Raw genomic sequence first — 1,153,433 nt, forward strand, 5'->3', positions numbered from 1 at the left:
TAAAATAAAAAGGACTTAGGTAAAAACTAAAGGATCTAAATGAACCGTGATCTTTACTAATCATGTATCAATGTTGGTTCATTAATTGTCACAAATGTCCAATACTAATGTAAGATTATTAATAACAGGGGAAACTGGGTGCCAGGTACATGGGAATTCTTAATTTTTCTGAAAATCCAAAACTGGAACGAAAAACAAAGTCTATCACAAAGAAAAAAGGGGTAATTGATGGAGCTAGGGTATGATCAAAGCAGCCTGACTCTACAGCCCGTGGTGTTAATAAGTAGATAATTTTCTAGAAAAATTAAAATGATCACAATTTCCTTAATAAAGAGAACACAAAACTAAACAGAACAATGAGTCAAGATAAAGGCAACAGGTCCAGATGGTCTCATAAACAAGTTTTTCCAAAGGAACCAATGAGTCCTTTGACATGTATGGCGTTCCAGAGAATTTAAAAAAAAAAAAAAAAAAGATGTTTCCCCACTCGTTCTGTAGAACTAGTATAATTCTGACACCAAATAGGACAAAAAAATAATACACACACACACGCACACACATGCACACACCCACACACGCAAACACACACACATTAAACTAATGCTATTTGTGAATACACATTTACATGGGATGCAATAATAAATTTTATGCTGGGGAAAGTCAGAGTAGCCCGAGTGAGTCACCAGAGGCCTGGCAGCCACACTGTCTACCTACGAGTACAGAACGAGTTTAATATTTAACAGCTTTATATATGCTTATGTATATGAGCATTGCTGTGTTTTCAAGTCTGTAAATAGATAGATCAGGATCTGGAAGGACATAGACCACACTGCTTAGAAGGGTGAGAGAACTGACCAGAGTCACGGTTGGTTTAAAAAAGGGGGGTGGACTTTATTCAATTATCTTCCATTATTTAAAAAAAATTTATTGGTTAAAATAAGATACATATATTCAATCCACCATGGGGGAAGGGAAGGGGAAAAAAATAGTTACAAACAGAGGGCGGGAGGCAAACCCTAAGAGACTCTTAAATACAGAGAACAAACTGAGAGTTGATGGAGGGGGGTGGGGAAGAGGGGAAAATGGGTGATGGGCACTGAGGAGGGCACTTGTTGGCATGAGCACTTGGGTGTTGTATGGAAACCATGAACCATGGGAATCTACCCCAAAAACTAAGAGCACGCTTTACACACTGTGTGTTAGCCAATTTGACAAGTATATATTAAAAAAATAAAATAAAAGTAAAACACAATGTAAACAAAAAAAAGATACATATATTCAATCCAATCTAATCAAAATCTTAATGGAAACATTTTTTTTTAAACGTTTATTTATTTTTGAGACAGAGAGAGACAGAGCATGAATGGGGGGTGGGGGGCAGAGAGAGAGGGAGACACAGAATCTGAAACAGGCTCCAGGCTCTGAGCTGTCAGCACAGAGCCCGACGCGGGGCTGGAACTCCCAGACCGTGAGATCATGACCTGAGCCGAAGTCGGACGCTTAACCGACCAAGCCACCCAGGCGCCCCATGAAAACATTTTTGATGTGATAATATGATATGATGATTTGGTGCAATGAACATAAGACTCATCTGTGGAAAGGAGCATGTGCAAATGGAGAATCACAAAGTTGGGGAATACAAAATTTGCCCTAAACTGATAGTAAAATACGTTATAAATCTCAGTGTTTTAATAAGTGTCCTAGTGACTCAGGAATAGATGGAAATGTCAACAGATTATAGTGTCCAGAAATGAACTCAAGTATATGTAAATTTAATGTATGATGAAAGTGACATTTCAAATCAATGGGGACATAATGGAGGGGGAAACTCAGATGTCTAGCCATTTGGAAAACATTAAGTTAAATCTCTATCACACTGTTTTACCCTGAAATAGAAAGCAGATGTGTCAAAGATTTAAATGCAGAAATCTAAAGCTACACAAGGACTAGAAGAAAACACAAGTGACTTGTGTAATGTTGGCAGGGGAAAGCTTCTCTGATACGGCGAGGAGAGTAGAAACCACACAAAACCACACCATTGGGCTCCCAAAGAATACTTGTGCACGATAAGGAATACTGTAAGTAAAATCAAGATAAAAGATAAGCCAGGGAAAATGTCTGCCACATGTACAGGATGAAAACTCATGTCCTATGTAGAAAAATCAGAAGACGTGAAAAATCCCCAGACGAACCAGAAAAAGGAAGCAACAGAAAGGGAAACAGGCAAAATCCTCATTTAGTGCCACGTAGCAATTCTTCCGCACACAAAATGTGCACCCCCTTTCGCCAAGACAGTTCACTCCTAGGATTCAATTCTCTAGATTGAATTCGCCACAGAAATTGGGAGTATGGTTTGCAATAAGAAAAGAATGTAGAAAAACCCAAAGTACGCTGACGGAGTATCGGTTAAATAAATTGTGGTATATCCATATAATGGAATACTCTGCAACCATCAAAAATGAAAAGGTCAATCTATATGTACTGACATGCAAGTCTCCAAGGTAATTTTTTTTTAACGTTTTATTTATTTTTGAGACAGAGAGAGACAGAGCATGAACGGGGGAGGGGCAGAGAGAGAGGGAGACACAGAATCGGAAGCAGGCTCCAGGCTCCGAGCCATCAGCCCAGAGCCCGACGCGGGGCTCAAACTCACGGACCGCGAGATCATGACCTGAGCCAAAGTCGGACGTTTAACCGACTGAGCCACCCAGGCGCCCCTCCAAGGTAATTTTTAAGTGGAAAAAAGTTGCACGGCAAAGTGATCACGTCTTCATAAAATAATCGGAATACGTATAATTGCATAATCATAGGAAAGGATCTTGGAAGAATGTACACCAATCTGTCACAAGGATGATTTCTAAGAAGTGGGGAAAAAAGTGAAGTAGAGACATCTCTATGCTCTTTCTCACATTTACGTATAGTTTGGATGCTTTGAAGTTTGTACCCTATAATCAAGAAAAGCAAGACTTAAAATTCAGAAAGCGTTTTAAAACTGTTAAGGTTGTCTTCTCACGTTTCCATTCTGCATTTCCTAGCCAAGTGAAAATTTCTAGAACAACAAAAAGGCAACCAACGTGACTGATAAGCCAGCTGAATGAGTTCAGCGTCAAAGGCAATATCAAATTTTCAGCCAGAGAGCTAGTTCATTCACAAAGAACATTAAAAACCAGGATTAAGAGAGAAGCCCCACAGAAAACCATCACAATCGCGTCCACAAACCCCACTAGTCCTTCACTTTCCTAGCAGCCTGATGGTGGCATTAGCCAGGCTCAATGAGCGATGAGTAAGTAGCTTTGGATAAGAAGTTGCCATTCCAATGGGATACTTGGCCAGAGAACTGACTAAATGGAAACTTTGTGACCTGAAGAAGGCCCCCAGGCTGGTTGGGACGCTGGCGGCAGCTGTGGCTTAGCGAAGGAACCCTGGATTTGAGAGTCCTGAAATTTGGGTTGGGTATTTCCATCGAGATTGAGTTAGAAAATTAATTATCTTCTTGGAGCCTCATTTTCTTCCTCTGAAAAATGGGATTCATGATATTTATCTCATGGGGTTGTGGCGAAAGATCGAATTTTGGGGCGCCTGGGGGGCTCGGTCGGTTGGGGGTCAGACTTCGGCTCAGGTCATGATCTCATGGCTCGTGGGTTCAGGCCCTGTGTCGGGCTCTGTGCTGACATCTTGGAGCCTGGAGCCTGCTTTGGATTCTCTGCCCTTCCCCGCTTGTGCTCTGCCTCTGTCTCTCTCTCAAACATAAGTAAACATTTAAAAAAGGAATAAAAAAAAGAAAGATCAAGTTTAAACATGTGTATGGAACACTGTGGAAACAGTAAGGCAGTGTGAACGTATAAACTGTTACTATGCTACTTGTGGAATGTGTGGGACCGTAACTCTCAGCTCCTGAATTCAACGCACCGTGATAGGGCCAGGGTCGCTGGATAAAATACAGGATGCCTAGTTAAATCTGAATTTCAGATAAACGCTAAGTAAGTTGTTAATGTATGTCCTATGATAACTGAGCACAAGTGAGCATTTAGTTTCAACTATTTTCTACTCTCTCATTTCAAATCAATTCGATGCACCTCCCCAATTATTTTGAAAGCTCTGCGGGAATACAGATCGTATCCTACGTATGATTACCTACTATCCAGGTGTGCTCGAGGATGCTCAAACACTGCCATGCTTATACCAAACACTAAATAGATGATAATGAAAACAAGGATTTGGTTTGGGTGTCGCTAGTCCCTCTAACACCTTTTCAGGGCTTGAATAAACTTGCTAATGTCTACAGGGTGCTCTCATCTGGCCTCCCTGGGAACCTATGACATATCTAGTGCTCAGGAGCTCAGATACTACATTTCTAGAAGCTAAGGAAAGAAGGTTCCAGAAACCGAAGAGGACATGAATGGAGCTAAGCTCATTCCTATTCGCTCTCATGCCACTGTGTAACTCGGGCACTTGAGTCACCCACCCTTGGCTTAAAATCTTAATTTCTTCCTCTACTCTGCTAGAGCATTGCTACATGGCTACGATCCACTACGAGACAAACAAACCTTTGGAGTCTATCTGATTTCTTAAAAAAGAAGAAGGACAATGTGCACTTTTAAGCATGGACACGAACTCAGGTTTTGCTGGGTTTTAGGCTACCAGATTTTGCAAAAAAAAAAAAAAAAAACCCCAAAAAAACAAAAGACAGCATTTTTAAAACACTGGTCTCTGTCGTCCTTTCTTACTTGGCTCTTTCTCGCTAAACTTTTCAGTGAGGCTTTGGAGCAACCACAAATACCCCTGGGTTAAAAGAACATATTAAATCAGTGCTGGGTTAGAAGAAAGGAGAAAAACCAAAGACTGTAAGAGTTACCCTACCCATAGACAAGATGATGTCTAGACGCACTATGCATAATACGTGGTGGTTTTGTGCTGTTTTTTTTTTTTTTTTGAGGGAAGGTACAGGACTTTCTCAGAACTCTTTGATGAACTATACACTTGAATCACACACACACACACACACACACACACACACACACGAAAATGTGACAAGGAAATACTTTGCATATTGAGTTGTGACCATGGTTATGTAGGAGTGTATACCATTTCCAATTAAACAAAGAAATAGGCAGCAGAAAACACTTTTTTAAAAACCATGAAGTCTCTTTGAAAGAAAAGCAGAATTTGCACTCTACCTTATTCATTAAAGTTAGAAACTGCCATGCCTCTAATGAGCCGCCTGAGGGTGGAGAAAGTGTCTTGAATAGCTATATTCCGAGGAGTACTTGGCATCATCACTGAAACATAATGTGGGATTGCAATTGTGTGGGGTTTTTTCCCCAGTGAATAGGAAGTGATCAAAGATAACACTGCCTGAGAAAGAATTAAAATAGTGTAACATTGCATCAAGTTATAGCCAATGCCAATCATTATATGGATGAATGAACAAGATCCTTTAAATAATGGTATAGACGTGCTGTGGCATTCAAAATATAATCACCAACTTCAGTGGGGTTCAAATAAAAATGCAAAAGCATGTGCCCACTCATCTGGCCAGAACACTGAAGTATAAGCACGTCTCTTTAAATAGATCCGTGAGCCACATCCTTCATTTACATCATCTATAAACCGCTGGACTATAGGCAGTAGATTAATTCAAAAAGGCTGCCTTCGGAATTTTATTTTAGCAAAGGGAAATGCTATCTGCTAGAAGGATACTAGAAAAATTAGAGGCACGGGAAGAAAAAATAAAGTAAAAAGGACCTCTATAATTACGGTGCGATCACCTTTCCCTCCGTGAAGGGACAGGAAAGGAAAGGCACAATACAAGAATTGAAGTCATCATTGTGTGTGAGAGTTCCTGGCGTATAATGCTAGACAGAGCTATTTACTGGAAAAAGTGTTGGTTTATTTACATGCTAAACAGCACCACCTTCTTAGCTTCCGCGACTGACAAATAATGGCACAGCAAGGAAGAGAAAGAAAAGGCAATCTTCCTTCTTCCAGAGAGAATCGGAACAAGACAGACAAGGGGTTGTCACAAATCCAAACATCTTGACCCCATCATTATAAAATGGAGTGCCCAGCCTCTCCACACATCTCCAAAGAGATAATCTTTGCTTTTTCGCTAACAAGAATCGTAGCAAGGGAACTTGACTCCGCATCCAGAAGAAGGGATAAGAGAGAGAGGGAAAATAATCAATATTTGCCTCCATCTGGGAGATCTCCATAGCACAACTCTTTCAAAAGATGGGGAAAATAAAATTTAGTCTTTGTCAGAGGACTCATAAACAAGGCTAAACGCGTCCTTGCGCACTTGATAAAAACAAAGGTGAAAGATATCTGATTTGATGAACAAAGACTGGGCCAATGAATGGAGTGAGTCATTTTAATACGGTAAACAGGAGATCTGAATAAAAAGATCAAAGGAGGCCAGAGAGTGAAACGCACCCACGATTGCAAGTGCTCCCCAGGGAATGACAAGAACAAAATTGGGAGATTTTGCTCAGAGAGACACTGCCACCGATTTTAATGCCGTTGTCTGTGCTAATCAAGGCACCGCCTTTGAGCTCTCCTTAAAAGTTTTCACTTCTTTGATTTAGAAAATAATGCTTGCAACTTGCAGTCGGTATATATAAATTCTGGCAGATACTAGGAGGGGAAATGCGGGCACCGAGTGGGGAAACAAAATATGCGAGATATCGTTCTAGTTTTGCCCATTCCTTGGGCAACTTTCTAAATTTTATATGCTTACCTTATTCTAAATATCTGCGTTTAATAATAAAGCACACTGCTTCTCCCCACCCCTCCTTTTGTTTCTGTTTTTTAAACAAAGAAGACCGGGTAGAGAGAAGTTACGTAAGAAACTGTATTGACAGGATATCCATCTTTTTATTTCCTCATTTGACTTTTAGTTTACCGAGTGGGATTTAGTCCATAAGAAAGTTATCTGCGTACTTTAAAATTTACTTTAAAATTTATTGAGAGCCTACAGTTAATTACAGATTAAAAAAAAATGTCTGCAGCATTCTGGTTGAATTTTAGTTTAGCTAGTCCAAGGAATGACGGTAAGCTCACAGTGGTGCCACGCTTGGGAAGGTGGTGATGAAAATGGTGGGGAAAGGGGGGCTGCGGTCATTAGCAGCCTAGAAATTGGCCACACGTCCCTCACAGAATCAAGCATGTCAGTGTGTTCGCTGAGGGCCTCACGGGTGGTGAGCGCTCACTGAGGGCTGGGACTAGGCCTGGATGTTGGGCCAGGGCCCAACAGACAGAGCCAGCAGCCAGAGCCCATCCGCCGTGGCCCAGCAGCCTTTGCCCCCGCCACCAGTAGCCAGCAGTCTTTGCCCGGAAGCCATTACCCGGCAGTCCTTGCCCCACAGCCATTACCCGGCAGTCCTTGCCCCACAGCCATTACCCGGCAGTCCTTGCCCCACAGCCATTACCCGGCAGTCCTTGCCCCACAGCCATTATCCAGCAGTCCTTGCCCCACAGCCATTACCCTCCAGTCCTTGCCCCACAACCATTACCCGGCAGTCTTTGCCTCACAGCCACTGCCCCATCCAGTTACCTGGCACCATTACCAGGAGGTTGTTGCCCCCTGCCATTACCCGGCAGCCATTGTGTGTGTCCCCAGTGACCCAATACGATGCCCAAGCCGCATTCCTGGAGGGATGGCTGTGCAGTCTTCCTCCATGACCCCAGAGTCTTCGGAACCCGGAAGGCCCGGCCACGCACCGCGGAGCGTTCTGGCCCCAGATGTTTGGGAGGCACCCTGAGACCTGGGGCCTGGGCTCCTCGGGAGGGAGAGTAAGTGACTCCTCCGGGGGCAGAAGCTGAGGCTGAGTAAAGCCTGCCCGCCTGGACGCGTGTCCAAGGCGCCAGCCTAAGGCGGAGGCCTAAGGACATTCTGGAATCCTCCTGGAATCCTAAAGAGATTCGGAGACCGGTCTATTTACTAGACGCCTCTCGCTCTAGGGTTGGGAGAGTTCTTTAAAGCGCTGATTTGGGTAAGATAAATTGCCTAAGTGAGGGGATTAACTAGAAGCTTCTGCTTCGCCCAGATAGACGTGCCCTCAGCCTGCCAAAACCCATCCTCTGCGCTTGGCCCAGCCCTGGCCCCAGCAGCGCTCTGCCTCGCCTATCGGTAAATGAAGGAGGAAACTCCTAGAGGCTGTGCCCCGCGGTGGCCAGGACTCGGCCTTTCGCACGGTGTCGCCCACGTCGAACCCCGGCCAGGGCTTTCTCACTGTGATGTCAGAGGGGTCCGCCTGGGAGAGCTCGGCGTGGAGGAGGGCCCCCGGACAGCAGGCCACGTTCCCCGCGGCAGCTGCAAAGGGCGAGAAGGAAGTGGGGGGTAGCGTTCGAGAAATCTGTTCTGTGCCTGGCACAGCGGCTGCCTCCTCCCCCCCGGCCGTGTGGCCTGGGAAACGTGGCAGGCGGAAGCTGCCGTGGCACCTCAGAACCTGGACGTCTGACAGGCACTGGCAGAGAAGCCTGCCGGCTTTGGGAGGCATTTCCTAAACAGGCTCCTGTTGTGGAGAAGGAGCCACTTGGGTTTCGGACCCCGGGACCCCTCCGAGGCCCCGCACATTTCCAAGCCCGATGAATGAGGTCGCCAGGCAGTCTGCGGAAAGGCTTCTGTGAAGAAATCAGCAGAAATTGGATTCGTTCCTATTGATGAAATGTCAAACTTCGTGCCAGACCTAAATACAAATCGTGGCCTACGACTATGTCCTCGAACGGCATACAAAAAGAAAGGGTTTGGGGCAAAATATGGCAGTTCCGTTCTGGAAAACAAAATTTGATCTTGGAAGCTTACAGTGCAGGCCTTAAACATTAAAGCTGCAAGCTTTTCACAGTATTTCCAGCATTGACTGGTTATGCAAGTAAAGTGATGGGTTTACCATTTCAAGAAAATACTTCACATCATTTATACACTTTGGGTAAGATCAATTTTTTTGTGGTTTTTTCTTTTTCTTTTCTTTTCTTTTCTTTTTTTTTTTTTTTACATTTTTAGAAGGTATTCTGGATGAAAAAAATTCACAAGGAGAACTACAGAAGCCCCAGCCCCCAAGAAGGCCAGTCTGCAGGCTACAACTATAATACAGCATACCTCACAATTGTTACTTTTTTAAAAAGATTTTTTTAAATATTTATTTTTGAGAGAGAGAGAGAGAGAGACAGAGCATGAGTGAAGGATGGGTCAGGCAGAGAGAGAGGGAGACACAGCATCCGAAGCTGGCTCCAGGCTCCGAGCTGTCGGCACACAGCCCGATGCGGGGCTCGAACTCACAAACCAGGAGATCGTGACTTGAGCTGAAGTCGGACGCTTAACCGACTGAGCCCCCCAGGTGCCCCAACAATTGTTACTTCTTAACTCTGTATTCCCTAAAGGTGGGGAATTCCTTCAAGCAGGAGGAGGGCCAGAAAAAGTGGAGAGGCACGTTGGAATTTCCAGGGTAAACTCCACAGTGTGGTGAAGAAAGACTATTCTATAGACTATTTTCATGATACAAATTAGAGACGTTAAGCCTCGACAAAATCTCTGTCTAGTGGGGGATATGTGTAAAGAGGAGAAGTTAATTAAGCTAAGTTAGCCTGATGCGGGGCTTGAACTCACAACCCTGAGATCAAGACCTGGGATCAACAGTTGGGTGCTCAGCCGACGGAGCCACCCAAACACCCCGATATTAAGTCAACTTAAATAAAAAATAAAGATTGGAAAGTGTTCATAATATTAATATTAAGCTGGTAATAAGGTAAAGAATTTATCTACTAAGAAAGGACTTGGGTAGAGGGGCACCTGGGTGGCTCAGCGGGTTGAGTGTCTCACTCTTGGTTTCGGCTCAGGTCATGATCTCACGGGTTGTGGGCCGGACCCCAAGTTGGACTCCTCACTGACAGTGCAGGGCCTGCTCGGGATTCTCTGTCCCCCTCTTGCTCTCTGCCCCTTCCCCACTTCTTCTCTCTCTCTCAAAATAAATAAGCTTTTTTTTTTTTTTTTAAGAAAGGAGTTAGGTAGAGAAAATAATCACATGAAAGCATAAATATATGGTATAGGCTGATGGAAACTTCCTAGCTGAATTAAAACTTAACATTTCATTGGAGAACATCTTTAGGCAGTGAACGATAGACTGTAGATTTCCAAAACTGAGGAACTAAGATCATGAAATTCACCTTTCATTTCTATATTTAGACGCAAATAAACTTATATTTAAATTTGAAAGCAGACAAGTATTCAGATCCTTAATACTGTGATTTTATTCTCAATAATTGCCTTTTATTTTCAATGCCTTTTAGGTCTTTACAGTACCTCATGCCACAATTTAATCTCTCTTTAAACTTAATTTAATGCCCAATTTAATCTCCATATGACAGCTAATAATTAAGAGAACTCATGTTGTGTGGCATAATGTTTGGTTGTGTTGGTCATGTATATGTGTCAGGCACAATACTGTTTTGTACCATGCAATTTAATGAACAGTGCCACTCGATATGTTTATTTAGGAAGAGCAAAAACCCAAGCTACCCTCTTCTGAGAGTCAAAGCATAGGTTTTCATGGTGACGGTGTGGACAGCAAAAGATTTCACAGGCTACAGGGGGCCTGGGTGGCTCAGTTGGTTAAGCACCTGACTTCGGCTCAGGTCATGATCTCAGTTTGTGAGTTCGAGTCCCACTCCTGGGGGAGCTTGAGCCTTGCTCCGGGCTCCACGTTCTCTCTCCCTCTCTCTCTGCACCTCCTGGGATTCTCTCTCTCTCACTCTCTCTCTCTCTCTCTCTCAAAAATAAATAAATAACTAAATAAAATCTTAAAAAGATTTTACATGCTACAGAGGCTTACTTTAGTATTTGCACTTTGCATGTATACATGCACAAACCCATAGCATGTGTATCTTACATGTATAGATCTGAACAGTATATGTGCACAAATCTGAAATGATCGTTTTCTAAGCATAGTAGTAGGTGGATTAATAATTTGTGTCAGTGGTTTACACCCTTTTCCCCCTCTTTGTCATGAAACCTTTCAAAGGAATGCTTACTTGCAAGCCCAGTTTGCAAAACAGACACACAGGTATCTTTGCTCGGAGGAAGGTGTTTGTGGGGGCGGGGAATGGGGGGAGGGGCTAGAGGCAGCCTTGTAGGTTCACCCGTCAGTGGCTCTCAAGCCCTTTCATGGAGGCCCTTGAACTTCTGAGCACATTTTGCAAATTGTTGTCATATGTGATGCCCTACGTCTCTAGTGCACCTTTATAGTATTTCATTCCCCCAGTATTCGATGGTTTTTTCATCTTACGGGTGAGAGAAGAGGGACTCCGACAATTCATTTTCCCTCTGCCACATTATCGAGTGATCAAATTTAGGGCTTGAATTCAAATCTTCTGTTCTGACTCGTGTTATTTCCCCATTATTTCATATTGTCTATAACAACAGAAAACATGCTGGGATGTTTTCTAATGTCCAAGTAGGATGAAGTAGAATTTATGTAAAGCATGAGCGTTTCTTAACGTCCTTCTACAGCAAAAGTGAGTGACAGTAGTCCCGTGGATCACAGTCCTGTGGTTTGCCCAGGTCACTGATTGCAGAGATGCCTATAACCCGCAGCCTGTAAGTCTGGCCCTTTCTTTCCCACTCGAGAAAGCATGTTGGGATACAGGTCACGAGGGTGATGTTATCATCGGCGTCAATTTTTATCTACGGACAAGACGAACAGCTCACAGACTTCATTTTTGGTGGAAACAATTGTTTTTCATCTTCCTGGTTGACAGGCAGTGCACCTAAAGAAGCACAGTTAGCGATCAGCAGCTTGAGAAATATTATTAGACTGTAATATGAAAATCAAAAGTCACTTTAGTGGGAGAAGAGACTTAATGGGAGCCAGTGAAAAACAGAAAATTAGGAAAGAAGAACAAACTGCTTGGGTATAAGATGGGAAGCGTTTTACTGTAATTGGAATTAATGGAGCAGGTGACAAGGACATTCAGTGCTGGTCAGATGTTCAATGACGAGTGTTGGTAAAGATGTGGAGAAAAGGGAGCCCTCGGGCCCCGTGGATGGAATGTAAGTTGGTGCAGCCACTGTGGAAAACCGTGGGGCGTCTCCTCGAAAAGTTAAAAACAGATCTACTGTCTGATGTGGCAATTCCGCTTCTGGGTATTTATCCAAAGGAAATGAAAATGGCAGCTGATTTTTCAGTTTTTCACCTGCATTGTTCACTGCAGCATTTGCAATAGTCAAGACATCGAAGGCACCTAGCTGTCCACTGTTGGACGAATGGGTGAAGAAAATGCGTGACTAGACCACGGACTACTACTCAGCCCTAAAAGAGAAGGAAATCCCGCCATTTGCAACAGCGTGGATGGACCTTGAGGGTATTATGCTAAGTGAGATACGTCAGACAGAGAAAAAGGTGATCTCACTTATATGTGGAATCTCAAGCAACACAAAACAAAACACACCTGAGCCCATGGATACAGAGAATAGATTGGTGGCTGCCAAGGGCGGGGGGAGGGGAGCACGAAGTATGTGAAGAGGGTCAAAGCATACAAACTTCCAGTTACAAAATAAGTCCTGGGGATGTAATGTACAGCATGGAGACTATGGTTAATAGGACTCTTGCATGTTTGAAAGTTGCTTACGAGAGTAGGACTTAAAAAAATAACTTTAACTGCGTGGTGATGGTTGTTAACCAGACTTATTACGGTGATCGTTTCACAATATATACAAATATTGAATCATTGTGTTGTATACATGACACTAATATAGTGTTATATGTCAATTATATCTCAATAACAAAAATCGGCCACAAATTAAGATCTTAGAGACGATGGAGAATAATATGAGTGTAGGGGAAAAAAGGCTAAGGTTTCAGTTGAACCATTTTGAAGAGAGAAACCTAATAATGAGTGTGGAACCATCTTGTCTCAGTTTCGTAAAGGGCAGGACAAGACAGAGGAGATACACAAGAGAATTTTGCCATGACAGGGGTGGCAGACAAATTAAAATGGGAAAGCCAGTAAAGCTAAGAATCTCATTAAACATAGGAAAATCTCGGGATGCCTGGGTGGCTCAGTCTGACTTTGGCTCGGGTCATGATCTCGTGGTCTGTGGGTTCGAGCCCCATATCGGGCTCTGTGCTGATAGCTCAGAGCCTGGAGCCTGCTTCAGATTCTGTGTCTCCCTCTTTTTCTCTGTCCCTCCCCCACTCACACTCTGTCTCTCAAAAATGAATAAACTTCAAAAAAAAAATTTAAAAGTACAGGAAAATTCCTTACTTATCTAAACAATTGAAGTTTGTATTTCAAGGCAAAAGTACTGGCCAATGATCCACTTTGGATCTCATACAGTTTTGTGACTCCCCTGGCCAACAGAATGCCAGAGAATTAAAAAAAAATTTTTTTTAATGTTTACCTATTTTTGAGACCAAGGGAGACAGAGCACGAGTTCGGGCGCCCGAACCGTGAGATCATGACCTGAGCCGAAGCCGGCCGCTCAACCGACTGAGCCACCCAGGCGCCCCTCGAATGCCAGAGAATTTTCAGCAGAGGAATTATAGACACGCAACAGTGGGGGTGTCCATGAAACGTTAATAGATGGCATGGGAAAATCGGTCCTGCGCTGAAGTCACTCGAGGAGGTACTAGGTTTACAAATGTATACGGGTGTCTTCAGGATAAGACTTCTCAGACCCCTCGATACGTTCATGTACGTGGTAAAGCTGAGAGCACAAGAAAGTCAGAAGCATTTCCCAAACAGCTCAAGAAAGGACTTTCCCCCTACCCTTTCGTACCTCACAGAACACGGGAGTTCTGGAGAATGCCAATGTACAGCAGTGTTGTTAAGCAAGTCAGAAAATCGGCAGATACCTCCTAATTCAGAGGAAAGGCCGATGCGTCTGGAACCAAGGATAGCAATTTCACACCAGTGAAATTTTCCCGCCCCACATCACACCGGACTGGGGTTCCACGGAACACCCTTCGTCCTTTGGGTCGGGCTCTTCTGGCCCAGCTGTTTTCGCTTACCCAGCACAGAGTACAGATTCCCACCTTCCTTTCTCTGTTTAACTGACTTTCCCCACTTCGAATGTCCCGCACCAAACACCTGTTAGCCACGGAGCACACAGCCGAGGCAGAAGGAGGACGAACTGAAGGATCCCGCCCTCCACAGGCTTCCAGATCGGCATTGCTGCCTCTGACCCAAAGCCTTGCCGATGTTTCCCTGCACTGACTCTTCTGAAGTCGGTGGATGTGATGTTTCCACCTCTCTTACAACTCTTGCCATATTTTGCTTTGTACCATAGTTATTTTAAACGTAGTATATTAATGTCTTCATAGATTCAATTTCTGTTGAGCGTTCTCATTAATTAGGAGCTATCTGCCAATTACTGACTTCCTTGGGAACACGGCCCTACCGTCGGCATTCTCCAGAACTCCCGTGTGTTGTGAGGTATGAATGTTTGAACTAGTTTGCAGGTATTGAACTATTTGTAAGATGCTTCTGGTTGGTTCCCTTGGCTCAGAGCCTTACGGTGTACAGGAGCAGATCAAGGGGTCTGAGAAGTCTTGTCCTGAAGACACCTACATAGTTTTTAAAACTTCGATAGATAGTAAATATTAAGTATTGCCAGGCACTGTGCTGGATGTTATTCAAGGTGAGGAAAGGAACTTCACCTTCAGAGCAATTAGCACCCAGGGTGAAACGTCGTATGGCACATAGGGAGTTATTGATTTTTTTTTCTTTTTTGACAAACTGACAGGTAATTGACAAATAAAAGTTTATATCTTTATTTTTTTTTAACGTTTATTTTTTTTTTTGAGACAGAGAGAGATAGAGCATGAACGGGGGAGGGGCAGAGAGAGAGGGAGACACAGAATCGGAAGCAGGCTCCAGGCTCCGAGCCATCAGCCCAGAGCCCGACGCGGGGCTCGAACTCACAGACCGTGAGATCGTGACCTGAGTTGAAGTCGGACGCTTAACCGACTGAGCCACCCAGGCGCCCCTAAAAGTTTATATCTTTAAAGCGTACGACGTGATATGTATACATTTTGAAATGACCACCACAGTCAACTTAATGAACGTCCATCACATAATAACCTTTTTTATTATTATTTTTTTTGCTAGGAAACAGTTCGCGAGTTTGCCTATCATCCTTGCGCAGGGGGCGTGCTAATCTCTGTATCATTCCAGACATGTGCTGCCAAAGGGACACTAGTCTTCCACTGTTAGCACAACTCTTAAATCCCCTGACCTACGAAGAAATGTAACAATTTGCCATTAGTGGTATACACCCTCCAATGCTGTTTTCCTTTGCCTCGCCCTCCCAGCCTCCACTCCCATAGAGGAAATTAAAGACCCTTTCCTAATTTAACTTCAAATTCATGTTTCTTTGTACACATAAATGTGACCATGTCTAAGGTCCCCTGAACCTTTTTTCTTAAAATCGATTTGAAGGAGAGGTAGGAAATTTAATATTAATGTTGTATGTTTTTTTTAAGTCTTTTGGGGTTACCCTTTATTTCTTAATTGTTTTCCTCTTCCATATTTATTTTTCCACTTAAAGCTAAATAACAAAAGGAAACAAAAGTGGAACTATTAAAAAGAAAATAATTAACAATTAGATATTTACAATACTTAGAATTTTGCTTTATAAAAATATTGTTAAAGCTATTACTCATATTGAAGTTTTAGCGTTCATTAATGCATGTATTTTGTGCAAAATCAGCAAATTCCACATTCCCAGTTTGGCTGTTATACACACAAATTAATGAATGTACTTTAATGAGTTTGATTAATATGCAGCAGCTTAAGATCCATTTTGTATTATTAGCCCATGAAATGTTCCTCGTTGAATGCTGCTGAATCAGAATGCTGTATTTGCCTGGGAAGGCTCTCTCTCTTTCTCTCTCTCTCTCACACACACACACACACACACACACAGACGCTCTTCACAAATAATGTAAAGCTAAGATTTTCATAATTATCATAATTCACTCATTAAGATATTAGCAAACTGTCACAACCACAGAAGAGTCTCTATACATGGAATTTTCCATCTCTTGCCTTCACCCAAGATATACATGCAGTGCCTGTGCCAGAGAATGTTAAATGGAAACCCTACTTCTGCATTTTATTAGCAACTTTTGCAAACTACAAACAGCTTGAGTGTTGTATAAATTTATAGTTGTACTTGCACATTTGTGACGGTGGTTTTCGGCATGCAAGTTTTATCTAAGAGTTTTTACTTGCAACTGAACACAGCAATTCCAAAACCTCAAGAACTAAAGGAAAATAAAATTGAAGTGCCTTTACAATTGTGTGATTTGTACATTATTTATTTCAAAACAAGATTAAAGATACTGTATTCCCAGAAACATTCTCTTCTGGTAGAAGCCACTGAGATGGAAAATTTCATCTATTTCAAACTGATTTTTTTGCCTGAATGACTCTCACGTATTTTCCTAAAACCCAGTCATGTCGAACAATTTCTTCTACCTTAATAATACTATGCAAGTAGCCAGGAAGATTCGAGTGTTGAACTGGTAGAAGGCACTTGGCCAAGTAGGTGCCCGACTGTATTTTGATTTCCTACACTCAGACGTACTTACTCTTTTCTTATCTTCTGATCCCCTGGCTCAGCAGTACTTCTAGATAAGAATTTCTGCATATTTCTGTCCTAGGAACACTTGGCCAAATTTGAGTTAGAGAATGCATTTTAGATCAAAATCTCAAATACGAATACGGTAGCGAAACCCATTTCCCCAGTTTAGGAGGTAATAGAAGGAGCTCAAAATGGCTGACAAAGGGCACATGTATTTTCAGTGTCCTTCCCAACATGCCATTTGTGCCATCACAATGCCTCTAGTGACAGGAGTGCTCCTCATCTTCTTAAAGATGACTGGTCTACGACAGAGCTACCTGGTTGCGATATAAGGAGTCAGATTTCAATGAAATAATTGATGCTTTTTCTTCAGCCTTTTCTCTCTTAAGTAAAAAACTATTTTTGGGGGGGGGCGCCTCGGTGGCTCAGTCGGTTGAGCATCCGACTTCGGCTCAGGTCACGATCTTGCGGTCTGTGAGTTCGAGCCCCGCGTCGGGCTCTGTGCCGATGGCTCGGAGCCTGGAGCCTGCTTCGGGTTCTGTGTCTCCCTCTCTCTCTGCCCCTCCCCTGCTCATGCTCTGTCTCTCTCTCTCTCTCAAAAATAAAAATTAAAACATTAAAAAAGATTTTTTTAATTAAAAAAATAAAAAAATTGTTTTTTGCTTCAACTACTATTGTCATTGACTCACCACCTTCTCTGGTGACATACATAATTTTTAAAAGAACTGATTTTAAAATAGCATGTAAAATTTTCTCATAGAAACCACTGCTAAGCAGGAAAGGTAATGGGAATGTATGCTTTGGATGGGTCCTTGTCATGATCTTGAATTAACAAGATAAAGAATGTGGTATAAGTCTTAATCTATGATCCCAAGAAGTATATGAGAAAGCTACAGAAGTAAATTCAGACTTGGAAATTTAGGATTTTCTTTGTAGGAAAAAGATGACAATGTTAGCAATGGCTGGTCAGTCTTCTCAAATGGCTATCAGCTATTTTGATTCTACTCGACAAATCAAAGAAGCCATCATTTTTCTAAACAGCAGGGGTGAAAAAAAAAAACCAACATTCTGAACTAGGTTCTTGATCCACTCACACTCACGAAGAATCTTCTGGGTGAGGGAGTATGATGCTTCCCATGACAGCCCTGGACCATCTATAGAGAAAGAGGGACGTGGCCGGTTAAGCCTTCCCCAAATGACCACGTAACTCCTTTTCTGATAACAGAAAATTGAAAAGGCATAAGTCCCAAGCTTTTTCTTTTATGATGCCCCATTTGCAATAAAGAAGTCATCAGAAAAATGGATTCTTACTTGCTAACCTGACACATGCCGTCCAGGGATTAGAAGGAGATAATTTGTCAATACTGTCAGCCAAATGCAGCTGTGGTCCCATCCATTACCTAAGGTCCATTTTCATTTTTCCCAATTCCAAGGTGTATGTTTAATTAAAATGAAAAATGGAATGATCATGCTCCCTAGAAGGTCATTTTGTCTCCTTCCAGCGGTTGAGTGACATACTTTTAGCTTTGTAAAGTCACTTGTTTACAATTTAAAGTTTAGTTACTGCACAACGTGCTTACCTCGTATGTAGTAGCTAATTTGCCGTGACAGAGGAGAAAGAGAACCCAGTACCACTAAGTCCTGTGAAGAAAGCACACTCAATAGCATTCTGTCCCCAGTTCGGGGGAATCGTATGTTGTGCGTGTATCAGTAGGGCTCTGTTGTAAATGGTAGGAGGCATTTTCACTATTTTAGGCAGAAAGGGTGCTTTACAGGGAATTGGGAACCTAAACGTGCATTAGAAGGTTTAGAACAACAGGCTCTCCACTGACCTCCGGGAACCACTCCCAGGACAACTTTGCAGAACCCGGCGTCCAAGGGCACCGAATCAGGAAGCTGCCGTGGCAACTGTCACCCCCAGGATCATGGCAGATCTCTGACTTTAGCTGCTTTCCAGGCGTCAGGAGGCCACCACTGCAGTTGTCGGGTCCAGGAGATTGCCGCCTAGGCTGCAGTCTGCTGAGAGAGTGCGGCCCAAGGTCTTTAGGGCCACGCTGAAATCGGCAAGAGGAAAATGGATGTCCCCACACTGCTTCTCCCTCCCCTGAACCGGGCTCCACATACAGGTCTCAGGAGCTTGCCTCTGATTGGCCAAACCTAAATGGCTCCTTTAACTGCACGGGAGCCTGGGAAATGTGCATTTTGTTTTGTTTTAATTTTCTGGTCTTCTCAATCCGAGAAAGCATGCTAATAGGAGGTTAGAACAGAGTTGAGCTAGTTTACCAAATATACTCCAATACCCGTAGACTCACTTTCTGCTACTGGTGACCAGGCATAAATTCCTTCCCCGGTCCCTATTTTTAACACACTGGTGTTATTCTTCCTTTTGTCTTTTTGGGGATTTTATACCAGTTTTCTTAAAGTCTTTTCAGATTGTTCTATGACTTCCATCTCACCGGGAGTAAATAAGTCCTGATGTGGTAGGCAGAATAATGTCCTCCTGCAAAGATGTTTATGTCCTAACTGCTTGGAACCTGTGAACATGTTACATTACGTGGAGAATTAAGGTTGTTCTTTAAAAACGATTTTTTTAAATTTATTATTCTTGAGAGAGCGAGAAAGCACGCGAGCAGGGAAGGGGCAGAGAGGGGAGGGGAGAGAGGACCTGTGTGGACAGCAGAGAGCCTGATGTGGGGCTCGAATGCATGAACCGTGAGATAGTGACGTGGGCTGAAGCTGGACACTTAACTGACTGAGCCACCCAGGTGCCCCGAGAGTTAAGGTCGTTAATCGGCTGACTTTAAGACAGATTATCCTGGATTATCCAGGTGGGCCTGGTGTAATAACAAGGGTCCTTAAATGTGGAAGAGAGAGATAGAAGAAGAGTGCAGAGTGTTGCGGCGTGAGAAAGACTCAACGCTCTGTTGCTGACTTTAAAGATGGAGAGGAGCCATGAGCCAAGGAATCCAAGGAATGCAGGCAGCTTCTAGAAGATGGCAGGGACGAGGTAGTGGAATCCCCCCAGAAAGCAATCAGCCCTAATAGCACCTAGATTTTAGCCCACTGAGAGCCAGTTCAGATTTCTGAACTACAAAACTGGAACAATAAATTGGCGGGTTTTTTTAAGTTTATTTTTATTTATTTTTGAGAGAGAGAGAGAGAGAGAGTGAGCACAGGTGGGGGAGGGGTAGAGAGAGGGAGAGAGGATTCCAAACAGGTTCCACGCTATTGGGCGCAGAGGCTGACAAGGGACTTGATCTTGTGAACTGTGAAATCATGACTTAAGCCAAGATCGAGCCAGACGCGTAATCGACCGAGCCATCCAGGCACCCTAAACTGCTGTTGTTTTAAGCCATTACATTCCGGGCAATTTGTTAAAGCAGCAATCAGAAACCGATACATCCGATGGCTGAGTTTCGCTGGCTGCGTTTCTGCCCACTACTTCGTCCACATGAGCTTTGACATTTAAAAAAAATTTTTTTTAATGTTTATTTATCTTTGAGAGAGAGACAGAGTGTGAGTGGGGGAGGGGCAGAGTGAGGGGGAGACACAGAATCTGAAACGGGCTCCAGGCCCTGAGCTGTCAGCACAGAGCCCGACGCAGGGCTCGAACTCATGAACCGTGCATGAGATCATGACCTGAGCCGACGTCGGACGCCCGGCCGACTGAGCCACCCAGGTGCCCCGAGCTTTGACATGTCAGTTTTTGGGTTCATCTTGAGTGGGGTTTTCCCCTGCTCTCTGTACTTTTCTCACTTTGTCAACCTGTTTGTGGACACACAGAAGCTCCCCGGGACCCCAGGTTATAACCTGGTAATTCGGAGCCCTGTCCCACAGTGATACCCGTGCTGCCCCAGGGTTAGCCGGGGGACCGGTGGGCAGCATGGTCCAAGTGCTGCCATGTCAGGGAACAGCAACTGGAGATTCTTCTGGCTCCTTTTACACGGTAGAAAGCACGACCCAACCGTTGGTCGTACGTAGGAAGCAAAGCTGTGGTTCCCAGCTGTACATAGGATATGCCTGTCCAGGCTGCCCTGCAGGGGTCAAATCTTCACCCCCCTGCCTGATTTAGTGTTAAAGCTCTGTAGGCCTCTGGCTCATGACACACTTTGCTTTGTGGTTCTGTTTCTGGTCCATCATTAGCTCATTTTTTTTTTTAGCATAGCCATACTTTTCAATGTATATGTAATATATAATATAATCTATAAAATACACACAAAATACTGGCTGCATATTTTGTCCTTGCTGTTGTTCTGAGCAGAGGGCAGAAAGGCCGGGCACCACCTTGACCACAAGACGGCCGCGCGGGGGGTGCGTGATTAACATTTCACGGAACACCGTGCCCCAGGTTTTCACCATGTTTCAGTTGAAGAGAAAACAGAGTGAGTGGTTAGATATTTCTGTTGCCATCAGTGACTGGCTTTCTGCATTCCCAAGGATGCACAAATTCCTTCCACAAATAATACCATTTTGGCAAAGGCTTGGCTGGTTGGAAATCGTGAGAGGGAGTTTCATTGTATTGCACTTTAAAGTGGTCGTTCCAGAAATTCATCTTAAAACTTGCTATTTCGGGAAGCCTGGCTCAGCTTCTCCACTTTCTCTGGAGTCCGTCAATTCCATAAATTGGCTAGGTGTTGCTCGAGGATGATGGTTAGGGTCAGGACGGGGAGGAACAGAACACCAGGTGTCACATTACAAAAGGTGGCATGAATCCCTTGTTTAGTCATGTACTTTAAGAGTGTGGAAAATAGCTGTTTCCAGTTAAAACCAGAAGTGCTTATTAAACTGATTTTCTGTTGGGAATGATTCCCCCCAAAATGTCTCAGGCTATCAAGTAGCTAAAATTCTATCAGGATTATGATACCCACTGAGTTACAAGTTATAAGAAATGATACTTGAAATAAAGGCTTTGCAGGCAAATTAAAATAGCAATAATTTCAGTTAATGTAATGATATCTTTTTTTTTTTTAAATCCCTTAATATCATTCAGCCAAAATTACATATTTGGGAAAAAAATGAGCTACTAAAGAAGATTTCCTAATTGTATGTAATATGCCTGAAGGCATATTGCGGATGTAATTCAGATGCCTGGACACAGAGGAAGATGGGCTCTGGTGATGATATTGTGCAACAGAACTACATTTTAGTCCCCAACAGTCATCATGTAAAATGACTTCCCGGAGAAAGGAAGCCGGGAGTGTGTTACAGCTTCCACAGTAAGCACTGTAATCCTGGCTGCGCTCTGGAGATCATATTTGCACATGTGCAGGCTTCTCTGTGAGCTCCCGAGCCTTGCAGCTCACATTTTGACATCTAGCATCCCAGTATTTTGCAAGTGATGGCACTTATTTTCCTGAAACTCAATGGAGTCTCTTGCTCTCTTTGTTTTGTTTATGCCAACGTGGTATTCTCTCCGCCAGTTCATTCTGGCTCGCCCTCGTCTCCTCTGCAGGCTAACAAAGCCCCGAGCTGCTTCTTGAGGTGAAAGAAATACTTCAACCAAGCATGAATCCTTTTAACCATTTACAACTAGAAGTAACCGTTTTAAGACTTTGGTTTTTTTTTTAACTTTACATTGTTGTGCTACAAGTTGTTGTCGAGCGATCTATCAATTAAAGTGTTTATGTTTACTATGGTTCAAGGGCCACGGTAGCGGGCATCGACTTTGCTGTCGGTGCACATGTGATCTTGACAAGCGACTAAAACTATGTGCTGAGGTGTGATCTAACTCAGGTGAGTAAATTTAGTTCTTGTTTTTGTTTTTTTTTTAAATGCTCAGGCAGGGTTCACAAACCATACTGGCCAAGGCTCATATAAAAGTAGGTCTCATGGTGGTCCCTCCACCCCTCCCCTGTCCAAATCCCGTGGTTTCTTTTCTTTGTTCTTGCTGGCTCAGGGGTCAGATACCATCATCTCTGACATGTTGATTTTAGTCTTTGAGATAAAGGCTCAAAACCCATCTGAGCCATATTGTTGTGAGCTCGGCTTTCTTACCAGCCTCAGAGCTCATGACGGTGCCTTTTTCTTCAGCAAGGTTGGTTCCTTTTCTACCCTCCCATGTTTCTTTTATGCTGGGCTAAATGCATTCCACTGGGGCGGCTGGGACAATGGATTCCTTTATTAGTCTGGTTGGCTTCTGGGATAGCCATAGCTCTAAATAGGCTTCTTGGCTGATGAGTCTGAGCTCAACAGTTCAGCCTCCCTTCTAGGCCTGCAGTCAATTTACGCCTATCTCCCCAAACCCTCAGAGCCAGCTTCGTGATGGCTTTTCAATTGGATCTCGGCACTAGCAAAGGACAGCTGTGGGCTTTAGCCTGTCATTTGGCCTGAGCTGTCACTGGGTTGGGCTTAATACAACCAAGGGAAAACCCGGAGATGGGAGAGCAGGAAGGAACAAACAGTTGTTTCTCTGGCCCCAGTCAAAATTCTCTTCAACTGTTTCCAAACACTGGGTGAGGCACTCAGTGTTCAGGATCAGCTCAGGCTCAGGTCTTTCCAGAAGACAAAGGAAGATGAGGACCCGTCCTCACCTTCGGGGCAGGTTTTGTAAGAAGACCTTCACCTCACTGCAAAGGTTGGGCAAGATGCCTTCAGAACAAGAAAGCCCCCCTGCGTTTGTTTGTTTCCTGGGAGAGCCCACTGAATAATGGGACCATCCTAGCTAAGAGGATATGGTGGGCACTAGCTGGTACGACCAACATCGGATACTGTGTGAAGATCAAGCTTTGGTTTTTTTCAGGTGACAACATAATGCTTAGACGAAGGTGCAGAATTAGGCTCCACTGGGTTGACACAGACTACCCCTGACCTCTTATCATTTCCTGTTACCACAGAGCTGCCTTCCTGTCTTCACCCTCTGTGTGAAATAAAGATTGTGGGTATAATCCTTTCTCCCTTCACAAGAGAAGGAGTTCAGGCAGACGTTTATGTGCTCAGTCTGACTTCTTGTCTGTTGAGCTATGGGTGTGTAGCCTTCCGTCTGAAATGGGTGGGAAAGAGACACTCATGTCACAGAAGAACCTTTAGACTAGGACTCTGAATACGGAGGATTTGATTTGTCACTCATGAGACAGTGTCCCTTAGTTCTCAGTTGCCTCATCTGCAAAGAGAGTTGACATATGTGAAAAAAAAAAGCTATGAGGGCTTCCCAGTTTGGTTGAGATCACAAAAGGGCTGTGAAAGCTCTCAGAAAGAAGTCTACCGACGTGTGTAAGGAATACCTAGTAAGCAACAGACCATGTGCCAGACCCCGCTAGTCTCTACAGATTGGAAGTGAAGAAGGACACCGACCCCGCCTCATGGAGACCAGTGCTTTCAGCCACGAGAGGTCAAGTCACAGCCCCAAAGACAAAACATCATCGTAAGTGCCATCTTCAGTTAGGGATTTCAATTCAGTCTCCCATGTTGATGCAGGTAGCTTAATTCCAAGTAACGATGCATATGTTTCTTTTCCTCCACCTCTGCCTAGTTTCTCCCCCCCCCCCCTTCCCCCATACCTTCTTCTTCCTGCAAAACTGAAGTCGTTTTGCTTCAGTTGGTACCGAGAAATATGTCGGGGATCGGGGATGGCTTGTTGCAGAGGGGACATCTTAGTTGAGACCTGAAGTTTGAAATGGATTCGATGAGGCCAAGAGGGGAGAAATGACGGAGGAAGACGCCTGGGCTAAGAGAAAATAGCGTGTGCCAAAGCCCAAGGATGAGAGAGAACACTGGACATTTGGAGAAATGAGAGTAATTTGAGGTCATTGTAGTAAAGAGTCTAAAGGATGGAGGGAAAGAGAATGGAAAAGACGAACATTGCCGTTATCTGGATGACAGGTGTGTGGGAGAGAGGTTAGGTCTGCTCTGTGCAGCTAGCCGGCTCCGGGGGCACAACCAGAATCCAGGAGGGGAAATTCCAGGGAGAAGGACATGGACTAAAAATTAAACTACAATCATGGCTTCCACTTAGTCTTTCCGGTATCCCAGATACTATGCGAAGGATTTTACATCCATTGGATTTCATATCTCGTCAGATCCTCTAAACAACCCTACGACATAAGTGTCATGAGAGGTTACATTAATTAGCTCAGGGTCACACAGCAAGGACAGGGTAGAGCTCGGATTCCAAACTTGCTTCTCTCAGTCGCCACCCTCAAACGGCTTCCTTGTGAGGAGCGTGTGGTTACAGAACAAATGGATGGCTCTGAAAGTTGCCGATCGTTACTGGGATATTGTAGACGGTCTGAGCATTGAGAGAATCGGGAACCTGCTGAGGATCTTCCCATTGTGAGATCCAGGGATTCAGTGACACGTCAACAGTTGTTAGATACAGAAAACAACCCTGAGAGACAACCACCTTCTGCATTTCGGGCAGCTTTATGTCATGTGTGATGGCCCTCCTGGGGTACCTTTAAGGGGGGGGCGTTCTCAGGCTCCGTCATTGCAGTAAAGAGCACTGAAAGTGAGGCAGAGTGAAATGGACCGAATTAGGGCAGCTCAGCCCTCCAATAAAGACCATGCATCTTTCACAAACATCTGCTTTAGCTAATGCTGGCCTTGGGCAGTATTAAATTATGTATTCAGCTCTTAAACTATCACAGATTCATGTTTCGAGAACATAACCATGAGAAAATATTGCACCACTAGCAGAAACAAAACAGCTCCGCTCATTTTGCATTAAATTTTTTTTTTTTTGGTGAATTTCGATAATAATTCTTCATTCTCTTTCAAATTAAAGGGCATTGTGGGAGACCAAATAGGTCAGGATGCATAGGCATTTTTTTCTTCTATTGACTTATTGAAAAAAGGATAAAAAATTGCCTCTTTTGCTCACCATTCAGTGAAGGGTATCCAAATAGCAAATAACAATAAATTATACAGTGAATTTGGGCATGTTAGAGGTAGAGAGACCTTAGAGAGCATTCCAAATGTGTTTCCTAGAACTGCCTCTTACTTATAATGAAGTGCTTCTCTAAGGTCAAAAATCATGACCTTCTTGAAATATATCCTGGGGAGGCTGGCTCCCAGCCCCGTTCCAACAGTTTCTTAAAACGCGAACAGTCGTGGACTATCACAGTATGAGGACTTTACCTGTGAATTTGAGAGAGAGAGACAGAGACAGAGACAGAGAGAGACAGAGAGGGGTGTTGGGGGAAGGGAGGAGGACTCTTGTGTCATCAACCCTGACGTATTTAGCCATCAGTAGTTGGGAAATAGTATTTGGAGTTCATCAAAATATGTGCTTCTCAGAAATCTCAGTAAAATAAAACATCCAGAGTCTTCAACAAAGGTGTCCTTTGTGATGGCAACCCAAGATCCTAGATCCTGATGGAAGGCATTTTCCATAGCAACGATGAGTGCAGGTGACCTTCTGAGGCCAACTCCAAAAGTGTTGATTGTCCTCTCTCTATAGCTGAGACAAGACATTTCATCGCCTGTCCCTTTCCCCTCCGAACACATAGTGATGCTCACAACTTCTAAGTACTTGCTCAGTTAAAAACCTGCATTCTGGACTCCTTCTGGTTCTTTCCCTTCTTCCATGAAGAGAAAAATCCATCCCACCTATGTATCACCAACATGTGCAGAGCATATACTCTTAAAAAGTTGTGACAAACCGAATTTTTGAAAATCGTAGTCAAAGGCATTACTTTTGCAACCATCGTTTCCAGCCTTACTCCCTCCATAAATATTTAAATATGTTTTCAGATCATTCTTGTTTAAAGAAAGATATACCAACAGCCTTATAAAAAAAAAAAGGATCTTTCTGGCAACTTGAAAATGTAGTTGTATACAATAAATAGTAAAGATTTTACAGCAACAGAATATCTGTAAGTAAGTAACAGAATATCTGAGCTGGAATAATCATGTCAGGGAGCAGGCAGGTGGGCAGGTGATTTTTCTTAAATAGAATTCAACCCGCTAATGGCAGCCGCAGTCCAAATGAGACAACTGCTGTGGGTCAAGGCAGGGAAGACTAAACTGTACAAAGACAGTTAGAGCTGCAGTAAACTGAAAACATCTCTGCTCATTTCCTCTCTGGTCTCACGCGCGCAGGAGAGGCATTGATCTTTGCCAGCCAGTCTTAAACACAGTCTGGAAGAAGAAGATGAATTAAACTCAGCCGAAGCGTGCTTGCTCCCGGGCTTCCGGAGAGGAGGGAAGGGTTTGGCGTGGGGGGCGCCGGGACTGACGGCGTCTGCAGGTGGGCAAGTGGAGGGATGCCGGTCTGTGCCCGGAGGTCATCAGAGGTTAGGACTTCCAGACCTGACCCCACCCAGACCCAGCAGGAAGTGTCTCAGCATGCATGGCAGTCCACCTGGCGAGGCCTTTCGGACCCCTTGATGACCCTGTACCAGGGCTTAAGTGGCTGGAGGAGACGTAGAAACCAATGCGAGGTTCTTTTTGACAATGCTTTTCGTCTAAGGTCTTCAACTAGTCTAAGCAACGGTTGCATCGCATCCATGAAGTCAAGCTGTCCAGACTCACACGAGTGTCTTTGTCAAGCATGTTATTCCTCCGAGTCAGCCCCAAACCTGAGATCCGTAGGGTGTCCTGCCAATATTTGGTTTCCTTGTTTCTCCAAAAGCCATTTTTCAGGTTGCATGTTTCTGTACGTGCGTTAAAAACTCAAGACGTCTGTCAAAAACCTTCCGTTTAGTATGGTTTTTTGCGTCTGTCTTCTCACGGATAGGGACATGTTTTGTTTTCTTTACTGTTTATCTTCCTTCATCTGGCAAAGCCTGAGCCGTCCCGTCTGCCCCCAGCGATTTAGGACAGGGAGGGAATTAATATCAGGGCTTTGTTTAACAGCAGTGTTACATCTGCCATTAGACGACTTTTACTTCCTCTCTGAGCAGAAGAGAAACTGTCTTTCCTCAACCAAAATGTCAGATGAACGGAGGCCTTAAATAAGAACATGAATTTGACCTTTACCAGATGTCTTTATTCTTTAGCATTTTTCAAAGATACACACTTGAAAGAGTGAAGAGTTAGTGATATCCAGCACGGAGAGCGTATTGCCTGTTGTTTTCAAGATGCCCGAGGCTTTCTTGTGTGAACAAAATGACTATTTCCGTCATAACAGAACACGATTATTTATTCACCTAGCAGAGCAGAGGAAATCATTTTAAAACCAAAAACGCGAAATGGGTTGTCCCTGCCACAAACTTCCCCCCCACCCCGCCCACGAAGCAGGAATCTTAACTTCGTAAGTAGAACCAGACCCTTACTCCATGCTCTGCCCAGCACAAAAATTACATGGCTTTTAGCTTTAATGGCCTTTTAGGCTTGTCGCCAGAAGAAGTTCCAGAAAAACTTCTCTGGTCCCCATTTGCCCTCTCAGCCCGGCTCTTTGGAAGCAGGGAGGAGAGCCGCTGGAGAGCATCCAGAGCCGGCTCTGTGAAGCAGAGGCCAAAGAACCACTCCGCACAACTGGGAGGAGAGAAAAAGGAGCCCCATGACCATAGTGAGTCAGACTGGAACAGAGCGGGTTTGCGGACGGGGGGCACAGCTACCGACACCATCCAGGCCAGCGCATCCCGGCGAGGTGGGGCTGCAGGAAACCCCAGCGGTGTGGCAGGGGCCCTCCTCTCCATCACTCTGTTGATCTCCTCTCGTTTCTGTCTTCCAGAAACAAACATGGGCTTTGTTGTTTTGTTTTTTTTTTTCTTATTAAGGATTTGAGCTTTTACCTGAACGTTTCATATCCCGGTCCTGGGTCCAGATTGTGAAGCAGAGAGAACGCCTCTTTGGTTCCTCACAAGGATCTTGAAGCTAAAGGGATTTCAGGGAGGAGCTAAGAACGTTCAAGAGTAATATCCATCCTTGCCTGCCTAGACGTTCTCCCCTCCATTAGCTCCGAGGAAGGACACGCATCCGTCGCCCACATGATAACACCGTCGTCGGTTGGTTTTCCTCTCCAAACATTAGATTCTCTCCTCGTTCATTCGATGACCCTTTATGTGCTCCTGGGCGCACGAAGAGATCCCGGGGTTGGATTCCATTCAGTACTTGACCTCAGAGAGCTTAAAGTTACCCAGAGAGATCAGAGGATAGCACAAAGGACAGGGGCAGCCATCACGATCTGTTCACATGGGTGAGGGCCACTAGGAAGGCCCCGGAGGGAAGGCAGTTCTGTGGTGGTCAAAGATGGCCCCAGGGAGAAGCCAGCACCTGAGCCAGTCTTGAAGGCCCTTTGAGTTGAGATATGCAGAGGCTCTGGGCAGGCATCCCAATCTGAGCTGATGAGGAAGCGGGAAGGATCGTTTTCTCTCCACTTCCTCCCGTCAGGTCAGTTCCTAAGGGAGCTGGAAAATGCTTCAGCAACGCCGGTGGCTGTGCTCCAGGCACTTGCTTCCCCTCACAGCCAGCTAGGTGAATTTTTTTTTTTTTTTTTTTTTTTACAGCTGGCACAAATAGACAAAAATAAAACAAAAACTTAAAATGATCTCGATTTGAGGAACTTAAAAAAAATTTTTTTTAAAAAACAAAGAGGGAAGTGCCCTGTAGCTTCCATACATAATTTGGCTGCGTTCTCAATCACGCCTAGATGATCTCTGGGCCCCGCCTTGGAGTTGCTAGAATGTTCCGTATGTCCGAGAGAGTCTCGGACACAACAGGAAGACTAGAGCTCCTCCGTGGAAGCCTCTGGAGATGGAGCTTGTGTGACTGTTATCAAAATAAAAGATGATTCCTGAGAAACAGACACCTGCGAACAGCGTGACAAACTTACACCTCGGATTTCACATGAACAAATCCAAACCTGTGACTGGAATGTTCTCACAGTTATTTAAGTTCCCAGAGTGTGGCGAGTTTTCTCCTAACCATATCATTATTGTTGAAATGTAAGAAAAGGCCAACCGAGAAATGACATCCTTCGGAATCAGTGTCCAAGCACGGGCATTTCCAAACCTTCCAAATATAAGACAACATGGTTAAATCATTTTGACTCCAGGCATAAAATAAAAATTAGTATAAAATATTGAATGTTTATGAGCACGACTCTGCTTTGTAACAATTTCTAATTTAGCAGTCAAAATTGTCCCATAATCGCTCTCCTAAATACATGAAGTTCACTCAGTTTCACCTTCAGGCATTTAACGGCAAAAGGCCGTAGTATCTTTAGCCACATTTGAAATATTCGCTGTACAGTCAAGCAAACTCTGCCACTGAGGCCCTTCCTTCTCTGTTCCCTGGTCTCTCGATGGCGCACGGGAGGACAGCAGGCAGGGTGGCAGCGGACAGAGAGTGCAGTTCCATTTCGTGGCACAGACGTCAGCTACACCCTGGAGTTTCTGTTTTTAGCAGAACTTAAAGGATGGCTTGGAGAAAGTCAGGATGTTTAATGGGGAGGGTTTTGAAGGTTGCAGAGGCCCTTATGCAGACCTCCCCATGCCAGGGAACAGCACATTCCTCACGTTTGTGTCATATAAACGTCTGTAGCGGTGACAGCTCGCATGCGGGCAGGCCAGGTGGAGCAGGGGAGGGGGCCGTCTCCTGCAGGCCATGTTAGGAGGCCCCACTAGCATCACCCCCCTTTCTGAGACACTGCAGCCCCCGGAAAGCCCACTTACATTACAGTGTCTCACCAGGGCGATATGGGCTGGTAAAGAGCTTGATGGAAACCCAGTGCAAAAGCCGGTCAATGGGGTTGAGCCATAGAGGCATCTGTCATGGAACGGATGGGGTTGCAGTGGCCCAGAGCAGGGGTTTGTTTGCACCTGGCTGGCCTGAATAGGTGGGGTGTCCCTGCTTTGAGGAAGGTAGCTGCCCAGTGCAGGATTTTGGGGTGGAGAAAGCAGGGCATCTTCCCGGTGGGGAGACAGAGGTAGAGGTAGAGAAAGAGACAGAGAGAGAGATAGAGATCAAGATAGAGAGAGAGGTAGAGGTAGACAGAGGTGTAGATAGAGGTAGAGAAATATCAGCATAAATGTGTGTGTGTATATGTACATACATTCCCTAGATCTGACCATCGAAAGGACCTGGAAGTAGGGACTCCTCGACTGCATTGAGCAGCGCTAACCCCAGATACTGCTTCCGAAATACCATTCTTTACTAAAAGAAACCAGGGATCCTTGGAGAAATGGCTGATTCCATGGCTGGCACAGAGAAAGAACGAAATGAACTTGAAAGTTCTCTTTGTGCCCCCCAAATGAGGAAGTGCTTAAAGAATGAGGCCAGAGGGACACAGGAACCAGACTGAAGGGGCTCCTACTGGCCAAATCTGGTACAATTTGAGTATCAAACGAAATCATTTTAGTAATGCGTTATAACCCATTGAATAAAATTAGGAAACCGTGGAGTCCACGCTGATATAAACAAATGAATGAGTAAACTGAAAATATGGTGAGGAACAGGATGTGTTCATAGTCTCACCACACCTCCCCACAAAATACTTATTAGTTATAAATAGAAAAGGAGAACTGACCAGCGGAGAAGCCCGACAGATTCTACCCTGGACGAAGGATCAAAGTAACGTCAGTAAGGGGACAAACTGAGATAATATGCCACTTCAGCATCATGTCCGTGCTCTCCCTGCCCCCGATACGAAGTGTGAATCCTTTCACAAGGAGATAGCAAACCCTGAGAGGAGGGAAATTTCACAAGATAACTGGCCTGTGATCTTCGAAGTGTCAAGGTCATGATAATCAGGAAAGACCAATGGGATTAAAGAGAAATGACAGCTATGCTCAACATGTGATTCTGAACTGGATCATTTTGCTATAAAAACATTATTGGGACAATTAGGAAACCTTGAACGCCCATGAAGGGTCAGACTGTAGTATTATATCAGTGTTGATTTCCTTCATTTTTTTTTTTTTTTGGTTGAATTTTATTTATGCCGGAGAACATCCTTGGTTGTAGGAATACACAATACATACTAAATATTTGGGGATGTGGGGACATCATGTAGGCAACTCTGTCTGAAATGGTTCACAGAAAGTTCTTTGTACCATATTTGCGATTTTCCCACACTTTGAGTTTATTTGTTTTCTAAAGCAGTTAATTATTCCCTCCTTCACTGAACATGGACTCCCCGGATGAAATCAGCCATGGTTAGCCTGATCAGGATTTGTATTCTCAAATACAAATGTTCAGGGGAAAAAAAAAATGGGAGTTTGGGAAACATTAGGAATAACTGACTGTACAAACAATTCGATTTCTTATTACTGCAAACAGGTACTCAGTTTTCTTTGTTAATCTTACAGTCTCTCTGTTTTTTAGGGATCGCCGTATTGGAGAAGTTTTCAAGCTCGCGATCATGTCCAAATGAGTGCATCGTGTGAGTTGAATATAATTCTTCAGTAGTGTGTCAACAGGATCTTTTTTGAAAAATGATATACTAATGATGCAAATTATTTAATTACACCATTATGAATGGGCCTATCATCTTGATTTATAGAACTTCCGGTATAAATCCTCTGGGCTCTTGGAACTTAGGTACATGAGCCTTTGAGCGTGGTATGTCCCCATGAGTAAAAACTTTTTCGCAAGCAGTCTTGCTAGCGATTTACTATCTTTTTTTTTTTTTTTTTGATCCAAACTATCATTTCTCTTGAAGTTATGTTATAGCTTCTATCCTCAGGGAAATCTTTGAGCCACAGAGTCACCCCCTGCCTTGGAATTTTTCGACACTCTTCTTGTGTTATATAATCATTTTGTTACTCTCTAAGAAACTAAACAGTGTATTTGTATGAATAATTAATGATGTAACATCTTTCAAGTGAGATATTTATGAATCTCGCTTTTCAAACTCCACAAAAACTCATGGAAATCCCTGGGGAACAATTAGTATAACTTTCATTCCTTTGAAAGTGCTGCATAATATTTCATAACGTGGATGTTACCTGAGCTATTCAATCATTCTCCTACTGATAGGGTTTATTTTCATTTCCTTTTTTTGTTTTTTTGGATAAGTGATGCGCAAACATCGTCTCTGTATGTGTTTACGTCGTCCGCCTTTATTTCTGTGAATTGGATTTCTAGGAGTAGAAACACGGTATCTTTAAAAAAAAAAAGCTGTAACAATGTACAACGTATGCAGATCCTTCTTTGCTCATCCCTAACGAGACTAAGAATTAATATTGAGTTATTTAAACTTGTTTCTAGTCCAGTGGCTGTGATTCACTCACTCACTTAATAAACATTTATTGAGCACCTTTTCCATACCGGGCATGGTTGCTGGCAGCGGTATTGCATACACCTGTGAACAACGGAAGTCAAGTGCACCTGTGCTCCGGGAGGTTCTATCCTAGAGAGGTAAACTGACGGTGTATAAGTAGTGAGTCAGAGGGGACCGGAAGAGAATGGGACAAGACTGACGGAGGCGGGGAAGCAGGCAGCGCTATTTGAGACAGGGTGCTCAGAAAAGACGTGTCCTAGGTGGCATGGGAGCGGAGACTTGAAGTGTGGAATCGCGTCACAGGACGAGGGGACAGCCAGTGAAGGAGGGCTTTCGGGAGGAACAGTTTCCCTCCAGGGCCTCTACTGGCCAAACTGGCACCTAATTATATTACAAATACTCTTGCAATCGTTTTTGGGATATTTTACATTATACAGAGTCCTACAAATATTTTTTTCCAAAATTCTTCATTGCAAATATTTTTTTCCAAATTTTCCATTTGTCTATTGCCTTGGTACAGAGGCCGATTTCTCTCCTCAGAGTTTAAAAATTATGTTGAGTCATATATGTCTTTTTTTTTTTTTAAATCTATAACTTCTAGGTTTCCAGTGGTGGTTCAGAAGGCCTTCTCAGCTCCTAGATGGTGTGGATACACCCCTAGATTTTCTTGAGGTTTTTAAAGTTCTATTTTTTACATTTAAATCTTCACTCCAAGTAGATTATGTTTTTAGTGTGATGTAAGTAAGGATCTAATTATATTTTCTTTCCGACAGCCCTGTACTGACACTATTTATTAAATAACCTTTTCCCACTGAAATGAAACTTTGTCATCTATTATATTTTTGTATTTGCTGGGATCTAATTTTGGATTCTCTATTCAGTTGCGCTGATCTATTTGCCTATTCTTGAATCCACAATGATTTGCTTGCCCACCCACTGTTCTTTTTCGTAACTTTCTTAGCTATTCTTATTCTTCCAAGTAAGTCTCAATATCATCCCATCCAATCTGGAAACAACTCATTGAGATTTTAATTAGAATTGGATTACTTTTATGTATTAACTTGGGAGAACTGACGTTATGATCTGCCTCCCAATCCAAGGAGAACATCTGTTCAGATCTGGTTTTATACATTCAGTTAGGGTCTTCGGTTTTCTTCTTTTAGTGATTGCATTTTTTGGTTAAATCCATTTCTTTTTTTTTTTAATAGTTTATTTATTTTTGAAAGAGAGACAGGGCATGAGTGAGGGAGGAGCAGAGAGAGGGGGAGACACAGAATTGGAAGTAGGCTCCAGACTCTGAGCCGTCAGCACAGAGCTCGACGCGAGGCTCGAACTCATGAGCTGTGAGATCATGACCTGAGCCGAAGTCGGACGCTCAGCCGACGGAGCCACCCAGGCGCCCCTGGTTAAATCCATTTCTAAATATTTGCGGCTTTTGTTGCCATCGTGAATGAAACATATTTTCCAGTTTTTACTTCTAGGTGTTTGGGTCAGTGTCCTGGCAGGAGATACACGGTATGGGATACTGAGAAGAGTTTTAAAAGAAAGCATTTGTAAAGGTGTGGACGATGGAGAAGCATGCCGGGGCAAACCCAGGTGGGACAGCAAGGGTCAGCAGGGAGCACTTCACAGACTTGGAGAGAGAGCTGTGGTGGCAGGACAGGACAGCTGGACGGGAGCCTTTGGAAAGGAAGCAGCCATCGCCCTTCCCCAGTAGCACAGAAAGGGAGATACCCTCTCTCTCCCACCTCCTGCCAATGCTTTCCAGGGGCTGCACCCAGCTGGAAGTCAGAGAGCAAAGAAGGGGGACAAGGGAGGATCAGGAAGCCACAGGGAGACAGACTGCCCAGCACCATGTCCAAATCTAGAATAGAGAAAAGCTGTTGAATTTTTGTGACTTCATCTTGCATCAGGCCACCTTACATATTATTTTATTAATTCTAATAAGTTAAAAAAAACCCAGATCCGTTTAGGTTTTCTGGCTGTACAATGATATCGTTATTTAAAACGGGCAATTCTCTTATTGTCCGATGTTTATATAAATTATTTCATCTTCCTGTTGTATGAGCTTGCGAGGGTTGCCACAACCAAGTACCATAAATCGAGTGGCTTACGCAGCAGAAATGTGTTGTCCCAGGGTTCCGGAAGCTAGAGGTCCCAGCTCAAGGACGCATCAAGGTTGGTTCCTCCTGAGGAGGGAGAATCTGTTCTGTGCCCCTCCCTCAGCTTCTGGGGGTGCGCTGGTCATCTTTGGTGTGTTCCTTGACCAGCAGATGAATCACCCTGATCCCTGCCTTCACCTTCACAGGGCATGCTCCCTGTGCATGTATATGTGTCCAAATTTCCCCCTTTCATAAGGACATCTGTCGTATTGGATTAGGGCCCACCCTAACGATCTCATTTTAACTTGATCAGCTGCAAAGACCCTATTTCCAAATCAGGTCATACTCTAGGTACTGGGGATTAGAACATCTTTTGTGGGAGGTGGGGGACATTATTATTATTAAGATAGTGCTTAATAATAGCAATGGCAGGCATCACTGTCTAGTTTCTAACTTAGTTGAAATTATTTTGAGTTTTCCTCTTATAGGATATATTTGCTGTTGATTTTTTGGTAAATAAATCTATTACATAACTTAGTGAAAAATAGTTTAGTAAACAAATAACAGTTATTAAATTATTAAATTAAATTATTTTCTCTTTTTCCATTGAACTTAAAAATTGTTTCTAAGTTTGTTTATTTATTTTGGGAGAGAGAGAGAGAGAGCGCGCGCACACAAGTGAGGGGAGGAGCGGAGAGAGAGGGACAGAGAGAATCCCAAGCAGGCTCTACGTGGTCAGCACAGAGCCCGACATGGGGCTTGATCTCATGAACTGAGAGATCATGGCCCGAGCCAAAATTAAGAGTCAGACACTCGGGGCGCCTGGGTGGCGCAGTCGGTTAAGCCTCCGACTTCAGCCAGGTCACGATCTCGCGGTCCGTGAGTTCGAGCCCCGCGTCGGGCTCTGGGCTGATGGCTCGGAGCCTGGAGCCTGTTTCCGATTCTGTGTCTCCCTCTCTCTCTGCCCCTCCCCCGTTCATGCTCTGTCTCTCTCTGTCCCAAAAATAAATAAAAAACATTGAAAAAAAAAAAAATTAAAAAAAAAATAAAATAAAATAAAAAAAAAAAAAAGAGTCAGACACTCAACTGACTGAGCCACCCAGGCACCCCCGACTTAAAATTTTTATTAGTAATGAGATTACCACTACATTTTATCATTTGCCTTTCTAGCATCTGTGGATTTGATCAAGTGACTTCACTCTTTTAAGTTACAGACATAATGCATTATGTTGATAATTGTAGGATTGTTAAATCTCTCTTGCTTTTCTGAAAAACACTCATTTTGATAAAAATGTCCCATTCATTTGATATATTGATGGGTTCTATCTGTTAATATTTACTTAGAATTTTTACATCGATTTTTAGAAGTTAAATCAGACTATGCTTCTTTTCGGCAACTCTTTATCAGGTTTTGGTATTAAAGGTAAGTAAACTTCATAAATTTAATTGGGAAGATTTCTTTCTTTATCTCTGGCCTAGAATCATTACGTAATTGGATTTATTTGTCTGATCTTTGAAAGTTAAGTAAATTTCAGCTGTGAACCCACTTTGTTCTGTATGTTTCTTGATGCATCTTTATGCAGTTTTCAATTTCTTCTTTGGTAATTGGTCTATTCAAGGTTTCCACTTTTTATTGGGTCAATTTAGGCAATTTATAGCTAATTTGGTATTTTTCCCCCCTACATGTTCAATGCATTTGCCATAGTATTACATGTAACACTCCCTCGTGTTTTTTCTAAGTTCTCTTGTATCTGTGAATCTATTTCTTTTCTCATTCTTAATCCTGTATATTTTTGCTCTCGCTCTCTTTTCCTTCATCAAACTTGAAAGGAATGTAGATTTTTCAGTGTTATTTGCAAAGAAAGAGGTTTTGGATTAATTTATCCTTCCACTGTCTTTGTTGCTATGGTTTTCTGTTTCATTAATTTTGTCTTTTAAATGAGTAAGTTCCGACTTTCCAGCTTCTCTAGGTTTATTTTATAGCTCCTTTTCTAATTTATTTTTAATATTTTGTCTTTTAAAAACTTTTATTATGTTTTCCTTATTTTTCACCTTTGGTAGGTAAATACTTAAATCTATAGATGCTGTTAAAGCTTTCCTGGGTGCACCAGAGGTTTCTAGAAAAAAGTGTTCTCTTCATTATTTTCTGTGGTTTGCTATTTCCCTTTAATTTTCTTTGTGTATGTGTTTAGGGTTTAGTGATTTCATTTATTTATTTTTTATTGAGGTAGAATCGGTATATAACACTATATAACTTTCAGGTGTGCGACATTATAATTTGACATCCACACGCACCACAAAGTGATCACCACCAAAAGTCTAGGTACCAACCATCACCCCGCAGTTGACCCCTTCACCCACTGAGCCCAACCCCCAACCTCCCTCCCCTTTGGTAACCATCAATCTGCTCTCTGTATCTATGAGTTGGGTTTTTTTTTAATTTTTTTAATCTTTATTTATTTTTGAGAGAGAGAGAGACAGAGTGTGAGCAGGGAAGGAACAGAGAGAGAGGGAGACACAGAATCCGAAGCAGGCTCCAGGCTCCAAGCTATCAGTGCAGAGCACGCTATAGGGCTCGAACCCATGGACCAAGAGGTCATGACCTGAACCAAAGTCGGCCGCTTAACCAACTGAGCCATCCAGGCGCCCCTCTATGAGTTTGTTTTGTTTTGTATTGTTTTGTTTGTTTGTTTTTAGATTCCACATACAAGTGAAATCAGATGACATTTGTCTTTCTCCATCTGACTTACCTCACTCGGGTCATACCTTCAGGGTCCGTCCGTGTTGTCACAAATGGCAACATTTCATTCTTCCTTATGGCTGAGTGGGGTTCATACACACCACATCCTCTTTATCCATTCATCTATCAAGGGACAGACGTTTAGTTCCACATCTCGGCGATCGTACATGATGCTGTTGTGAACATATAGAAGCATGTATCTGTTCCAATTAGTGTTTTTGTATTCTTTGGACAAACACTCAGAAGTGGGATCCCCACATCACGTGGTAGAACTACTCTTAGTTTTTTGAGGGATATCCATACTGCTTTCCTTGGTGGCTTCACCAATTTACATTCCACCGACAATGCAGAATGGTTTCCTTTTCCCCACACCTCACTTCTTCTCTTTTTGATAACAGCCATTCTAACAGCGGTGAGGTGATACCTCACTGTGGTTTTGATTTGTATTTCCCTAATAAGTAATAATGTTGAACATCTTTTCATGTGCCTGTTGGCCATCTGTATGTCTCCTTTGGAAAAATATCTGTCCAGATCCTCAGCTCATTATTTTTATTTTATTTTATTTTATTTTTTTAATTTTTTTAATGTTTATTTTATTATTTTTGAGACAGAGAGAGACAGAGTGTGAACGGGGGAGGGGCAGAGAGAGAGGGAGACACAGAATCGGAAGCAGGCTCCAGGCTCTGAGCGGTCAGCACAGAGCCCGACGCGGGGCTCGAACTCACAGACCGCGAGATCGTGACCTGAGCCGAAGTCGGACGCTTAACCGACTGAGCCACCCAGGTGCCCCAGCTCATTATTTTTAAATTGGGTTTGGTTTTTAGTGTTGAGTTGTGTGAGTTCTTTATATGTTTTGGATATTAACCCCTTATCAGATATATGATTTACAAGTATTTTCTCTCATTCGGTAAGTTGCCTTTTCATTTTGATGATAGTTTCCTTTGCTGTGCAGAAGCTTTTTTTGAGTTTGATATAGTTCCACTTTTTTATTTTTACTTTTGTTTCCTTTGCCATTGGAGTCAGCTCCACAAACATGTCACTGAGACTGATGTCAATGAGCTAACTGTCTATGTTTTCTTCTAGGAATTTTATGGTTTTAGATCTGACACTGAAGTCTTTAATCCAGTTTGAGTTAATTTTAGTGTATGGTGTAAGATAATGGCCTAGTTTCATTCTTTTGCATGTGGCTTCCCTTTAATTTTCGATTTGACCTAATGATTAACTGGGACTGTGGTTCTTCATTTACGAGATTTTTGGTCAATGTTTCTTTAATGTTTATTAATTTTTTTTTATTTCGGTATAGTAACATGACCTTGGGGCACCTGGGTGGCTCAGTCGGTTAAGCGTCCGACTTTGGCTCAGGTCATGATCTTACAGTTTGTGGGTTTGAGCCCCACATTGAGCTCTGTGCTGACAGCTCAGAGCCTGGAACCTGTTTTGGATTCTGTGTCTCCCTCTCTCTCTGCCCCTCCCCCGCCATGCGCTCTCCCTCTCTCTCTCTCAAAAATGAATAAACGTTAAAAAAATAATAAAAATAAAAACAACAACAACATGGCCTTTACATATCTATTTTTCATCCTTCTGTGTCCATGCTTACTTTGGATTTTTCATTATCGCTTCCTCTTTCTCCTTTAAAAAATTGTCTTGTTTAGTCAAGTTATTCATTTTATTTTCCCCTAACTAATGTAGAATTTTAACGGAACATTTCTCTTCAACAAATCGTTATTGGACTTCCCTGAGAACTCTTAAACAGAAACATATTCCTAAGTTATTATCATTATTTTTAAAGTTTTTATTTATTTATTGAAGTAATGTCTACACCCAATGTGGGGTTCAAACTCACAAGCCCAAGATCAAGAGCTGCACATGAGCCAGCCAGGCGCTCCATGAAGTTATTATTTTAAATCAAGATACTAAGTATTTCCCCCTACCAGGAGGCACTGTTTTCTTTTTTCTTCTGGCCAACCCGATAAAGCCAAATCATTCTCAATTTATTTAATTTTTAAAAAAATTAATAAACTCAGAACCAAAAGGGAAATTGGGATTGTGTTAGAAACTGTATTAAGTAGATATTAAGGAGCAGTGGCATTCATTTGTAAACATTTTCTGGATCTGAAAACATGATCTGTCGCTATTCATTAGGATATAATAACCTTCAGAAAAGCTTTGTCAATGTTTTATACCAAAGTTATGCATATATCAAATTCATTTCCCAAATCTTGTAGTTTTCATTGCTACTGTGAGTAGATCTCTGTTTCCATTACATTTTCTAGCTGATTATCATTATGATAAAGGACAACAATTGAATTTTGTATATCCATCCTGTAAGTATTTAGAAAATCGCCAGCTTCCTAAATTTCAAAGTCGATTACCATAGTTATGCATCTGATTCTCTTGGGTTTTGTAGTAAACAATCATATAACCTATTAATAATGATGATGTCCAATACTTGTTTCTTTAATTTTCTTTTTCTTGTTCTATTGCACTGGCTCAAGGTCCCACCCAGGGTAGACTAATGGCTCTTAGAGAAGATATTCTTAACCCTAACTTTAGTCCAAATATCTTTATTTAAAAATATTTCAATATTGTTTGTTTATATTCTAATATGTATTCTATATCACTCGTAAGGTTTTATTTTATACCTATTTCCAGAATTGTTGCTTTTCGTTTAAATCCAGAATAAATCTGAAATGTTGTAGGATGCCTTCATGTCTCCTGAATTGACCACCAGACGTTTTCTTAAGCTTTCATTGCAATGATTTACATTAATAGATTTATGAAGAGTGAATTCTCATTGCATTCTTAATCTATTTTATACCCCGTTGTAACTTATCTGCTGATATTTTCTTTCAGTTTTGCATTTTTGCTCACGAGCGAATGACCTTTAGTTTTTCTATCTCAACTGCCCTTGTCTGATTTTGCTATCAGGAATATGTTAGTCATTTAAAATGTGTCTGAAAGACACTCCAAGTGTGTTTTCACACACACAAAAATATGAAGTACATCTTAATTCTATTGATAAGTGTCAGTCATGCCAACTAGCTCTTGAAAAGGAAGGATTCCATGGTCCAGCAGTTCTGGGAAGCATATCCCTCTGTCAGACATTCACAATACATCAGGAAGGCTTTGGAAACTCCTGCTGAGAAGAAGCTTTTTTCTTCAACCCAGGCTTTCCAAACTAATTTGAACACAGACACTTCTTTTTTTAAGCTTACCTATTAAAACATCCTACGCGATATCTTTAAAGAGGTATCCGTTTGGGAAATGCTGCTTTAAGCGCAAAGCTGTTTCTTACAAATTATTTATAACAACAAAGATTAGAAAACAACCTAAACCAGAGGGGATGTTTAGGTAAATTATGGTAGAATGGAACATTATGCAGTCATAAACTGCTGTGTGCAAAGATTTCATAAAAGCATGAAAATGCATTCTTTAATGTTAAGTGGAAAATCAGGGTAAAAATATTCTATGTCGGGGCGCCTGGGTGGCTCAGTCTGTTGGGTGTCTGACTACGGCTCAGGTCATGATCTCACAGTTCGTGGGTTCGAGCCCCATGCCAGGCTCTGTCCTGACAGCTCAGAGCCTGGAGTCTGCTTCAGATTCTGTCTCTCTCTCTCTCTCTCTCTTTCTCTCTCTCTGCCCCTCCCCCACTCTCACTCTGTCTCTCAAAAATAAACGTTAAACAATGTCATCACATGTACATTAAAACCAAACAAAGAAATGAAAACAGAAAATGATTAGGAATAAATCAAATAAGATTCAAAGAGTCATCTTGGATGGTCGGGGTGTTTTGTTTTGTTGTTTTGTTTTGTTTGTGTGTGTGTGTGTGTGGTTTGTTTGTTTGTTTGCTTTTTCCTGTTTCTACAAGCATGGATTGCTTCTGTATTTTTGGGAAAATGGAAATATCAAAATAATAGAAATCTCCCAGTTTCTTCCATGGAAGTGGATGTTTGCTGGCAGAGGGAGGAATGTCTAGGAGAAGGTGGTGGGTGCCAGAGCCTCTGCCTAATATTCTCCTCCCTGTGGAAGGGCTTCCTAGGGCCGGCCGTGTCCCTGGTGTGGACAGCGTCTCGTATGCGCCAACACTAGGCTCTAACTTAGCAAAACAGGCTGCTGCACCGTGTTTCTTTTCCATCCCGTCCTTGTAGTAACTCTCTCTGCCTCTCTTTCCCATTTGACCGTAGGCTTCTCCAAGGATGGGGACAGTATCTTAGGGACCTCTGAGTTCCTTCTGGTAATTCGCACAGGGCCTTAGGCATGACACATGTCCACAAATGTTTTCTCATATGCTAAAATAATATAAGTGGTGTCCTTCTCTTTACATGCTCCCAAATCAATCCTGCTCAGCATAAAAGAGTGGAGAAGGAAGCAGAAGCTTCCCATAGCTCCCGGAGGAACAAGTGTCAGAGGAGCAATTGGCTGTATACGGTCACTGAGGCCACGCTGCATTCTCTCCCTCCGGATCTGTGTTCTCTATTCGTGGCCTTTGGACTCCCCCCACCCCCCTTCAGAGTAGGGATTTTCTATTTTGCATTATGTAAATCGATTGACTCCTATGAGAGCTGAATCCACGCACATGCCTACACACACACGCAAAGTCAAGAGTCTATTTTTCTTTTTTTTTTTTTAATTTTTTTTTAACGTTTATTTTTATTTTTGAGACAGAGAGAGACAGAGTGTGAAGAGGGGAGGGGCAGAGAGAGAGGGAGACACAGAATCCGAAACAGGCTCCAGGCTCTGAGCTGTCAGCACAGAGCCCGACGCGGGGCTCGAACTCACAGACCGTGAGATCGTGACCTGAGCCGAAGTCGGACGCTCAAGCGACCGAGCCACCCAGGCGCCCCAAGAGTCTATTTTTCAAGTAGGAATGGAGGAACCTTTTTTCCGCTTTCAAAAATCATGTGCAACGCAGAATCTCTTTGGCCACTGCCTCCCTCAATATTATTTTTAACTTCTCTGCCAGGTAAGATAGAGCCTCGCTTTCGTAAGACTTTAACCTAGTTTAGACGGTGACTACTTAATACGAAGAGCAGCATGATCCTAATAGCTCTCCTGGACTGAGCTCGTCCTCAGGGCCAGACACCAGGTGACTGTCACTCATTTCATCCACAGAATCCCCCTGGGTTGTAGCTTCTGCTGTGGCAGGTGCACAAGCTGAGGCTCAGGGAGGCGAAGTCACGGCATACAATGGTGTGGCTAATAAATGTGCGGAAAAAACCAGGTCTCACTTTCTCCAGAGCCAAACCAGTTGTGTATAACAGCTTCGTGGGGAAAATTGGAATCAGCATATGAAAGAGACAAAACTCATACGATAGGACAATAATAGAAGGAACACCCCCAATTGGCTAACCCCCAAGCAGCACTCAATATGCATCAGACACTGTCGTAAGCATTTGTCAGATACGAATTCATTACCTTCATCTCAGTATGACCCTAGGAGGTAGGCACCATTGGTATCTCCAGTTTGTAGGTGAAGCCAGCACTGATAGGTCAGACAACTTGCCCAAGGCCATGCCCCTGGCAGTGGCGGGGCAGAGCTTGGACTCCAAGGGGTCCGCTCTGGATCTGAGGAAGGAGCCACTACTCTATGCTACATGAGAACTCTCCTCTTGGCTGTCGGTCATCACCATTAAAACTGATGAATTCAACGCTTGCCCTACTGTCCCCTGCTTGAAGAGACTTCTGGATTATCTTTGGAAATCAGCAAGACATGTTTATTCTGGGCCAAGCAAGCCATCCCAGACTCCTTTCGACAGAACCACAGAACGTGTATCTTCAAGCACCCTTGGGGGCAAACAAGCAGCCAGAGTAATCTGGCTATTGCCTCAACATTTGTTACATCCACACGGCACTTTGGTAAAAATTGGGCTTTGGGCTGACTGCTTGGCTTTATCAAACATCTATCTCCTGGTGTGCGTAAAGGGATCGTCCTTCAGGTTTTCCAGAATCCATCAAATAATAAGATGGTGGGGAGGAGAGAGAAAGTTCTGGAGTTGGCATCTTAAACTGCCTTAGGGCCACATTAGTGACACTTGGGAAGCTTTATTTTCCCGAGAGACTATCGTCAGAAGAGTGTCTCGAGTTAACGTTTTCCAAGAGCTTCCCATCCCCTTCGTATTTATTATTTTGGCTTCAAATTACCTCAGTCAATAAAATTACCATTGTTGGTTCGCACCTTTCAGAAAATTTGTGTGCATTAAACACTTTGGCAATATTTATTTATTCTGCCATCTGTCTCACCATCTACACATTCTCAACAGTCTGGCCTAGAAAGGGCCCAGAATCACCTGAGCATCGTAAAATTAGTCCGTGGCTGTCAGAGTAACGCACGGAGAACACAGCTGCTGTCCTGCTGCCTGATTTAATGAGGTTCCGAAAGTATGTGGACAAGGATGCTTTCCCTTGGTTACCATGGAAACAGGACGGGCTCTCAGAGCAGGTGTCGGCAGCATCGAAATCAAGACGAATCAGCCGATGGCTCGTCATCCGCGGGAGGCGTTGACCAAGCCACGGTGACCAAGCCATGGTGGCTCCAGTTTGCGCATAATGGCACCCTCCTGCTCCTTCCTTCAAACTCCAGGACAGAGCCCCAAACTCCACCCAGACTTGCCTCCGAACATACCGTGTTACCGTATAAGCTTTGTGAGTCTGAAAGGACTTACACTTGGAGAGCTGCACAATTAGAGATGCCCGGGGCACTCCCGTTCTTTCAGATCCTAGTTAGTGGGTGATCCGTTGTTTGATCTGAAATAAATAAATAAATGATACATAAATAAACAAGGTGTGACGCACCCCTGCACCTCCCCTCCTGCCCAGTGAACTTGAGTTTATTTGATTTTTTTCAAAGTCAAACTCCTCTCAGGAGGAAACTTGGCGTTTTCATGAGCAGAATAGGATATCCAGCGCGTCTGGCTAAACGCGCCCTTCCTAGGGTCGGAGGCTTTTTACACGAAGCTGGTTTTCATCCTAAATTATGTTGTCGCAAGTGAAGCGGCGTAATTTATGGACTCGCGTGTCAGCTCCGCGAGTGTCACTTCTCGGAGGCCACGTCGCTTGCAAAGAACGGGGTACTCGAATATAAAATCGTTCTTTACCATTCATCCCGTAAGTGTGGGATATTTTCAGCCGAGAAGGTATGAATGGAGAACGGGGTTGACTGAACTGAAATATCCCTGGAGCAGTGAGGACACACGCGAGCACCATCGCCCGGGAGGGTCCAGTCTGGCACAGAAACTTAAAGCAGAAAACCTTTGGTAAATATAGATCTCTCGTCCCCGACTCGCTCAAAGAGAAGGAATCTTTAACTTCGTGGCTTCGCCTCTTAAGATTTTTCTCCCTCTTCGGACAGGGTCAAACAGAATTCATTAGCCAATTAGCTCGGAGAAAATAAGGCGGCATAGATGCTATTTCATGTAGAAAAAGAGCAAAGTGTTCAATTTTTCTGCTTTTCGGCTGAACTGACAGATATTCTTTGTTCTCTAGGAATGTGATGATTTAGGCCAAAATTCTGCTTCCTGAATAATTTAGATAATTGCCTTCGCCCCACACTTTGCTGGAGTTGGAGAGATTTGACTTCAAAAGGCAGGTGATCAAATGAAAATCATGTTTGGACGGACCTTACTTTGAGCTCTTTTTGAAAGAAAAAGACAGATATTTACTGTCTAATTAAATGTTTCTGTGTATTTTGAAAACATAAATCAACCACACAAATACTGACTGTTATTAGTCGAATGTTAAGTGGTGAGCAGTGAAAAAGCTCTTTTGACACGGAGCTCGATAACCGACACTTTGTTCCCCAAGAATCATCCAATCAGACGTGTTTGTCGAGCAGATGTTACAGTTTAGATGTTGGAGGAGACAAAGCTTTCATCCAGGCCCTCAGGAGTCGTGGGCACAAAGTGATGCTTGTTACCCGGCTCTGCAGCTGTCAGCCTGCATCAGTCACTCGGCGCCCCGGCCCGTGCTGCCCACGGAAGACGGGGGTCAGCACTAGCCCCACCCAGCGTTCCCGGGGGTGAGGCTGGCACAGGGGCACCCAGCAGGCGCAGAGGACAGAAGTTAGCAGGGAGGAGCAATTCAATTTAAAGCAAGGGGACCGCTGTCACATTCGCCTCCGGTAGTTGGGCAAGAGCGTCATTCGGCCTCATGTGATTGTTTCCTCACTGTGTGGACATTTTCTCACGCCCTTGGGTAACGCTACTCGCCTGGCAGGATTTGGCCCGAGCCGCGAGCCTGCCCTGTCCGAGTGACCCGCCTGTGGGGTCGCTTCCTGCGGGGAAGAGGGGGGCCTCATGTGCACCTGTAGCTGCAGGGCAGAAGGAAGAGAGAAAGAAAGGCGGGAGGCAGAGGGACTCATCCGGCCCTTGCGTCCGCTGCCCCAGGCCCTACCCGGGATGGACCCCACCCTGAGCCAGGTCTCAGCTCCCCAAACACGTCACACCCCGGGCAGTTGGGAGCCTGTACTTGGTGGGCCTCAACTCTGCCCTCTCCAGCTTCTACCGAAGACCATCTTGGATCTCCGCCCCTCCTCCAATGTCTACCCAACTCTCCGGACCCTCCTCCCAGCAGATGACCTCGTCCCCCCCTCCCTTCCCTCCAGTTCACAGAGAACACAGAAGCCCGCAGGGAGGAACGCGCCCAGCCCCGTAAACTGACCTGGCCTCGCCCATCCTGTCCTCATTTCTCCTGTCTTAATAATCATGTCACCCAAGATAAAGCTTCCAGGGCGCTTACCATGAAGTCTCTGCCTGTGCTTTTTTACTTCATCCTCATAGTACCCCCGTGATGGTCTCATCCCCATTTTGAGGGGCAGAGAGGCTAAGACACTTGTCCGGGGCCACACACTTAGCAGCAGCACGCGTCAGAGCCGGGAGGTGACCACTGTCCAGCCACTGTGCTTAGACCGGTCCCTCTGCAGCCTCGGGGTCCTAACCCACCCCGCCTTCTGAGGGATTCGCTCTAACCGTCCCTGCCCCTCCGGGATCATCGGCCTCTCCCTTCTCGTTGACTCGTCCCCATCAACAATGAAATACACTCAAGCCACCCCACCCCCGACATCTACCCATTTAAAGAAGTCCTGGATCCCTCTTCTGTCTTCTCCCTCCCCCTCCCTCCCTCTCCTCCATCCCTCTCACCCTTCCCTCTTTCTCTCTCTCACTCTTTCCTATCCTTTTCTTCCAACCCAAGCTTCATGACAAAGCCACCAGCACTCACGGCCACCATTTCCTCACCTTCCACTTGCTCAGCCCGTGGGCGGCTGGTGGCTGTCCCATCGCCCTACAGAGATGTCTCTCAGGTGCCAGTGGTCTCCACTGGGTTGTTTCGGTCATTGTCTGGGCACATAATTGGCCTTAAAGAAATGTTTGTGTAGGGGTGGCTGGGTGGCTCAGTCGGTTAAACCCCCAACTTCTGTGCAGGTCGTGATCTCCGCTCGTGGGCTCGAGCCCCGCGTCGGGCTCCGTGCTGACAGCTCAGAGCCTGGAGCCTGCTTGGGATTCTGTGTCTCCCTCTCTCTCTGCCCCTCCTCCGCTCACACTATCTCTCTCTCTCTCTCTCTTTCTCTCTCTCTCAAAAATGAATAAACATTAAAAAATTAAGAGAAAGAAATGTTTGTGTAAAACGTGAACAAATGGATACACAAATAAATGGATATAGAAGATCTTACAAGAAAAACTCAGCTTACTTCTGTCCACTCTGTTCCGCATCCCTCTAACGGCGCCTCTCTGGAGATCCCCGACTCAGCCCGAGGTCCCGGGCCCCCTGCATGGGAATCTCACGCCCACCCCCACCCCCACTCAACCCGCTAAGTTAAAGTTGTCCGGGTGGGGTCCGGTGTCCTCAGGGTCAGCAGATACCGGAGTTAAAACCCAGGCACTCGGTGGCTGGAGGACCAAAGCTCCAAATCTGCCCTTCTGTTAATTTGCATGATTCAGGGGGCTCCTTGTCCACAATTAGATTTAAAGCCAAAAGAGGGGATGACGCCTTTGAAAATATTCGCAGATACAAAGAAGCCAGTGCTATCTTTGGCATTCGGTCATGCTCGTGGAATTTCATCGATCCTTGTTGTTTGCTTACAACACTTACCCTTTTCATCAAGGCCGTTATTAAAGGTTGCCACAGCAGAACGGTAGCGGGAGCAATCCAGGCGCGGACGTGCGCTCCGAGCAGCTTACGTGTGGGAACTGACATCTCAGAGACCGATGATGGGTTTTCTCTGCTCCCACTCTTTGGGACGAGAAAATCTTCTTGAGAAGGCAGGATTGCTTCTCAGACAAACGCAGATAAGGGAAGGCTTTTCCCCTCGTGTGAAAACGCTCAGTGTTTTTCGTTCCGTGCGATCCATAACTCTACGACTTCCTGCTTAAACGTGGGATTGCCACTTACGTACCACTTCCTGTACCGTAGCACGTTTTACTCTAACAACAGTACAGAGAAATGGGCAGGGCATCCTAGGCCCCGTTCCTTCCACGGATTCTTGACTGCAGGTGCCGGCCGTCAGCCTGACCACAGCCCGGGTTCCAGGGGAACACAGAAGAGGCTCTGACTGGGATGCTGCTGCCCTCTGGTACTTTGAAGGCTGATGGAAGAGACAAGCTAGAGGCGCAGCAGCTAATACAATCTAGAAGGTACCTTGAGACTAGACGGTAAGCTCCCTGAAGGCGAGAACTCGCTCTTTTGTGTCTCTGCACCAAGAGAGGGTCCGGCAGGAGCCAGCGTTCACTTAACTTGGTTAAATGGATGAGAACCATCAAACGCTTTGGAAATTTGGAGCTGGGTTGGGATTAGGGGGCGGATCGCTTCCTGCCTGGGGTAGACCAGTGGACCAGGGCCTCCTGAACAAGGAGATATTTGGACCCAGGGGCTCCTGCTAATCTGTAGAACTTCAGAAGATCTCATTCAACTCTTTACAGATTCCGTGTAAGTTCACGGGAAAGAGAAGTTAGAATGTCAACCTGCCAACTTCACAGGTTGTATCTGGGCAGTAGGATTTCTTTACCCCAAGTGCCCACTTGAATTCAGTATTCTCTGATTTAGGGTTAGTTTCAAAGACTTTTCTCCTGTTTTGCCTTTGTGTTTGTTTTTACTCTATTTTCTCATAAGAAAAAAGCAACACAATCTCATAAACATCTTGGAAAGTAGAGACAGGTTTGAAGAATTAGGGCAAAAATCACCCATTATCCCATAACCTAGAGGCAAGCATAAATATTATTTTTGGCAGATTTCTTTACAGCACTCATATAGATATGTATTGTTAACATTGATAAGCGCTATTAAAAACACTATTTAGAGTACTTTCCACTGCCAGTAAAACTCAAAAACAGCCTTAAACCACCATGGAATGAGACATGTTGATAAGGCTGTAACTTAAATTTTCGTCATGTTCGGCATGTGGATTGTTCCAATTTTATGTTAGTATAAATAAAGCTGAAATGAAATCTTTATAAAGTGTCGCCCACATTTTGGGTTATTGGCTTAGAATAGATTCTTTAAAAGGGAAATTCTGGAATCAGTGGAAATAAACATTTTAGAGATCTTAATTAGATTCGTATTATCAAATTGCTTTCTGGAAAGTTTGCCTCGGTGTATCCTGCTCCCAGAGGGTTTGCTGCTCTCAACACCCCAGTTCACGGGCTCTTCAGTGATGTGCTGTCGTGGAACAAACTATCCCCCAAACGAGCTGCTAAAAGTTACAGCCATTTGGGGCGCTTGGGTGGCTCAGTCGGTTGAGCATCCGACTTCGGCTCAGGTCATGATCTCGCCGTCCATGAATTCAAGCCCCGCATCAGGCTTTGTGCTGATAGCTCGGAGCTGGAGCCTGCTTCAGATTCTGGGTTCCCCTCTCTCTCTGCCCCTCCCCCACTCATGGTCTCTCTCTCTCTCTCTCTCTCTCTCTGTCCAAAATAAATAAACATTAAAAAAAATTTTTTTTTTAAAGTTACAGTCATTTTATTATCTCTCACAATTTTGTGGGTTAGGAATTCAGGCAGGGCTCAGCCGGCTGGCTCTTCTGCCCTGAGCGGCACTGACCGGAGTTTCTTGGAGGATTAAGTTGGCAGGTGGTCTGGTCTGGAGGCTCCAGGATGGCTTCTCCACATGTCCTGCACCTTGGTCCCATCAAGCCGCTCCCCTTTCACGGGGTGGCCTTTTCACATGGTCTCTCCCACAGGGAGTCAGACTTGTTACAGGGAGGCTCAGGGAGCCACAGGGAGCCAGCCTTGCCCGACAAAGGACGTGGAATCTGCCAGTCTCTGAAGGCACACTGTCACTCCTGCCGTATTCTCTTGTCAAAGCGGTCACAGAGCCCACCCAGCTTCAAGGGAGGGGATTGAAGCATCATTTCTCGGCGGAGGGAATGTCAAAAAAGTTATGGCCCCTTCTGATCCTCCGTAAGAGCATCGAGTATTAGCACAAGGAATGTTTATTTGCTTGCTCATATGCAAGAGATGGTTAGACAAGAAAGTGGTGTTTTCATAGAATGTATTCATTCCAGTCCTCAACTTTCTCATGCATTTATCGCCACTTGAATTTTCCCCCCTGCGAATTGTTTGGTCCTGCCCCCGGGTCCCTCCTAGCTCTGCCATTTACATCTTGCAGATGGTGGACAGGGTATTTCAGCTCTCCAAGTCTCCACGTCTTCATCTGCAGGATGGGGGTAAAAATGGGATCTCCCTGAGAACCTGTGAGTGTCTCCGTGAAAGGATCTAACGAGCTGGTTTGACACCGTGCCTGACCCATGACAAGCACTCGTATATGCTAGTGACTATCGCTAATCGTGTCATTCGTCCCGAGTCCTGTCCTAACACTCAGGTGCCAGATTGAGGACACGCAGACGGCAAGATGCGGGGCCCCCGGGTCGCTGGGGGCAGTGAGTGACTTTCGACAGAGGAAATGCCAGGCATCCTCTGTGCTCTGCTCGATGCCAGTTTACAGCCCCAATTCCCTGGCACCTCTGCCCAAGGGCAGGGAGCTGATGGCTTGTGAGTGGGCACAATGCCATCCTTCGAGATGGGAATGAGAACAGGCAGCCAGGGGAACATGTATGTGTCCTGCCGTGTTTGTTAAACAAACCGTTCCCAGCCGGGGAGCTCTAAAACAGCTGTCAATCCTGGTCTTACAAATCCCGCTAATAGGAGATACGCGATCATCAATCCAGTTCTGGGAAGAATTACCTTTCAAACTTTTTTTTTTAAAGAAACGGTATAGTACACCCGGCAAATACAGAGAAGTTGATTTATGTCTCATCCATCAGACTGAAATAAATGTTATTCCGTGGAAACGAGACCAACACTTTGAGACTGGAGGTAGTAAATTCATTTGCTGGGCACTGAGGGAGGGGTGCTCACATTTGTCACTTCCCTCTCTTGTTTGAAGTTGACACTCTGCACCCGGCCACCACCAGCACAAGCTCTCTTGGTGGCTTTTTCTCCCCCATTGGTGACAGTGGGCTGTGTCCTGCCAGGCACAAACCCCCTTCCTCATGTGAGCCCTGTAGTTCCTGGCCACGGCTGGGAGCCTCTTGGGGGACATGTTGGACCACAAGTACATCACACAAATCAAACCTTGCCAGTCCTTGGGCCCTCGGGATGTTTTAGGCGGGCGATGGGCCCGGACAAAAGCCGGGCAGGTGCTGGACGTAGCGGGGAGGGACCGGCGGGTGGCGAGGACCCAGAAGGCAAGGGCTCCACCCTCTACCAATCATGTCACGTAGGCTTCCTGAGTCTCGGTTTCTGCGTCTGCTAAATGGGGATACAAATGCCTGCCTTGCTTACTTCACGAGAATAGGGAACCACACCAGACAAAAGCCCTGTCACCGTACGAGATGTAATCATAACCGAAGCAAACATACGTATCCTTTCTGTAGTGTTCTTTTTAAAAAAAAATTATGTTTCTTTTTGAGTGAGAGAGAGAGAGAGACAGAGCATGAGTTGGAGAGGGGCAGAGAGGGAGACACAGAATCCGAAGCAGGCTCCAGGCTCCGAGCTGTCGGCACAGAGCCCGACGCGGGGCTCGACCTCGCGAACCGCGAGATCATGACCTGACTCGGAGTCAGACCCTTAACCGACTCAGCCACCGAGGCGCCCCTACCTTTCTTTTCTAATGAAAATATAATGTGAACATTTTTGTGTCATTCTATGTTTTTCGACGACTCCATTGGGTTCAACTTTATGATTCACTCTCCGCAATCCCCACGGGAACACACTGTCTTCAAGTGGGACAAGGTTATGGTCTGGCTTCCCAGGCCTTGTTTTTATGCCCCCGTAGGTCAGTCCCAGCCGGGCTGCAGTGAGTTGGGACTCAGCTTGTGTGACTGCAGGTTTCTCACCTGGAGAAGCGCGTAGACACCCATCCTTCATCTTTCTGTCAGTCCACAGGATGCTGGATGGAGAGCCCCAGGTCACTGGGAACAACTCAGTCTGGCCGTTGGGCATAAGTCTTGGAAAGGCAAATGCCCTGCTGTGAAGAGGCTGGACTTGTCAGTCGGGCAGAACTGGGTTTTAATCTCTGTGCTTGCTAGTTGAGTAAGGGACTCCAGCTCTCTGTGTCTCAGTTGCCTCAACATTTGGGGAGAGTAAATCATGACGCGTGCAGCTGTTGGGGGATTAAATAATGTTCAGTGTGCACAGGATTGGGCCCCGTGCCTGGCACAGAGGAGGGGAACAGGCCTTCTTCCTTCTTTCCGTATCATCTCTCTTATCTTCCGCTGTTTCTTCCTTCCCTTGGCGTCTGGGAAATAGCTCAGAGATGAGCCACACCCAGCTGACCTTGGAGATTTCTTGAGTACGTCGTCGAGTTCTGCAGATACGCTAAGGCGATGCTAATGGTCCCGGAGCTTGGAAGGACCGGGCTCTGAGGGTGGAGACAAAGCAAGACAGAGGTGTTTGTTCATATAAGTCAATCCATTTCACCCACGTATTCCTTACTGGGCGCACAGCTCCTCAGGTGCTGGGTTGCAAAATCACCACGGAAGCCCTCGAAGCTGCTCGGTCCGACGTTTCCAAGATAGCCGTCTGTGACCTGAGTGAATCCCGGGGACTGGATTACAAATTCCAATCTCCCTAGAAGAATATCAGGGGAAACCCAAGTTATACTATCTAGAAACACTTCTGAAAACCCCTTTTCCTTCTTTCCTTTTCCCTCCGATTCTTACACAATCCCTGCAGGGACTCTCGGACGCTAAACATTTTACTCCCCAAATTCTGCTTCCCAGCTGCCACCTGGGTGGCTCTCAATTCCATTCTTTCTGTTGATTCCCTCTTCCCTCTTACCACTCCAGCCCCACGTCCCCTGAGCCATTTTTCTTGGTTTGTATCTCAAAAGACTGGCAGTGAGTCGGAAAAGGAGGGTATCTCTTCCGAGCGCAGAGGAGACAGAGAGGATGGTGATCTCCCAGAGATGGGAGGTGGGGCAGGTGACAGGGTGGGGGCATCACACATGAGCATCTTGTCCCCACTGCACGTGCCTGTGGACCAGAGAAGCTCTCTAGCCTTGCCGGTGGGGAAAGCCATGATGATGGAGTGGAGACAAGACACCCGGTGAGCTGGTGTCCCCTCACCAGAATCGCCGGGGGTGGCTCGTGTCGGAATGGCACGCAAGGGTCTGTGTGCATAAAATGGGGCTGTGGCGCGGTTCCCCAGGACTCTGTGGACACATGGCAGTGCTTTTCAAAACTCCCCGAGCGACCAGGGACAAGTTAGGTAAATTTCACGAGGGCTTAGTTAGATACACACGTTTCTGACCCAACCAAAGACAATGTATTTTTATCTCCCTGAGCGGAATAAAGTTAACTGCAAACTTCTCACCTTGCAGGCTGTCACTTTCATCTGCTGAGTGATTCGTAATCTTACCTGTGGCTGTGCCTTGTGCGCTCGGCAGTGACTGCCGCTGCAAACGCTTGCCTTCCGCCGGGTTTTCCTGCCTCGCATTGTTGCTCTTACACTGCTGAGCTCAGTTTCTAGAACGCTGGCTTAGGAATTCCCCCTGCCCTTTCATTTAGCTTAATGGTCAATGAGCCTGTGTTTGAGCAATCCTTGAAAGAGAGTAGGATATTGTGGGCAACACTAGATGTTTTTAGAACGGAGACTTTCGTTTTCTGTAATGGAGACTTTGCGATACTGACTATGCGACTTAAGTAACATAGTGTATTAAGAGGGTCATGTAGTGTGTTCCTGGGTGGTATGGGTGTGTGTGTGTGTGTGTGTGTGTGTGTGTGTGTGTGTGTTTCACTGGGCTAGAAGAACGAGCAGAGGGATGGGCCTTTCCAGCTCACCAAGTTGTTGTTCTATCATTGCCATTACCACCAATAATGCCTTCCCTTGTTAGGGCACACGCCTGACCTGTTACCCCCTCTAGTTTCCCCCAAAGCCCTGCGGTGTTTTTTGCTGATACCCTCTCTTGCACAAAATTAAGTTGTTAAAAAAATTTTTTTTTAATATTTATTTATTCTTGAGAGAGACAGAGACAGAATGCAGGTGGGTTAGGGGCAGAGAGAGGGAGACACAGAATCTGAAGCAGGCTCCAGGTTCTAAGCTGTCAGCACAGAGCCCGACGTGGGGCTCGAACTCACGGACCGCGAGATCATGACCTGAGCCGAAGCTGGATGCTCAACCGACTGAGCCACCCAGGCGCCCCAAAGTTAAGATGTTTAAAGTGGTCAGGCTTTGGAGCGGGAGGGCTGTACTTCATGATCTAGGCCGATGGGGCCCCACAAAACTTTCAGGTAAGCCTCGGCTCCTCCTGCCAGAAGGGACGGTCGTGAGCCCTGGTCTGCCCCCCCTGCCAACCAGGCCTCTGGCGTGGCCGGAATCATCACTTGGGTCCCTCTGCCTGTGTCCTTCCTGGGAATGGACTGGATCCCAGAGGGCTAGAGCCAGAAGTGACTTTGAAGCTCACTTCATCTAAAGCCCGGGACAGCACAGGACTTGCCCTCAGGTCACACTGAGGGTCGGTGACAGGGCTGGGACCAGATTGCCACTGCCCTGAGTGTCTTCACACAGCAGGTGCCTTTTCGAAGGAACTCGCAATCACCCCTCTGGAGACGCAGGTGCTCCCCTCCCCCCCCGCCGCCCCAGTTCTAACCACTGCCACATCTGGGGACATCAGGGACCCTGGAGACTGTTCCGTTCTTATTACCCCTGCCCCGGCCCCAACCTCATCTCTTTATTTGTTTTCCAAAAGTCAGGCTGGCCAAGCTACTAGCCAACCTCGGGCCGTCACAGTCTACGTGTCTCCCCACCCCTTGGAGCCCCGGGGCCCGGCCCTGCGGTGCCTGCTTCTCCGCCTGCCCCTGCCGCTCCAGCTCCGCTCACACCCCTTTGCGTCCAAAGGAAAAAGGAGAGCTTCACCCCAGGGTCCTCTCACCGCGAACCGCCCCGTCCTGATGGCAGAGAAGTCTGGGGAGAGAGGTTCCTCTTCCACTTCCTCACGCCTGTCCAGCGCCCTCCTCTCCAGCCTCAGGACCCGAGTCCTGCTGGGTGGTTTCTACTTCCCCACTTCTCCCCACCCCAGTCTCTCCATCAGGCTCTTCCCACGCTAATGGCCCTTCAGTAGCATCCGCCCTGAACCCAGGGGCGCCCTGGCTCCTCTGAGTCTGTGCTGCCCCTTCTCAGGCCCCCCGGGGCTTCACAAGCGCCCGCCCCTGCCCCATGCTGTTCCCTCTGAGTGCAACACCGTTCCCTCGCCTGTCTTCATCCAGCCACGGCTGACTCGGCTCAGCACCAGCTCCTCCAGGAAGCCTTTCTGACCACCCTCGTGGTCCAGGTGGGGAGCCCCTTCCTTGTAAAGACTCTCACTCAGCAAACACCTGTTGGCTGCCTGCCTCCCGTGTGCTGGCCACGGGCGGGCACCGGGGACACAAAGACAAACGAGACGTGGTGTCGACCTGCAGGAAGCTTAGAGTCCCCTGACCCAGAGCAACGATGTCGGGGAGACAGGACAGGACAGTAGGCTTCACAGTGTTCTTCCCGGACCGTCAGGCTCTGTTTGTCTTTGTCTACTCATCTGTCTTCCTCACTGCGCACCTTGGAGTCCCGGGAAGGGTCAGAACTGTGTTTGTATCTCCACGGAGCACGGGTCCTAGCACGTAGAGTCCTGTGCCCTCCGTGAACACAGGAGCGAGCGGGTGGGTGAACAGATGGGCTTGGCCGTGTAGACCGCGCTAGCTGCTACCTTCACGCCGCCTGTCACAGCGAGAGGTTGCCGATAACCCTCTTGGGCAGACATATTGATGGAGCAGTCGTAATTTGGAGTTCCCCGAGCAGACGTGGAGGCACAGAAGCCAAAGGGCTTCCTGCCACGGTACTTCGCTTCCTGCTGACGTGCTCTTTCTCGAAAGCTGGAGCCGTACGCTAGGTTCTGGCAGGACAAGGTTTCATGTGTGAGTGATTCACAAAGGAAGCGCTCCCGGAAACACGGGTGGGAGTGGGGTAATTTCGGTCTGATCGCACGGAAAGTTCCGCAGCATGAGTTACACCGTGATGGCTTATTTTAGGCGTCCACTTGGCTGGACCAAGGGATGCCAGAGAGCCGGCAAAACATTATTGCTGAGGGTGTCTGTGCGGGTGTCTGCAGAGAGACTGACATTCGAATCGGTCCACTAGTTAAAAGACGGGTGGGCATCATCCAATCTGCTGAGCGCCTGAGTAGAACCAAAAGGCAGAGGAGGGGCAGATTCTGTGTGTGTGTGAGCTGGGGCATCTCCCGCCCTTGGCCATCCGCACTCCAGATTCTTGAGATTCTAGACTTGGAAGCTTCTGGAAGCTTCCAGACTATACCACCAGCTTTCCTAAGTCTCCAGATGGTAGACAGCACATTGGGCGACTTCTCGGCCTCCATAACCACAAGAGCCAATTCCTATAATATATCTCCTCATGTCTATACCTATATCTACATCTATACTATTCGGTTCTGTTTCTGAGAGAACTCTGACTAATACAGCACCTCAAAGCTGAGGCCAGGGGAATGAGACCTTGAAAGCCCTTTGGGACCCAGTAGTCCCCAGACGGGCCTCTGAAGGGGCCCCAATGCAGGGATGGGCCAGGAGAGACCAGGGCTGGGAAGCTGGGGGTCTGGGGGGAATATCTACACCTTGTGGGGACAGGAATGCCCAAGACCCCCCCCCTCCTTGTTTCTGTTTGCCTCCAGAGTCTGTGTCTAACTGAGAGGTGCCAGCTGCCACACTCACCAGGGGCCTGTCCCGGGATCACGCTCTCCAGCGGAACGGTGAAGGTTGACGCCACAGCCGTGGGCCGAACCCAGACGTGAGCTCCTTGTCCAGTTCTAAGAGGGGCTCTTCCTGTGCCCTCAAGTTCCTTGCTAAGGGCTTTGCCCTGTGGTGCTCGGGGTGGGCAGGGGTGGTTTGGTTAATCCAAGAAGGCAGAGAAAGTTCTTCCTGAAGATGGGAGCCTGCGCTTCGGGTCTCTGGCAAATGGGTGGAGATGGTGAATGAGAAAGAAGGTAGCTACGGAAGCCCTGCGGCTGAGCACAAAGACATCGGAGCACAGCTCCCTGCCTTGTCTGGAGTTCATTTCCAGAAAACATCACTTCTAACAATATCATTCAAAGCTACCTTTGCGAACGCCGTGGCCACGACAATTTAGTAGGACGTGCCGTCGGCACCTTGCTCCCTGCTGTCTCGAGTTCCTAGGAACGAAAGCGTTTTCTCCAGAAAAGGTAGAAGGCTGATGTTAGAAGCGCTTGGGGAATTACACCACTTAACTAATTTCCTAAGAGTTTCCAGCCACACAGCTTCAGCGGAAACTTCGGAGGGAAAGAGGGAGCCTTTCAAAGCCTTTCTAAAAGGCAGCGGCACCCCCTCTGCCACCGGGTGGAAGAGGGGGGCCGCAAATAAAAGAGCGTCTCAAGACTCAAAAGGAGGAAAGGATAGCTGGAGGGCGTGAGGGGGGGGGTGTGCAAAGAACACATGAACAAAGACATTATTCCCACTTTGCTGATTATAGAGCTCCACCAAATCCTCCCACGCCGGAAAGAACAAAGTGCTCATTTCCAGCAGCCCCAGAACAGAAGAAGGGGATATTGGCAGAATCCCTTCATATTAAGGAGCAATTAAGGTATTAGGAGATTTCAGAGAAGTTCCAAGAGAACAGAGCCTTTCTCGTCCATCACGAACCACCCGAGTCCTCGACGAACTCCCAAGACACGAGGCTGCTGTGTTACTTGTTATTTATTTACTTATTTGGGGCCGTTGCAAGCACTCAGTCACTCAGCAAATATTTGCCAGGTGACTTCTATGCACAGGTCATGGAAAACGATTTTCAAGACCCATCCGCGTCCTGGAGAAGAAGGAATCGGATCTGGAGTCGGAAACGCCTGGTAGATTCAAGCCAGCGCTTGGCCCCTCGTGGGTTTTGTCACACGCCTTTCAAACTCCCCCGTGGCAGGTTTCCCGCCTGTAAAGTGATCTGATGACGCTTCCCCGGGGCAGGCGAAAGGGCTCTGTGAAGGATACGGTCCTTCGGAAAGCCCACTTGTCAATCCTTTTTGAAAAGTTCCCGGACGGGACGGAGCGACCCACGCCCTGGAGTGGCCAGAACGGTCGGAGGTCACACCTGTTAGCAGAGCCCCGCTTCACTCTTCCCGGTGTCCCAGTTTGGCGGACAGATGACAGGATCCCCTACTGGGAGCATCATCTGTGCGGGAGAGAGTGTGAGAGGAGCACCAGAGCGCCAAGCTGATGGCTCTGCCAGGGTACCTCGTGGCACCTCGCTAGCTGTTTGCAGAAGCTCCTTCCTGCCTCGCGACACCTGCCCTTTACGAAGGCCCAGCCCAGCTCACGCGTGCAAATCAAGCGTGTTCACAGAAATCAGTGCCCTGCTGCACATCTGCAACCCACAGCAAAATAAAAGGAGAGAAAACGTCATCTGTGGAGCACCCATCATGAATGCGGACTCTGGGAGTGAGGGTCCCCCGCACCAAATGGCCTTCGGTTCGTGCACCGAGATCATCTCTTTCCAGGCAGCGGTCCCGCCGGCCTCTCCGATAAGCGCGGAGCACTGGCTGAGTCTGGCAACGGCTGAACCCCGGGAGATCTGGGGCTTCCCACGTGGCATTAGGCGGCAGGGTTGTGGCCGAGCGGGAGACGCGGCCAGAGGCTGGATCCTGGACTTCAGCTCTGGACTCTTGTGCCCTTGACCGTCTTCCTCAGTCTCGCCCTCCTGCCGTCTCCGGACGCGGGAAGCAGGTACGACTAGAGCACCTGCCTCCTGGTGCCATTTTGAGTGGGAAGGCCGAGGCACGCGGAGCGTTGAACACAGCCCCTGGCACACGGCAGATTGTTGCCAGTTGCGGAAGGGCCTAGTCTCCATTCTGCTGCTCCCAACGGAAGGCTCTGCAGCGGTTAACGTGCGTTCTCACGGTCAAGAGTAAGGAGCCAGCGTCTGCCCCAGCTTCGAGAAACCCTAGGAATCCATTTTACAGATGAAGAGGCCGAGGGCTGAGGTTGAGCCATCAGGTTTTGCCGTATGACAGAGCACTCCCGACCAGTATCTGAACACCACCATTTATTTAGCTTACGGTGCTGCCCCTCAGCAGTGTGGGCTGGGCTAGACGGACTCCCTCAGCTGACCTCAGCGGAGACTGCGATGCCTCTCTGGTCGGCCGGCAGGTCGGCCGGAGGCCGGTGGATTTGAAATGGCCTCAGCCAACTATGCGGTGGTTGACGGGGCATCGGCGGGGCGACAGGGCTCCCTGGGCCACACTCTAGCCTAGGTTTGTTTACATGCAGATACCCTGCATCCCGGGGCAGCAAGAGAGCAAGCCCCAGTGTGCAGGCACTTTTTCCGCCTCCTCTGGCTTGTTTGCTAACGTCGCAGTGGCCAAAGCAAGACGTAAGGTCAGCCCAGGGACGGCGTGGGCGGGGATGACCCAAAGGGTAGATTGAGAACGTGTCACAAAAGGTGGCCATCCTGGCAACATAGGGCAAGCGCCTCGCTCGAGGCACACGATAAACACATGGGAGACTTCCTTTTTCGGTACTTTGGGCCGACAGGCATGTGGTAGGCACAGCCTGCAAATCATCTGTGTCCTCGCTGTGTTCCAGGCCCACATAGCACTTCCCGCGACGGCCACGCAAACTTCCCGGTCCTCGCTGGGGCCCCCACTCGCACGTCATCTCAAAGCCTTATGTCTCGGGCATTACACAGAAGTTAACGAATAAATGTATTTCACGACCTTCGGGAAGGCGAGGCGAATCTCTTAGCAGCGAAATTGCCTTTCAGAAAAAGAGAAACCTTGCAGACGCAATTCTAGAGCCATTCTCCGAAAGCATTTTTATAAGCGCAAGTGGGGGAATTCGGTAGGTCTGTGCCCTCGTGCCCGCAACGGGTCGCCCACCTGTCAGGCTACTGCTGGGCCTGGTTTCTAAAGAAGTGCCTAGGATTCGCGAAGCGTGCGAGGTCTTAGCGTCTAAGCTTTTACTATGTAAATATGCTCAAATGCTTCACCCATTTTGCGCCATTTATCTGGAAAAGGGCAAAATCATTTTCCAAATTGGAGCAGACGGGGGGGGGGGGGGGGGGGGGGAATGTGTTCGGTGTTCTTGCAATTAGTCACGCTTTGGAATATCCTGGGGAAAGTCTACTCCTGAGTTATTATTGACATAGTGAAGTGGAGGAGGTTAAAAAGAAGTCTGCCGGCACCATTAATTAACCTCTCCATTGTTTTTATTTCCCCGTGCATTTTTCTGACGGATAGAAGACCCCTGGGTCAAACCCTACTGGAGCCGCCCGCCTCCCGGCATTCACGGAGCCCACGCCTCCTGGTTCCCCAGTCGCAGCGGGCTACTGGGTGGGCACAACTCCTGGTCCCACCCTGCTTGTGAGCTGGTCCTTCCTCCTAATCCTACCATTCCTTCAGCGGTTGGTCACAGGCCACTTCTCCAGAAAGCCTTCCTAGGATGGATTTCTCCTTCCATGACTCACAGCCCTGCCTTAGTGCCTCTTTGGAGTGGATGCTGGGGTTTTCTGTCTGGTTTCCTTCTTTAGGATGAAAACATACACCCACCCCCCCACCCCCACCCCAGCGGCTCACAGCTGCAGCCCTCACTGGCAATTGCCTTTGGCCACAGGGAATAGGCTTGCCCAAGGTTAAACCATCAGGGGAGCCCACAGCCAGCGACTGGCTAAGGCAGGGACACCAAGCCCGGCCCATTTCCCTAGATTTGGACGCGTCTTGACTTCAGAGCTCTTGGACGGTCGGCGGGGGCTCATGCCTATTGCACCTGCATCGTGGACCCACTTCTCCTTCTGCTCAGCCCTTCCTTCCCTCCAGGCCCACCTCCCAACACATCCAGCTTTCCCTCTCAGAGTCTGTTCTGGGGAATTTGAACTGAGGCGCTCCACGGCACCCTGTGTCTAATTTTGTTAACTGCTCTGAGGCTGAACTCACCATGAAGGCTATTTTTTAAATACCTTGATGGCTAAAAATGAGGGAAGGTGCTGTTTTAGAGTTGCTCGCAGTTTTCTCCTCAGCTAGAGATGGAGGCCGACCTTGTCCCTGGGAAAAGGCTACACATCTATTTGTTTGGGGGTGGGAGGGACATTTAAGTGTCCTGGTGGTCATGCAGAGTGGAGCCCCAAGCCTGCTCTGGGATGGGGAGGGGGAGGCCACAGCACAATCAAACACCGTGTGCTAACGTTCGAGGCTATCTCGGCAAGGCACGGAGTTCGGTCTGGTCTGGGAAACCAGACAAGGAGGGGTGGAGAGGAGGCATGGCTTTGAATCAACTCTAGCTAGAGGGATGTGACAGAAGCTGTCCCCTCACTCCTGGGAAGAGTTGGCTGGTCCCGTTGAGGGTGGACATCTGGGATGGACACCTGAGAAGAAAGAGCCAAAAGGGGACCTTGGTGAGGGGCATGGCCAATAGGCTCTAGCAGATGTGAATTCTGGAATCTATTTTACAAGTTTCCTCATTGGGGCGCCTGGGTGGCTTAGTTGGTTGAGTGTCTGACTCTTGATTTCAGCTCAAGTCATGATCCCAGGGTTGTGGGATCACGCCCCATGTTGGACTCTGCACTGGGCTTGGAACCTGCTTAAAGATTCTCTCTCTCCCTCTGCTCCTCTCCCCCGCTCACATGCTCATGTTCTCTCTCTGAAAAAAAGAGAGAAAGAAAAAGCTTCCTCATTTACACCTGCAGCCCCTGATGTTACCCCCAAACCTCCACCGCCATGTATACAGAAGTGAAGTGCCCATGTGCAGAGCGGGCACGTAGAAGAGTTCCAGCAGCCTGGACAAGGGGAGTGACGGAACGAAGCGGACACGAGGTGATAAACCGTAATTCTGTCACATGCATGGGAAGAAAGCATTCTTGAGAGACTCAGAAATACTTGGAATGGGGGAAGGGGTTCTGAGGAAAACCGACTGTCGGCTGAGTGTTGGAGGGCAGAGGCTTGGGGGAGCCACGTCTATGGACTCTGCTGGTGGGTTGTCTCCCTACTCCCCTCCTGGGAGGAAGGAGTTCATGGATTCCCTCAAGCTGAGAATGCACTGGTGTGTACCCAAGGGCCAGTGGTTCCCAGCCCATAGTCTGTGGCGGGCAGAACGCTAAGATGGCTCCCACTCTCCTGGAAGCCCTTCCCCTGCGTATGGTGGGCGATCACTCCTGTAGTCGTGGTACCGCTGTAACTAAGGTTACGAATCAGTTGACCCTAAGATAGGGATATTACCCAGGTGGGCCCCACATCGTCAGAGACACTCCGGCTGGTGGCAGAAAGAGAAACCAGAGATGGTCGAAACACAACAAAGATTCGGCGTATCACTGTTGACTTTGAAGGTGGAGAGGGCCGCATGAAAAGCCTGCAGAGTGGCCTATAGGAGCTGAGAGGCCACCAGTCTGCCAGGGCACGGGGACCTCGGTCCTGCAACGCAAGGAACCTGATATTGCCAACAACCTGAAGGAGCGGATCCTTCCTCAGGGCCTCAGGTAAGAGCCCAGCCGGCTGACACCTTGATTTCAGTCTGGTGAGGCCCCTAAACCAAGGGCAGCCAAACCCAGGGGACTTCTAGCCACGGAACGGTGAGGGAATGGGTGCTGTCTCAAGTCATTGTGTTTGCGTTCATTTGTTACACAGCAATGGAAGACTGCTACAGTCTTCGTTGAGAGCTCTTTGCAGTAGGTTTGGGGGCACTACAGGCTGTGGGTGAGTTCCTCTTCTTCTTAGCTTCACCACCTCCGAGCCTCAGTTTCCTCATCTATAAAGGGCTGGATAGCCCTGTCTTTCAGGGATGTCTCATTTACTGGAGTCTGACACGCGGATGCTCTCAGGGGACTCCATAATCATTCTGCACCTCAGCTGTCTCCTTGTAGAAAGGGCCTCATTAATACTTATCATATCATTGTTCTAAAGACCGTATCAGACGAGACAGTGGAGGAGGGCACGACATCAGGGTCTCTTATTTACACCGCCAGCCTGAGCACAAACCACACACATCACACACCCGAGAACGGGTCAGGAAGGGCCATTTCCCGCAAGCGTATCGTCAGGCACTGTCATGTCTGTGTAGCGCGGGCCCCTCCAATTAAGAAAAGTAGCGAATGCTCAGGAGACATTGCCTAGAGGTTATATTATCCTCGAAAGTGGCCAAATCTCTCCAAGCAACGTTTTATTTGCATCGGAAAACAAGATCCCGCGAAGGCTCACCAGGAGAGGTTTTGCCCGAAGTTGTCAAATCAGAAAGCAGGTTGCCATCCGTCTTTTCATTCAGATGCCACCCCGTGTTGTCCCACAGGGAAAGCTCCTAGTTGAGGGAGGGGAGGCCAGTAAATTGGACAAAAGGAGCCCACGCGTCCAGCGCGAAGAAGTCACGTGGCCGGGCGCCATCGTCTCCCGCACATGGCGGTCCATCTGCGAGCCCGTGATTCACGGGGGCCCCGATCACAGGCCCCACGTTATCTAATAGATTTCTGAAGTTTTCCACCCAGCATTTTATTTTAAGTGACAGTTATTTCTATTAATGGGTGGGCCCTGTCAGTTTCCTGACCCCGGTCGGGAAGGATATTCTTCTGTTCAAATGGCAGCCATCATTTCTGTGAAGCGATGCATGTAAAGGAGGCAGCCGGTGCAGGGCACCTCACACAGGGCTGTCACTCAAGTTGACATCTCCATGTCGGAGCATTTTCTCAAAGTTTTCTCCATGTGACCCGCAAGTTAAAGATCGGGGGGCTCCCTTCATCCAAGCCATCCAGGTGCCAATCATCCTTACCTAAAAATGAAAGTTACAAACAAGCCGGGGCTACGATTTATACTCGTCCGCCTGGCCCATCTTTTTCCTGTCAATCTCGCCCCCTCATTACGGATCCCGGCACCTCTTCTGCGGTGCTACAGCTCAGATTAGCTGCTCCCGCTCCTCCCCTATTTGTGTTCCCTCACCTCCTGTGATGCTTTGTAAAATCATCATGTCCGCCTGGCCTCCGTGCCTTTGCTACCTAATAGGAGAAGGGGACCTTTTCCTCTCCTTTGCTTTTCTTTGCCTTCTCTTCGCTTCCCTCCCTCCCTCCCTCCTTCCATCTTTCCTCTCTTCCTCCTCCTCGGTCCCTCCTCTACTCCCCTCCCTGTCCCTGAAGTCTTCCCACAAGGAAGTCAAGCTATGACGCCGCCCTGCCCAGCTGCCTCCTGCACACCCCGCCCCAGCCCCTTCCCAGCCGCCAGCCTGAACCCCGGGTTCGTCGGACGTCCTTCCTCCTGGCCCCACTGAGCCATCACGTCCAACCCTCTCCCACCTTCAGCAGCCCCCGCCATGTGGGGCCTTTGCCTCCCTTCAGACACCCTCAAGGATCTTTCTTAGCGCCCCCTGATAAAAGGGCTGCTTGAAGTGAAGACCCTGTTCATTCATTGTGAAGCTTCTCATTGAGCACTTTCTACCCTCCAGACTTTGTATGAAAAACTGTGGATCCTGTGGTTCGTGAGACAGTCATAGACCCAGCTTGTGAGCCACGTGAAGGCCAGTAGGGAAACAGACGCCAACCAAATGTCTAGCAAACTTAGTCATCACGACGGCCACGTATGTCACAAAGGAAATCTGCCATCTATCAACACATGTCCTGTGTGCTTGCCTCCCGGTCAGGACCCTGGGCACTGATGGGTACTCGAGCTGCGGCCCCCGGAAAAACACATTCTGCTTTGGAGAACGCCTGGCCCCTGAGGATGGAAGGCAGACGTGTCCTCAAGGGTGGACATGGCCCTCCAGTCTTCTTCCACTCTTCAGGCACTGGGATGGGGAAAACCACTGGGCTGTGATCCCTCCCCTGGACAGGAAGCTTGGGCCCATGTGCCTGCACATCTAAGTGTTTCCGGAAGCCTCTAGCATGTTCTCCAGCGTTTTGTTCTCACGTGAAGCATGAGCGCGTTTTCTCAGCCTTCCCTTCCATGCGGACCGCCGCTTCCCAGCCCTCGTCGTTAGCCATTTGTGTCCACACGGCCAAAGCTCAACTGTGAACTTGAAAACACAAGTGTGTGTACTGAGCTGGGAGAGCCCAAAGATGCCTGTAATGCAGAAACGCATTTTTGCGGAATGCAGAAAAAAAAAAACTGTGAGTCTTAAAAGGCACAAAAGTAGCAAAGAAAGAGAAGAAATTCATTAATTCACGTCTTCAGCCTCTATTTCCCCTTGTGAGATGTGGGATAGCCATAGTTCAGAGATATTTCCCAAGCATTGCACGCATCGTTTGCCCCAATAAATGTCCGTCCCCTTTCCCCGATATATGCCATTTGAGAGTCCCAGTTGCGACCCCAACACTGACACAAACAGGCGTGGGAAACTGTACAAAAGGCCTCGGTGTTCCTGGGGGTGGGTTCTGGAAACCCCCATCGGCAGAGGAATCTGCAGATCTCAGCCCAGGACCAGGGAGGGACAACGTAGGGAGAGGAGAGCTAGGTCCTTACCTTTTTCCATTTCCTGCTTCCTTTGTGGATTGTGCCATGGAAGGAGGGGAATGGAGGTAAACTGAGGAACCTGGCCGAACGGGAGAGACTGAGCCCGCCGTGGGGACTTGAGGTTTGCCCTTTGCAAACCAGCCTGGGTGTCTTCTGTGCAGACATTGGCAACTTAGGGCCCGTGACAGCTTCATGAACTTTTCTAGAGATGTTCCTCCTTGCGATTTCAGGAAGTTCGCTGTATACGCAGAACTGAACTGAGGCAGACGTTGCTGACCTAACCGACAAGGTGTCATCGGGAGATTGAATAACTCTCCCAGGAGCGCTGGCTTGAGGAAATTTGGGGTTAAAAAAAACACCCAGAAAACAAACAAAAAAAAAACCCTACCGTTAACTCTCAAACTAAAACAGCAACTGAAAGTCAGACAATTAAGTGGGGAAACCATGCACAAATGTCACACACAGGGGAGGAGATCAAAGGAAACTTCGATCTCTGATAAAGATCAAGAGGGACAACTCAGAATTTTATGGCATATGCTGACAAATGGCTGAAGTGGAAAAAAAAAAAAAACAAAAAAACACCCAGTAACTTGATTTCTCAATATGCTGCGGAGATCAAAGGCGAGGAAAGAGCACAAGAAATGGCACACCCTTTGTTTTTATTATTATTCGGGGGGTAATTTGTAGCTCAGAACCATAACTCAGGGTTTGGAAATTTATGAGCCAGTGTCAAGACAGGTCAGTCAGCTGGCTGAACGGGGAGGGATCTTGAGCTTGGAAATTCTTTTCGTACCTTCTCATCCTGCCCTCTCCCTAATGAAGGGAGACCTTTGTAAATTACACGGTATCTCCATTAAACCCTCTCATGTCCCAGAACACTGCTTTTCCTGAGTTCGGGACTATGTGACTCCGTGCACGTGTCAGATATATTCCATCACTATTGCTTTCTGGCATTTTATCTTGTCGTCATACACCCACATCCCCCGGACTTTGCTCCCACCGACCCCCTCTTCAACATCATTTTATCACCTTTGAAGTCCCGTCTTCTTTGAATTGTGTACGGTTACATCTGTTGCCCCGGCGCTGAAAACTAACCGCATCCCTGACCTGTCCAAATGTGTAGATATTTGACAGCAGGTAAATAAAACATCCGGATGTGTGACTGCCTCTGTTTTCATCTGGAATTTTCTCATAACGTAGAGATATCTCGCGTGAAAGCTAGCCTGTTCTTTTGATTTTCCACATTTGGTTATCATTATATTGCTACTTATTTTTATTTTTACATATTTTTATATAATTTACCAATTCATCTAGGTAGCCATCAACAGGCGTAATAATGTGGTTAATATTTTGCACAAACAATTATCCTTCAAGTGTAAGTTAGTAAATGGATTACGAATGAATCCAAGAATATTTTGGCAAATATCCCCGGAAAGCTGCATTGGGACTAAAGCCATGGTAACAAAGCGGCGTATTCTGGCTGGGGGATCGATGATGTGTTTGAGAAGCTTAATAAAACATTAAGAGTGTTGACACTGCTGATTCCAGAAAGGTAGGCAGAGCAGTTTAAGCAGGTATCAGGCAGATAACTAGAGAATGTAAACAAAATAGATCAGAAATACATGCCCTATAATCAGTATTATTTGCATCTCTCCGGTAGAGAATTACAGTCAGGCTAATGCTCGGATTCTCGTAATGTGTTAGAGGAACGTGAGAAGCAAAAAAAAAAAAAAAAAAAAAAAAAAAAAATGCGCCACCTTCTGTCACTAAGTTCCTAGCAGATGCGGTCCCGCGTCTGACCGGCAGCCCTGAGCTCTCTTCCTCTTTGTCACCGGAAGCGACCCAGGTGGTAAACCTGTGTGTCTGCCCAGGTTCGTGCATCCTAAATCCCGCAGGATGTTTCAGAGATCCAGATCCCCGATGGTCTTCCTCGGTGTGGCTTTTGCTAAAAGACTGGTGTCCTTTTCTAAGTTACTTTATGTTATAGGAAATTTTAAGCATTTACTAAAACAGAGCAGCATAATAAATTTCAATGTGTCCATCCGCCCCCATTATTGGAGACCTTTCACCAATCTTCCAGAAATTTTTTTTTTTATTGTGGCAAAAACATTACATAAAATTTACCAGCTTAGCCTTTTGAAATATACAAGTTCAGTGGTAAGTATATTCACACTGTTGTAAAACACATCTCCAGAACTTTTTCATCTCGTAAATCCGAAACCCTATATCCACTGAACAACTTCCCTTTTCTCCCTGCCCCAGCCCGGGGAAACCCCCGCGCTGTTTTCTGTCTCTAGGAACTTTACTACTTTAGCTACGTCACATTAATGGAATCGTACAGTATTTGTCTTTCTGTGACTAGCTTATTTCATTTAGCATAATGTCCTCAAGGCTTATCCCGTATTGTAGCATTTTTTTCATTTATTTATTTTAGAGAAAGAGAAAGTGAGTGAGTAAGAATGGGGAAGAAGAGCAGAGGAAGAGAGAAAGAGAGAGGAAGAGAGAGGGAGACAGGGAGAGAGGGAGGGAGGGAGAGAGATCTCAAGCCCGCTCCATACTCAGTGTGGAGCCCAACATGGGGCTTGATCCCACAACCCTTGGATCATGGCCTGAGCCAAAACCAAGAGTTGGATACTTAACCAACAGAGCCCCCCGGGCGCCACAGGATTTCCTTCCTTTCTAAGCCTAAATAATATTCCACTGGATGAATGGACGGCATTTTGTTTACCCATTCATCTGTCAATGAACACTTCGGTTGCCTCCATCTTTTTGGCCATTGTGCATAGTGCCGCTATGAGCATGGGTGCCCAAATACCCGGATGCCCAAGGTCCCGATTTCGATTCTTGTCGATATATACCCAGAGGTGTAATTGCTGGATCACATGGCACATCTAGTTTTAATTTTCCATAGAAACTTCCCAGCAGTCCCATCATTTTCACAATCATGCCAACAGTGCACAAGGTTCTAATATCTTTACACCCCCACCAACACTTGTTATTTTGTTCTTTGGGTTTTTTTTTTTTTTTTAATAGTAGCCTTACCGATGGACGTAGGGTGATACCCCATTGTGGTTTTGATTTGCATTTCCTTCATGATGAGCGCTGTTGAGTTGGTTTTCACGTGTCTGTTTAGCAGTCTGCATATCTTCTTTGCAGAAATGTCTAGTCAGGTGCTGTGCCCATTTTTTAACTGAGTTATTTGACGTTTTGTTGTTGTTGCTGAGTTGTGATTTATTCTTTTTTTGTTTTTTTTTTTTAAATTTTTTAATGTTTATTTTATTTTTTGAGAGAGAGACAGAGACAGAGACAGAGCACAAGCAGGGGAGAGGCAGAGAGAGAGAGAGACAGACAGACAGAATCTAAAGCAGGCTCCAGGCTCTGAGCTGTCAGCCCAGAGCCCAACACGGGCCTTGAACCCACTAACTGTGAGATCATGACCTGAGCCAAAGTCAGCCGTTTAACCAACTGAGCCACCCAGGCGCCCTGTGTTGTGATTTATTCTTAAGTAGAGATGGAAAAGAAGGTTTCATGTCTTGTCTTTAACCATAAAAATTGTAAGAGAAAAAACGACTAGATTACTCAAATGAGGATCCAGCTAATTGTACAGAGGTGGTTTCCAGTACAAGCCAGATAGCGTTAGTGGGTTACTTTGAACTATCCATACGGCTAATGTGAGTCAGCATTTAATCATCAAACATTTACTGGCACCCTTCTGAGCCAGCCCTCCTACATTTGAGATATGAGTGTGTAAAAGGCCCAGCCTCTGCTTCCAAAGAGCTTACAATGATTCAGAGAAAGGCAGATTTTTGCTTTAACAGCTTTATTGAGATATACCTCACATATCCAATAACTTACCCATTTAAAGCATATAATTCAATGAGGTTTTACATATTAATTTTTGAGATGATGATGAAATATATCTAACATGAAATTTGCTAATTTAACCATTTTTTTTTAAGTTTGGGTGTTTGTTTTTTTTTAATTTTGAGAGAGACAGAGACAATGTGAGTGGGGGAGGAGCCAAAAGAGAGAGGGGGAGAGAGAAACCCAAGCAGGCTCTGCACTGTCAGCACAAAGCCCAACGCGGGGCTCGATCTCGTGAAACTGTGAGAAAATGTCCTGAGCCAAAATCAAGAGTTGGATGCTTAACCGACTGAGCCATCCAGACGCCCCCAAAGTAACCATTTTTAAGTGCACATTGGGACACGAGGCTTTGGGCTAGGCCCTCCACAGACTGTCCAGCAACGTGCCAAGTGACCGGGTTTCTTCCGCTACCTCAGACAGTCGAGCGCTCTTCTTAAGTTGCTTGTGAGAGATGACAAATACACGAGCCCTTATTTCTGCCTGGAATATTCCCTTGAGTCAAAGGACACACATTAAAGAGAAGCCTGTGGGGTGTCTAAATACAGCCTTCCTTCATTTAGCCCCTAAGCACCGATCCTTGGTATGAAGCATTTGAAATTAAATAATGACTTGGTTTTCTTGCCAAGTTACTCATTTATATGGTTCAAACATTGAAAAGAATCCCCAGATGATGCTATTCTCCCATGTCTCCCAACAGAGAATCGGGATTGCTAGATTTCTGGTTTTGTTTTCTTTTTCCTTCCAGAGACTTTAGAGCATTTACAGGCCAATACAAAGATCTCTTATCCCCCTACCTTTATCATAAATGATAGCACAGCATATACATTGTTCTGAACCTTGCATCTTTCACTTAACAATATATTTGGAGAGCTTTTTGATGATGAGTTTTTGAGCATCACAAAGACTAAGAAATCAAGACTTGTCATGGGAGTAATTTTTGCAAAGCATTTGGTTATTACTTGATGACTCATGTATGAGTCACTTAGAATCAGCATCTGCCAGAGTTCACAGCCTGAATTACCTGGAATTACCTGGAAGGAGACCCCATTTCCACCCCTGACTCATCCAGGCAATTGTGGGTGAGGAGAGGGGGGTCTAAGAATACACCACCCTTTCCCATTTCCCGTGGGGGACATACCCTTTCCTAGTTTGAGCCTAACTTAGTTTAAAGATCCGCACAGCTGGGCTGTGACTTGAATTGATTCACTGATACTCCAAATGGGAGACGATGGCTCAGGAAGGTGAGAAATGACTAAGTGGGAACCATCTTATATTCTAGAAGCCCCTCTTCAGAACACTCTGAAGAGCGAATAGCGCACACAAAAGGTGAAAGCTGATAGTCACCAGAACTGCGGGTTTGACAGACCTTGAATCAGAGATCACCTCCTCCAAGCAAAATGGCACCACCCATCAAAGGGAAAGAGAGCCCCTCGCAAGAGCAGTTTGTGTTGCTGGAAACTGGACTCAACTTGGAAATTTGAGTGGAAACCTAGAGCCCTTTGGTGGGCTCTTCCTGAGCGGAGCTCTTGCTTATCAGCCGGAGAGCTCAGGACGAACAGAACGGTGACGGTGGATGGAATTAATTGCATCAAAGGAAACAGTGGGGTACAGAGGGGGGTTACTGAGGATTAAAAGGGATTAATTTTCACACATCTCAGTTGATGAAACTTTCCTCTTGACCTTTTGTGGGGAAATAAAACAAGGCGAGAAAATGGGAATACGTCATCCTGCCTAGAAGAGTCCACCCATGGGCCTCTGTGGTAATATTCGCCATCGCCCCATTGGATTTTCCTCTTCTTGCTAAATTATCATCCAGGCCAGACCACCAGCTACTTTATCCCTCCCCCCTTCATTCATTCATTGCATCAATCCTTCCATCCCTTTGAAACAGGTACTTCCAAAAGGATCCATTTCTGTCTGAGTTCCAATGAAATGAGCAGGCTTCATACAGGTGTGCGCGTTCGAGTCTCCCTCCGCCTCTGGGTAAAGAAGCCCCAGCCCCACTCCTCCCCACCCCCACTCCTTCTGCAGCCCCGCACACCGCTCCCTCCGCCATCCTCAAGAATTTGCAGAATTTTAGTATCTTCCCCAAATGTCCCACAGTGGTGCCAGTACGATGTTTTCAAAATAGGGGCCCCTAGGTGGTTCAGTCGATTGAGCAGCTGACTTGGGCTCAGGTCATGATCTCGCAGTCTGTGAGTTCGAGCCCCGCGTCGGGCTCGGTGCTGACAGCTCGGAGCCTGGAGTCTGCTTCGGATTCTGTGTCTCCCTCTCTCTCTGCCCCTCCCCTGCTCATGCTCTGTCTCTCAAAAATGAATAAACGTTAAAAAACTTTTTTTAAAAAATAATCTCTATTTTATTTCGTTAATTCCACTCACACATTTATGACTTAACATTTCATCTTTAGCACCAACGTGTGGGCTTTTAGCCAGAGCAAGCGAGTTGAATCACTGGAAATCGAAGCCACAATTATCCCTGAACCCCGAGTGAGAGAGAGAGAGACGCTGGTGGTGAGGCCCAGGTATGTCCGCCAGGGGATTTGTACCGCCTGCCCCCGAAGGAGCAGGGCCCAAGCAGGAGGGAGGCAAACCCTGGGGTGTGGAAGCGCATTGTTTTGGAGAAGGATAAGGCGGCAGGAGGCTGTTATTTAATAACCAGCTGCCTCTGAGCTGGAGACTTAATCACTACCATTAAGTAGCGATCACTCCAGGTGAGGACGTGAGAGCAGCGTCACCTTCGGTGAAGTTTGGAAGGTGAAAAAGCAAATGGGCTGATGCAGTCAGAAGGCCGCCCCTGTTCCAATTGTGTTCCAGCTCCAGGGCCTTGCTTTTGGGTTGTGTCCTCTCTCCCTCTCCCTCCCCCTCTCCTTCTCTCTCACTCTTGTCCTGGAAATTAAGATAAAACAACTTGATGCTGGGGACCGGCCCTTTCTGGTTTTACCTACCATGCCTGAAAGTTTTTACAAGGAGCCTGTATAATTGTGGTCATCAGAAAAAGCAACTGACGTTGAAAACAAAAGAAAACAATGGGCTCCTTCATTCTCCTTTTTTGCCGGAGCTCCGTCTTCTGAGGATAGGGTTCGAGGCTGTTTACCCAACCGTGGTAAACAACAGCAGATTCTGGCTTCTGCTTTCGGACTCTGCGAGAATTGAGTTACAAGAGCACGGTTTCCAAGGAAGACAGCAACATGGAAAACAACAACGAAGATGGAGATGAAAATGGTCATCATTTCTATCCTGCTGGGTGCGTCTTCTGCTTGCCCTACAGCTCCTGTGAGAAGTAAGGGAGAGGATTCATCACCAGAAATACCAGGGGTACCTGGGTGGTTTAGTCCATTAAACGTCCACTTCGGTTCAGATCATGATCTCGCCGTTTGTGAGTTCCAGCCCCGCGTCAGGCTCTCTGCCAGCAGCTCAGAGCCTGGAGCCTGCTTCAGATTCCGTGTCCCTCTCTCACCTCTGCCCCTCCCCCATTCGTGCTCTGTCCCTCTCTCTCTCTTTCAAGAATAAACATTAAAAAAAAAACTATATTAAAAGAAATATCAAATAAAAGCTGTGCTGTCTAGTTAACAGCAGGTTTACAACCTATTGGAAATGTGTACAAACCCCATCCCCCAAAATGGAGTCCCAACCCTTGGACGCTTCACATCCTGGTTCTCCTTCCCCTCTCCATTTCTGGGGCTTATTTTTCGTGTGCTTTGCAAGCAGCATGCGTCAAATACCTGAAGCGTCTGCGTCACCTCAAGGAATGCACATTTGTTCCAACCAGACTGCTTTTTGCCTTACCTGGGCACAGGCGACTTCTGGGGAAGGCAGTAACCTCTGTAGCACTCAGCCAATGAGGGACCAGGGGAGGGACTTACCTCTGTAGTGCTCAACCAATGAGGAACCAGGGGAGGGACTAGCATGCTAGGAGATAAGTTGTCTGCTGTCATTGCCCCCAGTGTGCCTGCCCATCAGAAGCCCACTCTTGCAAGAACATTGATTAAAGCCTCCCTTCACCGTGCTCCCAGTGTCCGCATCCATGTCCGCGGCCCTCCTTTGGGCTTATTTCCCACACTCCACAAAGCCATTCCATGAGCTCTCCTGGGAATCCTCTTTGGCATCAGGAGCCAGAGAATTTACTACATGGGAGCAGGCGTGGCAAGGCTCATGAAGTCTGGATTCAGCCACTACGGCTTCTAAGACCCGCCACCCAGCCTTGCCTGCAGTTTCAATCACCTGGGGAGCTTTACAACACGCTGGTCTCAGAGTCCACCCCTCACAGACTCCAATGTGATGGCTCTGGGTCCAGGCAGATGATTGTATCGTGCAGCCAAAATCAAGAACCTTCCCCCTTCTCTCAGCTCCACCTCCTGCTTCAGTCAAAGCCCTCCTGCGTCCGGTGTGGTCCAGGGAGCAGAGCATCGGTGACATCTGGCAGTTCAGTAGAGATCCAGAATCTCAGCCCAGGCCTTCTGAATCAGATCCTGCATTTTAACGAGACCCCTAGATGTGTCGTGTGCATGTTGAACTATCGGCAGCACCAACCTAGGCTCTAGTATCTTCCCGGTACGCATCCACAGTCTCCCAAATTCCCCCTCATTTGAAGGCAATCTCCATACTATCGAAGGGGCTCAGAATAAGCCATTGTAAAATTATCTTGAGCTGAAGGCATTTGTGATCCTGAAATCTCTTCTCTGTCTAAAAGCAGAGCCTCCCCAAAAGAACTCGGTGGTCATACATCCCCTCTGCAGATCAACAATCTCTAACCCCTACAGACATTGGCACCTGCCCATCCCATCTCCCATCTATCCTCTTGAGGGACCATTTGGCTTTCCAAAATGTCATTTGCTTTTCCATCAGTGTCCTCTCTCCCCTCTTCTGAGAAGGCATTTGTTCTCCCAAAAATACCCCTCTGGCCTCCCCATCCCCTATTAGACGGGACAGAAGCCCCAGATTCTAACCACCTCCTGAGTCGCATTCTTGGTGAACTCTGGTGTGCGTTTAATCTGGTTTCCTCTCCTGCTGGTCTGTCTTTTGTCGGTTTAGTTTGCAGGTCCCAGGCACTGGGAGGAAAGTTTGTCCTCCCTGACGTGACACATCTCATCACGTCATGCGGATGCCCTGTAGGATGAAGTACCACCTCCCTCCCCGGGCAACAAGGTTGCTCAAAACCAGGCCTCAGACCTCTCCAGAGGGGTTGTGGGTCCCTGGCCCCCTGGCCCCTGCCCTCCAGCCGTGTTCGCACCCAGACATCACAGCCCTCCAGCAGGCTGCATTTGCACAGACTGTGACTCTCAATGGTCTTTCTCCCTGGTGATCTCTCGCTCTTCCAGAACAGCTCCCCTGTTGCCCCATCCACACAGCCTTTCGAGTTTTCTGTCCCCAAAGGGCTCTCAGTGCCTCCAGTCGGTGACTCCAGCACCTGGCACAGTACCTGGACTGTAGGAGCTACTCAAAGAAGTAGTTTCGTTTGGGGCACCCTGCTGGCTCAGTCAGCAGACCATGCGACTCTTGATCTGGGGGTATAGGTTCGATCCCCACGTGGGGTGTAGAGATGACTTGAAAAATAAAGTCTTTTTTAAAAAAGGAGTTCAATTCGGATCAGTGGATAGAAGACCTTGGCTGTGGGTTCTGAGCCTCTGAGCGCTCTGCGTCTGACACACGGCTCACACGACGATGTTTCGGGGAACACACGGGTGCCGCTGTCCTGGAGGAACCCGTCGAGCAGAGCGCTACGTGCCGCCCCAAACACCCGCTCACGCAACAACCGCTCGGGCCCTGGGGAAACACTTCTCTACGTCTCTTGCCCTACGTCCTCGAATCAAAAAGTACCTGAACCGGGGCGCCTGGGTGGCGCAGTCGGTTGAGCGTCCGACTTCAGCTCAGGTCACGATCTCGCGGTCCGTGAGTTCGAGCCCCGCGTCGGGCTCTGGGCTGACGGCTCGGAGCCTGGAGCCTGTTTCCGATTCTGTGTCTCCCTCTCTCTCTGCCCCGCCCCCGTTCATGCTCTGTCTCTCTCTGTCCCAAAAATAAATAAAAAAATGTTGAAAAAAATTTAAGAAAAAGTACCTGAACCCCAGGGCCATGAAGGTTTGTGGGGTGTGCTGTGGGTGTCAGAAACAGACATCGCTTCAACAGAAGGGAGGCTTTGAGCAGCAAAAGTGCTCAGGTAAGATAAATGATGAATTAATTGCCTTGTCAAACCCTTCCGCCTCGATAGGATGAACACAAGAGATTCTTCTTGCACAGCGAGGCGTTCTTTGTCATGCGGAGAGTCCATTTTCTTGCTTCCCTTTGTATTCCAATGCGCGGCCCAGCTGTCCCAAGGAACACTTAGCAAATAGCTAGAGAATTCATATTGCCCTTAAATTGGCGTACAGAGGGATCTGGACTAGATATGACATGCATGAAGCGTGGTACCAGCTCCTGCGGTCGCAACTAGACGGACACCGAAGACTAGAACGGAAAGTAATCCTATTTTTGTAAACTACTTAATAGGATTAGCGAGGCTTTGAAAATTAAATAAAAATTCATCTCTTAGAAAAATAGCTTCCCTTTTTATACCTGTTAATGATATTTTCTATTTTTCCTTTTGAATTTCATGCATAATAATATTCTAAAAGGAAGTAACTTTTAAAAACGTGAAAAATAGGAGCGCCTGGGTGGCTCAGTCGGTTAAGCGTCTGATGTCGGCTCAGGTCATGATCTCACAGTTCACGGGTTTGGGCCCCGCGTCGGACTCTGTGCTGACAGCTCAGAGCCTGGAGCCTGCTTCGGATTCTGTGTCTCCCTCTCCCTCTGCCCCTCCCCTGCTTGCGCTCTGTCCCTTTCTGTTTCTTAAAAATTAATAAACGTTAAAAAAAATTTTTTTAACATGAAAAATAATGTTGACTTTTTGTCACATTTGCTTTCTTTTTTTTTTGATATAAAAATATTTAAATTGCACTTACTTTAGGTACAACTACCTTCCATTTTTAATCTTTAAATCACTGAGAACAAATAAAAGGCAAGATCATGATAGGAATAAAAAAACAGACTGTAGAGGTCAGAAAAGAAAAGAAAACTGAGAAGAAAAAAAGAAACATAATACCTTCAAATAAGTGATCTGCATAAATTTTTTAAAGCCAGAAACAATTAAAGTGAGAAGTCTATGTCAGGCATGACCCACATAAAATTTGCTAGTAGGACATTAGAAATTCTATATTTAATAAAGTTTTAATTACTGATCAAAACAATGAAAAGGAGCAAGAAAATTGGTCTAATCAAATTCACAACTTCAGGAGGTCAGAGGAAATCCCTGGGACTTCATATTCTCCACTACGTGTAGATTTAATTACTGATCAAAGCCACGAGAATGAAAAAGAGGATTGTTCATAACACATTCACTACTCAGAAGGAACAAGTGGAACTCTGCCCTGTCTGTTGGAAGATGAAGAAAAATCCATTCATGGGTCATCTGGAGCCACACTCATTTATTGTAGGATGGTCCTGAAAATGGCGTCAAGACCTCTTGGACAACAGGAGAATGTTCTAGCAAAACACAATCCTATTCAAATTAGCAAATACAATTTTTCATTGGATGAGCATGGCGGAAAACTTAGTATTTCACTTTATACCAACATCCTTTCCAATGGGGAAAGAACCTCCAAAAGCAGTTTTTCATCTTCCAAAGTGAAAGACAAAGTATTTTGTTACATGTGTTATGTAATTCACAACCGATTTCCAAGATCAGCTTTGGCCAGAGGTGTTATTTGTAGCCGGAAACATTTGGGGTTTTTTACTGGAATAACACAAAACGTCATTTGCACACATATGAACAAAATACACATGCAAGTACTAAAAATTTAATAATAGGACGAAAAAATAGCAAACCACTAACAGTATTCAACAACGACGAGTAAATGCCAGTCTACAGCACTGTTGTGACGTTCTGAAATAATATATTTTGGGCTCAACATTTAGCCAAGAGTTGTGGTACTTTTTACAGTACTGAAACCCCAATGTCTACAGAAAGCAATAAAAATGTTGTAAGGTTAATAGAAATAATCCCAATTTTTAGGCTAGGACGGCCAAAAATGTAAGATGGATAAACACAATAAAACAAACAATCACTATTTAGGATGGGATAATTCAAAATGAGATGATTAATTCAGTAGGTAAGAACGTGAGAGAATCAATCCTACATACAATAAAAACATAAGTAACCATTACTCAATGCAACTAGATCGTACCACTGACAAAAGTCATGTTGAACAACAAACATTGATTACATATATTGTTGAAGGAGAAAACAAGAGCATATTGCATTGTTTTTATGCCTAGAAATAGTTTTTTATCCAAGTGAAGAAGTGGAAAAATAAATTTGAGGGGCACCTGGCTGGCTGTCAACACAGCATGCAACTCTTGATCTTGGGGTCGTGAGTTTGAGCCCCACGTGGGGTGTAGCGATTACTACTAAAAATGTTAAAAAGCTGGTTGAGAATAAGTCTGTGAAAACGGCACAAACATAGTAAAGGAAAAAGTGTATGGCCCAGAATTTTTTGGCCAAAAATTCAGAAGCATCCCATGTGTAGCTCATCATTTGACTTTGTTACGAGGACACATGTCTCATGTTGGCCCCTAGTGATGCATTCTTCAGAATAATTAAGGAAGAATAAAGGGTATTTTCGAGATCTGCCCAAAAAGGGAACAGCTTGATCAAACATACTTCAAATCTGACCTTAACAACCTCTAAGACTTAAAATGGGAATGCCAAGTAAATGCTGTTCAAGCAATTAGACTTAATTTAAACAAGAGTTAAGTAAGCAAAAGAACAGAAGATCCACCAAAAAAGTGAATGTATGGAAAACGAAGTCAATTTTGAATTTGCATTGTCCACTGTTGTTTGGTATATATCGTTGCTTGCTCTTAACATTTTCAGAAGCTGCCAAAAGAAAAAAAAATGTTAAGTGTAGCTACTTCATTTTTTAATTATGAAAAGATATTTTTGGAAATTGTAAAGAAAACGAGTTTTCTTAATCAACAGAAAATACGTGCAGAATACGTGGCATTCCATTAAAATGTAGAGAAATTAGAACAAAGAAATGGAACAAACTGGGTAACTATGAAGATCTACATGAAAATAATTCCCAAATTTGTTTCTACAGAGAATATCTTCTGGTCATTATGGATCAAGGAATAGTCTCAGCTAAGATGTGGAAAAAAAATGAGTATTTTACTGCTATTTTCAGCTTTCTTGATATTGAAACATCTGCAAGAAGAAATGAAGAAATATGAACTCAATCTAGACATTGCTTTAAGAGATGATAAATGATAGTGATTTAGATGAGAAAATTCCATTCTATGATATTTTCTAAAATAATGTATCATATGATTCCATTATAACACGTGAACATGATATGTACAATTATGGTCCATCTTGGAATCTAAGTATTGCTTGAAGAAGTATAGTGATGACTTCAGTGGTTATTAACACATAGAACAAAGTTTCTCTAATTTGAAAGTAAGAGCTAAGAATTATGATAACTCACGAAATGTCTAATTTGACATTATTCCATAGTATGTGTTGTGTGAAAATCTTTATAATGACAATGTAATAAGTGATTTGGGTGAAATTCAAGAACTATAAATTTTATGGAATAAGTATATAATTTATGAGTCACGCATTTTTTTATTACCCATCCACCACTGACCCATCAGTAAAATGTATAGACATACACAATAGTAATTAAATTTGGGGAGCGCCTGGGTGGCTCGGTTGGTTAAGCGTCTGACTCTTGATTTGGGCTCTGGTCATGATATCACCATTCTTGGGATCGAGCCCCGCACCAGGGGCTGACAGCCTGAAGCCTGCTTAGGATTCCCTCTCTCCCCCTCTGTCTGCCCCTCTCCAGCTCACATGTGCGCGCACCCACACACACACACACACACACACACACACTCTCTCTCTCTCTCTCAAAATAAATAAACTTAAAAAAATTAGATTTGGTTATCTTTGATATTTTGGCCAACTTTCTGCCATGTAAAAACTGTAGTCAGGGGCACCTGGGTGGCTCAGTTGGTTAAGCGTCTGACTTTGGCTCAGGTCTTGATCTCACAGTTCATGGGTTCAAGCCCTGCATCCGGGTCTGTGCTGACAGCTCAGAGCCTAGAGCCTGCTTCGGATTCTGTGTCTCCCTCTCTCTCTGCTCCTCCCCTGCTCACTCTCTCTCTCTCTCTCTCTCTCTCTCAAAAATAAGTAAACGTAAAAACAAAACTTAAAAAAAAAACTATAGTCAAATATATTTTTAACATATTATAACATGTATTTCAATGGTTAATATTTAGCATCTGTCTAACATGTTTAACATATTGAAACTTTTTTAACTTCTTCTTATGAAGGTATAGGTCTCAAGTGAGAAAGATTTTATTTAAGAGCTTGTGAGGTTGGTGTTATTTGTGTTTTTGTTGTTTGGTTTTGGTTTTGGTTTTTTTATTTTATTTATTTATTTACTTACTTACTTAAATATTTACATATTTTATTTTAGAGAGAGTGACCAGAAGGGGAGGGAGCAGAGAGAGAGGGAAACAGAGGATCTGAAGTAGGCTCCAGTCTGACAGAAGAGCACAATGTGGGGTCCCAAGTCACAAACTGTGAGATCATGACCGGAGCCGACATCGGATGCTTAACTAAGCCACCCGTGTGCCCCTGGCTTTGTTTTTTGTTTTTTATGATTTTATTTTATTTATTTATTTTAATATGAAATTTATTGTCAAACTGGTTTCCATACAACACCCAGGGCTCATCCCAACAGGTGCCCTCCTCCATGCCCATCACCCACCTTCCTCTCCCTCCCACCCCCATTAACCCTCAGTTTGTTCTCTGTTTTTGAGTGTCTTATAGTTTGTCTCCCTCCCTCTCTAACTTTTTTTTTCCTTCCCCTCCCCCATGGTCTTCTGTTAAGTTTCTCAGGATCCACATAAGAGTGAAAACATATGGTATCTGTCTCTCTCTGTATGACTTATTTCACTTAGCATAACACTCTCCAGTTCCATCCACGTTGCTACAAATGGCGAGATTTCATTCTTTCTCATCGCCACGTAGTACTCCATTGTGTATATAAACCACAATTTCTTTATCCATTCATCAGTTGATGGACATTTAGGCTCTTTCCATAATTTGGCTATTGTTGAAAGTGCTGCTATAAACATTGGGGTACAAGTGCCCCTATGCATCGGCACTCCTATATCCCTTGGGTAAATTCCTAGCAGTGCTATTGCTGGGTCATAGGGTAGATCTATTTTTAATTTTTTGAGGAACCTCCACACTGTTTTCCAGAGCAGCTGCACCAGTTTGCATTCCCACCAACAGTGCAAGAGGGTTCCCGTTTCTCCACATCCTCTCCAGCATCTATAGAAGCTGTAATCATCAAGACAGCATGGTATTGGCACAAAAACAGACACATAGACAAATGGAATACAATAGAGACTCCAGAAATGGACCCACAAAAGTATGGCCAACTAATCTTTGACAAAGCAGGAAAGAACATCCAATGGAAAAAAGACAGTCTCTTTAACAAATGGTGCTGGGAGAACTGGACAGCAACATGCAGAAGAATGAAACTAGACCACTTTCTTACACCATTCACAAAAATAAACTCAAAATGGATAAAGGACCTGAATGTGAGACAGGAAACCATCAAAACCCCAGAGGAGAAAGCAGGAAAAAACCTCTCTGACCTCAGCCGCAGCGATTTCTTACTTGACACATCTCTAAAGATAAGGGAATTAAAAGCAAAAATGAACTATTGGGACCTCATGAAGGTAAAAAGCTTCTGCACTGCAAAGGAAACAATCAACAAAACTAAAAGGCAACTGAAAGAATGGGAAAAGATATTTGCAAATGTCATCAGACAAAGGGCTAGTATCCAAAATCTATAAAGAACTCACCAAACTCCACACCCGAAAAACAAATAATCCAGTGAAGAAATGGGCAGAAAACATGAATAGACACTTCTCTAAAGAAGACATCCAGATGGCCAATAGGCACATGAAAGATGCTCAATGTCACTCCTCATCAGGGAAATACAAATCTAAACCACATTGAGATATCACTTCACGCCCGTCAGAGTGGCTAAAATGAGCAAATCAGGAGACTAAAGATTTTATTTTTAAGTAGTCTCTCCACCCAGCGTGGGGTTCGACCTCACAACCCCGAGACCAGGACTGACTGAGATAGCTGGCCACCCCAGACTGGTGTTATTTGTAGTGATCTCCGTTGACATTTGGTCTGAGGGCTCCCACTTGTACTCTGTCTCCTCTGACCCTGTGAGGAGACATTTAACCCCTGTTCCTCCAGAGACACCCATGAAACTGTAACCATCCTGTCCCTTCTCATGCTGCCTGGTTTAGCTCAGCTGGAAATGGGGGTGGGAGGACAACCTGGCTTTGGCCTTTCCCGAGCACCTCTGGACCCAAGCTGCCATTGGAGCGCTCAGTACCTGCCCGAGGGCCCTTCAGCGGGCCTCCCACACAGCAGGCCCCATCTGCTCCCCAACACCCTGTCCCCGCAGCCGTGGTTGGAAGATGGCCCACTTGTGCCATCTTGACCCAGCCCAGACAGTCCACGGCTGGAGTTGGCCTCTCTCTCCCTGTAGGGGTTTCTTACCGCTCCTTGCAACGAAATGACCACAAACTTAGTGACTTAAAACAACCCTAATCTATTATCTTACAGTCGTGGAGTGGAGAAGTCTGAAAATCTCCCTGAGTTAAAGTCAATGTGTTGGAGGCTCTTCGGGGGAATCCATTTTCTTGCCTTCTCAGACCTCTGGAAGCTGCCCGCGAACCTTGTGTTGAGGCCCCTTCCGTCTTCAAAGCCAGCGATGGGGTGTTGAGTCTTCCACACAGTTGTGTCACCTTGACTGTCCTACCTGTCTTTCTCTTCCACTCACTAGGACCAGGGGAAGGGCGTGGTAAGACCCGGCTTGAGTCCCACGCCCATTCCTGAACTGGGGTCGGGGAAATGGGGTAGCACTACCGGCTCAATTCGGGTCACCTACATCTCATCCCTTCAACCCAGAGGGGTGGGGCGCAGCCATGGGCAACCCAGGGCAGGAGCGCAGGGTCGATGCAGAGGAAGAAGTTCTCTCGTTTCTTCTGAACAAACAAAATAAGAAATATCTGCTACTAATACTTGTGATTTTCAAATCATGGGAAAAGATGAAAAACTCAGAGCAAAAACGTCCCCCATCATCCTGGCATCTGCAAACAACCGTAGTGAACACCATGGGGGTGTCGGCCCCAAGTGATTTTGTCCTAGGCACAGGTGCATGTTGAATACAGTCCTACCGTAGACGTAGACAATTTTGCATCCTGCCCTTTTTACTTGGAATTGTAACAGAAGGATTTGCTCGTGTTACTTCCTTTGACTCCGTGCCCTGCACAGATCCCTCTCCTTTCCCACCCCAGCTCTTCGGCGGAAGAATGTGCAGCCTGCACGAGTAGCTGCAGGGAGTGTGGGCTTTTTTGACTTCAGGGAGTTTGAGCAAAGAGAGGAGGAAGGATTAAAAAGACAAGGCTCTGTGACCTTGGCAGTGCTGCTGAGATGTGAACAGGTGACACATTATATGTGAAATCCTTACACCGGTTGTAGTCATTTTCCACCAGATACATTCTTCCCCGATTTTTTAAGTGACCGAGTTCCCGGGACGGTCCCAGGGTGGTGGGAGGTTGTGCTGTCCTGCCACACGGTCCTGCTGAGAAAGGAGGGCTTTCCCCAGAGAATCCATAAATGCATCGTGAGGTGTGGGTGGTAACAGGGTTTGTGCAAAGCACTCCCAGCATCAGGTGAGGACAGGATGCTATTCTGAGAGCTGCTGATAATAATGTGCATCCAAACCCACAGACTCTGAAGTTGCTGAATTGAAGCTCACATCCAAACTGCATTCTGGTTTAGCTCAACTGGACTGCCGTGGATGGTGAAAATAAATCCCTGGGTCCCTCCCAAGGAGGGCGTTGGCGTAGAGCTTGTTTGCTGGCCCAGGAATGACATTTTAACTGGAGTTAAATGGTCTTCATTTAACAAAACTAAATTTTGTGCTATTCTCTGACTCGGCTTTTCCCCCCAGGACAACACAGACAGGACCCAGGTATTATCAATGACTCAGAAAACACAGTTCGCCATACAACGCCAAGTTTGGCTATGGGCGTACTCGGCAGACAAAGGGCTCAGCTTTCTTTGAGCAGAACTGAGGGGAGGTGGGGGGGGTGCCATGTTTCCCGCCCCCTCCCATTTTTTTTCTGTGTATCCTGTCCAGCAACAAGAACTGGGTGAAAGGAGGGTCTTTCAAAAACCAAAACCTCAAGCTCACAGCTCAAAATCTTTACCGTGGCCCATGGCCCCGTAAATGGAATCCCTTTCTGACCCACACCCTCCCTCCCTTTCCCTGCACACTGCACCCGGGCCAGTCAGGCCTCCCTTCTAGTTTCCCCAACATCACAGAATGGTCCCTGCCTCTACCTGAGCTGCTTCTCCCCAGCTCATCACGCCAAGGATTCCCAACCATTCGGCTCCTGACTCCAAGTCAAGATCTTGGGGCGCCTGAATGGCTCAGTCAGTTGGCATCCAACTCTTGATTTTGGCTCAGGTCATGATCCCAGGGTCATGGAATTGAGCCCTGATGAGCGTGGAGCCTGCTTAAGGTTCTCTCTCTCCCTCTGCCCCTCTCCCCAGCTTGCTCTCTCGATAAAAATCAATCAATAAATAAGTCAAGATCTTTCTCAGTGAGGCTTCCCTGGCCACTTCCCACTTTACCGCATTTCTAGCACATTCACTCTTGGAAGAAGCTCGTTTTTTCACTCATGCATGCTTATCTTCTGTCTCCCCAACTCAAAAGTAAGGTCCTTCAAAGCAAGAATGTTGCTGATCTTAGTTAGCACTGCTTCTTAAGCACCTTCTGGGTACTTAATAAATGCTAGTTGGATGAAAGCATGAATGAACACCGAGTTCTGAAAAGACATGTTTGCTGTTAGGCGAGGATGATGGTCTGTTGGAGTATCAGTTTCATTCCAGTCAACGTCCCTTTGGTTTTTACCACTAGCTTCCTACACATATTGCCCTTGTCTTTGAGCAACGAAGGAATTCTCTTAACATTCATTAAGGTCAGGCAAGTGAAAGTCTTATTTCCAGTAAAAGAGAGCAAAAGCATAAATCTAAAATGCCAATTGCCCTAAGGTGTGAAAAATATTTTAAAACTCTCCATTGGCTCTTTTGTGGTAGTATCTTTTGTCAAAACTTTTTCTCTAGGGGCGCCTGGGTGGCTCAGTCTGTTGAGCGTCCGACTTCGGCTCAGGTCATGATCTCACAGCTTGTGAGTTCAAGCCCCGCGTCGGGCTCTGTGCTGATGGCTCGGAGCCTGGAGCCTGCTTCGGATTCTGTGTCTCCCTCTCTCTCTGCCCCTCCCCTGTTCACGCTCTGTCTCTGTCTCTCTCAAAAATAAATAAACATTTAAAAAAATTATAAAAAAACCAAAAACCTATTCTCTAAATTATATTCATGCCTGATGAATGGGAGAGCATTTTCCTAGAATACCATAAAACACACCCAGCTAGGTAGAGTTCAGGGGTTATAACTGCCTACTCACAGTACCTGGTGCATGGGAAGCAAAAGCAGAGAGGAGGGAGGAGAGAAATCACTGATATAGAGACTTAGAAGACTGACAGGGAGTGAGAAAGGGGAAAATTTAAATATAGAGTCTAGCAGCCTTCGGAGAGGGAAGGATCAAGACCCCAAACCCTCCTTGACCGGGTTCAAATTGTCTGAAGCCTGCCAGCTATTTGGGTTGGTCCTGGCCAATGCCCGATGAGGAAAATACCCAGCCACTCCCTGAAGCCTCACACCCCCTCTTCTGGGAGCAGACCCAATCCCTCTGATCACGGGGGGTGCAAACGACCCATCGTGGGCCAGTCACAATCCTTCAGAGCCTAGACTACCCTGATTGGGCCAGGGATGTCACGTGACCCAGCCAGGCCAATCAGAGTCCTTCCCTGGGACTCTTCTGGCTGGAGCCAGAAGAGAAGAGTCCTCCATGATCTGAATGGACATCAGCCTGCAAGGGATTGCCATGTGGCTTCCTGCAGACAAACCCTTTGCTGTCAGAGGGAGCCAAACAACCAGCAGGGGCAGACAAAGAAGATGCAGAGTCCCCAGGGCATCCGGGCCTAGAGCAGAAAGTTTTGGTGCCCCTGCCACAGAGCATGGCCCACCTGGCTTCTCCAGCTTCCCGCCTCAAGTCCCAGGGGCTGGCTTCTTCTCTGCCAGTGCTTTCTCCAACTGATAAAATACTGGGAAGTTTGGGTTCCCGAGGCAGCCTTCAAGTGGCAGGGGAAGGGGGTTGGTGGGAAGGGCAGGTGCCCAGCCTGTATTGGATGATTGTGAGGCGGGCTTCTCAGAGGGTCCCCACCAGAGAGCCCAGCTGCCCACTCACCACGCTGACACATCCTCATGGCTGTTCTCAGTTCCCTGTTCCACTTTCCGCCCCCCCCCCCCTTTAAGTCCTCGTCTCAGGCTCCACTTTGGGGGGAACCCAAACTAACCAGGGAGGGTCTGGCTGTGGTCGTCCCGAAAGCCAGTTCTGTCTAAGACCCTTTGGGGGCTAAGCTGCCTACAAATCCCCTTTTTGCCTAAACTTATGGCACTGAATTGGGTTCAGGTCACCTCTAAAGGGTCCTGGAAAAGAGCAGGTGAGCAAGTCACTGCCAGAGCAGGCTTTGAGGCAAGTGGTCGCTCGCTGGGGGCTGGGGGCGGTGGTGGACTCCCAACCCCGTCCAGGTTCATGCATCCCCTTCCCTGGAAGTGAGTGAGTCTGAAAAGTGGCAGCCCAGGGTGTCACTGGCTGGGCACACACTTAGTTTGGGGGGAGGGGAGGGGGATTACTGTTGGTCCTGCCACCAGGGAAAGCTTCAGCTGCAGCAGCAGCAGCAAGATTGGAGCCTGAGCCCCGCTCCCAAGGCTGTAGTGGCACATGCTCAGCAGAGCAAACAGGGGTCTCGCAAACTGCAACCCCAGCCCTGCAGCTCAGGGACAGAGTGGAGAGCAGCCAGCAAGAGTGCCCCCTGACGGCAAGGCGACTGAGTCAGGAAGCAAAGGGACACAGCCTCAGGCCAGGGAGGTGGGTGGGCAGGCAGCGGGGGGCACCCTCTGGGTCACCGCAGGGCCCGTGGCCTCCATCCTTGAGGCGGGAAGCTGGTCCCCATCTGCCGCTGCCTCATCCGAGGGAATAACCGTGGCTGGCGCTTCTGTGCCGTCTGTAAAACACTGTCGCGCTCATTGTCTGACTCCAGGCTTCTCGGCCTTGAGCCTGGAACGCGGACTTTGCGCGCATCTCCAGGAGAGAGAAGCTAAGACCCCGGGAGGAGAGGTGGCCGCCTCTCCTGCAGTGGGGGAGCGTGTCTGGAAAGACGGAGAAACTCCCCCACACCCCAGAGCACGGCCGGGTCTCCAGGGCACCTTAGCTGACTTCACTTTGGGTCCTCCCATTCGGCTGGATGCAAAGTGCTTACAGACTGGAACTGGGGACCCAACGCAGTCGATTTCACTGTTTATTTGTGTGAAGTCAACTATTTAATTAGCTGCTTAAAAGTTGAGCTGAAAGGAGTGACTCCACAGCACAGACACCGAGAGGCACAAATCCGTTTGTTCATTTAGACAATCAACAAATAAACCCCAGGAATTTCTGTGGATTAACAGCCCAAAGTCTTCTTGAGATGTCATTTTTCAGAGCTTATTTCACTTTGGGTTGCTAGGAGATAAATTGGTTTAAAAAAAAAAAAGCAATTTGCATAGAGACCAGGAAAGCATTTTAATAATGTCAATATATAGCCCAATGGACGAAAGTGCTAAAGTGACTATTTTTCACTGGATAATTAAGCCTCCAAATCTAAATGTTATAAAAGAGATAGACTTGTATTCCATGGAGGTCTATTCCACTTAAGTAGCTAATTATTTCTCAAGAACAACACTGAGTCATGTTAGACATCTTCTTGCTAATCTAATAATATTAAGCTACTCCGAGATGGCTCCTGTCCTATCACATCATCGGGAATGGAGAGTGGGTAGGGTTTTAATTGCAGAATGGCGAGAAATTCATTTTTTAATCACTGGCACAAATCTGACAATCTGTCCAGCAGCCAGGAACTAAATTAAAGAAGTTTTCTTTCCCTGATACGTATGCTGTAAATCTCCCTGACTCAAATTGATGGAGAGGAAGAGCCAATCTATTTTGGTAATAAATAAATAAATTACAGATATAGATAGATAGATATAGATATAGAAATAGATGTAGATATAGAAATAGATATAGATATAGATAGATCTCCACTGTAGGACTTACTTAATACTTTTTGGGGGGTTTATTTATTTTTGAGAGAGCAAGGGGAAGAAGGAGTAGAGAGAGAGAGAGAGGGAGAGAGAGAATCCCAAGCAGGCTCCACGCTGTCAGCATGCTGCCCAATGAGAGGCTCAAACCCGCTGTGAGATCATGACCTGAGCCGAGATCAAGAGTCCGACCCTTAACCGACTGAGCCACCCAGGCGCCCCTACGAAATACTTTTTAAATTTGTCTTTCAAGTTGCCTGAGAATCTTGAGTCCTGCACGAAGTGATGGATATGAAAGCATTACTCGTGAATACTGTCTCAACCTAGACTAGAAGAAATAATATCCGTCCCTATAGACAGACTAGAAGAAACTTTGGAAACGTCTTCCAAACGGTATGGTAGCTTGCTTATCAGTGTTTACGAGGAGATTGCGATCGTTCTGCCCATCCCTGCAGACCAGCTGGAGGAGGGATCTGTTCCCCCGCCCTCGAATCTGGGCAGACCTCGTGACTTGCTTTGAGCAATCATTTGGGGGCGGAAGTAACATTGTGTGAGCTTAGAGCCTGGGCCTTAAGAGGCCTTGCAGCATCCCGGTCGACCCTCGTGGAACGCCACTGTCATGTAATAAAGCCCAGCTGTCCTCTACAGATGAAAGACCACTTGGAAGGAGAGGCCCAGACATGCTAGGCTACTGGGGACCAAACGGCCCCAAGAAAGTTACCACAAAGACTTCAGGCAAACTAGTAGAACTATCCATCTGAGCCCAGCCCGAAACTGCTGACCCACAGACTCATCAACAAATTGCTGTTTGAACCCACTGAGTGTTGGGGTTGCTTTTAATGCAGCAAGAGGTAACTGGTACCAATGTGGTTTTTTTCAAAAAAAATGTCGAAAATTCAGACATTAGAGTCCAAAAAGAGACAAAACATCCCCCCAATCTTACCTCTAACATTAACCACTATTACTGTGTTGGTATTTTTCTTTCAAATGTTTTCTTTTATGTTTGTTTTTTTTATGAGAATGGAAACGTATTGTTTTATAAATGGGGGGGTTGTTTTTTTTGTTTTTTGTTTTGTTTTGCTTTTTTGAGAGAGAGATAGAGAGCAAGCAGGGGAGGGGCAGAGAGAGAAGGAGACAGAGTCCCAAGCAGGCTCTGCGATGTCAGTGCAGAGCCCGATGAGGGACTCGAACTCCAGAACCTCGAGATGATCATCACCTGAGCCAGAAGTCGAGAGTCAGACACTGGATGTGTGTGCTTTTTGACACACCCAGTGTGAATGTTTTTCCGTGTCATAAAAGAGTCTTTGTTCGGGGTTCTTTTATGTGATGGTCAGTCAAACATAGTCACAGGAGGAGACGTAGGAGAGGCTCAAGGAAAGCCTAGTTCATTACGCTCCCAGGTGCTAGAAACAGGAAGCAAACCAGGCCACGCATGGTCACGTGATGGGGAAGCACAGGGTGGTCCTGAGGCAGAAGGGGCAGAAGTAAAGAGAACTTAGGCTTCGCTTTTCTTGGAGCCTCCTTGGGAAAGGGAAGGGAAGGCAGGGTATACAGTCTGGATTGGCTAGTTTGAATAATTTGTTCAGGCTCTGGGCTCCAGGGGTGTTCTCTCATTGCCAGCCCTTGACCGCCCCGCCCCTGCCCCCTGGGGGGAGGAGGTGTTAATTAAAGGAGAGGAGTGTTACCTCCAGGGGTCTGCAGGACAAAGGAGGTAAGGCTCTGGATTACTTAGTTTGTGAGCTAAAGGCATACTCCAGCTGAGCCATTTGCTACCTCTAAGAATTTGCTAGGCCTGGGAGGGGCAGTCTCTCCCCAGCCAGAAAGGTTCTTACCATGTCAAAACCTATCCTCCCATAGAGAAAATGAGAAATGTATATAAACAATAGAGTCTTCAACATCATTTAAAATAACGGCTTAGTATAATGTCTTCACATGAGTCTTCTGGAAAAGATGGCCTGAAGCAAGAATCAAAGTGCTGATACTTTATTTGGGAGGTGCAGGCCCAGGGCCTAGACGGCAAGAAAAATAAAGAAAAAAATACGAGGAAAACACAAAGCGATGCCCTGTGACGAGTCACCGTGCCGGCAGCGATTTCAGGACAAGCTCCAAAGAGATACTACAGGTCGTTCAACAGACACGCTCCCTTGGCATCAGAAGGGATTCGGGGAGAAAACTTATCACAGCCTCGCTCCCCAAGGGGAGAACCAAGATGGGGTGTATCTGCCCAATTTCCAAGAGGTCGAGGGTCACCCCCATCAGGAGCTAAGTCTCCCACGCTCACCGGGGTCTCGTTCAGTGCGTTGGCGCTCACTCAGAAGACCCTGTCTTGGGGTACTTGGTCTAAGTTCGGTACCAGAGGGTGCCCGTGCAGGGGAGACGTGAGCCCGGAAGACAGAAACGAGCGGGCTGTCTGGGGACTCTGAGAAGACACACAAGTTTGTGACCGGTGCAGGTGTGTATAACGTAATTCATTTAATCAACGCTGCACTTCTGACGTCATACATACAGTTCATTTCCAATGGATTAGTTTCACAAGCTGGGTTGTGATTAACATTCTTGCCAGCCAACCCTTGTTTTCATCTGTGACAACTTCCTTGGCATAAACCCCTAGGAGTGAAATTGTTGGGGCGCCTGGGTGGCTCAGTCGGCTGAGCGACCAGCTTCGGCTCAGGTCACGATCTCACGGTTTGTGAGTTCGAGCCCCGTGTCGGGCTCTGTGCGGACAGCTCGGAGCCTGGAGCCTGTTTCGGATTCTGTGTCTCTCTCTCTGCTCCTCCCCTGCTCATGCTCTGTCTCTGTCTCTGAAAATAAATAAATAAACATTAAAAAAAAAAATTGTTGGGTCAGAGGTTATATACAATTTTGAGGGTTGTGATAAATATTTGTCACCCAGACAACCACCAGTAGACATCATGTAGTTTCGGGTCCTGTGTCTTTCTTTTTTCCTTTTTTCTTTTTTTTTAACGTGTATTTATTTTTGAGAGGGAGGTAGAGTGAGCACAGAAGAGCGGGGGAGGGGCAGAGAGAGAGGAAGAGAGAGAACCTCAAGCAGGCTCCGTGCTCAGTCCAGACCCCAAAGCGGGACATGACCTGGGGATCATGACCTAAGCCAAAACCAAGAGTGGGATGCTTAACTGACTGAGCCACCCAGGCGTCCCCCCGCATAGACATTCTTTACCTTTGTAAAAGAGGTCTCTCTATTCCCAGCTTAGTGAGAGATCGTTACTAGAGTTTTGAAAAATATAATCAATATTGGATGTTAAATTGTATTAAGTAGATTTTCAGAATATATTCAGGTAATCATATTTTTTCTTTGCATCATAATGCATTATATTAACAGATTCTTAATCCCAAACTACCCTTGCATTCCCAGAATGATGTGTTTTCCTTATTTAATACAGTGCAAGAGTCCATTGTTTAGTATTTTATTTGGGATCTCTGCATTTCTTATGTATATTCACGTGAGAAGTTAGTTTGGTTTTCTTTCTGATAATGTCTTCGTAAAGTCTGGGCATCACAACCTGTTAGGTGGTTCTTGAGCAAGTTCACTGCTGGGCATCGGTTTGCTTTTTCAAGTCCACATAGATAAGGTCTCTTTTCCCTCAACTACCATCCCCTGTCCACAGAATGTTGGCGGAGAACCACTCATTGGCATCACATGACCTTGAGGGAGCTCCCCCATACCGCTCTGTCCCACTCTCCACTTTTATTTAAAAACGGGGAGCGTTGGGGTACCTGGGTGGCTCAGTCAATTAAATGTCCGACTCTCAGTTTCAGCTCAGGTCATGATTTCTCAGTTCGTGAGATCAAGCCCCACATTGGGCTCTGCACTGACAATGCGCGATCTGCTTGGAATTCCATCTCTCTCTCAAGTTAAATAAATAAAAACTTAAAGTCACAGGGTAAGTGCTCCAAAGGTATCAGATTTAATGTTAGCCTTTGTTAATGGTTAATAGCCATCAATGCCAACCGTATTGGATATTAATAATTCATATTAACTTTAAAACACTCAAATAAGACATTTGCGCGTCCATGGGAAACAATTGTCATGTATGATGTCAGCTGCCATCAGCGTGACCGTCTGATGAAGAAATGGTTCCCATTGTGTTCACCTCTTAAACAACGTGGTTTACAGGAAGACACTGGGGCGTAACAGAGATTCACTAGATATAAATACTGGGCATTCAGGAGGTGCACAGTGCTCAGAAAGGTGTTCTATGGAGCCCTTTCTCTGTGTCTCTGCAATTTTGTTCACTTCAGTCATTTTAATGCCATTGCCCTCCCTGCCTCCCCGGAAGGTAGCGGTCCCAGCAGTGGGGCTGGGAGGGGACCGGAGTATGAACATCCCCTCAACCTCTCTGTGCAGCCCGGGCCAGCGAGGGTCTTCTCTGTGTCTGCGTCTTTACCTCTAAACGGCGAACGGCGACACTAGAAACCACTTGTCTTGGGAGTGCGAGCACTTCAAACTGAGTCACTGAAGGGGGAGCGTTTGCATTGTGGCTTTGCCCCGCTTCCCCGGGCCCGCCGGCCGGGAGACTGTCATTCGCGTCACTTTTATTCCTGCGCTGGGCTCTCGACAGGAGCAGAGTCAGCTGGGGTGTGATGGCAGTTGGAGAGGTTGTGGACGGCTGGTTTCGCTGGAGGTCCCGGCCCCCAGACCGCCAACAAGCTGGCCACTGAGTTCTACCCATAGTGACGGGGAGGCAGCGGGGCCCAGGGGTGAGAGGCCCCATGCTGCACAGAATCGTCGAGAAGGCCCCTCTTGCCAGACCCGATAGATGGCCATGGCTTTGGGTGCAGACGCACGGGCTGGGAACCCTCGCTGAAGACACGCAGTGTCAGCCACGCTTCTCCCTACGCTCCGAGTCGCCGAAGTCAACAGAAAAGCGGTATTCCTGTGTCAAAGCAAATCTTGGCCGTAACGTTAAAAGTGTCCTTGCAACGCTCACGCGTGTGCACGGCGCTGCCGCGTGCAAGTGGAAACCGCCTCCGGCTCAGAGTTACCCACGAGCAGGTGCACTGACCCCGGTCTGGTTGCGCAGCTCCGGTCAGCTTTTCTTTGTGGAGAATGACCTCCCCGGGCCCACGACTCTTGCTCTCAGGGCTGTGAGGCTGAGACCCGCGTTGGGCGTAGAGCTCACTAAAAACAAATAAATAAAAGCTGGCCTTCCCCGCCCTCGTGACAAGCATTAGTGCCCGCGGAGGCCGGACCCTTGCCCACCACCAGTCCCGAGCTCTCGTTTCCGAGCAGGGTCCCGGCTCCCCAGGTTTTTTTTTTTTTTTTCACGGAGGGACAGCTGCAGTCAAGTCCTCAGAAGTGACTGTCCCGCGCGATAGAACGGCAAGTAAAACCCTACGTGTCGAGTGAGCTTATTGTTCCCGCTTGTTTGCAAACATGTACACAGCGAGATCTTGATTATTTCAGGGCTTGGAAAAACAAGATTGTCTTCCAGCCTGTTTGAGCACTGGTTGGTTTTTCTGGCTCCTGGAGAAATGCCCAACCTTTTTGGAAGAGCGTATCTTGAGCATCCGGAACCCTCCCTCTGGGAGAAAACCCTGATAAAGACGGCAGGCAGACCTTGGATGTGAAGACACACCCCTCCCCCTCGGCGGCTCCCCGCCAGCGGGCCCTGCCCCCACTCCCACTCTCCCCTCACCACACGCTCACAAATCAACGGGAGTCTTTCTTTGCTTCTGCAAAATGTAGTTACGCAAACTTCAGGTTTAGACTCCGGAAGGAAGAAAGCGTCCCCACCTCCGGACCAGTTGCCAGACTCTAGAAAAGACGGACAGAGTCGACAGACTCCGCCTTCTCGTCCTAATCCGGCCACTAGCTGTGTGACTTTCCACAACATAAGTAGCTTCTCTGAACTTCAGTCTCACGAGGATAACAAGACCCGTGCTCGCCTCAACGAATTGACGTGAGACTCAAACGTCTAAATCGTTCGAAAATTCTTAGAAGGTACAAGGCCTCGCACAACACGTGAGACACTGCCCTTCACAGGACCCTGGGAGGTTAGCAATAACATTCAGAGAATGAGCAGACGCACCAAAGGACGACTACTGTAGGATTCCTCTTATCTGAGGTACCTAGAGTAGGCAAATTCATGGAGACAGAAGTGGAACAGAGGGTCCCCTGGGGGTGATGGCGGTGGGGGGGGTGGGGAGAGGATGGGAAATTGGTGTTCAGTGGGGACAGAGTTTCTGTTCGGGAAGGTGGAAGGAATCTGGGGGTGGATGGTGGTGATAGTTGTACAAAAACAGTGAATGTACTCAATGCCGCTGAAATATACACTTAACAATGGTTAAAATGGTAACTTTTATGTTATCTATGTTTTCCCACAATACCAAAAAAAAAAAAAAAGCCACAACACCAACAAAAATAAATGAGCAGATGGCTTAGGGAGACACAGGATTATTTACAACAAGGAATTTCACTTACATATCATCAGAAAGAGCTGTGTCCTTGTGTTTGCTGTGTATATGGAGCCAGGTCTCTTTCTCTGGCCAGACTCTCCGCAAAGCCAAATCCTCATCAGAAGGCATCCGTGGGACTGGTCGCACAGCAAGGGCAACGTCTCCTGCCTTGGCCGGACACAGACAGATGCTACCAATATTTGCTCACTCTCCTCCTTTTATCTTGTGTCCAAGACATGTCCCCTGCACAGAAGAGTCTCCTTCCCTTGGATGGGTCATAATCAAAGCAGAGAGAATACACAGACTCCCTGCTTATGGATGACCATATAATTTGTCCTCCAAAACGGGATGCTTTTGAGAAGGGGGGGGGGGGCATAGCCATACGTTGGGACAGTCCCTGGAAAACCGGGACTTACCGTACCTCTCCCGACCCATCGAGGCGGCTCCAACAGATAAAAATCCTGGCCATTTCTTTCCCCTCACTGTCACTCTGTCCTCTCTAAGGAAGGGGAGAAAACAGCACCCAGGGAGAGAAGAGAGTCATTCTACGCGGCTCTTTGATAAACACCCTGGAGCAGAAGCCGAAACTCTCCATGTGAGAGAGGATAGAATGTGGCTGATGAGCTGGTGAGTGTCGGTTTTCCAGAGGAGGAGGCAGGGGGGACGTGGGGTGAGGCCAGCAAGAAGGCGGAAGGTCGCACACAACGAAATGTTGGGTGAGGTTCCCGCAGGCGTTCGGGGCCCGCGAGCAGGTGGGTGTTTGGGGGAAACCAGTGACGATGTAGGCTTTTACACAGCGCAACACGGACCAACCTCAAAAACACGAGGCTAAGCGCAAGATGCAAAACACAAAGGCCTCAGAGGGCACACTTTCATTTCTGTGAATTACCTAGAATTGGAGATCCACAGAAGCGAGAGTGCAGACCAGAGGAGCAGGGAGCAGAACGGGCAAGCAACTGCTGAATGGGTCTGGGGTTTTAGTTTGGGGCGATGGAAAGAACTTGGAGCTAGAAAGATGTGGTGGTTGGCACAACACCAGGAATGTACTAACCGCCACCAAATTGTTCACTTTAAAAGCTTTCGTTTTATGGGGCGCCTGAGTGGCTCCGTCGGTTAAGCGTCTGACTTCGGCTCGGGTCACGATCTCGCGGTCTGTGATTTCGAGCCCCGCGTCGGGCTCTGGGCTGACGGCTCGGAGCCCGGAGCCTGCTTCGGATTCTGTGTCTCCCTCTCTCTCGGCCCCTCCCCTGCTCATGCTCTGTCTCTCTTTGTCTCAAAAATAAATAAAAACATTTAAAAAAATTTAAATCATTCATTTTATGTTACATGGATTTCACCTGAATTGTTTCAGGTGAATTTCACCTGAATTTCACCTGAATTTTTTCAGTGTGGGCTTCCTGGTGGATCTGATGCAGGCATAGACGGCAGAGGAGCCCAGAAAAGGGGCAGAGAAGGAGCCAAGAGCCCTCATAACCGGATTTCTAAGCAGCAGGGGCCCCAGCTGCCATCTGGATTACACGGGGAGGGGAGAGGGCTCACCTCACTGCTGCCCACACGAACTTAAATTTTCAACTTCTGGTTTTCGGCATGTAGTAGCCAACTGCCTTCTTGAATAAGTAGGGCAATAAGACGATTTACTGGATGCACATTTCAACCGGAAAAGATTGCAAACAAAGGTATGAGAAAGAGATGTCCCAGCTAAGCGAAGACAAAAAGAAAGCAGATGTAGGAAAATTAATACCAGACAAAATTGAATTCACGGCGAAAATCACTGAAGGAAGCACCAGGGATATTTTATATTGATGAAATGTTTAAGCTTAAGCTCGCATATGCTTGGCAACGTCGCTTCAAAATCTGTAAGGCATTTAGAAAGATCAGATGGGGTCGATGAGCCCACGTTATACACAGCTTAACACACCTCTCCCTGAAATTGATCACATAGACCAAAAATTCTTCCCCCCAAACCACCCCCAAACCCACATTTGTAGCAATTTTAAACACAATACAAAACAAAGTATAAAAATCTGCACATTTTGCTGAATCGCTATTTAGAGGGAAAGTCAGAATCTGAATTGCATATACTGGGGAAAAGATTAAAAATTGATGAACTGACTTCACAAGTTAGCAGCACAATCACAAAGGAAGCAGAAGGAAGGAAACTGTAAAGCCGGCAAGAAATGAACAGAATAAAAGAATAGAGAAAAGCCACAAAACCAACACTATTATTTTTCAAGAGACCGAATTAAATAGACAAATGTTGGGCAAGGTTGAGTGAAGAAGCCATAGAAGAGACAGAGAAAGAAGGCAGAATACAAATGGTGACGCATGGGAGAGGGAAGATAGTTACAATTCAGATTTTAAACATGAGAAGAATGGAGGTGCCTGGGTGGCCCAGTCGGTGGAGGGTCTGACTTCAGCTCAGGTCATGATCTCGCAGTTCGTGGGTTCGAGCCCCGCGTCGGGCTCTGTGCTGACAGCTTGGAGCCTGGAGCTGCTTCGAATTCTGCGGCCTCTCTCGGCCCCACCCCCCACTCACGCTCTGTCTCTCTGGCTCTCAAAAATAAAGAAACATTAAAAAAAATGTTACAAAAAAAACCCTTTATACTACAATGTTTGAAAACTTAGGTAAAAATAAGTAATCTTCTCAAAATATGTTACACCAGTGTGAATTTAGGAAAAAAAAAAAAAACAGAAAGTCAGAAGAGATACATTAAATAAATGGAATCAGAGCCAAAAATCTCACACAAAAGTCCTCTGATTAGCATGCTGGCAGGTGCGTTTTACCAAACCTTCAGGTAATAACCAGATTGTCTTTCACTTACATAAATCATTCCCTCTCCAAAATATGTATATTAGTAAATAGAGGGAAAGTTCCCCAAACTGATTTAATGGAGCCAGATTCACGTCAATATCAAAATCAGACAAGAACACCTTGGAAAAAGGAAAATTTTGGCCAAGCGTCCGCAGTAGCCTCTTGGCTAATCTCACCTCTGCTATTCTCATCCCCCTTACACTTTATTCTACTTGTAGCCCAGAGTGATCTATTTAAATTATAAGTCAGATTATGCCTGCACCTACCACTCTGACCCCGGCCACCTCTCTGCCCTATCCTCTACGTTGCCCCCTCACTGTTCTTCAAGCACACCAAATACTCCTGCCTCAGGACCTTTGCACTGGCTGTTCTTTCTGCAGAAACCACTCTTCTCCCCACATTCACATGGCTCCCTCCCCACCTTAATTCAGCCTCCGCCCAGAGTGACTGCCCTGACCCTGATTACTTTTCTGCACGGTGCATAGCATTGCCTGGTACTGTGGGCTATATTGTGTCTCCCCCTCCCCGCAAAATCCCTATCGAAGTCCTAACTCCCAATATGATGGTGTTCGGAGATGAGGCCTTCAGAAAGTAATCAGGTTTTTAAAAAAATTTTTTTTAATGTTTATTTATTTCTGAGACAGAGAGAGACAGAGCATGAGCGGGGAAGGGGCAGAGAGAGGGACACATAAAATCCGAAGGAGGCTCCAGGCTGTTAACACAGAACCTGATGCGGGGCTCAAACCCACGGACCGTGAGATCATGACCTGAGCCGAAGTCGGTCGCGCAACGAACTGAGCCACCCAGGCATCCCAGAAAGTAATCAGGTTTGGATGAGGTCATGAGAGCGGAGCCCTCATGACAGGAATGGTCCCCTTAGAAGGAAGACCCTGGGGAGCTTTGGAAGAAGAGACACCACAGAGCTTTCTTGCTCGCTCTCTCCCTTTCTCTGTCAGGTGAGGACACAGCGAGAAGGCAGCCGTCTGCAAGCGAAGGAGAGAACTCTCAACAAGAACCAAATCTGCCTTGGTCTGGGACTTCCCAGGCCTCAGAAGGCTGAGGAAGAAACTGCATACCGGTGAAGGCTTCCAGTCTGTGGTATTTTGTTCTGGCAGCCTGAGCTAAGGCACCTAGTACACTCAAATATTTGCTTGCTCTTTGTCCTTGTTTCCCCCTTGGGAGCGTAAGTTCCTCGAGGCAAAGACTTTGTCCATCTTGTCCCTGAAAAATCCCAAGTTCTTGGAACGGTGCCTGACACGTCATTAAAATATTTGTTGAACAGGGGGGTCTGGCTGGCTCAGGGGGCAGAGCATGTGACTCTTGATCTCAGGGTCATGAGTTGGAGCCCCATGTTGGGTACAAAGCAAGAGTTCTCAGGACGGTAGATGTCAAGATCTTGATGAAAATATTAGCAAATGGAATCCAGCTGTTCTTTTAAAATGCTGATAAGAACAGCATCGTGATGAGGTCGTGTTTATCTCGGGAATGCAAGAGTGTTTCACGTGAGTAAATGTGCATCCATGACTGCTCTGGGCTAAATCTTACCCCGCCTCCCCCAGATGACTGTGTCCTAGTCCCAGGAACCTGTGAAGGTCACCTTATGTGACCAAAGAAACTTTGCAGGTGTGATTAAGTCAAAGATGTTGAGATTGGAATGTTATCCTGGATTATCCAGGTGGGTCTGCAAGCCCAGTGTAATCACAAAGATCCTTAGAAGAGAAGGCAGGAGGGTCAGAGAGGGAGGCCTGAGGACAGAAATAGAGACGAAAGGGGCAGGGAGAAGGGGGGGGGGGAAGCGGGGAGGAGCAGGGGAGGGAAAGGGAGATGAATATTTGGACATGATACCCTGCTGGTTTTGAAAATGGAGGAAGGGGGGCGCCTGGGTGGCGCAGTCGGTTAAGCGTCCGACTTCAGCCAGGTCACGATCTCGCGGTCCGTGAGTTCGAGCCCCGCGTCAGGCTCTGGGCTGATGGCTCGGAGCCTGGAGCCTGTTTCCGATTCTGTGTCTCCCTCTCTCTCTGCCCCTCCCCCGTTCATGCTCTGTCTCTCTCTGTCCCAAAAATAAATAAAAAAAATGTTGAAAAAAAAAAAAATTAAAAAAAAAAAAAAAAGAAAATGGAGGAAGGGACCATGAGCCAAGGAATAGGGGCAGCCTGGAAAAGATGGGAAAGGAAAAAAAAAAAAGGATCATCCCCTAGAGCCTCTAGAAGGAATGCAGCCCCACCCACACCTTGGTTTTTAAGACTTCTGACCTCCAGAACTGTAAGATACGACACATATGTGTTGCAGGTTTTTTTAAGTTTTTTTTTATTTACTTTGAGAGAGGTGGGAGGAGGGGCAGACAGACAGGGAGAGAGACAGAATCCCAAGCAGGCTCCGCACTGTCAGCCTGGAGCCGGACATGGGGCTCGAACTCACGAACCGGGCGATCGTAACCCGAGTTGAAATTAAGAGTCGGGGGCCTAACCGACTGAGCCACGCAAATACGTGTTGTTTTGAGCCATAAACATAACTATGTTTGTGTTCATTCGTTAGAGCAGCGATAGAAAACAAATATAGTAACTTATGTTAGCAGCTGAAAAAAAAAAATCATCTCCGTGGATGATGAGAGGGCCGTGAGCCACCTGCATGTGACACGGGGACAGCCTCAGCGCTCCTGGCAGGGCCCAGGCACGCTGTTCATTGCGGGGCTCAGTGTAACGGATGACACACGGAACGACCCGGGGACATTCCTGGGTGAGAGACTCTTGGCTCACGACCCAAATGCGTAAATTTGGACAAGTGACGTCATTTCTCCTATGACTCTTCTCGGGTGTAAGGAACCGTACCTACTTCAAAGAGCCCCGGTGGACTGGCCCACGCCACGCTGCCAGAACAGGGCCTGAGCTTGGGGAGCGCTCAAGCCACGTCTCTCCTGTGAGCTGCCTGGCCTGGGATAGAGCCCTGCAGGTTTTGGGGGGGGAGGTGACCACATCACACCGTTGACTGCACCGTCCGTAGGCCTGCCCGGTGCTTGACTGTCTGGCCTCTCACCCCCGCCAGCGTGGGTGGGTGTCTGGACCTCAGGCCTGGACAGACCCTGCTTCCCTTCACCGTGCGAAGTCAGTCCACGGTCCCATCAGTGAAGTCCCTCCCGAGCCCAACCACCCCCTCCGGCTTTGGGCCACCTGCAGGTCTGACTCCAGCCTCTTGTCAGCATCAGCAGGATACACGGATTCCCCACCCTTCCCACGTGTGCTTCCAGCCCACCTTCGAAGACCCTAATGCCAATAATAATCTAACAGTGACGGTGGCGATGAGCATTGGTTGAGGTCACAGTCCAGGGCGGGCCTTGCCCATCTGTGATTTGTGAACCCTGGAGTGTGACAACGGTGGAGGAAACCAGGTCCCGCCGGCTGAGTTAGCGGCCCCGTCACCTGGCCCAGGCCAGGGCTCTTTCCTTCAACCCCGCCTTGAGCTGGGTTTGCACGGCTTGACTGCTACTTCCCCTGACCCGGAGGAAGTGGGTCCTTGGGAAAGTCCGTGCTTCGGGTCCTGGCAACGTCACTTCTCCCCAGACCAACTCAGCCCAGTGCTGAGCATTCATTGCTGAATTGGCCTAGTCTTTGTGCTGAGACAAATGAGTTGAACAAGTGCATTCCTGCCCTTCTTGGTGCTGTTTATAACTCCAGATTTCACTAATCAGTAGATTTTACTGATTTTTTTCCTTGGAGGTTTCTAGAGACCCAGCTGATTGATTATAGGAAAGTAAATCCATCCAGAGAGGGTAGCCCAGCTCTGTTTCATCACCGGCCAGGCTCAAGATTGTTTCAGCAATAACTTACTTTACCTGAATTTAATCGCACCTTTTCTGTAAGAAAAGAATGTCTACAATTGAGTGGTCTTGGAACTTCCATACCATTGTTGGAAACCGTAGTCCGAAATTATATCCTTGGTCCTAATGATAGATGGGAAGCTAAAAGGTGAACTGATCATATCAGCCATGGTTCCATAAATGGGAAACTCCCTGTGGGGTCTTATCTTCTTAGACCATGACCTTGCTCCCCTTCCCACACACTGTCCCTTTGCTGCTCCCCCAAATCACTCGCTAAACTATTGAAAGGTATACTCAGCTTAGATATCTGTTCTTTAAAAAAATAGGCAAAAGGGGCCCCTGGCTGGCTCAGCTGGAAGAGTGTGTGACTCTTGATCTCGGGGGTGTGAGTTTGAGTCCCATGTTGGGCGTAGAGATGACTTAAATAAAAAAAAAATAATAAAGGGAAAACACATTCTTTCATTATAAGATGTAACCACATTAAAGAACATTTGGCAAATGGAAAAGGAAAAAACAACGACAACAACAATACCCATAATCCCAGCAAACTGAAACAGCTAATGGTTTACGGCGGACATCCACAGTGTGGTCCTTGCAGGCATTCCAATGAAAATTCCTCTCAGTGTGTGACTGTGGAGCATCATGTCCAGGGTTTGGGGACAGGCTGAGGACCACACGACACGGGGGACAGGCCCCCACTTCTTCTGTCAGAGGGGCAGCCTTCTAGAACTTTCTGGAACTTCTAGAACTTTCTAGAACTTTCTCCTCCTCTGCATAGCCTCTCTTCATGCTCACCCCTGTTCATTTTTCAGTTTTGACCTTGTCTCTGCATTTCCTTCCAGGACAAGTTCTTCAAGAGATGAGTTATTCGTTACATGTGTTCTCTAGTTCCACACAGGCAGGAGGACGCGATAAGTAGCAAACAGAAAGTGGCTGTCTGCTTGGGGAAAGATGGCTCATCAGTGCACCGAGTTTCCTTGCGCCCACTCACCTCACCAAAACTGGTCACATGTCACGGCTTTGAGCTACTTGCTAGACAGCGCTGCAATGAAATCTCCTCCATGTTGTAGCTCAATATTTTGGGACGGGGGCCGGTCAGAGGCTCCAAAACTGTCAGCAGGTCCTAGTTGTGATCTTTCATAAATGGTTCGCCCTCTCTGAGCCTCAGTTTCCCCATCTGTAAGCCTAGGAGGTCTCTAAGGACACCTCAGGGGGGCTTTCACCGGCTCCCTGGCCACCCCAGCCCTCCTGGAAGGGAGCTGTGATACAGAGACACCCCCCACCCCCCACCCCCCCACATCCCCAGTTCGGCCCTGCCCCAGACTCCAGGACCCGTGCTGACCTGAGGCAGAAGTGATGTATAAAGCTTCAGCCCCTTGTCTGGGATTTGTCATGTGATCCAGTCCTGATGTCCCTAGCCCAGTTCAGGAAATCGGGTGTGGATCCAATTTATTTAGGCAGCAAACACAAATGAGCCCCCACTCAGAGCCGGGCACTGCGCCAGAATATACACAGGAGTGGCCCTGGTCCTGCCCCAGGCAGCCCCCGGGGGAGGCAGACAGGACAGCACAACACTGTCCTCAAGCCGGTGCCCAGCCCACTGAGCGGAAGTGTCTGGGTCCCTGCACCTGAATTTAGACCTAGCCCGCACCCGTGACCGGCCCGGTAGCCACCTCACACCCCCACTCTCACCCTCGACTGAACCCCCCTTCATGTCTTAGAGTCGTGCCTGAGCTTGGTCTGGGGGCACGCAGCCAGGATTTCTAAGAACTCACTCCTCCCAGCCTCCCTGCCTCTGGGCTTCCCCTCCCCCAGAGACCCCGAGACTCAGGGGTAGGCATCCTGGGCACCCCACAGGCTGCGGGGCAGGACTAAGCTGGGGACACCCCCACGCTCTGGGACATCTGCTTGGACCCTCTTCTCTGAACCTTCCTTCCCACCCACGGGGACAATGCCGCCAGCGGCCACCGTCCCCTGTCCACTCTGCCACGACTGACTGGCCTAAGAGGGGAACGTGTGGCCCGGTCAAGATTGCCAGAAAAATGCCAGACGCCAGCTAGATGTGAATTTCAGATAAACAATGGATCGTCTTTTAACATAAGTGTCACCGTGCGATATTTAGGCGTCCTTTATTTGTATTCGCTAACTCCGGCCACCCTACCCAAGGTCGGCCGATCCAATTCTCTTAAAGGCTTTTGAACCCACAGTTCGGCAAGACTATAAGATAGTAACTTGGGGTGACAGGGGGCAGCCACATCCCACCAGGTAGGGAGAGAAGAGAGGAATTTGATCTGCAGAGAGAACACACCTGAAGAGGGTAAGAAGCAGGCACCTTCCTCCGTGCCATGGTCTAGACTTTTCCCAGGAATGGCTCTCATCCCCGGCTTTGGTGTCCTAAGAGGCCCTGATGTCCTCATCGGTAATTCCTTTCTTAGGGTGAGGGTCCTGCCCGGCATGTCTAAGGTGGAGCCCCTCCCCGGAACCTGGCAGACTCTCTGGTGAATGATGTTTTTTGGCTGCTTCCTCCCCAAACACCAAGATGGGCTGTACTTCGCTGTGGGTCCCTTAGTGTCCCAGGGCCACTCCAGACTCCTCTCTCCCCTCGCGCCCCCCCCCCCCACCGTGTCCAAATCCTGTCCACTCCGTGTTCTCTCCACGCCAAGGCTGCCACCCTGCTTCCAGCCACCAGCGTGGCTTGCCTGGGTTGCTACGATCGCTTCCTGGGTTTTTTTCCGGTATTGTCTCCGCTCCAGCCAAAGCAATCGTCCTAAACACAAATCTGACTTGCCTCCCCCACCACCACCCCCTCGCTTGAAACCCTTCCGTGGTTAGCCCTCGAGTGGTTTAGAGGTCCCTCCGTGATCTGGCCTCTGCTGAGCTGTCTGCTGTCACCTCCTCCCTTGCCGTCCACCCACCCTACGCCCGGGATGACAAGCTGCCGTGTCCTCCTCCGGACTGTCCCTCACAGGAGGGCCTTCCCACTCGTCTTCCCCTGGCCCCGCCCTCCACCTTTGGGACTCGGTGGCCGAGAGTCACCGGCCTGTCCTGCCGCCCCTCCCCCGCTCACACTCTGTCTCTGTCTCTCAAAAATAAATAAACGTAAAAACATAAAATAAAATAAGTGTAGCTGCTCAAGCCCCCTCTGGACTCCCCGAATCAGAAACTCTGCGGTTGAGGCCCTGGCAGTCAGGGCTCTAAGTAGCCCTCCAGGGTTACTGATGCTAAGCTAATGTTCGAGAACCACTGGCGTATTGTGATTGTGTACTTAGTTGCTTGAAATAAATAGCTTCACAGCCTTGAGAGGATTAGGAAAGACCACGGCATCTTCACCAGCTGATATAGGAACTGGCACATAATAGATTCTTGGTCAATGTCTGTGGGTGGAAGGAAAGGGAGGCCAGGAGAGAAAGCGGAAGAAAGGCAGGAAAACAGGGGGGTGGCAAGTAGGAAGGCAGGCAGCAGCCACAGCCCTGCTCTCTTTGTCTTTCTGACCTTCCAGGTGCTTCTAGATGTGGACAGCCCATTTTAGCATTTCCCTGGCTCTCCCCTCCGGTCACTGTGAGTTTGGGCACAGAGACAGTGCAGGACACGGGCCCTGTGCACCTGTCATCATCGCTGGGCCAGGGCGCCAAGGAGAGAGAAGATGACAGGCTTTTCCCAAGTGTCAACACCTTTTGGCACGTGGGAAGGAGGTAGGAAGCGAGGGTAGTCAGGCTGCGAACGCAGGACTTCTGTTATTTTCTAGGTGGGTTTCATACTGCTTGTCTACCCAGTGCACAGTTCCCACTCCCAGGCCCGCTGAGGGCAGGGCGACCTGGGCCACCGCTGACTGGCCCACAGGCGGGCAACTGATCTAAGGGGAGCATGTCCACAGGCTCAGCGGTCACTTGGACCTGTGTCGTCTGCTTGGTAAGATGAACTGGGCCAATCTGACTCTTTTCTCAAGAGGCCGTCAGCGTGAGAAAGCAAGAGACAGGGCAGTTGCTGTGGGAATCAACCACGAGCTGTGTAGAGGCCCGGAGGTGGGTGATGACAGAGCAGAGACTGGGAACCTGAGGGAGGGAAGCACAAGATCTGGGCAGATGCAGGAAGAGATGGAGAGATGTCCCCGGAACGATGGCCCGGCTGTCCCGCCACTGTCCCGTGACAGCCGCTCTACGGGCCACACAGATCCAAGAGCCATCCTACTTGTACTTAGAGACGACCGTCCTTTACTCCAGTTACTGTGGGTGAGTCTCTTTCTTTTTTTTTTTGAATTTTTTTTAAAGTTTACTTTTGAGAGAGAGAGAGAGAGACAGAACACAAGTGGGGGAAGGGGCAGAGAGAGAGAGGGAGACCCAGAATCCAAAGCAGGCTCCAGGCTCCGAGCTGTCAGCACAGAGCCCAACGCGGGGCTCGAACCCACAAACCACGATGTCAAGGCCTGAGCCGAAGTCGGACGTTTAACCCACTGAGCCACCCAGGAGCCCCACTCTGGGTGAGTTTCTATCCTTACCTGACTGATGTAAAGCGGGAGAAAAGGCAGCGCTCACATCTAGGCCGTATTCCACACTTGCAGAAACCGAGGACCCCAGCAGCCAAGGAGCCTGCCCAGGCCACCCAGTGATGCCCAGAGGCCCGGGGACAACCCTCAACGCGACCGTCTTTGTATTATGGCGCTGAAGAGGGCAGCGCACAGGCTCCCATCTCTAAGCCAAACACAGATCACCCTGTTTCTAAATGCAGCCCCATGGAAAGATCTGAAAAGTCTCGTGGCATCATCTCATTAGCCTACCAAGGGCACGAGAAGCACCGTCTATGGGAAAGTCACATCTGATTTTGTACATACGAGATGCTGAATACCATGCCCATTTCTGTTTGGGTCTGACCTAAAACTGCGTTAATAGCAGAAGCCTATAAGAAACAAAATAGATGAGCATAGGGGAAGGGGGAGAAAAAGAGAGAGAGAGAGAGAGAGAGAGAGAGAGAGAGGGAAGCAAACCATAAGAGGCTCTTAACTAGAGAGAGCAAGCTGAGAGTCACAGAGGCAGGTGGGTGGGGGATGGGCTAGATGGGGGGCACTTGTGATGAGCACTGGGTGTTGTAGGTAAGTGACAAATCGCTAAATTCTACACCTGAAACCAATTTAACCATACGTGTTAACTAACTAGAATTTTTCTCAATATATGAAGTTTATTGTCAAATTGGTTTCCAACTAACTAGAATTTAGATAAAAACTTGGGGGGAAAAAAAAAAGCCTAGCTGATGATTTCAGCCAGCAAGAGCAATTGTTAAAGAATACAGTATCTTTGCCAAGCCCAAAAGCAATTCTGTTTTAGCTTTCTCATTTGGCCAGGGGAGTTGGCACGTGTCAGTGTTGATTCAATTTGGCTGTCTGGTTGAAACAGAAGAATTGGGAAAATTAAACATATTGGTGAAATCTAAGCATACTTCTATTAATGCCCGCATCGTAATATTTTGGGTTTGATTTTCGGCTAATAATAATAGCGAGCATTTACTGTGTGCTTCCTACGGGTAAGAAACTTCTAATCAATAATCATATGGAATCTGCACGGTAGCCTATGGGACAAGTACGTCATTTTAGAAACTAATAATGATTCTACGGGGACTTCCCAGGAACCTGCCCAGGACGCACAGCCAGGAAGTGGAGGCACCTCCTGGGTCTGCACCTGGGAGGCTGTTCTCGGCCTTTCAGCCACACACCCCCGGGGAAGGTGAGTGAAGGAAACGGATGATTGCTTGTTTGCTTGAGGTACTGACAGAGGAGATAATTCAGGAATTTGCCATTGCTCATCCGGGCTGGGGGATATTAGCTAGACATTAGCCTTGACACGGGAATCACGACATTTGTTTCCGGCTGACTTATTACCTATGCACAATGGAGCTCACCAGCTTGCCAGCCTGGGTTTAGAAGATGCTGGAAAAAGATGATCCTCGCTGCTTCCAGATGCTCCCACAGGAAATCAGTGCTCCCGGCTGCCCCGCACCTCGTCCCTGCCGCATTGTTAGCCTGCGGTCCCTGGACTCACTCCTGCATCTTCCTGCCCCTGGTTATCTCCTATCTGCCTTTTATTTTTTATTTTTTTAAATTTTTTAATGTTTATTTATTTTTGGGAGAGACAGAGCAAGCTGGGGAAGGGGCAGAGAGAGAGGGAGACACAGGATCCCCAGCAGGCTCCAGGCTCCGAGCTGCCAGCACAGAGCCCCACGCTGGGGCTCGAACTCACAAGCCGCCAGATCATGACCTGAGCCAAAGGTGGATGCTCAACGGACTGAGCCACCCAGGCACCTCTCCTATCTGCCTTTTAGGAGTCAGCCTGAGGCCCCCTGCGAAGCCCCCATCTCTGGCAGCCCCCTCCCCCCTGGAATTCGTGCGTCCTCCTGCGTGCTCCCCAGCAGGCCATAACATCGCTCTGACTCCACTTTGAATCATTCATTCACTCATCAAACACCGAGTGCCTGCTCTGAGTGCTTGCTCTCTGCCCGCGGACGCTGCACAGAGGGACCGAGAAGAAAAGGAGGAGGGGCCGGTGCCCGAGGAGGTGCACAGGCGGAGGGGCGCGGGGACTAGGCCGCGTTCATCCCGGACCTCTGTCTGCCCAGTTTTTTCATTCTTGCTTATATTTCCACGCGGTATAGAATTTCATTCCTTCTTTAAAAATTCTCAAAATTTCCCAAGGAATGCGTGTTAAACATGCACCCCTGGTAGGCGGGGCCAATGAGCCCTCGGCGCGGTGTGGGGTGGTGAGTAAGGCGAGCGGAGTTTCCCCGGGGCCCCGGGAGCCCCACCGCGGGACCAAATGTGGCAAATGTGGCAAGACAGGGGCAGAAAGAGACCAGGGACAACTTCTCAAGCTCAAGGACCCCGACAAGGCGAAGGCCCAGCGGTCTGCTGTTCTCAGCTCCCCCGACCCCCTCCAACTACGAGGGCTTAAATCAAAGTACCACCCTCCCCACCCCACCCCTTAGACGCTCCAGAAGGAGACGGTTTCCACTTGGATTTCTCCCATGGCCAAGGACCCCGCGTCCCCATCCCCCCGCCAGAAACCTTGGTGGAGGCCCGTAGCTCCCAGGAAAGCCCTCGCCCCCCCTCCTCCTCCCCCTCCTCCTCTCCATCCCGGGTCCACCCTCCCTCACATCCGCCGCCCTGCTCCTCTGCCCTCCTCTTCGCCCCGCCCACCTCTCGGCCCGTGAGCTCGCCCTCGCACCCCCCCTCCCCGCCATTCCACTCCCCCCGCCGCTCCCCTCCTTCACTCCTCGCTCTGCTGAGCCCGCCGGTCCTAACCCCCTACTCCCCCTTGGCTCCCACCTCCGTTCCCGCCCTCCTCCCACCCGCACCTCCCCTGCGCCCCTCTGCCACGCGGGGTCTTGCTCCTTTAACACGGCCTCCAAGCACAGTAGCACTCCAACTGCGGACTGCGCGCGAATAGGGCTGTGCCATCATTCTTGCCTCTAAAATGTGGGCACGGGGCTCACCGCCCAACTGGGGACCCGCTAAAGCCGCAGCCTGAGCGCGGCAGCTGCGGAGGCGGGTTCTGGGGCGGGGGGCGCGCAGGGCCACCTGCTCGGACCTGGGCCCACGGCGGGGGCGGCGCGGGCCTTTGGGCTGCGGGACAGGCCTGCGTCTCCTGGAGAGGACAGAGTATCCACGGCTCCCACCCCATCGTAGTGTTGAAAAACACACTCCCCCCCCCCCCCCGCCCCGCCTCCGCCCCCGCCCAGCCTGGGAGACCACCCGAGAGCAGGACCCCGTGGGAAGAGGGGACGGAAAGCGGGGCGCTGCTGGGGCGCAGGGGGCGCAGAGCGCACCGCGTGGCGAGAATGGGAGGCCCGGGGGTGGGGTGCGGGACGCGCCGCGCCTGGCAGGTCCCCGGTGGCGCACAGACAGCGCCTGGGGAAGAGCTCCGGACCAGGACCAGGGTCGGTGTGCTGGAGTTGCCGACTGGGGAAGGAGACCTGCTCCCCTTTCGCGGGAACTGGGGGCGAAGCGGGCCGCGCTGTGTTCCTTCCCCTCGCACGTCCGCCTCTCCCTTGACTTTCTCCCCGACTAAATTCTGAGGTGGGACCAGGGCTTTCCAGCTCATCTCAGTATCCGGCACATGGCGGTGATGGGTGAGTGCTTAATACGTTTTTTGTTGAATGAAAAAACAAACAGGTGAACGAAGGAATGGATGAAAGAAACTCTGTGTCCAAGATGGGTCTGATTTTACATTCTAGTTACAAAAAAAAGAAAAAAAAAATCTCTCCGTCTTTCTTCTTATCTATCAAAACCAACTTTGTACTTTAAAAAAAAAAAAGATGTATTCAATTTATTATCTTAGCAAGCTTTTTTTTTTTAAGTTTATTTTTGAGAGAGAGAGAGAGACAGAGTGTGAACAGGGGAGGTGCAGAGAGAGACAGGATCTGAAGCCGGTTCCAGGCTCTGAGCTGTCAGCACAGAACCCCACGGGGGGAGGGGGGGGGAAGGGGGGGGCGGGGGGGGGGGGGTCGTCCAATTCAGACGGTGAGATCATGACCTGAGCCACCCAGGCGCACCCAAGCTTTTGTTTAGAACCTACTGTACAATGTTTGTATTTGGGAGTCTATTGGCCCTGAGGGAACTTTGTATCTGAGAATATGCTTAGACTCTACCAGTGCCCTAAAACTCAATTTCTAGAATCCCAACCGTTGTATAACTAGGAGTAAGAAAGAGACCGTCCTTCTAACTGACCACCCTTATAGGATTCTTTTCCCCTGTAATGAAATGTATTCAAGAATGACGAGATGTGAATAGATTGCTGAGTTTTCAAACATCTCTTTGAAAATGCAAACCCCGGGCCACATCTCCCTGTCTGTCCAAACAGGTAATTATACTTTGTGTATTAAAGTCTTATATCTTTGACCTACCCAGTGCACAAAAAACAGTTTAACCTTTATACCAAGTCATGTACACCATTTTACTCCTAGACAGAGGAATTTATGTTATTCCGTCAAATCAGCATCAACCTGACCTTTAAACGCATCAGTGTTTCTTGGGAAAATATTATGGCTGGGATACCTACCAGAGTAAACAATACTAGCCGCTTAGCCGGTGCTGAGCCATGCTGCGCGGAGACCCGTCGGAATAAGAGGGTGGAAGGCGGCAGGGCCCAGGGCTCTTTCGACAGACTCCCCAGGATATGAAGAACAATGTAAATGCCTCAGAGTTGGCAGATACGTTTCTACATTACTGTTCCGGAGATAACAGCTTAAGGTGAATCATTTCCCGCCACCTACCATTCCAAATTATTTCAAATTCTGAAGGGACCCTATTTATTTCATTGGTAGCTAGCAATTTACTTAGCTGAAGATCATTATATTTATGTGTCAGTGAAATCCTCACGATAATTACACATTTGCGCTGTCTCAGATGTGCTATACGGATTCTCATTAGTCATATACTTGGAAGGAGATTACCCCATTTTTGTAGCAACCTTCGCAACGTACGCGTAAAGCGCCCAACTGGCTGGGAACTTTGATTCTCTTGGTTTTCTCACAGATCGGATTTATCGAACAGCACAGCAGCCTACGTTCACATGCAAATGCGAGCAGAATGCTGGGAGATTGTCTTAATTTCTCGTTTCTCTCCCTGGCTTCGGCGTGGCAGCCCTGGACGATATTGTCTTGGGCAGCAGGGAAAAGAGGCCTCGCTGAGATCCAAAATTGCTTTAGAAGCTTCCCAAAAAGTTCCGTAATGGGAAATATTTATAAGGCAGTATGCTTCTTTCCCAATCATAAAGTCACTGAAGGAGAAGCACGAGCGAGGCCTTTGAAATTCCCGGTGTTGAAGCAAGCGTCCCCCAGGCTGAATTCTCTTGGACAGCGTTTGTGAGGCTGGTGGGTTCACCTGAAAGGTCTGGTTTGCTGCTTTCGAGTCGGAGACTATTGGAAGGAAGAGACCGCCTGGTGCTTTTGCCTGTTTCTGCCCTCCACGCGTTTATTTCGGAAGGGTCCGCTATTATCATAAACGAGGCGGTTCTCGGAACACGTCTAACTTTGTATAGCGAATAACCATGATAGGAGCACGTTTCTCCCCACCCCGAGCAATGGATTCCAAGAAAACATGACGATTCACGTGCCAGAGACATTACAGGACCGTTATCCTCAGGACGGGGCCCAGGGGGCGGGGGGCATTGTCCTGTGGCCCTTGCCATGCTTTACTAGAGCGTATAATTTTGTGCGATCGTTGTATTTACGTGTGAGCTCCCCTACTAGATGGTGGGTCGTGTCTGCTTCTGTTGACCTTCACATCCTCAGCGCCAGCGCTGCGTGTAGCCCATAGCAGTGCCTGGCACAGGGGTGCTCGATAAATGCTTGCCGGGTGTTGGAATATGCCTGGGGGAATTATCTGGACCAACGCTGTTCTGCGCCTTTCCCCTTGAGACGCAATACCGTAACCATCTTCTGGCCCCCAAAGAGCTTCTAGTCTCGTGGGAGAGCAGACGTTTAGGCACGGGCTCCCAAGAAAGGAGATTCCCAGAGCAGAGAAGATAGCTACCAAATGAGTACACGGCAGAGCGAGGAGAATGTCATTCCAGTTAGTGTTTCTGTGTAACGAACCACCCTGAAGCTTGGTGGCCTAGAAGGGGACTCTGTTGGGTAATGGAAACCTTCTGTGTCTCGGCTGTGATGGTAGCCTCGTGTCTATACATTTGTCAAAGCTTGGCAACCTATATAACCGAAATGGGTGAATCTTTAAGTTATGCTTTGTAATAAAATGTCTATTTCTCCTTGAAAGAGAGAGGGAGAGAGACAGAACACAAGTGGGGGAGGGGCCGAGAGAGAGGGAGACACGGAATCCCGAAGCCGGCTCCAGGCTCTGAGCTGTCAGCACAGAGCCCGACGCGGGGCTCGAACTCACGGACCTCAAGATCATGACCTGAGCGGAAGTCGGACGCTCAACCGCCCGAGCCACCCGTCTTGGCGCCCCAGTCTTGGTTTTAATTGCGTTTTCCTGACTGCAGGGTGAGCTGAGCATCTCTTCACTTGTGTCGCAGACTGCCAGCTAGCCACCCAAACACGGTCCCTCTTTTTCTTGGGTCCGGTTAGACTACATTTCCCAGCCTCCCATGCTGTTAGCTATAGCCTGGGGTGGAGCTCCCACTGATGGAACGTGAGCAGTAGCCACATCTGGCCCCTAAAAACCTCCTTTCTCTTTCCAGCTGCCCTGTTCCTCGGGTGCCTTTGGAAGTCCCACGTCGTCGAACAAAGCCTCCAGCAGCCTGGAACCCTGCAGGGCTGTGAGGACCAGAACTTTGCCCCTCCTCCCACCAGGCTAGTCTATGTGAGCAAGAAATAAGCTTCTGTTGTGGGTCTGTATTCAGGGCAGAGAGCCCATCCTTGCTGATCCGTGTTCATTGCTCATCCGATTCCCCTCTTCTGAGGATTACCTGCTCAGACCCTTTGCCAAACTGAGTAGGGGGGTGTTTATTCTTTTTTTCACCTAGCTGTAGGAGTCCCCTATATCCTGGCTATTCAAAGTGTATGTAGTCTGTGGACCAGCAGAATAAATTTCACCTGGGACCTTGTTAGAAATGCAGCATCTCTGCCCCACCCAGGCGCCCCAGAACTTGCATTTGATTTATTTATTAAAAAAACATTTTTTTTAATATTTGTTTTTTTAAATTTTTTTAACATTTTTATTTATTTTTGAGACAGAGAGAGACAGAGCATGAACAGGGGAGGGGCAGAGAGAGAGGGAGACACAGAATCGGAAGCAGGCTCCAGGCTCTGAGCCATCAGCCCAGAGCCCGACACGGGGCTCGAACTCACGGACCGCGAGATCGTGACCTGAGCTGAAGTCAGACGCTTAATCGATGAGCCACCCAGGCGCCCCTTAATGTTCATTTTTGAGAGAGACAGAGACAGAGTGTGAGCAGGGGACGGCAGAGAGAAAGGGAGACAGAATCCGAAGCAGGCTCCAGGCTCCGAGCTGTCAGCACAGAGCCCGACGCGGGGCTCGAATTCACAAACCGTGAGATCATGACCTGAGCCGTAGTTGGACGCTTCACTGACTGAGCCACCTAGGCGCCCCAGAACTTGCGTTTTAAAAAGCTCTCCCGGTGATTCTCATGCACAAGAAAGTCTGAAAAGCTGCTTTGGAGGTTCTGCCGTAATGCCTCATCTTTCATGTATGTTGAGTTCATTTACTCCGTTCTGTACCCATCTTTCCATTTTTTTTGGTTCTATCTTCTCATGTATAGATTTAAAAAAATGTGTTAACATTGTAGTATTTATCAAAATTTCATTTTCTTGCTTGTCTGTCCCCTATGTGTCCTAAGAAAGTCTCTGCGTGCGGCCAGGTACCAACCTGCATTTTCTTCGACAAGTTTTGAAGTTTTTCTTTTCACGGATTGTTCTTCCGCCTGGAACTCGTGTTCGTGATGTCCCGTAAGGCACTCATCTTATTTTTTGTGTGCATGGGTAACAATTATCCCATTCACTGAATTAATCATCCATTCTTTACGGCTCTGTCATGCTACCCCAGTCGTAGGCTGTAAATCACGTTTCCATACACATGTGGTTCATATCTCTGGTGTCCCCATTCAGATTTTTCTGTTGGGTAAACTGTTCCCCCCACCCCCCCCCCCCATTCAACCGTGTATTTCAAACAATTTGTCCACATCCTGAGGTTCTCTGACAATGAATTTGAATGGCTGCCTTGTATCCTACCGTCCATCATTCTGTCCGTCACCTTGTTTTGGTTTTACTCTGTTGTAAATAACTGTGGGGTGAATATCCTTCACGCGATCTTTGCGCGCATGCATGTTAATTTAAGATAAATTCTCTGAGTGAAATTACCAAGTAGGCACTTTTTTAAAGCATTTGATAAATATTACCAAATTGCCTTCCAGAGAAATTGGACCAATTTATATTCCCACCTGTCTCCTGCCGCCTTCCTTCACATTTTAGTACCCCGGTGTTTAAATCCCTGCCAATATCAGAAGCAAAATAATAGACGTGCTATTGTTGTAACTCATGTGCCTTTTATGACAACTGAAGACACACAGTTTTTATATGGTTTATTGGCCTCTTGTACTTATATTAACATATCTGAGCCCACTTATGTGTGGGTACACGTGTCTTTATCTTCTTGGTGAATAAATCTCTTTACGTATGAAAATGACAACTCTCACGTACGTTGCATTTTTGGGCAATTTGTACTTTACCTTTTGCTTACCATGATTTTTCGATGTGTAGAAGCTTTAAATGTTGATATGGTAAAATCTAGCAATTTTTTTTTTCCTTTAGCGTTATACTACAAGAAATAAGTCCTACCCCAAAATGATCCCTGAGTGGTTTGTTGGTCTGTTTTTAGTTCTTTTAGATGTCGATTTTTACATTTTACTGTTTAATTCGCTTGTTAATGACACTCAACCCTCAGGTGGTAACTGACTTCTCCAGCCAGGTAAAACCCCCCTGTTACGTGCTCGCAGAGCCCCCCCCCCCCCCCCCCCCCGGTACCCTACCTCCCTCTCAGCACTTTTCACAATGGGAATGTTTTACGGGGTGTGTGAGTCTTTGACTGATGTCTGTGTCATGCTGTAGCACACAAGCCCCATGAAGGTAGGAGTCTCTTTTCCATCGTTTTAGTCCCAGACACCTGCATCTACTCATGTGTTACCCCCTCTGGTTTTGTGTAGGACACTTGCAGATTTCTGTTTCTATTGACCCTTACCTGTATCTATTTAGCTCAGCTAATAGGCACATGTAAATATATGCATACACATACACACATATATATGTGTATAATTATGTAGCTATACAGTTGGATCCTATCCAGGCTTTTTCTGACTTTGCAGTCTCCAAAGGACTGGCTGGGCTCATTTGACCATGCCATTCCCTTCTCCCCTGGCTTGGTAATCCCCCTGGGCTTTATAAACTGGCAAACATAATACCTAAAAATAATTTAGTCTGTCTTATTTCTCCCAGTCCTGATTCACAGCTTTGATTTGTTTATCGCATTGGCTAAAACCTCCAGAACACGTAGCTCTTTCATATTGGGGCGGGGGAGGCGGGGGGCGGACACATAAAGCCAAAAGAGAAGAAGATTGTATTTAGGTTGTAATTTTTTTCAATTCTAAATTTCAAAAGATCCCCAAATGGTCTCCTGATGTGCACACAAAGATGATTTTCATCTTTCTTCTATCGGCACTAAAAGCAGCCACCATCCACACCGCCCCCCAGCAGCCAACCGCCCCCAGCAGCCTGTCCCGGTCCCCTCGTGTGCCACTGCAGTGAGATGAGTCTTCCAGTGGGGAGCGAGGGTCGCGTCCCTTCCAGCAGCAGGTTGCAGTGTATAGGTACAACACCTGGGTGTCAGGAAAGCTAGGACACAGTCCCAGCTCTCGCCCGAGGCCGGCCCCCTGCCTCGGACAAGCCACTGCCGCTCTGCGGTTCTCCTATCCCTGCTTCCCAATCGAGGTACCTGCCTCCCACCTCTGCAGCCTAAGACTCCAGGCTTCTGCTGGAGTGGCCCTTCAGGCCATGTGGGTCCTGCTACCTCCCAGACCTTGATCTCTGAGCAAGGGGATCCCTGCCCAAGTGGATGCAAGCCAAGTGATGATTTAAATAAGCCCTGACTTGAAAGCCTGCTACAGTGAGGGTATTAAGGAGATAAACCTTGGAGAATATCCTATATTGGCTGAGTTGAGCCTACATATATCATGGAGAGAATGAGCCCTAAGGCACTGTTAACTGATGGCAGGAAGCACAGTGTCCCAGACGAGTGATACCAGGAGAGGACAAAGTCAACAGGAAGCACGAGCAGCAGGTCCAGAGGAGGCAGACAAGGGCTCAGACCCCTCCCCTCCCCGGGGAGCCTTCCCTGGTCCCATCTCATCACCCCCACGTCTGTGCTCCCCGAGCAGCACGGTAGATGTCTTCACCGCCTTGCAAAGGCTCCTTGAGAACAGGGACCTCGCCTTGTCATTTTTCCCTTCCCCGAGCGCTTTTTCGATGCTAAGATGGTGACAACACTTTTACTCTTGTCAAGTCACATTTTGTTTCGAATTCCAAAAAGATCAAATGGTTGTTTTAGAATATTTAGAAGCTAAAGAAAGGTACAGGAATATTCGTGATAATCACGTCATCCAGGAATCACAGATTACATCTTGATGTGTTGTATTTCTTCTCTGAGGCTCGTTGGTTGTTTTGTTTTGTTTTATTTTATTATTGAAAAAATTTTTAAAAAGTGTTTCTTTTTAAGAGACAGAGAGACAGAGTGCGAGTGGAGAAGAGGCAGAGAGAGAGGGAGACACAGCATCCGAAGCAGGCTCCAGGCTCTGAGCTGTCAGCACAGAGCCTGACGCAGGGCTCGAACCCACGGACTGTGAGATCATGAGCTGAGCTGAAGTCAGACATCCAGCCTACTGAGCCACCCAGGCGCCCGTTTTGGTTTTTTTATGAAACCAATCTCATTATATGCATAACCTACATGCGTATATCGCTGTAGAAATTTCTTACGTCATTAAATATTTTTGTTGAATATGGTTTTTTGATAGCTATATAATTTTCATCTTGTGCCTGAGATTCTCCATTTGCCAGATAGTTTGCTTTGGTCTTTGAGCTGTTAATAGTAACTCTGTGGTAAGTACCTTTGCCCCTAAATCTTTGTCTACGTATCTTGTTGATTCCTCAGGATCTGTTCTTAGATGGGAGATTATTGGGTCAAAAGATAGGCATTTTTATAAGGCTGCTCGTAGGTACTACTCCATTTCCTTGTAGAAATATGCCGGTTCTGTCTGAAATGATCCATCTCAACAAATCCTTGCCAGCGTTAGGTATTTAAATTATAATAATAAATATCTTTGCTCATTTCATAGTGAGAAATGGAAACTCATTGTTGCTTTAATGGGCTTTTCTTTGATTACTAGTGAAGCTGAAAATTTCCTCATTTGGTTACCGTCCATTTGTAATTTATCTTTTGTGGATTTTCTATTCATTCCTTCTTCCCTCTCTCTCCTTGTCTTCCTCAGACATTGAGTAAAACTGTGCCGTTTACCAGCCCCTGCCCCAGGGGCCACGGTGGATATGGGTCAGGAAGATACAGTCAAGGACTCCGCATACGTGGGCTGATACACACCCCAGCAGGACGCTACCGGACAGAACGCTACCCAGTGACAATTGCTATGAGGAGGCGACCTTGCATAATTTTTAAAAATTGCGGTAAAATACACACAACATAAAATTTACCACCTGAGCCACTTTTACGTGCAGAGTTCAGTATTGTTAAAGTGTATTCGCATTGCTGTGCAACCAGTGTCCAGAACTTTTCATTTTGTAAAACTGAATTTCATGCCCGTTAAACAACTGCCCTTGACAATGACCGTTCCATTCTCTGGTCCTGTGAGTTTGCCTACTCCAGGGGTTTTATATAAGTGGAATCATTCAGTATTGTCCCTTTCCTGCTGGCTTATTTCACGTAGCATAATGTCCTCGAGGTTCGTTCGTGTAATAGCACGTGACAGGATCTCCTTCCTTTTTAAAGCTAAATAATATTCCATTGTCTGTACGTAGATCTATCTCCCACCCACATTTTCTTCATTAATCCAATGATAACACTTGGGTTGCTTCTCCCTCTTGACTGTTGTGAACAACCCTGCCATGAACCGGGTGTGCCAAGACCTCCCTGAGACTCTGTTTTTAGATCTTCGGGATGAATACCCGGAAGCGGGATGGCTGGATCATAAGCCAATTCTATTTTTAATGTTTTCAGGCACTGCCGTACCATTTTCCACAGTAGCTGCGCCATTTTGCCTTCCCATTGACAGGCTGCGGGGTTCCGGTGTCTTCACCTCCTTGCCAACGCTCGTTGTTTTCTGTTGCTTTTCAGCGGTAGTCATCCTGATGGGTGTGGGGGTGCTATCTCATCGTGGCTTTGATTTGCGTTTCCCTGACGATGCGCGATGTGGAGCATCTGTTCGCCTGCCCGTGGGCTCTCCGCGTGTCTTCGCCACGGGCGAGTTTTCACGCTGCATTTGCCACGGTTGTGTGGAGCGTGGCGATAGTGGGGGACGTTCATCTTTCTGCGATAGCCCCTTCCTTCTTAGTAGTATCTTTCATATGAAGCTCACTTGAAATCACCCCTGTGATTTGCCAGTTTCTAAATGAGGGGGAAAGCCGGGCATGGTCCTGATCAACCAAATCCTCTGCTCTGGTGCAACATGAAGGTGAGAGGCCCTGTGAGCGTGGACAGGCGGGTCTGAAGTGACTCCAGGTAAGTATGAGAACGGGACTTTAAGTCCACCTTTTTTGCAGCCTCACTGTGAATGTTATATCAGCAAATATGTACCCAGGAATTTACCAGCACATTTAAGAAAAGACTGGAGGTCGACTATTGTCAATGGCTCTCTATGCAGTTGGAATTTACCAGTAATCAGGTGCCTCTTTGCTTTGGCTCTGGAGACACGACTCGAGGGACATACTAATGGTGGCTGTCCTGTCCTCGCCTCAGAGTGGACATGTGTGGACAGGATTCAGACATGTGTGGACAGGCTGTGAGGTTTTCTAAGGCATTGGTGTTTCCCCCGCGGGGTCATTCGTGCTCGCGTCTCAGCTCTCGGAACTATCTGCAGCACCTTTTTTGACGCTGAGCTGGACAAACTGTAGTCTTGGAATGCTTCTCCCGGTGTGAACCGTTGCAAGCTTCAACAAGGTCACAGTAAACCAGCGTCTGCGGACACAACATGTGTTCTGGCTGTCGAATCTCCTCGTGTCTTCCCAGGACCCTCCGCTGCCCGGTATCGTCCTAAGAACGTCCTGATCCAGAGTCAAAGGATGTGGAGATGGTGCCGGGTGCTTATGTGAATATCGGCCGGACCCTCATTTCCCCTTGGAGCCCGGGCCAGTGCGGGGGGGCCGCGCTGGGAGCGGGCAGCGACCAGACAACAAAGGGAGAAACCGGAAAGCAGATCGCTTCGCGTCCTACGCTCCTGAGCTGTTCGGAATCTGAACTGAACCAAAGGATTCGGTTCTCCACACTGCCGGGAGAGAAGGGAGGAGGTGAGGTGGGTCCTTACTGGTCAGCTCTTGCAGAGCCAGGCAGACGGCACCACTCAGGCCCTGGGGTGTCCCCAGCTCACCGCCTACCTTGTTACTGGGGTGCTAATCTTAGTTGGAAGTTTTAAAGGAGCGGGATAGGGAATGAACTTCTGCGGGAGGACCTGATACTCAGGAGATGTGCAGTCCTGTGGTTAAATAAATAAATAAATAAATAAAGGGGCGCCTGGGTGGCTCAGTCAGTTAAGCGTCTGACTTCGGCTCAGGCCATGATCTCACGGTCCATGGGTTCGAGCCCTGCATCAGGCTCTGTGCTGACAGCTCAGAGTCTGGAGCCTGCTTCGGATTCTGTGTCTCCCTCTCTCTCTGCCCCTCCTCTGCTCATGCTCTGTCTCTCTCTGTCTCAAAAGTAAATAAACATTTAAAAAATTTTTAATAAAATAAAAAAATAAAGAGGCAAGAAAGCAGTAACTGACACCGTATGAATTTAATGGAGCAGCCTCCAGGGGACCCAGGCAAACGGGGTTTTGTGACAGGAGGCTCAGGCTCAGAGGATGCTGGGAAAGCCTCTGTCCCTCCAACAGCAAGCTCAGGGATCTGAGAGCAAGCCACCTTGTTGCATAGAAAGATAAGAAAAAGGACACAAAGGCACCAGTATGAATACAGAAAGGCAAGAGCCTCAAACATAGGGGCCGTGCCACGAGGAGGCCGGGCTGGCCTGGCCTGTGGAAGGAAACGAACACAAGCAAAATGAGGTTTCCAGGTGATGCGCCAGGGCGGTTAGATGGCGATCTCTCCAAATCAGGCAAGGGGGCACCCGTTCCAGAAAGTTCATGCTGATCCTCGCCCTGTGCGTCCGGCTCAGCCACTGACTTCGCTCTTAAGTGTGCATCAGCCTCCCAACAGACTGGGTCCTCTCGTCAGCAGGGCCCGCGCCTCCTTCGACCGGGACACAGTCCCTGGCGGAGCAGGTGCGCCATGAGGGCCTGCTGGGAGGGACTGAAAATGGTGCAGACTCCGCCCCCCCCCCCATAAAAGTGTTTAAATGTTCCTTCGAGTGAAATGCAAGCTAATAATGGGCTAACGCGGAGAACGGAGAAGTGTCCACACGTAGAGTGAAGATCAGGTTCGTGCCAGAGAGAATTTTGATGTTCTGGCTCAGTTCATAGTTTCGTGTTAAAATAATTTGTTCCCATCTGGGGGCTGGCAGAATCGTGTCGTAAAACCCCACTGATGTTTTCTCTTCTGAAAGGAGAAATGGGAGGCAGACTGGAAGGTTAACCCTGACACATTTGTTACAAACATTTAAAATAATTTGAACAGCATTATTGAGATGTAATTTACATAATGTATATAGAGAAGTCAGCGTGTCACAAGAGCGCAACCCAGGGTAACCCCCACACCCAGAGCAAGAGACAGAACGTTGCCAGCACCCCAGAGGCCCTGCCCCGGTGTTTGAGGGTCTTGGCACCTGGCCCAGTCTTTGCCGGCACTTTGGCGGCCGACTCTCGTGGATACGCTAGGCTGTGTTTTCCTAACTGAAGCCTGTCTTCGCTGCCGGCGAAGGATTTGGCAAGCCCAGCCTCCTCGGCTCTCAACAGGCTCCCTTGGGTCGTGGACCCCCTAAGAGCTGGTGCAGTGGACACTGTGGTGGGCTGCCCAGACCCCAAAAGCACACACCTCCGCTCAAGTTCACGCCCCTTCCTGGGGCAACCCACACCCAACGTCTGACCAGGGCAGCGGATAAAGGCCAAGCTGTCGCGACCCAAGTCGGGACCGGTCCGAAGGGCCGTCCTAGCTCAGGGCTCCCCATGGGGACAGCCAAAACCGTCATCGGGCCACCCGCTAGCAGCTCTCCTCCTCTGGCGGGTGCCACGTCCTCCCCCGGCCCTCGGGTTCTCCCTAGTCTAGCGTCTTGCATTCTATAGTCCTCCTGAGTCTGCTTCCTGGGCACCCGGCCTGCAGCCATGGGGTCCCCCAGCCTTCCAGCCTTCGTTTCTGGGTGCCGGCTGTGACCCGGGCCGAGGCCCTGAATCTGACGACTAAAAAGAAAATGGTCATCACCGATGACCACGCTTCACTGTTCGTCTGCCACTCTGCTGATGACAAATCTCTTCCGTGCACACTGTCCATGTGCTTTCTGCTCATCCATCCATTCATTCATTCATTCACTCATTCAGCCCGCTGATCGGCGACGTCCCTGCCCCACGCCAGCAGCGACGATACAGGGAGGACTAAGGTCTCTCCCTCCCTGCGAGAGCCCACAGGCCAGCGCAGAAAGCAGATGTCCTGGTGGGATTCTCCGGGTGCTGAGGGCCACGACAGGACAAGCCACGGAGAGGGGAGAAGAGGGGCGACGGGGGAGGCAGGGCCTCCGGTGGGGGTGAGGCTGCCGGGGCCCGGGGCCTGCGGCAACAGTGAGACCGCAGAGTGCCAGTGGAGATTCACGGCCGGGCCCCGACAGCCGCAGAGCCCGCACCTCGACCCCGGCGCCCTGGGGTCCCCACGGGCTGAACCCCGGTGGCCCGGAGCCCGAGAGGCCCAGCGGGCTCTGGCTTCCCCCTCACGCGCACACCGCTGGTTGGGGCCCAGGCAGCTGCAGGACGGAGAGCGGAAGCAAGGAGTCTGGAGGCACCGAGCGCCGGGTGGTGGGATTCCAAATAAAAGAATAGTGTGATCTTGGCACGTTGTCCCCGGTCCCACATCAAGCACTAAATTAACTTCAGTCCTTCTTTGCTACTTTCTGGAGTCGACAGGGTTTGTTGAGTTTTGTATCTCTAGTAGGAGAAGAAGCTTGAGAGAACAAGACCAAAAAAAAAAAAAAAAAACAAAGAAAACCGACAACAACAACAAAAAAACATGTAAAGTGAGACGTTTTTCACTGATCTGAATTTGCAGCCTGTTGACACTTGACACAAAATTGAAATGCTTAATTGTGGGGCCAGACACACGTCTTTGGAACATCACTGCTCTGAAGATCAACGAACATCAAATCGTGCTTTTAGATGTTACAAAGATGAAAATATAGCTTGCCTCTTTGTGAAATTAATCACCCTAAAATCCAAAGACAAATGGGATTCCTAGGGCAGTATGCAGCCAGTAATTTAATACCCAAGTTTTTCTGATCAATAAGCCATTGGCCTGTTAGAATATTTAAGTCATGCTTAAAGTCACTCAGGAAAAAAAAAAAGATCTATCAACTTAAGTTCTTTGAAAGCATGTCTTTAATTGAAAATGCCATTTTTTTAATTTATGCATTGCCTTTTGCATTATTATAAAACGGTAATAAAAAATGGTTAATAAAAATACTTAAAATTTTTTTGAATCAGAAATGTCATGATTTATCATGTCGTTTATTTCACGGGTGTTTGAGCGCCAAAATTATGTGTCGCTGCGTCGTACAACTCCAGGGGGCGCCATCCTGTTGCGATCTCAGGAAATGGGAGGCTCTTGAGATACTGTTATGGACAGCATGTTGGTGTCCTCCCCAAATTCTTATGTTGAAACCCTAATCCCCAACGTGATACTGTTTGGAGATGAGACCTTTGGGAGGTCATGAGGGCGGAGCCCCATGATGGAGTTAGTGCCCTTAAAGAAGAGTCCAGAGCTTCCTCATGCTGACCATGGGTTAAAGGTTATGCAAGTTATTGGTGCCTTAAAAAAAAAAGAAACAACCACCTTGTACTACTATGTATTTCAGACCGTGTAATGGTAAGAAACATTTGGCACCTGGAAGGGAAAGTTCAAGTGTGCCGTTGTAGAACTCTACCCTATGAAGACATCTGACCTGGGGTGTCTGACCTTGGAGGAAGCAGAGTTTGAAAGGACTTCATGTGGACTCAGAGTTGAAAGCGGAAGATGGGCCGCTTTAGAAACTGCCGCCTTTTGTAATAGACCGTCTCCGCCAACGCCGAGTGGGAAAACGGGAGGGAAGGCTTCCTTCATGTGGAATTTTTCCCGAATAATAGCTGGACCTTCAGATGCAGTAGAGAGGCACGGAAAGGAGCACCTGTTCCGGAGGAAGCTTCTGGAAGCATTTAGGGAGGTCATGCGTGGCACACAGCTAGGAAGAGAGACATAGCACTCTTCTAGCATCTTTGTTTTCAAAGTCGTCTGTAAAGGTTGTTATAGGGGCGCCTGGGTGGCTCAGTCGGTTGAGCGTCCGACTTCGGCTCAGGTCACGATCTCGCCGTTGGTGGGTTCGAGCCCCGTGTCGGGCTCTGTGCTGACAGCTCGGAGCCTGCAGCCTGCTTCGGATTCTGTGTCTCCCTCTCGCTCTGTCTGTACCCCCAACTCACGCTCTGTTTCTTTCTCTCAAAAATAAACATTAAAAAAATTATAAATCAATTAATCAATCAATAAAGGTTGTTACAGAACCAAAAGCAGGGCGGTGAAAAGTAATACTAGCTGGCTGTCTGCCCCGCGTCTGCTGTCCCAGGCAGCATGTACACGTCCCCAGGTGCAGAGCTGTGGCCCATTCTCTCAGTCCCTGCAGCGTCCCCTGGAGAGAAACAGAAGCATGGGTCCATCTTACAGAGGGGAAAGCTGAGGTTCAGAGAGGCTGCTGAGGTGCCCGGGGTCACACGACTTGACGCATCCAAACTGGCAGCCTGCTGAGCTCCGTGGCCCCATCCGGTGGCTCCGCAGGGGCACAATGCGGGGGGCGAGGGGGTGCCGATCAGCCTTGGATGATTCAACACTATGGGCTCCAGAGGTGCGGTTGAACAGCCTGCAGAGACAGGTGCTGACCAGACGCCAAGAGCACTGTCCGCATAGCCGGTGAGATGCACTGTGAGGGGCGAGGCTACCTGAAGTTTATAAGAAATGTTCTGAGGAGACGATTTGTAATCAGAAAAACCCCAGGGTCTGAGACGCCCGTTTCCTCATCTTTCCCGGAGAAATTGAGCCGACTTTAAATTACCCAACAAATTAGTTCATTTTAATGTCAGAATGCATGGAGGGGGGGGAGGGGTTCCGAGGTGAAGGAAAAGTAAGTGTAATTGCTTCTTTTTTTTTCGAGATCACAATATTACTTTGTTCATTATGAAATAATGAAGCATTATTTAATCCCATTATGAAATAAATGAGATTGAGTAAATAGCACATCTGCGTTCACGCAGTGATATAAAGTCAGGAAATGTTTATCCCACTGACATTTAAAAATAGCAGCTCAATTTTTCTTCGTAATGAAATCGTAGGTGTTGTCATTACAGAAATATATTTTATAAGAAATACAAATACGGCATTGTTAAATTAACTGTTAGGGAGCCTCTCCGACCGCACTCCTTCCTGGATCAGGTTGGGTTCTGAAACGTAGATTCACTTCTTCAAAATGGAGCTGATCCGTGGGCAGCGATCGATATCAAACAAAATCATCAGTGAAATGCAAAAGGGGGGGAAACAAGGCAGTAGGAGAGAAGGTGAAGTCCGCGAAACCCTAGTTCAGCATCTACACCTGCCCTCTTGTGGTATTCGTCTGTATGGCCGCCCACCGTGCACGTTCAAGACTTTCGGAAATGGGGTGCCCCAGCCAGCGTCCTGAATGGCCGTGTATACTCACCACAGAGCCCTGTCCCCGGATCGTCCCGATTCCTTCCAAAGAGCCCTTGCTGGACAGCACGTCCGCTAGGGCGTAGAGCCCTCAAGGGGCGCTCACGTTTGGTGACGGCGACATTGGAGCTCAATCCATTTCACTGTCCTGTTGCAGCTGCTAGGACTGCCTCACGAGTGACCCCCCAAAATGTGATGATACAAAACAAGCGACCTGTGAGCCAGGAATTCAGACAGGGGCTGCTTTGGCCGGGGCTTCGCGGGGACTGTTGAAAGGCCGTGGGGTGGAAACATCTGAAGGCTCGTTCGCTGTCCGGGGGGTTGGGGCTGGCCGGACGCCGGGGAGTTTCTTCTGCGCGTGGCTCTTCGTGAGGGCCCGTGGGCTTCTTCAGAGTATGGTGGCTGTGTTCCAAGGGTGAGTGTCCCCAGGAGAAAGAATGCCAGGCAGAAGCTCTGTCCGTTTTTATGACCCAGCGTCAGAAGTCAGATCGGGTCGCCTCCACTAGATTCTGTTGACCACAAGGGACCAGCCCCGATGCGGTATGTTAGGGAACATGAACACAAGGAGGCGTAGATCACTGGGGTCCATCTTGAAGACTGCACACATTTTAGTAATGAACTTATGCTGTGCTTTATTTTTCAGTAAGGTGTGACTGCCTTCACTTTCATGCACCGGGCCCTAGCATGCTCTCCGTCTGGCCAGCATGTGGCACTGAAGTCCCCTCTCCTTCCTGCGTGAGTGTGTCTGGGAGAATGATGAAGGGAGATGTCCCAAATAGAGTGAATCATCCGAGGAAAGAGGCGAGATCTTCCGGGATCTGGCTCTGGAAGGAAAAAGGGAGGGCAGAGGAGGGATGCCAGCACAGATGGGTAGGAGGTGGTCAGGGTGGGGGGTGGCGGGTGGGGAGGAATGGGGACTTCTCTCTTCTCTTCTGAGGCGTCTCCCTCCCAGACCCCCATTCTCCACCCCCGCCTCCACCTGCAATTTAAGAGATTCCATCAAGGACTTCTGGGCGAAATAAGAATGACTAATAAACATTAAAGAAAAAAAACATCTCAAAGAAAAAAAAAAAAAACTAGTAACCCTGGAAACAGACATTGAAGCCATAATCAGATACCCTGAAGGAAGGGTGGGGTCAGATTGCTTTCTCAACGAATGGAACCTCCTTTAATCCGAAAATTGACTGCTGCCTGTAATTATCTGAATGTAACTCAAGTCTTAATTCAGATTTTCCATTTTTAAAAATATAAGTGTTTTGGTTCTGAAAAAAAAAAAAAAAATAGCCTCGTATTCAGGAATACCACACGCTGGTATTGGATCACTACCCACAGGCTCTCTCGGGCGACAGCGGTGTAGCCAGAAGCTCTCACGGTGTGGCCGTCAACTGTAGGACAGAGAACTCACCCCTGATCTGGAACATTCTGCATCGTGGTCAGAAAGGAGCTGACGGAGGGCAGGGCTGGAGAGTTGGAGAATCCTGAGAAGGTGAAGTTGGGGCTAAGCCCTTAACAACAGGTGAGCGGCATCCAGGACCTCCTCTGTGGGGCGTTTGGGGGAGCACTGTAGGCAGAGGGAAAGCATGAGGCAAGGGCCGGTATGTCAACAGGAGCCATCTGCCTGGGAAGTGACAGGTACCAGTATCCTGATTGGTGGCATGTGGGTGTGGTAGTTAATGGGCATGGCAGGGAGGCTGAACTCTGTCCATTGAGATGAGTCTTCAGCGTTTTTAAGCAAGGGCACCAGCGCCTGGGTAAATTTTAGAAGAATCCCTCTGTGTTTGGTGGCCATCCAAGGAGCAAGAGGTGTGCCAATAGATGACAGCCGGAAGCTGAAACGCAGGGGTGGCCGGGGCAGTGCCGGTGGGAACGGAAAGGAGGAAAGTACTGGAGAGACCTTTCTGAAGCAGGCTGGCATTCCAAGAGGGACGCGACTCTTCGTGTCGTATCTCTGATGCCTCGCGTGGGACCTCCGAATCCATGGCTGTCCGCGTAAGTGATTGGCCAACAAAACGCATGCGAGGGAGAGGGGAGGGAAGAGGCGGAAAAGGGGAAGGGCGGGGGAGGCACGTCGAGGACCCCCATTTGAGAAACGGTTGAAAAAATTCAGGGTAGGAGAACCAGCCCCGCTTATGTTCTGTCCCCAGCTCTTCCCGCGTCAGCAGACCCCGCAGCAGCCCAGCGGTGAGACCCTCAGACGTGGTCCCGGGATGAAAAGATCATGCTGGCTTGCTCAGCCTGACGGTGTGGGCTGGAACGGGTCAGAATCGGTTCTGTCCATTTTCGTGCGCAGTCTGCTCTCTCTAGACAGTTCACGTGAATAGCCCGGCTAGTTTCTCCCCGTTTTCTTCCTAGACCTGGAATCACACCCCCAGTTCACTGCCTCATCTTCCCATATCATACTTACAGAGGGGAAAGTTTCCCAAATATCATTAATTACCTTAAGGAATTCCGTAACTGGCTGGGGCGCCTCGGTGGCTCAGTTAGTTCAATGGCCAACTCTTGATTTTGGCTCAGGCCATGATGTCACGGGTCATGAGATCGAGCCCCGTGTTGGGCTCGGTGCTGACAGTCCAGAGCCTGCTTGGGATTTTCTCTCTTCCCCCCTCTCTCTCAAAATAAATAAACATTAAAAAAAAAAAAAAAGAATTCAATAAGAACAAAGACCTAAGGAAGGATTACTTTTTATCAGTGATAGGAACTTCAGATACCTGTTCAGGAGTCAACAGCCCTCCAGATGAAAGCTAAGAAACGGAATCCAAGGATACCTGAGTGAATTTCTCAGTTTTCGGTTGGTTTGCTTCACATCGGAGCCCTCATGTGATGAGCTCGTCCTGAGTACTAGCACCTGGTAAACAATTCACTAATTATTTTGCTGATCACTTTCAATTTGGGGGGTTGCTGTAAAACTAAGACAGCAGCAGAAAATTTCGAAAACAGGGGAAGCCGTCTCCCGGGATCCTGCGCCCGTCACGAAGGTCTGATAACGATTGTAGGGTTCCAGTCCTCAGCCCAAAGCAGATGGTTTCTTAGCTGTAAACACAGTGCACTTCGTGTCCTGCTTTTTTTCACTTAGCGTTATCTGATTCCTTTTTATGAGCAATGAAATGTGAGACGAGGTGGCTGGTCACACGGTGTTTTGAGACACATTGTTGGAAGGATTGGGGAGTATTTTCTAAGCCCCATCGACTTCAGGGAATCAGGAAATTAAACTTTTTATTTATTGGTCTTTGACTTGCCCATAAATGGACACAGTTCCACCTTGTTTGGCTGCATTGTTCGCGCAGACACTGGCGGAGCAAAGGCATGCCGGTGAGTAATTAGGCATTAGGTGAAGGCCGGGCAGTGCTTTATGGGGCCATTAGTAGTCCGTCGCTCAGCTGCCTTTAAGGTTCGAGTCTGCTCCTTGGACGTCAGTTACCATGAGTTTCTTTGATTTCCAAAAACTGGGGCGGGGGGCGGGGGGCGGTGCAGATGTTTAAAAACAATAAACTGGCTTTTGTCCAGTCTTTTAACGGAAAGGATAAAAGATGTCTGTTACATACGTGCTTTTTTTGAAAAAAAACATTTTCTGAGTCTGATCAATGTTGTGTAGCACCTGAGGGCTTGGGGACTTAATCTATAGACGGTTCCAGCCACCGAGCAGATGGTCCCGGCCACTGCGCAGAGCCCGCGGAAGCCGCCTCCCTGCTCTCCCCGCCCAGCGGAGGAGGGGGCTTGTGAAACGCGTCTCTGCATATATTTAGTTCAGAGCAAAAGTTGTTATCACAGCGATTAAATAAATAACTAAAGAGTACCTATCTTCAGAGGGGAAAAACCGGAGCATTCTTTTCCCTAAACGTGGCCTCGGTAAAACGCTGTCCTCTTTGGAGAGCCATCTTTACTCACCTGCCACAGCTTTGTAAAGCAAAATGATCGTTGCCGTTTCTAGAATGGAAAAAGCCCGTTTTGTTAAAAATCATTAGGTTCGGGGCACCACCTGGGTGGCTCAGCTGGTTAAGCGTCGGACTTCGGCTCAGGGCATGATCTCGCACTTCGTGGGTTCGAGCCCCACGTCAGGCTCTGTGCCGACAGCTCAGAGCCTGGAGCCTGCTTCGGATTCGGGGTCTCCCTCTCTCTCTGCCCCTCCCTTGCTCTCACTCTGTCTCTCTCTCTCTCTCAAAAATGAATAAACATTAAAAAAATATTAAAAAGTTGTAAGGTTAAGGGGCACCTGGGTGGCTCAGTTGGTTAAGCAGCCAATGCCAGCTCAGGTCAGGATCTCGCAGTTCGTAGGTTCGCACCCCACGTTGGGCTCTGTGCTGGCAGGCCAGAGCCTAGAGCCTGCTTCCGATTCTGTGTCTCCTTCTCTCTTGCCCCTCCCCTGCTCACGCTCGGTCTCTGTCTCTCAAAAATAAATAAACGTTAATTTTTTTTTTTTTTTTTAAATCGTAAGGTTAAAAAAAGCACCAGAGTTTTAATGTCTGGCTGTTTGGAGACACTCCCTCATTCATTAGTGTCCTGAACCGTGAGTGAGCGTCAGAGGATGAGCTAAGCAAGTGCCAAGGTAAAGGTGAAAAGCAAGGGTGTGAGCCTGTCCACCAGGTGCCAGTAGCCTGGGAGGATGGGGGAGCAGATACTTAAAGTACCCTCGCACTCAGGGCTGTGAGGAAGCTCAGAGGAGAAAGAAGAAACATTGCTTCCAGCCAGGGCAGTGGGGGGCGGGGGAGGGGGGTGTTGGAATGGCCAGGTCTTCCCTTCACAAGGCAGGATGAGGGGTCAAGGCCACATCAGACCCATCGCCAACCCAATACTGTTTGGTTCTCTAGGAATCGATGCAATCCACTGTTGTTGCCGGAGAATCGTAACTAGGGACCCGATTTTGTGAATGGCAAATGGCAAAGAGTCTTGACGGAAGGGGGCACCGTCCCAGTGCTCCACTCATCCAAGAGAAGGGACCCAGAGGGGTCAGCCTGCAGGCCTCACTGGCCATCGGGGTCTTCCAGGAACGCGAGTGGGGAAGGGGCAGAGAGAGAGAGAGAGGGAGAGAGAGAATCCCAAGCAGGCTCCGGGCTCAGCAAGGAGTCCAATGCGGGGTTCCATCGCGTGACCGTGAGATCACGACCTGAGCCAAAATCAAGAGTCGAATGCTCAAGCGACTGAGCCTCCCAGGCGCCCCGCCTCGCACTTTGAAGAACGCTTTGCATGCACCTGTTCCTGTAATCCTTAATTCTAGGAGGTGGGGCCCCTAATTAGACCCCGTAAAAGGACATGAAAACCAAGAGTTAGGAGTGATGTGATCAGCCCACAAAGGTAACAATTGAGCTGGGTCCCAGAGCTGCACTCTCACCCAGTAAGCTAGGACCACCCTTCACAAATGGCCCCTGCAAAGACTTTCCAGAATGTTCTTTTGGCAGTCTCCTTGCACCCATGTTCTGTATGCCAGGCAGATGTTGGGTCCTAGGGAATGGGGGTATGGCAGACAGGGGAAGTGTGCAGTCTTCTGCTGTCCCCAAACACCGCCATCATCCAGGCCTGAGAAGCTGGCAGCGTCCTGGTATCACCTTGTGCGCTCAAGGTCCTGCCAGGCCCCGCACGTTGGCTCCTGTTTTCCACACACACTGGCCAGTGCTGCACCTTCACCGCGTGAATGAGCTTCCGGGCTGGGGGTTCCATCGCAGCCCGGACTGGACCCCAGTCCCCAGAGACTCTTCCTCTCTCTCTCTCTCTCTCTCTCTTTCTCTCTCTCTCTCTCTCTCTGGTGACCGGGCAGCCTGAATTTCTAGGACACTTCAAATCTCAACACATCGTGTACTGCTCAACCATGTTATAAAGGTGATGCATTAAATGAATAACCAAATGAGACTCAGTTTTGATACCTTTGCAAAAGTTCTAAATAAATTCGCAGATATGACTCGTCGAAAGCCCGTGTTCCAGCTCTGCAGATGTGCCCCACGCCTGCGCCCCACGGCCTGCTCAGTGCCGTTCCCTCATCCCCATACTCTTCCAGTTTCTCCAAAAGCCCGGGTGTTTGGACAATATGTGTCCTTCTGCCCCTCCGGCAGCTCTCAGCCTCACTGGCCCTGCAATAATGTGGGAGCTTTTTAAAAATACCAAACTCAGGGGCGCTTGGTGGCTCAGTCAGTGAAGCGTCCGACTTCGGCTCAGGTCACGATCTCATGGTTCGTGAGTTCGAGCCCCGCGTCGGGCTCTGTGCTGACAGCTCAGAGCCTGGTGGCTGCTTAAGATTCTGTGTCTCCCCCTCTCTCTGCCCCTCTCCTGCTCATACTCACTCTCTCTCTCTCTCTCTCTCTCTCTCTCTCAATAATAAATAAACATTAAAAAACTAATAAAAGTAAAAATACCAAACCAGACCCCAGCACAGGGACCCAATGTAACTGAGCTGGGCGGGGCCCCGGCCTCAGCTGGTTTCAGGTCCCAGGAGGTCAAGGGTGCAGCCAGCCTCAAAAGCCTTCTCCTGGCATCCACCTGCTGGGAAATCCCAAAGCAGGACCAAGCCCTGTATCCATCCAGACCATCTCCCCGTGGCTGGCTTTCCGGCCATCACCCGAAAGGACAACTCTACCCACCCCCACCTTCCACCAGGTTCTGCTTCAGGCACCTGGTTCTGAGCTGCCGCCCTACCCTTTTTCTCCCTAGGACCATGGTCACTCCAGAGGGACCGAAGTCCTCCCTCGCCCTTGAAGGTTGCTCTCCTCTCTTCCTCTCCATGTCTGCCCCCTGAGCCTCGCCCAGAGGCCGGCCCCCTCGGGGTGCACACCCGCCCAGCACTGCTCTGGCCTCATCTACCTCCCCCTCCTCCCCAGGCTGTCTCAGTCCATCCACGTTCTTCCCTTCTTTGCCTCGTACACGCTACTCTTTCCTTGGTTTAAAAAAAGAAAAAGGCTGAGAGGGACTAGGACGACAGAACCGGGCCACGTGGGCAGGACTTGGAGCCACTCTGGTTCTGAGAATGGAGGAAGGGGCCGCAAACCAAGATGGCCCCAGAAACCAAAAAGGGAAAGGAATTGGATTCTCTCCAGAACCTCCGGGAAGGGATGTGGCCCTGCCCACACCTTGATTTCTGTCCCTTGAGACCTATTTTGACTCTGGGTTCCAAAACTGTAATAAATTTGGGTTGTTTTCAGCCACAACAAACGAACGAACAACAAAATCCTTCTGTCGACCCCCCTTCCCCGCATCAGGCTGTCATCCTATCTGCTGCTTGCAGATCTGGTGCTCTTCCTGAGCCGAACCCCAGCGCCCAGCCGCCCGCTGGAAGTTTCCTCTGCTGCCCCTGGCACCTCGAGCCCGACTCTGCTCCCTCCACTCTCTCATCACCTCTCGAACAACCCAGTGCGTCTGCTGTCTCCCCGCGGAGCCCTCGCTGCGTGAACGGGGGAGGGGGGAGCACCTCGACTTCACGTCCCAGCCATCGGTGGGAACACGGACCTCACCCCCTCAGCTGAGTAAACCCACAGTCCCTCCCCATTACCCCACTCGTAATTTCACCTATCATTAGGCTTTCCGTGAGTAAATAAATGAAACCCAGATAACTGCTTATATCCATAAGTAATCAAAATGTATTTAGTGCTGTAGCAAATAGTCTGTTTTTCTAATTTTCCTTTAATTAGCAGGGAAAGAATTAAAATCAATTTCTCATCCAGCAGATAAAAAATTAGGCTCTGCTTCTGCCCCTACACAAATCCAAATTTTCATGTACACCAGAAACACAAATTCATAATTGTTCTTTAATATCGTATGTATCCAATATTAAACACATTTCTATGACATTTATCTTATCTCCCTGATCACAGCTTAATAAAATTATAATTACGACCTTTGCAAGTATTATTGCCCGATCCACGTTTAATCGGCATCCTTAGCTTGAAACCTCGACTCTTGCAAGGGGGTGGCTGCATTTCCTCGGCCGACAGGGAGTCTGGACGGCACACTCTGAGAGGGAGGGCGAGTCTGTCCCTGCTCAGCCTTGTTCCCCAATGCCCAAGGCAGAGGCTCGAAAAACAGTCGTTGAGTGATGAGTCAACACGTGAGGTGTTTGGGCATGTCTTACACTTATTCAATTGGTGCCCGTGAGAATGTGGCTCACGAGGCCCAAAGGGAAGGCGGCAGAGCCCTGTTAGGAAGGAGCTAGAAATTAGGCCAGGTTGAGTTGGCAAACATATCTGCTTTGATCAGAACTGTCCTGATTGGCTAAAGACACTGAGCTCTCCAGTGACTGTGGACGCACAGAGCCGAATCCCTCCTTTTAAAGATCCCGAATGTGACAGATGTCAGGCATTGGTTTGCTCAGGCCTGGGTGCCTGTCTGTTCTCAGGGGAACAATCTGATTTCTCCCACGGGGTGTTGTTGAGACTTGCCCGTCCTTTCTGGGGACCGCCATGGCGTGTGCGGAAGGACTGCACACGTCACTCGTGGCTGACGAGGGTCCTGGGTGCTTTGACCAAGGTTATAAACGGCGGGAGAGTATTTACGACGGCTTCAACGTTTCTCCTTCAGGCCTAAGGAACAGCAATGTGTTCTCGGGCAGGGAAGGCCAGATGCTACCGCGGTCACTTATAATCCCGCGAACAACTATGTGACCCTGGGTCACGAGCGCACTCGTTCTTTCCCCTGGGAACCAGCTCCACGGCTCTGAGCGACGCGACCAGACCAGCGCCCAGGTGGAGCCGAAACAAAGCTTCTTGGATCTGACTTTCTGACGCTGGCTCCTGTTTGGGCAGGGGGAGGGAAAGAAGGGAAGAAAATGTGATGTGTGCTCTCGTGCCGGTATGGCCCAATTTGGAAACCTGCAGATCTGTTTGATTTCGACTGGGGGAGAGAAGACAGCGTTTGAAGTTATTTTGGTTCTTCTGTGCAGAAATCACACGCTACACCTCACAAATTCGACAATTTCATAGAGCCGTAGTCAAGCGTGTGAGTTACAATTTTATTCATTCCATTTATTCAGTGAGTCAGGCTCTGACAGGGGGTTGATTTGTTGTTTAATATTTGGGGGGGATTATTTTGGTATATTTGCAACGTGTTTACTTAAATACTGGGTGTTAAATGAGATGTTTTCGTTTGTTTTGATAGGTACTTATAAAGGCAACGTACAGCATTTCACACTTACACAGCGCTTTCCGAGTCCTCCGCACGGCACGGGCACTCGAGAATGACTACCCTGTGTGTTTGGGAAGTGCCAGCCTCACTCCGCCCAGAGAAAAGCAGGACTTGAGCCGTGGTGTTAAGCCACCAAGCCCAGAACCGAGCTAAAGGGGCTCGACCCACATCTTGGGCTCCGGGTGTCGCACTAGGACCCAAGACTGTGGGCAGCAGCAAAGAGCCCAGAGGAGGAAATGGATTCTTCTTGCTTGTTTTATGGTCCTCAGGGTGTTACCATAACAGCATGGATTCTTTCATGAACTCAGCGGAACATATGGGAAACCTATACTTAGCTTGTCATTTCAAGCCCTTCCTCCCCCACACACAGCTCCCCCCCCCCCCCAGGAGTCCTCAATATGGTACCAGTTCTGTAGATTAAAAAAAAAAAAAAATGCTCCAATGGGTGAAGCGTCCTTTTGTCTTGGCCCACGGGACAGCGGCGATGTGTCCTGAACTTTGATTCGAGTTGCAGTTGACCGCAAAAATGCCAAGTGGACCCTGTTCCGGGGATGGCTAGCCTATCAGCCACGGCAGGAACAGCCAGCCACCGCATCTGAACCTGGTGCGCAGCCACCAGAACAGGGATGGCTTTGGCCGAAGACGGCGACAAAATGTGCAAAACGAAGAGACGGCACAAGGCAGTCTTTAAAAATAGTCCTAAGTGTCAAAACAGACCAAACGAGAATGTGCTTCTCTGCCTAAAAATAGGCAGTGTTCAAGGGTGGGCTTCAAATAGGAAATCATCTCTCTGCTCTTTTAACTCTGATCTTTAAGGGCCTGAGATCTGATTTGTATAAACGAGAAAGCCAGTCGCTAGGCACATGCTTCCAACATGCACAGTAAGTAACGGAAGCTCGCCGGTGTGGCTCCGGGAGGGATATTAGGCAGCATCGCTCTGAAAGAGTATTGCCAAACCATCAGCTGTTCTTTTAGCATCTAAGTCATTTCTAGGATGGCATGAGTCCAAGTCTCATTCGTTAAGACAGCAGAAATCTATAAACACCTGCATGTAATTGATTAGTAAGTTGGGGTTTCTTTAACTGGCTGTTTATTCCTCTGTTCAAAACAACGCACTAAAACAAAGAACCAACAATGGCAAGTCATTGACACTGTGCCAAGTTATTAGAGACTTTTATTTCGGTAAAGTGGGTTATTGTACTTGGGGAGTTCACCTGAGTCCCTGAGGGCTCCCCTTCCATTCAAGTGCTGTGTCCTTTGTTCTTGGTTCACGGGATTGAGACCTTAAGGTGAGGTCGTGGGACAGTGGTATTTACATTTTATGTAGAAAACAATTAAATGAGAAAAGACTGGGTTTAAGGGCCAGTTCTCTAATTTGTGTTTTTGTCGATGGTAAACATACCCCCCCATTCTTCAGTCCCAAAGAGCAGAGGCTGATCTTTCCCCATCGCTGTGTCCCTCCTTCACCCAATCGCAGATATGGTTCTGCAAACCTTTTTCGTGAGTTTGTGAATTTCATCCCTAGCACACTGAGTTTGGGGTAACTCCTGTTGGCGATTGCTGGTGTTTGGGCAGAGAGAGGTGAGGCGAGGCAGGAGTGAGGCAAGTGAGGGTTTGTGAGGGCACCTGGGAGTAGGGGTGGGGGGAGAGGAAATGGGAGGAAATTCATCCCACATCAGGCTCCTTGTTGACAGCATGGAGCCTGCTTCGGATTCTCTGTCTCCCTCTCTCTGCTCTTCCCTCACCCCCTCAAACACTTAAAGAAACCCCACAACTTTGTACAGATCTATACTGCTTTCAAAATAAAAATTTTAAGGGGTAATTACACATCCTTTTCAAACACATAAAACAGTTACAAAAACTGACCAATGTGTTAAGCCACAACACTTTCAACCTTTCCGTAAGCAAAAATTATACAGATCTTAATTACTGACCACAACGCAAAAATTAATCAGTTAATAAAATATAGATAGACCATGAAAAATAACAAAAGAATTAACGGAAAAATATAGTCCTTTTTAAAAAGTTTTTATTTATTTATTTTGAGAGAGCATGCTTGTGGTTAAGCAAGCGGGGGAGGGGCAGAGAGAAAGAGAATCCCAAGCAGGCTCAGAGCCTGACTCTGGCCTTGAACTCACGAACTGTGACATCATGATTGGAGCCAGAATCAAGAGTTGAATGCTCAACCAACTGAGCCACCCAGGCACCCCACAGAAAACATACTTCGTACTAATTCTTGGGTGAAAAAAAGAAAATGACAAGCTACTTGAAAATGGATGTGCTTTCGTGCTTTGTCGAAGATTAATTGACCACAGAGTTGTGGGTTCATTTCTGGGTTTTCTATTCTGTTCCATTGATCTGTGTGTCTGAGAGGCAAACCAAGAAACAGACTCTTAACTATAGAGAACAAAGTGGTGGTTACCAGGGGGGAGGCGAGCAGGGGGAATGGTGGAACGGTGATGGGGACTAAGGACCGCACTTGCTGTGATGAGCACCGGGTGTCGTACAGGAGCGTTGAATCACCACGCTGTACGTCTGAAACCAATATTACCCTGTATATTGACGGGAACGTAAATGAAAACTTTTTTAACAAGGGGAAACAAGGTAAAAAAATAATAAAAATAAAGTTAATAGTAAGTAGAGGGGCATGATGCGTCTACAAAGTGACATTGGAAAGAAATTGCCTTGCCTACATTTACAAGACAACAGGAAAGGCTGCAAATAATTGAGTTATGCTTTCACCTGGAGAAGCTAGGAAAAATAAAAATAAGCCCAAGAACAGAATACATAAACAGGAAAGCATAAATTAGTAAGATCAAAAGCAAACAGCAGCGGCAAAAATGTAGATTCGGTAAACAGAGCAAAGACATGTGACCAACATTTAACGTGTCGAAGGACAGGATGTAACTTTAAAGCATTAGAGAGAATAACTACATTAAATACCCAAAATTCAAACATCCATATGAAACAGATGATTGCCTCTACAAATAACAGCAACCAGATTTAGATGGGGACCCCTGGCTGGCTTAGTTGGAGGGGTGGGCAACTCTTGATCTCGGGGTCGTGAGTTTGAGCCCCACGTTGAGTGTGGAGATTACTAAAAACAAATAAATAAGCTTTTTAAAAAAGTGGCCACAATTAGAGAAAAAGAAAAAAAGGCAGAGAAGATACAGACTAATTTCTATAAAATACATTGAAAAGATGTTCAAGGATCAGGATCTGGACCTGAAAACTGCACCAGGTCTAGGAGATGTAGTAGGAAATTCTATAGACATTTGCAATTTGTACAAGCAGTGTCAGGGCATAGTAAAAATAGATTTTAAAATCCTTTTAAAAATGGCATATCAAATCCTCAATTTATCAAAAGAATAATACATCATATCAGAAACAACCAACTACAGTTTGTCTCTAGGAATGCTAGAGCGGTTCACCATTAGAAAATCCATGGATATACTTTATTACACTCACAGATTAATATAGAAAATGTATACGATCATCTCAATAGGTGCCAAAACGTCATTTGCTAAAATGTCACCCCATATATTAACGAGAAGAATCATAACAAAGTTGGGGCGCCTGGGTGGTTCAGTTGGTTAAGCATCCAACTCCTCATTTCTGCTCAGGTCATGATATCTCACGGTCGTGAGATCGAGCCCTGCGTGGGGCTCGGCACTGAGCTTGCTCGGGATTCTCTCCCTTCCTCTCTCTCTCAAAATGAATGAATGAATGAATGAATAAACAGACGTTAAAAAAAAAAAAACTACAACAAGCTCTTAGAATTATTTCATAGTCTCAAAGGAGGTCCTAAGCAAGGCATGAAATCCAGAAGCCATTAAATAGGAGATTCATACATCCTATTACACGAAGATATATGCAGAACTAAAAATATAGTGCATACCATACCTGTGCAAGATGTTAACAATAGAAGAAACTGTGGTAGGTGAGGAAGGGGGGAGAGTGGGTGTATGGGAACTGCATACTTCCCGTCCGATTTTCCTGTAAGCCTAAAACTGCTCAAAGTCTATTAATTAAAAATATATACAGTAACAACGAGGGAATAACCAACAAACTAGATAAAACACTCGCAACACATTTGATACAAAAGCCTCCATATCTTAATACATCAAGAACCAGGGGTGCCTGGGTGGCTCAGGCGGTTAAGTGTCGCGGTCCGTGAGTTCAAGCCCTGCATCATCAGGGCTGCATGGAGCCTGTTTGGTATTCTCTCTCTCCTCTCTCTGCACCATCCCTGCTTGCTCTCTCTCTCTCTCTTTCAAAATAGATAAACTTAAAAAAAAAAGAAATCATACAAATAATTGAAGAATAAGACAAAAGAACCAATAGGAAAACTAGTGAAAGATGCAGAAAAACAGTTCACAGCAAAAGAAACACCAACGGCTTTTCAATAGCCACACACACACAATGAAAGAGATGCAAATCAAAATACAATGCCAGTTGTTTTTTTTTTTTTTTTTTTTTAGCTAACAAATGGGTAAATATCGAAAAAAAACTTTGGCAGTGCAAGCGTGTGGGAAACAGACACGCTGGAGAATAGCCCCTTTTAGAAAATTTGATCTTAAGATTTTTTAAATGTAACGTACACTAAACTTTAAAATCCACGTGTTCTTCGGTTGAACGGGTTTATTTTTATGAATTTTACCACGTAGCAGTGCTTGGAGATGGCTGCAAATATCTACCTATCAAGGTGTTCATAGGAGGCAAAGACAGAAAACTGCATAAATGCCCATCAAAAGATTCCGGGAGCACGACGCACCCGTGTAACGAAATGCCAGGCGGCCGCGCTTAACAAAAGAAGTAGATTTGTAGGTACTGATACTTACTTTGAAACTTCAAAGACACATTCGTAAGTGCAGTTGTTAGTGGAACAGCAGAAACCAAGAGTGGAACGGTGTCTGCCATTGATGTTTGTTAAAGGGTGTGAGAGAGAGAGAGAGAGAGAGAGGTAGGGGGAGAGGGAGAGGGAGAGGGAGAGGGAGAGGGAGAGGGAGAGGGAGAGGGAGAGGGAGAGGGAGAGGGAGAGGGAGAGGGAGGGAGAGAGAGGATCTATACAGGCTGCCTGGAAACATAGGCACATAAAAAAAGTGTCAGTAGAGCTGACACTGGGAGGAAAAATGGGGACTGAAGTCAAGGATATCAGGGAAACCGTATTTCATTGTTTAATTCTCTTTTTCCCATGTACATACTTTATATGGACTTTAAAAAATATATCTTAGGGGGGAAAAAACCAGGAAATAAAGAATAAGAGATCATTCTGGGTGGCCCCGTCAGTTAAGCGCTGGACTCTCTATTTGGGCTCAGGTCGTGATCTCACCGTTTGTGAGATCAAGGCCCGCATCGGGCTCTGTGCTGACCCTGCAGAGCCTGCTTGGTATTCTCTCTCCCTCTCTCTCTCTGCCCTTCCCTCATTCATGGGCATGTGAATGCACTCTCTCCCCCTCTCTCTCTCTCTCTCTCTCTCTCTCTCAAAATAAATAATAAACTTAAGAAAAATGAGATGATTCTTAACTAGATAGAGATTATCTATCTAAAACCTACAGCAATAGTCAGACTTCAGAGTGGCACATTAGAAGCAGCCTGGTTAAGTTCAAAATAAGGACTATCTGTGCTAATATTCAAATTGTGCCTGATGCAAAACCAGGGGGCGGGGGGAAATGTATAAATGGTAACAATGACATAAATTACCATTTCCACGAGCGATATAATTGTTGCATAGAAAATCCAAGAAAATAAAAAAAAAAAAAAAAAAAGGGCGCCTGGGTGACTCAGTCGGTTAAGCGGCCGACTTCGGCTCAGGTCATGATCTCTCGGTCTGTGAGTTCGAGCACCGCTTTGGGCTCTGTGCTGACAGCTCAGAGCCTGGAGCCTGCTTCGGATTCTGTGTCTCCCTCTCTCTGCCCCTCCTCCCTCACGCTCTGTCTCTCTCTCCTTCAAAAATAAATAAACATCAGAAAAAAAATTAAAAAAAAAAAAAGAAAGTTATAGAGCATTATGGGCTGTATAACAGTTTGTGTTCAAAATGTGTATGTAGTTATACATTATAAGTGCACAGAATAAAAACAAATGGTTAACTTACTTCTGGGGACAGGACAAGGATTGGAGATGTGATGAAATCAAGGGGGACTTCTGGTTCCTCTGTATGGTTTGAACTTTCAAAAGAAAAATAGAATCATACATTAATTACATCATTTTTAAAACTTCACCCAAAGGTAATGTGGCAATTTTAAAGTTCATTCAAATACATTTTTTGTTCAAAATCCTTTCATTTACAGTGTGTGTATCTTCGCATATCTTTATTGCATAAGGACTTGAATGTTTTTCAACCTTATTAAAAAACAGAAATATTTTCAAGGTGGGGAGTGGTAACATAACAACATAATGACATGATGATAACATAATCTGTAGCTTTTCCAGTTTCTCAACATAAGGACTTTAGTCTCTGTTTATCACTGCAAGAGTCCTTCACCTCCGAGTAAGGCGTATATAGTCTCCAACCTCTAATGTAAATCCTATTTCAGCTAGTGGTGCTGGATCAGAAAACACATGCTTTTAGAATGTCCAGGGCGATACCAATATTACAAAACTCATCCACAATCTTCTGGAAGGATTTAGGGCTCCCGTGAAGAACCAAAAATTTGTCAATAGTGAAACTTACTTTGGGATTCTTTTTCAAAAACTCTGTATAGCTTCTCTGAGGAATAAATTTAAAAGAGTTCCATATCTCATTATAATGCTTTGGGAAGCGTCTGAAAATTGGGACCACCACGATTTCTTGACAGACATAAGATATTTGGTTATTTGAAAAGCCATCAAGATAAGATAGGACATAGTCACATGCCCACAGATTGAAATTTCTTGAAACGTGTTGCCTTTTCTCTGGGGAGATCTTCCTACGTCCCAGGCCCTGGAGAAGAATCATAAGAAGATTAGGAGAAAAATATTTAAAGTCAAAGAGTTCTGAAGTCTTTAATAAAACCAGCTACATGATAGCCTATGTCTTAATACACAACATGGCAACCGCTATGAGAGGAATCCTTTGCCAACCTATAAATCAACACCGAAAGCATGCTGGTGGAGTTTCGTTATTGTTCTCGTAACCTTCCACTTCCACCAATGGATTTACTTGCCAAGGGGATTGGTCTTCTAGAGACATAGAGGGCAGAACCAGAGAGACCACAGCTGGAAACAGCCTATTAGCGAGCCTAGACTCCCAGGCACCCCAGTCAGGTTCTCTGCACCCAGGTGGCACCTCAGTGAATCTGCCTCTGGCTGCATCCCAGCATTCAGTGGGGTAGATGGTTCTCACTCCGAGGGAAGCTGAATTCTTTCCCACTCAGGAAGCAACACCCTTGGGGGTCTGCCCACAGGATTCCTCATTAACTCTCAGGACCTCACATGTGAACCTGAGAATTACCCTGTATTCAGAATTGTGCTTTCGATCTGACCCATAATTAGAAGAAAACACTATGCTTCGACAAAAGACTAGAAGGAAATGGACATGAGATTACCCAGACTTTACATTATAGATCGTCCTGGACTCATGATGGAGTGACATCCGATAAACCCACGGGAAGCTGAAAAAAATCACACAAGGACCCTCTGTAGCAAAGTGAGTTTGTTGTTTCATAAGGACCAGTATCATTCAGAGTGACAGCAGGAGACACCCTCAATTTAGGGTAATTTGAAGAGAGTTTAGTAACGGGACTATTTGTGGGGAACCTCACGGGGACAGTGTAGAGGCTCCAGATCCAAGGGGTTTGAGGAGGAATGTAGTCCCCATAGATGTGTCCCTGGTGCTGGGGCAGAGAGAACGGGAGAGGCTGGTTCTAGAGACACGAAGGGAAGACGCTGCCCGAGCACCTTTCTAACAAGGTACTTGCCGACAGTCCAGGAAAAAAAGTGAAGTAAAATAAAAGAAAGAGACAAAATGAATAGGGGAAAGAGGTACAAGGACAGCAACAAGTAAAGCTTGCAATTAAGTCTAACTACTTGCCGGGAATAACAATGGGAGCCCTAATCCTTCCGGAAGATTGTTGAGGTGTCGGTTAAGCATCTGACTCTTGATCTCGCCTCAGGTCATGATCTCACAGCCTGCGAGTTCAAGCCCCACGTCGGCCTCTGTGCTGACGGCACAGAGCCTGCTTGGCATTCTCTCTCACCCTCTCTCTCTCCGCCCCTCCCTGCTCTCTCTCTCTCTCTCTAAAAAATAAAAAAAAAAAATGAAAAAAATGAAAAAAACATTTAAACACGTCTAAATACTTGCTGATAATGTAACTATGAAAAATTGAAATATATTGAAACTTCAGGTAAGAATCCACAAAAAGGAAGGAATGGAGGGGGAAGGAAGGGGGGAGGGAGAAACAAATCTGGGACTGAAATTTGCAGGATTTCAATTTGATAGCTGTGAAACCCAGGAGGTGCCACTTAACATTATCCCATGAAAATGCCACCTCCATGAGTTGGGACAGCACAGTCTGGCCACTAAAGTGAGGAAGGTCAGTACGTTGAAGAACTCGCCACACCCTTGGGGGCTGGGAGTTAGGGGGTAACTATAGATATTGCATTTTATATTCATAGGGTAATATAATATCAATGTATTTCTTAAACATTTATAGTTAAGGGTAACCACTGGTAGACAATAGAAGCCAGTGAGCAAATAAATTCAATCTAGCTAAGTCAGGAGAGGGACAAATTAAAAGAAACAAGCTGCAAACATGGTAAATAGGAAACAGACAATGAAACAACAGAAATAAAACCCAAAACATAAATTATCACAACAATCTGAATGGATGGAATTCTTATACAAAGAAACAATGACTCTTAGATTTTAAAAAAATGCTCTATTCTATTTATAATTAAAAAAATACAGGGGCGCCTGGGTGGCTCAGTCGGTTAAGCGTCCGACTTCGGCTCAGGTCATGATCTCACGGTTCATGAGTTCGAGCCCCACGTCGGGCTCTGTGCTGACAGCTCGGAGCCTGGAGCCTGCTTGGATTCTGTGTCTCCCTCTCTCTCTGCCCCTCCTCCGCTCTTGCTCTGTCTCTCTCTGTCTTTCAAAAATGAATAAACATAAAAAACCCTTTTTTTAAAAAATACAAATTGACTAAAAAGTAAGACAAAGAAATAAACCATAATGTAAGTAATGAATGTGAGCAATAGGAAAGTAATGATGGTTGCTAAGAATTTCCCCAAGGGATACAGGAGTGCTGATGCATAGGGGCACTTGTACCCCAATGTTTGTAGCAGCGCTTTCAACAATAACCAAATTATGGAAAGAGCCTACATGTCCATCGACTGACGAATGGATAGAGAAGATGTGGTTTATATATACAATGGAATACTGCTTGGCAATGAGAAAGAAGGAAATCTGGCCATTTGTAGCAACGTGGATGGAACTGGAGGGTGTTATGCTAAGTGAAATAAGTCAGGCAGAGAAAGACAGATACCATGTTTTCACTCATAAGTGGATCCCGAGAAACTCAACAGAAGACCAGGGGAGAGAGGAAGGGGAAAAAAATGGTTACAGAGAGGGAAGGAGGCAAACCATAAGAGACTCTTAAATACTGAGAATAAACAGGATTGATGAGGGGTGGGGAAGAGGGGAAACTGAGGATTGATGGGGGTGGGCATGGAGGAGGGCACCTGTTGGGATGAGCACAGGATGTTGTATGGAAACCAATTTGACAATAAATTATTTAAAAAAAAAAGAAAGGAAAGTAATAGTGGCAAAGCTAAAATTGCAATTCAGAATTCATGCCTAAAAACACTAAAGTATGTAAAAGATGCTTTGTATTGATAAATAATAACAGCCACCAAGAACATAAAATATTCATGAATTATTATGCAGAAAAATATGATATTAAACTATATAAGGTTGAAAGAATTACATAAGGTTACAAAAATTTAGAAACTCAAGAATAATCTTAGAAGGAAAAATTGACAGATGAAGACAAAAATTAAGAAAAGGTTATGAAGGATTTAAATAACATAATTAATGGCCTTTAATAAAATTAAGAATTTTGCAACCAACTTTGTAAACACCCATGAAATTTTTGTTAAAATCAATCATGTACAAGATAACAAAGATAATCTTTATAGTTCAAAATTCATATTCTATAGAACTTATATAAACCATTGAACTAGATATGAGCAACAAAAGATGATCTGAAAAAATTCTAGCTACGTAGAAAATTCAAAACATTCTTCTAAATTATTTTTAGAATTAAAAATTAAATCATAGACTATTCGGAAGCAAATAATAATGAAACTCTAGTTTAAAAACATGTTCAGATGTAGCCAAAGCAATAATCTAAGGAAAATTCCTAGTTTTAGTAGGTTTACTAACAAAAACAGTTGAAAGTATATGAATTAAACACGCAACCTAAAAAGACATAAAAGAACAGCAAACGAAGAGTATTTTAGGAGATGTTACGCCAACAGATTTGGAAACAAATACATTTTAGACACATGTCAACAAAATCTACTCAAGAAGAAATAGAAAGTTGGGGAGCACCTGGCCGACTTGGTTGGTGGAGTGTGTGACTTTGACCTCGGGGTTGTGAGTTCAAGCCCCACCTTGGGTGTAAAGATTACTTAAAAATAAAATCTTAACAATGCACCTGGGTGGCTCAGTCGGTTCAGCATTCGACTTTTGATTTTGGCTCAGGTCACGATCTCACAGTCATGAGAGGTTGTGAGATTGAATCAGGGCTTCTCTCCCTCTCCCTCTGCCACTCCCCTACTCAAATGCTCTCTAAATAAATAAATAAATAAACCCTTAAAAATTTTTTAAAAAGAAAAATAGAAAGTTTTAATAGATTAATAATCAATGGAGAAATTAAAAAGGGAAAACAGTACAAAAAAACAAAAACTAAAAACGTTCTCAAACTCAAATAATTTTATGGGCAAATTCTACCTAAACCTCGTTAAACTGAAATTCCACACTTTATATAAACTATCCCAGAATGTAGAGGAAGTTGGAAAGCTTCCAGTGTTTTCTAGGAGACTAACATAGCTCTGATAGAATATATGTGGTACAATCCTGTTTATATCATTAACAACACATACGCTTATGTGTGTATATTTGCATGTGAATTGCAAAAAATTCTCAAATTTTGCCCACCGAACCATTATCTGTGAGTCATCAAGGTAGGATTGTGAGGAGGGAAAGTAAGAGTGCAAATTTTTAAGAAAATTTATTTGATTCTGTATTCTTTGAAAGTTGTAAAGGACATCTGTTACTTTGATAATTTAAAAAATGATGTTAAACATTCCATTTAGAGAGTCAGGCAGAGTGGGTATTCTCGCTCTGTGTTCAACACTCTGCCAGGGAAAACCAGATTTTTTTTTTTTTTAGGTTAAACCACTTCAATGTAGCTTAAAGATGGTAGGCTGGAGGAAAGAGTAATTTCGGGCAAGTTTTTAGCATCACTGTTCCCAGGTTCCTCGTCTCTAAATCGGGGATGATAAGAGTAATTAGCCAGCAGTGTTGTCATGATGGTTCAATGAGATCATAGGAGATGCTAGCACAGGGCAAATGCTTTACAAATGGTGGGTATTCTTTTTTTTTTTTTAATGTTTATTTTTGAGAGAGAGAGAGAGAGACAGAGACAGAGTGTGAGTAGGGGAGGGTCAGGGCCAGAAGGAGACGCGGAACTAGAAGCGGGCTCCAGGCTCTGAGCTGTCAGCATAGAGCCCGATGTGGGGCTCGAACTCGCAGGCCGCTAGATCATGACCTGAGCCGAAGTCAGACGTTTAACCGACTGAGCCACCCAGGCGCCCCATAAATGGTGTGTATTCTTAACGTCGTCGTCGTCGTCATCATCATGGACTTTCAGAGTTGGGAAAGAGTCTCAGAGATCACGTGATCCAACCCTCTACCTCAGCTGTGTTAACCCTCCCCTGCCTCCTTTGACAGCCCCATGGCCACATGAGCACTGCCAATGTGGGTCTTCTAAACTCAGAGGTGCCACAAGAATAAAACACAAACTGGATTTTAAAGACTTCGCTTGGGGAATGTAAAATATCTCATGAGTAATGCTTACATTGATTACGTGTCGAACTGATCATTTGGGGAATTATCGAGTTAAATAAAATACATTAGTAAAATTAATGTCACCTCTTTTTTACTCCACCGGGCTACTAGAACCTTTCCAGTCGCGTGTGCCGCTCACAACATATAGGTTTCCACGGCACGGTGCTGTGTTAACCGCCATTACGTGCTCTCAGACTTTATTTCCTCCGCTGAGGGCAACTCACCCCCTCTAGGGGAAAGACAACTCCAGTTATGGGAAGTCCTTTGTACTTTGTAAGCTCGCCTCCCTCAGACCTGTCCCTGCGGGGCTTGGTTCTATCCACCAGAGACACACATGGGAAACCCCTCTTTCCCGTTACAGACCTTCCCACGAAAGCTCGCGAATGGGGCAGTTCATACTTTGAGAAGTGTGAGGTGCACACATGACCTTGTTCCCGAGTTGGGGAAAGTCGTCTAGCATCACGTGCTAGAGGGGCTCCCAGTTTTGCTAGTACTTTGGAGGGAAATACTCACAGAGTCAAGGTAGCATCCAGAGCTCTGAAAGCTGTAGCGATTGTCGTGTACGGAGAAGGGGAAGTTGTTATCTACCGCTTGCTAGAAGAGATTGGGAAGGAGTTGGAAAAAAGACACATCAGAACCCCAGCGTGCTGGCAGAACCTGCAGACAGCTAAACCCATCACCGGAGAGGAGCAGACGGCGCGGGACAGGAGGTCATGGGTGTGCCTGTCAACTCAAGGCTTTAAAAGTCAACCTCATTGGTGATCTTGCGGAAAATCATAAAAATTCTCTTTCCAGACACCCTCTTTGGAGGCAAAGAGGGAAAAGCGTATAAGCTCGTGGAATTGAAAGCTGGAAAGGGACTTTGGAGGCCATCAAGACCAAAGGTCTTCCTCTGACCAATAAGGATCCTGGCCCAGGTTGGCTGCGTGAGTTAGCTAAGGGTGAAGTCCACACTGGCTTCTCCCTGAGGCCACTTCGTGCCCCTGAAGTCGCTGGTGAACTGGCCAGGGAGGCAGAACGTGCATGTTAACGATCTGCGAGCTGTAACCAAAGATGGTGTTTTCCTGTCCACAGAGGAGCCTAACTTGATCGTCTGAGCCAGGAGGCAGTTCCTTCTAGGAAGTATTTGGGGTGTCGGAGTGACCAGGATAGGACGTGGGATGCTACCGGCATTTAAGGACCCAAAGATGACAAAAGAGTAGTTCCTTCCGAGGAAGAATTGACGGGCCAGGAATGCCAGTGGGTGCCGCCCCCTTGGAGAGCCACAGGGACGCGTGGCCCGGGCCAGCGCCCGGGACTCACCTTCTCTCGAACCTTGTAGATTGGGGGTAGCCTCCCCTCCACTTGCTGAGACACACGTGGGCTGTGCGGTTCTTTCAACATAGCACTTGTGATGGATTCCGGTGTCTTCTGCGTTAGTCCAATCTGAGGGAACTAGAAAACCAGCACAGGCCGTGATTGAAACCAGACACATCTGAACCTCAAAGCCAAGTATCGGGGCTTCCTCTGTAACGTGATCAAAATGCAATTTGGGTGCTTCTGGTGGGCGAAGGAAACGGCGTAATTTTCGTAATTTGCAAGTATTCTTTCCAAGACCAAAAAATATTGTAATGGCCCAAGGCCATCACTGCGGGCTGTTTCAAGTTACCGGGGCCCGCCCCTGCTGTGCTGGAGCCTGGAAATGTTTCTGTGGCCTGGTGAGGGGGGGTGTGACCTGTGAGCAAAAGCTGATGTGCTCTGAGAAGACAGAAATGGGTTGAGCTCTTTCTTCCTGTCAGGGCGCTCCCCGTACCGGGGCTGAGGACCCAGCCCACGTTCACAGGGGTGAGCCCACCTCCCCCGGTAGGAGATGGAGGAGAAACGTAGCTGACTCTGCCCTGAGAAGGCAGAACGGTAGAGGGGAGAGGGAAAAAATAGGGGATAGGATACAAAGCAAAATAGTAATAATAAAGATTATCTGGGGAGGCGGTTGGCATCTCCCTATGAACAGGAAGGAAGGAAATAGGACGGGGCAGAGGGAAGACGTCCCAAGGGAGGCCTTGACCCACCCCACAGAGAGTTCTGGGCGCGTGATGGCCTCTCAGAATCATCCTGAGTTAGGGCGACGGGACTGGGCTTTTCTGCACCCTCATCGATCAGTCACCAGGTGTGGGTTGATCTAGGAAGAGGGGGTGATTTTTGAGGAGGCAGCTCTCTTCAGCCAGGGGTTATCCCTGGGGTCAGAGCACCGAGGCCTTCCAACAAAGGGAGGAAGCAGAATTTGGTGGCTGGGTCATAGACTGTGGATTCAAAGTTCCCGAGTCCAATCCCGGCTCTCTCTCCTATGAGGTCAGGCCTATGCAAGAGACTTCACTTTTCCACGCCCCAGTTTCCTTGCCTGTAAATTGGAATAATAACACTTCTTTGACAGGGTGGGTGCGATTAAAAGAAAGTCCACGCACCAGAGAGTGCTCGATGACTGTTAGCAGGTTGTATCTCTGCTCACAGCTGTCCCCTCCTTGGTCCCCAGACCTACCGCCAGGCCTCAGGCCAGTCCTCCTTGCTTTCTGCTGGATTATAAGGAACTTGACCAACACTGCCATTCTCCCTCATGCCTTCTCACGTCACAGCGTACCTGTATACTCAGGTGGCTCCTGTTCCCTGCCTGTGCAAGTGCGTTCAGTACGTGACTGTTTACGTCAAAAGGCGGGGGGGGAGATTACGTCCTACGTGATGTGTACTTGGTGGGGTGTTCTCGGCAGCAATGGGCAGCACTGGGCTAGGTGACACACAGCGGCCGAGCGGCCTTTGAAACACAGTGCTGAGTGGGAAAAAGAAAGAAGCAGAATGAGATCTATAGCCCAATGCCATTTTTTTTTTAAATTTTTCTTCTAACGTTTTATTTATTTTTGAGACAGAGACAGAGCGTGAACGGGGGAGGGGCAGAGAGAGAGGGAGACACAGAATCGGAAGCAGGCTCCAGGCTCTGAGCCATCAGCCCCGAGCCCGACGTGGGGCTCGAACTCACGGACCACGAGATCGTGACCTGAGCTGAAGTCGGACGCTTAACCGACTGAGCCACCCAGGCGCCCCTAGCCCAACGCCATTTATGTGAAAAAAATAATCCACGCACGCAAGACCACAATGCCTAACTTACAGAACACATCCGAATCAAAGAACTCTCAGGAAACACTTTGGAATGACTGCACGTGGAGCGAGGAGAGATGGGATGGGGCTCAGAGCAGTGCCCAGCCAGTGCCCGCCTTGCCAGCCGGGAGCTAGGGCCGGGCCAGCCAGCAGCCAGCACCAAGGCTCTCTGAAGGAGGAGGAATGGAGGAAGGAACCAGGAAGGAGGATGACTCTTTCCCCCTATTATGTTCCACTATTTAAACATTTTGTAACTAAATGCACCCATTACGTTCTCTTTTTTTCCACAACAAAGATCATCGTATTTGTTTCCGTTTACCGTTGTAACACATACTCATGGTTTAAGAAGATGTGAACATAAAAACATAACGCAATCAAATTCCCCTGAACTCAGTGGTGACCATCGTTTTTTTTTTTTAAATGTTTATTTATTTAAATGTTTATTTTTGAGAGACAGAGAGACAGAGCACGATCAGGGGAGGGGCAGAGAGAGAGAGACAGAATCTGAAGCAGGCTCCAGGCTCCGAGCTGTCCGCACAGAGCTTGACGCGGGGCTCGAACTCACGAACTGTGAGATCGTGACCTGAGCCGAAGTCGGACGCTTAGCCGACTGAGCCACCCAGGGGCCCCAGATGGTGACCATCCTAGGCATACATCCCCATTACATGCACGTGCAGCCACGGACGTGTAGATGTGTGTGTGTACCTGTGTATAATGTGGCATATCTAGGATCATAGTATACATGCGGTTTCTAAACACCACGAACGCCTCCTTATTGAACAGTCATTTTTGGTGACTTTCTCCCCACCTTTCTGTCACCCCGGATCACAATATTCAATATTCGCGGCTGCGCGCTCACAGACGGAGACACGGCCACCTGCAGAGGAGGTTTCCGTCACTCTACAAACATCAGACCGTGTGATACGTACTGTTCTGCTCTTTGCTTTCCCACTTAGCAAGATAGCCTAGACATTTGCCAAAGTCAACCTATAGGCTTCTAACTCCTTCTGTTATATTTTTTTCATGTCTTAAAACAATTCTTTTTCCAAAGTAAATACAAATAATACAGAGGGCCTCCAGACTCGTAACCTTTCCTTTCTCTCTTCCTCCGGTCTGGCTGTGTCAACATTCCTGTCTGGGCAGCTATGGAAAATCAGGGGTGGGGCTGGGAGGGTGGGAGTTTCTGCAGCATCAGGAACCATCGCTCTCCCCAGCTAAGTGACAACTGATTTGAGTTCATTTGTATTCCGGAAGTCTATGGACTAAATCACTGAGGGGGGAAAAAAAAAGCGGCTCTAGCATTTTAATTTCACTCTTTTAAAATATATATTGAATGGTGATAACATGATAGCTGTGACATAAACCCTTCTGTTAGATATTGTAACCATGAAATACAGCTTTTTAACTAGTTGGCGGTGAAATTTGTGCTGCATTCAATCGCGCAACGATTGCAGTATTAAACAGGAAGGTGAAAGTGTACGGAGAAAGCCTCTCCTACCCGGCAACAGCCACATTTCAACCAGCAAGGTCAACTGCAAAATGACGGTCACCTCTAATGTGGCAATTACTGTCCTCCCAAATGGGCCGCTGCTGACTCAAAGCCAACAATTTCTTTCATTTCCCCGACTTGTCTGCAAGTTACTTTGGGAAGCTTCAGGATCAGCACTATTCTGTTCATGCTCTTGGGTGCTGGCAGCAGAAGGGCCCCACAGCAAGTGCTCAAGTCAGACTTCGGGAGGCAATGCCTCTAGACCCGAAACCGGGCTCTGGGAAGTCGTGGGATCGCAAGAGGAAACGAAACACTCTCTCTTGCTTTCCCCCATACAGCAGAACCCTGACTTTGTTTGAGGCGACGTATAAAAAATACCTCCCCAAACTCCCGTGCAGCAAGCTCAGCCACGTGACCCAAAGAGACGCTAGCCGGGGACTGCGGGGCGGGGCCCCTGGGATAACTTTGTTTTCCCCCACCAAAGAGACAGACTTAGAGGACAGGTGCCAGGGGTCGTTTTGTTCCTTGACCGTCCCCCCTCATTTACCTGCCTGAGTTGAACAGCCCCACTCCAAGGATAACAGAACAGAGGACCGAAAAAATCCCGATGACCCCCACGGACGTCTGTACCAGCCCTGAGCTGCCTACTTCTGGATTTGTTGTTGCTCGAGAAATACAAACCCTTATTTATAAGGTGACGACGCTGTAGTCAGCTTTTTATGATATCCAGGCAAACACAATCCTCATGGGTGTTGTAGCTGATAGAAAGAAGGGAAGCTAGTCTGAGAAACTTGTATTCTTCTCTTGGAGACTGATTGGTGTTATGTAGTTCACACTCTTTCCCATTTTACTTTGGCTGCCAGGAATCTCAGTGTCAAATCTGATGATATTATATAAATAGCTGTCATGTAGGCCATATGGCCTGTATGTGTTCTGTATTTTCCCGGTCTCAGCCTCTTCTTCTAAAATATATTCAAACTGATTCAGAATTTTTATTTTTTTATACTTTCCTATTTTATTTTGAATATTTTCCATATATTACTGTAAATCTTTGAGGAATGAAGCAGGGTGTATAAGGAGTAAAAAATATATATGTATATGTATATACATTAATATATATAATAGTTACCAAGTAATGAATGGTTACTCTGTTTCCATGAATCCTACTAACCGCTGTATATGAATTGTGTCATTAATCCACACAATAACCCTCTAACCTTGGTGTACACTATGATCCCATGTAACAGACACAGAGACTGATTTAGAAGGACTAAGCACACAGCAGCGACTGCCTAATGGACGTTCACGAGTGTGCTGAGTGTTTTACACACCGGATTTATTTCATTTAGTCCCCCCGAGAACGCTATGAGAGTCCCATTCGACAGGTGAAGGAACCGAGGCTAGGTGAGGCGATTTCTCAAAAGGGATGCCAGGAGAAGCAGCAGAAACGGGATCTAGACCCAGTTCTGCGAGCTTGGCCACACCCACGTGACCTGAGGAAGGCGAGAGGAGTCCCCATCTTTCTTACCCATCTTCCGTCCTGGTCGAAAGGTGGGTTGAAGCGTCTTCCTCTGACCATTTTCTGCGGGAAGCGGAAGGTGGCTGAGGTTGGCTCCCTTATGTCCCCATTGCCTCGTAAACTCTCTGCATCTGGAAGACGTCCCTCCTCCTGCTCCTGACCTTTGGCCTCTCCTAGAAGGGGAGGTCCAGGGGGACCCACTGTTGCCATAGAATTCCGATGCCCCCATCACAATGGGGGAGGGCTGTGGGTCTTCTAAGCCCTCTGAGGGTTCCTGCACAGGCTACCTGCGGCTGCTCCCCCCAGGCTCCCGGCTGAGGAAGCCCCATTGATGGGTCAGACAAGTGAGGACAACACAGCCTTAAGGAAAAGGCAGGAAGAGCTCGGACAAGGAGAGGCCTGCTTGGTCAATGCTTGATGACCAGGTCTCTGGAAGACAGTCCGATTTGTAGTGCTGTTGGCCAATTTCCATGATGTAAATACTTGTACCGTGATTTTTTTAAGCTAACACTGACAAACACGGAGTCGGGAAGAGATGTGTGCACAGGCTCCAGGCCCCCTCCCTGGGTCATAGGATTCATCTCCCAGGCTCGCTCCCTCCCAGGCCAGACTCTGGAAGGAGCTGTGTTGTCCTACCTACATCCACTGCTCCCATCAGTCTGGCGGCCCCTGGCCCATGGTTCCAGCCCCTGCTGTTAACAGCGACCTCTCCCAACCCTGTAGGCCTAGGGGTGGGCAAGGCTTTTGGCTCTCGCCGGGCCTTGTCAGCCCCCGAACCCTGCCCACATCTCTCCAAGGACGCTCTTCGTTAGACTGTCTTCTGTCTTGGAATGGGCCACCTGGTTCCTCCTGGGAGGCAGACCAAGGCCAACACAGGCATTGGCCATCACCTCCACTTACAGAAGAGGAGACCGAGTCTCAGACAAGCAGAGGGACTCTGCACAGTCACACAGCCAATACTGAGCCTGAACTAGACCCCCCCAGGTACTGAGACCAAGTTCAGTGCCAGCAGGAAAGAGAGCTCACTTCCTCGACCCTGCCGAATTATTGGGCAGTGCTGATTTGCATAAAACAGGGCCCATCTAAGTGCCTGTCTCTAGGCCACCTTCCCTCTGCCGTGCACGTGACGGGGTGGGAGGTGGGGGGAGAGGGGGCACAAGCCCAGAACGTGCCCCTCTGACACCCCACAACCGAGAGGAAAGCAAGAAGGACAGAGGAAGCCAAAGACTTCGAGCTTAAAAGTGCCATTTCCAACAGGGTATTTCGTGTGCATTCACTTTGTCTCCACCAACAGGGCAGAACAGTTTTTAGAACGGAAATCTCATGTTTAAATATGTTTTGCATCTCCTCTCCAGTTAGTCATTCGCTCTGTTAAACAAGGAATATGATCACTGGCTAAGGTGTGTCCCAATTTCGCCCCTCTGAATGATTGTTCAAGATTCTTAACAAATTTGTCCAAGGAAATCAAAACTGAATAAAGGACACCCGGCCAGGAAAAATAAAATTCAATTTTTCTTCAGCTAGGGTTTCTCGGCCCCAGATGGGGGTCGGGCTGTTCATTGTCGATGTTATTATTTGCAGAGGTTTGAATTACTGGGCTGAACTTGGCGACGCCTCAGTCTGCACACAAGTCTGGAGCACTCAGAGCGCTTGAGTCCCTGGGGCTGAGGTCAACGGAGATTCATGCTTCATCCTGCCTCGTGCTTTGCACACGAGGGGCCCCAGCTTGGAGTGCAGTGGCCCAAGACGGCTCGTTACAGACTGTCCATGAAGACAACGGTGTGAGCTTGTGTCAGAATCTATTCATTCGGTCAACAAATATTTACCCAACACCCACTATAGGCCGGTACTGTTTTCAAACAGTACTAAGGCAATCGCCAAAATTAGTCTTCGTGAATAACGAATCATGACTTTACCAATACCTCCAATGATCAGTACCCCAAATTACTGATGAGCCAAAAATTATTTTCAGTGAACTATCTACATTTGCAGCAAATAGTTTTGCCCCATATACATATTTTTAATGTTTATTTATTTGAAACAGCACGCGTGTGTGCATGCATGCATGGGAGCGAGTGTGGGAGGGCAGAGAGAGGGAGAATCTCAAGCAGACCCCATGCTATCAGCTCAGAGCCCGATGCGGGGCTCGATCTCACCAACTGTGAGACCATGACCTGAGCCAAAATCAAGAGTTGGATGCTTGGGGCGCCTGGGAGGCTCAGTCGGTCGAGCGTCCGACTTCGGCTCAGGTCATGATCTCGCAGTTGACGAGTTCGAGCCCCGCGTCGGGCTGTGTGCTGACAGCTCAGAGCTTGAAGCCTGCTTCGGATTCTGTGTGTCTCTCTCTCTGCCCCTCCCCCGCTCGTGATCTGTCTCTCTCTGTCTCAAAAATAAAATAAACATTAAAAAATTTTTTTTAAAAAAGAGTTGGACGCTTAACCGACTGAGCCACCCACGCGCCCCACCCCGTATATTTTTTTGACTTAGCAGTTGTGTGTACTTTGACTTTTAGACCTTGCACATCTCAAGCGTTAAGGAGTTTATGAAGGATAGATGTGTCTACCTCTTCCATGCGTTTCCAGTGCGGTCTGCCAGCCATTCCTTGTTTACTTAATGATGGGTATCTTTTCTCGGAGAGAAAGCGGTGGGACCATGGGCACCCTGGAGGAACGCTCTCACTCGTGTGTGTGCCCGTGCCCACCTGTGACGCCCCCACAAACACTCAGACCTGCACACACGGGCGTTACCCCATTTGTCATTCCACCAAATGAATGTACCAGCTTCACGTTCACGTTCATGCACCCTGGACAACTTAAACTGCACGTGGAGAAAGCCCATCCATCTGAGAAATTCTCAGGCATCTGAATTGTAAAACACATTTTATCTATCTGAACTCTTTCTGCAAATAGCAGCCGAATCAAGGTGACTCAGCTGCACTTTTTATTAGGATTCCTAATTCATATGGTACTAATGGAAAGTTTAATGGGTGCACAACAGGTTTGCACACCCTCTTGGAAAGCACTCTGGCGCCTGTAACGGGAGCACATTTCTTGTTGTATCTTACGTTGCAAACTGTTTGGAAAGTTAACTCCATCTTTTTCCTTTCCGCTCAAGAAAACAATTCAGTGGATCCAGACAAGTAAGACTAAAGTGAAAGAGAAGAAGCAGGGGCACCTGGGTGGCTCAGCAGGTTAAGCATCTGGCTCTTGATTTCGGCTCAGGTCATGATCCCAGGGTCATGGGATCGAGCCTCATATCGGCCCAGCACGGAGCCTGCTTGGGATTCTCTCTTGCCCTCCGCCCTCTTGTATTCCCCCTCTCTCTCTGTCATCCATTAAAAAAAAAAAAAAAAAAGACAAAGGAAATCTATTGAATTGAAAGAAACTAACTCACCGGAACATTTACAAAAACGCTTGACTTTGCTGACGTACGCATGATACTCCAAATTCAAATTACGTGCACTGTCATCGTAATGACTGAATTTTTGATCACCCTGCTGAAACATGAATTGCTCTAAGCCTTTCAAATTGTTTCCAGAGAAGCTTTTGGTAATTGATAATTTGGCGAATTGGTCACCCAAGTGAGGCAATCTGGCAAAATGTGCCGGGGACAGCGAAAGACACGGTAAATCCTGCCTCTGTCCTCGTGGCGCAGACCCTCCTGACGACAGAGACATCGCCACACGAACAAAGGGTAGTAACAGAGAGGCACAGGTGCTCCAAGGCCACATGACAGAGGGACCTGAATGAATCAGAAAGGTGACCAGGGCGATAGGGAGAAGAGGAAGCGAAGAAAGGCTGCACAGAGCCAGGGAGGGCATGCCAGGCAGCAGAGAGCCTGTCACAGGCCCTGGCGGTGGGCTCAGTGTGGCTCACTCAAGAAATGAACGGCGGCCGGGGCGCCTGGGGGGCTCAGTCGGTTGAGCGTCCGACTTCGGCTCAGGTCATGATCTCACGGTTTGTGAGTTCGAGCCCTGCGTCGGGCTCTGTGCTGACAGCTCGGAGCCTGGAGCCTGCTTTGGAGTCTGTCTCCCTCCCTCTCTGCCCCCACCCCCAGATTGCACTCTGTCTCTCAAATATGAACATTAAAAAAAATTTTTTTTAATAAAAAAAAAAAAAAAAAAGAAGGGTAGCCGACATGGCTTCAATGTGGTCCAAGGGGAGGAGCAGAAGGCAGGCCACTCGGGGCATCCAGGCGGTCCAGAGAGGTGCACAGGCACTTGCCCTCTGTGACCTTGACCCGACAACCAATGCCCAAAGGAGGTAGGGACACAGGGAGCGGGCCGAAACCACAAGAAAGGCTCCTGAGAGCTCTGGCGTTTTAAAGAAAAGCACCTTAGGGGCGCCTGGGTGGCTCAGTCGGTTAAGCATCCGACTTCGGCTCAGGTCATGATCTCACTGTCTGTGAGTTCGAGCCCCACGTCGCGCTCTGTGCTGACTGCTCAGAGCCTGGAGCCTGTTTCAGGTTCTGTGTCTCCCTCTCTCTCTGACCCTCCCCCATCCATGCTCTGTCTCTCTCTGTCTCAAAAATAAATTTAAAAAAACGTTAAAAAAAATTAAAGAAAAGCACCTTAGAAATAAGACGCCCCCAAGATGCACCACCTGGGTTGAGTCTGTCCTCTCTCCACATGCTGAAAAAGACAAGCGGGAGCATTTAGTTCAGCGCCCGCTTCCCCGCTCGTTGGGATTTCGATTCCTGCCTCCACTTGTGTGTTTGCGCGCTTGTAGAGGTTGTCGCGAAGGCTTGACGCTTTGTTTTCGCCCCCCTGGAACGACGGCTGCTCTGGTCCCCTCTCGCGGTTTGAATGGAAGAGTCCTCCGAAAACACAGAATAAAAGACAGCGGTAATTACATGTGTGGTTCAAAACGGAGAGCACTAAAATGGAAAATGCCGGCCTCCAGAATCGTAGAGCAAACCGGCAAAATAAATACATATTTTTCAGCTGAAGAGAAAATGAGCAGTGTCTCGGAACGTGACAGAAAGTTCATCTCTACGCCACCGGGCGGGAGCAGCGGCGGAGGCAGGGTCCTCAAACGAAGGAGAGGGCCATAGGCCCTTTGAAATCTCCTTTATCTTCTTATTTTGTACTATAAACCATAATGGAGATTTCATCAACTTGGCAGGAAATTGCAAGCTAATAAAAGAGCCTTGTTACAAAGATAAGAAGAAGAGAACGTCGTAAAAGACAGACATGGGCTGAGTTCTGGCTTTAGGCCCTTCTTCCTCCAACTCTACGGGGACCTGAGGTTCATCAACTCAGTTAATGGTGTGGATGACCACCAATTTGTCCTCTCCTCCTCCTGTTCTTTCTTCATATTCCAGGGCATTTCTGCCCATCGGGGGTGCCTTGCAAAGGCCAATCGGAAATACATACAGCATTAAGTCTTGCAATGCTGCCTGTTCATTGGCTCCGTAAACGATACCCTGACGGAAGAATCAGACAGGACGTGGCTTTAAAGCCAGCGTGGATGTACCCCTTCACCCAAGGGAGGACCGGCTTGTTCCTCGTATCCTTCTGCCTCCCACTCTGGCTTCCAACTTACCTTATCACCAAAACATCGGCTCTACTTTTTTTTCCCTCCTCCCCTCTCAACGTTTGAGTTGGCTGTAAAGTAAGGAACCCGCCCATCAGGCCCACGCTGTTCCAAGTGTGGTCCTTGGACCGGCAGCCCCCGGGGACCGCTTTTGAATTTATTAGAAACGCCGATTCTCGGGCCCCTGCCCAGACCTACTGAATCAGAATGTGCACTTTCACAAGACTCCCAGATGGTTCACGTGCACGTAAAGTCCGACAAGTGCACCGTGGAGAATCAGGAAACACGTGAGACCTCTCTCGGCCATGCTGGCATTGGATACTCAATCCTTCTATGGATCGGCTACTCAATCCAATCCTTTGGATACTCAAAAGGATTGGATACTCAATCCTTCTATGAAAGGAAAGTGGGGTCCGAAAGCCCCGTGGGCACGTTTGCTGTTGCACCTGCAGAGAGGCACTAACCCTTGGACCGTGATCGCTGTCGTACTAGACTTCTAAAGATTCAGAAACCATACAGGAGGCTAGAAGGTCTTCGGTCAGGTGCTCAAACCCTTTCTAGATGGTACCACACAAACCTTCAGTGTGCTTGATATGGAAGTAGGGAAGTAAATAATGTTTCCCCCTAGAGGACCCTGAGACACACGCTGTTTCTTTGCACAGTTACATAAACATACTGCAGTGTGCTTGTCTTAACGTTTAATTTCGATTGCTGCCCCATTGATTCCACTGTGGCTCGGGCAGATGAGAGCAAACCAGATTCATGGTGCTGCCGTGCCACGGTCCAGTCGTCTTGAGTGGAGGAGAATGGCCACATCAGGGTTGTGCGCCTAATTAAGCACTTAGTCAATAACCCACTCCCTCTGGACTGAGCCATTTGCTTTATCCATTGCGGGAACGAGATCAAGCTGGGCAGTGAACGTGGTTAATTCATGCAGGAAGAACTCGTTTTAGGTGAGGCTGGATTGATGGGAATCGGTTGCTTCGGAGTCAGAGACGGCGGAGAGAAAGCGCAGTCTCTCCCCGGGGCGATTCCAGCATTCCTCCACGAAGGCGAGGTGGGGACTGGGTCCACCCGCCAGGGGCGCGCGAGCGAGGCCCCCGGAGGGCCGGTGGGCACCTTGCCACGGTGGCCCCAGAGGTCTGGGAAGAGGCTCCATCGTTGGCGTGCACACGGCTCGCTGCCGGGCGATGCCTGTAATTGTTCTGCGGTGAGATAAGAACTCTGCGTTTTATCTGAGGTCTCGAGACAGCTTATTGACTGCACTGTCTTACTGCACAGCACATAATAACGTTGTTAGGGGAAATGTCAGCGAAGGCACTGAAGGGCGGAAAAACATGAAATCAAATTTCTCATATGACAATGGCTGGAATATTTGTGGGGTTTTCGCCTCCACCGAACGAGGCTGAGGATTCTTTTCAGGCTGATTGGCTCGGCCCCTGCACGGGGTTTGTCCAGCCAGCCTACCCAGCAGTCAACACGTTTTAACAAGCCCTCCACTCTTCCTGCTCTCAGAAAGGGGTCTGGAACAGGCAGATGCTGTCCCCGGCTCTTCACAGAGGAATCATTTCCGTAACATCCCGAGCGTCCTAAGACTTCGTGTCGTATTTTTCCATGAGCCATCTGCTAGGGTGGATGTATCCACAAGACATCTTCCTTCGCTGGCGTAATTAAAAGAGATTCTCCTCTGCAGAACGAACGTTGCAACGTTGCGTTACATTTACATTCGAAGTTATTTTGCTCTTTCTTTGCCCTTGCCCTGCAGGAATTGTGGGACTTCAAGTTAATAGGCTTTTAATGGTTCTGTGATAACTGTGATTATAAACTGTGAATCAGACCCGGGGAGCATCCAAGTTTCAGCTGCAGCTCAGGCAAAGATACCTCTGTTCCTTCCGATCCTTGGTTGAAATTTGGTTTTCCCGGTTTAGACACCACCGCCCTTTAAAAAAAATGAAATAAAAAAATACCTCGTTTGTTTCGAATCGCAAAGCCTTTAGCGACATCTTCCTTTTGATACATTAGCAGCATTTAGAAACACATCCTGTTGCTAAAAATTAAGTCTACACTTGCATTTCCTGCTTCCTTTTTGTGGGGAGATGCTGGATTTATTTAAAACACATGCAACACGTTGGACACACACGCACGCACGCACGCACACACCGCCTTCAACTTTTCGCTGCCAAATATTTAGAAATAAATTTTTACTGTGTTCTCTGAACATATAATTACTGCTTTGAGGCTAGTTAATGAAAATATATTTTTCTTTGAAACATGTTGGCTCTACTAAATGAGCCTTTCCTTGGGAGTCCACAGATGAATTGATTGTGAGCCTCCTTGAAAAAAAAAGGCATTCTGATCATTGTTGCCAGATGTCTCAAGCAAGCCTTCCAAGCTGGGGCTAGAGACACAGCCTTAAAATAGAAGGCATGGAGTTGCACCATCGGCCAATGAGCCCTTAGAGCAAATGAGCTCTCGTTTCTCATTGGCCGGAACATCTGTGACCTGCGCATGGACGGCCCAGGGTCGCCAGCACCTCTTGCTCTGGCCAATTACTGCTGGCGTCTGAAAAGGCCACGAATAACAGCCCACGGTTTTTGCAACACTGCCTTGCAGAACACCTCAGCTCACTTCCCAGGAAAATCGCCGAGGGAGACCAGGGCATCACCCGGGCAAAATAATCCCTGTGGTGGGAATAGTTCCACCAGGCAAAACCCTCGCTAGAGTTGGGCTCTAGAGAGAAGGTCTTCTTCTCAGGCCAGGGGGGCCTTACCTACAGGCCCTCCCTGGGGGAGAAATCAACTGAATTTGCTTACTGGGAAATCCACAGGAAGGAAAGCTGAGTGAGTGAGCAGCAGGCAGCACCTCACCGCCTTCCCGAATAACCACGAGAGGTTGCGATCACCATCAATTTTAAAAGAGGCATTTCGGGGCGCCTGGGTGGCACAGTCGGTTAAGCGTCGGACTTCAGCTCAGGTCATGATCTCGCGGTCCGTGAGTTCGAGCCCCACATCGGGCTCTGTGCTGACCGCTCAGAGCCTGGAGCCTGTTTCGGATTCTGTGTCTCCCTCTCTCTCTCTGACCCTCCCCCGTTCATGCTCTGTCTCTCTCTGTCTCAAAAATAAATAAATGTTAAAAAAAAAAATTAAAAAGAAAAATAAAAGAGGCATTTCAACAAGAAGCCATGGGAAACGTGGAGCCCTAAAGGTCCGTTCATCTGTAAGGAACAAAGAAACGCCCTAGGCGGAAGTCTCATCGACAAAGGTCAGCTCATGGCAACATAGGCCGGACTGGGCAGCCAGGAGCACTTTAGACACTGCTCAACGGTGCTGCGGGACCGGCATCGGGACCAGAATCAAGAAATTACTATTGGCATCAAAGAGTAATTTGGTAGAAATAGCTCCCAAAGAGCCTTAAACATATCCATATTTTATGATCCTGCAATGTTACTGCCGAGAATTCACCCCAAGAAAATACCCATATATTTGCACAAAGATTTATCCCCAAGCATGCTTATTATACTATTTGTTAGAGAAAAAAAAAAAATTGAATCATAAAGTTGAACCCAATGGAGTCGTCGAAAAACATAGAATGACACAAAAATGTTCACATTATATTGTTCATTAGAAAAGAAAGGTAGGGGCGCCTCGGTGGCTGAGTCGGTTAAGGGTCTGACTTCAACTCAGGTCATGATCTTGCGGTTCGTGGGTTTGAGCCCTGCATCGCGCTCTGTGCTGACAGCTGGGAGCCTGGAGCCTGCTTCGGATTCTGTGTCCCCCTCTCTCTCTCTGCCCTCCCCGGCTTGTGCTCTGTCTCTGTCTCTCTCTCAAAAATAAATAAACATAAAAAAAAAAAAAAAGGTAAATGCATATATAGAATGATCTTCTTTTGTAAAAAAATATATATATTCATACTTATAGGAAAACAGAAGGTTACACAAAAAGTTTTAGGATTACTTGAATTTCTTTTTATTTATTTTTTTTTCCTTCACTGGGCTTTTCCAAATGCACATGTATCGCTATTGTGGTCAGAAACAAAATTAGAAGATTTTTTAAGAGAAGGCATGGGAAAGCAAGTAATTTATGATCAATGTCTTGGAACAGGTCAAGACCCAGCCAAGCAGAGGGCACAAAAATTAAGCTATAAAACACAGTGATGCATGTGATGGTCTACTAAGAACAAAGCTCGACTGGCTGTGGTCAAGTCATGAATTTGCATGTATTCCAGAAAAAGTGTTTTGCAGGCAACGCTCCATATCGCGCTAGGTGCTGAAGATACCACGGTGCATAATCGGTGGTCCCTACTCTGAGGGCTTCCAGCCTGTCTGAGGAATGCATCCACGTTTCCATGGAAGCATTTCCATCCCACCCTTGTAGCAGGTGGAGAAATTCCCCCATCGATCTCTGTGAAATCTGCCTTAGTAAGCCTTCGCATTATGGGAAGTAAAATCAAATAAAGCTTAAAGCCTGCTAAAGCATGACACTTGGCCTTAACCTAGACTCTTAAACCAAGAGTGAGACCTTGAAGTCAGACAATGAGGAATAACGAAGTTCCAAGCTCCAGCAGCAACCCTGCTGAGATCTTGAAGCAGGAAGGCTAGAACCTGCTAAAAGGTCTCCATGGGCCCCTCTGAACACAACCGTGAAACATTCAAAGCTTCCATTCTTGGGAATCAGACCCCAAAAGATAGACTGTGTTGATTTAAGATATTATCCTTCTGCTATGAAAAAGCTTTTGGCATGAGTTCCTCAATACCCAGTGTTCATTTTTACACGAAATAGACCACCTGATATATTCTTCCTCAAAGGGGTTAGGGAAGGCCCCAAGGGCACCAGCCAAGTGGTCAGGCCACGGTTCAGTCCTAGGGAGCAGATCTTAATTTAAAGGGGTAGTGATGGGAGACTTGGAGACAGGAGGAACTGGGGGTAAAAAGGACATTTGTGGGGCATCTGGGTGGCTCAGTTGGTTAAGCATCCGACTTTTGATTTCAGCTCAGGTCATGATCTCATGGTTTGTGAGTTTGAGACCCACATCGGTGCTGACGGGACAAAGCCTGCTTGGGATTCTCTCTCTTTCCTTCTCTCTGCCCCTCCCCTGCTTGCTCTCTCTCTGTCTCTTAAAAAAAAAAAAAAAAAAAAAAAAAGACATTTGGGGCTTCCCTCTCCAGCATCTATCATCGCCCTTCTTCCAGTAATAACCCCCATTGCTGCTTGTCACCACCATCGGTCCACCCAGGTTAGGTGGAGTTGATTCTGTCCTTCCCTCCAGCACTAGCCAATCAGAGCATCGTTCCCCTGGTGATACTCTTTGGCTCTGGGTGGGCACATGAGGAAATCAGGCCAATCAGAGTAAAGTAAATTCAGTTCTAAGACAGAGAAAGAACCTCCACGTTTCCTGAGAAATTTGAACCCAAAAGCATGTGGGCAGGCATCTCTGCTGCCACCTTCCCACCTCCCGACCTCGACAATGAAGCCAACCACAGACAGGACCCGCCCGGAGGGGCCGTGGGACTGTCGCTCCTCATTACACCCGCTGAACCTGCACCTGAAGCCAGCAATACCCTTGAACGAGCCAGTGCCTGAGCCAATAAGTGTCCTTCTTTTGGTGCAAAAGGAGTGAGGATTGAGGGAGAAGGGGAGAAAGAGAGAAGACTTGACCTCACAGGCACAGGGGGAGGGGAGGGCCCATGGGAAAGGAAGGTGGTGGACAAAAAAAAAAGCACAGAATGCACTTCCTCTGAGATGAGGGAACCCTACCTGGGACCCGGCTAATGCCTTCGAAGCCCCAGAGTCTGCTGCCCAGACAGGGGCCACTCCACCTGCTTCCTCCTCATCCAAATTCCTGGCCAGTCCCCTGCTGTCACCACCGCTGAGCACGCCTCAGACACCTGTCACCCTTATCTCCTGCAGGTTGGACCTCTTGGTATGGATTCTGCCCAAGAATGACACTGTAGGAGGCTGAGCCCCAACTGGGGAGGGGAGGGAAGGAAGAATTCCTACTCCCGGGTCCCCTCGGTACCTGGTCTCCGTGAGCTCGACTCCAATCCCGGCCGCCGGACACACACGCTGGATTTGAACTCACCCCAAAACACCAACTGCCCCTCCCTGAAAAGGCCTTCTTTTGGCAAATTCCAGGACTTCCACGATGGCCCCACTGTTCAATCTATAATTTCTGCTCCCCCTGTGGCTGTCACAGATGGCCGTAGACACAAATCCTAAGGTCGGAGTGATGTCTTCTGGCCCTAAGTGTGGCTTCCTTCTTGTTAACAAGACCTGCTCATTCGTTACCCACAGGGCCCAGTCTCTGTGTTTGGGGTTACGACAGGCAGGGTAACGAAGCTCAAACTTCTTTAAAAACTCTTTTAAAGAGCAAATGGCAGAAGGGCCGCCAATTCGACGTCATTGACAGAGTTGATTAAGTTCCATATTTATTTCCCTGTTAGTCATCGTATCAATGTCATCAGTGTAAAGTTATATCTTTTTCTGTTAAAAATAGGCATTCTCGGGGCGCCTGGCGGGCTCAGTCAGAAGAGATTGTGACTCTTGATCTCAGGGTTGTAAATGCAAGCCCCGTGTTCAGTGTAGAGATGACTTAAATAAATAAACTTAAAAAAAAAAAAAAGGCATTCTCATCCTGCATCTTTGTTGACCGTGTTGTTGGGATTGTGGCGCAAGAGAACTCTTGGGTCTGAAAAAATTGCCAACCTCTCTTCTAACCTAGCCCAGTGGAGTAAAATAGAACTTGAAAAAGCACATCCAGAGTTACCTGTCGTCTGTCCCCTAAGTCATCCTGGAAAGCAAAAGCCACCCGAATGGCAGTATTGCCTGTGGTAAGAACGCAGCTTAGGTGTGGGAGGCTGGCTTGCGCCCCAGCACTGCTGTTTCCCAGGTGTGTGATCTCAGGCACCTTACTTCACCCCTCTGTGCCTCAGCTTTCTCATCTGCAACATGGGGATAGCTTTTTTAAGTTTATTTATTTTGAGAGAGAGAGAGAGAGACAGCACGTACGCACACGGTGGAGGGGCAGAGAGAGAGAGGGAGAGGGAGAGAATCCCGAGAAGGCTCTGTGCTATGAACACAGAGCCTGACATGGGGCTCAATCCCATAAACCTCAAGATCATGACCTCAGCCGAAAAGATGTAGGTGTTTAGAAACTCACCTCCATTTGGGGGCACCTGGGCGGCTCATTCGGTTAAGTGTCTGACCCTTGATTTCGGCTCACATCATGACCTTACCGTCCATGGGTTCGAATTCTCAAAATAAATAAATAAACTTTAAAAAGTAATAAATAACTAATTTAACAAATAACGAAGTACCTACCTGTTTGGGCTGTTGTCAGGATTAAAGTCACGGGTACGGGTGAAAAGCCCAGAAAAGCTCCTGAGCTGTAATTAAGTGTAAATAAATTCTAGCGCTTTTTACCATATATCGCTGATTCTTCAAAGTGCACAGATCCTGTCAAGAAACCCATGGGAACACAGCGGTGGCTGAGGACAGAAGGAAGAAGCGGCCTGGGGAGTCAGAGGTGGGCGGGGCCAGAGCTGGGGGCTCTGCCCTGGGTCTGGGTCTCCGGAAGGCTGTCCACAGGGCCAGAGCTCTCAGATGTAAAGGAGGCTGTGGCAGACGCAGAGGCAGAGGCTTTCCACGCCAATCTGGGGGTCCCCCCAAAAGATGTCCTGGTTCCCAAGGGCTCTCCCAGGCCCTGACCTTAGATACTGTCTCTTATTCTCCTCTCCGCTCTGACCCGAGATCTCCTACCACTGTGTTGGCATCCACCCTTTTTAAGACTTGAAGATGGTGGGGTGAAGCGGGTGGCATGTAGGCAGGATAGGGGTGAGGAGGGGCGCTGTGCAAGAGAGGACCCCAAGCACCGAATGGGAAGTCTGGAAGTTCCAAGGCAAATGGGGATTCTGTACAGACTTGCTGATGGAAAGCCTTGCTTCAGTCTGAATTCAGGTCTTCCAGAAAAAAATCACCAGCAATGACAGGCTCTTCGGTGTGGGTTCCAGCCACAGGCCAATGATTGAGCTTCGCGGAACTGGGGTAAGGGAAAGAATGACAGTCCAACATCTTCTTTTTCCGCACGCAGACTGTAATCGGCTCCCTTCAAGGTCATCCTGGAACACCAAGGACAGTCCAGACCCCTCCTGGCTCTCCTCAGTAATGGACAGAAGCAATGGTGCAAATAATCTGGCCAAATGGTGGGTAATCCAAAAGCCATTTCGATTTGGCCCTGGGAGAAGTCTCCACGTTCATTCTGAGCCTGGGTGTATGCGATCCTCCCTGCCAGATCTGGGGTGTGCAGTGGGGTCTGGGCATACGTATCCTGAGATCAGGCTGCACACAGAGGAAGGCGTCTTCAAGCCACAGTGGCACAGGCTGTGGTCACTGCAGAGTTCAGACGACAGTGTGGCACGTTCCAGAAGGGATCTGTGCAGGGGTTCTCCATGTGCCCCTGGCCCATTACCCGTGCTTCTCAGGCCCTGCTGACAGCATCCCCTTTGCTGTCTGGCTTCCTGGCAGGTTCGAGTGACAGGAGATGGGACCAAAGAAAGGAGAGGAAACACAGGCATCCCCTCCTGCTTCCTTCCTGCTCTGGCAGTTTCTCCAGTAATCTTTGCTTCCCCCCACCTCCTCCCTGGCTCCAGTGCTCACTGGGCTCCAGGGACACCGTTCTCTCTCTCTTCACTCTTTCAGCCCCGGGGAGGTGACAGAGTCTTGCCATCCCATATGGGACCTTTGCCCGCCCATACCTCCGAGTGGTGCCTTCATTAAAGTGTTTTCATTAGGGGCGCCTGGATGGCTCAGTCGGTTAAGCATCTGACTTTGGCTCGGGTCAATGATCTTGTGGTTCAAGAGTTTGAGCCCCGCATCAGGCTCTGTGCTGACAGCTCAGAGCCTGGAGCCTGCTTTGGATTGATTCTGTGTCTCCCTCTCTCTCGGTCCCTCCCCCATTCACGCTCTGTCTCCCTCTCTCTCTCCAAAATGAATAAACATTAAGAAAAAATAAATAAAGTGTTTTCATTAAACCATCTGGGGCAAGCTGTTTCCCACCGACCCCTGATGGATAGACGGTGGTAGCAGAAAGGGCTGTAGTTGGGGTTGGGGACCTGGGAGGGTTTACTAGAGAGGCAGCTAAGTGCCCACCTGGAGCACAGCCCCTCACTAGACCTCACGGAAGCCCCCCACCCTTTTAGGTTTAGAGGCCACCTGACTCTGCTTGGCCCGCTCCTCATTTCAGTCAGTTGGTACCAGGTACAACCCACGTGGATCTCCATCCAGTGTCGGAGGCCAACTTGTCTCTTCCTTGCGGTCATCTGGGATGATGGGGTCCTCCAGAGATGACTGACCTCCCTTGGAAATGGATATATCAAATTACAAAAGGAGCAACTTAGCCAACCTCCTTGACTTTTCCTCCTCCTGAGACACTTCTCCAATTCTGTCTTCTCAAAACTGGGATTGGGATTTTATAAGAAGGATTTTTTTTGGGGGGGGGGGTCAATCACTGGATCCGTGATTTGACCCAGACCTTATTGTCTAGAATCATGGTCCAAATTCTTCCTCGTTAGCCTGTTCAGCTTTCTGGTTTTCTGTTGGTCAACACCATGGGCTGCTGCCACTTTGCCTCTGTAATGCTCTATTTGATTGTTATTTTGTTGATGGACAATCCGGTTGTTTCCAACATTTCTTCTTCTTCTTTTTTTTAATGTTTATTTATTTTTGAGAGAGAGAGAGAGACAGAGTCTGAGCAGGGGAGGGGCAGAGAGAGAGGGAGACACAGACTCCGAAGCAGGTTCTGGGCTCCGAGCTGTCAGCACAGAGCCCGACGTGGGGCTCGAACTCACGAACTGTGAGATCATGACCGGAGCCAAGGTTGGCCACTTAACCAACTGAGCAACCCAGGCACCCCTGTTTCTGATAGTTCTTAAATCTAGTTATTTTCCAGAGTTCCCTGCCCCTGTGAATGGTATCACCATCCTTCTAGTTCCATACATCAAAGACTTAGGAGTCATCGACATACCTTTCTCTCCTCTGCTCCCCAAATCCAAGCCATCCCCAAGTCCTCACATATCTCTCAAATCCATCCATCCCCTTCTTTCCAGTTGGTCTTCCAACAACCTGGTTGAAGCAATCACTATTTCTCAAGTGGGTGCCTGCCTCATTCCAGGAATCCCTGTATCTACACTGCCCTCTGCACCCAAGCCATCCTGCACCCCATAGGTTGGAAATGTGAATCAGACCATGTCAACTGTTAAAATCACTTTGGTGATTGATAGATACATAGATGGATAGCTAGATAAAATCCCGTCAGTGGCCACCCTCACGCAGCATAAAGACAATGTCCCTCGCAGGGTCCACAAACTCCTGACTGCTCTGGTCCCTGCTTTTGTCTTTGGCTGCATCTCATACCATCTTCCCCCTCCCTTTCTTCACCCCCCTCCACAGACCACATCCTGTGACACCACATGGCCTTTGTGCACTGCTCTGCCCCACACCCACCTCACCCCTATGTCTACCCAACGCCTGTCCATCCTCCAGATCTTAAACATCACTTCCTCCAGGTCAAGTTAGTTCCCCCAGTTTCGTGTGGAAACCTGAACTTTTCTGCAATGCACCTGTCACAGTTTGTAATATGTCATGTATTCATGCCTCCCCTGTAGACTATTTGCTCCATAAACCCAGGAATTATCCCTGGTTTTGCTCTTTCCACCACATCCCTAACTCCTCTTACATGACAGGTGCCCCATAGTTTGAATGAACCATGTTTTCTCTATTAAAAATGCTACAGGGGGAAGTTTTGAGTCAACGTGGCAAATTTATCACACGTTTCTTCTGGAGACCCTCCAATGAAGGGATTTTTCAAAAGTGTAGACCCATAAGAACTGGAACAAAGAGAACTAAAGAAGAGACGATAAGGAAAGAAAGACCTCAGCAAGTTTTTGGTGTGTAGAAAGCAGGTGGAGAAGTAGTAGCTGCTGTAGCAAAGAGCAGCCGCTATATCCCAGGTGCCGATGGAAAGGTAGCCAGGTGACAGAGAGCCTGGGACCCAGAGTCCTGGGGACACAAATATTGTGGAATATGGGGGGCAGGGCAAGGCAGGGGCTGAAAATACTCGTTGAAAATCTGTAGCCAGAGGGCTAAAATCTCACCCCCTTCCCACCCTAGGTAGCCAAGCAAGGGCTTTTTCCATTTCTACTCGGATACCTGCACCTGCAGAAGAGCAGAGGCTTCTCCTCTGGAGAAAGCCAACCTGAGGGTCTCCACCGGGGGGAGATGAGGCATGGGGGTAAGGGAGGCACAGGACTAAAACGGGGAAGTTCAGTGAACATCTAATAACCTGCGGGTCCGCGGAAAAGCCCTCAGGCACAGAGGTTGAGGCTTTTCACAGCTGGAAGTCAGCCTGAGCCCAATGATTGGTCCCAGGACATAGGCAGGGACAGACAGTAGGGACAGACGGTGTCCACTACAATAAACAAATGCCATGTGGGAGCCTCGATTCCATCCTGGGTCAGAGAAGGAAGAAAGGCATCTCTAAAGGGTGAGTGTAGAATGTTGGAGAAATTCAGATACAGACTCTGTATTGGGCTTTGTTACACCAATGTTACATATCTTTCTGTGATAAAAGTATTGTGCAAATATAGGCAAATGTCCTTGTTCCTGTAAGCCATGCTGAAGTATTTAGAATAGCTGCAGCTTTCAAATGGCCATCAAAGAATTATACACATACAGATATATATGTGTGTGAAAGTACCTATAGATGGATGGATGGATACTCCACACATACATACATACATACACACATAGATGGGCAGAGAAAAGGGGGGATTAGAAATCAGAGGGAGCCAGTGTGGCAAAATGGTAACAATAATGAGACTAGGTATGGGGTATTCACTGTCCCATTCTTTAGTTTTTATACTAGGTTTGAAATTTTGCAAAATAAAACAACAATAGAAAGAATCCCAGAATAAGATCCCTCAACAGCAACAGTAAAAGGGAAAACCAGTAACAAAGGTACTTTATAGGATATTGAGTACAAGTGCTTCCCAATCCAGATTTTTATTCCCAGCCAAACCATCTACCAAAGTAGTCGGGGCAGGAAAAAATATTTCTAACACTCTCTCTCAAAAATAAATAAACGTTTTAAAAATTTTTTTAAAGTGGGGGTGCCTGGGTGGCTCAGTCAGTTAAGCGTCCGACTTCGCCTCAGGTCATGATCTCACAGTTTGTGGGTTTGAGCCCCGCATCGGGCTCTGTGCTGACGGCTCAGAGCCTGGAGCCTGCTTTGATTCCGTGTCTCCCTTTCTCTGCCCCTCTCCTGCTCATGCTCTCTCTCTGTCTCTCTTTCTCTCTCTCCCCTCTCAAAAATAAACATTAAAAATTTATATTTATATTTATATGTAATATATTTGTATAAATATAAATATATTTATATTTATATTTATACATAATATATTTATATTTATATATAATATATTTATATTTATACATAATATATTTATATTTATATATAATATATTTATATTTATACATAATATATTTATATTTATATATAATATATTTATATTTATATATAATTATATTTATATATAATATATTTCTATTTCTATTTATATATAATTATATTTATATATAATATATTTCTATTTATATTTCTATGTAATAAATTTATATTTATATATAATATATTTATATTTATATTTCTAACATATGAAAGAAGTCAACATTTTTATCTCCCCATGTAACTTTTCTCAGAAAGTTAGCAGAAGATATGCTTCAGACAACAAAGACGGGATGCAGCAAGGAGGAAGGGAAAGAAAAGAAAGCCCAGGATGGTGGAAAAGGGAAGCCACAGGATGCAGAGGTGCAAGAAAACCCCCGATGCAGGCTTGAGCGGGAGGGTACTGTGCTTTTGGGAAAAGAGGGAAAACAGAAAAGACTGAAACAAAACAAAATAAAACTCTCCCCGGCCTGCTCAGATGGGACTCATCATTGGGAAACATGTAGCAGAGCTTTAAGGGAAATGTAATGACGACCCATAGAAAACCCGGAAAATGTAAAATCGATGCCGTTGTTATTTCCAGAAGAAAATGACGAGTGTTCCAAAAGAGAGATGAGGAACAAGAACATGTCTGCCTCAGCAGTTAACAATATTTGTAATGTTAAAATAAAGGAAACACTTTTTTTTTTATTTATTTGTTCAAAACTGTGTGGGCGTGGTGATGGGGAGTGTGTGCATGGAAAGGTAGGGAGTTGTTTATAATTACATCCTCACCTGTCCGATTTACCATGTCTGAAATTCAAAAGAGCACGTAAAAAAGTGGCGAAATCAAGAAATGGCTGCCAAAATTAAGTGAAAACAGAGGCTCAAACGGGAATGTGTGCATTAGTGTTCATAGTATTACTCACAGTGGCCAAAAGGTGGAAACGGCCCAAATGCCCATAGATAGGTGCATGAATAAGCAACATGTGCCATATACATGCAGTGGAATATTATTCAGCCTTTAAAATGGAAGGACATTCTAACACCTGCTACATGGGTGAAACTTGAAGACACTATGCTAAGTGGCAAAAGCCAGTGACAAAAGGACAGATAATGTGATTCCCCTTGTCAGACATACCTACGTTGGACAAATTCATAGCTTACCAGGTGCTAGGAGGGAAGAGGGGAGTGGGGAGTCACTGTTTGATGGGTACAGAGGTGCCTTTTGGGGCAGGCAAAAACTTCTAGACGGTGGAGATGTTTGCACAACATTATGGGTGCGCTTAGTGCCACGAAAGAAAATGGTTACAGAGTAATAGCTGTGTGAGAATAATATTCAAAGTTACGGTGGCAAAGAGCAGGAGAAACAGCTGAGTCGCGCAAGCGCTTTTGCCAGTAGGAGGTGAGGCGCAGGGAAGAAGGGAGGGGTGTGGCAAGAGACAGCTGCTGGTCATGAAAGCCCTTGTTGTGCTGTTTTACTTTTAAGTTGGTCGTGTTAACATTATACGGGGCTTACTGCCAGCCGCCTGTGTTTTAGATACTTTGTATATATGTTCTTTAACCCTCTACCACCAAGAGGCAGGTGTCTCCCGGGTCCCGCTCTCAGTCCTCGCTGCCTCTCCCTGCACGTCTCTTACAGTGATCCAAGCCAAAACTAATTTGAAAAAGATGCTGCCGTGAATATCCTTGTATACATATTTTATGTGCTGGTATGAGAACATCAGATTTCTAGGAGTGAAGTATGCCTAATTTTTATAAAAGACAAAACAGGGTGTCCAGCCAGTGAATGGAAACATAAAAGTTAAGAATGTTGCTGATGCGGATGTTATGTTCCTTGTAGAACTGAGCACAGAAGCAGATGACTCGCTTCTGTGTTCACAATTTTTAACAGGTCTCCCCAGTTTTTGTAGCGCCCCCCCCATTTCCCCTCCACCTCTCCTATGACAGTGATCATTATAATGGTACCTGGGGAATGAAATAAATATAAGGACAATGAGCATCGAAAGGGTAAATCGAGCTTCCATTAGAAAGAGAGACAAATAATTTTGCAGTTGAGAAAACATGTTGAAATATTATTTCTCTAGTGAAAATAGTTACATCACAATTCTAAATTACATTTCCATTTGAAACAGAGTCGATTTGCACCACCTACTGGAATACATAGCTCTATATAGTCCAAGGTTTCGAAATTGGGAATCCGTTTTTGAGAATTTAGAGTTACGTTCTTGGTTATCTTTAAGAGACTAGTCCCTTTGATATGTTGGAAATGCCAAGTGCTAATTTACTTCAGGGACCATTTTCTAAAACAAACTCTCTTTAGAAGCCAAATTTAATCATCCGGCTAAATTAACAAATTGTACAGCTGCTTATAAAAATAAAATGATTAAGCCAAATACATCCACCAAAGAGATAAAAATGTAAATTAGAAGCAAAACTGAAATCGATACACATTATCAGTTGCTAACTCACTATTAAAAAACAAGATTCAAGCAGACGACTGGAAAATGACAGAAACAGAAGCAAACAGGATAATAAACAGAACATAACTCAACGTTAATTAAAAAAGAACTCGCCCAATGAAAATTTGATAGTGTTTATACCCAAAGTAATAATCATTGTCGAGGCTTAATTATGGCTGAACGTCAACACACAAAGTATTCATCTTTAAGCTCTTTGACACTGTAAAGGAAGCCCCAACAAGAAAAAATTCCTTTTTCATGACAAACTACTTCAAGCAATACATTTCTGAATACATAGTAGCAAGATTCACTGTCGTGTAATTGACAGAGATTCAGGAAAAAAAAAAAATACATCTACAGTATCTACTATCCTAGATGAAATTGCTTTAGAATAGAAGGCTAAATTTATTACATTTTAATTTCTTAAAACTTATGATAGCATTTCACTTATTTTATGGGTATTTTGTCTGAAAATTGATTTTGTTTTTAGATGTCAACTAACTGAAGCATCAAACATGCTGGCAAGATACGGTTACAAATACATCCCCCCAAATGGTGTGCAAGTAACCACCTGATGTAAACCCTAAGCACGGAAAGACCTTGTGTGATAGCAACCGACTCATCCATAATCCTCTTTGCCATTGCAGGTGATGTGTGCGCGACCAGCCTGTTTGCGGTGATAAATGTCCTGTGCAAGGTTGCCGGAAGGTGTTTCTTTTCGTTTAGTTCACTGCCGGTGCGATTTCATTTCTGGAGGTTCTCACCTGCATTGGAAAGCTCGGTTGTCTAATTTCTGTAGCGAAGCTCAAAGCCGTTCACCGAGGATACAGAGAAAATTCTTACCAAGCCAACAGAGGCCTTTCCTGGTCAGAAATCACCTGTCTCTCCAGTCCCACCTGCCATCTTGAGCTCCTGGGGCTTCTGCCCTAGCCTCAGCCCTGCCTTTCCTTCTGTGCCCAGCCCTGGCGCTTCTCCCCACTGCCACCAGGGCTCTGCCTCTGCTTTTCCCTGTGCCTGGAATTCTCTTCTCTCCCCTCATTGGCTTAGTTACTTCTTCCCTGACTTTCCCGACTGGGTCAGTTCATAGTGGCAAATGTGCATTTTGGGGATACTTACCTGGATTTTCTGCATGCCCCCACTAGACTGTTTTTACTTACCTGTGCATACCACCTGCACGTAGGAAATATGGAATGACTCACTCCGATCAGGGCCAGAGAGTCACCTGCTCTGGCCCTTCTCTGGTTACATACCTCACCAGAGAGAGATGAACCCACCCGGAGCTCCCGGCAGCCTGCTATAACAGCTCAAAGCCTGCTCTAGGGCCCATGCAGGCTGCTCCCCAAGCCTGTCCCCCAAAGGACCTGGTGTATCCACTCCTATGCCCAAGGGGTGGGTGAGGGGCATACTGTTAGGTCAGAGGATAGAAGGTAGTTTAATAGTTGCCAAGGGGTGGCTGTGATGAAGGTGTATTAGTCAAGGAAAGAGGGTAGAATCTGTTTTATTTAATAATTTGTTGGCTTAACACATAACTTGAGATATTTGGCTGTATGCTATGCAGACCTCCGTTTGTAATTTTCCCTACACCCTGTCAACCACCTCCCCCCCCCAAAAAAAAACCCAGACACAGGACTATTTCGTGCATATCTGAGAATAAACTTTACCTCTCACTTAATATCAGGATGATCCCCTTTATCCCATCTGAAATCTGAGTTCAAAGGAGAAGTGACTCTTAAAGTCAACAGAGAGATAAATATTTAATGCCAAAACTCCTTGATAAGCATAATGAATGGGGACGGGGGTGGAGGGGGGCAGGGATAAACAATTGAAATCATTCGGTTTGAAAACATGCTCCAAAATCATTATATGATGCTAAAATATTAAAAACTATGTTCTTTGGGTCACGGGACAATGCATTTCCTTGCCTTTTTGCATTTTACTGTTTGACTTTTCTAACATAACAGTGCTTACATTTGTAATGAAAACCGTTTTTTGAAAAATCAAGTTACTACTCTATTGCATTTACAAAATGTGAACATTTCACCAAAGCTCACCATCTTCTTTGCTATCCTTCACATGGAGGAAACAGTAGGAATTTTCTGCCCACGTTACTAATTGCAGAGGCAAAACCCCTATCTTCTCAGAACTCGGTGGGAAAGGACTGTGGCTTATCTGACATTGGATGAAGCACAGAGTCACATACAAGCTTCATTTCTAGGTTTAAAAAATGTGTCTCCTGGGGGCGTCTGGGTGGCTCAGTCGGCTGAGTGTCCGACTTAGGCAAGGGTCCCGGTCTCACGGGTTCGTGAGTTCAAGTCCCCTGCTGTCAGCACAGGGCCTGCTTCAGATCCTCTGTCCCCCTCTCTCTCTGTTCCTCCCTGCTCACACTCTCCCTCTCAAAAATAATTAAAAACATTAAAAAAGAAGAATGGTTTAGTTAATAACCTAGGAAGAACTAATCACCTCCCTTCCCATGCCCCACCCCTCCTACCAAGTCCCTCGCACCGTGCGTACCTGTCAGTGGGGTGACACTCCTGTCCCTGCCCCCTCGCCTCGGCTGCTCCCGCCTCCACCCTTTGGCAAGCATTTTTCCTTCACCATCCCACGCTCTGCCCAACCTTCCAAATCCCCCCGAGCGCCTCAGGCTCCAGAGCCCTTCCTGACCACCCTCCACCCTCACCCCTCCCAGCCAAGTGGAATGATCATATCCTGGAAGTTCTACCACACCTGGGAACTTCTCCTTTTTCAGGGCTCACATTTTTGCCTGCGACTCCTGAGTACTTGCTACGGCCCTTATCCTCTCCCCAGAACTAGATCAGAGGCCCCTGTTGCCTTACTGTCTTCAGCCCAGCACTGTACCTAGGACTCAGTGAGTGTCTGAAATTAACGAAGCATGCCTTGTTTGATCAACCCCAGCGTTTCTTTCAGAACTGCTCAGGGTTCTCTTGAGAAATGTGTCTTTTCAGAGCCAACTCAGCAGACTGACTTAAGACAGTGACAGACGGGAGAAAACGGCCAGAAAAATGCAACAGGGAAGATTAAATTAAAAATGGATTGTAAATAAAAATTAAATAAAAAAAATAAAAATTAAGTTAAGAATGAACCAATTTCAATAATAATTGGAGGCAGGGGAGGGTCGGGGGCAGGAGGCAGACGGGATGTGTGTTGACAACTGTTCAAGGCGGGTGATGATGATGGGTAAAAAGGGGTTCGCCTTCCCATTCTCTCTACTTAGGTGTATCTTTGAAATTTTTGTGATGGAAAGATCTGAAGAAGAAGGCAAAGGAGGAAAAGCAGCAGCAGCTGGCTTGCAGACCCAGAGGAGGCCCCAGGCACAGGTATGAGAGACAGGATTGGGATACAGGTCTCTCTTCCTCCGGGTATCATCCTTCGCTGTGGCTGCGCGTCTGTCCTCCAAGCTCCTGTCCCCCCGAATCTACACTCGCCTCCACTCATTTACATGGTCTTCACGCTCAGACCTTTGACCCAAGTAACACCATCCCAGGCCCTGCCTCTTGAGTAATGTCCCATGTTCTAGAACATTCCCCGGGTGACAATGGGGGCCCCTCAGAGCTGGGCTCAACTTAACTAACCCGGTTGGCAAACCCTAACCCATGTGTGTGATAAGCCGCACACTGAGCTCTTCTGGGACATAAAGTCCTTGATGTTTCTTAAATCGCACCAAGTAGAGTCCCCTGTGAGGAAGGATTTGCCACAGGTCCCAGGAGACATCTCAGTGGAAATGTCTCCACTCCGGAAGCCTTCCTGTGGCAGGTGGAGGCCAATGCAGATCACCCTCTGCCCAGAAAGATTGGTTCCATTCTAAATGACCCCTCTGAGGATTTTCCCTGTGGCTGCGATCCTCCCATGAGTCACCGCAATCGTATATAAACATTCATCGCACACAAAGCATCGTAGTACTTCCATACCCCAGTCTTTCCGAAACAATTCACAGCATCCACACTGGTGACATCCACCCAGTTTTAGGGATAAACAAGCCTAGATCTTCCAACAGGAGACCTCAAGTTTCTCCGCCCCCTCCCTTCTTGTGCTGTCTCTTTCCTACTTGCAGACCATTAAAAGAATGATATTTGTAATGTAGATGAGGCCAGTCTTTTTGTACAATGTTGACAGACAAGAGGAAGATTCCAGAGAGAAATGCCACAGCAGCAAATGAATATAAATGATGCTTTTCCACTTTGTGCTTATAAAATGCCTTTTGTACCAGAATCTCAAAGCTCTCCAGGAAGCAAAGCTTTCACTGGCACTTTCACTCCGGGTAAACGTGAACGGTCAGAGCCACTCAAGTCATTTGTGATAAGAACAAAAGTCCAGACCCTTTTAAAATGCAATATCCTTGCCTTCTGGGTAGTAAACAGATGTATGTAGATGGATAATGACATCTGTGGATTCTGGCTTCATTTCCTAGAGAGGAAAAATGTAAATAAATATGTAAAAAAAATTGTCATATGTGGCTAACACCCATGGTTCATCCAGTGGTTTATCATTCAGCCCGACCTTTACACGCAGTGGATTCTATTACTGGGTGCCTTGTGACTGCGCGACACCGAGAAAGTAAAATGCCCATGCGAAGACAAATACAGAAATGTTTAGTAAAAATGTCTGTCCCGTCGGCGGCTTTGACATCTGACACTTTGGCACTAAGTGATGCCTTCCTTCTGTTGTCTCCACTGGAAGGCTCCTTGTAAATGCTTAATAGCTCAGCGATTCATTAGGGTCTGCAAAGGCCAAGACCTTAACTAGAAAGGCAGAGAGGGGGACCCACAGGCAGAGCCTGATTGAGGGATTGATTTGAAGATTCATTTGAGAATTCCTTCCTTCTCACTCTTAGCCGAGGGTACGTGCACAGCGGGGACCACCACTTGGGCTCCGGCCACCGAGTTGCCTGAACAGCAGATGTTTAGTGACTTTGAAACTGTTTCTAGGGTTCATTTAGGGCGACGATCAGCTTCGGAGGATAAAACTCACAAAGACTAAGAGCGTTCTTGCTGTGAAGGTAATACCTAGCAGAGACAACCTGCCCCTACAATCACTTGCATTGTATTCTAGAAGTCAAAACTAATAGCTTACGAAAGAATTTGAGTTCTTCCGGTATCTAGAAAACCAACTCCTTCAAGTGCCATCAAATGGTTTCCAAAGAGTTTCAAATAATTTGCCTAAATGTTATTAGTCTACAGAACAGCACTTAAATAATTATCACTTAAATTAAATAAGGTATCGTGTAGTTTTAACCAAGAGGGTCTTGCTATATTATGCTGGTAAATTGCACATCAAAGTTTGCATTGTCTTATACTTTAAAATTCTTCTACTCTTGTTAGAGCGTAAAGGAAAATACTGCATAGATCATTAACTTGATAACTATTCTTGACTTAAAGAATAGCTGGCAAGTGGTGTTTGGTACCATGGTGTGCCTAAACAGTCTTTCTAAAAACAGCTGTCTATAAACTTTCTTATCACACATTATTATTGGTTCAAAAAATGTTCTGGACGTGCAGCCTCAATGTCTGTGTATTTACTTACTTGTAAATGTCCCAGTCACAGTAGCACATTAACATGAAAACACAAAAGTAGAAAACAATGTTTAAAATATTTGTGTTTTACGTGTTGACTTCAAACTGGTTCTGTTCCACTGATATTCTTTAAACGAGAGTAAAGTGGTCACACGATTTTATTTTTGTGCCTCTTGCTGGAAAACTTCGTGACAACAACCTGAAGTGTCCTTCTAAGTTCAGTTTATTTTAAAACTCAGTTGGAATGGCTGCCGTTACTTAAAATACCTCGAAAGGCAAGTAAATAGGAGGAATCACATGGTTTCAGAGCTTACCAAGTCCAACTGCTCGTTTCACTTGTAGCCATAGACGATGCAAACATTGTAGCTAAAATTTGGTTACACTTCCAACTTCTTTGGGTCCATCAGTCTCTTGCAAACCAATTACATGGTGTCAAGGAATAATTCAGATCTATTAAGTTAGTTGTTTTGCATGCGATTTGTTTACCCCTAGGTGAGGAAGAAAGGTCAACAGACTGTTGTCAAGGAGCAAAATTTAAAACAGGATGCATAAGTGAAAGCAGAGAGGAAGACACCTGCTGGCAGCTGGGAATAGTGAACTTTGCGGGCACATGTTTGGGGTAAACAAATCAGTTGGTGGCTGACAAAGAGGTCAGTCTGGGCATTCTAAGAATGCCAATGAGTGGTATTGAAGAAAACAATTACCACGTGGATAGGGTTTTCACAAGCCTTCGGGGTGTGCAGGGCAGGCTTGCGGTCTCTGTATGATGTCTGCTCTGCTGTCTCCCTTCTGTCCTACACCGCCTTAGGTAAAACAGATCCAAACCACTGTCCTCCTTAGAAGTCCTCAATACACTTGTTTCCTTTTCAAAAAAATGTTTAGCGTTTATTTTTTAGAGAGGGAGAGAGAGGGAGGGAAAGAGAGAGAGTCAGCGGGGAAGGGGCAGGGAGAGGGAGACAGAATCTGAAGCAGGCTCCAGGCTCTAAGCTGTCAGCACAGAGCCGGACGCAGGGCTGTACCTTGTGAACCACGAGATCGTGACCTGAGCTGAAGTCGACTGAGCCACCCAGGCACCCCCCTCAATAAATTTAAAACAAACTCCATTTGGAAGAGTTTTAAAGGAGGTGAGAAATTTCAGCTCTCAAGTTGACTGTGTGGAAATGAGTTTTTTTATACACAGTATAGGTCAGTTTTAGCAACAAAATCACATAATGTTGGAAAGATTTGTAAACATTTATTTTCAAAAATGCTAAGGTTTTTTTTTTTTTTTTTAAACCAATGACTTTTCTCACTCGCTGTTCAGACACCACCTTTATCTCGGAGGAATAGATGAAGTCTGTTTATTTTTGTGAAATTTTCTCCGAAAATATCCTAATGACAGCTATGTGCCATCACAGAAAAGGTGAGGAAATGTGGGACACTTTTTATAAAATATTGTAACTCATTCTTTAAGTTCGACAATTCTTTTTTTCTTTAATCTTTTTTTCTTAACGTTTATTTATTTTTTTGAGACAGAGAATGAGCGGGGGAGGGTCAGAGAGAGAGGGAGACACAGAATCCGAAACAGGCTCCCAGCTGTCGGCACAGAGCCCGACGCGGGCCTTGAACTCACGGACCGCGAGATCACCACCTGAGCCGGAGTCCGACGCTCAACCGACTGAGCCACCCAGGCGCCCCTTGACAATTCTTCTAAGTGTTGCAAGGTGATCTGTGAACTGTGTTTGGTACGTGAGATTTTCGAGATCACCCCTCATCACAGAATTCTGAAAAGATTCTCCTAATGGCCTTGTTTTGTCATGCTGTAGCACTATTCAACTGGCAATGCCCTGGGTCGAGGTGGTCTCTCGAAGACTAAACGTTACGTGGATTAGTGCAAGGAGGTCTCAAACTGCACGGGCCACACTTCCACTAAACATTTGGGACATTCTTACCCTTAAAAATGTTTTCACAGTTTACCTGAAATTCACATGTAACTTAGCATCCTGCATGTCGCTTGGGAACCCTGCTTGTAAGTCACTACGCTCGGGGATCATTGGTTTTGGCTGCAGGACCCAATCTTACCTGACTGATACGTGGCCCAAGGAAGGGTGCCTGTGTCAATCTGCATATTCACTATCAGCAAGGCTTAATTTTGCCCTTACTTTCAGATTAAAGGCGTACCAGTTCTTCCTGTGCCCCAGCAGGGTGTCTGTGGTCCTAGGCCCCGGGGGTCAAGAGACTGTAATCGTGCTGAAAATGCAGATTCTTGGCACTAGACTAGAATATGGATTTTGAATCTGGAGATGGCCGGAGACGTTTCACAATTTCCTCTGGAGATTCTGAGACAAATTAAAGGTCCAGGGGCCCGAGACTGCAATTCAACTTTCTCTAAGTTCGCATGGGAGTCGGAGACTCATCCTGCCTTTGCTGTTAAACTGGCTTGGTCTGATGTGCAACAAGTCAATTCCATTCTCCTGTCCAGACTGCGCTGCTCACATCTGCAGAGGGATGGGGTGGCCTCAGATAATCTCAAATCTGTCTTCCAGCTCTGAGAGTCTAGGACCAGGAGTCAGTAACCCAGGGCCTTCCAAGGTCCAGCAAGCAAAGTAAACGAGCGAGGGCGGGTAGGTGGAAGACACTGGGTCATGGAGGGACTGTGGCAAATTGAAGTGGTCTCTGTATGTTCTCCTCTCTGCAGGTGGAACTCCGAGGGCCCTAGGCACATCGGCCATACAGAGAACTGTAAACGTTTCTGGCAAGATTTCTAATTTTGCTTTGGAAAATACTGTGTGCCGTGAGTCACTAAGCAAATTTATGATTGGCGTTTCTCTGAAGTCATCATGTGTGCTGGGAGGATATTTTAAGTGCAGCCTAACCTACAAATTGAAATTTGTCTTAGAATGGAACAGACTGCGTGTGAATATGAACTTTAACAATTAATGGCTGACGCAGTAATAGTTTGGAGACACTTCATTAAACATTTGTAGCTTTGATCTTGCAGATTAAAAAAGATAAAACTGGAGCCAACAACATTATTTCAATGTCTCAAACACTCTGATAAGCATTTTAAAAGCCTGTCATACTAGTTATTGTAACCTCTGTGGCCTAAAAGCGAAAACAGTTTAGTGTGCTGGTGCTATGCCTGGTGTTGGTAAGAACAGATGATCAGATGGGACACTAGCCCCCGAGGAGCTCACAGGAGGCAGGAGGTGTCAGGAGAGACTTCTTAGGGATGATACCTGAGATGAGTCTTGAGGAATAAGCCAAGTGAGGAAGGGAAAGGTATTCTAAGAGGAGGAAAAGCACCAGTAAACACAGGCTTCTGGAACAGCTTGTTGAACAACTGTAAGAGGTTCATTCATTCAACAAACACTTGCTAAGTGGTGAAAGCATCGGGTACTGGGGAGCCAAGTAAACACCTGAGAGTGCTGATTGGTTACAAGAACTGATACCGACAAGGCAGAGCAATCCATAGATGATGAAGTACACACCAAGCTGGGCTGGGAGCTGGGGGATAGGGAAGGAGGAGGAAGGCTGACACTGATACAATACAAAACCAAATATAGATAAGCTTCTTAAAGTGTGAAATTCTGGAAGTAATGATCCATGTCACCCACAACATTAAGTTTCAATCACTTACATCAGAAACAGTAACACAAACGCACACACAGATCACTTAAAGATGTCTGAACAGAGGAAAGAAAGCAATTAACAAGCACTCAGAGCTGGAAGAACGGATCCACCTTCTGTAACTCACGTGGGCCCCATTTCTCCTGCCCTGAGGAGTCCCCCCCTCCCTGACTGCCCACTTCTGGCTGGTTCTAACCCTGGGAGGGGCCTCAGGAAATCCAGTCCCTCCTCCAGTTTCACTCCACAACCGGTGCTGAAAGTCACTGGTCCCCTCACAGCCTGAAGACCCCTTCTGCTCCCAGGACCCTTTTGGCAGCTGACCTCTCTATGCCGAATTCTGGGTTTCTCTGTATCATTCCTCTCTACCTTTTCATAGGCCATTTCCAGCACATTTTTCTACTAAGCAACATCACCAAGGGTTCAGGAACCTACTTCTCAAGAAGACTACAATATATTTGAGTCCTGAAAAAAGAATTACTGCTGCCTCAGAAAAATCCCTTCTTACGAAGAATTATACAGACTTAAAGATTATACAGAATTTAAAGATTACTGGAAGCTAAACTCTAAATGTGTTTAAAAGCTTAATAAAAATGGTATTTTATAAAATAATGCATACTCAGAAAGAAAATTGGAAAATAAAACTTTAAAGAATAAATTTTAAATCTCTTCATCTGATCTCTCAGACATGTGTTTATGGACACACAGAAAAAGACATGTTTTAAAAATTAGGATCATAATGCATATTTGCTTTTTAAAATGTTATCATTTACCATATCGTGCACAATTTACATGTTCTTGAACATTCCTGAAAAAGAATAGTTAAGCATAAGTTAGTGGTATTATATACCAAAAGAGTCACCAATCTTCCTAATGCTAGATAAGTTAAATTGCATCCAATTAAAAAAATTTTAATTTTTTAATGTTTTTATTTTTGAGAGAGCGAGATAGCATGAGTGGGAGAGGGGCAGAGAGACAGGGAGACACAGAATCTGAGGCAGGTTCCAGGCTCTGAGCTGTTAGCACAGAGCCTGATGCAGGGCTCCAACTCATGAACTGCGAGATCATGACCTGAGCCGAAGTCGGACGCTTAACTGAGCCACCCAGACGCCCCAATTGTGTCCAATTTTTTTACTGTAACAAATAACAACATATTACCCTACAAAATAGGACTACAAATACAAAAAACGATAGCCAAATCAATACATGTTGAAGTGCCTACAAAATGTACTATAATATCTAATTCATTGTTAAATATAATTTGTAAGAATGTTTTCTTACATTTGAAAACAGATTGTAAGTGGAGCTTCCTCAGTCAAGGACGTGTGAATATGCACATAACGGGTTATCAGAGCCTAATGTAAGCTACAAGTTAAGAGAGCCAAATAACCAGCAGGTGAAATTAATTTTTCAAAAAGCTTCCAGTACCTTACAGCAATTACGAAGGATGTGGCCGCATTTAACTACACTTGATAGGACATTAGATGCGGAGTTTGAGCGTAAAAGAGCCTAGCATCTCCCAACTTTTCACAGGGCCCTAGCTATTTCTCTACCTCCTTGCTACTCAAAGCATTGGCATCGTCTGCTGTTAGTCCGTTAGAAATGCAGAATCTCAGGCCCATCCCAGACCTATTGAATCAGAACCTGCGTGTCCACAAGAACCCCAAGTTGTTTCCTATGCACGTTAACGCTGGAGAAACCCTTGGATCACCCCAGAACGCCCTTTGCTAGCTCCCTGGGGCCTGACAAATAGCGTGCATTCCGCAGATGCTCCACGAGTCACTAGGCAAACGAGGGACCTTGCAAAACACTGGTGAGGTGCCATCGCCTTTGAAATGCATCCCTTTAGCAAAGGCGGAGGGTCGTCCTCCCCACGGAGCCCCGCCGCTGCTACACTTGGGGCTGCACCCACACCAGCATTGTGATGCTGGGGCAGGACGCCGAGCCCCTCACCTGGGCACCGGGTCTCTCCCTCACTGGGCCTGTCTGCCCCTCGCCTGGGCACCTGCTCTCCTTCCCTGGGGCTGTCAGCCAGTTTGTAAGCTGAGGGGTCACTGACGGCTGGAAAGGCGGGAGTACTAACACTTGGCCACTTTATTTCACGGGAGCCGGGGTTAAACGGCCACCCTCACCTCCCCGCCCACGCAAGGACGACCTCGGCGAAACTGACATCCCAATGCCCACGTCCCGAGAACTGTTGGCCAACAAAGATGAAAAGCGTGCAAGGGGTGGAGCCTGAGAATCAGATACCGCGAGAAGTGGTCTCCTGAAGAGGCTCCGACAAGCGCAGGCGCACTACAGCTCCCGCCCCTGCCGCAAAGGTGGCTGCCACTGGAGAAGGCGGAGCCGGGCCGCTGGCATAAAGCTCGCGAGATTTGGACGCGTCACCGCACCTCCTTCCGGTCAGGAACCGGAAGTGCAGTGAGCGGGGCGTCTCTGGCGCTGGCTCTGCCGTGGCACCGCGCCGCTGGGCCCGGTTGCTGCCGCGGCTCCTCGGGTCCCGTTTTGCCTCGCCTACTCTGGGCCGAGGTGATGGGGGACTCCAAGGAGGCTGGGGCCGAGTCGCCGCCGGCCGGGGCCGCTGCTCGGGGAGGGCTCAGCCTCCTGTCCCAGGGAGAATCCGAGGAACCTTCAGCACAGGTGAGTCCGCCCTGGGGCGGGACCTGCCGGGCTCCGGGGGCTTCGGGCCCGCTTCGCCGGGGAGGGATGTCACGGTTCCCGGCGGCTTCGGGTGCCTTCTCCGCGCCTCCCGGGCAGTCCCCCAAACGGAGTGGAAGCCCGCGTGTCTGTCGTCAGGTATTCGGGTCTTTGCGGGCAAGTTACTCCTATCACAAGCAGTTCTGGCTTTCCACTCGGTTGTAACCGAGAAGTGAGTTAGAGACGGTCTCCGCTCTCAAGGAGCGAACCCGTAAATACGTGGTTCCAGAATGTGACACAGTCATGCAAAGCTGGAGGGTAAAGAGAGGGTGCCGGGGGCTGGGGGGAGCTCGCCGACATGGGAAGGAGATAATCCTGGAAGGGTTGCAGAGTGTCTGCCGGGCCGAAAAGGGAGCGCGTGAAAGGTTAGTGAAATCGGACACTGAGCTTGCTTGGGGGTGTGCGAGTGAAGAGTGTTGAGGAACCCCCAGCGCCTTCCTATGAAGTTAAAGGTTGAGAGAGTGTGTGTAATGAACTGACGACTCAGTTACCAAACGTTTGCTTGAAAACAAACAAACAAAGCCCCAGGGATGCCTGGCTGGCTCAGTCGGTAGAGCATTTGACTCTTGATCTCTGGATCCTGAGTTCAAGCCCCGCGTTGGGCGTAGAGCTTACCTAAAAAAAATGAAAACAAAAAAGCCCCAGATACCGTGTAACAAGCTACTTTCTAAATGATATTCAAGTGAAAGTAATACATCTTGAATAATGAGCAGAGATTTTATCAGATCTCACATTTCATTACTGTAACGCTATTGACTCTTCCTTGGTTCCTGCTTGACCACTGTCTTAGCTGATAACCGTAAACATTATACTCATGGACTCTTGTTTTTCTTTGAAATTATGTGAAAAACAGCTAAGTAAATGCTTGCGTTTCTTGCCATTAGAAACATGTAGCACATAGTCTTGTGAAGCCTGACGTGGTGGGATTTCTTTTTCTTTTTTTTAAAGGTGGCATTTTAAATTCCTAGTAGTGTCATTAAAGTTTCGTCCAATGTGTTAATTAGGGATCAGCTTTATTTCTTGGAGGCAATGAAGTGAAGAGCCGAGCTGTGGTGAAATACTCTTCTGCCCCTCCTCGAACAGCATTTGCACGCCTTGAAGAGAAAACAGACTTGAAACTCCCACCTGCCAACTGGTTGCGAGAGAGTGCCAAACTAGGGCCGGCAGGAACTACCATTCTTGGCAATAGTAAGAAAAGCAAGCCATTTTCAAGGTAAATATTAATCAGTGGCGTTTTTACCTGTCTCCCAGCAGCACCGCCCCCCCCCCCAACTCTAATATTTGCTTTTTCAGTTTAATTTGTAATGCTCGTCATCTTGGTGAGATTTCCCTTTAGGAAAAGGTTGTATTTGACTTTCAAAGTCCTCTTCCCCCTCCTAGAGAGCTTATGTTCCAGTCTGAACATATCAGTTGCGAATACTTCTTTCGGGTCTGCATCATGTTCTGAACAGATCTCCGTTTTAGCCACTAAAATTCAATCAGCCGTTTTATTTTTAGCCAATCTGCCTACCTTTTGACTGTGTGGATACCAAGCATCAGGGGTGGCACCTGAGGAGGAAAACCCTTAACACTACCTAATCTGTCCTGGGGAGTTTTCATTAAATGGTGCTGGATTATTTGGTCTGAAAAAGCCTGACGTAGAAAGCCAGCATGTTGGGTGACCTACACTCTGACACTTGCTGAGTCAGTTGCTGGAAATTCTGCTGATGGTATTTAAGGGAGAGAGTGGCCTGGATTCTTACAGAGAAACCTCTACTAACATGTAGACTATTTAATGTGTAGGATTCTCTTATTTTTCTTCTCTGTGATTGAACCTAAAATATGTCCATATAACATACAGCAAGAGCCATAAATGCATTAATACCTAATGAGTTCTGGGGCGCCTGGGTGGCTCGGTCAGTTAAGAATCTGACTTCCTGATTTTGGCTCAGGTTATGATTCCCTGGTTAATGGGATTGAGCTCTGGCTCCACACCCAGCGCAGAGGAGTGTAAGATCCTGTCTCCCTCCCCCGCCCCCTTTTGTCCTTCCCCCTTCTGGATTTCAGTCTCAGTCAGTCTCTCTCTCTCTCTCTCTCTCTCTCTCTCTCAAAAAAAAAAAAAAAAAAAAAAAAAAAAGAAAAAGAAAAAAGAAAACCTAATGAGTTAGTAGTTTAGAAATCATCCTAATGCCTCAGAAGGTAAAAGTTATGTTTGCAAAATGTTGCAGCATTATTTATACTAGCAAAAAGTTGGGAGTAGTCCAAATACCTTCCTCTAGGAGAACGACTTAATAAATTATATGTCAACACAATTAAATATTATGAAGTGATTTAAATTTTAGTTACATCGATTGTGTGCAAACAGTGCGTTGAGTACTTTATATGTTTATCTCTTTTAATTCTCAAAACAGCCCTTTGAGTTAGGTTCTGTTAACTGATTTTTAAATGGAAAAACTGAAGCTTAGAGAGGTTAAGTACTTGCCCAGCCTGCATGGTAAATCATCAGCATGTGAAATGAGGTGGTCCTAGGTAAGTATTCTGAACCTCTGCCGCTTACTAACTGAAATGTGGCGACCTCAGCTGCTGTTCAGACTTAGAGATTATCGATGTGCCTCACGTGGTACCTGACACAACATTTTTTTTCTTTTCTTCTTCTGGCTGAATTAGTGTCAGGTTCTGGTTTTTTTTGTGTGTTGTTGTTGTTTTGAAAAAGTAGTTTTGATTGTATATCCCTAGCAACACAATCCTAGAGACTAAAATCCTGATAAATGTTTCTGTTTATATTTTTCTTATCTCCCCACCTGAAAAAGAATAGTATCTTAAAGTGTTTTTGCTTGGAGGTTTTTTGGGGATTTGTAATTACAAAAAAAAAAAATTGTTAATTTTTTTCTAGATGTTTCCTATTGCTTCTAACAATTATTACTATATTCTATCAAATCTAAGACGTGATTCTTAAGTCGCATCATTGTTCTGTGTACCACTAAGAAGGAAAGGCTACTCCACTCTAATGGCTGTAGGCAGACTGATTTCAGAGATGGTAAAATGTGGAAAATGTGTATCCTGGGAGTGATGAAATACTGTATTGTAAACTCCTACTTATGTCGTCATGGGCATGACGGTTGTGGCCTTTGTTCCCCCCATTAGCTTTGGAATGGCGTACGACTTTATTGATTCTGTGGGAAATGATGTGGACGTCGTTTCTGACTCTGAAGTAAGTGTCTTTATTGGGGACTGTAGTTGGGGTGTTTATGCCCGGGATTTGTAGCATGCTGTGTTCTGTAGCCTTGAAAACTTACTGGTGAAATAAGGTACAGTTATCTGATTATCGAATATCTCTTTTGTTAATAAAGTCATGCTCGGCCACCTCTCCTTTCAGAAAGGAAGGAGCAGCGCCCAAAACACTGGCAGTGGCAATATAGTGATATTGGTGGTTGTATTTTTATAGTAGCAAGTATAGGTGATTATAATGTTTGGGATGATTTATATAATGTTACCAATTGAGAATTAAAAATGGTACTTAGAATCTCCCACTCCTTAGTTGGGCGGTTTTATTTGATATGCTGAAAGCCTAGGTCCTTGCGAAAGTGTGACCTACACCCTTAACTTTAGGAAATTCTTTTGTGTAAAAATTAAATCTTTGTCATTTACATTAACGTAGCATGACTGGTTAAGTGTAGGTGATTGTGTTTGTAAAGCTCTGTCTTCTGTATGTTTGTATTTAGCTCTTCGTGTCCAGTACAGTTTGTATGACCTTAGGGGAATGAAGTTTATTATGCTTTCAAACCATGAAGATTTGAAAGAGCTCAAGTCACACTAATAAGGTCTTTTTCTTAAACTATGTCTTCTCTTAATTTTTCAAAGAACATAAAAAAGCTCCTGAAGATTCCCTACAGCAAATCTCACGTGAGCATGGCCGTACATCGCATCGGAAGGACTCTCTTATTAGACGAGTTAGATATCCAAGAGCTCTTTATGAGATCGTCTCAGGTAATACTTTTTTGTGGAAAAACAACCATTAAAGCATTATTTTAATCCAAAGAAAGGCTTGGGTGGGCACGCAGTCCAGCACTTCGGCAGCTAAGAAGTAAGATGTTGCACAGAATGTAAAAGAAGCTTTACTAAAGAAAAAAATAGAAAAGAGAGTGAACGAAGAAGAAACTTCCTGGTAACCAACAGCCAGGAATCTTGCAAGGAAAAGGGAGGAACCCAGTGAAGAAAGTTGTGAAAAAAATGGAAATTTAAGGGAATAGTTAAAATTTTTGAAAGATCCTTTGATGTCTCCATTGAAGAGATTCTCATGAAACACGACTGCCAGGAAATGTGAAAAAGGTTAGAAGTTCTTCCAATGAAGACATAGTTATTGGAATTAATTGATTTGCTGAAAGCAGAGCTTCTCAAACTGTACCTTGATAATTGCCTGTTCCCAAACCCCCCATGTGTCGATGGTGGATACTTTTTATGTAAAGCGTAATAGCAATGTTTCAGTTTCTCAAGGCTTGCGGTCCGTTTCTGTACTCGGACTGTTGGCCGTTCAGTCTGTACGTGTATGCTTGCCGCTGGTCAAGCTCTCGGGACGTGACAGTAAATCACAGTGGTCGTTTGCTGGCAGCTTAGAGTTTTGGTGTTGCAGACACATACACAGATAATTTCAGTGTGGTATACACACCGGGGCTTATTCCAGGTACCGAGGAACGTGTTACAAAGAAGAATCGCTTGTCTTAGCCTGGCTCACAGAGAAGAGAAAGACAGATTTCCCAAAAGAGGTGATGGACGTTGAGTCTAGAAAGATAGTGTTTGAGTATGTGTTTAGGAAGTAGCATTCAAAAAATAGAGTATTTCCTGTAAAAGAGTAGCGGGTGACAAGTTGTTTTGACTACAGGTTTGCTGTATTTCTCGTTTTCTCTTGTCACTCAGACCGGTGACTGGACGTGGCTGAAGGAGTTTTATCAGAGACTTATCGATCAGAAGTGGCAGAGGAAGAAGAAGAGCAAAGAGCACTGGTATCAGAAGGCTATTCTTTCCAAGTTTTTATATTACAGGTACTTGGCGACTTGTTTGCATTTCCCTTAAGGAAGGGGAAACTGATCCGAAATTTAATTTTAAGCTCGTAAAAGTAATAATTGAACTTTTGCAACTGGGGTGTTGTTGACCTTGCAATGTCTTGTTTTCCTTTTTGTAACGGGATTTATACTTGATCGTGGACTTTGGGTTTTAAAAGCTGGTAGACCGTTCCGTGAGGTTAACTTTAGTAACAGTGCGATACTTTTCTTTCTGACTGGCCAGTATCAATGGCGATGGAGCTGCTCAGCCCGTCCCCTCTGCTGCGGAACAGCAGGGACCGTCCAGTTCAGATCAGGCCACTGACTCCGATGGGGCTTCCTGGCCCGCCCCCTTTGAAATGCCTTCTTCAGTCTCTGAGGATCCCAGTGCTTCCAGTCAGGTTAGTTCGTCCTTAGATGTTAATTCAGTAAACTCATTTAAGAAGACAAAACCGGTGATCTTGTTAATAAAAATAGATGAATGGGAGTAAAAAAAAAATGCTCTCGTTTATGGCCTAAAGTTAATTAGGAAAAATACCTTTTTTAGACTCTCAAAACAGAATCTACAAAAAATACTATGAATGGCTAGATCAAATTTTTTAATTCAAAAGATTTCAAAATTTTTACCAGCATTTAAAGTAGCTTACCAGTATGTTTATCAGCACCAATTATCTCCTGGAAGTCCTAAGAGTAGTATGTAATCTGGTATATCTTAAACTTTAGATTTATAATAAATGCCTGTCAAATATTGAGACTCACAGGACTGTTTGTAAGTGAATACTGACCTTCTTATCTTAACTTGTAGATTGTTAAGCGTCAAACTGCCCTTAGGATTTCCTGGAGGAAGTTCCTGAGACTTAACCTGCGTTAACGTTGTAAAGCTTTTAGAAGGAAGAGAGAGTAGAGTGTTTTGTGTCTTATTTTCTGGGATTCTTCTTACTTCTTGTTTAGTCTTTTTTTTACTGTGTCTTATCAAAGAATAAGGTAACTGCAGAGATGTAAATTGTGCATGTCTGTTTTTAGGAAAATGTACTGACAAGGTTGAAGAAGATAAAGTGGGATTTTTAACGTGGTAAATTGTGTTTTTTCTCTTGTTCTCTACTGTCAGGTATTGAACGTTATTTGTCCAGATTGGTGCTGTCCTCCCAAACTATAGGGTACAGGAGGCAAATAGATTTAACTTGATGTGAGTTTTAGTAGGTTTTGAGATGGAGAAAGCTAATTAAGCTATGTAACGTATTTAAGTTTTTTCCAAAGGCAGGCAAGCTATAATGAAAAGGAAGGAAATCATTACCGTGCAAGTTCACATGGTGCTGACCTCCAGGAGGTGAGGGTGTTGTGTACATGAGAAGGGGCTGGGTGCTTCGTGCCAGCAGGGTCCCATGTTCTGACCTGGGTAATGATTACATGGGTATTTTGTCTGAGAGTTAGTCCTTCTGCCATCGGATTTCGTTTATGCACTTTCTTGTATGTGACTGTATCACACTGACAGAGTTTTTAAAAACTCATCGAATGTCCCTTGACTTCAAACCCCACACGTTACAAAAAGACCACGTAACGGAAATACCTAATCTGCCCCCCATCTGCTCGTCTCCCAGCCTCCTCATTCTGTCCTTCCCTTGTTTAAGGCTCACTGTGAAAAGTCAGGGAAGCTTTTGAGAATCTACAGACTTGTGTGTGGAGGAAGCGAACCGGCATCTGCTTAATGCCTTTTACGCCGCGTGCTCTGTGCCGTGTGTACGTGCACATTTTTTCCATCCTTGGAGCTTTGTGTGTATTAAGCGTTGATGGTATCGTCTTACAAAGAAGTAAACCAAAGTTTGTACGAGAGGATGTTCGCCCGCGGTCACAGCTGGTGAAATCTGAGTGAGGATCTAAACCCTGAACTTTCTGACTTCAACCTTGCGGCAGCACCCCACACGGCATCCGTGTGCTCCACGCGTGTTTAGAAGGGCCCTGGGAGCAGTAGGGTTATCCGATTATCCTGGCAACGGCACGGTCCTGAGCACTGCCAGCCTGCCATAAAGATATTCTTTGACAGAGCATTTGATACAATATTACACTGCCTAAATTTCAAATTTAGAGATTTTTGTTTGTGAGTTCTTGTTCCCAGAACGAACCTTGCTAGTTTGAGGCCCGTGTTAAGCAAGGATGGAGCTAAATAGGTGTCTGGGTGGCCTTGGAGCCAAACTTTGATTGAGAATGTTAGAACCCAGAGCCCGGACTCCCGCTAACGCTACCACCTGACGAGTACAATTTGGGGATTTGGTCCAGAGGTTGGTAACTCGTCTGGATAAACAAAAAAGTTTTGAAGTTCTTTCGGGACTCTTGAAAGAGATTACAAGACACAGCAAAAGCAGTGGAGGTTCTCCCCCGCTCCCACCCCACCCCAACCTCACTGCGCTTGTAGTCGAGTATACGCACTTCCCGGGCAGGTGCTGAGCCGATGAGCACACACGTAGGTCAAGAGGTAAATTCCTAGAACAAGCCGTGCACGTGGCACGTGAGCTTTCCGATCTTGGGATCTGTGGCGGCATTGACGGTAATGCTTGAGGCAGTTGTCCCCAGTGGTTGAAATTTGAGCGGTGGACTGAGTTGCCAAAGGTTCCTCTGCCTTAAATTTTTTTTTTTTTTAAGAACATATTCCACAGATTGTATTAAGAATAAAACGTATTCAGAGATTAAAGAAGTTTGAGAACATTGGGTTTTATAGAGGGGAAGTTGATTTTTCTACTACAGAATCTCTTAGAGGCTTTTTTTTACATAATAGGCATTGGTATTCTCCAAAGTCAAGCCCGTAGTGAGCGGCAGGCTTCAAAGCATCCTCTGGAAGTTCTTCACCGAGTATCCTAGGGACTCGTATTCTGTGAAGCACACATTAGACAGCAAAACTAGAGGCTGTTCTGATGACGATGTCTCCAGGATAATACGGCTGAGGGTCGCCTGGCTGGCTCAGTCAGTAGAGCATGCAACTCTTCATCACGGGGTTGTAAGTTCAATCCCCATGTTGGGTGGAAAGATTACTTAAAAAAAAGAAAAAGAATATATATATATATATATATATATGGCTGAGGGTGTTTTGTTTTTTTTTTTAATTTTTTTTTAACATTTGTTTACTTTCGAGAGACAGAGTGAGAGCAAGGGTGGGGCAGAAAGAGAGGAAGACCCAGAATCCAAAGCAGGCTTTAGGCTCCGAGCTGTCGGCACCAAACCTGACACAGGACTCGAATTCACAAACCATGAGATTATGACCTGAGCCGAAGTCAGATGCTTAACCAACTGAGCCACCCAGGCGTCCCATATGGCTGAGGTTTCTTAAATACTTTAAATTCAGTAGAGATGGGGTGGGCTGAAAGAGCAGTGGTATTCAAATTTATCCAAAAAAGAGAAAAATGTTAAACCTTTGAAAGCTGCAAACAATCTTTAATCTTTATTTGAGATCTAAGTGTGATTGGCTTATTAGAATAGCTGTAATACTTAAGAGCTGAAGCAAGCCACCCAGTGGTGAGAGTTAATGATTTGTAGTAGCTTTAATTCACAAAAATAGATTTGAGGTTTATGTTTTGAATGTTTAGGTAATACTCTTTAGGCCGTTTGTAAGAAATGATGGCAGCGGAGTCACTCCTATCCTTGCACTTTTCACAGGGAAGTGAGCCTCTTGAACCCTCATACATAGTGGGGCATGTGGCCTCAGCACCCAAAGAACAAAACCTGACTACTTTATTCAATGACGGGGAGAACAGTCAGGTATGCTTTCCATGGTGTCCGAATCGAGACACCTAATCCCCAGTCTACTTTGCCATTTAAAAACTGGTCTGAATTGGAATTTGTAGGGGGAAAAATCCACTCGATCCTGAAAATTGCTTTCTAAACATTCTGTGATCTTCTAGCTCTGTGACTTTAATTTACTTTGTCTTCTTTATCTTTTTCGAGTCTTTCTGTGACTCATGGGGGGAAATTATGGATCTCTTGTTTACTATGTAATAGTCTTTCCCATTTTGTTTTAAATCAAAGGGTCTTAAAAACGATTTCGTCCGGAACATCTTATGGACATTTGAAGATATACACATGTTAGTTGGCTCCAACATGCCTATATTTGGAGGAGGCAGATACCCAGCAGTCAGCCTACGTCTCAGGTAAACCAAAAGGATATTCCTTTAGAGTCTGTGTTTCATCTGCTTTCACTAAATCTCTTTGGGCATTATCACCTTTCTCTGGGTTTTTTACCTTCCTCCTGGGCCCCATGAATTGAGATGGGCACGGTAAGGAAGAGGGGTGCTATCATCAGCAAATGCTGAAAGCCCTGTAGCTGGGTTTTCATTCCAGTCCTTAATGAGTGGAGTTGGAGATCTGTTGCACAGGCTTAGTCTTCTGTCTGAATGTATAACTTGTAAGAATAGGCTATCATTAGTTAGGGGGATAGTTTACCAGCTTCCTACTAACTGATTGTGAACACTTGAGTTAGTACTCCGGAGATATTTTGGCCAGTGTGAATTATAACTTGGGCATTATTACACACAGGTGGTTAGTCTTTCACCTCAGGTTGTATGACGAGCATGCTGTAGGCTCACAGTCCTCTGCTATCGTATTTACTTCTACTCTTAATGAAAACTTGTATGGATTCCTGTTAGAAACTCAAGCGAAGCTTATGGAAAGATGTTAATACGCCACGTGAGCTACATGTGTGTGTCTCATCAGGAAAGAAAGCGTATGTGGCATTTTTCATCTGGGGAGAAGTGGTGGAAGTCAGTCTCAGATGGTTTTATTATGGAACATCTCAAACTGAATAATCAGAATTGTGCATTTCTAGGGACAACAACAAGCCGATTAATGTGCTAACTGGAATTGACTATTGGTTGGACAACTTGATCTGCAACGTACCAGAGCTTGTGATGTGTTTCCATGTAAATGGAATTGTACAGGTAAGTAAGACACAGTGTGACTTTTCTAATTTTCTCTCAAATGCAAATGGGTGTGGAGAGTACCTCGCCAAATTTCCCGAGGCCCTTAAATACCAGGCTGTCTTTTCAGCAAGGAAGATGGCTGTAAATAAATGAATGAGCGTTTTCACATTTGGGTGATAACAGAATTCCAGACATTACGGGAGTATAATTTTACAGGTAATTTGTGGGAAGGTCATAATACGTGGAAACCTACATTTGTAATCCTAGATCTCTGATTTTAACGCCAGGCACTCATAGTAGTTAATTACCTAAAAGTGTCTGTACAGTGGAGATATTTGTACACTGAACAGCTATCTACTCCGTATACGTGGAGTTTTAAGGAAAGACTCCAGCAATAGTGTGTAAAATCAATTGTTTATATAGCAGATTGTTATGGAGCTGGTGGTATTATGAGGCACTTTATCCCCATTGCAAATGTTGGGGGAAAACCACTACCCAGAAAGGTAAAATACTAATGGGAAATAGCAGGGTGCAAAGAAAAAGATAGGAGACCATCGATTATGTGTTCGAAGTGCAGTACACACACAGAAGTCTGGGTGATCGGGGAAGGTGAGATCACTTCTGTTTTGGTCTAAAAGAAAGACTTCCTGGAAGAAGTGGCCTCTCAACTGGGTCTTGAATGATAGCGTCTCGGAAAACAAGAGATGAATGTTCTAAAAGACTAATGTAAGGTGTAAGTAAATGAAGGGATTGATGATAAATACAGCTGGGGGACACAGGATTCACATAGCAGAATGGCAAATAGATTAGAAAAGCTGGGGTCAAATGATGGAGAGTCCCGGATTCTGAGTTAAGTGTGGGCTTGGTTCACTTAATAATCTGGAATCTGTGAAGGCTTTGTGTCTGGGAGGTGAAATTCGTTGTGTTGGAATCATAATTTGGAGAAGGCACGAGAAACAGACACAGAGGACTTGGAGACAAGACTGGGGAGCCTCGCGTTATCGCGAGCAGCAGGATGGACTTCTACTACAGAGGGAATACTAAGAAGTGACAACAAGAATGGCCAGCATTTACTGAGTACTTGTTTTGTTCCAGATACCTTGTTAAATGCTTTACCTGCATTGCTCATTTGATCTTAGGTGCTCAAATACCATTATTCCCTCTTGATGAAGAGGGAGACTTGAGGATCAGGGCGCTCAAATGAGTCGCCCAGGGCCACATTGCTAGTAAGTGGTGGTGCCAGTATTTGAACCTGTGTCTGGCTGAGGCCATCCTTTTAACCATTGTGCTCCAACCCAGGGGCCTGTTAACACACTTGCTTGGGTCCCTTAGTGTATCGGGATAGGTGGGATCTGTGTATCTGTCAAAGAAAGGAAAAGAAAGGGGGCGCCTGGGTGGCCTAGTTGGTTCAGCGTCCGACTTTGGCTTAGGTCATGATCTCACAGTTTGTGAGTTCGAGCCCTGCCTCGGGCTCTATGCTGACAGCTTGGAGCCTGGAGCCTGCTTCAGATTCTGTGTCTCCCTCTCTCTGCCCCTTCCCTGCTCATGCGCGCGCGCTCTCTCTCTCTCTCTCTCTCTCTCTCTCTCTCTCTCTCTCTCAAAAATGAATAAATGTTAAAAAAAAAAAAAAAAAAAGGAAAGCAAGGTTGTATATGATTCTGATCTGCACCCTGGGTTGGGAAACACTGTACCATTATCCTAAATGGCAGCCTTTAAGGAGAGGCTGGGGCAGGAGGGGGAGGTGCATCAGAGGGAATCCCAGAGCCTGGGGACTGGAATAATGGTGGTATCCTTGCCTGAGATGGGACACTGAATTGGTTTAGGTGAGGAAGGGGGTCTCTCTGCGATCGTGTGTTCTGCTTGAAGAAAGCATCGAAATGCCCGTGAGCATTTTGAAGTTGCAGGCTTTAGAGAAGGTGGGGCTAGAAAGAGAATCTGAGGCGCCATCTGCTTGGATACTGTTGAACTTCATCACCATGGGAATCTTCACCTCCAGTGTTGGAGCCTTTCCCCATGTGGGTGAAAGGGAAGGGGGCATTCAGAGGGAACGAGATCCCCAGTAGCACGGTATACAATCCAGGAGAAGAGCATCTTAAGGAAGGAAGTTACAACTTGGGGCTTTAGGTGAACGAGAGGGATGAAAACCAACCTTGGGAGACTGTTGGTCTTATTTTCCAATGGCTTTGGAGTTTCTTAAAGTGTGGTGAGAGGCATTTAGGGAAGTGTGAACAGAAGAGAAGCTAGAAACATGGAGATCCTCTAAAAGTCGTGGTAGTCGTGTCCACGCAGCCTGCGCTCTCACTGCCGCCTCCCAGCCCTGTCTCCCTGTCTGCAGAGGGGTAGAGTCTGTGGCCTCAGGGAAGAGGACGGTCTACCGAGGAGACTGTCCAGGGGAGTCCAGTGTCTGGGGGGGAAGAGCTTGCTGGGTGAAGTCCGCCTTGTCTACCACCCTCCCAGGTGAAAACCACTAGGTGGAGAGAAGAAAGGGTGTGCTATGAGCTGCTGCACGTGAGGACCGGAATAGGATCCCGCCTAAATCTGTGGTTCTAAATTGGTGGTGATTCTCGCTTGAGACTCACTCCTGCGGCAAGCGACGGCATTGCCGACAGGTGGGTCCCATTTCCTTCAGGACGCTGGAGCCATAAAAAGACTGAGAAGCAGCGCTTGAAACTCTTCCAGGCCGCAGAGATCTCTGACTGCAGGATCTATGCATTTGGTTCCTTTTTAGTAAGAGAAGTGTTGCCGCCTAGGTGTTTTCCTGAAAATGTATTCTGTGTTTTGCAGAAGTATGAAATGATAAAAACAGAAGAGATTCCCAATTTGGAAAACTCGAACTTCTCTACGAAGGTCATAAAAGACATTGCACAGAATATTTTATCGTTTCTGAAATCTAACTGTACCAAAGAAGGACATACCTATTGGCTGTTTAAAGGTAAACGAATTCTTGAATGACCAATAATGATTGAGCGACTCCAGTAAACTGAGGTTTGTTTTCCTTTTCAGCAAGTGGGAGTGATATAGTGAAGCTCTACGATCTCACTACTCTTTGTGAAGAAACTGAAGACAAGTACCAAAATCCGTTCACAATGCCGGTGGCTATTCTCTTATATAAGTGAGTGCTTGGAGAAGTAAACTGAATTAAATTTTAAGATGTATGGCCACACTATCTAGGTTAAATCTCTTAAATACCCTTTCGGTTTTTGTGGGTTAAGAGACGAAGTATGTATATATGTATACAGACTCTGTCGCTGTCCACTTGTAGGGGATGAATGCCATATTCAGAAGATACGGTAATGGTTTCTTGTATTTCGTATACTATTAGAAGGTAGGAGGAGTATGCTTATACTTGAGTCTCGCAGAGAATGAGGAATGGGTGTGAAATGATACAAATATTTTTCTAGGGTTGCTTGCAACATGATGATGAAGAAGAATCAAAATAAGAAACACTACGGGACTGTTAGAACATTGCTTCTTAATTGTGTTAAGTTGTTGGACAAAAGCAGACATCCTCAAGTAAGATTAACATTTACGTGTTCTTGAAAAACAGCCTAGCATTCTGATAGAGAATTGTTGCCTACACATTAAAGCTGCTAACGCATAGTCTGAACTGCCCCATTACGGCAGCCCGTAACCACATGTGGCTGCTGAGCACTGAAAATGTGCTTCATCTGAATTGGGATGTGTCTTAAGTGTAAAATACACATTGAATTCCGCATGTTGTGTGTACACGTTGCATGTTGAAATGATCATGTCTTGTGCAGTGGAACAAATACATTAACATTAATTTCCCCAGATTTTATTTTTTATAATTTAGGCACTAGAAATTTAAAATTTCCTATGTGGCTGGCTTCCATTACATTTCTCTTGGATAGCCCTCTTCTCTAAATTTAGGACTCCCGTAATTTTAACTGAGTAGTGCTGTTTTTTTCCTTTTGTCTTACCGCGTCTAGAAGGCAGAGAAACTATTTTACGGTATCTACAGTATCTTTTAAAAGATCCATTTACACACGTGGACCTTGTTATCACTTTGTTGTGTAAATTAGGTTCGCACTCCATACTTAAATGTACACAGCCTCTCTCAAAACAATCCTTGAGCCGTGTGCCCCACGATTTCCCATTCTCCTTACCCTCAGGTGTCTGAATCCGACAGCGGCTTTGTGGTTTACTGCTAGTTGTATCCCATTTACATTAGAAAAAGTTGTGTCACATGTGCACTTTTTTTTAAAGGCCCAAGTTAATTGTCGCCACATCCAGTTTGACTATAACAGTTTATCCTAGAGACTAAACCAAGAGAAAACTTTTTTTGAAGAAAAGTGGCAAAATAATTTCTGACTTAAATATTTAATTGATGGAGGTGGTGATATTTTGTGGAAATTGGATAGTTTATGTGGAAGTTGGAAACTGGTGTTAAAATTATTGAATGTGATCAAGAATTAATAACAAATAATAGAGTGGAATAATAATGGTAATACATAAACACTAATTTTACAAGATGTCCGGATGGACTTTTCCTTCATTAAGCTAGTGGAGGTTTTTTCCCCCCTAGAACCAAGGATCCTGTAACATGTATTAGTTGCTTATTAAAACCCTTATTAATTCATAGCTTATAAAGAGAAATTCTGGTTTCTCAGTTAATATGGAGTGTTCTCTTGCTAATACTTCAGTTAAAACACTACACATGTGAAAACTTTTGTCACCAGTTGCCCCCTTTTTTAAGACGGTGGGCTGGGGATGGAATAATTTCGGGAAATAAACATACCAACCCAGGAAGATTTTATGGCAGACCTTTGACTTGGGACCAGTTCTTTCTGAGTGTAACGGTCTGGTGGAAAAAGCCTGTTGCAGACCTCCAGAAATCTATTAGTACAGTAGTAACATTCATTCTGCTTTAGAATGCTCAGTTCTGATGATAATCACACATATTTCTTTTTTTTTTCTTTTTGTAAGATTATTGCTTCAGCCAATTACATGCTTTCAGAACTTTTTCAATTAGATGAACCTAAAAAAGAAGAAAGTTCAGAATCTCCTTTAAATGAAAATTCTGATGAAAGTTACAGTGAAGAGGAGGAAGAGCTGGCAGACAGCGATGAAAATGGATCCTATGGCACCGGTTCTGATCCATCGGATGATAACAAAGCAGTAGCTATCATTAAGTCTGTTGGAGAATTGTCAGTTCCGGAGAAATACAAATCCATTCATCAAATCCGAGTAAGCGTTTTTGTTAAAGTTTTACCAGTGGTTAATTGAATACAGCTAGCCTCTCAAAAGAAGGCATTACTTCGGGAGATCCTTTATGGTCCACGGTCAAATTTGTAATTGCCCCAGGGTAACTGATCCAACATGCAGACCGATGGCGGGCAACGTGCAAATCGCACATCAGTATACTAATTTTTATGTAGGAGACTTTCCTTTGCAGTGACCAGCAGGTAGTCCTGTCTCCTCACTAGGGTCTTCCTTCTCCGTTTCTGGGTTGCTGGGAAACTGCATATATTGCTTGGTGAACGTAGAATAAGTAGACAGGAGGTAGCTCATTGGTCCATTTGCGAGGAACCTGGTTCCTTATCCCAGGGCTACAGGACAGGACTTTTTCAGTGACTGGACCATGTCAGCTCGATTGAACATATCTCTGTCCTGGTCAAGGTCTGGTCGACTCAGTGACTGGGCCATGTCAACTAGGTTGGACATACCTCTGTCCTGGTCAAGGTCTGGTAGACTCAGTGATTGGGCCATGTCAACTAGGTTGGACATACCTCTGTCCTGGTCAAGGTCTGGTCGACTCAGTGACTGGGCCATGTCAACTAGGTTGGACATACCTCTGTCCTGGTCAAGGTCTGGTCGACTCAGTGACTGGGCCATGTCAACTAGGTTGGACATATCTCTGTCCTGGTCAAGGTCAGATAGACCCTAACAACTTCCCACCCTTGGATTTCTGGTGATGTGGATTGCATTGACTATTCTTCTACCGTCAGTCTTTCTCCAGACATTAGAATGAAGTTTCTGTTTCTGAATCCTAACTACCTTCCAGTCCACCCTGTGATCAGATCCAAGTCAGCCTTAAAAGACACTGGCTATTCGCTGAACTGAGTTATGGTCCTATTTACAAGTCACCTCTTAACGTAAGCTCAGAGTTTAAACTTTCAGGTGGAAACTTTATATCCGGGGAAGCTTTTAGAGGACCTCGCTGTCCCCATAAAACATTGCCTAGCTTTTTGACTTCCTGCACTCTCCCTCTCCTTTACCTTCCCCTCACCGCCTTTTTTCCTGCCTCCAGCTCGTCAGGATCATGCCCAGTGGAGGCATCTGCCGTTGCTTGTGCTCAGCACGTCCCGGAAGTTTGCGTGGTTGCCTTTCTCTAAGCCTTAAATCCTCATGAAAGTGTCGCTCCTTTCAGAGACCTAGACCACTCTGGCTAAAACCATGCTGTATTTTTCTGTCCTTCATGGAGGTAGTGATCTGTCCCTGAGGTTTGTGTTTGTTTTCCTTTCACTAAAACAGAAGCTCCCCGTAGGTATGGACCTTCTTGTGTCTCCTGTGTCTAGAACACATAATAGGTGCTCCGTAAATACTTGATTAAATGACTGTGGGAAAAGTTACTGTCCATCCGAGTTTTCGTGCACTTTCAGCTTGAACTCCACAGTAGAGTTGAAAAAACTGTTTTCTCTGATTGTAAACAGAACTTCTGCAATCAATAATTTAATGTATTTGGGGAACTGCGTTGTAAAGACCCTGGATTTATGGGTCTTTTAATTAAAAGATTTTAAGTAGGTAATAATTAAAGACGTAGTGATATGTTAGTTGACTTTTTTTTTTTATATAGACCGTGATTTTTATTGCTATCCGAGGCACTCAAAAATACAGTCATGGTATTCCTGTAAATGGGTCTTTAGTGAGCCTTGCCTTATAAAACATACTGTTTGAAGTACAGTCAGCATGGCTTCCACACCTCCGTTTCAGCCTCCTGTGTCTGTGGACAGATTACTTCACATCTGTGCTCGCTGTAAAATGAGAACAGTGATTCCAGCCTTGCAGGAGTCCCCAAAAGTGACCTGCCTCACAGAGGCCCCTACACATACTATCACTTAGTAGATGTAGGTCGTTAACTGGTTCTGCTCCTACTTAAGCACATAAATTATACGCCGAGACCACTGGCGATCCTCGTTAACTTATTGCCAAATTGGGGTACTGTTAACTGCGTGTTGCCAAGTAGCCGTGCTGACCGGGGGCCACATTGCCCTCTGAGATGGGGTACGCGTTTACCTAAAACATTACGTTCTTGCTGTGTCGTAACAGAATTATGTTTAAAACTTTAAGAATTGAAAGTCACCTACACTTGGGAAGATCTTTTCATCAGGCAAGATTTTTGTTGATGCTTGTATCAATTTAATGTGCGGTTAAGGCGGTACGTTACCTCACGAAGCTGAATGCGTAAGCACATGTTGAAGTTATTGACGTGTGGAGTTTTAGTAATTCCCAGGAGCCGAGAGCTGTGGAATTTGTCATGGGGGCGGCCTACTAATCACTTGAAATGTCTGTTTCTGAAGCCCAGTTGCACCTTTCCGGTTTGCCATGACACCGAGGAGCGCTGTAGACTTGTGCTCAGCTATGTTCTGGAGGTAGGCCTTCGTTCAGTCTTCACTGTTTCGCTGAACTTGCACTTGGTATGCACATGGCACTTGTTTGTTGGTGACTAAAGTCTATTTTCAGAGTGTAAATTTTCCTACATGTGTTCAGTGCCTTGTATCTCGTTTACGGTTGACCTTCCGTTATGTGTGTGATAACTGTTTCTCCTTGCTTAAAGGGGCTAAAATCTGTGGATAGCAGCATTAAAAAAGAAAGCGATCTTCCTGCAGCTGACCCCAACACCCCGATCCCATTAAAATATGAAGATGAATCCACAAGGGGGGGTCCTGAGGGTCTGGAGAAGCAGATGGCCTTGTTTTTGGACAAAAGTAAGTTGGATTGATGTGCAAATAAGGACTCTTCTATAGAATGGTGTACTAGTCCTTTATCGGTGGCAGACTTCTGTCAATTAAGGCATTCATTGAAAGGAATTCAGGAAAAGGATGCCATGTGAATGGAAAGTAGGGGGAAATACCGTTTCATTCAAAGTATGAAACAGAGGATAATTTTGATCCTTTATAGCTACTCCTAATAAGTTCTCCTTCCCCCTGCAGCAAAGAGCTGATGCCTTCCGCCCAGTAGGGTTCTCCTAAGAAATGACTTCAGTTAAAGCAGCTGAGTGTTGAAGAGCAGACTTAGGAACCAAACTGCCTCGCTTCAAATCTTGGCTTTGCTAGGGCAAGTTCCACTTCTTTGAGCCTTGTTTTCTCTCCAACTGGAGACAGTGGTGCCTGTTTTAAAGGGTTTTATATGGATCAAATGAATTAATACATGTCAAGTGCTTAGAGTCGCGGCACACGTGAGCCCCATAGAGTTGTTGGCTGTTGTTACCCCGTGGTTCTTGAATAAACCAGAAAGGTCACTTATACGTTGTCTGGTTGGTTCCTCAGGAAAGTCACTTCATGAAGAGCATGTGGACTTTTGAAAAGTCTGTCTTGTTTAAAAAATGTTTTGGAAGCCTGTGTGTATGAAATACAAATGCTTTCCTGACTTTTCTTCTCTTCATGAACATAAGTTGTAGGTGGGGAAGTAAATTTATTTCCCTGGCGTTGATGTAGTGCTTGCTGTGGGCCAGGCTTGAGCCCCTCTGCAGTGAGAACACCAGGACTTGAGACATCGCTGCCTTTTTTATGGTATTTTTTTTTTTTTTGAAATGCCTTTTCTTCCTTCCTTTCTCCCCGACTCAGCTGTTGAAAATCCCGTTGATGTATGTTCAAGATCTTTATGCTCCCGTCTAGTCAGAATTGATTCTCTTAACCACTTTGTCCTTGAGCACTTAATTTTGTCTTCTGCTATAGTTAGTTGTGCCGAATGGTTTTCTGCGCGCACACCAATATGGTTGTGAGCGAAAATTGTGTCTTCTTCATCTCTGGTGTTCTCGCAATACCTCAGGTGCAGAAAGTTCATGCGGTAGCAGAGGGAAAAGAAATCCATGCATTAAAAGAAACCATAATAGAGATTGTGCCTTCATTGCTTTGAAAGACTTGTGTCGTTGCTGATCGAAAAAAGAGAATCTTGAGGCTGAGAGACTGGGGAGGGAGGGTTCCTGCAGCCATTTTGTTTTCATCTCTGTACTTGCACTTAATCGATTTTGCTGTGGTTTATGTTAGCAGCCCGTCTGCACCTCTGCTCTGGGAGATCTTCAAGGAAGGAGGCCATACAACAGCATGTCACTGTTTCTGGTGCCTAGGACAGTGCTTGGCACAAAAAATGACCATTTGTTAGATGAAGAAGATAGTAATAGGCTGGACTTTAAGTAAAGAGTGTTCCTGGGAGAGGAAATAGTCCACTGCGGGGGGGGGGGGGGGGGTGTGTGGAAAAAATAGGCCTCTGTGTAGGCAACAAGCAGTAACTTGACTTTGGCCGATGGGTAGTAGGGGTGGAATACCGCGGAGGAAGACAAAAACGTCCTGTAGGAAGTGGGGCTAAGGCGCATAGACAGGATTTAGTAAGAGGTGAGAAACCATTTCAGTGTTCTAGAACAGGGGTTCCACCGCAATTAAAGTTTGTTTTAGAAGGGTAAACTTTCTGGCCGGTTGGCATGTAGACTGGAGAAAGGACGGGCCAGTCATGAGTTTAGTTACATGTGACCCTGAAAGAGAATGACAGAGTTAACGGCTGCAGGGAGCAGAAAGCCTTCAGAAATCCCAATGAGGGTCCATTGAAACGCTGCCATTATACTCTATTGTTAAGTAGTAAAGCACAGTAGTTACCGGTCTTGTTGTAGTTATGCTACCTAAACCTGGACTGTTTCTGGCAAGAAACAAATTATTTTTTTATGGTGAGACTTAGGTTCAAAAAAAACGTGTTGCCTTCTCTCCCCCTCTCCTGTCATAGTGGGCTCCCTTCAGAAGGGTAATTATTCCAGCCAATCTGGAATGATCCCTGGTTCTTGGCAACATAAAATGAAACTCCAGCTGATTCTCAAGTCATCAAAGGCCTATTATGTTTTGTCTGATGCTGCCATGAGTCTTCAGAAATACGGAAGAGCGTTACGATACATTAAATTAGCTTTGCAGAGCCACGGTAAGTCACTGTAAATTAATATGTTTAATAGGCATCGGGAGGGAGAACAGAAAAGGCATCTGAATCACAATGGAATTTCACTCCTGTTTCTGTTGTAAAACTTAATTTTGAAATAACTTTCTGTTCTTGAGTCTGTTACTCAGTATTTTATTTTCTGCTCTGAGTGGTTAATTATCCCTTCCTTTTGACACCTAGGAAGCCATATGTAACGTAAGAAACTTCGGTACAGTGGTACGAAGCTCTCAGCTAGTAACAGATTTTCTTAATAATCATTATGTTAATTTTTCACGCACCAGTGTCTTTTCTCTTTGCCGTCCTTTCTGCCTAGATACTTACTGCTGCCTCTGCACCAATATGCTTTCTGAAGTGCTGCTGTTTCTTTCTCAATATTTGACGCTCTGCGGTGATATCCAACTAATGCTGGCCCAGAACGCAAACAACAGAGCCGCACATCTTGAGGAGTTTAATTATCAAACAAAAGAAGACCAGGAGATCCTGCACAGCCTCCACAGGGAGTCCCCGTGTCAAGGTGCGTCGGCCAGGCCTGGGACGCGAACCGACCGGGGTGTGTCCGGAGAAGTGGCGGGAACGTTAGCGTTCCAATATTGCAGTTCTGTTGTTCTGCTCTCTTAACTTTAAAATCGAGTGTGATTCCGTGTGTATTTGTGCGTAAAGTGGTTTCGAAATCGTTCTAGTTGTAAAATTAGAAATTCTCAAATAACGATAAAATAAGCTCTAAGTCAGCTGTGTTGACCTTTTACTCCTCTTTCCGTCCAGGTTTTTCTAGGTGACCTTGCAGTCCACTAACCAAGCCGTGATTTTCTTTTGAAAAGGAATTAACAGTTGGAAAAAGTGAATGAATTACCTTCTGAATGATTTCCAGGGGCTCAGATACAGAGATCATTTTTTAAACTTCATTCATAGCTGACTATCTTAGGGAATATATATATATTTCTTCTGGAGTTGTGAGATATTAAAGCTCTGAAATCGGAGTATTATTCCTAGCGGCTGTATCCCTGCCTCTTTCGATACAGTCGTCAGCACACTGCAGTTAGGGCAGTAAGTGAGCCAAGAGATCAGTCCTTTTACTTACCATGGAATTGTCTTCTTTTGCTCCTGAAATGTTTATTACCTGATACCCACCTCCCAAAAACTTTTGGACATGTAATATCTAGAGAAGTACACTGGGGAGAAATGTAGTATTTCATTTTTTTGCCCTCTCTCTTCCCCTTCTTTCCTTCTGAGTTTCTCAAATGATCATTTTATTTTCATAGACACAGTGAGAAAACCTTCAGTGTGTTTTTACCACTCCCATCAAATTAATTTCATTGAAAACACTTGTTTGTGAGCGTGGCATTCTCTCATGTTCCAGTGTTAACGGCAGTAGCACTCCCTTTTCCCTTCTTGAATGTTGAACCCTGCACTTAAGTCTATTCCATTCCCACTCCATAGCATGTTTAAGTCTTTGAGCTCAAGTCTTTGAGGTAGTAGCTTCTTCAATGAGTTAAACTTACATCGCAAGCCATAATGTACTTAAATAGCCTCTGGTAGCAATCAGAGCTTTATTTCAAGAACTATTTCCATTGATTAAAAAGAAAAAAAAAAGATTTACTCTGTATCCACAAACAACTTTAGGCTTGTACCAGTAAGCAGGTGTACTTGGTAAAATCCAGGTCTTGGGAAGTTTTTGGTATTTTTAGGAAAATATTTCTTATTCAAACATTAATATCCCAGGAAAATATGGTTTTTTAAATAAAGGATCTTTCCTTTGAAACTTAATTTTAGTTGCATTGATTGAATCTTAGGTTTATACAGTATTAGATTTATTTTGTGGTCTTAAAAATGTGAGATTATGTAGATACTAAGGAAGAAGGGTTCATGTGACTCACGGTGATTTTTTTTTTTTTTTTTTTTTTTTTTTTAAGGATTTGCATGGGCAACTGATTTGTCTACAGACTTAGAGAGTCAGCTTTCAGTTAGTTGTAAGTGTTATGAAGCTGCTAATGAAATCTTGCAATTTAGTGACTTAAAAAGCCAAAACCCAGAACACTATGTACAAGTATTGAAGAGAATGGGTAATATCAGAAATGAAATCGGTGTGTTTTACATGAATCAGGCAGCTGCACTGCAGAGTGAGAGAGTAGGTGAGTATCTCTTTGGAGTCCTCTTTATTGCCTATTCTGGTAGAAAATCATGCTGGTCTTGTGGTTTCGGCAAAGACTTGTGGCGTTTGATTTTGTGTATAAAGGGGTGCTCTCTTAAAGAATCTTTTATTCTTAAGTTCTTGAGAAATAAAAAGCCATTGCCCTTTGAGAGTCCTCATTTCCATGTCCTCCTTTCTGCATCTGATCCGTTCAAAAGTGAAGCGCACAACCAGCCGGTGCTAGGCTCTCCCCTGGGTATGCAGCTGAAACCTAGTTTCTCTTCCGTGTCAGGAAGCCAGATAGAAATGTAAATCTTTGGAAAATGCCGTGAGCACAAGTGCAGTCCAGAAGAGTGGGGACAGAGGTTCGTTGAAGGTGTGAGGTTCTTGGAGGGCTTTTGGGGAGAAGGTGGTTCGAGCAGGTTGGTACGTGATACACAGGATGTCGGCAGGCAGATACGGGAAAGGGGGTGCTGTCCACACTGAGTAGGCAGCCTAGAGAAGGAGCCAGAGGTGGCGCGGTCCAGTGGGTGGTGAGAGTAACGCGGGGGCCTTGTGTGATTCAGGCACAGGCTAGTGGATTCAGCTGGGCCCACACCGAGTTTGAGATACCAGCGGACATGTGAGCAGAAGGTCTCGCTCAGTTGTTGGTTAGGAACCTGGACTTAGAGCTATTTGGGATAGCAAGGCGCAGGTTGGGGAATCGCTCGGATGGAAGGTGGGGGGATAGTTGGAGCCGTGAGAATGATGGCAATGTAAAGACTGGACCCGGTGTGAGGAGGCGAAGAGCTGAGAGGAATGAGGACAGCAGGTAATCCGAGAGCGAGAGAGAGTGTGAGTGTGTGTGTGCACGTGCGTGCGGTGGTCTGTGGCCTGTGCTTGGCACGAGAGATGCAGAGGGTCCGCGCTTTCTACAGTGTTGCCGTATTGGGAGGTTTGGGTGGCTCAGTTGGTTAAGCGTCCAACTCTTGATTTCAGCTCAGGTCATGACCTCACGGTTCATGAGTTCAAGCCCTGTGTCGCTGTTAGTGCGGAGTCTGTTTGGGATTCCCCCCCCCTCCCCCCCCCCACCGACTTGCACTTGTAAAATAACTTTAAAATTTTAAAAAGAAAATGTTATTATATATATATTTTTGAATGTTTATTTTGAGAGAGAGCTAGCAGGGGGAGAGGGGCAGAGAGAGAGGGAAAGAGAATCCTAAGTGGGCTCCCGGCTGTCCGTGCAGAGCTGACACAGGGCTTATCCCGGGAGCCGTAAGATCATGACCTGAGCCGAAATCAGCAGCCTTAACTGATCGAGCCACCCAGGAACCCACATGCGTATTTTTGATTGAGAAGTAAGAACCTGTGCTTTTAAGGTGCGTTTGGAGGAGGACGGTGGTGGTGAAGGAGCATCAAAGCGATAGAAACCTAGGAGGGTTGGATACAACACAGATTCCACCTCTCATAACTCCATGGGACCATGTGTTTTGAATCTTCATAACATCGTGCTTTGTCAGATAATTTTATTGGCTTGTTTTATTAGTTAAGAGTGAAGAAGGGCCACGTTTTCATGTTGTATTAGTCTGCTCAGGCTGCCATAACAAAATAGCATAGATTGGGTGGCTTAAACAACAGAAATTGTATTTCTCACAAGCTGGAAGCTGGAAGTTCATTATCAAGGTGCCAGCAAGGTTGGGTTTTTCTGAGGCCCCTCTCTGTGGCCTGCAGATGGCCACCTTTTAGCCATGTCCTTAGTTGGTCTCTCTGTGCAAGCCCTGGTGTCTGTGTCTCCTCGAAAACCACCAGTCATGTTGGATTAGGGCCCATCCTATCCTCCTCGAGCTGTAGTTGCCTCTTTAAAGGCCCCATCTCCCAATACAGCCACACTGGGGGTAGGGCCTCACCGTGAATTTGAGGCGAGTGAGGACAATGATAGCAGCTCAGCAGCTCGCCGTGGTGACTCCGCTTGGCCACTTCCTTAGCCGTCCTGTCCCTGCCCTCCTCCCCTCCTCCCCTCCTCCCCTCCTCCCCTCCTCCCCTCCTCCCCTCCTCCCCTCCTCCCCTCCTCCCCTCCTCCCCTCCTCCCCTCCTCCCCTCCTCCCCTCCTCCCCTCCTCCCCTCGTCCTTCCCTGGGACACACGGGGTTTACACTGATGTCCACTTACGTGTGTTTTTTTCTTTTTTGTGTGAAGTGAGCAAGAGTGTGTCTACTGCGGAGCAGCAGCTGTGGAAAAAAAGCTTTTCTTGTTTTGAAAAAGGAATCCACAACTTTGAGTCAATCGATGATGCTACAAACGCTGCCCTTTTGTTGTGTAACACGGGGAGACTCATGCGAATTTGTGCGCAGGCGCACTGCGGTGCCGGTGATGAATTTAAGCGGGAGTTTTCACCGGAAGAAGGCTTGTATTATAATAAGGTAACACACCTGCTTCCGTGTCGGACGTCATCCACTTCCGCCGAATCGGCCCTCAGCTTTGCCGTGGCTCCAGGAAAATACCATACATCTAACGAGAGCTGTGGCGATGGTGTGTGACGAGACAGTTACAAGGCTTAGAAACCGACCCTAGGATGTGGAGAATTGAGTATAGAAGCTGGCGTGTTGAAAAGACGATCAGTGGGTTGTGTTGGCATAACCAGAGAAGACATCAGGGGGCAGGCGGGGTAAAGGCTGACATGAAGGGAAACTGGGAAAGTGCCAGGAGAAGATGAAGGAAGAGCCTTTGGGATGGGACGGGACGGGACTTGCCTCGCACGATACAATAAGTAGGAAACAGAGTAAACGATGGACACGTGTAAACATGTAAAAAGAATGGTTTTTAAATGTATAACAGAAAGCAAAATTGAAAAGCACACCACAGTCTCGTGAAAATATTTGTAACCTATGACAGGTCAGAGGTTAATAAACCCTTCATATATAGGGAAGAGTTAAGAACCGTCGAAAATAGGGGCGCCAGGGGCGCCTGGGTGGCTCAGTCGGTTAAGCGTCCGACTTCAGCTCAGGTCACGATCTCGCGGTCTGTGAGTTCGAGCCCCGCGTCGGGCTCTGTGCTGACAGCTCAGAGCCTGGAGCCTGCTTCCGATTCTGTGTCTCCCTCTCTCTCTGCCCCTCCCCCTTTCATGCTCTGTCTCTCTCTGTCTCAAAAATAAATAAACATTAAAAAAAAAAATTTTAAAAATAAAAAAAAAAAAGAAAATAGGGGCGCCTGACCGGCTAAGTCGGTAAAGCACGCTACTCTCGATGTTGGGGCTGTGAGTTCGAGCCCCACATTGGGCATGGTACTTACTTCAAAAATAAGATAATCATTGAGAATAAACGGCCCCAATAGAAAAAAAGGCAAATAATCTTGAACAAAAAATTGGTGCACGTTAAAAAAAAATGGTTAAGATGTAAGAAATTTCAAATTTTACATTTTTATGAAATTTAAAAATTGAGTTTCTTTTGTCTATCAAATTACCTGCAGCGTAGGAGAGGGGGAAGGAACAGGCACGCTCCCTTAACAAGTACCTCAGAGCTCTCGGAGCATGCTAGTGAAGCATGGTCACGGCATGCGAGGTTGTAAAGGGAAAGTGACTGTGTTTCAGGGGGTTTTTCCCACTTTACAGATACACAGAGAGTAGATAGTTACAAGACATGTAGAAATTATTGCCGGGTGGTGGAATTAAATGTGATTTTATTTGCTTAAATGTAATGGGCGTGCCTTTCAGGCAGGGGGCGTGGGGGGTTGCTTTTTTATAGTCGGGTAGCAGCGATTTTTTATCCTTAGACTCTTCTAGTTATTTTTTTTCTCGTTTACTAGTTATACAAACAAATTTTCGTTTAAGAAGGAGAAAAACCAGGGGCACCTGGGTGGCTTAGCCGGTTGAGCGTCCGACTTCAGCTCAGGTCATAATCTCTTGGTTCGGGAGTTCGAGCCCCGTCGGGCCCTGTGCTGACAGCTCAGAGCCTGGAGCCTGCTTCCGGTTTTGTGTCTCCCCCTCTCTGCACCTCCCCTGCTCATGCTCTGTCTCTCTCTCTCTTTCTGTCTCGAAAATACACAAATGTTTAAAAAAAAAACTATAAAAAAAAAAAGAAAAACCAAAGGAAGAAAATGCATCCTCATGCATGAGCAGAAGTCAGAAAGCACCAAGGCTTAGGGACTTGCCATGGAAACGTGGACTGGCATGCGGCCAGCCACTTTAAGTAGCTTTTCTTCATTGAAACTGTTTCATAGATCGTTTGTTCCTTTCATAATATTGCCCTTCTGTAAATTGTCCCCAGATCAAATCAACATCTGGGTGACTTAAAAGGATGTTTTATTTGATTTAATTTAAAAAATTTTTTTTTTTTTAACGCTTATTTATTTTTGAGACCGAGAGAGACAGAGCATGAATGGGGGAGGGTCAGAGAGAGGGAGACAAAGAATCTGAAACAGGCTCCAGGCCCCGAGCTGTCAGCACCGAGCCCGACGCGGGGCTCAAACTCACGGACCGCCAGATCGTGACCTGAGCCGAAGTCGGACGCTTAACCGACTGAGCCACCCAGGCGCCCCAAGGATGTTTTATTTTTAGTATGCTGTTGGCATAGATTTAAACTGAGTGAGAACTGTGTCTTTCCCTCCCCGCACAGGCTGTTGATTACTATTTGAAAGCTCTAAGGTCCCTGGGAACGCGAGACATACACCCAGCCGTTTGGGATTCAGTGAATTGGGAACTGTCCACTACTTACTTTACTATGGCAACTCTGCAGCAAGACTACGCGCCATTATCTAGAAAAGCTCAAGAGCAGGTAATAATATTTGCTGGGCTAGAAAAGGAGTCTGCAGCTTTCAGCCTTTAACAGATACTGAACATATTTTCCTTAACAAGCAGTATTTAAATACTTTTAAGATCATAGGCTTGTCATCGTTTTCTCCTCCCCCTTAAAAAAACCCCAGATTGAAAAAGAAGTCAGTGAGGCTATGATGAAGTCCCTGAAACACTGTGATGTGGACTCGGTGTCTGCTCGACAGCCTCTTTGTCAGTATCGAGCTGCGACCATCCATCACAGGCTGGCGTCCATGTACCACAGTTGTCTGAGAAATCAGGTACTGCCTTTCCGACCTCAGTTCGATGCCAAGTCCATTTACAAGCGTTCTGGCTGTTGGTCTTCCGTCTCAGTGTGTGTTTGTAATGCCGCGTGTTCTGTTAGCTGCCTTCGAATAATTTGGAGCGTAGGTAATTTTTCCCTCTCGCCTGCGCTGCATTTTTTCCTCTTACAAGTTGAGTGGGTATTAGTTGACCCAGTTAGGTCCCCTCTGTGTGCTCCCCCTCCCTGCTGAGTCTCCCTCCACACCCACCCAGAGTAACTGCCGTCCTGGACTTTTCCGTTATGTACCCTGTTGGACCACTTAAAACAGTGTGTTTACGTTTTACCTGGTTGTGAACTTTATAGATCAGATCATACCGTACACAGTCTTCTGTGGTTTATTTGCCTTTCCCTGGACGTCGTGTTAGTGACATTCCTCCCGGTCAGTGCATTTTCTAGTTCAGTAGCGCTCATTTAATGACTGTACCACAGTTTGTTTATCCTCTCTGTGATTCCTGAACTTTTGGGTCGTTTCAGTTTGAGGCTATTAGGAATAATCTGTGATTGTTAATTATTTATTATTTTTCATTAATTATTGAAAGCTGTGAACAGCCTGGTACATGAATCCCGGTACTCAGATGCATGTGTGTCTTAAGAATCCGTTGCAGCCCAGGTTGATGGTGCATTCCTCCAGAGAGGTTGTGTGGCTTCTACCAGGAATCTTGTGTTGGAAGATTCTCAGGGATGTTTTTTGTTTGGTTGTTTCCCCTCCCCCCCCCCCTTTTTAAAATTTGTTTGTTTTGGTTTTTTTGCTCAGGACCAAGATAATTTGTCTTGCAGTCCCTTGGGCATAGGCTGCGTTCTGGGTACCCTCAGCCTGAGAATATTGTCCTTTTGAGGTCCAGCTTAACCACAGAGGATTTCTCTTCATGTTCCACTGCCCCTGGACTCTCTAGCCCTTGTCCCGGGAGGTCCTAATCAAAATTCAGGCGTGTCCAGGTGGCCTGATATCCCCAAGGCAGAAGCAAGCCTTAGCGTTCCAAGACCGTGCGATGGGGAAAGAATTTTCTTTTCAGCACATGGTGCTAGCACAGCTGGATGTCCACATGCCAGAAGAATGCACTTGGACTCCTACCTCACATCATATACAAAAATAAACCAAAAGCGAATTAAACACCTAAACGTAAGAGCTAATACTGTTGAAGACTTCTAGAGAAACAACACTAATGTTTAGTGATCCAGAGACTTAGTTAAGTAGTTATTGTGAAATAACAAATACTGTGAAATAACTCCTGGCTTAGGATTTGTTTTTGATTCTAGGTTGGTGATGAACATCTTAGGAAGCAGCACCGGGTGCTCGCAGATCTTCATTATAGCAAAGCTGTTAAGCTTTTTCAGCTTCTGAAAGATGCTCCTTGTGAACTCCTTAGAGTGCAGTTAGAAAGAGTGGCGTTTGCGGAGTTTCAGATGACCAGTAAGTCTTACGTTTTCATTTCTCATGTTTGTGGGCATCGACTTAGTGTGGGATCCTCTTAGAGTGAGGCAGACCCGGAGATCTCTCTTGATGATAAATAACGTTTTCTTTTTAATTTGCCATAGTTGATGACTTTGGGTAGGGGCCAGAAGTCTCTACACTTTTTGAAGTTTAGAAAATGGATTTGATTACATTCAGTGACCTATTTATTTCATAGAAATAGTGAAACGTAGCCCCCGCTCCCTTATTTGAAAAAATGGGGCAAGTCAGTTGAGACCATCAGAGATTAAATCATCACGAACGACTTAGGAAGGGAGAAGCGGTGGTAACGGAGCGGTGAACCCCTTGAAACACGGTGGGTACGGGCAGCGGTGGATTGTGGCAGCAGAACCGTAGGCCCGCGCAGGGCACAGATCCGTGGGAAGGGAAGGGCTGGACGAAAGCGAGCGTGCCCGCTCTGTCCAGGCTCAGCCACAGCAGGGAGCAAGCTGCTGCCGCACACAGAGGGTGTTTGCCCGCGTTCTCTCACTCGCGCCCACCTGCTCCCTTGTGCAGAGGGGTCCCTGGAGACCTAGCTCTTGTGCGGTAGAGACACACGTTCATTTGAAGTATGGCTGCTCATTTGGTTTTCTTTCAGTTGTTTTCTTGTATAAAATTAAAACAAACGTGCTACTTACCCACGTGGAGGACTCTTCCAGGGGAGTTGTCCCCCGAAGGATGCACAAGGAAGTCGAGGCACTGCGGGTGGGGCGCGGGTGGCCGGGAGGAAGTCTCTCACCGGGCTGTGATTTAGACTTGGCGCATCTGTGAAAGCATGGCCTGTTCAAAGCCGGTTTTAAAAATCCTGTTTACTGAGAGTACGTCTGTTAACATTTTGCCATCCTACGGCAGGATTAACCGCCACACTCTCTGGGAGTGGGTTTTGGGTGACCTTTCTTGATTTACATCTTTGAATTTTCTGCCATGTTTGAATTCCTTCGAGAGAGCAGGCATCATTTTCATAAAAACAGTAGATAGTGGGAACAAATTTGCTGAGAGAGGATAAGTATGGTTAATTTCCCTTTAAAAATTGAGTACCAAAAAAAAAAAAATATATATATATAGAGAGAGAGAGAGAGAGGGAGCGAGGGAGAGAGAGAGAGAGAGAGAATAGAATAGAAACATTTGCTTCCAGCTGGTTTCTTTGCCTTAACACTCAGGTCTTTCAGGGAGGTTGGGTTGTCACCCTCACAGAACCAAATGGTGTAGCAGGGAGACCGTTGTGATTTTTGCTTTGTCCAGGGATAATTACTAAAAGCTGGATTGAGAAAACCTGTTGAGATTCTCATGAGCTACCTTTACGGGATTCGAAAATCAATGTTCAGTAATACATTGACATTGGAATGGTTTCTAGACTTATATTGAAAGGGATGATCATTTTGTGCTTCATACTGTAGGTCAGAATAGCAACGTTGGAAAATTGAAAACACTATCTGGGGCTCTTGATATAATGGTGAGAACTAAACACGCATTCCAGCTCATCAGAAAGGAGCTTGTAGAGGAATTTGACCAGGTAAATGGAGAAATATTTATCTTTGGTTTTTGTGTGCCTTAAGCTAAATGGTGAATGTATATAGTGGGCGTATGGTGGGGGTGAGGTATGTATATTGTGTGTGTATATGCATATATAAATGTATGCATACATATGTGCTTTGCATAAAAACACATTAACAGTGATGTATTATATTTTCTTGGTGGAATTATTAAACTCTTTAAGTTGGAACTATAGCTTTATGTTAAATACTTTTTTCTTTAACCACGTAGACCTTAGTAAGGCTCCGATAGTGTAACGTCTCTGTTTTCTTTTATGGTTTGTGTGTGTGTGTGTGTGTGTGTGTGTGTGTGTGTGTGTGTGTGTGTCTTTTTTATCATTGTTCTGGTTTTGTTTTGTTTTTTTAAAGGAAGTTACTGGTTGTTGGGTTTTTTTTTAAGTTTTTTTTTGAGAGAGAGAGCAAGTGCCAGAGGGGCAGGGAGAGAGTGAATTCAGAGCATCCCGATGCAAGGCTCGAACTCACAAACCATGAGATCGTGAGTCCAAGTCAAGAGTCCGACACTGAACCGACTGAGCCGCCCAGGCGCCCCTGTTGTGTTTGTTTTTAAGAAAGAGGCACGTAGCTCTTGTATAACTTCCGGTAAACTGCCAGGGAGCAGTTGAACGATGAATGGGCTTCAGCAAGCTCCTTGGAAAGCATCTCTGGTTTGCCTGGCTTTCCAGCATTCATGCCACCTTCTGCTGGGGCGAAAAGCTTCCCCGAGTCCCCATCGCACGCCAGCCTGTCCAGCCCCGTTCTGTCACACCCCGTCGAGCATCCGTTTTCCTCCTGCTCTGTCAGTGTGCGCTCGGGGGAAGTAGGTTTCCATTCAGGATTAATTCCTACATAAGTGCCTGTTAGGTGTGAGACATTTTTCTCGGCTTTTAGTCTGTCGGATGATCTCCAGGATGAGGGGCTCGTCAGGGCCCCTGCCACCGACGGGCTGTGCCTGGGGGAAAATGACCTCGGGTCTGCTTTTGGTTTGTTTTGTTTTTTGGCTAAAACGTTTACGGGGTGGACAGCACCGCAGCCCCATCCCTGGGTGCGGAGCCATAATCGTCCGCTAGCTGAGGCGAAGTGACCTTTTGTCGTTGGTAGCCGAAGAGTGACGAGAGCGCTCCAGCCGCTGATCCTTCGCCTGGTCTCAGTCGAGAAGAAGTGATCAAGCTCCTCAGTATATTTGAATCTCGGTTGTCATTCCTTCTCCTTCAGTCCATCAAACTGCTGTCTTCAACTAAGAAGAAAACGAGGTAAATGGAATTGTTCTCTGGAAATTTCTTCTCTAGCACCTTACTTTGTAGAAAGGTAATTTCTACTGACCCCGGGAAAGGATAGGTTGTATTTGTTCTTGTTTTGTATGTGGGCGACCAGGGATTTAAGTGGTGCTGTGACCTGTTAAACCAGATGAGACTCCTCGCAGTGTGGCCTATGATACAGCAAAACTGTAGAAACAGATCTTGCTTCTAAGAGTAAATACCCTATTGGTTTTAATATTTGCCCTGAGAGAGATGAATGACCCTGGAATGAAGACCTCGACTGTTTCTAGTAACCCTTCTGAGCGTTGTCTTTAAGTGGGAAGTCAGGACTACAGTTTTGATACCCGGCACCAAATGCACCGATAGAAAGGAAGCAGATGACAGAATGTCAGAATCCTTGTAATGCCCAAGAACTTGGTGAAAAGAGTGAACGTCTTGGCAAAAAATGTTCTTCTACACCTGTATCAGCTTATACAATTCTGTTGTTTTACCAGACTTCTTATATTGGCATTATTAATTTAACTTGGAATTCTAGCAGTGAGTACTGGATCAGGAAGGTAACATAAATAATGTCTTTTTTTATTAATTTTTTTTTAATGTTCATTTATTTTTGAGAGAGAGAGTACGAGCAGGGGAGGAGCAGAGAGGGAGACACAGAACCCAAAGCAGGCTCCAGGCTCTGAGCTGTCAGCATGGAGCCCCGACGCGGGGCTGAAATCCACAGACTGGACCGTGAGATCATGACCTGAGCCGATGTCGGACACTTAACCGACTGAGCCACTCAGGCGCCCCAATAATGTCTTTCCTTTTAAAATATACATACAATCTGGCCATATTACAAAATTTGGAAAATAAGGGGAAAAAATCATTCATCTTAACACATACGTTGTCAGTTATCCCATGCATGTTTTACCAATTTATAATCTTCAGATACAGGTAATTTTTGTCTCTATTTTTTTTATTATTTTTTTAATGTTTATTTGTCTTTGAGAGAGAGGCAGCAGGTGAACAGGGGAAGGGCAGAGAGAAAGGGAGACAGAGAATCTGAAGCAGACTCCAGGCTCTGAGCTGTCAGCACAGAGCCCATCTATATTTGTTTTAATTTATACATAGTAAAATTTACTTTTTTGTGGCATACAGTTCTTCAGGCTTTAACAAACACTTAGAGAACTGTGTCTCCTGCCAAAATCACCATCCGGAACCGCTCTGTCACTTCAAGAATTCTCTTTTGCTGCCTCTTTGTGGTCAGCCCCAGGATTTCAGGGAGAAAGCGTGCTGTCTTTTACCATTAAGTGTAGCATCAGCTGTGGGTTTTTTATAAATGCCCTTAATCAGGTTGCGAATGTTCTGGGGTGCCTGGATGGTTCAATGAATTAAGCGTCTGACCCTTGGTTTCAGCTCAGGTCATGTGATCTCACAGTTTTGTGAGTTTGAGCCCCGTGTCGGGCTCTGCTCTAGCTGGTGGCACGGAGCCTGCTTGGGATTCTCTCTCACTGCCCCCCACCCCGCCCTTTGCCCCTCCCCCACTCACACTGTCTCTGTCTCAAATAAACTTAAAAAAATTTTTTTTAAGTTGAGAATGTTCCTCTCTGTTCCTAACTTTTATCATTAGTGGATGTTGAATTTTTGTTAGATGCTTCTGGTCTAAGCATTGAAATGACCACATTGTTTTCCTTCTTCAGTGTGTTAATGTGGGGCTCATTGAGAGTTTTTTTTTGTTTTTTTTTTTAAGGTTAAAGCAGCTTTGCATCCCTGATATACACTACACTTTGTTGGGATTTATCATTCTTCTTAATATCCCTGGGGTTTCATGTACTAATACTTGATTTTTGTGTGTGTTTGTGGGGATGATTCTCTCCTGTTAGTGGTTTTGTCTGCTTTTGGGAGTAGAGCCTGCTGGCCTCATGAAATCAGTGTGCCCGTGTGTCCTCACCTGATTTTTAGAAGTGTAGAACTATTTCTTCCCTAAAGCTTTGTTAGAATTTACCAGTGAAAGGATCTTAACCTAGAGTTGGCTTTATTGAAAATTTTTCACAAAGAGTTTCGCTTCTTTTCATAGATAAAATTTTCTGAGTGAATGAAAGTCTTTTTGTCTGTTGTCAGATGTATAGGTTCACAGTATTCACTTACTATCCTGCTAATGTCTAAAGGTGTTTGTAGTGGTAGCTTTTTTTCATTCCTGATATTGGCAACTTTGATCTTTTTTTTTCCCCCCCTTGGTCAGTTTGGTTAGGAATTCATTGGTTGTATTGATTTTTTTTTTTTAAATTTTTTTCTAATGTTTGTTTATTTTTGACAGAGCATGAGAGGGGGAGGGGCAGAGGGAGAGGGAGACACAGAAACAGAAGCAGGCTCCAGGCTCTGAGCTGTCAGCACACAGCCCAATGCCGGGCTCAAACTGACAGACTGAGATCATGACCTGAGCCGAAGTCGGACGCTCAACTGACTGAGCCACCCAGGCGCCCCTCCCCCAGCAGTTTGAACCTGTTGTTCCTGGGTGCCTTGTGATGGTTTCTTCCCTCTTCGGTGTTTTTATTTCTCCTGCTCCATTGTCTCCTGTTTCTCCATGGTCCCAGCTGTTCCTGTGCTAGACTGATCTTCTGCATAGCTGTTATGAGTTCCCTTGCCTTTGCACCCTTTTTCGGGGCAGCAAGGGTTCAGTGTGATTTCTATTAACCTATCTTCAGGTTCGCTGATTCTTGATTTTAGTCACTTACAGTTGAACTTGTTGAAGGCATTCTGTTTACTGTGCTCATTTCTGCTATTCTTACTGGGTTCTTTGTGTGGGTTCCACCTCTGCTGAAGCTAGCCAGTCTGTTCTTACGTATTGTCCATGTTTTCCATTTGAGCCTTTTGACACAGTGATCCCTGTCCTTCTAAATCCCCTGTCGGAGAGCTCCAGCATCCGTGTCATCTGAGTCTGGTTCTGCTGTCTTACACGTGTGGTTTCCTTACCTTTCTACATCTCTTGATTGTGGGAAACTGGACATCTCAGACTGAGGGGCATCATTTTCATCTCTCAGGAGTTTTTATACCTTTAGGAAAGGGGGTTGAGTTCAGTTTCCTAGTCTGGAGCTGAGCTGTGATTGAGATATTTTTTGTCACTGCGGTTACTTTTTCACGAATCACAGGCTTCAAGTTCTCGAGCAGTGCCTGGGCTTAGTGTGGAGCGGGTCTCCTGATATCTTTCTTCCCGTCTACTCCACCTTTCGTTTTAGCATTTTCATGAGGAAGGTGTGTGGCACTTCAGAGAGGCTCTGTCTGCACCCTCTTAGCTCTAGTCCGGAGTCCTTGTTCCGTTCCTACTTGTCCTTCGGTGCGTCTAGTCTGTTGTGGCGGGAAGGGCGTTGGCCAGGCCTTCTCCTTTAGTTTGGGTAAACCTCTCTTAGGCAGAAACTGGGTCTCTGAGTCTCCGCGTTGGGCCTCACAGTGCCCCTGCCCCAGGGGAAGAGTGTGCCCACCCCCCCCCCCCCCATTCACTGCTCTGTCTGCATCGACTCTCACCAGTGCCCGAAGGCTGACATGCCTTGTTGCCCTCCTCTCCCTCCTACCCGCTCCGACTCCACCCTGCAGATTAAGGCTTGCTTTTTTTTTTTTTTTTGCAACTTGATTTTATTTTATTTTTTTAAATTTTTTAACGTTTCTTTATTTTTGAGACAGAGCATGAACGGGGGAGGGTCAGAGAGAGAGGGAGACACAGAATCTGAAACAGGCTCCAGGCTCTGAGCGGTCAGCACAGAGCCCGACGCGGGGCTCGAACTCACAGATCGCGAGATCGTGACCTGAGCTGAAGTCAGCCGCTTAACCGACTGAGCCACCCAGGCGCCCCTATTTTTATTTTTTTAATACAATTTATTATCAGGTTGGTTTCCATACAACACCCAGTGCTCATCCCAACAAGTGACCTCCTCAATGCCCATCACCCATTTTCCCCTCTCCCCCATCCCCCATCAACCCTGTTTGTTCTCTGTATTTAAGAGTCTCTTATGGTTTGCCTCCCTCCCTCTCTGTAACTTTTTTTTTCCCCTTCTCCTCCCCCATGGTCTTTTCTTAATTTTCTCAGGATCCATATATGAGTGAAAACATATGGTATCTGTCTTTCTCTGCCTGACTTATTTCACTTAGCATAATACCCTCCAGGTCCCTCCACGTTGCTACAAATGGCCAGATTTCCTTCTTTCTCATTGCCAAGTAGTATTCCGTTGTATATGTAAACCACATCTTCTCTCTCCATTCGTCAGTTGATGGGCATTTGGGCTCTTTCCATAATTTGGCTATTGTTGGGAGTGCTGCTATAAACATTGGCCATTCCCTGGAGAGGAGGATCTGGGTGGGGTTGCCTGCCCCTCTCGTAGCCGTAGCTGGTCCCGTTGCCCAGCCCACACGAAGGGCCTTTTTTAGGACTCTCACCAGGTTTTTTATGTGAGCATCTGGTGGGGTCCTTGAAGAAAAGCCTATAAGGCCAGGTGACCTCATCCTATACCTGCAGCTCCCAGGGGCCCCACGCTCCCTCACTCGGCCTCTCCCGGCTCGTTCGCTGTTGTAGCTAAATCCTTAGCAGTTTCAGAGTCTGCCGCAGGCCAGGAAGTACTTCTCCCTCTCCCTGTCTGTCCATAGTCTGCAGCCTCGGTGGCCCCGCAACCCCAACCCTTTGATAGATTCCAGCAGTCCCGAACTCCTGAAGTGGTAGTTTGTCCTGCTCTGTGCTGTTGGGTTTGTCCTAAGGGTGGGAATGATGCTCTAGCTGTCTCCGTTCTGAGCAGAAACCCCTCCAGTAAATGCTTTCGAACAATCCTCTGCGGCCTTAAGGAGAGCGTTCGTGGGGCGGAGCACTCAGCCTCGGGCGCCTTCTCCGCCCTGTCCCTGCTTCTCAGCAGGGGCTGGTGGTCCGGGCAGCGGTTGGCAGACACCCCACCTTCTGAAGAACCAGAGAGGGAGAAGGCGGAGGGGACCGTGCATGTGGGGACACACGCAGTTGAAAAAGTTAGCGCTTTTCCTGTTTAACGGCAGTGGAAATTTTGAAATGTTTTATTGGTTTCCACAAGGTGGCGACATAAATATGTGTGAGAACCGCCAGCTCTTTGTGGGTTTTCGCAAATTGGTGGTCTGAGTAATTGGCCAACGGGTGACAGTTCCGTCCTATGGTACCTTTTGTAAACATACCTGTCCTCTCCTCTGTGTGTGGCCTAAGTAGTTTTATTTTAGTGGAGGGTCTTCTGACCCGTCTTCTCGGGTTATTAATATCCTGTCAAAAAAAAACGCTTAAAGTTTTTGGGTAGGATGCATGAAGTCCTCTTGTGCTAACTTGTGTTAATTTTTTCAAAATTTATCGAAGACTGTTAAATGTGGTATTCGTGTGCATACAGTTAATATGTTGATAGGGCTCCAAAACAGACTGGTTCCTGAGTCCGTGTGTCTCTTGTGTGTCACTGGCCGGCACAGGAGATACACGTGACTTTGTCGCTAGGAGGGAGACCTGTGCTGTGGCCCTGCTACCTCACCAGGAGTCCAGGAGCGTTTCTGTCTGGAGTAAAAGGAGATCAGAGCTAGACTTGAAAAGAAAGGAAATGCTAGTAGGTTTCTGTTTTGTTGATTTTTTTTCTACCCACCCCACCTGTGCTTTAAAAAAGAAAAAGAAAAACTGAGCTTAGCAGTTAAAAATCTTAATTTTTTTGGGTGTCTGGGTGGCTCAGTTGGTTAAGCGTCGACTCTTGGTTTCGGCTCAGGTCATGATCTCGTGGTTTCATGCCCCACGTTGGCCCCACATTGGCTATACGCGGGCAGCACAGAGCCTGCTCAAGATTCTCTCCCTTTATCTCTGCCCCTCCCTCACTTGCACTGTATCTCTCTCTCAAAATAAATTTAAAAAACTTTTTAAATAAAAAATTTTAATTTTCTTTGAATCCTCTTATGACAATTTCCTCTTATGACAACCATGTGGTTCTGTTACAAATGCTTTTTTGGGGGCGCCTGGGTGACACAGTCGGTTAAGCGTCCGACTTCAGCCAGGTCACGATCTCGCGGTCCGTGAGTTCGAGCCCCGCGTCAGGCTCCGGGCTGATGGCTCGGAGCCTGGAGCCTGTTTCCGATTCTGTGTCTCCCTCTCTCTCTGCCCCTCCCCCGTTCATGCTCTGTCTCTCTCTGTCCCAAAAAAAATAAATAAAAAACGTTGAAAAAAAAAAAAAAAAAAAGAAATGCTTTTTTGGTGGGGGGAGTGGGGCTGGGGCCTGGGTGGCTCAGTCGGTTAAGCGTCCGACTTTGGCTCAGGTCATGATCTCATAGTTCGTGGGTTTGAGCCCTGCACGGAGCTCTGTGCTGGCAGCTCAGATCCTGGAGCCTGCTTCGGATTCTCTGTCTCCTTCTCTCTCTACCCCTCCCCTGCTCATGTTCTCTCTCAGTCTCTCAAAAATTATGCGTTAAAAAAAAAAAAAAACAATAAAAATGCTTTTTTTTTTTTTTATGTTTGAGAGAGAGCGTTTATGTGAGTGGGGGTGGGGCAGAGAGGGAGACACAGAATCTGAAGCAGGCTCCAGGCTGTGAGCTGTCGGCACAGAGCCTGACACCGGCTCAAACTCACGAAACTCCAGATCACGACCTGAACTGAAGTTGGACGCTTAACTGAGCCACCCAGGTGCCCCTATAGAAATGCTTGTTTTGTGTATTGGGTTGTGCTTTTTCTTTTTGGATTAAGAACTTATTTACCCTTGTACTGTAGTTTTAATACTCATTACTTTAGCAGATTGGAGCCTCTTGACCTTTTGGTGGCTTTGGGGTTTCCTAGAATTGAAAACTATGAAAAATTAATCTTTGAGGGTTTGGGAAGCTCTTGACCATGGTGCAGAGGGCAGATCTTTTAGATTTATGGGCTGTGCCTGGCCAGGTATGTACATTTTATATTTTGTTAATATTAGGGGCACTTGGGTGGCCCAGTCGGTTAAGGGTTCGATTCTTGGTTTCAACTCAGATCATGATCTCACAGTTCATGGGTTCGAGCTCTGCATTGGGTTCTGCACTGATAGTGAAGAGCCTGCTCGGGATTCTCTCTCTCTGCCCTTCCCTTACTTGCATGCATGCATATACTGTTTCAAAATGGATAACTGAAAACTTTTTTAAAAATGGCATATATATATATATATATATATATGTATATATGCAAATAATATATATGCATATGTATTTGTTAAAATTATTAAAAAGGAAAACAGAGATGTTAGCTGCCTTTGGAAGAAAGATAAGCTTTTGAAATGTTGGGGCCCTTCTTGTCAGAGTTCATGGTTCAGTGAGACTATTGATGAGAGTTGATTAAGGATGGGAATCATTTGTAGAAATTGGATGATGATTTAAGATTCAGAATTAGGATCAGAACAAATCTCAGAGGGTTTTAAATATATGATCCCAGCAGCCATCTATTATCTTTAGGCACTCAGCTAAAGTGTGGCATCATTGTCCATGAAGAATTAATTTTTGGAGCACTGGTTCTGATTAAGTATTGTTGCCTTGATTTGTCAGAAAGGAGTTAAAATTTTGTTTTTAATGTTTTATATTTGAGAGAGAGCATGAGCAGGGGAGGGGCATAGAGAGGGAGACACAGAATCGGAAGCAGGCCCCAGGCTCCGAGCCGTCAGCACAGAGCCCGACGAGGGGCTCGAACTCATGGACTGCGAGATCATGAGCTGACCCGAAGTCGGACGCTTAACCAACTGAGCCACCCAGGCGCCCCCAGAAAGGAGTTTAAATTTCTTGTAAGATTATCAGAGGTTTTGCAAATGTCAACCCCAGCCCAGAACTAAAACCTAGCCATCTTAGGCCCAGACTGTACATAGTGAATGCATTTTAAACAGTCGCTTTACTGTGCCATGGGTGGTTTTGAGAGGAAGAGAGATTTTCCCGATTAAAGAAGTTGGAATAAGAGGGAGAAGAGAAATGAGGTTCTACAGAGGGTTCTCCAGGGAAGACCTCCCCACAGTCGCGTTAGATGTGTGCTCGTTAACAGGGCTGAGGGGTGTCAGGCTCAGCACGGAGGAGGGAGGAAATCCTGGGTAGCTTTCCAGGCCCCAGGCTGCCCCAGGCAGTAGCGTATCATCGGACATGCTGTTTTCTTCTTGTTTAATGCACTCCCCACTCCGCGCCCCCCCCCCCCCCCCCCACTGCTACCTCAGTAGACCAAAGATGCCATGAGCACGGGGACTCTGCTTGGTGGGTCTTGTTCACGGCCACGAGCAGTTCCCAGTACATAGTAGGCACTCAGATATTTGTGAAGAGAATGAACCTTGGTTTTAATTGACGTATTGAAGTAAATATCTAAAAACGGGCCTGGGAACAGTGACTGCGAGAAGGTAAGCATGGAATAGGCCTTAACGGACCACCCGCTTCCCTGTGGGCAGTGACGGTCGGGGACTGCTTATTTGGGTTTCTTTCTGGATCGTCGGTGGACCTCACTGTGCACTTCTGTTTTGTTTTTGTTTTAACGCAGCAGTAATACTGAAGAGGATGTAGTCCTCAAAACCAACAAGCAGATTTACTCCCAGCTTTTGAGAGCTACCGCTAACAGAAACTCCACTCTTCTGGAAAGGATCGACGTCCTCATCCAGTTGCTGGATCAGCTTGCTCGCGGCGGCAGTGGCGGCCAGTGACTCGGCCTGAAGCTCCGTCCGCAGAGACGCTGTCAGTGCCTTCTGCTCTTGGGGGCCGGTTTGTCCATTCGGTGCTTCGTGTCATTAAATAGGAGGGAAAGCCTCTCCTGTCCCTAAAGACAGGCACAGCAGTGGAAACACAGTTCTCTTTTCCCGTCGCGGACACATCGCGGTTGAGTTCTTTGCTTCATTTGAAGTGAAGGCAGAACCAGACTGAAAGCCCCCGGCGTTGGTTTTCAGAGACATACGTGGTGCCTCCGTGTTCACACCCTTGCTGTGATGCAGCTGCACTTGTAAACAGGTTTCAAGTCTGTTGGGCTCCATGGGTTTAAGATAGAATTATTTTGGATGATGTTACCGTGGTCAGGGGAACTTGGATCCAGATGCCTTTAGTGGTTCAGCTGGGTTCAAGAAACATCCTGCGTCTACGGCGCTTCCCGGTCGCACGGAAGGCGGCCCGCCCTCCCCCCGTGTCGCGGGCTGCGCGGTGTTGAGTTCGGGGCGCGCTCTGAGAGCGCCCGCTTCTCTCTGACTGGCTAGGACAGCCGATCGAGGATAGGTACTGCTCCCTCTTTCTTTCATTGTAAACTGGAAACTGTGAATAAGGTAAGAAAACTATTTTGAATAAATAAATTATTTATTTAAAATGTCTCTTATTTTTCCTGAATTTCACATTCTGCACTTTGAGTTTTGATTTGAACTGGTTTAATCAATCTTCCAAAGTGAAGATTAAAACATTAAAAATCTCTGCCATTCACCGCATCGTCACAGAACGGGACGCTGCTTACACCTGTCACGCACGGCTCTCGTCTGGGCGCCTGCGCGAGCTCTGCTTTCTCCGTGCCCACCTCGCGCTGCCTACCTGCCCTGGCACCACAGCCTCCGTTTCAAAGAAACAGAAATCGGGCAGGCTGTCTCCCGTCGGGTTGACGGCAGGGACGTGTAGACGGGAGCCTGCTCTGCCACCACGTCCGTCCGGCTGGCCCCGAGTGTGGGCTTGGCCCCGAGTGCAGGCTCACCCCCGACCTTCAGCGCCTCCCGCAGCCCCTGCGCCTTGGTCAGTAGCCCCTCCGCTCAGTGGCCGTGCCCTCTGGAGGAATCTGAACCGTACCGGAAAGTTGTCTGGAATAAAGCTGGCCCTTTACGAGGTGCTTTCTCGAAAGCGCGCCGAGCTTTTCAGGTGTTTTCCTTGGCGGTGAGTTGACACCTGTCCCAGCTTGACGGGACCGTCGCTGGCCCTGTCCTTTGTCTACTTCTTTGTTATCTGGTTTGCGTTTCTTTGGGACAGATGTGCATCCGTTCTCAAAAACCACTGAAGGCATTTAAAGTTTTAACTAAGTCGTGAAACAGATGTACAAAAGCAGACATCGTCCGTCGGGACAGCTGTCCCTCCGCTTCCCCTGCGGCGAGTGCTGTCCTCACTGGTCCAGCCCGCACACTTCCCCCGAGAAGATCCAGTTTTGAAGTAAGCTGGCATCAGGATGTCGCGTTCCCGGTCTTGTCTCCTGGCCTCTCCTTGGCTGAACAGCCTTTTAGTCGAGGAATATTCGTCTCTAAGCAAGAAGATGGCAATTCTAGCCGTCTTCACTTGTCGAAACAATAATATGAACGTTCCCTACACGGGGGAGAAAAAAAGTCTGGCTAAATGTTGTAATTTGCCGATTTTAAATGAGTGCTTCTTCAAGTGCTTGAGCCTTGGCTGGTAGGTGGGCAGAATCGTGCTATTTGTGGCCTGGTTGTTGAGACGACTTGCCTTTCAGTTAATTTCAGTGCAGGGATGGAGAGAAGGTGCCAGGGCCCCGGGGCTGGAGTCAGAGGCAGGGGTCGCCGGCAGCCGCCGCGTTGACCCTGCTGGGAAGGACACAACGGTGAGCTTCAGTTTCTAGGACTAGAAATGTGCAAAGTAGTGTGGGCCTTGGCACTCCGTCGGAGTTGTGAAGATGGAGAGGAACGCGTGGGGAAGCCTTCCAGATGCTGGCCGCGAGGGAGACGGAAGTTGCACGCCAGCAAGTGTGGAGCGCAGTAGTGGAGCTTCTCCGCTGAATCCCTAAGGTTTCAGGGCAGTAACACCACTCCTGTGTTCAGGGAGCCGGATCTCCTTCCGTGATTGGATCCTTTGGCCACGGCTACGTTCCCATCCAGCCATGAAATCGGTACGGGGGTGACGGGTGGCAGGAGGACAGGGATGTGTCAGGATTTTTTTTTTTTTTTTTTTTTAACCTTTCCTAAAAATGTCCTAAAATCATTTGGTAATTTTTTTTTTTTTTTTTTTTGGGCCTGTAAAACGGACTTCTAAACCAAGTATTTGAAAAGTTAAGGTAATAGCTTTTTCCACTGGGTTTTAGCCCTATTTGTTTCGGTTACTAAAGATCTGGTTTATTTTCTTTGTAAAAGACCCGACTTTCTCTCAGAAGAGAAATCCCTTTCTCCACTTGCCTGTTTTTCTCCTTACATGTTCAGGGTGGAGGCATGGACGTCACAAATGTCAAACCACCTCCCTGAGATGGGCTGCTTTGGAAATAAGCCATTTGAAGGAAGCCAAGGCTGGTGCTGTTTGTCCTTGGCGTTAACCACTTTCCAGTACGCATTGCCTTTGAGCAAGAAAACGGAGTTGTGTGCGTAGGAGTAATAGGCTGAATCTATATTTCTGAAAGGATGGTTTTGTGGCTCTATTCCTGGAAATACCTCCGTAATCTTCATTGGATAAGAATCAAGTACTTGATTTCTGTTGACATCAAATGCAAACACCTGCAAAGCAAGTAAGAAAGTGAGACCGGCATTTCTGAAAATGATTTGATTTTTAGATTAATTTTAGGAATGAGCTAAGTAAATCTGTAGCTTTGCACCAAATTCTCTGGGCTTGAATTTCTTAATTTTCCACATGATGGGACCCGCCATGGTCATACAGGGCCGAGGCAATTGAGAACAGCTTTTAACAACTTGGCCCTCTGACAAACCCCGGGGGGTGGTAGAAGCCACACCAAGCTGGAAAGCCTCTACTCACGAGGGACTCTTTGAAGAAGTAAATTAACTGTTTTCTTCGGTCATAAAAGGCAGTGTCCAGAGGACTTGGAATGCCAGGAAATCCTTCCGAAATCAGTCTGGGGTAGCTTCTCCCTTGTTCATCCTCTGTGTAGGCCTGATCCTTGTCGCTGTCATATCTCCAGTACTGATTTCCTGAGAGCCAAACAAAACATGCTTATATGGCTTATTACCATTTAATTATGGACGACGACTAAGAGGCTCACTTTCAATCTAGGGCTCCGCCAACCGTGATGTTTCGCCATGACCCCAGAAGAAGGCAGGACCTCAGCATCTGAGTGAAGCCTCCACTCAAGTGAATGATTCTGCAGGTCTTGAATTACTTCTAGATCGGTTCTGACAATCATTGCCGCTATTAAGATGTTGGTTGCCTTTTGCAGGGCACGCCGGCCCCCTGGTGCTCATCAAAAGCAAAAACAAAATGACAAATCGTACGGTCTTTTTCACATAAGCATCATCTTTTTTTTTTTTTTCCCCTTCTTCCTATGTAGTCTCATGATCTTCCTTTTACATGTTAGGATCCCAGGAGTTGCCGTGAATCGTTTTCCCACCATAATAAATATAAGCCCTCTTTTTACAGAAAACAATCTCGATGCTTATGATCAGGTGTTTTAAAGATTTTAATCTCTACACCCAGGGGGGGATTAAACAACCCCGAGATCAAGAGTCACATGCTCTACCAACTAAGCCAGCCAGGCACCCCAGCTTTTTGTCAGGGTTGTAGAATTCTGCGGTTCGACTACCACCTCGGTTGTACAGATGAGGAAACCAGAGAAGCCCTGAAGCACTTCATCCGGATTCACGGCCCAGGTGGGGCCGGTGCGGCCCGAGACTCCCTTATTCCACCCCGGCGACTTGACCCGCTGTCCTGTGAAGGCACAGCTCGTAATGTTGCTCTGTTTCAGTTCACGATCCAGATGCCTATTTCGTGCTCTGAAACAGCACAGGACTCTTCTGGACTCTCGTTGTTAGTTGCTCATCCCGAACCCTGGCATATGGTCAGCATAAAATAGAATAAATCCACTGAGCAAGAGGTTTTTGTGTTCACAACCTACGTCACATCACAGTCAGTTCCGTTCCGTAGCAGCCGCCCACGTGAGCTCCCTCTCGCCCTCGGCCCCTGCTTCTACCCCCATCCCCAAAAGGTTTGCCTTTGAGAGAAAACAGTGACGTTTGTCCAGCCAATGGCGCAGTTCACTCTAACTGGAATATTTGAATTTAAAGTATTCTCGGCCAGTTAAACTTAAGAGGTTTTTTACAGCTCCGAGACTGAAATACACGTGTTATTACGGCAGTCCCCCACGATGACCTAATTCTGTAACGAAGAGTCTTTGTTGCCCGTGGAAGCTCTCGTCCAGGACTTCTTAGGACCCTGAGAGATGTGCTTCCAACTCTGAGAGCCCTGAACTAGACAAGTCCGCCCTGGGCAATTTGTTTCTGTAACTGCACTCCATTCTTCCTTTGTGCGATGTAAAGAAAATTAAGGCCAGATTCATGCACTGGTTTCTTGTGGCAAAATCTGCACGCAGCTTCCTTTGGGTTTGGCTCTTGCCTCTCTGACTCCTGAGCCATTTAAGGCCAGAGGGTCCTATTGCCAGGGCTCAGGCAGACCGAGGGCACACAGCTTACCTCTGGGGCAGTTCGGGGAAGGGAAAGAAAAAGCAGCCACAGAATCTTGTCTGTGCTTAGACTCCGGGCATTTGGTTTGCAAAGAGCCAGCCTCCGTGACACGGGCAGAGGCCCCCGGGCAAGGCGGTCCTGGCCTGTCTTCTCTGCACATCCGCTGACCCCAGACCCCCACCTCGGTCTCTGCCTCCCAGCCACACACTGATCCTCCCTGCTCAGAAACTGCCACCGACGCCTCACTGCCTGCTGGCTGAAGTCCAGCCCCCGGCCACGGTGCTCGAGGCTCTCGGGGCTCAGGCTGACCCTGTCTTTCCAACCTAATCTCGTCCCGTGTGAGTGCCCTGCCCCTGAACCCCGCGGGTTCAGCTGACATCTTTTCCCCTCCCTCTAAAGCCTTGCTTCCACTTCCTGTGTCTTACCCCCCACCCCCCACCCCCCACCCCCGTCCACACTTCCCCCATCACACCCCCACTGTCCCGGCGGGGCTCCCGGGGTCCCACATGGCCTCCGGGTCTGGGTCAAAAGCCCTGACTTCTGGGTGGCTCCAGCCTCTGGTTCCAGGCGGCCGTGGTCACCTTATCTGCTCTCCTTCACCACAGGCTTCTAGCGGGGGGCTTCTAAGGCTCCTCCTCTCCGGAGGAAGAGTTAGCTAAAACTGCTGTCGGGGGGGCCCTTTCTTACAGGTCTCGGGCCACCACCTCTGCCTGGCACAGCCGGTTCACTCATTCATTTGTTCATGTGACGCATTCGGCGCCTTCATACCCTGTGCTCAGAGCTTACAGTCCGGTGGGACAAGCCAGTCAGGTGAGTCATTGCAAGAGCACTAGAAGATTCCCTGGCACAGGGCTCGAAGCCCTCGTTCCGAGTGCGCCTGTGGGATACAAGAAATCGAGCCACCCAGGAGAACCTCTACCTTTAAAGAAATAGCGTTCGTCTCTTCTCCACGTCCAGAGGTGGACAAAAGCGTCTATGTTTTGTGTTGGGATTCCGCGCCAGCCACTGAGGATTTGGATGGGATCCCCGTAGCGTGTCCGGCTGTTTCGATTTTCGTAAAGCCAGTACCAGCCGTTGCGGAAGAAATACGTGCTAAACCTCATCATCACTGCTCCGTATTGGTTTCTCTCTTTGCGAATCCAGTCAAATGCGGTATCAAACGATCCTTCACATGAACCTTCGAAAAAAAAAAAGTCCCTTGTCACCTGTGGCAAAAACCAACTGTTGCTACTTTCATGTGTGATTCAAATAGAGATCATTACAAAGCTGGAGTTTTCGATTAAACTTTTTTTTTTTTTAGCATTTATTTTTCAGAGAGAAAGAGCGCGAGAGGGGGAGGAGCAGAGAGAGCAGGAGACACAGAACGGGAAGCAGGCTCCAGGCTCTGAGCTGTCAGCACAGAGCCCGACGCGGGGCTCGAACCCACGAACCGCGAGATCGTGATCTGAGCTGACGCTGGACGCTTGACTGACTGAGCCAACCAAGCGCCCGTCTCTTCAGCGGTCTTAAAGCCAGACGCCACACAAGGCTGGAAGTAGGCCTGCCCGGAGGCGGGGGGGAGGGGGGCCTGCAGCACTGCTGGCTCCCGTGGGCCGTTCCGGCTCATCTTGGTTCTCTCAGAGGTTCTCTTAGAGGCGCTCCCGGGCCTCTAAGTGTCTCCATGCGGATGCTGGTCATGTGATCACCTTCACCACAGCTGATGCCTCCTGGTGGCTGGCCTGACCTCATTAGAGGCAAGAAGCTTGGTTCTGGGCACACACCAGAGTAAGACTGGCTCTGAGGGAAACACGTGCCATCCTGGCACCGCTTACTCTCCCCGGAGGCCCAGGGCCAAGAACACAGGGTCCGAGTGGAACAGAAGGGGGTGGTCTCTGTGTTCGGTGGAAAAGGGGAGGGCAGCTCGCTTTCCCTTCAGCCTCCAGGCTAAGCCATTAGTCACTTCAGTTAACTAACCATTCACACCTTAGCCTGAACAATTAGAGATGGAAGTTGATCCTCCCTGCTCTTTGCTTTGGGACGGCGGGAACCTTCTCCCTGGGGCACCTTCTCCCTGGGGCTTCCGGGATCTGTAGCTCCCGGGGGAGGGGGGAGGCCACCCCTTGGGCGGCCAGTGCTGTTTGGAAAACCGCCAAGCCCTGCTCCTTCCTCCCAGAGATGTGATGTAGCACGTGAAGCAGAGGCCACAGGAGGGAATATCCTTGCCGGTGGCCACCTGCATCCCAGAGCTAGAAGGCAGCTACTGCTGGCTGCTCTTGGAGTCGTACTGTTCCGTGCTCTTGGGGGGCCCGGCCTCCCGATAGGGAGCGGGGTCCTGTTGAGTGTCCTCTGGGAGGTCTGAGGATGATCTCCCAGAACAGTCTTACCGTACAGCTTCTGAATGGCTTTTCTGTCCGACCAGTCCAGCTCAAACGCAGGCTCCTGGGGAGTATAATTCGGCCGCATTACGGATCCTGTCCTGTACGTGTGAGGCAGGCCGAGTACGTGGCCGATTTCATGGACGGCCACCTAGAAGGGGACACAAACCACGGGTGCAGTGCCGACCGTGGGCGTCCGAGCGCCTGCCAGCGGCGGGCCTCGCCAAGGGGAAGGGGGACGATGGTGAAAATCGGGGAACCTTCCCAGAAGGCTGTCCGCTCTTCCCTGAACTCCAGCCCACCCTGCACCGCCCTCTGCCCGGTCACTCCCCGTGGCCCGAGACCACTTACTTTGAGAAGGCTGATGCCCGCATCACTGCTGGGAGGTGTGAAGTGCTCATCATCGTCAAAGTGGATGTCGCCCAGGCGCCAGGCATGTGCAAACTCCTGCCCGCTGCCATCAAAAACCCGGGGACAGCCCAGGTGCCGGCCTGGCAAGGGGACAGGGAGCACAGACACGTTCCCCAAAACGGTCACGGCCTCGAGGAGCTTGTGGTCCAGGAGCAGAAGCCACAACTCGCCTGAGCAACAGCGTTTTGAAGTCTTAACACTAAACACGCAGACTCTGTGGGAGCCCAGAGAAGGGTGCGGGGCATGGGGGTGCTATCAAAAGGCAAGATCCGAGTTGGATCCTAACAGCTGACGGGTCAGGACAGGAAGAAGGTGCAGCCCAATGATCACGTCCCCTTGCACGAACGCTGGGGACTTCTCACAGCAGGGAGTCAAGGGAGTCAGCAGGGCAGCCCCTAGCACCCCTCGATCCCAGCAGGGGCGCCTGCAGAGAAGTTACTTTGTCCAAACCCACCTGGCTAGGAGGGGTCAGTGCCCTGGCTCGTACCCTGCTGAGCTCGCTCCCTGCAGCAATGCTCACTGGGCTGACCTGCTCCAAGACCAGCAGTGAGGGGCCTTCACTGATGTCCCTATGTGACTCCCCCCGCCCCCCGTCCTGTGCAGGGTGGCGTGCCCGCACCCTTCCCGGTGAGCTGTACTGAAGCGCCTACACAGGGTTTACGACATGACCACGCCGCCGCCAGGGGCCGTCTCGGGACACCCCGGGAGGCAGCGGTCGTGGCACCGCTGGACAGGTGACCAGGGCGGGGCTCCCTATGCTAACCGGGCCCTGCCTGCGGCCGTGGGGGCCGGTGCCCGGGAGCCCAGGGTTGGCTCGCCGTCTTCGCCCTTCTCACCTCGTCCGAACCCCAGTTTTATGTCCACCGCGGCCCCGGGGGCGGCGAGGTCCTCCCGGAAGTCCAGCGGCGTCACCTCGCTCCACATCCTGAAGGCCAGGCTGAGGATGTGCCGCTGCTCGTCCACGGACAGCTGGCCGCTGGCGCCCTCCCCCAGCAGCCGCCACGTCAGCGTCCTCTTGGCGAAGGCCCGGGTGTCCCCGCGGGGCGCGGCGTCCTCGGGCCGCGGGCTCCGTGGCGGTAGCGGCCGCGCGAAGCGCTTGGGCCGCACCCGGGGCGGCGGGGACGCCGGCGGCCGCGTGTCGGGGACGCCGCAGCGCGGCCTGTTCATGGCCGCCAGCGTGGCCGCGTCCAGCCGCCCGCTCGCAGGCAGCGCGTTGACCTTCTGGAACCTGCGCACGGCCTCGGCCAGGGCGGCGGCCCGGGGGCCCGCGGGCGGCGCGGCGGGGCCGGGGGTCCGGGAGCCGGGCCTGGGGGGCGCGTCGGCCCAGCCGTACTTGGACAGGAAGCGCTGCGGAGAGAGGCGGCGAGCGGTGGGGCGCGGGTGTGTGGGGTTTACGGAATGGGCGGGGGGTGGGGGGGGTGGGGCTGTGTGTCGCTACGCGTGTCTGCAGCCACGGGGCGTGGTCACCCGTGTCGCGCGGCACGGCCAGCCCGTGGTTATGGGTCGTTTGCGGGAGGCCCCCCGCCCCCGACCTGAGGCGGCGTGGGTGTGCCCGCGCATGCATGTGCCCAGCTCTGCACGTGTCCTAGTGTGCACGTGCCTGCGTGTGCGCAGGCTTGCACGTGCACGGGTCCGCCTGCGCACGCGCCCCCGTGTGCACCTGCCTGCGTGTGCGAGGGTTCACCGTGCACGTGGGCTCGTGCGTGCGGCTGGTGCCGGGGCTCCTCCTACCTGCGCGGCGAGGGCGTCCGCGATGGGCTGGGCCCGGCGCAGCGGGGGCGGCTCCAGGTCCGAGCGGTCCCGGCTGTGGAACAGCGGCTCCGGCCCGGCGGCCCGGGGGGCAGCGAGCCAGCAGAGCAGCAGGCTCCGACGGAGGATGGAGGCGGCCAGCATGGCCCGGTCTGCGCGCTGCCCTCCGGCTTCCCTCCCGTCTCCCTCCTGCGGCCCGGGCCCCCGGGGATGCTTTTATAAGCAGCACTTCCGCTCTGGGGAGCCGTGCGTGTCCGAGGCCTTCGCAGCCAGGTCTGAAGTGTGCCCGCCGGGAGGCCCTGGCCCTGCCGCCCTTTGAAGACCCCAGGAGTGCCCTTCTCGTTGGGGTGAGAATGTTTGCCCCGTCCTCAGGTAATTACATCCTGCCCTGGCAGCCTCGTGTGGATTCTGTTTCTGTGGTGACGCGCTCCCGGGCCGGCTGGCTGCCCGCCCCGGTGAGCAGTGGAATGTTCGCGAAGTCCGGGGGTCCTGTCGGTAGAAGTGCAAAACCTGGCCGCCAACCACCTGCTGTCGCTCACTGCACCTGCGGCTTAACTGCCTGATCATCAGTTTGGTCACAGCGTGGGTCCTTTCTTTTCTTGGCAGCCGGGTTGCAGATCTTGTTTCTCGGATCGCTTCTTGTTCCTTTTCATACAAAGGATGCTTCATCAGTATAGGAAAACGTAAAATTGAAAAGTGCTGAGAATCAAGGAGGAAATCCAGTGATTCAGAGGGTGAACATTTGGTGAACATTCTTGCAGGTACACGTATTGTGTACGTTCACGGGGAAGTACGTGTGTATAGTTTTACGCAAACCGTGTTCTCTATTAGCTAAAACCCCGTGATTCGAATGTCACGGGCAGCTTCGGTGTTCGTGAACGTAGGCGTTTGTCTTCCTAGTCAATGGCTGTGTGGTGTCCTAGTCTGTGGGTCAGGGATTTTTATACGAGGGTAAACTAGGATCCCTGGAGGTTCTAGAACTGGCCCCTCTCAGTTCACCCTCACAAAGGAGTCTTTTGAAGGAGGGGAAGGGAGGGGGTGGAGGGTGGAGAAGAAAATATTACGCAGGGCCAGGCTCAGCTGCGTGGACCTCGTAACTAGTCACGTCTGGAGAGGCTGGGAGAAGTGAGTGAGGCCCTCCAGGCACTTGGCTGCAGGTGAGAGCTTCGAATGTCAGTGTCCAAGGTCTGAAAACAGCAAGTGTGCAGGTGTGGGGCTGGCCCTTAGCGACTCCTTCATCAAATCCTCATGACCGTTCTAGGGACAGGGAACCTGGAAATAAACGGGGTGGACCCATTCTTTGCCATCAGGGAACTTTTTTTTTTTTAATATATATTTTTTTAATACTCATTTATTCTTGAAAGACAGCACGAGCAGGGGAGGGGCAGAGAGAGAGGGAGACACAGAATCCGAAGCAGGCTCCGGGCTCCGAGCTGTCGGCACAGAGCCCGACGCGGGGCTCGAACCCATGGACCATGAGATCGTGACCTGAGCCGAAGTCGGACGTCAGACACTTAACCGACTGAGCCACCCAGGCGCCCCCATGGAACTTCTATTCTAAGTGGAGGAGACAGACAATAAACCGAACAATGAATGAAAAATTCAAACAGTGACAGGGGCTAACGGTGTAAATCAGAAAAGCGAATGCTTTGGAGGTGGGGAGTCCATATTAAGATGGGCGGGAGAGACCTCTTGTAAAGATGAAATGGAAGCAGTGGAAGAAAAGAGAGACACTGTCACGTGTGACTGGGGATTCATGTGTGGTGTGGGCGAAGGAAAGGACAAGTGCAAAGGCCCTGAGGCAGGATCCGGCGGAGTAGCAGAGGGCCGGTGGAGGGTCAGTGAGGGGGAGGGGGAGGTGAGGACGGAAAAGAGAGGGTGGATGGGAAGATGACGAGGGACGTGGAGGTCGGGTAAATTGGATTCTACCCTAAGTTCAGTGGAGATCTTTTGAGCAGGAGAGTGGCTTTATTGATTCGTTATTTAAAGAATCCTCCCGGGGTGCCTGGTTGGCCCAGAGGACCAGGCGATTCTTGATCTCAGGGTTCAGTTCGAACCTCATGTTGGGTGTAGAGATTACTTAAATAAATAAACTGAAATCCTTCCAGTTGCTCTATGGAAGGTAGATAAAAAGGGGTGCAGCCCAGAGGCAGGTGTAGACGGCACCGGCTGGCCTGGCACTCCTTCCTGGGTGTTCCCCGCCCCAGCAGCCCTTCTGTGCTAGGTTGGTCTGTCTGATGGCCCTGCAGCCCGAGACCTGTCACGGGGCTCCGGGACATTGGCGTTCCGAGGCAGGGCACAGTACTAGGCTGTGACCCAGCGGGATCCGTTCCTAGTGAGGTCCCAGGAAAGGGTGTTTGGCCTCACACGGGGGCTGCGGCGGCGAGGCCAGCACCTGTGACATCAGGGTGTTGTGCTCAGTCAGCTCCGGTCAGCTCGGAGACCTCTGGGGCCGGCCACGCACCAGGTGGGGACACAAGAGCGAGCAGGGTTGGGGGGGACGTGATTAGAAACCCTCCCAGGGCTTCCCGGGTGTAATCGGAGACCCACCGAGGGAGGGTGACGGGGAGAGACGGAAGAAGGAGGCCCCTCCGGGTCGGGAGGTGGCAGTTTTAATAAGCGAAGGGAACGTACATTCCAGGTTCGTCCTGGGCGGCGGGCGGGACTAATGGATCCCTGCACCTGCCCGCTGGATCTTGAAAGCTTATCAACAGGCTCTACCTGGGCCGAGTCCCGCGTACCCTGCAGGTGCTTTCAACCCCACGTCACCTTTCAAGGCTGTGTCCTCGGAGCAGCCGCCGGGAACGGGAAAGGCAAGAGGAACAGAACCCACGTTCCGGGGACTGGGAGGGGGTGAGGGGCTCGCGGGTCAGTCGGCAGTCACGTCTTTTAGATGACCTTCTCCAGCAGGGCCCTTCTGGTCACTAAGGGCGGCTTACCGTCAGCTGTGTCCACAGATCCCCCTCCCCACCCCCCCCCCACCCCCGACTAAAGCCCTCTCCCCGTCTCCTACCGACGTGATCTCCCAGCTCCCTGAACCGGCACCACTGGGGTGAGAGGACTCGCGGTCACCCCTCTGGGAGGAGCCTGGCGGAGGGGAGGGAAGCCCGGGTCCGCAGTCAGGAGACAAGTGTGGTTCAGGGTGTGGAATTTCTCATTACCCTCACCCCCACTTCGCACACTCGGAAGCAAGCCCCAGGCACCCTGTATAATTCTGTGCGTGAAGATCCTACTGGGGGTCTGCACAAGATAGACGCGTTGGGAAGCAAAGCCAAGCATCATCCTGCCTTAAGACGGGGCGACAACCCTGTGTTATCACATTTCCCCGGGCAGCCTTCACAGTTTCAACGCTGGCCTCGTTCTCTCTTAACTTCTAAGTGGCCTTCCGAGCCGAAGGCCCATCCGAACGCTTCTGTAAAAAGCGAGGAGGGTGAAAGGCAGGCTCGAAATGACGCCAGGCGGCACGCAGGCCCTTTGCCCTTCCCACGTTGACTGCGGCGCCGGGGGGGGGGGGGGGCGGGACGGAGCCGGGCGGCTGCCGGTCCCCACGGCCGCGCCCACGAGGTCCGCTCTGCTCCGGTGCGTGATTCCCACGACGGGCCCCGTGAAGCTCCTCTCCCCTCGCCTAACTAGACCTGGCCTGGCAGGCGCTCCGTTTCCCGCCATCAGGACCCCTGCCGGCGCCGGCGCCCCACTCCGGTGGCTTCTCACTGCGCGCTGTCCCGCCTGCCAGAGTTTTTGTCAGTTACGTGCGGGTGTGTGTAGAACGTGTATAAGCACATACAGCAAACCCGTGGGTTGCGAGGCACTTGTTCGGCACCTGTGTCCGCAAGACGAGCAGACGTTTCGAATCGATTTTACCTTGGTAAACGAACGAGGTCTTGCAGTAGGAGTCCCATGATCACAACTGGGCCGGTGGTGGTTCTCTCTTGCTCGCTCGCTGTGGGATTATGGGTGATCATCTCCCACGCTCAGATGCTCGGTCTCAGGCTACAGCTTTTGGCAGAAATCGGTGATTTTTCGGAACATTGGAAGGTGCCCACAACTGGCGTTAGTGTATCTTTTTGTCACTTCAAAGCACCTATGGACGGTCCTTTGCTTTTCCAGACCAGAGTGAGCTGAGGCACGCTTTGCTTCACTCTAGGTCATCGGACAGGCTCCCTGTTAAAGTTGCACGAAAACAAAAAGAACCCATTGAGCCAACAGACGGCAGTGATTCCGTTAGAGTGAAAGTCGTCCCACACAATAACCCTCCTCTCTCTTGCCCTCTCACACCAGCCACGAAGGTTTTCAAAGGGAAGTGCAGGTTAATTTACTTTTCTTTATATTTTGTGTCTTCTTTATTATTTTGTATTACGGTATTGCAGTCCTTTTTACCTGAATATTTTGGGGTTGTGGAACGAATCATCCGAGTTTCCTTTATTTCTGCTGGGGAAATTCGCTTTGATATACAAGTGCTTTGGATTACAAGTAGGTTTCCGGAACAAACTAGGCTCGCAAATCAAGGTTTCGCTGCGTGTAACCGTGACACGTCAATCACGTGTCCATTTACACGTGTCCCTCATATTTATCAAAATAGTTCACGTGTCCATATATGGTGGACGGTGAACACACATCTGAATAAATGGCTACACAGTGTTGCCCGTGTGGCCAAAACCAAGTGTAAGGGCACTGTTCACCTTCCCACGTGATTGGGGTTCTTTTCTGTTTTGTTTTTTTTTTTTTTTAATTGAAATCTCAAATTGTGTTTTCATTAGAAGATAAATCCTAAATGTTTTCTCTTGGGGAAACAAAAACCTCTGAAGGTACAAGATTTAGAGCAAAATGTTTCTAAATATTACGCGTTTCCCGGGAGGCTGACATTCTGAACATGGGACAGAATGGAGAACTCTGTGGATGAGTGAGTGCGGGTGTCCCGAGAGCTGATGTCACACAGCCTGGGTTCTGCGGGGTCAGAGAGACCCATCGGTGACTGTTCACCCAGCAAGCTCCGGCCGGAGACGGGGCATCGGAATGTCAGGTCTTAAAACGTGTGCGACAGCTGTCCGTGACGATGACAGTGGGATCGTTAGGGCTTTCTGACGCAACGGTCTTGTTCCGGAACATTGTTCTTTTCTGCTGTGGTGTGCGGTTGGCCTCTTGCGGCTCAGGGCCATGGGACTCGGGGATTGTTGCTTTTTCTCTGGGAGTGTTCCTCTCCCCGATCTTCAGAGCCTTTGAGTAGACTGACTGGCTTCGCGAGGCTCCCAGTGTTTGATTAGCTAAATCGCTTACTCCAGGTAAAGTGGATTTTGAGGAAATCCGTTAGCTTTAGCAGGGAAAGTGGCAGAGAAGAGCGTGCGATCTACAGTACAGACAGGGGCGGCGGGCTCCCGGTCGGTGCAGGGCGCTCCTTGTCTCTGAGCTGGGGGAAGGGTTTGGCTGGAGGCTTCCAGAATCTTCTGAAATGTTGAGATGTCGTGATCCGGTTGTCAGTGGGAGGACCGAAAACGTTTTTCCCCCTCAAGTATATGTCATTTACGAAATGGGTTTGCATATTCTCAGCACCTCACCGCGTGGCATTTTGAAAAAGACCTTCCCTTCATTATTCCCATGGGAGATAGAAAATTTTTTTTTTTCAATGTTTATTTTTGAGAAAGTGCAAGTGGGGGAGGAGCAGAGAGAGATGGGAGACACAGAATCGGAAGCAGGCGCCGGCTCTGAGAGCACAGAGCCTGCCGCGGGGCTCGAACTCAAGAACCGGGGAGATCACGACCTGAGCTGAGGTCGGACACTTAACTGGCTAAGCCGCCCCGGCGCTCCCTGGGAGATTTTTAAGCCGGATGTACGGTGAGGGGTCAGTTCTGGCTCTGAAAGTGCATACACCTGTCAGGAGGCCCGGGTGTTTGGGAAACCAGTTGCGCGAGGATGGGCCTCTTGTGACTTAGCAGCCTGGGAAAAGGAAAGGTTCTTCCTGCTCCCCGACCTTCTGCCTTCCCGCTCTCTGCACTGGGCATTTCAGTCGATTTCCATCACGAATAAACCTTCTACCCCCATGGCTGCCCCCCCCCCCCCACCGCCCCGCCAAGTTCACGCATGTCTTAAACGCATGGAGGGCTCTGCGGCTTGGGGCTCGTGGTTCCCCGGCCGAAGGGGGCGTGCTGAGGTTGCTAGATGGCCGCGTGGGAGGGAAGCCACGTTCACTGCTTGCCTGCGCTTCTCTGCCCAGGTGGGTGTGAGATGCTCCGAGATCGTGATGGCTATTGATTTGGAGATGATGATCGCCATCGGCGTCTGCTTACTGATGGCCACCTGGGTGCTGATGTGCTGTTTCCTCTGTCTTTGCTGCAAAGTGTCCAGCTCGCTGGAGTGAGTGGGAGAGGCGGAAGGGCAGAGAGGTATGTGTACTCGGTGGTGTGATGTGCCCTGCTGACGGCCTCCAGTTGTAAGAAACGGGCTTTAAAAAAAAAAGACACCTAATCGCCCGTTTATCATAAAATCTCCGAAGGGAAATACGACAGTGGCATTGGCACAAAAGGCAGGTGACTTGGAGAAGGCCATCCGGGGACTCGGCTGTCACCCGGCTCCCTACTGTCCGGCTCCCAGCGACAGAGCCTCAGAGAGCAGTCCTATGGCAGTGGTCCGGAGAGGTGGCCTGGCCCGCGTCTCCCGGCCCCAGCCCCGTTGTGTGAAATACAGGCTGTCTGTGTTGAGCTCGGGTGCCTCTGACTCTGTTCTTTCGAGGGGTCTGCAGGCAGCCGTGCCGTCTCTCATCCCCAGGCACCTGGGACTCAGGTGTCGGGCCCGTGACCAGACGATCGCGTTTGCCATCCCGGCACCGCTTCCTACCGGATACGCCTCTAAACTCAGACGTGGCAGTAAGTGCTGAGCGGTATTATTTATGAGAATATGTGACACGCTGCTTATCCACCACCACCGTCAGCTCTCGAGGGAGCTCCACGGGGTTCCAGAAGCAGTTTTCCGAGCTGCGGGGGACACGGCCGGGGAGGCGGGAGCTCACCCCCTCCCGACAGCTGGGGAATTGCAGCCCAGAAGGCACGAGTGAGTCTCAGGAGGTGTCAGGCAGTACACGGGTGACAGGGAGATGGGGCTCCGAGAGGGTCACTCCGCCCCCGCCGGGTGCCATGCTCCCCCCACCCCAAGCTTCCTGGACCCTTGGGACTGTTAACTTGCTCCCTGTCCCCGCAAAGAAGGCCAGGCACGGTCCATTGTGGAAGGGCTGGTTCCTGTCCTCACCCGGACACCCTACCTGAGTGGGGGCAGCTTTGCAGGAGTGTGGGGGGGACAGGGTCAGGGGCCGTGTGCACACGGGACAAGGGGGCCGGGCAGCAGGTGGGTCAGAGGCGGTGACGTCGTTTTCTGGTGTATCGTGCAGCAATCTGGCGTGGCTGTGACCTCCGAGCGCACGGTCAGGGGGCCGCCTCGCCCACCCCGCACGACAGCCCGGTGTGGCACAAGCCGTGCCCTCCAGTTAAGGCGGGTTTAGCCAGCTCGGTCCAGGGGGTGGCGTTCCGTCCGAGGCTGGCCTCAGGACGTTGCCCCGGCAAGCCCGGCGTGGTTGGCACAGCTTCCTGGCAGCTGCGGGCGCCCGCACGGCCGGGGCAGAGACCTCAGGGAGGCTCAGTAGGCGGGCCTCGGGGCTCCTTGGCCACAGCGGCTCCCGGAGGGAGGGCACCACCGCGCTGCCTGGGGCCGGGCTCCTTGAGAATGGCAGGGATTCCGAACTCCTGACTCCAGATTTGACTTTCTCATCAGAGAGAAGCGGTGGGACGGATTCTGGCCTGTTTGCAGAGAAATGACTACAGAGGAGAACTACGGGGTCAGCGCGGCACCTGCAGAATTCTTGTTCAGGTCACGCCAAGACTTAGAGAACTAGGTATTCCCGGGTTCATACTCTTCTGCTAAGGTGGCTCTGATGTGAGGTGGCTTATGGACGCGGCTGGTCTGGGCCTGCGTGCTTACGTACACGAGTCCCCTTCGTCCGCCAGTCGCACGCCAGCCGTGTGACCCTGAGCAAGTCCTACGATGCCCTGAGTCTCCGTTCCTTCCTCGGAGAAATGGGAATAATAGTGGTGTCGGCTCCTCAGGGCATCAAGAGGAACGGGGACGAGGGGCAGAGCCCCGTGTGCGGGGCTGTGGCACGCGGGAACCGCTCACTGTCGCACGCCCTCCAAAGAGACAACGTGCGGGTAACGCAGTCCTCTTTCCTGCACCGGCTCCCATTACTGAAAGACAGACGGAGGTTTCATTCAACCCCGCCCAAGTTCCCGGCCAAGATTTTAAAAGCAGAAATAAAATTGGGGGTAGATTTCTTTTTTTTTTTTTTTTAATTTTTTTTTCAACGTTTTTTATTTATTTTTGGGACAGAGAGAGACAGAGCATGAACAGGGGAGGGGCAGAGAGAGAGGGAGACACAGAATCGGAAACAGGCTCCAGGCTCCGAGCCATCAGCCCAGAGCCTGATGCGGGGCTCGAACTCATGGACCGCGAGATCGTGACCTGGCTGAAGTCGGACGCTTAACCGACTACGCCACCCAGGCGCCCCTGGGGGTAGATTTCTGAAGCCTCTCTGCGGGGCACTGTGCCTGCAGATGAACCCTTCTTAATTTTTTTTTTTGTTTATTTTTGAGGTGGGGGGGTGGGGAGGGGCAGAGAGAGAGGGAGACACAGGATCCCAAGCAGGCTCCAGGCTCCGAGCTGTCGGCACAGAGCCCGACGCGGGGCTCGAACCCATGACTGAGAGATCATGACCTGAGCCGAGGCCGGACGCTTCACTGACTGAGCCCCCCAGGCGCCCCTGGACAAACCCCTTCTAAGTAAACTGAACGCCCCCCGCCTGTCAGATGCCCGGCCTGACCTACGCTGCGTCTGGTTTCCGAGGGAAAGAACCTCTCCCCGTATGCGGACCGCAAGTGTCCACAGCGCACACAGCAGGAGCCTGAGGGTCCTTTTTAGAAGATGAATGAAACTACTTCCTACGCGGCAGATTTCATCATTCCCACCAGGGCTGGCGGATCTCAGGACGCGGGCACATCGGTTTCCTCGGCGAACACGGCTTTGCGTGAAAACAACAGGCAGCAAGTGACAACGCAGTCAGCTCGGGGAGCCGGTGCTTTATTTGGTTTCCTTCCTGCTGCCGGAGGAGTCCCATCCGGGCCTGGGAGCCGGGGGCGCCTGCCAAGCCCGACGCCGGCCCCGGGGCCCACCCCACTCCCGGTGTCCCCGCGGGTCCGCGGAGGCACGAGGCAGAAGTCCCGGGAGCCCGCCGATGCCTGGCTTCCCCGCAGCGGCGGTGGTGCGTCGCCCGGGTCCGGGACAGCCGCGCGGCCGGAAGTGCCAGTGACTCAGCAGCCGGGGGCCTGAAGCGCCAACCTGAGGCCCTTGGCCAGGGCTGGTGGCGTGGGGCTCTCGGCCGTGCAGCTCACAGGCAGGCCCTGGGCGGCCAGCGCACGGGCGGTGCTGGGGCCGATGGCGGCGAACTGCAGGGGGAGAGAGAAGGGACCTCAGTGCACCTGCAGGCCGGGCCGGGAGCGGGAGGGCGGTGGGGCAGGGCCTGTGGCCTGTCCGGACGTCACTGCTCACGCGTGAGCTCCTAACGTGTGTGCTCACGCCTCCCGATGGGAATCCAGCCCCACACCCGTGCAATGCCTGGCCTGCACAACCTCCTTACAGCCTCCCCGCCAGCCTGCGGCTCCGGTGCGGGGCCGGGGTGCCAGACCCCGGCACTGGTGCCCGCCGCCTTGGCCACACCTCCGCACGCCTGGGTGGGGCCCAGTGGAGCACAAAGTCTGGAGGGCACCCTGGGCACGCGGGGGCCCCGACGGGACGCCCCCAGGAAAATGGAGCAGTCGAGAGACCAGGCCCTGGAGCCAGAGGGGCAGGTTCCCATCCCAGCTCCGCAAGATCGTGGCCGTAGCAAGTGACCCTCCCTCTCTGGGCCTCTGTCTCTTCGTTTGTGAAACAGCAAGGTGAACAGGCTTCCTCGGCTGCCGTGAGGGTCACGTGGGGCAGTGTGTGTAACCACTGGCTCCCGGCACCAGAAGTGCTCAGTGACCGCCAGCGGCTGCCGGGAACCCTGGTGTTGTTCCAGACCAGAAAGTCCGACGGCATGAGCCTGTCGGGATGCCGGGTGAGCTGTGAAGCCGCGACGCTAAGTGAAAGAAGCCGGTCCTGAAATCCCCCAACAGGCAAGTCCGTAGAGACAGGAAGTCGGCTACTGGCTGCCGGGCCGCCCAGGCACGGCTACCACGTCCGGGGGGGGGCGATGTGGTGCAGGGGGACGAGAACCGGGGCGGCCCGGCACCCCTGCTCATCCCAGCCTCTAAAACGGTACCCGCTCACCCGTGCCAGCCGCTAACACTGAGCGCTTGAGGGTCTAATCTTTTTAATCTTCTGTCCCCAAGAGTCAGACAACGTTCTCTTTCCCCAGCGGCCTAAATGCAAGTCCTGGGCCTCCCCGTAACTCACCATATGACTTTGGCAAGTCATTTAACTTCTCTGGGCCTCAGTTTCCTCGCCTGTAATAAGGACAAAAGTCCTGATTCTGCTTGATTTCTACCCCTGGAACGGTGTGAACATCCTACGAGATCTTGCCTAGAAACGTTCCGTCAACGGGCCGTGGCTCACGTATCACCGAGGCCAACAACGTGGACTCAGGCTCCCTCGGTTCAAACTGCGGCTCTCCCTTCTTCCTGGGAGACCAAGGGCGAGGCGCACAACTCTGAGCCTAACTCCGGCTGCGAACTTGGGAAACGGTGCCGGCCCCGCAGGTGTGCTACGAGACATCCTGTGATAAAAGGGAAGAGCCCTCACTCGCGTGAGTTGGGACAGTGCTGGCGGCCTGTCCCGGGGCTCCAGGTCACCTCCGCCCTCTCCTCGGTCCCTCTGCAGCTGGCTCGAGAGCATTCCCATTACCGGCCCCCTAGGCCTGGTGATACGTGTAGACTCCTGACAAACAGAGTCCCTAGAAAGTGGGACTTTCATCCTTTGAGTTAAAAGACACGAAAAAGGGGAATGGCTTTTTGAATAGATTCCAGGATGAATTCCAAGATGCTTAGATGGGAAAATGGGAAAGGATGCTCACGTGCGTGCCAGGCTCTGGCTAAGGACTGACTTGAATTTTCTCATCGAATCCTGAGACTAATCCATCAGGAAAACCCCTTACTCGGGGTTTTGCTTTCTGTGGTTTCAGTTACACACGGTCAGCCGCGGTCCAGGACCAGATGACCTTCCGTGTCCCGTGTGGTCAGGTCCGGAGTAACCTCACGCCTCCGTCATTCACCCCCCTCTGCTCAGCACGTAGGCCTTTTCTCCTCTCTCGTCGTCACAAGAAGGGTGTGGTAGAGGAAGATATTTTGAGAGACCACGCCAATGTAACTTTTATTACACTGTATTGTTAAACTTTTATTGTTAGTTATTGTTGTTAATCTCTTACTGTGCCTAATTTAGAAATTAAACTTTACCACAGGGATGTCTGTGATAGAACAAAATCTAGTATATTAGGGTTCGGTACTGACCGCAGTTTCAGACATCTGCTTGAGGGTTCTGGAACGTACCCCCCACGGCGGGTGGGGACTACTGTATACATCTGTACGGGCCACAGAGAGATAAGCATCATGTTACAAATGAGGAAACAGGCTCTGAGAGGTTAAGTAACTTGTCCAGGAGCACCAGCCAGGAAGCGGTGCTTGGGAATTCTAGAACCCTGCCTTTCCAGTGCTCCAGAGCTGGCATCAGGGTGTCTCCTGGGTCAGGAGTGCTCTGACTTTACACGGAAGCTCTAGGATAATTAGTAAAAATTTTTAAAAATCTGAAAAGACCAAAAGCCCACTGAATACCTCACCTTGATTCGACCAATGTTGTCACCAGATAACTCTTGAATATGCTTGAGGCTGTGGGTGAGGCCAGAGGGGCTGAAAAACGTGATGCTCGCTGGGATGCCCTGCAGGGAGGAAAGATCAGTCTGTTGTCGTAGGCCAAGGGGAGAGAATGTTCCCCTAGTGCCGTAGCTGGGCCCTCGGGCCACATGAGGCAGACCCGAGGATCCACAGCAGGAGGGTCCCTGGGGGACGTGGCCTTCTCTGCTCCCTGGAGGCCGAGTTCACGGGAGGCGCTGTGTAGAGAGCAGGGTGCCATTGGGGAGGCTGGGCGCTGCTCCTCATGGTGCTGCCGGCCGGAGGACAGGGGCACTATGGACCCACATGCCCGGCCCAGTGGACAGTGTGCCTCTGCTCATGTGGCCAAAGTGGCACTGATCAATACGGCAGCAGTCCAGCCCGGCTCCCTGTCCGCTCTGCACCCCTTCTGAGGACGCAGAAGACAGGCTAGCTGCGTGGCCTTTTGGTTTGCACTAAGGGGACATCCAGAACCAGCAAGGCATCTAGAAGCCTGTCCTAGGAGAGGGACGGGAGGTCTTACTGAAAACAGGAGTGGAAAACCTTGACTCAAACAGGCTCCGCCCACTCTCCTGTCTGAAGCCTCCAAAGGTCCCTGTGACTTCCCAAATTCAACGTAGACCCCTCCGAGGGCTTTGGGGGCCTTCCCAGTATGGGCCCAGCCTCTGCCCCTATAGCTCCGCCAGCCCCCTGCACGACATCAAGGCCCCCAGCTGCCCAGGCTTACTATGTCTGGGATGCCATGCATATGGCTTCGTGTGAATTATCTCCTTTAATCCTTACAAAAACCTTAAGAGAGCAGTCCGGTCCCATTTCACAGAGGTGGAGATGAAGTCACACTGCTGGGGATGGGGGAACGACGCGCAGGTGCCCGCCCCGCTGGAGGTCTCCCGGGGAGCACCACGCACCTGCTGAGAATAGTAGCTGTGGAGGTTCACCTGGATTCCCGGGTGTGGGACCTTCTGATAGACGATGATGCTTTCCATGGGAATCCCTGGACACGAGCAGAACCAGGAAACGGGCTTTATTACACGAGGAAGGCAGCGGGGTCCCTGCTCTGCAGGGCGGTCCGTGCAGATGGGACAGCGCAACACAACTCTCCTGAACAAGCAGCCGGGAGCTGAGGTGCAGACCCGCCCGGGCGCCCGGCCGGCCCTCGGCAGCCCGTGATCCTGACCCCGCGGCCTAACGTCCTCTGCCATTATTCCCGGTAGCGTTCAGGAGACAGAGGACAACACCAAAGACACACGATCTCTGCTTTAACGCAAGGGGGATCGTTACTGGGTCTAAGATCCTCCTGGGGAATATTCTTTACGTGGGTCACTGGAGATCGGGGACAGAGGGCGGGAAGAGGAGAGCCGCGGCTCCGCGCGTTTCTTGCCTTTGGAGAGCCGGGCCTGGTGCCACCTAGCGTCACAACGGCCCTGGGCAGCAGGCTTTGTGGTTGTGCCCATTCCGCAGGCGGGGATGTGGACGCATATACCTCGTGTGACCTGCCCTTGCTCACACAGCTAATGAACAGCAGAGGGAGAGTTCAAACCTGGCTTAGTCTCTCCTGAAGTCTGCACTCCAACCTGCCGATGACCCTCTGCTCTCAGACCTGCCCGTGACAGAAGGTGTGCGGGCCACACCCCCTCTCCCCTGCCCCCCAGGGCCACACCCCCTCTCCCCTGCCCCCCAGCTGCCCCAGCACTTGAGTGGCTGGGGCTGACGTGCCGCCGGGGCAGAGGGCTGGTCTCTAGACCGTGCCAGTGGAGTGGCGAAGGCTCAGTGACACTCTGTGGGCTCCTGAGGGGCAGCCCGCCCCTGCCCCCCACCCCTGCCGCGGCCTCCTCTCCCCAGGGGGCTCTACAGGGCTGACCACAAACACTGACCACGAAGGCTCCCGGTAGACCCGAGGAGGCGGACAAGGGAGGAGGTGACCACGAGCCCCAGTGCATTCCCATCACCTTTGTCCTTGAGCATCTTCGGCAGGATTTCCCCTTTGACGGTTCCACAGGGAAACAGGAGAGGCAATGCTGGTGACTCCCCTGCAGATAAATAACCGGACTTTGTGAACGCTTTTGAGAAGGGGGTGCGTCTGCACAGGGGTGGGGAGGAGCCGCTCCGGGCCACCCGGCATCTGAGTGGGAAGAAGCGCTGACCTTGCCGTAGGAAGATCACAGGACGTTTGGCCGAGGCGCTCAGAAAACGGGCGTCCCCACAAGCCGGGAGCCACCCCCCCCCCCAGGCCCCTCCGGCCCCCCTGGTGCTGACGGGGCGCCTGAGCAGCAGGCATGAGCTCTGCCTGTCACTGGAGTCAGAAGGCCAGAGGCTGGGTGGTGTCGGCACTGCAGACGCCCCCCAACTCGGGAGGAGCCGTGGAGGCGACAGAGGTGGCTGCAGCCAGGGCTCATGCCCCCGAGGTGGCAGGGTTAGGGCAGCCACCCACGGCCCGGCACGCACCCCCAAACAGAGACAAGCTGCACGTCTACTGTCCCCGTCAGGACGGCGGCCACCCGGCCAGGGGCCCGAGGGGCCGCTGGGCGGCCATGTAGGGGCCCCGTCTGCTGAGAATGGCCCTGCCTCTCACCTCCACTCCCCATCTCCGCTCCAGGAAGACCTAAGGGTGTGTTCAGTCCTAAGCTCTCTGCAGAATCGTGAAGATGGTGTGAAATCCAAACACCAACTCGAGACAATACCAGCCAAGAAACCAGTAGGTTGTCACATGTTAGAATCCTCCCCAAATGTGAACATTTTCATAGAACTAACCATTTCCCCCCTATATCCATCCAGCCATCATCCATCCAGCCATCATCCATCCAGCCATCATCTATCCAGCCATCATCTATCCAGCCATCATCTATCCTTCTATCCATCCAGCCATCAATTGGAAGAGGTTTTAATGGCTGTTGCTTATGCACACTTCTATATCCATAGACCTCCCTGAACACCTCTTTGGAGACTGCAATTACAGGAGGGAGCAAAGCAAGTTCTTTCCATCTAGCACCATCTCCATGGACACCCAGTTAAACAAAAGGAATAACTGTAGACTTCTTTTGAGTTATTAAATAACTATATGTTGGTGAATGTTTTCTTTGAACTGTTCTGTAAATATCAGCACTGATATAAAAGAACATAAGGAATGGGGGAAATTTTAAATGTAGATGTTAAATGCTCACTGATTTCTTTTTTCCAGTGTGAAGAAATGTTACATGCATGACACGTCCGATCCATAAAGGCATATTTTCAAAGCCACGTTCAGGTGCTATTTTCTTAACCAGAGCCCAGGCATCCCTCCAGCGTCGGTATCTCTGTGGGTGTTAGGTGCTGGGGATTCCAGGGGCCAAAGCTTTCCCACAGACCCCAACCACCTGTTCTGGGCGGCTTTGAGAATCCAGCAGGGAAACCACGGGCCCGCCTTGTCAGCAAGCCCAGCCCTAGCAGTGTGCAAGGGGCCTTCGAAAGATTCCAGAATCTGCCCTTTGAAGCATCTCTTCTGAAAGTAGCAGAGTATCGAGCTGCTCATATGCTTATTCTGTGATTCTTGGCCACTAACAAGGGAGATGGGAGCTTAGCATATGTGTCCTAGAAGAGGACAGACGCCTGTCTTTCCTCACTGCACCACCAGGGCCTGGAGGGCCAGGCTGCACAGGCCCAGTCAGCCCAGCTGCCTTCATGAAAACCTGAGGCACCATTATCCAGGGAGGAAGACCACCACTGTCCTGGTTGAATCCTCTCCTCCTGCTGAGCGGAGATCTACCACAACGATCCTTCCTGGGACCTAACCCCCTTCGAGCCAGCGGCAAAGAACTCATTCTTTTCGGGGGATAAGTTTATTGCCTGCAGAGTTTTAACACAAATAGGCCAACGCTAAGTAGGTTAATGCCGAAGCTGTCTGATTCCGCAGAGGCGTGACGTGTTTCCTGGGGTGATAAGGAGAGATGGGGCCTGGCAGGGGTCTCACCCGACACAGAAGACACAGAATGGGGACTCACACGGCTCCGAGGCTGTCCATCCCTTTAACAGGAAGGAGGCCGGACTGCGGGGCTGTGGGGGCTGAGGACAGCAAGGGTGCTGGAAATCCCAGGAGAGGGTTGTACGGTGGGACAGGGGACTCTGTAAGTAGTCGCTGTAGTGATTAAGGTAACAAGACTGATTTTTTACAAATGCCATTTCACCGGAGGACACACGCGTGACTATAAAGCTCAACAGTTGCGAGGTGAGCAGGGATTTCAGCCTCCTAGGCGCTGCTGTGAGAAGCAGGCCGTGCGGGCAGAGATGCTCATGGTGTGGAACCCGGACAGTGAGGCCGATGGCGAGGGGAGGAAGAGCCGAGCAAGTCTGCGAGGCTGCGGGAGCCGTCTGCCTACCAGCGCCGAATCCAGAGGACATTTCAAATAGCTGCGCTCCCCTCTGACTCAGGGGGACCCTCTCTCCTGCAGAATGTTGCAACTGTCTTCCCCCTTTTACCATTTTAACTGCTGCTCTCTCTTCCATTAGAGGAGATACCCTGGGAGGGCAGAGTTTTCCATGGTAACAGTGAGCTATCTGGTACGCGTAGGTGGCTCAGTTGGTTAAGCGTCGGACCTGTGGTTTTGGCTCAGGGCGTGATCTCATGGTTCCTGGGTTCAAGCCCCACATCAGGGCTCTCCACTCTCAGGGCGGGATTCTCTGCGCCCCCCTCTCCCTGCCCCTTCCTCTCCATCTCTCAAAAAAAAAAACCACACACAACAGATGAAATGAGTTCATAGCTTTAAGTGCTCACAATGGCGTCTGTCACAGAGTAAAAGTGTCAGCTAAAGTAAGCAATAACTATGAACTGGCCTGTTCACTCTAAATACTGGAAGTAGATTCTTAGCTTTTCAAATCAAGCTTCAGATCTTACTGGGGAAGGAAATCATTAATGCCTTGGTAAAACCAAGGTTAAAGTATTAGCAGTCAAGAAGGATTCTTATGTGGTATTCTAATTGCGAATTAAAAATTTATTAGGACACACAGGCATGCCGGTAATAAATGAGAAGTCACAAAGGCTTTGCAAAGAGTGTGGACCCGTGTCTGCCGAGATAAGGGCAGAGTAGGCTCCTATCTACCCTCACGCCGTGAGGCAGTTAATTGAAACACCAGTGTGATATCTCAGAAGTGACACGGACCCTTCCTGCCTTGTGTATGCAGAGCAAGGAACACCAGCTTGATGGCTTTGCACCTGATGATGAAGAATGACTCAATTTCCCTCCGTCTCTTTCCAGAACTAGTGCATCAGCTGTGAGGACGGCCAGATCGTCTGCCCTGGGAGCAGGCGGCAGCCACCTGTTCCATTAAGGAGTAATTGTCGTGCCACCCACAGAACCCATCATGAGTCTTTGTAAACCAAGGCACTTGATTCCACGGGGAATGCCAAGAGCTACCGGTCACAGTGATTTCTACATGAAGACATTAGAAGGGCTCGGTTACCACTTAATGGTGACCATTATCCCCTGAAAACATCAGAAATAAAAAGCCTGGAGTTGGATCCTTCTGGAACATATGCACCCACACTATGAACGGCTGGGGGAAGAACCCAATCGTGACATTCTTCTCGCCCCAGAAGAGATGAGGCTCAGTGACCCTCGAAACAGTGCCATGGGCCTGAGGACCCCGAGGTGCCCGGGACCGTGCTCACCCTTGGACCCCCGGCATAATTCCCGCTGCTGTTTCAACACCTGGCTGGGCAGCGGTGGGCAGCGGCACTCCCATGCTGATGCTAAAGGGCTTCTCAGCCCCGACAGGCCGGCCGGCATTGGCCAAGCCCTCCCCTGCCTCGCCCTCCACGTGCCCTCCCGTCGAGCTGGAACAGTCCGACAGCATTCGGCAAACGCCGCGTGGGAACACCTGTGCGCCGGGCCCCTTGCGGGGCTGGGGGGGCACCAGGGAGGAGGCGACACAGACCAGTGACCCTCACAAGGCCGGAGCGGGTTAAACGACAGAGGAGGTACTAACGGCATGTGTACAGTGAGCGGGTGCCCGAAAGAGGGCCGGGGTCTTTGGGACAGTAATGTGTAGAAGGAGCACAGCCTATGGCAGCCCTGTCGTGAGGGGCTGTGCTTAACGGGAACTACATGAGGGACGGGACGTCTGCGGGCAGCACTGTCGGGGGAGGGGGGGACAGGCAGAGGTGGGAGGGTTGTGCAGGAGGCTGGACGGGACGACGTGTCGGGAGCAGCCATGGGACCGGCCACTAGAGTCGTGGGCCCTCGACTGTCGTGTCTGAGAGCCCCCGAGGCACCGCGGTTCGGGTGGCGTGGTGGATCCCAGACCCGAGGCAGGAGGCCCGGAGGTGCTGCCCTAGGACAGGAACACCGTGCTGGGTGCCCGGTCCTCCTCCCCGGCCCAGGCCAGCACCTGCTTCGACCAGGCTTGGGCCCAAAGGGTCACTGGCTTAGGGTCACGTCCACTGTCCCCGGGGCTTTTGGGAGTGTCTGGGAAACACACTCCTTTAGTAAGAAGAGCGTTTCTCCAAACTTAGACCTCACCGAACTAAAGGGAAGAGCAGGGCTGGGGTGGCTGCGACCGGAGAGGAAGGGAGCACCCTCGGTCCTGCTGCCCTGCTCCCTGGCCCCCGGGGGGCCACCACGCTGGCATCTGGCACATGTTGTCTCTGCGTACCTAATATGTTGTCATGCTGGGCCCGTGACGTGGGGTGCTTATTCGACCCGCTTTTACCGATGGGAAGGGGGCGACGAGGGCGCAAGGGCAAGTGTCTGCAGCTGGGTTAGGCTGGGGGGCGGGGGAGATGGCGGGGAGGACTGCTCTGCGGGCACCCCTTAACCTTCCCGCCCCTCTCGCTCCAAGTTCCCCAGAAGCTTTACTTCCATCAAGGGTGAACCCCTCACGGAAACGCAACATGCCTGCAACCAGCGACACCTACAAACGGTGGCCACAGGCCGTCCGGGGACGCGCTCGTGGGGGTGGGGGCCGCTCTGAGGAGGGGAATTCAGAGCAGGAAGCAGCCCCTAGGAGAGAGGAGGAGACAGACACAGGGACGGTGTCCGGCGGCGCCTGCCCGCCTCCACTCCCTCTAGAATCACCACAGATGGTCTCCCTGTACTTGTCGCCATTTTGTTTTGTGTAACGTTCGCATTGTCCCGAGTCCTTTGGTGGAGGGGGCGGAGAGACTCGAATCTCAGGCAAGCAGAGACACACATCGGGACCAGGAGCCTGGGGTCCCAGGAGCGGCTTGCACACGGCAGACCGACCCCCGTCACCACGGAGGATGCACGGGGGAGACGGGCCCTTCCCGGGGCGACGGTCGTGAGGCCAAGAAGCCAACGTGAATAAATGGCCTTCACTTGGGGGTGAGCCTTTTCTACTTACTGGAACAAATGTATTCTGCGAGCTTTTCTGCATTTCCACAGCTCTCTCCTTCTGTGTCCAGGCCAATTTTATTCACTGGAAAACAACCAAGAAACGCACGTTTTCACATGGCTATCGAAGACCTCTGTTCCCGTGTTGTTAATGTGCGAATACAAAGGCACGTGCTTTACGAATCACAGAGAAAGTCTCTCCTGAAGGCTGGTACCAGAGGCCCACGGGCACTGTCAGAGGTGAGGGTGCTGGGTTCTGGCCCCACCTTTCCTGGACGTGTGACTTTGGGTCACGCCCCCATTCGTCTGCACCCCACTGAGCTCACCTACAACATCAGACGCCAGCCACGTGGGACCTGCTTTAAGGAATCCAGGAGACGGGGGGAGCAGACCGCGGCCACCTAAGGCCTTTCTCATCAGCCAGTAAGCAGGTGGTGAGCATCTGGGGTTTATTACTTCTCACAGGGCAGAGACAGCCCTCCTGTTGTTAGGGAGACAAGGCCGGCCCCCCGTCCAGAAAGGTGTCGCGGGCCGACGTGGCCAGACTGAAATGGAAGGGACGGCGGGAGAGGTTTCATAGTGACCCGCCGACGGGGACCCACGGCACCGCGAATGCGGGTCATCTGGGGTGAGGGGCATCCCAGCTGCTTTGAGAGACCGCTGTCACTAAGGGAGCAGAAGCAGACACCCAGGCTCCCCTGCCCTTTGCCACGCGGGGAACACTGGCCACCGCGGAGGATGCTGATGCAGGAAGGGCCAAGGGCACACCTCTGTCAGCTCCCACTACCTGTTCACAGGGTGTGGGCCTTCCATTTAGGCCACGGACCACAGCTTTAACGTGAGCACCAGCAGCTTTTAATTTACAGGTCACTTCAAGTGTCCTGAGTCCGGGGGACAAAAGTCACATGCAGCTGTGAACTCTGTTCAGGAACAGAGCCCCTCTGAATGCTGCACGGCCAGCCCAGGCTGGGCCGCCTCCTCTGATTGAACTGGGGAGGTCTCAGTTCACCAAAAACCCTGAAAACCTCCCAGGAACTGAACCGGGACATAAGTACTTAGTGTCGACATTCATACGCTTTCTTCCTGAATTAACTAGACAAGAGGAACCAGACCCAGAACCTCGCCTCTCCCATTGCCGCCTGGCTGTGCGGAGCGAGGCCTGACGCATTTCGTCCCCGCACAACCCGGGGACGTCTGGTCCCGAGAGGAGGCGGCTGGGACCCTGAGCTGTCCAGCGCCTGTCCTCTCTGTCTCTGTGAGCACAGGGACTGAGCTGTGCGGCCTGCCTGCAGCCCACAGGGGCTCTCAGTAAAGATTGGGTGAGGAGGCGCCTCGGTGGCTCAGTCGGTTAAGTGTCCAACTCCCGATTTCGACTCAGGTCATGATCTCACGGTTCGTGGGTTCGTGAGATTGAGCCCCACATCGGCCTCTGTGCTGACAGTGTGGAACCTACTTGGAATTGTCTCTCTCCCTCTCTCTCTCTGCCCCTCCCGTGCTCTCTTTCCCTCTCTCAAAATAAACTGAAAAAGAAAAAAAAAAAAAAGATTAGGGGAATGAATGTTTGCCAGAAGGTCTCAACCCCTGAGGCGGCAGGGCTGGCTCAGCTGTCAGGGGTACGAGCATTTCAGCCAGCACCCAGGCCAGGCAAGGCCACCTTCAGGGCCTCCCCAGGTGACAGGGACAGGGCAGCTTAAGCTTATTCACAGCAGGGGTGGAACAAGCCAGTTTGATCCCGGACAGACCTGCCATCATGTTCTTTACATTTAGGAGGTTGAGGCAAGGACGGCCACAGCGCATCCAGTCCGGGGTGGGGGGGGGGGGGGACTCTTGTAAACCAGGGGGTGAGCCCCCCCTGCTGGCAGAGGCCTATGGCGAAAGGTACTGTGGGGTTATGTGAAGGTAAGACAATTCTTAGTGCGAAAGCACATCCGTAAGAGTCAGCAAATGGGCTTTGAAGACATTTTAACAAGGTTAGGGATAAGAAGACCTCAGTATTCTCCCAGAATGAGTGGGGAAACAAAGCAATGAAAAATACTAAAAAAATGGGTAGGGTTTAAAAGTGGAAGGACATCTGCGTGCTTAGGCCAGTGGGTCATGGTGGCTTTGGAAAATGCAGTCAAGGATTTGAACGATGTCTGTACCACTTGCTTTTCTTTTTACACGTTTGTTTTTAAAGTTTATTTATTTATTTTGAGAGAGAGAGAGAGAGAGCATGAGTGGAGAAGAGGCAGAGAGGGAGACAGAGAATCCCAAGCAGGCTCCGCACTGGTAGCCAAGAGCCCGATGCGGGGCTCAGTCCCACGAACCACGAGAACGTGACCTGAGCCGAGATCAAGAGTCAGATGCTTCATCAACCGGGCCACCCAGGCTCCCCATCTGTACCACTTTGGAGGCGTGTGACTGCCTCCTCTCTTAGGCTTGGTTTTTTTAAGTCAGGAAAATGGGCTTAATAAGACCTTCCTTGTGAAAAGACATACATAAAGTGCGCGGCACAGTGCCTGACGTGTGACAGGGACGCAGAAATGGCAGTAGGACTTACACGAGTAGGTGTAGACGGTAATTCATTCCGACGGTGCACATACACACCTCAGAGTGAAGTTACCTTACACAGCGTCTGTCCGAGTCCTGAGTTGTTCAGTGCTAAGCTGTGTTCCACGGAGGAATTGTTCTGGGTCGACAAGGCCAAGTAATGAGGGCCACTCAGTGGCTCCCAGGTACCAGACTGGCAGTCAGATGGGGGAGCTAGGGGACCCCACTTCTGGGCGGCCAGGGAGGCCGGCTGAGCCGCAGGGGATCAGCCCGCAGCCAACCAACGCTGCTTTTTCGATACAAATGGAAATCTTATTAAGCAGAACTTTCCAACCAAAATGACATTCTCAGAGATTTTATGCAGACCAACAACAGACTTACAAAATAGTCTCCATCTATTAGTAGTTAATAATATCTACAGGACTGTGAGTCGAGTCAGTATTTATGAAGAGACACAGACACGTTTCCTTGATGGACCTTGACTGCTTGCTGCTCACCGGACCCGGTTTCCATTTCCACTGTGAGACACATCCCTACCTTTCCGTCTCCGGCCCTGATCCCCAGCTTCTGGGGGAGCCAGAGGGGCTCCTGTGAAAAGGCTCCCAGTCACCTCGGTGCTCACACCCCTGTGGCATCCCCTCCCCTTGGGTGTGGGCTGGACTGACTCCATTCACACAAAAGGAAGATGGCAGACGGAGATGGTGTCACTTGCAAGCCTGATTATGGAAAGACTGGCTTCTGGCTTGGATGCTCTCTTTCTAGCTGGCTCTTGGACTGTCTCACAGCAGGGCCGGGAGGTGGCCCTTTAGAGAGGACCACGTGAGGGCTGGGGGGTGGATCCACGTGCAGGGTCTTGGAAGCAGAGCCCCCGAGTCAAGCCTCGAGGTGTCTGCGGCCTGGTGACAGACCCTGAGCCGGAGGGACCCAACTAAGCCATTCCCAGACTTCTGCCTCAAGGAAACCGTGAGCAATTAGATGCCTGTTGTTTCTAGCCACTACGTTTTGGGGCAGTGGGTTACGCAGCAGATGATGACTAAGACACGGGCCTGGATTCCTCTGGCTGTCAGTGTTTAACGTCCTCTAACTCTCCAGTCTCTTGGCTGAGCCTCAGGATCAACAGAAACGTCCAGGCGTTCAAGGAAGTCCTCTTCCCTGCACCTGCCAGAGAGAGCTCCTTGTGCACATCGTGTCTGCAAAGTGAACTAAGAAGGTTCCAAAGTTGGGTGACTGACTTCCATGTTAAGACCGATTGGTTTCTCCAAAGAGATTTTTTTTTCCTTCTTTTTCAAAGTAATCTCTGCGCCCAGTGTGGGGCCCAACAGAGCCGGCCAGGGTCTCCTCTCCCAAGAGATTTTTTTACAGCTGTGAAATTCGAATTACATCTCTCCTCTGGTCATAATGTTTCTAGCATTTAGAACGCGCCCTTTTCCTTCACAGCTGAATGAACAGGGAGCAGGCCGGGGCCAGCGGGTCCCCATCGGACCGGGCCCTGCCGCCTGGGCCACACGGGATGCCAGCTCCGTCTCAGCTTTCTCTTCCCGTGTCACCGCTTCCGCTGTGGGGTTTTCTTCTCACTTGACACAACAGTGAGATGCAAAGCACGAGACCAGACTGAAGGCAGCACAAGAATCAAAATGGAACAATTTACAAACACACTGTCTTTGATGGTCGGAAATTGCCTCTATGATTTGCTTCCCTCTTCTACTTCAGAAAACAGCGAAAGAAGGTGCAAGCAAAGTTTTAACTGATTGGGGGGGGGGAGTGGGGACGGTTTCCTTGGCAACCAAGGCCTGACTCCCCCTCTGCTGATCTGCAGGGCTCCCAGGCGCAGGTCGCACTGTACTGAAAAGCTAAGCATCAGCTCTTAATTAGACAGGCAGCTCGCAGCTGGTGTCCGCCTTACGTCACTTTGTTCTCTGGAAAGAGGGCTTTTCATTTTTAAACTACTTTCACTCATGCCGCAACTTCCCCCAGTGTTTCAAAATTCATTTGGACAAACCGAACTGTTTTGCAACAAAGCTGTACATTGATTTACTCATAATTGCTAAGCATTGTTTAATGCTTACTTTAAAAAAAATTTTTTTTTAAACGTTTATTTATTATTGAGAGACAGAAAGACACAGAGCATGAGCAGGGGAGGGGCAGAGAGAGAGAGGGAGATGCAGAATCCGAAGCAGGCTCCAGGCTCTGAGCTGTCAGCACAGAGCCTGACACGGGGCTTGATCTCATGAACCGTGAGATCATGACCTGAGCTGAAGTTGGTCACTTAACCAACTGAGCCACCCGGGCACCCCTAATGCTTACTTTAAAAAAAGTTTTTTTAACGTCTATTTATTTTTGAGAGAGAGAGAGAGAGAGACAGAGAGAGAGGGAGACACAGAATCCGAAGCAGGCTCTAGGCTCCGAGCTGTCAGCACAGAGCCTAATGTGGGGCTCAAACTCTCGACAATGAAATCATGACCTGAGCCGAAGATGTATGCTTAACCGAAGGAGCCACCCAGGTGCCACAAATGCTGAATTTTTATGTTCATTTGTAAGGTTGACTTTTAATGATTCACTGTTTACCTCTGTGCTTTAAAAATAACATATGGGGTACCTGGGCGGCTCAGTCATGATCTCAAGACTCGTGAGTTCGAGCCCTGCGTCGGGCTCCGTGCTGACAGCTCGCAGCCTGGAGCCGATTTCAGATTCTGTGTCTCCCTCTCTCTCTGCCCCTCCCCCACTCACACTCTGTGACTCTCTCCTTCAAAAATAAACATTAAAAAATTTTTTTTAAATAACAATTTCAAGACTGTTTGGATAATGTTGAAAGTATTTTAAAAATGATAAAAACCATTGTAATACCACCATCTGGAGATAAATACCTTTAGTGTTTGGCTATTTCCTTTCAGGTTTTGTTCTTACGGTAGTAAAAATACATAACATAAAATTTACCATTTTAACCATTTGTAAGTGTATAACTCAGTGGCATTAAGTACATTCATAACCACCACCAGTATCCCCTTACAGAACTTTTTCATCCTCCCAAATAGAAACTCTACACCAAATTAAACAATAATTTCCTACTTCCCCTGACTCAGGCCTTGCAAACCTCTACTGTACCTTTGGTCTCTTTGAGTTTGACTGCTCTATGAGCCTCATATAAGTGGAATCATACGGCATCATTATCTTTTTGCATCTGGCTCATTTCACTTAGTGCAATGTTTTTAAGGTTCTTCCATATTGTAGCAGATGTCAGAGTTTCCTTCCTTTTTTTTTTAATGTTTATTTGAGAGAGAGAGAGAGAGAGAGAGAGAGAGCTCGAAAAAGGGAGGGACAGGAAGAGAGGGAGACAGAGGACCCAAAGCCACAGTGTGGGGCTCAAACTCATGAACCATGATCACAACCTGAGCCAATGCCAGACATTTAACCAACAGAACCACCCAGGCACCCTTCCTTGCTTTTTATGTCTGCATGATGTTCTGTGGCCTGCATATGCCACATTTTATCTCTCCATTTATCTGTCAGTGGATATTTGGGTTGTTCCCACCTTTTGCCTGTTGTGACTGATTTGGTTACGAACATTACATACTCCGGCAAGTATCTCTGTGAGGCCCTGCTCCTTTCAGGCTCCTTGGAGGATAGAGAGGACTCTCTGGTATAGTACAGTCCCTGCATTTTTTGATTAAAGTGAAATTATATCAGATATCTATCTGTATTGCCTCCTGCTTTTTCCTTAGTGTTATATATTGTATCTTTCCTATGCTATAAAAATCCTTCAAAATCATTTAAAAAGACCCCCTAGCCTCTCTGCTCCCCCCCCCCCCCCCCCCCCCCCCGCTCCTTTTGAACGTTTCGGTCCGAAGGCCCTCAGGTGGGGCAGAGTAACGGGAGTGTCATTGTGGAGGAGTGACCGATGTGAGGCCAGAAACCCTGTGAGGGTGGGGCCAGGGGAGACTGATTCCTTACAGGGACACTGGTCAAATAGGTAAATGTATGAGGTTTCTCCCTGTCAGAGATGGGGGCCACAAATATAAAAGTGAAAGACCCAGAATAAGCCCCGTGGTGTCGGACTGTAATTGGAAGTGGTGGAATAAACTCATGGTTTCCAATACAAATGAGGATATGTGAACACTGGGGTGTGTGTGTGTGTAAAATTATGTATTCCCTGTCTCTGTGTGCTGAAAATGACTGTGAGCAGTGAAGTCCAAGGGTGATGAATACACCGAGCAGCCACATGACGGCTGCTAAATACCCCTCTCCGCTGATAGGAACCCTGGTTCTTAGGGAAAATGCTTGATTTCAGGGCTGTGACAGGAAAGACAGAACATACCGGGAACATCCTTTTGCACCAGCAAAGGAGGAAGTACTCAGAGAATGATGGGACGTGCCAAAAGGACACAGAAGTCACCTTAAAGGGGTTGCCAATGGCCACATCAGGGATAATTTGAGCAATAAAATAAATAGACTCAGTAATGGCTTGTAATCTTTAAACGAGGAAACCACGAATCCATACTGATATAAATAAGTAATTGAATAAATTGACAGTGTGATGACAATTAATCAGGGGCACCTGACCGGCTCAATAGGTACAACATGTGGCTCTTCATCTTGGAGTTGTGAGCCCAAGCCCCACATTGGGTGTAGAGACTACTCAAGAAAAAAAGAAAGAATACATTATCATATATTCTCAAAGTACCTCCCCACAAAGCACTTATTAATTTCAAGGGGAAAAACAGTAGCTTCACAGTGGAGAAGCCTCACATCACCTAAATCAAGGGATGACAAAGGACATTCCCAGTAAGAGAGCAAATTGGAATGATGGGTGAGCGTCAAGGAGAAAAACAGCATTGCTTGTGATATTCCTGCCAGACATATATAACCTGAATGAATGTAATGATGAGAAAAATATCAGACAAACCTGAATTGGGGGACCGTCTACAAAACAAATGGTCTGTACTCTGAAAGTGTCAAGGTCACAAAGCCAAAGACAGATGGAGGCATCGTTTCAACCTGCAGGAAACTAACAAGACCTGACGAGATGTATGACGTGATTCTGAACTTAACCCTTCAGCTATGAGAGATGTTAGTGAGAATTAGGAGGTACCAATATATGTGTGTTAATTTCTTAAATTTGATGGTTGTGGCTATACAGAAATGTCTTTGTGGGGAATCTACACTCAAATATTTGCAGGCGATGGGGGCATCATGTTGGCAACTTACTCTCCAGGAGTCCAGGAAAGACTGAGTTCTTTGTATTGTAAGTTTTCTGTGAATTTCCTTCCAAATAAAAAGTATGTAAAAGAAGAAGCTACATAATCATCACATAGATGATTACTGTTTCCCTATTGGGGGCTTTCCTTTTTTCATGACTATAACTAATGCTAGGATATAGTCTCACATCAAAACCACTTCAAGGGTACCTGGGTGGCTCAGTCGGTTGAGCGTCCGACTTCAGCTCAGGTCATGATCTCACAGCTCATGAGTTCGAGCTCCGCGTTGGTTTCCGTGCTGACAGCTCGGTGCCTGGAGCCTGCTTCAGATTTTGTGTCTCCCTCTCTCTCTGCCCCTCCCACAGTCATGCTCTCTCTCTCCGTCAAAAATAAACATTAAAAAAATAATAATAATAATAAAAACACTTAATTTCCCCTATTTTGGATTATTACCTTTGTCTAGATTTATCAGAAAAGGGATTAGTGGGCCAAAGGGTACAAACCTTGTAATAGAGCTTTTAAAATTTTTTCTTATTTTTTAAAGATTTTATTTTATGGGTGGGGGGATGGGCTAAATAGGTGATGGGCATTAAACTTGCTGGGATGAGCACTGGGTGTTATATGTAAGTGATAAGTCACTAAATTCTATTCCTGAAAAAATTGCATTGTATGTTAAGTAACTTGGGTTTAAATTAAAAAAAAGAAATTTAGTTTAATTGAAAAAAAAATGAATTTCAATATGGGGACAAACCCAATGTAGAACGCTATGTGAGTTTATAGGGTCCTGCCCTGGACCCACTACATAAGCCTAGTCAGAGTTTTCTGGAGCCAGGGTACCATGCCTCTTAAGCCAATAACTTAGGCACCAATGAAAAATTCAAAATTTCCATTGTAATAGAACTTAAGAACTACATTGAATAAATATTTAATAAGTGGAAAAAAAAAACATTTTACTTCATTTTTTTTAAGTAAGCTCTATGCCCAACATGGGGCTTGAACTTACAACCCTGAGATCAAGTGTCCCATGCTCTACCTACTGAGCCAGCCAGGTGCCAATGTAATAGAGCTTTTGATACATACTGATCAAGTATTTCTGAAAACATATGAACCAATTCTTAATGCTACTTAGCAATATTTGAATATATTTGTTTCACTGTACCCTTACCAGCGGCATTCTATACTTAACTAGTTATTTGTAAATTTAATAAGCAAAAAATCGTATTTTGAACTACAGTGTTTTTTTGTGTTTTTTTGTTTTTGTTTTTGTTTTTGTTTTTTTAAATAAACAAGGCTAAGTCATTGCGGAATGAAAAACCCTTGGTTTTCTCTCCTGTACTCTGTGCTACTACCATAGTCATGCTTTGGTACTCTGGTTAGCGAATGTGGGTTGGGTTGGATCATTTGCTCACAGAACTCAGGCAAATGGTTTGCTAACTATTGCCTACTTATTACAAAGGATATTTCAAAGGACACAAATGGAAGAGATGCGCAGAGCAAGGGGGGCGGGTGCAGAGTGTTTCCACACCCCCTCCAGGTGCACCACCCTCCCAGCACCTGTCTGGGGCACCATCCTTTTGGGTTTTATGAAGGTTTCATTACACAGGCACGATGAATTACATCACTGGTCGCTGATGATTAACTCAACCTCCAGCCCCACTCTCCTCCTTGGAGGTGGGGGAGACAGGAGACCACCCTCTCTAATCCCAAGGTTGGTTCCCCTGGCAACCAGCCCCCCCCATCCTTTGCAGTTTTCCAAAAGCCACCTCATTAATATAAACTCAGGTGTAACTGAAAGAGGTCTGTTAGGAATAACTTCATCTTTCTTATCACTTAGCAAATACCAAGGGTTAAAACCTCCTCAAGGAGCTTTGTGCCAGGTACTGGGACAAAGACCAACAAATACATAATACCGCAATAATTCTGTGGCGTTTTACCTTTACCTGCATTGCTTACCTAGAGAAGAGGTAGCACTTCCAACCACGTACACTGACTTAGCATTCCACTTTTCTTTCAGAGAGTGTTTCCAGACTGTAAAACATGGAATGATATGTGAGTTGCAGATATCATGGTGGCCATTTGCACTGTTGCCCGAGGCTGCCTGTTCATCCTAAGACGCCTGTGAACAAGGCAAACTATTAATGACCAAATATAAAGAGAAGCACCTCAAACTAAAATTCCATTTTTATTCTGTTCGTATTCAGCAGGCAAATTTTTAAAAATCACCTTGGTAAATGTTTCAGTATGCCGTGAGTAAAATATTAACTCGTTTCCACAGTTGGCACTAGGAGCATTTTTAGTGTGTACCAGAGAACAAATATGACTTGAAGAATTGATTTGAAGGGTGACATTAAAAATTTAAAATCTAGGGGTGCCTGGATAGCTGGGTAGGTTGGGTGTCTGACTCTTGATTTTGGCTCAGGTCATGATCCCAGGGTCGTGGGATGCTCTCTTTCCCTCCTTCTCCTCCCTTACTCACAGATTCTCTCTTTTTATCTCTAATAAAAAAAATTTTTAATGTAAAAATCTAGACTTAATAAAAAAAATTTTTTTTAGTCACATCTACACCCAACTTGGGGCTCAAACTCATGACCTTGAGATCAAGAGTCGCATGCTCTTCTGAATGAACCAGCCCCTAAAAATTTAGACTTTTAAAGAAAAAGTCACTGGTCATTGAAAGGTGGCAACTTAATATCTAATAAAGCAATCCAACTGGTTTTATTTGGGACATAAATCTAGAAGCAGTCAAGAAGCTGTGATCTCCGAGGAGAGGACTCATGTTTCCATTAGGTCAAAGAAAGATAATAAATTTCAAGTTCATAGCAGACACACTTTAATGGAGAACACTACCATTTTACGACAAAAAGAAACATCTCTAAATGTGGATTAAAGAACTACAAAGAGAAAATGGGTTGTACGAATACATCAGGCCACTGGGGGTTCAATATTGAGCAGTGTTCAGTATTGAACACTTTTTTTAGAAGACAAGAAAATATGCGCTCTCCCTTCTTAGAATCCAGTTATGAGCAGAACTCTCCCTTATATTTAAGTGTGACACAACCCTTTGCACTCCCATTGGAAATCTCCTTTTCTTTTATTTACCTCTTTTTAAAGATTTTTATTTTTTTTAAGTAATCTCTACACCCAGCATGGGGCTGTTGGATGCTCTACCGACTGAGCTGGCCAGGTGCCCTGGGGGTAATTTCTTTTGAAAAAGTAACCGGAGATTGAGTTTCACCTTCTTTCCTCCCCGACCCATGTAAATAATGTTTATCTGAAAATTACCTATCGCATGTGAGCAAACCATTCTCTGAGCCTCGTAGCTGATATTTCTCTTTAGCAGGAGGTGAATGTGTATACACCATCAAGAAGGTGATTTTTTAGCTTATAACGGAAGCCTAATTAACTGTAGAGAGACAATAACCATTCACCACTGCCACTTATTCCCCACTAGCCTGCCATGTGCCAGGGAACATCCTGAATGCTTCTTTTTGGGACTCAGACTGGTAGCTGGAATCACCAGTCTACAACTTACAGACCCTGTGGTCTTGGCAAGTTTCACACCCTCTGCTCTTCAAGCTCTGGTGAGTCATATCTACCTCAGGGGTAAAGCATTTAGTATGGGGTCTGGCACAGAGAAGGCACTTGGTAAGTTTAGCTAGCTAGTAGTTAGAAGTGATGATCCTGGGGGCACCTGGGTGGCTCAGTCAGTTGAGCATTTGACTTCAGCTCAGGTCATGATCTTGCATTCATGGGTTCAAACCCCGCATCAAGCTCTGTGCAGACAGCTTGGAGCCTGGAGCCTACTTTGGATTCTGTGTCTCCCTCTCTCTCTGCCCCTCCCCTGCTCATGCTCTCTCTCTCTCTGTCTCTCAAAAAATAAAAACAAAACGTTAAAAAATTAAAAAAAAAAAGAAGTGATGATCCTGGGATGGAAGGATTATTTATTATGCCCACTTTACAGACAAGGAAAGCAAGGCTCAGTGAGGTCAAGGAACTCGCCAAGGTCAGAGTGGCCATCTGAACCCAGGCCTAACCTGCCGCAAAGCCATTCTGTAATGACCCCTGACTGCTGCCTCCACTGCTTAGAATAACTAGGGCTGGTCACGCCTGGGTCTGAAGCCTGGCTGTGCACCGACTGGTTCCATGGCCTTGGACAAGCGCTTCCCCAGCCTCAGCTTTGTCATCTGTAAAACAGGACCACCGTACATATGCCTCTGGCCAGCAGTCTAGTGATAAATCAGGTAACAAACAGAAAGTATTTAACAGGGCCTGGTACACATTAGGCACTCCATAAATGTTAGCCACAAAGTGGTCTGACTGCAAAGACTAACGTGGCTGTTCAGTTTGAAACCTGGGCCCTGTTCACATGTTCTGATGGCGAGAGAAGGAGGTAGGAAGAAGGGTTTAAGGGATGGTCCTGTCATTACGTGCCTGGCACGCACGGACCATTTTCTCAAAGTTGTTGGGTCTTTTCATCATCCCCTTGAGGAAAGAGACTGCAACCAGTATATGCTGAGGACAGAGAGGATCACCTGGCAGGTGAACTACCCAGGGACTGGGGACTTCAGGAGCCAGCCCTGTCACCTGTGTCCCAAAGCAGTATCTGTGACACGGCACCACTAGGCGTAGTGGTAGAAGGCTACCGGGTTAATGTGTCACTTTGTGTGGGACATCAAGAGTCAGCTTATAAGGAGAAAGGTCATTTTCTGCTTCCTCCAAAGTTTACACGAACGTGAAGTGACTTGGTACCTGAATACTTTTTTGAACTAAAAGTCACTGAGATTTTTCCAACTTGAAGGGCAGCTATTTCTGGAATCTGATATCCCCAGTGGGAAGAATTGGAGTAAACTCCAGTGGAATTCACAACAGTGTCTCCCCTACCTTCAGGTTTTGGGTTTTTTTTTTTTTTTTGAGAGTGAGAATGCTAGCAGGGGAGGGGGGACAGAGAAGGAGAGAGAGAATCCTAAGCAGACTCCACACTCAGCGCTGGAGGCCCATGCGGGACTTGATCCCACGACCTGAGCCAAAATCAAGAGTCAGGTGCTTAACTGACCGAACCACCCAGGTACCCGCCCTCCCCCACCCCCACTTACCTTCAGTTTTATTGTCTTTCTCCAAACACAGTTCCACTGCTTCCACTGCTCTGGGGCTGGTAAAAATGAGGCCCCCATAGCCTTCAGGATGAGACAGCTGCACACCAAACAGTAACAAAGGCGTTTTACATAAAGATCAAGTTCAACATTTCCCAGAATTCCAATGTTTTATAAGAATAAATTCCATCCATCCATCCATCCGTCCACCCACCCACCGGTCCACTCAGCACCTACTGGAAGCTTACTAAATGCCTGGAACTGTGCACCATTCATGTGAATTCACCATTCATTCACTCAGGCGAATGCAGGTGAATTCACTGTTCATGGCATTTCCCTTGAGCAGCTCACGGTCTAGGGGAGGGACAGGAAAGAGAACTGTAGGGTGGCAGGTATGACAGGTGCAGAGAGGGACAATCTGACCCAGCCTGGGCTTGGGTGGGGTGCAGGCAGGAGGGCAGATTGGACCTGCGTCTGTAATAAAACTGGAATCTTCAAGGGGCAATCTCCATGCCGAAGCACTGATTTTCAAAGATAATATGATAAAATCTACTCAACATTGCCGTTTTTACCTAGTCTCTCCCTAAAATCTGTGAAAGTACCATGTGAGATGGGTGGGGTTATTGTCATCTCATAGATGAAGACAAAGCCTAAGGAGCTGGCCCAACGTGAGTGGCAGGGCCAGGGCTCAAGGACGTGCCCCTCCTCGTTCTGTAGGGTGCTTCACGAGGGCTCTGGAAGGCCGCCAGGGAGCATGCTGGCTGGTGGAGATGGGAGATGACCGTGTGGAAACTCTGGTATCTGTATGAGCACGAGTCTAAGACGTGATCTCAAGCGATGAGGTCTTTGGTGCCTTTCAGGGCTGCTTATGGAAGGGCGTGCCTCTTGGGGCCCCGCCTACATGGTTCCCTCAGCACTCAGCCCAGTGCCTTGGACGGAACAGATGCCAGATGGATGTTTGCCGGGTAAATTACTGAATGAATAATGCAGTATTCGGCCCAAATCAAAAGGAAGAAACATGCTTCCGTACAGAGCTGCTGGCAGGGTTGTGCTATGCACAGCAGGAGGGGTGACCCTGGCGCTCACACAGGTGTGGGGCCCGGGAGCAGGGCTGGGCACCCCAGTCCCATGGAACCACCCTGGCTGTGGGCCCGCGTGTCCAGAAAGGAGCTCCGGGGGAGGCGCCCCGAAGGCGCTCCGCCCCTGGGGCCGGTTGCACACTGATGAGGTGGCCTGAGCACTGAGTCTTTGATCTGAAATGTTTGCGAGTCTTTCCTGAGGCTTTGTCCAGCAGGATCTACAATGGCATCACCGGCAGCAGAGTGGACGCCCTGCGCAGCAGCCTTCTTACTTGCTGGGGGCCTCGGCTGAGTGGCCCAACCTGGGGCCTGGCTCTAAAACGGGATGGTAACACCCATGCGGCGCGTGGTCAGGGCGGGCAGGTGAGTGGGAGGGCACACTGGAAGGGCCCCACTGCTGAGAGCCCCCTGCAACCTGCTCTCCCGGCCCCCACAGACCCCACCTCTGGGACAGGGAGGCTTTCTGGGGGAGCTGGTGGGGACTCACGGGCGGTCCAAGAGCCACCTCCCCTGGGGCCAGGTGAGGCTGGGCCACCCCTGTTTCAAGTTTGCTAGTGAAATGAGGGGATGGTGAAGAAATCCTTCCGGTTTGGGTGGGCAACGATTCTACAGAGACTCAGAAATTATGGTACTCGGACACTGACAGACCTTACCTTCTCAGAAAAACTGGAAAGAGACAAAAACTCAAATGATAAAACAGGGATCAGAGTGGCTTCAAGTCCATATAATCCTAGTTCCTGCAAATACAAGAATATAGTTCTGCATTGGCCAGGGTTGTGTGGAAAATAAGGAAAGGGTCACAGTCACGACTTACTTGGTGTCGGCCCCGTAGAGGGTTAGCAGATACCCCACCACCACCCCTCACCCTCGTAGTAAGACATTGTTAGGCCTCACGGGACCAGGAGCCTCAGGCACGTACCCTGATATATGGATCTTGGCCACAGTCATCCTCCTTAGGGTCTTTTAGTAAAAGAACCTTCATTATCGCCTGGCAATCCTTACAGGGTGCTGTGACAGAGCAGGGAGACAGATGGATCCTAATTAGAGCTCAAGGACTCTTCCTGAGCAGTTATCGATGGGACAGAAGCAGGGGAAGAAGGTAATCAACTGCTGGCTGAGGGGACCTGTCCCTCGCCCACAATGACTTAGCGTTCATGTGCTTGTTCCTTCTGAAGACCCTGTCACTGATAAGGCCAAGGGACAGCATGCTGGCACTTGATATCACTCGGAAAGGCAGATGAAAGCCATTAGGGAAAGCCAGTGTCCGGGCCACACATTTAAGGCTCATAAAGAGAAGCGATGAAAATTTGGGGTTGTATTGTCAATAATAGAGAAATTATTTTAAGGAAATAAACAATTACTTCTGTTTCAGGGTAAACATACTAAATAGTTCATAAGCTCTTTAGGAAATAATTCTATTGACCTTTCTACTTTTCAAATGATGGGTTATAAATGTTGTCAAATATTATGAGAAACTTTCGAAAGTCATCTAACGACCTGGAAAAGAATTCGTTGATATGTATCAAGAGCCTTGTATATTTCATGCTCTTTCTTCCTATAATTTCGCTTCTAAGAACAAATACGAAGGCACTACTCATAAATGTGTGCAAAAACTAACATGAAGATGTCCATCCTGGTATTCTTTTTTTTTTTTTTTTTTTGAGATATAATTGACATAGGACACTGTGTAAATTTGTAACTGTCAGGTAGTTAGCTGTTCATTTGATACATTTCTATACTGCAGTGTGATGACTACAGTAGTGGCTTTACCATGCCTCCTAATTATCTCTTTTTTGTGGTGAGAACAGTTGAGGTGAACTCTCCCGGGAACTCTGAGGTTTATAATACAGTATTGTTGACTATAATCACCACGTTGTCCATTAGGTCTCCAGGACTTACTCCTCTTCTAGTGGTAAGATTGTATCCTAGTATTAACAACGGGAAACAAAGTAAATGTCCAACGTTGAGGGAATGGTACATCATTAGATGAAATCATTAGAAGAGTCATTAATAACTTAATTACATGGATCACCAAATAATGTTAAAAAATAGGATGCATGAATAGTGTGACTTTATTGATCTTATATATACATATATATGAAAGGATATGCATCAAAATACTACTGATAATTATTCCTGGGGGGCAGGTTAGGGTGATTGTTTTCTTGTTCACCTCTTCCTGTATTATCCACATTTTTTTTTTTTTTTACAATAGACATTAAATTCTTTTGTATCCAGGTGTAGGGTGGGGGTGGAATTTAATATGACTACCCCAAAGGCCTCAAAATAAATACTGCTGGAGAACTGTGGAATAAATCCTGCCTGAAATGTGGATTACTATCCCGTGAGTAGCATGAGGCCCACGAGTTACTTACTAACTACTATGCAAGTGGTTGGTAACAGTCAAACAGCACATATTGTTTCGAGCAGAAACGTGTTAACTTTGAGAGCCATTACTTGTTATTACTGAATAGGCTCTGGAACATTATAATATCTGCAGGGCGTCTTAAGGAAAATCTGGCTCAAAATGAATTGCTTTGTATCTAAGCAACCAATCCTGGGTGAACAAATAATAATTATGAAATCAAGTTCTAATTACTGCTGCCACTGAGCTGTTAGCTACAGAGACTGCGGAAGTAGGCAGTATTGTTTCTATTGTTTCCTGAGGTCGTTGGGAATGGGTCTGTCTTTTGGGAAACCGGGAACCCGCCTTTCTGAGATGGTCATGCTCGCGTGTCAGCCCGGCTAGGATCTAGTCCCCATTTATTCACGAGCGCTGACCTAGGTATTTTGGAGGCACAATAAAGTCTATCATCAGGTGGCTTTTAGCCAGGGAGATTATCCTAGATAACCTGGGAGGGCCTCCTCCGGTCGGTGGAAGGCCGTAAGGGCAGAACCCAGGCTTCCCTGAGGAAGAAATTCCACCTGTGGACACAGCTTCAGCTCTGCCTGGGCCGGCCTGCCCTTCTCGGAGGCTTGCACCCTGGGTCTCACACTTGCATGAGGCAGTTGCTTGCGGTAATCCTAATCCATATCCCCCACCAGTTCTGTTTCTCGGCTTGAACCCTGACTGATGCCGATAGCCCCTTCTGGGGCTCCAGGAATCTGTAGGTCACTGAGTGGCAGGTAAAACTGAGCATTTTCTGTTGCTGCATACATGTTTTCAGGCACACAGAACGAGCAACGATTGAGGGGCTTACAAGATGGAGGCGTAATACTGTTGGAAGGAAGCCGTTCTGGGCCACCGACCTCAGCCCCAGCCCATCCCCGCCACAGTTGTAGGCTCTGGGATATGGAACCCCAAGTTTTCAAAGGATATGTTAGTGTTGCTTTCAGATTCCAGGAGCCAGTCTCTCACAAAAATGTTTCTATATTGTTCTCAGGCAGTGACGCCTGGAATCTGCCTCAGGGGCATTAGGTCTGCATTATTTACTGGGGAAGGGGGGACAAGTTCAAGTACTACCAAGTGCTGTAAGGTGATGTAGGAGAGGTGACCGGGTGCGGATAGCTGGTCGCCTCCCCAGGGCCACCTCTGAGATGGCGTCTTAGTTGAGATCAGAATGACAATGGCAGTGGGGAAACCTGTTCCAGTGTCAGGAAGGGGCCGGGCACGTCCCCAGGAGAGAAGGGTAAGCGTGGCTCCAGTGCAAAGCACAAGGTGGACTTGGGCCCCACGAGAAATGGGTCCACAGACGGGCTGCAGCAGGACCAGAAGCGATGACACTGGTTCGCGCTTTTGAAGGGTCTCTGGCTTCCGTGGACACTGGGCAGTGGCACCGTTAGGAAGCGGCTGGATCGGGATTCACAGTGAAGACAGAGTTAACAGGACGCAGTGACGTAATTCAGGGTGAAACCATCGGTCTGCGGACTGATGGTTGCCGCTAGGCGAAAATGTCTTTCTTCTTTGAATCCCACCTAAGCTTGAGGTGTGTTCAGTGTAATCCTATCAATGAGGCAACAACTATTTCTAAACAGTTACTGTGCACTAGGCACTGGGGATACAGTACGATTCCTGCCTCATCTTTACCGGAGGATAAAACCGACATTTTACACGTAAAGACGATGACAGGGTCGGTGTGATAAGACCGACAAAGAAAAAGTCAAGATGCCATGGAGGCCTAACTGGCCAAGTCTTACTTGGAGTGGCAGGTGTGGCCAGCATCGCCACTGGCTCCCAAATACCCAGTCTGCCCTTTTCTCTCATAGAAATGGACTCCCTTGTCGTTAACAGGGCAGGGCACGTGGTTGCCCCAAATGAAACCGTGCCTGGATGTGGCCTGGTGATTAGGTTCTGGCCCTCAGGACACAAGCGGAGGGCGGAGGGCGGGGGGGGGGGGCAAGGCGCACACTTTGTGGGTCCTGCCCTTAGCGGGAAGTGCCACGCCCCTACTCTCTCCCCCTGCCTCCCTGCCGGCTGGAATGTGGATGGGAATGTTCTGGACCTTTCCTTGGTCTGGGAGAAGTTGCAGTAATGCCATTCTCTAAACCCTGATGATGGGAGAAAGAAAGCCATTTGGACAGAAGCCATTCCAGGCACAGAAGTCATCCCCCACGTGTAGGGCAGCTGACGCCATGCACACGAGTGCCTGTGGAAACACGTGCACCTCAGCTGCCCCGTGAGCCAGGCCTCCCCCTGGTGACCATTTCCTCTGCTAAGGGCAGTGTCTGTCACCCAGTCCCCAGGCCTTTGGGGCAGATCCTTTGGCTCTGCAGGACCTTTTGGGACTCCCCCTGTCCACTCCCCCCACCCCCACGCCCTGTAGACCTTTCTCTGAGCCCTGGGATTCTGCCCTGGGCCGAATGTGCTTAATATACAGTGAATGGTACTAGTCAGTTAGTGGGGAATCTAGTCTCAAAACATGATCAACTTTAATTCTTAAATGACTAAGAAAATGAGTGATGTGTTAGCAGGACTATCTCTGTGCACTTATCAGGTGATGGGTTTCTCACTGAACTTGATGACATGGGGCGCTAGCCGGGCACAGAATCATCAGCGGTGGTTTCTCTGAATGTTGCATTAGAGGTGCTGTGAGCACGGGCAGAGAAGGAATAAGGGTAATAATCTGATTTTTAGTTCTCAAGTTCAGTAGCACAGCTCACGGAATCTCTTAATGGTTATTATCCCAGAGCCATCAATTTTATTACCTAAGACAACCACAGGGAAGAACCCAGAAGAAATATTTTCTCTATTTGCGGTGGGTAGATGGGCTTTGCTTTCGCGTGTCTGCGTTACTAATCTAAGCACTCTGTACCAGAGTGATACTTTTTATTTTCTGTTCTCCCAAACCCTGGGTGGGGTCTGCAAAGGATAGGAGAGGCAGCACAGCCTAGGCGTTGGGAGCACAGCCTTGAGAGCCAGCCCGCCTGTCTGTGAATGCCACCCGGCTCTGCCACTTATCAGCTCAGGGACTCTGGAGGAGTTCTGTCCTCTCTACGGCAGCTTCCTCACCCATAAAACGGGCCGACCTCATCGTTTTCATACAACTGAAGCATTCAGTCAGTCTTTGGTGTATGGTAGGTGCTCAGTAAACGTGTCAGTGGTCATTGTTATGTCCTCTGAGTCACTTGGCACCCTGACAGCTTGGTAACGCAGAGGTTTGCCCCACTTAACAGAGGAGAAACAAGATCACATCGTGGGCGGTAAAGCAGCGTCAGATCCCTTGCCCCTCAGTCCTGCGCCTGCTCTGTGATACCACACTTCCCCGCCTCCTGTTACCCTGCAGGAGGAAAGGGCAAGCAGAAATGAGAAAGGGCCAGGAGAAGTAAATCCGTCAATAAGAACCTTCCCACTCCTGTCGAGATCAGATACAAACTCCCTGATACGACCCAACGAGGCCCGGCAGGGTCCAGCCCCGGGGTCTCCACTCCCGCCTCTGCACTCCGGCCGCCCCAGACTTTTGTCTCTCAGGCTCGCCCTCCTCAGGGCTTCTTGTGCCAACTCCTACCCGCAGGGCCTGGGTAGGGGTTGGCAGGTGAAGTGGGGAGGCGTCCCCTTGGATGTGTTCTGAAGGTGGGGCCAACAGCATTTACTGGGGCTGGTGCAGGGTGGAGGAAAGAGGAGTTGGGTTTATAACCCGAACAGCCGGAGGATGGGAGCCCTGCCGGGGCATGCGAAGGGATGGGGACAAAGATTCGTTCGGGACGGACCATGTTTGAGGATGCCTGTTCCACACCCGTGCGCCTCAGCCTATTCGTTCGTGTGCTGTGAACAGCTTACAGGCATGCCTGCGGGCTTGGTCCTCTCGGCCCCTGGGGCAGCTGGTGGGGCCCAGGGCAGCCAGAACCACGGCAGCCCCAGCCAGGGCCGGCTGCCTTTACCTGGGAACTGTATACCTCATCTGTTTACCACGACGTGCTGTACGAATGTTACAGCATTTACTAGGTCCGCTGCAGTGGTAAATGAGTCGGACAGTCCTGGCACCAAATGCCCAAATGGAGAAACTGGGTAGGCAATTTGGGCTCCGGGGGGAGTCGGGTCAAAGGACAGGGATTTGGGCGGTGTCAGTGTGTAGAGGGAGTCTTCTGAAGTCCCGGGACCTGGGTGACAGGGGAAGGAGGCCCAGGTCAGAGCCCTCCAGCACCCAGGCAATGCCAGGTCAAGTTGGGCAGTGGGCAGGGGAGACCCTAGCAAAGGAGAAGGAAGACACCTCTGCAGAGTGCAATCCCATCGATACCAGAATTCCAAAGACTCGGGGGGGCTAAACAGCAGACATTTATTTGCTCACAGTTCTGGAGGCTGGGAGTCCAAGATCAAGGTGTTCTCACAGTTGGTTCCTGGTGAGAGCTCTCTTCCCGGCTTAGGGGCGAGTGCCTCCTGGCCGTGCTCACGTGGTCTTTCCTCTGTGCACAGAGAGAGACCGCTGGTGTCTCCTTTTCTGGTAAAGGACACCGGACCCACAGGATTAGGCCTCCACCTGGTGGCTATTGTATTAGAGCTTGACCTCCCAGTGACCTCATCTAATCACTACTGCTTTTTTTTTTTTTTTCCTTTTTTGAATAGGCTCCATGCCCAAAATGGGGCTTGAACTCATGACCCTGAGATCAAGAGTCACATGCTAGACCGACTGAGCCAGCCAGGTGCCCCTCTTCAATACCTCTTTAAAGGCCCTATATCCAAGTAAAGTCACATTGGGGATTAGGGCTGGAACATATGAATGGGGGGGGGGGGCGGCACAATTCAGTCCATAATAGAGCAAGTGCCAGAATAAAGTACAGGTAAAGACGTAGGTACAGGAAGGGAAGACGACTCAGTCTTGCTCTGAAGAGGAGAAACGAGGCCATCACTGGCAAGGCAGGCAGTGGGGTGGAGAGTCGTTGCAGGGGTACCTCCCCACCCCAACGCACACATATGGGAGATACCAGGCACCGAGCGGGCAGTTCCGGATGATGGGCAAGTCAAAGAGAACCATGCGATGCGCTTGGGGAGCAGCTGAGCCCGGTTCTTTGGCAGGACTTACTCTTTGGAGTTCCTGGTGTGCCGCATTCTGCCTTGCTCACCTTGCAGAAGCTCCTGGATTTTACCAACAAGGGGAACTAAGAAAGGACCGGCGGGCCTTCCAGGCCAGAAACGTGGCTCTCAACGAGACAGGGAGGGGCTCTGCAATCCTACTTTCGTTTACCCAAGATACACTGAATCTCTTCTGTGTGATGCTGGGAACTGGGTGCTGGTTAAGGGACAAATAACACTTAACACCCACTCTCAAGATGCTCCAAGGCTGGTGGGGGGAGACTGACAACCACAGAACTGTGAGCTAAGTGTTGACAGAGAGAGAGAGAGAGAGAGACTGAGAGAGACAGACACACACACAGAAGTACTGCCTACTGCAAACTGCAAACTGCCAGCACTCAGAAGAAAGGCTTTAAAAGTCTGCATCGGGGCCCAGGGCTCCTCTGATTCAGAATTCATACTCTGCTGTGGCCGATGCCTTAGGATGATGTGTGCACATCCCAGCTACTTTGTATGGAAGGTCTGGTGACATTAAAACAGGAGTCCAGCAGCGGATTCGTGCCGAACAGGTTGGAGACGGGTAAAGCCAGCTGAGATGCTTTTGTTGACTAGAGCCTGGAGTATTCTAGGGATTGGGGCGGCGAGGTGGGGGCGTTCTCAAAAAATGAACGATGCCCTTCTCGGAGACGTGCATCTCCACACAGGCTCCTTCAGTTGTTCCCATCAAGAAGTTCACATACCCGTCATCCGGTCGCTTGCTGTGGAGAGCTAGCAGTGAAATGGTAAATCCCTGCACTTGGGCTGTTAGGCTTTGAATCCAAGATTTATGTGTTGAAGTCCTAACCCTCATCCCTCAGAATGTGACCTTATTTGGAAACAGGGTCCTTGCCATGTAGTCAAGTTAAAATGAGGTCATTAGGGCGGGCCCTAATCCAATAGGGCTGGTATCCGATGACAAGGGGAGAGGCGGACACACACACACACACACACACACACACACACACATATGCATGCACTGGGGGAAAGACCTGTGAAGATAAGGCTGAGATCGGGGCGAGGTACTGACAAGCCGAGGGATGTCAGATGGCCAGAAAGCTACCAGAACGGGGTGGGGGGAGAGGCACAGAGCAGATGTCTCCTGACGGCCCTCAGAAGGAACCAACCCTAATGACATCTTGGTCGTAGAATTCTAGTGTCTACCACTGACTGAGACAATATATTTCCACTGTATACACTGCCCAGTTTGTGGCACTTGGACACGGCAGCCTGGGGAGCCAGTACAGCCTCAGGAATTCTATTATCCCTGCATTTGTCCCGGACCAAGTTGAAAGCTCCCTGCTTGAAGAAACTCCTGCTAACCTGCCTCGCAGCAGGAATAGGAGGGAACCAGGAACAGGAAACAAGCGGGGCTATTCCCAGGCTTTTAAATAAGGAGGATTGTACCTGAGCCACTCTGGACTTTGGGAAGAGGCTCGGGGGAGGGGAAGGGGTTTGCGCAGGGGGGCGGAGGCCTGTGTTCTGGTCTAGGCTGCTCTGCTCTTGGTCTCAGGCCCTGCGATCGTGCAGTGGACGGGACCCTCTGGACTGCTGGCTGTTTGACGGACTTCCTTCCCCACAGGGGATGCTCGGTAAATATTAGTTCACACTGAGGGAAAACAACACTTCAGATTTACCCAGCATCTCCAGAGCAGGGGAAATGATCTCTTTTCCTTACACAAACAGAGAAACGACTTGATCAAGACCACTTCGCTGGTAAGAAAGAGCCAGGTTCTCGAACGCACACTTTCTAGCTGTGTCCTGCTGCTCTCTCAACAGTAACAACAGCTGCCCTTTTATTAAGCGCTTACTCTGTGTTATTTAAGGGGCCAAGCATTTTACATGGCAGGATCTCCACCCCCATTTAGACCAGCAAGGTAGGTATTATTATCCGTATTTCACCGAAGAGGAAACCAAAACTCTGAAGGACTGAGCAATGTACCCATAGTCACACAGCACAGCGAGTGGCAGCGGTGGAATTTAATCCAGGCCTACCATCTAGGCTCTTTTAAGATACTCTACACCCTGACCATGACCTCAACCTGGGAGCTAGTCTGAGGGTGCAAGTAAGGCTTTTCCCCCCGATCTCTTGTCAAAGCCATGCCTGCTCACTGTGGAAACTTTGCAAAATACCAAAAAGTATAGGTCTTCAAAAAACAGTAAACGTAGAATTATCGTATGATCCAACAGTTCCACTTCTGGGTATATACACCCCAAAATTTAACAGCAGGGACTTCAACAGGTATTTTTATGTCCAAGTTCACAGCATTATTCACAAGAGTCAAAAGGTGGTGGCAACCCACGTGCCCACCAATGGTCAAATGCATAAACAAAATGCGACATATATGTACAATGGAGTATTAGTCAACCCTAAAAAAAAAAAAAAGGAAATTCTGACACCTGCTACAACATGGATGAACGCTGAGGACTTTACACTCAGTGAAATGAGCTGCCACAGAAGAATACACATTATATGATTCCACTACAATAGCCCAAATTCATAAAGGCAGAGAACAAAGTGGGGGTTTCCGGGGCCCGTTGTGCGGAGGGTAGGAACTGAGGAATTACAGTTTAATGGACACAGTTTGGTTTTTGCTAGATAAAGGTCTGGGGATGGATGGTGGTGACTGTTGCACAATAATGCGGATATACCTCGTGCCACTCAACCGTATACTTAAAAATTACCCGTGCTGTCTGAGCGCAACTCTGTTCATACACTGGCACCATGCCTTCCGAGTCTTTTTTCTAATTTGAGCCTTGCGATAGGTGTTTTTTTTTTCCCCCCTACAGCTTCCTGTCTTGTACGTTACAGGAAGATGTTTTTGCACAGTTGTGGGGCCCAAAGGGGTCATTTTAAGCTACCCCATCAGATGTGAATTTCTGATACGCGGGTCTGCCAACATCCATATGGTGGCCTGGTAGCGGAGACGCTCAGGAAAGATGAAACTTACAGAAAACAGTCATGGGGACTTGGGCTCTGGCAACCCTTACGTCACCCTGACTCCATTTCCTGCTGCCGAAAGATCACTGAGAAAGGGCCCTCTGGGCAGTAGCCACCTCACTACTAGGGGCAGTGCCTTCCATTTTTAGGGTCACAGTTCTCCAACCCACTTTCCTCATTTTACAGAGGAGAGAATGCTTAAACCATAGACCTTCTGCTCAGAAAGCTGATGTCTTCTTCAAGGACCTTCTTTCCAGTCATCTTTACAATGGCTGCATACTGGTGGTCCAGGTGAGAAATCTGATTAGGAGCTGAATTTTATTTGGCACAGGTGCTAACAATCAGGATGGACCTTGTAAAACTCCAGAACCCCGGGGGCTCTTGCCACGTAAAGATCTGACAGCACTGGGCGGGGAGGTAGACTGGGCCACAACCGGCTGCAGCAGCACCATAGTCCCCTCCACTCTCTATTCTTTCAAAGTAGGCTCTGGTCTGTAATTCAGATTTCCCCACTGGACCCGAAGCATTGAAGGTTAAAGACACTTTCGGGTCCAAAAATGCGCTTCAAGAGCGTCGGCTAGGGGCAGGGCTTAGGGGGGGGATTCGTTCAGTCGCTGACATGGTTATGCCACTGACGGTGTTGGGGTGCCCCCTCGGGGCCGGGCCTGAGCCTGGCGCGCGGGCATCTGTACGCATCCGGCGACCTTCCGTTCGGGGCGACCGCTGCCCCGGAGGCCAGGGACCCCCGCCCAAGCCAGCAGCGGCCTCGGAGCTCCGCTCGCTACTCGTCACGCTCCCGCTAGGCCTCGGTGTCATCGTCGGCACCGTGGGCGGCGACACCTACCTCGCCGGGCTGCAGAGGCCCGAAAGGCTAGGGGCTGGGGCACTCGGCGGGCGCCCCGTCGGGGGCGGTATCTCGCGGTGCCAAGGAGCCAGAGATGCAGCTGTGGGAGCTGGGAACCGGGTGGGAGGCCCCCTCACCGCGTGGCCTCTGCTGCCATGGAAACGGCCTGCGCACGGCCGCGAGGCACCAGCGGCGCGGCCGGGGTCTGGGAGCCAGAGCAGCGCACAGCTGGAGTTCGCGCATGCGCACCGACGCCCAGGCCCGGGGAGGTGGGGCCGAGAAGGGTCGAACCACTGAGCGAAGGGGGTGGGGAGCGTTGTAGGGAGTAAGGGAGGATGGAGGCGGGGGAAGGAAATGCCAAAATAAGACCCCGCACTGGACTTGACTCGTAGGTATCAGGGCCGTGGAATCCAGCAGGGGCTCTGAGGTTGACACCGACTCAGCGCCGAGGTTCTTCGTGATCTCTCACCCCCTCGCCTTGCATGGGTGGGTCCGGTAGGGCGGGTTGGAGGGAGTTGCGCAGGCGCAGTGAGGCTGGTATCATGGCGTCCAGGGCCAAGCGGCGTGCTTTGGGTGGTGGGGCTCCGCGGGTTCCAGGTGTTCCGGTCCCGCGAGACGAGGAAGAAGAAGAAGAAGATGAAGTGGAGGACGAGGACGAAGACGATGAAGATAGTGACGAAGAAGAGGATGAAGACGACGAGAGCGTCGACGAGGTGAGAACCACAGTCGACCCCAGCTTGGTTTAAGGCTGGGTTCAAACTTTCTGGCCGCCAAAGCCTTGTGACTGTGAGCTGCTCGGAGTAGCGACCTCCAGTACCTGAGGGTCTCTAAGCAGAAACTGGAGATGATAAACTAAGTCTTTTTGCACATGGCAGACACGGAAATTATTTTCAGAAGTCCTACTCTGCCGGGTCGCACCCCCCCCCCCCCCCCGGAGAAAACCCGCCGCAACACTTCTCAGGGGCTTTTTTTTATTTAGTTCCAGAGTTCAAGCCCCAAACCCGCAGTAGACCAACAAGGGCCTGCAGTTTTTTTCTCTGCCCACCCTGCGGTCACTCCGCCCGGCTCTTGTTCCGTTGCTCACGCACAGCGGCCTTCTTTTCCTTGAAGGCCTTCTGTCCGTTCTACCAAGACCCGTATCAGAGGCTGGTCTTCATCCTGCAGTGTTTTCCATCCTTGTTTAGATCTCCCCTAAACAGTGTTTCTGCCTCCGGGGCGCCTGACCTTGTCCCGTTCACCAAGTCCGGGTGATGGGTTCTCCTAGAACTGGGTTCCTGTGTTTCAGAATAGCTCCTGCCGTGCTGCTGGACATTATAGGTACTTAATATCTGTTGAATGAGTAGTTAGGATTGAATGATCCTTAAGATCACTGAATGCCCGATGGGTACCTAAAACTTAGTAACGCCCAAAGCAGAATTTGCATTTCATGCTCCGGCTTCTATAAATGGCCCCCATATTCGCCAATTGCTCAAACCCAGTAGTTTAATTCCTCCCTTTTGTCATCCTGCATCCAGTCTATCAGTAGATCCTGTTAGCTTTATCTTTGTCTCCAGACGCTTTTCATCATTGATTCTCCAGCATGTTAGTGCACACTTCACCGCCTGCCTGGACTCCTTCAGTAGCTTTTTTCCATTCTTGTTCCTGAACCGTCTCTCTCTACACCTGAAGCAGGAGAGATCTTTTATTTATTTTTTTTTTACAAGATTCTAGGAATGCTAAGTACCGTATTTTGAAGTTTATCTTTTTTTTTTTTTTTTTTTTTTTTTTTTTTTTTTTTAGTAATCTCTAAGGCCACGGGGCTCAAACTTACCACCCTGAGATCAAGAGTCACACGCTTTTCCAATTGAGCCAGCCAAGCACACCCAGGGAGATCTTTTTTAAATGTAGGTCTATTCCCTCTTCCTTGTTCCGAATATTCCAGTGACTTTCCATTTCATGAATGAGAAAATCAGAAAGGCAGCTTGAGTGGCCACAACAGAATAATCAAGAGTGATGGGAAATCAAGTCAGAGATAAACTTGAGTCAGAAGGGTGGATTCAGGGTTAGGGCTGAGACTGGCGTGGGTATATGATAAATCTTGAGTGAACAGAGCCTTCTCTTACGAAATAGCTCTTTGGCCCCTTGCCTTGAATGTGGTCTCACCTTTTTTCACTTAGAGCTTTAATTGGCTATTTTGCTAACTTTGGGTTGCAGAAATCAGTGCCTCCCTCTTGCATTAACATGGATAATCTGTTGCACTCTGGTGGTTAAAATCATCAATGTGGTAATCGTCATTGACATAGTAGCATAAGAAAATAGGCATTTTACATATACCACTGGAGTATAATTTGTTGCAGTGTCTTTGGAGGACAATTTGACGGTATCTATCAAAGTTTAAAATTGTATGTATTCCCTGATTCAGTAATTCTACTTGTAAGAATTTATCTTCTGATAATAATGATAATACATGCTGTTCCAGGATCTGTATACATTGTATTAACTCATTTAACGTTTATGTCAACTCTCTGAAGTTGGGAATTGTCACCATTTAAGACTGAGGACACACAGAAAGTTTAAGACTGCACGTGTAGTGCAGTCTATGTAGGGGAAAGAAGAAACAGGAAATAAATTTGGTGATGTGTTGAAAACTTACTGAAAGATTAACTTATTAATTATTTTGGAATTATTTTGGAAATTCAAAATCTGCCTTAGATCTGTTTAAAAGGAAGGAAGTGTGTTTGTGTGTGTGTGTGTGTGTGTGTGTGTGTGTGTGTGCGCGCGCACACTCGTGGGCAATAAGCCCGATTTAAAAAGCAGAGTGATTGGCTTTGAGGCAGCTGGCAGAGATAGAAAGTGGGTATGCGAACTTCAGGAATCGGGTGGGGGTCCTGAAAAGATGAGAAGAAGAGCGCTAGGCACGTTCAGTGCTCCCAGCCATGTGGTTGGGGCTCTTGTTCGTGCTTATTCGAGACCCGCAGAGGGTAGCTTCAGCAGAAAGGGGAGTTTGTGGTAAGGGTGCAAGGGCATCGTAGACCTCCAAGGGCAGGAAGTAGCTGGGCTTCTGGAACCGGCTGGGGAGCCTGGGATGTCGTGGAGAACATGAAAAGTCTTTCACGTTTGTCTTTGCTTTACTGCTCTTTGTTGCATTCAAGATATTTGGTTCTTTTTCTGTTCCTACTCCATATAGCAGAGAATAGAAAATCAACAGCTTCTGAGATTTGTCGTATTTCGTCTTAATTCTAAATCCTGTCACTTGGGAGTGAGTGGCAGGGCTCTGTTTTACAAAGATGGCCGTTTGCCCTGAAACCTGGCGGTTGGGGAGGCCGTTCCCAGGGAAAGCGGTGCTGGGCACATAATCCATCGGGTATCTGTAGCAGTGGGGCGGCCAGTAATAATAGCCTGGGACAGATGTCTGAGGCTTCTGTCCAGACGAGAAAAAAAACAACACCGGAAGGGTATTGTTTAGAGAAGTTATTCCTTTATAAGGAATACCTGACTAGTGATGAATTGTTTCGTGGTTTTGTTTGGAACACCCTCCTTCCCTCCGGGTTTTGCTGCTCACATCTGGCCGAACCTACCTCCGAGGGTCAGGATTTGACGTTTATAAACTGACCTTGATATCCAGCCCTTGGCAAATTTGAACAGCCAAGGGTATGCTTAAATATACGCACAGGCAGGGTGACTAGGCAAAGGCACGTGTGATTTTCCTCCGCAGCCTTCTCCGGCTAAGACCCAAATTCCAGAACCTGCTAAACTTGGAAGTATGGGGGAAAACACTATTTCATCAGAGCCCCCAAATAAGTGTGTCACTTAGCAGGCAAGGTATGACACAGGACTGACCTTGTGGCAGTTTTAAGTCTAAGCCTTCTCACTAAAAACCAGGCCTGATGTTGTCATTGTTTTGCAGAGGATCAAGGAGCCCAGCCACACACAGCTTCCTTTAGTCTCTTGCACTCACTCACCGGTTTCCTCCTGCCTTGGGGCCTTAGTGTGTGCAGTTCTTGGTGCCAGGATCTCTTATCCTCATGCCCAGCTCAAGCATCCCTTCTTTTTTTTCCTCTCTCTTTTTTTTAATGTTTATGTATTTTTGAGACAGAGAGAGACAGAGTGCGAGTGGGGAGGGGCAGAGAGCAAGGGAGACACAGAATCCGAAACAGGCTCCAGGCTCTGAGCTGTCCGCACAGAGCCCGACGCGGGGCTCGAACCCACGAACCGTGAGATCGTGACCTGAGCCGAAGTCGGTCGAGCGTCCCTTCTCTAAGGGAAGACTTTGTTACCTGTTTTCCAAGCTGTTACGGCACCGTGCACCTGTGTTTTATAGCACGTATAGCTGCAACCTCACATTTATTTGCATTAATGTTTTCTTCAAGTCTGTATTCCCCCCTAAACCGTACCCTCCACGAGGGCGGGACCATTCCTGCTTGCTTTGCTTACCTCTCCATGGTGAGTGCCTGGCACGGTGTTTGGTACGTGTGGCACTCGGTCAGTACCTGCCAAGGAAATGAAGCGTAGCCTCGGAGCCGTGGGCTGAACCAAACTGTAGGTCCTGCCAGGGACTTTTGAAGTGGTTGTGCTCTTCGTTCGCCCTTGCAGTCAGGTACATAATTTCTCCTTGGCGGCTGCTGTGGTGGTTTTCTGTGGGGCCGACTTGCTCTACTTTGAAACTAGATCACTCAGTTTTTTGTTTCTCAGGCTTTTGTGTCAAATGAGGAGATAGTGTGAAGGTGCTTTGTAACCTGTGCAGATGGCAGTCTTGGCACTTTTCTTGCCTCCTTAAAGCTCAGGCAGTGATAACATTTTCTTTGCGTCCTTTTTCTGGCATGTTCTGTAGATAGACATAGAGCCCAAAAGAATGGAGGGAGCAGGAGAAGAAAAATCTGCCAAGTAGAAAATAATGCCTGAATTATCTTAGGAAGTTACGTGTGATGACCTATTTTGTGTGTTATTTACAGGAAGTGAACGTTGAATTTGAAGCGTATTCCATCTCAGATAATGATTATGACGGAATTAAGAAGTTACTGCAGCAGGTATGGTCTCTGACTCTACACAGAACTTTGCTCTTCTGAGAAAATCCAGGCCATTCAAGCAACGCCAACTAGGTCAAATTCCATCCTTTATTTTAGAATTCCGTTCCTATTCTCTGGACCCTGCAGAGAAGGAAGAATGGTTTCCCTTCTTTTCCAAGGCTAACATACCCTGTTTTTTGCCTCATTAATATGTTATTAAGTATCTGTTGTCGTAAAATCTTTTCCTTTTCATGTGCTAAATACTTGAACGACTCTTCTGTTTTTCTCTAATTCACATCCAAACTTGGTGGGGTAGAAGTTTTGTTTTGTTTTGTTTTTTAAGTTTGTTTATTTTTGAGAGAGACTAAGAGACTAGAGCAGGGGAGGGGCCGAGAGGGAGGGAGGGAGGGAATCCTAGCAGGCTCCACGCTGACAGCAGAGAGCCTGATGCGAGACTAAAACTCCTGAACCTCGAGATCGTGACCTGAGCTGAAGTAGGACGCTTAACCAGCTGACCCACCCAGGCTCCCCGGGGCGGAAGAATTCTTGCGGAAGAGTCTGTCCCGAGTGCACCAGCTGGTGCTACAAAATCCATGCTTGCTTCTGCTTCTAGTCTCCCTTACCCCGTTTAAGGTGGCTCCAGTGTCCTAGTCACATTCTTTGGCCTTAGGTCCTCCTCCTCCTCTCTCTTTTCCGCTCTTTTGGCTTCTTCTCTCCCACACCTCCTGTATTACCACTGCCTCTTACATTTCAGTGCTTTTGGCTTGGATGCTCCTGGGCTTTTCCTTTCCTTCTGGGTTGTCTTTGTGGTCACATCGTGGATATTGCATTATTTGAATGTGGATATTAAAAGTTTTATTAAAATTTTTGCCTTGATTTTCATTTAAAGTAAGTATTTTTCTCCTTTTAGCTTTTCCTGAAGGCTCCTGTGAACATTGCAGAACTAACTGATCTCTTAATTCAACAAAACCACATCGGGAGTGTGATTAAGGTAAGCGGGACCGTTGTTGGTTCTTATCAAATTAGTTCTTTGGCCTGTAAGATCCTCCTGGTGTTTAGTTGGCAGGCCAGGGGCTCAAACTGGAAAGAGGTGTAACTTCAGGAAGAGAGACTGGTTAGAAGCCATTCTAGTAATTTCCAAGAGTATTGAATGCAGGTACCCAGGAGTGGCAACAGACGGTGAGAGAAGGGGGTGATTCGGAGGGTGTTTGGGAGATGAGATGTGATGGGGTTTCGTGAGTGGCGGGAAAGGAGTCGAGGGTGGCTCCCACGTGTCCAGCTCGAGTGACCGAGATTGCAAACATGGAGGAGGAGCAGGTCGGGAGGGAACGTGAGCTTGGGAGTGCACCTGTCGTGTTAGGTCTGCCTGTGACACACGCACGTGAGGTGTGAGCCTGAGACTTGGCCCCTCTTAGCAGATGGGCGCTTGCCCGGGAGGGCGCGGGCAGACCCTGCTGATGCCGCCGTTACTCCCTAGCAACCGGCAGAGCCCGCGGAGGCGCCTCCGGTGGGGGCGGCGGTGGCCTGGGAGGGAGCATTTGGGGGACGCGCAGCGGGAGGGTGAATCCCGCCTGTGCGTCCAGCCCCTGGCGGTGCCTTCGGTTACCTGTAGCTGCCTAAGTGAAGCGTCCGCAGTTTAGTGTCTTAGAATAGTAGGTCGTCTGTGTCGCCCGTTTGGACAGAGTTCAGTGAGGACAGGACACGCCTGCTCCGTGTTGCACTAGCCCGAGAGGGTCAGCGGGGGCTGGAGGGCTCCCTTTCAGGATGGCCCACTCACACGACTCGCGGGTTAGTGCCGGCTGTCCACTGGGAGCCCGGCTGGGACGGTGGGCCAGGGGCCTCCCTTCCTCTCCAGGGCGGGCCCTATGGGAGTGGAGACCTGGCCGTTGGTGGGAAACATAATCGCTACAGTGACCTTAGCCTGTTTCCATGTCCATCTCTGAAAACGAGGATGGTGCCGGTCCCTCCTTCGGACGGTGGTGAGAAAGGGGCTGTGGCGTGTGGCAAGTGCTGGAACGTCAGCCGTCACGGTCGCCGACTCTAGGTTATGGTGAAAAAGTGGCCACCTGAGTCTGAGGTACCCCTGACCACCTCACCTTTCGACATCTCCCTTTGTTTTCAAAGCCAAGGCTCTCGAAAAAGTTGGCACCCACAGCCTCTACTTCCTCTCCTCCCAAGCACCCCGGTCTGGCCTTTACCGTCAGTGCTCCACTGACGTTCTGGAACTGTCGGGTAGGATCGCCGGCATCTCCGTCACTAACCCTCACGGCACCGAGCGTAAAGGAAGTGAAGGAACAGCACGTCCAGTAGCTTCCTTTTATTAGAGCGGTGGGAAAGGAGACTCCCACCCACGTGTCCCCCAGCCGAGGGGGGTCTGTAGGCGTGCTGACGACGCTGCCTCCGTCTTTGGTCCTCTGCCTTGTTTGCGCCTGCACAATGACCTTTGGGACTGCGCGGTCTGGGCCCCGTGGAGGTTAACGTGCCCCCTGGCCGGAGTGCGTGAGGCCTTCTGGTCTTCCGTCAAGGGGCGCGCGGAAGGCCCCGCTTTAGGTGACCGCCCTGTGACCTCCCCTCTGTGCCCCGGGCGCCGGACCAGCTGTAGGGTAAGGTCCGGACTTTGTGGAGAATGGCTTCACCGCGTGAGATCGTCTGTTCACCTGATCCCTCGGACAGGAAGTTACCCAGAGCAAGACTCCGTAAGTGGTGTGGAGCGGCTTGCTTCGGTTTTCCGTCTCGTGTGCCTTTTCAGTCTGGGGGATACGTTACCGACCCTCCTCTACCTTCTGACCCTGTCCTGTGACCTTCCAACAAGCAGTCGCTTTTATCCTTGACACCGCTTACTGTCGGTGACGGGATTCAGCCCTCCCTTGGATGATTTCCCAAACAGCCCCATGGCTTCCGCGGAGGTACTTGAGGTGTCCCAGGGACAGAGGTTTGTGTCCTGAGGAGAGGACTGCCCAGAACTTTCACTGGAGCCTCTGGGACTGGGGAGTTGATTTAGACTCTTCTAGAGAAGACGGTCCGTCTGTTGGGCTGTGGAGGGAAAAGGGCGGTGGCGGCGGAGGGCCATGAACTGCACTCGTGGGTTGTGTAGAGAGGCTCCACTTGTGGTGGAGTTGCTCAGGACTTAGGTGCTGAGAATTGTTTTGAACCAGGAGGCTTCAGGGGTGAGGGGAGGCATGGGGGGGGAGCTGTGAGTGGGCCACGCAGACGGGGGGTTCTTGCTGGGGGGGGCATGTGGAGGAGACCGAATGGGATTGGGACTCCAGCCCCACGAGAGGCACCCCCCTGTGACGTTGATGGTTGACGGCCTGTCAGGGAGGAACATTGAGCGTGCTCCGGGGAATGCTGACTGCGTATGAGCCCAGTGACCATTTGGGGGTTGTTTTTTTTTTTTTTAAGTAATTTTTGTGCTCAATCTGGGGCTTGAACTCATGACCCCGAGGTCAAGAGTTGCATCCTCCTCCAACTGTGCCAGCCAGGTGCCCCCGTTTTGAGGATTTCTTAGGATTTGACACCGAAGGTTCCTTTTTCGTCCCCCGGCGTTCCGTTGGTCGGTACTGCGTGTGTTGCCACGGTAGCTGGGAGACCTTGAAAAACGGTCTCGGGTTGATCTTAAGGGACCAAGGCTGGCATGCATACTCTTTTCTTTCTTTCCCTCTCTCCTTCCTGACCAGACATGGCCGGTCCTCTCGCGGGCTGTTACTGCCCTGAGTTACCTTCTCAGTCTCCATTAGTGTATCCACGTGATTACCTGAAACATGTCTCACCTTGGCATATAGTTTTATTTCCTAGGCCTTCGAGGCCTTACCTGAGCCACCACCCCCTTCCTTGTTCCCGCAGGAAGAAACCGGTGGTCATTTACAGCCCGGGTCCGCAGGCGTGCGGGCCTTAAAGCCTGGTGGCCCCTTTGCCCGTCTCCTCCGCCCCGCTCAGCGTGGCCGGGCCCCTTTCAGTCACTGAGGTGTGACTTCCGGTGCCCACAGAGGCAGGTCCTGCTGTTCTCCACTCTCGCCCGGCGGCACCCTGCCACCGGCGGTGCGTCTGCTCCCTCGGCCTCCCCTCCGTGAACTGGTCATGCTGAAGCGGGTGGCAGAGCCCTGTAAGCCCCTTCCCACGGGACGGCTTCCAGGACAGCGGGCAGCTGTGGGTCCCTGCTGTCCTTCCGGGGGAGAGCAGCAGCCTCCTTCTCATTTTGTTCAGCACGTGGTTCCCCAAGGACTCAGTCCGTGCCGGACCCCGCGCTCGGTACTGGGGATGCGCGGAGAGTTCGCAGCTTCAACAAACAAACAAGCAGCGTGAGGCGGTCCGTGTGGAGGGCGCGCTAAGGCCGGCAGGGGAAGGGCCGTCATCGAGCCGGGAAGTGCAGGGTAGAGGCCGGCATTTCATTCTTGGTTCTCAGTTCTTAATTCATTTCCCTTCTGGCCCTTCCTCTCCCGTGCGCGTGGTAGGCGTAAGTGGCACTCGGGCCTTGTCCTCCTTCACCGGGGCTCTGGAGTGTGGCTGTAGGTGAGCCAGTGTCACTAGGGCTGGCTGCAGCCGGATTGCTTGGAAGACAGAGTGGCTTCTTTTAAGAGGCTTTAATTGTTCTGAGGTTTTTTTTTTTTTCTTTTTTTTAACGTTTATTTTGGGGGGGATGGGGAAGGGGCAGAGAGAGAGGGAGAGAGAGAGAATCCCAAGCAGGCCTCTGTGCCGTCAGCCCAGAGCCTGACGCAGGGCTTGATCTCACGAACCGTGAGACCATGCCCTGAGCTGAAGTCAAAAGTCAGACACTTAACCTACTGAGCCACTGTATCTAGCATGAAGAAACCTGGAGCAGGAAGGGATCATCCACGGTGTAAAACAGGGGAACAGAATCGAGGGAGGTGAGCCGGTAGGGCCACGGCCACACGATGCTTAGCGTGCGATGCTTCCCTACGGTGACGACAGCCGAGGAAAGTTTGTGAAAACCGAAAGAGGACTTCGTATTCTGCTTCTTCCCAAACATACAACTCTCATTTCTTTTTCAAACAGCAAACGGATGTTTCAGAAGACAGTGATGACGATGTGGACGAAGATGAGATTTTTGGATTCATAAGTCTTTTAAATTTAACGGAAAGAAAGGTTAGTTTCACTGGATGACTGTTCATTAGACCGAAATCGCTTGTATTTAACACACGATGATAGTTTTTTATATCAGATAGCGATGCTATAAGGGTATGTGCCCTTGTGAAATCTCACCGTAATCTTTTTTTAATACGAAAGTGTGTTACGAGTAATCTATGCCGTTCAGGGCCTTGAGTCCCTGTGGCGTAGAGAACCATCGGGCTCTGGTGGCCTGGTGTCTGTACCGACACGGGAGCCAATGGCGCTGCTGTCCCTGCGGCCCTTGCTTTGACTGTGAGGCTTCGTTGCTTCCTGCCATGGAGGGCTCTTCGTCACCTTCGCTTGGGTTTCCATCCATATCTTTGTTGACGGGAGTTCTGGCCAAAAAGGGAAAACCGGCTGTTTACGGAATCAGGTGCAGGTTACGCTTCACCTTCAGGTTTTAGATGGACTGGAGTTGCCACGCCAGTGTGTGCGTGTCCGTGTGACCCTCTCTCACCGCTGCTCACGGCCGGTACACAACCCGGGTGGCGATGCTTCCGCAGTCAGCACTGAGGAAGTGTGGGAAACCGAGGACGTGGCGGGAAACTGCCTTTGCCGTGAGACAGAAGTCACAGCTCTCACTGTCACGTCGCCTCGTCTTTGCTTTGCAGGGTACGCGGTGTGCTGAACAAATTAAAGAGTTGATCCTGAGCTCCTGTGAGAAGAGCTGTGGGAAGAGCTCGGTTGAACAGCTGGATGCGCTTTTCAACGACGCCTCCAAGCCCGTGGGCTTTCTCCTCAGCGAGAGGTTCATTAATGTTCCTCCTCAGATCGCGCTGCCCATGCACCAGCAGCTCCGGTAAGAGACCGGGCCACGCGCCTCCGCACGGTTTTTCCCCGGTGGGTTCGGCAGAGCGATGCCAACCGTGTGTGTGGGGCGGGGGCAGCTGGAGCGGCCAGAGGGGAGGCCGTGTCCCGCGAGCCCTTGATTGCTTGTGGCCGTAGTCCGAACGGCCTTACAAGATTGACGGGGGTACAGGAACAGCTCATGTGGCCTCTTGCCCGTTGGACTAAGGTTTCCCCCCCTTCCCAGATTTCTGTAGCATGGATGAGGTGCCAAGCGATACGCCAGTGACGAAAACTGGGTACAATTCCTAGATTCCACAGGGACGTTTTGTAACTAAGGAAGCGGTCCTGACACTGTGTGTCTGGCTTCTCAGGGTTTGTTGCTGTCGTGTTTTTTATATTACGGGGCGGGGGGGGGGGGGTTAGGTTTCCACCATTTTAACTTAAGCAGGGCTCAGGCTCGGGATTGACTGGACCTTGAGGTAGAGCGGGGCGGAAATACAGACCGGCCCCCGTGCCGCGCAGACGCCCCTGCTCCGGGGCCACGGCGCTCGCGCGCTCCCGGCGGCGCTTGGTGGGAAGGGAACTGCCGGCCACGAGGACCCCCGGCTGCCGTGCGGCGGGCTTCTGCCGCATGTCCTTTGCTGCGCTTCGCCTTTTTTCTGATCCGCTGGAGCTCGTGTTTGTTTGGTTTCACGGGAGGGTGATCTCCCTCCTGATCCTCTGTTAAGGAAAGCCAGAGGCTTTCCGTCTTTGTTCAGCCAGATGCAGAGGGACATTGTGGAGTTTCCAGAAGGAAAAAAGATTTAGGCTGCATTGCCGCTCCACAGACTACTCTAGAATTTAGGGCACCTGTGTCCTCCCGTGCCCTTTGTGCAGGTCAGGAGTGAGTTCCAGACTCTAGTGCCGGGAGCCTAGTAGTCACCTGCTCCGAGGGCTTTGGTTATGGCTCTGTGCCTTTGTGGCTTTTTGTTAACATCTGTCCTTAAAAATGCACCTTCTTACATGTCGATGTCGAGTGAATTTGAGACTCGTTATTTACCGCGTATCCACAACTCAGCATCATCTGACTCCTCAGACTACTTACTATAAAACACTGCTGTAATTAATCGAAAGTGCAGTGGACTACAGAAATAACACTCGGTGCTTTAGAAGTGTCCAGACCTAATGTCGGTTCATTAAGCCTGTGTCAGACACGACAGAACCCACCGAAGAGGCCTCACTGCTTTTCTCTGTGCTCTGGTTCGTGGATTTCATGCATTTCACCTGACTCAGCAGGCAGACCTCTGTGTTACACCTTTTAGGAAAGAACTGGCAGAGGCACACAGGACGAACAAGCCGTGTGGAGAGTGTTCCTTCTACCTTCTGATTAGCAAGACGTTTGTGGAAGCTGGAAAAAACAATCCCAGAAAGAAACGGAGCAGCCAAGAAAAAGATGAGTTAATGTTTGCAAATGCAGAGGAAGAATTTTTCTATGAGGTAAGACTGGCCCGTTTTCACCTATTCGTTTAGATGTCAGTAAGGATCTTGACAATAAGCAGGATTTGTTGCTCTCCCATTTATGTCAAAGTCCTTTGAGTATGGCCACTCTTCCTCCATACTGGCAGCAGCTGGCAGCTAACACAGGGCCTACACCTAGTAGGTTCTCAACAGGTTAAGTCGCCAGCTCCCCCCGGCCCCGTTGGTGACGAGCCTGGGGAGGAAAAAAGCTATGAACGCTCGGTGGTGGTCAGGCACTTACAATATGCTGACTAGAAGATGTTTAGTTCTAGAACCACTCCGTGAGGTAGATGTTAGTCCTGGTTTACAGATGGGGACTTGGAGTCCGAGGGAGATGGGAGCCATTATCTGAGTCACGCAGCTGGTTGATGTGGAAGCTAGGGCAGGCCCATTCTCCGCCATGATGGCTCACACGCTTCTCCCTGCCCTCAGTCCTGGACGTCCTCCCGCTTTTGGGCTTTCTGGCACTTTCTTCCTGTAAAGGTATATTGTGCTACGATGGACCACCAGACGCCAGAGAACGTGCTTTCTCACCCTGACCTCGTCTCAATGTTGAATCTGAGGGGTAACTTACTTTCCTGGATTAGAGGATATCCATCGCTATTAAAAAGACGCCCACTAAATACTAAAACACTACCAGATTCAGCACTGCCCTGGTTTTTCAGGAATAAATAGTGAAAATGTTTAGGCCTAAGCAGCACCTTAGACAGATTGTTTTAGGGAAGTACGTATGTATGGTTGGTTTAAGATGGCCTGGTTATGCAGATTTCCCTGTCGTCACATGACAGCTTTATGCCAAGGGAGCAGCCAGGACAGTGAGGAGAGACCAGTGTCTGAAGACCATGCTCATTAATTGTCAGATGTTAGGAGTCTTTCTTTCACTTTGCTGTTGCAAGATTATTTTGAGAATCAAATGAGATCATGAATACGAGCAGAATTATAAATACTGATAAATGATGGTGGCAGTACTCTCACTTAGCTGCCGTTCCCCTCATCGCGATGGGGCACCACTCTCCTCGCTCCTCCTGACTGCCCTGTCTGAGCTGTTTCTGTGTTCTGCTTCTGTTCGCCGTCATTCTTAAACATGTACCAAATACTATTCCTGGCTGCCACGTAAATGAGTTTTGCCTTTAGGTTGGCTGAATTTTTAACTTGATATATTTGCTTTAGAAGGCAATCTTGAAGTTCAACTACTCGGTGCAGGAAGAGAGCGACACCTGTCTGGGAGGCAGGTGGTCCTTTGACGACGTCCCGATGAAGCCCTTGCGAACTGTGATGTTGATTCCAGGTGACAAGATGGACGAAATCATGGGTAAACTGAAAGAGCATCTCTCTCTCTGACCCAGTTCCCATGGGCAGCAGGGGGCTGGTTTTCGTTTTTGTAAAATTACCAGAAAACAGCTCAGATTACTGAAAAACTCATCACTTTATTCAGATTAAGGTCCTCTACAAAAAAGTAGGGTTCTGTCACCTGTGTCTGTGACACATTTACAAAATAGCTTTTTTTAAAAAAAAAATCTGGTCGAATTACGAATGGTTGATGAAGAGCTTTTCCAGTAAGAAGGAAAATGTGGAGTAGTAATTTAAAGAACTCAATAAAAACTTCCATTTTTTATTTTTAAATAATGTACAAAGTGTAACTCTTTTCGAGACTCTCTTGTGTGGGGTATGATGTCCGTATTCAAGTTGAAGGTCCTCACCTTGCTCCAGTGGATCAGCCGTGCGGCCCGGCTGGGGTACTGGCTACACAGCACGCTCTAAGGGGAAGGTGCAGACGAGTCACTGCAAGGCGCACCTTTGCTCCGCGGTTTCCGGGCACTTCTCACACACGTTCTGTTCCTTCTTCATTGTTGACATGGGTGATAGGTGATCCATCACCTGGTGTAGAATATCCTTACTCTCACTGGGAGGCAGGTTACTGAAATAGTATTGTGGTGCCAGTTGCATAAATCTGTGGAAAACAAAGAGATGAGACTCCTTTCTTCTTTGGTGAGAGATACCAAACGTTACGAGTGGGTCCTTCCCACCCCCCGGAGAATCTACTTGTGGAACTGCTATTTAATTTGAACTCCTCAGTTTCAGTCTGCTTTTGGAGAGTAGATACTTCCTGTGGTATGCAGGGAACCAGTCCAGCTGCATTTCTAGAATCTCTTCTCTAGGGTTATGCCACACAGTGGAAGACGCCCACCGCCAACCACCAGGGGAAACCCGTACTCGCCCTAAGGCCCATCGTCACAACACGTCACATCAGCTGTTTGGGGAGCACTCTGGTGAGAAAGAGAGGGAGTATCTTTGCCTCTTCCTCTTATTAACTGATGCCGCTCCGCACCCAGCCACTGGCTACTTTGGGTTCCTGCCTCGACGTCACTGTGTCCGGGTCCAAGTGTACGTTCAGGTGGACCCAGCGTCTGCAGTAGCACCCGGGAGAGGATGCTACTCCTGCTTAAAACTCTCTAGTCGGTTCCTACTGCACTTAGGATAAATTCCAAACTCTCGTGTGGCCCGGAAGCCCTCCACCTCTGGGTACTTGCCCGTCTTCCACCTCCCCCCTTCACCCCTTCCTTCCCCACTCGCTCCAGTCTTGGCTCAGCCGTTCCTCCTCAGGTTTCCGCCTGCAAACACTACTTCTCTGCAGCTTTTTGTTCCTCTTAAGATACTTTATACTTTGTTTTGTACTTCTACACTGTATTCTTTAAAAAAAAATTTTTTTTTAAAGTAATCTCCACACCGAACATGGGGCTCAAACTCATGACCCCAAGATTGAGAGCTGCACACTCCACCACGGAGCCAGCCAGGCGCCCCTCTGCGCTGCATAGTTTATGCTGTGTTCTCAAAGGCAGGAACGTTTAGATAATCATCCACAGAGACCTGCCATTAGTAAGTACTCTCCATGGAAATTCAGATTGGTGCCAGCATAAACTTCTACCTGAAAATGTAATAAAAACTAAATTTGTCATTTACTCAAGTAGGAGTTCAAAAGAACCCCTTTTTTGTCCGTTAAACTTACAGTTCGGGAGAGATTTCTGAGGTAATCCTGATGTAGTTGTTCTCTGCTATGCTGAACTTGTGGAAGAGAACCCACTCGGGCATCTTCTTGGTGATGGAATAACCGGACCGGGGGTGCAGCTGGGCAACCTGCTTGTGGGTCAGCATCAGGTAGTTACCCGATCCGTCCACATCCCGAGCAATCTACAAGGCAAAGGTTTTAAGAACAAAGACTTTGTGTTAATATGGAGATTGACGGACAAAAATGTTTTCTTTTAAAGAGTCCTGACTATTTTGGGGCGCCTGGGTGACTCGGTCGGTTGAGCATCTGACTCTTGGTTTCAGCTCAGGTCATGGTCTCAGGGTTCATGAGTTCGAGTCCCATATTGGCTCTGTGCTGACAGCATGGAGCCTGCTTGGGATTCATTCTCTCTCTCTCTCTCTCTCTCTCTCTGTCTCTGTCTCTGCCTCCCCGCCTTCCTCTTCTCTCCCTCTCTGCCCCTCCTCCACTTACTTTCTCCCCTTCAAAATAAACTTAAAAAAATCTTTATGTAAAAAAATTCCAAAGTCTTTCATATAAAACAGTGAAAACTACAAATCTGCCACCCAAGTTTCCTCTTTTCAGATCTAAAAAATAAGCCAAAACTGTGTTTTGCCCAAAACTTTGAGACAGTGACGATACTAACTTTAGTATGGGCAGGGCAGTAGGTGAAAGACAGCAGTGCTACAAATGTTAAATGTTTGGGTCAAGGAGTAACCTTGCCACGTGACGGCCAATGTACTCAAACGTCAGGTGTTTTGTGCCGGATGTTCTAGCTCATCTGACACAGTAACGCTGATGTAGGGCCTTTTCCCACACAGGTGAGGAAATCCATGTTGAAGTGCCGTGTTTTTTTTTCTTTATGAAGACTAGAGTTTGAGTGGAAATACCCCAGTATTTCTCTTACTATGATGGGAAGAGCATGCTTACACCTGTAACGTGCTGTAATTTAGGGGAGCTACATTCGGCAGCCTTCATTTTGGAAAAGAAAGAAATGAGATGTTATCTTTATTTCTTTGTTGGGTATTAGTATCCCCCGTTAAATATGAACTAATTTGTGGGGCGCCTGGTGGCTCAGTCGGTGAAGGGTCTGACTTTGGCTCAGGTCATGATCTCATGGTTTGTGAGTTCAAGCCCCACGTCGGGCTCTGTGCTAACAGCTCTGTGCCTGGAGCCTGCTTCCCATTCTGCGTCTCCCTCGCTCTCTGCCCCTCCCCCGCTCACGCTCTGTCAAAAAATGAATAAACGTCAAAAATAAAATATGAAATAATTTGCAAACTGGTGAAGTGAGGGACTGTGTCTGATGTTCAGCCAAAAAGTGTTTTAATAACTTCCCCTCTGTAATGAAGAAAGACCTTTTGTCCTTTTGGACGAAGTGAACATATTCTGTCTTGGTCCTTAAGTTCCCTCGAGAAAATGTATATTTAAATATTAAATCTTTAGTAACCTAGAGGCTTCTCGGTTTTATTTTACTTTTTTTTTTTTAATGTTTATTTGTGAGACAGAGACACAGCATGAATGGGGGAGGGGCAGAGAGAGAGGGAGACACAGAATCGGAAACAGGCTCCAGGCTCTGAGCTGGCAGCACAGAGCACGACATGGGGCTCGAACTCAACAGACCGCGAGATCATGACCTGAGCCGAAGTCGGACGCTCAACCGACTAAGCCATGCAGGTGCCTCTATTTTACTTTTTTAAATAAAATTTTATTTGAGAGAGAGAGCCTACACGCATGTGTGTGGGGGAGGGGCAAAGGGAGGGAGAGAGAATCCCAAGCAGGCTGTGTGCTGTTAGTATAGACCCCAGCGCTGAACCCACGAATGGTGAGATCACGACCTCCAACTCAAGACTAGTATGCTTAACTGACTGAGCCACCCAGGTGCCCTGGTTTTCGGTTTTAAAGTTAACGTCAATCAAAGAATCATCCTAAGTGAGAGATTCCTAACAGAATCATGGGAGATTTGGTAAAGACCCACCCCGAAGACGGCCCTCCCCGTTCTCACCTGCATGAAGTAGCCGGACAGAAGAGCTTTCTTTATGTTCAGAGCGTTTTCCTCGGAGCCAAAAGCAGGTTCTGCGCAGGGAAGCTCGATTCGCTTGACAATTTCTAAGAGTTCAGCTCGGATGACGTCCGCCATCCTGAGTGCGCAGCAGTTGAGGAAGTGATCGTGACACCACTTTTCAACACAGTCTGGGAGGGAAAGAGGAGTAAAAGAAATGACTTGCCATAAGCGGTAAGAGCCCAGGCCAGGAACAAGGCATGATCTCTGTGTCCTCTGGACTCCTCCCCTAAAGAGGCGGTCACCTAAGTGACTGGGAGGGAGGCTGCGGTGGTTCCGGGACCCCAGCGAGCTCCACGAACAGCATGCTGCTGGCACTGACCAGCGAGTGGGTCCCCCTTCGTCTGCAGCTCTGAAGGGGCACAGGAGGCTGGCCCCGACTGACACCCGTCTTGTGTACACGGCAAGGACGAACGAGGCCCCAACGTTTGATCCAACTAAGGAGAAAAGCATACGGTAGAAGTCCCCTGAGCCGTGAAACTCTCTCTGCATGTTTATAAGAAAAGGATCACTACTGGGCCGAGCTGGAAATCGTGGGAAGCTCACCTTCCTGCCCTAGCTGCAAATTTGTATTGCGGTTCAGTCACCTGGTTCAGCGTGAAGTTCTTTCGTGCCACCTGCAGTCACTTAGGGTGGATCCGGCGTTCTGCCTTGCCCTGGTGGTGCCCCCGGCCTTGGCACAGTGGGCAGAAGAGCCCGGCGGTGCGCTCGGGCCCACTCAGCGCGACAAGAGCACGTACTTGGGCAGACGACGGCCACCCACCCCCCCTTGCTCTCAAAAGAGGCCACCAAACTCCCCGTATCTTTTCTGGCTCCACTGACAACTTTTCCTTGTCAGCTGTGAAAAATGAGTCCCCCGCTCTACAGATTTCTGCCATTCAAGTGGCTGTCCTGTCTTCCAGTTCACTTCCCATCCTATCGGAGCAAAGGAGGTATAAGACGCTTCATGGAAAACGAAGGTCCCCTTGCAGGAAGGGAACTCACCGGCTGCCTTCGGGGGCCCAGCCTTCACCACACCGCCCTGGCCTGTCGGCCCCTCGGGCTCCTCTTCCCGTCTTTATTAATGCCGAGCACTGGAGTCGCCCACGTACGTGTTTCCAGTTCCCTTTCCGCTGGGTCCCTCTCCTGGAAACCCACGCACTCGTCCTTTCACATCAGGACTTCTGCCTCCGCTTTCACACGCGCCCTTCTGCTCTTTGCACAACTCCCCTCCCTCCTTGACCGACCTGTGGCCTGGTTCTCTTCTCCGGCCTCCTGCGGCACACCTGTCTACTCTTCCTGTTATCTGGAGGGGGGATCTGTTCGGCTTTGTTCTCCATGTCTGTGTTCTCCCTCCGTCTAGTGAGTGTGTGAGTCAGGGAACGCACCAAGCACAGCTCTGACCCAAGGGCGCTGAGAGATGGCAGTGCCCTTCTCCCCTCCCTGCACCCTGGAGGATGGGAGCTGTGCTGTGCAAGACTCTGGGTCCCCATGTCATCGTGCCCAGGCACAGCAGCCAGTGCGTTTAGGGACTCGGGCGCCATCCGCTAGGTGACCAGCAGGGCTGGAGAAGGGTGAGTTACCAGCTCGGTTTTATCTGGGGAGGGAAGGGTGGAAATGAGTAGGTTTCTCAGAATCGTAAGCGTTCACTTACGTTCACTGGTGGAATTCAGAGCCGTGTCCTGGTAGGCCTTGTAAATGTTGATGAGGGTAAAGTGATCTCCTTCAGGATGTAAAAATGTCTTCCAACAAGTCAAGGCAGCCTCCTCAGCTCCACGCGGCAGATTAGAAAAGCAATTGGGAGCTTTAAGACACAAGAGGTCACAAGGTCAGCAACCCTGGAGCCGCTTCATGACCTTAGCACAACGCAGAGGGAGGGGCTCGCCACTGTGTGCAGAACAGCTCCTGTCCTATCCCCTGAATAAAGGTTATTCTTGCTTACTTAGAAGTCAAGGGGATGTAGGGTGAGTTCTCATGAACGTGTCTCTCCCTTTTCACGTTTGTTTCCCACAGGTCTGGTCAGCAGAGTTAACAGCCTGCTGGTATTACCATCAGAGCAGGGGCACCCGAGACGCTTCGAGGGCAGTGGCTAGAACAGGATGGGAACTTTGAGGTCTAACGCGGCACGGCCTATGGCCTGTTCTGCCAGTAGAAGAACGAACTAAAACATATAAACCAAGAAGAACGAAGGTGGTAGGAAATAAAAGAAACACCTAATTCTTTGGGGGAGAACACTCCCAGCAATGCATTTTTACTTCAGTGTCTGATTAAGAAATTCACTGGGGTTTGATTGATTTTTTCATATCAAGATAATCCTTATAACTTTCTACCTTTCAAGTCTAGCAAAATACTTCATTATCACTTCAAAAGGTGAAGTGGATTACTGCCTCCGTTAGGTACTTCATAAAATACCTCAAACGGACCTCGTTTAACTCTGTCCCCGGGACAGCCTCACAACGCGGAAGAACAGCCCTTCAGGGGTACCTGTCACCATGGCGGCGATCGTCAGCATCTCCTCTACGCAGTCGAATTCACAGGACGCTAAGATCGACTTTGAGAGTTGGGGGTCAAGAGGAAACTCCGACATGATGATCCCAAACTCCGAGAGGTTCCCGTCGTTGTCCAGCGCCGCCAGGTAGTCCAAGTCTTCCAGAGCCTGCATCAGACTTTCCGGCGCTAGCAAAGAAAAAGGCAGCAGCAGCTTACGTCATCTACAGCCAAGAGGGCGTAACGTACTGGACCTCCCTTCCCGCACCAAACCACCCTCCGGGGCAAAATATGTGACACAACCGTTTACGAGACAACGGACGTCAGGCCGTGAAGGACAGTGATTCCTGAGAGGGGGACGCTAATGAAGTGAGCCCCGTGGCTGCCCAGCTTAAGGCCTGGGGAGAGTTTCCCGCCTGCAGTGCCAGCGGGGACCCAGGTGGGGCCTGCCAGACTCCCTGAGTTATAAAGATGGTGCTGAGCGTGTGGGGAGACAAAGGCGGCCGGGGCCTGCAGGTGGGGGAACACCTGACAGGAGAGAGCCATAGACAGACAGGACTCAGAAGATCTCTGAAAGGTCCCCTCGATGCATCGGCAGAGCACGTGTAAGAAACTACGTCAGGCCGCAACAAGAACCATCCAGACGATCAGACGGACGGTGCCTGATGCTCACACGGGATCTAGGATACCGTCCACTTCTACCCACTGGGCTGGGAAACCTCACAACTCGGGGGCCCTGGGCAGGAGACACGGAAGGGACGAACTACCCCCCGGACGTGCACCGCTCCACTCCGCCAAACAAACAAAACCAGGATCTGGAAGGATCATCCTGCAGCCAGGATAAAGGTCAGGCATATTTATAGGAATACAAAATATCCAATACCCAACACAGCAAAGTGCACAATGTCTAGCGTCCGATAAAAAATTATGAGGCATGAAGAACAGGAAGATCCAGTCCCATAATAAAGAGAAAAATTAACCAAATGAAACTGACCCAGGACTCGGATGACAGAAATAGTAGACAAGGAATGTTAAGAGCTATTTGCCAGTGCACAGAAGGACAGAAGGCTGATTTTTCTCTGTATCTATGTTTCCCCTTTAAGTTTATATAACGTCAGTAATGGTGTGTTCATTATATATGCTTAATCTCCACCGAAAAAGATAATCCACCTATTCAAAACAAGGTATTCTTGCCCTTGTAGAATAAGATTATATTAATAAAAAATACACGTGTTTTTCACCTGTCTAGTAGGTGACAAAGCAATAAAAGCCGCAGAAAGAAGCAAATCACACAGTATTAAGCTGCTATCCTGTTCTGTCCCCAAAATGGAAGGATTTTTGAGCACGACTGGATAGCTTTCCTTTGTCTGAACTCCAGCATGTGCCCGCTGAGCAGGAGACAGACCATGGGGACCTGAGAGGCAACTTTAACCTACCGGATCAGGGAGTTCGAGGTAACAGACAGTAAAAATTTCCTTATTTGCTATTCAGACACTGCTAAGCTACTTGTCAGAATTTCAGGCAACTCGCGTGACTCAAAAGCCAGTCCGTCACCAACTCGGATTTGATAACGTCCCCTCTTTCCTAACAAGACACACTGAAAACACCGGGCGACACTACTGTGGGTTGGCAAACAGTTCGCTGCGGCTGCCCGTGGTTCAGCGCGTCTCCAGTCCTTTCACTGCAGAGCAGAGCAGGTGACGGGCCTGCTCTCGGCCTGTGCCACCCGGGCCGCAGGCAAAAGCAGTGGCCCCAGTGAACGTGCCCGGACCTGACACAGGTTGGAGCACAGTTTTCATTCCCAGCTGGGAGAAGAGAAGTTGAACTTCCCTGTTGGTATTGAACTCCGTCACTGAGACTGAACACGGAGCACAGCAGGGCTGCCCAGGAGGTCCCCCGCCCTCCCCGGGCCCTGACGCCTCGGTCACGCCTGGGTGCCGCACGGAGCCCTGGCGTGCTCCTCATCTGTTCTTGGGGACCCCCAGGCAAAGAGGAGACCTCGAGAAGACGGTCCCGGGAAGGAAACAGATGGGCTGTTGAAGGAACAAGTCCGAGGGTTCTGTCAGTGAGCCATGAGATGGAGGAACAGCTGACTTGCCGGAGAAGGTACGAGAAGCGGGAAGGGAAACAAGCCTCGCAGATTAAATGCAGCTGGAGGCGTGAGGAGCTCACTTACAGAAAACGGTGTAGGAACAGTTTCTATAAATCAGCGACACTGGTGCGTTGTACGTTACAGGACCTTCGGCAACTGTCCTTGTAAGTATCTGGCTTCATGACCAGGCTCTGTTCCCAAAGGGCACTGCTCGTCCCCGTTTTTATGCCCTGCGGTGGAGGCTGCACACAGGATTACCGGCAGAAATGACTTCTTAATTCTGCTCCCACCCTCACACCAGAAAAAGAGAGGGTGTTCCTGAGGCTTGATCATATTAGAAGCAACAAGTTAATGAATGTAGATTTTACAGGTGAAGGAACTAATAATGAACTGAATAGAATTTGCCGATATTGCATTCCACACTTTAAGACCTGTCCCCAGTGTGGCTCCTAAAATTGTCTTAGCTAAAGACCAGGCTTAGAAGAGGCTCTTTATGGCAGTGTCGCTTAAGTGTGATCCATGGGAAATACTGCTAACAGATGTCTCGGGCAGAACAGGGCAAGGAGCCTCTCCCGGTAAGCGGTCCCCAAAGCCAGGGCTGGTCCCTCTCCTCCCACCATACTCCTTACCCTGCTTTCTATCCGGTAAGGATATAGCATCAAAGTTCAATCGGAGTCATTAGAATTCAGAAGGATTTTCGAGACAGGGTGGCCTCCACTGGTAAACGGAAGAGACCCATTTTCAATGCCACACCCACTCCTTTCTGGCAGGAGCCGAAGTCCTCTGTACCCAGCCTTGCTGTGGCCGGGGCTTTTGGGCAACGGCAGTGCCCGCCTGGCACCGTCTGCAGCACGAGGCGGGGGCGGCCCGGCCCCTCCAAGCTGACCTAGCTGTGCGCTCAGACTTCTCACACGCCCCCTCTGCCCCTGACCGTGCCGTGGAAGGAGACCCAGACCAGACAGCCACGGGCACCTCCGTCACTGCCACCCCGGCACAAGCCTAGGGAGGGACCACGAGGGGAAGAAAGGAGCCGAGGCTGCTCTGTTGGCTGTTTGCTGATTGACTTACTCCCTTATAAGGATGACACTCAACTCATTCACTCGCTTCCTCCTAAGCCACTCATGGCTTCTCGTGCTGCTGGCACTTGCAAGGCCCTGGGGGCAGGTACACACGTGGACGGGCTCAATCATGGCCTTCAGAACTGGCGGTCTGAGGAGGGACATCGACACAGAACCCAACAATCCCTTTCCAATGTGCTGGGAATGTGGTTTTACCTAGGAGTGTGCCTCCACTCCCAGAGAAGCATGTGAGCTGTACCGTGTGACCGCCTCCTACACTGCCACCAACCTCCACACAGGGCTGACTGGTTCAGGGTGGGCCCCTTCTCAAACAGAGCCGATGACTCTATGGTGGGAGTCTTAGGAGTCTGGACCCAGAGAAACCAGGATTTCCAAGGGCTGACTCGGGACATCCTAAGGCTCAAGGCAGAACACGGCCAACTTTCTGCCATGTGGACTGAAAAGAGAGAGCAAAGGAGAAGAACCAAGAGAGAAGGATATGGTTCACGGGAGCCATGCTGGGCTCTGTGCGGAAGTGTGGAGCCTGCTTGGGGTTCTCTCCCTCCTTCCCTCCCTCTCTCTCTGTCCCTCCCTCTCTCGGCCCCTTCCCTGCTTGCATTGTTTCTCCCTCAAAATAAAAGAAACAAGTAAACGTTTTTTAAAACTGTAGCTTCTGGTCCCAAGTGGTTTTAGGACTGGGACTTGGGCATTGCGTATGCCGCAAAGTCCACAGAAGGAAGAGACTGAGCAATCAGATGGCTCTGGGTTCACACCATAGACTCTCAAGTCAGGACTTTTAGGTTAAGAGTTTGATTCTGAAAATAGGAAGGAAACGCTTCTGCTTCCCTGAGTTTCAAAGGACATGCTCATAAAGCCTGGCATTTGCCTACTTCCTACCCCCTATACACGGCACTTTTGCATAATCTTATTTAAATCTCTTTTCCCCAAGTTCATTTATTTTGAGACAGAGCGAGAGCACACAAATAGGGTGGGGGGGGAGAACCCCAAGCAGGCTCCACACCACCAGGGCGGACGCTGATGCAGGGCTCAGACCCGCGAACCGTGAGATCATGACCTCAGCCCAGATCAAGAGTCAGACACTTAACCGACTGAGCCACCCAGACGCCCCCTCATTTGAACCTCTTTGTAACCCCCTGACACAAGAGGGCAGACATGTATCCTCATGCTACAGATGAGGAAAAGGTAAGTGACCTGCCAAAGGCAGAGGCCTGAGCGGCCCAGCTCGGCGAAACGAGGATGTGAGCCCAGGCCCCTGCACCTGCAGCACGCCTCCTGGCTCCACGTCCAAGCTCTGCTGTGACCCACCGCGATTCCTCAGAGGCAGCCTGCTGCTGCCTCCCAACGCCTGTGGTCTGGTATCTGCTTTTCCCACCATGGAAACCGCGTTGTGTGCGCCCGTCCGCAGCTCAGGGCCCACGTGCCTGTCGCAGAGTGGGGGTAGGAGTCATGCAGGTGGTGACAGACATAGTATTTACCGTGTGCCTGTGCGTTTCTTTAAATTTTTTTTAACGCTTATTTTTGAGAGAGACAGAGCAGGGACAGAGCTCATGGGCAGAGAGAGAGGGAGACACAGAATCTAAAGCAGGTTCCGGGCTCTGAGCTGTCAGCACAGAGCCTGATGTGGGGCTTGAACCCACAACCTGTGAAATCATGACCTGAGCCCAAGTCGGACGCTTAACCGACCCACCCAGGTGCCCGTGTGCCCATATTTCTAAGGGCCCCACGCATGGTAACTAATTCATCTTGACAATTCTATGAACCAATTACTCTGATTACACTCCCATTCAGATGAAGAAACAGACCCTGACAAAGTGACATAATGCTGGATGTGACACAGCGAGCCAGGGGGGCGGGACCGGAGCCCTGGCAGTCTGCTCAGGAGCCTGAGCTTTCGGTGTCCCTCTGCCCTGGCTCCCCAGGGACGGCCCACTCCCATGTCTCGTCCCAGCTTAATCATGCACCCTCGAATGCCCCTTTCACCCTCGAACGCCCTGGCCTGGCTAACAAGTCACTTGCTCACAGGACCTATGAAGAGCCTAATGCGGATCAAGAGCTGAAAATGCTTCCTTCCATTCTGCGCCTTATACAATCTCTCCCGTTCTCAGCTTCGCTTTCTGAAAAATTACTTTGTTGCTTCCAGCATCTTCCAAGATCCTCATTCAGCCGCCCCTGGGTTGTTCTACTTTATCTGTGCCTCTTTTTCCCATTTCCACCCGGCCACCTGAATACTGCAATAAACTCCGCATGGCCTCAGACACTCATTCAGAAACCCACGCTGGGCCTTCCTGCCGGAATGGCCAGACCACCTGCTCACCTCTGGGGCTGTCTGGGGGCGGCGGGCAGCGGACGGAAGCGTCTTTGGCGAGGCTGTGAGTGCCACTGTGAGCATGGAGTCTGCAGCCCACACTCCCTCTGTTCTCCTCTCAGTACAGACTGTAATGTGTAAAGACCCTTCTGTGAACCCCGAAGCAAAATATCATGTGTCCAGGGCCATAGAGACCTGCACACGTGCTTCTCCAGTGGGCGCACGAACGGCTCTACCGTGGCGGCCAGAGTTCCAGAAGATCCTGATTTCTTGACGCCTGACTCCTCACCGCAGATCAACCCACTGCAGCATCTTCAATCCCTCTTTCTGCCCACACCGATGCTGGCCTCTGCAGCCCCGACTTTATTCCGTCCCTGCGTTCTCTCCCGTTTTCTTGAGCTCTCATCCTGCACATGATGTCTGGCAAGTCTGTGTGTAGGGGTTCATCTCTCCTAGATCATTCTGAAGCCAGTGGCCTGGCCACCCCCAAAATGGGTTCTGCCTCCTGATACACAGATGACCTCTGATGTAGCCCAGCGCACCGCAGCTAGTTTGTCTCCAGTTGCTGTGCGGGTGCCATCGCCTTCCCGGAGGAGGAGACGTGGTCCGTCGGTCCGACGCCTCCCGGTGCAGACTGCCAGTGATGGCGTCGCTCATGATGGAGGCCAACAGTCAGCACTAGGCAGGAAAAACAACTGGTTCTTTTTTTTCTTTTTTAAGAGATCAGTATCAAGGGAGTTCAGTGAATAGCCTGTAGCCTAGTTATGCCAGATTCATTTTCACATGGCTCATGAACCCTGAAAAGGGTAACACGTTTGCTGCATTTGCGTATTTCAATTAGCAGCTGAATTAATGCAGCAGCTGCAAGCGTCATCTTTATTTCCTTCTAAAACGATGAGTCAGACTTAGTCCACAGTTCTCTTTTCCTCGAACACAGCAGAACACGGGTGTGTGCACGCTGTCAGGAGACAAAAAGGAGCTGCCCCCCTAACCCTCTGTGCCCAGTTCTCAGCTCCAGGCAGCGCGGCGGGAGGAAGCGGGGTCTGCTGTGGTTTGCCGTCTGCTCTTTGGAATCTTTGACGTTACAAAGCCTGCTTTTCTTCTGCCTTCCTGGCAAGGCCACCAGACACCTACCGTCTGGAACGGGAAGACACCCGGGGACCCGACACGTGGTGACTCTGGGGCCGGAGCGATGAGCGGCACAACTGGAAGAGTGGTTTTCAGAAACGAAGCACGTCTCTGCAGAGCTCGGTCCCCAGAAGCTCTCGGCAGGGCTCACTGTGGCCGACGGGCTCTGACAGAAGCCGAGCCGTCTGAAGCTGAGGTCACCGTGAGAAACCTGAGAAACGGGGGCGCGTGGCCCAGACCCTCGCTTGCTTCCTCAGCAGCCAGAGGAAAAGCCGGGAGAAGGATGGGTGGCCGTTTGACAGCCCCGGGGTGGAGGCTACCGGGATATTGTCCCCCGGCCCCGTCGGACTCCCCACGATTCCCGTGACCCCACACTGTCCAGTAAGGCAAATGCGCCGAGCCGAGGTCGCCACACACACACTACAACCTTACGTCCCCAGAGCTCCTCCTGCCTAGGTCGGTGCACCCAGCAGATACGCATTCCTCGCTTCGGCCGGTGACCCAGGAGCCGGGCCCCAGGAACGCTTTTCTCAGGCAGGGAGGCCGGGAGCCAAGCAAAATCGGCTCACGTCCCCCGAGGCCCGCGGGAAGGTGGCGCCGCGTGGCCGTCACCCAGGTGCGAGCCCATTTTCCCAGGTACATCTCCTCGATGCACATCCTACTCCGGCTTCTTCTCTGTCCTGTCTGCGTCTCGGCTCCTCTGCTGCTCACCCTGGAGAAGGTCTTCCCGCTGCCCTGTGCTCTGACACCTGCATCCTCTAGGCCCTTAGGGAAGCCAGTCTCCCACCCAAGGACAGCCTCTCCGGGGGCTCCGTGCCCCCCCCCCCAGGTCATGGTGGCTTCCAGGGGCCCCGCACATGGTCCTGCAGACTTGGCACAGTGGGCAGATGGGGTAGGGGGGCATGGACACTGCAGAAGAGCTGTCCACAGTCCTTCTTCTGGAAGGACAGAGAGCTCCTGGGAGGAAATGGCTGCAGAGGAAGTAGATGGATTTCAGAAGGAGCAGCTCGGGTCCCTCTCCCTCCTAGAGATCCCCCTGCTCCTTAGGTGGGAAAGTCTGCACTGAAAATCTAAGACCCCAAAGGGTTCCCCAGAGTAATTGATTTTTCACGGTGTTTACTGGGAGACTTATGTTGTAAAACTCTGAAAGGCTCCAGGGAAGGACACAACACTGGTGCAGAGCAAGGTGCACCTGCCGGGCCCTCAGGGTGAGAAAACTTCTAGAGATGCTCCTGGGGCGCCCTGAGGCGGCAGGTGCCGCTGGTCCTGCCCACGCCGACTTCTCGCACCCTCCGCACAGGGCCGCGCCACTTAGAAGGACAAGCTGTCTCCACTGTCGACTTTGCACCTGTCACCTTTAGAGCACCTTCCTCTTAACCCAGTCCAAATTCTACCAATCATTTTCGGAAATGTTTGAGAAAGAGTTACTCTAAAATAACGTACTTCTTGGGGTGCCTGGGTGGCTCAGTCAGTTGAGCATCCAACTTTGGCTCAGGTCATGATCTTGTGGTTTGTGGGTTCGAGCCCCATGTTGGGCTCTGTGCTGACAGCTCGGAGCCCGGAGCCTGCTTCGGATTCTGTGTCTCCCTCTCTCTCTGCCCCTCCCCTGCTCGTGCTCTGTCTCTGTCTCTCAGTAATAAATAAACGTTAAAAAATAATTTTAAATAATGTACTTCTCAAGTGCTTGTAAATCCTACCAGCACTGCTGGGCAAAATGACAGAAAAACAGGAACAGAGAGAAAACATCCCAAACAAAGAAGAAAGTCCACTGTTTCCAACTATGCTCTGCTTACACGGTCTTTTGTGACTCTCTCGTGTGCATGTGATACAGAACCCGGATCAGTAGGTTGTCATCCACCGCCCCCCCACCCACCCTGCCCCGCACCTGCCACCGTCTGATACACATACTGAAAATTTCAACCACTGGCCTAAAGTGTGAAAAAAATTAAGGACGTTCTTTTTATCAAAGCACAAGTGAACTAAGTTATCAGTGAAGGGCAACCAATCCTTTCAGTCAGGACCCTCCATGGGGGACTCACGTACCCACTCTGTTTCGGTGAGGTCAAGCTGCTGGTCCGAGAACAAAGCAGCGGTTCCCAAGGTAAAGACGCCTGGACGCGGGCAGGGGCAGTGGGAAGGGGCTGCCTGTGGAAGAGACCTCTCTCGGGCCGGGACTGGCCACCCCTGCCCAGCCGCCCGGGCTCCAGGGTCCAGATCATTCTCCAGTGTCAGGGCAAGAAGTTCCTACAGGTTTGTCGAAAAATGACTTCAGAGGACATGTGCCTCTAACGGGGACAATGCTTGTACGACCAAATCCCCGCACGCCTGCCTGTGCCACTGAGTGCCACCTGCTCTCAGGCCCGGGCAGGGGCACACGTCTCCGCCACGTCTCCGCCACGCGCCCCGAAAACACTCGAGCACACAGCTACCTGGTCTGTTGATGAAGTCACAGTGGCCTAAGCCCGCAATGTCTATTCTCTTCACGAACAGCACCATGCTGGTCAGGTTCGCCTCCTGCATCTCGGCTGGCTTGAGCGGCCGCATGTCTTTGGAGGCGAACTCCTCAGAGTACAGACGGAAGAGTTTTCCTGGAAGAAACCAAGGGACATGGTTACGATGGCTCTCAGTTGCCTGCCTCCGGGAATTTGCGGCCGTGTTCGTGGCCGTGGTGCTACCTGGAGAAGACGAACCGACAATCTGCTTGCGTATCTCCGCTTGGCTTTGGCTGATGGGCTGCGTGACGAGTGAGTTCGCTCTGATTCTAGGGTTGTACACCTGTGAACGGAAAGACAGCATTTTTAGTGTCACAGCGCTCAAGATGTCGCAGGCTCGCCGGACCAGAGGGGACTGCGTGGTCCAGGGCGCTTTGCGAAACGCCCAACTACAGACTCGTTTTCTCGGGATGACATTTGTTATTGTTTCGCTTGCCCTGAGAGCGAAACTGCTAGTGGCTTGATAAATGGATTTAGAGACTGTCTGCTTTCAATGTAGGTTCAATAAACACAGGGCCTCTGCACCATCTCCCGAAATGCTGGTGGTGTCGCTTCTCAAAGCACGACCCTGTGAACGATGACGGATCGTCACACGCCACACAGAGGAAAGGATGATCACCCGCCGGTGCTGTGTCTCTTCAAGGTTCCATTCAAGTTGTGATCTCAGCGGTCTGACCTTGACAACAGATGCTGAGCCCTCCCAGTGCTAGGGGCTCAGACAAAAACGGCATATGGCACCAAGCGGGATTTTTCCTACGGGTGGTTTGAGGGGGAAAGTGACAGCCCTGGGTTCTCTGAATGGTGGACTAATTCAGTAAGAGCCCAAACCGGTTTCCAGGGAGCCTTCAGAACGGCTGGAATTGCTCTGTCACAGTAACATACTGCGGGGACCCAGTTTCCTAAAGGGGTAAAAGGTACGTAAACCTCTAATGATGCGAAATGGATCAATACCCTGGTACGTTTCTTTTCAAGTTCTTAAATGCTATGATTCCTTAAGTTCCAGTGTCTTTGAGAGCTTGAGATAGCCTACTTCCATTTTCCTAATTTTTTTTTTACTTAAAGGTAGTTATAAAAGTATTTTTAAAAATTTAGGATAGGATTTCATCCTGTCAACATTAAACCCAAAATCTGATAAAATTAAAGCCAGTGTACTCGAAACCAAATTCTGGTAAATCACCAAGAGAAGATGCTAATTACTTTGAGAAAGGGGGTCCCCCCAAGACACTCAGAGGATGTACGTAGGAAAAGACTGGTTCAGGAGTCGGATCCTTTGCCTTGCTAGCACCTTAGCTAAAGAAAAACCACTGACGAGAAGAGCCATCACCTTTCTGCTTTAGTAGCTGTGTCTTTTCTCACAACGTTTTCCTCTGGCACCTCAATTAGCGTGGGGATTACCGACAAGCTAACGAAAGGCAGTAGTGGGTGGGCAAGACTGGTCACCGGCCGCGATAATCCTCCTGTGTGCGCACGGGCAACTCAGAGACTCATCAGATCACAGAGTTCATCCTCACTTCCTGCTCGATACGATGGCAGGAACCCAAGAAATGGATTCTCGATGCTCACCAGCAGGCTATTTACGCACGTGACAAGAATTTACCTTTCTCCTTTCCACACCCACGTCGATGACAAATTTGACTGTGTTACTCCAGATCAAAGACTCTCCGGAGCTAGTGGTTAGCACCACTCTCCTCTGATACACTTGGCATCTTTTTTCTGTTTCCTCATTTGGCTTGAACAATGCACATTTCTCTTCTGGGTACAGAGGAACCACCACCAGCTCCCCTAGATCTGGGTTCAAGTTAGATCCTTCTTGACAGACAATTTCATAGGCCTTTTCAATATCCTAAAGTAAAAAAAATAACATCATCCATGAGAATAAAATATGTTACAACTTCATCACTTTAAAAAAAGATGTCTAAGTTAAATAAAACTACAGGCAAAAGGTACATAATGTATGCAGGGAAAGAAATACCTGTGTTGTTGTCTCTGTGAATCATTACATGAAAAGAAGACCCGACTAGACGAGTACATTTCTTTGGGGAAGTTAAATACAACTTATAAACAATTTCATTGCTTTTCGTCCAAAATGGTCTTCCTCTTGGGAAATGTACTGCCCGTGCCTTTTTATGCATTTATCTTATTTTTCTAGATTGATGCAATTTCTCATATCCATTAACAATGACAGGTAAACAGAAGCTATCCTCATATTGATGGTGACGCATCACTGTGCTTTAATGGTGGAACAACTAAGAATTCTAAAACAATCTCTGGGTCTGTAATAAAAGCATATACACACCCATTCTGTAACCAGGGTTTCTGGGTCACTCTGACCCATTAGCCTTTAAGATAGTGTAAATGGAATGAAGTCGGCAGGAGACAGTCACTGCTGACTTACACACTGTGGCATGATTCAAGCATGTAGAAATATCCTTTTAAATTGTTTCACTGACAAATGTATTGGGGGAAGAAAAAGTAAGTTATTGCCCCTAAAACTACGCATAAGTAAGGGGGCAAAATGCTCCAAAGGCAAGGCACTTTAGATACTATTTTTCTTTTTCTTTTTTTTTTTTTAACATTTATTCATTTTTGAGAGTGAGAGAGACAGAGTATGAGCAGGGGAGGGGCAGAGACACAGAATCCAAAACAGACTCCAGGCTTCGAGCTGTCTGCACAGAACCCGACGCGGGGCTCAAACTCACGGAGTGCAAGATCATGACCTGAGCCGAAGTCAGATGCTCAACTGACTGAGCCACCCAGGCGCCCCAGATAGTATTTTTCCATTTCTCAAATACAACTAGATTTTTAGGACCTCAAATAAAAGAGGTGTCATTTAATGTAACTCTTAAACCTTTGGAATTTATGTTTCTGAAGTTTTCTACTTTCTTCAGGGCCCAGCTAACAAACTACCGAATGGAAGAAGTCTCATTTCGTTCATCAGATTGCACTAAAAATCTACATGAAAAAGATGACTTCTCGTGACCACGAAGAGTTTTGAAGACCTAAGACCTATTCCATTTTCCAGTGTCCAGCTCGTTCTCCTTCCTTCCCTTCATCTGTAGAAGAGGGTTGAGTTGACTCAGGGTTTTGTAGGGGACACATCTGCCTAGAAAAATGGCATCACAGGTCTCTAAGGCCCGGGGAGAGCTGTTTGAAAGTGACTCCCGGGCCTCCAGGAGGCCCCAGGAAGCAGGGCAGAGGCTTCCACGGGAGCAGCTGTCAGGGACACCCTCCCGTGTAGACCCCCTTCTTCCGCACAGAGGTGGCGTCCTTGGGGCAGATTTCTACCAAGCCAAGAGAGTACCTGCTGATCATAATAAATGAAAACTTGCCAGTTGGAACACTCAGAACAAAATAATTTCTCCATATTTCTAATTCTCATCACATCACCATTCCACATGCGGACAGCCTATTAGAAATTACCAGGAGGAGGACAGAGATGTGGGCTGTGTCTCCTGTCCCTGGCTGCTGCTCGGCCCCCCAGGACAGGCCCCATTCCATCCCTCCCGGATGACCCCCCCTCCCCGCCCCGCCGCTCCTGAACAGGCTGCCACAGGCGTTCCTGGAGCTGGAAAAGGAGGCTGATTCCAGCAGCCCGCTTGTGGGCAATTATTTTTCAAAATAAACCTTCCAACTGCACTCAAACATTTCTTATTCTCTTCGGATACTCTTTAAAAAGTGATTTGGGCCACTCAGTTTTTATTTGCTTCCCATTGCTAAAGCTTTGTGGTTGTAGGTGGGTTCTAAGGTTGAGTTTTGTTCTGAATGGAGAACGAAAAAAAGAAGAAAAGAACTCTTCAAAAGGAAAAAAAAAAGCAGAGCAAAATAGACACTGACAGTGTGCATAGTGTAGGCGCTTCAGGCTCAGCTAACAAAGGATTTGAGGCCATAACCTTCAGAATTTGAAGGAAAAAGAAAGCTTAAAATACTGTTCACTTTTTTTTTTTTAATTTTTATTTTTGAGAGAGAGAGAGACAGAGTGCGAGCAGGGGAGGGACAGAGAGACACAGAATCCGAAGCAGGCTCCAGGCTCCGAGCGGTCAGCACAGAGCCCAAAGTGGGGTTCGAACCCACGAACCGCGAGATCATGACCTGAGCTGAAGTCGGACGCTCCACCGACTGAGCCACCCAGCGCCCCAAAATACTGTTTATTCATTTCCTTCTTACTCAATGTATCTGTGCACTTACCCACGTGGGGCCTTCCTAAGTCACCTGCAAAGCCACGGAAAGCACGGTGACACATGCAGGGAGATCCCCGGCCCCAAGACGAAAAGGCCCAGAGCGACGCAAATACGCAGGGCATTTCCCAGAAAACCTTCCAGGCGACAATGCCGTCCTGTTTAAAGCAGCACAGCCATCTGGCTGCTGGCACCATAAATCCCAACTTCATTTTCTACTTCACCTATTTCACTTTTATTTTTTTCAGGTTAAAAGTTAAAGGATAAGGAACTATAAACACTGAGGGCTCAAAGTCTCAACTGAGTGTCAAAACACAGGACAGCCTGTGACGATGGGGATTAATTCACAGAAGGTTGAGGTGCTGAGCGAGCGGTTATAGACAACGGGAGGTACCCAATGCTCACCAACCCAAAATGTGTGAGGGCATTTCTACAATTTCCACTGTATCTCTTAAGGCGCGCCTGGGGGCTCAGTCAGTTAAGTGGCCAACTTCGGCTCAGGTCATGATCTCACAGTTCGTGGGTTCAAGCCCCGTGTCAGGCTCTGTGATGACAGCTCAGAGCCTGGAGCCTGTTTTGGATTCTGTGTCTCCCTCTCTCTCTGACCCTCCCCTGTTCATGCTCTGTCTCTGTCTCAAAAATAAACATTAAAAAAAATTAAAAACAAAATAAAACAAAATAAAAATAAAACAAAATAAAAATAAAACAAAACAAAATAAAAGAAAAAAATAAATAAAATAAAATAAAATAAAATAAAATAAAATAAAATAAAATAAAATAAAATGTATCTCTTAAAGGGCACCTGGAGGGCTCAGTTGGTTAAGTGTCTGATTCTTGATTTTGGCTCAGGTCATGATCTCACAGTTTGTAGGATCAAGCCCTGTGTGGGGCGCTGTGCTGACAGCACAGAGCCTGCTTGGGATTCTCTCTCTCTCTCTCTCTCTCTCTCTCTCTCTCCCCCCTCTCTCTGCCCCTCCCCTGCTTGCACTCTCTCTCAAAATAAACATTCAAAGATTTTTAAAATAAAAAAAATGTTTCTCTTAAAAAATGACAGTGCATTTCTGTTAATGTACTGAACTGCTTGGATTTGCTCTCACGGGACATTTGACTGCTGTGGCAGGTTTTAACATTTTATATGGAAATCAAGAAAGTTTCAAATAGTATGGGGGGTGGGGGTGTGACCAACAGCGGCTAACATGGATTTCAGAGCAAGGCACATTTGTCGAAGAGAGAAACTGCGAGACCACAGGAGAGGGAGAGGCGTACCTTAATGGTAATCCTGGCAGAAGTGGTAAAGAAGAAAAGGGAAAAGTCCGGCAGGAGACTGAACTGCGTCCAGCCTGTTAGGTGGGACACGGGGACAAGCGAGCCCGATGCCAGCTGTGGAAGGCGGAGCTGGACTGGGAGAGAAAGCTGGTCCCGGCAGAGGTTTGCTGGAGCGGACCCGCCGTGAGCCGGTGCACCAAGAGGAGCCTGGCTCACGGGTTCCAGGGCTGGCCCCAGGTCAGACCCGCGGCACCTGCCCACCGTCGTGGCCTCGCTCCCAGAGGCTCGGAACCGTAAGATCTGCACGCGAGAAGTTTTTTTCCAAAAATCCATTTTTGTCTACTCTGACTTGAAAGACTACTCATTCTATCAGTCTTAATTAGCCTTCCTCCCTCCCGCCCAGAAACTTATGTCTTCTTTTTCACCTGGTGACTGACCATTCATTCCGCCAATCTTCCCTTCCTCAGGCTTCGCCCGGTTACACTGAGAACCTGTCATCGTCCTCATGGATCCTTCCCCTGGCCGCCTGTTCATCTTACCACTCTCCTCAGGACTTTCTTGAATCATGCAGGCTTAGGAAATGATCACAGAATAAATCGCTATAATAGGGAGAAGACCTCCTACTGAAGAAACTGTATGGTCCATACATGAGAAATCGCTAAATCTATGGTAGTTATATATTTGAGATTCTGAATTACTTTCTTTATGGAAGCAGGTAAAATCTACGTTGTGAGACGGCTGTCTGAAGTTCCCGAAGCCGGGAGGGCCCGTCGTCCTTTATGCTTTAAAACATCAAGCCGCGTAAATACTTTGCAAGTAGTTTTGAAAGATGTGAGTACTTAAGGCTCTGAGGGAGAGCTGAGACACTTGTCTTTGCTCAGCTGGTGCCTCGGCCAACATCAAACAATCTCCCTTTCCCTTTGTGGTTTCTGCTTAATCACTGGAATCACTACGTACTGGGGTCATGGCCAGCTAAAAAGTAGCACTTTTACTGAGTAAGATGATGAGCAGGAAAAAAAGACCAGGAAATTAGTCCCTAAGAAGAAAGAGATAATCCTTGAGATTCTGGGGGCTTCTAGATTCAGCCAACAGAATACTACAGGGGAAGTAGGGTCGGGGCATAGCCACAAATAAAAACGAAACCCAAATCCACTGCAAGCCTGATGGCACCTTGACCATATAAAAGCAGTAGCAAAGATTCAGTTACACATTTCTTTTTCTTTTTTTTTTTTTTAATGGTTTATTTATTTGGGGCACCTGGGTGGCACAGTCAGTTAAGCATCCGACTTCAGCTCAGGTCATGAGTTTGCAGTCTGTGAGTTTGAGCCCGTCATCAGGCTCTGGGCCGACAGCTCAGAGCCTGGAGCCTGCTTCCGATTCTGTGTGTCCCTCTCTCTCTCTGCTCCTCCCCTACTCAAGCTCTGTCTCTTTCTCAAAACTAAATAAGCGTTAAAAAAAATTTTTTTTAAGTAATAAAGTTTATTTGAGAGAGAGGCAGCATGAGTAGGGGAGGGGCAGAGAGAGAAGGAGAGAGAGAGAATCCCAAGCAGCGCAGAGCCCCACGTGGGAGTCGCACTCAAAAAACCGTGAGATCAAAACTTGATCCGAAACGAAGAGTTGGACCTTCACGGACTGAGCCAAGCAGGCGCCCCTCGGTGATACATTTCTAATTACTCTTTTGAAATCACATTTTCCAGAATCCATGTGAGATCTTTCTCATCCTTTTTAAAAATTTTTTTTTCAACGTTTTTTATTTATTTTTGGGACAGAGAGAGACAGAGCATGAACGGGGGAGGGGCAGAGAGAGAGGGAGACACAGAATCGGAAATAGGCTCCAGGCTCCGAGCCATCAGCCCAGAGCCCGACGTGGGGCTCGAACTCACGGACCGCGAGATCGTGACCTGAGCTGAAGTCGGCCGCTTAACCGACTGCGCCACCCAGGCGCCCCTCTCATCCTTTTTTAAAAGGACCCCAGTGCAGGGAGAGAGTCCTCTGGGTGTGCTAGGCATTATACTTTCCCGCTAACACTGCGGTGACGACTGGAGGGACATCCGTGGGATGGGTAGAGGCCTCCTCTCCGGCACACGCCCCCGGTCACACGGGAGACAGTGAGAGCATGACGGGAGTCGGCGTGCATCTTCCCTCCCGAGACCCTCTGGGGCAGACGGACACTCGGCCCGAGCCTGGTGTCAGCGGGTCAGCTCTGGGGACCACGGGCTGGAGGCCCCCAAGCCGCCCCCCGGGCCCTCCGTCCTCACCGCCTGGGACTGCAGAAGCACTTCTGTGCTCTCCTTCCAGAACACGTTTTGTTTGCCCTGCCTGCGCGTCTTCTCAAGTATTTAAAACAAGCAAGCGTTTCAACGGCGACTCAGCAAACTGAAACCCGGACGTTCATTATTAACAGCCTCGCCACAGGGTCAAGAGGCTCCCCCCTAAGTAACCCAGCTCCGCCGTGGGGTCAGAATATTACTTACTTGTTCACAGGCCAGAAAGACCACAATGTCTCCCTTCTCACCGGACTGGTGAATTTCAAAGATAAGGCGTAAAATGGACTCAAAAGACTCCTTCTGGGCCCCGCTCAGGTACACAACCTCCACGGGGTGCTGCTTCTTCACTTCTATGAGAGGCACGTTTCCGTAGTAAGAAATGAGTTTGCTGATCAGGTGAGGGGAGGAGTTAATTATAAGCTTCAGTTCGGGTCTCGCCATTAAAACGTCCTTAAGAAGGCCAAGTAACACATCCGTGGCAATGCTTCTTTCGTGGACATCGTCTAAGATGATGACCCCGTAGCTACCCAGAAACGGACTGGACATCATCTCCCTCTGCAACATGCCATCGGTGCAGTACCTACAAAGAAGAGGCGGTCAAGTGAGCGGCTCTTGGGAGACACCAGACGACGACTCCTGCCGCCACCACAAATGCCTTTGCCGTCCCCTAACTCACTCAGGAGTTAGTGTGATAGAATCACGAGTTACTACTGACTCTCGTCTAAAAGCAAGTTATTTAAATCTATGCCTCTCCCGTCATGTCAGATGAATTATCCCCTTCTCAGCAAACTCCCTTCTCTAAGCACCGATCTTCTAGGAAGAAATGTTCCCGGCCAGGAGGAGGCAGTGTGTGGGTTTTGTAAATAATATCGAGGCTTAAATAAAAAGGGGAGGATGGGGATTTATTTAAAACTCCACTGGACTCAGCAAAGCCTGGCCTTCCAGATTATATAATGCTAAAGGAACACTAAGGCTCAATCCTAAAGGTATACGGACCTTCGATTTTCCCTATAGCACAGAGATCTACTTCCTACCTTGTGTTCATAAGATCGCATATACAGTGCTTAAAAAAGCACTGTTCTGATGACTATGTAAAAATATATATTTGGACACTGTTAAAGTTTCATCAAATGCAGTTTATATTTAAATTCCTAATACAAAACTCCTGAAGGCTAAAAATGAAATCTAGAAAAGTTTTATTAGTTTCTGAAATGAAATATATTGAATTTGACCTTGAATGAAAATCTGAGTAATTCTTTTAAAACCTGTGTTCTAGAGGGTCCATATTTGAAATTTATGTGTCATTCTACAGAACATCTTCATACATAGTTCAGAAAGACTATTCTAGGTATATAATATTTAGGTATATCTACGGTTTCAAAAAGGGCCACCAAAAAAGCCTAAAGAAGAACTAAATTGTTACATATAACGTGGGGGAGGGGGGAAGACAGTGGTAGGCATAAAGACTGTATTTACTAAGTGTCTATTACCTACCTAAAAGATTAGATACTAAGGGGTTACAAAGAAAGTGGAAAAGACCATACCAAATACAGGACCTTGCCTTCCATAATCGGTAGTTAACCTTAAACCCTCTCATTCAAATAGCCATTCAGTCCGAGCTTATTAAAAATTATGGCTAGAATTAGATGTCCAAGGAAATGAATCTGGTTCCAATTTACCTTTGTAACGAGAAAGTCGTGAACACGGACAAGGGGCTTAAGCGTGTCGGTCACACGCGTGAGCTCGTCTTGCCCCCGCAGCCCCCCTGCGAACAGGGAGAGCGGGCACCCCATCTCACGGACAGGGAAGCGTAAGCACAGAGAGGTTCGGGGGCTTGTGCGGGGCTCTGGTGAGCAAGTGGCAGAGACACGCATTTGACAGCCACGTCGCCTCCTTTTCAGAGCGCGGAAAACCGAGGGGGAAAATGGGGGATTGCTTTCTTTGATCAGAGGGGGCTTTGCAGTAGCTGTGGCCTCTTTGCTGCCACTCCCGCTCTGTTAGCCACAAATCAGAGTATCTGCTGACACCGCACCGGCTGGGGGCAGGGGGCGGGGGGGGGGGGGGGGGGGCGGCGGTCGTCAGGGTGGGAAAGAAAGAGCAGTCTCCCAGCAACAAGAAAAACTGCCAAGTGAGGATAAAAAGGCAATGTGAGGGCCGGGCCCCCCAGCAAAGGCAGCAAAAGGGGGCCAAAGCGGGACCCCAACTCCCATCCACCTCCTGGATACACCTGCAGTTCAGCCCCCCTGCAGCCGAGAGCTACTTTCCAGAAAGAATGCTACATGCACGTAAGAACGAAACAAATGTCAACATAAGTTGCAGTTCTTCGTGCAGCCGCCAGGATTGAATGCTTGGGGGGCGGGGGCTCTGCCATAAAATAATCCCCTAGAAGCTACGTCCCAACACATAATAGACGTTTAAACGGGGAGATGGGTCTTCCACCTGCTCTGACAACATTGTTCGATTTCTCCAAAATTATTTATCTCCATGGCTTTCTAAAAAAAAAAAAAAAAAAAAAAAAAACAACAAAAAAAAAACAACTTAATTAAACTTACACTTGATCCATAAAAGATAAAAATACTGTAATACTTCATTTTGGAAGTAACTGTAACCGAGAGTCCCTGCCAAAACGTTTCCAGATGGCATTAAAGATATAAAAATACATACATTAACTTTAGAATATAGTCAGAGCTGTCCTTTAATTACTACCGCGAGCATGTGAAAGGCCACTTCAAAATGTGAAGGGTAAAGAATCAATCTGTCAAAGTTAGGGACCCTTTACTCTTTCGGGGGACGTAGGTCCTGCCCTGTCCGCCACCGGCAGGGAGGTTTTTACCTATTTCATCTGTATCGTTTACAGACCCTTTGCATACCTTTACGCCTAGGTACTAATTTGAGGCCCTGGCTATCAAAGCAGAAGGTGACGAGCCTATCTTCGAGAAGTTCAAGTCATAGCGCTGTTGACGGAAAGATCCCTCCTGGTTTAACACCAGCCTGACGCCCTGCGTCTCCTGTTTTTGAAGATAAACACTTGAGGGGAAGCGGCTCAGTACCACGCAAATGAGTCACACGGGCTTTCTGAACGGGAGAAGACCCCAGACTCTTGCACTGGAGGATCAGGGCCCTCTGGCTGGCTCGGGGAGGGCACCGCTCCTTCCTTCCCGCTGGCAAACTTGCTGATGTGAGATGCTGGGGAGTCCGAGGAGGAGCACGCCGGGACCGCTGTCCCATACCACGGCACGGCACGGGGCACCGCGTGTGCACCCTCCCTGCTGGGGCAGATCTTCCCCCACGGTGGGCCCCACAAAGGAGTTACAGGTGTGCAGATACGCTGTTCCCAACACACTGGTCTCCCCGGCCCTCGGGGCGTCCAGGCCGCGCCTGGCTCGGCCGAAGCCCACGGGATGGCCAAGCAGCCTCGACCATGTCCTTGAGGTGCTGCTAACTACTTTCCACGTGGGCTGTGATGCAAAACTCCTTGAGCAACGCTGCCTCAGGGGACGGCTCTCCCCCCACTTATCCTGTCTCTTGTCCCTTTTCCTCTGTGTGCCAAGCCCTTGGAGCGCCCGGGACAGAGGATATCTCCCGATAAGTAGAGATAAGAAGAGGTCCCCCTCTCGCAACTTGTGGTGGCTGCTGAGAAGACTCTCTGGAACCGGGGAGGCTCCGACAAGTGCGGCCCGGAAAACGCCGGTCGAACCTGCCACGAGGAAGGCTGGCATCGAGGAGAGTCCGGCAAGCACCGAGCTTTCTAACTGACACTCCAGGAGCGGGAGGGAAGCCTTCCTGGAGGAGGTGACCCTTCGCGGCTGGAGGGAATCCGCCCCGACCGGAAGAGGCGTGGGCATGCCAAGCGCAGGGCTCGTGGGCACACAGAGAACCACACGGACTAGGTCAACCCAGGTAACTGGTACCGACCCGTCCCGGGGAGGAGCTCGAGAAGCATACGCCGGACGGTCTCTGGGTCCAAACTAACAAGGTCGTGGCCGTCCCCCGCGGGTTACAGGGCGACATGGGAGGAGTGGAGGCGGGGGCACAGCAGGGCAACCCCCCACCCCCCACCCCGACACCGACCTCAGGATGGTCTCGCTGGCGCAGCAGTTTTCGAAGGGGATCACGTAGCCGACTTCGTGCCCGATGTTGACGTCCATCTCGTCTGCCACCCGCAGGGCGAGCTGCACGGCGCTCTGGGGGCGGACCTGCGTGCACACCACGCCCCCGTGCTGGTAGCGGACGGACAGGCAGTACTCGGCGCACCACTGGGGAACCTTCAGCGGGGAAAGAGGACACGGGGTCAGCCTCCTCCGGAAGGAACTCGCTCCCTCCTCCGCCAGGGAAACCGCTGGTCGTGCGGCGGGGCTGCAACGCACCCGGGTTAGGGACACTGAGCGATCGGTGCTGAGGCACAGGGTGATTCCTGGAAAATCACTGAATAGAGTTAGGACCAAACACGAGGTTGCAGGGCTGTGAGAGTCTGACCACTTCCGGATGGGGGGAGAAGAAAAAAAAAAAAAAACAGATAAAAATAAAAGGCAGAGTTAAAAAAAAACAAACACATTTTTAACCTCAGCTGTGTTTCTGAAAAGACTAATGGATTTACAGACGGTCATTTTCTTCCAGTTGCAAGAAAGATCCATGAGACCTATGGCTTCTGGTATCGACTACTGTGTCTTAAGCAATGGAAATATTAAATAGCACCTCTGTGACTCCAAATTAAAGCATTTACATTTAAACCTAAATGGCTGTAACAAAATAACCAAATAAGCCTCAACACATCCCTGGTAAGAGAAGCTAAGGTACACTAGCATTTATCATACACAATGTAAAATGAGCCCGGGGAGCTAGTCAACCACTCCAGCCAGGTTTGGAAAGAGTCGATTCCGACGCTGCTGCTGAGTCATTTACACTAAAAATCCATTTACTGTATCAAGTTCGTTTGTGCGAGAATTAGTATACTAGAAAGTACCTGTTTCGGGGCGCCTGGGGGGCTCAGTCAGTTGAGCATCCGACTTCAGCTCAGCTCATGATCTCGCGGTCTGTGAGCTCGAGCCCCACGTCGGGCCCTGTGCTGACAGCTCAGAGCCTGGAGCCTGCTTCGGATTCTGTGTCTCCCTCTCTCTCTCTGCCCCTCCCCCACTCATGCTCTGTCTCTGTCTCTGTCTCTGTCTCTCTCTCCCCCCGTCAAAAATAATAAACATTAAAAAAAAATTTATAAAAAAGCAAGTACCTGTTTCATCTGTACGCTATAACCTGAGATGCTATCAATAAATAATACTTTGTTACATGTTTTTTTCTTCTTTTTAATGTTTATCTCTTTGAGAGCAAGGGAGCACCAGCAGGGGGAAGGGTGGAGAGAGAATCCCAGGCAGATTCCCCACTGTCAGCACAGAAATAATGTGGGGCTCAAAACTTCTGAACCATGAGATCACTACCTGAGCTGAAAATCAAGAGTTGGATGCTTCACCGACTGAGCCACCCAGGTGCCCCATGACATGTGTTTTTAAAACAGATCATTCTAAGAGTGTTTTTAATTTTTTTTTTTTTAACATTTATTTAGTTTTGAGACAGAGAGAGAGAGAGAGAGAGCATGAGCAGGGGAGGGGCAGAGAGAGGGAGACACAGAATCTGAAACAGGCTCCAGGCTCTGAGCTGTCAGCACAGAGCCCGACGCGGGGCTCGAACTCACGGACCGCGAGATCGTGACCCGAGCCGAAGTCGGACGCTCAACTGACCGTCACCCAGGCGCCACTCTGAGAGTGCTTTTAAATAGATCTAAGATCTTTAGAGGTTTTCACATGTTTAATTATTTTGAGGTTTGCTATTTACTAGACCCGTCATAGAACTCTTAGATTGTAATCCTCACTGTAATTTGACACTTGGCCAGAAATCATCGGTAACTCCAAAATGAGCCGCTGCTGCGCACTGCAAATCCCTAACCGTCAACACTGCAAGTGTACTTCCTCCATGTAAGATAGGGGTCAGCCTTGTTAACAGGTCGAAAACTAATCAGTAATTAATGGGTTCAGTGCCCACTCTGTCCTGTGGAAGATGAATGTTTAAGGTACCACCTCAGGAAATCTAGAATCAAGGCACACGAGGAAACAACAAGGCACTACAGGGGCCAAAGGCCAGCATTCCAGGTCTGGTTTGTTACCAGTTTGTTCTGTTTTTGTTTTGTAATCTCTACAACCCAGCGTGGGGCTCAAACTCACGACCTCAGCATCGGGCATCGTGTACTCTTCTAACTGAGCCATCCAGGTGCCCCAGCTAGTTGGTTAGTTGTAAATCACAATTTCTCTAAGCTTCAGTTTCCTCTCCATAAAATGGGTTGCACAGAGGAATTACCCTTCAAGTCTAAGCTCCTGGCACGTTTTCTCCACAATGCTTACTGTGCCCGCGCCCCCCCCCCCAGAGGCAGAAGACCCCCTAGGGTGCTACCCAAGACCACACATGGCTCACATGTCCTGCAGCTCCTGGGCTGTTCTGGTGTCCACCCACCCCACTAGACCATGAGCCAGCCCTGGGAGACCACAGGCTGTCTCTCTTGGTCACCAAATAATTGCAGGTCATTTTACTCAATAAATTTTTGATGAATAAACAAATTCCTTATACTTTCCAAAAATATTTTATTTTTATTTATTAAAAAAAATTTTTTTTTTTTTGAAATAGAAGGCGAGGGGGGCAGGGGGAGAGAGAGACAAGGAGAGAGAACCCCAAGCTGGCTCTGCGCTGTCATCACAGAGCCCGAGGTGGGGCTCCATCCCATGAACCGTGAGATCGTGACCTGAGCTGAAATCACGAGTCGGATGCTTAACTGACTGAGCCACCCAGGCGCCCCCGAAATACTTCAAAAGCCCACGGTTCTGTATACTCTACCTTGAACTGCTTCACCATCCCAGGTCACCTAAAAGGGAATTCACATAAAATTTTCTGTCTCCCTCATTCCCCAGCACATAATTTTTAAATCCTTACCAAACCCTTACTTTTTTAAACCTGACTGCCTTCATGTCGGGATCCACTCTCCAGGTCGCTAGCTGAGACTCTACACAGCATTCTTGTGAAAACTGTATTAAAACCAGTTGTTTGAATTTTTGTCTCTCCACTAGACGGAGAATCCTTAAGCTGGACATGTGTGGTTCACAATTTCCCCAATACTTAGCAGAGGACCTGACACATAACAGACATAATAAATATTTGGATGGATGGCTAGTTAAGGGTATCATCATAATAGAAGGACGGGAAAAGTCCTGGACTCAGAACTCAGCATGGGAGAGAAGTAATAAAACCAAGGGACGTTAACTGCAAAGGAAGCTTGAGCAGTACTCACTAGCAGACGAACTGCATAAGAAGAAACAAATATCCGGGGAACCTGGGTGGCTCAGTCGGTGAAGCGTCCGACTTCGGCTCAGGTCGTGATCTCACGGTTCGTGAGTTCGAGCCCCACGTCGGGCTCTGTGCTGATAGCCTGGACTGCTTCGGATTCTGTGTCTCCCTCTCTCTCTGCCCCTCCCCTGCTCATGCTCTGTCTCTCCATAATAAATAAATGTTAAAAAATTAAAAAAAAAAACAAAACAATAAAAAAGAGTGCAAGACTGACCACACACACACTGTGCTTAATGTAAGGACGTTTGCGGACACGGCCAAGTGACTAGATGAGCACAAGTTGTGGCTAATTGCAGGGAACCCCCTCAAACGTGGCTCTGACTGCGGACCACGCACAGCCCCCTCGGGAACAGCCACACGCAGGGAGCAGCAGTGAGCGACAGACACGTCGAGGGAAAGGAAACAGGGAATCATCTGGCCCGTTGTGTACAATTTCTCTGGTCCTACACACCTTCTGGATCACTCCAAGCCAGCTAGGGCTCATCGATAGGTTTGGTGCCTTAGCAAATTGTGGACATCTCATGATTTCAAGGCAAGAATACAGCTTCACAGGGCACGCCCGCCCGCCGCCCGCACCTACAATAAACCCCGTGCCGTTCCTGCCCGGATTCTGATCCTCGGGAAGTGGCTTTGGCTTTGTCCTAATATACCTTAGCCTCTTACCAGCGAAGTATGCACCTGTTCGAGATTTCATTTCTCTCTTCCACTGTTTCTCTGTGGGAGAGAGTCCCCCTCCCCTCCCCCCCCCCCCCCACCCCAGTATTAAGAACGTATCTAAGTTGCAAATGCCAGAACTTGGAGCACTTAAGTACCTGCACCCTTCGATCCATCATTTGGCTTTACTCCTTCCAGAGAGAAACACTGAGTTCTAGGCCACTGTGCGCCTTAAGTATCCTTTTAGAACTTGGCACAAGCTGTGCAACCTGGTGAACAAAATAGGAACCTGCCCCTCTGACACATGAATAGAAGAAAATAAGATAAACCCATCTACAGATTGACCTGGGAGTGTGGGCAGTAGACAACACCCAAATTCACGTATTTGGTCTAGAAACTCGCCCTACTAGAAATTACGACTGCAAATAGTTTCATTCTGAACTCACCGGACAACCGTTTCAAACTCCCTCAACCCAGGTTTTGAATGCCATTGCCCGGACTGCGTGACGCGCCACATGTGTGAAAGCCCGAGCCGGGAAGCACGTCTCCGTTCTGTCCCAGAGCCCAGCTGGGCTGCCTCTGGGCCGGGCGCGGTGGGCCATCAGTGCCGCAGTGCGCGGTGAGAACGTGCGTCCCCCGCTCTCGTCTCCTGCCTGCAAGGAGATTCCCGGGACGCTGGCCCGTGTGCGGCACGAGACTAGGCGAAAGGAGTCCTCTGAGTAACCAGAGTCTAATCTACCTCGAGGCTCCATCAACGCAAGTTAGTAGCCGGACTTCTACGCTGTACAAAGTCACAAAGGGAAGAAAAGACACTCTGTTCTCCAGGCAGCAGGCACGGAGGCCGGTGGCTGTGACCTGGGAGAGCCGGGACCCGGGGTCCTCGGGGGGCCCGATCCGGCAGGCCCAGGACAGCAGCGGCAGCGGCATCCGTGTGCGGGCCCACGGCTGCCACTGTGGTGAGAAGACAGCCACGTGAGTTACATCCGTGGAGCACTTCCTGTCCTTCCACCCACTGGCAGAGATGGTCTCATCTCATCGAATGGACACATGCAGAAGTGAAGTGAGCCAGACACGGCTCTACCCCTGTTAATATAGCCTAGTCCCGAAGGCCTCCGAGCCCTCAGGTTATGTCACTCACCTGTCAGCGACAGCCTGGTTCCCCTTCTGCTCCATAGGACCACGGAAGAGGCAGCCAGAGCCATGGCTCTGATCGCTCACTCTTATTCCAGTGCCAGAATCATAGGGACCCAGAGTTGAAAGGCACCTAGAGGACCTCCGATTCACCCCAAGGTATGCGTCCCTACAGAAACATTCCCGCAAAGTGACCACCCCTGAGCACGCTCCTAAGGCCACCCCAGGGGACCCACCATGTCGGGACACACTACTGAGGAGTGGTCCCCCGCAGAATTAAATGCCACACGTCCCTGGATGCCATAATTTGTACGAATCTCGACAGTGAGTCAACACAGGTAGAATGTACCAGCAGAAAATGGTGGACAAGTTTGCTCAGTTACTGGGGTGGAGATGTTCTATACCATAGAGTTTCTGAATTGAGGTTAAATCTCAGGTACATCACACTTACTCCCCTCACTAACTCGTCCACTTCCTGGGAAATTTCAGGACAAAAGCCAGAAAGCGAGAAGCAAAGAGAAGAGACAGTTCTAAAAATATTTCGTTCTCTGTCGGGCTTTTTCATAAAGCTGCCCCCAGAAAAGGCAATAGGAAAAGGTCCTATAAATGTATGAAAGGTTGTCCTATTTTCCCTCGGGCAGTCACAAAACGCCAGCCGCACCGGAGAGAGATGGAATTTTTTGGACCCTGCAAAATGTCTGTGGTCCTCTTTAGAAGGCTTGGGTCTAAAGACAAACTCTTGTTTGAAAGGCTGAAACTCTGAGGAACCAGAAAATCATCTCGGAAGCTAACAAAAATAACCGGGCTGTTTCCAGAACCGAGAAAACAACCGATGCTCCCGATACTTAATTTGGTTTAGAACAGGCCCACTTTCCCATCTCTTTAGATTTCCCATGCTACTTAGATTTCTCTCACCCCGAAGATACACACCGACTTCCCGATGAACAGAAAACAAGCATTATTTGTGAAAACGGTTGAGAAGTCGAAGACAGCACGAGAGACCATTGCTAGCTATCGACGTACCGTATTCCACGGTGTGGGGTGACAAGTCTAGGCTTTAGCGGTCGCAAATTCTAAAAGAAAACTCAGAGGGTACATATTTGGTGTTTTCCTAACCAAAAGAGCGGGCTAAAGCAATTCTGAAACTACACGGAGCGTGCATTCCAGGACTGAACAAGTAACGATACCACGTATCGTGATCACGTGTCAGGTTCCTCACGGTTACAGAAGGGAGTTATTCAGAGGCAGCAAGACGGGCCACAGCGAGCCCTGTGCTGTGGAACTGGCATCAGAGGCACCAGCACGAATTCATGGTTTTGGAGACTCAGAGAGACAGAAATAAAGACGGAAATAGAGAGAAATGCAGAGAAATAGAGCTACAGACAGAGAAACAGTTACAGGGGGAGACGGAGAGGTAGCACACATACCCACACACCTGCCTCCTAGCTCTGTTACCTGACGGGGCCTGGAAGCCACGACGAGCTGATGGCAATGCCACTTCGTGCCCAGATCTTGATTTCTAAGTACAGTTCTCCACCTAAAGGGACCAGGGCTGCCTGAGGAAAACGGCTGTTTCTTTTTTTTTTTTTTAATGTTTATTTATTTTTGAGAGAGAGACAGAGCATGAGTGGGGGAGAGACAGAGAGAGAGGGAGACATAGAATCCGAAGCGGGCTCCGGGCTCCGAGCCGTCGGCACAGAGCCCGACGCGGGGCTCGAACTCGCGGACCGCGAGATTGTGACCTGAGCCGAAGTCGGATGCTTAACGGAGCCACCCAGGTGCCCCGAAAATGGCTATTTCTAAGACTGGAATAGGGAACACACTAGATGGGCCTGTCACGTGCTACGGGGCCAGAGAGCAAAGAAACGCGCCAAGAATGACGGGGACCGTCAGAAGGACGCAGAAGTCATCCCGCAGGCCACGTCGGGGACAATCCGCGCAACAAAATAAATGGGCTCGGTACTGAATAAGGAAAGAATTTATGAGCCCACATTGAAACGAATAAATGAGCAAATAAACACCGAAGAGGAAGTTCAGCTTTACAGAAGAATTCCGAATACTAAACGTAGAAGGAATGTCAGAGTTAGAAAAGTCACCACTTCGGTTGGCACCTGGCACCAGTGTCCTAATGTCAAAGAGTGATCTGAGGATAGTAACACCAGCAGGTGCACGTGTGACGAGAAGCGTACTTTACATGGTCTCAAATTACCTCCTGTATCTTTTACTTCCATTTTTTTTAATGTTTTTATTTATTTTTGAGACAGAGAGAGACAGAGCATGAGCAGGGGAGGGGCAGAGAGAGAGGGAGACACAGAATCGGAAGCAGGCTCCAGGCTCTGAGCTGTCAGCACAGAGCCTGACGCGGGGCTCAAACTCACGGAGCGCGAGATCATGACCTGAGCCGAAGTCAGACGCTTAACCAACCAAGCCACCCAGGCGCCCCACTTTCACTTTTTTAAGTGAAACACTGACTTTTTAAAAATTCCATTGTGTAAAAACTCTTGAAAATATCTCACAGAAGACTTATGCAAAATGCTCATCACAACACTTGGGAAAAGCAAAACCCCGGAAGCAACCCAAATGCCCATCATCAGGAGAAAGGATATATAAACTGCGGTAGATTCAGGCAAGGGGCTACCATCAAAGGGAAAACCAAATGAAGCCCAGCCATAAAGCATCAGGATCATTTGTGGTTCTCAAAGCTCGGTTTCGAGACCGTCAGCATCACCCGCAGGTTTGTTAACCATGCCAGCTCCCCTCCCCACACCTATTGGACTAGAAACTGAGGCCGGGCAGGAGGGTGGGAAATGGCAGGTGGGTTTTAGGAAGCCTCCAGGTGAGTCTGATAGGCTCAAGTTAGAGAGCCACTGTTGTGGATGAATGTCAGTGACACCTGGGCAGGACGGGCTGGTGTCAGAGCACAATATGTCCCTTTACAAGTGAAAACTGGGGACACCTGGGTGGCTCAGTCGGTTAAGCGTCCGACTTCGGCTCAGGTCACGATCTCGCGGTCCGTGAGTTCGAGCCCCGCATCGGGCTCTGTGCTGACAGCTCGGAGCCTGGAGCCTGCTTCGGATGCTGTGTCTCCCTCTCTCTCTGCCCCTCCCCCACCTGTGCTCTGTCTCTTTCAAAAATAAATAAACCTAAAAAAAAGTGAAGGGGCGCCTGGGTGGCGCAGTCGGTTAAGCGTCCGACTTCAGCCAGGTCACGATCTCGTGGTCCGTGAGTTCGAGCCCCACGTCAGGCTCTGGGCTGATGGCTCGGAGCCTGGAGCCTGTTTCCGATTCTGTGTCTCCCTCTCTCTGCCCCTCCCCCCCTTCATGCTCTGTCTCTCTCTGTCCCAAAAAAAAAATAAATAAATAAATAAAATTAAAAAAAAAAAAAAAAAAAAAAGTGAAAACTGGCTAACCAGGATAACAGGGCTCACAACCAAAAAATATGGTAAATCTATAAAAAGAAAAGCAAGAAATAATGAATCCAAGTTACTCCGTGGAGGTAAGAGGGTAAAATATGGGGAAGGCAGCCTCTGAGAACGACGGTGTTTTACTTCTTCAATTAGGCAGTGGGTACGAGAACCTCCTCACAGCTCTTTTTTTTTCTGTTTTATTTATTTTTGAAAGAGCGAGCAAGCAGGGGAGGGGCAGAGAGAGCGGAGGACAGAGGATCGGAAGCAGGCTCCGTGCTGACAGCAGAGAGCTCGATGCGGGGCTCAAACTCACCAACTGTGAGACCACAACCTGAGCTCCAGTCAGACGCTCAACCGACAGAGCCCCCCAGGCGCCCCGCATCTCCCCACCTCCTCAATGATGGGGAACGATGGTGACTTTACAGTGAAGCACAAGACAGCCACCACCTTACCGAGGCACCAAACTTAATTATAGCATCAGGGACAGAACCGTTATGCCTCCGCAGAGGCTGCACCGAGGAGGCTGCCACAGCACCTCCACGGTCTTCTTGCCGCAAACGCACAACTGGAATTTAATCCTAAGGAAACATCAGACAGACGCCGGCTGAGGGATGTCCTACAAGACACTCTTCCAAAATGTCAAGGTCAGGAAGGACAAGGAAAACCTGAGCCCTTTCAGACTATAGGTGGTTAAAGAGGAATGACCGTTGAGTGCAATGTACTTTGGATTCTAGACCAGAAAAATGTTTTTTTTTTTTTTTTTTTTTATAAAGGACATAAAAAAATGGAGGTGAGAGAGGGAGGGAGCCAAACCATGAGAGACTCTTAAAAACAGAACAAACTGAGGGTTGATGGGGGGTGGGAGGGAGGGGAGGGCGGGTGATGGGCATGGAGGAGGGCACCTGTTGGGATGAGCACTGGGTGTTGTATGGAAACCAACTTGACAATAAATTTCATATTTAAAAAAATAAACAAATAAAAATAAAGGACATTAGTGGGAAAATCGATGAGATTTGAAAGTCTGTAAACTAGAGAATCATGAAATGTCAATGTTACATTCCTGACTTGGATCGTTACAGTGCGGCTGTGCTCTGTTTGTGCTAAAAGATTTGCTGAAAGATTTGGAGGCAAAGGGCCTCGTATCATCAACGTTTGAAGGGTTCAGAATAAAAACTGTGCGTGTCTGTAGGTGTGTATGTGTGTGTGAGCGTGTGTGTAGGTGTGGGTGTGTACGGGAAGAGAGAGAATGGAAAAGCAAATGTGGTGAAATATTAACATCCGGGGAAGCTAGGGAAACAACATGGGGAAAATCCTGGTCCTGTTTTTGCAAACTTATTCTAAAAATCTGAATTATTGCAAAATAACAACTTTAAATCACTTTTCAATTTTTTTAACGTTTATTTATTTTTGAGAGAGAGAGAGAGAGAGAGAGAGAGAGGGAGACAGAGGATCAGAAGCAGGCTCTGTGCAGAGCCCGAGGCGGGGCTCGAACTCACCCTGAGAACTGTGAGATCATGACCTGAGCCGAAACCAAGAGTCAGCCGCTTAACCAACTGAGCCACCCAGGTGCCCCCGATTTTAAATAATGTTCAACTTGCCCTTTGTCCACAGTAACCAGGAATATTACACCCACTCAGTTTTCAGCAGGAGCTTCTTGCCAACACGCCAAAAGCATTCATTGTAACAACAACTCACCCTAACGAGTAACAGTTCATAGCAAACCCTTGACATTGGCAGCCGAGTTAAAGAAAAACCACCTATTGTCCAGCCTTCCTCCCTTCAAGTTAGAACAAGTAAGCCCCAAAGGTAACAAACAACCTGAATGTGGCAATGTATCGTAGAAAGTCCTCTTATAATTCCAACTCAGAAAAGTAGGTGACATTAGTTAGACAAATTATCCAATCCCTCTGGGCCACTGTCAGATCATCTTTATGGTCTATTTTAATTCTCATTTTTCATAAGAATCCATGCATGAATTTTATAACAGAAATACTGCTTGCTTTATAATTTAAAGGTAAAATATAGATACCACTAAAATCAAATCTAGAAGTTCAAGCAGAACAACAGCGGCCTGGACAATAGACATTTTTCATGAACTATTTACCCTAATAGATCCCGAAATGTATGACCTCAGGCCAGGATGATATGTGACCACCTCCTTATTTCTCATAGTCTGGAAAATAAAAATTTTCTTGTGCTGTTGGATTTCTGGAGCTTAACCGGCTTCACCAACAAGCATGTCCAAATGCCTCGATCATCAGACTGCTGGACATGTAAACAGAGCAATTAACCCCCAAGTCTATGACAAGCAAATAACATTGATCACATCTTTTAAAATATGTAATGAGGGGTGCCTGGGTGGCTCGGTCGGTTAAGCGTCCGACTTCGGCTCAGGTCACGATCTCGCGGTCCGTGAGTTCGAGCCCCGCGTCGGGCTCTGTGCTGACGGCTCGGAGCCTGGAGCCTGTTTCGGATTCTGTGTCTCCCTCTCTCTCTGACCCTCCCCCGTTCATGCTCTGTCTCTCTCTGTCTCAAAAATAAATAAACGTTAAAAAAAATTTAAAAAAAAATATGTAATGAAATAATTTGAATGGATTTTTATCTACCATTCTAGAGAAAATGTTGTGGTACCCTAAACACAATCAACACCCACGTACATAGAATTAACTGTTATTCAGCTGGCTTTAATAAATAAAACTAGGTAAGTCACAACTGCTGTGTCTGCATTGCTAATGCTTTGTTTTGTTTTGTTTACATTGCAATCCAGGCCTATCTCAAGAAACAAGAAAAATCCCAAATACAAAATCTAACAGCACACCTACAGGAACTAGGAGCAGAGCAACAAAGAAACCCCAAACCTGGCAGAAGAAGAGAAATAATGAAGATCAGAGCAGAAATTAACAATACAGAATTCACAAGAGCAGGAGATCAATGAAACTAAGAGTTGGTTTTTTGAAAAAAGAAACAAAATTGATAAGCCTCTAGCCAGGCTTCTCAAAAAGAAAAGAGAGAGGAAACAGATAGAATAGAGAAATCACAAATAGATCAAATCTCAAATGAAAACGGATTTGTCACGACCAATCCCTCAGAACTCCGAGCAATTATCAGAGGATGCTGTGAAAAATTGTATGTCAACAAACTGGACAACCTGGAAGAAATGGACAAATGCCTACACGACCAGATTATTATTAAAACTGAACACCGTGCTGTGACACTATAATTACTTAAGGGACACAAAAGCACCACATAAAGCAAATGGTATTTCGTAGCGGCTACTCACCTGAGAGCTCTTGCCGCATTTAGCATCTCCTGAAACGATCACAATTTGATTTTGAAGCAGGTTCTCCATAAAGGAGTATTTTTCTTTCCATATTGGAAGATCCTCTCTTTCTTTTAGAAGTTTGTAATAACGTGACGAATAAGGCAATCCATCAAAAGGGTTAAGTTCCAAGTCCTCGCAGGCCAAAATCCCCTCCTCATCCCCATCGCTGGAATCAAGGGATTCTGGGAAATAGCGCTTCTCGGACGCAGAGTTGGGACCTTCCAGCTCTTCTTCTTCCATCTCGTCCGAGAGGGAGCTCAAGCAGCCGGCATCCTACATCGGGTTCCTCCGACAATCACCCACCGCCAACAGGGTTGAAAGTCCACGGACGCAGACTCCGGTGTCCTAACTGTCAAGACTTCAGTCCGCGGTCTGGGCAAGTTGAGTGCCTCAAGTCTGCATCCGGTCGCCTCCGCTGGGTCCCCTACGGTCCCGGCTCGCGAAGCACTCTTGAGCACGTTAAATGACGGTCAGTAAACCACACTACCAACAGACAGACAAAGAAGGAAAATCAGATACAAGGTGTTCAGGAGAAAAAGCACAGGTGTTCAAAACAAAGGCGTTAACTGGTTTTTTGTTCTTCTTTCCTGGGAACTGGCTACGGTCTGTCATTTCTGTGGCCTATTTGAAAGCCGAGGAATAATTCAAGGCTCGCTCTTCAAGTTGGGGCAGCTGCGGTTTCCTCCCCGCCGGCCTGGAGACGGTTCCACGCTGGACCTCGTGCTCTGGGCCTGACCTCGATCGCAGGCCCTGACAGCAAAAGCAGCAACCAGGGGATGCGGTGGCTGTTAGGGTCTCTAACGCCACTACGGGAGATGCTGGGCCCTGTAACAGGGAAGACTGTCAGGGCCCAGGGGGTGTTCCCCTAACACTGGTTACCAGACAGTCTCTATTTTTTTTTTTTTTTAATTAAGAAACCCTCGAGTTTAAAAGAGAGTATTTTTTTTAAAACTTCATTTTCCATTTGCCTGTGCCAGTTGACAATGTCAGGCAAGGGAGGTGGATTTTTTTTACACCAGTAACGTATTCCCTACCTGTCAGGTAAGTGATCTTCCAGTCAGGAGTGATTTTTAAAAAATCCAAATCAACATTGCTGAAAGTAAGCGTCTTTTCACATTAAGCAGGTGAACACACGAAAAAGTCAGAAAAACTCAAGTAAAAAAAGAGCAGAGCATAAAATGCCATTCATGATACTGTCAGTGAAATTACTCTTTTTACACCACTCCATTTACCGTAACTATTGCTTTAGACTGTTGGGGCTCAAAGGGCTAACTCCTCAACCTACATAATAAAAAAGGCTTCCCCACTGGTCAAGCCAGGCTCCAGGGAAACAAACACTCCAGAAGCCCCTGCTGAGTGCCTTCTCAGGGCCTCCATTAATAAACCAGACATGAGACACACACATGAGGATACTTTTGGGGTCAGGACCAAGACTTTTAGAACTCACACAAAAATAGGCCAAAAGAGGGAGAAACTAATAACCAGAGGTGGGGGGGGGGGGGGGGGGAGGGGAAGGATGTTGGAGCTCCTCAAAGGTAGAGTTCTTCAAAATTCATTCTGGAAGCCACCGTTTCCAAATTAAACTGGAGTTACAACGATGTAATAACACAAATGTAATATGGATTAATGGCCCAGCTCTTTGCCACCCCCCTATGGGTGGCACAGAATAGATCCAAGAAACACGATGGCTTGAGATCACAGGACAAGCTAACGTTGAGAAGGCATCCAAGAATCAGAAAATCCCAATGCTTAAGAGAAGTTAACATTTAGTTTTATGTTCAACTTTTGCTTTATTCTGATTAGAATCCCTTCTAGGGGGTTCTCATTTGACAGGTAAGTTAAATTGTTGCCATGACTGATGATTGTTGGAGGTACTAGTTCTGAACTGTTTTACTTCAAAAAAGAAAAAAAGCACAGCTATTATTTTTACCAAATATACACCCCTGAAATGCTTCTCTTAGTTTTACAATACTCCTTAAAGATGAAATTATCCTGTACTGAAAGTAACATTTATAAAGGCTCGAGCACTTTGAACCCCCAGGCAACAGTCAAGTTTTCTGAAGAGTCATCTTTCTAGAGACCTCAGGCTCCCCTCGCCCCTTCACCACACGTACACTGTACAGCTGTATCACCCATTTCTCTGTCATGGTGGATTCAAGATGGCGGCAGATGCTCTGCCCCTGCTCCCCTGGAGAGGCGGACTCTATTTCCTCTCCCTTTACTCTGAGCTGGCCCTGTGAATCTCTGCCATCAAAAGAAGGCAGTCAAGTGATGCTGAACCGCTTCCAAGATATTCACATGCCTGAATCACCCCCGTGGGAGCCAGCTGTTATTGGGTGAGACGCCCAAGCCGCGTGAAAAGGCCGCTGGGAAGAGACCAAAACTGGGCTTCTGCTGACAGAAAGCACAGGCGTGTCATGTGGGTAAGCCACGGATAGCGCTCCAGCCCAGTCAGGTCTCCAGATGCCCACGGGCCCAGCCAACACACCAGCCAGCAACAGCAGCACCCACAGGAACCCAGTCAACCCCGAAGAATTGTGAGAGGGAACACAGGGTCACCCACCGCTCCTGGAAGCTACTATGTTCCAGGGTAGTTTGTCGTCTTGCAGCAACAGATAACCAAAGCTCTGCCTACTAAAACGATCTAACTGTCTCTTCATGCCTCAGGGTCACCATTACGTCAGTTCCTAAACAGAACGATGTCCTCAGACTTCCCTTAAGCGTCCACGGGTCAAAGGCCAGACTACTGGTCTGAAGAGCCGCTTTTCTGCAGAGATTCAGTCCCCACGTCCCACTTTGGTCAGTGAGCTTGCCCCGTGAGGCCCCCCTCTGCTTCTCTAACCTGCTCTCCTACCTGGCATGTTAGAAACCAGTTAGGCTTGTTTGACAGGAAGACCTGGAAGGTCGAGTCCTCAAAGGGTTCTATATTGACTCCAGTAAGTCTGAGCAAAGCTATGAAGTCTGTGACATCTGTTTTCACTACTCAGATGCACTTCTTGCCGCTCTATAGTTCGGAGTTTGGGATTTCGACGGGGCAGTGGCTGAGTCCTCCCTGCATTTATCCTGCAACTGACATGAGCCGTGTCAATATTTTCTGGGATATAATCAAATACACATACAAGAGATCCATGTTTCGGCCTTCGGCAAATTTAATAATACCATCCTAAGTAAGGGAAAACAAATATTGTAGGTTACGTGCCACTCAAAATAAAATTTAGTAAAAATTGTTCTGTTGCCAGCAGAAACTATGTTGCACTCCAAAGAATCGGAAAGATTGGTAATTTGCTCCTTTTCAAAGCTATCTTACCTATAAACTGGGGACTGCATGATTTGTCAAGGGCCGCCCTTTGAAGTGAGTCTATCACAACTTTTAAACGAGTACTTATTAAAATACTACAGACCTAACGTAACACGAAACCACCTCAACAACAAAGAATCAGAAGTCGATGTAAGAGGAGCTACATCTTAGTCACTCAGATGCTCGGCTCTGGCGCAGTCATTCTAGAAACACAGTTCACAGAAACGGAAAGATAAAGTTTGCAAGGGGCTAAGTAAAAACAAGGTCGTGAAACCTGTCCGGAGAAACTCTGGTTTAGGTTTCACAGTTCAATGGTCCTCTTCTGCATTTTTCTCCGTGTTCGATTTACTATAAATATCTATTCCTCACACCGATCAAATTCTCAAATGTACAACTTCAGGACTTCACGGAGATCTAAAAGGGCCAGTGTGGTCTCATCCGGTCTCACGGCTTCAATGCCACCCACACGTGGGGGACTCTCACTTATAGGTCCTGTTAATCCTGGCTCTTAAACTTCAGTCTCCTGTGTTCAACCACCGACTGGTCACCTCCACCTTGGACATTTGACAGGCATTTCAACACGTCCTAAACCGAGCTCCTGATGTTTGCTCCAGAGCCACAGGCCGGGTCCTCCCCTTCTCGATGACTTCCTCCCTTTCAATGGCTCAGACCCAAAATGCTGAGGTTACTCTTGATTTCTCTTTATCTCAAATTCCCCTGCCTACAAAGATGCGCACATCCTAATCCCTAATCCCTGGAACCTGTAAATCTGTACTTTGCATGCCGTCTTCGTGAAGACGTCATGAAGTTACAGACCTCGAGACCGGGAGCCCGTCCCGGTGAGTCCAGTGTAATCTTGAGTCCTGAAATCAGACGACCTCTCCCAATTATAGTCAGAGGGAGACAGGACTATGGAAGAAGGGCCAGAGGGATGCCGTGTTGCTGGCTTTGGAGACGGAGGGAGGGCCACGAGCCAAGGAGTGACGTGGGTGGCCTCTGAAAGCTGACAAGGAAGTGGATTGTCTCCTAGAATCTCCAGAAAGGAACACAGCCCTGCTGGTCCCTCGGCCTTAGCCCAGTGAGGACCTTGATGGACTTGTAACCCACACAACTGTCAGATCGTAAGTTACCACTAACTACGGCCACTTGCCCGACGACCTGATCACGTCAGTCCTACTTCCAAAACGCCTCAAGCACGGTGAGCGGCTGGTCACCTGGACCGCTACGGCAGCCTCGTGACTGGCCTTCTGCTCGCACCCTTAGCCCCGCTGTCACTCCTCAACCCAGTCGCGGCGACCCCGTTCAAGTCAGCACGTGGTTCCTCTGCTCAAAGTCTCTACCGGCTTCCCAGCTCCTCTGACTCCAAGGAGAACCCCAAACACTTAACAGGACTGATGGGCCCGGTGGCTCCGGCCTCATCTCCGACCGCCCCCCTCGCTCCCCCCACTTCTAGCCCCGTGGCCCCCTCCGTGTTCCTCGGACACCCTGACGTGTGCGGGCCTGGGGACGTCATGGCTGCTCCCCTCTCTGAAAGGCCCTTTCCGCAGGTGTCCCCACGGCTACCACCCTTTCTTCGTGAAGGTTTTCTCACACGCCCACCCGGCGAGGGCTCACCGGCCACCCTAAACTTTGACCCACCCCCCCCATGACCCAGACCCACTTCCTAGCCTCTCTTCCGGCTTTGTTTTTCGCCCCTTCATGCTCACCACCGTCTAACAAGGTATGTATTTGTACCTGTTTACCTCGTTTCTGGTGGAAGGCCAGCACCACTCAGCAGAGCTATGTCTCTCTTGCTCACGGCCGACTACGGCAGAGTCCGCGTGCTAAGCCTGTGTAAATATTGGTTGAGTGAATCATGTTAGCACTTCAGAGATATTTTTGTTCAGCTTCCCAAGTTGCCCCACGTTGTGTCAGGGACAAAGTCCTTCAAAGCGCCTCGGGATCTGGGTCCTCCCATGTGCCGGGGCCTTCCTTTCACGCCGAGATGCTGGTGACAAGCTACTGTCACCAGGCTTCCGGGTTTCTAAAGGCTCTGGCCCGAAATGCTGGTGAATTCCCAGGTTCCAAAACTGAAACGTTTGTACGGGCTCTTGGTTTTCCCTTGAATCACACACCCACGCCACAGTTAACTCTTGTTTCCACACCGAAGGTGGATTTCTCTCGAGCCTTTCAGAAGAGTCGCCGAGCTGCCCTGAGTGGTGATAGAGGTGCACACCATGCTTGGGGCAGGCCCCTGACCTTCAGAGCTCCCGGAGATGACCAGTTCTGGGGAGCAACGTCCTTCTGGATTAGGAAACTACTCAACCATCTGTGATTATCCTTTCCCCACGTTTTGAGTCTCTCTACTCAGACTGTTATCGGAGCGCTACCTACCCTCTCGGGTAATTTCCACAGTATGAGCTCACATACAGTGGGTGCTCAGTTAGCGATTAGAGGCTGAGCAGATAATGACCAAATCGCTTTCTGTTCTTCAGGGATCTTCCACTTTTAAGACTAACATCTGTTTCATTACAGGTACTATTCATGATCTAAAAGGTTCGCCCTGTCCTCAGGTTTTCTCATCCTCCATGCCTAGATTTTTGGTCTTTTGTTCACTAGTTCGGCCAGTACCTGAGGGCCCACCAAGTGTCTGTCCTGTAGACACAGTGGTGCCACAGAGACAACAGGCAGGTTTGGGTCCTGTCCTCAGGGAGCTCACCGTCCCTCGAGGCAGAGCACGGGGTGTGAAACATGGATGGTCTGGGACACGCGGACTTAGTCTTATGGTCAAGGAACTAAAAGAAGGAGGATGTGGCTGGTACCTGAAAGGAGAGAGAAGGTTCTGGTACAGATGCGCTCACAGAGGAGACGTGGCCACGTCACCAGAGACTCGATGTGCTACAGAGATGGTGTTTTATTTTAAGTGCCATGGGCCAAACTCACCCGGTCGTTTCTTAACCCAAACTTTTATGTTTTACACTTCTGGTTTTCTTTATAATTCTCCTCCTAAATTTGATATATTACTCTATTTGTTAATACTAAAAATTATAATTTTCTTAAAGTCATTAGTGAATCAAGTTGTAGGAGAGCTGGTAACAGTTGAAGGCAAAGGGCAGGATGGAACAGAGAGTGGGGTTATGATCTGGCTTAGCAAGCAGGGCAATAAATCATTTTCACATAAAAAAAAATCTTAAGATTAAAAACTAAATAACATCTCTTGAGCATTTTAAATCATTTTCCCATAGTCTATGAAAATAGTCTGTTCTGTGTGATCTAATTTACAGCCAGTCCCTTTCACGTCCACTCTTTAGAAAAAGGGTTGTGGGACAAAAGGGAATGAACACACACACACACACACACACACACACACACACACACACACCTTACCTTTCAAAAAATTATTCTTTTTTTATAGGACTCCCAAATCTGTTGTGACCCTATTTGACCCATGAATTTTTCTTGAAGAATCAGTGTTAGTTTGTATCGAAACCTTAAAAATAATTTAGTATCTATTTAATGTCTCTTCGTATTCTGTACAGCAGTAAATGTTTTATTACTAATATATTTGCATATAGGATCAAACAGAACCAGTCATAAAAAGAAAAAAAAAAACCCTAAGGATGAATCTTCTATAAATACTAAGCTTCATAAGTTGTGCTTTTGTCATTTGTATCCCCAAACTCAGATATTCCCCAGTGTCCCAGATTTCTGGATCTCCTAGGAGAAACACTACCCTTGATAAAGTGAGCTCTGATCTCTATTATGATAGTCTAAGGGCTGAAAAATAAAAAGTATTAATTCTGGCCATTTACGGGAGCAGCGTAGTAAAAGGACACCTCTGTCTATGCGGAATCTTTGGAACCAAGCTGTAACACTAATGCAAACACTCAGAACACGCACTCAACACGTTTACTCGGATTTTCACTTTGCCCTCTTGCTCTAGGTTCACGGCAGACTTCCTAAAGTCAAGATCCATTTCCAAGCCCTCTTTACAATTCTATGAAATAAGACAGAAGGCTTTGTACAGACGTGATCAATAAATATCTGCCGAACTAATAAACAATATCCTTGTAACCCATAATTATAATGTTTAGAACACAGAAGGTTAATGAGGCATTACGAGTGACTAATAACTGTCTTCAGGATAAAAGGCTATTATTTTTTAGAGAACAGGATCACTGATCCAACATTCCATGCCAATTCTATTCAGAATGCTTATTTGTGGCAACATAAAGAGCTTGCGCCGCATGTAAATCAACCCATTGCTTCCTTCATTGAAGAAGTCTTGCTATTAAAAATGTCAGCTCAGCAGAACAGTATGATTAGTGCCACAGTCTACTGACATCTGGCACAAGCCCCTTATCTCACTGCAGACCAGTAACAGTCTGTGGACGGACACCGGTTCGCAGACCACACTTTGAGAAGCACGGTTCGATATTGCTACTAACGTTGGACCAGTAACAATAATGGTAATGACGATAATTCTATCAATTAGCCTTTATAGAGCGTGCTTATTGGGTGCCAGATGCTCTAGGTACTTAAACACTTTGTATGGATTATTTCATTTACACTCTTAAAGACCCCATGAGGGTTCACTTTATTATTTCCATTTTTCAAGTGGGGACATGTAAGCCATCAGAGCTTTAGTTAATTTCTCCGGCTTCTAAGAGCTCGTCTGTGGCAGAGCAGGGGCGTGAAGTCGGGAAGTCTGATCTCAGCTTAACCTCAGTTAAGTGCAGAGTGGGTGCCTGACCGCGTTGGGCCACACTGCTTCCGGACTGCACACAAGAACACGGGCTCACGCCGGAACACTGTGGGCTGAAGAAACACTTGACGCTATGGGGGATGTCAGGCAGGGTGGTCTGGAAGAAATACCATACGACAGAAAACGTGTAGTTCCCTTATGGAAAGAAAAACGTTGAAGATGTTTGAAAACCATGGTTGTAATCACCCACGTGGAGTTACAAATATTTAACATGTAAACTTTATCTCCCAGGCCTGTTATACTTTAATTGACACAATGGGCTTATATCATTACTAGGACTTTTAGAAGGTTACCCCGTTGTTTGCTTTTGTTTTAATTGGCTCGGAGCTCCCCAAAGCACATCCCTTTGGTTTCTAGCATCTACTTGAAACCTTTCCTGGACGAGATAAAAGCTAAACATTTATTAAAAAAAACAAACAAAACAAACTTTACTGCCAGACTTCTAACAAGTTGACTTTGTTTTGATCTTAAGTAAGCAAATTAAATCAACTGACTTTAAAAACACGCAAATTTCAAAAATGATTCACTTTTAACTCACTATTGGTTCATTCCAAATACTGCTTGGGGGCGCCTGGGTGGCTCAGTCGGTGAAGCATCCGACTTCGGCTCAGGTTCATGATCTCGCTGTTCGTGAGTTTGAGCCCCGCATCGGGCTCTGTGCTGACAGCTCGGAGCCTGGAGCCTGCTTTGGATTCTGTGTCTCCCTTTCTCTCTGCTCCTCCCCTGCTTGCACTCTGTCTCTGTCTCTGTCTCTCTCAAAACTAAGTAAACATTAAAAAAAAATTTTTTTTAAGTTAAAAAAAAAATACACCTTGAATAACCAGTCCTGCGCAATTAATATAAGAATCCTATGTTCCACTGGTAATTTAAGTTTTTTTAGACTTATATACAGGAAGATCTCCCAAGCGCAATCAATACTTACATATCATGACAACCTATCACTTCTCATATGCAAATTCAGAAAGGGTTTTATTAGAATCTCAAATGACTGGGCCATTTCATGCTTTCAATATGGCTTTGTTTTACTGAATAATACTCTAGAAACTAATATCTGAGTAAAGGTCTGCTAAAATATTAATTTGGCTTATTTATGCAGTCTAGTTAGATATCTGAGCAAACGGGTGAGATCTAGGAAAAGCTGAAATCTTAAGAATAGGTTACTGCAGCCTTCACTAGGAAGTTAACATTGTTATTTTACCTCCAACAAATACAAAAGGAACTTACACCCACCTTTTTGTAAAGACGGGATTTGTTTGGGGTATCACCCTAACTCCTGAAGCTACGTTTTGCTTGAATTATTCCAAATGGAGATTGTGAAAAACCACAAATATCAGGAAATTGTCTTTTCTTAACAAAGTAATGGATAGTCACTTTTCAGTAACTTGAATAAACCAATAATAGTTTGATAAACTGTGTCATGCATTCTATGGCAGGTGGAAGAGAAGAGAATTATTCCAGGCAATGCCAATGCATGAACCCCCTCAAGAGTAGGGATTCTGTTTTATTAATCCTCCCACATTTTGAGCTTCCTTTTTTGGCCACGCCTCTTTCGTCCCCTTGGGTTCTTCCACTGCACCCACCGCATGTCAAATAACCGTGCACCCCAGGGTTCCATCCTCGACTCTCTCTTCTCGTTCCATGTCCTCTCCCGGGGGAAAAATTGTTCATATTTTTGCTTCGATGACTGAATGCTTCATCTCAAGTTCTACCTTAATCTCAGACTTCTTTCTTTAGGTCCTGACTTACATGTCCAACTACTAGTTAAGGGACAGCCCCATTTAGAAGATGGGCATTCAAAGGAACTGAACTCATCCCGTCTGCACTTCTCACACTCCTTAAAAATAGAAAAGCCCTCTTTCCTTCTTTCGTGTTCTGGATTTCAACAATTAGCAGAACAATTCCCCCCATCCCCTAGGCCTCAACCCTCTTCACATGGCTTCTGCCTCTTCACATCCTACAGCCCCAAACTGGCTGTTCGGACCTCTCTCCCTATTCACGGCCCTCCCAACCGCCACTGTGATTTGACCATTTCTTCATGGGATTACTACAAAGCCTCCAACTTTGTTTTTTTCTGCCTCTAGTTCTGGCTCTCCACCAATCTGTCCTTCACATGCAGCCAGTGGCCCCTTTCAAATGGAGAAGTGATCACGTCACTGACCCAAATCCTTCTCATTACCTTCACGATAAAAATCTCACTCTTTGGGTTCTTTCTGATTTAATGCCTATCTGCCCCTCAGCTCCACTTCCTTCTGTGCTCTTCTCGTAAGTTCTCTCTGCTCCAGCCACAATGAACTCCTGCTTAGAGTTGCTTTCCTGTGCCTCTGTGCCTTTGACCAAGCTGTTCCTCTGCCTAGGAAGCCCTCACACAATCCATCAGTCATTTCCTAGTCCCTTTACGAAGGGCGATCCCCAGGAAGTACCTAACATGTTACGGATGTTCAATAAACGTTTGCTATACTCCTGCAATGACAACCATTTATGTTCAAGGAGTTCTTTACAATATAGGAGATATTTTCACTCATATCTATAATCACATTTAATTGACTTTGATTTTCAAAACTGGACCGTGAAGACAATCACTGCAGATCTCATTCTCCCCAGTTATCCACGAGGAAATACGGCTCCTAACTTTCCAAAGTGGCATAGCTCAAAATTAACGCAATCATCCCTGACTAAAAGCTTGTCCTTTTTTATTATTATCCTAAATTATGAGCTGAAAACCCACGATGAGCTAAAAGGGGGTACTGGACTTAGCTCCCCAAATGTTTAATCAGAGGCACAGCCCCAGGCACATCAAATGACAGAAAACTCTACAAGGGCGTATAGTACAGGGCCCGGTGCCAAACCGGCTAGTGCCCCCAGTAGGCGAGAGAGAAGTGCATTTTGTGAGCATTAGCCTAATCCTGGAAGACTTTCCAGATGCGGGGGCAGCAGCATGGGCCTGATGCCCAATTACACTACGAATGAGTCAACGCTGAAAGAGCATTCCTTGAATCCAACTATTTGAGTGCAGACCTCTACAGGTCTGAAGGACAAAGAGGAAACAAGCAGACTCGAATCCGTTTTCCTTGACTGAACTTTTGTTAAGTTTCAGAAACGAGTGGAGATGGGGGCGCCTGGGCAGCTCAGTCGGTTGAGCATCCAACTTGGGCTCAGGTCATAATCTCGATTATGTGTTGATTTTAGGGGATAGTGTGCTTAGGGGAGAAATAACTGGCTGAGGGGGTGAAAGTGGGGGAGGGAAAGGTATAAACACATCTAAAGACGATTCGTGGGTTGGGCCCTGTGTCAGACTGCGTGCTGACAGCTCGGAGCCTGCTTCGCATTCTGTGTCTCCCTCTCCCTCTGCCCCTCCCCAGCTCGCAGTCTGTGTGTGTGTCTCTCTCTCTCCCAAAAATAAATAGACGTTAAAACAACTAAGACCAAAAAAAAAAAAAAGTGGAGAAAGAGAAAAAAGTACCCTCACTCCGGCAAAACAAAAAACAAACAAAAATCCAGTAACAAAAATGAAAACTTCCTCTGACTTATGATACTAAGGCTGGGAAACAGCAGTAATTTGCTTTTCTTTCTTTTAAAAAAAAATCATCCTATTTGCGTTAAATAACGTTAACTTCCTATGACAATTATGTTTACTTTGAATTGCTGCAGCTAAGAGATTGAAGAAAAAGAGAGGCTATGTCTGTCCCTTCACTGCCACCTTATTCCCTGGTGACAGTGCTTTGGTTTGCTATGTTTAGTTAAGCCATCAGCAAAGTACATAATGTAACTATTCTATCTAATTTGATGAGCTTGGCAATTTCATTAAAAATCAGGACTTTATTGTGTTTCGCCTGGCCACCAATTACATCCTGAGCAGGCCAATGAAAGAAATAGAAAACATGTGGCCAGAAATCCCCAAAAGGGGCAACCAATACCTTTACCGTTCATCTCAACCCCTATCCCCTTAGCAACTTTCTGACCTCAGGATAATGAAACATATCCCTTTATCTAAAGCAATTTCTCTAAAACGCTCTTTTCACTCGTTGGACAAACACAAGGACACCACCGTACCAGGTGCTGGAGGGAGAAAGAGAAATGAATGTTGTCTTTAGATGTGTTTATACCTTTCCCTCCCCCACTTCCACCCCCTCAAGCAGTTATTTCTTCCCTAAACACACTATCCCCTAAAATCAAATGTGGCTTTTCACAGTTGCCACCTATTACCTGAAATATTTCAATGCAAGACTTCCTCAAGGTCAAGTTTGTAGCCACTGATAAAATCATTTTTCCATACCGCTAAGCATAAAGTACTTTCCCAACACACATTTCCATTTTTCCAACCTTAAAATCTGCACGCAACCACCAAACTCTTGAGTCCTTGTTACTTCAGCGTGGAGATCTACAATATTGTTTCTTCGTTCTTTTTAAATGCAAATACCGAATCCTTTCCTGCTTGAGAAAAGACAACCCTACCTCTTTTACGTGTTCATAAAGACCAGGTTTTTATGACTCTCTTGTCACTTTGATTATGATATTACTAATGGACACCGCTATGTTGGTTTCTTGGATGAAAAGACCAATTCACAACGTTGCTAATGGTTTGAAAACTAGCGTTTGCAAACACGGGTACTCCAGAAGCGCTGTTGACCTTAGATGCCGTTCGTCTGAAAATGCATCCCCTGTCTCTAAGTTTCAGGGAACAGGTAATTAAGGTGCCATGAAGTGTTTACTTTCCAATCTGAATTTATTACTTCAATATTTTAGTTCATGAGTTATGGGTTCTGTAGAGATCACACTGCTTGTCAATACCCACGCATAAACCTTCTTGCTTTGACAATTAATCTGAAAAAGGCCCAATATAGTCCGAGAGAGGAACAGCCTAGTTTGGTGGAACATAATAAACGTCCATTCCCATCATAGAATATATGCTTCTCAGGTTCAATTAACCTCTGAACGATTCTCTTTCTAAGAGGAAAGCAATTTACCTTGGCGTCCTTGTCATCTACGGAGTGGAAATCTCTCTAGTGGCAAAGAATGAGTAATGGCTTACACGACCCAAAAAGGGCTCTCTTCATTTCCCTCCGGTGCTGTCTAGAGCAGCGGTAGGAACTGGCAGAGGAGCCATAATCGGCAGATACCAGCACGAAATCAATCATGCAGTTTCCACCCGCCCGCACTTGCCTTCTCAATCTTTTTCCTGCCTCTCCTCCATTTTTCTTCCCTCTTTAAGGCTGCTCGTTTTTCTTAATCTTTGACTCTCTCTCCTGGTTGTTTGCATTTTTACAACCTACCAGACACAACCTCCTGTGATCCTCAGAGCTTCCTTAACAGCACAACGGGCACCAGGACTTCAAAACCCACTTATTAGGATACTATTGTGTGGGGTAATGTTACGTTTGTTTAACAGCCCTCTAAAGTTTTGGTACAAAATATGTGGACTCCGCAGCTCAACCGAAAACGGGGAGGACTGAAATAAACAAAACACACACACACACACACACACACACACACACACACACACACACACACGATCCAACCGGAAAGATCCAACCCCAGGCCCACTGCCTGAAATGTGATACTTGGGATGACAGTGCAATGTGGGGCACCGGAATTCTCCTGGGTTTCATGATTCCAGGGACACATTTGGCCCACCGCCGACCACAGAAAAGGCTCTCATTGGCTTTACGCTTCCCATAAATGCGGCCCCGGGGGACCACCCTCCCCGGGCCCGGCCGACGCCCCGGCTGCCGCAGGAGCCCCTGTTAGGAGGACTGGGGTGCCAGGGTTCGCTCCTGCCGCTGACACGCGGGCTGCGGGAGGCAGCGGCGGGGACGCGGCCCCCACCCGGGCGGTTCCGGGAGTGGGGGCGGGGTCGTCCGGGGCCAACGGGCGGGCAGGGGGGGTCCCGGGGCGGCGGGGGGCGCGCGGAGCCCCGGCGGCCGCAACAGGTGCGCCGCGGCCGCCCACCCGCCCCTCCCGCCGCCCGGCCGGCCTTTACCTGCAGCGGCGGCTCCCGAGTCCGGGGAGGGAGGCCCGGGCCCGGCCGCCCTTCCCAGCCGGGCAGGCCGAGCTCGCCGGACGCACGGACCGACGGACCGACGGACACCTCGGGAAGGAGACTGGGGGCCGGAGGCCCCCGCCCCGAAGGCCCGGGCACAGACCCCGCCGAGGGCGCGAGGGCTACTGGGGGGGGGTGGGGGGGGGCGCGACCGGCCGACCGGGCCTCAGGGGCAGAGTCTCCAGCCGACGACCGGGTCGTCGCCCTCGCTCGGTGCCCCCGGCGACGCGCGGGCCCTCGCGCTCGCCCGCGTTTCTGGGCGGTTTTGGTCCCTCCCTCTCGCCGTCCTTCTGGCCCCTCCTCCCCGCCCTCCGGGTTGTCAAGGCAACCCGAGCGACGCCGGCCGCGGCGGAGAGGCGTTAGAAGGGGCGGCGCCGGGGGCTCGGCCCTTGGGGGCCCGGGAGCGGCTGTCCATGGAGCCCCAGAGTAAGGGGGCCCGGCGGGGCGGGCCGGGGCCTCTCGGGGACGAGGGTGGGCGCCCCGGGCGCGGTCCGCCGGCTTTTGACACGGAAACAACGGTTCTCCCCCGTCGCGCTTTTCTCTCCCGGAGGGAGCAGAGGGGCTAAAGCTGCGGCGGGAGGCCCGCGGGGTCAGGAGCGCCGAGGGAGGGCGCTGGGAGCCGGAGGGACGCGGAGCTGGGGAGTGTGGCCCGGGGGAGGCAGCGCCCCCGCGGCGTGCTTTCCCGAAATTGCAACCGAGCAAATCCGTGCACTCTCAGGACCACGCTCATTGTTGTCATTTTAGTTTAGTCTGTTTCGCTGTAAAGAGCCGTCCTGCTTCTAAAACGTCAGCGACTGAGCAGGCAGCGAGGCTGGGTCTGGCGTTTACGACGGAGACCCCGTCCTCCCCCGCCCCCTCCATCGTCGCTGATTTAAAGGAGAAAAAAATGGGGCTTTTGTCCAAGCTTATTCGATTCATTGCTAGGGGTCCTACGAGGTAGGACAGTCCAAAACAAAACAAAACAAGAATCCTTTTCCCGTTTCCCACATTGTTTGGCAAAAGGTGGGCAGTCTGGAGTGGCGAGATCTAATACGCGCTCCAACTTATCTGGGCTCCCCAGCCCCCAAACCTCTCTAGGGCCGTTGTGCTCTGTCCTCCTTTTCCAAGCTAATGCCTTGTTGCTCCTTTTGCTCTTAAAACAAGAACAGTGTTTTCTACGGACACTTGGAAGGCCTTACCTTTATAGAAGGATACATCCCGTTTGACTCTCAAAACCAAGTCGTCTTTTCTTGGACAATTTGAGAAATGGAAGTAATCAGACCAAATCCATTCTCTGGGAGAAAGGCTGGCATTTAAAAAAGTCATTAGTTTCCAGCAAGAAGGTTTTAAAGGTTGGTTTCCTTTCTTTTCACTCATTTTGCTGGGGCAAAGCTTACAAGTTGTGAGTTACAGTTGCTTGAGCTGAATTTATACACTATTTCTGCCATTTGCATGTATCTCACTGGATGCTACGTCTTTAACGTAACTTGTTGAAAGATGCTGAATGTGCAACAGTGCTAAAATGTTTGCGGTCAAACTGATGCTGGGCTGTGTATGTTCTCTGTTTAGGGAAGAGATGAAATGAAATCTATCTCTTAGAAACAGCCCCTCTATTCCTTCAGATATATGTTATTGTTTAAATGTGTGAAGTTTACATTTCAATTAATTCAGTGCTCACTGTCTTTATCCACTCACTCGTTCATAGTATCTATTATGTTCCAGACACGGCTCTGGAGATCAGGAGTGGGACGATGAACAGGGCAGTGGTTGGGTCATCCCTGGAAAACCCGGGAGAGACCCGGGGAACAAACCTCGCCTCTCTGAGGTCTGAGACTGGGGGAGAGGAGATGGACAGAAAGCTTCTGGGAGGAAGTGATAGGAGGCCTGCAGAACGACCCAGTGAAGAGTAAGGAAAAAGGGTGGACGCAGAGGGAACCCCTGATATATAGGCCCTGAGACTTGAAGGGCGGTGTGGGTTTGAAACTCAAGAGTAGGAAGATGAGTAAAGCTGTAGCTAGGAAGACTCGGGCGTTACAGTGGCGTAGAAAAAAGAAGTCTGGAAAAGCCGACAGGAGCCAGATCATGAAGGCTTTATAAAACTATGTGGGAAATGTATTTTGTGTATGAATTATACACTTATATCCCATCGCATTGGGTTTTGAGGTGGGTGGAAAATTTTTGTTAACTAATCCGTGCCTGGGGAACTGTACGTTTATTCCTTTCCACATATTCTTAAATGCTTTTATCAGTTTAATGCTTTTATCAATTTAATGTTATAATCCAAACAATCACCATTTACCTTAGGAAATTTTTTTTCTTTTAAGATTTTCTTTTCTTTTTTAATTTTTTTAATATTTATTCGTTTTTGAAAGACAGAGAGAGACAGAGCACAAGCAGGGGTGGGGCAGAGAGAGAGGGGGATGCAGAATCTGAAGCAGGCTCCAGGCTCTGAGCTGTCAGCACAGAGCCCGACGCACGGCTTGAACTCAGGAACCGCGCGATCATGACCTGAGCTGAAGTCAGATGCTCAACTGACTGAGCCACCCAGGTGCCCCAAGATTTTATTTTTAAGTAATCTCTACACCCAAGTTGGGGCTCTGACTTATAACCCCAAAATCAAGAGTCACATGTTCCACTGACTGAGCCAGCCAGGTGTCCCAGGAAATTCTTTCACAGTCTAATGAGCACCATTTTGGATAAATATTTACTAAATCATTTGCTGTTAGTTAATATTTAAAGGACACCATTAAATGAATTTTGTTTTTTAAGTTTATTTATTTTGAGAGAGAGAGGGAGAGAGGAAGGGGCAGAGAGACAGAACACAAGTGGAGGAGGGGCAGAGACAGAGGGAGAGAGAGAATTCCTGACAGTGCAGAGCCTGATGAGGGGCTCGAACCCACGAACCTGTGAGATCATGACCTAAGCCGAAATCAAGAGTTGGACACTTCACTGATTAAGCCACCCAGGCACCCCACCATTAAATGATTTTTAAGGTTCCTTTTAACTTCAAAATTCGTACCTAACTTTCAAAATTCAGATTTTACCTGAAACTCACAATATTTCATCCTCTCAAAGATATTGGAGAGCACTGAAGATACACTATTAACAAGTACTGTAATTATAACTACAATTAAACTATTGTCAGTATGATATTAACAATATGTTGTCATTATCTAAGAAATTGTAAGCCTTGTGTTTACATGACACCTTTTGTTAGTGATGGGTTTCAAAGAACATTTTACAGCTACAGTTGAATGTACCATCAGTAAATTGATTGAAAGGAAGGATCCTTCTTAATTGCTTTAAGGATCAGACATATACCCAAGGACACCCCAAGGAACTGCGAGAGTCAGTCTTATCCATTCTGTTTCCACACACTTAGGTTTCTATTACTCTTCAGAATGAACTTTATTAACTGAATCATTAAAATCCAATAAACATAAACTCTTCAGACCTCACAACTGGTTCATACTCTGGCCATGGGCAGAGGAGGACAGGGGCTACCACTATTATACAGAATAATAATAAATCAATGAGCCGAGAAATGACTCCCCAGGGTAATGGCAAATTAAGTTCACAACCTTGGGCTGTTCAGAGTGGTTTTGGCTCTTGGCTTACACATTTTTGTCTTTAATTATTTTCTTCCTAAACTACACTGTTGGAAAGATAACCCACACATGAAATAACATGGGAAATATACGTCAAATTTTTTTCTGGATTTGTTTTTAGAAAATATTGAAGTTCAACAGTACTGTCTCTTTCCTAATTTCCTAGTGAGTGACAATACCAAAAGGTAGCTTTGGGGTCTTTACCCTGGCTTTCATGATCTTTCCTAACCCCACCAAATCACCCTATGAGGCATTCACTGAAAGGACTGAAGCCTTCTCCAGACCTGTTTTTCCACTGGTCTAACATCTTTGATAGGATTACACCATCTTCCCAGTCATTCCAGCTGGAAATGCAAGAGTCATCCTTTACTCCTCCGTTCCACTCACTACCCCTCTCGCCACCCCACCCACCAGCGTGCCTGTTTATCGCACCTTTAAAATACACCCGAACGTGCACCTTCCCCTCCCTGTTGGAATCACCGGGATTCCAAGCCACCATCTTGCTAAAGCCATGAACGGAGGCTTCCCTGATATCTGCAGTTCCTCTCCTCTGCCCCGTCTGTGCTCTACCCGGAAGCCAGAGTGACCTCTTCAAAATAACATATTACCTCGTGCCACTCTTCTGCCAAAAGCCCTCTAGAGTTGTTGTAATGATCTGGTTGCTGCTTCAAACTCACCAGGTGTATGATAGATAATGATGCTTCAAGCGTATGGGTGTTTTACTCCCTTAAACATAACAAGCTCCTTTCAGGGCGGTGAGTCTTTGCACACACTTTTTTCCCCTCCTGTTCTGAGGGTGTTCCGACAGGTCTGACTCAACATCCTCTGGTCTAAGCTTAGCCATCTCCTCCTTTTCTTCTTCTTTTTTTTTTTAAGATTTCTTTTTAAGTAATCTTTATACCCAACGCAGGGCTCGAACTCAAAATCCTGAGCTCAAGAGTCACAGGCTTTACTGACTGAGCCAGCCAGACGCTCTATAGCCGTCCCCTCATTGAATCCCTCCTTTAAACCCTAAACTAGGTAGTGCCCCCTTCCTCATGTTATTCCTACCTTTGTGGTTTTTCTCTTCCTGATCGCAATTGTAATTCTTGTGTTAATTTAAAAAAAAAAAAAATCTGTTTTCCCCACCAGATTGTAGGATTGTGGAAAAGGGCCCTGCCTGCCATTCTGGCCCTAGTGCCTGACGGGAAGTAAGCCCCGAAGAAGCATTTATTGAATGGCTGGCACGGCTGTTAACAGCTGAATGCCTTATCTAACTTTATTTCCTTGAGAACGAGGTGTAGTTAAAACCAAAAGTCATTTTGCTCTGCCACAGAAAGGGCTGTGCTCCAGAGGAATCTGAAGTGGAGATTGTTTCAGATCAAGATCATTCAACTCAGGCGCTTGTAAATGTTAGCTTGGTTACACACACGGCCTTCCTTTTCACCAGCCTCAAGGAGACGTTTCGAGAATCTCATTTTATCCAATAAAATTAAGGAAATGGGCAAGCCATCTTATTTTTGAGACCAAAGGCTCCCCAGATCATCCACCCAGCGAAATCTGCTCACTGCCATGAGATACTGGTGTGTTAATTACCTAAGAGACTGGTACGAATTTAACGGTAATTACATAAGCCCAGGATCGTTTTTTTAAAAAATCTGTTTAGCAGGGTTTTTTTTTTTTCTCAAGTAGTCTTGACCCCTAAAGAATATTAATTCTATCAATTAGGTTATAATTTAAATATTATCATTAAGAAATGCACATATCCCTCTCTCTCTGCCCCTCCCCCTCTCATGCTCTGTCTCTCCAAAAGAAATAAATGTTAAAAAAAATTTAAAAAAAAGAAAGAAATGCTTATATAAATCAAGTTCAAAACTTAGGAAAAAACAATTTCAAAGCAACATCTTTTAAATAGCTGTAGTTTCAAATCCCCATCAAAAGGCTAAAATCATGGCAATCCTGACCTCCGGATGCTCAGCCAGCCCCGGAAAGGGGGCAGATCGACTTGATGGTTGCCGCTGGGTCCCACCAGGAGCTCGGGTTCACCTCAGCATTATTCCTCGGCCAAGTCTATTCCTGCTAACTTGGATTTTACCTCCACTGGATGGGAAAAGGGAGCGCTGTTTGGACGCGCCTCCTCTCCGGAGGACCCGCCCGGTCGCACCCAGGAGCTGGGCGAGCCAACCGGGCTCCAGGAGGGGTTTGTGCACACCAGCGTCAACCCGGAATGGCCTGAATGACTCATGGAGGACCGAAGGTGGTGCGAACTCCTCACCGAGTAAACAACTCACAACCCTGTTCTTGCATTTTTGTGCTCGCAGGGCTGGTGACAAGCCAGGGGCGTAGATGCTTATGGTTGGGAGCCTCCAGCTGCACTGGGGGGTTGGGGGGGCATTTCTCTCCTGGGAGGTTGAAGGAAGGGAGGAGGCATTCCTTTCTCCTAGACCCCAGGTGCCAGTTCTTGTAGCTGGGCCCTGTCCCCTTTCAGGTTGTCAGGGACCCTTCTCTGGTCTTGTGTCTTAGGAACACGGTCTCTCCTTCTCCTCTCCTGCCTCCCAGTCTCAGTCTGGAATGCACTCACTGCCCACCCACCTGTCTATTGGTTGAAAACAAGTCTTGGGGCCCCTGGGTGGCTCAGTCGGTTGAGCGGGGGACTTAGCTCAGGTCATCCTCTCACGGGTTCGGGAGTTCGAGCCCCACGTTGGGCTCTGTGCTGACAGCTCAGAGCCCCGAGCAGGTTTCGGATTCTGTGTCTCCCTCTCTCTCTGCCCCTCCCCCACTCACGCTCAGTCTCTCTCTCTCTCTCAAAAATAAATGCTTAAAATTAAAAAACAAAACAGTGTTTATAAAAAAAAAAACCAAACAAGTCTTGCAGGGGCCTGGGTGGCTCAGTTGGTTAGGCATCCAACTTCCAGCTCAGGTCATGATCTCATGGTTTGTGAGGTTGAGCCCCCCACCCCCACCCCCACCCCCACCCCCACCCCCACCCCCATCCCCACCCCCGCATTGGGCTGTTTCTTAGCACAGAGCCTGCTTTGGATCCTCTGGCCCCCTCTCTCTACCCCTCCCCCCCCAAAAAAATAAACATTAAAAAGAAAATTTTAAAAACGGAAAACAAGTCTTGGACTTCACTGTCTCTTGGAAACTTTGCCTATTTCCCATCTCCCAACCTAAATCAGAGTGACTTTCTCCCTCTTGGGTTCTGGGTCTGGATTTTATTGATACTTTTATTATTCTAACATGTTGTAACCGATATATATATCTGTTCAACTCTCCCATTAGAAGTTAACTTGAAATGGATCGAGAGATCAAACATAAGACCTGAAATTTTAAAATTCCTGGAAGAGTGGTGCTGGGTGGCTCGTTGGTTAAGTGTCCAACTTCGGCTCAGGTCATGATCTCATGGTTCATGAATTTGAGTCCCGAGTCAGGTTCTGTGCTGACAGCTCAGAGCCTGGAGCCTGCTTCAGATCCTGTCTCTGTCTCTCTGCCCCTCTCCTGCTCACTAACTTGAGTGTGCTCTCTCGCTCTCTCTCAAATATAAATAAACATGTATTTATTTATTTTACATTTATTCATTTTTGAGAGACAGAGACAGAGCACAAGTGGGGGACAGGCAGAGAGAGAATGAGACACAGAATCTGAGGCAGGCTGCAGGCTCCAAGCTGTCAGCACAGAGCCCGACACGGGGCTCGGACTCACGAACTGTGAGATCATGACCTGAGCCGAAGTTGGACGCTTAACTGACTGAGCCACCCAGGTGCCCCAAGTTTTCTGTTCCTTTTTAAAAAGCCTTTGACGGGTGCCTGGGTGGGTCAGTCAGTTAAGTGTCTGGCTTCAGTTCAGGTCATGATCTCATGGTTTCTGAGTTCAAGCCCTGCTCAGTGTAGAGCCTGCTTCAGATCCTCTGTCTCCCTCTCTCTACTCCTCCCTCTCTCTCTCTCTCTCTCTCTCTCTCTCTCAAAAATAAACATTAAAAATATTTTTTGAGATAGATACTAACCTTATTGTTTTTCAGCCTACTTTTTCAAATATGTGCACTGAAGACTGTGAATTTCCCTCCAAGCCCAGATTTAACCAAAGTCCCCACGTTTTTATTTTTTGTGAAGTTGTATTAAAGCATGACATGTGCGCAAGAAAGTGCCCGGTGTTAAATATACAGGTTGATGAATTATCCCAAAGTAAACACACCTGTAACCAGCTGATAACCACACTTGTAACCCAAATCAAGAGACAGCTATTAGTTCAAAGCTTGAGTCTCCTAATATTGCCTGTTCCTTTAAAGTTCATGCCGGATCATTCCAACATCTGAATCACTTACAGGTTCGTCTCTCTTTTCTGTTTTTCAGTTGTTTGGTCACGTATCTTGGCATTCCTGGATTTTTTTTTTTTTTTTTTTTTTTTTTTTTTTTTTTTATTGAACACTCAACATTCTTTGTGAAAATCGTAGAGGTTTTGGTAGTCGTTATCCATAGAGGATTTCATTTACTTTCGTCATCAGTTAATTTAGCTGAGGGTGGTCTATTTTCAGTTTGCATTTATTCTTAGGATGTAGCCATTTCAGGGATCTGAGCTGAAAACTCGGGGTCTTTACTAGTGCCCTTGCCTTTCAGCAGGCCTTCTGGTTCATTTTGGCTCCCGGCACCCGACACCGCCCAGACTTCTGCTCTTCTGTGGTCGGCAAGTTCGTCAAGTGGGTCTCAGGGGGCTCAATGTCTGTGCTCCCTTTTCTCTAGGGAGAAACCACCCCTTAAGCCTTGGTTGTTTGGAGGGAATTCAACCCAGTGTTTTTGTCTCCCAGCTCAGTGCGCCCGTTCAAAGCTCTATGATAGTGCTTTGTGTTTGTCATCCACGACCCAGTGATGATTCAGCAAATGCCAAAGGTCCAATGTAGGGGGATGTACGGCCAACTTCACTATGAGTTAACAGTGCAGAGCCTGCTTGGGGTTCTCTCTCTCTCTCCCTCTCTCTCTGCCCCTCCCCTGCTCGAATGCCCCTCTCTGTCTCTCTGTCTCTCAAAATAAATCAACTTAAAAGATGGGGCGCCTGGGGACTCAGTGAGTTGGGTGTCCGACTTCGGCTCAGGTCATGATCTCATGGTCTGTGGGTTCGAGCCGCACGTCGGGCCCTGTGCTGACAGCTTGGAGCCTGGAGCCTGCTTCAGATTCTGTGTCTCCGTCTCTCTCTGCCCCTCCCCAATTCCCACTCTGCCTCTCTCTCAAAAATAAATAAACTTTAAACAAAATTTAAAAAGAAATGAAAAGATCTACGTCCTGATTTCAGTGGCTCAGATAGTTGTAATGATAGGATATTTCAGGGTTAGCTTGTCCCCTCTGTGAATTATGAGGTGGGCTTTTCAGATTGGACGTAGTCTCCTTGGGCACTATAGCTACATGAATATGCACCTTGTCCTAACTTATGCTTATGCATTCTGTTCTGTGTGTGTATGTGTATGTGTATTATTTATTTTTTTTGAAAATGTTCAGAGCCGTAGAACAGTTCAAAGTCATACAATGAACACTTCCATACTCTTCACATGGATTTGACTGTTTACATTATGCCAGAGTTGATTTTTCTCTTTCTCTTCCTTCCCAGATACACACACACACACACACACACACACATGCACACTTTTTGAACCATTTGAAAGATGCACACACCATAATACTTCAGTCCTCAACACTTTAGCATGTTTTTCCCAAGAACCAGGACATTTTCTTCTGTAACCACAATACCACAATAATACACCCCCAAATTTAACATTGATACAATATTATCTAATGTTCTGTCCCTATTCGTATTTTCCCAGTTGTCTTAATAATGTGCTTTATGGTTGTTGTTGGGTCTTTTCTTTTTAAATGATTGGGACCCTTTTCAGGATTACACTTGGCATTTAATTGTCTTAGTCCTTCAGTCTTCTTTAGAGCAGTCTCCGTATTTTTTTGTTTCTTTCACGACACTGATATTTTTGAAGTGGCCGGGCCGGTTACCTTATAGAAGGTTCCATGCTGGATTTGTCCGATTGTCGCCTCATGGTGTTTTGAGTCAAATATTTGTACCGGGAATGTAACGTTACACAGACGATGCTCTGTCTCTTTCGTTGCGTCTTATCAGGAGGTCCACGATGTCAGTTCTGTATCCTGATACAATGTCACTGCTGCCACTGAAACAGAAGAGTGTTCTCTGGAACACTCCAGAATGTTCTGGAATGAAATGTACTTAGGAGTTGGGGAATCTGTTAAGAAGACAAAGACTCGTTTCTCAAGGCTGCCAGGACTGATGCTACAGGAGCCGGTCAATTTGTATTGCTTAAGCCACAGCTTGGCTCTTCTTACAGGTAGAGGGTGGCAGGTAGTATGAAAATGAAGGACATGCCCCTCCTCCCTAAGGCACCTCCTAGCAAAAGAGAGACGCTAACATGTATGAAAGAATTTTCCAGTGTGATGGGAGAGAATATTTTTCAGCTTAGGACTAGAACCCAGATGTGAGCATGGCAAGAATAGTGACTCAGGGGGTTGGTAATTGGCACAGACCCCACTCTCCATGTTTTTATTTTCACTGCTTCCCAGTATGTACTTACGATTCTCATTACGTCTGTTTCCTCTTTGCCTTCCACATTCACTGTAGTCATTCACATTTCTATTCCCTCCCTCATGTTGACTCACCAGAGCCCTATCCTGCACTGCCCCGCAGGACCTGTGGTAGCCTGCCTCCAAGATGGCTCCCTGTGAGCCTTCCTGCCTCCTGGTGTTCTCACCTGTACCCTGCCTCACTGTGCCAGAGTCGGTCTGTGTGACCAATGACATATGGCAGAAGTGGTGTGTCACTTCCAAGATTAGATTATAAAAGGCTGGGGCTTCTGTCTTGGGCTGGTCTTCAATCTCTTTCTCCCTCCCTGCCTCTCTCTCTCTCTGTCCCTTTCTTCTTCTTCTCTTCTTCTTCTCCTTCTCCTTCTCCTTCTCCTTCTCCTTCTCCTTCTCCTTCTTCTTCTTCTTCTTCTATCACCTACCAATTGCCATGTCATGAACACACTCAAGCATTCTATGGAGAGACCTACATGGCAAGGAACGGACGGGGCCAAGGATCAGAGAGGACTGACTCCTGCCAAGAGCTCAGCGAGTGAGCTGGTGGGCAGATTCTCCAGTCTCAGCCAAGCCGGGAGAGGACAGCAGCCCCAGCTGTCAACTTCACCATAATCTCTGAAGAGACTGAGCCAGACCCACCCAGCTGAGGCATCCCAGACTTCAGACCCTCAAACACTGTGAGACCATTATTTATATATATATATATAGATATATATATATATATAGATATATATATATATAGATATATATATATATATATATATATATCATATATCACATATATATAATCATATATACGAGCGTATCATCTATACTACATTCCTCTCTGTTCTGTACTTTCCTTTTTTTTCACCTAATGTTATATTTTGCTTTCCTTTTATTACCATGGTTTCTCATACTTTAAACAACTATATAATATTCCATTGTATAAATTTGCCATAATTTATTTAACCAGTCCACCACTGATAGGCAGTTTGTCTTTAGTCTTTTGCTACTGTGATAGGGTGAGTCAAAACATGTCAACAGCTTAATCCCCTGAACCTGTGAATGTGTCCCCTTTCATGGCCAAATGGGCTCTGCAGCTGTGATTAAGTTAAGGGTGGTGAAAGGGGGAGATTAGCCTGTATTATCCAGGTGGCCCCCATGTAACCAATCACAAGAGTCCTTATTTAAAAGGGAGGCAGGAGCTTTAGAGTCAGGATGAAGGTGTGAGCGGTGCTTCGGGTGATAGAAGGTTGGAACCAGAGCATGTGGGTATCCCCCAGAAGCTGGAAAAGGCTCGGAAATGTACTCTCCCCTAGAACCTCCGGAAAGAACAAGCCTTTGATTTTAGCTGGGCGAGACCCATTGTGGACTTCTGGCCTCCAGAACTGTAAGGTAATGAACTTGTGTTGTTTTAAGCAGCTATGTTTATGGGAGACGGTTACAGCAGCCGCAGGAAATGCACAGCTACTATTACGATTATAAACAGAGTTGCATTGAATTATCTCGTACGTTGCACATTTTGCATTTTGTGCAAGCATACTTGCAAGAGAAACGCCTAGATGTAGGATTGCCCAAAGGCAGTGTTAGTTTGGTTCAGTCCCACTTCCAACGGTAATTTTTGTGAGAACGTCTTCCACAGCCTCTCCAATGAGTGCATAAACTTTTGGATTTTTACCGTTCGGCAATTGAAAAACGCTAATTTCTTTGAACGAGCTAATTATTACTACGTACTCCTCATCCGCACACCGTATTTAGAATCTCTGTCAGAGGTAGGACTAAGTCCTTGTTTCTATTTTATTCCATGCTGTTTGCCTGTGTCCCTCCTATTACCTTACATAGAGCGGGCTCTCTTCATAGAATGATAAAAGGATGTATATCCAAAGGTATCCATTCTGCAATAGTGGGCAAGAAACGTTATATAGAATTCATTTTACCCATCTTTCTATCCAACAAATACCACGTCTAAAAACATTTCCTCTGTTTTGGACAAAAACATCCTTCATGGTAACCGTTGCTGAGTGCAGAGTTAAGGAATGGTTGCCTGCCCTCATTGTGTCCCCTGCCCCCCCTTTTTGTTGCTGTTTGACTGATGGATGGAAGGTGGGATCACCCACGGGTGGCCTCCCCCTGCCTCTGTGCCCCAGACAGCTACCGCAGACCTTTCCCCTTTAACAGCAACACGATCCCCGCTCCTGGAGGTAGCCCATCTTACTGATTATTTGCACAACAGCTAAAACTTGTTTGTGCCCTATTTAAGGATGAACAGCCTCGCCGCAGACTGTAACCTTCTGCTTTTCCGGTAAAGGATGAAACCTCTAGAAACTTCCACCTCCTTCCTTCTCTTAGCTTGGGAATGGTTCCTTAGGTTTCTCCCTATCTATTTACACTGCCAGCGCCTTTCCTGTTTTTGAGATCTTAAAACTTCACAGAACGAAAAAGCTGTCCCTTTTCCTAAAAGACGGTGGAGACTTTTCGTTGTTTTAAATTCGTTTCTTTTGTTTATAATGTAACCCGGTTGGTTTGAAATTTAATTAAAAACGTTGTTTGGCAAAAGTTCTGACCCGAGAAATCTCCTGGGTCATCACGTAAGCTGTTAGCTAAAACTTAACTACATAGCGCTTAGCCTCAATGAGCATCAGTGTGCACATTCAGAATTTTCAAAACTTGCAAGAGACCACAGAGCTTAAGTATTTTTTTTAATGTTTATTTTTGAGAGAGCGAGAGGGACAGCGTGAGAGTGGGGGAGGGGCAGAGAGAGAGGGAGATAGAATCCGAGGCGGGTTCCAGGCTCTGAGCTGTCAGCACCGAGCCGGACGCGGGGCTCGAACTCCTGGACTGTGAGGTCCTGACCTGAGCCGAAGCCAGACGCTTAACCGACTGGGCCACCCAGGTGCCCCACAACCTAAGTATAGTAAGTCCTGGAAAGACAAAACAAATCTATTGGCAATGAGCCTAATTATGAAACTTCTTTGGTTACGGACAGGGGTACAACAGGATGAAGCCTTTTTTTTTTTTTTTAATTTTTTTTTTTAACGTTTATTTGTTTTTGAGACAGAGACAGAGCATGAACCGGGGAGGGGCAGAGAGAGAGGGAGACACAGAATCGGAAGCAGGCTCTAGCCATCAGCCCAGAACCCGACGCGGGGCTCGAACTCACATACTGTGAGATCGTGACCTGAGCTGAAGTCGGAGGCTTAACCGACTGAGCCACCCAGGCGCCCCCAGGATGAAGCCTTTTAAGAGAAACCCATGACTTCTGTCCTCTTGTCATTCTGAATCGGTGGCAGTTAATACCCCACGAAGACTCTGAAGACAGACTGGTGCTTCTCCATCCTTTTCTGATTGCGTGTGCCCACTTTCTGATGGTCTCTTATTCCACATGAGACCTAACCGTGAGTCGTTTCGCGGTCCACCAACAGGAGGGCGCATTTGTGACGCATGCTGTCCGAGGGCCTGGTGCTTCATGTGCCGATTTGTTGATCATCGTGGGGTCGTGACTTGATGACCCACGACTGGAACCTGAGGTACACATGATGGGAACGTGGTTATGCAGGAGAATGTGATGACGCAGGAGCACTGAGGCTGTTAGCGTGAGAGTCAGGTCTGTTTGTCCCAGCTGTTTCTGCTAGAGCTTTCTCCCGGTGATCGTGCTGGCCACACCACTGCTTCCAAATGGCATCTCTTCAGCTTGAGTTGATTTTAGATAAAGATGAACTAATCTCGGGATAAGCCCTGGGTGTTGTATGTAAGCCAGTTTGACCATCAATTATATTAATAAAAAGGAAAAAAAATGAACTAATGTACAGACATGTGGTCATCCCAAGGACATTTAAATTAGCATTAGAACTAGTATTTCTAAACTCCCTACCTCTCCACTACAGTGTGGGACACTACTCTTCTCCCTTAGGAAATCAATTTCCTATGGACAGTATTTTTTTTCCCCCAACACAATGTATAACAGCCCTCATTCTTCTGTGATGTAACAATCTAAACTTCCATTGCTTTTTCGTTTTCCAAAGCTCCACTGTGCCTGTTTTTATGCCTTAAAAAAAAAAAACAAAAACAAAAAAACAACTCTGTAATCTATTATGTGGCAATTTCCACACCCCACTCCCTGCCTCAGCTAGGTGGTAAAAGCCCCAGGAGTACAGGAATCACACCTGCCTGTTCACTGTGTCACCAGCATTTTCGCAGCGTAGACACTTCGTTAGGGCCTTAAGGATTGAATAAGTAAATGGAAGTGTGGGCAGGATTGAAAACGTCCAAGATGAGAGAAAACTTCTAGTGCTATGGATAAAGAAACATTGACCCAAGGCAGTGTTTCTTTACCATATTTTCATCATTTTTCCTCAGGGAGAAAAATGCTGAGAAAAATTAAATACATTGAAGGGAATTAAATATTCAGATAACCTTGAGCTTTGAAAGGCCACTGTAATAGCTAAGATCCCCCCACCCCCACCCCTACCCCCACCCCTACCTCCAGGAATTAATTTGGGATCTATTGTTCAAGTGGAAGGTCTATGATCTGAGGTCTGGTCTCCTATTTCTCTGTGGGCTTCCTTTTACTTCCTGAAGATTCGATTGACCGTGCAAGGGTAGGGGAGGAGGGTGGTTGTCCTCAGAAGTGTGGTTTGCGAGCTCCTGGGTTGGGTGAGGCATGGAGGTGAAATGAGAGCATTTCTGGCAATGAACTTGTATCCCATCTGCGGGAGGTTTGGTGAGAAGGAGCCAGGGAGACTGGAAGCGGTTGGCAGAACCTTGGGAAAGACGGGTAGATCGAGTTCTACCAGGAATCAATCCAGGAATATTAAACTTGACAATGATGCAAAAGCGGCTTTGCCCTGTGTGGGGAGAATTGCCCCTCTGGGGGACAGATTCATTTCATCCTCTGTTACCACTGGTTCTGTTCAACTTAGCGTGAACCAGGCTGTGCAAGACAAGACTGGAAAACCCAAAAGGGCGTGATGTGAACGTTGCATATTTTTTCCCACTGAAGCACAGATTTTTTTTCCCCTATAATTTATAAGTGACCGGCATTTTCAAATTTTAGATTGCTCTCTATTAACTACACAGTTTGTAATAACTGTGATTAGCTGTTTGCTTCTTTCCTCACAGTTATACTGTTTTGTTCCTCTGGGTATGAAAAAGGAATGAGAGGTTTTTAAATAAGATTTTTATCAATGGAAAGTAGGAGCTGTGTGCATTTCGTGGAGAAGGTAGTCTAGAGGACAACCTTTATGGACCCGGGGCAAACTATATTGATTGTATAATGTGTATATTTGGGGGGGGGGAGGAATCTATAGTTAAAAAAAAAAAAAGCTTGCCACTTCATTATTTATAACAGCCAAAAGATGAACAACTCCGGTGTCCATCATCAGATGAACAGATAAGCAAAGGGTTTATACATAAAACGGGATACGTTTCAGCCTTAAAAAGGCAAGCAGGCTATGGCCTGGATGGACCTTGAAGACCATACGCCAAGTGAAATAAGCCAGTCACAAAAGGATAAATGCTGATTCTACTGTCAAAGGACAAAAATAATTTAGGAATGCTTGTCCTTTGTTTAAGAGCAAATAAGCCACCGAGGGGGGACTACAGTGTCTCTCAAGCAGTGGGATACTCTTCCTGAGGCATTTTGGGCGAGAGTGAGTTTTATAGAGCTTTAGAGGAACCATGCAGGGCAGGGCGTGATTGGCTGGGGTGCATATGTGACCTTATTTAGAAAGCTCTAGGCGGAAATAAGTAGAGCCCAGAGCTGGCTCAGCATTTGGCATTTCTGGTCAAGTGGGAGCAGTTACTGGAACACAAAAGTTGGGTTTGCTGATCTGGCACGTGGGGCTGGAGTGCCTCTAACGTGGGCCTGGAAATTTAGTTCTCCTCTTCCCTAGAGCAGTCAAATCCATAGACCTAGAATGTAGAGTAGAGCTTGCCAGCAGCTAGGGAAAAGGAGGGGGGTGCTGTTTGGCGGCTAAGCATAGGATTTTAGCTTAAGATTAAAAAAGAAAGTTGTGGAGATGGGTAGAAGTGATAGTTGTTCAGTAATGTGAGGGTCCAAAACACCGCTAAGCTGTATACATAAAACGGTTACAGCGGGGGCGCTTGGCTGGCTGAGTCGGTTGAGCGTCAGACTCTCGATTTCAGCCGAAGTCACGATCCCAGGGTCATGGGCTCGAGCCTCGGGTCAGGTTCCACACGGGGCGCGGAACCTGCTCAAGATCCTCTCGCTCATGACATGCGCCGAAACCGAGAGTTGGATGCCTAACCCTCCAAGCCACCCAGGTGCCCCGACGGTGACTAGAGTTGAGATTTCTCAACCGATCCGGTCAACAGACAGAGGACGTTGAGACCATGTCTCAAAGTGCAGGGGAAGCGTATAGACTCGGGCGGTAACTGCTGCCTCTTGCACAGAACTGTGCTTTAAAGAAAAAAAAAATTCCCCTTTTTTATAGAAAATCAGGAAAATATGTGTAAAAAACTTTTGCCAGTTAATGGGAGAAATTTAAGCTAAATCATGTTCAGCATCTTCATCCTTAAATGAAAAGATGATTTAAAAATCTCTAAGATTACTACTTTGTAATTGATCAGCACAGAACCATTGAAACTTTGTTCAAGAAAAAAATTTTTAACTCCCTGTGTTTTTTTCCCCTTGCCGAGGGGCGCTGGCGAACATAACAAGTAATTTCAGACACTGAACAGACTCGGTACAGGATGCAGGAGAAGAAAGCCATACATTTAGCCTGTACGTTTTGCCTTTTATTTTTCTGAAATTCAAGTGCAGCCTGAACCTTGAAATCTCTGGCCTCTGAGTCTCTCAGAACCGCGGTGGTACGTTAGCTCAGTGGTAAAAGTGAGATGTGACTTTTGGGAAAAAGTGAAATGTGTCCTGATAGCCATTTTGATGAGACACCTGGATGAATTGTTTTTCAGCCCTCCCTATTCGGTAGATTTATTAAGTAGAAAATTTCAGGAAGGTTTTGTTTGTTGTTTTTTCTGAAAATGTTTTCTGGGGTAAAACTTTGTCATCTTTTTTTCTGTCTCCTGGAGTAGTCCTAGTAATAAATGCAGATACTATGGAATGATTGTTTTTGGGCAGAAGGCCATATAAATACTTCGGGTTTTCTATGTGACTTATGTACAGGGTCAACAAACACTGTGAAGACCATCGTCCTAAATAGCAAATGTGTCTGAGTTGGGCTCGGCCACTGTGGTTGCTGTTGGCCCAGAGCGAGCCCTGGGAAGCAGGTACGCCAGGGAGCAGTGGTGCAAAGCTTCTAGCAATGGTTTTGCACACTGCTTGCCAGAACTCCAGTCTATCAGCAGATTAAGGCTTTGATATTAGGTGAGGCTTTTTGGTTAAGGCTTGTATGGGTTTATATCCAATTAAAAATCAGCTTTCAATGTATCAAAGAACCCTGTTTATTTCAAAGCAAATTTGGGGGATGCTTCCTTACATATGTCCACTTTTGTTCTTTTGTGGTGCTACGTACTAATTTCACGGCCCATCTGATTATTTCCTCCATGAATCAGGAAATCCTTGTGTGCATCTCCCTGCTTCCCCTCTCTTGATCTTGGCTGCTCTTGGCCTCGTGCACTTAACTGCGAAGTCGATTCTAAAATTTGTATTTTCACAAAAGTTGTTGAGATTTCCATTGGGATTAAATCGATAGGCCATTCTGCGGAGAGCTTTACGGTAGCGAATTTTCCAATCTCCGAGCTTCATTTAGTTCCTCACTTCTTATGTCTGTGGTACCTTCTAAAATGCTATGATTTTTTCCATTAAGGCCTCACACGTTTCATAGATTGATTACTAGTTTCATTGCATTTTCAGTGCTATTGTAAATTGTTTGAATTGTTAACGTTTAATTTTTTAAAAAACGTGCATTATTTTGAGAGAGCACGCGTGTGCACGCAAGCTGGGGAGGGGCAGGGAGAGAGAGAATCCCAAGCAGGCTTGCATGGTCAGCACAGAGACCGACATAGGGCTCAATCTTGTGAACCATGAGGTCATGACCTGAGCCGAAATCAAGAGCCAGATGCTCAACTGACAGAGCCACCCAGGCGCCCCCAGTAATTTGTCTTTCAAGAGGCTGATCCATTTCATCTAATCTGTAGGCTTTCTAAACAAAGTTCTTTTTAGTAGTATCTTTTATTAGTCTAAAGTCTGTAGGGCCTGGAACATGCCCCCTTTCTTTATTCTGGCTGTTGGTAATCTGTGTTTCTCCCTTTTTCTTGGTCAGTCTGCCTAGAGCTTTAACCATTTGATTTCTTCAAACAACCAGCTTTGGATCTCGTTGACTTTTCCAATTTTCTGTTTTAAATTTTACTGATTTGTCTTCTATATAGTCTTCTGCTTGACTTGGGGTTTATTCTGCTTTTCTCTGCTTGAAGTAGATACTTAGATGATACTTTTCTGATGTAATAACTTAGTGCTATGAATTTGCCTCTTAGCACAAATTTGGATAAGTTGATTATGTTTGTTCAGCTCAAAATATTTTCTGGTTCTCCTTGAGATCTCCTCTTTGACCCACACAGCCTTTACAAGAACATTGTTGAGGTGTGCCTGGGTGGCTCAGTCGGTTAAGTGTCTGACTTTTCCCACTGCCCCCCCCCCCTAAATTTTAATTCAAATTCTAGTTAGCCAACATACAGTGCAATATTGGTTTCAGTAGTAGAATTTAGGGACTCGTCACTTGCATACAACACCCAGTGGTCATCACAACAAGTGGCCTCCTTAATACCCATCACCCATCTAGCCCATCCCCCGCCCACTTCCCTCCATCAACCCTCAGTTTATCTCCATGGCTCAGAGTCTCTTGTGGTCTGTTTCCATGCCCCTGCACCCCCGCCCTTTTACACTATATACAAAATCCTAGAGGAGAACACAGGCAGCAACCTCTTTGACCTTGGCCACAGAAACTTCTTACTAGACATGTCTCTAGAGGTAAGGGAAACCAAAGCAAAAATGAACTACTAGGACCTCATCCAGGTAAAAAGCTTCTGAACAGAAAAGGGAACCATCAACTAAACTAAAAGGTGGCCTACAGAATGGGAGAAGATATTGCAAATGGCATATTGGATAAAGGGTTAGTATCCAAAATCTATGAAGAACTTAACACACTCAATACCCCCAAAACAAATAATCCAGTTAAGAAATGGGCAGAAGACATGAATAGATGCTTTTCCAAAGAAGACCTCTGGGAGACACATGAAAAGATGTTCAACGTCAGTGATCATCCGGGAAATACAAAACCACAATGAGATACTATCTCAGACTTGTCATAACGGCTAAAATTAACACGAGAAGCAACAGGTGTTGGTGAGGATGCAGAGAAAGGGAACCCTCTCTTGCTCTGTTGGTGGGGATGCAAACTGGTGTAGCCACTCTGGAAAACGGTATGGAGTTTGCCCAGAAAGTTAAAAATAGAGCTACCCTATGATTCAGCAATTGCACTAGTAGGTATTTCTCCAAAGGATACAAAAATACAGATTTGGAGGGATACATGCACCCAGTGGTTATAGCAGTATCATGTACAATAGCCAAAGTATGGAAAGAGCCCAAATGTCTATCGACTGATGAATGGATAAAGAAGATGTTGTGTGTACACACACACACGCGCACACACACATATGCTGGAATATTAGCAATCAAAAAAAATTTTTTTGCCATTTGCGATTATGCCAATGGAGCTAAAGCGTATTAGGCTAAGTGAAAGAAGTTAGAGAAAGACCAATCCCACATAATTTCACTCATACAGAATTTAACCAACAGAAAAGATGAACATATGTGAGGGGAGGAAGTGTCTGACTCTTGAATTCAGCCGAGGTCTTGATCTCAGGGTTGTGAGTTCAAGCCCTGTTTTGGGCTCCCTGCTGGGAGTGAAGCCTACCTTATTTTTTTTTTAATTTTTTTTTTTCAACGTTTTTTTATTTATTTTTGGGACAGAGAGAGACAGAGCATGAACGGGGGAGGGGCAGAGAGAGAGGGAGACACAGAATCGGAAACAGGCTCCAGGCTCCGAGCCATCGGCCCAGAGCCTGACGCGGGGCTCGAACTCACGGACCGCGAGATCGTGACCTGGCTGAAGTCGGAGGCTTAACCGACTGCGCCACCCAGGCGCCCCTGAAGCCTACCTTAAAAAAGAAAACAAAAAGGGGGCACCTGAGTGGTTTAGTCAGTTAAGCATCCGGCTCCTGATTGGTTAGATTGAGACCACATTGGGCTCTGTATGGACAGTGTGGAGCCTGCTCGGGGTTCTCTCTCTCTACCCCTCTCCCCTGTTTGTGTGTTTTCTCTCAAACGAACAAACATTAAAAAAAAATTTTAATGTTTCTTTTTTTTTTTCTTTTTCTTTTTTTTTTTTTTTGAGAGAGGGCAAGTAGGAGTGAGTCAGACACAGAATCTGAAGCAGGTTCCAGGCCCTGATCTCTCAGCTGTCAGCACAGAGCCTGACATGGGGCTCGAATTCACGAACTGCAAGATCGTGACCCCAGCTGAAGTCAGACACTCAACCGACTGAGCCACCCAGGTGCCCCTGAATAGACACTTAAAAAAAAGAAAGAAAAGGTACATTGTTTAATTTCCATGTACTTGGCAATGTTCCAGAAATATTTGTTGGTTTCTGGTTTAATTCTGTTATCAGAAAATGTACTTGGCTTGATTTAAGTTTCAATTGTTTAACATTGTTGGGGTTGGTTTTATGACCTAGAATATAGTCTGCTGGTTGCATCCTGCCCTATTGGTAATTCTTCCACGTTTTGACTTTGTCTCAGTTTGCTTGCTACTTAATTTGCTTGCTATTTCCTTTTTAGGTCCTTGAGCCATTGCCACTTATATTTTGTCTAGAGTTTCTCATTGTAATCAGGGAGAAGGATGGGCTGTCACATGAATCCCACATCTTGGCCAGCACCATAAACTCTCAACACACTTTATTTTTTTTTTAATTTTTTTAATGTTTTATTTATTTTTGAGACAGAGCATGAGCAGGGGAGGGGCAGAGAGAGAGGGAGACACAGAATCTGAAGCAGGCTCCAGGCTCTGAGCAGTCGGCACAGAGCCCGAGGCAACACTCGAACCCACGAACTGTGAAATCATGACCTGAGCCGAAGTCGGACACTCAACTGACTGAGTCACCCAGGCGCCTCAACACATTTTAAAAATACCTTTTCATCCACATTGAATAACAGCAGGCCTATAAGTATCTTTTCTTACCCTTCCCTTGTTGGGTTTTGGTATCAAGGTTATTTTTATTTTAACCTGATAAAATGAACTGGGGAGTGTTTCTTTTTCTGTTCTCTGAGAGAGTTCGGTTTTTTTTTTTGTTTTGTTTTGTTTTGTTTTTTTATACTTGTATGTTTCATGGACCATTTTGGTGAAGCCATAGGAACATGGAAATGTTAAGGGAAGGTTTTGACTACTGATACAGTGTGTTTGCTATGTAGAAAATTTGTCAGTTTTTCTACCTTTTTTCTGGAGAAATTGTGTTTCATCTATACAATCTATTGGCATAAGATTATAATTGCATATTATCTTTTGGAAGTCTTCTGATCTAGAGTATGATCCTCTTTGTGTGCTGTTATTTTTTTTTTTCCTTGCTAACTCTTGCTAAAGGTTTGTGAATTTTATTCTTCTTAAAGAACCGATAGTTAGCTTGGTTGATTCTATTATGGGTTTCTTTTGTATTTTGTTCATTTCTGTTGTGTCTTTCCTGTTTGGGAGTTTATCTTCTACTCATTTACTGACTGATGCTTAGTTCATTGATTCTACTTTTCAGTGTTTTTCTGAAGTACATGTTTAAGACTATAAATTTACTTTTAAGAATGGATTCGGCTGTATCCCACAATTTTTAAATTTTTAAAAATGTTTTTATTTATTTTTGAGACAGAAACAGAGCATGAGCAGGGGAGGGGCAGAGAGAGAGGGAGACACAGAATCCAAAGCAGGCTCCAGGCTGTGAGCTGTCAGCACAGAGCCCGACGTGGGGCTCGAACTCATGGACTGTGAGATCATGACCTGAGCTGAAGCGGGATGCTTAACCGACTGAGCCACCGAGGCATCCCATACAGTTTTTGATATGTAGAACTGATCATGAATTTTCCTTGTAATTTGATCTTTGAACTATGGGTTACTCATAAGTGTGTGCCTCAATTTCTAAAATGCGGACCTTCTCATTCTTTGTTTCTCATTGTTAGCTTATTGTTAGAGATTATGATCTGTATTCTGCTTGTTTAAAATTTCTTTGCCACTGAAACGTGGTTAATTTTTTGAAATTGTTTCACACTTACACGAAAGGAAGTCTCTTTTTGCTGTTGTTAAGATACTGTGTTCTATACGTGTCCATTGAGTCTTTTTTCATAATTTTGTTAAAATCTTCAGTATCCTATTTTTTACTTTTTCTATTGCCTATGAGATGTTAAGTATCCCACTATGATTATGGATTTGTCTATCTCCTCCTATTCTGTCAACTTTGGCTTTCAGTTTTGGGACTATATTTGGGGCATAGGATTTCAAATAATATTTTTTTTTTATAATTTGAATTCCTATTTATTTTTTAGTGTTTATTTTTGAGAGAGAGAGAGAGAGAGAGAGAGAGAGAGATAGACAGACAGGGAGTGAGTGGAGGAGGGGTAGAGAGCAAGGGAGACACAGAATCCGAAGCAGGCTCCAGGCTCTGAGCTGTCAGCAGCACACAGCCCGACGCGGGGCTCGAACTCACGGACTGTGAGATTATGACCTGAGCCGAAGTCGGAAGCTTAACTGACTGAGCCACCCAGGTGCCCCTTGAATTTCTATTTAAATGTTTTCCTTATTTATGTATCTTGTCAACTGTGCAAATGATTAAAATAGCTACAGTGGCTCCAGCTGCACTCTACTGTGCGTATGTGTATGTTACATGTATATTACAATATTCTTCAACCCTCCTTTATCTTTATATTTTAATGTTTACTTATATTTGAGAGAGCGAGACCCCAAACGCAAGTGGCAGGGGGGCAGAGAGAGAGGAAGACAGGATCCTAAGCAGGCTCCAGGCTCCGAGCTGTCAGCACAGAGCCCATCATGGGGCTCGAACTCACAAGCTGTGAGATCATGACCTGTGCTGAAGTCAGACACTTAACAAACTGAGCCACTCAGGCGCCCCATGTATCTCTACATTTTAGATCAGACTCTTGTAAACAGTATGGGATTGGATTTAACAATTTTTAACTGAATCATTTAGTCAGTTTGCATTTATTACCTATCCTGTTTTTGGATCCTATGTGGTTGTGTGTTTGATGTGTATGGTACATGTTTGATCATCTTGTTTTATGTTTTCTACTTGTTTCCCCTCTCCCCTGATTTCCTACCCTCTTTGGACTGGGGGGATGTTTTTTCTTCTCTAGTCATTTGGAAGTCCTCTGTTTTTTAATTTTTCAGTGGCTATCCTACTAATCTTAAACATGCATATTTAAGTCCTGAAAGTCTCAAGTTTACCTCCTGGGAGATACAAGAACTTTAGAATACTTTAATTCCTCTGGAGTTCTGCTATTATAGCCTATCTAAATTTATTTCTTCGCTTTCCTTTCATTTTGAGACAATGTAGATTCACATTCAATTGTAAAGAAATAATACAAAGAGATTCCTGCACTCTTTACTCAGTTTCTCCCAATGGTAACATCTTTCAAAACTAAAATACAGTATCAGAGCCAGGAAACAGACAGACATGAATGCGATCCACTGATTTTGTTCAGGTTTTACCAGGTTTATATGCACAGGTGTGTGGGTGTACTTTGTTCTCTGCTCTATCACATATAGGGCTATTGTCCAGATCGAGAACAGTTTCATCAGAAAGATCCTTTGTGCTGTCCTTGTTTAGCCACAGACCCTTGCTTCTCTAACTCCTGACAACCACTAACCTATTCTTCACTTCTAATTTTGTGTTTTCAAGAACTTGATATAAATGAAACCATGTAGTATCTAATCTTTTGAAATTGACTGTTTTCATTCAGCCTAATTTTCTTGAGATTCCTTCAAGTTGTTTTGATCTATTTTAATTTTACCATTGTTGTTTTTATATTTCGTGGGAAATTACTTTTATTGTTTTACACCCTTCATATTTACTTTTAGCCACACATTCACTGTTCTTTTACCCTGTTGCTCAATTCTTGTATCACTCGGGATCTCTTTCTTCCTGCGTGAAATACATCCCTTAGTATTTGGTTTCTTAATGGTCTCCTGGGGCAAACTGCATAACTTTCTGTGCCTTGTAAGGGGCTTTTATTTCATTCGTGTAATTTTTTTTTAAAGGAACTTTTAAATTGAAATATAAGCTACGTATAGGCAAGTGCATACAGTTATAAGAAACCTACAATTAAGATGATGAAAGTACAACTGGGTGAATTTTTACATAGTTAATATAAAAGAAATGGAGTATTACCAGCACCCCCACAAGCCTCTTTTATATTCCCTTCCAGTTGCTACCTTCCTCTCTCCCCCACCCCAAATTCCCATCCCATCCCTATAGAATAGTTCTGACCATTTTTGCTTTTTATAAATGGAACTTTACTCTCTTTGTCTTCTGTCAGCATTAGCTTTGTGAGGCCCATTCATGGTGGTGTTCATAGCAATGGCTCGTTCATGTTGTATAAATTCATGTTCGTTGTTGTATAAATTCCATTTTAGTAATATTCCATAATTACTCTGCTGGTGGTAGAGATTTGGTTGTTTCCACTTTGGGTCTGTTATAATCAATACTGCTGTGAACTTTCTTGTACGTCTCTTTTGGTGCATATATGTATACTTCTGTTGGCTACATGCCTGGGAGTGGAAGTGTTGTTTTGGAGAGTACATTTAGGAGATCTTGCTAAATTTTTCCCACACTGGTTATGTCAGTTTATACTTCCACACGTGGTGTATGAATGCATCAGTTGTTTCCCATACTTCCCAATAATTCCTATTGTGTCAGCTTTAGGTTGAAATATTCTTTTTTTTTTTTTTTTTTCATTTTTGGGACAGAGAGAGACAGAGCATGAACGGGGGAGGGGCAGAGAGAGAGGGAGACACAGAATCGGAAACAGGCTCCAGGCTCCGAGCCATCAGCCCAGAGCCTGACGCGGGGCTCGAACTCACGGACCGCGAGATCGTGACCTGGCTGAAGTCGGACGCTTAACCCACTGCGCCACCCAGGCGCCCCTATTGTGTCAGCTTTAAATATGGTTTTAATTTAGTCATTCTGTTGGGTATGTAGTAGTGTCTCATTGACTTAGAATTTCCATGATGCCTGTATAGGTTGAGCATCTTTTCATATATTTTAATATTGGCCACTTGGATATTCTCTTTGGGGAAGAGTCTGCTCATGTGTCTTGTCTCAGTTTCTCTTGAGTTGCTGGTATTTTTAAGTTTTTTTTTTTTTTTTTTTTTTTAATTATTTTATTTATTTATTTATTTTTTGAGCCAGAGAGAGAGCAAGCAGGGGAGGGGCAGAGAGACAGGGAGAGAGAGTCCCAACCAGGCTCTGTGCTGTCAGTGTAGAGGCCGACGTGGGACTCGAACCTACAAACTGTGAAATCGTGACCTGAGCCAAAACCAAGAGTGAGATGCTTAACCAACTGAGCCACCCAGGCACTCCTCTTTTTATTGTTGATGTGTGGGAATTCTTAAATCTATTCTAAATCAAAGTCTGTTGGTTAGGTTTTCTTAGTGCTTTTTCATTCTCCTAACAGGTTCTTTTTCATAGAAATAGTTTTAATGTAGTCTAATTTATCAGTCGATTTCCTTTATAGTTAATGTTTTTGGTGTTCTTTATAAATTTCTTTTGCCTCCCTGTTTTTAAATTATTTTTGTTTCCCTTCCCTTATGTTCATCTGTTTTGTCTCTTAAATTCCTCATATGAGTGAAGCCATATGATTTTTGTCTTTCTCTGACTAATTTCACTTAGCATAATACCTACCCTCCAGTTCCATCCACGTAGTTGCAAATGGCAAGGTTTCATTATTTTTGATTGCCTTGTACCCATAAATACAGAGAACAAACTAAGGGTTGCTGGAGGGTTTGTCGGAGGGGGGATGGGCTAAATGGGTAAGTGGCACTAAGAAATCTACTCATGAAATCATTGTTGCACTATATGCTAACTAATTTGGGTGTAAATTTTAAAAAATAAAATTAAAAAAATTTTCTTTTGCCTAATCTAAAATTATGAATATATTCTGTTATGCTTTAGAAGCCTTTTCACATCTATAACCTGGATTTTCATGTAGGGTACACATTTTTTTTTTTTTTTTTTTCATCTGGCCATTCAGTTGACTTAGCACTGTTGTATTAAAATGACATCCTTTCTTGACCATTCTTCAATGTCCCCTTTTTTATAAATCAGGCACCATAGACCGAGATGGGTGCTTTTATGGCCTGTGAGACCTTTAACTGATTTGTCTGTAATTTGTTGTTGTTGTTGTTGTTTGTTTTTGTCCTGGGAACAAGAAGCATAAAACACAGGCCCTGCTCTTAAACTGCTTACAGTCTAATGTAGGAATCCCTTAAATTACTAGTTTCAACATGATGTGGTGTGGAAGCAAACCATGTTAAAACTGTACTCGTGTTTATGTTTTTAGAATTAATCTGTTAAGATTCACTTGAGTAAAGAAATTCTATAGGAAGACTGTTGTCATAACTGAAAGGTATTTTGCATTTCATTACTTGGATTGTCTTTCTAGTGTACCATACATGAATATATCCCTAAACATACATTGTTTAGTTTTACCTGTTTGGTTTTACTATGAAATGGCATTAGTCCACATGTATTCTGTACTGTTTTTGTTACGGTTCAATTTAAGCTTTTAAGACTAATTACATTTTAGTGATAGAATTTCCAGCAGTAGGAAAAATTTTGTGCCAGATGGTTTCCATTAAATCGGTAGTTCCTAAGATCTCGTATACGGCATCATTTTAGATGGTATTAAGACCAACATTTAAAAATGATCACTTTATATTTTAATAGTGTCTGTTGGTTAAAAGCATAGTGTTGGTTTTCCAATTACTTCTAGCCCCAAATTTCAAGTCAGTGTAAGAACATTTAGGTCAATTTTCCAGGTGGTAGATACTTTGTTCTTCTTTGTAGCGTGGCAGAAATGTGAAGTGGTGTGGGATATGCTTGGATAACCGTGCCGCATACAGTGCCTTTCCTGGCCCAGGGAATGAGGGAGGAGCATTCATCGTTGCCTCCTTTTGGTCAGGGCCACTCTGCAGTCAAGGCGAAGTTGCTTCCTGAAAGAAAGTTACCGTTGGCTGGGACAGCAGCAGCACGCTGGGCAACACCATGGAAGAGGTGAAGTGTGTGTCAGGTTCACTGCTCTTCTGCTGCTGCGAATGCCTACTTGCCAACTCAGCATCTTGGGGATGCACGTAATTCAATGTCAACAAATCTATGATTTCTCGGATTATAAGGTGAAGTCCCACCCGTGTCTGGTGGTACCACCCATCTTCTCTGACAAATGGAAAGATAAAGGGTGGTATCAGGCGTGCTTGTTGGGGCTCTGGATTGAGAGGCTGGCGATCATACTACGCGCCGTATCCTGAGAAGGGCTTCAGTTCCAGAAAGAGTATGTAGCCAGGAGGGTGGGTTTCCAAGGGCAGAAGAGCAGCAAAAGGCAAGGCGTAGAGCCAGAGTTGGGGGTGGAGGCGAGTGAGCCTGGGGAATATGCCTCATCCAGAGCGAAAGCGCCAGGCCACAGCACATTTTATGGTGGTAAGTGGGGCAGATTTTATCAAGTCACACAGTCCTCTGTCTCTGGGGAAGAAGCAGGAATCCACAAGACCTGACCGTGCCTGTGGGAGAAGAAGAAGCGCCGATAGTCCGGGAGAGCTCCACAGGAGTTCAAGTGTGGGAGGGTATGAGGATGAACTATCCATGACAGTCAAGGACCAGGCTAGAGGAGAGTTGATCTGGAGAAAAAGAAAAGTTCATTTTTTAACCTGTTAAGTTTGAGGAGACTGTGCAGGAGGCTGGGATGAACAACAACAGAAAAGCTAAGTGACCGTGCCAGGGGCATGGGGCCTTACCAGGCTGGGGACAACAGCCCAGAGCTGTCAGAGAGAGCGTGGAGAATGGCTGATTCCGCACATAGCTAAGGAGAAGGGCAGAGGCCACAGTTAGTGACGTTGCTGGTACAATATGGCCTTGTACATAGCATTTCGTAAATATCTGTTGAAATATTTTTGAAATACCGGTGCAGACACTGGATGGCAGAAAGGTGTAGTGACATTTGAACTTCAGGAGGTGGCGCTTCTGGTACACTTCACCTTGGAATATGGTTTTATACGCGGAGGTAAAGGAAAAACTTGCAGCAGTCAGTTGACTTGAACTAGAGCCCAGCTCTTTACTTCTCAGCCTCCTACCTTGTATGGCTGCTGCTTAGTATATAATTTTTAATAAGCATGGCTTGAGTTCCCGCTCCCACCGTAAATTAGAAATCGGCAATGGCTGTTTAAAGGCTTTCAGTGCAACTGGAGGCAACAGCTGGCAAGCTGGCTTGGAGGGAGGAGACTGGAAACAAACTAAGTTGGTGCTAGAGTACCGTATGTTGCGAAAGAAGCATCTTTCAGACTGTGTGTGTGGCGGGGGTGGGGGGGGCAGGTGATACGGTTATATGTCCAGTTGCAGGATGAACAGCGGGCCAGGTCATAGCTGGTGCCACATCTTTCCCACAGTGTTGAGTAAAGGCTGAGAGAAACCTAGCCCTGAGGGAATCTAGCCATAGGCAGGAAGTATGGCGGTGGTGGGCAGGCAGCTGAAGGCCTCAGGGATGCCCGGCTGTTTGTGGGGATGGAGTTGTGGGCAGAATTCTAGTCTCGGATGAATCGAGGCTGATCCTAGAACTCAGTGGATGGAACAAAACTGACTAGAGGAGAAGAGTGGGGGAAGGGCCACAGGAGGACAGCTAGTACTGAGTTAGCACTTGTGTACTGAGCTCTATCCAGAGCACCCAGTAGCTGGAAGGTGGGAGAACCAGGATTCCATCCCAGTCTGTCTCCGGAACTCAGGCTCTTCACTCCCAGGCCACAACAGTGGCTGGAACTGCCCGCTGTTGCAGCTTGGGTACAGCTGATGCTGGCCCTGCAGGCACACTGCCATGGGTCTTACTGAGCTGTGGATCCCAGCACCATGCAGCTTCCCCCTCCGGGGCAGCTCAGTCCTGGAGTCCAGCTGGGCCGAGACCATTTGCCCAGATCCCAGGTCTCCTCTGCGTGGGCGTGTGTGGGCAGAGCTTCTCTCTTCTGGTTTCAGCAAAGACCACTTCTCTTCTAATGGAAATAACCTGCCATGGGGCATCCCCCTTCCCGGCCCCCCCCCCCCCCCAACACCCAACTCGTGTCTTTGCTAAAAGTCCTCCTATTTTACTCTGTGATTATCTTCTCTGTAATCTTCCTTTATTGCATATGTCCTCCTTTTTAAGGGGGGGGATTATCCAATTCTTCCCTCCCTGCTCCATACAATTCTAAGCTTCATGAAGGCAGAGGCTGCAAATCCCAATTATACAAAGAACTGACACAATTCCATTGAAAGAAAAAAAAAAAAAAAAAGCCTGACTAAAAAATGGGCATTGCAACTGACTAGGACTTTTCTTAAAGAAAATATACCAGTGGCCGACGGTTATAGGCCTACCTCGGAGATATTGTGGGTTTGGTTCCAGACCACCACAATGAAGCAAATATTGTAATAAAACAAGTCAAAATAATTTGGGGGGTTTCCAGCGCATATAAAAGTTATTTTTACCCTATATTGGAGTCTATTAATTGCAATAGCATTGGGTCTAAAAAAAAAAAAACCAACAATGTACATAATTCAATTTAAAAAATACGATTGCTAAAAAACCCTAACTATCATCTGAGCTTTCAGTCTCAGTCTTTTTTTTTTTTTTTTCTGGTGCAGGTCTTGCCTCAGTGTTTCTGGCTGCTGACTGATCAGGGTGGTGGTTTCCTAGGGTGGCCGTCACAGTTTCTTAAAATAGGACGATGAAGTTGGCCGCATTGGTTGATTCCTCTTCCTTTTACAAACAATCTCTGTTGCATGCGGTGCTATTGGACAGCATCTTACCCACAGGAGAACTTCTTTCAAAATTAGAGTCTGTCCTCTCCAACCCTGTTGCTGCTTTATCAATTAAGTTTATGTTCTATTCTAAATCTTCTGTTGTCCTTTCAACAGTCTTCACAGCATCTTCACCAGGATCAGACCCTACCTCAAAAAACCACTTTCTTTGCTCCTCCATGAGAAGCAACTCTTCACCTGTTAAAGTTGTGTCATGAGATGGGAGCCGTGTAGCCCTGTCTCCAGGCCCCACTTCTAGTTCTGGTTCTCTTGTTATTTCCACCACATCCTCGGTCACTTCCTCCGCTCAAGTCTTGAACCCCTCAAAGTCCTCCAGAGGGTTTGAATCAACTCCTTCTAAACTCCTCTTGTTGACACTTTGACCTCTTCCCATGAAGCACCAATGTGTTTAATGTCCTCTAGATTGGCCATGCCTTTCCAGGAGGTTTTCAACTACCGTTGCCCAAATTCATCTGAAGAATCAATGTCTATGGCAGCTATAGCCTCATGAAATGTATTTCTCAAATAACGAGACTCGAAAGTCAAAATTACTCCTTGACTGATGGGCTGCAGCATGGATGTTGTGTTCACAGGCATAAGAACATTAATATTGTCCATTTCCAGCAGGGCTCTTGGGTGACCTGGTGCATTGTCGAAGAGCAGTAATGTTAGGAAAGGAATCTATTGGTCTGTTTTTTTGAGCAGCAGGTCTCAATAGTGGGCTTAAAATATTCAGTATACCGTGTTGTGAACATGTGCTATCATCCAGACCTTGTTCCATTTATAGAGCACAAGGAGGAGATGTAGCACAATTCTGAAGGGCCCTAAGATTTTTGGAATAGTCAATGGGCATTGGCTTCAACTTAAAGTCACCAGCTGCATCAGCCCTTAACAAGAGTCAGCCTTTCCTTTGTTTTATTTTTTTTAATTTTAATTTTGTTAATGTTGATTAGAGAGAGCATGAGTTGGGGAGGGGCAGAGAGAGAGGGAGACACAAAATCTGAAGGAAGCAGGCTCCAGGCTCCGAGCCATCAGCACAGAGCCTGATGCAGGACTCAAACCCACAAACTGTGAGATCATGACCTGAACCAAAGTTGGACACCTAACTGACTGAGCTACCCAGGCACCTAGCAAGTCAGCCTTTCCTTTGAAGGCTTTCCATTGACTTCTCTCCAGCTCTAACACAAACAGTCCAAGATGGCATTTTCCTCCAATAGAATGCTGTTTTGTCCGCACTGAAATTTGTTCAGTGTGGCCACCTTTGTTATCGTAGCTAGACCGTCAGATGAGTTGCTACATCGGCACTCACTCTCCACCTTGTACTTTGATGTTATGGAGACCGCTTCTTTCTTAAACCTCATGAACCGACTTCTGCTAGCTTCAAACTTTTCTTCGGCTTCCTCAGCTCCTTGTTCTGGAGTAGGCTTTGGCTTAGGGCGATGTTGTGGCTGGTTTGATCTTCTGTTACCACTAAAACTTTCTCCATGCGGGCAATGAGGCTGTTTTGCCTTCTTGTTATTCATGTGTTCATCAGAGTAGCACTTTTAATTTCCTTGAAGAACTTTACCTTTGCATTCACAACTTGGGTGTTAGGCTGAAAGCGAGGACTCTTGTACCAATCTTGGCTTTCAACCTGCCTTCCTCATTAGGCTTAATAATTCTAGCTGGTTGGTTTTTTTTTTTTTTTTTTTTCAAGTTTGAGTAATCTTTACACCCAATGTGGGGCTCGAACTCACAACCCCAAGATCACACATTACATGCTCTACTCACTGAGCCAACCAGATGCTCTGGTCATTTTAGTTTTTGGTTAAAAGTGAGAGATGTGGGGCACCTGGGTGGCTCACTCGGTTGGGTGTCTGACTCTTGATTTCAGCTCATGTCATGATCTTGCGGTTCGTGGGTTTGAGCCCCACGTCGGACTCCACACTGACAGTGCTGAGCCTGCTTGGGATTCTCTCCCTCTCTCTCTCTCTACCCCTCCCCTGTGCACGCATATGTTTTTCTCAAACCGGTTTTTAAAAGTGCGAGATCTGTGACCCTTCCCTTCACTTGAACACTTATAGAGGCTTTTGTAGAGTCGGGCATTAATTAGCCCAGTTTCAGTATTGCTGTGTCTCTGGGACTAGGGAGGCCCGAGGTGGGGGGGTGGTAGAGAGAGAGAGAGAGAGAGAGAGAGAGAGACAGGAACAGCCAGTCATTGGAGCAGTCAGAACACACACAACATTAAGTTAACCTCAGTTAAGTTTGCAGTCTTAGATGGGCGTGGTTTGTCATGCCCCAAAATAAGTGTAATAGTCATACCAAAGATCACTGATCACAGATCGCCATAACCGATGTAATAATCATGAAAAAGCCTTAAGTATGGTAAGAATCCCCAAGAAGTGAGACACGGAGACATGAAGTAAGCAAATGCTGTGGGAAGAATGGCGCTGATAGACTTGCCTGCCACAGCCTTGCCACAAGCCTTCCATTTGGAAAGACCACCGCCTCCCCCACATCCCCCACCCAAACCCTCAGTATCTGCAAAGCACAATACGATGAGTTGCGCTTGTACGTGGAAAGGTGCTCAAAGTCACTACTCCTCAGGGACATGCAAATCGAAACCGCAGTGAGACAGCACCTCAGACCTTGATAGATTGGCGGTTACCAAAAAAGACCAGAGCGAGCAAGCATGGGCGAGCATGTGGAGGAAAGGGAACCCTGTGCCCGGTTGGTGAGGACATAAGCTGGTGCAGCGACGATGGGAAACAGGATGGAGGTTCCTCAGATTAAAGGGGCCCCTGGGTGGTTCAGTTGGTTAAGCATCTGACTTCAGCTCAGGTCAGGATCGCACAGCTCGTGAGTTCGAGCCCCACGTCGGGCTCTGCGCTGACTGCTTAGCCTGGAGCCTGCTTTGGATTCTGTGCCTTCCTCTCTACCCTTCCCCTGCTTGAGCGCTTGTGCTCGCTTGCGCGCGCACGCTCTCTCTCTCTCTCTCTCTCAAATGTTGAAAAAAAATTAAAGGAAAAAAAAAAAAAGAAACAGGGCACCTGGCTGGCTCAGTTAGTAGAGTGTGTGGCCCTCGGGGTCGTATGTTCAATCCCCACGTTTGGTGTAGAGATTACTTAAAAATAACATCTTTAAAAAAAAAAATCCAGCAATTTCACTGTTGTGTACATATCAGAAGGACACAATATCACTATCTGGAAGAAATGTCTGCACCCCCATGTTCATTAGAACATTATGATAGCCAGACACGAAACGACATAAGCTTCCATTAACAGATGAGTGGATAAAGAAAATGTGCTATATATTTAAACCTACAGTGGAATATTCAGCCATGATAAAGAAGGAAATCCTATCCTTTGTGACCCCATGACTAGACCTTGAGAGCATTTTGTGAAGTGGCATAAGTCCGAGAAGGACAAAGACTACACGATCCCACTTGTAGGTAGAATCTGAAACTGAACTCCCGGAAACAGAACAGGTTGGTGGTTGTCAGAGGCATAGAGCTGGGGAAATGGATGAAGGTAGTCAAAGGTAAAAACTACCAGTTAGAAACCCTGGGGGTGTAATGTAGAGCATAATGACTATAGTTCACTCTACCACATTGTGTATTTGGAAGGTGTTAACCTTCTCATCACGAGAAAAATTGTAATGATGGGAGATGGTGAATATGAACAATCTATCCATTGTACTCCTGAAACTAACACAAGGTGAGGTCAATCATATGCCAGAGAACTAGGAAAAAAAATACTATTTGATGAATGAATACATAAATGACTGTCTTCAATTAACTTTGATGAGTTCTTAGTTGCCATGTAGGTTATTCGATCACAGTCCTGTCTTCTAAACTGCATTCAGCATGGGAAGAGACCAAAGGCTTGCTAGGAACTTAAGTCCCATTCCGGGGCAGACCTAGGTTTTGTGAGTTCTGGAGCTATTTGGGGGGCCCACTTTGAGAAAAAGAACGGAAGTTATAGTCTATGTGCTGCCGAAGTCAGCACCAGAATGGAAATTATGAACATGAAATTGGTTATGAAGGTGTATACTTAGAATGGCAGCACAACTAATTAAAGATATAAAAAGCTGCCCAAATAAAAAATGCCATAGAAATCCAGAAGGAATAACATTTTTATTAACTGTTATTTCTGTTGTTTTTCTCACATATTCTGGCTGCATGATAATGTATCACCTTTTTTGTATGACCGTGATCTTGGAGTTTTGCAACTAGAACAGAAAGATAAGTTAGTCTTTCCATTAATGTGGTTATCCAACTTCTTGTTCTAAAATCATTAGACTTTTTGCTTAATGCTCTTGCTATAACTGTGTGTTTGGTTTTTTTACCCTAATGAGGGTCACCAGGAGGAGAAAGTTTTGTATATTTTCTTTATCTTCTCTCATATACCTAGTAGCTAGCACGATTGATTGGCGGTAGGTTTTCAAACCACAGGAAGCCACCATGGTCCTTCTTCCTGGAGTAGCAGGTGTACTTGTTAGTATATACATTGAAACATTTTTATTGTTTAATATAAATTTTTTTTTGAGAGGAAGAGCAAGGATGATTGGGGGAAGGGGCAAAAGGAAAAGGAGAGAGAGAAATCTTAAGCAGGCTCCATGCCGGGCATGGAGCCTGATGCGGGGCTCAATCCCATGACCCTGGGATCGTGACCTGAGCCCAAATCAAGAATTAGCCGCTAAACAGACTGAGTCACCTAGGTGCTCTGAAACATTTTTATACTAAAATAAAAACAGGAATATCATAGAATGGAATGAAAAATACATTAGTTTTTAAAGCTCAAAGACTAGATTTCATAAGGCTATAATTTTGAGTTCATATCTCAACACTTTAGAAACCCGATGACAATCTTAGATTCTCTTATAGTGCTTCCATTTGTGTTTAGATTTAATTGAATGTAGTGATTTTTTTTTTTTTTTTTTTTTTTTACTTCATTACCTAACTGGAATTTAAGACCCACTTTTTATTGAAGTACGCCATAGACACAGACATTCAGGTTAAGGCTTACTGAATTTTCACAAAGTAGACATACCTGTACATCCAGCACTGAGGTCAAGAAACAGAACTTGAGGGGTGCCTGGGTGGCTCCATCGGTTAAGAGGCCGACTTCAGCTCAGGTCATGATCTCATGGTTGGTGGATTCGAGCTCTGCGTGGGGCTCTGTGCTGACAGCTCAAGAGCCTGGAACCTGCTTTGGATTCTGGGTCTCCCTCTCTCTCTGTTCCTCCCCCCCCCTCTTTCTCTTTAAAACAAAACCAAAACCAAACAAAAGAACTTGACCACCATCCCAGAAGATCTCCTTACAGTCCCTTGCACATACAACCTCCACTCCACTGCCTCGATTTCTAACAGTATGGTTTAGTTTTGCTTGATTTTGAACTTTAAGTAGAGCCGTTCAGTCTGTATCAGTTTGCCTCTGGCTTATTTCCCCCAACATTATATTTATGACTCCTTTGTATTGCTGTGCATAGTAGCAAATCCTTCTTTCTTACTGCTGTTTCTTTGTCTGAATATACTACAACTTATTTATCTGTTTCACTGTTGGGCATTTGGATAATTTTTGTATCTGGGCTGCACGAATAAGTGCTATGATCCTGCTAGTTCATGGCTTCTTGTGAACATGTGTCTGTGTTTGAGTCTAAAACTATGCGGAATCGTTGGGTCGTAGGGTATGCATGTGATCACCTTTGGTTAGACACCGCAGTCTACACACTCACCAACAGTGTGTGAGAGTTCTGACTCCTCCGCCTCTTCACTAGCACGTGGTAGTGCTTTCTCCCTCTCTAATTGTAGATTTTCTGGTACCCATGTAGTGGTGCTTCATCGTGGTTTCAATTTGCACTGCATCTTTTATAAAGTATCGATGGTTCGCAAAAGATTCTTCTTTACAACTTGTTTTGGTAATGAGAAATTTTCAGCATTGTTATGAGATTTGGGAAGACCTCTAAGTTTCATTTTATGCATGAACTTTAATATTTCAGGAAACTTTCAATACATAGATTCTAGATGAATAAACTGTGATACACCCACACAATGGAGTGCTATGCAACCATTTTTTAATGTTTATTTATTTTTGAGAGAGAGAGAGAGAGAGAGAGAGAGAGAGAGAGAGAGAGAGAGAGAGAGAGAGAGAGAGAGAGAGCGCGCAAGCCAGGAGGGGAGAGAGAGAGGGAGACAGAGAATCTCAATCAGGCTCTGTACTGTCAGTGCAGACAGAGCCTGGTGCAGGGCTTGAACCCACGAACCGTGCTTAACCAACTGAGCCACCCAGGTACCCCCCCCCCTTTTTTTTAAAGAATGAGCTCTGTGAAATGATAAGGGATAATATATTTTTTTTGGCAAATGTTAGGATTGTCTGCTAAAATAACATTATATTATACCTTATAGAAACTGAAGACAAATTATCATCAGAGTCTCACAATGTGGTTACTAGAAGATCAACCTACAAACATCAATGGCTGTATTTCTATATACTAATAATTGTGAGGAAGCATAATTTTAAAATGCCATTATTATATACACTTCAAAGAACCCTAGAAATACATCTAACAAAATATGTCCATCTTATATACAGAAACTTTCACAACTTCATTGAAAGACTGAGACTCAAAAGTATAAAGACTTAAAGGTAGTTAGGCTGAGAATTGTAAAGTGACCAATTTCTAATCAAAATGGTGCTGGCTATTGTATCAATGCGTGTGGGGGGGAATCCTATGAAATTGGATTGTTATCTCACTTTATATGTAAAAATCAGAACCAAATGGATTAACGGCTTAAATGTAAAAAGGGCAAAACTTTACTTTTTTTTTTTCTTTTTTTTCTTTTTTAACGTTTATTTTTGAGACAGAGAGAGACAGAGCATGAATGGGGGAGGGTCAGAGAGAGGGAGACACAGAATCTGAAACAGGCTCCGGGCTCTGAGCTGTCAGCACAGAGCCCAATGCGGGGCTCGAACTCACGGACCGCGAGATCGTGACCTGAGCCGAAGTCGGCGCTCAACCGACTGAGCCACCCAGGCGAAAAAGGGCAAAACTTTAAAACATTTGGAAGAATATGTAGGAAAATATATTTCTAAGCTTGGGATAGGAAACAACTTCTTTCAGAAAGGTAGATCATAAAGTCAAGAAATAAGATACAACCTTGTAGAAATTCCACATTTGCAACATCAGACAAAGGATTAGCCTCCAGAATATATAAAGAATTTCTACAAATGAATTAGGTATAAGCAACCAATGGAAAAATAAACCGTGTATAGAAAATGAACATTTTGCAGAAGAGGGAACAATTTTTTGGCAAATAAAATTACATGGAGGCATTGAATCTCTTTGGTTAATAAGGAAATAAAAAGACTGTAATGAGATGCCATTTTACATCTATAGGATTGGTGATAATAAAGAAGTCTGATAACATGTTGCATAGACTATGGATCAACAATTCTTATACTTGTAAGAGCGGAAATTTTTATAATCAGGTTGAGAACCAACCAGAAATAAGGGTGGACATTTATTTACCTACGGACAAGCAGACTTTATTCCTAGATCTAGACTCCTGACGAGCTCTTGTATGTGGATACCAGGAGACCAAGAATGTTCATAGCTGGACTGTTTACAGTAGCAAAAACCTGGAAAAAACCATATGCCCATTGTCAGAATGGCTAAGTAAATTATGGCATATTCACATGATAGATCATAATACAGCAACGAAAAGCTATTCACAACTTGATAAATCATAATAGCAAAATTCAATGAAAAAGCAAGTTTTAGAAGACCATACAGTTTAATATCCTCTAAAGTTAAGATAGCAGCAAAACTAAGTAAGTAGGGCTTCATATAAACAGTGTTAAACAGATCATAGGGCGGGGGTGTCTGGCTGGTCAGTCAGTGGAAGATGCGACTTTTGATCTCAAGGTCATGAGTTCAAGCCCCATGTTGGGCATGGAGCCTACTTAAATAAAAAAAAAAAAAATCATAGGAATAACAAACACAAATCGGTGGTCTTATCTCTGGAGGATTAAGGGATAGGATGGAGACAGCACACAAGTCAATCCCTGGTATTTGTACTTTTCTAAGTCTTTAGCTGGTGGTTACTTTACAGCGTCTGCTTATGTTTATATATACTCTACATACTCCAGTGATCCCGAGTGTTACCATGATGAAAAAAGCAAAATTACTAAGAAAGATTTGGTCTTGAAATATATAAACCACCACCAATTAGAAGAGAGAATATAGGAAAGGAACTCCCTACGTGACATTCCAGGAATAAATCTCATCGGAAACCTGCAGGATCTATGTGAAGACAATTTTGAAAGTCTACCGAGAACCATAAAAGGAGACCTGGAAATGGAAAGGCTTTTTTTTTTTTTTCTTAGAAAAACTTATTTCATAAAGGTGTCAATTCTCCTTGAGTCTATAAATTTAATGCTTTATGCAGTTTCTGAAGTTTTTTTTTCTCAGCCTAGATAAGTTAATTCTAGAATTCATATGGAAAACAAAAATAAAAGTGACTAGAACTGAATAGAAAGCTTCGTAAATCTGCCTGGTACAGGTATATGAATGGACATAAAGGCCAATGAAGCAACCAAAAAGGACAAATAGACTATTTATTGAAGAAATAATTATTATATGCTATATATAATTGTTACCAATCGGGGTGAACTTGGGATTGTTCAATGTGTGATATTAGGGGAACAAGATAGCCATATTTAAAACCTAATTTCAGGGGCTCCTGGGTGGCTCAGTTGGTTAAGTGTCTGACTTTGGCTCTCAGGTCATGATCTCACAGTTCGTGGTCTTGAGCCCTGTGTCAGGCTCTGTGCTGACAGCTCAGAGCCTGGAGCCTGCTTCAGATTCTGTCTCCCTCTCTGTACTCCTCCCCCACTCATGCTCTTTTTCTCTCTAAAAAATAAATAAACGTTAAAAAAATTAAAAAAAAAACCTAATTTCAGAATGATCCGAGATTTAAATGTTGAAGAAGTAAATCTAGAAAAAAAATAGGAAATTCAAAAATAACCTAGGAGTGGGAAAGATCTAAGTGTGACTGAACCTACTGAAGCTATAGATGAACTTGACTGTCTAAGGAGGAAGAAAATGAAACTGTGTAAAAATGGAAAGGTGGAAAAATGTTAGTTCATCTTATAAAGAACTTAATATCTGAAGGATTTAATTTGTAAATTGAATATGTAAAGAATTTCTACCATTAATAAGACCGATTATGCAATAATAAAATAGGCAGAGGTTTCAAATGGACATTTTGTATATTTTCTAAAAGCAAATGCAAATGGCTTTTAAACATCAAAAAACAAATGTTCTATCTTAAAATGTTCACTCTTAGAGAAATGGCAATTAAATAACAAGAACTGAAAAATTAGCAAATGAACAACCCAGTTAAGAAATGGGCAGAAGATCTGAACCGACGCCTCACTGAAGAAGATGCTCATGCTCGGATGGGGAATAAGCAAGTGAAAAGATGGTCAACATCCTATGCCATTAGGGAATTGCAAATTAGAGTGACAATGAAGTAAAACCAAAACAAACCACTTCATACCATTAGAATGATGAAAATCCAAAACTCCAATAATACCAAAGGCTGGCGAGGATGTGGAGTGACAGAAACTCTCCGTCGTTACTGGTGGGAAAGCAAAATGGTGTGGCCGCTTTGGAAGACGTTTTGGCAGTTCCTTATGAAACTAAACCTGCTTTTACACAGTCCAATCATGCCCCTGGGTATTTACCCAAAGGAATCGACAACTTATGTCCACGTAGAAATCTGCACCTGGATGTTTAGGGGAGTTTTGTTTATAACTGCCAAATTTGGAAGCAAATCCATTCGGCAGGTGAATGGATAAATACGCTGTGACATGTCCAGACTATGGTATGTTATTCAGTGCTAAGAGGAAATGAGTTACTAAGACACGAAAAGACATGGAGAAACCTTCTGGGGGCGTGTTACCAAGTGAAAGATGCTGATCTGAAAAGACAAAACCATGGAGACTGTAAAAGGACCAGTGGTTGCCAGGGGTTGGGGGAGGGAGGAGGGATGAGGAAGGGGAGCACAGAGGATTTTTAGGGCAGTAAAACTGACAAATCACTCTGCATGACACTGTAACGGTGGCTACGCTTCATTCTACATTTGTTCAGACCCACAGAATGTACGGCATCCAGAGCGAGTCCTAATGTAAACTATGGACTCTGATGACGACGTGACAACGCAGGTTCATCAGTTGTAACAAACGTACCGCTGTGGCACCGGATGTTAATAGTGGGGAAGGCGTGCACGTCTGGGGTCGAGGGTGTGTGGGAACTCTGTACCTTCTGCTCCGTTTTGCTGTGAACTTAACGCTGCTCTAAAAAACCAGTATATTTAAACAATGACAAGAAGATACCATTTTGAACTCCTCTAAATATGTGACACCCTGTATTCCTGAGGGTAGGGGAGTAGGGATGATTTTTGCAGGGGCACGGAAGGAGTGTCTTATTGATCCAACTTAAAAATGTATAGTCTCTGACTTAGCAATTGCACTTGTAGGAATTTACCCTACAGACCCATTCCTAGGTGAGTGAAAATGTATACGAACCCAGGAAAGACATTGCGTCCATATGTATAACAGGTAAAAGACTGGAAATGTTCTAAATGTCCTACCCAAGGGATTGGGTTAAATACAGTACATTCATAAAATGGCATCCTTGTAGGTATCAAAAGAAAAAGTAGAAGGATAATTCAGTCTCTGGTTGATGGCATGAAAAATGTTTGGCAGAGTTTTAGCTCTGCCACGCGTTACTGGTGATGCCGCGTACGTTTTTGAGATTTTGCTGTCCAATTTGCTGTGATTTCCATCAGGTTTCTTTCCTGTAGAATCATTTCACCTTTCTGTGGGCCAGGGCAATCACAGATACTCAGTATTAAATGGTTTGTCCTCGAGGTGTTCATGATAGTAACAATTGAGAATTTCCTTTAAGTTTTTTTAAAATGAGAATTTAGCAAAACATTCAGTATTTTCCCAATCTTCCTATGATTCACTTCTCTTCATTATTTGGATTATCAGAAATCCAGAACCTATTCACTTCATTTGAGATTTATCCCTGCCATTTAATCAACTGCTGTATTGAGATCTAAAAAATTTTCTCTTACAAGTTGCTTCCTAATGTCAAAATAATTTCTGTTAATTTCATTGCTCCTTTTTAATCGCTTATTTCATACTCTGATAATTTTATACTCTTGTACGTAATGGATTGAAATCCTTCTTCTATGTCCAAATCTGAAAATTTTAATTTACTGAACTAGTCTAAAATGACTTTTCCAGATCGTAGTTAAGATGACATAGTCAACCTTTCTTAATTTTTATAGCCTTAAAATATTTAAAAATAATCTACATATCATAAAGTATGCCTTTTAAATGTTTATTTTGAGAGAATGAATGAGTGAATGAATGAATGAATATATGAATCCTAAGCAGGCTCCGTGCTGTCAGTGCAGAGCCCAATGTCGGGCTCGATCTCGCCAACTGTGAGACCATGACCTGAGCCAAAATCAAGAGTCAGACACTTAACCAACTGACGCACTCAGGTGTCCCTAAAGTATGCCTTTAAAAAAATTATACAGTCCAGTGTTCTTTTGCTCTCTGTCTCCACAGTTATGCCTATTCTGGACATCCCTTATAAATAGAATTATACAATACGTGGCCTTTTGTGAAAACTTTAACCTTTTGAATAAACTCATGTCTTGTTTTCAAAGTTTTCTTCTCATAGAAAATATATTTCAGAGTGGTTAAAATGTCCTTGTACTTTAAAATGTGCTGTAGGGTGCCTGGCTGGCTTGGTCAGTGGAGCAGGTGACTCTTGATCTTGGGGTCGTGAGTTCGAGACCCACGTTGGGTATAGAACCTACTTAAAAAAAAAAGTTCTAAAATGTTGTGCTGCAAGAGTTCTCTGCTTTGTTGGTAATGGGCAGGTCATCTCACTTAAAAAATCCTTAGACTTAAAAAAACAATCCAATTTGGCGTAGGTGTTTAAAATACTGCATCTAATATAAGAAAGAATAACTGTTGGAAAATCCCAAAGTAGTCAGCAACTTTGGGAATTGGGAGGACCTCTTCCTGATGTGATTTATGGATTAGTTTCATCCAGAATATGTTGTAAATGCTTGCTAATGTTGTTGAAGAGCGCTTGAAACGGTCATCTTTCCTGAGAGTGACATCACTGATTGCAAATGTGCAACGTGGGTTACGGTGGTCCAGAGCTTCCTTGAGTCTGAGCGACTGCCAAAACTGCATTTGAATTCTCCTTGTGTGTGCCTTAATTCCGGAGGAATTTTGGCAGGCAGGTTAAAATTTGGTTTCCTGCATAACAAAGTGGGGTTTTTTGTTTGTTTGTTTTTTGTATCTTAGAGTAGTATACACATAATGGCATATGGGAAGCAATTCTCTACTGCAGAATTGGCATCAGTAGAGGGTTATCTGATGTCTGTTTTTTTTGTTTTGTTTTAATTTTTTAACGTTTATTTTTGACAGAGAAAGAGCACGAGTCGGGGAGGGGCAGAGAGGGAGACACAGAGCGCAGGCTCCAGGCTCTGAGCTGTCAGCACAGATCCCAATATGGGGCTCGAACCCACGAACTGCGAGATCATGACCTGAGCTGAAGTCGGAGGTTTAACTGACTGAGCCACCCAGGCGCCCCTATCTGATGTCTGGTTTTGATTTCTCAGTTCATTTTGTTCAAGTTTTCCCTTATTTTGATTTTTCGTGAGCTGTTTTGGATAAATAAGTCAGTGTTGTCCTTTCATTTTGATAGTTTTCCAACACTCGTGTGAAAATGGATCAAATCTAGCAGTTTGAGGATTTCCCCATATTCTGAAGGGCGTCACTTGTTACTGTCTCTGATGGGTAATCCTCTTTGATTTAACAATTTAATACCCTCAACTACTCCTTTTAGTATGTCAGAATAATATCATGTGTTCTTTCTTGTCTGTTCTCTTCAAGGCAATGGTAAAGCACAGTTTAGTTTATGTGTAATCCAAGGAAACATAGCCTCCTTGTGTTCTGTGACATCTGATTTCTGAGAGTTCTTAATATATATAATTCTGACAACTTACCTGGTGTAGGTAATGGGTGTCTTGTTAAAAATATTTAATCTCAATTAAAAAACCCCTAATGCATACATTCATCTGTTGTGGAACAGACTAGCCAAGATCTCATAACCATTTCATCTTTAAGTTTGTTTTAGAATACCTATCTGAGAAGCATTTTAACAGATTTCTTGTTTTGATTCTCTGTAAATTGAGATCAGGATTTGGCAGGCGAAAAGCTGGCATGCAGAGTATATATAGCAGAGGCTGAGAGTTCACGCTGCTCAAGGAAGTCAACACATTTATTCACGTGAGGCTGTGCTGACACATTGTTTTCTCTTTGGAAATTCTGTTTTGTGTTTGATTCTCCTAATCTTATCTATTCTGTTGTTCTTTTTATTATCAGGATTTTCTGGACTATTATGATTCTTTTTGAAATAATTTAAATGGGAGAGGTTGTTTTTTCTAGCATTTTGAACATCCTGCCAATTTCTTGTTAATGTTTGTTTCCTTTTGATAGAGACAGAGCACGAGTAGGGGAGGGGCAGAGAGAGAGAGGGAGGCACAGAATCGGAGGCAGGCTCCAGGCTCCGAGCTGTCAGCAGAGAGCCTGATGCAGGGCTCAAACTCACAAACCATGAGATCATGACCTGGGCCGAAGTCGGATGCTTAACTGACTGAGCCACCCAGGTGCCCCCAAGGTCCTGCCTATTTTTATTCTTTCAGTCCTCTCTTTAGTTTCCAGTAGGATCCTTACTTTCCAGTGTATTTGAATTTTGGAATGATCAATAATTGTAGAAAATAGAAAATGTATCTGAAATTAAGGCAAACACAAGAGCAATACAAATGCACTTAAAAATTGCCCACCGTGTTCAATCGAACCCCATAATTATGTAATCAAATTCTTCTCCTACAAATAGTGAATTATTGATGGGATGTGTAGGAGTTTTTCACTGGAACATTTGTTTCTTCAGGCTACTTTGCTGTATTGGTGGCAATTTTGCATGCTGTTTTATCTGGAACTGTCAGACTCTGCGGGCGAGATGCCTCGGAGAAGTGGAGGTGTGCATAGCAATGCACGCAGCCTCCTGTTCAGTTCCTCCTTGCTATTGGAAGTAAGGCTTTGTGCTTGTGTCACAAGCCAAGAATGCTGACGTTTCGTTTCATGCGATTTACTGCAAAAAGAGAAAAGTATGGTGTGTTTATAATTTGTACACGTGGCTTATTGGGTATATTTCTGACAGGTGAAAACTTTGGTTTTAATTAGTTATCAACAAGATCCACATCCCCGGCTTCAGATTTTAAATGTTGGATGTTTGGGAGAGTTTTCCGCAGACTAGCTTCTGGCTCTCTCCGCCTCACCCTCTTTCCCTGAAGGTCCCATTCATAGGGCCAGCAGACCCGCTCACCCTGAACTGTGTGATGGGGGGGGAGTCCCGTAAGAGCATCCCCGGAAGTGACCGTTCTGGGGGGTGGGGGGCTAGCATTACCACCTCACTGGTCCACAAGAGTGACTTTGAGCTGCATAAACACCTTCCCAAACCAAATGTGTTTCCAGCTCAAGGCCCCTTTGCTAGAAGGAATACCGGTCCCTGCAATACCACCAGACCCAGGGGAGGTGGGCGGAGGGGAAGTCGGAGTAGGAAGAGGGCGCTCTCCTAACAATTTGGAGTTCTGACGCCATTTGCAAATTTTACCAGAAAACGTCTTGCCGTGTGAACACATTGCTAAGACCCCTTGCGAGGGGCACATGTGCGTACGAGACCCCGAAGATTTAGGCTTTGTGAGCTTTGTAGTAAACGTCCCTCTGGGTCTAATTATTTCATGGCTTTGGGACCCCCTCCTAGGTACTTAATAAATATGGGTTCATTTGGACAATGTTTGTCTGTTGGGCCCCCACCATGTGCAGAATCGCCAGTGTGAGCGTTTTGTGGGGGCTGCCTCTGTGCCAGGGAGGCTCTTTCCTTCATGCTGCCCCGGCCGCTGCAGTAGCCATCTGAGTCTGCTCCAGTGTTGGTGCGGTCAAGGTGCCTTAGCCCAGCCTGGGGAGCAAAGGAAAACCATTTTCTGTAGCCGGGGAAGCCCCTTCGATGACCGGATTCCTGGGTGCTGTGATTGTACTGGGTATAGCTGTGCCCCGCTCTTGCATCTTGGTGGAAATCTATCACCTCATGAGGACAAAGGTCCACATCAAGAGTATTGGAATTTGGGGGCAGACATTCTTTGGTCCTTTTTCCCACTGGATCCAAACTACGGCTGATGACACACGCGTTTACGAAGGTCTTGCTCAGCTAAGAGCACTTTCCTGAAGCTTTCTGTACCAATCTAGGTAAACGGTCAGGCCCACTGGCCAGTGAGTAGGCCGAGAGCTGACCTTTCTGGCCCAAGGGCCCCACTGCTAACTCAAAAGCTGCTTTAAAAGAGGTTTGAGGGGCGCCTGGGTGGCTCAGTCGGTTAAGCATCCGACTTCGGCTCAGGTCATGATCTCACGGTCCGTGAGTTTGAGCCCCGCGTCAGGCTCTGTGCTGACAGCTCAGAGCCTGGAACCTGCTTCAGATTCTGTGTCTCCCTCTCTCTCTGACCCTCCCCGCTTCATGCTCTGTCTCTCTCTGTCTCGAAAATAAATAAAACATTAAAAAAAATTAAAAGTTTGAAATGTTTATACTCTGTGGATACACTGAAAACCTCTGAACTGTATGCTTTAGATAAATGAATTTTACGGTATATCAACTCAATCTCAATAAAGCTGTTTAAAAAAAGTTTAACAAAAAGTTCAGTCAGGCTGCTGAGTCGTGAGAGAGTACCAGCAGAGACCAGAGGAGATGTCCACACGTCTCCAGAGTAAGTGCCTGATGAAGTGGGCTCGGCAAAGGGTAGGGTGATGGCCCTGGGGGGTATTGGGCAACTTTACCTCCACAGAGATGTCTGTAGAAAATGCCAGGTTCTCGTCTCCTCAGCTGCTGTTTCAGGGCGTATCTTACCATCTATTTCTAGGGTGGTTCTGAGACTTGGGTATATGCTGGAATCACCCGAAGTCTGTAAAACTCTTGAGGCCTCAGCCTCAAGAGTTTCTGCTTCAGTAGGTCTGGGTCAGAACGGAGAATCTGCATTTCTCACAAGTTTCCAGCGATGAGCCAGGAACCACACTTTGGGAACCACTTGGCCTATGGCTGCCAGAGCTCACTGTCCTGAGGTGGGGGGTGGGTGGCTGCTAAGTCTGGCCTCTGCTGGGGCAGCTCATGGTTTGCATCAGGCTCTTGGTTGAGGTGGAATCTCCAAGAGGCCCCCCCGGATCCAGCGGACTGGTGGGAGGTGAGGGCTATCGAGTGATTTTCAAACGGCTCTTCCTGCCCCGTTAGTAGAAAGGAGCTGCCTCGGGGCGCCTGGGAGATCTGGGAGGCTGTGTGGGTGGTCTTCAGACCCCTCCCTGCCTACTTTTCCACCAGGTCAGCTCTGTTCTTATGCCAAGTGTACTGGGATCCTATAGATGAATTTGTTTGAAGAATGGCTTCCGTTGCAGGGACAATAGTATCTATGGTAACAATCTGGATTCTGGGCTCTGGAAGAGGAGAGCTCTGGAAGATTCCTCTGAGGGCCGGGTTCCAGGGAGCCAGCAGGACCGGGATGCCCCTTGGTTGCCGACTTGTACGCACTTTTCCGTTCCACGTAGAGTCACGCCTCCAGATCCAACACAGCTTTGTGATTAAGAGCTCGAGTCGGACAGAGGAGGGTCCAGCCACTCCCGGTCGAGTGTCCTCCTACCTCCGGGAGGTCTCTGTGCCAGATCTAGTCTTTCTTTTGGGCAAGGATTCTGCCATCACCCATGGGTGTTTGTGAGCCTGAGATGAGACTTGCTTTAAAGCCCTCAGCACAGCATCTGGCTCAACGTCAACGCTCACACAAGTATGAGTATTGCCATACTGGTTTGGTTATGTGGTGAAAAGTATAACGTTTTTCTAGAATCAAATAATTACACGTAAAATCAATATGGATTCCATATCACCGAAGAATTTCAATAGTTAATGGATTTTTTTCCTCCTGTAGTGGGAAAAAATGGGTTTTTAGTTTTAAAAAATAGGAAAACTAATTACTAGAGCAACGGGTAAAAAACAGTTGAAAAGGAATAATTGCAGGGCACCTGGGTGGCTCAGTCGGTTAAGCGTCCGACTTCGGCTCAGGTCACGATCTCGCGGTCCGTGAGTTCGAGCCCCGCGTCGGGCTCTGGGCTGATGGCTCGGAGCCTGGAGCCTGCTTCTGATTCTGTGTCTCCCTCTCTCTCTGCCCCTCCCCCGTTCATGCTCTGTCTCTCTCTGTCTCAAAAATAAATAAACGTTAAAAAAAAAAATTTTAAAAAAAAATAAAAGGAATAATTGCTTGAAACGATAACATTAGCAGAAATCACTCTGGTACTTTTTGTCACTTGCTCTGCTTGACAAAGGATTTCTGTGAAACACTTGTAATACTCCTATTTGCTATAAGTATCTTATTTTTTTTTAATGATGTTTTAATAAAAACTCATGCTTCATCTCGAATGATTATTCAGCTCCCAGACAAAATTAAGTTCATTCCAAGTAAGAAAGAATATATGTTCTACAGCAAGGCAACGCTGGGGCTTGGGGACAGTTACTCAAGGAATATTCAAGGAATTTAAGTCTTGAGTTTTTTATTTAAAGGAAGTATGATCAATTATCCTGTCTCTGGCAGAGTGCCATGTGAGGCCACATTCTTATTTCTTCACATTTGAAATTCAAATCAGGAGGAAAATGGAGATACAGTAAAACCTTGGTTTGCGAGCATAATTCGTTACAGAAACACGCTTGTAATCCAAAGCGCTTGTGTGTCAAAGTGAATTTCAAGAACCATTGGCTCAGTTGTGATCATGTGGGGTTCAGTGTGACGTCCTAGTCTATTGTGAGACATCACCTATTAAGTTAAAATGTATATCAATTTTATATATATGTAATAAATATATATAAATATAAAATAAATATACATAAATATAAAATATAAATATAAATAATATAAATATAAAATAAATATATAAATGTAAGATATAAATATAAAATATATATAAATATAAAATATAAATATATATAAATATAAAAATATATATTGATATATATTGTATATTATATATATATATAAAAGTATTGGTTTTAAAATGTTTGTACTTTTAAAAAATGTTTATTTTTGACAGAGAAACACAAGTGGTGGAGGGGCAGAGAGAGACAGACACACGTGCACGCACACACACACACACACACACACACACACACTCACACACAGAATCCGAAGTAGGCTCCAGGCTCTGAGCCATCAGCACAGAACCTGATACGGGGCTTGAACTCACGAACCTGTGAGATAGTGACCTGAGCTGAAGTCGAACCCTTCAGCAACTGGGCCACCCAGGTGCCCCTAAACCAGTAGTTCCATAGTACTTTTTTGGTTTGGAAGAGGGACATCAGCCAGGGTGAGGATTGAATATATTTGAAAGGGGATTCAAAGTGTTATTCTGTTGAGGATGTCACCGTAGAAAAGTGAAAAAACAATCAGAGGCTTTCTTTAAGTTTGTACAGAAAAGAAAATTCTTTGGAGATTTCTCTTGCCTGCTCTACTGTTGAGCCATCATCTATAATGCAGGTTATACTAGCATAGAAAATGGGAACGAGTAGTCAGGTTGACTGTTATGTATGAGCATGAATAATCTTTAGTTTTCTTTCTTTCCCACTTCAGGTCAAGTTGAAATTTTTTACTCTAGACCAAAGGCCTTTGTCGGGTTTGCAGAAAATATAGCACAGGTGCATGGGCTGTGATATACTTACTGAATATGCTTGTAATGGTCTGAAGTAATTATAGCAATTTTCGTGTTTCACCCTTATGGTCAGGCCTTTTGAATAAATTTAAAGTGGTAATAATTACAAGGGCGAAATGATTGTGTGATAACCTGTGGGTGTGTTCATTTAGCAATTTTTTTGTGCCAAAAAATTGAAGGGACTCGCTCAGGCTCCTTAAGAAAATATATGGCACGCTAGAGGGAAGACGGTTCTAGTAAACCATTATGAAGGAGAAACGGGAACGCATCATGAACTTGTGTATCTGGGAGGCATAGAACTCACCAAAATCTTCAGGTCGCGCTACGTGACATTATGGGTGGGAATCTTATGAGCTGTACTTCTGCCCCTGCCCTCTGTGCCGTCACAGCATAGGTTTGTTCTTCATGTACTGTCAACCCCACGAGAGAGACACCGTTGCTCACTTTAGGCAGATGATACATTTACCCACACGTGTGCCATTTTTAGCACGCTTTATTCCTTTGCGTAGACCCAGATTTTTGTCTTGTATGATTTCTCTTCTGCCTGAGAAATTTCCTTTAATGGTTTTTATAGTTCAGGGTTGCCGGTGATGAATTCTTTCAGCATTTGTTAGTCTAAAATAACCTTGATTTTGCTCTTATTTGATAAAAAAATTTTTATTTTTATGTTTATTTTTGAGAGAGAGAGAGAGTGAGCGAGTGAATGTGAGCGGGGGAGGGGCAGAGAGAGAGAGAGACATGGAATCCGAAGCCGGCTCCAGGCTCCGAGCTGTCAGCACAGAGCCCCACCCTGGGGTCGAACTCACGAACCACGAGATCATGACCTGGGACGCTCAACTGACTGAGCCACCCAGGCACCCCTTCCTTGGATACTTTCTATTTTGTGATTGCCTAGATAATTTCTGAGGAAAGGTCCTCTGTCCTTGTTTGTTCCTCGGGGTTGGTCCCCCACCCCCACCTCCACCTATGGCTGCTTTTAAGATTTTTCACTAAATTGCTGAGTATCTGGGTGGCTCAGTTGGTTAAGCGTCAGACTTCGGCTCAAGTCATGATCTCACAGCTCATGAGTTCGAGCCCTGTGTCCGCCCCTGTGCTGACAGCTCAGAGCCTGGAGCCTGTTTCGGATTCTGTGTCTCCCTCTCTCTCTGCCCCTCTCCCCCTTGCGCTGTCTCAAAAACGAACAAACGTTAAAAAAAAAAAAGAGAGATTTTTCACTGAATTTCAACCATTGGGTTAAAATCTACTTGGCACGGTTTTCTTAAGTTTATTCTTCTAGGGGTTCTTGAAATTCTGGATCTGTGGGTTTATGTGGGAGATCTTTGGCTATTATTTCTTCAAATAATTTTCTGCTTATTTTCTTTCCCTCTCCTTCTTGAACTGCAATTACCTGTAAGTTAGATGCTTGATGTTTTCCTTCAGTTCACTGATACCCTGTTAATTCTCAGGGTTTTTTCTGTCTACACTTCATTTTACCATTAAAAAAAAGTTTTTATTATTTAAGTAATCTCTATACCCAGCATGGGGCTCACAGCATGGGGTTCAAACTCGTGACCCCAAGATCAAGAGTCTCACACTCCATTGACTGAGCCAGCCAGGTTGCCCCATTTTACCATTTTCCAAATTGCTATGTCTCCTAATTTATTGATCTATTTTTCTGCCATGTACAATCCGCTGTAAATTGTATTCAGTTTATTTTTCATTTCATATTGTATCTTGAATTTCAAACAAGTCCAGTTAGGCATTTTTTTTTGTCTTGTTTCTTCATCACGCTCGTGTTTTTATTTTCTTGAACACCTAGAGCATACTTCTAGGTCAATGTACTGCTTATGAATTCTATTATTTATGTCATTTCTGGGTTCATTCCTATTGATTTTTCTCCCTCATTATAAGTAATAATTTCTGCTTTTCATATTGGTGATGACTTTTTCTAAAATAACTTATTTTTTATAATCTAGATTTACAAAAAAAAATCACAAAGCTAGTACGTGGTTTCTACATAACCCACATCCAGTTTTCGCTATTAAAGTCTACGCTTTATTTATCTTTCCTTAGTTTTTACCAGATGCCTTTTTTTCCTCCCATGATTCCATCCAGGATACCACGTTATATTTAGTCGTCTGTCTCCTTGCCTCTTTAAGTGGTGGTGGTTTTTCCAGACTTCTCTTGTTGTGGATGACCTCGGCACTTTTGAGGAGCGCGGGTGTTCTGTAGAATGTCCCTCGACGGGATTTATCCAGCGTTTTTTTCTCAAGATTAGGTTGAGTTTATGGGTTTGGGGGCAGAAGACCAGGTAAAAATGCCATTTTTATTGCACTGATGTCTCACTGTTATGTTAAGTGTAACCACCTGGGTGGGGTAATGTTTCTCAGGTTTTTCCATTAGAGTCCCCTTCACCCCTCCTGTCCCTCCTGAACTTCACACATAACCAGGAACGAGGAGTTATATTCACCTCCTCCAGGGCAGATCTTTCATGTAAGTTATCTGGAGTCCTTCCGCATGGGAGAACTGTTGCTTCTTTTGCATTTATTGATCCATTCGTATCAGAATGGACTCATGGGCATCTCTACTTTGGGTTATGGACCGGTACTTCCATAGTGTTGCTCACATGTTCCAGCTTGAGTCATTGGGAGGTTTTCAGTTGATGCCTAGGTCTCTATGGCATATGCTCACCATTGTGGGCTCTTTGTTTGTTTTTAACCCTTAATTTAATTTCTGGCACTATAAGATGCTGCTGTAAGGCTCATCTTGTATGCTTCCTGCCCCGTTGCTAGAACCAGCCCTTTCTCCAAGGGGTCCTGGTTTCCTTAATTGAAGAATGGCATTAGAAACCAACATCTAGGTGCTAACTATGCTTGTTGCTAATGGCGTATCGTTGCTTTTAGGACTTCTCAGCTGACAGAGCAAAGAAATCTATAGGAGCGTATACACACGCAAATATATGGACATGTGAGTTAAGCTACACGAGTTCATACCGATGTTCCAATTATAACTTAACATGTGGATCATTCCAGCCTCTTCTCCTTGCTTATCTATAAACTCTACCTTCAGTAGTGACACATATGGTTCTCACCATCTGCCATTCATTTACTTAACTGTTCAATTCCCCTATACATGCAGAGCAATGAACAATTGTGGGAAACCGTGTTATCAACTGGAGTATAGTGCTTGCGTGTGGTTTCTTTTCTCTTTTGATTTGAGACTCTGCATGTTTCAAAGTTACCTAGGGTGGAACCCTTTCCCCCTACCCATCAATGAGGTGGTTTCATACATTTGTAACAGAATTAAAGACTGTTTTGTCATAGTCTGCATTCCACCTTGGGCATATCCAACTATCTAAATGATTAAAAGTGCATACAGGTGCATGTGGGTGGCTGAGTGGGTTGAGCGTCCGACTCTTGATTTTGGCTCAGGACATGAACCTAGGGTCATGGGATCGAGCCTCGGGTCTGCCTCTACACTGAGTGAGCCTGCTTAAGATTCTCTCTTCTCTCTCTTCTCTCTCTTCTCTCTCTTCTCTCTCTTCTCTCTCTTCTCTCTCTTCTCTCTCTTCTCTCTCTTCTCTCTCTTCTCTCTCTTCTCTCTCCCCGTCTCCCCCACTCGCACGTTCTCTCTCTCTCTCAAAAAAATTTTAAAAGAAGAACGTGCATACGTTAAGCTTTGCTGTTCAGTAAAGTCCTACAGTTTTTGACAAGTGCGTAATATCATCCATCCACCTTTACAGATTCACAAAGAATAGTTTCACTATCCTAAAAAATCCCCTGTGTTTTACCTATTCATCCCTCCTTCCCTCCCCTGACCCCCCTGGCAACATCCTATGGGTGTATCCTTTTGGGACTGGCTTCTTTCTCTTAGCAGTATACATTTGAGATTCTTTCCATGGCTTGACGGGTCATTTCTTGCCTTGTTGAATAACATTCCCCCGTAGGGCTGTACCATAGTTCTTTATCCATTCCCCTATTGAAGGACCTACGGCTTCCAGTTTTGAGCACGAGTATACCTGTTATAAAGATTCTCACACACGTTTTTACGTTGACATAGGTTTTCAAATCAACTGGGCAATTACTTAGGCTCTTGATTGGTATGTCATATGGTAAGACTATGTTCAACTTTGAAAAACCCAAGAAGCCCACCACCCCCCCCCCCCGCCCCCAAAAGCGCCGCCAAATTGTTTTCCAAAATGGCTGTACCAACAGCAGTGAATGAGCATTTCTGTTGCTCTAGGCTCGTGTGTAGTATTGTCAGGGTTTTGGATTTCATCTATTCGTGTAGGTTTATAGTGGTTCTTTTTAATTTTCAGTGTCCTATTGAGTGATGTGGAGCGTCTTTCCGTATGCTTATTTGCCATCTGTATGTCATTTTGGTGAGGTATTTTTAGATCTTTTGCCAATTTCGGAATTGTTTTCTTATTGTTGAGCTTTAAGAAGTCTTACTATATTTTGGATACGAGTCCTTTATCTGACAGGTTTTGCAAATATTTCCAAATGCCTTCATTTTTAAAAAAAATATGTAATTTATTGTCAGATTGGCTAACATACAGTGTGAAAAGTGTGCTCTTGGTTTTGGGGGTAGATTCCCATGGTTGATCGCTTACCTACAACACCCAGTGCTCATCCCAACAAGTGCCCTCCTCAACGCCCATCCCCCATTTTCCCCTCCCTGCCGCACCCCGCCCCTGCCATCAGCCCTCAGTTTGTTCTCTGTATTTAAGAGTCTCTTACCGTTTGCCTTCCAACGTCTCTGTTTGTAACTATTTTTTCCCCTTCCCTTGCCCCATGGTCTTCTGTTAAGTTTCTTAGGATCCACATAAGAGTGAACACATATGGTATCTGTCTTTCTCTGTATGACTTATTTCACTTAGCATAACACTCTCCAGTTTTGTCCACGTTGCTGCAAATGGCCAGATTTCATTCTTATTGCCAAGTAGCAGTCCATTGTATACATAAACCTTTGTATGTATAAAGAAGATAAAATCTTCTTTATCCATTCATCAGTTGATGGGCATTTAGGCTCTTTCCACAATTTGGCTATTGTTGAAAGCACTGCTGTAAACATTGGGGTACATGTGCCCCTGTGCATCAGCACTCCTGTATCCTTTGGATAAATTCCTAGTAGTGCTATTGCTGGGTTTTAGGGTAGTTCTATTTTTTTTTTAATTTTTTAAGAAATTTATTTATTTTCAAGAGACGGACACAGTGTGAGTGGGGGAGGGGCAGATAACAAGGGAGACACAGAATCCGAAGCAGGCTCTAGGCTCTGAGCTGTCAGCACAGAGCCCGATGTGGGGCTCGAACCCACGGATGACGAGATCATGACCTGAGCCGAAGTCGGATGCCCAACCGACTGAGCCACCCAGGTGCCCCAGGGTAGTTCAATCTTTAATTTTTTGAGGAACCTCTGCACTGTTTTCCAGAGCGGCTGCACCAGTTGGCATTCCCACCAACAGTGCAAGAGGGTTTCCATTTTTCCACATTCTTGCCAGCGTCTGTTGTTTCCTGAGTTGTTTATTTTAGCCACTCTGACCGGTGTGAGGTGGTATCTCACTGTGGTTTTGATTTGTATTTCCCTGATGATGAGTGACATTGAACATCTTTTCATGTGCCTGTTGGCCATCTGGATATCTTCTTTGGAAAAGTGTCTATTCATGTCTTCTGACCATTTCTTCACTGGATAATTTGTTTTTCGGGTGTTGAGTTTGGATACTAACTCTTTATTGGATACGTCATTTGCAAATATCTTTCCCCATTCTGTCAGTTGCCTGTTAGCTTTGTTGATTGTTTCCCTTGCAGTGCAGAAGCTTTTTACCTTGATGAGGTCCCAATAGTTCATGTTTGCTTTTAATTCCCTTGCCTTTGGAGATGTGTCAAGCAAGAAATTACTGCAGCTGAGGTCAAAAGGGTTGTTGCCTGCTTTCTCCTCTAGGGTTTTGATGGTTTCCTGTCTCACAGGTCTTTTATCCATTTTGAGTTTATTTTTGTGTATGGTGTAAGAAAGTGGTCTAGTTTTACTCTTCTGCATGTTGCTGTCCAGTTCTCCCGGCACCATTTGCTAAAGAGACTGTCTTTTTTCCATTGTATGCTTTTTCCTGCTTTGTCAAAGATTAGTTGGCCATGTATTTGTGGGTCTGAGTCTGGGTTCTCTATTCCATTGGGCTATGTCTCTGTTTTTGTGCTAATACCATAGTGTCTTGATGATTACAGCTTTGTAGTAGAGGCTAAAGTCTGGGATTGTGATGCCTCCCGTTTTGGTTTTCTTATTTCCATATTACTTTGGCTACTTGGGGTCTTTTGTGGTTCCATACAAATTTTAGGATTGTTTGTTCTAGCTTTGAGAAGAATACAGGTACAATTTTGGTTGGGATTAGATTGAATGTGTAGATTGCTTTGGGTAGTATTGACATTTAACAATATTCTCCCAATCCATGAGTGTGGAATGTTTTTCCATTTCTTTGTGTCTTCTTCAAGTTCTTCATAAGTTTTCTATAGTTTTTAGGATACAGGTATCTTACACCTTTGGTTAGGTTTATTCCTGGTATTTTATGGTTCTTGGTGCAATTGCAAATGGGATCAATTTCTTGATTTCTCTCTCTGTTGCTTCATTATTGGTGTATAGAAATGCAACTGATTTCTGTGCATTGATTTTGTACCTTGCGATTTTGCTGAATTCATGTATCAGTTCTAGCAGCCTTTTGGTGGAGTCTGTTGGGTTTTCCATGTAGAGCATCATGTCATCTGTGAAAAGTGAAAGTGTGACTTCTTCTTTGCCTATTTTGATGCCTTTTATTTCATTTTGTTGTCTGATTGCTGATATGAGGACTTCCAACACTATGTTAAACAACAGCGGTGAGAGTGGACATCCCTGTCGTGTTCCTGATCTCAGGGGGAAAGCACTCAGTTTTTCCCCATTGAGGATGATATTCGCTGTGGGCTTTTCATAAATGACTTTTATGATGTTTAAGTATGTCCTTCTATCCTGCCTTTCTTGAGGGTTTTTATTAAGAAAGGATGCTGTATTTTGTCATGCTTTTTCTGCATCTATTGACAGGATCATATGGTTCTTATCCTTTATTACTGTGATGTATCACATTGATTGATTTGTGAATATCGAGCCAGCCCTGCAGCCCAGGAGTGAATCTCACTTGATCATGGTGAATAATTCTTTTTATATGCTGTTGAATTTGATTTGCTAGTATCTTGTTGAGAATTTTTGTATCCATATTCATCAGGGATATTGGCCTGTAGTTCTCTTTTTTTGCTGGGTGTCTGTCTGGTTTTGGAATCAAAGTAATGCTGGCTTCATAGAATGAGTCTGGAAGTTTTCATTCCGTTTCTTTTCTTTCTTTCTGTCTTTCTGTCTTTCTTTCTGTCTTTCTTTCTGTCTTTCTGTCTTTCTTTCTGTCTTTCCGTCTTTCCTTCTTTCTTTCTTTCTTTCTTTCCTTCCTTCTTTCTTTCTTTCTCTTTCTCTTTCTCTTTCTCTTTCTCTTTCTCTTTCTCTTTCTCTTTCTCTTTCTCTTTCTCTTTCTCTCTCTCTCTTTCTCTCTCTCTCTTTCTCTCTCTCTCTTTCTCTCTCTCTCTTTCTCTCTCTCTCTTTCTCTCTCTCTCTTTCTCTCTCTCTCTCTCTCTCTCTCTCTCTCTCTTTCTCTCTCTCTCTTTCTCTCTCTCTCTTTCTCTCTCTCTTTCTCTCTTTCTTTCTCTTTCTTTCTCTCTCTCTTTCTTTCTCTCTTTCTTTCTTTCTTTCTTTCTTTCTCTCTTTCTTTCTTTCTTTCTTTCTTTCTCTCTTTCTTTCTTTCTTTCTTGGAACAGCTTGAGGAACTGCTTTAAATGTCTGGTGGAATTCTCCTGGGAAGCCATCTGGCCCAGGACTCTTATTTGTTGGGAGACTTTTGATAACTGATTCAATGTCTTCACTAGTTATGGGTCTGTTCGAATTTTCTGTTTCTTCCTGTTTGAGTTTTGGTAATGTGTGGGTGTCGAGGAATTTGTCCATTTCTTCCAGGTTGTGCAGTTTGTTGGCATATAATTTTTCATTCTATTCTCTGAAAATTGCTTCTATTTCTGAGGGATTGGTTGTGATAAGTCCATTTTCATTCCTGATTTTATCTGTTTGGGTCCTCTTTTATTTTTGAGAAGTCTGGCTAGGGGGTTTTAAATTTTATTTATTTTTTTCAGAAAACACTCTTAGTTTCATTGATCTATTCCGCTGTTTTTTTTTTTTTTTGATTCTATATTATTTATTTCTGCTCTGATCTTTATTATTTCTCTTCTTCTACTGGCCTTGGGGTTTCTTTGTTTTTCTGCTTCTAGTTCCTTTAGGTGTGCTGTTGGATTTTGTATTTGGGATTTTTCTTGTTTCTTGAGATAGGCCTGGATTGCCATGTATTTTCCTTTTAGGACTGCCTTTGCTGTATCCCAAAGGGTTTGGACTATCCCGTTTTCATTTTCATTTGTTTCCATATGTTTTTAAATTTCTTTTTTAGTTGCCCGGTTGACCCATTCATGCTTTAGTAGGATGTTCTTTAACCTCCATGCATTTGCAGGTTTTCCAAAATTTTTCCTGTGGCTGATTTCAAGTTTCATAGCATTGTGATCTGAAAATGTGCATGGTACGATCTCAATTCTTTTCTATTTATTGAGGGCTGTTTTGTGACCCAGCATGTGATCTATCTTGGAGAATGTTCCTTGTGTGCTTAAGAAGAATGTATATTCTGATTTAGGATAAAAAGTTCTGAATATATCTGTCAAGTCCATCTGGTCCAGTGTATCATTCAGGGCCATTGTTTCTTTATTGATTTTCTGTCTGGTTGATCTGACCGTTGATGTACGTGGAGTATTAAAGTCTCCTGCTATTACCATATTCTTATCAATAAGGTTGCTTATGTTTGTGATTGTTGTACATTTGGGTGTTTCTGTATTGGGTGCATAAACATTTATAATTGTTAGCTCTTCTTGATGGACAGACCCAATAATTATGAGATAATGTCCTTCTTCATCTCTTGTTATAGCCTTTAGTTTAAAGTCTAGTTTGTCTGATAGAAGTTTGGCTACTCCAGCTTTCTTGTGACTTCCAGTAGCATGATAGATAGTTCTCCATCCCTCAGTTTCAATCTGAAGGTGTCCTCAGGTCTAAAATGAGTCTCTTGTAGACAGCAAATAGATGGGTCTTGTTTTTTTTATCCATTCTGATACCCTATGTCTTTTGGTTGGAGCATTTAGTCCATTTACATTCAGTGTTATTGAAAGATACGGGTTTAGAGTCATTGTGTTATCTGTAGGTTTCATGCTTGTAACGATGTCTCTGGTACTCTGTGGTCCTTGCGACATTTCACTCACAGAATCCCCTTAGGATCTCTTGTAGGGCTGGTTTCGTGGTGATGAGTTCCTTCAGTTTTTATCTGAGAAAACCTCTATCTCTCCTTCTATTCTGAATGACAGGCTTGCTGGGTAAAGGATGCTTGGCTGCATATTTTTCCTCTTCAGCACATTGAATATTTCCTGCCATTCCCTTCTGGCCTGCCAAGTTTCAGTAGATAGATCTGCTACTACCCTTATGTATCTACCCTTGTAGATTAAGGCCCTTTGCCCCTAGCTGCTTTCAGAATTCTCTCTTTATCTTTTCTTTGCCAGTGTCACTATGATGTCTTGTGCAGAAGATCGATTCAAGTTGCATCTGAAGGGAGTTCTCTATGCCTCCTGGATTTCAATGTCTGTTTCCTTCCTCAGATTGGGGAAGTTCTCCACTATGATTTGCCCAAGTACACCTTCAGCCCCTTTCTCTCTTCTTCTTCTGGAACTCCTATGATATGGATATTACTAGGTTTCATTGAATCACTTACTTCTCTAATTCTCTCCTTGTGGTCCAGAATTGTTTTCTCTCTCCGTTTCTCAGCTTCATCTTTTTCCATAATTTTATCTTCTAATTCACCTATTCTCTCCTCTGCCTCTTCAATCCGTGCTATTGCCACCTCCATTTTATTTTACACCTCACTGATAGCGTTTTTTAGCTCCTCATGACTATTTCTTAGTCCCTTGATCTCTGTAGCAATAGATTCTCTGCTGTCCTCTATGCTTTTTTCAAGCCCAGGGATTAATTTTATGACTATGATTCTAAATTCTTGTTCACTTACGTTGCTTATATCTGTTTCGATCAATTCTTTAGCTGTCATTTCTTCTTGGAATTTCTTTTGCGGAGAATTCTTCTGTGTTGTCATTTTGGCGAGTTTTCTGTCCCTTATGTGTTTTAAAGGGTTGTTATGTGCCCTGCACCTGTGAGCACTGCTATATGAAAGAGGGGTCATACACTGTCCAGGGCCTGGCCCTTCAGGAGGTGTTTTTGGAATGTGTTACTTGCTCTCTGTTGTTGTGACTCTGGTTGCTTTACCTCCCTACTCGTAGTGATGTTTTGGACCCTCCGCCCGGTGTGCTTTGATTTGTTCCTTGAAGTAGCCCTGGAAAGGAAAACAAACCAACCAGAAAAAAACCCAAAAACACCAGCTGCAGCAAAATAACAGGGTGGGGGCGTTGTTCATGGAAGAAGCCTTATCCCAAACAAAAAGAGAAATGACAGGGGCAGGGGAAAACGAAAAGAAAATTGACCAGGCAGAGAAACTGCAGGACTTCATCCAGAGAGAGGCAGAGAGAAGGGAAAATAAAGGAGATCTAGAACAGGGATAAAGAGAATAGATTAAATATGTCTGCTTACACAAACCAACAGCCGGAGTAACCAGACTAGAGGAGGGAAGAGATAAGAAGAAGAAAAGGAAGGGAGAATATATACACATAATAAGAATTGTCTGAGAATTAGGCAATGCAGCGGCGCTGGTCTGGAGGAGGGGCCTCTGGTTTGTCAGCATCAATTCCGCTCCTGTAGATACGCAGTTAGCAGGTGCCGAGGGGTGTGGTTTGGTGTGGGCGGGGCCCGCCTCTGCTGTGGGCCCGCCTCTGCTGTGGGCCCTGCTGTCATTCTCTGAAGCCCCCCCTTGTTGGTGATGGGGAGTAAAATGGGGACACCCCAGTCTCTCCTCCACGGACTGGGTGTCCCAAACCACTCTGTTCAGGCCGTCCTCTCAGTGCCGCGGGGGCAAAGGAGGCAGTTTGTCCTGCTCCACTGACTCCTGTGCCCTCCTGGCGCTCAGCTGGGATTTAAGCCCAGATGCCTTAAGGGGTCCCGCTCCATGCACCCCGATTCCGGGGAAGTGCCATTCCGTGCCACAGATACGTGGCCTCTGGTTGGCGGGTGCAGGCAGTCTTTGTCCTTTGAACGGTTATATACCTTCTTCCCACAGCACTCCAGGGAGGGGACTGCCCTCTCCCACTGGGGACTGTGCCTCTGAACAAGTTACCCCCCTCCTCCGCAGGTACCCGAACTGGGCAGCTGGCCGGGTCCAGAGAAAGCCCCACAGTTAGAGATGGGATCTTTGTCCATCCCCGTCCAGGGTTTTTCTCTTGTCCGGATACGGTCCTATGCTTCCCTCTCTTTTTCTTCCCTTTGTTCTGCAGAAGGGGTCCCTCCCATCCATGCCTACGAAGCTCGGTTTCTCTCTCCCAGTTCAGAAGTATGCACTTATGGCTCACCAGGTTCTCCCTGTGAGCCCCTGGAGATGTCTTTGTCGCTCTGCAGACTGGACTGTTGGAATTCAAAGTCCTTTGGTCTCAACACTGCTGTGTTTGAGGGATGAGGGAACTTTGCTCCCCCCCCCCCCCCCCCCCAGTTCTCTGCCATGTTGGATCTTGTGCCTTCATTTTTTTTTTTTAATGCTTATTTATTTTTGAGAGACAGACAGACAGAGTGCAAGCAGGGGAGGGGCAGAGAGAGAGGGAGACACAGAATCCAAAGCAGGCTCCAGGCTCAGAGCTGTTAGCACAGAGCCCGACGTGGGGCTCGAACCCACGAACTGTGAGATCGTGACCTGAGCTGAAGTTGGACACTTAACCGACTGAGCCACCGAGGGGTCCCAGGGTATTTTTAATTATAGGTGGGGGCACACGGGGAAGTGCCAGGTCAGTCAGGAGGCAGAGGGAGTGAGGAGGACCCTGGGAAAGAGCCTTTACTGTGGTCTCTGTGGAGGAGGCACGACAAGGCAGAACCAATGGGTTAAGACGGCTGCTTTGAAGAATTCGCATGGACTCTGGGGCGTAGGGGCTGACCCTGGGTGGCTGGTATCTGACAGGTGGTTCGGGCAGGTGGATATTGGCCTAGAGGTTAAGAGTCTAGAGGAGGAGGGAGGAAGTGTGTGTTCTGGGATGGCTAGTTTTCATATGAAAGGTGCCCTGGGAGGGACCGTCTCCCTGGGGTCAGTGAGGGCCCCCCCAACCCCCAAGTCAAAACTTCAGAATGAAAAAGGCGTGCCTACTGCGAGAGTCCATATCCCCCCCCCCCCCCCCCCCCCCCCCCCCCCCCGCCGGGTGGTGGCTTGCCTTCCTTTGAGTTTGCTGATCTTTGTTGGATCTTAAACTGCATGGCTAATAACTTGGGGAGTCTTTCCTTCAGAGAGCATTTGCTTCTGCCCTCAACATAGTTGAGGGGCTAAAAGGAACCAGGGCCCCTTTGCATCCCCTGGAGAGACTCCTTTAGAGTTGGAGAGTCCGGCCCCACCGCTGCTTTCTTGCTTCTCGCTGAGTCCAGAGCCCCAGCATACGGCGGCTGTATTCCTCTGGCCTGGTGGTGACTTTATGTGCTGCTGGCTGCAGATGAGGCCAACTCGGGTTCTCCCCAGTGCTCGGACTCCCTGCTTCTCTGCCTCTGTAGGTTCCTTCCTTCCTGATTCCTGGATATTTCTATGTTGGCTTTGGGACAATGAAGCACAGGTCTCTGTTCCTGTTGGTTCCTGATAGATCTGAGCCCTGTGCACATATTACGTTCTTTTTAAACTGGGCTAGGGGTGAAGCAGGGGGCTGTCTCTGGATAACTCTACCTCTGGTGAGACCAGCAGTGCCTCAAAGGGTGTGTCCCATCCTAGCTGCAATGATTGTGGAGTGGAGGGTCCTTCGGAGAGTCACGTGGGTTTTCTTGCTTCATGGCCGGCCCCTTACCTCCCTGGCGCTCACCTCCATCACAGTCCCGCCTGGATTACTGCAGTTGTCTCCTGACGGGTGTCCCTGCTCCTTCCCTTACCCCACATTGGTCTGTTTCCAATATGGTAGCCAGAGGGATCCTGTGAAAACATATATCAGATTGTGTCGCGCCTATACTCAGAACTCTTGAGTCACTTCCCATCTCATGCAGAACAAAAGTCGACGATTTTGCAGTGACCCAAAGACCCTGGAGATATTCTCTCCTGTCGACCCCCTCACCTGCACCGACTTCTCTCCCCTCATGCCTCTTATTCTTGCCTATGATCCTGTAACAGACTGGCCTCCTTGCAGGTGAGGAAGCATGCTGGGCTTGCTCCTGACCAAAAGGTTTTGCGTTCGTTATGCCTGCAGACCGGAGCACCCTTCCTCCAGATGTTTCCATGACTCTGCTCTCAGCTCTCTGGGTTCTTGATCCTTGCTCAAAAGTCACATTCTCAGTGGAATCTTCCTTGGCAACCCCAATCCTTAGCTTTATTTTCTTCCTTAGCACTTAGGATCACCTTACATACCATATATATTTTTTTAAACATCAACTTTACTGAGATGTAGTGTATATATAATACAGTAAGTATAGAGTTAGGTGTGTTTCAACGAATGTACTCACATGTGTAACCACCACATCAGTCAAGATCTAGAAGCCAATTTGACAATAAATTATATCAAAAAAACCCCAAAACCTCTAGAGCATTTCTGTCACCAGAAAATCCCCCCAGGTGCCTGTGTTTTCTTGCAGGCACATTTCTAGGCCATCACTGATCTGAATACTGTCACTGTAGGTCTTTCCCTCCCCTAGAACTTCATACTCAATAGAACTTCACTCAATATGAACACATACATCCAGCTTCTTTGACTCAGCATAATGGTGTTGAGTTTCATCGGCTACTGCGTGTATCAATAGTACAATAACTATTCGGGGGCTCTTATGAATTAACTATTCCCTTTTATTGCTGGGTGATATTTCATTGTATGGACCTATCACAGTGTCTCCATTTACCCACTGGTTGGTATTTGGTATGTTTTTCAGTTCTGTTGGTTATGAATAAGGGTTCTCTGCACGTTCATGTACACATCTGTGTGTGGACAGAAGTTTCATTCTCTTTGGATAGATACCTAAGGGTGGAACTGGCGTTTCATTGTGTAGTTTCTGTATTTCACTCGATCAGAAATTGCTGAACAGTTACACAAGGTGATCGTACGGTTTTAGATTTCCACCAATAATGTAGGAGCGACAGTTCTGCATCCTCGCCAACACTTGGAATCCTCAGGATCTTTTATTTTTTGTCATTCTGGGCATTTCGTCGTTTTACCGAATAGCCAAAGCAATCTTGAAAAACCAGGGGCACCTGGGTGGCTCCAGTTGGTTGAGCGTCCGACTTCAGCTCAGGTCATGATCAGTTCGTGAGTTCGAGCCCCGCGTTGGGCTCTGTGCTTACAGCTCAGAGCCTGGAGCCTGCTTCGGATTTTGTGTCTCCCTCTCTCTCTGCCCCTCCCCCTCTCATGCTCTGTCTCTGTCTCTCTGTCTCTCTCTCTCTCTCTCTCTCTCTCTGTGTCTCAAAAATAAAAAAACTGGAGGCATCCCAATTCCAGACATATATATATATATAAAATCTGTAATATATATATCTATACCATATCTATTTATCTATCTATCTATAACAAAGCTGTAGTCATCAAAACAGTATACTAGCATAAAAATAGACACGTAGGTCAATAGAACAGAATAAAACAGAATAGATAAACCCAGCAATAAACTCCCAATTATATGGTCTTTGACCAAGGAGGAAAGACTAACCTTTGGGAAAGAGACAGTCTCTTCAACAAATGGTGTTGGGAAAACATGCAAAAGAGTAAATGTTTTTAAATCTTATATATCCATACTAAAGAAATCTTTGAATTTCCATTGAATTGCTAGTGGTCATCTGTGGGGAGGAGATGATAGGAGTAATTTTATTTCCTGTTTCAATATTTCTGTATTGCCTTTTTTCTTTAAACAATGAGTAAGTATTGCTTTTATATCAGAAAGAAATGCTATCACCATTTTTGGAAAAAGTGTGCTTAATCCAGAGAATTCTTTTCAAAAATTTCCAATATCTGAATAACTATCTTTTTCTTTTTGTTTTTTTGAAGGCAGTATGGCATACTTTATAAAACTCATTTGACTGGATGTTACTTTGCCTTTAAAAAAATGTTTTATTGGGGCATCTGGGTAGTTCAGTCGATTAAGTGTCCGACTTCAGCCCAGGTCATGATCTCGTCGAGGTCTGTGGGTTTGAGCCCCGTGTCGGGCTCTGTGCTGACAGCTCAGAGAGCCCGCTTCGGATTCTGTGTCTCCCTTTCTCTCTGCCCCTCCCCTGCTCATGCTCTTTCTGTCCTCAAAAATAAACATTAAAAAAAATTCATTCTTAAAAAAATGTTTTATCTATTTTTTAAAAATGTTTATTTAAAGAGAGAGTGCAGGTGGGGAGGGGCAGAGAGAGAGGGGGACAGGGGATCTGAAGTGGGCTTTGCACTGACAGGGTGATAGCAGCAAGCCGGATGTGGGGCTCGAACTCACGAACCCTGAGATCATGACCCGAGCGGAAGTGGGACACTCACCCAGCTGAGCCACTCAGGCGCTCCTTTATTTATATTTTAAAAGTCTGCTTATTTAGAGAGAAAACACAAGCAGGGGAGGGGCAGTGAGAGAGAGTCCTAAGCAGGCTCTGCGTTATCGGTGCAGAGCCCAGTGCAGGGCTCCAGCTCACGAACCGTGAGATCATGACCCGAGCAGAGATCAAGCGTCAGATGCTTAACCCACTGAGCCACTCAGGCGCCCCTATTTTGCCTTTTAATTGAGGTTATGCTTGAAGGCTTACACGTGCTAGTTTTCATTGGCAGGGTTAATTTTGTAATCTCTGTTTAGAAAGGGGATCTACATTTACATACTCTAGTAAGATGGTGTGAATGAAAGCAAAAGCTTGTGGTTGAAGGATAATTTCAAGTCAAGATCTTCTAAGCATTTTTTTGAAATTTAAGGGAAGAGTCGGGGTGGGGTGGGGTGTGTGAAGAAGGAAAGATGTTGAGGAAGGGTGATGGCGAGGGTAGAAGGGGGAAGGGGAAAGCCACGCTGGAGGCTGGCCAAGAGGATGCAAGAAATTTATTTGCCTTCAAGCTGAGATCAAAGCTGTACATTTGTAACAAGTGAAGGGAGGGGAAGGAAATCTATTTCAAGCTGTTTCTTACACATTGGAGGAGAGAGACTCTTTGGAAGGACAACCGTGGCAGCAGCTGCTTCTGAATTTTGTTTGCTGAACAGTGAACAGACTTAGTTACCGTTTACAGTGAAGTGTCTGATTATGAATCTTGGCCATGGGCACCGGGTGGGAGCCAAGAAACTGGTGATCTGAAGAACCAGAATCACAAATCAGGCATTAATTACAATAATGGTCACTGTTCCTTGCATTTGTCAGAATAAGGTCCCGAGGTAGAAATCCCTTTCCCATTTCCCTCGTCTGCAATCAGCAGATTTCAATTTCCAATTTTCGTAAATTCGATTGCTGTGAAATCTTTTAATTGCTCTCTCTGTTTGTCGGTGGGGGGGGGGGGGAAATAGACTTCATTGGCATCCTACGCCTGCTTTCTGAAAGCACGTAAGCTAAGCAGATGCGTGGGAACGATTTTTCTACTGCTACTATTAAAATATCCCGCCATTTGAAAAATATCCTGCCGTCGCACTCTAAATGCATCTGAGACTTCAGGGGCATGCTCTGCGCCCAAAGAACGTAAACAGCAAGTTGACTTCTCATACTGGGTTTGGGAAGACTGTGATTTTACAAAGATTCATTATTCGTCTCCACCGAAAAGCTCTGGAGCGCCACACGGTCCCGCACGTGGGGAGGAGCACAGACTTCGGAGTTAAGAGACCTGGGCTGAGACTCCTCCCCAGATCCCAGGTTCGTGGCTTTGAATAAGCTGCTTTACCTCTTAGATCCTGTCTTTTCCTCTCTGTTCCTCACCTGTGCAGAGGGAGCATCGGGTCGTGGTGACGTTTAGACCCACCTTAGCTCGGCCGTCCGGTTAAGTGCCTTGCGCAGAGCAAGCCTGCAGTAAACCGTAGTGACCGTATTAGGCCAAAGAAATAGTTCTCCTATTTAGTCTATTACTTGTGACCCATATGGGATCCAAGCAAGGTTTCCACTTAGCAAAAAGTACAAAGTAAGTGAACATTTTCAGAAGCATTCTCTCTGTCTCATGTGGAAGCCCCTTCTACATTTTCAATCACTTTTCGGTATTTCACGTTGTTTTTCTCTCCGTAGGAAACCCGAGAGGGAGGCAGGTGGGCATCCGTATCTAGCCCCCTTCTCCTGAGGAGGGACACCTGTGGTGGAGCCGGGACACGAAGCCGTGGTTCCTGATTCTTACTCTGGGAGGTTTTGTCTCGTTGTTGTTTGTTTAGTTTTGATTTTTGTTTGGTTTCTCTTTTGCACTCTGAAAGCTTATGAGCAAAGTGGAGAGAAGCAGCTTTAAGCAGTTTGCATTTCATATTATTGATCTTTTTTTTTTTTTTTTTTTTGAGAGCGCGAGCAGGGGAGGGGCAGAGAGAATCTCAAGCAGGCTCTGCACTGTCGGCACAGAGCCGTGTGGGGCTTGAACTCACGAACCGTGACGTCGTGACCTGAGCCGAAGCCAAGAGTCACACACTTAACCGACGGGGCCACCCAGGTGCCCCTACATTATTTTCTCTTAGTACATGGTGTCTTCTCTGCCCACAGGCTGTGCTATATTGCCCCCCTCCCCCTGACCCTTCACACCTCACTCGAGAGCATGTTACTCCCTCTCCCCCACCCCCCAGATGCACCTGCCACCTATGGTTTGTGTGTTTTTGGCGTCCCTCCTCTCAGCATCCTCCCCCCTCCGTCTGGGTTAGGCTTGTGCTATTGGGGTGTAGAAGGTGTCCCACAAGTATGCTGAGTGAATGGATGTAAAGTAAACTTATTCCTTAGAAGTAAGTGCAATCCAGAAAATCTGCTGGGCTCTAAAATGGTCAATAAATTGAGCCGGAGTGTAATTGAAATGTCTCAGGCTGTGAAGCATCTGCATTGACTTACTGGCTTACTTTTATCAGGCTTGTTTCTTCATATACATGTAAGCTCACGGACAGAGAATCGAGGCTGATAGTTGATCTTAACTGAATTTTGTTTTCATTAAGAGTAAGTGAAAATGTGCAATAGCATTTTGTGTTTTTTTTTCCACATGCAGTGCTGTAACGACAATAAAACTTACCCCCCAGATCAGCCATAATTCTGCTCTAGTTGCCTTTCATTTTTCTAAGTTTTTCTGTATATGTATCTGTATATTTTGTATCATTAAAATCCTTGTCTTTGCAAATCTGTATTCTTCCCTGAGCATAGCAAACATACTGACATTAGTCATATTCTCCCATGTGGCTTTTTAGTGGCTAAGTTTTCTTGCAGGTAAATGATGTACCACGGTGTATACAACGCATTTCATATTCTTGAACATTTAGATAATGTTTGTGGTTCTTACTGTTATCGATGATGCTAAGGTGATTCTCTTGGTTTTTATGTTCTCATTTGGGTATGTGTGTGTATATTTAAATGTAGGGAGGGGGTGCCTGGGTGGCTTAGTCGGTTAAGCGTCCGACTTCGGCTCAGGTCATGATCTTGCAGTTCGTGGGTTCAAGCCCCGCATCGGGCTCTGTGCTGACAGCTCGAGCCTGGAGCCTGCTTCAGATTCTGTGTCCCCCTCTCTCTCCACCCCACCCCTGCTTGTGCTCTGTCTCTCTCTCTCAAAAAAAACATGAAAAAATTATTTAAAAAAATGTAGGGAGGTAGTAGATGGTTCTAGAGAGGTTAAGGGGGCATGGCTCTGGTGTCGTGTGGCCTGGGTTCAAAGCCTGCCTCTGCTGCTTCCTGGATGCCCTTCCTGGCAAGTTACGTGACCTCCATCCACAGTCCATTTGTAAACTGGGGGAAATTCTAGGATTTCAAAGGGTTGTTATAAAGAATAAGTGATAGGTAGTATCCTCGATCCAGGAGATGAGATGCGATCTATAAACTGCTTAGAACACGGTCTGATACAGAGTGAGGGCTCATTAAATTGTAGCTATTAAGTAATCCAGGTGTAGGGCAGGGATGGAGAGAAGTGGGAGCACACACGAAATAAGACCGGCCATGGTTGTGCTGATAATTGACGAAGCTGGGTGCCAGGTGCGAGGGCACTGGGCTTTCTTTCCACTCTTGTATGTGTTTGAATGTATTTTTTTATTATATTTTTACAACATAAAGCAAAAAGCACGCATGATACAAAAACACTTGAGGTTCCAAATTGATTTTTTGGTTTTGGATTATTTTCTTTGCACATGTTTCTAGGAGAGGGGTCACGGGGGGCGGGGGGGTTTATAATCCTTGTTGAATACGGCCAAATTGCTTTAGTGAAAGTATCGTTTACAGGACCATCCACGATCTGTAAGTAAACCAATTTTATCACAGTCTTAAAGAGTGCAGGGGTATTAACACTTCATTTTTTTTTAAGTCAAATTTTATAAATAAAATTGTACCTTCGTTATTGTAACATCCCCCCCCCTTCTTTTTTTTTAATGGAAGGTATCGTTGACCCACAATGTTACCTTAGTTTCGGGCGGACAGCCTAGCAATGGGACAAGTTGATACGTTATGCTGTGCTCATCAGGAGTGTAGCTCCCAGCTGTCACCACAAATGCCGTTGCAGCGTCATTGGGTCATTGGCTATATTCCCTCTGCTGTGCCTTTTATTCCCGTGACTTATCCTTTCCATAACTGGAAGCCTGGATCTCTCGCCTTCACCCACTCGGCCCGTCTACCCCCTCGCCTCTGGCAGCCGTCAGTTTGTTCTCTGGACCCATGGGTCCGTTTTTGCTTTTTTGACCTTCCCTTTTTTGATTAGTAGTAACTTTTTGAACATTTTCATAACTGTATTTACTGGTGGTTATAATTTTTAAAATTTCTCTGCTTCTGTCCTTGGTCCTTTCATCTATTAGGGTTTTGTAAGATTCCATTTTATGAAAGTAATAGGATAGTTTGGTAGAACTAAGCTCATCTGGGCCGTCACAGTTCATTTTTAAGTTAAAGGAGAAACAGTCATCACTACGTGGCTATTGTGATATTTGATTGAAAAGTCCTTCTTCGGTACGTGTTCACGGCTAACATTTTTGAAACTTCTAAAATCCAGGGTGTAGAAATGATTACGATCTCCTTGTATTGATTTGGAATATGTTTTTGATTCATGGTTGCTATAAATATATGGTCAAGCCGTGATGAATTGCTTCGAGGTGACAGCCTCCACAGTCGTTCTTTATATAGCGTCCCCCTCAGTGTGCTGTCATCTTCATTACAAACCATCTGCCACCGGAGACCAGGCTGCAGATGTCCCTTGTCAATGAAACTTGACCTCCGTAAATTTGCAGGTGTCTTTGGAAGGACAGGGAAATGACCATTCCGTTTTTATGGTATTCTGTATTTACCGTGAATATACTCCTGTCTGTTTTCTCCACCATTTTCTGCTGCCCATCCCACTAATCACAATTTGCCGATTCCAGTATGGACCCTGATCACTGGTTTTCTCTGTAGCCTTTTATTTATTTATTTTAATGTTCATTTATTTTCGAGAGAGAGAGTAAGAGCACGAACCTGGGGAGGGGCAGGGAGAGGATCCGAAGCAGATTCCGCACTGACCGCAGAGAGCCCGATGCAGGGCTCCGACTCATGACCCACGAGACCATGACCTGAGCCGAAGCTAGATGCTTGGTTGACTGAGCCACCCAGGTGCACCCCCTCCCCCCATACCTTTTATTTTTATTTTTTTAATTTTTTTTTAATTTTTTAATTTTTTTTCAACGTTTTTTATTTATTTTTGGGACAGAGAGAGACAGAGCATGAACGGGGGAGGGGCAGAGAGAGAGGGAGACACAGAATCGGAAACAGGCTCCAGGCTCTGAGCCATCAGCCCAGAGCCTGACGCGGGGCTCGAACTCACGGGCCGCGAGATCGTGACCTGGCTGAAGTCGGACGCTTGACCGACTGCGCCACCCAGGTGCCCCCCCCCCCCCATACCTTTTAAAATACTACCATGTGCCTCTCGTTGGGATACTAGATAATGTGATGTTTTTACTAATTCATCTTGTGAGTTTCTTTTTATAGGGCTGGCACATTTCTGTCGCATTATATGACTAAAAGCTTTTTTTAAATGTTTATTTTTGAGAGAGAGGGAGAAAGACCTTGAGTGGGGGAGGGGCAGAGAGAGAGGGAGACACAGCATCCGAAGCAGGCTCCAGGCTCCGAGCTGTCAGCACAGAGTCTCACGCGGGGCTCCAACTCGTGAACCGTGAGATCGTGACCTGAGCTGAAATCGGGCGCTAAACCACTCGAGCTACGCAGGCGCCTCATGTTGTGTTGTATTATTACAACCCATATCTAAAAAAAATTAGGATCCCAAGGCCTAATACTGTACAGCGGTTTACTTAAACTTTACAGTATTCTGTGTTAAAACCTATAATTTGTAAATGATAGCTTTTAAAAATGGATTTCTGGTGTGCTCGAGAGCCATATTTTATGCCACCATAGGGACTGAATGGTGACAGTGTATGAAGGCCTCTATATTTTATGTTCATATTATTTATTACTTGACAAATGGCAGGAGGGGCATAAAATTGTTTTATTTGTCAGATTTGCATAAGGACTTTCTTACGAAGAGCATTTATGGCACATAACGCATACCTAAATCCTCATACAACTGTCCTTTGGCGGTCTGCCTTGTTTTTTTCCCTTTTCATATTTCAGAAAACCTTTTTTTTTTTTTTTCCTCTTTTGTTTTTTCATCAAGGTGTAATTGACCTATAACCTTAGTTTCGGGTGTACAACATACTGATTCGATATTTGTGATCCCCACAGTGAGTCTAGTTAACATCCGTCCCTGTACGTAGGTAAAGATCATTTTTTTTTTTTTCCTCCTGGGATGAGGACTTTTAAGATCTACTCTTAGCAACTGGGAAGTTGCAGCACGGTCTTGCTTCCTGGGGTCGCGGTGTGGTGCGTTATATTTCCATGACTTATCTTATAGCTGCAAGTTTGTCCTCTCCTCCCCTTTACCCACCCCGCCCCATGACCTCTGGCAACCACCAGCCTGTTCCCTGTCGGGAAGCTTCTCAGGTGAGATAAGTTTGCCACGATGGAAAGAACCTACCAGCTGTCGAAGGGAACCTCGCAAAGTCGAAGGTAGGGTTTTTTCTTTCCTTCTTTGTTGGTATCTTTAGGAAAGTTAAAGTTTAAGCCTGAAATTGTGACGTGAGGTTACGTGATCGGTTAGATTTTGACCCTGGCGGGTGCCTGGGTGGCTCAGTTGGTTAAGCGTCCAGCTTTGGCTCAGGTCATGATCTCGTGGTTCGGGGGGTTCGAGCCCTGCACCGGGCTCTGTGCTGACAGCTCGGAGCCTGGAGCCTGCTTCACATTCTGTGTCTCCCTCTCTTTCTGCCCCTCCCCTGCTCACCTCTGTCTGTCTCTCTCTCTCAAAAGTAAATAAACATTAAAAAAATTTAAAGAATGTTTGACGCTGTTTATCAGACTTAAACAAAAATACCTTCTAAAAGATCTGATACTCTTAATCAGGAAAAAGAGTTCTTGCTCTCTTTTTTAATGTTATTTTGAGAGAGAGTGCGAGCAGGGGAGGGGCAGAGATAGAGAATCCCAACCGTGCTCTATGCTGTCAGCGCAGAGCCCGATGCGGGGCTCGAACTCACAAACTGTGAGATCATGACCTGAGCCAGAACTGAGAGTTGGATGCTTAACCAACTGAGCCCCCCGCCAGGTGCCCCCGGAAGAAGAGAGTCCTAAAAGTTCTGTATAAAAAGTAGCATCTAACACTGTATCCCAACTATGCTGGAATTAAAATAATAAAAAAGTAGCATCTAACTTGTGTCTCTTAATGTGTGTGTGTTCGTTTTATAAAAATTATAAAGAACAATTCCCCAAGTAGTGTTTCTCATGGTAGAAGAGAAATACAAATGTGGATAGGAACATCCCGGTTAAATAAACCGCAAAAAGGTGAGCTTTTGAGGTTTTCAAAAATGTTGATTTTAGTCACCTTCAGGAAGATGATTACTTATCATACCGCCGGTAGGTTAATCCTGGAATAGAGTGAGCCGGGCCTGTGGTCCTAGATATGCTTCCCTCCCTGTGCAATTCTCGGTTCCCTGTAAAGCGTGGGGTGACCAAATGTAAACCTAGAGGAACTTGTTCACGTATTGGTAGTGAACTCAGGTCAGCACGTTTCTCCAGTAGGATGTGTGCACCTTGCCCTGGTACGAGTATTCATATAGGGTCGTCTCACTATTTAACCCGTGTTCTATAACCTCTTCTTCACCTGTTACTGCCCTCCTCCCACCCCACCCCCACATCTCGTGCTGGACAGAAAGAGGCCCCTGGCCGGCTTCCTTCCCACACGTGTGGTGTCAAGGTGGACCGCAGCCAAACCTCCCTCTGGTCTTGGTGCCCACTCTGGGTCCTGTGCTCTTCTTAGACCACGTTCTTTTTCGTGGACCGAGTTCCCGACCCCGGTGCTGTGAGGGGGCTGGCCTACTTCTCCCTCCTCCGTGCGCCCTCCCTGCGCTGCGTTGAAACAATGATCGCCTGCCCTCGTCCACTCTTCTTACTAATTTTGAAATTTCCTGGGGGATCAAGTTGGTTCACAAGTGAAACCTTATTTAAAAAGAATGGTTTGACCAAAACACACTTGTTTTTTTTGTAAAGTTGATTTATTTATTTTGAGAGAGAGATGCGGGAGGGGCAGAGAGAGGATCCCAAGCAGGCTCGGCACCATCAGCCCAGAGCCCGATGCGGGGCTTGAACTTGAGTCGGAAGCTAACCGACTGAGCTGCCCAGATGCCCCCAAAATACTCTTATCTAGAGAGAACAAAATGGTGGTCACCAGAGGGGAAGTGGGTGGGGGATGGGTGAAATAGGTGAAGGGGACTGAGAGCACACTTCTGATGAGCCTGAATGATCTCTGGAATTGTTGAACCATTACACTGTACGCCTGAAACTAATAGAACGCTGTTTGTCAATTACGCTGGCGTTAACATAAAAATAGAAGAATGGTTTGAAGAAATCTGTAGCTCTAACGAATAGATTATTCACCCAGCTCTACATTTTATGTCTCTGCTCCCAAGTGGCAGTATGGTATAGGGTTGAAAGCTAGGGACTCTTGGGTGCCCGGGTGGCTCAGCCGATTAAGCAGCCTCTTGACTTCAGCTCAGGTCATGATCTCACAGCTCCTGAATTCAAGCCTCACATCAGGCTCTGCATTGACAGCTCCAATCCTGCTTGGTACTTTCTCTCTCTCTGCCCCTCCCCCCATTTGCCTTCTCTCTGTCTCTCAAAATAAATAAATAAAGTAAGTAAGTAAGGGACTCCTGAGCCAGACTGCCTGATTCTGCCGATTACTACTGTGTGAACGTGGGCAAGTTCTTTAACTTCTCTGTGCTCAGATACTTAAAAACAATTTTTTTTAATGTTTATTTATTTTTGAGAGAAAGAGAGGGAGGGAGGGGCAGAGAGACAGGGAGACACAGGATCCGAAGCAGGCTCCAGACTCTGAGGTGTCAGCACAGAGCCCGACGCGGGGCTCGAACTCACAAACCGCGAGATCATGACCTGAGCCGAAGTTGGACGCTTAACTGAGCCACCCAGGCGCCCCTGTGCTCAGATACTTTATAATGAAAATACTAAAATTCCTTGTACCACATAGTTGTAGTGAAGTTTAAACAGATAAGTATATGGAAAGCATCTATGAGAGTGCCTGGCACAGAATGAGCGCTATATAATTTTTGCTGTCCTCCCAGCCACCAGGCCCGTCACTTGCCATTTCTGACCGTTCTCATGCAGGCTCCGTGTTGACCCAGGCCTCTGTTCCCTTGGCATGTTGATGGTTTGCACTTTGGCTAGTGACGTGTTCGTATACATATTTTAGGATCCTAAAGCCAACATCCTAAAATATGTGTATGATCAGGTCATGACAAAAATACCAGAGTCTTTATCAAAGGGAAAATACAAACATAAAGTATGTATATTAATATATATGTATAAATGTGTAAGTATATATAATGTCCCTTGTCAAATGACTGTAGGTTGTTCAAAGACCAAAACGAGCTTGCTCTCATCCGCTGTTTTTTTTTGGGTCACCTGAAAAACCCTCAGGTCTTACCTGGCGAGAACACTCATTCGTATCCTGACCATCCGAGTTCTGTTTGGCATTAATCGCTTTCTGCCAAAAGCATCTCTTACCCAGGTTGAGATTTGCATCGTGGAAAGTTTTATTGTTAAGCGAGGAAGACTTAGAATATCCCCACTGGTCGGTGCACGGATTTTCCCTGTTCTGGTAACTAAAGCAGGTGCAAAGTGGCATCTCCATCGCAGCCCGTTGCTGCTACGACGGCCGCACATTCGTGTGGGGGCAGTGAAGTCTGGATCGCTCCCCCCCACCCCCAAGAGGGGGCAGCCCCTCAACTTTTCCAAACACCACACATTTTCCGCTGAGCCAGATCAGGGGGAGGGCTGGCGAATAGTAGGGGGTCCTGCCTGTGCTGAGACTGTAGCCGGATGGGGGCATGTTGCCAGGTCTGGTGGCCCTGGGGCCGAGCTCAGGGATAGAGGTCTGACCATCTGTGGCCAGCGCTAAGCTCTCGGATGGAGGTCTCTGGTTATTTGCCTGTGTCAACGATTCGCTTGCGTAACTGGGAATATTCTCTTTTTATTCCTCCTGTCAATTTGTGGCGAGCCATTTGGTTTTTCCATTTCGAAATTTGGTGTTCATTTAGGGTTTCTCACCCCAAAATCTTGATTTTTAGTGGGATTCTAAGCTGGGCTTCTTTGGAATAGAAGTATTATGTGACTTCTACTTATTTGGGGGGTTATCCATAACAGCCTGTCAGTCCTGGTCTTTGGAAGGACTGGTTTTAGAAGGTTCTGGAAAGAAAAAAAAAAAGAGTTACTCAACAATGGTGTCCTAACCTCAGGTGTGAGTCTTCAGGATATGTCAGGCGGCGTTGCTGGGATTAAATGAGATGCTAATACAGAAGGGCCATTGGCTGGCATGTGGAGGGTGTGTGTTCCTTTCCCCACAGATACTAACATACTAGTTAGTATGTTAACATTGAAATAGGTTTTTCTAAGGAAGCCCGGAGCCCCGTAAGAGTAACGTTTATCATTTTTATACTTTTTAATATTGCAGACATTTCAAAGTTATTGAAAATTGTACCCCCCCATATACCATATAGGTTTAAAACGCAGGCGTTTTGCCAAATATGTCTTAGATTCTCAAAGAACTGAAACCCTACAAATGTAGAGGTAAGTGTCCCCTCCTCATCACAGCTCTGTCCCTTCCCCAGCTTCGAGGTAACTCTACCCAGGTGGTAGGCATTCTTCCCATCCACGTATTTAACTTTTATGCACATGTGTGTATTCATAGATGATATCTAGTGTTCTAAACACTAACATAAGCGGTAGAACGTAGTGTGTCCTTTAAGCTTGTGTTTTCCACTCACTGAGGTTTACGTGTGTCACATGTAGCACTAGTTTCTTTCAGGTGCCGTGGAGGATTTCATTGGACGAAGTACGCCGGAATTTATGCAGCCACTTCCCTTTTTTAAAAAAAATGTTTATTTTTGAGAGAGTAAGCGAGCAAGCGGGGGAGGGGAAGAGGGCGTGGGGGACAGAGGGTCTGAAGCGGGCTCCGCACTGACAGCAGTGAGCCTGATGGGGGGCTCGAACTCACGAACAGTGAGATCATGACCTGGGCCAAAGTCGGACGCTTAGCCGACTGAGCCACCCAGGTGCCCCTCTTGAGCTACTTACTGTGTTATTTAGTCATCACAAGAACACTGTGTTTTTGACTGTTTCAGAGCATGAATTTAAACCCAGGTTTATCCCATTCCACCATGCCACGCTTTTAATAAATATTAGGAAAATGAAGTCGAGAAACGTGAGCTTGCAGGCTGCCCCCGAGAGTATCTCTGGGAAGTAAAGGACAGTGGTGTTGTCTTCCTGGCCTGGAGCAGGCAAGGCCAGGGCAGCCCTGCCTTCCTCAACGAGGGCCACGCTGCCAGGAGGCTCCCCGGGTCTGCGGAGCCGGTGGTGGGCCAGCTACCCGAGGACTGGCTTAAGGGAAGCAAAAATCTTTTCTTAATAACAAGTGTGCGAAATCAGTGATACTTTGGAGGCCCGAAAGGCCCTGCAGGATGGGCAGAGGTCTTAGAAGGAGTTTAAGAACCCAGCCCTCCAAGAATTTAACAGTCTCGCCCGAGTGGGTGAAGCTAACATGAAACACAACCACCGAACCCTGACCAACCTGGTGTGTGCTTGGGCCCCTTGTCATCTTTCATAGCAATGGGATAGTCTGTGTTTTTCTCTGCCTCTTGCTTTCTCGTTCGGGAATACCTTCTGGAAATCCTCTCAAGGCATGTCGTATAGAACTAGCTCCTTTTGTAAAGGCCATATTACATTCCACGCTATGGACACGTCATCATTTATTTGTTCCCTTAGAATCGGGTCATCTCTCTGTCTCTCTTGCTGTAAGCTGCTAAAAACTGTAGCACTTAATGCCCTCGAATAGGTGTCCCTCTGTGCTTTGATTTCTGCAGGCGTGGGATGGCTGGAGAGAAGGCTTACATGTCTTTTTAATTTTAATACATGCTGCCATATTGCTTCCTAAAAAGACTAGAATTCCTATTTCTCAACCACCAATGTGTGAGAGTGTCCCCTCCTTGCATTGTCACCACCAGTAGTTATGATAGGTCTTCTTGAGTGTCTGACTGGATATAAAGTTATACACCGTTGTCATGTGGCCAGTAGGGAATATGAATGTCTGTTTTGGACATTATGCTAGCTGTTTGTTTTTGACATTTTTTGGTGCACAGCTCATCTGTTGCCTGGTTCGTTATTAGCGGTTGGGTTTTCCCTTTGGTTCGTTTGTAAGAGCTGTTTGTATAGAATAGATACCAATCCTTTGTCATCTGTGCTACAGATACTTGGACCAGGTATATTTTTCTATCGGCTCTGTTAACCGGCCATTTCACTGATGGATTATAGCAGCATACTGAGTTTCATTAGCTCAAAAGCAACCTAATTAGTCTGGTATGTTAACCATCATCGTGGAAAGGTCCGTAAGTGAAATATGGTGTTGATGGGTAACGGTACTATCTACTCGTTCAGGTGTGGGGTAGCTCACTAACATCACCTGAATTTTCTGTCGCCTAAGCTTTTCAGATGTTCTCCAAGCAGGGCAGGGGGGCGGGGCGGGGTGGGGGGGAGATACTCACACGTGTGCTTGATGTGTGGGAAAATAGTCTGATCTCTGAGCAGCTATAACGTACTCAGAGGATCTCTGGTCCTTCCGGAAATGGAGTCCTGAAATTCTGTATCATTCTTTTTTTAGAAATCACACCATCCTCAAAGCCTCATCCACCTGTTGTGGGCAGAGTGACTCATCACAGCATTGAATTATACTGGGATCTGGAAAAGAAAGCAAAACGGCAGGGACCTCAAGAGCAGTGGTTCAGGTTCTCGATCGAGGAAGAAGACCCCAAAACGCACACTTACGGTATCATTTATACGTAGGTGCAGTGTTAAATTGCTTAACGTTTTGTTACGATTTCCTGATGAGCTGGAATGGTTTCTATCATTTCTAAAAGGACTTGTTTTGGGGCGCCTGGGTGGTTCAGTTGGTTAAGCGTCTGACTTAGGCTCAGGTCATGATCTCATGGTTCGTGAGTTCGAGCCCCGCGTCGGGTTCTCTGCTGTCAGCACAGAGCCTGCTTTGGATCCTCTGTCTCCCTCTCTCTGCCCCTCCCCTGCTTGTGTGCCTCTGTCTTAAAAAAGTCAATAAAAACTAATAAAAAGAGAGAGGCTTGATTCTACTCCTATTTTAAAAGGATTCATTTTCAAATGAAAGAAAAGAACGAGTCACACCATCTGCACGACTTTTGCGAATTATAGAAGCACGAATTTGTGCTTTTGGGAATTACAATTTTTGGAAGATAAGTGTTAGCACCAACTTTGAAATTAAACCTCCTATACCTTTGAGAGCTTCTTCGGCCTCTGTAATATCCTAATGGTATATTTTAAAACTCTGAAACGTAGAGACAGAATCAAGAGAATCTGAGAGGAGGTGCCGTCAGGCCGCTGGGTTTGGAGATGGTGGCTGGGCCCCCAGGTCTACCCTGGATGCCTTCTGGACCACCTGTCACATCGCTGTCCTTTGTTCGCTCTTTCCAGGCCATGCCGGTTCCCGGGTCAGGGCCTTTCTCGTTACCTTTTCTTTGAAGGCATTTCCTTCTGTTCTCGTATGGCTGGTTCCTTCACACCACGCAAACGTCAGGTCAAGTGTCCCCTCCCCAAAGGTCATCCAAAGTGGCGGTCCTTCCACCCAGGCATCCCCTCTGTCAGGACTTGATTGCTTGTGTCTTACGACATTTGGCTCTGCTGGCTTTGTCCAGTTTGCACGTTCATTTTGTCTCCCCACCAGTATTTAAACTCCATGAGAGGCAGGAAAGATTTCTGCTTGCTTAACACCCTGTCCCCCAGTTCCTAGGCAGTGGAGCCCTGACACACAGTGGGTGCTCTAAATATCTGTCGCATGAGTTAGTAAATGAACATCCTTGGGGGCAATCAGGAAGTCCTTTTTCTCTTAGTCTGCATTTCAACTCTTATTCCTTTGACAGCTTTGCCACTTGCAAAATGACTATGTTAGGTATACCAAACACGAGATAATAATAGGGTTTGGAACTGAAATGAATTTTGAGGTCATTGTAGATTTCGTATCCGGTCGTAAGCAGTAACACAGGAAGATCCCGTGTATCTCTGGCCCGTTTCCCCGGGGCTAACGCTATGGGAAACTTGAGCACAGCCTCACAGCCAGGATGCTGGCACTGGCCTGGTGAAGGGACAGACTGGCTCCAGCATGTTGCCGGCCTTTCCTCAAGGTGGCATCATGAGCATGCGAGGTATTCACAGAGCCTTCCACTGCCCTGAGTGATGATAGCCCTGAGATTTAATGAACAATTCTTTGTCCCTAAAACAAAAATAAAACAACCCCCCCAAAAAAACAACCGAAAAAACATCCCAGAAAACAACCCCCAGACGCATTTATCTGAAATGCAGTTAATCTGAAAATAATTCTTTGCCCGACTACTTAAAAATGTTCTTTTAATTATGTCAGGTCGTGTGTTATTCTCTATCAGGTAGTTTCCATCTAAAAGCATGAATTCTTTTTTTAATGTTTATTTTTGAGAGCAACACAGAGTGTGAGTCGGGGAGGGGCAGGGAGAGAGGGAGACACAGAATCCGAAGCGGGCTCCAGGCTCCGAGCTGTCAGCCCAGAGCCCGACGCGGGGCTCGAACTCACGAACCGTGAGATCCTGACCTGAGCTGAAGTCGGACGCTCAACCGACTGAGCCACCCAGGCACCCCTAAAAGCATGAATTCTGATATTAGAAGTGATTCGTATGGAGAAGGGAAAAGACTTCATCCCCTCCCCCCCCACCCCCACCCCATTTCCCTCACACACACTTGCACTTGGGCAAGTGGGGCCCTACTGGATATGCCTCCACTTGCTCTCGTCTCCCCTGTGGGGTGGCCAGGTAGAGAATGTCCCCAGCGAGACCGCAGCCACGCGCCCTGGTTTCCAGGCGGAGGTGTCTGTTTCCCCCCGGGGACCTGAGTGCTGTCTGGCTGCGGGATTCACCCGGACGAGGTCCTGACATTGCGGAGCTCACAGCGAGGCCTTCCGACCGCCACCCCCGAGAGCCTTCTGAAATGCTTGCCTTCCCTCGGAGAACTGATGCCAGAGCTTGCCGCTAGGTGGCAGAATCAGACTGTGTTAATCTTGACCTCTTTTGCTCCATTACACTTTCTCTCGGTGTCCTTAAAACTGGCAAGGCCGGACTTTGAAAAAGCAGTTTCGAATATCTGACCTTGGAATGATGGATGTGAGAACTTCTTTTTGACTTGCCAGTGTCCGTTCCCGTTCACGGCCAGCCAGTGCTGGTGTCCTCTTTGGCGTGGGCTGTCCTCACAGCCAGTCACCCAGTTTTCTGAGATCTCCCTTTGCAGATGCTCCCCCACCCCGCCCCTGCTTCCCCTGATGATACTGTGGCACTTCCCCCCCCATGAGGGTGCCAGCTCTATCTCCTGGACCATTCGTCTCCAGGTCCTATGACCATCTAGCACATTTGCTGACGGCACTGGCCTCTTGCCCTTTCTTCTGGCCTTTTATCCTTCCCTTCTGTCTTGCTAGGTTAGCTTTGTTAATTTTCCTTTTTTCAAATTCCCTTCCGCGGAGTCTCCATTTCTGGAAGGATGAAGGTCCAGCTCTTCAGACGATGCCTTTCACAGTTGGCCCCGAACCTGCCTTTCTGGTTGTCTCTCGTTTCTGAGCACGAATCTTCCAGTGAGATCTGTTTACTGTCCTTTGAATAGGCCTTGACTTCTCCTGCATGCGTGGTCAGCCGTTTTCCCTGATCGGACCAATCTTCCCGCCCCTCCCTTTCTTCCTCGCGGTCAGACTCAACCTGGACTGAACAACTCTTTACTAGCCTATTGTCTACCCCTCTAAATTCCTATGGCAGCTGTGCATTTTGTTCATGAATCATTCATTCATGGTTATCATGTATTTCATTCAGTCAGTCAGCGTGTATTAACGAGTATCTGTTGTGGGCCAGACATCGTTCTGGATGCTGGGGATGCGCACTGAACAGAGAGACACCATTTCCTCCCTCATGCTCAGAAAAACAATAAATAAGAGACAGAAGTGAAAATAGAGGGTAGGTCAGATGGTGATAAGTGCAGGGAGAAAAAGCATAGGGGAAGTTGGGGGTTTGGAGCAGAGGTAAAGAAGGCTTCCCTGAGAAGGTAACATCCGGGTAAGAAGGGAGGGATGTCTGGAGCCTTGCGAGGATCTGAAAGAACATTCCAGGCAAAGGAAACAGCAAATGAGATGGGCCTGTGCCTGGTACGTACGTTCCAGGAACACTGAGGAGCGGAGGGAGTGAGGAGAGCCACGTAGCACGAGGTCAGCGAGACGATGGCAGGTAGTCACCGGGGTCCGTGGGCCGGACAGAGCTGTGGCTTCTACCCCGAGAGACGGGAAAGCCAGCGGAGACCATTAATCTGAGGAGCGGCGGCCTGGCAGATGCTTTCCGACGATCACCCTGGCTGCTGAGGCGGGAACAGGCTTCGGGGAGGTGCTCTTGCCCTAAGTGAGGTGGGGGGTTGATGGAACAGAGTGTGAGCAGCGGTTGAACTCAGGATGGTTCTAAAGACAGACTGGAAGACTTTGCTGGTGGCTCAGATACGACATGGGAAGGAAGGAGCGGCTCCAAGGGGGCTGAAGCTGTGTCTGCGCCTCCGGGACAGGAGAGCTGTGCGGCGTGAAACCTCAGAACCTCTGTGCTTTGGACAACAGTTAATTTCCCCGCACGAAATCCCCACTGTGTCGGCCGTGGCTCCCCTCCACGCTGTCCTTCTCCCACATCCGCCTGGGCTGACGGAGCCGCCTCTGCCTGACTGTTGACAGTCACTGTGGCGGCGGGCAGAGGCCAGGGCACGCTGTTTCTGGAAGCTTCCATCCAGAATGGCACGTTTCACTCCTGCTTCTGCTTCATTGCTCGAGGCAGATCCTACAGCTGTGTCTGGGTTCAGCAGGACAGGGTTACGGAACCCTCGGGAGGGCACCGAATATTGGGGAACAGTGATCCAGTCTTCTGCTGGTGGCACCGAGGCGTTGGGCCCGGGCAACTCAAATAACAAAGATGGGAAGACGGGGAGGAGCAGAGCTCAGTTGGGACATGGGCTGGAGGTGGAGACATCGGAGCAGCGGGGGGAGATGGGGCTGCGGGAGGGTCAGGGCTACAGAAATGAATTTCAGAGTCGCCAACAGGAGGCTGGATTGGAGCTGGGGTGGGGTGGGGGGAGCATAGAAGAAACGGCAAGTCTGGCAACTGAGTCCTTAGGTGTTCCAGTATTTGGTTTCTTTTCTTTTTTCTTTCCTTTTTTTCTTTTCCTCCCTCCCCTCTCCCTCCCTCCCTCCCTTCCTTCCTTCCTCTCTTCCTTCCTTCCTCCTTTTTTTCTTTTCTGTATTCTTTTCCTTTCTCTTTTCTTTTCTTTCTAGACAGAGACAACACGAGTAGGGGAGGGGCAGAGAAAGAGAGGGAGAGGAATCCCAAGCAGGCTCCGGCTCAGTGCAGAGCCCAGCACAGAGCTTGAACCCACAAACCGTGAGATCGTGACCTGAGCCGAAATCAAAAGTCAGATGCTTAACCGACTGAGCCGCCCAGACGCCCCTGGGATCTTGTTCCTCACGTTCCATGTTTGCTGAGCTGCTGTGTCAAATATTTGCTTATTGACTGATAACGAAAATACGGGCGTGCGTTATGCTTTCCGCTAGATTGTTTTGTCTGTTTAGGTACCGCGCCTGGGCCGTGGGAAGTTGTGCTTCTCCCATAGGCTTGCTGCGCGGCCTCTGCTAGTCCCCCCCGCGGCTGGGCTGCGGTCCTTGTGGAGTACGGCCGCCGGCAGCGGTGTCCCTGGGGCCCTGTGTGTGTCAGGTGCTCTCCTTGGGGTCCTCTCGATGGAAGCGAGAGCCTCCAGCCTTCCATTAATGTGCTCAGTAACTTCTGCTTTCAGAACAGTTGTGTAATTTCTCTTTCCAGGGGTTACAAAGGAGCTGCTCGCTTCAGGGCGACCTTACGATATTTGGCAACATTGGGTTTTATGGGGGGCACTTTTGGCTTCATTTTGGCTCAACTATGTTGAGTCTTTGACCCTTGACATCGAATTCCACCGAAGCTGGGGTATTACATTCAATTTGAGCTCCTAAAGGTCTTTTCATGTGCCACAAAGCCAGGGTTCATTTTCTGATTCACGTACCTATAGATATGGCTTTACGCTCACCTAATGACAAAATCCACTTAACTCTTGAGACCATGTGCCAGCCTGATACATTTTAGGTGGTGACGACGATGATCTTTGGACCATGCGGTTTTTCTGAATATTTACCTTGGTTTTAGAGCTTTCACTTTGATGGCAAATATAGTTATACCGACTTTCAACCCTCCTGTTTTCCTGGATTCGTAATTCAGATTTTTTTTATTAAACACATTTTTTTTGACGTTTATTTATTTTTGAGAGAAACATGGAGCGTGAGCAGGGGAGGGGCAGAGAGAGGGAGACACAGAATCCGGAGCAGGATCCAGGCTCTGAGCTGTGAGCACGGGGCTCGAGCTCACGGACCGCGAGATCACGACCTGAGCCGAAGTCGGATGCTTCACCGACTGAGCCACCCGGGTCCTCCCCTCCAATGTTTTTTTCTTAATGCTGTTGGTATCATTTCTTCACTGTCTTCCTTATCGTTTCTTCTTTGTTGATGTGTATCAGTTACCCCTTGCTGTGTAACGAACTGCCCCCAAACTTAGTAGTTGTGCTTAAAGCAAAAAAATCATGTGTTTGCTCCCGATTCTACAATTTGGGCAGGGTGGGGAAGGATGGATGCGTGACCTGTCCTTTGCCCTCAGGGCCCTCGCGGTCTAGCCTCGGAGACTGACCACAACCAAGACGGGGTCGTAGTAGAAGCAGCCCGCGTTCACAAAGCACTTCCGCTTGCTTTTTTAGGGACTCTGAGAGCGTGCCGATTCGATCACCTGGTATCATCATGACGCGTGTCTCCTCTCATCTAGGGGATATGCGACAAAGCATGTTGTGGAGGGTCTGGAACCATGCACGCTGTACAGATTTCGGCTGAAGGTCACCAGCCCCTCTGGAGAATATGAGTACAGCCCGGTGGTCTCGGTATCTACGACCAGTGAGTACACGCACGCGGAACTCATTTGCCTAAAAGTCAGCGAAGACGATAGGCGGTGCGGAGGGAAAAAGATCCCGCCTGTTGCCCGGCCTTCCTGGAAACAGACACGGGTCCACTTTTGAACACCGGGATGACACTGTTTATGGGCCGGGCCTGGCCGGCGCGTTGAGGGAAGTCTCCTTGTGCTTTAACAAACGGGGAGAATCGTGCTGGGGCCGGCACCGCCCTGTGAGTGCACATTCAGTACAAAAGGGTGGGGTCCCCTGTCTTGGGAAATGGGCCGCAGGGGTGTGGGCCGAGAAACAGGCTGCCTGTTTGGGTGTCTTCAGCGGAGGAGGTCTCCAAAGCGGTTTGTCCGTTTTGGACAATTTCAGTTCTGTGTCTTGACACACACATCTGATTTCCGGCGATGCTGTGAGTGAGGAAAACTGAAGAGCGTGGCTTCCACAGGTGGGGCGGGTTGTGCCGCCTGTGACCAGTGCGTCCTTTCCCCAGGTCACGTTTGAGGGTATGAATATTTTCTGTGATCGGTGATTTTTTTTTTTTTTTTTATTATGAATGAATGAGTGAAGGAATGATTTTTAAATTTATTTTGAGAGAGAGCGAGTGGGGGAGGGGAAGAGTGAGAGGGAGGGAAAGAATCCCAAGCGGGCTCTGCTCTGTTAGCGCAGAGCCCCACACGGGGCCCGAACTCACAACCCACGGGATCGTGACCTGAGCCGAAGTCAAGGGTCGGAGGCTTAACCGACTGAGCCACCCAGGCGCCCCTCTGTGATTGCCACTTTAAAACGTTTTAAAGATGTGTGTGTGGTAAAGATTAAAATGGTCAGGAATGTTCTTCGTGGCCTGCTTGCTGAAAACACACATCTTTTTTGAGTTGCACAAAGAAAATCTTCCTCTTGTGAGTAAAGGTAATTTAAATGTATTCACTTAGAGAGCATGAGCAGGGAGGGGCAGAGAGAGAGGGAGAGAGAGAGAGAGAGAGAGAGAGAGAGAATGAACCCCAAGCAGGCTCCATGCTGTCAGCACAGAGCCTGATGTGGGGCTTGAACTCATAGGCTGGTGAGATCATGACCTGAACTGAAATCAAGAGCCAGATGCTTAACTGACCCACCCAGGTGCCCCTCGTAAAAGTTAGTTTAAAGTTTTAGTGAATATTGCATTTGGCATGTTTGTGTACACGCACACACACGTACGTATATATTATATATATATATCATATCGTATGTATATATGATTCAGGTTGTGAGCCTCTAAGATCTTCATTTGCAAACAAGGCACTGGGGAGTTGGGTCTTAGCTTGGCAAACTGAGAATTCAGCGGCAGCCGTGAGTCCTGTACCTCCCCCAAGGTGCTCCGCTCATTGCGAAGGCACAGAATTTCAGAGCAGACTTTGAAGGGAAATGGTCAGTTACAGAGACACAGGTCCGGAAAGCGGGCTCGTCCTTAACGTGGTGGCCACGAAAGCATTTTCTTCATATGGGGGTCAGGTTGCTCCTGGAGCTTTTAGGGGAAAGAAAGGAGGCAGAGCGTGGCCTCTGCTGTGTTGAGGGCAGGCACGGGGAAGGGAGGAGCAGGGACGGGGGGAAGGTTAGCCAAGGAACCTGCTGTTTGAATAGAGTCTCTGTGGGGGATGCTGGGCCAGCATGCTCCCCGCCGTCCTCTCTCCCCAGCCGCCCACAGGCCACCCCCACACCCCACTGCCTTCGCCCCTGCTCTCTGGAGCGTTCCCACCTTGGAGCCCCCCGTTGCCGGCACCCCTTCCCCTCCTGCCTGCTGAGCCCGCTCCACAGGTAGAGCCTGGGTGGTTCCTCGTGCTCCCCACCGTCTGCCATGCGCCTTCCTCAGCACACAGCTTCGTCTCACCGCTTCTCATAACACTCTGCATCTTATTTTATGTATTTTTCATCCTCTTTGTCTCCCACCAACTTGTGTGCTTCTGAAAGGAGGCTGGGATGGGACGGTCATCTAGCATGTAGAGACCCATCGTGCATAGTGAATTTTTTTAAATGTTTTTATTTATTTTTGAGACAGAGGAAGACAGAGCGTGAGCAGGGGAGGGGCAGAGAGAGAGGGAGACACAGAATCTGAAACAGGCTCCGAGCCGTCAGCACAGAGCCCGACGCGGGGCTCAAACTCATGGACCGCGAGATCGTGACCCAAGCTGAAGTTGGACGCTTAACCGACTGAGTGCCCCCCCATCTAGCATATTCAAAGTACCACCTGGAATCTTAGAAGTCCTGTCTACCCATCCAGCATGTAGAAGTCCACAACAAATGGGTGGATGGGCGGGGGGTGGAAAGGCCCAGAGGCAGGATTAGGATGAGGAGAAACACTAATTGTCTCAGTTCACACTCACTCGGGAGATGGGCGTGTTTCCCCCCTGGCTGGGGCGAGTCCACGTGAACCGGCAAGGTGAGGGTGAACAGGACGCAGGACCCGCCACGGTGAACCTCGGGTGGCACCGGCATCTTTCGTCATACCACGTCAGAGTCAGGGCAGGGGCTTCTGGGCCTTGTGGCCAGAATTGACGGGGTGTTTGGGTACCATTGGGAGCCCTTTAGGAAGGGCAGAAACCTTAGTCCCTTTCAGCTGACGGGGATTGTGCCGCCTTCTCGCCAAGCTGGCTCCCGAGAGGCGGCCACAGAGAGCTGGTCCAGTAGTCCGGGGCATCCGTCGCTGCGGTCCGTGGCTTCCATGGGTCATTAGACAAGACCTGCTGCGGGGACCAGGCGTGACGGAGATGTGGTTCCTGGTGATGACCGGGGTACTGGGGCTTGCGGAGCATTTCTCTGTCAGGTCACAGCGCAGTGCTGCGGCCCAGACGCAGCCTCAGGGGCTCTCCTGGGTGGCGAGGGTCAGGTACCGTCTTCTTGCAGGCTGCTGCTCTCCTGTACTATTATTATATTTATAACACCCACAGCAGACTCCCTCAAGGAGGGCAGATCATGCTAAACAAAGAATTACAAATGTGAATATTCTACGAAACCAGTAAAAATGCTTCTGTGGGCTGATCATTTGCATTTAGCTTGAAAGTGTTTTAATGAGTCGCAAAAGCATGTACTTTGTTTGAATAAAGGATGCTCAGCTTTTTTTTTTTTTTTTTTGAATTCCAGGTAAAGTACACGAGACTCTTGCTTAAATGAGGCATGCAGTTTTAATCAGTTGGGCCCTTAAAAAGAGAAAAACAGCTGCTGCTTGCTAATTGGCAAATATCTCCTCCAATGAGCTCATCATTTATTCACTGCTTCTAATAGAGACTTAAATTCCACCAAGAAAGTTTTTCCCCCGTTGTGATATCTGCTGGCATATGTGTGGCCGAATGACCCGTTTACAGAACAGGGCGATGGCTTTCTGCCTTCTCCTCCTGGGTGGCCCCTCATGTGGTCCTGCCTGATGAGTTCTGTCCAGCGTAGGTGAGCATTCCCGGACATCCTCCCCACGGGCAGTATCCATTCTGTGTCTGTGTGTTTGTCATTGCAACACTCGGGGTAAACATTAGCTAAACAAGCCCACAGAGGCAAAGCCCGCCTTCTTTATAGTCAATTGCACTTGACTGATGGCAGTCCCTTGGGCCAGGCCCACAATGTCTTAAAGGATTCAAGGGTAGGGGGAGTGGAGATAGAACTGCTCTGCACTGCGAACATGAGCCTTTTCATTTCTGTTTGTCTGTCAAGTTCGCATAAACCGGGACTGTTCCAAATTCCTTGGTTGATTCACGTCTGGTGCGAACCCTCAGAACCTCTTTGCCTTCCTGGCAGTTTTCTGAGACGGGTTAATGAGTTAACGCTGCGGGTCATAGTTTTTTATGCCCCGAATGATGGTTCTTGCTTCCTTTTGCTGAATGAAACTCAGCAAGGAATGATGAACAATTATGCTGTGTTCCTTCTCTTCCGTGAGACGGCCTTTTGTTTTCAGATCAAGTTACGAGGGCACTGGTTACCTCTTGCAGAAGCCGGACTAGGCGATACGTTCATTTAAATTATGTCCTACTCTCAAAATACTCCAGTCTTGGCTGCACGCGGCACTCAAGCTTCTAAGCCCAAAATGAGCTTCTTCCGTTTCCCGATATTTGCACGCTGCGGGGCTTTGTGGGTAGGACGCACCAGGGGGTGGCCCCTACTGGGACAGCTGTACAGGTCATGTCAGATGATGCGGATTGGAGGCGGTCGGTGCATAAATATGCTGGGATACCGTGAGTGCTTTTAGAGCTTTCTTTAAAATCTCAAGAAGTTAGCACTTTTCTGGAGCGTTTTAGTCTCTGGCATTCCCTTCCATCGAACACTTTGTGAGGGGGATCCTAGTTGTTTATTCAAGAAGTCTGCTTATATTCAAGATTTAATACGATTGGAAGCATGCGATGGCTTGGTCAGCTACCTCCCACCCGAGGAAGGAGCGTGGCCTTGTGAAAAGACTCGTTTTGAGGTCCGATGTTGCCCACTCCTACCTGCTGGACCTTGGACAACTCGCTCAGCCTTCCCGGCTCTCCATTTTGTGTTCTGAAGAAGAGTCTAGGAAGCCTTGTGTCGAGTCCTAGGTAGAGCTTACTCAATAGGATTTGAGTTAGGGTGCCATATTCTAAAAGTTAGTAGGACTAGGATGAGCTTCCTGTGTTCTTCTGGATGAGTCTATGCAAATTGCTTGTTTTTGTATTTTTAGTGGGGATTGAAGTTTGAGAGTCACAGGACGGGGGCTATTTGGTGGGGTAGCAGACGCATAGTTGCCCTCCTGCTCTTCTCCTCCTATCTGAAGAAGAAAGGGAAACCTTCCATGGGTTTGTCTACTCAAGTATGGATGGGTCACCTAATAGATCACTTGCAGTCCGTATTACTCTAGCCCAGAGTTTCTCAACATTGGCACTGTTGACATTTGGGGGCTGGATCGTTCTCGTCCTGTGTGCTGTAGGATGTTTGTTGGCATTCCTGGCCTCTACCCAACAGATGTGACAACAAAAAAACATCTCCAGACTTTGCCGAATGCCCTCTGGGGGCATGGGGAGGGTGTACAAAACCCTGCTCCCTTCCCTAGCCCCCAGGTGGAACCCCCAGGCTAGCCATGATCTTCCTGGGAAGGCCCGGGGACAGCGGTGGGTCCTGTCCCTTGACATTTTATCATGATACTTTTATTTGAAGCTTTTGGCCTAAAAATATGTGCGGAATGATGAAAAGGAAGTACAATGTGGCTAAAAAAATCTTTAGGAGATTGGCAAGCTCTAGCAGACAAAATTGTTATTTCAAAACGGTTTTAACTTGGCTTAACTTTATTTTTACCAGAAGAAAGGGTATCAGTTAAAAGGTCACTCTGATAGCGATCCCTACATTCTTCTGTCCCCGGTTTCCCAGCGAAAATCCTCCAAGGAAACCGGTAGGAAAGTGGCTCCAGTGCCCAGGAGCTGACATCCCACAGAGTTTTTCTACCATAAGGAGCAGGAGCAGGGAGTTTTACATCCCACCGGGCAGCGATGCGCAGGGGGCCTCTGCAGAGAGGGTGGTGAGGTGGTGGGTGGGCCCCAGGAAGCAGTCTGGGGGGCAGTGTAGGGGGTGGGTGTTTTAGGGTTTAGGATACTAAAGGGAGGGGAACGTGCTTGTCTTGTTCTCTCTGGTCAGTGTCAAGACCGGACGTGTGAGTTACTTAATGAACGTTTGTTGAATGAATGAATGAGACCTTTGAGCTGCCGGAACCGGGGATTATCAACTCGGTGCCCATCTGGGTCAGGTGCTAAGTGCGTGTAGGGGGCTGGGCGTAGGCAGAAGAGCATGGTGGGGCTGTGCCGCATAAGGGCAGCCGCCACGGCCTGATGCCACCAGCTCGACCACAGACCCGTGTTGGATATTAACCAGGTGCCAGGTGCTGTTCTGAGTGCCTCCCTTGTGTCTCATTGAAGCGTAAGTGTTCACACAATCAGGACGTCCATGTGAAACAAGTCAAGTCGTGGAACAAATGCCTTGAAAGATGGGCTTCCCTCACCTGGTCCTTTTTCCTCCCACTCTGCTCATTTCTGAACTTCAAGCCTTTTCTCCTCTCTGAGGAGTTCCTGTTCTCCAGCACAGACGGACGCCCTCCCTTCTGCCCCACTTCCCGTTGTGCCTTGAGTATTTTGCAGAACCCTCTTCCTCGCTCTTCTCCACTTGGCAGGCTCTCCCCCACAATCGGGCTTTCTCACGGCGGTCCCCCTCTGTGAATGAGCCCTTCCTGCCCCCGGAAGCTCGGGAGAGACCAGGCCAACCTGAATGTTACATTCTTGGGAAGAACTGAACTTTAGGATTTCAAGTATCAAAGCAATTTAAAGCAGATTTTTTTTAAAGGTTTTATTTTTTAAAATTTATTTTTGAGAGAGAGAGAGAGAGAGAGAGAGAGAGAGAGACAACCAACATGGGAGGGGCAGAGAGAGAGGGAGAGAGAATCCCAAGCAGGCTCTGCCCTGTTAGCGTAGAGTCCGACGTGAGGCTTGAACTCCCGAATCGTGAGATCACGACCTGAGCTAAACCCAAGAGTCGAACGCTTAACCGACGCAGCCACCCAGGCGCCCCTATATCGAAGCAATTTATTTTTATTGTTTCTTCAAGCAGTTTAGTGACTCTTTGGCAAACAAGACCATATTGTGACGATAGTGGGGCTTTTCTTGGCTCATAAGAGGCATGTATTAAGTCTTAGGAAATCTGAAAGGATTATTTTCACATATCAAAACCACACTCACAAAGTAATACTCTTATAACTCGAGACTATCCCAGGTCCTTAGGACCATCTAAATGTTCTTAATCTATGGAAACAAGGTCTTTTTCAGTAAAAGAAGTTCAATAGGAAACCGAAGATCTCCTTAACGGAATAGCCAAGTGCCTTCTTGGGGGTGAACGTGTGAGCATCCACTCCAGTCCACTGGGTGGGGGGCGGGGGGGGGGAGGTAGCCAGGATGAATTTTCTTTCTGTGATTTTGGATGACTGCTTTCCATCTTCTTTGTTCAGGAGAACCCATAAGTAATGAGCACTTCCATCGAGCTGTCAGTGTGAATGATGAAGATTTGCTGGTTCGAATACTTCAAGGAGGGTGAGGGAAATCTGCCTTAAATTTTTTTTTTAAATTTTTAATGCCCAGCAAGTGCGTAAAATCACACTTACTTCCCCCAGATTTTCCATGCCTTCGACACTGCTCCAAAATTGATCTCCGGTGACTAGTGTGAGTTCAGCATAGTGAATAAAGATGACCTTTATGCCCCGTGTAAATCCTATATTTTATAATTATCTAATGAAAATTGAAGATGAAAATGAGAAGTCTGGGTGTCCTGTGTTCTTTCCCAGAAATAATTTCTGACTCTGGCTTCTCTGCCATCGCGTTTAGGCACCTTTCACCCCCAAGGTGCCCATATTTATCTAATTCCTGATGAAATTAAGGAATCATGACATCAGCTGTTTCTTATTCAAACGTTGGTGAAACGCTCAAAGAAAGGTAGCAAACACAGTGGCTACCGATGGGACGTTTGAGGCTGCCTCCTAATGCAAAGGGGACAATGTGACTTAGATTCTTTTTGAATATCAATAGTTTGGAGTGTGTGAGAAGACAGGTCATTTGCGAGCAGGGCTCTTAAGTTGGAGAAGAGAGGCATCCCACAAAAAGCCAAGGCTTCTAAACTGGTAGAGTTTAAGAGCTCTGCTTTCCTCCTCCAGTGGCAGCGTTTCGTGTCCGTTAGGTGAGATGGGAAATGCCTGTCTCCCCCAGTGTGTGCTCGTGGTGGACCAGTGTCTGAACCGAAGACCGTGTCCCCTGCTGTAGGCGGGGGAGGTACTCCTCACAGAGAGTTCCATCTGGGGGCATCATGGTTCTGAGTTGAAGGGACTGCTTAGTCTAAGTGAAATCACAACACTTTTCTCTCCTTGTGCCTTTGAATCCTTTTAAAGGACTAGGCAGGGCAGTGGAAGACCACAGAAACTTAATGGCCCAGAAGAAATTGGAATTTTTGGGAAAACGCATCATTGTAGCCACCTGTGCCCCGCGCGAGACATCAGCGGTGACTCTCCGGGGAGCCATGCCAAGCACGTTAATCTCTCTTCTCCGTGTTTTTCCCAAGAAACGTTAAGGTGGATGTTCCCAATAAGTTTGGCTTTACCGCCCTGATGGTCGCTGCCCAGAAAGGATATACCAGGTGGGGCTCCTCCTTTCGTATCTCTGAGTGGTTGAACCTTTGTCTTTCCCCAAAGGCTCCGGTCAGAATATGGGCGGGGAGGGAACAGAGCATGCAGGAACCCCACTCCTTCTCCCTTTCCAAAACTGTGCCGTGTAAGGGCGGAACAAAAACTAAGCTGTGTTTTTTTCCTTTTTTAACTTATTTTTTTTTCTTTTTTTAATGTGTTTTTTTATGTCTTTATGTGTTTTTTCTTTTTGTTTATTTTTGAGAGAGGGAGCATGCGTGTGAGCGAGTGGGGGAGGGGCAGTGAGAGAGAGAGAGGGACGGAGGGAGAGAGAGAGAGAGAGGTGGGGACAGAGGATCCGAAGCAGGCTCTGCGCTGACAGCAGAGAGTCCGATGTGGGGCTTGAACTCACGAACCGTGAGATCATGACCTGAGCCGAAGTCAGATGCTCAACCGAGTCACCCAGGCGCCCCTCAGCCGTCTTAATCACGAAGTTCTACAACAAGCAGGAGGCCATGTAAAAATGTATAAATCCTATGGTGAGGAAGAGAGGTAGCCACTTAATTGTATTTTGTAATATATTTTATATGTCCCAGGAAAACTGGTTATTGGAATTTGAATTTCTTTAGAAAAAAATAGAGCGGAAGGGATATTGATTCTGGAAAACAAACTTTCCTGATAGGTTGCTAAGATATAATTTTCACTGACACACTCCATTATCTCTATCCCACGCAGAAGCATAAATACGAATAGCTTATTTTTCAATCATGTTTATATTGAACTACTTAAGTGCCCATTTTGAAAAAAAAGACCTATATTTTATCAAATGCTGCCGTTCGAAAATCTATTTAAAAGGGTCATTAAAGTGACAGTGGATTAGTTTGATAGTACAATGTGTTTCATGTGATATACTTTGTTTCCAATGAATAATTCATGTGAGGGATAGACTCCCCCTCCCCCTTTTTTGGTGTTGAAGGGGTAGTTTTCTGGTTTAAAAACCTCCTGCCTTTGAAGCCAGCTGGCCTCTGAAGATAGAGAAGAAAGTATGGAGACGGGTCTTGAATGTAGTGCTGTTTACGGTTAGTGCATCGTTGTGGGTTCCTACCCATCAAAGCTACGGATCTAGTGACATTCAAATTTGTCTCCTTTAGGCTTGTGAAAATCCTCGTTTCTAATGGCACGGATGTGAATCTGAAGAACGGGAGTGGCAAGGACAGGTAGGTGGCTAACGTGCCCTGAAATGTCCCCCGACTTGTGTGACTAGGCTTGTGCCCAGCGGGTTTTTGATCCAACCCAAATATTTGATGCAGCTTCTTTTAAAATTTTTTTTTTTTCAACGTTTTTTATTTATTTTTGGGACAGAGAGAGACAGACCATGAACGGGGGAGGGGCAGAGAGAGAGAGAGACACAGAATCGGAAACAGGCTCCAGGCTCCGAGCCATCAGCCCAGAGCCTGATGCGGGGCTCGAACTCACGGACCGCGAGATCGTGACCTGGCTGAAGTCGGACGCTTAACCGACTGCGCCATCCAGGCGCCCCGATGCAGCTTCTTTTGACAGGACTGTATCCCAACCGAAAGATGTCGATGACAAAGGCTGGCTTGTTCATGTGTATACTCACTCCTTCGTTCAGCAGGGTGTTTATGGGCCACAAATTATAACGCACGTACCCTCAGTCAAAGATACGACCCAAGAACTTTGTGCGGTAAAAGCTCGGGGTGCAGTGGGGGAGAAGTTTTCGAAAAGATCGTGCAACTTGGCAACCTATATTTAGAGAGATAAAAGAATGTTCTACAAGGACTTAAAAATAATCACTGTTCTAGCGATTAGGTTTAATTAACTGATTAATTCTAAGCAATTTGTTGGGTAGAACGGCATGGAAAACGCAAGGGCTTTGCTCAAGGAGCTTAGAGTCACATCAGAGTGCAGCTCAAAGGTGTGTGCCCTACAGACTAGTGCCTAAGGGTGGCTACAAAACACTGGTCACCTTTGGTGGGCCACAAGGGAAAAATAGCAATTCCTAAGCTCAGAAAGCCTAACCCACTACAGGCTATGAACACACACAGTAATGGATTTTAAGGGATGCTTAAAACAATCCCTTAAAAATTTAAAAAGTTTTCTGAGTAACCCTTGGGTTAATTTGGAATTAAGCCTTCAACTCAAGAAGTTTGAAAAAGAATAATACCAACTTAAAGAAAATACGGACCTTGAGATGTAGGAAAGAGGAAAGAAAAGGAGAAGTTGATTAGAAAACTGAAGGATTGTTTGGGGCACCTGGGTGGCTCAGTCACTTGAGCGTCTGTCTGATTCTTGGTTTCGGCTCAGGTCGTGATCCCAGGCTCATGAGGTTGAGCCCTGCATCGGGCTCTGCGTTGAGTGTGGAGCCTGCTTAAGATTCTCTCTCTCCCTCTCTCCCTCTCTCCCTCTCTCCCTCTCTCCCTCTCTCCCCCTCCCCCTCCCCCTCCCCCTCCCTCTTTCTCTGTGTCTCTCTCTCTGCCCCTCCCCTGCTTGTGCTTTCTCTCTAAAAAATAAAGTTAAAAAAAAGAAAATAGAAAGATCATTGAATAACGTAAGAGCAAAAAAACGCAAGCTACTGCATAAAAAAAGCTACACAAGAAAATGGACCAATTTATTACAAATCTAAGAAAAATTAGAATTTTGAAATGGTACATAGCCATCGTTAGAAGATCTTTTGGAAATTTAAGAAGAATAAATAGAATTTTGGAAGGGTCCATAATAGCGGCGATAGAGGAAATCTCCATGTAAAAAGAAAATGGTGCACTTGTGTCTATGTTAGTAGATTTGAAAATTTTCTTTTTCAATCTTTTCGATGATACCTTTTCTGAGAAAATTTACATGACCAAAACCAACCCTATCTATCTTTTCGATGATACCTTTTCTGAGAAAATTTACATGACCAAAACCAACCCAAGGCGCAGAAAATCTGCAACAACCAATACCCATGGAAGACATGAGAAAATTATTAAAGGATTACCTCCAGCACAGGTTCTGTGGCTTGATGGTTCTACCCATAAGCTTGCTCAGATTTTAGGTACTGATGACTTTGAACTTTTCCAGAGCAGAGAGGAAGTTGGAAAGTTACAGAGGATAACCTGACTGCTAAAGTCTGATACAAAGAAAGCTGCTCATGTGTTGATATGTACACAGGTATTGATGTCTCTTCCATCCCAACTCAGAGGATCATGCAGGAGGGTAAGGAGGTCTAGATTAGGAAATTTCTTAATATAACGCTTCCTGTTAGTAGACCAAAGGTGAAAACCTGGGTATGTGTAGACACAAAACAAAAATTTGGTGCAACTCGGCCCCTTTAGTAGTTAAAGTATCTTTGTCTTTAAAGTGCAGGATGCTGGGGCGCCTGGGTGGTGCAGTCGGTTAAGCGTCCGACTTCAGCTCAGGTCACGATCTCATGGTCCGTGAGTTCGAGCCCCGCGTCGGGCTCTGGGCTGATGGCTCAGAGCCTGGAGCCTGCTTCCGGTTCTGTGTCTCCCTCTCTCTCTGCCCCTCCCCCGTTCATGCTCTGTCTCTCTCTGTCTCAAAAATAAATAAGCGTTAAAAAAAAAAAATTAAAGTGCAGGATGCTTTCAGTCCTGTCACAGCGTCTGGTACATGAGAGGACCTGCCTCTGCTGATGAAGTGAATCCTTTGATTCCATCACACCAAGTTGTGTATCGTGGAAGACGGTCAGCCGGTATCCTTCTCAGTGTTGACAGATTCCTTTTAAAAATTAGTAGTGAAGCCCACGAGAGTGGGTGAGAGCCAGATAGCTTGATGTCAAATCCAGGTTCCTCTATGTTCGGGGCGTAGGACGTTGAGCAGGTTACTTAACTTCTCTGACCTCAATTTCCCCGTCTACAAGATAAGGGTAACAGAAGTACTTCGAGAATTGTGAGCCCTTAACAAGTCAATATATGAAATGCATAGAACGGTGCTTTGGCATCTGGTAACTACACGTTATGTGTTATTTCGTGATCGGTATTCTGGAACACCGATCAGTCTGGCGAGATATGAAATGGAGTAAGAGTCCTGCACCTTCCTTGCAGTCCCCAAGAGAATCAGCTTTCAAATACTTGGGACTTGATAAGAAGGTTCGGTAAAGGGGCCAGCTACAAGATAAAGGAAGAAATCGTCTTAAATAACAGCAATAACCAGTTAGTAAATATAATGAGGGAAGCAAAATAGAATAAAAATATCTAAGGAAAGTGAGAAATTTGTATTCAAAGCCTATAAAAAGTACTGAGAGATCTAAAAGTTTAAAAAACAGGGACATATTCCATATGCTAGAATGGCAAGACTGAATCCTGTAAAATTTTCAGTTTTTCCCAGATTAATAATATATTGACCCAGTATAGCCTCACAAGGAATTATTCTTGGGAGCCCATCAAAATGGTTTTGTGATTCACCTGGAAGAACGAAGGGACGACAACAGCTATTAGCTTTGTTGGAGAGAAGTGTGGAAAGACTTTGGACAGTTATTAAAATGCCTTATAAAGTTATAGTAATTAATGTGGTATGATACTGGCATAAATAATTGGAAACAAAGATCTATAGTGTGAAATAGAAATAGGTCCCCATGGATGTAAGAGGTTTATGATGATGGGGGCAACACAGCCTAATGAGGAACATGTTAGAAAAAGCTATTTGAAGAAAAATTAAATTCTGGCCTTATATAGCCATGCACCCAAATAAATTCCAGATGAATTAAGAATTAAATGTAAAGGGCACCTGGGTGGCTCAGTTGGTTAAGCGTCCGACTTTGGCTCAGGTCATGATCTCACCCTTCGTGGATCCGAGCCCCACATCGGGCTCTGTGCTAACAGCTCAGAGCCTGGAACCTGCTTTGGATTCTGTGTCTCCTTCTCTCTGCCCCTCCCCTGCTTGCATTCTGTTTCTGTCTCTTTCTCTCTCTCTCTCAAAAATGAATAAACATTAAATAATTAAAGAATTAAATGTAAAAAACAGAACCATAGAAAACACAGTATATATCTATCTGATCTTGCAATGGGAAAGGCAAAATCATAGATATAAGTCCCTAAGGAGAAGATTAAAAGCACCTAACACATTTAAAAAAAGCTTAATTACAAAGTTAAGGATAGTCTGGGGGAAAGATTTGCAAATACATTACAGAGAAATGACTGGCATCTTTAATCCAGAGAAGATCCACATACAACGCCCCCCCCCCCCCCGCCCAAAGATACATAGTAGAAAAGAACAGTTTACACAAAATGACAATTCATAGCAGAAAAAATTAAAAAGCTAACATGCAGAACTGCTAGTAATAAAAATTACAAGCATATTGTCATATTGTTAATTAAAAAATGATAGGGGCACCTGGGTGGCTCAGTCGGTTGAGGTCAGGCCTCAGCTCAGGTCATGATCTCGTGGTCCGTGGGTTCGCGCCCCACATGGGGCTCACTGCCGTCAGCCTGTCCGTGCAGAGCCTGTTTTGGATCCTCTGTCCCCCCTCTCACTGCCCCTCTGCCGCTTATGTGCACACGTGTGCTCTCTCTCTCTCTGTCTCTCAAAAAATAAAACATTAAGAAAATGTTAGTAGTGCTGGTGTAGGTGAATTAAATGGGCTCGTGTTACTCGGATGCAGTTGACCAAAGTATAAGTTGATGCACTCTCTGTGGAAAGCAATGCATCTAAAGGGGGCCCGAAACAGCTGCATGAAGCATTGGCGGTCTCCGTACTCAGCAAGCACCGCGCGCCTTGGGCAGGTCAAGGGCCCGCTGGCTCTCTTCCGGGAGTCTCCGAGAAGTGAAGGCCTGCATCAGGATACAGAAGTGTGGACGTCTGGTTCCAGCCCAGCCTAGGCTTGGGTCTCAGAGCTGGACATTGTCTTTATCACTCAGAGACTTTGTAGAACTGCCCTCTTGGGAAGACCTTCCTCCCCCCCAACCCCCGCTCAACTCTTTATTTTGAAAAGTTCAAACACTTAGCAAAGTTGCAAGAACAGTGCAAATGAATTTCTACATACTCACCACCTGGGTTTGGCAGTTGTTGAATCTTAGCCGTATTTGCTTCTCTGTCTACGCTTTTAGTAGCTTTTAACTATTTCGAGGCTGGTAGGCACCATAACCCTCTACCCCTCAATGTTTCAGTTGCCTAAAAACCAGGCCGTCGACCTGCATAACCTAAGACACTTCACACGAATTCCTCGACATCGCTGATGCTCCCGTCACTTATTCAGGTCTCCTCACTTGCCCTCCGAAAGGTCACCATGGCTTTATTGGGGAGGGGGCTATGGGGCAAGACCATGATCCAACTAAGGCTCATGCATGACATCTGGTTGTCCTATCTGCTTAATCTCTTTTATTCTAGACTGGTCCTCCGTCCATGTTTTTTTCTGGTTTAAATATTTTATTTTTCTCCTAGCAATGACATTTTGACCAGTTATCCTATAGAATGCTCTCTGTTCTTGAGTTGCCTAGTTGTCTCCTATGTGTGGAGGCAGCGTTCACCTTGTTCATTTGTCCCTTTATTGCCAATGAAGTTAAAATTAGGTTTAAAGGCTTGATGAGGTGCAGGTTAACTTTCAGAGCTAGTGTTGTGACTATCCATCAGGAAGGCATGTTGGCCCGCAGTTGGTGATTCTGGGTTTGCTCATTTGGTTCAAGTGTAATGACTAAACCTCTTCTTTGTAAAAATGTGGTTTCCCACTGAAATCAGCAAATTATCGACGGGCTGATCATTCGGCATGGCGTGAGTGTCCTGTGCTCCCTTAACCTTTTACCCAATAATTTTGCCATCCACTGATGGTCCTTGCCCAAATCAATTAATTAATTTGGAGTTGCAAAAATGTGACTTCCTAATTCTGTAATTCCTTCCATGTTGATTAGCTGGCAGGCTTCTATGAAAAAGGGCTTTCCCTCATCAACTGAGGATAGTCTACATTTCATTCTACAAAGGCAGACTAAATGTTTAATTATTTTCTTTAAATACCAATATTTAGAGTATGGAATTGGCCAAATAGCCATCTTCAATAATGTCAAAGGAGTTATTTTCTCCCCTCTATTTTTTTTGAATATCTTCATGGACTCATGGATATTTTTAAATCTAATGTCTTACTCAGTTACAGTGATACTTTTTTTTTTTGTAATTGCAATATAATTCACACACTCCTTTAAAATTTGGCACTTAAAGAATGTATTAACAAAGTTGTGCAACCCCTGCCACTGTATAATTCCAGAACATTGTCAATCAGCCCAGAAAGAAGCCCTCTACTCCTTGGCAGTCCCTCCCCACTTCTTCTCCCCCAGCCCCTGGAAACAGCTAATGTTCCGGTTCTATCCCTGTGGGTTTGCCTGTTCTGGGCATTTCACGTAAATGGAATCATAAAATATGCCTTTTGTGTCCAACTTCTTTAGTGCAACGTCTGAAGGCTTTTTTGTATCGTGGCACTTACATCAGTTATTTTCCTTCTTTAGGCACAAACAATATTCCGTTGCACAGATCTGCCACCTTTTATTTATCCATTCATCAGTTGATGGACACAACATTTCACGTGAATAACCTTCGGGCAACTGCACTTACAGCTAATGCTGCTTCTTCTATCTGTTGCAGTCTGATGCTTGCGTGCTATGCGGGACACCTGGATGTGGTGAAATATCTCCGAAGACACGGCGCTTCTTGGGAGACCAGAGACCTAGGAGGCTGTACGGCTCTGCACTGGGCCGTGGATGGAGGCCACTGCAACGTGATCGAGTGGATGATAAAAGATGGCTGTGAGGTACGGGATCTTCCTTGTCAACTACACCTGTGTCCTTAAGACCTTGAAACTCTGTTCCACGGGGTTGAGGGGAAGCAGAGTCTTATGTGGATGCCCTTGATTAGTTCAACTTAGAAATGCTGCAGAAAGTTCTCCGACTTCTCAGTGAGAAGGTTCCGGAAGCCTTGGGAAAAGAGATCACCGTAGAATTGATAGGATAGTGAAGCCTCAGATTGTCATGGAGGTTTGTCTCGTGTAGGAAAAAACAAAACAAAACAACTGATGAATCCAGAGCTGGACCTGACCATGCTTCCATTTTGGTTGTTCCTTTGTTCATCCAGTCATTATCTGTTCGCTCGGTCTGTCAGCAAAACTTTACTGAGCACCTGCCACGTACCGGAGACTCTCTTAGGTGCCGTACATACAGGATGTCAAGAACCCTCACAGCCATAGGGCTCTTTGTTGCCCTTGGAATTAGACTGTCTTTATTCTTGGGTTGCTTTAAAGATTCTTCATCACAAAACCCTTCCAAAGAGCAAAGGGATCATGTCACAAACAGAGCATTTCAGCTCCTAGGGCCTTTACCTTGAAGCGGGCGGGTGGGTATCCTTCTGGTATTTTCATGTTATCAGAAAGTACAAATTTGGTTTAGCAAATAGGATCGGCATTGTTTGGACTTCTGCAGCTGTTTGAAGGTCAAGAAGAAGGATTAGCTCAATCATGGTGATGGCTGATAACTTTGAGAACTTTAGCGCAAGACTGAAAAGAAGTTAAATAAAAATTTCAAGGCCCGGAAGTAAGGAATCGTGGCAAACAAAATGCTGTCCTCACTGAGATTGCCAGATGGCGGAGAGCACTGAGAACTGAAACCGTTGACCTGGAAAATAAACCCAAACTGGGAAAAGTCATGTCTCTTGGAAGATGTGGGCGGATTTGTTCTAGCTTGTCCCTGAAGCGTGTTTGAGGGAAGCCCAGGCCTAATTGTGGGGTCTCACTGGCCCCTGCTGATGCCTTCAGCGGCCTGAGGAAGGGGCCCCTTGAAGGAAAAACTTCAGTCGTTAAGGTAATTCCTTTTTATTACGTTTCTTGTTATCTTTGTTTTAGAAAGCTGCACAACAGGTCGGAAGGATTAGCCTGTGGGCCTCGGTGGCAGGGCCGGGCCCCACCCGCCTTGTGTGGTAGTGAGAACCTCAGTCTCCTCGTTTGGTTTATGATGAACTCTGCTCATGCTTTGGTCCCAGTAAAAGTCTGTAGTTAAAAATGGAGGTTGACCTTTGCTGAAAGAAGGGCATGTCTCTGCCATGATCCTTTAAATACTGTAGTTTTGGAAGCATAGGCTTTCTGGGCTTCAGATACGAGCACACTTATTGGGGGTAAATTTTCTTTCCTTAGCGCTGGAGTTACATGAATGTGTCCACTGAAGATCTCTACGTGGCTGGCGGGGGGCGGGTAGATGATGTCAACATGAGTGCCTCCGTGTTTTTGGCAGAGGGGTCACCCATTGTTTGGGTGACTTGGCTTTAGGAGGGATCTGGGAGCCAAGCAGGGCATTGGGGCCACCCTTCTGGAATATGATGGTTTTATACCAACCGCGGCTGACTTGTGTGGGGAACCATCTCCGCATTTAATGAGCCATGTGACCTCGGGAAAGGCGTTTGACTTCTCGGAGATTTGGTTTCATCATTTGTAAAGCATCAATAAAAGCACCTACCCCTAGTTCACCCTCAGAACCAAACGAGAAAATGTGGGTCAACGTTCACCCGAAGACCGCATAAAGCACGATGTAAAACAAGGCGATTATTTTATTATTTAAACATAATGGAGTCTGTTGCTCCAAGGTTATTTGTTATTTGCATGAAAAAGAGGTACAAATCCTAATGATGTTGCAGAGGATAATCTCATACATAAAAATAACCTTCAGCGTTCCCAGGACTTACTGGCAGTTTCTGGTTATGTTATTCCATTCTAGTGTTTTACTAACATCTTTGTGTAATCCTTCCGTAACACAATTAGGGGTGTTTGTGCGTGTCTGTGCGCACACACACACACACACACACATTTTTTTTTTTAATGTTTATTTTTGAGGTGGGGGGAGAGGGTGGGGGAGGGGCAGAGAGAGAAGGAGACACAGAATCCGAAGCAGGCTCCAGGCTCGGAGCTGTCTGCACAGAGGTCCGTGTGGGACTCGAACTCACGGTGAGATCATGACCTGAGCCAAAAAGTCTGACGCTTAACCGACTGAGCCACCCAGGCGCCCCAAGGGTGCTTCATTTTTTCTATTCCGTCTTTCAACCATTTGAACGAAATGTAGACGAAGATACCAGTGGGAGGTCCCGGGGCCTCCCCGCACCCTGTACAGGTGCCTGAACACAGCACCTCACTGCGTGTGAGTGTGCGTTCTGTGGGCACGGTCCCCTTGCTCCTCCCCGTGTCTCAGTCCTCTCCAGCTCTCCAACTTGGGGGGGGGGGGCGGGGGGGTTGGGTCAGTCACCATTCCTTTGTAAGTTTCTGATGAATACCTTTAGGGAAAAGAGACTGGACTCAGGGCAGCTCTTCCTCTGGCATAAAGGTAGACGCTGCGGACACGGGCTTGGGATGGACCCCGCTCATGAGGGTGTCTGCGGTCTCAGGAAACCAGAGGGTGGCCTCTCTGCTGATCGAAGCGGGAGCGGACGTGAACATGAAGGATAAAGACGGGAAGACCCCTCTAATGGTAGGCTACCCTTCAGAAAACAGCCCGGCTTTGTGTGCGCCATTGGGAGGAGAGCCGCTTCTGTAATTAGCCAATTCTTGTGAATTCGGCCGTGCGCGAGCCCTGGGCCTTGGCTGCCTGTATGTATTCCCCACCGGCCCATAGTGAAGGCATGACAAGGTCACTACAGTAGTTTTGCTGTCTTCCTACAACTCTTTCCTTAAGGATTACCAGCCCCAGCCCCCTGGGCCTTTGCAGGGTCCCAACAGATCTGTTAAAGCAAAGGACGTGCTGCTTTCTGTGCTGGTCCCGCCTGGCGTTTCTCTCTCGTGTCCTCTTCGTGGGGAGAAAGGCAGACTCTGCTTCCGTGTCCCTGGCGCTCAGCTTCGCCGCAAAGCCGCGGTGGCCCCGGCTGGCTCTGCCTTCTGGAGAAAGCGGCCGGCCGATTTTCCAGGCCCGCCTGCACGGGGTCCACGCTGACAGCCGGCCGCGTCCTCTGCAGGGAGGGCGGCCTCTCTCACACCCCGCTGACTTTTGTCTCTCAGGTGGCCGTGTTGAATAATCACGAGGAGTTAGTCCAGTTACTTCTTGACAAAGGGGCAGACGCAAGTGTAAAAAATGAGGTAAATAACTCCATCTTTAAAGGCTTTCCCTGGAGGAGAAATATATACATATATACGCATATATACCTATATACGTATATACATATGTATATACGTGCACATATATATATACGTATATATGTACATGTATATACGTATATACATACACACACACACACACACACACACACACACACACGCATACGTATAATCTTTGTTGTTTTCGCTTTCAGTTCGGCAAAGGTGTCCTAGAAATGGCCAGAGTTTTTGACAGACAGGTTGGGATGCTCTTTGTGATTTTCAAGGCTAATTTTGTGGTACTTTTAACATAAAAGAACCCGGACCCTTGGATTACCTTCATCTGTTTTTGTTTCTCTAGAACGTGGTCTCCTTATTAGAAGAAAGGAAAAGAAAACAAATGGCGAAGAAGCCCTCTGTCTGCTGAGCCGGGCCCCACTTAGCCCGACAGCCCCGGGGAAACAACGTCCCACGTTTGACTATTTGATTTTATTTCTTTGACTGGTTTGATTTTTTTTTTTTATTTGATTATTTATTTTCGTTGAAGGTTCACCGTGACTTTTGTAACGTACAACTGTTTCCCACTTTGAAATACATCTTTTTACCTACGCACGCGGGCCTGTGGTGTCCTCACTGGGCGTCTCCGGCATGGGGATGTTTTCTTGCACTTGGGCCTTTTGGAGTGAGCCGCTCCGGGACCTTGTGGAAATTCTTCTCCTCATGTGTTTTCAATTATGACCTCCCCTCCCGACTCCGGGCCTTCCAGGCTGCGTGGTCAGGCTGGTGTTCCCTCCTGGAGGGACAGCTCCTCCCGAAAGCCCAGGAGGCCACGTGCAAAGCTTTCTCCTCAGCTGTTGGCCTCACATCAAAGCACAAAATCCATATTTCAAGACTCCGATTCCACTCTATTCGAGGTGTTTGGTGGAGGGTCAGTCTGTTTTAGAACAGACCTGTCTGAGAATGTGTTTGCATATACTTCGGCCCTGACAACGAAAGGCCCAGCCTGCTGGCACAGTGACGCCTCTGCCGAAGAGAAGCGTCTTACGTTCCGCCTTCAGAGCAGCAGAAGGGTTTTTGATGCCGCTCACGCGGTTGGGAGGCCAGTAGCAATGAACCGGAGGTAGGTGTGCTGGTTGGGAGCTTAGGCACGCGTGCGCGGGAGCTTGAACGTGGCAGACACACATGCCAAGCGGGCCAAGTGGGCTAGCGGACCGCGTGCGTTTTGTGGCTCCGGGGACAAGCGGGTTAACTCAGCCCCGTGAGAAGGCCAGCTACGAAGGTCTGCCCAGGAGTGGAATTTTCTCTGTAAGGAAACACCGATGAAAAGGTAATTAAAGCTCTAAAGCTCTGGGGGGAAGGGCACAGAGAAAAAGCACGATTTTCTTGATGTTGGCAATGCTCAGCTTTATTCCACACAGTTTCTAGAATATCCACCTCAGGAATTGGATTCGTGGGTCATAGATCGTCCCTCTCCTTACGTACTTCATCAGTGTTTTACCTTTTGTACAAAAGCACATTCCTTTAAATTTGCCAGGTTAACTTTTTATTTTTTAGAGAAATCATGAGCTGGGGGGGGGGTGGAGAGAGGGAGGGGGAGAATCTCACACAGGCTTCATGCTCAGTACAGAGCCTGATGAGGGGCTTGATCCCACGACCCCGGGATCATGACTTGAGCCAAAATCAAGGGTCAGACGCTCAACCGATAAAGCCACCCAGGCGCCCCTGGATTAACTTTTTAAATCTCTCTCAAAAATCAGAGCACAGAGTCACAACTCTCCAAGGCCCCCGCGTTTCGCCCCCAGGATCGGAGTTGAAATTCCTCTCCATTTCGTTTCTCAGTCTGCTGTAGATCATAGTCACAAGGCCCCTCTGGGGCAAGAGTACACATCCCTTCTTACTGACAAAACCTTGGCAACATCGTCCCATCTTCCTCACAGAAGCCTTGGCCACATAATGGGGTGACTTTGGTCAATGAGATGTTAATGGAAATGGCTCCTGCCCCTCTGAGCAGAAGTTTAAAGATTCCCCACGTCTCTCTTCTGCCAGGAGACCAGCTGTGACTCAGAGGGAGGCTGCACCATCAGCCCAGGGCCCCAAGGAGAGCAGAACTGGTGCAGAGACGGATGTGACCCGTGAGTAAGCAATAATCCTTGGGGTAAGTCACTGAAACTGACGGGTGGTTTCTTATCCCAGTGTAACTTAGCCGAAAATGACTGCTTCCGGGATCCTGTCGTACACTTGTGAGTTTAATTTTCCACAAATGACATTCGCATCTCTCAAGCCCTATGGTTTCTGGCCTTACTCAGATTCTTAAAAAGTCAGGAATAGAAACTAAATCTTCTCAAATGTCTTTTCAGCGTCTCTGGTAACCCTAAGAAGGCGTATTTCCCTGAAGTCTGTCGATTTGGTGACTTGATTAGATCTTAAAGGATTGAACCATCCTTCTCTTAAAATAATCTCACTGGAGATTGCAGTGGACTGCTGGATTCTTCTTGCTGGTGCTTTGTGTCTTTGCTTATTTTTTTTCTTTAACGAGATTAGTGACTTATCTTGTGTTTTAATTTTCCCAAAGAAGCAACATATGGCTTGTGTTCTGCCATTTGGAATTTATTTTGTGGCTTAACATACAAAATTATATATATATATATATATATATATATATATATATATATATATATATACACATACATACATACACACACACACACACACACACACACATATATACACACACATATGAAATTTAATATATATAACATAATATATAATATTATATAATGTATACATAATAGTTTTATGTATGGTTCTGTGTACCTAGTTTTCCAGAAGCACTTTGAAAGAAGGCATATTCCGTATGTTTGAAGTATCCCAATTTGATATCAGTTTGATGACATTATTAACTGAGGTCTTCTAGGTACTTATTTTTTGCCTACTTGCTTTGATGTGGGTGAAAGGTGGTAAGAAAAAGAGACCCCTTGTTACCATTCTCTAGATCTATTTTTCTTTGTATTTTCTGCAGTTCTTTTTGAAGTTGGATTCTATTTTTCAAAAATTCATAAGTTTCCATTAAACTTAGGTTTTCCTTCTGGGTAAGTCTGACGTCCACATTTCTACCCCCGCATGCTTGGGTTTTTGAATTTCTCCCCTTTGTAAATAAGGTGACTTGAAAAAATTATTTTGCTCGGTTATACACTTTACATTGTTCAAAACGAGTGTCTTGTCCTCCTCCCCTCTGTGTCTGTTTAAAGACACCTTTCTTGTGCCATCACCGGACTGGTTCACGTAGACTGGCAGCACCTGTCCCCTGACCACCCCCCCCCGCCCACTCATTTTAGTGTCTTATGTACTGTTCCAGAATTTCCTTGTGCCTCTATAAGTGGGTGAGATTATAGACACATTTTTTTAAACTTAAACTTTATTTTTGAGAGAGAACAAGAGCAGAGGAGGGGCAGAGAGGGAGAGGGAAAGAGGATCTGAAGCGGGTTCGGCACCGACAGCAGTGAGCCCGATGTGGGGCTTGAACTCACGAACCTTGAGATCAGGACCCGCCCTGAAGCTGGACGCTCCCCCAGCTGACCCATGCGGGTGCCCCTAGTCACGTTTTTCCACACGAGGGTTTCCCTTTCCCCATTTTTGCAACGTTGTCAGTAACGAATGAGACACGTCTTTACGTTTACTGTATACCATTTATTGGATATAATATTCTTAACAAGAACTTTTTCTACGGAAATAGCAGGTTGTCACCTGTAGAGCCCCAATATGAGAACTGTGTACAAAAGTAACAGACTGTAACATAAAAGGTATGTGAAAAAAGTTAGCAAACCGAAGCATTATAAATGGATGAAGCACTATGAAATTAATGGACTGGTTTGTCGAGAAGCTGTAACTTTGTACTGTGCTGAACAGCCTATAGCCACGAGTTAAAAAGAGTTGGACTTAACGGTGTGCCACGGGCCTTCCTGACACCCTCCCAATCTGACCTAAGAGAAGGTCAGAGAACAATCTGCTCTGCCATCGCTTGTCCTGCTGGGACTGTTAGAGGGTTTTCTGTCTTTCTCATTTGATGCTTTTTTTTTTTTTTCCCCCTATCACTGCCCTACTTAAGTACTTGCTTATAGGCCATGAACATACATGTTTTTCGGTTTCCTTGTAAAACTAAAAAGATCACAAGGTATTTATTATTTTGCCTGGATTTGAACTGTGCTTCAACTGAGGACTAAATTATTTTATGGAAGGAGACCCACGGGGCGGGGGGGGGGGGGGGAGCCTAGAAGACATGTTTTTTTGCAGATGATGTGGAAGGTCAGGGTGGGTTCCAGAATATTCAACCTGAAAGAGCTGAATCCACTGAGCATTCCTTTCAGTGTGTGGTAAATCTCCTGGCTGTCACTGCCCATGATGGACTGCTGTCGCGATTTTATACGCACTGTTTCTTCTCCTAGGTTTTCCTCACATGAAACACTCTTATGGCTGGACTGGCTGCTGTCGCTGCTGTCCCAAAAGTAAAGAGGGGATTTTCATCCACGTGGAGGTAGATTGCTTCTGGAAGCATCCTCAGTGCCCGGAACTGGTTCTTAGCCCGGGGCTTACCACTCTTTCTTAGAGTGTTACTCGTATCGCTATCAGAGGTTCCAAAGTAGGTTTTAAAGGGACAGATGTCAATAGGGACTGGAGAGGGTGCCCAGGGAATCGTGCCATCCTAGACAGACAGATTTTCTGTGGCACGATGTTGCCTCGAAGGGGGACTCTTGCTGGGTTCAGAGCTGGGGGCATAGCTGGTGGGCTTGTGCCGTGCTGACACTCCGGAGAAGGCTGGGCTCGTGGGGGTAGTGACACAGTGTCACAGTCCCCGCTTTGGGTGACCTAAAGTAGCTATGACCACAGCAATCTGTCACCTTGGAGGGTCCTCTGGAAAAGAGGCTCGCCTCTAAGTGATGAGACACAAACAGATGGAGTAGCCCCCTCTGCCTTGTGTCCAGATGTGTTCACGGGCCTGCTCCTGAGTCGTGGGGGGAGGAACTGTGGCAGCCTAGGGCCGGCCTCCGTGGGGTGGGGGGCGGGGGGCCATGAAACAATGGTACCTGCACTGTCCCCCGCCCGCCAGCCGTAATGTATGAAGTCTGCAGCTTGAGAATCACGCCTGGGGGTCAGCAACTGGCTGCGTGAGACTTCTGGGGAGGGTCGGTATGACGTTTATCTGGGTCACTTGTGGTTAGCTGGGGTCCTACCGATAGCGGTGAGGAGGGATCTCCGCCCTGGGCCGGCTGCTCCCAGAACACTGGAGAGGGAGCCCCGCCCCCCCCAGCACACGTTTTACATGAAATCAGCCTCACGAGGAAAGTGTGCGAAGGGGTCAGCTTGCACGAGAAGGCTGCGGCCTCCTGCCCAGGCATCTCGTCCTTTCCGTTGTCAGGGTCTCATTGGCTCAGAATGCTAATTTAGTAAACATGAACGGAGAGACGGCAGGAGGGGGCCGGGGCCTTCTCAGCTGGCCCAGCACCAGGGGGGGATCACAGGCTCCTAAGGACAGTTTGACACTGATCAGAGCATTAGCTGCTTTTCTTTTAGGGGATGCATAGATGTGTTATATTGATTTGCCAGAGAACAAGGGCCTATGGGTTCAAGCCTGAGAACTCCTACTAAAGTTAAGAAGGCATAAAAATGTCCCCTCGGAGACCAGTGAGGAGCATTTATTCTCATGTAGTTTAATTTGTTGCTTTTGTGGTTTCTGTGACGTCATCCCACATGTGTAAGCTGGAAAAATTCACACTGGGAAGTATAACCTCCGTATGCATATTTTGACAATGGAAAATGTTATGCATTGTTTCTCTTGGTTGCTACCCATCTGATTCCATGTGTCAGGAAAACAAACTGTTACCAAAAAACTCAGGAGATAAACTCTTAAACAGAATGCCTGGAAGATTAGCCATCTATTTTCCAGTAAGTGGGGTCAGAGGACTACAAGTATAACGAGACAGGGGAAGAAAAGTGACCACCCTCAGGGCCTACTTCGTGTCTAGACACGTTGAATTTCTCAGTGACAGCCTTATAAGCTCACATCAACTCTTATTCACGCCTATAAAACTTTAAAAACATATTAAAAAAATAGACTGGCACTGAAATAGAAGTATTGATTTTTGTTGCCATCATCTATAAGGCTATAAAAAGGGGGGGGGATTCATCTTTCCCCCATCCCCAAAATACCTGGCTCTTTTCCTATGTTCTATTAAAATGGAAGTTATTGCTAAATATAATTCTGCATCTGGGGAATACTGTTCCTTTAATAATATCTGTATATTGTAAGGGGATGTTAGGTTTAAACAAGTATCCAGAAATAACGTGTATGGCTCTATGAAAGCAATTACTACTATAGAGATACAAATGTGTCATCAGCTGCAGCTCCTAAATGGCCATCGATGACATTGTGTAAGATCACAGCGTTAACCTTTTTTAATACCAGGCTATTCCTGGTTCTCTGAAATGGAAGCACAGGAATTACAGTTAAGGACAAAAAAAAAACAAAACAAAACCCCCAAAACAAAAAAACCCCCAAAAACAAAATTCACACCCTCTTCCTCCCATAGGAGGAGGGGCTAAAATGACAGATCCAAGGATTTGGGCATCTGTAAAGACAATACCCACATAATGCACCATAAAAATTCTGTAAACTTTTCACTAGCATCGGGTTTGGCCTTGATACAATTACTAAGTGTAATATCAGTTACCGTAATTCCATAGGTACTCATCAGCAGTAACATTTTCTAACATGGCTTTACCTTTTTCAGAAATTAATAATTGTATGATACAGATGCATGCTGTAGGAGTTGGAATGTTTTAGCGCTGGGCTCCCTTTTGTGTGTTTGTGACATGGCTTTATTTAGTTTATCCGCGATCGTGATTACCATGTTGCCTAGATACGGTGGGGGAACACGGGGAGAGTTCAATGCAGTCTTGTTTTCTGGAAGGCAAACTGATTCTTGGTATATTTGGTCTCTCTGCTTCAAGGCCTGGAAAAACCGTTGAAATGACCCCAGTTGAAGTCTTTATCACAAAACACTCAGAGTGAATTACAGAACTGTTGTCAATTGCCTTCCAGTGTCAAAACGAGTCACATGTGACCCCACTAGAAGACAGAGGCATAATGGCATTTTACCTCGTCTGAGTATTTTTGTCATTTTCATGCCATTAGACGCAGGCAGCTTCAAGATCGTGTGGAGAAATGGCTCCCCAGTCAGACATTTGAAGAGTAAAAGGTTAAAGGGGACGCGGCCCAAGAATGCATTTCATGAATATTTAGGATTAGGAAATTGATTTCCTCATCACCTTCTGTGCCGCTCAACAGGTAGGTTGCAAATGTTTACACTAAAAATATCTTTTCGAGATTCCTGCGGCCAAGCTGGGAAAATAGAATGCCCCCCTAAATAACTTACGAGTAACTTAGGATTCTTCGTCCTAGACGAACGGCAGATGCAGCCTGCCTCATGGCATCCATTCGGTTGTAGTTTTTGCAGGCATACGGAGTCTGCCTAATTTTTAATAAGTTTGAACCTTGCGATAAAAGATTTTTATCTACAGGATTGATTCGCTAGATCTCGTTACTGGTTCACAGCCGAAAATAGTTATGGTCCCAGGGAAAGCCTCATCCATCCGTCTGAACACAGAATCACTGTATTACGGTTGAGAAGACAAGGTGGTAATTTGCTCAGCGCCAGACCGTACAGGGAGAGATGCACGTCTGTGGTGCCTGGGCAGGAGCCTCCTTGTAGAAACGCCACCTTTCCCCATCTAGATAAGACGCGGAGGCCAGCACCGTGCGGAGGGCAGTGTTTGTGCAAAGCCACCGGCTTTGCCTGCTCTCCAAATGTGCTCACGGCTGGTGAGCTCACGGTCAAGTTTCTGCCCGGCCTCCTGTGTTCCAGGCTCTGTCCTGGGGCGGCCACACCTTAAAATTCCTTCCTGCAACTCGGGGTCTCTTCCCAGCTTCCTGGCCCGAAGCCAGATCCTTCCCTGCTCTCCTGGAAGCTCAAGGTGTAGCCGCTGGTGGGCGGGGCCAGGGTCTCCCCGACAGCCACACCCAGCCTGGACTCGAAGCCCCTGGCTCTAGCTCGAGATCAGGGGTTCCAGAGAATCACTCAGCATTCATTCTACCTGGGGTCTCCTGGGCTGTGTCTGTGCCATAACCACAGCCACGCATGGTTGGGGAATGGTTCTTCGATAAAGCCTCGATCGGAAAGTGAACCTCCTGTCCAGAAGCCCATAAAGCATGATATTTCAAGTTCACTAAACTAACTGAAAGCACACAAGCCTTCCTTCCGTGGAAAACTCAGTGATGGTAAAAATGCCTCCCACAGTGCACTGCACTGTAACAAGCATTTGGCATAAATTAATAATTTACAAGTACCTGAGCAAGTATACAGAGCACCATAGCACAGCACAGCACCGACGGCAGTAGCTCGAAGTTCTCAAAATAATGGTGTTTTAAACATTAAAAAAAAAAAAAATTCTAAAAGTTGGTACAAAAACACAAAACTCCCAACTGGAGTCGAAAGATAGTGCAAACTTCTGTCTTCACTGTTGGAAAAAGATGGCGACTTGCTTCTCACTTGGCGTAGGCAGCGTGGGTGGGTCTGGGCACTTGACGTGGGTGTTTCGGAGCGGGTCTGCAGCGAGGGAAGAGGAAACGAGAGGGTGGGTGGAGGCCTTGGAAATGGCCTTTGTGGGTATACAGATGTCTGCAGTTGGGTGTCTTTTCCTGCCCTTCGCTGAGCCTTTGGGAGCAGACCTCCCCCCACCCCTTCCCCCGCAAAGAGGGTGGCAGGTCACATCCGGGACCTTGCTCAGGGCTGCAGGGTTGCTGGTGGGTTTATGCCAGCTGGCCACCTAGGGGAGCCCTCACCGAAGCCATCCCTCCTCTCTGCAAGCAGACTCTAGAACAGTGCGCGTTCAAGAAAAATGGGAGCCACGTATGTAATGGAAAGTTTTCCAGTAATCACATGAGAAAAATAGAAAGTAAATGAAACAACGGGGCGCCTGGGTGGCTCAGTCGGTGAAGCGTCTGTTTCTCGGTTTTGGTTCAGGTCACGATCTCAGGGTTTCGTGAGTTCGAGCCCCGCATTAGGCTGTCTGTGCTGACAGCTCAGAGCCTACTTGGGATTCTGTCTCTCTCCCTCCCACTCTCTGCCCCTCCCCCACACATGCTGTCTCTCTCTCTCAAAAAAAAAGATGAAACAAATTTTAGCAATGAATTTCATTTAACTCCATTCACAGCCTCAGTATTTTGATATGAAAAGGGACGGAGCACGAAGTCGTCCCCGTCCCGTGTCTGCCTGCGGGGACCCGACTGGCCCGTGCATTTCCAGGGAGCAAAGCCGGGCATGAGGGATCCCTCCCAAATGAATGTGCAGGACATTCTTCTCCTTCAAGAGCGAGACCAAGATGAGCTTGCCCTGGGCTCAGCGACTGGCAGAGGTGACGACGGGCCACTGCCGGATGGCCTTTACAAAGAGAGCCCTCCACTCGTCGTGTCCACGTAAAGCCGTGCTTTTCCCTTTTGAGCAAGTAACTTCAAGATGAGCACACGAAACCACAGCCAAATAACTAGGATGGTCTGCAGTCTTTCCGTATTTCTGCCCTCGAGAATTACACCACTGTTCTACCCCCTTTGACCAGAGTTATCTTTGGGATTTATTAGGCAGCTCTCTGAGGCCAAACATTTTTCCCAAGAGCGGTAATGACATCACGAACGTCTTCCCCTTTCGAGACACTGAATTATTGAGCCCAGGGCCTGGCCAACACACGACCTTTGGTTCTTTTGAGCTCATATAGCAAGCTTCCTGCCAAGGCGGGGCAGTGTATGTCCAAGGAGCGTTTTGGCTGTGGGTTCGATCTACCCACTGCGGGGAAAGAGGTCGGGGTTGGGGGGGGGGGGGGCGGCCCACGTGTAGCCTTTGTCCCTTCCCACGAGCACAGAGGAGCTGCCTGGTCGCCACCCTGCATGGCGTTTCCACCGTCCAGAAACAGCTGCACGTAACCTCCAGTGCACAGTAAAACGTAAGAAAAAAATTGTGAGCATTTATTACATTTGTTTTCATCTAACTTCTATCATGAGAAGTTATGCATAACTATTTAAACAGGGGCTCGGTTTAACACCCAGCTCGCAAAATTCCTGGAAATTGATTAGCTCTCAAAAAGCAGTGTGGGTCGGCCCCGGCCCACGGCCCCTTCAACCCCCCTGGGTCAGGAGGCTGCCTTCCCGTCCTCTGGGACAGGGTGAGCGGCGGCCACAGCTGGGGTTTCGTTAGTTGCGTGGAGAAGCCTCCCCCTGGGTACCGCGTCTTCGGGAGCTAACGCCTCACGCCTTCCTTATTCACCTGGGCCCCTCCAAGCTCACCTCCTTTCTCGGGACCGCAGGGGTCGGGCAGAGTTTGTGCGGGTTGAAGACTGCGTCGGAGGCGTGCTCAGCCTTCGTGGGATCATGCCACTTGGAAGCCGTTAATGTGCATCCCTTTGGGGGACACGGCCTGGCCCCTATCCGGTTCCACTTGATCTTGGCTTAACCTCTTAGGGACACTGGGGCCCTTGCTAGAAGCCGCATGGGGATCCCGGGGAGTAGAAGCTCATGACGGCCTCCGGGTAACGCTCCTCTCTACCTTTGCATCGGTTTTATGCTGTTCCCAGGTACCAGAGGTAGAGAGAGCCCGGCCTACGCCATCAGACCCATGTCCTGACAGGGGGTGGAAAGCACCGGGGGGTGTGGGTGCCCCACACGGTTGTGGGGAGAAAGAGGCCCGGCTGTTACACCAACCTGAGCGGCACCAGGCAGAGCCCGGACTCCGGCTGCCCCAGGGCCCTGGCGGAGGGGCTGGTGAACCGGGAGGTCTTACTCAAAGGATCTGCAGGCAGAGGCTTCTGAGGAGGGTTTGGCTTCCGAGTTCCCTGCAATAAACCACAGAATTATGATCATATGATCACCCGTCTCCGTGAACTGGGACACGACCTTGACCTCAGAAGTGGGAAACAGAGCGTGTAAGCAGGTGCTAGGCCACACAGTTCTCACGTCCAGAATAAACTTTTTGAACACCTTCTCTCCCCGTACAAGTTGTTGATCTGTGTTAATCTCCTTGCCAACGTCTGCTCTGACATTTCAAAGGTTTAGCCACAGCATCGCATAGCTGCACGCACTCAAATGAGGGTCTTCGGATGCCACACCAGTCACAGGCCTCGGGGGTGCCGTTGACACTGGTGTTTCTGGGCCAGCGCTACCCATAAGATGTAAGCTTTCCTGTGTCCTTAAGCTTCCTTTCGATCTGTAAAGGCCTAAAATCAGAGATGGGTGAAAAATCTCATTTAACGCCATTTATTTAAATTCCCCAGAATCTTGTAACAGAACTCCTTCAACTCTGGATGAAGTCGCCGACTTTTCGTCCGTCACTATGGGGTCCGAATAGCAAATGTTGATCCAGATTGCTGAGCGAAATGCACTGAAATCCTACCAAAATCCTTAGTTCAAAGAATCACAAGCTCACATGGAAAGGGATGCTGAGAAGGAAAATCCAAGACCGAGTGTTTTGAGGGACAAGTGTAACTCTATAAGGAAGAGAACAGAAAGGTGTCACATTGATCAGAGCCCAGCGAGGGAGCCGGCAATAGAAAAGCGAGCGTGAACTTGGGCATTACGTTGGGTTTTATTCAGAGACAGATGCTTTGGGACTGTGTCGGCCACTTGCCAGCTCGAAACCTATCTCAGAGCATTGCCATGTAGACTAAAAAAAAAAAAAAAAAAATGCAGGGCACCTGGGTGGCTCAATTGGCTAAGTGTCTGACTTTGGTTCAAGGTCATGATCTTCCAGTGCATGAGTTTGAGCCCTGCGTCGGGCTCTGTGCTGACAGCTTGAAGCCTGGAGCCTGCTTCAGAGTCTGTGTCTCCCTTTCTCTCTCCATTCCTTCCCTGCTTGTACTCTGTCTCTCTCAAAAATACACATTAAAAATTTTTTTTCACATAATGCCTAGGAAGCTCCCAGAACATAATTATTAATAACATAATAATGAGCCTTCCCTCATGCCACAAATCTTAAAATGCTTAAGGGAAATAATCAGAGAAACAAACAGTAAAACCAAGGGTTTTCAGGGGACTCTTTCCCTGGTTACCCCGAGGAAAGGGGGGACAGAGGGATACCTGGGGCGGGAAGTCATTTTAGGTGTTGACAGTTCCCTCCCCTTGGCCCGTGGTGGACACAGGTGCCGAGACACCTTCTTCTCTGGTGTTTGTGGCCTAGAAGCAGTCACAAATGCGCCGAAAGCTTACAGGAAACTTTGCTAGGACCCAAGGGAGACGGGACATCCTAATAAGCAGATGATCTGCCTGACTGTCCTATGCCATCCTTCCAAGACCACTCCAGATGATTTAAAAACCCTCGACTTGAATTTCTCACAGCACCCATCCCGTTAAAATGACGTTTCCTCAGCACCCGGAGCTCAGCTGAATGCAAACGTATCACCAGCATGTAGCCTATCTTCGTAAGTGAAGGTAGCAACCCCAGAAGCATGTGTGGAATCACAGCCGTATGGAAAACACGCCAAGTTGAAACGACGGGCAATGGGCCAGTGACCGAGGGAAGGACTTGAAGGTGCCATTTCTACACCAGCTCACGTGAAAAGAAACAAACTAAAGCAAATTCCTTGACTAGGCATTAAGACCGTCTAACGTGCCTGAGAACTGGAGCACTGGAGTCAGGCCGGTGGTTGATTCGGCCAGGCTCTGCAAACGCAGGTGTTACTTAGCCTCTGGAAGTTGTGGGGAGGGGACGCTAAGAGTGTCTTCCTCCTGACATTGATGTGAGGAGTGGGAGACGCTACCTAGAAAGCAGTCAGCACAGGTGCTACTGCTATGGCCTATTACCGATGGAGTCAATTGACCATCGAAAGGTACCGTCATCCTACCCCCAAACTTCGGGTAATGAACTATGGGAATAACGCAAGCCCCGCTTCCTGTAAGATGGCAGAAAACCACGGGCAAGATATCAGTGTGTCGTACAAGTGAATGCACGCACCTATAAAACGGAAAGGCTCTGAGGTTCAAAGGCTTCATTCCTAAGTGACACTAGTTTTGCTGCTAAGAATGAATGAACGTCTGGTCTTGGTCATAAAGATAACGTCGGGTTTTTACGGCAGTGCCGGAGAAAAAGTGAGATCCGTGTTCTAATGCATCGTAATGCATTTGGCTCTATCATGGAAACTTAGGACATAATTAGCTTGGCCATTCATCCTGGTTTGTTTGGGACATTCGCAATTTACATTCATGGCCTTAATTATTAATCGCAACTCTCAGATAGGTCCTGGTTTAGAGGATAAATTGGTTGGTCGCCATAGCGACCAAAGCCCAAACAGTGGAAATGCTGATTGAAATGTTGATCAAACCCTGGGGTCCGCGAGGCTGCAGTCCGCTCTGAAATCGGTCCCGCTCACAGATGCTGTCTAGGTGAGATGCCCACTTGTTACCAGGGCAAAACTGGCACAGGGGAGCAGTGGAGTCAGTGCAAGATGAAGGCAGCCTCCCTTTTTAAGGTATCGGAATATCTCTAATATTTGGGGGGAGGTATTAGCTGCACAGGCTGGGACCTTGGAGGGAGGGGTAGAATTCCCATGCTGCCTTTTAGGCATTGCTCTTCTTGCTGCCTTTACCTGAGCCTAGGTTTTCCAGAAAAGTCCAGTCTGACCATGAATCATCATCAGAATGGAGTGGAGAAAGGACTCCAGGCCAGGTTGTACACACTCAGTAAACATTAGGTTTACTAATTGTTTACTAATGTAGACAATAGGTCCCATAGACCTATTCTCATGTCATTTTTAGAATTTTATTTTTAAAAATATTTTCATGTTTATTTATTTATTTTGAGAGAGAGAGAGTGAGTGAGCATGAGCATGCAAGCAAGGGAGGGGAAGAAAGAGAGGGGGAGAGAGAATCCCAAGCAGGCTCCGTGCTGTTAGTGTGGAGCCTGATGCAGGGCTCGGACACACCAACTGTGAGATCGTGACCTGATCCAAAATCAAGAGCTGGATGCTTAACCAACTGAGCCACCCTGGTGCTCCAGGCCTATTTTCCTTTTAAACAAAATCAGGAATTCAGACCCCCATTTCTCTCCCTTTTCAACTTCCAGATACTGGAGGAAAATCGAGATATGCTATAAAGTAGAATCGTCTCATCTCTCCATGTTTGCTCGTGTGTTAGCAGCAGCTACACATTTCAAAGTTTTTAGAGGGTTGAGAACAAAGTTTTAAATCCAACGGGAGCCCTCTGCCTTGACCATCATCATAAAGAATTCTCAACTGTTATCAACCTCCGCGTAAGCGAGAGTAAATGCATCCTGCGTATCCGGAGACCTCTCCACAGGAAGGCCAGATGTTATCACAGGAAGATGCGAGAGACACCCCTGATGCTGACACCGGGCCAGGGTCAGCGTCAACCCCACCATCCATACTCGGGCTCTCCGGCTCTGTGAGGAATATGCTTCAAGATGACTCCAAGGATAGCCGGTTCTCAGGAAAATGTGCAATACCTTTTCTTTCTTCAGAAAAAGCAGGGGTCTTGACAAATCTGCTCTCGACAGAACACACTTACACCCGTCTGTAAGGTGACCCTTCTTTCTGAAGCTACCTGAGAACGGTGAAGTAAAGGCACATAAAGGGGCAATACTCCATCTCCGAGGAAACCTTACAACCCCAAACAAATACATATGAAAAGGGTGCCAAGTGTCCAGCAGCCTAGGGTGAGCAAAGGCCAAGAGAAAGGAGAGCATGGCCCCCGTGGCCAACCTGATGGAGCATTGGGAAGAAAACCAGCTCCCCCTTGCTTGGGACGGGCGTGGGGAGGAAGCAGATACTGCGAAGTGAATATGCAGCAGTGTAGACAGGCCCAGCCATCGGTGCAAGCCTGCAGCAGGGCCGGGGCCCGCACAGTCTATGCTGGAAGCAGGGGAGGCCAGACCGCTGTCATCCCGCAAAACCCTGAGCAGTGGCCTAGACTTCCCCTCAGTGGTCCTGCGACTGGCTTTCCAGGAAGAACTCCCCACCTTTCAGGAGTTTGGACACACTAGGAAAAGGACGACAAGCTAAGTACCCACCCTGCCAAAATGTATCTGCGCAGAAATGAAAAGAGAGGTGGTGAAACTCAAAAGGGGAAGAGAAAAATAAAACAATGAAACCCAAGGATGAAGATTGTACTGAGCAAAGGGCTGTGAAGGTCCTGAGGGAAACGAAGAAAAGTTCAAGGGGGTTCAACAGTAAAATACAGACCATAGCAAAGGCTACACAGCATATATATAAATGGTGTCACTTAAGGGATCTGAGTTGGATAGAAAAAAAATACCTAGATTTTGTAAAAACCTTTCTGAGAGAAAGAGTGTCAAATCTATGGATTAGAAGGGCACACCATTTCCCCGGGGGAATCGAATCAGACTCTTCAATATTAAGACACAACCTATTGAAGTTACTGGACAGCCCGGTACAAAATCATACCACTTAAAAGGGCAGAAAAAAGCCAGCTTCTGATTTCTCCAGGGAAGACTGAAGAAGCCCATGTGTAAGAGTTTGGGAAAAACTAAGTGAGATCCGTTAATTTTATATGCAAACTATTGCTGAAAAACGAAAGCAACAGTCAAATGTCTTTGAGCATGCAAAGCTTCTGAGAATACACTTTTCTAGAGCTCTTGTAGAAGGATGTACAACAGACTGGACACCAGCTAGCCAGGAAAGGAATGGATAGGTGGCACAAAAGATCATCACTGAGCATTGAATCCTTTCAGTGTAGACCCGAGTCTTAACAAAATCGTGGCAATTATGGGTATCGAACAGAATGTCACAAACCAGGATAATGGAGACACTATAGAACTGACCACAGTTGGGAACGGAGTCTCCCAGTTCTGGTAACATGGCAGGCTGGTTATTTTGACCTATTCTCTCTCTAAAACCACTGAAGTTGTTGGATGAAATATATTTAATCTTTTTTCTTTAAAGCAACAAAGAGCTACAAGATAGTAAGGTATCAGCAGGTCAGCATCTAACTGGAAGCAGCAGCTAGGAGTGGTAAGTATCAGACAGGTGCTGAGAAGGCATCTGCCAAGTTAGGAAAACCTAAGTTTTGATTTTGATACCCTTTTATGGTGAGGGATGCAGGAGTCAAAGGTCAGCACCAGCCCAAGTTTAATAGGAAACTATTCCCTTCCCAACCTTTCCACTCTAAAGCCGGGCTCTGCAAAGACTCTACCTCAGGTAAGAATGTTTTGGAAGTGAACGCACAGTATTGCTTATCCCTAGGAGACTGTAAGGAGGGTTCCCTTGGTGCTAGGCAGATCCATGTAGGAAAATAAACCTCTAACCACAAATTGCGCTTGAGGACCCGAAGTTGAAATCACATTACCTGGGTGGTCACTAAGTCCCCAGCCATTTAAAGGGACTCAAACTGAGAATGCCTCCAGGGCACCAGGCAGAGGCAAAATACATCCTCTCCAGGGGGTCACACCTTCATCCTAGATCTCAACTCTCAGAGAGTTTTCTAGATAATTTTCCAGAAAAATGAGCAGCTCATAGTAAAAAAATTACCAAGCACGTGAAGAAGCAAGGAATTGTAAAGGAAACCCCAGGAGTGACACACTCAGAGACTTCAGATTTTGGAATTATTGGAACAAATTTTCTATGTTTAAGGAAATGAAAGACAAGCCTGAATATATGAATAATAAAGACAATTTCTAGAAACAAAAAGGTAAAATATAATTGTACCAAAGATAATAAAATACCTAGAAATAAACTTTACCAAGGAGGTAAAAGACTTGTACTCTGAAGACTAAAACACTGATGAAAGAAACTGAAGATGACACAAACAAATGGAAAGGTATACCATGCTCATGGATTGGGAAGAATTAATACTGTTTATAAAAATTTTTTATCTTTATTTATTTTTGAGAGAGAGAGAGAGAGGCAGAGTGTGAGCAGGGCAGGAGCAGAGAGAGGGAGACACAGAATCCGAAGCAGGCTCCAGGCCCTGAGCTGTCAGCACAGAGCCCGACGTGGGGCTCAAACCCACGAACCACGAGATCAGGACCTGAGCTGAAGTCAGATGCTTAACTGACTGAGCCACCCAGCTGCCCAGAATTAATACTGTTAAAATGCCCATACTACCCAAAACAATCTGCAGATTCAATGCAATTCCTATAAAATTATCAATAGCATTTTTCACAAACTAGAATAAATAATACTAAAACTTTGTATGGAACCACAAAAGACCCTGAATAGCCAAAGCAACCTTGAGAAAGAAGAACAAACCTGGGGGTGCCACAATCCAAGATTTTAAGATCTACTACATCAAGCTATAATAATCAAAACTGTGTGGTACTGGTACAAAAATGGACACATTGATCAATGGTATAGAACAGAGAACTCAGAAATAAACCCATGCTTATCTGGCCTATCTATTGACAAAGGAAGCCAGAATAATCAATGGGGAAATGAGTCTCTTTAACAAATGGTGCTGGGAAAACTGGACCACTTTCTTATACTATACACAAAAATAAACTAAAAATGGGTCATAGACCTAAATGTGAGACCTGAGATCATAAAACTCCTAGAAGAGAACAAAGGCAGTAATCTTTCTGACATTGGTCTTAGCAATATTTTTCTAGATATGTCTTCTCAGGCAAGGGAAGCAAAAGTCAACTATTGGGACTACACTCAATAAGTTTTTGCACAGCAAAGGAAACCATCAACAAAATGAAAAGGCAACTTACTGAATGGGGGAAGATATTTGCAAAAGACATATCCAATAAGGAGTTAATATCCAAAACATATAAAGAACTTACACAACTCAAAACCAAAAAAAACCTACTAAAACTCGGGCAGAGGACTTAAAGACATTTTCCTAAAGAAGACATACAGATGACAAACAGACACATGAAAAGATGCTCAACATCACTGATCACCAGGAAAATGCAAATCAAAACCACAGTGGAAAAAAAACCCACGATGAGATACCACTGCACACGTCAGAATGACTAGTATCCAAAAGATAAGCAATAACAAGTGTTGGTGAGGATGTGGAGAAAAAGGAATCCTCTTGGACTGCTGGTGGGAATGTAAATTGGTGCAGCCACTCTGGAACAGTATGGAGGTTTCTCAAGACATTAAAAATAGAAATACCATACAAGGGGTGCCTGGGTGGCTCGTTCGGGTAAGCATCTGACTCTTGGTTCTGGCTCAGGTCATGATCTCATGGTTCGTGGGATTGAGCCCCACATCAGGCTCTGTCCTGAGAGCGCAGAGCCTGCTTGGGATTCTCTCTCTGCCCCTCCCCTGCTCATGCTCTTTCTCTCAAAATAAACAAACTTAAAAAAACCCCATATGATTCAGTAATTCTACTACTGGGTATTTATTTAACCCCCACCCAAACCCAAAAACACTAATTTGTAAAGATATATTCATGCCTAGGTTTATTGCAGCATTATTTACAATAGCCAAGATAGGGAAGCAACTCTGTGTTCATCGACAGATGAATGGATAAAGAAGATGTGGTATACGTGTATGATGGAACATTACTCAGCCATAAAAGAAGAATGAGATCCTGCCATTTGCAGCAACATGGATGGACCCAGAGGGTATGACGCTAAATGAAATAAGAGCGAGAAAGACATATACCCTGTGATTTCACTTGTGGAATCTAAATGTGTAATCTAAAAAACAAATGAACAGAATATGCAGAAACAGATCCGTAAGTACAGAGAACAAACCTGGTGGTTGCCAGTGGGGGGAGGTGGGAAGGGGGATGGGCAAAAATGGGTAAAGGGGAGCGGGAGGCACAGGCTTCCAGTTACGGAATGAGTGAATCATGTGGATGAAGGGCACCACGCAGGGACTACAGTCAATGGTGTAATGGCAGTGCATGGTGACAGATGGGGGTGGCACTAATGAACGTAGCCTGACATAGAGAGTTGTCGAATCACTCTGTGTGCACCCGAAACTAATGTAACATTCTGTCAACTCTACTTCAGTGAAAAAGTTAAACACAGTTGAACGTAAGTACAAACTGCGAAGCTAACGGTACCGTTTTACCATCTGTATAAATCGAAAAACATGGCATCCTATATGTTCATTGGATATCCAAGTATGTAAAAATACTTAAAAGGGTCTATAAAAAATCAAGACCAACCTACAAAAGTGATTGCATCTGAGGCAGTCATGGTGACTTTGTACTGCTTTGTTTTTACTTTTTTTAACAAAAGGAAATGGTATGCGTGTCATATCTGAGACTTAAGTAGGCGCATGCACAGAAAAATGTAGCGATGACAATGGTTATTTCTATGTACTATAAACGTGGGTGACTCCTAGATTTTCACTTTTCTGTATTGTAGACATCTTAAAATTAATGGCAACAAAAAGAAAAATACGTTCAACCTCTGGGCCAAAGTAAAAAACGAAAAGCGGAAGGCGTAGGTTATGTGAAAAATACAAATATGGAGAATGGTACAAATCAGAACCGATGAGCACAGATAAAAATGCAGTGTTTGGAGGGAAATTCCTAGAATTCTGTGCTTATGGGACAGCGTACGAATAAAATAAACAATAAAGTATGAATAGAAATGGAGTAAGGGTCTAAAGAGTTAGAGAAATAAACCTAAAGAAAGAGGGAAATGATCGAGCTAAATGGAGAAAATAATACATTCGAAAAATGGCTAGTTATCATTTAGCAAAGACACATTACACAGGCGCACTAATAATATTAGCTATTTTCATGTAACGATCCCAGAGCCCAGGGATGCAGGTGTGCTCTCTAGCATGTGCTGGGGAGCAGGAGGGAGCACTACCATGGCCTTGCGGAAGGCACACTGGCCCCGGGAAAGGACGAAGCAGCGAACATATGGGGTTGAGGGTAACTCAGGTGGCCCTCTGGAAAACGGGAGTTGGGTTCCTACTTCAGTTTATACACCAAAATCAGGGGCAGATGGATCAAATGTTTCAGTGAGGAAAAAAAAAAAGATCACGAAAGAATAAGAAAGAGACAAAAATGTATTCTTTGGGAGGGCACGCCTTTCTAAACATGACCGTAAGAGATGGCAGAGGAGACGAAAAGACAGTTTACGAAAAAGGAAAATAAACACAAATGGATCTTAAACCAGCAAAAAGAGGCCCAGTCTCATTTATGGGGAGAGAACCGTGGATAGCATTTATTGTTATTATTTTTTACCTATCATGTTGGCAACGATAAGCAAAATCTCTGAACACCGCGTTGGTGGGGACTTGGGGAGTAGAAATCAGCGTGACTCCTTTCGAGACTGGTCCACCTCTCAGGTCACAGGGCCTTTGAACAGCAATCATGTTCCTCAGATGTCGCCCCACAGACATCCTTGCTCACCGGGCCCCAGGTCCCGGGGCAAGAGCGTGCCTCTTTGATGCAGCAAATGACTGGAAACAACCCATGTGGACCTCAGCACAGGTTAAATAACTTAAGGGATGGCTCCACAATGAAATTCGAGGTAGCCACTGAAAAGAATGAGGCGGACCCCCGTGTCATTGCCCGGGAACAGGTGAGTGAAGGCCAGGCCATGCCACCATTTGAGTTCCAAACAAGAATCTGCAATAAAACAAGACTGACAGCAAGCTGGCAGGTGCTGAGGGTGGCTGTCGGGCAGACAAGGTTTCTCTGCACTCTTCTCCCATCTTGCGTGTGTGAAAATTTCCGAATTTTCAATAATCCCTCTCTGCAGAGAGAGACAAAGTGGCAGTGAAGCTTTCCTCTGGATTCAAAGTTGTCTAGTAACAACGACTGCTTCTGAGAAAAGAAGCCTGGAGGCAGAGGTGGGAAGGAGACCAAGAGTTTGCCGAGTAACCCTTTGTACTGTTGGAATTTGTAATAATGGCTACACATTACTTATTAACAAATGCAAAGGGTGAAACAGGCATCCATTTTTTTTTATTTTTCCAGTATAGCTCGCGCGCTTATGGGAACAGAAATGAGTGGGGAACAAACATCCCTTAGAATACTGTTACCGTGTGAATGGCTTCCCTCTCAAGTTATTTCTCTCCAGAGCGAAATGGGTGCTTCTGCGTGCAAAAGATGCTTTGAAAGACATCTGATGGGTTTGTCGCGCGAAGAATTGGCGTGTGATATGAAACCAAAGAAATTTCAGTTAAGATTTCTGGAAGTACTGGGCGGGTGGTGGCAGGGGAGAGGTGAGCAGGAGTCCAAGACCTTGGTAGCTACATTTTAGACTCGCGGGAGGAAGGGACTCAAAGTTTTATTCAGTCATGACTCGTGGAGGATGGCAGGCCCATGGGAATAACGGATACTGTGACGAGGCGTACTTTTTACTATTTAAAATTCGCATCCATTCTGCGTTCTTTCCGACGCACCTACTGTGTTCAAGGGACTGGACGTGGGTGTTTCTGCAGGTGCCTAACTCAGTCCGTGCCTTCTGAAATGGGCCAGAGAGAGTATCGAGGGGACTCCAGGCTGAGGCAGCAGGTGAGCGAGGAGACTCCCGGGAAGACTGCAGGAAAGCTCAGGGCGGAGGACATCTGGGCCAAAGGGGGAAATCTGGAAAGCAGCGAGCAGGCATGGGAGGGCTCTTTCCAGCACGTTGGCTCAGCTATTAGCTTTTGGGTTGGGCCTGGTGTAATGAAGGCTTTTTATAAAGATCAGTTTCCTCGTATTTCAGCTCCCTTCCTTGGGAGAACATCTTGACAGACGGATTTCCTTTTCTCATTACACGTTGGCATTTCTGATGAGCAAGGACCTAAATCATCAGATTTGCAGGCCCCGTGAGTGCTGGTTTAAATCTCAGACACCCGCACAGGCCAGAAGGGTACAAGTCCTTATTCATTCGGATGCTGAGTTCATTCCATTGAAGGAGGACTTTGAAAGTCAGGGCTCAAGCTCTAAATTCATTTGTCTCGTGCACATCTGTATCCTGACAAAGCACCCACGAATGAGTAGCTATTGTTTACCAGCCCGTGTGAACCGTTCAGCACTCTGTTGGGGGGGGGGGGGTGGCTGGGGCGGGAGCGCCATTCGGAGCTTCTGGAAACAGGCCTCTCCTCCCTCCGCGGCCACTTGAGCCGAGTTTGGTTGCTTGGCAGCCTTTTCTCCGTCAGAAGAGACTGCACAAGGTTAGCTGTTCCCGTTTTACAAAACACGGCTTGTCGTATGTTCTACAGACACCGACAAGGTGTTAGAGGAGGAGAAGCGTCCTGCCAGAAACACCGAACCGGCAATCTCCACCGCCACCGAAAACGCACGCGGCCTTCTTCGTGTTCAACACGCAGCTCCGATGCCATCATGGTCCTGAACAAGGGCTGGTTCCGGGAAAGACCAGCGAGGACAAGAAGGACCGCGTTGTGCAAGCAAAAGGCAAGAGAAACGCAGGATTCTCTTGTTGCAGACCGAAGCCTCTCCACGCTGCCAGAAGATTTCCCCCTTCCCCCCTGATCACCTTGTATCTCCGTGGCAAAGCGGGAGGGGAGATGAATGAAAGATTCCGGAGGTGCTCAGTGGTCTAAACTATGCAAACCAGAGCGGCCCTCACTGTGTAACCAGAACAGTCTCCGCTTCCTTCCCATCCAGCTACCCTCCGCTTTCAGACCGCAGGGGGCACGTGTGGCTTTGACAACGCACTGGCTTCCCCACCTCTGGGGGCCTCACTAGACAAGCTGTTTGGCCTCAGTCTGCCCTGTTTCATCCCCTGTAGAATGGGGCCAAGGAAGGCATCGGCTCCGAGAGAGGGTCAGAAATGCCCGTAAAATGCTTCACTGGGAGCACCAGCCATACATTTGGTGTTCAATAGATGTTTGCTATTTTAGAACAACTTAAACTACAAAGAGAAAGCTCCTTATGCCAAAAAAAAGTTAGTAAAATAACACATTCAGACACAGACATGCACACATAAATGCATTTATACACTATTTGGTTATAAGAATAAAAACTGAAATGAATGAATCCCGTCATTGCCATGTGGATGAAATTTGTGTCGTGCCAGAAACAGGGTTGGCAAATATTCTCAGGGGCCTAGCAGCAAAAGTCAGTCTGAGATATGGGTCCAAGCGTTCTTTTTTGGTTCCTACTGTTTTCCTAAAGAAGCTGATCTGGCTGGAAAAATAAACTCGGCCCGTCAGTTCAGTAATCTAATTCACCGATGAGACTGCAGGGAGGACAAGCACTGCCTAGCATTTTCCAGGAAACCAAGGACTTAAAACAAGCAAAAGTGACCCGAAACCAAATAGGACCACACATCAGCATGTATAGTTCAAATGCCACTTTAAGGGGCAAACCTTAAAATAAAATACAGACGATAAACGCTAAGAGAGTGATGCTTTCGTGAAGTTCTCGCTCTCCTGAAAAATGGCCCATCCCTGAATTGAAGGTGCCGCTTCTGCTCTCTTAGAATCCCGGCACGTTTCAGTTTGACAGCAGAAAATTGTGTTTCAATCTGCTGCTACTTAGCACAGCCCTCTCTAGCTGTAATTTTCTGGGAGCAGAAATCTTTTTTTTTTTTTTTTTTTTTTTCAGAAATATCTATTTCTTAGATGTGACGTTGAACATATTTTTCTTTAAATCAATTCATTAAACTGATTCATGGGAATAAAGCGCAGAAAGGATGTCAGGTGGAAATGTCTAGAAATCTAAGGGAAACCCCGAGGGTTTAAACGTCCCTATTGGCCCATCTTCTCTTCCAGAAGCAAAATCATACACACTGGTGTTTGGCAATTAAGAACAGGCGTGTCCTCATATTTTCTGCTCTTTTGAAGGTCACACTTATCGTTACGTTCAGCTTGAATGGCTGGACGCCCCGTCTTATGGGACAGCAGGACACCCCGTCCGTGCCCAGACCCATCTTGGTTCCCCGCCTGGCGTCTCTGTTTCCGGCTGCTGCCTGCCTCCTCCCCCACTGGGCGTCTCCCACCTGACCCTTCAGGGTGCTACTGTCTCCCTGGACATCAGCTTCTCCTTCATTCTCCAGCCTACTGGGGACTGACTCTAGGGCACAGTGGTGATGGTGTGCGTGCTTCCCCGAAGGTTTGAGGACATCATAGGGACCAGCCCGCAGAAGAGGAAAACACAAAACTTGGTGTCAGACGTTTTCACTCCAGGCGCCCCTAGCTCACCCCGTGTTTCTGGCATCTCCCTGTCTCCTTCCTGGAAGTCAGGTCGGTTGACTTCACGAACAAAGCCTGCAGTCGAGAAAGGGCTTCTCTGGGGCACCGGGGTGGCTCAGCCGGACTTCGGCTCAGGTCATGATCTCGCGGTTTGCGAGTTTGAGCCCCGCATTGGGCTCCACTGCTGTCAGCATGGAGCCTGCTTTGGATCCTCTGTGCCCTTCTCTCTTTCTGCCCCTCTCCTGCTTGTGTTCTTTCTCTCTCTCTCGCAATATTAACATTAAAAAAAGATTACAAAAAAAAAAAAAAAAGAAACTGCTTCTTTCCTTGGATTATTCTGTGTACCCTTCTGCAGCCAAGCGCTGGTCTCTCCTCTCCCGTGGCTGGTGTCTGCTCACTCCTGCTGTCTCAAGCGGCTTCTTCCCCAGAAGGTACTTTCAGACTTCTGCTCAAGACCCACACTTGCTAGGTGCTTCTATCTTCTTCCCTTAGTACACATTACTCTTTGTCTTTAAAAAATTACCATAATGGTAGAATTGACTTTTTGTGGGGGGGGGGGGGGGGGGCGGGGAAGGGGGCAAAGCGGATTGATTTTTCACACTATTGTAGTCCGAGAAAAACGACATAAAATATCTTCAGAACAACCATCACCAGAAGGTCTCTCAAAGCCTTCTGGGGTCCACCCACAGCCACCTCTGGAACTTCCCCTGTTTTTCTTTCCTCTTTCCTCCCTTCCAGAGTCTGAGATGAACCCTACTGGCAGCAGCAGCAGGTGCAGGAAAAGTCCCTTGCTGCTTTGAAAGATACGTGTAATATGCAAATGTATGCTGATTGGTCTGATCCCCTCAAAAATGTGTTTCCTTTAGGGCAGGGCGGACTCAATGCCACTAGAATGGGGGCATTCTAGGATGCTCCCGCCTACACATGCACACAAGGTGATCACACACCTCTGTGACCCCTTTAGTTTTCATTATTTTACCCTGTTCCCAAGCCCACTCTTTGCCTTTCGTGCTGTGGGGATCTTGGCCTCAGTCAGCTAGCTAACAGCTAGATGAACGCCCTGGATTAGTTTCCTCTAAAATAGCTGACAGGATGAAAAGGAAGCGAAAGTTTGTTTCCTTGATCAAGGCTGAGGAGTTAGGTAGAGAAGCCTGCGTGCCGAGGGCCATTACCCCACGAAGGAAAGGGACACAGGAAGGGCACGTTCGTGTGGACAAGAGACGGAGCTGATCCCAGTGTCTTACATTTGTAGAAATCAAATAGAACGTTTGCTGGAGAGATCCAGTGTTTTCTATAAAGAACTAATCCTTTCGATGGGGCGTACATATTACGTTTATGATAACGTTTTCCTTCTGGAAAGTCTGGATGGTAAGTTTGGACGCACGAGGCACGGCTAACCACAGTGTGTTGGTCAAGCTGCGTGGGGCAGGGCACGGGGACTCTAAGGTGCCACATGTCAGTCAGTGGATTCAATCTGTGATGGCCAAGTAAGAGCCACCTCCAAATATTCGCCACACCTGCATGGAATTAATTTCAGTTTCCTATGTGTGACGGGAGAGAAAGCGTGAGCTTAATGTCTATCATATGTCTTGGAAAAGCCCCAGACACACACCAGCCTGGAGTGAGAAATGTGGATTTTTCAGTTCCTAATGTTTAAAGGGTAACATTTCCTTGGTTTCACAAAAACAGAATGGCCTTTTTGGGGGGCCTGTCTTAAAGGAAATCTTGAGGGAGTGACTTCTGTAGGCATTCGCTGCTGTCAGGAAAAAGGGATTCCAGCAAGTAGAAATGTCTTGCCTCAGATCCCATGGTCTGTTAAAGACAGTCCCGGTTTGACATGGTGGACTGATAAGTTGCTTGAAGATACACGAAAAGGCTTTGTATAAGGGACTCTGTGGGGAAGAGGCTTACGGGCTCGGCAGAAATCTGAAATGTGCACACAAAATATTGAGGTGTGGCGCGTTTTCTGAAGGTCCAAAGCTTTCATCAGATCTCGAATAAGTCCATCGCCCAAAAGGTTTAGGACATGCCCACTGCCTTCCACCAACGTAAATCCACGTCAGGTTAGAAAAACAGATGTAAAAGGACTCTCAACAGCCATCGAAACAAACAGAAGAAACTGGAGGTAGATCTCGAGTGGTATTGAAACGGAAGGGGACTTTGCAAGCACAAAGAAATGGGAGAATTCACAAATGGTGAATACATTTAATGTTCAAAGCTGGAAGTCCTTTTACAACCCAAAATATCATAAATAAAATTCAAAGATGAATTAGGGAAATGTTTATAATAAATTACCAGAAAAGGATAAATAGTCCTCATTAAGAAAATAAACTCTTACAAATCAGGAAGAAAAACTCTCTCACGTAGAAAAACACAGGCAAGGGGTAGGAACAGACAGTTCACAGAACAAATACAGGTGATAAATAGCAGCTGCGTGTTGGAGCCGCGGGTACTAGCCCATGTCAGCCAATCCCTGCTCCTCATTTAGTGACATCACGTTGATTGCTTGAAACTGGCCATGGTGGGATTTTTCATTATGGCAGAGAAATCGCCGAAAAATCAAGGCTTTTCGTGTTTTGTTTTGTTGACAGCAATGTAATGGCACACCATCGGTTAAGAGATGTATAAAAAGCAGTTCAAGTGTAGCAGTAATCAGAGAAATACAAAAAGAAATGAGGTCTGGACAAGATGGAATAAGCACACTACAACCTACACCTCCTGCGAATTACCTCCTGCACCTCCTGCGAATTACCTCCTGTACCTCCTGTGAATTACAACAAAAAAGTTTCGAGAAAATCCACAGAGCAACTTACAGAGACTCTGAAAGCTGGAAAAAAGTAAGCGGACTGCCTACAGACCTTAGAACCCACAGAACTACCCAATAGTGAGTTCTTGTTTTTGGTTTTGCCTTTTTTATATCCTGGCCTGGGCTCTGGAGAAGATCCCAATCTGGAAATGCCAATGGCACCAGACCAAAAAGAGGCTCGAGGAAAGCCTGCTGTCTCTAGCCCAAAGATGTGGGAACAGGGTGACCCAGTAAGAGTGAAACGTTTTGACCATACCTGACCTTACTCTTGCTCCAGGTGGGCACGCAAAAGCCATCCCCTCTGCCCCCCCAGCTGGGCACCACATCTTGGAGATGGTAGAGCCCTGCTTTCCAATCCTGTTTACGATACGTGGCCACATCTCTTCCCTGGAACAGAGACTGTGGGAGGAACTTTTCGGTGGATGTCTTGTCGCCACAGAGGCCAGAAGGAGGTGGAACAGCGTTTTTCAATTGTGGAGAGAATAGTCAACCCAGAGTTCTATACCCAGTGAAAATATCCTTCAGGATTAAAGGCGAGATAGACATTGGATGAAGGAAAAGCAAAAGAACTTGTCGGCAGCAGACCTGCTTTAACAGAATAGCTAAAGAGAAGTTTTTCAGACAGAGAGGAAATGATAGTAGAAACTCAGAATATCAGGAATGAAGGAAGAAGAGAAAGGGTGGATATATAAGTAGATGTAGGAGACCACTCTTAAGTTTCCAAACTTCTGCTTGATGGTCGAAAGCAAAATTACAGTATCTGAGGTGGTTCTCAATGTACAACACGCAAGACATCGATGTGATAAAGGGAGGAAGGAGGCTAAAGACACCTTGAAGGAGGTAATGTTTTTCCACTCCACTTGAAGTGATAATGTACTAACACCAGTAGACTATGTTAAATTAGGCACATGTGGTGTAACCTTTAGAACAGCAGTTTTTCAGTGAGATGACTTTGTCCCCTTGGGGACGTCTGGCAATATTTGGAGATATGGTTACACATGCTACTGCCATCCAGTCGATGGAACCCAAGATGCAGCTAAACATTCTACGACACACAGGACAGTCCCATTCAACAAAGAGGTATCCAACCCCAGATGCCAGCAATGCCGAGGTTGAGAATCCTGCTTTCCAGCAAGTGTAGAGAAAACTGTACGAAGACAAATCTCAAAGAAAACTAGAGATAAATCAACACAGAATACTAAAAAATGTTCGACTAATCCATCGGAGTTCAGGGAAGTGGAGCACAATAAACAAAAATCAGAGGGAACAATATGAAAGTGGTAGACAAATTCTAACACCAATGATTGCATTAAAAGTAAATGATCTAGACATCTGTTAAAAGGCAGTGACTGATGCAATGGATGACCCAACTACATGCGGTCTCTGAGAAACTCATTTCCAATAAGATGACAGGTACGTTAAGGGTAGAAAGGTAGGAAAAGATAAACCTTGCAAACACGAATCAAAAGAAAACTGAAGTGGATATATTAGTATGAGATAAAGTAGATTTTGGAACAAAGGTAATTACCAGAACTAAAGAGGGACATGACATAATGGTAAAAGGGTCCATTCACCAAGAAAACACAACAGTTCTAACTGTGTCTACCACAAACACCAGAACTTCAAAATACACGAAGGAAAAACTGATAGCCTGAGAAGAGACACGTCTATAGTTGAAAATGTTAATATCCCCTTTCAGTAAGTGATGGAACCACTAGACAGAAAAAAGAGATTTTTTTTATATCAAATTGGCAAAGCTTTGAAATGGTAATACTTAGAACTAGCAAAGTTGTGGTCTCTGTACTAATGTGGAAACATAAATATACAGAGTAGTCCTGAAAAAATATTTAGTTTCTGTATTAAGAGGCTTAAAAGGGTTATAGCATTTTTCCACCCAACATCTTCACTTTTAGGAATCTCTCCTAAAGGAATAATTAAAGTTTCCCAAATTTATCTGTCTAGACCTTCACAACAGAGCGATTTATCACAGCAGAACTTAGAGATGTCCGAAATTGCCCACTAATCGGCAAGTGCTTAAACAAAAAGTATTCTTTATACATGTAGAGTGCTATGGTTCAAATAACATTTCTAAGAATTTTTAATGCCATGGCAAATAGGAATGATTTTAAGGCAAAAAAGTAGTATATAAAGCACTGTGCATACAGCACAATGTAAATTATGTCAAAATACACATCATAGTTCGGTACAGAAATCATAGAAGTGTGACGATAGCAAAAACTTGCCAGGGATTATTTCTCTGTGTTTTTCATTTGCTTGTTTTTACTACCTGTTCCCCCATGAGTTTTCTATTGTTAAATGAGGTCTTGTTCATGGTTATAACACACAGAAACTGTTGCTTCTGAAACAGCATAAAAATGAGTTGATAAATAGAGGGTCTAATACCATGCCGTATCTGGTATGGAGAAACTCAGCGGGTGAATTCTTGCAAATAGTTTTGAAAATGAAAAATGGGGGGCACCTGGGTGGCTCTGTTGGTTAAGTGACTGACTCTTGATTTCGACTTAGATTATGCTCTCATGGTTCGTGAGATCGCGCCCCGTGCTGTCCATGCGGGGCCTGCTTGGGATTCTCTTTCCCCCTCTCTCTGTCCCTTCCCTGCTCACAATCTCCCACTCCTCTCTCTCTACATGAATAAACTTAAAAAAAAAAAGAAAATGAAAAAGGGTAAGAGGGGATGCCCATTAATATTCCTAAAGTGACCATCTTCATTTCATTGTCCAGGCCTCACTATTAGCAGTGGCCCCGCCATTCTCAAAAGCGTCACGGTGTAGGTGGTAAGTTGCATGGGGACCCTTACCATTCTGAACAGAAAAGTATTCTAAGGAAACGAGTACGTGTTGCATCAGGACTATACGTCAAGCACTAAATGCTTTCTCTCTCAACCATCTGAGGAGCTGAATTATCTCTGATTCATAAAGGCCCCGGCAAGCTAAGCGACTAGACGTGGGCAAGTGGCAGGGTCTGGATTTGAGTGGCATCCATCACAGCAGCGGCGGAAGGCATACCTGGGCCTGCCGAAGAGCGGGGTTGGCCGGCAGGGGTCTGGCGGGGACGAGGGGTGCACCGGGAGCCTTCTGGAGAGGCGGGAGCACTCGCTGAGGCGAACTGGGCGGAGGGGCGTCGAGGGCTCTGAGGGGTCCGCTGATGTCAAGATTCTGACACTGTGGCCACCTCCTGGCGTTGTCCTGCAGGGATGGAGCAAAAGCCATGGTGTCATGGGTCTCGCCTCCTTAGGAGACAGGGGGGCTGACTGGTCCGCTATAGCTGAAGGGGCCGGCGGTGCCGTTGCACGAGAGGGAGTCTATCATCATTTGTTTAAACGTCACAATTGTAGCAGAAGCACCCCTCCTCCCCAGCGTAGACTAGCAGGATCGATTTCTACGTGAACTGTAAAAACTGGTTTCATTCGTTAACAGATAGGCGCAAGGCAACTAAGGAAGCACCAATGATTGAGGACACACACCAGATCTCTTGGAAGTGAGGAAGGAGTTGTTCAGCGAGGCGTAAGGATGCCTTCAAAGCTCAGGGAGAACCGAGGAAGCCCCCGGCAAGGAGGATGGAAGCTTCTGGAAGCTGAGGCGAGGGGCCCACACCTGGAGCATCATGTCGTACACGGTGCCCCTGCTTTCAGGGCAGACCCGAGCAGATGCAGTGTGGGCCGTGTGCCTCAGGCCCCGCCTCTTTTCTTCCTTTCTCTCTTTCTAAAAACGGCTTTTTTAAGGATCCACGGACATAGGGCTAACGGCACATACTGAAACCGGACAGCGTGGAAAACTGTGACACGTGTCCACACCGATGAAACCATCACGATGTGCAAAATAGTGAGCGTAAAGCCGTCACCCCTCCCCCGCTGCCCTCCCTTGCAACTACTGGTATGCTTTCTGTCCTCAGAAAATAGTTTGCATTTTCTAGAATGTCTTACAAATGGAGTTAGAGGGTAGGTGCTCTTTGTCAGGCTTCTTTTACTTGGCATAATTATCTTGAGATTCATGTTGTGTATATTAATAGTCCGCTCTTTCTTGCTGCTGAATAGCATTCCATTGTGTAAATATACCAAAGTGTGTTTATCCTTTTACCTGTTGATGGAAATTTGGGTCGTTTCCTATTTTTGGCTCCTCAAAATTAAGCCGCTTTTTTGGCTCTCGCGGGTAAAGCTAGCTGTTCTTGCTCAAGTCCCACATTTGGGGCTGAGAGGTGGTAAAGCCTGTTAGGAACGACAGCCTCCTCTTTGGAGCCCAATCCTCCACACTTGTAGATCAGGTAAGACATGGGAGATGAGATAGTTTATTTATGGCTTACTGAATGCGTGACGTTAATTAAAAAAAATTTTTTTTAATGTTTATCTATTTTTGGCAGAGAGAGAGACAGACAGAGCATGAGCAGGGGAGGGGCAGAGAGAGAGGGAGACACGGAATCCGAAGCAGGCTCCAGGCTCCGAGGCGTCAGCACAGAGCCCGATGCGGGGCTCGAACTCACAGACTGCGAGATCGTGACCTGAGCCAAAGTCGGACGCTCAACCGAGCCACCCAGGTGCCCCACCGTGATGTTAATTTTTAAAATCATTTGTCATCAGAAATACTTGATGGGAAAACTAAATATTGGAATGAAGTCTGGTGGTAATTCATGAGGGAGCCGGCGGGTACTCTGGGTTAAGGAGCCGGTTCTTTGAAACCAGAGGGTCGACAGGGTGTCCACAGCCCAGAGCTGGAGCAAAAGGGGTCCATCCACAGGCTCAGCATAACTCCTAGAAATGCACCGGGAGGTACAGGGCCAAAGAAGTTCACCCAAACCTCCGCAGCGGCATCTGAAACCGTAGGAGGAGGAGGACCCAGGAAGAGGAAGACTGGGAACCTCCTTGGGAGGCAGACCCAGTGGGCTCGTCTGGGCGACTGGACGGACCATGGCTCACAATGTGGCACACACATCACACAGGGGACCCTGCCCCTAAAGGATCCAGTGGGGCATCCATGGGGCACAGCGGGCCTCCTTGCGGCCCTTGACCATCACCTCGCCAAGCTTTTGTGGAACTCAGTGTGTGCACGCTGCATTTCAGGGAACTGTTCCTGCTGCAGATCTACCTACAGATCTCAGAGATCGATTCCCGCTCAAGCTCTTGTTGAAAAACACTGAGATACAGGTGTCTCGCTGTGCACACCGACCTCTCACGTCTGTTTACAACTTACCTTCGACATATTGGAATGTGGTGGCTTCCTCATCAGGCCTTTGCTGAGGTGGCTGAGGTGAGCCTGGCCAGGGTTCGAGCCGCGCGACGGCCGAGAAGGGCGCACACACCTGTGAGCAGTCCCGTTAAGCGTAAACCAGAGCTTTTCTCCCTGGGTTGACTTAACTATTTTCCTATTTGGTTCCCAGTCTCAAAAAACAACTTACTTACTTTAACTCAGTGTGGACAACACGCAAAGGACAAATTATCTAAACATTCTTGCAGGATTAAAAAATAAATATCGATCCCCGCCCCCCACCCCCCGTCCCCCAAAGCCACTATTCTGTTAACTTAGTTCTTGCAATCCGCACATACGTGGCTTTGTGACACCTGGGAGACGTTTTATAGAAAGCTGGCATTTCAGCAATAATGCCTTTGAATATATTTGGGTCAAAAGCTACCCCGGCTGATGAAAATATTTTAACATCCCATGTCTTGTAAAAATTACTGAGGTAAGGGTGGGAAACAATACAGTGGGACTCATTAACACCCTGCTTATTTATATAAAAAGCAGCAAATCATTGAAGGCAAAGGAAGGGAGGCAGCTGGTCTGGCAGAGATTTAAAAAAAAAAAAACCCAAACAACAGTTTCACTATCTAAACATCTGACCTCTTCTTTGCTAAGGAAAACAAAGTGCAAAGAAGGTTGGTTGCATGTTCTTTCAAATGCCATTTCTGGAAAAGAGGACCCATCGCCAAGATACCTTAGCTTTTCGATGGTGGTTTTTTTATCTGTAAACAGCAGGCGTATTAGCGTCTTCCTTTTCAGATAAACTACAAATCCAGCAGCGAGAAGACACAGGATCGTCACCAGGACTCCTATGGTCAAACCTTGGTTGTCTGAAACAAAACGCATTGATTGCACTCAGGGAAAGAGGCCGGGAGAATGATATATGGGAAGTGTCAGATCGTGACATTTACGGCAACGCGAGCTTTGAAGGAAGGCACAGCATCGGAGTGAGTCCCTGAACGATGTGCTGATAAATTAGTCTTACTTCAAAGGTCACGCCTGAGGTTCTGTCCGTGTCGCCCTCGTTCATTTCTGACAACAGGAGCCTAGCCTGGCAGGTGGGACCGCAGCCCTGATCACACAGCCCCGCCCGCCCCCAGCAGGGATGGGGGCCCCAGAGGGGTGGCAGGGAGCCCGCACGTCCCCAACCGTGACCTTCCCAGCCCCCATCACAAATGCGCCCCTCCGGGCTCTCTTCTTCTCTCATTCCTTAGCGCTGAAGTCTGTGTTTTTGTTTTGTTTCCTTGTATTTTTTTTTTGAGACCAAGACTTTATTTCAGGACATTGTCAAGCTAGAAGGTGAAAACAAGGGGCGCCTGGGTGGCTCAGTCGGCGAAGCGTCCGACTTCGGCTCAGGTCGCGATCTCACAGTTTGTGAGTTTGGGCCCCGCGTCGGGCTCTGTGCTGACAACGCAGAGCCCGCTTGGATCCTCTGTCCCCCTCTCTCGCTGTCTCTCTCTTTCTCTCTCACAACTAAGTGACTAAATAAATAAGAAAAAACAAACCTCACCCAAACTCCTCGCTGAAAGGAAACGCCCACAGGTTTGGTTTTGTTACATTTTTGTTTGTTATGTTCGTTAGAGCCTTGAAACACAACATTTGGAGGCAAACCTCTCTCTCTCTCTGGGAGGGTGCTGCTTATTTTCTCTAAGGAAACACCCCCCTTTCTGTGATTGGCTCCCATTTTGTTCAGTACAAAGACACCGAGGTCCCTGGAAGGTGCGGGAGAGAAGGAAAAACCAGACTTTGAGGCTGGTTTCTGAGCACGGCCGTGTCGGGGGCTGCCCGGTGAGGGCTCTGCCTGCCAGTGTGGAGAGCAGTCGGGACCTGCGACAGTCGCTTGCCGCTCCCACTGCTCTGTGGCTTCCTCGAGAGCCGCAGATGCGGGTTCCTTCGTCCCTGTGTCCCCACCAGCGACAGGATGTGCTTCCCACAGCAGGCCACGGTCGCCTCAGGCTGCTGGTGATGGTGGCACCGGTGACGTCCCCTGCCCAGGCCCTCCCCCGCCGTACCCACCCCGCCCCCCGCCCCGGTCCCCTCATCCGGTGCAAGCACTGTGTCCTCGCGGCCGCCCCCGCGTCGGCCCTGAGTCCCACGGTCCCCCTGCCCATCGCGGCGCTCGCCAGGCCACGCTGGACCCCGGAAGAGCAGCAGGTGCACGGCAGGTGTCCCGGAAGCACTTGCCACGTGAACACCGGGCCACGGCAGGCTGGCGGGCCGTGGGGGCAGGGGGGCCTGGGACACGGCACCCCGCACCTGCCTCTGGGCTGGGTGTTTAGGTGTCCTTTCATGAAGGGACGGCGGCAGTGGGCGGAGTCAATGCCCCACCCGTGCCGATCGATTGTTGTGGTTTGCTTACTTGCCACGGGGAACAGCGGACGGCCGTGAAACCCCAGCTTTCCTGAAGCCCCCAGACCCGAGACTCATGGGTCGTATGTGTTGACACTGCAGACAGACCCAGAGCGTTCTGGCCCATCCTCTGCAACCCCCTCCGGGTGCCATCCGCTGGCCTGCCGCGGGGGGAGGGGGGCAGTGCCCTGTCGGATGAGAAAACTGGAACCCCGCTGGTTTTGCACGACACTTGTCAACGCCACGTTAGAACGTGGACGCGGGGCGGCTGGAACGCTGCGGTCAGGGCGGAGAGGTTCGGCGAGGGCCGGGGACGCAGGGCCGGGCCCCGGTTTCCTGCCCCTGGGAGGGATGCTCACTGGAGGCCAAGACTTTCCGGGCCTTTCTGTAGCTGCTGCGGGGCCGGAAACACACCCGTATTTAAGCCGAAGGAGGACAGGAACTCACGGCCCCTCCTCGAGACACCGTCCCCACAGATGTGCCCACCGGCAGCTCCCGGGCCTAGCGAGCACCGCACTGGCTGCCCGGGCTGCAGCGCAAGGTCCTGTCTGTCGTCCAGGGGACTACGGTGACGCCACTGCCGGTCACAGCAGGACTTGAGGACACGTGACGTCCGCTGTCGCCACATCGGCCACCATCGGGGGTGGCCTGGGGCTCAGGCGAGCCCTGAGGTGTTCGCACAAGTGGGCTCAGGGGGGTGCGGGCCCTGTGGACCACTGGTTCCTTTCTCGTCACAAAGGACACCGTTCAGACTTGCCTCTTCGCTGCCTGACAAGTGCTCAGACAAAACAGCAATGCCCCGAAGGCCATTTCCCAAGGTCATCCGGGGAGAAAAGAACTGGGGCGTCGAGCACGGCTGCGATGAACTTTTTAAGGGGGAGACGGACGTGGTCTCCGTGATAGCTGTGTGACGCTGGGTAAGTGACTGCGGGTGAGTGACTCCCCTGAGCCTCAAGTCCTTTATGCGAACTCTGCCCTCAGGGTCAGGCAGGGATTCGAGGAGGTCGTGCATGTAAAACGCCCCGCTCCCGGGCTTGCCCCTGACAACTGCTCAATAAATAGAAGCAGTTGTTTTTACTACTGTTGCTGCGGGGACTGGGGACAGGGGACCGTTAGCCTTCACTGAGAGGAGGCGTCTCTCTAGGAAGGGCTTTAAGGGACAGTCGCCTCCACACCACCTGGCCCCTTCACACCTCTCTTGGGAGGGAGAGGCTGGCCTTGACCAAGCCCTTCCGTCTCATTCGGGAGGATCCCCGCCTGGCTTTCCACTGCCCACCCCCTCCACTGGCTCAGCGCCCACTCCCAGGGACGCCCTGGCCCCACTCACCTGCCTGCCGGATGGGGCCGCTGTCTGTGCTTCCCCCAAAGCCAAACTTGTCACAGAAGGGAGGCGCCCAGTGGGCCTCGCAGTGGCAGTTCTTCCTGTTGTTACACACCTGTCCGGGCAGCAGGGGAGAAGGACAGCAAGAGGGAAGCAGCATTAGGACCCACCCGGCACACGGGGTGGCGGTCAGTCTCTGAGCCCTGATCGGCTGCTGCACCGAAGCAAAGGCCCTGTGGTCAGAGTCCCCATCAGCCCCGATACAGCCGGGGGCAGAAATGTCGCTGCGAGCCTAAACCCCAAACGCAGCACAGGTGAGACCAGAGTCCGAGGCTGCAGATAAAACATGACCTGACTGGTAGGGGGAGGATGGAGATTATTGGGGTTCGTCCGCTACGTCCACCCCTTTCCTTCTCAGTCAATTGCCGTGTCCCTCTTTTGCAGTGCAGCACTCCCCCCTCCTCCCCATCTGACCATGATGAGGAGCCCCCTCTGTGGTGAGGAGTGACCCTGCTGCAGGGGTGCGGAATCTGAGGTCTTGGGCACAGCCCCGCTTCCTTCCGACAGCAGGCTCAGAGAGGCTGGTGACCTGCTCGGACATCTCTTGCCCGAAACGCCCACCTCCCTCTCGCAGGCTCCCAGCGGCCCCTCCTTGGCGCCCGGCCCTGAATGAGCACTGGGCACGGTCTACCAAAAGCTGGTGTCCTCGTGACATGAGAGGGTGGCCCTCGCCCGTCGGGACAGGGGTGCCCGGGAAAGCGGGAGGGCGGGCGTTGCTCTGGGTGGGGGGGGGGGCCCTGAACGAGTAGCCTAGCTTGGAGACCAGAGCACTCCAGGGAGGAGCCAGCTCCGGCTCTCCTGGTTAGCAAGGGTGACCGATGGAGGCTGGTCCCCAACCTGTCCTGGCTGTTCGACTTGCTGCTATCACACGTGGAACTCACCGAGCCACTGCATGAACCCGCGGAATAGGAGCACGAACCCAAGAGGATACTATTTCTAGAGACTCAGAGTGCATGCTTTGGGAACACGGGATACAGGCAAGTGGCTACAAAGAATTTCTGACCAGTTTGGAATGGGTGGGACAATTGGGAACGGCTGGGAATCGCTGGCAGGCCGGAAGGGTTCTGAGCTCAGATGGCTTCTGAGGGTCCGAGTTTCTCTTCCGCTCAGGGAAACAGACTTTACGTCGTAGATGATGCGCTTTGGGTGGTTTATAGAAGGAGGTCAGTGCAGAGCTACTGGGGTGCACACGCCCCGAAGGCCTCAGTCCTGCATCAAAACACTGCTGGAGGGGCCAAGTGCATATTTTAATATTTTAAGGCAAAAATAAAATGCTTGCAGTGTATGTCTTATTTGTAATGTTTCCCTGCTTTGCACTGATTTTTTTTTTTTTTTTTTTTTTGTGATGAATCAACCACCTGCCCCAATTGCTTAAAATAAGGCCAACAGTCAAGATAACCCGTGAGAAGCTGGAAAGTATATTCCTGATAAGCTGAAGCCACGCAGAATTAACTACTGAGTGGCATGGCCTGTGCCGGGTCCGAGCACAGATTACCGAGTCTCGCCTGTTTCTCAGCGATGCCGCTGCTGACGTAACACCCACCAGGATTCAGGCACCGTCCTGGCCACACCGTTGCGCACAGTCTCCCAACGCAAACCAGAGTCGTGTGCCCTGTTTGCAGCTTGTAGTAGAGAGACCGCAACCGGGACACCCCACTGGGAGGCGCTGCTGGTGAGCCTGGCCTCACTAGGGGAAGGACCGTAGTCAAGTCATTCGTCACCAAGTCATGGCGGCTACTCCGCCTACCCAGAAAATATGGGCCTTTCCTCTCCAGATGGATGGGCCCCCAGGGCTGTTGCGAAGCGAGGAGTCCAGGGACCCCGCCCTGGCATTACTACGAACCGGTCGTGCAAGCTTGGACAAGCACTCTTGCCACCTGGGTCTGGGCGTCTTCATCAGTAAGATAACAAGGCTGTACCAGATCATCTCTTACAGCCGTTAGAAAGAAATCTCTGATGCCACGAAGACATAAGAGGACTTCCTTTTACACTGACAGTCAGCAAACCCATCTGACATGGCATCACGATCCTTTCCGGTTCCAACGCAATAGTAACTTCACGAAAACCCCCATAATTCTGTGTTAGGATCACTGGCGAGTGTGTGCAAGTTTTAAAAATAGAATTGGGAGCATGATTTCTGCAGAAAAGGTTTCAGAAAAACAAATGAACCACTGGCGTGGCTAATCAAGATTAATCGGGTTCCCTGGGAAATAATTAAGCCCATCAGGAAAAATAAATTCTGTTTGAAACAATTAGCGTTCTCTTCTCTCCTAAAAAACTCTCTGAGCTGAACTAACAGCCTTCCTGGGTTGAAATGCACACTGTACGTGATTTCAAGAACATGTGGTCAGTATGTTCTGTCTTCTTGGTCTTAATTCCTTCTGGAAGTATTTCAGTTCAGACACATATTCTGAATCGTGGTTGAAAGGAGGACAGCTCTGTTTGAAACGTTAAAGCAAAATCCTTCATGAAGGAAGGTTAGTTTTGAAATTACTTTGAAGATGACAAAGTCCTTTTTTAAAAAAAATCACAGGATGTTCATTTAAAAGATCATTACTGCTCAGTCTGATTCTCTTTGTTAAATAAAAGTCACATTTCTTATGCTATGTAAAGGGCAAAGAAAATTAGTATCTTTAGAAGACAAGATTGAGGTGACTGCTGTATTTCTTAGAAGTTAAAAAAATAGGGATTGCAGAGTCCTTTAAAATGAATGATTGAGTGCTTAATGTGGACTGGCTATAAAAAGGCAGTTCAGCCCACTCACCCCTCTGCTGTGGCACTGCTTGGCACATTCATGAACGCCGAAGACACTTATGTTTTGACATCGACGATTGAGGCAGATCTGCAGGAGGAGAAAAACACGGTAAATTTGTCAGCCCTTTTCCGATCACAGGCACAGGCACGTATCTGTGATTTAAAATTTTTTTTTTTCAACGTTTTTTAATTTATTTTTGGGACAGAGAGAGACAGAGCATGAACGGGGGAGGGGCAGAGAGAGAGGGAGACACAGAATCGGAAACAGGCTCCAGGCTCTGAGCCATCAGCCCAGAGCCCGACACGGGGCTCGAACTCACGGACCGCGAGATCGTGACCTGGCTGAAGTCGGACGCTTAACCGACTGCGCCACCCAGGCGCCCCACGTATCTGTGATTTAAAAAGAGAAGGCAAGGAAAGCTCGCGGAAGACTCTCTCCTTTCAGTGAATACGGCTGTAGCACAAGGACGGGCTTTCCATTTGACTCTGACCTGGAGTCTGACGCCTGCCTCCAAACTCAGCACGTTTCAAGACTCAGGCCAACGTGACTCAGGGTCAGCGTGGCACTTTTATACGGTTTCAGTCAATCATGAGATTACGATAACTGATTTTCTCAGGGTTTTTGTTTAGGGCTTGCAGTGAGACGTGTGAATTCCAGCGTCCGTCGCCTCCCCTCCCCCTCAATGGCCCCTTCCGTTGAAAGATACAGGACGGGAGAAATGCACCAGCCCTTAACCTAGGGCCTGTGCAGACTCAGAGACTCCAAGAAATCCAAGGTCCAAGGACCTTTTGAAGGCGTTATCGAAATATGGGAACTTTTCCAAATTACTGACTGACAAGTATTATCATCGATGACATAAACCATCAACAGAAATGCTCAGCAGAGGAAAACAGGCAGCTCCCTTGTGTTTATTAAACTTTGCAGAGGCAGTAATTTGCTGAATGACACCGGGTTGGTTGCGAGAGTTTAGTCTCATTTTAAAGGTGCATAATATGCACCAGACTCAAAGGAGCAGGCCCTTTATCTCCCATAAGATGTTACAAATTGGTGGGGTCAGAGGAAGAGAAGTCTACGTTTTAGATTCCAGAAGCATATTTAATCGACAGAGCCTTCCTATGGGAAGTTCACCATCTGACCCCAACAGCTTGTGGAAGGCACTCAAGCGACACCCTTTGACAAAAGTGCCAGCTTTGAGCAGCTCCAAAGGCTGGTGGGAAACCTGGCCAAGGGGACGGTCACATTCCAGCCGAGACAAGAAATCGTCTGAGGTTACAAAGGACACAGCAGGACCCTGGTCAAAATCTCCACCCAACCCATGGGCAAAGGCAAGCGTGGCTTTCAAAGAACCCGTGTTCTGCAGAAATAAAGAGCAAAACACATTTATTCTTGTACGTGGAGAAAAACACTCATTGATGAATTGAGTCCTTGGAATTTCAGGGTTCAGATGCACCTGGCTCGGGCTGTTCGGGCTACAGTTTCAAAAATCAACTTGATCCTATCCAGGGTCAAGGCCAGAATATAAGCTAACGTGTGTGGTTAAGGAGACCCTGGAATGTACGTTGTGTTTCCTGGATCATCCCACTTCCTTAGAGATGAAGCACTTATGGGTCAGAGCAGATGGCGGAAAGGGGGTGAGTATACAGAATTCTTGCCCTAGGGACTCTGCTCAAGGGGCTGAATTCATATCTTTCTATTCTACTATGTGGCCTCTGTGTTAGTGAGTTCATTTCATCATCATTTTGAAGATGGGATCCTTTTTTTTTTTTCATATTTTTGTTATTTTCATTTATTAAAAAAATTTTTTTTAAATATGAAATTTATTGTCAAATTGGTTTCCATACAACACCCAGTGCTCATCCCAACAGGTGCCCTCCTCAATACCCATCACCTGCCCTCCCCTCCTCCCACCCCCCCACCCCCCCATCAACCCTCAGTTTATTCTCAGTTTTTAAGAGTCTCTTATGGTTTGGCTCTCTCCCTTTTTTTTTTCCTTCCCCTTCCCCATGGTCCCTTAAAAAACTTGTGGGGGTTGATTAATCTCCTTTCCTACCATGCTGTATTAACTTGCTTTCATTTAGCCTGATGAGAAAGTCTGGTGAGAAAAATCAACATGGCAGCATGTTAAAATCTCAATTTCACTTTTTTTTTTTCATTTTTGACTTTATTTCTAACCCCCCAGATATCTCAGGCTACCTTCCCCTTGGTCTCTGAAAGGACTCTCTTTGGCTTCAAGCTGATCCTATCTCTTCCCCTCTCCTAGTCTCTCGTTGGGGGTCTCTGAAAATACATGTGACTTCCCGTTCTGTCCAGGTGAGAACAAGCCCTCGCTGTGCCAGAAACCAAACCCAGGTTTCCAAAAACAACGTAATACGCTACCGCGTTTCCTTCCAAAGTAATTTCCTGGCTGGAAATACTCATGACACCCAGAGTGCCGAAATGACTTCTTCACACCTAAAGGCTGAGAAACCAGGCTTGATTTTCCCAAATCTGCATCTCCATGGTCTGGCCAGGATCCAGGATTTATTAACGTTTCCTTCTAGGTGCAAAGAATTGGATGCCAAAGTTGCAGGAAGGAGTGGATTTAGGAAAACAAACCAACCTCCTAAGTGGGTTCCTGGACAGGACGCTTCTCAACGGGCCCCCCTCCGGACTTATATTTATGATGCAAGAGAGCCCCGGTGTCTTACTTTTCCGTCCGCACACTTTGTGCCCGCAAGCACAAGCCCGGGGTCCGGCATGTCATTGCCCAAGTACACGTGGGTCCCACGGCACAGAATCCGCCCTCCTTCCTGCAGCGGGATATTCGTTTCGATGGAAACGGCATTGGTACCGATGACGGGCCGGCTGGCGCCTCCTTGACACTGGATTTTCCCGCATTTAGCATCTCTGGAAGGGCAAGAACAGAGAGTCCCAAAGAGGGAAAGTTTGGGAGCAGCCCTTGGCGATGGAGGAAGTCCAGAGTGATGGCGTGGTCCGGCCGCAGCTTCCGTACCTCATCTCGCATTTGGCAAAGGAACTCTTGAAGTCTTTGCCACAGTTGCCGTAAGGGTCCCCTGCGGAGTTGACTCTCTCAAAGCAGATCCCAGGGGCCGGTTTGGCACCTGAAACAGAAGCAAAGAAGCAGAAGATGTTATTTCTAGAAACGTCTCTTTTATTTTTTGATTTTTACAAATTTATTTATTTTCAGAGAAACAGAGACAGCGTGAGTCGGGGAGGGGCAGAGAGAGACGGGGTGGGGGGAGAGAGAATCCCAAGCAGGCTCCCCGCTGTCAGCACAGAGCCTGATGTGGGGCTCAAACCCGCGAAACTGCGAGAACATGACCTGAGCCAAAACCGAGAGTCGGATGCTTACCTGACTGAGCCACCCAGGCGCCCCTAAACACGTCTCTTTCTTTAACCTGTAGCTGATTCCTTTTCATCAGCCAAGAGCAGACGTGATTAGCATCTCATTAAAACCCAACAAAGCAAAGCAAAGAAACAACAGACCCTCGCAACAGCTGCGATCAACACTGGGTTCAGACGTGGACCTCCACAGGAAGCTACCGGAGGAAACTCCCATTTTCCCGTTCTCTGTTTTTCAAAAACCGCGTTGAGCGGCCTCTCCAAACTCCCTTTGAAAGGCATTATCCCGAACTGGACACACTTCTCTGTCATGGAACAAGGCAAGGTCTCTGGCTCAACAGTATCACGTTCCTGTTTTTTTTTTTTTTTTTCTTTAAAGTTACTTCATTTTGAGAGAGAGGGGATGTGGGGGAGGGGCAGGAGTGGGGGGGGAGAGAGAGAGAGAGAGAGAGAGGAGAGAGGAGAGAGGAGAGAGGAGAGAGAGAGAGAGAGAGGAGAGAGAGAGAGAGAGAGAGAGAGAGAGAGAGAGAGAGAGAGAGAGAGAGAGAGAGAGAGAGAGAGAGAGGAGAGAGAGAGAGAGAGAGAGAGAGAGAGAGAGAGAGAGAGAGAGAGAGAGAGAGAAAGAGAGAGAGAGGAGAGAGAATCCTAAGCGGGCTCCGTGCTGTCGGCGCAGAGCTGGACGTGGGGCTCGATCTCCCGAACGGTGAGATCATGACCTGAGCTGAAATCGAGTTGGACTTTTGACCGGCTGAGCCACCACGTCACGTTGTTCTTACAGCACCCACCCCAGAGGCCCCCTTCCACCCACAGTGTGGTTGCGCCACTGACATACCCAGCCTCTGCCCGCTACCCACCTTCTCCCTTCTTCCTCTTTTTCATCTACTTACTGGAGGTCGGGGGATGGTAAGGATGAGTCTCGGCGTTGAGCCCGTACTTCGCTCTTAAATTAATCCTATTCGATGGCACTTTGATCAAAATACCTGGATCTAATTAATCAAAGCAGCTGGGAAAAACTGTCGTCTAAAATATCAACAAGTCAACGGTTGTCTGCATGTATGCGTGGGCCCTATCTACTTATTACTTGGCTGTCTGGCTTTGTCTCTCCTTCATTCTTCCCTCCCATCCATCCTACCTGCCTACCAACCCAGCGGTCCGTCCGTCCGTCCGTCCACCCACCCACCCATCCACCCATCTCCCGTCATGTTGCAGACTTCAATCGTACACAGATTTATCCGGTACTTACTATCTGCCAGGCACTGGGGGTACAGCGTTGGCCCCATGAGGACAAGACTTCTGGTTGCTTTCAAATTGCAAGAAGAAAGAAAAGCAAACAAATGAACGCGCCTGAAGTCCAGTGGAGGGCAACACGATGGAGGAAACGGGAGAGCGAGAGGGGCCAGGGGGCTGTTGTTCTAAGCAGACTGGTCCCTCCTCTGAGGAGGGGGGACCAGGAGCCGAACTCCATAACTCAATCCTACCAGGGATCCTAAGACGGAGGTCTCATTTTCCCATTTTATGGACAAGAAAACCAGGACTGAAGAGGTTAAGTATGTTGCCTAAAGCCAGACGGCGGGGCCGTCTGAGGGCAGAGCTCAGCCTGCCCCCTCCGGTGCTCTCAGGTGTATCGAGGCCTCACAGGCACTGGGCCCTGCATGGGCCTTGAGGACACAGGGCAGAAGAAGACCCCCTCTCCCCCACACTGCTGAGGGGAGCGACGGGCAGGTGCACACGGGTAACAGGGCAAGAGCCATGATACGCACTCACGTGCAGCCCAGGTGATCCCAGACGTAGGTGGATAAGGGGTTCAGCGCTACTGCCGTGTATGGAGAGGGCGACCAAATGAGGTTATGATAAGATGGCTTTGTTCTTCTCTCCCTGCCTCAGAACACCAGGATACAGGAGACCAGCAGTTTCCAGCAGATGCTAAGCCCCTGGAACTGGGTAGGCAGGGTTGATATCACTCTGCCATGATGCTGTTTTGATGCTATATAGGTTCTGTCGTTCTTACTATTATTAAGTAACTTATCTCCTAAGAAATGCGGCCACGTTAAAAACAAAAAACAAAAAAAAACAAACATTGTTGCAATTTGAATGTGTGAATTGATGAGTTAGTTTTCCTTATAGGGAAAAAAGAGATTTCTACACATATTAAAAAAATTTTTTTAATGTTTATTATTTTTGAGAGAGAGAGAGAGAGAGAGAGAGAGAGACAGAGAGAGCAAGACAGAGAGCAAGCAGGAGAGGGGCAGACAGAGAGGGAGACAGAGAATCGGTAGCAGGCTCCAGGCTCTGAGCTGTCAGGACAGAGCCCGAGATGGGGCTTGAACTCACGGACCGCGAGATCATGACCTGAGCCGAAGTCGGCTGCATAACCGACTGAGCCACCCAGGTGCCCCAAAGATTTCTATATGTCTATATGGCTGTATGTGTGTGTGTATAAACAGATCTCTGAGCAGTTTCAGACACATGAGCTTGTAAACAGGGTCACAAGGATGAGGGTTAGCCTGGGGTGTACAGAAGGTTAAGAACAAAAAGGGAGGAAGAGAGAGAGAAAGAGACGGGTGTCCACAATGATTTAAAACAAAGAGGTAAGTTAGATGTATGAATACCAAACAAAGTGGGTAAAATAGGACAGGGAGTCAAGCAAAGGTATACAAATGGTATTTAAGCAAGTATGAAACATTTTCTAAGAGAGAACCGGATCCCTGCTGGGGAATCTGGACCCAGAACACAAAACTGGGTCTTCTAGGGTAGGGTGGGTTTGGGACTTAACGTCCCAAATGCCAATGGGCTGCCTGGCTTAGAAAACCAGGTGTCTGGTCAGCGCAACAACTGTAAAATCACGAGAGGCTATAGAAGCCACCGCACACGTAAGGAGAGCTGCCATTTTCCCGAAGAGAAAATCGCACAGGAAAGGCGATGGCCAATTTGAATGTACACATTTGGAGCAACGTGGGTGATGGGGTCAACAGTCATAGAACATATTGTCGGTTAACTTGATGAGAAATATCGAAAAGTCACATTTTAATTAAGAGATATTACTTTTTTCTTTTACTCTCCTGTATCGTGAAACAACACTCCCAGCTTGTTTACATTTCTCTTTGGTCTTAAGGTCTTTGGTCAACTGATCTTTGACCAAGGTGCCAAGAATGCACAACGGGGTAAGGACAGTCTCTTGAATAAATGGCGCTGGGAAAACTGGCCATACACATGCAAAAGAATAAACGGGACCCTTATCTAATAATACCAGACACAAAAATGAACTCAACACAGAGTAATGACTTCAGTGTAAGACTTGAAACTATAAAAGGGAAAGAAGAAAACGTAGAGGAAAACCTTCCTGACGTTGGTCTTGGCAAAGATCTCTTGGGCAGGATGCCAAAAGCACAGGCAACAAAAGCAAAAAGAAAGTGGGGCCACATCAAACTGAGAGGCTTCTGAATGGTAGAGGAAAAAAATCAACAAAATGTGAGACGACCTACAGAATGGGAGAAAATATCTGCAACCCATACATCTGACAAAAGGTGAATATATAAAATATATAGGGAACTTCTACAAGTCAGTAGCAAAAAATCCCAAATGACCAGATTAAAAGATGGGCAAAGGAACTGAATAGACATTTCTTCAAAGAAGACGTGCAAATAGCCAACAGTTACAGGAAAAGACACTCAACATCACTGATTATCAGGAAAATACAAGTCAAAACCACAATGAGCTATCACCTCGCACCAGTTAGGATGGCTGTTACTAAAAACATGAAAGATAACAAGCGTTGGCAAGGATGCTGAGAAAAGGGAAGCTTCATACCCTTATACCATACGTTGTAGGAATGTCAACAGATACAGCCTTTGCAGAAGACAGTGTGTAAATTCCGCAAACAACTAAAAACAGAACTACCATATCGCCAGCAGTCCTGCTCCTAGGTATACATCCAAAGGAATCGAAATCAGGATCTTGAATAAATATCTAAACTCCCATGTTCACTGCAACATTATTCACAATGGCCAAGACATGGAACCAACCTGTGTCCATTGATGGATGAATGGATAAAGAAAATGTGGTATATGCACACAACTGAAGATTACTCAGCCTTAAAAAGTAAGGAAATCCTGCCCTTTGAGACAGCCTGGATAAACCTGGAGGACATAATGAATGCTAAGTGAAAGAAGTCAGACACAGAAAGATCAACACTGCGTGATCTCACTTACAGGTGGAACCTAAAAAGTCAAACTGACAGAAGCAGAGAGTAGAACGGTGGTCGCCAGGGGCAGGGGGGAGGTGTGGGGAGACGTGAGGAGGTATTAGTCGAAGAGTACGAAGTTTTCGTTGTGAAAAATTAGTCCTAGAAACCTACTATACAGCAGAGTCTCTAGTTAATATAAAATTTTGCCAAGAGGGTAGATCCTAATGCTAAGTGTTCGTTCTCTCTCTCATACACACGCACACACACACACACACGCACACACACGAAGAGAGGTATGACCTTTTAGAGGCGATGAATGTGTTTATGGCATCCATTGTGGCGACGGATGTACACTCATCTCCAAGCTCGTCAAGTTGTACACATTAAATACCTACAGCTGCGTGTATGTCAACCACACCTCAATAAAGTGATTACAAAAAGTCTGTTTTCTGCAGCCCATCCTCTGTATTTCTAGCTCATGTTGATGCTGACCTTTTTACTCTGTTGTGATGTTGTCACTGGAAATCTTATTCTTAGGTTCAAGTACCCACTCCTCCAACAATGAGTCTTCTGATTTTACTGTTTTCTATTTGCTCAGAGGGTATATACTCAGGATCTCCGGAAGCTGATCATTTATCCTGTTGCTTGTCAAAGTGATCTTTTCAAGGATCCTTTACCAGAACAACAACAACAACAACAACAACAACAACAACAACAACAACAAAAGGCGGAGGCATGAAGTCACACCCTAGGAACAGTAATTAAACATACGACAAACGTCCCGGTCTTTTCGGAAACCCAATCTTGTCCATCAGCCTCAACCAGGCTCCTAAACAGCACTGATAGAGGCTCCCGAGGCCCGATGCACCTTTCCGACAGGACTGTGAGAGTCAAAAGACATGATCGAGAGATGAATAGGTCAGCAGTCAACCAAGCTTTCTGACGGATAATTTCTGGGGGGGAAACCATGCTTTATATCTGGGCATGTATGGGATCCAAGAAAAACAGTGACCGTTTATCGAATTTCCATTGCTTTTGGAAGGCTGCCTGCCTTCTCTGGTCTCTCTAAGCAGCCATGCTGCAGAGTTGGAAGGGCAAGAGACTTGGGCCTGAGAATAATGTAGGCTGATCTGGTGTCAACCCTACATACCAAGAGACCCGGTAACATGGGGACAAGTGCATCACCTGACTCAGAGGTGCTGTGAGACTCAGTGAGGCCCCAACACATGGCAGGCTCTCAGTCAAACTGAATTATAATAAGGACAGCCATCGATCACGGGGAAGGGGAAGTCTGGCTCCTGGACATTAAGAGTGGGAGAATGGGTGAGGGAGAAAGAGAGCTCCTCGTGCCTGGCCAGGTTTGCAACACCTACTTTACTTGCACTAGTTCATGGTTCTATCAACAGGGACTTGACATCTGTCTCCTTCACCGAGGATTGTCCCCAGTGCCTCGCACATCAGAGGAAACCAATGAAAAGTGTTGAATGACGGGATAAGTAATTTCTGAACCTACCTTGGGACATGAGGGGGAAGAGACTCTCCGAATCTGAAACACTGGGAAGTTTTGTACATACTCTGTATATTAAATAACAACTCTAGTCGCAGCTCAAGGACTTCAACTTCCCTACACCTCTCCCCTCCCGACTCATTTCAGGGAGTGAAGCTCCCCATGGCTCCACATCCCGTGGTCGTTCTGGGCGCCCTCCCAGCCTGCGCTGGGTGAGCCCCTAGAGCGTCATCTCACCGCATAGGCACTAAGCACCATCTTGAAAGAGGTAGTAGGAGATCTCAAGTACAGACATTTGGGTCTGAGTCATTTTTATACTCTGGGAACCAAGGTCATCTTCCCTGTAATTCCTTCCCTCGCCCTTAAACAAACCAGCACACACATTTTAAATGAATGAACATATTTTAGATCACCAACATACCATGGGTTGAGTATCCCCACTATTGGGTATCGTGCTGGGTCCGGCACGCAGGATCTTTAATCCTTACAGCCACCCCTGTAAGGTCTACGGACCCCGCTTCACCGATTTAAACACCAAGGCTCAACTTGCTGAAGATGATAATGTTGGGGAGGTGGTAAAGCTGGACTTGACTCACGGATCCAATGCCGAAGCCCACGGTCCTTCTACTCAGCTGCAATCTCCCTCTTAGAAACCACCTAACTGGCAACACACTCCTCTCCCTGCGGTTCCTTTCTCTCCAGAACCACCAGATGACTCCTGTAATCTGTCCATCCTCAGGCTTGGCTGCATCTCCACCAAATCTTTTTCAGGGAATAACTTGACAGGCTGTGACACTGGCCACCCGTGCTTATTCTCAGGTAATGGTAATGAACGGAGTTGGGTGACATGCCCTTGAGTCTGAGCACACCAGTTGGGGCGGGGGTCTTCCTCTAAGAAGGGGGCAGTGGAGAGAAAGTCGGTAAACATTTTTATGTCTCTTTGCTGAATGTCTACTGACTCAGGAAAAGAAATGAAAATCCCTGACTCTGATAACTTGAAAACTGCTGCGGGCAGAAGTCAGTCCATAAAGAAGCAAAGCTGGGTAGGGCTTGCTCTACTCTGGTATTAATCTGCCCAGTGGCTTGAAAAATGCAGCTTTCTAAAAGTTAACTTTCTGTTTTTCCCAGGAAACCAATAACGGTCTAGATCCAAGACTTACTCATTTTAGTTCTCACCCAGAACTTGAGGGAGCAAGAAATGCCATGTCACACTTTACCACTGGTGTATCATCACCGGGACATGTCAGTGACATGGCTTGCTACAATGTGGCAAAGAAAACTCACATTTGGAAGAAAATTAGGTCATGCTTTCATCAGCTACGTGAACTTGGGGATGGGACGGATCTCTCTCTGTGACATCAAAGACCAGAACCCATACTCAATCCCTTGTCACGGGGCTTCTTCATCGGTTTATCTAGAGAATCAATAGAAAGCACATGATCATGTGTACTTCTTGGTCAACCTCCACGGATGAGATCTTTGGCATTCTCCATCCTCAAGCACTTAGGGGCTGACAGCTTTCGTCAATGCTCAGAAATGGCTGTTTTAATTTGGGTGGGGACATGGTGCCTGGAGGATGGGGCAGAACCCTGCTTCCAGTGCTTGTTCTTGGGGCGCCTGGGTGGCTCAGTCGGTTAAGGGTCTGACTCTTGATTTCGGCTCAGGTCACCATCTCACGGTTGGTGGGTTCCAGCTCCGTATCGGGCTTTGTGCGGACAGCGTGGAGCCTGCTTGGGATTCTCTCTCTGCCCTTCCCCTGCTTGCTCTCTCTCTAGCCCTCTCTCAAAATAAATCCATGAAACAAACTTAAAAAAACAAAAACGGAAACAAAAGCGACGCTTGTTCTCATCCAGTTGGGCTGGTCTTTCCTGCCCTGGGGTCTCTACGTTGGGATGAGAAATCGTGGCACGAGAAACACGGAGGTTTAAAGGCCAAGAGGTTTCAAATGACCGAAACTTATTTTAGAAGTACAAAAGCAGCTGGGACCGGATTCAGATCATAACATGCCCGGCCGCCGCCCCACCTGCCATTTCAGGCTGTAGGCGGGGCCGCGCGGGGTTCTGTGCCGCCTCCGGGGGCCGGCAAGCTTCCGGCTGGAGGCGGGGCACTGCTCGGCACCGCCCCTTCCAGCACAGCCCGCTGCACTGGGGCCAAACCCCTCCTGGGGAGGAATCTCTCCAGCGTGGGAGAGCCTGTGCCCACAGCACGGGAGGAGACTCCAGTCCGGCCACAGTGCTCCGTCCCACAGGTCGGAAGATGGGTCAATGATGGATGATGGACCAAAGCCAAGTAAATCAGCGTTTTCCTTGGAACCTGGCTGCTGGAGCCCGTTGGAGCAGGGTCCTGGGCTGCTGTGTTCCTCCGCATTGCTGACTGTGTCCTTCCAGGCCTTCTCCCACCACCACCTTCCCGTGAGGCTGGACCCGGCCCTCCTTCTCTCGACCGTGCTGTGGGGGCTTCCCCTCCTTGCATTCGCCACGCTTGCTCTCTTGCCTCCTGTGATGTCCCAAGGCTCCTTCCTCCCACTGTAAAAACCCAGCAGACAGGGACAGTGCCTCAGGCCCGCACAGAGCAGGTGCGTGCCAAGAAGGAGTGCAAAGCCACAGGGAAAGCAATCTGGGGAAGGCACATCGTGTCTCAACTGCCTTCCCCAGAGGAAGTCAATTATGATTTCTGCCGAACAAGGCATCTCGGGTAAACGGATGCGGTCTCCTGGCTTATCTTTACTGTGACTCTGGATTTTCACTTACTCATTTACATCAAAGGAAGTATTACTGTGCGGTCGGACGGGGAAAGAAGATCTAAGGTCATCAAAAGACAGACATTTTACAAATACAGGCGAAGAAAGAAACCTTATCGGCGGGAAAACCGGAAAGGGGGCTCAGGGCTGACCTTGGGAACAGATACAGCTCTTGCATTAAAAGAAAACATTAAAAGCAGCAGAGTAGAAGACCCAAACCCCAGAGGCAACATCCCGTGCGCCCTGGCTGTGTGCAGACCCAGCAGAGACCAGTTCCGACAGCGGACCAGGACTCAGCCAAGTGACCCTCGTGGCTTTTGTGTGCGAGTGGCCGTCCGGCATTTCTCTCAGAGCCACAATGGTCAATAATTTCAAAAGTGCAAATGACTTCTACCCACTGGTAAGAGGTTATAAAGGCACAGGTTTGGGTTCAAAGTTGCCACACTTAAAAATATCTGTCTTCCCGTTTTCACGAAGAGACTTCACGTCTGTCTCTTGAGAAGCAAAATGACAACCGTTTTCTTATCGCCACTCTATCACATCCATCTACAGCCTTTGGATTCTTAATAATGGAACACTTAGAGGTTCTGCCATTATCAAGAGATAAAATTTAGCCTTTCAGAGGGAATTCTGACGTCACGCTGTAGTTTACAATGACACAGAAAGTGATGGGTTTTAATTACCAGTCTTATCTTCAGAGTGATAAAACTTATATTTGTGATTGTAGTTTGGAAGTTTGACTGTCATTATGCCTGTTGAAAGGAGATGATGACATCTTGCATTAAGCCCACAATTTACTTGATCTAATCTCTTCCTTAAAATGACTTTATTACGCAAATGATCTTCTGCCATTTGGGCGGATGGGCTCCTCCCTCCCTGTCACTAACTGTCCCAGCCCCCTGCTGCTAGCTGCTCCACCCAGAGACAAAGGCACTCTTATGAGCAACTGAAGGTCCTGTTGGTCTCCTCGTATTTCTCCCTCTCTCTTCTCCAAATTGACCTTTGCGTTCAACGGAAAATGGAGCCCAAACGAACAAATCTTATCATTGCTTTCTCATGCAGCGGGACAGAAGGGAGACCTTCCCGACTCTTGGACGATAGGACTCTTGGCAAGAGCGTCTCTCGCTTCCCGTTGCTCGTCACCAGAGTGGTAGACAGTTAGCAAATGTTCCGCTCCAGGTGTATCATCATAATGCAAACTCATTTAAACCAGCCTTGCAGATAAACACTGAATATTTACCAGCCCATAAAAATTGTCTGGCCAGCTCACACTGCATAAATCAAGCGACGCTATTTTCTGGTGAGTGATAAAATAGATAAAACGAACGTATTTCAGGACTCCCCTGATGCAAATTGTTTGTGGCTCTCGACGTGCAGTTATCTGTAAGATTAATTTCCAAGTCACGCTTTCAGTCACCATGGTTCAGATAGACAACACTGGCAAAAGTGAATTTTCTGCCCGAAGAAAAATACCCGGCTTATTTCAGAAGGAATAAAGGTCATCTCACATTGACAGAAAATCTTTGTGGTTATTAAGTCCAAACTGGACTAAGTGAGCTAAATACAAGTTACAGTTTGAACTGCAGATAACATTTCTGTGTTTGACACCAACATATAAAGTCTTGAGATGTAACATTTGTGGAAGAAAAATTGGGGACAGGGAAGAATTTAAGCTCCTCGCCAACGAGAACATTACCGACGTTAATTAGGAAAGGAGACAAATGAACAAAAAACCCAAAAGGTATTCTAGAAGTATCTTACATTGGGGGCACCTGGGTGGCTCGGTCCGTTAAGCATCTGACCTCGGCTCAGGTCATGACCTCACGGTGGGGGAGTTCGAGCCCCGCATTGAGGCCCACATCGGGCTCTGCGATGACTGTTCGAATGCTGCCTGGGGTTCTCTCTCTCTGCCCCTCTCTCTCTCTCTCTGCCCCTCCCCCATCTTGCACTCTGTCTCTCTCAAAATAAATAAATAAACCTAAAAAAAAAAAAAAACAGAAGAAGAAAAGTATCTTACTTTGCTAGTTGGGGTTTGGAGGCATATGTTTTGAATTTTCTATCATTCTATTTGTAGAAAGATTTGGAAGCAGGATGAATTTATTGAAATATGATGCTGGATTGAGAAACGTCCATTTCAAAAGGGAATAGTTAGCTGGAAGGAAGGGCTTTCTCCGGTCAGCGTTTGGGTAGCCAGGTCTGGAGAGTAATGGACTTCCTGAGCATAAATGGACACTTCCGGATGGCTCCGCAGTTCGGTTGGGTCACTGGGGTACGCGTGGCACAGGCCAGGAGTAGACGCTCAGTGAATCCTGGAGCTCTGGGCTACCGGGGCTCGTGGGGAGCCTAAAATGACCCTAACGCAAATATGCTTCGGCTCCCCAAGCATTTGCTAATCATGGTGAAACGAGATACGGCAAATGTGTCCTTGACAGTAAGTTTTACTCTTCTGAATGGTGAAAAGCTGATTCAAACCAGCCACTGTAACACGGCATTAGAGTGTTCCCAGCCTGGTCCCTCTAGTTGGCCAGGGGCCTGGCTGAGGAAGTCACCCCCGCCCCGGGATTGTGACGGTCACATCCTGACTCCACTCCGGGTCCAGGAGATAGTGCAGAGGGACTGTGGGAAGTACGTCACTCTGGCAGACTCGGGCTCTTGAGTCAGCATCTTAGACTAGCAGGACGTTGATGAATGTTTAATAAATGAGAGAACGGGGGGAGAAACGAGGATCTCTGCTCCCCAGGTCACAGACCAAGCTCTGGACAAGCAGGGCTGCCTGAAGTTCCCTGGGGTGGCCCCTTTGCACCTTGACCGCCGCTATTTCGTACGCAGGGAATACCCTTCCCCTCCCACCCCTGCCGAACGACTTCTCCAAGGCAACCGCATCTAGGACGCCTTCCTGGTTGGCTCCTTACCACACTCCGGGTTGAGCCCTCTCTTGACCATGCCTCACCACATCACGGCACTCAGACAATCTTGCTCACTAGTCCGTGAGCGTCCTGTGAGCTCAATCCCATCTTATTTGCAGAGTTCGGACTTCCTAGGAGCCACGCATCTAGCATGCTACTGCATGGGACACCTTACATATGATGGGTAACAGGCCGGGTTAGAGGATGACGACATACCCACGGGGTAGGCATCTGACAAGCCCCGTGTTACGGACGAGGCACAAAGGTTGAGTAGACCTGTCGAAGGTCACCTGGCTAGTAAGGGGTCTGTTTAGCACCTGTGGCAGGCAGGAAAAGGGCCCCCCAAAGGGGCCTGCCCTCTAATCCTCGGAACCCGTGAATATGTGACCTTATGTGGCAAAGGGACTTGGAAGATGTGATTAAGGATTTGGGGGTGGGGAGTCTCCTGAATGGTCTGAATAGGTGCAACGTAATCATGGGGCCCTTGTAAGAGGGAGGCAGGAGGGCCAGACTCGGAGAAGCTGTGATCGAGGAAGGAGAAGCCAGAGAGAGACAGAGCCTGGAAGATTCGTGCCGCCGCCCTCGAAGATGAAGGAGGGGCCACGGGCCAAGGAACGCGGGGGCCTCGGGAAGCTGGCGGAGGCGCAGGGATACGCTCTCCCCTACGGCCTGCAGAAGTAACGTCGCCCTGCCAACATCTCGGCTTTAGGGTTTCCAACTCGCAGGGCCAGAAGACGACAGATCTGTGTCGTCGTAAGCCGCTAAATTTGTGGTCATTTGTTACAGCAGCCGCAGGAAACTCATACAGCGCCCTTGAACTAGACCACAAGACAGCTGCACTGCCAGGGAAGGGAAGGAACCTGCTGCGTTTACCCAGGAGGCGGTCAGAGGCCCTTCTGAGAAGGTCCCCGGTGTGGAGGGCCCCCGCTGGTTCTGGCACGCACGTCCTCCGCCCTCCTGAGGAAGTTGGTGCAGCGACCTGAAGTCCAGAGAAGGAGTTGGCTGGAGTGCACTGAACCCCTGAAGCCCCGAGCCTGAGGCGGGTCCCCAAGCTTGTCATTTCCAGGAACGCTGAGCCTCCCCGACGCCAGGAAGGCTCGGTCCATGTGCACTGACCCTCTCACGGCGACCGCGCCACCGCCCCGGCACAGGCCTCCTCAGCCCTCAGGGGGGCGGCAGGGGAGAGGGGAGGCAAGCGAGGAGCTCCGGGGGAGCGGCCCTCCTCAGGAGCTGGTGCGGGTCCCCGGGGCCGCCAGGCTGCCAGCCTCACCGTCAGCCACGAGGACGCTGAGAAGTCACAGGAGGGAACTTCCTACTGCTCTCGCTTTTGAAAAGCTCAGTCCGTGAGTCAGGCTGTCGGTTTGCCTGCCTGTCTGGCTCTCTCTCTCTCTCTCTCTCTCTGGTCAGGCAGCTTGAGAAGGCCTGATCCGATGAGATAAATACCCGCCTCGGTCACCAGGAATCTAAGGCGCGCAGCCAGCTGAGTCACACGGTGGCGATGGCTCAGAGAGAGCCGCGGAGTTCAAGCTGACCTCACTTTGGAAACGGGGCCAGACGCTGCAATACAGCGGGACACCGGAGAGCACATTGGACTCCGAAGGCTCCAAGTGCTGTGTGTGCTCTGGCCACAGAAGGCCGTTTTGGAAGGGAGCGTCCTGACTCCCCCTGTAACTCGAGAAGCGGGGAGACTGCTGAGTCCGGAGAAAGGCTGGGGAGGAGCGGCCACCAGGGATGCTTCAGGCCACGAGGATGTGGCCTGCAGTGGTAGCCGCTGTCCCAAAGTGACCTCGCTTGACTGAAAGGTGTCTGAAGTCACTGACCCGCTCAGAGCCCAGCCGGGCATCTGACGCGTGTATTTTTTTTTTTAATTTTTTTTTAAACGTTTATTGATTTTTGAGACAGAGAGAGACAGAGCATGAACAGGGGAGGGTCAGAGAGAGAGGGAGACACAGAATCCGAAACAGGCTCCAGGCTCCGAGCCGTCAGCACAGAGCCCGACGCGGGGCTCGAACTCACGGACCGCGAGATCGTGACCTGAGCCGAAGTCGGCCGCTTCACCGACTGAGCCACCCAGGCGCCCCTGGCGCGTGTATTTTGAGGGCCTCCCGCTTTGTGCCCGAGTGGACCCGCACACGGCGAACGGGCTGCACCAGCCCCCGGCTGCACCACACCGCTCCTTCTTGCCCCTCAGGGCCGTCCAAGTACAGAGGGCCGTCTTTAGCTGGTGGGGCCGCGGGCTCGACGACGGGACCCAATCCTCAGAAACACCGGTCCTTGCTCTCCCTGCTTGGCCACTGCTTTCACACCCCGCTGAACACCTGAGCTTTGATGACCGGTCACCATTTTCTGCCCTCGTTTACTGCCCTCATCACCCCTGAAACCGAAACCTCACACACGAAAGTCTGACAAAGACCCAGTATCGGATTTCCCTTCCTCTAGAGCTTGCCTGGCTCTCTGCCTGGCTGACCACGGTGGCCGTGCCACAGCTGGTGTCCCCGGCCAGCAGTGAGGTCACCTCCGCAGGCGGCGGGGAGGAGGGAGAAGGACAAGGCGGGACGGGGGCCCGCACTCTTGGAAAGTGCTCTCTGGGGGACTGGATTCGCTGCTGGAATCCCGGAGTGGGGGGCAGAGGCAGCAAACGCTGGGGTGAGGAGTCCTCGGGGTCCCGGCTGCCCCACGGGGGCCCTGGACCCCCGGCCCCAGAAGATGGGCCAACAGAGAGCCGCGTCCAGGGGCCCGATTCTTCCTCCTGTGGCGTCCCAGCATCCGCTCCACCGCGGAGCTTCCGTGGAAGTTTTGTTCTAGGCCTGGCTCTTGGGCACAGCCGCACAGCGTGCATTACGTATGGCTCTTGGGTCCGTGGGCCTGGGCGCCAATCCCAGCCTTACGCCATCAGGAAGCTGACTTCCGGTCTCTGAATTCGAGCCGCACCTTCTCTGAACCGTAGTCATTTCCCCTACCTCTCTCCTGTCGGAGGGCTGGAAGGGACGAGTCATACGGAACATCTGGCCCAGCATCCTGCACACAGGAAGCAGGGAGTGGACAGCCCCTAACTGCCCCGGCAGCTGCTTCCTGGCCACCTGCCCGTCTGGGTGCCTTTTTCGGGAACGCACACGTCCGCCACTCTGCTTTTAGAACCCGGCTGCCTCACAAGGCTCTCCAACACCTGCCTCCACGTTCTTCCTCTGCACCCCGGGGTCCCGGCCTCCCGCCCTGGCGGCCCTTTCCACACGCCAGCTCGCTGCTCCCTGCGTCAGGAGTGACCCCTCCTTGTCCTTCCTGGTCACAGGCTCCTCACGTGGCGAGTCCGCCAGGACTTTCTCTTGCCCGAGCACCAAGAAGCACTTACGTGATCAGAGCGGGTAGGAAGTTCTATCTGTCTGCCCAACGACTGTTAAGCCATCTGAGGGCAGGGGTCACGGCTGGTCCTCCCCATCGCCCCACAGGGCGCACAGCAGGTGTTCACACATCTCTCAGTGGGCCGCGCTCCGGGCAGTGCCCCTTTCGGCGCGCCCGGCACGGCCCCAGGTCTTCCAGGGAGCCAATCGCTCCAGCTGAAGGGAGGGAAGCTTTGCAGACGGCGCAGCGGCAGCGACGCTTACGGGAACCGAGCGAGCTCCCCAAGCCCCACGGCTCCGCGCCCACCCAGGGGCGGCCACATACCTGGTCCCCAGAGCGTGACGCACTGCTGCTCGTGGGTCTGACAGATGCCGTTGTAGCAGTAGCCGTCGACGCCCTGACACGGGTGCCCGTCGTGCAGGTACACGTTGGCCGGGCACTGGGGGCTGGCCCCCGTGCAGAACTCGGGGAGGTCACAGGAATTGCTGGAGTCCCTGCATGCCGTTCCCGCAGGCTTCAGCTGGAAGGAGAGGCTGTTTATGGCCCGTGCGCCGCAGGAAAGGGAAGCGGCTTCCCGGCAGCGCTCCTGGGCCGGAGCCGGGGCCGGGCCATCCTCCCGAAGCCTCACATCAAGGGGCGAGGATCCCAAGGGAAGAGAGAGACACGGACAGTCGTTAAATACACAGAATCTTGCTCTGGGCTCTGGGGTTTACCTTTCCACTAGGGAGGGGGGCAATCAAGAGCTGCCTCTTTTTTTTTCATTTTTTAATGTTTATGTATTTTTGAGAGAGCGTGAGCAAGGGTGGGGCAGAGAGGGAGACACAGAATCTGAAGGAGGCTCCAGGCTCTGAGCTGTCAACACAGAGCCCGACGCGGGGCTCGAACTCATGAGCCATGAGATGGTGACCTGTGCTGAAGTTGGACGCTTAACCAACTGAGCCACCCAGGAGCCCCAAGAGCTGCCTGTTTTTAATTTCATGCGACATTAGGGTCTTCTGATGAGGAGACAGGCTGGTTGGTGGTACCTGTCACCTCAAAGGAGGCATGGGAAGGGAGTACCGGCTGATGGGCTCCTTAATTCTGAAGATCTCTAGTCGCCACGTGTTTTAAGATGAGGTTTGCTCTTACAGTGTTAGCACTGTGGCCAAGAGGACAAAAATTCCAAGGGCTCGGTGACAATTGTATTTCACTTTGTCATCAAATCATGGACTTGGAAACCTGTCTGTAGGACTTCACGGGGCAGAAGTGAAGCAAGGGAGCCATAAAAGATGTTAGGAACCATCGGCCAATGCCTCACCTTTCTGTGGTTGAAGAAACCGAGGCTCAGAGTGGCTTGTCAGGGGCTACACGGCCAGCGACCTGCCCCACCCCTGCCCGCCCCCTTCCATGGCCAGCGGCTGTGTGCCCGGGGTGGGGGTGGTGGTGGTGTCAGCTTCCTTGAACGTCCCCCAGAAGTTAATCACGGAGAGAAAGGGCAGGATGGATATTTTAGGCTGAACGTAAGATGCTGTAATGCACTTCTGAATCACGGGGCTGGGTGGGGAGCAGAGAGGGAGTTTCCTGCGAGCCGAATGCCAAGATCAATCGCTTAATTGAAAAAGAAAGAAAGTCTACCCTTGGAACCTTTGAATCAAAAGCTCAGGCTTCTCCTCAGTCAGATCTCAGCTCTGAATGACGAGACAAACAATGGAATTGCCCAAACAAATGGCAATCTGTCATGGCAGCAGCAATGACCAAAGTATCAAAGGGCCGCCATTGTTCGGGCTGGGTGGGCCAATCCTTGTGTTGGGAGGACATCAAGATCAAGGTGGTTATGTATATTCCCTGGAACGACCCGTGTGGCTTCTCAGCCCGGCAGGTAGATGTTCTTGGGATAGAGCGGAGGCTGAGTGACCGGGGTGGAGACTCTCTCTCTCTAGCTGCTCCCATCATGGTAAGAGGACCATGCATCTTACCACCGTCCAGCAGCACAACTGGAGTGTGTCACAGTGAGCCAGAGCTTTGGGGAACAATTCCTTTCCAACCCGTAAATAAATGACTGATCACCGATGACTTAGCATTCAAGTGTGCATTTCACACGAAGATTGGAGGGGGCGCCTGGGAGGCTCAGTGGGCTAAGCATCTGACTCTTGGTTCCAGCTCAGGTCGTGATGGCACAGTTGGTGAGTTCGAGCCCCGAGTCGGGCTCTGCGCTGACACTGTAGAACCTGCTTGGGATTCTGTCTCCCTCTCTCTGTGCCCCTCCCCTGCTCATGCTTTCTCTCCCTCTCTCTCTCAAAAAAAAAAAAACCAGATACATAAATAAAGTGTGCATTTCACACGAAGACTGGACGACAGTGGGGGACACCAGCTTGCATGGTGAGGAGTTACGGTTTTCACGGTAGAGGGGCCGGGAAGCCATCCTGTTGCCTCGCTCGTCCTGTGTCATTGTGGAAGCACCTGAACCCGGGGGTGGCCTCGGGGCCGAGAGAGCTCACCCGACAGTCTTCACAGCACAGCCCGTGTGCGCACACAGCGTCCGGCTTCAGGGTACAGGTGGTGGCATTGCAGCAGACGTTCGTACATTCCTGGGGAGGAGAGCAGGCTCGTTTGACAGGGTCTCGTGGGGCAACTACTCATGGAAGGCCCGGGCCATAAAGGGAAGGAGCTGAAAACCGGCCTGAGATTATTTTCACATCTAGCAAAGCCAAGCTTCTGTGAAGCTTGCCAAGGTCTGTGAATCCCTGGGAAGAGTGAACAGCACTCATTCCGTGCCTTTCACAGAGGGTAAGGGGAGCGTGCATAGGAAGGCGGGCTGCCCGATCCAGTCAAGTGGGCTGTGGCTGCGGGTCTGTGGGGATGCCTCTGATTCATGATTCATGCAGGTCTTATTGTAGTGAACGGTCTCGGGATCGCCGGAACACTCTGAACTCACTTTAAAAATATACATAGGCGTGTACAAACTCAACTCTTCAAATACTGACCCTTTTAATCTGGAGCATGCCGGCAGGGAATGGGGTCCAATCAATCGTGGAACCACAGTTCCCCGCCCTCCAGCCCAATGTGGTAGCCAAGACTCTTGCTCAGCACAGGTGGCTGCCTCACCCGGACAAGGCACCTCTCAGGTCCGAAATGCACATCAGAATGACCAAGAGGCCGGAAAGGAGGTCTGTGGGATGTGCCCATGGATTTGCAAGGGATTTCAACAGAGAGATCACATATTAGATGGACTGCTCTCTCTGAAAGGACAGAAAATGACCTCCTCTGTTAAGTTGTTCTTCACAAGCGCCCACGTTCTTCTAACAAAAGCCCTACAAGGGATGGGCACCTTTGCTCGGCTCTCCACAAAACGTCCATACATATTACCTACTGCATTTATGAAGTCCTTGTACTTTAGAACATCCCAATAACCTAGAGTTTACACATGTTAGAAGAAAATGAATTATCCGAAAGAAGAGTTCATGGGGTCATTAGTATTAACTCGTGTTAATTAATTAATTAATTAATTAATGTCCTTTTAGTATTAACTAATGCCCTTTTATTTAGGATGTGACATGAGCAGAAGAAGATATATACCATTAGAGTGAAACCAATCATGTAGTATTTTAATAGTATAATATTTTACTCCTGAAAACCATGTTCTGTTAATGAAGTTATCATCAGTATTACAAACGCAATGAATAAAATTTTGTGGATAATCCAGAAGATTTAGGACGATCCTGGATCTCTGAACTGTGTCCTGTGTGAGACTCTATGAATCATGCTCTCATTTGGTGTTTACGACTTGCTCCCATTATACATCCATCCAAAGTTATGAAATTTTAAATTTGCTCAAGGACCTTATAAACATCCGGAGCGTATAACATATACAGTAAGACGAAGTGCCAACCAGAAGTCATGGCTGTAACTTTGATGACAGGAAGGGTTTCTAACTCATGGACTTATATAAGTTTAGGAACTTGCTTTGTTTTTAAAAGGAGTCCACTGATCGATTGCGTTCCTGATCAGTGCCGTCAAGTACACAGCAGTGTTGTCCTGTTCACTGTGGTCTAAATGGCTCTACTAACGACATACTAACCAAATTACACATTTCCTTGAGCGTCTCCGTTAAATCAGCCATCTGAAAACTAGGTCCTAAGATTCTTTAAGAACCACCTCCTCACCCCCGACCAAATCACTAAAAAATATAAGCAGCAGTTCAAATGGAAATGCAGCCAAGTAGAATGGCTTTGACTTCAAAGGGGCTTGATAATGTGAGAAAGATAACTAAGTTTAAAAGATATTTGCAGGCTACTGTCATTCTATTGACTTTAAACAAGGAGATAAGGCTGCTTTCCCAACCCCGTTAGCTGGATGAATGAGTGAGTTGTCAGGATATCCTTATGGTTGATGTAAATCCAATGCCCTGTACAGAAGGCTCCAGAAATCACTTGCCTTTTTAACTACCCAGAATCTGTTCCTTCTGCAGGACTATATGTATCAGAAGAGACAAATTCTTCATCTGTTGATACATATATTATGTTAGTACTCAATAGGAAAGTTCAACAGAGCCAATGAACACTAGTTCTCCAAAGAAAAAAGAATAATGAAGCCGTTAGTGAACTCTCCGCAAAGGCCATGTCATTCTTGGGTTGTGGGCGGTAGATACAAATTCTTAATCACAATGCACTGAGATTAAGTCTACAATGCATCCTCCTGAAAATAGTGATTATTTCTGAGAGCAAGGGGGCAGAAGAGGAATCCAGTTATGAGCTGGGGAAGTCCTGGTCCCGTTCGCTCCCCGATGTGGCGACACACTGAGTCCCTCTGGGGGCCAGGGAACGCACGGGCTAACACGAAGCAAAGGCGTGAGGACTATTTCCAGGGCCTGAGCGCTGGGCAGGGGCCTAAAGAGCGCAGGTGAATTAAGCCCGGGGCTGACTAAAAGTTTTGGTCCAAGCAGTTTGGAAACTGGATATGGGTCGTTATACTCTTGGACACAATTTGAAAAGCAAAAATGAAAAAAACTACAAATCGAGGTAAGAGGCTTGCCTAGAACGTTGAAAGATTGCTCAGACTTTGAAAGAAATGTCGATGGAAAGAATGAGAGTTGTCTCTTCGGATAGCAAGAACTTATCCTGTGAAACAAGGACCCAACCACAGAAACATACAGTCGGGAACTATATGCAAGCAGAACATGGCTCTACATAAGGAAGGAGTTTGACTGAATCAGTGCTGCCCTGCCACGACATCCTGCCTAGAGAGATAGCAAGCACCCCGTCAAAGCTGAATGACTCCTCGATGGAGGCGAAGTTGAGGACCGTGACATCAGTGGCTGGCAAATTTCAGGTACTCAAACATTTGTTGACCAGATGGTGGTGGTGATGGAATATGGAGCGAATGACTGCAGATGATCATTCTACACCTGAGAGTTCGTGACTCTAGGAAGAGCTGTCAAACTTATTTAGAGTAAATAAACAATTACAAGGAGTTCCAATCAAAGAGAAACCGTTTTAAGTCCACATGGCCTCTCCTGAGAAATGCGGGCCATTTATACTAATTTTGTTTTTCTTCTTCAGGTAATTAACAAAGTCCCCAAGGACTCTCCCCTTTGTATCCCTCATCCCATGACAGTTTCAAGTTTTCCTCCACTAATCTTCAGAAGAGTTTCTATAACCCCATGCATGAGGACTGGCTCCCGTACAGCAATCACCCCCAACACACTGTGAGCAAAATTATCGCTGCCGTGGACAGTGCTGGTATCGCTGTTGAATCCCGGATTTGGAAAGGACGCACAAACATTTGATGGGACCACCTCTACTAGCTCCACCCCCCAGCACTTATTCACTCCTGAAGTTCTTGCAGAGCTGGCCGGACTGAGACCAAGATCGTTCCTGCTGGTATGGGAAAACGCAGCACCTTGGGAATTACAAATATGAAGAAGGTTCTACAACCGGTTGCCTGTCCGACGAGCACAGGAATCTGACGGATATCCCGGGATCTCTGCACATTTCCTTCCACCCTAGAATCCCCTTTTCGGAGCAGCCCTCCAAAACATGCTCTTCCTAAGCCCTCACCAAGCCTGTCTGTGAATCTAGCCAAGCCCGCCTTGAACCCGTCTACCGTTTCCGCTTGCATAAGCTCTCGGGGAGGGAATCCCACATGCAGACTGCTTGCTATACAAACTACTTGCTTTGATTTATTCTAAACACTGCCTCCTCCAAGCTTCCAGGAGACACCTGTTTTTACCAAGAGATCTCACTGTGGGCTCTCTTTCTCCTTCCTTCTCAAGATCATTCGGAGATTAAAAAGCGGCTGTTAAATAATTTTTTCTGTTGCTGAAGTTTATCTTGGGCCCTACAGGAACAAGACATTTGCCTGACACTGGCTGGAAAACAGGGTTAAATAAGCCCTTTGCTGGATACAAATGTTCCCTGCTTCCGCTTACTGCTTCTGAAAGCTAACAAGCAAGGAGGCAGGAGCCCGGAGCCTCGGGTTGTGCATACAGAGAAGGCTGAGGCATCAGGCAGTTTTTCTACTTGGGTGGGAGCTCTTGGTTAAAAATGAATGTTGCTTATTCAAATTCCCCTCTGGTTGCTCGCTTTGCAAAGAGAAAGAAATGATGCTTATTAGCCATTTGAAGCTAGCATTCCCAAAGCTTTCTTCTCTGTTAAACTCAAAGCTAAATGCTTTATTTATTGTTCTTGTCCTCAGCTGGCCTCACCTAGACCGTGTCCTTCAATAGAGAAGATGCTTTCTTTTTAAAACCAGTGATACAACTTATTCTGAGATTCAAGAGAAGGCCGCCCTGGCTGGCACAGCTGTTCAAGGCGGGGTGGGGTGGGGGCTCTTTAGGACTTTCCAAGGGGGGGGGGGCCTGTTTAGGACTTTCCGTCGTGAGTTTCTAGCACTTTCATTCTGCCGCATAATTCTTCCAAGTCCCTACTCCTTTGCCAGCCACAGATGCAAGGCGGCGGTCCCAGGGGGCGTCTCTTACCTCCGGCCCTCCACAGTCACACTCCTCTCCTTGCTCCACATATCCGTTCCCGCACTTCTGGCCCCCGAAAGACTGCTTCACTTCTGGCAGGTTGAAGAGGCACATTCCCATGCCTTTCTCCAGGCTGGCCTCTAGGTCCTCCTTGCTGCAGCTGCTGAACACCATGGGGAACGGGAACCTGCGGAGAAGAGCTGAAACGGTCAGCCGTCGAGGCACAGAGTGGCTTCTCGAGCCTTTTCTCGTACAGAGATTCACGGAGCTCGCTGACGAGCGCTGCCCACATGTCCACCCTTAGTCCCAGTGAACCGAGGCTTAATTGCCCGGCATAAAACGAGGCGCACTCGGCTACATCCTGAGATCTATCCCCATACAGCGCCCACGTTACCAAGGAAGAAGTGCTCTACCAAAAAACAAATCCTCTTCTGACCGTTTTCAAATCGACAAATTTGTACAGCATCTCATGATGGACAATCATGAACAGTTCTGCACGAAATTATAGGACCAAAAAAAAAAAAAAAAATGAGTCCTTGGGACCTGCAGCTTGTAATACGAACGCACACCGGTGTCCTCATTGGAAAGCACAAGGAAGAGACACGTACAAATGACTGTGCGTATCACTTCCTCGGTTCCATGGACACAACCCCACTGTAGGTGAGGGCTGGCTGAGGCTGGCATTCGGGTCTACGAAGGGCAGATCACTGCTTCTGAAAGCAGAGCTGTAAGAAAACGCAGGGGACTGGAAGTGTGGGCCCTGCTCTTGCCTCAAAACACCAGGGCTACGGTGGATGTGGCAAAGTTGGCCAACCTTCCCGGCATAGTTCATGTTCCGCCTTCCATGGTCCAGAGGGGCTGCCCCACCCCCTCGCTCCAGGATGGGCTAGAGGACTTATTCTCGGCAATGGAACGTGAACAGAGGTGAAGTGATGCGGAATGCTTCCGGTTGAAGGTGAAGGGACTGTGGCTCTTCAGGTCCTTTCGTTCCCCTCGGTCAGCTGAGCTCAGGGTATTGCAATGTCCTAGGAGGGGGCGTCTGGTCCTGACTCCCTGCTGGGAGCGAAGCCACCGGCAGCTTAGAGCCTCGGAGTGTCATCTGGGTGGGAAACCCACCTCTATTATGATAAGCCACTGAAAATTAGGGGCTTGTTTCCTACAGCAGTTAGTGTTACCCAACACACATAGGGTAGCTCACTCTTTCTTCAGATGCATTTTCTCATATCTTGAGGCAGCGATGGTTATGAGGGGCAAGGACGCCAGAAACTCAGAAGGTTTGGCTATTTAGTGAGGAAGTAGGGCCTGTTGACCGGCAAGCCTGAACACCCTCTTTCCATGTGGACGTTTATGGGGTGACATTATGACCGGATTCTAATCAACTGGCCAAGCCAATGCAAGCTGGATGTATCCCTAAAGGTGGCAGACCAGCCACCACTCAATATCATTTGGCACATTTTGAGATCAGGATCATTTCCTGCGAATAAACTGGTAACACCGTCTTATCCCCCCCTAATGTGTTTTATCCACCTCGGGTGATTAACTCTGGAGTAGAATTCGAATCTACAAATCAATGAATAAGCGCATGTCTTGCATTGGATGGAGAGGTAATAATAATAAAGCAAGGCTTACTTCCAGTGCTGTCACAAAGTTCCGTTCGAAATCTTTAGAACCTCCCTTGGCAGACAGATTACTCTTGATATCGAAATGACGCCGAATAGCTTCAAGTGATGACCACCTGAAAATTCTAATTTTATCCATTTAGAAGTGCTTTGTGTTGACAAGACAACGGTATGTTGTGCAGGGAATCGAGAGCCGTTCTCTTTGCAACGGAATACGTTTCATCAAGGCAAAGGATCAGACCTCCTTCTGTGTTGACAGTCCTAAGACACTTACGTAGCTCAGGGCCTGATCCAGACCCTAAACCTTGTTCTCATGTGCTATGCAGCCAGGTGTTGTGATGAACTCTTATCAATGCATTCTGGAAAGGAACGGATTCCTAGAATGTTTTCACAGTGAACTAGAAAAGACAGTAGGGTCACCGGTGAAGCTCAGGAAGGGTTGAGAGCAAGAACAACACTAGTTGAGAGAAGATCAATGAACCACCCTGTTTCGCAAATGGGCGGAATGTCCACCAGTGTTCGGAGGCTAAAGGCTTAGGGGCCGAGGCCAGCCCCAGACCCTCCCGTCTCACTGTCTTGCAAAATGTCAAATGCATATTGGGCTTTGGAGAGATGAGACTAAAGAAGAGGGATAGACAGTAAGAAGATGGATGGGATTAGTTTAAGTCCAGGACTTAAACTTCAGAACGTTTGGGAGAGGAGAACAGATCCTTGTTGGCACAAATGCGTTCGTGTGTCTGCTAGATGCTCTCAGAAGTAGAGTTACCTGCATGATGGTAAATTTCTATTTCTCTTAGAAATGGTGGGGGGGGGGGGCAGTGAACAAAGCATTGAAAAATCCTGATTATCATGGAGCTTCCATTCCAGCCGGGCAGGTGGGTAATGCATAAGGTAAGGGGGCCAATGAAGTGTGCTAGAAAGGGATGTTAAAGAGAAAAATTAAACAGGCAAGGAGGAGAGGATGTGTGTGGGAAGAACTGAACTTTTAGGAAGGGTGGTAGAGAAAGACATCACTGGGTGTGTGTGGGGGTGGCATTTGAAGCTCTCACCTGAAGGAGGTGAGGGACCACACTGTGGGTGCATCTGGAGGAGGAACATTCCAGGCAGAGGGAAGAGCTGCTTCAAAGGTAGATGGAGAGACAGGACTGGTCTAGAGGAATGTGCTAAATAGAAGACCTCTCGGCCACCCAAATTCATGCTGATGCTAAGCAGACTACCAAGGAGTATCATTAAATGGCGGGAGCTTTGCTCCGCACGGACCAGGTACTGATAATGGCTGAAGGTATTTTTCATAAGAACTCTAAACTCTTATTATTTTCCCCCTTTTCAGGAAACTATTTTTGAATGACAAGCAAAGGTATGCTCATCATCTCCCTTCTGCTGAGGTCCTGTCAGTTGTAAGAATGAGAATATTTAAAAATTATATCTAGGGGCGCCTGGGTGACTCAGTCCCAAGGTTGGGCGTCTGGCTTCGGCTCAGGTCATGATCTCCCAGTTGGTGGGTTCAAGCCTCGCGTTAGGCTCTGTGCTGACAGCTCAGAGCCTGGAGCCTCCTTCGGATTGTGTCTCCCTCACTCTCTGCCCTTCCCCCACTCGTACTCTGTCTCTCTCAAAAACAAACAAACATGAAAAATTTTTTAAAAATCATATCTAACCCAATGGCCCTTCCTCCAATAAACAGAATTTAGTGATGGTAAAGGATTTTAAATCTCAAAAGGGAATCTGATGGCACCAAATATTAGACTCTCCTAATTACAATACAATCCTGATCTATACATATTTGCAAACGTTTGACGTCCCAAGAACCACTGGTTGCCTAGCGAACCACTGATGTCTTGCCTTAAGAGCCAAAGAACAGTTCGTTCATTGGCATAAAAAATATGCCAGTGAAACGTGAACAACGTACGGAGTCTACTCCCCAGGACAGCATCAAGAATCCATGGGCGGGATCGATCAGCACAGCGATTGTTAAGATTGCTGTTTCCTCAATGGAGTCACACGTAAAAGAGGGTCACCAGAAAGTGTCACCCTCCTTTCTAACTTTGAAGGAGGTTAGGATGACAGAATTAAACCTTTTGTGTAGTGTGTTCACTACTCTTTCACTTGTCACCCATCTACTTACTTAGGCAAGAAGCAACTTTCAAGCATCTGTTACGTTCGAAGCTCTGAGGAGGATCCCAAGATGATTCAAATATGTCTTCCCACTGTTGCCTCATCCGACCTTTGCCCAAGGAACTACCAGACACGCCCATGCCCCACACTGCCTCTCCACCCATAGCAATAAAATATGGACACGTGTTTACGTATGCATAAAATATACCATGCATACTCATCCAAATAATGTAGAAATTATATAAAAATATAAATGATATTTAATTATAATGTATATATTTAGTTGACCTATACAGATACATATTTAAAAAATAACTATGTATTGAGAACTAGCTAGGTGGTATGGTGGGTGCTTTCTCACAGTACTATTTTTTTTTTAATGCTTTTTTGCTTTTAAATTTAAATGTATACAATGGAATATTACTCGGCGATGAAAAAGAATGAAATCTTGCCATTTGCAACAACGTGGATGGAACTAGAGGGTCTTACGCTAGTTGATTCAAGACAGTCTGAGAAAGATAAATACCATATGATTTGTGGAATTTGAGAAACTCAACAGATGAACATAGGGGAAGGGAAGGAAAAAGAAGATAGAAACAGAGGGAGTCAAACCATAAGAGACTCTTAAATACAGAGAATAAACTGAAGGCTGCTGGGGGCGGTGAAGGGGGATGGGTTAAATGGGTGATGGGCACGAGGGAGGGCACTTTTCAGGATGAGCACTTGGTGTCATACACAAGAGATGAAACCCTGGGTTCCACTCCTGAAGCCAAGACTACACTGTATGTTAACTAACTTGAATTTAAATTAAAAAAAAGTTCAAAGCAGTCTAGAGAGACAGGTATCGCTACGCTCATTGTGCAAACAAGACGAAGGATTGGATCGAGAGTGTACAGTTAGGCAATGGCAGATGCTAGCTTTGATTCCAAGTTCAGTCATTTAAAAACCCCATTTTCGTCATTACTGATGTCAGTTCAGCGCGGCACTACCTGTAGCGAATGGCCAGAACGTGGGCAGTGATCAAGAAACCCTTGATGCACGGATGTAAACATGGAGGACAAATCCCCCCACCCAACAGATGCCTGGATGAGTGGTCTCCCGGGTGTGGCCCCTGCATTAGCATCACTTTGCAACTTACCAGAAATGCAAATGCCCAGGCCCTACCCAGACCTACTGAGTCAGAAAACCTCAGGGGTAGGGCCCAGTAATCTGTGTTTTCACAAGCCCTCCAGGTGACTTTTTATACCAAACTCCACACCCGAAAAACAAATGATCCAGTGAAGATATGGGCAGAAAACACGAATAGACGCTTCTCTAAAGAAGACATCCAGATGGCCAACAGGCACATGAAAAGATGTTCAACGTCGCTCCTCATCAGGGAAATACAAATCAAAACCACACTCAGATACCACCTCACACCGGTCAGAGTGGCTAAAATGAACAAATCAGGAGACTATAGATGCTGGAGAGGATGTGGAGAAACGGGAACCCTCTTGCACTGTTGGTGGGAATGCAAACTGGTGCAGCCGCTCTGGAAAACAGTGTGGAGGTTCCTCAAAAAATTACAAATAGATCTCCCCTCTGAGCCAGCAATAGCACTGCTAGGAATCTACCCAAGGGATACAGGAGTGCTGACGCATAGGGGCACAGGTACCCCAACGTTTATAGCAGCACTTTCAACAATAGCCAAATTGTGGAAAGAGCCTAAATGTCCATCAACTGATAAATGGATAAAGAAGCTGTGGTTTATAGATACAATGGAATTACTACTTGGCAATGAGAAAGAAGGAACTCTGGCCATCTGTAGCAACGTGGAGGGACCTGGAGGGTATTATGCTAAGTGAAATAAGTCAGGCAGAGAAAGACAGATATCATGTTTTCACTCCTATGTGGATCTTGAGAAACTTAACAGAAGACCATGGAGGAAGGTGGGGGCGGGGGGCGAATCGTTACAGAGAGGGAGGGAGGCAAACCACAAGAGACTCTTAAATACGTAGAACAAACCGAGGGTGGATGGGGGTTGGGGGGGGGGAGAGGGGAAAATGGGTGATGGGCATTGAGGAGGGCACTTGGATGTTGTGAGGAATGTGGATGTTGTGGTCATCGAGGATGAGCGCTGGGTGTTGTATGTAAGCCAATATGACAATACATTTTATTAAAAAATAAAAATTAAAAAATAAACATTAAAAAAATTGGGGTAAAACTCACATCATGTAAAATTCTCCATTTAAAAGTATACAGTGTAGCAGCTTTTAGTACGTTCATAATGTTGTGCAGCCCTCACCACAATGGAATTCCAGAACATTCTCCTTACCTACCCCCCTCCCCCCAAATGAACCCCATACCCATTAATTAAGTGGTCACTTCTCGTTCCCTCCTCCTTGCAGGACCTGTCAGCCACTCATCTGCTTTCTGTCTCTTTGGAGTTGCCTGTTCTGGGCATTTCATATAAATGCAGTCATACATTACGTGACCTCTTAGGTCTGGCTTTTTTCACTTAGCATAATGTTTCCAAGGGTCATCTGTGTTCTGACACTACCAAAATTAAGGTTTGGGAACAACTGACCTAGATTTAAAACTCAGATGTTGTAGAGATAATATAGGGACAAACCCACACCTACTCATGTTGAAAAATAAGAAACATAATCTAGGTGCCTCATTGGTCACCTGTCATGCACTGTTTTAAATTAGAAACAGTTCTGTTTGGGGCACCCGTGTGGCTCAGTTGGTTGAGCATCCAACTCTTGATTCCGGCTCAGGTCATGATCCCAGGGTTGTGGGATCGGGTCCCATGTCAGGCTCCATGCTGAGCACAGAGCCTGCTTGAGATTCTCTCTCCCTCTGTCCCTCCCCCACTCTTGTATGTACTCTAATAAAAGATACTAAAACAGAGAAATGGTTCTGTTTTACACTGTGGTTCCATTTTCTAAGAAAAGCCCTACGTATAGCATTTTGAAAACGTGGTTAGGCATGTGCTAAAAATTCCATGAGTATCTGTCTTTAAAAAAAAAATTAAGTTTACTTATTTATTTTGAGAGAGACAGAGCCAGTGCAAGTGGGGGAGGGACAGAGAGAGAAAGGGAGAGAGAGAGAATCCCAAGCAGGCTCCGAGCTGCCAGTGCAGAGCCCAACATGGGGCTGGAACTCACAAAACCATGAGATCACCATGTCAGCCAAAACCAAGAGTCAGAAACTTAACTGAACCCAGGCACCCCTTTATTTTTTTAAGTAGGTTTCATGCCCAGTGCAGGGCTTGAACTCATGACCTGGAGATCAGGACCCAGGCTGAGATCAAGAGTTGGATGCCTAACTGACTGAGCCACCCAGGTGGCCCTATCTGTCTCTAAGAGCCAAACTCAAATCACGAATAAATTTTCAAATACCTATCAGTGTTATCCCAGAATGACCAACTACTCGTCATATTATATACTAATTAAGGAGCCACGGAAGGTTCTGGTTGTGAAAAGTGAGGTTTCCGTCCTGAAGCAAGTTCCTTCCTCTTGCTTCAAACTCCAGTGTACGGGATTCTGCCTTCCTTTGGTCTATGCTGTTTCTGTCTCATTTTACGGCTGTATTCCCCGGAAGACTGATGGAAAGAACACTAACTGGGCCGTACAGTTGCCCACGACATCAAAGATCTTCTGCAGCCCAGGGTTGGTAGCTTTAAAAGACAAGCCTCTGTTTCTCCCATAGCTTTCAGGAAGTTCACCACAACATGCATTTTAATACATCTTGTACATTATCCCAAAAATGCCAGGCCAGCAGCTAATTGAATTGACAGATAGCAATGATAGACTGGGGCAAAGCAATAAAACAGGAGAATTAGACGAGAAGCCCTTCTGCAAGATTCCTCCCCTCCGCACAAGCACGCTTCCAAAGGATTGTATGTAGGACCCAGAAAAAAATCACTGCTTCCCGCTCCCGGGCAGATGCCACACCAGGGTGACGGGTCCTGCCCAGATGTGACCTCCTCCGTTACATTTCCGCCTTTGCCTCTAATATTTAACAACCAAGGACGCTTGGGGACAAATTTACCATGCAGAATGCAAGGTCAGAAATAAAACGTGGATGAAACGGACAGCTGGGCGATTCTGGAAAAAAACAAAACACAAAACCCCCTTTTCCAAAGAGGAACGCTTCTCACGGTAAATGCAGCCACGGCTTAATATTTTAGCTGTCACAAAGCTGCCAAGTAAAACATTATTAGGGGTTACTTTTACGTTGACAAATCTGTAGTCAGAAAATTCTTTGCTTGCAGAAGTCTATTGTGAGATTCAGTGCTATATTCTTGGGGTGAACCATACTAAGCCAATTTATCAGCCTTGACAGTAGAATTCGGGAGTTATCTGCCTTGCAAAAGCTCTCTGGGTATTATCTGGGGACAAAGGCCTTTCTTGTGGGAAAGGAGGCAGCCAGGCAAAGCAGGTGTAACCAGGCTGGATTCACGGGGACCACAGGTCACCACGCACCGGGTTTCCTGAGATGCTGTTGCCTCATTAATAAATGTGTGCCGGGTTCCCAGCTCTGCGCTCTGGGGGTGACATCAGTCTGTGGTGCTGCCTGCAGGAACGACACTGAAGTGACCCGGGAAAAAGGAGGGGGAAATGGCCTGGGCAGCCGCTGAGAACACCTAGGAGCAGACGCATCGGTGTGACAGAAAAAAGCTAACGTCGCAGGAAACCAGGATGGATGGGAAGCCATCCAGATTTCTCTGTTTAAATCGATTGGAAAAGAAAAAAACCCAACGAACAACAAACAGGAGCCTCGCTTCTCCCACAGCTGATAAATGATTAAGGCATAGCTGGTTTTGGAAAATATGTTGTCGACTTTCTGCTTCCCACCGATTTCTCTTTGCAGGTGACAGATTCCACAGGCCAGTGGGGTGGGGGGGGGTGGGCTCTTCACCTGGGCGCGTTGCACAGAGCAGGTGGAGAAGAATCGAACAGGGAAGCTGGAATCTGAGCACCCCATCTATCAAAACTAAAGCCAAGATTTAAAACCAAGCCTCAGTGGTCACATCTACAGATTGGGGTGACAACAACGGCCTCACACTCCACGGGTCAGGATCCGTGAGCTTGTAACAAAAATGGGGAAGTCGCGAGTTAACATCAAAGCATCGTGAGATGCTCGTTGCCAGTATTCCCAGAAACAAGCTGTGTATTTCTTCCTAAGAGTTGTGTCTTAGTGCCTTGAAATTACTGACAGTCAGTGCCTCGTACATTCGAGGACTTAGAAGCATTGTCCACAGGGTGCAGAATTCATCATCGATTGTGGCCCGTACGTAGCAATCGTTAAACTGTAAAACCACAAGTACGTGGAAGCTGGAGAGGAAGACGATTCAGGAGGCCCGGGAGGATCAGGCAGTTAAGTACCAGGCCTCATTTTGATACATACATGGTGTGAAAGGAGCAGAAAGATGCTCGTCAGGAATGCAAGGGCGGGGGCTCCTGTAGCTCAACCAGAACTTAGGAGCGTAAACAACTAACACAAAGAAAAAAGGCATCTGGACGACTCTTAACCTGCCACTCGGTCATGGTTGTGATCAGTTCCTGGAAGCTTGTTCCAAGTCTCTCCCAAAGCGCACATCCCGTGAGCACATTCTACGTACCTGTCCAACCTTGGACTCCACAGCCGAGGCCAGGCCCCGAGCTCGGGGTGGAAGAGGACCCCAAAGAGAGCCGACCTGGCCTCCGTTCTCTGAGAACGCGATCGAATGGCTCATTCTCCCCATGAATTCCACAACGAGCCCGATGACCTTCTTTCAAAAACAACGCCTTGGGGCACCTGGGTGGCTCAGTCGGTTAAGCCTCCGACTTCAGCTCAGGTCATGATCTCACGGTTCGTGAGTTCGAGCCCCGCGTCGGGCTCTGTGCTGACAGCTCAGAGCCTGGAGCCTGTTTCAGATTCTGTGTCTCCCTCTCTCTCTCTCTCTCTGACCCTCCCCCATTCATGCTCTGGCTCTCTCTGTCTCAAAAATAAACGTTAAAAAAAATTATAAAAAAAACCCCCAAAACCAACAACAACGCCTCAAATTCACCCAGTTCAGAGCTGACGTTCCGTGTTCCTAGTCCCTCCAGGAGCACAAACCCCACACGATCACCGTCTTCGCTTACCTCCTTGAGCATGAGGCCTGTTTACGGCGAGAGAGGATGCCCGAGGTCACCTTGGGGATGGACTTTACTCGGTCAAGTTTCAAAGCCCAAATCCTAGGGCCATCTTTAAACAGACCTTTAGGTTTTCCACAGTTATGCCCAGGAATGAAAACTTTCGATCACCACGCGCAGAATTTAGGGGCAGAGGAGGAGGGGGTGCTTTTGGGACCGGCCTGGTCCCCAGCAGCCTGGCAGGACGGAGGAACAGCTCAGGGAGGCCCATTTCGGGGGCCTGGGCTCCCTTTTGCCTTGCATGTCGGCAATAATGAGCATAATTATTCACAGCGGTTACCACTGGTCGGCGAGTCCCTGCTGTGGGCCGGGTGCTCGGTGGGCACTCTCACTCACCCAGCCCCGCCCCCCGTGGGTCAGAGGACATCATCTCTATTGTGCAGATGAGGAAACTGAGGCTCAGAGAGGTCCGGTGCCACGTCATAGTCGTCTCACGTGTGGAAACACTGCTCTCTGACCTGAAGTCCCACGTTCAGTGCAACCACGGTGCCTCCACGACAGTCACGAGGCCTTGAGAAGCGGCTTCCGGGAGGCACCCCCTGGGGAAGGGCCGCAGGGCAGTCTCAGGCTGGACCCGAGTCAAGGACGGGCGGCTGGAGTCAGGTGGAGGCAGAAGCCAAACCGGCCACACGGCAGGCACGTTACTCCAAGGAGACCCTCCCGGTCCCTCCCCGAACATCTCCGGTGAGACGGGAAACAAAGGCCAGGTCTGGGGATTTATCCAGCACCTGAGGTCAAGCGCGGGCCGGAAGGCACCCACCTGGGGGAGATTGTGAGCCTGTTGGGGCCCCAACAAGCTGAGGGCGAAGACTCCTCGGGGCGGTCGGGGGGTGGGGGGGACCGAAGGAAGCCCGAGTCTGCATTCTGCCCACCCGTGCGTGCACGGGGCGTGACACCAGGAGCACTGGCTCGCGCAGCGGAGCAGGACCCGGGGCGCCCGAAAGGAGTTCCTCCCGTCAACTCTGGGAACGGAAGGCGACCCAGCCTTGGGCCCCAATGCTGACCCAGCGGGCCCACCAGCTGGGCTGCAGAAGGCAAAGGAAAGGGCCAGGCCAGGCCCAACTTGATCAAAACCGTCCTTAGTAGGGCAGGTCCAGCGTTAATAGCAAACACCTGGGATTCAGAAGGACGCCATCTGTGGCCCATTATAATTCATGTTGCTACATGTGAACTTTGACCTCTGCTCCTCCTCCCTGGAAACCAATTAAAGCCCAAATGTAATTTCCCCGAATTCTCAATAAAGAAAGAGGCCCGCTGAGCTCTGGTCAGTTGAGGGGTGCGCGGGAGGTCTCTGGACGTTACCAGAGACGAGACCTTTCGCTCCTGTGCGCGGGCAGCTGTTTCCTCCTGAACCCAGTCCTGGAGGGCCCGGGGAGCGAGGGCGGGGGGCCCCCGGCCCATCAGGGGCCGGGTCTTGGCGGAGCTTCTCAGCTTCCTTACGAGAAAAGGCCTCTGTCTCTGCGTGGGGCTCGCCAGGGACCGGGCTCTGGCAGAGGCAGACAGATCCAGAGGTCAATGAGGGACAGGGAGCGCGTCCAAGATAACTCCGTTCTTTCCCCCGACCCTAGCAGACAGACCTGCGAAGATGATGCCAGTTGCTTCTGCTGACTCTGAGTCTGTAACAGGGACGACACGTTTCATCAAATGTGATAGAGGCAGGCGGTCACGGCCAGCCACCTCCGAGCCACCCAACCGGGGCTGAAGTTTGTACGAGCCCTGGTCTTGCCTCGCTGGGCTCCTTGGCACGGGAGTCGCCATCAGGGCAAGCCAGAACTCAAGAAGGGTGAAGGACTGGCCCGTGGCCCCACCCCCACCCCCGTGATTGGGAACCAAAGTGCCCTCCGCTCAGAGACACCCGGGGAGGTGTGAAGGAAGGGGCCAAGAACCGGAAGCTGTGGGCTGACATTAGAGTCTGGTCCTGACCCGCTATGGGGCCACTAGCCTCCTCAAACTTCAGTTTTTTTCATCTGTAAAATGGAGGCAATTGTATTTGCCCTTTCCTCTCAGGCACAATCAAATGAGAAGGAGACATGAAAGTTCTTTGCAGACTGGAGAGTGGCCCATAAAGTCTACAAGGCATTACTCTTACTACTACTTTCATTCATTCATTCATTCATTATTTTGAGACAGAGATAACAAGCCACGGAGAGGCGCAGAGAGAGAGAGAGAGAGGACCCCAAGCAGGCTCTGCATAGTCAGCACAGGGCTGAACGTGGGGCTCGAACTCATGAACTGTGACATCATGACCTGAGCCGAAACCAAGAGTTGGACTCTTAACTGACTGAGCCACCTTATCATGGAAGGCGTCCCTTACCACTACTTGTAGATTTTATATTTTTGTCCCGTCTCCTCTCACTTCTGCTAAATTAAGCAAAGGCTTTCAGGGGAGACGCTTCGGAAAGGACCCCACTGTTTGAAAGCAAACTGCTCTGGTCACTCTGATCTCCATGGAGCATGTACGAGAAAAGCAATGGACCCAGCCACCGATTTGCCACCCATTTCCCTGGGGGTTCTCAGCTCTCATTCTTTTTTATTTTTATTTTTCATTTTGTTTTTGCTTTTCTATTTATTATATCATATCTATTCTTGAAGCTATTATAAATCCACTGTAGAATGATGTGGGATATACAACAAATGAAAACGGCAGTGCTGTGAATGCTGGTTAGTGTAAGAGACCACAGGCTCAGCCTTCACCCCGGAGGTTTAGCCGTTATACAGAAGGTGGAAAGATGGCCTCACTCTGCATACATCTGATTATGCTGCAACCACTATCCATCCATCTATCCGTCAGTCCACCCACCGTTCTCCCTTCCCTCCCTCCCTCCTTCCCTTCCTTCCTTCCCATCCTTCTTCCCCTCCCTCCCTTCCTTCCATCATTCCATCCATCCATCCATCCATCAGTCCACCCTTCCTTCCTTCCTTCCTTCCTTCCTTCCTTCCTTCCTTCCTTCCTTCCTTCCTTCCCATCCTTCTTCCCCTCCCTCCCTTCCTTCTATCATTCCATCCATCCATCAGTCCACCCATTCTTCTTTCCTTCCTTCCTTTCCTTCTTTCCTTCCCAGCCTTCTTCCCCTCCCTCCCTTCCTTCCATCATTCCATCCATCCATCCATCCATCCATCCATCCGTCAGTCCACCCACTGTTCTCCCTTCCTTCCCTCCCTCCCTTTTTTCCTTCCTTCCTTCCCATCCTTCTTTCCCTCCCTCCCTTCCATCATTCCATCCATCCATCCATCCATCTGTCCACCCACCATTCTTCCTTCCTTCCTTCTTTCCTTCCTTCCCATCCCTCTTCCCCTCCCTTCCTTCCTTCCATCATTCCATCCATCCATCAGTCCATCCACCTTCCTTCTTTCCTTCCTTCCTTCCTTCCTTCCTTCCTTCCTTCCCATCCATCCATCCACCCACCCACCCACACGCCCATCTATCATTCCACTCACCATTATCCATTCATCTACTGACCCATTCATCTATCCATCCATGCTTTGATTCAAGAAGTATTTACTGCACTTCACTATGTGCCAGGCACTGTTTTAGGTGCTGGGGATGAGGATTTAGCAAGAACAAAACAAAATTTCTGACCTGGTGGAGCTTGAAGTGAGTCCTGCTGGATATTGCTGGGTGGCAGAGAGGCCCAAAATTTACCCTTGACCTCATGTCGTGGCCTCCGTGCCATACGCCCAGGGCAGAGGAGGAAGCCACGTGTGTGTGTGTGTGTGTGTGTGTGTGTGTGTGTGTGTGTGTGTGGTGTGTGGGAGGGGGGAGGGAAGCACTGGCAGAATTTCAGCTGTAATGTTTTCGCACATGTTCTACCACAAATAAAATGCTGGATTAACGAGCAATGACAGGAAATAATTCTCTGCTGTTGTAATATAAGTTGAAGGAAGTTTGTAGAACTAAACGGTTTAAAACTGGGGCGGTTTTCCTGCCTCCCAGAAGTCGTGCAGGGACACTGCTCTCTACTGAGAAGGCTTCAGGCCACAGACGAAACCCAAACACGGCTGTGGCCACGTCCGTGTGGCAAACACACCGGTAGGACTGAACTGCACAGCTCCCGCACTTGCCCTCAGCCTCGATGCGTGGAGCCCAGCTGCACGGAGCTCCCTCGAAGCCTGCGTGCGGCTGGAAGGAAGCCCAGCAGTTTTCTCTGACCACCACCTCAGGATAGACGCCCTTCTCCTCTTCCTGAGGCTTAGCTGCTGCCAAGCAGTGGCATTTTGATTTGAGGTAAGTAACAGGAAAGTGGAAAGGCAGGGGCTTGGGACCTGGGGACTCAGCCTTATGTCCTGGGGCTTCCAGTTGGGTTGTTTTGAAAGTGTAGGCAGTATATTTAACTTTCTGAGCCTCAGCTTTCTTATCCTTAAAATGGGCATTTTAAAGATATGTGCGATACACGACAAATGACACCCAGGTTACTGATGAACGAGGACGGTGGAATCCAATCCTTGAGGGTCAAAGTCAAGTTCTCCCATGTGCATTTCCCCCGAATGGGATATTTAAGGAGCAGTGGCCATGCTGACCCATCTCCCCAGCTTGACCTCTCTGTTTTGTGCCCAGCTTAAGAGAGGAGGGTGATTCTACTGGGCTCTTGGGCAGGGACGCTGAGTATTCCAACTCGGCATGAATTGCAGACAAAATTTCTGTATTTTACAGTGAGCGACACCCAATTACACAGAGAGGAACAAGAACGTTCTCCATAGTGATGCACCCTCTTGAACTCTTTTCGAGAGTTCTCTCCTGCCAGTTCATTTCCCTCTTATGATAATGTTGGGATGCAGCCAACTAAATCACTCTGGCTGGGTAATTAAACTGGTTCTGGGCGGTAGTGTTTTAATGTTACTAGAGTTCTTCATTTTGTCGCTGTTCCCCCTTTGTCCTCTCCTTGAATAAAAATGTCCATGTATCCCCCTATACTTTGAAGAATGATGTGAAGCCTTTCCCAAACTTTTCATCGAGAAAACAATAATCACCTTTAAATGAAGAGACAATATGGGGAAATGATTTCCCACAATCCCCTTCTTACAAAATCCCCTTCTGATAAATGTGTTTCATGATCTCAGTTCCGCAGGGTTCGGGGGCGGGGGTGAGTTTTAATTACACGGATCCTGCACTATTCTTCAAGAAAGCAAGTTCTACATAGAGTAGAGACTTCCAAAATACATCCAATTTCTATCAGTTCCCACCACATCCCCAATTCTGAGGAATCTTTCACTGAGCAAGTTCATTTTAGTTCCTTGAAACACGTTTTCAGAGAGAAGTCTCCTCAAACAGAAATCCAGTTTCCCAGCAATGTGAGCTAGAAATCCCCGGGGGGAGTCCTCCTGACCTCATTCAGTTCTTTAGGGTTCAGAGTGGATTGTATCCCAGAATGTGTTCCCTGCCCACCATCCCTTCCAACTTTTTTTTAAAGAATGTTTATTTATTTTTGAGAGAGACAGAGAGAGAGACAGAGAGAGCAAGTGAGCATGAGCATGGGAGAGAGGGAGACACAGAATCCGAAGCAGGCTCCAGGCTCCGAGCTGTCAGCACAGAGCCGGACGCGGGGCTTGAATTCATGAACCGCGAGATCATGCCCTGAGCCAAAGTCGGATGCTCAACTGACTGAGCCACCCAGGCGCCCCAGTCCCTTCCAACTTCTGGTCCCAGTTCACAATGAATTAGTGTTGTTGGTGGTGGTTCTCTGAAAGTGTGAAATGGTCTTATAGTTATGTTTAGACATGCCTCCTTATTTTGTACAGGCATATGCTTCTAGAAGAGGTGCCACGAAACCCAGGAGCTTATAAATAGATCAGATCAGGAGCCTCTGCGGTGAGCCTTACGGCACCAAAAACGTCCCCCGTCAGAGTCCTGAGGTTCTGTTATGTAATCAGCAGTCTACTTGCCTGTCACGAGTTCTTAGAAGGCAAGTTTCCTTCTGGGTCTGTGCCCCTACTCTGCTCCCTAGGACCTGGCAGGCACACAGGGGCACAGTAAATCCTAGTTGAGTAAATGAGTGGTTTCACTACGCTTGGTTGCCTCACCCCATTTCCTGGCAGCGGGCTTGTCCTGAGTCAGAGTCACGGGGGGAGGCTGAACCTGGGCGGAGGCCATCCAGATGTGCTACACGTCCAGACAGCTGTGTAGCGAGCAGGTATGCAGTGAACGTTTCCTGAATCGAATTAAATGGAATTGAAGGAGCCAATTATACAAACTTTTGAGGACACAGAACGGCAGTGCTTTGTGCTTAAACATGGTTATCTGATCCAGTTGTGGACGTTATTCCTGAACGTCCAACCTCAGCTTAATGTAAATCATTTACACCTCTGGAGAGCAAGGGGTCATGCTCATTTGAGTTTCTTAGCCTTCAGTCTCCTGGGTGCACACCCTGTGACTCTCCACTCTCTGCTGGCAGCCGGGGAGCACATCCTTTGCTTCGGAGCCATTTGCCAGTCTGGATTAAACAAAACCCGAAGAGCCCCAAACCTCATCCTTACCATCAGCATGAAAACTCTGCAGTAATTCCTTTCAGATACCCACCCACGGAGTGTGAAAGGGCTCTTCCGTGGCTCTTTGAAGTTGAGTCCTCAAAGGATGCTTAGTGTAAGGAAAGCAAAGTGACATCCTAGAGAGAACAGCATTTTGTACATCACGTATGCAAAGCTGGGAGGCGAGAGTGTGGGGCGCACAGCCTGGGGTGCTGATGTAAGACGCTTCTCATTGAATCCCCCATGCCTATTAACTACAGCAAAATACACCAGACTTTATACCCTGTCGTGCTTACTTAGGTTTTCCAAGAAGCATGTCCTGCCTTTACAAAAATAGACACAAACCGCTTAATTTGGCAAGCCATAATCGCTTGAATGCTAGTGATCTCAAAAGTGAAGAAATCTCGGGCTGCCTGGGTATCTCAGTCAGCTGAGCGTCTGACTCTTGATTTCATTTTGGTTCATGATCTCCCGGATCGCGGGATCGAGTCCCACCTCAGGCTCTGTGCTGACAGCGCAGAGCCTGCTTGGGATTCTCTCTTTCCCACTCCTTCTGCCCTCCCCCTGCACTCTCTCTCTCAAAATAAATAAATAACCTTAAAAAAAGAAGTGAAGAAATCTTAAAAGGTAAGTCAGATCATAGTTTTGCTTTGCCTAAAACCCTCCAACGACTTCTCATTGCCCTGGAGACAAAACCACGTCCCTGTCTGGTGGACTGGGCTTTGCTCTCTCGGCCGCCCCCCACCCCCTTCATCTCCAGCAGGCACCAGCTCCCCAGGCCCCCAGGCCCCACCCCCATCCGGATCCAGCCCCACGAGCCCCTGGTCTCCGGTCCCCTCCACCCAACTGCACGACCTCCCCCCTCTCTAGGGACTCTCCATCCCTCTCTTCCTTTTGCTTTTTGCTTAACTGTCACCTCCAAGAGAGCTTTGCCCCAAGCCCCCAATAAAAGGGGGGGCCCCTAGCCCACGCGCTTCCTTTCCACCCTCTTCCTGGTGTCCTTCAAAGCACTCCTTTTAACTTGTGATTTTTAATTTATTGTTTTTCAAGTCTGTCTTCCCCAAGAGACTGCAAGCTCCAGGAGGCAAGAAGGGGGTCTGTCCCGTTCACGGTTGTCACCCTGACATCTGAGCATCAGGGCATGTGATATCCTGCAGGAGCTGGGTCAGTATGAGCCTAAGACTTAGCTACATTCCCGCCATGAGAGGCTCTCTGACTCCAACTCTTTTTAACAGAAAACTTCCTGCAAAAAATAAAGGAAGCTCTGAGAGTAGGTTTTGAATGCCAATACTGCTTTTTTTTTTTTGGTCCACTCTGGGAAGTGACATTTACAACGACGCTAAGTAATCTTTTCCAAAAGTGTTCAAACTCTTCACATTTTTCTTCCTCCCATAAATGTGGCATGCTTTGTCCTCAAACCCTTTCAGACCAAATGCTCCACGGAGTTCATTAATGGATGGACTCAATTGAGTTTAAACTCCCACACGAATCCCCAGAGACTGCTTTTGCCAAAGAGTAATTTCCAAGGCAGGTCTTCATGTTAACTATCCACAGACATAAAACACATGCTCGCACACAGGGCCGGCCTTGCAGTAATTAATGGTACAACCTGTAAGGAACCCCCCCCTCCAACTATCCTGTAAGATGTGACCCAAGTCATAACACCCCGTTGTAGCAGGACTGCATGCCAGCGTAGTTTTCCCAGGGCTTTGGGTCCCATTTGTCAATGACGGCAGGCGGCGAATGTTTCGGAGTTGGGATTCTGGAATGCCTCGATAAGGAATAAACACGGTATATCAAGGGTTGTGCTTTTCCCCTCGAAACCATCTGCAATACTTGGTTCTTTGTGATTCAGGAAGATCTGAGTATCATTAAAGCAGTCACCGATTCGTCTCTATTCGGGGCTCGCCTTCGAGGCTACGACTCGAGTAACATTTTTTAACGTTTGCTGCCGGTGCCTGAATCAGTGGTGCAGAGGAAGTCAGGAGGAGGGCTGGTGTTTGGACGTGGGCCGGTTTACAACGAGCCATTCACAGAGAAACCGTGGGCGAGTTGCTGAGGGACCTTTAGTGGGAATGAAAGTGCTTTCCAGCAGCTGAGCACAGGGCTTCTGGAAGAGGCCCTCAACGTCTCGATGGTTCCAACACCCCTGTGAGCTAAACAAGAATAGCAATGCTACCACCGTGTATTTGTGGAGTGATTTACAATTTACAAAGACACGTGATCTCATTTAATCCACTCCGCTGCTCTCGAGGGGCCCCTGTGAGGTAAGAGAATGACCACGTTGAGATAATACTGCAGATTAAAAGCAGCCTGGAAGGTCTCCGATGGGTGATGGATGGCTGAGGGTTGCCTGGGCGGCTTGACCTCCCCCTCACTGTGGACTTTTGTGATTAATTCACCCACTTGCTTTAGGAAGTTTCTTTCCATCTGAGAAAATTAAAAACACCACTCTCTGGACAGGAATGTGGGATCATAAACGAGAACCAAATAGAAGAGATTTACGCAAAAGCACAAGCTCAGCAAAAGAGAAAACTGAGAAATTGCTAATAAGATATAAATCAAGTAAAGGCTATTAGCAAACCCCTGGTAAGGGGGGAAAAACCCTTTGAAATGATTTGCTGAGCTCTTAACAATAGCATTTCTACCTATGAATTTCGAGTATCTCCAGGGTCATTTGGCTCCTATCCTTAAACACTGCCACGAAGACTTTCTCAGTTGAAGGGGTTTACACAAAATTATACGGAGTATCCGAAAGTAGGTCTTGCTGTTATGCCTCCGGAATCATATAATTTTTAGAGCTATAGGGTTTCCCTCCTCTGTGTGTTCCCCATGACAATAGGCCCAGGGGTCAAAAATATCTGTTGACTACGTGAACAAGTAAGTGGAAGGATGGGTGGAGGTATGGATGAGATGATGAAAAGATGGAGAGATGGATGAATATGGATGGATGGATGGATGGATGGATGGAAGAAAGGAAGGAAGGAAGGAAGGAAGGAAGGAAGGAAGGAAGGAAGGATAAAGACTAACTCACTCATTTTCCTGATGAAGAATGGGAAGACAGAGGGGTTACCCATTTGCCTGTATTACCCAGAACAATTGGTATCAGAACAGGGGCTACCCCGTCTCTTCAATCTCAGTCCAGAGTTCCCAGTCTAGATTTTCCTCTCTTCCGTCTGCCAAGTTTATCAAGAGTTGTAAAACATACACAATATTAGCCACTGGAAACCACTTGTGGGGGGAATAGAGGCTAATGTTTGGTGCCTATTTGATCATCAGGGAAATTAAGGAAACAGAGAATTTTCTGTAGCCACTTGGAGTTCATCAGGAATGAGAAAGCCTGAAGACCACTCAGTTGTATGTTAATTTCCTACCAGCTTCCTTGTCTGAGATTCACGCAGCAAGCTGGCCAGTGATGCTGGGGTCTGTCTGGCCAGTATTCCACGGGAAAAAGGAGATACCTACAGGCCCCTGGCCCAACCTCACATCCTAAGAAGGAATTTTTTGCCCCAAATGCCCAGCAGTTAGTTATCTTGCCTCTGCCTGGACTGTTTACATGACAAGAGTCCTACACACTTTCTCAGAGAAGCCTGTGTCCCTCTTGGGGAGCTCCCTTGTTAGTATCTAGGGTTTTGCAATATTTCATTTCCTGTTGCTGTTGGCCTAAGGTACTAGCACTTTGGGCTCAGGTTCTTGGCTTCTGGTATCACAGACTCAGAGCAAGTTCCTCTACAAGGTCTTGGTGACTCCCTTGAGTCATGCTGAAGACAGAACCAGAGGCAAAAAGGATGCATCCCCGAAGGTTCCGTGCTAATGGCGGTGAAGAGAAGCAGTAACTTGCTAATAAGGTGACAAGGAGATGCCTCACGAACACTTCTCACGCAGGGACGATGTGCAGTGCCGCCCAGTCTTTGTTTCTGGGGGGAATGTGATGCCCTAGGAGCCAGCTGAGGAGCCCCCCAAAGCTGCTGCTTGCCAAAGCATAAGTGCATTTTGTAACAATCCATCCCTCTCCTGGGGCCTTTATGCCTCTGGCAGGTGTCCCCCGCCTCACGCCAGGCCTGGCCCCCTGCCAGTAGGTCTTCAGAGAGGCCAGTCTTTGGGCTGTAAGTCCGGACTGGCTTCCCATGGTAGTGCGGCCTTCAGCAAGCCCAGAGAGCGAGCTTCGCCGGGAAAGTGCCGTGAAGACAAGAGCTGGGAAGGTCTCATTCAGATATAAAAAAAAAGGAGATGGTAACAAGTGCGTGTTCTCCTTTCCTAATGAAAATCTCCCCACATAAGCACAGCACAGGGTTTGGGATGGGCTAGTGGAGGCTTCGGGATCTAATCAGAACCTGTACTCAATCACTCCACGTGATGTCTCTTTCCACCTCATTTGAATGGTACCTTAGTGAAACTATCTTCCTTTTTTCCCGGGTGAACCAAGTCTAGAGTTTCTGAAAGGCATTCCATGAGGAAGAACGATGTAATTGACCGAAAGGGAGCAGTCACGTCATTGAAACCTCTCAGATCCAATAAGGTGGATGCATCAGATGTAGGGACACTGGTACCTGTCCCCCCCCCCCCCCCGCCCCGGCCCCGTGCTATCGATGTATTTCAGAGACGTCATTGGGCCAACCCTGAGGGAAGAAACACTCCCCAACTAGCACGTTCTGAAGGACGTGTGACCCATCTAACCTTGACCCCTTTGCCCAGCAAGTTTCCAGGCCCTAGGATGGCCGGGGCACTGGAGCTGTGGGCTCAAATAGAAAACATGTGCTCAGATTGTAGGATAATGTCTCAATTTCTAAACAAAGACAGTGTCTACCCCTCCCCCACCCCCGCCACTTCTCAGAGAAGTCCATCCTTATGCCATGTGGCATTGCCATCTGGTTGCCTATGACCTTCTCAGAGGAGTGCAGTTCACTCTTGCTACTTAGGAAGGGACTTCTTTCTGGAAGTTTCCATGGGTGCTCTTGCCAGGAAACCAGGGAGATTTTTGCTCAGCAGTTTCCCAATATGCACTTCAACGTCAGGCCCAGCTCTACAAATAGAGAAATGTCGGTACTTGCCCGGTCGAAGGGTTCATGATACAGCCTCCTTTGTCAGCAGCCACACTGCAGCCACAGCCTCTTTCCAGAGTGTCATGGTTCATCCCGAAATTGTGGCCCAGCTCATGTGCCAGGGTCACAGCTGCGCCAAGGGGGCTGTCTGAATGGTCCTCAAAGCAAACACAAGAACACAATGTATAGTTCACATCTCCTTGGCCTTTCCCCAGCCCCTGTCTACTTCTCTCCCCTGCCATTGACCACTTGACCGACTTTTGTCAACACTTGACCGAATCCAATCCCCTAAAAGGAACAAATATAGAGCCCCATTATTTAGTTCAAACTTAAAAAACAATCTGACCTATTTTATTAAACCAGTTTGGGGTCCCTTCTGCAGAGGAGTGCCTACATCATGGACACATTTAGGACTCCTTATGTCTTTATGTGAAATACTCAAGGCAATCATCTCCATTCTGTTCCCCACAGTCTCTTATAAAACACCTTTCTTTCTTTTGAAAGTGTCTTTTGAGGGGGGGGGGTGGCTGGGAGAGGGGCCAAAAGGGAGGGAGAGAGAAAATCCCAAGCAGTCTCTGCACTGTCAACACAAGCTCCAACTCCGGGCTCGATCCCACGAACCGCGAGATCGTGACCCGAGCTGAAGGTGGACGCTTAAGTGACTGAGCCACCCAGGTGTCCCTATACTTTGTGACATTCTAAATAAGACCTAAGCAGGTGTTACTGAGCACACCCCTCCTGTCTACTTGGTAGAGAAGGATACTTGAGGGGCGCCTGGGTGGTTCAGGTGGTTAAGGGTCCGACTTCAGCTCAGGTCATGATCTCGCCGTTTGTGAGTTCGAGCCCCACATCTGGCCCTGTGTTGGCTGCAAGGAGCCTGCTTGGGATTCTTTATCTCTCCCTCTCTCTCTGCCCCTCCCGTACACTCTGTCTCTCTCAAAATAAATTAACTTAAAAAATTAAAAAAAAAAAAAGAAGGATACTTGGAAAATTCACGAGAATTCACAAAAAAAAAAAAAAAGCTAACCACATTGAATAATCTGAAGATTCACTGAATTAAGATGGAGACCAGTTATGCCTCTTTCTTGCTGGTCTCTTGCAGACTTTGGAAATGGACCGAAGCAGCCTTATTCTCTCACTCTTGCTTCCGGGGGTTCGTTCTACCCTTTGATGGGTTTTGGAAGGTGGTCTCTCCGTCTAGCAAGCATTGTATGGCCACCCCTATCTTAACGGAGTACGTGGTTGGCTTGGCTAAGGAGATACTGGAAATGATTGTTACTTACAGTATCGTTACTAAATTATTCAACGCTGATTATTAAAATATTGTTCCTTAACTTGAACACACGAAAACTGTTCATTACTAAATGTGATTTGCAGAAATTGGGCCCATCGGTGGTGTTTCTGAAAAGGGCTGCACATCGCAGAGCAAAGAAGTTCCCTTATTCAAATACTGCTTTGTGCCTCCCAGGAAAGAGATAAGGGGTTTTCCAAGAAACTGCCAGGAAACAGTGATACCGTGCTTGGGAGAAAGCATCATTCCTGACACAGATGACCTTTGCGGGGCCCCCTGTAAAGGCGTGCTCCTAAAAGATTATTATAGGTTCTTGCTTATAGCTGTAGCTGCCCCTTTTCAGCCCTGAGTCTAAGAAGAGAGCAGCACATCACGGAACCAAGTAATTCTTAGAATGGATGAAATTCCTAATAAATTACTTTGTTTAGATTTTACAGTTTCCTGTTGTAGGAAGCTTCACAAGTATGTTTCAGGAAATCAATTCTCAAGAATAACACAGGTTGGCAAAGAGAAAGTCATCAACCTAGGAATGTGGAGGGCCACATTTCACATGCTCTGGCACAAAATTCAAGGAATTCGTCCTTTAAAAACGATTATTTGATTCTTTTGTATCACCAAATGGCCTGTGTTAGTTTTCAATTGCCAAATTGTTTTACACTGTCTCATGGATAGGTGATTATGAACAGAATTGTCTCTCAAGGGACCCTGACAAACAGTTTAGGTTTGTAATAAGAAAAAAAAAACTTACTTCTTTTTAAATTAATTATTTTAAAAATATATTTTAAAATACTTTTTCAAGTTTATTTATTTATTTTGAAAGAGAGAGAGAAAGAGTGAGCAGGGAAGGGGCAGAGACAGAGGGAGAGGGAGTCCCAAGCAGGCTCCGCACCGTCAGCACGGAGCCCGATGCAGGGCTCGATCCCATGAACCGTGAGATCATGACCCGAGCCGAAATCCAGAGTCAGACGCTTAACTGACTGAACCAACCAGGCGCCCCGCCTACCTCTTTATTTACGGCATCATCCCCAAACCTAGATTGTTTTAGTTCAGTTAGATACAAAGGCACGGCTTTAAGTTACTGAATTCATGATTTGCTCTATCTTAAAAAAATAGCACAACAGTAGTGGAACTCGTCTTTTCAACTTGATAGGGATTCTTGCTTCTTCGCTACCTGATTTCCTTCCTCTTAGGTATTTGTGAGTCCTTGAAGCAGGCATAGTCACATGGAACACCCATGAACTTAATTCCAGAGACATAATAGGAGAATGTGAGTCTAGAAGTTTCAGGTCTGGCCAAAACATTGAGCTCATTTATCTCAGGAATTTTATAGAATTAAAGGGGCTGTGGCCTTCCGTCCCACTTGACGCCTCTCTCCTAACTGGAGCGGACAAAGGATGTGTCTAAGGATGACCTTCACCGCTGACATGTAGGTCAAACATATTTCCTGTTGATGAACTTTGACCTTGACCTGATTGCCACTGCAGTCCACATATTTGCTTATATCTGCCACGTTCATTTTCATCCATTTGAAAAAAAAAAAAAACAACACAGGCTTTTCTGTATGCTTTTTAAAGGAGGAATCTTGATCAAGCGCTTGTATGGAAACAGAATAAGGGATACAAACCGAAGAAAGCCACTTAAATATGATCAGAATGGTTATAAAAATGTTGAAACACCCCAAACGGCAGAGTCTGCTATGCTTATGAGGAATTCAGTTTCAGCTCTAAAAAATATTTATGCCCATTTTAAGTGGCAAAGTCAGGAGCAACTGACCATGGAGCCATGAAACAGAAAATTATTCCCTCTTAAAATTTTACAGGCTCCTCTGTAAAAATGTAGTCAGGATCTGACTTGAAATTAACCTGGCACCAACAAAAAGCAATCTTTCCAGGGACTTCCATGGTGGAGAGCACACAAAGGGCTTGTAAGTTCAAAGAAAACCAGAGGGTAGCTTGTACAAGCCAGAAATCCAGAGTGACCACGCTTTTCCCAAAGGCCTCTCCGGCTTATATGTTCAGTGCATGTTTACAGGAATTAGCAACACTTATCAGAGAAGAGACAACATTTGTTATGTATGTTCACTAAGAAGATTAGGTCGGGCAGTACGGAAGGAAAATAAGAGTCAGCAGAACATTACTCCTTCTGCTCCTTAATACAATGGAGTATTCAGAAAGGTTCTGTTTGGAAAAAGAGTGTGGAGGAAACCATGGTTTCTTAGAAGGGCAAGGTTCTGTTCGTTCAACGGAGATGTCAGACTGGTCTCCGAGAATACGCCCTGGCTGAGGGCTGGTGCAAAGGGGCCGCTATATTTTCGGAAGAGGGACAGCACCAGCATGAGGTGAAACCTTTTCTCTAAGTAACGGATGGAGTGGAACAGGAGTCCCCTGTTGGGTAGCATATCAAAGCTCTTTCCCTCTTAAATTCGTAAGAAACAAGCCCCAAATACTCTTCCTGTTTTGCCCCCTTGTATAAACGTATAGAGCCCACATATGACAAAAATATCCTTACAAATCAATAAACCTAAGTATCTGCCTTCCAAGATTAATGTTATTATAAAGACAAATTGGACACAGGCTAGGAGGTGGGTCAAGCATGTGCAGTGGTAAACAGTTAAAAACCTCAGACTTTTGGCTGTTGGGCCTTGGACGCAGAACCATCAGAAAACCATTCTGGTAGTAATGTTTGGTGAGACCACAGTCTGTCTAAGAAACCGAATGAGGAGGGCAACCCCGTGTCCTGGCTCATCCCAATGCCGGGAGGCATCCTGGACTGAAATGCTTGGACCAAGACCCCAGCTGAAACTTCTTCTCCAAAAAAGGGGCAGACGGGCTTCCACTGAGTTATTTTTACACACTCACCTCACTTGTGTGTGACTTGGTGTTTTGAATAAAGAGTCCCTGAAACATTATGGGGTAGGGAAGATCATCAACGGAGCTAGAAAATAAGGTGGAATGACATCTAAAAGCCATTTAAGAAAAAGGCCTCATTTTACTGAGTCTGATAAAAGCAGGGCAGTCCCGAGACAGCGAGGGAAGTGTCTGGGGCACCAACATCGGCTCCCCGGTGCCCTTGACTTACCATGACGATTCCTCCGGACTGCTCTGCTGTGCACATGCTCATGATGGGTGCCATGCCAATGGTGGTCCCTTGGAAATAAACCCCACTAGGAAACAGACAAAAAGCCACTCTTAAATTATGAGACAGAGAGAGAGAGAGACAGAGAGAGACAGAGAGAGAGAGAGAGAGAGAGAGAGAGAAAACCAAGCAGGCTCTGCACAGTCAGCACAGAGCCCGACGTAGGGCTTGACCACAAACCATGAGATCGTGACCTGAGCTGAAACCAAGAGTCAGACACTTAACCGACAGGGCCATCCAGGCGCCCCAGGAGCTACTCCTTTTGAACAATGCCTGCTAATGAAGCGCTGAGGCCATCACAGAGAATCACTGGTAACTAAATGAAATGGATGTGGTGGTTCATTAGACTTCTGGTTGTAGCTGAAGTTTGCTTTCCTGTGTGACGTTACAATTAGGCCAGAAACCCAAATTCTTTAAAGTGTGATGCTAACGTAGTTGGCAAAAGGGGAATCAGCAGAGAAATGACTGCTCCTCTGGAGTCAATGTAGAATAAGCAGCCACAAAGCCTTACTACACCAGAAGGAAGTTTCCAGGAGGGGACGTTATGGCTCAGGTACCGGCTTTCCCCCCCTGTGGATTCTTAACCTGATCAGTGAGTCCAATGACATCAAGGCTTGTTTCATGCAAGCGTTGTTCATTCGACCCTCTTGCGTTACAAATTAAACATTGTTTGTATTTGTCAGGGGTGCCTGCGTGGCTCAGTCAGTTAAGTGTCCAAGGTCATTCCCATCTGCTAGAGAGAAATGGCATTGTGGGGCACCTGTGTGGCTCAGCCGGTCAAGCGTCCGACTTCGGCTCAGGTCGTGATCTTGCGGTTTGTGGGTTCAAGCCCTGCGTTGGGCTCTGTGCTGACAGCTCAGAGCCTGGAGCCTGCTTGGGATTCTGGGTCTCTCCCTCTGTCCCTCTGCCACTCACATTCTGTCTCTCAAAAATAAGTAAACATTAAAAAATTAAAAAAAAACCCACATTGTTTGTATTTGTTGAATCTTCTTTAAGGGAATCTCTTTTAAATCTTTAAATGACTTACTCATGTTATCTTGGCCATGTACATACGTAGGTAGACACATACTGTTTGAAAAGTTAGTTATTTTAACAGCATTCAACTGGACAAAAGGGAGTAAGTATATATAAAACCTCATCTGTGTATGTATGCATGCATCTATCCATCTGTCCATCCATCCGTCCTATCATACTCATATGTACAGCAGTTGTGGTTACAGGTTTTGTATTTACATCCATATAGACCATTTTAACAGATACCATTATATATGCATATAAATAATAAGGTTATATAAGAGGCTAATTTATTTCCAGATGTTCAAGTTGGACAGACTCCGTTTGGGGAAAAAAATCAAAACAAAATACTCTGACTCAGAATATCTAAAATGTACTTTTAGTAGTTCAGGATTAATCAATGCATAAAATATGAGGCGACCACAAATATCCAAGGCGGGAAAAAAAAAAACAAACAACCCTGTGAAAATGGCCAAAGTAAATTATCAGGGAATGCCAACAGCCTCGGTTTGTATGCAGGCATTTTCTAAAGTAAGGACGGGGTAAGAATGGCTTTTAGCTTTCTATAAGTTTTTAAGAAACTAGATACAATTTGCCTAAGACAAGTGTCTCTGACCCTGAAGCTTTCAATTCAGTGAAGTGAGCTACATGAGAATGTAAGAATAAGGTTTAAGGGTCTTAATAAAAAGTTTGTCACTTTGGGAAAAACCCACTCCTTACTAATTCAGTTTATGATTACACTTTTTTCCCTTTAAATATAAAGGTGTCCGAATATCTTCCTAATATAGTATGTTACATTATAGCTGTGTTTTCCCTCATTTTATTATCTCCGTGACACTTAGCGCTCTCTGCAATTTCCTTGTTCGTTGTCACCTTCTCCCAACGGACTGGGGACTCCTGAGAGCAGGGAGCCTTACAGTACTGGTCACCGTTATGTTAAAAGCACCTCAAGGGTGCTGGCTTCCTGATGGATGCTCAGTCCACAGCGATCGAAAGAATGCAGACCGCTGGGGTCCTCTGATCTAGAAAACCAGAGTCCTAGAGAAACAGGAGGAGGAATGAACATTTCCTCTCTCCAGGCATCTGGCAATAATCATCCTAATACATCGTCCTCACATCTTGCATAAACATTTTTCAGTAATAATGAAAGAAAATGAGCTTTTTTTTTTTTTAATCGCCTACTCGGGACAATTTTATATCAAGACAAAGACTAGAGAAATTTGCATAGAGGAAAACATCCAGGTGATGGAAAAAGAAAATAAGACATCTCTTGGAGGGACAGGTTTCCTAGGGGGTTCAAAGGGAGACGTTCCCAACAGACCCACAGTTTGGTCAGGATGGCGTGTGCCCCGCTGCTGTGGGCTGGGAAACACCCTTGTACAAGCCAGTGAGCTCTGTAGAGAGGCGTGCAGCTTCAGCGACTGCCAGGACAGGGGGTTGCTGAGGTCACGCGTTCTTCAAGCAAAGAACAGATCACGAACACTCTACCTGATAAGCTGGGCGTTGTCATGTGATTTTCGAGGTAGAAGCTTCATCTTTCTCCAGTCCAGGAATTCGTGGAGGCTTGTGAACGGGTCCTGACTAATCGAGCATTTGTCGATGTCATTCCATACCTCGACGCCCACCAGCACTATCCGAATGTTCAGTGGTCTGTAAAACTGACCGAGACAGGCATCCTCTGGGGATCACATTCATAAGAACTTCAAACGAAGACTAGTACATATTTGCATGTTGTGAGCCTCACTGACCCGGGTGAGAAAAATCCCTCTCTGCTCCCTTGTTCCTGTGGCGTTAGAATTTAAGAAATATTTACAGTGTCTGATACAAAGTGATGTGTTAACTGGGTTTCCAATGTGGCTGGCCAGTTAGATGCCAAAGTTAATAGGCTTTTTGACGTCTGCCCTTATTGGTATGGAAGCACACGTTTCACACAGTTCACTGGTGATTTAAAATGTGCATATAGATGTGTTACCATTGCTAACATAGTCACATTATGCCTAAAGACAGCCAGTTAATAACTACGGCAAGAAAAACAATGAGGGAATTAGGCTCTTTCAGACACTGCCAAGGACAATAATTTGTTCCTTTTAAGCAAAACGCTCTACCTACGAGTTGCTGAAAATGAATCTGTATTAATTTTTCAGCAAAGACTCAGACTTGGCTGACACGATCACATTCCGTCACTTGTAACCAACCTAGAAGGTTCTAATCAAATGAACAAATCAATATCTTTCGGAATAATAAAGGGATAAGCAGAACCCTTCTTCTTCGGGAACTTCGTTGACCATTCTCCTCACAGCCAGAAGTTAGCTCACCAGAGGTGTCACAGGAAAGATCTAAAGGAAGTTCCTCTTTTACAGCCTTGTGATAGAAAGTCTTGGGTACCCTGCCCAAAGCAAGTATTGTCATTGCTATTCTGTCTCCCGTCTGCACACATCCCTGACTTCAACCTACAGCCCTCCCTCCACAAGCAGATCATCCTGGGTCAGAGGTAGGACGAGCAATTCTTCTAATGGCTAAGGGATAGTTTTATCCAGGGCGAGATGAGTGGTCAGGGCAGAGGGAAGAACTCCGTGTTGCCCCCAACTACTTTCCTGCCCCCTAAGTGGCAGGAGGTGGCTAAGGAGGTGGCTCTGTGCCCAGGACCCGGGGGGTGAGGACACGGGATCACCTGGCTGGCTGTAAAATCTTCCAACGCCCATGAGGGGTGAGGTGGTACACAATGGGAAGGTCCTCATTTTCTGAGATGCCTGGTAACCAGGCAGAAACAGGTGGCTGATGACAGCAGCCAAAGTTAAGTTCCAGGTGTGAGCTCGTCCCATTTTTCCTCTACCAGGATCCGGGCCAACAAGTAACACAAGTCGCAGAAGCTCCGCATTTGATGGTTAAGCCCCATTCCAATGTGGTGAGCCAGAGGGCAATCAGCTCCCCAAGTGTGAGCCTCTGACCCTGGTGCTGAACCCGCGGAGGGCAGGCTCGCCGTTTCCCCTGCTCGTCTCCCCGCGGTCATCTGGTGAGCACAAGGGTATGACTGGGACACAAGCTACATGGCAGAACGTCAACTGGGTCTCAAGCAGATGACAATTATGGGCATTACATTAATAAGTTCATGAGACAATGCTTCGACCCAAATGCTGCCCAACAGCTTGTTTTTAATCAAGAATTGCTCGGTCTGTGATATGTGGAATTTAAGAAACAAAACAGATGAACATATGGGAGGGAAGAAAAAAAGAGAGAGGGAAAGAAACCATAAGAGACTCTGAACGACACAGAACACACTGAGGGTGGACGGAGGGAGGTGGGTGGGGGATGGGCTGGGTGGGGGATGGGCAGGAAGGAGGCCACTTGTGGTGAGCACCGGGTGTTGTATGTAAATGATGAACCACTGAAGTCTACTCCTGAAACCAATACTGCAATTAACCAATAGTTCATTAAAGGAACTAATTAGAACTTAAATTAATTAGAGAGAGAGAGGAAAAAAAAAAAAAAGCATTGCTTGGTCTTGTCTGTGGTATCCACTCGTAAGCTCCCAGCCCAGGCTTCCCGGGCTGAATGAAGTTCCCGGACTCCTCTGGAATCCTGATGGCATGCGTCTTGGCTGCTGCCTTTTGACAGAGGGACCACACTTCCCACTGTGTCAGGCACAAAGGTAACAGTGATCAGGAGGCAGATGGGTAAGAAGTCCAGTGCCGATGCTCACACCGCCTTGCTAAGCGACAACCTCAGAGCCAATGCCCTGTGTGGGCTTCAGGTTGTCACCTGTGAAGGGGACACTGTGTTTGCCTCCGATGAGGGCTGTATGGGAGGGTCACTAAGGTCTGTATGGGACTGCGTGTCATTGTTTCTCAGAGCCGACGTTGGTGCTGGCCAACCAAGGAGCTTTTCGTACCATGATGGGTTACCATTTCTGCTGGCTCTCTCGGGTCACGTCCTTATAACAGACTTCACACGTCAGCATATCACACACGGTCCTTCCTCTCCAAATCGGCGTCACTGAGCAAGTGTCGTGCGTGCTACTCCTCCTGAGTCATCACAGACAATCCTGCCTGCTGGGAGCGTTCTTCCCAGGCTGCTGATGGCTGATACCCATAACCACAGCGGACACTCAGCGAGCACTTACTACGTCCTTGGCGCAGCACTCAGGACTTTCCACGCCGCAGCTCTCTTAGCATTCACGACAGCTCCATGAACCAAGAGTTAGCATTAACCCCATTTTACACTCAGAGACACCGAGACCTGGAGGGATCAGGCAACCGCTCAAGGCACGACTGGCGTGGCCGGGATGTGGACACGAGCAGAGTGGGCCTGGCGCCCAGATTTAAACCGCTATGTAGCACGGCCCCTTCTGTGCGAGTGCTCAGGCTCCCTTCCAAGATGACCCACTGTGACTGCAGGCCTGGGGAGACGCTCGACGGGGGCCTGGCGGCTGTGTGCCTGGCCCACGCAGCCCAGGACGGGGGTGGACACCATCCGAGGGCAGTGGCATCGATTCGCCCACGAACGCAGCGGCGACAAGGATTTGCTCGGCTCCTGCTGAGTGCCGGGCTCAGCAGTGGCACCAAGAACAAGAATGAGGGTTCCCTTGCCCTTGCTCAGAGGTCAGCAAGAGGCTCAAGGCTGGGGACTCTTGGCCATTAGGACAGTTCACTCCAACAGACTGAACTCCCAAGAGAGGGCAGAAACCAGGGATTCAGAGGGGGCTGTGCTTGAGGGCTCAAGGGAGGCTTTTTGGAAGAAACGGATCTGAAAAAAATGGGTGGAATTAAAGGGAAGCCCCTGCGGGGTCCGACATGAGAACTCGCATCCTTCAGGCAACCGGCCCGGGAGAGGGGGAACAAAGACTCCCGTGAGAGGGGAGGTACCTGCAGAAATGAAACGCACAGAAGACCAGCCCTTCCAGAAGTAGGTCACAGAGGGTCAGCGCTAATGGACCTGCGGCTGGTGCTAACTTCTTGAGAAGACGTGGGACAGACTGGAGGTGAGAGGTTAAAGAGGCGAAGCTTGGGCGAGCACACGTGTCAGGGCTCTGCCCTGCCCTGCCCTGCGGGATCAGGACCTGGGGAACATCCCTCGGCTCTAGTGCCCAGGCCTCGCTCTCGCCTCTGAGCATCAGACCCGCCTCCTGTGTTTTACTTACAGGGGTGGGGGGTGGGGGGTGGGGGGAGTGGCCTGGAGGTTTCAGAAGGTCACCTTTGCACTAAATCACTGCCTGGTCTTTCGGCCTGGGCTGTCGTTCTCCCCCTTCCCTTCAGGCCAATGCAGCCAGCCGGGCAGCTGTTAACGTGAAGTTGCCCCTGGAGCAGTCGTCGTTTTGGGGCCGAGATGCTGTCACTTGCAGCGATGCAAAACTGAACCTTGGAACACTGGCCAGAGCCCAGGGCTCATCAGTGAGCAGGTTCGGAGGCACAGAGCATCTGGAGGAGCCCGCGGACCCCCAGCAGGGGCCTCGGGGTCTGCTGGGGGCGGCCCGCCTACGGGTGCTCAGGAATTAAACTCTCTCTCGGCCAGAAACACAAGAACAGCCAGGCTGGCAAATTCCATGCAGTCCGTCAGGTCTTTTCCGAGGTATGTTGTTCTCTAATTACCGGTGCAAGTTATTAACAGCCCCCCAGTTGCCAAGGTGCCCGGGCAGCGATGCCTTTGGAAGCTTCCAGGCAACTCCAACGTGCAGGCGGGTGTGAGAAGCCGTTTTAGACCGAGAGCCAGCACCAGACAGCTTGATGGCTCTGTTCCGCGGGGTGCGTGGAGAAGGGCAGGTGCTCAGACAGCTTCGCCCTCTGCTTGTGGACAGGTAGTGTAGGGAGTGTTGCTGAGCACACACTCCTGGGATTAGACCAGGCTTCTGGGGTTTCCTCTAGGTCTGAACCACCTTTGCCAAGGTTGGTTGCCAAAGCTCCCAACCTCTTTGAATGGGGGGGGGGAGGGGAGATATTCCAACAGCTGATTGAACCCAAAGCCAATGGCCATGTCTCCGGACCTTGGAGCCCGCGTGTCCTTTATAAATGACAGCCTGCCCTCGGCGGGGAGGGGGCCCTGGGGAGCAACTCGGGGAGACCTGGGAGGAGGCGCACTTAGGAGTTCCCCAGAGGGTCGGATGCGTCCCAGAGGGTCGGATGCGTCCTACAGGTTTCCCGGCTCTGATGGAGGAGGGTTCCCCTCACGCTGGGTCTCTGGCCAGAAGAGAGTCTGGAGGGAGATGTAGCCCCAGGCCACCGCGGTCCAGACAGCGTGCATCTCCTGTAGCTTTTCCACGCCCGGGAATTCTGTGCTCAGAGGAAGGGGAAGTCCGTGTTCCAGCCCAGGACCAGAGGCAGAACCGATCTCACTGCCAAGTCAGACGAGGTGTGCTTCATTCCCTGCAGCCCGTTTCTAAACATTTACGTGATTTGAGTGATTTAATTACCCCAAAAAGAACTTACCTTGTCAACGTGATTAGCGATCTCTATTAATCGCTGCTTAACTTTTTCCAGATCTTTTCCTTGCCTCTGAAACTTAATAATTTTAAATGTCAGCATTAATAACGGCGAGAATACCCATCAAATCTCATCTTCCCAGCTCCTGGAAATGTGAAGTCTTGGGCTTCACACACCACCCGGGGCCCTCCCCAGTTTACGGTGAAATGAGTTCCCATCCTGAGGAGTAAATTTCCCTGTCTGGGGACTTTCTGAAACTCCCTGAAATGTGCCCAAGCCAAGCGCTCAGGACACAGCAACTTCTGCGATTTTTCCAGCCACACAAATGGTGGAGGCTGTGACATGTTTTGGCGGAGAGAACAGACAGCGAGAAGGCAGTCCAAAGCCATTTTTCATATCATCAACTTGATTTTAACATCCTCAGAAATTTCCTTTATATTTGTTTTTAAAAATGAAACAGTAAAAGGAATAGAAGCTCATGGCAAGCAGTCAAACAAGGCAGAGGAGAAGGGAGAAAAGTTAATGAGGTCCCCTTCTCCCCTCAAATCTGACCTTCCTGAACGGGAACAGTTTTCTGAGAAACAGTCAAGCCTGTTTCATTCGTAGGTGTCGAGTGAGTTCACGAGAAAAAGTCACCTCATTCAGACCATGGGGCAGAGGTGAGGAAGGAATTCAGAGAAGATCATTTCAAAACAGCTCACCGGAAACCAATGAAAGGAAGAAAGCTAACGTAGCACCAAAGCACACGTCAGTTTTTCTGCCGTGTCCCTGCAGCCTGCATTCATTAATTCATTTTGGTTTGGGATGCATCGGACATTTTTAAACCCAACTTTCCCCCCAAATGCTGTAGAATACATTCTCAAGCCATCTGCCATTTCCCCCAAATACTTCTGTTTGGGGACCTTAGCCACAGGGCAGTCCTGCCTTTACTGCAGCCCTTGCCATTATTTTGGAATATCAGGTGCATTTTTAATATTTCATACGTTATGATACTAGGAAACCGCTTCAACGGGTTGTTTCCAATGCTTTTAAGGGCTCATAGAAAATGAGGTTAATCAGGGCGAGGGATAACTTGCTCAATATTTTCTTCTCCCTATTTCTGTTTTTAACCAACTGTACCGAGAAGTTTGATAAAGCTCTTACCTCTCGGTTGTCCGCGACAATAACCAGCTCTACGTACTTGGTCATCTTGAGGGTCTCTCTTTTATGCTGCCAAAAGTAAACACGGACTTTAATTTCCTATAACACCTCTCCGCGGCTTCCAGAACACTGCCCGTATCTCTGGACCCACACCCTTTAACTGAGGCGAGAGAATCCTCACCACCACCACCGACCCTACCCCTGTCCCCTCTGAAGTTCACCTCCAACCCCGACAACCTCTGGAAAACCTTCTCCACATGGGTGACCGGCTTCCATTTCCATCCGGGAAATCCTTCAAGAGGAATCCCGCCTGCCCTCTGACTCATTGATGGCGGCGGGACGAGAACGAGTCAAGAACGTTATTACGCGAAACATGCACGTAGATGAGTCAGACCAAAGCAATTCTCCGGAACCCCAGCCAGCCGATGGCCATTCATTCTGAGCCACCTGCAGCACATCTGAAGGTCACTACAGAAGAAGATGCCATCCAGTGTCTCATGTGTGTCGCCTTCCCCTCTATGGCCTACTTTTGGGGGCAACACTGAATAGCCCGTTTCAGGCAGCTTACTCCTCGGGGCCGATCATGCGAAAATCTAGTTAGAAGCAAAGGATGAGTGGTCCGGACAATGGGGAACGGCCAGACTGGAACAGAGTTGGGCAAGAAGGAGGTGCTAAGGGTAAAACCAGAAAGGATCAAGAGTAGAAAGAAACAGTGTCAAGAAAGGAAGAACGGAAAGACTGAACTCCAGGCCCTGGAGAAGGGGGTTTGGGGAGGGTGAAGGAGCGGAGAGGAAGGGAGAGACTGTGCACCAAGGGGCAGGCACGGAGGAGAGGGCAATGGCAGACGTATGACTAGTGAAGGCAGCCTCTGAAGTGGGTTACATTTTAATCGAGCTTCCTCAAGAAACATTTGCACCCTTCCATGAATTACTGGGAGAATCCCAAAGGCACTTTTAGGAGAAAAAGAGCAATTCCTGGAGGGTGGTCTCAAAAGCACACATGAAAAACAAACAAAAAAAAACAAAGCCTTCTGCTTCTGCAATGAAAAGCGGTTGGAGGAAACGGGGGTCGAGCTGGGTTTGGTCCCCGCGACGGACGGGCTGGTGTCTGCATTAACGATATTGCTGCCCGGTTAAAGCTCTCGTGCTCTGGCCATGCTTTCAGACAACGGCACAAATGACCAAGGCATGCTTTGAATCAGCTTTCCAGTCACATAAGCCCGAGGGAAACATCTTTTATAAAACAAATCCCCATCAGTCCGGGATCTTCAAAACAGGATTTTTACAAGAAAAATGTTTGTATCATAGCAGTGTTCCTGCTCGCCGCCCAGCTGTGCTGATTCATGAATTTAGGTATCCCTCAAGAAATCTGGAAACCTTCTGGAAGAGGGAAAAGCAAAGCACCAGGAAAGGTATCATTTCTCATATTTTTACCACGTTATGAGAAAAGAAGTCAAGCTTCATGACCATGTGTTACAGGCAGGCTTTATGGTGATAGCTGTGGACTCAGACGGGAGAAAAGATTAGCCCCGGCCGTACCCGCTCGTGTACCCCAAATGCGACACCTTTGGAAGGGGTGAAGATCTGGCCCTTTTCCCTTATCGAGGTGTGAAAGACGCAGAAGTCTCCTTTTCTCCCACGACTCTGCGATTAATCATGAACAGATTCAGCGAATCCTCCAGGAGAAAATACAGCTCTATCACAGAAAAAATGAATTAATCTCCTGTTGAAAAACTCGCAGGAAGGGCCTTGGTTGTTCAGGCACTTACACCTTTCAGACCACGAAGGGGTGAAATGAATGACCAGGGGATTTTTCCAAGTGGCCTTGGATCATCATTTAGAAAATACACAATTCCAGATAATGAAAACAAACACATGAACGCAATTTTCCTGTCTCTGCAGTTTTCAGAGGAGTCCAGATTTTCTCATGAATTCAGAGAATTGCAAGCTCAGAGAGAAGCCTAACCACATAATAATAAAAAGCCATGGGGGAGGGGCCGGCTCATGGCCGCGAACATTCATTCCTCTGTCAGTGGCACACACAGAGAGGCTTAAATTACCTCCGCATGATTTCGACCTGTCTGGGCCGTCCAGTTTAAAAAAAAAAAAAAAATCGTATGTAAAATTTTTGATATGCAGAGCAACATTTGAAACTGGTTGCTTGATTGAATTTTCACTGTCGGGGTTATAAACAAAAGCCCTTCCCCAAACAGACAGGAACATAATAAGCCCCTGAACGTGGCCCAACAGTCTCGGTTCCAAGGTGGAGACCGAGGCGTTCTCGGAGTCTTGCTCAAGAGGGAACCAGTTCCTGGGCCTCTTGAAGTTGTCACAGCCAAGTTCCCGGAGACAGAATATCCCCCAACATGCTACAGCAAGAACTTTGGCCCTGGGGACTTAACCCAACCCAAGTCAGAAAAACAAGCTGAGATTAGGGTTTCGATAAACTCTCATCGAACCTCCTTCCCCATAGGGGCCAGACTATTTGTGTATCATTCCTCGCCCCACAAGTATTTACTGCAGCTCTGTGTTCGGCGTGATGTTAGGTGCTGGGGATACAGGGACGGACAAACAACCTAAGTTAAAGTGCTCACGAGGCTCACCTCCCAGGAGGGGCCGGGGGATGGGGTGACAATAAAAAGTTAGCAAAAATACAGCTGAGTCTGTGGAAGGTGCTGTCGCCATGAGGTTAAAGATGGGGGCGTGCGACTAAGGCGGCTGCGACCTAAGGAAGAGAAGTAGGTATGTGTGGAGGAACAGTGTTCAGACAGATGGAACAACAGCAGAAGTCCTGAGGCTGGGAGACCAGGCGGTGTTAGAGCAACAGGCAGGACGTCTCCATAGTCTAGAGCGGAGGGAGGGTTGCGGATGAGACGTGCATGCGGCAGGGGCCACGGCAAGGAGGCTGAAGGTGACCTGAGAGCAACAGGGAGCCCCTGCATGTGAGCTTCTAAAAATATCACTCTGGCTGCTGGGAGAACGGATTATTGGACGACGATGGTGGAAGCCAGGAGTGCAGGTGATGGCTGGTGACCGCTGGGACAGCAACCATGGAGATCGGCGAACGGCCTCCAGTTGACTGGGCTAAAACCACCACCAAGAGACAATAACAATGGATCCCGGGCCAGTGGCTCCAAGGGTGGCAAGATCGGCAAATTAAACAGATCAAAAGTTTGGTGTATCTGCCTCTGAGTAGAGAAGGGTCATTGTTGGCTCGCGCGAGGCTCTTGCCTTGACTCCGAGGTCACTTTATGAGTATTTAGAAGCTGAGCCCTGGTTCCCGCTGTGTGAGGTCTTCTCCTACATCCTGGCAGTGACTTGCGTGGGGGTGAAGCACACGGACAGCGTGGGGGGACAGCCTCTGGGGCCCGGCCAGGACGCGGGCTGCAGAAACGACCAGCCGAAGAGGCGAGAAGCCAGAAGAACGGGCTCAGTCCGGTGAACTGAATGTTAACGGGACAAGTGGCGTTGAGTCCAAAATGCCAGTGGCACCAGCGAGATCTGTTATGTATTTATCCAGGGTCTTCATCGATTTGGGTCTTAATAGGAATCTACACCTGGAGATTCTGGGGGTTCGGCTCACACTGATGGATGCTCAGGACTCAGGGCCAAAGAAACAACTGTGGAACTGCCTCCGTTACCTACCAGCAAGATCTACGAGCGAACGACCAAGGGAGGGGTGGATATGCAGATGGTTATGTCAGAGAGGAATTACGTTACGCCCGCTGCAATTAATGAGGTCACGTGGTTCTGGCCACTTCCGGAAACCCCACTATCCTTAGGCTCTGCGGAGGACGGGTAGGATTATTGCCGCTCCTGTCGCCACCGCAACTGTGTCTTCTACTAAACCAATAGGAGAGGCTGTCTAGAAATCAACAGCAGTAGCCCTGGCCCTTTTCCGAATGGCTACTTTTTTCTTTTTCTTTTTTTAATGTGTATTTATTTTTGAGCGAGAGAAAGAGCGTGAGCAGGGGAGGGGCAGAGAGAGAGGGAGACACAGAGTCCGAAGCAGGCTCCAGGCCCTGAGCTGTCAGCACAGAGCCCGACGCGGGGCTCGAACCCACCAACCCCGAGGTCGTGACCTGAGCCGAAGTCGGACGCTCAACAGACAGAGCCACCCGGGCGCCCCTGAATGGCTACATTTGAGGAAACATGGCAGGGTCTCCCCGACCAGCTCAGCAGCCTGAGCAAACACTGTTTGCCAGAGGAACTATCGCCTTTGGCATCTGACTCATAATTACCCACACTAACGGAGGGGAACCGCAGCACAGATAATCCCCAAAGAGAGGATAATTCAAACACAATTTACATGTGCCTTTGGGCCGTATTATGTGATTTTCCTCCTGTAGCAGATTTACCAAGCCTTCGCCTATAGCTTGCTGAGGCCGGTGTTCAAATGAGCTTGCATTCTCGAATGGCTGGTTGATGGGCAGGGAAGGAGGGCGGTGAGTCTACAGGACAGCCGAGCGGCAGGGGCTCCGCGGGTTGCGGGGGCGCGATCTGACTGCGAAGCTGTGAGACGGCCGGCGCCCTGCCAGGAGCAACCTGGGTCCTCACTAAAACCGAATGTAGAGCCTTGTAAAAATGACAAACAATACCTCAGGCTCACAGCATAGCCAGTGCAAACCCTGAGCGCTGATTTATTCCTGCTGCTCCGGGAAGGAAAACGCACGTATCTGCAGAAAAATCTCAGCCTGCAAACCAATCTTTGCAACAGTCGCCAGAAAACGCTGGGCGAAGCCGAGGGCGGTCACCGTAGTGCATACAGAAGAGGAGCAAGCCGCAGTGACATTGATTTTGTGGAGCATAAAATAAGGCGGCTGTAAGTGAGGCAGGTGAGCGGCACGTGCCTCGAATGTGCCCCTTTCGTATTTACCCTAGAGGCCGTCCCAAACCATCGCGCCCACCGTTCCAGTTCCCAAGGATTCCCCTTCTTTGAAAATGACGTTTTTGTCTCATTTTCATTATGTAGATGGACTTGAAGTCACAGACATTTTCTCTTCCGTGAAAACAATCGCAGCGACTTCTAGAGCAAAACGTTGAGGACGGAGCCTTCGCTTTTCAATTTAAAGGTTCACTTACACCCCAATACGCATTGTTAACAAAACAGCGCTGCTGGTCTGGTTTTCTGCCTTCCTCCTGAGGCCAGAAGGACTGGAGATTACGGTGCCAATCGCGGGTCGAGAGAGCCCTGAGCTTAAAGAATGAAAATGTGGCTGGCGGGTGGAGACCCAGGTCGTACTTCCGCACGAAATGGCAAACGTACTTGAGTGTCATTGACGCCGTCAGGTTGTAAATCTCGCAGCACGGGTGCCGGGGTCTCAAAGCAAAGCACCTCCAAAGCCAAATGCAAATGTTCTACTTGTTTATGACTGGAAGAGCTACCGAGGCATCACCTCCTCTCTGAGGTCCGGAATGGAAGGCAAGAGTGTCGCAAGAGTGAAAGAAACGTGCCCTGGGGACCACAGAGGCCAGACTTTGTGACTCCAGCTCTTAAATCTGTCACTCTACCGTGTGGATGGCGGGGGGGGGGGGGGGGGGCGGGGTGTGCGAAAAAGCAGGATGAAAACTCCCTGGAACTGCCGTAGGCAGGTGTGTGTAGGGGGGCGGATTTTTCAAGCTTTGCTCCCTGCGGGGGGGACGTTCGGTCTCCACCACTGAGTCTCAGTGTCAAGGTGGGCCACAGTCCCAGACAGGGGTTCTTACCCTTCTGCGTGATGCGCAAGAGAAGGAAGAAGAGTGGCAAGCACCTGTCATAGAAAATCTTGTGAGCAGGGGCTCCCGGGAGGCTCAGTCGGTTAAGTGTCCGACTTCAGCCTAGGTCATGATCTCGCCATTCCCGAGCTCAAGCCCCGTGTCGGGCTCTGTGCTGACAGCTCAGAGCCTGGACCCTGCTCTGGATTCTGGGTCTCCCTCTCTCTCTCTACCCCTCCCCTGCTCATGCTCTGTCTCTCTCTGTCTCAAAAATAAATAAAAACATTAAAAAAAATTAAAAAAATAAACATTAAAAGAAAGAAAATCTTGTAAGCATATTAAAATTTTTTTTTAATGTTTGTTTATTTTTGAGAGAGAGACAGAGAGAGAGAGAGAGAGGTGCAGAGAGAGAGGGAGACACAGAATCCGAAGCAGGCTCCGGGCTCTACACTGTTAGCACAGAGCCCAACTTGAGGCTTGAACCCACGAACTGTGAGATCATGATCTGAGCCAAAGTCAGACACTTCACCAACTGAGCCACCACAGCACCCCTAAAATCTCGTAAGCATATTAAGAAATAGAGGATGTTAGGGTCACACAGGCAGAAGACCAGGATGGAGAGAATCAACAACATCAAAATGAAGGCGAGGGGAACACTCTCTAGTCACAGCTGCGAGGGATATTTTACGAAGGAGAAGAAATCGTTTAGGATAATGTTTACTGGTGGAACTCAGACAAATGACTAGGAATGAACGAAGGGGAATGATATGTATGGAATGTTGAATGTTAAGCAGTGTAACATTCAAAGTCAGGAAAGACAAAATGTGCTGTCTGTTAAGTGGGACCCTGAAGAACATGTCCCTGGGCCATCTAATTATCACACATTTGACATCATATTTATGAATTCCTGATTTCTTGTCAAAAGAGGAACAGGAAAGCCAGAGATGAAAAATCAGGAAGTTGTTGACAACTTCCTATCTGGTTGTACTCATTGAAAGGCAGGGCCCCCAGCCAAATGTGGCTACCCTCCTCCTTTTTTAAGAGAGTTCGCGGGGTGCTGGGTGGCTCAGTCAGTTAAGCATCTGACTTCAGCTCAGGTCATGATCTCATGGTTCACGAGTTTGAGCCCCGCGTCGGGCTCTGTGCTGATGGCTCAGAGCCTGGAGCCTGGTTCGGATGCTGTGTCTCCCTCTCTCTCTCTGCCCCTTCCCTACTCACACTCTGTCTCTCTCAAAAAATAAACATTAAAAAAAATGACACCCCAGTAAAAAATGAATAAATTTGTGCATGTTTAAAAAAAAAAAAAAAAGAGTGTCCGCTCTGGCCTGTGGGGCCCGCATAATGCTGGACGTAAAAGGGTCAGGCAGTCATTTGGGGTGGAGGTTTCGTGGTATTGCACCACGGGCTGTTGAGGCCTCTGTGTTTCTGTCCACTTAGTGGGGAGGGAGGTTAGCGGCCCAGACTCCATCAGGCAACGACTCTTTCTACTTCTGTAGCAGAAGGAGAGACCTTTGATGAGCAGGCCCAGGAGCAGGTGGCCAGAAAACACAGAGAGCTTGGACGGTCTTGGGAAGGAAGGCCAGGCATTGGCATCACGGACCGGGCTAAGCAAGGCTCCTCAGCAGCCCTGCGTGGCCAGGACTCTGGTCACCTCTGCACGGGCACGCAGGCAAAGACCGGGAATGGTACGCAAATCACAATGAAGACCCTATTTGTAAACAGACTGGTGGATGAAGAAACCTCCAAATTGTCTTTCTCCCGTAGCAGCAGAACTGCTGGCCAAGGGCAGGTGAGGGCCTGTTCTCGCCTTGTTTATGGAGGCGGGTGCAACGGTGGGGGTGCGACCATGGGTCCGGGCCCCCGTAGGTTCAGACACGTAACGAAGGGTGATTTTGTCGGCCTCTGAGCCCGACTTTATCATCGGTTAATGACGCCGAGACTGACATTTGCAAAACAACGATGGAGGTTTCAGCATCTGGGTTCGCTCTGCACAGGTGATGGCAACCGCTCCAGATAAAGCGGGTAACTCCATCCCGCAGACACAACACCCAGACAGCAAAATTCCTCCAGACGCCCTCGCCCTGGGTGCCCCGAGCTGGAGTCCCCACGCCCCCAGGAGCACGGCCTTGGTTTCCCCTACCCTTCTTGCCCACGTCTGGGAGGGCGCCGGGAGCCTGGTCTCTGCAGCCGGGGCAGACGTGCCGTGATGTGATCCACAGGACCCCCAGGTGCCTCTCAGGTTCTCCACCGGGAAGAGCTTGTATTCATTGGTTTCATTTTTCATTGGTTCCAAGAGATACGTGTTATTTTCAAATGTGATAAGTCCCCTGTTGAGAAAGAAAGAAGGAAAAAAAGTATATAATTTTTAAAGGTAGCTTCTTGTTTATGGCCAAGGCCCTGTTCTTAACAAGGGAAGGAATGGCAGGAGAAAGGCCAATTTATTTATATCCTCGGGTTTTAAGGCCATTTCTGTGCAACATGTTTGCATGGATTTTCTTCTTGCAAATGTTTTGAAAACAATCTGGGAAATTTTTTTGTTTCAAATATTTCATGGTAAAGAATAGACTGCATTTAGCCTCTATTTTTTTTTTTTTTTAATTTCAATTTACAATTTTTTTTTTTTTTTTTTTTTACTGGCAAAAAGAGTTGAGAGAAATGACGTTTCCTCTGCCTTGGACAATAACTCTATCTGAATTAGCAGGTGTGATTCAGGAGGGAAATCTTTTTCTTTAAAGGCAAATTCCTGCATGTGAATTTTTCAGTCTGGTCCACTACGTTTCCTAAATATTTGAAAGGATTCTGATGTAAGGTTGAGCACCCACTTCTACTTATTTGTGGGAGACGTGTCAACAAAGGAAGCAGTGTAAGGGCACAAAGCATTAGGACTGCTTCCTGAAGGCTGAGGTCTGTGACTTGGCTATAGGTGGATCTCTCTTTATAGGAGAGAGGACTGCTGGGAAACATCCTGGGCCTGAGGTTGACAAGGCGGCCTCAGGGGTCTGGCAGTCTGGGCGTAAGGTCCAGCTCTGCTACTTACTAATAGTGTGAACTTGACCTCTTTGACCTTGGTTTCCTTACCTGGCAAATGGGATAGTAATACCTATTTCTCTGGGCTGCTATGTCATCTAATGGAAACTTTTAGTCCTGTGGAAGCCATAGATCAGTGCTTAAAGGGTAGCTGTCCTCTTTGTTATTAACAAGGGCAGGTCCGCGGTTTAGGCTTCTTTCTATTAACGTGTTAGTCCAAAGACTGACAATTTCCGGAAGGTCCTGTGCTTTGATAACACATTTGCCCACATACTGGCCATCCATGACTCCCTGATAGGAGATATAGCATTAATACGATAAATACACTTCTACGAATGACAGTAACTCCTTAGTTACTGAAGTAACTTCAATACTTCAATACAAAGGAACTTTGAAGTAACTTTTCGATCTGGGAATAAAGGTATAAATTCTTTTAAAAAACAGACAACTTTGTTACCCATTCTCTGCCTTGCAGAGAGAGAAGGTGGCATCATGCCAGGGACCACGATGCGCGTCTGCCCTTCTGGAGCACGACAGAGCCGAGGCAATGTTCCGCTTTCCAGAAATGAGCAGCGCTAGCCTAAGGCGGTCAGCTTCCTTCAGGTGTTAGGGGAACACTGCCCTACACGATGGTTTCTGTTTCTCTCTTTTCCAGTGTGGGACGATAAAGTAATTTAAAAGGCTCTTCTTGGTGTTGAAAGAAGGATTTTCTTTGGAGAAATGGCAATTTGAGTAATAGTAAGTTGGCAGCTTTAAGACTCTTCCCACGCAATAATGGAAGCTTCTAGAGACTTCCATTATTTAGCAAGGTAACCACAACCTCTCCGCTAGAGAAATGCCTAACACGTCATGTGAGATTTATCGCATTGTAAACAGACACGTCTGACAGAGTGAGCCCTAACCTTTTTGGAGACCTGAACCCTTTTATACCCTTCTCACAAAAATTCACATAGGCACATGTCTACGGTATTTTGCAGGTCACGTCCGAAGATTCAGGACTATGGATGAGGTCCACAGGCTCAGGTTTCAGGCAGTAGTTCTAACACACAGTTCACACTGCCTCAACTCAAGGATCCGAGTTTGCCTCAGTGCTGAAAAAAGAGTTGAAAACGCGCACTGCTCCATTCCTCTTCTCCAGAAAACCCGAGCCTGTTTCCACAAGAGGGACCTTAGCACATGTTCCTATGTCATTCATTACTGCTTATTTCGGCTCTTCGTTCGTGCTGTGCTTCTCGTTCCAAAATTTTAGCACGTGCGCTGTTAAAGCAAGGGCCATCTTATGCTTATTGATGGCCCATTTATGGGTGAATAGTCCCTCTTCGAGTTGAATAGAATGACAGTATTTCAGTGCTCACATGGGATGGAAGGAAGAGGTCTGAATGAGTCACATACTTATGTTGAACACAACTGGTGAACAAATACACTCTACTCAGTTCATTATTATTCAACTGGTTTACTCCACCAGTCCAATGGAATGAAGTTATGGGCAGTGGGAAAGAGCAAGGTCATGTCTGGATGCTTGTGCCCCAATTAATGTCTTCATGTGTCTCCAGTAGACCGTACAGATGAGACTTTGGCCATCCTCTCTGTTGGGGCGGCATGTATCTCTCTTCTTAAAAAGTTCTTCGTGAAACAAAACTTAGGTTTTGAAGTTTGGAACGGGTAATGGGGATTTTTGTTTGTTAAAGTTGATTTTAAAGAGCCTAAATTAAGACAGAGTACTTAAAAAAAAAAAATAGGCCAAGGGAATGCGGAAAACAAACACACTTGAAGGGAAAGCATAGATTTGCTGAAATACTGACTTTCTTGCCCCAAAACAAAGACGATCCCAACATTTCACTTCATACACCAACGTCTTCTATTTTGCATTAGAGTTAAATGAGCTGAACCCTCACAGTAAAACATGTCACCAAGTTCTAATCACGAGAAACAAATTACTGAAAAAGTTTTTCTACTTTATGGAAAAATTTTAGAAATTGTCTACTTAGTCATAAAAATGTTCTCATATCTCCTTTTATCTTTTAAGTCATCCAAGGGCCAGATGTTGAGAAACTGGGGTGAAGGCTTTCCCTTTGCTCCAAACAACTCGCAGCCTGTAATGCAGCTTAATTAAATAATTGCTCTGGGCTGTCTTGAGTATAATTAATCATTTAGCCCTAGAGGTTGCTGGAAACAACAGTGGACACAAAACTCAAGGATTCAGGGTTTCTGAGATGTAAAATTCTGATGTTCTCACAGCCCTTGCTGGCCCCGAGCTAGATAAGCGAGTGTAATTTAAGCTGAATGTCATAGATATTTAGTTGTAAACTTGGAGCTCGAAGTATCTCGGAGTATGGAAGTTAAATCCAGCAGACTCTGAAATTGGGGCTTTTTTCCCCGGCCAGAGTCGGGGCAGGAAAATGAAGCCCGTGGGTACCTTTTCCAGGGAAAGACAGGAGGATCCTGGACCGGCCTCCATGGTGGGGAGCGAGGCCGAGTTCTTGGGCAGTGAGTTGAGTATATGAACGGAGGAAAGCGGAAGAGAAAGGCACGGTTGGGGGGTGATGAGGGCCACCTGATGGCACTCTGTCTGGGCTGTGCTCATTGCCTTGACCACCCAATGGATCTGCACCCGGCTGTATCTCTGGCCGTGATCTTGACTGTCAAGGACACGCAGGTGGCTGGAGGCAGAGCTGGGACCCGTGGGCCCAAGCCCTGCCCCTCTCAACCCTCACGCCTTCTTGCTTCCCTCCAGCGCTGTTGTGAGAGGGAGGTGGGGCCTCTCGTGAGAAGCACGAGAAGGAAAAAGAGCCAGAGAAATGGAGTGGCTGCTTTGAATATAGGCAGCCTTCCTTAAAAGTTTAAAATCGTGGTGTTTTTCCTTCAACGGCAACAAAGAGGAAGCTATTAAAATTTTAAATTGACTTTGTTAGCTCTCAAAGTGAAAACTCAGGAGGCCTATATTTCCTCCAGATAAGTTTTTGTTTCTCTCAAAATTCAGTTTTTAATCTCCAAAGCAGTGGCGCATCAGGCAATAACACGGCCTCCTGCTGTGGTTCTTAGTACGATCTTTCTTACGACTCCCGGGCAATTCGGAGAGTGGTGCATGGATTTTGACTACCTGTAATAAGGCAACGATTAGAATGTGTGAATTTTCCGGACCCGGTTCCATGTTCAACTGCTAATTGAATTTTCGTGGGAAAAAAAAGAAAGACTTCTGGTCTCAATATCAGGCTGTCAGTCATAAGTTAGAACTGCGGTTGGCATGAAATCTAATTTCAGTCCTTTCCTGGGGGAGCCCATGGGTAAAAGTAATATCCCACCTCACGCACGCCGGATACAGCGATCGCAGCGATGTTACCGAACACGCAAGCCCCGTTGGGCTTATTTCCAACAAGTAATTTCCATGAGAACGACTCATGTACAGTCAAAACAAATAGGCAGTGCCCCCTACTGCATGCAAAGCCCGGGCTAGCTAAGGTAGAACACACAAGGATATCTCACCCATGGTTCCCGTTTCAAATGTAATTCACGTCCGGGTTTGGGAGGCATGACAGAAGAGGTAAAATGTTAAACTATTATAAAAGATTTTAATAACAGTTGTGACTGGCACATCAGTAATAATAATAGCAGCTTACGATTTATGAAGAGACCACCCCGTGAGTCAGGCTCCTTTCTAAAAACAACAGCTTTATCGAGAAATGATTCACATACCATTAAGGTCACTCTTTTACAGCATGCAACTCGATGACTTTTAGTACGTTCAGTGAGTTGTGCAAACATCACCATTGATTCTAGAATGTTTTCATCACCCCCCAAAAAACTATGTACCCACCAACAGTCACTCCTTATGCTCTCCCGCCCCATGAGCCAGGCTTTTGAATCCCTCTGTTTTCTCTAATATTTAGAGCAATCTTTTTAGAGCAGGTATCATGAGCCCCTTTCACTAAGAGGAAGCCAATGGTAAGAGTCCAAGGTCACTGTAGCGGGTTGAATAGTGTTGCCCAAAAAAGATATGTCTAAGTTCCAACAAAGGAACCTAGGAATGGAACCCTTGGAAAAAGGGTCTTTTCGGGTGTGATTTTGTTAACGATCTCAAGGTGAGCTCATCCTGGATTCACGGTGGGCCCTAAATTCAACGACACGTGCCTTTAGAGAAAAAGGAGAAGACAGGGACGTGGCGGGGAGGCTACATCAAGGTGGAGGCAGAAACCAGAGAGACACAAGCCAGGAGACGCCAAGGGTTGCCAGGAGCCGCCAGGAGCCAGGAGGGACCCACGGTGGACCCTCCCTCCAGCACTGCTGACTCCTTGACTTCAGACTTCCGGCCTCAAGGACTGTGACAGAAGAAATCTCTGTCGCTCTAAGCCCCCAAGTTCGGGGTCTCTCGTCATGGCAGCCAGGCAACTCACCCAGTCACCCAGCTGGTCAGCGGCACAGCCGGGAAGCCCCAGGTGGACGTGGCTCCCAAACCCATCCCTCGTCCTTGGCCACACGGGGTGACCGGCCTTCTCGCCTCAGTCACCAAGGACTCGCGCCGGGGAGGCCACAGCGGAGCTCGAGGGCAAAGGCCGCCCACGGGATGGGTGGTCAGCCCGGTGCTGACAGAGGGAGGGGTCACAAATGGCCTGTGTGAAACACGGGGCCTTGAGGGGAGTCTGGGAGGATGGGGAGGGCTTGGAGGGCAGGTGAGTGGCCTCGAAGGAGCAAGAGTCGAGGGGAGAGAAAGGTCAGAGAGCGCGGGCGAACACTGAGGACACGGGAGGGCGGGTGCAGACGCACGGTGGGGGCCGCGGAAGGAAGGCGGGACCCACGATGCAGGCTTTGTCCTCTGCCTCCATCCTTCCCCCTGGCTTTGGCCTTGGCTGCACCACGGCCTCGTCACGTACCGGTCCGCACCCTCCGTGCGCACTACAGTGTGCCTCTAATACAGCTCCGGCCTCCTGCCCGCCAGGACTCTGCCCTGGCTGCGTGTCCCCCCTTTCCTCTGCCTGCCCCGCCCCCACCCCACGACGCTCTCTGCAGTGTAACCATTGGCGGCCACCCCTCTGACCTGCTGGGATGCCGGCTGCTTTAAGGCCCGGGCCATGTCCCGTTCCTCAGCGTCCCCACCCGAAGGCCTGTCACGGTTCCCGTGGCTGCCCTTGGCTGCAGTGACCTTCCGGGCTGACGCTTACCCCTCACGGCCCAGCCCAGCCAGACCTTCAGGATCGCCCGGCATGCCGGTCCCTTCCGTGGTTTCCCCTGCGGTTTTGTGGACGCCCCGCCTCACAGCCCTCGCTGCGCGGCGCGCAAACGCCATCTGGCTGCTTTCCATGCCCAGGGAGTATCTTCCTCGTTTGTTTTGGTTTTCCTGGCCCAGCGCGGGGACTGGCATGACCAGTGGGCCACCAGTACGTGAGCCGGTGAGCAGCGGGCGTGTGCGGGAACCCTGGCACAAGCGCGGGAGGGGCGAGTGGGCCGCGGGGAGCCGTGTGGCTTTGCGTGCAGCGGGGTGGCAGGACTCGCGTCAGGCTCAAGCCGCGTTTTTGAAACACGACCTTCTGGAATGTGCAAGATGGCTGTGAAGGAAAGGGCAGAGGCAGGAAGCATGGGTGGGAGGCACCGAAAGATTTTTGGAGCAAGGGTTGATCCAGGGTGGGGACAGGGAAATGGGAACAGGAGACACTTTATGCGGAAGCGTGCGGGGGCCGTGAGCACGATGGGGGGGGGGGTCATCAAAGGTCACCGGGGGCCAAGTTGAGGCGCCAGAGGTGGGCTGGACCTTTCATGGAAAAGAGGCAGGAGGGGAGCCCATCCGGGGACGGAGGAGTTTGGATTTGGAGGTTTTAGAGTTTCGAGGCAGAGTGGAGCAGGGGAGAGCCCACACTTGACCTTGGGTGACCTTCGGGAGGGACACCGGCGCCGCCCTGCAGAGGGAGCGGAGGAGCTGTGACCCCAGCACTGGCTGCCACAGATGATCCTGCAGGACTGAGGACTCAATGTCCCCAGGGGAGGAGGAGGCAGGGACACGGAGAGCCCTGGTCTGTGACGGTAGGCGTGGCCATGGGGCGGAGGGCAGGCCGTGGAGGCCAGCCCCTAGAAGAAGAGTGAGCAGAGGGTCCCAGTGCAGGGCTCAGGGCCGGGTTGGCTTCACCTCCACTCCCTGCCAATTTCTCCGTTAACATGGCCTACTGCGCTCCAGAGATTTTTAAAAACAATTTTGGACAGGCTAGGACTAAGTGTCACCGACCACTTGATGGCTTGGGGAGAGCACGTTTATGCCACCAAAGGTGACTGGACACCTACAACAGGGCAGGTTCTAGGTTGAGCCCAGGGCCCTGCCTGCCTGGAACTCACGGTCCAGCAGACCGGAAAGTAAAGGCAAGATCATCTCTGCGCACCTGACTTCCTGGCCCGTTAGACCATTTCGCCGCAGGCCATTTAGGTTGAGCCGTGAGGTCTGTAAAAAGCCACATCTGCCCAGGTGAGTGACCAGAGTCAAGCGACGAGGCGCCGGGAAGGGCAGTGAGCACACGGGACCGGATGGGGTAGAGGCCGTGGCTCATTCCCAGGCTGCCTCGCTCCCTCCCTCTGCGTTTCCTCCTAAGATTCCTTTCCCTTCTCACCTCCTCAGCTGAGATTTCCGCTTCCTTTCTTCAAATGGGTCAATTCAACTTGTTTGTTGAGTTGCAAATAATAAAATAACGATTCCTCCATTAAAGCAGAGGGTTTGTGGGGCACCTGGGTGGCTCAGTCGGTTGAGCGTCCGACTTCGGCTCAGGTCATGATCTCACAGTCTGTGGGTTCGAGCCCCGCATCAGGCTCTGTGCTGACCGCTTGCTCAGAGCCTGGAGCCTGCTTCAGATTCTGTGTGTCCTCTCTCTGCCCCTCCCCCGCTCATGCTTTGTCTCACTCTGTTTCTCAAAAATAAATAAATGTAAAAAAAAAATTAAAAAAAAAAAAAACAGAGGGTTTGTTTGTTTTCGTTTTTGTTTTTTACAGTGTCTGTCTTTGCCTTAAATTGCAAATGCTTACTTTCGTTAGAATGGTTATTTCTGATTCCTTGGATCACGACACGGTCAGTGCTGCCCTTTGAAAACTAAGTTGACTTACTATCTTTCGATAGCATGTGGCAAGAAGTATTTCTACATTTCATGCTATATTTGATTTCATTATATAAAATCTAGTGTGACGATTTTATATCACATGGTTTAAAGGAACACAACGATGTGTGCGTTTATTGGGGGTAACACATAGACTTGTATCTGAATATTTTTATGGAATTGAATTTTTGAAAGCATTTTGTACTGTCTCCCCCACTGACAGCCAGTGCTAAGAGCTTCAGGTGCTACAAGCAACGTATCAGAAATGTTCCCCATCCTGAAGGTCCTTACAAGGTATGCAAACGTATAGCGAGATATACCAGTCAACTATCAACGGAGCGAGGAAGGATGGGCGCTTTAACACACAGATGTGAGCAGATATTTATAAAGTGTCGGCTCACTCCTGCTCCACTCTCCCTCAAAACTCCAAAATGTCCAAATCCAAACTCCTGGGTCCCCGGATGGGCTCTGGGGTCGGGGCGGGGCTTCGTGAAGGAGGCATCATTTGACTTGGTGAACCTTCCAGAGCCAAATGGGAGGTGGGAAGAGAAGCACGTCTCACGCAGAGGGGCAACCAGGGATAAAGACGGCAAGAAGTGTGAGGCATGTTCTGGAAACAGCTAGAAACCAGTGCAGCTGGGAAGGGGGAGCTTCCTCACGGTAGAGGACGACGGGGCTGCAGAAGAAGATCGGCTCCAAACTGTGCAAAAGACTTAGCAGGACTAATATGGAACGAGGGGTTAGCCAGACTTGGGACTGAGGTGGTTTTGCTGGATGCAGCCGAGCGACCCCGGGACCCCACTTCTGCATCTGTCACCTGAGGAGTGTGACACCCAGTGGCTCTGGTGAGCATCGCACGAAGAATGCAGAGCCCTGCATAAATGCAGGAGATGCCTCCCTCCCTCTCTCCCTCTCTCTCTCTCTCTCAACAGAAGCTGGTTGGAGGAAAGCGGGGACAGTGTCGTTTGCTGTGGGATCGGCAGCTCCCAGCCGGGGCATCAGGACGGGGCCCTAGATGACGGAGCCTCTCAGCTGCTCTGCACCGTGGTGGTGATAACTCTGGCCTCCCCGTCGTGAAAGCAGAAACTGTAATGATGGACGCAGTCTGGCGTCCCCTGAATGTCACCACCACCCCACGGGATATGTGTGCATGCACATGTGTTAGTATGTGCGTGTGAGCATGCAAGTGTGAGCGTGCAAGGGCACGGGTATGACGGTGTAAGTGTGCGCGCGTGTGCACGTTGCGCCCCAGGATCCTAACCCCCATGTCGAAGTACAGTTATTCTCATAACCAATGCTCGTCTGCAACTCTAGACAGCAGTTTCCTCATCTATCAACTGAACGGTGGGCTTGAGTTAGGTTTAAGCCGAATTTCAACCACCACGCCTGCAGGTGATGGCAAAACTCTTGGCCGATCCCCAAAGCGTGAGCCCCCAAGACTTGTCGTGCCAGACGCGAGTCGGAACCGAGCGGGCGGAGCGAGGGAACCGGAAATGGTGCCAGACGGTCCCTTCCCTCAAGGAGCTCCCGCTGCAGGCAGAGAGCAGGACGGGGATGGGAAGGTGGCATTTACGAATCAAATCAGGACACAGGGGAGTGTGCCCGGGGCCGGGTGTCCGTGCTGGCAGCTTAGGGCCTCTAGGGCGGGAGCAGGGTTCTGTCCCCGGCAACGCGACAGCTGGGTCCCCGCGCTCTGCGGCCTGGAGGAGTCTCTGATGCTCATGGGGGGGGGGGGGCCCCCTGAGGCAGGTGAGGTGAGGGGTGGGGGGCCAGGCACCGAGCAGGGAGAGCAAATAACAGATCAGAACGTCAAAGGAGAATCCCGCATCTTCGCCCTGAAACTGCACCGACGAGGACGGGGCATTTCGGGGCCCCGTGCGATGTAGTAGAAAATTAACTTATGCCTGAACTTTGCACTTGGCTTGGAGTCCTTTTCGAAGCAGGGACAGACTCCGCGGCCGCACTCACTTTTATGGCCTGTTTTCCGCGTTGCACTGCATTCCCCTCGATTAAAGAGCTCTTTCCTCTTTTATCCTGCTTTCTACCCGGATCTTTATGCTTCTCTCTCCTTATCGTCCTCCCCACTCAGCTTCAAATGAAGAAGGCTGACTTGGTGGCTTGTCCCCACTCTTCTCTGCTCCGGGACTGAGTTCTCCTGGCCAGCCCAGGTTTGATCGAGCCCTTTGGAAGCAGAGCAGGATGTTTCTTCTCCGCAAAAGCAATCTGCTGGCCTCCAAGTCATGTGTCCCCTAGGACATTTGAGTTTCCCTCCACAGGCCTCGATCTGAATGTGTTTTGGGGTCACACCACACTGAATTTAATTTTGAATCCCTATTTTCTTTCTCAGAATCCACCGGCTGGGGCCGTGCTAGATGCCTTTCTCCTTTAGCGCCCGTCTCCATTGGTTCTTCCTCCAGTGAGAGCAGTTGATGGAACACAGCCTTTTCTCTGGTCTGATTCTCCACTTACGGGATCTCAAGGTTGACTACATGACTCCGGAATTTCTCTGTCGATGCACGGTCTGCTGCTTTTGTAACAACGGCACAACGATCTGGGAAGTCAAAATTCCCAGGAGCGCCATCCCCACTCGGGGCTCCCCACCGCCGCTCCCACCCCTCTTGGTGGTCGACCCCAGATGGCCCAGTACCTGCTCTTCTGACTTTTCCTGAAACCCCAGCCACAAGTATTTGACAGGGTTCCTCTTGGTCGGATGATGGTCTGTGCCAAGCGCCCGGGAGGGAACATTGTCCAAGTGCCGGAGACGAGGAGGGGTGCAGGCTGGGAATCGGACACCGCACAATCTGGGCAGAGAGGCTGACCTCTCTGTGCGGGAGGACAGTGACCTTCCCCTTTGGGGGGCAGCCCTGGGAAGAAGGATGGGAGTTGTGACCGAGGGGCGTGGCCAAGCACAGAGGGCAGATTTATCCCATTTGAATATCACTCTGGGAAATACTCTCCAATTTTTCCTTTTCGTTTAAGAAAATTAGTTAATGTCACTGGTTAGGAAATCGTTTTTATCATAAAAAGGAGCTCTCAGGAATACCTTGGAGATGCCCCTTTTTTCTTTACCCATCAAGAGTTTGAGGGACGCCTGGGTGGCTCAATCGGTTGAGCATCCGACTTCGGCTCGGGTCATGATCCCACAGTTCATGGGTTCGAGCCCCGCGTTGGGCTCTGTGCTGATGGCTCGGAGCCTGGAGCCTGCTTCGGGTTCTGTGTCTCCCTCGCTCGCCGCCCCTCCCCCACTCACGCTCTGTCTCTGTCTCTCAAAAATAAATAAACTTTGGGGGAAAAAAAAAAGATATCCTTAAAAAAAAAAAAGTTTGAGAAGCCTATGAAAAATCACCTGAAAATTATTATCAGACCGATCCAGATACGTCTGGACTTTGACGGTCTGAAACTTCTTCAGCAATGTGTGGAGGGGGCTCATTCATTTCCAAGGATCCTGGCCCTCATTCGTCCTTTCTCTGGCAAAAGCTCACTGGTTTCCCTTGATGCACGCACTCTCCCCACTTTCCATTCCCAGGGTTGGGGATGGCTCACCCCCAGGTTGGCTCAGGGAGTTAAACCAGAGCGTCATAACTACCACTGGCCACTGTGACTGCTTCAGGGATGGGCCTGGGACCCAGTTAGGGCCAATCAGCTGTGTTTTGGGGAACTCTGCTGAACTCAAAAGGCAGCCCTCACTCTCTTACCTGCCCTCTGAGGATGTAAGCCCGGAGCTGCCTGCTGCCTGCAGCCTCTCTGTGACCACAAAAATCAGCTGTGCATGAAAATAAAACCAACACAGAAGAAGGTGGAGGCCAGAGTAGAGACGGGGTGGACTCTGGTAGCATTAGTTAGACCCTGGATCCAGCCATGCCTGAAGCCACTCCTGGCCTTTTAAGTAGCATGAGACTACCTCCAACTTTTGCTTGTTTTTTTTTTTTTTTTTTTTTTTTAAGTCAGTTGGAATTAGCTTTCCTGTTCTTCATTCACATTAGCCTTTATATTAACTTGAAGCCTTGAAGAAACACCTGGCCCTCAATAAACGGCCTTTAAACAAACAAGTCCATCTTTTAGGCTCCAGAGAGAAGCAACGGTACATTTTGGACTTTCCCTTTCCACGTGTGTACGAGAGATTCTCCTTTCAAGCCTACTGGGTACCCCACAGGGCAGGGTGTCTGCGAGTCCCACATGTGATCTTTGCCACTATGGCCTTGCGGGTGTCCAACCCCGTTCCCTCAGGAAGAGTACAGCTTTGCATAGAATGAGCCCAGAGGTACCGCGTGAGCATACCTCCCGCCTGGCCCGGTCCCAGAATCAAAGAACGTGAGACAGTCTCGAGAGTCTGATGGTGTTTCCACCGGCTGCTCGTTCACGGTCAGGCACGGGGCTGGCTCTCCTACAGGTCGCTGCATCTGCTTTCAAAGCCACCATTTCAGCCGGAGACTTTATCTCGATTTTCACACAAGGAAACTGGGGCTCAGAGAGGCCCGGTGACTTGTCCACTGTTGCACAGCTGGGTTCACTGCTCGGGCTGTTGTGTGCGAGGGCAGAAACATCTCGTGGCGGCCCCCGATCATCCGCCTTGAACTGGTCACCCCCCTTCGTCCCAGATGCCATCAGGTCTGACCCCATCCTGTCCTTCACCTCTGCTCACCTCTGTCTCCCCCAGGAGCCTGAGCTCTGGCTTTTGCATGAAGACTGGGCCCTGGCCCCACACAGCTCTTAAATCTCCTGACCCCCAGCCTCATTCTCTTTGCCCCTCGAACCTTCCCACTGTGCTCTTGGGACTCACGGTCCATCCCCAAGCTACCCTCCCCCTGACTCTCTCCTGAATATCCTTTCACCTCCCCGCCCCAGCTGAAACCTGGCTGGCACCACTTCCCCCAACAGCCTTTCAAGACAGACTCCACTGTTTGAAGTCCTTCCCTCGGGACCTCGGTGCCTCCAAGGTGAGCCATTGTCCTCGTTTCTGCATACCGTCACCTGCCACCGAGGTGCTTCGTCACCTCTACTGGTGCCCACCACGCCTGCTGGGCCCGCGCGTGTATGGCCGCCCCTGCCTCGTCAGTGACTTCCCCACGGCTTCCTCCGTCGTCACTCAGGAGCAGGGGCTTGGTCCTTTCGTGTAGCTGTGCCCCACGCCACCTCGGGGGAGCGAGACTCAGACACAGAGCACTTTCGGTGGAGAAGGCAATGGTCAGAAGTGTGCAGATGCTACAGTCACCAGCCTCTCCAAACCCCTGAAGACGTTTCTGGACGTCTCTGGACGTCTCTGGACTCTCGCACGTCTGCGGGTGCCGGCTCCGTCCAGGCCCCCGTCCAGGCCCCCGTCCAGGCCCCCGCCGCTCATCAGGATTACTGGGAAGGTATCTAGCTGAGCTCTGCTCTCGCATGTACCCCGTACAGCCTGTTTTCAGCGCGGTGGCCACACAGTGACCTGTGCAAACGGTAAGTCAGACCTCAGCACAAGGTTCCCGTGACACCCGTTATACAGAAGAGGGAGGCCAAGGCCCCTCCCGATCCCGCCCTTCCGTTCTTCCTCTGACTTCAGCGTCCGCTGCCTCCTTTTCCTGCTCCACTCCAGCCACACCGGCCCCCGACCTCGGGCATTTTCCGGCTTCGAGGGCTTCGCGCATACTGTTCCCTCTGGCAGCAATGTGCTTCCTGCAGGCGTCCGCACGGCTCACCCCTGGCGTCCTTCGGCGCTGGCACGGGGACGCGCTCAAGGAACGTTTGCCAAAGAACGAGTAACAGCAGAGCAGCAAATCCAACAACAGCAAGATAGCTCTGTTCTCGTATCAGATCGGCGGGTGTTTCTAAGCTCCATAGCGTTACTCGGACGGGATACCAAAAACGCTTTCTAAAAGCAATAGTGCGCAGAAGCGTGCGTGCGTGTATGCCCTCCATGGAGCGAACCAAAAAGAGACTCAAGTCTCTGCCTCCTGACTTGCGGAGACAGAAGGATCAGGGGACAGAGCAAGCCGGAGAGTGAACTGTGTGATGTGACTATTTTTATGAAGATAGACACACACACACACACACACACACGCGCGCGCGCGCAGGGCTTTGCATGCACAGGACGAGGCCACAGCTGGCATTTTACCCAAGGGGGGGGAGGGGGAGGGGGGAGGGGGGAGGGTGAGCTTGTTTGTGCATATTGTCGGAGTCCAGTGATAAACACTGAGTACAGCAGGTATTTCAGGGATGGGGGAAGATGTCAGGAGAGACGGTGCTCGCCTCCGACGGCCAGAGTGGAAAGCGAGGCGGCCACGTGGAGGAACAGGGTGGCGGGACTGTCACAACAGCACTCGCTCCTCCGGGGCCTGCGCACGGAGGCACAGAGGGTCCGAGGCCCCCCCGTGCAGCGCAGCAGCGTTTGCAACCGAGAAAAGCTGGAAACCACCTCCGTGCACATCGGGGAGCGGGCGAAGGGACGCGGCGAATTCAAGCGTGTTTGTCAAAGGAAGGAGCCAGCCCCACGTCAGCCGGGAAAGGATGGGTGTCAAACGAGCCAAACACAAAAACAAACTGCTGAGCGAGGCAGGATGCTCTCCGGCGACCTTCGTAAATTGTGCAGGTGGCCGGGGTCAAAAAGCGTGGGTGGCGGCTCGGAAGGACGCACGTTGCGCGTTAATGGAGGGCACGTGGGGGCGGGGATGGGACGGGAGGGAGAGAGGGGTGGGGTGGAAGGGGCCGCTCGGCTCTGGGTGCCTGACACGCGAGTGAGAGTAAGGGGCGGGCAGAGGGGACACCAGGGCGCGCGGCTGGCACCGGGTGCCCCACGCGGGGACAGGCACCTGCCAGCGTGCCCCTGGGTGCGCGCCGGGCCCCGGGTTCTGGGTCGCGCTGGAGAGCTCCTCACCGCTGCCAGTGTGGCCAGGAAGGCACAGGCCACCACCGCCCTTTATTAGTCCAGGCGTGTTTGTTACATGTGTCCGGGTTAATGGGAGGCACCTTTTCTGAGAACGCGCCCATTTCCCGTTAACGTTCACTTAGGCTCTGTCTTCATCTGCGGCTAACACCCTGACAAGGGCCAGTGTGGTCACCACCTCCCTCAGATTTGTGGGAGCTTGACTGACGTGTGTGTGTGTGTGTGTGTGTGTGTGTGTGCAGGCTCCCACATGGGACTCCCAGAGACGTGGCGTTACGGCTGACGCAGGACACAGCCCTGGTCTCACGGGAGCAGGCACCCAGGCCGTCCTCTCTCTGTCCCCGAAGGCACCCCGGGGCCCAAGCAAAGCAGGGCTTGGGGGATTCAAGCTGTCGGTTCACAAAGGCAGTGAATAAACCCAGGAAAAAGGCCGAGGCAGCTGGAAATTTGTCAGACAGGCTGGTTTTGCCGGGGAGTGCACGAGAGCCAGCTGGTGGCCAATGAGTGTGGTCTGGAAGGATGAGCTGTATGGGCTCGTCCAGCCACAGAAGAGAACGGTGTCCTGACACGGGCCACAGCCTCATAGCAGAAGCCCCCACACCCCATGCCTGTATTCAGCTCACCTTGAACTCTGTTAAACTGGTTCCTCTGCTTTGTCTCTTAGTGACAGGAGGCCTGTGCCTGTGTACCAAGCAAGCAGCTGGAACGCCAATACCTGAGGTCCTACCTCTTCACACCGGGAATTACTGAGCACACGGGCCACATAAACGAAAGACAGTCACAAAATCCCAGGGTGGAGTAACTCCGCCGGTTCAGTGGCTCTCGACTGACCAGGCCCGTAGAACCTTCTAGAAAGAGTCTGTGGCGGCAGAGAAACTGAAGCCCCCGGGGCCCGCTGTGCTCTTGCGAGCTGTCAGGCGGGGCTTCTCTGCCTTTGCCATTTACTCTCGATGCTCGAGAAGAAGAGGTCGCAGTTGTGGGGCAGACCGGAGCCGCTTACCTGAGGCCAGAGCAAGTGCTGAGGCTGGCTGTGGAACCGGAGGATCCTTGCACGTGTCCGTGGTAGTAACAGTGACCCTGGAAGGAGGAGACAGGAGGCTCAGTCTCGGTGCCTTCTCGCCCGCTCACAACCGCCCCCAATCACCTTCACGCGTTGGCAGCTACAGGCATCTCTTTGGCATGAAATACTGAACCAGCGGTCTTAATATTTATTTATTTTCAATTCTATTTATTTTAGAGACAGCGAGCATGGGGGAGAGGGGTTGGGTCGGGGAGGGAGGGAGGGAGAGAGAGAGGGAGAGAGAGAGAGGGAGAGAGAGAGAATCCCAAGCAGGCTCAACACTCAGCACAGAGCCCGATGTGGGGCTCGATCCCGCAACCCTGGGATCACGATCCGGGCTGAAATCAAGAGTCGGACGCTCGACCAGTAAGTCACCCAGGTGCCCCTTAATATTTCATGCTAAACCCAGCGTGATCCAGCCAGGATCTCTGGCACGAGACGCCTGATTTACTTCAGGATGATCAGTGGGGTGTTAGCTGCGCCCCAGTCCTGCTTTTGTCTGACACCCTTCGGGAAAGCCCTGACGCGGGGTGCCTCACGAAATCCGGCGGCAGGACAAATCTCACAGGCCCCGCCATTTTTACCCCCCTGCAAATTGTCTTTCGTGGCCAGATGGGGAACCGCACGGGGTATTTAAGCACACTGCGAAATGTGATAAAATGAGGCCGAAGCCTAGGGCTTGTGAAAACACAAAAGCAGATGACAGAGGAGGTGGAGGGCCCCACCCTGCACTGCCCAGGCGAGAGCTGGGAGCCTCTCTCAGCAGGAAAGACAAAATAGGAAGGTCTTCTCCATCCGTGACGAAAATCCCCGTGTGACATGCCTGCAGAACCCACGTCTCAAATAATGTCGCCGTTTGCAAAAAAGAGACCGCGGCACGGACGCTTCTTTACTGAGACGATATCCGTCCAGAATCAACAAGGCAAAGGTCATGTTGCAGCCTCAGCTAAGAGGCTGACGGGCAGGAAGTGCGGGGCATACTCAGCTGGCCTCATTCACGGCCTCCACGTGCCAGCTGCGGGGCCTGGCAGCCAAGGGCAGCGTCGTGGGTGGAGGAGGAGAGGTGGGCTCGTGGGCTCCAGGCCGTCCCTGCTGAGCCCACCTGGGCACGCGGCCCCTCTCCTCATGGCAGGCGGCCCGCTCGCTTTCCCCCGGGCACAGTCTGGTGGCCAGCCGTCCTGCCCAACAAAACCCCAAATTCCCAAGACCACCTTGACTTTGCTAAGAAACAGGACCGCAGGGGTTTGAGCGGCCAATGACATCCAATAACACTTCTTCAAAGGGATCAAGTTTATCTGTCACTGAGGAGAGGACAAAATTCTGAGACTATCTGAAAGGCAGTTCAAGACGGGAGATGACAAGGCCAGCCACTTGCTGTCTTGACTTTTGTTATTGATTCTAGAAGTTCTCCAAAATTTCAGGAGGTTCATACTTGGCCTACTATTATTAACTTACGATATCTTTTGTTGTAGGAAACAGAAGTCTCCAATTCTTACAACGTCAAATTTTCCATCTTTCTCTTTATGAAGTTTGCGTATTGCTTAAGGAGACTTTCCTCAAGGTCACGCAGACGTCCTTCTTTATCGTCTATTTCCGTGGTCTTATACTTGGCTCTTTAATCTATCTGGAATTTAGTTTTTGAGGGGTGTGAGGTGAGAATCTAACTTTCCCCCCTAAACTAAGACCCAGTGCTCCTCTCCCACCGTTTGCCCTTTTCTTAGGTTCTGAGCTGCTACCTGCTATCTACGGGATGCCCACACATGTTCGGAGCCCTGCTTTTGTGTGCCACGAGCCGCTCCACTTGTGACAAACCTCCACTTGTCCCTTCCTGTGCCAGTACCACGCTGTTTTAGTTCCTATTGTTCCATCATACATTTTGGTGTCAGGGAGAACGAGTTCTCTGTTTTTGAGTAAGATTAAATTCACATACCATAGAATTCACCTTTTAAAAGCATACGGTTAGTGTGTTAGCACATTCACAACGGGCAGTCACTTCCCCGGGGCCTCCCTTCCTGTCTCAGCTGCCGGCAACCACTGATCGACTTCCTGTCTCTACGGATTTGCTCACTCATTCGTTTTGTTGAAGTGGATTCATACGACACGTGGCCCTTTGTGCCTGGCCTTCTTTCGCTCAGCATGATGTTTTCAAGGCTCCCTTAGCTGGGGAAGAAATGGGTCATTTCTTTTTATGGCTGAATAACATCACATGGTATGGAAATGCCGGATTTTGCTTATCCATTCATCGGTCAATGGGTATTTGGGTTGTTTCCACTTTTAAGCGAGTGTGAATAGTGCTGCCATGAACATTTGTACACGACGTTCTGGGTGGACACACGCTTTTGGTTCTCTTGGGTACATGCTATGATCTATGATTTGCAGATATTTTCTCCCATTTTGTGGGCTGCCTTTTCATTTTCTCGAGCAGGTCTTTTTGATTTTTTTCATGAGGTCCGTTCTTCCCTTTGGTTGTTTACGTGTTCGCTGTCATACCTAAGAAACCATGGTCTGACCTAGGGTGCTGAAGGTTTCCACCTATGTTTTCTTTTATTGATTCTACAACTTTAGTTCTTACATTCACACCTTTGATCCGCTTTGTTTTTTTTTTTTAATTTTTTTTAAATGTTTATTGATTTTTGAGACAGAGAGAGACAGAGCATGAACGGGGGAGGGTCAGAGAGAAGGAGACACAGAATCCGAAGCAGGCTCCAGGCTCCGAGCCGTCAGCACAGAGCCCGATGCGGGGCTCGAACTCACGGACCGTGAGATCGTGACCTGAGCCAAAGTCGGACGCTTCACCGACTGAGCCACCCAGGCGCCCCTGATCCGCTTTGTTTTTTAAAGCCTATTTATTTACTTTGAGAGACAGCAAGGTGGGGAGGGGCAGAGAGAGAGAGAGAGAGGGAGGGGGAGAATCCTGAGCAAGCTCTGCACTGTCCGCATAGAGACTGACGTGGGGATCGAATTTGCAAACTGTCAGATCGTGACCTGAGCCAGAGTCGAGAGTCAGATGCTTAACCAATCGAGCCCCCTCCAAGGCTCGTTTTTTTTTTTTTTTTTTTTCTGTATATGGCTTGAAGTAGGAGCCCAATTTCCTTCTTCTGCATGTGGAGATCCAGGCGTCCCGGAACCATTTATTCAAGGGCTGTCTCGGCAACCTTGTTGAGGGCAGGTTTCCTTTGGTTCTGTTCTTCGCTTCGAATGTTTGTAGGATATTATTGCCTATTTTCTCTTCCAAGTGAATTTCAGAATCAAATTTTAAGCTCTGTAGTGATCCACTGAGATTATATTGTTAGTATATTAATAATGTGGTTAGGAATCCATCGAAATCCATGTTTCCTGTTCATGTACATGGTATGTTTCCATTAATAAAGCTGTTTTAATGTCCTTCAATCTAGTCCTAGATTTTCTTGCATATTGCTGTTGGAAAGTTTTCATTAGGCTTATTCCAAGGTAGTGGGTAGATACCACAAATGGGATCTTTTTTCTATTATGTCTTATACATCTTTCTGTAATGTCTTTGCATTATTTTTAGGTCAAGGAAATTTATTTTTAATAAATAAGTTTTTAATTTATTTTCCTTTAAAAATAAAGCAATCATTTTTATATGAAGGAAAACTTTAGTTTTTTTTTTTAATTGCCTTGTGTCAGATCATCTTACGAGCTTAGCTTACAGTTTGTATGAACCTGTAGCATATCTTGGATTTTTTAATGTTGTTGATGATATTGACTGCAAACAATGAAGGTTCTGTGGCTCTTTTTGGCCCCCAGACAATGTCGAGGGGTGGGGTGGCGAGGTGCCCAGGGGTGAAGGCAAGTGAGGGAGCTACTCACAGAGGGAAAGCACGTGCAAAGACAGGAGGCCACGGAGGAAGGGTTGGAAGTTCAGGGACAAGGGTTAGTTCTCTCTGGCTGGAAGATTCCAGGGCAGGAGCACAGCACTCAAGGCCATGGTGAGGCTGACCTCTCCAGTGTGCCCGTGGCTTGGGAAGGAATGCCCAGGGTTGGTGGTGGGGGGACACCTGCCCAGCCTGTCACATCAGGTACCCACCCAGACCTGCTGCCAGCTTGCCTCTTTATTTCCACATGAAATAACTTTTGAAAGGCTCCACGATCCCCTCTCTCTAGATACCTGGACCTGTTACATGCGAAGGCATGAGAGCAATTCTGTAAACACGAGGGGTCTGTGTACCTGGATTATAATGCCCCAGGGCACCAGAGGGATCCCAGGGAAGGGATTTCAGTCCTGGGTGCCCAGCGTGCATGTCCCAGTGGAGAAGGCTCGGAAGACAGAAGGGCAGTAGATGACGTCCAGTTTAGGTGCCCGGGGCCCCCGGAATCTTCGTTTTTGTCTGTTACCCATCATCCATTACAGAACTTGCCTCACTTTGGAGAATTGTGAAATGTTGCGTTGGCAGCTGAGTCTTAGTTAAACAGTGAAAAACCCAATAGTGACAATAATCTTAATTACTGACCTCGGAAATTTCAAACTCATTTGTTCTCAGTCTCCATTTATTTTGTAATAGAGTATTTATCAAACGTACTTTCAAATTAAACACCCAGAAACACAAGCTCATTAAAGCATGAGCTGAGAACAAATTAGTATAAAATTAATTTCCAGTTCACCAACGAGGTTGGAGTACCACTGACAGAAGAGGTAGGGGTGGATCCTCGCTCTCAGAAACTGATCCCCAAACAATCCCGTCTCTCAGTCACTACCAGAGTTAAGAGCTTATTGCTTGGCGCTAAAACTGGTTTCGATTTACCTTGGGACAGCGATCAAGCCTGCTGTTCACCGCTGACTAATCTAAGAAGTAGTTACCTTCTTCGATTACCAGGCATAATTACTAGCACCCCAAGTTGCAGATTATCCAGGACAATTATAGTATCATGAAGTCTTAATTTTTTTCAGCAGGTTCATTACATACTCCGACAAATGGGGTATCATTTTTATGACGCAGTCAGTCATGTGGATAGACTCACAGCTAAGAGAGACATGCCTATCATACCACGTGCCATGTAATTGGCTGGGAATGTGATTACAAAGAGTAGGAGAGAGGTGGCCTCCTGCTCTCTGGGGGGTTTTGCCCTCGGTGGCTGAGGTTGGGGGGGAGCTGTGCCTGCTCAGGTGTCTCCAGGGGACTGTTTGCCCCCATATCCATATCCAAGGGCCATGTTGCCTCCCATCGACGGATGCTAAGAGACAGGAATCCGCCAGGCCTCGTGGACTCGCCAACACTTGGCCGGTTGGATGTGAGTGTGGCCACACCAGGGAGAGACCCAGCAGGCGTCCATCATGCCCAGGGAGGTCCTGGGTTCCTCCTGCAGCTACAGGATCCCAACGCTTCCCCTTGCAAACATCCCCAAAACATCCCCTTTCAACAGCCTCAAGATTGTCAACTACTGTCTCCTTTTATCGCACTCTTGTCTATAAAGGCGTCGCTGAACAAGACATTGTCCCATTAGCACGTTGTCTCTGCCTGTTCTGCTGATCCAATGCATTCTCTTTCTACCAACAAAACATAACATAGAAAACAGTCCCAAACATGCATAACCACAAAATTACATCTTTTCCTTTACAAAACCTCTAACCATGTATTTTATATACTTATTACTTAACCTAATGCGTTTCCCCACTCCAGTAAAATAAATTTTCCTTCTGTTTAATCCTATCAATCAAACGTAATGGTGGGTAAGAGGAAGATCGAGTAAGAACCCTTGAGCTCGAAAATAGTAGCCCTCAACTCTCTGCCATATGGGAAGTGAAATCCAAATTCTGTTATCCAACTCTCAGTGGACCAGAAAGAAAGGAATTTTATCTGCTAAATTGCTAACAAAAATGGTCTGACCTTGTGATTAAAAAGGACTGTGAGCAGACAGTCTGTTAGGGAATATGCTGAGTGAAAATTATTTTCAATGCCTCTTTTCCTTGGGAATTTTATAGCATCCCCCCACCCCCACCCTGCACCATATGCAATGGGCCAAACTATCTTGATTTAGTGTTGGAATCACACAATGTTCTAGTCGTAAGGGAGCTTCAGGCCGTCTAAGGCCAGTCTTCCTCTTTTAGGCAGCCCCTTTCCCGAGCAGATGTGGAAACTGAGGCCCTGACTGGTTAAGTGACTGCCTCAGGCCACAGAGTCGGTCGGTGGCACGACAGGAACTGGAATATAGGCCTCTTAATTCCAGGCCAGACGGCTTCCCCCCATGTCCTGTTGCCATGAACATGTGCCCTCGTGAGTCTCTCTTTTGGAGAGAAAAACTACCACGTAAAGCCCAAATGTAGACGCACGGCCTTCTCAAGGTCAGCAGAGGCCACTGCAAAAGGCGTTCAGGGAATCCTAGGAAAGTGAAGTCATTTCCAAACCCGCAGACAGTCCTGCAGACGGAAGGGGTACGAGGGTGAGTGTGTGTGTGTGTGTCCGAGTGGAAGCACGTGCACACGTGTGTATGTGTGTGGGCATACGTGTGTGCGCACGTGTGTGTGTCTGCGTGAGTCGTTGGCTCGCATTTCCGCATGGCCGTGGTCTGGGCTTTGCTCTCTCGTGTGGAACATCAGGCCCCCACATACCACACGTTAGCTTGAGACTAAAACAAGGTGACAGCGCGTTCAAGCAAAGGAGAAAGTGATTTTGCAGCCCCGCGTGTCTCTCTGGCTGGGCTATGTTACGCTTAGCCTTGAGAGCGTGCGGGATGGGATCGCAGAGAAATAAGTCACCACACCCACACTCCCAGGGCTACCTCGGCTCTCAGCTCTAACAAGAACCACGTCTGGTTAAACGACTATAAAGGACGGACCTCAGGGGCCATTCACATTATTTTGCTGCGCTGGAATTCTGCATCAGAGAACAGCACATGCTTAAGAAATCATGTTCACGTTCCCCGGGACCTCCCAGCCAACTGGGCCTGGAAACAGCATGTCTGCAACAGAGAGAGCACGAGATGGCTCTTGAGTTGCAAGTCTGGGGATTTGAGACTTAAGAGGCTCAGTTTTTAATCTGCAAAATGGGAGTGACCCTTAACTGCTCAGGGTTTGGGGGGATCAAATACACATTACACAGGGAAGCAGTTTGAAATGGAAGGCACCGTGATAGAGCTCGACTATGAAAATACGTATTTGAAACCCATTAGGCCATTAACTCAATTTTCCACTGTGCTAAGCCCGAGCTCTGCGTATTTTTGCTGAACGAACGTATGTGAGAACAACAGACACGACGGACAGAAGGGGGCTGATTTTCCGCACGGGTTTCTAACTCTCAGCTCCAAATCCGCTTGTATGTTGTGTGGGACTTTACAGAACACATGAAAACGAGCAGAAGGGGCCTGGCGAGAGCCAGGGTGGGGAGACGGAGGGGCCGGTGGCCACTTTACAGGGACACACGCACCTTAAGATCTGTGCTCAGCACAGCACAGCACATCCCCCGCCCTTCTTGCCTGCAGCCCGCAGTTCACTTTCTCATCCCGCTATCACGATATAGAGGGACTTCCAAAGGGACATATGGTCCAGGGTGGTTACGAATTGTTGTGGATCGATCAAAACAGAGCAGTGGCTGCAGCTGGCTCGCTTTTCCAAAGGACTGTGTGCCAGGGTCAGTGTCTGTTTCATGTTCAGATTCACGGCCGGTTAAGCGCTACAGCTGGGATTTGAACCTGGGCAGTCTGCCTCCCTGGCTGGTGGTCCTAACCTTGCATATACCACGTATATGCATATAAAGCTTCCCCTTCGGACAGCTTTAGCAAAGGAAAGTCACCCAAACCTGGGATTCCTCTGGGAACTCATTCCAGATTCCACATGGATTTGGCTCTTCCGTTGTTTGGCTCCTGAAGTATCCTTGCCATGAGCCCATCATGTCATCTGTGGTCAGACTCTGTGCTCCCTGAGGGCAGGGATTGTGTCCTCCTCCCTTCTATAAACTGCCACGAAGCACTGGACCTTTACTGATCTCGGTTCAGTCTGGGCTTTGAAGCGATGCACTTGGCCAACGCCCAGAGGGCTGTTGGGACCCGTCCTTCTCCCACATTCCAGGACTCTGGGCCAGCAGGACATCCTCTGCTCTCCCCCAGAAGCCTTTGCTGGGTGTCTCCTTGCAAATGAATGCTAGTCCATTCCCTAATCCACTTGCTACAGCTTTACAGACTGATTCCATTGCAACAGACGTCAGAGCCAGGAACGCATAACAGAGACCCTCCAACATTCCAAGTGAATCAGAGGCAGTTGTATCACAGAGGCTAGGACCTCAGATGCTAGAGTCAGACCACGTGGGCTTGGACCTTATTAGCCGTGGGCTTGGTCTAGTTACCGAACCCCTGTAGGTCTCAGATTCCTCATCTGGGTATAAAAATAGCCAAAATTGATTTATTGTGAGGATCAAACCACAAAACACATGAAAAGCACTTTATACCATGCCTTGTGTATTGCTGATGCTTCCTCAATGTTAGCTGGCATATTGGACACTCAACATACATTTGTTGTTGAGCAAGCATATGAATGAATGAATGAATGAATGAATGAATGAATGAATGAACTCACACATGCAGAAGAGGAAGGTATGTCACCATTGATGAATGTGAATACTGGTCTAAGAAGTTTGGCCTTGATTGAAGGAGGATTGGGGAAGCTATTGGCGATTTAGGGTCAAAGTAAGTGCAACAGGGAATGGTATACAGAGAAAGATATTCTAGAAGGACTGATGAGGCAGGAAGAGGGGCCGGATTGAACCTAGGCGAGGCTGGGAGTGAGGGGAAAATGTCAGGTGGCTCTGGCGTCTTCCGGCTGGGCAGAAGGCAGGACCTACACTGGAAGAGCAGGAATGTCCGTGGACAGGGAAAGGGTGATAGATGCAGTGGGGCAGGGTCACCATGGGATGTGGGCAGCACCTCCATCGGTGGGAGAACAGAGCAGCCCTCTGGGAGACAGGCAAGTCGGGAAGAGTGGATGGATGGGATGAGTATAGAGTTCAGCGAAAGCAGGGAAATTAAATCCATTTCAAAGCTTTCTTGAGAGCCCGATAACGAGCCTTGCTCATACCTCCTACACTTACGGGATGTGAATGACCTGGGACTTCCCTCCTACATCCAGAATCATCTCTTCATACATGTCTGCTGGCCTCTGTCATGGAATGAGGTTGACTCCTGACATGCTTAGTCCAAGCCAGAGATTCTACCCCTTTTTGAGAGGAAACATTTGCCATGGAAGTGGATGGGACGTCACCCAAATGATCCTTCTGACCAAAATATTGGATTCCACACCTATCTGATGCCCAGCCTCAGTTAACACTGACTGGTCTCCCGTTGGCATCTGCCAAGCAAATGTTTTCATAAGTTTTTCCAACGAGAAACACATACAACAAATGGAATCTTTCTGGGTATGGCTCACGAGTATAAGGTCAGACATTTTCCCTTCTCCATCTCCATGGTCCCGGCCCCAGCAGCCATCTTCTCTCCTCTGGGCTTTAGGCTTTTCCACAAGAACAGCTGCCTGATCTTGCTGGATCCCTGCTCCTGCTTTCTCTGAGGACCTCTTCATGTTGCGGCCAGTGGGTCTCTCAAAGCCTGCGCTGGTCATGACACCCCCAGGGTTGAGATCTCTTATGGCTTCCCAATGTTCCTCCATGACAAACAAATATATCACCGTGGCCTCCAAGGCCTCCACAGTCTGGCCCCTGTCGCTTTCTAAACACTTCCCCGCCTGTAAGTAAAGCTCAGCATCACACTGGAATATCCTTCCCTCTCCGGTCCCCCCCTGGTTCGTCCCTCCTCAACCTTCAGATCTCAGTTCACACGCTCCTTCCTCCATGAAGACTTCCATGATCGCTTAAGACCAGATGGAGACCCTCAGCCTTCCCTTCAGCACACTTAGGGAAGATGTCGATTAGGTTTGATATGCTTAGAAAAATATCAGTCTCCTCCCTCCAGCCCCACGTGGGTCCCCTTGTCTATTCTGAACCCTTGCTGTACCCTCGGTGGTGGTCATAGTGCCTGGCCCAGTGGGGGTGCTCGGTTAGCACACGTGCAGCAGCTGGGTGCATTTCTACAGAACATTCAGGAGGCTTCTGCAGGGCTGTTCTGGCCTTTCCCAGAGTCTTCTGGGACGCAAGGGCACAAATGTCGTGTGCACAGTCCCTCACAGCCCTTATTAAAAGTAACAATATAAAACATAATCTTCCCTCAGATGTGGTCAACAAAGGATAAAGCCACAAATATTTCATCCTGTCAGGGCAATAGAGAGATAAAAGACAAGCGATTAACTCCAAAATTAAAATCAGCCCCTACTCTGCCTGTCAACCAGCTTACACTGATGGTTGAGAGATGAAATCTAAAAAAAAAAAAAAAAAAAAAAAAAAAAAAAAAAAAAAAAAAAAGACGGTACCATGGCCAAGAGTGGTTCTTATTTTATGTATAATCTTAAATTTAGGTAAATTCATTGTGTGCTGACTTTAGGGGATAAGAAGATGAGTCTGCACATTTCTTTTTTTTGTTTTGCAGCCTGATTAAAAAAAAAAACAAAAAAAACCCAAAGCTGTGTCTGTCTCCTCACCATGAAAGACAAGACAAGGTCATGGACTCTCCTAAAGGGGTTTCTGCTGGAATGGCCAGCTGTCTGGGGCTGTGGGTTCTCTTTAGTGGCTAAGACTGTTCACTCCTTATCTCTACAGTGACGTGGCTGGAGGCTCAGGATGGGATCAAAGGAATGGGAGACAGGAGATGCTCGATTATAAGACAGGCCCTTCTTTTTCTTTTCAAAAAAATTTTTTTTAACATTTATTCATTTTTGAGAGACAGAGTACAAGCGGGGGTTGGGGCAGAGAGAGAGGGAGACACAGAATCCGAAGCAGGCTCCGGGCTCCGAGCTGTCAGCACAGAGCCCGACGAGGGGCTCGAACTCACAAACCACAAGATCATGACCTGAGCCGGAGTCGGACACCCAACCGACTGAGCCACCCAGAAGCCCCAAGTCCTTCTTTGTCTAACTGTAAAAGCAATACTTGCTTGTTGTTTCTGGAAGTCTGGGGTGGGGGTGGGGGTTTGCCAATTGACCTCTGGTTGTGAGATCCAAAGAATCAGATGAAGATCAAAATATACTTCCGGCTTATTTACCTTCAACAAAAGGGGCTTCTGGTATATTCTGTTAGAGGATACTGCTTAGGTCTAGGTAGAACTGAGGCATATTGTGCGATTTCCAACATTCATCCCTACCACTCTGTCCTTGCTGGCCAAGCCTTGGGGCCCATCCGGAGGAGGGTCTGGGTTGCACAATACTGTTGCTGAGAACACTCCATGGAGGAGGGGGCAAGCCTCAGCCACCATGAGGGACTAAGGGAAGACAGCAAGACGAGTCTCATGGCCCTTCCAAGCACGGGCTCCCCTGCTCCCCAGTGAGCAGAGACCAGGGTTCTCAGGCCTGCTTGCTTCTACTGCCCTTTCCTTAAAAAGAGACTTCCAGGGGGGCTCAGTCAGTTAAGCGTCTGACTCTCGATTTCAGCTCAGGTCACGATCTCATGAATTGTGGGTTCGAGCCCCATGTTAGGCTCTGTGCTGATAATGCAGAGCCTGCTTGGGATTCTCTCTCTGCTCCTCTCCCTAAGACCCTCTCCCTCCCACCCTTTCTCTTTCTCAAAATAATAATAAAAAAGGACACTTCCATGCAGAGGAGTGAGGGGTGGGTAGAGGGATGGGGCAGACATTTGCCCATCTCTACAGTGACCTTGTAGACAAATGAGAAGAAAAATACAATCCCTCCCCCATATACACACAACAATCACAGAAAACAGAAAAATGCACTTTCCCCCTAGAGAGACGACTACTGTTAGCATTCTGATACACCACCATCCAGCTAGTCTCTAAAATGCCTACATTCCAAGCTTTCTGCTCCCACCCTCCGAGTCCCTAACCAACCCGGCAGCTGTCAGGCCCTTGTTCTTGTTGTTGTTTTTAAATGTTTATTTATTTTTAAGAGACAGAAACAGATCACAAGTGGGGGAGGGACAGAGAGAGAAGGAGATACAGAATCCAAAGCAGGCTCCAGGCTCTGAGCTGTCGGCACAGAGCCCGATGCGGGGCTCGAACTCACAAAGCGCAAGATCATGACCTGAGCCGAGGTCGGACGCTTAACCGACTGAGCCACCCAGGTGCTCCTGTCAGGCCCTTGTTTACCTAGTCCTGTATCTCTCCTTCTCTCATAGCATATTTGCCTTCTCAAATGAGAAGAAAGGGCAAAAAACTGCCTAAGAATAGGAAAATTAGGAAGAGATTGAAACTAAAACCACCAAACTGGTAAAATAATGTTGGAAGCATATCTCACACACTCTGGGTGTGTCCATGTTAGCTGAGTACCGCTTGCCCTCATACATGACGGATGTGTGGAGAACTCAAGCCTGTTGCCACGGTATTTCTAAGCTCTCTTCTTCCTGCTTCTGTCTGGAACAGCAATTACACCGTGGGGATTGCCTCAGAGATAACTACAAAAGCATATTTTAAATGAGAGCATCCCAGGAGAAAAAAGAGAGAGAAAAAAAGAGAAAGTCAAGTGTGAAGTTATGACACTAATTATTACTTATATCTGAGGTCAATCCTCAGGTCTTCTTCATTTTTGACCTCCAGCTTTCTCCTGGACTCCAGATTCATGAACACCTTTACTTGGCTGTCCCACGGCCAACTCAACAGGGACAAACCCATCCTCATTGGCCCCTATGCCTTCCCAAGCCAACAACTGCTCCTTAATGGTGCCAGAGAAAATACATGGTCCAGTGGAGAGCCCAAGCAGAAGGGAGCAAGCCCTGTTGGTGACACCTCCCTTGTTCACTGTCACCGGATCTTGCCTCTTCAGGCTTTCTTGCCTTGAACCAGCTCCATCCATCTGTCGGCGAAACCTTCATCAACCACCTTAGGCCCCTAACAGACTTTCTTGCCTTCGGTCTGCCAGTAATTCTGCCAGTCTTTCTTCCATTCAGCCATCAGAGAGCCTTTCTAAAGCACAGAACCGAACAATGCCATTCCCCTATATGAAAACTTCCCATAGCTTCCAATCTTCAGTAAGATAGAGTCAAACCTCTTTAGTACCAAAGGGTTTCATCCAACCTTTCTCTTCTATACTCGTTCTCAGAGAGTTAGATATCATTTCTTTAGTGAAATCGTCTCCAACGAATTAAAACTAACCATGGCCTTGCCGAGGCTCCAGTGGTATTTTGTACATACCTCCTACGGTAGCAATTATATTAAAGCATAAGTATTTTCACATCTTGTAAACACCCTACCTTTTGAGTAGAATTTATATGCCAAAGAGTATATTTTATTCAACCTATATCCTCATACCCTAACAGTTTCTGCACACAGAAGGTGGTTAATAAATGTTTGCTGAGTGAATGAATAAATGAATGAATGAATCGTTTTTGGAAAGTCTGGTCTATGTAAGATGATGTGTGAAGCTCTACGGGGTTAGAAAGGAGATACAAGAAACATTCCCCACCCACGAGAGCTCTTATAATCTACATAATAAATACCATGGATTATATTTGAAGAAATAATATCAATCATAATAATATTTTTCATCTGAAGATAATAATACATAAAACTGTATTATTAGATATACTGATATTGAACTATCTTTGCATTTCTCGGATAAGTACCATTTGGTCATAAAGTATTTTCAAAAATATGTGCTGGACATGATTTGTAAATATTTTACTTAGGATTTTTGCCACTATGTTCATAATTGAAGCTAGTCTATAATATTCATGTTGTGGATGCTCTCTTTCTGATTTTCGTAGTTACTCTCTTTTCCCTTAAATTTTTTTTTTTAATTCTTAGTAACTATTTGTTCTTTATAGGTTTGGTAAAAGTTACCTGATAAAATGTTTGGGCTTGATATTATTTTGGGGGGTGGGAAGATTTAAAAATCATTTTTCTCTTTTAGAGGGCCAGTGAGCAGGGGAGAGAGAAAAAGGGAGATGGGGAGAAAATCCCAAGCAGTCCCTATGTTCAGTGTGGAGCCCAATGTGGGGTTCGATCCCACAACCCTGGGATCAAGACCTGAGCTGAAATCAAGAGTCAGATGCTCAACTGACTGAGCCGCCCAGGCACCCCCAGAATTTACATTTTTAAGAAATGGTTAGTATTGTGGATAACATTCTTGTGATTCTCAAAATGTCTGTACGGCAATAGTTACATCCTTCCTTGTGTTGTTAATACCGTTGCTTGGGAATTCTTCTTTCTTCTTGATTAGATTTGGGTTTTGTTCGTTTTATTAATATTTTCAAAGAACCACCTTTTGGCTTAAATGGTTCTCTCCATCCTTTTGGCCTTCCTTCTCATTAATTTCTGCTCATCTATTAAAATCTTCATTTCTGAGAGAGGTATATTTAAATCTCCCTCTCTGGTTGTGAATTTGTCAGTTTATTGTAATTGTTTTGATTATTGCTTCACATGTTTTGAGGCTATTTTATTGGTATATGTAGTTTCACAAGTATTTTACCATCCTTTTGAATGGCTCCTTTTATCATTAAGCAATCAGTTCCTTTATCCATAAGAATGTCTTTTTTTGGCCTTACGATCTAGGTTGCCTGATGTTACTGCTACGACAGTAGCTTTCTTTGGGTTAATATCTGTCTACTATATATTTTCCATTCCTTTCAGAACCATGTTGTATTTTGAGTGTGAATCTTGTAAAAATTATGTAGCTGGATTTCATTTTAAGTTCTAAGCAGATAATCTGTTTTTACTTTAACAAACAGATTCAGTCTATTTACATATAATTAGAGTAATATGTTGACTCATTTTTAGCTAATTATTTTGTGTTTTATATTTACTCTGCTTTTCAAATCCTTTTCCTTCTTTCCTGCCCTCCACTGAGCTGATATACTATTTTTGTGACCATCTATTGTTTGGAATTATACATTCTGCTTTCCTATTCTTTTAGCGGTTATACTTAAATTAGCAAGATACATATTTATCAAAATCTCAAGTTGATCAGTGTCTCTATTATTCGCCAGTACAATACAAATTCTTAAACTGTTCTAAATGTTTGCTCATCTTGTCTTAAAACATCCAAATTTAGTCATTATTGTTGTAATTATTATCTTAAATAGCTTACTTAGATTTACTCACACGCAGTGGTTTTGTTTCCTATTGCCTCTAACGGCCTATCCTTGGCTCTTGTGTTCTATTTCTTTCTTACTGCAATATTCTTTGTTAGTTTTTCCTTGGTAGATATTCCTTGTGAGAATCTGAGAGCAGCGCATTCTCTTTTTTTGTGTGCAAATGTATTTTCCTATGATTTTTGTAATTTTCCCGTGGCTCTCTGAATTCTAATTTTGTAGTTGCTAACGAGAAGTCTGTTGTCGGTGCAATTGTCATTTTGCACAAGTGTCTCTTTTCTCTCAGGTGGTGTTACGATTTCATCTTTAGGGGTCTGCCGTTTTACTACAAGCCATCCTGGAGTGAGTCTGCTTTTTGTTCTTCCTACTTGGGGTGCATATCTTTCTCCAGTTCCAGAACATTCTCATCACACCATTTAAACATTGCTTCTTTCCTATTTTCTTTCTTTCTTTCTTTCTTTCTTTCTTTCTTTCTTTCTTTCTTTCTTTCTTTCTTTCTCTATTTTCACTCTGGAATTTCTATCAGGCCTATTCTGTTCTCTTTAAAAAATTTCAATTTCCCCTAATTTTTGTATTGCCTTGCATTCCCTGAGGTACTGATTCTCGTGTTCCCCTTGTCCACTGACACTCACTCACCATGGCTTTTCTCACTGTGTGTTTTGCAATCTTGATTTGGGGCTCATTGCTAATATTTTTATTATTCTTTGTTTTTGGCATGGGCATCTCATGTGATCGCGGCTGTAGACATATCTCTATTTCTACTATTTTGGCTTGGCTTCAGCTTGGGCCCAGGGGATCCAGGATTACTGATTTGGGACCAGTTTGGATGTTAATGTATTGACCGGGAATTGCATTTCTATGTAGGCGTCAGACATATAAACACCAGTCCACTCCATTGCAAACATACGCTTATAAGGCTAGCTGGGCTCTCAATTCTCTTTTTCAATTCAATTCTCTTTTTCAATTCAATTCAATTCTCTTTTTCAATTCTCTTCAATCCAGGATACCCTGAGACAGTTCTTTCTGTTGTCCCTTCTCCAGACTAGACATTCTTGTTCTTTCCCACAGAGGAAGCCACTTCCTGGGGGCCCAGCTTTTGCAAAACCTCTCAGTTGTAGACACCCACTTCTCTTGCCCCCGGTCCCAAGCACCAGTCCCTCTCTCTGGATCTGAGTAGCCCTTTGAGGTCCCATGACCCCAACTCACCAGTCTACTGCTCTGAGCCTATACCCCTTCTTTGTCTTTGCCTCTTGGGGATTTCTTGGACTCTCTTCTAAACTTGACGAGGTAGTAACACAAGTTCATACATGGTTATATTATATCCAGGACTCCTATGTGCTTTCTGCAGGCTGGAAGGTCAGTGTCGGGTCATTCTACCAAATCGCTGGGGGTCTCAAGGCATCAGTTTGTAAGTGCCACATGCACACAAGAGGTAAAGAAAGGGGGAAACCTGGCAGGTCGACAACGGCTGCTTGACGACACTTCAACTGCAAATGTAAAGTCTTCCTCTAAGCTAATTCTTGTTAAAACAGATATCCACAGGTTTTTGGAAAAAAAAAAAAAAAACTAGCTTTCCCAGTCCTCAGAGGGCAGCAACTCTTTTTAAATGCCCATGTTCACGCGGGCTGAGCACACAGAAAACACAGCAAACACTTGTTAAAGGAACAAATAAATTTAGCATCTTTTCCAAGATACACATAAAACTTCGAATACCGGGAAAGCTAAAAGTGATAAACGTCATATGATGGTAACCACCATAATATAGGATCATAAGTGTTTATGGTGGATTTATCATTCATATAGATAAATGGCTTATACATTTATTTCTGGTGGACACACCTATAATAGGTAGGTTACATTTATAATAGGCAGGATACATTTATAGGTTAAGCAGAGTCAGTTTTACTTCGAATTGTTTTTAAGGGACTTAAAGTATAACACAGCTAAATTCAGCCCAGGGACAATTGCTTTCCAAGCCATCTTGAAACGTGGCTAGGTTTTCTAGAAAGGATTTGCCCAACCGAGCATCCCCTAGTGATTGGAAGGTGGTTTCGAGGTCGGCCACATCTCCAAGGACTATCCTGGCACAAAGCTGGCCAAGGCCAAGTTCTCCTGGAGTTATAATGGAATGCCTAAAGCCTAAGTGATGCATAGGTGCCTTATGGTCCCTAAGTGTAGCCTCTGGGCATGTGGCTTCACTTAGGATAAAACAGCCACAAAGTTTAAGCGCAGACTTGACGGCGTGCGTGGTGTTGTGGTGGCCTTGCCGCCGGACTTACCGTGTAATTTCGAGTGAGGGAGACATCGGTGCCATCCAGCAGATAATGGGTTTCTGTGAAGCTGTTAGCGATGAGGCCTCTGTGGAAAAAGAAAGACAAACGAGATAAAAGGATGAGTGGAGAAGCGTACGGATATGTTGCGAACAAGGCAGCCAGCAGCTGACCCGCCCTTATGTGACAGGTGACCCCGTGAGGCTCCCAAAGGACCTTCCACCTATTCGGGAAGGAGTCAGGAGGAGACCCAGACAGGCAGGACTCAGACACGTGGGCCTTGAACAACAGCTCCCACGGTACACGTGGAGCCCTCACCCATCCCCCCTCACCTCCTTCTTCTAGCACACTCCAGGCGTGTGCGCCCAGGGACCTAGGCCCCCACGTGCACATGCATGTGGGGACACACACACAGGCACACGCTCTTCTACGGGGAACGAGTCCTACACGGAGCCTGCGTTGTATCTGCCTGGGCAACGTGTCGTTGACTTTATTTTATTTTATTATTATTTTTTAAACTCAATTTAATGACATTTAGTTATTTATTTTGAGGGAGAGAAGGAGAGTGGGCAGGGGCATGGGGGAGGGGCAGAGGGAGAGAGACAGTGAGAATCGCCAGCAGGCTTCACGCCCAGCGAGGAGGCCGAGGGGGGCCTCATCCTCACAACTGTGAGATCACGACCGCAGCCAGATCAAGAGTCAGATGCTTGGGGCACCTGGGTGGCTGAGTTGGCCGAGCGTCCAATGTTTGATTTCGGCTCAGGTCATGATCCCGGGGATGTGGGATCGAGCCCCGTGTTGGGCCCCTGCACTGAGCATGGAGCCTGCTTGAGATTCTCTCCCTCCCTCCCTCCCTCCCTCCATCTCTCTCTCCCCCTCTCCCTCTGCCCCTGTCCCCCCCCCCCCAACCCCCAACTCACATACACACTCTGTCTCTCTCAAATAAAAAAGAGTCAGACGCTTAACCGACTGAGCCACCCAGGTATCCCAGAGTTGCTGTAAATACTGGACTTCGCAGGGGGCGGCAGTGACTGGCAGTGGCTGTCTCCTCCTGCCCAGCCTCCAGAGAATGAGCCTCATGCCATCGGCTGGGGGTGGCCCCGTCTCCAGTCCAGAGATGAAGCAGGGACCCCAGCCGGCCAACCACAACTCTCCCCTATGGCACGCTGTGAGCTGGGGCTTCCGGGGAAGAAGTCTTGCCTCTCTGTTCTCAAAGCTCCAAGAACATGCTCACGGGGGTTCCCTCAGCCTGGTGCCTTGCTTTAGAGGACGCTGCCCAGACACAGCCACCACTCAGCCCCGACAAAGGGGACAAAGGGGGAGACTTTCCACATGTGCTGGGGACCCACTCTGCCTCTCCCCTTCCTCAATAGCCCCCTCTCCTTTACTTCAGTTGGCGTGAGTTAGGATTTGCATCCAGGGTGCTGACAAATGGATAGAGTCGAAACGGAAGTGGGAGGTTATTGATGTAACAGGCGAGGAATACTTTCCTCATAATCGATTTCTTTAGCTCCTCTCCCAGCCAAGTCCAGAACTGAAAGCAATTTCCCCGTTTTACATGGACTTCAATATATTTCGGAAACGCCTGGCTTAAATCAGTTAGACCCTCACGGAGGTCTGACTTGTGCTCTCCTCACCAGCGACGGTGGAAGAAGATTGTGCCAAAACATAAAACAGATGATCTCTCACACTCACTGATTAAGGTACCAGGATCCTCCCGCCCCGCCCCACCCCTCCCTCTGCTCAGGAATACACAGATCATGCTGGAGGGGGCCAGCCTCCGTGTTGCTTTTGGTCTCGAATCCCCATCCTCTACGTGTCCCTCCTGTGAGCTTTCCCAGGATCCTCTGGGCAGGTTCACCCAGGTTCGCCCTGCCGGGATGGGCAAGGGCAAGGCAGGGAGGTGTGGGAGGCTGGCGGCCTTGACGGGGGCAGCTGCAGGGGAGGCCGAGGGGATGGGGACAGAAATGGTCAGTGCGTCTTTCCAGACGGTGGCTCTAAAGGGAAGCAGGGAGATGGGAGGTGAAATCATGAGGCCGGGGCTGGAGGAAGTGGAGGGGCTGGAGGAAAATGGGGCAGAGAGGGGGTGAGACAACGCGGTGGGGGGAGCAGGCAGAAGGACTCACAGAGCAGGGGAATGGGGAGGAGGAGTGGGAGCCCTGGCTACAGGAGGAAGGGCCTGGAACAGCCTCAGTGCTCCTGGGGAGAGAGGGCTTGGTCAGCTTCGAGATCACAGAGGAGAAGATTTAATACAATTCAAGTTAGATTGTTATTACTTATATTATTTACTGTTCATTCATAATTTTATTACTTTGCTTATATTTTGTTAACACTTTAGTAGTTCTGTGCTTAACGGTGCTGGATCCTTATATTTTTTAATGTTTATTTATTCATGAGAAAATGCAAGTGGGGGGAGGGGCAGAGAGAGGAGAGACACACAGGATCCGAAGCGGACTTCAGGCTCTGAGCTGTCAGCACAGAGCCGGACGCAGGGCTCAAACTCATGAACTGTGAGATCATGACCTGAGACGCTCAACCGACTGAGCCACCCAGGCGCCCCATGGATCCTTATTTTGAATGAACCTAATACTAAGAGGAGTAACACACATAGGAATTTGTAGAAATATAATTTGTAACACAAAGTGTAGAGATATAATTTGTACCACAAAGAGATAATACTTTAAGGCTTTCTAACTGAAAGCTAGTTTAGATGGATGTCCAAGGAGGAGACTTGCTTCATGTATGGGGGACATGGGAAATCCACCAGGAAAGCCAGGAATTGGACAATGAACTTTTGGTAGAGGACAGTCAGTAAACTTGTGGACAAGAGGAATAACAGATGGACGAGTGGATGGATGGATGGATGGATGAAGGACTGAATTTCGGGCGAATGCTGTAGGCATATTCTTTTTGTCTAGGACTGTCCCCTCTCAGCTTGGGTAACCCGTGCCCCATGTCTTTCCCAGGGACCACGACTTGTTGAGAAGCCATGGCTGAAACTGAGGGTGTGCTCACTTGAGGCTTTCTCAGATGTGTGTCTAATTCATTTTTATTTTTTTTAATGTTTATTTATTTTTGACAGAGAGAGAGACAGAGACAGAGCAGGAGCGGGGGAGGGGCAGAGAGAGAGGGAGACACAGAATCCGAAGCAGGCTCCAGGCTCCAAGCTGTCAGCACAGAGCCCGACGCGGGGCTCGAACCCACAGACCGCGAGATCATGACCTGAGCCGAAGTCGGACGCTCAACCGACTGAGCCACCCAGGTGCCCCAGACGTGCATCTAATTTAAAAGGGGCTAGCAGTCAAAGGTCCCATGAGAAAAGAGCAGAGGTGGACAATGGCCATATTGGAAATGGCACAGCAGGGGACCCAATTCCTTTAGATTTCCCCAAGGAGAAAAATCCAATTAGATGGATTCTCTATGCCAGCAAATGAAAACAGAAGGTGAATGCATAATTTCATGAGAACATTCCTTTTCTCTGCTTATTAGATTAGCTGATCTAACAAGGAATTCTGTTCCTCCTTACACCAGAAAATAAAACGCCGGGAGTTGATTTTGCTCTTTTCCATATGTTTGGCTATTGTAAGTGACACCTTGGTATTCTCTCATTTAATATTTATTGTGCTGGACACTGGGAATAAGACACCCCCCAGGCTCATCATCTGGTGAAAGACAGACCCAAAGAGTGATGAGATTTCCATGATACAGAGATGCCCAAAGCACTGCAGGAGTTCAAGGAGAGGCTTCTAATCCAGAAGGCAGCCTGAGGGAGGTGGTACCCAAATGGATTATGAAAGATGGACAAGAAGAAGTCACGTGTGAAGGGGTGGTGAGGCAGGAGATGGAGAGGAATGAGGAAGAGATGATTCCAGATAGGGGTGCCTCCATTCTCAAAGGCATGGAATGTACAGGAAGAGCATGCTAGTGGGGGCTGGGCACCGGAAATGTGAAGCCCTGCTGAGTTCCAGGTGTTGGGTGTAAAGTTTGAAGCAGGGCAATGCACCGTTGCTCAGAGAGGCATGCCGGGGACTAATCCACCAAGTTGCCAGCATTGCTGACTTTACTCCGTGTAATGGGAGCCATTCAATGTGGCAGTGACCCGAGCAGACACAAGCTTTGGGGCCAAAGGCCGCTCTGACGGCCACGTAGATAAGACTTCAGGGGCAAGAAACAACTGCAGCAGGAGGGCTAGTTAGAGGAAGCCGGTGTGAGCGTCCAAACAAACGGCCAGACCAAGATATAAGCCTTTGGGATGGGAAATACAGATGGGGGGACAGAATTAGGAACCTCAGTTGGCACCCGAGATGGGTGGTTCATCCAGGAGGGAATGGAGACGGTGAGTTCCACCTTGGCCACGTTGAGTGCCGGGTACCTGAGAGACATGCTCCTGGATGTCTGGCAAGCAGCTGACTCCACGAGTCTAAGGTCAAGGAAGTGGCTTGGGGTGAAGACAGAGATGGAAACAGACAGCACACGCTTTCTTTACGGGGGAGTAAGAACATTTACGTCCCCAACTTGGCAGAACCCGAATATACACACCAATAAATCACAAACATAAAGTCAGTGATAATAACACTGTAACAGAAGAAGACTTTAACACCCCACTTACCACAGTGGGCAGGTCATCCAAGCGGAAAATCAACGAGGAAACAATGGTTTTGAATGACATGCTAGACCGGAGGGACTTAACAGATCTATTCAGAACATTTCGTCCTAAAGCAGCAGGATACGCATTCTTCCCGAATGCAGAACTGATCACATACTAGGTCGCAAATCAGCCCTCAACAAGTACAAAAGGATCAATATCACACCGTGCACATTTTCAGACCATGCTATGAAACGTGAAATCAACCACAGGAAAAAAATTTAGAAAGACCACAAACACTTGGAGATTAAAGACCACTGTACTCAAGAATGAACGGGTTAACCAAGAAAGTAAAGAGGGAATAAAAAAGTACACGGAGGCCAATAGAAATGAAAACACAACAGTCCAAAACCTTTGGGATGCAGCAAAGCGGTCGTAAGAGGGAAGTAGACAGCGATCCAGGCCTTCCTAAAGAAGGAAGAAAGGTCTATAGGGCAATAGGAAGAATCTCATCCTTTCCAGCCAAGCACTGTATTTCTAATTGCAAAGTCTTTGGGTGTATGTGACTAGAAATGATCATTGATGATTTACATTAAAACACTATGATGTAGGGGTGCCTGCGTGGCTCAGTCGGTTAAGCGTCCAACTTCGGCTCAGGTCGTGATCTCGCGGTCTGTGGGTTCGAGTCCCGCGTCGGGCTCTGTGCTGACAGCTTGGAGCCTGGAGCCTGCTTTGGATTCCGTGTCTCCCTCTCTCTCTGCCCCTCCCCGAATCACGCTCGCTCTCTCTCTCTCAAATAAACATTAAAAAATGTTTTTAAACACTGTGATGTAGATAACATTTTCCCTTATAAAATTTCTTACATTTCTGAAATGATTTGCGTTTGAAATTAAAAAAATCACCCCCCAATTGCCCTTTTAAGTCAATATTGAAAGGACCCCACTCCAAATTTGCTATTATATAATTTAGTTATATTGTCTGAGATGGATTTCATCAAAATGAATATTTTATTCCCCCAAACATAGAAGAGCAGAAAGAAACACCTACTCATTTTCACCTCTGGGATCCCTTTCTCCATTCTCCTTTCATTAATGTTTCCCTGTGCTGTGCCACGACTCTGTTACAGGACCTGCCTTCTGCTCTACCTGGTTTCTTGGTGTCTTGTCTTCTCCCACCCTGGGTTGAGCTAAGGGGCAGAAGCTACGTCCCTAAGCTAGCAGGATGCCTCGCACACGGGAAGCGCTTAATAAATAAACAGACGACAAACACGGACTCATTATTATAGAAAAGCAACCCAGTTGGGACAGAATGCGTTCCAACAAACTGGATCAATTAAAAATAAAAAAACGTGGTTTCAAATTGTGGTCACTGATCCTGGAGGGGGTCTGGGGAGGGGACAGTCACATTCACTCCCTTGTCATTTCAAGAATTCTCAATGCTGTCAGGTCCTCAAGACCAACGCTGACAACTTGTCCTCAATTTCAGAACTGCTTAAAGGAGGGAAATAGGGAAAAGAAAGCTAAGAGTTTGGCATCAATTATTTAGAACATAAAAAACTCATTGATGATATGTCAACTTTTTCCTATTATTTCTTTGAAGAGTATACATATGGTTTAAGGGTTTAATTATTCTGTGCAACATATTCACGCAAACACATCACAAGACGGCTCTTATGTGTCAGTTACACCAGAAGGCACCACGGATACTCTGCAATTAAATCACACACGCACTAGTGATCTCTCTAGGAAAGCCATTTGGTATTCAGAGCATCCAACCCAGTTTTCTGCCGAAGATTGACTTCGCTACAAGTTATTATTCCACAAATTACCAAGTCATTCATATATAAATTTGGGTAATGGTTTTCTTTACAGGAAGTTGGAAATACAGCTATGAATACGTTCATATGAGGGATAAACCATCTGGAGCTTCAACAAAACATAACACATAATAAAAAGCGTAATTAAAAATCATGATCAGGATTTTCCTAGTTACTAGAACGAAGATCCTTTATTGAAAATGGTCTATTCCTCAACCGGAGCTAAATAAATATAGAGAAAAAATCGAGAGGAAAATCAATATGTACCCAGACTGGATGCCTCACACACTGAAAGAACTCCTTGCGGTTTTCAGTGAAAACTACACTGGCTGGAGTCAGGGGACTCTTCACCCTCGTATCATTGGCTCTTCTGGACTCTTCTACAGAGAGATCAGACAACTGAATAATTCTCTATAAAGACAGTGCACTGAGGTATGAAATGAGAGAAGGAAAGTGAAAAATAAGAAAAAGAATCCAAGATCTGGCATTTTCTACGGCTCAGCCTTGTTTGGACTACTTTTAGAGCTTAGCCCTTGTAAATATCTATGCTTTTTGTTTTCCCCATGGGGAAAGTTATCCTGGTAAACGGCTTATGCTCTGGGTTCGTGATTTGGGGAGTGAAAGCAACAGCCACTCCCTATCGCCACTACCATTTATGACTTGTCTTCATGACCCGGATGCCGCCTCCCTCCTATTATTTGCCAGGCCCTGGGACACCTGCCTTTCAAGTGCACTTTCAACCTTGATGTTGGTGGAGACCCTGTGGTGTAGGGACTGTTACCATCTATCTGCTTGGAAATGAAGAGGGAAACACTCAGAGAGGTTAAGGGATTTGTCCACCGCCACACAGCTGAGCCAGTGGAGACTGAACTTGGCTCCATTTGGCTCTAAAATCTACCTCATCGCAACCACTTGGTCCACACTGCCTTGCCAGGAAGAAATGTTAGCACATGGCTCTTAAGGTTTGAAGATAAGTAGCAGCAAATCACATTCCAACTTTCCCCGAAATAACTTTTTCCACCCTGCAAAATGGGGCTTACGCTGTCTCCCATAGCACTCAATTCAACTTGGCTACAAAATTCAAATTATTTTTGGTCGTAATTTCGGTATTTGGGGATCCTAACTATTTAGAACTGCGCATCTGTAAGAACAATGAAGCATTTACATTCAATTTTCTTTTGTTCTCCTCTATTTGCTGAACTACTCGAAACGATTAAATAACTTCCCCCCTCCCACAATAAAAAAACAAGTTCCTTCTCCCCAGCTCTTTCTCATTTAGTTTCACAGACTGTAATACGTAAAACCGTTGAGACAGCATCTTGGGAACTATAGGGGACACTTAAGTTTCCCCGCAAAATAATATCTTAATGTACTGCTTTCAAATATGCAGAATTTTGGATCAAATCACGGGCCTTTTCCACTGAAATATGTTACCACTGTCGTTTGGGGCTCTTCAGATGACCCCATCCCGCCACAGAATGCGCGGATCACACGTGCCACCACAGACAGTTGTAAACTTGCTAGAAATCTGTGTGAACACAGCGGGGCCATGTTTGACAGCCGCATTTTCCAGGTGAGTCGTAAGAGCAGGTGAATAAGGTCGGGTTGCTGCCACTGACACCCCTCAGCTGTCATTCTACGTGGGCTTAAAGCTTTAGGCTACTCTCTCCCCTTTCAAATGACTACCTGTAGTTTCCAAGTCTTTTGAATGTGGGTTTCTAACCGTTTGAGGCGGTTCTCAATGGAATATGACTGTCTTTCTAGTATGGGATTTGCCAAGTTTAATAAATGGAAATGGATTATATCCCGTAAGTAAATGGAAACCCAACACACCATTCATTCCAGAGGTCAAGTCCCAGAGCCACTTTCTGTAGATGCGACTGCAAGAATAGAGTTTACAGGTTAGCTAACGCTGTCCTTCCTCTTCGAACATTTCTGCCAACACAGGTAAAACGGCTATGTTTTCTAGGCTTCAGAATTTTCTTTCTTCTTTTTTTTCACCTCTAGGGTTATTTCACTACCTTTATTTTATTTTATTTTATTTATTATTATTTATTATTATTTTTTTAATTTATTTTTACTATGATTTATTGTCAAATTGGTCTCCGTAAGCAATAGTAGGAGCAGTTGCTAACATTCGTTTGAACCCCTACTAAGCCAAAGCACTTCAGGTGCATTATTTTATTTAACTTTTACAATAACCCTAGTGGGCTGGTGCCCGTTTGGAGGTGGGGAAGCTGGCATCAGAGGGGTTCAGTACTTGTCTAGGGTCACACAGCCGGTACTGGGAAGACGGTCTGATTTCAGAGCCCAAGATCTCATCGCTAGGCTTACACTTGCCTTTTCTGCTCGTCTCTCTTGCAAGGGACCCTATGTTTAATATGCCAGTTCCTGCCTCTGAAAACAATTAGAAAGCAATTGCAGTTTGGGTTGGGTGGGTCTGTTTCCCCTTTATCGCCAGAGGTTCAAAACAGAAAGGAGCAATGAGGAGCAGAGTGCGAATCAGGTTCTGTTCACCTCTAGAGTGAGGAATGATCACCCAGGAGTAGCTATTTCATGTGTACTGGCACAGAAAAGGTTGTCACTGCTCGGCACGTAAAGGTGAAAAGGTGAGCAGTATAAGCGAATGAGGAATGAAACCCACTGAGATGTTTCCACTGGTGCTACACATCACCCGAAAACAATCGGGTGCGTTTGACCCCAGAAGCCAAGTCAGCCTTTATTCATGTTCTAATTACCCACAGCGCCCCACACTGCAAGTGGTGTTTCTGTTTGCAGCTCACTGAGCACCGCGAGGTCTACGATGCGGCAGGATGCGGGAGGACGCGTTACAACGAGTGGCTCTTTAAGTCTTCACGACGACCATTTCGTGCAGGTGAGAAACTGAGGCTCAGAGATGTCAAGTGGCAATAGGGTGAGGTTGTTAGATGCTAAGATGCCTTATCCTCTGCCTTTCCTCATCACCTGTATACGGAAAAACATGCTTCTGTTTCCTCCAGCCCGACAAAATTCTTGGCTGATTGTTTTATTTATTTATTTTTTAAAAAATTTTCATGTTTCTATTTATTTTTGAAAGACAGAGCACGAGAGGGGGAGGGACAGAGAGAGAGGGAGACACAGAAGCGGAAGCAGGCTCCAGGCTCCGAGCTGTCGGCACAGAGCCCGACGCGGGGCTCGAACCCACGAACCGCGAGACCAGGACCTGAGCCGAAGTCAGACGCTCAACCGACTCAGCCGCCCAGGCGCCCCTCTTGGTTGATTATTTTAACAGATGCAGGTCCTGAGGGACCAACTGAATACGGCGCACAAGGGGATTACAGCCAAGGGAAGTGCCTTCGAGGGCTGCAAGGGTTGGGGTGGGCCCTCCTTCTTCGCTTTCGAGGCTCCTTCTCCTGGCCAGTTCCTGGCTCCCAAAAGGCTTCCAGGAAATACCTGCAGAATGCTTGGGCTGACATTTCCAAGTAATAAAAATTCAGACGAGAAGACAAATCTACCTTCAACATAGCTCTGTGGCGGGCAGTGCAGAAGCGGTTGAGAACAAACCCGGTTCCGCTATTTTCTTTTTTGTGACCTTGGGCATGCCATTTGACCTTGTGGGATGAGAGGTTCCCCAACCAAAACAAGGATAATAGTACCTACTTCAGAAAGTTCCTGTGAAGATAAGATGTGCTAAATGCTGAACGTACGCGCCTGGCCCAGATTACGTGCTCAGTAAATGTGAGCAACCAGGACCGTTAATGAACCCCTCAGCTTCTGTCCCCCCTCGCCCCCCATCTCCCTTTTCCAAGACATCGTTTTCTCCGGCCCGACCTTCTGTGACAGCCCCCACATCCCCATCCAGTTTCTACACGACAGCCAGAGTCAAATTTCTACGACAACAGTCAGACCCTGTCATTCTTCCACTTAACACCCTACACTCCCTTCCTACAGAGCCAGGAGGGAGAGCAGTTCAAGTCCGGGAGTGTGGACCGGCCCTGCCTCCCTCTCCACAGGCCCAGCTAACCTCACTTAGGCTCTGGGGCCCTCTTTTGGTTTCTCTCCTTTCTTATCTCGGTCTGGAACGCTCTTCCCCCTTTTCCTGCCTGGCCAAACAGTGGTAACCCTCACGCTAAATGGCGTTTTCTAGAGCAGCCTTCTCTGCCTGCCCCTTTTTACATCTGGTTCTCCTCGTAGCCTCCGCTGCAGGGTCCCGCCCTGTTCCTGTTGTTCTCGCTGCCATTGGTGGCTTATCTGCTCTGTGACTTGTTTGAGGCTACACATCCTCCACCAGGGCAGAGGCCTCATCCGTCTGATTCTCTCCGTATCTTCAGCCCTTCGACTACGGCCTGGGACCTAATAGGTATTCCACAAACACTTTTTGAAGGAATGTAAAAATCGAGAATGAGAATAATACATCGAAGGCACTCAGACACAATACACCTTCATTACTGATTTGCTGCACTTCTGCTGTGTGAGGAGGTTCCTCCTGCTCCAAAAAACAAAGCCCACCACCACCACCCAAAACACACGAAACCCGATAGACAAAAGATGCTTAAAACTTCCGTCACCTTGACCGGATCTGGCCTTTCGTCCACGCTGTGGAGCAAATAAAATGCTTTTTTTCCCTTTCAGCCTTCAAAGAGCAGTTTCTCAATTTTTAGCATTAGAACAAGTCTAGCCAGACTTGGAACCACCAAATCAAAACACCTTTTAATCCTTGGACAAAGGGCTTTAAATGAAAAATAAAATGACCGGTATGCATGTACCGTCCTCGCAGCGGCGGAGGTTTGAGAGGCTGCTGGTGTTAGCCAGCACTTTCTACGGAGCCCAAGGCTGGGGGTCCAGCAACCCTGCAGGTCTGATGACCTGGTAAAGCTGTTTCACAGAGAGCTGGATGCATTTCAGCCCATTTGCCTCACCCCCACCGCTCGATGAAGAACTTTTATTAATTGGTGCTCTGAGGCAAAAGAGGGAATTTTCTTGGCCTCGGCGGAAGCCAGCCAGCTCCCAGGCAGACTTGCAGACTGGCCAGCTGGGCTCTCTTAAAAATTGACCTACATTGAACCAAGCTCGCAGAATGTGTGTTAGATCAAATTTGTTCCCTTCTGCTTACTCAGAGACAGTTCTGCTCTGCAAATTTCCACACCATTGCTGCCAGGAGACAGATGCCAGGAGTGACCTATGATGGCAGGGCAAAAAGACCCCAGCTTTCTCAAGTTTTCTCAATCAGCCACCAGACTATCCAGACCTTCTTGCTGACACTAACAAGTGATGTGCTGAGGTTTTGAAATGAATGTGCTGCTCCCTTTTTAAACAAACAAACAAGGCCCACTGGCCGTGAACTTGGGTGTGCAGAACTGTGGTCAGCAGAAGCACACCCTCGTGCCCATGATGGCCCACCGCCATTGCCTGCTCATGTCTCCGAGCCTGGGTCACAGACATCCTCCCCAAAAGCCACAGATTTCTGCCAGCACCAACAGGCACCAACGTCTGCGAGAGATCCGGTTTAAGAGAACGGATCTTTGGGGGCAATGAAGGGTTGTAACATGAAAAACTGTAAAGTGAAACCATAAGTCCTATCTGAATTCGGGTTGCTGTGTTCTTCATAGGAAGTATTCTGCTTTCCCACTTTTTCTTTTTAAAGAAACCACAATATGAAGTACCCGTAATACCCAAGGTGAATGTTTCTGATTCCCAGTAACTGTTCTTTCAATGCTTACCTGGGCTTTTTTTTTTTTTTTAAATATCTGGAAGGGTTTTGCATTTAAACCCAATGCTTTTGAGAACCCGCAGGGAGGAGCCAAAGAACAGACAATGGACCATGTTGGGGACAATGGACCATTGATGGATTTCTCTCCTGGACAAAGGCCATCCTGATCAATATTCCCCCAGCTGGGCCTTTGAACTACCTGCCTCCTCCACATGGGTTCTCCAGGGGAATGAGCACTTTCCATGATGCCTTGATCTCTTATGCAATTCCAGCCCCCAGGTTTATGAAGAGCTTGGCTAATTCTAACCGCTAATTTTCCATGAGCACTTAAATGGTTTCGTCTGAACGTGGTTGGGAATATTGGTTACTTCCAGCATTCTTAGGGTGGGGTCATAGGAATTACGTCGTTGATTTCATTAACTACTACAACACAGGACAAACGATCACCCGGGGTCATGAAAAATCGAGCTCTTTGGTAAGCATCGCAGTCTCAAGTTGTAAAATGGGTTAAAAGCCACGGCGGGGGTGCTGAGTTGGTTTCGGATTTGACTGAAGCAGTGACCCACGACGTTTATGGAAACTTGGGGGCTCACCTGCCGTCAGTATCCCAGTGGATTACTTGCTTGGTGCTATTTGAAAAAGCTGCTGGCATCACAGCCGTGACAACGCTTAGAGCACTCAGCTAAGAGAGCTTTTCCCCCCGAGATGTACCTTCCGTGCTGCTATGCCATCGAGCTGTCCTGGGCACAGGGCAACAACGGATACCTTCTCCATGCACCGGACCCAGAACATTACTTCCCTTCTCTGGACAGACTTTGGGCTGAAAAAAGACAAATATGCTTCCAACATTTCTGGCTTCCCAGCCACGAATCTGTTTCTCAGATGACAATATTGTGGTTTCTTAAAAAAAAAAAAAAAAAAAAAAAAAAAAGAAAACAGAAGAATACTTCCTATAAAGAACCCAGCAACTAGAATTCAGATGGGATTTATGGTTTCATTTTTCCACAACAATCTTGCACGCAAAGTTGGGAATTGGGATTACATCATGTATGCTACTAAACTCATATTCTAAAAACATGCTCCAGAAAGGAGTTCTTCATTAAAAGCTGAAATCTTTCCATGTGTCTGGGGAAAAAAATAGCAAACTATATTGAGGAGGAGGAAGGCACAGCTTAATGATTAAAAAATGTCATTTACAGTGATCTGCTTCAGTAATCTTTCCCAAACAGTTTCATGGAAAAAAAAAAAGTCCTAGAGTCACCTACAAGCTTATTGAATTAATCAACACTTCTCTGGGGTCAAGAAACAATTATGTATCCTGTATGGTAGAAGGCTGTGGAAACGGACCAAACTAGGAAATGGATAACATGTCAAGTCAGTGCTTTCTACTTTTCCCGTAAGGGTGGATATTCCTAAAGTGAAACAATCCCACTGCGGCTCACTGGGGGTCAGAGCACTGTCTGGCCCAGGACATGGGGATCGGGACGGGCTGTTATCTCCCCCAGGCCTGGGGGATTGTTATTCATTTTGCTGGGTGTGACGGCGGCACCGTGGTCACATAAGAAAACCCCACATTATTTTAGAAATGCAGATTGACATGTGGATGGGGGAAATGTCGCGATATTGGGTGTCGGTTTAAAATGACCTCTGAGAAGGGGCAGTGATAGAAGAAACAAGTGTGGCAACGTGTTGAAGCTGACCGAATCTGGGTCGTGGCCATGAGGGCAAGACTCTCAAGTTTGGCCCTGTTGACAGGTGGCACGAGGTAACTCTGTGGTGAAGGCGGTCCTGTGCCTATAGGATGTTCAGCAGCATCCCCGGCCCCTACATGCCAGTCACAATCCCGGGTTCTTTCAACCCAAACTGTCTCCAGCCACTGCCCCGCCTTCCCTGCGGGGCAGGGCCCTCTCAGTCGAGAACCACTGATATGTGGGAGGATTAATACGCTATTTTCTCTCCTCTTGAATACATTAAAAACGTTTTAGAATAAAAGGTTTATAAAGCTAATGGAGGAATAAAAGTGTGAAAAATCATGGTGCCGGGTCAGCCTCTTGGGCTGTTTGGAGAACATTCCTGAGAAATGTGACCACAGAAGTCTGGGGCCCAGACACCAGGGAACTTCTGACTCTGGTCCTGGGCCTCAGCCTCAGAACCCACCAGGGGCATGGGCCCATCTCAGGCCAGAGGGTCAGATGCTGGGGGTGGGGGGGAACCTTGGCCCAGGAACATGCATGTTAAAAAAAGCAGCTTTAGTCTATTGTTACGTTTCATTTCATTTTCTTTATTTATCCTTTGTGCATGTGCTTGCTGGGGCTCAGTCTCTATCTCCACCCAACAACCCCTTATATATATATTTTTATACCATCTGAGGGGAAATGACACACATCATCGCCTTTCACCCCATGTACTTTCAGGGTGTATTTCCTGTGAACAGGCATGTCCCCCATGGATGACGATGCAGCTGTCTGCTGTGATGTCACCAATGCGATGCCCTTGTCCGCTCTTCCATTCATGTCCTCACAGCCACAGCTCGCTCCGCGATGCCCTTTGCTCCGGGACGGGCTCCAGTCTAGGATCAGGTGTTGGACTAGGTGGTCACGTCTCTCTGCCTCTTCTTACTTTTTATTAACAACGCTGAGAAATAACTCACACACCGTACGACTTACCCACTCAAAGTGCGATTTTTAGCATACTCCCAGAGCTGGGCAACCACCCGCCACAATCTGATTTCGGGACATTCTCCTTCTCCCTCTGTCCTTGGCCCTGTCTTGTCACCCCTAGCCTCTTTGGATTTAGAACACTAATACGGCTTTCCTTTTAGTGTTGTGATGTTTTAATAAAATGCTCGTCGCTTGCGGTTTGTCTGATATTTCCTTGGGATTCCATGAGGTTCTCGCAATAAAATCCATCCCACGTGATGCGATGTCTGTCTCAGGGTAGCCCGTGTGGAGACCCGTGGTGGCCATCTGTCCCCCCCGTGCTGATCATCCGGTCAAGGTGCTGTGCGATGTCCACGCTGTATAGTTAACCGACGGGTGCTAATCTAGGGGGAGATTTGGAGGAGGAACCAGATAACCTGTGTGGTCTTTAAGCACCTCCACACAGACAGCTTCCGATGTGCAAGGAGAGAAAACCAAAGGCTCCAAAACTTCCCCAGAGGCCCTTCACACGTGGGAATGAGGACCTAGCAGGCCGGCCTGGCCTCACGACCGATGTCCCTGAAATGCTCACCTGTGTGGAGCCCGGGCCCCCCACCTCCAGCGGCTTCCGCTTCTCGATTGCTTTGCTTCAGGCCTTTCGCCACATTCCTGAAATGTCCACAGCAGGAGTGGAGGCCCGCGGCGGGACGACTGGCTGTCTTCTCTTCCAAAGGGAGAAGGTGGCCGCAGGGAAGGTGGTACCGAATCAGCCCTGGGTGGCCTAACGGGGGGCAGGAAACTGGCTGTGGAGGAAGGGCCCCGGATGCTTCCTCTGGAACGGCTTTCTCTCGGGGCCAAGGCAAACCCTGTCCCCACTGTTTGTTGTGCTTGACCCAGATGAGCTCCACGGAATGGGGGCCTGGCCCAGGCGGGCAGGGTACCTCTGCTCAAGAAGGGTGGGTGTGGGGCGACGGGGCAGGGCGGCAGGCAGGGGTGGGGGCCACCTTCAGTGCCAGAGTCCTGCCAGAAGAGTCGGGAACACGATGGCATGGCCATCTCGTCACAAGGAACCACGCAAAGTAAACAGAACGGCACACACGAGGAGATGGCGTGTTTACAGATGGGAAGGGACACCAACCAAATGGCAAACGCGACCTTCGGGAGACCAGTTGATACAGAGGCCATCGGGCCACACAGCCAGGTGCCGAGCATTTCAACTCTCCTCGGCCCTGGCCTGCTGCTCGCGGGGCAATGTTAAAGATATTACTATTATTTCATTGTAACGATAACAATTGCTCAGAAAATAAAAACCAAAACAGGCAAACCATTAGAACACCAAGAAGAGATTTCTAACGCTTTTTTATTTTAAACATATGTTCCTAAAGCCGTCGGCGGAGAGTGCCAAAAACACAGTATCGAGTCTATTTTCCTTTTTCTGTGTACAGGACTGGCTTTGGAAACCGCCTATAAGTGCCCTAAAACTTCTTCCCTCATCAAAAACAACTGAGGGACAGTACAAGGAGTTCTGAAGCATTATCAACTTACTTCGCTCATGGGGAGTGAGGGAGAAGTGACGTTCGCGCGGCCTGGACCTAAGTTGTAGTGGGGAGACATCGGGACACGGCTTTGCTCATCCCCTTGGATGGCACAGGTGAGGCACCTTGTACCGCGTCTTGGAAAACCAGCCACACCCATCTGGCTGCCCTGAAGGTTGGTTGTGGAGGGAGAGGAAAGGCTCTCCCTTCCCATCCCAGAATTCCACGGGGGCCATGGCTTCTTGCAAGGGACCCCAGCTGGCATTCAATCCCCAGAGGCCGGCAGCAGATTCTAGTCCCTTCTTTTGGCATATGGGCCCTGGAAGGTCTCTCCCCAAAGCTGTGTGATGAGAATCCCCATGCCCTGTGTCGAGCTGATGGGTCGACACACACTCCCTGGGTCGAGCTTAGCATAAAGAATTGGCTCTCCTCACCTTCACCCTGCAAGCCACAGGGAGCTTCTCGTAGGGAGTTAGTTCACTGCGGTCCTCAGGCCTAGGGTCGGGGAACTGGGTGGCTAAGAAGATGAAACAGACCACGCACTGAGTTGACTCAGTGACACCATCGCGCATTCGTAACCATTGCCGAACAATCCCGAGAAAGCAAAGAGTATTCTTGGGGACTCCGTCTGAAAGCATCATGAGTTAATGTGCATTCAGGGCCTCCATGGGCCCCCCCACCCTTTGCTTCAAAGATTCACAACCCAAGTGAGAAGGGTAGACAGTGCTCTCTGTCCAAAGCCACGATTCAAAATTCTGGCTTTGTTATCCTTCGGTGTGGGATTAATTATCACAAGGCCTTGTAGGGGACTCATTTATATATGATATAAAGTAGAGTTTACCGTCATTTTAAATAAAGACACTAGATGAAGTTGAAGCTATATAGAGAGACTATAAAACCAGAAACAGCAAGGCAGCACAATTCTGAGGAGATCTGTGACTGGTGGTCTAGGACACATTATGTCTGGTGTTCAGAATAAGTAAATAGCTGTTAAGTATGTCCCATATTATTTTATTTCAGGGTAATACAATTCTTTTGTTTCTGCCGTATAGGAAGCAGTTGTGTAACTAAAATACAATAATCATCTTTTGGTCTAAATAATGATGACCTTATAGACAATAAATTGGAATAAAAACTGAACTCATAAGGGCTTTTAACAAAATCTCTCACTGTCTCCTAAAGTATGGAGATTTACATGGGTACACATAGGTGGCTCTTCAGTGTGATGTCAACGGACCATAGAATCTTTCCTCCAAAGGTTTACCACCAAAGCCCCAGAGAGGAGAAAGTATAGAAAGAAATCTGCAGTCGTGGCTCCTAATATTTCAGAAAAGGGCTCCCTTCATTTAAGTAACAGCCACCATATTTGTGTAATGCTATAGTGAGTCTGTCATTGTATCATAGTTTTAAAGTAGGGGTGTGCTAGGCAGAGAGAGAAAGAGAGGTACAGAGGTTGACAGGGGGAGAGAGGAGAGAGAGAGAGAGTGAAGGAGGGAGGGAGGGGGAGAGAGAGAGAAGGTAGCTTGGTTGAACGCACAGATGCAATGGCTCTTCATTTAAGGCTGTACGTTTCTGCCATTGCATTATGGGAAATGCTTATGAGAGACTTTTATGAAAGGGCAGGACAGGTTGTTAAGAAACAGGAAGAAACATGTAGAATTACTTTACCTGGGAGGAAAATTTTTAAATAACATTAGGTTTAAAAAAAGAAAGTAAGAAAGAAAAGGATCAGAAGGTAGGAGATTTGATGCTGGTGAGGTGTGGAACATTGGTAATTACCGATTATTAAAATATTGTATAATGATACTGGACACTATTCACTGAACTCCTACTATGTGTTATGAAGGGTGCTAAGCACTCTCGTGTTTACTACTTAAAGGGCCTCATAAGGTCCCATAATTCTGCCCATTTTACAGAAGAGATAACTAATGTACAAAGAGTTACATAGTTTGTTTGTAGTGAACAGCAGACAGAGGATTGGGAACCAAATTAATCTTTAAATTTTTTTTATGTTTATTCATTTTTTGAAAGACAGAGAGAGACAGAGCACAAGCAGGGGTGGGGTGGGGAGAGGCGGGGCGGAAACACAGACTCTGAAGCAGGCTCCAGGCTCCAAGCTGTTAGCACAGAGCCTGACGCAGGGCTCGAACCCATGAACCGTGAGATCATGACCTGAGCCGAAGTCGGACGCTTACCCAACTGAGCCACCCGGACACCCCGGGAACCAAATTAATCTGACTCTAGACCCCGTTTCAAGATTTTCTATGAAGATTTGAGACTCCAATAGGAACAGGGTTTCTTTTTTTTCCAACTGATTATTTAAAAGACAAAAGTAAATAACATTTTGGCTTAAGAATACAGGAAGGAAGTCTGGAGAGAACCTAGATAGAAATCTATGAACAAACAAAGCGTAAATACAATGCAACAAATGAAATAAAATCTCAAAGCCGAGAGCTCCTCGTGCTGGATTATATTGCAACAGAGGATCGGATTCCGTTGCTGCATTAATTCTTCCTCAGCACCAGGCTTTTGGCCAAGAAGGAAGGAATGTTTTGCACTTAGTGGGAGGTACTAGGCTTCAAGCAATGTGCCAATCAAGTCTTTGGTATTTTTTTTTAATTTTTAAAAATGTTTTTATTTATTTTTGAAGGAGAGAGAGAGACAGAGCACGAGCAGGGGAGGGGCAGAGAGAGAGAGGCAGACACAGAATCCGAAGCAGGCTCCAGGCTCTAAACTGTCAGCACAGAGCCCATCGTGGGGCTCGAACTCATGAACTGTGAGATCATGACCTGAGCCGAAGTTGGACGCTCAACCGACTGAGCCACCCAGGTGCCCCAAGTCTTTGGTATTTTAATTCAGATTCATTGAATAAGAATCTCTGTGTTCATTCAATTTAATTTATTAACCTTCATTTGAATAAAATTTTAGTCTTTAATTTTGGTAAGTGTTTTTTGCTGACAATAATTGGGTAAACTTTTGTGCTCTATGGTTATCACTGACATGAAAAATGGCTTTGTTAATATCTCAGCATCTATGCTAGACAAAGTCAAACATTACAGACATATCAAAAATCTTTTCTATATAAATGGGATCTACTCTCTTATGTAGAGAATAAGCATAGTTTCAAACATCAAGAAACTCCTTATCAGAGGGTTTTTGTTCATGCTAAGATAGTACTGTTATCAATTCGTGTTTTCGTGGATTTAAGAGATTTTTAAAATTCAAATTCAAATCAATCAAACAGTTTAGAAAACCTGAGAAATACTCCTTATGCTTCTCTTTTGGCTTTAGTCAGTCCTTATTGAAAGACAATTTTTTTCCCTCTATAAACATCTTCAAGATGTTTCTGTAAACAGCAATTGAAAACTTACACAAGTGTCAGAGTCTCTTTTATGTACCAGAACAATAAAAAAAAAAAAAAGCAACACATTTCTCTGTCTGCTCATAAAAGTAATTGTTTATTTCTTACTCTTTTTTTATGGCATCAAAAGTACTAGAGCGCAACAAAACCAGGGGACAGGCAGAAAAAAGAAATTAAAGGACATAAGAAGGTGAAGTCAGAACATTTTACAAAGCATGTTCCTTTAGGTACCTTGTAGAAAAGCAAAAGCAAAAATGTGTCCATTGCATGTGGACTGGAAAATGTGACCTGTGACTGTCCACATCCACTCAGGCGGCACCCAGTCAACACGACTGGATATAAGTGGACTTATTTCATGGATATGAGTGGAGTGTGTGGGAATCTTTCATTGTCCCCGCCAAAAATTCTCATAGATACCCAATAAAAATGTAGCAGTTCTGAGAGGGAAGTGTAGAGTGATAAATGCATATACTAAGAAAATACGCCTAAAATAAACAATGGAACTTTACACCTCAAGGAACTAGAAAAAGAATAAACTAGCCCAAAGTCAGCAGAAGGAATGAAATAGCAAAAACCGGAGTGGAAATAGATAAAATAGAGACCAGAAAAACAATAGAAAAGATCAACAAAACCAGGAGCTTGTTTTCTTTTTTAAAAAAATTATTTTTAACATTTATTCATTTTTGAGAGACAGGGAGACAGAATGCAAGTGGGGAGAGGGAGAGAGAGGGAGACACAGAATCCAAAGCAGGCTCTGGACTCTGAGCCATCAGCACAGAGCCCGATGCGGGGCTCGAACTCACGGACTGTGAGATCATGACCAGAGCTGAGGCTGGGCGCTCTACTGACTGAGACACTCAGGTGCCCCCCAAGAGCTCATTTTCAAAGAGACAAACAGGCACCTGGGTGACTCAGTCGGTTGAGCGCCCAACTTTGGCTCAGGTCATAATCTCATGGCTCATGAGTTCCGGCCCCACATCGGGCTCTGTACTGACAACTCAGAGCCTGGAGTCTGCTTCAGATTCTGTGTCTCCCTCTCTCTCTGCCCCACCCCCGCTTGTGCTCTGTCTCTCTCTGTCTCTAAAAATGAATAAACATTAACAAAAATTTTAAAAAACGACATAGAAAATTGATAAAACTTGAGCTAGACTAAGAAAAAAAGAGAGAAGCCTCAAATAAAGTCAGATATGAAAGAGGAGACATGACAACTGGAATACACAGAAATACACAGGAAATACACAGAAATACACAGGAAATACACAGAAATATACAGGAGCATAAGACACTGCTATCAACAATTATATGCCAACAAATTAGACAAGCCAGAAGAAAAAGATAGATTTCTAGAAACCTACAACCTACCAAGACTAACTCAGGAAGAACTAGAAATTCTGAATAGACCAAGAATGAATAAAGAGATTAAGCCAGTAATAAAAAATCTCCCAATACAGAAAAGCCTAGGACCAGATGGCTTCACTGGTGAATTCTCCCAAACGTTTAAGGAAAAATTAACACCAATCATTCTCAAGTTCTTCCAAAAAACTGAAGAGGAGGGTACACGTCCAAACTCATTTTACAAAACCAGCATTACCCTGATACCAGAGCTAAAGCCAAATACCAGCTAAGGACACTACAAGACAACTATAGACCAAAATTCCTGATGAAGACAGAAACAAAAATTTTTGCCAGAATATTAGCAAGCTGAATTAAACAGCATATTAAAAGATTCTACCATAACCAAGTGGGACCTATCCCTGAAAGGCAAGGGTTGTTCAACACATGCAAATCAATAAATGTGATATACCTCACTCACTACTAGAATAAAATGAAAAACCATATGGTCATTGCAATAGATGCAAAAAAGCATTGGACGAAACACAATGTCCTTTCATGATAAAAACCCTCAGCAAATTGGGTATAAAAGAACATACCTCAACATAGTAAAGGTCATATGCAACAAGCCCACAGCTAATATCACACCCGGCAGTGAAAGTTTGAAAGCTTTTCCCCTAAGGAACAAGATAATGACGCCCAGTGTGACTACTCTTATTCAATGTGTCCTGGAAGTCCCAGTGAGAGCAATCAGACTAGACACAGAAACAAGGCATCCAAACCAGAAAGGAAGAAGTAAAATTTGTAGGTTATATGATCTCACATGTAGAAAATCCTAAAGATTTAACCAAAACATTGTTGGCTGAATCCAACAACTGTAAAGTTGCGGGATATAAAATCAACATTTGGAAACTAGTGATGTTCTATACGCTACCAATGAAATATCTGAAAAACATTAAGAAAACTATCACATTTACAATCCCGTTAAAAACAATAAAATACCTAGCAACAAATTTAACCGGGAAGTAAAAGATCTATGCAATGAAAACTACAAGACTTTGATGAAGATATTTAAGAAGTCACAGACAAATGGAAAGATGTTCTGTGGTCATGGATTGAAAGAATTAGTATAGTTACAATACCCATACTTCCCAGAGCTATCTATAGATTCAATGCAACCCCTGTCAAAATTCCAATGGCATTTTTCACAGAAGTAGAAAAAGTGATCCCCAAATTTGCATGGAACCACAATAAACTGAAACCTGATTGCCAAAGCAGTCCTGAGAAAGAACAAAGCCAAAGATATCACCTTCCTGATTTCAAACTGTACTACAAAGCTATAGTAATCTAAACAATACAGTACTGGCATAAAAATAGACACATAGACCAATGGAGCAGAAGACACAGCCCAGAAATAACCCTCCACATATACAGCCAACTAGTATTTGACAAGGGATCCAAGAACGCTCAATGAGGAAAAGATAGTCTCTTTAACGAACTGTAGTGGGAAAACTAGGCAACCATGTGCAGAAAAGTGAAATTGGACTCTTACCTGATACCACTCACAAAAATTAACTAGAAATGGATTAGCAAGTTTAATGTAAGACTGGATACCATAAAACTCTTACGGGAAAACGGGGAAAAAACTCCTTGACATTGTGGCCTTGGTAATGAATTTTTTTGTTTTTTTTGCTTAGGATACCAAAAGAACAAGTACCAAGCAAAAATCAACCTGGGGGATGACATCAAACTAAAAAGCTTCTGCACAGCAAAGGAAACAATCAACAAATCAACCTTCAGAACGGGAGAAAGTATTTGCAAACTATGTATCAAAAAAGAGATTAATACCCCTGATATATAAAGAATTCATACAACTCAAAAACCAATCTAGTTTTAAAATGGCAGAGGACCGAAACACACAGTTTCCCAAAAAAGATATCCAAATGGCCAACAGGTACATGAAAAGATGCTCACCATCCCTAATCACCAGGGAAATGCAAATCAAAACCACAATGAGATATCACCTATTGGGATGTCAACCATTTAGAAGACAAGACATAATAAGTGTTAGCAAAGATGTGGAGAAGAGGGAGCCCCTGGGCATCGTTGGGGGGAACGTAAATTGGTGCAGCCACAATGGGAAATAGTATGGATGGTCCTCAAAACATTAAAAATAGAAATACTGTATCATCCAGCAATTCTTTCATTGCAGTATTATCCACAATAACTATAGAAACAATGTTAAGTGTCTGTCAGTAAATGGATAAGGAAGATATGGTACACACACATACACACACACATACACACACACACACACACACTGGAACATCACTTAGCCATGAGAAAGCCACAAGAAGGACATCCTGTCATTTGCGACAACATGCCTTGAGGGCATTATACTAAGCAAAATAAATCAGAGAGAGAAATACAAATGCCATATGATCTCACTTATATGTGGAATCTAAAAAAGCTGAACTCCTAAAAACAGACCATAGAATGGAGGTTACCAGGTTACCAGGCGCTGGGGGTGGGGAGAATTGGGGAGATGCTGTTTAAGGGTATGACTTACAGCTAGCAGATGAATAAATCCTAGAAACCTAATGCACGGCATAGTGATTAGAGTCAACAATACTGTGTTGTGAACTTCAAAGTGACTAAGAGACTAGAATGGTTCTCACTGCAAAAAAGAAATTATAATTATGTGATGTGTCAGACTATAAAAGTAATTGTACTGCGATATGTAAATATATCACATCAACAGGTTGTACACCTTAAACTTACACAATGGTTTATGTCAATTATATCTCAATAAAAAATGTAGTGGGCTTAACGCCGTTCTTCTTCCCTCTTTGCTGCTTTCTTTGGCACGACTGTAGTTATTATAAGGGCCACCGCAAGTCACTGTGCCATCCATCTGTCGTTGCCCAAGTTGTTTCTATTCTGGCCTTTTTGCTGTAATCAAGTCATTCCACAGGATACAATCAATCAGCACTGTCTTCTTTATCCACTGGACTCAAAATGAGCTGGTTGGTTGGGGCGCCTGGGTGGCTCAGCTGGTTGAGCGTCCGACTTCGGCTCAGGTCATGATCTCGCGTTCTGTGAGTTCGAGCCCCACATCAGGGTCTGTGCTGATGGCTCAGAGCCTGGAGCCTGCTTCGGACTCTGTGTCTCCCTCTCTCTCTGCCCCTCCCCTGCTCATGCTCTCTCTCTCTCTCTCTCTCTCTCTCAAAAATAAATAAACATTAAAAAAAATTAATAAAAAAATGAGCTGGTTGAATTGGTCAGAATCAAATTAAATCTCTGAGTCTTCTATCTATCAAGAGTGGCAAGGATTGTGTGATAGAAAAAGAGAAACCACTCCTAGAGAGAAAGCTGAAGTGAACGGGAAATATTTTGACCTTGTGGGAAAAAGTAGATCATAATTTGAACGAACGCTAAAAAATGTCGTGTTGCACGTACACACTCTGTCTTTTGACTATGTTCAACTGTAGGTCTGAATTAATTCCACAGATATCGAGTGCCTTCGAACGCCAAGCTGGATGCTGGGGTTACAGAGATACAAAGATGAATCAGATTAGTTCATGTACCCAGGGATGCTTCTAGTCTAGTGGGGGTGACCTAGATGTATACAAATATAAATGAAACGTTGCGGAGGCTGGGCGAGCAATTTATGCACGGCACAGCAAGGCTGGAGAGAGGAAGGAGCATCATGTCACTGGGTAGGATGGGGGCAGGGATGCGAACTTGACAGTGATGCTCCTTCTAAGTCTGACTGTTTGCCTTCAGAGATACTCTTTCAAGATATTCTACAACCCACGTATACAAGTTCTTCTTCAAAGAGAAATATTCTTTAGGTTATAAGGTCCACATGATCTTATATCTATCCATCTAAATAATACAGATGTGATACAGAGAGTATTATTACAAATAGGAGAAATTCTTTGGGCTGATTTCCATGTCCTGGGTGCTATATTAAGCATTTTTAAATCCTTACAATAACCCCAGGCACTATTCTTACCCTAGTTTACACATGAAAACTCACGCTTGGAAAAGATGAAGAGTGTTCTAAAGGTCATATATCTAGTAAGCGGCTGAAATAAGATGAGAATCTGAGTGTACTGACTGCGGACTTTAAGATCTAAGCCGCAGCAAGGCTTGTGGTAGGGAGAACCTTCCTGAGTGTTCTGCAATCCAATAACCAGGCTTTTTGAATCTGGAGGGACATGCCAGCAATCAACCCCAGGCATCGTTACATGGGTCTGGCATGTATAGATGTGTATGTATGACTGTACATGGGTGATGTGTAACACTGATCATCATACTCGGGAAAAAGCAAAGATAAATCAATGAAATGTTAAACGGGAAAAGTAGGGCAGATCTGAATATAAAAGGGAAGCTTGATAATTCCTACAATGTGTGTCTTAGTCTGTTTGGGCTGCGATAACACAATACCACAAACTGGGTGGTTTATAAATAGCAGAAATTGACCAAAATCATAGTTCTGAAGGCTCTACGTCCAAGATCGGGCTGCCAGCATGGTCGAGTGAGAGCCTCTTCCCGGGTCATAGCTGGTGACTTTTCATTGTGTCCTCACTTGGTGGAAGGGGCTAGGGATCACTCTGTGGTCTCCTTTACAAGGACACTCATCCTGGGGGCTCCTGGGTGGCTCAGTCGGTGAAGCATCCGACTTCGGCTTAGGTCATGATCTCACGGCATGTAAGTTCCAGCCTCCGTTGGGCTCTGTGCTGAGAGCTCAGAGTCTGCAGCCTGCTTCAGATTCTGTCTCTATCTCCCTTGCCCCTCCCTGGCTCATGCTCTGTCTCTCTCTGTCTCTAATATAAATAAACATTAAAAATTAAAAAAAAAAAAACCACATGAATCCTGTTCACGAAGCTTCTACTCTCATAACCTAATCACCTTGTGAAGCCCCCTAACACCATCACCTTTGTGCGTTAGGATTTACACACAAATTTGGTGAGGATGCAAATATCCATAGCAATATGTATCAATCTTTTTTTTTTCTTCAAAAAAAGATAAACCCCAGTATCCATCTGTCTAGCACCTGGTCCAAGAGGATTTAAAACAAAGTAGCAAAGTTCCTCATAGTCCTCATATAAATATTTATGAAGTTTTAATTTGCTTTGGCATTGGAAGTTATCGATCCTTTTCCCTATTCGATTATAAAACCTTATCACGTACAAAGAAGCTTCTCAGAAAGAAAGTTAATGAAGAGTAAGTTTGTTATTTTGTTGGTTTCCATTTCCCAGTGTGGGGCTGGAGTTCTGGAGAGAGGGCCATTGTTACTGTAATCATATTAAGCATGCCTGCATTGCCCAACAATTAGCCAGCCACATTCTGGAAGAGGAAGAAGTACAGACACAGTTTGAAGGAGGAAGTTTCAGATGTTACTTTGGGCCCCATCATTTAAATCATGGATGCTACTTTATGAACAAAGCTATGGTAGCTTATGAACATAAGAATAAACAAAGCACCCAATAAACATCAAAGCAGATGGTGCCATATTGGGATTGTAGTCATGGTCTTACTAATTCCTCAAAATAATTCCAGGAGTTATACTGACTTACGTACATGGCACCTATTCCTACTGTTTAATCAGTTTGTATGGTATTTGCATGCCTAGCCATCCATCCGCTTATTTATCCAAGAACCTTTAAGTAAGTGCCACTAAGTATCAGGCGTTGCGCTGGAGAGTGAAAGACAAGTCGACTCAGAGAAGAAACAGTCGGAAGTAGAGGAGAGCCAGGAGAGAGATGTATTGTGGAGTTTTTAATCCCTATTTCTTATTTGGTTAAAACTGCAGCTTTGTGTTTGTCTTAACTGGCGGTTTACTAATTCACCCAGAAATTAGCCGGAAGCTTTTCACAGTCAACAGATATCAGGCCTTGAGCGGCAGTCCTTCCGGCTTCCTGAGTTGTAAGAACGTCTGCTGGTTTGGAAGGAGCTGAGGTCCATGGGGGACCTTTAATTGCGTCGCCTGGCCAGTGACCATCAATCTGCTGCTCACAGAATGACTTTCTGGAGCAGCAGCAGAGCATAATCCTTCAGAAGGCATTTAGAGAACTTAATTAGGGAAAGAAATCAAGATTGAAATTCAGCCTCACAAGATGCTGACGATGCAATTCATCCCATGAAAGTGATGGCTGGCTGGCTGGCACGCATAGGAAATGGCGGCCATATTGGGACTCACTAATCTGCCCGTTGACTGACGAGTTTCCTTGGACATGGCTTGTCAGGAACGTTTCCATTTCAAAAAATTGGAGGCAAAGTGCATGAGACAATCACAAATCTGACAGTTAAGTTTGAAGTAATATCATAGCAGAGAGTACTTATCAAGTGTCTAGAACATAACAGACATCTAGTAAAAAAAAAAAAAACAAAAACAAAGTCAAAGAGACTGAACCCGCTTTCATATATTCTGGTAGAGACAGAAGATCTTTAAAGGGATTTCTCCAGTAAAATAACAAAAAATGCACTCCACAAATTATTCTCCCACATGTATTCACTAAGTTAATGAGGACTGACTGAACTCTTTGTCTTTCCAAAGTCCACCTTTCATGTGGATGGGGAGGAAACAAAAGATGTAAAAAGATCAGATCTTGTCTATGGGAGGTTTAAAATGTCAATAGAGCTGCAAGACCTATCATCACACACATGAGACAAAGAGAGAATCTAAGCAATGAAGAGCCCAAACTTTATGCAAGTTGCGGAGGGGATTCGAGGTCAGTGTTAACCATGGAAGGGCAGAAACCCTCAGAGGCCTCTACAGGGGCTTGGACGAATGCACCAGAGGGATCTTGCCCACACAGCATCTCCTCTACCAGTCTGATTTCTCAGGACAGCATGGATTTAGGTAATCTCGGGGCAATTCAATCCACTACCCAGTGCTCTAACCCTCATATCGCATGAACATGATGTTCTAGCCTCTGCTAGAACACCACCATATACAATCAGGGCTTTACATGTTCATTTCAGCTGTAACTGAGGTATAACTGACAAAGAAAATTACAAGATATTTAAAGTATGTGATGATTTGATACACATATACACTGGGAAAGGCTTCCCCCATCAGTTTAATGAATGTATCCATCATGTCGCAGATTTGTAAACATCTACTCTCTTTGCAAATTTCAGTTCATGATACCGTGTTATCAACTAGAGTGAACGACGTGTTATACATTAGATCCTCAAATCTTATTTATTTTATAACTGCAGGTTTGGACCCTTTTACCAACCTCTCCCTATTTCCCCCTCCTCCCCATCCCCAGCTCCTGGAAATCACTTTCCTACTCTCTGTGTCTGAATTTGACCTTTTTTTGTTTGTTTGTTTTCAGATTCCACATGTAAGTGATACCATGGCAGTATTTGTCTCTCTCTGGCTTATTTCATTTAGCGTAGTTTTTTCCAGGCTCATCCATGTTGTTGCAAATGACAGGAATTCCTTCTTTTTAAGACTGAATAATATTTGCTCTATATACACACCACATCGTCTTGGTCCATCCATCTCCCAAGGGATACTAAAGTTATTTCCGTACTTTGGTTATTATGAATAATGCTGTAATGAACATGGATGCTCAGAGATCTTGTTTGATTGAGAAGAGCCATCCTAACAGCTCTGAGGTGGTACATCATCATGGTTTTGATTTGACTTTACATTTCAAAACACCTCACCCCAGTCCCGGGATGTGACTTCAGACAGGATAGTTTGGCTCCTTGCCTTGCCATTTAAACACGCTGTTAGCAAGGCAAAATAAAGGTGAAAAAGGCATTTGGGGGTACACGCTAAAGCAAGGCTTTCCGAAGATGTATCCAACAAGTATGTGACGTTCCCTACACTTACACATTCATTCCAGACTTTTAAGAAGTCTATTTTTATTAACTTCCTCAACTATTTCTCGGGATGTCTCCTCTGTTCCCACATACTATCCCAAGTGCTGAGGACGTGACAAAGATAAAGAATAAGATGTGGTTTCATCTTCCCTCAAGTGGTAGAAACAAGAGTGGTTCTCCCAGAGCCTATAAGACAGGCATCCAGCAAAAGTTCAAAGAATGGATGGATAGGAAAATGAATAAATGATGGCATGTTTTGAAACGCAAATGGAGATGTTAGTTACATGTACAATTTACAGGTAACTGCAGAAGAATCTAGTACTGAGTCTTGTGACTAACATTGAAACACTTGGCATTACAAAATGTCCCTAAATCCACATTTAAGAAATGACAGGATAACAAAATGAATGATCTAATATTCGTTCCTTACATTATTGCTATTCTTATGTTATGCCTCCCTTTTCTCCAAAATGTCCATGAAATCTTTTTTTTTAATGTTTACCTATTTTTCAGAGAGAGAGAGAGAGAGAGAGAGAGAGAGAGCGAGCAGGGGAGGGGAAAAAAGGGAGGGAGACACAGAATCTGAAGCAGACTCCAGGCCCTGAGCTGTCTGCACAGAGCCCTACGCAGGACTCAAACTAAAAACCATGAGATCACAACCTGAGCTGAAGTTGGACGCTTGACCAACTGAGCCACCCCGGCACCTCGGGGCAATGAAATCTTTATTGAACATTATAATCATGAGCCAGGGAATCTGGATTTAGTCCTACCAAATCTATCCCAGAACCAGAACTCTGTCCCACGGAAGGGACACGTTTCAGCTCTTTCCAAGATTTACCCTCCCCCAGCACTTCCTCCATACCCTCTTGATCCAGGAAGAGCAGACTTGAACTACCAGGTACAAGCAGAGTTGCTCACCTATACTTCCGTGCCATTAAACTGGTTTGTTACATCAGCAACTTTTAGATAGTACCAACAAATTAACCTACCGCAGGCTTTATTACTTTTCCCAAGTATTGAACGGATTCTCTACAGAAAACCCACAGCTCTTGAATGTTACACAAAAGTGGTCTCAAATTTTCAATATGACACAAAGCTTATTAATCCTGCTCGGATTTCATGCTTCAACATTCATTATTACATTAGCCTTCCAAATAGGATTTATTTAGACTTAAGTACACCCAGTTTTTATGAAGAGCTGGAAAATGCTGTATCATATTTCACAAATTACGAGTGGCATTTTCTGGATTGGAATGAAGGGGTTCAGCACGGGACTTCAATTTTATAGCACGTGGTTTTGTCAAAAGTATGGTATTCAAAACCCAGTGACCTTTCTGTTGGTCACCGCGCATCAGTGTTGTCTCTCCAGTATCTGTGCCTTTGTTTCTGCAGGAGAAACAAACCCCAGGGCAGCGCTGGGCAGCACAAAGTACAGAAGATCCACCCAGGAAGACCAGAGTTCAAGTCCTGCCCAGCCACCTCCCCTTCCCTCTGCACAATGTACAACAAGGATAACAAGACAGCATCATCCTGGATCCCTCCAGGGTCACGTGAAGATCAAAAACTCCATGTCAGTGACCAACACCATCCTACCTGGTGGGGGGTAGGCAAAGAAAGAAGCCTCTGAAAGATTTACAGACAAAAGCCCACAGGGCAGCCTGAACAGAATCTCCTATCGGCTTTGATCCCCCCTCATCTAATAAGGCACGACCTGGATTCTCATATGTTCTCCCTGAGCCCTACGTCTTACTCAGGACTGCCTTACACAATGGTCTGAATTTCACAATGCACAGCTGAGTCCCAGCTCACGTCTACGGGTGATGATGTAGGATTGCTGTGGGGGTGCTGGTTTATCTGTCCTCTGTGTCATAAAATACCATGTGTCCAGAAATACATTCTGGTGTCCGTGAAGAAAGGTGTGACGACCACATTGCGTTTTCAAACGTACTTCCTTTCTCAACAATGGTGCAAAACGAAAAAAGTCTGAACTTACTCTTGGCCTTTCATGTTTGGAATCTCTGTTTGCCAGACAGGGCTGTATATACCTTGGGGTGTAAATGAAATGGCTCTGATAGAGAAGCAAATGATAGCACCCTTTTCTGCACACTCTGCTCCCATGTGGTAAGAGCCAAGGTTTGCTGGAGCATCTAGGGTCTATTCTGGTGTGTTTTGCAGGACAAAGGAAAGGAATTTTTAGAAAATATAGAATGGAGCCCACTGTGCTCTCTTACATGCTTAATGTGAGTACCGCAAGGGGAAATTATCGTGTGGGCCGTCCCAAAAGGTCAGACTGATGCACAGAACGTGCTGGGGGGAGAGCGTCTGCCGTAGTGGAAGGACCAGACATCATCTCGTGAAGGACAATAAGAGAAACAGAGAGAATGTAAGTGACAAAGAGCAGAGTCCAAGGGGGTGGGAACTACACTGGCCCCATCAGTTCCCCTTAGGTGATCATTTTATCAGTGCTGCTACTGTCTCATGAAACAGGCCATCTCAAATGAGAGCAAGCTCCCTGTCTCTGGGATGGATGAACCCTTGGAGGGAATGTTTTAAAAGATATCCACAGAGTGGCCAGGGGAGTGAACCGGGTCGCTGTCAACATCCCCTGTAATTCTGAAGTTCGATGATGATGTTTTGTTGAGACGCTCTGTCTGGATTTTGCCCCGTAATGGCGAGCCACTGACCTCTGTCTGGAAGGTCGCTGCTCTGGCCCCAGCAGAGAGGAGGAGCCCGGAGACGGCTGGTGTTTCTGCCCTGCCTTCCCACCGATCCCGGCAGGAATGACAGTCTGTTAGCGGGACACCAGCCAGGCCTCTGTCGGGAAACTCATCTCTACAACTCTGTCTTGTTGTCTACAACATCTCCCTTCCAATGGTCGGTGTGCAGCGTGTGGCTGGTGGATCTTCCTGCTGTAACCCTCTTGAGACCGCAAAATTCTATTCGTGTACTTAGCCACCATCACCTTTGGGCAGTCATTGTGCCAGTAAGGAGCGAACCAACACCTATGGCTGGAGAGCAGTGACACAGTGCTTTGTCAATGGAGAAGTTAAGTGACGTGTCTGGCTGGGCAGTTATCCGAATGAAGGAGAGTTGACTTCCCTAGAACTGCACCTCGAGCTCTTTAAATGGAATCTCAGTAAATGAGCTGACATTTTGATAGGAGTGACCACATCCATGCACTTTCTTCCACGTATTATCTTCCTCTCATCTCCAAGACAGCTCTGAGACACAGGCACCAACATCTTTGTTTTATGGATGGGGAAACTGAGGCTCAGTGCATAAATATGTTTTCTGAAGGCCACAGTCACCGGGTCTGGGCAGATCAATGCTTGGCTTCGGATCCCAAACTGCATGGTCTTCCCATGGTACCAATACCTTTCCGGTCATGGTGGCTTCTCCCTGTGCTGTTTTCCAGCGAATTATGTGAGTGATATAATAATCAATTACTTCATTCGTTCTAATGTGTAGGTGCTGTTGACAGGTACAAATCTTTTGCATCGTGGGAATTGATACATAGGTAAACTTTTTTTAATGTTTATTTATTTTTGAGAGAGAGAGCGAGCGATCAGGGGAGAGGCAGAGAGGGAAGGAAACAAAGGATCTGAAGCAGGCTCTGCACCGAAAGCAGTGAGTTTGACATGGGGCTCAAACTCACAAACCACGAGATTATGACCTGAGCCAAAGTCGGACGCTTGACTGACTGAGCCACCCAGGCACCCGCTACATAGGTAAACTTTTTGTATTTCATCTCAGTTTGCAGGTAGAGCAAAGGACAGGCATCCCCTGGTAAATGGTTATCTTTGGGAGATAGTCTCTACATGACTTTATTGTTCTAATTCCTTCTCCTTTTTTTCAGCTCCCCCCAACTGAGAAGGAAATGAAATAAAAAAACAAATTTAAGTCTGTAAATGAAATATCAAGTGTCTTTTCGCTGCTTGGGGGCACTTCTGTAAATGATCTTGACCTTCTTTCTAGCTCCTTTGAAAGCCAAGGAAACCAGAAGGCATTCAGGGGCTCAGCCAGTGGCTGTATACCCTTCTGTACACAGAGCCTGTGGCAGGTGCCTGAGGGATCTCCTGCAGGAAGGCCCTGGCCAGAGACTGTACCCCTGAGGCAACCCTCTTCTGGCTCTTGAGGGCAGTGGCAAAGCCATTAGCCCTCAGCCATTTCAAAGTGACTTCAAAGAGACCATCTGTAGGAGGGGAGCTGCTCCAGGCACACAAATGAGGGCAGCAGGTGGAATAAGCCAGATATCGCACACCTACCAGTGTCATGGGTTTTAAGTTCTTGCTGGAGCTGGTTAAAGGTGCTTTGGAGACCCCTCACTTCCTGTTCCTCTAGGCCAGAGTAAATGGTCATGCAGCAGTTGCACTGTACCTGGGTCCAGCTGATAGCGTCCTCAAAGCCCATCACTCCCCGTAACGGCTGGGGCAGCCAGGTGAGCAGGGCAAGCATCCAAAGAGAAGCATCCATCTGATTTAACTCAGAGACTGCTCAGCTCTGCTTAGGCATCTAAGGAAGGTGGGTCAGGTCTCCACAGAGGAGTTTAAGGTTCTGAGACTGGTGTCACTGGACACACCAGACTATGAAGGGGCCAGTGAGTAGAGCTTGGCTGGCCCTACGTAGCAAAAGCTATTAGATGAACACTGTGATCTGTTCTCAGTCTTCTCTGTCCTCTTCTTTCTCCTGACACAAGTCCGCATATCATGTACCACTTGGTTTCTTTTCCCTGACCAATCTGGCTCATAAGGAAAAATATGTTGGAGTCAGATTCCAAGAGCCAAAAGTGGAATTCTAGTCTAAGTTTACAGCCCAAATCAAGGCCCTCTTCTGTGGACCTTTGTTAGACACCATATATATCACTAAGCGTGCCCAAATTTTCTTGGCTGCATCACTGCTGAAAAAGTCTTCAGGATTCAGGGTGATCTCATATTGCTGCACACAACAAAATGCCTATTGAAACTCCTTCTCATCCAAACTTGCTGGGTGGGGCATCAACACGTCAGTATGTCCACCCGTCTGTCATTTAGGGTTACTTTAGATGTATTATGTGTCAGGAATTCTTCTGGGAAGAAGACTGCCCAGGCCTTGCCTGGGTGTGACCTTACAGTTTGGTACTAAAAAACATTCTTATTTTCCAACTTCTATTTCAGGGAGCTTAAGCAGTCATAAGCATCTTCTGTGTATGGAAGTACTTCTCTTATATTTGATCCCATGACATGTCTTTATATACCTTTTAACCTCTCATTCCATCTTTGGGTTCCTTTGTTCAATACTTGAGTTTTCATCTCTATTCCATCCACCACCTATCTATCACCCATCCATCATCTATCCATCCCTCATCTGCTCATCCATCATTTAACCATCCATCTCCTATCTTCCATCCATCCATCCATCCATCCATCCCTCATTCATCCATCCATCCATTCATCTACCCATCCATTCATCCACCCATCCATCCATCCATCCATCATCCATCCTCCATCCACCATCCATCCATCCATCCATCCATCCCTCATCCATCCATCCATCCATTCAACCATCCATCCACCATCCAACTATCCATCCATCTATCCATCCATCCCTCACCCATCCATCCATCCATCCATCCAACCATCCATTTATCTTCTATCCTCCATCCATCCATCCATCCATCCATTCATCCCTCATCCATCCAACCATCCATCCACCATCCAAATATCTATCCATCCATCCCTCATCCATCCATCCAACCATCCATCCATCCATCCCTCATCCAACCATCCATCATCTATCCATTTCTCATCCACCCATTCGTACATGTACATGCTCTATGAACCAGGTGCAGTGTGAGCCCAAGTTGCACAAAGGTCCCTGTCCTCAAGAAGCCTGCAGTCTACAGCAGGGAGACACATATGAAAACGCAGGGGGTGCTTTAGGAACACTAAGGAGGGAGCCTGGACTTACTCCAGGAATTTGAGAAGGCTCCACAGACCAAATGCCATGGAGAAGAGTCATGATGGAGAACCCACTAGTGTAGAAGAGTGAGCGGGAATGGCACACACCAAGGAAATGAAGCAGGAAAGAGCACGGAGCATTCAAGGAACAGGGGGTACTCGGTTGGGATGAAGCACAAGGTCCACAGTGGAAGGTGCAACTGAGGCCAGAAGGACAAGGTGGGGCAGAATCTGAGCAGCCTCAATAGCCAGAGTCAGTCTGCACCCACGGTCTTCCTTATCCTTTCTGTGATCCTAATTTTCCCATTGTGACATCCGCAGCCATAACCACGTCTGTCCTACTCTACTAATACCGCCAAATATTATGACTATTTTTCAAGTGCTATGAGCCAGGCATGGGCTAAACATGCGTTACCCATTTACTCCTCTCAATAGCCTATGGGGTACACACTATACTCATTCCCCCTTTAGGGTTGACAAAGTGAGGACACATGGGGCTCTCTGTCCTAGGCCACGTGGCTAATGCCCAGTGGCACTGGAACCTACCCATGGCAGGCCTGCTGCAGAGCCCACTGGTTAGGCTGGCACAGCTGCAGAACCTTCCTGAAGGTGGCACCATGGTGATTCCCCTCCTCTGACTGCCTGCACTGCATGCTGGCTCGTTTCACTCTGTATTTCAGGCACATGCTCCCACTCAGCTCTGAGTATCCTATAGGCTTTCCTCTGTCTTCATCAGATGGCCGCTAAAGGCACGGCATTCTGAGTCGGGCTGCCAGCTCCAAAGGGCCTATGAGAGCAGCGGCCATGCCAGGCGGGCACTGAGGACCCGGGTCTCGCCTCCCCCCCCCCCCCCCCCCAGCTGATCCTCACTGGCATGGATGCTCTGCCCACTGAAATGTGGTGTGTCCACTTCCACGTCCTACCCAGCTCATTCACTTAGCAAAAACCACCCACGTGCCCACTGTGTGATGTATGCTGGGGGAAGGGAGGTGGAGTGGAGGGGGTGGGGGAAGGGAGGTGGAGCGGAGGGGTGGGTGAGGAAGGAGAGGAAGCACACAAGGGTTCCCGATGTTGATGCTCTGGTGTGAGCAACACTGGAGATAACCTGTTCCTGAGTCGGAGAAGACTGAGCTGGGGGCAGTGGGGGCCCGCTGCCTGGGTTTAAACCTTGGATCTGCTAACGACAAGCTGTGTGTCTCTGGGAAAGTTGAATAACCTCTCTGTGTCTTGCTTTTTTCATTTTAAAGAGAAAGGTAATCTTTTTGTGGTCCCTATGAGGATTACATGAGTTGATATATGCAAGGGACTTAGAAAAGGGCCAGGAACACACGAGAAAGGGCAACCCAATAAATGACAGTTATTATTATTATTAACAGACACAGGATGAGCCCCACTCTGCACGAGGTACCCTGTTCTGGGCGGACACCAGTTTTACGTTCAAGGGGCTTACATCCTATTAAGGTAACAAATACATTTGTGCATCTGATATATCTTCCGTTACTGCTTGGTAGAGCCAGTGGCCACTTATCAGAGGCAAAGAAGATTATCAGGATTCCAAGCAAAGCATGACAAGGGAGTCAATGCTACTAATCAATAGCTGTCTCTTCCCGTCTCATTCACTTGTTACTTTCCTGTCTCAAATCTCCATTTTGCACTTCAATAGATGTGATCCCCCTTGGAGGAGTTTTTAAAATGCCCTCCTCCAGCTGTTGATCCTGTGACTTCTGACGTGGTCGTGAAACCTTAAAAAAAAAATCCGATTGAAGCAAGGAGTCCAGCGGCGATTTGCTCCATATGACAAAGGTCCATTTCAGCACGTGACTATCCGGTCCTGCTCAAACAGCGTTAACTTTACTGATCTAGAGCTATGGGTTTGCCCCACGTAGCTCTGCAAGAGGCAAGAACATTCAACCTACTTCCAAAAGGAAACAGTAGGCAAACTTTGCTGAAGGATTTACTGTAATAGTTTACTGTAAAAAAAAAAAAAGAAAGAAAGAAAAGAAAACAAAAGGAAGGCAGAAGATACACTGTCTACACGATCCAGTAAATGATTCCAGGAGGCAAGGAACTCAGGTAACCAGTCTGACGATTTCCATTCATTTGCAAAGTCGCTGTTACTCTGACAGCAATGAAGGACGTACCTACCTGATTCCTACCATGGCTTCATTTCAGCAGGAAAATGCACTCGCCACATCTATTGACCGCGCACGATAAAACTAGACGCTCGGGACAAAACTCGGTCATGAAACCCAGAGAAGGGACAGATTCTTTCAAAAGACGAAGGCACGACGATGGCATTAACATATCTTAGGCGTGTGGGAGATGCCAGAAATGGGAAGCCAGTGTGGAAGGACTGATCTGGAAGTGGGGGTGGGGTGGGGCATCGGGGGTGGATTGTGCTGTTGCACGGCCTGAGATGCCTTAAAATCAGTGCTTCTCTTCCTGGAGAATTTACATTTGTGAGAGGAGGAGAATACTATTTCATAAGTGCACGAGGTGCTTATCAGAAGCAGATTAAAAAAAAAAAAGGCTGCGGATACAGAGTGCCATGGGAGCAAATGTTAAACGGAACCTCAGAGTGACCCAGTTTCGAACAAGGAAGAATCCTCTGCCAAAAGTTGCAGACACCTAGTAAGAGGCTCGCACGCTCGAGAAAATGCTTTCCGGAGGCTGTCGGCCCATCTGTGTGAAGACTGGAAAGGAGTGTTTTAAGTTTTCAGGGACAAATCAAAGACAAAGGGGTGGGAAGGAGACATACACCTCGCCATTTATCGGGAAACAGACTCAGGTCATTTTGCTGAGCCAGTGACAGATAAAACACATAGCTGATTGCGGTATTTCTCACACGTAGAGAAAGAGTCTCCAATTTTAAGAGATGACCCCTGACGTTGACTCACGTTATTTTTACTCTAATGATATTTAAATGCGTACAAGCATAAAACAAGGTATAAACGTTTGCTTATAGCTCTTACCCCAACCAACACAGATTTATAGGTTGAGTAACTTCTAAAGTTTCGCTCTTACAGTAAATCTTTCGGCAAAGTTTGCCTACTCTTTCCTTTTGGAAGTAGGTTGAATGTTCTGGCCTCATGCAGACCGCCAAGAATACTCCAAGAATACTCCATTGGACAGTATTGATTCAACCTAATGAATAATGTGGTTTTGTTGAAACAAAACTGCTCCCGCTAAGTTTCAGGAAAAAAATCTGACCCTGGTTCTGGTTGTACATGTAACTTTCTGTGTTTGATTTGAGTAACACCCTTGCACACGGCAGTCATTTACATGCTTATGGGATACAGAACGATGTGAAAATCTTGAGAGCTTCGTTTGTCTGAATAGGATATTCAGGCCTCATCTGTCTCTGAAATTCTGCCAGTAAGTAGTCCTTGAACACCTATGCCGTGGATGTGGAATCTGATCCCTCTGTTATTTGAAGCTAAGGCTGCATGACTATAGTGTGGAAAATCTGCATTAAATATGGACCCACCTTACATACTGTTGGACTCCTGGGAAATCCTTCTTCGTTTTTACTACCCTACTGACAAGCGATAAACTTCCGGGAACTGGGATCTAAAAAACGGAGGTCCAGGAAAGCGTTAAGAACAATGACCTAAAACTTGGGAATAAGGCAAAAAGCCGGCCATGCGCACTTTCCAAGTCAAAGCAGAGCACCGCCTGGCAAGGCTGCCCGGGACTCATGTGGCTAACTAGGGCAGAGACCAGCAATCTGCCACTCAGGGGCCTGTTTCTGGTCAATAAAGCTTTACAGGGACACAGCCATTTACACGTTCCCGACGGCAGCTCTGTGCTATGCCAGTCGAGTAATAGTGACAGGGGCTGAACGGTCTGCAAAGCCTAAGGTATTTACTCTGTGGCCCTTCATGGAAGATGTCTGCTTGACCCTCATTCGAGGGGATGCTCCTGGGTGGATTTACTATTTGCTCTTGATTAGGGACCGGATTCCGTCAAGTCAGATGCTAGCCTGTAGACGGCTCATAAATTACAAGCAGTTTCATCAGGTAGAAGAGATGACCCCCTGAAGTTAGGGGGGGGGGGCACTGACCTGCAGGGTGAACGCTGGTTTTACGTCGAAGCCAGTCCCTCAACCGCCCGTCCCCATCCCCGCCCTGCGGCCTCCCTCCTGAAGGAGCCACGCCCCCCTCGGACCGATGCTCGCTGCACATTTCTTTTGAGTCACGTCTTGAACCTTCTGGAATGTGTACTTTGACCTCCCTTACGTGTTCATACTTGATCAGTGAGCACACATTTACTGACCAACTCAGGTTGGTTCAACAGCCACCGGAGCCCTTTCTAAGCAGGAGTGTGGTGTCGGGTGCCGTGCGGGATACAAAAGCGAGTGAGGACTGCAGTTGATAGAACGGTGTGAGAACGAACTCATCAATTCCAATAACTACTATACCTCAGACGTGCGTGCTCAGTAAAGACGGTGTGTGGCACAAGCCACGGCTAATTGTCATTGCTCGGTTATAATGAGTTACCGGTGGGTGAGTTATAGGTGCTTAAAGCTTTTCTCTGTGTACCTGTGAGTTTCTGTATGTTCTGGAAAGACCATCTGTTGCTCCTTACAAAGTGTTTTAAAGGGAGAGGGGGGAAGAGGATTTTAATTTTATAAAACTTTCGGTTCAAGGGAAAAACACAAGAAGAAAGTACTAGCAAAACCACAAAGAGTTGGCTTCGTTTCAGTGGGGGAGGGCGGGGAGGTGACTTGTGTTCTTAGCCAATCATGGAAGGCTGAGGAGTTTCAGGGGGGAGATTAGGAGGGCAGAGGAAAAAATCAGACAGAGCCTGGCAGCCAGACTGTAGAAACCTTGGAAGCCAGGCTGATGAGTTTGACTCAGCATCTTGGGTTAGATGAAACTATAGAAGCCTTAAGATCAGAAGGAAGAGACACGGGTAGGAATGTGTTGTGCTGTCCAGGCCTGAGGTGAAAAGGGCATATTTCTGGGCGGAGGCAGGGGTGTAGGACAGATAAGGATAGTTGAGGAGTTATTTCTTTCTCTTTTAAAAAAAAATTTTTTTAATGTTTATTTATTTTTGAGAGCGAGAGCATGAGCAGGGGAGGGGCAGAGCGAGAGGGAGACAGGGAATCCGAAGCAGGTTCCAGTCTCTGAGCTGTCAGCACAGAGCCCAGCGTGGGGCTCGAACTCACAGACCGTGAGATCAGGACCTGAGCCGAAGTCTGACTTTGAACTGACTGAGCCACCCAGGCGCTCCCCCGAGGACCTATTTCTAAAGACAGACCTGAGAACGGCGGAAGATGCTCTGTTGATGGGCTGGTTGGGAAGGATGCGTATGGGGGACGGGAAGGGACAAGGCGACTCTTGGACACACCGAGTTAGAGATGAAGCCGACACATCCGAGCGGCGCGTCCTCGGGAAGCCAGCAGCATCTCATCCTTTCTCGAATCCCTGAGGCTTAGCTCGGGATCTGGAATGTGACACATGCTCAGGAAGCACGTGCCGGGCGTGGGCAGCAGGAAGGGAAGTAGAAGGTTTGGGTGATGCAGGCTACAGGCCATGTGCTGTGAGGAGGCTCAACACCGGGGAGCAGGGATCCCGGGGGCGATCGCGGTTTTCCTGCTGCTGTTGGGAGAGGGAGGGAAATCAGCCAGGGGTCTGAGGAGAAGCATCAGAAAGATCAGACGAGAACCAGCACAGTGTGGCAAGTGCCTTGTGAAAGGCCGGCCTGTTGAGCACCTGGGACAGAGGTGTCCTGGGTCGGCACGAAGGACCTGCCTGGCTGTATTTGGCATTTACACACCCCTGGTGCCCAACCCAAGTTCGATCGGTGAGCTTGGACATTTGTTCCTTCATGTAAAAACCATGCGCCGAGCGTCTGCTATGTCCTAGGCACGGGGAATACAGCCGTGAACAAACAAGTGACCGACCGCTCGGTCTGCGTGGTGTTTCCGCTGCAGCTGGGGAGCCAGATAATCAGAGGAAGCCTGTCTGTGGCACAAGGTGGTGCGTGTTACGGAGACGAAGAGAGCCAGAAGGGCGAAGGGATCGCGGGCTGGGGCGGGAGAACGGCTCTTTCATGCAGTGGGATCGGGGACAGCCGCTCTCACGGAGGGACACTGCCCCAGGGACAGGAAGAGTGAGCTACGTGGACCTCCACGACAGGACTCGAGTTTGCTCTGGGCGAGGCGTGGCACCGGGAGTTGTCGATTTGTCTTTCTCAGGCTCGTGCTGGCTGCTGGGCTGGGCAGAGGCCACGGGGGATGGCATTGTGGGTGGTGGAGGGTGTGGTGCCACCGAGGGGAAGGTTGTGGGTCCCAGTAATAGGATATTTAAGATCGGACTGATGGATTCGCCTTGTGAAGGGAACAGAAAGAACTCAGAGATGTTTCTGGAATGTCAGCTTTGATGACTAAATACATAGACTTGCTTTCCACCGAGCTGCAGAAGACGTGAGAGATGAGGACTTCTGTTTGGGGCCTTTGAAGGTGGCGATGCCTTTTCCTGGTGCAAATGGAAAGGCCCAGGAGGTCCCTGGACATGAAGCCTGAGAGCCACCCACCGGCTTCGAGCTGGGGGTACAAGCTGGTAGCTGAAGGAGGTCACGAGGCAGCCAGGGTACAAAATAGGAGGTTGGGGGCTGCAGACTGAGGTCGGGTGCCTGCGCCTCAGGGGTTCTGGAAGCCAGGAGAACAAGCAGGCGTGCTGAGGACAGTGACAAGGGCAGATGGTGAGCCAAGAAGCCAAGTGAAGAAAGCGTTTCTGAGTCATGGTTAAAAAAGGTCAGGACTGAGCACTGACTGTTTCATTTAACTACTCAGAGGTCAGCAGCGACCCAGTTAAGAGCTGATTTGGTAGAACGATGGGGGCGGAAGAGAAGAGGAGGGAAGGAATCATCAAGGATTGAGACAAATCAGGCGTTAGGCTCTAAATGGGAGCCATGGCTGAGACGGAGGTCAAGTGAAGGGAAGTTTCATTTCTAAGATGATGGGTTTCAGAGCACGAAGAGCTGCTTGAACAGAACTGACGCCTGGTGACGCTGGAGGGAGTGGGGGGTGGGACGGTAGTCCTGCAGGAGGGAGAGGACAGGTCCCAGCACACGTAGCCTGGCCTTGGACTGTTGCGCAGGTGGCACACAAACCAAGGCAGCAGGGCTTCCGGACAGAGAGACAAGCAGGGCTGAACAAGGAGATGAAGCTTGTAGACACATGGGGAGGAGCCTGACTGGCCCAGGAAGAGGGGGGGCACCTGGAAGGCCCCGACGTTCTCTGCCAAGCATGAGATGACATCACCTTCCGTGAGCTACTGGACGAGGAAGAGAAGACCCTGGGGCCTCGGGGTGCTGGTGCAGCTCACATGTGACCTCGCTGGTTCATGAGAAATACAACGATGCAAATGAGATATCCCGGCCCGTGACCGGCCAGCCCTAAAGCAAGATGGAGAGCGGGACGAGGACAGTGGGTTCAGCTCCGGTGGGTCTGCAGCCCTCCCTGACGAGCCCCCGCTCACAGGGCCCACCCACCGGGGACCCGACAGGGCTGAGGCCCCACGATGCCCAGCGACAGACACGTTTCAGAGACTCTCTCTCAGCCCTGCCACGGCTGCGAAGTCACCCCCTCCGGAGCGAGGTCTAATGAAGTGTCAGATGATAGAGTCTACACGACCGGGAGAAGGGCCGGAAGGGCCGCTGACTGTTCCCAGCGCCTGTGAGGGAGCCGCCGAGGGGCCAGATGTTCTGGATCTCACTGGCTCTCGCAGTGGAGTGCGTGCCATCTGGTTTGCTGCGGCGAAGTCTGCAGCCGGGACAAGCACAGCCTCTGGGCTGGACATGAATCCCCGTTGCTCGTGTTTCTGGGGCCTGAAGACCAGGGTCCCCCCCCCCCCCCACCACACACACACCGGGCTGCACGCACCCCCGCGTTAGGGCCGAGCGCCTGGCATCCGTCCTCGCAAAGCAAATGAACAACCCATTAGAAACAAACTCGTTTTTTGTCTCAAGGTACGTCTGGGCTTCAACCTGACAATATGCTCTTTCAATTCTATTTTTCTTTAAACCCCACCAAAATTCATGTGTGTTTGTGAATATACTGTGACTGCCAAATTCCTGGCGATTTATTCACATTCAAAACTCCCAGCTGTGGCGAGAAAAGAGGAGCACGTTTTTCAAGAGGGGGAGAAATGACTTTTCCCAGTATATCAAAAATACGTCCCACTTTATTGCCTGAGATCTGATATCAAAGAGCAAAGGAGGCAGGGTGGAGGAGACGGTCTGCAGGTTCCGGAGTTTTCCTTCAGGGGAGCCTGCCCCTTTGCACAGTGAGCTTTTGTCCTTTCCTGCCCGAGGAAGAAGTCCGGTCCTGTCTCACCTACAAAACTACCTCCTTGCCGGGCGGAGGACCCCAACATGCTCAGACAGAGCGCAGGAAGGCTTGGTTTGGGGCGGTTAATCTGGACGATTCGATCCAACATATGAAAATGTGACTTCAAAGACCCGGATGATGTCAGTAAAGTGAGGCAGTCCCGTGACACTGGCAAAGCATCCCACTCACCACGGCCGTGTGGACAAGCAGAGAAAACTCTGCAGGTGGAAATGAGCCACGTCAGGGTGACGCCAACCAGCTGGTCTGCTCTCGCGGGAGTCGTTTTAGGTGCGAGGGCAGCTGGCCAATCTCTTTAATGACTACGGGGGACTTAATGTACTGTCCGGTTCACAGCCTGTTCTGGCTTCCACTGGACACGCTGGCACACCACTGGATGCGGGGGAGGTGCATTTAAATCCTGCCTGCGCCTACCCACCCCCCTTCCCCGCCATAGGGGCCCTTCCCTTCACCACAGGAAACCTCTGCCCCACAGGCTGTTAGCAGTGACACGCGTCTCATGTATCATAAGACCCTCTGTCCATGGGAAGGTACCAGCACTTCATATAGTCCCAGCACACGGTACGTTGCATATGTGTCCGGTAGATCTAAACCGACTCATTTCATTTTTGCACTTTGATGAGTTATTTTTCACTAAATCAGAGAAAACCCAGTATCTTAAATTATAAATGAAATACAAAAAAATTAGCATGACGTGTCTCTCTACCTGCCACTAATATTTCCTGGTAACAAAATGATGGGGATGCATTCTTTTTTTTTTTTTTAAGTTTATATTTATTTTAAAGAGAGACAGCACAAGCAGGGTGGGGGCAGAGAGAGTGAGAGGGGGAGAGAGAGAATCCCAAGCAGGCTCCGCACTGTCAGCGCGGACCCGATGCGCGGCTCGAACTCACAAACCACGAGATGGTGACCTGAGCCGAAACCAAGAGTTGGACACGTAACCGACTGAGCCACCCGGGCACCCCAGGAATGCATCCTTTCAAAATAAAGTGTACTCCCCTTCTTCTAGCGAATGGAGATTGTACATGATATGGAAACAAGAATTAAGGCTTGTTCTGTCATCGAACATAGGCAGTGACCATCTAGGAATACTTTGTGGTCAAACAACTGACTAATAAAAACAGAAGTTCCGCTAACCCTACCCTAGCACTAAATGCAGACACTTGACGGGGCCACATAGGATACATGGCTCAGGTCTTCACGCACATCATGACCCACACCATCCGTCAACAGCAGGACTTGTAATTGGAACACTGTCGCCTATGAGACACTCCTTAATATTCGTTCTTCTATTAATTAAGATATTCTGCTAATTGGCACTTCCACGAGGGGGTCTAAGCTGAGTCACAGTGAGATGGGACAGGTGCAAAGTGTTGGCTGAAAGGAAGGCCAGCTCGCAGGGACTGGATGGGCTGGAGGGGCCGGGAGAGCCCGGACCTCCTGGGTCTTCAGTTAACCCAAAGCTTGTGTCTTTTGAAAAGTCCGAGCAACCTACTAAGAACCATCATGTTGATCCTCAAATAAGATCGGATCCCTTGTGAATCACCAAAGACTTCTGGTGCAGTATCACCACTAGAGAGCTCATGCTCTAATTACAGAAATTAAACCCAGCACATGGGAAGGTCACTGGCACCGGTGGGAGCCGGTGTGAAGGTCAAGAGTGAGGCTTTGGAGTCAGAAAAATTTGGTGGGCCTCCTGGCTCCACCTCTCACGAGTCTGTACGATCTTGGGCAACGTGTTCACCTCTCTAAGCTGCACTGTTTTAATCCACAATGTGGGGACATACACGTACTTTGTGGAACTGTTGCAGGACTCACATGAGATAAAGTGTGCAAAGTGCTCGGTCCATGCTGACTGAGGTCTCCGAGAACATTGGCTATTTACAGTAAGAGCAACACCAGCATCATTGAAGCACTAAGTGAGAAGCTCTAAATGGTTCAGAAAATTCAGAGAGAAGGATCTCCCAGTGGGTGGCAGTCCTCAAGACCCCAGAGAAAGAGACCCCAGGGTGTGGCTTTGAGACAGACCTTGGAGAGCAGCTGGGACTTCGATGTGGCGGGATGGGGGAGGGGGGCGTTGGAGGTAGTTCATTCAAGGCAGCAGGGAAGGATGCCGTGAGCAAAGACACAGATACTACAAATGCATGTGCAATGCTCTGGAGACAATAAATAGATCAGTCTGGGCAGGGCATAGGGCTCTCCAATGGGGATGATGGGAAGGAAGACTGGAAAAGTGGGCTTGGCCAGGTTGGGGAAGAGTATGATCACCCGGCTAAAGTAGTCAGAATTTCTCCCATAGGCAAGAAGGTTCTCAACAACAGAGTGATAGGAAGAGGGGCATTTGAGAGAGAAGAACATGGTGGATGCTGTGGGTCCGGTTGTGTCCCCTGAAAAAGACAGGTTGAAGCTCTGAACCCCAGTATTCGTGATTGTGATCTTACCTGAAAACAGAGTCTCTGTGGATGGGCTCGAGTGAAGATGAGGTCAGGTCGGAGTAGGGTGGGCCCTAACCCAGTGACTGGTGTCCTTCTAAGGAGACAGAGGCAAGCAAAGATGCTTCCCTAGAGCCTTCAGAGGGAGCGAGGCCCTACCGGAAATCAGAAGCCCTTGATTTTAGAGTTCTGGCCTCCAGAGCGATGAGAATAAATTTCTGTTATTTTAAGCAAAGTACCAATTTGTGGTACATTCTCACGCCATCCCTGGGGGATGAATAACCGTAGGGCTGTGCATGTTAGGGCAGACTGAGAGCCTGAGCATAATAACCAGGTACGATGGCGGCAGTAACAATGGGCAAGAATGATGGCAAATCAGCAAGACGTCGAGACTTCACAGCCCCGTGCAGAAAAGGAGAGGGAAACAGTAAAGATCCAGAGGGCCAAGGGGACACCATTGATGGGAAGACCAGGAGTGAGGGCACTGCTTCTGTGAGCTGGACCAGCCTTGGACCAGGGCCTTGGGTCCAGCCCTGCCAGGTGGGTGGTGTTACATTGGTTTAGCGACTACATAATTAACCTAAAGGACATCTGGGAGAAGGGGTGGGGGGATGGTCCTCTGGATTTGTAAGGACAGAACTCATCCAGTCCAGTGGAAAAGCAAAACAATCCGTCTGCTGTCTAAGCATCTCCTGGCCTCCCACATATGTCCCCTCTTGGAATGCGACATGGTAAATCACAACCTCCAAACTTTTTGGTTGAGCTCTTGTTTTGCGGTGGCTAGAGATCTACCCCATGTGGAGAAATCCAGCTCTAAAATGCACTCACGTGGGTTTCCAGTTATTAGTACCTGTGGAGAATTTTGCTTTATTTCAAGAGTTTTAGAAAAATAAACAAGGCCTACCATAATTGTTGGTTAATTTGTTTTCAGTTAATTGATTCCAGATTTGGGGCTTTCTGACTATTGCCACTTTTACCCCTTTTGGCCCACCCTTAAGTTCACTGAACTGTAATTTTGTGTAAATTTAATGACTATCAAATGACATTACGAAGTCTGCAAATCTTCCTTTTGCATTTTGAGGTGTCCCACCCTGTAATCCAAGGGCTTGAAAAAACCCCAAGTGCTCTCTTTCTTCTTCTCTCTTTCTCTTTTTTAACCAGGAGAAATAAAGGTCGTTCCCCAGTCCGAATAATTACTAGCGTGGAGAGAAGATATTTTTAAAAACTTTCTCTCAAAATTACAGATTTAAGATGACAACGAGAGTGAAATTGCAGCTGAAGTCCAAAGCAAAAGCTTCAACTAAAAACACAAGCCACTCGCAACGGTCCAATTTGGCTGGGGCCAACAGGCAAGAAGTACTTTGCTTCCACAGAATTCTCATCATCTTGGAGTGTCTGCAGAATTCAAGTGGCTTCAAGTTGTATAAGGTCCCCAAGTGACTGGGGGTTCGCATACCTGGGTGTCTCTGAGATGTCGTCCTAACGTTTTCCCGAAGGTCAAATTGACAATCTTCAAACCACCCTAAAGAAAAACATGTCTCCGCACGAGACGCTTTCATTCCACGCGCTGCAGATAGTAGAATGCAAGGGAATTATGGGTAAACTTTTGTCTTGGTTCCTTTTAAAGGTGCCATGGTAAATGGCAACTTGAAAACCTCTTAGCTGAACGGTTCTTGCCCTGTGACATCTTTCTTTAAAAGTTTTTTTTCATGTTTATTCCTTTTTGTAGGACAGAGACACAGCATGAGCAGGGGAGGGGCAGAGAGAGAGGGAGACACAGAATCCAAAGCAGGTTCCAGGCTCTGAGTTGTCAGCACAGAGCTCGACACCGGGCTCGAACTCACAGACCGTGAGATCATGACCTGAGCCGAAGTCAGATGCTCAACCGACTGAGCCACCCGGGTGCCCCAAGCCCTGTGACGTCTTTAACTAGACATCTTTTGTGTTAACTGGTACCCAGTGATAATCAGGTAAGGGGTGAGCGAAGAGAATGGGTATATGGAGATAGAGACAGGCATGCCATTAATGTAGCAAAGAAACCACGCGGAACATTCATTTCTAAGTGTAAAGTTCCTTACCTTAATACCTAACAAGAAAACGAATCTTATTTAATCTGTAGGAATCATAACAGTGGTTTCCTATAAGGAACAGGAAAGCATTCTTTGTTTGATACGTACATTAACGTTAGGTGTAATCCTCTAACATGTACTCAAAAGAATTACAGTTTGAGGGAGGAAAAATACCTCGGTTCAATTGTAACTAAAATCACATTTAAGGTAAATACTGCAACAGACGTTTTAACTTTACTTTATAAAAAGCAAGTATAGTAGAATTCCTGTGTGGAATGTAGACGCTCCGGCCAAGAAAAATTATGTTTTACAGATTTCAGACGTTCTTTTTTGAACAAATATAGAAACATAAACATGCGGAAACGCAGAAGTCAGTGAGAAAAAATGATTTAGGCATAAACTCTATCAAAGCATCAAATACCGTTTTACTGAAGAGCCATTCCATTCTTCGATCAGAAATCATTTTTCACAAACATACCCTGAATATCCTTTACTTATCTGACAGGATCTGACCAAATATCTTTCCAGGTATAATTTTCCTTCCCACTCCCACAAATTCCTCAGAAACTATTCAGAAGCACTTAAAAAAGTTGCATAATTTGGGCGGCGAGAGGCTCTGCCCCACTGTGCTATGCCCGGCCCCTCTCTTGGGAGCCTGGCGGATCCTGATGGGCCTTCCTGTCTGTGGTAGATGTGTTTCCAGAAAAACTGAGTAAATCAGATTATTTTTTTTCCTTTGGTGACCCAAGTCATCTTCTCAATGCTCGCCGAGTTTGCTCAGGGACTGAAGGAATTCCAGAATGAGGTCCTTGCAACAGAAGCAGCGACTGCACCTCGGCCTGTGATGGACGCCGGGCCGGGCTGTCAAGCTTCCAGCTGCTAGTGTCGGCCTGCCTTCCTCATGGTGGAGCTTCCTCCTGCCCGTGAGGCTGGAGATGGCGGTCTCCTCACCCCTCTGATCTAACCCTGGTCAGCGTTATGCTGTGAGGGTTTCCGGAAAGGCTTTCTCTCCCAATGGAAAGGGCAATGAAAGGGAGGAAACATGGCTTCCTTTTCTTTCTAACCGTGAGACGCCGCTGGGTGAAGGTGTGATGCTTAGAGCAACAGCATCACCTGTAACTACGAGAAAAATCTCAAGAGAATCACCGAGTGGCCACCCCGGGTGGTGGTGGTGTTCACTGATTACAAGTGCCCTGTCTGCCCGTTTACATGAGATAATAAACTCCTCACCGATGAAGCCACTTTGGGTTGGGCCCTCTAGTACATTGGAAGGGACATCCCCACTTTGTGCTCTGTCTTCATGGACGAGGGCTCCCAGAAATCCCTCTCATCCCTCAGGGCTCAGCCAAGGATCCAGTCGAGGGAGCCTCGTCTGACCCTCTGAGGCCGGGCTACTTACTCCTTCCCTGGAAACCTGTGCCCACACGTGGCTTCAGCTCACGGTGCTGAGATGACATTTTGCTTCCCAGCAGGACTAGCTAGGAACTTGCGTTCTCAGTGCGAAGGGAAATGTGGTGCCCCTTGTTGACAACTTCGTAAGAATTTCAAGACAAGAACAGCAGAATATTAAACCAGGGTGCGGCCCTGGGGGACTACTCGGTTTGCACACCCATGAACTTGGCATTGCTTCTGAGAAATTTTTTTTTTTTCTCTCTCTAAACGTCCAGGCAATAGGTATTTCAGGCTTTGCAGGCCACGCGGTCTTGTCACAACTGCCCAAGTCGGCCCCGGGGAAGTGTCAAAGCAGCCACAGGTGATACACAAGCGAAGGGGCAGGGCCGTGTTCCAATAAAACTTTATTGAAAGTTGGCCCAGGGGTCCTTGCTGGCTAACCACCGTTCTAGACCAGAGCCTCCTAAACTTTGATGTGCTCCTGAAGACCACCTAATGTGTCACCTGAGGATCTTGTGAAGACAGATTCAGCAGTACAGAGGTGTTACTGTAGCCTGATCTGCCTTCACGAGCTCCCAGGCGGGGCCGATGTTGTAGGCCCTGGCACCACACCCTGGGATGCACGTCTGTGTGTGAGAAACACTGGCTTAGCCCAGAGGGTGGGACCATGCGATTCTCTCTGTGATCAGTGCCCTTCACGGAACGCCCGCCCCGGTCTCAGCGTGGAGCCCAAGTTCTGTGATGGCAGGGACCGGACCTGTTTTGTTCATCACCCCCATGTAAACAGCACCCAGAACAGCACCCGGCATGGTTAAATATATGTTCGGAAATGCAAATGAACTACAGGAGATCCATAAACATTTGCTGCGTAGATTTACCAGGATGCGAGTTCTCAAGGGGCAGGAATGATTCCTTATATTTCTAGTATCTTCTAGACTTCTATCTTCCTAGGAAAGAGCCTCCTGCATTACAGATTTTAAATAAATGTTGAATATCTTCTAGCTGTATCTTATCCAGATTCCTTATTTATTTAAACATTTTTAAAATGTTTATTTTTAAGAGACAGAGAGAGAGAGGGAGAGGGAGAGGGAGAGAGAGAGAGGGAGAGGGGCGGGGCAGAGAGAGAGGGAGACACAGAATCCGAAGCAGGCTCCAGGCTCTGAGCTGCCCGCACAGAGCCCAACGCGGGCCTCAAACTTGCAAACTGTGAGATCATGACCTGAGCCCAAGTGGGACGCTTAACCAACTGAGCCACCCAGGTGCCCCTATCTTATCCAGATTCTATGTCTACATTGCCACCACTGCTGTTCCTGTCATACTTTCCCACATCCCCCACCCATCAATCCCTCCCCCTTTGGCTGGCACCATAACCCCCACTCCTGTGGATACTCTATGCTAAGTGGATTAGGTAGGACGCCACCCACAGTCACAGACAGGGGCATGAAAACCGAGTTCTCACAGAAACCCCCATTTTGAAGCCGCGGTGATTGCGCAGGGGACAGGCACATGATGAAAACCCAGCCAAGTGGACACCACCTCAAGATTTTGCCACAGGTTCCTGAGAGCTAGTTTCATTTGCCTGCAGTTCCAAAGCTAAGAGTGTAGGGGTCTGGGGATGCTGGTGGCCTTCTGGACCATCATAGCAAGAGAGCCTGGCCAAGAGACAGTCACAGAGACACAGCCCTCACGACATTCTGAGCCCTTGGCTCCGGCCGTGCCCGAAGCAAGTTGTAGCTTGCTTTCCAGTTGTGTGCTGCAAAAGCTTCTTTACATTTTCAGTAAGCAAACTGACCGGTGTTCTGTCACTTAGAAGCAGAAGAACCCCAAGTATATAGGAAGAAACTCCCTCTGTGCTTTGGACCAACTCCATTGCTCTTACGTGAGATTAGTTTAATCACAAGAACCCACTTTACACAGGGTAGCTAAAGATTCGATTCAATGTCAGTAATCACTAGACAACTAGAAATAAATGGGACCGCCCACATCCATTGACTTGTTACCATTTCTCGAAACCCGACTCAATCCATACCGGTTCAGGATCAGTCTACTTGTTAAACATGATCTGGCCTTCATATAGAAAGTCCTTCTGAAAGAGACAGGCTTTCACGGGTCAGGTGGACACTGGCATCTGATGGGTGAGAAGCACACTCATGCTGTACTTTCCAGAAGGGAAGACAAAGCCCGGGCTAAGACATCTTGTCTCAGACTTTGCAAACTCCTTGAATCTCTGCCCTCCTATCACTGTTGACTATGCATAAATGTTACTGCTTGGGAAATGGCTGTTCAGTATGTTGTGATTTTTTTTTATTGTTGATATTTTTAAAAAATCTGAAATATCCTGGTCACTAGATGATCAGGTTTATGAGTAAAAACATCACTGGTATCTGGATAAATTCTGACAACACGCATGAATACGTACACTCATCTACATTTAAAAAAACCCAGTGCATCATAGTCTAAAAATTTTGGTGGGACGGCTCTAATCTAGACTTCCCAGCAAGATTTCATGTGTCCAGAGAAATGCCCATTTTTTCCCCCCAGCAGCACCTAAACAAATGACCTTGAGTTCAGCCAAACAGGATCTAACTTGAACTCAAGTAACTAAACGTCAGAAATCTCCGCCTCTGTGTTGTTGTTAAATTTTCTCGAATGGGGGGAAATAGAAGGCAAAACCAAGGTCATTCTGCAACTTAAGACCACTAGTCTGTAGAACAAGTACATGGACCTTGAATTTCTTTCTCGCCCTTTTGAAAAGTACTTGCCATACGTACTCGCAATGCTGACCCCAAGAGACATCAAGGCCCTAAATCCCAAAACAGCTACGTGCCATTAAATTACACTCAGTGGAGACACTCTCCTACTGGTCTAGGGAGGCAGGCTCATCCATTTTTAACAGTTTCAAATGCAAGCATTAAAGTAGAAGAGTTGACTCGTTAACGCCGCCAGGGAATTAAGTTAATCGTAACATCTCGTGAATAAAGAGAAACACGGTCTCCTGCCTTCCAGAATGTGAGTATTCCTATCTAATGTTGACAAACACACCAATTTGTCCATTATCCAAAAAACTGTATCTTTTCCTATTACGGGATGTTTGTCTGTATCTGCTAAGACGGAATACTGGATAGTTATGAGGTTATCTGGCTAACGCCAACGTTTAAAGAAAGAAACAGCAAGAATCATGCTCTAACTGTGTTCAGTATGTGGGCTTCCTTTCTCCTGAAGGGCTTGCAATTCTCGGCAGACACAGAGGAAGGAAAACGGGGACGAAGAATATAAACCAAAAGTCATTGCAGATGGACATTTTCCGATCTTGGGTCAGAAAGCCTGGGGAGGAGGAGGAACGGGGAGAAAGCACCCAGAAAAGGGAGAGGGTTTCTGACGCCTCTTTGTCCGCAGAAAGCTGCCGTGTGGTGCCACAGATCTGAGCAGAGTTGACAGACTTTTGGTTTCATAAGAAATAATGACGCATTAGGGTCTTTCCTTACAGTCTATGCTGTGTTACAGCAGATTACGTGAATTACTGTAGCGCGGTTTGAGGTTAGATATTGAACATGAAACTACATGGAAATGATAATTTAAGAAATGGTTCTCGAAGAAGAGGTCAACATGCGTCTGTGTACTTCAAGTACCGTTTTAGCAGATTAGAAATGCCGTCGGCATTTTAAAAAATCTTTAAATCGGTGGTTCTCAGTTGGGGCGATTTTGCCCCGCAGAGGACATTGATAATATGTGGAGACACGTTTGGTGGTCACCATTTAGGGGACAGATTTTGTCTAGGCTCTTGTCTACCAATAACAAACCCAGTATAAACCACGGTTGCTTCCACGCTAATTATACTGGCTCACATGGCAGCTGGTTACTAAAATATAATTTCTTCTGTGGTTCTCTCATATTTTTGTAAACCTCTCCAAGTTTATACCGCTCTAGATTATTTACTGATACTAAGAGGATGATAGTTGTGGTTACTGAAATGGTTTCTCAGATACTGATATTTTTGTTCCACTCATCTTTTTATCACCATCCCTCAAAATTTAGAGATTAAATTCCAGAATATGTTGTTAGATAAGATTACAAAAATATACAAGACCCTTACATAGTTTGCCATGAATAACAGTAAAAGGAAAAACAGTGGACACTGAGACTTCCGTGTAAGTAACAGATTTCAATGACCTCTGTGAACTTTTTTTTCCTGGTAATGTATGTTTTATATAAAGACAGTTAGGCACAGATTTGCATCTTATGTGTGGGATTACGCAGACCAGCACACTCTGTGTTTCTTGATGAGAAACACAGAGAAATACCTTCTAGCTGTGGACTGAGACCAAGGAAGAAAACCCATGGAGGATTTGAAGAAGCTGCCTTTAAATCCCTTATTTTACATCATCAGTTCTTGGGGCGCCAGTCAGTTAAGTGTCCGACTTCAGCTCAGGTCATGATCTCACAGTTCGTGGGTTCGAGCTCCGCATCGGGCTCTGTGCTGACAGATCAGAGCCTGGAGCCTGCTTCAGAATCCGTGTCTCCCTCTCTCTCTGCCCCTCCCCTGCTCACACTCTGTCTCCCCCTGCCCCCCTCCCCCAAATAAACATTAAAACAATTGTTTTTAAAAATCTTTAAATTGGTGGTTCTCAGTTGGGGTGATTTTGCCCTGCAGAGGACATTGATAATATGTGGAGACACGTTTGGTTGTCATAATTTAGGGGGCAGATTGTGGGCAGAGACCAGGGATGCTGTTAAACATCCTACAATGCACAGGACAGCCTCCCTCAACAAAGAGTTACCCCCCTCCTCTGCAAAAGTCATCAGTGCTGAGGTCCAGAAACCTGTCCTTGCATCATCAGGCTCTAGTCCTTGGTCGGCTGGATGGTTCTCAGAGCTTTCAAAGATTCATATGTGGGGGCACCTGGGTGGCTCAGTCAGTTAAGCACCCGACTTCCACTCAGGTCATGATCTTGAGTTTCTTCAGTTCGAGCCCCGTATCAGGCTGTGCTGACAGCTCAGAGCCTGGAGCCTGCTTGGGATTCTGTGTCTCCGTCTCTCTCTCTCTGCCCCTCCCTACCTCGCGTTCTCTTTCTCTCTCAAAAATAAACAAACATTAAAAAAAATCAAAAGTGTCTGGTAACAACACACAAGATTAAGGTAACAGGAGAAAATCAAGAAGTAGAAACTGAGATCAAAAACTTGTACCTGGGGCACCTGGGTAGCTCAGTAGGTTATGCGTCCGACTTCAGCTCAGGTCATGATCTCACGATTCATGAGTTCGAGCCCCGCGTCGGGCTCTGTGTGGACAGCTCAGAGCCTGGAGCCTGCTTGGGATTCTGTGTCTCCCACTCTCTCTGCCCCTCCCTCACTCATGCTCTGTCTCTCTCTCTCTCTCTCTCTCAAAAATAAACATTAAAAATGTCTTTAAAAAAGATTCATACGTGGTTATGCACACAAACAAGTAGATATGGGAGGTGCAGGAGAGGCACATCATACACAATTCTTAACAAAGTTACAGCAAAAAGAAGGACATCAAACAGGATTTTCTCTTTGCTTTTCAGTGATAGGTGATTAGCCGACAGGAAATATGTGAAGTGTTTACTGGGGGATAACATCAACACCTCAAATGCAGAGAGCAGAAACCAGCAGCTTACAACACAGGAAGACTGAGCAGAAAAAGACAACAGTCTAAGCAATCTGGCTAAAAGTGTTCCTTTGTTGGGGCACCTGGGTGGCTCAGTCGGTTAAGCGTCCGATTTTGGCTCAGGCCATGATCTATCTCATGGTTCGTAGGTTCGAGCCCTGCATCGGGCTCTGTGCTGACAGCTCGGAACCTGGCACCTGCTTCGGATTCTGTGTCTCCCTCTCTGCCCCTCCCCTGCTCATACTCGCTCTCTGTCTCTCAAAAGTAAATAAATGTTAAAAAAACAATTTAAAAGTGTTCCTTTGTTGCAAGAAAAGTCTACGAGGCCCAGTGGGATGGGTCAACTTCTCTGAATCTCTATTAAGCTACACTGCAGCTTAGAAAGAGAAAAGGGAAGAGATTCTTTTTTCCCTCTGCTCCCTCCCACAACTTTCTCGGCGATCACGTCTGCTAGCCCATACAAATTGAGCTTTTCCTCAATTACGAGCCAACTTTTTGTCATAAGACTATTCTCTGAGAAATGTCAAACGACAGAACGTTTCTTTTCAAGAATTAATGAAACTTTTCTATTACTCATTATGCTGCTGTCAAAAGTGAGAGCAGAGAGAGAGCAATGAAAGCTGGAATTCTGAAGGCAAGAACACTGTCAATCCGCACTCGGGAATTCTGGCACAGAACCCAACTGCTATCAACAGAGGAGGCGCATTTTTCATTCTTTAATTGCCTCTCATGGCTACTTCCAGAAAACGTAGACTGTTCTCACCTTGATGAAGAGAGTGAAAAACGAACGCAGCTTCTGAAATCTTTATTACGGTAGCAACCCTGGGTGTAAATTTCTTTAGACACCTCTATAAAATTCTGCTGGACGTGTGAGAATCGCTCCAAACGGATAGAAGTGAATAGAAATTACCTGATTGACGGTGCTGTTCCTTCCTGGTCTTGGCATAAAAGACAAAACTGTCTTAAGCTGTGACTATTCTTTAGAATACATAAGGACAACTGATGGTGATAAATACTGGGGTGTCCCATTTTCACCTAGAATTTGTGAGGACTTGACGTCATGATACGATGATTTGTCACACCTTTGACTGTGACCAATGAAGCAGTCAGAATTTTACAGCTGGAGAGTTGCAGATAGTGGTCATATTATTATCAAAATCATCCAGATAGCTCAACTGCATTCTGTCACAAGCTAGTCAAGAAGTTTTCGGGAAGAGGATGACGATACAAGGACGGTCTTGTCACACTGGGTGCAGGTCTTCGGCCAGAGAGGATCCAAGGCACAGATTTTATAAAACAAGCAGCTCTTTCCACTTGCCTTTACGATGGCTTCCAGGCTTCCAGTCCAGTTAGCATGGAGCTCGATAGCAGAACACATGCAATTCAACACATTTTGGGGGCTGGATCCATGACAGTTCAGAGTACAGTTAGTTAGCTATCCTCCTGAGCACCCGATGTCACCGGTGGATATTCTAAAATAACGCATGTGTAACTTATTCCTTAATGCCTGTATTAATGCGTAACTACGTCGTGGGATTCTCCGGACCCCGACATCATTCGGAGGCTCGATGCTCAGTCTTCCCTGGCTACGATAGGAACGCTTTGTCTTCTCCCCACCTGCCAGGGGTATCCGTGCCTGCTGGCCTCCTCCCGGGCTGACCTGCTGTGGGGAAGGTCCTTCCCTTCATCTGGGCCTGGTGAACTCCATTTCGTCCTTCCAGAAACAGCACATGACAGAGCTGACATGACAGCAGCTGATGCTGACTGACGCTTTCCTCAGGATCAGGGCTGTGCTGGTGCTTTACAAACAATCTTGCCTTTTATCCTCCAGTCCTCGCCCAAGAAAGGGAGCCCGTTCCTTCCTCCCGCTCCTGGGTGCCAGCCCCACTGAGTCACCTCGCACCTGCCCCTGGCAGGTCCCTGTCTAATATTAAGGCAATGACCACACGGCATGCCACATGCTAGACGAGAAAGAGCGAAGTGTGACGGGGGAGGGAGGGGCATGAGGGAGAACATCCTGGAAGGTGTTCTGGTGACAGGATGTATAGGGCGGGTCTCTCTTAAAGGCTGAATAAATGAGTCCGGCGAAGAGGATGATGGAGGACGTGCATATTAAAAATGACTGGTGTGGGAAATGATGGCTAGGACACGAAGGACACCGGGGACGACATGTGGACATCGGTACGAGGAAGAGAGATTTCTCTCCGTTAGTTAACTCTGTGCTTTGGGAGGCGGGGTCGATCCAGAGCTAGAGCTTTTCTGAACATCAGGGGTAGGTTGACAGGGAGGGAGGAAAGCCACGAGAGGTCAGACAGCCTGGGGGCTCACGGGAAGGTTACAGCAGGCGTTTGTGGATGACTTCCAGGCACAAGGTACTCTGGCCCCTGTTTTCCGCCAGTGGGTCACTACCGTTTTCCCACTCTCAGTCAGTATGGTTTTGTGGAATCCACTCCACCAACAGTGGCTCTTGAGGCACTTTCTGCCCCCTGTTGGGGGGCTGTGGTATCACAATGGGGGACGTGAAACTGAGGCCGCCATTTGCAACCACATGGGGCTGCCCAAGGAGACGTTTGGACAGAATGGGGATGGAGCGGATTCCCCAGAAGGCACCCTGGCCAGAGGGAGAGAGTCTACCCCCGTGACATCAGGTCACTGCATCCAAACCTTCAGGAAGTACGTTTCCTCCCAAGCTCCCTTCACAGATGAGGGGGAGGGGGACTCTTGCTGTGGTCTTACTTCCTCTCCACCCCTCTTTGCAGGGTGAGACGAGTGGTTAGCTTATCTTCTAGGCAAGGGTTGAGGGACCATATAGGGGTACATGCACACCTAACCCAGGGCAAGTTCCCCAGGCTAGCCGTGCAGAACACCCCACCGTCCTGGGCTCAGTGAGGGGTCCTCAAGGGGCGGGTTCCCCACCGATTGTCACAGAGACTGTGAAAGAGAGCTGACATTCTCAAAGGAGAAGGGATCTGAGACCACATGACCCTGGACCTGCCAGCAGCCCTCCATGCTTTCTGTGGCCAGGTGCACGCTCATGATGAAGCTCCCAGAGAGGGAGGTACGGAGCCAGGGAGGCCATGTGAGCTGAGGAACACGCTTTGCACACAAGCTATTTTGAGTCAGGTTTTCTGTTATTTGAAACAAACTAACCCAAATAACACTCTCAGGCTGGAGCAGTTGTGAAGTCCAATGTGCAATGCAGAATTCAGGGGACAGGAAAGGAACAGGAGTTATCTGGGGCTTTGCCTGTGTCCCTAGGAGATGGACGTTGGCTCCCATGTGCTCCCAACCCCACCCTGACGCAGCTCAAGAGCCTGGCTACGTATCACGATGGCCGGCACCGGGCTGTTGATGAGGATTCAGGCTCAGATTCTTACCTTCCAAACGAGGATTCTCTCCTCTTTGGCGTGTGTTCATCCACAGACTTGAATTTTTTTTTTTTTCACACACAGCTGTGAAAATTCAGTCTGAGAATATGGTGTCAGTATCAACGTAACACAGCTTTGGGCTCGTTAATGAGAATTTTGAAAAAGCGATTCGTTCTAATAACGGTCAGGATGCTGCATTTTCCAGGTGACTAAATTCTACCAGCTTCACCTTGAACTGAGGAATAAGAGGCATGTTCTGGATGCACGTGTGCAAAATTAAGGTATACTTGTCTTGATCAAGCATTAGTTTATCTTTCGGTAACAATCCCCAAAAGAAAATAAAATTAATGATGGAAAGTTATGTGGCAGCTCTTCTCACTCTCTCTTTTTTGGGAGGGGGGGGTTCGTGTGCTGTTTGGGCCAATATATTCGCTTCCCCTATATATGAAAAAATCTGGGTTTCCTTGGTGTCTTGCTCAGTCTCAGGCTAGTTTTGCTGATCTAACTGTATCCACCTCAGGGACTGATATACCGATCTCCAAAACATAAGCATTGGGGGCCTTCTGAACTGAACTGTGGTCTTGATTACGGAGAGATTGATTCTTTTCAATTTTATTGCAATATTAGGCAACGGGATTTTTTTCTTCGGTCATGACCAAATACTTACAAATGTATTTGGGTCTCTGAGGTCAGTCCTACCATCTGCTTCCTGTGTATTTTCCCTTAAGAACCCAGAGGGATTTTTTTTTAAATAACAGCATTATTAAAATATAAACTCACACACCGTAAAATTCTCCTCTTTACAGTACACAGGTGAGTGATATTTTAGTACAGGGAGGGATCTTTTTTTTTTTTTACAACCCATGCCAACTCTCATCCCCAACCTCAGAGCCCCTCAAAGCTCTACGAGATTTCAGGTCTTACCTTTTCCCCCCTGCAATTGTTTAGCACATTGGCAGATAATAGGTGCTCAATAAATACTTGTGGAAGGCATATATCCATTATTTTAGAGGCAGGCTAAGCTCAAAGATATACTACAAACAGAAACTCTTGTGTTCTGGTAATGGTATTATAAGTCAGAATTTTATAAACAGTAAAATGCCATGGGTTATTCTTTGCCATTTGACAGTATCTTAGGTTGGATATGATGTGATGTATACGTGCTTTGTCCTTGAAAAAGAACACACTCCTTTGTCCAATTTCAGACTAGGGAATTTCAGAGATGATGCCCAGATGAGGTGGCCAGGGGGAATTAGTTGAATATCACAGATTCTTTTTTTTTTTTAAGTTTTTTAATGTTTGTTTTTTTATTTTTGAGAGACAGAGAGACAGAGTGCGAGTGGAGGAAGAGCAGAGAGAGGGAGAGACAGAATCTGAAGCCAGTTCCAGGCTCTGAGCTGTCAGCAGAGTCCTACGTGAGGCTTGAACTCACAAACCCTAAGACCATGACCTGAGCTGAAGTTGGACGCTTAACCGGCTGAGCCACCCAGGCACTCCAAACATCACAGATTCTTAAGTGAGTGTTTCAGGCACACGGGCAGGAAAACAAAACAAAGCAAAACAACAGCCAATAATTGATCAAATATTTGCTTCAACAGGACTTTGTGGAATAATATGCTGCATGTTACCAAATAAATAAATAAACTGCCTACTGATTACACTCAAACATTTTTCTCTGAGGGTTGAAAAATAATTGCTAAGTATAAAAATATGCATGGGCTAAATTACCCACCAACACAAAACTGAATATTTGTTCTTAATATTAAATCTCCATGTGATGAAAACTAATTATGGTTATGATTGGTAATCCATATTTTGAAAAGCTCCCGGGACACCAAAAGCACTCGGATGGAGGCAGAGCCCCACGAGGGCGTCTCGACAATGTTCTTAAAAGTTTCCCTGCCAAAACACCAGCAGGAACTCTTGCTGGCTTACCGCTCAAAGGAGAGACCATCTGTTGCCTCTACTTTCCGTGGATATAGTAAAAGCAATTTAGAGCAGGTTCCTTCTTCCAAAAACCAGCTTTCTGCACTGAGGTGACTGTTCGGTTCAGTGGTAAGCAGCTTAACAAACATCTCGTTACGACGCTTAAGAAAATAACGCAGCAACTACAAAAATCCAAATTTATGACTTGACCCAATGAATCACTGCGAAAATATGATGAAATCAGAAGACTGGAAACAACCTACATGCCCATCAATAATAAAAGGAAGCTGGCTGGGGGAATTTGAGTTCATCCAGCCCGTGGTGTGCCACACAACACTAAAAACACAAGCACAATTGCGTGGCTGATCACAGGGTGACCGCCAGCAGGTAAGTGCAGGGGGCCAGATGCCAAGGGACCAGCAGTGGGCAATCCCGTCTCTGCTCTGCCCTCCAGCAGCTGCGTGACTCAGGGAAGTCACTCCCTCCTCCGTTTCCCCATGTGTAAAAAGGGGGGACAGTAACAGTTCCTCTCTTAGGGTTGCTAAGAGCTGTTTCGAGAAGACGTTTGCAAAGCACTTAGAATGCCGCTGCCTGACGTAAACACCGCAAGTATTTGAAGCTCTTCTCGTCCCCACACACAGACGTGTTAACAGACGCACGGAGTCTCTCTGGAAATGTTTACGAGGGGCTGCAAACAGGGGTTGCCTCTGAGAGAAGGTTCTGGAGGGTCTGGGAGGAGGTGGTCAGAAGAAGATACGGTTATTTCCAGCACCCTTTTTGGAACGAGTTTCTTTTTACTGTGGGCATTTGTGACTTAAATGAAAAGCCTTATGTTTTTAAAAAAGGAAGCAACAGGGCCCCTGACAGGAGCAAATATTTTTGAGATGAGTATCTGTGACGTTCACAATGATTCAACTTCGACTCCTACTTGAACGCAGGTGGCCACGCAGAGGCCCCTGGATCAGCCAACTCCCAGGACCGGTGGCCTCAGTCCCACCACGGGCTGTGAGCCCACTTTCTGTGGCCACCGCATGGGTGAGGCCATCGCTCTTCAGCCGGCCCGCACTTTCCTACCCCTTCCCCTCATCCTGCCAACTCCTGTCTGCCTGAGCGACTTCTCCTGAAACCCTCTACTGGGCCATTTTCCTGCTCAAAACCCTTGTCTCTATCTCCCGTCCCATGGTACCAGGTCCAAACTCCTGAATCCACCTGTGGAGGTCCCCTGGCTTGTCTGACTCCTCTCCATCTGTCTAGCCAGACATGCCTTGACCTTCTGAACAGGCCAGTGCAGGCCAGCCTCACGTGTCTCCTGACCTTACCTTTCCCACCAGCGCCTTCTGTGAGGGACCACGTGGCTCCCAGCTCGGGCACAGGCCACCTGCATCCGAACATCGTCCGGCTGCCAGCAGATGTGGCTGTCCGACCTGGGTAAGTGCCTTCCCCTTTCTGGGCCTCCGCCTCCCCAGAGGGACACAGGGATGCCACCAGCCATGGGCCCCGCTGGCTGGAGGGTGAAGGGCGCTTTTGAATCTCTGGCTCGGGGACAGTCCCGCAGTGTTCCTCCGGCTCCCTCCCTGGCTCTGATCGCCCCTCCCCTTCTCCTTCTGTTGACTCTGGGTTTCAATCTATGCTACACATGTGGGGGAGATCTCAGGACAGGGCCTCCCCCTTGAGGGGTGTGCGGTTCAGTTCAGGTTCAGTGAAGTGATTGACTGAGGGGGCTTAGGTTTTGGGACTGCACGGCAATCACCAGGGAGAGAGGAGGACGAAGGCCCCGGTGTTGGGGAAGGACCGGCTCGCAGCCCACAGCAGCGGGTCGACCAGGACGGAGCCAGCGGAAGGTCCCCCATCGGCAGGCACCGTGCCGTGCTGTCCCTGGCAGGGTTGGGACTCAACGGGCGAAAGAGAGGACTCAGCTCAGGCATGGAACTCAAGCGCATGACAAAGGTCCAAAGTGCTCGTGTAAACAGTACAGGTTGGGTGTATCACCCAAGGGCCACGGCCTCCATGAACACATGCATCTTCTGACCGGTGAGGGCTCACGAGCTGCTCTGCTTTTCTGCCTAACGCCCTCCCGCTACTGTTCGTCAGAACACCGGCAGCCTTGCCCAGAAGGGACCCCACCTGCAGGCGGCAGCAATGACCACATCCCCCAGGTCATTCCATTTTGGCCTTTTGTTGTCCCCTTCCCATGCTTGCTCTGCTGTTTGGTGCTAAAAATATTTGCTCACAGCCTGTTCTTTTAAACAGTTTGGATGATTATAAGGGCTCCTGGGTGGCTCAGTCAGTTAAGTGTCTGACTTCGGCTCAGGTCATGATCACACGATCCGGGAGTTCGAGCCCTGCGTCGGGCTCTGTGCTGATGCCTCAGAACCTGGAGCCTGCTTCAAATTCTGTGTCTCCCTCTCTCTCTGCCCCTCTCCTGCTCACACTCTGCCTCTCTCTCTTTCACAAATAAATACTAACTTTTTAAAAAAATTTAAATAGTTTGGATGATTAGAGAGAACAGAGCGGCACCCCACCCCCAATCACGCACTGATGACTCCTGGGCAGACATGTCTTCATCCGTCCCGCAGAAAATTCCAGTCCTCACTCCACCCCCCACGCCCCACCCCCACCAGTGTTCCAGCACCGATTCCGTGTGAAACATCGGGCGGGACTGGGGAGCCGAGGCTTGTCTCCTCCCAACGAGGACAAGGCGGCCTTTCCTGAAGTGGTAAATCCCACTCAGAAGTTAAAAGGATTCCCACGAAGATGAAAACGCAAACTTTACGCAAGCACAAGTCAGCTTGATGAGGCTGAACCACGGTGTCCCAGCTCTTACACAGCCTCGCCTCTGACAAGATGCGTTCCATCAGCGCTGGCTGCATAAATCACAGCTCGTGGTGGGCCTTTTGCTTCAGCCTCAAGAAACCATTAGGCTTGAGCGGCTCCAGGAAAAGGCTTATCCGCCAGGATTATAAATCTCCTCTTTCTACCGTAATATGAAAGGTATCGCACCGCTGCAACTGTTACTTCGGGCCCGTCCTTTATTAACCAGGCCTTTCGTTTCGACCATTCGGAATGATGAACGTGTACCAAAAAACCAGAGGGCTCCGTGGGTTGGGGAGGCAGCCTCCCTCCCTTCCTGGAAGCCAGCCGGGCCGCCAGGACGACCCTGGCAGGAGGCCAGAGGGCACTGCCTTGGGCCAGAGAGAGAATTCCAGATTTTGAAAGATGAACCTCGAGATGCCCCCAGAGGAGTTCTGGGTCTCATCCACATCCACACCCTGCAGATTCGAGCCTGCCTTCTCCCTGTAAGTTCCCATCCACTGCGTTGGCACCTGAAATGCAGTGCAACATGAGGGAGAAGATTTGTGTTTCCCCTGTTCTCCTGGGGCTCTCTTTTCAGACTCTGAGCTCAAGAATCAGAGATGCTGGCAAACAAATCTTTGTACCTGAGGGGAGCTTAATTAATAAAATAATGACAGTTAAGTAACAATATCTTTTACAACAGAGAAGAATGAAGAAGATTGCAGATTTCTGATAACGGCTATCAAAGGCTACATGTTACATACCTAATGAATGTCCTAAATACATGGGATCTTTCTGGGAGGCTTTAGTAGGTTAAGTGTCCAACTCTTGATTTCAGCTCAGGTCACGATCCCAGGGTCGTGGGATTGAGTCCCACAACAGGCTCTGTGCTGAGTGTGGAGCCTGCTTAGGATTCTCTCTCTCTCTCTCTCTCTCTCTCTCTCTCTCTCTCTCCCCACCCCCCACCCCCCACCCCTCTGGCCCTCTCCCCTGCTCATGTGTGCATGCATGCAGTCTCTCTCTCTGAAATAAATAAAAATCTAAAAATTAAATGCATGTGATCTTTGAAAAGACAGACTAAATTTTACCCAGAAGACTGCATAGCTTCCTAAGAAAAAATAATTAGTCCCATTGCTTTCTACAGGAAGAAAACCCAATGCCCCCAATCTACAAAGCTATCATAGGAAAATAGCAAAAGCTTATGTCTTTGGCACATTTTTTGATCCACGCAAATCACCATATTTTCTAATAAGAAAAGTTAGAAGTTTTTCATTGCATGGAAGCATAATACAAAAGGACCTTTTTGGGTTTAGCAACATTATTATGATCATAATCATCAGTCATTGCCAATAGCCAAAGCAGAATCAATTGTTGGGGTATCCGTATAGTTAGGGTAACCGCCATCCAATTTGAGACACCCACAAGAGCCCAAAGGACTATTATTAGTAAACATGACCTGACTATATGCATAAACCGGACCATCGCAGGCAAACCCGGACACGTAGTCCCCCTGACTGTGTGATCCTCTGACACACTATGTGCATCTTGGTGTTTTGTTCTGCCAAGGCAGAGCACATGAGAAAACTCTCAGGCTTCATGAAAGGGTCCAGGAACAGGGGCGATGGGCAGGGGGCATGAAGGCCACTGGGCAAATGGGGCGCCTTGCTGTAGACATCGTTCATTCACCCCATAGCCCTGAGTCTGGATCTGCTTGTTTGCCCTCTGTTCCAACAACACCCTTATCCGACGTTTGACTGGACATAAACCCAACCCCGGATATAAATCCTCTAAAGGGAGCATGTCCTGTTCTATCCTATTTCCCACGTGTCACTAGGAAGAGGATGGCATCCGCCGAATGAGGACCAGTGGAGATGGGGGGGGAGGTGATGAAGAAAAGCAAGTAATTGAGACATTCGCCGTAAATGTTGCTATCAACACCTTCCATCAATTACATGCCTGCTCCAGGCCTGGCCTTGAGCCTCACGCTTTATAGACATCATATTCAACCCCCTCAATCGTGCATGGGAATGTTATCACAAATTTACAGGTGAGGAAAGGGAAATGTAGACGTCACAGGGCTAGGATGTGGTGGCGAGGTCTGGAAAACTCCAGAACCCATGCACTTTCCCCCACAATTGTACCACCCAAAGGGCTCAGCCTGTTTGGGGTTGGCCCTGAATGAGAAAGAAAAAGATGAAAAGCAAACCCATTGCCGAAAGCCTCCAAAAGATTTATCAGTCCAGATGTGATGGCCGGGATGACATTGTCCACGTTTTATAGAGAAAAGGAGTGTCCGTAAATCCAATTGTAAGTGGTACTATGGTATTATATTTTAACAACTCAGAGGAGTCTGGTGAAAAATCCTTACAGCCTTGGTCAAATACAAGAGCTTATGATAGAAACAGACACTTGAGATTTTCAGAGTCATCCTTTCTCACGCAGCTCTGGGTTCCAGGAGATAATCAGCAAATATCAGTTAAACCATCAATGTACCAGGCTCGATGTGTCAATTAACCCCACCTATTAACAAAAGGTTTTTCGGTGGACTCTCCTTCCTGCCGCTATTACCAGACAGCTCTGGGTAACTGGAGCGTTCTTGTCAGTTTGCAGGCAAATCAGAAATAGGGGTTTTGCGCTGAGTTGGTTAATCGATGGGAACGGACCTGGATCATATCTGTCAGAACTGGGCCATGGGGAATTGGAGATAAGGCGAACAAATGGAGCGACAGGAGCTTGATAATTCTGGAATTTGCCATGGTAATAAACCATATCGAGCAGGAGGTCTGCAAGCCGTGGCGGAGACCAAGGCGAAGACTAAAAGATAGGACGACGCAACACATTTCTATAGAAGCTCTGAAAGGGGCAGATAAAATAACAATTATTATGCTTAGGTGCTTGGCTCATGGGCGATTTTAACATGCGCCCGTTTCCACTCTTTTTATAACGTTACCACATGTGGACAAGGTTAAAATACCTGAAATAAACTCCTCACCATCTGTCTTTTCTCTCTCACTGGAGGAAAAGGAATTTGGCTACGAGTGGCTGCTCATTGTTCATACCCAACGCGAGCAGAGAGACAGGTGCCAAAATCCGTCGCGGGGGAAGGGGAAGGGGGGGCAGGTCTGAGATTCGAAGACCCGGAACCTTGCCCTTCGCCAGGGAGATCCCACCGAGCACGTGGGCTGAGCCAGGTGCTACGAAACCCTACCAGGTTAAAGAGGTACCCGATCACCGACACCGTCGCCAAGCAAATGCGAGAAGTGGTGGCATCTTTACTCTCCCCCACGTCAGTGTTTATTTCTGAATTACCGAACACACAGAGATCCTCAGAGCCAGAAAGCCAGACCGGGTCTCAAGAGGTCGTCTTGTCCTGGGCGACCCAGTGGACACCCCACCGTCCAGCAGATGTCCCCTCCTCTAGAGAGGGCTCTCAAGATCCTCAGCAGCCGCGTTCAGCCTCTTTTGAGCTGGGATGCTGGCTAACCCAGCACCCGCACACAGCCGCGTCACGCGGAGTTGTGGGCAGTGCTATTCTTTCAACTAAGTTGGGGGGGGCACTCAGTTACAGGGATGGCTCGCAGGCTCCTAGCCCCCAGGATTACGGATTGTGTATTCTGGGTTTCTGCACAAAGCTTTAGTTTGTAGAGGGGATGCCAGGTTTGGAAATCTCGGTAGCGCAGCAGTCTCCCTCTTAAAAAACAACAAAACAACAAAACAAAACAAAACAAAACAAAAACCACTGCATTCAGGATAATTTGCCAGTCAAGTCTTATAAGAAATTGAATTGGCCGGTTCATAAGGAGGGGCCCCAGGCCTGTGTGTCCTTGTGCAAATCCCATAAGCCTCTGTGAGTCTGTGTCCTCATCTGAAAATGCAGACAAGGCTAGCGTTGGTCCCACTGTGTTTTTAGGGGGAGAGCTGAGGACAGCCCCATTCACAGCAAATGCTCAGCACACAGGCTTATGAAGTCTCTTCCAGGCAAAGCGCCGTTCCCAGGGTCCCGGCCACGGAATGGGCTGGTGTCCTACAGGCTACAGCCCTGCGGTGGGTCTGTCCCATGTGCTGACCTCGACACTCCTCCGAAGCTTCCATTTGGGAGCTCTCGGCTCGCATTTTTGGGTTGTTTTCTAACCATAAAGAAGACAGGCATCGTGGTAGCGACTTCAAGTTTCAGGAACAGTCCGTGAAGGCAGAGGCTGTTGAGAAGCTACAATTTCACACCTACAGTGACGGAGGCAGAACACGCACTAGCCAGCCTAGTCTTCCCGTCTGCCCGCGTTCACCCTCACAAGGATTTCTGACTCTCCTGAGAGACCTCAGCCTTTATTCCATGCATACTCCAATTCCTTGGGAAATTAGACTGGCAATGGGAAATTTGCCATCATTTCACACAGGGACAAGGGAAAAAAGCCCTTGTCAGCCGATTCATCATGCCTGCTACTTGTCCCTCTGCTTCCTAGCGATTCAGAAACAAGCGCTACCAAATCGACCACAAATGCTTTACTCAAATAAAAAATAGCTTTCGTGTTGCCTGTCATTTTCTTTACCAATTCACAGTTTGTACGTTTTCACGAGCCCATTTATCTATCTCATTTTTTTTGAGGGGTCATTGGCATTAGTTTCAGGCATACAACATAATTATTTCATATTTGCATGCATTGTGAAATGATCACCGTTAAGTTGCCAGAGTTAATATTATTGATTATATTCCCCATTCTGTACATTCTGCCTCCATGACTTATTTATTTTATAACCAGATGTCTGTATTTCTTGATCCCCTTCATTCACTTTGCGCCCTCCCCCAAACCCCATTTCTCCTCTGGCAACCACCAACCTGTTCTCTGTGTCTATGAGTCTGGGCTTTGTTTTGTTTTGTTTTGTTTTTTTTAGATTCCTCATACAAGGGAAAGCATGCGGTATTTGTCTTTCTCTGGGTGATTTATTTCACTTAACTCAAGGCCTGTCCATGCTGTCACAAAATGGCAAGATTTTCATTTATTTTTTTTATAGATGAATAATATTCCATTGAATATGTATGCCACATCTTGTTTATCCATTCATCTGTTGATGGGCACTTAGGTTGTTTCCATATCGTGGCCATTGTAAATAATGCTGCAATGAACGTAAGGCTGAGTATTTCTTTTCACATTAATGTACCCGTTTTCTTCAGATAGATACCCAGTAGTGGAATTACTGGATCGTATGATAATTCTATTTTTAATTTTTTGAGGAATTCATATGGTTTCCCACAGTGACTGAACCAATATCCATTCCCACCATCAGTGCACAAGGGTTCTCTTTTTTTCCACATCCTTGCCAACACTTATATTTCTTGTCTTTTTGATAATAGTCACTGACTTGATCATATGATTTTTATCTTTCATTTTGTTTATGTGGCATATCCCGCTGATTGACTTGTAGCTGTTGAACCATCCTTGCATCCCTGGGACAAATCCCTCTTGGTTATGATGTATCATCCTTTTAATGCATCATTGAATTTGGTTCGATGATATTTTATTGAGTACTTTTGTATCTATGCTCATCAGGATATGTATTGGCCTATAATTTTTTTTTTTTTTTTTTTTTTTTGATGATGGTGTCTGCAGGTTTTGGTTTCAGGGTAATGCTGGGCTCATACGGTGAGTTTGGGAGCGTTGCCTCCTCTTTGATTGGAAAAGTTTGAGAAGGATAGGTATTAAATCTTCTTTAAAGGTTTCATAAAATTCACCCACTGAAGCCATCTGGTCCTGGACTTTAGTTTGTTGGGAGATTTTTGATTACTGATTCAATCTCCTTACTAGTAATTGGTCTACTCGTATTTTCTATTTCTTCATGATTCAGTCTTGGAAGATTATTTAAGTTTATAGGAATCTATCCATTTCTTCTAGGTTGTTCAGTGTTGGCATACAATTATAGAATGGTCTTTTTTGATCCTTTGTGTTTCTGTGGTATCGGCTGTAACTTCTCTCTTTCATTTCTGATTTTATTTATTTGAGCCCTGTCTCTTTTTTCTTGGTGAGTCCAGCTAAAGATTTGTCCATTTTCTTAATCTTTCCAAAGAACCAGGTCTAGTTTCATTGATCTTTTTGATTGTCTTTTAGTTTTTTCATTTATTTCCACTCTGACCTTAATTATTTACTTCCTTCTACTAACGTTGGGCTTCATTTGTTCTTCTTTTTCTAGCTCCTTCAGGTGTAAAGTTAAATAGTTTATTTGGGATTTTCTTGTTTCTTATGGTAGGATGTATTGCTATGAACTTCCCTCTACTTTTGCTACATCCCATGGATTTTGATATGTCATATTTCTGTTGTCATTTACCACTAGGAACTTTTTAATTTTTTCTATGACCAAGTAGTTTTCTCGGTATCATGTTGTTTAATCTCTACATATTTTTAGTTTTTAGTTTTCCTCTTGTATTTGACCTCTAGTTTCATACCACTGTGGTTGCAAAAGATGCTTGACATGATTTCAAACCTCTTGAACTTCCTGAGATTTGTTTGGTGGTCTAACATGTGATCCGTTCTGGAGAATGTTCCATGTGCATTTGAGAAGAATGTGTATTCTGCTGCTTTTGGATAGAATATTCTGCATTTAACTATTAAGTCCATTGGGTCTAATGTGTCATTTAGGGTGAATGTTTTCTTACTGATTTTCTGTCTGGGTGATCTATCCATTGATGTAAGTAGGGTGTTAAAGTCCCCAATTATTATTGTATTACTGTCAACTTCTACCTTTAGATCTGTTAATATTTGCTTTGTTTATATTGGTACTTCTATGTTGGATGCATATTTATTTATAAATATTATATCTTATTGCTGGGTTGATCCCTTTATTATTATGTAATGCTTATCTTTGTCTTTTATTATAGTCTTTGGCTTAAAGTCTATTTCATCTAAGTATAGCTATAATAGCTTTCTGTTTCCATTTGCATGGAATATCTTTTTCCAGCCCTTCACTTTTAGTGTTTGTGTGTCCTTACTCTGAGGTGAGTCTCTTGTAGGCTGTATACAGATGTGTCTTGTTCTTTTATCCATTCAGCCACTCTGTCTTTTGACTGAAGAATTTAGTCCATTTACACTTAAAGTAATTATTTAAAGGTATGTATTTTTTGGCATCTTGTTAATCGTTTTCTGGGTGCTTTTGCAATTCCTGTTTCTTCCTTCTTTTTCTCCGTTCTCTTGTGGTTGGATGATTTTCTTTAGTACTACATTTACATTCATTTCTCATTTTCTTTTGTGTATTTACTAGAAGTTTTTACTTTGTGGTTACTGTGAGGTTCACATATATCACCTTTTGTATACAATGGCCTGTTTTAAGTTAATAACAACTTAAACTTGAACACTTTCCAAAACTCTACATTTTTCTCCCCCCTCCTATTTTATGTTTTTGATGTCACGTTTCACATCTTTTTATTTTATGTATCCCTCAACTAATTATGGTTTCAATTAATTTTAGTACTTTTGTCTTTTAACCATAATAATTGCTTTATAAGTGATTAATCCACTACCTTTACTATGTATTTACCTTTACCAGAGAGGTTTTTACTTTTGCGTTTTCTTGCCAATTCTTTTAAGCTTAACCAAGTACCTTTAATATTTCTTTTAAGGCTGGTTTGGCAGTGATGAATTCCTTTACATTCTTTAGCTTTTGCTGGTCTAGAAAACTCTTTATCTTTCCTTTGATTTTGAACAATAACCTACAAAGTTTCTGCTGAGAAATCTGCTGATAGCTTTATGGGGTTTCCCTTGTACATAACAATTTGTGTTTTTTCTTTCTACTTTTAAGATTTTTTTAACTTCAGACATTTTTAATTATAATGTGTCTTGGTGTGGATCTCATTGAATTCATCTTCTTTGGAACTCTCTGGACTTCCTGGACATGGATATCTGTTTCTTTCCCTAGGTTAGGGAAGTGTGAAGCCATTATTTCTTCAAATAAGTTTTCTGCTTCTTTCTCTCTCTCTTCTCTTTTTGGGATCCCTATAATGCAAATTATGTTCTCTTCTCCTTCTGGGATCGCTATAATGCAAATGTTATACTGCTTGGTGTTGTCCCATAGTTCTCTTAAGTCATATTCATTTTTTTAATTCTTTTTTTCTTTTTGTTACTCTGTTTGGGTGAATTCCATTGCTTTGTCTTCCAGCTCATTGGTCTGTTCTTTCACTTCATCCAGTCTGCTGTTGACCCCCTGTAGAGTATTTTTCAGTTCATTACTGTATTCTTCAGCTCTGTGACTTCTGTTTGGCAGTTTCTTATGTCTTTTATGTCTTTGTTGAAGTTCTCACTGTGTTCATCTGTTCTCCTAAATTCAATGAGCATCTTTAGAAACATTATTTGAATTCTTTATCAAGTAGATTACCTATCTCCATACCTCCATTTCTGAGGTCTTGTCTTGTTCTTTAACTGGGAACATATTTCTGTTTCTTTATTTTGCTCAACTCTCTGTGTTTTGTTTCTTTTTTTTAATGTTTATTTATTTTTGAGAGAGATAGAGAGAGAGAGAATGGGGGAGGGGATGAGAGAGAGGGAGACACAGAATCTGAAGCAGCCTCCAGGATCTGAGCTGTCAGCACAGAGCTCTATGTGGGGCTTGAACTCATGAGCCCATGAGACCATGACCTGAGCTGAAGTTGGATGCTCAACTGGCTGAGCCACCCAGGTGCCCCTCTGTGTTTTATTTCTGATAGGTGAAACAGCCACCTCTCTCACTCTTGAAACAGTGGCCCTGTGTAGGTGATGAACCTTCTCATTAGACCTCCCCTAGTTCTTGGTTGTCTCTTTAACCTTTGTGATTGTCTACACTTATTCTTAGTAGGTCCCCACTACTGACGATGTACCAAGACCTGTCCATGTTCCGAGGGAAGGAATCTCATTTAGCACCTAGTTTCAGGTGGACTGGAAGCCAGACCCTCGGGCAGCAACTTGTGATATATGCAAATATATACACCCAGTGAGATCATAATCCCTGCTGGCCTCCATACCGGGAGACCTAGAGGTGTCCACTGAGTGACAGTTATAAAAATCGGGACTCCACATGACTGTATAAGCTCCTTTCTGGGAGGTCTTGTCAAGCTGTAGTGAGGCCAAGGCAGTGAGAGAGGATGGTGTCTCTTGCTTATGTTCTCTGCCTCCTTAGCCTGCAGATATGTGGGAAACCTGAAGCCTGTCCCTCAGGAAGCTCCTGGCTAAGTAAATATACTTTTTTTTTCACAGGAAGACCAGGGTTGTGTTTCAGTCTGTTGTCTGTGCAGTGTCCTGGCGGTGGAGATCTGTTGAGAACTATCTTTCTAATTGTTACTTTCCCAGGGGAGCTCAGGAATGCCAGCCTTCTTGGTCACCAGGGCCAGGAGATCAAGGGGCATCCTCTGTGTGGACTGCGCACGTACATGGAGGCTTTAGCTGGGCAGCAGGAGAATGTAGAAGGTGGGGCACACTCCCTGGCTCCAGAAAGGTGGTGGGAAAATAAATTCCCTGATGGCACACGTGCCCATAGGCTTTAGGAATGCAGTGGGAGAGTGGTTTGTCTGTGAGATGAGACAGAAGGATGCTACCACCACTGCTTACACTCGTCAGCCTAAGCCCAGGGATCGAGGGAAGTGTCACACGTACCCAAACTGGCCGACTTTAGCTAGCTGACGGGAGGTTGCATCAACCCTTGATACTAACCACCCCAGCCAGGGGCTCTCTGGCTTTGGAAAGGCGGTGGGACGGTACCACAGCCACCTGCCCATGCTTCACTCAGCAAGGTGGCGGGAGGGTGCCACCTCCAAGCTCGCCAGCCTCTCCATCTCCAGGGAAAGTTTCAGCTATTCCCTGACCCTGCAGCGGATGCTTTTGGGTTAGCAAATGACTTTTCCTTCACACATAATCCAGGTGCTCTCCCATCTGCAATTTTTTCTGCTGGGTCTTTGGGCAAGTGAGACCACCGGCAAGCACTTTAAAAGGGGAATCTCAGTGTCCTGTAGCACAGTGGGTCTCTTGGACATCCGCCCCATTGGTTTTCTTTTTTTTTTTTTTAATGTTTATTTATTTTTGAGACAGAGACACAGCATGAACAGGGGAGGGGCAGAGAGAGAGGGAGACACAGAGTCTGAAGCAGGCTCCAGGCTCTGAGCTGTCAGCACAGAGCTCGATGCGGGGCTCAAACCCACGACCTGTGAGATCATGACTTGAGCCGAAGTTGGACGCCCAACCGACTGAGCCACCCAGGCGCCCCAGCCCCATTGGTTTTCTAAGCCAGATGTTTTGGGGACTCATCTGTCTGGTGCGGGTCCCAGGGGTTGGAGATGTGGGGTACCCACCCCTCGCTCTGCTCCTCCAGGAGAGGCACCTGTTCTACCTCCTGGTCTGTGACATCCCTTCTCATTGCACACCTCTATGCTGGGGGTGAGGTTTTGCTGAGACCACATCTCTGCCCTTTCCACCTGTCTTGATGTAGTCTTTTTATCCTTTGTTGTCGAAAAAGAGCTCATCCACTTTTCAGCTCTCTTTCAGAAGGAAATGATCCGTGTGTAGCTGCAGGATTGGTGTGTCCATGGGAGACGGTGAGTTCAGGACCTTCGTAGGCTGCCATCTTGTGGAAAGCCTCCAAGTCCCTCCCTTTAGGTAGGACACAGTTTACAGGGGAGGTACTCTGCCTATAATAAGCACAACTCGAAATAACCTCGTATGATTCAATCCAGTAGTTCTTGCTTCCCTAGTCTAAACTATAACCCTCTGACAGAGTGAAATTTGATTCCAACGAAGTCTTTCTCACCTTTCAGCTTCTGCCTGCCACATTCTTCTGTTCTCCCAAATCAGTCAAGGTTACAAGTACCGGGAATCTGAGCACTAATCGAGGCTGGGTGTTATTCCTCCACGGAAACCACTCCCTTGTCTACCTTTGCCATACACACCGCGTCCAATAGAATCAAGAACGGCCTTGCATTTTAAACGTCCTCGAGTGTTGGAGTTGAGAACCTCTTAGGTAGCTACATAAGATTTTTAAAGGGACACAACTCAAATCTGAGAAAGAACAATAAAAGCGATTTTAGAAGGGTTTCTCCAGCAGCACCAGAAGACCTGTACCCCACACATACAGAAAAGCAGCCCACAGGTTCCCTTCTTAACTCCGTTACGGTGTCGGCGAGTGGCCACGTCAGGCCCAGGCACAGGTGCTCGCCGGGCAGAAGCAAGGTGGCCTCGCACACGTCCCAGGCAGGCCGCTGCAGCAGGAGAGAGGGAAGCAGCTGTCAGGGGAACTGGGCATCAGGGGATGTACCAGAGGCAAGCCAGCCCCTGCCAGCCTCTCTCTTCGCAAGGCTGGCTTTTGTTTCGGGCACAGGTTGGCTTTCCACACCTGTGAGTCAGGTGTGGGGGTAAAGAGCAGCCCTTTATAAAGGAAGCACCCCCCCGGACGACGTGGGGAGGCATCTCATCTCTCTTCGTTCCCACTGGCTGAGGCAGAAGCTTCTCTGTGGACTGGCAAGCTCCCGGCCGTTCCCATCTCACGCTATCGGCCTCTACCCCGCGGGTAAGGGAGGAAGAGAGCCGGCTGCATTTGGTAAAGCACAATTCCCTTGTTACGTGCCACATCCCGAGGTTACAAAGCATGGGAGTGGAGGTGGAAATAATCGGAATTACTTAAAAATACGTCACATGCTCAAGGACTCCGCTCGGGCAGTCACAGAGTTTCAAAGCTGAATTGATCTCTGCACGGTTTTCCAGTTACGTGCCTTCGTTTTACAGGTGAGGACGCCCAGAGAGGCAAAGAAACCTGTGTAAGGTCACACAGCAAATTCACGTAAGGTCAGCACAAGAGCTCCCTGGGTCCTTGGGTTATCTTGCCTGATGATATGGAGAAGCAGTGGGCTTTTCCTTTTCACCTGGGAGCCGGACTTCTCCAAATAACTGGGGGGAGGCACGCGTGTTTCACACACGGGGTTGAGAAATGAGCATATGCATTCGGGATGCGGAGTGGGGGTGGGGGAGCCCCCTTCACAGAGCAGGCTGGTCTTGTCTGCCGGCCTGATAACCAGCTGAAACCTCAGGACACACCATTCTCAGCTTTTAGCACCCAAACGAGCAAAGGCTTCAAGGGGAGCCACGGTTTGTGGAAACACGGCTGGAAACACCACTCCTCTCTGAGCTCTGTGGAATTGCAGCTGGGAATTCCCAGGGTCCCAGAGCGACTGTTACCATAACCTCCCAACAGGGTGTAAGAGTCCACTGCACGATAATTCTGGCTGCCTCCCAAATGGAACGATATCGAAGCTTTTCCTAACTTTAACAGAAACGGGGGTGTGGAGCGAAGTTCCCCTCGAAACCTGAAATGGTCGCCTCGGGTGTGGCCCGAGCACCTTCAGACGAGGGCAGCAGGGATGAGCATCCTGTTGCGAACCAGCCATCGAGCCAGGACCCTGGCACAGACAGTCCCTGCAAGCCAGGATCACGCTCTGTGCACATGCACAGAGGAGTTAGAGATGACGGCCGGATAAGGGAACAATAATCTGTGCGATTCCCGGAGGTCTGAGGCTGTTCTTTCAGCCCCTGGATGTCTGCCTGAACACAACTCTCCAGGACAGAATCAGAACCATGTGGGAAGGAAGGATGAGTTCAGGGACAGGAGCAAAGGGAGGGCCAGGGTGCACGCGGGTGTCGCCGACGAGAACTCTGGTCGGAAGATGCCACATGAAAGAGGAAAGTCTTCCCGCCTGCTGACCACATGGGCAAAGGTTTTGAGGGTCCCTTGGGCAAGGCTGATGCACACTTGGTGGCAGTCCTCCTCCCAAATCCTTACGTTATCACGGCAGGACCAGGAGGGCCCGGGGGAAAGGGCTTGGGCCGCAGAATCCGATGGGCCCGAGTTTGAATTCGGCCTTTGCCCCAGCCCATTGAGTGACCTTGGCCAAGACTTAGTTTCCACATCTGTAAAAGGGAATTCACAGTCACACCCTCCCGAGCCTGCTGTGAAGGTAAAAGGAGAAAAACGCATGGGGAGTGCTTGGCATAGAGTAAGTGCTCAGCAAATGAAGACAGGAGCCAGCATTTATCGAGAGATTACTATGTGCCAGGCACTTTGGCCAAGGTGCCAGGACACGGGGATAACAAAGACTGGCTCAGCATCTGCCTCTGGAACTTACAGTCTAAAGAACTTGGGCTGGCTTGCAAGCCGTGCTACATTCCGGGGCATCACTATGAACACATCTTTACTGGTCAATATGAATGAATTCCTGCGCTCTGTTTTCCTTGATGCTTGCTCTCGGAAAATAACCCCTTATCCTGTGGCAGAGCCGACAATGTTATTTCTATTGAGATAACCGTTTTGTGCTATTAGCCTCATCACCATCATCACCACGGCTCATTATTTAGCGCTTACTACACACCAGGCCTTTTGCTCAGCCCCTTACATGGATTCGTTCATCCACTTGCGAGAGCATCCTTTGCAAGCAGCACCATTGCTGTTCAAAACATGGGCCAACCAGCACCTGTGCCTCACCTGGGAGCCCGCCAGAAACACACGTTCTCGGGCCCCACCCCAGCCCTACTGATTCAGTATCTGCATTTCACCTATAATACCCCCAGTGGTTCCTAGTCATGTCCAGGTTTGAGGAAGCACGGATTCATGAAGGCGACCATCTCTTGGCAAAAAGCGGGCTGGTTTGGAGAGATGTCCAATCATCTCTCTCAACTCCTCCTTCCCAGGACGCCACCGTATAATCCTGACATGCTCACAAGGCTAAGAAAAAACCAAAGGGACCGGAAAACAAACATCACAATACTTTTGCGAGACCAAAAGAGAGCTGGAAGCAGGGAAGGGGGCGAGAGGGAAAAGGCCCAGGCAGAGGGCTGACAGCCCCCACACGGCCCCACCCTCAGCACGTCCCCGAAGCCTCGAGGTCCCTGGAGGAGGTGTGGGTGGGCGCCTTCCTGTGGTGACATCCCTGAGTCAGGGCTTGTGGTCTGGGAGGAGAAGAGCTTCCACAAGCCAGGGGAGGGAGGCCAAGTCCTCACTCGAAATATAGACAGAAGGATGCCTACCAGGGACTGCCCGCCAGCTGGCCACTCGGGGGCCCCGCACGCCCCGACGCTGCCCAAGTCCTCTTGGCAGATCAACATCTACCGCAAGTTCACAACGTCTTGGGAATGCCCCAATGCACCAGCAAATAATTGCTGTTAATAAAAGCTTAACACTTAGAATGGGAGAGTTCTTGATACATGAAAGTGTGCCCTAGGGTTTCTCCTCCATTCAGCTTCTATTAAAGGCATGATTCCCAGAGATCATTTCATTCAAGCCCAAGATCTGGCAGCTGTAGGAACAGAAGCGAAACAGATTTTCTGAAAGTAACTTCAAATGTACAATGTTGGGCTCAGATAGAAGGATTTAATTTTTCTAAAACCCTGAGAAGGTTTAGTTATATTTTTTAAACACATGTGTTTTGGAAATACTTAAATGGAAACCATCCTACTCCTAAGTCTATTTCATACTAGATGATTAGAAGTCATGTTTCTGGTAGGTATTTTTACACTCTAGAAATGCAGGACAATTTCATACTAAATGAAATACTTAGTTACACATATTTGTCCTTCCCCAGAGCACTTTCAAGTTCTCATTATCAAGAGGAAGGGTGAACTTTATATTTGTTTTTCCGTCCATAAATCACGATCCACAGTAAAGACAGGTCCCACCCGCACACCATCTACTCTGCTGTGTCCAAGCCTCCTCTGTTCCTTAAATGAAAAAGGCTGCTTTCCTTTCAAGTACATAATAAATCTATTTGTAAATCCAGTGATTATGTGAAGTGAGATTTTATGGGATATTTTTAGGATACAAAATCTTATTGGCAATGCACACAAGAGTTGTCAGAGGCAATAGAAAAGTGATGGGTGTAGGAGGAAAGAAAATGCAATAACTTTTTGTGATTATCCTGTTTGCCCAGGAAAAAAAAAAAAAACAATCGAGGGTGACCACATGCACGGAAACACGGGGCCCAGAGGTTTCCTTATTCAAGTGATTGCACATGTGGATGTCTTTGGCTCATCCCCCCTTCCCTGGACGCAGGTAGAGATGGGGTGGAAAGAAAAGTGTGGTGGGGGGGGGCAAAAACTATTAACTGATCCATAGGCTCTTAACTTTCCTTTTGAGAAAAGCCTGTGGAAATCAAATGCAAGTCATTTTTGGTTTCTGTGCCTTCGTGGCCTCAGTTTTGGGTTTGTTAGGTGCTTCTTCATGGCGTAGCAGGCTGAAGAATAAGTTACGTTAGATGCTTAAACCTTTTATTCATTTTAATGAAGTCCTAAGTAGTACTCGTTAAAAAAATTTTTTAAGGTTATAAAATTAATATATATTAAATACAGAAAATTATAAAAGAGACATTTCAAGTTCCTAATAATGTACTCTGGAGAACATGATTTAGCATTTTTATGCCTGTCTTTCCTTCCGTTCTTTTTCTATATATGTGCATCTTATACTTTCCTCCTTCCTCTCCCCCCTCCTCGCTGAACTTCCCTCCCCTCCCCTCACTCTCTCTCCTTCCAGTTGCAAAGCTCACCTTTTCCTTTGGGAGCTACACCCCTTCTCACGCCCAAACCTCTGGGTGAGGTGGAGTTCTACCTTCTGGCCTAGTAAATGTGCTGAGACGCGACTTCTAACCTCTCGCAGGTTTCTTTCTTTTGCTCTAATTACTGAAGGGCAAAAGCAGGCCTTCCACAGCCTTCAATGCCTGGTTCCTGGTGCCCACAATCCCAAGATGCACGGCGCCCCACGGCTTATGGTTCCCCAGCATCGTTTTTACTCCCAACATGGCAGTCTACATCCTTGCCCCTGGCTAACCCCTACCTGTCCTTTATATGCGGCTAATTCTTACCGACCCTTCTCCTCTTGACTGAGATGTAACCTCTTCCAGCCTTCTCTGGATGCTCCCTGCTCCTGCTCCACCAAATCCAGGGCAGGTGTGTGTGAGCTCTGGGTGAGCCTCCCGTCCTCCAAGCGCCTGTGGCACTTGGCTGTCATGGCTGACTGACCTACTGGTACTCAGATACCAGGTGCAGAGGGAGGGAGGGCAAGGGCTGGGTCTGTTCCAACCCCCGCCCCCCATTATCTCCCCTGGACCTAACACTGCTCCCAGCTCTGAGTTGATATGCAATAAATATATCTTCAGTGAATATCATAACCTGACGGCAATGGATATACTTTTGAATACACTTTGGAATACACGAGCTACTCTCCTTAGAATAAATCCCTGCTGTGAAATTGGTCAACGGGTATAAAGATGCTTAATATTGATTGCCAATCTCCCGAAGGGTGAACAAAGTTTCATTCTGCCAAACTGGGTGGTTCAGAGTCTACCCGCGTTCCTGTGGCCTCATCAGCACTGAAGAGGAGTCTTTTTTATGTTTGCCAATCTGATAAATGAAACACCGTCCCTCGTTGGAGTGCTCATTTTAATACGAATCAGCTTCAGTGCCCACCCTCCTCTTCATTAGTCATTTGTACTCTGTGATCATCTTAAGCCAGTCTTTATTTCAGCGTGAACGTCTTTTGCTTCTGGGTTTAGAAAAGTTCTTTCTACATTGTCTATATTTATGCTGACGATAATTTTTCCAGTGCGTCATCTGCTCTTTGTCCTTGGCTTTTATATGTTAACAGCTCTGAGTATCAAAACTTTATTGAATTCAATGTTACACTCTTACCCTTTAGCGTTGTTTTTTTTTTTTTTTCCTTTACTGTTACGTTGAGGAAGGACATCCGAACAATGTTAGTGGATTCTGTCCTACGTAAGTTGCAAAAGATAACATTTTAAAAGACTGCAAGTTGGATTTTAGCAACCAAAATCATTGTATTAAGAACGTAAGGCATCAATTTAAAAGGGATTGTTGGGTGTATTGTTCTGTAAAGGGACGCATTCTTCTGTGAGTCCCTTGTGACTTTTGCCTGCCACATACAGTAAATCTGCATATTCTTCTATCTTAATAGCTTTAGCTTTAAAAAAATGATTTCTTCCACCTACTAGGGGTTGAGCTTTGCTACGAGAGCACAGTCTCTCCACTAAACTGTGGCCACTGAATGTCTGCAGGACACTTAAGTCACCACACCTGCTTCCCCCTCTTAGAAAATTTGACCTCCTTCTCTCTGCATTTTATAACAGCGAGGCTTTTTCAGAAACTTAAAAAAATCTTTGGAAGGAGGAAAGAGGGGAACAGAAACAGGAGGTCAGTAGCAAAAGGCAACTCGGGGCGCCTGGGTGGCTCGGTCAGTGAAGCGTCAGACGTCGGCTCAGGTCACGATCTCACAGCTCATGAGCTCAAGACCCGCATGGGGCTCTGTGATGTCAGCACACAGCGTGCCTTGGATCCTCTGTCTCTCTCTCTCTCTGCTCTTCCCTCGCTCGCTCTCAAACATAAATAAACATTAAAAAAACGAGAGAGAGAAAAGTCAAGTCAAGCTAATAGGTCCTTCCCCTCATGCACTTGTGCCTTCATAATACCCACGGTCTAGACGAAGGTCCTCTCCTCCAGCTCTAGCTCCCACCCGATTCACAGGGACTCTGCCCCCTTTGCTATACCTGCTTCCTCACCTTTCATTCTTTGCACGTCTGGTGCAGTGGGGGGGGGGGGGAGGGGTGCTGCTGCTTCCACTAAAAGGGCGCCGAGGTCACTAATTCCCCAAGTCTGGGGAGCACTTCTCCTTCACCTCCTTGCAGCACTGCCTTCCGTCCCGATCTCCTTCCTACCTCACTGGCTGCTTCTCTTCCTCCTTTTGTGGGACCTTCGTCCTCCTGCCAACCTCATCATGGTGGGGACACAGAGGGATCTGAGGACTCAGGCCTTGACCTGCTTCTCTTCCATATCATCTCTCCTTCAGTGCCTCAATCTAGCCTTCATTTATATTCTTTTGATTCCCCAACTGTTTTTGTCCAGCTCTGAATTCCAGATTTACAACCAATTGCCTTTTGACATCTCCACTTGAATGTCTAACAAACACTGGAGACTTCATAGGGGTAAAGGAGCCTCTTGGTATGGGTACCCCTCACCCCCTCACCCCACTATGCCCCGTCATAGGCCGAATCAAGGCCTCTCCAAGATGCCCACGTCCTGATTCCTGGAAACTGTGGATATATTACTTTTCCTGACACAGGGTCTCTGTTGATATGATTAAATTAAGGGCTTTGGGATGGGAGAACCCATCCTGCATCCCCTGGCTGGGCCCAGCGTAATCCCAAAGGGTCCTTGAAAAAGACTTGCAGGAGAGTCAGAGCCAGAGAGACTGGAAGGTTCTACACTGCTGGCTTTGAAGAAGGAGAAGGGGCCAAGAGCCAAGGAACGTAGGCAGCCTGCACAAGCTGGAAAAAGCAAGGAAAAGGATTCTCCCCTGTAGCCTCCAGAATTAGAGGATAATAAACCTGTGATGTTTCGAGACACTAAATTTAATTCGTTTAAGCTGCAGTAGGAAACTCATACGTCCACCTCCCCCACAAGCAAAACAGAACAAAAATCTGCCCCCTCCTTGGTCTCAACTAGCACCTGCATATTCCCTCGGCCACACAGGCCAACAGCTCAGGTATCAGCTCTCTGCTGCTGATGATGGCAAAGCAGGCTGATCACGTGAGAACCACCCGCACTGCGGTTAGGCAGCTATCAGGGTGGTCCCAGGGAAATCTGCTGAAGGTCAGAACTAGGGAAACTGCAGCAGGAGCGAGAAGGAGGGAAAAAATACTTATGATGTAAAATCCGTGGGATGTCAGGAAATGAGAGGGTCAGAGGGCCGAGTGGGTGGGTGGGTGGGTGCCGGGATCCGTGGCGGAGACACAGAACACAGAGGAGGGTGTCTGCGGGGCCGAGCCGTGGAGTCCAGACATACATCTTCATGCTGCATTTGCGGTGCATGTGGGAAGCACCCAGGCAGAGACCTCAATGTTCTATTCCAGAGGCCTGGGGCTGAGCTTCCGGGCTGAGCTTCTGGGGGCCCAGAGATGTAGATTTGGGCTCCATCAGCAAAGCGGTGGGGGTTCACATCATGCCAGAGGATGTGTCTCCCCCAGGGGTCATTTCAGACCTGAGAGGAGAAGGAGCAGCCGAGGAAGAGGCAGGAAAGGAGTCCTGTGGGCGACCGGAGGGAACTAGGAAAGCCCAGGGCCATGGAATCAGGTGAGGAGGGCACTGAAGAAGGAGAAGCTGAGGGGCTGTGCCAAACACAGATCACAGAGGTCAGCACCAGAAAATTTCATGGGGGTCGAGTGAGCAGAAGTAGCAGAAATAGAGAATAAGGGCCGGTGCGGGTGAGAAGGGAAGAGAGAGGGACGGTAGGACGGAGGAAGGCGAGCTTGCGAGGGGGCACTGCAGGATCCGTGGGTGGGTAGATGGGGAAAGGAGGCACGTTTTCAAGGCTGGTGTATTTTATGGGCTACGTAGGAGCTGGCGAGGAGAGAGAGGGTGGAGACCCAGGAGGCAGACCCACCACGTGACGAGAGATATCGGAACGTGAAGCTCCACGAGCGTCTAGAAGTCTGGCAGAGAGGAGAGCATCCTGGAGTTACCGAACATTTGTGAGTTCAAGGTTCCCAGCAGGGGGAATCCCTTCACTAGCCTGTTGCACGGTGTGCCCCACCTGCATCGGAACCGCATTAACGCTGCGGTAAAGCTTTCCTGGATTTACGATCACAGACGAAGTGGCAACGGCATTTATACACTGCACTTGGTATTCCGTGTCCTTGGTACACACAATTCTGTATCCCAAAGGTTCCATAAAGGAAAACGAGAAGAGATTAAGCCGGGGGCAATATATCATTGTTGTCTTTGCATGCATCAGAAGAGAAAATAAATACACCAATTCTATGGTAAAGAAAGTGTAAGCTGCCGTAGCTATCCCTCCTGCGGGAAATAGTGACGGGGTTGGTAACACACAGCAGGCTGAACGCAGCAGAAATTCCCCAGCTAATCGGGACGTGCACTAATCCTACCCAAGGAAAACCGCGAGTCAAAAACTCATGCATGTCACGGAAAAAAGACTGGAAGGAAACACACCAGAAAGGGATGAGATTATGTGCCATTTTTTTTTCTTTCTTGCGTATCTGTGTTTTCTGTATTTTATATAGTTCTCATGAGTCGCGTTTATAATAACAGCAGTTATGATAAAACGTGCATGTCAGTAGAAGCTGAAAACTACTCTTTAAGCAGACAGAAAGCACCTGAGCGATGTTTGTTTCTTTGAAGGCAGTTAGACGGCTGTTGCCAATTCTCAAATATACAAATGCGGAGAACACTTCGTGAAGGCAATCATCTTGACAGATATTTGCATGTATGAAGGAAAAATGCACGCCTGTTTCTCTTTTACTCTCCCACAACTACCACACTCGCAACACTCCTGATAGCAGATATGTGGGGTTTTTTCCCCCACAGATCAAACAACCAGCTGGGTGTCCTTCAATTCAATTCAATTCAATTCAATTCAATCCAATCCAATCCAATCCAATTCAGTTCAATTCATCCACAGGTGATGAGCTCAGGCCCATAAGACTGCCACCCACCTCCGATGCCAATCACGAGCCACGGGTCCCCAGCTTAACCCCCAACTTGGGTCCAACTCAGCTACAAATCAGAAGTTTCCACAACCCCCCACCTTTGGATTCATTTGCTAGAATAGGTCACAGAACTCAGGGAAACGCTTACTTATGCTTACCAGTTTTCCGTAATAAAGGATATGATAAAGGGTACTGATGAACAGCCAGATGATGCGATACACAGGGTGAGGTCCATAGGGTGCCAAGTTCAGGAGCTTCTTCCGTGTGGTTGGGGTGCATCACCCTCCCAGTACATGGATGTGATCACCAACCCAGAAGCTCATACAATTGAACCCTATACTGTCGGGGTTTTTTTGCAGGGTTCATCATGTACTCACGATCGATCAATAACTCCATTTCGAGCCCCTCTGCCCTGAGGGGTACGGCTAAAAGTTCCAAGCTTCTAATTGTGATTTGGTCTTTCTAGTGGCCAGCCCCCATCCCTGAGTCAACACACAGGCCCCTCATTAGAACAAAAGACATTCTGGGACACCTGAGTGGCTCAGTTGGTTAAGTGTCCGACTCTTCGTTTCGACTCAGGTCATGATCTCACAGCTTTGTGGGTTCAAGCCCCACAACGGACTCAGCCCTGATTGTGTAGAGCCTGCTTGATATGCTTTCTCCCTTTCTCTGCCCCTCCCATACTCATGCTGTCTCTGTCTCTCTCAAAATAAATAAATAAACTTAAAAAATAAAAAAAGAACAAAAGATATTCTATCACCCGGGAAATTCAAAGAGATTTGGGAGCTCTGCATCAGGAACCAGAGTCAAAGACCAAGTATTATAACAAACGATGCGTCTAGCACTCTTATCACTTAGGAAATTACAAAGGATTTAAGAGCCCTGTGTAAGGAACTGGGGCAAAGACCAATATAAATATTTTCTATTATTACACAGCATGTAAGCCACATGATCCAACACACAAACACAGGCTTAGACAACAGATCAAATTGCAACATTTATAGTTCAACAATATGATTCTTTCATTGCTTATGGAATAGCTTAGTGCCAAATAATGAGCTGAGTGCCACGAAGGATATAAAAACACGGGACAGTATCGAAACTCAAGATGTGCCTGGTCTCGGGGAAACAGAAACACACATAGGTATCTACGCTTCTGTTGGCCCACTTGGATGGTTAGTCTTCAACGTATAGATTTGTACGTGCCTCCATCCATGTAAATAAGAAGAGAGATCCAAGATTGGTGGTGAGTCAGCAAGTTCTGGAAAACAGGAATAATCTCCCAGAGAGGAAGGGTTGATGACATCAATGTTCACACCAGGAAACAAGCAGGGATAGTCTGACCACGGGTTACCCGGGAGGAAGCCCCCCGACTCAGGGGTGCAGAGCCGTGTGTCTGGCCCGCTAACTGTAGCGGGACATTAATAAGGCATCATGCTGTGGGTGGGAAATTCAGGCAGGGCTCCTGGGACTAAGGCCAGAAGGACATGGGAGGAGAGGGAAACGGTCACCAAGGAGTTGGAGGGGGGGATGGGGAGAGCCAGAGGCTCCATCCATGCTCCATGGGGCCACTGAGTCCAGGCCAGGCCGCCATTGGTCAGTGGTCACAGGCCAAGGGTGAGCCTGAGGAGACTGTCACCTCGAGGGAGCAACACAATGGCAGTGCAAATGCGGTCAAAGGCAAGAGAAAACACACCTGGAGGGAGACAGGACAAGCTCAAGAAGCGAGAAGCATCGGACGAGGGCGAGGAGACCCAGCCCAGGGCGAGGGGGTGCCGTGGCTCTGCTCTCCCTACCTCTCCCCTTCCTCAGGTCATCTATGCCCCCCACACAGTGTAGTGTGGTCCTTGTCTGTGAGATGATATCTGCCACTTCACGGGGCTGCGGGGTCCCAGGGGAGCCGAGGCCCAGAGCCCGAGTGGCATAGCGACAAGCTCGGCTCAGCCTCAATAAACATGCAACTGTTTACGATTTACCTCCTCCCTCTCCTCCTCCAGCCTCTTCCTCAGTTCCTGCTCCCTCCCCACTTTATGCTCTGGGTTTCCCTTGAAGGAAGGGACTCCACTGGTTTAAAAACGTTTAAAAACAACAGGCTCGCGTGAAAAATAATGGAGATGTTCGACCAGGGTGGTGGCATCAGGAATGAGAGAGTGGGATCCTAGGACCTGGATGCTTGCGGGATGGGAGGAGGTACAATGTGGAGGCAGGGAGGTTCGCGGGAGCTGAGCGATGCGAGGAGGTGACAGCCACCCTGCACGGTGGCGGGACTTGGCCAGATGAGGGGCCGTGGGGAGTGTGGTACAAGCAGGGGCTGCCCAGGGGACGGCCCGAGTTCAGGGTCAGGTAGGGAGGGGAGGGCTGGGGCGCAGGGGCTCAGGCGGGCTCTGAGTGCTGCACCAGAGGGATCAGTGTCATCCTGGAGTGGCACATGGCCTCCCTCAGGGAGGAGGAAGAATACTTTGTGTTCAGGAGAGAACACTTTCGTCCAGGGTGGAGACAACCTGCAGGGTTAACCTGTCCAGCTCCCAGAGGAGGGGGGCGGGTGGGACCAGGCGAGCAGCAGCGGAGGCGAGAAAATCAAAGGAATCAGGAAGATGTGCCGAAGCCGGCATCGGCACGCCCTGTGCACGCAGGTAGCACACCGGGCGATTCCAGAAACTCTCCAGGGTCTGACTCTGGGCCGCTGGGTGAGTGGCAACGCTGGAGCCTGAGATGTGGAGCCCCAGGGACAACGGGGGTTGAGGAGAGCAAAACTACAGCTTAGTGTTGGATTTACGGAGGCTGAGATCCTGTGGGACAGCTGATATGGGCAATCCGGTTTCCAGAAAATACCAGACTGATCTGGAACTCCAGAGAAATCAGAGCTGGAAACATCAGTCTGTCTGTAGGGTGGAAGGGTATGTGGGTGGCGGGGGGGGGGGGGGGAGCACCGGCAAGGAGGAGCCCTGGGAAGGGTCTCAGGAGCGATCAGATCACTGAGGACGGACAAGAGCCCTGGAGGTGGCATCACCCAGGCGGAGGGACGGCCCCTAGAGACAACGGTGGCGGGGGCAGGCAACACGGGGCCTCCTCTGCAGAGAATCTAAGACAATGCAAAACTGAGCACAGCCCGTCTGCATTTTATCACCCACGCGTGTGGGCAACTGCATATGGCATGAGGGACAGCACGTGGCCCCCACCTGTGGCTGCATTTATTAACACATTTCCCAGCACTCTTTAAACAAGTACCCTCTTGGGCTATTTAATTTGGAGATTTTCGGGGCGCCTGGGTGGCTCAGTCGGTTAAGTGTCCGACTTCGGCTCAGGTCATGATCTCGTGGTTGGTGGGTTCGGGCCCCGCATCGGGCTCTGTGCTGAGAGCTGGGAACGTGGAGCCTGCTTCAGATTGTGTCTTGCTCTGTCTCTGCCCTTCCCCCACTTGTGCTCGGTCTCTCAAAAATAAAGAAATGTAAAAAAAAAAAAAAAAAAAAAATTGGAGATTTTCTTTAAAGCCACTATGCCTCCTTTTCTGGATGATGAGAGATGCAGAACCCACTACCTTATTCCTCGTTCTAGTAAGAACACTAATAGAGACGTTTTCCCCAGGGTTGTTTGCTGGTCTGCAAGGATGGCCATTGGCCACACAAAAAAGTCATCCAAAACAGTCCTCTGAAAAAGTCATTAAAAGGGTTTTCTTTGTAAGAATTCAACTTTCGTTCTTTTTGACGAGCACATATGTTGGGGAAAACGAGGTCCCCCGAACTCTTGCCACCATGGTATTTTAAGTTAACTCCTGAGAGTTTAAGCGATAAGTCTAAAAATTGGTAGAACGTTCTAGAAATTAACACAACATGTAATATAATCTCTACAATAGGAATTGGTGTGGTATTATGCTTAAATATCTATGTCATTACTACTTCCAGTCAATAGATCCTAAAAGAAATCCATAGTTATGTGCTAAGAAGCCTCGAGAACCAAAAACTCATTTTCTCTCTCAAAATCTTAGCTTCCAAGGGCAAACCTGAAATTTTACCGGCATTTATTCTGGTCTATTACGTACTCCCCCTTTTTCTTTTATAAAGAAGATCTGCTTCAGAGGCTATGCAGACAAATGAATTATTCATTGACAAGGAGATAAAGGAGAAGGTTTCAGGGACTTAAATATTTAGGCCTCAGGTTCTATGAGTTTGATCACATTGACTAAGTGGGCACCTTGGGAGCTGAAATAAACCAAAATTAAGAAGTGAAAACTGTGTCAACATTTTATTATTTTGTTGTGGGAGTAAGGGAGAACCATTTCCAGCAAAAATGTCGGGGTTAAAGATTAACTTTTGAGGCTGAACTAATTCAAAGAGCACTGCATGTATCTATCATTTGTCAATGTTTTCTAACTGGAGGTATGAAAATTGCGGAAATAAAAGGTGTATGGGAAAAAAGAAAAGCACATCGTTTCCATGGACCTCTGACGTAATCAGCGGTGCCCTATTGAGAAGGTAGGTGCGGATTCAGCCCTTTGTGTGTGACACGACTTAACAGGGAATCTGCTGGAAATGTCACCAGTGCAAGGTCAGCAGACTTCCCCTCACTGCTTTTGCAAAAATCTCTTTGGGCTTCTAACCACCAACCTTCTGAGTAACTGGGGACGTCTAGCCCAAAGCTTTGGTGCACTGAGAATGAATCCTACCTTTCTAAAATAAACGACTGTATGCAATGACATGCACTTTTTAGAAATCAATTTAAAGTGTAGAGTATTTATTCAGCTTTGGATTTCCAACAGGTACGATCTGATTCTGGATTCATGCTTCTCTTATGGGAATGGGTACCAGGGACGTAATGTGCAACAGGATTGACATAACTAACTCTGCTAGACGACATGTAGGAGCGGTGCTCTCTCAGGGGGACTGGTCGTTTCGTTTCTCAAAGAGGTGTGTCCTTTGTGCCTGCAAGTCCCCACGAGTTCTGTTCTCTGCCTGGAAGGTTCTGCCTGCCAGGACCGTCTGCCTGGCTGCCACCTGTTCGGCCTGAATGTGGAGAGTGCACAGCTGACCAGCCACCCCTCCCTCTTTCCTACCGCTTCCTTCCCTTGTGTTAAAAGTACATTTCTCACTGATAACTGTGTGTTTATTGTATATGTGTGTGTCCACTCATTTCCTGTGGGTCTCCTCCTCCATCCCGAACCACCATGGACACAATAAACACACAGCAAGAGGCTGACGGTGGGAAGGTCTCTGCCAGGAGTTTCCATGTTACTTCTCGAACCACAAGAAGCCACTGGAGATCTGGCTGCTAGATGGACGATGGCCCATGTTTGCTAGGGGCGGACTCAAGCTTGCTGGTTTGCTAACCAACCTAACCCTTTGGAACGAAATTTATCGTGGCATCAAAATCATTCAGAAACTGATGAATGGAGGGGCGCCTGGGTGGCTCAGTTGGTTAAGCGTCTTGACTTCGCCTCAGGTCATGACCTCACAGTCCATGGGTTCAACCCAAGGAGACTGCCTTGGAACCATGGGTTCAAGGCTCAGAGCCCGAAGCCTGCTTTGGATTCTGTGTCTCCCTCTTTCTCTGCCCCTCACCTGCTTGCGCGCTCTCTCTCTCTCTCTCTCTCTCTCAAAAATAGACATTTAAAAGAAATAATTAAAAAAAAAAAAAAAGAAACTGATGAATGGATAGGCAAAGTGTGGCGTTTCCATACAAGTGGAATATTATTAAGCCAGAAAAAGGAACAGGGCACTGACACCCGCTACGACGTGGACAGACCCTGAAAACAGGACACTAAGTGAACAAAACCGACACAAAAGGCCACATGTCGCATACTTCCATTTATAGGAAATGTCCAGAATAATCGGCAAATCCGTAGAGACAGAAGGATTAGTGCCTCCCAGGGGGTGGGGGCAGGGAAAACGGGGACTAGGACGTGACCTTATCAGGTATGGGGTTTCTGGGGATGAAGGAAATGGTCCAAAACTGCAGAGCGGCGATGGCCGCACGACACTGTGAATCTACTAAAAACCACAGCAATTATACACTATAAAACGGTGAGTTTTAGGCCAGGTGAATTATACCTTAATTAAAAAAAAAAAATCACAGCTAGGAAATAACAGCAACTTCTAAAAAAATGTCATTCAGTAAATTGTTTCCTCCAGTCTCTTAGAAAACGTGCCTTCGCTCCAAATCTCTGTCTCGGGCAACAGCTCTCCCTCCTGAAAAGCATAACATATATGTTGGGCCAAGGTTCCGTCTGCTGTTTGAGGCCATGGCCAGAGCCTGGTCCCTGCGGCCTCTCGCTTGCCTGGGGGACGCTGGGAAGGTGTGGGAGAGCAGGTAGGTTTAAGGCCAGGATAAACTGAGTGAGCTCTGACGCTGTCCCCCATCGGCCGCGGGGCCCGGGCTGAGCTGTGGAAACACTCTGAGAATGCCCCCCGTGTATCAAATGGGGGGAAGAACGCTTGTAAGATTACCGTAAGGAGTGGAGACAATATGTGTGCAGGATAAATATAAGCAGCAGATACCTAGTAAATTGTGTTATTAACAGTCTTACTGATACTCTCTACAGCGTCTTGGCAGTCAGTGCATTTTATAAACGCTCACTGGAATCCCCCATGGCAAAGGGAGCCGGTGGGATATACTTTGTAAAACGTATTTTTTTTTTTTTCAAATCCAATAATCATCTCCTGACATACATGTTTGGAATCTTAGACTGATTTCTCCCCCACTTACATGAGTCAGTCTGCTTGCCTCGGTTTATGCTTGCAAAGCTATGTTTCTGAGAAGTTGCATGCAAATCAGATTTTTACAATTCTGATAATATTTTCCCATTGTTCCGCGTTATACGCTCAGGGGTGATTTATCTTCATTTGTGATTCATTTTCAATTGGCGGCAGCAACGAGCACTTCAGTTTTAAGTCTCTTTTCTCCCCAGACTCTGTCAAGTTGTAAAAACATACTTTAAGATACCCTTGACATTGTAAGGAACCCCCCACTCACCTATTTTATAAAATCAGACTTGTAGTGCTAAGGCTTTTCTACAAGCAGGGGATAGAGTTGTAGCTCTGGTTCAGCAGTAAATACTGAACAGCCTTGCTCATTCTCCATGGAAACCCCCAAGGGCTTTCAAAATCAAGGCCAAATGATGCAGAATTAAGCACGATGTAAGCAGCCTGGCATTGCATGGGGGACGGGGGAGGGTGAGACCCTGGGAACGCAGCAGTTCACAAGTCATGGGCTCCTCCCCCGCCAGCCCACTGCGGGTCCCCGCAAACCCTCTGATAACACGCCGAGCAAACCCGTTTAGTGGGGATCGGCCCTGCTTCACTTGAGTGGGAATCGGTGCAAAAATTCCTGCTCGCGGTTTTCCACGCACACAACAAAGAAAACCATGGCTGGGGTCCCAGGTGCCTCAGGACGCCTACGTTTGGGAAGAAACAAGTAGATGCGGATCGTCCCAGCTCTGGCCTTAGACACGCGGAGAAGGAGCCTCGCTTTGACATCGGTCACAAAGTGTCGTGGACTGGTATGATCTCACGGAAGGGCCCCTTCCTCTGCTCTCCACATGGAGGCTGCCCACCCCCACCCCCAACCCCCCAGCTAAAGGGGTGTGACCCAGGCCACCCATCCTCCCATGTGGAGTGGGGTATGACGTCATCCTTTTTCTTCTCCCGGTTGACATTCGTCCCGTCTCCACACTGCAGAATGTCACAGGAGGAGGCCAGCGTGACCGCGTCACTCAGCCCGCAGCTGCTGAACAGGCAGCATCCTGGCCACCCTCTGTCGCAGAGGAGCCCGGGCCTGAGGTCCCTGCCCCAAGGAGCTGCCACCAACAGCCACCAAGTCCTTGTCAGCAGACTTGGGCCCAGCTCTTAGATGTTCAAGCGACGTAGAAGGACAACTGGTGACAGTTTCGAACTGCAATCCCGAGTGTGGGATTATAACCCAGCTGAACCTCTATGGATTTCTTACTGTGTGCCCCACATTGAGCAAAGCTCTTTTTGTGCTCATCTTATGTACTTCTCTTGGCTCCTTCCGAGGCAGGGACTAATATCACCCTCGGTATAAACCAGTGGGGAGCAACTTTCTGTGTCTGTGCGTTTGGGGAGGTCATCCAGGCCCAGCTGAAACATTTAAAGGACGGGTTTTTGTTGTTGTTGTTGTTGGTTGGTTTTTTACTTTCAGGGTGAATATGTTTTTTATGACTTCTTTTTAGGGGGATAAAAGTGATACTTTTACAGATACCGGCTTTATGAATAGAAGAATACTAATTTTAAAAACACTCCGCTTCTTAGACAAACATCTAGGCATTTCTGAGAAGTAGTGAAATGAAAGCAGACTCCAGCATCTTTTGCCCTGGCATCAGACTCTCGCTACTCTGCAGAGCTCAGAGGGCTTCTGACGGGCCCAGGACACTGCAGACGTGACATTGCATAATTCAAGGCTCAGCGTCAGAGACGGTCCCCTACATGTGAGCTCTTTTCAATTCTAGAGCAAACTGGTTTAGAAGAGATTTGTGGCTCTATTAAAGTCTAGTGAAGGGAACACTACCAACTGAATCAGACTGGGGGCAGGAAGTTTCTCTATTGCTGAAATTCTAGTCATTTCCAGACTCCTACTCATGTTTTGGCAACTCCGATTAGAGCATCAGGGTTCAGCCTTTAAACTGTGACGCTGATGGTCTTGAATACTTGGAAATGAACTATGAGATATCTAAACAACTCATCAAGTATTTGATGTACAGCTATGTGCACGCCATGAATCCAGATTCGGTGGTGTTCAAAAAACCGTCTAGTGTGGCCTCTGTCTTCATTCCGCTCACACACGATTCTGGGAGATAAGACAAATTTAGCGAAAGACAGCTGGAGAACACGTTCAAGTACTTGACCGTGCAGGGTACCGGCTGTATGTGAACGGTAACTGTAGACCGCATGGAGGAGAGGAGGGCAACAGACGGCAAGGGAGACGGACAAGCTCTGGAGGCAGAGAAAAGGGAGGGCACACGCCTCCAGGGTTTTCTGGAGAGCTTGAGCCGACTGTGTGTTGGAAAATCAGGGTAAGTATGGTGCAATGCCTGCCCTTGGATGAGCCAAGTCACAGGGACCCAACCCCGTTTTCTCAGCAGGAAAGTGTCACTTAATGTTTCATTCAGTCGGTGTTTATCGGCATCTATTAACTTCTAGGTCTCGTGCTGGGGATTCAGAGAGAAGATGCCATATGTCAGATCCCAAATAGCTCCCACTCCATAAGTATAAGCAGACAGATGAATGGATTTAATGGAACACACACGTGATGACAGAGTTGTAAGGGAATAAAGAGGAAAACTCGCTGAGGCGGGGCAGGGGTTGGGGAGCAGTAGATTGTGAACAGGAAAAGCTTGGAGAAGATGACGCTGGGATTGTACGTTAGAACACGAGTGGCTGCGAATTCACTGTACGAGCAGGGACGTGGGGAGGTCGGTGTCCAGGGGTGTCTGAGATGAGGGATAACTACATGTCGGTGAAACCGAGGGTGCGTGATCTGGGCGGGGGCTGCATGGAGGAGGAGGGCGGTAAGCAGCAACAGATACAGACAGGAAGCTGCCGTCATGACATAGGGACCTATGGGCTACCCTGAGGCCCCAGGACTTCCGCTGCTCAGAAGGTGAGTGAACAACCGGGACACGCTCCAGGCTGCTTCGGCAGACACAGCGAGGGACGCGCCAAGTCCGGTACCCGAGTCTGGCATCTTTGTAAGGTGAACTGGTGGCGGGAAATTTCTAGAAGCTCATCTAGGAGCCTTGGAATGCCCTACATGTGCACAGATGCGAAATTGGAGCCGGGCAGGGACACGCCCAAGAGAGTCTCTGCAGGAAGAAACAAGGACGCAGACCGGATGTGGACGGCGAAAGGAGAATGGGGTCCTGTCACCCCGAGACGGCATGCAGTTGGGAATGGAAGCCGAGGAGGGCAAGGGGAGACCAGGAACTCACATTTGGAGAGGCTGGTGTTAGGGGGACATCCCTGGAGGACTGGAAAGTGGGTGAAAGTTCAGAGCCAGAGGCACGCATTTTGGAACCCGCAGCAGCGGGAGGTAGGCCTCAGAGAAAGCCTAAAGAAGTAAGGCCCTGGGGCCGAGGACTGCATGCCCTCGCACCTACCCACACGTAGAGGCTCGAGGAGGAAGGGGATGAACAGTGAGATAGTTTGGGACACTAGGGAGAAGGGCACCATGGAAGCCAGAGAAGGGCGTCCCTTAAGGTCAGGATGATAGTGCCAGAGGGCAAGGAAGATGTAGACTGAGAAAAAAGGCTTTGGATTTGACAAGAAAGTGGCCCTGCCTTGGAGGTCTCTGAAAGAAGAGGGCGGGGAGGCGGGCGTTGGAAGCAGAAGAGGGTGGGCGACAGGACCCCAGTTATACACAGTGTGGCTGCGAGAGGAAAGAGCAAAATGTGACGGGGTGGATGGACAGGTGCATGAGTAGATGGGTGGATGGATATAGACTCTTTAACAATGGAGAGGTCAGGGCGCATTTAGAGGGAAAGGAAGGAGCAAGCGGGGGAGGGCCCAGGAAAGACGGTAAAGGCAAAGAGAATAAACCAGGACACAAAAATCCTGGAGTCCTGGAGGAGAAGGTGATAAATATGATAGGCAAAAAATAAAGCAAAAGAAAACAAATAAAATGGCCCCAGGGACAAAATGGTACCCCTGTTCCTCAGACAGTGGGAGACGGACGAAAAGACATCCACGGGCTGTTGATCTATCAGTGCGAAGTTGAGAGTGATTGCTTATTCGTCGCTTTATATTTTTCTTTAAATTTTTTTTGAGAGATAGAAAGAGAAGGGGGGGAGGGGCAGAGAGAGAGAGAGAGGGAGAGAGAGAATTCCAAGCAGACTTTGCACTGTCAGCTCAGAGCCTGACGTGGAACGCGAACCCACGAACTGGGAGATCAGGACCTGAGCCGAAATCAGGAGTCAGCGGCTTGACTGACTGAGCCACCCAGGCGCCCCCAACTCCTTGCTTTATCTTGAAGGTATCATAAATTATCCCAGATTTAACCGTTCAGAACGTCCTCAAGAAAATGCCCATGGACAACCCCAACGTAAACTCTGCTAATATCCGGCCATCCAGGCAGGTACATGTTTAAGACTTTACTTTCCTATGGCAAAGAAGTTTTGCACTTAATATTCCAGGGAAAATCCTTTCAAAAGTGTATAAAATCATTTTTCTTTGGAAACTAACTCCAATCACCCTTTAAAAGATCTGAAAGTGATTCCTAAGAAAGCCCTTTCTGTGTTTAGCCTCAAACTGTCCCTCTCAAACCACACCATGCTGCATACGGAGTCAGAACGGAAGGATGCTTAAGGAGAATCTGGCGTGTGCTCTATCTAAGCATTACCGTCTTTGGAGACGGTTCTAAAATATCACCATCTAAAACGCGTGTGTATAATATTAACTCTTCTCACCCTTTCTCCTAGACAAAATGGCTTTGATTCCACTCAAGTACGATGTCAGCAAAGCCAGCAATGAGAATAATTTCACAGCAACAGAGTTGGCTATCCGAATTTCACTCACGTATCGACAGCAGAAACAGGAACTCGGAAGCCCTCGTCCCCTTGACAGATACTGCGAGATATTCAGGGGAGAGCCTGCCGTCCGTGACACACGGGCAATCCCGGGGTCTGGATCGGTCCTGAGAAACTCACGAGCTTCCTGGCCCTGAGTCATGGTGTTCCATAGCCAAAGAAGAAAGCGAATTACTTAAGACAAGCCTGGGCGCCGACCTTGAGAATAAGTCACCAAGCAGGAATTCTCTGTGGCTATCTAGTTATCGGCACCAATAAAAACCCCCAACCATAAATAATGAACGCGTGACTCTAAAAATCCCTCTCAAATCAGCATGGTGGCAACGAAGAGACAAAAGAGTCAGCACACAGTGGCCGTAACTTCACCTCCTTTTCTGTCTGGCCATTCAGGACAATTCCCAGAGATACAAATGGGGCCTGCTTCCGGAGCGCCCGCAGTGGTCCAGTGACTCAGCGACGGGCTCTTGGAACTCGGTCATCTCTTCAAACCAGAGACTTGAGAATCAGAAGCGTCTCTGAGGGCCGTGAGGTCGGCAGGCCCTGGGGGAGCACGGCAGGAGAAAGCGTCTGACGTGGGTTCGAGTCCCGGGCCCTTACCCTCTGCTGGCCCCAGAGCATCACGGACGTTACTTGGGCGATGTACCGTGTTCCTCCAGGCTGCATCTCCTCATCTTCAAAATGTGGATGGCAATCACAGATCCTACACGTCATCGGGTTACGGAAAGAATCGGAGCCCAAAATTCAGGCATTCGTTTCGAAATAAGGGCTATTCTGTGTGCCAGGTTCTCACCTACACACCGGGACTCACACGGATGGGACGAGCCAAGTTCCCCACGCGAGAGCACTCACACAGAGGCCGGCACGCGGTAAGTGATCACTTCTGTCCTTCCTTGTGCTTCTGACTCTCACCTAGCACACACATGCCACTGCATCACCATGGGGCCCTCCCGGATGCCTGCCTTGGCTTCCCCAACTGTACTCCATACCTTCCACCCGCTGGCCCATCGCTGCCCTCTGGGGCCAACTGGCAGACATCTCTGCCCTCTGACCGGCTCGCCAGCATGCAAAGGCATGTGAGTGTTTGGGGACGTCATTCAGCACGTTCCACAAGCTAGGTCGTGCCAGGAGTGCTTCTCAGGTGTTCACCTATTTCACTCCCAGAACCGCCCACTGAGTACAATTAACTACCGCTCCATTTACGGTTTAAGGAAACTGAGACACAGAGCAGTTAAGTAATCTGCCTGAGACCACTCAGCTTCTGTGTCTCCTGAGTCCTGACTCCTGGCCTCGTCTCTTTCCAGTTAGCTCTGGAAGACATTCCTAAATCCTGTAACCCATTCCTCCTAAAATCTCGCCACGTCTGATGGTTAATAGAGTCAAGTGCAAACACCCAGGTCTCTACTGCCTCTAAACCACAAAGTGGGTGTGCCAGCTAGTGGTGGTGGTTGGGGGCACGGTGTGTTTAACTCTACAAGGGGAAACAGAGCTTACGAGTCCGTAGAGGTGCTTGGGAAAACCAACCCCAGTATGTAGCCTTTGCCTACAGCATAAGTCAAACTGCAGGAGCTCGAGGTGTTTATACGGCTGCATTAGCTTTTTTCCTCCTGAATTCATCCAGCACTTAGTTATATGCCCAGGACACACAGACCCACTGCCTTGACTGGTCATACTGGAGCACTTATGGTGACCCTCTACCCGGCTGTAAATTTCTTCAAGTTGGAACCTGGATCTTGGTGTCCATTCTGCTTAGCACAGGGACTCCTGCCCAGTAGATCGCTGATAAATGTCAGCTGCAGGAACCAGAAAGAGAAAGAACGAATGAGCGAGAATCTGGTGCGGGGCCAGATTCCACCGCCACCAGGGCAGGGGCTCCAGTCCCTCCAGGAGGACCACAGAAAGCAGGAAGCCAAGCGTGCGGACCACAGGGCTCTTCAAAGGGCCTGGAGGAGGTTCCTTCTTGCAGCAGCATCGCAGAATGTGTAAACAGGAACTCAAGGACTCAAGAGACCTAACGAGACCCTCACGAGCTGACACTCGCTGTAAGCGAAGGGGCCCACCTTTACTTAAATAAACTGACATTTTGGAGAAAAGACTGGCGGACAAACAGCCCTCAGATAAACTACTGGGGACAAGCCAGGCTGATGTTTTGTTCACGTGTTTATTGGGAGGGCGGTGCGTATGTGTGTGCTCCTCAAATGTCCAACAAGGAGGATTTTTAGCAAGGGAATATTCTGGCCTGGCCTTGCACTTTTGCTGTATCCTATGTTTTTCTCAAATGCTTAAAAATAATTTTTAATCCTGTCAAGAGTCTTACATGTAAACAGCTTTTTTTTTTTTTCCGGGAGGGGGTTCTTTTGGTGGGGAAGGAGGGTGTGGATGGGGAATTGAAGAAAAAACTCCAATGGGGACAAAAAACTTCTTAGGATTTGGGAGTAGTTAGCTTTCTTCTTCTTTGTGTTTTTGTTTGTTTTCTTGCTAACTGAAATTTTTATCGAGATCCTTGTAGAAATACACACAGGTGTCAAAAAGTCAGACGGAGAGATCCCTCTGTACAACTTGCCCAGTTTCCCCAACTGGTAACATTTTTGCAGACCTCTGGGATGATAAACATCACCACCAGGCTGTTGACATCGATGCAGTCCGCTGGTCTCATTCCGATTTCCAATTTCAATTGTACTCATTTGTGTGCGTGCATCATTAGCTTCTTACTTAGAGTAGCTTGTATTATTGACCTGCTATCCATCATTCCATGCATAATGGTTAATACACAACATCTGATTTTTCAGCTCTTGCCATGTGGCGGGCACAGTGCCAAGGACTTTACATGCATGATGTCCATTAATCCCCGTAACATTCTTGCCTCCTTCTTCTGGTAACAGAGGCCCTGCCTCCCCCACCGGCCAAAGTAAGTGCCTTGTTTTCCTCCAGCCAAGAGGTGGGGGCGTGTCTAAATGGACCTACTAGATACTCTCTCCAGGATTTGACCCCGAAAGAGGACACAAGGACTGGCCTTATCAGACCCTGATGAGCTCGTCCGCTGGTTCTTCCAACAAGACTTGAGCGGCCCTCATCCCATCTGAGACCTGGTGCTTCACACTTTCTTCTCTTCTCGACTCCACATCCTTCCTGTAGATCCCCTTTCCGAGGTCAGCAGGGTCTGTTCCTGCTGCCTGCGACCAAGCCCACCCAACGAGTGGGTGCTGGGATCACGAGTCTCTGTTCAGAGCAGGAAGCAGGCTGAAGGAGTCGGGGGACTTGCCCAGGCCACCTGGCTGCAAAGTGACAGAGCAGGGACACAGAGCAGCTTGCCTGTGTCCAGAGCTGATGGCTTAGCCATTGGGCCACTGCCTCCTGCTGCTCGTAGGGCTGGAGAGAGCTGGCATCTGTCACCCCACGGTCCCTTCTTTGGGACACGTCAAGGTGGTGAGTTCATCCATGTGCTGAAATGCGTTCTCAGGCCTCAGAGCGGACATTCTGCCCGGGGGCTATTTTCTCAGGACAGGACAAGCCTCCCTAGGACTGATCCCCGTTTCTGATGCCATTACTTAAGTACCGTGCCAAAAGGCATCTAGCACTCGCTGATGAAACGCATCCCTCTGGATCCGTCCTTCCCTGAACCTCTCTCCCAAGGGTCCGAGCACAGGAAATGTTGTTTTACCACTCGTGACATTTACTGCAGCAATGTCTTGAAAATAAAAGGGGAGAGAGACAGAGCAAGGGGGAAATGCATACATTAAACTTTTGGGTCACCACCACGCATTTCTTTGGCATTACTCGCGCTTTCACAACTGGTCTTCATCAAAGGGTTTTCATCTGCTCGCCAGTGTGTCATCTGTCCTAATGACTCACGATGAGGGCTCGTTCCTTTCAGCATGATTTATACTAGCTTATCATTCCCTCGTTCTCCAGGGGGAGGCTGCTCACAAGCGAGCTCAGCTCATGTAGGAACAACCAGCCAACTTCTCATGTTAAGGAAACCAACGAATATGCTGTCCACAAATGAACCCACTGGAAGGCTAGGAGGAGACACCTGTTTGCTGTCACACAGTAGACTGGATAAGCGGGGGACCTCCCGCCCCCAAGACAGAACTCTGGGTCCCCCGAGAGCCCTTGGACTCACTTTCCATGGGAACATCTTTGGAGGAGGGGCGCCTGGGTGGCTCAGTCGGTTAAGCCTCCGACTTCAGCTCAGGACATGATCTCGCAGTTCGTGGGTTCAAGCCCCACATCAGGTTTTCTGCAGTCAGCCCAGAGCCTGCTATGGATCCTCTGTCCCCCTCTCTCTGTCCCTCCCCCACTCTCTCACTCTCACGCGCTCTCTCTCTGCCCCTTCCCCGCTTGTGCACGCGCTCTCTCTCAAAAATAAACATTAAAGAGATTTTTTTTTTTTTTAAAAGAACACCTTTGAGGGAAGGATGATGGGGGTCTTCACATCCCACCCAGGTCACCCTTGTGGAGGGGCTCCTGGGCGTCGGGCACCAGATGGGGGCTGGGCTAAGCCTCAGCCTCCCCCGTTTCTTTCCCCAGCAGGTCCACAAGCCCCCCCACATCCTGCCCTTGGAGCCATCACAGGGCACAGCCAGAGCTGAGGCCAGTCCCACGGGGGTGAGCCCGACCCAGGGCTCTGCTCAGGGGGAGCTGTGGGGCTGCTTGCCCACGGCTCCCTGGGTCCCTCTGCCACCCTGTCCTGTCTGCGGAAGCGCCGTTCATCGTGTTAGTGTTGTCCCTTCCCCTGGGAGACTCCCGAGGGATGGCCACGCCTCAGCCATGAACACAAGAGCGGCCAGGGCCCTGCAGGCTGCTGGCCTGGGTCTGGGCACCGGCTCTCTCACTTAATCAGCTGTGTGACCTGGCAGGAGTCATTCAATATTGCTGTGCCTCAGTTTCCACCTCTGTGCAATAGGGACAGTGCCAGCACATGCCTCACGGGGGTGAAGTAAGCACTAAATGAAGGTGAAAGTGCTCAGCAGAAACGACGTGTTCCGGCCACGTTGGCTTCTTCTGTTTTCTTCAAGCCCCAAGGCTGGCCTGCAGGGCCCACAGCCGTGACCCAGCCACAGCCCCCCACTCCTGATAGTGGCTCCTTCCCTAGATGGGCTCTCAGCCCCTACCCTCACCTTGCCTGGGGGTCCGCCTTCGAGGGCCCGCTGCCCAGTGCCCATCTCAGACTCGCCCGGGCCCTTCCTGGACTGCTGTCATTCTTTCCCTGGGCTGCAGCCACGCCCCCAGGCCACCTGCAGCCACGCCCCCAGGCCACCTGCAGCCACATTCCCAGGCCACCTCTGAGCCGCTGGGTGCACAGTCATCTCGAGGGAGCTGCCCTTCCCTCGCGCAAGTTTCCGGACACCGACAGAAAACTGTGTCAACGCGAAAATGTCCCCGCTGGGTAAAACCATAATTAGATGCAGCCTCTCCTCCCTGGCTTGGGTCCCCTCTCACAAGGCACAGAGGGCACGCATCTGGCCAAGACTCACCCTGTCCGCCAGCCCTCATGGCGTTTGGAGAGGTGGCTGCCGTCTGGGCATTCTTTGGCCACCAGAAGTGGGGACCATCTTGGGCAGCTTCGGGTGCTCCCTCTCTGAGCTCATCTGGGAGCTTCTCCGGCAACGCTTCCCTCCGTGGGGCTCCCACCTCGGAGTCCAGGCTCAGAGCGCTTGGCCAGAGGCAACATGGAGGGCAGCGGGTGTGGTTCGTGGTTCACTCTCCGTGGTTCCTTCGTTGGGCTCAGCAAGGGTTTCAGAGGCCCGATACGCGAACAGACTTGGTTCTGACTCGCAAGGAAGTTAGATGTTGCTCGTTTGTATCCCAGGAAGGAACCTCAGGTACGTGACCACTTTGGATGGGGTCTCGAATGCTCTCATCTGCATTCGGTCCCAGTTCCCTGACTCCTACCCTGACCCTCAAATCACACACACCTGCCCTCGAACCTCAGTCCCTTTATGACAGAGGACCCAGAAGGTCCAAAAAGGCTCTTGAAACTTTGATAAGGTGTGGATGGCCATGCGATTCACTTTAAGAAAACAAATAGCAAAGGTGTCCAGGAAAACCGGTTTTGGTACTGTTGGTATTAACAAATACCCAGACGTGGCTTCCCTTGCGTAGTAAGAGCCCCTCAAGATCAGGGCTTCATCTTATCCTTCTCTGGGTCCCCAGCAGCACCTGGCTCCGGAAGGTTTGTGTCTGGGGACAAGGGAGAGACACAGTCTGGAGAAGGATGAAGCTAACTGCCCCCACCTGAAGCTCAGTGAGCGGTCTGCACAAAGGCAGAGGATGTCTGGGGGCAGACGGGGCTGAGCACGGTGGCATTGTCTCTGCCACCTCCACCAGAAGCCAAACCCACACAGTGCGGACTGTCCAAGGGCATCCTGAGTCAAGGGCACAGTGGGGGGCGGGGTGGGCACTGGCAGGCTCCATTGGCTCTGCTGCCTCATCAAGTCACCTGAATACTTAAAAAAAAAAAAACAAAAACCCACTGATACAGAGAGAGGTAAACCGAATCAAGGATCTGACCTAGGGATTCTTTTTTTTTTTTTTTTAAGGCTTTCCAGGTGATTCTAATGGGCAAGCAAGGTAGAACACCACTGGTCTGGCATAGAGCAATCATATTTTCCAAATGAATGAAGGGAGAGGCATTGAGCACTGAGTACCACGACCCCGTTAGAGTGGAATCACAATTCCGATGTATTAGTAAACAACAACTCTGGGTTTGTCGTCCGGAGCTCTGTGTCAATTTCCAACTTGACCCCCCCCCCCCATGTGACCTCGGTGAACTTGGGCACGTGCCTCTCTGCTCTTCAGGGCTCCATCTGTAAAATGGACGACTTGGACCAGATGACCCTTGAGGTCCTTGCCGCGAACGTGCACTCAAGCATCCAAAGCCATGAGCACCCACTGTGGTACTGGGTGCCGGGGATTCAGCCAGGGAGCCAGGGACCGGGCCGGCACCTTGTCCTCCAGGAGCTTAGATTCCAGGAGACATTCTCCCTTCCACCCACTTCCATTTCGGAAACGCTCCAAATCTACGACTCGACTTCATTTATCTGGAGAATAGCCCGGTTCACAGAAGCAGAGATTATACCAAATTAAAAAAAAAAGACTAACTGCAAGCCAGTGTCCCCTCGAGTCACTGGAAGGCTGACGGAGATGAGGGTAAGTAGGAGCTGCCGGGCATGGGCAGAATGGGTTTACCCAGAAGCCTCGTTCCTACTGATACCAACACTGCAAAGGCCAGTTCAGCCTAGCAAGCCCTGCTCCTGTGGCTCTGAGGTCGGAAGGACAACGGGCATAAAGACACTTGTGTGGCTTTGCCCCTTCTGTTTTGCAGAGCCCTCACCGGCTGGCTGTCGGCCGCTGTCCACCGGCTGTCCCGTGGCTCCCAAACTGCTTCCCAGTCCCTGTCCAACCCCCGGCCCACGGCTCCCATGCTGCCCCTTCTCCCCCCAGCCCGCCCACCTCCCGCACATGCGTGGCCGGAAGGGATTCTCCTGCACTCGACGGCAGCCACCTAACCCTACACCGTGTCTGCAAAATGCAATGACCCGCGACCTGATGGCAGCCTCCGCAGACAGACCGGGAAGGACTAACGTGAGACAGGGTGCCCGTTGCTCCCGCTGCGGTGTTCCCACCACCACCTCCTGAGTAAGAAAGCCCTGAGCGTCCTCATCATCCGCGGTTCGGGGATCAAAGCGGGCCGTTTTAGGGGCGCCTGGGGGGCTCAGCCGGTTGAGCGTCCGACTTCGGCTCAGGTCACGATCTCACGGTTTGTGGGTTCGAGCCCCGTGTGGGGCTCCGTGCCGACAGCTCGGAGCCTGGAGCCTGCTTCAGATTCTGTGTCTCCCTCTCTCTGTGCCTCCCTCACTCGCTCTGTCTCTCTCTCTCTCAGAAATAAACATTAAAAAAATTATTTAAAAAAAAAAAAGGGCCCTGTGAATTGAGGTGGTCTCTTCGCCGCTGAGAGAAAGCAAGAACCACACCGACATCAGCAGCGGTAACTCTTTCCGACCCAAATAAACCCGGAACCCAGAAGACCTTCATTACGCACACGAGAATCCATGATTAGAAACCAAGTTTCTCAGGTGCACAGAAGTGGTAACATGCTTCTGTGCTGCATAAAAAGAAATTTTTTTATTGACTCTTCAAATAAAACTCTATGCACAATAATAAAAGAAAAATGGGGAAATATGACCTGTCGTGGCAATCACGAAAGAATTTACATCTCATATAAAATACTAGAACTGCTTCAATGAAATAACTTTCATCCATCGACTGTGGAGATGGGCAGGGAAATAGCACTGTCCTCATTTTACAGAGCTGAGAACAAAGATAAAAATGTATGAATGCGTAGGTTAGAATAAAAAGGAATCAGTCCTTCCAAGGATTCAGGCAAGACTCAGCTGAGCAAATGGTGCCGGACATTGATGAGCAGGTGATTTTTTTTAGCCAAAAGTCATGGATTTCTGGTCAAAGGGAAGTGTCCTTATGAGTGCCATGCCTGGGATAGCTAGCAAGTGAGGTATCTGTCATATTTGCTAAAGATAAAGGCAATCCCAAAGAGAATGGCTTCTCAATTTTCACAATGAGAAGATACCAGAAGGATCTTTGGCCATATATCTATACACAACTTATATAAATATACACACACATTGTGGACGTAGTCAACTGTTTACTTATGATATTTGTTAGTTCGGTTACATATTTAAGATGTATTACAGGGGCGCCTCAGTGGCTCAGTCAGCTAAGCATCGATTTTTGGTTGCAGCTCAGGTCATGATCTCACGGTTTCACGAGTTCGAACCCTGCATCGGGCTCTGGGCTGACAGTGTGGAGCCTGCATAGGATTCTGTCTCTCTCTCCGCCCCTCCCCCACTTGCACTGTTTCTGTCTCAAAATACAGCTAAAAATTTTTTTAAAAAAGATGCATTATCGAATTCATTTATTTTTTAATGTATTTCTTTTCATTTTTTGACGTTTACTTATTTTTGACGGGGGGAGAGAGAGAGAGAGAGAGAGAGAGACAGAGTGAGAGCAAGGGAGGGGCAGAGAGGGGGAGACACAGAATCCAAAGCAGGCTCCAGGCTCTGAGCCATCAGCACAGAGCCTGACACGGGGCTCGAACTCACGAACCGTGAAATCATGACCTGAGCCGGAGTCGGACGCTCAACCGACTGAGCCACCCGGGTGTCCCATAGGGAGTCATTTTTAAAGCACACATTTCATTCCGTCGGCATCCCATTTCCAGCCTCCCGTGGCTCTGCATGGCGTGTGGGACAGAGCGGGGACCCGTCCGAGGCTTGGTGGGTGTGCTCTCTGTCCGTCCTCAGCTGGTGCCAGGTCAGCCTCCAAGCCTCCTCCTGGCCCTGTAAGCCACCTGGTGCCCCCCGAACCCTTCCCTCCTCTGCACCTGGCTCCTCTCACAGGTGGCTGTGATTCGGGCCTGCCCGCCTCTCCTGACGGACACCCACTCCCTCCTTCCTCTTGTTCGCGCTCTCTTAGGTGCGCCCAACGCTCATCACCGCCTGATTCACTGTTGGTAACCTCCCCTCTTTGACATCTCACGACCCCACCAGGCTGCAAGCTTTCCGGGGCCAGGACTGCATCTCCTCCGTCCCCCACTGGCCCCCCGTGTTTGTACGATGCTCGCTCCGTGGTAGGAGGTCAGAGATACCGAATCAATACCAGCAGCACCAGCTGATGTTCAAGGGACACTCCTTGCCCCTCAGGCTCTACACTGACTCCTTTCACGGATTATTCATTTAATTCCTAAAACAACAGGATAATCTTGAGGATCCCCATTTTACAGACATCAAGCCAAGGCTTCGAGAGGTTAATTCCTCAATTCACGTGGCACAGCCTGGGCTTCATCAGGATGATCGCATCCCAGCCCGAGGCTTCCAATGTATCTAGTAAAATAAATAACCTTCTTGGATATCTGAGCATATGTGACACGGAAGAAAAATACTTTTTACCAAAGCTCGCAGAGGATCTAAGCGGACAAACCAAGCTCTGCAGAGTCGAACGGTAAGTTGTTAAAATGAGCTGAGGTCCTTTAGTGGCTGCAAAATCCCTGTTTTCGAGAGTTTTGTAAAGTTTGTTTACTGAGAGAGGTAGCCCATGCTTTCCTTCACCACAATAGCACTAAGTCGCTCATGTATATATATATATATATATTTTTGGGTTTTTTTTTTTTTTTTGGTGCTGTTCACTTAAAAGTTCTCAGGCACATGATCTGCTCGGAAATAGCTAAATATTGTGCTGTGGGAAAACGCTATTCCAATACTTGACTTTTACACGCGACTGTGACATCCTGATTTCTTCTCTTGTCCACTGCAATGGCCCTGAGTGCTCGCTGGGTACCTTCTACACAGAGGTAAGAGGTTGGCGCCTCTTCCCCGGCTCCTGCGGAAATAAAGTTGCCCTCTGAGAAGCGAGCCGGTACAAGTAACCCAGCTGGCTGACGTCTACTTGTGGAAAAGGTTTGGAAACCCTCATAGTATGGCTTGATGGGCCAAACACCTAACTTAAATATTTTTTTAAAAAATAAAAGTGAGGGTGGGGCGCCCGGGTGGCTCAGTCGGTGAAGCATCCCACTTCGGCTCAGGTCGTGATCTCGTGGTTGGTGGGTTCGGGCCCTACGTCAGGCTTTGCGCTGACAGCTTGGAGCCTGGAGCCTGCTTCGGATTCTGTGTCTCCCCCTCTCTCTGTCCCCCCCACCCCTTGCTTGTGCTCTGTATCTCTTTCTCTCGTTCCCTCTCTCAAAAACAAATAAACATTAAAAACATCAAAAAATAATGATAAAAAAATAAAAGTGAAGGATATAGAGCTGGCCCATTAGCAATGGCAGCAAGTGGGGACATGCCACAGGGAAGGGTCCCCTTAAGAACACAGGTATAAAGGAAATAGACATTCACTCTGCAGGTCAAACTAGTAAAATCTATGGCAAATGTAGACAGTTTGGTGTCTGCTGCATTCCCCCCTAAACAACGAGCTGTCTCCTGGGTCTGAACTGGAAGGTGAGGCCGGAGACCTCAGAAGCTTGGCTAAAATCAAAGGCCAGCAGAAGTCTGGTGGGCATGACCACTGTGGCCCGAGGAGGAGTCTGTGAATAGAAAGGGCTTCTCTAGGGGCGCCTGGGTGCCTCAGTCAGTTAAGCATCCAACCCTGGCTCAGGTCATGGTCTCACTGTTCATGAGTTCGAGCCCCACCTCAGGCTCTGTGCAAACAGCTCGGAACCTGGAGCCTGCTTCGGATCCTGTGTCTCCCTCTCCCTCTGCCCCTCCCCTGCTTGCACTCTATCTCTGTCTCTCTCGAAAATAAATAAACATTAAAAGAAAAAAAAAAAGGGCTTCTCTACCCGGAATGCAGAAATGGGATGTCCAGTGAAACAAACAAGGAGTAAGGGGGTTTATCCAACATGGCTGAGAAGAGAAGAGCACTGGATGTGGAGGCCACCAAGGTTCTGGTCCCGAGAACAGATGTATTTCTTTTCATTATTTTTTTAAAATAATTATTTCATCTTATAAAAATAATTTTTTTTTTATATTTAAGCATCGAGACCAATTAGATAATTCCTATGAGAGCCAAGCTTTCATATTTAGCTGTATTTTAGTGAACCAGGAAACCCTGAGTGAGTAGCTCCTTCCGTGGGGCTCTGAGCTCTGCTCCCTGGAGAACTAAGCCTTCTGTTCTGTTGGGAGATTTAAATAGGTAAGGTTAACGTATCTGAGGGAGATATGTGTGCTCAGGGGAAGCTGATGGCCAACCCAAGAGAACAAGCATGGAATACCACACTGGGATGAAGACACGGCAGGAAGCATCATGGTGCGGCGGGAATGGTTTGTTGGCCTTCTTCCGCCCTGAATTGAGTAAAACTAATACACTGAGCATTGTCGCAGGCCCAGCACTGGGAAAAATCCAATCTCCTCAACTTAAGAAGGTATTATCCCCATTTTGTAGACGAGGAAACTGAGGTGTGGAAAAAGTCAGCGTTTGACTAGCATCTCACAAAGCATAAGTACTGTGGAACCTCAAATCTGATCTTCTCACCTCATGGCTCCTGGACCAGTCAGTGACTGTCCCCCCTAGGCCTCTCTGAACAGGTCAACCTTGCCCTTCCTTCTAGTCTGCTTGTGGACATGGCTGATCACAGCTGTTGAGAATAAAGTTCTGGATGCGATGTCCACCACAGGTGAGTTTGGCCATTGTGATTCAGGCCTCTTGGGTTCCGTCAAGAATAATTTCTGGATATGCAATTACTGGATGACCTCCCTGAGGTCAAGGCCCTGACTTTGAGGCCAGCTGCCACCCTAGGTGACCAGGTGACACCTGGGTCCCACCGTCTACAACGGCACCAGCAGTTCTGAGGTACGCATGTTGTCTCCACACCCCTCTCCAGATCTGTCTTGGGAATGCAGGCCAGATTCCCGGGAGCCAGCGCTCCGAGCTGACTGCTCAACCGTCTGCACTCACAGGCAAACCTGGATGCAAATTTGCATTTGAAGAGTTGATCTCTGTTCCTGCCTGGGATTCTCATAAATCAAAAGTGGTCAGTATTTACAGCAGAGTCCAAAGGGAGAACTGCTGGGAGAGCCCCAAACACTTAAAAATTCTATATGGGAACCAAAAAAACTTCATCTGAAGACAGGAGATTGGAAGAACTAACGGGCCCGCTTTTCATCTGCTTCTCATTTAGAAAAATTGGACTACTGGGGAAAGGGGTAAAAATAAAAATTGGAAGCAAAAAAAAAAAAAAAAAAACCTTGAAAGGCAAGCAGATCACCCATTCAGAAACACGTAGAGTTTGATACAACCCTACCCTTTCCCAAAGGCCAGTTAATTGTTCGGGTAACTTATCAGGCCGTGGGGGGATGTGACCCAACACGGGAAGCTGACAGAGGGTTAGTGATGACGGCCACACTGCCCGTGGGAAGCGGTGTCATTCAAAAGCAGAGGCCGTCAGTCTTAAGACAGATTGAGTTCGCTGTTGCAGCAAGACAGGGACAATATTTGCCTCTGTCATGGCACCACGGCAGCAACAGACCATCCATAGGCTGCCCTGGGAAATATATAATTACATGACACGTAATGGGAATTTAGTTATATGTTTATGCAGATATAGACACACATGCATATACACATGTATACACAAACGTACTGGTGAGTGTAAACCAATTGGATTATTCTTAGAAAAAGGCAAAACAAACAAACAAACAAACAAACAAACAAACAAAGAACCTCAATTCCTTGGAGAAGAAGGCAGGGCAGAGATGGAAAGAGGAAGAAAAGTGTATCACTTACCTAATTTTTCCCATTACATTAATTGGAGATCTTAATTTACCAATACCCCTCAGGGACTATTTGTCTTAAATCAATTCAGACGAGCCGATCCCTTGCTGGTCTATAAAATGGAGGTGGGGGTGAGCACTGTCAAGAATAGGAAACCCGTACGACCTATCTTTGCATCTCGCTCCCCGGCACAGTGTCTGAAACACAGTTTGTTGAATGGATGAACAAATGAACAGACATGAGCAAGACAGCAGAATGTTTGATGTGGAAATCAAGTCCCTTGATGTCAGGGCGCCCGGGTGGCTCAGTCGGTGGGACGTCCGACTCTTGATTTTGGCTCAGGTCATGATCTCATGGTCGGTGAGTTCAAGCCCCGTATCTGGCTCCGCGCTGACAGTGCGGAACCTGCTTCCGATTCTCCCTCTCCCTCTCTGTGCCTCTCCCTTGCTCATGTGCACACCCTCTCTCTTTCTCAAAATAAATAAGTAAAGTTTTTAAAGGCTTTAATATCAAAATGTGAAAAACAAAAATGGCAAGACACATCGCGGATCAAAAGTTCTTTTGTCCAATAAAAAGGACTGGTATTTTTTAATACTCCTCATGGAAACGTTCGAAGGAATTGACATTCAACTGTTACCTTCTAAGGAGCCCTAATTTCTGTGTTTAAATCAAGACCTACAGATTATTTTCAGGGCATCAATCAAGCTTGCACTGCTATAGAATATTTTTTGATGAGTCACTGAACTAATAGTCTGAACTAATAGGTTTTTCTAAACATAGTATATTGGTTACTAGTTCAACCTAACGAAGTCAACTATTGTGTACTATGATGACTGATATTTACAAAATATCATAACTACATAATACATTAGGAGATATCTTTCCGTATGTTCATGTCTGTATAGAAATTGAATTACAAATACATTCTGGGAAATCCCACTGTTTATACAATATTTGGTTTGGCTTTCACTGTTTCCACTGCTAGGAATACCACGCCAATGATTATTTTAAAATACGATATTGATTCACTGAAATATTTATCCAGCTCCAGTCATTGGCAGCAAAAGGTACTCACTTTCCAATGTCATTCCTATGGCACTGTCCTCTGCTAATCAATCAGAATTTCTATCCAAGGAGGTCAGAGGGAAAGAAGAAAACAAACAAGGAGGTTCAAAAGGACTAGTACAATCGCTCTTTGTGGACAAAAGGAAACGGTGTTAGGTTCTGCCACAAAAAAAAACGGTGTTTTCTTTTTGTGACCTATAGTGCATATACGAAAGGTTGTGAAAAAGGAACACTCACGCCCCCATCCTTTGGTTTAAGAAACAGAACACAACTGCATCCTAGAGGTACCTCGGTGCCTTTCTTCTGTCACCACGTTTGTTTTAAAAACTATTTTCAAAGACATGAAGGGGGTTAAGGTGATGATCATGCATCATTGTGTGACAAAGGTTCTCCCACTTCTAACAAATGTGATCTATACCTCAGGCCCAGGGTTGATGCTTCCTGCCGTGTCTTCATCCCAGTGTGGTATTCCATGCTTGTTCTATTGGGTTGGCCACCAGCTTCCCCTGAGCACACTTATCTCCCTCAGGTACATTAACCTTACCTATTTAAATCTCCCAACAGAACAGAATGCTTAGTTCTCCAGGGAGCAGAGCTCAGAGCCCCACGGAAGGAGCTACTCACTCAGGGTTTCCTGGTTCACTAAAATACAGCTAAATACGAAAGCTTGGCTCTCACAGGAATTATCTAATTGGTCTTGATGCTTAAATATAACATGCCGTACATGATTCCTCATCTAGTATCATGAGTACAATTTCTCCCAGTATTGCCAGTTCAAGAATCCCTCTGGGACAGGTAAGAATGCATTCTAATTTAGGAAATTACGGAGGCCATGGATCTTAGAGGGGAAATGTGCCCCTTGGCAACTACCCAACCCAGTTCCCAAGCTGATAAGCCATTATTATTATTATTATTATTATTATTATTATTATTATTTTTTTTTTTAATTTTGGGAAATATAAGATTTTAAATTTTTAAATTGAAGTACAGTTGACATATATAAATTCATTTCAAGTGTAGAGCACAGCGATTCAACAATTATATACATTATGAAATGTTCACCATACGTTACAATACTATCAACTCTATTCCCTATGCTGTACTTTACATTCCCGTGAATTACTTAGTTTACAACTAGAAGTTTGTACACTACACAGCTGGAAGTGTGTATCCCCTTCGCTCGTTTCAGATTACAGATAAGAGAAATCAGGACTAGTGCGGTTAATTCATTTGCTGAAAGTCTTCTGAAGCTTAGAGATCCAGAAATTTCATGTTTCCTTCTTGATTCAATGCTTCGCCCCTATACCATACTACACCTCTTTGCTCTTGGCGGGGGGTGTGCAGGGAGAAAAGGAGAACAACGATAGACATACATCCTACTTCCCTAAATGCTCATCCTCGTGACTTCTATTGATATGGATTAGAATTGCTGCTCTGGAAACAGAGTGAAACGCAGAAGCATTAGTTGGTTGGTGGTGGGGATAGCCTATACATCTAGAGGAAATCAACTGATTAATTTGTCAGTTTGGTTGTTTTTTTTTTTTTTTTTTTTTTTTTTAGCAAACTTGAATCTTTTCTGGGATACAACAGAGCATAAACTGATTAATTAGCTAATTAATAATATATGGCCATCTACATCAGTGATTGCATTTAAATTTTACATGCAAAGGTTACTTTGGAGAAAGCATCAGTTCTGAATAAGTAACTTTGCAAGCAAAAAGAGGTTTGTGGAATGTCTATGCAGGTAATTTATGGTCCACTGTAAAACTACGGACTTCTGATTGAAGAAGTAATCAAAGAGCATAAGAAGTAATGTAATCAAGCCATCAGCATGACCCTATTTGGTATGGTAATAAATTCGATCCAAAATTTCAGTGTATTTCATTGTTTACTATGAAATTTATTGTCAGTTTGGTTTCCATACAACACCCAGTGCTCATCCCAACAGGTGCCCTCCTCAGTGCCCATTATCCACTTTCCCCTGAAAATTTAAGTGTATTTCAAATGCATTTCTTAAAGTATAGGGATAATGCTATTAGTTTCTAAAATCATTTTTTCATATATACATAAGATGTTTAATATCTATTTTTTCATTTAACCAACTTCCTAATATTCTATATATTTGGTCAATATGAATGTACAATACCACCAGGACTTTACTAAAAATGTTACTAATTCATTACCTTGTGAAAACCATGCATGAAGACCATATCCCACAACTCCTGAGGGAATTTCTGTGGTATTGAGATTTGTCACCTGGGCACTGCTTGGTCACTAACACAGCACAGAGGGAATCTCCATTGGAGAATGTCAGATTTTTAAAGAAAACCAAGAAACTGACCAACAAAACCCTCGGGCCAGTGGAGACCAAAGGGGTAGCCTTAGAAATGCCATGAAATTAATATGATGCGTAAACAAATGGTCTCCAGAATAAGTCTGCTGTGAGGGTTCCTCTTATATCATCTTCTACCTGCCCACTTGTTTTTCATAAGGAAGAAAATCTTGAAAGAAAGAAAGAAAGCAAGCAAGCAAGCAAGCAGGAAGGAAATAAATTAATTCTGTTCTCCACTTATGTTTAGCCCACTTCAACCCACAACGAAATCCACCAGTACACTGATGGGAAAGAAGTGCCTGTTTCATAACATTTTTAGATAAAAGCCCTTCTTCTATTTCTGTCAGCTGTACTTGCACAAGTGTGGCTGGCGTGTCTTTTTGGGCTGTGGGTCTTTGAAGAATTTACTGCCACTTCCTTTTTGTCTGACTCAGTCTGCTTGCCGGTGACACAGTTGCCTTAATTTGCCATTGTCGTTGGCATGGAAACAGCCCTTGAGGGACAGGTGAGGCCTGGACTCCAGTTCAGAGCCCTCGTTTTCATGCCAGCAAGGCTCAGACCAGTTCCTGCTCTCCTATTCTGACCCCCAAGTATCTACTGCCATGGAGGATGTAGGGACATGTTCGCTTTAAAAGAAAAGAACATTAAGGTCCCTACAGAGGGGTTTCAGAGTCAGGCTTATAGTCTGTATCCCATCAGCTGCTTTAGGGACAGGCTCTGGTATACCTCTGCACCCCCAGGGATCCTGGCATGAATGCAGGTGACCATGGAGCGAAGCCCCAAGTGTGAGGTGCTATACTTGAGGAATACAGTCGCCACCAAGAGGCAAAGGCCAAGCCTTTCCCTCAACTTCAGGGTAACCAACAGTTGATAAGGGAAAGTTCTTCTCTGTAGAAGAATTCCAGGTAACAAATGAAGAAAGAATGATAGAATTAGAACATCACCAAAAGAAAGAACTGATCTAAGAAGTTGTTGGTGATGGCCACTGACCCTGGAGGGTAAAGGCTCAAATTGAGCTTTATGACAGAAGCCTCAGGATGAGCCCTGAACCCAACGTTCAATCCAACATCACAAAATTCCCGATGTGATGCCAGAGAAGGACACAGAACCACCCATGATGTAGTCCTACCAAACCAAACCCAGAACCTGAGTGTGCTCGAGGCTATAGATGTAACGCCTGGTTAACACAAAACCCAGGGGCCAGAGGAACAGGCTAGATGACACCATGGGGATGAAGTCAGCAAGCTAGCATATGAAAAATCCTACTGGGCGAGCAACCCGGTTTCATTCACAAGGATTGCAAGACTTCAAAGGTAAAAATTAAAAAGAAGGACCGGGAAAAAAGACTGACCATTAAAAAAGCCGCACAAATGCAATGTGGGGGGGTGTGTTTATACACTGATTCAAACAATCCAACTGCCAAAAAAGGTTCTGAGCTTTCTGGAGAGTTAGTCTTTTTGTCTTACCCGATCAATGAGGAGTCATTATGTCACGTAAACAGAAGCACTGTGGCCTTCCTATTGAGGATGTGTCAACTAGAAAAGGCAAGGGACCAGCCATGAATACACCAGTCTGCACAGCATCCACGTGTCACCACACCGGCCACGCTGCAGGGGAGGGGCGGTCAGATGACAACCACGACGGCAACCCTGGATCACCCCCTAGGCACCAGAGTCCACCTGGACATAGCCAAGGCAACTATCCATTTGGGATGCGGTGTCCTGGAAAGGAGCCCTGAGGATGTGCCAGAGTCTCGTCAGAAAATCATAAACCTGAGGCACAAGAACCAAAGGACTGGAAGTGATGTAATTAGACTTGGAAATCCACTTCCATCTCAAATGACCTTGTCAAACCCTTCAAACTTTAAAGAAGTCCATTCGAGGACGCCATACTCTCAAACTGGAATTGTAGAGGGGCACCGCTTTGGAAAGGTTGAACTTAACCAGCTCAGGCACGTTAAAGGTTAAGTCAGGCTGGGGAGCCAAAAATTCTAAAAATGGTGGGCTGACCTTTTCCAATGTCTGTATAACTTCAAAGACTGAGATGAGGAAGGAAGTTCAAGGGGATGCAGTTCTTACCCAGCAAACAAAATTTAGCCCAATTAGAAAGAACTCTTAAATGTTAAGAGACTTTAACTTAATTCAGAAGGGGTTGGGTCTAGTTAGAAGACCCCTGAAGTCCATCAACTGCAGGAGTCGACAGTCATGGGCAGAGGATTTTCCACTGTCCTTTCTCCACCTCATCCAAGCGCAGAGGCGACCCATCGGGTACAGCCCGAAGCTGCAAAGCAGGGGATGGAACATGCCATACTGCAGGAATCAGGTAGCCTGGAGAGGTGTGGTCACTCCCTGTAGGAAAGACCATTCCCGTGGGCAATGCATCAGCTAAGACAGGGACCCCAAACTAGGAGGATCTAGTGGGCTGGCATTTCCCTGCCCACCCCAGCACCTCCAGCACAACTTTCAGCCATAACGGAAATGTTCACACAGCTCTAAGTGGCAATGAGCATGTGAACTGTGGCTGGTGTTACCAACTAACTGAAGTTTGAGTTTTATTTAAATTAACGTCAATAGCTTCCTGTGGCCGGTTATGAAGAGAACTCCTTGAGGAATGTATCCCAAATACAATCCCCAGGCCCTATAACTGGCGATTCTCGTTCACTAGAGAGACACGGGGCCCGGCATCTGCCTTGGGAACAAGCTCCCCAGGTGATCCTCGTGCTGGTGGTCCCACGAAAATGCCCCAGGCAGAGTTGAAGGAGGGTAAGGTTGCCTGTAGGCACTCCTGGCAGAGGGAGCACCCGCTAGATGGAGACAGACTATAGGAAGGATGTGGAATAGGTCCCGGAGCAGGCCTCGAAGCTACAGGCTCGCCCCACTGTGCTCCCACCCAGATATCACAGGAAACACTGACAGTGCCTTGGGTTGTGACAGCCACCCAGACACTCTCAGGGTCATGGCCAAGGCCTCACGATGTCCCATCCACCGCAGGCTGGTGCACTTCAGCTCACAGCCCCCGGACATTGCTATACTTAGGCCAGCCACAAACATCCACAGATCCCAAAGGAATGTCGTGCCCCATTCCACATGATAACCTTCCACAGGTCACCTCCCGAGGGGATTCTGTTAGGCGCAAAAGTCCACGCTTCTGCAAGACTTTAAGGACCGTGCCCACCACGATCCACGTCTTGGTGTCCCCGGCCATTGCCCAAAGGGCGAGTTTTGGGTTCTTTCCTAGGGTTCTCTATTCTGATCACAGATCGTCAATGTTCTAGCATTTCCTGTAGAAGAGTCGCCCTTTCCATTCCCCCGGGCAGCCAACTGCTCATCACTTTCTGCCCATTCTCGCCGCTGAACGTCTCTCATCTACCCCTTTCTGCGGACTCTCTGTTGCTTGGAGCCATTACCTGCTCCTTCCTGTGTACCGGTGATAAACAGCCTCCCGTCCAACCCCACTCTTCAGCTTCCCCAACCTCATCTTCACTTGTAGCCAGAATGCTATTTTAAAAACTGAATTTTATCACGTCATTGCCCTACTTACAGGCCTTGATTCCACGAGGCACCACTGTCCCTACGAGAAAACACTGAGGTCCTTATCACAGAGCACGAGGTCCCGCATGGGCTGACGTCCACTTCTCTCACCGTCTCCCTCTTGCCCAGTAGCACACCGACTCTTAGTTTCTGAAATGCTTCAAAGCTCCTTCGCCCCTGCCCCACGACGTTTATGCCAGCCCCTCCTTCTCTGGGAACCCTCTACCCTCTGCCCTCCTTTGCCTGGTTTGGTCCGATTCATGTGTAGTTCAAAATCTGCTTCCTCACATGCCTTCCTTCCCTAGGCCATGCCGGGCCCCACACTGTCTTCCTCGGCTCTCAGCCCCACTCGCTGTCTTCCATTACTGTTTTGTGATGACCTGTGTAGCGTTGGGCTCCTTGACTGGCCTCCAAGAGAACAAGGCCTTGACCTTGTTCACTCTATCTCCAGTGAGTGTCTTGGTACTAAATAAACATTTGTGAAATAAATTGTGTAAATAAATCGTGTAAATAAACATTTGGGGTATCTCCAACCCCAAGTGTCTTGGTACTAAATAAACATTTGTGAACAAACGACTAAGTGAACAAAGAAATGATTTCATTGATTTATTATTAACTCATTATCAATCATTTGAGTTAATAAAGATTTGTAGATGGTGGAAGGGAAGCGGCTGAGAGACAAAACCAGGCAAGTAGACAGAAGACTTTCTGAGATATGGTTTTGTCCCTGGTACTTGAGTCAGTAATTAGACACCCGCCCCCCCACCCTGGCAAATTAAAGCTGGGGGTTCTAATAGGCAGGCTGGGCTTCCTCTGCAAGGGCAGAAATTTTTTAAAAAACAGCACTCGGTGCACCAAAACTTAAAAATTTTTAATTCCTAAAGATGTCAAGATTGTGAAATTAAAAGCCAAAAGCTTAGCACGCTAATCCTTTCCAGCTCTTGTCAGAATCAGGCTATTTGGCTATCATCAACTCTCATAGGCAAGATTAGGCATGATCTGATCTCCACTAATTTAAGAAGTTTGAAGTAGATCATAGTTTCAGTGAACCCAAAATATACTTAGGCGAAGTAACAAATATCGCTGGGTGCACAGGAATGGGTCACTGAGTCACCCAAACCTGATCTCGAAAACCAACACGAGCTCAAATCTTTTAGTGCTGAGCGTGCACAGACTCGTCTTCCTTCTTGCAGATGAGAAAACAGAGAAGGTAAGCTTGTGGCTGGAAGCAGAGCTGGGTTTCAAAGCCTGGTTTCTTGACTCCAAGCCCTGTGTCTCCTTGAATAATTAGTTTCTTACACCACCCAAGACAGACCCTTAACCTCCTGGTGACTCACTTCTGGCTTGGTCCGGACTGTCCGCATTCCGTCCTTCGCTCACACGGTAAGTGCTTAACAGGTGCCCACTACCAGCCAGACCCTGGGGACGCAGGTGGAGGAGGAAGCTGAGACCCTGGCCTTAAGGACATCGTGGAGCAGCATGGAGGGGGGGGGTGTTCTGGAGGGTTCAGTGATCCGACAGGGTCACCGCGCGGCAGGACAACAGCCACTCTGGTTTAGGGCCACGGCACCCCTGCACACACACGGGTGGCAATCACCTTAGAGCAGCCACACGGCCTCAGGGGCTCATGTCGAGTTTGTGGGTCTCATTCATGAGAACTACGAGTAAATTTCCTTCTGAACTTACGTTTGTTTTCCACTAACCCAAGCATAGGACTTTACATTTATCCTCATTAAATCTCACCTTGTTGGTTTTGGCCCATTGAGCCACACTGCTGAAATCTCTATAATCCGGATTCTGTGATGCAGAGCAGTTAGCCCTCCAGCCCGGCGTTGTTAAGAAGTGTGGTCAGTGCACCTCTGATGTCTTCATAGAGATGGCTCAGGAAACTGCGGGCCAGGACGAGGCCTCGGACACAGCCCCGGGGCCACTGACCGCATCTCAGTCCGGCTGTCCAACATGGTTTGGGTCAACACGAACCATGGATTCGTATCCTCTGGGTGACTATTCAGCCCACCCCTAACCTATCCGACGCTATCTCTGCACCGGCCACATCTCTCCCTCCTGCATCAGGATGCTCCAAGAGATGCTATCAAATAAACACCTGCCCAAATATTTACTCCCATGTCTGACAAATTTAAAATGCCCTTTCTTCTACCGTTTGAGTGAATATTAATTAGATTTGCCCCTTAAGAGAGGTCTGGAATTATTCCAGACGGAATAAAAGCCAATGCCGGAGTTCCCCTAGCGCAAAGACCGACAGATATAAATTCAGTGGGCCGTGGACCTTCCCGCAGCACCTGCCTCCAGTCAGTGATGGGCCAAGGCCTAAAAAACAGAAAGCTCAGTGGACCTGAGAGACGGGGGGAGTGTGATCTCCCGCCATCACTTCTAATTATCCTAAACTGGAAAAACGGATGTCTAAGCTGGCCAGCCTGTCCAATAAAGCATTTTGATCAAAGATGCAGTTGCACAGAGCACCTGTTTGAGGGATGGCCTGAGAGCCCACGGGGACCCAGGAGAGTTATGATAAGTCATAAAGCGGTCCCCGCAGCTCTGTAGGCAGACAGCATCACTGTGAAAAATGCTTCTCCAGGGAAGCTTTGAGTTTCTTTAAACATTCAATTATGGCTATACAAACACAGATTTTAAGTGAACAGCATCCAATCTTTGCACAAATTAGGGATGCTAGGAGGCAAATAAAAGAGATTCCCTGAAACAACTATTGAATACAAATTCCGCCCTGCTTCATGTAGAATTGGTGTACGTGCTGAGTTTTTGAGGAGGGTTAATTAGGTGACCCTCTTTTAGTATTAGCTTTGGGTTATATGGCTCTTATGAGTTGAGACACTGAGGCTACCTTTATTTTAGTTATGATTTCCAAGTCGGTTTTTAATTAAAATAGATTTCTGAATACTTAAAGACCCAGGATTCGATGAACAGAGCTTTGTAGCCATTTGAGAGTTGCTGGAGGCCTTTCTAAAACACAGCATTTCCTTTTTATGACTAATAAATACTCCAATATTCTTCTTTTCAACCTTTAAGCTATTACAAATGTTTTTCCTTCAATATAAAAAGTTTTCCTAATTTTAACAGTAATACTTTCTTGTTGTAAAACATGAATAAAGTAAATTTCTTCCATAATCTTACCGCTCAGAGCTACCTGGGCATGTGTATAATTTTTAAACCAAAACTGAATAACACCATGTAAAATATTACCTAACATGCTGTTCACATTGATTACATCGTGAATGCTTTTTACAATAAGAAAGATCCCCATCGTCACCTTTAATTGCTGCACAGTTCTCTATTTCATGGCTGGGTCCTAATTTATTGCATCATTCTTCTCCTATCAATTTAGGTAAAATATTCTGCAGTGAACATCCCTGCACGCAAGGCTGATTCCCAGCCTGCAGGCATGATACAGGGTACTGACAGGTTACCTTCTGGTTAGCCAGGCTCTCTACTGTGCTGGTTAAATATTCACATTTATCTTGAGTGAACATTTACCTTTGAGTTCTCATAGCTTCATGTGGATAAACTCTCTAATTGGATCTATTGGGCCAAAGGCTATGTGAATGAAAAATTCTACTTTATCCTGGACAATGGATTATATTTTGTGTCTAACAGCATCAAGGGCTGGAAAGATGCAAGCATTTCGCTCTGCCTAAAAAATTGCAGAGTTTTGGTATTATCTCAAAAATGAAGTCGACATGGAACAGACATGTAATTTTTCTCAAAAAAAAAATATTACTCGGAAGTATTTCAGGGAAATGCAACTTTCAAATGGTAATACTGGCATGCTCTAATTATGAAAATGTTATTTTTAGTAGAACAGAATCTCTACGATTGTATTAATAAGTGGTATAATTAAAATAAAGCTGTAGAATGTCGTAGAAACATACCCAACACTCTCCATGTACTTTCTAAAATGTCAGTTGACAGGGAGGGTGGGAAGAGAGATATCAATCAAGAAGCGATCATTTTGTTTTCAACTTTTCTTATCTTGAGATTATTTTGTGAAGGGCCCAGAATTGGAAGTGAACAAATGAAGGCTCCCTTCAAAATGATCTTTTATACAAACTAGCCACTGTGCCACAGTCACTGCATATCATACTATCCGCCTTAATAGCCAGTGAATCATTTTCAAAAAGAACCATGAATGAGGCTAGTGAGCCACTTACGGACTCAGAGAACCAGATGGGCACTAAGGACTGCATTTCTATATGGAAACGCCCATTATAAAGCTAAAGGAAGAAGTACACAGACTACGACATCCACCAAGAAGACAAAAAACAAAAAAAAAAACAACAAAAAAACCCTAAAGCCTTATTTATAAGGAAGAAAATGTATTTGAACAACCCTTGAAATATTAATCAGGATTGTGTTTGGTAGTAGAAGTATTTTATTTTTGGCTCTTTGTTCTTTTTTTTCTCCTACAATTTTCAATTTTCTACCGTGGACATGTATCCCTTTTAGAGTAAAAACAAATAAATTAAGGTTTTTATTAAGTGGATTTCCATTCTCCTATCTGGAGTCCTACCACCATCTGAAGGTCTGGGATGGGCGCCACTCACACTGTTCCCCGCATCTCCCAAAATTCTGACAAAAGGAGAAGCCACCAAAAGCCAGCAGCAATCCTAAAACCCCACTGAGGACACGATCACCACCAGAAGCCTTACTCTCTTTTGCTCTTTCAGGGAATGCCCAGTTTCGTCCATTGAGATAGTTGGAAACCACCTACAAAGAGCAATTTACAAAACTTAAAATGTCTCATGGCGTTCTTACATGGAAAAAAAAAAAGGTAACGTATTTACTTCGCTAAGAGAAACATAGCAAAGGCAGCACAATTTTCTGCCCGGCAACCTGCTCATCCAAGATGCGTGCCCAAACCTCTGCTTTAAGGTCACCAAGTCACAAGGAAGGCTAAAAGCACATTATCTACTGCTAACCAAAGCTTTACCTTTTTTAAGTCTATTTCTTTCAATGCTTATTTTTGAGAGAGAGAGAGAGAGAACTACGAATGGAAGAGGGGCAGAGAAAGAGGGAGACAGAGGATCCGAAGCAGGCTCTGCACTGACTGCAAAGAGCCCGATGTGGGGCTCGAACTCACCAACTGTGAGATCATGACCTGAGTGAAGACGCTCAACCAACTGAGCCACCCAGACGCCCCTTTACAAAAGCTTTCACCCCATTTAACGGTGAGGGGTAAACACACAGGAAACATGAAGAGGCAGGTCGCAGGTCCCCACGAACAGCCCATGCTATCCTATTTGCTAGGGACCCTCAAATCAAAGCAGGGAGACAGTAAGCGATCTGACCTGCTCACGTGGAGACACAGAGTCAGATTTTTGCGACACGTGTCTCTGGCAGAACTCGTTCCAGGGAGGCTCTCTTACCTACTCTGTCACTGCAACAAAAAGTCAGCACTTCACTGATACGTGACGAATAGGACCCAGTAATTCTAGAAGACAGAAACTCCTTTTTGAATAATGTGGCACTTGGTAACTTGATTTACAGCTTTAACTACAGATTGCTTATTAGGAACACACAGATCTTTCCTGGTACTAATCAAATAGCATAGTAAGGGGTCCTTTGGGTCTGAGGAACCCATGGGGAGAGCCAGGGTATAAAGGATGACAGGAACAGGGCTTGTGTTACTTTATGCCTTGAAGTAGACACAGTTTTCTACTGGGAAGCCATACAAAATATGTAATAATATTCATGTGCTCCAGGAAAAGAAATAGAATACCATTTTTGGAAATTCATATAATTTTGCAAAAAAAAAAAAAGGTCAAATTTTTAAACAAAAAGATAAAATAAATACTTTGTACCACTGGAGACAAGCTCTGAAAGATAAATAAACCCTTGGTATTTCTCAGGGAAAAAAAAAAAAAAAGAGAGATTCTATTCATTTGAAGCAATTTCTCCTTATATAAGCCAGGGATTGCCAAAAGCCAACTAATTATGGAATGCTGTTATTTGAACAGAAGATGCTTAAATTCTACCCTTGACAAATCAGGCTCTGAAAAAAAAGGAACATCAGAACTCGGAGAAAACCCTGCTGGTTCACAGACTTCTTTCTTAGAGTGATACAATTCTTTTGTTTTTCCATTGGAATCACGTCTTCAAGTTAATTCCAGCCTCAGATGCAAACTGGATTATGAACCCATGCATTTCACTCTGTTTCTCTAAATGCCAAGGCGGGTGACACAGCATGTTGAGCCCACGGCTCCTCGCTTTCTCCTGCGGCGCGGCAAACAAGAATTAACGTGACTTACTCGTTTCTTTCCAGGTTTACGATCAGCTCTTTGCTTTCCAGTTGTATTCGAATATTCAACACGTCCGGATGATTCTGAAAGATAAATAAGAGAAGTCAGCCGAGACACGTTTCACATTCACTTGTCAACGTTTGACTCTGCTCTGAAGGCATATGCCACGGAGGCAGAGAAAAAATACATTTTCTTCTTGGGACCGGTCTGAGACCCCCAAGTGGAGGAGACCAGGTCAACCAGGACCAGAGTCTGGAGGACGCAGCGCCTTCCGGGACAGCGTGAACATGGCCTGGACCCCTTTCCTTTGGCCACATACCCTTGAGACCCTTCTTCACTCTCCCCACTTCCCACGATTAAACTCCTTCCTCAGTTTCCCTGTCTCCATAAAGGGCATCTTCATTTCCCCAACTGCTCGCGTCAGAAAGGTGAAGACCCGTCTGAAACCTTCTTCCCTCTCTCTAGTTCCTCCTACTCCATGAAGATCTCCTTCGGGGCTGCCCTCCAAACTGCAACTCCTGTAACACCTTATACACCTCTCCACCCCTCTCCAGGTCAATGTGCAGTCACTCTCACCGGGATTCCTGCAAAGCCGTCCTAACCTGGGTCCGTCCACCTCTGCTTTCTTCCCATTCATTCTCCAATGGCAACACGAGCGTGTTTTGAAAAACACCTCCTCATCAACCCACCCCCTTTTGCAATGAGCCCGCACTGGCGCTGGGACTTTAGGGTCTGTATGGCTCTCCTCAACCACCTGGCTGTCACCACACTGGCCTTGCCAGCCCCTCAGACACACCGAGCTCCTCTGCAGGGCTCATCTTCGTGCATGCTGTTCCCGCCGCTTGGAACGCTTCCCCTCAGCTATTCTACTCAGTTCCGGCTTAAACGTCGGCAAGTGGAGGAAATCCTACCTCACTCCTCAATCTCATTGCAAGCCCATCTTCCCCGGTAGGCTTTCTTCTAGCCTCCTGCCCTTTCCCTCCCCGTAAGGAAGAACTTCCTTCCTCCTTGCGATAACTCAGTATGTTGACTCCCTCTTACTTATTATGTCCACAAAAGCACCAGAGAAATAAAAGAAGCCCAGTTAATAGTTGGTGAAGGAAGGAATCAATGAATAGGGCACACATCTGTGCCAACCTCTTCTTCTTACGAGGCAGACACTCTCCTCCTCTGGGCTCCAGGAAACCCAGCTCACGTGTGCCCATCTATCAGTGGGGGGCAGGCACCTATGTTCTCTGTTGTGTCCCAGAAATCCCAATGAGTTTCTTGCCCTGCCCTGAGAACGCACCTGTATGACAGTGTCCCTTAACCCATGCCCTGCCAACCCAGGGCGGTCACGTGTGCCACAGTCTTACTTTTGAGCCCAACCATTCAAAGTCCTTGCCCAAATCAAAATTTATTTGCTAACTCAAAGGTATTCTATGAAGCCCCTCTGTGCTCCTTTCCTGCTGTGCATCCTTAGAGATTCTGGTACAGTCACTTCCAACTCCCCTTTACCTAGGCCAGCATGTCTCAAATGGGGGGTTTACATAGCCATGGGGCATTTCTCACTGGGAGAATTTAAAATTCTTTAATTTAATTTTATAGAGACAGAGGGAATGGGGAGAGGGGCTGGGGGAGTGAGGGAGAGAGAGAGAGGGGGAGAGAGAGAGAGAGAGAGAGTGAATCTTAAGCAGGTTCCATGTTCAGCATGGAGCCCTATATAGGTCCCAATCCCACGGCCCTGAGATCATGACTTGAGCCGAAATCAAGAGTCAGACACCCAACCAACTGAGCCAACCAGGCGCGCCATCTATGTTGATTTAAAAAAAAAAATTAACATTTATTTATTTTTGAAAGACAGAGAGAGACCGAGCTCACATGGGGGAGGGGCAGAGAGAGAAGGAGACACAGAATCCGAAGCAGGCTCCGGGCTCTGAGCTGTCAGCACAGAGCCCGACACGGGGCTCAAACCCACAAACCGTGAGACCTGAGCACGAGTTGGACGCTTAACCGACTGAGCCACCCAGGCGCCCTGTCTAATATTCCAGTTTTAAAAGGCCCTATCATAACTCCAGATTTCAAAAGGCTGTTCTTACAACACAGCATTTCAGCTACACTGTGGATTAACTAACCACATGTTACTATGTTACAGGAGAAAATGAATTCTAAGTTCCAACATCCAACATTAGTCAAAATGAAACAAAACACTCGAGTTTTGGGAAAAGGTTAAAACATGCATTCACTAGTGCCATGTGATTGGGATAGCATCATAAAGGGCGAAACAATACGTAACTTTATTTTCAGGGCTGCCCTTGGCACATGTGGGTAGTTTCCTACTTCGAATATGGTCACCATTAGCCACATATGTATTTAAATGTAAATTAATTGAAATAAAATTTAAAAATCAGTTTATCAGTCTCACTGGACTCATTTACATTTTTAAAAAAATTTTTAATGTTTATTTTTGAGTGAGAGAGAGAGAGACAGAACGTGAGCAGGGGAGGGGCACAGAGAGAGAGGGAGACACAGAATCCGAAGCGGGCTCCAGGCTCCGAGCTGTCAGAACAGAGCCGGACGCGGGGCTCGAACTCGTGAACCACGAGATCATGACCTGAGCCGAAGCCGGACGCTTGAGGGACTGAACCACCCAGGCGCCCCTTCACTGGACACGTTTTAGACTTAACAGCAAGATGTGGCTAGTCACTGCCACCACTGGACAGCAGAGCAAGAGAACGTTCCTACCTTGACAAAAAGCCCACGGACATTTCCATCTTCATTGAGCATCTCTGAGTCAGTAATAAAGACCTAAAATTTGCATCATTCAATTGCTGCCCAAGCAATAGACGATTGTAAATATTGGTGCCTCAGGGGATATAATTAGGTGCAACCCCAAGTGTTTTTGTTTGTTTAAGTGCACATTAAGAAAGCTCTTCTCGATTTTAATTGATGAGTGATACCATTTTTGAAGAAGTTACTTAAGCTTGAGAGTTAAAGTGGTAAATTTCCATGTAAATGAAATGCTTATATATATTTTCTGGGTTCAAACAGACCTTGTTTTGTACAGATTCATTCCAGCTAATGATGAAATAAACATCTAGCGATGTTGTAAAAATTACACGTCTTAACTGATGTGTTTTGACACTATCTGGTGTTCATAAGAATCGTATGGATTTCTGAGTGTTTGCTGGACTTTTAATTTTTTTTTTTAATTTATTTTTGAGAGAGAGAGAGAGAGAGCGCACGAGACTAGGGGAGGGGCAGAGAGAGAGGGAGACACAGACTCGGAAGCAGGCTCCAGGCTCCGAGCTGTCGAGCCTGATGCGGAGCTTGAACCTACAAACCTGTGAGGTCAGACCTGAGCCGAAGTCAGACGTTTAACTGACTGAGCTACCCAGGTGCCCCTGTTTGCTGAACTTTTAAAATTAGTATTCCTATTCCAATCTTATGCAACATTAAACACACATCACTTCTTTAGATTTTAATACAGTGTGTAAAAGTGCTTTTAAGTCTGTCACAGGGATTTTTGCCTAAATGTTCCTATATTTTCTGACACTGAGATTTAATTACAAATATGCATAGAATGTGCTTTCCAGGGCTTGCAATTTGTACTTCTCTCAGAAAATGGAATTATTAGTTATGTTTACAATAAAATATTAGAACAAAAATACGTCTCAATATTTTGTCAACATGTCCCCAGCGTATGTATGTATGTCTATTGGCATGTATTTGATATATGTGTACGTGTAAATAACTTAGTTACTTTAATTATGAATTGTCTTTGCCTAAGACATTGACACATGCATCATATTTTAAAGGTCAATTCTGACAATTATATTTGTGAATAAAAATAATATGTTCGCAGTCCCACTTTTTTCCTTCCCCCAAATTTAACTAGCTTCAACATTAACATTTATACTAATTCCACATGAAGGCTCTACAGGAGCTGTTATAACATTCCTGTGTCAACATCTTTCAGATGAATACATTTTTCCCTAGGGAGGCAGAAAAAAAAAAGATCTTTATGTGTACATTTTAGTTGAGATTTGATGATACAGGATAAATCAATGGGGAAAAAGAACAGAGAGCTATTTTCATGCAAAACCACTAAATGCATTAGACTGCTTAGCTTAAAAGCATGTATTCATTCCATTTTCTTTTGATTTTTATGCACTGGAGATAATGAACTTAGTGCTGGTTAAATACAGCATCCCTTTTCTGAAAAATGATTTATTGATTACCCTAATGGAACTGTGTCTTTTATTGAATGCTTCGAGAACTACATTTGCTGAATAAATCAGTTCGATGCTAATTAGTAGGGGCCAGAAATGTTTTGACCGTCCCCGTAATTCTACTTTTCTAATTGGGAAGAGCATATCCAAATGGGTATATAAAATGTACCACTACAATGTTAAAAAGAATAAAATAGTTATTCGGGTGCCTACCCCTCAGCTGCAAAGTCAAAATACTGCCAGTATCTTAGAAGCCCCCTGTATTAGTTTGTGAAGGTGGCCGTAACAAAGTACCACAGACTGTGTGGCTTAACCGACAGAAATTTATTTTCGCACAGTCCTAGAAGCTTGAAGTCCAAGGTCAAGGTCAAGGTGTCTGCGGGTTTGGTTTCTTCTGAGGCCCTTCTTCTTGTAAATTCCTCGTGGAAATTGGGCGGCTCCCCCACATGCTGTGCTTGGGTAGTTCTGCAAAGTAAGGCACCAGCCAGAACAACACCGCCCTGGTTTTACGTATCCATGGGTATTTCTCACCAGGAGAATTTAAAATGTTATTGCGGTCGGTGAGTTCGAGCCCCGCGTCGGGCTCTGTGCTGACAGCTCGGAGCCTGGAGCCTGTTTCAGATTCTGTGTCTCCCTCTCTCTGACCCTCCCCCCTTCACGCTCTGTCTCTGTCTCAAAAATAAATAAACGTTAAAAAAAAATTTTTTAATAAATGTTTTTATTTTATTTTATTTTTTATTTTATAGAGAGAGGGTGGGGGAGGGTTGGGGAGAGGCAGAGGGAGAGAGAGAGGGAGAGAGAGGGAAAGAGAGGGAGAGAGAGGGAGAGAGAGGGAGAGAGAGGGAGAGAGAGGGAGAGAGAGGGAGAGAGAGGGAGAGAGAGGGAGAGAGAGAGAGAAGTCATCTCTTGAACCCTCACTGCTGCCCTATTCTCTCTCTGAGGTCAACCACAGTGCACCTGCCCAGCACACTGTACTTAACTGTTAATATGAACAGATGTCTAAAAGTGACTTGCTGATTAGCTACAGTTTCTTCCTCGTTGGCATTATCCACGCTGTGCTGCCTTTCTTTTAGCTGCGTGATTGGGAGCTCACCCAAACTTGAATTTGGTGGATACAAAATATCTCATCAATAAATGTAGCTTTCCATGGATGCAGGGATGCCACCGACTGCTTTTTCTCTGATGGATGGGGTGATACACAGCATCATCTCCTTGGTGTGTCTATGTCCTTAAAAAATAGCCAATTTTTAGGGATTAAAAAATAAATAAGATGGCAGGGAGACACCAGAAGGAAGAGAATCACATGAAAGAAAGTATCCAACGTAGGGTCAACAGCCAAGTCCTCTCCCATCCTGGCTTCTAGGTTACCCTTTCAAAGAGGATGGTCAGTTCTTTTTTGTTTTTTTAATTGTTTTTTTTTTTTTTTTTTTTTACATTTATTCATTTTTGAGAGACAGAGCGCGAGCGGGGAAGGGGCAGAGACAGATTGGGAGACACGGAATCCGAAGCAGGCTCCAGGCTCTGAGCTGTCAGCACAGAGCCCAACGCGGGGCTCAAATCCACACACCGTAAGATCATGACCTGAGCCGAAGTCGGACGCCTCACCGACTGAGCCGCCCAGGCGCCCCGAGGATGGTCGGTTCTGACCCAAACTCACTTATCTCAACCGTTGTTACTGGAGGCACAGAGGGATCTAATTTTTCAAGCAGGATGACAGTATTAAAATACTGCATTTGAGGGACTGTGAAATAACTCGATCCCTCTCCAGCACTAAACAAATGCTTCAGACGACAGCCCTGGCATTCATGGGGCACGAGGGAGTCATTTATTGCGACGAATATTTAGAGGCAATCTTGATTACCACTTTAATATTAGTGGGCTGGTTCCACAGCCGGGAAGATACGCACACCGTGGCCTGCAAGAGGATGGAATCAAATTAACCGCAGAATCGCAGAGGAAGGAGTGAAGGCATTACAGTGCCATAATGGGGGGGGGGGGGGGGTGCGTGGCTTGGGTCCTTTTACTTATTACATAAATGATGATAATGTTTACTCATGAGTCATTGATCTTTTTTTTTTCTCCCCCTGATGGAAACTGACCTTAGCAAACACCTTGTTAAAATGTGCTGAATGGCACATATTAATCTCAGGTAAAATCTGCTTTGGAAATACATGTAATGTCATTTTTAAGGTTTTCGTGGGTTAACATGTCGGATTATTTTTAGCACAGATTCTTCTTAATGTGTGTCTGTGACGTGACGGGGTTTGCGGATTTGCAGCCTCCTCCTCCCTTCCCGCCACAAAAAGTCACAACCTCGCGCGCCTCTGGCGTGGGTGGTGCTCAGAGTTCAAGCTCTTTATCCTGTTGCTGCTGGACTGATCACTAATGCTTGTTTGCAGCAAACGGTTTCGATTTTCATTTTAGATGACGTCAGCGATACAGCCAAACCATCTTACGAGCCTTATTGATCCACTGAAATGATGCCGGTCCCCGCTCCAGGCATCCGTACGCAAGGGGTCTGTAGTCCCCTGTGCCCAGTGTCTGGCTGGGGACAAGGGCCGATTCCGAAGCAGACACAATCATCTGCCCCCTCCTGGAGCTCACCGTTGGGTTGTAAGAGGACAGTGACAACATGACTTGACAGAAAGCAATCTGGAAAACGCCACGATGCAGGTTTCTCGAACTTACCGCATCTCAAATTCAACTTTTATTTTACGGCGCCTCCTTCCATTCCAAAGAGGAAGGTGGGAAAGATCAACGCTCCCTCTCCACCAGGACCAGCCCAGTGACCACACTCTCTCTTAAAACCCTTCAATGGTGGCCCATCGTACCCAGAATAAAACCATGGCCTTTACACCATGCGGGGTCCGGACTCTGCTCACCACCATTGAGCTGGCCAGGCTCCAGCCAGCTTCCAGGCCTCTCCACCTGCTGACCCTCTTCCTAGAGGTCCTCCCTGGGCTCCACTTCCAGGTCTCAGCCTGGACGTCACTGCCTCAGGGAAGCCCCCCGCCCCCCATGTCCCTGGGGCTCTGAACTCACAATCCCAGGTCCTGGCCTGCCTCGTGGACTTCCTGTGTTGTGATCACTTACAGGTGTGTTTATTTCACTTGTTGACTGTCTATCATCTCCTAGTAAAACAGAAACTCGGCGGGGCGGGTGGGGAATTTTTCTGCCTCGTTCCCCATTCTATTCCCAGCACCAGAACAGGAGCACCTAGAAACATCTGTGGGATGATGGAATCAGGTACAAAGCCTGTCAGAGATGGCAGAAGGAAGGCTGTCTGAGGGGGCCGTGAAGGAACCCCGAAGCCATAAGTGTCAACTCAGGGGGCATGAAAGGGACATCGGGACTCTCCTCCCCAGTTGGATCTGTCCCCGGGCAGAAGGCGACAGTCTGTCCCTCTGCCCTCGACGGGCTGCCTGCCTCAACCCTGGAAGCTGATGTCCACCGTGGACACAAGTGACCACACAGAGGACCCCCTTGACACCGAATTAGGATAATAACTTGTGTTCTGTTCCTTTAAAGAGGGTGGGAAGGGCTTGCCGGAAGCTGAATTCTTCACATCTGTTCTTGGGACTGATAAAAACTTCCAGGGACTCCCCGCTCCCAGCCTGGCTCCCAGCACCCCCTGTCCCTCCTGCTCAGTTTCTTCGGACCTCAGTGATAAAGAATCTAAAACAGGGCAGAGAGGTGCAGAGCGGGCGGCAGGAGGAGGAGGGCATGTGGGGGAGTGTAAATCAATGTGAAACACGGGGCAGACCGGCAGGGTGGGGGGTGGTAGGGAGGACCAGAAATCAGAGCCACGTCCGGATGCGGAAGGTCAGGGTAGGAGAAAATCGAGGAAGGCCCATTTTACCACTTACTGGTTATTAACTGCCCCTGGCTTGGGGAACCGTACCCTGGACACGTGGTGACACGGTGGCCTGGGGACAGGACTGTATGGTGACACGGTGGCCTGGGGACAAGACGGTGTGGTGGCATGGAGGCCTGGGAGCAGGTGCCATGCTGGTGAGATCACGTTGCTGCAACTGGCCTGTGACCAGGGCCCAGGGGACACCCGGCCCCACGTGGGTGTGGCGCCACGTCCCCAGGTCTCCGCTGTCTCCCAGCCTCTCTGCCTTCAGACATCGTTATTGGAAGGAAGGAGAGAGAACCTTAGCTTTGCGCCTGGCTGCCTGCCGGGGGCTCAGGAACATCAGGGAGCCAATGGCTACGATGGGACCCTGCCATCAGCCATGTACCCGAACGACTCGCACGACTGTCCCCCACCCCGTGCGCAAGGAAATGGCTTCCGGTGAATGTTCAGCATCAGTGTGGGCTGCACCTCCATAAAACAGGTCTTGGGATGGGGGGTGCTGTCGTGTGGACAAGGCCTTGGCTGGGTACCAGGGCCCAGATTCACGTTAGCATTGTCACACCAGCTCCGGCACCCTGGAAGGACGTCATAGAGCCTTTCTCTGAAGGGCATCCTAAATTGGAAGTTTGTGCACCTACAACAGTTTCTCCTCTTCTGACTACAAAGAGATAATTTTAAAGAAAAAAATGAACTACTTAATTTCATCTTGGAAATAAGTGTTTTTCCATTGAGGAGGCTGTGCCCTGGAAGGGGTGTGGGGAACTCAGGCTGGGCACCTGTCCACAGACTGGCTGGACGCTGCCACTCAGATCGCAAAACTGTGGGCCGGAGGCCACGTAACTCTGCTGGGCCTCAGTTTCCTCACCGGGAAAACAGGGCTAACTGCGCTCTTCCTGTCTCTCAGTGTGGTCAGCAGAATAATGTAATGGGTCCTCAAAGATGTCCTTGTACCGATGCCTGGAATCAGTGAACACGCGGCCTTAGTTGGAAGAGGGGACTTTACACGTGTGATTAAAGGCAGGGCTTTGAAACAGGAAGATGACCTTGGATTCTTCAAATGGACTCGATGTAATGATGAGGGTCCTTAAAGCAGAAAATACTTCATCGCTGGGGTCAGAGAGATGTGACACACAGCGGCCTCTAGAAGCTGGGAATGGCCATCAACTCACAGCCAGAAAGAACACTGCCACCTGGCCCTCCGACCTCCAAGAATTCCGTCAACATCTCAAACGAAATTGAAACAGATCCCCCCAAAAAGGCAGCCCTGTGAACAGCTTGATTTTACCCTGGTGAGGTCTGGAGCACAGGACGCAACCAGAGGCTGTTGGTCACGGCAGCAACACAACACTGATATAATCAGGAGCGATTGCCAGGAGGTTCAAATGGGATAACGTCTGTTTGGAAACCATCAAGCGTGATGAAACGAACGTGCATTTCAGTGCTAGAAATCCAATCACAGGTGAAGCTGCCACTTTGCAGCATGACATTGACAAAATACCAGTCGCTTATTATTTATTGCCATGTACCCAAACAGCTATTCTTTGAGGTTTTCTGTATTTAGATCGAAATAAGCATAATAATTTTCTTTTTTTTTTTATTATTTAAAAAAAAAATTTTTTTAACGTTTATTTATTTTTGGGACAGAGAGAGACAGAGCATGAACAGGGGAGGGGCAGAGAGAGAGGGAGACACAGAATCGGAAGCAGGCTCCAGGCTCCGAGCCATCAGCCCAGAGCCCGATGCGGGGCTCGAACTCACGAACCGTGAGATCGTGACCTGAGCTGAAGCTGGACGCTTAACCGACTGAGCCACCCAGGCGCCCCAAGCATAATAATTTTCAAGTTAACAAGTTTTAAAAAAGAAACATTATACATTCATCAATTGGAGGCCTATCTTGGGGAGATGGCTGAAGGCGCCTAGCTCTTCCCTTCCATACGGAAGAAGATCTTACACCTGTCTGATCAGTACCGTAGAAGGAAGGGAAGAGTCTGTGAGACCCACGTGGCTACCGTACAAGATGGTGAATGCGCTTCATTGTGACGTGACATATACTGAAGGAAATGCTTCCTGAGGTTTGCTTACTGCTATAATCAGCGGCCAGATATTAGAAAACAGCACAGAGCATTGCTTTTTGGGGAATGACTCGCCTCGTCTTAAAAGACACAGCCGTAAAAAAACACGCACTGTGTTTATTAACTGGAAAGCTTGGCTTTTCAATTCAAAGTTCATTTGTCTAACTAATTTGATGTCTGGAAACATTCGTGTACCATATTTGCCTACAACACCATTTCAGAACCGTCAGTCGGAAGAAGCAAATGACGTGAGTTGCTAGTTTGTTTGCATCCAAGCTGTCTTCCAGAGAGAATATCCCGCTCATATGTTCACTAAGGGCCATTTATAAAGCATCATTGTAATCTCTTTGAAATAAACATTAACAGGATATAATAAGCCCTTTAAAAAGTAATCCTGCTATCGATCGGAGCCACTAAGTCACTGTGTATTAACTGAAGCCCAGCGCAAACACGTTTTCCTAATACAAACAGAATTACAGCTAATTACTAACTTTTTATGAAACACGCTCTAAATCCTCCATGAAAACTCACGCTAGAAGCCTCACAGAGACGTCAGAGAATTCGTGTTTCGAGCGTGACTGTCATCAGCGCTCCCCGTCGTTTGGCCTCTCGTGTGGTTTCTTGGGGTGTCTGAGCCTCAGAATCGGGAGGAAAGGGGAGCACCGGAAGGAGCACGGCTGGAGCAGGAGCTCCTCCCAGTCAGGAGAAGGAAGGCGGGGACAGGCTAGGGGCCCGGATGGTGCAGCCCAGTGACCGAGGACTCAAGGAGAGCGAACCAGGGACTCAGGTGGCCTCCCAGGGCCACCACACAGACCCTCACTTCCCGAGGCAGGCAGGACCTGACACCCCTCGAGGATATCGTTTTCTATCTTCAGCCTGGCTCCGTCTGGGACAAAGAGGGCCTCGACTCGTACCCTTTGCCGAAGGAAAGTTCGAGTCCAACTCTCTTCCTGTTAAAATATTAGGGAAACCAACCAGTCATACATCTAGTGACACGGCAGACTTTGTCCTCTGCACTGAAGATTCCCGATTACAAATCCCTAACTCCGCTCCTTCTCTTGAGCCTCACATGGGTTGCAAATGCCCCCCAGGTCACGTCCGACGAATATCTTATCGGCAACCCTAACGTGCAGGTTAAAACTCAACTTACGCCTCGCATCTCCCCTGCCGAGAACACTCCCTCAAGTGACCCCCCACCCCCCGCTTTGTATCTCTAGTGTCATCGTCAGCCTCAAAAGTCACACCGTCATCTGCCTCCTTCCTTCCTCTCGGCCCCATGTTGAGTTAGTGGTCCAGCTCTGGATTCTTCCCCTAGAGCAGCTCTGTGGCTCTGCCTGTGTCTGCTGTGTGGTCCCCACCTGCTCTGCAGGCTCTCACGACAGCCCGCCCCCCTCACTGCTCCCTGGCTGCGGGGCTCAATTATACTTCTCTCCTCCGGCCTGGGCATGACACGGAGGTTCCCCGGTGTCCCCAACTCCCGAGTCTGCCCAGTCCCCCTTCACCCCCCACTCACAGTGTCAGAGCAGGCTGACATTTTCTGCAAAGGGCCAGATGATAAACAATATATATTTTAGAGAATAAATAGTGTCAGCTATGGCCCCTGTCCCGACGCTCCCACTTTGCCCGTGCAATGCAAGGACAGCCAGAAACAAAAGGTAAATGAACAAGCACGGCTATGGCCAGGAAAACCTTATTTATGGAAACTGAAACGTGAATTTCATATCATTTTACATATCATCAGATATCATTCTTCTCTTTTTTTTCCCCAGCCAATAAAAAATGTAAACAAAACAACATGCTCGAACCTGACTGAGCCCCAAAACCACCTGGAGGGCTTGCTGAAACACGGACTGTAGGGCCCATCACAGAGTTTCTTACTCAGCAGACCCGGGATGAAGCCCAGGCATCTGTGATTCTAGCAAGTTCCCGGGTGGTGATGATGCAGCTGGTGCAGGGACCACGTTTTCAGCACCGCTGTGCCAGGACGCAGTGTGGTTTCCCAGGGTGGCAATTCGTGAGGCCCCCTCGGCCTGCAACCATCGACGGTTTGGCCCCAAGTGCATGCACCTAGTGCCGTCAGGCTGATTTAGTTGCCAACATGAAGAGTCAGGAGAATCCTCAGACAAATCTGGACGCGGAGTTCTCAGCGGGGAAAAACAGGAGGAAACCGGCAACCCTGGGCTTGCCCACCAGGTGGTAACGATCAGCCAAGATGGAACAGAAGCTGCCAGCTCTCCCGGCCCCCACCTAGTGGGTCTGCCCATAGCGGCTGCAGGGCAGAGGTAACATACCATCTCACGCCCGGCCAGCCTCACTCGTTCGTAACACCAGCCTGGCTCCTAGTGGCATTCAAGTTCACCAGAATCTCTTGTCTAAAGTTAAAAAGGATGAGGACAGAAACAGGACGACTGTAAACATACACAGAAGGATGGATGAGCACACCTTTCCTTCTCTCACCTTCCCTGCTACTTTGTGAGCTGCGCCCCATCCCTTAGGGTCCCTGAGACGCTCCCTGCGTGGTGGCTTAGGTAGCACTCTCCTCTCTACGCTTGAAGCCACACATCCACATTCTGCCGGGGGTAGAGTTGGTTCTGTCCGCTGGCTTTATGATCACAGAACTATAAGCTCCTTGAAGCCTGAGCCAACTTTGAAACCCCATCAAGATGCCTCGGGCACCGCCTTCTTATAGGTATGAAGCACAAAACCAACGCTTATTGCTTTGATTGCCTTGATCGCTACATTGAAAAAATATTGCTCACACATCCCTTCACCAATTATTTACATGCCTTAAGTACAGGCCGTCCGTCCTGCTAACCAAATTTGCCCTTGGCTACAAAGCTCAAATTCATCACCGTATCTTGGTTTGCTGAACAAATGAATATATTGGCTATTTTGCCGTTGATGCTGTGTTGACAGAGTTAGGCTTAATCTCATCCTTGATACAGAAAACAGTCTTTGCGGAAGCATCACCAAATCCTTAGCCTGTTTTGGGCCTCCCTGGGCTAGCCTGTCTTAAACTAAACCATGGAAGACGGCACTGAAAAGGGCCACTGGGGAAACTGTAGGGTTTCTACAAGGACAATACTGGCTGCCTTCAAGTGGATATGAAAACTGAACTTCACAGTCAGTCCTGTGCCTTCACTTCCACCACTGACACTGGCCATGGCTTTGCCTTTGGGATGACAGCCAAGAGCGCACAAGGGGCTCATTCCCGGTCCTACGGGAAGTGGAAGGAGTGGCTACATTTCTATGAACAACAACTGTGCAAAACTGGACAAAGAGTCAATTTACCTGGACTTTAAAACTAAGTAATGTTGACTTGACAAAAAGTAAAAGAGAAAAAAAGAAGACAACTCAGCTAACAGACCAAGCGCATGGAGTGTGAATAATTTATGACTGACCTACAAGATTTTTAACCAAGGAAAGCCAAAATCCCATTATTTTCTAGAGACGGAATGTCATACAGGGATACCTGAAACCCTGCTGAAAAATCTCTTATTGGTACCCCAGAAAATAGTTCAGAAAAGATTTCAGATGAGTTACTGGTTAGAAGAAATTTGGTACAAAATTGTGTGTGTGTGTGTATTTTTCTTAAGTATAAACCAGTGTCTTACCTTAAGGTGCACTGAAATAAGGAAATATATAACTCGCTGCACGGTCATAAGGTTTAAATTAAGGTTTTCCGGCTAATTCTGATAAATAGAAAATCTACTTAGTGGAAGATAAAGGGGAGTGATCAGTTAAGCCCACCAGCAGCTTCACGCCGAACTAGAACTCACTTTTTCATTACAGCCTCCTCAGCTCCCCCAGTAAGCCAGGCTCACGCAGACCTGAGGTCAAACCCAAGCCCCATGACTAACTACCTCTGTGACTTAGTCCTAGTTAGCCTCTCCGAGCTCCAGTTTCCTTGCCTGTAAATCATAGTAATACCAGCCGGGAGGATCAGGTGGCATGGTTTATGTCTGTATCTGGGCAGGGCTAGCACATGGGAGGCACTTAGCGTGACTGACAGTAAGGAGTACACTACACCGACATTCGTACTGAGCCAACCTCCCTCTCTTTGGTCTACAAATATATTTTGCCCCCCGATCCAGCAAAAAATCCCCATTCTTACAATCCAGTTTCCATCTTGTTAACAAAACAGAACATCAAAATACACGGACACACATATTTACTGTCATTCTTCTGTTGGAACAGTTAGGAAAAAAGAATTATTCACAAGAACCTCATCCAAATGGTCCACCATAGTTTTCCAAGAAGAGAAGGGCCAATAAATCCCTTTGCAAGAATTCTAAAGGAGTCTCTCCCTCCTCACAAAAGCATACACATACTCCTGCCCTCATTCCACGTGTACTTTTTTTTTTTTTTTTTTGCCTATCCAAGAAGGGTGCTGCTTGTAAAGAAAAAATGGGGGCATCTGGATGGCTCAGTCAGTTGAGCATCCTACCCTCAATTTCAGCTCAGGTCATGATCCCAGGGTCATGGGATCAAGCTCATGCTGAGCATGGAGACTGATTACAATTCTCTCTCTCTGCCCCTCTCCCCTGCTCATGCTTTCTCTCTGGAAGGAAGGGAGGGAGGGAGGGAGGGAGGGAGGAAGGGAAGGAAGGAAGGACAGAAGGAAGGACGGAAGGAAGGAAGGAAGGAAGGGAGGGAAGGAAAGAAAGAAGGAAAGAAAACAAAACCAAAACATGGACTGTGGAGAAGACAGAAGGCAAGCCAATCTCTCTTCGTCTGACAATAAAAGGTAAAAATAAATCACTGTGATGACGCACTGAACAATAGGGACACATGCACGTGCTCTGTGGCGAAATCAGGCATCTACACACCGTGTCTGCGAGAAACAATTCAAAGTGCTGGCAGGCGGGTTTCATGAGAGGCAGTGGCTGGAGAGAACAGCAGGCTCATATCCATTCCTGTTGATGGGATCTCTCAGGAAATGTGCACCAGAATGTTTTTTTAAAATAAAATGCTTGGTCGGTAACCTCTTTTTCCTTGATTTTGAATATGCTGTTGAAAAGAACTACATTTTCAAAGTCATGCAAAGTCATCAGTCCCTCCCCCAAATACATCTTTTGTGGGAACTACACACCCCTGTCCCTTCCACTCCTTTCTACCTGGTACGGTTATAGACCATTCACCATTCTGGGACCCTATTCTGGAACCCTGTCAAGAGGATCAGGTTCTTAAAACCCAGCTGTGGTTGCATTATTTCAGATACAAGACACCTAATTTAGAGTTCAGTGAGACTCCTTCTCCTCCTTGATCTGTACCTTCAAGGACTATAAATTTGGCCCAGGATTCCATTGGCTTTTCATCTACCAAGATCCCGCCCCCTTTATCCTATCAATGGCTATTATCCTAGACCTGCTTATTTTTTTTTTTTTTTTTGAAACGCAGGCCTTGTTATTTTACTTACCGATTTATTTTTATGACTTTTGACCCATTGTTTCAAATTACTGAGAACTTTAAGAGCCATAACTCTTTGCCTAACCTGGTAGCTATTTGGGGCTGTGCCAGGCTTATTAAAGTAGGGTATTCCAGTGTTGGTGAAGTGCCAAGAAATGGGCACTTTCATGCACAGCTGGTACAAGTGTAAATTGGTACAGCCTTCCCTGGAGCAATCTGGAAATAGTTATAATACTTCTCTAAATTATACATATATTTGATTCAATAATTCCTCTCCTAAGAATTAATCTAAATGAAATAACCAGCAAAGTAGGCACAAATAGAAACTGAAAGACACTTCGCATAGTTCATGTCGAAAAGTCGGAAAACACCTACATGTTTACCCCAGGGGAATAGCTACAAAAATGACACCGGAACCACAGGAAACGATATTACAAAGTTACTAAGTTGCTAGAATGAGCATAGGGAGGTTCTGATTCTAATGACGATGCTCTGAATAATTTGGACTCATCCCCCCACTGAAAACAACTAGAAAAGGTGGGCAAAATACATATAAATTCTATTTAAAGACAACATAGAGTTTTCAAAGTAATGAAGAATTATGGGACCATTACCCAGGTAGAAAAAGGAAACCCATGGTGTGATACCAGAATTGGAGGTTGACTTTTCCACCTTGGGCATCTGAAGAAGCAGTTGAGAGGTTGAAACCTGAGCAGAATTTCCACCAGATTCACCAGGGTGAAGGGGACAAAGGAAGGATATCAGAGTCTGCTACAAGGTGGTACTGATAAACCCCTTGACTGTGGACTTTGGGTTGGGATTTTGAAATGCTACACTCTAGGAGAGAGGGTGAGTCAGAAGTAGACTAATCCTCACAGAGATTGAAACCAGCTCAGTTCCTGATCACGAGTGCCCCAGCTTAGACATAAGTCATATCCAGTGTCTCAAACTATTTCACACATTCACACACAATGTCTGACACATAAAATAACCAGGCCTAAGTGGACACCAAGAAGAAGACAGCAAAAAGCAGAAGAAACAACAGGAAAGAGAAACTGATGTATAGGAGATTCAGCTAATGGAACCAACAGAAACAGACATTAAAGCTATGTTGCTTAATAGGTTCAGAGAATTAAAAAACAAGCCTTTCAGGAAAGAACTAGAGCCCCCTGGATATTCTACAGTTGGAAAGTATAACTCAATGAAAATGTTTCACAGCAGTTTCAACACAGCTGTAGAGAGAAATAGTAGAGTGGAAAACAGGTCAGAAGAAAATATGTAGGACTAACGTATAAAGGGACAAAGGGATGAAGCTCTTGACAAAGGAGCTAAGGAGACACACAAGATCTGGTGAAAGGTCTGTGTGTGTGCAATCAGAGACACAGAAAATGAGACAGGAGGAAACACAGCGGAAGCAATATTTGAATAACACATAATGAGGAATTTCCCAAAATTGGCAAAAGACATCAAGACCCACATTTTAAAAAACACCATGCATCCAAAGCACTACAAATAAAAAGAAACACTGCATCTTAACCTAGTAAAATTTCTGAAAAACTGAGATGAAGAAAAAAAATATAGTATTTTAAAAGGAGCAACAATTGGCAGATGATATCACAGAAAACAATGGAATATATGATAATGCTTAAAGAAAATAGTTTCCACCAAAAGTTCTATATCTCATGAAATATCCTTCAAAATTGAAAGCCAAATAAAGATATTTTTAGACAGATAAAAATTGAGAAAATTCAAACGCAACAGAGTGCGTTAAAGGAATACTCGGGGCTTTTCTTCAGGTGAAAGGAAAATTTACCCGTGACGGTTGCTTGGAGATGCAGGAAGAAATGAAGAGGTAAGAGTTAAACAAGATTTAGATAAGAGTTAAAGCTGGGAACCTTTAAATGAAAATTAAAGGCAGTTTCCAACAATAACAAGAGAGAGAGGAAGTATCTATAACCTGGTCAATGAGCACATAGGCGTTTACACGTTGCTCACGTCCACTTCCGATCGCTGTCACTTCTAGTGACTTATTATTCAAGTGGAAGAAGCCCCATGATCCCAGCCCTGGGTGTTCCTGTTCAGAACTGCATCACTAGAGATAGAGGCCAGACGTCTTTTGGCTGCACCTGTTTCTTTGTTTTCATGTGTTCATTCAACAAATCTACAGAGAGTCTATTGTATGCCACGCACTGTGCAGGCACAAGGACCACAGAGATAAAGACGCCCACTTTATGGATGAAGGAGAAACCCTCCGGGAGATTAGGCAACTTGCTCAAGGTCACCAGGCTCGTTACCGGCAGAGCCGAACTCTGGTTCTATTTCTTTGGCACAAATATATATATATATATTTTTTTTAACAAAACAACCCTGACTCTTAATAAAAAATAGCACATAGATGAATGCTAGCTGGAATTTATGCATGCTCTTCTTTCTAATATTTTATTGCTGTTAACACACGGCTTTTTTCTCTCCTATCCCTCCATCACTGTTACTCTCTTTACCAACTTCAGATTATTCCCTTTAACTCTGTTTCCTATTCTCCAGGCCTTTGTTGTATAAAATATTCTGAATTTATTCATGAAACGTGCAGTCTTCTGTTTCAGATGTCAGCATGCCGCATTCCGTGACTGGAGGAATTTTGCTAGGATCTCTAACCACTGAATGCTATGCACCATATACAGCTGCTGTCGCCTCGCTCTGGCCGAGAGCTGAGGTCAGGTCCAAGGTGGCCTAGAGAAGAAAGAAGGAGACTGCTGCTTCCCTCCGCCTGCCTGACCCCATCCCACCCCATTAACCTTGGTACGGTGTTGTGGTGATACAGCCGAGAAGGTCAGTGCTTCTGCTGTCACTGGGGCCCCTTCCCGCTCCCCGTTACCACTTCAGTAGCTCTGAGCTAAGAGTTACCCCCCTTGACCCAGGCAATAACTTCTGCACATATCTGTATCACAACTTGGAGGGGAAGATCATCTTTATAGAGCAATGATCGATCACATGTTTATATATAATATTTGGTCGACACACACGTTTAGAACACTGAAATTCCACTTCCGTGATTCTAATAACATAGACTCTGACTTTAGTTACTACAGAACGTATTAATAAAGCATCTCACATTTTATTAATAGGAAACACAAAAAACTGACCTGACTGGAGAATCGAACTCTAAACAGACAAATAAAAATAGCTTTTGAAAGCCCTGACCTAACAGTCTCTGCAGGTTGCGTGAACAATTCTTCTCACACATCTGCAGAGGAGGTGCTTGCTGGTCACATACAGAGGCTGCTGGCATATTTCATGAGGGTCCACAACCTCAGCGTGACGAAAAGGGCCAACTTCTGAGGGGGCCCAAACGTTTCCTGCCAATAAGTCCTTCCCTCTCCATCTGCTGGATAAAAACCCAGTATTCAAAAACAAGCAACTGCTTCAGCAGGTAGGTTGAAATCAGTGGTTACAGACCCGGGGTGATTCTGTCCCCAGAGGACATGTGGCGATGTCTCAGGACAATTTTGGTTGTCATGACTAGGTGAGGGGTGGTAGAAACCAGAGATGCTGCTGAACATCCCAGAAAGCACAGGACAGCACGGCCCCTGCCTCCCATCGAAGACTTCCCCTGTCCAAAATGTTAACGGTGCCACAGTTGAGAAGCCCGGGTATTATATTTTTCTTCAGAAATAGCAGTATTTAACCAGACAGTCTATAACTTAGTAAGTACTAACAAACTCCTCGACTACATAGCACTCTTTCTCATTATTTTATTTAAACACGTAGACAGATGTGTTACGTATTTTTAAGACCACCTTTGAATGGGAGAAAGCTGACCAAAATACAGCTACATTCAATCTACATCAGTGTGAATGTAGATTCACACGGCCCTAGAAATGACGGTACATTGGAAAAGAGACTGATACGTATTTAATCCGGGGAGGTTTTCTGTAAGAGACAGTCTTCAGTTCTCATGAGGGCGTGCTGGGGAGGGAGGAAGGAAAACTTTCATGTTTCTGAGTCCAATGTGCAAATCCTTGGAGACAGCCAAAAGGAAGGGGGGGGGGGTGAGGAGTCGAGTGGTTGATATGGCTGGAACAGTGGATTTTGGGAGGGGGAGGTGTATTTTTTTCAGATCAAGACTTGTAGGGTGTGACCATTTGGCAGGAAGATTTGAGGGCAATCATCAAAAGTTTGTATTTAATCCTGAGCAACAGAAAGCCGGGGGCCACCATGGGTTCACTGAGAAATCCTCAGAAGAGGAAAACACATTGGTCGAGTCTCTTCTCATCCAAGTAGATGACATCGCCCTTTGTAAACACTGTGGTCTTTCCTAATTTCAAGGAATAGTTAATACTCTGCCTCTTTAATCCTAGTTCATACTCTGTGACCCGGGCCTAATCACTTAATCTATTTCAAATTTAAGGAACGTACGTGGATACCACGTATCATGACCATGGGACAGCTTGAGCCACTTAAGAAAAATTTCAAGTACAAATCGTGTACAAAAACATCCTGGCCTTATCTAAAATTTCAACATTCTCCGGAGAAGCAACAATCTGTAGTGTGTTCTCCAGAGGGATTCTCAGGGTCATCCAATACTGATGCTTAAATCAAATAATCATTTGGCTTAATTCTTTTATTGTTCTTCAAACCCGACCCCCACATGCTTTCATCTTTCCAAACTCTTCATGCTGCCTCACCAGGTTTGTTTCTGTGCCAAACTCGGCAAGCACAGCCTCCAGCCTACAGACTATCTTTCTATAAGATGGGGGCTCAGATTAAATCCTCACTAACTTGTTATTGCGATCACAGATGTGCTTCTGGACCCGTCTTCCTTTTGCATGCAATCTCATGGACTTTGGGCTGAAGATAGAAAGTCAGCATTTTTTTAGAAAATAATTGGCCTTTTATGATATTTTGAGGATGACGAATGAGTTTTAGCACAAACAGAAATTATTTTAATGAAAAAGAACGCAGATAGATGGGAAGAATTTACCCCTTGCATGAGGACACTTAGGACAATGAGTAGAGAGGCCTGAGGTACAGGAGGGCAGAAGAGGTCTTAAGAGTTTGAAATGATCTCTACCAGTGTGAGTAAGAGCACAGTTGTCTCCTGTCTAAAGTCAGTTTGTATTCAGTTGTTTTTAAAAAGGAAACCACCAATGAAGAGAATCCTGTTATACTCAATTATAAATCACCAATGAAAAGTGACTTTCAGGGGTGCCTGGGTGGCTCGATCGGTTGAGTGTCCGACTTCCACTCGGGTCGTGATCTCGCCATCCGGGAGTTTGGGGCCCCGCGTCGGGCTCTGTGCTGACAGCTCGGAGCCTCGAGTCTGCTTTGGATTCTGTGTCTCCCTCTCTTTCTGCCCCTCCCCCACTCATGCTCTGTCTCTGAGAAATGAATAAATCTTAAAAAAAATTTTTTTTTAAAAAGTGACTTTTAGAAACAAAGAGAAAGGTTTTTAAATAGGCAACACACACCATTACCAAGGAACAATCTTTCCAGAATTATAAATGTCTGAACTGTATTTTTGAGTCTCAATGCAATGAAATCCTCATAACTTCCTAATTCTACTAGTTGAATGCACTGGCTGTAATGCTAGGAAAAGAGTGATCGATACAAGAGAGGAGGGAGGGAGGGGGGGACACACCTGTGGAGCAGGCTGGCGCTTAAGGATAAAAGGAGAATATAAGCCAACGACAGAGCAGAGTAGAAAAACTGAGGGCTCGGGAGGGCACTGATGTGTGGCAGACATAGGGGTGTGGGAAGGGGGGCTGATGTGATAATTTCTTATATTTGATGTGCGAAGCACTTTTACATCCGTGAAATTAATGGTTAAGCACAAGGGGACCACTGCTGCATCAGGCAACATAGATATTCCTTTTCATATGTTGCTTGATCAAATCCCCATTCATCACGGTGTGCTTTTCATCCTTTTGGTCTTTCCAGTTGCTCATACTAACCTATATATGTCCCTAACAGAAGAGAAGCTGTTGTCATTGTTTTTGGAAAAGGGCAAACATCTTTGGGCAGCTTTTCTAAGCAAAACTCTCATTTTCCCCCTTATTAAATTAGTCTTGATTAGTGGCAACAGTTACATAACTGTAGAAATCTGATTAGAAAGAGTAATGTGACAGCTGATACAAGGGTCCCAGGTCGTTTCCCAAGACAGGTCATTAAATTCCTCCCTAAGACGAGAAAATCCACATACAGCACCTTCTGCTTAAGATACTCAGGACAATTAAGAAGGTCTTACCCTATTCTTAGTTTTTGGGAACATTCTGAGGTAAGGTATAATGGTTTGAGCAAAACCAGGGAACATGGGAAAGGAGATTATTTCTATCCAGCAGGACAAGGAAACAAGAAGTTTGAGTACTGGCCTCTACACACACACACACACACACACACACACACACACACACACACACACTTTGAGACAGACTCATGGTGCTCAGCAAAGCATCTTTACCCATGGTGGCTGGTGTTCCTTAATTAACTGCAACATAATGCCTCACCTTGCTTCTCCTAACTAGGCGATCACCATTACATTATACTTCAAATTGGCTTGTTCACAGGAGGGTGAAGACCCTAGACCAAAGATAGACTTCATTCTCCCACCATGGTATAATATTAGACAACAGACTATAAATACATTAAAGATGTATATTAGTAATTCCACAGGTTTTCTCAATCACACTTCCTCCAGAGATTAAGTTGTAATGCCGTCAGATATCCATTATCCGGGATGAATTCACTTCTCTCCTCTACACTGAGAGTGGTGCTGGTTATGCACCATTCTTGGGAGAATTGAGAAAACAGACACCGAACTCATTTTTTGTCTTCTGTGGTTCAGAACTGTGAGAAAGACTCTGTTTCACATAAACGCCAAAAATGAATAAATAAGGCAATAAACAAATGAAGACAAAGAACTAAGAAACCAACCGTGTAGAAACATGGAACACACACACACACACACAACAAAAAACATGCCAAAACTCTACATTAATCTAAAACAAAGTAGGAAAAATAAGCATAAAACCAAATGTTGAAGTAGAAAATAAATAGCAGCTGCTACAATAAGAGGCAGAGGTGGTCAGACTGAAAGAAGCAGGACTTAACTAGATGCTGTCAGCAAGAAGTCGACTTTAAATATAAAGATAAAGACAGGTTAAAAGCGAAAGGATGGAAAATGACAGACCATGGAAAGTGAAATACTATTATTTGATAAATTGGGTTTCAATTTTTAACAATTCTTCTCCTTGAAAGACATCATTAAGAAAACAGATTTTCTCACAGGGTGTGAGAAAATACTTGCAATGCAAAGATTTTGTATCCAGGACACGTAAAGAACTGTTACCACCCAAGAGGAGTATAAACAACCCAGTTAAAAATGGGCAAAACACTCTGAACAAACATTTACCTAGCATTCCCTCAAAAATATACTTGAATGGCCAACAAGTGTATGCAAAAATGGTCAGTTCCATTAGATATTAAGGAACGAAAACCACAATGAGGTACAAATATTCATCCATTAGAATGACTGCAATTAAAAAGACTGAGAATACCAAGTGTTGGTGAGAACTGTATCAACAGAATGCACGCACACCGCTGGTGGGAAAGCAAAATGGTGCAACCACTTTGGAATCCAGTGTGACAACTTCTTAGAAATCGGAATTTCCATTTGAAATGAGAATTTGACTCCTAAATGTTTTCCCAAGAAAATATGTCCACACAACAATTTATGTGGGGATAATCATAACAGCTTTTTCCTGATAGCTCACATCTGCCCTTTCAAGATGTCTTCTCATTTTCTTCTTGCTAGCATATTTCCATTCAAAGTCAAATGAAAGTCTTAATTTTGCTCCTTTGAAAGTCTTTTTTTTTCCCCTCTGGATGTTTGAAAGATTTTCTTGCACTTTAATTTTCAACAGTTCTATGGGCTTTACTTTGTATTTATCTTCATTGGAACTAAGCTTGATTGAGCTTCTGGCAAGTATGGGCTGATTCTCATCACTTCTGAAAAATTCTCAGCCATTATTTCTTTAGAGGATGCTTCTGCCCCAACCTCTCTCTCCTTTCCTTGTGGGAAACTTCATACATGCAAGTTGGACTTTTGGCTGTTCCATATGCTAAGTTATTTTCTTTCCATTTGTCTTTATCTGTGTTTTATTTTCTTGTATTGCTCTGTCTTCAAGTCCGTTATTCTTAACTTCCTCTGTTGCATTCTGCTGTTAAACTTCCCAATGAATACTTTAGATAGTGCTTTATTCAGTCAAAGGATGTCCATTTGTTTTGTGTACTCCAAACTGTTGAATCTCTACATATTTTTCTCCATTTTTAGCTTTTTCTTTTTTAAACCATACCAATCCTAATTATTTTTAAGTCCTTCTCAACTAATTCTAGTATCTGGATCATTCACTACACTGCTTTTATTACTTGTTTTTGTTTTCTGATTGTCAGTCACAATTTATGGCCTCTTTTTGCATGTCTAGTCAATTTTTATTTCATGACAGCTATTGTACATGAAAGTACCACGGAGGCTCCAGACGATATTTTTCACCAGGGAGAGGGCAGGTTGGACCAATGAAATCAGTCCCTCACCTGCTTGGAAGTTGAGCTGGGTCAAGGCTGGGTTGCACTCTTAATAAGACCCAGCCCACCTCCAGTGAGTGCCTATGCCTTGAGAGTGACTCTCCTAGGCTTCTGATGGAGAGTCTGGAGGTCCTTACAGACCCTGAAAGACTAGAAGAGCTTCCTTTCTATCTTTTGGAGTTTTGAAGCTTACTCTTTAGCTTCCCTATCTGTGCAAATTTAAAATCTGGCATGAGAGGGGAAACCAGTCACGTGATCGTTGCAAGCCTCATTGCTCTTGCTGGATCTCATCCCTGAAGCATGGAGGATTTTACCCCGCCTTCCCAACCCCTTTTAAACCCCTCCTAAATTTACGTGTAAGTTTATACTACTGAAGTCAAGGAAACTTGACAACAACACAGACCTTTTCCTTGACTACTTTAAACACCCCCAGTAGTGAAATCTTACTTTCACTACTGATTGACTTAGCATTTTTAACGGAGAGTATAAAAGTGAGCTTGTATACAGTCATGGTTTAAAATTAATTTGGGTGTTGAGTAAGCGCTATTTTGACTACTTTTTCCAAATGTTAACTTTCTATGTGAGGAAATGCGCTCAAACTATAGCCTAGAAGTTCAAAAATACCCTCTGCAAAGTGACTGATGCCTGGTGTACTTTATAATGGGGTGACACTGGAACATCTCTTCTCAGATAAGAAGTATTATCATCTCATAGTTAGCAACCGAAAATAACAGCTGTGACATGTTGATGTCCTTCTAATATTATATCCATAGCTGAAGGTCAGACCTCATCACTTATCAGCCCAAGAATGATGCACGTCAGCTGTCATGAAGCCTCATCTGAGACAATCGCAGAGATGCATTTATACAGTTGAGTAGACGCTTGCCATTTTTTCCTGCTTCTCTTCCATTCTCCTCTCACACAGTCCCAGAACCCAGGGTTCTTTTGGGGAATCACCACTCTCCCGTTCAGTCTTTGGGATTATGGTTGACGATCTCCTCCTCCCCATGCCAAAGGTGAACATACAGCCCAGGCTTTATTCGTCACTTATTCCCTGCTTCTGGTTACACTGATCATTCCCAATGTAGACACATAACCCAAATTAGTTCGCAGAGACTCAATCTGAAGACTCATACTTTGCAAAGGATGAGAATGTCTGCAGCTGGCGTTGCAGAGAAGGGGATACAAGACTGGAGTTGTTGGCAGTCATCTTACCACTATGAACTTAAGGTCTCTCTCAAAAGAAAGCTAACAGGAAGGCGCTATGAGATGTAGAGAACAAATGCCAACCTTGAGGACATTGGTCGAGTCCCTGGATGGAGCCTATCATGGCTGAAGCCAGGACATGCCCCAAGACTTTTCAGTTAGGGAAATAGAAAAAAAAAAATCGCTGTTCAACATAAGCAGGCTTTAGTTGGTTTTCTGTCACTCATAACCAAGAGTTAGTTTGTTCATCAGGTAATTTGCGACAATGGATCGTCCTTCTTAGCTACAGTCCATTCTAAGCTAGAGGCTAGATGGTGAGCTGGGTTCAGAGGGTAGAGACATAGTTAAAGGGCTCCTACTGTATTACATGAGGTGGGAATCCGTGCTTAGGAATTGGCTGTGTCACAAGCCAAATATGGGCTTCAGCAAGCCACTCAGCTTTCAAGAGGAAACAAACAAACAAACAAACAATTCACTTCTGAGGACTAGCAGCTGGAGAGAATGGCGTAATGTCCAGACTGAAATGATCTAAGACAATCGGAAATACGGACCTGAATCTTGCAGAAGATCAGGGCTGGTGGTGAGGACTTTGTCACAATAAAGGTGAGGGTAGCACCCCTCGAGAAGGTGAAGGGTTCTAGAGAGAGAACGCCATGAGAGGAAGTAGGCAAAAGACGGGACCTCGTGAACTGCACAGATTCAGAAGGCTGGTGGGGGGAGAACAGGAACAGCGAAGGAGGTAGGATGAGAATAAGGGAAAACCAAGAGCCAAGAAATCCAGGGGGCAGCAGTTGGAAGAGACAGAGATCAGCAACTACAAAGACCCAAGAAGCTAAAAATCCTACAGACTACGAGAAGGGCAAGGAATTCACCGACACCATTGCCAAAAGCTCTTCCAGGCAAGTGGTAGGGTCAAACCAGGCTGCCACAGTTACCCAGCAAATCCAAGGTGAAAAAGCAGATTTCAGGAGCCACAAGCTGCTTCTGAAATGGCTAGTGGCTGAGGCAGGGGCAGAAAGGCAGGAATGTAGGGTTAACTCCAAAAAATAGAAATGCCTTGACATTGCCTTTGATTGTAAATCACCACTGGGGATGCCCTGTCTCGTTTTCAACAGGAAGCTATAAAAAACTGACTCCATTAATAAAGGTGTAAGGCTATGATGCAAAGTAGCACATGCCCAGGAAATTTATCAAGAGCTGAACTATGTCTGTTTGGGGAGAAGCGATCAAAATATGAAACTGTGGGCTATGACGAGAAGAGCTACTACAATTTTGCTCAGCAGCTACTGTGTATCCTAAAAAGATGAGGTTCCTGCCTTTAGGGGGTGTCCATCCACACTGAGGTTCACTAAAAGACAAAAACCTCCAGGAAGCCTTCTCCGAGCTGTATCCCTGAAATATTACGATCCCACGTGCACTGGATTTTGGGGTCCTTCTCGTTCTCCCCATGCTGGGTGTGGTTCCAGCACAGTCGTAGGAGAAGTGTTTTCTTTAGGCAGGTTGTCTCTTCCACCGGGCTGACAACCCACGGGGGAGGGATGACATTTTATTCATCTTTATGTCACACAGTGTGGCACAGAGCGGACGATAAGGCTTGCCAGATTTAGAGAAAAAAAGACAAAATAAACACAATCTAGTTATATATGGATGGCAAATTCAAATACCTCATGGGACATACGTTTAACTCAAAAGCTATTTGTGGCTTATATGAAATTCAAATTTCACCGGGCACCCTGTGTTTTATGGGGCAACCTTTCACATTCTATCCATGTTTGCTGAATGAAGGTAGCAGCGTAACCGGGGAAGGAGAGATGGAGAGAGGGCAGTTCACTCCTTCTGAACCCATTCTCCGAAGACGCTGATTCAAAAAACAGCACAATGCTAGAGGTGATACACTGGCAGTACAGTTAAGACCACAAGAAGAACTGGGGAGATTGGGTGGCTCAGCCGGTTAAGACTCCAACTCTTGGGGCATCTGGGTGGCTCGGTAGGTTAAGCATCCGACTCCGGCTCAGGTCATGATCTTGCGGTCCGTGGGTTCAGGCCCTGCGTCGGGCTCTGTGCTGACAGCTCGGAGCCCGGAGCCTGCTTCGCATTCTGTGTCTCCTCCTCTCTCCGCCCCTCCACTGCTCATGCTCTGCCTCTCTCTGTCTCTCAATAATAAATAAATGTTAAAAAAAAAAAAAAAGAGTCCAACTCTTGATTTTGGCTCAGGTCATGATTTCACCGTTGGTGGGATCGAGTCCCAAGTGGGGTTCTGCACTGACAGTGTGGAGCCTGCTTGAGATTCTCTCTCTCCCTTTCTCTCCGCCCCTCCCACACTCTCTTTCTCAAAATAAATAAATAAACATTAAAAAAAAAAAGACCATAAGAAGAAGATGTGAGAGAAGGACCAAGAAACCTGTAGCAGGAACACCAGCTGGGGGACCCCACGATGGGTGGAAGATGGGTACTTGGGTATACCTGCCCCCCACCCCTCCACCCCCAGGAGATCACAACTCCTGATGTTAGAACCCGACTGTGCCTCTGGATGAATGTGGCCGAATTTAGAGCATGGTCTCCCCTCAACACACAAACACTAAAGGAGAAGCACTATGTGCAGCCAGGTGGTCTTGGCCACGTGGTTGAGGGATTCAGAGACCGTGGGGTCAGCAGAGCCTGGGTGGTCAGGGAAGGCTTCAGGGAGGAGGCGTGCCTGTGGTGAGGCCCGCGAGAAGGAGGGAAACACACACACAGAAACCTCTTCTTAGGTTCTAACTCTGAATCCTTTGTAATTAAATCTAAAAAATAAGCCAAACATGAGACCAAGATCGCGGCCGCCTTCCTTAAACACTAGGTTTGTTTGTTACTTTAGCCTTTCCTCTGCCTCAAGAACAAGCGGCTTTCCTGTCTTCTCCCAGGAGACGATAGTTTCGTCCACCCTGTTGGGATCGGCGCGACTTAGTTTCTCACAAACCACGAACCGCGCCCTCTCGTTGCTGGCCGCGTTCACCCGCACCTGCACCTGCGTGGACGGGGATTTGCAGTCGAGGCTTTGGACTTGGTGTTGGCTTTCTTCCTTTCAGTGGACGCTTTTCCCCCAGTTCCCCGCCTCCCTTCTAGGTGGGAGGCGGCCGCTTTTGTTCAGTTGAAGTCAGCATTCTAGCTTGCTACTTGGCTTACAGTTTCTGTGGATAGAAACTTGGCTCAGCTCAGCTGAGAGGTTCTATCTTACGGTGTCTCAGGAGGGTGCAGCCGGAGGCCAGCGGGGGCCGCCGTCACCCAAGGGCTTGACTGGGGCTGGAGGACCTCCCGCAAGGTGACACGCTCACACACCCGGCTGTTGGTGGTGCCCGTCGGCCGGACGACCCACCCCTCCACAGGGCCGCTTAAGTATCTTCAGGGCGTGGCAGCCGGTTCCCCCCCAAGTGAGAGGTCCACGAGACCAAGGTGGAAAGCATAAAATCATATGCCGTCACTAGCACCTCATTCTATCGGTGACACAGACTAATGCCGACTCCGTGGGGGAGGGGGCTTCAGAAGGGCAAGGATAATATGGGAGGTTGGCTCTCACAAAACCAGTTCCGGAAATTCAATTTGGAGAATTCAGAAGATGCTAACTGGGGCCAATGTCTCCCTCCCTGGAAATAGGAGGACATTAGGACCTTGTAAGGAAGGGCCAGATGCCCAAGAAGACGATGCAAAAGGGAGGCAGAGAACACAGGGGTCTCATCAACACCATCTGCTTCAAGGGGTTGGCCCTAGCCACCCCCACCTATTCACCCTCCACCCGTCTACCCCCCATCCCTCATCTACCCACCCACATGGCATTGGTACTTCTCACACAAGCTTCTGTGGTAGACTCTGGGCAACAGTGGTGAGCAAAAGAGAGAGGTCTCCATCCTCTTGGAAGAGACAGTCTTGTTGGGGAGGCAGACATACAAGCATATGAATAAAATGGCGAGGCACGGTGTGAAAGAAACAGAGAGCAAGGACAGCAACTAACCGAGTTGGTACCTACTTACATGAGATGGTCGGGGAAGCCTTCCCTAAGGATGTAGTTCTGAGGCAGGGCTGAGGAAAGGCTCTCCCGGCAGGGATCATATCGGTGATGGAGGGCCTCACGCATGGAGGTCAGGAACGGCCACTCACAGGAGGGCTCCTGCGGCTCTTACGGATGGAATCCCAGAAGAAAAGCCAAGTGTGGAAGAGGAGACCATCAACTCTGTCTTAAACAACTTCAAATAGAAGGGCTGGCGTTTGCAGCACCTCCTTGGGGCCACTAGAGGAGAGGTGGGTAGGGAGGGAGCCACGCTTGGAAGGAGGGGGGGGAACAGAAGTGCCAGGAATATGGAGGGGGGAAAGCTCGTCTGATTGCTGGAGAGGAGGCCGGATGTCCGAGCGGAGGCAAAGCAGAAACCAGGCAAGAGTGGGGTGAGGACAGGATACGGCAGGAGGCGGGCACTCTAAAGGGAGTTTTCAGGCAGACGGAATAGAGCAGGGATAAGCATGAGGGCTGCAGGCCAAAGCCTGGCTTCTGTTTAGAGCATCATCTCAACGAGGCCACACCGGAAAGGGCTCTGCTCTTCATCCTGGACAAACTGGGAGCACCATCCACTTACAAACCGGGGCACGCCTGAATCAACCAAGAGATACAACATATAGATTTCTGGGAAAAGCAGACCTGCCTAAGAGAGCATCGTTTATACCAACATTTTCAAGCATTTGAAAATGCAACTACCTGAGGGAGATCCTTGACTGTGAACCTATCTACAGAAATGATTTTTTTTTTAATCTTTTGTAGCCTTTGTCAAACCTAAATGAAAAAGCACTAGACCAAAACAAAAGTCAAGGTGAAAGTAAATGAAATGGAATAATTGAAAAATAAGGGACTCTTAAAAATAAATATTAATTCAAACATCTCTGGGAACCTACTATGTGTCAAGTACCAACAGACTCTGGAGATACTGATAAGAGCTGTGCACAGTATCTGCCCTTAAAGATTTCACACTTTGCCTAGGAAACCAACAAGAAAATCAACTGTTATGTGTGGATAGCACACACTACGATGGGCATACTGCCCGGGTGCTAGGGTAACATAATCCATGATGGGGGTACTGAGTGCTTGGGTAACATGCGCCATGATGGGGGTACTGACTGGGTATCTGGCAGCTAACCAGAGGGTGACAAGGGGTTGTGTATGTGAGTTCAGGAAAACCACTGTCTTGGTCTGCTTTACAGACAGGGGTGCTTAAACAACAGATATCTATTCCCCACTGTTCTGGAGGCTGGAAGTCCGAGATAAGGGTGTCAGCATGGTCGGGGTCTTGGCGAGGGCTCTCCTCCTGGCTTGCGCACGGGCACATTGCCACCGCGTCCTCACAGGGTGGAGAGAAAGCTCTGGTCTCTTCCTCTTCTTATAAGGACACTGATCCCATCCTTGGGGCCCCAGCCGCGTGACCTCATCTAAACCTAATCACCTCCCGCAAAGGCCCACCTCCACAGACCGTCGCACTGGGGGTCAGGGCTTTAACATGCAAACCTTGGAGAAACAAACATGCAGTCTGTGACGCCAACCAAAAAAGGGAACTTCTGAGATCAGTCCAGGAACATGGAGACAAGACGTGCTAGGGGAGGCAGGGTCCTAGGGCAGGGAAGGAAGGAGGGTGTAGAAATACTGTGCAGAGCAGAGGCGGGAAGCCGAGCCTCTGGGGAGCCGTCAGGGAGTTGGAGGCGAAGCGCAGTGCGAGGAAGACGGAAGGGGCTCAGATCACGGACAGACGCGTAGGCCCCCCATTAAAGGCTTGGGTCTCCTGCCGAGAGAAGTGGGGGGGTCACTGACGTTTTTTAAACAGTTCCAAGACACAGTCAGATTTGTGTGGAAGAAACACTCATTCTGCAGAGTGAGGGTGGATTTGAGGGGCCAGAGAGTGAAGGATCCACTGAGAAGCTACCCCGGCACGTGCCATTAGAAACCAGGTTTCTGAGAACATTTCATGGCACGGGAAGTATAAACAACAAAACGGCCACCACAGCGAGTCTCGGGATGTAGCACATACACAGTTAAACACCACCTTTGCAATAGCTGTCTCAACTAGGTAGTTTTTAGGGTTCCTGTTTTTAATGGGGAAGCGGAGGTTCAGAGAGGTCACGTAACTTGCCAAAGTCACAGAGCGAGGACGACCATCCTGTGAGCCGTCAGCTCTGACAGCCTCAGTGCTGTGGACACGGCATGCAGAAGAGCCCCTAAACCAGCTCTCGCTCTGGTTTCCTCACAGGCCTGGCACACGCTGTCTCTAGCAGGATCTATCTATAGCCTTGCCATCACTTGCCTCCCTAAAACGGATCCTCTATCTCAAATCGCTTCTAAAACTACTGCCCCAAGTGTCACCTGACCGCCCAAGATCATAGGCGGCTTCCCAATGCCTTTGGAATGGAGTTCCCACCTTCTTAGCACGGCATTCAAGGCCCTGCTTCATCTGGAAACCCCAATCCAGATAGTGCCTTAACTGTTACAGGTGTTTAGGAGTCATTTGCGGGGCACCCGGGGGGCTCAGTCGGTTAAGCGTCCGACTCCAGCTCAGGTCATGATCTCATGGTTAGTGAGTTCAAGCCCCACATCGGGCTCCCTGCTGTCAGCACGGAGCCCACTTCTGATCCTCTGTCCCCCTCTCTCTCTGCCCTTCCCCTGCTCTCTCTTTCAAAAATAAATAAACATTATTTAAAAAAAATTTTTTTAAGGAGTAGCTTGCAAAAACAAACAGAAAACTTCAATTTGCCACCCAACACGGATGATGCAGAGCAGGTTTCCAAATGTCAACCAGGATCTTCTGGACAGAAGGACACAGAGACGCGGAGGGTTTCCACGGGCTGCCTCAGTTTGCACAGAAGCTAGAGCCTGTCACTTCCTGTGTCTTCCCATGTGATTCAGAAATACCAGCAAGGAAATCGCAAGGCGAGCTCCTCCAGCCTCGGCAGCTTCAAATAAAAGAGCTAACTCCATTCGCCGTGCCGGCTGTAGGAATTTCTTGAGAGGCGGTGCCTCCGAGGTTAATGCGTGTGTAATGTCTCCGATTTCCCGTCCGTTGTAACCGACAAAAATACACTCGACGTTCTGTGTGTGACTTCGGGACGCTGTTTCTGTCCTTCCCCACCGACAACCGATGCTGCTTGGGCAACTGGGAGCGAGATGGGAATCTTGGTGTCGCCCTCGGGCCTCGGAGGGCGACGGCCCGTTTGTGGTATATGCCCATTGCAGGCGTTTTCCTGTGGCAGCTGCCTTCCCAGAAACGTGTCCAGACTGAATGAGACGAGGCCCCGATACCTGCTAATGAAACAGCAGGCTGGAAACACTCGGCTCCGGGACTCCCCCCGAGGCTGCTCTGGAAGTGAATCTTAAAAAGCTCCCTTCTCCCCTTACTTAGGCTGGGAGACAAGGGGGTGTACGGACCCAAAAACCTCACTGTCCCCGAACAGCCCAGACGTGAAATCTGCAAGCCCACCAACGCCCGCTCTCCGGGCTCCAGATGAGCAGGGACACGTACGGAGGCGGCCAGTGCCAGGCCAGCCAACAGGTCCCAGGCCAGCCAACAGGTCCCGGGGATCCGACGGCTTCCCACGTAGGCCGCCTAAGACCAAAACCAGCGAGAACTTCTGGCCATGCACACACATTCCCGTCAGCCAAACAGGCACGACCAGAGATCATATATATGCTCAGTGGTCTTGTTCTGAACTCTAAAAGAAGGGACTCGATTTCAAAGGAGCCGAGAGAGAATTCTCTACCCCTTCGTGGGCTCTCGACTCTTAACTTACGCTTCACCTCCCAGAGCTCTGCTTGAGCAAGCTTCCCAGTAGCTCTGCCAGGAAATTGCCAGTTTTTAACACATTTTTTTAAGTATCTCCAGCACCCAGCATGGGGGCCTGGAACGTGAGGGGTTCTCAATAACTCCTTGCTGATTAAATGAGTATACGGAAAGAACTCAGGGGAAGACGATGTTTAGTCGGTAAAAATTTTTCCCCTCAGAAGTGAGACGTCAACAAGTCCTAGATGGAATTCTACCGGATGGTGCTTGTTCCTGGCTGGGCCACCGGGCTCGGCCGCCAAGCAGATGGACTTTCACTCCTCAACTCTGGGGATCCGATGGCCCCAGCCCCCCTGCAAGTGAGGCAGGGCTTAATTTGCACAGCTGTGCACAGCACCCCTGATGAGGTGCTCAAGGAGCATCTATCGGAGGGAGAAAAGAAAGAAACTGTGAGAGGTCTTCAACTGTTTTCAAATGAGATAACGTCTTCTCCGATGACAGACGGACGCATTTAGAGAGGTACACAGCACACTTTTCATTCCCGTGCCTTTTATGTGGTTGCGAAAACAATCAGTATATCAAGCACGAATAAACTGTGAAGTGTGGCTGTTTCTCCAACTAGGCTGAGATCTTTCGTGTAGACAGTGGGTGACCGATGTTTGGGAAACACAGGTGTGAAACATGTCACCTGCATATACAAACGTAGCCCTGGCGACCCAGCAGCGATGGGACACAGCATATGCATAACATTGTCGAATTTGGGCTGTCTGCCCTTATACCTTCAGGGGTGTCCCCTGTGAGATGCCATGGGGCTAATGCATGCCAGGAAGGCCACGGAATGGAGCCCAGCTAATGGCTCCCACGGGAAGGGGGAATCCTAACAGACATAATCTACAACCCTGGGCTCATTAGCCGTGCTCTCACCAACTCCGTTTGGGTTTATGACCATGTCTTTAAATTACATGCTCGGAACATTAGTGGGTTCAAGCAAAAACAGACCCTTACTACCTTCAGTGAGTAAAACTTGCAAATGAAAACGGTTACGCCTGTTGAATAAAATCTTTTTGTGCGCCACTTTTAGGAAAAGGTCAAATAAATTTCCGATAATTAGCAGAAAGACGGCCTTTGAGGCAGGGATCAACTCAGGGAATCTGAAAAGCCAGAATTAGGTCAACTGCTGGAGAGTCGGGCATTAATTTCTTAAAATAACATTTTAGGGAAAATAACTTAATGATTAGGTTTGATTCTCAAGGATTGATTGAGGTTACTGAAAACAGTCATTCATCATTTTTGGCTGCGTAGGTATAGCCACAAAAAGCCAAACTCCTGGTGTATTTTCTCTTATGTAACTTTTAGAATTAAAACTCGAGCACCTGGGTGGCTCAGTCGGTTGAGCATCCGACTTCAGCTCAGGTCACGATCTCACCGTGTGTGAGTTCAAGCCCCACATGGGGCTTGCAGCTGTCAGCCTGTCAGCACAGAGCCTGCTTCAGATCCTCTGTCCCCCTCTATCTGCCCCTCTTTCACTTGTGCTCTCCCCCAAAATAAAGAAATATTAAAATATATATATATACATATATATATACACATATATATATATATATATACGTATATATATATATATGTGTGTGTATATATACGTATATATATATATATATATATATATATATATATATATATATATATATGTGTATATATATATATATAGTGTGAAAAGGTATGGTGTGTCCCAGTCTTGACCCAGAATTTGAAGTCTGTTTCCTAAAAATCTAGCAGGAACACACACAACTATTTCCTTACTCTGTCAGCTGAGAAGACCAACAAGTGACACAGCAGTGCAGCTGAGCACACCCAGTGCCCAGATTTTGATGTCTAACACCATTCTCCACGGAGCCAGGGCTCCTTGGGGAAATGGCTGATTTTAGGACTGGGCAGGAAATACAGACTCGGTGCTTCTTGTAGTGACAGAAAGTTGGGGAGTGATAACACACACACACACACACACACACACACACACACACACACACACTATCTCTCTCTCTCTCTCTCTCCAGGGAGCATGTCAAAGGGACACAGGAGCCAACTGAAAGCGCTCCCAATGGCCAAAGCAGGGACAATTTGAACAATAACATAAATAAAATAGTTTTGGATTACAAACCAGACTATAAATATCCATGAGTCCACCCTGATACAGAAAAATAACTGAATAAATAAGTAAATAGGGAGAGGAGATAAATCTCCCCTGCAGGAGAATTAGAGCTAATTAATGCAGCCACTTCACCCTCTAGGGGGTGGAGCAGAACTGCTTTGAGCATGAGATGTGCACAGTGACGTCCTTCCAAAGAATCTGGTACGTAAAGGAGACACAGCTGACGAACATGACCTCAGCCAGACGATCAAGGTCAATAGCAACAATCATAAGGCCCGTCGATAGCACTTGTTATGGTGTAACAAGAATAGTACTTGACTTCTGGGGTCTCCTCCCCAACCTAGGTAAGCCCAGCTCAATCATGAGAAAAAGATCAGACAAACCCCAAGTGAGGAATGTTCTACAAAATCCCTGACCAGTACTTCTCAAAGCTATCAATATCGCCAAAAACGTAAAGTCTAAGAGACCGTCAGAACCAAGTGGCAAGATGATGAGTAAACGTAATGTGGTCTCACAGAAAAAGGACGTTAGGTAAACAACTAAGACAATGTGAATAGGGTACAGACTTCAGTTAGTAATAATGTACCAATATTGGTTCTTTAATTGTGACAGATGCACTGTAACATGAGATAATAGTGGAGGGAACATCGGGTGACGTATGTGGGACCTCCGTACTCCCTTGGTGATTTTTCTGTAAATCCACGACTGTCCTCACATGAAACACTTACTTTAAAAAGTCTAGCAAGAACAGACTTTGAGAGAGGGAGAAGTCAACTTTTCTTCTTACCTGCCCCAAATCTCCAATGGGCAGATTGCTGTAAATACATGGAGTCTGGGGAGACATACATTTCCTTTTGCCCATTTACGGATGGTGCCCATCACCTGTTCTCAGTAGGTGGCTATTGCCCTCAAGGGGACAAAACTTGGTCCTTGGGGTAGGGGTTGAAAATTCGTAGATATTACAACAATTTGTTTCCTTCTAAAGCTTACCTCTAGCTAACAGATCTTGTTTCTTAGCATTTCATTTCTCCCAAAAGAGAAATATAATTTAAGGTAAGCTAAACTCAATTAAGATTAATTCAAATTAATTTTTCTCTTTAGTCAGGCAATAACAACAAAACAGTTATAAAATACTGGTGTATACCACTCAAAAACACATACCTGACCCTTGCAAGGAAGCGTGCAAGAAATGGGGGCGTCCAGAGCACGTTAAATCAATACGAGAGGAAAATTTCACACAAGTTCTCTACACAGTTATTATGTTACAATCACAGCGCTGTATTCAGTTGGTTTTCACACGATTTTACATACTTGGTTGTAGGCATTCTTGTGATAGGTTTAAAAAAACCTCTCACTTTTTAAAGACAAATAGAATTAAAAAAAAAAAAATCTGTACTTTATGGGCCGCCTGGGTGGCTCAGTCGGTTAAGTATCTGACTCTTGATTTCGGCTCAGGTCATGATCTCATGGCTTGTGAGTTCGAGCCCCATGTCGGGCTCTGTGCTGATAGTGCAGAGCCTGCTTGGGATTCTCTCTCTTTGTCCCTCCCCCAACGTGCGTGTGCACGCATGTGCACACACACACACACACACACTCTCTCTCTCTCTCTCTCAAAATATATAAGTAAACTTAAAAAAAAAAAATCTGAACTTTAAACTTTGGTTGAACGAACCATCATCACCAACATGACTGTTTCCTGAACAACTAGGAAGGAACCACCATCTCATTGGTTAGGTTCCGACTTCCGAGAAATTCCAGAGTAAACGCATAGGTGAGGGCGTCTTCAGTCGTAGCATGATATAAGACCATTAAACACAACATTAAGTCTCTCTCGGGGAGATACGCTCTTTAGTCTAAACTGTGATTTAAACATCATCAGCCTTCCTCTGGGCACCTGGGTGGCTCAGCTGGTTGAGCATCTGACATTGGTCACGATCTCGTGGTTTGTGAGTTCGAGCCCCGTATCGGGTTCTCTACCGCCAGCGCAAAGCCTGCTTCAGATCCTCTGTTACCCTCTCTCTCTGCCGCTCTCCCACTCATGCTCTTTCTTTCTATCTCAATCTCTCAAAAATAAACATTATAAACAAACAAGTCATTAAATAAAAATAAAACATTAGCCTTTCTAGACATTTTCTTTTCTTCTAACTGTCCTCCAGCCCCAGAAACTTTCCTTTTAGTGAAAGAGTTCAGGTTAAAAATCTAAAAAGGCCATACGTCATGAATTGTTACAGATGTGTCATACCAATATAAATGTGAATCACAGGGAAAGTGGGCTGTGGGGTATATGGGGCTGTCTGTACTATCTTTGCAATGTTTCAGTAAATCTAAAATGACTCTAAAGTCCCTTGTTTTAAAAAGCACGTATCTCTTATTAAGTACTTATTTAAATTGATTATAACTGGTCACTCATCTGTGAGTTTCTTAAGGGCGGACAGAGGCTCACCCATCCTTGTACCACAGGAAGTTGACCTGGGACCTGGAACACAGCAGACACTCACATGTGCTTGGATGAAGGCAGAAAAACTGAAAACAGAACTCGTCAGACTCCTTTCCTCCTCATACCAAGCAGCTATATACCCCACCGGTCACTGAAACATGGAGAGTCTTACCTAAGAACCATAAAGCAAAAAGAAATTTGTAACTCTGTTTAAACAATGCAAAGCACTCCATCCCCTAATATTACCTAAGCTTGTTATTTTCTTTTAAGATTTATTTATTTTTGAGAGAGAGGGAGAGACAGAAAGAGCACGAGCGGGGGAGGGGAAGAGAGAGAAGGTAACACAGAATCCAAAGCAGGCTCCAGGCTCTGAGCTGTCAGCACAGAGCCTGACGTGGGGCTCGAACGCACGAACTGCGAGATCGTGACCTGAGCCGAAGTCCGACGCCTAAGCAACTGCGCCACCCAGGCGCCCCATAGATTTGTTATTTTAAAAACATATTTTCAAAAGTCCCAGGTCTGTGATGATGCTAGAGGTCTGAGGTGGGGAAGGCGGGGTGGGGGTGGGGGGGGAATCGCAGTAACTGTAGGGATACCTGATTCAACAAGCCAATTTTAAAACAAATGACATTAGGGCCTTGCTAAGAGGGCACAGGAAATAAACGAGCTGGCAGTGAGCCACGTGGAAATGTCATCCCAGAGCCCCTCCTTGACTGAGAGGTGTGCTCCCAAAGGTGGTGGCGGGGACACAGGTGAACCAAGCACAATACCCCGGTTTGCTTCGTCCTTGTTGTGTGTCAGCTGCAGGATACGAGTGCATAAAAATGCCCTGGAGGGTTGGGAACAGCACTCACATCTCGAGAAAGTCAGAGCTTCCTTGGTGGCAAGACAGCAGGGGAGAACACCTGCCCTCCAAGCCATGCTTTCGGAGTCTGGATTTATGAGCCAGTCCCGATACGAAGCACAAGAGGAAAAAAAGCTAAAGATTTTCCTGGGGGGGGCGGGCAGTAGGGCGCTAAGGAAAGAACATAAGACTTCAGAATCTGACCGACTGGGCTTGGTCGCCAGACGGGCTACTTCCCGTTCCAAGTGCTTCCGCACCCTGGTCTGCAAACTTACACAACACCCACCCTGCCGGGCCGCCGGAGCACCCGGTGGGAAATATCTATAGTATGGACATCTAGCTCAGGGGTTGCAAACTACAGCCTGTGGGCCAAATCCAGCCCACTGCCTGTGAGCTAAGAATGGTTTTACGTTTCTAAATGACTTTTTCTTTTCTAAAAAAAGGAGACTATTTCATGACACGTAAAAATTCTACTAAATCCACATTTCAATGTCCATAGATAAGTTTTATTAGAACTGGCCATGCCCGATTGTTTAGGCATTGTCTAGGGCTTCCTTGAAGCTTCAAGGGCAGAGCTGAGCAGCTGAGACAGACGGCGTGGGACCCACACAGCTGAGTTACTGACCGTCCAGGTCTTCCCAGACAAGGTTTACTAGCCTTTGGTCTAGCTCCATCCGAAGTCAAGGGAAGGTTCTTAGTAACTGTCCTTATCCTTCCTAGTCTTTCCCCCAGTGCAGTGGCTCTTAAGGGGCAGGTGTTCACCACCTCCCCCCCGCCCCTTCAGGGGACATTTGGAGTCGACATGAATGGAGGGGAAGGCACTACTGGCATCTAGTGGGTACAGGCCAGGGACGCGAACACCCTATGGCACGCAGGACGCCCCCCTGCCTGTACACACACAACAAAGAGCGACCCAGCCCCACTGGCAACAGTGCCGACGTCGAGAAGCCCTTCCGGAAAGCCCAGAATAAGTTATGAGAAAGGAAAGAGGCGGACACTCAGCGTGCCGAGCGTGCTGGGTCAGGCAGCAAGGGACACGTTCACATCTCGCTTGTAGATAAGGAAACAGAGGCTCAGCCAGGGCTAGTCACTGGTCCATCATGATATGGCAACACAGGAGCCGGAATCCATTGTCCCTCCTCTGCTTGCTCTCTGTCTCTCTCCCTCTCAAAAATAAATAAAGATGAGAGAGAGAGAGAGAGAGAGAGAGAGAGAGAGAGAGAGAGAGAGAATAATTCAAGCTGGGTTTTCAGGTGTCAGGGACACAGCATATGCCAAGGGTAGCACATTTAGGCAGCAGGCTGCCCTGCCCGGATGACCTCAGTGGCTGGGAGGTAGAGTGGGGCCTTTGGCATCGGGACAGCCCCGCCTATAAAGCATCTTGGGCATCATCAAGAAACCTGGATTTGGAGTCAGAGATCATGGGGAGCTTCTGAAGGGGCTGGGAAGCAGGAAAGTGACAGGCTAGCTCTGTGTCTTAGACAAATCACTCTGCTTGCATTATGTATGTCTGTAGCAGTAAAGGACTAATAAGCCACGGTGGGGAAGGGGCATTTGTTAGACATACTGGGCCAGGGGACTCGACAGATGTCTCCAACCTCATGATCTGAGGGGGGCGGGGGGAAGGGGATGACAATGTTATCCTCTAGGGGCTCCTAAATAAAATGGAGAAGATTGACAGGGGCTGTGTCCACTTTGGGGCACAGCGCAGTTAAAATAATTGGGAACTTTCAACCGGAGGCTCCTGGAATCCACTGGATGTCAGGCCCAAATCTCAGAAATGAAGGCAAGGGGAGTGATGTGGGTTTTAAGTCCATATATGTTAGAGAATACGTGCTGGGGTCATCATGTGAAATGTTTTCGGCAGGGCACTTCCCACACAGCAGGAGTTGAGGGGCGGTGGCTAACGTCGCTAGAGTCATTCCTGTGAACAGCCCCCCACGCCGCTCTAGGCGGACAGTGAGGCCACAGAAGTGAACGGCCCAGCCAGCGGGAGCCCTCAGTCAGAAGAAAGTCAGCGGAAACCAACCGTTAAAGGACAAAGCCAAAAAGAGGAATGAAAAGCAAGAATTAAAGACATATGGGGAGAAACAAGAGAGAACAGGGTCTTGGGAGCCAAAGGAAAGTGAGAATTTCAAAGGAGGGTGAATCACTGTCAAGATAAGTAAGACACAGAGTGAAAGGAAGGGCTGGCTTTGGAAGTTGGGAGGCTACCTATGACCTTGGCAAGAACCGTGGTTGTGACAAAGTGCTGGGTGGGGGGGGCTGCTACTGGGGGGGGGGTGGGAATGAGGAGGGGGGTGGTGAACACCCTGCCCCCCCCCACGTGAGGAGCAGTCTCCCCAGAAGGGCTGACACAGATGGTTATTTGAAGGAGAAGCAAGGCTCCTTTCGATGTATGGAGCGGAATCTACTTCTGCCGTTTTAATTAGCTGCCATTTGATATTTGATATTTGAGACCCACAATACGCAAAGGGAAGCTTCGGTTGCACGTTCTAATCTGCTTGCCTTTCTATTTTCCATTCCACACACTATTTCCATACATTCGTTCTCATGTGAGCGGGCTGGTGGTTGGACATTTCCTGGAGCATTCAAAGGCTGAGCTCGACGCAGGTCATCTCCCGATCGGTCACATCTTGACATGCCTTCCCCGGGCTTCGTTTCTTTCAAGACATGAAATTGGAGATGGATCCCTAAAACACTTTGTACTGGTAGTATCACCTTCCACTTGTGTAGCGGGTTTTAGTTCCCCGTGTCATTTTGCAGCCATTGTTTCATCGCGCTCATTCCTATAACAGCCCTGAGACGGAGGGAAAGCAGACAGGCTTATCCTGTTATAGACCAAAATAACAGCAAGCAGACAAATAAAATGCCAGAAGCTCTCCAACGCAGGCAAGGTCACGTTCTTTCCCAGCCTCATCTCTGTCAAGTAAATTATCAGTGGCAATGATGGCTTGGTTCTTCATTTGAAAAGGACCTAATAATATCCCATCCAGGTATATTTCAATCACAGCGGGGAGAAGGAGGTGTGGAATGTGACAGGACTTCTGCCTAAATCAGCTCAGTCGGGTTGACCAGCACTCCAGCACTTTCCGACAGTGCAAGGGTTCTAATCTTGTGTGCTCATGAGAATCCCCTAGGAGCACTTTATAAAAAGGAAGATGCCCGGGCCTTCCCCAAACTAAGCACACTCTCAGGAAAGACACTGGCTGAACAGAAAGATACAGGAGAGCAAAGAATAAAAGAGCAGAGCAGAAAAGCAAGAATCTAAACCCACAACTCCATATTCTCAGGCACGGCAGGCAGGGGTTGCGTGGCAAAAATATTCATGAATGTAAGTTTTGCATACCTGAGGATGCACTCTGTTAATGTGAAATGAAATGAAAATGAAAATGTCTAACGTGAAAATGTGGGCAGTCATATCTGATAACAAGGAAAGACACACACATACACACCATTAGTCAGAATCCCTATTCTCCCAACAGGTACACGCATCTCCCTCGTGGAGAATTATGGCACGCATGTACGAGCGTGTCGTAGGCGCCCTTTTTCATGCAGGCTCTTAGTGGTTAACTACCACATATGGGCACACATCGTAATGACAGAGCCATAAGGCTGATTTCACGAGTCCCATGGCATTATGACAAAATGCTGTTCCCCAGATCACTTAAGTCCCTATTCCCTTAAATAATGTTGGTAAGGCGGAGTCCTTTGAGCATCCCACGCATGTGTCTACCACCTGCATGGTTCTAATCTGGAGGTACAATTGCAGAGGAGCTGAGACAGTCATCAAATAATAATGGTTTTCTCCATTTTCTCTAAAGATGGTGCGGGTGCCCCATAGTCATCGGGTTGTAAGCTTGGCCAGAAGCCGAAGATGTGCCGCCGTGCCTCAGGATGTCCGCAAGATGGCTGGCTGGCAGGAAGGATGAAGCTGGAGGTCAGGAACCAGACCCCACCTGAACTGGTCCATTCCAGTGGCGTGCCAAGAACACTCGTCAGGTTTTGCTCTGATACGCACCCCAGGTAGGGTTGCCAGACAAAGGGCAGGACACCAGTTAAATGTGTATCTCAATAAACAACAATACCCCAAATACTGCATGGGACAGATTGAAAAAAAAAATTCTCTGTTTATCTGAAGTCCAAGTTTACGGGGATATTCTCTATTTTTATTTGCTAAATTTGGCAACCCCCACCCCCCAAGCAGGGAAAGCTTCCATAACGGCTTCTACCCCCCAAGAAACTTTAGATGGTTCCATATTTTTGTATTATTAATTAGCACCTATAAATTTTTTATTTATTTTTTATTTTTTTAAATTTTTTTTAACGTTTATTTATTTTTGAGACAGAGAGAGACAGAGCATGAACGGGGGAGGGTCAGAGAGAAGGAGACACAGAATCCGAAACAGGCTCCAGGCTCTGAGCTGTCAGCACAGAGCCCGACGCGGGGCTTGAACTCACGGACCGCGAGATCATGACCTGAGACGAAGTCAGCCGCTTAACCGACTGAGCCACCCAGGAGCCCCAGCACCTATAAATATTTTAAAGGCATACTTTCTGGTATAGTATGCTTCTCTTTTCTGCATCTATCATAACATCTCTAATTTTTCAGATTAATGACACAATGAAATATTCTTTAACGTCTTAAGTTTTTCTTCCAGGAAACACCATCAATACCACCGCAAGTGACTTATCCGTTGCCTGTTAAATTTGCAACAGTTTCCATGAAACAGAAAAATCCAAAAGAGTAGATTTGGCATCTGGATCCTTTAACCAAACCTCCTACCTTTCCGATTGCTCACTTTCAACCAAAAGCTTCTTTAGAAAATAAATTAGTGATGTAAATCATATTATCATTACTCACATTAAGGGGGCCCACTGCAGCCCTTTCAGAAAGCCACAGAGGATTTTCACAATCTCAACTGTTCTTAAAAAAAAATCTGTTTTCTATTATGAAAAATAATCTAAAAATAGTTCCGCATAACACAAGGACAAAGCCATCTGTGTGATCTCTCCAAAGAGCTCATATTTCTATAGATTTTTATCACTCTCCAACTGTTCCAACAAGTTCTGAAATTTAAGAAAGTCGCATAGATTTGGCACCTAAAACTCATCGAAGTATCAAACTTAATCGCTAATGGTTCAATTTTGTATTGTTCTTTTACATCATAGAAGGCTCAAATCAAATATGTATCAAAGTAAACAAAGCACAAAACTGCATTAAAACTCATTACAAACTTTTTTAAAAAGTCACATTAACATGTTTCTACCAATAATCGATAACATCAAAATGTTGATGAAATACACATGAATATAGAAAAATACCCAGCCCTCGAGTAACACACACACAGAAACTGTATACCTGGACACGTTATCACCTGTGTGTGTTTGAAAAGTAACTTTTAGCAGACGTAAATGACGCTGGGCCCCTCATCAAGACTGTCCCTCTACAAAATTTCACTCTGTAAGGATAAAGTCAACATTAAAACAAAGACAAAGCTTGGACCAAAGAAAATGAGTGCAGTTGATGTGATTTTCAAACTTCAGCCATCACACAGTCAAGAAAACGAGAAGAGACAAGACAACTGACCTTTGAGTGGATGCTCTCCGTGGGGTCCCAGAGGGCTCCGTTCAAGACAGAGACCTGAACTATTTCGTAAGCTCCTCCCCGGCCCCTTCTTCCGGCCTGCTGGATGGAAGGTGCTGATTTGCTTCCTGGGTTCACCCCTGCGTCAGAAAGAAAACAGCCCCATTCTTCATTCTTGTCAGGAAGAGTTTGGCATCAGAAACTCATGACATAAACAACTCCACGAAAATATCCAGAAGTTGAAGGAGACCAAAGAAACAGCATTCTCTATTAAGTCACGGTCAGTGTTGCAGGTGATGAATTCTCTGTCAATCTGACCCAATGACGTTGTGACTCAAACGAAAGCTCATTTTCCCCTCCAAGTCCTATGGCATGTGCTGGGTGATAATCAAAGTCAAAGTATATATAATTCTGTCCTTCCACAAGCAACCAAAACACAGCAAGTAGTGACTTTTTAAATGATGAATGAATGCTTTGCTTAAGACCAGCTCTCCATTAAACATCTCAAGGCTTTAGCTGTATTAAGACTAAAGCCATTTACTTAAGTCCCAGTGAATCAGCTCAACCCAATGCCGAGTCTCCTCTCTGTACTTACGGAGGCTAATTTTATATGCTTCAGTGAGTGATTCTATAGACAAAATTAATTTGCCAGTTCAGACTGACGAGACTGGTTTATGTAAAAAAAAAAATTAAGTCATTCAATAAACTATTATATGATCTTGTTTCTTGGGGTCCTGTTGAACCAGTTAATGTCCCGACACAGGTTCAATTTAGCGCCATATCCATAAACAATCCTAATGGAAAGTATAACATTTTTTCTCTTCTGGAGTGTGTATCACTTTCTTAACAAGTACGGTAATTTCTCTGGGCTCGCTCTCCGATGAGGTCACATTCCTGCTATGTGGCGCAACCACAGTATATCCCTCACGGTAAAGGATGGGAGCAGATTCCCTCACATGTTATTCCCATTTCTTCAACCAGGACTCATAATTTTCAGACCTGAGTCATAATAGCACTGTTTTAAGTTACTAAGGAGTTCACATTTATTGGGCACAAATGGTATTGAAATTTTAATCCTAGACATTTTACAGTTCCCCAAATACTTTTAAATCCACACCATTTTATCATTCTCAGTGTGGAAGCCTGCAGTTATATTCAGGTTACAAAAGGATTACTACTTGAGTATTAACTGTCTGACACAGCCGATCAGGAAAATTCTCAAGCTGCTCACAAGGCATTTAAAACTCCCACTGGTTGAGGGACCACAGGAACAGGGATGAGCCAAAAGTTGGGGAGATGGCCAGCGGCAGAGGAAGTGAGTGGGCCTGGTGGCCACAAGCGATGTGTGGGGCGGGGAGGACCATAAGCCACGTGAACAAGGAGAGGAAATCATGTGGTGCTCAGGGCTGAGATGAGCTGAGTTTTTGGGGATGAACCTGCATTCAAGTGATGAGGGTTCTGGCCATGCACCCAGAGGGGCCCACTCCGGGTGGTGACATCTGTGGACACTGGTGGAGGGCTGGATGGAAGTGGAAAGAATTGCTACCCAAAGGGAAGATTCCAGAATCCCTTCTCCTGACTGCAGAGGGGGCAGCCATTGGCAGCATAGAGATCGTGCATAAATGACCCTCGTCCACCAGCTTGATTTCATGCCTTTCGATGTACTCCCTGGTAGTGCCACGTCACTACAAGTAGGGGCTTGGGGACAAGACATACCCAAGCACCTGTACTGACCCTTCCATGTTATCAGCTGTGGGTCTCTGGTCCAGTTGTTTGCCCACTTGTTGGCTCGTTCACTCACCCGCTCATTCAACAACTATTTAGTCCCTGCCTACCTTCTGATGGGCACTCTGATGTCTCCCATTCAAAAAGCCCATTGTTTCTGATTTGGCCCAATATGCCCTAATGTCACCTAGAGTCAGTCCCTCTGCCTATTCTGGCGGGACCTTCATTTCATAAATGTAGCTTCACCCCAGAAGACTCAGTTCTCTATCCCGTGCATCTAAGAGAGGGACATGAATACGTGTTCTTGCATTGAAAGCAAGACGAACAGACAAGACCATTTCAGAGAGCAGGCAGGTCAAAGAAGGCACAGGGCTACAGGGGCTCTGTGTAATCCCTGTGCCACTCCTGCAAATCTGCAATGGTTTCCAAATAGAAGGGAATAAGAAAACACGAGGTGATGGTAGAGCGGTGGGGAGGCCTACTCTTGACGGATAGGCCAGGAAAGATCGTTATTTGTTGGATACATATAAGCCCAGCCGTGAAGATGAGAATATTCCAGGCCCACACAGAGCCATGGGAAGAACAAGTCCACAGAGGCACAGCAAGTTCTCTCCCTTTCCATAAAATGAGGCAGAGCGCGGCGAGGCTAGAAGGAGAAAATACACGTGAAGCATAGAGAACGTCATCCACTGGTGACATCGACATCACTCTCTAAGCCTTGCCAGGACCCAGGTCTCTTGCTCTGGACCCTCGGTGGGATTCCCGAGTTGGAATTTACTTGAAAGTGTGTGTTAATCTAGTTATACAGCTCCTGCTGAACCAGACTACAGAGTGCAATTAGCTGAATTTATCTTAAGAGAGAGGTGTATTCATTTGAATTGGACTAAGGAAGCTTTGAAATACCAGCAATAATGGAATAAAAATGGGAAATCTGTCTGAACTTTCCCCTAAACTGATGAAAGCCATGCCACATGCCAAGAGCCACTGTGGCCGTTACGTTAATCTTTTGAAAAGTCAGGCAAAACTGTTAAGAAAGTGATTGCAAGCATTGAAACATTTTCTCTACAAAAACAAACCAACTTGATTAGAAGCTTCTCCAGGCAGTTACATTTCCAACCCAAGTGAGTGGTTCACTTGAGTAGTCAGTCACAAATCTGGTTGTCCAAGGGCTCGTTAAATCCAAAACAGGAGTTCTGCCTCACCCGCCACCCACCACCCAGCCACAGGGGGGAAGACCGGATGCTTTCCAGGGTATTGCAGCCACACTGCACAAAGACCTGGAAGAGATCTTCGCCCAGCCCCAGACACTTGGATGACAGTCTTTGTGTGTGACAGAACGCACTTGAGAAGCCATACGTCTGGGAAGGAAGGAGACGGCGCCACACAGCCCAGGTCTCCTGGGTGAATCATTCGCGAAAGTTGGCCAGCAGGGGAGCAGGAGGGGAGCAAGTCCACACCCTTGATTTGGGGGAAGCTGGGGAACCTTGTGGGGCCTCCTAGTTGGTAATCACGGTGAAGCTGCACAAACCAAACACAGGAACATTCTCAGTCCTCTGCACCTCTTTCCTCCAAGACCCTTGGTAGCAGAGAAAGAGAGTTATCTACTCTCCTGAAGGCAAAATGTTCCAACCACCGAACATTTCCCTTTTCACCTACATATTCCATCATCTTAATCCAAAAGAAGTCCTTTTTGGCTGAACCGTTTTCATCTACGAGGTTCTATTTCTAAATATTCCGAGGAGAATTTAGAGGCAGGCTCTGCCGGCCCTAGGAGAATGTTGTGCAACCTTTTTAAGAAATTGAGTAACGGCACTGTTTGCTGTGCACGGTATTTATTGTCTATGCACATGGATAATGAAGCCCTCCCTCCACTTTTTAATTGGTTGCACAATATCCCCCCAGCAGTATCTGTAGGCAGAAGACCGTTTCTTATGAGCTTTGCTTATGTATTTATACACTGCTCTTTCTTTTAGACGATGCAAATAAAAATTTTATTTGTGCTGCATGGATAGACAGAATAAATTATACACAGCTGTGAGATATCAGAATGTATTTTATGGAGTGATCTTGTTGACAAACCATAAAAGCAGGTCCTGAACGATGCGTACATTCAAGTCCTAGAAACCCAGGGGAAAAAAATAGGACCTTATAAAATAGACAGTTTGCATACATTTTGTTTTTCCTAATATTTAGGCATCAACAAAACTCGGTTGCCTAGATAAAAAAATAGGAATAGCTTACAGTGAGGAGGGACTTCTGGCTTTTTGTCTGCTGGGTGACCAGACACACTGCTGGCCAGGTTGATAAAATGGCCAGTTTTCCTCGGTCTCGTGGTGGAAAAAAAGGATATTAGATAGTTTGGTTCCTCACACAATTATCTTCTGCAATAACACGTGTGTTTGCTTTGCTTGTGTCCTCGTCTGAGGTTTTCATCTTCAGACCTGACTGTGGCCGGTCAAGAGGGGACGTAGAAGACCCGATTCGGCCGGCAAGAAAGAATCTTCACAGGGATGGGTTCTAAGGTCTTGGAAAAAAACCAGTAATGAAGACCACCCCCACCCCCACCCCCCGCACGCAAAGTGACTTTGGATCTCTCCCCACCATGTGAGTCACCCAGAGCCTGGCTGCCCGTGGCCCAGCCTCCTTTGCCTGCTTTGCTAAGGGAACAACTTTCCGATGGCCAACCAAGGGCTTCAGCTCCGCAGAGGTGGAGACAGAGACAGAGACGGAGTTGTGAGACAGAGAACAACAGCCATCTTGGAGCAGCAAAATCCGGCCCTGAGCTTGAGTTCTCGCACCTCTGCTCTCCAGGCCTGCCCCTGAAGTCCTGTCTGCCCTCTGCAGGATGGGAAGCACATTCTCTCCCTTCTGGATTCTCGCAGGGTTGAGGAAGCTCAATGCAGTCAAAGAGCTTTCAAAAAAGCTTATTGCATGAAGTCAGTTTAGGATGTCCAAATCCATGTTTCTAGACTTCCAGACGGTGTCTGACCAAACCACCCTGACGGCAGGGAAAATGACCGTGGGCTATCGATCGTTAGAAAATGCCAGGTTTAGGGACTGGTGGGGATCTGCTCAGGCCGCCCCTGGGCCGCTGGGGAAGCAAACTCAGATGAGATTACTAGTCAAGGTAAAACTTAAACATCACACCTGGAGTTCTGCCTTTCCCCTACGTGGACCTAAGAGAGAAGAATTGATCTGAGGCACTAAAAATAGCATTAAGATAAATATTCTTTTGAAAATCTAGCTGGGGGTGGGTGGGGTGGGGCAGAGAAAGGTCGAGGTGGCCATTATGAGCTGCGTAACAATCTGGGGACTTGGGCTTAGGAAACTCGTAATGCATTTTCCTTAGCCCCGAATATGTGAGAGCTAAAAAAAATTTATAGAACTGACTGACGTGCTCCTTGCTGCAGGCAAATACAGTGGCAACATTCCCATAAAGCACAAATATATTTCCTTGGTTCAGATCCCTATCTGCAGCCTTACCGAATAATACTGTCACTCTTGCGTTTCATCTACAGACTCCCTGGATGGAAATTAGGAATGTGATTTTAAACCTTTTTTTCCCCTACATTTATTTTATTTTCATTTGGGGGGAGGAAGAGAGACAAGAGAGGGAGAGAGAGAGAATCCCAAGCAGGCTTGATGCTGTCAGCGTGGAGCCCGATGCAGGGCTCAAACCCACAAACCGGGAGATCATGACCTAAGCTAAAACCGAAAGTTGGATGCTTAACTGACTAAGCCATCCAGGTGCCTCAGGAATGTGATTTTAAAACGACAGCCCAGGGATGCTCAAAAGAACAGCCCATGGCAAAAGTCAATCTGAAAAGAGTAATTTTAGATTTTAAGAATTACAGGAAAAACCTGAAAAAGCTACTTTAGCCAGAGGATCAAGGGCAAATAAACAGTCCCGTCATGTTGGTGGCATGTACGTTTCATAAGATGTGATAAAAATGACACTTTACCTCTGTAGTCTTGCTCTCCCAGACCCATGACCCCAGTCTGACCTGAGACACATGCCAAAAAAGGTGCATCCTACGATATACGTAACCAGCACACCCCGAAACTGTCCAGGTCATCAAAGACAAGCACTCTAAGAAACCTTCACAGCCAAGAGGAGCCCAAGGAGGCAGGACGACTAAATGTCATCTGGGGCCACATGCTGGGTGGGATGGAGAAACAGAAAAGAACGTGAGATAAAAAGTAAGGAAATCTGAAGGAAGTATGAAGTTCAGCTGAAAAGCTATCAATTTTGGTTCATTAGTTGTAACAAAGGTACAATTTTAACTTAAGATGTTTATAACAGGGGAACGTGGAGGTGGGGAAGGTGTAAACAGTCTACACGATCTTCTCCATTTTCCTACAAATGTAAAACTGTCCTTTAAAATAAAGTCTACTGGGGCGCCTGGGTGGCTCAGTAGGTTGAGCATCCATCCGACTCCTGATTTCGGCTCAGGTCACGATCCCCAGGGTCATGGGATCGAGCCCTTCGTCAGGCTCTGCACTGAGCGTGGAGCCTGCTTGGGATTTTCTTTCTCTCTCTCTCTCTCTCTCTCTCTCTCTCTCTCTCTCTCTCTCCCCCCCCCCACCCTCTGCCCCTCCTCTCCGCTTGCTCTCTCTCTGTACATTAAAAAAAAAAATAGATACGTAAAATAAAAACAAGTCTACTATGTATCATTTTTAAAACTTAATCTGAATCTCACAGGAATAATGTCGTTCTGGAGAAATTCAGTATCAGAAGTTCAGAGACGCCCGGTCACCACGGAGGGCTCCAAACACCGCTGACCAGAGTGCCTGCCCTCGACTGTTACATTGCTCTTCGTTCAGGCGGAAGACGAGGCAGCCACAGTCAAGTGAAAAGCGTCAAGTAATTGACAAGGTCTCCCGGAGTATGAAAAGGCAGAGGGCTGTGCAGAAGTAGTTGGTCCTCAAGCAACTGAAAGGCCATCACAGGCCACACACGCATGACCTCGGGCGAGTGTCCCCTGCTCGACACTCAGATTCTTTGTGTGTCCGAGAGGCGATGGGACCATCGCCCACCACAGAAGGCTGGCAAAAGGACCAAGTGAGATCACAGATGCAAAGTGTACATGGGTGTCATTTAGCTTAGTTTTTGTTTGTGTTAAAATCAGTGTTTGGAAAGAAATAAACCAAAATGCTCTTTCAGGTTTTTTTCTGGGTGTTGGGGCTATGAATTCGCTGTTTTTCTTCTTTATGTTTTCGTATGTATCTCTGATTTTTCTGTAGTCAGCACATATTACTTTTATGATGGATAAACTTTTATGATGAATAAAAAAATCAACTTAAAAACATCAATCATTCAGACTCATGACAACAAACCGACTGTTTGCACATCTTACTTTCTTACCAGCTTTCCTGGCATCACAGATACACAGACTTAGGCATGCCAGCCTTAGGCAGCCCATTTGGAAATAAAAGCAACCAAGCACTAGGGAACAATTACAATTTTGAAAAGATGTTTTATACGTCATTTCAAAACCCAAAGAAAGCTGGTTATAGCTTCCCATAAATGCTTCAAATGGATTCATACCCAAAGCATCCGTTGTCTCCACTACACAGAAAAATGATTCTTCATGCCCATAGTGTCTCCCTTCCGTGGGGAGCAAAATCATTTACAACATTAACTTCTTTTTATACCCTTTGTTGGTCAGTGGAAGCTAATGGAAGGACCATTTTACAAACGGTCAGGCTGAACGACACAATTATTCTTAATGCTGCCTAACAACAAATGGCAGAATTAATGGCAAAACCCAAGCCCTTTGCATTTCCAATACATTCATTCACTTTGCCCTTCACCCCAGGGACAGATACGTGCTGCAGGAATTCATTTGATTACTTTTGGGGGCTGGGATGGAGTCAGAATTTTCCCAAATTTACTTGCAAGAAATGATCTAAACGGAAACGAATGGAACCAAGGGTTACAATCCATACTCTAGAAGCCATTTTTGAAAGTTAACAGCAAAAAGGACAAACGTGAAAATGAGTTTATTCCACCCACTATCGTAAACTTAGCAAACGGAAGTGTGCCACAGTGAGGGAGCGGTCACCTTACATCTCTGCTAAAAGTTCTGTCCCATCTGAGGGCTCTTTCTCATATCCTTGCTGCACCATCGGTCACCGCGGACCATCTTCTGCTAGCATAGACACTGACTCGGCAGCCCCCGAGTGCTCTCTGACCAGGTCTTGCCTTGCTCCACTCATCCCCCATTTCTCCAGCCTTCCTCTCTCCCTGGGGGCCTTGGACAGCCCCCAAGTCACAGCTCTGGGCCATCTTCCCTCTCTACTCTGTCCCCCACAGCACTCATTAATGTTAAGCTGATGTTGCCCAAATCAATATTTTCCCATCCGACCAACTCAGCCAAGTGCAGTCTGTAATTTTAATTCCTGTGTCTGATCGCCATCACCTTCTCAAATTTGGCACGTTTAAAAAGCAAAGCTTTCCTACCCTACGACCCAGCATTTGCTCTACTAGGAACTTACCCACAGGATACAAAAATACTGATTCAAAGGGGCACGTGCACCCCAATGTTTATAGCAGCGCTATCAAAAATAGCCAAATTATGGAAAGAGACCAAATGTCCACCGACCGATAAATGGATAAAGAAGATGTGGTGTATATACACCAGAGTACTACTCGGCTATGAAAAAGAATGAAATCTTGACATCTGCAACAACGTGGATGGAACTAGAATGTGTTATGCTAAGTGAAGTAAGTCATGCAAGAGAGAGACAGTTACCATATGACTTCACTCCTATGTGGAACTGAGAAACTCAAGAGATGAACATAGGGGAAGGGAAGGAAAAATCAGATAAAAACGGGGGGGGGGGCAAACCCTAAGAGACTCTTATATATAGAGAACAGACTGAGGGTTGCTGGAGGGGAGGTGGGGAGGGGGATTGGCTAGATGGGTGATGGGCATTAAGGAGGGCACCTGCTGGGATGAGCATTGGGCGTCACATGTAAGAGGTGAATTACTGGGTTCTACCACTGAAGCCACAATTACGCTGTATGTTAACTAACTTGAATTTAAACTAAAAAAAAAAAAATCAAAGGTTTCATTCCATTCCCCAGTCAGAAAACAAGGCACTCTGTGTCACACGTCTTGCCAATGCTACCACCGTTCAGTGACCCTTAAGTCTCATGGTCACATGGCCAGGTGATCTGACACAGCCCTTTCTTATGACCCTCAGTCAACAACAAATCCAAGGAGCTTCTTTGTGCTTTTTCTCTCTTCGTCTTCTAAAAACTTCCCCACTTCTTAACTGAATCCTTCTTGGTAGCCTCATCACCTGCAGGTCTCCCTCTTCCAATCTTAAAGGAGGGGGACCCTTGAGAAGAGCAAAAATCTACAGCATGGTCATCCACCAAGAGATATCTGAGCCCAATGGGAAGGCATTTTAGAGTTTTTAAGCAGAGTAAATAATTCGCATCGGAAACATTCGCGACGCGAGAACGGAGAGTATGAGGGCTGGAGAAGAACAGACAACCGAGAACCATTCACAGGACAAAGAGGCGGCGTTGAGCTGCAGGTGACAATAAGCACTTATCGATCGCAAGGGTGAATGCTAACTGAGCTGCTACGCACCAAGCCCCACACGAACCCTTTAAGGTTTGGCTTGTTTAAACGGCACAACACCCTCTGATGCTTACTGTTGTTTAATACATGAGAAAACAGGCAGAGAGAAATTAAGCCCCGCGGTCAAACACATCGTGAAGCCAGGAGGTCACCCGCACAGCCACGTTCTGGGATCCGTGCTCCATACGTTAACCATCGCTCCGGCCTAGAAACACTCGGAATGAGTTCAACTCCTTCCTGTGTCCTAAAGCTCCATCCCTGATCCCTCCATGTTGCTCACTCTGTGGCGACCACACCGACCCCCTTTCTACCACCTCCGTGCGCCCGGCTAAGTCGTACCTCGTGTGTTCTCCATTCGCTGCTCCCTCTGCTGAACACGCCAGCCCTGAAGCCTGTGCATGACCCCAGATCTCATTACTCATGTCTCAGCTCAAACGTTACCGCTTCAGAGAGGCTTCCTCCCGACCCAAGATCTTCTCCAGACCATCATTCTATGTTTTCCTTTCCCACAACTGTTAAGTACCTAAACTTGTTTTATTTATTTATCCTTTTGTTCTGCCCTCACCTCCTTGACCCCCAATCTAAAACCTCGAGAGGCTGAGCGCCTGGGTGGCTCGGTCTTAGGTTAAGTGTCTGGCTCTTGGCTTTGGCTCGGGTCACCATCTCACGGTTCACAGGTTCGAGCCCTGCGTCAGGCTCGGTGCTGACAGCAAAGAGGCTGCTCGGAATCCTGTTTCCCCCTCCCTCTGCCCTTCCCCTGCTTGTACTCTATCCCTCTCAAAATAAATAAGTAAGTAAATATTAAAAAAAAAACCCTCAAGAGGTAGGTGCCTGGTTTGTCAAATTCACTCCTACATCCAAGTGCAGACAGGTATTTATTTCATGGATTATCATCAAACAAATGAAAAGTTCCCACAGCCTTACTGTGATCCTAATGACAAAGGGGAAGGGGCCAGGTCCTGGTTCTAATCTCGGAGGTTCTGACAGGTGGTGTTGAGCTCACCCAGCAATGTCCAGGCCATTGCAGGTCAATGCCCAGAACCAAACCCACATATGTCTTATTTATAAGCCAGAATTCTAATTTACTTATTTATAAGGAGAAAGAACTGGCAAGTCAACGCGAATCCCCATCTAAGGCATTTTGCTCATGATCTTCCCAGCAGGAGATCTTCCTTGAAAAGCAAAATTAAGATCAGAACAGAGAACTGAGGGACCGTAACAGAAACTGTGATCACGAGAGCCTGATGTTTCCTTCTCTCCTCAAGAGCGTGTACCTGCCATCGAGCCAGGGGAGAGCTGTCCCTCAGCAAGCATGCCGAACACCAAAAATAAGCAAGCACAGGCTGATTATCCGAATGGGATGCTATTGACTCCAGCCGTTCTCGAAGGCTGGCTCTCGAACACTTACTAACTCATAATGTAGTTGACTCTTCTCCCACCATTTGAAACGCTTCATCTTTTTTCGTGAGAAAAAAAAAAAGCACTTTGAGTTTTAACTCAGGTACTGGTTTATAGACCTGAAACCCCACGTGTGTTCATGAGAAAATATGTTCAGAATTCCAAAATGCGACACCGGGGGCACAGCCTATGCCTCGTGCCCCTACTACGGGAACTTTTCCTCCCCCTCCTCTGTCTGCTGGACACTCAACCGTAGGGACTCCTGTGGCTCAGGCAGTTTGGGGGTGGGGAACGCACAAGACTGGGAGTCCTGTGCCTGGAGGAAGTAAGGACGGGAGATGGGTGGGAATCAGCCAAGGAATTCCTGCCCAAATCCCAATGACCAAGGCAAAAGCGTGGCTATCGGGAGGCAGGCGCAGACAGTATTTTTACAACTTTTCATCTTCCGGTTGTTGATTTTGCCCGTTGAATTTTAGGGACCCAAATGGGAATCCTAATCTAAATGGTCAAACAGGATAAACAAAACTATTATAAGACAGGGTCAGAGCCCTGAGTTCGGGCAAGTTTTAATTCCATGCAACTTGATAAATATTTAGTAGGCATACAGAAATGACTCAGGAGCATTTTTAACCGTTTCAATTAGAAACCCTTCTGTTCTCAGTTTTTGAAACTGAACAATGTACTTAGTTATCTTTCAATCCTGGCCTCATCTTACACAGAGAAAGCCAAAAAAGCAAAGAAAATTGTCCAGTTTAGGAACTTTTAAACAATTTCCTCCCAGTAATACCCATCTTTAGTCTGATCTATTCCCACAAGACGACAGAACTGGCCAATCTCTCGTAAGGGACAACAAGTATCTTACCGGAGCGAGTGCCTTTGTGGGTGAGTGCCATTGCGCTGGTTTAAAATTCATACTGATGCTCCATTAATTGTTCTAAATGGACTCTTGCCCCTCTATAAAATCAGCACTTATCCGCCATCCACGTGGCATATCCTCTCACCACGGGCGTTACTGGAAGCTTGCCTCGTCTTTCCCCCTCCAGGATATCAACAGTGGCATCGACAAGAGGAGACACAATGTTCCGTGGCCTCCCTGCTCAAAGGAATCCTGGAGACAGGGGAGAGCATGTGGGGAGTGGACAAAGGCCCCCGACCTTTGCTGGACATGAAGCATGACTGTTTTCTGTTTATCCAGCCCTGGCAGGTTGACAAGTCAGTAGCCAACCATAGCCCAAAATGCTCAGGAGCCAAAAGTTCTGAAAAAGCCCTCTAAAAACCATGCGAGCATTTGAAAACAAACAAACAAACAAACAAACAAAAACACCTCACAATCTCTTGGTTGTTTTAATGTGCACTTGTCACTGAAGTTAAGCTTTTTCATATTTTTATCAGTTATTTTTCATTTCTTAATTTGGGGATTATGTTTTCACATCTCTTGCCCATTTTTAATTGTTCTAATTTATTTATACGAAACTTTATGTGTTAAGAATATTAAACAGGCTGGGGAGCCTGGGTGGCTCCGTTGGTTGAGCGTCCGACTTCGGCTCAGGTCATGTTCTCACGGTCCGTGGGTTCGAGCCCCACGTCGGGCTCTGTGCTGACAGCTCGGAGCCTGGTTTGGATTCCGTGTCTCCGTCTCTCTGGCCCTCCTCCACTCACGCTCTGTCTCACTCTCTCTCTCAAAAATAAACATTAAAATTTTTTTAAAGAATATTAAACAGGCTTCTTTCTAAAACGAACAAGCAAACAACTACCGAGCCAACCAGAATCCTCCCCAGTCACCTCCAGTGAGTGGTGATCTCCCGTCTGTGGCGGGGAGGCGGTGCAGGGTAGCAGCCGAGAGCACTGCATCGGTCCATGTGAGTCCAGACCGAGTTCAACCTCTGCCTCTCTGGGACTTTTCTGACGTACCTAACAGAATACACGATGCTTAACCCTTGTCAGAACGGAGAAAATTGTAGAAGAGGATTCATGGAGAGAAAGGCTTAACACCTAATCCATGGCAGCGCTCAATCTGAAGCAGCCGTTTTGGAGGGAAGAAAAAAAGTTCTTCCGTCAGTTTCCTGACAGCTTCCATGCTGTGTGTCCTTCCTCCTATCAGACTTGATTCTGCCTTCATGGAGCACAAGGTCTGCCGAAGACAACTGGAAAGGAAAGCAACTATAAGAGTGCTCAGAGCTGAAGGAGGAAACTGACCGCAGTAGAGATGGCCCAGGAGTCTTCGTGAAAAGGGTGCCAATTATCCCAGGCTTCGAACAGGTGCGATCTGGGCATTCGCATGTGGGGGGAAGTGGGGGTGTAGAGGGAGGAAGGGTGGGAGGGAGAAGGCGGCTTCTCAGACCACATCCCAGGTCTGCCTGCACAGCGAGGCACAAACAACAAGGACAGCAACTGTGAGGAAGGGGACGCCCAGAAGGAGACAAAGGTGTTGTCTCGAGTCCAATCGGAAGCGCATCCGACTCGCTCTATCGGTCCACTCTTAGACTTTGTTCTAACAGACATTCGTGTTTATCCTGTGGACCGACACCGTCTCCGTCGTCTCCATTCCCCACGGGCTTTCAAACTCACAAAACCTTCATCGCTGAGGAATTTTCTTTGACAGCTACTGTTTATGAGAACTGACAATAAATCAAGATTTACGCAAAGCTGCCAGAAGTAGCAAACAAAAACGTGCCGTCCAGTTCGATCTGAATTTTAGATCAACAAGCAATGACTTTTTTTTTTTTTTTTTTGAAATAGAAGTATGTGCCCTGGAATATTGGGGCCATACTTACACTAAAAAATTATGCGACGCTGATCTGAAATTTAGACTGAACGAGGAGTCCTCTGTTTTATCTGGCAGCCCTGAGATCCAGGCTTCTTGAATAGCTAGCTCACTGGCCCCAAAAGCCAAAACATGTCAATCAATTCTTAGGCACACATCCTAGTTTCAGAATTTGAAGTTAACGCAAGAACGCCAGACGTTAATTATTGTCAATCAGTTCAGACTGAATGACTGCATTTACTGGGGCACAAAGTTTGAGACCAAACAACCCAGCGGCATATTTCGAAGGGGAAAGAGGGATTGCAAGCTCCCTCGAAAACACACCTCTTAAGTAACTGGATCTTCTTCATCTCACAGCCTGCCTACCCCAGCTGCTGGAAGACAAAATCTATACACAATAAAGAGTTTCATTCAGGGGTCCACATGAGTCCATCCGTCACTGAAGCACATGTTTGGCACGGATTGAAAGCCAAAAGCAGCCTAACAAATATTTCAAAACTGAATTTATATCTTTCTAACACATGGTTTATATACGGATGTAATACCTAGAGAGCTCTCAGTTCTCAAATAATATCCTGGCTAAACTACAAATGATGTCTGTAGCAGACCACAATACCAAAATTATTTGCTCTTTAAATATGTTAAAGAAAGCTAAGTTTATGGGGGGCGGGGGGGGGGGCGGCTGCCAGAGATGCCTGCTTTAGTATGCAAGTGTTATAAGGGAGCAGGATCCAGATCTATCCACCGTAAGCTAAATATTTGCATCATTCCTTATACAAAGAGGGAGCTCCTCTCTGAAGCCCCAGCTTTAGGATGAAAGTAGATGCCTAACTCATATTTTAAAAGTTCTGGGGGCGCCCAGGTAGCTCAGCGGGTTGAGCATCCGACTCTTGATTTTGGCCCAAGTCATGATCTCACGGTTCATGGGATCAAGCCCCGCATCGGGCTCTGCGCTGACAGCAAGGCGCCTGCTTGGGATTCTCTGTCTCCCTCCCTCCCTCTCTTTCTCTGTCCCTCCCTTGCCCGTGCATTCGCTCTCCTTCTCTCTCAAAATAAACAAACAAACTGAAAAGTTCTGGATATGTCCTCCATCCAGGAAAGCCACCTGACCATCACCTCTGTGACATATGTTGTCTCCTCCTTCTATATCCCAAGGCAGAAAAAGTTAGCATAATGGCTTTCTCTACCTGTGAGTGAGCTCGGGTATACTGGCCCATTCTAAGTGGTTTTCCCTGGAGACACATTTCCAGATGCAAACCAAAAACTATTGAAAGACAAATATTTGGTTTTCAGCCTCAAGAAGCCACATGACCATAGACTTTCTGGTCTTCGTCTTCTCCTTCCCTCACCTACCTGATGGCTGCAGACGCAGACTCAGCCCATCAGAGAGCAGAAGGTACGTGCCACTGGCTGGCCAGCACATCCCTGTAAAGACTTCAGTACCCTCTGTGCTCCCAAGAAGAAAATAGAAAAACTGAGACTAACAGGAAGCAGGGTCCCCACGCTGGCACATGCTGGAATTCTACTAACTTTTCCCGCGTGTCCCCGAAGATTACTTTCCGAGAGGAGGGCTGGGTGGGGAGCAAAGAAATCATCGCATCGATTTTCTGTGGAAATAAAGGAATTTATATTTTTTAACTCGAGAGTATCAGCATAAATCGGAGCCACATGGAGCGAAACTCTCCTCCTGAAAATACACGTGCGCACGTACGCACACACGTGCACACTTTAGAGCTCTAGAAGGCAGACTTTGAGAAAGGGAGGGGGAGAAGGGACAGGAATTCAGGCCAAAGACAGGGATAGCTGCCTGTGGTGTCATCCCCACAGCAAGGCTCACCTGCCCCTCCCCAGGTGACCGGCACGTGAGGAAGTTCCCGCCACGGGGCCTGACTGTGCACATTTCTTGAAGAACTGTGTATAGTGGCCTCGGTGTAGGAGTGTGTGTGTGTGTGTGAGTGTGTGTGTGTGTGATAGATGGCGGTCTTGTATCTGACGTCTCCCAGCAGTCGGCACTTTACCGTTCACAAAGTGCCTTCTGCGGGTTACCCTACCCAACTCAAACTGCCACGGCCAGTTGTGTGCACCCCATTCTCCCGACATGCACGCGTGGGATGGATGGATGGGAAACGAGCCTTGGGGAGGCCAGGTGCCTTGCCAGAGCTCACACCCCCGGCAGGTGGCAGAGGACCGGCTCAAATCCACCCGCCGCGGTCACCTCAGACCCAGAGTCCCTCAGGGCCACAATCCCGCTCCGCAGTGGCATGAGCCAATCAGGGGCTCCGGTTAGACGGAGCAGGGCTGGAGGCAGGCAGTGGTCAGGCTCTCAGCAGAAGCTGGGCTGTGACAGGGCACATCCTGGGCCCAGCCCCCACTCTCAGCCAAAGCTGGCACCAGGCAACCTGGGCCCACTGACCCTTCGCTCTGCCCCCCCATCTCCCCTCTAGCTTCAGGTTTCCCATGTGACCAGGACCCCACCAGATGTGACCCGGTGGTGACCAGAGCTCCCGGCAGCCCTGCCCCACCCAACTCAACAGGGCCTCCAACTTGCTGCACAGCCAGTTCTCTGTGTCACTGGAAGTCCCTCTGCACCCTCCAGGTACAACAGGTCCCTGTCCCACCTGGAGCGCTGCCCAAAGCCTCCCACAAGGCCCTCCGGGTGCCATGTGCACTCTTCCTGACGTGGAGCCTTGTGCCATGGCATGTGGTCATTACCTGGCCACCGGGGGCTGGCCTCTTGACAGAGGGGCTGCGTGTTACCCTGAGCCCCCAGCCCTAGCCCTTGGGACCTACTACATGCCAAATAATCGTGTTGAATGGATGTGATAGAGGGGACAAAGTCCAGAAGGTGTCCCGTGAGATGCGTGAAAATGCCCTCGCTGAACTATCAACAATAGCCAACTCACGGAAGGAGCCCAATGTCCATCGACTGACAGACACATAAAGAAGATGTGGTGTATATATATATATGCAATGGAATACTACTCGGCAATCAAAAAGAATGAAATCTTGCCATTGGCAACAACGTGGATGGAACTAGAACGTTTTCTGCTAAGCGAGACAAGTCAGTCAGAGAAACATAAATATCACATGGGTTCAGTTGTATGTGGAACTTAAGAAAGAAAAGAGATGAACATAGCAGAAGGGAAGGAAAACTATAAAAACTGAGAGGGAAGCAAACCGTAAGAGACTCTCAAATGCAGAGAACGAACTGAGCATTGCTGGAGGGGAAGTGGGTGGGGGCATGGGTTAGATGGGCAGTGGGCGTTAAGGAGGGCACTTTTCGGGATGAGCACTGGGTGTTGTATGTAAGGGATGAATCACTAAATTCTACTCCTGAAATCATTATTACACTACTTGCTCACTAACTTGGATTTAAATAAAAGTTTAAAAATATAAAAAAGAAAGAAAATGCCCTGGCTAAAAGCGTGGGTCAAGGGAGAAAATGCCAACCTCCTCATCAACAAGACAACGCCTGCACCTGCACACTGCTTTCCCAGCAGCTTCCCCTCCCCTCCGGAGAGGGCACTAAGCCCCCAGGGCTGCTACCCGGTTCAGGTGTCATTTATGTATCCCCCGATTCAGGCCTTAACCCTCACCTGGCCTTTGGACTCACATCCAGGAGTGCACAGTCAAAAGCACTTCATGGCCACTGGAAGGCTCCGGGCCTCCTCCCCTCTCCTTGAGATAAAGGGTCACCAAAGCATTCTGGGATCTTCACCGAAGGAATCCAGACCTTGAGTCTCTCAGGACCCACACACATCAGCACCCCTCGACGTCAGACCCAATGCTGGGTGGGAGTGAGATGCTCTAGGACAGGACACTGGTCAGAGGGGACAAGTTATTTCTTAGACCCCTTCCAAGACCTTGAATTAGGGCGATGGGCAATGTCTGTTTGGTGTAATATACCTAACACCTCCTCAGCCACTGGCCACCCTTTTCCACAAAGGGGGCAGGGCTCTAGCTCAGGGACATCAACAGGAACTAGTGTCTGGCTGGAATTTAATCACACCGCTTTGGTTTCCTCCCCTTTATTTGTATACTGTTTGTGACAAGTGATATTGGCCTTCTACTTATAATATGGAAGCACAATTGCCTCCTTAAATGTAAGTAAAATGTGTGTGCATTGACTTAAAGGAAACTTTAAGATAAAGTAAGAAAAGATGCTATTTAAGTAAATGATAGCACAGGTGATACACGTACATAAAAATGTCATGAAGTTCTCAACGCCAAGTTGGGAGACTTGGGAGTTTCCTGGGCTGCTCGGATCACAGCTGGTCTACACTGCTATGTGCTGAATTACTGAAGCTGCTGGATAAATAAGCAGGTCCCCATCCCAGCAAAGAGAAGATCCTGATTCGGAGCACAGCAACAGGTGGGGTATGAATCTGTACTGGCAACGAGCCCCATGGATGATTCTAATGCAGGCCACCTGGTAGACCAATGGGTCTCAGAGACCCTGGTCTTCGAACCAACAATCCCTGAAATCAAAGCACAAAGCCTGCTCCTACTGCGGGCATATCCCTGATGGCTGACTTCTATTGGAGTCAAAGCAGGCTTCACTCTACTGCTCCGGAACAGCCATCGTTTCATCCACGGGACAATCGAGCATCTCCCACATACCACGTACAGCCCACAGATTGGAAGGGAACCACAGCTCACTCTCCACGTTCAAACGGATGCAACACCTAATGAGCGGAAATGTATGAGACATAAACTGGTAACAGTAAGCTCACACCATCATGAGGCCATCATCGAACCCACCGGCCTTTACTGAGCACCTGCAATGTTGGCAGCCCCCTTGGGGTTCGAGAGTCAAAGGTCACAAGTTCAATTATGAAAGATTTCAGAGTATAAAGGGGAGAAGACAATGGTGTCAAGCCCAAGATGGCGGAGCCCCCAGGGAGAATGCCTCCCACAACTTGGAGCAAAGAACGGAGGGTGGAGGTAAGAGGACAGTGGCCAAGGAGGTGTCCCAAGGGACAGGGGTTCACAGGCACAAAGGGGAGGCACGCAGAACAGCAGCCAGGGCTGAGAAAGCGACATATGTAGGAAGTAGCCACATGGATGATAAAACCCGGTGGGGGGGGGGGGAGTGGGGGGGGCACTGTGATTACATTAGCATATCATTGTTTCCATTTCACCTGCAGAAGGTCTCAACCTGTTTCTGAAAGAGCTAAAAGTTCTAGGAGGGCCTCCGGTAAGCTAAATGAAGTAAGTAAGAGATTGATGAGGTCTAAGCTAACCGCTGCTCGTCAGTGGACAAAGGCAAGGGCATCCAGGTCTAGCCTGGCCCTGCTCGTATACCTTTTGGGACATTTCATAAGGAGCCTGGAGTCCCTAAAAAGAATGGGAACCTGCCCTCTGTAACCAACCGACTGCTCTGACACAAACAGCCAGCCCTAGGCTTCCGACTGCTCTGCTTTGGGAAACACACCCCCCCTCCCCCAGGGGTGATGTTCCTTTTCAAGCCTACAGAATCTTGACCCCAGCCAGGGGAATCATGCTCACGGCACACTCTGCATGCCTACACGTAACACCAAAAAAAGGTAGTGCATTTAAATTTAAGATGACACATTTTAAATACTTCTGATACTGATTTAAACAAACAAACAAAAAAAAGCTGTTTTCAAAGAAAAATATATTTAGGGCACCTGGCTGGCTCAGTTGGTGGAGCATGCGACTCTCGATCTTGGGATTGTGAGTTCGAGCCCCACGTTGTGGGTAGAGATTACTGAACAGAAGTTTTAAGAACAAAAGAAAAAAGATATTCACGTGTATTTACTTATTTTTCCATCGATACCCCATCTGTGCCTCCATGAAATCCCTGCCCCTTCACTAGGTTGGTATCTCTCTTTGGACAAGTCACTTGACCTCCTCAGGCCTACCTTCCTCATCCGAAAAATGACAGATTGATGGATCGTCACTCTGGCTTTTTGGCGTTCCGGGAATGTAGTATTATGGTTTTAGGAGCAAAATCCCCAGAATGTGTCCCATCAGAATGCTGGTATATGTGCTAGACTCCTACCCTCCATCAACCCTTGGCTTTTAAGTAACTGGCGGCCCTGTGTTCTGGGAGGAGGGTCGAGGGAAGAATCAGGAGTGACCGCACACACACACACACGTGGTATCAGGCACGCGGTAGGCACTCCGTGAACATCTATCGAGGGGAGGGGGAAGAGGGTAGTGGCCGCACAACGGGGCGGGCTTCTGCATTCTCACGTTTCTCTAAAATCCTGTAATCCTTTACTTCCTGTATAACTTACTAGCAATTATACGTGCAAATAACATTTAAGTTTAGGTTGATTTTTTTTAAAAAAATTCCTTAACGGAAAAGACGTGTAATGCCGAAAACAAAATTGGTTATTTAAAAAGAAAGCTTTGAGGGAGGAGTCTTTGGGGAGAAAAAGTACGCAGGAATACCCAAGTCTTCCAACATGTCCATTTGCAATGCGAGTACCACGGGACAGTGACAAGATCTCAGGTAACTACCGCTGAGACATTTTGTTGCTTTTTTTTTTGAAAAAGGAATACTTAAAAAAGATGATCAGGGATACCTGAGTGACTCAGTCAGTTGAACATCCAATTCTTGATTTTGGCTCGGGTCGCGATCTCACTGTTCGTGAGTTCGAGCCCCACACCGGGCTCTGCGCTGACCGCACGGAGCCTGCTTGGGATTCTCTCTCTCTCCCGCTCTCTGCCTCCCCACCACTCACGCCCTCTCTCTCAAAATAAATAAATTTAAAAAGAAAAGATACTGTATCATTGAAATTCTAAAATACCTTTTTAAACTGTATTTATTTATTTTGAGAGAGGGCACAAGAGGGTGAGGGGCAGAGAGAGGGGGAGAGAGAATCTCAAGCAGGCTCCACACTGTCGGCACAGAGCCCAGTGTAGGGCTCAAAGTCATGGATGATGCCCTGAGCCGAAATCAAGAGTCAAATGCCCTGCCCGCTGAGCCACCCAGGCGGCCCCCCCCACCCCCAAGCAGCTATGTTTCTAAATCTACACTCTTTTCATTTTGGAGTGGTGGCACCGTAAGGAGAAGTTTTTCACATATTTATAATAAAACTTGCACTGGTCTTGGAATTCACAGTCTTTCACAGAAAACCTGCACCACAAGAGGTCATATGTCAATCTTCAAACAGCAATCTTCCCCAGACAAAAGAAACATTTTTAAAGTAGAAAATGTTTTAAATTCTGTCTCTAGAATACTACCCAACAAAATATATGGGAGGGAGGCAAAAATGTAGTAACAGGAAAATGTACGGTTTTAGATGTGTTTATTACCAAAATATATGAATATAAATGAACTAGAATAAAAACCAAAGCCAATAATGAAGAGAGGAAAATGTTAAAAAATAAAAAAAAAATAAAAGGAAAAATTACTACCTTAGAAGCCATAAATACAAGCAATAGATTCGATTAATAAATCCAAGGCTTAATTCTTCAGACAGACCAAATCCATATCTAAAGTTCTGAGAAGTTCCAACAAGGAGAAAGATCAGTTGCAGAGAACGAGAATGGGGCATAATTATGGGTCCAAAATTTAAATTATAATCAAGTACTACACATTCTTTTTACTAATAAATCTGAAAACACGGATAAAAGATTTTCCAGGAAAAGATGTTACTAAAATTGGCTCAGTAAAGAAATAGCAAAACCAATAGCCATGTAAGTCGTTGGAAAATCTGTAAGAGATTTATGTTCCATAGAGATTCTGGGCCCAGATAGTATTCAGGGAAAGTTTTGAAAGCCCCAAAGCTAGATTATTCTCATATTATTTTTACTGTCCCAACATACACACACACACACACACACACACACACACACACACACACACAGTCAAAAGCAGGACAAAGGGAACTTGAGGACTATGGCTGCTTGCTGAAAGGGCCCTAATATTTCACTCTCCCCCTGTTGGGGCCCCAGTCAGCCCCTTTGCTCTAGGGCTGGGATTTAGTATTGCAGCTCCTCTCTCCAATCCCACAAGCCTTGATTCCAGGTTTGGCTACCTGACGTGGTAATGAACACTAGCTGGTCAGACCCAAGCAGAGGCTAGAAACGGGCTTGATTGAGCATTAGGGCTTCCTGGTGCTTGTATCTTCCCTCCCTACGAGAAGGAGCCTGGGCTAGCCTGCTGGAGAGATAGGAGAGACTCGTGGAGCAAAGTCCAGTCACTAGATCGGCACTCAGTGGGCCCGCAAACATATGAGCAGGCCTCACTGAGTTCAGAACTGTCCAGTGTATACCCCTGACTCAAGACTCAATAAATGCTTTATGGTTTTAAGCCACTAAATTTGGGGCCAATTTATTGAGCAGTATAGTGTCAATAAACAACTGAAGACCACTTTGCCTTCTTAACAGGGATGTGAGAAATTGTAGTTACAACACTAGAAAATTAAATTCAGCAGCATATTAAAAACATACACCTTGACAGATGTCCCCCAAATGTAAGGATGTTTTGATACTGGGAAACCCATCAATGAATATTAAGTCCTACCCTCAGCAATAAGACAACACAAAGAAATAAAAGGCATTCAAATCCAGCAAGGAAGAAGTCAAACTTCCACCCTTGGCAGAAGACATGATACTCTACGTAGAAAACCCAAAAGACTCCACCAAAAAACTGTTAGAACGGATACACAAATTCAGCAAAGTCACAGGATATAAAATCAAAGTACAGACATCTGTGGCATTTCCACGCACCAATAATGAAGCAGCAGAAAGGGAAACCAAGCGATCGATCCCATTTACAATTGCACCGAAAACCATAAAATACCTAGGAGTCAACTTAACCAAAGAGATCTATACACTGACAACTACAGAAAGCTTATGAGAGAAACTGAAGAAGACACAAAGAAATGGAGAAAGCTTCCATGCTCATGGATTGGGAGAACAAACACTGTTAAAATGTTGATAGTACCCAAAGCAATCTACATATTCAATGCACTCCCTATGTGAAAACCAGAAATAGACTCTCCCTTAAAATAACAAACTTGCATCGTAAATCTACAGTCAATATCACAATCAATGATGAAAACACCAGGGGCCTTTCTGTTAAAGTCCACAACATAAAGAGAGATTCCTTCTATTTGCACAAGTTTTTAAAACTTCTTTATGTTTGAGAGACTGTAAGAAAGGAATAAAAAATTTCAGAGAAATAAATGTAAGAGAAATTATTTATAGGTGATATGACTAGTTACCTAGGAAACCCAAGAAATCAACCGAACATCTACTAAAACCAGCAAGACATTTTAATAAACAGGCCAGTCCCAGGATGTATGTATATAAATCAATACAAAAATACTATTACTAAAATAAAATTGAAAATTGGATCCCATTTATAATGACAAGAAAAGAGAAATAACTAAGGGAAAAATAATATCCAAAAAAGTCCTTAGTAAGAAATGATAATGCTGTTCATCAAAAATTATGGCTCACAACAGGACAGTGTCATAATATATATAAGCAGCTGTTAACAAATCATTAAGAGAAGACAGATACCTCAGTAACAAAGTGGCCCAAGGATATGAATGGGCCACACACACACACACACGCACACACACACAAAGATTCATAAATTGTTGATAAATATAAGGGGAAAAAATTCAACTGCATTAGTAGGTACTTAAAGAGAGTCTCCTTCCCCAATTCTTCTGCCCCAGTCTTGCCCTTGCTTGTGTGGGGGGGAACTTACTCCTGGCCTCCCTCCGTGCTCAGCTCCCCTAGGGAAGGGACAGTGACTTCTATGATCCAAGAAACTAGGAAGAGGAACCTGGCTGGTAGGGCTCATTTCCCTCCAGGCTCTCCCTCTCTTCCTGGATCTGACTACGACACATTCCTTCTGGCCTGCCCTGTGTGCCGTGTCAAGGGTAGTGGCCCTTCGAGGAAGTGAAATCACAGCAAGCCCACTCAGCCACAGGCCAAAAGCTCAATTCTCCCACCAGCTTCCCAGTCATAACTGATTGATCCCTAACGTTCACCCTCCTGGGCAATCAATTAGTGAATCTAAGAGGGGAAGAGTGTGTTGCTTATTAGACTTCTAAACCCAGCAATGCGTGAAGATGTGAAAAGCCACCGCCTGGGTGGCTCAGTTGGTTAAGCGTCCGACTCTTGATTTTGGCTCAGGTCATGACCTCGTGGCTCGTGAGTCTGAGCCCCACGTCGGGCTCTGAGCTGCTTGGGATTCTCTCTCTCTCCCTGGCTCTCTGCCCCTACCCTGCTCATGCTTGCTCGCTCGCTCTCTCTTCCTCTAAAAAATAAATAATTAACTTAAGAAAAGAAAATGTGAAAAGATTTTAATCTAGAAAATTGGCCAAGAAAAGGCGATGGTGGCTGACGACAAGAATGCTGCTGCTCTGGAAAAGGAAGCAGGACACAGCCTTCAGGAAGGCCAACCGCAAAGCTCGGCACCAACTTCGTAAAGTGTCTGCTTCCCTGTGAATGCATCTGCAATTTCGATGCAATCCAGTTCACATGTACTGTGATACAGAAAGAGTCGGAAAGAATTGCGTAAGGGGCTTCAGATCTATCACACGTCAGAATCATCAGGCAGCGATCACTCAGCGCACGGCACACTAGTACATGGAAAAGATGGGTCAATAGGAGCGAATACAAGTGAGGAGATCGAACCAAATACACACAGACATTCCGGACATCATCAAGGTAGCGTTTCAAGTCCACTGAAACAAAGTAGCGGCCGCCCTGGGCGTCCATCTGAAAAGGAAATGGATCCCTTTTCTCGCTCTACATCAAAATAAATGCTAGTTGGACCAATGACTTCCATGTAAGAAAAGCAAACCTGTGAAGCTCCCGGATGAAAACACTGGCACGGCGCTAACCTCATGAAGCCTTTCTGGGTCTCAAAGCAGGGGCTATGCTCCTTTCTAGGACCCCCGTGGTAAGTGCAGTAAGTGAAACATAGGTATTCTGTTCCTGTAGCAACCTTTAACAACATAACCATAATCCAATTAAGAAATACAGCCTTAAAAATGGAATATGAAAACTACTCCATCCAAAAGAAAACAGGAAAAGTATGTATGTGTTGGGCCTGTATAAAAGAAATAGAAGGATAATGAATTTAACTCCCATGTGAATAATTAGATTAAACGTAATTAGATTAAGTGTTCCGTTTTAATGGAAGAGACCTTCCTCCGAATGGATTAAAATGCAACTAGTTACTGTTTACGAGAAATGCACTTTAAATATAAATACTCGAGAAATGCACTTTAAATATAAATACTATAGGGGCGCCTGGGTGGCTCAGTCAGTTAAGCGTCTGACTTCAGCTTGGGTCATGATCTTGCAGTTCGTGGGTTTAAGCCCCACGCTGGGCTCTGTGCTGACAGCTCGGAGCCTGAAGCCTGCTTCGGATTCTGCGTCTCCCCCTCTCTCTGCTCCTCCCCTGCTCATGCTCTCTCTCTCAAAAATAAACATTTAATTTTTTATTTTTTAAAATTCACATCCAAATTAATTAGCATATAGTGAAACAATGATTTCAGGAGTAGATTCCTTAATGCCCCTGACCCATTTAGCCCATCCCTTCTCCCACAACCCCTCCAGTAACCCTCAGTTTGTTCTCCATATTTATGAGTCTCTTCTGTTTTGCCTTCCTCCCTGTTTTTATATTATTTTTGTTTCCCTTCCCTTATGTTCATCTGTCTTGTCTCTTAAAGTCCTCATATGAGTGAAGTCATATGATTTTTATCTTTCTCTAATTTCACTTAGCATAATAAAATAAACATTTAAAAAAATTTTAATGTAAATACTATAGACAGGTTGAAAGTAATAATAACAATAATAATAACGGAAAAAGGTAGTCCATGCATACCTATGTATCATTAAGCCTAAGAAAGCTGAGGTGGCTGGCTGAATATCAGAGTGGACCTAAAAGAATTTCTACACAAGATACAGAGGAGATTTTGTAATGATAAAAGGACCTAAGCAGACATAACAAGGTGTAAAACCTACTGAGAGTTTCAACATACATGAAAAAAAAAAAAAACCCAGATGGAACAAAAGGGAGAAATAGACAAATTGACAACACTAGCTAAGGTCACACTACTCTCGCAGCAACCAACAGAAAGGACCAACAACAAGCCAGTGATCTTCTAGAAGATTCGATCGCACTGTCCACCAACTCTGCCATGTGCAAGAATACTGCTCCATCCAACAGCTGCAGAAAACGCTTTCCTTCCCACCCTGCTTGTGGAACACTGGCTGATACAGACCACGCGCTGGGGTACAAAACTCATCTCAACTGATGTAAAGATCAAAACCGTAAACAATGTGTTATCTGATCACAAAAGGAAACTAGAAACTAAAAACAAAAACGATACCTTCTCCGGTTCTCAAACAGATAGAAATTAAGCAATGCATTTCTACATAAGCCATGGGTCACAGAATTAAATTACAGGGGGAAATGTAAAATATTTTTAGCTAAATGATAATACAAACATAGCCCTTAAAAACTTGTAATATGCAGCTAAAGATGTGCTTCTGGGGATATTTACATTTCTAGACGGTTCTGTGGGAAAAGAAGAAAGGTTTTGTGTCAGTAACCTAAGGATCTGCCACAAGAAGCTAACAAAACAGTAAAATCAAAAACAAAGTAGAAATACAAAAGGGTAGACAGAAGGCTGCCATAGAAGACAAAAGATCTTTGAAACCAAAGTTGCTTGCAACACGGATAAAATTATTAAACCCTTAGCGAGGTCGAAGAAAAAGCGAAAGAAAACACGACTTAACCAATTTCAGGCATGAAAGAGACTGGCATTACTATAGAGAATGAGGGTGTTACAGTGAGAAAATACTATGAAAAACTGTATGCCCATAAATTGAGCTCAGATGACATGGACAGTTCTTTGGAAGACACAGATGATCCACCTGTCACAGAATGAGAAGTATCTGTCGGGTCCTGTATTTGTTACGGAAACAGACTTCACCGTGAATGCCCTCTTCCCAACACGCCCACACACCCACACTCTCCAGGCCCAGAGGACCATGCCGACGGATGCTATCAGACATTTAAAAGGGACATGAAAATAATAATCCTACCCTCTTTCACAAACTACAGGAGGAAAGAAAACCTCCCTAACCCTTATTATAAGGCCAACATAACCCCTACACCAAAAGCAGACAAGAATATAATGAGAAAAATATTATAAACCAATATCCCCTGAACATAGACTTAAAATCCTTAATAAAGTATTAGGAAATCACAGTCAGTACTTTCTCTTTACCTACAGACACACACACACACACACACACACACACACACACACACAGGAAAAGAATGGGCAGCTCATTTGTGGACCTAAATTGTCCATATTCCCAGGACTATACCTAATTAGGCCACCCTGTTCTTATTTATTTAAAACCCTTCAGCCCACACGGATTTCACTATTCCTTTGATAACCTACTTCAATATTTCGCGGGCTTAGCTCTTAAGCTATTTCTACAAAAGACTGGTGGTGAACCACCAAGAGAAACATGTATTACAAAAATAAATAGGGCACAACCTTAAGAAATGTACTTTTAAAATTACTGTGAGTTTATCACCAGCGAACTTTGATGTTCTCAAACAGTTGTATATAAAACTGCCTTTACCCAAACCGCTGAAATCATCCAGTGTGCACATAAATAAAAGAGTACCCAAGGTCAACGTAAGGAGACGATATGAAACAGAGTAAAATCGGCAAATTAGCCTGATGTGAGGCTTTAGGTTTTTCGTTGTTGCTGCTTTTACAGTTGCTGTGGTTACCCTCTGTTTCAGAGTCATTTTATCCTCCAATCGAATTTTCTCTTCAAAGGTTTAAAATGGGGTAGGAGAGGGGCGCCTGGGTGGCGCAGTCGGTTAAGCGTCCGACTTCAGCCAGGTCACGATCTCACGGTCCGTGAGTTCGAGCCCCGCGTCAGGCTCTGAGCCCCGCGTCAGGCGCTGGGCTGATGGCTCGGAGCCTGGAGCCTGTTTCCGATTCTGTGTCTCCCTCTCTCTCTCTGCCCCTCCCCCGTTCATGCTCTGTCTCTCTCTGTCCCAAAAATAAATAAAAAATAAATAAATAAATAAAATAACATAAAATAAAATAAAATAAAATAAAATAAAATAAAATAAAATAAAATAAAATAAAATAAAATGGGGTAGGAGAGCATGAAAAGAGAAATGTGAATATACAGCTGAGATGATCTTCACGAGCTAGTCACTAGGTGCTAGCTAGAGAAAAACCCCAAACCCAATGCAGCACACAGTCATTCACACCCACCCTTCGATCTGGCTGCTTTTCTAGGGGGTCACAGGGACAAGCTACAGCAGTGGAGACCTCTTGTGAATTTTATTAACTGATCGGCTCATGTCTTCGTCTTCTATCCAATACAAAAATAACATTCCAAGTCGAAGTTCATATATTCTCCAGAGATATTTCTTTTGCAACAACTATTAGGACACGTGGTCTTTTTATTTTTTTTTTAAGAGACAGAGCACAAACAGGGGAGGAGGAGAGAGAGAAGGAGACACAGAATCCGAAGCGGGCTCCAGGCTCTGAGCTGTCAGCACAGAACCCGACGCGGGGCTCGAACCCACAAACTGTGAGATCATGGCCTGAGCTGAAGTCGGACGCTCAGCCGACTGAGCCACACGGGCGCCCCAGGACACATGGTTTTTTTCAAAAAAGATTTTCCAAATGTGCTGATTCCTTTACATGCAAAGCTGGGCGCAGACCAAAAGTCTAAGGAGAGGGTAGAGCTTTAGGGAACCGCGTTTGTGGAAAAGAAAAAGCGGCACGTGAAGAGGGGCCGTTGGCTCCCTGTGTCAGTATTTACCGAGCAGCTGTGACACATTCGGCTCGGGGGACAGCGGCGGGTAAGGTGGATGCGGTGTCTGCCGCCCTGGAGCTTAAACACTGACCAGGAGGACAAACAGGTGACACAACGTGAGGAGCCCTCGGAAGAAGTGGCAGTTGGAGCGCGCTCGGCAGGGGCGTCGCCCCGACCGCAGGCGGGTGGCGGGGACCGAGGACCGGACGCCCCGAGAGGCGATGTTACGGCTGGGTCCCACGGTGCGGGAAGAGCTGTCCGGCAGAGACGGATGGGCGCGGAAGGTCAGAGAACGAAAGGGCAGCAACACAGAACCACCTCCCTAAGGACACGCGGCTACCGATGCTGATGCCCAACCTCTCTGCAAACAAGCTGCCGGCTGTCAAAGCCACACCAGATTTGAACGAAGCTCATTACCATCTAATGACCGTGTCGCGGTCGACAGATGGTTAAGGCAGCTGCCCGTACTCACATCCTGGTGCCAGCCCTCCCCGGGAGAGGGGCCTGACCAGGCCTACTTGCTTCTGACCAACAGAATATGGCAACACTTCCGCGATTAGATTGCACAACTTGTGGCTTCTGTCTAGCGGTCTCTCTCTCTCTCTCTCTCGCCTTCTGAGCTCGCTGGCTTGGGTGACGCCAGTTTTCGTGCCGGACAGGGAAGGGAGGGAGGCCTCCTGCCAAGGGCCAGCGAGGAACTGACCCCCTCTGTCCAACGGCTCTCGGGGAACCGAAGTCTGCCTGTAGCCACGTGAGCTTGGAGGCCGACGCTCTCCCAGGGCGACCTTCAGATGGGCGCCTGGCCCTGGAGTACGGCCTGTGACAGAAGCAGAAGCGGAGGGCCATGCCGTGTGCCCACATTCCCGACCCCCAGAAACCGTGAGGTCATAAACGCGTGCGGCTTGAAACCACTGACCTGTGGCCACTTGTTATGCGGCAACAGGTAGCTGATGCAGGTGCACCTATAGTTCAAATAATTTTTACAGCCATCGTGGATAAAGGTGATTAGGGTGAGTCCTACATTTGATTTGTGACAGAGAACAGAGGACAGATAATTATTTTTTTTAAGTTCATTTATTTTGCGAGAGAGCACGAGCAGGAGAGGGGCAGAGAGACGGGGGGAGAGAGAGAATCCCAAGCAGGCTCTGCGCGGTCGGTGCAGAGCCCGACGTGGGGCTCGAACTTACAAACCGTGAGCTCATGACCTGAGCCAAAACCAAGAGCCAGACGCTTAACTGACTGAGCCATCCAGAACAGCTAAATATTAAACAGCAAGCTTCCCTGGCAGAGAAAACATATTTGGGCTGAGTCCACACATGTCCTTTTACTGCAGATATAAAGTGTCAAAAATGCCGGACCCAGAAAATGGGTCCCTAGCCCTATTTTCCTGCCAGTCCCTGAGGGTCAGGACCCACCCCAGGGGCAGTCCCCAGGATCGACACAGTGAACGTCTCAAGCATCATTCTACTCAGCGTCTTCCTGGAAAGATGAGCTGCTATCTCCTCAAACTCGGATCCCCCCGGGAGAGCTCTGAAGGGTTCCAAACCTGGAAGGGCACTTGGGAGTCATGGCTCTTTCCAGAGTAGCCACATAGTAAACCACCATGGGCTCTGAAATCAACCATGTAGTATGGTTGGGGCTGAGCCTCCCAGGAGACAGAGGAGAGGCAAATCGCAGGCGCTCTGTGCTTCAGTCCCTTCCTCTGTAAAATGGAAATAATTACAGCACACCCCTCCCAGGACTGTCGCGAGACTTCGATGAGAGAATTCCCATGAAGGGCTTAGCCCAGCAGGTGCTGAATGTTAGGCTCCGTGCCAGGGTCATCACAAGGGCCGGAATTAGCGTGTCAATTTCTTTATTGTCTATTTGGGCAGTATTTCCTGGGTATAATCTTCCTGTGCCACCTGCTAGCTGTGTGACCTGGTACACCTTGAACTTCCTGACCTTGGCTTTCATATCAGGAAAAGAGAGCGGTCAGAGTATCTCCTGCCCAGACCCATGGTGATACACAGAGGATGTGTATACGCTCTTGGCTCAGTGCTGGCACACGGAAGTTACAAAAGCAAATACGCCTCTAAGAAATTCCTTAATTCTGTCTGTCTTCAAAGGTAGAGCAAGGACCCTCAGGAAACAGGACTGCTGTCCAGGTACGTAGGTAAAAGTGGTCCCATAATGTGTTAAACTAAGACTAAATGAACATATATATATATATTTTTTTTTTTTGAAAATTCATTTGCTTCTTTGCAACTCAACGGAAAAGGTAGCCAGAACCAACAGTTTAAGATGCAGGAGATAAACAGTCTTGGCAGTGAGGGAAAACATGTCTTTCCATTTACTGATTTTTCTTCTACAAATTGGGGCAATACCGGCCACATTCAGTCTTAGGGTGGAACATTTTTGTCAGAGTGTTCCAAGTTGTAGTGACTAGAAACGCAAGGATGCAGGGCCTCTAACTGGCTGTACTACTGCGATCACATAGTCTAACTGGTAATTAGCACAAAAGTTAAGAGCTTATATATACGCTTCACCCACAAAATGAGAAAGATTTCTATTTCTACAGAAACGCTACAAGCACCTGCCCAAGCACCTTGATAAGCGCTTTGTATTTTGCATTTATTTTCCTTGTAATTCTACTCTCAGTCCTCCTCCCCAACCCCCTTCTCCACACGCCAGTGGACGGTGAGGGCTGGGAAAATCATGCCCCTGACCTGGGTCCCTGACATCACTCATGCTTCCTCCAGCTCTGTTGCTGAGCCTGCAGCATGTCCCATGCAGTGGAGAAAGAAACGGGGATGATCGTTTTGTTTGCTCTAACCAAACGATATCTGACATTATTAGGACACTCTCAGACGGTCCTCGTTAGCAAAGAGATGCCCCAGCCCAAGACCGGGAGAAACAAAGACTGAACCGGTGCGCCTGGGTGGCTCAGTGCGTTAAGCATCCAACTTGACTTCAGTTCAGGTCATGATCTCGTGTTCGTGGGTTTGAGCCCCTGTCGGACTCTGTGCTGATGGTGCAGAGCCTGCTTGGGATTCTGTCTCCCTCCATCTCTGCCCCTCCCCCACTTGCTCTCGCTCGCTCTCTCCCTCTCAAAATAAATAAATATAGGGGCACCTGGGTGGCTCAGTCTGACTTCTGCTCAGTCACAATCTTGTGGTTCACGAGTTCTAGTCTGGCATTGGGCTCTGTGCTGACAGCTCGGAGCCTGGAGCCTGCTTCGGATTCTGTGTCTCCCTCTCTCTCTCTCTGCCCCTCCCCACTCGTGCTCTGTCTCTCAAAAAAAATAAATAAATAAATAAATAAAAATAAACTTTACAAAAAAAAAAAAAAGACTGAACCATGAAATTTAAGACTGGAGAAAAAGAAACAGAAGCATCCTGCCCTCCCAAACCTCCGCTGCCCCTGTGTTGACCTCTGGGATTAACCTGCACACACGTCTTCCAACAGAAGGAGGGATGGGGGCGGGGGCCACAGAAGCTGAGCACTTTGTGCCTCCCAAGGCGCGACCCCAAACCTCCATCGCTGAACTGACAGTGGTACCCTGTGCCCCCCAATCTAAAAAAGAACTCAAGTCACAAAACTTTCGGCCCAACCTGCCCGTAATCCGATGCTCACAACAACCCAGCAAGGTAGGCTGTGTCCTGATTCTCCCTGGACAAATCGGGAAACTGAGGTTCGGAAAGATTCCCTAGTTTCCCCAGGTCACATGGCTGTAAAGAGGCCAAGCCAGACCTGTGCAGTCCAAGTCCCAGGTCTGGCATGGCCCCGGATACCTGTCAATGTCATCACTGCAGTGCGAGAACACACAGCACCCTCAACGCACTAACCCCGCATGCAAGTGACGTCAGGGGAGGGAAGTTAAGATCTCTCTTTACCTGATGGCATTTATGCCCATAAGAGGAGCAGAAGCGTCTATTAGGGATTTTTTCATGCTATAAGACAGTTGTCTTGACTTGGCCTTTCAAACTCTGTCCTGTCTAGTCCCTCCTGCCACTCCTTTGAAACCACTTTCCTACTCTGTCACCAATGCTGTGGCCCTCAGCTGTGCTAAGAAAGAAGGTTGAAAAGCACTTTCTCAGGGTGGGCAGAGATAAGGAAAAAGAGAGACGCTGAGCCACGTGTCAGTGGGACAGGAAGTTTCAGGAGGACACCTACTGCCGCTGAGTAAACTATATGCTCCAAGGAACCGACTCTCCCTGCTAAGAAACCGGAAGTAAAACTTCATGAATTGAGTACACTAAATCCAAATTTTAGTGACAAACCAGGCATCTGATTTCTCGAGCTAAATCAGTAGAGAAGTCATTCTGCATGGGATTGTGTTATTCACTGCAAGAGTTACAAAGACACACAGATGAACGTTCCAATCACCGGCTTACCCCATTATACGATCCGCTCTCGATATGAGAACTTTAAAGTATGGAACAAATTCAATATACGCTCCTGGACGGCTCACATGAATGGAATTCTGTTGACACCTCTTCTGGCAGAGCAGCGGCTTCTGGGAGTGTATTCCGGCCTCGTTTCCCAGCTGTTCGCATTCTGCCTCAGCCAGAGGGAGACGGGAACAGCTGACGGCTTCACCCCCAAAGCTCAGCCTGGCCCCATCATTAGCACATCTCACCCCTGCAGCTGCCAAGGCAAAGACTAACATGCCAGCAGGAAAGCAGCTGACTTGCTTTTCTGACCAAGCTTTGGAGTCTTGGAAGCTGAGAAGCAGGGCGCCAGGTGGGCTCAACTCATTTTCTGCACATCTGTAGGATCCGCTCGCTCTATGTGGCAGGAGGTGAGCAGCTGTGTCTGTTTTTCTCGCCATCATATCCCCAGTTCCTGGCACAAATCTGAGATCACTGTAGGCAAATAAATGTGATGACTAAGAAAACCAAAGACTCAACGCTGGGGATTCCCAGTTCTGAAAGCATGGTGGACTGAGAAGATTCAGAGAGAAAACTTTCTCACTACAAACACAAAACTGTGAAATCAAATGTGGCATGTCTGCAGTATAGACATATCTAAACTGGAATGAAAGGAAAGGAAATTGTCAGGATCCATAAATTAAAAAAAAGAATTAAAAAAGAATACCCAGAGCATTCAAACACTGCCAACGCCATTGATGCCACAAAGACTCAGCAGATACAGGTCTTTAGTCTAGGACCTGTCAGGTTAATGACAGGCAGTATGATTGCATACATAGGACATGGGGAACCAGAGGTGGGACTCCTGTGTAAAGCCAGGATCCTTCGGGACTGCTCTCCCCAAGTTCAAGGGCCTAGAAGAACGCTACCAAATGCCCTAGGGAAACTACAAAGTGGCACATCTACCCAGAGAACTCGTGAAGGTTCGGGGGTGTCCCAGGAAAAATCAAAACCTCAAGCCTTCGCCGCATGGGTGTAAAAACCAAAAAGACAATCATCGTATGGTACACAATGCCCCAAATGAGAAATTAACATAAAAACTGAGCTCAGATGAGTGAAATCTTGAAATAGCCATCATAAGTAAATAAACCAGCCCACTAGACCCTTCATAATCCCAGGTGCATTGGACTCTCGTGGAAGCAACAGTCGTGGATGTGAAAGACTGAAAAGGAGCTCAAAATCTGAAATTGAAAGCCACTGGAAGAGATAACTCATGACAATACAGATTCAGCACCCTAGGAAACAGAAATAATAGAATAATCTAAAAGGGAAGATGGATAAATAAATACATGTATATATTTTGTACATTTTATAAACACACACACACACCTAAAATCTCCACCTCTCCAAAACTTTTAAAGACACAGAATACACAGAAACCATAATAGCATAATAGAGATAATGAAAGGACATTATTGAGAAATTATCTGGCAGTTTAAAAAAAAAACAAAATAAATCTATAAATGAAAAATTAAAGGCATTGGAAAATAAAAGTCAATCCATAGACAATTTCAACAGCAATATAGACATTGCTTGAAAGAGAACCGGGAAATGAACTTTAGGCCTGGAGACATCACCCGGAGTATAAAGCAGAGCGATAGAAACAAAGAAATTAAAAGCAGTATGACTGAATAATAAGGTCCCATTACATATACTAGAAGCCCAAAGAAGGTAATGGAGAAAATAGAGACAAGGCAGTAATTGAAGAGACAATGGTGAAGAATTTTTAATAATTGACTGGATTCAAGACACACATCAAGGGCAGATATACACAAATTAAAAATAAATCTGTATCAAAAATCTTGATCATAAAAACTACAGAACCACAACACAGACAACCAAACAAACAAACAAAAAAAACAAAGAACAATCTTAAGAGCAACCAGAGAAAACCTTAGTGCAAAGGAAAACAATCATTAAAGACTTCTCAACAGTAATAGAGACCAGGACACAATAAGTAATATCTGTTAAAGGACAATAACCATAACCTAGAATTCTATATGTAGCTAACATTCATGAAAAAGAGAAAAAAAAACATTTTTCAGGCAAATACAGAGAATTTGCTACTCATGGATCTTCAATGAAACACTACTTTCATAAGAAGCAAACTAAATCCGGGAGGCAGAGGAACTCTTAACACTGGACTAATCAAAATAAGTCAGGACTATTAAAAAACAAACAGCCTACCACCACCCTATGACATTTTTTGATAGTATGTTTCAATAGAGTAGAATAAAATGCTAGGTAAAAACCATCAGTGGGAGAAGAGATGAAAGGCATTAAGCATTCTTAGCCTGTAGTACTATGTGAGAAGAGGCTAGAGTTATTGACCACCTTTACACTTTGGTACCTGAGGTGCAAATGTTAAAAATTTAACAGTACTACTAAAATTGTGGAAATGGAATATATAACCTCTAAATTAATGGAACCTGACAGAAGTAGGTGTAAATAACCCTTCAGTAATATAATATGATACAGGAAAAGAAAAGTATCTAAAAATAGTGATAGTAAATAGAAAAAAAATGGAGGAAGAGTTCAAAATTATCAAAGCTACAATAAATGTAAATGGATAAAATTACTTGGTTAATAGGCAGGAATTACAAAATTTTAAAAATCCAGGCATATTTTGTTTATGATGGATACTTGTGAAATATAACATGGAAAATTTTAAAGTAAAGAAATAGGAAAAAATATACCAGAAAAATTTTAACCAAAAGAAACCTGATATAGTAATTTTCTCTTAGACAAATCTGAGGCTATACACAGTTGAATGGACCAAAAAAAAAAAAAAACTAACCTCCAAAAGGAATAATGCAAAAATTGACAGAATTACAAGAAGAAAAAAAGAAAACTCACGATTCTATTGGAGTTTCTAAACCTTTTTTGAAAACAGAAATACTGAGCAAAAAAAAAAAAAAAACCTATTTGTCATAGTATGACTTGACATCAGTTAATAAGCTTAATTTAATTGACATTTCTAGAACCCTATACCCAATACATTATTTTCAAACACATATGTAATTTTTCCAGAAATTAACCATGCATGAGCTCATAAAGAAAACTTCAAATGGATGAGAATCGATAGGACACAGATGACTTTTTCTGACACTAGTGTGATAAAATCAGATAAATAACAAAGAAACTACCATTCCTCAAGCATTTGGAAAGTAAAAGACAAACACACCAATCAAAACATATGTCTAAATAACTTAGTAATAAAAAAATCCAAAAAAACCCCATAATGCAAGTTATAGACCATTTTGGATAGGATGATAGCACAAAACTAAAAGCAAAATGTGTGCAACGGCAAATGCAGCAATCAGAAGGAAAATTTTACCCTTTGTGAATACAACAGAAGAGACAGATGACTGAAAGTGGAAGAGCTAATCTTTCACAGAACAGTGTAAGTTCCAAGAAAGTAGAAGAAAGGGATGAGAATTTAATGAAACGGAAAACAAAAATAAATCTATAAAAGAAAAACACAACAAAGTTATTTAAGACAGAGAAAATGCGAATAGCACTTCATCCACTGAGGAGATTAAACTGTCAAATTTCTCGTAAAAAAAGCACCACACCCTGATATGAAGTGGCAACAACTTTCAAGGAAAAACTAACCTTGTATATATACCTAACCTCTCCTAGGAATTGAAAAAGAAGCAAGGAAGGCATGCTAATTCCCTTTCTAAGGCTAATGGCAAAGCTTTGAAATGGAAATTAAACATATTTACAGAAAGGAAAATTAGAGACTAAAGTTGGTTATGAACATTGCTCTATAAGGAGCTAAAGTCTTAAATAAAATATTAGCAAATAGAATCCAACACTGTATTTTAAAAATGCATCAAATCATAGAGGACTTATCCTAACCATTCAAGAATGGTTTAACAACATAAAATCTATTAATACAATGCATTACACTAACAATAGAGGAGAGGAGGGAGGAAAAATCAACAACACATAAACAAGTGATCAACAAATGCTGAGGAAAAGTTTGAATAAATTAAGCAACGATTTATATATGTTAAAAGGAAAACATTGTAGCAAACTAGCAGTATAGGGAAATGTACTTAACCTGATAAAATCGTATCTAATAAAAATTCACAATAAATATATTAATGGTAAAAAGCAGCTACAGTTACTTTCACTGAAGTTGAGAAAAAAAAACCCAAGGACATTTGCAATCACCATGTTTGTTTATCATTGTAATGGGCAATGCTAGTCAATGAAAGAAGAAAAATAAAAGAGGTAGAATGCATAAGAACTGTAAAGAAAAAACAAAATTTACCATCATTTTCAGATAGTAGTTCTTTTAGAATTTTTATGAACTCAACTTACAAACTATTGGAATAAAAATCAAGCAAAGTCTCTGAATTCAAAACCAAAACGCAAAAATCAGTAACATTAATTTATACTGAAAAGAAAACATCAATGAGAACTTTTCTGGTGAAGGGGGGAGGGGCAGAGAGAGAGGGAGAGAGAGAATCTTAAGCAGGCTCCACAACCAGTATGGCTCAATTTTACCACCTTGAGATCATGACCTGAGCCAAAATCAAAAGTCAGATGATCAACCAATTTAAGCCACACAGGCAACCCATGAACTTTTTAAAAAGAAGTAATTCCACAAATAAAACAAGAATAGTCATAAGCTGGTATTTGTAGAAGCTAAATAATAGAATTAGACATACGTGTGCTCATTATACCAGTCTGTCTACTTTCGTATGTGTTTCACATTTTTCATATCAAAAAGCTAAAACCTAAAAATAAAAATAGGGATACCATTCAGAATAACAAATCTATTATGTACCTCAAAATATATCTCACAAAGATATGCAAGAGCTTTAAAGAGAAATTAATTAAAACTTACTGAATAACATTAAAAAACACATGAATGAAGAAATGACCACATTCATGAAGTGAAGCTTTGATGTCATGAGGTAGTCAATTCTCCCTCAAATTAAGCTGTAAGTCCCCATAGGGTATTTTGCAGAACTTATCAAGAAGATTCTAAAGTTCATATGAAATATTAATGTTTCAAGAATAATCAAGACAATTTTAAAGTAGAGTAGGGAGAAGAGGAAGGGAAATTAATGTTTTCTGAGCACTTAGCAAGAGCTGTCCAAAGCACTTTCCATGTATTATCTCATTTACTCCTCTTCACACCTCTTCAAAAGTAGCACATGCTATTATTATCACCATTTCATAGAGGGAAAGACTGGGGGGAAAAACTGCACAACTTGTGTGGGGTTTAGGGTGACCAATCTTCATGGTTTGCCCAGACCTAAGGGCTTCCTGCAACACAGGATTCTCAACGTGAAGACTGGGAAACTCCCGACAATACAGGATATTAACCACCTTTCCAAGGTCACAGGTCAGTAACTGGGTGACAGAACTGATATGTAAACAGTGGTAAGCTGACCTCTGTGTATGTCCTCTATACACTATATGCCAACCAACCTAAACACTTAGGACTGATTACAAAGTACAGAAAATTGAATCCAGGAGGATGCTGGAAATAGGATAAATAAATGTGCAACAGAACAAGAAACCCAGAAGCATATCTGTCTATACTTGGTATTTTACCAAAAGAGAGAAAGGATTCAGTAAATGTTAACTAGGATGATCGGTTATCTATATGGGAAAAAAAACAGATGCTGGCTTCATACAATAAATAAAAAATAAAGTCCAGTTATACTAAAAGTGAGCAGCAAAACGTTAAAATTTAGAAGAACTTATTTTTAAATCTCTATAGGAGCTTAGTAAAGAGAAAAAGATTTACTGAACTCAACCTAGAAAAATGGGCAAATGATAAGAATAATTCAAAGAAGAAACACAGAAAACAATATAAAAAGACTCTCAGAGTCTCTAGTAACCAGGAAATTGACAATTAAAATAATGAGATATTTCACCTCCAGCTTAGCAACATTTAAAAGTCTGAAATTGCCAAGTATTTGCAAAACCATAGGTAACCAGAACTTTCTAACAAGTAAGCATCTAAACTGGTACAACCAATTTAGAAAGTGACAGAGCAAAACATAGGAAAGTGGAAAATGGCCATACTCTACTACTCAATTCACTTGTAATAGAGTCCCTAGAGCTCATACCTATATAAGGAGATAGGTACAAGTATCTTTGCACCATTGCAATATCAAGAACTGGGAAAAACAGATATTTATCAACAGGAATGCACAATTTATGGCTCATTCAATTAAAAGGAATGAAGCAAGCATATGTACCAACATGAATAAATCTTTAAAATATTGATTTAAAAAAAGTAAGTTGCAGAAGCCTGTTGTATATAGTTGGGTACCGTTTATGTGATGTTTCAATATAAAAAGTGTGTGTGTGTGTATTTTATATATATATATATATATATATACATATATATATATATTTCAGAGTAGCAGTTGTTCCTGCAGAAGAAGGAAGAAGTGGATGGGTAGGGAGAACAGGGGACTGATATAAATAGATCTTGAACATTTTACATCTTTAAATTTTCAAAATTCTGAAGCACATATAGTAAAACCTGTTGGGATGAGCACTGGGTGTTGTATGGAAACGAATTTGACAATAAATTATATTTAATATAAAAAATTAATAAAATAAAATAAATAAGAAAAACCCTGGTTGATAAGAATATGGGTGTATAACTTATTCTGGATCATTTTCTCAACTTTTGAAATATTTTACATTTTATAAGCGAATGGATGGTGGGGAGGAAAAGTCTTTTTCAATCATCTTTTTCATGATCACAACTTATACTGAAATTGGCTGAAAAAATGATTTCAGTTTAGAAATTTTACTTAGTAGGTCACACTTCTGGAATGCATCTATCCCATCAACCTGAGTACAGTTGCACTTTAAGATATAACACAGACTCTAAATTCTAATGCAGGATAGGCTCTCGCGAACACTACCAAAAAATCCAGGATTTAGAATCAAAAACAAAAAGGCAGAACCAGGTTCTCAGAGACTATTCAGATTCATGTGAACACAGAGTTCATGAGAAATGCTTAAATCCTATTCTGGCTTTAATTACAAACATAGCAAAACAGAAAACAAGGAATCTATTGGTCAAACTACAAGCCAGTGCTCACCGTACCCTGCTGAGCAACCTCAGTAGTTCTAAGAATGGATCCTCCGAACGGATGGGGGAAGCCAAAGCTTCCAGGAGCAGGTGAATGGATGGAAGGTCCAGGGTTGGTCCAATGAGACTGCCCAATTTTTTAAGTAGTTGTCTAGAGCCTGAGCTCTTAACGTAGCCTTGGGAGGACATAAAAGCTGAAAAGATGAAAGATATCAATATGACGCTGAATTATTCAGGTTCTCCATTCCATCATCTGTCAGCTGGAGGCCAGGCATGCTGGACGTTAAATAAAGCACAAGGATGCAGAGTGAAAAATGAGCTGGAGGAAGTATGAAGATTGATATGGCAGCCTGTTGGAGAGCATGACGTTCGATCCAGTTCAAATAAAGTTGATTCGAACTGCGTTACCATTCTGCTTAAAACTAAGCTAAACTGCAATCTCATTGCTATAGATGTTATTATTATTCCAAAGACAGAGTACATAGATTACCAAACGTTTGCCAGGGCTAGAGGAAGACCTCGTCTCCATCATGACACAGCCTAGAGACTGCCCTTGCACCCGCAACTTCGGAAGCCACGGTCTCCTTCTCTGCTGAGTGAGGGTAGCAGCAGGAACAACTGAGAGATTCTCACACGAGAAGGGTATGAGATGGGACATGCAAAGATCTTAGAACTGCTCCCGGCACCAAAGCCCTCAATAAATGCCTTTTTAGGCAACTACGTGCTGGTATAAAAACTTTGGTTTAATAAAATACTAAACAAACACAGAAAGACATAGCTGCTAAAAATGCACAGTAACGATTTCTTGAAACGTTCGGTCCAGATTATATCAACTGCACTTTCTCAATCCCAGGGAGCTGATAATTGAAGAATTGTACATACTACAGAGTTGTCTAATACAGCTCCCAGTGGGGACACGGCTAAAGGGCTACAGGGCTGGCCATGTGGTACGGAAGAAACATCTGAAAATGTTTCTCATACCTGTCTTTGTAAATCATAGACGCTGCAGGAACAGTTCGGCTTAAAAAGGCTTCTGGAATGCAAAACAAAAAATTTGTTTGGCAGTTGTAATGAGTTCATTACAGCATCATCTACACCCGGAAGAAATATGTTTAGCATCTTTACATGATGCAGTTGCATTGCTTGAAAAAAAAAAAAAAATCTTCAGTTTCCACAGCTGTAACATCTACCTAATTAGGTATATACTGACTTCAAGCATTTGTAGACTTTAAAAAGAAAGTTTTAAAACATTTAAAAATGGATGTAATTTTTGTTTCCACAAGGAAGGAACAGAAAGAGCCAAATGACAGTTAAGAGAAAGAAAGCATGTCTATATGTAGGGTGCGGTAACAGAAGCCATGGGTGGACTTCTGGATGTACATAGCAGACCCACAGGTGTTTATCTGCACTCTCTCCAAAACCCCACAATAAGGAATAATAACACCAGTAATTTAAAAAAAAACAATGCATTGGAGACAACAGGTAAGAGAGCAACAAAGCTTTGGAAGATGGAAGAGGATAGATGAGTGGTTCCCTACCTGTCAGAGAAGAGAAAGTGGGAAGCCTGCTGCTTAAAGAGGAGGGAAGCCGCTGAGAAGGTGAGATGGATGAGAAAAACCTGTACGTGCTTGGGAACAGGAGTCATGGGCACCTCTAACAGCCAATATAGGCTGGGCTGAAATACTGTCCAAGGAAAGAGCCCCAGATCCCTTGAGAAGCTGCCATGGGGAAGGGATGGTCCCTTCCTCTCTGATAGATGAGGAGATGTATCTTCTGGAGAGACCGAAGCAGGGAAGTTCTGTGCTCAATGACCCCAGGCATAGCTGAGGGAGGGAGGGGAAGCAAGGTGTCAAACTGAAAACAAAAGAGTTAAAAAAAAAAAAAGCAAATCACACTTAAACACCTTAACCCTATCCCCCTTGCTCAGTTCACAGACCCTCTAATCAGGCTTCAATCTCCTCAACAGGAGGGTGCATGGTTCTCCTTCGGAGAAACGGACCAGCCTAAGAAAGAAGCATAGTCAGGGATGTATGAAGGTCTCTGCAATAAAGTTGTGCTTTGGAAGCATGCAGAACTGTCAATCAGCCTCTTAGTGTCTCATTATGAAATGGAAACAACCAAAACTCAGACATTTGAAGAAAGTCAGAGACTATAACAAATGGGGGTGGGGAAGAATCTCAGAGCTAATGAGGAGAATGAAGTGAGCAAAAGAATGCTCAAAAAATAAAAATTAATACACTCCAAGAGTTTGCCGAAATCTTACATATTTTACAAAATAAAAAGGGACAGAGCACGAAATAACTTGAATAGCGAGGTAAAGAAACTCTCCCAGAAAGCAGGACACAAATGCAGAGATGAAAAATAAATAACAAAATTACAGAATGTTTTTGGAAGGTTGGGAGAGCCAGCTGATAGCAGTTTCATTAAAAGCACGACAAAAACCAGTGATGAAGAAAATAATTGAAGAACACAAGGAAGTCGACTAGAATTTTATAGCTTGAGTGTTCAAACTGAAAGGGTATACAGAGTCCCCAGCACAATTGCTGATAAGAACTTAGTTAAAGCAAGTCACCATGAAATGTAACAATACTAGGGATAAAAACGATGGTAATAAGTTCCAGGGAAAAAAAAGCCTACATTTAAAGGATCGACAGAGTGCCATCAAGTTCTCAAGCAGCAATGGGCATACAGACAATTAAGATCTGTCTTGTAAAATACCGAGGAAAGAGGATTTTCATCTTGGAATTTTATACCTAAACCAACTAGCAGTCAAGGGTGGAATATACATACATCTTTGTACACAAGGTACGGCAGGCACACATTTCAACCTTCTTTCTTATTCACATGTTTGCGATACCAGTGTGTACAGATAAAAATACGTACTTACCTATTTTCCCAGGCAGTTAGCCATGGCCCTGTGTCCTACATCGACAAAGAGAAAATCTGCTACGAAGGCGTCTGAAAGTATCCTTATTTTCCTGATAAAAGAGACTTGGCTGGCTCTGCTTTTTCCCTCTTCTGCCCTATCACTGCCTAGAATTCAGATATAATGCTAAGAGGTAAAGCAGCTATCATGAGACCATGAAGCAGGAAAGGCAAAAATCAACAAGTAAGGATGCCAGTGACAAACAAAAGTAAAAGCTTGGGTCACTGGTAGTCTCGCAGACCCACTGTGCCAGCTACTACACGGCTTACTTCAAAAGTGTGTATCATATAAAGAAAAAAAAAAAACTAAAGAAAAAAAATTCTGTAGTCAGGTTTTCCATTATTTCATGCCGAAAATATTCCTAACGAGTTATCAAATGGTTTTGCCTCCCACACACCCTTCCTCAGAAAGTTACTGGAAGGTGTGCTCCACAAAAATAAGGAATAGATTAAGAAAGACAAAGTTATGGTGCTCATTAAACAGGTGATCCAACAGAGGAAGGGTGCAGAAAGAAATGAAAGTATCTTAGTACTACGGGTAGTCTTGAGACACCAGCCGCACTGTATGCTTAAAAGTAACCAGTTCATATTGGAACAAAAGAATAAAGGGCTCCAGGAGAGAGATCATCAAATAAAAATAAAGAATGGATAGAGCACCTGTACTATCTTGTTGCAAGAAATTTAATAGTTCTTCCAGAAAGTTTGGGAGGTAGAGATTGGTACACCAGAAATAAAGCAAAAGGACAGGTTTGGTTGTTGTTGTTGTTGTTGTTGTTTTTCAAAAAAGCAATTATTAACTCTAGGAAAAACAAAAAGTTGCAAGAGGTATGAAATGCAGTCATAGGACACCACGTGGCTCAACTGTGAACAGTATTTGCAAAACCTTCAGAGTGCAAACACCGAATTTTGTTTTTTAAAAAAAATTACGGCAACACTATACTGGAACGTTGGAAAGAAGGGATGCCAGTGTGGCTGGAGTAGAATGAGTAAGGGGGGAATGGGGGTATGGTAAGAAAGGATATCACAGAGGAAAACAGGGGTTAGGTTATCCAGAGGTTCGAATTTTCTTTGCTAAGAGCTGTAGAAAGCCACTGGAGAGTTTTAAACAGGAAACCAGCATGATCCAACTCATGATTGAAAATGATGACTTTGGCTGTAGCACTGGGAAGAATACACTGTGCAGGGGCAGGAAGGAGAGCCAGCAGGCCCGTCAGGAGGCTACTCTAGCAGGGATAAGAGGCTCCTGCAGAAGACAGAGAAGAAGAAAAGGAGGGCTGGGTTCCGGAAGGCACACCTAGGAAGCGAGGGCAAAGGGTAGATGGAAATATATGTTGGAGGTTGGTGGATTTTAGGGAGACAGGGATGGCTTCCTATGTGTTAGTGTGAGACATCTGGAAAAGGCAGAAGGTGTTATCACTGAGTCTGGAAGAGTGGGGGACGAATGGATTCAGGAGTAGGGGGTCTGGGGTCTAGGGTTCTGTGTTGGACGTGTTGGGGGCTAAGATGCCACTAAAGAGCACCCAATAGGCAACTCTTCTGGGGCATGGGGTCCACACACAGGGAGACAACCCCCAGGATATACTGTGCCTTCAACAAGCAGTAATTTCTCCTTTTCTCTTGCCAACGCAAATGAATGTTTTATTACATGCTTGGATTTTTAAGCAACCTCAGTGCTATGATTTGGGGCACGGATTGATTTAAGAATTGATACTGAGAATCCAAAGATAAACAAGCAGTGAACCCTGGGATATCACAACATATAACCCATTCAAAATGTTTAGGTCTAACTGGTTTTCTATCTGAGTCATCTCTATCCCAAGGAAAAATCCCGTATTTCTCTCTAACAAGGAGGCCGTCACAAAATAACAAAAGTCCCCCATTTCGCGAAATAATTTCCCATTATTATTTGATTTAGTAAACATTGTCTTCTAAAAAAATGTAATATTATCCACGCTCAGTGGATTTCTGTCTATGCGTATAGAGCATATGCAAGTTAAAGACCACCTCGGGCACACTTTGAGATTCTGTAGGAGTTTTAAAAAGTTCTTTCCCAATAAACATTCAAAGGGACCAATTTGTACAAAAGTCTTTCAAAAACGCTTTCGACTACCATGATTTTGATCTGCAGGTCATAGAGCCCCTTAAACAATCGGCAGAATTCTGCCTTGGCTTCCACACTGCTTTGTGCAAGCCTTCGATTTAATCATTACTTCCCAGATTGGTCTTCATTACTGTGTGGATTTTAACGAGAGCTGGGTTTTAGCCACATTATAGTAGACGTGGAGGGGGTGGAGGATAGCAGTGGCAACTGCAAAATAAAACGTACCATAAAGTGGTAACGGCTCATGATTGAGGCCAGTTGGTGAAAAATAAATGCCTGTTACAGTAGAGAACCATAGACACTGAGAGTTGGAGGCCAAGGCAAGTCTTTCATTGGTAGGCCGACAGCGCCTCTAGCGGCAGAAAGACCGCGGTGGCGGCGTCCAGGGGAAGCTTCCGAATTTGTAACAAGGCACCTGCTGGGTGAGCCTTCATTAGGCAAAAACAAAGGACTCACAGGTGCCCGGCGTTAAGGGGATGCGACTCGAGGACACGCAGGCCTATGAAACAGCCATAATGCCTACGTCTCGGTTTGACTTCGAAGTGAGTTGTCACTTTACACAGGTTGATTGAAGGATTATTTACAGCCCAGAAAGTCACGGAGTGGCGGGAGGAGGAAACATTCTGCTAAAGTTTGCCGCTGCCGCCAACTAAGGGAGCGATCCGGAATAAAAAAGAAGGAAAGGAAACTACAGAAGTAGGTGAAGAGGCAATTAAAAAAAAAAAAAGAACGCTGTGGCACGCAGCACACCTGCGGAGAAGGGAATGGCTCACCTGTGTGGTTACTGCGCACCCCCCAAGTTTAGGGGGGCAGGGCTGGAAAGGAACAACCCCCCCAAGTTTAGGGGGGGCAGGGCTGGAAAGGAAACTTCACGGAGGGTTGACCCAGAACCTGGGGAGGGTGGGGAGTGGATTCGGTAAAGGGAGAGGGTCCGTAAGAGGACGCGACGCATGCACATCAACCCCAGCGACACGTGTAACTGTCAAGACCCACACCTTGGCAAATGACACCCGAAAGGGGAGGGAGGGGAGCGGGGAGCGGCCCCGAGGCTGTGCCGTCCGGGCTACGCGCTGGCGTCTTCCGGGCCCCGAGCCAAGTGCTCCCTCTCCCCCCCCCCCCCCCCCGCCCCAACCTCCCGGGAATTGGCACCTCGGGCGGCGCGGGGGGGTGGGGTCCCCTCCGCGCCGGGAGCCGGAGCCCCGGGGCTCTGCACAAGCGCCCCCGCGCGCCGCCCGGCCGCCAGGCGTCCCCCCCCCCCCCACCCCGAACCCCGGTGCCGCGCGAGGTACCCTCCGGGGGCGGGGGCGATTCCCAGCCCGCGGAGGGGAGCGGAGGGCGGGAGAGGAGGGCCGGGGCCCGGCAGGGGGCCGCCCGGGCTCGGCGACTTACCTCGGGCCGCGGGGGGCGCCAGCAGAGCCCCGGCCAGGGCGAGCAGGAGGGCGCGGGCGGGGGGCGCGGGCGGCGGGCGCGCTGCCATGGTCGCCGGCCTTCGGTGCAGCAGCTCTCGGGGCCCGGCGGCGAGCGCTGCACCATCCCACGCGGGCGCCGAGCGGGGACCCGGGCGGCGCGACCCGAGGGACTTCCTGCCGCCGGGAGTCAGCGCCGGAGCCCTCGCGCAGCGCCCGCGCCGCCGAGGAGCCGGTCTAGGCTTTCATTTTTTTTTTTTTTTTTTCCTGAAAGTTTTGCCCCCCCCACCCTCGGTGTGTGCGTGTGTGCGCGCGCGCGCGCTGCGCTGGCACGAGCCAGCCTTGACCGTTGCAGTGAGTGAGCAAACTGTCCGAGTTGGCCCGGGGACGAGGAAGGTCGTTAGGGAGAGGAGGCCGGCCTGTGAAATGGACCCGCGGCCAACAGTCACCGTTCTCATTACCTCGGAACAAATTATCGTCTCCCCCGCACCCCCGCCCGCCGGCGGCGTCCCGCGGGTCCTAGAGACCGCTCAGCGCCCCCCCCCCCCCACCATCCCACGCCGGGGTCCCGCCCAGAGCCCGCGCTCGCCCACCCCCGGGGGCGGCTCGGGGCCCGGCGCCTCGCGGGCCGCGCGCCCCGGCGGCACAGACGTGGCTCGGTGGCGGCGCGGGCGCCCGGAGCGCACACGTCCCCGCCCCGGGATGATGTGGCCGCGGGGCCCCGGGCGCCCGGCTGCCAAGAGCACACGCGGCTGCACGGTCCAGCTTTCCAGTCTGAGGCTGGAAATGATGACTCCGCCGCTCGCTTCCCGGCTCGCCGGGAACCCGCGGACCGCCGGTAGCAGGTCTGAAAGGCTGTCTGTCCCGCGCCCGGACGGGCGTCCCCCGGGCCTGTCCCCTAGGCCCCCACGCGGACACCTCGTGCCTGGGAAAATCATCTCGGACTCGCGGGCGCGCCACGTCTGGGCAAACATTATTACGCTTTGGGTGTATCGCTTTAGGTTTTACGTTGATAGAGGTTGGCTCCCGTGTCTTTTCCTACGGCATGGACCCAGAAAAGGGTGCACTGTGTCGTCTCCCAAACTTTCCTGGGCGCGAGAAGCCTCTGGGTTTGTCTCTTAGAAATGCAGGTTCCCCGGCGCCCTTCCACGCCTTTGGCACGAGACTCTCTGGGCCGCAGGAGAGCGCCTGGGGCCCGCGTGCCAAACACCGGTAAAGTCAAGGGACGGCCTTACCTTGGGTCCTGGTTCTTGGCGGCCTCGCCCCTTCCACCAGACAGACGCACAGAGCCTTGATGTCCCTTTTGGTGACCCGGCGGGTTGCCCTCTCAGAGAGGGTGGGGATCCACCTGTAGTGAGCTACACTCTCTGAAGGAGCCGGGTGTAGCAACGATGGTTGCCACCCTAGGAGAATTCTGTCCTGTGACTCCCCACCAATGCCTGACAGTGTCCCCGTCCCAAGAGGCCTGTGGCTCATGTTGGAGGAAACTCCCTTGACCCTCTTTTGCTACGGGGAAAAGAGGGTGAAGGGAGTCTCGCAGCGTTCTCCAGAACCAGGTCAACCCTCTCAACAAAGTACAGGCCTTTTTTAAAAAAACTGAAAGGGAGCGGCAAGGGCCCCTTCTCTGCCCCCCGGGAATGGCTCGTCGCTCCACCTGGAAACAAGGCCCCTGTGGAAGCCCCAGTTTAAATCCAGCTCTGTTTACTGCTTATCCCTCCGCAGAACCTCTCTGTTCATTCATTCACTCAAAAAGCAATTGGCAATGCCGTGTTAGGGACCTGGGAAGCCAAACTAGTGAGAAATGCCTTTTGCCTTCAAAGACTTTTCTGACTGGTAGGACAAACGGATAACTCGGGACTATTGAACAGTGTTGATTGGTTACTTAACCTATTTTAATCATCACTGGGTTGTTTGTGAACTACGACGTTATTTACAGATGCACTTAATGTGATCACAGTATTGTGCTAAAGTAATGCGGCCATTCAATTTAAAGTCCCGAATCTATGGAGGAGGAAACTGTCGTGTATAAAGGTTAAGTGACTTCCGCATGGTCACAGGGCAAGAGGTGGGTCAGAGCCCGCACCAGATCTGTTTGCGAATGCAGCCTGTGGCTTTAACTCTGACTCCTAAGCTTTGGGTTCAGCATCTGTTAAGTGAGAGTAAAGCACAAATCTCCCAGGTGGTAGTGAGCACTAAATACACTAGGAACAGTGCTTCCCTAACCCATGGGATTCCTGGTGTTTGTTAAGATTTCAAATCCCCTGGTATTTGCACTGGACATTGTTATTTGGAAGGTCTGGGAAGTTTTCTCAAGTACTCAAGTGGTTCTGAGTTCCCAGAACTTTCAGAAAACGCTGTGTAAGAGAATTAAAAATTGAGTCCTTTGAAGTCAGTGGGACAGCCTAGTTTTAGGATGAGTCTAGCTGCTGGCCTCTCGAATCTTTCGGACTGGGCAAATTTTTTATTCATAACGGACCTCATCTGTGCTCTGCACTGGGCTAGGGGCTTTTTTCTCTTCTCATGATTCATTTCTTTTTTGTTCTTTTATATTCAGCTGTTACTCTTAACTGTAGAAATCCTGTGTGTGTGTGTGTGTGTGTGTGTGTGTGTGTGTGTGTGTGTTTTAACCTGGAAGTTGCAAAACTCTTTCCAAAGGGCTAAATGTACCCCCAAGACTGTCCTTGCTTTGTTTTTGACTGAATGAAAGAAAACAGCCAATGCAGGGGGGGGGGGGGGGGGGGAAGAAAGACAGGAAGGAAAATCCTAGCCACAGCCCTGGTTTCTTAACCATTTAATTTCCCATGTCTGTGAAGCAAGGAGTCTGGACTGACACTCTATCCATAAAGACTCCGTGCCCATCCATAACAGCCAGCTAGGCAGACAGAATCTTACGTCCGGCAGATGGTTGGCCTTTGGATGGGAACTCTGCCTCCTCGTTCACAGGAAATGGAAACCGACGTGGCATCCAGTATTGGATTGTTAGGTCAGGGTACGGGGTCAGAGGCCAGGATCTGCTCATTAAAATTTCAGATAGATGGTTTCTTGTCCCTTCCTTTCCAGAAGAACTGACCTTTGCAATACCGTTTCCTGTGTGCTATTTTTGTTTAACAGCCTGGGCATTCATGAACAGGGCACTTATTCCTTACCCAAGCTCACATTTAGTTCAGACCGCTCTGAGTAAAGCCGATGAGAGATGGAGGCAGATTTTCCTAAGCCAGGATTTTACAGGTCGCCACTCTGACTTCTGTGAAGGGTCAGCCTCCTCGCAGCTCGACCTATTGATGGAGCTTCAGACACAGGCTTACAGAGCAGCTTTTATCTATCCAAGCACAGCTCCCCAGGCTTGCTGCAAAAGCAAACAAACACAGTCACCCCACGATTAAGATTCTTGGAAACCTTTTTAATTCCATCTCGTGGCGGGGGCTTGAAACTCATGACTCTCTGTCTGCGATAACGTGGAGTCTGTTTTCTTTTCATAGGTCTTGCTTCCAGAACCCATGCCCCACCTCAAGAGGCTGCTCCAGTTCTCATTCAAGAGCACTGAACAAAGAATGCTTTGGTGGGGGGCGGGGGGGGGGGGGAATCAGGGACTCGAGAGGGCTCCGGGTCAGAAGGGACATGGAAGGTCATTTGGACCAGCTCCCTCCACCCCCATCTACGCTCATCTGCAATGCCCAACCGACCATCCACGACTTCCTTGTATACCTACTGTGACGGCGAACTCATTCCTCATTACTCAAGAGAGACCATTTTAAGTACCCCAAGTGACTGACAATATCCAGGAGGGACAGAGAGCCACCCCACGGCCAGAATGCCAGCTGCTGAGACGTCCCCCTCCACCCCCACCGCTGTCCCTTCCCAGTGTCACTGGGCCAGGGTGAATAAAAAGACAGCACTCAAGAAAAGGTAAACAGAGAATCTCAAAAATAAACACAAACTCACGAGAATGACCAAATATTTGAAGGTCCTCCTTCATTCAAGAAATAAAGCTTAATCCCCTTCCCTTTTCGTGTGCGCTGGGCTTGGAGATTCGTTCTAATGAATAAAATATGGCCCAAGTGCCCGTGCAGGAGCTCTGAGACTATAGCATGAAAGGCTGGAGTGACTCAGGTCGCTCACTCCGAAGAAAACCAGCTGTCACGAGGACTTTCCAGCAGTCCAACGGGGAAGAACTGAGATAGGAAAGGGAGGTCTCCTGTCATCAGCCACGTGAATGAGCCTTCATGGAAGCCATCTTCCAGCCCAGTCAAATTTTTCAATGATGGCAGGCCCAGGGCAGTATGTGAGGGACCCCATGGCCCAGCCACCCTCAGCCACAGACACTGCACGAAATAATGGACGTTTATTGTTTTGAGCCACTTATTGGGGGGGGGGCGGGGGGAGGGTGATTTGCTGAGCAGTAATAGTTAATCGGTGTTTAACAAAGCAAACATTCCATTTCTACTAGAAAGGATTTCACTATGAAGGGCACCTCCCTTGTTTGAGCTTTGAGTACAAGTTACAGACAGATGGCCCTAGGCCTCAGCTAAATAGCAGCATGACTGTCGAAGTACCTTCCATTTACTGTCACAGGCGACCCAGTTTGTGAACAAAGTGTACCGTCATCCCATCTGTAGATTGACACGCCTTTTATGTGGCGAGAGGGTGCAGGAGGGGGAGGCGAGCGCACAAGCTTTGTTCTACAGCTTGACTCAGTTCCTTCTATGAAGGACGGTTGAACGTGTGATTGAAGCCACAGCGACGGACGGTATACCCACCAGGACAGCCATGACCAGCAAAGCACGCCATCCAGGGGTGTGGAGTTTCACCAGCTTCTCGGAGTATTTGCGAATCAGATGGCAGTGATCTGATCTAAACAGCCACTTTCCGGAAGTTGTGATACATTTTTTACCAGCTGCCTAAGAACCTGCAGGCGTTTGCTGTCGACGTGTCTTGAACACATCAAAGAGAAAATGAGATGAAAAGGTCATGCTTGCTCTTGGATGGAGGGACCCATCAGGAGAAGCACAAAAGGCTCCCACCCGTCAAGGCGGGCCACTCCCTCCTCAGGTTTCTGCTCTGGAAAGATGCATGGGTTCCCAGAAGCCAGGCGAGCCGGGATTGGTGGGGCCTCTGGAGACAAGCCAGGCCCTCCATAATCAGTCTGGCCTAGTCCCCAGTAGGCTTCCTCCCAGGGAGGGGCCGGCCCTATTTTACAATAACCCCAGGGAAGGCCATTCCAAGACGTGCATATGTTTCTGAAACTCCTCCTTTACCTAATCTCTCTTGTGGCAAATTAGGCCGTTTGCCTCTTAGTCTGTGCTCTTGAAATTGGAAAATAACTGGGCACCGGCCCCCCTCTATGTATTGGAATACAGTCCCCCTTTCGTCTTTACTGTTTTAGGCAAATCAACCCCAATTTCTTTAACTCGCCCCATGGGTCCTATCCTTGCTCTCTTTAATCATGTTTTTTGCTCTGCTTTGGAGCCTCTCCAGTTTCCTGATTTCTCTTAAACTGTGGAGGCAAAATGTGGCCACGGAGCTCCAAGACGGGTCTGCACGAGGCCGTGGGGAGCGGAGGCTGGTTTATTGTGTCGGCTTTACCGGTGGTGGGGTCTCTCCTCTTCGGAGCCGGACTATTTTCTACTTTGGGGGTGAGGAACTATTCCGGGCAGCACAGGGGAGGCCGGCTGCTCTGATGTGGGTGAGGCCGGCCCTCCATCGCATCCACGGCATCCCTTGATTGTGGCAATGCAGCCCTCGTTTTCACTGTATCTACTTCAGCCGGCCCCCTGGATCTCAGTTTTCTATGCTTCTTTAATGGGCCTCCTTCTATGCGGGCCTTTCTCCCATTAACTACTCCTCACGGGACTCATGCAGAAAAGCCCATTCAGAGTTCCAGGGCCTGGGGTCCATTGTTCTTCCTCCCACACTGAGCTCTGGCCTAGGATCTGATGGAGCTTTAATTTTGTAGCAGTTACCCAGCACTTGACATTTGTCATTACCACCGTGTCCTGGTCCAGGAGCAGCCAGCCCCACTGCCCCAAGCCTGCCAACTTAGGTCCGTATCAGTGAGAAAGTGCGCCCCGGCCTCCCTGTATGAACACTGCCAGGGTTCCTTTCCCTGAGTAGGAATATCGCCTAATATTCTTAGGCAATATTCCCGAGGGGGTATTCAGCTGTCTTTGTCCTAGGCTGAGCTGAAGAATAAAAAGTAGTTAAGCAAACATCCCCAGAGCTCCTTCTGTGTCCTGTGCTGGAGGCGAGGGACACAGACAACAGCCCCCACTCTCCTGCCCCCCAACTGTGTGACAGAATGGCTCTGAGCCTACCTAACATAGTCGTAATGGACAGCCTCTGTCCTGCATCTGTCTGCTCTGCCCCCTGGCCCCCAGGATCTCATCGACCCCAGAGTCCTATTCATTACCCTTCTTTTGAAGGAGGAGAGGGAGGCTCTGAGGAGTGACTTGGTCAGATTTAAAAGCAGTGCAGCTGGGATAGGAGGCCGGGTGTGTCAGACTCCAAGGATACTCCATCTCATTTCCTCTCTGCTGAACCCTTTCTTTCTTCCTCTCTCCCTCCCTCAACCACACCCTTCCAATTAGTCATAAAGTCCCATCCACTCAGCCCCAGGAATCGCTCCTGAGTCCGTCACCAACCCCCCCTCCAGCCCCAGGGCCAGATAACCATGGCGCCTCCCCTGGATGACCCCAGGGCCAGGTAACCATGGCGCTTACCTCTGATGAGGCTCACAGTGCTTCCCCTGGATGACCCCAGGGCCGGGTAACCATAGTGCCTCCCCTGGATGACAGTCTCAGGCCCCTCGAGCTTGATTTGCTCTCATTCCAGCTTCTGCTATTGCAAAAGCACCTTTAAAATGAAAATCAGACAAAACTTCGCTGAATCCTCATGGCCTTTAGTAACATCAAATCTCCTTCGCGGGATACTCAAGGCCAGTTGGGATTTGAGAACCGCCAGAGTTCCCAACCTCATCTCTCTCCTCCCCCCACCCGCTCCCCGGCCCCATCCTTTAGCCACGTGGGACCACTGGACGTTTTCAAAGTGTTTAACACTTCATGGCTGTCCATGCTTCTCTTAATGTCTGAATGCCCTTCTCCTCCTTTCTGATCCGCCCTTCAAAGCCCAGAGTGGCGCCATTTCCTCCGCATTGTTTTTTTCTACTACTCCAAGCAAAACGGAGACTTAACTCTCTTTCTGTGTCTCCACTGCTGACATCAGGCTTACCACTTTGTACCATAATTATAGTTATGCGAACCTGCCTGCCTTACTGGATGGGGAGCCCCTCAGAGGTAGGGCCCCTTGACCTGTTGCTATTATATCTGATATGCCCATGCCTCGCCCAGGGCCTGGCAAAAAAAAAAAAAAAAAGAAGGCCCAGCAATTTCTGGTTCAGTGGATAAATGAAGCAATGTGTGACTGTGTTCCCACTTGGGTCTTTAAGACTTTTGCTCTCCATACAGCCTGCCAGGCCAGGCTCAAGGATAGTGACTCCATGTAAGCATATTTATTGCTGAGGTCCAAGAAGATAAGTAGGCAATATTTCATTTCTTTCCCAAGCCATTCCCCCAATAACCTCTGTAATTAGTCCAGTTAAGGCCCATTACCATTGCAAATCAAGTTAGGACTGATTTCCACAGTGCTAGCAGTCTGTATCAGGACATGTTTTATTTTCTCAAATCTTCCACTTTTAACTCAGTCTGTTACTTCTGGTGCTGTTTTTAAACGTAAGAGAAAATCAAACCGTTTTAAAACCCCAAACAACCTCAAACTGTTTTGTGCTAGTAATCAGACAATGGATAAAGATTGTGGTTATGTAGAGCTATTGCCAACAATGGAAAAAATAAATAACAGCATGAGTCAGAATAATTCGAAACCAGAAATGTGTGTTGGTAATAACTCAGAAAGTCACATGGAAGGGCCTTGGTCACAAAATCAAAGTTGACGTGTTTGTTTTTTGTTTTTCTTAATTATAATCCATTAGAGAGCCCCTTGTACCTGGTAGAGTGCCAAGAAACCTTACAACATCTAGTATTGGGAAATCAAACCCCGGCACCTTCAGGAAAATGCTGTCTGTCTTGGGGGCAGGATGCAGACAGTCTTGTGTGCCATATGGAAAAATGACCCACAGTGATGAGGAAGCAATGTATCATTGAAGAGGGGACCATTAAAGTCAGGGAAAAGCCATTGCCACAGCCTAATCCTTCTAGGCACATTTCCAGCAGCACAGGGGGAACGGCAGCCTCACTCTGGGTGGGGGTGATGTGGAACCGGATCCCATGACCAACTGCACTGCATGGGAATACCAGAAGCATTACCAATAGTGTGGTTTTGCTACTCAAAGCCAGCTGCTTATCCACCTTCATGGAGGCAAGAAAGTACCCCGCTTCATCATCCCCCGAAAGAATGTTGTCCCCCGTCCTGTGTTAGGCATCCTAATGACATCAGGCTTCAATCTGCCGGCTTGGTCCCCATGACCCGCGACCACGATCTCCATCCTAGAGGTGGCCATCCTGGAGAAAGAAAGCAATGGGACAACAGAGTGTCAGTGTCACCCTCCCACCCCCTAAAGGGCGGTCCTTCAGGCCTTAAGAGAAACAGGCATCAAGGGTCTAAACGTGCACCCTCTCTAGAGCTGAACCCCACCCCCTTCTTCTGCTTCGATTTACAGCAACTGACCTATTTCACTGCTCCTTTACCGACCTACTTTGGAGTTCTATTTTGGAGAGTGACACAAAAGTCTCGTGCATCCCTGCAGAAGAAGAAACGGGCGCACGGGCACACGCGTGCACACAGCCCAGAAATCAAGGCCGGAGCGGTCTTCCACACAGGAGCCTCTGCTTCCTGTCACAAAAACGCTTGCCAGCACTTTAAAAAGGGACAACGGTGCTTTCAGAAGTGAAAATACATACATGGTCATTTATTAGATGCTTACGTTCTGGGAAAATACCTTCGGGGCCATGTCAGTGCGTGTTGGTGGAAAGCCTCCTGGCCCGAACAGAAGCCAGCAACGGATACCTGAGTCATGGCAGATCTGGATGCAAATGCCCTCCCCAAACGCGCCCTGCTGAGTGTCACTTGAATCGGAGGCTGTATATCTGAGCTGTCACCCCGCCGTAACTGGTGGACTAAAATTACGTATCTGTTCTACGAGGGAGAATTATAGTCTGGGTAGCAGATGACCAACATGTGGTTCCCCAAGTGCTAGTTGTGGGTCCGCTGACAACCATCTATGGTAAGAGCCATTACCATTTGCTGAGCGCTTCTTGTGGTCCAAACACCTCACCTGTATTATATATAAACCTCTCTACTACTCTGTGAGGTATGTTTTAGTGTCCCATTTTTACAGATGAAAGACTAAGGCCCAGTGACACTAAATAAGTCATTCCAGACCTCCTAACCACCAAGCAGCAAACCCAAAGAAGGACCCACACCCAGGTCTGCCCCGTACGAACATCTGCATCTTCTTCCCCTAAACCAGATTGCTTCTTCTAAAAGCAGATTCCACCTAGATTTAGAGTTAAATCCTGTGATCATCCCGCGGCCAGTAAGCCATTTGGTTTCTGTCCCTTACCACCTATAAAAATGGGAGGGCTCTTTAACATTGATAGATTTTTAGATCAATTAAAAATGGAAAGATATTAAATGCCATGTGGTGTCCTGGATCACATTCTGGAAGAGAAAAAGGACATTAGTGGAAAAAACTAGCGAAATCCAAATAAAGGCTGGAGTTTAGTTGATAGTAATGTACCAGTGTTGGTTTCCTGGTTTTGACGAATGTACCGTGTTATTTTAGGTGTTCATAATAGGGAAAACTGTGTAAAGAGTACGTGAGAACACTCTGTACTGTCTTTGCAGCTTTTCTGTAAGTCTGAAATGATTCCAAAATTTAAACGTTGACTTTTGTAAAAAGGGACATCTAAATAAATAAAAGGAAAAGAAGGGAGAAAATAGTAGTTCTCTTCCTGTGGTTTCTGACTGTCGAGATTTGAACCAAGTATTTATTGTAGGCTGGACAGACGTGTGGACTGACACTTTCAGCTACCCATCAGTACTCTCGGATTAACACAGTTATTTAAATAAATTCATTTAAAAGTGCCACCAAATGCATTGTAGTTTCTTTGTCCTTGTAGATTTTCTTAACAAGTTCCTAAGGTGGAACCGTTTAATGTAAAGATTTTTAACATTACAAAGTGATCTCAAAGGCTAAGTGGAACAAAATGTGCATAGCATGTTACCATTTATCCAGGAAGATGTGATATGAAAATATGAGTATGTGTAAAATGTTATGCTATTATTATATTGTTTTGTAAACAAAAGGATAAACCATAAAATTGTTTAAAACTATTCCACATAAGGGGAGAAAGGATCATGATAGAGAAGGAGTAGGTTAGACTTCTCCAAATATACTTTGGTTTGTACATCTGATTTTGAAATCGTGAAAATACTTACACAGTTATAGAACAAATTAAAATATTAAAAAAATCAGTCCTCAAAAGTCGAAAGCAAAGTGAAACAAACTTAGCTATATACTGATTTGTGGCATGACCACAAAGACAGAAACTAATCCACATGACTTCAAACATGAACTTGACTGCACACCCTTCGTTAGACACAGACTAAGAACAAAAGAATGTGCGAAAAGGAAAAACAAAGGGTTTTTACTGATCATGTCATGGACTATAGGGTTAGGGTTGTTATTCTGAGATTTCCAATTGATGGGATCAAGTGAAATGCCCCTTAAATTCTAATTCAAAGTATTCTTAGAAACTCATTATACATTGTGTTTTAAAAAACATATCTTCCAGGGGTGCCTGGGTGGCTCAGTCCGTTAAGCGTCTGACTTCAGCTCAGGTCGAGATCTTACAGTCTCTGAGTTCAAGCCCCTCGGGCTCTGTGCGGATAGCTCAGAGCCCGGAGCCTGTTTTGGATTCTGTGTCTCCCCGTCTCTCTACCCCTCCCCTGCTTGCTCTCTCTCTCTCTCGCTCAAAGATAAAGATTTAAAAAAATTTTTTAAACATACCTTCCAGCTTTATGCACTGAAAAGGTCTGGAAACAATGACCATCCAATCACTAAAGAACGTGTCCAGTGCCTAGACTATGGTCTCCAAGGGCCACGTGCATTAAATGCCACCAGGGCTCCTTGGAGAAATGGTGGACTCCAGACCTGGGAGAAGGATTATAGGAGGTGAACCTGGAAAATCTTGTCCTATCATAAAAGGAAGCTATCAAACGCCACTGGAGTCAAGCCAAAAGGAACCAGGAGCTAACCTGACCAGGCCCCCATTAGTCAAAGATAAAATAATTTGAACATCAAAAATAAAAACTTAGTGGAACGCCTGGGTGGCTCAGATGGTTAAGTGACTGACTCTTGGTTTTGGCTCAGGTTATGATCTCACAGCCATGGGATCGAGCCCCGTATCGGGTTCTGGGCTAGGTGTGGAGCCTGCTTAAGGTCCTCTCTCTCCCTCTCTCTCTGTCCCTCTCCTCAACGTGTGCATGTGCGTGAGTGTGTGCTCCTGTAATCTCTCAAAATAAATACATAAACTTTAAAAATAATAATAATTGGGGCACCTGGGTGGCTCAGTTGGTTAAGCAGCCGAGTCTTGATTTTGACTCAGGTCATGATCTCACAGTTGGTGAGTTCAAGCCCCACTTCGGGACCTTCACTGTCAGCACGGAGCCTCCTTGGGATTCTCCCTCCCCCTCTCTTTCTGCCTCTCTACCTCTCTCTCTCAAATAAATAAATGTCAAAAAATTAAAAGTAAAAATAATAACAGTAAACTGAACATAAAAAACACATTTGTGTTCATGAATTCATTAGAATAGATAAAAACAAACAAAAACCACCTCTCTGTTTGCTCAGGACGCTAGGGAACCAACTCACTATTTTGAAAATGGGTTAATGAAGACAAAGATTATCCTGACTGCTGTATGAACTCTCCCTTTGGGTGTTGAAATAGTTGATGAAGGGAAGTTTGTGTCTAGAGAAGTAGACAAGGTAATCAATGAAAAGGGGACAATACAATTAGAGCATCACTGGTTTTGCAACCCCCAATGAAATAGCAAATCTAGGAACGATCATGGCTGCTAACGTTTCCGAGATGACCAGACATTGTGGCTCCTGATGAAAGGATACAGTACTTTGTCTGAATCCAGCGTGGATTTTAAAAAATATAATGAGCAGAATGGCGCCTGGTGGCTCAGTCGGTTAAGGTTAAGTCGGTTAAGGTCCGACTTTGGCTCTCATGGTTCATGGATTCAAGCCCTGCATCGGGCTCTGTGCTGATGGCTCAGAGCCTGGAGCCTGCTTCGGGTTCTGTGTCTCCCTCTCTCTCTGCCCCTTCTCCACTCACGTTCTGTCTCTCTCTGTCTCTCAAAAATAAATAAACATTAAAAAGTTTTTAAAAAATATAATGAGCAGAGAAAAATACTCAAAGACACCCTGGGGATGCAGCTAGCTAAGTCTGGACAGTGGGCAACCAGGGCAGTGTCATCCAGCAAGGGTTCCCAGGCTGGCAATCGGCATCACTGGGGAGCTTGTGAGAATGCAAATTCTCAGGCCCTACCCCAGAACTACTTAATCAGGAATCTCTGAGGCTGGGCCCAGAGATCTGTATTTTAACAAGCTCTCCATGTTTGTTAATTCTTTTGCATGCTAAAGTGTGAGAAGCACTGATATCCAGGGGAAGCAATCTGATTACTTCAATAAATGAACTGCAAAAAAACCAAAAAACCAAAAAAACAAAAAAAAAAAACCAAGAAGGAAACTTCTGGATTTGTAAAGATTTTTTAAAAAATCAGCAATATGCAGTATGTGAACTTTGTTTGGCTCCTGATTTGTAAACACCGACTTGATATTTGATATTAAGAAGTTATTGTTCATTTTTGAAGGTACGATAGTGGTCTTGTGGTTACATTTCAAAGAGTCCTTTCTTTAAGCAAAAATGTACTCATATGTTGTGCATGAAATGATGTCAATGTTTTGAGATTTGTTTGTAAGTGATTCTGGGGTGGGAGGAGGGGAAACAGGCAGCGATAGGCCAGAAACAATATTAGCCACATCTTCGGAACTACTGAGGCTGGAGGTTGGAGGCATGGGAGCTCCCTATACGACTCTCTCTCTCCCTTTTTCAATATTTTTCAAGCTTTCTATAATAAGATGGTTTTTCAAAAAAGGACTGGCTCAGGAAAATAATATAGCAAATATAACAAAATGTTACCAATTGTTACCTGGATTGATGGATGTATTAGGGTGGTTATTACATTTTTTTCTGTACTTTTCGACGTGCTTGAAAATGCTCATAAGTCAATAAAAAAACTTCCCTGGAAAAAAATATGAAGTAGGTGCTCATGCTTAAAAGGCAGGCATCACTGTAGAAAATTCACATCACCGCGCTGTGTGCGAGACGAGCCCCACGCGGTCTCTGCCCAGTTCCGGGCCCTTCCTGCTCCTCTGCCTTCTGGAACCAGAGCATCTGAGAAGAAAATCTCTGCCCCAGCCGATCTGCTCCTAATTCCAACAAACGTGAGGGTCCTTTACGCGTCCTGGGACGTTAAGTGATAACGTTCTGTTCCGTGTATTTGTTAGCTCGTTTGGTAGCTTCGTCTTTATTGCTGCATACGATTCCATCGTAGGGATATACCTCAAATTATTTAATGGAAACTTGGGTTGTGTCCAGTTTTTAAGTGTTGTGAGTAGACCGTCAACGAGCATTCTCGTGAGTGCCACACGCCGGGCATGTGCACACACCTACCTGGGGTGTCCACCCAGGAGTGGGGTTCCTGCCTCGTGGGAACATCGTGACCCTATATTTACCTTTAGCAGGTACCTGGCAACGCAGTGCCGAGGTCGTGGCCACCGCGCCTCCCGCCAGCAACGCATGGAAGTCCCAGCTGCTTCCTCTTCGCGGTGACACCACTGCCACCGTATTTTGCCATTCTGTTATCACCCTGGTTTAGAAGCCCCCCTCAAAAGCGTCCCGTGTTCTTCTGCAGAACTGGCGCCCCTCCTCTGGCTCCTCCCTCTGTTGCAGCTCGTAACGTCTCCGCGGAAGCATCTGGTTCCTGAGTGTCACCTGTCATTAGAGTCCAGACCCCTCAAGCGCAGGGCACCGTCTTATTCCTCTCGGCATCCCGGGGGGGTGTCGGCCGGGCGCAGTCCCGGCTCAGTTGTTTGATTCAGTGAGGAAATGAGTGGATTCGTCGGCCAATCCGTCAACGTTCTTAAAAACCTAAAAGCCTCTTTACCTGGTAGGACTTGGTACGCCTTTCATATAAACAACTAAACTCTTGGGCCACGTGAACCTGTTTTCCATAGCTATAACACACAGGAAAATTTGGCCTGAAATTCAGAGGAGTCTCAGGGATCGGTCGTGTTTTCCCTCTCCAAGGCCTCCCGTGCACCAGGACTGGAGGCACGGAGAAACAGGGCTCACCGGCCAGAAAGGTGCTGCCTTGCTTGGCCCCAAGCTTCGATAGCGTGGATCCCCCCGGCCACCATCCTGCCACGAACACAGAAAACAGCATCCGCACGCTCACGTCTTCAGTCCTTGCACCGACCAGCGATCTTCTCTTCGTGGAGGTTTAACGACGCACCAACGCTATCCCGCGCTGACCCCGGCTCTGAGTCCAGGAATTCTCGGAAGCGACCTCATGGTCCAGACGCGCACGCCAGGAGGAGAATGATCGCGGAGACGCCATGTGGGTCATGTCCGACAGACACGTGCACGGAACGGTTGCCATCGGGCGGAGGGGGGTGGAAAATCCACTGCCGGGGGAATACCCCGTGTAGATCGTTGTAACCAGCAGCCACGAAATGACAGAGCCCTTCTCCAGGCCACTATCTGGCTTTCGTTGAACTTCTGCAAAACGATTACACCAGTGGGCTGACCCCTGCCACTTGGGTTGTGAGCGTTTCTGTATGTAGAGGGTGCGGCAGAATGGGGAAAAGCATCACGGAGACCGAGTGCTGACAAAAGCAGAGCCAGGAGAAAGGTTTGGAGGTCAGAACGTGTGACCTGCATCCCCTCAAGTCACACCAGCCTGGGGGGGGAGGGGGGAGGCTGCATCGTCGCATTTATCTGCGTTTCCACTGCATTTGCAATACCGGCTCTTGTGCCCCTGAAGGCACAAGACTCAGCCCTTTACTTCCAGGTGGCTCCTAAGACTGTGCGTGTGTGATCCGAGCAAATGCCCTTGGCCTCCACTGGCCCCCTCCCCTCCCTGGTGTGGTCCCCAGCCCCATCGTCCTGCAGCTGCGCACAAGAAAACACCAGAAGGGCCAGATGCCCTGTGCCGGCCCCAGCAGCATGCGCTGCGACAGGTGACCCCAGTCAGGCCACCTCGTTTGCAAATATCCCCTGGGGATTGTAGTGTCAGTTCAGGCTGGAAAAAAAAAAAAAAAAAGGTATGGCGGTGGGAGTCTCCCCATACTTACCTGCCCTGTTCCCCCAAGGAAAGCAGGCCCTGCATGGCTGGCCCTCGTTTCTCCGGCTTGCTGGGGTAGCTTACTTCTGCCGGGCAGACTCCTGGGCTTTGTGCTACAGGAGGAGAGAATGGGCAGAGGAGAACTGGAGAAAGGCCAGCAAGAGAGGTGACGGCTTCACCTGAAGCCTGTGACAGGGACACAGGGGAACATCTATGTAAGAAAGCTGGGGAGTGGGCGGAGCTAAGGGGTTGGGAGGGTGCAGCAAAGGTGCCTGATTTGGGAGGCAGAGGACAGCTGAATTGGGGGAAGCAAAAATGGGGACTCCAAATAACGGGGTGAAAGTTCCTGTTATGATTTAGAGCCCCCAGAAGGACTGGACTTCCTACGGATTCGTTTGTGGCTTTGAAACCATACTCCTTGAGACTGACGCCAGCTGTGGCCTGAGTAGGGCACATCCACAAGGCACGTCTCTTCCTAGGACTCAGATGTGAACAAATCTAACCACGGGGCGGCCTGCGTACTCAGCCTGGCCCGTCCTCTCAGATCTAAGCCAAGGCTTCCTAGGAGACCTGCAGGCTGAAGGACCCTGTCCCCCCGCCAAGGATGATTCTGGGCAGGAGGGCTGCCCCCACCCCCGTCTGCCCACCCAGGTCAGTGTCCCCTCAGTGAGTAAGGCTGGGGGTTAGGCCAGAACAGACATAAACATCCAAGAAGGGTTTCATCCAGCCGCTTTTCTCGCCCACCTGGGCTGGGCCCTGCAGCCCTGGAAAGAGCCCTTTCCCAGGAAGGCCAGGGTCACAAGAACTGTTCTCTGTCCTTAGTGACAAATTTGGCCAAAGCTCAAGCCCTAGTCAATTATTCAGATAAATTCGAACAACATCACATGGGCAGTTAGGTTTAGTTGGTTTTTTTTTAATGTTTATTTATTTTTGAGAGAGACAGACAGACAGAGTGTGAGTTCGGGAGGGGCAGAGAGAGAGGGAGACACAGAATCCGAAGCAGGCTCCAGGCTCTGAGCTGTCAGCACACAGCCCTATGCGGGGCTCGAAGCCATAAACCGCGGGATCATGACCTGAGCTGAAGTTGGACACTCAACCAACTGAGCCACCCAGGCGCCCCAGGATTAGTTCATTTTAACCCAATTAGGCTGAATATTTATGCTGCTTGGATTCATAGGTACACACACCGATGAAGGAACGTGAATACGTGACTGATGGGAGGGAGACTGTGGTGTTTGAAAGGTGTTTCCAAGTCCACGAATGTCTTATTCAATAGCCAATGACACAAAATGATGCTGGCTAGTAGTGATGGGGGGAAAAGCAAGACTTAAATTACATATCACATAAATTCTGTGTTTCTATTATTGTCCTATTTCCCTCTTTTTCTTTCTCTCTCTGGAGCCATGTAACTAACTGAATATGAAAACTGAGAGAAAATACACCAAAATATTCACACTGGTTACCTGGGGTTGATGGAATTGTGGGTGACTTTTGCTGCCCTATTAGAATTTTTTGCTATTTCAATTTTTTCTTAAATTCTATTCAGTTAGCCTTTGCTATATACCAAACTACTCCAAAATGTAGCCGTTTTAAAACAAGGAACAAGAGGGGCGCCTGGGTGGCTCAGTCGGTTGAGCATCCGACTTCGGCTCAGGTCATGATCTCGCGGTCTGTGAGTTCGAGCCCCGCGTCAGGCTCTGTGCTGACAGCTCAGGGCCCGGAGCCTGCTTTAGATTCTGTGTCCCCCTGTCTCTCCGCCCCACCCCTGCTTGTGCTCTCTCTCTTTCAAAAATGAATAAACAATAAAAACATATTTAAAAGTAAATAAATAAAACAAGGAACAAGAAATGTTATTCCTCATGATTCTGCGGGCCGGCGGGCTGGTCATTGGGTGCGGGCCAGCTTGGTGTGTTTCTGTAGTCACCCATCAAAGAGGCTGGGTCGGGGTGGCCTCGCGTGACCAAATTCGAACGTCTGGTGATCGACAGGTTGGTTGTTTTCAGGGCTTGAGGTGGGTCGGGCAACTCTACATGGAGTCACTGCTCATTTTCCATGGGCCAGCCAGGGCTCGTCGTGTGATGGTCTCAGGGGTCCAAAGAGCAGGAGGAAAGGCCAAGTCCTACTGCCAACACTCTTTCCAAGCTTCCTGCCTGAGTCACGCTTGCTCCTGTCCATTGGCCAAGGTAAGTGACACGCCCACCTAGGATGGCAGGGTGAAAGAGACCCTGCCCCAGGCAGCAAAGGCCAGGCACACGGCGGGGGGAGGGAAGCCATGGCTGTGTGGCAAGACATGCATGACCTTTGAAATCAGGAAGAAAGAAGCTCATTCTTACAGAAAGGATAGAAGAAATTTTTATCAAGAGATTTGGAATTTTGGTTGAGAGTTCAAGAAGCCAGGGCTTTCTAAGGAAATGAGATGCTCACAGAAGTAGTGAGTCATTTGTAGGCAAGGTCAATTACCATTTACTTTCAAAAGACATGGCGGACACTCCTTCACCTCGTTTAAAAGGATTCCTTTTTCAAGGACTTCTTCGTCATCAGTTAAAAAGAAATGTTTTTGGGGGGGCGCCTGTGCGCCTCAGTCGGTTGACTCTTGATTTCGGCTTGGGTCATGATCTTGTGGTTCGTGAGCTTGAGCCCTCGGGCTCTGTGCTGACAGCAGAGAGCCTGCTTGGGGTTCTCTCTCCCTCTCCCTCTCTCTCTGCCCCTTCCCCACTCACTCTCTCTCTCTCAAAATAAATATACACTTAAAAATAAATAAATAAATTAATTAATTAATTTTAAAAAATGTTTGTGGGAGGCAGGATTTTGGTCCCCCGTGTTTATGCCTGTGAATAAGTTAAGTCACAAAAGGAGAGAAGTAAGCTTGCAGAAGAAAGTAAGGTTGCTAATTAGCTGACCATGAAATAGTGAGGTTATCCTGACTATCTGGGTGGGAAAAAGAGCCCGAGAGATGCGAGGGGAGAAGAGGCAGGGGGGATTTGAGGTTTCACGGAGCTCCGATTCACCATTGCTGGATCTGAAGACAGAGGAGTGGCCATGGGTCAAGGAGAGTGAGTGAGCTCGAGAGCGGTCAGCTGTCAGCTGACAGCCAGCAGGGACGCGGGGACCCCAAGGGAGCCCGCACGCAAGAAACTGACTTCTGCCAACAGATTGGATGAGCTTGGAAGTGGGTTCATCCCCAGAGCCCCCAGAAAGGAACCCAACCTCGCGGACGCCTTCGTTTTCTCCTGGTGGGACCCGTACCAGACTTCCGACTTACGGAACCGCCAAATAATAAATTTGTGTTGCTTTCAGTTTGTGGTAATTTGTCGTAACGGCAGTTGAAAACCAGAGCAAGGTTCAGGACAAAAATTTTAGAAACTATCTAAAAAAGCACAAAGAAAAAAAAAAAAGCAAGACCCCCCCCCCCCCACCTATACTATTGTTACAGTGATCACGTTTGACTTGAGAGATATTTTTATCCATTTAGCTCTCTTAACCCAGTTTGAGAGCATACTGGACGTACATCTTATAATTGATTTTTTTTGTTTTTATTTAACAGATATCAATAGTATCGTGTGTCAGTAAGTTGCTTTTTCCATCCCTGAAGACAGAACTGTCATCAGATACTAGAAGCAACCATGTGGAGGTCACACAGGATGTGGGAACTTAGCAGTGGCGGCCAGGAGCTGCTTTCTGGAAGAGAGGGGGGTCTTGGAGAGTGAGTAGGAGTTTGGTAGGTGAAGACATTTAGGGTGACTTTCCCAGTAGGAGGAATAGTGCGGACAAAGATTTGGAGGAATGAGCCCAGAGCACGTTGCCTGCAGCTTGCCCTTCTAGTCTAGAGGGTAGAGAAGGGGCTGGGAGGGGCAGGAGGAAGGCTGGGGTCAGACCGCCCCCAGGCCCCTTGACACTGCTGTGCTTAAGCTCTGGGAAAGCCTAACACCTAAAAGACCATCCTGTTACCTGGGTCCTGTCGCTGTTTCCTTCGGGAGATGCCTTGTGGACGAGTGACTTCGGACTTGGCCTGTGTAAAAGGGCTGTAGGTGGGGCGTCTGGGAGGCTGTCGGTCAAGCGTCCGACTCTTGACTTCAGCTCAGCTCGCGATCTCACCGTTTGTGGGTTCGAGTCCCCCGCACTGGGGCTCTGCGCTGACAGCATGGGGCCCGCTTGGGATTCTCTCTCTCTCTCTCTCTCTCTCTCTGCCCCTCCCCCACTTGCGCACGTGCTCTCTCTCTCTCTCTCTCAAAATAAATAAAAATAAACTTTAAAAAAAGAAAAAGAAAAAGACCTGTGGCTGTTATTCCAGGGACGATCTGGGCAAACCGGGTTTTCCTAGAACGACAGTCCGACATCAGCAAACTGCATTCAGTGACGGCGGCTTCCATACGGTTCTTACCTTGCAGCCTCTTTGGAAAAAGGGAGAAGATTCGAATCCCTTCGCACCAAGTGACTGCAGAACGGGGATCGCTGCCAGGGACAAAAGCACGTGTGATTACCACCAACTTACAAGCGAGCTTTGGCAGACAGACTTCATCGGGTGCAATGTGCCCACCTGACACGTTCTGGAAGCGTCGTGGCGGGGCGTGTTTTCTGGTCTGGGGTTTGCTTGTAAAAACTCTCGGCTTCCAAGCAGCTGCTGAAATGGGCAGCAGACGGCTGTGTGGGGAGCCCCCTTGCCCTCCTCGGGGACACAGGGAAGACGGGCAGGGACCCTCCGCAAATGTCCCCTCCCTCCCAGGCCACCCCTGCCCAGAGCTTGAGCGCTGGAGTTTCACTTCTTGCTTGTTCGCAAGCAGAAGATGGGAAGAACAGGGACTGCTCCCGAAAGTTCCGAGACTTTCTATCCTGGAAGAATGAAGTAATTCCCACTCTTGTCTCCAGCCAGGGCGGGGGGGGGGGGGGGGGGGCGCGGGGGGGAGAGTCATGTGAGCCGCCCCCTCCTGCGTTTCCCCAGCACGGCATCTTCCCAAGCTGGGGAGATGGCTGAGGGTTGCCATGGCCCTGGCTTTCTCCGGGGCCCCCAGCGTGTCGTCCACATCCGCGTGTCACCATGTCTGCAGACCCAAGCCTGAAACACAGAACGCGCTCTCCCGGCCTCTTCCCCAAACTCGCCTCCCTCCTAATCCAGCCCTAATTCCACCTGGGCACTCCGTCTGCTGCCCTTGAAAACATCAAAGAACAGCTGCTCGCTCGGACATAATGGTTGTCTTTGTTACCCCTTGAAGGACTGGAACCTTTAAAATGTCACTTCCCCGCAGATTTCACTCGGCCAAAGTGAAACTGATTTTAAAGTTACAACTTGCACTTGGAGGTTTACTTGCTGGGGGTTGCGTCCCTTTCTGCCTTTCAGCTGGCTCGCCCCTTGGGGCTGACACAGACGTACAGGGCTCTCTCGGAAACCCTAAAACGCTTGCAGTTTCTAAATCTTTCCTCCCGGAGCTTAAAGGAGGAGGCACCCCCAAGGATGTCCTAGAGCTACGACCGAGCACTTTGGCATTAAGGACATTTGGTATTCTTCCTGACTTCCTTGTCTCTCCAAGCGGCAATTCTGGTTGTGTTCGTCTTAGAAATGACTGCTTTTGTAAGACTGGACGGATCATCGGAGAGAGTAGCCAATTCCTTTCCTGTCCTGGCCTGGCATGCTCTTTGGGGCAATGAGCTCAGGCCGTCGTCTGCTCAGGACGTAGAGCCTGCGTTTATTCTGGATGCCGGCAAGAAGGCTGGCAAAGAATCGCATCCTGCTTTTCCAAGTCGAGGCTAGGTCCTGTCCTGCACCCCACCCCCCACCCCAGGCTTAAAAGCCCATGAGCCTCCATCTGCATTTTTTGCCTCCAAGGCTTGGCTCAGGGGGGCCCCTAGGTTTCTTCATAAGGTCACTTCCAGATGGTGCAGTGGCTTCCAGAACGATTCCGAGGGTGCACGTGGGCTTCGTAGGAGAGAAGGCAGCCGTTGGTTACGGAATGGCCTTGGGCATGCAATGGGGAGAAAGTTAAGTCCTCTTTGCAGGCCCCCGAGGAGTCTGTGCTCCCTGTCCCTATTAGAGGGGTCCTCTGGCAAGTAGTGGTTGAGACTCCCGGGGTCTGGGCTCCCTCTTCTCAGCAGGAGAGGTGAGCTTGGCCCACAGACCAGATGGCTTCCCCATTTAATGGGGCTTCTTTCTCAGGGGATTCAGTGACGACCCCCCCCACCGACACCCCCAAACACACATCCCACCCACCTGAACCCTTAGTCTACAACATTGTTGTTCTTTCCCAGCGGTAATGAGTACTTCACACACGACCTCTTGACAGGCGTGTTAAGATTTCTTCAAACGGATGTACGCGTTTCCATAGCCATTTCTCTGTTGTTGGACATTTGGCTCATTCACATTTTTTCTTCCTCTTAAAAAGAAGACTGTAGTTAAATTTCTTTCATAATGCCCTTTCAAAACTTTAGAATGTTCTAGAATTCTAGCAGTAGGATTGTTAGTTCAAAAGCAGCTTAGATATACACATCTAAGTTGATTTCAAAAGAGTTGTAGCAATGTATTGCCCAGACAGCAATTTTTTTTTGTTTTTATTTGAGAGAGAGAGAGAGAGAGAGCGTGTGCGCACACAAGTGGGGGAGAAGCAGAGGCAGAGGGAGAGAGAATCTTAAGCAGGCTCCGTGCTGAGCGTGGGTTCCATCCCACCATCCTGGGATTACAACCTGATCCAAAATCAAGAGTCCGATGCTCAACCAACTGAGCCACCCAGGCACCCCCAGACAGTAATTTTTAAAATTACTTTCAGAATTTGAGAGGTAAATAGTTGTGATTTAGATCTTAAGATAACATAATTTGTTGTTTTCATCTAATTACAAAGGTAGAAAAATTGGAAAATATAAAAAAAAACATAAAAACATACGAAGGTCACTGTTTCCTGGGAGAAGATGAGTTCTGCAACATACTATCAAATCGTTCAGAAAAAATAACATTTAAAGCTTTACATGACGTGTGTGATGTGACAGGTGTATACATCATGTTATAAATGTGTGTTGTGTGTATAACATGTATGTTATATATGTCATACATGTGAAATACAAATGTTACACATTATATATATATCATGTACAATTATATCTAAATTACATAATTTATGTGTATATACATATTATGTATAATATAAAATATTTTATAGAGTCACAATTTGTAGTGTGTGTGTGTGTGTGTGTGTGCGCGCGTGTGGAGAGGGAGGGAGGGAGAGAACAATAAAGAAAATGTGGCAAGACGTTAACACAGTTGGTGAGTCTGGGTGAAGGTATGTGAGCACCCTTCGTACTATGCTTGGAATTTACCTCTAATTGTGATTCTATTTTAAAATATAATTTATAGCTTTTGGATAATATACTTTCTGGGTTTTTTCCCCTCTGCTTAAGAACACTGTTTTTCTGCCAATTTTGGGTTCATGTTATTTAGCTTTTTTAGCAGCAGCTTCCTCGCCTCACACTCTACCATAAATACGTTGCCATGACCTCGGTACATCATCTTATGGATGTAAGCAATTTCCTTCCTGTGGAACTTTTAAGTTGTTTCCAATTTTTCACTATTAAAAATAATATTTCAGTAAGTGTCCCTGGACACAGATCTTTAATCACGTCTTTGGTAAACTTCCCTGCTGGGAAGGGCTGCTAACACAAATTGCCAAACGCCGCTGGACGGGTTGCGCTCATCCGCTCGGCCACTCGTCATGCAGGGGCACAGCTTTGTCAGGTGCCAGAAACAGAACCCTGTTCTGAGCAGCTCAGCGGGGAAGCGGGCTCTCCTGTGGGCCTGTGGAGGGTTTCAGGGGCTCCAGATGCAGGAAGCAAAGCCTGGCATTGCGGACCTGCCTGGAGTGTCTCCGTTTTGCAGCCATTTCCCCTGCTTCATCCACTCTCAGCAGGCTGGTGGCTTCTTTGCAAAGCTCTGAGTTCTCACCCTCCTTCCCTTCCACCAAGGGAGACTTTGATTCCCGGGGGCGTCGGCTCTGGCTTCAGACCACGCACTTGAGGGGCTCTCCCCGGTTTAGGCAGGTGGGCTAACGTGTGGTGGGCGCCGTGTGGACAGAGGACAGATGTCCTACAACTGACCGGGACCAGAGAGGCAACGGCCCACACTTCGAACTCACACTGTTCCCTGTGCATTTTACTACAGTTTGCTTTCACTCGTACTCTTCAAAAGAAAAAATGGAAAATTGGATAGATCGAAATGTTCCATGATTTTAAGTGCATTTATTTGAATGCTTGTGCACGTTTGTTGACCATTTATCTTTCTTCTGTGAAAGGCTTGTTCATGTCCCGCTGCCCTATTTCTACTGAACTTTCTTCCTTCACTGACCTGTATCGAGCCTTTATAAAACACATTTTCCTTTGTCATAGAGTTCAAATATCTGTCCCACTTTGCTATTCAGCTTTGTACAGTGTTTAGGGTATCTTTTGACATTCAGCAATTTCTCATTTTTGTGTAATCGAATCTAAGTGGGTTTGCTTTGCTTTGTTTTTTGCTACAGCTCAACATTTCTAGAAATGCTTCCTCCTTTGCTTTCGCTAGAAAGGTTTGCCTTCCGCGTGTTATGCGCTGGTGTTCCGCACCACCTCTCCTCTTGCTCCACCCACACGGTACCAAGCACAGCACCCCAAGCAGGTGCCCAATCGATATGTGGTTGCTGTTGACGTGAGTGAAGGGTAACGAAAACTCTTTATGCTCTAATGATTTTGAGCATTATTTGCAAGGCTGCAAACGGGAATTCAAGAAGCAATGTCCTAAATGGTACCCTCGTGCCTCTCGGAGGATCTGGCAAATTGAATTCAAACCATGTGTGGGGGCTGCCTTTCCCAGGACAATACATTGCTCAGAAGGCAGCGGAGATGAGCTCCCTTTCCATGGCCTGGGAGTCCCATAACAGGACCAAATGAAGGTTGAAATCGACATCTTCCTTCTCTCCCTTCAGAGATTTGGAGGATGATGTGTACCTTCTAACGTTAATGATTTCTGAAAATTCATAGAGCCGGAACACAGGGCTCATCTGCGAAGAGTAACACAAGTGCCTTGTTTTAAAGTGGGAAGCGGTGTCCGCAAGCCCGAGGCAACAAACTGACTGTTACCGCAAATCTGTTCATGATGTCTTTAAGCACATACATGGAGACAACAATGAAATCATTGCGCGGGGCCTCCCGATGGCTCCAGGACTTTGGATCTCATTTTAGAAAGTGCCCACGGAAAACAAAACAAAACAAAACAAAACAAAACAAAACAAAACAAAACACCACATAGTACACATTTCTAAAAACAAACCCGCTCCCACAGCGCCCCTGTGCTTTTTCAATTTGGGGGGGCAATCTCTAGTCTGAAATCTTGCGTTTTTGACAGAATTATTGATTCCTGTTGACCCCTGGACTACAAGATCATGAACTCTCTTGGTCGTAACAAATCAACATCTGTAGAATTGTCTCTTTCACCAACGTCAAGAGAAAGGGAGCCTGGGTTTTCTAAGTAAAGTGTCCGGAGAAAAACGGATATGATTGCACAGATTAGGTCGTTAATAATGCATTTTTAGACGAAGTTAATATTTTATGGGCTGTTAATAATATATGCGTTTGGGGAAATGCAGATATTCTATAGAAGGAAGAGAAAGTAATAAACTTTGAATGTCACATCTTTGTATCACACTGTAGTTGTGACCTATATTTGATGAAAACTTGTCGTGATTTTGTATCGAGAATAAAGTTTGATGCAACCTGGAAGGTTCAGAATGCAGGTTCGTTTCTGCTTCTGGCTGAGATTGCTGTCGACAGCACCCCTCCCCTCCTTACCCATCATGCACTTCAGTCACAGCACTGAGCACAACTGCCAAAACGTGGGCTTTGAGGCATCAAGCTGGGGCACGTGAATGGCACTTACCATGTATATACATAAGAAGCCTTTCTCGCCTCTTAGCATACGATTTACACTTAACGGCAATTCTTGCTCAAAACTGGAAAGGGTCTGTCTCTCCCATTACCTTTGGGTTTGAAGAAGAGATGACTTAGGCGATGTTCGCTTTCCCAGATGGAGCGAGGCACAGGAGGAGGACAAGTAAGGGAAAGCTGGCGAGGCCCAGATGTAATGAAAACCTGGCTGGTGACACTGAGATGAGGACATCCTGACACCCGTGGGTGCCAGGCTCCCTGCCAGTTGCTGAGGAGGAGAAGCAGAGCACGGCTGCTGCCCCCCGGGGGTCCTCGGTCTAGCTGGAACATCACATTATCCCATCATTCTCACGTCAGGAGAAACCTACTTCGTTCCTCCTTATTCTGCAGCACCTGACGTCTCGCTGCGAAGGGTGCGAGTATCCACGGCAGTTGTTTTCTGATTTTGTTTCCCTGAAGCTTGGAGCTATCCTGTTCCGTAAGTTAAGTCTGATGGAGCTGAGAACACGCAGTCCCCAAATACGGCGTCCGACCATATTTTAAGCGTATGTTAAGCGGAAGGAATGTGAGAAAAGCAGGTACAGGAAACACTCCCTGACCGCCCCCCCTTCTCCCTGAAACCGTCGTAAGACCCTGGTGGGAGAGGTGCTTCCCGGGACCCGGAAGAAGGGAGCAGCCTTATCTCAGGGGAGGAAGGACACCAGGAGGATTCTGGGTGAGCAGGTCTTGCTAAGTTTCCCGCCCTTTAGTACCCTGAGCTCACACTACCCTTGGTGCCGCCATGTTTTCCCATGACAGCGCACTCTCCATCAGAGCTAGGAGAAACACACACTCAGGCAACCATTTCTTCAAGCGGTCCTTCCCTGACGACGGCCCCCGTGTCACAGCACATGTATCTCAAGTAAATGAACCTGCTTGTCTCCCGTGAATCCGTTCGTATCGGTTTCCAGGCCCAGCCAAGGGACCCCAAGAGGGTGGAGGACAAAATTCTCCCCCAGAGGGCACGAGTCTCTTCGGTGTCAGTGAAACGACGTACAACATTAGTGAGACTTCATCCGAAAGCACGTCTTTGCTCCTTGGCGCATTCACACACGTGCGGCACGGGCAGCATAGAGGCTTGGGGTGGTTCTGGAAGGCGACAGGTATGGTTTCCACCTCAGCCCCAACCACCCACCCTCCCCGGGACCGCGCTCCCTCACACCGAACGGAGCTTAGTCCGTGGGTCCTGGCACACTGGCGTGCTTCTCCCAGTACAGACAGCGGCTCTGAGACAGGAGCGGCGGGAGGAGAGTCACCAGCATTTGGGGATGCTCACCTTTCTGCTCTGAGCACCTGCCCTGCAGGAGGACCAGATGGGAGATGGGATCCACGATCCCTTGCCTCACAAAGTACAGCCTTCTCTCTGTGCTGAGTGGGACTCTGGGATCATAAAAGAGCACCCGGTCCCCCAAACAGGCCAGTTTCTTCATCTGATGAAACAGTCGATCTGTTTCAGAGCTGCAGGAAACCGACCTTCACCGAGAGAGGTTAGTCTGCCTCAAGGTGGTACCGAAGGGCTTTTCTCAAGAGTGATCCTGACGTGACAATATTCCATTCTTATCTGACCTAGAAGCTCTTTCTTCTCCCTACACCCACACGCTGCAGCCCTAGGTCCCATTAAGAGGAAGCCGGTCCAGAGCCTATCTACCTCCTACTTCCTAGGGCTATTCTGAGGGTAAAGAATGTGAAATGGGCAGGATTTGCAAATGGGTAGATTTTTTTGCCTCGGGAAGAAGAAAAGACAGGGGGAGCTCAGAAAATGAAAAGAGACCACTGAACAGCTTGGAATCGTAAAGCCCGCTCTCTGAACCTCTCTCATGAGACAATGGTCTTGAAGCCACGCTTTGTGGGGGAGAAGGAAGTAACTTTCTAAATTCCTCGAGTCTCACGAGCACATTCAGTACTCTGCCTAAGGGACTAGATCCCACAGATTATATGCCAGGGACAGAGAGAATCCAGGATATGAAGTCCACTTCCTCTAGGTTAGACAGAGGAAGGGTTTTCATTTGCTTCTCCGCTATGTTTCCGGGCCTGTCCAGGAGGCATGCAGGAAGTGTGAGGAAGTCCTGCTACCCTGTGCCTGAGAACAGGAAAGCAGAGCCCAGGCAGCAGGGAGAACCAGCAGACTCAAGTTCAGAGAGCGCACCTGCTGTAGACCCGGGTAGCTGGTGCCAGCGGCGTGGGCAAGGAAGGGTGTGGCTGCAGAGGACGGCAAGGGTCCCGTCTTCGTCTACTCGGGCTGCCACAAATACCACGGGCTGGGAGCCTTACACAACAGAAACGCTGCACAGTCCGGAGGCTGGGAAGTCTAAGATTGAGGGGCCAACAAGCCATGTTTCATTCTGAGGTCTCTGCTCCTGGCTTAGAGGCAGCCACCTCCTGGTTGTGTGCTCAAATGACCTCTTTGTGCACTTTGGGGGATGGAGTGCAAGCTTTCTGGCGTCTCTTCTTACAAGGACGCTAACCCTGCTGGATCGGGGGCCCATCCTCATGACTTCGCTTAGCTCTAATTACTTCCTTAGGTGCTCTATCTACAAATGCAGCCACACAGGAGGTTAGGGCTTCAACATGTGAATCTGGGGGAACACAAACATTCAGTCCGTAACAGGTCCTTTGCGGTCTGAGGACCCGGGAAGCTGATCTGAGACTGGGTCTTACTGCTCCCAGAGCTTGTCTCATGTGCATAGATGAGACATGAGATACACAGATCGATAAACTTCCGTTTGTCTTTCTCTTATTGCCTTACAAGCCTTAGATGAGAACCTAGGACAGAGTGAGGGAAATCTCTCCTCCCCTACAACATAAAGCACACGGCACGTGTGTGCCATGTGGTTAGCACTCAGAAGAAAAACATTCCAAGCCATTATTTTTAGAGACATTTGAACTGGGTCCCACGCTCAGCAGGTTTCTGTCCAGGTTTCCTTCTGTTCGGAGGCTGCTCACGACCGAACAATCAGAAACCGCTTCGTGTGCCGGGGGGCTGGGAAGTGGGGGAAATCTCACCCAGCCGCTGAGGATTAGGGCTGAAACACCCCACTCTGAAACAAAGACTTCATCACGTTTCACAGATCTGAATCAGTTCCACCATCTAGAAGTCCCGAGGCCCACACATCCCGGTTTCATCTACGCAAAAATATTTGTTATCGATTGGAGAGGCGCAGGCTCAGCCTTGCTAACGAAACGTCACGGGCTACCAAAATCCCAGCAAGCTATCCTGAAGCATTTTGTCATTTTGATTTCACAAACGCTCCGGCTGCGAGAGCAACACTTGGAATTATAATTATGTCAGCATAGAATAATTAAACCCGCCTAACCAGCCTTCACCGTATACTTTTCAACAAAAACAAGCACAAAACTTCTCTACAGGCACTCAACAGATTTCAGCGTTCAGGACAGATTTGGCAACACGGAATCGTTCAGTGGACCATCGCCACACATTCCTTCGGCATCCGTGTAATAACATCAGTCACAAGGAACCACAGTGGATACGACACATACTGTGGTTTTATTTCCTTATAAATCGGCAGCAGTGAAAAGATTTATAATTTCCCTCTCACTGACATCAGTGGGCAAGGAGGCAGGCAGCCTCGTTGGCTTTGATGAAAGGGTATTACACATCGTATGTACTTAACATGGGTGACGGTTGTAATATCTTTTCCCTGATGTCAGTTACAGCTGCTGTCCCATTTCAGGCAGGTCAGGAAAGCCCAGACACCCAGCAAAGGAAGCGTGCTCTGAACGTCATCAACAGGATGCTTTTTTCCCCTATGTCTTTTACTCTTGGTGCCGTTTCATAAAAAAAAAAAAAAGATTTAAAGAAACGCATGACGGTTTTTCTCAGCTGCAGTTTGGACCATAAACTTTGCTCTCTTCCACTGTAGGCTTGGGTGAGACTAAGCCAGCATTTTTGAAGATCCCAGAGGCAAGAAGGGGCTCTCTCTCTCCCCCCACTCCCCTCCTCCGAGCTCCCGACGTGCTGAGATCTGAGAGAAAGGCCACGGTTAGGCTGCAGCCTGGCAGGTGACAGCAGCATCCAGAATGTGGACGTGAAAACCTTCTGAGGGAAGCGAGAAAAAAAAAATGGCACTTTTTCAACGCCTCCCCCTCTAAGACCCACACCCCAGACAACTGCCTCAGACAGTCTCTTGGGGTCTCAGGATCAGAACTGTGCCTGAGGCAGCCGACTGGCTCGAAAAAAAAAAAAACCAACCCTTGATTCTAGGGGAGACTTGCCAAAGTTGTTGCTAGGTTCCATGTGGAGAAAACATTTGCGTGAAGGAGCCCGCCGCTCCCGGACGAGCAGCCCGACGGCGAGGAGAAAGGAGGGGGGCCCCCGTGGAATCCCGGGGAATTTTCGGACAGCCTGGCTCTCCCGATGAGCAGGGAGACGTCCTGGCAGCCGGGGACAGACAGAGAAGGAGAAAAATCTGGACGGATTGCCAGAGTGTTTCAGTCCTTGGTGCGCTTCCCAAAGGCTCCCGTTCAGAGAGACACCGCGGGCAACTCTCAAGCAACCGCGCAAGTGCGCGCAACATACAAACGCTGCTGATAGACTCGTTTGAGTCACTTCACAGATCATTTCCTTTGCTTTTAAACGGGCACGCCAACGCTCCCACACGAAGCCACCGTGAGTCACTTGTGCGCCGCGTTCTCACGTCCTTGACCCACGACGCCTGTGTCCCCGCCGCCGGGCACCTTCCTGCTCATCTGGTCCTTCTGCATCCGACCTGCCTCCTACGCAGACCGTTGGTCATTTGATACAGTCGGAGACCGGGTCCGCTGCCTGCGATTTTTACCCCTAGCGTCGAAATTGGAGAACTGCCTAAGGAATGGGGTTTTCAACCGCTCTTCAGCAACTGGCGTTTCACAAATAGTTCTTTCAAAGAGCCTCGTTTCATCTGAGCAAGCATTTGCTGACTCACTCGGGGAGCACACAGCTTCCAGGAAGTTCGGTTGGCAATAGATGCTGGCTAAAAAAACCAAGGCAATTGTTTTTCCATTATTCCATTACCAGCTGGCAGAGAGGATAAATACCGAAATAGGAATTTCTCCTTCGACATGAAGTCATGGAGACCACAGTGAGACGGGCTGGTCCTGTTACCGTCTGTCCCTCTCAAGTTATTTCCAGTGCAGCTTGGTTCGAGCTCACGGATATCGGCTACGAGTCTTCAGCTCCTGCTCCCTGCTGTATCACTGGAAAGCAGTTCCACGTCAGAACCCAAAGTACGCTCAGCGGTAGAGACATCAGCTCCAGGGGCACCTGGGTGGCTTACTCGGTTGAGCGTCCAATGTTGGCTCAGGTCATGATCTCCCGGTTCGTGAGTTCGAGCCCCAGCTCGGAGCCTGGAGCCTGCTTCGGATTCTGTGTCTCCCTCTCTCTCTGGCCCTCCCCTGCCTTCTCTCTCTCTCTCTCTCCAAAAAATAAATAAATAAACATTAAAAAAAAGAGAAAGAAATCAGCTCCAGAACAGACTGGATCACTGAAGATACAAAGGTAGATGCTACTTAGAATTTCAAAATCATTAAAGTCTTTCCTGAGGTCTGATTTTAGTAAGAGAACCCAGAAAGTGAGCAACCCATTCTGAGAGAAATATAAGGGATGGCCGTTATGATTCAAACCTTTACGTCCATATTTATTATAACATGATTGTGTTTCCATCATAACCTTATTAGAACAGAAAGGAAATGCTGGATATCTGAAATTTACTCATCAGCGTTACAAGACAAACAAAAACAAAAGGAAAAAATAATTCAGTTCAGCAGAAACCGGGACGTTTTTATGTAGCCTTGTCCTGAGCTGGCTGTCCAGAGAAAAGATCAGTTCCAGCCAGACATTACAAATTCCTCAGCATTACCCAGAACTCCACCTCAGGCTGCTTAGTTAAGAAGTGTCCTCAGAAATACCTCATTCAATGGCATTCGATCCCAAGTTGACTTTTACTTATTGTGTGTATGTATGTATGTGTGTGTGTGTGTGTGTATTTATATACATTATATGTTTAAATATATACATATATATTTAAGTTTATTTATTTTGAGAGAGAGAGAGAGCAAGCAGGGGAGGGGCAGAGAGAGAGAGAGAGGGAGACAGAATCCCAAGCAGGCTCTGCACCATCAGCTCAGAGTCGGAGGTGGGGCTCAAGCTTACAAACGCAAGATCATAACCTGAGCCCAAGTCAAGAGCTGGACACTTAACCGACTGAGCCTCCCAGGTGCCCCAAACTTACTGTTTACATTTTAAGACTTGGCATCAGGTTTGCAGAGGGGGTAAGCTCTTCATGGGCAACTTTTGGAAGGTGGATCCATCTAGGAACTCTGAGATACTTGGTTGTTAGGGGACATAAACCCAGTTCTTAGAAAGTGTCGGAGAACAGTCTAGAAGTGGTTGGACCCTGAATTTAAATTTTTGGCTAGGAAAAGCTTTGGAGACTCTCTGGAGATATTAAAGGAAAACAAGAAAAGGTGCGGCAGGATCTTTACCTGAGAAAGACTGTCCTGAACTAATGAAGATTTGACCTAAACTATTTAAAAGAGCACTAAATGTGAATAGAAATTCAGTGTACCATCTTGGAAGTTCAAGGAAGCCGGAATTAACCTCAAGGGTAAGCATCAACCACACTGTTGAAATTGTTTCTAAGGGGGAGAAGAGCTTGAGAGAAAAAGTAAGCTTGCAAAGCATCCTCTTCGTAGGACTGACTGTTGCTGCGGCAACACACAAAGTTAACGGTCTTTCCCACACACCTTAGCGCCAAGCTGAGGCATGATGGGAAAGAGCAACTCACGGCCCCTGCGCCCAAGGTCTCCACTTCTGCATCCACGAGACAGGACACACTCGGGGTATGCTTGCTTCGGGTCGGGCACGCTTCGCTGCCGAGCACCTTATTCCCATGGATGACTCCGTTCCCATAACGACCGCGAGGAGGTGAAGTTTTCTCCGTTTTATAGGTGAGGAAACTGAGGCTGGGCCAAGGAACGTGCTGGGCCAGCGTTCGCCTCTGTCCTCTTGCCCTCGCAAAGCTGCCCTTCTTGCCTGCTCCGTTGAAGTGAATCTGGGCCCTGTGTTTTCCCTCCGCTCGCGGGCACAACGCTAAGCTTTGTCGGTAAAGGAGACTGAGACACTGTGGGAGAGAAGGGTGCCGCCTTCTAGGCCTGGGGCAGTTTGCTCAGCGGGCTCCTGTGGGTCAGGCTGCGGCTGCTTCCCCAGCACCCCCCCACCAGGCAGTACCAGAGCAAAGTAACATGGCTCTCTGTGCATCTTAGAGATCCGGCTTCTGGAAAGTTCCAGAGGGAGGATTTTCAACCAGATCCATCAGCAGGGGCATCGCAGGAATGCCTGTCACATGCGGAGCCACAATCATCCCTCTGCATCCTATCTGCTCCTTCCAGGACACTGTCGCTGCCACCTGCACACTTCCGAGTTCCCTTGACGTCTCACTCACCAATCCCTCGTTACTCCAGTCCCGTTATGGTAAACAGTTGTGGATATCATGCTTCCCCGTCTGAGTTGCCGTGTGGTTTCTCTCTCCTGACTGGATCCAGACCGACACCCTTGCCTAAGGGCACAGACCGGGGAGCAGTGCAGCCAAGACCTGAATCTGGAGTCTTCTCCTGACCGTGTTGTTTGATCGTCTCCGGCTGGTGGCTCCTGATACAGTGCCCCCAAAGGACAAAGCACCAATTCATCCCGGAGGGCAGGGCAGAGGGGAAGGTGTCAGGAGAGAATCTGGAATTTTTAAGCAGTTTTCTGGCAGATACAGAAATGAAAGGCGTTCCAGAAAAAGGGATGGTCTATGCAATATTGGAGGAAGGATGGGGACAGGGGTGCCGGCAGGGCCTGGCTTCTCCCAAGCCTGCTCTCTGGGGACGACCTTCCTCCCCCGGGCATCAGGAAGCACGGGGCTCCTGACCTGGGTGCTGGGGCAGTAAGAGGAGCAGGTCAGAGGCCATTTCTCACCGAGTGTCATCCGTAGAGGCTGCTCGGTTCATAAAGCGGAATACATAACAGCGATACTTTAATTTTTGTAATAACTGCATTTATTTCCATTTTTGATAAAAACTAGTTAGGTTCTTAACTCCCCGAACACACATTTATAAATATTGAACAATGTCAACTGTTGGAAGGACAGACAGCAGAGCTGGAGCCATCGGGACATTTTTGGCGACCCGGCCGGCCTTTGTTTGGGGAGGAGGGGGCTTTGTGGTGAACACTGAGGTCACCTATAATTTTTTTCCCACCAATTCTGCTCTCCTGGCTTCTGTGGAAATAGAGTCTTTTTCTAGAGGAGCACTCAGAGCGGGGTGGGGTAGTGAGGGTGCCCTGGCCACCCCAGGTCACAGAGGAGCAGGCTGCGTGCCCCCTGGCCTCTGGCAGAGTGCCCACTACCTTCCAAGGTCAGCTCCTAGCATTCTGTGGCCCACACAGCCAGGGAATTTTGAAGAATAACGGGTGCTAACCTGGCGTTTGCAGAACTGGCAAAAGTTGGGATTGATACTTAAAAAGTGATAGCTTTAGGTCCCAAAATTTGATTAAAAAAAAAAACAAACCAATAACCCCCCCAGGATCTAGGCCCATGTGAATGGATAAGGCCTTCCCCCCCGGTGGGATTTGGCTGAAACTCCAAATCTAAAAGTAAGTTCCAAAGTGGAAAAATGAAGGGACTGTGTCTAGAGGTTTGCATCCCACCGGTCATCCCTCTAGAGTCTGGGGACCCATTTCCTCAAGGGTTACTGTTCTTGCGTGGTTTGGGTAAGCAACTCGGGAAGCTAGGTTTTCCTTTCTGAAAAAAAAATCCAAAATAAGTTTTCATTTCATGAAGATGATGCTACGTTTAATGGTTGATCCAGCGTTTGAAGTCATCTCAGGTCCAGGTAGGGGGTCAGCAGGGCGGCCTGTGTTTAGACCGCGTTCCTTTGAAGCAGCTGGTCCAGTAATTGCTAGGGAAGCAGGAGACAAACATGTTAAGTTCAGGTTCAGCATCTGTGAGCCACGCACACATCACACCTGCTGGGGCCAGGCCATTACCTTTTTGAAGACTTCAGCACGGAGTCTGTTACTCTGTAAGATCACTCTTTTCTTTTGTTCTTCTTTTTTCCTTTTAACTTCCGGCAAGTTATTATAGATTCTGAAACAGATTCAGAAAGCCTGTGGAATGGTAGCAAGACGACGTGTGCCTGTGGGGGAGCTGTGTCCTGTCTTGTCGGCAGGCTGTCCCTCTACAAAGAGGAGCCCAGCTGCAGAGGGGCCGTCTCGGAGCTGGGAGGCGCCCGGACCCAGCGCTGCCCTACCGGCTCTGTCTCCAGAACAGGCAGTGGAAGCTGGGACATCACCAGTGGGCAGCGCCCCCCCCCCCCCAACCCAGGGTCAAAGCTCAGAAGCCAGCTGTGGGAGTGACCGTCCCTTCTTTGCCACCTCCCCCTCCCACTGTCTAAGACATGCTTGTTTAAAGCGAGAGATTCCAAACCTACTGCTTTGCCCCTCCGTGTAAACTTGCCCCAGGGACCATTTTCCTACAATTTGTTTTTACCTTCCTGTGACTTAGAAACAGAGCGCTGAATACATGGAAATAACAGGAATTGTGCTGGAATAACACACACACAAATGTGTATTTACCCCTTAACCTGATGCCTTCCTAATCAAACTGCTTCCAAATACGTCTCAGGCATACGTATTATGCTCTTGTCCTGGTGTAAAATGAGGAGTTTTCAAGGGAAGTGGGGCCCAAGAGACCTTCTTCTGGACCCTTCCTTCCTACCTCCTAACGGGAGCTGTTTGCATACTGACACCAAACAATATTTCTGTGAGAATCCACAGACACAGTAGAGCGGCTGCGCCCGGGCTTTTGGGTTTTGCTAGATACATGGCACGTGGATCAACACCTTTTTGTCACGTTCTTTCATGTCTGAAAGCCAGACAAAATTTGTTTAATCGGTTCCACTGTTAAAATAGTAATTAACGAAGTATAAAAATATTAATGATGACAAAATTAGCGGGTGACGTTATCTTGGTTTCTGAGCACCGGGCTGACCACCTGACGTGAATGTTCTCAATCGTCACAACAGTCGAGAGAGGCACGCAGTGTCCTGCTTCCATGGGAATGAGGAACCCGAGCCCCGGCGAGGCCGGGAGACTCATGTAAAGTCCGTCAGCTAGAGGATGGGCTGGGCTTCGAACCTTGGTCTGTCCATCTCTACACAGCACTGTCCCCCGACCAGGTAGCAGAAAACGTCTGGGAAAAGCTTATGCCGTTGACACGGTTTGAATGAATAAATGAACACACGGTTGCCATATCCAGGAACTATTCTAGAAAGGGCCAGGGAGAGGACTGTAAGGAATCAGTAGGCAAGCTGAATGTCCCAAAGTTCCATGGTGGAAATCCCTTCAGATGCACAGAGACCGTCTTCCTGACACCAACCATCTGAATCGTGTGGGCAATTTCAGATAAAAATTCCGGGTCTCACTCCTAGGGGCCTGGATGCAGTATTTTGTTAAAAGGATTTTCTAAATAACCTACGGTATATCCATACGATGCACCACGGGGCAGATATTTAAGTGAATGAGGAAAATCATCCATAACTGTATCTTTTGACATAGAAAGACCCCGCAGACATAAAGTGAAAAAAGGCTATGGAAAAAATATATATAATATGATGCCCTTTATGGTTAAAAATTGGACAATTGTAGGGGCACCTGGGTGGCTCGGTCAGTTAAGCATCCGACTTCGGCTCAGGTCACGATCTCGCGGTTTGTGAGTTCCAGCCCCGCGTCGGGCTCTGTGCTGACAGCTCGGAGCCTGGAGCCTGCTTGGGATTCTGGGTCTCCCCCTCTCTCTGCCCCTCCCCCACTTGTGCTCTGTCTCTATCAAAAATAAATAAAATGTAAAAAAAAAAATTTAAAAAAATGGATAATTGTAGATGTAGAAGTAAAAGTCTATTTTCAGGCACAGAAAGGATACACAGCTGATAAGCGTGGGTCTCTGAAGAAAGGCCTGGGTGCAGGGACGTGATGTGGGGGTAAGACAGTTGGTCATGGGGGACTGTAGCTTTATCTCCACTGTTTTGAGTTTTTAAGATAAAAACTACTAACAAAGAAAACAAAAGAAAAGAAAGCTCTGGTGCGACTGAGGACTGAGGGCCAGGGTCAAAGCCCATTCAGGGCACAGAGTGAAAACCCCAGCACTGACTCCTTCCAGGGGAGGCACCTTAACCTGGCTTGTGTGTCCTCTCTGAATCTCAGTTTCCTCTTTACTAAAACGATAGGACGATCCTGTCCACCATGAGTGCTGCCTTGAGCTCTATCATTTTAATTGCAAGGCTCCATAATAGCAGTTTTGGGTTTGGAGACTGGGAGGAGAGAGTTGGCTGAATTTTTTCAGTGAATTGAAAAAGGAATACTTTTGGCCTGAGGTATACACAACCCTACACTTCTAAAACGGCAAGTCTGAAAACCCAGTGGCCCTATAAACCCCCAGCTAGAAGGCGGTGAACCAGGTTGCTAATGGGATGGCCCCCTTTCTCCTGCCTTGCACTTTTTCACTCACAAAGGGGTTCCCTGCAGATGACCGAAGTTGGCTAATTATCACAGAAGCGATACAATCATGCTAAAAGCAGAAATGCTGTGCCTGGGCCGTGGAGAAACATATTCTTCCTATTTCCGTAGTTTCTCTCTGCACACTATCAGTTTGGTTTAATTATTACAGCTCCTCCCAGTGCTAGATACTTTATGATAAACTGATGACATTTTACTGGCACGACAGTAAAACGGCCAACACTTGGCCAACACTGCTGAGTTATAACATTTTGGTGACGAGGCTGGGGCTCAGAAAGAATGGCCCCCTTTGTGTGCAGCAGGTGGGTGAGAATTAGTAGGGGTCTAGGGCAGCAACCAGGCACACAGAACAGGGAGAGCTAGCTTGTGGATGGCGAGGCCTCCAAGCCCGCCGGGGATGGAACAGCGGGAACGCCCAGCGCGTGCCCCTCTGTGGCTTTGCGGGCTCCCACACGCCAGCGGCCTCCAAGTTTGGACTCTCTTCGGCAGGCTCCGCCACCGTCCAGGCCCTCAGGAGAAACCACCTCTGTCCTCCTCCCGAAATTACCTTCAAAGGTGCACCGCGACCGACGGCTCCTGCCCACAGAGACGATGAGAGCGTGCAGAAGCGCTCCCATTACGAGCCTGGGATCTCTCAGAGACCAGTTACCGGATCAGTTCAGAAGCCAAGACCCACCGCTTTCCCAAGGCTTTTCCAAGAACGGCATTAACGTTCCGAGGTGCGATTGGACAAACGCACTTCTTTCAGCCAGCTTCTCAAATTCACGGCCAAGAAGACCTCAGACCTTAGAGGCAGAGCTGACAACAATGGCCGCTCTGGACGGCACTTGGATGCGTCGGCCCCCCCGTCCGCCATCTTCCCCCACAACTTCTTGACCTCCAACCACCACCAAGTACCTTTTAGATCGCAGGTGCATCTCCTTCTCCGAAATGTACCTTTCTTTGGGTTTGAACAAGTTATCTGGAAAGAAACAGAAAGATTAATTTCAGAAGCTATGGCTATTGCACATTTCTAGAGAAACGTTACAGTGGGCCCAGGACGTACCTGGTTATTGAGCCTCAGTCTAAGCCCCCACCTGTCACAAACATGGCAGGGCTCAGTGGACACTCACATACCATAAATGGACTGAAACTGACAACCAGCAGGTTGGTCTTGATGACAGTTAAACGCGGGCGTGAAGTACAAGGTCAGTGTCTAACATACCTTGTAGACAGTGACTCCTTCGTGTGCTTCATCTAGCAACATTCCTAGGGTGTGGGGGGCAGTGCTACGGTGGCCCCAAAATGCCTCAGGGTCACCTTGGGTACGGTGTCTGGTCATTTCACCCACAAAAGATCTCCACACTAGGTTTTTGGTACCTCTGAGGACAAGGAAGTCTCCCAGCTATCACTAGAGCATTTTGAGAGCAAGGGTTGATACTCATAAGTGGGCCCCCCCCAGGGACATTCAGCCTCTGAATCCATTCTCATGGCGGGAATACCCCTTTTCAGAGTCGGAAAGGCAACGGACAACAACATAGTAGGAACGCCTGTCTAGGGTCCTTTGAGAAAGTGCACAGTGACTGAAAATCACTATGAGTCTGGAATGTTTTCAGTGTAAATACATATTACTAATTACAATGAGGTTTGTAGATTAAAAGTGGTACGTATTTATTTAACGGTTTATTTATTTTGAGAGAGAGAGAGCGCGTGCGCACGCAGGAGGGGCAGAAAAAGAGGGCGAGAGGGAGATCCCCAAGCAGGCTCTGCACTGTCAGCACACAGCCCAACGCAAGGCTCGAACTCACAAACCATGAGATCGTGACCCGAGCTGAAAGCAAGAGTTGGACGCTTAACCGACTGAGCCACCCAGGTGCCCCAAATTAGTATGTATGTTTTCAAAACAGTGTATATGTACCTTTTTGCAATAACTTAAATCCCCACGATGCTCTCCACCCTATGGATTAACCAAGAGTCGGTCACGCAAAAATACTCTTGGGGTACGTGTTACATGGAGTTACAGCTGAGAAGCTGCCACGCTTTCTGAAACACCTAGACAGTGACCAGTTTACCCCTTCCATTGAGCAAAGCAGGCACACGACGCAGCATCCTAGCTAAGTGTCACAGAGTTGAAAGGGGCTCCTTGGGATCCCCAGCAAAGACCCCATGTGTCTCTATTAATCTCCACGTGGATCTATCCCCTCAGTAGAGCCACGCAAGACTTCTCGGGCTTACAGAATTTTCCATGAATATACACGAAGGGGGGTGGGTAAAGAGAGGGATGCTAACAAATTTGTCCCCTCTGGAGAAAGAAAACACTGGTACTGATTTACAAGTTGGAAACAACACAGTGGCTGAGCTTGTAGTCTGTCTGGTTACTCAACGCAAAAGAAAAAATGGCACCCTTGCTAAACTTCAAAGGGAAGACTCAGAGAAGAAATACGAGAGGGGTCAAAACAATCAGAAGAATGTTCCCAGCTAGAGGGAAATGTCCCCAGTGTTTGGAAAGGTATGAGAAAGGAGCAGCCAACATCACCGCGAAGATCTCCAGGGTGCCTCCCAGCAGCCCACACCTGGCCTTCGCTCCAGGTAGGACCAGGCCAGAGTGGAGAGCCTCAGACACAACCTAATCACTTTCCCAAGGAAACGGGGTGGCACCTCAAGGTGGGCACTTATGCGCTTGGGTGAGCACTTGTATGACTGGTTGAAGACCCCCACTCAGGCGAGGAGAAGGAACCTCTACAAAAAATTAGACTCAAACCTGGATTAGCACTCGCTCAGGAGCCGCTCAAGAGTAGAGGGAAGTCAACCCAGACAGACAGACGGACAGACAGACAGTGTTCCAAGGGAATACGAATACAAATTGGAGTTGTGACTTTTTTTTTTTTACAATCTTAATCCAATTGTACGCTGTCTCCTCTGGAAAATCAGATTTTTTTTTTTTTAAAGTTTGTTTCTTTAGAGCACCTGATACCACAATGGAGCTTTGGTTTTGTTTCCAAGAGGAAACAAAAGCAAATGCGAGCTCCTTGGCACCTCCACTGTTTTGTTTTCTGAACTCTTCGTGGCCTGCTGTGCCTCAGCGGAAATTTGAATTCGGGGCCCAGCAGCCCCGTTAGGTACAAAAAACAAGCAGGGCTCGGTCCAAGAGGGCGCGCCCCAGCTGGTGGGCTCCACCCACGCTTTGGGAAAGTGTCTGCTCCTCCGCTGCTGACTTGAGTTTTCCTAACAGCACCAAACACATCGGATGAACGGTGAGACCTTTTGTTCTGCTGGGGAGGGAAGAGAGAGGCGGCAGGTCTATGCCCCTGGAGGAAGTTGTGTGAAATAAAACAAGGGTGTCGCTAATGGCTCCCAACCTCACGGGGGCGAACAGAGCCCGGCCTGGCACTTTGAGAGCCGTGTGTCAAATCCGAGGGGTCCACGTTGTGATTTATAGCAGGACCACTAGGGTTCACTGGACGCCTTCCTACCTGATCTCCCCTGACCTGCACACCAACCCTGTGACATGCGCGTGATTTTTTTGTGCTTTAGCGTCCGGGTAATCGGACTTCAAAGAGTTGGGTTTCAGCCCCAATCAGTCCAGCCCCGTCCACACAGGCTCTTGACCTCAGAACACTGCTGCTAATTTGTACTGCAGAATCCATATTTTGGGGCGTCCTGATGAGTGCCAGCTCCCTTCCCATGAGATGCACCCAAACTTTGTTTCTCTTATCCTCCTTCCTCCTACATCTAATGAGCAACTCCTACGTCACCAGGGGAGGCTCAGAAGAAAACAAAAGTAGGTAGGACCCTGCCACCATGAATTTCATTTGTGGAGGGGGGAGGCCAGATAATTTACAAACTGGCCACAAAGAATCAGGCAAGTGCTCTGATGGCCGCATGGTAGAGGGGGGCCGGGGCGGTCGGGAGGGCCCCTCGGGGGAGGAGGTATTTAAACCACAACCCAAATGACCACAAGACCAGCAGTGGGGAGGCCTGGTGGGAACCAACGAGGGAGGGAGGAGGGCACGAGGCGCGAGGTGACGTCAGGCCAGTGGCTGGCCCAAGATCAAAGACAGCAACATTCTCCCCCCAGGTCACCCTTGACAACCACCAGGGGGCTTTGACCACGATGCCCGCGCGTGGGCATTGGAAACGTGAACCCCAAGCTCCAGATGATGCTAACGTGCACGCAAACTGGGAGGCATCCGTACTGTGCTCTGCAGGCCTGTTTTTAGGAGCTTTTTCTGCACAGTGAGAGAGACAGAGAGCCACGTGGGGTTCACACAGGAGATCCGACGTGTGTTGTTAGGAGACGACCGGTGGCTGTTCATACGCAAACCGGGTGGAGGGGGTACAAACAGGCCGAAGGGAGGCAGATCAGGCACCTGGGGGGGGATCCTGGAGACGGCGGTGCTCCCGGGGCCGGGAAGCAGGTGGTCTCCAGCCTCAGGGACACTGCCCATGTGCAAAGTGAGGTGTGGGCCGGGAGACAGGAATCAGGGTGACGTCCAGGCTGTGCGCTGGACTGGCCATTCATGTGATGACTGTTAATGCTTTCACCTCTTCGGCGCTCTGGTGAGACACCCGGGGAACTAAGCCCAGGGTGAGAGCCAGATAAATGAGGCCTTTAGGGGCCAGAACCAAGGGTCTGTGTGGGGTCCAGGGCTCTGGGGGAGACTTCCGGGCAGCAGACAGCTAAGCCGAATCTTGAAAAAGGAAGAGCTGTCCCCAACGGTGGAGAGGAATGAGGCAGCCCCTCTGGGACCCGCCTGCAGCCAGAGATGGTTTTACAAGGACAGGTGCAGGGGACCCGTCTGGGACCTCATTTCAGGGAATAGAAACCATCCTGCATGAGCTTTGCTCAAAAATACAGCGAAATCGCATCTATCCGTTCTCTTGGAATGAAAATTCTGCCTTTATGAAATTAAAGTGACGGGCGAGAACAATTTTCAGCCTGCTTACTGGTCTTTTATGGATTTTCCTTGAAGCTTTGTTGTTCTAACTCACTGATATAGAGGAAAGAAAACCATGGCTGTAGTCACTTCTCATTAACATTCAGATCGAGGAAGTTTGGGGGTTGTTTTCAGTTTTTTCAATAAAATGACTAAGGTAAATTGCCCATTTCTGTATTTCTAGAAAGTCGTGCCCTACGCCCCTGCCCCCCACCCCCCACTCCCAATCTCTTGTGTCTGGCTCATTACCGTAACCCAGCCATAGGGCCTGTGTTGATCATTTAATTTGCAAGGCCAGACATGCTTAAGCCCTTGCCTGTTTCAAAGTCAGCCAATAACCAGCTACCAAGATTTTGGTGCTTCGGAGGCTGCTCTGGGAGAGCAGCTGAGTAAAAGCTGAGCCCCGATACCCCGTCAATCTCTATAAATACCTGTGGGTGTTTATTACAGCCCTCACCTCCTACATGTGAACACACACACATACACACACACATATACACACACATACACACAGATGGGTGGACTCCACATTCAGGGGGCTGACAGTACTGCCAGGAGGCAGCAAGGATCACCCAGACGCCAGCAGATAGGTTGTTTATGGGGCTGAGGTTCTTTTTCCTCTGCGCACAGAGCCCTTATCTACCGCTCTGATTGCAAAGCTTCATTTTCCCTATTGAACAAGTAATCTAAATGATAATCAAGTTCACACTGGATTTATTACTACAATGCCCTCCCAGAAGCTCATTTTCTGCAGTCACCCTGAGCACTTTGAAGAATCCTTCAGGCACTTGCTTCCCCTATCTTAGAAACACCAAAACCAAGGGATGCCTGTTGGAGAGAATCCAGCAGGGAGCCAACAAACCATTTTGGAGTGTAGACACCAAGTCTACACCTCTCAGAATCTTCTATTAGAGGCAGGGCCTCCCAAAAGGAATGAAAATGGGGTGTGTTTGGGGGGAACATCTCTGAGGATGTTCTCTAAAAAAAGGCCCCCCAAATCTCATGTTCTGAGATCACAAGGCTGCTCATTTTGCCAGTGAGCTGTTCAGAGCCAATGAGCAGCTGACCATCCGGCCGCTGGAATAATCACATGGTGGTTTTCAAGAGTTGAATCTCCTTACTTGCGCCTCATTTCTATTCAGCTCCCTTCAATGGGACCTCTAATCTGCTTGACAGAGGCAACAGCAAAGGGGTCTCGCTTGGACTAATTAGCCCTCCAGAAATTAAATGGTACACATCACACCGGACAAAGGCAAGTGGAAAGACTCTTAGGCCGCTTGCTTCCGAAGTGCTCTTGAGCTGATGAAGTCTTGGGCTGGATAACCGTTTCCCATTTTTCTCGGATCTGTTCAAGCCTTCGGTGGAATCCTGCTCTGAATGACAGTTCCACACCGTGAACAGCCTGCTCCGGGGGCCCGGAAGGTGGTGGACGCGGCCCAGATGCTGGCATTTAAGTGAAAGTGATGCTCGTCCCAATCACCACCCGGCCACACAACAGAGAGGCTGCTATCAAAGTGTGCGAGTGTAGTGAGGCTCTCAGATCCTTCTGGCGAAGGCATACAACATTCGGAAATGAAAAATAAACCAGAGGTCTCCGGGGATCATCCGTTTCTCTTTGCAGGCTCAGTGTGAGAAGCAGAGTACGAAGCCTCCTGGTTAGAGAAGACTCACTCGTTCTCTTCATGGAGAGCTCAGCTCCTGCACAGAGATTCAACCCCGAGTTCAGAGCCTGGGTGCGGGGATGGTGCGGTAATGAGAAGGGCTCACCAAGAACACAGGCGGATCTTCGTAACTGAACTCTTTTTTTTTTTTAAGTTTCTTTTCTTTCTTTTTTTTGAAAGAGAGGTAGAAAGTGAGTGGGGGAAAGGACAGAGAGAGAGGGAGACAGAATCCCAAGCAGGATCTGCGCAGTGCAGAGCCCGATGTGGGGCTCGAACTCACCAACCGGGAGATCGTGACCTGAGTCGAAACCAAGAGTCGGACACGTAACTGACTGAGCCACCCAGGCGCCCTGTGATGGGAGAACTCTTGACCCAGCATGGTGCAGACGGGGCCTGGGGACCACAGCTCCAGCTGAAGGAAACAGATCCCCAGGTCAAACACGTCTATTAGGAACAGTTTTGGAGATAAATGGAGTCTTTACGCAATTCCCTGGTTAGATCCTGAACTCAGACCAAAAGCAGCAGCACAAGCCCTCAGGGGCTTTTCCGACGTGGCTCTAGACTTGGTTTACAGCTGTCTGCCAGACCAGCTCTTTCCCCAAGTGGCGCGAAACCCCTTGAGGACAAGGGGGGTGGATTTCTTCTACTCTGTTTGCTTTCTCACCCCCCCCCCCCCAACACCCCTGCTCCTTTCCATCCACACTCCATCCCTGCGGCCAAAGACAAATTTCCATTTATTACTTAATCACTCCTCAAAGACCCAGCAAAGGATAAAGGGGCCCAAGGCTCTCTGTTGGCTCCCACAAAAGCCACGGGGACCACAGAGGAAGGTGAGACTGTGTCCGCGAGGTCTCTCCCCCGCATCACTCCTGTCTGAGCTCTTGGTATAGACAAGCCCCCTCCTTCTCCCATTATGTCACACGGTCACGCTTGTGACATATGTTCCAAAGGGACTACCTGGCTCCTCTTGTCTGATGGACATCGTGCTGGGTACCAGCATGATGGCATTGGTGCAGATGCCAGGGGAACCCTCACGGTCTAGGCAGGGCCTGTCAACGCACAAGCATCCAGTGGGGCAAAGCCGAACACAGACTGCGAAGCCGGCACCACAGTCTGCTGCCCAGAGGCCCCCCACAGCCCTCCACCCTTGCTTCCTGGCACTGCTAGACCAAAAGAATACAAGCAAGGAGGGTAAGGCCCCCTTCCCGCCGTCCCAGGTTGCTGTGGGAAACGGCAGACTTACACTCCGGTTGGGGTTTCCTTAGCAAAGCATAGTAGATCTTTCTATAAGCAAAGATTCCTAGAACAACATTTCCAAAGTGAACTCTCAAGAAGTAGATCAAAGCATTCCAAGGTAAAAACAAAAACAAAAAAAAGTTTAGGAAAAACAAGGTTAAACAAATGTAAGCAGTCTTCATTGGTGCACAACTTCTCAGTGCCTTTAACAGTTGTAATGCTGTTTTCAAAGTTATTATTTGTAGCTAGAGGATTTAAACTCTATTAGAAAGAAAATCTGGTGTACTTGCCCCCACGTTTTCTTTAAAAGGTGTGTGTATTCAAAGGCAAGTTTAAATTACTCATTTATTTATTTTTATTTTTTTTAATATTTATTTATTTTTGAGACAGAGAGAGATACAGCATGAATGGGGGAGGGTCAGAGAGAGGGAGACACAGAATCTGAAACAAGCTCCAGGCTCTGAGCTGTCAGCACAGAGCCCGACGCGGGGCTCGAACTCACGGACCACGAGATCATGACCTGAGCCAAAGTCGGCCGCTCAACCGACTGAGCCACCCGGGCGCCCCTAAATTACTCATTTAAAGGAACTTTAACAATGGCTCAAATCACACTCTTCACCATAAAACAGCAACAGTTGGTGAAAGTCCGAAAGATTAACTGTTGATACGAGAGTCATTGTTTGCTCCAATTCCAGGGTTTCCCAGGATTTTTTTCGAGAACCACAAAATATGGTGATTTACAGATGATGAATAAACTTTCCTTCTCATTGCCAAGTAGATTTATGTCCTCAGTGTCACTGCAAGGTTTACTACTGCACTGCATTGTGGGATAAGAGGGAAATCATTTGGAAAATAAAATCCAGGCAATCGAGAAAAGGAGTATCTCTGAACCAGGGAAAGAGTCTTTTAGCTAAATCAGGCTCCTTGTTCTCTTTGCAGGCTGATGAAGTAACAATTACTTTTATCTGATAAGCGCATTTAAAAACTCCTTTGTGAGTAATGGCGGGAGAACTACCCCCAAATATTTATTCAGATGTCTTATGGAAAAACATTCCCGAGATCAGACCAGGCAACAACGTGGGACCACGGGGCTGGTGCTCAGCTAGCTGCGTGATGAACAGCACATTTTTATTACTGCGATGACTTCCCCAGCCATCTCATATCTGCTGGGTCACTTCTCCAGCTCGATGCTCTGGGAATGCAAATTAATTTTAATGCTCGCTCCAGCCAAGAATCATCACTGAAGGCAGATCTGCTGGAGAAGGAATTCTGCAGCGCCTTCCGGAGAATTCCGTCCCTCTGCTGGTCCGTGATTTGAATGGCTCTGACTTGGATCACCTTGGGAAGTGTGGATAACGCAATTCAGATTAATTCGGGTGCGGGAGGGCTGCCCAGAGTGACTCAGGGCGGCAGGCGCGCGCCCACCGGCATTTACAATCCAGGGCGATTTGACTAGCACGCCCGCAGGACCGTAATCCAAAGTGAAGACAGTCAGGAGGGTGGGGATCCAGAGAGGTGCAGGAGCCACGAGCGCTCAAATGGAAGAGGGAGGGGGCAGGGGAGTGGATGGGAGTATCAGGGAGAGCTTCATGGAAGAAGGGGCTACTCCTCGTGGGTCTTCTACACATTCACGGGTTGCGGGGACAAGCTGGGAGGGCCACAGCCACAGCGATTCAGAAAGAGCTAAGTGCACACCACCACAGGGTCCAGGACGGGCACGGCAGGAGGCAGAAGGAAGAGCCCTGGGGGCAAGAGATCAAGGAAGAGGCTGGATTTTGTAGGGCAGAGACAAGTAGAGACAGATAAGCCTTCTACCAGCGGGTTTAGGGACCCTGAGGCAAGGAAGGACAGCCAATGAGACCAGCTGAGCAGGGTTGGGTGCAGGGGGGCAGAGTCAGGCTAGGAGGGGTCTCGGTCGCAGGGGTGAAATCCAGGAGGCTCTGGGCTGGGTCCACAGAGGATAGTGAGGGTTGCCGCCGACTGAGCACCTACGAGCTACAGGTTCTGTGCTGTCTATGCCTGTGGGTGCCAACCCACCTACCCCACCCTATGTCTGAGGTCGCCATACCCGATGCTTTCGGTTCGTCCCGCCCCAGATTCATTCTGCAAGGGGGAAGCAGGGACTAATTCTGAAACATTCCAATTCCCCGGTGAGGGTCGGCCCGTGAACACGACCAACCCCCGGGACCCAGGGAGCTGCATGGGGATGATGGTCCACAGCCTGGGTAACCATGGTGACGTGGGCAAAAGAGCCCTGACGGGGGAAGGGAGGGGGGAGGCCCTTAGACGGGAGAGTCTGTACCCTCAGAGGCGGAGAGCAAAGCGTGATTCCTGCCTTCCTCCTTCGGCTGCTTCTCTCACCTTCTCTCCTCCACACTTCAAAAGTCACCGCAGTGTATCCATTCTGCCCAGTTGCCATCATCCCGCATCCCACTGCCCTGCCCTGGGACTGCCTACCATGACCCGCCTGGGGCTTCCGACCTCGAAATGAGGTTCAATTTGGAAGCGGCATCTATGGTCACCCCCGCTCGATCCGCACCCCCACTTGGCAGTCTAGTCCTAGCCAAACTGACACCCTGACAGTTCTCTCTGCTGTGACGTTATACCCTCACCCACCCCCACCCCGCACCACCGTGCGCGGTCTCTACCTATCCCAGCGCGGCTCCGAGGTCTCCCCATCAGAAGGCACCCCCAGCCCCAAGTATCGCCTGCACCCTTTCCCTACGAGGTGGGGAGGCCCGTGAGACCAGGGACTGTACCGGGCACACAGCGGGTTCTCAAGAAAGGCTTACTGACAGGTGGATGAAAAGGCTTTTCATGTCACTTGCCAAAGCCCGCCCAGAGGTGGCCCAGGAGGCTCCCGGCGAGCAAGCGGACGCGTCCTCACTTTGAGAATTCAAACTCCAGCTGGTGAGACAGTAAAGACAGGCCGGGCTGTAGGCAGGGCCTTTATAATGCCACTTCCTTGTCGCTCTCTAGTCTCAGCTGTCCACGAAAATCCCCGTCTACAAAGAGGGAGCCCCGATAACGCTCACACACGTGTGCACACACATGCACGTACACGCTTGTCCCCGCCCCAAGCCTTCACAACTGCTCAGAATCCAAGGGTCAACAGGAAGCCGCGCTGGCCCCCCCGGCCTTCGCCGTAATAGTCCCTGCAGGTCAGGCGCTTCCTGGGGCGGCCCCTGCCGGAGCAGGTGTCTTTCTGCCAGCAGAGCGCCCACCCGTGCCTCTCCCGTCTGTCCTGGGCAGACCCCGCCGGGAGGCAGCGACCCCAGCTCAGAAAGCAAACCCGAGCCCTCCTTCTAACCGCCGTCTTGAAGCCGTAGCTGGAGTTCGTGCACGCATATGACCTGTTAACTAATTTCGCCTGTAAGAAAACCATTTTCAGCTCACTGTTAGCATCTTGCCAGCGGACAGGCTGAAGGCAAGATGTGCGCTGGAGACTCGTTTCGTGGGGCTTAAACACTTCCTCTCACTTGCCCAGCTCACACGAGGCTCTGGTTTCAGAAGTTGTCTGATTTCACTGACCCAACACAAACAAACAGGAGCCTGAAGCTCTCATCGACACATAAATACCGCAGGGACGGGCAGAACGGCCATAAAATCCATGCCCCAAAGTCCTGCCCACGGCATCCTAGCTGCTGGGGCGAGCTCAGAACTGGGGGACTTCAAAGGGTGCTTCGGTGATTTAAAGCTGTGGACTGGGTCCGATCACCTTTCATTACATATGATCTTAAAATGTTCCTGTGAATATTTAAATATATTCATAAACGTACAGATTTAAAATTATAAATATATTTTGAATATTTGAATATTTAAATGATCTAAATATCCTTTAAAGATTTCATTTAGGGGCGCCTGGGTGGCTCAGTAGGCTGAGCGTCCAACTCTTGATTTCTGCTGAGGTCATGATCCCGGGGAATCTTGGGATCAAGCCCCACATTGGGCTCTGAGCTAAGCATGGAGCCTGCTTAAGACACTCTCTCTCTCTCTCTCTCTCTCCCCTTTTGCCCCCTCCCTCACTCGATCTCTCTTCTCTTTCTCTAAATGAAAAAGTATATATATTTCATTTAACGTGACCTTGTAAGGAGACCTGCTTAGGGGAAAACACCACAGTTGGATACTGTAGTGGGTAGAATTACATCTCCCCAAAAATATATGTTCAAATCTCACCCCCCACCCAGTCTGTGATTGTGACTTAACCCAGAAATAGGGTCTTTGCAGAAGTATGCAAGTGAAAATGAGGTCATACTGGATTAGGGTGGATCCTGATCAAGTGACTCATGTCTTTCTAAGATGAGGAAATTTGCCTGCAAAGACACATAGACAAGGGGAGAAAGCCATGTGAAAATGGAGGCAGAGAAAGCAGTGATGCATCTGTAAGCCAAGGATTGCCAGAAGCCACCAGAAGCGAGGACAGGGGCATAGCCATGAATTCTCCCTCTGAGCCTCCAACAAAAACCCAATCATTTTAGACACCTTAATTTTGGACTTTTGGCTTCCAGACTCTGAGAGATTAAATTCCTATTATTTTAGCCAACCAGCCTGTGGTCACTTTTTTAAAGGGTTTTTTTTTTTTTTTAATGTTTATTTATTTTTGAGAGAGAGAGAGCACAAGCAGGGGAGGGGCAGAGAGAAGGGAGACGCAGAATCCCAAGCAGGCTCCAGGCTCTGAGCCGTCAGCACGGAGCCCGACGCGGGGCTCGAACTCACGAACCTGAGATCATGACCTGAGCCGAAGTTGGATGCTTCACCGACTGAGCCGCCCAGGCGCCCCCGGCCTGTGGTCACTTCTTAAAGCAGCCCTAGGGATGACCAACGGGCATCTCCCTAATATTTGAGATGATGGTGATTCTAGACCATTCGGCACCCACAGTGTGGCACAGCCAGTAGGTAGCTGGCCCCGAGGATGAGAACCCCAGCTCTACTGCTGCTGAACAGCCCCGCCCAGAAGAAGCTCCTGAGCGTCTCTGGCCTTCCATCTCTTCCTACGCAAAGGACAGGACTGATTAAAAAGGAAGCTGATCGGATGACATCTTTTGTATGTGGTTCTGTTGAGCTCTCCAGTGGCATTGCTCTATGTTTGTTGGCAACATATTTGTTAACTTAACCATTTTGAACAAGCAGGATCTTCAAAACTATCAAGGCCAGCCGGCCCGCACATCATGAGCACCCCCGTAGCCCTTCTCCAGACAAGGGGAGACGTCAAAGTTCCCAGGGCGGGGTGGGGGGGCTCCCACTGGTGGCCGATGGCTGGTTCCTCGTAGTAACTTGAGAAGTCTGCATCAAACCTAGGTTTCTCTCTGTCGAGCCAGAGATTCTGGTCCCTGGGGGAACACGCCCAAATGCAGCCTGGATCTGCCAGGCAGCTTGAAAATGTGAGACACATGTTCAAAGAGGGGAACTTCCCGCACATTCATTTTGTCGACTTTTTTTTTTCTCTTTTTTTAAGCACACTGGGAAAGAGCAGCAGGTGTTTTCCTGAATCCTCTACCACAAGAAGGATGCATCCTTGCCTGGGTCTTAGGACCCGCAGTGCCCCGGGTGGATGAAGGAGATAGCCTGTCCACGGGGACTGCGGAGGTGAGCAGGAATTCTGGGATAACACCCTGTGTCCTCCGTCGCCCAGGCTCCCCTGCAGGATCTTGGTAATGTTTGCGAAGCTGCATTTTATTGAATATGGTTATTTCCCTAGAGGACTTTTATCCAGATTTATATGCATGATTTCACACCCCTGGTGTCCTGGGGGCCAGAACATTTTCCTAGGAAGAAAGATCTTGTTCCTCTATCCAAAGGAATAAAATGGAGGTTTCCCCAGGCCTCCAGATTTTAAGATTTGAGTTGGCAGGCCATCAGTATGGGCTCCGATGTCTCCACTGTTGCCCTCAAGCCTTCCTGTTATTCTTGCTGGTTTAATAGTCTGTTTATAAGCTCCGTGAAGGAAGGACCAAATCTAGTCTGGCTCACTGTGCTATCCCCACCTCCCAGCATGGTGCCTGGCCCAGAGAAGATTCCGGAGAACCCCCCGTCTAATGAGCGTTCGAGTGCCGCCCCTCACGGGGCCAGCCTGACACTGGCTACACCGTGGGGGGGAAAGCTGGCCATCCGCGCTCTGCGCTCACAGCAGGAAAGGGGGTTTCAGGATGACAAATGTTGATGTAGACAAGCTGGAGTCAACCTCTCACCCTGAGATCTGTTTTGCAATCTACAAAGGGCAAAGGGGATCTCTCGCAAATGTCTGTTAGGAGCCAAGAATTTGAACTTGCTACCCTGGCTGCTAGAGTTATGTGGCTTCCTTCCCAGCTGTAGTGGTAAATTTGTGTCCCAAGCTGGTTCTGCTGAATTCAGCACCCTGTATCAGCTCCCGCCACGGGCTGGCTCCCAGAGCAGGCTGCAGGACAACACCGAGGTTTGGATGTGCGGCACAAACCCGCGTCCTGTGCGTGTCAGGGGTATCACGTGCATCATCACCTTGGATGAAGGTCCTGGTCCTCCCAGACCACCCGTCCCACCTGCCCCGCCCCCCCAAGCCACCTGTAGCTTACCGCTGAGAGGGTGGGGAACCGTGAACTGCTTCTTGTTGGCGCGGACAGGAAAGAGACTCTGCTTCTGCGCTAGGTTCTCCTTCCGCTGGGCTTTTCTCTGCTGGATCATGTGTTCAAGCTTCTTCAGCCGTTCTTGTGAGCGAGAGATGAACTGGGGTTTACGGACCTCCAGCGCTTCCTAATTGCAGCGAGAGAACATCTTATTGTTAAGAGAAGTGACCCAGAACGGCAATATATCCTTCTGATTTGGTCAAGAACCTGATCAAAAGTACAACACTCGGGGCGCGCCTGGGTGGCTCAGTTGGTTAAGCACCTGACTTCGGCTCGGGTCATGATCTCACGGTTCATAAGCCCAAGTCCTGCATCAGGCTCTGTGCTGACAGTGCAGAGCCCCCTTGGGAGTCTTTCTCTCTCTCCCTCTCTCTCTCTGCCCCTTCCCTGCTCTCACTCTCTTGATCAAAAATAAAGGTAATAAATAAACTTCCTTTAAAAAAAAAAGTACAATGCTCAAAGACCGATAGCCCCAGCGTGCAAGCACACCACAACTTTTTTCCGGGGCCTCGTGTAAAGACCGTCACAGACGTGTTGATGGTATAGGGCCTGGTGGTCAGTCCTGGCCAGCGTCAAGCATGACTGCCACCCGGCAGTGAGGTTGTGAGTGCAAAGGCATTCCTTCTCCCTGTCAACTCATTCGCTTTCCCACAGACCCAAACCTGAGGGCCCTAAACTCCATATTCCATGGGTGGGGAAGGAATGAAGGCATTATGAGTCACTTGCTTCTGCTGGGGGTTGGAAACCTCAGGCACAGACCTAGATCATCCACCCAGCGTGAAATATGTGCCTGTTGAGCAGAAACAGTAATCTTGGCTAACGGGAACAGCGTCTCCTTCCAGGAAGAAAATGTTGGCAAGGTATCTTTGCCTATGCAAAACGGCCCCGCAAGCTCCAGAGACGGGGTCAGCGTGCCCACGTTTCCAGCTCGGCCACATCCCTCACTGTCCTCCCAGCTCCACGCGTGCACTAAGCCACCTCCCCAGGTCTGCTGGAAAAGAGTGACCACCGCCGCTGCATTCTGATGGTTTATGTGGCTTCACTGTGTCGGGGAATCCCCACATTGCTTCTGAAAGGCAGGGAATGTATTCCCATTTGACAGATAGAAAACCTGAGGCTCACCGGCGGATCCCACAGTGACCCTCAGCTGAGAGACCCCTACGTTTTTCCCACGCTGCCTTTCATGCTCTTAACTTGCTACTCCTTGATCACCTCGGTTCAGGTGGTTCCTGGGCCTGGAGTAACACGCCAGCCACGCCCGTCAGTCAGAGTTCCAGCCGCTGGGGCTCCCCGTTCACCCTGAGCATCGTGGCACTTCACAGACCGCCTCGTACAAGTGATTTGCACACACCGCTGGCCATGCTGGGCCGTGAGCTCCTGGAGGGCGGGGGCCGTGTCTTACCCCCACCGTATCCCTCGCAGCCGCTACCCTGAGCTCTGCACATAGTAGGTTCTCAGCAAAGGCGCTCGGGACGTGCTGCTGTGTCTGACCCGTTCCTCTGCCCGACTCCTCCTCTGCCCGGGTTCCCGGGGGAGGGCAGCTCAGGTTCCATCTTTGTCATGGATGTGGCCCTGGCAGCTGTGCCCGGGAAGGAATCTTCTCGGCTGGTTGTTCTCTATGACGCACCGGGGCCTGCAGAGATAGCCTCTGGGGACAGCTTAAGGGCCCAGCGTGGCTGCTTTGGGGGCATCCAGAGTCTCCCGCCATGGACCTACCGAGGGCCCCAGGGGTGCAGGGACCAGCCGATGGCACCATGTCCACATCTGCAGGGAGGTTTATAACGTATCAAGTGCCTGCCTAGAAGGTGTGCCTCACTATGTGACGTGCCGTTAACAGAGGCTTTCTGTTATTTGTGTGCCCTTCTCATGTTCATATCTCTAATTCTGAACTTTAAAACAAGCGTACATATTACTTCGACGACCACAACCAGAAAGAGACACCAAAGGAAAGCTTTCATATCCTTGAGCCTGTGGCCGTGTGATTTAGAGCAACCTCTTCAATCTTTCCAAAGCCGAATGTCCTCACATGCAGACGGGATTGTAGGGACCCCTGCTTCATTAGGGGTGCTGGGAAGATGCCTGCTCAGCGTCACTCAGAACCGCTCAATAAACGCAGTCTTTGCTGTGACCATTGTCACTGTGGATATTATGCAATCCTCACTCTAGCCCAGGGGAATAGGTATTGTTTCTCCATTACTCACACTGTGAAACGGAGGCCCAGAGAGGTTAGGGGACCTGGCCAGAGTCATAGAGCCATTATGAAGGGGTGGGGTCAAGGCTCCAGGGTCAGAAGTGGAAGTAAGATTGGGCCCCCCACGCACTCCCTAGGGAAAGGTCTGCCCTTGGTGGGGATCAAGCCGGGGTGCACAGAAGGCCTTACCTGCAAGGTCAAGGAACCTGCAGGTGTTTGCTGATACTCAGAACAGTCTTCTGACAGGTCAGGGGTCTCTGGTTGCTCGGGGGGCGCTGGCTCGGGGGGCGTTGGCTCGGGGGGCGCTGGCTCAGGCTCCTCCCTCTTCCTGCACTCCTTTATTTTTACAACCAAGTCGCAGCACTTGTAATCTCCTGGGAGAGAAGAGTGAGAATTCCATTTAGAGGGGCAGCAGGATTTTTGCCTGGCTTCTCGGTACCATTAGACACAGAAGACAATTTCGAGAAGAGAGACACCAGTAGGTCACTAATGGGCCTCGTGAAGCTGACGAGATCATGCCTCCCTAGACGCCCCCAGCCGCCCTGGTCACAGGGAGGAAGGTCTCTAGGCAGCCAGACTTCACAACCGGTTAATTACCCCATGGAGGTAGTCCCCTGGCTTCCAGGGTTCAAAACGCCTTTGTTCCTAAGAAAAAGAAACTTTTCCACTCTGTGCTTCACATTAAGTGTGTACAATTATCACAGCTCAGTCGTTTGGGGGCAGCGTATTAATTTATCTTCTGTTTGCTACACTAATGATGTAAGACGGAAAAGCGGTATTCAATTATTTATCCCTCCCCCTTCATTTGCCAGGGACTACCACTGGCTTCCCATTTATAATTGGAATTATCTCTCTCTCAGTGCTGGATCTGGCCACCTCCTCCGGCCCTTTCGACATCCCCCCTGTGGAAGAGGTCAGGGGAGGCCTTGATTCACAGGGCGGCCTCTGGCGTGGGGAAGGAGGGATTAACGTATGTTCACCGAGCGCTCACCGACCAAGGCCGCCGCCAGGGACACAACGCCCCTTCAGTCCCGTGCTAGCCCGCGCTTCCTGTGTGAGCTCCCCCACCCCCGCCACACTGTCCCCATACACAGCCACCCCCCCAGACCTCCCCAATTCTGAAGCTCTGCAGCGTCTTACTCGCTCCTCACCCGCACCCCCTCCTACGGCCACAGAGCCCCTTTGATTCTGCACCCAGTGACCTCCGACCTCCAGGCTGAGCCCCAAACCTTTACGAAGGCCTCCTCTTCCCAAGGCAGGTTCCATCCCCCCAACTCTTGTGTTCCCGCAGCAAGAACATACTTCACACACGGGGGGCAGCACGGGTGGCGGGGTGGGGTCATGACAGCATGTTTTAACCCCACGAGCCTCTGACTTCCTCAAGGGCTAGACCGGGTCGTCTTCACCCTGGATCTCTCCCCGGGGGCAGCCCAGGTGCCCAGGAGGAGCTGGTTCTGTTGGGAGGGGAGAGGCAGCCATGGGGAGGCTCCCCGTGGCCACAGGAGGCATCTCCATGGGCCCTGGAATCTCTCATCGGAAGCCCCTGTGGCGTCCACCGTTCACCCCTGGATCCTCTCTGGCCTGGACCCGCTGTCCTCCCTCTACTCGAAATCCACCCGTTTCCTAAAACCCGCATGTCCTGCGGGCAGATCAGACTTCGGTAGCTGGGCTCCTGGCGGGCGTTCCACTTGCAACGATTGCCTTTGATTCTCGACCAACAACACACTACTTAGCGGCCCTCAAGTCGTTCTCTCTCTTGCTCTTTCTGGAGGATTTCCTTGTTGCAGCCCCCTTCCTGCTTTAGGCCTCGCCGACCAGCCTGGATACCCACCCCACCCCGTGGGAGGTAATTATGCCTTCCAGCACGCCGTTCCCATTTCTGGCTGTGAACTTCCTTCTGGCTCACCCCGCCCACAGGGAAGCCACAGGGCCTCACACCCGTCCCCACCTGCACCCCACCCACCGGAGCCAGCAACCCGGGGGTGGGCTGGGCAGGCCCATCTTTCTTCCAGAGAGCTCACCAGAGCGTTCTGTCCACTGTATCTTGAAAACCTTCTCCTCCCCAGGGACAGTCTCTGCTCCTCCCCGGTAGGGCCTCAGCGGCCCCAGCCTGGCCCTCTCCCTTCTGCCCCCCACCCACTGTCCAGGAGAGGGTCTCCTTCAGAGCAAATCTAATTAGATCTCTGCCCCTTCAAGGGCTTGGCCCCGCCCTCAGACCACACTCCCTGGGTGGGCTTTGAGGACTTTCCAACTTGGGACTCACACTCGGCCCCTCCCCCCTCCCCTGTACTCCGGGCCCCTGGACCCCAAATCGACCATGCTCTTTCCGGCAATCCTTGGCTTGTATGTGACTTGCCGTCAGTCTGCAATGCTCTTTTCCCTTAAGTCTGATCTGTAAGCCTCTAATCAGCTTTCACGCCCCTGCTCAGAATCATCTTCCTTGAGGAAGAGGGCTCTGTCCAGGCCCTCCCGGGGGCACCTGTGCCCACCTGCAGCTCCCTGGAAGTTCTGCCACACATAGGTCTCCAGCACTGGACTGACGGTGCTGGGAGGGCAGGGAGCGCCGAGCACAGTGACTGGCACACAGTAGGTGCTTTAATAGATGCTTCTTTAATGTATTAATGAAGAGCTAGGGATTAACTTGGCTCCCAAGTGATATTATTTTCTACCAATTACAAAACCCATTTTAACCTTCATATCCCAAAGCGATATAACCCAGTGGGTTTCCTTCCGTCCTCCTCCATAGCTGTTCTGGAAAATCTCTAGTGATAGGAAATCTAAATTTTCCCACTGAAAACCGGGCACCACAGATCTCTTTTCTATTCTATTCTATCCTTATACTCTTTTATATTTCAGTGCTCACGGCCGCATGCGTAGGGGTCAGCCGCTTGGCCTTTAGAGAAGGGATGGCCTGGTTGGGATTCTAGGTTCCCTCATCTTCGCGAGGCTCACATTGGGAGTTGCCTGGCCTCGTGCTTGTTGGGTGCCGGGCACATGGGGGGCCCGCACCCCTCAGACATCATCCTTGTTAGTCAGTCACAGGGGACCACAGGCAGCCTGGGGGACCTCAGAGCAGCCACATCAGCATCTCAACCCTTCCTTAGCTAAGCCTGGGAGGCAGTCCCACACCCGGGAGTGGCTCTCCTCCTTACTGACCTCACTCATGCACAGTAGGGCTGGAATGCCTGACCCACACGGGGCTGTCTTCTCCACGCTTAGGAGGGAGAACGCACCCACCACAGAAACCTGCTGGTTCTGCTTGTTCTCAACTCACATAGTGGAGAAGGGACAGCTTTGTACGGTGAGCTCGCATGAGCCAAGGCTCAGGAAGACGTCATACCATTTTCCGTATGCATATCAAGGAGGCATCGTCTCAACCCTGCCTCCCTTGCTCCTTACCTTTGGGGAACTCTCTTTCTACCTGAACACCATTGTCTTCCTGTGGAGAGGTGCGTACATCTTGCAAGGGGCAAAAAAACCCAGGAAAAAGGATTCTGGATTTCAGGACGCTTTGCTGTCGACTTTCTGAGGGCTCAGAGAAGTTGCTAGATTGACAGGTGTTGCTTAGAGAGCTACACCCCTCGGGAAGGAAATCTTTAACCAGCTTCTGTGCCACCGGGGGAGCAGACAAGGTTGCACGTGCTTCTCCTTGTTGCTTCTTGCTGCTTCCAGAAAATACTTTTGTTTCTACTAAAAATAAAATGAGAGCTGTGTTCAAAACATCTGACAAGGGGCACCTGGGTAGCTCAGTCGGTTGAGCTTCTGACTCTTGATCTGAGGTCATGATCTCACGGTTTGTGGGATCGAGCCCCGCATCGGGCTCTACGCTAACAGCCCGGAGCCTGCTCGGGATTCTCTCTCCCTCTCTCTCTGCCCCTCCCCCACTTGCATGCGCACGTGCTCTCTCTCTCTCTCTTAAAATAAATGAATAAACTTAAAAAAAAATTTAAAAACCCACATCTGACAAGTGCACATCAAATGTATTGGCTTCTGGGGGTGCCTGGGTGGCTCAGTCGGTTAAGCGTCCGACTTCGGCTCAGGTCACGATCTCGCAGTCCGTGAGTTCGAGCCCCGCATCGGGCTCTGGGCTGATGGCTCAGAGCCTGGAGCCTGTTTCAGATTCTGTGTCTCCCTCTCTCTCTGCCCCTCCCCCGTTCATGCTGTGTCTCTCTCTGTCTCAAAAATAAATAAACGTCAAATGTATTGGCTTCTGCACACCTTCCTCTTCTGGAGACAGGGACATAGGCTGCAGCACTGCCTCGGGAGCCCCGGAGCCGCCGGTGGCCAAACGTGCGTGTGCTTTTGTGGGCACCTAGCGCGTGACCACCATTCCGGGTAGAACTTCCCCCCAACTCACTGAAGAGCTCAAGCATATACACCAGCCTCACGCATTTGGTCTAAAGAGACTGCTCGCTAGTGCCCTTCAAAACTCAAATGTCTTTCTCCACAACAGGCACAAGAGTGGGTGTCAGTCCCCTGACTGTGGGGCCAGAGCACCTGGGTCCAAATCCTACCTGTCCTCCGGATAAGGTATGTGGCCCCATCTATAAAATCGAGGTAATGCTATCATAAGGTATAACACTAACTATGATTTCATCTGTTTTCATAGTAAGTTCATCTATGTATATTATGAACCACACATTTATACAATTTACATAATTTTTATATAATATATTAATTAAAATTGAAATTAATTACAATTAAATAAAATTCATTAAAATTCATTAAAATTGAGGTAATACAAAGAAATCATGATCCATGTAAGGTGTTTAGTGCCAAGCCTGATTACAGCCAGCACTTAACAAATGGCAGCTCCCATTATGACTACAGAAACACTTATGTAGGTTGTGTACTACGGCAGGGACACAGGTAGGAGGTAATTGATGAGGTCACGGGGATACTTCTAATAAGGCAGCGGATGGAAAATGTGTACCACATGGTGCTTGCTGCCACACCGTAACTCCAAAAGTCTGGAAATCACCTCATGCCCCTCAACAGGGGACCGCTGAATCCCCGTGCATCCAGCCTTCGTAGCAAGGGAAGAGAACAGGGTAAAGGCTCTTGTCTAGATGTGGAATGGTCTCAGAGATACACAATCAAGTGAACGAAGCAGAACGCAGGACGGGGCATCAGGCTGCCGCTCGTAAGAGCGTACATACTCAGGACATCCCTGGAAGGACCCAGAAGGTGCGGGAAACCTTGGGAGAAGGCAGTGCAGGACCAGGAACAGCGAGTGGGGGGAGAGACTTTCTTTCCACCGTTTGCCTGGTTTGTACTCTTGGTTTTTAGTTTACGTCTTTGCTTTTGGAATACCCTATACATTTTTCAAAGGTGTTCATCTCACATAAGGCAATGACTCTTCCGTCAGGCACCAGCTCCTTGCTATGTGAATGCCCCCCAAGGGGCAGGGCCCCACCTGGGCGAGGGGGCCCCTGCTGCCAGTAACATGTGTCCAAACCTCCTTGTGTACCAGGGAGAAAAAAAAAAGTCCTAGAAACCACTGGAGTAATAAGGACTCTTAGAAGGTTCTAGCAATATTTTCTCCAATGTCATACACAAAAAGGAAATAAGGCCATGACTACCTGGAACTGATTAGAACGGGGACCTCTCTTAAAATAGCTCAGTTGTCTGTAATTCGTTCCAGCCCCTCGGTCCCCGAGTCCTGGTGTCCCTGGCAACGAGAAGAGGTTGAGCGTGGTGATGTGGTGTAGGGCGGCGGGAAGAACACAGGGCACAGAGGGTCCCCTGCGTGTGCTCCCTGGCTCTGGCATCTGAGGCAAGCGAATCAATAGGGGATGAGACCGGTTTTCCGTGTTCTCACAAACAAACGGAAGGAAGTGAAGCACCCTCCTGGGTCCCAGCACATTGGACGTATTAAGAAAATGGCAGTTATCGTCGGTCCTGTCGTTTGGAGAAGACATATGGCCTCCTCTGGCAAAGGTTGGGCTTTTTGTAATTTGTGCAGAAAGTATCTTTCTGAATGTTGCCCATTCTGTTTAAGTATGAAATGTCATAAGCAAAGAGTCTCAAAATAGTTACTCCTTTCCACATTGCTTCCTCTCATGAGAAGCTCTCCTAAAGAACCAAGAACTAAATCAACGCTCAGCAGTGTGCTTCCCAATCTGTTCCTTGCATTCTGGCGTCTGGCTCTTTACGGGGGAATAACCTACCTACCCACCTATCAGTTACCTGTCTGTCTGGCTTAATGTAAATTCTTTTTATTTGTGTTTGAGAGACGGAGTGTGAATGGGGGCGGGGCAGAGAGAGAGGGAGACACAGAATCCGAAGCAGGCGCCAGGCTCCGAGCTGTCAGCACAGAGTCTGATGCGGGGCTCGAACCCACGAGGCTTGAGATCATGACCTGAGCCAAAGTCAGACACTTAACAGACTGAGCCCCCCAGCCACCGCTAATGTAAATTCTTATGTGAACCATTCTGTGCAAGTCAGGTGGTCCACTTGTGACCTGGAAGAGTTAATGCGACTCCCAGAAAATAGAATGTAGTTGGTTTACTGGAGAAGAGAAAACTACGCAGCCAAAGAAGGACCCTCCTGACAACTTATTGATCAGATCTCTTTTTGTGGATTCTGAAAAGTACAATCAATCAGCAGCCATGAAATTGTCCTCCGGTGGGCCTTCACAAAGCAAGGAAGCACACGCCGTCTTTTTTCTGTCTTATGCCCTGAATGTGGGTTGGACTGAGAGCTCTCGATTCACGCCCCAAATTTTAAACACTATCATCCCAGTGACGACCCACGCACTGCAGACTCTGCCTGTCTGAAGAGTTTTAAGAGAAGCATGAAGAAAGCAGCAGCCTCTGACAGGCATTTCTATTTCTTGGACCCAAACTCAAAGCCTCCTTCCCGAGCCTGAATTTGGAAGAGCTGGGGTATTGCAGGTTCCCTTGAAATAGTAACGTTCCCTCTGTTCCCTTCCCTAAAATGCATTAGCCTGTGGGTTGATCTTCTATAGCTCAAGTATCCCACAAACTCAGCTATCCGGAACCGTGCCATGCTCTAGGAGGTGAACGGAAAGTAACCAAAGATCCCGCCCAGCAGTCACCAAGTCTTGCCTAGGATTTGTCCACCCGTGTCAGTATCCATAAACAATACATCTCCAATACCAATAGCAAGCTCAAGGCCGGCTGTTTTCAGGTTGTCATAGCACCTGTTACTCAAAAGCTTCCAGGAACAGACAGATCAGCAGGCTGGCTTGGCCACAGCTTCCCCGAGAGCCAATGGGGCAGGATTCTGGGGGAGACAGAGCTAAGCCACGAATGAGGACGGAAGACAAGGGGCTGACCGCAGCCTGGGCAGTAGGCAGGGCTGGCCGGCAGGGAGAGGGCCAGGGGAGTGAGCTGCTCTGGACTTTGTTTCTGCCCGCCCCGTGTCACTGTGGGCCTCAGGGGGAGTTACAGCAGGATGCCTCTCGGATGTGGGTCTGAGCTGACCCAAGCACAGGGCAGGCAGGGGAGCGGGGGAGCCTCACGGACACACACAGCGTCACGGCCAACCGAGAGACGTGAGTCTGGGCCACGGTAAGGGTGCCACCCGCCCCTGCAGGGACACTAGCCCGTCCTTAGTACAAAATGAAGAAAAGGTGTCCCTTCCCCAAGGCACTTTACCTCCACTGTGCAGAAAATATCACAATGAAGCAATTTGATAGAACAAGACACTCCACTGGTTCTTTCCAAATATTTAGGCAGTACATACTCTTTTATGCTCTTAGATGAGGCCCCATTGAGCCACTGGCCCCCTGTTGCATATAATCCTGTGACAACTGGGCTCATGACAGAAGCTAGAAAGTGGACAGTGGTTGCTGAGGAGAAGAACCAGTATAGCAGCCAGATTCTATCAGTGAATTGCAAAGGAAGAGTGAAAAGACACGAAAACACACACATGAACCAGGGAAGATAGCTGTCCAGGGACACTGCAGAGCCCAAGGCTGGTAAGTCACACACACAATACGATTTAGAGTCCTTCATCTCCAAATTAGTTTAGATTTTGTCTGAGGTGTTTTGGGGTGGCAGGTGGAACCCAGATCCCAGCAAGGTCCTCTTGAAGGGTTACCTCTGCACCCATTTCTGCCTTCTTCAAACAGACCGACCCCGCCAATTAACCAAGGAGACATTTCCGGACAAAGCCGGCTTCCCTGAATCCGAGGCATGCCTTTCCTCCCCTGTTGCGACGTTCCTGGTGGTGATATTTCTCCCCTCAAAAGTTGGACCATATTACAAATGACTCGGTCCTAGAAATGGAGTAACTGAAGCTCGTGTGGATGTTTCTGGGTCACTGACATAAATATGAGTCTCTAAACTCAATGGCCGGGCGGGCCTGAGGGTCTCGTCAAGGACAATGTCATTTGCACTGTAGCCTGGGCCGCCCTCCCCCATCACCACCTTTTCAGAGCCCTTATGTCTGCATTTTAGGTACAGTGAACCGAGCTCACCTTCCTGCCTCACTTGGGGGCTCTCCTCCGGCAAACCCGTGAGGCCACATCTCACTCGAAATCAAAGAAGTGAGCTCAACAGGTCTGTGCGTCAATCAACTGGAAAGCCACCCTGAGTGGCACCGTGGGGTCCATCTCAGACTCTCCTCACTTCAAGGTAGGACACTGCTGTCCCCAGTGTTGGCACAGGGACCCAGGGGGCTGCTGCTGAGGGGACCGACAAGGCATCCTCTGCATTGACGCATGCTAATTTTGGGACACAGAGACTGTTACAGAGAGAGGGAGGCAGTCCCACAGGCACCCAATGGCACACAACTTCTCCAGCGAGTGCTTTGTTCCTTTCACGGGAGAGAGGAAACCTCCCCCTACGTCCAAATACAATGCGCAGAAGGGGAAATGAATGAAAGTCAAGTCACTTGCTGGCCCACAGAGACACTACCAAGGGAGAAAATAAAGAACGTTCTGCAATGAGCAAGGCTGGTGGATATTTTCTCGTTTTTACGGGTCAAGGCCTCACCTTTTGGCTGCAGGTTCAAGTGGCCATGGGTCTCTACGTGGTACCCCGCATCCCACCCAATCCAGACTCGGGTTTCAAAATCAGCGAATAATTGTTTCCGCGAATTTCTGGTAAGTTTCTGTGGGGAGCCCTTGCAGCCCAGGAAGGAAGTCAGGAGGGGGAGGGGGAGGGCAGCAAATGCGATAAACAGCTCCCCCAGCGAGGGTGGGGGTGGAGACAGTCCACACCGCAGGAGCCCAGCCAGCGCTGCTGCCTTGGGGAAGAGAAAAGGGAAGGAAAAGGAGAGCCCAGGAGAACAGACAGCAACCTAAGACTCAGAGGGCAAGGGTGAAGGGTGTCCTGAGACAGCTGGGCCAGAGGAAACACACGACGAGGAACGAGCCCTTTCCTTTGCCGGAAATGAGACTTCCTGCCAAGGCCAGCCCTTCCTAGACAGTCAACAGTCCCCTCTGCTGTACGCATCAAACATCAGAACCCTGTCTCTCCCCAAAGAAGTAGACAGAACGGGGCAGAGGGCCGCAACGGAGAAATGCAACTGACTCCTAAGCCGGAGGCAACAGCTCCCAACTATGACAAGAGCCTTCCCTTTTTGGAACATCCGCACACAGAGGGGGAGGGGAGAGGTGCTGTTACCTTACGATGTCCATATGATGTCAGAACAAAATATGCCCGCGCAGGCATCTCTGAAGACCTCTGTATTCAGAGAACAAGGGGAAAACACAGTATATTCATTACGATTGTCCTAAGGTCAAGTTTCAAAATACCACGTGGGGAACTGGGCAGGCAACTCTCACCTACAGTGAAGGCTCAGATAATCGCTGCAGAGAGAAATGACTGATAGCCCCCCTCTCCCAGAGACTAGCTAGAAAGGACAGCGGATAAATAGAACTGTTTTTCCAATTCTGTCATAATCCTAGAGGTCTTAAGGCTGATGACCAAAAGTCTGTCAGTACCTACAAAAAGTATCTGGAAGGCAGAAAGAAAACAGACATGTGCACACACACGTGCCTGCACACACGTAACGTGTCTGTTATCTGTAACACACAGGTAACACATCGCAAGTGATGACCAAGAGACACAAGTCCCGGGTGATGATTCGACCACACCTTTCTACCCTACGCTCAGGAAAGACAGCCCCAGGTTATTGGATTGTCCTTACTCCTTTATCCCAAAGCCTGACTCTGGTTCCTGAAACACAGGTCAAGCACATTTTAAGCTTTTTCTTAAAACTTGATGCTAAAGTTCCCCAAAACAACCGTCTGGGAAGATAATTTTCTCACCAAGGCACATTTCCTTTAAACAAGACTTTTGCCAATTTACAAAAGCAGCAAATGATCCAATTTGAAATATAGGAAAGCATATAAAAAATGAAAGTCACTGACAAGCTGTCACTCAAAAATGTTCACAGTGATTTTCTCTGGGAAGTGTGGCACATTTCTAGGGGAGAAATACACTTTTCCCTTTATTTCTTTCGTTTCTATTATGGATCTCACTTATAACCAGACAGGGATCACCCACTGCTACATAAAAGTACAGGTTCATTCACACAGTATTGTCTGGGGGTGCGTAGGGCTGTCGATGCCCACTCTTTCTGTTTCGCTTGTTAATTCTGGCAGCCTTTCATCTCACTTCCTCCTCTCGCTTTTCTCAGGGGCTCTGACAATTACCAAGCAGGTAATGCTGCGTGTTAAAAAATTGATTAGAAAAAAAAAAATCTGGCTGATCTGCCAGGTGCCAAAGGGAACCACAGAGGAGAATCTCAGCCAAGGCTCCTGCAGAGAAAATGCCTGCTGGGTGTGTGTGTGCTTGCGTGGGTGGGCACACGTGTGCGCGTGCGCGGCGGGGCTGGGGGCTTCTAGGTCAGAGTCTCACCACATCACTTTCATCTGGGTCTCGAGTACTCCAGAGAGGAGAAAGCAAGGTTTGTTTACAGTCTTTCCTGCTCTCCAGGAAAACGCCCGACCTCTTTCTCTTCAACAACCCTTCACTGAGCACCTGCTACATGCCAGGCACTGTTACAGGGCACTTGGGATGCGGCAGGGAAAACAACCAAATTCCTGCCCTCATGCCAAGGACCATCCGTGTCAGCCCCCCTCCTATAACCAATGACCGTCACCGTCCTCTTCCATAACCAGTGACATCACGTCCATCATAGCCCATCACTTCTGTAACCAACGACCGTCACCCTCCTCTTCCATAACCAGTGACATCACGTCCACTGCAGCCACCCCTGTTACAACCACATTCCAAACCTGGAACGTATCTGCACCCAGAGTGCCCTGCTCTCTGACTGCATCCACTAACTCTCCCAGCTCACGGAGCACTGCTCCCTCCACGCCTTTTATTCTTCGTTACCGAGACCTCAAGTCCCCACCATCTCTGTGGCAGACATGGCTGGCTTCCTACCCAATCTCCATTTGGGTCTTTCTTCTTAGAGAACCCTCATTTTGTTCAACATGGCAGTGAGCCCAGCGAACACCACGATTTTGGTGTCATAGGCTACTGCTCTGGCCAGTGAGATACAAGCCGAACTCCTTTGTGAGAACTCCTGTAAGGTCTCAAGAGGGGATGCTCAGCTGGCATTTACTGGGGATGTGGATGTGATGCCTGGAGCCCTGGCAACTATCCTGTGAGCGTAATAATGAGGGTCAGAGCTGAAAGAAGGTAGAGCAGAGAACCAGAGCCCTGGGCTCCCGATGACATGGTCAGCCTGCCAGACCTGCCCCAGACTGCCCACCTCTGGACTTCCTTTACCACAAAAATAAACCCTTACACTTTAAGCCACAGCTTTATGGACATCTAATTCCTCAAAGCTACACATGAGTCCCAAATGATACCACCCCCGTCTCTCAAGTATGGGTCTGGAGTGGCTGGTGGCATGCACATGAGCCACGTGGAAGTCTTGCTAAAACCCAGAATCTGGGGCCCGGCTCCAGGGTTTCCAACCCACCAAGCGCAGAAATGTGCATTTCTGAGTTCGCAGGTCATACTCAGGCGGCTCCCCCACGAACCACACTTTGAGAGCAACCAGATTAGGTTACACGGAAGTGAAACAAAAAAACACAAAAATTCGTATGGCTCAGCACCTTGCTGCTGAAAATGTGGTCAAGGAACTCCATCACTGCTGACACAGAACCTCCCACCCTGCCTCTAAACCTACTGAATCAGCATCTGCATTTGAATCGATTCTCAGGTGGGTGCAGCACAGTCACAAGCCGAGGGCCAGCCCCGCGGGCTCAGCCCATCGCTGTCCTCTGGAAGGCTGGGGGACACCTCACCTTGACATCTGCTTCATGGCCACCGAGGCTGGGAGAAAGGAGGGTGGGCAGTCTGCCCTGGCCCATCAGGAATTCTACTCACAAGCCCTCGAATCACTCAGATTTTTAGCCAAAGCATAACGTCCAAGTGGAGGGGCACGTGGTCCTGCCACGTGCCCATAAGAACAAGAATGTGAGAGGGGTGCCTGGGTGGCTCCGTCAGTCGGGCTTCCGACTTCGGCTCAGGTCATGATCTCGCGGTTTGTGAGTTCCAACCCCGTGTCAGGCTCTGTTCTGACGGCTCAGAGCCTGGAGCCTGTTTCAGATCCTGTGTCTCCCTCTCTCTCTGCCCCTCCCCTGCTCACGCTCTGTCTCTCTCCATCTCAAAAATAAATAAAACATTAAAAAAAAAAAAAAGAAAAAAGAACAAGAATGTGAAAGCACAGTCTTAAAAGACTCCCACAGTCAGCCTCCTGGTTTCCCGGCCTTTCCTACCCGCCTTCAACTATTCTCAGACCAGGGACTAAGGACATTTTAAAAGGCACAAGTACAGACGTAACCACCAGGACAAAGATATAAACCTTCTTAAATACTCCCCAAATATTATAAACAAAAGAGCCAAGAGTGTATCTGAGAAAGAAATACAGCAAATATAACAAAATGCAAATTACAAGATTAGGAAATTATGACGGAGATCCCATCAAACATCAGTCATATCAATAAATGCAGAAGGGTTCAACTCCTCTATTAAAGGGAAAAGACTTCCAACACAAAGACTTGAAAAATGGGAACTTTAGCAATGCCCAACAGAAGCACATGTGAACTCAACCTGCGGCCTAGAAATCCCCCCACTAGGAAACCGCTCTAGGGGGCTCATGAGACGGGTGTGCAGACTTCTCCTGTGTCGTTGACCCATTCGCTCTTGTCTGATCGCGGCAAGCAGCCCAGGGCAGGCGGGACAGATCTCAGGGAATAACGGCCCTGCCGTGGTAAGGACAGAGACATCGTTTGGATTCGCATTTGGGCGGACCATGGGCAGATGCCCCGAACAACCAGATCCGACGCCAGCGCTGAGCTGAGGGTGCGATCACCTGTTCTGAGAAGCCCAAACGGACGAACAGTGCACGAGTTCTATATGTGGCAGCTGGGTGACAGAGCCCCCAGCAGGGTCTTCTAGCGAATGAACGTGGTCAAAGTGCTGTGGGAAAAAAGACACTGAAAGCCAAAGGCAGCAACACTCAAAACATCTCTAATGATACTAACACTTCTAGGCAGTTCAGGGGGTGGTGGGGGGATGCCAGTGAGTGAGTGAGTAATCTGGCCTCAGCCCTGGCCAGTCCATACACAGGCCGATCTCAACAATCCTACGTTGAAAAATAATTTTTTTATAACATTTATTTATGTTTGAGAGACTGAGAGAGACGGAGCACAAGTGGGGGAGGTGGAGAGAGAGGAGACACAGAATCCGAAGCGGGCTCCAGGCTCCGAGCTGTCAGCACAGAGCCCGAAGCGGGGCTTGAACCCACCAACCGTGAGATGATGACCTGAGCCAGAGTCAGATACTCAACCGACTGAGCCACCCAGGCGCCCCACGATCCTACGCTTTAGAGCCCCCCGTCACAGCTTCCATACTTCGATGCCTAATGCTGGCAAGCAGAAGACACACATGACCTCCACAATGTGAGGCTGCCATCGGCATTCGCAGAACGGTCCATTCTTGTTTGGACTTGCTGTTTTCTGGCCATAATCTGAATACGTACCACATTTTCCCCTTCTTTACGAAAAGGCGTAGAAAAGGAACCTGCTTAGGACTCATTTAATACAACGATCACGAATATGGACGCCATCAGGTCCTGGAAGCAGCAAATCTTTAACCCTCACTCTGTGGTCACTGGACTAAAGCCAGAAACGGATTGATTTCGCGCTGAGTTGTAAAGGAAATAAACACAATTGAAGTGCCAGTTTGAAGCGCTCCATATATATGATGAAGGACCGGGACAAAAGTGTGGGATCCAGCTAGAGGTCTGCCTGCAGAATCCCCTTCCTCGAGATGCTTTCCAGTTTCTAGACAACTGGCACAGGAACTCTCGGGACACCGGCTGTAAGGAATCCCTGCTTTGCTGCTCCGTGGGGTTGGGGCCAGGAAGGAGCCAGGCTTGCGTGATACACGACACCTCCGCTCCCTGCCTCTCCCTGTCAGTCCTGTCCCTCCCTCCAACCCCAGTCAGACACTCGTTTCCATTACAAGGTCTGGAAACATCATTTGGGGAAGATATAAATACCTCCAAGGATTCCATGTCAGGAAAGGAAGTGAATTCCAAGATTGCAGGATTCCCGTGGAAAAGGCTCTGGGTTCTACTTCTCAGTGCTGGAGGCACTTCCTTGCCTGGCTGACATCATTTTTCTGGTTTTCTCAGACACTCTGTACAAACCTCAATCATGTCAAACCAAGCTCAGTTGGAAACACATGGTCCCATATGCATCTTCTTCTAAGAATGCTGTGCCCTTTGAAGAACTATTTTTGAAAATCAGAATTGGAGAGACTCCCCAGGGCCTCTGAAGAGAAGCACATGGCACCCGAAAATAGTAACGAAGGATAAATCAAGCAACACAGAGAGCCTGAATCAGAGCTGGCCAGACCGCAGTCGATGCGCAGAAGAGGGAGACCCTGATGGCGGCTGGCTTTCTCTGCCTTCCTCTCCCGGGTTCAAGGCTGACGCACTTCACTTTCGGTCCCAGTTCCCTCCCGAATGGCCACCATCGCCCAATGAAATAAACAGGTGGTGTCACACCAGACAAATGCTCTGTTTTCCCATTCCTCCCATTTAATGTGGATTTCCTGAGTTATTTATTTCTTGACTCAGAGAGTAATTCATAAGAAACAAAACACAGTTAGCTTATGGGCTTGCCCCAAGAGATCACTTAGGTACAGAAAAAATGGAAATATGTTTAACTGTTTCTCAAAGGCTACAGTGAGTATTGGCAGCTAGTAAAAACACATCTTCTTTATGCCCAAAAAGGGGAGGGATTTTTTTTTTTTTTTGGTAAAAAATAAACTTAGCATTGTCTTATTAAAAATTGTCATTTTGGAGCAATCTAGGCAAAATCGCTAAAAATATGCACGCTCTTCTGAGCAATGTCTGACATACGAGCCTGGAGAAAGCAGAGAGACCCCATGGAGTTTCATTCTTTCGGTCTCATGTTGGTGAGGAGAGAAAATAACTTCCTTCTGACCATTTCAAATGTTCAGCTAATACGGCTGGGCATTGATTGTTTCATATAAACTTGCACTGTTGGCAGTGAATTATACTGAATTTGAGTGGGATGCACGCTTTTTTTCCCCCCATACCACCTCCTTCCCCTCTCTTTTTGGTCAGGATATTCAACTTATTTTTTATTTCAAAATATGAAGGGAGAAAAAAAAAGATGCACCGATTGGTTCTTGTTGGACTTTTAAACTTCTAAGCATGCAACCAGGCTTTCCAAAGCTTCTCATAGGAAGGGAAGTCTCATTTCCCACGGGTTCCATGCAGTTCCTACAGGTTCTGAGCTATCTTTGCTTCGCATCCTGATGCCTTTCGAGGAAATCTTTTGGGTCACGCTTTAAAGTAACTAGTAGCCTTTAAAAAGTGAGTCTTCAGGGCGCCTGGGTAGCTCAGTTTGTTGAGCGTCTGACTTAGGTTCAGGTCATGATCTCGCAGTTCGTGGGTTCGAGCCCCGCATTGGGCTCTGTGCTGACAGCTTGCTCAGAGCCTGGAGGCTGCTTCCGATTCTGTGTCTCCCTGTTTCTCTGCCCCTCTGCCACTCAAGCTCTGTCTCTCTCTCTCTCTCTCTCTCAAAGATAAATAAACATCAAAAAAATGATAAAAATTAGAAAATAAAAATAAATTATTTTTAAATAAAAATTTAAAAAGTCGTTTTCTAAAATGGTCCTTGTTAACATCTTACCTGTTAGCAGTAGGGGAAGCAGGGTGAGCTGTGCAAGGAAACTCTAGTCTATCTGTACCGTTCCTGTAAGTCCAAAGTTAGCTTCAACTTAAAATGCTTTCAAAAATGGTCATTTGTGATAGGTTGAAAAACCCTCCAGAGCCGCAGTTTTTCATAGAGTTTAAAGTCATTTCTCACTCCCTCTGTAATGTGACTCCCTATCTATTTGTTGATGTACCAGAAGCGGCAGAAGTGTGTTTGTAAAATCCTGTTCTGTATTTATTAAAACATCCTGATGTGTCTCAGCACAGTTTACAGTTGCCAGCGATCTGTTGGTGAGCGGAGACGAGACATCAGCTACTGAGAATCCCCCAAAGGTCAGCTCTGTTAACAGGGTAACAGCACGGTCCCTCGGAGAGAGCATGGCATAAACTCTCCCAGGATGGCCAAGTTGGCAGCATGACATCAGTTCAGAGAAACAGAAGGCATTTGGAATACAAATGACAGGAACAGGGGTGCCTGGGTGGCTTAGTTGGTTAAGTGTCCAACTTCAGCTCAAGTCATGATCTCACGGCTCATGAGTTTGAGCCCCACATCGGGCTCTATGCTGACAGCTCAGCCTGTTCCGGATTCTGTGTCTCCCTCTCTCTCTGCCCCTCCCCTACTTGTGCTCTGTCTCTCAAAAATAAATAAATGTAAAAAAGAATTTTTTTTAATATTAACAAATGACAGGAATAATACGGACCATACACCAAAGATCTGTGATCTATTCCAGCTTGGTTTTGCCTCCCATTAACTGGGTGAATATGCAACAGATCACCCAGTCCTTCTGGCCTCAGGTCGCTCATCTATACAATGGGATAATAACCATCCTGCACCATGAGGAGGAAATGGGGCAGTGTGCAAACTCTAAGAGAACAGTGCACTGTGCAAGGGTGAGCTTTGGTTACGGTGTGCCCAGCCCTAAGGTGGCCCATGTCTAAGGCACAAACTTAGCAATGACATGGATGCACTTTGTCCTTTATCTCAAATCTAGGGGGGGAAATATACACCCATGAAGACAGAGAGAGGCAGGAAGACAGCTCAATCTTTGACCCATGTCCCACCCTCTTGCCCAGACTGCTATTTCCTGCCCATTGTGCCAAATTCACTAGAAGGCAGCCAGCGAAGGTCAATGTGCATTATGTTTTGTGGTCACTCTATATGGTGGGATAAGAGTTGACCTTGGGTGGGGCAAACTCAGCCATTTTCTTGGGCCTGGAGGGGCTCTGGAGGAAGGGGCTGTGCTCTCCAGCCCCCACTGACCTCGGCCATGTGGCCATTCCCTCCCCTATGCCACATCGGGAGCTTTTCTGCTGGTGAGCAGGTGAGAAGAAAGGATGTGGAACCACCCGCAGGGGCTGGAGAAGATCTGAGACTCTTGGGCGAGCTTCACATGAAAAGCAGGTGGAAGGAAGGACACCAGCCCCTGGCCCTTCTACACCTTTCCCTTTAATCTTCTCACCTGCATAGATGCCCTGACCACTTCAGTCGGATGCAGCTGGAAACAAACACCTGCACAGAATGGGGACAGGGGAGAGGAACATGCAGGGTTCGTGCTGAAACCTCTACCCGACCCAGGCACTGAGAAGCAACACACACAGTCTTTCAAGGTCAACCCGTGCATAAAAATATTTGGAATTTTTCAGAAAAGTCTAGGCACAACGGGACTCGCCCTGGGGTCACACAGGTATGCCCTGGAGTTGAGGAAGAGAAAGCACTGAAAATCAGCAAGGCATGGGCTTTCCCGAAAGATATGGCAGATCCCACCCTGCCCCGATCTGGAGGCTTCAAGGGGGCCCCAGAGGAGGCGTCTCTGAATGCTGAGCTCCCAACAGACCCTGATGGTTCAATCCCGGCTCATCCCAAGTAGGGTCGGACTTGGACAGGACCGGCCCCCAAGGACACAGCTGATGATGTGTGCTGTAGTGAGGCCTTTCTGTGGCCCTGGGCTGGCTGTTATTCAGGCACTGTGTGATGATTCTTTTCCTTCATGAAGATGTCTTGCTCCCATCAAAGCTAATGGGAGTCATGTGGCTGAACTGAAGGCATTTCATTCTCCAGATTTTCTAAAAATAAAATGTGGAAAAGGGAAACATATGTATTGTTTCTATTTGGGATTACAAAAACACAAACAAAAAGGAACCAGAGAGATTCACTGTCCAAGAGATGCAGTTCTTTCTTGATTATAATAGCGAAGGGGTTGTCATCAAATAGGTTTAGATGTGAAATAATCTGAAATCCTGCTCAATTTATTAGATGAGCACAGTGTAACGAATGCCCTTTTTATCCCTTGAAGACTACATCCCATCTCATCTTGGATGCACTGAAAGGCCCTTCTTAGCTAGCAGACTACGGAATGGTCCTGCACTACGGTTCGAAGTAAGATTGCCGTAAAGAAAATGACTAAAAAGGGAATTTTGCTTTCCTAATGGGTTTCATTATTCACTTGTAATTACTTACGGTTAAGGGTAAAAAAAAATACCTCTTGGATATAATCGAATCACACTTAAAAACACAAATATCCTTTTAAAGTTATAGGTTTAAGAAAAAAAAGGTGGTAATGCTCACAAAACAGCGACAATGAAAATGAACTTCCGGTCTGCCTTGTCTCACTAAGGGGAGTAGTATCTAAAATTGGCTACCTTTGCTCAGGCTTCTGTTGGCACGAACATTTCTAGCTTTCCATCTAGGACCCCTTCTGTTTGTTTTGCTTTCCCCATCACTTGTTTGCAGGCATCTTGAAACATGGCCGCACCTCCACGCACGATTTGGTCCAGTGCTTGCAAACCCCAATGTCTGCCTGGCAATGAAGGTTTTCCCCAAGGGGTGGTGAACGGCCAGCAGTTTGCTCACTGTCTCATGTATTTGAAAAGAATCAAGTGGGACCTGAGCCAGCCATCCTGCCGCTTAAGACAGTGAGTTATTGACTCCCAAATCTAGGCATTTCCTTCTTTCCTCCTCCCGCCCTCCCTCCCTCCCTTCCTTCTTTCTTCCTCCACAAGGAGTCCATCAGCGAGTCCTCTTAACTTTACCTAAAACACCTCGAACCATCCATTCTACTCCACCTCTGCTGGTGCCACTCACTCGTTGACCCTTGCTCTACGACTTTCCTGCTTTCACCTGAGATTCTGGGAAAATGTAAGTCACATCATGACGATCCTCCACTTAAATCTCTCCAATGGCTTTCCTCCCATCTAAAATAAACCACAAACTTCCTCCCAACATCATATGTCTTTGGCCTGCCTCCTTGAGCCCATATGGCCCTCTCCCACACCCCCGGCACCCCCACTGGCCTTGGCCTTGTCCCTCACCAGCTCCCCCACTGGCCTTGGTCTTGTCCCTCACCAGCTCCATTCTTTATCACATCAGGGGCTTTTCATCAGCTGTTCCTTCTGTCTTCTCCACCTTCACAAAGTAGGCTCCTTCTTATGCAGATCTTGGCTGAAATGTCACTGACTCAGAGATGCCTTCCATGACCACCCCACCTGAAGGAGCCAAAAAGCAGCCAACCCCATCACATCACCTGATTTCAGTGCTCTGCAAAAGCTCTTAGTGCCCTTTGAACTTTCTCATGTTGAACTATCTATTTGTCGTGCATCCCTAACCACGCAGTAGGGTGAGCCCCATGAAGGCAGGGGTGCTGCATCGCTTACTGCAATGCCGAACATACCTACATGGCACCTGGCACCCTCAATAAACCTTCATCAAGTGACTCACATCATGTAAGTGATGGCTCATGTCCACGAGGAGCCCAGTAAAATCCTGAAGACTCGCTTGCCTACCAGATAATAGGAGATGATGGAAGAGATACAGAATCTTCACCCAAAAGTATCATCGGGGGAATCTTGACAGTCTCTTAGGGGGGGACATTAATTCAGTAACTTGATAGTATCTCGTAGGTACCCACTATGGTCTGGATTCCTATTATGAATGACAGATAGAACATGAACAGAGACATAGCTACTGGCCCCACAGCGTGGCCAAGTTGGGGTATTTGTGACAAAAGGACAAATGGCTTCAACCTGAGGACAGTTCATTCCATCCACACTCTCATGGCAACGAAAACATGTAATGCTAGAGGACCCTGGGTCCTCTCAATTTCAGTGACCTCAAGGAAAGGAAAACTTGTTTGGAGACTAAGCTGAATATGTGAATGACAGAGCCATTTCTGCACACTTACAACCTTTTTTTTTTTTTTCTGGAATCATTCGCTCTACTCAGAAGGGTGCGGAAGCCTTGTTTCACTGGACCACCCTATCGGCAGGTACCGCAAATCCACACGGTTGAAAGGGAAGAACGGAGAACGTGGTGGGTGTGCCTCCCAGGCCAATAGGACCTGGACATTCGCAAACATGCGAATGTCCAGATCTCACTGTCACCACGTCATCATGGCCAACAATTCCTGCCCCTCTCTACTCCACAATTTAAAAGATAAACTCAGTGGCAAACTTGACCCAATCCAACCTCACAGTCTCTCTCTGCACACGATCCTAGCGGAAGCACAGATGATAGAGAATTAGACCAAAGCCAGGTGGGTAGAAGAGTGGAGACAGAGAAGCAAAGAGCTCAATTACACTCTGACTGCAATCATGTACTTCCTAAATAGCGGGGAGTTGTCGCTATGGCTTTCCCCAGGATGTGAAATTACACATTTTCCATTTCTGACATGACCGCCAGTTTAGCCACGTGAGGGCCATTTTCAGGAAGGAAGCAGCAAATGGGCTTGACAGGCCACGTAGACCAGACAGCAAAGCCTGGTGTGTCCCCAGGGAGAACAAGATGGTGAGACTTTGTCTGAGATTAGCAGGGGGGAGGGCATCTCCTTGCAGGAAAAGGAGTTCCAATTTTAAGGGGAAGTTTCTCTTCTGGAACAGGAGTTAAGGAACAACTTTGGTTTGGGCGACCCCTTAATTTTAAGCTTCCTGCACCTGTTACATTAGGCACTCTTGCCGAATAACCTGTAGCAACACGCAACAGTCAGAAACTCACTGCATTTTTAAGTTACCGTCTGGAAGACTGTGCTAGCTGAAATGACACAGGACAAGACAGTTACGGTATGTGGATTATATCCCAGTGAAGCCGTTACTGAGTAACTCTTTTTTAAAAAGGCAGGACTGTTCACCATGCTGATAGGCACGTGGCTGGCGGGTTTCGAACAAGGTGGGGACAGCTGGGAGTTGCCCCATATTAAAGTAAGAGCATTTCATGCTTCGCGGGTGGGGCCCAAGCGAAGTAGGCTGTGGTACGCTTAGCATTCTGGTCTTTGCTAGTCTTTTGACTTGTAGTCTAATTTCTTTGGGTTGAAGAACTAATTCAACTCAGCTGCAGCGACTCGGCTTTTTGTGCTTTGAGTTTCGTGATGTAATTAACAATTCACATCCAATTACATCATGTTAAAAACCCCCTTCCAATCCTTTCTCTACTAATCCGGGACTCTGTGTCTGTGTATTGACTTGATCAAGGCTCAGGAGGAAAGCAGAAGGCTCATTTGCAAGCACAGAGCCGAGTCTGCGATGATCTTAAGTGATATTTTGGTCAAAGTTGTCTGAAAATACACGCATGCTTTAAGTTTGTGAGTTGAGATCATCGGACGTATCTTTATAAGAAAATCCTCAGGAAACAGGCTATCTTCAGAATAAGGCTTTACATCAGCCGTATAACCACGGCTTCCATACCAACTGGATGCAGGTATTTGCCATGTCACTCTTTGTGGCCTTGGAGAGCTTCGCAGTGCCCCGGGAGTGAGGCCTGTGATTTCTGCCGTTGATTTCCCTCCATGCTGGGGCCTGGACTTCTTTTCCATTCCCATAGCCTGCTTGCAACCCATCAGGCCCCGAGGGATCCGAGTACATGTTCTATTTGTCATTATGCAAGGCCTGAATTTCTGTGTCTGCTGTATGCCGCTTTCCAGCCTCTGGGAGGTCCTTCCCCACCCCACCAATGCCAGGTTCCCCCCGAAACTCTGCTAGTCCTCTCGCCGGAAGCCAATCCCCCTTACTCCGCAGGCTCAGCACAGACTTTGACTCGTCTTGCATTTTTTGTACGTCTCTCTTTCCCACTAGCCCGTGAGTATCTTGAGGCAGAGAAAGTTCTCTCTCTCCCCGCCGTGTCACCGACAGCACCGAGCACAGTCATTCACCTGTACTCCGTTCTCAGCAAAACTTTAAAATGTGCTATTTCCGGTCTCTTCGTGCACGTGCCGGTTGTCTGAAAACCCTACCGGTATAGCCATTTCAATGCTCTAAAGACAAAGAAGTCAGAGTACAATAATGGGACCGTTAGAAGTTCAAAATGACTGAGTGGTCACAATACGCTGGCCCAAAGGGTACAGGCTAGCCATCGTGGTCTGCGTGACGTAAAAGACTTAGTACATTAAAGGCTCCTAAGGGGAAGCCCGGGTGGCTCAGTCAGTTGAGCGTCTGACTCTTGGTCCCACGGTCCTGGGATGGAGCCCCGGGTGGGGCTCTGTGCTGAGCCTGGAGCCTGCTTGGGATTCTCTCTCCCCCTCTTTCTCTCTGCCCCTCCGCTGTTTGCACGCCTCTCTCTCTCTCTCCTTCTTTCTCTCTGCCCCTCCTCTGCTTGCTCTCTCTCTCTCTCCCTCTCTTTCTCTCTCCCCCTCTTTCTCTCTGCCCCTCCTCTGCTTGCACTCTCTCTCTCTCTCTTCTTCTTTCTCTCTGCCCCTCCTCTGCTTGCACTCCTCTCTCTCTCTCTCTCTCTCTCTTGAAACAAAAGAAAAAAGAAAAGAAATGAAAGACTCCTAGGAAACTCTAATGCTCAAGGAGCTGATGGGGAGACAGAATACAAGTCAGTTTCCAAAGCACGAAATATACATGGCCAATAAATAATTCTACCTAACTTGAAATTAAACAATTTGAAATTAAACATGATTAAGATACTATCTTTCACCTATCAAATTAGCAAAGCATAGGGGCGCCTGGGTGGCTCAGTCGGTTGAGCATCCGACTTCAGCTCAAGTCATGATCTCACGGCTCGTGATCGAGCCCGCGTCGGGCTCTGTGCTGATGGCTCAGAGCCTGGAGCCTGCTTCAAATTCTATGTCTCTCTCTCTCTCTGCTCCTCCCTGGCTCATGCTCTGTCTCTCTCTCTCCTTCAAAAATAAATAAAAACATTTAAAAAAATTAGCAAAGCATAAAAATATATGCACTCAACTCTAAAGAGAATATAAGCAGGCTGGTTCTCCCACAATGCTAACAGCAGCACAATGCAACATTTTTGTGAAGTAATTGGTAATATGGACTCAAAAGTCTTAAAAATGTTCAACTATTTTTTCCAACAATCCTCCTCCCAGGAATATAGTTAAAGAACACAAGCAGAAGTGTGGCCAAAGAGGCACACACACAGATGAACAGTAGGTATTAAGTATTATTTATAGAGGTGAAAAATTAAGAATCTGTGAAATGCCCAACATTACAAATATGGTTAAAAAATTTATGTCACTATATGATCTGAATATTAGACTAATATGTTCCCAGAGAATTTTTAATAACATGGAAAACAAGTCACTGTGATTCATAGCTTGAGAAAAACTGTAACATTAGAAAAAGCCTAATAAGGTCATAAAAAAACTCAAACATGATGTAAGTCTACTTGTGTAAATGAAGAGGCCCATGATATGCATGCGTCAAAAATTAGTATTGTAATGATGACCGTTAAATTAGTCTATAAATTTAATTTTTAAAAATACCCCAAAATCCCAACATGTTTTTTTATGGATGCCCAACTTAAGAAAATTCTGAAAAAAAAATGAAGACAGTCCTTTATTTCCACGACATGGCAAACTAGATACCCAAAACACCCTTATGCTAAAAAGCGACTAAAAACCTCAGAAATAGGGGTGTCTGAGTGGCTCACTCAGTTGATTTTGGCTCAGTGATTCAGGTCATGATCCCAGCCAGGGTCATGGGATCAAGCCCTGCGTTGGTCTCCACACTGATCATGGAGCCTGCTTAAGATTTTCTCTCTCTCTCTCTCTCTCTCTCTCTCCCCCTTTCCTTCTGCCCCTCCCCCACACTTGCATGCACACACACTCTCTCTCTAAAGCAACATACACCTTGGAAATAAACATAAACACATATTCTATATATATGGGTCAGCTTGCAGGTGAGTAAGAAAACCCTTCAGAGACCAAAAAAAAAAAACAAAAACAAAAGAAAAAACAAAACTGGAGACCAATCCACCTTCTATAAGGCCAACTGCTGGTCTCTGGTCATCTAGAGCTTTGGATTTAAGGACAAACAGAGGGTAGCAGACAGACCCTGGCAGCTGGGAATGTGGGAAGTCAGGCTGGAAACCCCTGCGTGATCCCCTCTCGGGCTGAAATCCACCCAGCCTGCTCGGTGCAAAGAGCCGCAAGTTAGAATCTTAGCATAATGTGAGCCCATGTGATAGAAGCAGGAATATCTCTGGAGGCACTTCTGTCCAACTCAGGACTTGGAATGTCCCCAATGCACATGTGCTCAGAATCAGAGTAACCCCATAGGAACCATATGTGGTAACTATGGTTACCATAGTAGCCGTACATGAACCAAAAATCACAACATATGCAAGAAACCACCACCATTAGCGGAAGTCAGCGGATAAGCCAGGCTAGAATCTGACTCACATATACCTCAGATATTAGAAATATCAGACACAGAATATAAAAAAGAAACTGAAATGTCTGAGGGAATAAAAGAATTAGTGAAAATTATCAGCAGGGAATATATAAGAGTCTATAAAACTGACCAGAGCGATTAAAAACAAACAAAAAACAAACAAAAAAACACTAAAAAGCACTCCCCACAATGAAAAACGCATTAATTGAAATTTAAGACTCAGACGAATTTAGATAGCGCTAAAAACAGAAGAAGTAAAGTGGAATACAAGCCTAAAAAAAGTTTAATGACTGCATCACAGAGTCAAATAAACGGCAATGGTGAAAAGCAGGCTAGGCGGAAAGAGGATGGGATGAGACAATATAAAATCCATTTGATCAGAACTGAAAGATGTTAATAGGGGAAATGAAAGACAAGAAATAAAGAAATGGCTGAACAAATAAATAGAACAAATAAAAAGAATCGTCAGATTCATGAAGCACAACAAATCATGAAAATAACAAAACGGAAATCCACATCTAATAACATCATGGTAAAGCATAATCCCAAAGACAAACAGAAGATCCTAAAAACAGCTCAAAAAAAGGACACAGAGGTCAGCTATTCGACTTCCAGCTGCCTTCTCCAACTGGAAGCCCAAAGCACTGGGATAATATATTCAAAGGGCGGAGAGAAAGTAATCATAAACATAGAAACCTGTACCTTGCAAAGTCTTCTTTCAAGAATATAACAAAATAAAGATGTTTTTAGAATTCCCACCTTCCCTGCCCACAAACAGATTTGCACTTTACCACCATAAGTCCCTCCAGTTTGATGTGCCCCCCAAAAGGACATCTAAACACATATTTTAGGAAGACGGAAATTGATATCAGCAGCAAAGACCTGACATACATAAAGGAAAGGGGAGCCCAGGAAGCGGTAAACATGAGATAAATTAAACACTGACTGTTTAAAAATAACATTTGACTGCAGGAGTCACAAAAGAAGACAGAACTATAACATATAATAGAACTAAGACACAATAACCGATCTGAGAGGGTGATGGGAGGTAAGATTCTAAGTTGTTTCAGAGAGGATTAAAAACATTAACTTTCAGCTCTATTAAGTTCATGTTACAATCTCCAGCAGGTCAAAGAAAGAATAAAAATAAAAAGTACAACTTCTAAACAGCAGAGAAAAAAATAGAATCGGAAGTAATTAATCACTGCAAGGCTACGAAAGAGATAAGAAGAAAGGGCAGGACAAAGAGAAAGCCTAAACAACATGACAGAAATAAATGCACAGACACCAGTAATCAACATAAGTGTAAATGGAGTGCCTGGGTGGCTCAGTCGGTTAAGCATCGAACTCTTGTTTTGGCTCAGGTCATGATCTCACGGTTCGTGGGTTTAAGCCCCGCCTCAGGCTCTGTGCTGACAGTGCGGAGCCTGCTTGGGATTCTCTCTCTCTCTCCCCCTCTCTCTCTCTCTCTCCCCCTCCCCTGCTCACATGTGCACTTGCTCTCTCTCTCTCTCTCTCAAAATAAATATTTAAAAAATAAGTGTAAATGGTCCAAATTTTCTAGTTAAAATAAGTAAGAATAGCTAATAACATTTTGCCAAAAGAAAAAAAAAAAAAAAAAAAGGAGTAGGGATTGTACTCTTGCCCTATCAGATATTGAACATCATGAAGATACATGAAACAAAGTGATATTGGTAGAGTGTATGCAGAAAATATTTTGAACTGAAGTATAGTAAAAAATGTGTATCAGGATTAGAAGGCAATTCATATCTTGAAATAATTATATGAAAATATTTGATATGAGAATTTGATCTAAGCCTCCCCCTTAGGCTAAAAAAGGAAAAAGGAGAAGGAGCAAATTCAGGACAGAGTAAAAAGACACATGGAAATAATAAAGCTAAAAGCAGAAATCAGTGTAACAGAAAATTCACAAACAATAAAAAAATATCAATGGAACAAAACCTAGATCCTCGGAAAAAATGGCAATAAAATGGATAAACCTCTAGAGCTAGATTGATAAGGAAAAACAAGACACAAATTATGGATATCAGAAATAAGTAAGCAAACATCATTACAGATCCTATGGCAGTAACAAAATATTATGAACTTTATGGCAATAATTTCAAAAACTTTGATGAAATTGCAAACTTCTTCAAGGATACAAATTACCAAATAGACTCCAGAAGTAGTAGAAACACTGACTAGTCATATAATGATTAAAGAAATTGAATTTTTTTTTTTAATTTTAACGTTTATTTATTTTTGAGACAGAGAGAGACGGAGCATGAACAGGGGAGGGTCAGAGAGAGAGGGAGACACAGAATCTGAAACAGGCTCCAGGCTCTGAGCTGTCAGCACAGAGCCCGACGCGGGGCTCGAACTCACGGGCCGTGAGATCATGACCTGAGCCGAAGTCAGATGCTTAACCGACCGAGCCACCCAGGCGCCCCAAGAAATTGAATTTGTAATTAAAGCTGTCCCACAAAGAAAACTTCAGGCCAAGATGACCTCACTGGTGATTTCTACCAAACATTTAAACGAACAAATAGTATCAGCCCTCCAAGTCTCTTCCAGAAATAAAGAGAATAGTTTCCAGTTCTTTGTACAAAGCTAGTATTTTCCTGATACCAAAAGCAAAACATTTCTTTTTTTTAAAAGTTTATTTATTGGGGTGCCTGGGTGGCTCAGTCAGTTAAATGTCCAACTTCAGCTCAGGTCACGATCTCACAGTTTGTGAGTTCGAGCCCCACGTCAGGCTCTGTGCTGACAGAGCCTGGAGTCTGCTTCGGATTCTGTGTCTTCTCCTGTCTCCGCCCTTCCCATGCTCATGCTCATGCTCATGCTCTCTCTGTCTCTCTGTCTCTCAATAATAAATGAACATTAAAAAAAAAAAAGTTGATTTATTTATGGTGGGGGGAGGGGCAGAGAGGGAGAAAGAGAAAATCCCAAGCAGGCTCTGTGCTGACAGCGGACTTGGACATTTAACCAACTGAGCCACCGAGGCACCCCCCCCTCCCCCAAAACCAAACCATTTCAAAAAAGAAAAGGACATATCACTGTTCCTTAAGAACATAAATGAAGGGGCGCCTGGGTGGCTCAGTCGGTTAAGCGGCCGACTTCGGCTCAGGTCATGTTCTCACGGTCTGTGAGTTCGAGCCCCGCGTCGGGCTCTGTGCTGACAGCTCAGAGCCTGGAGCCTGTTTCAGATTCTGTGTCTCCCTCTCTCTCTGCCCCTCCCCTGTTCACACTCTGTCTCTCTCTGTCTCAAAAATAAATAAAACGTTAAAAAATTAAAAAAAAAAAACAAAAAACATAAATGAAAAAAAAAATCCTAAAAACATTAGCAGATAGAATCTAGCAATATATTTATGATATATATTTATGATAAACATCGTAAATATATATTTATATTTAAAAGTATAGGGGTATCTGGGTGGCTCAGTTGGTTGAGCATCTGACTTCGGCTCAGGTCATGATCTCACGGTTCGTGCGTTCGAGCCCCGCAGCAGGCTCTGTGCGGACAGCTCGGAGGCTGGAGCCTGCTTCGGATTCTGTGTCTCCCCCTCTCTCTGTCCCTCCCCTGCTCACCCTCTAGCTCTCTCTCTAAAAAATAAATAAACATTAAAAAAAGTAAAATAAAAGTATAATGCATCATGACCAAGTAGAGTTTAACCTGGAAATAGTTAATTGATCGTGAAAATTAATGTAATTCCCCATATTACAAAATAAAGGAGAAAAACCCTATTATGATCCCAATAGGTACATACAAAGTATGTCAGTATTGAACGATAATAAAAAATTGTATCAACTTAGGAATGGCAATGATGAAACAACCCATAAAAAATGGGCAAAGGAAGAGACATTTCTCCAGAGAAGACATACAGATGGCCAACAGGTGTATGAAAAGATGCTCTACATCACTAGGGAAACATTAAGAAGACACACATCAAAACCAGAATGAGATACCGCTGCATGCCCACCAGGATGGCTATTACCAAAAAAATCAGAAAATGACAAATATGGACAAGGATACAGGCAAAGTAGAGGCCTTGTGCTTTGCTAGTAGAAATGCCAAACAGTACGGCTGCTGTGGAAAATGGATGGTGGTTTCTTAGAAACCAGCATTCTACTTCTCGGTAAACACCCCAAAGAATTAAAGGCAAGAGACTCGAAGGATGGTTTGTACACCCATGTTCACAGCAGCATAATTGACAATAGTCCAAAGGTGGTGCCCATCGACAAGGTGAATCGGTACACAAACTGGTCCATCCATACAATGGACTCTTATTCGGCCTTAACAAGGAAGGAAGTTCTGACACAGGCTGCAATAGAGGTGAACCTTGAAGACATATACTATGGGATAGAAGCCAGCCACAAAAGAACAAACACCGTACAATTCCACTTACACGAGGTGCCCAGAGCGGTCGAATTCCTACAGAAAGTAGGATGCTAGTTTCCAGAGACTGGGGGAGAGGGAATGGAGAATTAGTGTTTTACCGGGCAGAGTTTCAGTTTTGCAAGATGAGGAAATCTTTGTGGATACACAGTAGTGATGGGTGCAAAACAATGTGAATGTTCTTAATGCCACAGAATTGTACACACAAAAATGGTAAAGGCAGTAAATTTTATGTTATATATGTTTTAGCAGAATAAAAAAAATAAGGGAAAAATATGAATAGAATGAATCTTTCTCAACCTGGTAGAGAGAAACTACCTACCTACCTACCTTCCTATCCATCTACATTTTTAAAACCCTACAGCTAACAAGGGAATGATAGAAGTCAAGGATACTCACCCTCATTACTGCTATGCCACATTTTAATGTTAAGTCTTATCTCGTGCAATAAGGCAAAAAAAAAAAAAAAAAAGGAAAGGCATCAAGATGGGGACAAAAGTAAACTTTTAATCATACATAATACTATTGTGTACACAGAAGATCCTAGGGAATCTACGAAAAGCACTTCTAATTATTAAGTGCCTCTAACAACATTGCAGGATTCGAAGTCACTATAGAGATCAATTATATGCCTATGTGTAAGCAAGAAAGAAAAAAGGAAATGAAATGTTTAAAAGTCACGATCATCCATATAAAGTAGCATTCAGCCTGTGAAATAAGGAGGGATGCATTTAACAAAATACAGGAAAGATCTTTTTGTGAAACGTACAAAACATCATGGAGAGAAATTCAAGATCGATGTCGTGATGTGGAAGAATTTTAAAAGCATTAGTCTAAGGAGAAGAAAACTTCCACAGAGAAAGCCTAATCTGCTTCAATTATATAGAGTCTAGAACAGGGACAGAAGGAAGGTGGGAGGTTTTCCGGTCCCAGGGGCAAGGGGAAGACTGGAAAGAAGCCAAATATTCTTCTGAGGTGAAATATTCTGTATCCCGCTGCGGTGTGGGTTACGCGGGCACATACATTAAACGCGTGCACTTGAAGGTAAGGAAGTCAAACCTCCATATAGCTGATTAAAAGCAAACAACAGAGTGTGGGATCAGACTGAGAGGGCTTTCTTAAAATACAAAATGAAAACTGGAAACAGTATGACGGCAGCCAGAGCCTCTCCACACCTGACCCCTGCAATAATGAGATATCTCGCATGCCAACGGGACTTTACACTTCGGACTATCTGAAAGATCCCCCATCTTTCAAATCCCTAGGTGGTAAGAGAGCAGCTTCTGTGAATCACATACTATCCAAACAGCATGGGAATTTCTACAAGGAAACTGCAGGAGTCAGGGAAATCCTCGTATAAACACAAATTCGATTATAGGCTTGGCATTTCCAGCCAGTAGAGGAATGGATTATGTCATCAATAGTCCATAGACAACTGGCAACCCATTTAGGGAAAATAGATCCCAAGCTTATACCATCCGAGGAAACGCATCCACAGGGATTACAGACTTAAAGAAAGGGGCAGAAGAGTGTAAGGTAAAGGAGGCTTTTGAAGCCTGTCGGTGACACAAAGGGAAAGGGCTTAGGAAGATAATAAAAACGAGTGAATGTCAAAAATTACCATAAACAGACATGATGGTCACAGGCAATGTGGTATCCTGGATGGAATCCTGGAACAGAAAAAGGGCATGAGTGGAAAAACTGGTGAAATCAGAATAAAGTCTGGAGTTCAGTTACCAGCCCTGGACCAATATCGATTTCACAGTTCAGGTCAGTGATTCTCCACTGGGGGTGACTTTGCTCCCCCAGGAACACGTGGCAACATCCGGAGACATTTTTGGTGGTACAGCTAGGGAGACAGGGGGAGGCCAGGGATGCTGCTCAAATCCTGTAACGTACAGGACGCCCCACAACCAGGAATCTCCCAGCCCCAGTGCCAACAGTGCCCAGGTTGAGAAACTCTGTCTTAGAGAAAGGTGCTGTGATTACGTGAGGTGGTAACATAAGGAGAAGCTATGTATATGGGATATACAGGAACTCTCTGTACTACCTTTGAAACTCTTCTGTTAATTTAAACCATTTCAAGATTCAGAGTTTAAAAAGTTATGATAAATAGCATTAAAAATACAAGAGGATGTTTTAACATAAGTAAAAATTCAAAAGAGAAAAGACCAAAGTGGCCAAAGAAAATATATAGGTAATTCACAAAAGAATAGAGGTATAGCACATGGCAAAATTTCACCACCAAAAAATATGCATTAATAGGGGGCACCTGGGTGGCCCAGTCGGCTAAGTGTCCAACTTTGGCTCAGGTCATGATCTCACAGTTGATGGGTTCGAGCCCCACATTGGGCTCTGTGCTGACAGCTCAGAGTCTGGAGCCTGCTTCCAATTCTGTGTCTTCCTCTCTCTCTGCCCCTCCCCTGAGCTCGCTCTCTCTCTCTCTTTCTCTCTCTCAAGAAATGAATAAACACTAAAAAACTTTTTAATATGCATTAATATGTTGTAAATATCATTTTCCATTTATCAAAATGGCAGGGAAATTTTTGTAACGCCAATACGGAATGTCTGTGTGTGTTCGGGAAGCTGGTATTCATGTATTGATACTATAACTTCGCATAACTGTTGCATTGGAGCTCTTGGAAATCTACACTTAAAAGCTTTAAAATTGTGCCTATCCTTTGACCCAGAAATTCTTAGGAAACTGGGTTAAGGAAATCATACGAAATGCCCACATCGATTTCTGTACAGGGACTCTTACCGACACATCGTTACAAAAATGTAAAAATGTTAATAATCTATTTAACAAGAAGGCTTAAGAGAAAAAAAAAAAAAAAAAAAACCAAACAGGTAAATCCAGGCAATGAAAGCCTGGGCAGCCATCACGGGATTAACCGGGATACCGTAGCACATGACAAGGAACTTCACAGTCTAATGCTGAGAACGAGAAGTCTCCTAGAATGATGATTTACAGGGTTCCCCTTTCTGCTAAAAGGGCCACCTGTGGGTAGTAGGGTTACGGTCGCTCTTTATTTTTCCTCTTTCTGCTCGTCTACATTTTAACTTTCACAATGTGCATTTTTTTTTAACAGGAGGGAAAGAAAACATTACACAAGCAGAAGAATTGAAGGAGAAATGTTACATTTACAGCCTTTTCTAAGCATGTACGTGGGAGACGTAGGCAGACCTGGGGAGGAGTCACAGGGCTCCCAGTAGTGCCCACAGCCAAGGAGGGCTTGGGGCTCAGACAATGCCAAGGGGCTTCGTCACAGTGGTTATATCAACACACATTCTCCCTGACGTCTGGGTAAGCCACACCTCCCAAACGTACAAACCTGGGACCGTCCACCTCTCCCCAACTCTGCTGGCTGGGGTCTGACACACTGTGGCCTTCCGCGCACATGTGTGTCGACGGGGATTCGGGACAGGATCCCTCTGGAATCCAGCGACAGTTTCCCCATCTACAAGACCATCCAATCAAAATCACCTCCATGCAGTCCACGTTGACGCAAAAATGGATAAGCCTCTGTCTTCGTAAAATACCGCAGTCTTTCATCTGCTGCGTATACACCCATCTTGGCGACGCAAGCCCGGGTCTTCCGTCTAATATCCCGCCCAGGGAGGGAGCAGATTTTAAATAAAACTATTATTTTAAGTAAAAATGGTTCCCCTCATTTCAGTCAACTTAGATATCTGTCCGTGGGAAAGATAGGACAAGAAGCCAGAACACCAAATGCTTCCATAAGGTTCTGCGTACTTAGGAGCGATGGGCCTCGAAGTTATCAGGATTTTCTGGTACTGTGGGAGGAGAAACATCAGGGCCTACGTGGACCAAAGGCCCAGAGAGGTAAGAGTTGCTCAGAAGACACACAGCCCTGGGAACAGGGAAAATGGGGGTGTTATTCTTTGTGGGGCCCACATAAATGGCATTGTCTGATATGAATGATCCACCCCCCTTAACGGGGGCTCATGACCCAACACACGAAATTCATAATGAGGACAAAGGCAGCTGTACCGAAGAATCAAAATGATGCAGTCCTTGCATCCAAACATTTCAACTCAGAAAACCTAGATTTTTGTAACTTCTGATTCTACAGACAACTGTCACCTAATGGGCCAATTTATACACTCCTCGCCCAGGAGTTTTACTGAGTTTTACCGTTCCTACAGGGCATCTATCCCAAGAATGGGAGTGGGCAAGGGCAGGCATTTGGGGGGGCAGCTTCTAATTGTACTTGTTCTGTAAAAGAGAATACTTGTTCTGGGCACCTGCCCTTCAGACAGGTGAATCTCTGCCTTGAAGAGTTTGGCCAGTACCCCCTAAAGAGCAGAGGGTCTCTAGACAGAACTGTCCCTGAAAGGTAGCAGCATAGGCCACCCCCAAAGATGCTACTTTGCATTAGAATTATTTTGAGCTGAAAGCCACTGAGAAAAAAGCAGAGAGAAGCAAAGCTCTCTGCCTTCTCCCTACTTGCCCAAAAGCAGGATATATATTTACAAAGATGTCCCTCCTCCCCTCTCCACCAGGAAGGACAGAACTTAATCACCAGAGATAAGTGTAGACCGATCAGCCTGGAGACAGCACCAGGGGAACGGACATAACAGACGTCGGCCTTTATCTCTATCTGCGACTGGTTTCCCCTCATGTATCCACCTTCCTGATTTGCCGACCTTGGAAGCCTGAAATTGCTTTCTTTTGTCCTGTCATTTCTTCACAGAGTCATCGTTCTTGGTGAAGATCTGTACAAGGTGGGATTCTAAGCCACCGTCCAGAGTCAGATTTCCCTGCGGACTTCCCGACAACCATTTTCCCATGGACACATGTTAATAAACTGATTTGCTTTTTTCTTGCTAGTCTGCCTTTTTGTTATAGGGGCCCCAGAGAGCACTTAGGAGGGGGGAAGGAAAATTATTTTCCCTCCCCTACATCCTCCAGCAAAGGGCTCTTAACCAGGGAGACACCGGATTCCAGCACAGAATCCAGGGTGGGCATTTTGGAAAAGTATCCCTGGTGTGTGTGATGCCCTCCCCTGGCTAAGAACACAATTTTCACACTCCAATGGCAGCCCCTAAGCCACATACGATCACCGGAATGCCCCCACCCCATGTGAACTGTGTGCTTCATCCAGAGTAATGCCCTCACGGGGCTGTGACCTGACCTAGGAAGTAAATGAGCCCGTGTCACAACGTGGGAACAATTTCTGCACGACTGGAGCAACGTGGCTTAAGATGGCTTTCCACGCTGGCCCTACCACCTTCACTCATCTCTCCTTTTCCCAAACTTAGTCCATAACACTGAAAATAAAGTTACAGTTTTTAGAAAGATCTGAGCGTCTGTGTTCAGACAATGGGGAAAATAGCAAACCTCATCCAGCCAAAGGAGTTAAACATGCCCCCCTATTTCTCATATTCCTTCTTCCCCTTTTCTCCGGGTCGTCTGTACCTGGACCATTTTTCCCTACAGAACTCACTGCTGTGACCATTTCTTTTTGCGAGATCACGTCTACGTGGATTTCCTACAGACAGCTCAGGGGGGCGCCGAGGACGACAGATCGTAACAAAATGGACTGAGATCCCCCTGCACCCACACAACGCTCAGTGTCCTCGGGACACGAGGCCAGCACCTAGCAGAGCCAGGACTGAAACCCAGATAGGTCTCACCCCCAAACCCACGGTCTTCTGCTAGGTCTCCCTGACGATCACCGTTTCTCATGCAGGCGTAGACGGCGGCTTTGCAGCCTTATAATTTTAACAGATCGGACCATAACCCCCTCATCGCGCCACCGCCCTTAATCCATGTCTCTTAATTGATCCCTGGCCAACCTGAGCAAACGGCCCCTGAGAAGGACCGTTTCCTAAACAACACGGGGATGGGGACACAACCCACTCCTACCACTGAGGGAGTTACTCAGAAAAAAAAAAAGCCCTTTTTCCATAAAGACAGCTGGGGTTGCTGACATGAACCGCTTTTAGAGATCGTGTACACTCTGGGGGATGATCTGAACATCGTATTCCAAGATTATGGGGAAAATGATACAATCTCGTCAAGACTTAACCAAGAACTAAATGAACAGACACATACACACACACACACACACACACACACACACACACACACACACACAAAACAAAAACCCTTGAAAATGTTTTTGCAACATTGTCCATATGTTTTCTCTTTTAACATTAAATTTGGCCATCTGAAGGATAATAAAGTTGTTCCATGACAATACTTACTGAGTTCTTGGAGGGAAACAATAGCTGGAAACTTTTTCCCCCTAAATTCTGAAACCCAGTGGGAATGCTATAGCTTTCACTTTACTTTTTCACAACCTACCTCTGGACAGCGAATCTCACATGGCTCCCCACCCTTTCCTGGCCAGAGAGGTTTCTGACAGGACTACAAGGAGAGGTGGTTTGTGGAAAGACAAGACAGCTGGCTCCTAAGTGACCCTGACATCAGCAAGGCTTTGTTGGGTCATCCGACAAAGGACCTAGCACACAGGTCCTGAGCCAGGGCTCTGTACTCTGTGGCTCTCTGCCGGTCGTGGAGAGGTCAACGCCAAGACTCAGGCTTGGATCCTGACCTCAAGGATCATACAATCTAGAGGAAGAAAACGGTCCTCACAATGTAGCAAATGCATCACCTGAGAACGACCTAAAAGTCCTGGGAGCTGAGACTTGAGAGAATGAGGCCGGAAGATGCACGGAGACCGTGGGATGGCCTCGTGAGCAGGGAGGGTTGCTGAGAAGGGTGGTCCACAATCACAGTGGGCTGTAGCGAGGTTTGGGCATGGTCTGGGCCAACGGTTCTCAACCAAGGGTGATCCTGTCGTGCGCCGCCCCCCCCCAACCCCCACCAGGCAACGTCTGGAGATATTTGTTTGGTCACAAACAAATGGGTTATTTGCAGAACCCAGGGACGCTGCTGAACACCACACAATGCACAGACAGCCCCACAACAGAGAATGATCTGGCCCCAAACGTCTGGCTGCTGAGGCCTACTGAAGGCAACAGGGGGAGGGGCACTGAGACAGCTCCAGCCGAGGTCAAGGTGAGAATCAAGAACAACGAACACCTACCAGCAATCACAGAAATACCAGCTCAGACCACGAGGCTGGTTTTTTTTCATCTTGGAATTTGCAGAACTCAGCAGATGGACACCTCATCTTGGCCAGGCGCCTACAGCAAAGGCCTCTGCGACGCTGAGGAAAGAAGTTTTCACCTCGGCCTCTCCCGGAGTCTAATTTGGTGCCGTGCCTCAAGAACCTCACAAGGATTGATCGTCTCTGACCCAGACGTTCCAGTTAAGGGATTTTTTCCAAAAGACAATAATACAGCAAAGCCTATACACCAAGTGTTCACATTAATATTATTCCAAAAAGTGAAAACGGAGTACCAACTTGAAGGGCCAAGAATGAAGAAATAAATAAAACGACGATATGGCAGTAAGACACACCCTTTCAGTCAATAAAATTTCCTTTGTAAAGTACTGTTAATATCAGGAAATATTTATGATATAGTTCTAAGTGGCAGAGACCCAGAGGGAAATTACATCTATAGCAGAATCTCAACTATTTCAAAGAAAAAATAAGTATGCATAAAAAACAATGGGACAAATACACCAAAGTATCAGCCATGATTATTAAGCTTTTTATTCTGCTTTTTGTTATTCTCAGTTCCCTATAATGTATTCGTCTCACGGTCAGAAAAATAAATCTGGATATAGAAATTCATGGAGGCAGCATGGCTCGGTCAGATGGGTATCTGAGTTCGGCTCAGGTCCTGATCCCGTGGTCTTTGAGTTCAGGCCCCGCGTCAAGCTCTGTGCTGATAGCTCGGAGCCTGGAGCCTGCTTCGGATTCTGTGTCTCCCTCTCTCTCTGCCCCTTCCCTGCTCGTGCTCTGTTTCTCTCTCTCAAAAGTAAACATTAAAAAAATTTTTTTTAACGGGCCAAGACCTTAACAGACATCTCACCAAAGGAGATACACAGACGGCAAATAAGCATACGAAAGGGGCTCCATATCCTTCGTCATCAGGAAAGTGCAAATTAAAACCACAACGACCTACTACTAAACACACCTACCAGAATGGCCAAAATCCAGAACACGGACAACACCAAATGCCGGTCAGCCCGGGGAGCCACAGAAACTCTCAGTCGTGGCTGGTGGGACCACGACATAGCACAGCTACTTTGGAAGACGTTTCGGCAGCTTTGTACAAAACGAAACATACTCTGGGAAGGCTTCTTGTAAAGGCAAACAAACCAACAAAAACTAAACATACTCTTGTCATGGGATCCAGCAATCACTGCCCTCTGGTATTTATCCAGCTGGGTGGACAGCTGAAAACTCCTGTCTACCCAGAAACCTGTGCCCAGATGTTTATAGGAGCTCTGTTCACAACTGCCAAAACTTCGAAGCCTCCAAGATGTCCTTCAGTAGGTGGTAGGTAAACTGTGGCCCATCCACACAATGGACTCTGATTCAGTGCTCTAAAGAAAGGCGCCATTAAGCCGTGAAAAGACACAGAGGAATCTTAAATGTGTATTACTAAATGAAAGAAGCCAATTTGAAAAGACTACATACTATGTGATTCCATCTATAGAACATTCTAGAAATGGCAAAACCGTGGAGACAGTAAAATCAACGGTTGCCAAGGGTTAGGGGGAGGGAAGAAGCACGGGTAGAGCACAGAGGATTTTTACCCAGGGCCTGATACCATGGCTGACACAATAAATGTCACGGGGGTGAGGGAGGGACACTGGTCTGGCACTAGCAGGGGATGCCAGCACTGGACGCATGCCCAAACCACTCACTGACACGGGCAGGTGGCACAGAAGTACCTGATGCCAAGGTCGAACCTCAGTGGCACTTGTATCTCTGGGGGGGGGGGGTGGGGGGGGGCGGGGGTTGGAAGAGTTAAAGAAAGCCTGGAGGGGCGCCTGGGTGGCTCAGTCGGTTGAGCGTCCGACTTCAGCTCAGGTCACGATCTCGCGGTCCGTGAGTTCGAGCCCCGCGTCGGGCTCTGGGCTGATGGCTCGGAGCCTGGAGCCTGCTTCCGATTCTGTGTCTCCCTCTCTCTCTGCCCCTCCCCCGTTCATGCTCTGTCTCTCTCTGTCTCAAAAATAAATAAAACATTAAAAAAAAGAAAGAAAGAAAGAAAGAAAGCCTGGAAGGTCCTGGTCAGAAAAGGTGGCAGAGAACCCAGAGTCATGAGGGTGCTGGAGGTCCAGGATGAGAGAGCTCCTCCCTTTGACTCTGAGCACCCTTTCTACATTCTGGGAATTACCCCGAAAGCTGGACTTCTCCAACCAGCTTCTGCGACAGAAAACTACAGCCAGAACAATACACGAATTAACAGGCTGGCAGAGAAGAGTTCAGGATGCCATCTGTCCACCTCCCTCCTTCCACAGGTGAGAAATGGGAGGCTTTGGGGGCAAAGGACCCACCAGCGTCCCCCAGAGAACTGGTCCCTGAGCAGGGAGCGACATACTCTTCCAGTGAAAGCCCAGAGAGCTAATACTGTAGGCTTGATGGGACACGGGTCTCTGTCCCCACCATCCAACTCTGCTGTCCAGTGAGGAAGGAGCCCCGGTACGGCGTGCGGGTGAAAAAGCAGGGCTGTGTCCCAGGGAGACCTGATTTGCAGACACAGGCGGAGGTTTGAGTTTGCCCCCCACCCCTCCCCGGGCCGCAGTTTGCTAGTTCCTTCTCTCCATCTGCTACTAGATACCACAGGTCCCAGTTTAGCTGCTCATTCGCCAGCTGACTCGATCACCTGCTGCCTTAGTTCACTGTTAACCATAAAACAAAACACAAGGGGCTCCGGGGTGGCTCAGTGGGTTGAGCGTCCGACTCAGGCTCACGTCATGATCTTACGGTTCACGGGTTCACGCCCCACGTCGGGCTCCGTGCCGACAGCTCAGAGCCTGGAGCCTGCTCCAGACTCTGTGTCCCCTTCTCTCTCTGCCCCTTCCCCGCTTGTGCTCTCTCTCTCTCAGGAATAATAAATGAATAAACTTAAAAAACACACACACACACACACAAAAGCTCATTCCACCCGATTCTTCTTTTATAGCTTCACAAAATGTAAGAAGACATGGTCCGAAGACTGTTCACATGGTCCTCAACCACATTCCTTCAGCACGAGAGTGTGCGGTCACAGTAGATATGTGGGCCAGCCACTGGGAGACAAACTTCCCATCCAGATGGCGGAGGAAGCCCCTGGAGACCGCAGAGGGCTGGGCAGGCACTTCCGGTCACGGCAACACCACCAGCGCACCTGACCATCAGCCACCCTGTGGGCTCTTCCTCCCAAACAGCCCCACCCCTGACCAGCTCTCAGCACACCCACCACCGCCGCCTGGTTCAAGGTGCCGTTCCCACACCCGCAGTGCCCAGCCTGCATCTGCTGAATGAGTAGACGTCAAGGGTGGGGGGAAACGAGTTCTCCCCGGTCCTCTTTGGACAGGGGCTGAGGGCCACGCCCAAGCCTACGCCCCCACCTCACTGCCCCCGGGCCAGCTGTGCGAGATCCCCGAGTTGTTCTGGAGGAGTATGAGGTCACAGAGGGGCAAGGGAGATTGAGCGACATGCACTGTGATGCCCTCCACCCACCCCGGCTGCTGGGAGTCCAGCACGACTGTAGCAGTTGGCGGGTACAGAGTTGCCTCGCCTACAGTCACATCCCCTCCCCAAGGGGAATAAAGGCACAGCCCCCTTGCCTCGACTAGGAATAGCTATGATGGGCCATCCCAAATTCAGAGTTCCCTAAGGCCTTCATTACAACTGCACCGCAGAGTGACTTCTCCCTCTGCCCATTCCTGCTTTTTTCCCTTCCCGTCCACGGATGCCAAGACCACTCCCTAATGAATGTCCACCAATCTCCATCTCGGAGTTGGGTCTCCCAAGGATCCAACACGCAAGACTGGCAACCAGGGTGAAGTCTGTTTGGGAGGATGAGTGACTCAGCGTCAGCAAATGGTAGCCAGTAGGGCCCAGTCTGGTCCACTGCCTGTTTTGGTAAATAAAGTTTTATGAGGACACGGCCACGCTCGTGTATGCACGCCTTGTCTGTGGCTGCTTCCGATCTACAACAGCAGAGCTGAGTAGCTGCTGTGGAGACCATCTGGCCCTCTGCCAAAAAAAGTTTGTAGACCCCCAGCTCTAGATCATTAAAATAAGGCCTCCTCAAATGTCTTCTGGCCCCTCGAGGAAGCGGTGCTCACGGGACTGAAGGAGCTGAGCCTGATGCAGATTTCTCTGGCAGGTCTGGCCTATCGGCATACAGCCTGTCATTTTCCCTGAGTGACGGAAGAGCTTTCGTCATGCCCTAAACCCCACTCACTACCCACGTGTTAGATTACAGCAACAGAACGGTGGGAGACACAGCTCTCACCCTGTGACCCGGCAGGGATCCGGTCGCTTCTCTCCAGTGAATCCCTCCAGACATTCATACCTTTGATCACCAGTGATGCCGAGAAACACCGGAGACGTCTCAGACCAAGGCCACCAGCAGCCTAAGCACGGACTGGGGCACCCGGGGACGGAAACTCCACCACAGAGCATCAACCTTTGGGACACGTGAAGAAAAGGACCTTCGTAAGTCTCTTCTCCAAGAACATCTAACAAACTTCGACGGATGTCTTGGGAACAGGGGAAAGCTTCAGATCTAGGCCACAAATTGCAAAATGAAACCGGCAATGAGTTATGGATCAAAGTCAATCCTGTTTCAGGCAGGCAACACCCGGCAAAGAGACAACTACTCAGATCGGCACTGTAGACCCCAAGGAACACCACAAGGAGGGGGGTTTCAGGCTGGGAAGGACTTCTGAGCCAATAAATTTTCACTGTACCAAACGACGTGGTTTATTACATTTGATTAGAAATTAACTGCGTAGCCCCCTCTCCTGTTACCAGATACTGGCCACCAGATACTACTACTCTGTGTGTCCGTGAGTGGTCTTCAAACATCCCCTTCGCGGTGACAACGGAAGATGGTGACTGCCACTGAGAGGGTTCCCCACCCATCCGACTCCTCTGCCTCGGGCTGCTGCTGGGAGGGTGCGGGGGAGGGGGGGAGCCAAGTACCCAGGACTGTTCTCAGCTCTGACATTTCATGGCCACGTGGACTTGGGCCTATCATTTTATTTTCAAGACTCATTGGTCCTACCTAATAGGGATAGCGACAGGGAAAGTGATACTGTCTTTACAGAATGGTTTGAAAGATTCCACGACGGATGTCGGCCAGGGCCTGGCACCCAGGATCTGCGTGGTACCTGCCGTGGTTGTTGGTAGGATGGCCTGCTGGTGGCAGTGAAGCCTTCCTTACGGCGGGGCAGGGAGCTGTGCCACGTCCATCTAGCGGGTGCCGGCAGGAGACGCCCCGACAGCAGAGATACAGGGAATAAACCCACAGGGACTGAGGAGAGAGGCAAAGCAGGAACCCATTCCTAAGCCTCCAGCCGCTAGAAAGAGAACAGGTCCCCCTCTGTCTGTTAGAACGTGATGCCCCAGTAGACATGGCCTATCTGTACCGTATCAAATGTCTGTAAGTCTCACAGTTTCTCTCATCTTGGCCGTCTTTCTGGGTGCGTCCGGGAGGCTCATTCTAGAATACAATTTGGAGCACTTCCTGTCTGATGACCTAACCGAAGCCGCCTTGCTTCTGTTTGCGGAATCTCCCAGGCCGTGCCTCCCTTGAGGCTGAATGTCACTAAGGCGGCTCGAGAGGACGCTGCTCACCTGGGATTTGGGGATCCTTCAGATAAAAAGAATCAGATTCAGTAACTATGAAAACATGAAGACCGCTCACGGCAAGTGGAGCCACAGGGGGCCGTCGAGAACGCCCCGGACAAGATCCCAGTTGGGGACAGGAAATACAAACAGCTCCTCAGAGTTTTAATGAGCGTTGCCCCTGTCAGAAAACACTTGCCATAAGGCTAGAAAAGCTCTGTCAAGATGAAGGTCAGCGAGCTCCCCCTCAAAGTGCTGGGTAGCTTAGCACACGACAGACTGTGATGGTTACAGCCCATGAGTGGTGCTCATAAATCTCAGGCAAAACTTCAACAGCCTGGACAAGAAGCACATTCTTGGCACCTGGGAAGGCATACGCTCCATCGCAAACTAGGTTCTGAGTGTGAAAGTATGAAAGTACGGGGCGGGTCGTGTGTGTGAATGAATGCGTGTGCCTATGTACACGTCTGAGCGTGTGCCCAGAATGGCGAGCTCAAGGTTCTGTGGCTTTGAGCTTGATGACTGAGGGATCCAGAGTCACAAGGACACTCTCACTCACAGATTTCACCTCAGGAAAATAGAGCAGAGGGTTTTTTTCCAAGCTAGAGGGGACCTTCCAGAACACCAAATGCCCCTCTTCTCTAGCTCCCCAGACGCAGAAACAGGCTCGGAGAGCCAGGGCGGCTTGTCTACATTCCCTGCGCTAGAAAATACGAGATCGGTAACTCTAAAAAAGGTGATCTGGCCTCCGTGAAGATCTTTCCTCAAATGATCCAATGAGACCACGCGATTCAGAGCCACTCAAATCCTGCATGTGGACTCTCTGGGATATGGAGTTGTTCTGAGGGAAGTCGGCCCACAGGAAGTAGAATTCGTTCCTACTGTTGGCCTAAGAACATCAGTTACACGAGCAGCCATTCCACAAAGTCAAAATCAAATATCTTCTCTGCACCAAAGCCAAAAATAAGTTGGGGTGGGGGGTGGATTTTCTCTGTTCATGCTCCTCTATTCCGAAATCAATGTTTGAGACCTCGCTCTAGTGACTTTTAAAGACCCTTTCGCGAAGGTGCCATAAGTCCGAATGATTATTTCACACCATGAGACACAAGAGACACAACCTCAACACCCGGATATGCTCTGGCGTGGGGGTGGCAGGCATATAACAATGTGGATTGTACGTTTCCAGTAATCTGTATCAACAAGGAAAAGGAAGTGGTTGACTTGAACAATTTCTTAAAACACTAAATCGAGGCCCAGTTTTGCAACACTGAGACAGGCTTACATTTACTTTTTGCAGTCAGCCTGTCAGACTCAGAGGCATTTCAATGGTCTAATCAACCTGAAAGCCATGTCAAATTGCCTTAAAAATCTCTGAGCATTCAATATATACACTCTTGTTAAAATTAATTACATCATTTACCATTTCTACGCGCATTATTGCTTAAAGTGTTTTACAGCCATTTTTATTAATTAATAAAGCCTTAATGGACAAAAATTACACTATAAAATTATGGTGCGTATGCTGCATTTCCAATTTTACTACTATTATCTTTAAATATTTTCCCCAAGTGGAAAGTCACTAATTCATAAATCAGAGTCGCTCGCAAAAAGCAAAACTGAAAATTGGAAGTTTGTACAGAGAACGAAATCTGGCCTGGGGCTAGGACCTGCTCTCCTCTTCCCTGACCTCCTAAGAGAGGTGAAAGGTACCCAGGGCGGCTGTCCTTGGGAATTCTCCCTGGCCTTTGCAGTGGCAGAAATAGCAACAAATTCTAGCCGAGTTGCCCCAGAAAACACAACCAAGGAAGCAGAAAACTGCGGTTTTTGCTATTTCGCAGGTAGAATCCCCAGTGTGCTTCTTTTTGAAAATGTCCCAGAATTACTAATCTCCCCCTCACCCCACACACACACACACACATACACACACACACACACACAAGAATTCTAAGACCAATCCATAAATACCAACTATCTGATTGAAAGACAAGAAGTACAGCCCTCTAGACGCCTCCAAACCCTCAGATGTTCAGACCAGAGAGACAAGAGCCTCGGGGAGTAGACAGCACTTTGCCCTCTTCACCCTGTTTTGGAACATCGTGGACCTAAATTAACTTCATTTGGGGGCTATCGCCTCCTGCTAGTTACATGGCAGGGTGTGGTGCTACCATTGGAAACAAAACTCTGAGGGAAGGTGTCTTACAATCTAGAAAAGTATCTGTGCATATCTAAGGAGGACATCAACACCGAGCCATCAATCGCCGGTTGAGAGCCGAGCAGACAAAGCAATGCTCCTGAGAACCGCTTTTTGGAACAAGTTACGTAGAAGAAACTCACTATCCACCTTGGCAGGGCACTTGCATAGATTACCCGACCGATGGGGACCTGTCCTTGGCGGCCCCACCTCCCGAGGAGGGGAGCGTCCCTCACCTGCTGTGTAGCTCCAGCCAGGAATGTGAATGGACAGCTGGTTGGCACCATCACCGGCGTGTCGAGCTGCGCAATCCTCTTTCCCTTTTCTTCCAGTGACCTGGTTGGCTCCCACCTCCGAGAAGGCTGTATTTTCCAACAGAGGTGAGCCACTCCAGGGACAGGCGCTGGGCCGCGAATGCACCTGCTCCGGCAACGGGTTCTCCTTCAAGAGACTTTTGTGCAAACCTGGGTTCCAGCGGGGGCCTAGGAGGGTCTGGTTCCCCTCCGTGAGCTCCGGCTTCAAGGCTCTGCTCATTGGCCCTCCGTTCTCTGTGCCATCAACTCCATCTGGTGTCAATCTGTGTGAACTACAATTTAGGTGGAGCGACAGGACCGACCTGTGCATTTTAGGGCCAGCAAGTTGAGGTTGCTCGATGGGGACAGAGAGGGACCGGTCTAGATAGTAAATGGAATTCGGACACTGCTGAGACACCCTGAGACGGATGCAGGAGCTGAACACCAGCGGCCTCTTTCCCGACCGCGGGGCCCCTGGAGGAAAACCGTTCTCTCGGTTGTCCACATTGGTGACCCAGCACTCGTGACCCCCGCACGGCCGGGGATGGGTCTCGGGAAGCTTCAGCATCAACACAGAGCAGTTTCTGGAGAACTCCGTGCAAGCGAATGGTCCATGGTGCGGGCGGGGATAGGTACCCCCGGCCGGAGCAGAGGGGTCCCCGAGCAGAGCGCCCTGGGCCGTGCACTTGGTGCACAGAGGGTCCCCCACGGCCTCCCACGCCAGGGCGCTGGCTGGGGGGCCCACGCGCCTGGCCGTGATGGTGATGGACGCAAAGCCCCTTTGGGGGCCGCTGCACGGCTTCTCCTCATTGGACGGCAGCTCGGGGTCAGGTCCCGGCTTCCGCGCAGGTGTCTGGATGGCCCGCTTGCCGGGAAGGAGGGCGAACGCCCGGCTGATGGAGACCCCGCTGCGGGTCGCCCGAGATGGCTTCGCGGGACGTGCGTGCAGAGCGGGCGCGCAGGGCGCGGGCAGCGCCGCCCGGTTTGCCTTTGATTTATTCTCGTCAATCAGCTGTGAAATGACTACGGAGGAAATCATTTTTGGGTTTTGCGATGCCAGAGTCTCCTGCAAATGGGAAAAGACGGCAATTATTCAAGCAGTCCATTGTAACGCAGGCAGCGCACTCTCTTTCAAGGCCCAAGAGGACGTCCGGAACCGTGTTCTCGTCCAAGGCCATCTGCCCCACACACCTGACACCACCTCTGCGTGCTCAGGAAGGCAGAACACCCAGATCCGTTTATGAAATGGTTATACCCTCTGGAAATCATTCTTCTGACTGGGGAATGGGTTTTCTCTGCTGGGTACCTAACCATGTTTGTGTCCCTGGGTATCCTCGAATTTCAATAATTGCCTCCACCAGGCCCAGGAGCACCTGAATAGAGGCTCACAGCCTCATGGGGGAGGCAGGACCCAGTTCTAGAGCAGGGCTGGGACTTGGGGGCACCGGTATGTGTGAGAGAGGAGTCCTCCCTCCTCCACGGGGAGCCCTCTCCCTGCCTGGGTCCCTAACCCCCTAACACAATCTTCCGCCTTTACTAGCGTAGACTGCATTTCAGTGGTTCCCCATGCATGCCATCATGGGGGTCAAATCCCAGACAGCAGAACAAGAGAAATCAGACACCCAAGCTGGACAGTTACCTAGACTAACACAGCGACCGTGATAATCACTTATCAGCAAGGGGAGGGGCACTGAACCAGACAGGTGGAGCTTTGCCGCATGTCAGTGCCCAGGGGCATGTCAGTGCCCAGGCACGGTTTCTGTCCGGTAGAGGGATCAAGGTGTTCCATGCTTCCTTACCAGCAGATCTACGTCCAAAACGACACGCTGAGATTTTTAAGAAAGCATCTGACCAGGTCAACACCAGGCGGAGGAAGCTCTCCTGTCCCGGTTTTGTTTTCAACATGCGTATGCGTAAACCATCGCAGAAAGCTTCGTGGGCGACTGCCTGCAGGGTCACGGGCCCCCATTTTGATGCTCGTTATCCCACACGATTAGAACGAACCCTTGCCTGGAACTGCACAGGACCCCAAATAATACGGTAACGACTCAATTCCCACCGCGTGCGGAGCCTGGAGGCTTAATTGGTGCTCAGCAGGTAGGCGGCAATTTCCAAGCTCCGAGGGGCCTGAGAATCACCTGGCCTGTTACAACTGCACGTTCCCCAGGCTCTGGAGGTTCGGACGGTGCGGGTCTGTGGGCGGGGCCCAGGCATCTGCGGCTTAACCAACACCCCCATGAGCCTGGGTAATTGATCCAGGGAGCACGCTTTGAAAAACACGAACAGAGGGGCACCTGGGCGGTTCAGTGGGCTAAGCCTCGGCTTGGGCTCAGGTCATGACCTCCCGGTTCGTGAGTTCGAGCCCCGTGTCGGCCTCTGTGCTGACCGCGGGGAGCCTCCTTGGGATTTTCTCCCTCCCTCTCTCTCTGCCCCTCCCCCCCTCAGAATACACATTTAAAGAACAAAAAAGAAAAACACGAACAGACCGTGAGACTGCCAGGCTTTTCAAGGATGGGAAGCCCTTGTGTTTGATGACAGAAAATGTTTCTCTTTCCCTACGATGTGATAAGAAAGCACAAAACTTCCTTTTCTTCAGAGCAGGATTAACACTCATTTATGCAACTAATGTAATGCTTTCCTCCACCCAGACTTCTGACGAGGGGCCCAGCACGTGTGATCTTAGCACCCCGGGCTCATTGCATTCTTACTGTTCCACGCGGGAAGACGGTCCGCTTCTCTTTCTTGGTTTTTTTCTTTTGTTTTTCCTGTTTCCCAGGGCAATCTCTAGCACCTTACCCATGATTCGATGTGAAAGATACATGGGAAGATGGAAATTCAAAAGACCACACGAGACAGGTGACAAACACACAGAGCCACCTTAAAATTTACTTCGGTTCCCTAAAAATCAAAATATCATGGCTACCTTTTCCCAGATGGCTAATGGGAGCTCTGCCTGCGGCCTCGTCCTCAGCGCTTCTCAGCCCACATTGCCCACAACAACCCGGGAGCTTGTAAAAACCCTCAAGCGCAGGCCGCATCCCCGCACCATGACGTCAGAATCCCTGGGGGTGGGGCCCAGGCATCAGCGTTCTTGAAGTTTCCAGTGTGATTCCAGCGGGCAGGGGATGCTGAGAACCACTGCCAGATGCTTCTACGACCCCTCTGTCTCTGCTTCCAACGGCGCCCTCTCCATGGCTGTAGTTTGCATACAAGAAAATTGCAAGGCCCCTGGTGCCTACTGCATGCGGTTTGACACGGTACGAAGCCCCTCCCACTTGACACTTAGTTCTGATAATAATTGAGCCTGTGCACCCCACCCAGGGTATAATCATCCCTACTAGGAATTCCTCTGACAACAGTCTCTGGAGGAAAAAAACCAAATACTCAACTTGGAAAGCGTGCTGTATTGGTCTGATTTTAGACTTTATTGCAATGTCTCCCAAAGTTTGGGCCAGTAACCACTTGCATAAAAAACACCTGGTATTGATGGGTGGGGGGGGATTTTAAAAATGCAGACTTCTGGGGGCACCTGGGTGGCTTAGTCGGTTAAGCATCTGACTTCGGCTCAGGTCATGATCTCATGGTTTGTGAGTTCGAGCCCCATTCGGGCTCTGTGCTGACCGCTCAGAGCCTGGAGCCTGCTTCGGATTCTGTCTCTGTTTCTGTCTCTCTGCCCCTCCCCTACTCGCTCTCTGTCTCTCTCTCTCTCTCTCTCTCTCTCAAACATAAAAAATAAAACATAAAACATTTTTTTATAAAAATACAGACTTCTGGACCCTTCCCTCCCCCTCTCTAGACATAGGTGAATCAGGATCTCTGGGGTAAGACCCAGAAGCTATGTATTTTTTTGTTTGTTTTAAAGCTATTTACTTATTTTTTAAAAACTTTTTTAACACTTATTTATTTTTGAGAGAGAGACAGAGCATGAGCAGGGGAGAGGGGGAGAGAGAGAGAGAGGGAGACAGAATCCGAAGCAGGCTCCAGGCTCTGAGCTATTTGTTAGCACAGAGCCCGACATGGGGCTCGAACTCCTGAACTGCGAGACCATGAGCTGAGCCGAAGTTGGACACTCCACCGACTGAGCCACCCAGTTGCCCCTATTTACTTATTTTTTTTTAAGAGCAGGGGAGGGGGGGGGGAGAGAGAGAGAGAGAGAGAGAGAGAGAGAGGGAGAGAGAGAGAGAGAGAGAGAGAGAGAGAGAGAGAGAATCCCAAGCAGGCTCCTCACTGTCAGTACAGAGCTGAACTCAGGGCTCAATCTCACAAACTGGGAGATCATGACCTGAGCTGAAATCCAGAGTTGGATGCTTAACCCACTGAGCCACCCAGGTGCCCCCAGAAGCTATGTTTTTAACCACACATATGGTGAAAGGAATGCCAGGCCAGGACTCAGACCTCCTGGGGCCCATCCTGAGCACACACTGGAGGGGCACCCTGGGGCTACCCTGGGGTGGCAGGTGCCACTGTAGGAGGTCCTAGAAGCCCAGGAGGATGGGATAGAACCAGCCGCCATCTCGTTACCTCGGGCCCGGCAGACACAACTGCGACTCTGGGTCCACCAAATGCAAACGGACGAAGGAAGAACAACAACGACTGGTGTGAATTTGAACTTAATTCTGAAGCTGGGGCATCGCTCGGTATGTCAGAGCGATGCCTGACATACCGCTGTTCCTGAGGGAGAAATGCTAACAGAAGTCCAGTCCAAACAAAAGTCTGTTTGCCTTCTCTACCTTACCGGGAAGTTTGGGACATCAAAAACAATGACAGATGTGAAAGTATACACCTGAAAATATGAACATGTTCTCTAACTCCAGGGTATGACTTTTTCTGTGATTTAGCAGAAATCAGAGGATACCTGAGGTACTCAAACCTATGGAAGAATGAGGGGGCATGGGGGTATTTATGAGGAAGGCGTTTGCGTCTATTGGAATTACATAAACAGAAAGAACCCGTTACATACCCAGTACACTGCAGTTCTGTCAATGGGAATGTAGAATGAATGAAACCTTTTTAGATGTAAAGTCTGTCATTATAACATAGGGTCGCGATCGAACCCTTTATTAACTCATCAGAAATATCTACTGATCATCTACTACCTGCCAGGCTGAGGACACCTCTTGGCCCCATGGCGTTAACAGACTGGCGATAACACCAAGCAGGTAATCCAATTGTCGGGACTGCGATTATTGGTTAAATCTTACTGTGTTTTTTCAGATGTTTACACTCCGCTTTGACAAAAGCCCCATTGGATAGACTGAGAAACGTTAAAAACGAAACACTATACTCTTTGCCAATTAATATGCATCCTAGACTCATATGGGAAGTTCTCTCTGTCAGATCCTATTTTCTCATGAAGATCCATTAAATAATTAAAGTTGAGGTCCAACCTCTTAAAAAGTCGGGCTGTCGGGGGTGCCTAGGTGGCCATTCGGGTGGACGTCCGACTTCGGCTCAGGTCATGTCTCACAGTTTGTGAGTTCGAGCCCCGCCGTCGGGCTCTGCTCTGACGGTGTGGAGCCTGGAGCTTGCTTCAGATTCTGTCTCCCTCTCTCTTTGCCCCTCCCCTGCTCACGCTCTGTCTCTCCCTCTCTCAAAAATAAAATAAAAACGTAATGAATAAATAAATACCCGGACTGCTGTAACAAAGCATCACAGTCTGAGTGGCTCCAACAACAGAAATATTATTTCCTCCCAGTTCTGGAGGCTGGAAGTCGGAGGACAAGGGGTCAGCAGGGATGGTTCCTTCTGACTCTTCCCCCGCGCCCCCACCCACCACATCTTTGCATTTTCTCCTTTCAGTGTCCTAAATATCCTCCTCTTACAAGGGCATCAATCATATTGGATAAGGCCCACCCTCATGACCTCATTGAACCTAAATTACCTCCTAAAAGAGTCTGTCTCCAAACACAGTCAGACCCTGAGGCACTGAGAGTTAGGACTTTGGCACATGCATTTGGAACTGGGGGGAGACACAATCTGGTTCATAACAGACTACAATACACCACTTTGTGTCCAGATCTTCTTCCGGGGCTGGGAAACCAAGAAAGACAGGACACACAGGTGCTAGTCGATGCTCCTAACTTGGCCCACTGCTTTTAAATCAGGGCAACTTCTCAGAAAAGCAATCCCTTCTTTCACATCAAATATCTTTCCCCGTGAAGCTATCCCAGGGTGCCACTCCACTGTCCTTTATATTGGGTTAACTGAACACGGCTTTGGGGAAAAAAAGGTATCTTTTATCTAAAATAAGATTAACTGATGTAAGATTTGATTTGAAAAGAAAATAATCTTGCATTTAAAGTAGAATGTTCAAGGTCAGAGCAAGGTCGAATGAATAGCTGCGTATCGCGTCTTGCTCTGGCAATAAATCACCCGTTTCCTGACCATCCTCACACAATACGGGCATCTGTACATCTTCTTTCTCATAAATGCAGCTTTAAGACATTGATTGCTTTTAAATGTTTCAAACATGATCTTGGAGGGCTGGTAACTGCTTTCCCAGTTTTATTCATCTTACTGACTGCTTTTAACTTTATATTTATGCCTTAAGGCATATTGCTAAGAAAGGCACCATCTCATAAACCGAAGGAAGAAAGAGATGAGTGGCGGATGGTCAGACATGGGATCCTGAACCGCTAGAATGGGGATGCTTCCATTCTTGTAGCAATTTATTTCTCCAAAGGATAAGCATCTAATCCAACCTGTGGCTTTGAAATCTATATTTTCCTCCACTTGACAATTCTTCCCTTTTCCAGGGTTGCTCTGCAGCCTACAGCTATGCTCTCCAGATGGATTCTTTGGCCCCGTATCTGCACGGATACACTCCGCAGTCACCTCCGTGCTAGCCGCAAGCATGCTTACTCCTATTTGGTGGATCCAGAATCATCACCACCAAGTCCTCTGTCAACCTAGTGGTGTTTCGTCAGGGACATAAGAGTGTTTTCAAACATATGAGTTCTCTCTGGCATGTAGCAGTAGGGAAAGGCCGTTTTAAGATAAATGGAAGAAACGGAGTCTTCTCCATTTCCGCCCTGAAACTTTTGTCTTTCCACGCACTTGCAGGAAACCAAAGGACTTGGTACAGTGTAATATACAGCAGTGAAAAGCTGGAAGGAATCCAAGTGTCTTGCTTAAAAGGGGATCGGGTAAGTAAATCATGGCAGGCACAACTGCATCGTATTCTGTAGAAATTAAAAATAAAGATTACAAAGAATTTAAATGCCACGGGAAATTGCCTGTGATAGAATGTTATGTAATAAAAGAGAGCTATAAAAGTTGATATGCATTATAGTTGTACGTAACAAAAAATTGCACGGGAAAAAGAAGGGAGCGAAATATATATAAATATTTTCTTACGTATTTCTATATTTTCCTAAGTGTCTACATGGTGCTGCCATTGCTTTTGTTATCAGGAAAATTTACACGTTGTTTTTTTAAAAGAAGAAAACTCTGTTCCATATTTCATTCCTTTTAAATAATCACTTGGTTGAAGAAGTGCCTGCATATCATTTCTACAGCTTCGACGAATTTTGAAAGGGAAAGTGATCAATCTTGTGCAGGCTCGGGAGGAGAGGCGGAGATTTATGGCAGTTACCAAGGAAGGGCATCCGTCGGGAGTATTCCGTCATGCACACCGCCCTTATAACAAACACACGGGGACGAGCTTTAAAAGCTCAAAGTTGGGAGGGAAATTTGAAAGTCACGCTACTGATCTGATCAAAGTAGATGGTCCAGATCGTTCCAAAGCAGAGGCTTAGAAGGTGTGATTTCTGAGTTCTTGAATTCTGTCACAGATAACGACCGTGTGTGTGTGTGTGTGTGTGTGTGTGTGTGTGTGTGTGTGTTATAGGGATCCAACCACATAGCCCCAACGATCTATATCACTGATAACCAAACTGATTAATTTTAGCATCAGATGCTGGAATTTGCCAGCTCAGCGTGAAAATCAGGTGGGAAAGATCTTCAGCTGGTATCTTTCTTCAAAAGAGTAGCAATCGACTTGATCATTATCTTGCCCTTCTTAACTGGGTACCTCCTTTCAGGGATGGTTCTCAATGATCCACTGTTCCTCCTACTCATTTCCCTCCCTGCAACCTGAGGTTCCGGCTCTTGCTTTCCGGGAACAAATTAATTATAGCCAGGCATCTTTACATCCTCAGACAGCGAGCTCGGAGCTTCCACAGAGAAAGGGCTTTCAATATTGATGACTAGATCTCAGCAGCCAGAATAGCATCCTTTCTCCATTGTGTGGGAGTTCAGGCTTGGGGTCTCTGAAGGAAATGTCAAGTTTCGTTACAGGCAGAATTAAATCAAAGGATAATACCAAAGACAAGCATTTTCGGGGGAAAGATATTTTTCACAGATACCCTTCTTACTTTAATGTATCATGAGACATCGATTCTTATAATTCCACAACCTCTTAGAATTACAAAAGTTCATGGCAGAATATCCACTCATGAAAGAGAACAGATACCTTATAAACGAACCCTTTGGATGACGATTCTTTCAGGCAGGAAAGTCCATATTTTAAGATGTGTTAATTGGAGGGGCGCCTGGGTGGCTCAGTCGGTTGAGTGTCCGACTTCGGCTCAGGTCATGATCTCGCGGTCTGTGAGTTAGAGCCCCGCGTCGGGCTCTGTGCTGACAGCTCGGAACCTGGAGCCTGCTTCGATTCTGTGTCTTTCTCTCTCTCTGCCCCTCCCCTGCTCGTTCTCTGTCTCTCTCTAGCTCTCAAAAATAAACAAACATTAAAAAAAAAAGTGTTAACTCGAACGAGTCTACCTTTATGGCCAGCCCTTTAGAGCAAGGGAAGAACAGAAGCCTGGAGCCAGACAGCATATGAGGTAGGAGATTCAGGGCAAGTCAACTACTGGAGCTATAGAACTTTAGTTTCCTCATCTGCAAAATGGGTATAATAATAATACCTCCCTCCCAGGATTATGGGAAGGATGGAATGAGTCCATCAATTAGCCAGAGCCTGGTCTGTGATACATTGGTAACATTAACCCTTGTGGACAGAGTGCTTTGTTCTCTAGAATCGGAAACATATCATTTCATAAATATGACCTCTGATTTTCTCCCTATTTCAGATTCCTGACGCTTTTTGCAGTTATAATGATGTGTACTAGAGCTTGTTAGATTTCCAATTATCTCTTCTCCACCTTCAAAATGCTGCACATCATTCTCTCTCTCTCACTCTCTCTCTCCAGCAGATAAATTTTGGTTTAAAATTGAGATTCAATCACCGTACTCTCCTATGATACTGCAAATTTACCAATTGTTGGTGAAGATTATAAAAGACTGATTAAATAGACATGGCATACTTTAAAATTTTTTTAATGTTTTAATTAATTTATTTATTTTTGAGAGAGACAGAGTGCGAGTGGGGGAGGAGCAGAGAGAGAGAGAGAGAGAGAGAGAGAGAGAGAGAGAGAGATAGAATCCAAAGCAGCCTCCAGGCTCCGAGCTGGCAGCACAGAGCCCGACGCGGGGCTCGAACTCACGAACCGTGAGATCATGACCTGAGCTTAAGTCGGACGCTTAACCGACGGAGCCACCCAGGCACCCCTGCCTTAATTCAGTTTTGACTAAACTAAATAAAATGCAAACATATCATAAGTAGGCCCATGATCACGTTTTATAGTTGGCTGCATTTTACTGGCTGGTCTGGAAGTTAGAAACATGTTACCTCGGTGAAGTCAGATTTCTTCTCTGTAACATCACACTGAAGATTTTTAAGGGCAATTTGATCATTTGAACTGTACTGGCTGTCCCGTAATCCTAGGCAAAAGGAGATAATACGGCTACTTTTTAGTAAATGAGAGGATATGATGGAATCTAGAACTCTATGGTTTCTTGGCACCCCGTCAGGTATTATACTAGCCAAGGGTGTATCCAGTATATTCTGACTCGGGATGGAACCTTGTACATTTCCTTCTTTTATTCCACCCCCTCCATTTAGGCTCTCTGGCTTTATTATTATTTAGTTTATAATTAGGCTGCAAGGTTCCTTCTTCCATGCTGTTGTTTAGGGTCCTAGATTCAGTAATAATTGAACAAGTTCGGACCGCTCACATTCTCCCTCATCCTGAGTGTACAGCCAGCAGGAGAGAAAAACACATGTAGGGGGTTCCCAGCACCACCAGAGTCAAGAAAAGGCTGAAACTGTAAGACCAACTTTTATCCAATCTCTTAACACCACAGTGCTCAAAGGAGCTGTGAGTGGCCCAGACGCTGACAGTGAAACTGCTTCGGACCGGCTGAGGATACCACCTGTGACACCACGGTGGGGACACGTAGGACACTGTGGATAGCCCTCCACAGACACACCTGCCACACTGAGAGCACAGCATATCATCAGAGCCGAGGGCACACGGCAGGGGGCCGGGAATCGTGAACCTGGCTTCCAGCTGCCCCACCAGCAACGGGCTTGGTAGCTGTGGACAAGTCTGTGGAACCGCTCTGTGGGATTTTCCTGTCCACCAAAGCCGCCCTGCACTCCTCCGCAGCACCGAACAGGACCCACAACCCAGCACCGAACAGGATCACAACCCAGCACCGAACAGGATCACAACCCAGCACCGAACGGGACCCACAACCCAGCAGCATTATGATGCCCGCCTGGGTGCCTGTTGCTAAGTCAGGAATGTATACCAAACACAGGCAGGAGGGTGAAGAGAAGAAGAGCCCGCGTGGTCCAGTCTCTGCAGCCCAGGGAACAACGTCGCCCTCACAATACAGATATTCTGGGGAGAGTGATTTTTCCAAAGCCTACGAAGAACGGTTCCCCAACGGCTAGTGCTGGCGATGAGGTTCTCTAAGTTAGAGAAGAGGGAGAAGCGGCTGTCTTCATCAACTCACGAGAAGGGCTTATGAAAAATTTACAATATAATTGAAATAACTCGCAGAATTTCAAGCATTTTACAGAGAAAATGGTACACTATAGCACTTTTAATCTTGGCAGGTTTGCAAGGGGATCATGGGAATTTCAAGGGCCACCACTGACCCATCCAAAGCCTGCTCGCGTCCCCTCTCATCCTTGAGTGACGACGGAGCCCCCGTCAGCTCCGACGCAGATGCGTGGCTACACCTCCATCTCCTTCCGTTACTGAGGGACACAGATAGTCACCCAAGGTGACGTGCACAGACCACTTTCCATGAAGCACAAATATGAGACCTGAAAGATCTCACGGATTTCTCTGCAGGGTCGATGCATCATGATGAGCTGACAATAAAGCTGATGAAGAAGGAAATCTCCTGGCTCTAGTCATGTGGCCTCGTGTTAAGAAGTCTGAAGTCAGCACAGGCTTTGGGGCCAGCTAGACCCAGAGCTGCAGCCCAGCTCAGCCCCCAGCTCACCTGCAGCAGGTGAGTTACTTGGCCTCTCTGAGTTTCTCCAGCCATAAAATGCAGAGACGAACATCTCTCGCCCAGCCTTGCCATCAAGGCCCTGAGGGCAGTGTATGTAAAGGACTTGGGCCGGGGTGGGATCTGGGGTTAACGTTTGATAACCCGCACTGGTTATGACTCTTAATGAGTCTGACCAAGACAGCACCACCTCCCATCCCAGCCTAGATGGTCGCTAGAGTCAGACCACAAGGTCCCAGGATCTCTAGCTACATGCGTGGCTTTGGGAAAGTAACTCCGCATCCCTTGGCTCCTTGTTGTGAAATGGGACATAATAACGGAGCCTACTTTAGAGAGGTCCTGAAAGAGATTGAGTGGCCTACCTAACCTGCCCTCAGCACAATGCCCAGAACATAATGACATGCGAGAAACATGAGCTACGGGGGAGGGGCATCACCCCCAGCAGGGAGGAGGGCCAGAACTGGGCCCAGACAAGCAGGGGCTGAGTCTCAGCACTCCGCGGCTGCTGCAATATTGCCCACCAACTTCGGGGCTCAAACAGCACAGATGTGTTATCTTCCAGCTCTGGAGGTCAGACGTCCAGTGCAAGTCTCACGGAGCTACAGTCAAGGGACTGGCTGGCTGCACTCCTTTGGGAGGCTCCAGGGAGAACGTGGTTCCTTGCCTTTTCCAGCTTCTAGATGCCGCCGGCTTTCCTTGGCGTGTGGCCGCACGTCACTCAAGCTCTGCGTCCATCATCACTTCTTCTCTCTCTGACCCTCCCGCCTCCCTCTTATGGGGACCCTTGTGCTTAGATTGGACCCACAGATAATCCAGGATCACGGTCCCGTCTCAAGGTTCTTAACCACATCTGCAAAGTCCCTTTTGCCAGGAAAGGTAGGATGGCCACCAATTCCAGGGACTAGGATGCAGACATCCTAGTTGGGGAGACTGAGGTAGATGCATTGGATGAAACGTAGGGCCCTTAAAACAACAGATATAAGGTCTATGCAGCAACACGGGTAAGAATTCACAATGCACTGTTTATCGAAAGAAAGGGCTCAAAAACTCACGAACCACACGACGATCAAACGTGAAGACCTACGTACGAGAGTTCACAAAACTGGTAAAGTTGGAACTTATAGCCACGAGCCTATTTTGGAGTGAAAATGAGGTAAGACTAAAGCCACAAAAGAGGATGTCTGATACGATGACCTCAAAGGACATGAGGAGGTGAGTTACGAGAGTGGTTAAAAGCATAGAATTTGGGAAAGAAAGACCCTGAATCAAATCTGTGTCTGCCATTCACCACTTGGTCAATTTAAGTAATTTGGGGGTAAGTTGGTTAAATTGTCAGTCTTGTTTTCCCAAGTGTCAGAGGAAACGAGACCCTGTAAGAAATAATGGGACGATGAATAGCAAGGCTGTTAGCGGAGTGCCTGGCGTGCAGTGAGGACACATCCCCTGTGCCTTCCCGCTTGACCATGGATGGAGGCCCCCGCCATCGGGTGACCCCGTGCTGGCATCTCCAAGTAAGACAAAGCCGGGGGACACGTGGGGCAGGTTAGCAAGAACTGCAGTAAATAGGAGTTTTGGCTTTTCCAGTAGCTGGAACCCATGAGTTTCACGGGAAAGGGGTTCACGTCTCCCGTACAGAAGATGCATTAACCAGACCAGATTGCACGTGGCCTTGGTCTTGCTCCTGGTGCGAGGACAGGAAGGGGCCAGGCCAGTCTGCTCCTCTCCACAGTGGGAGCTGGCCTGGCCCAGACCTCCCCCAGGGGCCGGTTGAGTCCACTCCGCATCAAGAAATCGTCCTGGTTAAGAGGAAACTGGCAGACGACGGGCAGGCCCTGTGCACCTGCGGGGCATATACACCAGCCCAGGTGCCATCCCAGAAATCTCGCAGCCCGGGGCCAAATTCCAGCTGTGCCGCTTTGGGTAGTGTACATGACCTCCCTGACTCCGGTTTCCCCCCTGTGACATCAGACCCGGAACTGTCTCCATTCGTGCCCTGCTGTGGGGCGCCGTCCCATCCCCCAGCTGTTGGGAGGGTAGCTGTCAGTGACTCACAGCTTCACTCTTCTCTGAGAACAGTCCTCTGTGGATGCTGCACCTTTCTGTATGTTGGCCCACAGCCAGGGGTGGGACACAAAAGAGGTACAAAAGCCAGGAAAGCTCTATTGTGCATGCTCCAGAGGGTAAGCCAAGGGCCAGACTGTACCCCGTCAGGCCTCCCTAACTCTCTCACAGTCCTTTCGTGGGGCACACCCTCGCCCACATGTCTCCCAATCCCTACCTCGGGCTCTGCTTCTTGGAAACCCAATGGGGTCCTACCGCACAGCGCTGTTTAAGACTGAGAGCTTTCAGAGTGGTGCTCCCGGACCACAACCTTCCACGTCATGGGCGAACTTGCTGGAAGTGCCCATTCTCGTGTCCCACCCGCCCTCCCGCAGATCTACTAAATCAGAGAGTTGGGTGGGACTTAGCCGAGACATTTTAGCAAACCCTCCAAAACATTCAATGCAGCTCGGGTCCAAGAACACTGCCGGTCTTAAGCCAACACGCTCTTCTACAAATGATAAGTTTAGGGCCCTGGGAGGAAACCACATGCTTTTGATCGCAAAACCACACCATGGCTTTTGGAAAACTGTATCTAGGGGGATCTAAATGGGACCCTTAACCACTTACTTCCACTAAAATGAAGCCATCAACACCACCAGCATCCTGACTTTTATTTTGATATTAATTTAAAAATCAGCCTGACTAGGGGTGGGGTCCGACTTTGGCTCGGGTCATGATCTCGCAGTTCATGGGTTCAAGCCCTGCGTCGGGCTCTGTGCTGACAGCTCAGAGCCTGGAGCCTGCTTCGGATTCTGTGTCTCCCTCTGTCTCTGCCCCTCCTCCATTCTCTCCCTCCCTCCCTCCCTCCCTCCCCTCTCTCTCTCTCTCTCTCAAAATTAAATAAATAAACATTAAAAAATTTTTTTAAAAAAATCAGCCTGATTTTAGCCAACAATCCATTGTGGGTTTACGGATCAGTTGGGTGGTGCCCAGCGCTCTGGTCCTCTGGGCCCCAGGGAGGGTGTCAACGCACTGGCATGTCTGAAGAAGTTTCCTCTCCCGAGATGGTTGGAAGGTCTATATATGCTTCTGTCTCCATCAGCCTTAGCCACTCATCCAAGGCCATTCACCCCCAACTTTGAGCCCCTTTCCAGAGCCCACAAGCGCCATGAGCGACATTAAGTGAATACATCAAGAGACCCTAAGCCAGACACTCCTGGAATTCAGATTTCCTCTCTGGAGGAAGGTGTGCTTCAGGCACGGAGTCCAGGGCAGGAAGTTATGTAGCACTCGGGGTGTTGGGGGCCCTGGACTGAGGCAAAGGCAATGAGAAGCTCTCCCGCCCATGGCTCTGCTATCCCGGCCTCCGCGAGCCACGGACAGAGCCCTGCCAGCCAAAGGGACCCCAGCAGGGTTTGGGATGAAATGGCCCTACAGGATGGGGTGAGTTTAGACAAATATAGAAGTGGGGTGGACAGAAGGTGGCACAGCCTGAACAGAGGTGTTAAGAGAAGGTGGAAATGGCTTAGAGTAGAAAAAGCAGAAAAATCCAGCATATTTGGAGACCGGCAGGTAAGCACAATGGGTGAAGCACAGGGTAGGAGCAAGGAATCACCCACAATGCCCATACAGCACCCAACAATGCTCGAGGCGTCGCTACGAAAACAGCGGACGAGCACCGCCTGATGAATCACTCCATCAAAGTCATGTGGAAATGACGTGCCCAGCCTTCAGTTAGTTTGGCGAGCACGCGTGTTTGCATTCCTCCATCATCCACATCAGGGACAAGAAGGCGCATCCAGATTCCCACTTCTGGGTCCATAAACGCCTCTCCTCACCTACAGCCTTAACAGGAGCTTCCGCCACGTTGAACCATACCTTACGAAAGCATTTCAAGATGGATGTTTCTCAGAACTACTTCTCCAATTTAAGTTAAACTAATCATCTCTGTGGGGTTTGACCCTGTTAGCTACCCAGGGTCTCTGGGAGATCTTTCCATCTTTGACTTCTGGAACAACGGGTCTTCTGTCTTCCTCCCTTCTGGCTACTGTGCCTTACTTTCCTTTGTGGGTTCTCTCTTTGACCATCCTGTTCTCCCTCTGGGCCCTCGTGCCGAATCTCAGACACACCGTGGCCTCTGCTCACTTTATAAACCAATGCCAAGGAAAGACCCAGATCTCCTCTGCGAGCACCAACCCCTAGAACCACCTAGCCTCCAAATCACCTAGTATGAAAGGGAACCAACCAACTCTCCCCAAGCTGCCTCCTCTCTTCCTCCTCCTCTTCTCCCTCCTCTTCCTCCTCCTCCTCTCCCTCCTCCTCTTCTCCCTCCTCTTCCTCCTCTCTTCCTCCTTCTCCTCTCCCTCCTCCTCCTCCTCCTTCTGCTCCTCTCCTCCTTCTCCTGCCAAACTGCACCCATTATTTTGGCAAGTGGCCACCATCCACCTATCGCCCACAATAGAAACTGAGGCGTTCCTTCCTACCCCCCTCTTCCCCTCCGATGTCCAGTGGAAAGCCAAGGCCTGTTTTCCCTTACGAGATAGGCTCTGTTCCGTCCCATCTGGTTAATCCTACCAGTACTGCCTGCTCCTGGCGAGGTCACAGTCAAGCCGGTGACCCCACACCAGACTCGTCTCCTGTCTGGCTCCCCCCCCAATCTCCTTGACATCACCAGTTTGTGACCTTGTGGCTCCCTTGAAAAATCTAACGAAAGGATCCCCAATTTGCCCTCCCCTCCTCGAACAGGGCGTGAGAAACATACACATAAAAACCTGAGCTCCTGTGTTGGGGCCCTGGGGCTCCAGGAGACTAGGCTAAGTGCCCTTAAAAGAAGCCTGTTGCTACTTCCCCGAGGTGGCAGCTCCCGCGTCTCTGCGATCCCGGTGCCACCTTTCCGATCTTCCCGTGCGGCTACCTCCTCGTGCTCTGAAACAGCTCACGACTGTCTCCTCTGGGGAGGGCTCCGTGGCTGACCCTACCCTGCATGCCCCCCGGTCCAGCATGGCACCCACGTACGTTTCCTGGGGCTGCCGTGACAAGTTATCACAAATGAGGTGGTGACAGGAATTTATTCTGGACGCCAGCAATCTGAAATCAAGGTACTGGCCGGCCACGCCGTGTCTGAAGGACCCAGGGGAGCATCCTCCCTCGCCACTTGCTGAGTGCTCGCGGTTGCTCGCCGTCCTCATGTTCCTTAGCATGTAGCAGTGCGACGCTCATGTCTGTGTCCATCGTCACATGGCCATCCTTCCTCTGTCTCTGTGTCTGCAAATCCCTCTCTTTACAAGGGCACCAGCCACTGGCTTTAAGCACCCCCCCCCCCCCCAGTCCAGTCTGACCTCATCTCGACTCTATCTGCAAGGACGCTATTTCCAAATACGGTCACATTCGCAGGTATCGGGGGTTAGGACTCCAACGAATCTTTTTGAGGAACACAATTCAGCCCGCATCTATGCCCCTGACAGGCTATCACTACCTTCTGTCCTCACTACACTCTTCTGTAATGATCTGTTCACGCGTCTGCCTCCCCAAGCGGACTGAGGTCTTCAGAAGACATTCTCCTATTCATCTCCCTCCTCCCGTGCCTCGTCCAGCACCTGGCCAGCTGGGGACACTCACTGCATGGTGACTGAGTGAACAAATTATTTTATATTTGGACAAGAGTTACACCTGTGGGGCAAAAAATCACAACGTACCTTCCTCAGGCACTTTTATCGTACCTTCCCCCGGCGTTTCAAAGACATTTTACTCCGTTTCAAAGGTCTGTTAATGACAAGGAGGTGTTTGGCTAAGAAAAAAGAAAAGAAAGAAAGGAAAACCCAGCACGGTTTCCATCGGTAACTACTCTTGGAATGAGGCAGGTTCCCACCTTCCGCCTTAGGCTGGAGAACCTCTAAAGGTTGTACTTGTGATGGAGTCACCGGAATGTGTACACGGCAACCAGGGGCGGGGCAGGGAATCCACCTTGGCTTCGACAAGGAAGGAAAGTTCTCACGACCACCATGTCGAAGCTTTCCAAGGAGCACTGTGACGTGTGACACAAGGAGCTGTTTCGTCTACCGCCTACGGTCAGATACCCATTTCTGCACCTCCTCCCCAGCTTCTCAGTACTTTATTTTTCGCCTGTTTTTGACGATGCCGGTCCTCTCGCCAAGCACCATTTTTGCCGTTTAAAAGCGCCCCGACTAGGAACGTGCATTCAGAAAACATCACAATGTTCATGTGAATAACCCGTTTTTAATACGTGACCAAATTCCGCGAGCCAGTTTATCTAAAATATTGGGCAATGTAACAGTCGGTTTACCATGCAAGCTATTATAAGAACAATCGGTTTTCACACAATTTAATAAAACACCTTTGACACTAAATTATAATGAACGTTGGTTTATCATTTATGCCCAACCACATCTGAGGTAGCTTATAATTAGCAACAAGGATTTTTGCCAAAAGATAGAACATGCCGGGGCACCAGGATGGCTCAGTCGGTTAAGGCATCTGACTCTTGATTTCGGCTCAGGCCGGGATCTCACGGTTCGTGGGATCGAGCCCCACGTGGGGCTCTGCGTGCAACGACGGTGCAGAGCCCGCTTGAGATTCTCCCTCCCCCACCTCTCTCTGCTCCTACCCCACTCTCTCTTTTGCTCTCTCAAAATAATTAAACTCCAGAAAGGGAGAACTGTGATAAACGAAGCAAGTGGGGACCTGGAGAAATCACTGAACCATATCGCCTGGACTGAAGGTGACGCTGGTGCAGATGAATCGCAACCTAAGGGTGAGTGTGCAACAGCCAGGTCCACGGGGGGACACGATCCACCGACTGCAGAACTCCTTACTTTTCAAATGAAATATGCCGTTTTGTAAGGCAAGTGGTTTCATCCCTGGAGACAAGGCATTGGCAGCGTGGGTCTCTATGTAAATGGCCAGCACCTTGGTAAGCCTTTTCACAAACACCAAACCAATGTAGATTTCACTGGCTGATCCCAAGGGGCGTGGAGTCCGGTCAATGTCACTGGTACATCTTCACGCCCAAAATTTATTTTCCCCTCTTTACGAGACAACCCATGCCGGTCACAGTGTTACCTCCTTTGATGCTCAAAATGGCCTTACGAGGAGGGCATGGTTATTACCCCAGTTTTACAGGTGAGGAAGCTGAGCCTCCTTGAAGAAACCCACCAGGGTCACCCAACCAGTAAGCCTCAAGCTAAGACTCTGCAATAATTAACGATCACTGTCCCTGCAGAAAGGGTAGAAATGGGACAGGATCTGTAGACCTGGTAACATCTCTGAAGCGTGAGAAAGCACCTGGGCTTTGGTGGCAGGGCCCCGGGTGACACCCCAGTGCCACCGTATTCTAATGCTAGAACCTTGGACGAGCCACACAACCTCCAAGCCCGTGTCTGCTCCTCGGTCTGAGAGGCATACTGACACAGGCATTGTCGGGCTGGGACGTATGAAAGGAGCTGAAGGAAGGTTTTTGTGGGCTCGGCACAGCGTCTGGGACACAACGGGCCCTCGAGAAAATGGACCGTGTTATCAGCCCCGGTTTTACGTCTAACTTTCATCTCAGAAAATCAAGGCCATAGAGATGTTTTGAGAGCCTGTCTGCGGATCTTCCAGCCATTTTACAGCTGATTTCCGACAGGCCTGGAATCTGACGCACCGTGTCTCTGGCCCTCGGTGCCTGGGCTGGCTCCCCTGGGGGAGAGTGCAAGGGCTGGGCAACCAGGTGTGATTGGGTGCACACGCCAGCGTTCCGTAAGCCGCGATGCCCACTCGAGAGCACAGTATTCAGTAATCACACCGCGACCTCGGTGCAACAAACGTTTAATGAGGACCTAACATTTTGAGGACCCGAGTTAGGTGACGGGGTAACGAAGATGAATAGGGCATAGGAGTCCCTGCCTTTGAAAAGCTGGTAGCCTGACGGGGGGGTTGAGGTACAAAACAAGGCCTCTTTGAATGCAGCATGGATTTGATCATTTGCCCTCATGGGCTGTCTTCTGTTGACCCCCTCAATTGCGGTAAAACACACATAAAGGTACGATCGTCGTCACTTTTCAGTGTCCAGTTCTGTGGCATTCGGTATGTTCCCCTTTGTGAAACCATCAGGACAGCACCACCCCTCTCCAGGACCCTTTACCTTGTACACCTGAAGCTGTGCCCACGAAAGCTAACTCCCCCATTCCACACCCCCGGGCTCTGGGCGACACTATTCTACTCTCTGCCTCCCTAAATGTGACTGCTCCAGAAAGATAACATAAGCGGACTCACACAGCGCTTGTCATTTTGTGACTGCCTTGTTTCACCGAACGCGTCCTCAAAAGTCACGCGTGCCATAGCCAGTATCAGCATTTCCCTCCTCTTTGTTTTTTTTAAAACCCTATTTCTTTTTTTTTTTAATTTTTTTTAACGTTTATTTACTTTTGAGAGAGAGTGACATAGCGTGAGTGGGGGAGGGGCAGAGAGGGAGGGAGACAGAGAATCCGAAGCGGGCTCCAGGCTCCGAGCCGTCAGCACAGAGCCCGACGCGGGGCTCGAACCCATGAGCCGTGAGATCAGGACCTGAGCTGAAGTCGGACACTTAACGACTGAGCCATCCAGCCATCCCGTCCTTCCTCTTTAAAGCTGAGTAATACTCCGCTGTGTGTATAGACCACGTTTTGTGTACCCATTCACCTGTCGGTGGATGTTTGGGTCGCTTGTACCCTTAGCTATCGTGAATAATGCTGCCGTGAACCCAGCCGTACAAATACTCCTTCGAGTTCCTGCTTTCAGTTCTTTCTGCAGGTTATCTTGTGCCTTTCGTTCTGAACTCCCGTTGGTCTTATTAGCTAATATTTTCTTAGCAAACGCTTGAGTTCTTTTTTGAGGAGTAGATAGGGCAAAGAGACACGTGGATAGATCATTTTAGTAGCCCTCTTAAAAGCATCTCTGAAAAGTAATCGTTCCCTCCACCTTTTGTTCCCCCATGTACGGGGAGAGGGGAGAGGGAGGGGGGTCATTTTAAGTCCCTCATTTTAGGTCCATGACAGAGGTAAGCAAGTAAGCAGAAGTGGCCTCTGTCGTGTAATCCAAATCCCTTCAACGGGGGCTCCAGTGTGAAAGGGAGAGAACGCACCTCCCCCCTCAAAAGAGAGTCTTGTGAGTTGGAGGGCAGCCCAGGTCAGCGGAAAACCGGGGCCTGGGGCTGGGGGGACAGGGGTTCTGCCAGGTTCCCAAGGAATGTGCAGCCTCCCCTAAGCAGGGGGCCTGGGTCTCGGCTGCAGGGAGGAGGAGTAGGAGAGGTTGAAAGAGGGCACTGTTTCCTCCTTTCTTTTGGCTTCAAAAGGGACACAGCGTGGGGCACCTGGGTGGCTAAGTCAGTTGAGCGTCCGACTTCGGCTCAGATCATGATCTCACAGTCCTTGAGTTTGAGCCCCGCATTGGGCTCTGTGCTGACAGCTCAGAGCCTGGAGCCCCTGCTTCGGATTCTGGGTCTCTGTCTCTCTCTGCCCCTTCCCCGCTCATGCTCTGTCTCTCTCTGCCTCTCAAAAATAAAGAAAATTAACTAACTAACTAAATTAATTAATTAATTAATAAAAGGGACACAGCATGATGTGGCCTGCAAAGCCCAGACGGGCAGCAAGGACGTTGGGCCCAGATCCCACCTGGCCACTCAGCTGTGACCTTGAGCCGGTCAGCCCCTCTTCCCGGCTCAGCTTCCCCATCTGTGACACGTGGACTGTGCAGGGGCCTGCGTGGCCTCAGGGACACCGTCTAGGTCTGCCATGTGGCCCTGCCCCGAGACATCAAGGGGTGTCAAGGTCACCAAGGAACATCAAGGTCACCAAACGAGCCATTATTATTTTGTGTTGAGAGTCACAGGGTGGTTTGATTTCAGAGGGGCCATTTCTGCCTTCACAGGTGGTGCCAGCAACCTGGGACCCTACTCTGGACACCAGGGAGCAGAAAGAGACCCCTACGTGGGCGTCCCCCCCCCCCACCCCGTGTGCCCCAGGCTGCAACGGAACGCACTCAGCCGACTTGCAGCCAAGGCAGCGTCCCGCAGGATGAGCAAGGGGGAGTTGTTTGTTTGCTTTTAGCTCAGGCCTGGAGAGCAAGCGCCACGCAGGGCAGAAAACCGGGCGGTCTTCGAAACCTCCTGCAAAAGGACCGGAGTGACGTGTGGCCCAGCCGTAGAGCCACACGCTCCACGAGACTAAGACAACCTGTCGGCTCAGGGCGCGTTACGCAAACAAGCCGCAGGAGTATTTTCATGAGAGGTCAGCGTGGGTTTCCTCTCCTTCCCGAGGAGTAACCTGACTCCAGTCTGTGGGTCTGTGCGGCTTCTCGTTTCTCACCCCGCGTCCGCCTGACCTGGCAGGAGCCCGCGGAGAGGGAAACAGGCTCCCCCGTGAGCTGGACAGACGAGGGTGGCGCGGCACCCAAGGGCGCCCGGTCGTCAATCTCTCATTTAGGTAAATGGCGTGTAGGAGCCATTGGGCGCACACTGTATCTCGGGGCCCTGTCGGGGGAGAGAGCTGCCGGCCCTGACCCAGGTCCGAGAGCCCAGGCTCGGGGATGCTCACGCACACTCGGCCCTGCTCCCGGGTGTCTGTGCAGGAAGCCGAGTGGCCCCTCGTCTACACATCTCCCTGAAAGCTTAGCAGCTGCGCGGGCCAGATAGACAAGGTTGCTGTGTTCGCTGGGCACTGTTGGTTTTGAATGGTGTGGTTTTCCCATTTTTGTTACCACTGATGCTCCTGTTTAATGGGGTAAAGATCCAGAGCCCCATGTTCCCTGCCAGTCCCTCCTGCTCTAACAGACCCTATACGAGACCCAGGAAACCCACCCCCTTCAACGTGGAGGCACATAAGGAGAAAGGCTGCCGCAAATATCAGCTCGTCCACACGGGCCGCTTTGCAAGGAAAGGACACAGAGTCTCTGAGAGGGGCAGGGCTTGCCAGAGCAGCTCCAGCTGGGGAGCGGCAGAGTCCATCAGGCTCCTGGGAGACAGCCCTGCTCTCCAGCTCTCCTTGTCTTCTAACTCACCCCTCCCGGCTAGACTCCCCTCTCTGCAGCTGACTTTTTCTACTTTATTTTTAATTTTTTTTTTAACATTTATTTATTTTTGAGAGAGAGAGAGAGAGAGAGAGAGCACTCACGAGCAGGGAGGGGCAGAGACAGAGAGAGAGACACACACACGCAGAATCCAAAGCAGCATCCATGTTCTGAGCTGTCAGCACAGAGCCCGACGCAGGGCTGGAGATCACGACCTGAGCCAAGGTCGGACACCCAACCATCTGAGCCACCCGGGTGCCCCATTACTGTCCATCTTTCTGACTATAGGGTGGGTAGTGCCATCTCATTGTGGTTTCGATTTGCATTCTCTTAATGACTAAAATATTGTCTACTCTTTCATGTGATTGTTGGCTGTCGGTGTATGTCTCTGAAGAAACGTCTATTCAGACGCTTTGCTCGTTTTTAAATTGGGTTACTAGTCTATTTATAGCAACTGTAAGAAAAAGATGTGTAATGATGCCTCCCTTTCCCCCACCCCCCTAAATGTGTAAACTGAACAACAGTGATTCTCAGACTCCCATAGACATGGTTTCACATTAATGGACCTTCAGTGAGAGAGACATTATTTCATGGAAGCTAAGAGAAGGTCCTTTGGCGTTCCATAAATAAGAACTTGAGTTTAGTTTGACCACTTAAAAATGTGTAACTTCGAGAGAAAAACAAAAACATGGGGCGCCTGGGTGGCTCAGTCGGTGAAGCGGCCGACTTCGGCTCAGGTCATGATCTCACGGTTTGTGAATTCGAGCCCCGCGTCGGGCTCTGTGCTGACAGCTCAGGGCCTGGAGCCTGCTTTGGATTCTGTGTCTCCCTCTCTCTGCCCCTCCCCTGCTCACGCTCTGTCTCTGTCTTTCAAAAATAAATAAATGTTAAAAAAATTTAAAAAAAGAAAAGAAAAACAAAAACCCAGACTCTTAAATACATAAAATGAGTGGTTGGCAGAGAGGGAGTGGGGGAGTAGGGGGTAGGTGAAATAGACAAAGGGGATTAAGACCTCACTTAGCGTGAAGAGCACTGAGTAATGTATAGAATTGTTGAATCACCTGAAACTAACATTACACTGTATATTAATTATACTTCAATAAAAAATAAATAACAAAAAAGTTTGTGACTTAGACAAGTTCCCGAACTCTCTGTGCCTCAGTTTCCCCATCTGCAAAACAGGGATGATGGTATCTGTTTCACTGGGTTATTATGAGCGGTGAGAGAGAAGACACACTGAAAACCCTTAGGATGTGGCTTGGCATATAGAAAGCACTCGATAAAATTCATTTATTTCTCCAGGGAATATTTATGTATCACCAACCCTGTGCCAGGCACTAGTGTAGACCCTGAAGTCACGGCAATGGGCAAAATAGACAGAACATCTCTGCCCGCGTGGAGTTTATATGCAGCTTAACATTTTAGCAAAAGTTAATGATTCTAGTTATTATTATAATTCAACATTTTTACTCTTGATTGCAAAATAAGTACCAGCTCATCAGAAACCAGAAACTAGAATGACAAGATAAAGTTTCACTAATGAACTTGAACTTTAGAGAGAGCTGAAGCATTAGCTTCAGTAATTACCGCTCTCCTGCCGGCTCCCCGGAATAGCCTTTCCTTTCTCTCTACTTGCACAGAGACACAAAGGAGCGGTGCCTAAGGAGACACCCGGCCGTGGGTCCACCGGCTCTTAGGAAGGTGAAAAAAAAGGAGCAAACACCAGGATTTAGCACTTTTAGGTGTCTGAGCAAAGAGAGGGAGAATACACCAATCTAAGGGAATTTTAGAAGCATAAGAGCAGATATTTTTTCTAAATAGGCTAGAGACGTAAATGAGAAGCGTAGTTGGGCAGAAAGAACAAAAGCAGAGCAGCTCCAGCTTCTTGAAAAACAGGTCAGGTGGGGCCGGGTGGGGCTGAACCTGAGACTGAATGAAGGGTAACACTGAGGAGCTCGTCTGGGCATGAGATGCACAACTTAACCCGACTAAGTTGGGGCTGCACGATCACAGGAAACCCTGCTTTGTGCAGAGGGCAGTGGAAACCCATGAAACTGACCTGCACTGAAGGCCAGATTCACCATGGACTAGCCATGTGAACCGAAAAAGTCATTTGCCTTTTCTTAACTTCCTCATCTGAAAAATGGACTATCAATCCCAACCTCATCCATCAGGTTAGATTCTCAAGTCCTTCTAAGAGAATATTCCCACCATCTGGGATGGGAGGCTTCTAGAAGCACCTAGTTGTCGATGCCCAGCTTCCTGTGGGACTCTCTAAGATGCCCAGATGACCCCAGCCTCTTTGTGTGTGTGAGGGGAGATGTCAAACCTAAGAGGACAGGGCTATCAATAGGCTGCCTTTGGAAGACAGACACACAAATAGTCAGGGCAGAGGAATTTTCCCTATCAGATATCAAAATTTAAAAATGTAGAGAAAATGTCAGTGCATCGCTATAGGAATAAACAAAAAAAATGACTAGTGGAAAAGAATAAGGAACCCAGAAAGAGACGCTCCCATATATGAAATGTGAAAAATAATGAGGTGGCACGGATAAAAACAAACCATAATAAACGATGCTGGGACAATTAGCTGTCAGTAGTTTAAAAACCAAAATCCATTCCCTACACCCTCCCATGCCCACAAATCTAAAAACTTAAATTGGAAAGGTAAGGCTTTGAAACTGTTAAGAGATAAAACAGTCATGACCTTGGGAAAGACACGATACCTTTAAAATCTCCCCAAAGCAAACATTACCAAATAAAAGTTTGATGAATTCAAGTATTTTTAAGAACTTCTGACCACTGATAGATGTGATAAAAAGAGGAAGCTATAAATTAGAATAAGGTATTTGCAACCCCCCAGAGAGTTAGTATAACAATAAGAAAAAAACTTCCATAAATTAATTTGAGGAAGACTGGCAACATCCAATGGAAAAAAATAGGCAAAGACAGAACATACATTTCTCAGAAGAGGAATGTTCACTGAACAACTGAACTGAATAGATATGGATACATATATCTGTTCGTTGAATAACCTCATCAGTAAATAGAGAAATGGAAATAAAATCATAATAAGAGACTGGTTCATATCTACCCAACTGGTAAAAAATAACAATGCTAAATATTGGTAAAGACACAGGGCAACAGCGACTCCCATATTTGGCAGACAAGCATCCGCTGACACAACCGCTGTGACCGTGACCTAGGGAAGGTGAAGATGAGCTCGTTCTGATTTACAGTATTTCATCAAAATTCAGCACTTCGTTGAGTATAAGATGTACCATTCTCTTATGTATCACCATGAAAGAAAAAGCTTCCAATTATGCTCTGAGATGCCAGGAATTTTAAGACACATTCCGATTTCAGACACATTAAGATATAAGAAATTATGTGTCTTAGAATAAATGACATATGGTGTGTATGTATAAGAAACCTGCTCGTTGACACCAGAATTTCCAAGACTGTCCACAGCACCATTGCTCTTAATGACGAAATCCTGAAAACAACCACAATGTACTCTGATAGAACTTATAAATAGTGAGAGAGTCAACAACCCAGCAGTGAATATAAATAAACGACAGCCGCACACATTAACATGGATGACAAAAAGCAAATGAAAATAAGAGAAGAAATGAATGAAAGCACAGGAAAAAAAAATGAAAGAAAAATTAGCAAAACCAAAACTGGGGTTTTTGAGGGAAAGAAAAACTAACAAAACCAATCAAGAAAGCCATGAAAAACACATACAAGTAGCCACTTCCAGGAATGGAAGAGGTGTTAAGACGACAGGCGTGAAAAGGATAATGAACATGTTTTATGGGAATAAATTCAACACAGAAAAGATGCACGAATTGCTTTTAAAAAATACGACTTTACCAAAATTGACGCAAGATAAAACAGAAAGTCTTAGGAGTCCTATAGCTCTTATAGGAATTCAGTCATTATTAAAAACACCTTTTTATAAAGAAAACTCCAGGCACCGATGCTTCACTGGAAACAATGAACAGGATGAGAAAGCAGAAAATCAAATCTTAGCTCAGGCAGCCTGTAGGCATATATCGCAAAGATGAACTTCAAGAAGAAAGATAAGGCCAATACTACAAGACTCTTGGGAAATTAGAGGCGGCCAGCACAACCTACCACAGACTAACAGTAATATCTGATAAAGACGTTACAAAACATAGAGAGGAGGTACGAAAACTACAAATCAGTGTCCCTCCTAAACACAGACCAGTGGTTCTCAGCTGGGCTAATTGCCTCCTGAGGAATATTTGGCACTATCTGGAGACATTTCTGGTTGTCACCACTGGGGGAGCAGGTGCTGCTAGTGACTGCAGACGTTCCCTTCCAAGAAGTCACAGAGCTGGGCTCCAAGGCCCCCCTCCCAGGGGCTGGCATCACGTCTACATCTTTGTCCCATTCATCAGCACTTGCCTTGGCCCCAGGAACTCTCAGACCCTGAGGCTGGAGCCTTTACTGGGTTCCATCCAAGCTGGGTCACCCTGGGTCAGCCCCCACTAAGTGGAGTCAGGACTCATATACAGAGTGAGCACAAAGCAAGCATTCTGGAAAGGAAGGGGAAGGGGAAGGGGAAGGGGAAGGGGAAGGGAAAGGGGAAGGGGAAGGGGAAGGGGAAGGGGAAGGGAGGGGGAAGGGGAAGGGGAAGGGAAGGGGAAAGGGAAAGGGGAAGGGGAAGGGGAAGGGAGGGGGAAGGGGAAGGGGAAGGGGAAGGGGAAGGGAAGGGGAAGGGAAGGGAAGGGAAGAGGGGAAGGGAAGGGACAGGGAAGGGAGGAAGGGAAGGGAAGGGAAGGGAAGGGAAGGGAAGGGAAGGGGAGGGGAGGGGAGGGGAGGGGAGGGGAGGGGAGGGGAGGGGAGGGGAGGGGAGGGGAGGGAAGGGAAGAAGGGAAGGAGAGAGAAGGGAAAAAGGGAAGGGAAGGAAGAAGGGAAGGGAAGGGGAGGGAAGGGAAAAGAGAAGGGAAGGGAAGGGAAGGGAAGAAGGGAAGAGAAGGGAAGGGAGGGGAAGGGAAGGGAAAAGGGGAAGGAAGAGAAGGGACGAAGGGAAAGGAAGGGAAGGGAAGGGAGGGGAAGAAGGGAAAGGAAGGGGAGGGAAGAGAGGGGAAGGGAAAGGAAGGGAAGAAGGGAAGGGGAGGGAAGGGAAGAAGAGAAGGAAAGGGAAAGGAAGGGGAGGGGAGGGAAGAAGGGAAGGGGAGGGAAGGGAAGGGAAGAAGGGAAGGGAAGAAGGGAAGGGGAGGGAAGGGGAAAGGGAAGGGAAGGGAAGAGAAGGGGAGGGGAGGGGAGGGAAGGGAAGAAGGGAAGGAGAGAGAAGGGAAAAAGGGAAGGGAAGGAAGAAGGGAAGGGGAGGGAAGGGAAAAAAGAAGGGAAGGGAAGGGAAGGGAAGGGAAGGGAAGGGAAGGGAAGGGAAGGGGAGGGGAGGGGAGGGGAGGGGAGGGAAGGGAAGGGAAGAAGGGAAGGGAGGAAGAAAGAAAGGGAGGGAGGAAAGGAAGGAAGGAAGGAAGGAAGAAAAGGAAAGGGAAGGAAGGAAGGAAGGAAGGAAGGAAGGAAGGAAGAAGGAAGGAAGAAAGGAAGAATGGAAGGAAGAAGGAAGGAACGAAGGAAGGAAGGAAGGAAAAACTTGCCACTGTATTGCTAAACCCCATTCATATAAACCCAGAACCCAATAGTGTGATTCTGGAGTTAAGTCCCTTTCAACTCAGGGCAAATCTGTCTTATCACGTAAGGCCCAGCTCAAACTATTTCCCTCTGGAACTTCTGCCCCCAGAAAAACAAACTGGCTGCTCTGGTAGCGGTCAGCGGTTGCTGGCCCGGATGGATGGGCTTCCCAGGGGCAAGAGCCTGATCTGGCTCCTGGGGAGACAAAGCCACGAGAAATGAGCTCGGACGTCGGAGCACCTGAGAGCGACTGTGACTTCAGCAAAGTCAACCTGTCACAGTGGAAGAGCGAATGAAAAGTTTGCTCACCGGGCCCCATTACAAGCACCGGTTTCTCCGGGGGCGGGCCCGAATCGGTGTGTCCACGTGGGACCTCTCCTGAGAGGCCAGGATCCCCAGAAGAGCTGGGACCAGATTAGACCAGAACCCCCAAGGGTGGTTCTGCATCTAAAGAAGAGGGAGGAAGGAGCACCTGGGGGGGGGGCGGTCAGTCGGCTGAGCGCCCAACTTCGGCTCAGATCATGATCTCGTGGTCCGTGAGTTCGAGTCCCGCGTCGGGCCCTGCGCTGACAGTCGGTCAGCGCAGAGCTGGCTTTAGACGCTCTGTCCCCGTCTCTCTCTGCCCCTCCCCCGCTCACACTCTCTCTCTCAAAACAGAACATAAAACATGTTTTAAAAAGAAAAAAGAAGAGGGAGGGAGAAATGCAACGATTCTCTGTGAGCAGGCAGCCTCTGCTCTTTCTCCCTCCTCATGCCCTCGCTTAGAGCTACGAGCCACGGTGCCCCCCTCCTGCCGAGGGGTTTCCTTCTTGCCCCCACGAGATCCCCTTCCCTGGGGAAGACCTGCGCACTGTACCTCCAGGGTGCAAGTCCTGTCCCACCGGCCCTCCTGCCCCCATGGGACTCCCAGGTCCACCTGCTTGGGCAAAATCCACTTCTGTGTGGTACCTGATCACCCGTGTTTCCAGCGCAGGCCTCCCTTCAGCGCTTCTCTGGTCTTGTCGCTGGAGAGTTTCCCTGTCATTTCCTTTCCTTTGGTGTCACATTTGCCATTCTCCACGGCACCTGCCCTTACAGTTGTCGTGAGGCATGTTCCGCTCCGATTCTCCCAGTCCTCTGGGTCTGTCCTCCCCAACAGAGGCCGCTGCCGTGGTTGGGATACGCGGTCCCTCCTTTCACGGGTGTGTCAGTCACCGGTGTCATAAACCAGGACCCAGGAGACATAGGCAGCCCTTTTGTGATGTCTCCAGAGATGGCTTTCCCGGGCCCCTCATTCGCCCCCAAGGGAAGAAAACATGATGATGCCCCAGGATCCCTACAACCTTCATTTTCCTACTGAGAAAGATCGAAACCCCTAGAATGAATTCCAGGTCTGTTTGTTCCCGTCATGTTCTCACTCGGCTTCCCTCCTCCCCCAGCAAACTGACAGAATCGGAGACATTCCTGGAGAAGCTGGAGACTCTCAGCGAGCTCCCGTCCACCTGCCACACACACACGGTGGGAACACGGTGCTGCCTCTCGGCACCTGGCAGGGTCTGCACGGGGCTGTTGGCCGTGGGGAGTCTCTGTGGACTCACCACCGCCCCCCACCCCCGCCTTGCATCGGCTCCCTGGGAGCAGAAACCGGCCACCCCCACCTCGCCCAGGAACGGGTGCCCAGGTGGCTTGCTCGCAGCACCTGAGGTCACGCTCCCACGAAGAGCTGTGTATTTTCACGTCGGACCCAGGAAGCTTTCAAACAGATCTCCAAACCTCTCAGACGTTCCTCATAGGTTCCTGTGGCCAGACTGCGGAACGTGAAGCTGTGCTCAGACCTTTACACATCCAGTCGTATTGTTCAAAATCCATGGATGTAAAGGAAACGGTGAGAAAATATTTACAATTGAAACCCACAGCAGCAGGGATTCAGATTCTCTCTCTCTCTCCATATATATATATATATATATATATATATATATATATATATATATATATATATTTTTTTTTTTTTCCATTTTCCTCAGAACCTCCGTGTTAGGGGGGCAGGGCTTGGACCACCATGAGCCATACAAACCCCCGTGGGCGGCATACCTGCCCTCGAACCTCCAGTGTGCACCGACTCAAGCCCACATGAGGTACGAACGCTGTAATCCCTGCTAGGGGCTCCTCTTCTCCAAGAACAATCTGAGCTGTCACTGCAGGGACCACGAGTAAGTGACAGGTGGAACAGGATCTTGACTCCCACTCGTGCTCCCATTGGTGTGGAACGAAGCTGCAAGCCCTAAAGAGCCATCTGGGCTACCGGAGGCACACGGTTACGAGAGAAGCTCACCCTTTGCATGTCAAGGGATCCCCAAGGGGCCCCTTCAGGGGTGCGGCGCTGGGAGTCGGTGGGCACTGACCTAGGAACCCGGTCTTTGGTCTGGAACAAGCGGTCCCACTGTGGGACACAGAACATCCTCCATCGATGGATGCGGGCGGGGGGGCGGGGGCGGTGATGCAACCTTGAACCTGGGAAAGGGGCGGCTGGGGCGGTGGTGGTTTGAGGCAGCGTTCACTAAACGCTCTTGGGCAAAGACACCGAAGCCCGTCTCGTTGCGCCAGCCTTGATTCCGCCCGAGACCTCAGGAAAGAGTGAAGATTGCTCCTGCTTCCTGAGCGCGGCAGGGATGCGAAGCCCGTCCTGCCCGACGTCACCCCAAAGCTCCCCCACCAGGCTGCACCAGCTTCCACCTGTGCCCTCCACACTCAGCCCGCCCACCGCAAAACGACGCATGAAGCCAGAGTTGTGTTCTTACAGACAAAAATGCCCTTGACTTCTTTCAGCGCCCTGCCCGAGTCTGATAAAAATGTCTGCTGCTCAAAGGTAGCCCCGAAAATCCTGCAGCAAGAAGTCTGGCCAGGTGAGGAAACTTGGGGTCCTGGATCACCAGCCTCGCGTTTCCCCTGAAACAAAGCTTCCAAGGGCTGTATCTGGCAAGTCACCCATTCTCCTGCCAAGTCCTCAGAATAAAAACACCTGACATTCAACAAACAGAGGGACGTAAAAATAAAGAGAAATGTAAGTGGGTTTGGTGCTTATCTGTCTTTCCAACAAAAGATAACAGGTAATTGCTTTTTTATCACCAGCACTTGAAATTTGAAAGTAAAGAAGGAGCCAGGCTTGATATCGCACCTAAACTTGGCAGTCCATTGATCCTTAACTTCCACTTCTGCTGAGGACCAAATAGTCAGACAACCCAGATGCTCGTAGACGATTCAATAAGAAAAATAGCCAAGAAGCAGCAGAGGCAATGTCAGCCGCGTCGTTTCCAACAGGAGGGCTTTCTGTTTAGATTTTGTTAACTGATTACATATATGCATGCCCCCCCCCGCCCTTCACCGCCACCCCTCCCACCGAAAGTTCTAAAATGTCACCGAGTCTCTAAATCCAGCCTTTCCCAAAGAAGAGACATCTGAACAAGGGGAACAGGATGCTTCATACCTTCCCCAGGAAAGGAGAAAGCTGTCGCCTAGAAACCCGACCCCCAAAATGCCCTCCAGTTACCTGGCTCTTGTGAAAACTGAGCATCTTTAACAGACACAGCCACTGCCTCAGTTGCCACAGCAAAGCGCTTTGCAGGGAGCACCCCTCTCTCCTCTCTTTCCGCCCCCGGGGCTTTCCCAGGTAGTGCCACAGAGTGAGCCAACAAACCTCGTGTCCAGGCTTCCCGGGTTGTCTCCCTCTGAGATGAAGATCCCCCGATTCCTCCCCGCCTAAATCTCCTGCAACTCAACGCAACAGAAACGTACTTTTTTTCTGTCTGAAGAATTCTCTGGATGCTCAAGAAATTGCATGGCTCAGCAGAGAATCGTGGTCTCTTTCATCTGGAGGTAATTCTCCAGGTTTCAACTGGTTATTCTTTATTGAACATTTTTTTTTGAAATCGAAAAGATTTATTGAATATTGTCATGGGTTAAATGGTGCCTCCCCGCCCCCCCCCAATACCTATGTTGAAGTCCTAAGGTGACTGGGTTGAAATGAGATCAGTAGGGTGGCCCTGATCCAATATGACTGGTATCCTTATAAAAAGGGGAAGTTTGGACACAGACACACACACACACACACACACACACACACACACACACACACACACATACACACACACAGATCATGTGAAGATAAAGGCAGAGAGCAGGGTGATGCATGAATGAGCCAAGAAATGAGAGACGGCCAGCAACCCACCAGAAGTGGGGAACGAGAAGGACGGAACGGATCGTCCATGCGTCACAGTCTCAGAAGGACCCAACTCTGCCAGTGACACGTTGATTTTGGATGTCAGGCCTCCGGAGCTGGAAAGTAATACGTTCCTGCTGTCTAAGCCATCTGTGTGTAGTCCTTTGTTTGAGTGTCCCAGGAGACCCTTACTACGATTCCCCACATGTCATATGCTGCTACGGGTGTCACTCCCTTTCTCATCGAGCCCCCACGGCTCCCCACGTCTGATTCACCACGGTTAGCACACAAGCAAGCCGGGGCTTGGTGAAATGGTGCGAACTTGCCCAACACCCCACAGCTCCCAAGTGCAGGAACTGGAATTCCCGCTCAAGTCAGATGCCCCGGGAGACCACGCTCTGAACCTCCTTGCTGTTCTCCCTCTGCTCCTTCTAGATGTAGCTTCCTTCACCCCGCAGACCGGGGCTTCCCCCAGAAGTAACTAACAGCGAGGCTAACTGCGAACCAGGACAGGGAAACCCGAGAAGACCAAGGTGGCTGTGAAATATTTAACATGTCGATGGGAGGCACATTGCCAGCTGAGCTCCAGCCAAGAATGGTCCTTGGCTGACGGGCAAGAGATTTCTGCTGTAGCAAGATGAGCCGGGAGCAAAGTTAGCCTTGAACTTCATTAAACCTCTGTGTCTCTAGGGCCACGGGGAGAAAGAGCCCGGAGCGGGCCCTGCAGTCCCAGCACTGAGCAAGGTGGTCCAGAGGGACCTTCCCACCGTGGTGGCAGAGTAGGGCACTTCCGGAAGTATTTTCTCACATTTGCAACACTCAGCAATTCTACTGTAGCTTGGGTTCGTGCATTTGCCACGGACAGCAAAACATCTACCAGGGAAAGCAAACTTTGGTGAATAGAGGAAAACCCCACAGTAGGGCTCTGTTCCACGACAGAGAGGGGCTAAAATTACCACAGGCAAGTGATGGCGAATTGGTATCCCCAACAAGGTCACCACGTTCAGAAAGCTAACCGCGTGGGCGGGTGTGTGTGTGTGTGTGTGTGTGTGTGTGTGTCCGCGTAGAAGGATTCTTTGTTGTTTGTGGAGTCTCTGCAGTAGCATTTCATGACCTGGTGAAGGTTTCCCATCAAAGAAGTCGCCTCCGTCTACAACATTATGTAAAGGGTCAAATCATATAAATAAATGCATTAAAAATTTTTTTTAATCTTTATTTATTTTTGAGAGAGAGAGACAGACAACAAAGACAGAGACAGAGTGTGAGTGAGGAGGAACAGAGAGAGAAGGAGACACAGAATCCAAAGCGGGATCCAGGCTCCGAGCTGTCAGCACAGAGCCCGACACGGGGCTCGAACTCACGAACCGCGAGATCGTGACCTGAGCCGAAGTCGGACGCTTCACCGGCTGAACCACCCAGGCGCCCCTGAATAAACACATTTTAGTGATTCTTCCAGTCACACAGACCTTCAGCCAAACTGCTACAGAAATAAATTTGTTGAGTAAATATAGCACCCAGGAAATGATCAAATATTAAAATTTGATTAAAATGTTTTAATGAAGCAGAAGAAATATAATGCTTACTTTGTGATTTTTATAAAATGGGCAAAATCTCTAAGACCACTATATTTGGAAAAGCTTACAAATTAAATTTCTCCAGCATGTACTTATTAAATAAGTACATAATTTAAAAAAAAAAAAAAAAGAGATTTCTTATGATAAAATATGAAGTTCCAGACAAGGAAACCTTAGGAGCTGGGAACAAGGCAAGCATTCCCAAGATCGCGGGGGTGCTGCCGACACAGTAAGATAAGGAGGCAAGAGACAAAACTCTCACAACTTCAGACGATGTGATTGTCCACCTGGGAACCCAAGGGTCTAAGCTGAAAACCATTAGAACCAATGGCAGAGCTGAGTGGTTAAAGCACAATCAAAAACTACTTCCAGGGGCGCCTGGGTGGCTCAGTCGGTTGAGCGTCCGACTTCGGCTCAGGTCACGATCTCGCGGTCCGTGAGTTCGAGCCCCGCGTCGGGCTCTGTGCTGACAGCTCAGAGCCTGGAGCCTGTTTCAGATTCTGTGTCTCCCTCTCTCTCTGACCCTCCCTCGTTCATGCTCTGTCTCTGTCTCAAAAATAAATAAACGTTAAAAAAAAATTAAAAAAAAAAAAAACTACTTCTAAGCATCACAAAGAACAGCAATAATCAATTACAAATCATCAGGAGAAAAAAATTAACACTGGCAAGAAAAGGAATGCATCTAACATGAAATCTGCTACACCTAGGTCGAGAAAATCCTAAAATTATACTCGAGGAGACAAAGGAAAGGCTAGGTGCGTGAGGAAGCACACGTTTCCAGATGAAGAGGTCAAAATTGTAAAGTCAAAACCGTCCAAGTTAATTTATATATTCTAAACTTAATTAAAAATGGACAATAAATAAATATTAGATAAAACTTCAAATTATGATTCATAAATGTATGTGGAAAAGAGAATACATAAGAATACCCAAGTCAATTTTGATAATACATAGTAAAAGTGCGATATTACCATAATACGTATCAAAACTTATTCAAATGCTGTATTAATAATTCAAACAGTGTGGTCTCAGCAAAGGAAAAGATGGACAGATCAGTGAAATAAAACAGAAAGTCAGACACCCTTGTACTATCAACAAGATGTTACAAATCAAAGGGACTAGGATTGGTATTGATAATCCATTTAGGGATAAAATAATGCTATGGTTCGTATTTAAACCCATTCATGGGGCGCCTGGCTGGCTCAGTTGGTGGAGCGTGTGACTCTTGATCTCAGGGTTATGAGTTCAAGCCCCACATTGGGGGCAGAGATTACTTAAAAATCCTTTAAAAAAAAAAAGCCATTCACAAAACTAAATTTAAAATAGATCAAAAGTGTAAACATAAAAAGTGGGATTTAAAAAAAATAAAAGAATATTTTTTATAATATTGGAAGTCCTCTTAAAGAAGACAAAATATCCAGAGCCCATAAAAGATAGATAGTCAAAGTGTAAAATAATGAGTAACTTGTATACGACGAATATTATTATATACAGAATTAAATGACAAGCAAAAAAAAAATTAAATAACAAGCAACAGAGTGGAAGAAAACATTAAAAGGATACATACACAGGACATAATATTAACTTCTATGATTATATTAGAAGAACATACTTTATAAAAGTGAGTTAGTGATTTGAACACGGATTTCACAGAAAAACAAATACAATGGGACAATATTCAATTAAAAGGTGCCGGAGGTTTTTAGCAATTGAGAAAAAATAAATTAAAACAATGTTTAAAGAAAATAAAATAATACCTTCTGCAGTAAAGGATATCATCAAGAAAGTGAAAAGACAATCTACAGAATGGAACAAAATGTTTGCAGATCATATACCTGATAAGGATCCAGAGGCCTGCATATATAAAGAACTCTACAACTCAACAGCAAAAAGGCAAACAACCCCACGGCCCAAGAACTTGAACAGACATTTCTTCAAAGAAACTATCCAATGGCCAATGAGCACATGAAAAGAATCTCAACATCCTCAGTCATGGGGGAAATGCAAATCAAAACCACCGTAAGACACTACTTTATATCCACTACTGTGGCTATAATTAAATCTAAAACAAAACAAACATACAAAAAAAAAAAAAAAAAACAGAAAAAAATTGGTGGTAGTAAGGATGGGAAGGAATGAAACTTCCCATACATTGCTGGTGGGACTATAAATAGCATGGCTGCTATGGAAAACTGTTTAGAAGTTCTTCAAAGAGTTAAACATAATTACCATATGACCATGTTATCATATATATGTATACACATGCATGCATTTATGTATGCATATACAGATACACACACACACACAAAAGAACTGAAAACAGGTACTCAGATAAACACTTGTATGCAAACCTTTGTATCAGTACTATTCACAATAGCCGACAGGTGGAAACAACCCCAAAATCCACCGACGAATGGATAAACAAATTTGTACATTACACGAGGGATTATATATATATATACGTACCTAGATACAACAGAAATATTCAGCTGTGAGAAGAAATGAGGTGCTGACTCACGCTACAACATGGATGACTCTCGAAAACATCGTGCTGAGTAAAAGGAGCCAGACACAGAGGATCACATAGTATATGATTCCCTTTACATGAAATGTCCAGATAGGTCAGGCCACGATGATGAAAAGTAGATTAGTAGTTGCTAAGAACTGGGGGGAGGTATGAGTAGGAAGGGCTTTCATTGGGAGTGGCGAAATGTTTTGGAACTGGAGAGAGGTGGTGGTTGTATAACATCCTGAATGTTCATGCAGTGCACGCTTTAAAATGGATACATTTTTTTGTTATGAGAATTTCACCCCAATGAAAACAACAGAGAGATACCTTACCTTTTTCTTAGTTTGGAAAACACACACACACACACACACACACACACACACACACACACACAACTATAAAAATCCAGTATTAGGGGGTGCCTGGGTGGCTCAGTCGGTTAAGTGTCCGACTCTTGATTTTGGCTTAGGTCATGATCTCCCAGTTCGTGAGATTGAGCCCCATGTTGGGCTCTGTGCTGACAGCACAGGGCCTGCTTGGGATTCTCTCTCTCCCTCTCTCTCTGCCCCTCCTCTCTCTCTCTCTCAAAATAAATGTATTTTTTCAAAAAATCCAGTCTTAGGGTGTGGGAAAATGGGTTCTCTCCACACTTGGCTCAAATATAAACTAGTAGAGCATTTTTGGGAGGGAAATTTGGTGATATGTATCAAATTTCAAATGTATATACCTGGGACGCCTGGGTGGCTCAGTCGGTTAAGCATCTGACTCTTGGTTTCAGGTCAGGTCAAGATCTCACGGTTCCTGAGTTCAAACCCCGAGTCAGGCTCTGTGCTGTTGCAGAATCTGCTTGAGATTTCTCTCCCTCTCTCTCTGCCCCTCCCCCACTTGTGCACGGTCTCACTCTCTCTCTCAAAAAATAAATAAAATAACCAAAAAACCCAAAAGTATATACCTTGTGACCCATCAATTTCACTTCTAAAATTCAATTCCACACATGCCCCAAGATAGATGTATATGTTCGCTGGTGCTTAGTTGTTTAAAAAATAAAACAAAATTAAAAATCTGGCAAATGGGTGTCGTTGGTTTTGTTGAGAGCCTCAAAGAAGAAACTGAAGGACCGTTTCGTCTCAAATTGCCCTTAAACATCCCTTAAATCACCCATAAATTACATATATGTGATTCGTGTAAACAACTCTGTACGGCAATAAAAATGTACAAATATACAGTTTACACTGTAATGTATAATCTCTAGTTCCATAAAGTGGTCGTAATAAAAATTAAGTCGTTCAAGTGCTACACTGCTTAGACACACTTCAACAAATCTGTAAGTCTTCAAACTTGCCGGCTCCGTCTGCTGGTGCATAATGAAGTGTCCCTGCATTTTGGTCTTCTCATCTGCAAAGTAGGGATGACACACGCCTACCTCAAAGGGCCGCTGGGAGGACACGCAGAGTTAATTCAGATCAAGTGCCCGCCACCGTATGCGGTGCACCTTCAGCCTGCGGTAAATGCGGGATGTTATTAGGCAGTCAAGGGGTTGACTTTCTAGAAGGGAGGTAGGTGAGTCACAGATAATTTTATAGGCTACAAGATGAAGAGGGTTCGGACAGCTGCGGGCACAGAGCAGGGGCACTTGGGGCAGGCTGCCCACACAGAGGGGCCTTACCCACCACCTCTCGGTCCATTTGGAAGTTGGGTATGAACCCATTTTCCGAGACTGGAACCAATGGCGCCTAAGACCAACACCACCATGCTCTTCTTCCCTGGCGATCACAGATGGTACTTCTGCATGCCCGTGCTATCAGCCATTAGCACCTGTGTTTAAGAATTCCCTGTGTTTGTTCTCGGGAAAATAAACTGTTAGAAAGGAAAATCAATTTTCATTAGCAGTGCTATTCCTTTCGAGAAAGTCCTTTCTCAAATAAAAGTGGTGGAGGACACTCCGAAAGCTGGTGTCACCTTGACATTCTCTACAGGACTGAGTGAGCTGCCGACTCCAGCCTCGGGGCTGTCTTCTCCCCTCGGCCCTAGGTCAGCATCCCGGATGACCTGTCCACAGAAGCCACAGCAGGTGCCGTGGAAGCAGAGAGCGGGCTGCGCGGGGCTGGGGTGCACCGAGAGCCTCCCCTCGGGCCCCTTACTTCAGCTCATGGGAACAGGAGTAGTGTTGCCCAACCCAGTTTTTTCAGAGAAACTCGATGCCTGAATTTTTAGTTAAAATCTCCCAATTTTTTTAATATTCAAAGTATGCAAAGACACTCTTGGGCCCAACCAAATACTTCTGTGCGATGAATCTGGCCCAACGGCCCTAATTGGTGGCTTCTGTGACACACATTTGGCCTTGCAGGGTTGAAACTGTGCATCCGAAGGAGCTCACGAGACCATGGCTATGATGTCATAGGAAGATGATCGGCCGTGTTCTTTGGATCCGGCCAAGCCCATTGTTGGATGGGAGTCAATTTCCCACCCCCAGCCTGTCAATCAGCTGCCTCCAGGATTTGGCCCCATTCTCCCCTCCACACTGCATCCCCCTGCAGGGGGTCATCCTTTGAAATAATACCTGTCACTCTGTGCAGTGCTTCAGATACACCTCACTTAACAAAAGTAAATCACAAGACACATTCTCTGCCAAGAAAGCAAGCACACCGAGTTTGATTCTTCGTTTCCACTTAAAGAGTCAACAGGATTTGTGCCGTTCAGCACCTCCCCTTTGTCAGTGGAGCTTTTAGAAAGATTATCTTAAATGAAGGTAAAGAGAAGGATGGAATCAGGGAAGGGAAGGTACAGAGCCACCAGGCAATGCCAGAGCAGAATCGATTTTCCCTAAGTGAGGGGAATGAGCGCAAAGCATGGCCTGGCAGAGTTACTCGGAAACCCGCTCTTTCCCAGATGGTGGGACGCCCCCGCCTTGCGCTATTGATCTCACCGCATGCACGGCCAGAAGACAGGAAGACCTCTGATTATCTGGTGATTTTAGTATCTTTCCCTCCTTCCTGATCAGCAGGGTGATGGGTTCTGAAGACAATTTCTTTATTTTTTAAAATTTTTAATGTTTATTTATTTCGGGAAAGAGGGAGAGACAGAGCATGAGGGGGGAGGGGCAGAGAGAGAGGGAAACACAGAGTCCGAAGCGGGCTCCGGGCTCCGAGCCGTCAGCACAGAGCCCAATGCGGGGCTCGAACTCACGAACGGTGAGATCATGACCTGAGCCGAAGTCGGACGCTTCACCGACTGAGCCACCCAGGCGCGCCTAAAGACAATTTCTGGGCTTGATTTCTCGTATCCGGCGTGGGCAAAATGACTTCTAAAGAACACACTCATCTTTAGAAGAGATAAATGCTGACCCACTACGTAAAACACGTGGCGCCTGCCATCCTGTGTCTGAAAGTGACTCAGAGCCTCGCTGAGGTCACGCACAACGCACCTTCACCTCCACCTTCCTCCCACGTCATGGAGGGTGTGACTACACTCCTAACAGCCTCCTTCATCCACCCAGTCACTCCTGGCCCTCCTCTGATCTCTCTCACCCAGAGCCAGGTCCCAGCCCCCAGGGACCCACGGTAACTGACATGACACTGAGCGTAGTAAAAATCTCCCATAAATTACCATTTGAGTACAAAGTGTACAAGCTATGGTTGGTTTTCCAATATCCCAACTCTTAGTTAAGGGGGAGAGGGGGGTCTCTGCGGCCTTAATTAATTCCTTGTCCCTTCCCTTTTATTATGTCAAGGAAGGTATCATGACCTGTATACCTGACCAAGTGAATGACACCAAGGCCTCACTCTTTTTTGGTCACTGATAAAGCAACCTTTAAAATTACTCTCATCAATATGCTATGACTTCTTCCTGCTGAATTCTACCCATTGCCTATGATCTCAAGATGGTTGAGAAACGTGGAGGCAGAAATTTCTCACAATATTTACATAGCACTCTCTCTTTTTCTCCCTTTGGTAAATACATTTACTGGAATCCCTAAAACCACGGAGAGGAAGTGACACACTATTTTTCACGTGCAAAAAAAAAAGAACTTTCAACCCAGAATCCTATATACCTCGGGAAAATATCATTCAGAAACGAAGGGGAATATCAAGACATTCTCAGATAGAAAAAAGAAAAAAACTAAGAAAATCTGTGGCCAGCAGACTTACCCTAAGAGAATGCTAAAGGTAGTTCTCTCTAAACAGAAAGGAAAAGATGAACGAAACTTGGAACATCAGGAAGGAAGGAAGAACACAGTGAGCAAAAGTATGAATAAATACAATAGGTCTTCTTCCCCTCTTGAGTTTCATGGGTTATGTTTAATGGTTGCAGCAAAAATCACAACACTATCTAACGCGGTTCTAAATGTACATAAAGGAAGTATTTTAAATCCTTGCATTATAAATGGGGGAGGGCAAAGGGTTGTACAGGGAGGTGAAGTTTCTGTACGTCACTTGAACTGGCAAAATGATGACAAGAGACTATGATTTTATACATGTAGCTACTTAATATGGCTAGCTGCTCTCCTTCAATTAATGTTTGCATGATCTGTCTGTTTCCATCCTTTTACATTCAGCCTGCCTAGATTGCTATATTTAAAGTGAGTTTCATGTAGACAGCAAGTGTTTGGGTCTTGTTTCATAGTCTAGTTCATAAATTTTGCCTTTGAATTTATGCATTTGCATTACATACATACATGAGACATATAAATACATAAATATACATGTAAATATATGTTATAGATCACGTGTATATCATGTATATATAAATATATATCTCAGGTAATTTTATGTAAATAGTATGTATACATGATATAGTTCATATACGTATAGTACATGCGTGATATAAATTCATATTATGTGTGTATATATATCATGTATGTATATATGTGATGTAAGGAATATTACATCTAATACCTCATCCCTAGAGTAACCATCAAAAAAGCTATACAAAGACATTCTGAAAAAAATTACAGTGAAATCACAATGAAATTATAAGAAATGTTCAAGTAACCCACAGGAAGGCAGGAAAAGAAAACAGAGAAATGAAAAACGTAAGAAAAAGCGGAAACACAACAAATAAAATGGTTGACTCAAGCCTTAACTTCTCTATGATTATATTAAATGCAAGTGGCCCAAATACACAAAGTAAAAGACAGAAGTTTGTGGAGTGGTTTATAAAATATGACCCGACCATTTGCTATCCACAAAAAACTCACTTTAAAGATAGCAAGTAGGGGTGCCTGGGTGGCTCAGCCAGTTGAGCATCTGACTCTTGATTTCGGCTCAGGTCATGATCTCACGTTTCAAGGGATCAAGCCCCGCGTCGGGCTCTGTGGGATTCTTTCTCTCCCTCTTTCTCTGGCCCTCCCCTGCTCGTCCTCGCTCATACACTCCTTCTCTCTCTCTCTCAAAATAAATAAAAAGTTCAATAAATAAATAAATAAAGCAATAGAGGCAGGCTGAAAGTAAAAGAATGGAAACATTCATCAAAGGAAAGGAAGAGCAGCTATGGGAATATCAGACAAATAGACTTCAGAGCAAAGAAAATCACCAGAGTAAGGGAAGGACAATGTATGATGATAAAAGAGCCAATCTACCCAGGAGACAGGAGAATCATAACTGCGTATGTCTCACACAACAGAGCTGCGAAATACGTGCGGCAAAAGTGGATAGAACTGAAAGACAAACCCGAAACTATCCTAGGAGATCTTCACACCCCTCTCCCAACTGTGGACAGAAGGGACAGGCACAAAACCAGCAAGGACACAGAAGAACTGAACAATACCCAACAACCACGAGGAGCGCCATCGACATTTATACACCACTGGGTCCACCGACAGCAGAACGCACATCACTTCCAAGTGGCCACAGAACATGTACCAAAATACACCACGTCCTGAGCCATAAAACAAACAGCAACACATTTTAAAAAGTCATAGTCATACCTAGTGCGTTTTCTGACTAGAGCGGGATCAAACTAGAAACCAGTAACAGGAAAATCCCCAAACACTTAGAAACTAAGCAACGTACTTCTAAATAATCAATGAGTCAAAGAGGACACCTCAAAGAAAAGAAAAAGGGAAGGGAAGGGAATGAAAAGAAAACTACAACATATCAACGTTTGTGACACAGCTGTGGCAGTGCATTTATAGCACTAGACGCCAACAACAGAAAAGAGGAAAAGTTTCAAATCAACACTCTAAGCTCCCACCTCCAGCAGCTAGGAACATAAGGGCAAACTAATCCCAAAGGAGGCAGCAGGAGGGAATTATAAAGGTAAAACAGAAATCAGTGAAGTCAAAACCAGAGAAACAATAGAGAAAATCAATAGAACAGAGCTGGTGTAAATAAAGTTGACAAACTTCGAATAAGAGAAAGAAAGAGAAGAAACAGATTACCAATATCAGGAATGAAATACAAAGATATCACTACAGACCTTACAGACATTAAAAGGATGATAAGTAAATACTATGAACAAGTCTATACGTGTAAATCTGACAACTGAGATGAAATGAACCAATCCCTGAAAACGCAAACTACTGCAACTCACCCAATATCAACCACACAATTTGACTAGCTCTGTAACGATCAAGAAAACTGAATTTATAATTAAATCCTCTGCCCCCCCCCCAAATTTCCAGGCCCAGCTGGTTTCACTTGAGAATGCTACCAAACATTTACTGGAGAATTAAACATCAATTCTACAGAAATTCCTTCCAGAGAAAAAGAATACCTCCCAGTTAATTTTATAAAGCTAGTATTTCCCTACTACAAAAAACAGACTGGAAAAGAAAGAAATAAAATTGTCCTTATTTATATGTGACATGCTTGTCTACCTGGAATATCCCCCAAAATATCTAAAAAAAAAGCTCCTAGAACTAGTAAGTTCAACAAGGCTGCAGGAGACAACATAAACATACAAAAATCAATTGTGTTTCTTTATTTTTTTATTATTTTATTTTATTATTTTTTAATATGAAGTTTATTGTCAAAGTGGTTTCCACACAACACCCAGGGCCCATCCCAACAGCTGCCGTCCTCCATGCCCATCACCCACTTTCCCCTCCCATCCCCCATCAACCCTCAGTTTATTCTCAGGTTTTAAGAGTCTCTTATGGTTTGTTTCTATATAACAATGAACACATGGATACCACAAGCTCAGTTGCAATCCCCTGTTATAATTGCTCAAAAAAATCAAATACTAGGTGTGGCTCTAACAAAACATGCACGGGACTTGGGTGCTGAAAATGGCACAACATTAACGAAAGGAGTCAAAGAAGACATAAATAAATGGGGAGACGTTCTCTGTTCATGGATTAAAAGAGTCAACATAGTAAAAGATGTCAGTTCTCTCTAAATGGATATATGGGTTGAACACAATTTCTATCAAAATCCCAGCAAGATTTTTATACAGACAAAATTATCCTAAAATTATATAGAAATAGAGAGAATCTAGAGTAGCCAAAACAATTTTTTAAAAGAACCAACTGGGAGAAACCAATCTACCGGATTTCAAGAATAATTATATACCTTCAGTAATCAAGACCATGAGGCACTGGCAGATCGTTGGACACCTTATGAGTGCAACAGAATGAAGATCTCAGAAATAGATACACACAAATATGTCCAACTGATCTTCAATAAAAGTGCAAAAGCAATTCAGTGGAGGAAAGATATCGTTTAAACAAATGGTGCTGAAGCGATTGAATACTTACAGGTCGAAAAATTACCCTTGAACTCAGTCTCACAGCTTATATAAAAAGTAATGCAAAATGGGATGTCACTAAATGTAAAATGCAAACCTATAAATGCTTTAGCAAAAACAAAGTAGGAGGATATCTGTGGGATCTAGGGCTAGAGAAAAGAGTTCTCAGACTTGATACTAAAATAATGACTCAGTAAAGATACCTCGATAAACTGGACTCCATCACAATTTAAGTATTTTGCTCTGTGAAGACCTTGTCCAGAAGACGAAAAGGCAAGTTACAGAATGAGAGAAAATATTTGCAACCCACGTAGCCAGCAGAGGGCCAGTATCTAGAACACATAAAGAACTGTCCAAACTCAGTAGTAAGAAAAACAAACAATCCGATTAGAAATTCGTCAAAAGGCGTGGAGCTACATTTCACCAATGAGCACATACAGATGGCAAATGAGTGTGTAAAAAGGTGCTTCACAGCATTAGCCATCGGGGACATGCCAGTTGAAACCACGATGAGATACCGCTATGTTGCTATCGGAGTGGCTAAGATAAAAAACAGTGACAACACCAAATGCTGGCCAGGAAGCAGAAAACTCCATCACTCATACGATGCTGGGGAGAACGTGAAATGGTGCGGCCACTCTGGAGAATCGTTTGGCAGAGTGTTTTGAATTAAACATGCAGCTACCATACAACACGCCATTGCACTCCCGGGCACTTATCCCAGAAAAATGAAGACTTGTGTTCAGACGTGCACACGAGCTGTGCACGAGCGGTTCCAGCAGCTTTAGTCATTAGAGCCAAAAACTGTGGTACATCCATATCATGGGATACTACTCAGCATGAAAAAGGAATGAACCGTTTACACGTGAAACAACCTGAATGAATCTCCAAAGAATTCTGGGTGCAAAAGCCCACCCCAAGCTGTTCGATTTCATTTATGTAACATTCTTGGCAGACAAGAGGAGAGAAACGAAGAACAGATACATGGTTGTCAGAAATGAAGGAGGGGTGGGAGCAGGAGGGAAGTGGGTGATGCTATAAAAGGCCAACGGCAGGGACCCTTTATGGGATGGAAATTCTGTGTTTTGACTTGTACCAAAGCCTGCATGCTAGTTGTGATGCTGCATTGTCTGTTTTGTAAGATGTTACCGTTGGGGTAAAAGGTCCATGGTATGTCTGTATTATTTCTTAAAACTATATGTGAACCAGGGCACCCGGGTGGCTCTGTCGGCGAAGCGTCCGACTCTTGATTTCGGCTCAGGTCGTGATCTCCCAGTTCATGAGTTCAAATCCCGCGTCGGGCTCCACACTGATGGTGCCAAGCCTACTTAGGATTCTCTTTCTCTCCCTCTCTCTCTGCCCCTCCTGCTCATGCTCTCTCTGTGTCTCTCAAAATAAACTTAAAAAAAAATAAAATGAAATGAAATATTAAAAAAAAAAAAAACTACACGTGAACCTCCACTTATTTCAGAGTAAAGAAGTTTAATTAAAAACACCTCCCATGTCACCGCCTTTCTCTAAATTAGAATTCATCTGGGCCCCCTCTGTTTTCTCCCTCTTGGGTTAAGGGGCGGGGAGGGGAAGACAGAGCCAGCCTTGCAGCCAGGTGGTCCTGGATTTAAGTCTTTGACCTTCACATGCCAGCCCTCCAAGCCTCAATTCTGTGAAAGAGGGATAATTAAATCTACTTTGAAGGGCTGCCCTGAAGTTAAAGGGAACATTTGCAACATGCAAATGGGGTGCCTAGTGCATAATAAATGCTTACTAACTAGTCACTGCTTCTTGGCGGCCACCACCTCTATGTGGATTGATTCCATTTTGCTTAGTGTGATAGTTGATGGTATATGGGTTCCTCCAAGAGTAGGTTGGAAACTCTGCACAAAGTACTGAGTGCTAGTCATTCATTTTCCCCCAGTACATATCATAGTCTGTCATGTGGTAAATACCTCATAAATGCATGCTGAATTGAAATCATGGAATAAAGTATTAGAGGGGAGACCTGGGCAAAAAAAAGGGGGGGGGGGGGACAGAAAAACCAAATATCAATAAGAGAATGGAAACAACCTTGTTCAATACAACCTGCTGTATCTCAACAGATCCCAGGGGCATAAGATTCCTACACCAGGCACAATTTCTCCAAATTCATGTCTCAGGCCACAGGCTGCATTTGAAATCATTTATATAATGCCTACAGGAAAAAGGCCCAGGAGAAGAGAAACCAGTGCTTTGCAGGATTAAGTCCAAAACTGATTTCCTTATTGATAAGAAGGGACTTGGATCGTTGCCGAAGGCAATTTTGAAAAGGTCTGCCGAATGCTGATGAGGACAGCCGTGTGTGTCTGTTGGTGGTATAAGCACAAACAATAATGCCTAAATTGACTTCATCCACTAGAAAAGATAGGACCCACTGCCTTTCCAAGGCACATCAAGCTGTTCCTTCCACTTTTTAATCTTTGGGGATAAAGTGGAAGTTACTAGAAAATGGAAACATTGGAAGACTGCCTGTGGTTACAGTCTGGAAGAACTGGGTTCTCAGAATGGCCGTGTGGGTGCAGACGCTTCACAGAGGAGGGAAGGAACGTGCTGGAGTTCAACTGATCTTTAAACAGAAAAAGCTTCTGGCTCATCGGCCAGAGGCACCTTTACGACAATATTCTCCTCTGAATGTAACCTCCTTGGGAATAGGGGTCCCCGTCTCTTTTGCTCACTGCCATTTTGCCAGTGCCTGGGACCACACAGTATACACTCAATAAATATTGTTGAAGGAAGGGTTCACCTTTATTACCCCCCAGGTGTCTCAGGGTACTGATGGTATAGCACTAAATAGAGTCTGCCTTTGTCTTTGCTAAATCCAGTCCCAGGACAGAAGCGTCCATCCTGACATCTCTACATGGGTTTTGTTTCCACAAAACTGGAGGAAACACAATGGCAATGAAACTGACCATGCTCAGTCAGGGAAGTCTTTGCGGCGTGTAGGGGGAGACTGGACGAGTGGTCCTTATCCAGATGTCTCTCTGCAAGGGTGGAGCCCAGCTATACCTTCAGGCTGCTGAGCCCGAAGAAGATGCTTCCTCAGGATGCACATTTACCAGCGTTCACTTCTCCAATGTTGAGAAATCACCAGGTCAGCTTTGACCTGAGTCTGGGCTGAGCCCTGCCAAGAGACACTGTCCGTAAAGGACACTCACCTGAGACGTGCTGATGCAATCCATTCACCCTGCACCCTGATTATGTAGCGTTCTCTGCTCATTTTGTCATACCGTTTACCCAGCATGGAAAGAAATGCAGGACCAGCATGTGTTTGCAAAGGCAGAGAGGGAAGTTCTAAACCCTGAGCCCTTGCTGCATGATCGGGATAAGTTATCTAATCTCTCTGTGTCTCCTGTTTCTCATAGGTGTGGTAGGGATAGAACCAGGAGACCTATTTGGGGGTTATTACAAGAATTAAGTTACAGAGAACATGTGAAACAGTATACCACTGAACTGTAGTAGTGGGACGAAACTATTTCCGATAAATGGTTCTGGTCAAATGGATACCAGTCTGGGGGTGGGAGGAGGGGAACAAGCAAAACTTGATCCCTGCCTCACACCATAAATACAAATCAATTCCAGATAAATTGTAAGTCTAAAAAAGAAAGGTCAGACTATACTGCTTCAAGAAGAAAGCATAGGATAATACCTTCATGACTTTGGGGCAGGCAAAAATTTCTTTCAAAGGATACAAAAAGCTCTAATTTTAAAAGAAAAGATGGACATGCTGGACTTAAAAAAATCAAGAACTTATTCACCAGAAGATACCATTAAGGGAATAAAAAGTCAAGCCAAATATGGAGAAAAGGTATCTATAATACACATATCTGTGTCCTGGATATATAAAGAGCTCCTACAAATCAATAAGAAAAAGATAGAAAACACTATTTTGAAAATTGGGCAAAGGATTAGCAACAACATGGATGGAACTCGAATGTATTATGCTAAGTGAAATGGGTCAGTCAGGGAAAGACAAATCTCATATGATTTCACTCCTATGTGAAATTTAAGAAGCACAACAGATGAACATAGGGGAAGGGAAGGAAAAATAAGATAAAAACAGAGAAGGAGGCAAACCATAACAGACTCTTAAATACAGAGAACTGAGGGTTGCTGGAGGAGAGGTGGGTAGGGGGTAGGCTAAATAGGCGATGGGCATTGAGGAGGGCACTTGTTGGGATGAGCCCTGGGTGTCGTATGTAAGTGACGAATCACTGGGTTCTACTCCATGAAGCCAATACTACACTATTCCAATTCAAATTTAAAGAAATGAAAAGAAAATAAATAAAATTGGGCAAAGGACTTGAAAAGGTAGGATATCCAGTGTCTCGCAAGCATATTAATAGGTACTCAGCACCGTTAGTCATCAAAATAACTAAACTAAGAAAATATTTTTGAAAAATTGAAAATTTAAATATTTGATGGTACCGGGACACCTGGGTGACTCAGTGAGTTAAGCGTCCAACTCAATTCTTCTTCAGGTCATGATCCCACGGTTCATGGAATTGAGCCCCACATGGGATCGAGCCATTAGCAGAGCCTGCTTGGGATTCATTCTCTCCCACCCCCCCACCTCACTCGCTCACTCTGTCTCATTCTCTCAAAAATAGATAAACATTTAAAAATAAACAAATAAATCAATGTTTGACAGGACCAAGGGTTAAAGATCATGCAGAGTGACCACAACTATATATTACTAGTGTGTATGTAAATTGATACCAGCACTTCGGAAAATCGGTGGATATTACCCACAAACCTAAACAAACAGACAAAATCCTATGCTGACCCTATGATGCGGTCATTCCACTTCTAGGGTATACATAGAAAAGAAATGGATGGGGGCGCCTGGGTGGCTCGGTCGGCGAAGCGTCCGACTTCGGCTCAGGTCACGATCTCGCGGTTGGTGAGTTCGAGCCCCGCGTCGGGCTCTGTGCTGACAGCTCGGAGCCTGGAACTTGCTTGGGATTCTGTGTCTCCCCCTCTTTCTGCCCCTCCCCTGTTCATGCTCTGTCTCCCTCTGTCTCTCAATAACGAATAAACTTTTTCAAAAAATTAAAAAAAAAAAGAAATGGATGAACGTGCCCACTGAAGACACAAACGAGAATATTTATGGCGGATTTCTTCATAGTAGCAAACACTGGAAACAACCCAAATGTCTACCAACAACAGAACAGATAGTCAAGAGCGGTAGATTCATACAACAGAACACTGTGGGGCTATGAAAGAGAGCACTACTAAGACACTGAAACACGGCAGGACATGGCTACATCTCCAACATGATGTCAAGCAAAAGAAGACAGACACCAACGTATAGGTTGCCTGACTCCATTTCCATCAAGTTGATTGGGCAACGGGAGTCAGAATAGCGGTTACCTTGGTGAGGCAGGCACAGAGAGGGTAGGTATGGATGCAGAGGGGACGTGAAGGAGCCTTCTGATTTACAGGACATGTTCTATCTTGGTGTCGGTGGTGGTCATAGGAGCAGATACACGTGTAAAAATGTCGCACACCTAGCATCTGTGTCCTTCACTGCATGTGCGTGATATCCCACTGGACACGTGATAATAAAAATCCACTCAGTACAGCGCAAGACACAAAGTAATCACTCAAAAATTTAGTGACGTACATTTATTGTTAATTTTCCTATCATAACAATAGATCCCTTCCCGACCCCGTTCCCTGCTACGAGATTTCTTCAGAAACACTGCAGGAGCATAGGGTAGATCTATTTTTAATTTTTTTGAGGAACCTCCACACTGTTTTCCAGAGCGGCTGCACCAGTTTGCATTCCCACCCACCAACAGTGCAAGAATTTACCCAAGGGACACAGGAGTGCTGATGCATAGGGGCACGTGTACCCCAACGTTTACAGCAGCACTTTCAACAATAGCCAAATTTTGGAAAGAGCCTAAATGTCCATCAACTGACGAATGGATAAAGAAGTTGTGGTTTATATACACAATGGAATACTACGTGGCAATGAGAAAGAATGAAATATGGCCTTTTGTAGCAACGTGGATGGAACTTGAGGGTATTATGCTAAGTGAAATAAGTCATTCAGAGAAAGATACAATATGTTTTCACTCTTATGTGGATGCTGAGAAACTTAACAGAAGACCATGGGGGAGAGGAGGGAGCCAAAACATAAGAGACTCCTAAAAACTGCGAACAAACTGAGGGTTGATGGGGGGTGGGAGGGTGGGGAGGGTGGGTGATGGGCATTGAGGATGGCACCTTTTGGGATGAGCACTGGGTGTTGTATGGAAACCAATTTGACAATAAATTTCATATTAAAAAAAAAAAAGAAACTGCAGGAACAATTACAGTACCATTTAAGCTTTAACCTAGTGGTTTCTGAACTACTTCCCTTTTCCCTTTTGTCTCACAAAACATGTATGAATGTCAAAGACGCCTTTATTTCAAATGACTACTCCTGCTGATTACACCTCGCTGAGATACACTGCAAAGTGAGCAGCACAATCAAGGCAGCACGAAGACTGGGAAGGAAGGCTGCGGAGGACGCTGGTTACCAGGGGCATCGAGGAACCCAGGACTGGCAGAAGCTCTGAGCTGCTTGCTTAGCTCTCATGGAGCTTGCCTTCCTTGGCAGTCTTTTATTTTTTAATATTAAAAAAAAATTATGTTTATTTATTTTTGAGAGAAAGAGAGTGTGAGCGGGAGGAAGGGCAGAGAGAGAGGGAGACACAAAATCCAAAGCAGGTTCCAGGCTCTGAGCCGTCAGCACAGAGCCCGACGTGGGGCTGGAACCCACGAACTGCGAGATCATGACCTGAGCCGAAGTCGGACGTTTAACCAACTGAGCCACCCAGGTGCCCCCTTTGGGAGTCTTAAAATTTTGGAAACTCTCCCGCTGAATATCCCTTTTATTCAGGAAAGACAATCTGACTGCGATCCACACCAAAGAAGCAACCTCGTCCGCCCGAGACGCGTCATCTGCCCATTATCATAGGACTCCACCTTAGAACAAGGAAATCAAATAGGGCAGGTTGAGGTGGTGATAAGCCAGCCCGACCAGATTCATCAGCCTTTCATTTCTTATCAATTCACAGCCTGACTTTGAGTTAACCTTGAATGTGTACCGGATAAATGGATTGGGCTTTGCGGGGGAGAGGAGGTGGAGGGTGGTAAATAAAACATAAAATACAGCAACATCCAAGCACCAGCTTCCCAGAAACGGGATGGCAGAGGGTGACACATTAGCTTACGTGTCTCATCATACGCTGTTGAAAATAAGCTAATCCAACCCTTTGGATTCACACTTGGGTCAACGCAAAAGCAATCAACATCACGTAGAAATGCCAACGGGAACAGGCACACAAGTCTCTCTCCACGTGAACGGTTAGCTCCCTTCAGAAGTTGCTCCCTCTTAGAAATGGAGAGAAATGATTCCATTCCACAAAGATATCACTCTGTCTATGCCCGAGTCAATTTCACATTTTAACCTGCCATAAAACTTCCGTGGAATTATACAACTTTGGTGAATGCCTGTAAATCTGTGAAGTGAGTCGTCCTCAGGTTAACGCAAATCGGTTGAAAATGTCTGGCTCAGCCCGCCTCAGATCAGAAGTGAATCTTTGCTTTCTGATATTATCGAAACCAGCTGGTTACCTGGCACTTAGTCAAAGCAATGCATGGGCCAAAATGACAATACGAATAATTTCAGGTCCCCTGTCACGATAAAGAAATGACACCTGACTTGCGATACATGCTAGGTGGCAAAAATCGACAGCAGGTAGCAAAGAGGTACTGAAATGGAGGGAGCAGGGACAGAGAGGGGAGACTCTGCAAGGTGTCGGCAAAGGGAACCAGGTGACCTCATCTTCTTTTACCCTCAAAGGAGAGCACGGATGGTTTCTCCTCACGGTGTTCACACCTTGATGTTTTTCTAACTGCAAACTCATGAAATGATCCTTGAAATTGTATTACCAAGAGAAATTTTCCTTCATTGCTTATTTTGATATAATTTCGATAAATGTACAGTAGGTGAAATTATGTCGTCATTTCATCCTGGTTCTGGAAATGAAATCCAATTTAGGAGCCAGTCTGCGGAACACCAGCTGAGCACAACACAGCAATAGCACACTGCTACCAGCAGGACTGGGTCCCGAGGCAGTGCGTTTTCTTGCCTAGGGCGGAACAGCCCTTTAGGGGCAAGGTGGTCTTCAAGGTCATTCTCAGTGGGTTGACTCATGGATCGTGGATTCTTAATCACTAGTGGCAACTCATACACTCTATTTCTTCAATCTGCTTTGTGATCTCTGAAAAGAGGACCATGAGAGATCCCACAGAAGACAAGAGGGTCCAACGCCAAGGACGCTTCTGTGCACCCCTCAGCTGTGACCCCAGACAAGCAACCTGTGTGCAAGCGATAAACTCTGACCTTGAGGTGGGCAGGCTGGGCTGTAGGGCTTGAGTATCTCTGCTTAGGCTCTGGATTAGACAGGAGTGCAGGGTTGTTCCTAGGGATATGTCAAAATGGTGGTCTGGGGTAATGGGGTTTCTGATGACATTAAAAAATTATGACACAATTAAGGCATGCAGAGGTATAATGAATAACAAATTGTACAATGGCATAATCACTACTGCTGAAGAAATAAATGCCAGCGAAACAGTTGATGTTTTTTTTTTTTTCCTGAATGATGTCTTTCCCCAGTTACACCCCCTTCTCTGATAACACCTGAATTCGGTGTTAATCTTTCCCATGATCTCTGTTCATACAAATGTATGATTCCTTTAGCAGCGCGTGGTTTCGTCTGGAATGTCGTCAAATGAATATAGATAGTATATCACGCCAGAACTTGCGTTTTTGCTCAACGTCTTAATTGAGATTCATCAATGTTAACACATGCAGTTCCAACGGATTTCTTCTCACTACTGTGTGGCACCAACCGGCAACCTCTTTCTGCTCCCCTTGCGTTTTGTTTTCTCTTTCCAGATTTCCGATGTCAGACAGGCGTGACTTTTACCCTCAGAAGAGAATGAAGTTTGACAAGGGAAGACAGCTTCCCCAGGACTGCCTCCTACCCCCCTCCTCCTTCCAATTTCTCTCTCGGGGAACAAGAACAGTGTTGGAGTCTAGAACCATCCTCCACGCCCCCAGCCAATGGCCAGGCCTGGGGTGTGCTCCTTCCAGCACCCCTCGGATGCCTCTCCTATCCTGCCTTTTTTTTTTTTTTACATCAGGAGCCCGCCCCTCTCACCTGGATTGTGGTGATGTATCTGCCCAGCCTCCTCCTTGCTCTGCCCTGGTTCAATCCACTTCTATTAACAGGTTTCCTTCGTCTCCTGCTTGTGTTACTTTACCAGCTTCATTACCTGGCTCCTGCCTCTGGTTCATTGCCAGAAGTACCTTTTTGTAAAACAGAAACTTGAACCCTATCAAACTATCCCCTCCACCTTAAAGATCCTTCAGTGACTTCTCATTGTCTTTGGGATGAGGTCCAAACACTGAAGCATGACGTAGGAGACTCCTTGTAATGCAATCTTTGCCCATCTGGCCGGTCTCCTCTCATCCACCCCAAGGAGCTGTTGAAATTCTCCAGACAGGGTGCACACTCTCTCACTTTTCCTGTGGCTTCTTCTGTCTGTGCTCTCTCCTCTCTTTTCCACTGCTGGCTGCCAGCACTCCAAGCAACGTCAGGACATCTTTCCTCAGCCCCTACTCCATCCGCGTGGGGTCGCCCCACCCTGTGACCCTGGAGTCTTTCCCATTGTCTCTCCCACGGCATACCCACGATGGTCAGGACGCACACGGAGCTGGGGTCCAGGGCTGTGCCATCAACCCTGAATCCCCAAGACTCAGATCAGCCCACACCTGGGGACGGGTGATGGACACGTGCCTGCAGGGACCCTGAAGGAATTATTGGGACATGTGGCACTCTGAAAAAGAGAACTTCTTATATACCTGAAATTCACCCCTTAGAACCAGAAATACTTTTACTTGGGCACTTATTTAGAAATTGTTCTAGGGGCGCCTGGGTGGCTCAGTTGGTTAAGTGTCTGACTCTTGGTTTCGGCTCAGGTCACAATCCCATGGTTTCAATGAGTTTGAGCCCCTCATCAGGTTCTGCGCTGACAGCTCAGAGCCTGGAGCCTGCTTTAGATTCTCTCTCTCCCTGCCCCTCTGCCGCTCACACTCTGTCTCTGTCTCTCAAAAAAATAAATAAACATTTAAAAAATAAAATTTTCAAAAATGATATAGGCCCCTGATACTTGGCCCATATCTCTGGTACACTTGGACCAAGTTGTCTCTAAACACCTTTATTCTCATACGTCAGTGCCTGTGCCCAATAGTCATTAAATATTTTGAATACTCACTCCTGATTTATTGCGTTTCTTGAATTTTTTTTAAGTAGCCAATAAAGAGATTTCCAACATTTCCTGATGCTCCATTAAAATGAGCCTCCAGGGGCACCTGGGTGGCTCGGTCGGTTAAGCGTCCGACTTCGGCTCAGGTCATGATCTCGCAGTTCGTGGGTTCGAGCCCCGCGTTGGGCTCTGTGCTGACAGCTTGCTCAGAGTCTGGAGCCTGCTTTGGATTCTGTGTCTCCTCCTCTCTCTGCCCCTCCCCCGCTCACGCTCTGTCTCTCAAAAATAAATACATGTAAAAATTTTCAAAAAATTTTAAATAAATAAATAAATAAATAAATAAATAAATAAATAAAATGAGCATTCATTCTAAAATGGTGAAACCCACACAAGGCCTTGTCCCTACATCAGTGGGCCCCATATGGCTGAGCTTTGATATGGACAGTTGATATCCCTTCTGCCAATGGCCATCGCTGTCCCCTGTCACTTCTCGGTCAATAAGAGAATGTCCTGTGCTTGCATCATGCCTCTCACTGTGCTGCTCAGAACTGCCCTGGGAGCAACCAAAGGGCAGCAAGGAAAAGCCATCCACCCTGGCATAGGTGTGGGTCCTCTCCACCATCCCAGAACCCTCCCTTCCTCTCCTTCTGCCTTCTGCCCAGAACCTGGCAGTTTTGTAACTGCCATACCGGGCCAGTGCCCAGTGGGACCGATCTAAAGGTGGGTCCCAGGGGGAGGTGGCCCATCTCTGCTGCATCTAAGCACCAGCCCGTTGGCTGAAAATCCCAAGCAACCAACCAACGAGCCTTACCTCATTCCTCCATGACACCACCTTGGCAAAGTGGGGATATTTGAGCTAACAGCATAATCCAGACTTGATTTCCTGGAGCAAGCAGGTCAGGAATATTTTTCTTGGAGCTTATTAACAACTCCTGGTCATACTTTAAATACATGGTGGGAATTCTACTGAAATTCGACCCTCAACAGTTTCAGGGGAAGTACAGCCTTATGTTACCCACACTCGATTAACCATGTGAAATTAGAACCGTGTGATGTTTGGATCGTTAAAGTTCTTGGTCCTTGTCATGCTTTCTCACGATAGCAGCTTATATGAAGTTAGGTTGTCTGAAGGTTAAGTTTATAGTATTTGCTGTTAACAATCCATGTCGTATGTCTATACGACCAGTTCATTTGATTCCCCCCAGACAATCTCAAGTTTGTCCTTTGAGCAAAGCCACACATAAAAGAGAATTTTCCCCTTCTCATTGGACAGTTCTCATTGGCCAGCAAAAACCACTTTCAGCATGAAATAAGCAAAGCCCTCCCCGCCCCAGACAAAGTGGGTAAGACTCAGCCTAAGATGAAACATACCAGTGAGTAGAGCCTTCATTTTTAATTTCTGCATTTACTCGCAACAGGAGGAAAACCGAAATTAATTTTCCACTTTAGTTCATTGGCAAACTATTTTTCACTTTGCTGAACGTTCAAGGCACAGTGATAAATGGCAAATAATAAGCCTCCAGCGCTCTCAACGCATGGTTGGAGGCCACTCAACTTAGCCTTAATGGACACCAGTCACGTGGCCTTCCGTCTGGGATGAGACCTTGCTACTATGTTTGGCTCTGCCTTGCAATGGCCTTCAGTGACACCAGAGGACCAAGGTCTCGAGCCAGAGTTACTTCGTGGATAACCCCCAAAATACAGCTCATCACTGAATAAGAGACAGCAGCCCAGCCGATGTTTGGCGACAGCTGAGGGACCAAGGCCACGCCCACCTAGGCACCTGCCCTTCCATACTGGGGCAAGCAAACGATTTCTGCCAAGGGTCAGAGGGTAAACATCGTAGGCTTTGCAGGCCACACGGCCCCTGCTGTAACTACAGCTCTGTCACTACGGCACAGACGTGGCCGTGGACAGTGTGAAAACCGATGGACCTAGCTGGGTTCCGCTAAAACTTTATGGACACTGAAATGTGAATTTCATATAATTTTCACATGTCACAAAACACTTGTCTTTTATTGTTTTTCAACCACTTAAGAATGTAAAAAAAAAAAGTTCTTAGCTCAGAGAGCTTACAAAAACAGGCAGTATAATTTTCTAGGACAGGGGCTACAAAGCCTGTGTACAAAGTGCATCCCTCAAGCCCTCTGGAGTAAACTGAACTCTGGCAGATAATTTAGGACACGCGCATGATGTACTGGCTTTTACTCCGGCTGCTCTCAAAAAAGTGTTCAGAGTGGACAAAAAAAAAAAAAAATGAGTCAACATGTGTAGTCAAAGATATCAGATCTGCCGGGGAAAAAAAATCGGGAGATGTGGAGGGAAGAATCTGAAAAGTACACTGAGAATATAATTCATAGCCTGCCGCCGGTTCCAAAGGGTGGGCCTCGCCCTCTAATTAATCTTAACGGCAGCACCGCCTGCTTCTGCTCACAGAACCGCGATGAAAATTCACCGTGCGTTTCACCGAAGCCGACGTGAGGCTCCAACACCCGGGGAAAGGGTGCTCTGCGGGGAGGCCAAATTGCCAGTGGCCAGCTCGCCAGGAGGGACTCCACGGCGAGCGCAGGGAGCATGGTCGGGGACCCGGCAGGCGATTGCCCTCTGTCACCGCTGTGCATGCCGCTGCCGGGTTCATTAAGGTCTGCGCTCCGGATGGGGCAGTTGGGACTGTGGCATTTCCGTGGTCCCGATGAAAACCGTAAAAGCAAACGTTCCCCCTCTGTGCTACGGAGAAAACCGCGGTGTCCGCAGTGCGACGAGGCTTGGATGTGACTGGCAGATGTCACCTCCTGGAGCCTGCCCCCCCCCGCTGCCCCCGCTGGGCATTAAACACCCCGAGAATCAATGCCTGGTTGCAAGGGAGAGAAGGGCAGAAGGGCGCAGACCCAGGCCAGGCAAGCAGCAGGCAGAGATGTCTCTGGATACAGATGGGGAGCCAGGCCCCTCCCCCGGCTCCCGCTGTGGCCCCGCTAAGCACCCATCAACACCTCCAGATAGGATGCCAGGGAGCCCAGAGAGGTGTAAATTTGGAAGTTAAGTGAGAAGGAAACCCCTACCGAGAGCTGAATTAGGAGGGTAAAAGCTGTGATGAGGAAGGTCCCTGCAATTAGGAAAAGCCCTCAGGCCTGGGATGAAGCATTAATTCCTGGCAGCGAGGAGCCAGACGGCCACCCCCACCCCCAGCGGAGGTGCTGGCAGGCTAAGTTGCAGGTGGGTGGTGGGTGCCTTCCCAACAGTACTGTGCAGAGCACAGCCCAGAGGGGCCCTGAGGGCGGGAGGGGAAGGAGGCCCTTCTCCCCACGGGATGTTCTGCCAGCACCCACAGCTTCCTGGACCCAAAGGGGTTTGCCCGGTGGCCAGCCTCCCCTCCCCCGGCACAGTGACCGCGAAGCCCAAAGGCCTGGCACACCCAGGACGGACAGCTGCCAGGGACAGGCATCTTTAACGGACGCTCCCTGCATTCTTCTTCCAGAAGCTCCAAAGGGCTAGCCCAGGACCGGAGCCCCTGGAGACATTCTTCTAAACAGAACCCTCCTGGGTCTCTGCACGCCGCCGCAGACCCACCAGATGGGAATTCTGGCTCCATTAATTGCTACCTGTGCCACCCCGGGTAGACTGGGCGACCTTGCTGACCTGCAGAGTGGTCTACCTGTCAAATGGGCACAAAGCAACCTGCAGGAGCTGTTCGCGGTTCCGCCTCCCCCTGCAGACAGGGACTACTTTAGGTTCAGAAGTCACCTCCAGTGCTAACGGGCATCAGTTGCATGGTTACAGCCAATATGCTGAGAGCCTGCCGCAAGGAGCCCTATAAGCCATCTGAGAGCCAGCACCATCCAAGGAACAAAGCTGCCAGAGGTCCCCAGTGAAACCACCAGGAGCTTCCCTCCTTTGGTAATTTACCAAATGCACGTGACGCCATCGCCAACGTGGGGCTGCGGTTTCCTCACTTTGCAGAAACGGAGATTCCCAGGGACTAGGACGTCTGACTCGGCTCCCTCCTCAAGGCCACTGGCAGGGTGTCCCATGGACGAGCGGCTTGCGAGACACAAGCTGCTGCAGCTCTCCCCCCCCCCCCCCCCCCCCCCACAACTCCACGCTCAGTGACATCATGTGGACGTTTTGGAACCTGCCACGCTGGGAGCGTTTGCACCACAGAAAGGGCAAATACTACGATTCAGGGTGACTCCTCCTTCTCGCTGGTTGTTGTTACGGAGGGACCAGCCCGCCACCGGACCTGCCCGGGCACTGCGGCATACTCCGTGGAGACAGCAAGCACATCCAGTAGCCTGGCTGTATGGGCCAAACACAGCAGACCCTGGCCCACAGCACGCGTGCCACATATCTCCCATCTACCATATGACAGGATTGGCCCCGAGGCCCCAGCTCCCTCTCCAAATGGACAAGTGGATCCAGGGCAGCGCAAGTAGAGATCTGCTTTGGCTTTACTAGGGTTTTACCAGGAGCCACACATGGCCAAACGCAAGTGCTCACTAGATGTACAGCTGTGGACAGGAGAGCTGTGACCTCCCGAGCCCACTTCCCCGTCTAGAAGAGGGGGACACTCACGGTCCCTTCCTCAGAGGGCAGTTGTGAGGGTTAAATGCGACCACTTACGTTGCAGCTGTGCGGCTGGCACGGGGCCCCGTGCCCAGCGCACACTGATGGGTGTGGCAGAGGGGGGCTGTGGCGACAGGGCGCCTTGCCAGCCTGCACTGGCGTCAGCTTGGAACAGGAGGAACTCAGCCCAGGCCGTCCTGCTGAACCGGGTCTCTGCTCGTTCGCCTCCAGTGACACTGCTTGGTCCGGAGACCAGAACAGCCGGCCGCAACAGCTGATCCGCTGACACGCACACTATCAGTCATGCCGCTGACACTTGCCAAGGGTCAGCGAGATACAGTCCCTGCCTTCAAGTGACTCACCATCCGGCACAGGGGCCGGAATGCTGAAGTCAAGGACAGGAGAGCTCAGAACAGGCCTTGTCCACCGTGCCACTGCCGACCTCTGGGCCGGAGCGTTCTCTGTGCGGGGCCATCCTCTGCACTGCGGGGACTCAGCACCATTCCCGGCCTCCACCCACTGGATGCCCGTGGCGGCCCCCATCCACCCCAGTTGTGGCAGCCGAAACTGTCTCCAGACAACGGGAAACTTGCTCCGATGGAGAGCCGTGGTTTAGACAGACAGCTGTCTGCTCCAGGGGCGGTGGGGGCAGGGGTCTAAAGCACCAAGCTCCACAGAGCTCTGTGCTCAGGAGAAATCTGGAAATACATCATCGAGTGTTGGTGGTGACATTCCTTCCCACACGGAGCATTTTATTTTATTTATTTATTTATTTATTTTTAACATTTATTCACTTCTTGAGAGACAGAGACAGAGTGTGAGTAGGGCAGGGGCAGAGAGAGAGGGAGACACGGAATCCGAAGCAGGCTCCAGGCTCCGAGCTGTCAGCACAGAGCCCGACGCGGGGCTCGAACCCACGAACCGCGAGATCATGACCTGAGCCGAAGTCGGACGCTTAACCGACTGAGCCACCCAGGTGCCCCTCAAACTGAGCATTTTAGTATCATTGGGCCCCTGGAAACATCCATGTGACTAACAAGGTTGAAACCCCTACCAGACTGCGGTAAGCATAGGAAGATGGTCCAGAGGTGATGTGGGTTCTAAAGGCCAAGACCTACAGGCAGCAAGGGTGGCCTCCACTGAGGCAGCAGCAGGGACAAAGTCCCCTCCACAGGGGCCATTCCCCTCCCTCCATCCCAAACGCAAGCCAACGATCAAGCCTCAAAACTGTCAGTGAGCAAGAGGCCTGGCTGTCAGAGGGGACAGGCCTGTCCCAGCAGCAGGAGGGCTGGGTCCCGTCAGGTTTCGCGTCCCAGGCGCCCGCCAATGCCTGCCTTGCTGTTGGCACACCAGCAGTGTTCGCTAAATGAATCCTGCCACCCTTCCTTGCTCAGCAGACAAGGAAACCACGGTTCCCAAAGTGACTCTCCCAAGTTCTCGGAACACGTCAGCAGCAAACAAGGGTAGGAAGGGGGACAAGAACAGCGACACCCAATGGCCACCTCCACCAAGCACTCACCAAGGGCTGGGGCTGGGCTAAGGGTATTGAAAATGTCATTGTATCTTGTCTCCAAGGCCCCCTACGAGTTAGGCGTGGGGTTATTCCCTCCACCGTCTGTGGTATAAGTGAGCTGTCAACGTCCCGCAGACAGACAGAGCCACAGCTGGAAATGAGACGTCAGCAAAGCCCGCATTCCTGACTCCAAACCATATATACCTTCCCGCTACGGAAGGAGGCGATGGACCCGTGGTGCCGGATGAAGGGGAAGGCTCCCAACCACCCCTCACCCTCACCTCTGCCGGAAAGGCCTCCTTCCTACACACACTCGGAGCTCTCGTCTCCAACAGGAAAGAAAGGGTCTGCCTTTTGCAGCCTGGAGGAGTCGGCTGGTGGAAACCATAGCAAACCTCCCCCATCTCACGTAGGAACGGCCAGGCCTGTTCCACATCCACTCTGGCACACGACTGGCGTTGTTCTCGCTTTCCTCTGCTTCCCACTCGTGTGTGGCGTGACTGCTAAGTGGTCTCCCCAAGTCATCCAGTTCAAAGTGAAGATAACTGTGTATTGTCTCAATTATAAATTTAGGAATAGGAGTCTAGACCCAAGGTTTAAAAATACACACACACACACACACACACGCGCGCACGTGCATGAAAGATGTATATATCTTTCAGACTAAGTGCATCAATCAATTTACTGTCACTCCCCCTAAAAACAGGGCCCGTGTAAGCAGCCCTAAGCTCTGCTTTAAAAAATGTCCTTCTGCATCAGCATCTGGAAAACTGGCATGTTTCCAGGGAAACGGGAAACTTCTCACCACTCAGTGCTCCCAGGCCCTGCACTGGGCTGCTTTAAGGCACTTCAAAGCTCCTTGTCATTTGAACAAATTGGAAACAGAAAACAAAGAGATGAGAAAAGAGCCATCCCCGTGCAAGCAGTCTCCATTCCGGGGAGGAAGCAGAGTCCCGGCAGCCTTTGATGTGGCCCTGTGGCCACATTCCTCCCTGAAATCTCCAGACGCGGGTCCCAGCAGCCTCCCCCCACCCCCCACCCCGTCCTTTGAGCCCCGCCAGCCTGGCAGACACTGGCCTCAGCGGTGCAAGAGGAACTGCGGCCACGAAGGAGGCTCTGGTTAAAATACGTCTCGCCCCTCCATGCCTCCCCGCCATCTCACGCCATCTCAGCACCCGCGTCGAAGGCCATTTCCCTTTCTGTGTCTCTGCGCATCTTCATGCTCCTCAGGAGTCATTGTCGCTAATTCCCCTCAATAGCCTGCGCGTGGATGAGCCGGCCAGCCAGATGCAGGCCTGAGAGACGGCCCAGAGCCAGAACGCCTGCCTTCGGGTCCTGATGCCGGCTCCGGAACCCACGCAGGCGTGACCTCGGGGAGATTATTTCGCCCATTCCGGTCTGGTTTCTTCACCTTTTAAATATTCATGATCATAATACCGACGTGATGGGCTTACTGAGCGGCTCAGGTGGAATAACTGTGCTTGAAAGACAGCAAGTCAACAATTGATGTTCTTCGTTACTTTTTTTAGTTCAACTACTATTAATTGAGGGCCCCTATGGGTCAGGCATCGTGCTCGGTGCTGAGACAGAATCGCGAAGGGATTGGAGTGAATCCATGCCCTTCAGGAGGCAAGAGGAAAGGGGGGAAAAAAATGGGAAAACGTGAGAATTACTGTTAAGACTCGGAAAGTTCTATGACGGAAATCCCAAGGGGCTGAAAGAAAGGCTACGAGGCAGCCTCGCAGGACCAGAATGGGGCTGGCCTCTCTGAAGAGCTAGCTGAAAGGCGGGATGGGCTCAGCCAGAATAGAAAGGGAGCACATGCAGGGAGGATCGGAGGGGAGGAGGGACAGATGACCTCCAGGTTCCCTACTGAGGCAGGAGGCTGGAGAGAAGACTGCAGGCAGGGCAGAGGGTGTGGGAAACGCCACTTGGACATACGCAGACCGAGAGGCGTATTACCCAACCTAAGGTGGCACCGAGTGCAAGCAACGGCAGCCCAGAGGAGAGCCCAGGGGGACAGAATTACCTGGGACTCTCGGCAGAAAGGGGACACGACAGCCACGGGAGTGTGTGAGAGACACAGAGGAGAACAGAGTCAGGGCTGGGTCAAGGAAAGGAGGTTGACCAGCAAAGCGGACCCCAAAAGCAGACCCCTTGGCGCCAGCGAAGTGAGGAAAACCAACCAGGAGAAAGTTTTTTGAGCCGAAGGGAGACTGTCCTCCGCAGCTAGGAGGTCAGGTAACCCCGGGGCCGAGTGGTGCCGCATCGCCGACCTCGCCAGGGGCAAACGCCAGACCACAGCAGGAGGCGTGTGCGATGTGCACTTCTGCCCAAGGGGAAGCAGAGCACCGGAGTGGTTTCTCGGGAGAGATGTGTGGTCAAGAAAGAATCTTCCTCTAAATGGGACGTGGCCGTATGCCGATGGGGACAGCCCAGGAGAGAAAAGATGAGTGGTGTATGAGCCATTGTACGAGCAGCGGCAGGAGAGACCCTCCTCACAAGGTGGCGGAGAAGCCAGGCGGAGGCTTAGGTCCCAGAGGAGAGACGGGCAAATTGCCCCGGCCATAGAGAGAACGTGCTAGTTTTCTGTCGCTGTGTGACAAATAAACACAAGCCTAGGCCTCAGAAGGGCGGTGTGTTCCCTCACGGTCACCTCAGTGCAAAGTTGGGCAGAACCGACCGGGCCCTCTGATCGGTCTCCCAAGGCTGAAGTCGTGGTCAGCCAGAGCTGTGTTCTCCTCTGGAGCCCAATGGCTCTTCCATGCTGAAGAGAAAGGGCTTCAGCCCCACCCTTCCATGCGGTAGCGGGACCGAGGTCACCGTTGGCCGGGGTCACTCTCAGCTCCTGAGGGATTCTCTTGGGGCCTCGCCACGATGCCCCTTCATCTCCAAAGTCAGCGAGGAGGCGCTCCCTCACATCAGAATGTCTCTGACCTCAGGGAGGGCCTGAGCTTTTTAAGGGTTCGCCTGATTAGGTCAGGCCCATCGAGACACTCGAATTCAACTGATCAGGATCCTAATCACGGGCGTGACATTCCATCTTGTTCACAGGCTTGGCCCACACTCACAGGGATCATCCAGAGCATACGTCCAGGAGGCCGGCAGTCTTGGTATTCTGCCCACAGAAACAGGGAAAAGGTGGGGAAGGGCAGCAGCGTATTTAGGGGCTTGGAGTGGGGAAGAGGGTGATTTTGCAGCTCCCAGGGTCTCTTTCCCAGTGCAACACGAAGCACGTTTGTCTGTGAGGAAGGTGGAAGGATGAAGCGGCCCCACTGGCAGGACGAGGGCTGGGGTTGGTGCCGACTTGAGGGTGTCACAGGTGCCGTGGCTGCTGGCAGCTGGAGAAAGGGATGCGTGGCCAAGCCAGCGACAAGCAGTTCACTCTGGTCAGGCTTTGCAAAGAGGGAGGAAAAAACCATCTGGGAGGAACAGTGGGGCACAGAGGGGTCCCCAGCGTGGGCGATGGTACACGGGAAAAGTCACGGCTATGGGGGAGCAGAAGGACAGGGCAGCCACGGGAAGGAACAGGGTTCCGGAATTGGTAGTGCACTTGATGCAAACAACAACAACAACAACAACGACACCAAAAACAGCTCTTCCTGGCGTTCACTGAGATTCCTGCGCCTTTATGACAACACGAGTTCTGACAATAAACCGTTTTTGTGTGAAGGAACCTGAGTGGGTTTCTGTTTGTTCCTTATCACCCGGAAAGCCCGCCCACCCTGGCCCACGCCAGGCTTTGTGTCGGGCACAGAGGGAACGGAGCCACGGGTCCTTCCTCCGAGGATCCCACAGCCTGATGCAAACTGACCTCAGATAATCATTGTGCTGGTCAGACCAAGACAGAGCACGACGGGGTATGAACCAAATATGTATCCTGGCAAAAAGCTGTGGGAAAGGGCATGAACATAGGAAGTCAGGGTGAGCGGAGAGAAGGGTGTGTCTTGGGAAAATGACAGGCGAGGGGAGCTTAGTGGAGGCTTGGAGTCCCCTGCTGCAGGACAAGCTATGGCCCACCCATGCTAGTGGCTGACCGTGACAAACACGGCACCAAGACATTACAATAGATGATCTTGTCATTGTCCCCACGAAAATCAACCCTTGGCACATGGAATCCAACTTTAAAAGGAGCCCCAAAACTCCTGAAGTATTTCTGAACCACACAAAAAAGCAGGTATGTGCCATTTCCAAGAAGGAGGAGGAGGAGGAGGAGGAGGAGGAGGAGGAGGAGGAGGAGGAAGAGGAAGAGGAAGAGGAAGAGGAAGAGGAAGAAGAAGAAGAAGAAGAAGAAGAAGAAGAAGAAGAAGAAGAAGAAGAAGAAGAAGAAAGGAAAGGGATGCTTCCTTCTAGGTGGTAACCCAGTCCATTGATGGTGGCCGTACTCAAAGAGTCACTGTAATCCTTGTGAACCAGAGGCAACAGCATGCATCTAAAGAAATATTTCTTTAAAAATTAAATAAAGCAAGAGCTCTCTGCGAGTATTGGTGTTACCCTGCGTGCCGAGCTCGGCACTAATCATATTCTACTTCATTGCAGACCCTGGTTTATGCTGCATTATCTCCCTTATTTTAATTCCTGGGCACAGCATACTTCATGCCCGCAGACTCAGAAACTCCTCAGGGCAGGGACTTCATTAAGGTTTGTGTCAATCAAGGGAGAGTTATGTGCATTTTCAATAGCACCGTGAACTGCCTGCCTTTCCTCCTGTAACTTCCCACCATGCCCATTTGTCCTTTAAGATCCAGAAATCAGATGCATTGAAATGGACCCCCAGAAGTTCACATATTATTACCCAGTTAGCACAATTTCGTGGTACTATAATATAAGGCTCAATGATTTTTAGGCCATAAAAGGAGTTACTTTAAAACTTAATTAGGAAAATTTAGAGAGTATGTAGGATTCTTACTGAATTTCTGAAAACTTGGAAGCATGCACTGATATTCCTGAGATTCATCGAACGGAAATCCCGGAAAGGGTTTTGTGAGCTGTTGCAAGATCATTCTCAAGCGTGCTATTTCTTACGGCTGCACCAAAGGCATCTTGCCGAAAAGAAATAAGAACCCGAACAAGAAGCTCCGTTCCCCCGAGAAGGGAATCCATATTACTGTCTCACTCCTGCGGTCTTCGGGGAGGTCCCTGCGCATCGTCTATGTTTCATTACACCGGACACAGCTGTGTTCTTCTCCACCCTTCCATTCCTCTCTTTCAAACGAACGTGATCTCATTTAAAAGGAAAGAAAAGTAAAACTATTTGAGCCATAGAGGAATCTTTACCAGGACCCCAGAAACGTCGTGGTCCCACTGGATCCTGTGCAGGGAAGCCAGAGACCGCAGCTCCAATGCCATTTCCATCCCTTTGCGCTACACAAACCCAAGCCCGGCCCACAGCTTTGTCCACTTGCATTAAAATAGACGTGCCTGCCTGCAGGAGATTGTCAGGGGAATAAGTGTTGGGTTTGGCTCCAGTCCCTCTGAAGGAAGTCGGATCAGAAATGGAAAGGCAATTTGAAGACGCAACCGGTGAGCTCAAGGCACCGGGCTCCAGACCCGCAACGTCCTTCTGGGGACACTGAGACTTAGAAGCAAGGGTGAGTGATCGCTTTTCAGAGACAGAAATCCTTCATTTCACCCTGAAGGGGCTCCCACAACCTCACTGCAAACCAGGGAGCGGATGAGACTCACCAGGGCGAGGGCTCTCTCAGGAGCACTGGGACCCAAGGCACCCAGGACCGGGCCGGACCAGATGCTCCTGCTGCAAAGACCCTGGGCAGTGGGGCAGGGAATCGCCTGTGTCTCAGCTCAGAGGAGGCCCAGGTGGGAGGCAGCACATGAATAATGAACAAGCTCCGCCTCCCAGGATTAGCATTCTCTTCAAGCCACGCAAATCAAGTATCCTTTTCTCTTCTGGGCTTGAAAGGAGAAGGGCAGCCTCTGCCCTCGGGCTGGAGATGAGCCAAGGCACCTGGGATGGCAGGAGCCCACACCTGGGTTCACCCTCCACCCACCACACCGGTGGTTCACCAACAGCCACTTAAAAGGAACACCGCCACGGGGGTGGAGGTGGGGGACTTGGGACCCCGGGCACGAATAGCCCCCACACTTGAAGCTTCTGTCTCCCAGAACAAGGGGGTGCTAAGCACATCCATCAGGACAAGTAGTCAGGCCTATGTGCCAGCACCTAGAACCTGTGTCACCTCAGAGAAAGACCCGTCTTAAGATGGTGGACGGGTCAACCTCAACTGGCCGCGTGAGTAGTGCCCTGATCTGGCCTCTTTTGTCAGTAGCCTCGGCTCCAGAAATACCCCACAGGACCTACATTCACACTACGTGTTTGCCCACCTCTGAGCACACAGGGGACTTCCACAGTCCTAGTTTGCCCTTGCCTTCATCTCCCTTCCATGGGCATCTTCTGTGCAGATTCCTGCTCCCCTTTCCTGGCTCTGAGGAGTCTCAGGGAGAGTGACTCCGTCCAGAATTCCCCATAGCTTGGCCCAGGAACCTCTGCTGTTTGCCCGCCTGTCGTCAGTACCCAACACCAAGTTTACACAGAAGCACTTAGAAAGTATTTCACAAGTAGGGGGTACCTGGGGGGCTCAGTAGGCTAGCGTCCAACTTCCGCTCAGGTCATGATCTCACGGTTCGTGAGTTCGAGCCCCGCGTCGGGCTCTGTGCTGACAGCTTGGAGCCTGGAGCCTGCTTCAGATCCTGTGTCTTTCTCTCTCTCTCTGCCCCTCCCCTGCTCGTGCTCTGTCTATGTGTGTGTGTCTCTCTCTCAAAAATAAATATTAAAAAAAAATTTTAAAAAGAAAGTATTTCATAAGCAGAAGGATGTTTAAATGTTGCCTTTCTAACCCTTAATAAACAGTGGTTGCCATTTTGAAAAACGTGTTCAAATTCTACCTGTCGGAAGCAGTGTGTGTGTGAGGGTGGTGTCATGAAGAAAACAAATTCAGTCCTGTCCTAGGAGAACTTATTTCATTTTAGTTTAGTTTTTTAGTTTTTTTAGGTCCAAGTATACCGTAGGTCACTTTGTTTTACCGAAAATGCATTATGTTCCTTGTTCCATACAAATGCTACTCATCAAAGACTTCAACAGTAAGAAATGAAGCCTTACAGGTATGAAAAGAGGAATATTTTAATAATCCGAGAAAGAACACCCTTCAAAGCTAGACCCCAAATCTGAAAGTCATGAAAAACTGAAAACTTGGACTATGTGAAAAATTAGAATGTTCTGCAGCATGGTGACAAAAACACACACTATAAACAAAGTCAAAGGATAAATGACAAGCTGGCAGAAAGATATTGAACATTCATATGTTAGGCAAAAGATTAATTTCCTTAATGCATAAAGAGGTCCTACAATCAATAAGACAGGGATCAAAACCAAAGAGGAAAATGGACAAAGGACATAAATGGGTAGGACATAAGTGGGTAGTTCACAGGGAAGAAAAAAATTAGAAGTGGCTCTTAAACTTATGGAAATATGTTTAACCTCACTATAAAAAAGAAATACACATTATGACAGCCTGAAAAGCATATGACAGGACAAGAAAATTAGAGAGCAGTCTTTCTCTTGAACATAAAATCAAAAATCGTAAACAAAATATTAGTAAATCAAAGCCAGCGATATGTAAAAAAATATATAAAAATACATCAAGATCAAGTGAGGTCTATTGCAGGAATATAAGTGTGGTTGAACATTTAATAAATCAATCTACACTTAAAAATAAAAAATAAATCTACATAATATACAGCATTTGCAAAGGAAAAAAAAGAAAAATAACACAAAAACCTTGAAGATGTAAAAATGTGACAAGTGGTATAAAAACATCCAGACCAAATTTCATTCTTGATGGCAAAATAGCAGAAGCTTTCTTTCTCTCTGAGTATCAGAATGAGATAAATGTGCCTCCTACAGCCACCTTTATTCAACATGGTACTGGAGGCCCAACTCCATAAAAGAAGTCAAGAAAAAGAAATAAAATGCAGAAAGATTAGAAAGAAAGAAAACTCCACTTAGAGATAAGATGGCTATATATATAGAAACCTAAAAGAATTTAAAAAAACTATTGGAATTAATAAGTGAAACTAATAAGGTATCTGATTGTAAGAGAGCAGGATACAAAACTTGATTGCATTTCTATTTACTTTCAATAAAGAAATAGAAAACAAATTTTTTAAATTATGTTATTTATCATAGCATACTTTTTAACCCTAGGAATAAATCTAACAAAATCCGTGGAAGACGTCTGGGCTAAAAACTTTTAAATATTATTGAAATAGTGTAGACGCTAATAAATGGAGAGATATACTATGTTCATGGAACAGAAGACCCTATATTTAAAGATGTCTATTCTCCCCAAATGGACCCCCAAATTCATCACAATCCCAACAATATTCCAGCAAAATTCCAGCAAGATTTTTTTTGTTTTTGTTTTTTTGGATATTGACACACTGATTCTAAAATTCATAAGGAAACTTCAGGTAATCTTGAAGGACAAAACTCTATCAGACATCAAAACTCATCATAAAGTAACAAAAATTAAGACAGTGTGATACTAATGAAAGAATGGGCAAACCAGTGGAGATGAACAGTCTGGAACCTGACCATCACCTGATTTATGACAAATGTGGTACATAATGGGGGAAAAGATGGTCTTTCAGTAAAAGGGACCAGGTCAAATGGGTATCCAAGCAGGTTGAGTGAATGTATCTGGACCCCTATTTCACACCACACAATCAATTATATCACAATTATATCAATTCCAGATGGTCAGGACCTTAATGTGAAAGGTAAAAATAAATAGAGCTCCCACACAGGCAATAACATCTTGGTGACATCAGAGTAGGTGAAAAATGTCACAAACAAAAAATAACTCCATTATTTGTAATGCATCCATAATGCATAAGACGTTAATAAATTGAGCCATATTAAACTAAGAAGTATTCATGAGAAGACATCAGTAAGAGGGTAGAAATACAATCCGCAGAATGGGAAAGGGTATTTATAATACATATATCCAACAAAGAATTCGTGTCCAGAGTATATAAAGAATTCCAACAAATTAGTAAGAAAAAGACAAACGACACAATTTAAAATGGGCAAAGGACTTAAGCAGGCTTTTCACAAAACCAAATATCCTAATGGCTTGTAAACAAAGGGAAATGTGCTCACCTTCATTAATCATCAAGAAAAGGCTAATCAAAACCACCAGACACCCATCAGAATGGTTAAAGGAACACAATTGCAGAATGCCACATGTCCATGGGGCTATGGAGCCCTTGGGATTCTCGCACAGTGATGCTGGTTGTGTATATGAGTAAAATCGCTTTGTGGAATTCTCTGGCATGCCCTATGAGCCGCCTTACGTCTGTTTAACCAAAGACCTGTATACGTGTATAAGTGTGTCCAAAACGGCCCCAAACGGGAAACTATTCAAATGCCCAGCAACAACAGAATGGATAAATTGTACATTTGCACAAAGAAATCCTACTCAGCAATGAGAAGAAAGGGACCACAACAACATACAATAATATGGATTATTCAAACACGGTGTGTGAAGGAGGCCAGACGCGAAACGTACACACTGCTAAATTCCGTTGGCACAAAGTAAAAACAAGCCAACCATCCGGCCAGTGTGTTGATCCCAGGAAGGGGACACAAGGGAGCTTCAGGGAGGCTGGTCAGGTTCTACGTCTTGATCTGAGTCCTGGTTCCATAGGTGTGTTCATTTTGTGAAAATTCATGGAACCGGATGCTTATGATACGTGCATTTTTATATAGAGATAGTGCACTTCAATGAAAAGTTTTTAACAAGAGTCAGTTCTGCTCTTACGGGCAGGTGTTTAGTGCCAGCTGCCCGGGTAGTGACCACACACATTGCGTTCTCTTCTCTAAGGAGGCAGTGCCACTGGGTCAGACTTATCAACCGCTCACATACAGGTGTTTCAGCGAGATTTCATTCGGAAAGGGTTTCACAAATCTATATTTCACGATGCAATTTTACACTAAGCAAATTTCACTGAACTCTGTTCAAAGTAAAGACTGTTTGAAACTTGGGACAAGTTTAGCATGTGTATTATTCACCGCCAGGAAGGACAAAAACAACACAAAGTTTTTTCAGGAGTAGTCTCTTATTGAAATCTACCATCAATGGATTGCAAACTCTTTCACATACAAGTATATGTCGGTGAAGTAAGGGGGAAAAGAGCCAATTCTTACCAAGCACTCATACGGAAGGTGTGGTTACAGGTACTCGCATGTGTGAACCCACAGTTGTCCTCAAGACAACCCCATAGTGTAGGGTTATCATTAGCTCCATTTTACAGATGGGGAAGCTGAGTGGTTACGGTTTGTTTACAATCACAGATCTCTGACAGGAAGCCGGTGAGAACCAAACCCAGGTGCCTGGCCCCTGTACTCATGATTCTACCTGGGAATAATCTTTACCCACAAAAGTGAGTCTGTGGGTCTTGGCACGCCATCAACACGCCCCTCCTGGACCATGGCAGATTTCCTAGGAGGGGACACCTGATCAGTGGGAACTGATCCATTCGCTGGCCAGCGTCCCTAATCTGATGTCAAAGCTAGCAAGTAAGAGGAGAGGGGGTGAGATGCGTTAAAGTGAACGCCTACCTGAATTCTTACTGCTGGGGTCCCAGGATGCCCTAGCTCTCTTCCCAGGACCTGGATTTGCAACTTTTCTTTAGATCCTAAGAGATTTATCTTTTCTAATAAACCTCTTTGTCCAAAATCTAACTCAAGTTGGTTTCTTTCACTGCAGTGGAAAGAAAGAAAGAAGGAAGGAAGGAAGGAAGGAAGGAAGGAAGGAAGGAAGAAAGAAAAAGAAAGAAAGAAAGAAAGAAAGAAAGAAAGAAAGAAAGAAAAAGAAAAGAAAGAAAGAAAGAAAGAGAAAAAGAAAAAGAAAAAGACTATTGAGAGGCTAATCCTCTACTTGCCTGTGGTAGAAACAAGAAGTGGGTGTGTGAGTGTGCACACATGAGTGTGTGTCCGGGAACGAGTACTTCCGGACAGATTTCCGCCCTCCCTCCATCCCATCCATTAGGAGCCAGTTCCATTGTCCATCTTCTCCCACATTCTCCATCCTGTTTTTCCGACAGTCATGAGTGGCATTTACAGGTGTCACAGGAGGCATTGATGGCGAAACTACAGGTGTCCGGCCAAAGAACTCACTCACAGCTTGGCTGAGAAATAACCCGAGTTGCACTGCAGAGTGAAAACTCTGAGAATACGCTGAATCTTCTGCTCTTGCTTAACTAGGACCATCCCAGCTCATCTTCCCTCCTCCCTCCTCCGCCTCACTTAGTTCCTTTGGCAAAATGGAAGGGGCAGGAATACTCATGTGGGTCATTTTTTTTTTTTCCGGAAGAACTCAAAGGAACTGAAAGGAAAAAGCCCTATTAATGGTGGGAGCTCCAGTCCCAGAGTTCCTTTGACCAGCAGGGGTGCACCAGGGGAGAACAGACAGACCCACTGGCCGTTTTCCCGGGAGCACATCCTTCCGTTGGCATTTCCAGGAGAGAGGGCTGTAGAGGTCTGCCCCGGGGTGTAGAATCCCAGGCCAGCCGGTCTGGCCCCAGAGCCTTCCGTCTGCACCGTGTAGCCCTGTGGGTGGTCTGGGGTGCTCTCCTCAGGTGCTCCTTTATCGTGTCACTCATATTTCCCCTCCCCTCCCTCCTTACAGGCAGATCTTTGGCCTGTGTTCTTTCACAGGATGGTTTGATCATCCTCTTCATGGGCACAAAACTGACGGCCAGGGTCGAAAACAAACAGGAGCTCACGTCTGCCAGTGTTCCACATGGACTGGCGGACAGCTAGCCCATGTGGCAGCATAACATAGGATCAACACCTCCTTCAAGTTTTGAAAATTCCCCACGTGGTCAATCCTAGACTCATTGCATGGAACCTTACTACAGAAACAGACGAAACTACATTTCCCAGCATACTTTGCTGCTAGGACGCAGGCATGGGACTCGGAGGGCCACCAATCAGATCCATCCCTGCAGGACCTCGGTTCAGAAACCACTACAGATGGAAGCTCACGGGGCCTCTTGCTGGGACACGGGGGCAGCATCCCAGTCTCAGAGGGCAGCGCGATCTTGAGGTTGGCAGACGTTGACAGCCAACATCTATCTGTAGCAGGGACAGTGAGCTCCGGGAGGGAGGGAGCCGGGGGGGGGGGGGGGGGACACAGCAGCTTCCTGGCTCAGCTGCGTCTCTTCTCCCAGGTTGTTCTTCGGTGTCTGGGGAACTTGTTCCTGGAGTCGGCCTGCAGCCTGCTGTCGGGGCTCCTCTGGGGATGTCCCTTAATAAGTCCCCTGAACTGGCCGCGGGGGACTCTGTGGTCTGCAACTGAGAACCCTGGCCGATGCCCCAGGTGTGTGCTCAGGTGCTTTGAAAGGATGGGGCTTCTTCCCTATTCCCACGTCCTCGCCAGCTTCTACCCTTTTGACTCGAAGCACGCCGCTGACTACCTCACTCTGCTTCCCTAACTGATCGCTTGTGATTTTCCTTTATCCTTTTCAGTAATTCTGATGAAATCTAAGGACACCTACTAGGGCTTCCATAGAAGGTGTGCAAAACAACAGGGTGTAGACGTGCACGTCTGCAACCTCGTGCAAGACACCAGCATTCACTGTGCAAAGTATCTGCTGCGGAATAGCAAGGGGCGGGGGGTGGTACTCCTTTCCAGAGTTAAAAGTGAGACAAAGCCCTTCAACTCACGTGAGAGAGGGGAGGACACAGGTATAACAACGTACCTATGGAAATGAATGAGGAGATGTGCACCTTCTGACCTGCTACTCTGTTTTCTTCTCATGGCTGTATGTCTTTCCTGTTTTCTATACATCAGAAAAATGCCATAATCAAGGGTATCCCGTGGTACCTCCCGTGATCTCCGGGAGGGAGCCAAAAGTCTTGACTTAACAGGTGTACTGGACCACTTAAAACTTGAAAATACGACCATGTACGACCCTTAGGAAGAGGGGCTGATACCACAAAATCACAGATCAAGAGACTGTTCCCTCAAACAGTTCAATGTCATTCTACAGGAAGGTTTCCCAACCTTGGTTGACATTACTGACATTTTGGGCCGGATAACCCTCTATTGTGGGGGCTGTCCTGGGCACTTGTAGAACATTTAGCAGCATCTCAGGACTCTACCTACTGGGACCCCACCCCCTAACTGTAAAAAACAAAGACATCTCCAGACATCACTGCCCCAAAGCCCCTGGGGACAAAATCACCCCTAGTTGGGAACTACTGCTCTAGAGGCAGAAACAATAGGCCACTTTGCCAAACCAAAGTATGGAAATGTGTGTGTGTGTGTGTGTGTGTGTGTGTGTGTGTGTGTGTAGTAACACAAGTGTTTGAGCTCAAGGAATAATGTTTTTCATCCAAAAACCCAAGAGTTGCACATTAAATCTCAAGGTAATTTTCTTTTATCCCTGAAACATTTAGAGAGGAAAAATCGTTATGAATTCTAATACAAAGAGCTCAAAAAATCTCTCCACCTCAAAGTCATCTCCCTCTAGTTGAGACTTTATGTCAAAAAGAGATTCTGGGTTGTTAAAAAGACCCCTTATCCAACTTTACATTTCAGGCTTAAAAGCATCGAATTTCTATTCTTAGATTTCGTTCTGTTTCATATTTATAAGGCTAGGCATTATCAGTTCTGTCCTTTTAAATAATCACTTCTTGGCATTATGCTGCTCAGGCCGGAGCCTGGCACGGCGGGCAGTCTCGCTCGGCGTCTGCAGGGAGCGGTGGCCTGTCAAAGCGTGAGGCCTGTAAGGACAGAGGACTCGGGCTGGCTCCGCATCTGAACGTGCCGCAGCTGGCCAGACTGCCGCACGAGGTCCCCCCCGGCTCTTGCAGCCACGATACCCTCTCAGGAAAGACGGTCCAGGTGCGTGCCTCCCTGGTGCCCCACGGGTTGGAGGAAACGATCAACCACACGGAAAACCACTCAGTGCTCTGCCCCAGAAGGGAACCCACCCCCACCCTCCAGCAACTACAGCCACCCTTGTCTAGATCTGTCCACCATACCTGGTGAATGTCTCCACCTGCCAAGTGAGGCCCAGGACCAAGAATGGAGTCACGCGCCCGCCGTGGCCGTGCTCGGCGCCCTGTGGGAAATGCCACACGAAGCTGCCTGGACCTGTCTGCCCGTAGCAGCCGTTCACTGCTTTTGTTTGCCCCGAGTTTTGTCCCTCTCCTGGTGGTAACAGTAGAACAGACCCCTGCAGCCTGCTCTCAGAATCCAGCTGACCTGGGGGTCGCAGACACTCCTGGAACACAGGGATGACGGCCGAGGGTTATTACTGCTTTTTAGAAATCTAGAATTTTAGGGGCACGTGGGCGGCTCAGTCGGTTGAGCATGGGACTCCTAGTTTCGGCTCGGGTCATGATCTCGTGGTTCATGGGTGTGAGCCCCACGTCGGGTTCTGTGCTGACAGTGTGGAGCCTGCCTGGGATTCTCTCTCTCCTTGTCTCTCTGTCCCTCCTCTGTTCTCTCTCTCTCTCTCTCTCAAAATAAATAAATACACACAAAAAAATTTTTAAGAAATCTAGAATTTTATTTTATTTTTGAATTTTAGAAGAGTATTGCTTGTTTAAGAAATTTTTTAAAGAAATCTTTTAAATGTTTATTTTTGAGAGAGAAAGAGACAGAGCACAGCAGGGGAGGGGCACAGAGAGAGGGAGACACAGAATCGGAAGTAGGTTCCAGGCTCCAAGCCGTCAGCACAGAGCCCGACATGGGGCTCAAACTCATGAACTGTGAGATCATGACCTGAGCCAAAGTCAGACGCTTAGCGGACTGAACCACCCAGGTGCCATCTTTCTTAGAATTTTTTATAATTGTCATGACCATTCATCTCAATCCCTGAGAGACACTGTATGATGTTTGTGCATTTGGGTCCAACAAGACGTCCCTTACCCCTCCCATCCTGTACAGGTACGTGCACGCGCACACACACACACACACTCCCCCCCAGGATGGCAAACATTGCCTATGGCCAAGGCAGCCCCTGGAGGAGCCTGAGCAGAGGAGCACATGTGGTGCTGGATTTCTACCCAGAGGTGCTCCTCCCCGCAGAGGGAGGGAGGTGGGGCACCAGACTGGAGGCAGGACTGCTGCTGGGATGCTAGACTCCAGCGGCTCAGGACAAGGATAACAAAGATGGGCATCAGGGTGATGTTTCAGTCTTTGAAGGTGGGATTTGAGATTAGGAAGGAAGGAAGGAAGGAAGTTGAGGAGAAGGGAAGGGAGACAAGGAAGGAAGGAAGGAAGAAAAGAGGATGAAAGACAGGGAGAGGGAGCAAGAAGGAGGGAGGGGGGAGGGAGGAGGAAGGGAGCGAGGGGGAGGGAGAGAGGAAGGGAGGGAGGGAGGAGGGTGGGAGGGGAGGAGGGAGGGTGGAAGAAAGGAAGGGAGGGAGGAAGGAAGGGAGGGAGGGAGGAAGGGAGGGAGGAAGGAAGGGAGGAGGGAGGGAGGGGGAAGGGAGAGAGGAGGAAGGGAGGGAAGGAGGAAGGGAGGGAGGGAGGAAGGGAGGGAGGAAGGGAGGGAGGAGGGAGGGAGGAAGGGGGAAGGGAGAGAGGAGGAAGGGAGGGAAGGAGGAAGGGACAAAGGGAGGGAGGGAGGGAGAGGGAAGAGAAAGGGAGGGAGAGAGGAAGGAAGGGAGGGAGGAGGGAGGGAGGAGGGTGGGAGGGAGAGAGGGAGGGTGGAAGAAAGGAAGGGAGGGAGGAAGGAAGGGAGGGAGGAAGGAAGGGAGGAGGGAAGGAGGGGGAAGGGAGAGAGGAGGAAGGGAGGGAAGGAGGAAGGGACAAAGGGAGGAGGGAGGGGGGAGGGAAGAGGGAGGGAGGGAGGGAGGAAGGGGGAAGGGAGAGAGGAGGAAGGGAGGGAAGGAGGAAGGGACAAAGGGAGGGAGGGAGGAGGAGGGAGGAGAAAGGGAGGGAGAGAGGAAGGAAGGGAGGGAGGAGGGAGGGAGGAAGGAGGGAGGGGGAAGGGAGAGAGGAGGGAGGGAGGGAGGGAGGGAGGGAGGGAGGAAGGAAGGAAGGAAGGCCGGCCGGCCAGAATCAACACGTATGGGGTACAAAGGCCAGGGAGCACTCCATTTGACTGAAATAAAGGATTCATGAGTTGGAGACCATCTGGTTTGGAAAAGCAAATGGGGGCCAGATAAGGGGGAGAGTTCAGCACGGGGTAAGGCACTGGAACCTTCTGCCAGAAGCCGGCGTTTCTCCAAGCCGGGTCCCCAGACAGAGCATCAGCGGCAGCTTCAGCAGCCCACCCCAGCAAGCAGATAAAAATGCCCATCCTCCAGGGACCTCCTCCTGTCTCCAGACACCCCAGCCATGAGGCCCCGCCATCTGAGCCTCAAGAAAGCCCCCGGGGAACTCTGAGGCCCAACAGAGCTGGAGACCCGCTGCCTCAAGCCATAGGGAATCAACCGAAGGGTACTGAGCACATGAGCAGCTTAACTCCGTCCTAAACACGGAGGCAACTTCCTTCTCTTCGGCCTCTCAAAACGTGAGTGGCAGGTTCAGAGCGCAAGGGCGACCGTGCCCTGATCCCCCAGCTTTGCCTGCAGCACATCCGGCCTTCACGGGGTCAGGGCCGGTGGTTCTGCTACCACAGTGTTTTCAGTGTGGACCCCACCCTTCTGGAGCATGATCCAGGTACGATGGTGGAGAGCCACGGGAAACCAGGTCGAGGAGACCAGATGTGAGGATACCGTCTCGACACCCAAGCCCTCGGCATCCCCCTGGCTCCTGCAGCCTGCGAGACCTTGGCTTTAATTAAGCAAAAGAGGGCTTTTGTGGAGTGGGGCTGGGGCGGCCCCGCGAGGCGCTGACACGCGAGGTCAGGCACGCGAGAAAATCGGGCAGAAGGTGCCCCGAGCAAACAGGACCAAATTCAGCGTTTGCGCAGCCGTGTGTCTTCGCCTCACGTTCTGCTCACAGAATAACAGGGCAAAACACCAGGTCGGGAGTTACTGCCCAGTAGCTGCAAAACGGCCATGTGCATCTGTTTCTTTCCTGCAGGGCTTAAGTTTCACAGGCTGCCCGGAAACTGCCCCTAGAACATTCTCTTAACTGGGTCGCCTAATCACCATGTTAGGAGGAGGAAGCACCAGATGCGGAGGGTGAGACTCTGGAGACCGCGTTCCTGGGTGCAAGAGGGGAGAGGGTAAAACATCAAGACAGAGCCAGAAATGCTGGCTCAGGGGGAAGGCTCTTCGATTTAAAAGATGTCCTGCTTTGGGGGGTTCTGCTCCTCAGTGATGTCCCACTGCCACCCCTGTCGCCCCACACCTCGGGGATCTGACTCCAGACAAAAGTCCAAGAGGAAGGAGTTCTCAGAGGCCAGTAGGAAGGGACCCCACACGGCTCCTTGTCTATCAACAGAGGAGGCATCCGGGCTTCAGTAGCATCAGAACAACAGGACCGATCCAAAGGTGAGTCTGTAATTATCCCCTCTATACTCACACCGCCGTGATGGCTAAAGAAGGGTTGGTTAGCTGTGAGCTTTCGTGCCTACCGATGATGGAAACCACCCGTCTGGGACCGCTGTGATGTCACAGCCCAATGACAACAGCAGTGACATCAGGGAGGCCTCACTCTTCCTGGACCTGTTTATGTTTTATTGGATAATCAGCGTTTTAGAGCATGGAGGGGATCCAGAATGTCTTAAGACCTGCGTGAGTCACGTCCCAGGAAACATAAGAAAATGCCCCCACCGAACCTTAAGAGTTACGTGGAGATGTGGTTAATCAGTTGACACGATGTGATATTTTGCAGACATTTCATTAGCCATTAATTATTTTAGACTGCTTCTTTTCACATTTTGGAGCCACCAGAATGTGGGTTCTTTTAAAGGTTTTCATTTTCTTTTCGAGAGAGAGAGAATGCAAGCAGAGGCGGGGCAGAGAGAGGGGGACAGAGGATCCAAAGCGGGCTCTGCACCGATAGCAGAGAGTCTGATGCGGGGGCTCGAACTCACGAACCGGGAGATCACGACCTGAGCCGAAGTCAGACGCTCAACCGACTGAGCCCCCCGGGTGCCCCCAAACTGTGGGCTCTTTTAGGCCCCAACCAATTCACAGATCTCTGAAAAGCAGTCGGCTGAATTGACGGAGGCTACAGAATGTAAGGAAAGGCCCTCGTGAGCTGCGGTTGTCAGGTGCACGTTACACACCCCAGTCCCCAGTCTACGCAGGAAATGAGTTACCAAGAGGACGGACAGAGGATTTCCAGGGAGGAACAAGTGACAGCAAGAGAAGAGCTATGTGCTTCCTACCCAGGGACCCGGAAGGGGCTGAAGAAATCACAGGGTAGGGGGAGCTCAAAATCATCAGGACTATGGTGTTTTCTAAGCTCTATGTCGGGTTTACTCATTTCCTGCCGTACATGGCATTCTCTGCTACTTTGTAGTCTGAAAAAAATCCTTTTCTGTTTAAAAACACTGTGTTGGGGGCTGGGGGGGGGGTGGCGGTTATAATATCTAAGTTCTAGAAGTAGCCTCCTTGTCATTCCGGGCCAGATATCGTCCACCTTGATTCTGCATGGGGAGGGTAGGAATGACCAGAGTGGGGCTGGACTGTGAACGAGCTTCCACAGGGAAAGGTGAAACCAAGCCAGGGAAGGAAGCGCCGGGGAAGTTCGGGAACCCCAGGTGCAGAAACAGCCCTGGCGCCCTTGGTAGACGGATAGCAACCCAATCGCGGGAGACCAGGCAGACATTACCAAGGACGAGGTAGGTCTCTAGGTGCTCAAGTGGATATAATTCTCTGAGGCACATTCCTCGCGTCCAGCTACAGGGCAGTTTGGATGGAAAGGTCGCATTTACCTAAAAAACAAGAAAAGAAGCCCCAAACACACAAATCGTGTGTGTGTCCAATAAGAAGTATGTATATACGTATGTAAATGTCCACAAAAGGATTAGGAGGTAACGCATGAAAACGCGAGCAATGATCACGGCTGGGGAGGGGGTTTGGATTGGGAAAACGAGGGCTGCGAGTGGGTTGTTGGCTCCCCTACAGCAGTCGGCACACGTCAGCACCTCGCCTGTGCTGGCTACCGCTGTCGCTGCTGGGTACGGAGGCCAGCCAGATGGAGAGGCACCCCCCCTCCGAACAGTGATGTTCACATGGGAGGAGACAACAAACACACACACAAATGGGTAAAATCGGGCGCCAGTCAAGGCTACGGAGAGAACAGAGTAGGTGACGGAGAATGGCAGGTGACGTGCGGAAGTCCTCTCTGAGCAGCTAAAGGCCAGTGAGGTCCATGGCAGGTTCAGAGTAAGAGCATTTCAAGCAAGAGGGTCAACCAGAGCAAAGTCCTGGGACAAGAAGAGCTCACCATGTTCAAGAGATAGAAAACAGACCCAAGGGCAGGGAGTAGTGGACAGAAAGGCGGGCAGAAAACACCACAAGGTAGACAGGAGGCTTGCAGCACGGTCAAGGGCTTGGACCGTAGTCTCAGCGACACGGGAAGGCTCTGGAGAGTTCTCAGGTGGCGAAGAAGAGACACGATCAGGTTTGTGCTGAGGAAGTTCACACTGGCGGCTTCCGAGGCTGGGGGACAGTCCCGTGAGGAGAACACCCCAGTAGCCAAGGCAAAGGAGTGACGTGGTTTGCCGAGGGGACTGGCAGTGGACATAGTATAAAGTGGTCTTCAGAACCTATTTCTGAAGGACAGCCTGGCAGGACTTACACATGCACTCAACGCAGGACGCGGCAAAAGAGAAAGATGGACTGGGCTCTTGAACGACGGCCTGATCAACTTGGTGCAAGACACTTTCATGGTTGAAACTGGTCAGACTGGGGAGGGAGGGGCAGGGAGTGTGGGTGAGATTAGGAGGGAAAATGGACAGAAGTGCCATCCGAGAGGAGATGCTGGGGGAGGTCCTGTCGACGGGGGTGGGATACGAGAAAAGGCTCAGACGGAAGCCATGAACGAGGGAGGCCGTCCTCAGCCCCAGAGGTGTCCCAACTATGGGCTGAGATGATGTCACCCGGAGGGACAAAGCAGGTGGATAAGAGAATGGGGCTCGGGGCTCAGGGCTCAGGGGCATGCCAAGACCTAGAGTCTGAGGAAAGGGAAGAAGCCTTCAAGGAAGGCAGAGAAAGAAAAGGAGCCTCAGATGACAGAGTAGCCTTGAGGGCTAGAGCAGAAACGAGCCCAGGAAGAAGGAAGTGACCTGTCCCTGATGCTCCTGAGCCTGGGAGCATGGTGAGGCAGCGATGTGACAACACGGCTGTCACTGGTGCCCGGGACAATGGTGGGTTCGGTGGTGGGAGGGGAACGATCTGGGTTGGAATGGGTTGCAAAGCGAGCGCCATCATGTTCTCATCGGCCATTGAAAAGCCCTCATTAAGGGCTCCCAGAATTCTCTGGCCTTGAACTACTGTGCTTCTGCCTGCACTTATGGTTATTAGTTAGGCTGCAAGAATACAGAGTCTTTGGAAACCCAAGCGGATCATTAGGATGTCAGGCTGCATTTCACAGAGTGGACCAAAAAATTCTAATTGATACCCACGAAGCTGACCTCTGCTCCGCATTGATTGATAGATTGGGCACTTCCACTAAGATCCAGAATGTGCTTGCATAGCCTCTGGACGGCCGCCACCCCTCCTGACAAACCCATCGTTTATCTGCCCCGCAAGTGACAGCATCAGAAAGAGAGGATCTAAATTATTTAGCTTTACGGGCTGCCCGTTTCCAATGTTTGAAATGCTGAAAAGGCAATCTGAAAATAAGGGATTTTGTGGAATCTCTAGCAGCTCGGAACTGGGCGCAGCACGGAGGCGGGGAAGGGGAAGGTGCCTGGTAGGCGGCAGGAGGCGGCTAGCCTCCAGATCCGGTTCTGGCACAGACTCACCGGGGCAAAGCACAGCCCTTCCCCATCTTCTAACTCAGGGAGTAGACAGAACTCTCACAGGGTTAGATGTGGAACACTTGGTTCAAATGAAGCCCTATGCAGAAGAGCAGTGAAGGCAGGGACAAAGGTGGAGGGATCACAGTTGGGACTGGAGGACAATCCAGGATCCCCCAGACCTAGCCCAGTACCCCTGTCCACGGACATCTATCCCAGCATGGTTCCCAGTCTGGAGCCCTGGGAGCCCTCAAGCTCACTGGATGGTTCCATTTAGAAAATAACCCACCGGACTAGCCATTTAGGAAAAAAAAAAAATGAGCCTTACCCCTTACTTCACACCGTACACAAAAATTCATTTGAAATGGATTATAGATCTGAATATAAAAGCCCAAACCGTAAAACTTACAGAATAAAACATAAGAGAAAATCTGAATGCCTTGGAGTGGCAAAGATTTCTTAGAACTCCAGAAATACTGGCCATAAAAGGAAAAAAAATGATAATTGGACTTCATCAAAATCAAAACCTGTTCTTTGAGAGACACCATTAAGAAAATGGAGAGGCAAGCTATAGATTGGGAGAGAATATCTACCTTACTGATATCTGGCCAAAGACTTGCACCTACATTATGTAAAGAACTTGTATAACCAACTCAATACGAAGACAACTCAATTTTAAACTCTTCATAAACAAAGAGATAAAAACGAGCACATGGAAAGATGCTCAACATCTTTCGTCATCAGGGAAATGCATTTGATATCCCTAAACATCTATAAGAAAATGGCTTCAACTAAAAATACTGACCATGTCAAGTGTGGATGAGGATGTGGAGAAATGAGAACGTTCATACATTCCTGTGGGGAATGTAAAATGGTAGAGTTCACTCGGGAACGCAAGGATAAACGACAAACGTTCCCTACACAACCCGGAAGCTTCAATCCCAGGGATTTATCCCCCTCCCCAAATGAAGACATTTGGAGTCCACACAACGACTTGCGTCAAAATGTTTACGACTGCGTTAATCACCCCAGTGGCCCATCCACACATGGAATATGACTCAGCAACGAAAAAGGAGCAGATGGGCGTTTGAGCTGGCAGCGTGGGGGTGCTCAGGAGCGGAAGGTGGGAGAACACGGCGGGTTGTGGAACCGCATGGCTGGGGCCGAGGGGCAGAGGACAGCCAGGAGTCCGGGAGGAGGCTGGTACCAGAGGCCGCACAGCCTTGGGAAGCAGCGCTAATTACCCGGATTTGTTCTACGGGCGGGAAAAGGGCTATGGCGAACCAGCAGACTGGCATTTTTAAAAGACAGTTGGCTGAAAAGGAGAAAAAGGGGAAGGGGACAGGAGTAGAGGAGCAGAGACCCGCTGAGCAGACACCCGATGACCAGGGCTGGGCTTAAGTGGCCATCCAGCACGTCACTCAGCACATAAGCAATGCCTTGCAAATCTGATCAGGGACCGTGTCATTGGAGTCACTGCCACGACACTGAAACAAGACAAGGCAGGTCACAGCACGAGAGACCCCCCCCCCCCCCCCGGCCTCCTCCAAGTGGGGCTGGAACAAGGCTCTTTGCTCCTCCGTGAATCCACCCAGACCCCATTTCCTTGCTTGTCCCTCAATATCGCCAAAGACCCGGTCAGAGGCCTCAGGAGCATCGAGATATTTCCCTTTCGGGGCATTCCTGCGGGCTGCTGCTCTCGTGGAGGCATATCGGAGAAAGAGGAAGGGTAGGCTAATGCGGCTTGGTCTTTTGTAAACTAGCCCAGCACCTCCAAGGACTTGCCTGCGGTCTTGGATCATCGTTACTGACCAGAGGCAGGGCCCGTCCCGCACACAGGACGCCGGGCGCCACTCGCCCCTGTCCCTTCTCCAGCACAGAGATGACAGATCGGGCAGAACCGGCCTTTGACCCTTCTGTGCACTGAGCCAGAAACTCGGGTGAGCAATTACGGCCAGGGCGCTCTTCTTGGAAGAGAAACAGACACCAAATATCCCAAATACCACCAAATGCTTCTTTCCCGAGCATCCCATAATCTGACCGTATGGGAACCAGTATCTCCAAACCCGAGTCCACTGGAAGCAGGTATTTAGACCAAAACCTACCCGGTCCTCCAGGTCTGCCATCCAACAGGTTATGATTTAAACATCCAGCACGCCTGCACGACTTCATACCCCTGGCCTGCACTCCCCGGGTTCTTCCACGTTTTCTGTGTCCTCCCCTGCCAGACCTGGAATTAAGCCACTGTTTCAGCACACTGTTTTCATTTGCAGCTGGCATGTGAGCTGGTCTTTAGGACGGAAGCCGTTATCAGCTCATGGATGGGCTTATTCAGTGGTGGCATTTCTGAACGGATTGAAGCAGGCTGTCAAAACTGAGCGAAATTAATGAGTTTACCAGGGAGCATTCCCAGCTCTGGCACCGGGGGTGGAGGGGGGGGGGATGAAACTAGGGCCTACTGTTTCTTTTTCCTTCCCTCTATCCCTCCCTCCTTCCTTGCCTCCCCCACTCCTCCTCCTACCCCCCCTCCTTTCCCTCCCTCTCTCTCGCTCTCTCTCTTCCTTCTCATTAAATGATGAAGAATTTGCTCGTCGTGGCTGTCTATAAATTCAGTTGTGCTCTATCTTGGAAACCAACCTTCACGTGTATCTACTGGCAGACTTCAAGTCCCTACTTTGTTGGCCATTAGCTTAGACACACCAAGACATCTCTGTTGGGGTCAGTGGGCCTCTGCTTAAGCCTGTTTCACAGGTCCCCGGCCTCTGCTCTTTCTGGTAAAAGACCCCTGCGTGAGAAGCAGAACTGTGTGCACAAAGAGATAGGATGCTGGGGCCCACTGGAGCTCCACTGTTGGGAAGCCATGGCTCAGAGCAGCTCCTGGAGCCGCTCAGTAGACAGAAAGGCAGCCTCCTGGAAAGACCAGGAGACAGAGGCTGGCCGGCAACCATGCACACTCCTCTGAGCCACCGGGGAGAAGCACCACCCTGGTTGTCCCCTCTGCTTTGTAGGGTTTCGAGTGCTTCCCTGAGAGCTGCGTGCACAATTAGAGTTGGATTTGAAAAGCTGGTAATAGGGGATTTGGCACTAATCCCCTTGCAATTGTTAATATTAATTAAAGTGCTTTTTTTCCCCCCTTCATTATGCAACAAACACTCATACTCCTTTAAAAGGACGAGCCAGAGAATGCGGTCTGGGAGGGTAACACTGGCTAGGTTTTTCCATCCAGGAAAGCATTATGCACTTGTTTTCATTCTCAGAACAAAGCCGGGGGACGGATGTGAAATACAGGAGGAGGAAGAGAATACCGCTCTCTTTTCACCATTTCGTAGATGAGATATTTTTGAAGTTCCAAGACGTAACTGCCTGTCACCTCCCCTAAGAATTGGCCACTGCAGTCAAGTTATTTGGATTAAAGCACAGGGAGGGCTCAGCTAATGGGAGGCCGGGTGTGTGTTGGGGGGCGGGGTGCGCAGGTGGGCGACTTTCCTCGCGGCCGAGGGGGCCAGCAGGTATACAGCTGGCGTGCCGAGTACAGACGTTCGGAGCCGTGTGGGTCTTCGCTCCCCCAGGAAGATGCTGTGCAAAATCCCAAGGGCACTATTGTCCTCTCCTCTTGTGGCCAGACGAATACACCCACCGAGCCCTGGCGCATGCAGGAACCTGTGCTATGTGCGGGGACATACTCAGGGAACAAAAGGCAGGTGCAGTGAGAAGCTCATGGGCGAACTCACAGCAACCAAAGCAAAGCCAAGCAGCACCTAGACTCAGGAGGCACCAGGAGAGGCGAGAAACACCCCCTCCCCCCAGCTAGGGAAAAATGCATCTCACTCACAGAATTTCAAACCAAGAGAACAAAAACGAACAGAAAAGATACCTACATCCTCCTTTCTGTTCAAATCAGAAAATCTATAAGATGCAGGCCCAGCGAGACACTAAGAGAGAGAGTGTATGTGCGTGTCTGTGCTTAAATGCAATGTCTTACGTTTATTAAGGGACACTGATGTTAGGAGCTGTGTTAGTATTTCTCTCCATTTCTTCCCCGACGCATCACATACAACGTCTGACCTCGAGCAACTGGTTTCTTGCCATTTTGGTGCATTTATGCACTAACTATCTCGTTTGATTCAAATGACTGATTTTTTACGGCCGCCTGGGTGACTCAGTCGGTTAAACGTCGGACTCCTGATCTCTGCTCAGGGCATGATCTCACGGGTTGATGAGTTCGAGCCCCGCATCAGGCTCTGTGCTGACAGCATGGAGCCTGCTTGGGTTTCTCTCTCTCTCTCTCTCTCTCTCTCTCTCTCTCTCTCTCTGCCCCTCCCGTGATCATGCTGCCTCTGTCTCTCTCGAAAATAAACTTTAAAAAAAATTTTAAACTAATTTTTTTAAATTTTAATAAAATAAGAGGACTTTTCTAGTTACACCCTAGAATTCAGAGGTTGAATAAAGTTCCATGCCCTAAGGCTCCTACCACACATTTGAGCGGGGGAGGGGGGGGTGGGGGTCCCAAAATAAGCAGGAAGCTGCCCTCCTCAGGAACCACAAGGACATGTGACGATGCCAAGGGGGGGGCATCTCACCCACCAGGCAGGGGAGCAGCCTCAGCGAGCTTTGGAAAACACACTCCACTTTCCCACACCCCAGCTCTCCCTCGTGTGTAACCACTCTCAACTCCACATGCCGCAAAGTAGCCTACAGGACAAATAGACACGGAGCACGCACCTCGCAGAAGCAAAATGCCAAAACGCATCGCTAAACAGCCATTTTTCATGTTGCTAGCAAATGTCCTCTCCACGGTCAGCTTCCTCCAAGCTGGAGAGCAGATGTGTTCTTCTCAATGAGGCCCACAGACCGAGCTCCAGGAAAAACGCCCCCTGGACTGTCTGCTCACCTTCCAGGACGAGCCCTTTTGATGAATCACATCTCTGGCAAGGGTGGAAGCTGTGTTACTAGTCGCCCTTTCCTGGGTGTTGAGCTGCAGCGGGAGTGCTGAATGCACCTGCTGGGAAACCCTTCCCTTAACCCCTGAGCGTCCACCGTGGTGAGCAAACAGCTGTGAGCACTAGCATAAAACAGTAATGAAAACGAACGTTTAGGGAGCAGTTCCTCTGCTCCCAGCGCTGTGCTTTTCTCAGAATATCTCACCTCCTACCCACAAGGGGGAGCCGGGCAAGGGCAAGACCCCTGGGCTCAGTGGGCTGTGAGATGGCTCACCTGGATCTCAACGGGGGTGGGGGTCTGGCTGCAGACCCCAGCTCCTACATGCCTCCCGAGGGCACACAGCGGGGTCCCAGGAGCACACAGCCCCTTAGGGGCCTAGCCAATCACTGCTTCCCCGGTTTGTCAGGCACCGTCCACACAAGGGCTTGGGGCGTTAGGTGTAAACAAATTAGCCCAAATTGCTGGAAGCAACTGAACCTCTCCCAAGTCCGAGGGGTGGTGTGTCAGAGTTGACATGCTTTTGGTTTTCTTTTCTGGTCTTTCTCAGCTGCGCATACAAGAACAGTGCATCTCACCATCAGTGGACCTTGGATTTGAGGAAACATGGTAATGTCTAAATCAATGCACTCTCAACGGGCAGTTTTCAAGATTCAGAATAACAATCGCTCGGTGATACGAATGCTGCAGCACTCACAGAGCAACAACTCAGGGAGAGGGCCACAGCGGGGGCACCAAAGAGAGGAAGCAGAAGATGGGCGAGGGGTGGTGTTTTATATCAATCAGTCGGAGAAACAGAGGAGAGCTCCAGCCTGGAGGCGGAAGTCAGGGCATCAGCTGTGTCCTATGTCTTGCCTAAGACAATATGCCAGAGTTTGCCTCCTGGCTGCCCGCCCCCCCCCCCCCCCCCCCAGCCGCTGACCTCAGATGAGCTGCTTAAGCCCTCTCTGCCTCACTTTCCCTTATGTGTAAAAGGGGCCTAACAGTTGTACCTGCTTCCTAGGCTAGCAGTGAAGGTTAAGTAAGTGCTGAAAACAGCCCTCAGCAATTATTCCTAGATGGTATCCATCTGTATTTACCTTTGAAAAAAACCTTAGGAAGAAAGAAAGAAAGAAAGAAAGAAAGAAGAAAGGAAGGAAGAAAAAGAAAGAACGAAAGAAAGAAAGAAAGAAAGAAAGAAAAGAGAAAAGAAAAGAAAAGAAAAGAAAAAGAAAAGAAAAAGAAAAGAAAAAGAAAAGAAGGAAGAAAAAATAAAAAAATCTTATACTGCTTCCAGACCTAAAAGGCAGTCACAGAAGTGTGGTTGGATCCATACATTATTAGGATTTGGGGGAAGCTTCTGCTGAACGCCAGAAAGAACTGGAGGCAGAGGAAGATGCCAGAAGGACAAGAAGGCCACCCATGAAAGCCTGACATCAGAGGCTGCTTCAGGGCTGTCCTCTCCTTTGGATTCAAAGTCAGGCAGGGGGGCGGGGAGACACAGGTTTGTCAAGGGCAGGTGAATACAAAGACTGAGATAAAATTAGATCGGATAAGCTTGAGAAGAAATGCTTGTGTTCATTTTCCCTGAACATGGCACTCAATTCCTTCATGATGTTTTTCTCTCCACCCCTGCCCCTGAAGCCAGCCCAGGCTCCTTCCAGAAATGCAGATTCGGAGAAGACATCTGGCCTGTCTCAGCTCTCCCGGTGGCAGCCTGGTCCTGACCTTCTGCCTGACTATCCCTTGACATCTAAGTAAAATTGAGCCACGAGGGAACCATGAACCTTCTGTGTCACCCGGAGCCCTCGCCTGTGCCCCATTTTCACAATGTGGAGAATAAAAAAAAAAAAAAAAGCCTTCAAGTAATGTATCCAATGTTTCTTGCCTGGGTATTCGGCTGTCTTGATCCTTTATTTTCTTTCTCAGACTTGCTCTTTAGTTGGGGGGGGGGGGCGGGAAACCCTGGATATATGCACGTTTTTAAAAGAGAAAATCGCTTGAAGAAAACGTCTCTGGTCTTCAGGGAGAACCTCATCTCTCCTATTCAAGTCAAGAACGATACTCTATAAAACACAGAAATGCAGATGAACATGTGGTATCTTCCCCTTTCCCCAGACTACTAGCCAAGTTCGTTTAGGGCGTTTTAAGATTTTCCTCAGAAGCCACAGAGTGAGACAACTGGTTTTTGCCACCCAGCTCTACTTCCTAAGGGTCAGGAAGGCTGGAGTTCTGATAATAGACCCAGATTTTGCTGAGGTAACAATTTATCTACACTTCTCTGCAAGCACCACCAAGCTTGAGTTTCTCTGGATCCATGAATCCATTTTAATAAGAGCTGACAGTTTAATCAGGTAAGATAAGGCACATTTTCATAATAGGGCACAAGAGGTAGGCATACTTTTCCATTAATGGATCTCGGGATTTGCTCACATAGACTCTGCATAAAACGTAGACATTTCACTCCAGTGTAGCCTTTTGATCTGGTGCCACACCAGGAAACCTCAGGAAAAAAAGGAAAAACTGGCTGTAAAGGACACTTGATAATAGAATGGATTGCACACATTAAAGGGAACTCGACTTTCAAATGAATATTGTTCCCTGACTTCAGTCACGCTGATCACTTAATGGCCATTTTTAACCTTATAACCAAGACATGGGGGGAAAGAAACCCTTCATCCTGAAAAACGGCTTCATATTTATTCTAAGTAGGGACAGAATTTGGGCCAACAAGTCATGAATATGGATGAGTGTAAACACCCCCAAAGAAACACGCACCCTGAGGGGCCAAACCAGAGGCAATGCAGAGGAGGGAAGGCATTTCTTGGACTCCAGCCCTCTCCCCTCCAACTCCAGGACAAGCGCAGAGCCCTCCGCTCAAAGGCCCCGCTGCTGGGCCTGGGGGGAGGGGCAGGGCCAGCCCGGCAGGGTACAAGGGGAGGTTGATTGTGGGAGACCCTGGAAAGGTCCCAGGGTTTCTGTAGTCATGATGTTCCTGCTCCTTGGCGATCCCTGGGTCCCTGATGGGAGTAGCCTGTGTAAGTGGCCCTGGGAAGACATCCAGAAGGGAAAAGATGGGCTGCGTCCCCCCAGATCCCAGCCCTACCCTAGCTTCTGTAGCCAAGGAGAAGTAGGCTCCCAGGTCTCCTCGTGTCCTGCCGGTGCCTTAAGAACACCTGCCCTTAGAGCTGGAACCCACTGAGCATCCTGCCACCTCTGGGGCTCTGAGCCTAAAAATGATTAGGACCTGGGGCGCCTGAGTGGCTCAGTCGGTTAAGCGTCCGACTTCAGCTCAGGTCACGATCTCACCCTCTGCGAGTTCGAGCCCCGCGTCGGGCTCTGGGCTGATGGCTCAGAGCCTGGAGCTTGCTTCCGATTCTGTGTCTCCCTCTCTCTCTCTGCCCCTCCCCCGTTCATGCTGTGTCTCTCTCTGTCTCAAAAATAAATAAACGTTAAAAAAAAAAATTAAAAAAAAAAATGATTAGGACCTGGAATGGGAGGACCCAACAACCCAAGAAAAGAGGAACCGCCAGAGACCCCGAAAATGTGGCTCCTTAAGAAACAGAGCTGCAAGACGATACAAAGGGAAACTTAAAATAATAAAGTTCAATTGCAGTATGTATTTTAAAAAGACTTTAAATGCGATCTTTGAATTTAAAAAGCCCATCTATGAATTGAAGTACAGTGGCCCCTTCTGAGACCCAAATTAGTAGCCTTGAAATTAAGTGGAAGAAATAGCCCCAACTACAGAGTAGCAATTCAGGGGCAACGCAGTTTTGGGTTAGAGTATGTGAACATTGGGCCCAGGGGGACCGACGGATTCCTAAGAGTTCTGCCTGCAGGTGCATAAAGCAGCTTCCAAGACAGGAGAACACTCACCAGGGATCGTATCGATGTCATGATTAAAAGAATGTCCTTTGAGACATGAAATGAAATTAAGAAATGAATAATGCCACTCTTGTAGGTTATAATCAGTATGAGAAATGGTTTTGGATTTTCAGACACGTAGGGGAGAAAACAAGTGTAGCCCATTACCATAACATCATCGGGCAGGCTGGTTCGTATTAGTGGCTGCGGGCTGCCTCGTGTTGGTTGCAACCTGGGACTATCTCATCTGTCTCTTTGAGCAACACGATACTACAGGCCATCCAGGTCATTTCCGAAGGTTATTCTGGGGCGGGATATCCAATATCAACTTTCTTGGCAAGTAACATCGGGAGACCTACCACTACCAGGAAAATAAAAACGTCTAGGCATTCCACCTGCTATAAAGTTTACCCCCAAGAACATTGAGAGGCTCTAAGGATTTGCTGTTAGGATGCAGATTAGCAACATGATGTCCTTTTAGAATCTGGGAGTGAGGGGAGAGAGAGAAGCAGAACGACAGTTTGCATAATTCCTAGCTGAATCGGGTTCAAAAATTTCAGTGACGTCACTGTTCTGGTCGGGGAGTGTATCTTGAACTCTTTGTACACATCCTGGAGAAAATCCCTGCGTTTCTGTGATGAACCCACAAGAACCAGAGAAGCCACACAGCTCCTGGATTTCATTTTCCAAATCTCATCTTCAGTGACATGATGAAGAACATAATCCGGGGAGAGAGCCATCAGAATAGTCAAGGCAATGACCTAAGTGCTCCAAGAGGAACTGCTTGAAAGGAGGTCTCTCTTAAAACTGTGGTTCTCAAAACTATGTGGCTCCTCATGATCCCTTTAGAGTTCCACGAGTTTAAATTATTTAAATTGTTTCTATAATATTACCCAGATGTAGATGCTATTTGCCTTCCCCACTGAGTAGACATTTGCACCGACGGTCAGAAGTAATGGCGGCAATCACTGTATCCTTCAGCACCTCTCAACACAGACTCCTAGCACGAAGCCAAACGCAAAATGCCAATGTCCTTTGGCATGCTTTTGATGAAACCAGAAAATTACTGATTTTGTTATGTAGCTACCCTTGGGGACTCACTTCTTAGTATCCTGTGTGACAAAATGAGCTCACTTGAGCTACAGTGCATTGGTCATCCGAGGGAACGCACGTGGGCAATTGTTAACTGTCATATTGCAGATGGAACTAGCCATCATTTTCGGGAGACGCCATTTTAATTTGAACGCACTACTGACTGACAAACTATGGCTTTTCAGACACAAGTATTTATAAGTTTATTTACTCGAGAGAGAGTCAGAGAGCACAAGCAGTTAACGAACGGGCAGAGAGGATAGAGAACCCCAAGCAGGCTCTGAGCCATCAGCACAGAGCCCGATGTGGACCTTGAACTCACGAACAGTGAGATCGTAACCTGAGCTGAAACCAAGAGTCGGACACTTAACCAACTGAGCCACCCAGGTGCCCCCACCTTTTTTTTTTTTTTTTAATGAACAAACTTAACCTGTTACTTTAAGGAAAACCACTGATAATCTTGGTTGCCAATGACAAAATTTGAACTCGCAAGTGAAATTAGAATGTTGAAAACTTGTACATGCCTTCTTGACCTCGACAGCTTCTCAATAATTAAAGTTTTCTGATGAAATCAGTGGTGTTATCGATGAATTCGTTTTTTCTATTGTAAAACAAAATGTGCCAACATTTAAAAGATCTGTACACTCGCAATCAGTATTTTCCAAATCACCCATGCATGTTATACAAAATCATATGTGAATAAAACAGCCATTCAAGTATAAGACCAACACATGTGTTCTAAGTAACAAAGTGGGGCGTTTCAAAGACAGTTATTTCTTAAAAAAATTTTTTTTAATGTTTATTTATGTTTTGAGACAGACAGAATGCTAGTGGGTTAGGGGCAGAGAGAGAGGGAGACACGGAATCCAAAGCAGGCTCCAGGCTCTGAGCTGTCAGCACAGAGCCTGACGCAGGGCTCAAATTCACGAGCTGTGAGATCATGACCTGAGCCGGAGTCAGACGTTCAAGCAACTGAGCCACCCAGGCGCCCCTCAAAGACAGTTATTTTTAATAAAAAATGTTATTATGTCAACATGTAATAGATGTATTACTATTCTGTTAAATGAATCAGTGAATTAATGTTTTAAATTTTTCTTAGTTTTCATTTCTAATTCAATAAATATAGATGGATATAGCCTTCACAAACAAAAGGGGTCCTCAATAATTTTGAAGAGGGCAGTATTAGCAGTCCTAACCCAAAACTTCCAGAACTACTAGCTTAAAAGGTTCTGTCTCTGCCACTATACAGACTGAGTCACTTTCGGCAAGACACTTAATCCACTGTGCCTCAGTTTCCTCATTTGTAAAATGAGGGTAATAATAACACAATGCATGTAAATCATTTAGTGCAGCACCTGGCCCATAGTAAGCCCTCAGTGGATGTTAGCTGTTACTGTTTCCTCAGTAACTATTCATCAAGCATCTACCAAGTTCCAGGACTGTTCTGGGCACTGGGAAAACAATAGCAAACAAAAGAGACCACATCCCCAGCCTTATAGTTCTCACATTCCACCAAGAGAAGCAGACAGTGAACCAAATAAATAGGTGAAAATGTTGAGTATGTGTGATAAGGGAGGGAGGAAGGATAGGGAATGTCACACAGAGCAGTGGTGCAGGGCAGGGGGGCAGGGAGCGTGTGGCTGAGAAGTAGGTGTGATTGAAGACACAGAAGGCAAGAGATCAAACCAGATGGCTCCTGATGGCCCATGTGGCTACAGCACGGGCAAGGGAGCCAAGAGCAGGGGACCAGACCCGAGTGGGAGGGTATGAGGCAGACCACAGAGGGCACGGTAGGCACTGGCAAGACTTTGGGTACATTCTGAGCAAGACATAAGGCTTTGGAGACGCTGAGGTATGATGTGAGCTGATTACCCATTTAACAAGCTCACAGCGTGATGCGTGCCCCAGAATTGCCCTCTTTGCCTGAGAAAACCTTTCAAGGACTGCTCACCTTGGACCTTGACTTGGGGTCTTCTCAGAAGCCAAGAAATATGTGAACTCTTCATCTCCATGAGCCTTAAAGATCTCAAGTGTGTGGGTGAGAAGCGCGGCCTTCTCAGCCTTGTGTCCCCGATGCTGGACGTCACCCATCCACCTCTCCAGATCCACTCCATCCTTCTCTGCCTGTGCTGTGCCCTGGCAGCCTGACTCATGTGGACTGTGCTGACGGGATTCCCTTCCCTCTGGCTTCCAGATGGGTTCATCCATAAGGGACCACAGGTGGGATGTAGAAAGGAGAGAATCTGGGGTATTGACCCCCCTGGCTCCTCCCTGGGGGCCCTTCATGGGCTAGCTGGGTTCAGTTCCTGTAGGTGGTCCCATCTCTCCACCATCTAGAACCTGGCCTTGCCTCACCACTTCCGGCAGGAAGAAGCTGCTAACACAGGTCCTAGGGTTCTGCACCCTCCCCTGTTCACATGTTATAAATGGCCCTTTTTAAAACTCTCCTGAAATTACCCAAATGGAGTGTGCTGTCCGTCTCCTTCCAGGGCCCTGACCAATGGACTCCCATGTGCAGTGCATGGGTCCAACCCGGCACCTTGAGTTTGGATGGCCCTCAGCGAGGGCAGGGATCTCCTCTGTCCTGTTCATGGCTGTTCTCCAGGGTTGAGAAGAGTTTCAGGCACAGAGGATGCACTTACTAAATATTTGCTGGATGAGTGAATGACAAATGAATTTTCATTTTCATTTTGTCCACATATTAAATCAAGGGCCTCAAAAACACTTTAGATTAGGAATTAATTGCCTCTCCTAGTCATTATTTTAATCCATAGCTATAATCAAACCTCTACCCACCCACAGTTAATAAATGAAAACCGACACATAACAAGTTAGCAGACAGAAAGCAGTTAGAGAGCTCAAATGAAGCGTCATCTGGAAATCTCTCCGAGGATTCTGCACACGCTCTTGCATCTGGGGGAGTGGGGGGAGTCTCCATACTTTTTCTGTTTTTCTTTGCTTGATTCCATTTGCCCTTTAATTTCACTTATGATATTTTTAAACTGTGTTTTAAGTTTACTTATTTGAGAGTGTGTGTGTGATTGGGGGAGGGGCAGAGACAGAGAGAGAATCCCAAGGAGGAGGCTCCGTGCTGTCAGCGCAGAGCCCGATGTGGGGCTCGATCCCATGAACCATGAGCTCATGAGAACCATGAGCTGAAATCAAGGGTCAGACACTTAACCAACTGAGCCACCCAGGCGCCCCTTCATTTACGATATTTTTAAGTGTAATAACTTGATTAGGATATAATCCACATGCATTCACATACAGTACAACCCACCCATTTAAGCCTACACATCAATTGTTTTTAGTATAGTCACAGAGGCGCTCAACCATACCCACAGTTTTAGAACTACTTTATCATTCCCAGGACAAACTCCACACCCATTAACAGTTTCTCCCTACTTACCTCTCACCCCCCCCCCACCCAGGCTCTAGGCAACCACTGCCTATATCTGGACATTTCATAAAAATGGAATCCTACAACATGTGGTCCTTTGTAATGGCTTCTTTCACTTAGCGTAATATTTTCAAGAAGCATCCATGCTATAGTATGTATTGGTACTCCGTTCTTTTTTATTGCCAGATAATGTTCCACTGTATGGATACACCACATTTGAGTGATCCATTCATCAGTTGATGGACATCTGAGTTGTTCGAACTTTTTGGCTATTACAAATAATGCTGCTAATGAACAGTGTACAAGGTGTATGTGGTTTACATGGGTTTCCATCTCTCTTGGGTAGGATTGCTAGGTCATATGGTAACTCTATGTCTAACCTTCTGAGAAAGTGAGGGACTGTTTTCTAAAGCAGCTGCACTATTTTTCATTCCTACCAACAGTGTATGAGGCTTCTAATTTCTCCACACTCTACATATTGTTATCTTTTTTTTTTTTTTTAATGATAGCTCTATATTTTTTCTTAAACACTTCCAGGAGAGGAGATTTTTGTGAAATGTGGCTTCAATCAGCTCTCTAGGCCCCCTCACTGAAATGATCCTGTTTAAGGTGCTGTTCCAGAATTGCTTCCCCAGCACAATTTCTGGAGCCCTATCCAGGCTCCAAGAGCAGTAAGTAGATGTGGCCCCAGGTAGCACATGGAGAGTCCAGACAAACTCCACAATGGCATGAATGCTCCATGCTCTAAAGCTGTCCTGTCCAATATGGTCACCACTAACCATATGTAGCTATTCACATTTAAATTAACTAAAATGAAATGCAATGAAACATTCAGTGCTAAGTCATACTGATCACATTTCAAGTGCTCAAGAGCTGTACTGGACAGTGCAGATACAGCACATTTCCATCACTGTAGAAAGTTCTATTGGATGGCACTAAAGAGGAAAGACAAAAGACACTGCACATCACTACTCTGTGAGAAATGTTAACCGCAGTGGCTTTGTCTCCAGACCCCCTTCGCTGAAACACCTCGTGACATATACTCCCATTTCGCCAGTCAACCAAAGAAGTTCAGAATTCTTAGAACAGGGATGTGGACGTGTGCTTTGATGTAGAAATGCAGAAATTTTGACCTTGAGACCTTATAGGTGGACTACCATGTTTCCCAATCAGCTCAACAACTTCAAGCTATTCTCTTCTTTCCTTAGGGTCCAACTATCCAGACCTCAATGACTCAGATGAGAAATATTTAACAGCTGAAATGATCTCTTTCTGAAAACTCTTCTGTAAAGGATTGCCGACATCCACGCATTTCGAAAACAAAGAATTTGCTGCGTATGTGCTATTAATAATTTGCAGTCAATTAACACTTTTCAGCTTCCAGCGTGTTGAAAATGTTAACCAAGTAGTTCATAGGAGAAAAACTTGCCCTCGAAGCAGCAATGGCGTGTTACATACTAAAGCAGAGTCGGCCTTGAATCCTGGGGGCTGGTATGTGGTGGGGCATACCAAATGCTGCATTTCACCCATCTTTACTATTAGTAGTATTCAAAGAGTATATTCATTATACCTTGGGAGGCAGGCAAATACTCCTTACTCTTTGGATATATCAGTATCTCTACAGTCATAATCCTGCACTTTGCCACAAGTTCAATGATGTCCAAGGACCAAAGCTATAGGTGAACATTTCAATCCACTTATACAAAAGCTTGCTATTACTAATTCAATTCTGAAAAACTCCCCAAAGCAACTTAAAAGTCAAGTTCTTCACAGAGCTTTCCTCCCCTTTAAACCACTGAAGGCAGACTAGCTCTTACCAGGTCTTGTTTTAAGGAAGCAACCAGTAACTTCTCAATCAGGATAAATCAGATCCACAACGATGTGACCTTCAAGTAAAGACTGAAGGGCGTCCGGGGAACTCTTTCTCTCTGGATAGGAGCCTCCAGTTTGCACATGAGCCAAGGTTTTCAACGTTTTACATCTGAACAGAATACGTGGTACCCCATGAGAGGCTGCTGATTGTCACAGCCTGACATCCACGTTCACTTGTTCAGCAAAAGTGAACAGAAAGCCTAGCACTGCGCTCTCTTGAAGGCAGTCAGGAGATCATGGACTCCACTGAAGCCGGTGCCATCGTCCTTCCTTAAAAGCCTAAGTTTTATATTGTACACAGGCAGGTCCCGTGGTCCCATCACACATCTATGCTCTTTGTGCTGTGGGTCCCCACAGCAGCTGCAAGCTGCAAGCAGACTCAATGTAGTTGTGAAGCGGGCTCAAGAGTGGGTGCAGTCTAAAGTCTTTTAGGGACGGAGAGAAAGCTGTGAGACTGTAGAGGTCATTTCACTGGACGCCCATGGCTCCACCTGCCCACTGTTGAGGAGGCAGGGTCTTACCATCCCCACTTTACACAGAAGCCCACAGAAATTGAATGACCTACTTAAAGTCACTGGGGTGGGATGGGAAGTGAGGCATCTGGTCACCATAAAGGGAATAAAAACATTCACAAAATGTGGCAAGCACCTCCAAGAATATTACAAGGGCAAGGACAGGCATAGCTTGTGTTTGATGACTGGATTCAGGGCCAGAGAAAGGGACCTGAAGTCTGTAGAGCCTTGGAACACCTTCTGCTCAATCCCGAGGCTAGACTATCAACTCCTTCCCATGTTGGGATTGAGGTTATCGTGTGGGAGTGGACATGGGGCACTGGGGATTTGGATAGAACACCAGTTGTCCCATTCTTCAGGTGGGTCCCAGCCTGGTGCCCCTCCACAGTTTCCTACCCTCAGCTCAGCCTTCTAACGTCAATGAAGGTTCACACTTGATGACCATCAGTCAGTAGGAAGGAGCATTGCTCAGTGACATGCAGGCCATCATTCCTCTAGAAGGCGTGACATAGAACCAGAAAGAGACACAGCATTAGCTCCTATTTAATATATTTACATGCTTTGATAGTATCTGAAATCATCTGTGAAACAGAACAGCAGGAATACTGTTTTTTTTACGACAACTATTGGGCTCGATTCTGTATGGCACTTCTGGCACCACAAAGTGCTACAAAACTCAGGGTCCCGAAACGATGGCGTATTTATGATTTCTCACATTTTGTGTATTGACAGGATATGCTTCTGTTCTTGGCTGGCTTGGCAGAGGTTCGATGGTCTAGACTGGCCTCACTTTCTTGTCTGCCTTCTCAGATGGGATCCCGGGGCTCTCTCTACAAGCGTTTTCCTCTAGGAGGCCACACTGAGCTTCTTCACACAGAGGCACAAAAGTTCCCAGAAACTAGAGGGCATGAGCCCCGCTTCACAAGGACTTTGCAAGTTGTGTTTGCATTACAGCTGTTAATGTCCTCTGGGACAAAGCAAGTCACATGGTCCATTTCACAGTCAGGTGGGAGGAGCTACCCAAGGGCATGGCTGAAAGTGTGGAGCCTGCTTGGGATCCTCTCTCTTCCTTCTCTCTCTGCCCCTCTACCACTTGCACTGCTCTCTCTCTCTCTCTCTCTCTCTCTCAAAATAAATAAACTTTAAGAAAAACACTAAATACAAAGACCTGATTTGACTCATACTTTTAATTTCCTTCTATTTTATTCTCTAACCGAATCTCCTTAATATTTCACTTTTCTGCAAATACCTCTTTTTCCAGTACCTATGATGTATACGGCATGGTGAAGATCCAAAGATTAGTGGAATATGATCTCTCCCCCACTGGGAGAGAGAGAGTCTCTACCCAGATCACTGTAATATTTATCATAAGAGAGAAGGCAAACATCTCAAGAGTAGAGAGGCAGAGGAAAGTCCACATGGAGTCAAGCTCAGGTTCGATGTATACCTCGTTGTTGTAACTTCATGAAATTCCTGACAACCTTCATCTAATTCCAACTTGGACGCGTGCTGGGAACCTCCCATCAGGGCACTACCACCTTTACTGGCTTCAGCGATGGGGGACTTCCAAGTGTTCCAGACCACTGGACAGACGGTTGTCCTCTGGGATGGCAGATGTGGGGCTGAGCAGTATCTCAGGGCACAAAAGAGCACTGGACAACTGAATCGCAGGCCCCCCACTGCAGAGGCTTGTGGTCCGCCAGAAGCTGATAGTCCCTTGGTTTTGTGCTCTTGTCTGAATGTGCCCTCCTTCAAAGCCTGTAACCCTTTTATCGAATCTGGGAGTGGAATAAACCGGCTCTGTAAACATGCACCCAAATCTATCTGCTTCACACTTAAACCAATGGCTACGGAACCTAATAATCAAGTATTTGCCACCATCTACATTCCTGTTTCTGCAGTGGCCCTCTTCCAACAAGCAGTGGGTGACCCATGTCTAGCTGTCCTCAGGGAAAGGTTTTCGGGGCTCACCTGAAGGTCCTGGATGAGCACAGGGGTCGGAAGTGGGGGGAGACACACACCATGTAATGCTTCCAATATGATCCCCCCCCAACCCACAGAATCCACCAGAGGGTCTTCCACGCAGCTGTCATTTGTTCAGGTAGGAGGCGAATTGTGAGCTGGGCCTTGGGATGGTTTCAAGAGGCAGGAAGGCGCTGTAGATGGCAAAAAGGCACAGAGGTGGTCCTCAGTACGAATTCTCTGGCAGTTTCTAGGAACCCCTTGGGAGGCAATATGGCAGCTCTTTGTCCGCTAACTTCACTCTGGAGGTCAGGACAGGGCTTTTAGATATTTGAGCCTTGTCTTCCTGGTCTGTACAATCCATCTCCTTAATTAACAGCCATTCATGACTAAAGCCAAGCTTGGGGCAATCTGTGCCACGGGAAGAGCAAAACCTTTGATCTTTGCTCTTTGCTTGTCTCCTCCTAACCGAATCTCAGGCAGAAAGAAAAATAACTGCATGCCTCCCCTTCTAGTACAGTGACCTTCGGTGCCCCGGCAGAGTAGGGCCTACAACATTGACGTGACTCAGCCTCTTGCTTTCTGCAGCTCCCTTTCCTAACCAGAGCTATTTAAGCGAACTCAAAAGACAATGGGAGACGTAGATCCCCGATGGTGTTTCTGCTAAATCTGTCACATACATTTGCTGTCAGAAAACTGAGCTGACTTCATTCCTACCCATAGAAACTTCCTCTTGTTTCTTGTAACCTAAAGAGGGAGAAAGTTAAAGACACACCGCGTAATTAAATAGTACAAATCTCTCTGTGTACAGACCTCTGCCAGGCTAATGTCCTTTCAGCTACCTCCTCTTTGACGTCTCCCAAATTACTCTATACGTCTACACCCAACACCAAATGAGAAAACTTGGGGTGTTCCTTCCAATTTGATCTCCAACCAGGGAGTGACATAAGGTCTCCACTCTGTTCCCCAGGGTGCCAGAGAAAACAATGTTCTGCTTGCTGATCGGCAGAAACAAGCACCCCAGCAAGACAACACCACCAGGTCCAGACACCGGCACACAGACGCCGTGCCTTCCGCTCACAGTGACTGGTTTGGATCCTTCTGCCATCATGATAGGCTTGGGTTTTTGCACTTCTCCAGCTCAAAGGCAGTCTTCTTAGCAGGTGCAACATTCAGTCTTTGAGTATGAACACGCATTAATACGCAAGCCCTTGCATTCATTCTCTGCAGGAGAAACATTCCCCAACACTGCGCCTCCTCTGCGTGAATGGCTTCTGAGATCTTTGCTAGACAACAAGCTCTGATATGAAGACTTGTCCTTGCTCTGTCCTGGGCACCTCTCTGTCTTCTGGACTGATCTCCCTCATCCCACCCTCTACCAATGCACAGGAAAGCATCATCCACCATGGGCTCTCCCTCTGTTCTACCTTGGTGGGGTTTGCCATTATGAATGTGGATTATACAGAGAAGGAGAGAGAGAGAGAGAGAGAGAGAGCGATCGTTAAGTCACAAAATCCATGAGCAATAAATGTTAACGTATGCCAATTTTTATTCAGAGCTGGCTGTGGGCCACGGCCGATGCTTAATATTTATTGAGTGCCTATAATGGATGAGGCCCCTTCTGACCCTCATGGGGAACAACCCTCGGGATGAATAGAAAATGCTTTCCTAAGGGAATAAGCCTCCCTCACTGTGAGGCTCACAAGGGAATCTTAAAGCTCGAAGGGGTTTTATTACCATATTTCATCAAATTGAAGGTGCCTTTCAATCTTACCATCTTACATTGATGTGCCATTATTTCCTGGACCTAAGAAAGACAGACACGACCATTAATTGCAAAGTGCCGTGGACTCCACGATGCATCTAGGTGTCAGAAATGTTAAAACGTGCATCTGAGAATCAAATAAATAGTTATTTTATCTGGCTTTGTTCGTGACTTTGACATGGAATCTCTTTGGTGCCGTGACACCATTTGTTTCACCCTTGAAGACTCTAGGACAGAGGACTCCCATCTGCCCACAAACCATTACTGTATTTGATCAACCTTATTCTCAACAAGTCCTTCTTGTTGCCTGGCGAGAGCCTCTTTGACTTTTACTTATACTTGTTTGATTTCCCACTCCCCTGGCTATAAGCTAGACTTCCCCTCCCTGATTTTAAATACAACCCTGTATTTGCTTAAAGACAAGAACCAAGCACCCCAGTCTTCCCTCCTGTAAGTCAAACAGTTTCAATTTCTTTTTATAGAAGTATGACACACACACACACACACACAAAGCACAAATCACAAATGTATAGCTTGACAATTTTTACGAAATGAACGCGTCTTGTAGAATCACTGTTCTGGTTTTTCAAAAGGATGAGCCTCCTTTTATGCCTTGCCCTTTCGTCCACCCCCAAGTTAATCATCCTGACTTCAGTCAGAACCAGAGATTTGTTTGGTCTGTTTTGAATTGCATATAAATGGAAGCATTCGGTAGACAATCCTTTGCGTTTTTTTTTTTTCTTTTTTTTTGGCTTAACATTACGCAAACCATCTTGCCATGGGCAACAGTAGTTTGTTCCTTTTCATTTCTACAACATATTTAACCATTTCACTCTTGATGGACATTTGGGTTGTCTCCCACTAATGTCTGTTACAAATAATGCTGTCATGGATATTCTTATCAACACGTGAGCACTCCCACTGCTCCAAACCCTCACCAACACTTGGTCGCGTCTACTTTTTCAGCCATGCTGGTGGGGGATATCTCATTGCACTTTTAATTTGCATTCCCCTGATGATTAATGATCTTGAGAACCTTTTCATATATTTTTCGCCCACTGGACATTCTCTTTTGTGAAGGATCTTTTCAAGTCTTTGCCCGTTTAAAAATTGTGTTGTGGGGCACCTGGGTGGCTCAGTGGGTTAAGCGCCCGACTCTTGGTTTCAGTTCATGTCAGGATTTCAAATATTATCTTCTAAAACCTACTTGTGTTGTCTGTTACATTTAGGTAAAACACCGTACGATCCACCTGGAACCGAATTGGTATATTTCCTCACATCACTGCCGTAGCCCCTTTGTCACTCCTCAGGCGACCATGGGATTATGTCTGCACTCTGCATTCTGTCTTTTTACCAATTCCAAACTGTCTTAACTACTTCAGCTTTATTGCTTTAATGAATAAAAAAAAATTAAACCACATTAAAAATGTATGTTATAAAATTGTCACCCATGTGATTCATCCCCAGGACAGTATCTTGATCAAATGAACACCGTCCACTGAAACTAAAAGAATTTTAAAATAAGGCAACAACATGATTTGTATTTCTGGAGCACCTTCCTCCTCTCCACCTCAGGCCACTCTCCTATTTCCCATTATAGAAGTCAGAAGAGAGAAAAGACCCTCCCTGGAGGACGGAGGGGGCAGAAGGGAGAAACATTCGGCAAATCTATAGTCTTTTGACTGGTTGTGGGGAGAGGAAAAAGCTAGCGAGACTCACTGTTAATCATTTGTTTTAATTTTCTTTGGTTTTAAACTTACAGAAGCCATATAAATATTTTATAAACTTCAGTAAATGAAAGGAGGGGAATAATCTATATCCCCAGCGAACTCAACAATTACAAATTCTTTCCAGTTTTATAGGGAAGTAATTGACATACATCACTGTGTAAGTTTAAAGTCTATGCCATAATGACTTGATTTACATACGCTATGAAATGATCACCATGATAGATTCAGCTGACATCCATCGACTCATATAGATACAATAAAAAGAAACAAAAGAAGAAAAAAAATTTTTTCGTGTGATGAGAACTCTTAGGATTTGCCCTCTTCGCAACATCCCTATACGTCATCTTGCAGGGGTTAGCCATAGCCACCCTGCACGTTACAGATCTGTCCCTTATTTATCTTGCAACTGGAAATCTTTACCTTTTGACCCGCTTCCTCCAGTTCGCCCATCCCCTACCCACCCCCGCACCTTTGGTACCCACAAGTCTGATCTCATCTTCTATGACTTTGGTGGTGGTGGTTGTTTTATTCACACACAAATAAGATCATACGGTATTTGTCTTTCTCTGTCAAGGTCCATCCATGTTGTCACAAACAATTATAAATGTAATGTATCCCTGCTTGGTCTTTATTTCACGTGCTTAATTAGTCATTGCTTTTTGTTGCTGTTATTGTTGTTGTTAATTTTTTTTTGAGACAGACATAGAGCATGAACAGGGGAGGCGCATAGAGAGAAGGAGACACAGAATCGGAAGCAGGCTCCAGGCTCTGAGCTGTCAGCACAGAGCCCAACATGGGGCTCGAACTCACAGACCACGAGATCATGACCTAAGTCGAAGTCGGATGCTTAACCGACTGAGCCACCCAAGTGCCCCTTAGTCATTGCTTTTTAATTTGACCTAGGCATTCTGTTTAATATTTATTGAGTGTCCATAATGGATGAGGCCCCTTCCGACCCTCGTGGGGGAACAACCCACAGCAGGGATAGAAAATATTTTGCATGTTTTACACTACTGCAACTCATTCATAACTTCTATTGTAAATTACCAAAACCTACACGATCTTTTCCCTCCTCTCAAGGCTGCTTCTGGTTTTTCTTAGAATAGATAATACTACGATGAACATCTTCAAGGATATGGTTGTTTCCTTTCTGTTGAATTACGCCTTCCCAGCTGGGTTTACTACTTTATGTGACCACAGGCAATGTTCAGTTTTACTATACATGTTGTGCATTAATTTACGTTTTAATGGGGTGGCATATTTCTCTATGTATTTTTTAGCTTCATCTCCCTTTTTGTCCTTTTTGCATTGACCTAGTGAGATCTTAACATGCTCCCTTTCAATCTGTGCGACACATCTCTGGACGACAAAAACAGTAGCTGCCTTTTGTGTAAACCTTGTGCTCCTGTCAGGTCAGGGACAGTGTGGAGTTTATCTACGTATGTTCAGTGGGTGGCACATTCAGGCACACGGCATGTGCTTGATCAATATTTGCTGAGTGAATGAAGTCACATTTGTTTCAAGCATTCTTCCCTATCTATTGTTGCCATCTGTGCTTTGTGCATGGAAGGAATTAACAAATGTTGATGGTTTATCATGATAATGATGACATATGGTGTATTTCTTTTTAGTGGCATCTGTCATGAATAAGAGTCCCCCATTTAGTTACTTCAGAATGGCAATCTTATGGATTGTTTTCTCTGAGCCCATTTCACTCATTCTTGATATTGATAAAAATCCCTGCATATGATTAATGTAGTAAAAACAGGAAAAGCTAGAGAGAATTCTCTGACTTCACTTTAACTCATCAAGACCCATCTTTTCATACTCTACAATTATTGGGCACTTCAGTGATATTGAACTACCTACAGTCCTCTGAATGAACTACACTCTCGCTCCTTGGCCTTAAATGTGCTGTTCTCCAACATCTCGGCCACCCTGTCCCATCTCCATCCCCTAATTGGCTTATGCTCAGTTCCTTCAGATTTCCAGTTTAGCAAACACCCTCCCCATCTCTGCCCCATGGGCTCACTGGGGTGTGTCTCCCCATTTCCTCCTAGAACTCTCTAGTTTCCCCCTATGATATCATAGGGGGGATTATGTCCGGTTCATTCTTATAATCACTGCAGGACTGTGTCTGGGTCGTTCTTATACTCACTCCCAATTCACCCTTGAACCCACATAGTCCCTGGGACATAGTAGCAATCGGCTTTATTGCTGAGTGAACGAAAACCATTGAAATAAACTCCATGGATGTCAACTTTCTCTAGCTCAGCTGATGAATGATTTTATGAAGGAGACCCAGAGCCTACTTTCCACTCTTTATGGAAAAACAAATCCCAGATCTCTCTTTCTATTAGTGTTTTTTTTTTATTTTTTTGAATGTTTATTTATTTTTGAGAGAGAGAGAGCGCTAGCATGAGTGGGGGAGGGGCAGAGAGAGAGGGAGACACAGAATCCGAAGCAGGTTCCAGGTTCTGAGCTGTCAGCACAGAGCCGGACATGGGGCTCGAACCCACGAACTGGGAGATTATGACCCAGGCTGAAGTCAGACGCTAAACCAACGGAGCCACCCAGGCACCCCCATGTGCGTTGTTTTTAAGTCTTAACCCCCTATAACAGTGGTTTATGGCTGGGGCCATCTTACTTCTAGGAGACAGTTGTCAATGCCTGGGGACATTTCTAGTTTTCATAATTGGGGGAGGAGGTGCTGCTAACATCTGGGGGGCAGAAGCCAGGGATGCAGCTAGCATCCTCCAATGCCAGGATGGCCCCCACCACAGAGAATTATCTGCAACAACGTTTGTGGTGCCGAGGCTGACAAGCCCTGCGCTTGAGAAATCCTTCCCAATGATTTCAGCACCCCAATGTGCCACCACTCAGCAGTCTCCATCTCCCCGAAGCCTGAATGACAGACAGGATTTCACTAGGGGTGGCGAGAATGCCCCGCCATGCAGCTATGGTCCCTGGCACTGACAATGCTAACCACGCTCTTCGAAAGGTGCACACACTCCCATTATGCAAAGAAACCTCAACAACCCTTCAGATAGCTACTTGACATAAAATTATTTAATTTCCATGTGCAAGCACATATTTTCATACACACTTATCATTGCCACAAATTAAGTAGCAATATTGGAAAGGCTCACATGAAACGTTAACAACATAATTTGATTTCAAAATTCACTCTGCAATTGTCCTCCACGGGAGACACAGAAGTTAGAGCCGACAGCACAGCCCGAGGCCTCGGGCCCTATCCCTACCTGACCAGCAAGTCCAAGGGCTGTTGGATGAGCTCACAGCCGGATGTCACTGCAGACCTTAGAGTAATACTTTTAAAACCCAAGTCGAAGCACGCCCTCCCCTACTTAAAACCTCCCCTGGGCTCTTGACTTTGACTTGAGTCACCACGTGGTTCCATCAGTGACACCATCCCCCACTCTCCCCTTGTTCGTCAGCTCCTCGGTGCCATTCTCAAACTCTCTATACATGTCCCAGACTCAGGATGTCGTCCTTCGCCAAATTTCTTACAGCTCTTTCTTTCCTTCACGTCTCTCAAATGTCCCTTTATCCCAGAAGTCTTCTCTGACCATCTGTACAAGGTAGTGCACCTCCGTTCTTCTCTACCCCCTTCCTTCATTTTATATGACTTTGAAGAGCACACCATCACCGGGCAATTTTCTCTCTTTGTCTGTCCCCAAGGAGGACAAGAGCTTCCTGTGGCAAGGTCTTTGATTGTTCGTGGCTATAGTCCCAGCCCCCAGGATGGTTTCTAAAACAGTGTTCATCTAATAAATGTTTGTTGAATGAATAACTCCATTATTGCACTTTTAGGTCTGCCCCCATAACACAAAGAGGTGAGGAACTTCCCTGGTCAATTCTGCAAGTAGCTATTAAAATCTTACTAGGTGTTTCGCCAGCGCAAGCCCTGGAGGATGATTACAGGATGAATGAAGCTGGATCCTCTTTTTTTTTTTTTCCATCCAGAGTTCTCGCCAGGAATTGCCTCTGGCTAACCTAAGCCATTTGGGGAGCTCACAGAATTGCTGAGCGAACGTGGACCGTGGCAGGAACTAAGTGGCTCCAGGGGACTAAACAGCAGAGAGAGTCCGGGATGGTTTCATAGCTGGACACACATCAAGATAAGAACTTAGAGCCATGTGACCTGTGATGGTTTCTCTTCTACGTATGTTTCTCATTCCAGGGTCAAATTTTTAGGAAAGAGCATCGGGTGAGTCACCTTTAGGATTTATGCTAAAAGTACGGAGCAGGAAGAGGAAGTGTCTGGCAGGCAATCTGCCTATAGGGACCACTTGAGCTTCCACGGTGGGAAACAGACATCCACAGTTATTCCCAACGAGGCTGAGTGCAATGGCTTATGGCTATCCCCAGAAAGAACATGGCATGCTGGCAAGAGACAGAAATGGACCTTGGGCAGCCAAAGATGGACAAACACCCAAACACCTACACTGACTTTGCCCTCAAGGAGCTTACAGTTGTTTGTTGTTCAATCACAGGTGACAGATGCATCAAGGTCAGTGGCCCAATGGCCATGCTGATGCAGAGGGTGTCAGGGGTTCCCAGGAGGGTGCCCGATGGGACCCCAGAGTCTCCCACCCACACTCTTCCTTACTGGAAGTAAAGAGATTATATCTAAACAGACCCCAGTCTATCCTTTCCCACGGGGCCTCAGGGACTAGCCTTCTAGGGCAGGCATGCAGTCAATGTCTCGGGAGCCCTTGGGCCCACCAGCACTTCCTAATGCACGTTCCGCAGGACACTTGTCCTGCAAGATGCTCACCATGCAAAGGTCAAGCAGGTTTCCAGAGCGTGCACAGATATGCCTTTGGCATACTGGGGGCCCTAAAAGCCCTCATGAAAGAAAACAGCTCACCTTAGTAACCCAGTGTTTCCCAAGTGAAGTTGACCTAGTGGTGTTCTTATAAAATACAACAAGTATTTAGCATCCTACTTAACTGGTAACCAATGGAACACCACTTGGGACACTTGACCCAGAATACGATGGTCTTGTAGGCCGTGTCTCCCCTATCACTCATCTCACATATAATTGGTTCCAACGTGTTCTGAGAAATAAGAGAAATTCAGAGGGCAGGATTGGGGGGGGAGGAGAGAGTATTGGGGGGGGTATTGGAGAGAGCTGGAGCTGGTACACATTCTTTTTCAGTAGGCTACCCTTGTCCAGGGACATCTTTAATTTCTCTGAATGTATCAAGGACTCAAATGAAGTAGGGTGCTCAAAGTCGACACTAACTTGAGGATGGAAATTCAATCACTTAATGTCTTTGCTTTGTTGGCCAGAATTTTTATTGCAATCTTTAATTCCTACGCCAAATGGTTTTGAGATTGGTGACTTCCCACGGAATGGTGGATTACTTCTCAAAGTGTGAGAAGGCCTCAGACGCCTTTCTCTTCCTGCTATACAACCCACTCTTCTCTACCCTTCTCCTCTGTAAAGACAGGTTACCATGGAAAGTGGATCATTCCCTCAACCTCCCTGTCTGTTCCACCCCCCTGCCTAGCCCAGGCGAATCCTGCTGAGAGCATCGGACTCCCAGAAACCCCAGCTGTCCCAGCAAGGAGGGAGGGACAGAGGTCACCTGGCTGGCTGAATTGCTGATTGTGGCAGCTTTGGGTAAGCTCAGGGGTGTGGCTGCTTGGGTTCAGTTCAGGAACGGATGAGCCTCCTACCTTGCCTTGCCTGGGAAAGGCTCATTACTATGATAATAAAGCCTCTTCCTGGCTTTAGATAGGTTCTTCCAATTTAAGAAAGGATCACTGCATCTTTGATATCACAATTAAAATGGATCAGTAGGAAGAAGTAATGATTGATCCTTGAACTATTGTGCTGATGTGTTAAAACCGCTAAAATATGCCTTGAGCGGAAGCCCTGAATCACCGGGATCAATAAACTGAGTTATATTGGTGCCACTGCCAGGCTTCCCAGATAGACAGGTGCTGGCAATTAAAGAATCCGGGCTGACTTTAAAACCACTTCGCCAGGAGTATGTAACCTTGATTTGTAGGTGAAGGTGTAATTGTCCTTGGGGTTGTCAACACCTCCAAACTTTTCTCTGGCTGTCTGCAAGGACATTTCCATCTAGCAAGCGATCTCGGCTGCCATGACAAAGGCCACCTTGCTAAACCGAAATCAAGGTCAGTGAAACCAGGTTGGCCCTGCAAAAGCAGTGGTTTTTTTTTGATAATGGAGATACACCAATTATATTCATTTCTAAGGAGTAGTTCCACTCTATTATACCTTGTAGATGATCAGGAAAACCGCACGGCGGTCCACGTTGGTGAAATGTCAACACCAAAGCATCTCATTTGCTCAGGGTGCTGCCTAAAGCAGAACAATGTGTCTATGTGGTTCATGCCTCCAGTCCTGAAGCCAGACTTAAACTCCAGAATTTTGGCTGCTCCGTGGTTAAGGAAAAAAAAAAAAGAAAAGAAAGGGTAGAGGGAGAAGGCAAGGGGTAGAGGGAGATCCACTATTAGACAAAAAATCACTGCTAGTTCATTTCTGTGTTTGGCAGTTACGGGTAAGAAGGGGGAAGTCTGACAGGCTCAGGTCATGTACTCTTATTATCTCTTGGGACCCCCAACAAAGAGAAAGCTCAGATCCCAACTGCTTGGCAGAGCATGGTTTCATGTCAACATGAAAATATCTGGTTTATTTCTGAGCATGCTGGGCCAGTTCTCTCTGAATAGGGGGGCCCGCTCGTTCTCCTCGTTCAAACAAGCAGTGGTCTCTCAGAGAAATGTATGGAATTTTATCCAACCTACAGAGCACAGGTTTGTTCTTATCATGAAGATGGGCTCCTCATTGTGGTGCATGAAGACGCCTTCAGCCGGCAGTTATAAAGCCTGAAGCCCAGCCCAACCTGATTGCTCAGTCACTCATCTATTCTCTGATCAGTTTTCTCATTGGTCAAACAGGGCAAGGAGGTCCCCAAAATATCTCTTTGGCTTTCATGTTCTTGGGGTCTCCAAATGTCCATCTGTTGTAGTAAATTCAAAATACCAAGGTCTGTGTCTTATTTATGTATTTTCAGGAACTTTCACAAACTTGGTGCCTATTAGATGTTGGGGGGGTGGGGGTGGATGGAAGGATGGAAGAATCAAAGTTTGGATGGATGGATGGATGGATGGAAGGAAGAAATGAAGGAAGGAGGGAGGGAGGGAAGGAAGGAGGGAGGGAGGGAGGGAGGGAGGGAGGGAGGGAAGGAAGAAAGGAAGGAAGGAAAGAAGAGAGAGGGAGGGAGGGAAGGAAGGAAGGAACAAAGGAAGGAAGGAAAGAAGAGGGAGGGAGGGAAGGAAGGGAAGGGAAGGGAAGGGAAGGGAAGGGAAGGGAAGGGAAGGGAGGGAGGGAAGAAAGGAAGGGGGAAAGGGAGGGAGGGTTGGTGGAAAGAACAGTGTTGGGTGACTAGATGCTTTGTCACTATTTCACTTGTTCCTTATTTGTGGAGAATTCCAGCATTCACAAGGAGCCCTTTCCTTGAGTTTCGACTGTCACTGGGAACACTGAGCCAAGCTGAGGGGTTGGAGGTTGATCTTGCTGGAGGTCAGCCTTCAGGATGAGGTTCATTGGCTCCTGCCTCTCAGCATTGAGAACTGTTCAATAATAAGTAATTTGCGACCGATCTGCCGAGTGGACAGTTCTAAATACTTGGCAGTCACCACGCCTACACTGGGTGTGTCCTTGGCCATGCAGCATCACCTTCCTGTCCTTCCTCTGGCCCCTGGGGCTTCTCCAAGACCAGGCTTCCCCACCCAGCCCTCACTCTCCACTTCCCCCACAGGAGGGCTGGGCTGTGGCCGGACGGGGCCCTACAAACACTGAGTTCCTTCCGTGTCCCCCCACCACGACCTTACAGGTAGCAACACCCACCATTCACCCTTCGCTGCACCCTATGCCGCACCCGGGCCTCTGAAGAGACCTGCAGTCGGCCCCTGTGTAGGAAGCCGGGGCCTACACAGGACTCTCTGCGACACCGCCGACACAGAAATTAAGATTCCAAACGCAAGCCGGTGTTCCGTAGAGTTACATCCTCATTGAGATCGGAAGACAGAGGCAGCCTTCTGAGGTGGCATTTAGGGCCCTAACTGCTCATGAACGATGAAGGCTGATTTCTGCAGCATTAATTTACCATCATTGACCTCTTCCTGCATTAATTGCGAAGGGTGAGAACTTTTATGACGACAGCTTCTTAAATGCTAATTCTGTCTTTTCAGGGCGGGAAGAGGAGCCCAGCTTATCCCGGCTAATAGGACGGTGCAGGCAGACACCCTCCGGCAGAGACGTCTGATGGACACGTTCTAATGAAGGGAAAACATCTGGCCGGAGACCGTCTTCGGCATCCTCAAACGAGACCCCCGCTCTATGCACGACACATCTCAATTATCAGGGAAAGCCAGCCCAGAGACAAACGGCAGATGGTAACGGCAAGACCAGGAGACGCGGCTTCCAGCTGCCCGACAGATGCAGACATCTGAGGGCATCTATCCTGGACGCGATGGCTTGAAAGGGGGGAAGTTTTCAAAGTAATTTTAAATTCCACACACTTAAAACTTTTAGTTAAACTTCATCAGAAAAACTGATGCCCACAAGGCATGAGAAGCCATTTGTAGAAAAATGGGCTTATAAATAATAGGGCTCCGCAAGCTTTGTATTCTTGGCAGATAGGACATCCTTCCCCATTAGTAAACCCACATACTTTGTATTCAGGAAAGAGAGGAGACACCAGCCTTGCAAGGCTCTGTCCAGGGACGGGGCCAGGCAGTGCGGGGTTTGATGAATGCCAGGTGCAAGGAGACGTGAGTGGGGGGAGGGTCTCAGACCCAAAGACTGTCTATGAACTTCACTGCTAGAGGGCCTTCCTTTTGCTTTCACCAACTTCTCTTTTTATTTAAAAAAAAATTTTTTTATGTTTTTTTATTTCTGAGAGACAGAGCACACGCAGGGGAGGGGCAGAGGGAGAGGGAGACACGGAACCCGAAGCAGGCTCCAGGCTCTGAGCTGTCAGCACAGAGCCTGACGCGGGGCTCGAACTCACGGACCGCGAGATCATGACCTGAGCCGAAGCCGGACGCTCAAGCGACTGAGCCCCCAGGTGCCCCATGATCTTCAGACTCTATTTCCAACACCTATCTGCCCACCACCCTCGTCACACACTCCCTCCTCTGGACAGCTGCCGTGGGCCTTCAACGTGTCTCCCTGCAATCACCCCTGCCCCCCAGCCCACGCCACCAGGGGGCCCCAGCTGCAGGCTCGCGGCCCAGCCGGACACCCTCCCGCGTCTCCAGCGGGGGCCCCGGCAGAACAGGTACTTGCCGCTGGGTACCCCATTTCCCAGACAGGTTTGCCCTGCGCAGGTGGCCTTCTCACAAAGCCAAACGACTCAGGATCCGTAAGTTTCAACCCCTCAGCTGCTTCCGCCTTACACAGAAGGCCACCCTTGTCCCGCCGGCCCTCGGGGTTCTGCCTGATCGGTCTCCCGGGTACCTTCCAATCACGCCTCCTACCCCTGCCCCTTCCTCAAGCCATGCCCGCTTTCCTTTTCCCTCCCTCCCTCAGGAACTTTGCACATCCTGCTTCCTCGGCCTGACACAGCCCCCCCATCCCCCCACCACCGCCGGGGCCCCTGGTGGGCAGATTCCTTTTCAACTTTCCTGACCTGAAGCAGGTGTCCTGTTTTCTCTCTCTCTCATCTCCTTGTTACAATAATTTTTCTCATTTGTTTCCTTGCTATTTGTCCGTCCTGAACCTCTAGAATACGATCTCAGGACGGTACGTTCCCTCGATGTCGTGTTCAACAATGCGTACCCCGGGGCACACAGCAAGGGCTCCGCAAAAGAGGGGGCTGCCACCCTGATTTACCCGATCTCTCTCTTCCAGGGCTCTGAGATCTCCGACCTTCCTTGATGGCAGGGATCTGAACAAGGAATGATTGAAATGGAGGACAGGCAGCGTAAATACCAAGGGCCAGGATGTATAAACAGGAGCACGAAGGCTTTGAAACCGTCTTGAAGGAGCCTCGCAAGGTGCAGCTTCCTCTGCAGACCAAGGACTGAGCCACTGCCTCGGGGCAAGAGCAGCTGGGGCAGGCATCCTTGGGGACCATGCACTGTCCCTGTAGCTGCAGGTGCCCCAGGAGAGCTGGAATCTCCAAGGACTGTAGGGAGCAGCAACCCCAGGCATGTAAACTGGCAAAATGCAAAGCCGAGGATAAGAACCAGCAGCCTAGATCATCAACCCGTGCTTCAAGAGCTAAAGAAACGCTGATGGTTCTATGAGCCGCTGAGTCTGGGACATGGTGTGGTTTTTGGTGTCACTCTGGCAATGGCCATGAGTCCCATCGCCGGTCTTCACACCTTATCCCCTCCAGGTCCCCTGACAAAACGGCATTTCTGCATCTACCGGAGCCTGGTCTCACTCCAGGACCTGCTGCAAACATCCAGATGTGGCCCCCACCTCGGCCGCCCACAGGAGGGCACCTGCCCAGAGGGCTCAGCACCCGAGCTCCACAGCCATCTTCTATCATCTCTCCAATAACTGCCCAGAGACTCACGAGACCCGTGAGGACCCACGAGGAATTCTGCTGATTGGGCAGGAAATGCAGAAGTGGGGACGCAGGACATTCCCCAAGTGGCTAGGAGATTCCCCGGGGAAGGCCCGGCAGTGTCTGCCTGTCATGCAGCGGCACAGGGCAGGGAGGTCAGCAGACACCTGCCCAAGTGCTTAGAGCACAGGCCAGAGGGGTAGCTTGATCCACCCTGGGGGTGGCCTTCCAAGGTGGCCAAGGGCAGGGACAGAGTCGGCCACTGCAGGGCTCCCGGCCAGGGAAGGTGTGGGATAGAAGGCTCTGTGGTAAGCTGGGAGGAGAGCACCCCTTGCCCGGGATAAAGCTGTGGGGATAAAGAGGAAGGAAGGCAAGGGGACAGGCTGACGGGGGACCAACTGTGTGTGTCACACATGGAGAGCAGGCGCCCACTGGCCAGTTGTGAGCCCACGGGGCGTCTGGCGGGTTGTCCCTTTGTCCTCCTACTCCGCCTCAATCCCAACCCCCTTGCTGTCCCCAACCTCACCTCCTCTGTCCTCAAGCAGCTCGAATAGAACGCTCCAGAAAGAACGTAAGAGCCTAACCTGTAAGCATCGGTGTATTTCTGGCAGTGGGGGTGGGGAGGGGGCATTGATAGCATACAATGCTGATTTAGACGTCAATGACTGAGATTAGTCCCTCCTCATCAGGGAAATGCAAATCTAAACCCTAATGAGAGATCCCCTCACACCTGTCAGGTTGGCTGTTCCCCAAAAAAGTAAAGTAACACGTATTGGCAAGGACGGGGAGAAACTGGAAAGCTTGTATCCTATTGGTGGGAACACAAAATTGCGTAGGCACTATGGGAAACGGTGGGGTTTTTTGTTTGTTTGTTTTTCAAAAAATTAAAAATCAGAATTACCATGTGATCCAGAAATCCCACTTCTGGGTATTTATCTGAAGAACTGAAATCAGGATCTCGAAGTGATATCGGCAGCCCCCCCCCCCCCAGTCCCAGCCACGCCACTCACCGTAGCCGAGATGTGGAAACAACCCAAACCCTGCCTGACCCCACTGACATGAGGTGTGTACAAACGGGTCAGCTTCCTAGAATCAGAGATCGGGATGGTGATGGCCAGGGGCTCCCGGGAGGGGGTGCTGGGGAAATACTCATCAATGGACATGACTTTTCAGTTAAGCAATTGCTCTCGAGATTTGCTGTACGACACAGTATCCACAATCAGCCACAACACCACAATAAAATAAAGTTTTAGAAAACGGTTGGGACTAGCGTCCTCTAGCTATTATAACCACTCCTTGGAACAACGATGCAAGGTAGGTATTACCATTCTCAGTTTACAAATATGGTGAAACTAAGTCTCACGGCGCTCAGTTATCCAACGTCCCAGGGTGAAGGGTGGAGGAGAGGGATTGCCCAAAGCCCTCCAGTTTCGCCCCATAACACTGACTCCAATCTCGTCTCCGAGGCGGGAAGATTATCCTCTGATCCAAACTTGAATTCACGCTCAAGCAGCCCGTGCTCTGAACCCCAGCGCCCCAGCCTTATCACCTGCGGCACGTTCTGGAAGAAAGGCCCCTTGACCCCCCCCCCCCCCAGCCCTGCCTGTTTCCAGAGGGAACGAGGCTCGCCCCCTCCCCAGGCTGACGTTCTCGGTGTTGAACCACCCTCAGAGACGGTCTCCTAAGTCCCGTAAAAAGAACGAATCAAACCAAAGTGCACGCAAGGCATTAGAGAAAGCCACGTTCGGAGCTGAGTGAGTAGCTGGAGTCCCGCCAGGGCCCGTAGGAAGGATCTGAAAGAAACTAGGAGCTGAGGGTCATTAAAGCAAAGCCATTTAATACCGGAAAGGGAAGGGGATTTTAAAAGCACAGTCCTGTTATAGACACTGTTCCATCCCATCTTCCAGTTGAAACCCAGGACACGTTCCCACCGCTTCTCCCTCGGAGGGACCAGCAACCGCCCCCCCCCCCCCCCCGAGAACCTGTCGGCCCCCAGCTCAAAGGCGCCTAGAGAACCTTCAGGAGAGCCCTAAAGTAAGCGGGATTTAGGAACTCAGGGCCGATCAATGAGGAAGCGGGGGTGGGGGGGGGGGGGGTCTCTCGGTACAAATGGACTCTGCCCACGGGGCATTCCACAGGGCTCCGGGTTAACTGTGTGAAGTCTCCACGTTCAAAGGGAAAGCAATCAATGTGTATTCAAACGCTCTGGGCTCTCCCTCCAGTCCTGCCTGGTTTTCAAATCCTGCTCGGTGGCCCAGAACTGCAAAGCACCCCCCCCTCCCCGGGGGGACGGGGTTCCCGGAACCTGAGCGCCCAGGGCCCCTTTCCAGACACAGCACCTCTGCTGTCTCCCAAAAGGGCTTCCCAGACGATTCCATCTTATGCAAGAGTTCCATTTAAAAATAACATGAGCTGCTCTAAGGAAACTCCGCTCTCTGTGGTCCAGGAGAAACTTCTAGGCTGAAGCTCCGAAAATGAGATGCAGGAGCTCTTATCCTCGGCACAGAGGTCAGGGAGCAGCGACGTCATATGCCAGCCTAAGGGGAAAACGTTCCAGAAGGCTGTACGAACGTGAGGTGTCCTCCTGTGCCCAAGGCAGGCATATGACAGGAAGCTCAGTCTCTTTAGGAACAATGGCATCTTTGAATGCAGAAGCCAGATCTCACCTGTCAAATTGCTCAAACACAGAAATGCAGTTTTTACCGGGAAAGGAGAGGTCTTTGCGCTCCCCTGGGAGCTGGAAAAGGGTGTTGGCCCTAATTTTCTTTTTAAGGTTTATTTATCTATTTATAGACAGAGGGAGGGGGAGAGAGAGAATCCCCAGCAGGCTCTGCAATGTCAGCCCAGAGTCCAACGCGGGGCTGGAACCCACGAACCAAACTGTGAGATCATGACCTGAGCCGAAACCAAGAGTCGGACGCTCGACTGACTGAGCCACCCAGGGGCCCCTGGACTTAGGTTTCTTAATGGCATTCCACCAACAGGAGCTCCTTTCCAGCAAACACATCCAGGAAGGGAGAGAGAGACCACTCTTGGGAAACAAGAGAGGAGGAAGCAAGTCAGGAGATAATCTGCTCAAAAGAAGATGCTTTATGGGAAGATCTCATGGCCGGCACTGGGGTTTCCACCGAGACGTGAAATAAGCGATGGGGGTGGACAGTTTTGCTTTGTTCAGGGGACGTTTTACTCTGTGTTCTTGTCCCCTCGGCTCAGCCCCTTTACAGCGGCCGGAGGGATTCTCCTCTCGTGCTGGCAAGCCGGACGTTAACGCGACCATTATATTAAATAACACGATAAGCTTCAAAACTACGTTTAATTCCACGTGTCACTTTCAATTTGTGTTTCCTTTGTTTATATACTTTTCCCTTCTAGAGAATCTTATCTTCACATGGCCAGCTGGGCACAAAGCTACTCAAAAATATAACACTTCAGCTCTCAAGCAAGTTTATTCTCTCTACGCCCTATTGACAATATTTCACCCAAAGAGCAACGCTCTGAGCGGTAGGGCTCACGGAGTTTGGGGTTTGCCTTCTATTTGCAGCCTTTCCCCAATGACATCAACCTTTGCAAGGAGTGTGTGACTTCAACAATTACCGGTAAGCATTCTTTTCCTCTCAGGGGGGCTCTGGACGCACAACTAACAATAAGGAAGTAGAAACCGATGAGTCTCTTTAACTAAACCAGCTTAAAATCACACCAATAATAATGTGTAAGCTCTGGGGCAGGCCATGCAACTAGGAGAGGGGTTCATGAAGTTCAAGGAAGGAGCATGAGAGGCCCGAGGTTGGAAGGGGGGGTCACAGCCACTCAGAGAGGAGAAAGAAGACAGGGCAGAAAGGGGAGTGCACCCAGCGTCCCAGGGGGCCATTCAAAGTCCTTCTGAAGTCATGGGGCGCCTGGGTGGCTCAGTCGGTTAAGCGTCCGACTTCGGCTCAGGTCATGGTCTCGCGGTCTGTGGGTTCGAGCCCCGCATCGGGCTCTGTGCTGACAGCTCAGAGACTAGAACCTGTTTCAGATTCTGTGTCTCCCTCTTTCTCTGACCCTCCCCTGTTCATGCTCTCTGTCTCAAAAATAAATGAATGTTAAAAAAAAAGTTAAGAAAAAAACAAAACAAAACAAAAAAACAAAGTCTTCTGAAGTCAGCTACAGTGACGAGCCCGATCCCGTCCCCATGGCTCTCCAGGCTCCACGGGTGACTTAGCTCCTTCCTCTACCCATCCGGCTCATTCCCCCAACAGCTGTTTCCGGAGCACCTGGCTTGGTACAGGGGCTGGCAAGCAAACTCCAAGCTCTCTCGCAGCTTTCAGTCTGGACCAGAATGCAGATGTTTGTCAAGTGCAAATAAATGTAACGTTATTGTGACAAGTGCAGCAAAGAAAAGGAAAGTGGACTCCAGGTGCCTGAAGCGGGGATTGGTCTCGAGATCAGGGATGTATGGCAGAGGATCTGCGGGGCAAGTCAAGGTTACTTAGGGGGAAGGGGACAGGTTCAAGCAAGGAGATCAGCTTGTACAGGGACCCTGTAGCAGGAAGCACATGGAGAGCATGGGTGGAGCAGAGAGAGGGAGAGAGAGAGAGAGAGCTCAAAGACCAGTGCCCCCAGAGCCTCTCAGACCACAGTAAGAATGGTCTTTAGGAGCAACTGAAAAGTATGGAAGGGTTTTAAAGTAGGGAATGGCCTGGCCCACACAGACCAAACAGAGAAAACACGGACTATTGCAGTAGTCAATACCAACATGGCAGCAGGGATGGATCCCAGAATTGATTAGGAGGAAAATCAGAGGGACGTGGTCATGGATTGGAAAGTGGGGGGGGGGGGGTGGGAGAGGCAGAAAGATGTCTAGGTTCCCAGCTTGGCCGGCCACGGGGATGGTGGTGCCACTCCTGGGATGGGGACGGCAATCCTGAGCTTAGAGAGATGCTTCTCATGCCCATCTAGAACCCAATCTAGAACGTGGGTTTCCGCCTTGCTGGGGAGTGAGTTCCCGGCTTGCACTGCATTCCTGTACCTGATGCTGGACCTCAGGCACTCTGGACAGGACCTATCCTGAGTCAGATCCAGCCACACCACACTGCCCCTCCCTGCGTGGCCCCTACTCTACACTCCCAGGCACCCAGACGTACCTTCTCCATCTGAGGACACGGTGTCCTCTAGCCACGTGTCCCTGACACTGACCTCATGCCTGGTGTCCACACCTGGCTCTCACCGCACCTTCGGAAGCTGAGTCCCAAGCTCTCTCTCTGTTCTCCCCGCCCCAGCGGGCGTGTTAACCCCCCAGGCCCCCGACCACCTCATTGTCCTCATTCCTCCACATCTCCACTCTGTCCAGGCCAGGCCCTCATGGTGTAAGTCCTACAGATAAGACCCCCTATCACGTGCTGATGTGACATCTGGTGCAATCCAGAGGGCTTCATCTGGCCAAACCGCGAATTCCCCTCCTATCCCCGCCGATAAGATCCCCGGCCAAATGACCCTCCTCATGATGGGGTCCAGGAGCAGCGCCCGCGTCTCCCTGAGCGGTGGGCTTCCTTTCCCTTCCAACCCGTGGAATTACTCGAACGATCTTGCTACATCCTCCTGCAGGAGCCAGGGGTCGCCCCACCCTCCCAATATTACAAAGCCTGCCTCCACTGCTCCCACTTATGCTGTTCTTGAGTGCAATCCTCACGCGGCCCTGCAGGGGATACGTGGCAGATGGTGTGCTGCTCCCCAGTGCTGTAAGCGTCTGTGACTCACAAACCGCTAGGGACTCATCTGTCCAGGGTCAGGTGTTGTGCACGGCCACCCCCATCACCCTGGGGCGGGGACCCCTCCATCACCAACAGGATAAAGAGGAGGCAATTACAAGAGCCCTCTGAGTTAGGGCTCTGTGCTGCGAAACTCCTGGGGGTGAAGGAATGACCATCGTCTTTATTTCGTAAAAACCCAGCCAACTCCAAAAGACCCACAGCGGCGGCTCCAACAAGGGATGCCCAGGACAACTTCTTGGGCTCCATCCCCATAGACTCTGACGCTGTGGTCTGGGTGGAGCCTGGAGATGCTTTCCGTTCTAGGATCCATGGGTGATTCAGATGCCTCTTCTACCTGGGGACTTCTGCTAGAGCAGAGCCATTTTCCTTACACTGTGACTTCCGCAAAATCTTGTCTCCAGGCTGGATGGGCTAGGATTGCTGCTCAGCCATTGGACTTGGGCTTCTTTTTTTTTATTTTTTATTTTATTTTTTGAGAGAGAGAGAGAGAGAGAGAATGAGGAGGGATGAAGGGCAGAGGGACAGAGAGAGGGGGCACCCCAAGCAGGCTCCATGCTCGGCATGGAGTCCAACACTGGGTTCAACCCCACAAGCCTGGGATCATGACCCGAGCCACAATCAAGAGTTGGATGCTCAACTGACTGAGCCACGCGGGTGCCCTGGACGTAGGCTTCTTAAAGCCATTTCGTCAACAGGTGCTCCTTTCTAGCAAACGCATAATGTTGGGTGTCTGTCTCTCAGACTCATGCCCTTTGTTCAGGTCAAAATACTGACCCCCAAAGATGCCCACCCTGGCACCCATGGACGGTAGAAGGGCTCATAGGCTTCAAGGGAAAATGAACGGAAATTGTGGGTAGTTCTCCCTACTCCACCTCTGAGAACGAGATGCGGTGGCCCTCACGGACTGCCGACCTCATGTCCGCCCCGGCATCTGATTTCTTCACTTCGAAGACAAGAGGCAATGACTAAGCTGCCATGCCTTTGAGAGGAGGCAGCTAAATCCGGCTGGATGCATTTCTTTCCGATTCAAAGCTACACCGACTGGGGAATCTTCAGCTGTGCTGTTTGCCTAGCACATTATTCTACCAATCATTTTTAAAATTAGATTACGTACCAGGTGATGGGCAAAGACGAAGCTAGAGGCAGGAACTCACAGAAGGGGGAACGTTGCTTATTGCACTGTTTACAGGTGATTGCAACCAACCTGAAGGTCGAGACCCAGGCAGCCACTACGCAGAACTCAGGGAGGGCCGTGCGCATAAGGGTCATCCGTTAGACAGCAAACAGGAAACTGTCACATGCCCCTGTGACAAAGCGATGCGGTCTGTTTTCTTTCCAGTAATGTTCTACGCCAGGAGGCCCGACAGACCCAAACACATCTCTTTACATCTTGCGCAGAAAGCGGGAATAAGTGTTCTCTCTTCTGGGGGCGGGGGGGGTCAGAGAAGTTATGCTGCCTTTTCCCACCTCCCCTCTTGCAGAGCGAGGTGCACACTGGACAGAGCGAGCACCCAGCAGGCTCACAGGAGCCCCCTGGGAGGAGGCCTCTGTCCCCTCAACAAAGGAAGCCGAGTAACAGGACAGGTGTGTGACACGCAAAGCAGTTGGAAGGGTCTTAGAAAAACCCAAAGGGAGGTGCTTCCCCCACAGGCTCTCGAGTGCCGTCACGCGATCCGATTCCCAGCCTGCTCTGCGGGCTTGCCTGGGAGAGTCGAGTAAGATCCCCGGATGTACACTTGGTTCCACACGGTTCCTTCGGACGGACAGATAATCCTGGGCAGTCTAGTGAATACTCCTGCGCACCGGTGTCTAACCTTGGGAACACAGCGATGAGCGAAACAAGGTCCCTGCCCTCCGAGCCAACGGTCTTGAAGACCACAACCCAAGACAAGCCCACGAGGGAAACCAGGCAACGCAGGAAGGAACGTCCTGTGAAACCATCAAAATCTGAAGCCAAGGGTGGGCAGGTTGAATCAGGGAAGGTGTCCGACAAATGGGAGCATCTTCACAACTGAAACACACAGAAGGTGGCTTCAGGAGGGTCCCCGGGGGCCGGGAGAGGGACAGGTAAGGGCAGAGTCAGATGCGGGCTGGCCCCAGATGCTGTGCCGTGGAGTTCACACTCCGCCCTCTCTGAGAACTGGTGGGAACGCAGAGAAGTGGCGTTGATCAGAGACACTCTTTCACACTGTCCAATAGATGAGCCTCCTCACGGGCAGGGAGGAGCCTGTGAGAATGAGGCAGGTGGCAACGTGGCACAATGAAAACGGCTTCTGTATAAAAAAGGATCGTGCGTCTCCGCTTCAACAATTAGAGCCGGAATAAAACAGGGCTTTTGCCGTGCCCGCTATCTCTGGCTCATAGAGAAACTACAATTACAAGTGACTTCTTCCAGCAGAGAAAAGAAACACAACTCACATCAGTCTCAGGGTGGTTTTTAAGGGACGGCAGACCAATCCTTCCGTGAAGGATGGTCAGGCGTATGTGTCGTGTTGGGGCCACTGTCTCGGCACAAATGAAACCAAAACGAGGGTTATCGAGGAAGTGAACCGCCGCTCTTGTAAAAGCTGGAACGGAGACACGGTGACCCTCAAGTTTTAAGTGAAATATAATAACTTCAACCCCTCATCCATCAAAGACCCACCCTTTAAAAACTGCCAGTTGTAAAGGTCAGGCTTAATTGATCAGGAAGGAGAAAATTTCATGCCGCCCCACCTTCCTTCCTAAGCCAAGTGAATTAGCAATTAAAAATTCCAGGTGACCCTTCATCAATTACCTTTCCATACATTTCCCATAACTGATGGCCCCAGAAATGGCTCAGCTAAGCACCAAATCCTCCTAATCATTGCTAAATCCTCAGATTAAGCAGTCTCCTCTGCAGACAGGTAGCTCAGCGATGGGGGGATGGGAAAAGGAATCTTTTAACAACACGCAGAATGGAAATTTGAAACGGACTTCCTACCGTCCACCGATTTTGAAAACGGATGCGAGTTTGGACAGATACAGTCACCGTTCCCACGTTTTTTTCTCTCTTAGTGTTTGGATCCTATGTCACTGTAAACTAAAGTTTTACCCAGGCCCACCGATTTCAAAGGGCTTCCCGATGGGACGATTTTACCATAAGATATCCGCCCCCTGTCTTTCCCAGTCCTGGGATTTCCAGGACTGAGGCAGTGAAGAGTTGCTGTGTCCAAGTGGAAGAAGCGAAAATAGAAATCCGGAGATGATGTGCATTTCCAATTTCGTGCATGAGCACAGGGTCCACTCTGCCTGGGCCAACCACTCCCCTGGTCTAGCTTCTGCAACAGAGGCTCACCACCCACAGCGCTGAGTTCTAGAGCAGCCGGTAGACCACCATTGTCCTAAATCACCATCGTCTGAGAGCAAAATAAGACCTGGGCAAGTGGAAAGACTTACCCAAAGATAAAGAGCTAAGTGAGGTCAGAGTCAACCCTGGCACTAAAAACCTCACCTGAGAAAACAAAACCCCGATGCCGGGTCTGTGGTTCCTTTTACCACCCCACCCCCCACACCCAGCCGGCACCCCATACATGTGGGTCCTTGGGTCTTGCAGCCCACCCTCGTCCCAGCTCACACATTTTCTGCCGCAATGATCTCAGCTGTTCTCATGGCTTCTCACACACTGCCTGTAAATGAGAGTCATATTGATAAACGTGTAAATATTGTAAATGATGGTCATATCTATGACCCTAACCTGTCTCCCGACGTCAACACCACCCTGCCGCATGCTTCCTGGACATTGAAGGCAGGCGGCCTCTCACAAGTAGAGGGTCCAAACCCCACAAATTCAGGATCCTCCGACTAGCCCCGCCCCCCTCACTCCCTGAGCCTCCCGAACCTTGAATTCCCTACCCGACTACTGGTAGCTCTGCCTGCCCAGAAACGACTTTAAACATCCCCCTTATTGCAACCCCTGCAAATAACTGGGTCATCACCCAGCGTCCCAGTGACTCCAGCACGCCCACCCCTGCCCCAGAGGAAAGCGCGCCATCACCTGCCTGAGTAGCACAATGGAGTCGCCTTCCTAGAACCCGGGACCAGATGACACATTCTAACAAGTCAATATGTAACTGTAACAACTCTTTGGCGTCTCACTACAGACTAAAAGCAAGTGAATAAGTTACTTTATTTTGGCTCAACACGATCTGAAGGATTTCTAACAATTCCGGCTGTGTGAGCAGGTCATGAGTCCCCTGCCCTTGGGGCTTCTGTGTGGTCAGCTTACCCTGCAGAGGCTTTCCCGCTGCTGCGTGGAAATGAGTAGGAGGGTTTCAGACAGGAGACATTGGGAAGAAACTGGACAAAGTGACCCTCTGGCCCCTCCCAAACTTGAGATTCCGTGAACTCCGTCTGCCTGGCCCCCTGGACTCCTTCTGGAAGAACTGTCCCGCAAGCCGGGTACCCACAGGATTAGATCCTCTGAAGCCACGTCTCAAATACCTGACCTTGCTTCCTGACCTGAGATGACTGAATCAGGATGGAGCCTGAGAGGTTAATTGACAGACACAAGAAAATGGCTCCTGCACGTTCTGTAAGCTGGTGGCTCTTCCTTCCGTGAAATTCACTTACAATGGTTTCCCTTTTGTGTGTTTTTGGTCCTTCCGACACCAACTTGGAACTAAAACTCTGCTCTCTGGGTCTCCTGCCAAGGCCAGGGACAGGATTGATGAAGATTTCATCGTGTGTGGACCCTTCCCCTTCTTGGGAGTGTGGGGCAGGGAGTCAGATCCCTGATCCAAAATGCTGTTCTTCCCTGAGGCAGTGAACCAGGACCACAGAGGACCCTGAGGGCACAGGTGGCTTCCCAGGCCGGGTTTTCAGAGAAAAGATGTGTCTGGAGGCCCTCCTTGACCTAACTTTAGTCAGGCTCCTCTGAGCGCTTTTCCTAACTAGGCCTCATCCTGGGCCTGCCTTTGGTGGCCTGTCAGGCCCAGTTTTAGCAAAGAATCCTATTGGGTCTGGATTTAGAGAGAAACCTGCTGAGCTGGCTTAACAAGACTTTCCCCAACCCTTGACCTCTAATCACATTCTTTTTTTTTTTTTTTTTTTTTTTGAAGTTTATTTATTTATTTTGAGAGAGACAGACAAAGTGAGCACGGGAGGGGCAGAGAGAGAGGGAAACACAGAATCCCCCAGCAGGATCCGGGCTCCGAGCTGCCAGCACAGAGCCCGACGTGGGGCTCGAACCCACAGACTGTGAGATCATGACCCGAGCCAAAACCAACTCAGACACTTAACTGACTGAGCCACCCAGGCACCCCTCTAATCAAGTTCTTCTTGGTAATTTTCTCTGCCCCTAATCCCTCCCCCTGCCATTGGTTATGAATCCCCAGCTTCCCTGACGTAGTTCTGGATTAGGGGACTCCCTTCTACCACAGGAACTCACACGTCCTGCCATTTTTAAGCAGTTGATAGTGCCTTTTCTTCTCTTTCTTTTTTTTTAATACTTATTTATTTTTGAGAGAGAGAGAGAGAGAGAACAAGTGGGGGAGGGGCAGAGAGAGAGGGAGACAAAGAATCCGAAGCAGGCTCCAGGCTCTGAGCCATTAGCACAGAGCCTGACGCGGGGCTTAAACTCACGAACTGCAAGATCATGACCTGAGCCGAAGTCGGACGCTCAACCGACTGAGCCACCCAGGCACCCCAACAATGCCATTTCTAACAGATGGGAATGACCTTGCAGCAAGACGCACAAAGCCAGGTGACCCCTTCGAGAAGCAGCCATCAGGGAAGTATTATGCTCCTCAGCCGTGAATTCCTCCTTTCCCTTATATTCGGAGTTGAGCCCAGACTCTCTTTCCTACTCTAAGACCTCACGTAGTAGTCTCCCTGAATAGAATCTGCCTTATTCTCTTTAACAAGTGTCATGAGTGATTTTTTTCTTTAACAACTGCTTGCCTTCTGGGAGAATACCCACGGTTTCAGACTATGTCTAAAATATCCTTCCATAATTAGAACTTGGAAAATAGGGAAAGAAAGAAAGGAAAAGAAAGGAAAGAAAGGAAAGGAAAGGAAAGGAAAGGAAAGGAAAGGATAGGAAGGAAGGAAGGAAGGAAGGAAGGAAGGAAGAAGAAAGAAAGAAAGAAAGAAAGAAAGAAAGAAAGAAAGAAAGAAAAAGAAAGAAAGGAAGGAAGAAAGATAGAAAAATAGAAAGAGAAAGAAAGAAAGAAAGAAAAAGAAAGGAAGAAAGAAAGAAAGAGAGAAAAAGAAAGAAAGAAAGAAAAAGAAAGAAAGATAGAAAGAAAGAAAGAAAGATAGAAAGAAAGAAAGATAGAAAGAAAGAAAAAGAAAGAAAGAAAGAAAGAAAGAAAGCAAGCAAGCCAGAATCTATGCGTCTCCCTCCACGCCCAGGCTTGCTTGGGCTCATTCCCCGCAGCCTGGACCATTAACCTCTGGCCTCTGGGCAGCATGTACAGGTTTCTAAGTCATTAAACCACTAATGCGAGCCCAACTGCACAGGTGCCCGATCAGGCCCATTTCAAGCTAAGCTAGTCCTGGAGAAAAGTGGACTGGCGGGTCCACATCTAGGTCACGCAGGCCAGACTGCGCTCACTGCCACCTCCGAGCACTCTGAGAAAAACCCGGCATTCTCCTCCACGTCCCCAACCTCCCCGCGGGGTGCAGGTGGCCAGACGTGTTGCATGAGACCTGCCATTCATGCCACCAGGAGCGTCTGTCAGAGGATTCACGTTCTTACCACAAGCAATTTCTGGGCTAGGTTTTTAAAGGATCCGGTTAAATATCTGCCACTATTGAAAGAATAAGCCGTAAGCCATGCTTTGGGGCTCCAGAAAGGACGAACTAGGAGAGCTTCTTCCAAATAATATATTTGTCCTGGGCTGACAGTGTCCGTTATGGAGACGAACTCAGGTCCCTGATGCCTTTGGTAGAGGTGAGCGGCAAGGGGAAAGGAAGAGAGAGGCTACAAAAGCATCTGTGTATAATCACACGCAGACGCACGGACACACATATATTTTTCTCCATAGATACCAATTCATCTACCCCATTTACAAACTGAAATTGAGATGAGGATTCAAAACTAAAATTTGCCGGGGCACCTGGGTGGCTCGGTCGGTTAAGCATCCGACTCTCGATCCGACTCAGGTCGTGATCTCACGGTTCGTGGGATCGAGCCCCGTGTCAGGTTCTGCGCTGACAGTGCAGAGCCTGCTTGGGAATCTCTCTCTCCCTCACTCCCTGCACACCACCCCTCCACTTGTGTGTTCTCTCTCTCTCTCAAAATAAATGAACATTTAAAAAAATAAAATAAATTTTGCTACATGACAACATGCTTTAAAAAAAAAAAAAGTCCGTTTAATTGAAAGTCAGTTAAGTCGGACACTGAGCCAACCAGACGCCCTGAAAACACGCTTTTAGAGCTTATTTTCTGCTAGAGTCTCTGAATCGAAATATGCTAGCCTCAGAGTCTTATTACAGAACCATCAGAAAAGGTGAGCGAAACCCATACAACTTGTCTCCCGGAAGGGAGAAAAACAAACTGGTTCCCACACCACTTATGTTAACAAACTTCATAAAAGTTACCAACTGTAACCACCACGCCTGGTGTTGTTGTTACAATGCAGGGGCCGGGAACTGAAGCTTCACGAGGAATGATTTATGTTTGCACAGATACCAGGCCTGTATTTAAATCGCGCCTGCTCCGTTGCGAGAATATTCCACATGTGTCCCATCACTCATTCCTGGCGGAACCCCGCACCACGCTGGCCCGAACCCCTGCCATCTGCGGGACCCTTGGCTTCCAAATGCACTACCCGAGGCAACCAATATTTCTTGGGCATCGTTTCCTTCGTCAGGGACTGCTAACCTAAAAGCCTGTGTGTTTAGAAATTCTAATCAGCTTCAAATCTTGTCAGAGCCACTGAGCTAGCATCATGGGTCGGGGACGGGCGGGGGGAGACGAGGCTCCAAAGCACATCTCATTATTAATAAAAATAAAGGAGAGAGATAGTAAAAAAAAAAAAAAAAAAAAAAGGCTTGAACGGGACCGTCACCCGATCAGCGCCCAGCTCTTTACCTGCTTTGAAAGACCTTCATTTCTTTCCCAAGCAGAATGATCTTTGGGGGACGAGAAGAGCTGGCTATGAATCTAGAAGATAAAGAGAAACCTTCCCAGTCTTTTATTTTTATTTGCCAGATATATAATCTTCAATAATGTACATTATTATTTTTAAAGAACCGAGAAATGTCCCTAGAATCTCTCCAATCTCCCAAGAAAGAACTACGGATTTTAACGAACACACATCTCCATTTTCTCCCGTGCTACCTCTGCACGTGAATAAAGAGTAGGTTTCCGATGATTTCAAAATGCAAGGGGCGGCGGAGGGGGGAGGGAGAAAAACCAATCGGCTAACATGGATTTTGCCATGGATTTTGCCAGTAGAGCAAAGAACCACATCTAATGTTTCCTTTCTATCCCATCACAGTGCCGAACGGGTGTTGAGCTGAAATCGGACATTCAATAAATATTGATAAATTGATTAACCACAAGCAATCAGATTTCAGGAATCAGCCTGCAAGGCCCAATGAAAATGAGATTAATAGATACAAAAGTGTCGTGCCGTCTGCGAGGATGATTACGATGCCGGCTCTCTCTGCCTAGAAGGCAAGGGTCGGTTTCGTAAGTTTATTCTGAAAGCCGTTTGCTGTGGGCGAGACTTTGGGTTTGGATTTATACATTTAGAATCAGACTCCGGGGCACCTCGTTCCACACTGGGTCTGCCCTGTGGCCCCTCGCTGACCCCAGGGACTCTCCCCCCCAAACTGAAGAGTGACTTTTCGGACACGCGTGCTGTAAACACAGCGGGATCGGAAGAGGCAATGGCCTCACCGTGGACGGGTCATAGGGAAGGCTGGGTAAGACACGAACGCTTTTCAGGAAGGAAATAAAAAGTGCAGCGACAGGAGACACGGGCATGGGACATCATTTAAATCCCAAATTGCACAGAAGGAGCAAGCTACCTCCCTGCCGCTTCAAACACAACCAAGCAGGGGGGTCTGGAACCTGCCTTGGGGGTGGGAAGGGGGCGCAGACGTGCAGGGAGCCGGCCGAACAAGGATTCTAAGCTTCCCGTTTCCTGGGCTGTTGTCTTGTGTGACTCTTCCAAGAAAGATATCTACGCCTGCTTTTCGAAGTAACTCTGCCGAAAGTAGCCGGATAATTAACCTGGGACATGACAGCACAGGATTCATTCTGACCCAGCAGATCCCTCCTCGCACCCTGTGCCGTCCTAGTCGACAGCCCCAGCCCCACGGCGAAATAACAAATACCCAAGTGCACTGATCTGGACACGGGACTGTTCCCCTCTCTCTCGGGTCCCAGCATTTGGCAGCGAATGGCAGGCCGAGTAGGCTCCAGAGCCGCCTGCTTCTTCAAAGCCTGGAACCATCACACACAGGCTCTGGGCACTACGGGTCCGAGAATTCCCAGTGGTGACTCGGGAATCTCTATCATCGACCCAGGTCTCAATCCAATAGTGACGTCCTGGGAAGTCTTGGCTGTGACTCAACGTGCTGCTGGTTGCTCACTGTACTTCCTTTCTATAGAACAGCAACACTTTTCCTTGCCCTGAGAACAAAGCGTCAAGAAAGCCCTGTGTGGTCTGCACCAGGTATTCTCTGTGGCATCCCCAGATGCCTCTCTCCAGCCCACATCCTCTGTATGGGCTCCTCTCATGCCCTTGAACACAAATTCTCTTCCCCACCGCAGGGCCTTTGCACATGCTGTTTCACCCACAGAGCATGCTGTTTCTTTGGTCCTCCTCTGGATCTTGGCTCACATGACCCGTTCGTGGGAGTGTCCCTGCAGACACCAGCCTCAAAACCAGGTTTCTGATTTATAAGCTCTTACAGAAGCACTACTTTTCAGCACACTCACCTTGAATTATAAATCCACAGGGACTCATGTGAATGTACAGGTGATGGCTGCTCCTCCCCTAGAGCCTAACCGCTCTGAGAAGAAAATTATTTTGCCTTGCTTGCCAATATATTCCTAGCTGCTAGTATGGGGCCAGACATAGAGGAATATTTACTGGGGAAATATTTACTGGGGAAAATATTTACTGGGGAAATATTTACTGGGGAAATATTTACTGGGGAAAAAAGGATGGAATGAATGAATGAATGAATGAATGAATGAAAGCAAAGCCTCTTCTCCAGGGTAAATTACGCACAGTGCCCTTTGGTATCTACTCTCCTGTCTCCTCAAGATCCCTGCTCTCTCCTCGGTCTTCACCTCTGCCTTCCTCACATTGCTAAGTCCAAACCTTTCTTAAAAACGAAACCAAAAACCTGCCCCCCCACACACACATTACCTTCCTCCCTTCACCTCACCACTTGCCGCAAACCTTCTGGGAGGAGACGGCCACGCTCTTTCCGTCCCATTTCCCCACCTCCCATCAGTCCTCCGTTTGCCGCAATCCAGACTGAACCACTGTGATCTGTGCCTCTGAAGCTTGTCACTGTGCGAGCCAGTGGCCACCCCGGGGCCAGCCCCAGCGGCTGTGTCTATCAACAACCCCTGTTGGTTACGTTCCTAAATATCCGCCTCTCCCCACCGCCTTAGTGGAAGCCCCCGTTCTACTTGTCGAGCCCACAGCAGCCCTCCTCATCCTCAGGCCCGCAGCCCCCGGACCCCACCTCATCGCCAGCCAATGTTCCCATAAAGCAAATCTGGTCATGTCCCTCCCCAGCTTGATACAATCCTTGGGTTTTTAACTCATCCAAAATATAACTAAAGCTATATTCACAAAGACATTTTTTGCAGCATGGTTCATAACGGCAAAACATCGGAGGGTTCTGCAATACCCAACGCCAGGGAATAGCTCTGGAGGTCAGAGCGCATGTGTTAATACATCCATTAACATCATAACCATGTTCGTGGTCCAAGCTACTGTCTCCACAGCTACAGACTATCACAGAGGATCATGGGCAGCCTTGCATGCTATGCTAATGTGGATATTATTTCCTAGGTGACGGGGAAGCTTTGGTGATTTCTGAACAAGGAGAGCGAGTGCTTAATGTTCAGTTATGTGTTAAAGCACACACCTGTGTACATGTTTGATTAGAGCCTTGCCTCTGCAGCCTTTACTCACGGGCTGGAACCGGTTGCTGCCCGTATGTGATGCAACGTTTTGCAACTCCGTTTTACCAAGCCTAGTGTGGGACGCGGATTTCTTTTTTTAATTTTCACTTTCTTACTGGAATAAAATATACTTAACATAAAATTTATCAACGTGACCATTTTCAAGCAGGTGGGAGCTGGTGTTCAGCACATGCCTCATGTTGTGTAACCATCAGCACCACCCTCCGTAACTCTTGTCATCTTGCAAAACTGAAAACTTCCTCCCTTCCCATCTTCCCCCAGCCCGTGGCAACCGTCATCCTACTTTCTATCTCCGTGATTTTGACTACTCTCAATACTTCGTGTAAGTGGAATCATGCAGTATTTGTCTTTTTGTGACTGGCTTATTTCCCTTAGCACAGTATTCTCCAGGGCCATCCCCATTGTAGCCCGTGTCAGAATTTCCTTCCTTTTTAAGACCGAATATTCTAGAGCGTGGGTATGCCACAGGTTGCCTATCCGTTCATCCTTCGAGGGACACAGGTCAGTTGCTCCCATGTTTTAGCTATCGTGAATAACGTTGCTATGAAATGATTGCGGATATCTATCTCTTCGGCCTCCTGCTTTCAATGATTGGAATTATTATTCAATTATTTCGATTATTCAATTACACCAAATAATTGAATTGGTGGATGCATGGCTGGATCACATGGCAACTCTACTTTTAATTTTTTGGAGAAGCACTACACTGTTTTCCTCAGAGGGTTTGCCATTTTGCATTTCCACCAACAGTGCACAAGTGTGTCCATTTTGCCACATCCTCACCAACCCTTGTTATTTTATGGGTTTTTTTTGTATAGTAGCCATCCCAATGGACGTGAGGCAGCATCGCACTATATTCTGATTCGCAGTTCCCTACTGATGCGTGATGTCGGATATCTTTTCACATGCATATTGTACGTCTTCTTTGAAGAAATGTTTCTTCAAGTCCTTTGCCTTTTTTTGTTGTTGTTCTTACGCTTCGATTCTCTGTATATTCTAGTTAGTAATCCCTTAGCAGATACTATTTGCAAATACTTCCTTCAACTCTGTGGGCTGCCTTTCTTCTCTGTTGGGACGGTCTTTTGGTGCACAATTTTTTTTTAAATTCTCATTAGTTCCAGCTTACCTACTTTTTCTTTTGTTGCCTGTGCCTTTGGTGTCATATCCAAGAAGTCATTGCTAAATTCACCGTCATGAAGCTTTTGCCCTGGGTATTCTCCAATGAGTTCTGGGGTTTTAGGTCTTACATTTAGGTCTTTGATTCACGAGAGTTAATTTTTGAATATGGTAGTAGACAAGGATCCAACTTAATTCCTCGGCACATGGATATTCAGTGCCCCCCCCCCTTTTTTTATGGTGCCAAACCCAGCATCGTTTGTTGACAAGACTATCCTTTCCCCATTCATTGATTTTAGCACCCTTGAAAAAAGTCACGTGACATATATGAGAGGGCTTATTCTAGTTAACTGGCCTAAATATTTGTCTTTATGCCACAAATTTAAAGCAAATACCACACTGCTTTGAATACTGTAGCTCTGTAGTATGTTTGCAAGTCAGGAAGTCTGAATCTTCACCTTGTTCTTCTTTTTCCAGATTGTTTTGGATATTTGGGATCCCTTGAGATTACATATGAATTTTAGAATGTTTTTTTTTTAATTTCTGAAAAAAAAAAAGTCATTGGGATTTTCACTGGGATTGCATCGACCCCATAGATCGTTTTGGATGGTATTGATATCCTAACACTAAGTTTTTTGATCCATGAATATGGGATATGTTTCCATTTGTTTACGTCTTCTTTATTTTCCTTTAATTTAATTAGTTTTCGTTGTGCACGTCTCTCACCTCCTTGGTTAATTCCCAAGTATTTTATTCTTTTTGATGCTATTATAAATTGTTTTCATAATACACTTTTCAGATTGTTCGCTGTTAGCGTATAGAAACACAACTGATTTTGTGCATTGCCTTTTTATCCTATTTTGCTGAGTTCATTTATTAGTTCTAACAGGTTGTTTGTGGGACCTTTAGGGTTTTCTACACACCAGATCATATCATCTACAAACAGACATGACTTTACTTCTTCCTTTACAGTTTGGATACCTTTTATTTCTTTTTTCGTGCCTCGCTGGTCTGGCCAGGACTTGTACCACTATGTTGAACAGAAACGGTAAAAGCAGTCACCGTTGTCTTGTTCCCAACTTTAGAGAAAAAACTCTCTTTCACCAGCGAGTATGATGCTCATGGTAAGTTTTCAGACACAGCTTTTATGCTTTTGAGGTAGTTTCTTTCTAATCCCTGTTTGTTGGGTGTGACACATATTTATTGATTTGTTTTCCCCTAAAACGTGAGTGGCACATAGCAAGTTCTTTGCTCATTGCTTTGATAGTGACCCTCAGAACAGCACTGGGCCCACAAGATGTCTTTGAAAACATGTGCTGAATGACCGGGTGGGTGGAGGGCTATGAAATCACATGAGTAAATGCACGTGCTGGATGTTAATGCACCACATGACCTTGGTGGGTGTCCACTAGGATTTATGGGAGTTACGGAATTATGGAAAGAAAGAACGGAAAAAGCATATACAAATCAATACATGCAGCACTCCTTCCACTTGCAAAAACGCATTCCCTAATAAACAAAAGGTACTGTTGAAGTTCTTCAGATTTACCACCCACTGGGAGACACTGATCGGCCCCCAGCTATTTCTTTTGTGATCATTAGGTGGCTCCTGCCTCAGCCCTTCCAAAACTTTGTCTCTCTTAGGTCTCTGAAGCCATTAGTATGCTATTTACTGAGTGGTGACAGTAACTGACCTAAGCCATACAATGGGGCTGAGACTCAGACCCTGTTTTCCAGCTCTGTTCCCAGAGGCTCCTGGGTCTGGTTCAAGCCTGGGATCACACAAGGAGCTACCACTGAGGCCTCACTGCATGCAGGCAATTACCTCGCTGGATCCTACAACAACTCTGTGGGAGAAAGAGATTTAGTATTTCCATTTTACAGGGAGGGACACTGAGGCACAGAGAGGTGAAGTAACTTTCCCAAAATCACACAAACCTACTAAAACAAGTAAAGGAGCCCAGACTGGAATCAAGGTGATTAAGATCACTTACTGGGGGGGTGCCCGGGTGGCTCAGTCGGTTGAGCGTCCGACTCTTGATTTCGACTCGGGTCACGATCCCAGGGTCCTGCGGTTGGGCCCCACTTTGGGCTCCTTGCTGAGCGTGAAGCCTACTTGGGATTCTCTCCCTCTCCCTCTGCCCCTCTCCTGTTCACAACCTCTCTTTCTCTAAAATAAATAAATAAATAAATAAATCAAAAAATAAAAAGATTAGTCCTTGAAGACAGAAAACTGTGATTAGGATCAAGGACATTCAAAGAAACATGACATCTCACAATCCTAGGAAATGCTCCGGTCTGCAAAGTTCTCTCATACACACTCCGTCATTTCCATCTTCTAAAGCCCGAGAGGTGTCTGAACACATACGGTTCTTAGCTTATAAAGAAACAAAGGTCCAGAGAGAGACATAAGTGCCCATGGACAAAACCATGGGCCTCTGGCACCGGCACCAGCCCTCCTGACCCCAGTCTGGCACACCACCCACACCATGTCACCACGGGCTACCTTACGGGGTCCATCCAGCCTTACGAGCCACGCTACCGGCAGGAACTCTGTGGTCAAGGCTGCCACCAGCTAGGTCACTGATAACACGGACGAGAAAATCATCTGTGGATTCCACTCGGGAGCCAGGAGCTGTGAACCAGCGAGATCTGAACATCGTGGGGACAATAATACTAGAACCTGTAAACTAGAATTTACAGAATTTACAGAATTTACAGAAGACTAAACGCTTCACAAACCACGCTTGACCTCCCAAGTCCTGCCATAAGAGTTGGGCCCTGACGAGCAAATATGCTATTGCTTTTGCTGGTTTTGTTGTTTACCGACTCTCCCTTCAAGAAACCTGAGTACTCATCCTGGATCCATAATCCCTTATCTGCAATTCTAAAATCCATAAAAGCTCTGAAATTTGAGAGTTTTTTCTTTCCTCTGAGTTTGTAGGAAACGAATCTGACAGGCAAACCTTACCTCAGCTAACCTGAGGCTATTTATAATATTAATTTATTCCATTTAGTGTGAATATTCATACATTTTATTACAAAAACATCAGTGAGCTTAATTACAGGGTGCTACCTCAGATCCCACTAGAAATGTTGTAAAGTATTACTTTCCTGAAATAAAATTAAGAAATCATCGTTGAATCACATTTGGCCCCAAGAGTTCTGGATGGAGAATCGCGGATCGGTACGACAGACATTTAATAAGCTTACCAGTCCCTGGGACTGGGTTTTCCGTATACCCCCCTCGCCCAGTCCCCACAAGACAGGCAGTATCTCTGCATTTGATGGACACGGACGCTGGGGCACGGAGAGACCTAGTAATTTGCTCTAGGTCACAGAGCTACTAAATGCCAGAGCCAGGACCCTCTCCAACTGGAACATAGTGTTCTCAGCATCCGCCATATTACCGTGTCTGTTTGCATGTTTGTGCGTGGGCACACACACGCGTGTGGAGCGGGGGATGCTTTGTAAAGCCCTGAGCAAGTAAAAGAGGGACCCAGCAAAAGTAGAGAAGAGAGAGAGCAAACATCTGGGAACTCCCAGGCCTACGCAAACCCTCCCTGCCTCCAGGACCTCTCCACTCTGCCTCTTCTGAACACATGCGTGGTTTACAGAGAAAACAGAGGGGAGATTCCAAATCCACTTACATCCCACGGATCAAAGACCAAGGGTGGATTTTTTGGCTGCGTCTTCTCCTTAGGATGATGGCAGCCATTGTCAGAGTCCAAAAAAAGAGAAAGCCATTTCTTTTCAGCGTCCAGGGTCTTCTCCTGGGGATGTCGGAGGTCTCGCCAGAAGGCTGGGGCTGCATCTCAAGGAGGATTCCAGCACGGACTGACGAGGGGTTAACACAACCTATTTGGGTGCTCGGATACAGTCTCCGTGGTTAATCTGGGTGCATGATTGATCTTTGCCAGAATTGCACGTTTGCATTCAATCTTCCGAATTCGCTTCTGCAACAATAATTAATGTCAGAGCAGTTTCTGGATCAACAGTGTATTTTCGGGCAAACGCAACCCTGTACCTCTAATAACTCAAAACGGAGATCTACCACTCTGCCAAGATTCCTTCTTCAGGCTTCATCTCGTCATGTTTACATCTGGTTTAACTTTTTCTAATCTAAAATAAATCAGCATGAAAAGCATTAGATTTTTCATTTAGATTCTCAATTGCCTTTGATTATGGAGATAATATCCCTTATCTGATTGCAAATGGCGGGATGGTTCCCTTGTTAGGAGCTGAACGGAGATGCCTCGGTCTCTCCTTGCTTCTCCTTCACTTTTGTTAAGGGTGGAGTCTGGCGGGGTTCTGGTTTCAAAAGGAGGCAAATCAGGATGTAAGGGGGATGCATGATTTCAATCATTCCTCTTCTTGTGAGACTCACAGAGGAAGGCAGCCTCCCCTGCCTGCCTGATGAGAAGTGGTCTACAGAGATTTCACACTCTGTTTTCCCACCACGGTGACTGCAGACCCTGTCTGTTTGCAGGGATAAATGAGAACAGCAATGACGAAGCACTTGGCTGGAGATTTCCACGCAAACATCAGGCGTGGGGGGAAACTAACACCGTCATAGGGGCATGTTAATTACCCAGTTACAAAGTCAAATTTAGCCGAACTATTTTGTATATCAAAGAGGTAGATTTCCCCTGATTCCTTAAGTATTCCTTTCAGCATGTTCTATTATGTTTCCTATCATTTGCAACAATTCCTCTTCACTATAAATGTAAGCGGAGGATTCCAGAAACTGAATTCATTTCTTGTACCAGGTGGAAACTTCTCTCCCCAGCAATTGTTTACTGTCATTGTCTACTTTCCCTCAATTAGAGTCCTGGACGATCCCAAGTACTTCAGAATCGAATACAATGGAGTCACCCTGACGGCAGAACATCTCAGAAAGTTCTGAGGATTCAACCTCCCACTCAACCCTACAGCTTTTAATTCCATTGCTCGTTTTTCTTCTTTCAAAAGAACAGAGACAAAAAAAAAAAAAAAGAAGACTAGGGTATTTCCTGTTCTTTGGCTCACCTGTTCACACGGAAATCCCCCCCTGCCCTCTCCCGGGGCCCTTGGGAGAAAAGCCTCACTATCTCACACTAGTGGCTGCTTTCTGTAGTTGGGTTTTGTTTGTTTTTTTTTTCCCACCTAGACTGGCAGCAAGCAGTCTAAATGGAGCCCTTTCATGCCTTCTCAGAATTAGAGAAGATGATGACTTGTACTTAGTGAGGAATAGCAAACTAGGGTCCTCGACGGCTGGAGAACAGAATAACAACAACAACAACAAGAACCATAATAATACACAACAGAGTGCTTAACAAGTGCCAGGCGCCATGCTCAATGCTTCATGGGCGTTGTGGGATCTCCATGGCAACAGCAGAAGAAAGGTACCACTGCCATTCTAGGGGTGAGGAAACGCCATTCTTAGAATTCTGCTTAATGATGGCACCAATAATCGTAAGATAAACAACGAAGCGTTACTGAGCCATCTCGACGAGCCAATCTCTGCCCTCAGCACTTTTCGTATATACCACTTTATTCAACCCCCACAAAGGCACCAGATGAAGGGACTATTATCGACTTCATTTTGTCTATGAAGGAATCCTGGAGCAGGTAAGAGTTCATGCAAAGTCAGAATTAAGAAATGGCAGTCAGGCTAAAAAAATCTACATTTACCTGAGTCAGGGCCTCAGCCCTCACCTCCCTGCTGCCCCAAGAGAGTATCATCCATTTAATGAAGATGCCAAAAGTTGTAATGGAAACTTACTACGGTCACACACACACACACACACACACACACACACACGCTGACTGATTTCAGTTACAGACGTACCAGACTCAGCAAAAGTAAAGTGGCAGAAAGCAGATCATTGGCTGCCCAGGGTGGAGCTGGGGGAAGGTGTTAAGCACAAAGGGCACGAGGGAAATCTCTGGGTCATGATTTGATGCTGGTTACATGACTGGATGCATTTGTCAAAACAAAATGAACTGTACACGTATAGAATGTATGAATATTAATGTATGTAAATTGTACGTAAGGCTGAATTTTTTTTTTAAGTATCATGAATAACCTCCAATTTAGCTTAGAGTTTCAACTCAACACAGAGTGAGTGAGAGAAAAAGACAGGGACCCTGACCTCAGAGATCTCATCTAGTGACAGAGAACCATCTTAATGCATTTAAAAATACAAGTTAGGGCAGGGGCAGCTTCACAGGCGTGAGACCCAGGCAGCGGGCACAGGGACCTACACTCAGAAGGGCCACATGTGGCTTTGATGTCACCATCTTGAATTTCTTTTAATTGTGGTAAGATATTCATAGCATAGCAAGCGCCTAATTCAGCAGAACTAAGTACATTCATCAGGCTCTGCGATCATCACCACTGTCTGTCTCTCTGCAGAACTTTTTTTTTCATCCCCACAAACTGAAACTCTGTGCCGCTAAACAGTGATTTCCCACTCTCCCCTCCCCACGGCCCTGGCAGACAGCTGTCTACTTTCTGTCTCGGCGAATGTAACTATTCCGGGTACCTCGTGAAAGGGGAGCCCATCGATACGTGTCCTTTGGCGGCTGGCTTATTTCACTTAGCGGAACATCGTCCAGGCCCATCCGTGTCGAAGGCGGGGCTGCCTCTCGCTGTGTTGATGATGTCCTTTGATGTACACAAGTTTTTCATGTTTGATGAAGTCCAATTTATCGGGTTTTGTCCTCTGTAGCCAGTGCTTTGGTATCGCCACCTTGAGTTTTTAAATAATTTTATCTTTGAACTTGTGTTTTGTAAATGAAATCCCAAGGGACGGGGGAGCACACGTGGGAGCAGAAGACAAGTCAAAGGTGTGTGTTTCCCGATTTCCTTGCTGCCCCGGGCACAGATGGCACTCGGGCGTCCCTCACGCACAAAACTCTGGTGACCCCTCACTCCGGTCTGAAAGGCTAAAGTGAACAAATCAGGAGACTACAGATGCTGGCGAGGATGTGGAGAAATGGGAACCTCTTGCACTGTTGGTGGGAATGCAGATTGGTGCAGCCGCTCTGGAAAGCAGGGTGGAGGTTCCTCAAAAAATTAAAAATAGATCTACCCTATGACCCCGAAATAGCACTGCTAGGAATGTACCCAAGGGACACAGGAGGGCTGATGCATCGGGGCACGTGTACCCCAATGTTTATAGCGGCACTTTCAACAATCGCCAAATTATGGAAAAAGACTAAAGAGTCCATCAACTGACGAATGGATAAAGAAGTTGTGGTTTATATACACAATGGAATACTACTCGGCAATGAGAAAGAAGGAAATCTGGCCATTTGTAGCAACGTGGAGGGACCTAGAGGGTATTATGTAAGTGAAATAAGTCAGGCAGAGAAAGACAGATACCATATGGTTTCACTCTTATGTGGATCCTGAGAAACTTAATAGAAGACCATGGGGGAGGGGAAGGAAAAAAAAAAGTTAGAGAGGGAGGGAGCCAAACCATAAGAGACTCTTAAAAACTGAGAACAAACTGAGGGTTGATGGGGGGTGGGAGAGAGGGGAAAGTGGGCGATGGGCATTGAGGAGGGCAGCTGTTAGGATGAACCCTGGGTGTTGTATGGAAACCAATTTGACAATAAATTTCATATTAAAAAAAAAAAAAGCAACTCTGGTGACCCTACCATGCATGGAAGTTCAGCTGACCGCCCCAAGAGGCCACACTTCCCATTGCATTCTCCAAATGTGGAAAGAAGGCAGTGGGTTTCTGGGAAACACGAATGACCAGGCAACTTTATCATATCCTTTTTTTTTTAATGTTTATTTATTTTTGAACCAGAGAGAGCACTAGCGGGAAAGGGACAGAGAGAGAGAGAGAGAGAGAGAGAGAGAGAAGATCCGAAGTGGGCTTTGCACTGACAGCAGAGAGCCCCATGTGAGGCTCAAACCCACAAACCACAAGATCATGACCTGAGCCAAAGTCAGACGCTTAACTGACTGAGCCACCGAGGCGCCCCTCTATCATATCCTTTCTTACTCATGTTACGTCCCCGTGTTAGCCACCTGCTTATGCTGGAGATGATGGCTCCCAAGGAGAGGGAGAGACAGGGCTCTGATATGTCCCTTTTCTCTCAGCCCCTCCTCACTCAGCAGACAACTGGAGGAGTGTTGGTCGAGTGAGATTATATCACAGAATGAGATAAAAATTTGAGTTGATTTTTGCAGTGTTTCCATTGTTCTAGTGAACGTGAGATTGATACATACATGCATGTGTGAGATTAACACAATAAAAACCGTGTCATTTCAGTGATTCCACATATGAGTGAAGGGCTTTTCTATTTGTGTTAGAAATGGCATTAGGCAGGGACAACTGGGTGGCTCACTCAGTTAAGCGTCCAACTCTTGGTTTTGGCTCAGGTCATGATCTCAGTGGTTCCATAAGCTCGAGCCCCGCATCGGGTTCTGGGCTGACAGCACAGAGCCTGCTTGGGATTCTCTCTCTCTCCCTCTCTCTCTGCCCCTCCCCTACGCTTGCTGTCTCTGTGTCTCTCAAAATAATAAACTTTAAAAAAAAAGAGAGAGAGAGAGAGAGAAATGGCATTAGGCCATATAAAGATGACCATTAAAATTCATGGAAATAATTTAAAATCTTAATTTTTCTTCACTTAACGCCAACATTCAAAAGCACGTTAAAAACCATCAGGGCAAATCAAGAGAGAGACAATGGAAGGAAGGAAACAGACATACTTTTGCACCCTATTTCCCCCCGCTGTTCTAACATGAGGACCACGCGTTCATTTTGCCCTGGCCCCCACAAAGTACATAGTCACACCTGAGAGAGTGGCCATATACCATGGAACTATTTCATGCAAAGTCTTCATATTCTTGTTTCCATTTGCTCCTAGGCCCCTCTTTGCACATCCATCAACCGAGACCCCGTCCCTTCGGCACACGTGGCCCGCGTACCACCCCCTATAACAGGTGTCTTCCAATGCTATCCCAGAACCAAGTGCTGAGAAGCCAGCAATGGCCAAAACTCATTAGTGAGGAGTTGAGCACATTTGTAGCTAAAATGATGGGTGTCGTGAACTTTCTGTGACCAGAGGGCTGGATCAGAGGCATCTGACCCCCATCAGAGAGCAGCCACTTAGCACTAACCCACTCGCCGCTGGAGGCAGGCTGCTTTGCTGGGAAGATGCTTCTTGTCTTCAACAGAAAACGGCAAGCGATCTGTTGTCTGCTTGAAGGAAATAATTCCCCCATCTGTCTTCAGCCCTATTTGTTTCTCCGGCAAATTATTATTCCTAAATTCTACATGCTTTCCAAGGTACTTATTTTTGGAGCTGTCTTAAAGTCCATTCTGGATGGAGAAGGAGATGAATTAGAACCCCCGAGAGAAAAAGAATTTCTCTATTTGGAAAAGGGTGATGAAACAAAGGACCTCCACTTTGGACCTTCACTCGGGCTACCTAAAGCCGAGGTCTGTCGGTCTCTGCAAAATGAGCGAATCTGTAAGGAGCCCAACAAAGGAGATTTTCTGCATCAGAGAAAGACCCTTGCATGCACAAAGCCCTCACCTGTCACCTACTCTGGCCCCAGCTTTTCATCTCAAACGCACCTCCTGCATTTTTGTTTATCCATTCACCCTTGTGCCCATTCAGTCAGTCACACAGGGGTCCCACAATGTTCTACGTGACCTGGTGCTGGGGACACAGGGCTGACCCAGAGCAGATCAGAGACACCTTTCCTCGTGGACCTCCTCCTAGACAGAGGCTCCAACCTATGTGCCTTCAATTCCAAGGCCTCCTTCAATTTCCTTTTCTCCACAGATACAAACATTTAAAATATAGTGTAGCCAGAATGCTAAGACAGCCCCCAAGATTCCCACACACGTCCCACACATTCTCTTTCCTTTCGGGGTGAGTGGAGTCTGTGATCACAATGGGTTCTCACTTCCACAGTGAAGTTATATTATATGGCACAAAGGGCTTTGCAGGTAGAATTAAGGTTGCTGATCAGTTGACGTTGAGTTAATCAAAAGGGAGATTATACCAGGTGGGCCTGACCTAATCAGGTGTGTCTCTAAAAGCAGTCGGAGAGATTCAAAGCAGCAGATTGTCCTTGTATCCACGAGAAAGCAAACATGTTGTGAACTGCCTGTGGCTGCAGCCACGTAGCAAGGACCTGAGGACAGTTTCCAGGAGCTGAGAGTGCCAGCTGACAGCCACCAAGAAAATGGGGACTCAGCCCTACAACCACAGGGAACCGAAATCTGACAAGAATCAGTGATATCAGAAGAGGCCTCCGAGCCTCAAATGAGACCACAGCCTCGTGTGACATCTTGACTCAGCCTGGAAAGACCTCGGTGGAGGGGCTGGCCAACCCACCCCAGCACATCTGATCGACAAAACCGTGAAATAATAAATAGGTGTCATTTTAAGCCACTTGTGTGACCATTTGTTTTGCAGGAATAGCAAAAATAATACAGATAGCATCTGTCAGATAGTTTTTCCCTTTCCTGATAGCCCATCGGAGCTGAAGCGATCCTACACTGAGTTGACATTATCTCAGCCATAAGTAAATAAGCAAACTGCCTCAGTTAATTACACATGGTGACCACAAGGAAACAAACACATCCCTTGCACTGGAGAACCCTGATTGATAATGCTGTGACCACCACTGGGAAACAATGAAATATATAGTATTTATCAAGGCATGGGCCAATCTTGATGATGGCCTCTGCTAATACGTATACCTGACAAGCAATGCGCTGACATGCATCCCGTTAAAATTGGAAAATTTTCAGCCATTATTTCTCCAAATCATTTTCCTGCTCTCACCCCCTCCCCACTCTGAGATTCTAATTGTATGTGTGTTGGATCTCTTGATATGGATGTTATCCTGTAGGTCACTCAGGCTCTGTTCTCTCTCTTTCTCTCTCCCTCCCTCCCTTCCTCACTCCCTCCTTCTCTCCACTCATTTTCTTCTCTATAAGTTCTGTTTGGTTCATTTATTACCATCTATTTCTCTCCCCATAAGTTCTGTTTGGTTCATTTTTTACCATCTATTTCTCTCCCCATGATGTGACATGTTTCCATAAACCCCTGAATTTAAAAGCAAAACAACAGACCATGATTGAACCCCACATCGGGCTCCTCACTGAGCGTGCAGGCTGCTTGGGATTCTCTCTCTCCCTGTGTCCCTCTCCCCAGCTCATGCTCTCTCTTATTCTCTCTCTCTCTCTCAAGTAAAAATATAAATAAAAATAAAGGGAAAAAAACAGTCTTATAACAGCTTTTTAAAAAATCCTTGCCTGTTAATTCCATCACCTCTGTCATTTATAAATCTGTTTCTATGAATCACGATGTCTCCTGGTTACGTATCATGCTCCCCTGCTCCTTTGAATGTCTAGTAAGCTTTGTCTGGATGCTAGATATTTTTAGTGTTATATTATCACTTGCTGAATTTTGTCATAATCCTTTAAAGAGTGCTGAACTTTGTTCTAGCAGGCACTTAGACTGCTCGTGGAGGAGCTCAAGAAGTGCTTCTAACATTATTATAGGGTGGATCTAGACTAGCCTTTACTCCGGGGCTAATTTAGCATACTTTGAAGGCCTGACCCATCTAGGATCTCTACCGAATTTACCCTGTACTCTGTGAGGTCTCTCCATACTGGATGGTGAGGAACTTAATGATCCATTGCCCTGAGTGAGCTCCAAGAAGCGTTCATCTTCTAGCTTCCCAGTAGCTGTTCCTTCCTTGTGAGCTGTTCTTTGTCTGGCCTCATGATTTCTCACAGCACAGGTTAGTTTTCAGCCACAGACCCAACTTCCCCAACTTCTGAACCTCTTTCTCTGCCTGGCTCCCTCCTCTCAGGAACTGTGCCCTGCAAATTCTAGCTGCAATTCTAGACCACTGGGCTCTGCTTAGGTGTGGTCCTCCTGTGCCACTATCCAGGAACTGCCCATCTTTCAGCCTGAAATGTCTTCTCCACCTGTGCCCCACATTCTCACTCTCCCTACCAGTCATAGGAGACGCCCAACCTTCCGTGAAGAACATGCCCAAATGTCTCCTTCCCTGTGCATCCTTGCTGAGTTCTCCGGACCCACAGCTCAGTGTAGACACCGTGACTCGGCACTCACTGGGGTGGCTGCCTCCCTCGCCAGCATGGGCAGGAAACCTGCCTTCTGGACCGCTGTGTCACCAGCACCTAGCACAGCTCCTGGCACAGAGTAGGTCCTCGATAAATATTTTTTAAAGCAGATCAGCCCAATATTTCCTCTTAACCCACCGGAAAGGGACCTGACATGGGACAGCACAGAGAGGAGTGAGCACCCACGAGGGACCGAAGGACCAGAAGAAAGTGCTTGGCGAAGAGCTGTAGGAGGGGAAGATTCCTATAGCAGAGGGAGAGGTGTATAACTGCCTCTTACCGCCCAATCCCAGCACGGTTGGTTTTGTCCACGGTCAACCCTGAAGACCCCTGGGCTCCCACCCTCTGCTGTCGGGACAAGCACAGCTCCCCCATATCCCCACTCCCCAACACCACGCCGGAAGCACAACCTCAGAGTGGGACATAACTGACGTGGACCCTCCTTCCGCCTCTCCTGTGTCCCCGTGCAGCCTGCATCAGCTACCAGGGCTCACAGAACTTTCTCTTTGGAAAAACAGGGCTCATGTGCCTTACACAGCTGTGGTTGAGGATCAATGAGGCAATTCAGGGACCAAACAACGGCCCCTTTTGTTCCATCTCTGTCTCTCGGTGATCCTGGCACACAGCGGCCCAGCCGCTCTCCTCTCGGACCGTGCCTCCCCTCCCCCACTCCGTGCCCCTTCGCTCCTGCCTTCTCAACACAGGCGAGTCCCTTGGACTTCTTGGTTGTTTCCTTGGTTCATGCGGTTAGAAAATAACAGTCTGGACATTCCAGATCACAATTTTAGACCTGAATTGGAATCACCTGGATTTCATGTTAAAAACAGAGGTGTTTCTGGACCCCACCGTTCCCAGAGCCCAGGGATATATCTTCCTAGAACATTCTCCCGAGGATCCTGGGGGACACTAAAGTGTGAAGGCCATTCAGTCCTTCCTGGGGTGGCAAACTCCTTTCCCGCCTTGCAGATCTTCTAAGGGAGGGTGCAACTTACGTGGAAAATGCCCTGTTAATCCTTCTTGCCTCAGCCCCGGCTCGATCGGGCAGGAAGCAGATGTGTATGGAACCACATTCTCAGTAGTCTCTGGTCAAAGGGGGAATTTGCAGCTGACCGCAGAACTAGGTGGGTTCTGAGTAGAAACTGTACATTCAGCTCAGGGTCAATTTGCTGACTGATGTCTGAGTTGCTTGGGGAGTGGAGGGTACCCCGAGCCAAGAGCACAGAAGGTCCCAAGTCCCTGTTCACCTGGCACTCTGAGCGTGGGGAAGAAGGATTGCGGGTATTCACCCCAATGTAAACAGGACTGCTTGCCAGGAGCAGCATCCTCAAAGCACCGGTTACAGTTAGGTTGGTCCCAGGGGCCACGTCTTGGTGCCGTGACCTTGGCGCAGGGTTGGGGATGGCAGAAAAAGGCATGTTGGAACTTGAACAGCCACAACTCACTCGTATGGAATGCTGCCTCTCTGCTAGACCGGAGGCTTAGCCCTTTATATAACGTCTTGTAATCCCTACAGCAAACCTATGAGGTAGATCTCCTCATGGTTCCACGAACATAGATGGGGAAACCAAGGCTCAAAGATGTCAACAAAATTTCCAAGGTCACTCATCTTGCAAGACCCCAGAAAGACTCAACCCAACGCCCTGACACTTAGCCACACCACCCCGTTCATCTTCCATCAGCCCACCTTTGCTTTGGCTGAGACGTGGACGTGGGGCCCCACCCATGCCCCATTTCCTGAAGGACGCTGGCCACAACAGTGTCAGATCTCAAGAGACTGCAGGTGTTCTGGATCCAGCTTCACATCATCGATAACAAAACATTCAGAGCGAAGCTAGTTTGGAGACCTCATCAGCACATGTGCTTCCTGATGCAACAAAACTGATTTCAGCCCTCGGACCCCTTGTACCTCCCGAGAACCTTGCCCTCTGACGTGCAGCCTCCCATTGACATATGCAGGGAGGGGCTGGAAGGGTAGGCAGCACTGAGACCCAAGGGTGGTCGCTTCATCATTTCCCTCTTCCTGCATTTGAACGGAGACTACCAGCCACTGTCAGTGGAGGTGAGTCGTTGAGGCTTCCGGGAGGAGCACCAAGGATGGGCTCGGGCAGGAAGCGGGTCCCGGAGATGAGGCAGGGGGTCCTGATCTGTCGATGGGGTGGCAGAGCTAATTGAAATGTTTATTGTCCTGGGGCACCTGGGTGGCTCAGTTGGTTAAGCATCCAACATCGGCTCAGGTCATGATCTCACGGTTCATGAGTTGGAGCCCCACGTCAGGCTCTGTGCGGACAGCTCGGAGCCTGGAGCCTGCTTCGGATTCTGTGTCTCCCTCTCTCTCTCTGCCCCTCCCCTGCTTGCGTTCTCTCTCTCTCGTTCTCTCTGTCTCTCTCTCTCAAAAATAAATATACACGAAAAGTTTATTGTCCTTTGTCAAATGGCCTTTTCTCAACCCTTTTTACATGGAGAGTTCAGTGGCTTCACTATAGCCAGAGCCACCAGCAGATTAATCTGGCGAAAATCTCATGTGGAGGCCAGGACTACAGGAAGAAAAATGAGATTCTGAAGACTCCAGTCTGCCTACACCTCTCCAGCTTGGTTGGGAAAAGGTAAATCATTTTGCCCCCCTTGATAACTGTGAGAAGAAAGGGAATGTTTGTTTTACTTCCTGTCTTATCTCGCTGACTGCTTCATTCCCTAAAGAAAGTGATCTTGAAGCCCAGGCACTGAAAACTTGAGTATTTTCATCTCCTATGACCTACGGGCTCACCCTAACCACTGGAAAACATTCAGCAAAGCCCAGAGTGGCATTTCTCGAAGCCAGTGGGACATCAAAACCACCCAGGGAGACACTGCTTCCAGCCACGATGGAGTAAACAGACAAAGGCTATGAGGCAACAGCATTCAGACACTGGATACAAAGCAATGGGGGTCTGCAATCCTGGATGGAGGGGACGTGAGAGCAGAGAGCCCTACGACTGTCCCCACCCAGAGGAAGCTTCCAGGCTGCAGAGCAGAAAGGGGAAACTTAAGAGAGCCCAGGAGCCTCACTGAGTGGAGGAGGCAGAGATCAGGACTCAGAGAAGCTGAGGCAGCCAGAATTGGGGGGCTAAATACTGAAAAGGAGTGACCTGCAAGGAAAGAAGAGTTCTGACAACCAGCAATGGGTCCCTCTAGCCTTTGGCCGAATACCGGTCTTCGCATGCTTGAGGGAAAACTTCACGAATCCAGAAAAAGAATTACCAGGAAGTAGTAGGTCAGACACTTCCGGGACTTAACCCAGAGCTGGAAACAGTTCACATTCCTACTGGCCCTGGTGGAAAGATCTCGCATACACAGGGCATTAAGTAGAGTCCTTGACAGTGGGGCTAAATTAGCCCTAGACCAGGGCTGGGCAATTCCTCGTTGGTGTTGGCAGAAGACTGTCCCAGATGCTGTAGTACATTTAGCAGCATCCCTGGGCTCTACCCAGAAGGTACCAGTGGCATCTGCCCCAAGCTGTCAAAACCAAAGCGTCTCCAGACTTTAACAAATATCACCCAGGGGAAAATCATTACCGACTGAGGACCAATACTCTAGACTAAAGTCTGCTGAAAGTAAGCCTCAAAAGGATCTGACCGTTTTCAAGTAACTTGACCTCATGCCAGAACAAAGTTCAATGCTCTTTAAAGGAATACAACAAGATCAGACACCTGCGCTGGGTCACAATGGCCTTGGCTGGGCTATAGACATGTGTAGTTTCTTAAAGTTTACCAAAAAGATAAGCTAAAGAAGCTGTGGTATGTATACACAACGGACTATTACTCAGCAATCAAAAAGAATAAAATCTCGCCATTTGCAACAACGTGGATGAAACTCGAGTGTGTTATGCTAAGTGAAATAAGTCAGTTGGAGAAAGACAAGTCACATGTGATTTCACTCATTTGTGGAATTTAAAAAACAAAACAGATGAACACAAGGGAAGGAAAAATAAGATAAAAACTGAGAGGGAGGCAAGCTATAAGAGACTCTTAAGTACAGAGAACAAACCGGGGGTTGATGGAGGGAGTTGGTTGGGGTGATGGGCTAAATGGGGGGTGGGCATGGAGAAGGGCACTTGTTGGGATGAGCACTGGGTGTTGTATGTAAGAGATGAATCACTGGCTTCTACTCCTGAACCAATATTACACTGTATGTTAACTTGAAGATAGATAGATATAGATAGATAGATAGATAGATAGATAGATAAGATAAGATAAGATAAGATAAGAAAAAATTAAATTAAATTAAAATTTAAAAAGTTCACCATAAAAAAATAACCCAAACGTCTATTGACAGATGGACGGATAAAAATATGTGGTATTTACATGCAATGGAATATTATTCAGGCGTAAAAAATGAAGACAATCCTACCATTTGTGACAACATGGATGAAACTCGAAGACATTATGCTGAAATAGGCCCGTCACAGAAGGACAAATGCTGCATGATTCCACCCACATGAGGTACCTAAACTAGTCAAACTCACAGAAGCAAAAACACAGGATTATGGTTGCCAGGGGCCGAGGAAGGGGCAACGGAGAGGCTGGCTGAGAGGGTAGAAAGCTCCAGTTATGCTGGACAGTCCGTCCAGATGAGTAAGTGCAGAACTCTGCCATGCCACGCTGCACCCGTGGTTAACGGCGTGGCATTACACACTTCATGGTAAAAGAACAGATCTCACGTTAAGTATTCTTACCAACAAAAAACAACAAACAAAAAATTAACATGCAGAAGAACACAAGGAAATATTTCGAGGTGATGGGAGGTGATGGGTATGTCTATTACCTTGATTGTGGTAATGGCGTCATGGGTATAAACGTATGCCCCAACTCATCAAAATATATACATCAAATGTGGGCAGGTTTTGCATACAAAAAAATCAGTTTGCCATGATTCTTATATGCAGCCAGAATTGAGCCACTGCCAAATCCAAAAAAAAAAAAAAAAAAAAAAAAAAAAAAAAGCTAAGTAGGAAGATAAAAATAATAGAGGTTTGGGAAAATCTTGAAAAGTATGGCCAAAAGGCGATTACCAAATACGGAAACTTTCTCTGGCTCCTCTAATGATTAAATGTAAGAAATACATTTACAGGATGAGACTTGGCTTGCATGCCCCAGCGTGTGTCTGTCATCAGAAAGTTCTCCACAACCAATTAGAAGATACAAGCACATCTCCGAATTCCATATGGTTCCCTTCCCCAATCAAGTGGAAACCATCCATGCTCTGCTTTTGCAAGGACTCTCAGTCAGAATGTGGCCGTGCCTGCAACACTGACAGCAACCAGAGCTCAAATTACTGAGTTCTGGCTATTTTTATGTCTGAAACTTACCAGGTATCTAAGCAGGGAGAGAAGGACCCTCTGTGTTTTTAATAGTTTGGGGCATTCTGGAGTCAGCAGGGACCAAGGCTTTGCAAACCAGGATCTCCAGCACCCTCACCGCCATCTGCTTCGCATCCTAGTTACCTTTCGGACAACGGATCGGGTGTTTGTTCCTATTACAAGGCAGATTAAGTAAGGGGATGAGTGGCTAGACCATCGCTGGGACAGAGCTAGGCTGATTCACCGCTTATCTCGGAGGAGAGGCAGCGTCTCCAAGCATTAACACAGCCAAGACCAAGGCCACGGTTTTAAGGAAATGCCAGTTTCAGATGTTAAACTCAGCTCCAGCAGATTTGTGAGTCATCACTGGAGGGACTTGAAATCCACGAGGTTTTTGCAGAAACAAAATTTCCAAAACTCATTTTTACTGGAGAAGCAGCTAGTTTCTTTAACCCAGTGTACCTTTGTGCATGGAGAGCTCATTTTAGTGACCCTGTTCATCTCCCCCCGCCCCCACGAGGTACTTGATGGTCACAGTCCAGGCAGATTAACTGATGGCCTTGGAGTTGGCAAGAGAGAATGAATGGGTGGCTGGGGCCAAGTCTAACAGGGCCCAGAGGCTGTTAATTGGGCTCTCTCATCAGTTCAGCTTGGAAATTGAGCAAGGAAGTTGACTTCTTCCTGGATCTCCTAAATTAAATGATATTGACATGCCCTAGTGGGAATAATATGAATAGTTCAATGGATATGGAATATTTTAAATCGTGAAATGTTTGCTTCTAACAGAGCAGATCTCGGAAGTAAGAAGGGCAGGAGGCATGGATCCTATGTTGGTTTTCAAACGTGGCCTGCCCTTGCACAAAGAGGGCCCTGCCCAGACCGCTTCCCAAATCATTGTAGACACAGTGAGGACCACCCAGCTGAACAGCCTGCTGGCTGTGGGAAGGTCTCGGACTGAGTTTAATGTAAGATTTCAGACTCCAGGTTACTCCCGAGCAGTGGGTCCACAACTTCCAACTGTTGGCTGTCACTGGTAATTGCAGGAGGGGAAGGCGGGGGTTGTTGGGGCCACAAAAAAGTGGCGGCTGTGACTGTCGGTATACTTAAAGCGTTCTACGATCTCCTGCAAAGATGTACTTTTCCACATTGTTACCTTCAGCGTTGCTATAGGAATAAATGAAGTTCTATGCATAAGAAAATAGGGACACAAGAGTTGCTCTTTGTCATTTACGGTTTAAACTAGAGCCAGGAACACTTCTGTAAAATGCATGAGGATATCATTCAACAAGTTTTCCTCTCTCTGGAGGACCGAAAAATAACCTCAATGAAAATCATACAATGATAAAATTCTGTCCCCATCCGATTAATTACTTATGAATAATAATATCTCTGGTTTCTTTCAATTATATTCTAATTGCACACCTTTTGCTCTGGTTGATTGGGCGATGAACTAATGAACAACTATTACTGAATTTAATTAACACCATTATTTCTGTGGCCTTTATATCTCTGTTGTGAACATGGAAATTCACAATCCCAGGGCTGGAACTGGAAGAAGCCAGCCTTTCACCCTGCAGAACAGGTTCTCGCATTGCCCTGGAATAAGGAAGCCCAGGGTGGGGAACAAAAGATCAGGGGTATTTGCCAGCATTCATGGGCAGGCCTTCCTAACAACAGCATCAACATTCAGAAAGGCTACCGTTTGGTAAAACATTAGTAATTTGCATACTGCGTTTATCAAAAGAGGTAAGTAAGCTCTATAGGAGTCAATTACAATGGCATTCGTGATGTATTCCATGTACAATAAAGAGCTGTCAGATTTCATGCGTGTTTACTTTCTGAAAAGATAACCGCTCGTGGCTTATACTAGCTTCGGAATGCAAATATGTCTCAGAGCGATGGGTCTGTCTCACTTTGACATTCTAAACTCCAAACTTCTCCTTTTTTTTCCCCCCCACAGAGTAGCTTCTGTTTGAAAATTAGATCTCACCCTGGGAAAAGAAAAGACCATTCTTACAGGCCTAGCTTAAATCATTCTATTTTAATTCGACCAAGGCAGGTCAAAAGATGTTTCTCTGCATAACACACAGAAAACAAACAGGAATCTGTTTTTAAAGACAGGGGATTACTAACTCACAGAAATGTACCGCAGTTTCTAGACGTGGATACAAATGAACTCGGTCACTATTAAATGTTGGCAAATGCGGATGTGTGTCCTGTGTAAATCACACTCATCCGATACGCGTCCCCCTTTCCCAAACTCAAAGAGATGACCGCCTCTTGTCCGAATTTGCTGGGGAACACTACAGACAGATGATGAATTTATTAGACCAGATACAGCACCTGAACTGTCTGCTGGGGAGCACCTCCAGGTCCTCCAAATTAGGTTGTGTGCCCACCTTCCCGCCCAGGTTCAGCCATACCTCATATCTGCCAGCTGTCTGCTCAGCTGTCTTCAGGCCTTGGTACATACGGATGACGCAAACTTTGGCTCTTCTCTGGGAGGGGAACCACTTACTCTTCACGAAATCCATGACCATCACATGGTTTTTCAACTCTGTACTAAACGCTTTTATCTGGAAGGTCCGATGCACGGCCTCTTCCCCGTGGCGGGTGGCAAACCCCTTCTGATGACTTTTGGTAGGAATTCCAGAGTGCTGCATGATACCCGGAATCTTGTGACTTCAGCTGGCGAGCCTGGCAAACACAATTTTCTTTGTTTGATCCAGGTATCGAGAGCAGCAGGAGGGACTCGGGAAGGGCGCTAGCTGGGACCTCTCCCGGTGTTTCCAACTCCAGAGCTGGTTGTGCCCAGATCCCAGCTGCCAAGCGTGCGGGATGTGTATGTGGAAACCTTGAGGGTGACCTTTACGTGCCTTAAAAATACTCCGTCTGGCTGCTGTCCATCTATCTCCGGTGCCTCTACCTGTGTTCTCAGGTCACTCAAAGTCGTCTCTGATTTCAAAGACACATTTCTCTTTCCCGCTGGATTCAAGTTCTGCGCGCAGAGCTCGCCGGTTACTGCGAGGTTCAATGTGTTCTCAGCGTCAGACCCCTCAAGTCCAGATGAATTATTTACAGGACTGTACAAAGGACCCAGGAGTGATCGCTGCTGCTTTTTAGAATTCCTGCCTTGTCTTACCGGGACCAAAAGGAACGAGTGCAGACTCCTGCCGACACAATGAGTGACCTCAGCCCTGGAGAAGATAAGAAACACGTCCCGGTGAAGAAGAGAGCCGGACACAGAAGGAGCGACGGCTGCAAGCAGGCATTGGAAGGCAGTGCTCTTGTTAGGAAGCACTGTGTCCCTGGGGAGGGGGGGTGGTGCACTAGCTTAGTGACGGCTCTGGTCCCAAGCCAACCACGCAAAGTCCCATCAGCACCCTGAGCCTCAGTCTCCGGTGAGGAAAATTGGGATAATCGTACGTGCCACTCACAGGGATGCTGGGAGGCTCAGGTGGGCAAGATCGGGGGACAGAGCAGTGGGTCACAGAGTCACATAGGCTTCATCTCCAAAGTGTGGTTGCGTGCTTTCTGCACAGTTCTCTCTGTACATAGAACGTAGTGAAGGTTTACACGATGCTGAGAATCATTGGCTCGTGAATCATTTGGCAATGCAGGTGTACGATGTAGTCCTTTTCCATCTCACTTCGTGTTTTGGGACCACTTCTGTTAACGCAGTAATTCAGAGGTGAAAATTACAAGCCTCGGATCAAGTGTTGGGCCGGGAGAAAACTGATGACAAGCACGGTGGCCGTGCTCCATGCAGAGCACCCTCCTCTGCAGGGGACTGACTCCCTCTTGGTTTTCAGCACAGATGCCCCTTGAACAACCCTCCAGCCCCACCTGAAAGCTGTGGGGGAGGCCGAATGCAGAAGTGACTCCGAATGCCCTTCCTGAGACAGAGCATCAGTCCCTGGCCCAGGACCACACCCCCTCCTGCTGCAGGCAGGGGCTAGCACTTAGGCTGGGAATGCCAAACATCCACCTTTTGAGGCAATGGCAATGTGGAAGCTGAGAACGAAAACAAAGAAGGAGAGGGAAAGACTTTAGAGATAATGGAGTCCAACCTTCCCCTTTGAGTGTGAACATAGCAGACCTTCAGACATTCACTATGATCCACACGGTGAAGTGGGGTTACTGTGCCTTAAGCAGAACACTGTGGGTTCTCCCTGTGGTCCTCCCAGGGACATCGATAAGATTGTCCAGTCCCAACTGATGGCAGCGTGGTTCCCACGCAAAGTGCCACACGCCAAGATTCAAGCCTGAGAGTCATGCTGGACAGTCCCCAGTGAGTCACGCCATGGGGCGCCATCTTAGATTTGGAAGTTCCATGATAAAGACAGCCAGGGAAGAAGTTTGAGCAATAACGAAAGAAAACTAAACAAGGGCAGCAGGGGAAGAGGGCATCTGCTTAGTTCTCTGGGGGCTGTGAAGGCCATTCCTAGGTCCAACAGTCACCATTTGAACCTGCTCGTGCTGATGCCTATCTGCTCCACCCAGCCATTCTCTCAAGCCTGGAAGTAAGGAAGTGAGGAGGTGAGGAAGGAAGGAAGGGAAGGAAGGGAAGAAGGGGAGGAAGGGAAGGAAGGGAAGGATAAAAGGAAGGAAGGAAGAAAGGAAAAGGAAGGATAAAAGGAGGGAAGGGAAAGGAAGAATAAAAGGAAGGAAGGGAAAGGAAGGATGGAAGGAAGGAAGGAAGGAAGGAAGGAAGGAAGGGAGGAAGGAAGGGAGGGAGGGAAGGAAGGGAAGGAAGGGAAGAAGAGAAGGAAAGGAAGAAGGGGAGGAAAGGAAGAAGTGAAGGAAGGGAAGGAAGGAAGGAAGGAAGGAAGGAAGGAAGGAAGGAAGGAAAAGGAAGGATAAAAGGAAGGAAGGAAGGAAAAGAAAGGAAGGGAAGGGAAGGGAAAGGAAAGGAAAGGAAAGGAAAGGAAAGGCAAGGCAAGGCAAGGCAAGGCAAGGCAAGGATAAAAGGAAGGAAGGAAGGGAAGGAAGGCAAGGAAGGGAAGAAAAGGAAGGAAGGGAGGGAAGGGAGGGAGGGAGGGAGGGAAGGAAGGAAGGAAGGAAGGAAGGAAGGAAGGAAGGAAGGGAGGGAGGGAAGGATAGAAGGAAGGACGGAAGGGAAAGAGGGAGAGGGCAGGGGGTGGAAAAAGGGGAGGGAGGGAGGAGGGAATGAGAAAGAGTCTTTCTAGGAGCACAGCATTCCAAAGGACCCTGTGTGATGCAGAGGCCACCGAACTGCCCATCTCACGGCCTTGAGACCAGCAATGAGAGGTTTGCTGTCTTCCCTGGGTCCAGAGTTGTCTGGCTCTAGTGACAGCCGCTTGCCACAGGCAACGCTCCCTGGGGCCCTAGAGACTCCCAAGATCTCCGAGGCCGGCGGTGGCTCTTACGTCCCTCAAGGCCACAGGCAGGATCTGGGCTTCAACCTGCCACTGCAGCCACAAGAGACAGCAGTAGCGTGACCTCGTGCAGGTCTCCAGAACTCCTGGCCCACAGCCCTGGCAGGAAACCTCAGGACCGTCAGATCCGAACCCTCCTTACGTGGAGCAGGAAGCAGAGGCCCAGAGGGAAGGAACGAGCACGGCTGGGGGATGGGCCCCCAAACTAGCCTGGGATTACAGACAAGCCCCCTCCCAACAGCCTTCGGTCCTTTCGTCACCAAGCTTCCCGGCTGCTGTGGCTTCGCTGCAGGTGAGGGCCCAGGGATCCAGACTGTGGACAGAGCAGAGAGCCGCCCCCAGCCCGGGACGGGCCTCCCCAGGAAAGGTAGCGGGCGCTCTGCAGAGGCAGGCCTCCTCCCGTCTGGGTGCTGAGCAGGGTTGGGGAGGGGGGGCTCACACCGCCCTGGACCCTTGGAACCAGCATTCCTCATCCTCACCGGGCCCCTCCCCGAAGTCGCTACCGCACTGCCCAGAACACGGTCTCTGTGTCAGAAGCCCCCCCCCCCACCCCCCGCCCCGGGTCACTCGCAGCGCCGGCCCCGCAACCTGGGGAGCACTGCACATCACCTCTGCCTCGGTGTCCCCATCTGTTTAGTGGGGTCACAACCGGCCCTTCCTCTTCGGGCTTCTGTGAAGACAGAAGGAGCTAGAACACACAAAGTGCTCGGGACAGCCTGGCGCTGGACGTGTGCTCGACAAATACCAGCCGTGATCGCTGCGAGAGGGCAAGTGCTTTCAAAGTGGCCAAGAGCCAGGCACCGTCTTTTACCCAGGCGGGAAGACCTCTCGGGGGAAACAGGACGCCAACCGGACACGGGAAGACCCACATTCCAGGACTCGCTCCACCAGGCGGCCCCGATTCGCCCAAGCGGGGAAAGGAGGGAGCATCCCCGGGGCAGACCCGTGTGACAGCACCGCGCGGGGCAGTCAGAGGTGTGTGGACACTGTGGCAAGTGTGCGTACTTGGAAGCCATTCAGATGCAAGTGTGTCGTGAAGGATGAGAAAACAGCGGAAGGAGGAAGTGCCAGGCACAAATGCGCATGGAGCTAACTGTCGCCCAAAGGACAGAGAGCCAGTCACATCTAGCATCACAAGAGAAGGACATCCGACAGTGTGACGCCGTCTCACGCGCCCGTGTGGCCCAGAGACACCGGACACTTTGGTCTGCCCAGAGCCCCGCGCCATGAGCTCTCCCCCCAGCCCCCACCCCGCAGGAGCCGGCCCGTCTAAGAACAGCGTGTGTCTGACCTCAGTTGACTCGCTCAGGGGTGTGCGCCAGGCCAGACGGAGCCAGTCAGAGTCTGTCCTGGAGAGTCTTGGGTCCCGGAACTGAATAAGAGCTGTGGCTGAGGCCACAAGACGGCCCACATCAGCCACTGCTGGAGGAGACGGCAGGTGTCCAGATGGCTCTGGAGCCCTGGTTCCCGCCTATGGGTTCACTGAGAATCTCCAGTATCTTTTTGCTTTTTAAGTTTATTTATTTGCGAGTGAGACAGAGAGAGCACCAGCGGGGGAGGGGCGGAGAGGGAGGGAGAGACAGAGAATCCCAAGCAGGCTCCGCACCGCCAGCGCGGGGCCCGACGCGGGGCTCGAACTCACGCAACTGTGAGACCGTGACCCGAGCGGAAACCAAGAGTCGACTTGAACCAGCTGAGCCGCCCAGGCACCCCGAGACTCTAGTACCACTGCACTACCTTCTCCGTTAGGCTTAAGCTATTCGAAGTGAGTTTCTGTCACTTGCAACCAACAGAGTTTGGGTCAAGTCTTGGAAGTGAATTCATTTATTAAACAAACGCATGCGATGTGCTTGCGTGTGCCAGGCTCCAGACACAGGCAGACAAAACGACTGCACAGGCTGCTGTTTCAAGGAGCTCGCTGCTCAGCACCCAGACAGACACCTCCACAAGCAGTTCCTCGTGGCCCCGTGAGCGCTTGCCAGGAGGGGAGGTTTGCACCACACTGATGGAGACCCAGAGAAGCCCTCCCATAGGGAAAGATACGGCACGAAGTCTTGAAGGAGCAGGGATGTACCGCTAAACCCCCGTGGCTGGCTTTACGTGGGCCAAAGTCAACTGCAGGACATCACTTTTCACTTTTAGTTCATACGTCTTGTCATAAAGCACATGGCCAAAAATGGGGAAGCACTAACTGAAACCATATTTACTGCAAATAATCCCCCTGCTCTGGAAAAATGACTTTGAGTCTTTAGCTGTGTTTTTGTTTCCTAAACCAAATAACTCAGTCAACTATAAAAGTTAGATCTCTGACCTTATTAATGTCCTGCAGAAATTCTATTTAATTTCCCTAAATTGGTCCCTGGGGTGACTGGCTAAAACTGAAACATTGTTAGCAATTGCTATCCAATGACACCAAATCAACATAAACGAGCCTTGAATGTGTTTAGTGTTGAAATATATGTGAAATTAATCTCTTATTTCTCCCTTGCCCCTGATACAGCATATGCAGGGCTGCAGAGGATGTGCAGTGAAGTATTTAAATAATGAATTATTCAAAAAGAAAAGGAACTGCAGGTACCTGATGCCAGAAATTCATGCCTGTGAATTCTTAATCTGTTCTCCAATGGGATTAGCATTTACGACTATGAAAGATGTCCTAATTATGCAGAGTTTCAGAGTTGATTTTCTGCAGGGCCTGCGCAGATCTAAAAAGCATTAGGCAACAATAAAAACAGATGACTATGAATTTCTGAATTCATAATTTGGTTTCCCTTTTGGGGGAAATGGCATTTTTATTTATGGGTGCTTCACTCATCAGGTGGGAGCTGAAGTTTTCTCTCTTCTCAAAGGCGCCGCGCCTGCTCTAAGCGCATCTAAACCACCGTCTTTTCAAAACGGATGTGTGCAATTCACAGGGCTGCCGTACATATGGCTGATGCAGGGTGTCTCCTCTGATTTCCCATCCGCTGGGTTCTAGGACAAAACAGAAGGTCTGAGAACGGCTGATCATGGGATCTTGCGCCTTTTAACCCAGTTAGGAAGGGACGGCACGTTGGCTTGACGAATGTCATCCCCTTGCCACATCACTCAGCTGGCTGGGCTGGTCACAGCCCTGCGGACAGCGGTGGAAAAAGTGTACTCATCTCAGCGATCAGTGATCGGTGCCCGATAAATATTTGCTCAATGGATGAATGAAATGACAAGGTGCCAGCTACCTTTTCTTACATGTATCCCTTTTCCTTGTCCATAAATGGAAGACATTTTTTTTTCTTCTCCTTCTGTAGACGATGCTGGAAACCGCGGTAATTCGATAGGTCTGCCAGCTTTCCGAGGTACGGTGGCAAAACCAGGGAGGAAACAGGAGCAGTGGCCCAAACCATATTGCCAGTTCCCCCACAAGGCTCACCTCCTCCCCCTTCGGCAAGCGATCGGTAATCATTCACTTGGTTCAGCTCTGCGGCAACTGCCCTGATTACGCATTCAAAGCCACTTCTTTTTTTTTTTTTTTTTTTTTTTTTTTTTTTTAAATTTTTTTTTTTTTTTTTTTTTTTTTTTTCAACGTTTTTTATTTATTTTTTTGGGACAGAGAGAGACAGACCATGAACGGGGGAGGGGCAGAGAGAGAGGGAGACACAGAATCGGAAACAGGCTCCAGGCTCCGAGCCATCAGCCCAGAGCCTGACGCGGGGCTCGAACTCACGGACCGCGAGATCGTGACCTGGCTGAAGTCGGACGCTTAACCGACTGCGCCACCCAGGTGCCCCCAAAGCCACTTCTAAAACCAAAGCAACCCACCTTCAGAGAGAAATCATATGTCCCTCCTTCAAGCTCACTGAAAGGGGTACATTATTTGAGGACAATGAATGGCACTGTCACGTTTTGTCTCCGATGTCTGAGCAGATTTTGAATAAAGGGAATCAATGACTTTGTTGGAAACTATGCTTGATTTCAAAGCAATATTTTGGCAAGCAAGAGTGGGGGTGAAGATTATGGTTGAGATTTTAAGGAAGCAGCAAACTCAATTTGCTATTTACATCCTGGGGCGATTTTACCCAAAAGGAAAACCTGGAGTGTTGGCCACCTGTCACTGCCCTCCCACGAGAAATGGAAGCCAGCTGGGGCTGTGGGCAGCAAATGGCCGAGTCTACGGCTGTGACCTGAGTGCAGACACTCGACTTTCTCCATGGGTACTAGTTGCCAGTGCACTCGCTGTTATTCTTGGCCATGTTTCTTTCCTTGCATGAATTAATTTTTCAGTGAATGTGTTGAACAAATTCTTGAAATGCAGTATTTATCAGTAAAATCCCCAAGCCCCAGAGGAAACCACAGGACTAACACCCACCGATAGTACAGTTTCGGCCAAACCCCCAGATTTGCCCAGATCCCCCCCTGCCACTGGGGCAGCGGGTAAGTGGCTGCTTGGGTGGCATCCAGATTCTCACCCTTAATGGAGAGTGGCAGGCACCTGTGGGCACGAGGCCCCAATCCCAGGCCTCAGTTGGCACTCGTTGAAAGAGAATGGCCTTCTACCTGCACACCCACCTGTCAATCAGGCTCATGTCCTGTGCTAGGCAGTCCTGTCCTGGGCAGAGGAGGGGCTCTCTTTGAGCCCCCAGAGAATCCACTCACTTGGGACCAAGGTGGTTCTCTGCCTGCATTATGGAGGGAATACATGTGGCCAGCTGGGTCATCCTCAAACACCAAGACCAACAACCAGGATGGGCAGGTTACGGATTTCCCCAAACATTATAAAAATTGGTTCTATCTAAATGATAGTTTGTGCATGCGTGTGCACGCATGCACACACACAAACGAAGATGTGTACTATTCTGTGTGTTTTCTAAAAATAAAATAGGCCCAGTACAATTTACCTTTTAGGTCATTTCATATAAATAGAAGAATTTTCTAGCCACCTCACCTGTCAATAAATGCATATGAGGTCAGCAAACTACGGCCTGGGAGCCAAATGTGGCCCACAGCCAGCAGGTCCGCCATGGCCAAGGGTGGTTGGGGGCTGGCAGATCCCTCACTTCACAAGGCTCCATCTGCAAGGCCCACGATGGAACATTCCATGCCAGCGGTGGCCAGCCTCATAGTGTCCTGGCCCGGCCTTTCCACCTTCCCAGTTTCATTCGCTCCGGTGCCTGGGGTTCACTTTCTAGGTCAGCTGCTACCGCAAGTGGTTTCTCAAATTCTGCTCTCGGGAGAACCGAGGCGGAGCCCATTTCCAGCCCCGCTGTGGTACCCCCTCGCGATTGCTCTTCATCGAGTTCCAGTTCCTCCCTTGACGTTGAACGCTAATGCCCCAGACGCTTCGGTGGTGCCCATTCTGCTCTCAACGGGTAAGTTATCAGAATCTCCACTAGGTCCTTCTAAGATCCGGCTCAGTGCCTTGCTCATAACAGAATCCCAATAAATGTTTGCTGCGTCCAACAGCAAAATCACAAATGCAGCCACATATAGGACTAAGAACTAAAGCCTATGTATCAGGATCCTGCCAAGGGCCACGAATCAACCCAGGACGTTGAGTTAAGCACCATTTAAAGCAGCTGGTGTGACTCAGAAGTCAAGGAACTCTTTCCATGGACCCACCTGAGGGTCTGTGTCACTCTCCTGGAGGCATCCCAGTGAAGGACTGTCAAAGACTCAGGCAGATTACAAAGAGGCTAAATGCCACGCTACAGGCTTTCCTCTGATTCCAATCTGTCTTCAAGGGCACATAAGCCTGATGAAATTTCACAAGGTGTTATGTTTAAACACATGCCAAAGGAGTATAAGGCTATCTTCTGTTGTATTCAAAAGCAGGTGAAGGGAAAGGGTGAATATAGACCAAGCAGCATTTGCCCTAGTGGGCATCACTGTTGAGCATCACTGTGGGCCATCGGCCAAAAAAAAATGGGCTTGTGGGGCACCTGGGTGGCCCATCCAGTTGAGCATCTGACTCTTGGTTTCGGCTCTGGTCATGATCTCACAGTTTGTGGGTTCAAGTCCCGTGAAGCCTGCTTGGGATTCTTTCTCTCTCTCTCTCTCTCTCTCTCTGTCTCTCTTTCTGCCCCTCCCTGGTGTGCTCGCTCGTTCTCTCTCTCTCTCTCTCTCTCTCAAATAAATAAATAAACTTAAAAAAAATGGGCTTCCTCATAGTGAGCTCCTCTCCCCCACCATTTCTCCAAAGCCTGCAAGCCCAGGTGCCTCGAGCCTTTTCGAGGCTCACCCCTACTAGAAGGTGGGCACAGAAAGTGTCTGTTGAATGAATGATGCTCCCCCATTACAGCAGTCTCCTTATTGGGGCAACAGGTTTCTATTAAGAGGTTTGGATACGACTCGGCAAAGCGCACACCTCTTCGGTAGAGGATTCCATTTCTGTGTTGTCTTTGAAAGGATCTCACTGCGAGGATGCCCACAAGGACTCCTGAGTCATCTCCTCAAGTGTGCTCGCTCGCTCTCTCTCTCTCTCTCTCTCTCTCTCTCGATCACCTGGTGGGCCAAACTCCCCAGCCACTGCCAGCAACTGTCTTCGAGGCCTCCAGAGAGGCCGCCGCACCCAAAGAGCACAAAAGAATTGTGGCCCCCACCTCAACAGGAGAGTGAAACCAGCCGGACGAGTCTGTCCAGGATCTGCATATGGCACACACTATCCACCTTCCCCACTTCTGTGCCCAGACACCCCGCCATGGGCGAAGCCACCTGCCTGTGCAAATGTGCTCTCTCCCCCCCGGCGGCCCCCCCCAGGTTCTCAGCCCTGCGGCTGTTCATTCTTAGCCGCTCTGCCCGGCCCGTGTCCCCAGCCAGCCGCTTCACCAAGGGGAAACAGACCTCGGATTCCATTTCTCCTCCCTGAGGGCTGACCACAAAGTGCACCCTCTCAGGTTTCCCGCACACTTTCTCTCGCTCGGCTTTGGTTTCCCTCTGCATTTGCTAAGGTTTCTCTGGGTTCCTCACCCTGCAGTTAAAATTCGAATCGGATAACAGCCCTATTTTTAAGCAAAGGAAAGAGCCTTCTGTTGGGGAACCAAAGTGAACAAGGAATACAGGGCCTGACCAGTCCGGTGCCCTCTTTGAAAGGAAGAAAATAAAAATTCCGAGAGTTTTTTTTTTTTTTTAACGTGAAGAATTCGTCCTGCCTGCCCACTGAAAGAGCTAAAATAGTTTTAAAAGTTATAGACGGAGGCCTCTGACAAAGGGACACTCTTGGTGTCTGAGCTGGAAAATGAGTTAATTCGGCGTCCAAGACCGGGTCCCCCTGGGCAGCCGTTAGTCGAGCTTCCTGTTGACCACGGAGCCCAGACTCTCCCGCTCCTGCCCCTGTCTTGTTCCTGCTGAAGCCGACACAGCTCACCCCCTCGAGCCCACCGGATTCTCAGCGAGGACTTTCTTGCTCGTGCATGCGCTCCACAGACACTTTCTGAGCACTCCATGTCCAGACGACAGGTACAGTTCCAGGCGGTAGGAATACAAAGTTAAGTGAACACAGATTCTTGATTTGCACACTGTAGGCGGGAAGGTAAATGGTGCAGCCACTGTGGAAAACAACACGGTGGGTCCTCCAAAAAGGAAGCACGCAATCACCCTGTGATCCCCAGAGCAATTCCACGTCCGGGTATGTACCTAAAAGAACTGAAAGCAGGATCTTGAAGACATCGTACACGACGTTCACAGCAGCAGCATCCGCAAGAGCCAAAAAGCAGAAATAACCCAAGTGTACTTTCGTGGATGAAGAAATAAAACGTGGGTGGAGTATTACTCAGCTACGAAAAGGAATGAGGTTCTGACATGTGCTTCAATATGGATGAATCGTGAGGACATTATGCCAAATGGAGTAAGGCAGACACACTATGAAAGATACGCCCTAATTCCACTCATCTGAGGTACCCGCAGTGGTCAAATTCATAGAGACGGAAAGTAGAGTGGAGCAGAATGGAGCTGGGGAAGGTCGGGGAGGGGAGTTATTACTGACAGGGAGTTTCAGTTTTGCAAGATGAGAGAAGGGCTCCGGAGATGGATGGAAATGATGGCCGTACCACGATGGGAACATACTTACGGCTGCTGGTCTGTACACCTGAAAAGGGTGCAGATTGTAAGTCCGATACTATGTGTATCGTACCACAATTAAAAATAATTAAAAAGGGGCCCCCGGGTGGCTCAGTCAGTTAAGCATCCGACTCCTGATTTCGGCTGAGGTCACGATTTCACCGTCTACGGGACCGAGCCCCACGTGGGGCTCTGCACAGACAGTGCAGAGCCTGCTTGGGATTCTCTTTCCCTCACTTTCTGCCCTCCCCATTCATGCTCTCTCTCTAAATAAATAAATAAACATTAAAAAAATATTTAAAAAATATTTTTTTAAAGAAGTTTTTTAAATGTGGTCCCTGCTCTCAAGGCTCTTAACATCTGCTGGTTCTGGGACGGTGGTCTCCAAAGCTGGTCTAGGCATTTGCACAGATATTCTGTTGTCCACAGGGGAGGGAAGGTAGCAGATGAGATTGCAACTTGATGTGTGCTGACTTTTGTCTCATCTTTTAAAATATCTTTACAGAACTCATTCTATAAAGAACTATATTAGTACAATATAGTTCACGGTCACAGTTTATAGATAAAAACTGGGCCTATCTGGAATGCCCTAAAAATTCCTTACTGGTGAGGATGATTGACCAGACGCTGTCTGGAACCCACTGTCTTAAAAGATGGGCCTGGGGAGCCTGGGTTACTCTGTCAGGTGAGCATCTGACTCTTGATTTCAGCTCAGGTCATGATCCCAGGGTGGTGGGAGCGAGCCCTGTGTTGGATTCCGTGCTGAGCATGCAGCCTGCTTGGGATTCTCTGTCCCCCCCTCTCTGCCCCTTTCCCCCCACTCTTGCTCTCTCTACAAACAAATGAATAATTAACTCATTGAGAAATAGGCCCTTGCACCTCAGCAGGGGGCAGGTAGACCCTTCCCATAATTGGAATTGTTTCTTCCTCAGGGCGGGGTAAGGGTGGTAGCAGGGTAAGAGTGTCATAATCCAAGTTCTGACGACAACCACAAGTGGCAGTGGGATGTGGCCCCTGCTCACCAGGCCACCAAACCCAATTGAAAAGGGCAGTCAAGGTTTCAGCGCAGTGACCCTCTTCTCCCTTTTCTCCAGGGGAGTCCCGGGGAGTTCGTGCACTGTTCTTTCTGGGGGCTTTTTCTGCTGCTCCTGGGACTGTCACCCTGCAAGACTGTGGGCAGCTGAGCCTGGGAGACCCGTCGCTACGTCACCGCCAGCTCTGTCCCTGGGGCCAAGCTCTCCCATTTGCCCCAAGGTGATGGGGTGCGCTCTCAAGCGACCAGGATCAAAGCCTGCCATTAGGTGTTCCGCTGTGGTTGGTCTTCTTACGGCCCCTACTCTCGGGGAACGTGCACCATGCTCCTCTGGGACCAGGGGGATGGCACTCCCTGGGGCTGCCTTCAACACGTGCCTCCTGCCAGCCCCAACAGCATCTTAGACCCAGCCACTGACCATCTCCTGTCTTGGGTAAATCCCAGGTCCACCCTGAAGGCAGAATTTTCTGAGACTTTCAAGAAAGATGCTCATCCCTGATCTGGGCATGCTGGGAGACACTTGTTCCCGGTGCATGGAACAGGAGGGGGACGTGAAGTTTGGAACTTCTAGTGCCTTCTCTCCCCTGGGGTCAAAGCTGACAGCAAGGGAGCCGTTGCAGACACGCAGAGGGCGATCAGATCTGGACGACGGGGAGCAGCCAAATGAAAGTATCCCTGACGACCACCACACTCTGGACTTGCCAGGCCCATACGCAGACACTGTTTAACCTCAGTCTGAATTCACGACTGCCACCCAAAAGCATCCTAATTACGTGATCTTTGATTTGGTCCTAGCTCATTTTTATTGCTGGCTTTCATAGACCAGGGGACTCTTCTTGGACTTTACTCCGCCTGTTACCACGTCCAGTAAGCAACAGTGGGGCAGGGAGAGGGACGTCGGCTTGGGTGCCCCACCACCTCTCAGGAGACACCCTTGGTCGTGCGGTCATTACTGGCCCTTCTGATTCCACCACCGTTTCTCCCCACACGCGGACCCAAGCCCAGTCGCAAAAGACAACAGGAGGGAGGGACAAACAGGACCCTGTGTATTTACTTGGTGCGGAGGTAGGGCGGATCACCGTGACTTCAAGCGTCTCTATTGCTGTCACTCAGTTCCCCCACAGTTGTCTCATTTTCTTCCTGTCTCACTTGTCTATTAGGGGACACAGGGACATTTTTATGTTTTCTTATATCTCAGCCAATTGTGTTCACAGGACGCTTCCTACCCTGTGATCTTTAATCTGATTAATAGGCTTAAGCCCCATTTTTATGTTATCTTGTCTTGTCCTGCCTCTGTTCTATCAATCACATCACTGTGTAGAAAGCAACCAAACTTACACAATAGAAGCTTATTCTTCTTACCCAACTCGTTTATCCTGGTCTCATTCGTCTTGCTGTTCTCTTTCACCTGACTTCTTTCAGGGATTACATGAACACTCACATGTGTTAAATTAGTCTACAACCTCGTAAGAGGGAGTTACGTTTGCACAAAATACTGCCACCTGACAGCCCCACAAGCCGCTGTAGATAAGGCAGGGCTTATGCGTGAAATTCAAGGGCAATGAGGAGGGCACCTGTTGGGATGAGCACTGCGTGTTGTATGGAAACCAACTTGACAATAAACGATATTTAATATAAAAAAAAAGAAAAAAAGAAAAAAAGAAATTCAAGGCTACCGTGCCATACACAGCAGATGTCCTTCCAAGAAAACTCACTGTGCACCAAGAATACTGTACCAATCTTTTTTTAAATAAACTGGTGATGAGTTCTTTTCTACAGTTACGACTGTTTATGGTAATGCTAATCACTTGCAAAGTTTGTTCCAAGTTTGTCCTTGCAACGTTCTCTCAAGCAGGTTCTAGCCAATGGATAATTTCTCTCTCTAAAGAGAGCTCTTTAAATCACATGACCCTACTGTCCACAGATGATGGGGTAAGGGGTGGAGCCTCGATTCAAGCTTAGCCAATCAGATTGCCTCAGAGAAGCTTAATGATCAAAGACAAGGAGACAGAGCCAAGTGGACAGGAGTAACCGACTAGAAGAGTGATAGCACTGAGGGCCGCCATTTTGGATGAGACACAACCATGGGCATGGGGATGACCAGAGAAGTAGGGATGCACAGAGCATAAAAAAGCAGACTGGCAGCAAAGATGAAAGGGGAGAAAAAGATGCCAGGACACCCTACTCAGGCTTGCCTGTCCTTACTTAGGATCCAAGGAATACACTTTTATTCTAACCATAAATCCCACTTTTTTGCTCTTTCACAAGTAGACGCTTGTACCTTGCAGTCAGGCAATCACACTGGCTAGGATGCGGCACGAACATCTGGGGGCCTCTCATCAACCCCTCTTTCTCAACACCAGGAGTTTCTCCCAGGCAGTCGGCTTCACACACTCTGCCTTCTTTTTTCTTTCTTTCTAATTTACCAACTGTTCATGAATGGCCTCTGGAGAGGGCTTCAGGGACACACTGCCAATTATTTTCCAAGAAGAAGCCCAAGTCCTCATGATGGGAACTTCCAAGGCTTAGTGCACTCATGCTTTGGTTATAACTAATAGAATTTGCAAGTTGAAAGGAACTGTATATTAAAGAACCATATGGCCCAAATTTGCAAGATAATCCTGATTCCAAATATTCTGTTCAACGTTCAGCCAACCTATTCTTATTTTAGAAAATGTTCTCCTTCCTTCTTCTGTTGGAGTCAGAGAATAAGTATGGCCCCAGTAGCCAATCTCAAGGAGTCACAGTCTAGTGGAAGGTTAAAAACGCAGTGTGTTAGGATTCCTTGGGGCTGCAAATGGCACAAACCTCCCCCTACCCTCCTACACCAGGCTGGACAAAGTGAGAAACCCAATGGCTCAAGGAATCCTAGGATAGATTAAAAAAATCAAACTGCCAGAAGGATAAGGATTTATTAGAAATCAGGAACAAATGGATCCTCAGCATGGACTCTCCTACTGCCTACTTACTTATCAATAAAGCAGAAGGATAACATCTCTCATAGAGGGCTTGGACAAAAGATTAAATTTTAAATACGTCAGAAAAATGCCTAGAACAAGGTAAGAAAGTTGGGGCACCCGGTGGCTCAGTCAGTTGAGCGTCCGACTCTTGATTTCAGCTGAAGTCATGACCTCAGTTCGTGAGTTCAAGCCCCGCATTGTGGAGCCTGCTTGGGATTCTCTCTCTCTCCCTCTCTCTGCCCCCCCCCCCCCCGCTCTCTGTTTCTCTCTCTAAATTAAAAAATAAAAACTTAAAAAAAAAGAACAATGTCAAGAAGGAGCTCAATCAATTTCCCTATTTCCCCTTACAGATGTCTCATGGCAATTACGAAACAGTGGGGACCAAAATGGAGGAAAGCCCACCAACATACAGCTTGTTACCTGACATGCCTTGGATGGGGTGTAATGGAAAATGGAAGACTGAGGGAAACAGGGGGGAAGCAAACAGAGATAAAGCGGCTTTTGAACGACAGGGGAGAATCTCCCAGGCATCTCCGAGTCCAAGACATACACTCTTTTCTCAGCCAACCAGAGAGTTCTCCCCCTCCCAGGACAGTTGCAGAAATTATCTTGAAGAAAGTGTTATCACTAAGGAAGTCACACCTCCTAATTTTCCAGCAAACACACAGATACATAAAGTGTTAACATGTAACATCTAAAGATAGAAAAATAAAAACATAATGTGCATGGAGCTGATTCAGAAGATCTCTGTAGATTCAAGGATGAATTCAGACTCACTCAGAGAAACTGATACCTCTCTGGAATTAGCATGTAACTATTGATTTGAAAAATAAGTGGGCATTCTCAAATCAACTGGCATGGATGGATGCTGATTAGATTTAAAGTACAAAAACTCAAGGAGACAACAGAAGATGCAAATGGACCCCCAGATGGAACTGCCCTCGCCCTGCTAGTTAAGGCTGTAGCAAGACGATGCTGAGGAGAGATCCAAAGGAAATAATCTGAAATGAGGAAAAAGAGTTATATTTTCAAGGGAAAAAGTACTAACGATGACATGAAAAAAGAAACAACTGGGATGTCTAAGTAAAAACAACCAAATTGGAAATCATATACCAACACCATACACACACACAGAAAACCATACGAAGGGAATATGATAAAATATTAACCGTGGTCTGCTTGTGACCCCACTGTTCTTACTACTTTTCTTTTCAGCAACAAATACGCAGTGTTCTTCAGTAAAGCCAATTTTAGGAAAATTTTTCAAAATAACTTCTCTTATTGAAGAGAGGTACTTCAAAGATCGAACTGAAGTTTGAAGAAGAATAGCCAGAGCAGAAGTTGGATGGTGTGAGGCCAATAGTGTGGCTGACACTCACCGGGCGTATCGGTGTGTCCGGCACCACACAGAGAACTTAATGCAGAGTAGTTGCTCACAACCAACCCAGCTGGACACCACAGTCCACCCCCCATCCCCAACCTTGACAGCAAGGTACAGTGAGTCAAGAAAGAGAACGACACGTTCACGGTCACTCACCAGGGCAGGGGCCCAGCCCGGAGGCAGACTGGAGTCTGACTCTGAGCCCACCCTGTAAACCTCTAGGGAGGCAGGCCACCTCATCAAAGCCCCTGCTCTTCAGATAAGACGCTCCACGAAAGCTGACACAGAAGTTGCTCATGTAATTTTCATAAGGGTCCTGCCCGAGGTGTAGAAACCAGGTCTCAAAAGAAGGCACACAACTAGACCACAGCCACACAGCTGGTAGGAGGCACAGGGCAGAGGCAGCCCTGCTTTCCTGACACCACGGTCACACCCCTCAGCGCCGGGAGGGCTGGGACCCCAGCTCTGCTCTTCTCACCTCTGGTCTGGGTTTTTCCAAGAAATTAAATAGTACGTTCAACAGGTGTTCATGAAGTACTTCCTGAGGCTCAGAGACAATGTCCCTCCCTCAGGGAACACACATCCCACTGGGATGTGGGCATGTGTATGTTCACAACCTGTGACAATGACTACAATGGTGGTAGGTGTAAGATTCAGAATCTCTCGTGGAAGAGCCAGGGGGATTGTCTGCTACAGGCCTGCATGTGGAGATTAATTCCCCTGTTGAATTGAGGCCAGTCACTCTTGACTCTGAGACTGGGGCACCAGTGAGAGATTCAGCTGAACACAGAATCCAGAGGTGTGTCCTACCTTATCTACCTCCTATCATCCCCTGAAATCTGGTTAGCAGCTGTTGATGTGAAGTTCTCTCATCAGTAAATGCATTATAGGCTGCATGTCATGTCCAATGCTAAGCTGGGACACAAGCTGGGGAGCCAACCTTTCTGCTAATGATCAAACTCCCCTGATGTTGCTGAACCTGGCATCATAGAAGGGCCCACCACAGCCATCACTCAGGCTATGGAGTCAGATCGACTGACGGCCCACAGTGAGCTGCCGCGGGCAGGCAGAGAGGAAAGAACAATCCAAAGAGGGAGCTGAGCCCTGATTCCAAATTCTGTCCATAATTGGATTCTCTCCCCTCCCTGTATCTTGTCCCCTCTTTTCCGCAGTCGGTGGTCTTGAATACTAGACTCACTGAATTTTATAACTGGAATTAGCCTTAGTGCTGGCTGCCTCCAAGAAAAGGCCAAAGCACAAAGGAGCTAAGCAACTTGCTCAAGGTCACATCGCCAACTAATGATGCCCTTTCTCTTTATGATAAATGGAAGCCATTAGGGATCATCTTAAATACAAGTTAAAGGCTCCACCCTGAAGATTAATTCCAGGAGCAGAAGCAGAAACTGGCTAAAACTGGCTAAATCAGCAGCTTATGGAAGCCTGTCATTAGGGACACCCGGAGATCAAAGAAGGATTTGTTTTCTCCTTCTCTCCCCTCCCTACCCTTTCTGGGATGGGTGCCTTTCCCCCTGCACAACTCTAATGGGGTTTCCTAGACACACAGAGAAAAGTCAAGTAAGGAAATTCAGACCTCTGACTTGAAGGGATAAGGGTAAATTGTGTGGTCTGCAAAGCCAGAAGTCAGGGCCCTCTGGCTCTAGACCCAGTACTGTCACGTGCTCAGTGGAACTGAACACCTGGGGCCTCGGTTTCTCTTTCAGTAAAACAGGGGCACTCTTTGCCTTACTCACCTTAGACAGTAGCAGTTAAAGCAAAACTGCTCTGACACTTGTTACAATAGTAAGGAAGACTTTGTTCAAGGCTACTGCAATAGAAGAGATCAAGTTCACCTCCAAGTACAACAAGGACAAGTGGAGGATTACAGTGACGGAGCAGAGAGAGGGGCTCAGTGGATGGAAACTTCCTAAGACAAGACCTCAAGAGTCCGGGGGATTCTTGCCAAAGGCAGCCCAAGGTGATCAGATATCAAGGGGTGGGAGATTCTTGCTAAGATGGGCTGGGCAGGCCAAAGATAGGGAAGGGGCCAAGGCAAGACCTAGAGGAAAGGAGGCATCAGAGGAGCTTGAAGGGAGGCCAAGGAGAGTCTTTTCAAGCCACAAGAATCAAATGAGACACTATAACCTACGCATTTGGGAACCGTAAAGAATGATTCACACCACTTTATGTTTCTATGCTTTATAGTCATTTGCTATAAGACTTATTTAGGAAAAACTTGTGTTTAATAGATGATAAAAAAAAAAAACACAGTTGGCATTGGAAGTCTACTCAAACAAAGCACATAATCTTTAGGCTTCAGAAACCCTGAGAAACTAAAAAAAAAAAAAAAATTCACACAAAAGTCACCACCTGGCTACTCTTTGGTCACCATCAGCATAGGTAATGGCCAAGTAGCCAGTGAGTCACGGGGGGCGGGGGGCTGTCCTACCAGGCGTCTGAGGGATGGGCCCAGCCAGTCACCTGTAAGACTCCTGGATGGCCCTAAGACCCCTGTACAGTTGGGATGTGGCTCACAGTTCAGTCCAGGGAGGGCCATGTTGGTCAATCCTGCACTTCTAGCCCAGGAGAAAACACAAGCAGAAATAACTCTGAGAGGAACTTGTTCATTGTGCATCACGTCTTTCTGGTCATTTTAAAGACTGCTACTTACTATCTGCCAGGATTGGGGGAGGGGACTTCAAATTGCTCCACAGATGTGAAAATGTCAGTAGGCAAGAGGTTTGGATGGCTTCTTCTGCAATGCGCAATTTACACGGACTTGCACCTATCCAGGAAGCTTTGGTATGTCCCCAGAAGCACAGCAGCAGATGAACTTGGGAGGGCCCAGAACCGAGGACCCGGCGAAGCAAATTAAATCTGACCAAGGGCAGACCGGTGGAGGCAACATTCCAATACAACCCAACATAGACCACGCGGATGTGAGTGTGGGCCACAGCCGAGCCCGGGGCCATTCTTCCTCTGCCCAATAAGCCACATGGTTTCTTCCCTCCAAGGCTTCTAGCTTATGCTTCCTCAGACATGAACGCCTGGTAGAAACAGAGCTGCCTGTCGGTACATCACTGGGGAATGAAACATCATCACGGACTCTGGACGCACTAACTCGCATTGCAAATTACCTTTACAAACACATGAGGTAGAAAGTAAGGCGTTACCCTAAACGAAACCCTCAGTGATTCCCACACTCAGCGCTTGCTCTCTCTCACTCAAGCCTCTGATTCTGCAAGCTCTCTTTAAACGCATTTTATTTGTTTTGTTCTGTGGCTATTTCGGTCCCACCTGCCGTATTCTACCACCTCCCTTGAGGACCTTTTGAGACCTTTTGAGTCAATCAAGGCATAGGTTCTACTGACCCTGGACACAGCCTTACAATCGCCAATGGCACCCCCAGGCAGACACAGCTGGTGGGCCAGAAATGGGAAGTTTAAATCATTTAAATGGGAAGTTAAATCTATTTGTTGCCATTCCGAGTCTAGACAGAAGAGCAGAAAACACTCTTATTCACCCTGGTTTCTCCCTCCTGTGCTGAATGAATGTTTCAGCACTTAATTTCCCTGCGTTCACCTTTTGCTCTCACCCGCATTCAAATAAAGTGAGAAGCCGAAACCCTCTCACCCAAAGCAAATGGGGGTTGGCGATGCCCCAATCCTGTGCCCTAACCCTTCAGAGAAGAGAGAACGTAGATGTCGAGGGGCCCACATGCCGCGTACCTTTTTCTCACTCCATCCCCGCATGACCCGAGCAACTGCTCTCAAGAGGGTGTGGATATCACACCAGCCACTCCAATCAACCCGTCAAGTGTGGTCAGCCTTTGGGAGGCCCCTGCCAGAATCCCGCCCTTGGCAGACATCTGGTCCTATGAGTTACAGTCTCTCGAAGCCTTCAGAGATCAGAGCAGGGAGGGCTCCCGCTTATCCTCCAGAGCAACACTGGAGGCGATCAAAGCCAAGCTTCAGAGGTACCTGATGTCTTGCCCCCCTCACTCCTGCAAGGATGAAGCCCCGGGCATTCCCTCTTGGGAAAAGCCTTCTTCCTTCCGGATGCGAAATTTCCAGAAGAGAAAATGTGCTCCCGCCCTGATGGGCAAGACTGAAACCCTCTACCCAGTCCGTTGAAGGACGCATACTCTCTGTGCTGAATCAACTGGCGGGGGCCAGGGGCCACTGGTCCAGCAGTATCAGAGTCACTGGGGGAGGTAGAGACCAGGACAAATGAGGGATATGGTCTTTGGAATTGTTTTGAGCACGAAAGATCTTATTTCTTTCTGCACGAAAGAGCAGAAAGTACTCTGCTGAGTCTAATAAAAGGGACCCCTCTTCAAAAAGAGGCAACACAAATATTTATACAAAGGGAGAAAAACCCGTCCCTGGGGGGAAGCAGGCAGTAAGTGGGAGACGTGGTAAGTGAATGTAAAAGACCTTGTGCCACGCTCAACCGTGGGGGTGGTTGGTGGGCTCCTCCGGGCCCCCACGTCTGGGTTTCTAGTGTCCTCCGAGTTCCAGAAGCCTCAGGCTTAAAGTCCACCCACAGACTGTTGAGGCCATCGGGCTGTCCCTTACAGTCGCAGAGGACCTGGTCAGAGAGCACCCGGGGCTGCTGCCGAGACCACATCAAGAGTCAAACAGGCAGAGGTGGAGTCTGAGCGGGGTGGGCTTGACGACAGAAGCGGGGGCCGCTCCGAGGGCAGAGCCAGCAGGGCCAGGCTGGGAGGGGGCCAGAGATAGAGAAGAGCTTACTGGCAGGGCCACCGAAGCTGCTGGGCTGGTAGTTGGCTAAATCCCTGCGACCTCTGTCTCCTAAGACCAGCGGTTCACGCCTGGGGACCATTCTGTCCTTCCTGCTCCTGGGGAACAGGTGGCCATGTGTGGGGACATTTGCGGCTGTCACAATGGGAGGACGTGACGTGGCATCTGGCGGGTAGAGGCCACGGATACAACTACACCTCCAGCAATGCGCAGAACAGCCCCCGTGACGAGGATTATCCCGCCCCACGTGTCGGCTGTGCTGGGGCTGGGAAAGCCTCCCCGAGGCCGGCAAGGACGACATTTGACCTGTCAACTGCAAAGCGGTACCGTGCTTCTCTGTGGTTTGCACACTGCTGGAGGTGTCTGCCTTCCTAGGATCTCTACTTGGAATCTCAGATCTGCCGACAAAGCTTGCAAAGCTCTTCGTCCTCAGTCACACCATGAACGAAGCGATCTAAGGTCCACGGGGGCCCGAGAAGGGCCGTCGCCGTTCTACCCAACCAGGCGGTTTTCTCAGAAGTGTTCCTTTGTAGGGGGGAGGATACCCTGAAGCAAACCAATTTAGGAGAAATGAATTGTTCCCTCCTCTTGCAATGAAACTGGAAAGCTGCCATTTGAATAAACAGGGGTCATTACCCTTTGAAAGATGTCTTTCCTTTTGTCTGATTCAAGCTAGCCATTTTTCATGTAAAATATAAGCTAACTGGGAAATTACATTTCTACTCCTTTATAATACAGATTAGAAAGATGAAGAAAAATCTGCCATAAACAATAGAAAAAGCCATTATTCACATGAAGAGTAGCCTGCAGGAGGCCCTAAAATCTGCACACGGCTCCAGCAACAACTCTCAATCTTGGCTGCACACTGGAATCACCTGAGAAGTTTTGAAAAACTCCCAACGATCAGGCCACGGCCCCGACCAATTACATCAGACACTCTACCATGGTTCTCAACAGTGTGCTCCAGCATCCCCTGGAGACCTTCTTCAAATCCAGGCCCCCACCCCCAGAGTTTCCAAAGTCTGCAGGTCTGGGGGGGGGGGGGTAGCCTAAGAATCTGCATTTCTAACAAGATCCCAGGTGGCACCGCGGCTCCCCCTGGAACCACCCTTTGAGAACCACCGCTCTCACAAAGGACCCAGGTATCCCCAGGTGTGCAGCCAGCCAGCGCCGAGAACCACTGCCAGGCGCCTGCCCAGGGACTGACTTCACCAAGGAGGGGGAAGCGAGGAGGAAGTTAGGTGGGTCCTTAGCCAATCAGTGCAAGCCTGAAGATGAGAATCCTTTACCAACAGAACATGAAAAGGGAAAATGGTGACTGTAGAGTGGCCCCACTGGGAGACACCAACTCAACCAAAGATCAAGGTCAACATGGCCAGTGATGAGTCATGTTGTGTCAGGTGCCCCCTAATATGCTGTGACAAGGAGGGCACATCACCTTTGTGGTGTTTGCACCCCAAACCCGTAACTTCAACCGAATAGGGAGAGAACATCAGAGAAACTCCAGCGAAGGGACATTCCACAATATGAAGGATCATTACTCCTCAAAAGTATCGAGATTGTGAAAGTCAAGGGAAGACTGAGGAAGTGTCACAGATTGGAGAAGGCTGAGACATAAGGGCTCAATGGCACCTGAGATCCTTGATTAGATCCTAGAACAGAAAGGACATTAGTGGAAAATCCAAGGAAACCCAGATAAGCCCATAGTTTGGTTAACAGCATTGGACCAATGCTAACGTCTTAGTTTCAACAAACGTTCTGTGGTTTTATAAGACGGTAACACCAGGCGAAGCTGGGTCAAAGGGACCCTCTACTATCTTTGCAACCCTTCTGTATGCTCAAAAATATTCAAAATAACAAGTTAAAAAATGAGAATCCTAGGACTATACGATTTGTTTGACTCATTTCATAATTTGGAATTTATGAATAGATCCATGCAGGAGATTGAGGGAGTTACAGACACATCATTCCCTAACTCAGTCCCCACTGGCTGCTGGGGACGTGAACAAGATGGGGGGAGGGGAGCCTCACAGAAATGGGGGAAGTCCATGAGCAAATGTTTTCATTTTAGTGCAAGGTACTTGACTATTAGGGAAAGTGATTACCAGGATGTAGGATTCTGAAAATACTGAGAAAAGAATGTGGGAGTGGCACAACTTGTGGAATTCAGACATAGTGCAGAAAGCTGTGCACTCCTGAGTGGGTGCCTCAGTTTACCCAGCCACACAATCAGGGCCTGAGACAAGATGTCCTTGAAGGTCCTTTCTCCTCTCAAGTTCACCAATTCACATGTATGTGGGGATTTTTTAAAAACCAGCTTTTTCAGAAAGTGAGGCATGCCTATTTCAAACACCCTGAGAAATTTGAAGGAACATCTTGTGGTTATCTTTAAGTGACACTATTGGTGATTTAAGTTTCTTCTTTTTTTATTTTGTTTTAAATTTTTTTAAAAATATTTATTTATTTGTGAGAGACAGGGGGAACAGGGGAGAGGCAGAGAGAGAGGGAGACACAGAATCCGAAGCAGGCTCCAGGGTCCGAGCTGTCAGCACAGAGCCTGATGAGGGGCTTGAACTCACAAACCGTGAGATCGTGACCTGAGCTGAAGTCAGATGCTTAGCCGACTGAGCCACCCAGGTACCCCTTAAGTTTCTTCTTTATACTTTCATGTCATTTCCCCAATTTTGTAAAAAGTGATATGTTGTGCTTTTGTAAATCAGGGAAAAACAAACGAAAACACACAAACAAATATAAGAATATCAGTGTTTTCAAGACCCACCGAAAACAAATCACATATGAGAAGGCCACTGATGATTTGGAAATGCTAATGACGCTCTTGGCTGGGAGATATCACAAGTTGATAAAATGCGTGAATATGAACGCCTGAAGGCTCCACGAGATACTAAAAGAAATGAGTTTATTCTGTTTTCCACAAGACAGAATTGATTTTTCTCTCGCCTTGAAGTCCCAAATTATGCTGTTTTGAATCTATTCCACCCACATGTTGCCAGGCTGTGGATGTGACCAAGAGTTAAAATGCACAACAGTCCCATCGGAATGCAGTGCTTCCGAGTGTTAAATAAAAACTAAATTGAGACCTCCATGCTTGGCCATGATACAGCAACTGCCCTCAGATCCCCCCCCGTCTTGCTGCAAGGAGCCGTTACAGACTGATATTTGTGGCCCCCCAAAACTCACATGCTGAAGCCACCCCAACGTGATGGTTTTTGCGGGTGGGGTCTTTGAGAGGGAATTAGGTCTAGATGAGGTCCCGGGAGGAGAACCTCCGTGGTGGGATCAGAATCCTTATAGGAAGACGAAGGGACAGCGGGGCCTCCTCTGTCCACGCGTGCAAAGAAGAGGTCACGCGTGAGCACCCCAGTGCCCCTGAAGCCGGGTACGGCCAGCCGCCAGGAGAGGGCGATGAAGGTCTGGAGAGCAAGCAGAGAAGCCGTGGAGGGTGCCGCCTCCGTTATGGGTGGCTATTTGCCAGCAGGGCCAGCAGTCGTGGGGGGCGGAAAGAGCTGGAATAGGGCGGGGAAAGCAAGGAGCAGCCGGCACCCGCCGTGCCTCCCTGCTGCGACTCCTGGCCGTCACCGAGCAGAGACTTCACTTCTCCCTGCTACGGTCACCTGCAGAGGCAGATGGGCCCCCGCCCCCGGGTTTGGTTCAGATGTCAAGACTGATGATGCCACATTCACACCAAGGGGACACGGAAAGCCCGATGACTCACACCACAGAGGTCTCTCTAGGGGAGGTGGCCGACATGGTTTGGGAGAACCAGGAAGGGAGGCTGGCCCGGGGCTTGGGGTGGGGCCAACCTGAGGGTTCCTGAGCAAGGCAAGGGCTTTTGTGGCTCTGATCTCCCACCAGCACCACTAGGAGGGGGCACCTGACTTTCTCATCAGCTCGCCCTGATGTGGAGCAGAGGGTGAGGCAGGGGCGAGGCTCAGAAACTGTCAGCGGTCAAATATCAAAACACGGAGTTAGCTTCCTCGTCGCCACCTTCCGGTCTCGCACGAATGTTCCTCGACCAACCCTAACTTAGGATCACGCGGGAGAGTGTGGAAAGCCACGCCCCCGTTAACACCATGCAGCAGCACCAGCAACATCACGTGGCATCTTTAGGATTCACTAGACCCAATTTTGTGGGATGAGCAACATTTCTGTGGCCCGCGAAACTAAAACCCGCCCTGGCGACGAGGATGACAGGGACGGGGAGAAAAGTATCCTGGGGCGTGGCTCTTGAAACGCGAGCTCTTCCTTTCATCTGCCACACAGAATTCTACGGTCCACTTCCTGGCTGGGAGACACTCTGGCCTCTCCCCTCTCTGCTTCTTACAAGGAGCCCCGTTTTCGGTAACCGAGATTTGTGGGGAATGCGGGAAAGAGAGGACGAGGCAGCCCATCCACGCCTCAAGCTTTTCCAAATTTTACTCCCACGTCAAGTCAAGCTGATCGGGGACCTGCACACCTGGCCATTGTCTGGGCCCCTGCAGTGGATTAAAAATGGCCACATATTTGTTGCTAGTTCTCCCGTCAAGAGGGGAAGTCAAATTCCCGTTCCCTTGGAACTGGGCTGGCCTTAGGATCTGTTCTGACAAATAGGACGTGATGGAAGTGACCTTATCTAACTTCCGAGGCTGGGCTTTGAGCGGTCCCCACATTCCAAGATGTCTACAGCTTTCCCTTCCCTCTTAGAATGGTTCTCCTGGGAGCCAGCTGCCGTGTTACGAGAACCGAGCCATCCAAGCCAAGAGCCCAGCTGAGCCCCCAGCTGACAGCCAGCGCCACCAGCAGCCGCGTGAGGAAGCCACGTTGGAGGCTCTGGCCCCAGCCAAGCTCCCGGATGACGCAGCCCCAGCGGACACGACATCGCCACTGCCCAGCTGCACCCGATCAACACGGAGAGATAACAAATTGTGGTTGTCGTGTCAAGTCACGAAGACTGGGGTGTCTTTTGTTTATTATTTTTTAATGTTTATTTATTTTTGAGAGAGAGAGAGAGAGGCAGAGAGACAAGAACACAAGTGGGGAAGGAGGAGGGGGAGACACACACACACACACACACACACACACACACAAACACAGACTCCGAAGCAGGCTCCAGGCTCCGAGCTGCCAGCACAGAGCTGGACGCAGGGCTCGAACCCATGAACCGTGAGATCATGACCTGAGCTGAAGTCAGATGCTTCACAATCTGAGCCACCCAGGTGCCCCAAGTCTGGGGTGTTTTAATGCAGCAAGAGATAAGTGAAACACTCCCACCCCCACCCCCTTCGTGGTATCTCTCGCAGAAAGATGCTTTGGTATTCGTCATCTGCTTGCGTTAAGGGACGCTGTGCAAAACTGGTGTTCATACAAAGGTCATTATAGGGTCCAAGAGCGCTTTTTCCCAAGGACAAAGTTTGCAACAACCAACGCTGTTGCTCGCGAGGACCCCTGCAACAGAAAATCTTCTCGTATGTCAGCCCCAGAAGAGGCTGGGCATCGGCTACAGGTGGTAAATGTCACCTGTATTTATCTTACTGATAGGCTGTGTCACGAACCCTGCTTCTCTCTCTGCTCTGTGGGCCAGGATGCTTGCGGCCAAGTTCATGAACCACCTCAGTCAGCAATGAACTGACTCTCTAGCTTCATGCTTCTCCTACTTACAATGTCCCCTTGTATTTCCCGCAACTACTGATTCCAACATCATGCATTACTTGCGTTTCTGGAAGTTACATCAAATCCTCTGCAGACTGAAGCAAAATATGAATCATATGGGCAGAGCACAGGTAAGTAAACATCACAACATACACTTCTAAATTTGCCATTCCGCATTTTTCTGTAGATATCATAAGGTGGTATTAAAATAAGACTGTAAAATAAAAACGAATCGTTGTCTTCGGCGGAAGACAGCAATTCCACGATTCTCTTTGCAAACTTGCATCCACGATCATCTTTCTCAAATGCTGACATGTTACTCCTCAGCTTAAGAACCTTCGGTGATGATAAGACACAGTGGAACGAGGGCCCCCAACCATGTTCACACTGGGGTCCCCAGCACCTGTGACTATGTTAAGGTCCATGACAGAGGGAGTTAAAGCTGCTGACGGAATCAGTGTTGCTCATCAGCTAATCTTAAAACAGGGAAGTTGTCCTGGATTATCGGGCGCACCCAACACAATCACAACAGTCCTTAAAAGTGGAAGAAAGAATGAGAGAAGCAGTCTGAAGAGGACCCACAGCTCCTGCTGGCTTTGAACATGGCGGAAGGTGTCAGGAGGCTAGGAACACAGGGCAGCCTCTAGAAGCTGGGAGAAGAAAACAGACCCTCCCCTGGGGCCTCCAGAAGGCATGCAGCAGCCCTGTGCACACCTGATTTCAGCCCAGTGAAACCCATTCTGGATTCCGACATCTAGAACTCGTAAGATAATAAAACCGTATTGCTTAAGCCACCAAAGTGCCGGTAACTCGTTATGGTGGTCCTTGAAAAGGAATACACAGGCTGAGGAACACTGCCTAGGAATGTGGCCTAACTTTTCCATCTCGTCTCCAGCATCCAAGCCCTTCCATCTCCAACCCTCCCCCACCCCGCTTCCCACCTCCCTCTCCCCAGGCAACATCCCCTGGCCCACAGGGCCTGGAGTACTCACGATTCAGGCACCGGCACTCCTCCTCCAACCCGTCCACCTGCTGATCTCCCACGCATCAATCAAGGCCCAGCTCAATGGTCACCTCCTCCCTAGGGCCCTCCTTGATTCCACTCCTGTCCGCCACTGCTCTACAACACACAGAAAGGGCCCCTGGCTGAAAACACTCATGCGTTGTGTTGTCCCTTCAGCACAGGTTTGTTTTCCTACAGCCCTTTCCAGAACCGACGCCTGGAAGGCAAAGACAGCATCTTGGCCACCTTTGCCTCCCCAGGGCCCAGCTCTTAGCAAATGCTGTCCTAATAGCATGGAATTGGACACAACCACACTGACACAACCGCATTGCCCACACCAGCAGATCCTTCACCATCTGTAAAAATTCTGTGTCAACAAATTGGAGGCAGCATGGGGTCAAGAGGCTGGCTCTGCCACCGGGTTCCCTGGACTCCCTCCAGCTCTGCTGCCACCAGCCGCCTGACCGCGGGCAGGTTCCTGGAGGTCTCTGGGCCTCCCTTTCCTGACCTATACATCCCGGAGCAGGGTAGCAAGCGTCTACATTTCAGAGATGCCAGGACAAAATGTAAGCTTACTCACCCGATAAACGCTATATATTATTTATTTGTTACCCATGAAAAGAAGCCTCCACGTTTACTGAAGCCCAAAAATGACACCAGAGTTGCAGCCTTTGCCAGGAATGGAGAACAACGCGTTTGCACCCTACAGGCCCGACTGGCTGATTGCCCAAGTGCAAGGGCCCTGACTAGGCTCTCACCTCCCCCATCCCCCCTTCCGGCCTCCATAGCCCCTTGTGTCTGGACGCAGTTCCCCTCGACGTGGGCATCCCTGGGACATGATCCTTCCGACCAGAGAGGAGCCCTCACGTTGCTCCTGGAATCAAAGAGCTTGAAGGGCACGCTGGGTCCGAGATGAAGTTTGCAGAAAATGCCCAGGGAGATGGTCTGGCTTGCACTCCGAGCCCACTCAACCCCTGAGATTCTGCCCCCGTGGGAACGAGCTCCTGGAGCATCCTGATGCCTGCATCCAGGGAGCACCTTAGGAGACGCCCTGGATCAGGATCCTTAAGTCCTTTCTCGCTGAGTGTCTTGACAGAAGTCGTACAGGAGGGCTGCACGCGTCCTGACTAAACGCCGAAGGATTTCTGGGTAACACTCACACATGCAGAGGACGACAGGGGTGTTTGCCTGCCTGTGCCCTTCCCCTCCTGCTGCAGGAACGGCTGCACTTGGCCTTCGGGCAGCCCTCCGACGTAGGGTGCAGCGACGGTGGGATTGCCAGTCGAGGCCCCCAGCCCCACCACCCTGCAGCTAGCACTGGGTGTCCTTGCAGAGACCGCCCATCCGCTTCTGCTCTCCAGTCGGGCACGACAGCCCCTCTGAGGTGGGATCTTCAGCCTTTCAATTGTCTGGGAGCCACCCTGCCCCCTTCCAGCAAATTCCTTTCTTGGTTTTATGCCAGCTGATGTTAGTTTCCGTTGCTTGCAAACAGACACCTGAACCACTGCTCTGGCTGTGACCTGGTCCCCAGCTCAGGCACCACGGGCAAGAGCGTGACAGGTGTTTCCTAGTAAGGGCTGCCTCCAAAACAGGAACGGAAGAAAGACACCTGCGTCACGTTCTAGGTTTCTACAATAACAGCTATCGATATTCATGCTGCTTCCAGATGATTTAACATGAAAAGAGCAGCCCTCGAAGGCAAAGACCTGCCCCTCGTGAGCAGCATTTTAAGAGGATGAAAAGCACCCAGAGAGCCCGAGTGAGGACGACAGGCACTGTGGCACGCAGCTCGGGCAGCAATAAGAGAAACCCAAGGAAACAAAGGGCAGCTTTCTGGGCCAGCTCTTCAGCAGGCACGAGGCACATTAGAGACCACAGGACCTTTGCAGCATTGAGATTTCACGTTCAGCAGGTCGATGCCCACTTGGCGACTGCAGGACGGGACCCCGGATGGAGGAGACACCCAGGCTGGAGACCCCAGGGAAGAGCTACCCTTGCTCACAGGAAGGGATGGGCCTCTGCAACTCTGTGGGAAAGGGTGGAGGAGGGTGACCGTCCTCAGAGTCACCCATGCAACTCAGAGAGTCTGATGGAGTGCAAGGTGGCCTTTCGTGGACCAAGTTGAGGGGAACGATGATTTGTTCCTTGGGAAGATCCTTCCTGAGGTCCTCGTGCCTGCTCGACAGTATCCTGAGACCTGGGGGTCCAACTGTGCACCTGCCCATCACACCCCCTAGGTTAGCTATAATTTTTTTGAGCATGTGGATAGTAAGGGCAGATGGGGATGTTGAGGATAGAACCCTTGTCTACTGCCGACAGGAATGTTAAGACAGTGCAGCCGCTGCGGACAACAGTCTGAGGATTCCTCCAAAAGCTAAACACAGAATCACCCTCTGCCACAGCAATTCTGCTCCAGCGTCTATACCCAAAGGAACTGAAACAGGTGCTCAAACACAAACTTGTACACGAACGAGCACTAATCACCAGAGCCAAAGGGTGGAAACACTCCAGATGCCCACGAGCAGATGAACGGATAAATAAAACATATTCCTACAATGGAATATTATTTGGGCATAAAAAAGAAATAAAGTGCTCATGCAGGCAGCAACAACATGGGTGAACCCTGGTAAAGTGCTAAGTGAAAGAAGCCAGTCACGGAAGGCCACACATTGTATGACTCCATTTATACGGAACGTCTAGAATACGCAAACGCATAGGGATGCTTGGGTGGCTCAATCGGTTGAGCCTCTGACTTCAGCTCAGGTCATGATCTCCGGGTCTGTGAGTTTGAGCCCCGTGTCGGGCTCTGTGCTGACAGCTCCGAGACTGGAGCCTGCTTCGGATGCCGTGTCTCCCTCTCTCTCTGCCCCTCACCCCCCTCAAAACTAAATAAAACATTAAAAAAGTTGTTAGAATTGGGGCGCCTGGGTGGCTCGGTCAGTTAAGCATCCGACTTCAGCTTAGGTCACGATCTCACAGTTCGTGGGTTTGAGCCCCACATCGGGCTCTGTGCTGACAGCTCGGAGCCTGGAGCCTGCTTCGGATTCTGTGTCTCCCCATCTCTCAGCCCCTCCCCTGCTCATGCTCTGTCTCTCTCTGTCTCTGCATGATAAATAAACGTTAAAAAATTAAAAAAAAAAAAAAAACAACAGATCCCTACCAGCCAGAGTTATGGTTTAAGGAGAGCAACAAAAGAGAAGCTAGCAATGACGACCTATGTGATGAAGGCATCAGAGGGGGAAGGTCAGATACTATGGCCACAGAAAAGGGGTTTTGGAACATGGATGAGGAGAGGGTGCCAATATGGAAGACTTCCTGGAGGCAGTGATATCTCAACTGGGAAAGGACATGTTGGCATTAGCCAGACCTGGACTTGGGGATACAGGGTGGAGGTGTGAGAGGCCTGTGGGCCTAGAGGGCGGGGAGATCCCAGCAGGTGCAGAGGCCCAGAGGCACAAGAGTCTTGGCATCTTTGAGGGGGTTGGAAGGGCAGAGGGTGAGGTGGGGAATGGTGAGGAATGAGTCTGGGGAACAGAGGCCAGGCAGAGCACAGCTCTCAGGGCGTAAATGCCCTCTAGAAGGGATTATACCCGTCCACGTTTGGCCATCCTGTCCCCGCCAACCTCAAAGCAGAGAACGAGGTGGGGGGGACCCGCTGACTCCGTCTTCAGCAAGAGCCCAGAAGAAAGGTGTGCAGAAACCCAGAGAACATTCTGATCTTCCCAGTACCTCTGTAGCCCCCATCAACACCCACCCACCTCCTGTCCCCATGCCTGGGCCCTTGTCTGAGGGGACAGAAGGCAGGAACAGGAGTAGTGGAGCCCTCTCCAAGGAGCAAATTACAATGACATTCAAACCTTGGTTGACGCTGACTCTCCTATGATACCATCTCTGCTTTAAAAAAATTTTTTTTAACGTTTATTTATTTTTGGGGCAGAGAGAGACAGAGCATGAACGGGGGAGGGTCAGAGAGAGAGGGAGACACAGAATCGGAAACAGGCTCCAGGCTCCGAGCCATCAGCCCAGAGCCTGATGCGGGGCTCGAACTCACGGACCGCGAGATCGTGACCTGAGCTGAAGTCAGACGCTTAACCGACTGAGCCACCCAGGTGCCCCACCATCTCTGCTTTAGAGAGAAGGAAACTGAGGCTCGGGGATGTTACACGGTTTTCTCAGAGTGGATGGTGCGGGGACAAACCCAAACAGCCTGATCTCAGTCCTGTGCCTAACTCCACGGCCAGTGGGCAAGGGGGACGGGAGACAAGACAGCCTCAGAAGTCTGGACAGTGTCTGGGACCGAGCCGGCACCTGGGACTTCCTGTGTGTTCTTCCTAAGGGCCTCTGCTCTGTGCTCAGTCCACCCCTGTTATCACCACCCCAGACTCACAGAGCAGATGGCAGAGACCCTCCCCTTTGATCCCACCCCTCCAGAAATCATCCAGAACCAGTCAAAATTCCAACTTCCCCTGTGCCACCTGCCGGCTGCCTCACCCGGCCAATGTTCAGAGTCTGGCAGGGCCCGGCCCACGGCGGTCATCCCCCCTCCTCTCCCTCAAGCTCCCACCAGGCTGGCCCACCCCCGTGCCTGCTGGCAGGCCTGTCTCTCCACGCACTTGTCAAGGGAGTGCACCCTCCCCCCACCCCCAGAGTCCCAGGGCGCTGGAGTGAAGGACCTTGCTTCTGGGATCAGGCAGGAATTTTCCAGGTCCCCCATGATTTCCTGCTGCTCTGGGCACAATCTGGTTAGTTAAAAGCAGCCAAACTACTCCGCTTTGCAAGAATCTGCTGCTGTTGGGATCCCTGAGACAACGCATTATGCATCACTGTTCCCGGGCATCATACCGGATGGCCTCAAAATGTTAACAGTTTCTGAAGGTCATGGAGAACTTCCCTCTCTCCTGCCTGAGGCAACGCCTGACCTCCTCTGCCTCCCCACAGACAGACACTCTGGGCTCAGCCCGGATACGTTATCTTTATAAGACAGGAGATTGTTGTGAATCTGCAGAGGTGTGAATGGAGTTAAAATAATGAGAGCTGCCATCATGCCATAATTATTTAATTAGAGAAACTGAAAGTTAAGAACCTTTATCTAACACTTGAAAACAAGAACCAGAAATCCACCCCCAAGTATCAGGCAACTCAGATCCCCACGCTCGTGGGAGAGGCTCCAGCTGCCCTGACCGCCCCGTGCTTCTGGAACACAGCACCTCTGTCCCCTTGCACACGCCGTTCTTTCCTCCAATTCTCCACCTCCACCTGCCACCGGATCCGGCTGGGAAAATTCCATTCAATTACCAAGGGCCAGCCCAAACGGCCTCTCCTCTAGGAAGCCTACTTGGGTTTCCCCTAGCGGAACTGGTGGTTCCCTCCCCTGAGCTGCCTCAGGACCATGAACACGTCCTGTTACCACGTTTCCTGAGCTTTCTTATTGCCAGCTACCTCTCTGGCTCCCCATGAAAGTAAGCCCTTTTTGGGATGAGCACCGGGTGTTGTATGGAAACCGATATGACAATAAATTTCATATTAAAAAAAATTAAATTAAAGGAAGGAAGGAAGGAAGGAAGGAAGGAAGAGAAAGCCCTTTTGCAGCAGAGACCTGTTCATCTTTCACTTCTCCTGTGCCCGGGCACAGCCTAGGAGAAGGTCCCACGCATGACTCCTGGGGCGAACAAAGCCAGGTCTCCTGAAGAAGAGAACAAAGATCTTCCAGCTCCTAAGGAAGCAATTTTGGAGCCAAACACTGAGCCCAGCTGTGTAATTCTAGTTCAAAGCTCTGGCTTGACTGTCCTAGGCAGAATGGCCAGACTTGCTGGGGAAGGCTGAGGAGTGCCACGGGACTAGCTAAGCAGGGGCAAAGCAGGTTCCCGTCTGTAAGGAGCTTCCGTTCCCTTGGACGTCAGGCAGGAAAACATGCATTAGAATTTCCGTAAGGGAAAAAGCGGCCACGTGCGCCAGGTCCCACGTAAGATACAAGGATAGAGAAGTAACAGCCACGCCCTTACCCAGACGTTATCATCAAAGCCGGATTACAAGAATTACACGACCCCCAGAACCAAACTTTTCAAGCGACAAACTCGGGCACTGCGTGAAGGTAAGACTGGTTTGTTTGTTTGTTTGTTTCATACTTGAACTGAATTTCTAAAATTCTATTCACCAGCGGCGGGAACTTGACTTCAGATCACGCAGGGTAAGCCCAGCCCACGAAGGCTCCTCCTTCTCCCTGCTTTGTAGGGTAGGCTCTAAATTGGGGGAGGGGAGCTTATCTTGTGTCCAGCAGAGAAGTAGGGAGAGATCCCTGGTGCCACGTGTCTGGCTGTGAGGGTAGGGCTGTGGGCGAGGATTAAACAAGGGAATGACACAATGGATCTGCGCGCTTTGGAAAATGGCTTTGGCTGCCGTGCGATGACTCGATGGGAACACGGGAGAGGGGAAGCGTTCGGGAATAAGAAAAGCAGCTTACAGACCATTGCAGAAGTCTTGGCAAAAGATAAAAATAATCTTACGGGGGAGAGAATGAGAAAGAGTCCAAAGGGGAATGCATTCTGAAGTTAAAGCTGACAGGAAATGCTGATGGGTCAGGTCAGGATTCGGCGGTAAAAGGAAAATCAAGAAAGACTCCAAATGATCAACAGGTCTATGAAAAGGTGCTCAGATCACTAACCATCAGGGGAAATGCAAATCACAACCACCTGTTAGAATAATTCTCCTCAAAAAGACCAGAGATGGGGCACCCGGGTGGCTCAGTGGGTTAAACATCTGACTTCGGCTCAGGTATGATCTCACAGCTCGTGAGTTCGAGCCCCACGTCGGGCTCTGTGCTGACGGCTCGGAGCCTGGAGCCCGCTTTGGATTCTGTCTCCGTCTCTCTCTGCCCCTCCCCGCCTCATGCTCTGTCTCTCCCAAAAATAAACATTAAAAAAAATTAAAAATCACTAAAAACAGGGCACCTGGATGGCTCAATTGGTTAAGCGGCTGACATCGGTTCAGGTCATGATCTCGCAGCCTGTGAGTTCGAGCCCCGCGTCGGGCTCTGTGCTGACAGCTCGGAGCCTGGAGCCTGCTTTGGATTCTGTGTCTCCCTCTCTCTCTCTGTCCGTCCCCCGCTCATGCTCTGTCCCTGTCTCTCAAAAATAAATAAACATTTAAAAAATTAAAAAAAAAAAAAAAAAGACCAGAGATGAGAAGCGTTGGCAAGGATGTAGAGAGAAAGGGAGCCCTAATGGGAATGTAAACTGGCTCAGCCACTTGAGAGAAACGTACAGAGGCCCCCAGAAAATTAAAAAATAAAGCTGCCATATAATCCAACAATTCCACTTCTCGGTATATGTTTAAAGGGAGTGAAAACAAGGTATTGAAAAGCGACCTGCACTCCCATGTTCCCTGCAGCATTCGTCACAATAGCCAAGATACGGAAACAACCTAAGCACCTGACAATGGATGAACAGATAAAGAAGAGTGAGACACACACACGGGCACACGAACTGTGGAATGTTATTCAGCCACGAGAAAGAACAAAATCCTGCGATTGCAACAACATGGATGAAACGTGAGGGCATTACGCAGGTAAAATAAGCCAGACAAAGAACGACAAAGGATGCATGTTATCACGTCTACGGGGAATCACAAAAACAGTAGAAACAGTGGTCACCAGGGGCTGGGAAGAGGGGGAGGTGGGAGAATTTGTCTAAGGATACAACTTGCAACTAGAAGATGAATTGGCTTGAGATTTAATGTACAACATAGTGATTAGAGTCAACACTGCACTACGATATACTTCCAAGTTGCTAAGAGACCCGATCTCAAGTGTGCCCATCACAAAAAAAAAGTGACGATTATGTGACGTGACAGAGGTATTAGCTACTGATACAGGAGGAATCATACCGTAATACATAAGTGTATCAAATTGATGGGTTGTACACCTTAAACTTACACAATGTTACATGTTAATTATATCTTTAAAAAAGGGGGGGGGGCACCTGGGCAGCTTAGTCAATTAAGTGTCCTGTCCGACTTCGGCTCAGATCGTGATCTCACGGTTCGTGGGTTCGAGCCCCGCGTCGGGCTCTGTGCTGACAGCTCAGAGCCTGGAAGCCTGCTTCAGATTCTGTGTCTCCCTCTCTCTCTGCCCCTCCCCTGCTCACGCTCTGTCTCTCAAAAATAAATAAATGTAAAAAAAAAAATTAAAAACAACTGAATGACTCCACCATGCATTTGATCTGAGCAAAAGGAAGACGGATCATACCATCTTCCGATATTTAAATAAAATGCACGAAAAGCACTTAGCACAGCGCCTGCCATATAAGCAATGAACGTGCTATTACCGTCGTTCATCATCACTATCATTCACGCTTTATTTTTTGAGAGAGTGTGTGCATACACACATGTGCGAGCAGAGGAGGGGCACAAGGGGAAGAGGAGGGGGAGGGAGGGAGGAGGAGTGGGGGGGAGAGTGAATCCCAAGCAGACTGCACGCCCAGCATGGAGCCTGACGCGGGGTTTTTACCTCACGACCGTGAGATCGTGACCTGAGCCGAAATCAAGAGTCAGACTTGACTGTGGCTTCACCGACGGAGCCACCCAGGCACCCCTACTTTTATTACAACCAAACAGGGAGCTTATGACAGGCTCTTGGGCAGCCTATGACAGGGCTGCTGGGCTCTGTAGTCCTGCACCCACACCCCCCAGCCCTGCCCTGGCCCACTGGGGCCGCTGACCTCACTCCCCAGCTGCTTGGCCGACCCATTTTGCTGTCCACAGCAGGGCATCTTTGTCACCTGAATCCACCGGCGGCAGGAAGTCGGGCTCCGTGGCCACACCTGGAGGCCATCACCTACTGGCATCCGTCACACTAGCTCGCCCTGGTTGCCCATGAGCTTGGCTGCAGCCCAGGTGCGCCTGAGCGAGGCGTTAACTGTCTCAGCTCAGAGTGCTCCCTCCCGGTTCCACGTTAGAGTCGCCTGGAGAACTTTTAGAACGCACTGATGCCTGGGCCATTTCTGGGATGAGTTAAATCGGACTCTCTGGGGAACGGGACCTACTCACCCACGCTGCAGCTCGTGAGCCTTCTGGGTTGAGACGCACCCAGACGGGACTGTATCTCTGCCTTTGAGACGCCGGGGTTATCGCTTCTCGGCCTTTTGGCTAAGATCAAGTGAGACGCCGGGGTTCTAAGCATCCCCTGAAAGTGAGGCAGAATTCCCACCAGGGAAACAGAGTGCTTCCGGAGGGTCCCGAAGTGGACCTGCCCATTCAACTCAGCATTGGCAGTGGTAGTGTGAGCGATGAGAACAAAAGCCAAGCGGCCGAATTTTAGGTGACTCTTTTTTAGCACGGTCAGCTAAACTACAAAGATGCTGGAGAGAACACAAAAGTTGAAAGACATCAAGCCCTCATCAGGGCCATCCAGACGAATCCTCAGCAGACGATGGCACTCGGTGAGCGTTAGTGACCACGTCCACACACCCTCGTAGACACGCAAGAACTTGTGGCAGATGTTTTAGAAGTTTCCAGGTCATGGGGCTTAGAGGTCCCTGTTTACAAGGACCTTGTCCCTTTTACCTTTCTAGAGGTCCCTAGAAAGCAGGACCCATGGGCTTCCCGGGGACGCCTACACCAAGCACATGCCAGGCTTGCTGAATGGAGGGAGGAAGCCCTTGCCCCCCACTCCTCTGACTCTCTACCAAGTGATTACGATTTCCACAGTTGTGACAACTCAGCTGGGCGCCTGTTATTCTTCTGAGGGACATCTACTAAGAAACGACTGGTGTTCAGGGGCACAAACCTGGGGGGCTCAGTCGGTTAAGCATCCAACTTCAGCTCAGGTCACGATCTCGCGGTTCGTGAGTTCGAGCCCCGCGTCCCGCTCTTTGTTGACAGCTCGGAGCCTGGAGCCTGCTTCGGATTCTGTGTCTCCCTCGCTCTCTGCCCCTCCCTTGCTCAAACTCTGTCTCTCTGTCTCTCAAAAATAAATAAATGCTTAAAAATTTTTTTAAAGAATAATTGGTGTCCTAGATGAGTTCTACAGGTAAGAGAATATGGTCCAATGAACTCACAGGGAGATTTTCGGAACCTGGCGAGCTGGTGCACAGCTGGGGAACCTCTTCAGGCTTATTCTTCACCTATGAAGTCAAGGGCTTCTTTCTTCTGCGGAATGCAGGTGAGGCCTCTTCCAGAGAGAAAGGGAGAAACTTTCTCTTTATGAAAAGTCTTTCCACATGCTTCTCACAAGCCATCGGGGCAGTTAAAAATGATGTCACCCAACCACCCTTCAATTCAAAGTCTCAGCAGCAGGAAGGGGTCACCCATGTGCACCCAGCAGGGGTAAGGTGCCAGCAGGGGTAAGGTGCTTGGGACAGAAGTCAGGGCTCCCTCAATGCCACAGGCATTTTAAAAAATCATTCATGGAACACCTGGGTGGCTCAGTTGGTTGAGCATCTGACTCTTGATTGTGGCTCAGGTCATGATCCCAGGGTGGTGGGATCAAGTCCCACACCGGGCTCCACACTGACCGTGGAGCCTGCTTAAGATTCTCTCTCTCTCTCTCTCTCTCTCTCTCTCTGTCTCTGTCTCTGTCTCTGTCTCTCTCCCTCTGTCCCTCACCCCACTGGCACACACACACCCTCTCTCTCTCAAAAATAAAATAAAAAATAAAATACAGTAAAATAAAAGATTCACAAAACGTTTCTCAAAGAAATGTCGTCTGCCCTCTCCTTGTCCATGTCCTTCCATCCTTGCTTTTTGCTTTAGCCTCTAGTTCTATTCCGCTTTTCCAACAGTGAAATACTTGGCCCCAATATCCACTGAACTATCTAATTTTCTTGTTTTTCTTTACAGCTCCTGCACTGGGTTGAACAGGATCCCCCTTCCCCCCCATTCATGTCCTTCCTGGAACCTCAGAATGCGAGCTTCTTTGGAAATAGGGCTGTTGCAGATACAATTAGTTAAGGTAGGATCATACTGGAGTAAGTTGGACCCTTAATCCGATAGGACTGATGTCCTTACAAGAAGAGTCACAGACACAAACACACAGAAGGCCGCCATGGAAAGAGGGAGGTAGAGATTGGAATGATGTATCTACAAGCCAACGAAACCCAAGGGTCTCCAGCAACCACCAGAAGCTGGGAGGAGCAAAGAAAGATCCTTCCTTTGAGCATTTGGAGAGTGCATGGCCCTCCTGTCACCTTGATTTCAGACTTCTGACCCTAGAAACGTGAGAGAATAAATTTCTGTTGTCTTAACCCACCCTGATTGTGGCAATTGGTCGTGGCAGCCTAGGAAACTAATATCAAATGGCTGAACGAATGACAAGGTCTGATTCATTCATTCATTCATTCATTCATTCATTCATTCAATCACAGTCCTTACCTAAGAAGCTCACAAGCCTGAGGGTAAAACAGGCATTTAGGAAATAAATACACACTGGGAAATCTAGTTAATTCCTATCATAATGAGCACAAGAAAAAAAAAAAGCACAAGGTTTCGCACAACTACGAACGGGGACACCTGAGATGTTTGCTGACTTCTGCGTTAAATATCAGGCATCGAGTAGCTCCCCCGCTCCTTTGAGGCTATCCAAACCCAAGCATGTGCTTGCTTCCTTTAGGGCCATTTCTGAAGCATGAGTGAATGGCAGAGTAGCAAAAAGCAGACATTCTAAACTTTCTGTATCTTAGACTGCAACATTCACTCTATCAAAAAACCGAGAATTCCCACAATGAGGCTACTGGCACTAAAACCACAGCCATCCACTACATCTGGAAGTAGGGGAAACGATAATATTATAGAGGGAAATTCCCCCTGGAAGTCTCCTTGCCCCGCTCCCCCCCTCCCCAGACATAAGCACGGCTAACAACTGCTGGGTATCTCTCTACTTGGCACTTGGAAACCTCAATCTCTACATATGGAAATACACAGAATTCTTCCTTACATAAACACTGTATTGTTTGCCTACAAGGTGCCTTTTCTTTTCCTCTTCACAATATGCCTGCGAGACCTTCCCCCATCGGTAGATATGGGATAAGACCCAAGAAGCAACCTCATGGTCACAGGTGGTGCATATCTTAATTCTGAAAGACCATGGCAACTTGACCTCCAAAAATCCCAAAGGACAGAAGTAACAAAACAGCACTGAACTCTGGCAAGCCACTCAAACTTCCCGTGCCTCAGTTTGCTGACTTGTTGAAGGGTACTTAGTAAGCCATCCCCTGCCCACCTCCGAGGATGCTGGTGAGAATCAACTCAGACTGAGTGAGGGTCCACACTGCAAACCACAGGGCAGGGAGCCCAAGGCTGGGGATTAACGCAACAAGGGACTTCAAAGGAAGCAGAGCCGAGAGCTGCAGCCCGCTTCCTCCCACTGCCTGCCTTTGAAAGTCACAGGGCCATTTGTCACTGGTATTGTTAAATGAGCACCAACCCATCCTCCTCAACTGCAGAAAGCAGGAGAGAGATCGTAGGCTCAGCCAGGCATACAAATTACAGGGCTTCCTTAATATATTCAGAGCATGTACACTTGGCATTAATTTAAAATCATTCATTGCTCTTCTTATCAGGGTAAAGGACATTGGTGCATTTTAGTGTTATCTTGAAGTTAATTTGAGGCTTTAAATATTTAAGTGTTTGATAGCTTGTAGGCTGGAAGGATGAAACACAGAGAACCACAGATTGTATTTATTTATCTGCAGGTGAGATACAGGACACTTTCCCCTCTTGAAAGAACACTGACTTTTTTAAATGTCGTTTTAAAAATTCATTTTCAGGCTATTGATTCGTTCAGCATGAAGATGCTCGATCCAAGAGGAAAAGAAATAATTTCGGAATAGCTTCTCATTCCACAGAATATTTGGGTTGGAATACTCAGTGATCTACACAAGTGGGCAAGGATGTACATTTGTAACATGAGCTGTTGGCATCTGAGAACCCAGCCCGGGACTTCTGTCCCTTCGGCAGAGCATCACCCACCACAGCATCACCGTCATGAAAACAGAGGTACCAGGGAGCCGCTCCTTCTGTTAGAAGGCGTATCTTCCGCTGTTTCCTAGGATGAGTGGTGATTTGAACAAAACACTCGCCACTTCCCAGGCAGGTACCCTTTGCACGATTCATTCATTCATTCCTTCCTTCACTCACCCACGAAGTCTACAACCAACAGCTGACAGCACAGCCTGGTGGATAAAATCTCCCCACCCAGGTTCAATCCCAGCTCTGCTCCTCACCAGTTGCTTGACCTTGGGCAAGCCTCTCCTCCACTCACAGCAAAATAGGGATTTCTAAAAAGCACCTTCTTCACACACTCTTTGAAGACTAATACGATGTACCGAAGCACTGAGCACCCGGTCAGGCACCTGGAAGTGTCCCATGCACCCTGGGCACTGCTGTTAATACTCTGAGCTGAGTGCGAGGTCGAGCAAGGCGCCGGGGGTGGGGGCTCCGAGAGGAAGAACAAAACTGCACCTACAGCCTGAGGCCCGGGTAACTGCTGAAATGTGAGAAAGCCGTGACATCCCTCAGAGGAGTTTCAGAATGTAGACTAGGAGGCGGGCGGCACTGGGAGACCCCAACAGCCAAGGCTGCACCGCGTGCAGAGAAGTAACACCAGCCGCTGAGACCCTGGAGGACACATCCCTGAGGTTTCCCGGGAACAGAAATTAAGTTTAGAGGAACTGGAACCAGGGATCCACGGAAGGGAATATGTGGTTTTGAAACGTGAACGGGCACCGTGCGGGACACTTTCACAGATGCTGCCCCATTCCACGGAAAGATCAGTTGGGACCAGAGTGGGTAGCACCATAAAGACCCAGCAAGGCATGAGGGCGAGATTGGGTTAGAAGTGGGACCGCTAATGGCTTTTGAGCAAAGCAGGGCAGTGATGAAATCAGAGCTGGGCTCCAGGAAGGGTAATCTGGCAGCAGTGTGAATAACAGGTGAGAAAGCAAAAATGGGGAAGCAGGGAGACCAGGTGGGGCCTCACAGGTCGCTCACGGCTACGTGATGAGAATGGGGCTGGTTACATAAATCACAATCTGATGCTCCTCTGTCTGTGGGACCATTTCCAGCAGCCCTCACACATGCTATCTAGGTCTCCATGGATGGGGGTGGGAAGAGACCCATTTGGCTCAAAGGAAAAAAAAAACATTAGAGCAATTAGACAACAAACAGATAGAAAAATATAAAAAATGCACTTTTGATGGGGCAACCTAACATCAACGAATCAGTTTCAGGAAAACATCGTCACCTGTCCTAATGCTGCTACGATTCGAACTTCATCTGTACTCTGCCTGGACATCGTCAGTGTCTAGAAACGAAACAGTAGGTGCTCAAAGATCCTATGCAATGGTTATGTTCAAGCGAGAGCTAACACAAGCTTGAACCCAGGAAAGGCATGGAGAGGGCAGAACAGTGTGATATCTAAAGATAGCAGCAGCACCAGCAGTATGTGGGCAGGCACGAGAGGCTTTGGGGACAGAGAAACAGGGATGTGGTCATGTTTCAGCAGACATGTCTGTGCGCTGACTTCATGCCCGTTCACCACACCAGTGCCTGGGGACAAGGAGATGAACAGTGGATGGTGCAACCAGACACTAAGGTTGTCAGCATCATGAGCGGAAACATAGAGCCCTGGAAGAGACCTGAGCTTGGAAAGGAAAACAAGGAGCCCCCTCATGAAGCACCACATTTGTAAAGAGGGTCCAAGCCACATACCTGGGAAGGCAGCCAGAGCTCAGAGTTGGACTCTATGTGTTTGAAGCCCTTACTCACCAGGCAGGACTCACTGCTTACACTTAGCATTGACAAAGCGACTGCCATATTGAATCCCAATTTAGGGTACAAGACTATTAACCTGGAAATGCCTATCTTCTCAGCCCAGTAATGGAGCATGAGAAATGGACGGAATTAGACCTAGACAGTGACGTCTTTCTTCTCGGGAAATCAAACTTGTCCTGGGTCCCTGATGATACCCTATTACACACACCATTATCTACACATTCAATCTAAGAGACATTTCTCTTCTATTTTAAGGAATCATGAGAACTCATTATGGAAAAGAAAGAAAAAAGATCAGGCACACTTCATTATGTGTTCTCCCTCAATTAGGTAAGGATCTCAGGGGATTAATATTCAGAAAGATGTAGGTCTTTCTTCTGACCTAGATTTTTCTCAATACTAGGCAGGAGATAGCAAGATAAAATCAATGATACACAATAAACAACCACATGCATTACTGCATTTTCAAGTTTCCCCAAGACAATTGTTTTAGCCATAGTAACTTGATCAAAATAAAGAACTTCCCTGTACTGGTTTTTAATGATTTTCTTCCTAGACATGTGATGGGTAGGATAGAAACAGTCTCAAGATTGGTATAACCAGCTTGCTTCTGAAACTAGCAAGTCATCTGATCCCTATTACTCATTCTCTCATCTGCAAAAATGGTTAGAATGATAATCACTTCCCATGCTGTCATGGAGGTTAATAATGTACTCTACAAAATCATTATGAGATATTCCAGCAAGAGCAATTATTACTTGTATTCATGTGTTAAGTAAAAGAGTTTTAGTTGTATAAATGTATTATTAAAAATAATTGTCTTAAGCTTGTTGTAACTACTAATTACACACATTTTCCTGAAATTCCTGCTAAACAACCTGCTTATTAAAAAAAAAAATCCAACATGCAAATCATATTTATTTTCCTAAATGGCCTTAGCCAATCATTATTACCACTGCTCCCAAAATTTTGTAAGTGCCTCCATCCATTGTGGGAACATCCCTGATATGAAGCTCACATTTACCACATGCCTGGTCAATTTTTAAGTATTTTATATTCTTTGGTGGGAAAGAATACATAAATAAAATGGAAAAGCAAGAACCTATCCAGCAAAAGCACAGACGTCTACTCATGAACAAAGTCTCCCTGGGTTAAACTGAAGCTGGTCTAAGAACTCGGATTCTAAGGAAGTGGGTTTTCTTTCATCCTGAGCAAAGGGTTTCCATGCATCCAATTTTGTCTTAAAGCAGAGCAGCCCAACGTAGACAAAGCAGACAACAAAGCCGAATGAAGACGTTTGGGACAGTATCATCTCATCAGTACTCAGGGCCAGAAGGACGATGGCCTGAGGATGGGAGGACTTTGGTTTTTTTCCACCACATAACTCCCAAGCACTTTTCTGGAGGAACGAGCTTTGTGCCCCGAGGATACCTGCCTCTTTTTCTCCGCCTTAACTCCTCCTACACTTCCTTCCTTCCATCTTGTACTACCCTTCCCGCTTCCAAAATTTATCCTCCAAAATGCCAGTGTTTCAGAGAAGAATTAAGGGTTGGTAGGGAAGGGGGGTGGGGGTGGGGGTAGAATTTTGAGTTGTTCCCATCATTCTGACATTTTTATTCATTGTTGTGGATATCTTCAGATTTTATCCATTTTCCCACTGAAGTCCCAGCTTCTGAGTTTCTCTTCTCAAAAGGTTGCCATGCATTTGCATTCAAATTATCTACACCTTAGCAAAATGTTCATCTTTTATAGTGACCCTCTTGTCCTTGGCCTTCATACTAAATGCAGGTGAGGATTAAAATTCACCTCTTTCCGCCACTGCTTTCTTTAATGAGAAAAACAAAATTGGGTTTGAAGTAGATTAAACAACTCGTTCGATGTCATTCGAGGTGAAGCTGAAACATGAGGCATTCACTAGAAACAAATACGTGTTTTTCACCATTTAAATGTCCTCAGGGTTTGAATCATTTAGCCTTTGGTGACACGCTGCCCCTGTGACTCCGTCCATCAGACTGGATGCTGAATACTCCAAACTTGCTATTATCTCTTGTCTCATTCCCACCATCTATAGCACCATGTGGGGCCTTTGGAAATATCCACAGATTCCTAAACTTTAACGTACTTGAGAATCATCTGGGAGGTTTGCTACAAGATGCACACTCCCAGGTTCTCCCCCAGAAAAGGCCTGGGGGCAGGAGGTAGCCACCAGAATCTATTTATTTAACGAGTTCTGTATGTAATGCTGATATGGATGGCCCACAGAAAATACTTAGGAAAATACTGAGTAATGGAGGGAGGCATTTTCTAGTTAGGGGTTCTCTTCACCCACCCTGCATGATCAGTGCCTTAGAAACATTTCATGGGGCCTCTGGGTGGCTCAGTCAATTGAGCATCTGACTCTTGATATCAGCTCAGGTCATGATCCCAGGGTCATGGGATCGAGCCCTGCATCAGGCTCCATGCTGAGTGTGGAGCCTGCTTAAGCTTCTCTCTCTCTCTCTCTCTCTCTCTCTCTCTCTCTCTCTGCCCCTCTCCCTCACTCGCTCTCTATTAAAAAAAAAGTATTTTGGGGGGGCGCCTGGGCGGCTCAGTCGGTTGAGTGTCTGACTTCAGCTCAGGTCATGATCTCACACTCCGTGAGTTTGAGCCCCGCATAGGGCTCTGTGCTGACTGCTCAGAGCCTGGAGCCTGTTTCAGATTCTGTGTCTCCCCCTCTCTCTGCCCCTCCCCTGCTCATGCTCTGTCTCAAAAGTAAATAAAAACATTTTTAAAAAAGTTCAAGTATTTTTTTCAAAAGAAACGTTTCATACTTATGATCGATTTATAAAGAAAACAAACCCAACACAAAGAGAACTCAAGAGCATCAGCTCTTTCCAGGTTTTGAACATTGCTATTATCTTCCTTGCCCCATACTTCATTACACAGGACTTGACGTATTAGATTAATATCATACACATCTATTTATTTCATCCCCATACAAATTCCTTATCAGCACTTCAGAACAGAAGTGAACTAATTTTAGTAAATCACTCACTGTGTGGCTAAACCATAATGTTTGCCTCCCAGTCTGGCTTGAAAACATATGAAGGAGAGTGACAATTAGCAGGTCCAAAGCACATCCAAGGTGAAGCTGAATTTAGGCACCAGTCACATCTACAACTCTGGGGAGGGAGGGGGTCATGGCTCAAAAGTGGGGAAATTTCGGCTTGGAAAATTCCCCAAGCAGATGTGATCAGCCACTGTCTCAAATATTAAATCAGCAATATAATTTATAATTGTAGAAAAGTGTATTTGAAGTATATTGAGTTTGACAAATCCTTTGGTTGTGCTTTGTCATTTGTTAGTATTTCCCGAGCATGTTAATGTAATACATTTCTGTTGGGGGCCCAGAGAAACTTGCGCTCAAATCTTTGCTTTGTCGGTGACTCACTGTTGGGACGCCCAAGGCTGTGGGTTCCCATCACTAACCTTTAGATGTCTTCCCCATAGTGGTTCTTGTTCTTGACACGTTTTTTAAATGAAACTGATGTCCATGTGGAGTGGTTGGTTGCAATACAGTTACTAAAAGAAGAGCATGCAGTTTTGAAAAGCCCATCAAAGTTGCCTCTAGTCTGAAACTTTCTTGGTGTTGTTGACAGAGGATTTAAGAGGAAAAATTAACCAACCAGCTCCTAAGCTGCTACCTCTCAAGATGGAGATTCACACACACTGAACTGGCTTCTGCTACAGCTGCTTTTTTGTGCACTCTGTCTTTCTTGCCGTCTTAACCAAAAGGAATCCCTACTGCTCTCTTTGAATGTCAGGACCACCTTGATCTAGGGCCCCATGAGTTCTTGTTCCTCTTGCGAGAATGACAATCATCCTTTAAACAACACACCAGAAGATCAAAGATCTATGTAGCACTCCACTAAAACCAGAGTGTCGACTCTTGGGGGCATGAAATACACTTTTCATAATTCCTACTGACAACATTCCAACTAGACGATTTCGTCCTTGTCATCCTGGTGGATTTGCTGTAGGAGAAGCTCCTGAAAGCAGAACGGATGGGCCACCTGCCATCTGCTCAGTGGAGACAACCCCCATTAAGGGTATTGGGCTTGAATGCATTTGCCTGCAAGATGAGTCTCTCAAAGTGGGATTTCACTAAATCAGCATTAATCCCACTTATGTAATCCGCTACCGGGGCTTTCTGGAAACAGCATGATTTAGCAAGCTGTTCTGGGATACGGAATGGGACCCCTGTGTGGGGGGGAACTACTGGTGTCAGCCTCAACAGTGGCACCTAAGAACCTTTCCCTAATGAACCTTCCACACACTTACTCCTGGGCAGGTTGACAGCTGAGCAGGGTATAGAGGAGATTCACTCGACTACAAGGCACATACTCAAAGCCTACAAGGCACAGAAGTAAAATAAATGAAGAACGCTGACCTGTTTGGGGCAATAGCAAACTCAGAAGGACAACTCTTATCCAAAAGGATGCCCAGCTATGGAGCTTCATCCAAAGCTCCCAGGCACGGTGACAGCCCTGAGCTGGTATTTCGAAAGAAGCCAGATGTCCGTGTTTTAGGTGAAAGCCACTGCATTTTTCTTAATCAACTTAATGCATGCCTATAGTTGGAAAATCAAAGACTTAAAAACTACAGAGGCAATGAAAAGATTAGTTCCCAGGAGAGAGGAGTGGGAGTTGAACAGGCAGAACCCAGCGGATTGGCAGGGCAGGGAAGCTACTCTCTATGACATCATAATGGTGGATACATGTCACCACACATTTGTCCAAACCCTTAGAATGCACAACACCAAGAGTGAACCCTAATGTCAACCACGGACTGCGGGTGACTATGACAGGTCCATGCAGGATCATCAGTTGTTACGTATATACCACCTGGTGGGGGACGTAGATTGTGGAGGAATATGTGAGGGTGGAGGGTATGTAGGAAATCTCTGAACCTTCTGCTCAGATTTGCTGTGAACCTAAAACTATTCTAAAAAAATCAAAAGTGGGGTGCCTGCATGGCTCAGTCGGTTGAGCCTCCGACTCTTGATTTCAGCTCATGACATGATCCCAGGGTTGTGGGATGATCGAGCCCCATGTCGGGCTCCACACTGAGCGTGCAGCCTGCTTAAGATCCTCTCTCCCTCTCTCTTTGCCCCTTCCCCGCTTGCACACACTGTCTCTCTCTTTAAAATAAAATCTCTTTTAAAGAATAAAAAATAAATTAAAAAATTAAAAAATCAGGGGCGCCTGGGTGGCGCAGTCGGTTAAGCGTCCGACTTCAGCCAGGTCACGATCTCGCGGTCCGTGAGTTCGAGCCCCGCGTCAGGCTCTGGGCTGATGGCTCGGAGCCTGGAGCCTGTTTCCGATTCTGTGTCTCCCTCTCTCTCTGCCCCTCCCCTGTTCATGCTCTGTCTCTCTCTGTCCCAAAAATAAATAAAAAACGTTGAAAAAAAAATAAAAAAATAAATAAAAAAAATTAAAAAATCAAAAGTAAAGAAAAACTCAAAAAAATCAAAGGCTTATAACAACGGCGGCCCCTGTCGTGGCCCCTCCACCCACCATTCCCATTCCACGACCACCACTTTTAACTATTTCTTCTGGTAGCTTCTTCCATATTACTGAAAAGTATGCTTATTCAGCTGTTTTCTAGTTTCATTATTTCCTGCATTCACAGAGGTTGAGGATTTTTTTTTTTTTTTTTTTAGCTCTCACAGCACCCAACCTCTCCCCACATGGCCACATCCTTTTTCAGTGACCTCGGTCTCCCCCCACGGCACCCCCAGGCCTCCTCCTGGGCTGGGTTCCCTGTTTTGAGGTTCCGTGTTTTTCTCGGTTGTTGTTCTGCTGAAGCATATTTCTGGTTGTTTCCTAAAAAGGGTGCTTGAGAGGTAAAGTGTTTGAGCCTCACATGCTTGAAATGTGTCTCTTCTACTGTCACACTCAATTGGGAATTTGGCTGGTATAGATTTCTGCCTTGAAAACCCTATTCCCTCAGAATTTTGAAGGCATCTCTCCATCATCTTCCCATTTCTAAGACTGTGTTAGATAAATCCAATACTCTCCAATTCATATGCCTTTGGCTGTGTCCCACTTCTCTGTCTCTTCCTGCAAACGTCAGGGTCTTCTCTTCAGGCACGGTGTCCTGACATGTTATGGTGACACAGGCAGATGTTGTTTAGAACACTGGGGCCCAAAACCCCACAATGCCGTTTATGAACCATGTGATCCTGGGCACGTAACTTAATAGTGTGTCTCTTAAAACAGGCATGAGTGTCCTTCTTGCAAGGCGGTTGTGCAGATTAATGAGATAATACATCAGAGCCCTCAGAACAGCACTTGGCACCTAGTGCAAAATCAGTAAATATTGGGTTTTAGGACTATTGGTAGTATCGTCGTCACTCCTGATTCTGCTTTGGCTTTTTAGTAGAGCGGTTCATGTCCTTCAAATCTGTTTCTTGAGTTCTATCTTCAGTAATTCCCTCCCTCCATTTTCTCTCTTCTTTTTTCCTGGAATTCCTATGAATCAGATATTGGACTCCTAGACCCACTCTCTCCTGCCCCCACTCTTACATATTTTCCATTACTTTTTAAAAAATTTTTTTAACATTTATTTTTGAGAGACAGAGTGTGAGTGGAGGAGGGGCAGAGAGAGAGGGAGACAGAATCTGAAGCAGGCTCCAGGCTGTGAGCTGTCCGCGCAGAACCCAATGCAGGGCTCGAACCCACAGACCACAAGATCATGGCCTGAGCTGAAGTTGGACACTTAACCAACTGAGCCACCCAGACGCCCCTCCATTACTCTTTTCTTAGTAGTATTTTACTTTGGGAGATATTTCCTGGATTCTTTATTGTCCACTTCCTCTAAGCTCACGGATAGCTACCATATTTTCAGTTTCCAAGAGCTCATTCTATCTCCCTGAGGATTCCTTTCCCATTAGCCCCTGCTCCTGGTTTCTGGATGCAGTGTGTCTCTGATCTGAGAATAGTAAGTAAATTGTGAAATTGTTTGCTGATTCCTACAATCATGTTTCCTTGGGATCTCTTTCTTCTACTTGTTTGCTGGTTTCTCTCACTTTCATGGTGCAGGATTTCTTCCTCAAGTTCTGGTCGTCCTCTGCTGTTTGTTCATATCCAAGAGGAAGGTCTGAAAAGGCTATACCTGAGGCTTGTGATTGTTGACCAGTGGGCTTCAGCCCAGGGGATCGGGGTCTTTTCCCTGGAGCTCTTCCTACACCCCTACAGTAGAATGCTCTAGTGTCCTCTCTGGGGACACAGCCTGGCTGCAATATTCCAGAGAAAGCTCCAGACATAGACTTTCACGTAATCCCTGACGGCCAGCTCTGTGCCTCAGCCCTGCTGTCTGCAGCCTGGGTATTTTCCATCCCAGCTTCTTTAGAGAATGAATTTCCTAGCTCTCCATGGATCCAACTGCTCTCAGTCAATCCCAATATCCCACCCTGCCCCTCTCAGAGCCTCAGCTCTTCCAGTCCTGAGAATCAAAGGGTCCTTAGGTGCACTTTGGCTATTTCTCTAAGTCACTTTACACCCTCATCCACTTCAAGACTCAGGAAAACAAAATCCTGATCTTTAAAAGTTGGTAACTAACTCAAATTTTATTATATTCTTTGGAAGGTAAGGGGGAAAGAACGTGTCAGGAGGTCACAAGCAGCCCCTTGGCCAGTCGTCACCTGGGACGTCCCCACCCCAGCCCACTGGTAATAAGAATGACCTGACATGTTAAAGACACGGATTCCTAGACTCCATCCCAGAACCACTAAACCACAAGCCTTGTGGTTGGGGCCCAGGAGTCCTCATGTTTAACAAGTTTCCCTGGGAGATTCAGATGCAAGAATCCTGCCCTTTGTCAAATTTGGATGAACACTATGCAGAGGGGTCAAGTCTGGAGGCCCCACCAGAGGCCAGAGGGGTCAAGCATGGAGGCCCCACCAGAGGCCAGAGGGGTCAAGCACGGAGGCCCCACCAGAGGCCAGAGACTGCTCACCTGTATGCACAACTTGGCTTCCCGGTTAGTCACTGCTAGTCTGTGGCCAGTCAGCCATGATGTACTGAGTGTCCACTTGACATTGACCTCACTGGGTGGTTCTCATGCACTTTATTCACTTTAAGGCCCAGCCCAGGGATGCAGTGATTCCACTGGAGCAGCCAGTGGGGGTCTCATCAATGTTCTGCACTGGGAGATGTTCTCAGCAGATGCAAAGATAAATGCCATCTTCAATGGTGCTCTCCATATAGGTGAGTGCACCTATGGGCAGGGAGAGCTGGATGGACCTCACCTAGCTACAGGACCACGTTGCTCCAATGGCGTATTTTTCAGCTCTGAGAACACAGACTGTCTTCACCATCTCTGTATACTGAGCACTTCACCCTGTGTGGCCCTTAGTAGGCACCCTATAAATGGTTTCATCGACACATCAATTAATTAAGCTTTGTCAGATACCATTGAAACTGACTGCTCTGCCTTCAACTTTTCCTGTTGGTGTCATGCCATTAGAAGGTGCCATCTTGGAAAGCCATTTTAGTTCACTGGAAATGTGGCATCAGGTCTTACAATTACAAAAATGTGCAAGTGTGAGATTATTCAGGCCTTTTATGAGGTGTAAGATAGGATGTTTGATGTCACGACCCCAAGATCAAGAGTCACATGCTCTGCCAACTGAGCCAACCAGGCACCCCCTAATGAATCTTTTGCAATCAAGGGGGTGGAAGATGGGTCTGTGGACGTGTAATGTTTCCCATCGTAAGCAAAGGGAGCACACTGCAGATTCCACCGTTATGGCTGAACAGACACCCTTACTTACCCTAGCAGGCCAAGAGGCCACCATTTTCCTCCTTTGCCAGTAGGACCAGCCTCCCCTAGCCTGGCACTCAGCAAGCCCAACCCACTGCTTCACAGTCACTTTTCTTGGCATTAAAACTTCTCCTCTTCAAAATTCCTCTACTGAGAATACATTGGGACTGCTTTGGTAAGGCCTCGTACCAGTAATAATGCACAGCAACTCCATGCAGCCAAAAGTATTTGTTTTGTTTACAATGGCAAAAAAACTGGAGACCTCCTAAAAGCCCCCCCATAAAAACTGGTCCATAAATTATGATACCCCCCCCCCATGCTATGGAACTCCATGCAGCAGTTAAAATGAACAAGGTAGCTGTTTCTCTCACTTGGATGGGCACCCATGCCTGGTTATTGGGGGGGGGGGGGGGGGTGACCACTATAGAGAATTTATACACAACTTTGTTAAAAAACAAAAATTAAAAGAATATGTACCAATGCATAATAGATGTTTCTATGTGTACAGAAAATGTTCTGGAGGAATACACACTAAACTATGAATAGTGATTATACCTGGAGAATATAATTGACAGGTAGGGGATAATAAAGGAGATTTACATTTTTTTATTAGAACGGACTAATTTTATAATTTTTAAAATTCCTAAATCTCCTATTAAAATGCAGATCTCTATGGAAAGGGTCATCCCATGCTGAAGTCCAGTACCTTGACTGGAAACTTGGTGAGCCATGGGAGGGAGCATTTATTATATAATCTGCTAAGAACTAGCCCAAGGGTTTTGACAAGAAAGGGAGTGGTGCAGCCTAGGCAGAATCCACACGGTGAGGGTGCCCTATTCAGGGCAATTCCCCACCGACAGACCAGAGCACCATGTGTCAAACAGCAGGACTGGTGGAGTGTTGCCCAACGGCATTGCCTCTGTTCTTGGATGGACAATGACATACCACTGGCCAGTGCCAGTCATCTTGTGTGATGTCTTTGCCAAGATTTTCCTTCCTCAAAGATGTTGCCCATGAACAGAGTGTGAAAAACAATGGACCAAATTGTGGCTGAACTGGCCCATTACACATCCCCTGTCTTCCTTTCCATAACGTTCAAATCACATTATAGTTTTAAACATCAGAGTCTCTAATCCCATCTTGGTCAGAAGAATTTAAGCCAGTTACATAGGGGCTGCTTGATACAAGAGGTGATGGTAGTTCCCATTACGTAAAGGAATCTTTGCTTTCCCCATCTTGGGCTCTAACTCCCCTTCTAGTCGACTGAGCTTCTGACACTTGAACACTATATTTAATTAAAATCAACAAAGGCCAGGATGGCCTAGGGTTTTGCTTCTGATCCCAAGCAATCTTGGGAACTTTCTCTGACACCACTTGTTATATTTTAGTGTTGGAATCAGTTGAACGGCAGATTCTAAAGAGAGCCCCTGAATGCATTTGTGCTTTGGGAAAAGGCAGCCTCAGCCATCCTCATCCATCATTGGTAGGTGGAAGGGGAAAATGCGTCAACGTGGCTCGTATCCTTTCAACTGCAATATACCAGCAGAGCGCATAAGGATTCTATAACATGCAGCAACCACTGTGATTTATCCTCACAAGGCAACGTCTGGGCCAAAAGAGAATGTAAATCTCAGAGAAATCACCTTTCTCTGTTGCGAAAGTGGCTGGGGCCATTTGTCCTTCAGGTACCAACCACTAAGGGTCACAGTGCCCTCTGGTGGTGGCTGCTTTTTCCTGCGCTGGGCACTGGCCGACTTCTCTGGTTGGCCCCACCCAAGAACAAGGTAACTCTGATCACTGATGGCACTGGAAAATGGGAGGCCCAGTGGAAGAGTACGTGACATTGAAAGTAAAGCAACCAACATGTCAAAATGGGAATGGTCGGTCCAAGTCTGGCTCCTGGGTGTCCTACTGAGTGCTGGCACCTTAGGCGAGTCAAAAGGCTCTATAAGTTCTGCTGGCCTCTCCAGATCTGCTGGGAAACTGTTCCCAACACTGCTCAATGGAAGAACACAAACTTGGGGGTCAAAGAAGCTGGGTGTGGGACCCTGCCTGGTCACTTACAGGATGAGTAACATAGGGCAAGTCATTTAGCTTCTACAGTTTGCTCATCAGTTTGCTATCTATGAAATGGGGAGAAGACATCCTACCTCATGAGGTTAGCGTCCAAGCCAACAAGACAGTATGCATCATGGCTTACGTCACAGTGTGGTCCCACCATGGCAAGTGTTACTAAAGCGTGTTTGTTTTAGGTTCTTCATGCAATCTGATGAGATTGCAGGAGACAAGGGACGTCTTTAAGTCACAAATGTTATAAGTTGTGGCCTCTCTCCTCCAAAGATGGAGTCAAAAACCATAAAGAATCTGAGCTGAACAATCACGGATGTTCTGCACTTTTCCTTCCTCAGTTTCCCCACTGCTTCTTGTCCCTCAAAGTGAACAGACCTCAGTAAGTCTTTAAAATCTCTCACAAATTACTTCCAAGTCAGAGAGTTCTTAAACAGCCGTACTTGCTCAAGGTGATCCAAAGTCTTTCAAGGAATCGAGATCATCAACAACGTGCCCACCAATTTTATTTTAAATTACAAACAGGTAACTGGCCTCTCTGGCCACAATATTCTCATCAACTGATCATTATGTAACCTTGCTTTATGCACATTTCTGTTTAAAGATACCTCATTTAATATATATATAGTTAACTCACATTGAACTCCTGGGCAAAACACTTTATTTCATGCCTGAACAAAACTTATCTAACATACATATTTTCTCCAAAAAGCACATCACAGCCTACTTGTGCTCAGAAACACAAGACCATACTTTAGCACTACACTTGGGGGCCATTTTAAACAGTGAAATTAACAAGAAAGAGCACAAAACTAAAAGAATAGAACTAAATTAATTGCATAAAGGATCCCTGTTTATGGTATAAGCCCCAAAACAAGAAGGCAGAGTGTCACCTTGTCCCACCTCAGCTGGGAATGTGCACATCGAGCCACTCATATTGAAGCCACTATGGGCACGTGCTTGTCCACAAACAGCCACAAACATGCCGTGAGTACTGGCTGGGAGTTAAATCTCAGTATGTAGATGAACTCACAAATATTGAAGCCATGAATAACAAAGACCAACTCCACCAGCACCTCACCCAGTGGGGTCTGTGGACCCCTGGGTGTGCTGAGGTTCTTTCAGAGAGTCTGTGAGAGTAAAACAATTTTCAAAGTACTACCAAGATACCATTTACGTCTTCCTCTCTGTTGACATTCGCGCTGATGGTGCAAACAGTGGGAGTAAAACTATTGGTGCGTCAGCAACCAGCGGTCGTATGGCACCAAACACCACCACTCGGCACTGTGTCGGTCACCAGCAGCACTCAAAGAAAAAAATAAGCCAGTTTCACCCAAAAATGTTCTTGAAACAGTAAAGATGATTAATTTCGTCTCTCCCTGCAAGAACACATCTTTAAATATCCCTTGGGGAAAATGTGGGAACTACATATCCCCAAGGATAATAGTTGTCTTGAATAAAAGTTCTCAAATAATTATTTGAGTTGCATGCTGAACTAGCCATTTTTTTTTCATGGAACACTGTTTCTACTTGAAAGAGCTTCTAACAGACTATGGTCATTCATACTTGGGTAACTGGCGGATATTTTCTCTGGGGTGAATGAAATGCACCTGTCACTTCAAGGAAAACAACTGATACTCTTTGTTGCCAATAATAACATTCAAGCTTTCAAGTGAAAATTACATTTTGGAAAACGTGCATATGCCACCATGAGATGGAGAGCCTTCCAATATATTTAAACACTCTTCTGATGTGATTGGTGCTGATATTAATAAATGTAATTCTTGACAGTGTCTAATGAAATATATCAACATCCAGAAGAACCGTCTAACTAGGTGAGCCAACATTTTCCAAGTGACCAGTGCACCGTGTTACAAAATCATGTATGGGTAAAAGATCCATTTAAAGTACAAGATAGAAAAATGGATTTTAACATAACAGAGAATGAACAGTTCATTGATATCATTCCACATCCCCCACTGCAACTAGCTTTTGAGAAACTACCTTCAAGTTTTGACATAGAAGAATTGCCCCAATTACTTGTAAAGACTATTAGAATAGTCATCTTTTTTCCAGCTATTTACCTGTGTAAGTCAGGTTTTCCTCATAGGCGTCAGCCAAATCTATCACATGAGGCTCTAGCTCTCACTCCTCAAGAGCAAAAGGGAGCAGAAGTAAGCTGGGTGCTTGATGAACTTGGGACCCTGAAAACAAGGGGGTAGCCGTTACAGATTTCATGCCACATGGGCTTTGCTTTTTCTGAGTCAGCGCAGAACACGAGAAGATACACATCAAAGCACTTCGATCAAGCCACGGAGAGAACAAGGATCTTCCCAAAGATGCAGCCTCCACAGAGTCATTGACAGCAGGTCCTCAAGGATTGGTGGCTGGAGCATTTGCCGAGCATGAGATCCCTAGGCTGTGTCCTCACCTGGAGCCGTGTCGTCAACTCATGGACATCCAACCACCGTCCACAGCAGAATGTCTCACCCTATCTCTGAGAGGCTGTGAGATCTCTTCCAGTTACCCCAGTAGAGATGTAACAGCAACAAAACGACAGCCAAAACTTGAAAAGCCATTTTGGTGGTTAGTGAAGGCTCCCAAGTGCGGTGCAAATAAGGGAACCACATTGCCTAGCTCTGCCTGGGAGGATTTGAATTCCTTCCGAGTCCCGCCCCTCTGGGTGGCTGCATCCTCTAAACCTCTCCCCTTTCTCTAATTTTTCCTGTGCATCCTGCCCCCTCTCCCCCACCTTCCCCCTAAAAACCCTTCCAGCCCATCTTGGCTTTAGGCATCCACCTTTCCTCCACAAATCTCTCTCCCATTTTCTTATATAATCAATCTAGCTTTCCTCCCTCCTTCTCCACTCACTACACAGACGAACACAGCAAAGACCCACACACAAAACATCAGGATCCCCCTTGGAAGGGGACAGGACAGGCTGAAAATACTTTTGTGCAAACGGTTTTGTACAAATCACTTTCTTTTCTAACAGGCAAATGGCAGGCAGTTCCAAAGTCTTTTATTTTTATAGGACAAAGAGGTACCCGTGAAATGTGTTTCTAAATTTGGAGTTCTTAAACTAAATCAGCCCTGTATTAGAATGTACTGAGGATTTTGCCTAACAGTATTGTTTCTTTCCCTCTTCCTGTGCAAATGAGCCCTTGGAATTTTCAGGGACAATGCTTTGTCATTTACGTATTGTCAACACTGCCTTGAGTTGTTGTGGTCGGTAGTTGCTATTATTCCGTTTTAATTAGAAATCTTTATTAGTTTGAGTTCATCATTATCACTTTAATTTCTTACAAGCTATTTGGTTTGCTATATAATGAGATGCCTATTAGCACCGATAGCATTTTTGGCCCATAATTTTCCAGTGCTCAGATTTAGGACAACGTGTAATGGTACAAATATGAACCCCTCAGACGCCTATCGCTAAGTTTTGTGAGATATTATAATCATATAATCATAAATATGTGTATTTTGTTGTTATATAAATAATCTCAGAATGTCTTTAGACAGGGAAATTTTGCGATTATTACAAGTGTTTCTTCGACTGGAAAGGTGGAATGGGGCAGCTTGTGGCCCCTGTGTCTGGGTCTCAAATAACTGCTGTCAAAACTGTTAAAGATGCAACGGTTTGTAACATCTGCTGATAATTTCCAAATCAGAATCTCTAGCGCATATTTTTTCCTAAGCTCCGGTTCCATGTACTCAACCAGGTTTCACAAACAAACTCATCACTTCCAAAATAGAAACCACCCCTCCTCTCGCGCACCACCCTTGCTCCTTGTAGCTCCTCCAGCCTCGGGAAACGGCGTCGCTGTTTACTTACACAGTCTACAAACCTGGCTCCTCTGTCTTTCCCAGGACAATTTCCAAGTTCCATCAATTCTGCTTCCCAGCTACTTCTTAAATCTGTCCTTCTCTCCCCATCCCCACTGCTCCCACCCCAAGGCACTACCCTCTTTCATCTGGATTTTTCACTGCTTTATTCTCAGCCTCTAAAACCATTCCTGGCACACAGTAGGTACTTGTGTCCGATATCTTGTGTCTGCCTCTTTGCATCCACCTTCCTCCTGCTCCCAGTCCCTTTGTCCTGGGCCCAGGAAGCTGTCATAATGGACAATCTCAGCAGAACGGCCTGCCCTCTGCCTTTTTCAGCAGTGCTGTTCCACAGAAATAAGTCAAGCCACCAACGTGGGCCAGGTGTCATTTAAAGTTTTCTAGTAGCCATATTTTTAAAAATAAAACTCACAAATAAGACACAATTTTTAAAAAGTGAAAATAAATGGGTGACCTTCATTTTAAGAATATATTTTATTTAAGACAACATACCTAAAACATTACCATGTCAACTTGCAATCAATATTTTTAAAAAATGCTGATGACATATTTTACAATCTTTTTTTCCTAAGTCTTCACAACCCAGGGTGTATGTTACACTCACAGCACATGTCAGTCCGCACTAAACACTTTTCAAGTGCACATTAGCTGCACGTGGCAATGGCCACCATACTAGATAGCTCAAAGCGAGTAGGGGAAGGGAACAGGATCAAAGTATTTATGCCCCTGACTCCCTGCCTCCCAAGGTCCCCACAGGCTGGCAGGCCCCAGCTCTTGTGGAGTAGCCTTTCTGTCTTCAACACCCCGTGTATTCCTGTGCTGAGGCCACTGTAAGGAAACCGTCACACCGCAAGTGGCTTATAACGACAGACAGTTAGCCTCCCCAAGTTCTGGAAGCAACAAACCTAAAGTCAAAGAGTTGGCAGGGCCACCTTCTCTCTGAAGGCTCTAAAGGAAGAATCCTTCCTTGCCTCTTCCATCCTCTGGGGGTTGCTGGCCATCCTTGGTGTCCCTGGTTTGCAGACACATCACCCAACTTCTGCCTCCATTGTCACACGGCCCTCTCTCCCGTGTGTCTCTGCATTCCTTCACACGAGGATACCAGTCATGTTCACTTAAGGGCCTACCGTAATCCATAGGCTCTCATCTCAACGAATGACATCTGCAATGACCCTATCTCCAAATAACATCACACTCTGAGGTTTGGGGAAGGGCATGAAATTTGGGGGAACAGTATCCAATCTGAAACACCCTGTAATCGCAAACTCCTCGAACCAAAGAACTAACAAGTTCTGAGGACTCTGGCGTGAAATCCCATCTTTCTCAAGCACTAAATTTTCATATGCTAGTGGGCCTATTTCCAGATTTTTCTACTCTGTTCCATTCGTCTAGGAATGTGCCAACCCCACTCTGTTTTGGGTATAGAAGCTTTATGTCATGTCTAAGTCTTTTAATTCTAGAAGCTTCATAGCATGTTTAACCTCTGGTCCTCACCCCTAGAACTCACGTCCCACCAGTTCTAGTGAATGTTCCTCATTTGTTGCTCTAAATAAACTTCATACATGACCTGTCTCGGTCCAGTTTAAAAAATCATCACTGAGTTTTCTGAGATTACCTTCACCTTACAAATTGACCTGTGAGGAACTGACCATTAGTGGAAATGAGTCTTCCCATCCAAATCATGGGACATTTTCTCATTTGCTCATGGCCCCTTTAGTATCCGCCAGCAGGGTTTACATACTCCATGCAGGTTTTGGACATTTCTCGCTAGGTGTACATCTACACATTTCATTGTCTTTCTCGCCATTGTAAACGCAGTCTTGTCTTCCGTTATGCCCTCAAGTTGGTTTTTGTTTACATACGAGACATCTGTTGATTTGTGTGATTTTATCCCTTGTTAATTTACTAAATTTTCTTATAATTTTATAGCAGCTTCTCATTGGCTCTTCGGGTTGTCACATAACCATATTATTTATAAATGAAAATATTTTTCTATTCCTAATATCTATGCTGTGAGTGCTTTGCTTTGTCTGATCGTGTTGGCTAATAACAATATTAGACAGTAAAAACACTGGACATTATTTCTTGTTCCAACCCTTGGCAGCAAATCCTCAAGTGTTTTCCCATTAAGTAGGAAGCTAACTTTGGTCTGAGGCATATATGTCTTAGCTGTGATGAAAGCATCCATCAGTGCCTATATGACCACAGGGATAATTGCTGATAAAGCAAAGGAGTACTTTATGTGCTGTATCGTAGCCCCCCAAATTCATATGTTGAAGCCGTAACTCAGTACATCGGAATGGGACCGCATTTGGAGGAAAAAATAAAACTTTTAAAGGGGTGACTAAGTTAAAATGAAGCCATGAGGGTGGGTCCTAACGCAATCTGACTGTTGTCCTTACAAGAGGAAGAAACTTGGACACACCAAGAGACACCAGAAGTGCATGCACACATAGGGAAGGTGATACGAGGCAACAAGGAGGACAACATGTACCAGCTAAGGGAGGAGGCTTCAGAAGAAACCCCCTCTGCCAACACCTTGACCTTGAACTTCCAGCATCTGTAAGTATGAGGAGGTAACTACCCAGACCATGCTCCTTTGTTGTGACACCTGTAGAAGCTACCACAGGTATTGAGTTTTGTCCAGTGCCTCCTCCGTATCTACGGAGATGGTCATATGCTTTAGCCCCTTAGCTCTATGGCCAGTATGGCATATCAATATATTTCCCAATACTGGACCTTCCTTGCATTCTGGAATGAATCTCCTCTGTTCTTAACACATCGTTCCTTTAATGTGCTATTGGGTTCTTTTGGATACCTTTTATTTAAAAACTTTATCATCACTATTTATAAGCAAGATCAGGGGCGCCTGGGTGGCTCAGTCGGTTAAGCGTCCGACTTTGGCTCAGGTCACGATCTCGCGGTCTGTGAGTTCGAGCCCCACGTCGGGCTCTGGGCTGACAGCTCAGAGCCTGGAGCCCGCTTCGGAGTCTGTGTCTCCCTCTCTCTCTGACCCTCCCCCCATTCATGCTCTCTCTCTGTCTCAAAAATAAACGTTAAAAAAAATTATAAGCAAGATCAAATCAGAAGTTTTATTTTTCAACGAAATCTTTTCACATCTGAGGATTAATGACAGGCTCACTTTACAACAAGGTTTTCTTCATTTTTTACCCCCTAGAACCATTAGGGAGGTATTGGGATTATGTGAACTTGCAAGGTGCTTTTTACACCTGGTGCTTCTTGGGGAAGATAATTCTTTATTTTTCTATTTCTTCTGTGGTAATCATTCTGTTGAGATTTAGTGTCTTTCCTAGGTTAAATTTCAAGAAGTTGCATTTTTCTACAGATTTTCACATTTTATTTACGTTTTCGTATTTATTCCCCTCGAGGTGTAAGAAGTATTCTCGATTTTTTTATTTTTGAGTTTCACCCTTTGTCACTCCTAGGTTGTAAATTTCTGTTTTCTCCATCCTTTTCTTAAGTTGGTAAGTGGGTGGTTTGTCCATTTTGTTGGTTTTTACTTAACGAAACCCACTTTTGGATTCCCTCATGATTTCTATTGCTTTTCCATTTCCTGATGTACTGACTTCTTTATGTTTATCAAACCCTACCTTCCCCTCTCTTTTAGTCTGTTCTTTTTCTAGCTTTTGCATTGGTGCCTAACTTATTTATTTATTGCCATGCTCAGTTGTTTAAGCATCTGACTCTTGATTCCAGCTGAGGTCATGATCCCAGGGTCTTGAGATCAAGCCCTGCATTGGGCTCCATGCTGAGCAAGAAGCCTGCTGGGGATCCTCGCTCTTGCTCCCTCTGCCCCTCCCCTACTGGCATGCGCATGTGTGCACGTGTTCTCTGTCTCTCTCTCTCAATAAATAAGCATTTTTTTGATAAAAGATTTTTTTTACTACTACTGCCATATGGACTTAACGCAACAAGTTTCCGCTGGTAACTATTTTTGCTATGTCCCATAGACTTGAACAGGTCATAATTGTACCTGTACTTACCTTTAAGAACGTCTCCGATTTCATTTTGCATTTTCCCTTTGACCGAAGAGTTGTTTAACAGAGGACCTTTTGATTGTTGTTTTGGTGACGATGGTGGGGTTTTTGTTGATGTTGTTGCTTCAGTTATTTTGTTTATTAACCCATTATCAGAGAATATGGTTTGCAAGTATTTTCTCCCATTCTGGAGGATGCTGTTTCAATTTGTTTCCTTTGCTGTGCAGAAGGTCTTTAGTTCAGTGCAGTCTTACGTGTTGACTGTAGCTTTTCCTGCCAGTGCTTGTCATGGAAGGATGTTTTGGTTTGTTAATGCTGTCAACTTCTAGCTTTTTGTGGTCAGAGAATCTCGCATTATTTCTATTCCTCTAAATTCATTGAGATCTTCTTTGTGGGCTAAGAGTCAATTCTCTTAATTTTCCATGTGTACTTTCATTTTTTTTAATGTTTACTCTTGAGAGAGAGAGACAGAGACAGAAAGACAGAGTGTGGGCAGGGGAGGGGCAGAGAGAGAGAGGGAGACACAGAATTGGAAGCAGGCTCCAGGCTCTGAGCTGTCAGCACAGAGCCTGACGTGGGGCTCCAACTCAGGAACCACGAAATCATGACCTGAGCTAAAGTCCAATGTTCAACCAACTAAGCCACTCAGGTGCCTCTTCCCTGTGTACTTTAAAGGAAGGCATCTTCTTTTACCTTGTTCTTTAGGTCATCCGTAAGATTTACCTCAATGATCATGCTGATTGGGTCTTCTACAGTCTTACTGAGTTTTTGTCTACATGGTATTCCCTCAGTGGAGAGAAGTGTGTTAAGTTTAATGTTATCATCTTTGATGACTTCTCTTGCAATCTTTCATAGATTCTACGTTATAAGATTGTTGCTGTGCAGTGCCTGGGTGGCTCAGTCGGTTAAGTGTCCAACTCTTGATTTTGGCTCAGGTCCTGATCTCACAGTTCATGACACTGAGCCCCATGTTGGGCTCTTCTCGGTCTTTTAACATGCTTTCTGATCTGGATGCTACCTTCCCAGACACCCAGGTTTCTTTCTTGCGTTTTTATCCTTTCTATTTTCCTTAATCATGATTTTGCATACTAAACGTTTGTCCATTCTTTAATTGTTAACCTCCCTAGATCTCTTCTCTCTCTCTCTTTTTATTTTAGGAGTGTCTCTTACAGGGGCACAGTGTTAGATTCTCCTTTGGCAGCCAGAACTATAAAGCCTTCTTTTAATAGGCTAAACCCATTTACATTATAATCAACATATTTTGCCTCTTCTTCATGTTGTGTATTTGTGCATTTACCCACGTGTATATATACCCCTATATACACATAGACACGTATATTGAAATATATATAATGGTCTTTCAATATGTGGTCTCTCCGTTATTTTTAATCTTTCTATTCTTTATCTTTTGGAAATGAGGAAGGCTTGTGTTTTTGCAAAAGTAGCTACTTTTATACCAATATCGTTATATAATTTTTAATTCTTCCTCACTTAGAGCTCTTGTCTATTGACCCTCTGCTACAAACAGTATCAAAATTAGCTAGCAGGCCCTTCTTCCCACTCCGATGCTTCTCCTAAGCATCTAATTTCAAATTGTATCATTTTATTCCCAGTTAATACCAAGAAGGTAACTAACTTTCGAATTATCATCTAAGGTCATCAAAGTTAATAATTCTAATTTCTGTTCAGTGAGCTACTTTAAAAAAAACGTTTATTTATTTTGAGAGAGAGCGAGTATGAGTGAGGGAGAGGCAGAGAAAGAGAGGGAGAGAGAGAATCCCAAGCAGGCTCCGCACGATCATCTCAGAGCCTGACGTGGGGCTCGACCTCACCAACCATGAGATCACAACCTGAGCTGGATGGAAATCAAGAGGCAGACGCTCAAGAGCCACCCAGGAGCCCCAGTAAGCTGCTATTAACTGAAAAGTCCTGTCCTGCAGGATTTATCCAAATCCCCTGCATCCTGAATTATTCAAGGCATGATGGTCAAGGGCTGTCTCTTAGGAGCCTCAAACATTTTAAATGGGAGATGGGGCTCCCGGGTAACTCAGCCAGTTAAGTAAATGGCTCTTAATTTTGGCTCAGGTGATGATGGCATGGTCGAGAGATCAAGCCCCACATCGGGCTCTGAGCTGGGTATGCAGCCTGCTTAGGATTCTCTGTCTCCCACTCTCTCTCTGCCCCTCCCCTGTTCATTCTCTCTCTCTCAAAAAAAAATTACACATTAAAAAAAAACATATAATATACTCCAGGAATGATTCCCTATATGCCTGATGGCCACTCGGTCCTTGGGGCTGTGTCTTTGAGCATCTTCAAACAGTGGCAAAATCAGCGGATTTTATTGAGTGGTCAATGTAGGCCCAGCTGGGGACTGTGCTGGGTACATATAAAAAATTAGTTCTGTGTGAGTAAAGGGCACGGGACAATGTCTAGCACAGAAAATCATCATCATCGCCACCACCACCCTGAACAGACATCAAAGCCGACCTCAAGACATCCGGAGTGAGCCTATCCTGGCATATCCTGTTATACACAATCAGCCCTTTTGACGTGACCTCCTGAAATCTATTCTACTTTCCTTTCCATCCATACCTTCACTTTCCTCTGGGAAACCACCTCTACCAAGCTCTCGCTCCTTGTTGTTGGACAAGACCCGGCCTCCTCCCAGAGGATAAGCTTCGATGGTGAAGCACGTGAACAAGATCTGAGGCAACCAGTGCATAAGTCACATTCCCTTTGATGCACTGTATGGTCCAAGGACATGCACGTGACCGGTCAGAGGCAATGAGATGCGATGAGACTTTCTGGGAATATCCCAAGAAGGACACACTATTTTCTGCTGCAAAATGTGAGGTCTGGAGACGTTGCGGCCCTTCTGTAATCATGAAAAGAAAGCCTGTCTGGGAGGAAGCCCGTAAATGAAGCCAAATGACAACATGTAGAGAAATAGGGTTGGGCCATATTTTTGAGCTGCGTCTAAAGGTACCCTGACTTTTCCCTTGAGTGAAACAATAGGTCTCTCTTATCCTTAGCTGACTGTTGGACTTTGCCACTTCCAACCAAGAGTCTTAAGTGACACACGATCTGATCTTTTCATTGTACTGTCATTTATTTGTGCTTCGTAATTTTCCAAGTACTTGGTTTTGTCCAAACGAATCCCTTTCTCTGGGATTCCCTTTTGCCCACTTCAAATATCCAAAGTGTTTTCATTTCTTAAGATACAGGTCAATGCTGCCTTCCCTATAAAGAACTCCCCTAAGTATTCAGGGAAAATGAGCATCAACTCAACAATTTCTTCTCAAATGGTCCAGGAAGCCAATGTTCTTTGTATTCTTGCAACTTCTGCACAACTTTGTAATTATTTAAAAATTTTTTAAGTTAAACATTTAAAAACTCTAAGCTCTTTGGTGGGCTTGTCATCCGTAGAGGCAACTTGACAATGGTATTATTAGTAACATTCTTCTGGTTGGGGTTGATCGCCCTAACTGTGTCCGATCTCTTCAACAAGGTAGTTGCACCCCTTGCCAGAAGGGCCAACGTACCCAGGATTTACCCTGGTTCCTGGCATGTGGTAGGTGCTCTGCAGAAGTTTTTGGAATGAGTGAGTGGACACGGATGGATCCTGCACACAGGCATCAATGTGCTGATGGTACAGAAAATCCACAGAAGATTTTTCAATATTTTATGTGATGTTAGAAAAGATTATTAGTGTTCTAGGGTCTTATTCCTATCTAAACAGTTAGGAGAGTAAAAAGGAGATTTGCCATCGGCTGAAATAACTTTGCTTCCCACAGACTGTGTAGCGGGATAATTGAAGGTTCACGCAAGACTAATGGATTCCTTACCAAAGGAATGGAGGCATGAAGGGGACCTGATGTCACACAATGACAACAGTAACAGCTATTTATCAGAAAAATAGATTGGATTGACTCGCTTGTGGCACTGCCCCCATTGTAATGCTAAGTACACGTTTGGCACAATTTACCTCCCTCTGCTCTGCCTTCCCCTTATTTGTGAGCACTTCTTCATCAGATGGTGGATTTGCGTGACCCTGTATATGAGTCCAATCACGTACACGGTCGCAAAACCTGCCCAACGCCGTCATGAGCATAATACCTGACAAAACAAAAGTCCCACTCTTCAGAGTAATTAGTAAGAGAGCATACTCAGCCTGGCTGCTGCAGGCCTGACCCCAAATCCTAACCTCAACCTGAAGGCCTGGACTCTCCCGTCTCAAACCTGAGCACCAGAAAGATATCGAGTGTGACATCTAATCGTGCGACTCATGTTACAGAAAGAGAATTACATCAAAAGAGTCCATTCCTGGCCCCAGCTCAGTCCCTGTGTGACTGTGGTCAATCACTCAATGTCCCAGGTTCAGGCCACTGGTCAGACCAGTAGAGACAGTAACTGCCCTGACCTCCTCATACAGTCATAGCGAGGAGCAAATAAATAACATGTGGAAGAACTATGATCGCAAATCAGTTTCCAACACACAAAAAAATATCAATATTTAGATGCTAAGGCAGTAGTTAAAAAGATACGAGGCATCAGAGCAAAAAAGAAAGTAAAATGGGGGACGCCTGGCTGGCTCAGTTGGTTAAGCGTCCAACTCTTGATTTCAGCTCAGGTCATGATCTCAACAAGGTTCCTGAGTTCGAGCCCCGCATTGGGCTCTGCGCTTATGGTGTGGAGTCTGCATGGGATTCTCTCTGTCCCTCTCTCTCCCAGAATAAAGTAAATAGGCATTTAAAAAAATAAATATTAAGAAGGTAAAATGGATGAAGGAAATGTGTCCAGTCTCCAGGTGGAATGCAATGCCCGACTTTCCCCTCAATGATGAGGGCCTTCCACTCTACCTGGGGCTGACGGCATCACCAGGTAGGTCTATTGGTCAGACACAGCCACACACCGCAAAGCCTTATCATCTTAGCACACATTAATTCAACCCACATCTCCAGGAGATGACATCTGTGGCACGTGTACGGCAAAGAAAAGAGTGTTTATTCAGTCACTCAGATAGATGTGGCCTTCTCACCGGCATCTTCTCCCACCTGCTTTTGCTTTCTGCTCCACCATGGATCTCCCACTCACACGCGTATGTTCTTTCCTCCTAGCTCCCAGCTGCAGAAGCACTTAGACCTCCCAGAGCAGAAAATACTTCCTCCTACTGTGTGGTCTTCCAAGCAGAGGGTTTTCTTCTCTCTGTCTCCCCCAGCCCCATACCTCCAAGCAGAAGGGTCTTCTCTCCTGTCTCCTAGTGAAGATCCAGCTCCTGACCCATGTCTTTCCCATCTGCCCATACCCTCTCTCCTTTTCTTTCTGCATGACCTGGGTGCAGCTAACCCCTCCCTGTGACTCCAGAGGCCCCCCTCTCCCGGGTACCGGGCCCATGTTGTCACTGTCTATGGGATATCCTCACCTGAATGTCCCAGCAGATCGTCCTGTTCACTCCAGACCCAACAAAATCTTCACCTCCCTTCTCAAACCACCTCCTACTTCAAAGTCCTGTAACTCAACCAGTCCAGTCATCCAGACTGGAAACCTTGGCATCACCCTTGAATGCTTCCTCCTCTTCCCTGCCAGCCCCTATAAGCCCTCTCCATCCTTTCTGCTGCCACCTTCTCTCAAGTCATTATTGCCTTTCTCCCAGACACGAGCCTTCCCCCTGCCCGGCCCCCCGCCAAACATCTCCTCTCCCTAGCACAAGTGCCCAGTGGTCTCCCTAAGTTACAGCATGCAACCCCAAATGTACAAGGCTCCAGCTCCCAAGCCCACCTCTCACATCGCTTTCCATAGAGTTCAGTCCCCTCAATGTGGCCTTTGAGTCCCTTTCTGGCTTCGTCCTGGCCAGCACTGGCAGCTCTGTTTCCCAGTCCTCCCTCACTTGTACTTCATATCCCCCCATAACCAGAGTATCTGCCACTACCCAAGCACGGCCTGGGCTTTCTCCACTCTGGGCCTTTGCTCACACTGGCTCTCCTTCCTGGAACACCTTCCCCACCTCCCATCTCCCCTTGGAAAAATCACTTGAGCCCCAGCTGCAATCCACCTGCCAGGAAACTTTCCCAGATCCCTGATATTCTGCCGCCTTTATTAGAACCATGGGCTTACATACCAATCCTCTCTGCTAGATCATAAATTCCTTTAGAGAGCAGACTCGCTCATTGATGAATGCCACACAGCATCTATCCACAGTAGCATGCGATACTTATTTGCTGTGATAAATCCATTTGTTAAAATAAATTCCCCAGCAGTGGATTCAATACCTCCTTTGAAAGGAACCTGGTTGCCTTCTGATGTCTTCATCCTCTTGAAATGTTCAGAAACCTGTTCTTCGACTTGAGGTTTCTCTTTTGAATCATCGAGATAGATTTGCTCAGCCAGCAACCACAACGCTAATCTCGAAACTTGTGAAAGAGCAGTCATCCAATTCTCACGGAATAACGGAAGGACGCTACATAAGGGTCTGTGTCTACGAAGTACAAAAATGCCCAAAGAAGAAAGAAGTATTGCTTGAATGTTTAATTAGCAGCGACGTAAGAAAACTGAAGCCAATAGAAGGAAAGTCACTCCTGATTTCTCAATTCCTGGAAAGCTTGAGCGGGGGCTGTTTTCCATGGCCAGGAGGGGAGACACATTTTGTTTCCGCGGCTGAAACAGAAGATTTTTGGAAGTAGATTTGGCAAGCCTGGAAAGGTCGACAGGGCGGAGAGAGCCGAAACGGGGTCTGAACTGTTCTGACTTCAGGGGGGTGCACTCCAGCAGCCATGCAGAGCCCCGCGCCCAGAGCCCTGAGCTGGCACATAAATAAGCACTGCTCTAGCCATCTTGCCATTCCTTGTTTTTCAACAACGAGCCCCACAAATTATGAGGCTGGTCCTGGCCTGGAGCCTCTGAGGTCAGAGGAGCAGCGGACAAAGAAACACCAGGAAGGTGGTGACATCAGCGAGGCACCACATGTCCAAGGTCACTTGATTGGCAGGGAGGAGAATGCATGTTCTAGCAGAAAAAGTCCCATCTTTGCAGGAAAAGATGATACAGGATACTTTTCTCTCCTGCAAGCCAGTCTCTGAAGGCATTTTTGGACATTTTTTTCGGTCTAAAAGAACGGGAAGTAGAACCTCCCGTGAAAATTTCCAACTAAAGGTTTCCATGCGGAATCACCAGACCAATTAAAAATTCTAATATGCAAATGTCTCTGGCATATATGCTAATGAGTAGGCTTACAAATACTCCAGGGTGGCACGTCTTAACTGCAAATTATGCAGCTGCTGGTTTTCTGAAGTATGTTTCTAATTCCCTTTTAGAAGACGGCATTACATGACCATAAATAGTTTATAACCACAACTTGAGAGTTTTCTTAAATGGAGTACCTTGGTAAGGGATCATATTTCTATCACACCTAAGAAAGAACTCCTCTGTTAATTAGAAGAACGAAGAAACCTATATTTTGTAGGCAAATGCCTACACTGGAGGAACTATAGGGTTTAACTACAATATTTGTCTTGTGGCTCATTTCGGCTTTGACGATTTGACTACAGTAATTATCGCTTTCTCAGGAAATATTTAACGAAGATAATAAGATTATCACATGCACTGCTGCACTTCCTCATTGAATCTTCTCAATCGATTATTTTAATTATAGAAAAATATTAATTTGTTACTAGCCTAAGCTTGAATTTTCAGACATGTTACCAAAAAATGTACTTTACCATAAATAATTTTAAAGCGCAGATATCTGCATTTATTTATACAGTGAGGTTTTAAAACTGTCTTAATGGAAACACCAACATTCTTTTAGGGAGAGCGGTTGTTCCGTTTATTTAGGAAGATACCCTGATAATATACTGATGAGGCTCAAAGGCAGAACTCTCCCCCCGGGCTGGAAACAAGTCAACGAAAGTTGCGGTGAAACTGCTCTGCATTTGGGGGCCAAGGAGAGGAGACAGAAAGACTGAAGCAGAGGCTCCCAGAGGCTTTTAAGAACACAGCAGGTGACACTTAATTGTGATCCGCAAATCTGTGCCGGCCCCTCCACCTGCCTTCAAGCCCACCGCCCACACAAATGCCTCATGTGCAGAAACCAAGGGAAGGGGCAGCTATCCACTCAGGGTGGCAGACAGACCGTGGGTCTGACAGAAGCAGAAGCTGAATGTTCCCAGCAGGAATTTACCCAAATCACGGGTGCACTATAAGAGGGAGCATGGTGGTCCCCTTGGTGGCACCTGGGGATGCGCTTCATTTACGAGCCTCTATTTTGGGGGTGCCTGGGTGGCTGAGTCAGTTAAGTGTCCGACGTCAGCTCAGGTCATGATCTCATGGTTCGTGAGTTCAAGCCCCGCATGGGGCTCTGTGCTGACAGCTTGGAGCCTGGAGCCTGCTTCCGATTCTGTGTCTCCCTCTCTGCCCTGCCCCACTCACGCTCTGTCTCTCTTTTTCTCAAAAGTAAATAAACATGAAAAAATTTAAGCCTCTTTTTTGGCATGACCATTAGTTTTCTTTTTCTTGTTTTTTTTTTTTTTTTTAAATGTTTGTTTCTTAGAAAGACAGCCAGTGGGCACAAGTGGGGGAGGGGCAGAAAGAGAGGTGGGGGGCAGGACAGAGGGTCCGAAGCAGGTTCTGGGCTGACAGCAGAGAACCTGATGCCAGGCTCAAATGCATGAACCATGAGATCATGACCTGAGCTGAAGCTGGACGCTTAACCAATTGAGCCACTCAAGTGCCCCACCATTAATTTTCAAAAAGAAACTTCTTTTCCCTCGGAGGTTTTTCCCATACAAATTTTTTCCTCATTTGGGAGATTTGCCATGACTCTCAACAAAGCATCTCGCTAACCACCCCCCCCCCCCCCCCCCGCCACGATCCCTACCTTGTCCCCTGAAAGGCTTTGCTTTGGGCAAGGCACATAAAGAACGAACAATGAAGTCCCTGCTTCTTCTGTCAGGTGTTTCTCTCACTTTCTCAGTATGAACTACAAGGTGTCAGATGTCCCAGCCCTATGGAATCCTATGGAATATTCTCTTTTTTTAAAATATTTATTCCTTTTTGAGAGAGAGACAGAGTGTGAGCAGGGGAGGGGCAGAGAGAGAGGTAGACACAGAACCTGAAGGTCAGAGAAGCAGATGTGATGCAGCCAAGGAGCCTTCTAGAAGGTAGAAAAGGTGATGAAACAGATTCCCCGCCCCCCCCCCCCCCACCGCCCCCGCTGAGCCTCCGGAAGAAGCACCAGCCTGGATTTTAGTTCCCTAAGACCCATTCTGGACTTCCCTTGTGAGTACACTAAGCCCACCCGGTTTCTCCAGGGGAAGCTCCCCATGGTTGAGTCTTTCTTGTGTTTTTATTTAGTTTTGACAGAGAGCACAAGCAGGGGAGGGGCAGAGAGTAATGCAGACAGGGGATCCCAAGCGGACACTGCCCGATGCAGGGCTCAGACCCACCGACGGTGAGATCGTGACCTGAGCTACGGTCCGATGTTTAATCAACCGAGCCAACGGGTGCCCCCACAGAAAGCAACTTAATCACATCAGCAAAGTCCCTTTTGCCACGTAAGAGAACATGTTCCCAGGTTCCAGGGACGAAGGCAGCACGAGCCTTAGGGGCACCATTCAGCCGACCACAGCCTTCTTCCCGGGACCTGAGTAAACAGCAGCAGCTCTCTGCCCAGCTTAGGAGCCCACTCGCGGGTACAGCGCCACCAGGGGTGGGGGCAGCGGGACCCCAAGTTGCAGGAGACCAGGGGTGGAAGGTCAGGGAGGGCTCCCCAACATTCTTTCTTTCAGATTAACAACAAATCATTTTTAGTAAAGGCAAAACCCAAATGTTTCATGGAACACACTTACGCTAAAAATTATTCATTGTTTATCTGATATTCACATTTAACTGGGCAGCCTGTGTTTTCATTCGCTAAATCTAAAAACCCTTGAGGAACTCACAGAAGTAGTTTCACGGCATCTGGAAGGGAAAGTACTTTGAGGGAGCTAATGTCCTACAATGATGCCCTCAGAGAGGTTTGCTACTGCAATTACAGTCCGTACAGAACTCATTGATTTTATAAATTACGATCAGAACCCCCTTAACACTTTCTTATTTCCACATTAATACTTCCCTGATCTTAATTTTATTATCTTTTCTAATGTAGATTTTCTACATTTTTGAAACTTGGCCAGTTTTTCCCAGGTAATAAATATGTATTTAAAAATGTTATTCTGGGGCGCCTGGATGGCTCAGTCAGTTAAGCATCCGACTCCGGCTCAGGTCATGATGGTACAGTTCGTGAGTTCAAGCCCCGCGTCAGCACAGAGCCCTCTTTGGATCCTCTGTCCCCCTCTTTCTCTGCCCTTCCCCTGCTCGCACATGCACACGCACACTCTCTCTCAAAAATAAACAAACATTAAAAAAAAAGTCCCAGAGGTCTTTTGTAAAATGCTAGAACTCTTCAAACAGCATTACAGGCTAGGCATTAAAAAGAGTTTCAAGTAAATGGCTGCAGCATGGAAGCTTCCCTACGCGGTGGACAACGAGAAGTGTGAGCAAGCCCCAGGATGATTTGACATCGGTTCTGAAGATTGTATAGTGTTGCTTGAATCGAACAATGACCTGAATAGTCTAGACCATCCCTGTTCAACAGAAGTAATCTCAGTCACACAGTTATAAATTTTCGGGTAGCCACACTTAACAATAATAAGAAACAGGGCAAGTTAATTTTAATGATATACTGTTTTTCACCCATCATATCCAAAGTGTTATTCTTAAAGCATATAATCAACATAAGCAATCTTAATGACATATTTTTAAATTCTTTTCCTACTAAGTCTTTTAAATCTGGAGTATATTTTATACTTACAGCCCAGCTATGGGGAGGGGAGTAGCCTCATTTCCAGTGCTGACAGCCACACACGACTGCTGGGTTCCATATTGGATAGGACATCCCCACAGTATACTAGACAACCAATCACATTAGGTTTCCTAAACGTAGAACCCCAGCGACTCAGTGATGGTCCACGCTGATGGACAGCAATAGGGTATTTCTGGACCCCCACGGCACCAAGGAGTGTTTTTTTAAATACCAAACAGCCACCCCATTTGTTTCCACCATCAATCTTTCAAACATAAAAGACAGTGCTCAGACACCCAAAGGGGATTAGCTGGAATCAAGCAATTAGTAGAGAGCTGTATGTTAATGTATTCCTTGACACCTACAGGAAAGGAGACGGTAAATTTAACAGCTCAAGGCTGAGGACCAGAAGGGTCGTCAGCTTTCTAAAACAGAGCAAGTTTCTGAACCTGACTCAAACATAAAATGATTTTCAATCCCGTGAAGAAGAGCTGTGACATTTTAAATCTTCTAGAATAAACTGAAGCCTGGGGTCCTAGGGCCGCTGGACTCCAGGGAAGAGGCATTCAGGTGAATCATGATCTTTCTAGGCAAAAGCATTTGGAACTGGGAGTCCCATGGGCTCTTGGGAAAGATGAAGGGACTTTCAGACCCTGTGTGGTGGTGAGCCTGTGGCCCTCCCAAATAGGAATGAGACCATCACCCCCTGCCAGACACCCGGGGGGACTCCAGGCTGCAGCTGGAGAGGAGAATCTGGGACAGGTGAGGCATCCTAGAGCTGCATGGAAACTCCTCTATCACAGAAGACCAGTGGCCCCAGTCGGTCCCACCCTTGGAATTCTCTGCACAGCCTGTATTAATGGTCTCCACCCACCTGTACAGGATGGGGAGGAAGCTGGCGCCCAGGTGAAATATCAGGTTTCATTCCTCTTTGGGACTATATATAAGAACTCACCGATGTGTCCAATAAATGCCTGGAGTCTACAAGTTCACATGCTCTATTTCTGAGGTTAACAAAATATATGTTAGGAGTTGCAATTCTTTCTTTGGAGCATAAGATCTTAGGGCGTGAAGGTTTTCACCACTTGTAAGACCACCGTGAATAGACGGAGAATTGCATCTGTCCGAACATTCATACGATGACAATGGGAGCAAAAGTCCCAAGTCCACATTGGATGCAATGGCCACGTTTGACAGAAGGGAGGCTGGTCTAATTTTCCAAACGCATTTTCAGCCCCAGGGACTTGTGCTCCCGATCGGAATTCCTCTCGCCAACACGTGTGACGCTTTGGCCTCTCACCCAGGGAAGAAAATGGATGCAGCCAGCAGCATCGTTCTGAATATTAAGTCTTCCGAGCACCAACTGTGATTGTGCCAGGGGCAAAGAGCTGAGGATAACTAATGCTACAGCTCCCGGCTCACATCCTGCTCTAAAAAGATCTACAGGTATCAGCATCTGATGATAATGGCTGCGTTCTATTCAAATAATAACTTACGGGAAGCGGAACTTCTCACCCAGAAGACTCTTTGGCACCAAATGCCATTTCCAGGTCCCTGTCTGTACCAGGAAGAGAGGCTGATACCGAACCTCTGAGACTAATAAACTAAAATAGACATCTTCCTTTTGGAAGATTTGTGTTGAGGGAGATTTTCGGAAGAAGAAGTGTGAAAATATGATGCCCTGACTCTAGGCTGCTTCTTAGGACAACATAGGTTCCAAAGTCCACAGAGTGACTGTCCCTTTGCTGGTCCTTCTGGGGCGTGGAGACAGTCACAGCCTCACAGATGTCCTCATCTGGCTTTATATTATCCTGACCTTGGGGAGACCTGACTCACAGTGTAAGCCCCCTCAGGGGTGCCAGTCACTTACACATGTGGTTTTAACAACCCCTGGGGGGGCCTAAGGGAGCCACTGTGGCCCAAAGGGGATACATGCCTTGTCCTCCTGCCACTCCAGCTGCAACACACCTGTACCCGGAAAAGCTTACTCACCAGACACCAGGCTGCTGCTTCACCCAGGAAACCAACCAGTTCTTAAGGGCATTAAATACAAAGCTGGAGAACGGGCGTAGTCGGAGCCATGCCAAGTGCAGGCCAGCATCAGTATCGCCTGGGCGGTAGTTGGAAACACAGGGTCTCAGGGGCACCTGGGTGGCTCAGTCAGTTGAGCATCCAACGTCTTGGTTCCAGCTCAGCTCATGATCTCACAGTTTTGTGAGTTCGAGCCCCACGTCGGGCTCTGCACTGACAGCACAGAGCCTGCTTGGGATTCTCCGTCTCCCCCTCTCTCCGCACCTCCCCCACTCGCACTGTCTCTCTCCCTCGCAAAATAAATAAACTTAAAAAAATAAAATAAATAAATAAATGTAGAGTCTCCGAATCCACTCCAGACAGGCACAATCAGTTTTCACAACTCCAAAGACTCCGATGCTCGCTGACGTTCGAGATGCCCTAGGCTAAGTAACAAGGCTCACGGCGCTAGTCTGGAAAAAGTTAAAGCCAAATACAGCCTCCTCCAACGAAGAAAAGCAAACCAGGTGTGCTTCTCTCCATTTATTCACTCAAGACTCAGTTGGCTACCACTCCGTTGGACTCTGCTGGGCCCTGAGATGCGGCGTGGAGCCCACCGGGCTCACTCCTGCCTTGCTTATGTCACCTTTGTCCAGTATCCTGCAAATGCCACCCTGTCCGTACCCAGTGATGGCCGCACAACATCATGAACGCATGTCCTGCCGCTGAATTATACGCTTTAAAATGGTTACACTTGAAAAAAAATTACAAGGCAAAGACAACACCAAGAAAAAAACACAGCCTGAAGAGAAAAAGCAAGTATCAGAACCAGATTCAGGTGTAACACAGAAGCTGGAGTTAGCAGAGAATGTAAAGCAGTTACCATTAATATTTAAGGGTTCTAAGGGAAAAACTGGACAACATACAAGCACAGATGGGAAATGTAAGCAGCGAAATAGAAATTCTGAGAAAAATTGAAAGGTGATATAAGAAATCAAAAATTGTAACAGAAATGAAGAATGTCTTTGATGGGTTCATCAGCAGAATGGACGTGGCCAAGGAAAGAATCAGTGAGCTGAAAAATAGGTCAGTAATGGGGTGCCTGGGTGGCTCAGTTGGTTAAGCATTCAACTCTTGGTTTCCACTCAGGTCATGATCTCATGGTTCATGAGTTCAAGCCCCACATCCAGCTCTGCACTGACAGTGTAGAGCCTGCTTGGGAATATTCTCTCTCTCTCTCTCTCTTTCTCTCTCTCTCTGCCCTTCCCCTGCTCTCTCTCTCTCTCTCTCTCTCTCTCAAAATAAATAAATTTAAAAACAATCTTAAAAAAAACAGGTCAGTAGCTTTCCAAACTAAAATGCAGAATGAGATAAACACAACATCCAAGAGTGACAGCACAATTTCAAAAGGCGTAACATACGTGTAATTAAAACATCCTCAGAAAGAGGGGACGGAATAGAACATTTGAATAATGATGGCGAAGAACTTACCAAAATTAATAACAGATACCAAATCACGGTTCCAGAATTTCAGAGAACATTGCGTAGAATAAACACTAAAAAATCTACACATAAGTAGTCATGTCATATTCAAACTGGAGAAAACCAATGAAAGAGAAAACTCTTGGAAGAATCCAGAGGAAGAGAAACAACCACCTCACCTACAGATGGCCAAAACGAAGAATTTGAGCAGACATTTCATCAGAATCCATGCAAGAATGAGACAATGAAGTGAAACATTTTCTGTTAAAAGAACAAAAGACACCAATCTGGAATTCTGTATTCAGAGAAATTACTCCTCAAAAGTAAAGTGAAAGATCTTCTCAGATCAGCATAAACAGGAAATTCATCACCTGTCCAGTAAAACCCGTTAAGAGATTTCTCACACAGAAGAAAATGACGTAGGTCAAAAACATGTATCTACATACAGAAGTGCACTGGAGAAGGAATAAATGAAGGTAAAGCAAAATCTTTTTTATTATTCTTAATTGATCTAAGAGACAACTATTTGCTTGAAGTAGGGTGATTACCACAAATGGATAAGTAAAACGGGTGACAGCGATGTCACAGGATGAGAGGGAGATACTGGGAATTCCCTTTTATAAAATAACCTCAATATACATAAAGTGGAATAATGTTACTTGTAGGTAGACTTAAATTGTTTAACAACAAATGCTGTATTAAAAAAAGAGAGAAGACTGTAACCTCTTAAAGCAACCATTAAAAAAAATTTAATGTTTATTTTTGAGACAGAGAGCACAAGTTGGGGAGGGGCAGAGAGAGGGGGACAGAGGATCTGAAGTGGGCTCTGTGCTGACAGCAATGAGCCTGATGCGGGGCTCGAACCGACAAACCACGAGATCATGACCTGGCCCAAAGGTGGACGCTCAACCAACTGAGCCACCCAGGTGCCCCAACCATTAAAATTTTTCAGAGAAGTATAATTGATACACTAAGAGAGTAGATAAAATATAAGGACTTGAAATGCTCAGATAAGACAAAAAGGCTGTGACAATGAGTGGGAAACAGTTACAAACACAGTAGATATTAATATGAATCCAAATACATCAATAATCACATTAAATATGAATTGTTTAAATACTATAATTGAAGACAGAGATTGTCAGAGGAAAATAAGACCCAAATACATGTGAAACTAACTATAAAGTTCAATGGAAAAGAATGGATAAAAAGACCACATTAATCACTATTCTAGGGGTGCCTGGTGGCTCAGTCCATTGAGTGTCCAACTCCTGATTTCAGCTCAGGTCATAATCCCAGGATCATGGGACTGAGCCCCACTTTGGGCTCTGTGGTGAGTGTGGACCCTACTTAAGATTATTTCTCTCTCCCCCTTGGCCCCTCTCCTCCACTGTGCTCTCTCTAAAACAAAATATTAAAAAAAAAAAAAAAAAGAAACAACTATTCTAAAAAAAGCTATATTAATTCAAGTTAATAGCTATATTAATTTCAAACAAAGCAGATTTTAAAACAAGGAAAATTACCAGGGGAACTACATAATGACATAGGAGTTAATTCTCTAAGAAGACACAACAGTCCTAAAGATTTATGCACTTAACAGCATCAAAATACATGAGGCAACATTTGAAACAACTGAACGGAGAAACACACAAATCCACTGTTAAAGTTAGAGCTAAACACTTCCCTGTCAGTAACTGATAGACCAAAGCAGACATAAAATCAATAAGGATATAATAGACCTGACTAATACCATCAATCAACTTGATCTAATTGCCATTTATATCCCACAACAGCAGTATGGACACTCTTCCCAAGGTTGTGGAGAATATTCAGCAAGGTGGACCACATTCCGGGCCACCAAACACATCTTAATAAACTTAAAAGAATAAAAATCACAGGCCACAAAGGAGTTTAACTGGAAATCAATAACAAATATAACTGGAGATTCTCAAAAATTTGAAATTTAAGCAACACACTTTTAAATAATAAATGCATCCCAGAAGAAATGTCAAGAGAAATGTAAAAATATTTTTTTAATGTTTTTATTGTTTCTTATTTTTGAGAGAGAGAGAGACAGAGAGACAGAGAGCAAGCAGGGAAGGGGCAGAGAGAGAGAGACAGGGAGACACAGTATCGGAACAGGCTCTAGGCTCTGAGCGCTCAGGACAGAGCCTGACGCGGGGCTCGAACTCACAGACCGCGAGATCATGACCTCAGCTGTAGTCGGCTGCCCGACTGACTGAGCCACCCAGGCGCCCCTAAATGTAAAAATATTTTGAACTGAATTGACAATACAATTTATCGATATTTGTGGGATACAGTGAAATCAGTGCTTAGAGAAAAATACACAGCCCTGAACTGTACTTATTGGAAAAGAAGAAAACCATAATAGCAATAATCTATCCATTCATCCTAAAAAAAAAAAAAAAAAAAAAAAAAACTAGAGGGGGCGCTTGGGTGGCTCAGTCAGTTGAGCATTCAACTCTTGACTTCGGCTCAGGTCGTGATCCCAGGGTCATAGGATCGAGCCCCATATAGGCCTCCGCGCTGAGCATGGAGTCTATTTGGGATTCTCTCTCTCTCTCCCTCTGCCCCTCTCCCCTGCTCACATGCTCTCTCTCTAAAATAAAAAATAATAATAAAGTAAAAAAAAAAAAAACAACCCAGAAAATGAAGAGCTAGTTAATCCTAAAGCAGGAAAAGAAAAGAAAAAATAAAAAATAGGGCAGAAATCCATAAAATTGAAAACAGAAAAATAAGAGAAAAAAATCTATAAACCAAAAGACCAATAAAATTGCTCAAGCTTTCCTGGCCCCCTCCTCTAGGGGCGTGGGGAAAATGGCAAAGGTCAACTGGCTACTTCCCCAGGGAATAGGGATGTGAGTGCACTCACTAGGGGGCAGGGTGCTGCTGGTTGGGGGGGGCGGGGTTGGGGGGGAATGGTGGTGGAAGGAGATAGAGACGCAAATGTGTGAGACTCCAGCCCCTCCTCCCGGGGCCACCCCAGGGGGTGGGGGAGGAACCCCCAGTGTCCTGCCACAACCTGCCTCGTATAAGCATGTACATTTTTTCATAACGTTTTCAACAAGGTTCATATTGACTCAAGTTTAAAAACAAAAAGTGTGACTGAAACATTTTTACAGGGTCTAGTGCACCAGTACTGATGTGAGGGGTTGTGTATGCGAGTGAGAAAAAAGTGTGTATTCTGGTGGCCTGAAGCTTTACTGGACGAGGATGTGTGAACGTGCAGAGATACATTTAGTGACACAGTGTAGAGAGGCGAAAAAAAGGCAAAAATTCCAAATATATATTTTTTCTTAGTGCCCTTTCCTTGCCCCCAAAATTATCACTTCCTGTTACTGTATTACCCTTGTTATTAGGAACTCTAAGCCATGTGGACCACCATCCTTCCCCTTCAACCGTAGATGCTGCCCTAGGTCCGTTGGCCTCTTGCAGTGACAGACAACTCCAGCTAAAAGTGTTTGGTGTTCTTAGCTTCATCCTTTTTCCCACTTTGCTCATCCTCATCCTCAGACAGATGCCTCTTGCTTTTTTTTATAAGTCGGATGTAACTCTATGATTTAGGGTTCTCAGTCTCTGTAAAGGTAGAGACCAGAGAGAAGGAACTGAGCCAGTTGCTCTCCTGTTGAGCGATTTGGATGAGTCCACCAGAGGCCTGATTGTATGGCCCATAACTTTGAGTCTTCCCCAGCTCTTGAGGCAGTGTGTGTGGATGTGTGTGCGTGGATATTTATATATGTACCCTGCACTCGTGAATGTATGAACTGGAGAAGGGGTTCTTAATAACAAGGTCTGCCTCGCATGAAGCATTTAACAATCTCTCACCCTTTAAAAATATACGCTTTTAGGTGGCCCCTGGGTGGCTCAGTCAGTGAAGCGTCCGTCTTCGGCTCAGGTCATGATCTCGCGGTTTGTGAGTTCGAGCCCTGCGTCGGGCTCTGTGCTGATGGCTCGGAGCCTGGAGCCTGCTTCATAGTCTGTGTCTCCCTCTCTCTCTGCCCTTCCCCTGCTCATGCTGTCTCTCTCTGTCTCTCAAAAATAAACATTAAAAATTAAGAAATAAAAAAAATTAAAAAAAATAAAAATATACATTTTTATAAAATAAAAACCATAATAAATGTTTTGAATATTAAAAAAATTAACCTACAGAAGAAAATTAATGGAGAAAGCGATTTGCCTTGTTCTGTTTCCACAGTTGCTGCTGCTGCTTTAAGTTGTATGCATCTCTAGTTCAGCTCTTGCCCATGGGACGCGCATCAATTAGGTTTAATCTTTATTTCTCTCCTCTACCCCCAGAAACAAGCCTGTTAAATTTGTTTTTCCTTCTCCTCTGGCGACTGTGTGGTGAATCCTTTCTTGCGTGATCAGGTTGCGGATAGACTTGTAAGGGTGTTTGCTGCATACAGTGTAAGCATTGTGACCGCCAATAAACTTCAATGGTTTCTACTGAAAAAAAAATAAATAAATACATAAAATAAAATAAAATAAAATAAAATAAAATAAAATAAAATAAAATATAAAATAAAATTGCTCAAGCTCTAGGCAAGCTAATCAAGGAACAAAGAGAAAATACAAATTATCAGTATAATGTATTTAAAAGATTTATCACTACTGATCCCATAGACATTAAAATAAAAGAAGAAATAAAAGACTCTATATGCCTACAAATTTGATAATTTAGATAAAATGTGGCAATCCCTTGAAAGACACAAACTCACACAAGGAATATAAACAACCTGAATAGTCTTATATCTTTTAAAGAAATTGAATTAATAATTAATACCCTTCCAAAAAAGAAGCATCAGGTCCACATAGCTTTATGGGTGAACTTTACTAAATATTTAGGTAAGAACTAATGCCACTTCTGCACAATATCTTCCAGAAAATAAAGGTGGTGGAAACATCCCCAAGTTCATTTTATGAGACCAGCATTACCCTAATAGCAAAATCAAATAAAGACATTACAAGAAAGGAGAATTACAGACTAATATCTTTCTTAAACATAGACTCAAAAATCCTCAAAAAACACTAGAAAATCAGACCAAACAAGGCATAAAAGTGTTCTATTCCACCATCCCGTGGTATTTATCACAGGAATGCAAAGCTGGTTCAACATCTGAAACTCAGTCAATGTAATCCACCACATTAACAAACTAAAGGAGAAAAATCATATCATTTTATCAATTGACACCAATAATGCATTTAACAAAATCCAAAACACATTCGTGATTCAACAACAACAACAACAACCTCTCGGCAAATGAGGAATAGTAGGAAAGTTCCTCAGTCTGGTAAAGAACATCTACAAAAACCCTACAGTTAATATCATACTTAATGTTGTGAAACGGACCAATTTCTCTCTAAACCAGGAATAAGACAAGGATGTTCTCTCTCACCATTCCTATTCAACATCACACTGGAAGTACAAACTGGCAAAATGAAATAAGAGAAGGAAGCAAATGGTATGCAGATTAGAAAGGAAGAAATAAAACTGTCTGTTCTCAGTAGAAAATGCCAAACAACTAAACAAACAAAACAAAACAAACAAAACCAAACAACTCTTCGCATGAATAAGAGAGTACGGCAACATTACAAGACACAAGGTTAATATACCAAAGTCAATTCCTCTCCTTATACCAGCAACAAACAATTGGAATTCGAGATGAAAAGCAAGATAATTTACAATAGCATCCCCAGAATGGAAAAGTTAGGTATAAATCTAACAAAATATGTGTAGGATCGATATGTGGAAACCTACAGATTTTGTGATGAAAATCAAAGATCTATCCAATTAGAGAGATTCCACATTCGTGAAAAGGAAGACCTAGCATTGTTACGACGTAAATTCTTCCCAACGGGATCTACAGATTCTGCTTAATCCCAATCAAAATATCAGCAAGCGAGTTTGTAGATATCAACAAAATAATCGTACAGTTTATAGAAAAAAGCAAAAGACCTAGAATAGCATACACAATAGTGAAGAAGCACAAAGTTGGAAGAGTCACACTACCTGATTTCAAGAGCTACTTTACAGCTACAGTAATCAAGACAGCGTGGTATTGGTGAACAAACAGGCATATATGATCAGCAGAACAAAATTAAAAGCCCAGCAGGGCGCCAGGGTGGCTCAGTCGGTTGAGCGTCCGACTTTGGCTCAGGCCACAATCTCAAGGCTCGTGAGTTTGAGTCCCATATTGGGATCTCTGCTGACAGCTCAGAGCCTGGACCCTACTTCAGATTCTGTGTCTCCCTCTCTTTCTCTCTGCCCCTCCCCCACTCATATTCTCTCTCTCTCTCTCTCTCTCTCTCTCTCTCTCTGTCTCAAAAATACATAAACATTAAAAAGAAAAAGCCCAGAGACAGACCCACACAAATAGAGTCAAACTGATCTTTGACAAAGAAGCAGAGACAATTTAGTGGAAAAACATGGTATTTTCAATACTGTATGCAAAAATAATAACCCAGACACAGACCTTACACTTTACACAAAAATGAACTAAAAATGCATCATGGACCTAAACACAAAATGCAGAACTAATTCAACTTCTTGAGAACACATAGGAGAACATCTACATGACTTTGGGTCTGGTGCTGAGTTTTTAAACACAACACCAGGGGAATGATCTGCGCAATAGAAAAAGTGGTAAGTTGGACTTTATTTTAATTAAAACATGCTCTGCAGAGGACACTGTTAAGAGAGTGAAAAGATCAAGCCACCGACTGGGAGGAATTATTTTCAAAACACACATCTGATAGAGGATTTGTATCCAAATATGCAAAGAACTGGTGAAACCCAACACTAAGAAAACAAACAACCCAATTAAAATTGGGCCAAATAGGGGCGTCTGGGTGGCTCAGTCGGTTAACCGTCCGACTTCAGCTCAGGTCATGATCTTGCGGTTTAGGAGTTCAAGCCCCACGTCAGGCTCTGTGCTGATGGCTCAGAGCCTAGAGCCTGGAGCCTGCTTCGGATTCTATGTCTCCCTCTCTCTCTGCCCCTCCCCTGCTCATGCTCTGTCTCTCTCTGTCTCAAAAATAAATAAAACATTAAAAAATAAAATAAAATAAAATTGGGCCAAAGATCTGAACTGACACCTCAACAAAAATGATATACAGATAGCAGATGAGTGTATAAATAGGTGCTCAATATCATCTGTCCTCAGGGAATTGCAAGGTAAAACAATAACCTATGTGCATACCTATTTGAATGGCTAAAATCCAAAAAAAAAAAAAAAAAAAAATGACAAGACCAACTACCGGAAACAATTCAGGACAACAGGAACTCTCACTCCTTGCTGTTGGAAGTGCAGAATGGTACCACCCTCTGGAAGGCAGTTTCTTACAAACTAAACATTGTCTTGCCAGAACACCTAACAACTGCACTCATAAGTATTTACCCGAATGTTCTGAAAACTTGTGTTCGAACAAAAAAACTGCAGACATGTGCTTACGGCAGGTTCACTCACAATTGCCAAAAACAGAAAGTAACCAAAAAGTCCACTAATAGGTACATGGATAAACACACTGTGGTACGTCCATGCAATGGAATATTATTCAGACCTATCGAATCATGAAAAGACATGAATTCATTCCAAATGCATACTGCTAAGTGAAAGACGCTAAGCTGAAAAGGCTACATTCTATATGATTCCAATTCTATGATATTCTGGAAAAGGCAAACTATAGACACACTAAAGAGATCTATGGTTGCCAGGGGTGCCGGGTGGGGGTGCGAGGGTTGAGAAGATAGAACAACACAGGGTTTTTATGGCAGCAAAACTATGCTGTCTGACACTGTCATGGGGAGTACAAGACAATAAACACTTGCCAAACCCATAAACTGGACAGCACAAAGAGTAAACCTTAATGTATGCAATTGGGCAAAATTATAAAAAAAAAAAAAATCACAGGATGTTGGGGTATCCGAGATGGAAGGCAGAATGTGACTGAAGAATCTAAATGTATTAAAAATATATGAAATGCGGGGCGCCTGGGTGGCTCAGTCGGTTGAGCATCCAACTCTTTTTTTTTTTAATTTTTTTTAACGTTTATTTATTTTTGAGACAGAGACAGAGCATGAATAGGGGAGGGGCAGAGAGAGAGGGGGACACAGAATCGGAAGCAGGCTCCAGGCTCTGAGCCATCAGCCCAGAGCCCGACGCGGGGCTCGAACTCACGGACCGCGAGATCGTGACCTGAGCTGAAGTCGGATGCTCAACCGACTGAGCCACCCAGGCGCCCCGAGCATCCGACTCTTGATTTCAGCTCGGGTTGTGATCTCACAGTTCGTGAGGTTGAGCTCCGCGTCGGACTCTGTGCTGACAGTTCAGAGCCTGCTTGGTGGGATTCTCCCTCTCTCTCTGCCCCTCCCCCCTCAAAATAAAAAAATAAGCATTTAAAAATATACACGAAACAAGCTCACTGAATGGGGTGAGCAATAAGGTATGGATCTAGAAAAGCCTGGAAATGAGTAGAGGCTGAAGACCAAAGACAAAGGCAACCACACATAAGCACCTAAGCTGATAAAGCTGTTTGCCATGAAGGTGTGTGTGAACAATCCCATTACACATTTGCATAAGCAGTTAACAAGCGGCAGGAGTCAGGTTTCTCAAGTGGGAGTGGAGGTGGGGGCTACAGGTGAGCAAGGAAAGGCGGCCACACTGTCCCTGTGGGAATAATTAAGGCTGGAGACAGGCGTTCAGCTTGATGCAGACAGTTACACAGAGAGATATTTATTGCTGTGTGTGTGGGCATGGGTTAGCATACACACTTCTATCTGCTGCTCTGGCCGCTGGGAGGATCTAAAAGAAAGCCCAGCAGCAACGAGCACACCTAGCACCCAGATGTTGGTTTCTAAAACCATTCTCCAATAAAAGAACACAGGGCTCCTTAGAGAGATGGCTGATTCTTGGGCTGGGACAGGAAATCGACCACTTGAGCCTGGAGAATACGGTAGTGCAAGGAAGTGCTTTCCTTTCTAGAAACGATGGCTAAAATTAACACCTCAGCTAACAACAAACGCAGGCGAGGATGCGGAGAATGAGGAAACGGCTGGTGGAAATGCGAACTGGTGTGGCCACTCCGGAAACCAGTCATTGTATTACCAGGTAGTTATCCAAAGGATACAGGTGTGCCGTTTTGAAGAGACATGTGCACGCCGATGTTTACAGCAGCCGTATCGACAACAGCCAAAGTATGGAAGAGCCCAAGTGTCACTGACAGATGAATGGATAAAGAAGATGTGGTAGGGGCGCCTGGGTGGCTCAGCCGGTTAAGCGTCCGACTTCACTCAGGTTGTGATCTCACAGTTCTTGAGTTCGAGCCCCACGTCGGGCTCTGTGCTGACAGCTCGGAGCCTGGAGCCTGCTTCGGATTCTGTGTCTCCCTCTCTCTTTGTCCCTCACCCACTCACACTCTCTCTCTGTCTCTCAAACATAAATAAACATTTAAAAAAAGAAGATGTGGTATATATACACAATGGAGTATTACCTGGCAATCAGAAAGAATAAAATCTCGCCATGTGCAACCATGTGGATGGAATTAGAGGGTGTTATGCTAAGCAAAATTAGAGAAAGACAAATATATGACTTCATTCATGTGTAATTTAAGATACAAAAAGATGAACATAAGGGAAGGGAAGCAAAAATAATATAAAAGCGGCGGGGGGGACAAAACATAAGAGACTCTTAAAGCTAGAGAACAAATTGAGGGTTGCTGGAGGGGTTGTGGCTGGGGGAATGGACTAAATGGGCGAAGGGCATTAAGGAGGACACTTGTTGGGATGAGCACTGGGCATTATACTTAGGGGATGAATCACTGATTCTACTGCTGAAATCATCATGGCACTCACTCTATGCAAACTGACTTGGATGTAAGTCAACAAATAACAATTTTTAAAATTAAAAAAATGTTTTTTAATTGAAACAAAATAAAGAAATGATGGAGCACGTCAAAGGGATACAGGAGCCAACTGAAAGAATTCCCAAAGGCCCAAACTGGAAAAATCTGAGCGACGAAATAAAGTAGTATTAGATTATAACCAGAAGTAGAAGATAAATATGTGGAGTCCATATTGATAAAAACAAATTAGTAAATGAGTAAATAAAAAGTAGACAAATCTTCCATGCAAAAGAATTGCAAATAGTTCATGTAACTATTTCACCTTTAAGAAGGGGGAGCACAGCCCCCCCACCCCAAGTGTGGGCTGCGTATGGTGACTTTCTTCCGAAGAGCACAGTAGGGAAAGGGAGAAATAGAACCTAACTTTACAGTGCAGAGACAGCCAGCATGACCTCAGCCAGGTGGTCAAGGTCAACATCCACAGCGACGAGTCCTGCGGAGAGCGTGTACCCTCGATATGACATGATGAGAACAGCACTTCACCTCTGCAGTCTTCCTCCCACAAACCCATGGCCCCGGTCTGATCATCAGAAAAATATCATACAAATCCCAATCCAAGGACATTCTGAGAAACATACAGACAGTACTCCTCAAAGCCGTGAAGGTCATCGAAAACAACGGAAGTCTGAGAAACAGCCAGAGCCAAGAGGAACCCGAAGCCGGAGAATGACTAGACGTGACATGGGGTCACGGAGGGAATCCTGGAGCAAGGGAAGGGCATTAGGTAAACACTAAGGAAACCTAATAAACTATGACCTTTAACCAATAATAATGTAGCAGCATTGGTGCAGGAATTGTGACAAATATCCCGTACTAAGATGCCACATTATCAACAACGGGGGGGTACTGCCATGGGTATTTGGGAATTCTCTGCACTGTTCTGGCAATAATTCTATAAATCTAAAACTTACTATAAAAGCTGATTTCTAAAAGAATCAAAGGGATAGGAAGCAGAGATCAAAGTTGAAAACACTCTCAAAACTCTGAAATCCAGGCACCTATTTGGAAAAAAATAATTTAAAGTCTACCAAAATGTCCATCATAACAATATCATTGGTTAATCTAACTCGGTTCTGGGCTACGCTAATCGAATTATATCCAATTATAGGCAAGATTCAGATACCTACCAAACTATTCAAGAGTCGGATGGGCTGGGGATAATATCTTAATAGAATGAGTGGCTTATTTTTTAAAATGCTAAATCAGAGCATGAAAAACCAGACCTGCATGCTGGCTAAATCCACACAGAGATGGGCAAACGGAATCTCAAACACTGTGCTTGCTCATTTGTGGCATCCTTATAACTAAATTGGGCAGTTTGAAGAGCACCAGGGAAGAAAGACAAATAATAAAAATGGCCCTAAGGAGATTATAAACAGAGCCAGAAAATAAGAAAATGAGATTCCAGCTGGATAAATGCCAGGTAAAGCATCTGCGAAAAATAATCCCAAACCCAGATAAAGTCGCAGGGAACGAGATGCTTAAAAATGCCAAAAGAAATCAAGCAGTGAAAGATCAAATGCGATATGAACATGGTGTGTTAAACAGAGAGCATGTGCCTCTTCTGGGTATACAGGTGCGACAAGTCAGTGGCTCTCCTCCTCTGGAAGGTCAACTCTCTGGTCCTCCGGGAAGCTGGGGAGGCATGGATGTGGGGCCGGCTTTTCCCAAAGAACAGGGAGCTAAGGGATTCCAGTCTCTTAAAATTCTTGCCAAATGAGAAGGTGGTTTTCATAACTGAGCACGCACAAAGCAAGCCACAGAACACGAGAGTTGGAAAGGTCTCATGAAACCCGATGTCAGAAAATTTTATGACTCATGATGACTGGAGCACCAGAGGTCACTGGTAGGTGACATAGCTTAACACCATTACTTTCTTTTTCAATTTTCTTAGGTTTTATTTTTGAGAGAGAGAGAGAGACAGACAGAGCATGAGCAGGGGAGGGGCAGAGAGCGAGGGAGACACAGAGTCCGAAGCAGGCTCCAGGCACAGAGCCCGACGCGGGGCTCGAACCCACCAGCCAGTGAGATTATGACCTGAGCCAACATCGGACGCTCAACCGACTAAGCCACCCAGGTGCCCCTTAACACCATTATTTTCAAAAAATAAAAATAACCAACAGCATTTCTTGAGGGCTTACCATGATAAGCTTCTTTGATGCATGGTCTCATTTAGTCCCCACGACACCCTCCAAGGGAGGAATCGGTATTACCCCCACTTTACAGATGAGGAAGGGGATGATCAAAGAACTTAAGGCACTTTCTTGAGGCCCCCAGGCAGCCGATGGCAAAGCCAGGACCCTACCCCGAGCTGCACGGTTCCCGAGCCTGTGCTCCCAACCATCCAAAGAGGTTGTCCCCTGTTGAGTAAGTGTTCCAAAGTGAGCCCCACTACATACAAAGCCCCACAGGGAGGGGTCTAAAGACCTGAGTTATTGTTGGGCTGCAGACAGCGTGTTCCAGGATCGGGAAGTCCCTGGGGCAGAGCAGGGGAGGGGCAGTCTTCCGGTCTCCTTTGCTCTGCTCTCTCAACAAGTGTGACAGAGCAGCGCTAGCCCTGGGGTGGAGAGAAGACCAGACGATGTCCATACAGCAGACGTGGGGATCTCCCTGTGGCCGCACGCCTGAGCCTGTCCTCTTACTCTTTATCATCGGGAAACATGACATTTTGATTTCCATTTGTCTGACTCTTCCAGTGAAGAGTCTTTCCCTTCTCTCCCAGATTCCGTCAGGTACCAGGCTTGGCACACAGCCAAATGAGTGCCGCCACTCCCCCAATCCGGTTGGCTGCTCTCTGCTCCAGAGAGGGGGCTCCACCAGTCAGGGGACATTTCGGCTCATCTTTCTTGGACATCAGTCCAGTGCTCGAAGGGGTCCTGGGAACAGCCTCCTTGCTGGGAGAGTCTCCGCTGAAGGTGGCAAGTCCCTGCACCCCACCAGAAACATTGATTCAAGCATGTTGTATGTGCCCAGCGCTAGTCTGACACCTGCACAATCAAGAAAAGCGATATATTGCACCTGCTGCAAGAAAATCAGTCTGGCAGGGGCCACCTGGTCAACAAATAGTGAGAGGGAGCTCTCTGTACAGAAGTAGGGAAGTAGGGGATGGCCTCACCAAGACGAGAGGATTTTGTGTCCACGTAAACATGGAGAGACACGATAGAAAATAGGATCAGTAGAAGGAGGCGAAAGTAATTGGGTCCAGACAGTAAGAGAAAAACAAAGAAGGAAATGAAAACCCAAGAGGTCACGTGAGCTAGAGGGTCGGTGAGAAGGCCGCAAGCAGCAGCGAGACTTGGCCACCTGAGCTCTAGGTAGGCCTGGATCAAAGGTATGGATGGGGTTCCACTTGGGGAACGTCAGGGAGCAGCCCAGAGCCTGAATCAGAACCGCCGCGGGGAGGTTTGGGAGAGGGTGGAGGACAGAAGGTCACAGACAGCACCGTCCAGGCCAAAGGAGCATCAGAAAAGCGGGGAGAGGCCAGGTCGGAGCAGGCACACCTATCTACTCCGAGCTAAGGACCCTTGCCAGGTACCCAGGTGGGTTCTGCTCCTGAGCCGCCTTTCAGTGAGACAAGGGCAGTCAGGATGTGCCAGAAACGTCAGGTCAGTTCGAGGGAAAGGTAGGAAGTACCTTCCCCAGCCTCCGGGGCCCGCTGTGCAAAAGAGCCTATGCAAAAATCAGAGCAAAAATAATTCCACCTTAGATGTGATTCTTCACGGGGCCCTAGAATCCACCTGGAGGGGGGCCTTCTAATGCAGCCACATAGCTACTCCCGCAGAAGGTGGAAACGTTCCTGGCAGTTCTATAAAGTGACCAACAGAAAGACAAGGCACTGCCGGCTCTAAACTCTGGCTCTGTTCTCAGGCACATTACCCAGCGCCAGCAGGTATTTGGGGGGCGAAGGATCTGAAAGTGGATAACACAGACAAAACCCCCTGCCCTCACCGAGTTTTTATTCCAGTGGCGTCTATAAACTGTGGGTAACACCAGTGCCTCCCTTACAGAGTTACAGGAAGTCCGAATAAAGTTCTATATTGAATTCAATGATTGTCCCACGGTAAAAGAAACATTCCCCTGAGCCTGGAGCTTGACAAATAGAGAGCAGGGCATCGGAGCCTCCCTGCCATGTCCCTGGACGTCCCCCCAGGGCTGAACAGGCAAGAACTAGCCCAGCCCCGGAAGCAGGTGCACCCACAACTATCACCACCGCTACCAGCCACGAGCCTCCCAGGGCTCCTCTCCAAAGGCACCCCAAGGTATTCCGGGAACCTCGCAACCACATTCTCAGCCGGCCTGCATCCAAGAGCACCCGTGAAATATTTCTTGGTCAACCAAAAAAGGAAGCAAATTCGTTTTTTGCCCAAAACGTGTTATTATTTTTTTTTTTAGTAGTCTTCCTCTACAGATGCTTCTGTTTACACCCTGTAGGTCTTAAGCAAAGATAATTAAGCGGCTCTTTCAAGGCAAAGACCAACCGGTGAGTCAGAACATTATACTTAAGCACGTGCTTCTCATTGAAACCTGCGACTTAACCAAACAGACCGAGCATTTCCACCTGATCTGTGCCCAAGCCCGCAGCTGCAGGTTCGACTGTCACCATGAAATGCGGTAACCGGACAGCTGAAGGACCCCTAAGCGAGCCGCAAGGTGATCCTATCTGCCTAACTTTGGGGCTTTCCTTCGAGTACCACGCCTTCTTGCTTTGTTCTCGGACGATACTGGGCCTAGGACCACGGTTCTGGAGAGAAGGGCTCCAGACAGCAGAGGTCCGGTCACCGAAGCCACGTGCACAGGTGACAGGACAGCAAGACCACAACACCCACCGACGACCTGCCGCTTACCTGGTGCGCGGCTGGCTAAGTCCTCCAGCCCAGGTTCACGGCCGGCCCTTCCCCGCTGCAGCGCTTTCCCTGTGTCTGCTCGCGGCGGAATGTTCCTGAGCCCTGCGTTCTGCAAGACAGCGATGGTTCCATCCGGCTCCCGCCACCCTTCTGTGTTCGCAGAGTGGCTTCCTGCAGAGAACCACCAGAGAATTCCGACCAGAGAACCCCCAGAGGGGCTTAAATAACCTTCAGAATAAAACTGCAGCTCTTTTACCAGCAAAAATGGTATTTTCAGTCCGGAATATGGGTTTATTCGGGAATAGCAGAGAATTGCAATCTGGAACAGGCAAAACCATAGGCAGCTTCCTACAACAGAGAGGCAGGCTCCCTTCTAGAGGAAAACGGGATGTGGGGAGGGTTGGGTGGGCTGTCCCTAAACAACGAATCCCCCGGGGTAAACTGGGAGTTCCAAGTATGGTGGCTTTTCATTGGCTGAGTTGCAAAGTCTCTCATTGGCTGGGCAGTTGGGAGGCGGGGAGAAAGCCTTCCTTTGCTGCTGAGAAGGTAAACTTGTCACCAAGTGCAAGGCCCCTCTCTCCCTCTTGGGTTTGCAATTGAGGACGGTGAGGGCTCCCCTTATTAATATTCACAACTCCCAGAAGACCCTTTGTTACCTACAACAAGGCCAGCTGCTGACCCCTCTCCTCCCCCTCAATTCCTCTTCTTTGCCTCCTACATGATTGGCCCAACTATTCCCCGCAGGGACCAATCTGGACAAAAACACCTGCTAACCTGACTTGACCGAACTCCCATCAGGCTCTCCCCTTCCCTAGGCTCCTGCATTTGTCCCTGAGCATTGGGACAATGCACAGCTACTCAGGGGCCCCTCCTGAGCATCAGCCGACCTCAAGGAGAAAAAACTATCCCCTGATCCACTGTCTGGACCCCCTCTCCTCTGAGTCCTGTCGTTTCCAGCCTGTTTCCTCGTCCCTCCGAAAGGAAAGTCTTTTCACAGGGACCTTGGAAAGCTTGCAGATCTCAGGGTCCAGTGTTCTCCTTTACAGCCATGGCCCCCTCCCCGCCCCCATCGCAGTAATCCTTTCAAGCAAAGCTTCCCCAAACCTAAATCCAGATCCATTTTTATCCGACGCTGCCAACTCCCGCCTCAGGCACGCCCGCTCAGTCTCCCCGCTCTCTCCTTGGTGACTTGGGAAAGTCCCACGCACCTCTCACACCTCCTCCATGGAGCCTTCCCGGACTCTGCCCGACATCCACCGGAAAGCGGATGGCGTCTGCCAGCCCGGCTTCAGATCCTTGCATTTCTGCAGTAGCCACACGGCCTCGGGCAGATTCCTTCGCCTCCCTGAGCTGAGTTTGCAACTCTGGCAAAGCTGTTGAAGATTCTTCCCTCCCCAGGGCGGGGCTGGGGGGTGCAGCGCAGGCGGGGCGCCCAGGCGGTGGAAGCCAAAGCCGGCATACACGCAGCGCGTGCGCCCCGACCCCGCTCCAGCACCCGAGGTCCACCTCACCGGCGGGGCGCAGCCGTCTTGCCCTGCTGAGCGGTGGACGGGGCAGAATCACTGCGGGGCTAGTTTACTGCTGGAGAGAGGAAACCAGCCAGGGCAGCTCCCAGAAGCCAGGCTCCCTATGGTCACCAAATAAATGCAAAGCCGCAGACACCTCTGGGCTCCCGGCGCTTCCCACCTAGCGGTTCCCGCTGGGCCGGAGTCGGACAAGGTGGTAATAGAGGTCTGGTCTGTTTCCCGCGTGCTTCTCTGGTTAAGGCTACAGTCACTCATTAAAATACTCATTTTTAAAATGGCTTTGGTTGGTTTCCTAACAACTCCTTGTGGTGGTATTGACCTGCTATTTAATACATGTGCTTTGTCCGCAAAGTCTTTCCCAAAGTGGGGAGGAAAAGTCCTGGAAGATGTCCTGTGGCTGAGGCCCTGAGAATGTTGGGGTGGGGGGCGGGTGCCACGTTGAGGGGCAAGAACCATGGGTCAGGTCATTTTCTTGGCCCTCCACACAAATCTTGTTTTTGGTTTGCTTTCAGTTGGGGGGAGCTGGCCATTCAAAAATACATTGTCTGGGGGCCTCTGGGTGGCTCAGTCGGTTAAGCCTCCAACTTCAGCTCGGGTCATGATCTCCCGGTCTGTGAGTTCAAGCCCCGTGTCAGGCTCTGTGCTGACAGTTCAAAGCCTGGAGCCTGCTTCGGATTCTGTGTCTCCCTCTCTCTCTGCCCCTCCCCCCACTCATGCTCTCTCTCTCTCTCTCTCTCTCTCTCTCTCTCTCAAAACTGAATAAACGTTAAAATTTTTTCAAAAATGCGTTGTCCGCCTTTTGATCACCGCCCACTGACTCATCCCCGCCAGATTCCCTCAGGGGTCAGCTGGATCCCGTGGACACTTTATTCTGTGACTTCAATCAGGTCTCCCGCCTCTTTGACCAGTGACTTCTCTGTGACACAGTGTCAGTGGCCAACTGGAGACTTCAGCTGTTCTTCGGGGGGCGGGGCTTGGCCCCAAGTCTGCCTCCCAGACCAAGAGAACCCTTCAGGTGATCAAGAGACACATTCAAGAGCCCAAGACTCAGAAACCTCATTTATGTAACTTTGAAAGCACAATTTTCCTCTGACCTCACTTTTCTATTTCTAGAAACATATCCCAAGGAAACGTGGTCCAAAAAAAAAAAAAAAAATTGTATACTATTCATCATGGCACTGATTTAATACCAAAAACTTGGTAACAATATAAATGTCTAGCAATACAGCATTAATATATAATTAACAGTGAGAAACTATATAGTCTTTAAAAATTGTGTGTACGCTCTAAGCAGATATTTGTTTACTAACCTATTCATGGCATATAGTTTGGTGAGAAAATTAAACATCAGCTTGCAATGGACCCCATTTACTTGGTCCCCTGATCTCCCTTCACCCTTGGGACTTTGGCTGCTGCCACTATGACTTATTCTCCTGACCCTGCCTGCCTCAGTCTCCCCAGGCCAGAGCTGGGCATGGGCTTGGACTATGGCCCCGTTGCTCTAGCCTCCGGGTCCAAATCAAAAACCCACGTGGGCCATCGCATCTCCCGCCACTGCCAGGCCCTGAGCTGTGGGGTGGGACTTGCTTTCTCCAATGGCTACCTGTAGAGCCTGGTAAAAAAGCACAGAGATGCCGGGAAGTTGATGTCCCATGGGGCATAATTTCCCCGGTGGGGGGCAAGAGACTAGAAGGAGCCCTCAATTAAACGCCTCTCCCTTCCAAACCTAACAGATTCTTCTGCGACACGGCAGACAGCCAGCTTTGTTTTCTTAGGAAGCTCTTGATATGATAGCTCAGTAAGGGGCGCCTGGGTGGCTCACTTGGTTGAGTGTCCCACTTTGACTCAGGTCATGATCTCATGGTTTGTGAGTTCAAGCCCTGTGTCAGGCTCTGTGCTGACAGCTCAGAGCCTGGAGCCTGCTTGGAATTCTGTGTCTCCCTCTCTCTCTGCCCCTCCCCTGCTCATGCTTTCTCTCTCTCAAAAATAAAGAAACATTTTTAAAAAGTTTAAAAATGCACTACTTGATGTTTGGTTTTTCTCCTTCTCTGTCTCCTTCCCTTTCCTTTATTGGTGCTTCCCTGTGGTTGCCATTCCCAGGAAAGCCTTAGGAAATAAGCTAGGTACCTGGGCTAGAAGAAAAAATAACAACTCTGTGTGTGTGCTTGTGCGTGCTTGCTATGAGAGAGAACTGTGGTCATGGGTGATTTTCACTTTCATACATTTTAAACTCTCTGTGATTTTAACAATGAATACTATTACATTTATAACCACTCGACTTTCTTTTTGAGGGTGTCGTCCAATGAAAATTTTAACCACTCCTGGAAGGACTAGCCAGCTGCCAGATTGGAGGGCGCACTGTCTGCCCTCGCTTCTGACACCGACCGCAAGTCCAGTGGGGCGAGTTCCCCAAACCACCTTCAGGTCTGATAACTCACTAGGATGATTCACAGGACTCACTGAAAACTCATACTCCAGGTTACGGTTTATTACAAGGAAAGGATGCAAATTAACATCAGCCACGGGAAGAGGCTTGTGAGCAGAATCCAGGAAGATACCAAATGGAGAGCTTCCGTGGTCCTCCCCCTGCGGACAGCATGGCTTTCCCCGCATCAGCGTGTGACAGTAAGCACAGTGTTGCCAACAAGGGACGCCCACCAGAGTCTCAGTGTCCAAGCTTGTGCTGGGGCGCCACGAGGTAGCCGTGATTGACAGCAGTTGGAGCTGACTGGTCACCAGCCCCTCCAGGGGCCAACTGATACCATGTGACCCTGAGTCCCCACCTTCCACTGCATTGTTACCATCCTGCTTGGCCCAAGGCACCCCCTCCCCGGGAAAACAAAGACACTCCCATCAGGCAGGACATCCCCAGGGCTTAGAGATTACCTCCCGGAAGTTGAGAACAAAGGCCAGACCTCCTTTGGGGCAGGGTTGAATTCAAAAAAAAATTTTTTAACGCTTATTTATTTTTGAGACAGAGAGAGATGGGGCATGAATGGGGGAGGGTCAGAGAGAGAGGGAGACACAGAATCGGAAACAGGCTCCAGGCTCTGAGCCTGACACGGGGCTTGAACTCATGAACCGCGAGATCATGACCTGAGCCGAAGTCGGACGCTTAACTGACTGAGCCACCCAGGGGCCCCGTGGGCAGGGTTAAATTCTATACTACACGGCCCTACCGAATTCCTCACTGGTCCTCCACGGCCCTCATGGTACCACCAAACCTTCGCGAACCTCTTTAAGATCTGGAAGCTGTTTATCTCCTTGGCTGCGTTCGTACTTCCCTCCTGCCACGTGACAGGCACACGTGCCTGCTGTCTTTCACCCCAGGCCCTCGCGCTATCTCCTCTGCCCGGAGCATCCGGCCAAACCCACCCGGAGCTTGGACATGCTGAGCACCTTCACCCTGAGCCTAGGAGTCTTACACCCACAGAGCTTTCCTCTTCCCTACAGGCCATCTCTCAGGCAGCGGCTCTCCGAACGTTATCCTTTTTAAATATTGTTTCTTTGGGGGAAAATAACACCAGAAGGAACATCAACACTGGTGATGGGAGTAAAGCATCTAAGCAATGATGGTTCTTGGCCAGAAATTGGAGGTTTGGGGTGGATTAGGGAGTGAAATGTCAAAAATGGCAGAGCTTTGTATCTCTGCCTGTCATGATTTCAGCCTCATGGTTTTAGTCTGTCTGGAAAAGCAATTCTGGAGTCGATTCCACGAGCAGTCATGCCACTGCAGAGGTTATACACTGAGCTAAAGAGAAAACTTCAGCGATGTTTGGAAGGACAGTGAGACATGCTGTGTCAACATGCAGAGAAAGCATGTAGCCATCAGTTAAGTAATTTATTTACTTGATATCTTCCTGGGTCGAGTATGTCCCAAGCCTTCACAAATAACTATTGAATCCTCTTAACAATCCTATGAGGTCAGCTCTTTTATCATCCTCCATTTACCTGGGAGGAAACAGATACCCAGAGAGGCTAAGTAACTTGCTCAGACTCACGTAGCTCACAAGTGATGGGGCCAGGATGGGCATCTGAGTTCTGATTCTACGGTAATGCTGTAATACACTAAGGTATAAGCTCCAAGACACCAGCAACTGAGATCGATTTGCTCGCTGCTATATTCCCTGTTATTAGCACAGTTCTCAAGGCCTAATAGGTATGCAACAAAGGTTTATTGTTAATTGATTAATTAAGAAGACTAAATATGTTTAAGTGTCCATTAATTAGTCACAATGAGTGTCTAATATGTGGAACATTTAATGGACGTTTGAAGACATTAAATGATCTGCCCCGGCAGAAGTACTACACTTTGGGGAATGTTTTGTGGACTTGTGAGCGAGCAAATGAGTTAGAGACTTGGGGAGGGGATCCATGGAAAGAAAAAGCTTAAGAGCTGTCTCCTAGCAGATGACAGCTGGCAGATGATTTTCTGGAGTGAATGTAGCTAAGATACAATTAAATACATTTCTTGTCGAATTCTTGAGTATACTGTCAGGTTCGTGAATCGGTGCCCATGAGGCTTAGGTCAAGAGAATCACAGAATTTCAAAGATAGAAGCGACCTTAGAGTCATCAAATTTAACTTTCTCATTTGCCCGTGGTTTTCCTAAAAAGGAACCAAGGGACAACGTATTCAAGTGGCTCGCTTACGGTCATCGTTCCCCTTCCGCGGAAATCCCCTCCCTCCCCACCTTGAATGCCCTGGTCTGATACATTCTCCAGGGGTCTGCTCAACCCCCGCCCACGCCACACAGTCTTTCGGGAGCCTTCAAAGTCATCGGAAGCCATTGTGTCTCCTTCTAACTCCTGTAACACCCAGTTTGTCGTATTCCCGAATGCTTAGATTTTTCAGCAGCTGACTGTGTGTTTAGTGTCCCAGATGGGCATGGAGCCCAACAATTATCTGTTGAGTGAGTGAAACCACCCAGCTCCACAGTGGCGGACACAGCGGCACACGCCTGGTTTCACATGTCATGGCACAACCAGCCCAGGGGCCTCCCCAGGGAGGGGGCCCGGGGAACACCTGTGTGTCCAGGCACTTGTACCGTCTAGGAAGTCGGTTATCAGAGTGGCTGAGGTCGTAAGCTACATAACCTGGGTTCACTTCCTTTCCCCATCACTAACAAGCTGAATTGCGTAGGCATTTACCTAACTCCTCTGTCCTCTTTGTAAAAGGAGGATAAAAATAAGCCATACTTCACAGGGCTTTCGTGAGGATTAAAGGGATAATGTTATGTAAAGCATTCAGAATAGTGGTGTAGCACAAAGCATGTATTCAGTAGATGCTAACAAATGTTGATTGCTTATTATTGTGCCTATAATGAAGCCCAGGCATATAGTAAGTGCATAAGAAATGGTAACTGTCATTCGTACCGTTGGCATCTGGAACCTTTGTCGCTGCCTCTAACTACACTTCAGAATAGAAAGTTTCAAATTATGCGAAGAACAAAGAATTCGGAATAGACTGACGCTCTACCCCAAGCAGCAGTCAAATAACCAGGGAATGGTAATGGTAGAAAATGGTAGACAAGCTTATCTGTGCAGCAAGGAATGTGTATAACTACTACCGACTCTTAAAAATTCCGTAAAGTTGCATAAGCAATTAAAACACGTTAGGGACCAATTCCATATTTGCTCCCAGAACCAAATAGGGTAATTGTGTCACTGTACTAATATCCTCATTTCCATTTAGCTGAAAGAGTTCTCAGGCCATAAACACAAGGGTTTGCTTTCTACCATAGCTGATTTCTACGAGCGTAATAGAGACCTCACGACCCAGCCAGCTTAATCAAGACAACGAATCTCCTCTCTAGAAGCCCTTGTCCCTCACACTGTGGGGTCTAAACCTAAAAATCATGGCACAGCCGTGACCCAAGACAATATGTGTTCACCTTTACAGAGCTCGTAGCTTGGAAGATTTCAGATATATTGGGCCAAATACTTTGAATTCAGGGAGAAAAGGATCTCCTCGGAGTTCAGTCACAGGGTGATAATAATTACGAGGCATTATTAATTAACCTTCCCTGCCCTAGAACCACACTGCACGGATGGTAAGGAAGGATGGCGCTTTCTGCCCTTGACATCAGTGTCTCTGCTCTAATTTTAAATATTTAGTCTCAGGTTCTTGTAACCTGGGGTAAAATGACAAGGTGCCCGAATTGCATCATGCATTTTCATCATTCTTGTATGTCCGACATTTGGGCAAGTAGTCGAATTATCCCGCCACAGGGATCCACGGCAATCATGGGTGCGGCCCCTCCCTGAGCTCCAACAGGCTGCCACCGTCCTGTCCTTTCCTGCTCTGCATCAGCTGGGACAGAACAGGTAAATCTGCGACTTTAAGAAGGTCTCCGTGTCCACGTTTATAGGTCTGCTTGACATGTGAGCGGCACTCACAGCCAGAAGATAGAAACAGAGGCCCTTGTCGGAAATAGCTTCAAGCAGGGCGCTTTGTGGAAAAAAATGAGGCCATTTAATCCCATTGTTAGTTAGGCTCCACTGTAAGAGTTACTGCCTTCCTGCTCTTGGTGGGGGGAGGGGAGGTGGCGGGGGAGGGGGGGAGGTGGTGGTGGGGGAGAGGTGGCGGGGAGGGGGTGGGGGGGGCTTCATTGTGAGAGACATTCTTGATGTATTTCCGTCTAAATTTTCTTTGGAGATAATTCTTTTGCACTTGCAGGATGTTTCTTTGTTCTTCATTGAAAGAAGAGCAGGCCAGAAGCCTGGCCATGGTGTGCCGTTCTTTCTACACATGGGGGATGCCATCTCTCGCTTTGGACTTTCCTAGGGACCAGAAAGTCCGCGGAATAAGGTAATTAGAAGGACACAACCGAAGAGCGAATGAATCGAGACCTCATAAGGATGTATCAGCGTGAACTGGCTACACAAATGATGGCATTTGCCACAAAGCTATCTAAAAGAAGGAGGCGGTTCCGAGATTGATCCAGAACGTTCTCCGATACAACTATTATTAACTGAAAGATGCAGGACCATGAAGAGTGGGTAGAGGGCGCTGCAGTGTGTGGAGGCTTTCGTGAAAGGAGACACACAGCCTTGTACTTACAGGTGCACACAATTTCACAGGAAGAACCCACTAGAAATATGTAACAGGTGTTTTCTCTAGGGAGGTAACTAGAGAACTAGGGTACTATGGTGAAAGAGATATGCTTTTTTACTGCATAGTCTGTACATTTTTGCAGAACCATGATATTCTTTTTAGAGAGAGAGATTTACATTTTTTAAAAGAGAAGGATGTTCCTATAAATGACGTTAGAACAATTTTGCATCCGTACGCAAAAAAATAAAACTTGACCTATATAAAGATTAATGCAAAATGAACCAGAGAGGTAAATATAAAATACAGATGATAACACTTTTTAGAGGAAAACCATCAAAGCCTGCATTAGACAGACAGTTTCTAGAAATATCCCAAAGCATGATCTGTTAAAAAACCAATTGATAGGACAACAGCAGATGCTGGAATTGGAGGTCTCACGCCCTTATCACCCTGAGCAACAATAATTTGGCAGGAATCCACAGAGAAAAATTTTAAAAAATTAGCAAGTTGGATTTCACTAAAATTTAAGGCTGTTGCTCATCCAAGGATGCTATCAAGAGAATAAAGAGACAAGCTACAAATTAGAAGAAAATATTTACAAATCACATATTTGATAAAGGACTTGTATCCAGAATATATAAAGAACTCTCAAAACTCAACAATAAGAAAGCAAGGACCCGAGTTGTCCAATGAGAAAAGCATTTGAAGAGATGCTTCACCAGAGACTATAGGAGGATGGTAAATAAGCCATGAACAGATATTTAACATCATTAGCCTTTGGGGGAAATGCAAATTAAAAACATGATAAAATACCACTATAAGCCTATTAGTATAACTGAAAAATTTTTAAATGCTGACCATACCAAAAGCTGCCCAAGATGTAGAACAACTCAAACTCTCATATATTGACAATAGGAATACAGATAGGTATGGGCACTTTGGAAACCAGTTAGGCAATTTGTTATCAAGTTAAATATTCACTTATCATATGACCCAGCAATCCCATTCCTGGGTATTTGTCCTAGGGAAAAAAAAGAGAGAAAGCAAACTTAGAGTCACATAAAAGCTTGTACACAAGGGGCACTGGGTGGCTCAGTCTGTTGGGCACCCGACTCTCGACTCCTGCTCGGGCCATGATCCCAGGGTCGTGGGATCGAGCCCCTGCTTGGGATTCTCTCTCCCCCTCTTTCTCTGCCCCTCACCAACTCGTGCTCTCTCTCAAAATAAATACAAATTTTAAAAAAAGAACCTGTGCACAAATATTCATAATAGCTTTTTATGTGACAGCCAAATGCTGGAAACAGTCCAAATATCGTTCAGTAAGTGAACTGATAAATAAAGTGTGGTACATCCATACAAGGGACTATCGCTTATCAGTAAAAAGGAAGAAAAGGAAGAACTTACTTATACATGGAACAGCTCGGATGGATTGCGACACGCTGAGCAAAGGAAGCCACCCCCAAAGGCTAACATACAATTCCATTTCTTCAACATTCTCAAAAAGATGATACTATAGTTGTGGGAAACAGATGAGTGGTTGCCAGGAAAGACAGATGAGGGGACGGTGTCACCATGGAAGGACGGCATTAGGGCACTTGGTGGGTAATGGGACTGTTCCATATCCCGATTGTGCCAGTGGTCACTAGAAGATATGCACACGTCAAAACTCATAAAAGCCGACACCAAAGAAAAACAACGAATTTTACTGTCTGATTTAAAAGAGGAAAAAAGGAAAGGTAAGCTATAGCTTGCAGCCATAGAACAGTAGATTCATGGAACTAGGATACTGTTATAACGTTCCTGTGTTATATGTAAGGTAGTAAAATGTTAAGTCGAAGTTGACTATGGTAAGTTAAAGACACATAATGCAATCCCTACAGGAACCACTAAAAAAATAACTCAAATAGATTACAAAAAAAGCCTAAGGAAGCACCAAAGGAAATATTGAACTAACTCACAAGAAGGCAAGAAAGGAGAAACAGAGAAACCAAAAGCAGATGAGACACAGAGAAAACAACAGCAAAATGGCACAGCTAAATCCAAACGTATCAGTAATTATTACGCTGATACAAACATGATTATTAAATGAACTAAAGACTCTAATCAAAAAACATAGACTTTCAGACTGAATTAAAAAAAAAAAAGCTGAGACCCAAGTATATGCTGTCTACAAAGAGTAAATTTAATATTTTAAAAAGATACAAATAGGTCGAAAATAAAAAGATGACAGGGCACCTGGGTGGCCCTGTCTGTTAAGCATCTGACTCTCAGTTTGGGATCACATCATGATCTCATGGTTGGTGGAACCGAGCCCTGCGTCGGACTCTGTGTTGACAGCAAGGAGCCTGCTTGGGACTCTCTCTCTTCTCTCTTTGCCCCTCCCCTGCTCTCTCTCTCTCCCTCAAAATAAATAAATAAACATTAAAGAAAAAGAGAAAAGAAAAAAATGAAAAAGGATATACCATGCAAACACTAATCATAATAAAACTAGAGTGGCCACATTAAAATCCAACAAAATCGATTTTAGGACAAAAAGTATTACCAAAGATAGAACGAGACATTTTATGATGATAAAACAAAGTCAACATGCAGGGAGGCATGACATATTTATAACTGTGTCCCTAATAATAGAGCTTCAAAATCCATGAGGCAAAAACTGATAGAAATAAAGGGGAAATACACAAAGCCACAGAGCTGGAGATTTTAATACCCTTCTCGAAATAATGGATAGAACACTTAGAAAAAAATTAGCAATGAGCAATGATACAGAAGAATTGAATGACACCATAAAACCCCTAACCTAATGGATGTTTACAGAATACAGCAGCTAATAGCTACAGAACACGCATCCTTTTTAGAGGTACATGGAATGTTCATGCTGTAGACCATATGCTGGCTGTAAAACAAGTCTCCCTAAATGGTAAAAAAAAAAAAAAAAAAAAAAAAAAAATGGTAATCTTAGAGAGTATGTGTCCCAGCCAAATTGAAGTAAATTATAAATCAATAAGATACGTACATAAGTTCCAAGTGTAGGAAATTAAACAATAAACTTCTAAACAAACTACTAATCTGATAATAAACCAGAATGCTTATATTAATTACTTAAGTTTTCACTTAAGATGAGTAAACCCAAAGTAAGTAGACAAAGGACATAACAAAGAAAAGTAAAATCCAATAAAAGAGAAAAAACAGGGGCACCTGGGTGGCTCAGTTGGCTAAGCATCCAACTTCGGCTCAGGTCATGATCTCTCAGTTTGTGAGTTCGAGCCCCACGTCAGGCTCTGCGCTGACGGCTCGGAGCCTGGAGCCTGCTTTGGATTCTGTGTCTCCCTCTCTCTCTGCCCCTTCCCCATTCACACTCCGTCTCTGTCTTTCTCAAAAATAAATAAACATTAAAAGAGAGAGAGAGAGAGAGAGAGAGAGAGAGAGAGAGAGAAAACAACGGGGAAATTTTTAAAGTCAAAACTTGGTTCTTTGAAAAGACATATTAGGTTGATAAATCCCTAGTAAGACTACAGAGAGAAAAAAGAGAGAAAGCCAATCACGGGCAACAGAAATAAAAGAAATGATATCACTGTGACTCCTAAGGACAACAAAAGGGCAATAAGAAGGTGTGAACAAATTATATCAATAAATTTAACAGCTTAGAAGAAATGGGAAAATTCCTTGAAAAACAGAATTGATTAGAACTGAAATTACATGAAACATAAAATGTGATTAGCTTTTTTTCATTCAATAATTATTTACTGAATATCTACTCTAGGCCAAATACGATACTAAAAGTTTATCTCTACTGTGGAAAACAGATATAACAACAAATAATAACAGCATCCACTTTCTCTGTTTCAAAACAGTGATTAGCTTTTATCTAGTCAAAATTACATTCGTTTCTTTCAACACTCACCAAAAAGAAAATGTTTGCCCGGATGTTTTCACTGGTGAATTCCACCAAACATTAAAGATGAAATAATACCAATTTCACATACGCTCTTTCAGAAAATACAAAAATAAGGTACACTTTCTTTTTTTTTTTTTTTTCTTTTTGAGAGAGAGAGAGAGAGACAGAGTGCAAACAGGGAAGGGGCAAAGAGAGAGAGACACAGAATCCAAAGCAGGCTCCAGGCCCTGAGCTGTCAGCACAGAGCCTGACTCAGGGCTCGAACTCATGAACTGTGAGATCAATACCTGAGCCAAAGTCAGACGCTCAACCAACTGAGCCACCCAGGTGGCCCACTTTCCAATTCACTTAGTAAGATAAGCATAACTTTGATTCTGAACCCTAACAAAGACATCGTAAGAAAAGAAATTTATAGCACAATTTCCTCACAAACATAGAGGCAAGAATTCTTAATAAAATATTAGCAAATCAAAGTAAACATACATATCATTGTATATTGCTATACAAGATAGCATGTAATATAATGATGATATGTAATTACAAATATAAATATAGACTATGTAGATATTATCATAATAATCATATGTTGGAATTCATATGTGTAATATAATTATGGTATATGTAATATTGTGGGGGTTTTTTATCTTTATTTTTGAGAGAGAGAGAGAGACACAGAATGTGAGCAGGGAAGGAACAGAGAGAGAGGGAGACAAAGAATCCGAAGCAGGCTCCAGGCTCCGAGCTGTCAGCACAGAGCCCGATGCGGGGCTCAAACTCATGAACTGTGAGAGCACGTCCTTGGCTGAAGTCAGACACTTAACCGACTGGCCACCAAGGTGCCCTGATATTGTTATATATAATCATATAGCGTAGTAATTTTGTTACTATATTATATGACAATTGTAAGTATAATAATTTAACAAATAATAAAATCATTGGGGATATAACACTCATTATAATTATAAATTGTATATTATACTATGGTGGTTTAGTCACATAATGGAATACTATTCGGCAATAAGAAAGAACAAACTACTGACATAAAACAAGGTATGTGAATCTGTCCTACATTATGTTGACAGAAAGAAACTAGGTACAAAAGATTACATACACGAGTCCATCTTTAGGAAGTTATACAAGAGGCAAAAGTAATTTAAGGTGGGGAAATAAATCAGAACACAGCTGTCTCTGGGGGGGCAGGAGAGGAACTGACTGGGAAGGGGCCCAGGGGAATTTTCCAGGCAGACAGAAATATTCGACATCGTGTTAGGCATGCTGCCATTATTGGTCTATCCCTTGGCCAAATCACACAGTGAAGATTTGTGTGCTGCAAAGTTTATAAATTTTACCTCAGAAGAAAATTGTAAAAATAAGTGAGAGGAGAGTGGGGTGATGGAGAGTGAGTGGAACTACTAATGAGAACAATTATGGATGAATGTTCACAATCGTTGAAACCAGGTGATGGATAGGTATATGGCTGGTTCACGCCACAGTTCTGTGTACTCTGTATGCATTTAAAATTTAGCATAGTAAAAGCTAAAATGTAAGTTTAGGTTAGGATATATGGTCTTTCATGGACAATGAAAAAGAATTTTTTAATGTTTATTTATTTTTTAGAGAGAGAGCAGGGAAGGGGCAGAGAGAGAGGGAGACACAGAATCCGAAGCAGGCTCCAGGCTCCAAGCTATCAGTGCAGAGCCTGACCCGGGACTCAGACTCACGGACCGGACCGTGAGGTCATGACCTGAGCTGAAGTCGGAGGCTTACCCAACTGAGCCACCCAGGCACTCCTATGGACAATTTTTTTAACTTCACACACACACACACACACACACACACACACACACACACACACTGTCTCTGATGGTGGTTCCACAGCAATAGCACGTCCAGGGAACAGTGGCACACGCCTTTATTGTTCTGTGTGTCTCTTCAGACCTTCTCACTCTCTAGGCACACCAAGTGCAAGGCCACTTCCATAGGATTCTCCGTATCATTCCCCCAATCTCCCCTTCTCCTCCACGTGGTTGAAGGCCACCTTGACTGATGCCATCGTACTGCCCCCCCAGGGACTTCTCCACCCACTCAGCCCACTTCACCCTGCGGGGTTGTTGCCCTTAACTTTCCATGACACTCACCTGACAGCATATATTATCCAGCAGACTTAACTTTCTTCATCAAATCTAATAGTTCAAACATGAAATGTAGTTGTTCAAAAAATGGACACAAACTAAAAATTGTCAGAATCTCCACATTCTGGGTAGAAAGGTGGAGTTTTGTTTTGGCAAACACACCGGGGAAGGCACACCCTTAGGCCAAGATAGCTCCCTTCCATCGATACTGCAGGGGGGAGGTTGCCATGTAGGGGTTAACGAGGAACAGGAAGCTACTGCTTCCCCTAGGTTAGCCCTCCCGCTGTAGTGAAAGTGCCCACGCCACAGCTAGGGAATGGAGGGGGGTGCCCTCAATGGTTGTGGGGGGTGGGGGGAAAGAGCAGGAAAGAGATGGCCAGGACGTGTCTCAGAGTTCCCATCCTTGCTTTCCATTTCCGAGTTTCCCCTTCTACTTTCTGGGACAGCTAAGCTTTGGTCGAAACAGTTTGAAGCCCCATTTCTTTTCTGATAATATAAAACATTCCACATGGGATCATAAAATACTGATCACTCTAACTTCTGAAGCTGACCTACGCATCAGGCTTTTCCAAACATATTTGGAGAGCGCCCTTCTTTCATGGATGGTCTTCAGCTTCCGCTTAGCTTTTGGAAACAACAATAATAGTACCCAGAGAAAGAAAGAAACATTTTTAAAAAATGTCTTTGAGTTTATTTATTTATTTTGATAAAGGGAGAGAGTGCTCACACAAGTGGGGGAGGGAGAGAGAGAAAAGAAGAGAGAGAATCCCAAGCAGGCTCTGTGCAGTCAGCCCAGGGCCTGACGTGGGGCTCGATTCCATGAACCGTGAGATCGTGACCTGAGCCGAAATCGAGAGCCAGACACTTAACCTACTGAGCCACCCAGGCGCCGCAGAAACATTGTTTTTTTTTAAGGAGGCTTCACGCCCAGCGCGGAGCTCAGCGTGGGGCTTGAACTCACAAACCTGAGCTCAAGACCTGAGCTGAGGTCAAGAGTTGGATGCTCAACCCACTGAGCCACCGAGGCACCCCAGAAAGAGGCATTTTTACTGGGATCCCTTCACGCCTTAAAAAAAGATACAAAATGTAAGGGAAAATACGGAATACACTTACCGTTTTCATTTTAAAAACTTCCCAGAACGTACGGGCAGTCCTCGCTTTGTGTGGTGCCGTGTAATTGAAGTACATGCAGGTGGGGCCACGCAAAATCAAGGATGTCTGCTTTCCTGCTTACTGATTTATGGCTCCTTAGAATTGGGAGCCGTTGCTTTCTGTCTGATTGAAGGCAGGTGAGTAAGCCTTCTTCTGTCGCTCTTTCAAAGCTACCCCAATCACAGGAAAATGGAAGGAAAACCTCATCCTCAAAGGGACAGAAAAAGAGCCATAACTCCAAAGTATCTGTGAAACGTGGTGCAGAAGAGGGAAACTGCCAAGAGATAATAAGACCTATCTTTAGATGTGAAGCT

General features: G+C 47.5%; 9 protein-coding genes, 7 long non-coding RNA genes and 1 pseudogene across 39 annotated transcripts; 6 read left to right on the plus strand and 11 right to left on the minus strand.

Moving 5' to 3' along the window:
• Positions 1-15,094: 15,094 nt before the first annotated feature.
• On the minus strand, positions 15,095-15,190 carry LOC122202899 (annotated as a pseudogene).
• A 117,061-nt stretch (positions 15,191-132,251) lies between these two features.
• On the minus strand, positions 132,252-151,690 carry TEX36 (testis expressed 36). 5 transcript variants are annotated; one of them, XM_042909027.1, is made up of 6 exons: positions 151,514-151,690; positions 146,673-146,804; positions 145,884-145,964; positions 139,992-140,240; positions 139,413-139,485; positions 132,252-132,927 (listed from the first exon to the last, which is right to left on the minus strand). In XM_042909027.1, exons 1-5 carry the CDS (start codon positions 151,562-151,564, stop codon positions 139,450-139,452), a joined length of 549 nt encoding a protein of 182 aa, XP_042764961.1. In that variant the 5' UTR covers positions 151,565-151,690; the 3' UTR covers positions 132,252-132,927; positions 139,413-139,449. The 5 variants fall into 5 exon arrangements, with proteins under 5 accessions (XP_042764961.1, XP_042764962.1, XP_042764960.1 ...); XM_042909028.1 differs by lacking the exon at positions 139,992-140,240; XM_042909026.1 differs by lacking the exon at positions 132,252-132,927 and having other exon boundaries at positions 139,329-139,485.
• A 31,387-nt stretch (positions 151,691-183,077) lies between these two features.
• EDRF1 (erythroid differentiation regulatory factor 1) lies at positions 183,078-229,650 on the plus strand. Of its 9 annotated transcripts, none has more exons than XM_042907702.1 (26): positions 183,078-183,748; positions 184,810-185,018; positions 186,929-186,995; positions 187,646-187,771; positions 188,699-188,823; positions 189,068-189,224; positions 191,594-191,812; positions 192,469-192,570; positions 192,838-192,959; positions 193,634-193,745; positions 196,512-196,659; positions 196,731-196,839; positions 197,129-197,240; positions 198,675-198,935; positions 201,269-201,340; positions 201,526-201,676; positions 203,685-203,873; positions 204,202-204,402; positions 205,799-206,017; positions 208,191-208,414; positions 210,605-210,763; positions 210,912-211,061; positions 212,363-212,516; positions 213,953-214,068; positions 215,186-215,337; positions 229,328-229,649. In XM_042907702.1, exons 1-26 carry the CDS (start codon positions 183,641-183,643, stop codon positions 229,569-229,571), a joined length of 4,008 nt encoding a protein of 1,335 aa, XP_042763636.1. In that variant the 5' UTR covers positions 183,078-183,640; the 3' UTR covers positions 229,572-229,649. The 9 variants fall into 9 exon arrangements, with proteins under 9 accessions (XP_042763636.1, XP_042763638.1, XP_042763639.1 ...); XM_042907704.1 differs by lacking the exon at positions 229,328-229,649 and adding an exon at positions 223,817-224,627; XM_042907705.1 differs by lacking the exon at positions 229,328-229,649 and adding an exon at positions 223,820-224,627.
• MMP21 (matrix metallopeptidase 21) lies at positions 226,260-233,296 on the minus strand. Its single transcript, XM_042907711.1, has 7 exons — positions 233,135-233,296; positions 232,240-232,750; positions 231,344-231,483; positions 231,002-231,143; positions 229,558-229,815; positions 226,981-227,153; positions 226,260-226,724 (listed from the first exon to the last, which is right to left on the minus strand). Exons 1-7 carry the CDS (start codon positions 233,294-233,296, stop codon positions 226,425-226,427), a joined length of 1,686 nt encoding a protein of 561 aa, XP_042763645.1. The 3' UTR covers positions 226,260-226,424.
• A 4,808-nt stretch (positions 233,297-238,104) lies between these two features.
• On the plus strand, positions 238,105-239,844 carry LOC122202467. Its single transcript, XR_006194683.1, has 3 exons — positions 238,105-238,431; positions 239,361-239,529; positions 239,640-239,844. It is a non-coding gene; the product is annotated as an uncharacterized LOC122202467 (long non-coding RNA).
• Positions 239,845-241,970: 2,126 nt separating this feature from the next.
• Positions 241,971-277,761, minus strand: UROS (uroporphyrinogen III synthase). Of its 5 annotated transcripts, none has more exons than XM_042908217.1 (11): positions 277,527-277,761; positions 268,128-268,183; positions 267,178-267,266; positions 266,912-266,995; positions 265,183-265,279; positions 262,043-262,117; positions 252,379-252,453; positions 246,996-247,076; positions 245,955-246,040; positions 244,995-245,093; positions 241,971-242,631 (listed from the first exon to the last, which is right to left on the minus strand). In XM_042908217.1, exons 3-11 carry the CDS (start codon positions 267,238-267,240, stop codon positions 242,497-242,499), a joined length of 795 nt encoding a protein of 264 aa, XP_042764151.1. In that variant the 5' UTR covers positions 267,241-267,266; positions 268,128-268,183; positions 277,527-277,761; the 3' UTR covers positions 241,971-242,496. The 5 variants fall into 5 exon arrangements, with proteins under 5 accessions (XP_042764151.1, XP_042764150.1, XP_042764149.1 ...); XM_042908216.1 differs by having other exon boundaries at positions 268,029-268,183; XM_042908215.1 differs by lacking the exon at positions 268,128-268,183 and adding an exon at positions 272,984-273,098.
• A 280-nt stretch (positions 277,762-278,041) lies between these two features.
• LOC122202812 (BRCA2 and CDKN1A interacting protein) lies at positions 278,042-291,547 on the plus strand. Of its 2 annotated transcripts, none has more exons than XM_042909360.1 (7): positions 278,042-278,239; positions 282,458-282,532; positions 283,422-283,502; positions 287,525-287,614; positions 288,250-288,437; positions 289,729-289,903; positions 291,095-291,547. In XM_042909360.1, the coding sequence occupies exons 1-7, from the start codon at positions 278,069-278,071 to the stop codon at positions 291,263-291,265; spliced, it is 951 nt and encodes a 316-aa protein (XP_042765294.1). In that variant the 5' UTR covers positions 278,042-278,068; the 3' UTR covers positions 291,266-291,547. The 2 variants fall into 2 exon arrangements, with proteins under 2 accessions (XP_042765294.1, XP_042765295.1); XM_042909361.1 differs by having other exon boundaries at positions 291,098-291,547.
• Positions 291,507-344,369, minus strand: DHX32 (DEAH-box helicase 32 (putative)). Of its 4 annotated transcripts, XM_042909354.1 has the most exons (14): positions 344,191-344,369; positions 336,080-336,270; positions 335,212-335,298; positions 330,130-330,654; positions 318,350-318,543; positions 314,486-314,858; positions 308,168-308,413; positions 306,754-306,853; positions 306,508-306,666; positions 297,472-297,663; positions 296,642-296,791; positions 294,952-295,139; positions 292,932-293,113; positions 291,507-291,875 (listed from the first exon to the last, which is right to left on the minus strand). In XM_042909354.1, exons 4-14 carry the CDS (start codon positions 330,409-330,411, stop codon positions 291,704-291,706), a joined length of 2,238 nt encoding a protein of 745 aa, XP_042765288.1. In that variant the 5' UTR covers positions 330,412-330,654; positions 335,212-335,298; positions 336,080-336,270; positions 344,191-344,369; the 3' UTR covers positions 291,507-291,703. The 4 variants fall into 4 exon arrangements, with proteins under 4 accessions (XP_042765288.1, XP_042765287.1, XP_042765289.1 ...); XM_042909353.1 differs by lacking the exon at positions 336,080-336,270; XM_042909355.1 differs by lacking the exon at positions 336,080-336,270 and having other exon boundaries at positions 335,204-335,298.
• A 233-nt stretch (positions 344,370-344,602) lies between these two features.
• On the plus strand, positions 344,603-448,034 carry FANK1 (fibronectin type III and ankyrin repeat domains 1). Of its 3 annotated transcripts, none has more exons than XM_042909357.1 (11): positions 344,603-344,676; positions 421,838-422,015; positions 428,133-428,257; positions 435,221-435,302; positions 436,321-436,395; positions 437,533-437,598; positions 443,966-444,131; positions 446,680-446,823; positions 447,348-447,425; positions 447,638-447,697; positions 447,784-448,034. In XM_042909357.1, the coding sequence occupies exons 1-11, from the start codon at positions 344,664-344,666 to the stop codon at positions 447,847-447,849; spliced, it is 1,053 nt and encodes a 350-aa protein (XP_042765291.1). In that variant the 5' UTR covers positions 344,603-344,663; the 3' UTR covers positions 447,850-448,034. The 3 variants fall into 3 exon arrangements, with proteins under 3 accessions (XP_042765291.1, XP_042765292.1, XP_042765293.1); XM_042909358.1 differs by having other exon boundaries at positions 447,638-447,682; XM_042909359.1 differs by lacking the exon at positions 447,638-447,697.
• LOC122202813 lies at positions 353,521-391,025 on the minus strand. Its single transcript, XR_006194895.1, has 4 exons — positions 390,408-391,025; positions 388,364-388,671; positions 381,949-382,058; positions 353,521-353,979 (listed from the first exon to the last, which is right to left on the minus strand). It is a non-coding gene; the product is annotated as an uncharacterized LOC122202813 (long non-coding RNA).
• A 3,118-nt stretch (positions 448,035-451,152) lies between the features above and the next one.
• ADAM12 (ADAM metallopeptidase domain 12) lies at positions 451,153-798,546 on the minus strand. Its single transcript, XM_042908975.1, has 23 exons — positions 798,058-798,546; positions 751,860-751,996; positions 707,731-707,804; positions 586,524-586,602; positions 569,096-569,172; positions 553,286-553,472; positions 545,456-545,521; positions 544,319-544,390; positions 539,388-539,557; positions 536,829-536,913; positions 532,469-532,617; positions 511,070-511,247; positions 506,592-506,681; positions 504,439-504,634; positions 489,090-489,198; positions 488,785-488,983; positions 486,107-486,184; positions 483,289-483,397; positions 480,307-480,442; positions 479,565-479,673; positions 477,387-477,566; positions 458,227-458,357; positions 451,153-456,082 (listed from the first exon to the last, which is right to left on the minus strand). Exons 1-23 carry the CDS (start codon positions 798,143-798,145, stop codon positions 456,022-456,024), a joined length of 2,760 nt encoding a protein of 919 aa, XP_042764909.1. The 5' UTR covers positions 798,146-798,546; the 3' UTR covers positions 451,153-456,021.
• Positions 535,669-543,922, plus strand: LOC122202553. Its single transcript, XR_006194727.1, has 5 exons — positions 535,669-536,088; positions 540,044-540,390; positions 540,736-540,912; positions 542,711-542,877; positions 543,152-543,922. It is a non-coding gene; the product is annotated as an uncharacterized LOC122202553 (long non-coding RNA).
• LOC122202554 lies at positions 622,650-625,413 on the minus strand. Its single transcript, XR_006194728.1, has 3 exons — positions 625,319-625,413; positions 624,743-624,825; positions 622,650-622,997 (listed from the first exon to the last, which is right to left on the minus strand). It is a non-coding gene; the product is annotated as an uncharacterized LOC122202554 (long non-coding RNA).
• A 33,684-nt stretch (positions 798,547-832,230) lies between the features above and the next one.
• Positions 832,231-1,074,826, minus strand: CD2H10orf90 (chromosome D2 C10orf90 homolog; the record flags this gene model as incomplete). The annotated part of the gene is made up of 9 exons (XM_042907809.1): positions 832,231-832,364; positions 832,453-832,552; positions 835,873-835,936; positions 849,337-849,514; positions 851,768-851,952; positions 854,978-855,268; positions 895,940-897,062; positions 905,685-905,776; positions 1,074,772-1,074,826. Coding segments are annotated over 9 exons (2,127 nt in total), but the record flags the coding sequence as incomplete, so codon positions are not given.
• On the minus strand, positions 869,368-887,416 carry LOC122201857. The gene is made up of 3 exons (XR_006194345.1): positions 887,113-887,416; positions 882,400-882,448; positions 869,368-869,833 (listed from the first exon to the last, which is right to left on the minus strand). It is a non-coding gene; the product is annotated as an uncharacterized LOC122201857 (long non-coding RNA).
• An 8,526-nt stretch (positions 1,074,827-1,083,352) lies between the features above and the next one.
• LOC122201855 lies at positions 1,083,353-1,094,252 on the minus strand. Of its 2 annotated transcripts, none has more exons than XR_006194344.1 (3): positions 1,093,975-1,094,252; positions 1,093,014-1,093,106; positions 1,083,353-1,083,960 (listed from the first exon to the last, which is right to left on the minus strand). It is a non-coding gene; the product is annotated as an uncharacterized LOC122201855 (long non-coding RNA). The 2 variants fall into 2 exon arrangements; XR_006194342.1 differs by lacking the exon at positions 1,083,353-1,083,960 and adding an exon at positions 1,091,214-1,091,370.
• A 12,420-nt stretch (positions 1,094,253-1,106,672) lies between these two features.
• Positions 1,106,673-1,112,245, plus strand: LOC122202128. Its single transcript, XR_006194475.1, has 2 exons — positions 1,106,673-1,106,825; positions 1,112,056-1,112,245. It is a non-coding gene; the product is annotated as an uncharacterized LOC122202128 (long non-coding RNA).
• The last annotated feature ends 41,188 nt before the right edge of the window (positions 1,112,246-1,153,433 follow it).

The sequence above is a fragment of the Panthera leo genome, chromosome D2, assembly GCF_018350215.1.
Source record: "Panthera leo isolate Ple1 chromosome D2, P.leo_Ple1_pat1.1, whole genome shotgun sequence".
NCBI lineage: Eukaryota > Metazoa > Chordata > Mammalia > Carnivora > Felidae > Panthera > Panthera leo.

Excerpts from the sequence above, each read along its gene's own strand:
- EDRF1 (XM_042907702.1), top strand. The coding sequence starts at position 183,641 with ATGGGGGACTCCAAGGAGGCTGGGGCCGAGTCGCCGCCGGCCGGGGCC. Across the intron at positions 185,019-186,928 it reads AAAAGCAAGCCATTTTCAAG|CTTTGGAATGGCGTACGACT; the intron begins GTAAATATTAAT and ends TCCCCCCATTAG. Across the intron at positions 203,874-204,201 it reads ATTAGCTTTGCAGAGCCACG|ATACTTACTGCTGCCTCTGC; the intron begins GTAAGTCACTGT and ends CTTTCTGCCTAG.
- UROS (XM_042908214.1), bottom strand. The coding sequence starts at position 267,240 with ATGAAGGTTCTTTTACTAAAAGACCCTAAGGAGGATGACTGTGGCCAA. Across the intron at positions 265,280-266,911 it reads TTTCCAGTTTTTCTGAGAAG|CTGTCTCATCCTGAAGGCTA; the intron begins GTAAGGTCTGTC and ends TTTGGTGTGCAG. Across the intron at positions 246,041-246,995 it reads GAAGATGCTCAAGGACAAAG|GGATTCCCATGGAAAGCATC; the intron begins GTGATGGGAATG and ends GCTCGTGTCCAG.
- LOC122202812 (XM_042909360.1), top strand. The coding sequence starts at position 278,069 with ATGGCGTCCAGGGCCAAGCGGCGTGCTTTGGGTGGTGGGGCTCCGCGG. Across the intron at positions 282,533-283,421 it reads TTAAGAAGTTACTGCAGCAG|CTTTTCCTGAAGGCTCCTGT; the intron begins GTATGGTCTCTG and ends TTCTCCTTTTAG. Across the intron at positions 287,615-288,249 it reads TAAATTTAACGGAAAGAAAG|GGTACGCGGTGTGCTGAACA; the intron begins GTTAGTTTCACT and ends TTTGCTTTGCAG.
- FANK1 (XM_042909357.1), top strand. Across the intron at positions 435,303-436,320 it reads GTTCGAATACTTCAAGGAGG|AAACGTTAAGGTGGATGTTC; the intron begins GTGAGGGAAATC and ends GTTTTTCCCAAG. Across the intron at positions 436,396-437,532 it reads GCCCAGAAAGGATATACCAG|GCTTGTGAAAATCCTCGTTT; the intron begins GTGGGGCTCCTC and ends TGTCTCCTTTAG.
- ADAM12 (XM_042908975.1), bottom strand. The coding sequence starts at position 798,145 with ATGGCAGCGCGCCCGCCGCCCGCGCCCCCCGCCCGCGCCCTCCTGCTC. Across the intron at positions 707,805-751,859 it reads CGGAGAGCATCCACTCAAAG|AATCATCCGGACGTGTTGAA; the intron begins GTCAGTTGTCTT and ends TTTATCTTTCAG. Across the intron at positions 477,567-479,564 it reads CACATTCCAATATGTCGAAG|GACAACGCCAGGAGGTGGCC; the intron begins GTAAGTTGTAAA and ends CCATCCCTGCAG.
- DHX32 (XM_042909356.1), bottom strand. The coding sequence starts at position 330,411 with ATGGAAGAAGAAGAGCTGGAAGGTCCCAACTCTGCGTCCGAGAAGCGC. Across the intron at positions 293,114-294,951 it reads TGTCCGGCTACTTCATGCAG|ATTGCTCGGGATGTGGACGG; the intron begins GTGAGAACGGGG and ends TTTGCCTTGTAG. Across the intron at positions 291,876-292,931 it reads TCAGAAATCTCTCCCGAACT|ATTTATGCAACTGGCACCAC; the intron begins GTAAGTTTAACG and ends TGTTTTCCACAG.
- MMP21 (XM_042907711.1), bottom strand. The coding sequence starts at position 233,296 with ATGCTGGCCGCCTCCATCCTCCGTCGGAGCCTGCTGCTCTGCTGGCTC. Across the intron at positions 231,144-231,343 it reads CGGGCATCAGCCTTCTCAAA|GTGGCCGTCCATGAAATCGG; the intron begins GTAAGTGGTCTC and ends GTCCCCTTCTAG. Across the intron at positions 226,725-226,980 it reads ACTTCTTCAAAGAGTCCCTC|GTGTTTGCATTTGATGTCAA; the intron begins GTGAGTAGAGGC and ends CTTGCTTTGCAG.
- TEX36 (XM_042909027.1), bottom strand. The coding sequence starts at position 151,564 with ATGGTCAGAGGAAGACGCTTCAACCCACCTTTCGACCAGGACGGAAGA. Across the intron at positions 146,805-151,513 it reads TCGACCAGGACGGAAGATGG|TTCCCTCAGATTGGACTAAC; the intron begins GTAAGAAAGATG and ends CTGGTTTTCTAG. Across the intron at positions 145,965-146,672 it reads TCTACAAGGTTCGAGAGAAG|CAAGCGGTAGATAACAACTT; the intron begins GTGAGTCCCGGG and ends AATCTCTTCTAG.